This window comes from Falco cherrug, chromosome 9, assembly GCF_023634085.1.
Source record: "Falco cherrug isolate bFalChe1 chromosome 9, bFalChe1.pri, whole genome shotgun sequence".
Lineage (NCBI taxonomy): Eukaryota > Metazoa > Chordata > Aves > Falconiformes > Falconidae > Falco > Falco cherrug.
The window spans coordinates 38,921,771-40,075,203 of record NC_073705.1 but is presented as its reverse complement, the minus strand read 5'-3'; the positions used below and the strand labels follow the sequence as shown (position 1 = coordinate 40,075,203).

At 38.4% G+C, this 1,153,433-nt stretch overlaps 15 protein-coding genes, 2 long non-coding RNA genes and 2 other non-coding genes across 54 annotated transcripts; 9 read left to right on the top strand and 10 right to left on the bottom strand.

Moving 5' to 3' along the window:
- Positions 1–216,941: 216,941 nt before the first annotated feature.
- Positions 216,942–720,262, bottom strand: CTNNA3 (catenin alpha 3). 3 transcript variants are annotated; one of them, XM_005433457.3, is made up of 18 exons: positions 720,149–720,262; positions 710,660–710,766; positions 704,040–704,232; positions 692,990–693,156; positions 680,667–680,786; positions 602,612–602,875; positions 595,272–595,475; positions 417,098–417,178; positions 411,776–411,928; positions 385,318–385,410; positions 358,789–358,945; positions 329,581–329,781; positions 315,135–315,286; positions 286,361–286,453; positions 276,966–277,147; positions 241,202–241,307; positions 233,679–233,813; positions 216,942–219,358 (listed from the first exon to the last, which is right to left on the bottom strand). In XM_005433457.3, the coding sequence occupies exons 2-18, from the start codon at positions 710,759–710,761 to the stop codon at positions 219,071–219,073; spliced, it is 2,691 nt and encodes an 896-aa protein (XP_005433514.1). In that variant the 5' UTR covers positions 710,762–710,766; positions 720,149–720,262; the 3' UTR covers positions 216,942–219,070. The 3 variants fall into 3 exon arrangements, with proteins under 3 accessions (XP_005433514.1, XP_027672918.1, XP_027672919.1); XM_027817117.2 differs by lacking the exons at positions 595,272–595,475; positions 602,612–602,875; positions 680,667–680,786; ... (2 more) ...; positions 710,660–710,766; positions 720,149–720,262 and adding an exon at positions 448,838–449,043; XM_027817118.2 differs by lacking the exons at positions 411,776–411,928; positions 417,098–417,178; positions 595,272–595,475; ... (4 more) ...; positions 710,660–710,766; positions 720,149–720,262 and adding an exon at positions 389,145–389,229.
- On the top strand, positions 219,370–241,188 carry LOC129736785 (uncharacterized). The gene is made up of 3 exons (XR_008733864.1): positions 219,370–226,032; positions 233,681–233,774; positions 237,251–241,188. It is a non-coding gene; the product is annotated as an uncharacterized LOC129736785 (long non-coding RNA).
- LRRTM3 (leucine rich repeat transmembrane neuronal 3) lies at positions 478,985–565,946 on the top strand. Of its 2 annotated transcripts, XM_005433456.4 has the most exons (3): positions 478,985–479,589; positions 479,912–481,443; positions 564,034–565,946. In XM_005433456.4, exons 1-3 carry the CDS (start codon positions 479,586–479,588, stop codon positions 564,241–564,243), a joined length of 1,746 nt encoding a protein of 581 aa, XP_005433513.1. In that variant the 5' UTR covers positions 478,985–479,585; the 3' UTR covers positions 564,244–565,946. The 2 variants fall into 2 exon arrangements, with proteins under 2 accessions (XP_005433513.1, XP_014142346.1); XM_014286871.3 differs by lacking the exon at positions 478,985–479,589 and having other exon boundaries at positions 479,628–481,443.
- A 12,704-nt stretch (positions 720,263–732,966) lies between the features above and the next one.
- Positions 732,967–733,048, top strand: TRNAS-UGA (transfer RNA serine (anticodon UGA)). The gene has a single exon. It is a non-coding gene; the product is annotated as a tRNA-Ser (tRNA).
- Positions 733,049–739,563: 6,515 nt separating this feature from the next.
- Positions 739,564–749,637, bottom strand: DNAJC12 (DnaJ heat shock protein family (Hsp40) member C12). The gene is made up of 5 exons (XM_027817116.2): positions 749,422–749,637; positions 746,361–746,439; positions 743,870–744,009; positions 742,447–742,648; positions 739,564–740,684 (listed from the first exon to the last, which is right to left on the bottom strand). Exons 1-5 carry the CDS (start codon positions 749,497–749,499, stop codon positions 740,590–740,592), a joined length of 594 nt encoding a protein of 197 aa, XP_027672917.1. The 5' UTR covers positions 749,500–749,637; the 3' UTR covers positions 739,564–740,589.
- Positions 749,638–749,814: 177 nt separating this feature from the next.
- On the bottom strand, positions 749,815–754,134 carry LOC129736750 (uncharacterized). Its single transcript, XM_055719692.1, has 2 exons — positions 753,301–754,134; positions 749,815–751,452 (listed from the first exon to the last, which is right to left on the bottom strand). The coding sequence occupies exons 1-2, from the start codon at positions 753,800–753,802 to the stop codon at positions 751,310–751,312; spliced, it is 645 nt and encodes a 214-aa protein (XP_055575667.1). The 5' UTR covers positions 753,803–754,134; the 3' UTR covers positions 749,815–751,309.
- Positions 754,135–754,262: 128 nt separating this feature from the next.
- SIRT1 (sirtuin 1) lies at positions 754,263–776,131 on the top strand. 7 transcript variants are annotated; one of them, XM_014286888.3, is made up of 10 exons: positions 754,804–755,194; positions 755,633–755,988; positions 757,376–757,492; positions 758,884–759,125; positions 760,492–760,644; positions 763,232–763,379; positions 766,611–766,690; positions 770,981–771,167; positions 772,538–773,098; positions 774,042–776,131. In XM_014286888.3, the coding sequence occupies exons 4-10, from the start codon at positions 758,913–758,915 to the stop codon at positions 774,362–774,364; spliced, it is 1,665 nt and encodes a 554-aa protein (XP_014142363.1). In that variant the 5' UTR covers positions 754,804–755,194; positions 755,633–755,988; positions 757,376–757,492; positions 758,884–758,912; the 3' UTR covers positions 774,365–776,131. The 7 variants fall into 7 exon arrangements, with proteins under 7 accessions (XP_055575664.1, XP_055575665.1, XP_014142363.1 ...); XM_055719689.1 differs by lacking the exons at positions 754,804–755,194; positions 755,633–755,988 and adding an exon at positions 754,263–754,775; XM_055719690.1 differs by lacking the exons at positions 754,804–755,194; positions 755,633–755,988; positions 774,042–776,131 and adding exons at positions 754,263–754,775; positions 773,416–774,028.
- A 9,220-nt stretch (positions 776,132–785,351) lies between these two features.
- On the bottom strand, positions 785,352–829,786 carry HERC4 (HECT and RLD domain containing E3 ubiquitin protein ligase 4). Of its 6 annotated transcripts, none has more exons than XM_055720271.1 (26): positions 829,766–829,786; positions 819,663–819,818; positions 818,143–818,434; positions 815,183–815,342; positions 813,831–813,907; positions 811,246–811,467; positions 809,717–809,808; positions 805,946–806,076; positions 804,774–804,934; positions 804,311–804,387; positions 802,088–802,212; positions 801,489–801,548; positions 800,849–800,960; positions 800,336–800,525; positions 799,064–799,236; positions 797,101–797,217; positions 794,503–794,526; positions 793,908–794,006; positions 793,262–793,429; positions 792,992–793,135; positions 791,923–792,089; positions 791,027–791,093; positions 790,734–790,816; positions 788,458–788,641; positions 787,766–787,868; positions 785,352–786,725 (listed from the first exon to the last, which is right to left on the bottom strand). In XM_055720271.1, the coding sequence occupies exons 3-26, from the start codon at positions 818,366–818,368 to the stop codon at positions 786,517–786,519; spliced, it is 3,171 nt and encodes a 1,056-aa protein (XP_055576246.1). In that variant the 5' UTR covers positions 818,369–818,434; positions 819,663–819,818; positions 829,766–829,786; the 3' UTR covers positions 785,352–786,516. The 6 variants fall into 6 exon arrangements, with proteins under 6 accessions (XP_055576246.1, XP_055576244.1, XP_055576245.1 ...); XM_055720269.1 differs by lacking the exon at positions 829,766–829,786 and adding an exon at positions 820,660–820,806; XM_055720270.1 differs by lacking the exon at positions 829,766–829,786 and adding an exon at positions 820,660–820,806 and having other exon boundaries at positions 819,713–819,818.
- A 22,647-nt stretch (positions 829,787–852,433) lies between these two features.
- Positions 852,434–904,532, top strand: MYPN (myopalladin). Its single transcript, XM_005433451.3, has 19 exons — positions 852,434–853,371; positions 863,763–863,938; positions 865,475–865,526; positions 867,637–867,784; positions 869,320–869,391; positions 869,607–869,748; positions 870,705–870,728; positions 872,770–872,886; positions 873,636–874,005; positions 876,019–876,606; positions 878,906–879,053; positions 891,085–891,306; positions 891,812–891,961; positions 892,894–892,973; positions 893,491–893,617; positions 895,133–895,340; positions 896,059–896,224; positions 898,469–898,602; positions 900,723–904,532. The coding sequence occupies exons 1-19, from the start codon at positions 852,434–852,436 to the stop codon at positions 900,890–900,892; spliced, it is 4,032 nt and encodes a 1,343-aa protein (XP_005433508.1). The 3' UTR covers positions 900,893–904,532.
- A 6,878-nt stretch (positions 904,533–911,410) lies between these two features.
- ATOH7 (atonal bHLH transcription factor 7) lies at positions 911,411–911,866 on the bottom strand. Its single transcript, XM_055720644.1, has one exon. It carries the CDS (start codon positions 911,864–911,866, stop codon positions 911,411–911,413), a length of 456 nt encoding a protein of 151 aa, XP_055576619.1.
- Positions 911,867–927,941: 16,075 nt separating this feature from the next.
- Positions 927,942–945,123, bottom strand: PBLD (phenazine biosynthesis like protein domain containing). The gene is made up of 9 exons (XM_005433551.4): positions 944,539–945,123; positions 942,154–942,253; positions 938,548–938,646; positions 937,905–938,014; positions 937,720–937,749; positions 937,111–937,199; positions 935,789–935,967; positions 934,659–934,721; positions 927,942–930,265 (listed from the first exon to the last, which is right to left on the bottom strand). Exons 1-9 carry the CDS (start codon positions 944,626–944,628, stop codon positions 930,153–930,155), a joined length of 873 nt encoding a protein of 290 aa, XP_005433608.1. The 5' UTR covers positions 944,629–945,123; the 3' UTR covers positions 927,942–930,152.
- Positions 945,124–945,300: 177 nt separating this feature from the next.
- Positions 945,301–952,855, top strand: HNRNPH3 (heterogeneous nuclear ribonucleoprotein H3). 6 transcript variants are annotated; one of them, XM_055720282.1, is made up of 10 exons: positions 945,301–945,506; positions 946,727–946,863; positions 947,398–947,536; positions 948,092–948,234; positions 948,691–948,777; positions 949,133–949,251; positions 950,561–950,696; positions 950,957–951,037; positions 951,123–951,209; positions 951,487–952,855. In XM_055720282.1, the coding sequence occupies exons 2-10, from the start codon at positions 946,746–946,748 to the stop codon at positions 951,498–951,500; spliced, it is 924 nt and encodes a 307-aa protein (XP_055576257.1). In that variant the 5' UTR covers positions 945,301–945,506; positions 946,727–946,745; the 3' UTR covers positions 951,501–952,855. The 6 variants fall into 6 exon arrangements, with proteins under 6 accessions (XP_055576257.1, XP_055576255.1, XP_055576256.1 ...); XM_055720280.1 differs by having other exon boundaries at positions 945,302–945,506; positions 951,522–952,855; XM_055720281.1 differs by having other exon boundaries at positions 945,302–945,506; positions 948,092–948,279; positions 951,487–951,825.
- A 1,733-nt stretch (positions 952,856–954,588) lies between these two features.
- On the bottom strand, positions 954,589–980,722 carry RUFY2 (RUN and FYVE domain containing 2). 2 transcript variants are annotated; one of them, XM_055720276.1, is made up of 18 exons: positions 980,637–980,722; positions 977,726–977,899; positions 977,116–977,233; positions 975,613–975,714; positions 974,204–974,327; positions 971,991–972,052; positions 971,327–971,392; positions 970,171–970,240; positions 968,893–968,994; positions 967,992–968,108; positions 967,215–967,382; positions 965,644–965,741; positions 961,807–961,926; positions 959,859–959,988; positions 959,183–959,277; positions 958,101–958,149; positions 957,065–957,142; positions 954,589–956,288 (listed from the first exon to the last, which is right to left on the bottom strand). In XM_055720276.1, the coding sequence occupies exons 1-18, from the start codon at positions 980,638–980,640 to the stop codon at positions 956,145–956,147; spliced, it is 1,821 nt and encodes a 606-aa protein (XP_055576251.1). In that variant the 5' UTR covers positions 980,641–980,722; the 3' UTR covers positions 954,589–956,144. The 2 variants fall into 2 exon arrangements, with proteins under 2 accessions (XP_055576251.1, XP_055576252.1); XM_055720277.1 differs by lacking the exons at positions 954,589–956,288; positions 957,065–957,142; positions 958,101–958,149; ... (1 more) ...; positions 959,859–959,988; positions 961,807–961,926 and adding an exon at positions 964,791–965,008.
- A 1,478-nt stretch (positions 980,723–982,200) lies between these two features.
- DNA2 (DNA replication helicase/nuclease 2) lies at positions 982,201–1,003,072 on the bottom strand. 2 transcript variants are annotated; one of them, XM_055721105.1, is made up of 21 exons: positions 1,002,951–1,003,072; positions 1,001,975–1,002,154; positions 1,000,753–1,000,936; positions 999,205–999,350; positions 997,523–997,648; positions 996,426–996,645; positions 995,785–995,902; positions 995,318–995,483; positions 993,644–993,838; positions 992,441–992,671; positions 991,845–991,961; positions 991,641–991,750; positions 990,457–990,566; positions 989,249–989,473; positions 987,943–988,136; positions 987,742–987,831; positions 987,457–987,649; positions 984,966–985,055; positions 984,168–984,350; positions 983,888–984,034; positions 982,201–983,271 (listed from the first exon to the last, which is right to left on the bottom strand). In XM_055721105.1, exons 1-21 carry the CDS (start codon positions 1,002,959–1,002,961, stop codon positions 983,215–983,217), a joined length of 3,093 nt encoding a protein of 1,030 aa, XP_055577080.1. In that variant the 5' UTR covers positions 1,002,962–1,003,072; the 3' UTR covers positions 982,201–983,214. The 2 variants fall into 2 exon arrangements, with proteins under 2 accessions (XP_055577080.1, XP_027672910.2); XM_027817109.2 differs by lacking the exons at positions 1,000,753–1,000,936; positions 1,002,951–1,003,072 and having other exon boundaries at positions 1,001,975–1,002,105.
- Positions 1,003,073–1,007,281: 4,209 nt separating this feature from the next.
- SLC25A16 (solute carrier family 25 member 16) lies at positions 1,007,282–1,023,628 on the bottom strand. Of its 6 annotated transcripts, none has more exons than XM_027817104.2 (10): positions 1,022,751–1,023,180; positions 1,022,370–1,022,462; positions 1,020,336–1,020,439; positions 1,019,987–1,020,120; positions 1,018,399–1,018,462; positions 1,013,114–1,013,235; positions 1,012,523–1,012,589; positions 1,011,562–1,011,724; positions 1,010,622–1,010,690; positions 1,007,282–1,008,869 (listed from the first exon to the last, which is right to left on the bottom strand). In XM_027817104.2, exons 3-10 carry the CDS (start codon positions 1,020,367–1,020,369, stop codon positions 1,008,713–1,008,715), a joined length of 810 nt encoding a protein of 269 aa, XP_027672905.1. In that variant the 5' UTR covers positions 1,020,370–1,020,439; positions 1,022,370–1,022,462; positions 1,022,751–1,023,180; the 3' UTR covers positions 1,007,282–1,008,712. The 6 variants fall into 6 exon arrangements, with proteins under 6 accessions (XP_027672905.1, XP_055576322.1, XP_055576319.1 ...); XM_055720347.1 differs by lacking the exon at positions 1,020,336–1,020,439 and adding an exon at positions 1,019,001–1,019,076 and having other exon boundaries at positions 1,022,751–1,023,179; XM_055720344.1 differs by lacking the exons at positions 1,020,336–1,020,439; positions 1,022,751–1,023,180 and adding an exon at positions 1,023,354–1,023,626.
- Positions 1,023,629–1,031,192: 7,564 nt separating this feature from the next.
- TET1 (tet methylcytosine dioxygenase 1) lies at positions 1,031,193–1,111,756 on the top strand. Of its 6 annotated transcripts, none has more exons than XM_055719604.1 (12): positions 1,031,196–1,031,618; positions 1,040,363–1,042,415; positions 1,050,264–1,050,314; positions 1,064,374–1,066,906; positions 1,068,166–1,068,256; positions 1,068,888–1,068,981; positions 1,081,892–1,082,100; positions 1,083,079–1,083,229; positions 1,086,579–1,086,668; positions 1,087,138–1,087,275; positions 1,095,548–1,095,887; positions 1,101,175–1,101,329. In XM_055719604.1, the coding sequence occupies exons 2-12, from the start codon at positions 1,040,484–1,040,486 to the stop codon at positions 1,101,189–1,101,191; spliced, it is 5,646 nt and encodes a 1,881-aa protein (XP_055575579.1). In that variant the 5' UTR covers positions 1,031,196–1,031,618; positions 1,040,363–1,040,483; the 3' UTR covers positions 1,101,192–1,101,329. The 6 variants fall into 6 exon arrangements, with proteins under 6 accessions (XP_055575582.1, XP_055575580.1, XP_055575579.1 ...); XM_005433445.4 differs by having other exon boundaries at positions 1,031,202–1,031,618; positions 1,100,702–1,111,756; XM_055719602.1 differs by lacking the exon at positions 1,031,196–1,031,618 and adding an exon at positions 1,032,378–1,032,599 and having other exon boundaries at positions 1,100,702–1,111,756.
- Positions 1,095,894–1,103,547, bottom strand: LOC114018171 (uncharacterized). Its single transcript, XR_008733766.1, has 3 exons — positions 1,103,411–1,103,547; positions 1,100,679–1,100,725; positions 1,095,894–1,099,589 (listed from the first exon to the last, which is right to left on the bottom strand). It is a non-coding gene; the product is annotated as an uncharacterized LOC114018171 (long non-coding RNA).
- Positions 1,111,757–1,120,970: 9,214 nt separating the features above from the next.
- On the top strand, positions 1,120,971–1,152,541 carry CCAR1 (cell division cycle and apoptosis regulator 1). Of its 5 annotated transcripts, none has more exons than XM_055719969.1 (26): positions 1,120,971–1,121,098; positions 1,121,954–1,122,072; positions 1,128,908–1,129,080; positions 1,129,676–1,129,720; positions 1,130,395–1,130,421; positions 1,131,405–1,131,598; positions 1,132,129–1,132,243; positions 1,132,329–1,132,521; positions 1,133,654–1,133,786; positions 1,134,102–1,134,263; positions 1,134,713–1,134,938; positions 1,136,243–1,136,356; positions 1,137,250–1,137,416; positions 1,138,137–1,138,347; positions 1,139,156–1,139,239; positions 1,139,912–1,140,097; positions 1,141,742–1,141,933; positions 1,142,184–1,142,417; positions 1,142,714–1,142,825; positions 1,143,080–1,143,121; positions 1,144,512–1,144,594; positions 1,145,565–1,145,711; positions 1,146,123–1,146,243; positions 1,146,768–1,146,953; positions 1,147,345–1,147,550; positions 1,148,881–1,152,541. In XM_055719969.1, the coding sequence occupies exons 2-26, from the start codon at positions 1,122,000–1,122,002 to the stop codon at positions 1,148,938–1,148,940; spliced, it is 3,486 nt and encodes a 1,161-aa protein (XP_055575944.1). In that variant the 5' UTR covers positions 1,120,971–1,121,098; positions 1,121,954–1,121,999; the 3' UTR covers positions 1,148,941–1,152,541. The 5 variants fall into 5 exon arrangements, with proteins under 5 accessions (XP_055575944.1, XP_055575942.1, XP_055575945.1 ...); XM_055719967.1 differs by having other exon boundaries at positions 1,130,389–1,130,421; XM_055719970.1 differs by lacking the exon at positions 1,130,395–1,130,421.
- Positions 1,137,033–1,137,097, top strand: LOC114014244 (small nucleolar RNA SNORD98). Its single transcript, XR_003557664.1, has one exon. It is a non-coding gene; the product is annotated as a small nucleolar RNA SNORD98 (small nucleolar RNA).
- Positions 1,152,542–1,153,433: the final 892 nt, after the last annotated feature.

Here is a 1,153,433-nt window from a genome sequence, read left to right as displayed (position 1 = left end):
GGTCGTAGAAATATGTCAGGAAACAGCTTACAGGGGCGCCTATTTTAATATACAAGCTTGAACACCTGCCTCTCTTCATCTGTCACTCTCCCATTAAAAAAAATGGGACATTCTGACATCCTGTCAACCAAAAATATCCTGGGAACCGCCTGATGCTTGATTCAGTAGGAGCTTGTGAGTGGAAAGAAACCAGCCTGATTTGCACAAAATACCATTCAATGGTAAAGCCTCACTTTTGTTGGGGGATGGAACAAGTACAGGCATATTCCACCCCCTCATGTTTCACAGTTTAATTTGGCATTAATGAGTTTTTACAAACATGGACTCTATGTTTATACAGTTGTCTTTTTCTCATTTCTACCGATCTGTCAAAGACCACATTGGGGTTTTGTCTTTGTGGGTTTGTTGTTGTTGTTGTTTGTTTGTTTTTAATATTGAGCGTCTAACTAGGCCACATACAGTTGTATATGCATTTCTAAAATAATATTGAATACCTGGAAGCAAAACCTCTGTTTACCTCAGATATTCAGTTCTTACGGTTTGGTCAGATGTACAAATCATTCTGGTTTCCTCTTTCTTTTGAATTTAACTGTGTACAAAAATGGCTGCAGTGGGACCCTGTAACATGTCCTATGAATCTTTCTTGGGTTTTAGCTTGCTTTTGACTGCAATACTTGCACAGTTGCAAACTGAAATACTTGATCTGTTCAAACTGGTGCCGAAAATAGTTGTGCTTTTCAACATTGCAAAAATGGCTTAACTGTTACATTGGTTGAATTTTGTTGTCTGTTTCCTGATAGTCACAAATCTTCAAAACTTTTAGAATTAGATTTCGGGTATTATCTTTGCAAGCAGCAAAGTTGTGTGTTGCAAATAGGCAGGTTTTTGAGAGAATAAAAAAAATAGCCCACCATCAACAAAAAAAACCCCAGCCAAACAACAAAAACAAAACAAAAAACACAAATCACACACCAAAACTTAAAATGTTTTTTTTTTCCTCCCTCTTTGATTTTTGTTGTTGTTGTTCACAACCTTGTAAGCCAACATTCCCTATTCTGTCACAGGTTGAGCACAGCACAAACAGTAACAGAAAAAAACCTAAATTCTCATGTCTTGAGATTTATCTAGTGGTGCTTATTTACATAGTTTATTTTACTGTGGCCCCAGTAGCAAGGAGTTTTTACTACAGTAAGCAGCAGCATATTGGGGAAAATTATGTTGTCGCAATAAAGAACAACAGATATCCTCCCGTGTTCCGTGGGCTAGGGTAGGCTACTTCTGCCCCATGTGTTGGAGTGTATCAGACAGCTACTCAAGGAAAAATGAAACTGCTACTGACACTCTTCAGTTACAATGGGTAGCTCAGCATGTGTAAATTAGCTGGGACTTCCATTTAAAGGATGTTGCTGATTATCAGAGATGAATACTGGCTAAAATGTATTAGAAAGCTTACAACAGGGGTCCTCAAACTTTTTAACCAGGGGGCCGGCGCGCAGATGCAGTGGCAGGCAGCCATCTGCGGCTGCTTGGTTTCCCCCCCCAGCCCCCGGCGGAGGGTTCTGTAAATACTGGGGGCTGGACTGAGGACCCTGGGGGGCCGTATCCGGCCCGCGGGCCGTAGTTTGAGGACCCCTGGCTTACACTGAGCCTTCTGTCCCTTCACAATGAAATATTTGTAATCCACTTGTTTGATAAGAACAGTTCCCTCAAAATACAAGTCCAATGCATTATATGAATAAATCGGGCTGCCTGGGGAAGTTGTTGAGTTGCAGTCCCTGGAGGTATTTAAAAGACGTGTAAATGTGGCACCTAGGAACACAGTTTAGTGGTGGGCTTGGCTGTTCTGGGTTAATGGTTGGACTCAGTGATCTTAAAAGCCGTTTCCAACCTAAACAATTCTATGGTTCTACAGCACAGCAAACAGCTTAAAAAAGTAAAGTCCAACTAGATGAGTAGATGGGCAGTCATCATGCTTTATTTACTTTAATAGATTTGTGAAGCTAAGTCCTGTGCAGCTGTTTGAAAATTTATGGAATTCATTTCTAAAACAAACCATTTGGATGGTAGAGATGGCTTATTTCTTTTGTGTCTGTGCCAGGAATGCCTTTGTCTTTATAATGCAAACACTCTTTAATAAAAAATCTTGTGTTTAGCCTTTTGGCTTCTGAAAATGAATTATTCCCTTCTTGACATCCAGCTGATTGTGATGCTGCCTCATGATTTACCTTTAAGTTCATATTTGGTACTCGATATCAATTCCTTTCCTAACTATACAGCTAGGACTGGCAATGGTATTATACAGCTGAACCATATATTGTTAATGCAACTTAATGCACAGCAACTACACCTCTGCTGCATTATCCAGCGTGCCTGTGTGGTAATACTGTTGATTTTCATTGCTTCTTGTACACAGATGTCCTTTTAAAATGTGATTGAACTTCTGATAAATTTTCAAATATTTCCAATTGACAGCCTCCTTACAAATACTCATTTCAGGGGATGTGAGCCAACATTTCCATAATCATGTTCAGTCATTCACATAGCCATCATATTTGAATATAATGAGGAAAACTGGTTGTGCTAAAGCACAAGCATTAATTGGAAGCAAATGTCAAAAAGATGTTTTCATAATGAAAATGCATTGATATTTAAGTGGTTTCCCAGCATTTTAATATCAAAAATGTGTTGGTCCTGCCAACTCCATAATCTTGGGTAATAACCAGGGAAGCTGCACATATTCAATGGCTTCAAGTAGCACTGTTACTCAGTGCACTTCTTGGGATTACGTGCATTTTAGAATCAATTACTTGCTGCCTTTCACAACCTTGGCAACAAGTGTCAGAGTGACTGCAGTTTTTTGTCAGGAGAAAGTGCTGTGCTGTAATTCCACGGAACACCTGAGGGACACCACTCATGATAACAAAATAAAGACCTGCAACATTTTACTGGGCCCTGACTATGGGCCCGTTTATGGCCCAGCTCAGTAAAGTCTGCCTGCCTTGTAGGATTGCTGCGTAGAGTAGGTTGTGTATTCAGAGTGTTTTCAGCATTTACACAATTAAAAGCCAAATGTAGACTTTATTGCATGGGGCTTTCACCAGCCTATTCGCAATCCCCTAGATACACATTGTGCCATGGCACAGCAGTGTCTGAAACACAAAATAAAGCAAAGCAGGGCTGTAAAATCCACTTCCATCTGCACATTACAGTTCTAAAGTGGTTAAAAATAAAACACTAGCTAGTTACAAAGCAGAGCTACCGAGAATCCGTTCAAGATTCTCTAAGTAATACCGTTCATATCTTATGGCAGCAGTTCAATCAATCAATGTTTCATTTTCCATTATACTGTTGGCATGACAAAGCAGGGAAGTATTGCCAGTGTTAATACTCCAGCCAGTTTATCTGAGTCTAGAAAATGGTTCATACTGTCCATGGGGGTGTTTTAGCTAGTATTTCTATCTTGTGTTATTGTCCAGTCGTGATTCCTTGGCAGAGTGCCGGATCTTACATATGTTGTCCCTGCAGGTTTTTTGCTTTCTCCTAAGGCTCTGCAAAGTTTCTCTTCCTTGCTTTTTAGGTGGAAAATACTTTGTTTTTCCAGAGAGCTTGAGAATATTTCTTTCTTACATTTTTCTGTATTATTGCGTAATTTTCCTTCCTTGTGAAAGGAGGTACTGCTTGGAGAGTTACCAGAAGCTATGGTTGCCATTCAGATTCTGTATTGTTGTCTTTTCTGTTGTGGGAGGTTTTAAAGGGTATTTCTTGGAGGGCAGGGGAAAGTGTGAAGCAGAACTGATGTTTTGTGGGGAGGGTTTCTCTGGGAGCGTTCAAGGAAATACATTATTCTCTGTTCAAGCATCCCACCAGGTCTTAATTGACACTATAGGTGAGTGTATGTCATGCTAAGGAGGCTTAATCATGCTCCTTTTTTTTTTAAAAAAAAATAATGTATAATCTCTGACATTATTGAAATGCACTACAGATTATTTTTCAATGAAAATAGCTGTATTTTTTCTAAAGCAACCCAATAAGTAACTTTTTTCTATTTCTGTCTGTCTTGTCTAGATGTATCATGATACTATAGTGTTGTAGTTGATGAAAATTAGGTATAGTATCCTTTCCACCCTTAAAATATGTCTGCAGTCAAGTGTTTGCAACCTTTAGCTTATTTGTAAATCTCATATGCAGTTATCTAAGAGAAAATCTGGTGGCTAAACACAAAAAAATAGTTAGAAAAAGCCTTAAGGTATAGAATTGTATTTGGATTTCCCAAAAGTTCAAATGAGGTCTCTCACTGACAGCTTTTAGAAGAACTAAAATGTCAAAGGATAAAAAGAAAACATGACTTGTAAATTTATGGAAGACATAAAAAAAAAAGGAATAAATAGTTAATTTTCACTGAGGAGGGAGACTACTAGCATGTCCCGGAGAGATCTCATCACCTGTTTATAAATAGTTGCAGGAAAAGGTAACAGTAGAGAGGAAGCATTTGCTGAATATGTCATTATTTGTGGTAGCAAAACTTAAAGTGGCTGTGAAGATGTGTGCTGGGATCTCAAAATAACAAGTGATTGAGGGATCAAATGATAAGCAAAGCCCATTGTTGATAAATGTAAAGCACTGCCCTTTGAAGAAACTAGTCCTAATCTGTACAAGTAACATGAATGGTGTTGAACTAGTTATTACTTCTGAGCTTTTATGGGTAATTCTGTGTCCGTATCAGTCTGGTGCTCAGTGTCTACGTCTTGACTGTTAGATACAGTTCTGCCACATCTCCCCTCTCAGAAAGATAGATTAGGAGCCCAACAAAGATGATTGAATTTCTGAAGCTGTTTCATACAGGGAATGACAAAGTAGACAAGGAGTCTTCATCTTGAAGGAGAGGTAAGTGAAGTCGTATGAAATAGGGAGTCTGTAAAATAATAAGTAGAAAACAGACTTGAGTAGGCAAGGATTAGTAAATGTTTCTCCCAGTGGGGAGAGTATTTGGAAGTGGATTTAAAACCAAAATGAAGTAGTCTTTTTTTCCCAGTCCCATAATTAAACTGTGTGACTTGCTCCTCAAAAATGTCGTGGATACCAACAATTTAGCTGGATTAGACATAGTATTATAAAAGCAGGTTCATGAAAGAAAATCCTGAAGAGGCTTTAAAATATGAAGACACAACATCTGGCTCAGGTAGTTCGAAGGGTTTACTAGAGGAAAGATGAAATAGGCTTGCTGTGGTTTTATATTCTGAACTGGCATTGTCAGAGATAATGTGCTATGCTGCATGGACATTTGGTCTGACCAAGGCCAGCAGAGTCAGTCATCAGTAAAACATCAATACATTACAGCAGTGGTTGAAAAAACAAAAACTCTACTACTGTGTACAGATTAAAATACAAATTGTATGTGTGCTGTAGCCATTCTCATAACTGGGGTATTTGGCTGAGTAGCTGACGAGCAGCAGTGCTGTTCTGAATTGCCCTGACTCTTTTATGGCCATGTTTCTTTTTTAATTTTAAGGTGTAAGACTGTTGCATTACCCTTTCTCTGAAGACCACTGGCCTGTGAACCTGGTTACACTTCAGGTTTCCCTGGAGGCCTGGATTCTGAAGGGCTTCTGTATTGAATAGCTATACTCCTTTCTGTTTTGTATCTAGTGAGCGTTCTGACTATGGAAACGTGGATGACCTTGGCAGTCTGCACAATATGGCTAAACAGCTAATGCCTTCACACAGAATCCTCCACCTCTGTTTGGAACTGTGGTGCTCTAGCAGAGATATTTCTGTCTGTAATGGGAAGTTTGCCCTTCTCCATAGAGCACATATCAATTTTGTGGAAATACTGCAATAAGCTTGCTGCTATTGCTTCCACTCTTTTGTTTCACACTTTAGCAGCTTGCAATGCTCTGACTGTTAGGATGGAAATACTGATTTCACAGAAAAGCAGTGAGGTATGCAAAAGTGATGTGTTTGCATGGCCCCTGTTAGTGAGCAGATGGGCTGCTGCTTCTCATGCTAATTGGACTACTTCAGTCAACTGTGGCTTCGTTCCCAAGTATTAGTCCATCGAGTTTGAAGCTGGAACTCAAAAAGATGGTATGCCATGACCAGGTGGTCTAGGCAAGTGCAGCTATCAAGGTGTTGAGTAGATTTTTTGTTTGTAACGTATCTTCCTGTTTGGACATTCAGTAGCCTCAAAGACTCCAGCTGGAGTCCAGAATTCCAGCTCATCCTAATCATCTTGCAGGTGTCCTAGACAGATGGAGCTGTCATGGAAGTGCTTTTGAAGCACTCCTCTCCCTATCTACCATCATATCTACCTTCTCAATGTTCTGATACAGTAGGTGGGCTCCTGCCAGTGCAGCTAGCCAGAGAAGTCTTGGGAAAGCCAGGAGAGAGCATAGTCTGTAACAGAGAGGGAACAAACATCTAAGTTTTAAGCAGATGTTTTCTATTTGCCTGACAGTCTAGTATCATGCCTCTCCCACCCAATAAGGAAACAAATACTCAATTTTGTAGAAAAATTTCTAAACCAGAAATGATTAAGATGTTGTCCAGGTATTGTTGCTTATCAAACCATCATTGTTAGACACTGGTCTGTCTTAGAAGGACTGTGAAGACTTCTGTTACACTGTACAGAAAAATGCCTTAACTCTAATAAAAGAAGAGCTTAGCTGATAGACAAGGGGCTACCTTTCTACCTCTGCTTTAAACCACGTCATCTGTAATGCCTTCTGTATGTAATGTAGTGTCTTTTTTCCCCCCATGCCATCAGTCTATTGAACTTCAGAAATAATCTGAAGTAGTTTGGGAATTTTTCCAAATCTATTTTTAGCATGAAAAATACCATCCAACCTGTTGAAACTATTTTTCTCACAACCGAGTATTTCTTAGAGTTTGCAGGAGACAAAGCTTCTGACATAGAATTTAAGGGCAATAGGAGAGTTGGACACAGATGACCTTTCCTTGTACTCCTTAAGAATAAAGAAACTAGCTGGCATGAGAGCATCCTCCAAGGAAGCAGAGTATTGAAATCTATGGTTTGAATTAGTCAGCAGAAGAATGTCCTCAGTCCTTGTGTCCCACATCCCAGCTACTGCCTGAGTATTGTATATTTGCTCTTTGTTGTTGTGGCTTTTGCACAGACACTGAAATCTTTATGGAAAAAGAAAATGGCACAGTCATGTGCTAGAGGAGACACAGGAAAGTGGGATAGTCCCCTGTTCATACGTAACTACTAATACAGTGTAGGTTTGCACTAGCAGAAGGTAAATGATACCTACTCTGGGATAAACAGTCACCTCACTAATAGGGCATCACACAACTTCAAAATGCTAGGACTTAAACTGGAGCCACCTTCACCATGAAAACTACTCAGCTGTTCATGATTATGAGACTTCTGTTCCATTTATGTATATACATCTTCATCTTGTCTTCCGGAGTGAGACTTTAAAAACCTATTTGTCCTTTACAGGACAGGAAGAAAGCTCTAGCCGTTGTTCAGCCTCACATGTTAAATTACATTTATACTGAATTCCAATGGAGAAATCAAATCAGCCTGTGTTTAAAATTCTGGTTCTACCTTGTATTTGGTATGGCTATTAGAATATCTTTCTTCCCTCTCTCACACACAGCAGGAGCTTTTTACAGTCCATTTCACTATAGCATCCTGGAGAAAGCTGACCTTCTGACCTTCTTTAAACTGTGTCGTTCGGTAATACTCTGCTCATTTCGCTGTTAGATGAGATGAACAGCAAGCTGCATACACAACCCACATTCTTACGGAAGAATTAGGATTGTGCTGTATCCTTGCAAGTCTTGGCAACTTTAGTTGATAAATGTGCAAATGGCAGGACCATTTTAGGAACCTTTATTTTATACATTCCCAAAAGATATTGCAGCCACAAGAATCTGATAAGGTATCCTAATAGAACCGCCTGTGATGTGAATAACTTTGAACAGCATCCTACCTGTCAAACCCCTGGTGATGTGCCACCAAAGGAAGTTGTGCAAACACAACACTACCAGTATTGCTGGAACAATTGCAATAGATCATTTGACAAGAAATGCATTTTTGTCATTCATCAGTAATTATGTTCCATTAATACAAATGTGAGGCCACTTCTCATTCCTAATGGATGAATGGAACACAGAATAGTGAATAAAATGTTTCTCTCAGATAAATGGGTTAATGGACTTGTAGTTTTACAGGAATAAAATGAACATGTCCTGAAATAATTTCTTCTTTTGTATCACAGGAGGAAGGCTGAATACTCCAGGGGACAGTGTGATTTTTGGTTCAAATATGCAGGTACTGATGAACACAAACAAGGATGTTGCCTCATGGTTACAACAGGATCTGATTTTTCTGTGCTTCCAACACTCCAAATATGTTTAAGAAGCTTTTTATTTTTTTCTTCTCTAGACTCAGGAAAAAGTAAATATGCTAACCCTCTTTGCTTTTTTCCTTTTTCCTTCTTTTCTGTTTTGTAATCTTCACTGCTATTTGAATTGTTTTTATGGCCAGACAGAAAAATTATAGATTTCGTCTAGACGGTAGATCTTTACTCTTTCTGAAGACAGTTATTTAAAGCAGAGTGTTAGAACAACATTTATCAGTGTTATTTTCACTACACACCCAGTCTAGGCACAATCAAAAAATCTGTTGTTCATCACCTTTGATTTAGGACCAGAGTAAAATATGGTCCCTATCCATGAGTGCTTACAGTCTGATTTAAAACATTGTTCACAGTAATGTTCTAAAATGTATCTTTCTCCATACAGCCTTAGGCTACTGCCACCGTGCAAAGACATGTCTTCAAAGGCTCTTGACTGAAATTGTCCCTAGTGTATGCTAGCTGAGAACTGCTGCCTGGCAGCATGGAAAACCTCACTGATACAGGGAATGCCACCCTGGCTCTGAGCACTCTCTCATGGTTAACTCATGCTAACACTCTGAACACAACCACTGCAAATTATATTTCGGGACTGGTTTATAAAATAGGCCTGTCTTATAGGATACATCCACTCTTTGTGGATGATTTTGTTTCAAGTAGGCTAAGTGAGATGGATGGATATAGCCAGATCGAGTCTCTCAGTTGAATTTTATAGTGTTGAATTTTTCTGTTTACTTGAAAACAAACAAACTGCTCTTAATTATTGTTTTCTTAACGAGGGTAATGCAAGCAAAGTCATTTAGATGTACAGTGTATCAAAGCAGCTGTTGAGAAAGCTCTGATGTGTAATAGCATGAGAAGGCAAGATGGCAAACAAAGCTGTTAGTCTTTCAATAGCATGAAAATTATTGTAGTGATAAGAGGAAAAAAGTTGAGAAGAGTGTTGGGGAACAGTGAATTGCAGTATCACTGAGAAGAATAGAAAGGCGTATTTTCAGAAGAAAAAACGCTAAGGAGCTAGGTTTAACTGTGTCATGCTTTAACCCTGGCCGGCAACCAAGCACCACACAACCTCACTCACTCCCCCCACAGTGGGATGGGGGAGAGAAATGGAAGAGTCAAAGTGAAAAATCTCATGGGTTGAGATAAATACAAAGTAAAGTAAAAGCCACACACATAAGCAAAGCAAAACAAAGAATTCATTCACAACTTCCCATCAGCAGGCAGAGGTTCAGCCATCTCCAGGGAAACAGGGCTCCATCACACGTACCGGTTACTTGGGAATGGCTCCCCCTTCTTTCTTCTTTCTCCAGCTCATACACTCAGCATGACATTCTACGGTACGGAATATCCCTCTGGCTAGGTCAGGCCAGCTGTCCTAGCTGTGTCCCCTCCCAATGTCTTGTGCCCCTCCAGCACTCTAACTGGCAGGGGCTGAGAAGCAAAAAAGTCCTTGACTTATAAACATCACCCAGCAACAACCAAAAACATCAGTGTGGTATCAACATTGTTCTCACAAAAAATCCAAAACACAGCACTGCAGCAGCTACTAAGAAGAAAACTAACTCTATCCCAGCTGAAATCAGGACAGAGAACTGAACATCTGAGGAATATTCTTCAAGAAAAGACAGATGCTATCAGAGGGGAAGAGTTGCGGAGTTTAGTTAGTGGGGAAAAGCCAGCTGTTTTGGCATGTAATGGGAAACTTGCTTGTGAGGCATTGTGGATTGATTTACATCCTTTGCAACTTACTGAAGTCACTAGGATTTCGTAGGATGTAAATTGGACCAAATACCATCTCCTGATGTTAACGAGACAAATTAGTTGGGTTAGAGGTGTGGAGGCTTTTACTGTACTTTATGAGAACAGCAATAGGAAAAGGGGTCTGGTAGCCTCAAGTGGGGACAGATTATTTGAAAGTGCAAAGGGATGTTGAGTTAGTAGGACAGAAATACTATGGTACACAAAGCTTAGTGTTGAGAGGCTTTTCCAGTGGCTGGGTGAAGGCAAATGAGGCATTCCTCAAGTCAAGAGTCATTAGAGTAGTAGTCAAGAGATGTAAGAGGAGGTTACAATTTGCTGATGGTTGTTTGGAGTAATAAAGTGTCAACTGATAAACTAGAAAAGGCTTCAGCTTTTTTTTATAGGTGTGTACTGAAGGCAAGTAGAAGGTTTAACATATTTAGGCCAAATCATCACCTGCTGTATATTTAATTGAGCAGAATGTCACTGCTTTCAAGTAAGTTGTGCAAATTTACTCCAGTGCGGGTTTGGGACTCAGTCTTTTCTCCGTATATCTTTCTCAAATAAATAGTACATAGTTAGACAACGGACTTGAAAGTTAAGTCAGGAAAACATACCAAAATACTAATGCCCTTGTACGAATGGTTTGTGTTTTGCCTTTCAGGAAAATTTTGGAGGAAAATGAGGCAAATTAAGAAAGTAATGTAATCACTGTATTAATAAAAACAACAACCACCCCAAACACCTGGAGCTGGATACCTACTAAAAAGCAAAGGTGTTGTGCAGCTGGATCAGAAGCACTGAAAACTATTATGTAAAGATAAGTCTAAATCTTAAGGCCAGTATAGGATGACAGTTTAGTCAATAGCAGGTGAAAAATCAAAAGGAAAGTGCTGTGAACATCACAGTGAAGCAAAATAAAAATATACATTTATCTAGCACTTAACATTTCCAAATTGTATGACCATTAAATAATGCAGAAAGTAGCATTGATCTTAGATGCATGGAAACTAATAGAGGACTTGCTATATTTCTAGAGACTCTATAGCTATGAGTAAGCTGATATTACACAAGAGGGTTACATTAGAGAAACACTGTGGCAAAGGAATTATGGGTAATTTAAAATAAGAAAGAAGGAATTAGTGCATTCTGGATTTAATGAAAAATAACATATATGTAGAGGTTTGAGCAGCCGTTGGAAAATGAAGTAAGTGGTATTTAAGACTGAGTTTGAGTTGACTGGAGTGTTCAAGAGAATAAATAGACAACAGATTATGTCTTTCTGAAGGGAAAATTAACTGTGCTATTAAGAATTGTTGTAAAGACATTTAAAGTAATGCACTGGTAAAGAGCAACCACCATTCTAAGATACCTGACGTGTATTTGCATGCCATCCCCTTTCTGCTAGGGCCTGCCATGACAGCCCAGCGGCCCAAGGAGGGGGGTGGGGGGAGAGCTGTGCACCCCAGAGCAGGCCTGCTGGTGGGCACAGAGCAGGCAAGGATGGGCAGCTTGGGCTTATCCTCAACATTTTTGGAAAAGCAGCTGAAAAACATGGGTCAGAGGCCACCTTTTGCACCGTATTATGCCTCATGTACTCACATACTGACTTGATTGTGGGGAAAAAAAGTATCTGAACAAAAGGGTGATGATCTGTCCAAGTAATTAAAGATATGACTGATCTCCCTGGGGCTAATTTTTTATAGAAAGTTAAATGTATGCCTGGAGGGTTTCCTGCATACAGTCAGAAAGTTCATTCACTCTCAAACTTGAGAAATAAAACAGGATAAAATTGTAGTAATTGACAGTTCTTAGGTCTGACTTACTTTCTGACATTGCTAGTTGACTTCATTATAGGAGCAGGGCCTAAGGCACGGCCCAAGTTCTCAGAAAAGGGACTGTGTTGAGAGTGCTGGGTTTTGTGTTGAGTTTGTACGTTCATAGCCTTAGACAAATTTATTTTTGTAGTTGCCATATGTGAGGGCTTTTCATAATTGCCATCTGCGGAATGAAAGACAATTCAGGCAAAAATGTGCACAGTTGCAAGTATTAGAAAATATGGCTCGTATAAAAAGTTGTAAGAACTTTATGCAAATGTTTCATCTACAATGGAAGGGCCAGATTCTAATATCACGCATGATGCACATTAACAGATTTTTCTTAGGTATGCCGGGATGCCCACACTGTGTCTGAGATTAGAATCTGTCCCCAAAATGGATTATTGGGATATGAAAGAGCCAATGATGAGGAAAATCAAATTTTACTGAGCTTTTTTTCCTTTACCCTGACTTTGTAAGATTTGGCTTTCAGCATAGTTCTTGATCTTTGTAATTTATTAGGAAAACTGGCAATAAAAATAATAACAAAATGTAAAAAATCATTTGCCTCCCTAAGAAATTCACGTCATCAAATTAGGGCAAAGAAGTGATCTCTCTACACCCAGTTGCTCTGAGCAACTAGCAAATCTTGACTACCTGAAGCATTACCTGCAGCAAACAGTGACTCCATTATCAGGGGGATTCTCGTGAGGTGGTGTTATCAGGTATTGGTAGCAGTATAGTTCTGTCATGGACGTTTTGTGCAGTTTAATTTACTCTGCAAAACTTATAATCAGCAGCAGTATCTTCATTTATTTAAATTCCAAACTTTATTCTCTTTATTTCCCCCCTTATCCAGATTGTCTTTAGTTCTTGTTTCTTTGGGGATGAAGTAAATGAGACTTGGATATGAGCTATAATTATTCTGGGAAGATCACCCTGCGGCATTGATTTATATGCAAAATCTTGCCCTGCAGCAGCTTGACAGCTACACAAGGTTAGGAAGGTAAAGGCTGCAGAGCTGCTGTCCTTAAGTGATGTATTTATGGCCCTTGTCTCTTGTCTTCAATCCACAGTGATCCAGGTTTAGTGAGAGAAGTTGGTTTGGCTATCCCATTCTCATCTGCAGAGTAACCCGGCACTGTCCACGTAAGAACTCCCTTTAGATAGGGGAGATTTGGTTTTCTTATGTTGTGGGAATATCAGGGATGCAGTGAACCCAGCTCCTGTGCACTGCATGGGGCAGAGCTGAAGAAGCCCTGGCAACACTCCACAGTTAGAAAGCCCCTTGTGACTTTAGACTTAGAATCATAGAATCATTTCAGTTGGAAAAAAGCTTTGAGGTCATCAAGTCCAACCATTAACCCAGGACTGCCAAGTTCATCACTAAACTATGTCCCTAAGCACCACATCTATGTGGTTTTTAAATAGCTCCAAGGATGGTGATTCCACCACCTCCCTGGGCAGCCTGTTCCAATGCTTGACCATCCTTTCAGTGAAAAAAATTTTCCTACTATCCAATCTAAACCTCCCCTGGCACTACTTGAGGCTGCTCCCTCTTATCCTGACACTAGATATGTGGGAGAAGAGACCAACCCACACCTGTCTACAACCTTCTTTCAGATAGCTATAGAGAGCAATAAGGTCTCCACATCTTCTCCTGCTCTCAAGACTTCCTTCCTGGCCACCTGGGCACACTGATGGCTCATGTTCAGCTGACCATCAACGAGCACCCCCAGGTCCTTTCCCACCAAGCACTTTCCAGCCACTCTGCCACAGGCCTGTGGTGTTGTGTGGGGTTGTTGTGACCCAAGGGCATTACCCAGCACAGCCTTGTTGAACCTTATAAAACTGGCCTGGGCCCATTGGTCCAGCCTGTCCAGATCCCTCTGCAGAGCCTGCCTGCCCTCCAGCAGATCAACACTCCCCCCCAGCTTGGTGTCATCTGCAAACTCACTGAGGGTGCGCTCAATCCCCTTGTCCACATCGTTGATAAAGATGTTAAACAGGACTGGCCCCAATACTGAGCCCTGGGGAACACCAGTTGTGACCAGTTGCCAGCTGGATTGAACTCCATTTATTACCTCTTGTTGGGCTTGGCCATCCAGCCAGCTTTTAACCCAGCACAGAGTGCACCCATCCAAGCCATGAGCAGCCAGTTTCTCTGGGAGAATGCTGTGGGAGATGGTGTCAAAGGCTTTACTAAGGTCCAGGTAGACAACATCCATAGCCTCTCCCTCACCCACTAGGGGGCTTTATTACATATAAATTAAATATATATGTATATATATATATATTATTTATTTGTAAATTAAATTAACTTAAATTAAATAATAAATTAATTTAAAATGTAAATTTAAATTTTATTTATTATTTTAAACATTTGATGCATGTTTATATATCAATATATAAACAATGTGTGTATGTGTATATACATATGTGTCCAATATCGAATAGCAGCTGCAGTAGGGTTTACATGATTTTGGATTAAGAAATGCTGTTCTGAGTGCAAAGGCATGGCTTATGTTTTGAAGTGTAGTGTTCCTAATGTTTTCCATCGAAATCACAATATCAGTTGGTTCTGAATATGAGGCTTCTTGTCTAAATGGCTGGGTATGAAGGAAAGGACCAAACCATCAAATTGTTTTGTTGGATCATTATTATGTACCCATTTTGCTATATTTAAGCTGTACAGTTTTTTATTCAATGAACAGGTTTCTTTTTCTATTGTAAACAAAGGGCTACTAATGCAGACAAATTCTAATAGCAGATTGAGTGTTTTTGGCAAAGGCTAAACCCACAAAATTGGTCACTGCAAATGTTTTTCTAATTTATAACTTCTGATTTGTTTCTGAGAGCAATCCCTTGTGTTAGTGATACTTCTAAGACCAACTGTGAGAAGGCAGACATCTTTATAACTCACAAATGAAACAATAAAATTTCAATGGCAAAATGTTTCTGTCTTCTGGAAAATGTGAAAAATGCGCTACTGTGTAGGGACAGAGAACTTCTGCAAGGAAATACAGTGACTGACTGTCAGTTGACAAACACTTGAAAGTCGACATAGTTTTAAGATGTTATCTTTAATCAAGGTTTTGCTTTTCAAATATATTTTTAACTAACCATCTATTTTAAAATATTCTGAAAATAGAAAGATTTCATTAATCATGTATAAGCTAAATGCTAGTTGGATACTGTTGAATGAGCTACATTTTTAGGCATACATATTAAGGTATTCCTTTCCACAAGAAGGTTTGAGTATAAAATTTTTGCATCTGCTCATCTTTGTAAAATAATATAAATTCCAAGATATCTTTTCCTTTTAAAACCATAGTAGTTTTTGTCAGAAATATCATGGATTGTTTCTTTAGTTGCAGATTTTTAAGCTGCAGCATCAGTAGATTGAGTTATACAGGATAGTGCATCAAATGAAACTTGAATGCTGTACATCACCAAAAAGTATGTTTTGCATCTCACTGCCTCCTTTCCAGTTGCATTCTAGTTTCACACAGGGACACTAAGACCCTAAAAAGACCCACCTGCAAATAATTAACGTGCTGCCTTTTAACAAATACTGAGGTCACTAAAGGGGTCAGCCTGTACTGATACTTTGTTTTCGTTCTTATGCAGTTTCAAATTAGCTGAAACGTTATTGGTGTCAAGTCTCTAGTTCAAAATCTTTTGATCTAGGCAGTTTTAGTAAGGTTTTGAAACCGTATGATATTGTTGCTTATGCAGCAAAGGATTAGAAGATCTTGTTTGTATGATACTGTGAACAATAATTGGACTTTGATGGTGGACATGAGAATCCCTATGTCTTCTTTGCTTTATTGTGACTTCTCTGACCTTTATGTCCTCTGCAGTCACGCAGATCTCAGCGTGTACGGGATAAATAATTTCCTTCGTTGTCATAAAATAAGAACAGGGGATTGGAAAATAATGTGTCATTAATTATGGTCCCGTACTTCTTCAGGGCAACATCATGCAGTTACTTTTATGGAACTTATTCTACACAACTGTAAATGAAAGTAAATTTCTTTTTCCACCACCTTATTTGAAAACATGCCCCAGGAATATAAAATGGTGAAATAGCTAAACCCATTTTTTTCTTATATAGCCTTAATATATGCATGATGCATTTACACACATTTGTCCTTGGAATTATTTATTCTCTGGTCCTGAAACAGCAATGCTTTTCCTTCCCTCATGCTTATCATACTTTATTTATGAGCAGCAGTATTTTCCTCTCTTAACTTTGTAAGTATTGTAAAACTGGTAATGCACTGTAGCTAGACTTCTTTGGTACCACTGGTGTTCTCTTCCCCAGCTGTCTTCCACTGCACATTAATACTTGAATTTATCTGCCTTGAATGTGAGGACCAGAACTCTGCATAGTCTTGCAGAATGTAGTTGGCAATTTTGATTTTGGGCCTCCCAACTGGTAGTTTTCATTTCCTCCCTTGCCTCCAGACCCCACACCCTCCCCACACCCCCTTTTTGTTTAAACCACTAAGTTTATATAAGATTGGCTTGACTTTGTATATGAAATATAAATATATCATTTTCATATGTATATTTTAGCCTAAAATCAGGGCAAAATAATAGCTGATGTTCTGAATGTAGTAAAAATTCTTATAGAAAACGTAGTATTCAACATAAATTGATCATAGAACATGTTTTGATTTTTAGGTTTTCATTAAATCAAACAGTATATGTAATGAATATATTTTCACATCAGTATTAATTTCTCCTACACAGCAGATGTGCAAGCATTTTCTAAAAATAAAAGCAGTGCATGAAAGAAAAAGACATAACCTCTTTGGAAGTTTTGGCAGTCTTGGAAGAAATAGTGTGGGGTTTTTCCTATTTTCTGATCTTTTCTGCTTTTTGTGTGTATTTCATTGGTGGTGATGTGCACAGAGCATAGCATGGCTTTGTATGGAGCGTGGTAGCACCTGCAGTTGCTGTGTAAAGTAGTAGACCAGGGGTCCTCAAACTTTTTAACCAGGGGGCCGGCGTGCGGATGAAGTGGCAGGCAGCCATCTGCGGCTGCTTGGTTTCCCCCCCCCCAACCCCCCGCGGGGGGTTCTGTAAATACCGAGGGTCGGATTGAGGACCCTGGGGGGCCGTATCCGGCCCGCGGGCAGTAGTTTGAGGACCCCTCTAGTAGAAGATGGTTGAGGTCTTGATATTAGACTGAGGGGGAGAGAACACTGAGTCATAAAGATCTGCCTGTTGCCACTGAGAGCTTCGCTGCACACATGGTCTATTGTCCACTTCTGTCTTGGTCTGAAAGTGTCACCTGATGCAGTACTGGACATCACATGTGGAAAATTGACTTGAATGAGAGACAAATCAAATCTTTCTGGTTTATTTCTCTAAAACATATATTAGATCATGCAAATGCTACTCTTCTGTCTGAGTTACTTCTTTAAGATATCACTAGTGCACGTGGAAGCGATTGTACTTCAGAACTGAAGATGCTGTTCTGGGGCCCTGTTCCAATGTGCACCAGTTTCTGCTTTTATATTGGAGCCACTTTAGAGAAAGTTAAGTGAAACTTAAATTCTCTAAATCATGAACTTCCTTTGAGGTGAGAAGAAAATAAGTTTTCTTTTAATGCTGTTTTTTTGCCAAATGCTGCATAGAAAATTTGTGGTGAAAAGTCCAGGGAAAACAGGGAGGAAAAAGGTTGATATTAAGGTGGTACTTTTTTTAAGTTTACCAGGAACATAAAGCATTTATATGGGAAAATATTTGCACTGGATTTTTGTGTCTGACAGTGAAGCAAGCACCCATGCCTTTTCCCTCCTGACGTTCTGATTGTTGGAAAGTTGGGTGTATATGTGATTTACTCAGTGGTCTGCAGCTGGAGTTCCGTCTCTTTCTTACTCATTCCAAAAGAGGCAACAGCTTTAGCTGAGTCAGAATTTCATCTTTATTTTCACCTCACTAATCTCACATTTTAACCTGGTCATCTGATTTCAAGCTAGGACCACAGCCTAAGAGTAAAGAGTGGTCCTTATTGCTGTCATTGCCTTCACCTGGGACTTTTGGTGCCTAGAGAGCTTCAAACAGAGCTTCCTATGGCAATATGGAAAACCGTGTTTGTTACTGAAGCAGCCTAAACGTAAGACCTTAAACCCACTACCAAAAATAGAAACTGCTTTTCTGTGGAGGTAACATTGGTACATGATTTTCCTGTCAATTTGCAAATGCTTTGCCTTTCAGCATTTCTCTAATTTCCCATGCCATTCAACCCTGGTATGCTGTGAAAAATGACAGATACCTAGTTCTGCCTATGCAAGGCTGGAGCCATGCTTCCTCTTAGGGCTGACTCCAGCTGAAAAAAACCCAAGCTCCCTCTCACAGCAGAGTCCTAGAAGCAGCAACTAAGTAATCCTCCTGATGATAGCTTTACCATTGCAAAGGTTTCTGAATCTCGTGACAGCTTCTGTAGTTGATGGGGAAATGCAGACTGGAGCAGTCACTACCTTGCTCACACCATCCGATCACCAGCACCAGGATCTTTTCCAGGACTAAGTTTCCCTTCTGCTCTTTCTGCCCCTCTCTGTGACCCTGATTTGCCTCTTTATCTTCAGAGCAGCAGAGCCTGGTTTTCTCTGCACCAGTGGGAAGCATCCAGCTGGTGCTCCCTCCTCTCTCTGCACCTGGGCCCCTTCAGCAGCAGCCCCAAGTCTCAGCCTCTCAGTTCATGTGTGTGGTGCTGGAGCCAGGGACTCTGCTGATGTGGGGAAGCATTCCCCACCAGGTCTTGTAGCTTGATGTTGAAGCATGTTCATGGCAGATGGAATCTGTAGGGAGCTGATAGCAAATTTCTGGAAAAATAAAAAAAAAAATGCTTGCAGCTTGGTTAAGAGCATCTCTCAAATTTGAGTAATACAATTCTCTGGTCTCTTTATAGAGGTTTTTTTTCTAGATTACAATGATATTGGAGTGTCACATAATTATAGGCATTGGATTATTTTTAACAAGAAAAATATTTTGTCTTAATTTTATACTTCAAACTGACTAAAACTTTTCAAAAATCTTCCATTAAATTTAGATGTGGGATGTACTTGTGGTAATAAATAGCTAGACACAAGAGTTTGTAACAAAAGCATTAGACCAGTCTTATTTTATCTAGAGAAAGGAGTAATCTTTTTCACTCTAAAAAAAATTTCACAAAGTGAATCCTGAGGACACTGGGTCATTAGTCAGGTAAAAATCCTATTGAAATCAAACTCTTATGGATTGGCCAAACACTGAAGTGCATACTTATATCTGTAGAAAAATTATTTCAGGCTAACACAAATTTATTGAAAACATCTGCTCCTCTAATTAGCATACTGAGTACTTACCATGTTTACTTGTTCAAAATGCCAGATTGTTTCATTACAACAGGAGGTATTGTGATGTAGAAAAGTTCAACCAGGACTGAAAAGCAGCTACGACTATTGATTTTTTTTTTAGAATGAAATATTAAACATATATTTTTTCTTTTATTGTAACAATAAAAAATAGTAGTGGTAGTAGGTCATGTATGTCATGAGCAACCTCTGCCAAAACATGAAGTAAAAATCTACAACAAAGTTCTCATCTAATAATAAAATTTCAAATTATTTCCTAATTGTAAATATCCAAAAAGTATCTATTAACCCATCCAATTCCTCTTTTAATAAGGTATTCTTAAAATGTTTTGTTTCATCCTGACAATGGTTTTTATCCTGTCTGCAAGATAAAAATGCCAGAGCCCAGTCTGTTAATGAGCAGAATCTGTTTACCATGAAATATTGCCATGGTAATCTCTGATTGCAGATAAACACCTTCTCTTGGGGAATTATCATCATAAACATAGCGGTTTTGACTCAAGTTTGTAGCAGCCACAGCAAGGGTATATCTATCTTAATCTCTTTTACTTTTTCTTACATCTTCAGATTACTCTTCATAATTTTCTCAAACCCTAGACTCTGGCTTTTCCATGTTTCAGCTATTTGCTGCTCTTAAACATCACCAAATATTGGATACTTTTAACCAGAGTTGAAAGCAACTTTGAAAACAGAGATATGACATTCTACCATTTAGGGCTGCACACAGCTTTCTCACTTAGGACAATAAGGAATGAAACAATGGCTACAGATAAAAGAAAAATGTGGCTCTGCTGAACCCAAACCTCTGCCAGAATGCTCACAAAAACCTCACCATGGACAAAGTGGGCCAAGCCGGGGAGTTGCTGAGATCTCTATGGTCTCCACTGATGACTCATTTATATCTGTAGGCAAGTTATTTAACTGCCTCTGGATCAAATTCTCCATTGTTGAATATCCATGAAGCTTCATGTGTTTCATTGCATGTGTCAGCTTAAGAATTTACCAAAATTCTTTCTCTAGAACATGTCAAGCTTGTGAATGGACTCAGCATTACCTCTCTAATATTAAAGATTGATGAGACATTTTGGGCTTTAAAAATGAAAACCAGTTACCAGGCTGACAAAAAAATTACTTGTGACTCCCACACTACTGCTTTTAGGAATAACACCAATTTAATTTTGAGTAGACATATGTCAATCTGACCCTAAATGAGTGCAAATGTAAAAAAAAAAGTTATTCTGTTACCAGCGAGCAAAAAGATATGTTCTGCCGTTGTTTAACAGAAAGACAAGGTTGTGCTATATTTATGATTGTTTCCTTTCACAGATCTGTCCATCAGGGATATAATTTCAGAAACTTCCCATATGCTATATGTTCAGTTGTTTTGGGTTTGGTTTTTTTTTTTTTTTTCTTTCTCTCTAGTCTTGCATAGATTTTAGACTACTCTTAAAAGAAAAAACTCTTCAAAGTGAAATATTCTGTTAGATTCAGTCATGTCTATTCTAGTAAGAAAATTTGTACTTAATAGCTCCGCTTATCATTTTTTTTCAGCACAATGTGAATTTATTTCTTGAATTTATTCAGTGACATTCTTATTGTGAATTATGTTATTCTAAATTATTGTTCTGTCAGTCAGAAGGGCTAAAAAGCCCTGCCAGTAAAAGTGAGGTGGACTGTGGGTCTCAGGTGTTATATTGGTGTTGCATATGGAAGATGACTTTTTCTAGGGCTATGGGTGACACCATAGAACTCTGAATGTTCTCGGACTATTGCAGCTGTGGTAGGGTAATAAGGGTAGATAAAAAGCTCTTCTGGGGTGAGGGGATTTTATTTCACTGCCTTTCCCAAAAATTACTGCTTTCAGAAGTAGAGCTTGGGGTGTGGTAGAGCCAGAAGGTTGCTTTATTCTTTGATGATAGTATCAGTTAAAAAAAAAAACCAAAACAACGACCTCATATCCAAGCATAAAAAATAGGTTTTGTGATCAGTACGTTACTTTAGTTCTTGGGCAGTGTAACGTGGTGGAAGCACAGTGTTAGGACTCCTTCTCCGAAACATACTGTCTGTGACCTGCAGATAAATCCCATGGCATGGGAAAGCAGAAAACTGAAAAAAGTGTCGAACTGCATTTATTTTAAATTTTTTTCTCCATGCAATTCATGTGAGCTAATGGAAGGAGTGACTGCCCCAGCATCTCTTTCCAACTGCAGCTTACTTACTCCTAAAGTGTCTGTGGAATGTGAGGGAAAAATGCAGCAGGAGTCGCTAAAAGCCACTGATTAGAACTGTAATTAACAGGTAAGGATATGTGAAGAAACCTTTCCTAATATGGGATTCAAACACAGTATTTCAGCTATAGTTTCTGTCAGCGTTAGGTCCAGCATTAGCTTCTTTGGACTTCACCTAGAACAAATCATCTCTGCAGAATTAACAGTGAAGCATTTTATGTGCAGCTGCATGGAAGCTTTAAGGGAATTGGCTGATCAGAAGCCACTCTGTCTGCTGTAGCTACTTCTGCTGTTGGAGGACGTGAAAATTCAGGGATCATATGGTAGAGCTATGCAATGTTAAAAAAGGGCTTTTGAAAGCAAGGAAGTTTGCCTTTCAGGGAGAATAAGATTTGTAACAGGAGGAAGGCTTGAGTAGAAATTTAAGGAAAGAAATTCTGGGTAGTTTGACATCATTTAGGGGAGGTAGCCTGTTTCTTTAGCAGCTCCCAGGCCCTCGAAAAAAGTTTTAAGGGAATGAAGGCACTGACTGCAGCCCAAAAGAACTGGTAGCACAGGAGGGCTGCAGACACTGAGATATGAGCAGTACCTTGAAAAAGTGCAACTTCTAGCAAGGTGCAATATCTGGATTTGAGTATAATTGTGGGAGGAGAGATTGTGATCCTTAACTGGGTGATAGACAGTTCACTGACAGATTTGGGTAGGGAATAATAACGTGCTGCAGGGGAAAAAAATTAAAATAAATTGGTCTCTATGCTGCATGGGGCTTGGATAAAGTGCTTTCACTATAGGAAAAGAAAATTGAAGTGGTAGTTAACCCATTACTAAAATGTGTCATTCATATTTTTATACATTGCTATCTTCTTGACATCCTCAAAAATGCAATATTGGCAAGTTTAAAAAGATGGTGAAATGTTCACTCAATACCTGTATATTCCTAATGCTTCAAAAATATTCACCTGAGTGATCTACTAGTGAATTTATTCAAGACAGTGATCAAAGTTTAATGAATGTAGCATTTGTGTGATGTTTGGGACAGTTTGGCTAAAAGTTGCCTTGGGAATCAGTAACTCCCTTCGAGTACCTAAAGCCCAAAGGATTTGCACTGAATATGCTTGTGATACTCAAAGCAAGACTACAGCCTAACAGGGTTGGAGGAGGGCAACTCCAAAAGATTAGCTGAATAGCCAGAAACATTTCTTTCTGCTACTGTGGCAAAACCTGTCTTGTATGCTGCTGATTTGCCTTGGGTGAGGGCTTATTAAGCACTAGGCACAGGTTAGCAGTGCTCCTGCTATTCAGCAAGCAGTGCAGCAGGTGGGAGGCTGTAGCCAATGCAGGGTAACCATCAGCTGAGATAAGCAATCAAATCCAAAATGCCTCATTTTAAGCAGTGAAGTAATCCTAATAGTATCTGATACTGAAGTGCTACCTACTTGAAGGTTTTTTTTTTTCTTCTTTTTTCTTTCTTCAGTGGGAAAAAACAACAACCTGACTTTGTATTCATTCCTAGTCATGGTTCAAATATGCAGTAAATGCAGCAGTGGATTGAACTTAACATGTTCCAGTTCAGAACTTCAGTCCTTCTAGAATAAGAAGGTAACTTTCTTCTTATTTTGAGACCTCTGATTATAACATTACGTCTTTCCTTACTGCTGTCTAAAGGTTTGGATCAGTGCTTTGCTGGCCATGTAACAGTATAGTCTTTACAAACTCTAGGGGAGGTTTTGTTCTGTTGTGTAAACATTTTCTTTATGAAAAAGGAAACTGTATGTTTTATGGAGGCATGCGGTTGCCAGTGCCTTGATGAACATGTGCAAATACCAGAGAATTTATAAGTTAGTTTAAATATTGCAGTTCTAAGAGCTTCTAACTCTTACAGTTTAAACTGTTACTTATAACTCAAATTGAAAGCTAAAGCTAAAAGTTGAACAACCTAATACTGCTAAAAATTGGTGTGCTTGAGTCTAAACTGAAGCTCTGCTACTTCAGTAACTAAACAGTATTTTTTAGACTAAAAATACTGTGTTGAACATCAGGAAGTCAAGTTATATCAGCTTAATATTAAATTAATGTTCTTTCATATACATCATTATCTCCTACCATAAGCTGTGCAGCTGTTCCTGAAATCTGCACCCAGTCTATATTTTGTGACATATCTTGAACAGATATTTTCTCAAAAAACCCACCATGTCTAACCTTGTAGTCATCAATGCAGAATTTCTTACACTTACCTGTCAATGAAATCTTCCTTTATATATGTATTTCAGCAGTGTCACATGTATGTTCTAATGATTACCCATATTTAATGCTCCTTCATGACCTTTATGCATCTGAGAAGCAATGAAAATGCACTTGGGACTTGTACATGTCATGGTTGAGTTTGATCTTTCATGACTGAAAGAAGCTAAGCATGTAAGATAGAAAATAGTGCAGTAATTGCTTCTTACTCTGGAAAATACTTTTCGGCTTCTATGTGCTGGGAATACCGTTGTTCGGTGCTCTATAGAGGACTGTCTTCAGCCACATCATTGGATGTACTGAGGTTCTTCCATCACAGGAGGATGACCACAGTCCTAGAATTAGTAGCAATCTTCCTTGGGTTTCTATATGCCTCTGACTTTTCCAATTTATATGTGCACTGTGTTTTAAAGTTAAAATGTTGTCCTTTTGATGGATTATTGGATGCAGTTCGCTGTTAAAGAAGTTACTCTTGACTAAGAACTAGAGAGAAAATAACTGATGAAGATCTGCTAAATTTTCTAAAAAGCCCTAGACATGACTTTAAGCTGCACAGTTGGTTCCATACTGAAAACATTATCTTTGAAAGCTGAAATGAACATTAGATATATTCAGGTATGACATGTGAATATAAGATAACTTTTTTCCTACAAGTTTTGAAAATTATATTCTTTTCTGCCTGAAGACTGATTATTCTGGAAAGTATACTTAGAGGCTGTTTGGAACTCTTGCTCACTGATTGTGAATCGTGGTGGTTTCTACCAGTAGATTCGTGTTTTTATCTCTCCAAGGGCTTTAGTAAAAAAGAAAGACAACATACATTTGGAGAAATTGCTTATGCCTCCCTTTTTGTGAATTAACTTTACTAGTTAGAAATTAGAGTATTAGTAACTGAAGTCCCTCACTATTACAAAGGTTTGCTTCTGATTGCTTTTGTCTTCATTTATAGTGGAAGAATAGTGGAATGGAAAGTTCATTTCTAGGGATTATACTTCCTTATTCTCCCTGACATGTCATAATTGCATAAGAGTTGAGACAGATTTTCTTCTTTCTGTCCTTTGAATGTCATCAGCAGCAATATAACTGATAACGAAATGGCATTGACTCTGGCTCTGGAATAAGGAGGACCATTCTCATGAGAAGAAATGCTAATTGATTCAGGTCATGAGCCAGTACCAACTGCAGTGATGTATTTTTCTACATAGACAAACTATGAAGTAAAGGTTCGTTAAGCAAACAATATCAAGTATGCAGAAAACTGTAAAAGTTATCAAATACAAGGTAGACAAGCAGGAAGGAGCTTAGAAAAGTGATAGCAACATAGAACTGATAGCTTTTCAGGAAAAAATATCTGTCAGACCTTTAAAAATATTTTCTTTTATTGCATTTCTTGAGTCTCCAAATATTTCTGAGTAACCTCTTTCCTATTATAATTGCATAGCTGCACTGAAATTGTTGCAAGGTTGGCAGGTTTAAAGTGTATCATCAGCCTGGTTCCCAGAGGAGGCACACACCTTTACATTGTCAAGCTTTGGGCATTTCAGTGGGACCTGTGAGGAGGGGTACTATCTAGAGGGAATAAGGACGGTGGACTTTGGCCCCAGATTAATGCCTGGTGTAGCCTTGCGGGTTTGTGTATACTGTAAGCCTAAGCTATTGCTTCAAAGGGCCTGTTTTGTATACTGATTACAAAGATTTATTTTAAACAAATCTTCTCTGATAGCGCTTGTAAATCATGCTTTAACTTTTAATTATTGTCTAGGAAGCTGGTTTTCTGAATTATATTCAATGTCACAAATAGATTTATTTTTTCTTCTGAATTCCAAAAAATCCCTTTTAAATATAAGGTGTCTCAGGTTTGCTTGATCTGAGAAATGAGAAATCTGAGAAGATATAGGTTAATTTAGCTGATGTTAGGTGAGAGGGTGTTGGAGAGAGACTAAAATGAGAGAATGAAATCATTCAAGTTTCATATGGACTGATACCTTGACTTCAGATCATGAGCCGCAATTTTGTTCTTAATGTAATTTTTAACTCATTATTTTTCTTCTCTTCTCAAGGGACACATTTTTTACAGGCATAAAAATGGGAATTCTATAATGCTTTCACTCTGTAATATTAATTTGCCTCAATTGGTATGAGTTTTGCATATTAAACAAGTGAAAATGCTGATGTTTATATGTTTTTTCCTTAATAAATCCTTTAAATTCCTTTCTAGTTATTACAAATGAGCCTTGCAGTTAAGGCTTAAAGGTTAGCTAATGGCTTTTATAGAAGGTGGGGAGGGTTTGGGGTCTAAACGAGACATTAATGAAAACACAGATGAATTGTTAAAGGTGTATTTTTACTGATACAAATTTTTTCCTTTGGTTTATAAAAATTGAGCTAGGCTTAGCTAATAGAAACTCTTAAAGTACAAAATTTAATGTAAGAGAAACATTCCTTCCTAGCATAAAAATGAAGATTATGAATTATAGCTTTTAGCATACTTTAATAGAATCATGAAACATTCTGTATTTGGAGACATATGTGAGATAACATAACAAGCATTTCAGACTCACACTCTATGACAGTCCAGTGAACACAAATGGTCTTTGCAGGCAAAATCGCAGGCTGAATGAAAGAGATGAGATTGTATATTTGATATACTTTATATTCAAAAGCTCTGTGCACACTTGCATGCAAAACTTAGTTGTGGGCAAACAGGCAACATATCTTATACGCATAGCAAAGAATTTATTGTTAATCTAATAGAAGACTGATAACTATTCCAAATCTACTTACTATAGAAAATGAACAAATAAAAGAAATAAAAGAAAGCAATTTCAGGAAAATGTCATCATAATGAAACAGTTGCAACTGTTGCATGCACCTTAGGTACCCACTCTCTTCTCTCCAATGTGTCATGCTTGCCCTTCCATGGCTGCTGTGAATTGCAAGACTGGGTGCTCGTCTTCCTCAAGAAGGGAGAGGGTGTTACATGAGCCATCTGCAGGCCCCGCTTCTTCAATAAGGAGAATTTTAACTTTGGGGTTTTTTCTCCACCTTGCCCCTGGATCCACTAAGTTAACTAATGAGGGTCATTTGCTTTGTCTTTCTTTGTGGGGTCCCAATTTCACCTTATGCACAATTCTTTATATGTATATGTGCTCTTTTGTTATCGGTGTATCATGTTATCCATAAGCCAGTTCCATGGTCACATTCCTTTTGTGACATTTGTGATTATATCCCTGGGGCCTCTAGTATCATCTTCTGCCTTTATTTGAAGGCCTCTGCCATCATCTTATGACTGTCAATAATTTTGAGAGCAGTTTTGGGTGTCTTATGAGTGATCTGGGGATACTTAATCATAGCTTGATGTTAAATTTAGGGCACTGCCATAGCATTTAACATATGGTTCTTTCCTTCACAGTTTGGTACTGAACCTGTCCTCTAGAGACTGTTTAATTTTTAACTCTGCCTTTTCTTTACTGAAATGAGTAAGTCTCTCACCTCCAAACCCAGTCAAAACAATAAATCTAAAACCAGTGCTATAATACTTGAATCAAATAGTGCAGAACAGCTGCAAAAACTCCCTTATATTTTGTCCTGGTGATTCTCTTTCCTGGACACTATCTACTTCATACAAACTACATGCATATGTATCTCCGTTGCTACCACAGGTTCTTGGCAGGTCTGTTTTTCTGTATATCAAATTAATGGTCTGAGATTTCTTTCGTAACAGTTATTTCAGTAATTTCGTCTTATATGTTATTTTCATTGCCAGTAATTTATAGTACTGATGTCTGTAGTCAAAACTTTGGATACGGTAGAAGCAAAATAGTGAGCAGCTCATGTTACCTTCAGTTGAATTCCATGTTTACACAAAACAATTCAACAGAGACTTAGAGTAGTTGTCAGAAATTAGTTGTTTAAAACACAATGAGATAATGTTTTAATAAATGGAATCTTTCCGTAATTCAAGATAACAAATTCTTAATGTGGTTCTTCTAAGCTAATATGTTGGATTGTGGCGGACAATTTTTAACTGGTATCTTTTTTACACCATGATGAAAAAGTTACAGAGGAAACAGCAAAGCTGAGAAAATATTTATGAACTTTCATATATAAAAGGATCTGTCATATATAAAATGTCTCATGTTTTTATAAAATGAAATATATGCTTGGAAAAGAAATAATTTAAAAAACAAAGTGGAGTATAAAATAAACCTCTTAACATTGGGTGTTGGGTTTAGAAAACCGTTGTGTGTCTATCACATGCCACATGATGTTAGAGAGCCATACTCTCAGGTTTCTCTGAACCACTGAAAGAGAGAATCATATTCATTTTAAGCCCAGTTTTAAAAAAGCTTACTTCCATAAGATACTGAGTTGTGTCAGTGACTGATGACACTTGAAACAAGATATACTGGAATGGTATGCTAACCTCAAATCTGTCCCCAAAATGGTTTTGGTTTTTTTTTTTTTTTTTTTTTTTTTGCATCTATAGGGATGGGAGAGAATTGTTAGATCAGTAGATCAACATGCCCAGGTACATGGTTTAATTGTAAGTGTATTCCAAGATTTTTCAGTAGCTGTAACCAAAGTCCCACATGACTTACACAAAGCTTCTGAAATGGATGCCATGGAAGCTTTGGTCCTTCTGGTCAATATTCTAGTGAGCATTTGAATAAGGTAATCAAATTCATGCTGATCATGATATGAGCAGAGATACATTTGTCCAGATGAAAATTGAAATATGTAATTCTACATGGCTGTAAAATGATTAATATCTGTTAATTAATTATGTTTTGCATAGAAATACTCTTTATGAGAAGTAGTAAATATTTATAGTACTGGTTTTACTGGAAGATAGAAGAATATAACAGGTACAGCAACACTTAGAATATTGAGGAGTTGTGTTTAAATAAGAACATTCATCCTTCCTCCCAGTAGTGCTTTCCATTAAGAAACAAATCAAATAACAGAATTCCCTTTTCCAAGCCCCAGTTAACTTTGCATTTATTTTGGTTGGATCTCGTAATTATACAGTTTATACAGAGGCAGGAAAGCCATTGGAATGGTCAGTTGTTTCTTGATAGGTGGTGATCCTATTCCTTTTCCAGAAAGGGCATTTTAAAATCCCTGTATGTTCTTATTCCTCAGATCTGTGTTTCTGGCCTGCTGAATGGTGGTCACAGCTAGGAGCTCCCTTCAGCCAACCATACCTCCATCTTTGCCTTTGGAACAAATAATTGATTTAAGTTTGTATTAAATATGAGTTTTGGATTTGATTGTACAGTACTCTCCTAATGTGAAAGCTATGACTTTATAGTAGTCTTTATAAAGCGTACCTCCATAAGTCATCACATGTTCTCATTCCTCTACATTCTGGGTATACGTATTCTATAAATCACTTTATCTTTTATAGTCTCTATACATCTCAAAATAAATTGAAACCTAAAATTGAAGTGCAAAAGTAATTTATTCCTGAAAAACCCAATTGGTATTTATTACGTGAGCTACTTGGTGCTTCCCCTTTCTTTCCAGCACTCACTGATTACACTGCCATCCTCTTTGTTCTATTCTTCTAGCTTAATATTTATGTCTCATTATTAAAGAGAGCAGTCTAATTTCAGATGCTTTCCATAGCACCACCTGTGCTCAGAATCTGGAGGAAAACTTTACGGGAGTATTACAGGTAATATACCTACTGATTACTCACAGTATCTTAAGTTCCACATACTAAGAAATGGTACAGATTTTCTTCATACAGTGAGGGTCGCCATAAGTACTTTATCTTCCACATACCCTGGTTGGAGAGATTTGCTTGTGTGTTTGCATTATTTAGTATCAGATGGAAAGATACTTCATTTTGGTATTTCTACAGCTTGGGATTTTTCTGTTGAGAAGCCCACTGATGGGAAGGGCCACACTGCAACTGTAACCACGTGTTGTGCTCTGCCTTACTAAGTTAAACCCTTCTGGCAGGCAGCTGGCCCTTCTTCTGTGGCCTGCCCCTTACATCCTTCTCTCTAGCCAAGTGAAGAACAACAGTCTTCTGCAAGCGGTTAGTCATGATCTGACAGACTTGATCAGTTGGATTCTCTCATGACTCACAGTCTTTCCACATGGTTACTTTTTGTGATTATCTCATTCGTAATGTGGTCATGCCAATTCACCACAAACACCTTGTTTCCAAGAGTAGATTTTTGCCAGACCTTTTAAGAATCAGGGTTGATGTTACATAGAACATGATCAAAACCATGGAAAATGTGTGTATCTTGAAAAGACTGAGCATTTTGTGTCCCATAAGAGTTCATACCAGCTTCAGATCACTCAAACTGATTTGCATACCAGCTGTATTTCTCATGGTCTGGGAGGGGAGCATTTTGCTGCCCCGCAAGATGCAAGCTTAGTCTTTGTGTTTAGGAGATCAGCGTATCGGTGAAGATCTGGGGCCCCTGTGCAGTATGCACTTACTGCGGGACTGTTGGGTCCTGGGACTTTGCATTCCATGCTCTCAAGATTGATGAGGAAGGTGCTGAGTGACGTTGACTCTCCCTCACTGCTGGTGGTTGCTGTTCTGCAGTACTCATCAGCTCACTCTTGACTGGGTTTTCACAGCTTTGTAATTGCTTTTCAGGAGGATTGTTCATCTGGAATGGCCATAGTGCATCCTAGCTCAATGCTTTTTGGAAATCTGGCTCATCCTCAGGTACCAGTTGCAGAAGTAGTCAGAAAACCTTTTTGTCAACCTGTGAGTTGTCTGTGGTTAGCCTCAGGCACAGGATTTATTACAGTGTCTCTCTGTCTCTTCAGAAAGCAGAATAGAAATTTTGTCTTTATACTTTTTGAACCTTCCCAAGAAAAACAGAATTTTGGCTCAGGTAAAGTAATTTTGAGGTCCTTATAATACCTTTTAGGATATTATCATCAGAATCAACTTCCTTACTCGCTGGTGATCTTTATAGATACCACTGCATAGCATATGCCTGTATCAGTATGTTCAGATCATTACTTGCTATAGTAGGCCCTGCTGATACACCACCAACTTCCAGACTTCAACATCTGATCAAAGGCAGTCTCCCTTTTCCACTGAGATTTCACCATTGTTGCTACCCTGTCTAAGCAAGGTTGTAGTTTTCTGGGTTCATGTCACTTCTTTGGCTTCTGGTCCACCATCTAGCATGGTTGGTGGACATATTTATTCCCTACTCTGTAACATTCTTCCTCTTTTCTGAAAGTATCAAGATCTTTTTTTCTTTTAGTACAGCATCTGAGCTAGTCCTTCCCACTGATCTCCCCTTTTAATCTGAATGTGTTTCTCAGTTTGGAGACTCCTAGAAATTTCCTGGTGCTGCAGGAATCTTCTGCCACCTACTTCATAGCTGTTGGTCCATCTTTATGTGACTGGCTGAAAATGTCCTCTTTCCTTTGGCTTTCTGCTTTGCAGTAATCAGCAGAATAAGTGTTCTGCCACCTGTGTTTCCTAGCTGCCCTCTTGCTCCCCGGTACAAATGAAACAACCCATTTTTAAAGCTGATGTAATCTATTTCAGGAGATCATACTTACCTTTCTCATCGTATTTCTTTTTTTACTCCAGGCTATTCCAGGACATTGGTTCTGGCTGGACTTCTCAGCAGCTCAAGTAGAGTTGCTCAGATGAGGCCTGGTTATTGCAGGTGACAAGCGTGTGTAAGATGAGCTACATGCTTTGTGAAGGCTCTGACACTGAAGTGCTGAAATTTCAGCTAGTCTAACAGGACATCATTGACTGTGTTTTTGTGGCTTTGATAAAATTTTTCACGGTGTTCCTAGGTCTTTTGATTTCAGCTGGAGCTTCATGCTGTGTACCTGGAGAATATGGGATCCTGCAAATGTTAACATTCATATGTCACATAGAATTCCAGTGCTGTACCTGGATTTGTCTAACTGTTTCATATTTTTTTTAGCAACCATGGAGCTCTGAATATTTCATCAGCTGCGTACCTCTAGCTAGAGATGAAGCACATCTTTTTCAGTAATTTTCCCATAGAGCTATGAGTGCTAGTCACTAATAAGTGAGGAGAACTGAAACAGATACCAGAAAATGAAAATCAATTGATTTTATGAATAACATTAACAGGGCATTTTATCTTGGTGACAAACAGTGCTATCTTAAGTAAGCATTCATTTGACCTAGTGGCTTTGATATCAGTTCCTATTAATATCCATGTGGCACTCATTAACAAGCCTGCAGCTTTCAGGGATTTAGCTGAATAGTAAATAAAATTAGATGTGAAAATAAGCTGACCTGTAAGCAATATTTCTTTTTTTTAGGAGGAAAAAAAACCATGAAAGGAAAATATAGTAAAGCTAGCCCAACATAATACAGATTAACAACTGTAGGCATTTAATGAATACTGTCTTATAAATAGAAAATAGATATTAATGATGAAGATTTTTTAAAATTAGAATTGGTCTCAGCTATTTAGAGATACTTAGAATAATTTTAGGGAAGTCATGTTATGTGCCCATAGGAACAAATCAAACGATAAATGGATGACCAGCATAAATGCATAATTAATGCTGTGCACCAAAATGAACTGTACCAAACAGGCTTTCATGTTCCCAGAAAACTGAAGGAAGCTCTTTAAAAGCAACTAATTTGCAATACAGAGCTGATGAAATAATATTTGCAAATATTTCTACTGTGTTGGAAGGCTGCAAGGACACTTAGCAATTCCCCTGGATTACAGAGTAGGAATTGAAATTATTTCAGTGCCTTCCCGCATTTCATCAGGTGCGTACCTAACCTGACATAGCCCATAAACTGTCTTTGAATTTCATCCTCTAAAAGTTACTGCAAAGCTCTTGTTTGATAGGTCTGTATATCAGATTCACAGCTGTATCAGAAGCCTGAGTATTTACTTACGTAACATAACATACTTCTTCTTGCAATATCTCTGGTTTAGTCTATTATATTTTTTTTAAACTACAGTAAACATCAGTAATTGGATCAACACCAGTTTATGTCAGGTAAACCTATAGTTCGACAGGTTTCTTCATTTTTCATTCTTTAACTTACTATTGTGATAGTACTAGTTAAACAGGGAAAATTTTAATTATTGATGCTGTGATCAAATCTGATGGTGCCAGGAGAAGCTGGAGCTTTATTTCTGTTATTTGTGGCATTGTATATGCAAGTAACTCAGCTATCAGATGAAGAATCTGCATTAGAGCTTGTTGGAGATCTCTGCAAGTGAACAGAAGCATTGATTTTTTTTTTTTTTTTGTTTGATTCTTTTGTCTGGTTGGTTGAGGATTTTTTGAAGGAATTTCATTAGGGAGGTCAAGATCTAACTATTGATTCACAGCCTAATGCTTTTAATGTATTAACACTTAGTCTGGGGAATTTGAAATTAAACAGAGCTGTTCAAGCTTTTATTTAATGCACAGTAAAACAATGTTGCATAAAAAGAAACATGATTAACTTGACACCTATTAATGGTGCTGGCATGATTCTTTCAATGTAAGTGGCAGGCTCCCTTTGGTTTGACCAGAGCAGGATTTTTCTCTTTGAAACAGGAAAGATACTCAATGTTCTTGCAACCATTTTTCATTAGGCTACATCAAAACTCAATGTTTTTCAAATTCTCTTTAATCTGATTCCTTTTCTGCAGCCAGTATTACACTAAAATGGCCATTCTAGTGCTCCTTTAGAGTATAACATGAGTGGTCATTGACATTGGGGGACCAAGATTTCTCTTCTGAGGTTTCTCACCAAATAGTAGCTCCCTATACAAACTGTTAAGATATGAAAAATTAAATATCAGACAGGCAGGATTGCTGACAGCACTGCAATATTGAAGACATCTGTCTGATTCATAAATATATTATATTTGGTTTAACAAAAGCCAGGGAATGTCAGATCATACAAGAATCAATTTAGGTTGGAGAAGTTCAGCACAGTTTTAACTCCAGGGCATTATTATTTGCATCACTTGGTGACATAAACATGATCTCTGATCATATCTTTGCTTTGAAGAATCTGCATATGTTGGTTCTTTGCAGACTACATCTCCAGAGACATACAAACTGAACCCTGCAGAATTTGTTCAAATTATCAGTTCCTCTCTGTGTTTAGATTATAATAATGCTCAGAGTATTTCTGTGGTCTCTGCTTACGTTTTTATGGCGTTCATGCAAGCATGTCAGTTATAATGGAAGTTTGCCAGTTTCAGACAGTTGCAAAACATCTGTATCTCTTTTCAAACCTTAATCTGACAGGCATTCCTACCTTACTTCATTTGAAAGAAACAGCACAAGCATAGAACAAATTAGTGTCTGTTTAACTCATTACTGAGTGTGCTTGGCTTCCTGCAGAAACAACTGTGTAACAAAGTCCCTTTTGGACCTCATCTTTTGTAAGACCAACACTATTTTTCTCTTTAGTGGCCATCTTCATCTCATTGTGTTGCATCTCATCATGCAACTATTTCAAAATGACAAAAAAATATTTCTATAGGCCTGCTGACTCAGTGTTTTTTAAGTATTTGTGTGATATTTTATAGGCAGGGCTACATACTTGGAAAGTGAATGGCTCTAGAGAAACTTAGGCATGTTTCTGGTTTAAAGGACATAGTAAACAATTGCAGAGCTCATAGAATAAATGACCAAAGATGACAGTGAAAGTGCAGAGTGCAGACATTTTGAAAAAAAAAAATAAAAAATTGCAAAATTGCTGGATAATTACAGGTCAGAATAATTCCAAAATGTATATATATATATTTCCAAAAAATATATACTTCTTGACAATACTGACATTAGAATTGGTAATTTTTTCCTACTCCTCTGTGAACAGCAGGGAAAAGGAAGAAGGGGAAGAGGCAAGGATAATTCCTATATTCGAGTGCAAAGATTTGGGCTCTTGGTGGTGCTTTTATGCCAAGCTAACACTTCCTCCACAAGGAAAGATACACGAAAACTACCTTTTAACAGAGAAATGGAGGCCTTCAGTCTGGGGTGTTGTTATCATTTCAGAGAAGGCTTTCTAAAAGCTCTTTCTAGTCAGGATGGAAGAATTTTAAAATCACCATAAAGTGGATCTGTCATTCTTCAATCTGCTTTAGGAGTCACTTCGAGAAAGAAAGGTACTCCAGGAGATTCATTACCTTACGTTCTAGCAGATATCATTGTAAAATCCATCTAAGAACAGCAGTTGGAAGAAAGATTGTACAGATAACTTGTAGCCAATGTAAATACCCCCAGGTGAAACAGTGCTCTGGTTTAGGAAGAAGACTGGTTGACAATCCCTTTTTAATAATCATTCACTGGCTGTGTAGCTACATTTCTTTCCAATGGCTTCCTATATCTGGAAGTAGCTTATCTTCCTCAGCAGTTTGTTGTTTAATGAGCTATAAATATGCCTCTGAAATGCTTTCTGTATGATAAAATTCTTTTAAATTGCATGATTTTTCATGATGTTTTACATTAGGTTTATGTGCCCTGTAGAGCACCAGCAGGGTGAGTCAATGTCATGTGATAAAAAAGGCTAATGCTATCACCACTCCTGCCTAGATTATTGCAGAATCTGCACAGCGACCAGAAGAGGAATTTTGGGAAGACAGAAAGTATAGTTTCATGGTTAAGGCAGTAGAAAGCTGTCCTAGGGGAATGGACTCTTCCTATGTACCATATCAGCCTATTGCACAGCATTCATATGTAATCTAAACAAGTAATCTGAGCTGTAATTGTCAGTTTTGCTCAACTGCATGCTATTGAATTCTCAGGTGACCACCTTTAAAAAGTCAGGGTTATACTTTTGGGAAGCACCAAGCAGAGAATGCATCAGATAGACAGTACCGCCCAGATACTGGAGCCAGTACTGTAAAATATCTTGATTAGTGACTTGGACAGTGAGACAGAATGCCCCCTTGGCAAGCTTGCAGAAGGTACATAATTGGGAGGACTGGGTGCACTGCCATTTTGGGGGACCACAACAACGTGGAGAAGTGGGTTGACAGAAACCTCATAAAGTTCCACAAAAGCAAATACATTTACAAATAAGTGAAGTCTTGTGACGTTAGGGAAAAAATCAGTAAAGAACATTGTGAAAAACACTGTTAGTAGTGCACAAGATGCTACCATTTCTTTCTCAAGGTGATTCCTTGAGACCTGTCTGAAAGTTGCACTGCAGTATGTGTCCTTGAATTTGATTTCCCGGGTTTTAGATCACACCTTAGCATCCAATACCTATAGGCTTTTTGTCCTACCTTTTCAGGTACGTGCATGAACAACTTAATTTGATTTCTTTTTAAATTTTGTTAGTTATTATTTTGTCAACATGGGCTGGAAAGTTTCCCTTTTCAGATTTTCAATACCAATGGCAATATTGACATGTGAAAATACCTCGGAAGGGTTTTTAGTGATAACAAGACACTGTTGCAGTTCCCCTCTCTCATAAGACTCTTGAAATCTGTAGTAGTGACCTCCAGAAGAGGTGGACCATGAAAGGTTGTGAGGATTTCTTCCACTCAGTAGTTTTAAGGAACTAATCAAAAAGAACTTGGATACGAATTCTTTCTATATAGTTTTTGTCTAGAAGTAAAATAGTAGTGAGTCAGCAAGAAGAAAAAAAATCTACATAATGTAAAATCTTATACAATATTTTTCAGATCTGCTTCTGGGCAAATAGTCCCACTATACTGGAGGAAAATTAATATAAAATTGCCTATTAGTGTCTTTATTTATAGTTCAAGACTCTACAACTCGGGGATTTATATTTTCAATTTAATCACACCAAGTGATGTAAGAAATAACTGGAAAAGCAGGTATGACCTTGCTCAAGCAGACTGTATAAAATTAAATGTAGCAAAGCTTGTATATTGAAAATTGTGCAGTAATAAAATGTTTTTTGCATTGTACAGCTTGCCAACTATGTCAATACAAGTTAATGGTTTAGGCAAATTACATGACTAAAGAATTAGAAATGTAACTGGAAAAAGGAAACATAATATTGGGTTTGTGGCAAGAACTCATTTTATATGGTAAAACTAATTTGTAATTTGATTTTTAAAGCAGAACACAAAAAGAATACTGAAGCACTTGAAATGCAAGGTCTATTATAGAATAAAGGAACTGTGAAGACAAATAGTCTGACAGCAGCCTAGACAAGGGCAAAGGAGCTCTTATTGGTCATAGCTAAACATATTCTTAAGAAAATAATTTGCTCTAGTTGAAATAAAGAGCTGATGATGTTCAAGGGAAGGAGAACAAGAAATAGTTTAAGAATACAAATTTCAGGTTTAGAAATGTCATTTAATTGACTGTATTTTCATCTTCACTTAAATCTTCCTTAATATATTCAGGCAAGAGAGTAGAGTTACTGAACTAGTGGAAGGACAGAAATTCAAGTTAGAAAATACAGTTCCTTATTAAAGAGTTTCCCAGGCTCCATGTGCTTATGTAAAAAGAGAAACAAAGGAGTGTGAGCAGCTTCATGCAGTAAGACAGGACAGGAAGGTGGGCCCAGAGAACACCCTCCTTGGAGCAAAATTCCTGTCTCATGTGCAACATGTGCATGATCTTCTGTAGGGAAATGAGCTTTGTTCTGCCTGTGCCCTCTACCCATTAGTGCAAACCAACTCTGATCTGGAAGCCATGCAAGGAAAGCACTTTAGGTACAGTCTTAAGATAACCAAGGATTAGAGCAGGCTTACATCCAGCTGGCATGGAGCTCAGGTAGCTTGTTCTTGTTTGCAAAATACCTCATGGACATAGCCCTGCACTGCAAGGATGTTAGGTGTTTCCGTTGCGTTTTCCTTCATTTCTTTTTTTCCATGCATGTGTAGCTGCCAGAAGTATTAAGCAGAATTGCTTGGAGTGATGTTGTAGCTCATTCTTATGATTGTGAAGACTGATGAAGTATGTGGAGAGCAGTTTCTGATACTTAATTATGTCCTCTGTTGGTGAAAATGTAGCTTTTCAGTCCCAGCTTGTTGGCTCAGGATGTCTATATAAGGCTTTTGTCTCTCCTACTTTTGACAAAAGGACTTCTGGCAGACATTAAGCATTTTCCATTAAGTAGAACCGAGTAAAACCTGCTCATTCCCTGGAACATGTGAGGTGTATAGTCATATCTAAATAACTAACAGAAAAGAAATACTCTGAGTAACAAAATGTTTCCACTGATGTTGGGTACTCTATTAGAAAATTATCTCAGGGATCAAAGAAAGGTTGATAGCAATGGTTTGATGTATTTCTTACTAGCAACGTAATTTTTTTGTCACTACCCTTATTTGTATCTCCGTGTTGGGAAGAAGAGGACCTAAGCTATTTAGTGCAAACATCTTTTATACAAGTTAGATGTATTTTTTCCAAAGGGTAATTTCTCTCCCTGGCACAGCTTCTCATAAAAATATAAATTCATTAATTTGTTAAAATACCCTAATGGCCTGGCACAAGTGAAAGAGGGTGTGATTATTCCTGAGTTATTAAGGGAAGGATCATTTAGATGCAGAAGTTCACATTGCTTCATTGAAAGACTGTGTAAAACGATTGTTAAAATAGGTTTTTGGTCTATTAGGCTCCTCACTAATCTTTTGGGGGAACTCATTAACATGCTTGAATGATAAAAGGCGTAAGGATAGCTTTCATCAAGTGAAATTGTTAGTGGTGCATATCATGCATGAGATGCATTATAAGTTGTGTTTATGATGTGCAAAACCTTGTAATAGCGTCTGATGCACTGCATAAACCTTTGCATTCTTGGAACATGACCAATGCAGACAAGTTTAATTCTGGGACAGTTCCTAAAGAAAAGAAATCAATGGGTCATGTAAAAATCCTCCCTTAGACTATTTTTTGGCCTTCTGCTAATAACGTATGAATGATGTACTTCCTTCCCTTTTCCCAATCTACAGATCTTTAAGTACAGGGCTTGAGTGAAGTGCAGCAATGCTGAAATGCTTTGGCCTGTGTCCTTTGAGTCAGGTAGAAATAGTTAATTGCATGTCAGAAGCAAGCTTTGGGCTATGATTAATCACACATGTTGAGAATGATCCTTCAAGAAATTGTTTAAGAGAGGGCATGAGTCTTTTGGAAAGAAAATGAGACAGCTTGATGTAGAAGAATATTTTAAACATTCTGGGTTTGAATAGATACCTGATGAGAGAACTCAGCTGAATGTGTTTGAAAGAATTATTATTCAGTAAATTAAACCCTTCCAGATGACTGTTACCCAGTTTGAACTATGATAATGTATCTTGGAAAGATGAAGAACTCTTGGGAATGTTAGAAGTGGCAGGGAATACAGGACCTCACAAATTTCTGTATTTAGCATATTTTTCTGTATTTAGCATATTTCACTCATGCTTTTATAATGAGCTGACAATTTTATCAGATTTTTACTTGTCAGAATTTATTTGGAATTAAATTGCTAAGGACAAACCACTAATAGCAATTTTTTTAATGCAGGCAAGTATGCCTACAAACCCCGGGCTTGCCCTTACAGCCTTTATTTACAGTTCTTATCAATCTAATGAGTAGTCCATGTGTAAGCTCAGCCAGGAAGTGTCTGTAGAAGACATGTCGGAAGAGATCTGCACAAATTCTAGAAAAATAATTTAAAATATTCAGTGGAATACATGAGTTTGATAGAACAGTGCAGTGTGCTGAGTTGAAGAATTTGCAATTGCTTAAACCTCTTTATTCTCAAGGATGAAACTGCTGCTATTAAGTTTTATTAGCAGCATCCCCTGCAACTGGATGTTCAACCCGTAATTCTGATCTGATATTGTATGTTCATTGATACAGAGAGATTATGTTACATTGTGGGATTATGTCGCCAAGATTTAGAAAGCAAGAGGGAGCACGTAAGTGGAAATGCTCTGCTGCTGAAAAAAGTAGGGAAAGCGTGCTTTCTAAGTTAGAATCTAAAGGGACTTTTTGCCTTAAATATAAATTTCCCTTATGTTGAGAGGTTCCTTTTTTTCATATGAATAATAAACTTGGTGACTGTCGATAACATTGTTCTGAAGTATGATCAAATGAAAGCAGGGAGTTAGGTTGTATTATCTGTATGAGGATGATCTTACAAACAGGAACAAAGTGAAAAAGCCATAGAGCAAGTAGGATAGTACAGGAGGGAGAAGTTTGGGCAAAGTTTCCAACAGTTTCAGTCATTCTGAAGCTTTTTCTGATGGACAGAGTTCACAGAGTACTTTATTTGAAAGTATTTGTTACGCTTATGGATTGTACTATTCTGGTTAACACACTTTCATCCCACATTTTCCTCAAGACTGGGATAGTTTTGTTCATTGTTCTGTTCAGTGAAGGGCATAAGATATTTCTTAATTGCTTGTGATGCAATCAAGAGGCATCTTTAGTTTATGTCATAGGTAAAACTAAAGAAATAAAAATTTGCCCATTTTCTCAGCATGACAATTAGTGGAATTGTTCTGAGCTTCTATTATAAACGGTGCTGGTTTGATTTTTTTAACTGACTTTATAACAGTTCTTTTCTCCTTTGTCCACCCTTTCTGGCCCACTAGGGTGTGTTTGAAACCAATGTGTAAATGAGGTACAGTAGCTAATGAAACTTATGCAACTTTTACAACTGATAGTATAAAGCTTGCACAGGGGAAACACGGAGCAGATGTTTTCTTCCTCTTTTTAGCGATAGCAAGCTCAAAACTACACTACAGCCTTTGAACTCTTGAAGTCCATCAAATTGTTCATGGTTTTACATTCCCAAAATAGAGAAGAGGCAAGCAGCAGGGAAGTGCAAAACAACCTCCATCTTCAGTTCAACACAAACATAGTTTACAGTCTCCTTTAGCAACTATTTTAAAACTAGCAAACCACATAATTTATATCAAAACAAAGCCAAGTAGCCCTGGTTCAGCATTTTACTTTATAGATGAAAAAGGACAGATATTGAAATAGCATGTCAGAGAATGTGAGACCCTTAAGAGTCTCTTTACAGTACCTTCTTCTGACAATCCTTACCACTTTTAACCTTGTTATTGTACATTTGCTATATCAGCTCACATGTCATTGCTGATTTTTCTTTCATTATGTTGGTCTAAAAGCTCAATAGCTATATATCTCTCGATAGTTTGAAACAAAAGAAGGAAACATGTTAAACTGAGGGGCAGTTAGAGGTAACGTATTGCAGTTGAGAAATATGAGAGTATTGCCATAATTTCAAGCTCTTTGCTCTCTATTATATTATTAATGTTAACTTTCAGAAATATTTTAATAGCCAAGGGGACCAGGTCTTTTGATCTCAAATTCATAAAGTTCCATTTATTCCAAGAATGGCAAATAGAACAAGGAAGATTGTAAATGGTTGTATGACTGTTACAGAAGGTGAAATGGAAGTTCCAATCCATCAATAAAACAGAGCAAATTGATATGAACATTAAAAGAAATTATAGATATATTAGTAACAACAACTGCTCTATTAAAATTAATTTGAAAAACTGTAAAGATTGGTCCCTGCTTCATATTGATCACTGGATGCGTTCCATTACAATGTACAAAAGTAGGAGTATTTATACTCACCAGTGTAATAAGGTAAAACCACCTGAGTGCAGTGAATAAATGCTTTAATTAAAATAAGTAAGAAGCAAGTCTTTCTTTGGAATGTTGCATATTTTATATTGACAGAGTTCTAAATGTACTTAAGATACTCAGATATTTGTTCAAAGAGAGACAGTCCTTGCCCAAAGAGCATCTGACTGGTAGAGTAGAAAAATAATGCTTTTGTTGTCTAATGTTGCTGGTGAAAAGTATGTCCTCATTCTGACAGAAGTGGTAGGTATTAGATGCTTTTTTAAAACTTAAAATTTACACTAGGAGCCAGAAGAAAAAAGTATTTTAAAATTAAGAACTCAAATATTCGAAGTAAAGCAAAATCTGTGTTACTGAAAATAAAGAAACTGTCTTTCAGTTTAATTTCTATACCTTTATATTATTTTGTTTGACTGGAAAGCATTACCTCAGAAGAAGCTGAGAGCCGGAGCCGAAGCAAGAGCAAGCAATGCCTGGAAGCAATGGGCCCAGTACAAAAAATGCTAAATCCTGGAGCTGAACAACGTGGGGGGTATTAGATGGCTCTGTCTTTTCTTAGGGCAATATATTTTCTATATTCTCAGCTAAAAAACATATATTCAGAGGTAATACTTAAAAAGTCTGAGTTTAAAAAGGCCACAAAGGAAAAAAAAAAAAAAAAAAGGGAGGCAATTGCTGGATATAGCTGAAGAGGTTTTGACAGAGGAGCTGTAGCAAAGCCCTTCTCTATCAGTTTCACTGTCCTGAAGGCTGATCTTGTATGTACTGGCAGGCAAAGATTGCGGTTTAAGTAAGGTAATTTTTTTTTCTATAATCCTTTTTTCTGTGTGCTCTGCATCAAAGCAAAATAATGTTTTGCTCTTTGCAGGTTTTGGGTGGCAGTGACCCAGTGTTGTGACAGGATCTGGGGAAAAGCTCTGGTGAAATCAAGTGCCTCACTGATAACCACTGATTTAGGGATCCAGAGTCCCTGTTGAAAAGCAGCGACAGCAAATAGTTCCAGATAGAGAGAGAAAGAGAGAGAACAGACAAATCTGTTTCCAAAAGGTTGTATTGAAGAGGGGAAAAAATGTATACAGCATTGTTAGCAGAATATCCAAAAATGTAGCTATAGATTTGATGTTCTATATCGTAACGTGTGCCATCAATGGCATTATTGCCTGGTTGGGAGATGTGTAGTCAAACCCAAGAAGCTTATAGGTTACTACAGGTTAGGAAAATGCAGAAGACTACAGCATACCTACTTTAATATAAACTATAAAAGAGTACTTAGGTTTTCTGTGGAATATATGATGATGAAATGTGATGTATATGACTGTGTTCTGGGAAGGCCCTCTTTCATGTTTTTAGAACTCTGTGAGACATCAGCCATTTTGTTTTCTGAGTTTTAGAGGTGTGAATAAGACATAAATATTCTGTGCTGTATCCCAATGATTTTGCCTCTCTTCTGTTTCCTTTAAGCTAAAACAAATCACTATAGACTGAAGATGATTTCCTTTTGCTTGTGCTAATCACAGCTTGAAGAGCTCTTGTTAACATTTCTGTTCACAATACTGAGTGGGGAAAAGAATTATACACAAAGAAAGCCACTATAACTTCAAAAGTGCTTGCAAAGATTTTTATTTTATTTTATTTTTTTCTTCTTGAATGCTCAAACCAGTATTAGTTGTCTAAGACTTTGTCTGACAAGTGTCAGTGGCGTCATGGAGGACAGTCATCTCTCTGGCCGTTTTTCGCTTAGTCTGAATTTCGGGTGTGGGTCTGGATGGCTAGAATAAGGTTCCTGTATCCTGATACTAACTTTTCTTAATCTGTCAGATTAAGAAGATCAAGCCTTCTTAGAGCCAGACACTTCCACTTGGATCTGTTTCAGCTGAGCTCGAAAAAGCAGCTTCTCCTAACTTTTGTATAGAGCTCCATCTGATAAGCAGTGGCACAATATGTTTCTTACCTTCAAAAATCCATTGGGAACACTATCATTTTGATTTTATATCTGTCTTGACATAGGTATCTCCTAGCTTTGCCAGGGGAAATATGTTTATTTCATGACTGATATCAAAGTTTCCTCATGTGTTACCTGCCTCAGGCTGACGGGGTATTATTCCCGGGCAGAGGCCTACATGCTAAAGCTTCTAGGACTGCTCTCCCGAGTTTCCTGACATCATGTCTGAAAATTTCTTTACCTCATGGAATTAGCTGCCTCTCGTAGCATGTCAGCTTTGTCTTAAAAAACAGAAAAGATCAGGCCTAGGAACAACAGCAGGAGTAAAAGCACTGCCTGTTACTGTTAACCAGGGGCAACAGACAGAGGGCCAAGACAGTACCCTCTAACTTTCTAACTGTAAGGAACTATTAAAAGCAGCTACTCATAAAGCTTTAATTAACTTTGTAAACTGAACAAACCAGTCCCGACCTCCACATCTCCCTTTTAAGCCTGTTGCAGCTGTTGAAGATTTTGTTAAATATCAATTATTTGCTGAAACAGCAAACAAAAATGCCAGTGAGGTCTGGGCAGTCACCAAGGAGCCAGACCCATGCAGTTCAGGTTGGGCTTTTTGTCGGTGTTTGTTCATGTATTTATGGTCAATAGAAGTCAATCCTTGTTTGACAGACTGGAGCTGGCAAATCCCTGGCCCATGGCAGCATTCATGTAAGAACTAACCTGGGTTCCAGCTGGACAGTTTTCCATATGCAGTTCTCACTGTTTTACAAACCTGGCCCAGCGGCCCAAGTACTGAGCTTGTCTCTGAGCACACTGTTACCATCATGTTAACGTGCGTCAGGCAAACAGGTTTCATTTTTTATGTCTATGTGTTTTCACTGTTCAAAAACCTATCAATTTTAATGTTTCCCTTTAGTCATTATTTAGTTATCATCATTCCTTTTTGTCCTGAAAGAGCAATTAAGCTAAGCCTAACTGCTTTGGATTTGATGTGTGTAAGGGCATATACATGGCCAGCTATCACAGCTTACTTCACACGAAGTAACTTTTTGCAGCAATGTATGCTGTGGTTTTTTTGGAGTTTCCAGTGCCAATAGGACTGTCCTAGGTCTTACTGCTCACTGGGCAATGAACAGCTCAGAATAAGAGGAGAAATCCCCATTTGTGTTAAGCAATGTCTGACTGCTTCCTCAAATACAAGATCACACGCGTTTTATAAGTGTGAGTGCAATCACTGAAATGTATAATCCATTTTTAATCTCTTACTCTTCTCCTGCAATGCATTGTGTTCCGGTTAATTTTATGTTGTATTAAAATACCCTGTTAATCACTTTTTAATGTATTTAAATGTAGCCTTGTGATTTCATTAACCGTATCTTCCTCTATTATGAGAGAGCACTTGGTCTACCCTGCTCATACACTTCATTGCTTTGGGTTCTTCTGGCATATCCTAAATTAATTAATGACTAATGCACACTGCGTCAGTCTTTTTAGTTTTTGTTCACACAGGACACTGTTTCTGTAACAATGTTCATTGTATTCCTCTTAGACTCCTGCTGTTTCCACTCTTACGGTTTTGGAAGAATACTTCTGGTTTTATAACAAGATTATAATTATGTCTGTATTCTGTTCTAGTCTCTAGCATTTGTCTACACTCCAAATAGCTTTGCACATGCATCATTGTTTTTGTAAAATTGTTAAACATGAATGCAGCACTGCAGGTAAACTATTTTGCTTCAGTTTTGCAGGGCAGTAGGTGTAGATCTGAATGCTGTCACAACACTGGTGATTGACTTCTATATTTAGTCTCTGGTTTAGTTTGAAGTTTCCATAGTCACTTTGTACATTATTTCACTGACTGGAATGAAAGCTGAGCTGAGCCTTTTAATGGAATTATTAGTAAGGATAAAGTAGTTCATACAAGCACCCTTGTTGAATTCATAGTCTTGATTTATGATTAATAATCTAGGTTCAGTCATTTAGACGGATGTTTAATAATATTTGGAGATATTCACAAAGTTCTGGAAAAGTTCTCAACATTGATAGAGACTTCTGAAAATAATGAAATAGTAATTGGTTTTAAAAAATGGATATGGTTTTTAAACTATTCAGTAAATAATGATAAGACTATCAGTAGAAATTGCAGCAAAATACTCTGTATTTCTTTTTTTGTCTGTGCAGTGTGTGATGGTTCAGGCCAAAGTACTTTTATTATTTAAAGATTCATGGATTTAAAAAACCATTAACTGTATAACATTATATGATAAATTCAGTCTAAATTATCTAAATTCTGAATATATTAGATTTATGACAGTCCTATGCCAATTTAATAAAAGACATGAAACAAGCACAGTAAAAGCTGTTCAAAAAAGTTTTAAATGCGAAAATATCTCCCACTGTGCTGAGGAGAATTCAGGAAGGCACTATATTGTTATAATATATGAATAAATATGCAGTATGTTAAGTATGTAAATTATAGTAATTATTTTGCTGCCTGATACTGCATTTTTTGATTGTTGGCTAGATTAACAGTCAGTTAATGAACATTTAGAATCAATTCTTCTCTGCTTAAAGGCTGAGTGACATGGTCATGCACAAAAGAGATGGTGCCATGAAGGTCAAGGAGGGCATATAATACTGATGTAGCTTTTGCTTGAATTCTCAATGGCTGAGAAACTGATTGCACTTCAGCCCAGTTGCCTAGTACTTTATGTGCAGCTGTGGTATTTCACAGTATCACTGGTGAGCCCCAACTGACTGTTCTGCAGCCCTTTGGAGGAGGACATCCTCACAGAGAAAGAACAGCCACGAGGCATCTCTGTGTCACAGCCTGAACTACACCACTGCAGATGTGTTTGCATGTCTGCAGGCAGATACTATGCTGCAAATTTTCATTTTTCTTTCTCAGTATTCATGGCAACTAAGAGTAGTGTTGGGAAATGGGGTGTCCTCTGAATAAGCCTCTGGAATATACCAATGGGGATAACAAAATTTAGGTCTCAGACATCTATATTGGATGCCCACTCAGCTTTGGGATCCTGGACTCTTTTGACCCTAGTGGTTTTGTCTGCAGTTGGACACACTATTGTAAGTTAGGCTCCAGTGACTCTGGAGAAAATGGCCTTTACTTGTAGCTTACAGTTTCCAAAACTCCTTGACTGTTTTCCCCTTCTTGTTACCTACTTCTGTCTTTCCTTGACGGCAAATATGCGCAGCTTTTCAGACAACAATTTTATTTTTCTTCTTCTTTTTTTTTTTTAAATTTCCAGTCGTAATTAGTGCTCCTCTTGTTTTTCTCTTACATTTTTTTCTGCACCATGTTCTGTACCACTTCATCAGCTGAATTCCTTGGACAGAGAAAGATTATGTTCCTGTGTACCCAGTAATGTGGCCCCAGGCAGCAGAAAGGTTCATACATCCCATATGGAGCTTTATGACTTCAGGTGAGAAAGAAGTAATTGAAGCAGATGAATTTTAAAAGAGAACTGTTTATATGCAAATGTATTAGTGGAAGTCTGTGATTCAAATGTCTGTGGGCTAAATTATGGAAAAAGCAATTCTCAGTTAAAAATTGGTCATGAAGAACTTTAAAATACATTATGAAATAAGAACTGATAAAATAAATCTCCAACTACTGTAAAGCAGTTTGAAATATAACACTATATATTTTTTCCCTACTATTATTGCTTCTAATTTTAATTATTTATTGATTTATATTCTGAATTATTTTTTTTTTTTTGTCTTCAGGTCAGTTGTTTTTAGTATCTCCATCTTCAGCTTTTGCACAATCTCTTCTAAGGTGTTCTTTTAAAATGTCCTAAAACTCATTGGGTATTGCCATGTTTTGTTACCAGGAGTTTCTACTGGATTGGCAATGTATACAGTGTTTTGACTGCTCTGGCAGAGAGTTACTTCTCCAATTCCATCTTCTGGTCATATGATTCAGACTGGACACTATTGATAAGCTGAGATTAATGTATTGCTGTAATGACATACGTGGGCTTACTATGAAATAAAGCCAACTTGAGCTTATTTTACATGGTTGATATAATAATCATAAAAGACACCTATTTTTCAAAAAAAGAAAGAAACTTAAATTAACACAGCCCAGCCAATGTGCTTGTACACTCAAAGACTTACCTTTAAAGGAAAAGGTACATAGCTAATGAGTTCCAGTAATGATTCCTGACCTTCCTGGTTTGTTTTGCATTTTTTTGTTTTGTTTTTATTTTTTTTTAACCGTGGAGCTTCATGTCTTGAATATTGTGCTGGTGTTTTCCACAGTGGTTTTGAAAATAAGGTTAAATCTTCATTACATTCTAATGTTTTGGGGTTTTTTTATTAGATTTGTTTTTAGCACTGCTGGAGAGTTACCACAAAAAATATTTAAACCACTTGCCATCTTAGTTCTTTTTTTTATATACTGTAACACTTGGAAATAGTAATGCACATGGGAAGAGATTAGAATAATAACAAGAACACAGTGTAAAAATTTTTGATGGACAGCTTTTACCATAAGATTTTGTTGAATCAGCATGTAGTGTACAGATTAAGTAATTTCCAATGCAGTTCTCTCTCTCTCTCTCTCTCTCTGTACTCTCTCTCTCTCTCTCTCTCTCTCTCTCTCTCTCTCTCTCTCTGTATGTGTATCTATAGATCTGTATGTGTTTTCAGGCTGTAGTGAAACCTGCAGTTTTGTTCTCACTATACTTATATCTGCTTCACAGCTTTGCCCAAAGTCATGTCTGTGTAGACTAGCTATAGAGTTGTCTCTTCCATGTCTCAGTCAGAATTCTGATTCCTCAGTACTGAGGAGCCTCCAGTTGGTTTGTGGTTAGCAGGGATTTTGCAGAATGCACTTACTTCTTCAACTGTTGTCTGCAAGCCTTTCTTTGTGGGGACATCGTGAAACCATATGAATTCTGGGGCAAAGGCTGCATCAGGGAAGTTATTGGCTACCATTCAAGACACTATGATACATTTAAATGAAAAAAGACTATCATTTAAGAACAGAAGAATAAAATGTACTTACGGTATTTGGAGATATCACAGGGGATTGGTTTTGGTCTGTTCTGCATTCTGATTCAGTTCAAAGAGAACCTAGAAGACTGGTAGACTGGAAATGCTTATAAGAAAGCTGAAAATGGATAGTCATGATTTTAAAGGCTGACACTAATAAATTCTTATTGCAAATGTAGAACTTCTTTGAATACTCTTCTCAATTATAAAGCAGAAAGCATTCAATCTTATCTCATTAGTTTTCAATAAAAGTCAAATTGGAACAATGAGTTCACTTATTCAGTATTTACTGCTGATATTCTACTTTTCCAGTAAGACACCAAAGTACAGCTCAATGAAATGAATAAAAATATATCCATCAACTTTGCTGTTAGGGGTCAGTCTCTGAAACAGTTTTAACATGATTTGTTACAAATACTTTATCAGTTATTCAAGAGTTACAAACTTCTGCGAGATTTTGTGGTGTGACATCTGCCTCTGCTGTTCTAAATTTACGGCATCAATACAGTAGTGGATGGTGACAACTGTCACAGTATTTCTAGACCCTTTTTAGAAAATGATTTATGTAATTTCTTAGAGGAGATAATACATACCCTTAAGCAGCATGCAATGTATCAAAACTTATTAAATCCTCTTCTCTACGCTCATCAGGAAAGCACAAAATGTAAGGGTAAGTTTATCAGTTAAATCTAAGAAAGAATGAGGTGTGCACAATTTCGGTAGGGATTCTACATAGGCTTCAAAGGTCACTCTCCAAATCTCATTGTTCTCATTGTTAAATCAGCTTTTGCTATTCTGAAGCCCAAATCAGCCTGACTAATATTCAGTAAACTGAATGCAGTGAGTTCAGTTGGCTTTTCTTTCGTACAATTTGAGTAGCAGGATCATCAGTCAGCTGCTGCCTGGTGCTAGTTCTCAGCAAACGAGGAGAACGGTTGAGACTGCAGACTGACATACATGGAAGTGCATGCCCCTTCTGTGTCATGTAGGGGAATAAATTGTATGTAAGGAAATTACTTTAAAAGTTGCTCCTGAAGTTGCATCATCCCATAAGTCACTGATAGAACCTTAAGATCCAGAATTGATATGTCACTGCCAAACTCTTGATGGGAAGGGGTTTAGAAGTGTGGCAAGAACTTCACATTTTATCCTGATGGTCATGGTGCTTGCAATGCCTCATTCTATGCGTCTCAGTTCAACTTAACCCTGTAGCCTGGCCAGAATTCAGTAGCTTATTTGCTGTGAGGCATCTCATGGTTATAGCATGTGGTAACACAGTAAAACCAACCACAGGAAAGTGTTTTGTAGAGGAGTTGGACTTTTTAAAAGTGCCCAAATCCAGTTTCATGGCACTTCAGGATAAAGACTTTAAAATTCTTCTGCGAAAGAGAGTGAGGCTTCAGCACAGTCTTTGCTGCAGCAAGTGAAATTAAAGCTATGGAAAAGAGAATGAGAGTGCTGGGAAGCAAAGCTGGCAAGGTAGATTGTGGCTGGAAGATAGTTCTTTCCAGAGAATTAGGTTGTTAACCCTGTTAAGGTGTGGAGCCACAGGCCTGAAGGACTCCTAAGAAGGGGCAGTCCTAGGGCTGATAACATATGTGCTCTTCTCCAGGGGGTAGGCTCTTAAGAAGCTAACTTTTAAACTCTTCCTCAGAGGCCCAGGGGTGGAGGCGTGCGGGTGGCTTGTGAGCTGTTAGAAGTCACTAGAGGTGAAAACATTCGGTTTTTGTTTTGAACATTACCTACCAGGTCACAGGGAGAATCTTGTAACAAGGTGGTAAAGAGAAATCTCTAAGAAGCAGCATTTTCTTGATTTTGACCTTGCTCTGAAAACACCTTAGTTTTATTTTATTTATTCTTTGCTTTTATACTGGGACTCTTCCATAGTTTAATTAAGAAGAACCTGTTTTCCCTTGAGAAACTCATAGTGGGGATACTCTTTTTTTTTTTTTTCTTCCCCAAGTAAATCTCTGTTTATGACTAAAACTCTGCTGGTATAAAAATTTTAAAAATCACCATCTCCGGTCATTTAACATACTTTCTCATTGAACATCTAATTTAAAAAAAAATCAACATCCTGAAAAACAATGAAAAGCTATTTCATTGACAGCAAATGTGAAAATGTAGTTAGGTATCCTGAACTAGGTTTTCAGTTACAAAATTAAAGACAGAAGGGAAAAATATTCAAGTGGGCAGTCGATATATCTGATTTTGCAGCTGCTTATATAGTCTTACTTCATGTACTGCAAAAATTCTTTTTATTGATGTCATTGTTCAAGAAAGATAGCAGTTTAGAACAAAATTTGATATAAATATATCTCTGCTACGTGCTTCTCCACTGACACTGGCATTGCAGTGCAATTTCTCATGTTGGTGGTAGACAGTGATACTGGTACACACAGTATAGGGAAACTTGTGCATCATCGATGAAACTGTCTGAAAGGTAGTGGTCAAACTCATGCAGAGTTAATTGGTTCCCGAATAGCTACACAGAGTAGGTAACACTTCCTGTAATCTGTTGGTGTCCAAGTCAGTTGCTTTTCCCTCCCTCATGTATCTCTGACTTCCCTACAATTTATGTGTTGTTACAATTTAGATAGTTTATCTGTTGCTACTATTTCTTCTTTAATGAGTATCTTTCTTTGACAGCTTCCTTTCATTGATACCATCTAGAGCTTTGCTCTACGCTGTATGTGTATATTATACCTGAGACAATTTTTTTATTTTCAGTCTTCTCTACATTTCACAGAAAAGCGAGGATGAATGAGTTTTTCACTATTTAAAGAAACATTCTGAGTTCTTATTAAGCAATATCTGCCTCTTACTGAAGCTGCATTGCTTGCAAATGTGCTTGGCATATATGTGCACCATATACTGGAGTTTTGGTATATGGGTAGCTGCAAGCTCCTTTATGGAGGCAATAGCTTTCACTCAAGAGAGGATGACCAGCAGTGCTCAAGGCTCTTGGAACTTGACAGAATATTCTGATTGCTCTTATGCAACCTCTGCTCCTGCTGTGGAAATTTTGTTTTGTAGGCTTTTGTTTACCATCTATTTACAGGCACAGATTTAGGTTTGGATTTCTTACAAACGCTTAACTTTGAGCAAAACAAGAGCTATTCTGCTTAGACATCTGACTCCAGCATGAACAGTCGTACAAGATGAGGTCCAAATCCTTCAGAGAGTTATTGGTGGTGTTATGAACCTCAAAAATAAAAATAATGAATTAAGCCAAATAAATCGAGGACCTTTCTGAAAATTTAAAAATAATGAATGTTGGGTTCCTTATTTGTATGTCTTTTTTTGTGGTCCTGTAACACAAGGTTACAAATTCATTTCTTAATAAGATTTGATAGGTAGCTTTAGCAAGATCATCTTGGATGGGAAGTGTGCATGAAATCCAAGCAGGCCAGCCAAGTGACCAGGAGAAGACCAAGAAACAGGATTTTCCACAAGAATGTTGGCTAGAAACATATAACATACCTAGGAAATTGACATCTTGACAAAAATATATACTTAATCTTGAGCAATTTCAGTAACTCTGCCTTACAGTAATGTTTGGTTAGTATTTTCCAGGCACCTTGTTTCTTCCCTCTTTCTGTTTCTGTATTTTGAAAAATTATGTTCTTACTCTTACCAGACTATAGTCTCCAACAGATAGACCTCTAAGAAGCAGCATATATATCATTAAGTTTGTACCGATGAACACTGAGACTTTACTATTGTTACCTTAATACATGCATACAGGTATGAGCTGCTGAAAGGTCAAAGCCAACAAGCATATTTACATACTTGTGGATGCTAAAATTTTGCATAAATTAAAACCAGTATATGGATAAGTTAACGAAAGAAAAATTCGCTAAAAGAAGTTAAAAAAAAAAAAAAAAAAAGAAAAAGATACTACTTTATCTTTTAAAGTCTATAACTGGAATCCACCTAAATCAGTGTGGTAGGTTTGCCAGTGCCAAAGCATCTATCCATACCCTCCATAGCCCACATCCCCACTGTGCTGTCGCAGGGTGCCCTTCTGTAAGAAAGACTGCATGCAAGTGCTGCCTGTCTCCTGTACCCTGCATGCACTGACCATTTCTGCCTTAGTTTACTGACTGCTCAGTTACCAGTTCTGTGTTTTAAGCTGATAACAGGCAGTCAGTCTGCCTACATTATTGTTGGTTTTCATGATGGAACTAGGTATTTCTATGAAGATACTTAATGAAGAGAGTACTTTAGTAGTAGCCATTAAAAACATCATAACTTCAAAACCATATTGTAATTGGTACCATGAAAAGAAATACTGAATTTCTTTTAAATCAAAATTTCATGCAAGAATATGATCAAAACCTCATCAGTGGATATTAGAAATAAAATGTAATGAAAATGGTTGAGCTATGTATCTAAAAATCCAGATGAAAATGCACAGTTAATATAAACTGCAACGCATGAAGGAGAATGACTCTGAAGATGCTTACAATAACTCTGTTTCATAATTTAAAATAATAACCTCTTGAGCAGTAAGTTACTGCGGTTCATAAAAAAAAAAATCACAAAATAGCTAGCAAACTCCTACTCACTTGGAATTCAAAAAAACATTCAAAATACATTTCAGAATTAGTATGGCATATCTCTGGTCAAATTCTATCAGCAAAGTAGTGCGTTAATTTCTAGATAGGTTTGTGTTTGTCATCATCCTGCATAAACAGGATTTAAGTAGCAATAATAGTGTCCCTGGGTTCCCTTGACTAGAGATGATAGATGCATTTTCTGAATGTGGGACAGCTCCACCAGCTGTCAGCACCCTTCTAAATTTCCTCCATGGGTATTAAATTGTATACTTAGTGTCTGAGATTGTGAAAAGACACAGGCTGCTTTCCATCCCAAAAGAATGTTTGAGAGGAGGGCAAAGACAACACAGTTATATGGATGTGTTTTAATGAATGGGATGCTATTATAAATATTGCAAACAGATACCTTATGGAAGAAGGAAGGAAAGGGAGAGGAAAGGGAAGGAACAGAAAAAGGAAGTGATCTGGAAAACTGCAAATCCCCCAGCCCTTGAAATCTAAACAAAACTGGAAAAGAGCGGTATACGGTCAGGATTTTTTGGATGAGAACAGTATGTATAGAAAGTTTTAATACTAAAATCTAAAACAAATTTAAAACAAAATTATTTAAAGTAAAAATAAATAAAAAGCAGGGGAAAAGGAATATTAAGACCATTTACCTCCAAAGATTCTGCAACTTTTGAAACTAAAACTAGGCTGATGCTTGAAAATTATAGTGCCCATAATTTTAGTGTTATAACTCTCCTTGTAACAAAAGTGGCTGGTTTGTCTTTTTTCCTGGCAAGGAATTTAGCAGTAATGTTCTATTAATATAGTTGAATATAACAGACATCAAAACATATGTAGTTTTGTATTAAGAACATATTGAAATATACTATATTAATAATACACTATATTATTAATATAGCAATATGTCACTATAGAGGATATTGAAAAGGGACAAAAAAGCTGATTATTGAATACAGTTCAGTATTTCATGTGATGTTCAAGTCATAGAATATCTGCCACTAAGGTGTGAATTTCTGGTTTCATCATCACCTTGTTTCTGGATGAGAATTACGGCTTACTACAGGAAATATTTCATGAATCAGCATTTAGAAAGCTACCTCTATCCTTGTTTGTTACTTGTTTACACTTTTTTTCAGGGGAAAAAGAAATGAACTGGGAGGCCTGAGCTTAAAAACAACAATAAAGAAAAAGTGTAAGGATTGACAGATGGGGTAGGAGAACAAAGCTAGGCTGTTAGATTAATCATTGAGAAACAGGTAGGGCTGGGTTATGAACAGGATGGTTAAATATGTTCTTAAGCACCTTAAGAAAGTGAATGAGACTTTTCCTCCAACCTAATCACTTGCCCAGCTGCTTCTTTCCTCATCTACATACTTCCATAAATACTGTGCGTATCGGCCATTAACAAAAGTTTCCCTTACTAAATCTTAAGCCTGTGTTGCTGCTTTCTGTTGCAAACAAGCTCAAAGATGTTCAGCATTCCCCTGGTACTGCTGAACCAGGAACTCAGCTGTTAACCCCTGCATTGTAAGCAGAGTTTCCTGGAGGAGCCAAAACCTTTCAGCTTTCAGATTGCTCCGTTTTGCAATTGCACACTTGAAAGCTCAGGTCTAAACATGAACGTGTGGCCTGGATTAAAGTAGTTGCTGACAAAAATAATCAGCTGAAAGACTTGTTTGGTGCAGATCTCTTACATTCTGATTTCTTGCTATTAAAAAAAGGCAATTAAAGTCCACGGGTATGCTGAACTAAAAGGATAGTCAAACAGCTTCCAGGGATCCTAAGTGGATACAGCAAAAGAAGTATCAAGGACTTAACTGAATCTGTGAAATTACCAACCTTAGACATTGGCAGCACTAAAACCACTGTCCTTGAGGCTGACTAGTTGCTAATGTAAAATTCTGGCAGTGCTTCCCAAATGCAAACTGTTGAATCTGTAGATGTTTGCAGCTACAAAAGCCTGAGAAAAATTAAAGCTTTATGTGTAGGCACATTTGCATCCCTTTATGCCTATATCTGTAATGTATGTTTTATTCTGATAGCTCTCAAGTAAAAGAGCAATAAAAAATTTAAACATCTGCCCTTTTTGATAGCTGCTACCTTGGGGCTCATTCCAATGCTCATTGAAAGTCAATGACAAAGATACCGTTACCTTTAATCATGCAGGATCAGGGCCTTATATGACACGGTCAGTCCTGCTGAGCATTTTTTCAATGAATATTAACTTGAATTAGACAATGATTGTGCTTTTGACTGCACTAATTTCTGTATTAGCTCTTCATAAATATTCTGATTCAGACATGTTGGTAACCAGGGATGTTCATGAAAGCAGAAGTAGTTGAGTAAATATTAGAACAATCTTGAAAACAGGTTTTTAATTTGTAAGTATGACTGTTAATACAAAAAATCTGCTGCAGAGATACTACCTAGCAAATCAAAACCCAGAAGGTGGGTTATGCAGTTCACGGGTTCAGTGATAACAAGAAGAGTCTGAACTTTAAAACTCAAATACTTCCAAATGATGAACTGCCCACATGCAGGCCACAGACAGGGAATGATCTACCGGTATGGTTTGGAACGAAACCAATTGTCAGGCTGTTTGCTTACTTGTATGGTCCTGCCCTTTACAACAAACAGAAAAAATAATATCTAACTCTCTATAAGGTAACACCGTTACTTTCTAACTGTGAACATGTGTTTTGGGGGTACAGCCTTTGTCCATGGAGATGGCAGAGTCATGCTTTGTCTTAGCAGAGCCTGCTACTTTTTACTGATTTTTGATGTTACCCTTCTAAAACAGCTAAATTTATTCAGACCAAAATGCCTCTACAAGAATTCTACGTATGTCACATACATTATGCTATTTCAGGAGGGAGTAGGAAAGAAAAGAAAATCCTCAGCAGAATTGCTTCAGAAAACAATTTTTGCTCTTCGCTTTGTTGTTTTATCTCCTCTACTTCATTGGGGTAGTAGAACTGAATGCAAATGAGAAAAACAGCCCAATCCCAGACACCAGTTTTGTGGGATTTAATTTAGGAATTGAATCTCCAGCTTGAATTTTTTTTTTGTAGGCAATTTACAAGTCAGATTATTTGAAAAATCCAGACAGTCTAATTTTTTTTTTCCTAGGCAGAGGGGCATTTCAGCTTTATGTCCTCTATATTTTTTTTTGCAGAAGCTGGTGATAAAAGGCCTCTTGCTTTGGGACTGTGTGCGGATGTGACGTTATCTCTCTTTCTGTCTCCTCCGTGCTGCTGTCTCTCTAGGTTCTAGCAAAGTGCTTTAGAGATCTGGGGACGTCTCCTCTGTTATTTTGATAAGACAGGTTTTCTCTTGTTTTCCTTCTCTACCTTGGCAGAGTCTGTCATACAAATATGTTAGTACACAGATGAAGGGCATCTTTTGAAATCTCTGCCAATATTTGTGCCTTTTGTAATTAACTTAAAAAATAATGCTTTCTTTTAGGATAACATTTTTTTTTCACGCTGCATTGCTAACGTTTTACATTTTAATCAAAAACAACAAAACCTTTTATGGGGAATTACTCTGTACTGTTAACAGTGTTTGATCGTTTCTTCAAGGTGATTCTCTACATGAGTGTGCATCTGCAGCTGTTTCGTCTGAAAGGCCTGTTAAAATCTTTGCTCCTTTTACAGCTCTTGGACTGGATGAATTTTTATTCAGGTCTGCTGAGCTGGGAAAGCTGGGAGGGAAGGTGTTTGCATTTTAAGTAACTTTCACTGGTAAAGTTGATATAGCACTGAGTTCTAGACATATAGAAAAGAGGTTATGCTCATCTTGTCTAAGTCATCTCCATCATGCAAGCTGATAGCCAGTTTTCTTTGTAGCTGTTTCTGTGTACTGGAGACTAGTTCCTGGGGTGTGAAAAGCCAGGCTTTCTCATCTGCTGTTTGACAGTAGGCCTGATACCAATTCCCATTGCCCTGCTTTTAATTCCCCATACACTCATTTATTTCTCTGTTTGATGTAAGACCATATCTTTTCCCTCCAGCAATAATAATGGGAACTTTTTCTTGATCCAAACCCACTAGTTTTGTAATATTGTAACAGCACCCTCCAGCCAATAATTCATGCAGCCATATAATGTGCAAATTGGATTGGTTTTCCTAGAATAAAAAATAATTCTACTCTCCATTAAGTGTGAGATTAAGATGATTATAAAGTTACACGATAGGAAAAGGTGTTAAGTTTTTCAGCAGGGATGCATGAGTGCTGAAATAATCTGCCTCAAATTGGGTGGGTGCCATGGAATCCTGTAAGAACAGGTGAGACAAATGCATCTCAGGAGCTGTTGTTCCCACCTTTCTGCACAGGGATGGACTAAATGGCCTCTGAATGTCTCTGACACCTCTAGGCTCTGTTTATTTGATGATGAGTGTATTTTCATCCATCAACTTGTGGGTTTGTTTGTATGTAAAAGCAACACATGCTGTGGAAAACACCAGCACAATATTCAAGACATGAAGCTCCATGGTTAAAAAAAATAAAAACAAAACAAAACAAAAAAAATTAGATTCCCATTTTGAACCAGAGCTAAGAGCGGGAATAAACTTCCCTCCCTTTTTACCCTCTCAGGATGACCTTTCTTTTCCCCATTCACACCTACTACCTCTACTAGCTATGCTCAGGGCAAGACACTCTCTTGCCCTGCTTACGCATTTAATGCATGGGCTGCTGCCATGTGTGAGCTTGCCCAATTCTGCCTAAGAGTAAACAGTTTACTGCTGCACCTGCCCTGCTTGTTCCAGCCTCATTTGCAGCTCTCAGCTGCTGAGGTCTTTAATCTACTTCAAAAGAAGGAGTGGGTTTTTTTGGACTGATGCTTAGTGCAGCTTGTGTGCTCCCCTCACCTGGCTTATATGTAAATCCCATCTGAAAGGTACTCTACCCAAAGTGTCTGCAAGAAAACAGTCATTTTAGTATAAAGACATCATGAATGGGTTGGCAAGTGTCCTAAAAATACAGATGCATTATTAAAACATTGTCTTGCTCAGTCACCAAATGTTGAAATATGTGCTATGTTTTTTTTATGCTTTCTGAACGTTTTTTAGGGTCAAGCTCTCTGTGATCATCACTTAGACTTTCTTTGCACCTCATAGACGCAGTGTATTAGTGTTTTTAGTATAGCAGTGGTTCACATAAAGTCCAGAAATTCTCAGACTAAAAGTAGTGTCTGTAGGGATCCCTTTCTGAGCAAAACACAAACTTTAGTTTGTTTATTTGAATTAGATTGCATACTTATGATATAGGCCTAATGGATAGAAATTTCCCCTTATGACAAAGTCTTGCAAAAACAGTCTAGAGAAAGGAAGTATAAATTGTTTCTCTTTTAGATTCTTCGTGACATAGAACTGTCATGTTTTAAGGCAATTTAGTGCTGATACCTTAAAATTTATTGTTCAAACTAATGTATTGAGGAAAGGCAGAGCCAAACTCTTAATATAATAAATACAGAAAGCAGATTATTTTTCTCTTTGAATCTATTCCTACAGTGCTGCACAAAGACTCCTTCGGTTATAAAAGTATTTAGGACATGGATGAATGTCAGTGGGAGTCCATGGAAATAATTCCATAGACTTCAATTGGATTTGTATCAGTTTCTTATGAAATAATTGTGGGAAATCACTGTGTAGGAACTGCTCCTGAAATACATGACTCATAGGTTATCAGATTAAGAGGAATAAATATCAAGGCCAGTTCCTTTTTGTCAGAGACAGACAAGTTACATACCTTCCACAAGGTAATTGAGAAATACATCTTTTTTAGCACATTCATAAAATGTTCCACACATGCAATGTTAATAAAATTAATGTTAATTTGGAGTTTAGCTGTACTGAAGCAGGATTTGGTAAATTTCTCTGGGTTATGCAGATCTGCTATCACACAACAAACCTGTCTGTTACTGCATTTGAGGTAGGAATTCACATAATAATTTGCAGAAACTTTGTAATGTTATGAGAAACAGGATTTAATGATACAGTATCAGATTGTTTCCAGATGCGTGAAAAATATGGTCTATTGAATCTCTGAGAAAATAATATCCCTCATATTAATAGTCTATATCTAAGCATCTGTCAAATTACTTAATGCTTAGGTATTTGAAGTTCCCCTTTTTTCAAAGAAAAAGTGATTGATCCAGATTGAAGTAATAGTTTTCCTGAAAAAAAGAAAAAAAAAAGAAAAATTATGTCAGGTGTTTGAGAGCTGGTGTAATGACTGAATTAAATCTGGTTCCATTTTTTGCTTTTCCATGTTCCATATTTATATGAATGACATTTATCACCAAATAATTAAATTATCAATTATTTGTCTCAGCTGACATGAGCAAATGCTTATGTCATATAATCCAATATATACTAAATTGATTTATTGTAATTATTAATCTCTGGTAGAAATATATACAATAGTCAGCCACTGAAAGTGTTTCTGCATCATTCTTATTTCCTCCATACCCACAGTGAACTTAAAAATAGATACTGGGCAATCGTCAACTGAGGAAAATTTGATTTGTAATAGCTAGAAAATACTTTTTTTTTTAATTTATTTTCAACTGAAGAATATAGACGTAGCCATTTTTCAGGGACATTGCTTAATATTTCCATATAATCAAGTTTGAAAAACATTTAAAATATGTCCTGTAATTTTGAAATGCTATTGGGAGAAGAGGAAAGCTTATTTAGAACTTGTTATAGAAGATGAAATGAAGACTCATCTGTAGCTTTCTTTAGCAGTATATTAACTATACAATTAGGTGAAATCAGATACTCCTTTTCCCTTCCACTTGTTTCTCGGCAGAAAGGCAACTTCTGAATTGATGGTAGCATTATGCAAAAGAATACATGTCAGAATTCAAGCCATTTCGGTTTAATGCACATATTTTAAAATATATTTTTTTCATTTTTAATGTATTTTCAAATATTTCTTATGCAGCTGCATTGCTATTTTGAAAGTCGTAATGAAGATGATGATCATTCTTCCTTCACATGAATGGCAATGAACAAAAATAAGAAACAGTATGGTATTTGAGGCAAAGCTGGCCACAGAGGGAAAAAATGTGTGCTTCTCAGCCATCTCCTGTTTTTTCAGTGTAAAAAGGAGCTACTATATTGTTAGCATCAGTTTAAACAGTAAGGTGGCTTGGGGAAGAGGAAGTCATCAAGTCCTGGGGAACCAGTCATCACATTTTTTTCTGTCTGCCATTCCTTGATGTTTGCCTCTTTCTGGACAGGTTCTTCCATCTTCATGTAGAATCTAGGGGCACAAGGTCTCCAAGCAGAGGACTTTCCCCCAGTTTCACAGAACCAATGCCCTCCTCTTACAATACCTTCACCAGCACAGAGCAAATAGTGTCTGTATGTTGAAGCATCATTTATTAAAATCCTTCTCTCCATATAGTCTGCTGAATAAATATAGATATTTTTAAGAGTTTCTTGTAAAGCTCCTCCTTGGGAATACCCAGACGTTTCAAAAGGATTTGTTTTTTCAGATGTCTCAAAGTGCCGCTGTGTACACAGTACTTACTGAACTTTTGCAATGGCCCCCAGTATCAGCTGCCCATTGGGAAGATTTCACTGATTGCATAGCCATTAGTGAACCTTGCACAACATTTCCCTCTTGGGATTATAAGCAGTACATTTCACGTGCAAGTAGAGGCTTGGGGCTGTACAATTTCGTAACGAGGTAAGAAAACTGTGCCTGTGATTTTGTTGTGTGCAAATCAATGCTGATCTAAAACAATAAGAAATAGAGAATAAGGGGTTGGTTGTGTTTTGAGGATTATGGCTAAACTTCATTAAAAGGTCAGGTATCTTCAGGCCAAGTTCTGTACTAAAAGCAAGGTTTAATCAATAATATAGCTCTGCCAGGTCTGATTGATTGATTCAGCCTTTCATGTACTCATGAGATGGAGGAATGAAATAAAAAATGTTCCCTAGAATAAGTTTAAACACAAATGGCTGTTCTCTTTCCTTGGGGCTAAGCCCCAGGATGCTTATTCATATCATGGTTTATTATTCTATGGCACACTATATTGTCTCATAAGACAGGCTCTCACTTCCCCACATCGTCCTAGTGATCATTCACTTCATCTGTTCCGACTTCAATTCCTTGATAATGAATAGGAGAAATCTGAATGACATCTTCTATTTTTGAAGTGAATTTTCTTCTGGGTCATGGACAATGACCTGATCTTTACAAACAAAATCTCAGCAACAAAATTCTGCAGAGTTTCTACACGGGAAAAACTCTTGAAACTCAGGCAGATGAAGTATCAGCTGAGTCCTGGCTACTGCTTCTTGTACCAGATAGAAAACTTCTGAGATTAACTTGAATTTTCCACATGAAACTGAATTTAACTATGCTTATACATCCAATTTATGCTGAAATATACATTTAAACAAAGTAGAGGGGAAAAGACACTTTTTGAAGGGGTTTTGAAGATACATATAAATTGGTAAGGGCACACTGAAGGTGACATGCACATTATATAAGGCAAACTACTAGATTTCAGTTACCCTCTCCTCTGCCAATAGTTAATGAAACACTTTCATAATACGCAGCTACCAATGAAATAATGTAGCTCAGTGGATAAAAGTTCCACTTCTACAAAAGTCATGATTTTTTTTTCAGAATGTTCCATTGTACTTTTTATTCTCTGTGTAATATTGGTGACTGTATTTTCATCTCTGTCAGCCTTAAACTTTTGAATTTTATTTGATATGGTAAGAATATTGCAAAATTAAAAAAAATAATCAATGCAAAACCAAGGTAGTGTGCCTTGCATGTGGAATTTAAGTTTGGCAAATACTTTTTTATTTTACCATTCTGGATATTTCTGTTCTTATTACTTTTCCTTTCTTTTAAATGATCTCTTCTTTTTTTTTTTTTTTTTTTTTATTAGTTTAATGTCATGATGTATTAGGAACATTCAGCAATGCATAAAGTATTTGAGAGGTTTCTGCACATACTTTAGATTTTAATTAACTGTTAGCTTTTCTGCCAATGTCAGTATGTTTCTACATTCTTGGAGCTAGGTAACTGTCTTTGGAGACTAATTCACTAAGAAGATTTTTGTTTAGGCTTTAAAATACAGTTATTAGAAAATGACATTGCAAATAGAAATAGGTGTCGGTGTAGTTAAATTCATTTTACCTAGTCTATATTAAAAATGTCCACTATATGAATCAGCATATCTGCTTAAATGGGTTTATTTCAAATAAGAGAGTAACATTTACACAAAAAAGTCTTTCACCAGCACAGACCACTGATGAAACACTAGTATTCTCAGAAACAGCCCAAAGCAGAAATAAATTAACCATAAAATAGTGTATTTCAAAATACAACACTTTGTATTTCAAAATACAAAAAGCAACACTGGGACTGATTTTACTCCTTTTCTCCTAGATTTCTGTCTTGAATGTACAGAGTTCTGCATCTTAGGAACTGGAGATACAGCTACATTTTGTTCATTTTGACTGGAGACCTGATCTTCTTTTCCTAAAATGTCCTGATTATGCCTGTGCTTGGCCTTGTTTGCACACCAGATAAGTTCTCTGATTTGCCAGCACTTCTCTGACAATGGGGAAATTTCAGTGCAGTTCCCAAGACCCAACAGACAGTCATTTATTTGTACTACCTACACCAAAATAAATCGCGGCCGGTTGTAGCAGGTTGGCATGGAGCTTTGAACAGGCACACATTCCTCCTAAAGAGGTTACTAATATTCTTGAAGTAAAACATTTATTTAAATGTCATCATGGGGGTGAGGTAATTCATTTATCTTGGAAAGGTAAGTTTCTTTTCCAAACATTTGATGAGCACCAAATATCTCTTGTTAATTGACAAAGGTGCATTTGTATATGTGTCAGAGATACTCTGCTGTAGCAGAACCTTTATTTGTATTCTTAAGGTTCAAAGGTCTGATCATGGATAAAAGTTACTTAGTGTTTTAAGCCCAGGGTTGTGTCCTATCATCTTATTCCTAGCTATTCATAGAACCCGCAGACTTTTTTTTTTCATATGCCAAAGTTATTCATTAATAACTTTCTCTTGTTTGATACTTTGCAATCTCAAATGTCAGTTATAGATCATCAGATTAATTTCTTATTTTAATTTTAATGTCTGACTTTCTTCTCCTTCTATTTATAGTCTACTATCTCCAGCACTGAGACCACAAATCCTACTTTTTACACACACACTCTCCCTCTCCCTCTCCCTCTTGTTGGGAGTATATTCAAGCCCTTTCAGTTTCTCCTAACTGTGCAAATTGACATGGTGGGCTGGAATTTTCTTTGTTGGTTGCTAAATGCTTCTTTTTTTAAAATAAATCAGCCAATTTCACACATTTTTTTGCAAACTAGACAAAGGAAAAACAACTCTAGAAAAAAGAAATGACAGCTACAAATAGCTTCAAGATAATTTACTAAGCTTTAACATTTGCATGTTCTCAAGAAGGTGTAGGTTTGCCATACTCATAAAAATATCTGCCCCAGTATGGCCAAACTATGTTTACAAAAACCAGAACTTTGCATGCATGTCAGGGCAGATTGAAAGCTCTGAGGGCTCTGTGTTCGCTGATTGTGCTCCATCCCTCCAGCACTCATGGTGCTGGCCAGTTTGTGTGCGCTTAACCCACTGAGCAGCACAGCAAGTGTCATCTTCTCATAACTCCTGGGTCTGACTAGATGGCACGTATGCCATCCCCATGGAGTAAATCAAACTTTTCTTGTAATTGCTGTCCCCAGCTGCTCTCAAGTATGTCTTAGATGCTTTCAGCAACACCCCTGCTGGTAATGAAGCTGAGTGGATTTGAAGATGGCATGTCTAATTTGAGTGTGAATGGCCTGGAGCCAGATCAAGGACAAAGAAGTAGTATTTCAGATTAACATTGGTGATGCTAGAACTGAAGGGCAGGCAGGAGGGAGGAGAAACAATGACTAGTTTGGCAAGCAAGTCTGGCAACTTTGAGCTGAGGTTACAGGAGTGGCAGGTAAGGAAGTGGATATTTCTGCATATTAGAGGAGTCTGGGATGTGGTGAGCAGTGAGATTGCAGCTAATGACAAAAACTAGGAGCCATGGACATACAGTGAGAACACACACTCTGAATATAACAGCAAGAGACAACTTTAACTTGGGAAGTAATGTGTAAAGACTACAGATGAAAGTAAACAGTAATGCAGACTTGAGCTTGAGAGAAAGGCTGCGATAGGGAGCTATTAAAAAAACCCCAAACCAAAAACAGGGAGGTGTCAGGGTAGAAGAAATGAGGCTGGCATTTTATAGGAGCCATGAATGGGAATGGGGGACAGGCACCCACCTTCTTCCTCTGCTCTTAGTGACTTCTGCGGCTCACCAGTATGGCGGCTGCCCTGGCATCTCTCTGGGAAGTGGACAAAGTTGTTCATCACTCTTTAGCCAGCCAGTCTTAATGCTGCTCAGTAGTGTGGCTTTGGAGTGGAGGGGTTTTCCTGCACTTTTTTTTAAATTTATTTTAAACTCCAGCTTGTCCTGCGTGTGTGTAGTGTTTTCAGTATCACATTCTGAAGAACAGAAAGTCAAAATCAGTCCAAGAAAGAGGTGAATCTATTGAGTAGAAAACAATGTTAGATGTAATAACTTTCATACATTTGGGTAGTAGCAAAAGATAGCCAGTCGATGCGTAATAATTTCCTGTTGGTGTTGGCACAGCCTTGTACTGTCACAGTTGTAATTAATGTCACCATTGAGATGGAGTTGCAAGAAGGCTGTGCCAGCCAATTAAAATGGTAATATGACTTCAGGATCTGTTTGTGATCATATTGATTTCTTTAATGGAAAGCTTCTCTGTGACCTTTTCAAAGCACATATTGTACCTTTTAGACTTTTATAGATTAATCTTCTAAAATAGTATTTTAAATTGCCACACAGTAGGCTTGTAGAATTTTATAAATTGCCTATAAGATGACAAAAACTACTGTGATTTTGTGATAAAGAGCATTGGAGCACTGCCAGCGGATCACGAAAAGTGCCTCTGAAAGTCTACTGGGAATCCCCCATGGCAGAATGAAAATTGCAGTAGAGCAATTAGGAAAAGGAAGATGTCTTTTATTAAAACACAGGTATTTGTTGTGGTGGAAAACTTGTTTTAAAAATGTAATATAGATGTAACTATCAAAGAAAATTCAGAATGTGAACAATTTATACTTCATAAAGTATAAAAGTGTGAGTAAAAAAATCTTTCTGAGATTTGGGAGAAAGCAAGCACAATAGCTGAGTCTGTTAAATCATAAAACATCAGGCATGGACTTCATTCCTCAGATACTCAGATGTGAGAGACGAACCTAAAGCAAAATTCCAAACTAGAGTCTTGACTCCTGTCAAGCCTTACAAATCTGAACCTTCAGACAGAAATCAACGAGTAAGGTGTAATGGGATCTGAGTTTTCTGGAGAGAGAATAATACTTGGGGAAGGGATTGTATGAATGGGTTTTAATTGTGAGGTAAAAAAGGCTATTAAATCTCATAAAGGCAGGAAATTAATGTGCTGCCAACGTCACTGAATTGTAAGAGATTCCTTGGCACTTTATGGGAAAAGGTTAAATCACGCTGGAAAATTGTTGATGATGACTTAGAAATTATGTTTGATTCAGCAGATAGTTTCTAGACATCTTCGTGTTAGCATCTGTATGACATGCCAAAACACGTGTTGGGTTAGTGTTGTGCTGAACCTTGTCAGCTTATTAAAACGAGAGGCAAGCAAAAATGGGCATTGATCTCACCATTTATTATTAGGGACAGGCACTGGGTTGTATAAAATTCCTCAACTTATTCAGTACATCAGTATGTTTAGACTGCAAATCTTTGTAATCCTTTTGTGATTTACAGAAAATCTGTATCCCTGTTGTTCAGAACTCTGTATGTGTGTGGTATAGCACATAATTTCGAAATGAGGTCAGTGGTTTTGTTGTGTTTTGTGCCAGCCACTGAGACTCTTGTAACTGGCTCTGAGAGGCAAAAGGAAGCCTGGGAATGGTGCTAACTTCTGTTTAGAGGCATAGAAGAGAGGTAAGCAGATGCAGTGCTTGTTAACTCCCTGCTTATTTGAGCCAGCTCTGCCCCATTTGCAGAAAATGAGAGGAATATGCACTAATTTCTAAGTCTTCCTTAATAGGTGATGGGTTTTGCCTTGTGCTACCAAGATGGTATCTAGGTCTCTTGGCCTTTAGATCACGATGTGCATGCTCTTTAACTGTGTGATTCTCAGTCAGATCCTGGATGTTCTTCGAGACCAAATCAAAGTTGCATCTTCTCTTCAGAACTTCCTTTAGCAGCTGTTTCTTGAAGCAGTTTTCGCTAGTACCACTGAGTCTCTCTTTCCCATCCCAGTGTCATGATCAGTCACCCCATCCTGGATGGTGGTATGGGCAATATAAACCCAAAGCGAAATTCTAATCTAGGCCTATGGATTTATATACGGTTTATATTACTCATTCACTGGGATTTTATGCTAATTTGATTAAATTCTAAGCTCTCTTAACCATGACAGCCTGCTCAGTTTTTCCTTTTTATTTTTTCTTTGTATTGCCTTGTCTCCTTGCTTATCTGCTTATCATCAAATTTCTTCATGTGAAATGCATTGATACTGTATCCATTGGAGCTAGACCTTCCAGTTCACCACTTTATTGATTTTTCTTATGCTTTAAGTGTTTCTTTCATGCTGGAAGTGTTCTGCCTGCGTGCCGAGGAGTAAATGAAAACTTGCTGGGTAGTATCTTCTGTGAGATTTTTTCAGTCTAGTATTTCTGCTGCAGATGCATGTTGTGTGCTCCGTGAATGGCAAGACAAGCTGTAAGGTAGCGGGTTGTTATTTAGAAATGTACCCTGCATTGCTATACCATCATTTGGAGTGGCTATAGGAGACTGATGGTAATATCAGCTCTGCTCTGCAATGCAGTTTTCTGTCACGTCTGAGTTGCACAGACAAGAGTCGTGTTTTCAGACACATTTCCTTTGCAGCAAGGGTGACAAAAACCTGACCAGAAGGCCTAAACTTTGTCTTGTTCCCTATGGTGCATATTTCTGGGGGTACATCTCATCAGAGGCAACCATTTCCTATATTTTCCACTTCCCATACCAGGCAGAGGCAGATGAAGAATCTGTGGTAGATGCCAGACTGCTTTATCCACCCTCTCTCCTAAACAGTGCTACGCCTCTCTAGTGCAGCATGGCATTGTGGAAGCACGTTTTCTGTGTGCAGTGAATGCCTGAAGGTGTTCTCTGCAATTTATAAACCTCAGCTGGCATTGTCAGGCAGCCTGTGGTGGCCCACAGAGGCCACTATGCCTGGCCTAGCTCTATAACAGATAGAGATGGGAGTACACTGGTTTTCTCTGTTCTTGCTGTAAGATCCTATGGGCCTGCATCAATGCCCTGTGGAAGGTCAATTTAATTTGCTTTTTGGTGTTCTAGTCCATCACGTAAAGTAATAAGCATGCTGTTGTGCATCAGCAAAAGTGGTCTTATAGCTTTGTCAATGTATGTTTCACTTGCTGGTGTAGGAAGATGTGTGTGGACATGCAGAAATGTAGGGATTACTGGGATAGCGTTGGGTTCAGCGTGGCAGGTACAGACGATGATCCCTACCACCCCTGCATAAATTGTTCTGTAGGTTTTGTCACAGAAGGGGCTGTGGGAATTGTGGATGATGAAGACCAGAGCATGGGAAAAAAAATTTAAATTGTATTAAGCTGAAACAGTAGGATGCCTAAATCTTGAAAAGCTTCAAAAATATTGGTTCAGTCCAATGTAAATAAATCTTTTTAACTGAGTATACTGCTGGGCTATATATCATGCATTTTATTTAGCTTTAAGTCTGAATTTTTTGCTGAGAAGTTTGAGGTTTCCTGCTCGGATCAATTTCCCATGATAATTTTTCTGATTTATATGTAACTGTGCTAAAATTCTGGGGTCTGTGACCTTCATCTGTGTAAATCTTGGATCTGATGATTCTGCCCTATTAAAGGTAGTATTAGTAAGTCCTGCCAAGATGCCCTCAGATTCACCACTGAAGACTTTCTGCTTCTACTGCTTTCAACCTACCAGTTGATTCCAACTGATTAAACGCATAGGTAACAGGCAGTGGCAACAGACAGTACTTCCACACCCTTGATTTGCATCTACATGGAAAGCCTGGGGAAAGCTAATGAGCTGCACATGATTCTCTAGCAACTCTCCACCTGTTTGTATGCCCTCTTTATAGTTCTTTCTACATCAGTAGTCATTAACGATGGACAATTTACAGCAGGAATAAAGTACTCCAGAGTATTCGGACTGGACAACTGGTGCATTTCCTGCAGATGTTGTGTGGGGTCTTTGACCTGGTGACGGTTCATTTCCAGAGGCATGCACCAATGCTTGGCTCACCAGATCTGTTTGAGGCTACTTGAAAGAACCTCTAGGTCCACACTACTGGTTTTTTTATATGCAACTCCTCACTGAAATTTTACGGTAACTTTGTGTAATAATTGAAGCACAAGTTGGCCAGTCACCAGTTTGGTGAGCCACTCTGCCAGTCAAGTAGAACTCCATTAAACCATCAGCTTCTGTTTTGAGCATTCCTATTTGAAAACAGATTTTCTCTCCAATATTCACAGGTTTGACAGAGAGCAAAATATTTCCATTTCCCCCAGCAAACAGCTTGTCCTCATGTAATGACAGGTTTCCATCTGCACAAACTGCCTTTTTTGATACCACAAACCACCTGAGGTGAAAATATAACTGACTTTCTTTTCTGTAAACCTGCCAAAAGTAAAATTATTTTGCCTGTAGCAAGAACTGTTTTCATGCTAGTGTGTTCTCCGACTTTGCTAAAAGTTACATACTTCTGATTTTATCAGAACAGAAAAATAGCTGTAGTACATCTCTTTGCAAATTAACCTACTCTTTTGTGAATCAAGACAGCAGTTTTATTTCTGAGTTCAGGTTTCACATTCACTGAAGAAAGCTATGGTGTGTCAAATTATGCCTTGTCGGTACTTAAATGTGAGCTTCTAAATCACAGGTATGTGCCTGACTGAAAAGCAGACACATTTCTGGAAATAAAGGGAACTGCAAATATGCATTTTCAGCTCCTTTTGAAGTCAAGATATTTTTTTTTTAGATTTAGAAATGTAGATTTAAGTGCCTATTTATATGCGTTCATTTTGAAAATATTTTGACCTGAAGAATCATATATTAATTACAGATTTTCCTGGAAGAGACTGTCTTTAATAATATGCAGTAAAGCTTAATATTTTGACAGTCTAAACATTGACAGTTGGTTCATCTTAAAAGAATACACTAAGAGCTGTCCAAATATCAACATCCTCAACAGCAACATTTGTTTGATAGCAAGAGCCCTAGAAAAAGCATTGCAATAACCCAAGTTATAACAGGCAGTCAGAAGTTCAAGATAAATCAGTGCAGTAGTGTTTAAATGATAAACATGTAGACCAGTGTTAAAGCATGACTGACTTCTATTGAACCAACTAAAATTTTACAGAATTAAAATATTTAGAAGAGAATATTGTATCACAAAAAAATAATTTAAAGAGAGATATTCCACATATTGATGTATATTATGTACATATATCATCTTGAAAGTAGAGTGCCACATTGGATATAAGCAGAGACATTACATTTTCTGTGTGAAAGAATTATTGGGCTGCAGCTCCAGATTGGGGCTGTGAATTTTTTGATTCTGACAGTGTATCATTTCAATAGAGGTAGAATACAAAATGTTTCAAGCTAAACCTTTAGGGTAATATATAGGCTTTGTCATCATATTCTTAATTATTCTAGAAAAAAAAAATGAAGAGGTTCATCATGAAAATAAGGACAATCTCAGTCTAGAATTTCTGCTGGAAATAAAATCACTAAGGTACTACTACCAAATTATAAAGTCCACAAGGTTTTTTCATTTGAGTTGTAGGTCTAAAGTAAAGCATAACAATAATGCCACATTTGCTTTGGAAGCCAGCAATACATAGAAGTTAGATGAAATAAATTTAGTATGACGATGCTTTAAAATTCAGTGGTTTTAAACCAAATGAATCAATGCAGTTCATAGCTCTGTACAGAGGACTTACATCACTTGTAGCAGTTGCAAGATCTGCTTGCTCAACCTTACAAAGGCTAGGCTTGTTCCAGAATCTGAATTCAGAGGTAGATCTGTGTAGTTATCTGTGAGTCAGGGTTTGTGTGTATTTTCATAGTAGCCCATGAAGACAGCACAAATAAACCTCTGCTGTTTAAAATAAAATTTTAGTTTGCAATAAGGATGATATCAAAGTAGCATCTGTTTACCAGCTCTATCAAGCTGTAATACTTGGTAGCAACAGAAATTTAATGCATTTATCACAGTTCCATTCCACTCAATTCTTCATAAGGAAAATTCTTATCAATTTTTTTAACATGCAGCCTCAAATGCATGTAGCCAATCTATTGAGTAGCTTCCCAGCAATACTTGGTTGGTTTTGGAAGTGTCTTTTGTAGACGTTCTAATTTGTAAATCCCCCTTAAAGTGTCAGCACTGCAGTTGCATAGTGAAAGTCCACTTGCTCAGTCTGTTTTCATTTCAGGCAAAATGACAAACTCATCCCTTTTCTCCCTCCCTCTGGAAGCAAAAACCCTCCTGGTTTAAGTATTCAGAAATGCACACCTTTCTGGGGGACAATCCCCAGGCTCTAGGGAAACCTCTGGATAAATTTACTGTTTGGAACCATGGATCATGTTCACATACTCACCACATCTTTTGAATTAAATAAATCAATGCCGTGTTAGCTCTAGGGTATCTTTTTTGATCATTAGCATGTGATCATTTGTTTCACACAACCTCATTTTTATGGCATATACCACAAACCCAAAGAAATTTTTAACATTGTGTCTCTGGGATTTTTCAGTCAAAAAATAGTATTACTTTTTCTGGGTCATTCTCTTTTTATCTGCTTCCCACCCCCCACCTCCAGGTAACATCTTAAAAGCCTTTTTTACTATAGCTAAATAAAAAACAAACTGGAACTGAATGCTTACTCCCAAAGTGTTGAAAAAAATCCTAGAAGATTGTTGTTAGGAATACCTTTTTCATGTTTTGCAGATCTTGTCCTGCATTATAGTTCTGGCAGTCAGTTTACACTTTCATTTGCAGCCAAAGGATTTTAGCATTCATGTAAACCATTGCTGTCATTACCAACCATAGCGCTCAAAGGTTATGTATCCTTGCAATGATCCTTTTACAGATAGCTTAGTTTTGTGCTTACTTTTCCTTGTACCTCAAGGTCAGGTTTCTTTGATTCAGTTCTTTATTTTCTCAGAACTTTTTATTCAGATACATTTCTAGTATATCCTTACACAGTGAAGTTTTTGGACTTTGCATTTGTAAAGCTGTCCTGGATATGTTCTTCTGGAAATCAATTAATATCCCCCCCCCCGTAACAATTACATTAATCTCATATCTTGAGGATCCATGTTTATTTTTTTCAGCTTTTTCCTCAGTGTCCACATCTTATATTTCATCTCCTCAAAAGCTTGTATTTTCTGGTGACAGGTACTCTCTCTGCCAAGACAGCCTGACCCTATGGTTCTGGTACTGATGAGTCCCTTCTGCCCTTCTGGTACCTTCCCTTTGCAGCTTCCTCATTCCCATTTTTCTTAGGTTCCTGTGTCTTGCCATATTTACTCTTCTGGCTGTCTCTGGATGACTTCAGAGGTAATTCCTTTTATCCCTGCTTGCTGTGTCATCTTCTCTTCTCTTTCTCTTCACCTCCTCATACTCTATTGTTATGAAGTTATTCCTCAGTTCATTTCTCCTGCATTAACTTGCCTCTTTTTCTGTTTTGTCCTTGTGTGCACATGCATATTCTGGCATGGATTGTGTGCTTTTTCTCAACTCATTCATGTCCTGTGTTTGAGGGTGATTAATCCAGGACTTTAATAAATTCAGAATAAATCCAGAGTCAATCCATGTCTTGCAGTGTAGCCTATATGACCCACAGTTCATGATGCGGTAGAAGAGGCTGTGGGAAGAACAAAGCAAAGTGAAGTCAGAGATGAAGCCTGCTGCTTTCACATCCTTTTGCTAGAACAAGCTTGCTGGGTGGGCTCAATAAGAGCAAACCTTTACTGACTTCCACTAGCCAAGACATCATTTAATTTGAAAAAAAGTCAGGAGAATCTGCCTTTCATCCAGATGGAAAAGTTGTGATATCTCGCTCATACAATTACTAGGTGTTTGTGCTAGTTTACATTTCTTGTGGTAACTATTGCATTTGGCCAACAGTTGGCTTCCAGGCATGACGTGCTGCCTTACTGACCAATAATAAGATGGGAATGGTTGTATTGTTGATCAAGTAACGGATTAGAGTTAATGAGTGTATCTGTCTGCTTGGAAGAGTGTCAAGTTTTGCTTGATTATTTGTTTTTTTGTGATAGAATTAATCTGGACAGTTGTTCATTTTAGCAATATTAATAAGGTCACTATCATAATCAGTCTAACAAATCATGGTTTTAGAAGTTTAATCTTAAAAAGCTGAAAATAGAAGATGATTAGCTACATAGAGCTACAGCAATCACTGCTTAGTGATAATTGATTGAAAAAGTGCTGGAAGTTTTCAGAAGCGGTTTCAAAAATGTTTAAGTGGTTAATAGTGTGAAAGTCTGTCAGTGGTCTAAGAGATGTACAAAAGGTTATCAGGTGGCTTTTACTGTCTCATTCACATGTTGATTATAATTGAGAATTTTTGCGGATACTAGAGAAATATTTTAATCTTGCTGTTTTTCTTGTAATTAGCAGATTGGTGGGGAAAGATGTCACTGGGATACAGTGATGTTTCCTGCTGTGCAGGAGGTAATGTTTCTGAGTGTAATCAGTAGCTTTTTAAAATGGATTTTGCAGCCATGAGGTGATAAGATATCGAAGTAAAGCACTTCAGTAATTTCATGTAGTTTATTTTGTGTAGCTTTCACATACTAAGCAAGGGTTATTCGTTAACTGGATAGTCAATAAAATGGTTTAAAACAAAACTTCACATATTCAATAAAGTGCATGTTCTTTTTACTTAACATAAGAGTAGGTAAAGATGTTCCTACATGCAAGTCAGCTTAATATCCAAATACATTAATTTTGTCTTCGTGAATACGTATCTTACAATTTCTGTATTGGACAAACTGCAAATATACAGGACCATCTTCTCAACAGGTTAAAAAAATTATAATTTACAGGGAATTCACATCCATGAACTGATATGTCCTACTGACTATCAGCCCATTCTCCCAGATAATATAATATCCAGATAAAAATACTTTCATTGATACCAATTTGTGGATATAACAGAAGACTACCAAAAATGCAGTAATCATCTGCAAAAAGGTTCCCTAAATGTTTCAGGACCAGCCTGAAGAATTAATAGGGAGTGTGAGTTCTCAGGGACCCTAAATATGAGGATCTATTATCATCCTAATAAAACTGAAGTTCCTGAAGAGGCAACTAGAGAAACCTATTCAATTATAGAATCATAGAATCATTTAGATTGGAAAAAACATTTGAGGTCATCAGCTACAACCGTTAACCCAAGACTGTCAAATCCACCACTAAACCATGTCCCCAAGCACCACATCTGTGCATTTTTTAACACTTTCAGGGATGGTAATTCCAGCACCTCCCTGGCAGCCTGTTCCAATGCTTGGCCAGCCTCTCAGTGAGGAAATTTTTCTGAACATCAAATCTAAACCTCTCCTGGTGTAACTAGAGGCTGCTTCCTCTTGTCCTGCCACTAGATATCTGGGAGACCGACCCCCTCCCCAGCCTACAACCTCCTTTCAGGCAGCTGTACAGAGCAATAAGGTCCCCCCTGATTCTCCTCCTCTCCAGACTAAACACCCCCAGTTCCCCCAGCTGCTCCTCATCAGACACGTGTTCCACACCCTTCACCAACTTTGTTGCCCTGCTCTGGACACGCTCCAGCACCTCAGTGTCTTTCTTGAAGTAAGGGGCACAAAATGGAACACAGGATTCGAGGTGCAGCCTCACCAGTGCCGAGTGCAGGGGGACAATCATTTCCCTTATCCTGATGGCCACAATTTTTTGGATACAATCCGGGATGCTATCGGCCTTCTTGGCCACCTAGGCACACTTCTGGCTCATGCCTAGCCGGCCATCAGCCAGCATCCCCAGGGCCTTTCCCGCCAGGCAGCTTCCCAGCCGCTCTGCCCCAGCCTGTGGGGTTGTGTGGGGTTGTTGTGACCCAAGTGCAGGACCCAGCACAGCCTTGTTGAACCTCATAAAACTGGCCTGGGCCCATTGGTCCAGCCTGTCCAGATCCCTCTGCAGAGCCTGCCTGCCTTCCAGCGCCTTCCTGCCCTCCAGCAGAGCAACACTCCCCCCCAGCTTGGTGTCCTCTGCAAAACTCACTGAGGGTGCGCTCAATCCCCTTGTCCACATCGTTGATAAAGACGTTAAACAGGACTGGCCCCAATACTGAGCCCTGGGGAACACCAGTTGTGACCAGTTGCCAGCTGGATTGAACTCCATTTATTACCTCTTGTTGGGCTTGGCCATCCAGCCAGCTTTTAACCCAGCACAGAGTGCACCCATCCAAGCCATGAGCAGCCAGTTTCTCTGGGAGAATGCTGTGGGAGATGGTGTCAAAGGCTTTACTAAGGTCCAGGTAGACAACATCTACAGCCTCTCTCATCCACTAGGTGGGTCATCTTGTCCTAGAAGGAGATCAGGTTGGTCAAGCAAGGATCTGTCTTTCACAAACCCACGCTGGCTGGGCCTCATCCCCTGCCTGTCCTGCATATGCCATGTGATCATGCTCGGGATGATCTGCTCCATATGACCTCTCTGGCACTGAGGTCAGGCTGACAGACCTGTAGTTTCTTGGATCCTCCTTCCAGCCATTCTTGTAGATGGGCTTCATGTTGGCTAACCTCCACTCTTCTAGGACCTCTCCAGTTTGTCGGGACTGTTGATAAATGATGGAGGGTAGTTTGGTGAGCTCCTCTGCCAGCTCCCTGAGTACCCTCAGGGAGATCCCATACAGCCCTGTAGACTTGTGCATGTCTAAGTGGAGCAGCAGGTCAATAACCTCCTGGACTGTGGGGACTTCATTCTGCTCCTCCTCATCCCTGTCTCTGGCTCAAAGCTGGAATGATCTAATAAGGATGATCTAATAAGGGAAGACCCTTCAAGGAAGGAATGCCACCAACGATGGAGTGGGATGTTGTAACCATAAGTCTTCAGGTAATCTACAAAAAGAGCCAGACCGTCTCTTGCTTGTGAGGCCTTTTAACCTTGATCGGTAGGCAGACACTCAACCCTTGTATACTGTATATGTATGGTTGTAATACTCAGACATCTCCCATGCAATTTCCATTGTGTTCATGGGTAAATGAATTTATGCATTATCCAGAACTGAGCTGGAAACACAGAGCATACTGGAACACTCAGTTCTTGCTAAAAAATAAAATAAAATAAATTATATAAAGAAGAAAGGGATGAGGGGAAACATACATAGACTGGGACCCATATCATCATTTCAGAACTTCTCATCCTGCATGCACAAACTGGAAGTTGTCTGGAGGATTCAAAAACATGTGGTGAGCTGCTGAGGTGGACAAAGAAGATGCTTTACAGCTCTCCTACTACAAGAAGCTGAACAAGAGGTGAACAAATAAAAGCCCCAGGGTAGAAAATTGTACCACTAAAAAGAAGACTGGGAGAGCAGCTGTCTCAGGCAGATGAAAAAATGAGGCGTAAGGGTGATGGTTCTGGCAGTGTGAGCTGGAGATGTCCACAGTCTAAAAACTAATGAGAACCAGGGAGTGTGGTCTTGAAGTAGAGCCAAAACACTGTACCAAAGGAATTCAGTGGAAACAGAAGCAGCAGCTGTCATCAGGCAGCAAGGAGAGCTTGATTTGTAGTCTAATAAAAAGTTCAGGGAACATGTCAATTTGACTAAAAAACTTTAAAAATGCTGACTAAATCAGAGCAGACCCTGTAGTTCTAATGGACGTTAAGGTGTGTTATGGGGACAGGAGCCTTTAATTTTGGGCAGAGACAGCTTGTACGGAGTTTAAGTTTAAACTTGTGTGTGAAGCATCCATGTGTAGCAGGGTGCCCCTTTGAGGGCCAGACTACTGCATGTGCTGAGTGCTGGATTGAAAACAAAGAAGCTGTCTAGGTGCTAGATAATCTCACCTAGGCTGTCTTTCCCGTGAAAGGTCGGACCAGATAAACTTTTGAGGTCCCTTCCAAGCTGGGCTGTTCCGTTTCTAAGCTGTGTAGCTGGGGTCTGTGTAGGTGGGCAGAGGACAGAGATGGGATATTAGAAGGCAGCTCCCAGCCGTTCCCTACGTATGCCAGTATGCATATCCTTTTCCATATGATCCAAAGGTGGTTTTTTCTCCATTTAACACCTCTATACCTTTAATGAACAGCAATACATTAATGGACCTGGTTTTTTTAGGGTAGGTAAGAACCCCAAAAAACATCTAGTCATGCTCAGTTTAGAAGCAGAAGAATCGAGGTTCTCTGTATGTCCTCCATCTTACAGGAATTTATCTTGAATTTTGGTAGTTCACAAAAACAATCAACTGTTTCAGCATTTTAATGTGCATTCATTTATGTGCCCTGCAAAGGAATTGAGGCAACAGAGAAAACAGCTGTGTTGCAATTTACACAAAGTCTTCAGTGTGCTTTCACCCTACTCTTACTGCAGGACTGAAAGACCACAGGAATATTCAAAGAATGATCACCAGTGCTATGAGATCATTTATATTTTCTTTGTTACTTCAAGTAAAAATGTTTTTCTATAAAGGGAGGAGTGATACGTTTATGACCATAACAGTTCACATTTCATGGTGAACACACTTGGAGTGATGGCAAGTTCTAAATACAGATTTTCTGAAAAAGCTTCAGTCTTGACTCTAGTCTGTTAGAAGAGAAAAAAGCATGTTGCAGGAACAGATGGTCTAGCTTTTTTTTCCCTCTTGTTGCTTGAGTGGAAGGTTCAGAAACTATTTCTTTTTTGAAGTACTGTACTTTTTGGTGGGAGAGCTAGGTAAGCTTGTGCTCTGTGGTTGGTTTTTAATACATGACATGATACTGAAAAAATGGAGCTATTGAGTAAAATGTCAAGTCCTTCAGGAGTCTATCTTTTTATCTCACCTTTTTACTCTTTTTCTACAAAAAGAATAAGAAACAACTACTTATGGTTGCTAAGTATTTCACCATTTCCCTCAACTCGGTATGATTTAATACAAATGTCAGCACCCTGGCCTGTTTTTAGTATAGGTTGAATTATTGGTTGCTACTTTCATTTTATACAAGGCATGATGTCACATTATGGATTAAATCAGTAATAGGTGCTGCTTATAGGAATTGCAAGAATCTATATGAAGTACTAAAAATCTGTATTATTAGGAGAAATAGCAGTGTCTTTTAACAGCGAAGAGATTGTGCTTTTAAGGCATCAATATGAAACACCTTAAATGAACCTCTATGCAAAACACTGGGTGCATGCCTCCCTGCAGGAGTCAGCTTCAGAGAAAGGGAAGGGGTAATGCAGCCTGTATTGGGCTGAAGTATGCAGTGAGCACAGGTACATTCCTGAATTAGCAGATCTGTATGAATATTTGAATACTGTCGCTGATACTGAGCTATGTTCCCATGCTATTTAACCTGCTGCTGGGTAGACTCAGTGTGCTCCGGTTACGAATGTTTTTTATGCATGTTTTAAATGAGTCCTTGTTTAGGAGGTTTAAATCCTGTTCATTTCAGTGAGAATAAAGTGTGTGTTTTAGTATTCTTAAAGCCTACAGTTGTAATTATTGAAAACGGTTATTAAAGGAGGTTGAATTCCTTATGTTAACATTATCTTGTGATAAAATATAATTACAGTCAAGAATTATTAGGAGAAATTATTATACTTCGGTACCACAAGTGAAAGACGTGGTAATGAGGAGGTGTATTAGCTGAAATTACAAGAGAAAAATGATAAGTGGAAACAGCAAAGAATTTTCATTTTAAAGTAGAATTATTTATAACAAAGTGTGTTTCTCTTATACTTGTTAGCTACCTGCTTTTTGGGGTGGACTATATTTCTTTACATGTTTTTATAGAGACAGGTAAAGCAACTAATTTTTTCTTCCAAGATTAGCTAGATAGTGCTTAAGTAGGAAATTTTGATTTCTCAGTTTTGAAATTTTTCTGTTTAAATGAAACTGCATCAGAATAAGGTATTATTCTAAGCTATGAAGCAAAAGTTTGGGGTTTTTTAATTAGTATTAATAACATTAAAGTATTAATAAAATTAAATAGCTAATGTGCAATAATTTGCAAAATTGAATATTTGCTTTATGGAAAGACATTTGGATCTAAGAAGATGTTTTCTCTGGCGGAGGGGCAGGAGGACTATTGTGCTGGTTCCTATCATTAACTGAGCAGCAAAGTGCATTTAAACACACAAATAATGCTATTATTTCTCATGTCTAAATTAAATCCTATTGAAACTATGTATATTTCAAAAAATTCATACATTGGAAAATTTTTCTCCTATACACATGCATCTAGTTCTAGGTTCTACTTCTTTCTTTATTGCTTTTAGTGAGTGTAGTTCTATGAAAGAAATTCCAGGTGCATTATTACTCAGTTATAAATTTTTGTTTTGGTTTCATGGCTCAAATGTTTCTACACATACTATGATAGAAAAATTTGTTCTTCTACCCTAACTGCGTGTATTCCATGACAACAAAGCACTCCTCTGAATGGATGGTGCTACATTGCCATTTCAGTGAAAGAGGTACTTCATTGTAAACTGGGTGTAATGCGCTATTTTTTACTGAGGTTTCAGTTAAATGGTAAATAGGGGATGTTTCATTCTAATCTGTGTGTGAATATCATGTATGCGTATGCAGTGCAGATCCAGAATAGAAGTAGTGCTTTATATTTTTCCAACAGTCTTCAACTTCTGTATGGTAATAGACTATTTAAATGATGTCCTGTAACTATACATAGAAAAAGAGGGGAAATTTTATTTTTAATGGCATTTTGAAAAAGGAAAGAAAAAAAATAGTAGCAAAGTTTTTGATAGTCCATCCATCTTTTGTACACATCCTGGTATACATGGAAAGTGGCACTCCATATTTGAGAAAAAAAACCCTGTTGTGACATTACTTCCCATGCAGTAACCTTTCATGGTGTGTAGTGAACTGAAACTAGGTTTACACAGAAATTCGTGTGCATGCTTGATTTGGGTGCCTCTGTATTTACATGCTATGGTGACATTTCCTCCCATTTTCCCCAGTTAAAGCACAAATCTGCATCATAACTCTTCTGATATGAAGAAGGTAAACAAGACTGTTGGGCTGAAAATTTCAAAATGGAAAAAAATTGTTAATTAACATTTTCTGGACAGTTGTCTTGAAATTTTACGGGAAATTTATCCTTATTCTGTGAAGAGAAGCTAGGACTTTACAAACACAAAACCAGTCTAAAGGTAATGCAGGGAAAAAAATTGGGAATTAAGATGTCAGATGCATTTAGCAATCTCTCCATAAGAAGTCCATTCTCTGATTAAATTCTAAAAGCAGTGAAAGCTTTGTGTGTTCAACATGCTTTTAGGCTAGATTTATGACACTATGAGAAAAGGACCTGCTTAAATGCCAAACCTAAGATAGTTTTGTTAGCTGTATTTTAATTAGTATTTCTTTCTTGAAAGCCCTAAGATACTGCTAAGTGCTTAAATATTCTCAAGCTACTCTGTATCTGTAAAATTGAGGCACTGAAGAGAAAAACTAGGAACCTTTAATGGTCTTCAGCACATTATCTAAATCACCAAGCTCTTAACTGAGTGTGAAATCTATTTAAGATGCTTGAAGTTGGATGCTGATATTTTAATAACAAAAGTGAGTGTCAATAACTATTTCAAGAGAGCTCTGGAGCACTCAGCAATCTGCAGTCACTTTGCTGGTGTATAGGATTGACTGACCTGCAATGAAGTTAGGAAGTTTTATTTTCTAGTGATTGCTCAGTATTTGCAACCTGGTTTTGGTTTTTCTAGTGATCTTTCATGGCTGATCAAAGGACAAGAGATGTGGGTCATGGTATTAAACTGGCTATATGTGAATAAAGCCTTCTTTCATAAATGGCCAGGCAAAAATCTTGTTCCGTGGTGGCTCTTCAATCCCATTTACTTCATTGAAGTGAACAGTGGATATTGCAACATTGGCAGTTTTTTGAATATAAGTTACAGAACATTGTCAGAAAAAAAACCCTTAAAATTAAGGAAAGTCAGTAAGAAGGTGGGTTTTTTTCTGATTTGTGAAAGGAAAGATGAATAGATGACATTCCTTTTTGGTTTTTTAACATACATTCCGTTGAACTGTGGTTTTACTTTTGCTTATTTTTTTTGTATATGCACTATAGTTAAACTATTTTATTTCCAGCTGAGATGAAAAAACAAAACAGGCTTTCTAATTATATTTTTTTCCACCTGTTCTGTAAAAAGCCTATTTTTGTATGTGTACATCTTTGCTACTTCCACACTGCTGTACTTGTAAATAAGTTATGATCACCAAAATAATATTTCTGTTGCTAATAAGATTAGAAATACCTTTGCTGTCAGATATAAATTATTTATTGCTTTTCATGTCATCCACTCTTAAGCAGAGAAACTTGTGTCTGTAATTTGTAGCACAGCTAACGAAGCTCCCTATATGTCAATTCTTTTTCTTTGAAATGCTTTTATCCACTGTTAACTTTGTTACTTTTCCTAATTTTTGAACTCCAGTTATTTTTGGGTTTGGGGTGGTTTTGGGTTTTGGGAGGTTTTGTTGTATGGTGGGGTTTTTTTTGTGTGGTGTTTGTTGTTTTTTTTTTCAAAGCAGCTGAACTCAGTATGTTGTATTATATGGGATATTCCGTAGCAGCTGATTTGCTACAATATGTGTAGTAAAGACTGCTTTTCTACTATAAGCTTCTGCTGCCTTATATAACAAGGCCCTGAGACATCCAGAGCTCATATAGCTCAGAGAAATAATGGCAATAAAAGATAACAATATTAATAATAACTTATAAGAGAAGAGCGACTATAAGATAATTCAAATATTCAAATATAAAATGGACGTAAGTCACTGGTCTTAAAAAACAATGCCTATTGCTCTAAAATACTACTCAAATCTTTTCTAAACACGTCTTTACTGCATTTACTAAGCATATAAGAATAGAAACCCATTAATCCACTGAAAACCAGTGATGGAGTTGACAAAGGCAAATGGCACAGGCTAGTTTGCAGCAGTCCTGTAATGAAATTATACTGCTTCTGCTGATGCGAACATCATGCAATCAGTAACATAGTAAGCATGTAATGTAACGTATTATTACAAAAGTTACAATGCGGGATGGGGGGGGGGGGGGCAGGAGGATCTACTTTCACCATCAGATGTTTGTCACAGTACCTTGTCATGGTTTTTTTACTGCTGCTTTCCTTCCCCATATAATAATATAATACGTTTCCATTTTTTCTCCTTTTTCACAGAGATGATTTTCAGCATTTTCTTGATGATGTAGTTTCTGATTTTCTTAGTGGGAACTTCGACATTCTTTGGAATTTTTCTTACACTTGCAAGGCTTAAGTTGTATTTAGTTCTATTTTCTTTCCTTTGTGTTTCAAATATTCCTGTACGCTGTAAGTACCTGGGTGTCAGTTTCTCAGTAGTCCCTGGTTTATGGACATCAGGTAACGAATGACGGTTTTGGCAGACCACTGTGATATTGCAATTCTTTAAGAATAGTCACCACTTACTCTCCAAATTAATGGCCATTTGTGTATGTGCAAATGTTGGACAAGTATTTATTGGAATGGTTTAGATTTAGGGTTTCATTTCTTAAAATAAAATAAAATAAAAAGCTATTGACTGTACAGACAAGGACTAATACTAAAAATCTTACTAGTTTTGTTGAACTAAAATCCTCAAAGATCTGATTTCAAAGCCTTTATTTTTGGTGATGCTAAAACCAAGACTGAGCAGACACTTGCTGGCTTGATGTGAATCTTTTATAATGGAGCATCATTACATTGTATAGCAGTTTCCTGTGAATCAGCGTAGAACAAATCTTTCGTGGATTATAATATAATTCCAAGATTTTATTCCTATAACACAACCACTTCTAGAGTTATATTATGTTTGTTTCCTGATGTTGAAGCCTGTGATTTATTTTACTTTCAACTTTGTGGAATAATAGAATTTCTCACTGGTGCTGCTTGTGTATAAATCTTTACAACCCAAAAGTTGTAATGGATATAGCTGGTCCTCATATTCATTCATATTCATTTTTGCAAACAACAGGACGGTGTCAGACAGCATGTGCTAAACTAGTATAGAGGAGGGGATTAAGTGATTTCTTGGCTTTGGAAAATTGGGCATGTATGGTTTAAAGGATTACTAGTATTTAGAGGAGTGTGTTTTGACTGCAGAATACTTCTGCAACGCTTCCTGCTGAGCCTCCCGCAAAGTTCAAATATAGCAGCAATAAAAAGTATTGCCATCAAACCACTTCATACTTTGCCCTTTCTGCACAGTGGACATGGATCACATTGACTGGACAATTGATTGGAGTGAATAAAAGCTGATCTGTAAAGCCCAAGCAAATAATTCAGAACAGTTATTCATACTGTCTAGCAGTTCTAAACGTGATTTCAGTAATACTGCTATACGTACATGTTTCATAAATTAGTATTTGCAGAATCAAAAGAGATAAGCTTGTGACATGAATACAGAACAGAGTCCTTTAAATCAGTTTATTAGAATCTTCACAGAAATGAATGTAAAACATTTTGGTGTGAAATATAGCTAAAACAATATCCCATTGAAGTAAACATTGGTGAAATCAGCTTTCTGCTGCAGCTGTTTGATCACTAATATTAGAACTGATAGCCATGAAAAAGGCTCCTGGAACACATTGGGCTTTGCTAACTTGCCCTCTTTCTTCCCAGTTACCTTTCTTTGCTTCATAAGCTGCTTCTGTTAAGTGTGTCCATTCATGGGACTTCTTAAATGACTGTTACAGCTATGGCTGTACTGGCTAGATCATCCCAAAATAGTCTTTGCAAGTGAATCTCCAAAGGTTGTCCTTTTCCCTGCAAGTCAATTGTTTGTAAACAGATTCAGAATGCTACAAAGTATCAGCTGTTAACAAATATTTACCAGATAGTCTGCACAACAAAAACTGAGGCCAAAGTGTGCTGTATAATGTGCATCTTAGCAAGAGGTTGAAACAGCTTTGCTATGACTTACCCATTTTTTTTAAAGTGATACTAACAGAAACATTTCTGCAATTATTCATAACTGATTAGTAAGACTGGTAAACATGGCTGAAGAAAACACTTGCTTAGTGTTTGCTTACTACTTTACAAACAAATAGAGAAAACCATTGTTAGACTGCAAATCAAATACTCAAAGGCTAGAAACTTCCATAATTACAGTAACACCTAATTTAGCCCCTTCTCCATTTGCAGTCTAATACTGCACTCAACCTCATAATCTACATTATTTGTCCACAGGGCATGTGCCTCATTCGTTGCTCAGGGAGATCAGTGCTGTTAGCCATGTTTTATGGCAGAACGTATTGCAGAGGTGTAATGTATATGCAATATGTAATGATATGCAATGCTCACTAAGTGTGTTATCTTGACTAAGTGATTGTGATAGGTAAGATACAAATTTTAAAGGCAACCTTGGTCTTAGCAGTTCCTACTGGTTTAGAGTTTTATGTTGCAAGTTTAATAACTGTTTTTAACATATTTAATGGGTTTCTTATAACTTTTCAAAATGAAAAAATAACACCACCAGAATCAAACTTTCAGAGCTTCAGGGTCCCAGCACTGCACACAGTGGGAACCTTTGACTCTCCCTTACAGACCTGTGCTGTCTGCATTGCTGAGATGTTGCTGTTGGGGATTACTCTGTACCATTTCCAAGAGGACTGAGGACACTTTCATCTTAGGTTTCACAGGTAGTTGCTGCCACAGAGGGTGAAAGTTGGGTTAAATTACAAGCTGTGAAGGGTATTTGTACTAGAGTGCTCTGCCTGTGTCCTTCAAGCTTTAGATTCCTTCTGCACCATCTTTCCATCCTGCCTCACAATGAGTCCTTTTTGGCACACTCCTCATACTAGTGCCTTTTTCCTCATGAGGAGTATGCAAGCCAGCCCTGCTAAGGATTTTTAATGTCACTTCTACTCTTCTGTCTTTTAAACTGTAGCCTTCAGATAGTCTTCTGAGCTTTTTGTCCAGTCTGTGTATTTACACTTTGTTCTGTACTCGCAGAGATATATTGATGCTGTCCTATTCAAGGAGATGGAAAAAAGATGGCTGGATGGCTGTGACAGCAAGGACAAGCTTCTTTCAAGTCTTTGTTCAACAAGGTAAGAATAATAAGGCATTTCATATAAAGTCAGCATTTTTTCAATCTTTGGGGTGTAGGGGTGGAGCAAACCATTATTCTCCTCAGCTATGTTATAAATGCCTGAGTAATTTTACTTGAGTTTTTAAAAAGTCAGTCTGGGAGAGATTTATGACTTAGGAAGGCTTTATGCAAAATCCTTACATTTTTGAGAAATGTTGAATAGATATAAAAGGACTCTAAATAATATGAAAATTGAAGAATTTTGGCATTAAAGGATGCTGTTACTTGCCTTGCTTACAGTGCTTTCATAAGGGCTGGAATTCAGTTTGATGAAATACTCTTTTTGCATATTTGTCACATTTGATAATATATGTAATTTAATGTGTTTAGTATTTTTATGCTAAAATTAATACTAATTATACAATAGCATTGATTTAAAACTTTTTTCTGTGATGTTACAGAATTTCTTGTGATGTTCAGTTCTTTCAATAACCCTTGCCCTGATTAAATGTACTACACTACTGCAGTCCTCAGGTATGTCTTCATTTCCAGTGTGTGACACAGTTATGGTCTGTCACATGCTGGGAGGTACATATGATGTATCACCGGCAGACAGTGGGAAAGAGCCACAGCACTATGGCAAAGCTGGGACACGCTGCCATGCACAGTGTTAGGAAGCAAACTCACTAGTGTTGACTCATAATCCTGGCTCCCATCTGGCCACATCTAAATGTAGCTAGTGTGTCAGTCACTGTATGTCATAAATCCAGGTTAAAAGAAAAAATTTTTTGTGTTTAAAATAATAACAAAAGAAGTCTTCCTAGCAGAAAAACCCCTGAGCTATAAGCATTTACAGAAGATGAAGCTTTATAGGTATAATTACTAGTATTTCATTTACTTGAAGGGACATCATTATATTATAGCACAGTTATTTTGAAAGAATGTCTATCTTCTTTAGCTACACTTTCAATTCTTACATATGGTTTAATTCACTAATAACATTTTTGGCTTCAGTCTAATGCTATTTTACTTAAATACATGTGTCCTTATACAGTGCAAAAAGGTGGGTGTTTAGGCAGAATTTTCAAATCTGAAGCTGTACATTATCATGTTAAATTCTGCGATGTAATAAAAAGGTGTTTGACATTGACAGTCACAGGGCAGGATGTCATTGCAAAGAGAGTAATGCATCAGAGAAGTGGGTTGTTTATCTGGGATAAATAACCTGTAACGTAATTTCAAATAATTTAATCTATTTTATTTTTCTATAATTAACTGGATAAGAAGCAATGAGCTTTAATTTCAGGAAAAAATCCTCAAAACATTTCAAGTTATTTATTAGAAACTGTTTGTAGCAGAAAGCATGATAATAGGTTGCCTGGAAAAGCTGTACAATCTCTAGTATTGGAGATATTTAAGAACGCATTAGACACAGATGTGTCAGAATGTCAGCTGGCAAGGGGATAGAATAAATAACCTCTGTTTTTTTGTGACTGAAACTACAAAGGCACTTAAGAAGTAAAATGAAATTATATGTAATTTTTTTAGTTTCACATACAGATATACAGGCAAAGATTTACACAACAGGTGACGGGGAATTTCTGTGCAGTTCCAAGGAAATTTTTACTGAGCTGATTCCTCAATAATACTACAAGTTTAGAGATTAATTTGGGGCGGGGAAAGGCTCAGTAATGAACAAGAATCAAGATATATGGAAAAAATGTTAATGAAACATGGGCTTTTTCTTTTCAAAATCAAAATCCACTCTTTACTCACATAACTCTGCCAAACTCCATTGAACTCAGTTCCTGACAGTGGTTTATAACTGTTTATAACTGTCTGACTACAGGGAAATTAAAAATAATATTACTGAATGGGTTTTCTTTCTAACTATTCTCCATTTTAAAGGGTAATTAATTTGTTAAGGAGGAGTTAGGATAACTGGTAGACTTTCATTTTGGTTAGATACCATCTTTGTGGTATCTATCCTATAAACTTCTATCACCTGCTGAAATCGCAGTCCTTGGCCACAGATGTTTGAAACTGGGGAAAGACAGAAATGGTTAAAGACATTACTTTTTACAACTGCGAATTGTGAAAGTGCCTTAAGGGACATAGACATCCATTTCCTGTTCAAATACCATCTTCAGATGCAAATGCCTAATATCTTTTAGCAGATACATCCCAGAGGTTTAGGACTGCTCAGTAGTAGAGTGGAAAAGGAACATGTTCCATTGTCATACAGTTGGTGTACATTTAAATATTCTAAAAAGCAAGTTAAACTGTAATTTTCTTTGCTGGACAGGGTCACAGTGCAGTTTTGATTCACAAGCTGCCCTCAGTCAAACCTCCTCATCACCTTCTCTCTGACAATGCCTCAGAATGCTTTGAAATGTAAAGCTCCATCCCAACAGTTCTGAGAGGTTTAAGTTTATTAAAACCACATGTTCATAGCTCTGTATCAGAATACATTCTTTTCCTTTGGGGCAGAAATGAAAAGGCTGTGAAATAAACATGAATTTGACTTATTAGTCTCACATCAGCAATCCATTCTCTTACCTTACTGTCTTCCGAGGTACTGTTTGTGCATTTGTCCCCAAAATGTGTGCTTTAAATAGCTCCAAGAATGTTGTTTCAGTTTTAAAGACAAAGTGCTAGGTGTTGACCTAAGACAAGTGGAACATCTAATGCATATTATTTGAAATAGAAATATTACCATTTATTGATGCACATGCCTCAATAGGGCTTCTGGTTGGTAGCTTGAAAGCAAGCTGCCACCAACTGGAAATTAAATGGTAGTAAACTTATTCCCTCTCAGAACTGGAACATTTTCCATACCAAGTAATGTAGTAAAGAAATTTCTATATAACTGAAGTATATGGTGTTTGGAGGCTGCTAATTACATTTCCACTGACTGCAGCAACCTCAGGAGTTGCTGTTTGATGTTCTGCTGAGATTATCATCAGCCGTTCAGCTCTTTGAAGATAAATCCTTAGATAATACAGACACATCCGTGGCTTTTTCTTCTTAAGTTTGGCAAAGGCCTTTATGACATTAGTGAAAGTGTTTGTTCACAAAAATGTTTGTCAGGGCCATTACGCTCCTGAGAGCTTCAGGGACCTTCTTTATCTGGAAAGGAACTTTCATTTCCTGCTTTGTACCTCCTTGTTGCATAATGTCCCTGAAGGACCTCTGGAGGCAGTGTCACCTACTTGAAGAGTGTGGTTCTGTGGGAGTTTTAACCTGTAGATTTGTATTAAGAAACCATTTTCTTTGTGCATTAGGCAAAACTTGGGTCTGTTGCAAAGGCAGCAGTAAGGATGTGACTATTAAGCAAGGCTAACTGAGTCTGTGATATGGGGCTTTCATTACATGATCGTGTAGCTGGTGGTCAGGATTCAGATGCGGAACATTTTTATGGAAAGAAATGTGATCTGTCCGGAGGACTCTTTTTTACACTGCCTTTATTTTTATTACATATGAATGAAAGGCAGTTTTAACTTCTATACAAATTAAATTAGTTGTTACCATATTGATGTCAGCTGGGCTAGCAGGAACAAGCAATTATAATAAGTGGGAATTAAAAAAGTGTACTGCTGGCCATTTTAATTCACAAACGACCTGGTTAAGAATTTCTTACACCAGAAAAGCTCCTGTTAGATTTCAGAGGGAACTGTTCCTGAGCACCAGCACTTCAGCATGTAGCCAAAAGTGATGGGGCTTGACAAACACATTCATATTTTGGAGAAATGACCCATCTAAATGGAGATATTTTGGGTAGGAGGTCTGTTATATGGGGGGACAATGCAATGCCTACAGATATTTTAAAAACATCAGCATTAAGCTGACAGGAGAAATTGCAGAAAGTGATTTGAGGAGGTATAAATAATGGGAAGTTAACTGAAATACAGTAGACTTTTGAGGGGAGAGAGAGAGAGGGAGAGTTACTTGCATTGGGACTGGGGCACAGCAATAGGTTTTTCAGCCTGGTGGTCAGCACACTTACTTCATGGTCACAGTGAACATTTAAATTCCTTTAAGTAAAGTCCAAAGCAGAAAAGAAAAAAAAAAAATAATGGGATGAAGGTTCTTACAGAGTTCTTGCCAGAACTTTCATACCATCCCATCTTCCCCCTGTATTCCAGAGCCCTGTCACCTCATTGTTTCTTGCAAGACCTGAATCTCACACCCTCTACTGCCAGCTTACCCAACTGTTCAGTTAAGTTGGTATTTCTGCTGTCAGCTAGCCTGGATGAAACAGCAAGGGTCAGTTGTGAAAATATTAATGAGATATGGGTTTTGGCTGCAGAGGAAAAGGCATTAAACTGCTAGCTTGGTGGCAAGGTAGGCACCATGCAGAGTTAGTCTGTATACGTTTTCAAAAAAGGAACATTTAGTATTTTTAAAAAGTAAAATACTGGAAAAGGGTGAGAGAAGAGTTCTACAGTAGCATCTCAACAGATGTAAATATATAATTTTGTTACAGTTTGAAGACATGTTAGTTTATTCCAGCTGAGGATCTAACCCTGTCTGGAGCTCTTTCTTGACATTGGTGTCATTACATTTCAAGGGTGTAAAAATCAGGCTTAGATCTCTAGGAGAGATTCCGAACTATAAAGCAGTAGTAAAGGATGATTAAGAAATTACTAATAAAGTAATCCATGGATATGAAGGATTTTCTACATTTTATTTGTGCAAGTTATACTTGTGTAAAAGTTTCAGCATGTTGCAGGTTCTGGATCTGCTTTCTCACATTGTTAACCAGAACAGCATATGAACACTGCAGCCAGAGCTAGGCTAAAAAGCCTGCCTCTCTCATTTCTGTTCTCTGTGCTGGGGTGATGTTCCTGGGGCTGGTACTGAAGGATGAGCAGGCTACTTTGCACAGCAGTGGAACAGACTCCCTGTATTTGGGGATTTTGCAGAACCGCTGGCTTTCAAGGTTTTCTTTTCAGTGTGTTGAAAATTTAAATCACAAAAACTTTGCATATTATAAATTGTAATGCAGTCTTGTGATTCTTTTCATGTAATGAGAGATGATGAATCACTGAACACAATACAATATTCGTTCTCAAATCCTTTAGAAAGTATCCCAAGAATTCAGGAAGCTGTCGTTGCTCAGTTCTACTGAGGAGATTGCACACTGGCAAACAGGTTTTGGCACTTAAGCACATTATTAACATATGACTTGGTTGTTTACTTAGTATTACAAAAATATTTTTTGTTCTGTAGAGGATACCTGGAAATTATATCCTTTTCCATCTCCCTGTAAACCCCACAAACACCTAACTTTTGTGAACAGCAGAGGTTGTTTCTCAAATGAGAGAAAAAGACCAGTACTTGGCATTTTTAACAGCATTCCAAAGTGATCCTGAGCAGTTGGTTATTTTATGAATTTTTAATAATATCTATCGGTTTATTTTGATATAAAATTTTAAGACAGGTGGATTATTTTTTTTAATTACCTCACAATGGTCCTGTAATAGAAACAAGAAATTGTAATTGAAATAAGATTTACTTGTCTTTTGGATTGATCTTTCTTACAGGTATAAAATTGTATTATTCTGTTAATGTACTTGAGTTTGTTCTAAACAGCACTCTAAATGATTGTTCAGAGGCCAGGAGTTGAACATACACAAAATCATTTAGTCTGAGTCTTCCAAAGTAACCTTAATTTGTGCTTGCATTACTTTCTGCTCTTAAGGATTTTTTCCGTGTTTTTTGTACCTGTTGTTAGAAAGGAAATTTTGTGATGTGTGGAGTACAGAGTACGTAGGGTTTTTTTCCTGAAATGACAAAGCCTCTGAAAATTATATTTGCGTACTTTAGTGCAAGAGTTTTGCATAGAAAGATATGGCGGATAGGAGATTAGGCTTAATTAACTAATATAGAAAGTGTTAAAGTTACCATTACGTAACAGTCTCAATTGACAAGGAAAAGACATGAAACATTCTCCCTTTTAGTTGTATAGACAGTACATTCCACAAGACAATACTTCATCAGAAATGAAAGGAAAAGGAAAATGGAACTGCATCCTAAAACGAAACCAGGGTACTGTGGTGTCTAAATTTTGGGTTCCTGTTCCTTCTAATATAAAATGCAGGTTCTGTACCACTCATTTTGATTCCCTGTGAAGAGGGGTACGATCTAGAACGACTCGTGAACTGCACAGAAACCTGCACAGAGCAAGTGCGCTCGACATGGGCTGCTTGGCCCTAGCCAAAAGGGAAGCAGTCGAGGCTCAGGGCGGGGGGGTTAGCCCTCCCTGCTAAGTGCAGTTCAGCCCACAAAAAGAGGTATGGCTGTGAATCTTCTGACATAAAGATGACATAAAGATGACATGCAAACAAAATGCCCTTCTCCACACTTTTTACAGAGTAGAGCAGTGCAAATGATGAAGAACTGGTGATTATTGAACTCCCTTTTGTATCGCTTTGTAAGTAGTAAATCATTTAGCAAGGCTGAAAACAGATTTGCATTTCCTTTCTGTGTTCTCTGTGGGACAGCGGATCAAGCCACCTGCTGGGGGAAGCCCGAACCATTAAGATGGAAATTGGGCTGAAATAAGTAGTTGTCTCTACACACTTTGCTGGAGCCAAAGAAAGTATCTGGTTATTTCAGTTGTGTTTGGCTGGGGTAAAAGGTTGTTAAAAGATATAATCCTGAGAAGGTGCAGGATTCCTCTCAGCTCATTAGAGAAAGAAAAGAAGGGTGTAGGTGGGTGGTGGTGTCAGTTTCTCACTACAGGGACTGCTAACGTATAAACCCTCTAACTTCTGTTAGTCATCCATAAAATCAGTGGTGGACGGCTCAGCTCTCAAGATGTCAAAACTTCTCAGCATGGGTGTGGGAACAGAACTGTCCGGGGACCTTTTAATGCATGTGTAAAGCCTTTAAAGTAAAACGACAATGTTTGAACTTAGGCATCCTAAAGTCATGAGGCTGCTCATTTGAATTTGAGGGGAGACAGAAGAGGCAGTTAAAGATTTCTCCTTTTGATCAGAAGAACCTTAGTAGCCCTTAAATCCTTTCTAAATAATTGTAGGGATCTGGCCTGTTCTCTTTTAGTGTTACTATGTGCTTCATGGCCATGAAATATTGGAAGGAAATTGGATGTGATAATGTCATAAAGAGTCTATAAATAGCATTACAGTCTTCGTTATGATTCCAGTTGTGCTGTAATTAGCTGTGCTCCATGTTGAGCAGAGTGTGAATGAGATGAATGAGCTGCAGGGAGAGGGATTCAGGCACAGGGACGATGCAATCAGTGGCTACCTAGCTACCGGGTAAGGTGAAATAAGCACATGGGGCACCCATACATCATCACCACAGACACTTACAGATACATTTCCAGAGGTACTCACCCAACTAATGCCCCACCATGTAAAAATGCGTGAGTGGTGTTCCTCACTATAAATTAGCATTCCTAATGGCAAACAGGATGAGAGAGCTGCCGGTACTTCACAGGGAAAACTGTCCTGGTGCAAGTCAGCAGGTGCTTGACCATTAAGTTTCAGTGAGGCCAGAATCTCTCTGCATATCTAGGTTGGCAGGGTACTTTAGTTCTTCCATTCTTTGACATCACTATCCTGTGCATTCAGGGATTTTCTTTTTTTTTTTTTTTTTCCAGCTGGAAGAATTAGATTTTAGTAATCTTTTCCAGTCTTTTTCTTGTTCTACAGATACTTGTTCTCAAAAATTATCAGCAAACAAAATTCCACATTTTGTTTATGATTATATCATCCAGTATTTCATCAAACATTATCTTAGTTTACCACCTCATTGTAACTAGATTCTCTAGACAATAAAATAGATGCTGGAATTTTTCTGCTTGTTTCTCCTAAGGTGCATCAGAGCCCTTGTCGTGAGCTGTACAGCTAGACTGACCATGCATCCTGTACGTTATGTATAGCTACATATAATACCCTGTAGCTCTGGTAGGAGCCTGGGGGTTTGGGAACTACAGAAAGTGTGAGATACGCTAAAGAGATCACAAGCTATTTAATTCACAAACTCTTTGGGATTTTTAGGCGAAGCTTTCAAACAAGACAGGTTAAAATTTGAGAAAGGTTAGCTGTTACAGGTGGTGTTCGAATAGGCGGCTGGTTTTATACCAACTCTTAAAGAACATAAAGAACTGCAGGTAGATCTGTATGTGAATTCTAGGTCTTGCAAGCTCCAGGTATTATGAACCTGGAAGGTCAGTTAAGGTATTTAACCCATACAGTGGCCTTAAAAGAATGGCTTAACTGCATATTAATTTTAGGCTACATTTTAGTTACGTTCTTGCAGTCTACGTGTAGGAAAGAACATGGTAGATGCCGTGTGAAACATGAGCCAACAGCTGAAGGTGGTTGTATCATCCCTGTGCACGTATTAAAAACACCTGAACAAAGGTGTTTCTCTGCTGGCTTGTTACCATGGTCCAGCCTCAGCCCCTGCAAAGGAGGGGACAAGCGCTGGCAGCGGCCGCGTTGCGCGCCCCCGCCCGCCCGTGCTGCTGCCAGACGCACCGCCCGCAGGGCGCGCGGCGGGACCCTGCCGCACCTGGCGGGAGCCGAGCGCAGCCCCGGCGCGCGCGCGCCTGCCCTCGCGGCTCTGTGGAGCGGCCGTTAACGGCTGTGGCGCGCGCCCTCCCCACAGCGCACGGCGACGCTCTGAGGTGCGCCGGAGCCCTGAGGAAATGGCAGCGCCTCCCGGTGAGGTGAAAAGTGAGGAGGAGAGACGTTTTCTCTGTTATCTTTGGGTTTTCCTAAATCGAACGAGAGCCCCCCTCCTCTCGGGAGACAGTGGCTGAAGGAAGAAGTAAGTCTCCTTTAAGGGTAGCGATCCTTCCATTTTCCTTCTTGTTCTAACCTTTCAGAAAACACCTGAGAGAGAACACCACTGATATTCCAGACAGGGTAACATACCTTACTGTTTATATGTTTTATCACAGTTATCATTTTCAAATCGGGGCTAACCGCTTGGTGTAGCTCAATGCACAAACAGCGTTTAGAAAGTGTTTCAGAAGGACAAGGTGATGTCTGAAGTAGTGCAGTTGTTAAAGGGAGCGGTCCTGCTCCTTAGTACCTCTGCTTCATGTGGGGGAGAGATATTTGTAAAACATGTGGAGGTAATGGAAATAAATGGAAATGGACTGAATCAATATATAGAAAAATATTTAACTTTGTATTTCTACAAGGACGCTATTCATGACAGCCATTTAAAATTTTAATAACATTTTCAATGATTGTTATGCTTAAAATTGTCTTGCATAAAATTGTTTCTCATCCTTCGGTATTGCGTAGTAGTGCTAGAGTTACATAGTCCGCTAAATAATAGAACCTTTCATCAAAATCCTTATAATTTTAACTTAGAAGATGCTTTATATTGTAATTCTAAATTAAGAAAAATTGTGCTTTACATAGATTGCGTTACATGGTACTCCTGAGGAGAAATTGGACTTTTGTGCTTTAATTTGAATGATACCTTTCTATTTTTGTATACGGTTAAGGGCTTCAGGTATCTCTCTTGTTTTCCCCCACCTTAAAAGCTGGCTGTCTTATCAGCTGAATATAATATTGAAAAACTTCTGTAAAGGCTTCCCTGTTTCAGGGGATGTAAGCAATTGTTATAAAACAAATAGGATTGGGTCACTTTTATGAGCTGTTAGGTTATACAATCATTTAGGGTATTTTGAATTGTAAATATGAGGAGAAAGTGTCTTTTGTGGAAACTTACTCATTTTTTAACCATCACGCGGAAATGTTTTTTGGGGGGGGTTGAGGCGTTTTTTAATTGGAGAATATAAGGGTTGCATAATAAGGTTCCATTTGTATGTCTAGTACTTGATCTGGTTGCCAGTTTTCGCACCATGTGCTTTTAATGACCCAGGGTATAAAAATTCTTTCATTGCTGTTCACTCACCGGTCATGTTTAGGTAATGCTCTTCCACTGTTGCCCGGTATCAGAAGGTAAGGGTATAGGTAAGGAAAAGACTTTTTCAATGGTTTTCAAAACTCAAGGGTTTCTAAACCTTTGTCTATTCTCTTGAGGAATAGACAATGGGATAACTAGCGATAAGTAGTGATTGCTATAGTTTGGCTTATATGTCCTGAAGTGTGGTTTTATGGCAATAAGAATATATTCTCAAACAGAAAAAAACACTTCAAGACTGGGAGATAAAACGGCTTATTGCGTCAATAGCTCCAGTACGAACAGTGTTTTACTGCTTTAGCAATCCTGTTCAAGGTTTACTTAATGGAACTGCGCTTGGAATACTTAAGAAGTAATACTGATTAGGCTGGTTGTATTCTCTGCTATACTTCCTGTATTTTTTTAGTGCAATATTAGAAGAATCATAATCTCATCTCATTTTTGATTACAACATATTTTAGAAGCATTGAACTTTCAGCAGAAATTTTTCATGTGCTAGAAGTTCATAGGCACTACCATTTTTTCCCTTTTTTTGCTTTGAAGGGCACTTTTGCAGAACGATATTTTTTGTCTTAAAACAGAAATCTATTGCCTATTGCTTTTTCTTTCTTGCTTTTTGGAGGGTCTGTTTATTGATGATCTCTTGCAATTTTACAAATCTGTACAGCTTTAATACTTGCAAATAAGATTCTCATGTTGTCCACTGTCATTTCCAACAAAACTGAGTAGGAACACATATGCGGCTTTACGTGATGTGTGTATCTCTCGCTTGACATTAGGCAGACTGGTTTTGTGTACTCTGGCCTCAAGACTGTTTGGAATTGTGCTCTACAACCTATTCAACAAAACAGAAGGGAAGTCCTCATTTGTGCTTACAGTATAATGCATTACCTGATCACATAAATCAGAGGCAGCCGTGACTCAAGATGTCTTATACTTCATCCATCTGTCCCATGAATGTTACACTTAGATTAAAAATGTCAGTGTTGTGTGGTATTGCCATGCATCGTATCTTCTTCAGGGAGCCCTTAGACTGCTCAGGCAGTTCTGGTAGCATGGATATGTTCTGCTAGTGCTAGGTCCTGTGATCATTTCTAAATCGTCATTGCTGGAAATGGCAAAGAAATGGAATACCTTGTGCCTGTTTAACTCTCTCCTTCCAGAATGCTCTTGAAAACTTGAGTGTCTTACAAAGTCTTGAGATGTTGGAGTCCTTAATAGTCTTAAAAATGATGCTAACTCATCCCCCACTTCTTGAACACGCAAAAAATCCCAGCTGCCACAGCAGCTGTAGGGGAGGCTGGCAGAAACACATGCTGACCGAAAGCAGGTGTGTAGTATATATGGATTAGGGTTGTTCAAATGTTCTTGTAATCATCATTAGCCTATTCTCAGTGATCAGTCTCAGCTGGATGAGTACTACAGAATTCTGATACTTTTAGAAAACCTGAAACTGGCTATGTTGTCGCAATGACTTTTTCAAAAGGAACCATCTGTAATAAAATACATGCATATATTAGAATAAATTTAAGATGTTTATCATAATTGTGAATAGGAAGATATCTGCAAAAAAATATTGCAATACATGATTTGCATTCTTACAACTAAGTAGCCTCAATGAAACTTTTCTATGTCAGGCACTAGAAGAATGCAAGTTCATATTACAAATTTTAAGGAAATAGAATGCAACTTCTGAGCAGTCCTAAAAGTCTGCCTTAAACTGTAAACAGACTTTTAAGCATTCCTAGAGTTGTTTTCTTAAGATAAGTTCCCTCGGTAATGCTGTGGTTAAATGGTGCAAATTTGCTGAAATACTTACTATAGAGCACAATTGTCTGCCACAGGTATTTAGCTGTTTTAATTTTTGCTCAGGAAAGCCTTGGGATATGTGCACATATTTACTAAATGAGAACCAGAGAAGAGATGCTTTATACAATTGGGGGTTTGTTTATCATTATGAGAAGGCTGTTTCAGGTGCATCAGAGAAACAGGTATGCACCTATTGTTGCAGGCAAGGTTCTGGACACCCAGGTACACCTACAGCTATATAGAGTGTGATGTGTACAAGGACTGAAAAAAGTAAATGCATTCTAATTCCATCCTGCCACAGGGGTTAGGCCAAAATCCAGTCTGATTTTGCATTGATAAGAAATTGCAGAATATCTTAGCAGAATTTGAGTAGGTAGGTCACAGACCTTCCATGCACTTTGCACAGGATCAACCCATAATTCTTGCAGGTGCATGCTTTCCACTCAGCAGCAGCTGAAGAAGCTTAATATGGGAACTAATTATCTCCTCCAGCTGTGACCAGGCAGCCAGTTAGAAACAGATGCTTTGAGAGACAGTGTGGGCAGCAGGTAGAGTAGTTGTATGATACAGGTACAGGTGAGAGAAGCTTCCAAAAGAGAAAATATCTAGAGGAAAAAAAGCCTTACTGCAGTAGGTAGGAACAGCATGGGCAAATGACAAAGAAAGAAAAAAAATGGTCCTTGGTTATTGAACAAGAACAGAGAGGAGAGTCCAGAATTAAAGGTTTGTTTCTTCTCTGTCATATGGAAGGAAAGTGAGAACTTCAGAGCTGAGGGTCCAAGGATTCCTGTGTTTAAGATTGCAGAGAGATACCCTGCAGTGCATATGACCCCTCTGGTCTTTGGATTGTAGTTGTAAACACCACTTCTTTTACCCTCTGCTTTCAGGCCCACCCTCTCTGTGTGGGAAGAGAGGTGATCAAGTGACATCTATACCATGTTTAGCAGTTTGCATACCAAGGATTCTGTTGTGCTTGATGCCTTGTCCTTTCTCAGTGATGTAAATACTGAGTACACAGAGAACTTTATACAGGTAAGTGATTCTGAGAAGGTGGGTCAGCCAGCAAACTCTTGACAAACATTTTGCTTAGGGCAGCTTTGGGGAGGTTGCTGAACTCAGTGGGCAAGCAGTCTGGCTCAGATCTCAGTGTCTTGGAGAAGAGCTGAAGACAAGCTACTAAGCTTGTGATTTTGCAGACTTCATTTACTTACTCCATCAAATAGGAAGTGTTTGATGTATACTTCCTAAGTCACTGTTTCCCTATAACGTTTACTCTTTTGGAAGGCTTTGTTAGGCATGATTACACTGTTCCTCTTTTTTTAAAAAAACAAATCTGTTATTTAATCAAAACAAGATCTTGTTAATTTCCATGGCTGCAGGTGCAGTATCATAGGGAGCAAGACTGACAGCAAAGCTATGCGGACTGTAACATTATAAAGCCATGACACTTTTATTAAAGACTGGGAAAAAAAAGAAGGCAGTTCCCTTTAAATTTTCTTCCCAAACCTGCCAGTGGCTGGGAGTTCAATTTGTACTGGATATGCTTTCTGAAAGGATAGATGTGCTGGATTCATCTTCCACTTTGGAAGAAGTGGTAGCAGTTCTGGTGACTTCAGTAAAGAATATGAGGGGGATGGTATCTAATTCATAGAAAAGATGTCTAAGGAGCTACTATGCTAAAAGATTGGGTTTGTATTTATAGTCTGCTCAGCATTTTGCCCCTTGCTTTATGGCTGTATTAAGTGCTTATTAAGTGTCTTAGTTTAATGTCATACACACCATCTTTATAATATATGTTCAGATTTCATGTGTTATCTCTGCGGTAGACAATAAGCATGCATAATCACCTAATCATTTCTATGTAAATGATAAATCACAGTATGAATAGCTTTCACAGTTTGAAAGAAAATAAAATATATATGATTGATAAAGGAGATTATGGAGAGGCATAATACAAAATAAAAAAGCTTTCTTATTTCTAGGTATGAGGTTTTTAAACAGCTCCTTGTACAATAACTAGATTTTTGTGATTATTCATGGCACTGTAGTATGCTGATACCTTACCTGCACTCACATTTCTTTCACCTCTATATCAGCAAGAGTGAGGGGAGGCATTTTTAAGTAAAGTACTTGGGACAAAAGTTCCTAAAGAGCTGACAGATTCACATATGTTACCTTTGCCATCACAGGCATGTTCTTTAAAGCTCTATAGTACAACTACCTGAATGTGAGGAGACTATTCAGCCTCAGGAGAATGTCATTGCCTTCAGAAGCAACCAGCTTGGGCACAGTAGTATGACCCTAAAGTGAACTTCTGAGCACAGGCATGGAAATAGCACCATCTTTATCCTATTGCTTTGGTTCTAAGTGCTTGATTATGTAAATGAGAAAAAAGAGTAAATTAATACAATCTAAAAACCATACTGGCAAAACTTCCTTTTAACACACTTCTCTCCCACTTTATTTGTCAATTCTTTTTTTACCTTTCATGTCATACTGAACCTAAACTGAAAGATCAGAGGAAAAAAAAAAAAAAGGAGGGAGGGATCAAGTTAAGTTTTATCTCGCTGAAAGGAATGATGAAGCTCCCATTGACTTCAGTGGATGCATCTCCTTTTGTGCTTTGCTTTGAATCGGGAGCATGCTTTTGAAGCCAATTTGATCATCACCACTTACTGTGCTTTGGTTCACATCATGAAGTGATCATAGAGACACAAACAGAGTTCCTTTTGCATTAGACTGAACTTCAGGACACATTTCAGAAGTGTACCTGATAAGCTTCAACCTCAAATAAACGTTCAGACCATGGGATGAGAGAAGGGCTAAACTGAAATAAAAATGCTGTCAAATGGATGAAACGTGGATATGAAGTTCTATGCCCCACTGTTTCATTTTGTAAGTCTTCTCCTGCCAGGCCACATTATTTGCAAATACAGACATGACCAGTGAATCCAGAATTGGTTTATGTATTTGTTTTGAAAGGCACTATGCTCTTTGGTGCTTTAGTAGCTTCCTTAAAAATGTTGACTGTTGTGATGCCTTACAGAATTGATGAGCAACTCGGTTAAGATTTAATTTGAAATTGAAATTATGAGAAGGAAAGAAATATTGGAAATTAATTTGAGGCTGTGATTCATCTTTGGTTTAAAAATATTGTGGATTATAATTTAGAGGGCTTTTGTATGAATATGTTATTACCAAGTACTGTCAGTATGCTTGACTGGTTTAAAACATAGATGTTTCAGAGAAGATGACATTGTCAGGATGCATGTCTGCAGAACCAACTTATCACCATAAATTAATGCTCTGTTTAGAGTTAAATAGTTAGGCTGTGTTTGCATTCTTTCCTAACACTGTAATTGTGTCTTGTGAAGCTTCATTGTTTAGTTTTTGAGGGGTTTTCTAAATTAAAATTTGAAAGAAAAAATTGGACAGCTGTTTTTTGACAGGGAACAGGAACAGATACTTGGTATATGGATTTGTGCATTATATTAACTTTGTGCAGTCTTACAGCACATGACTTTTTAATTGTGACCACTTTAAAAATACATTATTAGTGATCTGAATTAATTAGAGATAACGTAAAAATCAAGGGCATAAAAAGCCATGTCACATAGCATGTGTTTGCTCATTAGGTATGACAGTAATCCTGCAGGGGAAATTAATATTGATATGTATATTGAAACAGAAATACACTGGAGAGGAAGAGAGGCTGAGTGCTGTTCTTTGCCAGCATTAATAACAGGAAAATAAAAAAGAAATTAACATTGACTACAACTTCTCATATGCTAAACATGTTCTGTGGCTCAGCACGTTCCTCCCAGTACCATTTGATTTCCCTGAGACAAATGGTGATTCCAGTAATATTGCTATCCTTCAGGCAAGGTATATCCACAACTGAGTCATTTTTCCCAGCTACCATTATACTACAAAATTGGGAAAATACCCCCAAAATTGGAAAACTTGGAGCCTGTGCTACAGCCTGAACAGGCTTTGTGGTGTCATGGAAGCAGGAGCATATTAACAATACACAAATTTCTCCATTCAGTTTTCTGGCTCTGTTTTTGGGGTAAGCAGATCTGTGTCACTGTTGCTATTTCTGTGCTATTTTTTCTCTCTGGTAGCAAGCCACCAGTTCTTGTTTCTTGATGGTAGGACAGTGGGCTGTTGTGCCAAGTGTATACTTTTTTGTTATTTAGTGAATATATCAGTGAATTTAGAGCTGTACCAAGATGTATATTTGAAGTTGCAATTCAGCAGTATTTCCAAATGTTTTGACTAGCAGAAGTTTGTCTTTTATCAATGTGGTTGGGTAAAGCCCCTGTTTGGTGTTGGTGTTTGTTGTTTTTTTAATGTAAAAAAATGTTCAATAGTTAATTAAATATTTAAGACATGAACTATATCATAAATCAGTGATGTGATGCTAATCTTGTTTGGTTACTGCCTATGAGAAGTACCCTCATCTCTACTGGGATTCTCCAGTAGGCCAGTAAATGGGACACAATGTGCTGATGTGGTTTCTTAGCGTTCTCCTCAGTTTCTTTCCTTTGTCCCTACTTCTGTCTTTCTGAAACTTGGATCAAATATAACAAACTCCCACTGCAAAAGTTCCCACAGTAACATCACTGAGGAATTGTGAACAAACTGCATGCCATCAGCAGACCCCTAGTTTAGATGCAGCTGTGCTGACTGCTACCTTTGCTGGCTTAGCTTATGCTAGCTGGGAATTTACAACCCTCTGCTAGCTATACTGCAGAAAAGCTCATATATATGTGGTATCTCTGGTAGAAGGGCCTGTTGCTTTAGCTATGCTACAGTCAGTTAGGGATTAAAACTTGATCAGTGTTTGAAGTCTTTAGGATTTTAAGTGCCTGAAGTAAGGAAGAATTTTCTTTTTCTTTCTTTGTGTTTATATAGCATCCCTTAGTACCATGGCGGACCTGGTTTCTGTCCTTTGCAGTGATATTCCTAACACTTGCCAGTTACATGCAAAGAAATACTACTTTACTAGTAAATAGAAAGATCACCTTCTGATCTTTCTCCCATGTCAGATGATGGCCCATGACCCAAAAGGTCAGGGCAGTTGATCAGAATCACTACTATTGAAGCGACAGTTTCCTGGGTATGAGAATCTAAATAAAGACCTGCAAATATTTTTATTCTGTCAGTGTAGCCTAAAATTATTTGCCAACAGGCTTGTCTTCATTTTTGCTTTCAGGTTTATTCCAAAGGACAGTAGAGAAAGTTAATACTTTCTATAATGTTCATTCTTGCATTCTTGTTGGTTTTTGGTTTGTTTGTTTTTATTAAAAACAGCACCTCTATTCTTTGTCAGTCACTAGCAAGCAGAGCGCTTTATTTATGTTAAGCATAGATAAGGTTATTTAATGTTTAAAGGTAATCTGATTCATGTTACGTGCTGTTTGAGCTTCTGAATGATATCACCAGGAGGTTTTTTCTTTTGTTCAAGACAAGAAAGTGGAAGTGATCAGCTGAAATTTTTTACAGTGCATATGAGGTACTTCAGCAGCATAACCAATTCTGTTACCTGTATCCTCTTTCTAGCAGATCTGAGGGGGCATGCCTAGTCTAAATAGAAAAACCATGTGTCATGACCAGTGTCCAACAAGTTTCTAATATGTTATAATTTACACTGCTAGAATAATAATGCAGTATATCCTTTGTGATCAAAGTGGTATAGGTTGCTGAGCTGGCTCAAAATTAGTTTTGCAGAAATAGCAGGAGTGCTTAGTGTGTGAAAATTTCTGTTGTTCTTGTGGGGTGGAATACTGACTCATTGCAATAACTGGCTTACTAATGGTAAATTTGAGACCCCTTTGATAACACAGTATATATACACACAAATACTGAGGTATTAATTTTTTTTTTTAACAGAGGTTACTTTTGTGGTTTATGGCCTAAAGTCATGTGATATTACTCCAATTCATGAATTATGTGAAATTGCCCTGTAAGCTCAGAAAGATCAGCAGGGTCCTTACGAACGCTGTTTGAGAACAGGCTATACATTTTCTGTACTTGGAGATGGAGAAAATTATTCAGTGATTCCTTTTCTTCTGGTTCATGTCTTTTTACAAACAGCTCTAATGATCCAAGTTACATGTCTATCAATATTCTAATAAGCGGGAGGAGTTGAAACTTTGCAAAACAGACCCTGGTATCATTTTAACAGAATGGAAGGAAATTAAGGTAATTTTTTTTATTGTTGATTATAATACCAGAGTAGTTTTCTGTTTGAGGATTGCCATAGCTGGCTTGCATCCTTAGCGTTTGCAGAAGACAAAACAGTTCTGTCATTCTCAAAAAGAAGCCTGGGAACTCTAGGTCACTATGGTCATGCTGCTGGCAACCAGAGAAAAAGCTATTGATCAGCTGCAGAGAGCTGTCCCAGGCCTGAATAGAGGGAAAGGGGTAGAGCCTTTTAGACGTCATAAATTTTTGTATTGTCATTTGGCATCCCAGTGTGTATTAGATCTGTAGAAATTTCTCATTGGTGAATGCTATAAAGTAGCTAAAGCCTGTGAAAGTGATTAGGATCAAGGATCATCACGGCAAAAAGGGAGCTCTAATAGTGAAAAAAACGTGCATGTGTGTACATGCAAGTGTATGTACATACAATTGAGGGTGCATGCTCTAGTTACCTCAAAACTATGGTACGTCTGCAGTGTCTGTCAGCTTTGGTGTAGCTGCAAGGACAATGTATTTATTCTATAGGTTGCTAATGAAGAGAGACCTACGTAGTGCTGCCAAAATTTAGTTCAAAGAAGGTAGTATGCATCTACTTAAATGTTAGTGACCACTTGTTTGTGAGTGTTTAACCTATCCAGAGGTTAATTCCAGCCTGGAATTAGCAGGGTTGTAGAAAATAATTTTTTTTTGAGACAGCTTGAATTCAGAAGCAAATACTGGTATACAGGTACTGACCTGGAAGTCAAGTGAACCACTATTTTATTAGTGGTGAAAACTGGATACAATTTCCACCTTTCCTAATGAATGAAAACATAAAAATGGCTTTCTCCTTCCATGCAGGAGGATGTGTTATAAATCATTTTGGGTAGTGCTTCTGAGATGAACACAGGAGTCTGCAACATTTTATGGAGGTAGTAAAAATTAAGGAAGTGTTATATGTGATGCATATCAATCCATCAGCATCTAGCTGTAATGTGATTGTGTGTGTTTGACAACAACCTTTCCTACTGGATTGCACTGATCACGAAAAGACAATGACTTGAAGCCCTACAGCAGAAGCTACTTTGTGCTTTATGAACATTATACCAGCTGTCCAGTTTATGCTGGGAATTTAATTGTAAAAATGTGGACTTTCAGAAAATAATGCATATATAAGTCTTTCTAACAAGGGAGAGGAACTGGTTTTACTTGTGCTGAAATTTTCAAATGTTAAAAGTTGGTAAATGCAAATTGATCTCTGTATTTTTAATTTGATTCTAATACGTGCTTATTATTTGATAGAATTTTCTTTATAGATATGCTGTATATTTTATTACTAGAGTGTGAGTGTGTTTTGCAGTTCAGGTATCATAGACAATTTTAGAATAAGCAAGTAAATCCAGAAGTAAAGATGATCATATTATTTTTGTTGTATGGTACCTTACCAAATAATTTTTTTCTTAACCACGAAAAATGGTTTATGATTTGATATATTGGCCTGTGCTAATCAATGCTATTCGTGTCAAAGGAGGTGACAGCAAATGGAGAGGATAACATATGCCAACATGCTGCAGTGCAGTTGCTACCTAATGTATATTCGTAGAGGTATATAGCACTAATGCAAGCAAATCAAAACTGAAAGATAGCTAATGAGCAGTAGGTGGAAAACAGCCAAATGATAAAGTTGAGCAAGAATGATTAATCTATCCAGGACAGCAATATGTTCTTCAAAATAGCGTGGCAGGCAGATTGGGGCAGGGGAGATGTCAGAGCAATAATGGACAAGGTGAGTTAAGAATCTTGATGGGAACTACAATAATGGGGTTACAAAATTTCCTATCGCAAAAGAACTTTAGGTTAAGTCCCAAGGACCTCATCCAGTCATTATATGCATAAAATCTTTTGGCCAAATATCAAAGTCTTCGGATAATTTTACTTCCATTTCTGAGAGTGGAGGAGTTTACACTTGGATACCAGTCCTTTACCCTTGCAGCCTGAGGCTCTAGCTCTGCATCCTTGATCACTCTGGACCTCAATTAGAGAAAAGTACGGCTGGATCTGGCTGGCTGGGTTTTCTTAGTTTTCCATAATTTTATTCATTTCAGTAAAATGCAAAAGAAAGTAGTGCAAATTATGCCAGAATAAATGTGGAAACATAAAAATTTGGTATTCTGCTGTAATTTGAAACATCCTTTTAAAAAAAGGAAGGTGAATAGTGAACTGGCTAGCTACAGGGCAAATCCTTCTGGGCACAGGGAAGCAATACCATCACAGGTACAAAGCTGCTTGGCACACGTAAGACTTCAACTGGGAAGTATTTATTGCATTCGTAAGTAGTTTTGACTGTGTGGAAACTGTGAAAGCCTGCACAGTAGTGGAATGCTGAATGAAGGACTACTTTGAGCCTGCTGTATTCCCTCCAAATTTCCTGTCTCCTGATTAGTGCCTGGAGCCCCTTGAATGAAAATGTAGGCCAAGGCAGTGAAGGTTGCTTTAAGTTCCCACGTGAAAGAGACATTCAGACTGCACTGTAATATATGGATCCACAATTGCTTTCTACTTTGTTTCAGTCACGCACAGCTCTCAAGAAATAAAGCACCTACAACATAATAACTTGTAATGGCATTCTGCCTGGAGATTTACCTCAGCTCTCAGTTATTCTGCTTGAGAAATGTGTACTGGCTGTATATGTTTATATAACATGCTTTGTAAAACAAAATCTCTGAAGAGGAATTACCAAAGTATAAGTAGACAGCTACTGTGTTGGAAACAATTTCCTAGATTTTGCTGTGTACCAGTGGAGGGCCATCACAAGGTATAAAGTGGAGTGTTTTGTCTTCAAGATATATGTTAAAGCAGAAGCTGCCCTTTTGAAAATGTGCCAAAAGTACCTCTTAAAGCTGGATTTTTGAAAGCACTTGACCTCAGTTCAGTGCTAATGCTGTTTAAGTTCATGGGAAACAGGACGAGGCCAACAGTGAACTCTTCTGAAGGGTTGCTCACCACCACAGCCCTAGCTTCTAGCATTGTGCTACAGAGAGAAGTCTTAAGAGGAATGTTAGGCAGCTGTTAGTTCTGATACATCCTGAGTCCTGTTTAGAATTTTAATAATAGATAACTATCACTCACTCACGCTCTGTCACACAGGCTTTCTCCCTCTCTCTCTCTTCCTGAATTTTGTCTCCCACAGTGCTGTAAAAAACCACAATTGCAACGAGAAGAGTTTAGATACCTAATTAAGATTCTCTTCCTTTGCACATTAGTCTTCTAAGACTCACTGGTTTTCATTCTCCTTTAACTTGGGTACTGTTTTTAAAACAGTTTTATGGACATTTCCATGTATAAGGACTAGTTTCTTCTCTTTGTCAGTTTAAATAAATTAGACTTTTAAATTTACAATATTGCCATCAAGATAGTGTGCTTGGTGAAGGAGAAAACTGCAGTTTTTAATTACTTAATGTTTGTTTAATTTCCTAGTAATTGCTACAGCAAATTCTGATGGATCATAGCATATTTACTTTCATTTTTTACCTTATTTCCTATGTTTGAATTAGAAATGTATTATTTTGCCTTTTGCATTGTCATTCTGGAGTTCTCAACCACGTGGTGATCTTGGCAGGATTTTTGAATAGTGAGCTTTGTCTCTTAAGGAAAATAGACTTGGGTTTTTTTCTGAAACATTATGATGACTCTTAGGAAATATGTGGAATGATGACTTGAAATAAAGTTCTTTGTCAGGGCCCTATTGTGCAACTGTTACAAATGTGATAGGATGAAAACATGTGAAGTGAGGGCCTACTGTGATCAGAGTATATGTAAACTCAGTGCAAAGGGCAGAGTCTGGGAGCCAGTTGACAAAATACAGTTGGTCATTGAAGCTGTTTAAAATAATTCAAGGAAAAGGCATAAAACTCTAAAATAAACAACAACAACAATATTCAAACCACACAGAAATTGAGTTTTTATTATCTGCTGTCAAGATGTCTCTACCAGAAAGATTTGGAAGTTTTCATATAGTTTGGATCATCAGTCTCATTAAAGGTATCATGAACGATGAGTTTCAAGGAGAGCTTCAAATTAGCGTTGCTGTAGCTGCTTATGGAGTGCCGCAGTGTAGGTAGAAACTGAGCTCCAGGGGGATGCATGACTCAAACTGCGAGTACTCAAGTTTCATGCAGTCCAGAAAACACCCTCAAACTATGCAGCAAGGTTTGCAGGTTGTTTCTGTAATAAATTTAGGAAGAATACTGTATAATTTCACATACTAGTAGAGAAGATAACATTCTTCTTGTGACTCTTTAGCTGCAGTACAGAAGAGGCTGATAAGTGTAGGGGGTTATAATTTAAAACCCACATTATTGGAGGCAGTAATATGAAAGCTTGGAACAAACTTTTGCTGAAACTCACTGAAGTCCATGGTTTTGTGTGGTGGGTACCGAATAGAATGTTGCCAATAGGAAAATTGAGGAGGTCAGTTTAGCAATGCTCTACAACTTAAGTACTGTGAAATGACACAAAATAACAAGACACCAATATATTTTCAAAGAGGATGTTGGAACAGTCCTCATGTAATAATATAATCAAAATTGTGACTAAATACGGATGAGAAGCGCATTGCTTGAGGTACACTTTTTAGCCCATTTTAAATGGCACCACAGAACCAAGTCCAGGGCTATACATAGTCTTTTAGTTTGAAATGTTTTAAATACCTGTCTTTCCTCAGATTGAATACATAAAATGCCCAAGCTTATGGCTGAGACAGAGACTCTTCAGAAAGTAAGTTCAAATGTTACAAGAACATGGCTAATTAAACTGATGTTAAAAATAAAATAGAAGCTATTTAGGCCTGATATATAGAGAGTTGCAATTGTTTTACACTGGTCATAGGTAGAGTTGTTTGAATAAATGTCTTTAGGATTACTGTAAAACATATGATGAAATGTAGGAAAAAAGTTTAAAAAGTTTACTTGGGTCATAGAGGTAAAATTTGGTTAAGGAAAAAATTACTTCAGTGAGCAAAGCAAAACAGGATCATTGTTTTCAAACTGTGTAGCTGTTTTGGAATATTAATCTGACTTCCATGAGATTTTGAGATCTTTACTGGAAGATGCTTTCATTAAACAGCAATCATGCATGTCAAGTAAGTATTTGTGAACTATCAGACAGGGAGGTCTGAAAATGGTATCTGTCAATATGCTTTCTAAAAACTCCATGATCAGACCAAAAGTTGTAATTGGCACAAGTCAGAGGATGTCGTTGTCAAGGACAACATTAAAAGGGAACTGGAGCACCTGCCATAGCAGTGGCTGATGTTATCAGAGGAACCAGCAATTGTTAGAAATATAAATATGTAAATAAGATCAAGAAAACAAATTAATATGATACCTGGGGAATTGACATCTCTTTGAAAAAGTGTTTTACTGCTTTCCCTGTGGTAATTGGTGGCTGTAAACCACGGTGATAATTCTGCGAAGCTGCACATTCCAGAATATATTCCCAAAATAACCTGCAGAAAAGTAACATTTAGTCCAAACCATAGGAAGAGGAGGAAGTTGTCCTGAGTGTGAGATACTGCCCAGAAAGGTCTTAGACAATCCATGTAGGGATAAAGGAAAAAAAAAAAAAAAAGTCATAGACTATTAAAGTTATTTGTTTGGTAATGACTGTTTAGAGAAAGTAAATTTGGAAAGCAAGAAAGACATTATTGTTCTTCTATTTTAAGTTATGATATTATCCTGGAAATTTACAATGCTTGTATCTGATACTTGTTTGATATTGTAGGGCTTATTTGGGAATTTGGCAAGCCAAAATCCCAGTTTTAAGAAGTTAACTTGTAAATCAGCATGGAACTGTTACCATTTTAATTTAGGGGGGTTGAGATATCGCACCAAAGGGAACAGAGTTCTAAAACTCCCCTCTGATGCTTTTAGAAAAAAAGATACTAATTCAGATTTCTAACTGAAGAACACTTCACAAGCCACTACATATTACTTGGGAGGAAATGGCTGCGTCTGATTACTTAGGATCGAAAAAGAATTATGTTAATTTGAAAACACTATTAATGATAATGAAATTGCATTCCAGTTTCTGAAATTAAAGATAATCTGAGTTGGAGAAATTGAAGTGATTATAGAAGCAACTTTAGAAGGTCTAAATAATTATAGCTTTCAAAAGCATGAAGTAGGAAGGGGAAGGCTACTTTCTTTTACTTGGCAAAATGATGCTTGCAAACAGGAACAGCTACCTTCTTTGTTACTACCTATCCCTGTAATTCTTACTAGAATCAGGTTGCTTTTAAAGGAATATCATACTGTTAAGTCTTAATAGCTGCCGCTTTAAATTTAGCTGAGAGATTGGAATATGGCTCAGAAATAACTATGCTAGTATTTGCTGTTAATATCTCTCTGTTTACTGAGAACAGCCTCCTTCAAATCCATTTTGTGTGCCCTTTTTTAGTCTTCCCTTATTTCTGAGGGGGCATCGTATTTTCAAAAACTTATTGTTTCATTTAGTGTTGTAATTTAGAAAACTTAATAAAGGTATTTTTATGAAATAAGAGGATTGTGGTGTGGCAGGTATGATAAATGAAACGGCAGCTGTTGAAGAAACAAAGTTAGTCATTTGGAGTCATTAATTTAATATGTGCAGTAGCCCTCACATGCAGCTATAAAAGGCTAATACACAGCAAGTGCCATTAAATACTTGAGGTATAGAGGGCAGCAGCTATTGTAGTGACAATCAAAATTTCATAATTTCAGGCTTCTGCTACAGACACTAAGGCTGATTTCATAAGTGGGTTTGATGGTAGAACTGCTAATGTAGCTGTTTCAGTCTTAGATGATTATTACAGTACTAATTAAAATAACTTATATTAAAAATATGTATTAAATATAACTAGTAAATTTGGTTATTACAATAGTGATACAAAGTTACTTATATTACACTCCATATGAACTGAATTTCAGGACATTGAGATTTACTGGAAGAAAAAAATTAAATGCTCAGTTGAAGGTTTGTTTGCTATGAAGAATGAAATTACTTGGTCAAAACAGTGCTTCGGAAATCAAATCTCTGTTACTTCAGGGAACAGGAATGAAACTGGTTTTAAATTTACTTTGTTCGTCCTTGGTTGTGAGCTAAAAGGTGTCCAGCCCTGGTTATGTGCCAGTTACACCAGCTGAGTTAACTGAAAGGCTCGTAACCTTGACAACTGCTTTGCAGGCTTGCACTTTATATTTGGGATGAAACTTGCAGTATGCAACTTGGAGTGAAATCTGAGCTTGATATAAGTTAAGTGAAACCAAAGAAAAGGTTTGAGAATAAAGGACATAAGCTATAGAATTATTTTTTATAACTAGTTTGCATTAGGTCTTAATTGTTTATAAGTTACTCCTTTAATCCCATTTACATAAAGATCTATTTCTTTCATCTTGTTGGAGTTGACTCTTTGAAATTCATGCACAAAAATACAGCTGTGTCTAATTCTTTGCTGATTTCTTGGAATCAATATGATTCTTGTTCTTGCATTTTTTTTGCAAAGAAATAGGCTTAAAGCAACCTACTTTATTGAGGGAGTAAGCAATTATGCTAAATTTAAGAATCCACAAGTTTCCTGTCAGTAAGTGGCAGCTCATTCTCAAAGTGCAGTTTCATGTTAATGGAGAAGAGATAGAAAGTGTGGAAGTGATTTGTTTTTTCTCCCCTCCTGCTTTCTCGAAGTCACTTGTTTCTTTTGTGATTCTAATCCAGTTGTAATAGTAGATGGCTGATTATGTAGATGCTTTATTTTCATACAAAATACCATATAAGCAACCAGGTCGAAGTAGATGCAGTGTAAAAATTGTGAACAGAGTGTTTAGAGGAAGCAGCAATCAATGGATATGAAAATCTGGGAACATCATACAGAGTTAAATTGCTTTGGAATTGAGAATTGCTAGTTGAGTATAAAGACATTATTCTCAAGTGTGGTTGATAACTTAAAATAATACTGATTCCCCTTATTATTAAATCTGTCTCTCTGAACTCCTTATAAGAAGAAATGTCCGCATGTACTATTTTGATAAATTTGGATAAAATGTTTGCTCTATGACAGGGGTCCTCAAAGTTTTTAAACAGGGGGCTGGCGCGCGGATGAAGTGGCAGGAAGCCATCTGTGGCTGCTTGGTTCCCCCCCCGCCCCCCCCAACCACCGGCGGGGGGGGGGGGGGGGGGGTGTGCGGGTGGGTTCTGTAAATACTGGGGGCTGGATTGAGGACCCTGGGGGGCCGTATCTGGCCTGCGGGCCGTAGTTTGAGGACCCCTGCTCTATGAATTAGCTTATTGTTTCACAGAAGAAAAAAAAAAATGCCCTGTTTTGAAATGTACTTTTCTCTGAATTTTTTAATGGTTTTGCAGCTTTGCTGTCTGCAAGGATGAAAACAGGTGTGATCAGATCTGCTTGTTATACGATCTGAGCTTTGAGTCCTGCCCTTTGCAGAAAATTCTCAGTTCAGAGTGTTTGTAGGTATTACGGGTCTTTTGTAGTGTAAAATCCTGCAGTTTTCTGTCACAGTCAGAGTTGTGCCATTTATCCAGTGGCTTCAGTCATTAGGGTAAATAATTTTTATAATTTTTTTTAATTCATGCACCTAAGCAAGCAGTAATTAGGTGTTTGACTACTTAGTGACGCCAGTAGTTTTGAATCCATCTAAGCTACTTTAGTCACCTGCGATAAGATCTTTTCTTGCCCTCATCCGACTTACGAGTTTAACAGTGTTTGCTGTCGTGGTCAGTCTGCTTCAGTTTGGTCAGAATATGTGAAGATGGTCAAGCTGAGAGAATCACAGATCTATTAAAAGTAACAGGCTCAGATGCATGGGATTTGAAGTGTGTACCATAGTCCTGCTGAGTGAGTGTAGTACACTTAATTTGCCTGTAGCCAGCAAATTCATAATCTGAGCACATCAAAGATCCTTTATCACTTGCACTTTCCATCCGGTATGTCCAGGCACCTATTACACTCGCTGCCTGAATGTTCCTCATGAATTTTGATTGTTCCATTAAAAAGAGTACAAAATGTAAAATCGGAATTCTAGTCAAATTTTTGATAGCATGGTACATCTGGGGCTTTTTTATAGAGTTTTTCTTGCTGCAAATGTGGGGATTCTCACAGAATGTTCAGGGTTGGAAGGAACCTCTTGAGATCATATAGGCCAACCCTCCTGTTAAAGCAGGTTCACCTAAGAGCAGGTTGCAGTGTCATGTCCAGGTGGGTTTTGAACGTCTCTGGAAAAGGAGACTCCACAACCTCTCTGGGCAGCCTGTTCCAGTGCTTTGTCATCCTCAAAGAAGCTTTTCCTTGTATTCAGAAGGAACTTCCTGTGTTTCAGTTTCTGCCCGTTACCCTTTACTCCACTGAAAAGAGCCTGCCCCCATCCTCTTGACAGTTGCCCCTTAAGTTATTTGTAGACATTGATAAGATCCCCTCTCAGTCTTCTCTTCTCCAGGCTAAACAGGCCTAGCCCTTTTTGAAGACTGGAGTGCCACTGGCTTTCCTCCAGTCCTCAAGCATGTCTCTTGTCCTCCATAACCTTTCAAAGATGATGGAGACTGGTTTGGCAATAACATCTGCCAGCTCACTGAGTACTTGGGGGTGCATCCTGTTGGGGCCCATGGATTTGTCAGTGTCGAGATTGCTGCAGTGACCTCTAACATGATCCTTCTTGACCAAGGGAGAGTCTTCCTTTCTCCAGACTTCCTCTCGCTTCCTCTCTTGCCTCCAGTGTCTGGGGATCTGGATGGCCAGCCTTGGCAGTGAAGACCAAAGCAAAGGTGGCATTCAGTAACTCTGCCTTCTCTGTGTCCTTTGTCACCAGGGCACCCACATCATTCAACAGCAGGCCCACACCTTCCCTAGTTATCGGTTTCCTACTGATGTACTTGAAGAAGCTGTTCTTGTCCTTGACCTCCCTCACCAGATTTAAGTCCAAATGGATCTTAGCCTTCCTTGTTGCCTCCCTTCATGATTGCACCACATCCTTGTATTCCTCCTAAGTGGCCTGTCCCTTTTCCCACATCCTGTAAACATTCTTCTGTTTGAGGTTTGTCAGATGCTCCTTGCTCATCCATGCAGGCCTCCTGCTGCCTTTGCTTGATTTCCTGCTCATGGGGATGCACCTGTCTTGAGCTTGGAGGAAGTGATGCTTGAATATTACCCAGCTGTCTTGGGTCCTAATCCATGGGATTCCTTCCAGTAGGTCCTTGAAAAGGCCAAATTTTTCTCTCCTGAAGTCCGGGGCTGCAATACTACCTGTTGCCCTGCTTCCTTCACCCAGGACCCTGAACTCCATCATCTTGTGATCACTGCAGCCAAGGTTGCAGCAACCTTCACATCCCCAATCAGCCCTTCTTTGTTTGTGGAGGCAAAGTTTAAGAGCACACCTTTCCTCACTGGCTCCTCCACCACCTGCATCAACAAGTTGTCATGAACACTCTGCAGGAACCTCCTGGACTGTGTGAGCCTAGCTGTGTGGTCTTTCCAGCAAATATCAGCGAGGCTGAAGTCCCCCATGAGAACTAGAGCCTGTGATTGTGAGGCTACCTCCAATTGTCTGTAGAAGGCTTCACTGACTTCCTCTTCCTGATCAGGTGGCTTGTAGCATACACTCACAACAGGGTACCTCATGTTGGCCTGCCCCTTAATCTTTACCTGTAAGCTCTTGACTAGTTCTACATACACCCTTTGGCAGGGCTTGATACATTCCAGTTGCTCCCTTCCATAAAGAGCAACTCCACCACTTCTCCATGATGGCCTGTCTTTCCTAAAAAGTACATAGCCATCCATAACAATGTTCCATCATGTGAGCTATCCCACCATATCTATAACTGCAATGAGATTATGGCCCTGTGACTGCACATGGATCTCTAATTCTTCCTGTTTATTCCCCATGCTGTGTGCGTTGGTGTACAGGCATTTCAGAGAGGTGAGCACTCAGGTTTCCCAGGGCGTATGCACGAGGGTCCACCACAGTGACACACACCCTTGAGGTGGTTGGCCTTCTGATACTCATCTTGGGAGGCAGCTAAGGAACATATGTTGCTGCTCTGGTTGGGCTGGCTTATTCCCCAGCTGGGTGCGATGACATGAGCATTGCCATGCTGTACACCTTCCTCCACATCCTTCAGTTTAAAGCCCACCTCACCAAGTTGGCCAGCCTGCTGACAAAGATTTCTTTGCCTCCTCTAGGCAGATGGATCCCATGCCTCTCTAACAGACTATAGTCAAAGAATGTCCCATTGTCATAGAAGCCAAACCCCTCATGATGGCACCAGCTGCAAAACCATAAGTTGATGTGCATTATATGCTTATTTCTGGCTGCATCCTTTCCTCTTACTGGTAAAAAGGAAGAGAAAATAACTTGGGCATCAAAATTTTTCACCTGCACCCCCAGGGCTTTATAGCTTTCCTTGATTATTCTGCCCGAGTTCTGGCTTGTGCTGTCATTTGTGCCCATGTTGAAAAAGTGCTGGAGGATAGTAGTTTGTGCTCTTGACATGTTGTGGTACACTCAGTAATATCTTGGATCTCAGCTCCCGGAAAGCAGCGTACCTCGTGTGACTCCCTGTCAGTCTGGCAGATGGATACCTCAGTGCCCCCTAATAGAGTCACCCACTACAAGCACCCGTCATTTCTTGTTGCAGTAACCAAGGTGTGCTGCTGGGACAGTATGTCCATGCAGACCTTGCTCGCTAAAGCATTGTATCTGTTCCCAGTTATAATGCAGGAGGGCAGAGACTGAAGCAGAGTGCTACTTACATGCTTGTTTATACTTTTATGCTTTTTATGTTTGTTTCTGACTTTTATTTTGATTCTTAACTCCCCCCCCAACCCAAAAGTACTTATGTGTATCTCTGTTTTAAAATTCGAAAAAAATGCTTTAATTTGGATTTTAATTGAAGTGATCTTTGCTTATGAGGATGGGATAGTTACTGGGAGGGATGGGGTGGTGAAGTAAATCACTGGGTACTAGAAACATTTGTGTTCTTTGAAGGTTATGAAGCTATTGCTAATTAAGCTAATAAAATCTTACAGTCTCTTCCCTCCGTCTGTCCATTTAGTCTGTGGCTGCTCTTCATACTACTTACTCTGTAAATATCCAAAATGTTTATTGATCACCACTGGCAAGCTACTCTAATTAACAGTGAAATTCATTAAATAAGTACATAGGAAACAACTCCATCTGGCTGTAGAAAGTGAAATTAATATTCAGTAGTTTGTGAATTTGTGATTGCAGTGTAAACCCCCCCGGAATAGAAAGTGTTTAGAAACATTTGAATTTCATTACCAAACTGTAACATTTTAACATATTAAGGTTATCAAAATTTATCTTAAAAGTACTTAGTCTGTAAGACAGGTTAATATGGAATTACATTGTTTTGTAATCAACAAAGAGCAAGTATACTATGGCATAGATAACAGGCCTGGAAAAGTGAAGGAACAGGAAAATGGATTAGGATTTGAAAACCTTACAAATTTTCTGATCCTTGCAAAATCACACAATGTACAGTAGAGAAATACATACACAAAGCAGGGGAGGCTGATAAGCATGGAGAAGGGCCAACAATCTAGGAAGCTGAATGTTCTTAGAGTGGAGGTCGAGGATGGTTGTTGACAGAAGAACAAAAATTAGGCCAAATACAATGGTAGAAAGTAAAATTTTGCTTCAAAGTCCTAAAAATACTTATTTTGATAATGTTACAATTCTAGTAAAAATATATTATACTTCAGCCTTTAAAACTCCTATTTTAGAAGAGATGCTCTATTCCACAGTCTAGACATACCCAGAAACAACAGCATTGAAGGCAACAGTGTATCTGTACATAGCAGAACCTGTGCTAGGTACACAGTTTGAATTCTTAAATGGGAAAATAACACATATTCTAATGGTAATCAGTAGTTAGAATTATCTCTTGCTTTCATTTGTTCGTTTAATTTGAGGGTTCAGTCATAAACTACACTGAGGACAGAAAGAGGTCTTGTATTGTCTTGTGGTTGGGCTGCGTGTAATTAAAGAAGGATTTGTACAAGGTTTGATACTTACCATTCCATGTTTTAGTGCGACTTTTGGAATTCCAAGAAACTAAGAAAATTATGCCTAGACAAAATAGAAATAAAACCACTACAGATAGGTATAAAAAGGTTTAAATCCAGTGCACTCAGTGATTGCCACATAGTTTTCATCTGGTGTAAGTTTGCATAAATATTATATTTTTTCTTGGAGTTCAGCTAGAAAATGGTGTGTCACAATAAGTGAATGAAGCAGACTGTCAGTGGTAAATTAATTTAAAATTTCAGTTTTAACATCCCTCATTCTCCCTCCAGTATAATCTAAATTCAGCAGTGTAAGGTTTAGCAGAAGGGAGAAAATTCCTTTAATCTGATAAAATGCTCATGATCTGACAAGGTCTCTAGTCAAATGCAGCCTGTTACAAAAATCCTGCATAAAGGATGCTAACAAGAGATTATAACAGACAATAGTAAAATGTTTGCAAGAATTCTTTGGTGCGTTATTTTCTCTTTATACAGTTCTCTGTTGTTTTTCTTTAACTCTGCTACTGCAGAGTGGTAAAGTAATATAGCTGAAATGGAAAATGCTTCTCCTTAAGAATAACAACTAAGAGGTAATTGGAATTAAAGAGTTATTGAGGAGTGAGCCATGTGCTGCATTAGCCTGAGTATATTTTTTTTGTTAGGATACATTTTATATTTCAAAGCTGCTTTAACATTAGTCATTGAGTTAAAGGCTCAAGCATAGCCTGCCTGAGGATACTACAGTGCTTTTAATTTTGTTATTTGATAGTTCAGTATACAGAAGGGTTCTTCATTCTGAAGAAATTTTTCCATAGACTCAGTGTTAATAATTGTTGGGACATCTCTGTTAATTGACACTAGCAAAGTTTCTTCTGTTCTTGACATGCTTACAAGTTTTGTCTCATTTAGTATTTCTTTCTTCTTTGAATTCTTAGTTCAAATATTACTTCCCTGTCATCGTTGTCATTCCCCAGCCCCAAGTGTTGACTCGTTCCTTTGTTTCAACTTACTACGTTCTTCCAGTCTTTCTTCACTCTGGTACTCATAACTCATTTCTCTGAATCCCTAAATGGCTCCAACGGGCAAGCATTTCTAATAGAGGATGTTTCAGAAGTTCAGATTAATGATTCACGAGTGTGCAGGTGAATGCCAAACTGCCAGGCTGCTGCACCAGCATTTCACTGCTCTGGTAGAATACAGATTTCAAACACATGGGCCCAATCCTTCCAGTGAGATGACTTCATAAGGCTGTTTTATTACTTTATCCATTTTTATTTCTGTAAAGTGGCAAAAGCAATATTATTTTTTTCAAATTATTTCTGATTTTTTTTAACTGAGTATTACTTAATAATTATCTGTTAATTTATAAGTCATTGTTTTCAAGAGAGGTCTGCTTGCGCAGCATCACTGGTAAATGCTATAAACCTATAATGAAATACAAGCACTGCTGCATACCAGACATTATTGGAAAAACCAGGAACTCTCATGGATTTCAAACAAATGTCTGCTAGCTGTGATTTATAGCATGGGTGTGTACTAGACTATGGAATTTGTTCTGAAAACCATTAGGGGTGTGGTAACTGAGTGTTGTAGTTCTTTCTCACTGTCAACAAATGCTGAAGACGGAGGCCTAACTTTTGTAACTCAGTGTTAGAGGTTCTTATTGAATGTCACCACAGAATGACAGTTCCCATTGTCTCTCTCTTAGAACTTGACATCTTTCTTCATGTTAGGAGAAAAAATACAGAGAACCCAACAAAAGATACCAGGGGTAAAAACCAGCATGTTACATACAGCGTGTGATTATGCAATATTCAGAAGCGTATCTTCAACATTCTATGATGTTCACTAAATGAAAGAGTATTTAATTTAAAAATCGCCATTTTCTTTTCTATTTATCTACATCTTCATAATAAAGCATTTCTGCCTTTTAACAACCGAAAGGCAGATTCCCATTAGCAGAAACTGAGCTAGTGATGTGAGTACACAAAGGCAGACAACACTATCCCTTATAGTAATGCGTCGCAATTTTTAAGGGTAATTATTCTTCTAAATTTGTAACCAAGTGCATTAGAAATCCTAGTAAGGCACCTGGCTATATATTTAGGCATCTAAATACCTTCAGCTGGTGGCAACAGCAGACAGTTATTCTAGTTATTCTATATGGATCATCTGGAGACAAGGTGGATGGTAAACAATGTACTATAACAGTAAATTGTACACAAATGCAGTTAACCAAACTGTACTTTCTCCTCATAAGGGTCTTCAGTGAATAGTAGGGCAATGAAATTAGAATTTCATGCCTCATGGAGGTACATATTATTTGAGCAAAACTGGTCAAAAATAAAGCAAGTTTTATAGTGCTGAATTTGGACCAAAGTACACCGAGAGGAACTAGCACCACCTGAACTCTGGTTGTGATCTACTTACCAATCCAAAGCTTTTCAAATACTGCTCCTATGGACTGTTCTATAACACACTCTCAATTTGCATCAAGAAAACCCAAGTTTTAAACACTGTTGAGAGAATCCAGTTAAAATTAATTACAAATGGACCTTTTTTCTCTGTAGAGAAAACTGTAGATCAGAGGTTGGGAAATATTTTTCCCTGTAGATTGATAGACCTTCTGCTGAGTTATAAGGTTTTGAAAATGGCATGTGATTTAATTCTTGTCTATTTTCCATAAAGCTGTCCCTCTCAAATTATTGTATGGGTCAGCAATGACCTGACAACACTAAAGAAAATTTTCTGTGATATTCTGGTATGTGCACATACCTTGAAAGTTTCTGTACCTACTTCTTAATTCAGTTGCAATTTTTATATTCAAGTTTTATACAGGAACCGTGCTTGTAAGATTAACTCATGCAGGCCTTTGTTCTTGAGGAAGAATTTGGCAGTTTCTAATGTTAAATGGGAAGTTGCATAGCTTGTGATTTGAGAAATTTAAGACAGTATTATGCAAATTTTTAAGGCTGCAAGTTATTTTCAGTGTGGCATTTCCTTACCTGGGAATCACTACTTGTGTTACTATTAGTTAAGCTCTAGTTTACTGGTATAGTAGGTCCTAAATTTTAAGAATGCCTTTAAGTGCTTGTGTGAGTAAGAACAGAATTTATCTTTTTCACATGCAATAAGTTTTCTTCAAACTCCAGTCCCTTAAACAAGAAAGTATACCCCTGACTTTGCATAGCTGATTAATAAAAGAAGCAACTCAAGTAGGTGGACTCTACATTTAAGAATAGGCTGACCTGAATTTGAAGTATTACCATTGGTGGTCTGGAAGGGAATGGTCTAGAATGGAGGAATAAAGTTGATAAATCCTAAATCCATTTTATTTGGAAAACGAGTTATGGGTACGAAAAAGAAAGAATATTTGTACTTCTATGAAGGTACAAATGTATTTCAATTTCATTTAAATAGTCACAATGAGGACAGAATGGGAAAGAAGGTATACTTACTGTGTTTGATAATTTTAATATACACATTACTGATTATTATGCTGAATAGAGCTTAGTGATGCATGAGGTCCTTGAGGTAATCATTAGATTATTGTTTCAATGACTGGCCTTAAGCAGCTGTTAAAACTTTATCTTCAGTTCAGCTTAAAAGTACTATAATAATAGAGTGATCTTGGAGATCTCACTGGAACTCTCTGGAGAGAAAGGCAGAGGAGAGTTACAGTAAGAATAAAAGAGTCAAGTCACCTAGGATTTCAATCTTTTATATATAAGCTGTCTGCTTTATTTTCTTAATAATGTGAAAACACTTCTTTATCTTTGATTGATATTATGAGGTGTATTTATTAATACTGATAGGATTTAAAGCATTCCATAAATACTCTTACCAAGCAAAAGTAAAATATTTGGGCATTTTGCAATTACTTGAACAATACATTATATCACAGTTCAGGGTGTGGGTTTTTCTTGATTCATGTTTCTATTATGATTTTTTTTTTTAATATGCACTACTTTTAATCTTTATCACTTATCTCTTGAGAGTGTAATTCTACTCAACTTTTCACTTGTGAGCTCTCCAATAACATTTTTGGATTAGGTAATGCAGCATAAGTCACTTGAAAATGCAAACAGTAGACAATTCATTAACTTGGAAGGTAAAGAAAGAGGAAAAAACCCTTTTTTTTTCTATGACATGGTACTTTGTTTTAAGTAATACTTTACAGTATCTTCTTGCTGACATATTGGAAAAAAATGCTGAACCAAAGTCAAAAAAGGTGTCTTACATTTTGGTGTGGTTGCAGTGCCATGATCACTTGAAGTATACAGTGACGTTTCTGCCAAACACAACTGTCCTCACCTCTTTGTTACCTCTCTCATGCCGACACATTTGTGGTTGTGCAGTCAGTGGTTCAGGGGACTGATTTGGCTTGAAATCGTCATGCTCCACAGATCTAACCAAACAAACTTCAAGTACAATCTGAGTGGGAAGCCGAGGATAGGACTGCCTCATTTGGCAGCAGCCCAGATTTATGTTGGCTTAATAATATCGTGAATCAGCCATCTGAGTTATTTACACGAGCCTTCAAGTAATGTTTCATATGCTTTACTTTAGGTATATTTATAATCCTATTAAAAATGATGAGCTTGTTTACATCTTGAGTTTGCACACATGTAAGTGTTTGCAGCAAGGAGACTTTATTTTTTATACATTTGGGAATTTTAGTAAAGCTTATTGTTTTTCAGTTCCATTCAAAACTAAATGGATATGAAGCTTTGAAAGTAACACTGGTCAATCAGAAAACAAGATCTTGCTTTGGTCTTGTTTGGTTGCTGATACAGGTGGTTGTGTGGGCCAAGTGCAGGTTTCCACAACTGAGAGAAAAGTGCTTTTTAGACAAAGATAGACCAGTTAAGTGTACATTCTTTAAATAATTCTCTTATTACGTAGTCCCATTTAAGCTGTTCAAGTTTTCCCAGAAAATGCTTGTGCTGTTTGCACATTAGAAATCTTAAGGTGTAGATATGACCATATTTATAATTAATAACAGTTAAGTATGGACAAATGCTGCAAATGAAGAGACAGGACGCAGCTTGATGCACGCAAATGTCAATTTATTGTACAGAAGCACGAGTTTATATACACTTTCAGAAGCTGCGTGTTTTAAACAGATTGGTTCTTGAAGCTAAGCATTGCATACCAGGCAATCCCTGATTGGTGGTTAACTACCATCAATTAACAGCAAGGTGTTACCTTTCCTTGGCGCCATCCCTCCCCCACTCCCCTGTGCTCTGTAAACATATCTCATAATGTTAATTGTTGTCTAGACAAGCTCGAGCACATTCCCCTCAGCTGATTGCCACAAATGGTCCTAGTTTCCAGCCCGCTCCTGATGCCAAAGCAAAAGTCTTAATAGTTTTGGTGGGGTTTTTTTACCGTCTACTTCTATTTCTTAGCAAGAATAAGACAAATCCATCGCAAGGTCTGAAGCTGTAGAAACAGCCTTTTCTCTTAAACAAATACTCCTCAGATATGACCCTGTCTTAAGGTTTCTCAACTGTTGTACAGATGAATGAGCTCCACACATCTGTCAGGTACTCTATATAGGTAGAGTATTTATTTTATTCATTTTGGACTTGTAATTGCTTCCTTCCTTTATATTATTTTGAATTTAGTAAGTCTTTGATGTAATCTATTTTTTCTTATAATGGTCTTGAAAAGCTGTTGCAGAATTTATGCAAACCTGGCTGGATACTCTGTTCACAGAGAGTAGTTCACAGTGATCTACTACTGAATTGGAATGAGTCGGGTTTTCCAGGGGGATTGACTGGAGGTTTGTACAGCTTTGTGTCTTCATTAGTGGTTCAAATCGTGGAGTACAAAGTACTTCTTATACTTGACAGTAGCATGCAGCTGGGAAGAACAGGACATGTTAGAAGGCAGGTTTGTAACTGAAAAAAGTTATGACAAATGCAATAAATGGTCTAAAAATCAAAGCCATGGTTCAGTCAGAAGTATACATTGCAGTTGGAATTTATCAAGCATGTAAACAAAAGTATGGTAGGATTAAGGAGGAATTATTTATATATTTTTTTACAGGATGTAATATGTAATAGTTCAGGCTCCCCAGCTGGAGTCAAAAATACGGTGCTGTTGCAGGGGAAAAAAAGCAAATGCAGTACTGCATTGTATACATAGTGGCAGCATTTATAAGACATAAGGTACATACAGTAAAATAATCCTTCTAACATAGTTAAATGGAGTTATATACCCAGTTCAAAAATCAGGACGGATAAAACCATTGGGAGAGGGTCCAGAGGAAAGCATAAGAATAGTTTTCTTTCCCTGCATTTTCTATAGTTCTTCAGATACTCAGTGGAGTTTCTTCAGCCTAAAGAAGAAAGATATGAGAAGGTGGAGGAAAGTGTAGTAGGAGAACTTAAGTATCTTCAAGTATGTAAATGACTGTTTCTAGCTGAAAAGACATTACCTGTTCCCATATAAATCTGAGGAGTAAAAGCTCAGGATAGATGCAGATTAAAACTTTATCATGAGAGGATACAGAAGTCTTTGAATGGATTCCTTGGGGGAGATAGTAGAGTATCAGTAATAGGAGCATTTTAAACAGTGAAGACCATGTCTGTCAGTAATGACAGGGAACCACTAAACCTGCCTTGATTTCAGGAGATATCCTGGGTAATACAGTACCTTCCTGCTGTATGATACATACAATTTTATGGTCAAGATAGTTACTCTTTTTCCAAACCCTAGCTTTGCATCATCTTTTCTTTGTTAGTATTTTTTAGAACCACTAGATACTGGATCCATATAACGATTTCAGACCAACAGATGAGTAAGTAAGGGTGATTTGACTCTGAATCATGAATTGATCTCAGTGTCCTGGGAAATTTTTCAGGACAGTGCTTTCTCCTGTACTTTCACCTGAACGGGATTTTCTCTGTATCCTTTCAAACTCTGAACCTGGGAATAGACAGATGGTCATTCTGTACTAGAAGACTAATTGCTTTTGTTACTGTAGAAATAAAACTAATAAATCATTATTCTGTTACAGTCTATGTTCCCTGCTTATTTTAGTTACACAACCTACTTCTGTAACAGATCCTAGCTATTTTTAGGTAGGCATCTTAAAAGTAAAAATGCCCATCTATTTCTATACATCCGTAACTTTTTCTGTTTAAAAGCCCCCTTATGAGTAATGAGTGCAAATATTGCCTATCAAATATACTTATTGTGTGGATTTCCACAACAATGTGATCCAAGAAACTACTTTTCAGCAGAGTGTAATGTAAATCAAAAAGCCACAGCAGCACTGATGGGTTATAGAAGTAGGGTGAAAGAGATCAAGGATACTGTCAATACACTAGCTCCTGTTCTTCTAATTGGCACTATGTGCTTTTACTTTTAGGGCAAGAAGTTGAATAAACTGTTTTATGCAAATAAAAATTGTAACAAAAGATACTAAAAAAGTCTGCACAAGTCAGATGCTGTCAAATTGTTATGGAACGTTTGGACATCAAATTTAGGGATGAAAATTCAGCATATGAAATGTAATTGTATGCTATTAATAAATACAGCGCTGCATAATCCCATCTCATTAACTGTGAGATCAGACTTCATAGAGAAGTCAGTTCAGTAAACTACACCGCAGTACAGTAGGTTAGTCCATTACTGTGCAAACTGGCTCCCTTCTCACAGCAGAAGCCCTCACAAACTTCTGTGCATTATCCACTTGAAAATAAGTTGATTTATCTCAGAATTTAAAAGCCTGTGACTGGAAGGAATATACTTATTCATTCCCACAGAAAGTGTAGCAAATAGAGAATTTCCAGCAAAAAGATAAATGACCATCTGAGGATTGCTTTATAAAAAATCTCAAAGGAATACTTTTCAGGAAGCCATTTTAAGTTCTGTTTAAAACAATACAAAAAAACCCCACTTTACCTAGCTTCCTCTTCAAATATAAAATGTTTGAAAAAGCAAAGAGAGTCCCAAAATTAACCTGTGCAGAAAAAAATTTGGCTGCTTTCTTGTTTTCATAAAATGTCTTTATAGGTAAGAGTCAATTTGAAGATTGTGTTTATGTAATGAGAAGCCCTTAGGTCACAATTCTTGATCATATGGATATAAAGGATTATGCCAGCATTGCACAAATACTTAGTTTTAAATTCTTAGGTTGATTTCAGTGGAGTTGGTTAAGTATGTGTCTGCTTTCTTTTCTCTCTGGGGAACTGCTTTACAAAATCAGAAGCATAGATATTATGCCACTGATGAAGGGCAAGTGTGCACTTAAGAAGTATAGAAAGGAAGGCCTTTACAAAGCAAATTCTGACAGACAGAAAGAAAAAAAATATTATTTTCAAACTCTGTTCTGAAATAAATTTCAGAAAGGGTGAAGTGGGAAGCTGGTTTCTCAAGATGTATTCTGGAGGCAAATAGTTAATTTAAAACCATTTGCTATGTTGGTTTAGCCTTTTGTTTGCAAAATGTTTTACAACAGACTTCGAATTTTATAGTTTTGTTCTCCCGAGTTATTTAGAAAATGCTTAATGAGGACAAATTTAATCTTGTGGATTGTTTACTAATTATATTTTCCATATGTTTATTTGTTCAGCTTTTCTGTTGGGGGGTTTCATCACTTTCATCGCATGCTTGAGGACTGTTTTTTCCAGAAATTATTATATATGGCATAGTGCTGGAAAAAAATACAGAAGCACTAAAATCTTTATTTTCTCTGGGATGGAATCTCTGAGACCTTGCATGCTAAAGATTCTTTAGAATGTTCCATATATATCTTTAAAAGTATGTTTGGTTGCAGCTCTTCACTCTAAAAACTTGTTATTAAAACCAGCCTGATGGTGATATTAGTACTTTTCATCTTTATGTGGGCATTATGCTTTATCAGATATAAGCATTTGTTTTCAAGAAATGATAGCTGACGACTGTGTCCACACACCAGGCACTCTGTTTTATGTTTTGGATTTGGAGCAGACTTAGAGTCTTCAAACAATGCATATATAATAATTGCCTTTTTACCTCTTGAGTTCAATTATCTTCTGTTGTTTGGGGTTTTTTTTGCCTACTCAGATTCACAATCTTTCTACTTCCCTACTGACTTACATTCCTTCTCCGCTTTATGCCACCCTTCTTCAAGTGTTCACATAGCCAGCCATGGGGGTGGCCTGCAGATTCAAGTGTTGGGTTTTGTTGTTCTTTTTTCAAGCTCTGTGTTATATACTTCATCAATATATTAAATCACCTGCTTGCAAACTAGAAAATCCCATCTCCAGTGACTATTCAGCTTTTGGAAAAGTAATTGTAGAGGGGTTGATGATTAGACCAACTCAGTATTTCAAGTAGGCAACATGCTGGCAAGTATGATTTCTTGCTATAGCTCTGTTTTGGTTTTGAATATGCCTAGGGTATTTTCTAGAAGGCAGAGAAATTATTGAATTATGCCTATCATTGAAGTGAAATGGGAGTTTGAGACTATTAAGGTTTTTGGAAGCATTGCTATTTCTGCATTGATGAAATTCACAATTTCTTTGTGAAATCAGTCTTACAGGATGTGCCTAAGCAGTGTGAACGTTTAAAGTGTAATGCTTATTGATTTCAAAACGCAACATCACATAAGTCATCTGACTCCCACTCTGTATTTATTTCTTTGTAATTGGGAAAAAAAGAGGGACAGCAGAACAGGGCATGAGTCTACCAGTCTTTCACATAATATATGAGCTGTTCTTTCCCAAATGAAGTCACTCACAAAAATCTATTCTTTTCCATATGAACAGAAATCAGCCTTTGTGGAATAGGCTGTTAAGGGAGGTCTGTCTCAAAGAATCTCACAAAAATTTTAAACGTGCAACTTAAGCATGGAGTGTACTTATAAACCAGTATTACCTGGTCCTCTCTTGTAGTACAACGAATATTCAAATATAGAGACACAGTTTCAATTAATATTATAACAGGTACAGCTATAGGAAATTACTATTTTTTCCTAGAATGGAAAAAATGAGATTACTTTAACCTGTCAGGTTTCACGTACGCAAGCTTTTTCTCTTCCAAAAATCTGGTTAGATGCTTTGAAACTTTCAGCTACCTAAGTTGCATACGTGAGAGAGGCTGACTGTAAAGCCGTCCACAAGGAAGTAAGCAGGATGACCGTGTTGAGCAACACTTGAGCCCTGTCTGAAGACACACTTCAATATCTGTGAGCGATACTAGTAAGATGACTTCACGTCAACCCAGAATCTACACAGCTGGAACTGAAATTTATCTTAGATTTCTGCACAGGAAACCTAAGAAAAATAAGGTCAGAGAACTGACTTATTAAATAAAAAGTAAATCAGAAATGAGGCTGGTTTGGTTGATTATCAGTGCATGTCTATTTTTGCTCAGGTGAAACAGATAATGTTACTTATGTAGCTGTGATATGTATATGAAAATAAAGGTTGGATGTCACCATGATTTTAATCTAAGCCGAGGAAAAAGCCTCTTGTTCAGTTAATGAACTAGCATCTGCTCGAAGTGCCATCTAAATGTCTGCCCAAATTTGATCCATGTAAACAGAACGCAGGAGAGCTTCTCTAAAGCCCATAATAGCTCAAGGAGCTGAAAACTTAACTACATATGTTTTATTAGCATCCATTGCTGACATGTCTGACAGAAATGGCAGCCTCTGGAGAGAAGTAATTAATTACACTGTATCCTTTTCTTCCTATTAATGGAATCCACCTATGCTGAATTTACAGGAGCTTGGTAAAAGTTTAAGAGAGCATTTTGGTTAGAAATCTTGTTTAAGATCGGTTTACCAGCTCTCACTTTATTTCAGAATTGGGCGGGCTTGTCCCAGTTTTTAACACATGGTGTTTTTAACACATAGAGCATTTTTCCAGGATGCCAAACTTTTAGTTCTTCATCCTTGCCTTGGCCATGTATAATTCACATAATTCTTTTCTTCTAAGTGGGATTTTTTTGTTGTTGTTTTTTTCTGTCCTAAATGAAAACTCATAACTATGCTCCTTAATCATGGACTTCTATAAGTAAGAGGTTAAAACTCTTACCAGAAACTGCTCATTTGCAGGACCCACGTTCTTTGTAGTCAGTAGGTTTAAGACTGACTGACTTCTGTAGCAGTGCAAATGCAGGGGAAAAAATAGTGCAGTAAATTAATGTAAAAAGGAAAGCAAAATTATTTATTTACTTAAATTATGAAAATGAAGATACAAACAGAATATAATCTTTACCTAACTTGTTTCATTGCTACATTCAGTTAGTTTATGCTTTCTTAAATTTTTAATGTGTTTCAGAGTTTTCATCTGACAGTTATTGCTTTCATATAGCGACTGTCTAGTGAGATCTGAGGTTTGGGAATTTAGTGAAAGAATAGTTTTGAGATTCAGCAGCTCAGCTCTGAGAGCACTTGGGATTGTTGGAGGATGTGGCTAAAGGTTAAATATTAAAACTACCATGTGTCTGAGTTCAGATGACAAGAAAGGAAGCTCTCCATACGGATCTAAGTTGCTGTACAGTACTTTATTCGCGTTCTGAAAGATGATGTAACAGTAATCTATGTATCAGAATGTTTTCAAATATTTCACTTAATTGGAAGACTTATCTCTTCAGATTTTGTGTGGATTTCATATTTTGTGTGTGTTTAGAAATATACATACATATAAACAAAACAGAAACGCACTCACACATGGACATTCACATTGAATTTAATACTTATGTGGGAAATTCTGGGATTAGAGTCTCATAGAGTAAGTGGGCTTATGCATATGCAGCTGAATAGTTCCAAGGAGTTATGGGAGAGTCTAGATTCAATGTCATTGAAACAAGCATTCACAGATACAAATATTATCTGCTGTTTATCACTTCTTCGTCTTCTTTCTTTTGTATTTATTTCTTCAAAAATCTCTACACTATGCTAGTGCAGATCTTATGATGTCAGGATTACAGGGGACATTACTTTGGTACCAGACTGCCAAAAGACACGGTTGTATTGTCATTTGCTGACTGGTCTAAGTAGAGGAATTTGTATTGGTTCAGCAAGATACCTAAAATAAGTTGTCATCACATTTTGTGTAACTTACGTTCTCTAAGTGCAGTAACTTGCATTGTCTCTCAGGTCCCAAGCAGTGGGTCAAATGAATCAATTTTTTTTTCATCTTGTAGGAGCTTTAGGACAGCACCTACTAGGTGTCATAGGTTAGTGAGGAATTTAGCCATTGACTCTGTGGAAATACTGTATCTCTTGGCAATGAGGAAGTGACAGTCATCCTCCTCATTGCCTATATTATGTTTGCTGTGATTAATACAGAAAGAAAGAAACCATAGACAAACAGAACTGATAAGCACAAATTTGAGTCTTGAAAACAGACCTGACAATAATCCTTTTCCTGTTCAGGGACATTGAGGGGTTTTTGCATCTTGAAAGGGACTAAGCATAGTGATTAAAAAAAAACAAACATACTGTGCCAAAAGGGAGATTAGTACAACTAGCCCTAAAATTGCATCAAATAAAAGCAAAACAAGCAGGTAGGACATCTAAGACCACAGAGGATCCACAAGAAGTTGCAATAGGGCATCAGGTCGTAAGAAGACCTAAATGTACAAAGGTAAGCTTTCACTGGCAACAGCAGTGTGCTCACTTTATGGGTCACACAATTCTACTACAGCTAAATGAATGCATAAACAGGAAAAAGGGGAGGAAATGTACAGTGAGAGCTACTTCTCAGTGTTTTCTAAATACAGTGCGCCTCAGATTTTAACTTCCATCACTGCTGAGGGCAGGCCCTACCAAAACCAGCCAATGCCAGAATTTCAGTGGTTTTAGTTTAGATCAGCAAACAGAAGAGAAGCAAGATCTGTGGAATTCAACACAGAGTATCAGACTGTATCTTTACCGGAAGCTTTATTATGGCTCAGATGAAACAGCTTGGTAGTATTAAATTAAAACAGGCTATGTCAACCCATGCTGCAGTGTAGCTTTTCAACTGGCATCACTTGACTTTGACAAGTAAGAGAAACATGTCAGTGAATTATTTTTTACCTGCTCTTCACAATCTAATCTAACAAGGTCAGAAGTATGGAAGCTGAGGAACTGACTTGGCCTAGAGGCTTCATTTAAAACTGAATGACAAAATGCCAACTGTCAGACAAAAGATAATAATGATATTTGTCTTCCAAGACATTATGTAAGAATGAAAAGATTATTTTCAGGAATGATTTGCAGGAAGAAGGCTCTATTAGAATTCATATAAAATATATGGACGAAAATACTAGTTGATATCTATGGGGGAAGAAAAAAAGCCATAGACACAAAAAAAAAAGTCCCCCACAAAACCAAAACCACTAGACCTAAAGGACAGTTTTGTGAATAGAGAATAAAGAAAGTCACTACAATTGGCATGGTAAACTATTCTTTCCCCCCCGCACACACACACACACACACACACCCTCCATGCTCATACGAAGATGCTTCCAGTATAATCACTCTGAGAGAAAATGTTTATGATAATGTCTATGTTACTTGTGCTGATCTTCCTAATATGTTTCTTGGCTGTCTTGTGATTAAGCCACAGGTCAGGTTCAAATCTCAGGTGGAGGTGTTGCTGGAGGGGTGGTGTTTTGGGCTTTTTGTTGTTTTTTCTTTTTAAACTGCAGACTAAACCAAGTTATTTAATGAAAATTAACTGTGTCTATCATTTAGCTTCCTAAAGTGTAGGAAGTTTCCCTCATTTTTTTCTGCAGACATAAATGTCAAGGAGGAAAGAAAAAGTTGGACTTTTTAGGAGGAATAATCCAAATATTAAGATCATGTAAAATGAGTTACATGATTAAAAACAAGTAACGCGAGTAAGGTAGGTGTATAATTTAGCTTTATTCTTAGTCCATATAAGATGGATAGCTTCGTGAAAGAAATGTATTCTTAAAATCCAGTGTCCCTTTTTGACTTCGGCAATGTCTTTTTGCTGTAGCACTGGCAACTTTTGTCAGTGTTTTCTTTCATTTGACTGTGTTAGATAATTTGGTGAACCCATCCAGAAGGAAATGTTGTTGTTTACAGAGGTTCTGGGGGGAAGTTATGCCAGATTTAGAGGAGCTGTACCTTTGGATTGGTTCATTTTCTTTTTTACTCTTTTGGGAAAACTGAAGGTGGGCTGAGCACTTACCTAGATTGTCTTTTGAAGATTTAGACTTGATCAGAGTCAGGTCACTGATACGTTTAGGGTGAGATAAGAACTGGAGTTAGTGCAAGGAATTACGAAGAATTAGACATGTTCCTGGACACATGGACTAATCCCAGAAGTTTTTCCTGTCCAATTTGACAAAAAAGCATTCAGAGATGTGATATCCAAGAATTCTTAAAGCAGTGATATTTCTTAGGCTTTCTGAGATAGCTGCGATCACAGACTCCTGGCTGCTCTTCTAAGTTCAGAAAAATCTTAATTACAGTGTAGGACATATTCAAATGATGTTTCAATTTCTAATTGCTTTTTTACCTTTGAAGAACTGTACCACAGCTGATAGACTTTATGGAGCCCCGCAAACCTGTTAAGATTAAACAAGCAGAATTGCTCATAAAAACTGTTGTAGATGTGGTAATTATTTTTTCCCCATAAGAGAAAAATGTTATACAGAACTTCAAAGAAACAACAACAACAACAAAAAAGAGATAAAAGAGTGAGCAAGATGAACAGAGAAATTAATTGCGGGGGGTGAGAGGCAAGCGGGTGATTATATTGAACCATATCATAGCTACTTGCAGACTAGAGTGTACAAAAAAGACAGAATACATGTTCACTTTATGGTTGCAGATCTCATGGGGTGGGGTAGCATAGAGATGTCTCCAGTGTCTGTAACTGAGGTCAGCCAGGTATTAATTGTCCACACAATTATCAGTATGTCCTCTGTATACCTTCAGTGGCAAACAGGAACAAAACCATAGACTCCTGCTTTGTTTGTAGTGTTACCATCAAAGATTACTAGGTTTCCTATAATAATTGCCCAGCCCTATTGCAGTACACTTCCAGCACTGAAATGTGGCTTCTTCACGTGTTACAGCATTGAAGCGTTGCTGTGCAGAAGAGCCAGAGTAGATGGAAAATGGTCAAACTCTTCTCTCACTCAAAAAGGCAAGCTCATGCCCTTCCATGAAGAGTTATGCTTGCTCTGTACTGAAGATGACAAGGGAAAGACAGCCTCAAGGGTTCCTTAAAAAGTGTATTAGATCTTGATAATTTAATAATATTGAAGAATTCATAGCCAAACGTCTTAAAGCAGTGGCTGAATCCCTGGTATGAGGCTTTTTCTGCCTTCGGTTCTCTCCTCTGGAGGCCTTTATCCTTGTGTTTTGTTTTCAGTCTTTCTATTTTCATCATTTGGTCTTTAGGAAAAACATAAACTTAGCATTTTAAAACAATTCCTTTTTCATCAAGAGGGATTTGGTCTTGTCTGTGAATACTTAGAGCCATTGTCCAGGGTGTTTAATTTTCTAATTAAGAACTATAAACATACAGAGATGATTAGATCTCATAAACTTATATATACAATATATAATAATTACCACCAATGTGACATTACCCATTAATAAAATAATATTATAATAATATAAAATTAGATAGCTTAGATCTGATAAGCACCTATAAACATCAAGAGAGATAACTGGATGTTAGAATCTGTGTAAAGGGAAAACAAAGTCCATTTACATTAACCCTAACAATAGTGGTTTTCAACCTGTACATTCTCCACTTTCATATGACAATTTATACTAGTAGCTCATCATAATTCTTCAATAGAGAACAAGTTCTAAGCTATTTTCAACTTCCCCTTACATGATGATGGGTTCCCTAAGTTGTCTGTTACAGTAAGTTGGTTCCTTCACTAAATAATACATTCATTTCCCTATTAAAAATAAGCTGTCTTACCATTCTTCCTCAGAACCCTTTATTTTTACAATTCTTTATTTAGTCGACATTAATTTGCTTCTTAAAATAGAATTGTATGAGATCTCGCTGAAATGTAGTCTGTAAACTCTTAAGTCAGAGTAATGTATCTCGTTTCTGCCTCGTATAATCAGATAGCATTAGGCATTAAAAAAAAGTGCTGCTGAATATTTTGGGTCCCTAGAGAAATGTAGGTTGTGTGTCAGATCTAGTCAGGAATTCTGGTTTAACTGGCTTTATCAGAAATTCTGAATCATTAAACCTTAAGCATTGTGTAAGAATACAGCTGTTACAGATGAAAGGTTTCTCCGCTGTTAAAGAGAGAGGTGGACCTAGAAGAAGTCGCTTTGGTGCTTGCCTGCCTGCAAAATTTTGTTCAAATTCTTGCTCTAATTAATATTCAGCTTACAAGCTGAATGCCTCCAACAGGAAAAAATGGGATAAGCCTATCTCAAACTAAGTCATAGGCTGGTTGTATGGGGGCATTTATTGACATTGTGGGAAAGCCAAATTGAAATCCCTGTTCTGCCAATAAATTATGTGGCTATGAAATTGCTGTGTCTTACCTCTTAACAGTTAGCATTTTTTCCCCCCTGTTTTCAAGAGTCAAGTTTAAGGATTATATTAAAACATAGTACAGATTGAATGACATAATTTATACAGTGAATAACCAGAAGAGAAGGAGGGAAGCTCAAGAGAAAGCACCAGAAAAGCCTAGGTTGAAAGACAGAGGATGGCCTCTTCCTGTGCGCTCTCATGTACTCTGTCTATGATAGTTTGCAGCTGCTTCAGGCCAGGTGTCCTGCCTGCTCTAAGAAATTCCTGCCCTACTTGTTTTGCAGTGCCACTTCGGATTGTTCTGAAAAAATCTGTTTGTGAGACCTGTAAAGGTTATGTGTCAAAGAAGTTAAAGCTATATAAGTAGTTATATCAGATTTACTATATATTTGTTTTAGCCTGATCAGACCTTCGTCAGTGCTCAGGAATTGACAGGAATCAGCATGAGGGGCTAGTAACACTTTATGCCAGCCATGAATGGCTCTTAGTATACATACAGTCCAGGTAAGACAATTTTATAACGCAGATAGATGCTTATTTAAACACAGTAACTTCATGGCCTCACCAAATTTTGCTCTACATGGTCAGGGACCAGTTTATCATTGTCATTGTAATTACGCTGTGCATTATACATATGATAGCCACTCTTGCTCTCAGCCAGATGGCAGTCCTCATCAGTATTAAAAAGTGATAAAGCTGTTTTAAGGAGCTGCAAAGAGTTGAATGCTGAAGTAACTTTTGCATCTTAACTTTCTCATTTAACGTAATTTCTACTTCATTCAGCATTTGGGAAAAAATAGCTGTGCTGTGTCTTTCTGTCATTAAATTACATAGGAACAGAGAGAGAGAGGGGAAAGGTTATCAAGGAAATGAGGAAATGAGTACTGTGTGAGGAGTATGTTTCATAGCATTTTACACTTGGATCATAATCTCCTTTTAGATTATAAATTCTCCCTTATTAACACTGTCAAATCCTTACCCTCAGTGATAGCAATCCCTAACTGACATTTTGAGATGCTTTCAGTTCCCCACGTTAGAGGTGAGTCCCTCCTGCAGTTTAAACAGCAAGTGCATTGTTGCTGAGAAGTAATGCCCCATGCCAACTCTTTGCTGTTGCTAGGGGCAGGCACTTTGGTCAGGCGAAGGGAGGTGCTGGTAGCTGGCAGCAGTCAGCTACAGTTTACTTGCCAAAGGAGAAGAAGGATCTTCTCAGCTCACCTATGGTCCCAGCTAGAGGAATATTGATGTCTGAGCTGAGAGCAGTGGACCCGGTAACAACAGGTCAAAGAGCTCAGCAGGGCAAAGTCTATGAGCTAAAACCATATGGTAGGTATATAGCCTTTAATATGTGTAGGCAAAGATAGTTCAGATATGTGTCATCAGAAGGAAGGCCATCAAAGGATAAATGTCACGTCCCTAAATCTGAAGTGATTCCACGGCACATAACACAGAAATCGGTGATCAACGAAGGCTTTATGCAGTCATAAATGAGTAAAAAAGAATGGCTTAAAATATGGGGGAGAATTGCCCACTGATGAAAGAATTTTTTTCACTTTTTTTTTGTTCTAAATTAAAGCACACATTGCCACTGTTTTCTAATAATTAACATTATGTCATGGAGACATTTGTCTATTCAAAGTATGCTAAAAAAAAAAAGTAAAAAATATTTATGCTGAGTTTGACTGTTACTGCTCAAATTACAGGTAATGTTTGACCTTATCAGAGCATGCAACAAAATGCCATGAGCCTGCTTGCCTTTTGCTTTTCTATATTGTTACATTTCAATTAAAGTTTATTAGGCAACTGTTGTTTTAGTTTAAATATTAATTGTTCATAATTACTAAAATACTACACACAAATTACAAACAGTACTGTAATTCTGTTGGATTATCTGATTTAGGAAACCATGACTGATGATGAGTGTTGGAGTGCATGATGTGCGCCCATCTGGAGAGTTCTTTCTTCCCTAGTTGTGTGTGTTCTTTTCTTCTACCACAGATACTTCTCTGTTTGCCCCATCTTCATGCATTGACCTTGTCTGGATGCCAGGTGCCCACCAAGCTGTTCTGTCACTCCCCTCCTCAGCAGAACAGGGTGGAAGAAAACAAGATGGAAAACCAAAAACTTGTGGGTCAAGATAAAGGCAGTTAAATAAAGTAATAGCAGAATTCATGCATGTGGAAGTGAAGGAAATGAAAATATGTTGTTATATGCTTTCTATCAATAGGCAACGTTTGGCCACTTCCCAGGAAGCAGGGCTTCAGTACGCAGAGCGGTTACTCCAGAAGACAAACATTTTAAAAAAACGAACGCCCCCCCCCCCCCCCCCCCCTTCCTTGTCCTTTCTCTTAGCTTTTATATCTTACCAGACATCATATGGTATGGAATATCCCTTTGGGCAGTTTGGGTCAGCTGTCCTAGTTATGTCCCCTCCCAAGATCTTGCCCACCCCCAACCTACTGGTGAGAGGCTGGAAGGGAAGGATGGAGAGACAGCCTTGATGTTGTGTGGGCACTGCTCAGCAGCAGTCAACATACTGGTGTGTTATCACCACCTTTCTAGCTACCAATACAAGCGCAGCACTTTGAGGGCTGCTGTAGGGCTCAGCCAGACCCAGTACACCCAATCATATGCTTCAAGCAATTTATCTCAGTGTAGTCACACATCCTAGCAAAGCAGAAGTCCCGGGAAAGCAAAGTTGTTTTCTTTTCTGGCCAAGACTGAAAATTATCATTCTCCCTTTCCTAGTTCCCTAGGAAGTTCCTCACTGAAATCTCCCACAACACTTCTCTCACTCCAGCCTGTGTTATGAAGGTAAAAAATAGAACAGAGCTTGTCTGTCAGCATCCCTGTTGCATTGTCATTTATTGAACATAGAAGCTGCCTTAATAGAGCAAACCAGTTGATGCTGACAGAGATCGGTAATGGATGACTGGAAAGATGATACCCACTTCCATAAGATAAACTGACGTTAGAGCAGTCAGAATCCTAAAGCCTCTTCTCTCTCTCTCTCTTCCCCCACCCCCCACCCCCCCCATTAAAATCTTGTAGTATTTTGTAATTCATACTGTAATAATTCTGAAGTGGCTGCCTAGAATAACAGTATCACACAGAGAATCCATGATAGCCTTTCATGTAGCCTTCTGTTTGGGACAGACTAGTTGGCATGGGAACCTCTTAGCTCACTGTTCATTTCTTAGTATCTTGGGGTTTCCTGGGATTAGTTTTCAGGACTCAAAGATTAGCAAGAACAGAATTTTACAGGCATCCTCAGAAAGAATGCAGAGAAAGAATTATAGTGAAAGAGACGAGAAGGTCTCAGGAAAGAAGAAATATTGCAGAGGAAAGCAGGAGAGGATCTTGGCTCTGGAGGAAGGAGATGGATGCGGTATGGATTATCCAACTTAATTCTATGGAAGCAAAGGATAGAGAGAAATTACATAAAAATCTGTCTGAACAGAGTGTTAGGAGAATTCCAGTAAAGAAGACTGTTGGCATTAAGTTTATTTCAGATTTCCTACTGGTACTGCTTATCTGTGGTGTGGGTGCACAAGTTCTTTTCTGCTTCTTTACTGTTTCAGTCTTGCACACCTATGTAGGTCTGGAATCAATCTTACTGTGCATGGTACAATTCCCACTGAAAATTTGTGTCAGGAAGAGGTAACTGATATTGCAGGCTTTCACTGATTTATTTTTTTAAAAATAAACTAAATATTAATTTCAGTCCTCCATTAACTGTTGGAGTAAGCATTTCTTTGTAGAGCATTAACACTTCAAGTTGTTATAACAGTTTGAGAAAATCTGAAGACTTGTTTCATTTGATGCTATTTTGTATTTACTGTAAACCTGTGTGAAATACAGTTTATCAGTGAATGGATAAAAGCTATAGTCAAAGCGATATAGATCAATTCTGTCTTTGTGTTAAAATGTGTAACCAATCTATGGGAAAATCATGGCACAAATTAAATGGAAGTTAAGTCACATGTTCTGTAAAAGCTATAGATCTTATCTGCTTTGAAATTTCACTGTACTTTAAATACTTTCTAATTTTGGTAAATGCCCTAGCCCAGCATGAACGTCTATGCTTTCAAGGATACATTTCTGATTATATTTCTTAATAGCTAATCAAATGATCCAGTTGGTCCTAATTAATACTTTTCATTTTGCATTCTTGTGTGAAAAGAAAAAAGGAAAAATGTGAGCATTCAAATAACAATGAGTGGCTAAAGATTTTCTTTTCCAGCTCTGACCAAGCCACTGCTTTCTGCTGTTCTTAACTATAGCAGGAGACTTTAACAGCAAAATAGCCAAAAAGCAGTGGCTAGAACTGGAAGCATTAAGTGCATTGGAACATTTGTATGTAGGTTTGTAAGTTAAATTACAGTAATTTCAGACGTGATGATTCACACACAAGTATCACTTGTGTTAATAGGAATCTCAAGATCCTAGCAACTGTAGCATGTTGCTAACTTTTTTAGTTTCTATTTTATTGGCAGCTTTGTGGAAGTACTTGTATAAAATTAAAAAAAAATATATTTGTCACAATTCATGGAAGAGGAAGTATGAACTAGACTGGAACTCGATATATCAATGTTCAGACACACCTGTAGGACTCCAGAAAAGATGTTAAATTTTGCTATGCTTGACTTGCCTGAAGCCATTCCTCTGATGTAGTGAGAGCTTGTAAAATGTGCAACCAGTGCCTTGGGCCCTAGAAAGCAGCTCCTTGTTATCTATGTGGGCTTACATGCTAATTCATCCAGCATCTCTCCACTGCACCACTCCTTGTGCTTGATAGTGGCTGTTCAAATCACAGGCACTAGTATTATTTTTGTTCACAGTGGCCTCATTATGAGCAAACTGCTTTCCAGGCCCACAAGCACAGCTGTCTGTCCCAAGCCATTTACCATCTCAGAAGAGAAGTCCAGTAAGATTTTTCATTAGGTTTTCAACAGTAAGGTTTCATTAGGTACTGAAGCAATGTTGCATTAGTTAAAAAAATTGGCAAGAAAAATGTAATGAGAAAATAAAGAAAATTATGGAAAGAATGAAGATAACACCAATCATATTTGCTGACAAAAATTAATCTAGGAGGCCTTACTAACATTTGCAAAGTTGGACATAAAAGGCTGTAGGAAGTAGAGCATTTAACAGAGAGGCAGATGTTAGCAAAGTAAAATGTAATCAAGATGAATACAAAGAGGTTCTCACTCTGTAAAAACCAACAATGAAAAACACAACATGTGGGAATGCTAACTAAGAAACAGTGTTAGAGAAGCAGGATCTTGGGAGTGCTGAAGTGAACATAAGTATGCAGTATGGCACTGCTACAAAAGTGCAGATATGGGGGTATAACAGAAAGAGGACTTCTATCTTATTTTTCTTCGGACTGAGAATGAATGATAGTTTTCTTAGATAACATTCTCTGACTGAAGCAATGTCACTAGAACAGTTATGGAAACTGTTGTGCTGGGTCACTGTGTCCAGCTGACCCTAACCAGTTCCATTAAATAACCTTAGTAGCACTCATTCTTCCTTTCTTCAGAACTGATTTTTCAAAGGGATAGCATTTGTAATCAGCACTTGGAATTTTTAACCAAAATATAGCCTCAATTGTGATACTTTGGTATGCTTGGCCTTAGAGAAACTGTTCCTTTATAGCCTTTTTTTCTGTCTTTGTCCTGCTTGCAGAACATTTGATTTGCACAATTCTTCCCCAATCTAACAAAGAAAATTGCTAGTGTTGTTTGTTCTGTGTAATGTGTATCATTGCATCTCTTTGAGTTTTCAGTCGCCTCCTCTTTAAGAGCATCCAAGAGTAAGTATTTCTTAAGACAGCTGTTTTTCTAATTTCTCCCTGTGCTGCTTCATCTGACTTTTTGTGCATCATCTCTGCTGCTGAGGACTAAATATGCTACAAGTAATAGACATGAGATCTTTTTTTTTTTTTTAAGACAAAGGTTTTTTGTGCTCCACTTAGGTTAATAATGAACTTTTTCAATTACCTCTATTTTAAAATAAGGCTGGTTATGGACAGCTATATAAATTGGAATTCAAAGGAGAAGGAAGTTGGGTGCTTCTTTTACAGTGATTTCTACTTCCAACAACTTTCTTCATCTGACTCATGCTTTCTAAATGGTCTCTTGCAGACATCTTTAGGTGGCTTATTTGCTTAATTTCCTTTTTAGCATTCTGTTGATTTATTTCCTCTGTTGCTACCTGAATCTTACTTTATATAGCTTTTGACAGATGCTTCTGTTTTTAACTTGCTGCAAGCTATGGCTGTTAGTTTCATGTTGTACGTTTGCTCTGGTATTCCATATTCTGGATTGCACTTTGGTATTATTTCTTTTTGGTGTAGTACTGCAAAGACATATGCAATTTTAGCTTCAGTGTTATTAAGTAGACACATAAAAAGCTTCACAGACATAAACAATTGCTCGATTTGAGGTAGTGGCTGTTCTTCCTGTAAAGTTGTCTGAATGATAGCATACCTCCTCATGCTTTCAAACTGAATACCGTGTATTTCACTGAACATTCTTCTTACAACTCTTAATACAAGTGACATGTGACATTTATGATAGACTGATGTTGTTATTGTTCAGAAGAAACAGAATTATTTTACTGTCACTGCCTTTCTTAATTATTTTTAAAATGACAGCTGTATGCAATGCCACATACTATTTTACTTTAATGTTGCCTAGGCTGTAGCAAGGTAAGATTTGTTTAGTTTGGAAGTTCTTATTTCTTCTGAAGTAATGAAAAATAGGTGGGGGCTTGTTTCTCTTAAAATCCCTCAGACCTACATAAGCTCCTGGGATAACAACCGATGTTAGACATAAATGCTGAGAAAAAAATAAAAGAACAGATAAATCAGAAGTAGTTGCCCTTACTGTTAATAGCTGTTGGTCATGGAAATTAAGAAAGATGTTTCACAATGCTGGACTCAGAGACAAGAGGTTCAAGAGAGCAGATAGTTCTCAAACAGCTGACAAAGACAGCAGCATTCCTGTGAGATCACAGTTCAGATCAAATATATTTTCCAGGAATTGTGCAAGTAAATTTCCTGCTGTGGTGCATCTAGTTCTTGATGCTTGAGTTGAGCAAAGAAAAATGGGTGAGAGACATTGATATGTTTGCCAAAGGGTTGGGACAAAATTTTTACTCATGTAACAATTTAATTTCTTTTTTTCTATGACAAAGCTATAAGGAACTTATCTCACTGGTCTTTGCTAATCATGTAGATGAAGTGTGTTATGCGAGCAATTAATTGTGTTGTACAGTGATGCTTGCCATGTGGAAACTTTGCTGTAAAGATGTTGTGATGGACAAAGGGACCCTTTCGTTATGGCCTTGGCTATATGAGTTATGGGTAGAGGTGCCTATTCCATTAAACTGTAATTCAGGTAGTTTTAACATGGAATCACCAAGAAATAACAAAAGGTCAAGAAAGATGTGATTTAAAAAAAAAAAAAAAGGAAAAATAAAATCAATTTACAGTAGAGGAATTATCTTAATTTATAACAAGGATATGTTGATGACTCAGCAGGGAAAAATCTGTAATCACACAGAGATTACACAGGACAAAAAGATAAATGCACTTGGGCATGAAATACATTGCGTGCAGTGGTGGACTTGCCAGTGATTTCAGGAAAAGTCAAATCTGCACTTCAGTGAAACACTGAATAGATGTCACAGTAATGGCACTAAAATATTAAAAAGGGCCTTGTTTATGCTTTGTTTTGAAAGTGATTTGGTCTATGACATTACAGCTGAGAAAAATCAGGTATGCTTTCAGAAACACAAAGCCATCTTTGAATCTGGAGAACCTGTGTGTTTATGTTTAAGGCATTGTTATCCTAGTTTGCACTTAGGTAAGTATAGTGAAACAGTTTGAGTGCAGGAACTTCTTAATGAGAATAAACATATTAAAAATGTTTGCCTAAAGAGCTCACAATTGTATCATATTTTCTTAATATTAAATAGACACCATCTAGCAAGACTGGCACTAGCAAGAGCTTTCTAGCCCATCACACTATCTTCCTGCTGCATCCAGAAGAATTCTCCCTGCTTGTTTGAGCCTTCATTTTGAGCTATTCCTTTTCATTTTCTGTCCTGTGCTACTGTATTCTCCATTCTCTACCATTTATGCTGATCTGCTCTGTAATATGCCTTCTTGCTCAGAAGCGCACTCTTCTGATATCTGTCCTTTGATCCATATAAAATGTAAGGTCTCACCAAATAGCTACCTGACTGCTGTACCTTTTCTCTTCTAGATCTTTGTGTTTTCTCTCACCAAGACTTAAATTTTTTTCTCTTGGATCTCTTCTGGGTTAGTTTTTATTCTCTCTGGTCCAAACTGCCCTAAAGGCAATTTTTCCTTCCTGCTCTGCATGATACATTTCCTGACTTTGACACTGCCGCCTTTATTGCCCTGTTATTTTTCCAGCTATTTATTTTTCTTCTATGCCACAGCTTTATATTTGAAATTGAATTGTGTGTTGTGGTACTTTTGAAAATAGCATGGTCCAAACTGATCTGGAAAGCTTTCTTCTCAGCTATCTCCTCTTTCTCCTTATGTGCCATGTGTTTTCTCTGTTTCTAGGTTTATTACTGTTGGAGGAAACATCACAAAACCAAAGTCCTTTTCCTTTTGCTGCCTCACAGTGGTCTTCCCTGTGGCATAATAGCTTAACGTTAACCCTGTGAATGTTATGGTCCAAGTTTCAGGTCGTTGATTATTATTTCCTTAAATTTGCAAGGGGAACAGACATTTTGGTTGGACAGTTCAGTACATCTTCAAATGTATACATATAGTTCAAGCAGAAGAGATGAATCTCTCCCTGCAGGTGCCTGTGGTTGTTGACTGTAGGGGGACCCTAGCACACTATGTCTACTTGCTATCAACTAGGCATCTACATTAGTTACCAGAAATGAACAGTCCTCATAATCTACAACCTGTGTATGTGCAGCATAACTTCAACCAGAAGCTGTAAGGGAAGGTGGAATTAAGGACATCAATATTTGTATATGGGTATGTTTTCTTTTTTGTGCCCCTTCATGGAGGTTTCATGGATGAGTCTTAACTATGAACAAGATTTATGATTTGTACTCCAAAACAATAAGCTAGTCTCACTTGCCCTGCTGGAATCCATCTGAAATTGATTCCCTGCTTCTTTGCTTGTTTTAAATTTCAACTACATTTCTCAAAGGTGGCATATGACTTGCAAAATAAAGAGCTCAGTTATCTCAGTCATGAAACAAATACCAAATTTAAGCAGGAATCCATCTTTCTGCGAAAAGCAAATGTCTTGTCTTATTTACTCTTTTTTAAGACAGGAGGAAAGCAAAATGAAGGGAGATGCGGGACATAATGCTAGTAAATGAAGGACACTTCACATTGAAGAATGACTTTTCAAGTTAAATGCACAGAAATACCCTTTTGTGAGCCGTTTATGTGTTTAACATACCATGGGTGACTAGCAAAATACTGTAACTGCTGTAAGGTAAAGCCTTCTGTAACTACCAATAGTATGCAATTTATATTTTTTTATAAAAAGTGTTACCATAAATCTCACAAATCATGTATGCATATAGGTAAAGAATAATAGAAAAATGGCAATCTCCTTCCTGCTAAGAAAAACACAAAAAAATAACAAAGCACAGCATAACAGCTCCAGTTGCCACAAAATTCTGAAATTCTGGAAGAACAGTGATTTTCTTACCTTGAGCTTGCAGAGATCACATCAGTGAGGACTGCTGAATGAAGCTTAGTCTTATGTAATGGAGAAGGGGGATGGGAATTAAATGAATAGGGTTCTTTGCTGCTTAATGCATTCTCGCGTTTGCTTGTAAAACATCATTATGGTCTTACAAGGAGCTGCTTTCACGTTAAGTGCAGAGATGATGCAGTAGTTGTGTATGCCTACAAGACACGACACTTGACAGAATAATGGAGATTGCCAGGGAAGAAAGCAACACTGTGACACACTCCCTACTAAATTCTCATTTGAACAATCCTTTCCTATATCCAAGTGCATCATTGCAGGGACCCAAAACTAGACCTGGGCAAGATGTCAGTTATGTTTTATGGGAATATTGCATTTATTTCAGGACCTGCAAATGTGGTGAAACAGAATTTTTGTTGGGAAATTACTGAATTTCAAGTTCTCCTTTCAGTCTCCATTTCTGTGACTGCTCACCAACAGCAGGTTTTTTTGTTTAGGGCTAATCTCAGTGGTGTTTGAGCTGTGTGTCTTGAATTTGACTATCGGTGAAGTGGTCGGGAGAAGGAGGATGTTCTGATGTTATATTTTTATCTGTGCAGTGAAAGAGATGATGGATTTTTTGGAACAGAATTGGTGTATATGATATATCTTTGTTGGCTGGTGTTTCCTATTAATCCGCATCTGCTCTCCATCCAGAATGCATGTATGTTTGCACATACAAAGTGTTTTAAATTTGTTATCACAACACTGAGTTACTATTGCAACTGTCTGACCAGAGTTGCGTCATTTATTAGCTTGAATTGATAAAGATATGATCAGGTTCAAAGCAAGACAGATCTGCACATATTGAAACACACTGTGTGTTAATAGAAAACAATAGGTGTTAAGACCTTTGTAAGCAGACCAGAAGCTTCACTACCAGAGATCAATGTTTTTCTCCATCAGCTGGGAAAGAACAAAGTAAAATTTAGCCAAAAGAATTAAAGGAAGTCTTCCAGATTTCCAGAAAAACCATTCCACGTGGATAATTTATTATTTTGACTTCATTTTCCTGACATAACCAGGGTCTCAGGATGAGAGACATGGAAAAGTTCACCCACCTTTTATTGTTCTGTCTTTAAGGGTTGAATAGCATGCAATAAATATTCTGACATGTTAACACACCTTACAAAGAACAATAAGGATTAAACAAAATAATACCTGCTGGGTGCTTCATTGACCAGTATTCACTCTGAGCAATACCTGAGGCAGGAGTTCTTTAGGAAGAAAAGTTGTGATCATGTAATGAAAGATAATTACAACTCATGTGCAAGGTAATGGATTATGTTTGTAGAGATACCAAATGCCAGAGCCAGAACAAAGATTATTTTTGCAGCCATAGCATCTGGTCTTATGAGAAAGCAAATCAGACTAATTAGACACTTGATCCTGTCCAATGACTTTCTTACATTCCTATGAAATATTTTTAAAAGACACGTGTGGAATTCTGCCTTCCACATGAAAAGAGATAATTTTTATATGAAGTATCTGCTAGTTGTTTAAGCATCCAGGCCCACAGCATGGACATGAGGAGAAAGTCTCAGGAAATTTGACTGATAGGATTGTAATGATAGATCTTAGACCTGTTCTTAAGGATACCTTCTCAAGATCACGGTCATCCAGAAATGGATATCTGGCTTGGACAGCAACAAAAAATACCAAGTCTTTTAACACCTAGGAAGATTTACATCAATCTCACAATCAGACCTCTTCTTTTCTTAGGGTCAAGGTAATTTACAAGTTGTCTCGCATCTCTCTGCAATTTTACAGAGTTGCACATGATGAGGTAGTATTCTTCAAAGCTGATTCCATTGACCTCCAGCCAAAATACTGTCGAAATGAGACTTCTTCTATATCAGCAAGAATTCATAGGGCTCAGCAACCTTTGCTTTTGGACTTTTCTCATAGCAGGAGAAGATGCAGACCCTTCTTATCCCAGCTCTGTGCGATGATTAGCTGCACAGTAAACAAAGGATTTGCAACCAGGCATTATTTTCTTTTCTATTCTAGTTTAATGTGACTGTGTCCTTAGAGTATACAATGTAAGTTTTAATTAGTTATTAACAGTAGCCACTGCAGTTAGATAATTCCATGAAGAAAAGGGAAGGGAAATTACTTGTAACTAATCTTTGTTCCATTGCAGCACCCTGAAAATGAAGGGTTGCCAGGAGAGTGGGAGGGAGGAGGAGGGAGAAAACCTGGTTGAATACACAGCGTTTCTGCTCCCCACCCCCCAAGATGTTACTAGCAGCTCATTCAAATTTATTGTCTAGATTTCCAGGGCATTACAAGTTTTTGCACCTGCAGACAGTACTGTGGGTGTTGGTGAAAGAATTGCCAGAAGAGGTTAATGTATATACAGCTAGATTGGGAAAATGGTAATAAGAGAAGGTGGAAGTTACAGGCTGCAGTTGTGTGGTAGAAAAACACTCAGCCCAGAAGCTTGTTGAAATCTCCCTTCCCCCCACCTCTGGAATAATATCATGGTGAACTTCATTTTGTAGCATTGATACAGCACTGCTGTCTTAGAAAACATGGGTTTATTTTTAGTACTTTCTGAGAGACTGAGAAGCAAACTGTGTGACCCTCACTATGAAAAGTTAACAGATTTTTAAAAATTTCTTTCCATAATCATGCTATAAGAAATAACATCCTGAAGCCAACTGGTATTGTATGTAGTAACAAAGGAGTTTTACTCAATACTTTCATAAAACTTTTGACAGAAACTGCCTTTTCACAGCCTTTTAAAGAAAGGCAGATGCAAAACGAAGTGGATACTTGTAAGATTGCCAGAAGAAACAGGAATTGGCCTAATGTGTTGAACTTTGGTAAAGGAGGACGTTCATGAGGTATCACTGATACGATGCTGGGATCTGCTAGGAAAATAGTCTTTCAGATTTCCTATTAAAAATATTTTGGTTTATTTATATTGAATTACAATAAGCCTACAAATCAATTGCTTTTCTAAAATTTTCACTGCATTCCTAGCAAGTATATGAGTCCAGAGCTAAGTACAGCAGCAGTGGGCATGGAAGTCAACAGAGCTTAAGGCACGCTTGAAGGGAGATGCACTGATTAAAATGTGATGTAGAATCTGTGAAGGTAGTAGAATATTTTATTCACAGTTTGGTACTCTAAGCTCTTTCATTGATAAATCTCAAATAATAATAATAATAAGGGTTTTTTTGCTTTTGGTATCATTTTTTTAAGGGAAAAGTAAAACTTTCTTTAGCAGACTGCAGGTCCTGAGGTTGGACAATACCTTGGGGTATGGTGACTTTTACAAGCAATGAGTAATGTAAACTAGAAAGAAGGTGCTTCTATGGTAGAAACTAAAATGTTCACTGTTGTATCTTGTGTGGAACAGGACTTTGCCTCCAATTGAATTCAGAAAACTGTCTTTCAGCTCAAGTAAATTGGCATCATTCCTCCCCAGCTGAGTGTTCTGTTATTTATCCTCAGTCATTGTGCTAACAGACTTTGACGTTATTGAGCTTGAACAACTGCCTGCTGCATAACTGGTTTTGTAGTGCCATGATTCCATTGTTTTCAATGGAGCTACATGATCTTAAACTAATACTAACACAGACCTGAGTTATCTTCTGCGTTATTCCCTTCCCAGTGATAAAGAAGGCAGGCCTTTTATTCACTACTTTTGGTCATAAATTTGGAATACAATGGAATGATGATTTATATTTCTAGTCTGCTCTGTTGAACAGCAGATGTTAGAAAAAGTTTCTTTAGTCTCAGTCATCTTTGTTAGCTCCTGGAACTGAAGGAATTAGGACTCTCAACTCAGTAAAGGTTCACCTAGTGGCTTTCTCTGTCATGATCTTGAGATGAGTTGAATCTCCAGATTTCAAACACCATGATTTCTAAACATACTCTCCTCCTCATCTACTTACCCAAAATATTTAAACCTTGAACTCTTTGAAGTTCTCTAGGGTCAACTTTGTGTTTCTGGGCACATCATTCTCTTCTTTGTAAAGATGATCACTATGACCTTTGATAAAGAAATGGGAGAATTTTCATCTCATAAGACTGGTCCCCAAACTTTCTGAAGTTTCTCCACACTCTTCAAAATTTCCTTTACAAAGTGAAGTCCACCCTAACACCTTGTATTTGAGGACAGACTCTGTACTTCACACCTGCTGAGTCTGCAGGACTGTCTTCTCCACAGCTATAGGCTCTTTAAGAAGTCACTCAGGCTGCTTTCATTTTAACTGTACAAGGATACTGCAGCAAAATCATACCTTTGAGAGCCCTGCCATCTTACTCATGAGGAAAGGCCTAGTAGGAAAAAAAGAGAAATATAAGTATTTCCTTGCTATCTTATCCTAGAGGGAGCTGAGGAGATACACACACATGTTCTGACAAGAATGTGGATTTCCTGTTGTTCACATTGTTTTGGTTTTTTGTTGTTGCTCTTAATGGGAGTTATGGTTTTTTGGTTGTTTTTCTTTAATGGATTGAGATAAGCTAGGAAAAAAAATAAAAAGAGAAGAGCTAGAGCTTCTTTTCTGTTAGAGTTGAGCTTATTACCTCTTAAGTATTATCAACTAGATAGTGAGGAGGCAGAGTGCTGGAACCAAGAGAACTAAGGATACACTGCAAGCCAGAACTTAACTTTCAGAGTGAAAATAATATTGTTGGGACTGTGTGAATATGAAGATGATCTTGCATGTGAATAGTAATGATTAAAATAAAAAGTGCAGTGAAGAAACTGGTAATAACATTATTTCTTTCACTGCAACTTTGTGGTGTACTTTGTAATTACTTCTTAAGTTTTAATGTCAGTAATATTTCAGTATTTTAGATTGTTATTAGTAATTGGCCTTAAATGCCTCCAATGAACTGCTCAGGTTCAAATATGAACTTACAAAGTATTTAATAATACTGTGCTGAAAAGTAGTGAAGCAAAGAAAAAGAGCATATGCTTTTGATCTTCTAATAAAACTTTTGTCTGCACAGAAAAAGTATTTTTTGTAAGATTTAGTTCTTAATTAAATGATAAATAGAGAACAGGCATTTTATGGGCGCTACATTTACATAGCTATCTCACATTACTGTTTTTACTTAAATTACCCTTCAGTCATCACCCACTTACCAGTTCCAGCGGTATTTTTGAAGGGAGGCTTTCTCTGCAATATTGAATTAAAATCCAAGAAAGAAGAGTGTGTATTGGGTTAGTTTATTGTTTTGGTTATTTTTTGGATGTTTTAATAACAGGTCTAGCTGCAGCAAATAGATAGCACTGAACACAGGAACACCGTGAAATTTAAGCCATCTGAAAATGCAAACGATGAGTACATTTGTCCTGATCATTAAGAGTTATTTGCTGGAATGCCTTGAAGTATTCATTTCTAATGTCTTACGAGTGGTGTTAAAATTTTAGAGACACGTTATGTGACCTGTAAGCATTAACTCTCGACTGCAATAATGTTCCATGCCTCAGTTCATCGTCATTAAAATAAGGGTAATAATTCCTTCCTTTTGCCCTTTTGTTTTTCTTTTTCGTATGTAGCTTGAATTTGGGGGTCTGGGACTCTCCACTGTGTATGTTTGATCAGCAGGGTGGAATCCTTGAGTACTACTGTTATACTTATCATAGTAAGTAATGGCTGTTACTTCATCAGCTATCAGGCTTTCTGTTCACTTTTAAAACAGTGATCCTCTTCAATGCATTTTTAATAAAAACCCATAGATATTATTTCATTACTATTCTGCTCATTCTGAAAATCTGTTTCCTATTTGTACTATTTTGGGTTTTTATTTGAGTTAAAGCTTACATTAGCTGACAAGACTTAGTAATTTCTTATGTAAATCAATCTGCCATTACTTATCTAGGTTTATTTTCTCCTGAATTATTCTAGCCCTTCCCCCTCTCTGAAAATAGAAACAGTAGTGTGTTTGTACACTGGCAAACATATGACACTTTCTCAGGGAAATATTTAACCGTGTTAATTTTCAGAACCATGGAAAAAAAAGATGTTTAGAGCTCCCATCATAAAGAATATACAAAGATGGGCTTGTCATCAGCATGCATGCAGTCCTTAAGCTGTCAATTAGGAAAGTTCAGACATAGACAGTAATTTCTGACCTTAGTACTCAGTCCTGATTTCTAGCAGGCAAATAATCAGTGAAATATTTAAAGGTATAGAAAGAGTACCTGCATAAAAAATAAAATTAATGCTAGTAGTGTGAATTCAAAATGATTTGTTTATGCTCTTTCACAGTAAAATATGTTTTAATTTTTTCAGCTGCATTCCTGCAGTGATTTGAAAGTCAGATCATGTTTACTAGGGGCATTATTACAAAACTGGAATTAAAGCTCAGCCTACTCAATCTATTTTTATCATAAAGCAGTCAAAAAATGCTGATGACAGTTGAACTATTGATAGTTTATCAAGTTTTATGGACTAATGGAATGTAGATCAGTAGTTCTTGTGTTAATAATGATTTTGTAGTACTGCTTTTAAACAAAGACATTGATTAAAGAATATCCATTAAAGAATATGTTTAATAGTTCTCTAGAAAATATTTCTTCTTTTTTTTATTCATTGAGTTCAGAAGCTCTAAGAGATGCAGTTTACAAACATGTATGGATCCTTTTAATTCATTATTGATTGCATAGTGTCAGAATAACACAGTGTGTATGGTCACTCCCTTTGCCTCTGTATTCATACGTGTGCGTGTACCTATCCATCCCAGGTACATGTTGTATAGTATAGCTATATCACGTTTATTGATCTAAATTTTAAAGTTAACTGTTTTGCAATTAGATGTCACTGTTATGTCATTTTTCACAATTTGCAGGCATATTAAGACTTGTTTACATGACAGCCATAACTAGAAGCTAAATGGTGATGCACAATATCACAATGCTGCACTGGAAATTTTTAATTCCAAGTTTACTATTATACCTTTCCTAGAGTGTTATAATAAAAAGGCAAAGTAATTTTTTATTTCTTTTGAATCATTTAATTGAACTTTACAAAAGAACGCTGAAATCTAGATGACATCCTAAGGGATGTATCTAAATTTGATCCACAGTAGAATTTATTTACTGTTTGTTTTCAGTCTTGTTTAAATTTCAGAGGTATATTTTGAAGCTTTATGTCGTATTTTGAAAAGTATCCAGCAGTGGTAGTTTTCTAACGTGTTTTTTTCCCTTTCCCACCTTTAAAAGTATGCTTTCATGCAAAGAGACTTTGGATTGTTTTCTTGATTAGCTGATGTGCTGTCGTCCTGGTGAAACAGATCCTCTATATTCCAGGGCAGATTGCTGGGCTTCCTGCACTATGTGGTGCTCAAAAGTGCTCTCTACCTTTAGGGAAGCCTTTACATTAACAAAGAACCATGGGCAGAAGCCAAATGATGGTAACTTAAAAGATGTCATATTTTTCAGAATATGAAAATTCTACATATAAAATTCTACATATAATGAAGTGAATTAATTCCAAATGTGGTCTGATTCATATAATTCATTTCCAAAGGTGAGGATGCAGGTAAAGAAAGGTTTGCATGTTTGACCTGTTTTTGTGTCTCTCTTATTTCTACAAAGAGTATATAATTCAGGATCTTCAGAGGAGGAAAATGCTATAAACATTCTTTACAAAATAATTTAACTAAAGATACTTGCTATTCTATTATAGCTGTTTAAAAAATAAGTAGTCAATCAAAAAAGTTCAGTATGTAGAGGAAAAAATAAGTGTGTTTTATAAAGTAGTAACATATGTCTTTTAGGCAGTGAATGTGGCAAATATAGCAGGACACTGTTTTCTTTCTCTTTTTAGATTTACTATGTTAAACATCTATTAAATGTAATTAAAATGTAATCAAGCTTTCCTGTAGAATTTTCATTTCTATAATTGGATTATGAGGATGCCAGTGTGTATTAACTTGACTACATTTTTAAAAGGAAAAGGAGTAGAAACCTTGCTTTAATTAAAGTGTGAAATGTAGGACCCTTGCTGTTTAATATCTAGTAAGGGTAATTCTATCTAACTCATGAGAAGTTGTCTGTGTAAGAAGAATCTATAAATTATTGACTTCATGAATAAGGGTCCCCTCATCTTCTACATCATTAAATAACAGACTTGATCAGGTGAAGAACTTATCTCTTAGAGCTGATTTAACTGATTAACTTCTTTTCACTAAGCGCAGGCAAATATGTTGAAGAACACTATAAATGTTGAAAAATATAGAAAGGAAGTTAGATGGCAAGTGCACTTCTCATTATAAGAGCCTAAGAGCTTAGAAGGAGGCAAGGGACTATAATGGGACATCAAAGAATGAGAATCTGCTCTCATGATAACAAGTACCAATCTCTTTAAAAGTTCTCTGTAAGGTTCTGATTTTTCTCTTTATCTATAATCTTATACTTAGTGACTTAGTTGACCATTTTTTTAGATGCATGGCTCCAAAAGCAGTGTCATTTGTCATCTAGTGGGGCCTTGGGGTTTCGTATTTTTATACTAATGGAAAAATCGGTGCTAGCAGAAAACAAAAGTTTCTTCTATGTTTTCTTATTGTAAGAAGCTGCTCATGGGAGGATAAGACAATAAGAGCATTCCCCTACTTCCTTTAAAGACATGGCAAAATTTCAGGCTTCGAAATTGTGAATAATTTCCTAGTATCTATTGCTGTACTGTACAGTACAGTTTGACTTCATAAGCATGAAGATGAAAATATTTCTTAATCTGTTCTCAATCAGTCCAACTGTATTAACCAGTAAAAAATTTGTTCACAACAAGTTGCACTGTTCAACATAATGTAGTAACAGCATGATAGACTGTTCCAGGGAAATCTGTGTGAGAGAAAGTGCATTACTTCAGGGTCAATGAAGCCCTGCACTTGAAACCCTTTATGATTTATAGTGTGTCTATTGTAATTCATTTAATATTAAAAAAAAAACAAACCCTGTATTTATCCAAAGTTTCATATATTCAGAAGATTTTAGCAACTAACACTATTTTTTCAGAGTTTTTTGAAAAATCAGTAATTAAATGACATGCTTGTGTCCCTTTTTTAGGGGTGTCTTCGATTGCTCGGCACTTGAGACATTAATGGCAGGAAGAATGAACCCTGTATCAGGAAATGCAGAAGTAAAGCAGTACGGAGCCCACTTTTTGGAATTAGTTGCTTCACTGTATCAGCCAACACCTGGTAATGTGCAGAATGACTGGATTATACAATTACCAGCTCTCGGTAAATCTGAAAGCTCACAGAAACAGTGGGAGGACAATTCCTATAAAATTGCTCAAATGATACATGATTTGGCAGAGGTGTCTTGCTACGTATTACGTCATCAATTCTGCCCTAAAAACTAGGCAAAGTAATTATTAAGGAAACTTTTCTATGTGATATTTATATGTAATAGTTGGTAGCTTGTTGCCAGTGCTCAGTTATGTATTGCTTAAAATAATTGCTTTAGAAACCAATTAATTAAGAGAGTTTAATTCATATATACTGTGAATGCTCAAGTTATCTTACTAATTTGTTCATATATACTTGTTCAAATTTACAGTCTATGGCAGTAAAACTGTCTTTTGGAGTTTACGTAGTACTCATAAAGCTTCTGTTTTTTCTGTTAGTAAATATAATAAATGTTTATTAATAAAATCACAACATGATTTTTACTTCAGCATCACAGAACAGGTCACTAGCAGAGCCAGCAATACTATCAAGTCCTTTTTGTTATCAACCAAGCGGGCCAGCTAGGTGAGTATTACTGTCAGATGCCACAGAGTTGCAGTACATTGACGTATCTTGCTCTGTCCCGAAAGAGTAATTATGCTTATAGAGCAGGACTTCAGTCTGTCAAAACAAATTGTTAGACTTTTTCCATGATCTGGTGACCCATCGAATAGTATTTTAGTTGTTAGATTTATGCTTATATTTTCTGGGTTGAAGAAAAGTAAAAAAACCTAGGGAATGTTGGATGAATTAAAATGGCTCATTTTGACCATAATCTAATGATACAAAGCAGGAAGACTGACTATAAAATTACTCAAATATCTGCCAAAGGCCTTGAACAATGTATGCCCCTTTCAGGGTTTGTTATGACAAACAATATGCCATTTTTATACTATGAATCCTTGGAAAAGTCTGGCTCGTAAAATCTCCTAAGATGGCTGACCTAATTTTTGTTTAGCAAGAATAAGTTATCTTACTCTGGCTACCACCAGAGCAGACCAAATATACATACAAACAGCACATATATCACAGCAGCCACATATGATGATGTTACTTACTAACTTATCAGTAGAACCTAAGGAAACAGATGAAGCTGGCTTGCTGTGTCCATTATTTCTTTGTATCTCCCAACACTTTCTAAAAGTAAAGAAATCTTGAATTGTGGAAATGCCCTGCTGGTTGTATAGTATATACAACTTTTATGTAACTGCTGGACAGACAGATTCTGTTATATTCATTTTTCTGGTTATATTAACATAAAATTCCCTATATTTGGCATTATTCCATTCCATATACATTCTTTTTTTTCTCTCCCACAGTAATTTTCCAGGAAGTTAACTTCTCTTCCACTTCTAATTAATCAAACATTCTTCGCTTTTGAGACTTTCAGATGTTATTTATTATCAGGAATAATTTTCTTTTGATTTTATTTTTTAATTCAGTTTGTATGCTGGTGGCCTCCCACCTTTTCAGAATATTCTGTGTTTGCTAAATGACCCTCAGCAGACATGAAATCTGCATTGACATTGATGAAATAATGTCAATAGACACAACACAAGATTAATTAGAGTTTTTGTGTACTCTTTCACTGCCTGCGTTTTCATTCTTAATGAGAACTAAATGGGGCTGGTAGTAAACACGTCCCATTGTAGGTGACTTATACTGCCACACTTTTTTCTGAATATGAGTTATCATTTATGCATATAAAATTAAATAAATTATGGTCACAAGCTTTGGAAACTTGACCCATTTGACGATGGCAAAAGGCAGTTACAAAACCCTCAGGTGCACAGTTATTGCCTACTCTCGTCTTTCAGAATGAAGCATATTTAAACTGTTAGAATCACCAGCCAGAAAAGAGGGAAATCCTCCTACATTTGTAATGTTTGAATCAAGGTGGCATCCCTTTATTAAAAATATGCTATGGCTTATGTAGAAGCTCATAGGTGTGAAGCAGAAATTATTATGCAGGAGATGAGAGCAGACTCTCACAGTGGTTCCTCCAACCCTCAGATTGAATTAATCTTTTCTATTTGAGCTGGGATGTTGGAAATGGTAACAGGTGATGGCAGGGTGAGGTTAAATAAAGCTGTTGCCAACAAGCTGTTAAAAAAACCCCAACTTTGGGATTTTGGAGGGGTTTTTTTCCAGTCTGTATCTCTCTCTTTTGGGAGCACTGAAATTCGTGATCACCCAAGGGGAATTGATACTCTAGAAGTGGTGTGTGAGAAGGGAAGACAAAGAGAATTATTTTTTTTTATTCCCCTCAAGATCAGAATCTTACAATTTAGCAGTTATACTACAATAAAAGAAGAAAAAATCCATGGAGCTCTCTGACAGAACTTTTAGCAGTGAGACTCTCATGACAGTAAAACACAGGAGAGCTTAAACTTTAGGGAAAAGAAAGGACTTTGAAACTGATCACTGACATTCTGGGGGAAAAAGGATCCTGAGTTTACAATATCCTAGGAGAGTCAATATAAACAAAATTGGGGAAAAGAAAGAGGATGGTAGATGAATGCCTGTTCCTACACTTCATAGACCTTGAGAAACATGCCTAGCTGCTCTAGTATAGCAAAGAGGATTCATTCATCCAGCTTTTACTCTGCAAGTTCCTTTAGGGTAATATGAATAGAAGTGATAGCCCAAATTTAATAGAATGGAAAAGACCAAGGGGTGAGATTTTTAGGACGATAATAAAGACCAATGTTTATTTAATGTTAATTTCATTTTACTGCATGTTTGCACAGTGTATGCAGTAGTTTACCCAGTATACTGCCTACACAGCTCTCACGTTTCAACTTTAACTCTTCCTGGGGGAATGGAGCTTTTTTATTTAAAGAATGGAGCTATTTATTTAAAGAGGGCTTTAAACTAAAGTTACTGGGAGAGGGGGAACCTCAATGCATCCCACTCCTACCAGTTTGATGCCAGTGCCAGCAAGTGAATGCCCAGAGCCTGGAGAGGGTGTGCAGGTCCAACAGGAGAGCACCTGAAGAGCAGTACAAAGGAATTCTAGCCACTCCAGCCAGTAATTGCTTTTCATCAAAGGGCCAACTTAAATGCCTCTATGCAAACACAAGTAGCATGGGAAATAAACAAGAGGAGTTAAAGACCTGTGCACACCTGCAGGGCTGTGATCTTATTGGCATCACAGAGGTGTGGTTGGTTGGCCTCTATGACAGGATTAGCTGGAATGAAAGGATACAGGCTCTTTAGGAAGGACAAGCAGGGGAGAGGAGGAGAGGGTGTTGCCCTCTGTGTCAGTGACCAGCTGGAGTGCATGGAGCTCTGTCTGGGAATGGATGAGTAGCTGACTGAGAGCTTATGTGTCAGGATTAAAGGGAGTACAGGGACAGGTGACATTATAGTGGAGGTCTGCTACAGACTGCCCAACCAAGAAGACCAAGTGGATGAGGCCCTCTATAACAGATAGGAACAGCCTTGTGTTCAGAAGCACTGGTCCTCATAGGGGAATTCAACCACCCCAGTATCTGTTGGAGAGACAACATAGCAGGGCATAAGCAATGCAGGAGGTTCCTGGAACGCATTGATGATAACTTCTTTCTCCAAGTGATTGAGGAGCCAACAAGGAGAGGTGCTATGCTAGACCTTATTCTCACCAACAAGGAGGCGCTGGTGGGGAATGTGAAGGTCAAGGGCAGCCTTGGCTGCTGTAACCATGAAATGGTGGAGTTCTTAATAATTGAGCTTAAATATATTTTTAAAAAAGCATTGGACAGAGTCCTACTACTTTAAGTGGTTCTACAAGGAGTCTACAAAGATGCATCACAGGCTGATTCCTTACATACACTTGCAGTAACACCAGTCCCATAAGCATTGGCATGAGGTGCCTCAGCCCTGCCTTGGGGCCATCCCCCAGTGCCAGCTCTGCTGCCCAAAGGTAACCCTGGAGCACTGGTATTCCAGGATTTCTACAAGGCAACGCTGTGGCTATTTCTTATCAGCAGCAGAAACTCCACTTCCTTACAGGGAGTTCTTCCATGTCTGGCATTTGGGCTTTCAGCCAGTTCAGCCCCTTCTGGACTTGGGCCTTTTTGCCCTCCATGACAGACCATTTCTTTGGTCACAGATTACCACTGCTGAGCAGTTACAATTTGAATTTTCCCTTCCAATACTTCAGCAGTTATGCTCTCCTGGTTTCAGGTGGGATGGAGTTAATTTTCTCCTTAGTAGCTGGTACAGTGCTGTGTTTTGGATTTAGTATGAGAATAATGTTGATAACACACTGACATTTTAGTTGTTGCTAAGTAGTGCTTACTCGCTGCTGATTGCTGCTGGGAGACTGGCTGGACATTGGTCAGCAGGTGGTGACCAAGTCTATTGTGCAGCACTTGCTTTTTTTCCCCCTTGGGTTTTATTCCTCGCTCTCCCTCTCCTTTTCATTACAATTATTATCACTGTTGTCATTATTATTATGACTACTACTTTATTTCAATTATTAAACTTTCTTATCTCAACCCATAGGTTTCACCTTTTTCCAATTCTTTTCCCCAGCACACAGGGGAAAAGGGAGGAGAGAGTAAGCTGCTGAATGGGGTTAAACCATGACGGATGCTAAGCCTGTATTTATATAAAGTCTCTTTAAATAACTTATATGAAAAAGGACAAAGAAGTAAACTAGTATGTTGAACCCAAAGGTAACAATCTAGCTCAGCATTTGGGGCTTATGGATGCATGCCCTTTCTATGCTTTCTATAGTTGGTAACATTTACACTTTTTGTTAATATTAATTTTATTGTGGCATTTAAGTTACATCTGGACACATGTATCCATTGTGTCTTGGGGAGGGAAGAAATTTCTTGAATTTAACTTCTAGTGCCTTTCGTCTGCCTTTTTTTATTTGAATCTGCCTTTGCTCTGGATTTTTTGCTTATAGCAAGACACTGGTGAATCTTCATATTTCTATTTGCAGCTGTGGATTGTGACCTAGTTGAATACCAGAATCTTAATTCTGTCTGCTGGAAACCTTTTTGCAGAAGTTAGGTGTTACAGAGTTGTCATTCTAAGATGCTAACAGTGATACATAAGGGATCTCCAAAGTCAGAATGACATCATTGATTATTCCTGAAAACTAGGTCATTTTCCTAGAAATTGAGACAATAGGCAACCAGCGGTCAGTGTAAAGAAGGAGATTATCAGTTGCATATCTGAAAACTGAAACATCTGTCTTCCTTGTGACCTGACTCCTAGGATCTTGGAAACTACTTGGGTATTTTTTCCTTTCTGCTCATTTTGAACATAATGGATTTCCTTGAAATCAGCCATGTCTTCTCTTTCTTTTCATGATTAACTGTGGCAGATTCAGTCACAGCCCCTGGAGCTGCTTTCAAATCAATACGGAGCTGACAGTAACATCTGGAACATGAGGAGAAAAAAATGGCAGCACTAGCAAGACTTCTGCCATACCACCCTGTGTAACTCTGTATGTGATACCAGTAGTGACAAAGAGTACATTTTTTACTTGTTAAGTCATTTGCAGCTTTTAAGAGCTAAATATTTAACTACTAATAGCAACAAAAGGCTGCAGGTTTCCATTCAGTAGTGTAAGGTGCACAGATGCATTGTGCCCAAAAGTCAGCGTGAAGCTCCTTTGTCATGAGATTCACAGCTTGAAGATTGAAGACTTCCAGGCTTCATGGACTAACCCCAGTTAGCTAAATGCCACATAGCCAGCCACTCACTCCCCGCAGTGGGACAGGGGAGCAAATTGAAATCCAAAAGCATGAATGTGTTGGTTGAGATAGAGAAAGTTTAGTAGATAAAGCAAAAGTTGCATGTGTGAGCAAAGCAAAACAAGGAATTCACTCACCACTTCACATTGGCAGGCTGGTGTTCAGTCATCCCCAGGGAAGCAGGGATTCATCACACATAACACTCACTTGGGAAGACAAACCCCATCACTACAAACATCCCCCTCTTCCTTCTTTTTCCCCAGTTTTATATGCTGACCATGATGTCATATGGTATGTGTCCTGATTTCAGCTGGGACAAAGTTAATTTTCTTACTAGCTGCTGCAGTGCTGTGTTTTGGATTTGGTGTGAGAACTATGTTGATACCACACTGATGGTTTTGGTTGTTGCTGGGTGATGTTTATAGAAGTCAAGGACTTTTCAGTTTCCCAGGCCTTACCAGCGAAAGGGCTGGAGGGGCACAAGACATTGGGAGAGGACACAGCCAGGACAGCTGGCCTGACCTAGGCAAATGATATTCCGTGCTGTATGACATCATGCTGAGTATATATAAGCTGGGGGAAGAAGGAGGAAGGAGGAGACATTTGGCATTATGGTGTTTGTCTTCCCCAGTAACCATTACATGTGATGGAGCCTGGCTTTCCTGGAGGTGGCTGAGCACCTGCCTGCCCATGGGATTTATGAATGAATTCCTTGTTTTGCTTTGCTTGCACACATGGCTTTTGCTTCACCTATTAAACTGTATCTCATAATAAAGTTTTCTCACTTTTACTCCCACAACCCGCTCCCCATCCCACCGTGGGGGGAGTGACCAAGTGGCTGTGTGGTGCTTGGTTGCCGTCTGGGGTTAAACCACAACACTGTGGAATATCTCTTCATCTCTGTGCTGGCTGTGTCCCCTCCCACTTTCTTGTGCACCCCCAGCCTACTCACTGGTGGGGTGCTGTGAGAAGCAGAAAAGGCCTTGATGCTGTGTAAGCACTGCTCAGCAATAACTAAAAAATGGTTGTTTTATCAACACTATTTTAATCACAGAACCAAAACCATACAAGCTGCTATGAAGAAAATTAACTCTATCCCAGCCAAAACCATTACATCGGGAAAGAAGGGACAAGAGCTAGTCTAAGTTATGTATTCAGAGGAAACATGCAGCAGGGAATTTTACTCACCAAATCCATGAGTTTCTTTTTAGATCTGCTCGTTGAAAATAGCAGTACAATAAATTCTCAATGTGCAGCTCCCAAATGAGTGCAGAAGACAAATCTACCCGGGATTACTTGTGGTTTCAAGCCATTCTCATCTTTTCTTGCATCTTTCTCCTCATAAATCCCTGACTCCTCTTTGTTAAAGAGGCATTCCTTCAGGCTGTATTGGTTTAGTACAGACACACCATGTGCTGTCTTGGACACGGGAGGGTGTGGTCAGAAAATTCTTCCTGTAATTATCAGAAAGGCTAGCAACCTCAGAGAATGTCCTCTGACATAATTTCATTGTTTAATGAACATTGCATATTAGCAGCCTGTGTCTCCTTGCGTGTTCTGATAAAACATGGCATCTTAAGACTCTGCCTGTTAAAGTTTTGATAGGAATTATTGCCTCTGAGGGTATTACAGGGATTTTTTTCAGCTATCCTAATTTCTTTTTTTTGCATCAGATTTTAATTTCTTTTTTTGCATCAGCTTTTGTCACAGACAGGAAGAAGCCAAGCAGCATAAACTTTCTATTCTCATTTACAGACTAAACCCTTTACTGTCTTCTACAACTTCCCAGTTTATTACTGGCCACCATTTTTTTTGATTTTTTTTTTTTGTTTTTTTTTTACTACTAAGGACCCCTTCAAGCCTCATTCCAGCAGGAATAAGAAAGGCTCCCGGCATAAGATAGCTCAACATACAGACTTCATGGTTACTCTTCAAATTAGGTAGGCATGGCTCTGAAATCCCAGCAAAATCCACAACTCCTGCTTTGAGAGGGTATTTTTACCTTGAAATTTCAGGCCTCATTTCAGGTGGAACATTGCACCCCTTGAAGGGAAGAACCCATTTTTTTCCCAAGTGCTTGAAGCACTGTACTCTGCAGAGCATCCACTACCTGTGTTGAGATCATTAGGAATATTATAAGACACTCCCAGGGAAGAATCCTCCCTACAGCCTTGCTTTCTTGCACACCCTTCTGTTTCTGTGCCCTAGCCCCTTCTTAGCGTATGCTCCAGAAATTTTCCAGGTGTAAATAATGGGCTGCTGTCATCGGTCCTCAGCATCAAATACCTCAGTAGTGAGACAGCTCTGCCAGGGCGCTGAAAGCTGTTAATCTTACACAGAGATCCACCACCCATAATTCCAGTCAAATGTCTTTTCAAGGATAGACTGACAGATTTAAATCCAAATGGCAGTCTATAAATTCTGCAAGACAGGCTTTTAATATCCTAGTCTATGGCTATACTTCCTAATTCTTGAGAATACTTCGGTCTGTTCCTCCTTCTCCATCCCCTTTCTAAGACACCATCACAGGATCTTGAAATCTTATCATTTTATCCAGCTGCTATACAGTTGATCCCCTATACACTTTGATGCAAATGAGTTTTTTCAGAAACTGCTCCCCAGCTAGAAGAATGAAGGCTAGAAAATGTTTTGAATTTTTTGATAAAAAATTGTCATTTGGAATGGTGTCTCTGTGGGCAGTAATTCTGCTGAAGAAGGAAATAATTTTCATTTCTTGGGCTGTAGGACATACACACACCTATATTTGCATCAGATCATTGCATTAGTTCTCATTGGGTAAGAACCAGTATCAATCAGTTCAAAGCTCTGCTTTTCATTTTTCCTGTAGCCCATTTATAAAGATTTTGCTTCCTGTTGGCAGACACCTTGGATATTGAGTCGCATAGGACCTTCTTTGTGTGGACAATTGCTTTATAACAAAGCTTTGTTTCTCTCTTAATGATGAACTCAGTATAATGGTAGGTGAAGTAAGATCACTGGACCACTGCATAACACTAGAATTAGACTGTGGTCTTATCTTAGCATCTGTAATTTATAGGAGTATCCACCTCTCAGTGTCATTTCCAGATTTTCCCAAAACTCATCAGGTAATTTTACCACTAAGCACAAAGAAAACATCTGGATTTGCTGGGAAGTAGCATTCAACACACATACTAGGTGCTAAAGGAGATGCTTACTAGCATCCCCAATTGAACTGCTGACAGAATATTCATACTCAAATTTCAAGCCTGTGTCCACCTTCAATGGTGGAAAATTCCAGACATTATCTACAAAGGATGTCTTTTTTTTTTTTTCTTCTTCTATCCAAACTGAAATCTCAGAAATATGACAGAACACTGTGTGTAGGCTAGAATACCTTATGCAGGGCCAAGCTGCACCTTCTTGAAGACTTCATAGGTTTTGGAGGGGCTGCTCTTAGGTGCCTCTGCAGCCACCTTTTCTCCAGGCAGAACAAGCCTGCTTCCCTCAACCTTTTCTCACAGGGTGAGTGTTCCAGCTGCTGACCATCTTGGTGGACATCCTCTGAACTCACCCAGCTGATCTAATCTTTCATTTACTGTGGAGCCCACAACTGATCAGGGTTATCCTAGATGTGGTCTACTGGGTACCAAATAAAGGGTGATAATTACAGTGTCCTGGCTCTGCTGTGATTCATAAAGGTCAGACAACTTTTGGACTTCTTTGCTGCCTGGGCATACTGCTGCCTCTTGGATCAGCTTGCTGTCTGTCAGGATGCTCAGGCCCTTTTCAGGCAGAGCTACTCCTCAGCTAGGCAGCCCCTGGTTTGTATTATTGCTGGATGGTTCTTTCTTTGCAGCTGCAGGACTTTGCATATGCTCTTCCTGAATTGGGTAAGGTTCCTTTCAGCCTATCGCACCTTTTAGTACAAATGTATCAGCCTCCCATAATTTCTGTTAAACAAAATTTCCCGTTATTTAGTGAGTTCTGAAGAACTCAGACACACCTCAGGAGTATTCCAGTATAAAATCTAAATACTTTTATTCTGTTGTCCCACCTTGCTACCCTTAAATATATAGTTGTAAAAGGAAGCAAAATAAAAATTATTCTAAAAATAAGTGAGAGAGGAAAATAATTAAATAGGATAGTATAGTAGCATTATCATTTTATGAAATTAGAAAGTCTGTTTTTTTCTTCATTTAAATTACTTTCCCTTCCCAAACATTTCCTTGTCTAGCAGCATTGCCAATTTACCATTCAGTTGCTACTTTTACCATTTAGTCTTGTTCAACCACATCCAATTCAGCTAAACACTGTGCATATTAATAACACTTAAAATATAAAATGACCAAGAGAAAGTGTGGGATTACATTAGTCCTGATGAATTTCATTATAACAATGAAAAATAAAGGGGGTGGGGAGGGGAGAAATAGGCTTTCACTTCCTCTCAATCATAACCCTAACCCAAGTGAAGGCCGAGCTTTAAGCGTTTCCCCCCTGTCCCTGCCCACCCCCATCAGTACACATGAAGAAATTCTCACAGCCAAGTAGTCTTTGCAGTCTAGCCTTTCCATTGGCAGCTTCTTTCCAGCACCAAGGAAGCTTTAGGGTTTATTTTAATTCAAACCTAGCCCTAACTCTGACTGCCATCCCAATTGTGAGTGTAGGCTCATCTTTTGACCCTTTGCTGTGTAAAGAGGGGAACCTAGGCAAGAAACTATAGCTGAAAATCTTCCTGTGAGTTTGGTCATTCATTACCATCTAGCAATGGTCTGCCTTTTTTCTTGCTATTGCAACATCAGTAATGCATCTAAAACCATCTGTATACTCATTTGCCTCACTGCAAGGTGCTACTGTTCCAATGCCCCAGCAAGCTTCTTGTGATGCAAAAAACTATTGTTTGCCTCTGCACTGAAAAGTTATCTTAGAAGTGGTGTTCCCATGTTTATTACCACTCAGCAACTACAGACCAAATGAGCTTTGATTAAGAGTATGGTTTTGGTTTCGGTTTTCCAGCCGTGCCAACACTGGAAAATAAGTCTGGGATCTGCATATCAGTCTATGTTCTTCTAAACATCTGCAAAAAATGCAGTTATGACATTTTGCTCTCTGTGCTTCAGAATGAAAGATTCATCAATCAAGATAATATCTCCAGAAGTTGTATAACGTGGAAGCATATGACGGTCTGCCATGCTCACATCAGCCCTTGCAGAAAAGCACCAATTTTCTCCTCCTGTCAAAACACAGAGATATGAGCTAGATTTATCTCTGCAAAAAGTCTCAGGGAACAAAGTCTTGGGCAAATAATTCAATTTATTTCTGTGAATATTCATTTGGATTTTTAAACTAATCAATGCTGAGTGCTTTGAAATAATTCTCTGTTTACTATTCATGTCTATTTGGGGAATCAACTTCTCTCATGTGAATTCTCACAAGTAGCCTGGGCAGGATCCAGCTGTGAATTGCAAAATGTGTATATCAAAATTCCCACTGCTCTTGTTATCTAAACTATTCAGTAAGGAACAGAATACAATTTAATTTCACAAATTACTGTAAAGGATCTGTTTGTCAAGATAATTTCTCAATTTCTCAACCAAATTAATCTTAATTAATAGATCTATTCAATAATTTTTCATTGTTTGGGAATTTAATCACATTTATGAAATAGTTCCTTTTATATTCTAACATTTCCAGTAAGAATTGTGAATATGTAAAGAAAATCTTGCTGGTAAGGCCATGGACTAGAACTTTGACCTCAGTCTTCCCTGTGTAAAATTTGTCTTATCACTTATCACTACAAGTTTTGCTGTGGGCTTCAGGTCAGGGCCTGTCTTTTATTCTGTGTTCATAAAGCGCATAGCACAGTACCTCTGTCTTCCACATAATTCTTCTTATAACTTATGAAAAAACACAACATATTAAACAACAACATACTAAAAAATTCATAAACTATTTTTCCATACCTGGTAAAACCAATGCAGTTTATACTAGATGCTTTTCCAAAGCATCTTCATATTTAAGAATGACAAACACTATTAAAAAGTAAATGGGAATTCAGATTACCAAACCTCTTGAAGAATTAAAAAAAAATCCTTTAGTATGTACTTACAGTTGTTTTATAATTAAATATATATAATTATATATAATTAAATTATAATTTTAAATAATAATTTTGTAATTATTGTGTATTTGAGCAGTGTTATGCTGAACCACTATGTTCATTAACAAGGACTTTGCTTAGTAAAGAAAACTTCTGAACTGTTCTGCAACATTCTCTAGCTTCTATTCAAGAGAGAAAACTGGTATATTACATAACAGAAGTTCAGCAAAAAGTTAGATATTTATCAGGTGCCATGAGGAATGCATTTTTTTAATACATCAGCATATAAAATGGAATTAATTTTAAGGAAATGACCTACAGTTAAGCAAAAATACAAAAAGCAAAGTCGATAGTTGAAGAAAAAAAACTTAACAAAACCAATGATTTTTGTGTTCAGGAGGCTGCTACTTAAAGTAAAACACTGTGCTTTTAAAATTCAAAATTAAATCAATGCTTTCTGCACATTCACTATAGCAGTAAATTACAAAGTTCATTATAAATTATAGTTAAGAAAACAATTTGCTTTTGAAGTATGGTAGAAAAAAGGCAATGATAATGAAAATAATGAGTTCATATAACTGTATATGCATAACATAGGGACAGCGTTTTAATGCATGCCCATCAGTACAGAGCAAGACTTCTATGTGATAAAACCTAACACCCAGGGGTTTAAGGCTAGATATTACAGCTGTTCTCTGTAGGACTGTCCTGGCTTAACCCCAGACAGCAACTAAGCAATGTTACAGAAATTCTGATCTTTTTATGAACCTTTTACTCTACTACTGTCTCATGTCATCATACCAGCTTTGGTTGATTACAGCTTGCTACAGTCATCTCACAGAGCAATGTTTTGTGATAAAGAAAAATTTCATGTAACTCCTTTTTGGTATTTCATGTCTATATGGAGTTTAGGAATTGTAGCTCAAACAGAGCTGAAGCAGGGAATGGGCTCATAGAAACCTTATGGGATTGAACATGGACAAATGCAGACACCTAATAAACTGAAGTAAGTTAAGCAGAGGACCATCAATATGGTCAGGGGCTGGAGCACTTGCCCTGTGAGGAGACACTGAGGGAAGTGGGCTTGTTCTGCCTGGAGAAGATATGGCTTCAGGGGCATCTAACAGCAGCCCCTCCAATATAAGGTCATCAAGAAGATGGAGCCAGGCTCTGTACCATGGCACATGGTGGGAGGGTGAGAGACAACAGGAGTAATCTGGAACAAGAAAGGTTCAGCCTGGCTACAAGGAAAACTTTTATCCCCAGGACAGCCCAGCAGTGGATCAAGTTGCCCAGAGAGGTTGTGCAGTTTCCCTTCTGGGAGGTTTCCAAGACCTGACCGCATAGTACCCTGAGCAACCTGGTCTGACCTCGCAGATGACCCTGCTTTGAGCAGGAGGTTGAACTGGAGCCTTCCTGAGGTCCTTTCCAACCTAAGGTGTTCTATGATCCTAAGTCATCAGTAGTTTCTGAACTCAAGAGATCTGTTATGGTTTTGCTGATGCTGTGTAATTACTTTTCAAACTTCCAGTGCACCAGAATCTGTGTAAAACACGATGACACTAATGATACTGGTATCAAAACAGATACAAATTTTTAGAATATTTAGCTAAGAGTTATTCTTATTTCCTTCGATCCCCTTCTAAATGTCTCTTTTTTTATATATTTTATACATACCTATTTATTCCATATTTTTACTTTTTGGAGTTTAATACCTCTTTTACATCAGTATCTAGAGATATATTTTTCATATGTAGAATCTAGGATATGTAAAAAAAGAACAACAAAAACTAACCCTTTTAACCCTGGTTAAAAGCACAGTAGTAGGAGTTAGCTGGCTGATAAGAGCAGCACCTGGCAATCACTCAGGAATTTTCTTTTAAGGGTTTCATAAAGTGAAAGGGTTCTTTTTAGATTAGTGTTTTCAGTTAAAGAAGTCTATAATTTGCCTCTTCAGAATGAAATCAAAATTCAAAGAGAAATAAACAAGCAGTTAAAAACATGCTCTTAAAAATTGTTTTTTAGGAGTTCTAATTTTGCTACAGGTGCATCTATAAACGGGAAAAAATCATTTCAGATAACTGATGTTTAAATGTAAGTAGACTTGTGGAGGCAGTGTGATAAATTGGCTTGTTGTCTGCATGTCAGACTGCCTTATGTTGTGTACTGTAGAAACTGCCTCGTACAGTTTGCTAGAACAGCTTTGTTTCTTTGTTGTGCTGTTTTGTGTGCTTATTTATATATGTGCCAGTACTTTCCTGTTTATCATAAACTTACTATTTAGCTTTCGATGTGGTAGTTGAAAATTCATAAAGCTCTTGGTATTTGGGATTACAGATGCAGTATTGTGGTAATGCCAAGTATGCATTTTTGCTTGTACTCATCCCTTTTTTGAAAAATATGTACTTGGAAAAACTTCTAAATTTGAGGGTGTCTCAGCTAGCTGTCCTATTAAGAACAATGGCATATTTTACTGTTTTTAAACTTCTTTTCTGGTGATAGATATTGTTATCATTCTTTAAATTGAGACTGTCCTGGAAAATGATAGTAGCCATTTGCTGATCATGTTTTTTAACCCAAATATAGCAATCCCAGCTTGGTTCCATGAAATTTAAGTGTGTTTGTCCTGCTGGGATTCACCATGTGTGTCATGTTATGCTTATACTCATCAGCTTTTTGATGCCACTATTAATGTGGGTCCTGTATATGCTTTCTCTGTCTCTTCTGTTTGATTTGACTGTCTCAAGGTGCCCTTTGTATATTATGTTTCAGCATTTTCCTTATCATCGTTATTCCACCTATAGTTTGTGGACTTCTCAAGAGCAATGCTGAGATCCCTGAAAGCTTCTTTTTACTAGAAATATGAGTAGAGATCTTTTCCCTCCATTTTGTGGTGTCGTTACTTGTTTTCATATTTAGTAGGGGCTGTATTCAAGTTACTCCAGATGCTTAAAGCTACAACATGTGATGCTTTTATCAGGGTTACATACGTGTATTGCTTGTTTGAGGTTAATGGACTTGAATACTACAAGTTTGAGAATGTGCTTCCCGTTACCAAATAGTAATGTGCTTTCTTCAAGTTGTAACCCATATTGAGGAAAGGACTACAGAGATAAATAATAGCATGGTATCCCATATCTAGGAAATACAGTTAAATTAATGTGGCAAAAAGTGACTTGAACAAGGCAACTGAATATATTTATGGCAGACCAAGGCTTGCATCTGCTTCACTGTCTTGGTGACAGCATTATTTTTGTCTCAACAGTGTGTGAGATTGTAATCTTAGATTCTTCATATCAGCTGAACTTTTATTTCATGAATCCCATCTCCACTATCAATGAATTGTATGATGTAAATCAGAGGAGACGATGAAACATGTTTAGAAGATACATAGATGGGCAGACTTGTGTATAAAGTGCTTTTTTATGTGTTTAAGCAAACACATAGGATAGTCACATCTTTTCACCAAATGAAGCAAATACAAAGATAATTTAATTAAACTGTTAAACCCCAGGTACTCCTAATAATGACCTAAAACCAGTATGGAATCACGTTTTATGAGATACTTGCCTATGAAAAATGTTAGAATTACTGTTTCTTTGTCAGTGTTTCTATTTAGCTGCTGTTTTTTGACATACTTTCAGAAAGCATATTCATACCTGGCAAACAAACGCAGCTGTACAACATTTAGGATTATTTCCTCTTACAATGACTTAGAGGATTATAACTTTGCATTGCAAAGAAGCAACTCGATTTTTGTTTGTAATGTTTTAGAAATGCTGTCAGCAATTGCATTTTCTTTAGCTCTGAGATACTGTTGTGAATCTAATAGAACTGTTATCTAATACTGTTAAAAAAAAAATCCCCCACAACAGTATTCTTCTGCATTTTTATGTGGTGACCAAAACACTGTTAAAAATTGTATTTGTAAATTTTTGAAGAAATAGACATTATGCTCATAGTTTTCTGCATTAGCCTTGCAGAAAACTAGCAATTCTGAACACCCTTTCCCCTGGAGACTGAGTGTACTGAGCTTACAGTATAAAACAGAAGATCATCTGATGCTGTTTCTGTAGTGGGGCAGAAAAAGACATGAAATAAAGTCACTTAAAGCTCCTCTGGCCAAACAGAAGTAAGCTTCGTTCCTGTTTGGTAATCATGAGCAAAAAGCACAAGTCATACAGAAGAATCATAAGCATCTGCTCAACACACCTAGAGCTTCCTGAGACAAGTGAAGTGAGAACAGACACAGAAGTTAAAAATAATTTATGAAATCACCAGTATTGACTAAAACATTGAGCAGCTTGTCACTGGAAAAGGTACTTGAGGAAGGTTTACAGTACTGCAGGTTAGGAAGAATACAGAATGGTTGTAACAGATAGATAAAGGTATTTATGATTTTAAGGTTGGGGTTTTTTTTAAGTAATCTGGATGTTAAGTCAGTTACTCTATGCTTATTATGATTATTTTTAATGTGATATGTAATACAGTTTGATTTGGGAAGGAAGGAAAAAAGCAGGATGAAAGGGACATGGGAAATACATGTTCATAGTATTACCTTTATAGGAATGGTGGAGATGCCACGCTTCCAGTATGTTCTCTTCCTCTCTGTGTACAAACTTGGGCAGAACTGTACCACAGTTAAGACTAGTAGAAATGTAGCTTTTTTGTATGTTTGTATGGTTCCTCAAAGCAGAAACTTTAAAAGTATTTCAGGACTCCTCTGACATGGAGCATGGAAGATCCTACACTTGCGAGTACCTTTCCAGTGAAATGCCGTGAGCCGTCAGGCCAACTGGATCTTGGGACTTCTGCCTCCTGAGCAGTCCTGGTAAACTGGTGCTTCTAAACCGGGCATTCTGTCATGCCTGTGTATGGATATTTGTGAAGCATTGTATTAGGAGTTTCAAGTGGGATATTTTAGGTACCTGTGATAAGATACATGTCCCTGACAAAGCTGAATTGGTTGCTGGTGGGGGATATGGGTATGTTCTTCCACACAGATTATGTACTAAACACACATACACGTTTCCATCTGTCACTCAGTATTCTAGCCTCCATTTCTTCTTCAGCAGCTTCTGAGGATTTAGTATATGAGGGTATGTGGCTGGCAGATGGAGATATCAAAGACATCAAAGACAATGCATAGAGGGATAAGCGCTTCATGAGAGAAAAACAAATGTATTGAAGAGACATCCTCTGATCACAGAGGAGTTTGACAGCTGCAGAAATAACCCATGTTCAAGGGTCTAGATGAGTGTTCCTAGTGTTTGGCTAAGGATTGTCTAATCCTATCGTCTGTGGTAGTTAAAGGCAATAAAGGCAAGGGGGAAAAATGTGACTGCTGTTTGCAGAAGATGGTACTCATACTATGACTTGTATGATGTGGTATAGTCTCAGTGCTGACATCCTAACAGGAAACAATTTTTATGTAGAATTGGCTATGTGTAAGAATTTGGAAACAGCATAGAGAACCCTATGGCCACTGAGGCAGCCAAGGCACCAATCCCATTTCTCCTCTAGCTGACTTTGTGGGTCAGTTCTCATTTTTATGTGAGTCTAGGTCAGGGGTCCTCAAACTATGGCCCATGGGCCAGATACAGCCCCCAGTATTTACAGAACACCCCCGCACCCCTCGCCGGGGGTTGGGGGGGAAACCAAGCAGCCGCAGATGGCTGCCTGCCACTTCATCTGCGCGCCAGCCCCCTGGTTAAAAAGTTTGAGGACCCCTGGTTTAGGTTGTATCAGGTGCAGTTAAGTCTTTAGAATGGAGGTAGAAGTTCTTAAAAGCTTTCTATTGTAAATAGGAGCATTTTGGGTTAGGTATGTGTTGAATGTCACTGAAGGTAAATTACCCTGAATGAGCTACAGGTGCTGTCAGACAACATGTAGAAAGCTTGATCTAAAACCATTCCAGAGCATATTGGTTACTTAAATACCTAAACCTGCAATTCTTTGTTCAGACTGATACCAAAAAACTTGCTGTGAAGAAACTATTACTAGAAAATTCACAGGTAAGACACATGTAAAATTTAAGTTTGTCTCCAGTGTTAATTACCAATAAAGAGCTATACTTTGATTTGGAAGGTTTAGTAAATCATTATTAGTGCTACATGTTGAAGATTATATTGGTAATTAGTTTGATAAATAGGACATATTTTATTTCTTGCCACTTGTTTTCATTGTGTTATCAGTAAGCTTCCAAATCAACCAAAAAATCATTTTTTGACCGTATGAAACAGTAACTACTCAATTTTTGTAATCTTATTCTCTCTTTGATAATTACTTTAATGGAAGGATGCATTTCATTGTCTGGCTAGTGGCTGTAAGTAGACTTGAACTGGACTTTTTGCAGTCATGGCAGTTTATCCAAACTTTGTAGAACTAAACATTCAGCAGTTAAAAGGTAGATAATGTAACATATCTGAATACTTTAGGAAGCTTTTACTCTTTCCTTACGTGTATTCTGTCCAAATTATTAATATTCTATTAATATCTAAATATTCTATTAATTAAATGTAGAAATAAATTTATCTAAAAGAGGTGGTTTTTTTCTCTCCAGTATAGGAGGTTATTTGTGGACCTCTCATGCATCAAAGTAAAATGGTCAATTATTATAAAAAATGGAAGATAAATAGTAAGCAAGGACCATTAAAATATCTTTGATGTCAAATATTTAATAATAGCAAGATTTTTTAGTTATTGGGAATTCTCATTCTTTTCTGGTGTTGGTCAGTGTTTTTCAAGATCATGCATATTTGACTTTAAAGAAAAATTCTGAATTTTAAGTCTGTTTTCTTTCAGTATGGATTGTGACTCTGCCTTAATGCATTAATATTCCCAGTGAAGCAAGCAGATTTCATGTAGTTTTTTCCCCCTCATGAAGAGCAATTTATTAAAGGTGATGCTAGGAAACATGGAAATTTGAATTTGGTTGTGTGAAACCAACATGCATTTGATTTAATTATGCTGGCATTCAAACTCATGGTGGTTTGCTGCACAGCAGCACAGAAGTTGGAGCTGGCTGTGTGAAGCTGGCATTGCATTACAGTTAATAAGCCCTTGAGAGAGGTGGGAGTTGTGAGCACGGGCACAGTGCATCACTAACGTGTTAACACTCTTCTGTGCAGATGTACCAGTCGGCACTAGCCTGACCTCTCTGCACTGCTGTGTGCACTGCAGACCTACACTCCGTTTTGATTTGCTTTTTCAAAGTGAATTCCTAGTGGCTTTAGGTTACAAAGAGACTTCAAGAAATTGTGACTGAGACAGACATCTAAAACTGGAATAACCGCTGGAAGAGCTGTGAGCTGCTTGTCCTTTTCATTTCAGAGTGGTGCTAGCACAGCTTCTGTGACAAAGTACAATATAATATTCCTTACAAAAGAAAATAATGTATAAGAGAATCGCATACTTGCATGGTGCTTGATTCTGGAATGATAAAGGCCTCAATAGCCCTACCACTGACCCAGGTCAGCAAATCCTGACAGTAAAATATGTTTGGATGGAGGACCACTGATTTATTTCATGTTCCCATTCAGTCTAGTCTTGGTAATGTTCCTGTATCAAGATTTATCACAGAAATATTTCACATCTAAAATGCTTTGTGCAAGCATGCAGGAGAAGTAACAGAACTGGAACTAGAGACGATATGAGCAGCTATTGTACAAAAAATTTGTCCAGATAATAGTCATAATTGTAGTAGTGTAAATGCCTGATTTATGTAATAAAAGTTTGGCAGAAAAGGTGATTAGTGTATCAGTTTGAGAGAAGTACTAACAATACAAGCAGGTTATATTTCAAAGGTTAAAAATGTGTGGGTAGGACAGGAATTAGCAAGATCCTTTAGACTTTGGTGATTAAGACAGCTTTGTCAAGAGATCCTTTCAGCCCCTCCAAACGATGTCATCACCAAAGGGGGCAGAGGGTGTGTCTTATGAATTAGCTCAACCGGAAGTTACAGTTTTGATGCAGGAATATTGAATGAAATTCTGCAGATGACTTGTGAAGAAGGTCTAGGCATCCATTTTCAGCATCCTTGTGTCCTGTGTGGAACTATTCATAGCTGTTAAGGTTTGGTTACAGACTGGATCACATCCAGTGAAATTTCAGTAAACTAAGTGGAATATGGTTGTAAACTGTGCTGTAGAAGCCATAGCAGTAGAGTGTGGCTTGGGAGTGAGAACTGTAGAACTTGATCACTGTAATATAGCTTCTTAATCATAAATACTGCGGGATTTTTATTGAGTTATTAGAAACACCAATAAAAAGCCAAGCCGTTTTAATAGATACACATCATAGAAACTGCTGTGAAATTAAGACTGTTGTTACTCATTTGCTATAGAGTAAATGATGTTCTGTTTTTAGTAAACTGCTATACGTACAATTTTAACATCTTGTCATGAGGATTTTGCAATATGATAGCATAGCCTGTGAAAAACAAAGTTTATAGTAAGAACACATCACTTAAAAGTTTGTTATATCCTAGCTGACATATTTATTTTTTTCTAGGAAAAGGTTTTGGATTGAAATTTCTCAGTGAGCTGCTGACTGTTTTCGATATTAATCCATAACTCAGTGAGAGTTTGTGGTACATGACAACGTGTTCCATCAAAGAGTTATTGGTGAGCAATTTCTGAACAGACAATTAAAGGCTTCTTCAGAGAATCCTGTGAGCCATGTCCTCTACCTGTAAAAATGGTCTGGCTGCACTGAAGTTGCTTCAGGTTACCTCAGCACCTGACTGTCTCTTGTGTCTCACTGGGCTGCAAGAGAAGAGAAGTTACTCTTTCCAGACCTGGTGATAGCCCACCTGCAGTAAACAGAAGTTCCTCAGCTTCATCTACAGACACGAGTAAGTTCTTTCTCACTTGTCCCATATTGAGTTTCTAAATGTTAGAAATGAATATTAAAACAAAACAAAACCCCCAACATTGTTATTTATTGTAGTACAGAGTTTTTGAAAGCAAATGACTGCATAGCAGTATTTGAGATACCAGTTATTTTTTTGCAAATTGCAAAACCTGCAACACCTGTGATACTGCTGTGGGTATCAGCCAATTCTGAGGTAATTGCCTCAAACCTAATGTGGCCTCCTCACCTCTTCCATGTGTGCCTGAGTAGCAAACAGGAATCAGCTGTGTAACATGTACAGCCCACCCAGCAGCAGGTGGGGGCTGTTTTGGAGAACTTTCAGAGAAATTGTGATAGAAGCAAAGAACAAAGCCAGTGTGCTGGGCACAGAGAGCAGGAATAAGACCAGGAAAAGCACTGAAGTAAGCTCTGCCTTGTGAAAGGCTGGTGTAAAGCTATGAGCACAGTGCTTCAAACTGCTGCTTGGATTGCCTGTAGCTGAAGTCATAGTAAGGAAAAGGAAGAAGCAAATCCTGTTGCATTCTGGACTAGAACCTGGAAGGGTGGGTGTAAGCCTATGGAAAACAAGGTAAGAGAACCAAAAATAAAATGGTGCGAACGTAAGGGCATGAGAACGTGGAATAGCCCAAAATTGTTATGAAATTTTGTGATGGCATGTTGGAAAGTTTCATGACTTATGTGGGAGATGGTCTTTTACAGGTGGAGGATTATTCCTCATTGGAGAGAAACAAGTCAGATCCATAGAAACATTTTTTTGAATCAAATGAATAGGGCCATAGTTACCTGTGGTTTCTTTTGTCCCTTCCACCTGGGGCTGTTCATCTTACTGACCTCCTGAGTCTGCCCTACAAGTGCTCCTAATGTTAGTGCAGCACCATGTACAGCTGTCTGCAGAAAATATTCCCCTTAAACTCTTTTGCATTTGCTCCCTGAAAGCTGTATGCTGTTGGAGAAAGATTGGGAGATTTTTTAAATCGCTTTGATTGATAAAACTATACCTCTGTCAAGGGTTTGTGCTGGCACGAAGTGCACCTTTGTTATAGACTCTTGATACTGCACCAAAATGCAAGTCTGTGTAAGAGCAGGGGGGTGGGAGGGTACCAGAACGTTGTGTAACATGCAGCAATAGTAAATGCCACCTTGTGTTTGACTCTGTGCATATGTCTATGTCCAACACATACCACCTGCTTGTCCTTGCACACATGCAAGGCCTAGACATCCGAGACACTCACAAGAATGGGTAAAACTATGAAAACAGACTCATGGATTAGTAGTTAGACTTCACAAGGTGTGTGGATTGAAACAGTAAGTCACAGCTGCATTCAAGTAATACTGCAATCAGAAGTATATCTTTACTTTCAAATAAGTATTTCTGTTGTAAAAACTACTGCTGTATGTGTATATACACACATATTGCATCTTGTCAAACTTCAAATTTTCTAGTATTTATTTTGTCTTTTTGATGTTTCAGGTGTAAGTTGTTGGAAATTTTTGTGGCTCTAAAACTGCCACTTAATATAGGGCTCAAAGGCTAACCAGAATTGTCTTGGACTATATTATGGGCACAGTACACTTGAAAGTAATTTTCATATAGTTTAGCTGAATAAAAATTACTCTTGCACTTTAAAAAGAAATGCATGTTCCATAATAACTCCTTATTTCTGTCAGGAGTTAGTTATATCAGCCAGATAAAATAGTGCAAGCACTTTTGGAGACAGGAATTTGTCATAATTTATAAGGCTTTGTTGCCTGTGACAACTAGTAATGTTCCCTGGGCTCATAATTAATAACACTGGCATTGAGAAAGAGAGAAGTGATCAGGAGAGGTAGCATTTTACTAGATTGAAAACAAGTAAGATGCGTAAGGAGAAAGGCTACTTGAGGAAGAGTCACTAAAAAAAAATATGAGGCAGCACAAAGACATTTTCATATTTTTCTCAATAAAAATAAAACTAGAAGATGATGGCTGAAAATTGACCTGTTAGAAAAATACTTGGCCCAGGAGTGACTGGGGGGGAAGGGTGATGGTGGTGTGCAAGTCTTAACAGCTAGAATCAGTAAGTTACTATTTTATACAAACTTTTTTTTTTTTCATAGCCCTAAGTACAGTTATGGGATTAAATCAAGAATTCTTGCCAGAATTAGTGTTCTGTAGTTTTATTTTCAATACCCTCAGCTTCTTTGTCACCATCTGTAAAAGATATATGAAAGATTTTACTGGTTTATGTAAATTTAAGAGGCAACAGGACATCATTTTGTAAACGGGTAATAATGTGTACCGGGGGTCTTCTGTAGAGAAAAATACTATTGCCTTACTTTTTTTTTTTAAAAAAAAAGAAACATTTGTTTCATTCTGCCTTAATAAGACACTGTATTCTATCCCAACTTTCTAAAACAATGTTGAGAAAGCCTAGTTCTGTTTTAAGCTAGAATTTCTAAAATACTGATTATTAGTACAAGAATGCTTGATTTTCAGATATATCTTTTTCTTAAAGATAACATAAAAGTTGTCTACAGCTATCCCAATAGTTAGGGTGAAACAGAGCAATCATCTGAGATATTAACAGGCTACCATTTGTCACAGTGTGCCATATCATAGGTCTTTGTTTTGTTCTTGGCAGGACTGGTAGAAAGTTTATTTTACTGTCTTTCGTATGTAGATTACCCATATACAATAAAGAGTGCTTAGTCCCTTTCTAGAAATACCCATATATTGAGGTAAGGTTGCATTTCTTTTCAAACTGTTTTACTGTGGAGAAAGAGATGCCTGTGATCAAATAGGCTATATAGCAACGACAGAGCATGTTATTCCTTCTACTGCAATTAAGTCTAAGAGCAAACCAAATTACAAAGTGAGGCAGATTTCACATCAGGGTAATAAGCAAGGATGTATAATACCAAAGTAGAAGAGAAGCTTCCCTGATTTTACAGATTTTTGCTGGTCTTTGTTTTTCAGAACTAAAATAGGAGCTGGAAGAGATACTTTTCTTCTGTTGGTTGCTGGTTCATAGAAATAACTTCTTCAGTTTGGTCAACCCAACTTAGGGGTCTATAATGAATAGGAAAGAGGGCAGAAGAGTGAAATCTCTTTAAAGTAATAAAGTTACCTTGCCTTTAAATTCACTGTCAGGATGGGATGAGAAGCAGTACATGTTAAGGCTGGACCCTGAAAGTTATGTTAGTAGTAACCAGGGAAGAGGAGTCAACGCTCCACCTAAATACTTTCTGCTCAATAGACAAACATATTTTGCTGATGAATATAACCAACATTTGCACTTCTACAAAATTACTAATTAAATCCCCATCACACCCATAATTAATACAAAATTGCAGTCCATAATGAGATGGATTCTGTTAGTGCCTTCTAAATTACATTAACAAATAAACTACCCAGTGTATTAAAACAGCATTTACTGTACCTACCACTCAGTCATTTGTTATCTAAGTTTTATTATCAGCCTTTCCTGCTCTCATCCATTTTCTCATGTATTCCTAAAATCTGGGTGATTATAGCTAGGTTTGAAATCTTGAAAGCATTCATGGTATATTTGGTTTATTCCATAACTTCAGCCACATGACAATTTTAATTTCAGCTGATAGTACTGAAGACAAGGAAATTATAATTTGAGGGAGCAAATGTTTTCAGATTCAGGGACTTACTCATGGTTCCTGAATGAGAGAAACTTGAAGACACTGGCCTGTCACTATGGTTCCTTCCAAAAGGGCAGGTGGAAAATTCAAGTTGTAGTAGCTGCAGTGGTAAGCAGGCAACCTTGGAGTGAATCGTTTATAAAACATTCCTTTTTTAGACACCAGTACTTATCTCTTGTTTATAGATAAAAGTAATGGTATCCACTGTGGTCGTGTTTTCTCCTCAAATGTTATAGTCACTCTTGTCTGTAAATTTTACTGCTAAAGCATCTAGCAACAGACAAGCCACTGGATTTACAAACAGAAGACGCTGAATAGTCTCCCCTCAAAAAGTATAAGGCTTGCTAGTGATCATAGAATAGTTTGGGTTGGAAGGGACCTGTAAAGGTCATCTACTTCAACATCTCTGCAACGAGCAGGGGCATCTTCCACTAGATCAGGTGGCTCAGAGCCCCATCCAACCTGATCTTGACTGTTTCCAGGGATGGGGCATCTACCACCTCTCTGGTGGACAACCTGTTCCAGTGTTTCAGGTATCAATACAGGCCAGGGGATGAAGAGAGTGAGAGCAGCCCTTCAGAGAAGTATTTTGGGGTGCTGTCAGATGAAAAGGTGGACATGAGCCAGCAATGTGTGCCTGCAGTCTACCTGGGCTGCATAAAAGTAGGCATGACCCGCGGGTAGAGGGAGCCAATTCGCCCCTCTGCTCTGCTCTTGTGAGACCCCACCTGGTGTACTGCATTTGACTCTGGAGCCCTCAGCACAGGAGAGACATGGACCTGGTGGAGTGAGTCCAGAGAAGGACCAAAAAACCCAGAGGGATGGAATACCTCTCTGTGAGGAAAGGCTGAGATTTTTGCGTTGTTCAGCCTGGAGAAGAAAAGGCTCCGGGGTGATCTTATTATGTGGGCAACTACAGTTTTACCCAATTCATCTACATGTCACGTTAAATTCAGTGCAGTTACTGATACAATTTTAGGACACTATGTCTTTTTCTGTCTCTTTAAATTTCTCTTCCTGTTTAATTTTTATTTTGAAAGTTGTATTTTTTTATGGGTTTTAAAAAAGGTGGAAGTAGAAGGTGTATTAGCTTCAGCAAGAGACACTTTAGGTGGGGGTGAGTGTGACAACATGGTAGATTTTCTGTGGATACACAGCACACTTCAGGGAAGATTTTTTTTTTTTAGCTCCCAATTAACACCGGTTATTAAAATTATACTCTTTTATTATGAAACTTATTTGGCTTACAAATGCTGTGGAATGGGGTGTTCTTCTGAATAAGCAGTTAAGTGACTTGAAACCATTTGTATGATATATATGAGTAACAGGAAATAGCTTATATACGTATTTGCAAGGCTGCTAGTGAGCATGTAAAACTCTTTCAGACAAGTCTGTTCTGAATTCATCAATTATTTATTCAGGAAGTAATTATATAGGAGAAAATTTCAAATGGAAATACAATGCCAATCTTTGGCATGAGGCTTTTTTGAAATGTTTTTTGTAAATGTCTTATTTTCAGTTAAGGGATGTGTTACTCTGTAAAACTGGCAAATTCACTATTGTTGAAGCTTAACAGGTATTTCAAACTTGGCTAGGAACAGTATCTTTTACTGATGTGTATTGTTAAAGAACTGCTCATTACACAGGCATATCTCTGACATTATGAATTCAAGGAAGTTGCACTTCCAGCAAAGCTTTTTTCCACACAATGAGCTCAGTCTCTGTGACACTTGATATTACAGATAGCTAGTGACATAGATGAGAGCTTTGCCTTAAACAGCCTAAAAAGCACAGTTTTCTATTCAGTACTTGAGGAATTGGTTAGTATGATCTTGTCTCATTTGTGTTTTATAAAATTGCACCAAAAATTCAATGCATTTTGTTATTTTGCGTAGAGGCAGCTCAAAGTTTTCCCACTAAATGAAAAAAAGAAATACTGAAGGACTTGCATCCTGTGTTGTAAAGAGGGATCCCGAATCCCTCTTTAAATCAAAATTCCCAAATACATTAAGGTGCAAATATATAGCTAGATCAAATAAATCTGTAGTAACTGCCTTATAATGAGAAAAATGGGTGAATTCTATGATAAGCAACTCTGGGTTTATTCATATTTCATCTGTCAGAAAGCAATCTGAAAAAAAAAAAATCACCAGAGTAATGGGTCAAAAGTTAGTTATAAATGCATCAAATAATCAGGGCTTCTAATGAAGGAAGGGTCACTGCAAAAGGGTGTGAAAGCAATTACTGTGCTGGGGTTATAGCATGTGACCAGCAGTGATCTGTGCTGGAGGCTGTGGGGCAATATAAATCACTGACACAATGGTGGCTTATTTCCTTGAAGTGGTAGGAAGTGAATTGCATGGTTTTTTTCTTTGGCTTTTCCTGAGTTACATAGTCAAGGGGTATGTATACTAAGTTAACTCAGTGGTGATTTGATGGAAGTGCGTGAAACTAAATGGAGAAGGTAAACTGGGATTAATCGTTCAAACTCTTTCTTCAGTGCAAGAATGAGGTGGATCAAGTGAAGGTGGTAGGAGCCATTTTCAAAACAAAGAGGCAACCAGGGGTCTGTCTGCAACAAGTAATTGAGCTGTGGAATCCCCCAGCAAAGACACTGTAGGTGCTAAAATTTTGGGTGAGATCAATAAATGAGTTAATGGAATAGATGCCTGTGAAGGGATGCTGAACTTTCAGAAATATCATCCAAGTCAGGAAGTCCTGGGGATGCTGGTTGACATCTGGCTGAACATGAGCCAGCAGTGTGGACAAGAAGGCCAAGAGTGTCCTGGCTTGTATCCAAAATATTGTGGCCAGCAGGACAAGGGAAGTGACCATCCCCCTGTACTTGACACTGCTGAGGCCGCACCTCAAATCCTGTGTTAAGTTTTGGGGTCCTCACTGCAAGAGGGTGGAGTACTGGAGCATGTCCAGAGATGGACAACAAAGCTGGTGAAGGGTCTGGAGTGCAAGTCTGATGAGGAGTGGCTGAGGGAACTGGCGTTGTTTATCCTGCAGAGGAGGATGCTCAGGGGAGACCTTATTGCTCTCTACAGCTGCCTGAAAGGGGCTGTAGGCTGGTGGGGGTCATCTCTTCTCCCAGATAACCAGCAGCATAAAGACTGGCAGGACAAGAGGAAGCGGCCTCAAGTTACACCAGAGGAAGCTTAGATTGGATATTAGGAAAAAAAATCTTCACTGAGAGGCTGGTCAAGCATTGCACAGGCTGCCCAGGGAGGTGGTGGAATCACCGTCCCTGGAAGAGTTTAAAAAACACACAGATGTAGTGCCTGGGGACGTGGTTTAGTGGAGGACTTGGCAGTCTTGGCTTAGTGCTTGGACTTGATGATCCCAACGGTCTTTTCCAGCTTACGTGATTCTATGTATCTAAGTCCCTAGGCCAAAAATAGTTGACAGAAGAGTACTACTTTAAAAGCTAAATGAGTTAGAAGAATTTTACCTTAAAAGTACTCATTGCCACTCTTGGCAATGGGTTATTTGCTCTCATGACCTTTGTCTGATGTAGTCTTCTGATATTAAAATTTTATTTTTGGTTGGCAGCTGGTGCCATCAGAGCAGCTTGGGTCACTTCTGTAGCTCAGCTTATGTAAGATTTATTATAAAAGCAAGTCCCTCAGGGGCCCCAGGGCTTGAGATACTTGCCTGCCCAAGAAGAAGAAGGGAACTCACTATGATGTTTTTTTAAACAGTTGTGTTCTGATCTGGCTTATTTCCTAACCATAATTTGTTGACATCTTACAGCCTCATCCAGTCAACTGACCTGTAAAATACATACTAAATTTATGTCAAACTGTATGAACTTGGAATATCTTGTCATCAGTTCTAGAACTTACAGCATCTTTACACGGTTAAGTAGAAATGAGAATCTAGTTGTGCACTTTCTCATGTGTTGCTTACATTGCTTTATTTCCTCCCCCTCCCCTTTTTTTAAGGAAGTAAAATGATCGATTTATGAGACCAGCAAGTTATAGGTGCCATGATACCCAACAAACCTGAGTTTTCTTTGTTTCAAGAGTCACCTTGGTTTGTGTGTGTTGGTTTGTATCTTAATAAAAACTAAGTTTAGAAGTTGGAAGGCTTTGGTGGTGTAAGTCTGGTGTGTGTTTATTCTAGTGGGTAAGCATTCAGGCCAATACAGACTGTTTCCTGCTTTTACATCGGAGGTCATATAAATATTCAAGAATATAGCTTGGTTTCTGTACAGGATGTTGGAATGCTTTATGTAAAGGTTAATGAAGCCCTACCAACACATCTGAGAGTTGACATTAACCTTATTTTTAAGTTCTGAACCAGAGGAAATGTAGGTTAAACAGCTTGCACAAAGTCACACATTAATTCTGTGGCAGATCTAAGAGGTTTTGGCTCCTGGGATAACTACAAAACTCTCCTTTCAGTGCTGAGCAGCTTGTACATAAGTGTTAGTGAATGCAGTTAATTCTTACCTAAAACCGTTTTGATTAAAACCAGTAGATTTCCCTGTTAAATACTCCAACTGAGCCTATAGGGATAGAGTTTCTTAAACTCCAGAATAAAAAAAAAAAAAAGATATTTTTGTGTACCTATTTTTATTTTTTAATTAATGCTGTGAAGGAGAAATTAGACGCTTTCCATCCACTCTAGTTTACTATCACTGAACATCATAGGTATGAGGCTCAGAAGGGCTTGAAGTCCAGTAAAGTTCAGGTGTTCATTGGCCTAACAATCCTGGGAAGCTAGGGCTTAGATTCTGCTTTCAGCTGAAGAAGCAAACTTAACTTCAGGATCAAACTGTGACAGGTAGATCATGTAAGTAATCTCCATGCCTCTTAAAGGCAACTCTGCACATCTGAAATCCAAGATTTATGGTAATGTCTGGATATCTAAACATAGGAAGAGAAAGGGTAGAAAATCTGTGCTTTTCCATGATGACTACAATTAGTAAATACACACTGTATATGCTTATGCATATTTGTGGGTGCATGGATAAGTGGATAGGCATTAGGTTGTTTTCCTCAGTAAGGAATAAATGTTCTCCTGCTTTTGGTTCCCCTGGAAACCAGCAGGAAGATATGAATTCATCCTATGCATACCCTGCATCAGATTCAAAGAGCCACGGAATCCAAAGCACAGGAATAATACCTGTCTGCTTTCCCTAGTTGTTGAAAATCATAATCCCCTGGGCAAAAATCTGGATGCCTACATCTTTTCTTTGTAACTAAAAAGTCATCTGAGTAAGAGAGGTCCAGCCTTTGGGAATCAGGCTTTGGCCATTTTGTTATTGTTGTTTACACTGCCAAAAAATGCCTGTGAATGTAGAGATGGATTTGCATGAGAATTAATTGTGATTTTGCAAAATTATATCAGCCGAAAAGACTAAAATGGAGGGGGGGAGAGGGTGTCATTGATTTATTCCAGGCCCACTGTTTCAGAATGGGGGATTTTGGTACTTGGAGAACCTCTACCAATGCAGACTTGTAAGGATTTTAGGCAGTAACACCTAAAGTGGTAGCTGAGCAAGTGTTCTAGGGATTTACATTTTGGATTTAAGCAACTAAGTAATAATTGAGCCATGTTTGTGTGCCAAAAATCTCTACCAAATGGAGAATATATGTGATATGACTAAGGCTAGCTTAATGTTTAGGAGTAGCAAGGAAAAATATTGAGGAACTTGATTCAGTCCAAATGCAACCATAGAATAAATGGCTTGGTGGAGATGCTGAGGGTAAATTGAAAGCTCAAGCCATCAGAAATACTGAACTGCCCCAGGTGAAAGTGAGAAAAATGAACATTTTTGTGGATAAGACTTGGATTTTTGCTCATCTCTAATAAGTCAATAAGAGAGGAGATGCAATTTCTGCTTGTGTCACAGGAAGATGTGTTTGCTGGTTTTGATATTTTTTTTTTTTTTTAACAGCTACAGCTCTTTCAGAGTTCAGTGTAGTATTCCAGCCCTAAGAGAATTGCAGCTTGGTGCTGCAATCTCTCATGAGAAAGACTTTGAATCTTATGGTCCCCTTCCTCTTCCTCTATGGTGAGATGAATGTGGCTTCTTTGGTGGCTGTTGACTCTGCTAAATGAACTACAGATTCAAGTCATAACAATTTGCTGCCTTTATGTGTTCTTTTTCTACTATCCCCAGTTCATTTCTCAAGCTGTCACTCAATTTAATTTAATTTAAAAAAAAAACCCTCTTCAGCTCACTGTATCTCTAAACTTTATGCCATCTGAGTTTCAAAAAAAAAATCAGTTCACGTAGTACGTTTGCTGGTGCTTTCCATTTCCATCTGTGTAGGACAAAGCTATTCTAGGAGAGGCTTAACCTCTGTTTTTCCATGGCAGAAAGGCCATTAAGTTAACTAGACTCGGAGACTCTTGTACTGAATAGGAAGACTATGTTAAGCCTCTTCTGGCGAGTTTAAGCTGCATCCATGACCCGAACATTCTTCAGGAGAATACAGGCAACCTTAGGGCACCTGTGATGAATGTCTTTGTTCCCAAGACTTGTCTGAAGTTTTGTACGCACCTTTGCCAAGTAGTATGTTTTGTGGGAACTACCAGGCCTGATCAGCTCTCTGAAGGTGAGCTTCTAGTTGCTATTCTTCTAGGAAATCTTCATGTTTGTAATCTATGCAGGTTAGGTTTATACTGGTAACAGTCACCCAGATAAGAATGGGTAAACAATCACTGCAAAAGAGATGTTACTTTAACTTACCTTGACATTTTTAGAGAATTCCTATCCCTACATGCATCTTTCTCTTTTGCCCTGGTGTTCTATCAGGATATAATCTGCAGTCTGGGACTGAGCTCTACTCATACAAGAGTCCACTTGTGATAGTACACTTGTGATAGTGCACACTTTCAGACACTTTTACGGCTAAAATGTCTCTAGCTTGTTTTGTTTGTGCCCACCTATGGTGTGTATGTATTGACAAACTATGTGTCCCAAATAATCTCTTTATACTTTTGATTGCTATAAAACTCTTAGTTGGCAATTCTATTTTAAATTTAGCAACTGCCACTTAGAAGGCATACAATGTCTGCTATATCCTTGGGGTATTATTAAACGGAAATATGTAAATATAAAGATAAGGATCATTGGTCCCGTTAGAATAATTTCCTCTAAATGTATAACATTTCTGAATTCTCATAAGCAGGGATGTTTCAGTAAGAGGGATGAAGGCAAATTTATTTTAGAAGAATAGGTAAAAAACAGTTCAGTTTGTTACTATCACACTTTTACCTCATTTATTCTAAAAATGTAATAAAATCATCCTTCTCTCTTTACTCAGTTTTGTTTATTTTTCATTTATAAGACTTTTACTTTTTTTATCCTCCTGATGTTTGCTCTTTTGTCTTTCTGCTTTCTCCTATTTGTTCATGTTAATTTTAGGGGATGAAGAAGCTCTTTTTATTGTCTGCTTTCGTATCAGATTAGCTTCTTAGGTTGTTGCTGCAAGATAGTTAGGGAATGTGGATTTCATCTGAACTAACTGGCAGACTGCATCAATTCCTGGTTGAGGGAGAATCGTGCATGAATACCACATATAAATTTGTTGCACTGTAAAATCTCTTTGCCTGTATACTTCTGGTTTTAGATATTTTCTGTGTTGTTACTTTGATGCAGCCATACTTCCTAGGATGTAGTCAGGATCCACTAGAGCTTCACTTTCTGTCCATGGTTTGCTCATGCTGAATGTCTTGCATTCAACAGATAATAAAAGTATTCTTAAAAATGTTGCAATTTTTTAACATTCTTTGTGCTGACTTCTTCACTTACCTACTTGTCTCTGGTCCCGAAGCAAGAATATGTTTAAAATGACTCGTATGAGAGGAGGCCCCAGAATTTAATGAGGCTATTAACAAACTTGAATCTAGGTAATTGCTTACATTCCTGAATACAGAACTAACAAAAAGACTGTATTAATAGATCGTTAAGAAGCAATTAACCTGTGTGTTTCTTCTTCTAACCTTGAGACCTGTGATTGTGATAGCACGTTATTAATTCCTTATATCTTAACTTGAGATTCTTCCTATATGTGCTTTTTTCATATGATTCCATTCAACTGTGATATTGAAGGTATGATGAAAAATATTTTCATGATACACATACCAGAACTCATAGGAAACTAATGCTAAGAGAGGTGACTAACTTTGACATGGTTTATGGGCAGATTCCTGGCATACATTTTACTTTGTTGCACTGGCATATGAAAAAGGGTAACTAATTTACTTTACTGGAGCTGTTCCAGATACTGATGGAAATGAGGTTAGAACTTATTTGCCCAGCTATAAATAAATTGAATAGCCATGCTAAGTGTGCAGAATGGCTAAAACTCAGCCAAATTAGTACTCTGATAGAAAGTTCTCCATAAACATTAACAAGAATTCTTTCAATATGTCCACAGTACAGTTGGGACTGTGCTTGCTTCAAATAACTGACACAATTCTGATACAGCTGAACGTAATGAAGGCAAAACAACCTTGGAAGTACCACTTGTAATGGAGAAAATATGAACTGCTTTGTACCCGTTTATGATCACTATAAAATATTGATTTAGTTGAATTAAATGTTATTTAGGACTTGTGGTGGGTAGGTCTACGTTGTGGAAACAGATTTCTTATAGTGCGGTCATAATTTTATGTATATATTATATGTATGATTTTAAAATATAGATGGAAGCATATAGAATCTACACATGCATTCATGAATATTTTTTATGAGATCTATCCATAGTCAAAGAGAAAAATACTTTGTTCTTTTAGGTTTGAAAGAAAACTTGTGCATTGCAATTTTTTGGTTGGTTTCTTTTACAAAGACTTGCACTCTAACATGTTTAAACACATGCCTCTAACTTTGTTGTCTTCTATATTTATATTCACATGGAAAATTATTTTGTTTTGTTATATTGGTATGTTCAATTTGAAGTGTGAGACAGAATGGCTGTCTAGTGCTACCACTGGAAAGAGTGAATTTTTTATCATTTAACTGAGCTTTACAATTAAAGGCAAAGTATAGTGTGTGAAATATCATAAAATTCATCTTCCCAGTGAAATAAGTGTTCAGCTTATCATTCTTTGACAGCTTGTGGGATACTTAAAAATTTCAAGGCTCATAAAATGTTGAGATCTAAAAAGTCAAATGATGTTCAATCCTAGCTGTATCCTAGCAAGATTAGTTGAAGCTGAGTGGCAGGCTCTACAATTTAACTACTCTGAAAACCCCAAATAGTATGCTGTTTCATTGCATATGCTATATTCTATATTTTAAAACTGATACTTGATGTAAAGTTTACCAATATGATGAAGAACCAACAGGGAAAAGCTAGCTAAAAGATAAAGCCAAAAGCAGTGCCTGTAAAAGAGTGCATCAATAGAAAATTGACAAAGAATTTTTCCTGTCCACACTGGCTTACTGGGTCTGCCAAGAAGCAAACTACATTAACCCAAATAGGCTTCCATGCTGGCATTGCTTTCCTGCTGGGATGGTCCATGACAGCACAGATACCTCTGCACAGCTTTGAAGCCATGTAATCAGGTCAACTGGATGAGCAGGTTATGTTGGAAGAAAAGATATTTTAAGACCTTAGAATTTTGTGAGGCTTCTATGTGCACTTCTATTAGAGGAATTTTCTTACCCATGTGAATTCTCCTTAGATCATGATAAATCGTTTGTTTCCACAATTGTTTCTCTTTACCAGTCTTTCTGCTTGCTTGATTTGCAATGAAATCCAGCACACTGCTGCTCTTAGTCTTCCTGGCTTCCTATTTTCAATACATTCTTGAATGGTTCTCCTCTTTGGGCTTTTATTTCCCTCCTGATCATATGACCGTATTTTTTGATTTCCTTTGTTAATCATATTGATGTGGTCTTTTGTCATAAGATCATTGTTGAAGATGCAGTTGCAGCAGCTCTGAAATCTGGGGTGGTTGTATTTGATCTAACATTACTATGTACCTTCCAAGATCTGTGCCTCTACTATTTTTCTGTGAAACAAGCAATACTCAAAATGCAATCTGTAAAGCACCTTTTTTTCTCAACCTTCGACTCTCATAGGTATATGTTACTTTTTAGCAAGCTATTGTGTTCAGAAAGCATGGATTACTGGTTTTCATGCTGACCCCTATTTTTTTTTCCAGATCATTCATAATTTGTGGATTTTGCTTCTGTAATACTTAATTTTCTCAAAGAATTATTTTCATGGGAATTATTTTGGTCAGTACTTGAGCCTAGATGTAAAAGCTCTTTGACCTGCTGCTGTTCTTTCTCCTCCATCAGAACCATAGAATGATCTCTTCCTGCTGTGGTTTAACCCCACTGGCAGCTAAGCACCACACAACCACTTGCTCACTACCCACCCAGCAGGATCGGGGGAAAAAGATTGGAAGGGTAAAAGTGAGAAAACTCATGGATTGAGATAAGAATAGTTTAATAATTGAAAGAAAATGTTTTAATAATAATAAATTCTAATGAAAAGGAAAATAAGAACGAGAGAGAGATAAAACCCAAGAAAGACAAGCAATGCAAATGAAGTTGGCTTACCACCAACTGACCGATGCCCAATCAGTTCCTAAGCAGCTGTCCCTTAGTTTTATTGCTAGGCATGATGTCGTATGGTACAGGATATCCCTTGGGTCAGCTCTGCTGTCCTGTTCCCTCCCAACTTCTTGTGCACCCCTAGCCTCCTCGCTGGCAGGGCTGTGTGAGCAGCAGAAAAGGCCTTGGCTCTGGGCAAGCACTGCTCAGCAACAACTAAAACATCAGTGTTATCAACACTGTTCCCAGTACAAATCCAAAATATAGCCCCAGACTAGCTACTCTGAGGAAAATGAACTCTACCCCAGCCAAACCCAACACACTACTTTTAAGTAAAGACAGTAACCGAGAATCTATACTCCTAGTATATCTATGATGTTGACATGTTCTGTGGATCCTCAGACCATCTGGTAATCATATGCTGGTTATACAATCTGCATACCAAAAGTCACAGAACTCCTCTCAACTTTTTTAATGCTTTCCTCTGTGCTATCTCTGTAGAATGCTTGATGGGATTTTCCTGTACACCTTTATTGTTTGAGAGCCATTCTTACACTAGTCTCACTTCTCGTACAGCAATTTTACATCTGTGGCAAGTTTTACGCAGTAGCTCATTTAAGATAGAAAACCCATTTCAAGCATCATCAGCCCTAACCGATCATTTCCCACTAAATCAAATGCTTTAATGAAATCAACAAACAAGAGAGATGATTACCAAAATATTTGAACATGACTGATCATGGTCTTGAGGTTTGTCCCTTGTGCCTCTTCCAAGTGTATATCATACTAATTCACACTGATATTCCAAGTTGTTTTTCTAATCTTTGAATCCTTTCCAGAATAATGACCTTGCTTCCATGCAGTATCAGTGAGATTGATTTGTAGTTTTATGTTTCTTCTAGTACTCTTTCTTAAGTCCTGGAACGTACATTGATCTTCTCCAAGAACCTGGCTGCCCTCCAGTTTCCCATAGCTTCATGAGCAACTTTTCTACTGCTGCTGTTCGAGAAGCTTTATTGGTGCATTGTCCTGTCTTTGAACTTTACCATTTTTCATTCTTCAGCAGCATGTGCTGCTTTAGACTATAATGGCAGTGGTTCTGTTTTACCTGCTCAGTCAATATCATTCATCTGTTCCTTATCCTTACACAGTTTCCGACGGTATTCTTTCTGTCTGCCATTACTTTTATTCCACCCGGATTCTGTCACCTTTGAGTACCTGTGATGGGAGCTTTTATGCAACACTGTTCTGACACATATCTTGAGTCAACAGCCATCTTCTGATTTTTTTGATACACCTTTGATCTTCTTATTGCAGTTTTTAATTATTATTGAATGTGTATAAATTATTTTCTGCCTATCTTATTTTTTTCCTATCCTAAATTAACCCTTACTAGATTATCTAGGAACCCTCTTTCTTAGTAATATTATATTCTCATGTATTTAAAAAACATTAGTAATATGTTTTACTAAAATCTTGTCTGTTGCTTTGTTTGGCTTTTGCTCTTCCTTCAGTTTGAATAGTGCTTAAAAACAGGTTTCAGTATCTGCGTTACGTGTTGTGTTACATACACGAAGTTGAAACCCAAGAAATGGAGGCCTTCTCCTCTTTTACTTTCAGACTCTCAAGTACAGCTAATGAATCACAAACTGTACCAGAATAAATTCTCCTTTGGTGCTGTAGTTTTCTCTGACTGACAATATGCAGGTGTCCTTCTGATTTCCTGACTGTAGGTTTGACAGTGTTTGGGTGTACACGTTTTGTCTGGACAGACTTTTGGTGTAGAGTTCAGCTAGTTTCTAGCCCTTCCTTTTACTTTTCCTTTATTATCGCCTGGTTTTCTTCTTAATTTTTCCCAGTTTTGGCATTCTTCACACTAAAATATATGTACCTCTCCCTTTGAAAATATAAGTGCTTAACTCTTGCATTCATTCATAATGCAGAAGTAGCCATGTAGGTTATGATCCCCCCAGTGTTATAAACTACAAATGTATTCTTTGCTGATGTGTTCAAATTATTTTGACCTCATTCATGGCCACAATTTCATGCATATCTGCTGTCTGTAATTGTAATTATTTTAAAATAATGCAATTACTGCAGTGCAAGATGTTTAGAAGTTCCATCCATTAACTTATTTTCTTGATTCTGGTTGATTTTGATTTTTGCACTCAGCCACAACAGCTGGATTTGGCAAAGTCACACCATAAAAGCTCTTTCTTAGGATCTAACCCTTCTCCTTCATCACCAACCTGCTGTTTTCATACTTTAACAAGAGAAGGAGGGGAATAAGGGGACTCTCAGTGATTTGTGCTCTGGTTTTAGTCTATCAGGTAAAGTAGTTCAGTCTGCCCCAATGGGAAATTAATTTCATTCGCATTGATAAGCTTATTGGAAAGGGCTAAGAACCTGCTTCTGCTTCTCTTGTGAAATCAGAAGTTATTTCTCCTATTCATAGTTCTGTTTGTAGGATTTCTCCTCCACTAAGAGGATGTACACAGCACTACTGTACTCCAGAACAAGGATATTTTTTTCAGATTTTATAAGTAAGCTCTATTGTATCTTTTTAGTATTTACAACTCTATCCATAATATCGTAAGTTAAGCTATTGGGCTAATGGTATCAGCAAAACTTCCTGCACGTGTTCAGCATGGTACTTCTTTCAGTATATTCTAGTTTGTATTTTCTCAGTTTAAAGCCAGGATAATCTACATAAGGGTTACATAAATTGAAGTTTTAAGCAGTAGATTTTTAATAGCAGCAATGACAATAAAATTATGCCTTGAGTATATGAAAATGGAAAATGCATTCTAAACACCTTGAATGTCTAAAAACCAGTTGAATGAAATCTCAGACATTCTGAGAAGAAATATTTTGGTTTGGGGCAGTCTATATGAAAGATTAGGTTCAAAAGAAAATACTTTCAGACCATGTTGATGCAGAACAGGTAATGGAAAATATTTTAAAGCCGTATTGATAGTTTTGCTGGAATTAGTGTATGTATACAAATAGGTATATAGACATTGACTTCAACATGTTATTTTAGAGATCATTCTTCAGTCTTACAGTCATGGGTAGTCCTGTTTTTCTCAAAGAAAATACAATTCAATTAATATCATTATTTTCTCTTGAAACACATTCTGGGGATAAATATATATATATAAGGGATTAAAGGTTTAAGTACCAGAAATCCAGTAGTGTTTTCATAGGGTTTCTATTTCTGAATTACCACTCCTCTACATTAGAGTTTATGTAGCCTTTGGAGCAATACACTAGTGTGTGAAGCAGAGAACCAGCATATGATTTGGCTTTCTCCAGGCACATAAGGGACACAAATGAGGAGAATGGAAAGGCACAGAAGAGCAGAGCATCCCATATCATTGGGGTTACACAGATTACAGCAGGTCAAACAAAAAGTGAAATTGTATGTCCTCAATGGATAAGTGCCATCTGGCTGACTTTGGATCCAGATGTCATTTCTTTTTAGCCTGAGAATGCAACAACTGTTTCAAGATTTACTTTGGGGGAAACACAGCTTGTGTGGAGGAGGCAGATGTGAAGTAGACATAAAGATTTTTGAAAGTGATTAGAAAAGATTGGATATTCTGTTTTATCCTCTTCAGAGATTTGTTCCACCTGGTTTAGTGTTATTACAAATGTTGGGAATATCCTTGAAATGTCAAATAATACAGAAATGTTTGTCTTTTTACTGTGTGTGCAAAGTGTTTGGATAAAAGCTCTTGAATGCCTTTTTTTTTCAGTCTTTCTAAAGGACAGGAAAACCAATAGTTACTAAACCACTTACTCTCTGAAAATAAAGCACATTGGAATATTTATAACATAAATGTTCACTGAACCATTGATATCAGTATAATACTTAATGTGACCAGAATCTGAAGTCTAAAATTGGTATTGCTCAAAATGACCAAGAAATTTTTTTCCTGGTGGGAGAGGAAGCCTCCAGAAAATTGCATAATTATGCTGAACTCATTGCCTGGCAGAACATACTCCGCCTACAATAGAAAATGCCACTACTAGAGTGGTTTATATTCTTTTTCCTACTTACTTGTAGGAGCAGGGACTAGTGTTGATAATGTTATATAAATGGATAACACAGACTTTGAAACATAATGCTGTCTAGTGTGGTACCTTCTTCTCTCCCAAGTATACATATGGTGCTGTATCTGATCTTTCTGGCTGGTGGCAGCAGCATTCTGAAAGAACAAAGACTTCCTTCAAAAGGGGCACAGACTCTGAGACCTGCCAACTAGATCACTGGCTCCAGAGAGAATTTAACTTTGAGGGTTTTGAAATCTGGTCTTGAATCCAACTTCTGACTTCCTAAATCACCTTGAGTCCATATTCAATTAGAAAGATGAAGAAATGCTAGTTAAATATTTATGTATTGAATATTTATCACCAACTGATGCTTTTTGTCTACCCCATGGTTCTACTTCTCTTATAGAAATCAGTGATACAGGATTCATACCAGCTTTTGAAGTCCAGATTAATTTAATTTCAGCAGTGAAGGGATCATAATGGCAATTCTGTAGCAGCATTGCAGTCTAGAGGGAAAACAGTGGTGTTCTTCAGTTCAGCCTGGGGCTAAACCTGGAAGTATCCCACCATCACTCTGATTTGTTTTGTAAAATATCTTTTAAGTTCCTGTTTGTATGTACATTACACTTCTGGAACATCTGTGCAGGAGCTGTTGATTGTGTAATTTTTTACTTCACCTGGATGAACAGCACTGCTTTCCAAGCCTCTTCCCATATGCAGCGTTTGGTCATTAAATGGGCAGAAAACATCACGCACTCAGCTGCTGTTTGAGCTGGAGGTTCTTTCTTTTTGCTCATTGCAGTTGAGTCTAATTGCTGAATATTATTTTCAACTTTTATTGGTTTTGAGCTGTCATTCAGTATTTTTAAGGGCCTGTATTAGTGGGCTTTATTCCTTTATGGGGTGTAGGTCTAGGTTTATTTTAGCATGTATGCTCTCCTATATTATGGTAACTTCTTCCACTAGTTCCAAGATCTGTGTCTTGGAAGTATCTGATGGTAATACATTCTGCCTGTGCTTTCTAGAGGGAAACATTGTAGCTATGTGATTTATCTCTTTAGCCTTTAAACCTAGGGTGCCTCAGCACCATGACAAAATTTTGAGATAAATTGTGGCTCTAAACCAGAATTTCTAATTCTTCTTTCTATTTGTCAGTATTTACAGATGCATGTATTTTCAGGAATGCGCTGCAAATTTTTTTTATTTAATTTGGCAGCCTACAGTTTCAGAAAAAAATGGATTTTACACGCTTACCTCATAACTTTTAAAAATTCTATTATTAAAAATACACTGCACTCAGCCTGCTTTCAATTGTATCTGAGCTTTCCTTTCTCCCTTTTAGGGAATGCTCTTGTGAGTCTCCTACAAGAGGCTCGGTGCTAAAACGTCACAATCCTGAAATACAAAAGAGGCTTTTGGAGTTTTTCTGCATTCTAATAAGAACAGAAGATGGACAGCAATTCTGACTGAGAAATATTTGGGCATTTTAATGTGAAAACTGAAGTTTGGGGTAGCACCTTTTGTCCACAGTCTTTTCTTTCAAAGCAGGGGATTGGTTTGTCTCTGTCAGTCTGTAGGATGTTTACAAATGCACGTTGATCATCTCTTTATAGCAGAAAAAAAATATAGATAAATCAGAATCACTATTAATTCAGGGTCTTGTATTTTTGTCTGTCCATTACTTGAACTAGCTCCTGTTCTGATCTGCGTAAGATTACAGTTCTTGAAGACTTTTCCTTATGTGTATAACCAGCTCCTAGAAGATAAAAATTCCTGTAACTCTTTATTCCCACAAACCCATGTTAAGGTTGTTGCAGACCCTGTCATATTGGCTAGTGCAACTGATATAATTTTCTAGAGAATAAGTGATGTTCATCAGTTACAAGTAAGTGGTGTGCTGCCTTTTTAAGAAGGGGAAAATATCTCATGAAGTAGAGATTTTTGTTCAGTTTTGGGTGATAAACCATATCTATGAAAAAATCTGTGTGTTTGTTTTCAGTGATTGCTGCTTGGTGTGTTTTTATTACGCATTTTTCCAAGGCTAATTGGTTTGCCCTGTGTCTTCTGATACTTAGTATTCTAGCAAGTCATTTACCTTTGTCTACATATGAATCCCAGAGCCTTGGGTTTGCTATGCCATGCTGACTAGTATGCCAAATATAACTGAATTGCCAAATATTAGCCTCCTGCAAAGGCTGCCTTGAACTTGGGTCTCAGTTATACAATAGCAGCTAGGACTAAGACATCATGATGAATGCAAAGGCTAGTCAGAAACTGCAATGACAGCATAATTTTAACTACTCCCAGATAATGCTGCTGCCCCACTATATGCAATTATTCATTGGCATGTGCCCAGCCCAAGTCCTGATTCCATGGCCAGTTCCCCTGATGTGTGGGAAAGAGGTTGGCTGCAGAAGGGGGAGAGCTAGAGTAATCTTTTGCTGGAGTCCTTTCTCAGCCTCTGGGTGCCAAGTTCCTTACTGCCAGAGTCCTCATCTTTGAAGTAGTTGTCATGCCTTGTCTTGATTTGTGGAAGCTAACCCAGTGGTTCCTTTGCCTCTTTGACCTTCCCATCTAATCTGCTCTTCTTCCATGAAACTCCAGAAAAGAACATTCTTGGTATAGTTCTTCCCTTGTTCTAGTCTCACTTCCATTGAATCTCACACTATTGCTTCCCTAGGGACTCAGGAGATGCATTGCATGCTTTTGTAGAAACATCAATATGATCTTGCATACTATCCTAAAATCTATGTTACCTTACTTAAGGGTGTTTTTCACCATATCCCTCAACAGTATCAAACCTAGAAAATTTAAAACTGACTGCAAGATGATTATATGGAATTAGGCACCACATATTTATGTAGAAGATAATATGTAAACCAATCCTTGCAGTAAAGATATACTTAATGAAAAATAAAACCAATATACTAGCTCTCTGTGTAGCAACTTAGGATATATAACAGGTGCTTACATTAATTTTGTGTGTGATGAAGAGACCCAAGTAAAATAATTTGGAGCACTTGACATGCAGAAGCCAGCAGATGTACAGAACCAGCTTGTTGGAAGATTACCATATGGTCTCAGTGTCCTTTCGCATGTTTTATTAGTTTGACTATGTGATCTGGATTTGAGCTTTCTACAAAACATAACTTTCAAATAAATGCTTTTCTATTTTACAAGTAGATGACATTGCTTTGATAGAGCAATCAGTGAAATATGGATAGCTCCAGGGGGCCTTTCTATACAGAACTGTTAAAAAGAAGGGGATCTGTGTTTACAAATGCATTACTGTGAAGTTCTAATATTTTTTTAAACTGACCTATCCCCTCACCCCCTAAAATTTAGCCTTCTTGATCTGCATGGCCAGTCATATTTCACTCCTCACTTTCCTGTATCTATCCAGAGTTTTTCTTATTATTACTGCTTCCACGTGTGGTTCTGTATTAGGCATCTGTTGTGGTTTAATTCCAGCCAGCAACCAAGCACCACGCAGCTGCTTGCTCACTTCCCCCAGCTCAGAGGGTTGGGAAGGAGAAACAGAAAGGAATGTAAAACTCGAGGGTTGAGATAAGAACAATTTAATAATTTAAACAGAATAAAAAGGTAACAACAACAATAATAGTTATAATGGAAAGGTAGGGAAAAGTATAAAATCCAAAGGGAAAGGGAGAAAGGAAAACAAGTGATGCACAGTACAACTGCTCACCACCCGCTGACCAATGCCCAGCCAGTCCCTGAGCAATGATCCCTCGGCCCCAGCTAACCCCCCCAGTTTATATACCAGGCATGATGGCCCATGGTATGGAATATGCCTTTGGCTGGTTCAGGTCAGCTGTCTTGGCTGTGTCCCCTCCCAGTCTCCTGTGCCCCTCTAGCCCTCTGGCTGGCAAGGTCCAAGAAACCGAAAAGTCCTTGACTTAGTATAAACATCACCCAGCAACAGCTAAGAACATCAGTGTCCTACCAACATTGTTCTCACATCAGAGCCAACACACAGCACTGTACTAGCTACTAAGGAGAAAGTTAAAGTCCATCCCAGCTGAACATCGTTTTTCAATTCTAGCATCTATGTTGTATTAAGATTATGGCTTTTATACATCATGGTTTTACTTTTTTTTCCTGTAGAAGTTTTTCATATTGTTTTTGTCTTTTAGAACTTGCCATTCATTGATCTATAGTATGGTAGTGACAGTCACACATCAGCTGAGAGCATGTTGAGCTAGGACAGAAAATCTCAATCACTAAGCTTCAGAATCCAGTTCTGTTTTGAAAGCCATGAAGTGCTGTCTGGAATCCACTAAAAAATATTAGTGACTTAGAATAATGCTTCATGTAACTAGTACAATAAGAGATACCATATGAAATGGAGCTGTTTCACAGCCTGTATTTACTACTGGATGTTAATTCTAGTATTGCTATGTCGTCTTTGTCTCCTCACTGATATCTCTCGTATTTTTTTGAAGACAGACAAAGCCATAGGTTCGTGTTTTTGGCTTGGCTGAAACTCAAGTGATCAGTCTGCATTTAGAATGTTAATGTTGAATCTCCCACTTCGTCTCTGGCTATGTGGGAAGGTCAACAATTATTCAAATATTAGTCCGTTGTTAGTGGTTTTGTTTACATGAAACCTACAGACAAGCAAGGCACTGCAAACGGTATTTTAGTGCTACAGAAAAGAAACTAACAGTGATTTTTCTGTTCACACAGCTGCCAACTTCATTTCACTAGTCAATATAATTATTTGGTATTTTCTTCTTCACTTGATGTGACATAAAGCAAAATAGCTCCTTTTATTACATAAATACATGAATACATGATTAGGAGGTTTTCAAAAGGCTCAGTATGTACCATGCATACGTATATTTTGCTACAACTGAATGAAGTCATGCCTTCAAAGCAGTAGGTCAATCCTTTCATAACCTCATTGATGACTCAATCCAAAAATACCTTGAAAATATAGTCTGCAGATGAGCAATATGCTATAAAATATTTTTTTTTTCTGACAGTGATGGCCTACAGTGAAAATATTTATGACTGAGGTGGACTTATCTTAGTCTGTGGATTTTCTTACTGCTGTGAATTTTTCTACCAGACTGTAAACCACCAGAAACATAACTCTAAACTGTAGTAGCACTATTGCAAAATACACCACTGCCACAAAATTATTCTTATGAGGGTCTCAAGTACAATGTAATATGATGGATATTAATGTTAAATATTTGGCTTGAAATACTGTGACACAAGATCTAATCCTTATAGTTTAGACTGAACAGCTTTTAGTAAGCTAACTGATTTTTTTTTTCTTTTATTTTGCTTTAAAATGGCAGTGACTGAAATAAGTAATTCTTATGGATGTCTCTGGTGGCTAGAGGTTCTAAGATGGAACTTACACTTCTGTTTCCATAATCTGACCCATTAAAATGTCACGTTGCTTTTTTTTTCTTTCTCCTAAGTTTGATGATTATTTTTGTGTCAGCAATCAAACACAGTTTTAGGAAAATAGAAATCTACTGTCAGATCTTAACAGTGAAAGATAGAATGAAGTTGTTTGGTCTGTATTTTCCATGTTATTTTCATTTTGATAGTTTTTTCAGGACATAGTTGAACAAGCACGTGAACTATCCACCCTCTTATGTGGGATTCTGCCAAAGATATAACTGTAAGTAGGAAAGAGACACTAATCATAATTTACACTAAGAAATACTTCCTGTGTAAGACTTGATTGTACCAAGTTCCATGACTCCAGAGTAGCATTTTATCAGCTTTCCCTGAAGCCCTTGGCATCATGGAGAGCAAGTTAAACTTTATATATGTTCAATATGAAGGTCACCCTTTAGTGTCACTGAGAACAAAGCACAGGTAAATATGAATAGCTGTGTTACTTTAAGAACATGAAACATGACTCTTAATTACCAGAACTTTTTCAGCTCTTGCAATTCCTTGTATCTATGACTTCTGCAGGGACAGCTTAGCCTTGCTGTAGTTCCTAGATGTTACTATTCAGTCATAAAAACTTCTATATTTAGTCAGACACAGAGGCTCATCTGGCTCGTAGCTTGTGAAACTGTGCAGTAGCAAATTCAAAGGGGATTTGTGTAGAAGCAGGACACGCATAATGGGATTCTTTGCTGAAAAGTGGGAAGGTATCCCCAAAATAAGTTAATTCTGAACCAGGCATTTGCCCAACCATTGTTAACATATATGAGGCAATCCATTCTTCGTTAACGTTTCTCCTCTTTAACCCACTTTACATTTTTAGTTTCCACAACATTTTGTGGCAGTAAATTCCAACATTATATGCTGAAGAAAATCCCGTTTCTTTGTTTTGAACCTGTTACTTGGCAAGATTATAATAAACTCTTTTTATTAATATTGAATCATTTGTAATATATGCTATGATAGGAAATTAAAGTAGAGATTTTTGAAATAGAGATGTCCACAGTTAGATATCTAAATTCATCTTTGAAACCACTTACATTTCTTTTAGAAGTGCCTACATTTATTTTGAGAAGTGGTAGGTCAAGTGTTCATTTCCATTTCTAAAATGTAACAAAACAAATGTGATTGAGTTTTGTTCAGTCAAAAATTCTTCTTCGCTTTCTTCCTCACCAAAAAGAAATACTTTTTCAAGTTGACTATGCCCATTTCCTATGCATTAATTTTGATAGAAAAAAATACAAATGAAGCATTTAATTTAAATGATGCTTCATCTGTTAATGGTATTTCTGCCAATTTTCAATAGCTAATGCTGGTGTTAATGTAACTTGACTTCTGAGCAATTAAGCAGCACATTTCATACTGGCAAAATGATGAATTGGGATCTTTTGCTGAGAGCCAAAGTAGTGGCTAATACTCTGTGTGTGTGTGTAAAATTCAAATGAAATTCTGTGTTTCTATCAAATTCTCAGGCTGGACACTAAATAGCTTAGGCAATTGATAACGAAATACCTTTGGGTGAAAGCTGTCATCACAGTCATTGCTAAAGCAGTAGCAATGGGGATCACCAGGGAAAGAGCCCAAGAACCTTTCTGGATGTGAAGGTGAATGAACAGTTCGCTTATCCGGCAGTGATGGTTGCAGGCAGAGCAGCAGCACACTGGAGGAGGACCACAGATGCTTTTGTTCCTATTGTTTGTGATCAAGGAGACCTTAACCTTTTTTTAAGGAACATTGAATTCACTATGAAGTTGAATTATAAAATGATTGCTCACTTGAAATCCTGTGGCTCCGATCTACAGGCTTTTTTGTGTTAAACAGCATTGACACACACAATGAGTCTCCTTTGAACTAGTCCATCTGATCAAAATGTGGTTGGATAATCGAGTCGAACATGCTCAGAAAGCATTTGTCAAGGCCTTGCTTTGTCTATGGTGAATGGCTGTCACTGTCCCAAGTATAAAAGAAAAAGAAAGACATTGACCAGCTATTGACTGTGGAACTTACTAAAATACAGTGAATCTGAAGCTTGCCAGCATGGGATTTGAAGCTTGTAGGGTGTGTGGTGGGGGTAACATATGAAAGTGTTAGCTTCCAGGGTTGTCTTGCTGCATGAGGAGCAAGAGAGATCAAAACAGTCTGGGAGTATTCATCTGTGAAGGGGACATTAGTAACATCAGAGAAAAAAAGAAATACAGGAAACAAATAACATGTTGTTTATCAAGGGGACAGTTAGAAGGGTGAAGTAAAGCAAGGGAAAATAAAAGGGGGGGGAGGGCAGGAGAATGGCAGAATGCAGAAGTTTTTAAAGGAAAACATGGCTTTGGGCGAGATCTATAATACCAGCTGAAAGATGAGCACGTTGCAAAGAACATTTCTCAAAAACTACATCTGCCACTATCTCTTATGGCAAATGTTCTTCTGCTCCATTGATTGTGGCTAATACAACTGTGTCCCCTGAGACAGCAGGAAAGGACCATCACGTTTTCTGTGAGCTGCAGAAAGAGATGAGCCTTCATCAAAGGAGGTAGGGAAGGAACAGTATCCAAAGAAGCGTATCTGTACCTGCCATCTACAGATATTCAGTCTTGCATCCAATGCACTAACGTAGATTTAAATAGACATTGGATTTTATTAGTTGGGAGGGTGGGCAGATGGGGGGAGGAGAAAGAAATGATCAGGCACTAGAAGGAGATGTAGGTCCCTTACAGAGGTATTTTTCATTTATATCAAGAGCCTACAAGCTGAACACTTAAATTGGCAATCTGCTGAGGGTAAACACTTGACTAATTGTTCCTTCGTATTCCAGATACTAGTATTTTTCTTCTACCTTTTCAGTTCCTTATGTTGTTGTTCTTTTAAAGGGCTACATTCCCTAAACAGAATGAAAAGAAGTGGAATTCTTTTCCTGAAACCTGTTCCTAAAGTTTCTCCTCAGTTACTCACTTTCCTGCTTAGGTCTTTAATCAGTGGCCCAGAAGTCTGTGTCTCTGTTTTCTCTCTTTAAGCGAATGCCTAATTGTTTTCCTCCAGTTCCTTTCCACTGCAATTTCATTGTAGCTTCATGACTTAATGTACTTCTGCATGCCTGCCTTGGCAGCTGCCCAGCTATTCCCTCCTGGGCTTCCTTACATCATTGTGTGTAGTTTAGGTCTTATGTTTGTTTTAGGTCTCGAATTTGTTGGAGGGGGGTTTTTTGTTTCTTTCATTTCCTTATGTTTCCCTTTCATTATAAACATACTATTGAGACTTTGTAAAGTTAATCGGTGTGTGTCCAGAATCAATATATGGTTCAATATACAGTTTGTCTAGAAATGACCAAACATCCAGTAGATCTGTTCAGATACAATGTTACCTGTTCCAAGGTAGGGCTAGCTAGCATCTACTCACTTAGGAGCAATTCAAGTCCTTCCTTGTCCCTCTTTTAATGGTAAGAGAAAAGATTGCCGTTTGAGGTGTACTGCCTCTTGATGGTAGGGAGACAAACTTTCAGAGTTGTGTATTGGCAGACTTCATTGTGATTAAGTAAACCCAGTGGAGTAACTGAGTTACTTACAAATGAATGAAACACATGCAGCCTTTCAGTGCGCATAAGTTGTTCTGAGGCAGAATTCCCTTCCTACATTTTCCATTACCAGTTTCTGTCCCACAGTGCTTCACAGGTGCTTCAATGTCCTGTGCAGACAGAAGCCCATGCTGGATTCCGTGCTTGAATGTAGTAAACTTTGTAAGGATACTTAACACATAGGCTGCTCTTGGGGTTTTGTGAGTTGTGGTTTTTGCCTCGTACCTTTTAATTTCCATTTTTACTTCTAGTTAGTGTCTGAGGTACAGTGAATGTATTAGGTTTTGTCGGTGGTGCTTCCAGAATCTGTTGAACTTTTAAAATGCACAGCAGTGCGCATGTAATACAGACTTACGTGCATTATTTCTAGCTTTTTTGAAAATACTTTTCTACATCTCTGCTTTGCTCTGTGGAACCAATTATTTAATATACCATGAAATGTTGCGGAGAAAACCTGATGCAAGCATTTTGTAACTTCATTGGTAATGTATTCATTCTGAGATCTATTAATCTGTTCTACAAGCACTACAGGCTTTCAGAGGTAATTTGGCTTTTAGATTTCCTGAAGTTTAACATTAAAAAAGGAAGTTTCTACAACTGAGCTGATCTGAATATACAATAAGGGTCTCTGATTTGGGTACTGCTTTACTGCCTTAAAAGAAATTTGTTACACCTATGGTTATAAAATTTTAATCTTTACTATGGATAATACTAAAAAAATCAGCAAAATCTTGGGTATCTGTTTTTATGTATTATAAAGAACCTAGAAATCTTTCTCAGTTTGATGTCATTGAGTAGGCCACATGGGCTGGACATTCCAATTCATAGTTATCTGGGGTCATGGCTACTCAAATATTCCACTGTGAGTACTGGTGAAGAAGTTGCTCTGCTAAGACTTGCTTTATTAAGTAAATAGTTTATATGTAAGGATCTGTGTTCATGAAGCAAATTCACTTTCCATTCATTAGTAGTAACTCAAAGAGGTGAGGTTGAAACTTGGCATTTGACCTGCTGAATTTCCTTCAATTAAATTTAAAGGGTAATTGATCAGGAAGGTGTAAAAAATCTGGTTTTATTTGGGCTATTTTTTAAGACATGCTGGTGAGTTAGGAGTCAACTTAGTAAGCCATCTTAAGTACTTATCCATAGGGAACATGCAAGTCTAGATTAAGGTTACGTTTTCCACTGGGTGCCAGGATGCTTGAGAGTTAGGCTTTTTTTTGGTTGTTTTGTTCCCAAATTTGAAGTTACCTTCTTATATATTGATCACCTTCAATTTTGGCAGACTCCACTTGTGCTGCTATTTTCTATGTTCAGTCTTTATTTCAACTCAATAAATAGTATAAAAAAGTTTTGGGTAGGGCATGCTTTTTAGCAGAGGGATAGTTATAGAATAGTAATATCTTTCTCCCTTGAAAATCTCCTAAGTCTGGTCTATTTATAAGCCTTGCAAAAATTACTATTTTATAATCCATGCAACTTATACTTTCATTGTCTGAGCTTTTCATCTGTTATACTTACCTGTTGAAGCTCTTCCATTTTCCAGAGTAAAATGTATATATATATATTCACTGTATCACACAGGAAAAGAATTTGGATAAGAGCACACCGCAGGGATCTAAAGAATCCAAGTCATGCCCCTGTTATGGTGTTCAGTTTTGTTTAACACAATATGGAACAGCTTTGAGAAAGCAGAGAGTAGTGTGGTCATCAGTCCAAATCAAGCAGAAGAGCACTGTGTCCTATATTTTGAAGCAGTGTTTGAGTTGGTTGAGCTGCTTAGCTCACTGTGTGACATTGTCTTTTTCCTTTACCCACCAAGACAAGTCTTGAAGATGAAGGAAAACAAACAAGCACCACCAATACAACAAACAACAAACTAAAAAGAGTATCAGGTTTGAATCTTCTTAAGGCTAAAGTATCTTAATTTGATGGCTTTGATGCAGTCATGTTATAGGTGACAACATATTCCTCAGAGAACTTATTTAATCATCTAGGGAATCCCTCCTGGTGGAAAATTAAACTTTTAGGAAATATCTATGTCTGTACAGTGAAGGCAACAGCAACATGCGAAGTCAGAATAGCTGGAGTATGAGATTGTTAGATGTGTCAAACCTTTTATGTGTCCAGCTCTAAACTATTATTTCAGTATTATAACTGGTAAATAGCATGGGCTTCAGTAGATATTGTTCTGTTGTCTTAATAATAGAAGGGATGCTCTCCTCATTTATGTAGGTAATGCTGGGTTACAAAGACTTTGGGTTTTGCATAGTCAAGGAGAGAGATACACACTTCCAAAGGATGGTTTGTAGCCTCTAAAATGGATGATCTTAGTTAGATTCTGTGAACACTTCTAGTATTACAGTGTTACCAATGGGCAATTTTTTGCTGGAAACGGGGAACTAGATAAATTCTGGAGAAGATCAGTCTGGTATAATTCATATCAGTCTCTAATAATTCACATTGAGATAAAGAGAACAGATTATTCTTTCTTGTAAGACCAACATAAACAGAACTTATAGTGTTGATTTCTATACTTTTTCAGATTATTGTTTTGCATTAGATTTCTTGTTAAAATTCTGTGCTTATAAAGATAGTTTGGAGTTAATTGTCCTGCACTCTTCAATGTTAAATAATGTAAGAAAAAATCTATTTCATAATAGTTCAAAACATGCATATACCTTTGCAATAGTCTTGTTTTCTTTAATCATAGCTTCAACATAAAAATTGCCTTATTAAATATTTCTGATAGTCATTCTTGAATTTTTGAAGAAGGGTTCTCAGCTGTAACTACTATATCAGTGCAGGACAGAATAAATAAATACATGACTATTTCTGAAAAAAAGTAACACTAGTCTTTTTGCAGAGCTATAAATCTGCCTTCTATACTTTCTTCATCTTCTCTCATACGCACCACCAAAAGTCAGCTGGTTAGGATCTAATGGCGTTAGAGAGTTTTCCTTTACAAGACTCCCTTTCAGTGTTTTTTCTCCATAGAGGAGGCTGGTATTTGATGACCTTCTGAACCAGCAATTCTGTTTTCTGAAGCAGAAAATTAAGTTTTCTCTTCTTTACTGTGAAGGAGCCAATGTGTGTCTCATATTTGTGTGAGACTGTCCTGACATACAAGCAGCAGAAAATGTGAAAATAGCGTGTCCAAGCAGCTAGGACAGCAGAACGCCATTTTCCAGCAGAATCTATATCAGAAATGTCTCCCAGGTTCTGATTCTTATTCATACTAAGATACTTTTAAATTGTGCTGGGAGTGCAAAGAGCTTTCCCTTGGATGAAGGTGCAATTTATACTCTGCACTGCCAAAAAACCATAGTGTAAATAAGAATTGGTTTCCATGTCTATTTTCCTCAAACAATATGGTATCCAGATTTCAGTAAGGTGTCTGAATTTCAAGTGAGGACAAAGAATGTGTAAGATATTTCAGGTAAGAAAATTAAACCTAAATCAGATTATGATCCTGGATATTATATGCGCAGGTGCTTTAGGAAAAGCTGAAAAGGGAGGCAGTGACAATATTTGTCCAAAAATGTCAGGTTGTGTATTATCACTAAAGTTGGTGAACAGATGTCTTCACTTTCATGTAGTTCAGATGTTCACCAGGGCAGCAACTTACAAAGGCATCCTGGCGGAAGCACCCAGCCCCTTGCACTGGGATTCCCACTTAGAAGTAATGCTTCACCTTCAGAATACTGAAAATTGGGTTTTTCAGGTTATGCTGCTCTGGATGATGAGCCTAACATTTTGTCTTAGTCCTTCTCTATATCCTGAATCTGTATGGGCAGATTCAGGATCATTTATTGAAACAGGATAAAATCCTGGCTCAAGCTACAGTAATATTTGTATGGCATAGTTTTTCCTGGGGTCCTTCCTATAGCTGTACTGTAAACCTCCCCGACAATGTAATTTATTTCTCCTGCTGAATGTTATTCAGTTCCTCCTGAAATTTAGATTGGCATAACAGGCAGAGAATAGTGTATTGGGCCCTGGAATATGGGCCTGCCAAGCGCAGTCAGTACACCAACCATGTGGCTCATGTGAAAGACACAGGGTTACCCATAAAATCTATTCAAATGCACTGTGTCCCAGTTTGCTTCTCAGCAGGTGGCACAGCCTTTCTTGTATCTTACTTAGCTGAAGTAAGAGATTATGCTTAATTAGGCTGAATTTTGAAATATATGTTTGTACTTGCAGAAAACAGTAAAGTGAAAATATTATCTTCTTCCCATCCTGAATGGAAGGAAAGCTAATCAAATGAGTGGAAATGGCAGAGAAGAGCGCTATACTTATATTAGACATGGATTGCATCTTGTTATTCATGCTTTGTTATTGGCAGATGGCTTAATGTATTAGAACGGACAAGAGAGCAGTACAGACAGCATGGCATCATAGCTGTACAAATGAAGACAGTTCAGGCAGTAGCTCATTGCAGTTTGGGGGGAGTGACTGAGAAAAGAAAATGACTCTGTCACACTTAATTAGAAAAGTAGCAGGACAATACAGAGGCAAAGCCCAGTGATGCCCAGTGATGAATATTGTCCCTGCAGATTAAGCTTTAGAGATACCTTGTACAGTATCTTTCAGATCCTTAGCTTACTGACTGTCCAGGTGATATGGCTTTTTACTAGTCTGACAGTCTTCTGACAAAACAGCTCTTTAAGCAAGCAAAGATCAAGGGAAGAAAGGCACTGAAATTGGGCAATTCCCTTTACCTCCTTCCTTCTTAAATATAGGTCTGACTGCTCTCACATCCTAGATTTCTGTTTCAGTGCTTAAATGAAAGATAATTTCTTTATTTCTGTGCTAACTGAATAGCAGAGCACCTTCCTGAGTCCTTTCAGCAAACTTTTGCTTATTTTCAGTGCAAGCAACATTTTTGAAATCTTACAGCTGCTAGCAAAAACAAAGGATTTCTTTTTCTTCCCTAACTTTCAGATAATAGTTTCTCCTTCTTGGCAGTAAGCTTTAATCATATTCAACAGTGATTTCCTCTTCTTTAGAGTTCAAGTAAATTGATAGGTTTTAAATGTCAGGGGCATTCTTTCAGGTATCTAAGGTGCAGTGATTATATTAATGGATTTTCAGTGTGCTGTGATCAGTTTTTGGTTCATGCTCAGCTGGCTTTGGGCCAGCTAGTGGTTCCCAGCAGCCAAATTCCCTTGTGCTGGCATCATTGTTGCATACATAGTGCTAGTGAGCATGCCATGGTCCCCTCCCACGCTGTTTGCCCAGGCATACCCCATTGTAGGCCGGTTACCAAACGCAGCCAAGGGCAGCATTAGGGCAAGATGGACAGGCAGAGCCAAGCTCTGCTGCAGTCACCAGCAGCTCCCTTTCCAGCAATGTCTGTGGAGAAGGAGAGGAGCCCCTCCAAAGTTTGGGACCTCAGCTAGCTAGGCTGGATACATGGCTTATCTCCCTAGGGCTGCTCTGTGGTCAGTGGAAGAGATGAGAGTGCTGCCACAGGGCAATTTAAAACACGCTGATGTTGCAGGTGCTCTGAATTGCCCACAGGAGTTTCAAACACGAGTGGAGATCTAGTTGGTTTACCTAGCTAGCCAATTTAGGTGCCTAAAGTTGGAACAATGTGAGTATCTCCAATGTGTCTGTGTGCCCTCTAAGACTCACCGAGTCTTGAAGGAATCATTCACAGATGCAATCTTGCTGACTGCTGGATTCTGTGAGCTGTTGCTTCCACTGGCCTACAATGCTTATAGTGACAGGGCAATATGTTACACTCAGCACCCTGCCTACAATGGGAGTCCTCCAGGCTACGTGTTGTCCTCCTATAGCAGTGTGTCATGTATCCTGTAGCAAAGGGGCTACATGGGCATGAAAACTGGAGTTTTATCTTAAAGGTTTCATTGACTAATCAATTTTATATGATTTAAAAACTTTCTTAATCCTGGAAAGCCTTGACCACAAATACAGTTTATCAAAACTTCTCAGTAATCTTCCTTTGTTCTTAGGATCAGTGTTGTTTGTTCTTTTCCCCCTCTGCCATTTGCCCCATTTCTTCCTGTTCAAGCATTCTACCTGCTGCTTCAGTTCATGGTCTCCCACGAGGTTCCAGGCAGGCTCTTTACTGTTTTATTATATAAATAAATAAGAAACAAAAACCATATTTGTTGATGTTGCTCTGTACAGCTGCCGCCAAGATATGAAGTCAGAGTTGCTGTAGGATTACCACAAAAGTCCTTGTTATTTTTTACGTTTTCTATAATTTCTTATCAAGTTTTATGAATGAGAATATGAAGGATCCTGAAAGAGGAGCCGGGCTTTAACTAAAAGACCTCTTCTAGAAGCATATTTACAGTGTCACTCATTGTTTGGTCTCTTCAAAACCAAAGACACAGGAATTCCTTAACAAATCCTTCAGAGTAGTTGGACAAGTTTATAATCCACAGTGTTTTTTGTGGGGCACAACAGCATTGAAGGCCAGAGTTTTATTTTGGTATTACAGTTTATTCTGTATTGCTCAGAATTTACTCTTCACTTTAAAACCATTTCACTTGTTCTCCAGTCAACAGTGAATGATCAGATGATACAGGCCTTCCACATGACATTAAGCTTGTCAGTCATTGTTTGTGTCTTAATTTCTGTCATGAGGGACTTTAAAGGTTTTGTTTTACATGCTGCTGTTCTTAAGCTGAAATAAGTTCTATGTGGCTTTCTTGTCTTCTGTTGTATGTATGTGTGTGAAGCGCTGTGTACTGAATAAAGTTAATTTTGGGGACAGCTGGAAAAATTATCTTGGTGATAATATCATTTTATAATGTTTAGTTACAGTAGTCAACAGTTAAGGCATCTTGGCAACGGTGGAGAGAATACTAACTTTCGAGGAGAACTAGGGAGAGAACAAAACATTTTCCTATATACAGGCAAAAAAAATGAAATTTACTTCTTAAGGTGTAGGCATATGGGCTAAAAACATGCAGTAAAAACTGATTGCAATGTCAAAATCAATCACTACTCTGCTTTACCCTTTAAATTTTATTTTAATTGCTTTACAGAATTTAATTACATACATTTTATAATTACATCACTTGTGTTACTTTATAGTAATTCTTAGAAAGGCCAAGTGACTTTCCTAAGGTCATATGTAAGAAATTGAGAAGAGTCTTAAATTATATATTGTATTCTGGACAAAAAATAGGAAGCTTCCATGCAAAACCCTGCTAAAGAATAAAACATACCTAAAATGTGTACATACTAAATATCCATTAAATCTACCATAGGTCCAATTATTCTTTGTTCAACCTTATTAACTTGAAAAAACACACATACACAAAGACACATACATTCAAATGTCTTCCTCCTACAACAGTATTGAACAGAATAGGGTGAATAAAAATTGCGGTTTTGCTACTGTACTACTATGTTAGTCCAAAAATCAATTTATTTTGCTTTGGAGATGCCAGATGCCTTCAGAATATGGTACCTAGTGATCCTGCTAAGATAGTGGGGAAAAAAATGAAAAAGATATCAAGAGAAAAGGCATCTTTAGAAGAAAAATCAATGTTTTTAATTCATTTCAATTTCTCATTTTATGAATTTCATTACATCCAATTCCATTATAAAAATCCACTCTCTTAATATGGCAAATAATTGGAAGAGGAAAGTTCAGCTGGATTTAATCATTCATTTATCTGAGTCTTCAAATGTTTTAGTTTTCTACAATGAAATATAACAAATTTATGGAAGATGATAGTATCAGTTGAGATCTTGTGTGCAAAAGATTTCTCAGAATAATTCATTCCTCTCTGTGCTTCATATAAATTCATACTAACCAAATCCATCACCACCAAAATACAGCAATTTAAATGTTTGCAGGAGTTTATACAGTTATAATTTACTTACAGCCTAGCTGTTCCTAATCAGTTCCTCTGTTTGAATAATGCATGCTATACTACAGAAAGTCATCACTAGTCAGGAAGCAAGACATGGCCTGCTGCTTAGGTAGCTTATCAAAATACAAGGTAAAATTGTCTTGATACTGAAATAGAGTGCCTAAATACTGGCTTTGTTTTGTTGCCATGCAGTTAATACGAATCCTTGTTATGGTCTATATTTTACGCCCCTGCAATGAAATGTCTGCAGTTGTCCCATTCACATTCAATTATTCTGTTCTTGGGAGGCGATGCAGTGATTTTGGACTGCATGCTCGCTGAAAGCCAGGGGGACAGCCCTCTCGGGTGGCCATCCTATGCTAGTCCCTTCAGTGCCTTCTTGCGCCCAGAAATCAAACCAGCCTGTGGCTAATCACAGAATCCTTTAGGTTGGAAAAGACCTTTGAGACCATCAAGTCCAACCATCAACCCAGCACTGCCAAGTCCATCGCTAAACCATGTCCCCAAGCACCACATCTACACATCTTTTAAACACCTCCAGAGATGGTGATTCCACCACCTCCCTGGGCAGCCTGTTGCAATGCCTGACCAGCCTCTCAGTGAAGAAATTTTTTCTAATATCAAATCTAAGCTTCCTCTGGTATAAGCTGAGGCTTTTTCCTCTTGTTCTGCCACTAGTCATCTGGGAGAAGGGACAGGCCCCCACCTGCCTACAGCCCCTTTCAAGTAGCTGTAGAGAGCAATAAGGTCCCCCCCATGTCTTCTCATCTCCAAGCTAAAGAACTCCAGTTCCCTCCACCTCTCATCAGACTTGTGCCCCAGACCCTTCACTAGCCCCGCTGCCTGTGGTCACGCTCCAGTGCCCCTATGTCCCTCTTGAAGTGAGGGCCCCAAAACTGAACACAGGACTGGAGGTGCAGCCTCACCAGGGCCGGGTACAGGCAGGGTTCGACTTTCCATCAGTTGTGCCCATGTGGGAGGCTGGGGGAACGCTCCCCTCTGTAGGTTCTGCATCTCTGACACACAGAACACCCCTGTGCTGCAGCGGGAGGCATTCTTTCAGTCACCTCTCTTTCTTCTGCTCAGTTCAGTCAGTAACATTTTGAAAGCTCCTTTCAGATGAAATAATCTTCCTAAATACGTGTTAGAGAAACATGATAAGATTATAATGTATCTGAGTCTGCTAGAGTGACTGCTTCCCCCTCATAAAATAAACTGGGTCTGCTCACAGTAGGTGGCTTGGCAGAAGAGATCTTGGGAAAATTGCCTACAACCTATTACCATTTTGATGGAGAGTAATAGGCAATGGCCCTTTTTTCTATGCCAGATGTTTCTTGGAATTGCCTTGCAGTCTTCCATAACTGTTACATTCCTTACCTACTCGGCTAAGAGAGAAATAAAATGGCTCCCTCTGAGATGCAGAAAGAATTAAAAAAAATAATAATCTGATGGTCACCGTGTTTCTGGGAAGAGCTAGACATCAGTGATCACAGAATGTAGAAACCAGTGTCCCTAAAACTTGGAGACAGCTACAGAAGTAAGCAGTGAAAGAGGGATGGCTGGGGTCTTTTTGATGATTTGTGTTATCCCCTTTTTTAACGTAAGTCTCAGGAGATGGCTGATTTATTTGAGACCCTGTCAGACTAGCTTATATAACAAGGGATTGCAATGCAGAGGCTTCAGTAGTCCAATGAAGAATTCCTGTTTTTAAAGGAGAAAACTTGTTTTTCATCACTTTTCTGTCTAAAATTCTTGTTTTGTTTTATGACGTATGGTTTGCCATCTGTTCTGAGAGCACACGAGTTTAAGGATTGGAGTTTAAAAAAATAAGCTAACATTTTCCTAATCAATGAAATGCTTTCACTGTTAACAAATCACAAAACCCCAAAAGTTTTGCAAAATCTGAGGGTGAAGCCTTTGGCCACTGTAATTAATTTGTTGACTTTTCAAGTACAGCCTGCTCTGTTTGCAGTCTAAGATTTTCAGATTTTGTAAGCTCTCTTGTGTGCACTGCACTAATTCTTTAGTATTTCGATACTAGATCCTCTATTATCTTCCCTTCAAATATCAGAATTTTGTGGTATTTTAGTGGGCAATTAACACAGCTTGCTAAAACAGCTTGCCACTTCAATAAAAAAAAAAAAAGAAAGTTTGACTCTTAGCACCAGGGAGGAAGTGTTGTGAATGATTGCAATTAGGGTGAGGCTCTGGTAGAAGCTGGTCAATGGATCTTTTCTTTATTTATGGAGACTTATCTATGTAGGAAGACAGATGTGTTGAAAACATATGGGGAGCTTACATCTATCTGCTTCTGCCAGGTTAGAAAAGTAGGAGGGCATGAGCAGGGCAGGTTCATATGGATTTGACAGAAGGGAGAAAGAACTTCCCTCCAGAGGCAGGGAATACAGTTCAGGTAAATATCGGACTTGTATAAATAATAGCAGTATTAAAACCACAGCAGAGTGATCTGCCTGCTGTCCCAGCTCAGCTGCTTCTGGCAAGTTGGCCCATTTGGGTGTTTGTTACCCAGTACTTACAGATATGTCAGAAGGGTCCTAATGCTGCCTTTTTCCTCGGTGAACAAGCAGCATGTCCCCTGAATCCCGTCTTTAGAGAACAATGAAAATGAAAAGTGAACTTACTTAGGAAGGCCTTTGGTGGTTACTTTCAAAATCTGTACTCTGTACTGGTAACTGGTAGCTGTGAAGTGCTGTGTACAAGGTGGGCATGTGTAGGAACTCCATACAAAAAACCTCCAGAGGTCTTTCTGGAGAAAAATAGCACTTTTCTTCTGCCCTTTGGGAAATGCTGACTTTACAGTTGAATTATGAACTAGAATTTTTGCCTGTTGCATAAATGTCACTTTCCCTCCTTCCCTCCTTTTATTCCCTCACCTCAGAAATCGGTAATGCGTTCTCTCATGAAAAAAATAATTCTCAGCAGTACCCAGCAGCAGGACGGAGAACACGAGGGCTCACTACTGGCACCCACACATGGTTGCTGGGGGATATATGAACTTTACTGAGTATTCTCCTAGACCGTAGGCACCACACTTAAGAGTTGAGGCTGCTGAAGAGCTAAGTGCTTGGAAGCGGGAGTGTGGCCAGCAGCGAAAACTCAAGGACGCAGTTGTGAGCTAAGTGGTGGGAAGGTGAAGGTGAGACCAGGTGGCACACCAGCTGGGATTGCTAGAGGTAATTGAATGAGGGGAAGATGAGACTGTCACCTTAAAGCTTTGTGTCTGTTAGACACCAGGCTCCAAGGTATTATGACAGTCTGGTTCGTGACTGGATTTCCAACAAAACAAACTTTTGTTTCGATCACAAACTAAACCTGTTATATTGTGAAATCTGTATCAAGTAATAGCCAGTGACAGGCAGTGTTTTACATACAAGCTAAAAAAGCAAAAATAGAACAGTGAAGAGTGTGGGACAAGAGGAATGAAAACTGAATAGTTTGGCAGTTTTGAGTCTTGAATTTTGTTCCAATAACAGGGTTGCTTACACCCTATTTATTTTTAGCTGAGATCATGGGTTTAATTCACAGTAACTGTTCCATATCAGATCTCTCAGGTGGACACACTTGCTGAAATGTTAGTAAACTTGTATGTGCTATGTTTCTTCCAGAGCCCTGAGAAGAAGAGGTTTTTCTGGGAGGAAAACAAGGAAGAACAGTTAAAGGATAGGATGCTGGGGCAAGCGAAGTATCTTAGTCATTCTTGTTAACATAACAGCTAGTTGACTTGAAATTATATTGACTTGTGTAATGTTAGCAGGTAGACAAAGATGATTTCAGTGAAAATAGAGATCGTTATTAGCCAAAAACCTGTCTTGTTTCACTTTTTTACTAAATACAAATATCTTGTTCAAACTCTTCAGAGGTTTGTAGACATATTTCTTCTGTACTAAATTTTTAATTGCTGGTGTTTTATGTTCCAGTTTACTTTCTGACTGACTACTACTTTATTTTCAAATTTACACTTTCTGTAATAATCCATATAAGTTTGGGGTAATAAGCATTTCTCTTAGTAACCATACCTAAGTTACACATCATCTCAGGCTGATTCCTGAGACAGGTTGTTACCTAGATGTGCCAGCAGCATGGCTCTGATTCAGCAAAGCACTTACAGTCCTAAGACCAGGCCTGCTGAACAGATCATTTAAGCACATTAATTATATTGTTTGCAATACTGGCAGATCCATGAGAGTTCTTTTCAGTGGGAATCACTGCTTATGCTCACTGTGATAAAATATTATATTAGCATGTGTTGGAAGGTAAAGCATGCTACCATTAGCCTGACCAAATACTAGCAGCTGTCAATTCAGTGGCCATACCAAAGGCTATATTACTGTTTACAAAAAGAAACCCAAAAAAAACAAAAAACAACAACAACAACAAAAAAACCCCAAAAAACCCCCAACCAAAAAACCCCGAACACAACCAAACCAAAAGTCAGCCACGGTTTCCCCGCACACGTTCAATATCTTACCTAACATTTGAATTGTATAGTCAACACTACATATAAAATGAGTAATTCCATTTTTCATTATAACAAACTGCATGAATCTGTCAAAGAATACCAAACCAACAAAGGATTGAGAAGTCTACTGTATGCTGTCTAATAACTTGGCATGATGCCCAGTTTAAATAAGTCTGTATCTTGTCTAGGTAGCATATTGTGTGTTACTTTTGAATATTTGTTAAATATGTTTCTATAAAAGTCAGATACCAATGATAATAAGATTTAATTAGTTTTCAAAAGAAATACTAAATTGTAGTCGTTAATTTTCTAGTAGCATTGGAAATAAACTTTGGAACCTTCAAATTCTGTGCCAAAGTGTGGGTCTCATAGTTAGGTGTCATTGGATAACCATTCTGTTTTAGATGATGCCTTCTATAAGGAAAAAGAGATTGCAGTATCCGGGTGTAAAGTTTTTGGATGAGGAATTTGGCCAAAAAAGGGGCTTTTAAAAAAATCTCTTGCAAATTGTTCTATTTACAACATGGCTGAACACACTTCTGTTAACAAGAAATGACATACTGTTTTATCTGATGAGTAGCCAGCCAAAATTAATTCACAGAAATCCCTTCCTAGAATGACACGCATCTCTTAATGCGTAAGTCCCTGGTGGGGGATGTATTCCATGTAATATGTACCTGAAGCAAAAACACAGGAAGAGCTGCTCACTTTCTCTCCTTTGATACCTTGACAAATAAAAGTACATGAATTTATTTTAGCACATTCAGGCCCTCAGAATTCACTTAGTAGCAAAAAAGACAAATGTACAGCTGCTTGGATGGTGAAATACAGTTGCTGAAAAACTATATCGTAAGGGCTCTTAGGAACAATTTTCTTTGAATTCTTTATTTCACTGCATATTTTCTGATCTGTTATATTCTGCTGTTAATATTTTAGCAGGCGATGGGAAGGTTTGCTTGTGCATGTGTTTTGCTTACATTGGACTCATGTATTATTGGCTGTCAGCTTAGGTGCTCAGCTGTTGGTGATGCAGAAAATTAATGGAGTCTTCAGCCCAGGCATTATGACAATAGAGTGCTTGAGGATGTGCCATCGCCACCCACATGACTCAATAGCTCATACTACCAATAAGCTCTTTGCCCTTTGGATTGCCATATTCATAACCTTGATGTTTTCTGTTTTGGTATTTTAAAGTTGGCCCCAACACACCTAAATAGAGATAAGTGGTTGAAATACAGCAAGAGGAAAGGGCAAGGAAGACTTATTTTCTTTCGGGGAACATCTCTCTACTTGTGGCATGCCTTCTAGCTGTTCAAAAGCAAAATTCAAGGTGACTGATCAGTCCTGGCTAGCCTGAATGAGGGATAACATTTGTAGAGAGCTGCTACAGAGGAAGAACTACAGTAACTACTGTCAAGGGGATATTTTACCACTCAATTCACAATAGCTGTGCTGATTTAGCCTGGCTGCTGAGCTGGCCACAAACCATTTCTCCTTGTTCTTTTGTTGTAGTGTTTTTACAAGATGAAGTGAAACAGGATCTTGGGAAATGGTGGTGGAGGTGCTGAAGACCTGTGCGCTGTCATTTTGTTTACAGAAGTTGCAGTGGTAAGGACAGAAGACAGGAAGCTAATGCTGAGGGAGAGAATAGATATCAAAATAATATGAGAATAGGACAGATGGAAATTAACAGGTGGATCAGAAGGGAATAGGGCAGGTGGGTTACTTGGTCACTGCATACAAATAATGCTAGGAAGTTGTGGGGAAGGGATTCAGTGGTTCCTCTCTTCCTCTCTTTGCTAACCTGAAGACAAGCAAGTCAAGCACCTCTTGTGGAGCTATTGAGGACCACTCCCAATTCCTGAACATCCTATGAACTGTGGCTCCCCTGGAGGACACAGTCTGCACAGTGTGGTTACAGTGTGTTAGATGAGAAACAGTAACAAAAGGTGCTAGTCCAAGCAAGCCCATTCCTACACCAGACAGTAAAGGGCAAAATACAGAAAGCTGTGAAAGCAGCCACATCCCAAATGTGCAGGACCTCCGCTTATATAGGTGAAGTAGATAGCTTGACAGCTTGAATCTTGATGTGTGACTAGGTACCATCTACTTACAACATTACATCTGTAGGGCTGTTCGCTTTCCTCTGGAAGAGGGCTTGGTTATGGCTGTGTCACAGTCACTACTGAGCAGAGGAATATGGTACGAACCACACATTTCTGCACACAAAATTTTTACACAAGTAGCAGTAGGAGTGGTTTACTGCCTGCTTCTCTTTGTTGCTGCCTGTCCAAGTGCTGAGAGACAACACTGAGAATTTGGGCTTTGCAGCTTGCTGAGTGACGTCCTTAGTACCTCAAATAAAAATAAGGAGTAATATGAAACAATTAATCATTGCGAATTTCTGTTAGGAAGGCTTCCAGTATGTGCATCAGTTGCTGTAAAATAACAGCTGGGTGAACAATGCATAATTTATTTTAGGAGTTGCAATTTAGGAGCAAGTTTAGGACAGAGAAAACAGAGGACTAGATTGGGTTTACAGAGGGACTGGAAGGCATAAAAGAGCCTTTTGCTGTTTTTCCCTTGATCCTTGTAAAGCCTTGACCCCAGGGAAATTATGCTTTCCTGGAGAAATAATTCTTTTCAATGATGGCCTTTCTCTATCAGAGAAGCTGAAAAAACACAATAAAGTTAGTTTTCTTCCTCTCTCACATCCCCTCAGCCATGCTGGCTAGTTGGGCAAACAGAGCATGGTGCCATGTTCTGTATTTTGAAAGTATGGGAGCAATTTCCAATTGTGTTTCCATCTAGTAAGGGAGCTCTGGGAACTAAGCGAACAAGATACCTACCAGGCAGGCTTGGCTTGCTGGAGCAGTTAGCACCAGCTCCCTAACGTCCTGCCCTCCTGCCTCCCCGAAAGAGCAGTGCCAAAAAGGCACAGTCAGCCCCACAGCTAATGAGCTACAGCAGTATTTTCAGCTACTGTTAAATCATTTGCTGTCTTCTATAAAAATAATTGAGAACTACAGCAGAAAAGTCAATGGCTCTAATACGGCCAGGCTGATAGAAGACTGAGAGTCCAGAGAAAACGTCATCCTGCATGACAAGGTGCCTCTAGTCTCTAGCGTGCTTAAATGCAGTGATTTGCACCATCAGGATGTAGAACATGAGTATTTCGTATCCTGTAAAAAAAGCTCCTTAGAACTAAAATTGCTAGATCCATCTCTTGCACTGCAAGCTTTCATCTTAACTATTTCTTGTATGCTGGAGTCAAAAATTAGCCCCTCAGCTTTCAATTCCTTTTTACCATAGCAGCAAGTTTCTCCTGTTTATGGTAGGCAACAGAGGCTTTGAACCATTTTCCTGGTTGGTTTTTAGGTAACCCTAAAGTAATTTCTGCTTTGAATATATTTTGTTTCTCTTTATCCCAAGAAATTTTCCATGGAGTTGCGGTTCATTAACTTTCAGTGTACAACACAAAATCCCTAAGGTTTTTTCATCAACAGTGCTAGTGCATTTTCCTTACTTTAAGAAGTTTCTCTGCAAAAAGCCCAAACCCACTGGCCATCTTGGGAGAAAGAGTAAGCCAGTTCTGATGATCTCCCAGGGAAAGCAAAAATGAAGTGTATAGCATCATCTGCTTGATCTTTAATTACTAATATGCTTTTAAATTGCATTCTATTGGACAATTTTAGATGACTGCTTGTGTTAACTTTTTCTTCCAAGCACCCAGTGGTTTTAGTGGGTTATTAGAGGAAGAAGTTCAGTAACACTTGTATATAACCAGAGCAGCCTCAGCATTATAGGCAAAAAACAGTGGAATGCAAAGGAGACTGTAGGACAGGAATGGAGGCAGGAGCGCAGAAGAGGGATGGGGAGTCACTTGTGCCTCAAAGGACTACCAGGAGCTGCTGGCAAGGCCCAGAAGGATGAAGGAGGTGAATGGTGGTTTTCAAGGCTTGCAGGGGGTTGCGAGGCTGTGAGGCAGAGAACAGGCACCATTCACTTGCCGAATCCAGAGTGCAGGTCTCGGGTACAAGATCACGATGTCCACCATCATTTTATCAAGCTCTTCTGTCTCTAGAGTTTCAACAACTTCCACGTACTCTGCCAGAAGTACCACCCCTACTTACTGTCCTTACCTCTCCCCTCAGTCCAGGGCCTAAGACTTCTTTCTTCTCCTGCATACACATACATACCAGTCCCTCTCTGTCTCTTCCATTGCAGGACATTTGTTTGGTTTTAAATCCAACCCGAGGAACAGCGTTTTATTTATCTTCTTATTTCCTCATCCAAATGTAACAGGCAAGTCCCCAAAGCTTAACCAAGAGCAGTACACAAGGGATAAGTAGTACCTGGAAGCAAAAATAGCAGGTATGACCACATAGAATTTTAGTAAGTAAAGACTTAAAAATATTTTCCTCAAAAAGAACTAAAAGTGCACTAAAGAACTTGCTGTATAAACACTTTCTTACATGGTTCAATTGTGGACACACAGAAAAAAAACAACACAAAACACTTTTTCAAAGAGCTGAAGAACTTCTAAAACCATCTGGAACATAAGATGTGCATGATGTCAGGGTGCTTAGTCATCTTCAGTAGAGAAGCACCTCTGGAGCTTCCCAAGTGATACCAGGTTAAGTTGGGGAAAAAGCACACTGGTGTAAGTGCAGAGAGTTACTGTGTCTGTTCCCCACTGTCCCCTCAAAAAAAACCCAACAAAACAAACAAGGCCCCTTATTTTATGTCAGAATAGTTTTACTGTGTACAAAAGCAAGGCTCTGCGGGTGGACAGAGGCAGAGACGTAATTTTACGTTTTCCTGAGGGCCCAAAAGATGAGAAAACTTTTGTTACTTACCAGGAATGGCTCACTAAGTCAAGGCAATAATGAAGTAATTGGGACAAACTGCAAACCATGTTCAGCACAATCTGCAGTGACAGAAACTGCTGTTTACAAATTAGAATTGCTAAATACTAGAGGAAACAACATTAGCAGTGAGAGCAGTGTGACACACCCTTGTTTATTAAAAAAATTAAAATTCAATAGCTTTGGGATTCATGAAAATGGCATGAATGTGCTTCAACAATGTCTCATATTTGTGCTCCCCTGATAATTTTTTTTTTAATAAAATTGCTTTCAATTGTCCATCATACTTTGCTCCGTAATGTGGTAAGGGGGAGAGGACAAGGCAAGCTAATAAAATAATCTGAGCTGCTGAGGTGAGAAAGCTTTGCAAAGCTGAAGCTAAGAGCATAGTTTTCAAGGGACATGCTGATACACTGTGGACATTATGCAAACACAGAGGCAAGCAACAATGGAGTGAAAAATCATTCTCTGAAAACTGGGGCTAAGAATGAGCAGATGGCAGGATGAATCTAGTAGCTGCTTTTGAATAAAAATTAGAGAGCAGCATATCCTCCTTCAGCATTAGTGACAATGGCATAGAAGTGGTAGTTCCCTGCTTCGCAGCCCTGCTGAGGAAGGTAATGAGCTAACACGTTGGGCTTTTTCCATCTCCAGGACTTGTTTCTTACCCCTCCATCTTAGCCAGCAAGAAACTTTACCTTGTTACATTTTCACTTGCATTTGAACTTTAGCCAAGTAAAGGTCTATATACCATTAACCCATCATTCTTTTGGCTCATCTCAAAAATGAGCTGTTAGGTTTTGATTTTCTTGTTCATTTAGAGGGCTGGTTTTTGCCTGATAAATTCCTGTGTAATGGGGATAGGAAGTTGAGATCAAACTGGCCATTGAGTGTGGCCAGGGTAAGAGTAGTGACTAGCATTGCAGGAAGGAGCTTAAATTAAGCAATAAACTGTGCTTTACTGAAACCAGACTAATAGTGTATACTTGGTGTAATGTAAGGCTGGCAATATATATATATAAGCAAACCTGGCAGGCTTTTGAACTGGGTATTCACTAGTGTTGGAGACCAATAAGGAGACACATAAAAATTAAAAAAAAAGAAAACACAACACTAAAGGGTATTTTCTCAGTGGTGTACATGCTTTTTATTAATAATGTGATAACAAGACATTAGTTACAAACATTTGATGTCAAAGTGACCTATATCAGAGGTGCAACCTGGAGACATGTGGATCTAACCCTGGCCAGAACAAGGTTACGTCAATTGACCTGTGGGTTTCTGGACCGGAACCTTGCCGGGGGGGGAGGGGGGGGGCAGAACCTGAAATACCACGTGGAGATATTGGTTTTGGGGTGTGGCAATAACGTATGCTCTCCTGATCTCTGTACCACGCAGAATCTTTACCTCAGCTCTGCTCAGTGTGCCGGCAGACCTACTGAAAGTAGGCTGTATGGCCTGCTCTGTATTAGCTGCACTTGGCTGTTAGCTGGCTCCCACGCTGCAGCTGTAAGAGGACTAGCAAAGACCCACACATGTTACTAAGACCTTGAATCAAGCATGCTATGCTGGAAGAAATTTAAATTGGAAAGAAGTAATTTTTCTTCCAAACTCCTACTTCCTTTCATTTAACAGATAATAAAGTTGAGGAGGGTGGAATAGTGATGTCTGTAATTTTTAAATGGGATTTCTTAACCAACAGCCTAGAAATTACACTGCTCCACTGTCCGGAGCTTAGAAACAGTGGGCCCCATGAGGAAAAATGCAGTTTATGGTTATTTTTGCTGCCCACATTGTGCTAGGTAGGTGCACTGCTGTGCAAAACATGGTAATAAATGACAGGGGGCAGCAGCCCGTAGTCTGGAGCTGCCTCATAATGGCAGTCAATGACATATCATGAAGTTCTGGCATTTGAGGGAGCCCTTTCACTGTAGCAAATTTTTAAAAAAAAACAAAACCACAACCAAAAAAAACCCCAAAACCAAACAAAAACCAAAACCAAACAGACAAAAACACCCCCACCCAAAGGATCTAGTTAATTGCCAAGCAAAGGCATTTTGAGTAACAAGTGTAGTCTGCGAAAACTGAGTGACATGGCAGGGAATGCCGTGGTTTAAGTCTATCCAAGTGGATTTTGGATACAGACAGATTAGGAACACTTTTTTTCTCAAGAGTATCTTACAGAAACCTGGTGGTGATCACAGGCTAACAGCACTTACCTTTATTACATGCTTTGAGATACAGCGCAGCCATTTAGCAAGTCGCTTACTGGCAGAGTCCTGCATTTAGGACTCTGCTGTCATAGGTAATTTAAATCGCTACAGTTACCTTGCAAAAATCTCATAATTCCTAAGATTCAAGATATGCATCTATTTCACACACTAATCTAGGAATAATGATTTATCTCATATTTGTTCTTTTGTACAGTGATTAGAAGTTTTTTATTGTTAACATCTGATTTATCTGAACTTCCAAATGTAACAGATTTATTAGGGCTCACAGAACAGAGTAGGAAGCAGAACACAGATTAATGTTAATGCTTCAAAAGGCCTTTTAAAGAGCTATTATTGCTGCTGTGTTGAAGTCAGTGCTTTTTTTATTACACTATTACATCCATGTTGTTTTAACACTTTTGGGGTTTCATCAAACATTTTCAAACTTACGTTTCCAAGGCTGGGCCTTGGATGGGGGGAGATCTTTAGGTCTTTCAATCTAGATACGAGTTGAGGGCCCAGACTTTCACCTAGCACAAGCAATCCAGATGATCTGATCACAATGTAATGGTGCTGTTAAAGGCTCTGGCCTAATAGCATAATGTTTAAAAACTGTATGTCATAAAATGCATACCATTGAGTAGTGGCCACCTTCATCCCCGGTGAAGGAATGCCTAACCCTAGCAAGCGCAGTATGACTCTGGGCAGGCCGGCACATTGCATCCTCTTTCCCAGCTACAGAACCAGCCCCATAATGTATTACTCAAAGTGCTCTGCTGAAAACATGCCAGTATAAAGATATGATAGTTTGTCACTGTAAGAGAACGGGTTGGTTTGTGGGGGGTTTTTTGGGTTTGGGTTTTTTTTTTTTTTCCAACTGTGTGCTTCTAATTAATCCAACAGCATTTTCAAATAATTTAAGTGTTATCTTACAGATGTAGAGAAAAGCAAAACATTAACATATATAACTATTAAGTGGGGGGAAGGAGTAAAAATCATCAGAAATTCAAGAGAGGAACACAAAAAGTGGCAGAATATTAGACTATTTCTCTGCCTCTAAATTCACTCATTACTTGAACAGGATGAATTCTCTTCTTTGCAGAACCTTTTCTGACAGCCGCATAGATTTCTTCTGGCTTCTCTCTTTTAATTAGGGGCTTCTTCTCTGGAGCCTTCATTCTCCACATCACAACAGGATGTCGTGGGCCAGTAGGACTCTGAATTTTGATAATCTTTGTGGATGCAATATAGGACATCTTCACTGTCTGCACCACAGCGTTCATTAAATTTTTCGCAGCCTGAATTAGTGATGTGACGCTATCCAACTGTAATAAGAAACAGAAATATTAGCCTAGGAAGCCAGTCTTCTTTTAATCACGATATGCCTAGGAATAAACAATGGTTAAAAAGTAAGTCTACCATACTGAAGCTTAATTTCTTTGTTTTCCCTTGGTGAGTCTGATCCTTAGATTGGATATTAAGAAAAATTTCTTCACTGAAAGGGTTGTCAAGCATTGGAACAGGCTGCCAGGGAGGTGGTGGAGTCATCATCCCTGGAGGTGTTTAACAAACAGATAGATGCAGTGCTTGGCAACATGGTTTAGTGATGGACTTGGCAGTGCTGGGTTAATGGTTGGACTTGGAATATCTCAAAGGCCTTTTCCAAACTAAATGATTCTGTGATTATATTCATGTTCCACTGCTCAGGCTTAAAGTGATATGCAGAAATTTGTGCTGATAGAATATAAATGGCTATATAGGTAGTTTATTGTTTTTTTAAAACAAGCATTCATGATGCTTGCCTGCAGGGTCTCGTTGCAATTAGTACTGATGAGTAATGAAACCAACTCAAAGAAAAGCTGTGAAAATGTGACCCATTACTTCCTTCGTATCAGCACTAAGCAAAGTCTCTAGCTGCTCCTGTCATATTCCAGGCTCCCACACATGCTCCTGATCAGTGCTGGGATACTTGAAGTGGCTGGTTTTGTCAGAGCTGCTGAACCTAGTCTCAGTCAGTGGCCAAGATTTCTAAGGGTAATTAAGAACAGGACAGTACACAGAAATTGCAATGATTGTGTGGCCTCAAACTGTTTTAAGGAGTGCTAACCTAAGAGGCAGAATGTGTAACAAACTAATCCCCATCACCTCCTACCATCTTCAGCTGCATACCACATAGGCGTACAAGTGTTAGAGCAAAGGCATTTTCCGTCGATACGGCAATAGGAAATTGTGCATTTCATTCAAACTGAAAATCTGCTAACTGGAACAAAGAAATGCCAGCTTTAACAAGCAGGTTGGCTTTGCCACCCTGCTCTCTAATGTAACACAAACTCAGACGGCACTGCTCCCTTCATACGTTTGAGGCCTGCATGCTGCACAGTATCTGTGGGCTGAGAGCAGAGTGCTGGGGACTCCTCACCGTCTTAACCGCTTCCTCAGCCCCAGTGGCTGGCAGCCAAGCTAGAGGCTGCTTGTACTGTGCAAACAGCAAATAAGATCCTGTGATGAGTTACTGCTCTGACGGGGAGAGCTATGATCTTGGGGGTTGTGGCTTGACAAAACCAAGAACAAGCACAAGTATTTGACAAAAGCCCAACACCGGCAAAGGAACTGATGCCTGTAATTGGCCATCAGCATCACTTCAGCCCTTGGAAATGAGAAAAAGGCTCTCATTTCTCTTGGTCTCAAAACACTGATCAGGCTCATCATTTCAGAAGTAACAGGAACAACAAACACACAAAAGGTGAGGAACTGTGTCTGTGTGCATGTGAGAGTGTGTGTGTGTGTTTGTGTGTGTGATGGCGGGTGTCCTTCCATGTCTTGTGGTCTTAAAATCCAAGAGCAGAGAACTTGTGTACATCTGCTACAGCTGTGTGTGTTAGGCATTGCATACCACCCTGGGCACTTAGAAAGTATTGTCATGTGTCCAGTGCACTCAAACAGGAAAAAATGATACCATTTTATGTTAAAAGTTTACAATTTGATTTTGGTCGTATGGGACACTTTGACAGGGCCAGCTAAGCTGAATTATGCCATATTTCATTTTGAGCACAGTGCTTTTTGTACCATTGTATTTCTTTCTGATTTATTTGCTTGAAATAAGGACTGTCTTCCTCCTTCAACATAAAGGTACCTTTGCTGTTGTCACAGTGCACCAAAGAACTGCCAGGGACAAATATTAGCGTAAATCATCTCAGTGACCTAAATGAGTAGCCTTTTACCTTGGAAGAAGACACCACACTCCTATTTAATTACAAGGCTGACTATTTCAATTTGGAAAGGAATCTCCAGTCTGAATACCTTTAAGAAAGTTTTACATATTTATTATTACTTAGTATTTAATACTTAAGCAATTTTTTTTAGAAATATTGGTTATTATAAATATTATTTAAATAAATTCTGCCGGGTTGCCTACCATTGTACGGCATTTTCCCCAAAACAGGGAAAAGGAGTGTTAAAAGCCAAACTTCTGTCAGTGTGCCAGGATGAGAACAGTATTGATTTTAGGGCAATATATAAACTTCAAATGCAAGACAGTCTACTTTATAGAGAGCATGTGTGAATGCACGCAAACGTGTGTACATGCACACACAGAGAACGTACAAGTGTGCGTGCATGCACTGACATACTGCAAGCACCTTGTTCAGCAATATTTGTCACTTGCATGTATACTAACACTGAGGCAGCCCACCTGTGATGTGAATGTAAAAATAGTAGGATTACTCTATATAACTGGAAAGCCAACATTTCCACTTCTAAACATCCTCTTCGTTGAAACATTTGTCTTCTGTAAAAGTAAGGTAGTTAGTTCTTTAAAAGGGCCATTGGTTTTAGAAGGAAAATGATCTTGCACTTTGTCAGTCAGCCTAACTGCGTAGTCTTTTGCGAGATGCAGATTTGCAAACTGAGTTGTTGTGAGAGGTTCAAGGTCTTTCCCCCTTTGCCAGGTCTCATGATTTGATCAGGTGAGAGGAATGTTATTGTCTGTCTTCATGTTGATTGTGTTAACGCTTTGTACACATACACACAAATAAGGTAGTAATAAAAATGCAGCCAAGGGGCTGCATTTAGTTGCATTTTGGAAACACCTATTAACTGGCAGGTTTTTCTGCCAGTTCAGATCCTGTTTACTGCTTCCCTCTGGGAGTGCCAAAAAATCCTTTTAATTCCCACCCCCCTGCCCGAAAGTTAAAATAGTTAAGGGGTCTGGTTGAATGCACACGTCTGCAATAGCGAACTGGAATTTTCATCTCTATACTCCAGGAAAAGGTGGCCTCTGAAGTTCATTCCTTGCTGCAGCATGTGAGCTTTTTAGAAAGGATTTCGTTTGTAATAGGCATGTGATCTTTGCATGGCAGTATTTTAACAGAAGATGGTAGGTGTATTGGGGGCCTTCAGGGAGGCAGGCTCCTAGTCCCTCGCTAGGTTTAGCAGTACAACACAGTGTGTCTGATACGATCTGACATGAAGTTTAAAGCACATGGTGACCTCCAAGCCTATTTCAGATCCTGCTTTTAAGCCAAACAGTTTATAAATTCCAAGGCTGTCAGTAAGGTACTCTGCTCAGAGGGCTTGTCGTTACGCTCCTGATACGTCTGCAGTCCCTCATGCACCCCTTATCCTAGGGAGGCTGACCAGTGGTGTAGCGTTAGCTCACTGCCAGATGAACTGGTGTCCTGTTCAAATTTCAAACTGCTGAATACTTACTGTCACGATGTATATTATTTGTTTAGAAGGAAGAAGGGGAGAGACACAAAGTTTGCTGTGAACCGTTTTCTTTCATAGTAACTGGAGGATTAATTATACACAGACATGTGCACATACACAAAATTTTCTTAATCTATTGTTTTTCTATGAATGGCTGACAACACCATGATCTTGACAGCTTCTTAGGAGCTTTGAATAATACCCCCCCAACAACGGTCCGTATCGGTGGCATCATGTGCACTCACTGTTCTAGCACTGGCTGTGTAGTAACACCACTATGAAGCTGCTGCGTGCCGGGGGGGCAAAAGAAAAGATAGTTTTGGTTCAGTGGCAGAAGATGTATAGGCTTTAAGGGGCAGGCTTTTTTACTGAGCGAGCTTTCTTAGTGACTTCAGTGTCTGTAATCTTTCCATTTTTTTTAAAGTTGCCTGGAGTTAGAGCGATGCCAGGATTGCAGGCAGGGCAGCAAGGTGGGCTGGGGTGTCAGTGGCAGGTCCAGTGACTGCTGCTCCAGGAGTGGGGAGAAAAAAAAAAAAAATCTGTTTGCAGGGAAGGGAAAAAGCTTCTAGAATAAATTGTTAGCAGCATCCAAGCAGGATAAAGGTTATCCCAAAGCTTCATCCAGTTTTTATTGTGACTCTATAGTGTATACTGTGAAATATGGACAATAAAGTGGAATCTTTTCAGGAGACTGTTACAACTTACTTGCCTTTCCTATTCTCTGCAGAGTGAAGTTAGTTACCACCCATTCTGACATCTGTAGCTCCTTCTACAAAATGGCCGTGGCTGCGGAACAGTCCGCAGCTCCTTCACCAAACCATTGTGATCAAGAAAACTGTATTTTTATTTCTTAAATTATAATCATACATATCTACTATAAACAAATAATAAGTAAAATTCATGGTTCTCTGATTTGGTGAGGTTGTAATTACAAAACAATATGTGGCATGTTAGCCTCATAGTCTGAGATGAGCTCTGAGCAGTGGACACCTATTAACTCCGGCATTTTAAATGCTGAAAATCTGAAGACTGAATTATAAACCCAATTGTACAGATGTACCAAATGGAAGTGGCTTAATTCACTGCCCCCTTACTGTGCCGGTAGAAAACTGAACCTCTGCCATACTATTTAAGCTCTACAAAAGATGCTCTGAGATACAAACAGGCTTTCAGAAACAGATACCTGAAATAAAAATATTCAAAAGAGCCACTGCTGAAAAGCAGATGACCTGTCAACACTAAGGCTGTTTAAATTAGGGGTGTTGCTGCACAGCGGCGGTGCTGGGGGGAGTAGATGGTGTGCGTCAGGACAGGCAGCAACCACCATTAATTCTGCTTTGCTCTCGGCCTCTCTGCATAGGCAATGAAATAGAGTGAGGCTTAATGCTGCCCTTTAGGCTATCCATGTTACTTGCAGCGTCTTGGTGTCCACATTCCCCTCACTTCTCTGGATGCATCTCACACTACTCTTCTGTACAGAAAATGAGGGGATGCGGGTTGCGGGTGTGGAGCTATCTCTTCATGCAAAATTTTGGAGCAGCTTTTAGAAGATATTCTTGGGCATGTACTACAGATGGTAAGAATAAGGCCATACATTTCATCTTTTTTTTGTCTCTAGAGAGCAGCTGGTTTTATATTTCAATGTCAGTAACATTATAGAGTTTGGTGTAAATCTATTGTTCTTCTATAAATCTAATGTACTCAAGGACTGTCTTCACTTGGATGCTTTTATCTCAGCTATTCAGCAGCCTCTTCAAGGTCGTGTAACATATCTAGGAAAATTGATGAAATGAAATGGCATAAATGAAAGATTAATAAAATATTCATTGAGCATTTAAGCTCATTTCATTTAGAGGTGGAGCTGCAAACTTGTAAATGTGTAGCAAGTGATATGTAAAGATTCACTACCAAAACCAAACAAACCAACCCCAACCTAAAAGCAGTTTTATTTTCGTGTGACTCCCACTTTGGCTCTTTCAGCACTTGCCATGGATCTACAATGTTCCAGCCTCCACATTTCACTGCTCTGACTGTCAGTCGAGACAGTGATTCTTAAAGGACTTAGGATAAGCATCCCTTGCCATCTCTTTCCTCATTTAAATGTCACCTGTCCTCTGTTAGTACTTTGTTTCCATTGCAAAAGGAATACAGAACGATTCTGTAACTGCTGTAAACTTCACACTGTGGTGAGAAACAGAAGATGCAGACCTGAAGATAGTATTTTTAAAAAAACCAACATACTGATCACCCAAATCATGCTGAAATCAACTCATCTCCAGCATGTGCATTTCTCTTCTGTAATGAGTCCTGTGTGCAAGTAAAGCAAACCTTCCCCTGAATAACAAAGCTGTAGAAAAGACAGTTCAGAAAAAACTAAATTTTGAAACTTTATTTTCAAATTGTTTACATGCATTATATTTTTCACATTTTCAATAAAATAATTTAATGTCTTGGCAGTAGTAGCAATCCATGACTATAAGAAGTTTAACAATATAACTGCTAGGTCAGTTGTTTTTATTTAATATTCAGAACGATTAAGAAAATCATGATTTAGAACTGAAAGAAACTTCCGTTGTCAAAGTATTTTCTGTTCAGTGTATTAAGAAATGCTTGCCTTGGCATGTATCAGTAGGAGTTGTTTCTGTAGCAGTTAAATACAGAATTTCCTTATTCTCACAGCATTCTCGCTCTCCCACTCACACTCTTTGCACAGATCTGCAGACACTGTCTCTTTGACACAAAGAAGTGGCAGAAAAGTGCCTGCTGGAATAAAGCTGTAAGAAACTATGCAAAAGAATACTCACAAAACATTTCTTGGTATGCAACGTGCCAGTCTGCTAGAACCCCAGCTGTGATACTCTCGATTGGTCTGTGTGAGTCTCGGGGTTTTTTGCAGGGAACTGAGGTTTTACTGTTTGAGCACAGATTTATCAATTGGCTGTTTACAGTCTCCCGAGTCCTATTTACAGTTCAGCCAGACGTTCATTTTTCATACAGGTGAAAAGTAAGAATAAAAAGTAAAAAAAAAAAAGTAAAATCAAATACACAATTTTTTAATCACCATTGGAAGTTTGAACTTAAAATTCTTTCGGAAACAAGGTCGGTTATTAAAAGTTAATCTTAACTGAACCGCTAGGTTTAAATACATGCCTAGAAGCAAGTTTTCTTTGTTACACTATACCGAGAGACTAAGACTGAATTTCTCTTTCTTTGGCAGCTACTTCTGAAAAAAACATGAATTCTACATTTCTATGAAGAGTAGAGTGAGCATCTGAGTAGTGGTGCATTTAAGGTAAAAAATACTTATTACATTTTTTTCTTTATTTGTAACAATTTGCTGTTGTGAATTATTTTATGGTTCTTTTACTAAGGTTGCTAGATAAAGTGATTTAATCCTTTAAGATTAAAAACAACAAACCAATCCAAAACGAGGTAAATTATTAAGTGAAATCCTGACCATTGAAGAACTCGGTGTTTTCCTTGTCCTGGGCCAGGATATTACCACTAGTTACTTGCCTTGTTTCCTGAGCTGAGGATATTTACATTTCCACATTTTTTTCTCTACCCAGCATTGTGATAATTTGATTTTAATGAAAATGGATAGTCGCACCAAAAGATGGGTGTTCAAGAAAGCCTAGGAAAAATTTCAGGAGTTGGAAGCACTTCATTAACTACTATGTTTCTTCATGTAAATGCCAGGTACTACATAGAATCTGTCATGGATTCAGCTCCAGTACAGTTACATATAAAATTAAGCCAAAGGGAGACTTGCCATTGCAATTCTGTTTTCCCATTACTGGAAAATGTTCCCTCAGCATTTTGCTCACCTCTGCTTTGCCATGCTCTCCCTTTGGGATACATCCCAATTTGTGGAACTGGCCTTGGGAAATCTGCGTCACCATTTGGGTGGATAATGTGGGGGTGATTATTTTTCAATGAGCTGAGTTTTCCTAAAAATGTGGCTATTCCATTGTCTGTCTGCCTGTCTAGTGCTTAACTTATACACGTCAAAGGTATGTGGGGTTTGTTCTGCCTTTTAACCCTTTTTCAGGTGGGGAAATTGAAGCTGATGAACTAAGTAACTAACCAGTACCACAATCTGCTTCAGGCTATGCAAGATTCAAAGAACTGACATTGAGTCCTTTAATTAGGCCAGGCCCTGTGTCCAAGTTAAATGATAAAGAAATTACATGAAGTACTGTAAAACTGTTTCCCTGAAACACCATAATGGAACATATGCTTAGACAAGTGGTTAGCTCAGTCCCTCCGAAGTACTGCTGTTTTCACTTGCAGGAAGGTTTTAAGAAAATGAAACTATTTTTTTAAAAAAGTTCCTTGACAAAAAGAGAATAATGGTTTAATATAAATCTTTCCCTTGCTTGTTTCCATCAGTTGCTTTAGTTTGTGAAGAAATGGAGTGCTTGTTGCAATAATCTTACATTCATTGAGGCTAAGAACTATAAAATACATCCTTATTTTGCTAATTAGACAAGTAATTATTATTAGGAAAACTTAAATGTCTTGTAGCGTACATTACCAGTAATAAGTCTTGCTGCTTTAAATCTGTTCTTCTCAGTAGATGCTGTTCAGAAAGCAACAGCAACTGAGCTGTCTGTGAGTAATAGGAAAAAATATACCCCTTGCTCTGCTTCCAAAGGCCAGGAGCTCTGTATACACACCTACCAGCATACACTAGGCAAAAGCAGTGGAAGATGTAGTAGTATTATTACATAAAAAAAACCCCACACAGTGAAACATTTCTGTCAACTCTCAGTAACAGAAAATTTTACAATAGTTTACTAGCTCATAGGGGCTGATGTCAACTTAGAAAATTAGCATTTTCAGAATCAAATACTGATTTAAGAAGTAATTTTATGCATAGTGTTCAGGCTCTACAAGCAGCAGTTTCAAGCAAACTGACCAAAGTTCCCAATGACATGGAGAAATACCAGCAAGGAGAAACAAACTGGCTGAACAAGGAGCAGTCGCTCTGCCTCTGGCACACGCAGGCACCAGCTTTGTCAGAACAGCAGCTATGGACTTAAAGCAAGGCAAAAGATAATTTTTTTCACCGAAGGCCACACAGCAGTAAAAGCAGGACAGCGATACTGAAGTCAGTGGAACAAACCGTCTTAAATCAAGTGAGCTGTTACAGTAGCTAGTATTTCAATACGATTGCCCCGCTTGCTGCTTAGCCCTTTGTTCCCATTCTTCAGTCCTACAGGAGCTGCAGCTGGGAAGCCATTCTGCCCATCTTGACTTCTCTTTTAGGAGGAAAAGGCAAACCCGAACAGGAACCCTTAAAAGGAATGGAAATGCACTGCTCCCCCTCCCCTCCCCTGCCAAAGGAGCAGCTCTTCAAAGGGTTCAGCAAAATGCCAGCTCTTGCTGCGTGGCTCCTCTCTGGCAGTAACTGAAAATCTCCCAACTGTAACGAAGGCGTTGAGCAGCTTGGCAGCTGCCACCATGCTCACATGTTAGCCAAGACATGATTTTCCTGAGGTATGGTTATCCAAGGATCTGGACTGTGTCAGCCTGGTGGCAGCCACAAGTACCTACCTTATATTTTTCTACCTGCCAGCTTAGACTCCGTGCGTTTTTCCCTGCAGCATAGCCTTCAAAGCTGAAACATGTTCATGGCAATATCGTGCAAGCAACTTCTGATTTAACTGGCGTGGGAACTCAGTGGTTAACTCAGCAAGGGCAACAGACATTTAAATCTAGCCTTGAAGCATGAAGTTAGAAGTATTAAAGCACCTACATTTACATAAAAGTGGATTTATATCACTGTTTAAGTAAGTCTGGTTCTTGAGATACCAACAGGAAGAGTCAAAGATAAATCAAATGAGACATTTCCAGGAAAAGAGTGAAACAGCATTCAGTGCACAGGTAAGGCTGGCTAACCTGAGAGATCTCTTCTCTGCTATTTATCAAATTCTGTAATACTGTCACTCTGAGAACTCTGTCCAGATTTCTGTTTCCTTTTTAAGGCCAAAAAGCTTTGTTTCCCTTACCAAATAAAATATAAAATGAAATACAAGATAATGACTATAAATAGCACAAAACAGAATTGCCTCGCGGAAACCAGACAGCATGATGTTTACATATAAGATATGTTAATTTTCTGCCCTGTGATACACTTCTCTTTATTTAAAGCTACTGTTGGGAAAAAAGCAAGCTGGCAACGTGCAAGCCTATCATTGTGCAGTACTTGTAAATGAATTATCAGCTTATCTACATAAATATATGTAATTACTGTCAATCTGCGTACTGCAAATGTTACCCCATTATTTTATGCCTGAAGAAGCACAAATTTATTCTAATTACTAGAAGGCACTGTCCACTTCCTGTTTAGTCACACCTAGTGAAGACTTACTGAATCCTCACCATCTTCACTTGTGCAGCACAAATTTGCAATGCTAGCTAGATTATTTAAAAAAAATTAAGTATTTCACGGGAGCAAGACTAAATAACTGATCAAGGCATTTTTAATGAATGCAAAAAGCCCCACAGTGTATGAAGAATTAGAAGCTAATGAGTCACACATCTCTTCCTCTCTTTTTATGGACATGACCCTTTATAACCACCGTAACTGGGGCTCTGAGCCTGACTGTGCCACTAGAATAAAGGTACAGTGAGACAGGCGGGTGTCCCCAGACGTGCAGTAACAGACTACAAGGCTATATGGCCTAAAGTCAGCCAGCCGCTAGCTCAAGAGAACAGTCAGCTGGATACTCCCCAAAGCTGGCCCAGGGAAACTGGCCGAGTTAACCTACCCTTATGGTATGGCAGGGGTATTAGTTTTAAGTAAAAAACATTCCAGGACAGGTTGTCAGGTGAGTTTTATAGGGAAGACAAGGATGAGGGCACAGGGGACATAGGTGAAAAACAACTGAAGATAATGTGATATAGAGAATGAATAACTATGAGCTATGTTTGTGGATTACAACATACTTTCATATGCATAATGCTCTTTGTTGTCATGGGAGTAAGTGCTGAGCTGAACTATGCTGGCAGCCCCCAGCACCTCCTTAGGTACAGTGCTTCTGTAGCTGGGAATCCATTTTCCTGTTGACAGAGGTACGGTGCCCATATACCGTGGCACTGCGGACCACTATTATATAGTAGTAGTACATAAGGTTAATCTGCAATGCCATTTTATGACTACTTTTACTTCCTCCTCCGTAGCTTCACCCAGAAGAAGATCCTGGTAAGACAGATGATGTGACAGCTCTATTTCAAGAGGCAGTTCTTTCTTTATCTACAAGCATGAGATAGAATAAGACTATATCCCTCTATTCGTTACTCAGTCTTTGTCTTTAAGCTTCAACAGAGGATTTTTTTTCATGAACTGCTACTCTTCTTGTGAGAAAGAAACTTTAAAATTCCTTGAGGCTGATCTAAATCTGCGATCCTTGTGCACAGTTACTGTCAGAGAAAGGGAAGTGTGGGGTGGATGTAAGTGCCATCTTACATCCATACAGCAGTGCTTTTTTTAATGCGTGGATTTGTGGTCTGTCACCAGTTGCTCATTCATTCTCACTTTTTGTGCAGCGAAGTCTACTAGGCCAGTGTGGAAGCTGTTATTAACCACCTGAAATGTGGAAATCTGTAATTTCTCACAAGAGAGAAGCTTTCCTCCTCAGTGCTTCTGTTTGCATACACTTATCACAGCTCCTGAAGGAGACAGGAGATAACAAAAGGGAATTGTGAGGAGCAAATGACAGCTGAGGGAGGACCAAGAATCAGGTAGTTATCTTGAGCGTACAGGGGTACAAGAGAGAAATCACAGGGAAACAGTGAAAGCAAAAAATGTAGCAACCTGTAGAAGTGTGATTCTTCCTAATGCATTTTCTCCCATAGCACATCTTCACTACCCAGATGACGGATACAGTATTTTGAGACTCCTGAGTTTTTTTACTTAATAAATAATGAAAACTTTACTGTCTCCAAGGGCATGCACTCTTTTTTTCCTTAATCATGCCTGATGTCTCTTTTTCTGATTCTCATTCTTTATTAGGATAAATAGGTAAATAAGAATAGCAGGACTAGGGAGAATATAATCCTATTCCAGCTACACTTCTGGCTGCTTGAAAAAATAACTTTGCTATTGATTTTATGTGAACAAAGTCTGAAGATTTAGTAGTGTTGCATAAACCATAAAAACCCTGCTTTGTCTAGAACACTAAAATTCATCTGTCTAAAGAGATACTGGACAATCAGGACATAGATATTCTGTCTGTGTATCTTCTATGGAGTTCTTCCCTTACTATGCTCCCTGAGGTGAGGGGTGAGAACACCTCTGTGCTTTCTTATGCAGAACTTTGGATTTTGTTACTTTCCAAGGCCAGCTAACCTACATGATCAAATTCTATAGCCTCCACATGGATCTTCAAAGCCAGAATTTGCTCTAGCTTTTAAAAAAAGAAGTTCACTTATCAGCCATTTTCTATCAGTAGTGAATTTCTCTCCCTCTCTGCTTATCACTTTATCCATATGACATAGTTTAAATTCCTATATTCTTCTAAAATTGAAGCAAGTTAAACACAAATAGTTCATTTACATATAGATTAGGACAAGCCTGATAGGAAAGCCATCACAGTTTGCTTTGGTTGCACTTTCATGTAGCCACAATTTTAATTGTAAAGGGACAGCTGAGCACAGTCAACCAGTAATGCCCTCCCCTTCTCACTAGCAGACATTTAGATCAGGGAGATATTTTGGGTTATTTTCTAATTCTCTAAAACTTTTTAGAACCACTAATACCAACCCGGTATGGCTCCACTGACTTTAAAAGGCTTTGGCTGGGAGATCTCTGGGAGCATTGGCTGGCAGTTCTCCTCTTTTTTATAGGCCTAACCACATCGGCCGTATTTAAAGAATAAATATTACAGTCACTGTTGGAGCGTCTTCCAAGATTGCTCTAACACAGTATCAACCAGAATTTACAGCATCTCACCTTGACTACACATCACACTTCCAAAACTGTCCACGACTCTAAACATGTTTTTAATTTCCACTGACTCGAAGCTAAGCTCCTGTTTAAGAGTGTTTATTGAACAGGGACTGAGTTACGCATTTATTTGAGCAAGTAATTGCTTTCCTGGAGTTTCTGGATGCACGCAATCTCTTGTACTCATCCTCCTTTCTTGAAAGAGGATTAAGATCTATAGTCAACCTTCTGGGATTATAAATTAAGTTTTGTTTTTCATTTTTAGAAGTTAATTTTTTGTGAAAGGATTATGTCCTTCCTACTGTTGACATATGGGTGACACAATAAAATGGCAAAGAAAACAATGTGAGTATCATTACAGTGGGAGAAAAAAAAGAGCAAGAACCAAACTAGGCTTCCAAATTTTCTTGCAGTGAATCCCCTAATAATTTGCGCTCAGTGAAGGACGCAGGACCAGGAAAATTACAGATCATATGTATCGGGTGGTATGCGATTTTTGAATGTCAAGGATCCATGTGAATCCAAATGTGCCAAAGCAATGGACAATTCAAATCAGATATACATTGTGATGTGCAAGAAGTTGCATCTTACTAATTTTGTAAGCAAATAAGATTTATCTGTGTTGCATATTTGTTCATTTGTCAGCTCCAGTAACTTTTTAACCTACTAGTTAGCTAATCTGATTTCCAGATTTCACAGAGACACAAGAATGCCAAAGACAAATAATAAACCTCTACCAGATCACAAAATCAGAGACTGTCTAGAGAGACACAGTTCCAGAGAAGAAGTCCCAAATGAGAGGTCCCAGAGAGGAAAAGACAGAGACAGCCCAATTCTTGTTGGCTCTGAAGTGGGTGGCCAGCAGCCTGTCAGACCAGACTGCAGTCAGTATCTGCGGCACTGCTGTTCTTGCACAGCTGTAGTGTGCTCTGCGTGATGTTTGTGGCAGATGGGTCTCTCTCTCTCTCTGCACCTCTGCATGTTAGAAGCACAGAAACTGGGGTAAAAAGCACTAGTGCTCTAAGAAAGACGTTAACAGCTTATGTGCAGATGAGTGGAAGAGTGAAATACTGAAACAAGGTTTCTAAGCACAGAGGGATACATGGATTTCTGCTGTGTGGGACCACTGCAGGTAGATTTAAGACAACATAGGGAAGTTGAGAGACTTGATAGCAGTTAACATGCAACAAAGGGCATGAAACGGTGACATCTCGCTTTATTAACCCCAACTACTCATGTAACTGCTTGTAAAAGGAAAGAAGAAACAGACAATGAAGATAAACTTGATTAATTTACAACCCAAGTGAAAATGGGTATTTGCTTCAGAAGGTATGCATTCAATTCAAAATTACTTATCTGTAGGTTCCAGAGGCTTAAATATGGTCTCTGAATTATCATTTGAATATTCAACAAAAATATTCTACAAAAACCAGCATTTCAAATCTCACATCAGCAATAAGAGGCTTCATCTCTGATTAGTTCATAAACTATATATAATGTACTAATAGTTTTAGTGATACGCATACTCCAGACTACATGAATGTGAGTGTTACTATAAAGAGGAAAGTATTTAAATGGTAAGAATGAAGGGTGGGAGGATTTTGGTACCTGTTTTTTGTACCATTTAGCAGATTTCATGTCTTGAAATCATAATCCCGTATGCTACAGGTAATTAACACTAACAATCAAAGAATATGTGAAGGCATTCTATGAATGCCTGTGATCAGATCTGTGCTGAGGACAAGTGCATAAAAGTTCCACAAAATCATAAACAGTATCTTTTCCTTAGCTAACAAGACTTACCTATAACAGAGCTAATGACTCTTAAATTAATGCAAAATCCAAGAAATTTAGTCAAAAAACAGTGGGGAATAAAACAAGAGATTCAGGACTACACTGGAACTTCTCACGAGCACAGGACAGCACAACTCAAATTTAAGATTTGTTTTGATTAACAGAGTAATGGATACCATTTTTCTACTTACAGCAGACATGATGAGCTCTCCACCTAGATTCTGGATTTCTGCTTTAACTTGACTGCAGATCTTGAGCTGATGGGAGTACAGCTTGATCTGTTCTAGGTAAGCCAACAAATCCTGTTTGCACGATTGGTCTGGACACTGAAGATTAAGAAAAGAACAATTAATAAAGCATTTCAACAATTGCTGATTCAAAATCTTGTCTCAGACATCAGGTTAATACTTCACTGAGGAGTGTTCAAATTGTACGTACATAAGTGTAGTCTTGCTTTTTGCTACAGCTGTATCAGGTTGCATAGTTCATTCCTTTTGCAAAGCTTTTAAACAAAATAATTGGAGAAGCTCGGGATAATCCAAACTTCCCCATATTCACTTTTTATTTAACACTGCTACGCTTGCCTTAGCATGTTTTCTAAACAAATTCTTTAATGTATGGAATAACTGTTTTCCTTTAAATTCCCAAGAAGCTATAATTTCTTCATAAGAAGATACCAACATTAATAGTGATACTTATGTGGGCAAATGTAAACATAAATGCAAAGCAATGTTAACATTTATATGAAATTATGCTTTATCTTATAATATGATCTGTGGGGGTTTTGTGTTCCATCCAGAATTTATTCAGGTTGATCTGCAGATCTTCTGTATCAGTGGGAACAGGAAAGTAAGAATGTCTTACAGAAAACTCACTGATTTCAATACTTTTACAAACACAGTTTTTTTTATAAAAATAGCATCTTTCTACCCTCATTTCTCTGAACTCCCAAAGTACCTGGGCTACCTGGAGGGGAAATACTGCTCTGTGAGTACCAGTCTAGACACCCAAGGCCTGGTATGCATTTGTTCTAAAGCTGCTTTTCATTGCTCTGGCAGAATAAAGGGATCTTAAGGTGAATGGTGAGTCCCTATCGTGCTACAACAGCTGTAAAAAGTGAGCATGATAAATAAGAAATAGATCCCTACAGTTTTTCAAATACGTGTTTTTAGCCTGTGTGGTGTACTTACATTATAAATATAGTCACTTTCTCTTGATAAAGAGAAAATATGTTCCCCAGCTGCAGCAGCAACAATCATCTATGGTTTTGTACAGTTATTTAAACGTTTGGTCTTAAAGAATTGTGGTCAATGGATTTAAATCCAAACCCTGCCAGAAGTCATACTTAATTCATTGAATACTTTACCTGAACTACTGGCTTTGCTGAAGAAACTTGATATTTGTTTAAAATGGCAGGCTGAAGATTCTACTCTTCATGACTATGCAATATATGTATGGTTAAGCAAACAAGTTCATGTTTTAGACTTAGGAAAAGATAAAACTAATGAAGATTAAAGTGAAGAATTTTAAATAGTAATTAATATGAATTAAATGTCATTCCTTACCTTGTGTTCTGCCAGATTCACAACTAAAATATTTTCTGTACCTTAGCATAGTTCAGAAGAAAAATAGAAGTTTCTTGACAACTTCTCTTTCTTATGTGTAGTGTTTTCAAAGTGTTAGCATATTATGAAAACTGTATTAAAATATGTCTTTGTTTCATCTTTACTCAACACTGCTTTAAGAGCTGCACAAATCAGTATTTAAATACTGGTATCTCAATGGCTGTTTAGAAAACTGGAATACTCATTTTTTATTTAATTTTAATTAATAAAAATTTTTCCTTCCAGTCAAATGCAACTGTAATCCCCTTAAGCATCAGAAGTAGTTACATAAAGACAGGGTGTATTTCCTGTAATGAGATGCTTGCACCTCCATTTCTTCTCTTCTTAAATACACTGATTAATTTTTTTCCCCCACTGGAAAAACTCAAGAGATGGCCAGATAGGGTGCCAGTGTCTCATCCACTTCAAATAGTGACAATGTCAATTACAGAAGTGAAAAGTATTCTTTAGCCTTATTATACAACACTCATATAATAATATTGGCTGGCCAGTCACATTTACTATCTTCCTTATATACCATTGGAGAAGAAATGCTTAAAATTTCAGGAATGCTAAGATAATATGTGTCAAAGGCCAGAAAACTGCCACTCAAGATCAAGACCTTGAGGTTAAAACAGTTCTATGAAAACACTGGTTCAGTGCTCAGTAGCATTCAAGAAAAGCAAATGCTAGGCAATATTAGGGAAAGACTTCTGAAATGTAATTATCCAACTGTAAAACTCTGTGGTATACCTACAGCTTTACTACCCTGTGTAGATGTGGTGCAACTTTCCCCTCCTTTGCCCTACTACAAGACATAAGAAAACAGGAAAAGGACAACAAAGACAACAGGTATTCTTTCCTCCAAAACAAAACCAAGAGGTCATTAAAAGCCATTAAAAAGGAGATGGTACTTAACAGTGTGTTGTTAAGTTGCAGAAATCTTTGTTGTAGAATGGTAATACTAAATGCTTACACAGGTTTAAAAAGTTACTGGACAAATTAATGAAAAAATATCAAGGACTATTTAATGTGTCAAGTGTATCAAAAGTACGTTGCGTTAAGTAAATTCTTAAATGGCTGCTGGAAGTTGGGAGATGATATTGCGGAAGTATCATGAAACGCATGCTGTTATCTCACAGGGCTCTGTATAAATTCAATACTAACTACTGTCAGCAACAGGCTATTAGCTTAAATGAACATATGTCTGTCCAAGTGTGTTCATTTTTATCTACTTTGTCCATAAAACTATACAGGATGACACCATCAAGACACGCAGCAACACAATACAAAGAAAAGGTGTTTATAGGGGTAAAGATAACATTCTACACTAGTTTAAGCAGGATAAAGTACTAAAAACCCAAAAGAATCCTCATGCCTTATAGCACATCCAAATCAACCATAAACAGGTATTAGGAAAAAAGATGCACTCTGTATAAAAGATATTCCATAAGGTATCTGCTACATATTGCTCAGAAGCATCTGGCACAAGCAACACTTGCTCACTAGTGAAACCAAATACTAGGCTGCAACAGAAGGACAATTAATAAATTCTGAGTTTAATCATCCCACAGGCAATTGATGGTTACCAGTTTAAGGCTTCACATTCTTTGCCAGAGATCCTAGCAAATGATGAGAGGTTCTTTTCCAGTACATATTGATGGTAGTGGGGTGTTAACAAGGGCTTTCCATAAGAACAAGATCAGAACTGACTTGCATCCAGAAGATGCAGTGGTGTTTTACCTAACAGAAATTATAGCCACAGAAACCGCCAAGTGATCTGATAAATGATGCAGTGGTTAAACACACAGTGAAACTGACATGTACAACCCAAGTGAAAAAGCCACTGGCACGGCAGTGGCCTGAAAGATCAACACAATTCTGCAGCAAATTTTGACTGTAAACTATGCTGTTCTTGCTTTACTTCGATTTCATCCCTTTCCTACCAAAGTCAACAGCATTCCTTTAGAATCTGAATCTGATTCCAAAGACCCACTACTATAAATACAAATGTGTAATTTCTTGCAACTACTTGTTAACTGTAAGCTTTTAGGTAAGATGGTCCTGTAATCATATCTTGTAATCTTTTCAGCACGTCTGCTTGCATCACATTTATCAGCTAATCATTTTAAAGGATGCCTTTTCAATTTTGCTTTCAGGAAAACTTTATAAAGTAGATGAAAACAGCTGATAAATCAGGAGACCACCTGGTTCTATGGAAAGAGATTTTTCATACTGATCACTACGCTTCCAGAATTTCAAAGTAGTTAGCATTTTGTTGCCTTGATGTATTGAACCTGACCAAGAGATCGCTGTACATCAAGGAGTTTGTGACCCACACAGCACTTACCCTGAGCAGGGCCAGGCCTAGGCTGTGCTGTCACGCAGAAATCCCTTGGCCACAGCACACCGCTAGCGAACAGACAGCAGCAGAGGAGCTTGTGGGCAGTTCCCACTTGGTACTGGTGATTAGGACACCTGCACATCCTTGCCTTTATCTAGGACTGCAGAAAGAAGTTTTCATGTGAACATCCCGTTTGTCAGTGGAAATGATAAAGTTGTTTCCTTCTGGGAAAAATCCTGTAATAGCTCGATCGACCAAAATGTGGGACTCTGGACAGGGTCTGCCCAGCATGCTGCGCATGGATCAGAGGCCCGTTTGATGGTGCACCACCTGGGGTTCCCATCACTGAAAGGGATGCAAGATGCTCTCCGCTATTCTTTCCTTGCAGTGTCAGCTCTGACAAACAGCATTTTAAATGACACCTCACAGAGTCGTAACAGACCAGCACCTCCTGGTGCAAAACAACTGGAATACTTAGGAGGCTTTTAATGAAGATCTTAACCTACAGCACATTCCATTAAAAACAGGATGTACAGCCTTAATTACCTTAGGGCCTCAGGTCACAGATTTGACAATGAATTCGAAACAGTCTTATTCAAAACTAAATTTATTATCAACGTCCTTGTTTAATTTGCCTAGATTTTATGCTGATGCTGTACTGTGATTATTTTCACAGCTGTTAAATCTAAGTGATCTTAAAAGTGCTGTAAGTATGGATCAAAAAATAACTGAGTTCTGTTAATTGTACCACACTGTGTCCCTTTCCTTCAAACACAGGAAGAGAGGTTTATAAAAACCTGAAATGAAGAACAATGTATCAGAGAGGTGCTGCTGTGGCTGATGAGTTATAAAATACTGCAAATCAGAGTTTCAGGGTAGGGTGATGGGGTTTTTTTTCCTCCTAACCGAAAAACTGTATGAATTATGTAATTCCACACCTCAACTTTGATTCTCTGAAATTACACAGAGTGTGAACCAAAATCATTCATTTGAAAATGTTTTATGAACAGGAAAAGGTCAAAGAGATATGACAATGATTCGTCATCATGCAGTGATTGCTTCTTTCGGGTTCTTGCTGGGGTTTGAAGCCAGATGGAGGAAATAGAGCGAGGTTTTTGCTTTTCTTCCTTGGAAGACCTACAGCACATTCTGTATTTTTTTTTACAGTTATGTCTGTTAAATGCAAAGGCAGAGTAATAGCTGACCCATGGGGGACAACTGTGAACAGTGAAGTGTTGTGGCCTAATTAAATGACAGTATCAGACGTGGTAACAAATACTTACAGGGTAGTCTAAGCTTGATAGCAAGTGCTGAAACAGTGTCAAGAAAAGTATGCACAGAAAGAATGCAAGGATCTTTATCTTACAAGTTCCTTGAAAATTGCTACTAAGAAGGGCTATCTTTTTTCACTTTTGAGACAAATCATACAAATCCGTTTCTACATTGAATAAAAATTCTACATAATTTAGATGTTACTAAAAGGCAACAGGTGAAATAGTCCACTAAAAAGTATTAATGCTAATGAGAAAGGTACTCATAAAACCTCATTAGAATTCATGTTCCAGTCTGGGCACCATATTCTTGAAGGGTTCCTTCATCTGGACCAGATTCAGTGAACAGCTATTAGGTAGCCAGAGGAATGTAGAGTTTATTTTATTTTAGGATCCCAAGACAGCTAGGCATAGAAAATTTGGCAAAGTAACACCTGAGAAAAGGAATTACTGCTTTTTACAAATACCTTGTTTTATAAGCTAAAAGATGACTTGGCACAGGCAGAAAAGGTTATAGAACTTAAAAGATTTCTAGCCATCCGAGGAATGAGAGGATCATGTTAAGCATTTCTGTAGTAGGAGTAAAGGTAAAATTCTTTTTACCAAGTTTGACATATGCCTAGCAATGACTATAGTTGTGTTCACCACAGAGGTACCAGAAATGCTGCTTTGGTTAATCTTTTTTTTTTTTTTTTTTTTAATTGTATATGCTTATTTGCTTCTAGTGTGAAATTAGATTTAAAATACAAGCAACACCTGTAAATAGTGTATTTCAGATGCAAGCAAGATGTCACAGGGAATAACGTCACATTTCCCAGCAGCTACAAGGGTACACACAACTTATTAGCAATAATGATTCATGGCTACTTTTCCCTCACACTGATTTGTGTTCTAGTCTGGAGTCCCTGTAGTAATACAGAAAAAAGAAAATGTTAGGAAATAAATATTTCAGTGAGACTGGATTCCCTATTCTAAAAAGAGCAAGGGATTATGACCCTTACTCACCTTTCACTTTGATACCCCATCATTTTCTGCAGTAGATCAGTGACGGTTTTGAATTTTAATCTGTAATTGATAAAATGTTGAGAGGAGTCATTCTCCAATGCTCTTGAAGAGAGAGATGTGTTGGAACAATATCTGTCAAGATCAGAAATGGGGACTCAAGACATTTCACCTAGTTTCTTCACAAATCAGATCACAACTGTATAGCTCCAGAATAAAATTTCTTTGTTATCCTGAATTTAAGAGAGATACACAACAGAAAACACTAACAGATTGTTAGGTATTAGAAAAGTAAGCATTGTATATGAAAGTCAAAAGTCGAGGGGGTAAAGACAGTATGTGAGCGTGTGGAAGACAGTGACTATACCACGCTACCCTGGTCTGAAAAGGCAGTCACAAAGACTAGGAACGTAAGTGTTCTAGTTTTGATACTTGCACGCTGACGTGTCGCTACACTCTTCCATTGGCACTGTCTGGCTCTAAACCAACCAGCCTTACTTAGTGAAGAAGGCTGCATGCGACGAGTTGCTTGGCGTATTCATTTCCTAAGCTACTATGCAGTTGTCTTAGCCAGGAAAGTGAGCATGCTTATCGATTTCTGGAGATACTGGTTTGGGTATTTTGGTGGGGGTTTTTGCGCTATCTGATGTTTTAAAAATCCAGTGGAAATTAAGTAGACCTTACAGCTCTAACACTTTGCATTTGATGATGATACATACACTGACTGTCCAGAAGGAAAACCATTTTACATCAGTACTCCAAAGAAATGGCCAGTGTTGGGGGGCAGAGATGGAAGAAAGACAACCTAGGCACAGCAAACCCACAGATTCTGTAACTATAGAGAGAGAGAGATTACAGTGGAAACCAAACCATTTCAAAGACAGAGAAGAAAAATCAGTGACCTGACCAAGCATGGTGCTGAGACCTGGCACCTGTCCAAACTCGAAGTGAGCCCACTCAGCGAGCTCTATGCCAATGCAACAGTCCTGTGTTCCCACACCTAAGCTGACTCACCTGAAATGACTCGTCGTTTCTGGGTAGTTTACCCAATGACATCAAGAATGGACTGTACTATATATCTAAAATTTTATGGTCATAGCTTAAAGGAGCCACAAATATATGTATTTACATATACATGCATAGATACTCATATATACTGTATGTCTAAAATGTTGTGTTCATAGCTTAAAGAAGCTCACACACATGTAGAAATACATAAGTAGATAAATGTATGTACATACAAATCTGTGATGTATGTGCACATACATTTAGGTATGTTTGTAGGTATATATAAACAGACACACTGGTATGTATGATGAAAAGAATCCACACATACAATTAAGACAGAATGTATGTATGTATCACTTCAGAAATAGAGAAGTAAAATCAGACAAGTAGCTCTAAAAAGCGTCATGAGCAGTCCAACACACTTCTTAAGTGTGGATGGATTATTCTGTGACAAAGTTTAATGCATTGCTGCATAAATAACCCACCTGATTGGCAATCAACCGTGCTAGGACATCCATCCTTGATCCTGACTCCGAAATCATTTTGGCTGCATTAATTACATCAGATGTGTTCTTCAGCGGTCCTCTACCCCTTCAAATGAAACAAAGAATCCTACTACATTATTCAAAACCTGAGACTAAATCATATCCATGCAAATTAGGCACAGAAGAACTCAATTAAATAAAACAACTAATCCATACAGAAGCAATATTAATTAAATCCCCATCCCCGCCCCCAGCTGTTTTATTTTCATGTCCCACACAGTTGTACTGTTTGGCATCAACTGGATGCGAAGTACCAGAAAGATGTCACATAGTTCTTTCATACTGGAAGCACAACCGATGCCAAATCCTGAGGATAGAGATTTTAAGAGACTACCGGTGTCATTTGCTTTTCCCATGGTTATATGAAGCTGATGTTCCTTTCCTTTCCAGGAATTTTCTAGTAAATATGTTCAAAGAAAGTTCAGCACAGTGATGTATTCTGAGACTCATTATGAGTATCTGGTCAGAAAAACATAGGGTGGTTTTTTGTTGGTTTTTTTTTTGTTGTTTTGTTTTTTTTAATATAATTGGTTTATGCAAACAGGAATGGGAATATATGAACAGGGCTGCAATTAAAACTAATGAATGCCACTCAAAATACAGACAGGCCATTTCTGAAAGTACTTTCCAAATAGTATCATAAATTATTCAGAGAAGAATTTTCAATTTAGGAAACCTTGTGAACAGTTTGTCAAGAAGCCAACCTCTTTTTTTATACACACACACCCCATCCCCATCCCCCCCCCAACCCTCAAAAACTTCAATTACATGAAGAAGTTTCTAGAACCTAAGAAGTAAAATGTGAATACTTAGAGTAGGTAATATTGACAATTATTATCTTCACATTCTCTTGTGCTTCAGCATCTTCAATGCTGAAATAATTCAGCTAAACTAAAATCAACACTTTATTATACTACATGTGAGCAACCCTGCTAAATTCAGCTATGCATTAAACATCTTTGACAGGACTAATTCTAGTTTTATTATTGTAAAAATTTAATTCCTGAAGGCCTCATATCAACCTACAAATTTTGCAATGGACAAAGGAAGTAGACAACATGAAAAAAAATCACCATACTTGTTTGTTTGAATGAGAAGACCCTTTTCCTTGAAGTCAGCATGATTTCATGCAAGAAGGCAAACCATTCCAATAAAAAACTCATTTAGTGTAAAAATATTATCCTACACAATTACACAAACATTTCACTCTCTAAAAAGACAGCAATGACATCACAACATGGCAGATAATGTTTAATCTGCTCTTTTCTTGATTAATTACGTTTCTTAGCAAAGAAATTTTTGTAAATCCTTGGGGAAAAAGTATACTTTACAAATTAACAGTTCCTTATTGTCAACTTTTGAAGCCCACATTTGGGACAACCAGAATCCGATATTTTATGTGTTATTTTTCTACAGAAAGGTATCTTGTTACAGAAAACCTATCTAGCAAATTGATCAGCTTACAGAAGATTAATAGTGTATGCAGAGAATGTATTTGCAAATGCAATCCCATGTTTCCAGGATTAAGTACTTCAAACTTCACCATACCCTTTATTGCCCTTCTTGGTATATTCCCTTCTAACCCTGAGCTGCACAACTGAATTCCCATGACTGCATACTGAACCTTCCTGCCCTTTCAGTCTACTGATTAGTTTTTCATTGTTATTTGCACTGTGGCAAGTTTCCAAGGCCATAGGTATGTCAGTTGTCCACAGCATGTCCTTCAGGTGTTCTACGAACTATAAGCAGTCCAGTACCTTCCTGGAAAGTTACAACCCAGTCTACCAGCCAAGCAACAGAAGGTGAACACAGGCCAGAATTAAAGCAGTAAGGAAAGGAGAGATGGCCTAACAGTGGAAGTAATTTCTGCCTGGGTTATTCTTCCAAAAGTCAGCAGCTTTTTTGACATTTCACATCGGAAGGTATGCTGTCTGAGTATTTTAAAGGTGAAGTTGTTCAAATTAAACTAGCAATTTTCTTGTACCTGTGCAAGCCCCTCAGAGGATGTGGCTAACAAGAATGAAGCAATTCTACCCAAGAAAAGTATTTTAAACAAATGAAAAGGAAGTATTTATTTCTACCACGAATATGCCTACTGTGAGAGCCATTACAGGAATACTCGACAATGAGGACTGACAAGACTTCTGCTCCACTTACCAGCTAACTGCACCAACCTATGGCTCAAGTTCTCCTCTACTACATTCTCTATGAAATGTAGGGCATGGTGCTTACAAACTATAAACCGCAGCTAAGTCTGTAAATAAATGCTCAGAAATAGTGTTTAAGAATGCCTCAGGCTTATACTAAAATGTGTTGAAAAACCAGCATGTTAAGTAAGTTACACATACAAAGACGACTCCTTTGTAACCAAGAGCTATCTGTGCTCTTTTTTTTTTTAATCTTCATGTAAAATCCAGACACTTTTACATAAAGTACAGGTTTAACTGCCTTGGGATATGACATAATGAGCCATTATTCCCAATTTACAATGCTTGGCAACTCTACAAACTAAATACATTTTTAGAGTATTTGGGACAGTACACCAAACCTGCTGAATCACCAGCCAAATGGGAGAAACAGGATGAAATTTCTATGGGGACAACTGCAAACTCTAAATTTCAACATAAATAATCAACTGCATATAGAGAGTGATACAGCCTATGTAGTAGTTTTAAAAAAAAAAAAAAAAAAGATACAGGGGTTTTACAGGGCATCAGTCTGAAGAACAGTCCATGAGGTAGCGCTGTTGTGAAAATAGCAGATGCCACACAGAGATACACAAATGGGCAGATACCCAAAACAAAGTTTCCTTTTGCTTTATCAAGTTTAGTAAGACTGCAGCTGCAGTTCTGTCTGGATTTCCATGAATAAAAGTTTTGACACAATTGGAAACTGTGCAAATAGGATGATTAGACATGTCATAGACATGACCAACAAAGACAGAATGAAGGGTTTAAACCCTCCTTTGATACAGAAATTTGAAAGTTAGGAGTGGGGCAAAGGAGAAAGCATAAACAAAAAAGGCTGTACGATACAAATGGTAACAGTTTCCAAATGGACTTCATGGCTGTAGTGAATAGGGGAGGTAGCACTGAGCTTACATTCTGGAGGTTTCAGGTGAGGCACTGAGATCATGAAGAACTGAAACGGAGCAGCCAGGAGGCTGTGGCATCTCCACCACGGGACAAGGCTGGACAGTCAGCTGTTACAAATGATGGGATGATTTAAGTCCCCTTCTGAGGTTGCTTCCAGTACAACAATTTTCTTACTTTATTTTAAATTACAATTATTTTTAAATTACCAAAGAAGTGTGTTGCCGTCTAATGTTATCAGTGCAGCTGTGCATTTTGTGAATTCCCAGTTTCCCTGATTTAGCACCAGATCAGCAGATTTACAATGCCACTAGCTCAGATTAACTTTCTGAATCCAGATGTTAAGAGACACAGAGTCTATTAAATCACCCAGGTGATTCAGCCATTAGGTGGCTTCCTACCAGTTTTATATTTACTTGCATTTTGTCCAGCAAGTTTGAAGTATGAAAATAAACTTTGCTTGGGAAGCTGTTCTTCTAAGCTACCCATCTCACTGTCTGAAAACTCTTTTCCAGGTATTTCACTTAGTTTGCTCTCCATATCACTGCACCAACATCCCTTTCCTTCTACAGATGTATTCCATGAGCCTCCTCTACCAGGTGCTGAAATACCCCTGGCTAATCTGTGAGACTATTGTGGTACTGGTCCAGCTGTCAAAAATAACCAAATTACTACAGATAATACAGATTTGCGTGCAGAAGCTTAAAGAGGTTAGCTTAGCTCGTACACCTACAGCAGATGCTTAAAGACAACTAAAAAAGATCCTTCCCACTATGTACCATCTGCTAGTCAACAGCATCACAAAATTTCTCCTTCATGGGAGTTTTTCACCTTTTTCTCCTCTTCCACGAGATAAATTCTAGTTTAATTGCTATGGTGTCCATGCAATTTTGTGGTGGTGTTTTTTTTTTTTTTCAGTCAGACTTATCTTGCTATTTCTCCCCTGCTTCCAGTCTTTGTAATTTTTAAAGTCAGACTTCATCTCTCACACTCAGTTACTGCATTTACTGAAATTCTTTCCCAGTAATTTCATTGAGTTCACAGCCTACAGTAGTCTCCGACTGCCTGATTTAGATCCATTGCATGGAAGCCCAATACATATATTTTCCTCACATTTCACTATTTCCAAGCATAAAGCCTTACTAGCTAAGTAAGCTGATAACACATTCAAGGCTATGAAAACAAGGACGAGACACAAAGTACTGTATTTATGAGCAATTATATGCCCCCAAGGTAGTGATGGATTGTTACTAGATCTCTTAAATCATTTCTCTAGCCACTGAGAAAACCGGGAATAGACCATAAAAAATTTGAGACACACACATCCAGCTAAGTCTAACTAGAAGGAATGTAGTTGGATTGTGTACAATGAAACCAGTTTAGAGTATGTCCACAAAGCTGTAGGAGGAAAAAAAAAAGCTTCACATAAATGTTTCTTTAAAGGTACAGTTATACAAAGAAAAAAGCTGGACCATGTTATTTAGTACAACACCAAGCATTTTTGAAAATTGTGAAAGACAGACAAGCCTTTTCGTCTAATCATTCTTGCTCCAAGCCATGACAAACAGTGAATCTGCAGATAACTCCATCCCTGTCTGCCTGAACTTAGCCACAATGACTAGCAGGCATCAGCATCGGGCAATACTTTCTGGTTTTCTTCACATTGGAATTACGCTCTGATAAGTAAAAATCAAAACTATTGTCTTAATTCTTATATTAATGGAAACTTGTACTCTTGCCTTAAACCCAAAACGCCTTTGCCATCAGGAAACAGACACGTCTTCTGTCTCCGAGCAAAGCTCAGTGGCTTACTCCTACTCACAGTACTCACCTCAGGAGAAGTTTTGTAATTCCCTTTCATCAGAAACAACAGGGAGCTCTACCGACTCGTCAGTCCCATCAAACATAAGCATTTCATAGCACTGCAAGCATTTCAAGGCATGAAGTTAAGTTTCGCAACTACTGTCATCTCCAAACCACAATCTGAGTGGTCTTTGCCACATTAAAGTCTTGAGCATCAGACACTGACCACTAATTTCATCAGTCCTAATTTCTAGCTCAGAAAATCTGGACAGCTGACACTGTAGTAACAGTTTTACTGGGGACACTGCAGGGAGGCACTAACTCTTAAACCAGCAGAGACCCAGCAATACATCTGTCACTGGTCCTTGCTGTTCCAATCAAAGCTCAGCGATGGAGACGGTCTGGCAGTCCTGGCTAACCCCTGACCAATGTCCATTGGAGCAGTCCCACCTTGTATGGGCAGTCAGGGGTCAGGCTTGGCCTGGATGAGGCTGACTGTTGGCAAAGGCTCCTTCTTGATGGGAATCAACTGGAACATTTCTTGACTTTGTGAAGAAGGTCAGAACATTCATCCAGGTGACACTGCTTAAGGTACATGTCTACTCTTGGGGGAAGTGCATTAATTACATCGCTATGAATTTGTCTAGTCTTATAAGGGACATCCATTGTCTGAGCCGCAGAGAAAAGAAAAATGCTCCTCAACAAATTAGTTACATTTTATATACGCTATGGTATTTACTTCATGCAACTGTCACTAGATTGCATGGTTCGCTTGTGCCTCCTGCAGTTCTGTCCCAAGCAGAGTGTTTCTCCTTTCTCCTACTTCCCACTGCTGCTCTGCAAAATGCTTCTCATACTGGCATTCTTAAAAAAATTTGGATTCCCATCACACATTCTGATCTCTATTCCATTAACTGTTTCTTAAGTTTGCTTGCTTGCTTCTTTTTTTTTTTTTTTTTTTAAATTTTAACCTAGTGATTGTTTGTGAAGTCCTGGGAGCAGGGGTAAGGAATCAGCTTACTCATAACAAATGCTCGATTAACTTACAGAGTGAATAAATTTTTTTCTGTAATCATTTTGTCTGCCCCTCCCAGCTGAATGTGCAGAGTTTTAGATGAAATCTGTGAAGTGCTTGGTGTTCAAGGATGGAAAAATGATGCTTTTTAGAATCAAGGCTATAACCCCCCCGCCCCTTTTATTACACCTGGCTGCCCGTCTCTAGCAGTTATACCTAGACAAACAAGAGGCAGCAGAGTTCCTCGGGAAGTTCAGTTAGGGAGAACGTAATTATAGTTTCTAAAGGTGGATCCCAGAGCTGACTGTTACCACTTTACAGCTGTGCACACAGGAGCAAGAAAGATTCTAGTTTCACTCACTTTCTTACCCCCATCTTGAGTTTACAGATTTGGAAATCAGGAGAAGACAATTCTTAATGCTGGCAAAACTGCCAGTGTAACTAAGGCCAAATCCACACTCAACATTTAAGATGCAATGGCTGAAAGCAGTTCCACTCATTAACAAAATAAATGTAATATGAATAGAAGTGTAGCCAGATGATAAAAGGCCAGTGTGAAGAAATGCTAAAAGGTGTGAGATAAACGGCCATAAACTCTGTATTAAATAGTATTTTGTAGCTATAAATAATTTTTTGAGTAAAGGAATTTAAGACTTGTAAAAATACCTGCATTATATTCCATGGAACCAGGAATGGGTGAATGAAGTTCCAGGCAATGTGAACACAACATATATATTATTATCTATTCTATAATTCTGGAAATGAAAGTGAGTTTAAGACAGAAGTTTCTCTTCCCACTTCTGTTTTTTTTCCCCCTCCTGCACTGGCAATATCCCTGCACTGGATCTGCGTCTCCCTCAAAGAGGAATAAGGGAGAAGAGGTCCAAAAGCATAGGCCTTCTTACAGCAAGAGTGGGGTGATATATACGAAACACACTTTATAAACTAGTATTACATGGGCTGACCTGGCTAAGACTGGCTTTTATTGGATTGGTACCATTGGTATCTTGAGACAAGTATGGAAGAAAAAGTAGATGAGATTAAAAAAGTATATGTGCACTCAGGTAGGAAAATCAAAGGCACGTATAGAAGTGGAGAGTCAGTCCCTTCACAACAGGACAGTAAGAAGCAATGTGGCATTTCAGTGGATCACAAATCCATCAGGAATCAACACTAGCATGCTGCAGAAGAAAAGGCAATGGGAAAATGGTAAACAGAGAAGTAAGACTTCTCATTTTTACAGTAATGAAGTCTCTGTAGAATTCCTGGAAATACAGAAGACTTAATTTAGAAAGAGAAGACTTGAGTGCCAACAGAATGGGTTGGGTTTGGGTTTGCTTCCTAAGCTTCAGCTTATTATGGTGGAATAAGCATTAAGGCTCTGTGAAAAAGCCTGACAGGGGAATTTCTCTTCAACTGCAGTCACTGGGTTATGTGGCAGAAGAGGATTATATGGCACTTACACACACATAGTGTTACGTGGTCTATCAACAATGACATCTTACCTAACATCACACATGTCTTGTCTTGAAGGCATCTATTCTGTCAAAGTGGACACCCTTCTGTTCCTAGGAGCACTAGGAATAGACACAGAATTTCTGAATGAACCTGCAGTAACTGGGCCGATGAATTCTAAGCACCAGCTTTCCAGAAACCAAAGTAGTGGGAAAAATACTAAACACAGAAACAGTTCCAAAGTCCAGACTTTTCTTTTGAGTTAAATTGGCAGGAGGCAAACTACACTTACCTCTTCTCCCAGACCTTTACAGAACGATAATGCAACTATGGGTAAGGAAATACTGAAAATGAAGGCCAGTGTAATAATCCACAGGAGTAGTTAAATCCTTTACACAAGTGTGGTAGTTAAATGGGAACTGGAAAGTACTGTTATATACAGCAATTTTATTACACCAATATAAATTTTTATCAGTCCTATGATTTATTTCATTTTCTGCTCTGGGGCAGATTCTACTATCTAGATACCTCATCATTGATCTCATGTTGATAATTTTCTTATCTAGGTCATCCTTCTGTACCCAAATCCCTTCTCCTTTCACCAGCTTTACAAAATAAAGCAAAGTAGTATTCAGAAAGCTTTGCCCTAAGAGGAACCCAGTCATTTATGTCTTTTTGTTGCTCTTACTTCCTATATTTTGTCACCTAAAAAAATCCTCAGAACTTAGAAGACAATACAAAAGCAGATTTTTCAAAGGCCTTTAGTGTCTACCAATTTACATTCTGATAGCAATGTCCAAAATGCTCTGAATTTCACTAAAGATTGCTTGTTGTCTCTGAAGAAAATGTGAGTCTTCTGGTAATTTCACAGAACATCATGAAGACTCTGTGGTGTATTCATTGTTCATCTTCGGTGCCATGCCTGTGCAACAGTGCTTCTCAATGGCCGGCCACCACTACCCCTCAGGCACTGCAACCCAGAAGAGCACAGCCCTGCCTCCCCCTTCGCCCCCAGCTGTTTAACTGGCATGCTCCCTGGCTATCAGTCTGCAGAAGCCCTTAGATCCATCCCTGATAGTGTTTGTTTCTGACCTCCTCATACTTTTCCCAAAGGAGGCCATTTCTGACCCTGTAAAATAAAATGTGACTCTGTAACAACAAACAAAATGCCCTTTATTTGCATTACAATTTGAACAAACTATCTGATAATATTAAAACACAGAAGATACCTTTTTCTTAACAATCCACTGTGTTTTCTTCCTCTCTGCTTTGATTAATGAAGTAGGAATACAGCTATTTAAACATGAAAAGGACAAAACACTCTTGTTTGTAAGCTCACCTATCTTATTTTGTCAGCTGTATAAACTTTTTCAGAAGAATCCAGGCACTGAAAACTTGGCTGCAGAGTCAAAGGTGAACATGACAGTATTGCAAAATAACTGTCACTAGAAGAGCTATTTCTGGTCTCCAATTTTAGAAGGCATATGGCTTAACACCAAGGAATTTTTGCTTCAGAATGCAGTCCTACATAGCAGAGTGCTGCTCTATCATCCTAATCATGACACTTTTGAAACTGAGAAATCCTGAAATATTTCAGGGAAAAAATGCTGATATTACTTGAATAGTTCCTGAACATTATGTTACTTGTCAACGATGCTTCATAATTTGGAACTACATCTAACTCCATCTGTAAGCAGTGTGGAAGAGAAGAGAAGGGAACATGAGGCAGAAGTCAAGTGGGAACAGAAGAGAAGGTATGTCAGGAGAGAGGAGCTGTATGTGTAGGATGGGAGGTGACAGAGCAGATGAAACCCTGAGTACAAGTTGTTAAATCAGAAGTCTGGCAAAACTAATCATAGCGACAACAGAATGTGGAAAGCAAAGCATCAAAGGGATATGTTTGTACATGTCTCATTCTGATGTGTATGTATATGCATTGAATATTTAACAACCAAACGCAGAAGTACCTGTATATTTACAAATACTTACAGAGCTGAAATTCTACGAACTGTGAGATCTTCCCATACTTACACTTGTGCACACAGCCAGCCACATCTTACCTTCACCTATAAATCCCTAAGTCCAAATCTTCTCAAAGACATCTGGAGTTCTCTTGCCAACCCCGATGAAATCTGTTAATGAAAATGTCCAATTTCTATCCAGTTGAGACCAGTTGCAGGAAATACATATATAAAAAAACCAAACCAAAACAACAAATCAACAATAAAAACCCACATCAAAACACCATATAATTACATAAATATGTGTGGTTATATGTATAAAAATAACAATATAGAATTGTCATTTTGATAAGAACAGCACTTCATGGTGCTTCATAAAGCTAGTCAATGGACTCAAAAAAAAAAAAAAATGCCAAGAGCCTGAGTGATAAAAATTGTGGAAAGACAGGAAGTTGCCCTACTGCAGCAGGTCTTGACTGGGTATAAACTGGACACATTGATGATGCATTTCAGCAAAGACTGCAAGAGAAGTCCAAGCATCCAAGGGTGTCTGTCTGTGTGCACAAGTCTAAGTATGGAAAGAGCTCACAATTCTTAGATTTTCAGCCCTGTATGCACATGAAAATATTCTGTTTGAAAAACAAAAGCAGTGGTTTGTACAATATAGCACACCTGAATAAATTTGATGATGCCATCTGAGCAGATGCCATCCATGAAGCTCAAGTTTGTTTAGTTATAGAGGAAACAATTTACAGATGTAGAAACTGGATCCCCATTAGGTATTTAATAGCCATTTTCTCCTGCACCACCAGAAAATCTCTCCTGAAATCTCCCTCTGTCTGTCTATTACATCCACACACAAACACTGTTGGTATAATGTAAGAGAATACCACAACATCATCACCAGTGAGTGAGTTCTGGTAGCTAAACCAGGCATCACTTACTGTTTCTCACCTCTTTTTCCTCTCATTACCGCTTGGATGTTTCTCCATCTCTTTCCACTTCCAAATCCGCTTTCCCACTTTCAAAGGACACTGATTTTTTAGTTGCTAAGAAGGTAAGCAGACCTTACCAGTCATGGGCTTTAATTTGGATGTCTATCATTTTAATTGCTATGTTACGTATCTACAGTTACTGTTTTGATGATCACAGGAAAAGTCTCTGCTATTTGCCTCATCAATCTCCCTTCTCCTGTTTTTGCTGTCACAAACACAAAATATCCAGAGACTAACATATCTAATACAAGAAACCATCCAATAGCCTCACAGACTTTATCTTTCAGTAAGTTTTTAAAATTCAAGCCTTTCCGTAAGTAGAAACTACTGGTTATGAACAAGTAACACTTAAAGTGTATGCATACGTGTTAATAAATGCACAGCTTCCTTGCAGTCTGACCTGGATTGTGCAACAAAGTGGACAATGCAAACGGTGGTGTGAAATCGTGTCCTGTCTATGATACTTCTGTAGGCGCTGATAGCCTGTCTGCAGAGGTACTCAGGGTTGTCTCCTGTGAGGGCTGAAAGAGCAAGCATGGAGGTGTTCCACTACATGGAGCATGTTTCAAATATAACAGCACTGCAGCTCCATATCTGCACTTTCTCAAAGCACAGAAATTAATTATGGCCGAGTCAGAAAGTCAGCATTATCGCTAAGGGCTCCCACTGCAGAGTGGCCCATCTGCTTCCCACTGTTGTGGACCACGTGTTGAATTTTCGACAAGAGTTACAACATCGTCTAGAAAAAGAAGTGTTAACAGCCTGGGAGCAGAAAAATGCCATCGGAGGGTCACTAATGAAACAAAATATGAATGTAAGCAGTACAGTGCAAACATACAGCAATGCCACTTAAGTCAATATTGTCTTACAAAATCCTCTTGCTATGCTGTAACCTTTTAAAAAATGAAAGAAACATTCCCTTTGTTCTTCAAAATGTACCTTTTCAGTTCTCCAATGCCAGAAAGCTAATAAATTGTTCTGAATATCATTTGTTGCATCTGTTTTCTATTAACATTTATTCTTTATAAGAATCTAGCCACATATGTATATACACAGGCTATTTCCTTACTGTTTCAGAACATGCCTTGTAGCAAAGCCTGTAATAGGCAGGAATTAAAACTCAGTGAATCCCAAAAGGTAGCAGTAAAAACTCAAACACCAAATTTTAATTTGGTGCTTTATGACCACTATGCTATGACTTGTTGAGGGTATCTATCCCTTGTTTAATTGTGTCATTAAAAAAACAAACAAACAAACAAACTTAATGGCAGACTTTACCTTCTGAGATTTTACAGCAGTGCACAGACGCTCATGAACAGACTGTTAGTACTGTTACTGGGAACTTGGCAGAGGGTAATGCTCTTGTGCGAAATCATCTCTAGAACAGGACAGTTGGTCTCTCTCCAGACTCTCTACTGCAAGTGTCCTTACAGCAGCATCTTCAGCTGGATTGCCAGAGACTTCCCAAACCATTCTTCTGCTAAGTTTTTATCATTCAGCTGGCCTGGGGTTCCAGAAGGCCACTCCAGCCTGTGCATTATCAATCCATTGCTATTCATTAACCAAACTACATGCATCCTCACAACCTTAGTGAGGTACAAAGAACTGTCCTATGTCACCATTTCTGCATCTGCACCAACAGTTTCTACTGGCTATTTACAAGTACCTTTGGTGTAGAGTTTTATCGGTTTTGCAGTAGGAACTGCCTGGGGAGTCTGGACGGGCCAGATTCTCCACCCCAGCTCTTTATCCACACAGCAGCAGCTGCCTGGAGAAATCTCAAGGGTACTCTAGGACTGCCATCCAGAGAGCTCTTGCACCACTTGGTTACATCCTCAGTGAAAGTGGCTAAAAGCTCGGTCACCTTGTCTGCACTCACTGCAGGTCCCATTTTCATCCATTGTCTCATGGATGCAGATGACTACATGGGCAGTTCCTGGACCATGCATGCCATTAAATGAATTGACTAGAACATTTTGCGAAACATCAAATTGTCACTCTTTCTAACTTTTGAAGTCTCTTCCGTATTTTTAGAAGCAAGCAAGGATGGAGTGCATGGTAGGATCTGACACATTTTGACACTTGGTAAAACGAAGGCATGTAAGAAGGAGCAGAAAGCACTTCCTCCTCTGGCCTCAAGCACGTATGATTGCTTCTGGATGTAGAAAATAAGCTAATACAGAATAAATCGATGCAATTTAAAAACACAAATTACTTGTAGAAACCCATTAGGAACTATGGTAGATGCATAACTAAACACTTAAATTCAGGAGGGCCAGGCTAAAGGTTGAAGGTGCCAACTACCCTCCAGACAGGGAGTTATGGAGAAGCTTTTAATACATCATCACAGACCCAGAGTAAAATATAAGGTACGCTGTACTTATTCCTGGGGGGAAAAAAATGCATGGTAGCAAAAGAAGATGTAGACACTGTAAAGAATTGACTTCTAATGCATTTTTAGATTTTCAAACGTGAAAGCAAACAAAGGAGATAATAAATTCCTTATCCAAAAATAAACATTTTTGGGAAAAACCCAAACTTGGGAGTTCAGAGAGATCTTTTTTATTAATCAGAATAAAATAAAAAGACTGTCATGAACTACAGTCACAGAATGAGACCTCTTGATTCAGAAATACAGGGTAATAGTGCCAGCTGTATTATATACCCAGATAGCTGTAATTGTGAGTTTCTATGTAGTATATGACCAATCTGTCATTCCTGAGCTTACACTTTTGATCTGTTTTTCTCCCTGATCCAATTGACCACAATCCCACTAATCAGGTGACAATAGAAACTGCAAAGGAAGGTAGATTAATGACGTCAGTTTGCTCTCACATATATTGTAGTTCATATCATTAAACACCAGATACATATTTTGTGGTGAGACAATTAGATACCTTTTGGAGTAATCACCTTTACATGGAGACTACCTTGCAGGTAAAGATACTGTGTCTGGACTTCAATAACAGTCAAACAAATGGAAAAGTCTGGGAAATCTGTCTCTCACACACAGAAAGACTGACCTGCTTTCTTAAAAAATTTCTAGCTTTCAATATGCCTCTCAGACTAACACAGCACATAGTAAGTATGTAAGTATATGAAATGCAGGATCCTTCTCCACTATCTGCCACCTGGCTTCCTTGGAAATATCTATGGCAATGGATCGAACGTAGGTATTTTACACAGCTGGCCAAGACAACCATGGTAGTCCCGCTCAGCCATAAACTCCAGCTATAAAGCAAAGGTGAGGACGAGCAGTGAGGGCTGGAGAATGTTCTCCATGCAATCCTCGGTGTTCTAGCAGGCTAACAACTATTAACCTCCCACCAGCTCACCTGGTAGCTCCCTTAGTGCTTCTCTTGACCTGCTAATTGTCTGGGTGTTTTACCGACTCTGCATGTATTGCGGCATGCAGCCATCCTGACACAAGGACTACCTATGCACAACAGATATGCCTTGAATACACCATAGGCATTATGGTCTGCTGCCATTAAAGTATTCCACTTCAGGGATTTCAGGTATTTAGAAAACATGACTCCTCAATGGATGATGGAGATAAGTAAGCACTTTTACAGATTTAGGCTTCTGTGCTTCGAAGTACAGACCTTACGAGTCATGAAGACTTAAGATGCATGTTTCCTGCTGAGGGTATGTCACAGGCTACCTAAAAATAGAAAAGAAAGCCAGAACCTAGTCCATGCAAGTGTGAACACATTGCTGAGAGGTCTTTTAACACAATTAAGCGAAGAGCTTTTAACAACATGTAGTTTTAATTCTGAAACCTTCTTATCTCAAATTCTCTCATTCCCCCCGACTGTATCTTCAATCAGTAATTAAAAAAACTCATCCAGATCTCAAAAATCACAAGACTGGCTGAAAAGTATGCTACTCAGATTATGCTGAGCTTGTTTTATTTCTAAAGCTCAAGTCTGCACACTGGTCATGTCTTCAAGCTTTTCATCTCTAATCCTGAAAGCCCAAAACATTTTACCTTTAAATAAAGGTTACAGCTCTGTCCAACTCAAAACAAGCCCTGCCTTAGCATAGACAGCTATGATGAGTGGCCACTTTTAACCAGGCCATACTGTCCAGCATCCCCACCCTGCCAGGTAGCAGCACAGGAGCCCCTGACGCACTGCAGCTCAGCACCGTGACTGTAGTCACTGTGGACACCTCTGCAAGAAGACACAGGAGTGATGATGGCTGGAAGGACAAAAAATATCTTCACATCTGAAGCACAGCCCTGAAAGGCTCATCTATCCACAGATCTTCAGAAGCAGATACTTTAGGGAAAAGGAAAGAGAAACTCACATTGCTAGATGCAGGAGAAAATTAGGAGAATGGGCAAAACTGAACACTAGTAATATCATGGGCTAGAAAGGTGGCCATGCTACAAGCAGGTCTGTCTTAAGGCATTATTTTACTCTACACCGTTAGGCACTGCAAATCTCTTTTTTGCTTTCCCTCTTAAAATTTTTTGAATTCTTTATGTTGATTCACAGCACAGTTATTTTACCTCTATCTTGCCATACTTCCTACTGTAATATTCTTTACTGAAGGGTTTACCATACCACTGAAATGTTAATTCCCAAATTAATCTTTCAGAATGCCTTTACTATATGTAACATCATCTTGCTAATCACCAGTCATGCCATTTTCAGACATGTGCTATCCTACTTCTGGTGTTAACATGTGCTATTAATAAGCACATTTTTCAACAATTCTGCTGACAAGCTATCATTAATAGCTTTTAAAAGCTACTTGAAAGAACAAGACCTCTCAGTGGTACAATTGTAATTTTAACTATCCAGTATGTCACACAAAGGAATCTGTCTTCTGAAAAATCCCCAGAAAAATACAAATTAATACCAAATTTTGATTCAAAACTCATCTGGGCTATTGATAACCCACTAACGTTTTTTCACAAAAAGATGTATTTGACTAATGGTATATAAAAATACTGCCAAATTGTCTTTCAGAGTACTCACCTAGTGTTTTGCAAACAAAAAAATTCAAAACGTTCGAAGATTAGGGAATACGATAAACTTATGAAGTTAAGAACATAGAAGATCAGAATGAAAATTTTTTGGAGTTAGGGAGTCAGTTTTCTGGTAGTTACACTGTAACTACCAGAAAAAACCTGTAATGTTATGCTGTAAGTCTGTAATGAAAGACATTAAAATTCACCTTTCAAAATTAGTTCATTCTATTAGCAGAGTCGTATTTTAGAATTTATCAGAAAACTATCTCCATAGATACTTTTTTTTGAAAAGCACTTTCAGTGTTGCAAAATGAAACAAGCGGTAAGCTAGATAAGGTAATTAAAACATTTTGTAGTAATAAATAAGAAAGTACTCATCAAAAATTTACATTTTATGTTATATATGCACGTAGCACATCTGCTATGCCATTGTGACAGATGTTTATTAATATGGATATCTAATCATATTGCTAGATTGTTAAGAGCTCAGTAATCCATCTTCTAAATACCGCACAAGTTTCTGATTATATGTTGAATCATTATCAAAATATTTCCAAAGAATGACTTCTTTACCTCTATGACCTCTGAAAAGCACCATTAACTTGCAGTTTTGTTTCAACAATGTACAATTCTATCATAGCAATACTTACAACATACTGTGTTTACAATATGTACGTTGTATGAAAGACCTCCTTTCAAGACACTTTCTTCAATATGATAACTAGTATGAAAATCAGGTAAAATTAATAGAAATGCATTCTGATAGAAGCGATCTCTTGAAAGAGTATGTTCTATGGTAGGGCTGGTGACCGTGAAACAGGCGACTCAGCTGGATGCTACTCCTTTCAGTTATCTTCAGGAATCTATAGATCCTAAATACCGATTCCTCTTGCATTAGCACACTCTACAATTTTTATGCCTTGCAACCTGTTTTTTCCTCTCAATTTGGTTCTTATGTCCAAAGGAAAGGACTAAACTTCCACACATCAAAACAGGATACTGATTTTCAAATATCTTTTTCTCATTCAACTTCGAAATCTCCAAGTAAAAAACCGCATGAACTTATTTGAAATGCTGGCATTCAGTTAGACAGTTATTCAGTTAGACAATTAGAAAATTCGGTTAATTATTGGAATATTTGGTTACAGATGAACATCAGTGTTTTAAGATTCCTCAAACTATGGAAATAATAATGGTTTCATTACATTAAAGATCATAGTATCTTTTCCTAATATCCCCGTCATTTATTACTGATGTCCACTACACATTTGTACTTCACTGTAAACATATTCTCTTACCAGCTCTTCTCCTAATTTCTAAGCCATGATGAAGGTACAGGTAAGGCTTACTTTTATTACAAGTAAGTTCACAGAAGACGAACAAGCTGGACTTGTTGGGCTTGAACTTTTGAATTCCCTTGATTTTTCTGATACTACTTTAGCCCCATTTATTTCCTACTAGACTGTCTAGCTCACTGACAAGTTCCTGCTTCACATGGCACTGCCACAGAATCAGACTAAAAGGCAACAGAAGCTGTTTGAAGTGTTACCTTGGACACCAGATATGATCAGAATCCTTCAGATACGACTCTGAAGAGTTAAAACACCAGCTACTGTGATCCTATCTGTTGCATTTCAAATGTTGGGGGTTTGGGGTTTATTAATGTTTGGGGGGTTTTGAGTCAAAACAGTAAATACATCTTTTACTTTTATTTCTTTCATACAATGCCTAATGGGCATGACCAGAAGAAGAAATTTCAGTCTTAGGTAGTCTTCATGATTGTACTACTTACTCACCTCTTACTGAAAAAGTATCTGATTTAAAATCCTATGCAAAGAGGAAACTGATTTCAGATTTTTAGAATAAAAATATGTACTTTGCATAATGAAAAAAAAATAGAGACAGACTGTATATTATTTTCTTCGTGCGTTCTTTAACAATTTGATAGGTGCCTTGTACATGTTTTGGGAAAAAAGTAAACCAAGTCTTATTTATACTGTTGATGTCTTACAGTTAACAAACAGCCCTACAGGATCAAAGGAAAAGGGTCGTGATGTTCCCATCCTCCCAAATCTCCCACATTTTTCATGGTGGGCTTGCCTCATCTCTCTTGACTACTTACGTAAACTCAGCGTAACATAGAGAGTGCGTGAATGAAATCTTTGTAAAGCTAGCCTCAAGTATTCACACATCATGAGCTAGGCTCCAAAATAGCACAGAATTGGAATAAATACCATGAGACTTGAAATAATAAATCTGAAGTTCTTTGTATTAACTTCTGGTTTTCCAAGCCTTCAGGGGTCACATTTTCAGGATTTGCTCAACAACCATGAAACTTACTTAAAAAATGCTGGAGGTAAGTTTCACCTAATAAATAATGTTATCTCAAGTGCCAAGACATGAAGTACACAGACAGATTTCTAATAACGTTTTGAGTCATTAACACTGACTATATGAGTCTAAGTAAAGAGTGGTTGAAACATGGAAGGTCTTAATTCCTGTTCTGCTCATCAAACACCAGTAAGAAAGCTCTCTAGCAGCCACATGGTGGTAAGGGGTAAGTGGTAGCGTGAGAGGAGGATGTGGTCACTAGCTAGAACCCATCACTGATGACAAAATAAAAATAAAAAAAAAAAAAATAAGAGCAGCAGATGGGGGGAAACTTTTATTATGGGTGCTTTTTGCTACAATGTATACCCTGTGGCAGACAGTTATGTCTGCTTATAGTGTTGTACAAAGCTGCTTAGCTCACCTTGCTTTTCCCACCCCCCATCTTAAGAATAAGGAATTAGCTACTGACTAGCAACAGAAAGCATTCATCATTCCTGATGCAGAATTCTGGGGGCGAGAAAGGGATTTCCTTCCCTGCAGTGATGTAAGAACTCACCTGCTGAAATGCCTGGCTGCAGAGACTGCAAACTAGAGCCAGAATTTGGGTTTTACCTACATCATTCCTTATTGTTTTGAACTGCCTGCTGCAACCTTGGCAAAACAGACCATTCCTGGTTGTATTAATTATGCACTCCAAAAGCCTTCTTAACAGCTGAGAAGGCCTGAAACTTTCCTTGACGCACAGTTTATGCAGAAAATTACATTCAATACAATTAACACAGTTCAACGGGGCAAGTTACTTGCCATCAGCAAGTGTCACACTCACTTTTTACTATGTCAAGATGAAAGCATTGGAAAAGATGTTTGACACAGGCTCTCTGGTGAATGAGACTTTTAAATTGTATCACAGTAGTCAAAATTTCTCAGGAATGAAAGGGGGAAGTATCCTCTGAAGAGTATTTCCGTTGAATACAACATGCCGCAAAGATGATAGGCCTGAACAAAAATGCCACTTTTTCATCAGAATTAAACCATACTTTATTCTAAGGCCTAAAAACTATAGCTGCAGCTTGTTTCCTCAGCCTACAGGACTTAGATTTGAAGAGAACATCTGGATTAAGTTACTGTCTTGGCAGGCAATGCAGTACAGACAGCTGCTTGTTCACTGAAATCCTGACAAAATCCCAAGGGTTTCTGTTCTGAGGGTTGTGCTCTGTCCTAGGCCATGAGAAGTTTTCCTTCTATATTATTAACTGTGTTCTACTGATGAGAAAAGTTGCTTTTATCATAGTTAAGCCACACTTCCTAATATATTTATCTACATTTATAATGGTCCTCCCACTGCATAAGCAGAATTATGGGGCTGTACAGCTTTTAGCATGGCTTGTTTTAGGACTGGTTTGACAGACAACTCTTCCAAATTTTCTTAAAAGTACTAGTAATATTCACTCAAACACTGCACAGCCTGACTCTGAAAAGGAAACACAAGATGTCAGTGCTCCACGCTGCAGCAAAGACATAATGAAAAACATCACTGTGACTGAGAAACTTAGTGGGGACTTGCCTCTACAGTATTTCCATAACAATTCTTCCTTCCACCCACCTTCTGTTTGCTTTGCCTATTGTCAGAAGCCAAGGTGACACCTTATCTCAGCGGTCCTTATTTGGGAATGTGGGAGAACAAGGAGGTGATGTGCATTTCCAATCCCAACAACCTTCTGTTCTTCAAACACCAGCCAGACGTCAACGTGGTCCACTGAGCAAGCCTTATGATTTATGGTTGAGCCTCAGGGCCTGCCACATTGTAGACAAGACCTGCTCTTGGAAGAACCTGGAAAACTACTCTGAAAGTGTTCTTTGAAGAAAAAACCCAAACAAACCCCACAGTCAATTAAAAAATGTATAAGAAAAGAAAGATTAGATTCTCCAATTAACTCACTGACTCTCTTATTAATCTAGATTGAACTACAAGTCCCAAAGCAAAATTAAAAAAAAAAAAAAAAAAAAAAACCAAACGTGAAAAACCAAATACTCTTGACACAGACAAGCTGCAATGATTAATCTGGATATGTCCTACACATTCATAGCCGCTGAATATTTAGAAATGCAAACACCATATTTTAGGCATAAAAGAAACTTAGGGGAAATACTGAGTGAACACTTGCAACACCCCTTCCAACAGCAGTAACTTCTTTAGCAGCAACTTTTTCCTGCCATATCCTCTGTTACCCACAGCATGACAGCAAAAGCCTTGGTGTAAGATAGCACAAGCTCTCACAGTTGGTAGTAACAAATGTGCAGCATCTGGTGCCTGCAGCTCATGCCTTCCTGTATAAGCGCTGAGAGCTCCTTAAGGAAGTACCTTTTAGAATATTCATGTTCTCCTCATCCGTTACCTCTGACTGGCCCACTTGAAAAGCAATACAGACAGAGATCAGACAGCATTAATGAAGGCATTCAAGAGAGAGAAATGGAATCATGTATATCCCAGTATAGAAACACTGAAGTGCTAAATTAACTGGGAACTATGATCTGTTTACAACTATTTAGCAAAAAAAATGTTATTTCAGAGCAGAGCACTACAATACGTCTAGCAATTACCACAAGCCCATACATACAGAATAGGTTTCTCAGCCATTACTCACTGAAGAGTATGCTGCTCTACTAGCTGATTCAGCCAACAGGAAAAAAAAGTTGTTTAAACCAATGAATGGAACTCTGAAAAGAAACCACTGCTTAGTGCTAAATACAAATCAAAGGCTATTAGTGTAAGTGGCCAAATATTTTCTTAATTTTAGTTCTAGCTTATACAGTTTACCTTCAGCTCTAGGGAAAGAGTGATAGACCCACCTCAGGATAGCAAGAGAAGTAGTAATTAATTCATCCAGGTGGAAGTGGGAAGCCGACCTGAAAGGTGAAAAGCAGAAACTACTTTCCTCTGCTTCTTCTTTCCCTGACACAATGCTAATCCAAAGCACACTATCTCCAGAACACCACACATTCCTGGCGGTTGGCATGTGGGACCCAAGTGTGCTCACAACCCCCCTCCTCTCCTCCTTTACAGCTCTAGGTGTATTTTATTTATTTTGCTTCTCCGTATATGTTGATGACACATGGCCTTTCTATAAATCTAAAGATTACCTCAATGACAATATGAGCTGCTTCTTTTAGGGGAATAATAGAGGTGTGTATGTAGGGATGATCTCAATGGTCTGTGAAACAAGTATGACTACAGCAAGCATCTTTAAACAGCAGCTTTTCAGTACGTTTACCATGAAATGAAGATACTCTGCTGAACTCTGAGACTCCTTCCATTAATGCTCACCCATCCAGGACATACTTAACAGTGTACTCCTTCCTTCTGCAATCAGAGAGCTCACAGAACTAGTTGAACTGTTTGACCCACAACTTGCTGACAGTTAAGGATAGCTCTCAGATGAACAAGCCAGTCCATCCAAACACAAGCTTTGTCCATCATTTCTCATTTGACCTTCTTTCTAGCAAATCAGAGGTATGCCTCTACACAGAACTCAGGCCACGACAAGGGAAACGCCACCCTTTTACTAAGAAAGCTGGAATCTGCTCCCAGCTCGTGTCAGGGCAGTCAGGAATTTGGGCCAGAGGCTCGGTATGGGCATACCTTTTTCTTCCCTACAATATTGTGCCTCAGAGGTGTCAAGAATGCAGTAGGATGGAGAGGCAAAACTATTTGCTAACCTTTATTAACAACAGTATTACATCAGGTCTGAGGCATACTAAGAGAAGCTGAATACCACTACCACTGCCATATTAAGTTCAAACGTGGAGTTCAATCCCCAAGGGTACCAAAACAGCAGCCATCAAAAGCACTGAATAAAAAAATGTTTGTTAAAAAAATGTTACATAGTGTTGAAGAAAAAAAGTGAGAAAACCACTGTCAGGCTGTGTGAACCCTGAAAGGTCCTGGTTGAATTCAAAAAGGTTGGAACAGACTCCAGTCGTATTTTTAGCAGAAAACACCACTAAAAATTCAGCACCGTTTCTGTTCGCCATGGTGCCAAGGTGAGCATTTGTAAACAGTTTTTCTCAGAAGTATGCATATTGAAAAAGGAAAACTAAACTAAAAGGATACTAAATATAATTAATCATATAGAAAATACAGTAAGGTTCCCTGTAGCCCTGCAGCTTCTGGGAGCCGTTATATTTTATTAGATGGCAACTCCATCCCAGCTTGACTCTTGGCTATAAAGAAACCAAAGGTCCAACTGGAATTATTCCCTGCGGATTAATCAGAAGGAAGTCAGACATTTGGTAGAGTGAACAGGGGGAGGAAAAACAATACAGGTGAATTGATTTTATGAAGATGAAAGTCGTTATCTCTCTGAAATAACCATGGCTTCATCCGCAGAGAGGAGAGTGACTATAGCAAGTGCTACTGTACTGTCAAACAAAGGGTCTGTAACCCAGTTTAGGGATGAGGGGAAAATAACAGTAAAATAATCCTTTAGGAAAGACTGAAATCATATACTGAAAACAAAATTCTAACCATACTTCCTCTCCCCACCCTATAATGTACTTTCAATATATCAAACGACAAAGCCAGACACAATTTGGAGAGCCTCTAGCTGATTTGGGTATGGCTGGGTACCCCCATAAAACCTGCTTTTTACTGTGTGCTGTGCCTTCACCTCATCTACATGTTAAAAGATATGGGGTATGTCCGGAACACGAAAAGCCAAAGCCTAATTTCTCCAGTGTTTATGATTTACTGTACATGTGAATGTAAAAGAAGATAATTTGGTTAAAGTAACTGATCCTTGTACAAATACTACAAAATCTCTTTGCTTTTGAAAACATGACTTATGGCCTCAATTTTTTTCATGTTTTACATTCCAATAGAGAAGCCCTGAAATACAAAGTTCATACTGTGGCTTCTAAGGGTAAAGAAGAGGGAACAAGGTGGCAGAGAAGTCCCTGACTACAAGCCTTCCTCATTCTCCTTTCTCCAGACTGCCCACTTGCCTCCTCACTAAGATCAAAACAGCAGCTCAGAAAATGATAACTCTTTACTAGATTCATCTCATCCTGGTAATCATGAGCAAACCTCTGAAGTGTATCTGCAAATTGTGGTGACCAGCACTGCAAAGTCTACACAGCATCAAAAGCACTCCCTTTCGCTTTATAAAATAATAGCCCACTGATCTGTTTCCTTTCTACTTCACTGTCTGCAATCACTATTTGCCTTCTTTCTTTTAACAGTTGCTACTCATTTTTATGTACCCACATTGGGTACTATCTCTATTACGAAGTTCACAAACTCTGCCTGGAGAATTAAACTCTAGTCTTGTATTTCACAAACACCTGCCAGGTCAACAGTGCAGTAACTACCATAAATGCATTTTCTTTTTTACCTAGGACAATCAACAGTCAAGGGAAATGCAGGTGTATATCACACTGAATGTGACAGATCTCTTGTAAAAGCAAGCAAAAGTTTCAGTTGGATCAGCATTAAATTCATAGCAAAAAAAACCCCAAAACAAAACATATTTTATGTGTATTTTCTGGTCATAATAAATTCACTGATGTGCCTACACTTCCAATGAAGGGGCTGATAACTGCAAAAGTTTCCAGTCTTTATTTCTTGGAAACCCTCCAAAGGTTTAAGCTTCTAATTTCTGCTAATTAATTCAGGAGGAACCTGAACATATGGTGGTGTAGCAAAAAATATACAGCATGTACAAAATATAGCAAATTCCATAAAAATAGGCCTGTATTTTAAAGGGGAAAAAAGTTGGGAGAGGTGCTTTGCCTTTTCAGTGACTACTTCATTTCTTTAGGAGACATTGCTGTGCATTCTTAGCGAACAACAGTCTGAGCAAATAGAAAAACTTGTCTTGCATCAAGCACCTAAAGTTCAAAAGGCAGGCTCAACGATGTGCCTGTGGGAGAACGCTGCAAAAACTGTCACTTCCCTGAATATTATCAAAAGAACAGCAAATTGTAATATGTCACTGATCATGACCTCATGTCCCGTTTGGACACTTTCTTCTTGGCTTCGCCTTCTGGGTGGGCCTAAGCCATCAGAATAGACCAGGAAAAGGGACAGGGAAGAAACAGCTTTCCTCTACTCCAGCTGTCATGGGCCTGAGTGCACCATTAAGCCTTAATGGTCCTGAGCAGCCTCCCCTGAAGCCTCCTCCCCACAGCCTCTGCACATTGGCCCAAGAGGTCCACTTAAGCTTTGCCCAGCACACATACCGTCCTCAGCCCTGAATCACAGCTACACCTCTCTCCTGCCCTGCCTCTAGCCCGACCCTCTGGATGGACTTTGGATCTGCCCTGCCAGTAGCTTGTCTCCTGGATGGTCCCCTCACGCACATGCTGGAGTTTGGCTTTGGCTGCTTCTCCTTTTGCTCCTGGATGGACCATACAGCTTGCTTTGCTGCTTACTTTGTCTGGGACCACTGAGGGATCTTGTTACCAGCACCCAGTGCTCCTCACTACATCGATGCTGTCAGGCTAAGCTGTGCTCAGCCCAAGCTCTGCCCATGCTAGGATTACCCTTAGATCCCAGCTTGTTTCCCTTAGGGAACAGCTGGCCACTGTGGCTCCCTGATCTCACTCCTGCTGCCTCAAGGACATGGAGGAAGATGACCATGGATGGAAGATGAGAAGCCCCAGTCAGAGTGGTGATGCTGGCTGACCCTGCAGAAGTCTGCAGCTGAGCAGGCAGCTGTTACCTCAGGGGTGCTCAGCTTCCCCTTGCTAGGGAGCTGTCACCCTCTGCCCATCCCTGCTAAATGGCGAACATCTGCAGAGCATGATCAATACTGCTGTGAGGCAGTACTGCTTTTGGCTTTACACTGGGCCTAAGGCTGCTCATACAGGTACAGTTTTGACTTGGTCTGCCACATGAAAAGGAGACTGTCCTGCCACAGGCTTCCCAGCTGCCTGCAAAAAGTGGCCTGGGAGCTGTTAAATTACTGCCTGAACCCCTCTTGCTTTACACCCCTTACGTCTCTGTTGCCAGGAGCTAATACTTGGGAGTCCTGAACTCACTTTGTCCTCTGTAGTATAGAGGTCCCTAAAGATGCAAGGCAAAAGATGGCTCTTTCTGGCACAAGAGATACAATCCTATTTTAATGACGACTTGTATTTGCTGTAATGTATACTCTGACTTTGTAGGTGACTTGCTTCTAGTCCTGTATAGGGACTATATACTACCAATGAGTATATAAATCAGTTTATCTGTCTTAGTCACAATTTTGCTATATTTGAATATGTCCCTATTTTATTAAGTTGTCTCTGGCTATGTACATCAGGTCCTCATTAACCTCCTTGCCCAACCAAAAACATCTCTTTATCCATTCACTTTTTTGCTTCAACTTTTATGCTAAGGATTATAGTACTGTTATCAAGAAGTACTAGGTACCCTGAAATAACTGTTAAGACTATTTGTAAGACTGCTAAAAATTCACTGAAATCTTGCAGAGGAATAGAGGAAAAATAGTGAAGTAGCAACAACTGTTATTCATCTGATTTCTCCAGGACCCATTGTTTCCAAGGGAATATTATTTACACTTAAATATTGAGGTAGGGAGGTCTGAAAATATTTCTGTGCTCGTGTTAGTATATTGTTTTGTCCTATGTATACAATTTGTTTACCCACACATGAGGTATAACTAACATGTCAGCACAAACAAAGGATTTATACAGAAACGGTAGAGACTCACTGTTTAAAATGGAACACACTGTCTTGGTCCTAAATTTATAAAATTCTTTTATGATGTGGAGCATGTAATTGCTCTAATCAGAGAAATTAATCTACACAGCGTCCATGACAACAAGGCATTAAGAAGTTATTCAGAAACTGCTTTCCACAGTCCAGCAGTGAGTCAACTAAAAACATCACAAAAGCAAACCATCACCAGAATCTTTACGTTTTACATAGACTTTTAACCTGATGCCTAGTAGAACTTTCTTTGTGAGAGAATGTGTCTGAATTTCTGCTGGTATGTATGGAATTTAGGAATTATTTTCTATTCCAACTGGCAAGTGACATTTTTTTCCCATCAATTAAAACATTACTTTTAAAAATCTTCATGTCTAGGTGAAAAAGGCTCCATTTCTGAGTCCTTCTATTTATATCAACACCTGGTTTTCTTTACAGGAAAACTAAAGAATTTTAAAAAATGGTTTGCAAGCATTGGCAATATAAAAAGTTGAAATTGGAAAGGTCAATTGTCAAGCTAATTTTCCCCCCCACACTATTCTATCAAACGTCTAAGGGTAACTATTAAGCTCAACAATAAGAAGCATTATGTTTGCTTTCAATTTTGAACCAAAGAAATGAAAAGTTGCACAAACACAAAGAAAGTGTCTTTTTCAAAAAAGTTCTTAAATAAAAGACCAAACTGAATGCCACACACTTTCAAGGAAAGAGGCAATTAGAACAAGAGTGAAACCATTACACAGGCTTGTAGTATAGACAGATATCCACAATGTAGTTTGGTCACTAAGAGAAGGCAAAAATACTACACAACATTGTTCTCTCCTGACCATTTGCTGAAGAGCTTGCACCTTCCCAGTACGACTGCGCTCCCCGTGAACAATTTCAGGGACTCAGAAGTCTATCCTGCCCATACAGTGGAGAAAACCTCAGCTCACACAGATCCAATGGTGATTCAGTAGTAAAAAAGTTCCTACAAATTTTGTGGAATTAGCTTACCCCAAACCAATCTCTTCCATTAAAGCCTTACACTGAAACTCAAAGATCAGCTTGCTTTCTTTCCAGAACTGGCAGCTTCACAAGTAGATCAGTATTTGTAAGCAACTGCCTATGCAGAAGTTTAGTAACTAAAGAGTTACCAGGCAAATTATATCATATGTTAACTGAATAATTTGAAAGTTAATAGCATTCATGGGTGGAACTCAAGTACCTGCTGTATTCTAGAAGCTTTCAGTTTCCAGTAACACATTTGTAACTTAAAATTTTACAATGAACTTGAAAGACTGGGAAGGAACAGTGACAATAATATGTGATTACATGTTCAAAAAAGCAGAAGCTACTCATCAGATATCACAGTAATTACTACCATGAACCTGAAGATGTCCTGGACCCACTAGAGCACATGCTAGGCACCTGCCGCCAAAGAACTTGCACACTAACATAGAAGAAGAAACAACAGACAGCTCCAAGCTGGTCTTCAAATTAATCTTCAAAAAGTTAGGAGCATCTGCAGACCTACACGCTAAGATAAGCCTCAGTCCCAGGGGAAATTATGGAGCACGTCCTCATGGAAGGCATTTTGAGGACAGGAATATGATTAGGAAGGGCAAAGGGCAAATTGTGGGTCTACCAAACAAACTGCCTTCTGTGATGAAACAGTTAGTTCTGTGGATGTGGGGACAGCAGTGGATGCTGATCATCTTAACAAAGCTTTTGGGACTCCTACACTATCCTTGCATGCAAGCTGGAGAGACATGGCTAGATAGGTGGACTACAGAGCAGGTTAACTACAGAGCAGGCTGGCTGGATTGTTGGTCTCAACAGTGTAATGGTCAGTGGTTCAAAGTTTAACTGAGGAGTCATATTCTTCAGTGGGTGATAGTGGGGCCAATGCAGTTTAACAGCTCCATCAATGACCTGGAAGATGGGACAGAACACACTGTCAGAAGTCTGCAGGTGATACCAACTGGAGGTAGTTTTTTATACTTGAATGGATGGGCTGCCATTAAGGACTTCAGCAAGCTGGAAGAATGAGCTGAAGAGTCTTTTAAAGTTCAACAAAATAAAAGACATGTTCCTGTACCTGGAATGGAACAGCTCCACACACCAGCGCAGAGGCAGAACTAACCAGTTAGGTAATAACTTTGCATAAAATGACCTAACATAAGGCAGCAGTGTGCCCTTGCACAGTGAAGGCAAACCATATCACAGGTGGCATTACTAAAAACATAGCCAAGAGGCTGAGAGAAGTGATAGCCCTATACTTGGCCATTGCAAGGCTGCAACTTGAATCTTCTGTCCAATACTGGACCCTCAGCACTACAGAGACACTGACAAATGGAGAAGAGTCCAGAGGTTTGGGGCTGGAGCACATGATGTATAGAGCAGAGGCGGAGGAAACAAAGCTTTAAAGCCTCAAGAAAAGAAGGCAAAGGAGGGTCTAATCTGCGTTCTTCTACTAACCGAAGAGGAAGAGTAGAGGCCACTGACTTCTTCCTCAGAGATGCACAGTAAAAAAATAAGGTGCATGGGACACAAAGTGGAGCTAGAAAATTCCTGTTACATGAAGATGGAAGAATTCTTTACTGTGAAACACTTACAGGTTGACCAGAGAGGTCTGACATACTGGAATCTCCAATCCTAGGAATTTTCCAAGCTTTAATGGACCACACCCTAAGCAAGTTGATCTAATATAGCAATCAGTCTGCTTTGAAGAGGGTGGACTAGATGATCTTCAAAGGTGCCTTTTAGCCTCATTTTTTTTTTTCTGGTGTTGGTAGGAAGAAAACTCATAAGCAATGAGATGAGACTGGACTGCTGGATAGCAAGTGACCCCAGCAAACTAACATGCCTGTCAGCATCCATTTCTCAACGTGGAGTGTTTTTGTGATGTAAAGGAGAATAATGAGCTTTCACAGTACAGCACTGAAAGCACCTGTTTGAAAAAAAGAAACCTAGTAGGTGTTAAAGGAATAGGGTGGTATTACAAATGTTATAAGCTGACTGGAGACAGCAGCAATACTGAGTAAGAGATGAAAGAAAAGATGTGTGCTTAAAGCTTCTGACAGTAAAGGCAAGTGGTTTGATGCAGCAGAGATGAGAATAGAAGTGTAAAAAGGTTGTGATTAAAGGAACAACAGAGATCATGCAAAAGAAAAAGGAGGCTGCAAAAATGCAGATTTAAAACAAAGTCAATGCATATAGGCATGCATATGTACTGACCATGCTCCTACTTTGATGTTCACATGGAACTTCAGTTTATCCATTCCCTTTAGTATCTCTAGTCCAGTTATGAGCAATAGCAAAAAATTGTTTACTAAAGGTAGTTGTACGGCGTTTAGCTGTATTTTTCACAGTAATATTGCAGAGGAAAGAAAGCAATGTTATGCTCATTATTTTGGTCATTAGCTGTTCACTGCATTGGTCTATGAGTATTTAATATGCTTCATTAATATGCAAAATAGCAAGCATCTTAACATTGTATTTGTTACGTTTATCACCTAAGTTCTCTTTAGCTGCGTATTGTTTATATATTTAGAACCTGTTTTTGTCACTGTCTAAAAGTAAACTCTTTGTAATTCCTAACAAAAACATCAAAAAGATACCATACATCCATGATATACCATGTTTGTTTAATAGTACTATTAACATTAATTATGCATACTATAGCAGGTAAAAATCCACTTAACTTGCAGGGAAATTGGCTATCTAAATACTTTGATTAATACTTTGAGTAATGAAGCCAAACTTTTTTTTTGTTTGTTTAAAAGGTTTCTCTTTTGGTTCTGACTTCATTCCACAAGTTTTACACTTTGAAATATATGGTTGTATAAAAAAACCTACTATATTTGTGTGTATATATATATTTTAGAAATTTTACTATCAGAGGATGAACATTTAGGGCTTACCTTTTAGAATTATACTGAGGCCACCATAGTAGTGATTGCCATTTCTAATTAAATATTTGCGGGTCTATGTATTTAGGAATCAGTTGAAACTATTTTTAATACAAAAGTTGTAAAAGAACATTCATATAAGTATAACATGCACTACTGTATTCTATAAAATATCATTAATAAAGACACAGTAGTACCATGCCAGACTCAGTCTATACCTTTTGAGATGGGCAGGAAGATAGATAAAGAATTTTTGCCTTCAAATTCCTCAGTTATTTGTGAAAGTTGAATTTTAGAAGCTCTGTGACATTCAGGAAGAATGAGCAGTATCAGCTGATTCTGTGTTACAGGGTACAATTTCACTTGACACATCTCAACAATTCATCACAAATCTGAGAGACTATGTTTCTACTTGAGGGTAACAACTGCCTGAGGCTATTACATGTAGTTCTGGCAGGACAATCAGTATCCTGCAAGTACTGCAAAATCTTAAATAACATTTACACTACTGTAACTAATGCAATTCTGCTGCTTATTTTAACAGTAAAATTTATCTGCTTAATCTACACTACGTCATAACAAGTAAATCCTGGTGGTTCTGTCTATCAAAGCATATATGATAAAATAAAAATACGATAAAACTATACTTGCTTTAGAAATAAATTTATCTTAAAGAACATTTTAATATAATTAACTCTATTAAAAGTTGCTCTTAGATATTATCCCAAGGAGGATTCACCTACTTTGACCAAAGTAATTCTGTCTAAAGTAACTCTGTCCTTTCTGATGGCTCAGCTGGACAACACCACTGTTGACAAAAAGTTTATAACCTTCAATCTTTGGGTGATTTTTGATGAAATTAGTTTTTAAAGTGAAAGTTGCTTGTTCTCATTTGCATCTTATGATGCAAACATAAGTGTAGCTATGGACTCTCAAAAGCATCCCAGACTGCTTAATGAAATAGTGCTGACTTACGAATTCTCTGGTATGAGCAATGCAGGGAGGGAAAGGGGAAAATTTTACACATATCTGAAGTTGAACTGCATATGTAATGGCACTTAGTCAATTCAGGGTTTTTAATAACAATGTTACCATTACTTTCTGTGGCAATGACAAACTGGGTTGGTGACCAGGGAGAGGAGTGAGTAGGAGGGTCAGGACCATGTGAGCGATTTCCATATGGATGAGAGAAGCTGGATGGAACTGACAGAAATCTGAGGGCTAGGACAGTCTAGAAAAAGGCAAGGAAGTCAGTGAGTTTTAGGGTGCAATGGAAAAGCTCCGTAGTATTTCAGAAGCATCTGGCTCTGAAGGGAAACTAGGAGGATTATGGGTAACTGAAGTGGAAATGGACACCAGGAAAGGTAAATCAAATAGGGAGTGATGGTACAAATCTTCATGGATAAACTTGATAGGAATAGAATCATTCTTCTCGCCTCTTCCATCCTCACCTTTTTGTCCCATGTTCTCTTCAAATCCCAGTAATGACAGAACTGCCATCTTGATTTCCCATATTCTTTCAGGTCTCCTCTCTTGCTTTCCCAAGCAAAGACTAAAAGACTAGGGAAAGCAGATGAATTAAGGCTGAAGGCTGTGACTGCTAGCAGGTGAGGAGACTTGCTAGACCAGGCAGATGCACTTGGTATTAACCAAGAGTACTACAGAGAAAAGTTTAGGCTAAGCTGCAGTCCTTGGAAGTACTAGAGGTATAAGCAGAATTATATTTAGGCTTACTATAAGGATGGGGGGGGAGCAGCTTTTGGGGAATGACACTTCTAGATTTATTTTTGCAAGCATTGTTAATTTGTTTTGCTATTTTTACTGTTTTTTCTGTAAGTCTGATATTGTGCCATTTTAGAAACAAATATAAGATTTTCAGTTTGCTAAGAGCTGCATATTTCTTTTTTTTTCTTTTTTTTTTAAGAAATTGTTCATATGGCCCCATTTGGAATCTGAACAAACCTACAAAATGGGTTAGGGTAAAAGCCCAGAGACTCTCATTTACTGTTTATCCCACAGAAAACTGAATGGGATTGTCCTAGAGACTTCAACCAAATACTGTGAATCCTGAATCCATGGACTGTGTGCCATTAGGACATGCTGTGAAACAGCACAGCAGGAGTCAGTTACCAGAGCTGGTCTCCCCCTGGCTTATCTCTAAAATCACCTCCAACATGGCAGCAAGCTCTGCCTTGTATGTCTGAATCTCATCTGAGGACACGGTAGCATCTTTCCTATTGCTACTGTCCCAATATGCAGTGTTCTTATCCTAAGCACTGCTTGAATTAGACACACATTCCTTTGTATGAGCAAAAAGGAATTTGTGTCTGTTCAACGGTAAATACCACCTTAACTACAAATATGCTGTGGCAATGGGAAAAAAAAATCCTGTTCCATTTACGCATAAAGCTTAGAGAAAATAGAAACCCACAACACCAGGATTTTTCTTGTACATTTTTAGCCAATGAGCAGAGAAATTAAGAGTATTTTCACCACAATGTTATTAAAACTATCACAGCAGATAAGGCAATTTCTTGCAATTTACCTCTACAGAAGACACAGCTAAAGGGGCAGAACGCTGACATGCGACTGACCCTTGTGATCAAATACATTTTTCCCATAAAATTAAAAGCTCTAACTTCTTTTTGAACTTACACATTTTCAGTCAGTAAATATTTATGCTTTTGCACTGGGAATATGTGACAAGACCCAAGGAAGAAGAAAAATTCAAATTATGTAAGCACACATGTATGTTTATACATACCAAAATTCCTATTCTTTCACTTTTCCACTCTTTTTACAGGTAATTCCACCTGCTGTGCATTCCAAATAGTGGCAGAGAATAGAGACTACTGTATAGTAGTAGTTTAAACACATACTTTTTCATGTGTTTAAAAACACAATTCATGCCTGTATGTGAGCTAAATACATAAATAGTTATTTGAAAAGCCTTGCCAGGTTTTCATACCAATACTGTAATTTGAAAAAGGTTAGAAAGTTTAGGGAAAAAAAAATTCTTTTTGAGAGGAAAAAGGAGTGCATTTGGAACACTGAATCGATGATGAATCCAAGCCTGTTCATTAGCTACTTGTCCATAACAATTCTGTAACAATACAGCTTTGAAAAACAGTAACTCTGAAAGTCAGAGGACAGCTTTGAATTAATTGCTTAAAAAATTGAAACCAGTCTTTCTTACGACAACTCATATTTCTTAAGTCATATATGCTGGCTGTACCCTCTGTAGTTGTTCATAGGTGCTTCAGAGTTCCTTGTTCCATGAAACTGTGTTTTCTTTAATGTCAAATCTTTGTAATTTCTCTTTTGTTTGGGGTGAACCAACTGGTTCACAAGACAAGATTTATAACTAGATTAAGTGGACAGTATCTGCTTCCCAGATAGATCCTATGGCCAAATTCAAACTAGCCTCCTCTTACTCCCCTACAAGTCTGCTTGTTCAGATGCCGGTTCTGATCTTTCATTTAGGTACCACCCATCAATACAATGAAACAACGTCGCATACACTGAACCCTAAGCAGCAAGTTAAATTATTTGACTGGTCTATGTTTATATAGATTCTTTCCAGGAATTACGCTCAATTAAAAGCTCAGTTTAAAGGAATAAAACTCATTCATTACCAAGACAGAATCTACTCTTTTAACATGGCAGGACAGACCTATCACTGCTGGAAAAGTGGAAGCTCGAACCCAAAATGAACAGCTTCTATGCTGAAACCGGTAGGCATAAGTTTTGGACTGAGTTTTCAAGTCAGTAATGGTCCTTGTACAGCTATGGCATTTCAGATGTCAAGACATCTAAGACTACAAAGGTACTTTAGGTGCAACTCAGTGAACATCACAGCACTTGAATACATCTTCAGCAATCATCACATTACGCACACTGCACTGTTAGACAGTGTGACATGCAGATAAATGGGAGTTAATTAATTCAAAATGTGAACTACACACAGAAAAAAACGCTCTTCATAATGTCATCTAAGATGGCCAGTATCAAAAATTGTGAACAGAGGAATACTTACATCACATCCTTGCCAAGGAAACAGACCCTTTCAAAAGCTGAACCTCAGACTGAAATTCTGTTTTCTCTTCTCCATAACATAACCAACTGACACTCACCACACATTGGCAGAATTTGGGTCTGACTTCAGTGCACAGAAATATAGATCCATGTCTATTGCCACCTCTTGCTAAGAAATGTCATTAACTGCTAGGAAACAGGGTACACTGTGTGGACTATAGAAATGATGGCTTTGTGGAAAGCAGGAACCTAATTCTCATCTTCCTATCCTCAAACTATCCAATGAATATTTAACAAACAAATATATATGCAGCTTTTGGAACAGCAATTGGAATCCCTTAAACGTTAACTAAGCAAAGTCCTCTTCTGCACAGGGGAAGTATCCATGTGATAAGTGTTAAAGTATCTCCCACAATTCCAAATAATTTATAGCCTAGAACTCTGCAAGGTGAAAAGTTTAAACCTCTTCTAGCCAAAAAAAACCCCAAATGTCCTGCTATCTCCAGGGAATCCCTAAGGTATCAGAAAACCAAACAAAGCTGAATTCTCTACAGTTCTGCACAGCAGGCATTCAAAGGAGATGCAGATACTCTCTTTGGATAGGTCCTAACCCAGTAAGATGCTCTTGAGAACAACTAGCCCCTTTGAACAGAGAACTGACAAAGCACCTCTCCTGCATATTCAGAAGAGGGTAAGTGAAAGCACAAGGGAACCATCACCCAGGCTTTGCTCGTTCCTGCATATGGCCAGAGGGAGAAGTACAGGCTTCTGGTCAACCACTGGGGAAGCTAGCAGAGCCAAGCCAAGATGGTATCTTGTAAGGATAGGAGTCGGGCTGCAGCTATAGTCTTAAGACAGGCAGAAAACATCAGCAGACCCACTGATACCTCGTTTGTTTCTCAGCTTTGCAGAATTCCTTTGCTGTTGAAGCCATAGCAATATAGGGACAATTTCACACTCATTCTTCTTGCCTTACTCACTGTAGCTCCCCTAAAGAAACAAGAACTATAACCCCGTTCATTTTCAGCAAAGTCAGGAAAGAAACCTCTACCAAACTCTCATTTCTTCAGTGAACAAAGAATGAAATTAGCAGGAACTTCAGGTGTTATCCCCCACAAGCAACAAGTCTGGTGCAATTCAAATGGGAACAGGGGCTACACTTTCAGCAGAGCAAATCCTTGCTATGCACTGCCTCCACCTCTGCCTGTCAGGGCAAAAGCTTACTACTGCAAGTAATACGGTATTTTTACATAATTTTTAACACATTCCAGTAATCAGTATAACCAGTTTTGCATAATCAGGCCTGATTATCATGTTCATACCACAGATCAGCAGCTGCTGGTAGCTGCTACAAACTTCCAACAGTAGTTTCTGCTCGTTCCATGACTTTTCCATCTGTCAAGTATAAGTTTTCTATGACAATGATTTATAGGATAGTTCACCGCAGCAAGGCTCATCACCAAGTTTCAGTAAGCTTATGTCATGTAGTACATACAAAGTTTAAAGAAAGCTGGGAAAATATATGTTACTTAAAATTACAGTAGCCTAGCGTAGTGTCTATCTGCAGAGGACTTGCTCATGAATATTCAGTAGGATAAGAACTGTTTCAAATGAGGGTCTGCAGGTCCCTTTTGCCAAGACTCAAGAAAAAAGCAGATGCATCTGCCTCTATAATCAAACAATGAAGCTAAGCTGTAATAAGCTACTTCAGATGGTTACTCTTTACATCAGTTCTAACTTCTGCTGAGCAATCACTGATTATCACTGGCATTCACTGAAGTTGTCCTGAGGTATTTTTGTTAACAACATGAGGCATTCACATCAATGTTTTATGTCATCATCATTCCCATTACTTTCTTTCTGAATGATGAGATATCTTCATACCAGTGTTAACTTGGTTTTAGTCAAATATATTACTGTTGCATAAATGTTCAGGACAATACATACACACGAACACACTAAGACACCAAGACAACCTTGAAAAACTACAGCTTTGGAAAGCACTCATTGAGATTAAATAAAAATGAATGCAAGGTAATACATTTGAAGGTAAAAGAAAACAGCTTAGGTAACAAGAGACTCAAATATGGAAATCTACTATTTGTCTGAGTGGCTTCTAATGTAACAAATACAAAATGTCAGAATCTTTTATTTCTTCCATGTGCAAGAACTTGGAATTACAGACTGGAGAGAGGACAAAGAAAAAAATATAAATTATTGACAAGCATAGTTCAAAACTTCAAGCTTCCCTTCCAACTTTTCTGTACTACTAGCTAGTGTGGTAAAGCTAACTACATTAGCTTAGCCACTCAGTTTTGTAAAGATGCTGTCACCTGACATTAGAAACTCAGTATTTTCTGCTGTAACAATATGACAGTGGCCTCCAACATTTAGAAATATTGAAGACCTTTTTTTTTTTTTTGCATAATTACCTTGTGAAGTCAGTCATCTCCATCATAATCACACACATCCTCTTGGCCAAAACAATGATGTCATTGCTGGTATCGTCCCAAATTTCAATCTCTGCATCAAGCTTACTCTTGACTTTTTTGAAGTCAGCCACTTGCTCAGCTATCTTTTCCTTTTCAGCCTCTGGCAACTGAGTCATCTTGGCCTGAAACATGAAATAATCTGATTTGCAAAATGTTTACGTCAGAGCGTTTTTCTTTTTTTTTTAAGCAAAATCTCTGCATACTATAAAATATATAGTTTAAACACACTGCGGCCTGAGCCAACTGTTCCAGCCTGAGCACTTCTGAATTTCAAAATCTATATGCTATCATTGGGTTAGGCCAAATAAACTACCTTAGTGTAATGGGGACAGCTGTGTCCATGAAAACAATAAAGTAGCACGAAAAAGAATAATAAATTCTTCAAAAGACCCTTTTTGAAGTATGACTGATAGATTTTCCTTTTTCTTAAGAGATGAAGGAGCCTAAGTGTTTTTAAGTACAATGCGTATATATGCAAGTTACAGAATGCAATATTCTTTCAGGTACAAAAGAATAAATGAAAAGGTTTAGTTGCCCTAAAACTTTCAGGTATGCTTGCCCTCTCTCCTGACAAGGTCCTACATATCAAGAACCAAGCAAGACTGAATTCTTCAAATATGCATCTTCTGTCTTTGAAGACGATAAACAAATAGATGAACTTGTCAGAAATCAGTAAGAGAATAAGGTTACCAAAAAAGTATCTTGAACAACAGTAGGAAACATCCAACATTCAAATAAAGCCACAGCCAAACTCGGCTCAGGCAGGACTTGGTTGCAGCTTTAGATTGGACTCTTTGCAAATATTCCATTGGCTAAAATTGTTTCAAATAAAGGTTTAGTATAGCTAGAGAAGCCGTGTGTTTTGTGCAGGTTCACACTATGGAATTAACATTCAATGTATACTGAATGCATGTATTCTTCCTACATTTAAGCATTAGTGAAATATTTAATATATAAAGAGTGAAATGACTTATGAAAATGCACATGGTGGGAGAAATATTTTACTACTTATTCTTCACAAGCAAGATCATCATCCTGCTCCAGACAAGAGTCAGATACACTACCTGTGCCAGAATCGGGCTAGGAAGCAGACAGGGGCTAAGATACTATGTGGCCATATGACAGTCCTGGTCCTTCATAATACCTTCTACCACAGGCAGTGAGGAGACCTTCTGGTCTGTTTTTTTATCTAGCACCTTCTCTCTGAACTGGTCCACCTCTTGCACCACAGGCCATCTGGAACTCAGTTACACGCAGCAACTATTAAGACACTGTAATTATGCTGCAATTAAACAATAAATACCTTCTGACTTATTCTTGTTTATAAAACACTATCTACCATCCATAAAATCGAGGCTTAAGGCAGTGGCTGAATTACTTATAATTAAACAGGTATTCAGTTTAATACGTAGTGCATATGTTTTTCAAGCCATGTCATTTCCAAGATTTTATTTATGCTGGATTTCCTCTGTCACAAGGCTAATTTTCCATTTATACAAATTACTGGAAATGAAAGTGTAACTATTTTAAGGAATACTTTTCCTGTTTTGTTAAAAAAATACAAAACCAAAACACACCAGAGAAGACCACAAAACACTTTCCTCATGGCTGTAGGACAAGCTTGGTGGGAAAGGTATGAAACAGACAAAAATAAGAGTTGGGCTACAGAGTCAAGAAAACAGAAGTACCCCTTTTTATAATCTAATTTGTGGTGGATGCTTATGCTATTTCCTAACCCCCAGCTTCAATAACTGTGAGCTCAAGAACACAGCCCTACATCTGGAAACCACAGGAAAGATGACATTTTAATGAGTGAACTGTGACATACAGTATCCTGCTATGCGCCAACAACAGCGTGTTTCAGGTAGAATGAGAAACATTATCCACTGAAACAAAAGGGCAAAGGAAACTATACTGACCTTGACTTTTCTTTCATTTTCCTCATACTGCTTTAAAACCATGTACAGCAACAAACTAAAATAATTGTATACACAGCCTTTTAAGTGCAGGTATGATTTTTTTTTAATCAAAATAGACAACATAAAGGTAAGTGTGAAATGAAGATCTAAATTTAATGACTGCTATTACATGAGTGCAGGTTTATTTTGTACACCAGGAGAAAATAATTTTTTCATTACTTCTAAGACAGAATGTTTTTTATTGCAGTAGCAGATAACAGAGTTAAAACTATGTGAGAAGGTAAATTTTTGGGGTTTTTTCATTCTTCTGTTACAGAATAAGTGGATTTCTTTTTTCTTTTATTTCCTTGAAGTAACTCCAGAAGGCTATTTATTGCCAGTAGCTGGGAATCCCCAACACTGGAGTTATTTGCATTGTCCCATTTGCAGCTTGACTTACCATGTGAGATTGGTGTTTCTTTTCATTTCAGCCCCTTCCAAGTTTCAGTCAATTCACTATCACAGATACTGAAATTTTAAGATCAGAACAAATTGTCCACATAACTGTAAGAACAGAGGACACACAGGGTGTATACTTGGTGAAGATCTTGACTCTTCTTTCACTGGCCAATTACTTGCCAACGAGACCTAAACCCAAAGAACTGGACTTTTGCCTACCTTTGTCTCTAGCTACACTCTAAGGAATCAACATTCACATAAACATATGATTATTCTCTCCAAGTCTTAGACTGACACATTTTTTTTCTTTCCTGATCCCCTAAAAAAAAACAGAAAAAAAAAGGCCAGACGCACACCACCAAAATTCTTACCACTTACAGAGAGGCAGGAAGGAAAGAAAAGCAACAGAGAGGAGTACAATACATTCAAGAAGTTGTTTGTTATGGAAAACTCCTTCTGTCTGAGACAGAGGCAAGCCAGATATTCTTTGAACAGGGAAGAACCTCCCTTTGAAGATTATTTAACACTTCCTCCTTTGTAGGCTGCAGTGTGTCACATAACTATAGAAAAACAAAGAAGAAAACTCTGTTTTTCTACAATTTTGTAGGTTACAAAGAAAACAAACATCACTCTCCTGATGGAACAGATGAAAACTTCTCAGAGCTTTTACAGGCAAGAACACAAAACAACATGCTCTTCACATACTGTAGTTATAAGATAATGGCATAGATCCAAAAAGACCTGATTCATGTCCTTGCTTTGCCTTAGTTGAGAGCTGTTTTTCATTCCACCACAGACTCAGAAGCCACAAGAATCTCTCTCACTTATTTTCTTGCTCCTTTGCTGCAGAGTCAGCTGAACATTTGGAAGTGAACAATACCCCTCCAAATCACTCAAAGGACAGTAAAATATTTCAATCAAACTGGTCAAAAACAATTCTGACCTTTAATTGTTTATTCTTGAACAAACTTTATAGATCACTGTTCTAAAACATGCACACATAAGCTGAGCCTGTTTTATCAGGAAGGTGAGAATTAAGACAGGCACTTAAAAAGACTACTATACAGATGTGTTTTGAAAGCCAGTATGCAAGTACATTTCTTCAATACAGCAGAGTCAAAAGTGACTCTGGTAAAATGAGTAAAATGTGTCCACTACCATTTACAAAATGTCCTACTTTTTCTACTGAGTCAGTAATTGTTCAAGTTTGGATAAAGAGGTGAAAGAGAATGGTGGATATTCAGTAATTCCTGGCAAAGTGAATACACAGCATGTTCCCTAGAGATGAACTGCATGGGTGTTTGGTACTGACAGTTGGGAGACGTTGAATTTCTTTAAGTTTACTACCTGCTGTCACCAGTTATCTTCTCCCAATTTTAAGAATTGTAGCATGCCTGCTGAAGTCCAGCATTCTTTGAACAAGTTCAGAAATGCCTCATTTGTGCTGCAAAGTCAGTTCCTTTGTGTATTCTTAGATACCATATAATTGGATAAAGAGGTAAAGGTATTGGAAGATAATAGAACAAAATCTTTGATACTGTTCTTGCATCAGCCTTCACCAAAAAGGTTGACCAAGATGAGACAATTTTGTCATATTAATCTAGTTTCTCTGTCCCAGAGTAGTAGGCCTATACATGAAGAAGCAACATGTCATAAATCTGGGCTTCACAAGGGTTTTGTCGCTGGTTCTCATGTCAGCCTCATAAATAATCTAGGGAAATATGATCTAGATGTAATTGCCATTGGGTGCATGTGATACTGCTTAGAAAACTGCTCACAGAATACTTATAAAAACACATCCCAAATTGGAGGGATCCATCAGGTGAAATTCTGAAAGGATGTGCCCTGACCCTGGCATTATTCAGTATTTTCACTAATGGCATGGGTGGCAGAACCAGGAGTACACATCACACGTCTGCAGTGTAAGAGGCCTGGTTTTCGATTCAAAGCAATCTTCAGAAACTTGAGAACTGATCTGAAAAAATAACAGAATGTATTTCAGCTGAAACAAGTACAATGTTTTTCACCTAAGAAAAATCACCAATATACACATGGAACCGAGACAAAAACAGTTATCAGTGGTTCTGTGGGTGGGGATTTGTAGCTGATCAAAATGTACATTTGGCAAAGAGGTAAACCTCACACAGAACTCCTTCTCAAGTATGCATACAGAAGAAAACCTTGTAAACCTTACAGCAGTGCTTGTTGACACCACAGCTGGCATAATGCATTTAACAATATAAATACTGTGGGTGCAAAATTAAATAAGTAATTACCCAGCTGAAGAGCATCCAAATGAGAGAAAAAGACACAGAGAAACCACTACCCTAAAAGCTAAATGAAGCATACTGGAGTTATTTCATCTGGAGTTTAGAAAGCACAGAGAGGACATAGAACAAGGATCTACAATTACAAAAAAAATTATACATAAAGAAAGGAAATCTCATATCTTCTGTGTGCACTGTGGGTAAGACTAGTACTAATACGCTCAACTGCAATGTATGAGGTATAAAGAAAAAACTTTCCAATAAACAATCAATTCCAGTAATGAGCTAAATAGACACAGCAATGCAATTGCTCTTATACATATTTGATGTCAGGAAGAAGTATATTTATTCTACCTTGGGACAAATGGCTTGATTAGTCTACTACTTGAGGTTCTTTCCAGTCCTAAATTGTAATAGTATATAATATTATACTGCTACAACTGCGAGTCCTCCATTAACATCATCTCTTCCCTTTACTGATATTTGAGGTAACTTAAGATCAGCAAGGAAATTTAGTGCTTTTGACAGACCATGACTCCCGCCAGGGAATCTATTCCCATGTATTAAGTGTCAAAATTACTATTCATAAAACATACTCAAATTTACAGTAGTTAATTTGCATTATGCTTGAATTCTTATCATCAGGATTGCAAGCCTCTGTGTGATAAAACCTACAAAATATTCTAGACTTGGCTTTTATATTAACAATATAGTACACGCTTCTTGTTAACGTACAGCAGCATTTTTTTAAACGTAGACACTTAGATGTAAAGTATTTGTTAGTTGTGTAAGAATAGCTAATCCATTTGGTAGCAAATCAACTTCCTTCCTAAGTGTTTTTTAATGTGAGTATCAATAGGTGTTCTCAGTGTTTGCTTCTATGTCTAGTCTCTCTTCTTATAGAGTTTGGCAAGACATTTACATGGCCTCTTTTAAAGACTAAATATATTTTTAGACATACTAATGATTGCTGTATTTAAGATGCAATACAAATAAAACAGTAAAATAATTCAGCCTGGATTCACAATAATACATGCAGAGTCAATTCCTCATCAGCCATGAATTGTTGTGTGAACATAGTATGCAACAAATCTGAATGAAAGAAGATCTTATCTCAGGTATTTTTTTCTATGTATTCACAAAATTGTCTGCTGAACTCTGAGGAAAAAAATGTGGATGGGTGGCTGCCTGAAAGTATTTCTGCTCTTGTCATCTCTAAGAGATAAAACATTTTGCCCCTTCTTCAATATGAACATCTAACCTGTAGCAGTAACTCTGATATTAAGCTAAGTTTTTCTCTTCCCTAATTTAGTAACTTTAAATACTTAAAATAAACTTCCTCCTGTCATCAAAATGTACACTGTCTTCCAAGTATGAAAATTAACTGGGCAAATTCTTACTTGACCTTCTCTTCAATGCAAAATTATATGATAGTAAGCTACTACATTCCTCACTAGAAATATACTGATCACGATGGCATAAATTTCCTCAAGTAAAATTACTGTGTGATAAGCTTACAGAGTAACTACACAAATTAGACACAACAACTAGAGGAAGATCTAACTTTGAGCTGAGAAAAACTGTGCTAGTCCATGGATCCACAAGCAGTACTTGTTTTTATAGTAGCTAAGGATTCAGTCCTAAGGATTTTCTTCAGGGATAAAAACCTGCCCTACAAATAATAATCAGTATTGCTATCCAGTTTAATTACACAGAGAGATCACAGCATGTTGCCCAAGTTAACCTGCATCCCACAGTGTGAGCCAGTGCCATAAGCACTATCATATTCTTCTTAAGAGATATGGAATTATCTGAGGGAAAGATCAATTAACTAACGTTTCCAAGATTACCTATATACTTGCAGTCAGGAACATAAATGCAAGGTCAAATCTCAGACCTGCTATCTCACCACTAATCTATACTCTCTTTATAGAGAGAAAGATTCTGAAGAAGTTATAATTAATAATATATGAATTCTTCCTACATAAGGAAAATTACATTTGCTAGTTAAGATGCAGCCTTTGTTACAGGTGGCATATGCACGTCACATCTGGTTTTACACGCTTTATACGTTGTGATAAAAAGAGAAAGAAAAAAGATGCTTTCATAGGTACTAGTTCCCTGTTGGAGCAGTGAGAGATGTGACACGGGAGAAAATACAACACTCTTGACAAAGCAAGAAGAATCAAGAGTACCGTTACACAGAACTGGTAGTGAGACAGACATATATAAATAAAATTGAATTACTGTAGCTGAAATGCTCAAGAGGAAGAACTCAAGGAGGAAAAAAGGTTACTCTATGATCTTGACATATCGCTTCTGGAACAGTCATTCTTGGTGTTACCACTGCATGCAAAAGCCTCACAATAACAGAAATATGCTGCAGAAGAGAAACCAAAACAATCCTTGCTTAAATCTTAAGATCTATCTTCCCTATACAGATTCTTCATATTGCTAAACAGATGTAGGTATAAATCTTCAAATATCAATACTGAATAGCTGTCCAAACAAAGAGGTCTTAAATCATTCTTCACATTTGCTGTAGCAGCAAACAGATTTGTTCAAACATTTCTTTTAAAAAAAATACATGAGGGTTTCTGTCAATATGTTGATTTAGTTTGAGAAGGTATGTATCTAGTTTAGTATCAAAGCTGTAATTTTCTATTAATTTTGGGGGTAATGTGTCTGGCATTTATGGCCCTGATAGCACGAACTCAAATCTAAGAAAATTATTCCCAAGTATAGTTATAGAATCAGGCTTTAAGCAATGACTGCTATCTAGATCCTCCCAAAAGGAACGTTTACAGTAGCTGTATTATTTGGGGGAGAAATGGAAGAAAAAATAGAAATGTACATCCTATAGTGTTAAAATACTGGTTTTTTGAGATGGATTAACCATAATTTATCTAGAAATAACAGTCCTTTCCACCTCCTCACCAAATTCACCAACAGCGCAGATTATGCGTTGTGCATGTACTACAAGGAAAAGCATATCCCAGAGATCTCTCTCCACCACAATATCTTATGCTTCTGATTCTTGATAGCCACTCCCTACCTACAACAGTTTTCAACATGTGCTTCTTGCTTAGTCATCTGGAAGTATGTGTTATTTATGGTTTTCTTTTCAAAAAACATTCCATTTAAAGAAGTACTCTGGTTTACTACTCATTCTGGAAGGCCATGTGTGAAAATGTGGTCTTTTAAAGCTTTAGCGGATCTTTTGTTACTACATTGTGATAGTAAACATCTACAAACTACTACTTCTGATTTCCCAGCAAGAAAAAAACTTCAACTGCATTCATTATGGGATATTTATGAAAATATGCAAGCACACTGTATGTACCTGTTCCAAAAAAAATCATAGCATCTTATATTGACAGCATTTTCAAGGAAAACCTTCCCTTTCTTAATTAATATAGAAATTTTAGCCTGTAATGTGCTAACATTTACAAAGACTGATTTAAATTGAAAAGGGCAGCTAGCACATTTTAACTGCCAATTACGCTGATTGAGTAATAAGATTATATGAGGTGATCTTACACATACAGTTGTGAGATTTTTCATGTTTTAAGAATCAACTGACAGTTAATTAAAAAATAATTGATATGCACACAGGCAACACAAGTGAACATCATTTTGGTTAGTGTTTTTTCACTGGTATTTAGTGTCTTAATAAATAAAATATTTGTGTTTGTTGAATTTAAAAAAAAGCGTTTCCTGAAAAACTGATATGAATTAAAATACCATTTTCTTGACATAATTCTTTTTATATTGAAAAGTTTTGCTTTTTACCAACTAATTCTATCATTTATAATTTCCATTATGGGAACAATACTAGAATCAATCAAGTGTGAGAGATCTGTTATTGCTCTAGGTATGGAGCAAACAAGTAATGAAGTAGACATTTCTGGCCCCGTGGATCTTTCCACCTCAGAAAGCTGTGAATAGGGTTCAGTTTTGCTGAAACATTAACTAAAGTGAAAAAAAAATAAAGATCAATATTTGCTAAGCATTAATTTTGTACTAAGAAATTTTCTGCTATCTGAAAAATGTTCTCAGGTTCTTAAAAATGTTTGAATGTAAACAATACACAAAACCCAGTAATACAGTGAAAGTCCTCAGGTTAAATGATGATACAACAGGAAAATCAGATTCAGAACTTCCAGAAATACAGAAATTGTCAAATACTGTATTAAGTCCTTCGTACTTCCTCATTAATTCACTAGTTAAGCAGTAAACTATAGAACAGGTTCACACATGAACACAGCAGGAAAAGTGTGTAACTCAGGCAGTGCAGTGGCTAAGATTGCAAATGTATCCCTTTCTCTTCTGTGCATAGGAACTTTCTCATGTAGACGTTATTTTTAGTCAATATGCATTGCACACTTCAGTAAGACCCAGATACACAAAATTCCTTATTAACCAAGCTTCTATTAGACCAAGATACATTTAAAAAACTGTAACATGTTAGAAATTCATTCAGCAAGTGTAAGTATTTTTGTAATTTACATGTTCACAACTTAGACTGTATATTTCTCTTCCAGGTCATACGCATTTCTTCTGTGCCCTCTGCATATTTTGAGAAAACTATTGTGTTGAAAAAATTTTTTAATGATTCACTGCATGAATTTAAGTGGCTTCATAGAAAAAGTAACAAAGTAGCACTTTTCCCCTCATCAAACTGGTTAAAATCAACAGGTGTAATACATACCCTGTCAGTTTTCCCTTCGGTCTGAATACTTGTACGACTACGTGCATCATGGTCTTCTTCAAGGTCAGATACATCTTCTAGCTCCTCAGGTGTCTGAGGGAAAAAATGTAGAAAAGGGGTTATTCTCTTTTATGGTTAGTAACTTCGTTATTAATGTCAAACTTATAATTCGGTCTAAGATCATGTCTGCAAATACTGGTCCTTTTCTAGCACTGCACTGGTTACTAAATGCAAACTAAAATAAAATAGTGTCAGACAGCTTTGTACAAGTTCAGAATAGCCCTGCTTTAGTTAAAACACTGACTTTTAAAGTTGGTACTTAGGTATTTAAATATTGTGTCATTGCTGCTAGCAAAAGTCTTACAAGAAACCTTTAGATGATGAGAACAGATGCCTAGGTTTTTAGAACCAAAAGGTTTTTCTACTTTTAAAACAAGTTTTTCTACTACTTCTCCTCACTGTCCAGAAATACTCATATGCTTACCCTCCCACTTTCACATCAGACGCAGCAGATCTAGTAGGCCCTCGAAAGGGCTTAATACTTTGTCAGTGGGAGTAAGAGGCTTCAGAATCCTGGTGATTTTTATTGCTACACTTACATAAAAGAGTGCTCCAAGTCAGCTAAGTGCTCTGGGAGGGAAAGAACACCTCTTTCCAGTTTTGAATGTGTCACTTCTCAATTCTATCAATCAGCCCAAGATCCTACACTGCAGGAAAAATTAAGTGGTCCTAATGTGCTGCTTGTTATGTGGCATTATCTCATACGCCACTGTCTCTTCCTTCTAGTCACCTCAACTGCCATTTAAGTAATACCAGTTTATTACATGAAAATACACATTTGCATTATGATAATTTGCTATCCTTTTCTACTGTTGTGATGTTTTCTTAGGTGTGTCTGGTTTTTGCCTGTAGGTGGATAGCAAGAAGTTGTTCTTAGAGACATGATATCAACCCATCTTCTCAACAAAGAAAAGTTAATCCCGACAATATTAGGTAAATACATTTACACCTCATTCAGCACATAAGACTTTCACAACACTTAAATTATTATCCTTAGGTTATATATCTTGGGGAAAAAAAGTAACTTTTATTTTTAGTCTCCTCTCTTAATACGCTCTCCGAATTCTCTTCTCTCTTTCCCTCCATTGATTCTTTTTTTTCCCCATAAATCCTAAAACATGAGTGATTTGGGCCAGTCTATGACTTACAGTCTATACTGTATGTACTGTAATGTACCCACAGGTAAAAGAATCTGTTTTGGTAACACAGGTTTTGGGTAATGGTTTTTTCAATCATATGTGAGCAACTCTATCAAAAAACATTGTTTAACATATGACGAGCAATTTTCTACACAGTCCAGGTCTTGACATTTATTTCCTCCTTCCCACTTACCAACGTATTATTTTACAAAAATAGGCTTCATGCTGAAGTTCTGAATTTTATAATAAATAACTTAGCAAAAAAAAAAGCACAATTAATATGGCTGTATGAGGGACACTAAATAAAACGTCAAAAGCAAGTTTACTCATATCAACAAAACACTGAACGATGAAACACACAAAACTTTCATGATTATGAACTATTTTAAAAAATAGTATTGGCTCTGCCAATGCAATAGGGCACTCAGAAAATTTCCCTTTATCAAGTTGATTCACATTTTAAAGAACAAAAAATATATGGAAGCAGACTCAATACATAACCAGTGACAGATCTACTACTGAATGATCTATTACCAGCTTCACATCTAGAGTTCAAATTAGAAGGAAATCCTGACATCCTTAGTATCCCAAAAGCCTGACATGCCAAGAGAAAAATGACAACAGAAGGAGTATCAGATAAACCTACCAAAAGACAGACAGACAAAAAAAACCACCCTTGGTTATTACTTTTACCCAATTTTCAATCATGCCGAATGTAATTTTTTAAGTCCAGAATTGCTATACCTTCTCATCTTCTTATTTTCACTGTCAAGTTATATATAAACAAGATCTGTTGAGAGTGACACTGTAGGGCTCTGTTATTTTATTTCTGGGTCCACAGCATGGTAATGGCACTATATTAAACTGAATAAATCCACCTGCATACATTTGTATCACTTGGGAAAGCACCTCAGTGACCAGAGGGTAGTATAAGAACCACTAGACTGCGAGGTCAGTCTTAAAGGTTTAAATAGTACTCCGTTACATCAAGAGCACCAAGTAAATTTCAGTCACTGAACAAAATAACAATAATTTCTGTAAGATAACACTGTAAGAAATAAAGAACTCAAAGCTGGTGCACAAGCTGGCAGAAATACAATGCTAGTGGTGAAATATACACCTAGACTTCCTCAAGAAAACAGACAACTTTTGGGGAAAAGATGAGCATAATGCTACACTGGTAAACCAGGGAAAAGGAACATTTTATTTTCAAGCAAAAACTTACAGCATGAAGAGTAAACTCAGGTTTACTCTTGGAATTAGACACAGTAAGAATTCTACAGTAGCCAAAAGCTGTTACCATGCAAAAGCTGTTTTAAAACCTGCAATGTGGAAGGAAAATCAGATATAGTTGTGGGTGGATAGCTGTGAAATAAAACTACCACAAACTCGCTTTAATTGAAACACTTACACACACTTGTATTAGAGGACCAGTAAACAGAAAGTGTATTAAAATGGAGTAATTTTAACTTCTCAGGATTACACTGACCAGGGCCCTCAGGCAGGTAATAGCCTTGATTCATGAGAGGTTTACAGATAAAAGAAATCACTTTCTTTTCAAAGCTACACAATACTTCTTTACTACATAAAGAAATCTATTGCAATTCTTAGGTGTGTTTTAAACATTAGTTATAATTTCCACCGCCCACCGCCCCCCTCCCCCCCCCCAATGATCGTAAAATTGGATTCATAGTAGCAGGGCACTATTTCTTCCTGGGTGAACACATACTTGGAAACGTTTACCAATACCACATTTCCGATATAGTTTTTTTTCTTCTATAAAACATAGGATACACTATTTTGTGACAGGGCAGAATAGTTAATGATTCCGAGACAGTCACATTATTTGTAAGTGAAATTTAGGTCATGTCAGCAAGAGCTTTATACCATTACCACCTCACAAAAAATTGCATATACTTACAAAAAAAGATTATTTTAGCAGCCATTGAGAGGTTCGGTAGAACTGTATTGATACTATTTTTCTGTAAAGTAGAACTACATGAGTATTACCAGCCTACATGTAGAAACCATAGAGAGCAAAGAGCACAGGAAAATGACCCTAGTGTAAGACATCTCTAAATGACAGTCTCAGGTAAGATTTCCATAGATGAAAGCATTGATCTACTAATCTGATACAGCACTTTCAAAACTGCAAGTTGTAGAATAGGTATCTCTTTTCAGGTGCACTGGCACAGGGATTCACTCTCCAATTCTTACCTCGTGCAGAACCAGTCAGAGACTAAGTACAAGCAGGCTCATTTCTGAGCTCCTCTTGGCCCAAACGTCAGAATTTTTGTTTCTTTGTTTTTGTTTTAATAATGCAGATGCTCTTTTCAGGTTAGTAAAGTTTATTTGTGGCTGGGATGACAAGTTTCTCTCAGAAAGCCCACCTTCCTAGCCGGAAGAGTTATACTCTCATTGAGCTCTTTCTCCAGCATCCAGGTCTGCCAGATTTTGAACTACTAGTACTACAGAATTCAGAAAAAAAACCCTATCACTATTAAAGACTAACTACAAAGTTTCAAGCAGAAAGAAGCTCTTCATTTATCAAACCTTACATTGCAAACCATAAACCAGAGTAATTTTCAGACACAAAGCATCAAAAATTGAGAAAAAAACACCCCACCATAATAATGAGAACAACGGTAGTAGTAATGGTTTTCTCTCCTTGGAAGCTGTTTTATGTAATTCAGTGCCAGATTTGTGATTTCTCACACTGCTTTCATAATCCACTATTTATTAAATACCTGAGACACACATGTTTATATTAACATTCCATGTGAAGACATGGATATTCCATATTGGAAAAACTGAATATAATGCAACTCTCTACTGGTTTTGAATTCTACACTCACTTTGAATGCTACGGTTAAGAAAATGTTATTGCATGGTTGAACTGGTATGGACTACCAGGGCTTGTAACACAAAATAGGGTGCTATCATCCATGAACAGAAATGTTGCTCAGGAACACTAGCAGAGCTTGAGGACTGGAATAAGAATAGAAGGGATTTGAAAGTATTGGTTAAGGTTTAGTATTTAGGGCTCTGACATAAACTGTACACACCTCTGACATAAACTGGAGTGTCAGCAACCACAAGCTGACAGAAGAGGAAGAGGGTTGGGTATTCACAGTCAGTGACAGGATGAATACAAGACATAAATGGCAAATCTACAATTAACACATACAAAGTATGGAATTTCCAGTAGGAGGAATACTGAGGTAAAACGAAGTCCTGTGCAAGATTCCGTCCATCAGCAACCTACAAACTCATGCGTGAAGCACCATGGTAAAAAGAGTTTGGAAATAAATTTAAATAGGAAAATTTAGAAGAAAGTGTCCAGTAGCCATAGGAGCAGAACTCTTGAGTAGCCTCGCATAGGGGTGCAGGAAGAGGGGAGAAATCAGCTACAAGATGAAGCCAGAGCAGCCTACAAACAAGGTTATTTAAGAGCTGGCTGCAAACATGGAGGTGTGAGACGAGACAGGACACCTGCCTCAGCCTCCTGGCCCATGATTTTGAGAGAGGTGTCAGTAGTTTTGTGGAAAGCCTTTGCTGACCCCAACTAAAATGCATTCAAGTATGTCCTTATACATTTAAAACCATAATTACATTACTACTGCTGCTATGCTACACAAGTAGTGTGTATTCCTTTCCACATTTCAATACTTGTAATAAACCTGCATTCTTGATGGTTTTGCTCGGGAAGATTCAGGCTGAGGACTCAAAATCTTATTTATAGCAAAGTCTAATATTAATGAAATTTACACCTTCCTGGTATTCAACTTCAAGCCACAATAGCAAGTCATTACTATTGCACACGTGTGATTTCAGGCTATGAATTAGCTTTTCATCTATGAAATAAACACTGATGACAAACCTTATACTTTGCTTTTCTACTAGGATTTAAAAGTGAATAATTAAAACCAAGGCCTGGCCTTAGTCTTTAAATCTCTGCCGGTCTGTCGAAACTGGGTGCGAATGTGCTATTCGGCTTATTTGCTTTTTAATCCAAGCTTTGTGAAACAATGTGTTTGACTAGGTTTCACAGCATTTTCTCCAACACAAAGTTTTTCATGCAAACCCTCCTCAAAAGTGATTATCCAAACAACTGTAGCCAGGTAATTAATTTTTAAAGGTCACATATAACCATGAAACCATCAATCCTGCAAATAAAGGGTCTCAGCTGCTAAAAAATAATGCTGAGCCAAGTCTAAAATTTCAAGATATACAACATAAATGAACAAAGAGGCATCATGATGTGAAAGAAGGAAGCTATCTCTTCTTATCTTACATTCAATTAAATGCTGACCTTTAAACTGTCATTATATGCTCTTATGCTTTATTTTATCTTGGTTTCAACATCCTCTGTCAGTCATACTTTTTCACAAATGACTACTAAAATGCAGTGCAGGCTAACACCTTAACAAGAGCTAAGTTGATGAGTGATATCTTCATTATACCACTGCAAATACAGAGTTATTTGTGATATGTAAATAGCACAGCAGCAACAGAAATGCTTGTATGCACTCTAGGAGGGTCAGAATTTGTCTATTATGTTCTTCACTGAGAACAGAATGGTTTTAAAGAGATTTTTTCTCTAGTCTGGACATTTGACTAATGACCATATTTCAAAAATTTCATTGTGTCAAGCAGCATGTCATTCAGCGTAACAAACTATGGTAAATGTTTTACCAGTCAGCCCTCTGCAAATATTTAGCTAGTGTCTGATATTTTTGTGCATTAGTCACAATACAACCGTTATCCTACACTTAATCCTGCCAGATGACAGTCTGCCAGAGAAATTTTGATGCACTAGAGGGAGAACAAGAAATAGCAAGCGTTATTTCTTTCCCCTGACTAATTTAGTAAGAACTTCATATAATTGCTGCTATCTGTTCACTAAAAGCACTTTTTAACTTTTTTGCTGAAAGCAATTATTTTGAGTGTTACTTTAAAAACAACAAAACCCCACATTATAAAATGTAAATTGAAGTCCTATGTTCTTAATCTGTCAATATTGTGACATCTTAATGCTATGGCAAATACCATCCACCCTATTTATCATTAAAAATGTTCATATGTGTATTCTTGAAATCTATTCTTGGCACTTCCTGTAAAATGAGATCTTTTGCATAGCACATTATTTGGAATATTATAAATACAAAGCTAATAAATGATTAATTAAACCACAGATCGGAACTCTTGTCTTTGACAGCAGTATTGTCACCAACTGCTGGCAAGGAATTTGTCATCAAGTGATAGTAAAATCACTATCCTGCCATAGCCTGTACACATTACAGATAGTACATTTTCAAATACAGGTGATAAAACTCCTCTTGCTATTAACAGAGAAAACTGTGCAAAAGATTATTTATTTAAGTTGTTATTTCAGGTGAAATTAGTGGTGAGAACATAAACTTCGATAAAGACCAATCAGTTTGTTCAATGGTAAGAATAAGTTATGACCTTCAACACTGAAAGATTAAAGAATTTTCAATAAGAAAAAAATATTACATTATATGGTAAAGAGTTGAGGTTTTTAAAATAATAAATGACACGAACTCACATTACGGGGCAAATGTTACCTTATTACTCCTAGATGCTAGGAGGTTTTGCTTGCTTATTTAACAATAACCCAACTTACAATATTCTGCTCCAGGAAATTAAGACAAAATTAATCACCATTAAAAACAGCTAGATAGATCAATAGCCTGTCTCCATGTGACAATTCCTGTGTTTTCAGTTCTCACGGAACATACATTAAGGTAACGGTCTTCTCAATAAACAGCGTGGGAGACAGGAAGGATGTGAGCAGAGGAAATGTAACTGAAAAGCTTAAAGTGAAATTTTTAACGACTGCCTTCAGAAAGTATTTTTAAAGTAAAAACTGTGAAGTTGTCACAGCTGAGTAAGTTGGCACAGAGTTTTAGCACCTATTTTCTATCCTAAGTTACAACTCTTTTGCTGAAAACCTGTATTACAGCCCTGTTTTCATTCCTTCTTCCTTGAAGTTTGGGTGTACCTCTTGAAGCACTGATGGCACTTTGTAGGTGTGCCACTCTTTCATAATACCTAGAACAATTCTAGGAGTTTTACTCCTGAAAATACTGACCTAGTTATGCTGTGTAAGAGCACTGAACACATGTTTAAATCTAAAATGTTGGGGGAAGCTTGAAAGTTGCCTGAGAATCCAAACTAGTAATGGTACTGTAACCATAAGGGGCAATAGATACAAGGTAAGTTAAGTTTTATAGACAAAGTGGCAGTTTTCATGGAACAAAACAGTGTAATCAGAAAAGAAGCTAAGATTTCAGTAGTACAAATTATTCATTTGTACTCATACTGAGGACTCACTTGGGAACCTGAAAGCTTATTTACTTTTTCCCAATTATTTCATTTCAAGGAAGCACTTTTTTGGTTTGATATCTTAAAAAATAATTTTAAATCCCAAATAGGAACAACAGAAAATACGATCAAACGTAGCTATTAGAATCATACACTGTTGTAACTGAAGTCCCTGTCTTCACTCCATTAAAAACATGACAACCGATACAGACCTCCACACAAAGTGTGTCCTTTGCTTATGCTCATTAAGTAGGAAACCACAACATGGCTTAGAAGATTCCATTTTAAACTCAGAAAATTAATAATTCAAAAGAACAGAACAGCAGTTTTCAATACAAGTGATTTGGTTCTGCTAATCTAAAATGTATTCTGTTTCCTCTCCTAGGTTGACATACATTTGCTCCATCTAGTGGGAAGCTAATCAATACATTTAATTTACAATGGAAATACTTTAGTTGTTTGAAAACAGACAGGGAAAAGCCAGCTGAGCCACTGTTCTCACTTGTGCCACTAATACTTATAAAGTAAATTATATATGGCCTACCAGCTTTATAGTCGTGTTTGAAATACAAGACTATTTCTACACATTACTCCAACATTTGAAAATGAAAAGAGAATAGAATTTCTTTTCTCTATCACATCTGTATGCATTTAAAGTAGTCTAAATAGCCAGTACTGTAGGACTGGCTAACTCCAAAGGCAACCAAACAGATGCTTTGCATTTTGACTTCAAAAATTCTTAATGGTTCCATTTTCAAAAAATGGACAGAAGAACAAACTGGGAAAGTACAGGTTGTTCAGCCTCTCTTCAGTCCCCAAGAAAATCATGGACTGGCTCCTCTTGGAACACGCTTCCAGGCGTATGAAGGACATAGTCCTATGAACAGTCAGCATGAATCTCTCAAGGGTAATTCATGCCTCATCAACCTGACTACCTTCTCCCACATTTCTTAATGAGGCAAGAACAGTGGCTACCATTTAGAAAGGCTCTTCACACCATCTCCCAGTTTCTGTAACCAATGTGGGATATTAGACTTTGGATCGTTGAACAACTAGATGGATAAAAACTGGTCAGATGATCAGGCTCAGAGGGCAACAGTTCATGGGTTGTACTGTGCCTGGTGGCTGGGAACAAGAGGAGCACCACAGAAGTCTATCCCAAGACAAGTTCTGCATATCTTCACCAAGTTTCTGGAGGAGATGATGCAGTGCACACGCAGCAAGTTTACAGATGACATCAGATACGGGGACTGGTTGATACACCTAAGGGCAGGGCTGCTATCCAGAGGGATTTATGCACACTGTAAGAATCGTCTGACAGAAATCTTAAAAAATTCACCAAAGATAAATGTAAAGTCTTTCAGCTAAGAAGGGAGAACCTCTTGCTACAAACAGAATAAGGTGGGACTGCCTGGCCAGAAAGCCAATCAGCTGAAAAGGACCTGGAGCTCTCTGCACACAGCAAGGTGGGCAGGAGCCTGCTGCCTGCCCTGGCAGCAAGGGACACCAACAGCTTGATTAACTGCAGTGAGTTCAGCAGAAGACCATCAAGACAGCTGGTGGCTGGAACACTTGTTTTACAAGGAGAGGCTGAGGGAGGGAACTGGGCTGGTTCTGCTTAGAGAGGAGGTGGCTTCAGGGCATCTAACAGCAGCCCGCCAAAACCTATGGGGGAGATCATCAAGATGGAGTCAGACTCCACACAGCAGTACATGGTGAGAGGATGAAAGGTAACAGGTTTAAGTTGGAACAAGAGAGGTTCAGCCTGAGTGTAAGGAAAACCTTTTTCCCCATGAGGACAGCACAGCAGTGAAACAGGCTGCCCAGAGAGGTTGTGTAGACTCCATCCTGAGATGTTTCCAAGACACAGCTGGATAACACCCTCTGCATGGGACTGGGGAGTCCGATGGAAGGCCACGAAAAAAAACCCAAAACAGAAGAAATTATTACAATGAAGATATACTTAGCTAGATCTAGTCACAGGTTCCAGGTACTTTCAATAAAAACCTTTGTTTCCTTCCTCATCTTTCATACTTGTTTTTTTTTTGGTTTGGGTTGGGTTTTTTTGGTTGCTTTGTTTGTTTGTTTGTTGTTGTTGTTTAAAAACAAAAACAAAAACATTTAGCTTGTATTTTAATCTTATCTCATGGTGAACTCTCCACAATGCTTCCTTGTGATAGAGATTGGTGAAGTGTGCTAAGATAAATCCACTTCTGTGAACAAGAGATTTGAAATTGTGCTTTGAAAACATGTGACACAGCCTGCCTTCCTGCAGAAACTCCCTTTCCTCCCTAGAAGAGTCCATTTTTTGTGGAGAAGGAGACTATATCCCAAAGTCTCACTCCCAAAGCAGAAACAAAATAGTTGTTTCAAGGCAGACTGTCATATGAAATGCAGACAAGAAAACTGAAACTGCTTTTGGATAACATCAATATGTCAAAGGTAAAAAAGGTGCAGTGAATACCTCAAAGACTGACTGTTGTAAAAAGACATTTCAGTACCCAGAAAGGAAAAGAAACAAGGGACAAAATAGACAATTCAGAATTCCGTAAGAAATGTAGGTTTATCAGATGAATATAGCCTGAGCAATGGTAGCCCCTGCATCAAAGATTCTTCTTTAACATGCCAAATCCATCTGCTTCTGTTAAATGAATTATGCTGAATGATCATACTAAAAAAAAATATAAATTTCCTTGGGTACATGAATACGTCCCTTAGCAAAAGATTGCCAGTGCTAACTGCATTTTTCAAACTGGAGCAGATGAAACTATTATCTACAACCTCAAGATTTTCTCATGTCTCTCCAGTATCAACTCACAGTCTCTACTGTCTGACTTGCAAGTAAAATATACCATCTTTAAAAAAGGTAAACAGCATAAGCCTGCCAATCAAAAACCTGTGCATTATTGTAAAAATACATAATCTAATGCACAGCCCACTACTGAATGCACAGGTACCACTGCTGTCATTCCTTCCACACATTCCCACCTATGACTTATTGTTGAAATGTAAACTTCTCAGTTTTAGCAATGTTCCTCCCAGACACCAAGACAGTGAAAATAAAACTACCCTAGCCATGAATCCTACATCCCTTGCTTTCATTCCTGCTTTCAATTATCAAGAGGCTTCTGATGCCCAGAACGTACCTCCACACACATTTAGTCATTCAGTAACCAATAACCACTGAACTGAGTGATCTGTGCCAATTGATGTGGAACTAAATAACCCATTAAGCACACCATTGTGCAAACCAGCCTTCATGTAACAAATCAGTAATTTGATTCTGCTTTAAGAGGCCGATAGCCTTTATTAATAAATGGGCTCCCCTTAAGTGAAGTAGAACTAAACACACACACACAACCACCCCTCAAAGAACATTATTATTTCAGATCTTGTTTCTGAACAATTTATTACATGATTTTGTTATAAACTTTATAGATGCTAAAGACAATCATACAACAGCAGCTTTTCAGTTCTATGTACAGTGTTACTAATGAATTTACCAGTCCATGGAAAATTCTTGGTTTTGCATGTGACATGTTTTCTTTAATTTGAGGTTTCATGACAAAGTTATGTGAATTTATCCAGTTCAGTATTTTCCCTTTGCTTATTTTGTCACAATATGCATCTCTAACAGCCTCTGCTGGCCAGTGAAATGGGACATATTCAGCATAACTGTGATTTATGAACACAGATTGCCATAGATAAAAATTACACAAAGGCAGACAGAAGAGCCTTAATATCTATGAAAATTTAACAGAATCTTACTTAAAAAAATCAGTTTTCCTAATGTCTAAACTGAATCTTCCCCCATGCAATCACAGCTTATTCCCTTTGTATCCATTATGAACATGTAACACAGATTTTCTCCTTTCTTGTGCAAAAACATTTTATATAATTTAAAATGGCTATCCTATCTTTCCCTTCTTTCTCCCCTTTTGTTGCTCTATTTGCTAGGCTAATTAACCTTTTTGTTGTTTTTCTCATAGGTCACATTTTTTAGTACTGTGATTATTCTAGCTGCAGCACACCAGAGTACATTTGCTTAAACAACTAGGGAATTTAGGAGGTGCTCACTTCTCATCCTGGGACCATAAAGCTTCACTTATCCTTTTTTTTTAACTAAGGTACATAAAAAGCACAGTAACTGCAGCCAATTGTAACTCAATAATTCTCGCTTGGTTGCATGGGGTAAAATTGGTCTTTGAGAGATCTCCGCTATTATCTGACTTGAACAATCAGTGAACAGTAACAACTAATGAATCTAAATACATAGTAACCATTCCCAGCCTAAATGCAATCAGAACTGGAAATGATCAGCAATATTTTTATCCCATAGCAATGGATTTAAGAAAGGGGGGGAGGTGGGGGGGGGAAGTCTTTCTTACTAGAACAGACAGAATGGAATACAAAAATTTATTTTTTTTCATTAAAAGAAAAAAAAGCCTTTGATAGACACTTTTTAAAAAAGTATTAATGAAATTAATTTGGTTTGTCATTGGTGTTGCCTACCAATAATTTTAAGGTTTTGTGGAAACTGCTCAGGCACACGAATAATTTCAGTAAAACCCTTTCACAGTCAGTTAAGTATTAGAACTAGATCAGGTTTCCAATCTCCTGGAAAAGTTTAATTTTGGCAATGAGAACAAACTTCCCTGACAAACTAAAGCAGCTTTGGGCATTACAGCATGTAATTGATGTGACAGCCAAAGTATCTCAATACAGGAAGGCTTTGTAAGGCACACGAATTCCAACTACAAGTTACATGTGCATGTGCATGACTGCATCGACTTCACTGAGGTCTTTCATTCTAAGTTACTAGTCCCCAAAAGCTGTGGGGAAAATAGGACCCTGGATAGTATGTCCTCTTGTCTCCACAAACCAGAGCTGTGGGTCAGCAAGGATGAAGCTATACTCCTTTCATGAATAAACTAAGCATGTCAAAGTCTAAGTCTCCAACATGAAGAGTAGTTTGTTCATTTGCATTAACCTGCAACTTACAGAATGTAAGGCAGAAGAACAACAGAGGTCTGTCCTGTGAACTGGGTGAACCTGTATTTTAAACAGTGTACGATACGAAGCAGAGCTTATGTTTCTGCATGAAGTATGGCAAAAGCCATACACAGAACAGCCTCTTCGTAAGTGCTTATCCTTACACAGGAAGAATACCCAAGGTGCTTTAATGACACCTGCTGCTAAAAGAAAGGATAACCTGAAAGGAAACAACCAGAGTTAACAGCAAACATAGATTTATCAAGAATAAACCATGGCAAAACAATCAAGCTTACTTGTTTGATGGGCTAATTCCCCTTTGTGGACAAACAAGTAGAATGTTTTGTATGCTTTCACATTATCTTCCTTTTAAGTAAGCTAACGAAATAAGTTCTAGATGAACCAATGATAGTGTTTGTACATAATTGGTTAAAAAAATTTACTCCAAAATAGTTACCAAATTTTTCTGTCAAAATGACAGGATTTATTGAGTAGAATTCAACAGGCATCTGCACTAAGCCCAGTATTTTCATTAAAAAAAACTTTGTACAATGGAATAGAGCAGCCTCGCTAAATCTCTAGGTGGTACTGCATTCTGGATAGAGACTGAGTCGTAAAGCCAGTATTATAATGTAACATAATCTTGACAAACTGACTGAGAAAGAGAGGAAGATAGCACATTAGGAACAAATGCAAAGTACTGAATTTAGGCAGGAAAGATCAACTGTACAGATAAGAGATGGGAACAAAGCGGCTAAGCAGGAGCTCTACAGAAAAGCATTAAGAACTATAGTGGATCACAGGCTGAACTGGAAGCAGTAATGTCACATTCTTGAAAATAAAGGCAACCAGACTGTTATTAAGTATCTGCAGGATCACAGTCAGCAAGCTGTATGAAATAGGCCTTCTACTCAACTCAGAGTTAAGGCCTCCATTGGGAGTACTGTAGTGTTGGGCATTGCACCTCCACAAGGAGGTAAACCAGCAGAAGAAAATGGTCACAAGAAGCAAGAGCATGATGTGAAAAGAAGCTCTTTAAATATACTAGAAACAAGAAGTTGGAAACGGACTGTTCTTCACATCCTTGATGGACCAGACAAGAAGTGCTGTAAGCTGCCATGAAGGAGACATGTGGGGTGGATTTTAGGAAGAACCATAGAATAAATCATAGAATCATTTAGGTTGGAAAAGAACTTTAAGATCATCAAGTCCAACTGTTAACCCAGCATGCCAAGTAGATCAATAAACCATGTCCCTGAGCACTGCATCTATGTGTTTTTTAAACATCTCCAGGGATGATGACTCCACCACCTCCCTGGGCAACCTGTTCCAATGCTTGACTACCCTTTCAGTGAAGAAATTTTTCCTAATATCCAATTTAAACCTCCCCTGGTACAACCTGAGGCCCTTTCTAAAGGTAATGAAAGAGTGGAATTGATTGCTTGAAGACACCAGGGATTTTCCAGCTGTGGAGGTTTCTAAGAACAGGTCAGAGAAATTAATATTGGGAATTATTAGAAGTTAATCCTGGTCTGAAAGGAAACTACTGAAAAGAGTACCACTGTGCTTGAACTACTGGACATGAAGGAAAAGGAAGCAAATATTATACAAGACTCAAGCTTGTAAACACTGCTACCAACCATTTTTTTTTTTTTTGAAAGCAGATACCATGTCATGCACAGATTACACTACAGAATGCCTGCTGTTAGAGTACAAGTATGTCTTTATGAGAATGATAAATTTAAATACAAATTGATATATATAGGAATGACACCTTGATAGCGTAAATTCTGAGAAATAGAAAAAAACAACAGCCATTGAAGTTATCTTCAGTTATGCAGTGCACTACTGTTAATTTGTTGTAGGAGTTACTACTGCTTGAAAGTTTAGAATGGGACTTGCAATACCTAATGTAATGTAAAAACAAACTCGCACAGTTGAATAAAAACCAATAATCTACTCATCAACTTGGTTTAAACTTTTGTTTTCTATTATGGAAATACTAACATATTAGTATGCATATACATGCAGGCAGTATGGATATTAAGGTGTACTTATTTAATGCAGTGCAACAAGATTTACTATTATTACTAGGATACCATGAAAAAACACCCCTACTTGCTAAACATACACTAGGGATGATATAATGACACATTATTCAGATGTAGTGCATTAAGTTTGCAGAAAACTTGAACAGCACCATCTACTAACTTTTAAGTGCTTGTTTCTAAAACATTTACAGTTTTTTACTGTAGTATTTTAATATAGATAGAGCAACATATGAAACAGAGAAGGGAATGAAATCAGGTGTGAACACCCACATGAGTCTGAGAGACTTTAAGATTTAAAAAGGAGAGGAAGCTAACTTTCACAAGGAAGAAATCCAATTCCAAATGGAGTGAAAAAGGTAGAAGAGGACTTCAAAAGAGTTAGAAGACAGGAAATAACTAGTCATGAATGGTCAATGAACTGTGTCATACCATGGGACCACATGAATACCAGATACAGGCGGAGTGAGATGGGTAAATAAGGTCTGCTGCTCATAGTGGTGGAATGTCCTTTATCTAGTTCCTCTTTTTTAATGTTTTATCGACAAAGTCTTAATTTTCTGTCCTACAAAGTAATAGGAATCAGACCTGCAAGCAGAGCAACTGCCAGAGTTTACTGATTTTAACATTGCTGCTAAATTTCTATAAGCAGACCATGTAGCCCATAACATCTACATGTATCAGTTCACAATGGCCCACTATTCAGTGATGTGCTCCACTAGAGCTTAAAAATACATTAAATTCCCTTGAAATTCCAATTTCCTTTCACGGTATTTCCAGTAAAATACATATTTTTTTTCCCAAGCAATTAGTTAACATTCTATGTAATAGTACAGAAAAAAATACCACCTAATAGCTTCCTTGGAAAACAATATATTTTGCTTAGACTTTCTGGAACAAGTAGCAGAATAAACCAGAACAGAATATTTTCAGCTGGAAGGGACCTACAACGGCCAACTAGTCCAACTGCCTGATCACTTCAGGGGTGACCAAAAGTTGAAACATGTCATTAGGGGCATTGTCCAAATGTCTCTTAAAGACTGACAGGTTTGGGGCATCAACCACCTCTCTAGGAAGCCTGTTCCAGTGTTTGGCCACCCTCTTGGTAAAGAAACGCTTCCCAGTATCCAGTCTAAACCCAGCACTGCCAAGTCCACCACTACTAAACCATGTCACTAAGCACCACATCTATGTGGTTTTTAAACACTTCCAGGGATGGTGATTCCACCATCTCCCTGGGCAGCCTGTTCCAATGCTTGACCACCCTTTCAGTGAAGAAATTTTTCCTAATATCCAATCTAAACCTCCCCTGGCACAACTGGAGGCCATTTAATCTTGTCCTGTTGCTAGTTATCTGGGAGAAGAGAAAGAGACCAATCCCCACCTGCCTAAAACCTCCTCTCAGGTAGTTGTAGAGAGCAATAAGGTCCCCCCTGAGCCTCCTCTTCTCCAGGCTAAACAACCCCAGTTCCCTCAGTTGCTCCTTATAAGACTTGGTGCTCCAGACCCTTCACCAGCATCGTTGCCCTTCTCTGGGTATGTTCCAGCACCCCTACATCCCTCCTGAAGTGAGGAGCCCAAAATAGAATACAGGATTTGAGGTGTGGCCTCACCAGTGTCAAGTGCAGGGGGACCTGCTTTTAACCTCTGAAGCCTTTAGCAAGGTCACTTGGCCCAGAAGAGAATGGAAACTACTAATCATGAAGATGACAGTATTTTCACAAAATGCCAGCTGTTTTAAATTGTATTCCTAGCCAGTGGATCCTGTTCTGGTCTGTCCAGCACTTCCTTTATCTTGCATGGGAAGGCATGGCAGAGTGGCGATTTCAACTCTGGAAATGAGACTGAAGTGGACTAAATTCATGGTGCCACCTGTTTTTTGCCTAGCTCAGATGACTTCCCCTGTCTGTGTAAACTACTAAGTACATAGACTGAGGTAGACTTCAGGGCATGCGAACATGGGTCTATGGGCCTTAAACTTTGTATTTAAACATCCATCTTCTAATCCACATCCATATGCCAAGGCAGCTTTTAGCATGTATGCCTCTGCTTCTAACAAGATGTTTTGGACTGTATTACTGTATTACACAACTTCTATACACAGTTTACCATCTTTAAATTTCATACTTGATTATAATATTTATTTTAGTATCCAAAAAAAAAATCAGAATTCATGCACTAGTTACATTTTTTTCTAAAGAGACTAGCACCCTGTGGGAATTCAGTTTTCATGCTTTAGAACAGATTCTTATACTACTTTGATATCAGGCGTGAGAAGTAAATCTGCATAGAAACATGAGACAAACTGTAAGGAACGAGAGAGAAAAGAGAAAAGGAATGAAAAAAAAAAAAAAGGAGGACAGGAAAAAAATGAAGAGAATACAAATAAAGAATACTACGTGAGGTGGGACAATGCATAGTTACATCTGTGTCGCAGCATCAGGATTTTTAAAGAATACTATCCTATGTCTTCACTGCAAGCTACTCATGTTAGTTGTTGAATGGTCCCTGATATGAATTTCAATTGTTCTTTCATTTTTACTTTGTGGAGCATGGTATTTTTTGGCAATTAGTAATGCTCTCATCTTTTCTTTTTTTTTTTTTTCCCTAGGCAGCAGATAAATCTCTGAGCTCACCAACATACCCACGAATAAACAAAAAAGGAGCAGAAACGTATCACAGCCTAAAATCCAATTATACCAGGTAAAAACTCCCTGCCAAACCTCTGAGCTATCTGGCAATCCTACAGACTGTGTAAGGACGAATCATTCCATCTCTAAATATCCATGCTGCAGGTAATACTTGCTACAGCATTTTATGGAATAGAAAATATCAGGAGAAAATTAAGCTTTTTATTGATGAACTAAACACAACCTAAAATTTCATGTGGATTTAACTGTAACAGCTAAGAAACATGCAATAATTTTATAGGGAGAAAACACTCCTGTGAATTGTAAAGCTAGTACATTCTTCACATGCATGGTACAATTTCATACACCAAAAAACCCCAACCCTCCAGACAAAATCAACAATACAGCAGCAACACTATCAGATAGGATGATCTTTTCATTCAGGAAAAAACAACTCCCTTCATGCAAATCTTTTCTGCAGTTAAAAGGCAACTAGGGTGAGTTACCTGCTTTCTGATCTGTGAGTTTCCTATAAACGGCAGGAGCAAACAAGCAGTGAAGCCTGGGATGGTAAGCTGTAAGATGCAAGGCTTAAGGCTGTATTAATGAAATGGAACAGCCAAGGGGAAAGGGAAGACTAAGTTCAGGCAGACACAAATTTAGGTTTCACCTCTGCTGCGGACTGGCTCCATTTCGGAAAAAAAGTGATTAGTCTGCAAACACCAACACTGGCAAATGAAGCAAAAATTTGTTCTGGTGCTGCTCTACTTAAAATCTGGGTAAGTTCTATTTTTGGCTTCACTTATGAAGCTGACAAGTTTGTTTTATTTGTTGGCCACTGACCAGTCAGACTGAGATTTGTTCTTATACAGGTTCAGGGCACTGGTGAGATCTGACTTCATCATCACTTCAAGCATGTAACTGTGCTACAAGGCATTTACTTTTGCTTGCTGTGGTTAGCTCTTCCTCACTGAAACAGTAAACATTCGGCTCTGTTCTTTATGTCTCATACTTGTTTTTTTACACATTTGGAATCCAACTTTCACAAACCCACAAAGATTTTCAGAGTGTATTTGACAGAACAGTCCTGAGGGGTCAGCAAAACTCACAGACATAGCATGGCATGCCACGCCATGTTCAGGTGGGATGACAGACTGGTTTCTCACTAAGGCAAAAGGGACCGATTCCCATTCTGATAACACATCACAACACAAAGAATGTAGAGTTGTCTGACATCTGCTTATCTGATTTCCTCAATGAGCAAATTACTGATTATGGAGAAAGTAAAAGGCAGGCGTTGGTATGATTAATACAATACATATAGGTGGAAGCATGATGGATGTCAGTGATTCAGCTTGCTCTGATGCCCATTACTGCGGTCAAGCATGTGGCCCTCACAGCAATACTACGTACAGTCAGCCAGTGGATTTCAGTGCCCCTGGAAGAATGATGATATTCCCCTACCTGTGCTGGACATGATCCCATGCAGTTGCTCTGGGTGCAAAGGGGCTAACAAAGGCAATCATATGCTGACAAAGCCATTCTCAGGGACACGTAACTGCACTTGTGTGCATCCCCAAGGTGTCACTGCCTCACTCTAGACCAGGGGTCCTCAAACTTTTTAACCAGGGGGCCGGCACGCGGATGCAGTGGCAGGCAGCCATCTGCGGCTGCTTGTTTTTCCCCCCCAGCCCCCGGCGGGGGGTTCTGTAAATACCGGGGGCCAGACTGAGGACCCTGGGGGGCTGTATCCGGCCCGTGGGCTGTAGTTTGAGGACTCCCGGTCTACTGGCAGTTCTTTATTTTCAGTACTTCATATGGATCTGCTTTGCTGTATCGTAACATAAAAGTTATTACTATTTTTGTAATGAATTTACCACTGTAACAAATTTCAGGATTTTTAAAGGCTAATCAAATTGGCACATGTGATCATTTCTCATGCACTATTTCATGCTGGACTGTGCCTAGGAAAAAGGAAGGTTTCTATTTTCACAAAGATTTCTGTCCAACTTGCTGAATAATTGGATTTTCTTGTATTTTCTATAACCATTTTATGCAGCCTACTTCATGGAGACCAGGATAACAAGGCACTTGGAGTAACAAACTAATTTTATGTTAATGTTACTGCTCTATTTCCTAATAAGTAAACTACTTGCTATAGTGAACAGCAAATCCCAGAGGTTCTCAAGTAATTAGGTAGTATCTGGTTTGTCAGCCTCCAGAGAATCTTTTCAGGTAAGCAGTACTTAAAAATACCATCTTCCATTTATCATGCTCAGTGGAGGATTTTTTTAAAATTCTCTAAAGAATCTTCTTTCAAGCTTTCTGTTTTTTCTGAGTCAGGTTCCATGTTATTACTATGTCTGCTTGCTTGGTATGTCCACCTGCCTTCATCAACTCTGCATTCCAACTCTACAAGCAAACTTTCAAGAAAATAATCTAGCATGATTCAAGTTCCCAACCATGTTCAAAACAAAACAAAAACCAAAAAACCAGGAAGACATCATTAACAGCAAAACCTGAACTCAAATATAGCTATGGAATACTAAGGAATTATAAAACATAAACCAAAGAACTATTTAAGGTTAAGTAAACAAATAACTCCTCCTATACCTTTTGCACTGTCACACTGCTTCATCAGCAAGGACATGCATGACCAGATCTTCCACTGTTACACCAACGTCAAAGCACAGAATGACACAGACCACAGCACTGCTACTCCATTCTTGTGACAACAAAACTGAGATCACAATCTAGCACACAGATTATTATGTTTTTGAAGTCTGATTACATATTGAATATATTTGTAATGTACCTCACTGCTTTTCTGCATCGTGCTAAAGAGTCCATCCTAGCAGTTAAATAATTCCACAGTGAAAATCACGGCAATTGAGAAATTTCAACTAGGCCATGGACTGTACAGATGATTATGATCAGTAAAAGGGATCTGCGGCCAGATTTACACTGAGCAATGAAGGTCTCTGAGCCAGAACTGGCATTAGCATTGACAGGGGTGATTTCAGAATCAGAACCATAGCCTGAGCTATTAACACTACCGAGAGACTGCAATCTCCATTTCCAGGCTTGCATTTCTCATACTCCAGTGAACCATGTGGCAGGATGCATATTTTAATAGAGTATCTGTGATTTCTAACACTTTTTCTGTGCCTTCCAGACTTAGCTACAGAAATTGTCTTCCCCTTTTAATAAATAATATTCATTCCACTTCTCTGGGAATGTAATTTGTATTAGACAGTAAGCACCAAATGGCAAGAAGGAATACACATCACTTTTCCTTGCTGTATGGAAAAAAACCCCTCAGTGAAGATTTTAATGTTCCAGCAAAAATACTGCCTTGTGCTTAATTTTCCAGTAAGTCGCTAAACTAGAGCTACCAAATCATTCTGGAAAGTTGTTTTCCTGAAAGGGAGGGATAACTTTGTGAACAATTAAAAACATAAACATATGTGACACAGTTGCAGTCTAATTTAATCTCCAAAATGGGAAGAACTGAAATTTAAAGTACTATGTAAGTCAAAATTTTTCACATCATCCATTTCTGTACAAAGCATACTGGCTTCCCTGACTGAACCAGTAACCCCAGCACTAAGTGAGTTTGATGGTGAGCCATGTAGCAATTTGCTACTGCAAAGTTCTTAACTCACAGCCTTGTATGATGCCTATGGCTGTAAAGCTTGGGCAGAAGACAATGCAGATTCGCCAGGATGGATAATTGCATATGTATTTTGTAACCGATAGTATGCAGCTGACACTTTCACCACTGGTCCCAGTATCAGCTTTTCTAAAATCACTCACTGTTTTTACCTATATATACCTGCAAAGCCTTTTTCCCCTCCCTTCCTTTTTTCAAAACCAACACAATTTCACATTAGCTGACACTTTACCAACTGGAAATCTAAAGCAGATTTTTAACTGGAAAAAGTATAAAAAAAGAGAAGATGGTTCATACAGTCATGTACTGAATATAAAGAAGCAGGCATAAAAACAGGAAACAATGGCAACTATTATAGTCTAGTAGATGCATGCAATATAGCAAGCAGCTTGCTTTTCTAAGTAAGATTCAGTGCACACTATTGCTTTGTTTGCCCCATCAGTTCTCCATTACCACTAATAAGTAAAAGAAAAAATCAGACAGTAAAGTCAGCCTTGGCTTGACAGGGCCCTAGATAATACTCTGCTTTCAACAGGAGGTGGGCCAGATGATCTCCTGAGGTCACTTCCTTCCATGATCCTCTATAGATGTTTCTCTTCTCCTTCCTCTCTCCATCAAGAGTGTGAGACAAGTAGAATGTGTGACAGTGCAAAGTAAGATTTGATTCAAAAGATACTGCAGTAGTTTTGGGTTAGAAGCAAGGCTCAGTTAACCATAATATTTCTGACAAAAAGAGTAACACTGAATAGCACTACAAGAATTTCAAATAATGAAAAAAAGTAATAAATGTTAACATATAGTAACTACACTTGAACATGCTACTATCCAAGTGGTGAGTTCCTGGCACTTAAGTACATACTTCCATTTAGTCATATCTAGACACCTGGATGGCACATGTCAGCTGCTGCTTTGGAGGGGAAAGAAAATCTTCACCATCAGACAAGCATGCAAGACGTAGCCTCACAATGTCAAGTGCTTTCTCATATGCTTATACATGGAATTAGAGGAATCTACTCCTCCAACATAAATATAAAGCAATATGAAAATTCTACATATTCTTGCTCAGAAGGGGGCATCTGCTTTTGATACCCTTATACTACAGGATGATTTCTCTGTATAATAATGATAGAGTGCATGGATGTAAAAGGACAGTTCTGGAATTGCACGTATTAGGATGAAGGAGGCATCTTTTTTCCTACCCACTATTCATTTTATGTGTAAAAAGAACTCAAGAGTCTACAATCAGAAATCTCCCTGCAAAAACTGAGTGAATGGCTGGAGCACAGGAGCAGGGGCAGCAGTCAGAAGGATGTACAATGAACCAAAAAGTTAAAACTTGTCAGTCTGCAAGTATAGGAATGTAGAAGCACAGAACTCAGGCATTTTCCCTTATCTTAAATAAAACCCCCCAAATATCTATCATTCCCCATCTACCTTGCTCATTCTAATTCTCTAATACAATGGTTTAAGCAAAGAGGACCTGAATATGTGGGAGGACAAGGGCCATGCTTCCTTGGGTAAATAACAATGTATCTGTTCTTTGGCTTCCACTCCACTGTTGAAGATTAAAAAGGTGAGCATCTGCTTATTCCTCTTTGGTCTCCCTCCCTTTACCTGAGATGTGAACACATCATCTGTTTTTAAAATCAATAAATTAATCTTCTTTTGTGGAAACACTGCAACTCTTAAGAACACATACTTGTTACAGCAATTGTGGCAACTCCAAACTCTAAAGATCCTTCTTAGGGTAGCAACCTGCGCACATATTCAGAAAAAACAGGATGCAGCTTTCAAGGAAAATGAGAGGGTGGGTTTTAATTACAGTTACACTGCTGAGCACCTTTTTGCTCTTTAAAGCAACAAAACCAGCAACACTATTACACAGAGAACCACACTGTTTGTCTGATTTGTCAAAGATACTGAAGGCCTTAAACTAATGAAACTGGCAGAAAATCAGACCTTTGAGAGTTTTTTATATGGTACATAAATATGAAATACAAGCAAAATGGTATGTGTAGTTGTTTGCCAGAAAACAGAAATCAGCTTTATTTATTTGGGAACACAAACTGACCTGGTACTAAATGGAGATTAGCATTAAAAAAAAAGTCAGGATATTACATTGAAATGTGTGCAGACTGTGTTGCAAAACTGTTGCAGTACAGAGCATTTTGTTAAGACATCAGCAAGGCAAAGTAATAATAATAATGCCTGAGTTTACGATGCTAATACAGATTTAAATATAAACAAATACATATTTCTACAGTATGAGATCGCTTCCCAGGTACACTGTAGTGTAAAAAACATAAGACTTTTTGGAAAATATATATGTAGATGAATCAAGGTATGAAATGTAATCTATGTGGGATAGTGCTCTGAGTTCAGTTTTCTCCATAATAGTACCTCAAGGTTGGTGATCCTGACTCAAGATGTTAAAAAGCCAGTATGGCAGGGACAAATAGCTGCCAGAAGCTTTTACTTGCCAGTATGCATATTTGATCACGGCACCAAACAGTTTTAACTCACTTCTTATTTGGTGTCAGCAGCAAAACCATAACATTCCCCAGTAACACCTTTCATGTGACTCAGGATAAAAACCTGGAAAAGGTCTCCAGGTATCCTTAACAAAACAGACACTTCTAGGCTCTTTTTTAAAGAACATCAGATATATCCTTTTTCAGGCACACTGCATCTAGATGTATCAACCTTTGGATGACAGAACTGAAGTTGACAAGGAACTGAGGGAAGGAAAGGTCAGCTCTGACCTACTTAGGTCAGAAATGCCAAGAAAGTGATGAGAAGTGCAGGCCCAACTGGCTTGCTAATTACCGCTGCAGAAGCTCTTCCTCTTGTGCAATTGGCATGGGATTTAAAAATGAAGAAAAAAGTATTTAACAAACTTCCCAATATGTATTTGTAATAAGCCAGCATCAGTCAATTTCAGACCAACAAGAAACAATGAAGTTTACCAAGACTATATAAATAGTTCTTTGTCTTTCTTCCTCCCCACACACGAAGTTTTAGGGCTCTTCTGAAAAAAAAAATAACCCATCATAAGACTGCAGTAAATGTTTTTGTTTTTTTTTCTCAAATGCTTCCCTGCTTTGCTTTCTCTAGATTTAAAACAGAGGTTCAATTCATGTGTGCTATTACCTGCATCTGACAAGTTCTAACTCATTCCTACTATAGAAGTAGAAACATGTAGAAACCCCTGCATGTGTAGGATAATTCTGACATTAGTAAAAGCAAAGGCAGAATTTAAACCAGACATTTGTTAACTGGCTGAAAGAGAAACAGGATGACAGGAAAGTTTTTACCAATTGCTATCTTTCTTTCCAAGAAGTCCATGTTCTGAAAATTCCTGTAACTTTGCTGGATGCAAGAGATCAAAGTCCGCTGTGAAGTCTGTTCCTGAGAGAAATCATGTGTATTGAAGAGCTCACAAGCTCTGTTATGGACAAACTCCTACATTTCTTCAAAACAGAATGAAAAACTAACCAGAATTTGCAACCAACACAACAAGAGAAAAAGGGAACCCATCCCAAGGGTATTCTGAGGTAGCCAAAAAATTTTTAAAAGACTCATGCGGTAGACATCTGAATGTGTAGCTAAACCAAGTTTGATTTTGCAAAGGAAATTAAAACCCACAATAAATGACTATTAGCTAAAGAAACAGGAAGGTAAGGAATCTAACAGGGATGTAGGGAGGATCTAGCTGAAATAAAACTATATAGGTATTACAGAAAACCAAAATGAATACCAGGGAAGACCGGGGTGGAGATCATGTACAACATGGTGCAGAGAATGGCTGCTCAAGGGTAATAAGGGAGCAATGTGCAAAAAAAAAAAACAACCAAAAAAAACCACTCAAAAAGCCAAACACCATAAACTCTGAGGGAACCTAAAGTCTCCATGCCAGAATTCTGAAAGAAACAGCACACAGAACACAAATTCAGCAGAAAGGATTTTTAAGTAATGAATCACAATGATGCATTGTATCAGGTAAGAACTACAATCTCAATATACATTTTCCACCTCTCATAAAATTAGGGAACACGGGTTCCTCATTCACTGCTTTCATGAACATGAAAGTAGTAAAAGCATTTTAAATAAAGTCTATATGAACATTTTTCCCTCTTCTTCCTCTCTGGAAAACTGGTAGCAGTTCACTTGTTTATCCTCCAATAAAAACAAAGAATTCTATGAAACTTCGACTTCGTGAATTCTCTTCCACTGTTCTTGTATTTCTGTTAGGATGACTTTATTACTGCTTCAGATATCAGCAGTTATTACTCATTTGAAGCCATTACCACTTTCCACTGCGTTTAATATCCTAATGGGATATTATTAGCTGTTATTTCAATCCAGCTGTCTCATATTCTTCAACAAATTATACTTTCATATAGAAGCTCCTTTTCTTAAAAAAGAAGTTCTGGCATCAGCCTTAACATTATGCAACATTCAATATGTATTGTCTCAAAAACCATCATCCTGTTTCCTTTGACTTTTCCATATATGCCACATGGCAGAATTCTTGTGTTTAAGTCTAGTCTCTGCTCTAATCTATTTCCATAGCAGCAATCTTCTAATTAAAACACTCCCCAGATAATGCCCAAATGTTTCTGTGCAAAATCAAGCTCCCAAAGCCTCTACAATTTAACAAAAATCAGATGCTTCAAGAGTCAAAAAAGGACTGAGGAATGTAGATGCTAATAAGCACAAGCAGCTATACTCCCTGGATCAAATGTCTGCTAATTTCAGATCAACAGCTATCACTGGATGAATTAATCCTTGTGAGTGAAACAATGAAAAGCATCTTAAGAGAAGCATCCTGCAGCTCCAGATGCATGTCTATTGCAGCTCACCAGTGCAGCACACCCTCCGCTATTTAGCTGCTTTCAAGTGTTACTCACAGTATACCTGTAGGACTGGAATAAATGTTTTATTTATCTGTGGTTAAGCTTGAACATTGAAAAGTATATCTGATCATTTGCATTAACAATAGTTATTTGGCAGCATTTTACAGTTAGGAACTCTATTTTTAAAAACATTCTCTGTGTAATTAAATACTTGAAATGCTTCCTGAAGAACTGATCTGGAGTGTTCCTGCTTTACTTTGATGTTGAAGAATTGTCCCCTGTGAATCAGCATCTTTGTTCATTTACACTTCCCAACTACATTTTGATCAACAATTTCTCTCCCTGATTCAGTCTTGCAACTGTCTGTAATCAGCAACATGTTGCTCTTTGGCACTGTATCAGTAAGCCCCTGTAAGTTGGCCACAGAACACTTTTATTTCCTCACCTTGGCTGCTGTGGTTAACAGCATAGATCCGAATAACCATCAGATTTACTAAAGCTTCTTACAGGCAGACTAAAATGAAACTGCTATTGTCTGGAATGTATCTAATTAGGACTGCAAATACAACCTTACTCAAAAAATGAATGCCAGGTTTTCCTCAGCACACTCTCTGTGCTGGAAGTCAGTACCTCTTAAAGGATGATGGAGTAGCTGACTCATTTCACCAAATCTCAAAAAAACTCTCTCATGACAGTGTCTGAATAGTAGTGTTCATTAAGTAGAAAGCTGCACATGTCCTTTTTAATGAATTATTTTTTTTTAACCTGAGCTTTTGTCAGGACTCTGTAATTGCTGGGCTGTTGAATACATTCAATCATAGTTGAATACAAGCAACACTGATCTCTAAGGCAAACACATACATTGTTTAAGATAATGGGAGTTTCAGTACAGGTGGAGGCAGGCTCTTGTCCCATTGGACATAACTTCTTCAGTTCAGAGGAGAAGGAGGAGTATCTGCTCATTGCTACTCACAGCTTCAGGTACAACCAACAAGGTAATTTCTGGTACTTTTTTTTCTTGCCTTGTTAAAGAGCAAAAGCAGAAGATGGCACCAATAGAAATCCTCATCTTAATACTTCCCATTTAGGTCTTGTGCAGTGACTCGTAATTTTAGATGCACTATGCACTTACATAGTACACATACACTGTATGCTTACTATGCATTATACATATGTACAGTCTCTTGAGATTAAGGTACTTCCCCCTCATGCTTCAAAAAGAAGTATAGGGGAGATACCCTTTTCTTTTTTGAGTGCCTGTCCACACACATACACACACCACAGAGGACTGTAACAAAGTACACTCAGAGCTTCCTGCAGAGTAGTGTCTGTGTCCTCATAGAAACTGACTGAAGCCTTTTTACACTCCTCAGTGTATTTCCCAAAGATTAAAAACTCCATAAAGCGATAGTCAGTCATGATCATCCGGAGTTCAAGCCCAAGAAGACTGGATGTACAGAAGACTCAGATCTCACTGAGGAACAGATAGGAACAACTGTGTAATCTTAAAAAAAACCAAGAGTCCCTGAGTCACTAAGGGCAAGCAGGATGAACAATGCAGGCATTAAATGAGGCTTATTTTAAAGATTTTGCACATTTGAATTTCTGCTGAAACTGTTTGACTTACATTACACACTGCAATATGTTAACTCACTAATATTGTTCCATATTAGAATGACAGAACCATAATATTGTTTGCGTTGGAAGGGACCTTTAAAGGTCATCTACTCCAACCCTCCTGCAATAAGTAGAGACATCTTCAATTAGATCAGATTGCTCAGAGCCCTGTCCAACCTGACCTCAAACATTTCCAGGTATGGGGCATCTACTACGTCCCTGGACAACCTGTTCCAGTGTTTCACCACCCTCACTGTAAAACATTTCCTACTTATACCTACTCTGAATCTGTCCTCTTTTAGTTTAAAACCATCGCACCCCTTGTTCTGTCCAAACAGGCTCTGCTAAAAAGTCTGTCCCTATTTTTCTTAAAAGCCCTCCTTTAAATATTGAAAGGTTGTAATAAGGTCTCCCCAGAGCCTTCTCCAAGCTGAACCCCAACCCTTTCAGCCTGTCTCCGTAAGACAAGTGGTCCAGCCCTGTGATCATTTTTGTGGCCCTCCTGTGGACTGCTCCAACAGGACCTTTCCTGTGTTGAAGGTTCCTGAGTTGGATGCAGGACTCCTGGTGGGGTCTCACCAGAGCAGAGCAGAGGGGCAGAATCACCTCCTTTGACCTGCTGGTCATGCTAGCCTTCAATAGGTTTTTATATTTGAAAGAGAAGAGGAATCTGTTTCTTACTTTTTTCTCAACTGAAAATGAAAATGCAGAAGACAAATTTACATTTGAAAAGTGTATCTCCATTTCTTATTCATGTTTAATTTTATTTAAAAAACAAAATTGCTGAACATAGGGATACTGTAGCTCAGTTGCTATAACATGTGAAATGGGATTTGCTGACTGAAGGTGTTTTGTGAAAATTCTGCATCTGACAAAATTCTGTTTCAAATTTTAAAAATAAGCTGTTTTGAAACATTTCTTGAACTTCAGGAAGAACACTAGGATAAGTACATTGATTGTGACTGTATAAGATTTATAGAAATCAGGCTGTTCAGTCTTCCGCTATGAAGCTGACAAAACTTCAACAAGAGATTATCAGAATCACCTGAATATACTCTACAGTCCACCAAATAAAGTTAAGGTTGAAGAGCTGTAAGCAGATTTGGGTTTGTAGCCGCAAGTTTGTAATGCATGAAATAAATTAAGATCTTTATCAACCAAATATAAATAAACATTTTTGAAGAACAAAACATGTTTTATGTAACACTCTGATCTGGTACTCAACACAATTCTAGCCTTCCAAGTTATAATCACTGGTGTTTCACTGTAATCCAAATTTCCCAGATCAGTTCAACCTGAGTATGACCTATGGGGCATTGTTCACATGCAGAGTTCTACATTTTCCTGAAAACACCCTGATGTCCTGAACTATCTTAGACATGAGTAATAAATGAACAAACAAATAACTTACCCGAATCATCATGACTGAGCATCTGATGTTATGAATTGTATCATACACCTTCTTAGAGATGTCCACAAACTGGTTATCATCAAATGAATGCACTGTGCTCTTGCTTAAACTCTCCAATGCAATATTTACTTGACTAATAAACTCTGGAATCACTATGTGAAAAACAAAACACGAACAAAATTCAGTGAGCATAAAAAGTATAAACCAGGTAATTGTTCTTTCTAGCAAATTGCCTCACATTGACTAAAACTTTATTTTTAAAAGTATTATAGTAATAACATGGTTAGTTTTAATTGGGAACACATTTGTAATTTTTATCATGGTGATAAAAATACACTTGCTGGGCATGTAGGCTGAGGATGGTTATAAAGTGCAACAACGAAAAAGAAAGTTTTAAAATGGGAGTTGGGGAAGCAGCTGTAAACCCTTGCCAGTGATTCCAATAGTAATTTTAGCCAAAGAATCAGGATGAATAATGTAGCTCAAAGCTGGAACTAGTATTCCACAAAGTCCTACTGTGTCAGAATCTGCTTTCAGTCTGAACGGAGACAAAACTACCAAAAGATTGATGCTTATTCTTTAAATTAAAAAGTCCCACAACTGTAACCTGGAATTACTGAGACAGTTTACCTTGTATGATTGAATTAAATAAATTGTAAATTTTGAGTCAGTTTGATATTATCCTGTGTGCTTCACCCAGAATGTCCTGGGAATTTTCTTCTGGTACTCCATGGCCTTATTTTGCGTCATGACCTGGTACCACCATATCTCCCTTGATCCTTCACATCAATTCGAAGCGAAGGAAACCCAACCCACGAATCCACCACACACAGAAGGACCTCAAAAAGTACAGACTAAACTAATTTGCAACAACTCATTTCCTATCACTTGTAGACTGAAGACAGAAAACAGGTAAAGGGATAGAACTAAACTTCTGTAATATTCAATATGAATAACATACACCTTGTGGAAAAGAAGCTTTTCTCATGCAATGTGTTGGTTTCAAATACAAGTAGAGTATGTGTTCCATCTTTTCCTCCACAACTGCTCACTGTGTAATTCATGAATTCTCACCACAGGAAAGCACCACTACCTATAACTTAAGTACGAATCATTTCAGGCAAAATTTTGAAGTATATAATAATTTTTTACACAAAACTTCAGCTGAAGTCAACAGCACTTCTGAATTAGAAAACCTGGTAACATATAATTGAAATATTAGGAAAGATGCTACAATAATGCTTTAATACCTAGCTTTACTTGGAGAAACAAACATAACCCTTGGAAACATTTAAATTCACTGCTAAATTACCATTAACTTCACTGCATTTGAGCTCAGCTGTTTCTAGAGTGCAGAACAGTTACTTATGTGTCAGTTCTCAGAAATAAAAAAAAAATCAGTTAATTCAGTGGTGGTTGAAGGTTCATTTTCTTCTGTAAAAGAGGCCTCCAGAAGTGTGAGACAAGTAGATGCCATTTAATTTGAAAAATGGGATATCTGAAATCCTTTCTTCCGTCTTCAGATTATCACTTGAATTACCTTGCCTTCTGAAAGGTCAGTGGGAAGAACAGATTTCTTAAATTATATGGAAAAAAGACAAGACACATTTTTCATTAGCAACCAAACGGAATAATTAGGGAGAACAAGTGCCTATTTATTCAGTGCTTTTTGAAAAAAAAAAAAATACTCATCATGTGAGGTAATTCACAATTTCTTCTCTGTATGCCTTTTCATTTTCTTCGATGCTCATCAGCATAGCTTAAGTCTTATCGTGCTTGTCTAGTTTTGTCTAGCACTGAGAAAGCCACACAGTAAAAGGAATACATGCTTGAACTCTGCCCTCCTGAGGATGCTTTTCCATGCTTCATCCTGGAATTGTATACCATGTTAGACTGAACTAATCTCAAATTAATTAATGCAAATTAAAGATTTACTTTAAGGATGTCCTTCATCTTTCAGCAACAAGTTCAGATGAGTCCTCTTGTGGTAGCATAGGCAGAGAGTTGTGGCAAGTGGGGTGTATCTCAAGTATTTTATTATCCCCCATAATCTGATCACCTATCATGAAAGTCAGTGTGATGGGTATAGACAGTTTGCTTTCAGAGGATTTAAGTTGTATTTGAGTTGCAGGAATTCAGCTAAAGTGAGGCCTAAACCAAGTGTGGTAGAAGATTAAAACTACAACTACCACTTCACTGCATGGTAATACTAGAGTAAATAAGAAATCTAGTTAAACTGCACAGTATTTATGCAGTACTACTTTATTTAATTTCGCTGTCTGAGAACAAAGAATAGTTTGTGCTCTTTGTGATTTAAAAATAAGCATTTGCAAATTTCTTCTGGAGTGGCATCTAAGAATTTCAGGTAGTAAGAACAGTATATTCTGGTAACCCAATTTTACTGCAAACCATTATGTCAATTCTTAATGTCATTTCAATTCAAAATGGTATACAAAGAATTAATACAAACATCAAATAAAAACCATCTAAGCTAAGGCCACTGTGTTGGCCAGGGCATAACATCTGGAATGCAAGGGCTTCTTCTGGAAGAAGCTTGAGTTACACCACCCAAGGCATGCAATTTAGAACGGAATAAACTGTTTCATGACTGATGGAGACATCTTCATTAGATGTGTTTAAAAATACATTTAAATAAGAATATAATTACTGCAAAGGAATATTATTCTGTATTCACTGAAAAAGACTGAACTGAGTAACATGAACAGCTTTTTGAAATTCCAGTCGTTTATGATTGTGCTACAAATCCACATAATACTATCCTAATATGAACATCAAGCTGTTTCTGAATTTGATTTCACTATGGTACAGACACTTAATTTCAAGCCTATACTTTTGTGATACACTGTTAAATTGGTGAAATTTAATTATAATACTGTATCAGATGACTTGCCAAGACATACACACACATATATATATATATATGTATATATGAAAAGAGTACCAGAGCTTTGTGACTGTGTGTGTTTGATACACCCCTTCTACTTCAAACAGAAGTACAAGGGATATGCGTTCAAATTACCAGGTTTTGGTTACAAATTTACAGGCTATATGCAGAGAAAGGGATTAACTTGGTTTTTTTACTTCTAACACATGAAACAGCTCATGTTCCTCTGCCAATCTCAATCCTAGGAAAATATATGAGGGAAAAGATCTCTGAATCACCCACTGTGCCCATTCCCCCTTGACTATTTAGAGCATAAAGAACTATAGATTGTCTTTCTGGGATTTGGTATTTCATGCTAAGGTTTTTGCATACTGAAAGTGTAGTACAATATGAAGTAGCCAAGGCAGAAGCCTGTTGTGTGTAAAAGAAGTTGCATACTAAATGCAAAATATAATTAGTATTTCCTTTTCTTAAACCCAGACATATACATACTAGAATAGTGAAACCAGAAAGAGTTTATAAGCATTTTGCAACACTGTAAGCACCTGAAAAGTTGTAAGACTACTAGCATAACCAACAAGCATCTAGTACCACAGCTAAGCATATATATAAATATATATTAATTGCCTAGAAAATTATGTTTATATATAAATACATATATATTTATTTATAATATATGCATATGTTTACACATATATTTATACATAATCTATGCTGAATATACGACAGCAGTTTTTTGGTATTACAACTTTACAGACAACAAACCTAAGATTGTTAAGAGTTAACTGTCCTGAATATGAGAAATGATTGATAATGAGTGAGACCTAATTATCAGCAGTGTATATTATTAATGAATGGCAATCCCGTAAACTGCTGCTTTTAAGTTTAGAGAAGGCCCTAATTTATCCCTCTTTTAAACACATCCATGACAGTGACTCAACTCCCTACCTGGGAACCACACAGATATTTTCATTTGTTCCATGACAATTTAAATAAATGCAAAGTCACTGTTACTCTATAAGCAGACTCGACGAGTACGGGTACGGGTGATTGCTTATGACTTTGGAATCTGTGAGCCTCTGGACTTTTCCCTACTGAAGCTCTCTCTCCACAGTCCTTGCACAGCCTGGCAAATGCATTTAACAATGCAGCTGGGAATTAAGGCAGTACCTGCAATTAAATACCACAGTTCAAGACTTCAGTGGTGACTTAAAGGGACCTTTTTCCTCTCACTGCACAAATGTCCAGCAGAAAACACAGAGAGACGTGGGTTTGGTTTTGACAGGGTAGAGGTATTTCCCTGTATGAGGTATTAGAGGCAGGTCACACCTTCCCAAAGAGCAGAAAGATACTTTGAGATCATATAAATAGTCCACATTTTTTAAAGCTCTATACCTACTACATTTTGCTGCCACACTCAAGGACAGACTGCCCATGAGATCTCAGATGAGAAAGACACTTCCCTCTAATTCATCCTGGTGAAGAATTTCAGATATTTTTTTTTTATTTTTTTCTTTTGCATTTCTTAGCAGACTGTGGACCATGTGGGCCTGTCTTACCTCATCATTTCCCTGCTACTGCAGGGCCTTTATGTGCTGTGGAAACATCCACTCCTGCTGAACTAAGCTCAGGAGAAACAGAGCAGAACACCATGGCCACCTTTAGCCTAACTGAAGTCACTGGGCTTCATTTAAGAGGCATCTTCACTAAACAGAATGTCTTGTGATACAGGTAAGCTAAGACTAGTAAATACTCTAAGCCTGTATCCAATGAAGAAAAGCACAATTACTCTTCGCAAGTTAATTTCATGGGGCACACAGAGGCTTCAGTTTACCTTCAGTACAGCTGCAGGCTACCCCCACAAACTTCCACATGCATATCCTCACTTCAAAACTACTGATCATACAGAGCAACATGTTAACAAAGTTCAATGCACTGAAGCAGTTGAAGACTTTGATATTTGGCTGCCAAACTACTTTTGAGGTGGTTCAGTGTTCCAGTCCAACTTGCCACCAGGCTAGATAGTTGACACGCTAGTACTGGTACAAGGAACATGGTAGGCAAAGGCAGACGGGGCAGCCAGGCACCACTGCTGTCAAGAAAAGATGCATTTGGATCTGTTTAAAATTACTCTGAATTGCAGCCTGTATTTCCATTACTAGAATTTGCTACCACAGACTTCTAATGAAATTCCTCTTCACTGGCTTTGTTATATCCAAGGCCAAAGTTCTGCCAGCAAGAACAAGAAGCCAACTAACACATCACACAATTTCTAAAGGCTGCTGAACAAACACTCCTGAATTGGGATTGTTCAAATGTACTGAATAGACACAGGAAACACCACACAAAACGTTAAGAGGAAATGGAGGTCTTCCTATGGGGCAGTTCCTTCATCATATGTTAAGAGAGACTATCTGAACAGAGAACAGCCTTTCAGTAATGTAGGTGAGGAAGAGAAATCCTACCTCAAGACAGCTGAATAAAAACATCAACAAAAAAAATATCTCTTAAACTTGGTTGTTTCTCGTGAATAAGCACTATGCTATATCCTGCTTAAGCTAGAGAACGGTGTTTATCAGCAAAAAACCTGAACCACTCCGATTTCTGTGAGTATTACTACATGCTGGGTTTTGTTAACTTTATGTTTAGTACAATAATTCCTATGAAATCTGAAGTAAAATGAATATGCTTAACAAAGTATATAAAGAGATATTTTGGGGTAAATAAGACTATTTTAGCATTCAAAAAAGACTGGCCTTTGAAAAGGTCATTTAGAAGATATTTAAAGTCATTTAAGAGCACTCAGAAAGAATTACCTCTTTTGAACTAAAATAGAAATCTTATTAAGGCTGATCTGGAGAGAAGTACTGAAAAGACAACAAAATTCACTTCATGCAATTAATTTCACAACTGTATTAAGAATCTACCTATTTGGGAAACAGACACGCTGGAACATGGAACGTATTCTTATTCCATGTGCGATACAACCCCAGTTTTGGCTAAGGTTTTATACATTAACATTGCCGTGACTAAAGAGTGGGCTTCCTCACATACTCATGAATGCTGAGACTACCTGCAGGCTGACAAGTCTGCTTATTCCACGTTTATTGTTACATCCCAGAAACCACTTGTAAGCATTACCCTGGCCTATGCCCTAAGCTTGTAACTCTTAGTACACCTTCTCCTTTCCTTGATGATAATTCATCAAGATAGGAGGATAATACTGGGCATCTTCAGAAGATGCCCAAAGCATTCAGGCTTCATCCAACAAAAAAGGAATTCCAGAAAACAATCTGCTGCTGGGGGTATGGTGAATTTGTTTGTAAATGCACATACTGTAACATTATCAGACACGTTCCATATAAACATTGTGTCTGTAAGCACAATGATTTTTTTAAAAAGAAAAAAACCTGCAAAATTATTTTTTCACTTATCTGATAGATTACAATTTTTGAGTCTTTGAAGACTGGCTTAATTTATTTTCTAGAGTATGACTGTAACACTTTCTCTACCGTTTTAAACTCCACCTCTGCAACTTTCTATTCAACTGCATCACTGCTGTTATGTACACACATGCATACTCTCATATCTACATAAGGAAAAAAAGGAAAAAATGTGAAGGATATTACAATCTCTTTGTCTTACTGCTTGCAACTGAACAAACAGGAAAATCAAACCTGTTCTAAATCAGTGGGAAGAGAATTAGCAGTCCACAAGAATGAAGGATAATCCAGAGGGATGTTAAGATGTTTCTAGCACTTGACTCTATTATCAAACAATACTGGTGCAGTAACAGGCTACTCTCACTGATTTTTTTGCTAATTTTATGTCAGGATACACAAGGCACTCTTATTTTTAATACTTGGTATCTGATTTCATTTCCAATTAAAAACTTACAGTGGGTGGGATGTGGAAAGTTACTGTTTTCATTTGGAGGATAAAGAAGATGGTTAATTTAATTTAAGCATGTAGAAGTGCTGGGGAAAGCTAGCTAGAACAGTAAAATCAACAGCACCACTGCCTCTGTAACCGTCTCGCAAGAAGATGTAGGCTTCTATTTGATTGCTGCTTGGCCTCCACCTGCCCAGGTTAAACAAATCCTCAGTGTCTCCCTCTCCTCACAGGTCACCTGCTCCAGACCCTGGCCATCCTAAAAGCCTCTTTTTTCCAGAAACCTTTTCCCTAGCATTTCTGAATTTAGCAAAGCCTATTTTGGAAAGTGTACAGTGAGCATCTTCCTGTTTCCAAAAGGCACATTCTCCGATTTTTCCCACCTTCCTTTTTGCATTTTTGTTATAATCAATACATCATCTTTCTTCCACGTTTGGCATACTACCATTAAGTATTATTTTCTGAAATCTAGCTTCCCCTTCCTAAAAAACAAGTATATCAAAACCAAGGCCCCCAGGAAATCTAAGACCAATGAAAACAGGTCTATTACTTGCAGTCATCTTGTAGAATAGATCACTAAACACTTCTGACTGCAAACCTGAGAATCAGTTTCAGGAAATTATTTTAAGCCTCCCTCAACACCAAGAATAAAGTTACTGGGAAAACACCAATAGTCTGACACAAGGAATGCAAACTGGCAGCTTCAGGTCAGGAAAGAAGTTATGAAATTGCTCAAAATAAAAAAACATAAAACAAAACGAGCTGTTGAAATATCTATGGCTTCTCCCAAATGTTTTTGTTGATCAGGAGGGGCATCAACTGTCTACTGCCTAACCTAGCTGTCAAGTTCTGAGTATTCCATGAGAGAAGCATGGCTGCTGCTTTATATTGCTTTGGAAGGGTGAAGGTTTCTGCAATGAATTTTTTATACAATGCCCAAGGTACACACCTTCTAATCTGCTGACTGAAGTCATCCACCTTTTAATTTTTAATTCCTGACAGTAATCATAAAGGAGCATGAGTGACAGATGGTTGTATATCCCTGCATGAAACTCCATGATGAATGCCCTAAAACTGATGGATGTATTACTTACATTTTGTTGGCTATCTATTGAATTACTCCAAAACTACTCTAGCTGAAGTTGTTTAATAGCACTGGGTAAACCCAGGAGATGGTCTGGTGTTCTCATCAACTGTGAGTCAAAACAAAGTCAACAGAAAACAAAATGTTTCAGAGATGACTTTGTACAGAGCTGGTAGCGGTGACACTCTGGTAGAAAACAGAACCTGGTCCCCAGCACTTAAGGAGAAGCTCTGTTTACAGAAATATCTATTCAGCATATAATGCATTCAATGCCACTTCTCCAAATACTGCCATGAATGTTAATGCTGAGAGACTTACTGAGATCCAAGGTGAAATGACCACAAGCATATAATTTCAGCAAGACTCAATTTTACTATGTTAACAGATTTATAATCCATACATACATACACATGCATACATAAATCCTACTGAATTATGCATATGCTCCCCCATCAAGATCTGCTGTATCACTTCCAAATATTAACAGTTCATAGTTACTAAGGAGGGAACCACAAAAAGCTGAGGGCATGTTTGCCAGAAAGGACTCTGGGTGAGACACTATGAAAATCTTAAGCAGAACAGACTTTGGAATGGTTAGCTATATATACTTGGAAACAGTATTGGGAGGAGACCACATAATTTTATTATTAGGATACAGTATGCTATTACAATTACAAATTCTTATAAAATATTTTTAAAAGTATCCCATGCAAAAATTAAAACTGCATAAGGTGCTTTTTGTAAATTCAGGTTAGAAAACAACAACAAATGATAGCTCTGAAGAATTTAAGAGTGATCCAAAGCTGAAAAACAAGAAGTTACCACAATTTTTCAGCTCTAAGCAAATCCTTAATGAGATTGGATTCATGGTGAAGTCTTAAAAAAACCCAGTCCTCATAGACTATGGAATATAGAATTAACTCTTAAGCACTAATGATTTGTGAAATACAGTTACTACTCAGTCCACTGTCCTGCTTAGGAGGCAGATCATGCTCTGACACATATATGTTAAAAAATCGAATAGCTAGAAGAATTCAAAACATTTTCCTCTGTAGGCATGTCGGACCAGCTGGTTCCAGGAAGCATCAGAAAAAGCCAAAGTTACTAGGTTAAGAATTAAAATGTCCTTATTACAAATTTCTAAAATAGACAAAAAACTTCAACTGCTGTAAGGCAGATATCAGCTCCGATGCACAACACCATTCTAAGAAGACAACTGGATAAAAAGGATTCTTTGAATGCTGAATGGCAAAGGAAATAATTGTTAGTCTCTGAGACAGAAAGTTAATCATGACAAACGCAAGAGGCACAGCATGCTTACTGTGACTCCCAAAAGAATGCAAAGTAACAAAAGTATCTCAGTTTGTAGGTGCAAGACCACAAGAAAAACATTATGACAACAGTAATGGAAAAACACTGCCAGAGAGGCTCTCGGAAATACATTAAAAATGACCCAAAAGGTTACAGGGCTGGAAGTGAATGGCAGACTACAGAATTGCAAATGAAGGGTCCTTAACATTACAGAGGTTAAGGCACTTAGGACCCTGTGCAAGAAAGTCACAGCGGAAATGAAGGCAATGGTTTTGATATGGGCACACAGATAAAAACTATCCAAGTTAGAGAGTCTACTTCAGTTACAAATACCTAGTACAAAGAACAGTAGGTCCCTGATCTTGTTACCAGCTTAAGGAAGGGCTGTCGTTATGAATGCACTCCCCCAGACAAGACCCAGACTGTGGTCTAAGATCTAAAAGAGAAAAATATATTCAAAGGAATAGGTAAAGGATATATACACACTGGAAAGTCAGGAGCAATTTCTTAAAGTTGCCTCGTGAGGAAAAGCAGTGAAGATTCATCACAAAGTGTCAGGTATGATAAATACAGAAAGGCAATTCTACTGAAAAAAAACCAAAAAACAAAAAACAAATCTCCCAAAAAAAACCAAAGCCACCTTTTACTGAACAAAGCCTGTGGGAACAGTGATTGAAGAGGAGTTTCTTCTCAGTACCTCAGATGATCACTAAGTGGAATAGCATTTTAACGCAAGCAAATGTGTTAACTCCCACACAGTATTTATAATCAACATGGACATTACTGTTATTAACAGTGATGAAAAGCTTTTTTTGAGCTGCAGGAAATGAAAAAAAAGAAATGGCAAAAAGAAATGGCATTTTGTTTGGGGTAATTTTTTGATTATCTGGAACACAAAAAAATTGAAGCTACTTCTATTTTTCAGAACATTCTTCACAAGTGAAGCAAATCTCACAGTTTTTAAAGCAAACATTTTTAACACAGTTTCACAGAAGGATTAGAACAGAGCCTTACAGAAAAAAAAAGCTAGGTGCAGACTAACCAAATGGAGGTTATTACCTCTGTAATCAAGTAACTGTCACAAGAACCAAGGGTTATTACTTAAGTTATAGTCTTACAATCATCATGTAATTATAGACAAAAATTATTTTAGGCAAAGTCATGCAAACAACCTCGGCATTTTTCCTAGTTAATGGTTTCTCCCCTCTTAACTCTTAGAATAATTCTCCAATGAAGAGTTTCTTACAAGCTGTTCCTTGTCTGAGCTGTACACCAATGTCACAAGTTTACCAATCCCATAAGCTTGCATACTCAAGCCTTGCTCCAGTTTTTCTATCAAATGTTTTGGGTTTCCTTTTTTTAAAAAAATATTTTACAGTGAAAAGACTGAGTCTTCTTTTGCAGTCTTTTGACTTCACAAGCAAGTGTAAAAACCTCTGAATAATAAACAGACTCAAATAGCAAGTATTATCTTTAAATCTCATTCTGAGGGTGACGAATGAGCATTTAAAGGTATTTTTTTCACTGAAAATACCTTTTTAAATTACTGAAAACACCTTTTTAAATTACTGAAAACCTTTGATTTTGCACACAACACAGAATTAGTGAGATTCATCCACCTCGTTTTAAGTATTCCCAAATATATTACCTAGAATAAAGTTGGTCATCTTGATATCTTTTATACTACAAGAGGAGGTAAGGAGCTTCAACAGCTGATTTATCCTACCTCATCTGAAGATGTATCTTAGGAAGAGTCAATGAAGTCTCTGAAGGTGCTCCTCTCTTCCCTTTTTGGCTTAGATGGCATGCCAAAAGAGGATAAAATAAGCACCAAATGTCAGGAGTGGGCAGGGGAAAAGAGATCGCAAAGCCTTATGAAATTGCCTTCATGGCAGGTGTCTTTTGAGTAAGAATGTAACATTCTTGAACTGGAAAAAACAGACAATCCCTACTGCAAAAGACTCTGCAGACAAAGGATACTGTCAGTCATCTCACATAAGCTGTTGAGACAAGACTGCAAACTGTATTTGAAAAAGGCAAGTGAAGCATCTAGGAAAATACAAAGTCATTAGCTTGTGCACATAAGCATGGAAGAAACGGAAAAGCTAAATAAAAAGCAGAAGACAGACGGAAGCTCCTATCAAATACCACTACTCTCTTTTATTGCTAAGATAAATTACCTTTTCCCAGAGAAAAGCAATGCAGTAGATTTAATCCACCCTGCAGAAACATTTAATAAAGCACCGTACAGGAAAGCTCTGTTTCAGGTGGAGTAGATCAGTATTAGTATGGAGGCTATACAACTGATCATACTGAAAGGGCTATAAAGTGAGAGAAGAATCTGGAAGCTGGCCAAAACAAGTCCTGAGACCAATAAATAAATAAATAAATAAATAAATAAATCAGTGACACTGGCAAACAGTATGATGTTAAAACATTCTGCCAATACAGAAGACAGCTAGGTCAGGAAGAATAGCATGACTTTTAGGATAACATCGCAGGAAAGGGCTTTAAAAAAAAAAAAAAAAGGTAACTGAAACTTGTGAAGGTTTTAAAGAAAATCACTGAACACAAACCCAATCTCTCCAGAAGAGGCTTAAAAGTTTAAGGTGTTTGCCCCTCTGGGGCCAAACTGGTTTTAATCCAGGTGGAGGCAGAAGAGTTTGTACATTTAGTTCTTGTGTCAGTGTGAACAACTGGCCATGCATAAATGCTAGAAATTTGAGGAAAATATTTAATTATGATTAATAGGTCTACACAGCTCTCAAGCTCAAGGAGATAATGGGGCCACAAATTGTCCTTGGTATCCCCTATATCTAATAATTATGATTATGTGTGCTGGTTTTGGCTTGGGTCATATTCCTGCTCAGCAACAGAACTAGGGGGAAAGTAGGCCAGGGGGCCACCGCTCAGGGTCTGGCTGGGCATCAACCAGTGCAAGGATCTGGGTGCACTTGGTGGGTAATGCAGAAGGATGGGGAAGTCCAATGTGTATCTCAAGGTGATTTACTCCTGGGTGAAAACAATCCATGATTTGAGTTGCATGTTACAGGAATTACCATAGCAGGAACCCCTTCTTGCTAGCCAGGCCAAGAACAAGGGGGGAACTTCATTACAATGTTAAATCCTATCACCTGGCCCAAAAGGACCAGGGGTGGAGACTGTAATGGATATACCTTTAGATTGTTGTAACCCATGACTTGAGTTGCATGTTACAGGAATCACTATAGAAGGAACCACCTGAACCAATGGAGGACAAGCCTTACAAGAAGCAGTGCAAGTGCAGCAGAGTGCCAACCTGAGCTGCCTTTGGTGCCCAACAGCTCCACACAACACACCACCTCTCCTGTCCTCAGTGACCAGCATAACAGATGAAGCCCAAACTCATGGATTAAATTAACTCAACTGACATTTTGTGGACCTTTTACATACATGTCAGAGGGGTGGTCCATAGACTAAGGGACAATTTGTGTATTGTATCAAAGGATGGGGGGTGGGGCTGGCATAAAGGATGCACTTCACTGTCCTAGGTCACTCATGTAAGCTAACTTAGGAGCTAACAGCAGCATAAATACACAGTTCTCTCAGAAGTGTTACTCTGCCATCAGCTGGCTCCTGAAAGATGCAGCGGTGATAGAATGTTTTGGGTTACACCTGAAGGCTGCAGCCTACCTGCATTTTCCCCAAGCTGAAATAGTTAAAAGAAAAAAAAAGAAAACCATCAAGCAATCAAAAAACCTCCCTATTTGGTTCATCGCAGATCATATAAATACAGAATCAGAAGTATATGTTTCTTTTTTCCACTCCTACTGAACACTGTTAAGATAGTGGATTCTTAGGTTTGAAGTACTACAAAGACATTTGAGAAGACACCATGCTTGATGACCTTTGACAAAGGCAAACACTCCAAGCAAAACCTGTTTTATGTCTTCCAGTCTTTTGCAGACAGACAGATTTAGGCACATTATATATTACTGTCAAAGCAAGACAACAGAACAGAAATCAGTGTCAACTTAAAATGTGTTTAAACACTACCAGTTTCAAGAAAGAAAGGCTCAGCTTTTACATGGGAATCAAAACTGTGCCTTCCTATAATTGCCGATTCCCTTGGTATTTGTCACAGAACTTTCAGAAGTTATGAAAAAAAGAATGTCATGTAGAAAGTTTTCTCAGATTTTCTCATCAAAATGTCAGAAAAGAATATAAAAACAAGGAAGTCTATTTCAAACCCTTCTCACTATTCTGTCCCTTTTGCCACTTCATTGCAATGTCAGTTCACTCTTGTTCACATGAGGACTGTTCTGTCCTGGACATATTTGAACTGATTAAGAAAGAGCTCAAATAAAAACCCTGTCTCTTCTTGCAGCAAAATAAAGTAAATGTCAGTCAAATGTAAGATACCAGGAATTTGTTTAGACTAACAGAGCTAGGATTTAGACTTCTGAGTTCATGAAGCTAAATCCTATATTCCAGAGATATACAGACTTGCCAGAAAAATTAGCAGCAATTTTTTAACTGCCAAACTATTTAGATTTGCAACCACTGAAAATATGGAAGTCCTGGGAGCTCAGCAGATAATTAAGTATACACTATGAAAGGCCAGCAATTCATTTATATAAACAACAACTGTTGTAAACAACAGAAAACATTTCTAGAACAGTGCAGTTACACCCCTGAACTATTCTCTACAGGGATATTCCAATATAGGATACCCTTTTTTTGAGTATTATGAAAAAGTAAATGGATACTAATAACCATTTGAGGAAGTTCCAAATGTGCTTAGCAAATCTGAAGATATTTGGGGATATTTAACCACTGCTCTGCAGTCCTTAAAGTGGTAGCACACACAAATTATGAATCTTCTTCTCTTTCTCTCAAGTTTGCCTTTCAGCTCCTTAAAACAGGTGTCGTAAGACCAGTACAACAAAGTGGAAAGCTTCTGCCTCATCAGTTACAAGTCTCCAAACATTCCTGCTTACATTTATTTAAGAACTCCAGTAAAAGTGCTCCATAACTTAAAAAACCTTACATAAATAATGTAGTTCAAATAAAAAATTTAAAATTAGTTTTTAACTGCATGGTATTATAATAATTGGATAGCATGCTGAAAGGAGATTAGAGACCATACAGTGAATCATTAGTGCATAACTAGTGCATTAGATCACAGAATCACAGGATTCACTTTACATGTGACATATAAAGGAAAGTTTATGCCACTAAAGAGACCGAGGTCATAGCTTAAAAATCAGACTTACCATTCTTGGTCAAATACTGAACGTTTGTCATCACTCCTTCAGTGTAAGCCCCTGGTTCATAGTTGTCCATCTCACCCGAAACAATATGAGCTACTCTTGAAGCACGCGCTCGGATTGCACCTGCTGCACGATCTAAATTGTCCACATTTTGCTCTCTCAGTGCAATGATACACTTGTTTACATCCTCAAGAATATGGCTTTCTGCAAATAAAACAGCATTTCTTTTAAGATAGCACCTCTTACACAATGAGACACATATCAGACACAAGTTTATTGCATTTTTTTCTTCCCCTGCTGAAATGAAAGCCAACACAGGCTTGGATAAAAAAACTTATAATATTAAATCTACACTGAATTTCCCTTGGAATTCTTAAAACAATTTATTAATTCCTACAATTCAAAGGTACAGTAATACTCTCCTACAAGCAACAGCAACAATAAAATACTGAGTCAGAAAGTGTTTGAAAAATACGAAAACCATAAAACATTACATACACAGTAAATATTTGCAGAATGAAGGAAAATTTCAAGGACTAAAGCTGTTACTTATTGTTGAAAACTTCTAAAGCCTCTGTGACAAAAGGTTCCATAGTGAGATGAATCTCCATCGACAAACAACTGTCCCAACAGCAAACTTCTTTTACATCAATGTGTTGGGACACTGATGCCAAATCAAACTCTTACATGAATAGAAAGAACAGTATTTTTCCCTGTTACTAAAATTACACTACTACTTATTAAATTACTGCAATACGTGTCATTATTACAAAATGTGTATTGATTCTATATTTTCCATATGATTTACATTTCTTATTTATAGTAATATATTTACTATTTTACTATATACTATTGATTTATATGCTACTGGTGACATTCAAATAAATTATGTGCAAATATCTATCCCTATAAACATACTTATAGTATCACTTACCAATATATTAATATGATTGTGCACCACTAAGTGCTACTGCTACATTATTTCACTGTGCCTCCTTGCCACACAATACTTTTCCCCCTTCAGCTATCTCTGTCACTGTCTAATGACAGGATTTCTCTTTTCTATTATCAAGCTTTCATTCCTACAATATTCTTTTCCTTATTAAAGTTTTCCTCTTCAGAATTCATGGCCACATCACAAATTCAAAGCCACATTGAGGAAATGAAGACATTTTTGTTTGTCTCATCTTTTCTACAGTATGGCAACTGGTTTATTGTCAACTATACTTAAATGATTTTCCACAACATATCCAAACCATATCCATTTTTACTTTACTAATTAAAACATATACACATTATTACTACCTTCTGCCTGTCCAAACACAGATATGTTCATGTTTTTACATAAAACACAACAGGAAGTTTGGGAACAGGCAGACACATACTGTTAATCTATATGAAACACAACTTCTCGAAGTCAAAAAGTCTCTTAGACACCAGTTCTTGGATGAGACATTAAATGGGTTAAATATGATCCTCCTAGTAAAAAGGTTTAAGAAAAAAATAAACAGGCACAAAACCATCCCATTACTAAAGGGCTAAAAGATGTAATAAAAAAGGGCTATTCTTCCACAGCACTATTTAAAAAAAAAAACAAACACACACACCACAACAGTATATATCACAGTAATTGCTACCCTTCTGACTACAGACAATATTTAACATTGAGAGGGCTTCTTCAATATTTGATAAAGACAAAGATACACCTGGGAGCTGAAGAAGTGTATGTTGTATGGTTAACCAAAGAGGTACTCAGGGGTGTGTTTGCTAAGGCTGGAGCTGAAAGAAGCTGACTCTGTCTTCCATACAGATCAAACATGTTTGTATCTGGCAGTCACCTCCAATGCAGGTACAACTGCAAAGTTGCCTTTGCTGTTTCCTCTTTGACAGACATATTATTTTTAAATGGCAGTAGTTGCCCTATGCTGAGACAAACTGAGCTACCTGACACACTTCCATACTAAAAAAGCACCAAACATTCAGTACAGAAGAGACACTTATCTTGAACCTGTCTTTGCTATTTCACTCAGCTATATGTGATATGATAATCTCACTGAATGGATCCGATGACGTAGGTGTCTATGCCAGAAAAGAGAAATTATTAATAACACACACAAATACAACAGAGGCATGGCACACGAGCATTTCCAAGTCACCCATGCAAAACAGGAACAATTAAAAAAGAACAAAGACTTAGCCAGAGGAATGCACAAGGAGAAAATGGTTGCTTAAGGATGATGGAAGAAACTTCTGGGTTGCTAAAAAAGAATAACTGTAGAATTATTCTTCTAAAATAAATTATTACCCTCCTGTCTTTCTGAATATCCACCTTCTCCCAATTTGTCAAATGGCAATAGTAAAGCATTATTTGTTTTTAAGAAACTATTTTTTGATACTCAAATACATAGTAGTGGAAAAAAGAACATTGGCAGGAAGGGTGGAGACAAAGGAAGAAATACTGATACTAAAGTAAGACTAGTCATAAAACGAAAGGTAACAGACCTGAGTAAGAATTCTGAGCAAGCTAGAAGACAGTAGTGGCAAAAGTTACAGAGAGAGCAGGTAAGTGGTATATTAGTATTCCCATCTATACCACCAATACTGAAAGGTATATTCAATTTTTTCAGGCAAAGTAATGTAAATATAAAATTTAGGTTCTGGTATAGAGGGTAATAACATAAAATACAATTTAAAAAGAGAATATGTTTATGGCTTTAAAGCTTAAATGTTTCTTAAAAGCTTCCATATTAGTTTTGGTATTAAATTTCCTTTCACACACAGACCTTTTAAAATCTGCTTTGTCTCTCAGAGAATGTAATACAAGAACATTAGAAATGCAAGGTGTGAAGGCAACAGATTTGCTCTGTCTTCAGAAGCAACACTGTGAAACTTCTATTGCACTAAGCCATGAAATAATTCAGAATTTACATGTTTCTTGTTAACTCACATGATTGCCATTCGGTAAGTCAGTATTAAATTACATTTTATGTTATACAATGAATTGGACGACCATGGTAACTCAGGCAGAGCAAGCACACCATTAGGTAATCCTGAATTACTAGCTGTGTCTGGCATGAGTATCTTGGGATTTTACCTATGCAAAATTATGAATTCTGGTTCAGTTTATGAAACAGCTACATCACACAATTCGTCTGTGAATATGGGATGTCCATATCCTTTCAGGTACGTGTCACCAATCTCCAAGGTCAGCAGAAAAATGAAATTTTAATAATGTTGACTGTTGGCACTGTTCGTTCAGTCTGTGCATATTCTGTTATGACACCCATGGACTACCACCTACATGGAAGTAGGACAATGAGAGTACTGGCAACTGTTTCAGTTCCCCCCATGCCAAACACAACACATGAAACTGTGAAAGAATGCAGGAAACAAAACCCCACTTCTGCTGCCACAGTTATGTCTAAAGTGACTGAGTATAGGTCACCACTGCATTAGGTTTAATACTGTCCAAGTGTTAATAGAGATAATTACAGAAGTGGATAGCACAAATTCCGCTTTAAGGGCCTTTGTGTGAAGAATACACTGCCTTTTAACTGTTCTGCCAAGACAACAACTAAAGAGTTTATTCCTGTGTAAATATAATGGTAAGAACCTTCTGATATCTACACCAAGTGAAACCTCCCTAAGTGAAAAACATAGTTAACTTGTTATTTTGTGTGGTATGAATCTCAAGTAATTTTTTTTTTAAATATATTGCATGTGGCCTACTGGAAATACTGTATGAACAGAACACATGATGGAAAGCTCACAGTTTCCAAGCCCTTCTAAGACATGTCAAAACCAACACTTTCATGGAGAAAGAAGCAGCAAACTTGAGGCCAGATGCTCAACAGAAATGCAATTAGATCTGTACATTGTGGCCTGAGATCCCAATTAGCTGCTTGCTTCCAAATTTGTAATTTTTATTTTGTACTTTTAAATCATTTTAGAATCTAACTATCAAAGCCCATAATAGTATCAGGGAACATAAATCAGAATGTCATATATCCTTCCAGATACTGGGTTTCAAAGAAGACGACGGATGTAGATTTTATTGACTGTGTATTGTCCATCTACCTTGTACTAGAAAGATGTGCAACATCTTTTCTTGCTGCATCCATACATTGTCAAATGCAAGGGGTCAGTTGAGAACTTGATAAATGCTGTACTTATGTCAAAAACTCACAAGCATGACAGAATGCACAGACAATACACATACTCCATAAGCATAAATGACCTTGTCCTGACATACTGGTACTACACAGCGGTAGCCTTTCTGAATCTGAATATCCATACCAAACATGCAGTCTCTCACTATGTTCTGAAGCTCTCCCCAGATGAGGTACTTCACAATCAATGAAATCTTGCTTAACTTAATTTTCCTGAAGCACAAACAAGCTTATATATTTGCCTGAGCACATATAATGAAAAAGGAGAGAAATCAGCACTGATCACAGTCCAACTGAGATTGTTTTAACCTGTATCTTTCTTACAGATGCTTCCTCCTTCTATACAAAATGCATTTGATCAACTTTTGATTTTCATCCAAGAATCCCACTTTCCAAAGCAGAAAAAGATTAGGACGACGTACCATCTCTTTGTCACGAGTCAGTGTCTAGTATAAGAGTTAATTGTAACAGTGGATTGACAGATGTTTAAAGAAATTGTCAGATCGCCATGGTCACCACAGCAATTATCCCAAGTGGTGCACTGTATCTTCTGATTTTCCTTTGGGACCTTAGTGTTAGCTGTACTGGCCAAAACCCATATCTCAGCTGAGCTAACCGCTGGATAATAAAGCTGTCTTTGACAAAGCCATGACTCAGACTGTCTCTGGGACAAAATCAATAGCTCTTCCTTTGCACGTCATCTGGAGAAAAAGACAGGTGATGCCCTTCCACTCCACTTGGCACTGATAAGGCCTCAGTTGAAGCACTTTTTATTAAGTTTCTCTGCTCAGTTCAAGAAAATTGTGGTCCAAATAGAGGCATTACAGAAAAAAAAAAAAAAAGAAAAATTTGAAAAAAAAAAAGAATTATTAAATATTTAAGAAATACAGTATATGAAGAAGCATTAGAAAACTCATTTTTTTTGGTCTCCAGAAGACAAGATGGAAAATAATACGTACTTTTCTGCAAGCCCTAAACCATAAATTCAGATGTAGAAATGTATGTAGTCATGGTTTAACCTGACCAAAATTATTTCTTTTACCATCTGTTGGCATGATAAAATGGGAAGCAAAGACACTTTATACAAAAAGTAAACTCCTCCTCAGACCACTCCTATTCCCAAGGATGTGGTAACTTGTGTGCTACTCCAAGAAGGATTCCAGATTTTCCACTAATGGCACTACCTAGTACAGCAAAACACGTGCTCCTGCAGACTCATAATGCTTTAGTGAACCCCTAAAAGATTTTTGAAATCAATTAATTGTTAATAATATCCATACTTAGATTTAGCAATTTCTGGTGCCAAAGTTAGGAGAACAAGACCACCAAGTGGAAGGGGCAAGTTCCAGTATACAACTGCCTGTTATCACAGCTCCCATATTCAGATAAAAAAAGAAGAAGTTGCATTTAATTCCCACCTTTTTGCTACATACCCAAGTTAAGGGAATACTCAAGGCTAAATCTCCATGAGCAATCTTATGAAACAGATTTTTTGGCACTCAGGGCTCTGCTCTTCTAATAGAATATCTACATTCTGTAAGCAAGACAGTGTCTTAGTCACTACACAAAAAGGAAATCACTGGTAATCACTTAATGTTCAAAGTCCCTGGACATTCAATAGAAGAATTTTTAAATTAATAAGGAAGTAGAGAAAAATAATTACTTAGAACAAGGAAAATAAACAACCTTTCTTCTCTGACTGTACTAACTAAATGTATTTTATTTCCCCAAACTAAGAAACTGGATGATAATTTCTAATATTACTTGTTCCTAATCTAGTTGACAACACCATCATTCTATCTCAGACCAAGAGTGGTATTGAGAGGCAGGGCTCACAAGGGTCTGCCATTTACTGAAATGCACACATGGTGCTTCCAAAATGCTCGGGTTTTAGACACATACAGCTATAATATAAAGTGCACATAAATGTATATTGTTGTGTCCATCTTAAAAAAGGTAAGAAGAAGCATCCAGAAAGCTACAGGATAAGGCTTCACCTCAGTTCCTAGAAATATTACGGAACAAGACCTCATGAAGGCATTTCCAGGCACATGAAGGACAGGAAGATCATTAGGAACAAAGAGCATTGATTTACCAAGGGCAAATCAAGCATGGCCAGAGGGATTGGCCTCAGTGATGAAGGACTGGCCCTGTGGATGAGTGGAGTGCATTGGTTATTGCTGACTTCCAAGAATGTTTTTCACACAGTCTGCCACAGCCTCCTTACAGGAAAACTAGGGTGATAACACCTGGGTGGGTGAGCAACAAGGTGGATGAAGCAGCGGCCAGACCATCAGGCTCACAAAGGATTGGTCAGTAGCTCAAAGTCAAACTGGATCTTAGTTAGGACAGATGCTCTTCAGGAAGGGTCAATGCTGACGCTGGTATCATTTAACTTCTTAACACCTTGGGCAATGACACAGAACATATTCTCAGCAAGTCTGGAGGTGATAATGACTTGGAAGAATGGCTGGCTAGTACTCTAGAGGGCAGGGCTGCCATTCAGAGCAACCCTGACAAGCTGGACAAATGTGCCGGCAGGCAACTGGTCAGAAGTCAAAGCAAAGGAAATTTAGGACTTGATGTAAAGGCGGGGGGCGGGGGTTCTTGATTATGAGCATGGTTAAACACTTGAAAAAATTGCCTGTGGAGACCAGAAATAAACTGATAGAGAAACAGGCGCAAATGGCTTTTTTTTCAGGTGCTAGATAAAATAAATTGTTATTACTTTTAAACAACACTAAGAAGGTCTGCCACAAGTACAACCTCTCTCTGAAACAGGAATTGTGATGCCAAGAGTGATCACATTTGGAAAAGCACATACATGAAAAGCCTCTTGAGTTAATAGGTATGCTTCATGTTAATGAGTACTATGCTGCAAGGACAAATTTTCCTGAAAGAAGAACATGCCTAGGAAGTGTGCCAGACAGTTCCATGAAACAGTGAGCTAACTTGGAGAAAGGTAAAAATCTAATAAGAGTGTCCAGTATCATGGGACATAAGCACAAAAATATTGCGGCTATCTCAAACAGTAAGCTGGAGGCTGCAAGACAAAAGCTACAAGACAACAGAAGAACAGCGATGGAAATGAAGATGAATGTGGGCAGAGAAAAGAAAGGATGGCATAAAGGCACCCTCACAGGCAAGGTACTGAAAGTTCTTCAGGATCTATCGCTATCTGTGCAAGTTCCTATAGATTACTTATGAAGGAAAAGAGAAGCAACACTTTAAACTGTATAATAAATTTGTTGTTTGTGTTTTTAGAAACTTCAATCCGTAGTCTGAAACATTAACTTCAGTTCTGTTCACAGCAAATACTAACTGAAGTGTTTATTTCTTTCAGATATTACCTTAGGGTGAACAAAGTATTGATTGAGTTGGCAGCCTCTCCTTAAGGTTCATTTTCATTCACTTATGCATGAATGATTCCAAGATGTTAGCACTTAAAGTCAAGAAAGCTAAAAAAACCCACAAAACCACACAAATAAACAAACAACCCCCAAATCCCCCACCGTATCACCACCAAAAAAGAACCACTGACAATAAGAATTTTTCTTAAAGTGTCTATTAATTACAGATTTGGCAGCCCAAAACAATCAGTTTAACTGGGAAATGAGGATTTCAGATCACTGAAAATTTCTCTCCCTGCATGAGTGAGAACCTTATAGCAATATTAATCCTTTCCAGAGTTCTACTTCTTTCCACCACTCATTTTAACATGATTACAATATGATTTGGTTGGTTTGAGATGCTAACTACTGGTGCTTCAATCCTTGCCCTCAATTTCTTGGGCACAAAATTCAGCCTACAGACAGATCCCTGGATCGTCAGCTTCCCCATTCAGCATCCAGATATATTCCAGTATCTTGGGGAAATGAAGGAAGCACAGTCTTGCAACATTCAGCATGTTTAAATCTCTCCTTTCCTAGAGCTTTGCATGAGCCAGGCTCTGAGATATCTAAAAATGAGAAAATACATAAAAACATACAGGCCATCTTGATGTCTAGATAAGGACCTGGAGAGAGGAAAGGCAGAGAAAAAGTGCACAGAAGCATGGACACCTGGATGGGCAAGAGATAAAGAGAAGCCAGAAAAAGCAAAAACATAAGCATACCCAGCTGGGTAGGGGTCACTTCTCATACTCCAATTCTCTCCTGGGCCACAAGAACAAGAAAACACTCCTTCAGAAACATGCAGGAGTGACACGCTCCCATACAACTTGCCCTTAGCCTCTTCACTGGCCTAGTCATCTTAAAGACACTCTTCTCAGGTCAGCTGAGAGAAATTACATGTTTTAAGGACAATCCACCTTATCCTTTATGTGCACGTCAACATGTTCAATTGACTTAGGCTTTAGAGGTGCCCATTTCTCTCCTCTGGCTATAAAAAGCTGAGAACGTTTAGCTCAGTTTTTATTCTGAAAATTACGGGAGATGGTTTATACTCCCATTATCAAAGATAACATCCAGGGTAACAAAGAATTTTTTTATGTATTAATAACCTGTGATATGATGTTAGCTTTGTAGGACAAGAAGGGGAAAATAAAGAATTGGAAATAGTAGCAAGACATGGAAGAGGAGACAATGAGGGAGAAGAAACAGAGCATTCTTGTTTAATCCTTGGAAATCACCATAACCACAAATCATGTTTGTCATGTGCCCCTCCTTCCCCACTGCTACTAACTTCCAGAATGCACATAGCATATTTTACTCAGACTAGCCATGTCTCAGCTATGAACCTAGGTAACTGTAATTACGTTAATAACTATTGTCTCCTAAAAGAGCATTCTCTTCTCTACACTGAAGCACCTATAACTGACAATTTTTTTTCAAAGACTGTAATTTATCTTCCTAAAAAACAAATCCAACAACTTCAGCTTCTTGAAGTACAATTGAATAAATCCCTTCAACTTTAATTTGACCATGTTAACTCCTCATAACAGTGACCGGAAGGCTATTTGGCTGAGACTAGGAGACTAGGTAGCACCAGACTAGACAAACTTTTTTTGTCTCAACTACTGCAGACAATATTTCAATGTTTATATTACAATTCCCATGGTACATCTCTTGTATCTGATCACAAATGTGGGAAATTACAAATGACCTCCACTGCCGCCTTCCATAGCATAAGCAGTACTTCAACAGACCTGCAATATACACCCAGCTTTGCCAAAAATGGCTCCAGCATTTAAATACATTTACATGTAATACAATAAATGCTTCCAGCCAGATCCAAGAAGCCATGATTTAATCAGCATACATCCCTCATTTCATGTACCACTTTTTAGAAATTTAAATTTTAGTGAACACAGCATGCCAGAAGAATATTGCCAGGTAGCCTTAACTCTGCATTAACAGGTTAATTGACTCTGGTCTTTCACTTCATCACTGATGTGTGAGCCTCGTGAATGAGAGATAACCAGTCAAAATGCAACAGGTGAGGATCTGATGGGGGCGGGGGGCGGGGGGGGGGGGGCGAGAATCACTGCAAGGATAATGAGGTTCACCAGAATAATGAACAGTAGCTCAGAGAGATTATAAAATCTCTGTCCTTAGTCTGAATGCAGTGTGGGCCCAGCTGTGAGCAGCAGGATGGACTAGACCTTGAGGTCCCTTCCAACCAGAATGATTTTATGACTCTGTGATACAGAGGGGAAAAAAATGGTAAGAACTGCCAGCCAAAAAGAGCATGGGCTAATGCTGACAAATCCAGGCTCCACAAATTCCTGAAACATGCCTTCTCTGCATCAGCAAGTCCTTTTACAGATTTGGTTATAAAATCCTTCACAACATATGCCACCAACCGTCAGCCTTAAGACTTTCCTTCTCAGTTTGTTATCTTAGATGTAATTATTACTTTTCACTCTTCCCTTTAGCTACTGGATAATGGAGAATTGTTTGCCTTACAAAATCATGTCATACTTTTCCTTAGTATGTGTCATCCAGTTCATAAAACACACAGGAAAACCATGTTCTTCATATTCAGTCTGGGCCTGATCCCTTCATTTACACAGCAATTCACAACCATAGTATTTATTATTCTCCTCATAACATTCTGTCTCAAAAAACCGCAAGATACAGTTTCCCATTCTGTCACCTTCATAAACCTCAGGTAAAAATTCTGGAAGGTTTCTTTTTCCAGCAGATAAACCACAAAAGAGGAGAGACTTTGTCATATTTTTTTTCCCACTTGTTTCTTCATTCCCATCAGCTTCTCAGCATTTTACTAGAATTGTCTGGGGGAGAATTCTTAACTGCAAGAGAGGATTCTCCTTCAGCATATAAGCAGAAGACTGTGTCATACAAAAACCTCTCCACATACCTTTGTTTGGTCTTTCGTGCCCTACTTGCCTCTTTCGAAGGCAGAGTTGCTTACACAGCTGATGAATTAAAGCAGATAGAGGTAAAAAAAAAAAACAAACAAACCAAAACTGGAAAAAAAAAAAGGAGTTGTATTCTCAGTGCTGTGAGAGATTCAATTTTCCATATCATTTGCTCTGCCAAAAAAGAAGAGCTGAAGTCTGCAGTTTTATTGCCTTAGGTGAAATATGAGTTGGCCCTAAGCAGGGCATAAATAAATCTGTTTTCTGCCCTTCTATGGATGGGAAATAGAAAATTTATTGTTGCTTTCTAAATTCTGCATTCAAAATCCAAAACCAGCTAAAATATTATCTAACTTCATGAAAATATCTCTTAAAAACTCACAAAGGCCTTGGTAAATCATAAATCCTTAAGTCTAAAATGGCAAAAGCAATGTTTTCTGAATAACAGATTATCTAAAGGAATTGGTTTATGCCAGGAATTACACAGAGTTCTTCATTGAGCTCCACTCTTACCTCATTGGAAATTAAAATCTTTTGAACAGTGAAATAACTAGCCAGATTACAGGGAAATAGTTCACAGCAGATATCTTAAAAACCAGTGCACAGCTGATATCCCAGTTAGTAATCCCAAGGGCAGATGCTATAAAATGAAGAGCTGGTGATCTTCCTAATTTGGACCAAAATGTGTAAAAAAAATATGCAATTATTAGGGAATACTCAATTCCTGCCTTGGATCAGCTGGAGTATTTTGTCAATTTATCACCTTCAAAAGATTCAATTTCCTCAGGGGGTGTTGGGGTGGGGGGTGGGAGATAAATGAATATGAAAATCGATCATTATTTCCTCCTGCTAGATTAGTGGTGTATAATTTGAGATCTTTTGCATTACCTGGCTTTACAATGTGTAGAACAAAGCAGACCATATTATGTTACATGGTAGCTATTTCATTTATGTCTATAAAATATTGTCAAATGATAAGAGCCATCTGCCACTCTTAGATAATCGTTAGGTGAAAACACTGGCTTTATGGTAATATTCTCAGTAACAGCTTTATATCTGCTACAGTGAACATCTAATGAACACCTAGTAATTCTGCTTGACACAATAGCCAACCCACAGATAGGGCAAATGTTAACAGATGGAAAACATTTAATCGACAAGAGATAATTTGAGGTAGGAAACTCCTAAGATTCCCTACAAAAATGATAAATTCTAAGCTGTGATAAATTTGTCAGTTATCCTCATGGAAGCATTACCCTCATCTGTGAACTGCAGTGTTTATTGTTGAAAATAGTTACCTCTTGAAATACTAAACTTGCAGAAAGAAAAGCTGTCTTTTCATCGATCAGTTTTTCCACTGAAGTGTAAAGCTGGTATTGTTGTTCAGCAGCGGGGTAGTCACAGTGGTTTGCTTTGGGCATTTTTTGGGTTTTGGAGCGGTTAGGGTTTGGGGGTTTGTTTGTTTTAAAGGCTTTTTACACTGCCATGTACCACATTTCTAGGACCAAATTTAAAGTGTCTGCTAAACTTACTGGCAACAGAAGTTCGCACACGTAAGTCAGACTTCGTGCAACCATCAAATCCAATTAGGCACGTTCCTTGATTTTGCACACTTTTTTCTGCCCTGATGTGCTAAGGATTCCCAGCTTTGTAACAAACATGCACGTACCCTAGTGAGCTGCTGGAGGTTCCAAAGAGTAGGCTGCCTTCTGATCATCAAGAAAACCTCATTAGTATCCTACCACTTGTTACCAAGTTCAAAAGAGCAGACCTTAAGGGAAAACATCACATTCAACAATCAGCTTTTGCTCATCTTGTGCATGCATCTATGTCTGTCTTCTCAACTTTCCTTTTTGTAGATAACACGCTACACACTAGCTGGCTGGCTAACTTTCAGTAATAAAAGCACACACCAGAAGCTTCAGAACAACAACACAACTGCAACCTGCTCCCCCAGATAAATATTTTGTATTATATCCCAGAAATGGAAAATTTGGCATTCTGCACCTTAGTAGCATCATCACTTTACACTCTTAGCGACACTGATTAAAAAAATCTTCCCTTATAATTTTGTTGTGCTTATTTAGATACCACTGTTTTAGAACACTTATGTATGTTTTCAGTAGGCCTCATTACAAAAAACAAGCAAATCAATTCCTGCAAAGCTGCACAAAACCATTAAAAGCTATGGCCACAGCTGCAGTTGGAAAGCTATTAGCAACCAAGTTGTTAGGAAATAAAACACACAAAAAATTAATCCCAATCTGCATCAAACTCATGCATCTTAGACCATGCTCCAAAGGCTGCCAAATCTGAACTCAGCCAGATCAAATAGAAAGTAAATTCCAAGTGCATCAGCCTCCAAAACTCTTAAAGTGAATGCCATTAGTTTGCAAACCTTGTGATGAGAAACAAATCTTGCAGATAACTACATCTCAGCAACAACTCACTGAAATTCAGTAAAAAATGAGCAGGAATTCAGTATGGAAATTCAGTTTCTGGAGAGAATCTTTAAATAATCCAAATTACTAAATCCACTGTTGAACTGCACTACCTAGCTCCTTAGTCCTACCTACTTACTGAATGACTTCACACATCTGATTTGCTCTTACCCTTTACAGCTCTGCAAGAAGTTCACCACTAAAATGCTCCCTAACTTTAGTAAAAGAAAATCACAGAATCACAGAATCTTTACAGTTCAAATCAACCTTACAGATCACCTAGTTCCAAGCCACTGCCATGGGCAGGAACATCTCCCACTAGACCAGGTTCCTCAAAGTCCCATCCAACGTGGCCTTGAACACTTCCAGGGATGGTGCATCCACAGCTTCTCTGGGCAACCTGTGCCAGTGCCTCACACCTGCACAGTAAAGAACTTCTTCCTAATATCTAATACAACTCTACCCTCTTTCAGTTTAAAGCCATTCCCCATTGTCCTGTCACTAGAGGCCCCTGTAGAAAGTCCCCCTCCAGCTTTCTGGCAGGCCCCCTTTAGGTACTGCAAGGCTGCTCTAAGGTCTCTGCAGAGCCTTCTCTTCTCCAGGCTGAACAACCCCAAGTCTCCCAGCCTGTCTTAGCAGGAGAGATGCAACAGCCCCCTGATCACCTTTGTGGCCTCCTCTGGACTCGCTCAACAGGTCCATGTCCTTCTTACATTGGGGGGGGCAGAGCTGAACGCAGGACTCCAGGTGGGGTCTCGTGAGAGCGGAGCAGAGGGGGAGAATCGCCTCCCTGGACCTGCTGGCCACGCTGCTTTTGATTCAGCCCAGGATGTGGTTGGCTTTCTGGGCTGCCGGGGCACGCTGCCAGGTCCTGGTGAGCTTCTCGTCCACCAACACCCCCAAGTCCTTCTCCTCAGGGCTGCTCTCAACCCATTCTCCACTCAGCCTGTATTTGTGCTTGGGATTGCCCCCACCCACGTGCAGGACCTTGCGCTTGGCCTTGTGGAACTTCATGAGGTTTGCCCAGGCCCACCTCTCAAGCCTGTCAGAGTCCCTCTGGATGACGACCCTTCCCTCCAGTGTGTCGACTGCACCACATAGCTTGGTGTCATCAGCAAACTTGCTGAGGGTGCACTCGATCCCACTGTCCCTGTCACCAGCAAAGATGTGAAATGGCACCGGTCCCAGTACCGGTCCCTGAGGAGCACCACTCATTACTGCTCTTCACTTGGACATCAAGCTCTTGACCACCAACTTTCTGACTGCGGCCATCCAGCCAATTCCTTATCCACCAAGCGGTCCACCCATCAGGTCCATGCCCCTCTGGTTTAGAGACAAGGATATAGTGTCGGACAGCGTCAAAAGCTTTGCACAAGTCCAGGTAGGTGGCAGCTGTTGCTCTTCCCTCATCCACCAATGCTGTAACCCCCATCACAGAAGGCCACCAAATTGGTCAGGCACAATTTGCCCTTTGTGAAGCCGTGTTGGCTGTCACCAAGCACCTCCTTATTTTCCATGTGCCTTGGCATAGTTTCCAGGAGGATCTGTTCCATGATCTTGCCAAGCACAGAGGGGAGACTGACTGGCCTGTAGTTCCCAGGGTCGTCTTTATTTCCCTTTTTAAAAATGGGGGTTATGTTTCCCCTTTACCGGTACTTCAGTGGGTACTTCACCAGACTGCCACGACTTCTCAGATATGATGGATAGTGGCTTAGCCACTTCATCCACCAGTTCCCTCAGGACCCACAGATGCATCTCATCAGGTCTCATGGACTGGTGCACCTTCAGGTTCCTTAGATGGTCTCAAACCCGACCTTCTCCTGCAGTGGGTGGTTCTTCATTCTCCCAGTCCCTGCCTTTGCCTTCTGTGACTTGGGTGGTTTTGCTGGAGCACTGGCCAGTGAAGACCAAGGCAAAAAATGTCATTGAGTACCTCAGCCTCCTCTGTGTCCCAGGTAACCAAGACCAGGTCTCCCTCTTCTTTCCAGCACGGGCCCACATTTTCCTAATCTTCCTTTTATCACCGATGTACCTACAGAAGCTTTTCTTGTTGCCCCTGACATCCCTGGCCAGATTTAATTCTATCAGGTCTTTACTTTCCTAACCTGATTCATGGCTGTTTGGACAATTTCTCTGTATTCTTCCCAGGCTACCCATCCTTGTGTTCCACCCTTTGTAGGCTTCCTTTTTGTGTCTGAGTTTGTTCAGGAGATCCCTGTTCATCCATGAAGGCCTCCTGGCGTTCTTGCCCAACTTCCTCTTTGTTGGGACACATCACTCCTGCACTTGGAGGAGGTAATCCCTGAACATTAATCAGCTTTCTTAGGCCCTTCTTCCCTCCAGGGCTTTATCCCATGACACACTATCAAATCTTCACTTGAAATAGCAGGTCTTTATGGGATAACACCAAAACAGCTTCACAAATCAGTGTGTGAAACGCGGTCCAATTTGGTGGCTAGAATATGGCAAACCTAAACAAGCAGTCTCTAAGCATGCATCAGTGATCAATGAGTGTACCACCACTATAATGTTTGCCCTTGAGTCTAAGCAATCAGTTGTGGATAATTGGCTAGCTGAAAAAGTTCACATAGACATAGTCCAGCTGGCTGGACAAAAATGCACATCGCTCTCAGTTTATCTGAAGTAAAGCAAAAATACACTGTCTTTGGCTATTCTTGTTACACAATAACAGGAAGATTTCGGTGGGAAAAGAATGTTGCAGGTGGGAACAGATAACTACAGAAGAGAAACTACGGGCAGGCTTGATATTTAGGCTACTAACCAATAATGAGCTTAACTTTTGTAATATGTATGAGCTAATTATAACAAGGCATAAAAGGTGACTATAAGGTTCAATAAACGAAGTCTGCTGATCACTCATATTGAGTGACTGTGTCTTCCCTCCGTCGTGACAATCAGTGTTACCAGAGTAATTTGCATTTAGATCAGTGTATCAGGGACTGTCTGGTACTTTTGGGGCAAGGATATGGATACCAAAGGGAGGTAGGAAGCAACACTAGGTTTTCAATTAAAATAAAATGGATACAATGAGCATGAACAAATTTCCAGGAATAGATTCTTCCAAAAGAAACTGAAAACAAATTGCTGAACTACTAGTTGTTACATGTAACATATTAAATTCTATTAACCTTGATAGTAGATTATGAGAAACCGTTTGCTATGGTGATAACTTTTAAGGCATTTGGTAGGAATCAAGAGGAAATAGAAACCTATACACAGTATTTCTGTTGGGTAAACTGGTAGAAACTTTTATATGAAACAGAACAGATAGAGAGCTGAATATAATGTTATTAAGAAGAGTGAAAATAGCTTTGTAGCGTAGAAAGCCAAGTATCACAAATTGGACTTTTTAAAGGCAATAGCAAACAGTGAGGTGATTCATTTGGTAACTATAGACCAGATTTCCAAAAAGCTTTCAAAATGGTCTTGCAGCTACTATTCCTGGACAACTCTGAGATGGCATGGGATAAGATGACAGATTTTCCTGGGTGTTACTTCTTACAAAACAGAAAACAGGGGACAGAAATATACAGACCATTTTCGCAATTACATAAGCAGCTCCAAAGTGGCTGGCTCTGCAACTGTGTGACTCAGAACTTTCAGAAGTAATATAAAAAGAGAGTAGTGAAGTAACAAAGTAAAGATTTGTTTGTCTTTTCTCATGTAGGATAGATGGCTACATCAACTGAAGATGGCTATCACGGAACCAAATGATCAGCCAGCAAGACAGACCATATTCAATGTCTATAAACTCAAATTAATGTGTATAGTGACAAAACAGCCTTAAGTCTATATAAAATACTGAGCTATAAATTAATTACTAATATTAAGCGTAGAAATTTATGAAGTCAATTAAGGAAATTCTCGAAGGACACTAGCTCAATGATGATCAAAAGGAAAAGAATGCTAGGATTTCCCAGGGAAGCCCTGACAGTAAAGAAAAAAGGGGTTTACTATGCTAGCATAATCCATGATATGCCTACATCTTAAATGTTATGAATAGTTCTTGTCCTTGCTTCCATCTGAAAACATCCATTTCGGTAAGAAGCAGGACTAAAACCAAAAAAAAAACATTCACAAAATACACCTCTAAACTGTGGAATTAACAGTTACATAATATTATGGAAGACAAACATGTTAAAAGAAAGAGGAGGCAGCAGAGGATATGCCCAGCAAGGGCAAAGTCATACAATGGCTTTCACAGAACTTTCAAGTGGGTCACTGAACGGATGAAAGCTATACCAGCAGAAGCAAACTGCATGCTCAGCGACACACACATCAAGCCTTTAGTCTTGATCAAAAGGAAAAACTCAAAGCCATCTTCTTCTCACACTCCAGGTGAGAACCATGAAGAGGGAGCTTGACCATTTTAAGTTAGTAAATTCCCATTTATCCTGAAGCATATTATAGTCAGGCCAAACAAACTTGAGATACATGGTATTGAAACCCACTGTGCAATTTACATTCCTCTTTCAATATCGTTTCACCGTAAGCACATACATCTCTACTTAGATTCTTACATTTATTCTGTCAAAAAGCATGGCATGGTATTTTGCTATTGCAGGTGCCAAAAAGGCAGCATGGAAACTGTAAATTTAATCTTAAGTCTCTGAAGAGCATCTTGGTTTTTTCCCCTATCTTCACAACTATGCTAAAAGTGATCTATAATTGCCAATTTTTGCGATGCATTCATCTGCAAACATGCTACACAGACTGGAAAAATAGTAATAAACTGAACCAGAACTTTAAACCACTGATGGAAAACTGATTATATCAAGAGAGATAAGCAAGCCAGAAATCTGAATATTCCCTTATTTCTTTCCCAAGTATTTACAGTATATTTTGTCCAGACTGCCATCTTAATGATTGTAACTATCCAAAGTGATCTGAAACATGAGACTGACAAAAATCTAAAATTTAATGCTATAAATACCCAGAGATTGAGGCCTAGCCTTATGATTAATTGTATTTGAGTGGTACTGATCAAGTGCATTTTTTTAACATAATAGAAGGTGTAGCTATGTTACAAGGTTAAAAGAAGAGTGAACTCGGCTTTCTAAACAAGCACCACGGAGCAGACTGAATAAGAGCTTTTCAGTATCAATAAAAAAGAAATGGATGGTATCAGTAAATGTGCATTATAGTATTTTTATTTGTAAGCAGTAAAAAGAATATTCTCCTGCCCATAAATACATGTTTGGTTGTTGGGGTTTGGAGGCAGGGAGTGTGTGTTTTTTAAACCAAGATAATTTTATAAGAAACTTCAGACTCTCTTTCACGTTCTAGAACATGAAAAATGTTCTAGTGTGATTGCAGTTTATGCAACAGTTCAACAGGAACCAGAACCAGGCCTTCCTCTTTCTCCAGAAAAATACCAAGGCTATCCACTATGGTCCAAATCACATTCACAAAGGAAGACACAGAAGGCACCGGACAACAAATTCCATTGCTCACCCATGAAACTGGGACTAAAACCAGGAGCTATGAGGCATCACTGATACTCAGGATTCTTCCAGAACGAGGTCTTTCTACACAGGCTTAAAGGCCTCCCACATTGCTCAGAAACAGAAACCATCAGTGGCAAGGAACAATGTGGATTTTTCATGGCAACAGAATCAACAGGCCCAAAGTTCTGCGACTCATGCTTACATGTGCACTTAGAAAAATGAAGCAGGATGTCTTTGTGCAGGTAAGCAGCATATAGATACAGCTACAAGTTGCACAAGACTTGTAAATAAAATATGCATGTGGAATTAAGGGAAGTACACACACTACAACAGTGCATTGGCCTCTGCTGGCTTTGTCAAAGTAAAGAAATTTTAGATGACCGTTAAAACTAGCAGTAATGATAAGAGACCTCCAATGGTCCCAGGCCATTTCCACAGATGGACTTCATTCTACTATGCCACATAGCAGAGTACTTTAAGCTAAAGGCAAACATATTCACTTACTACATTTGATGTGGCATGAACTTATGCTTTTTATGATCTGAATTTTTAAAAAAATGGTATTCAATAAACAGCCTGGGTTTGTTTTCCTTTAGGGGTTAATAAAAAAGCAACATAGTTAATAGAAACAGTCTCACAAAGCCAAGTCCTAGGTTCATATAATATCCACCTGCTCAATTACAACAGTCATAGGTAAAGTCCAACTACAATAAATAGAGCAGTAATTAAAACAGATTAGAGGGTTTTACCCACAGTAATTCAATCACACACATACAAATGCACAAACATGCAATCAGTCCTATAATTGCAGTGATGCATGACTTGAAGTGAACAGCTCTAATGGTATTATTCATGGACTTGATGAGTTCATAGTACTTTGTTATAATGCTACAATAGTAAAGTTCCTGCAAGCATCTAAAATAGCAAACTTTGAGATGTTCCAAAAGTCCTCACTCTCTTTACAATATACCTAACTATTTGCTACAAGATACAGGTAGAAAATAAGCAACTTACTCAGTGATGCTCCTTAAAATCGACTGGGTGGTCTATGCAAGCTATTCTACCATGAAATAAAGTTTTCACTCATTAGACTTGCTCCTCTAAGACAACAGTTGTTGCTCATAGACAAACTTTAAGGGGGCGGGTGCTAAGAGAAAGATGTAACTCCAGAGGCAAAAGGCAAAATCCCCAGGACAATGAAATAACATACTAATCTGATTAGCCCAAATTACATCCAACACTGTATGAGGCTTAAGCAAAACTATATTTTGGCAAAGAGCAAGTGACTAGGCAAAGCATAAAAAGTTCTACCTGGAGAAGTACCTGAACTGCAATAACCTCAGACTAGTACCTTCCTTAATGCAGCCTTTAATGTAGGTGTTCAGCAAGATGAAAGCTAACAGACATCCCTAAACAACTGAATAAATATGAACAAAATAAAGCGCGTCTGAAAAAAATGCAGATGTCTTACACTGTTTTCTGTTTTCAAGTGGTTCCACTAAACTAGCAGACAAAGCATTAAAGTTTTACAAACTTACCAGCAGTGTACTAGAATGTTGTGTAAGGGTGTTTTTTTGCTTTGTGTTGTTGTTTTAAAATGAGGATGGGAAGTGTAGGGAGGAAGGAGATTCTAGAAGTTTTAGAAGATAAATGTCAAAGGAAAGAAATTAGAAGACTTTGGTATGGGAGGGGAAAGAAATGTGAAATTTTCAGTGGAAATGCACAGTACTAGAGAACTGAGGAGATTCAGGAATAAAAAGAAGAAATCACAATCAAAATAGTTTCTAAACTTTGATATGTTACAAGATCAGATACAAACTTTCAGAATTTTTAACTGAGTTTGAGTAGCTGGCATTAAATAAATTTCCTCGAGATCTAAAACTTCCAGTAGAATATGAGAATTAGTAAGGATAAAGAGCATTTTACAGAGTTGGGAGTAGTATTTTTCACAAGGCATCTCAACAATGTAGGGATTCTTTTCCACTAAACTTTGAAAATAGTTTCAGCAGTTCTGAACGTTCTACTGTTTGCTACTTTCTACATATTTACAATGACCTTAATTACAAAAGGCACCTCTACAAAAAGCTTTTGCTGTCTCTAGGTTCATACCTGCAGCATTTTTTTACACGAAAAAAAACCCAGATGATCATCAAAGCAGAAACTGGAAGGAAGAATTTAATAAAAAGGTGTACCGGGTGTGGCTGAGCCCCATAGCAGCCCTCATAGTACTGTGCTCTGTATTGGTAGCTAGAAAGGTGGTGATAACACACCAGTATTTTGCCTACTGCTGAGCAGTGCTCACACAGCATCAAGGCTGCCTCTTCAACATACCACCACCACCAATAGGCTGGGGGTGGGCAAGGTCTTGGGAGGGATCATAGCCAGGACAGCTGACCCAAACTGACCAAAGAGATATTCATACCGTAAGACACATGCTCAGATACAAAAGCTAAGAGGAGGATGAAGGGGGCGCATTCGTTATTTGCAACATTTGTCTTCTGGAGCAACACCATGCGTACTGAAGCCCTAGTTCCCGGAAAGTGGCTGAACATCACCTGCCGACGGAAAGTAGAGAAGAACACCTTTTGTTTTCTTTTGCTTCTGCACACACAAACTTTACTATTGCCTCATTAAACTGTCTTTATCTTGACCCACAAGGTTTATTTAATCTCATTTTCTCCCACCCCCCCATTCTGCTGAAGGAGGGGAGAGACAGAGCAGCCTGGTGAGCACCTGGCATCCACCCAAGGCCAACCCACCACAACAGGTCATCAACTTGCAAAGTTTTGGGCAAGTTTAGTATCACCATTCAACAGCATAGATGTAATCAGTACACTGCAGTAACTAATTGTACAAGTTAGGAGTCTGCAGAGGATATAAATACTAGGTCTAACACGTATGATGCATTCTCTAGTAATGGTGCAAAAAGCACAAAACACAGTCTGTTTCCAGACACTGATTTAGGGCGGTGAAGGACAGATGATGATGCCCTCAGTGTCAGAACCTGTATTTTGGCAGGAAGGCATGATACACAGAGAGCTGAAAACCTATCCATAGCTATTCTCCATTCTCCTTCCAGTTGTCTCCTATCCAGAATCGGTTACTCAATTCTAATCAATGAGGGAGCAAACAGTTCTTTTTACCATCCAAACCTTCTGGCAATTAACCTGGGGAAAATAACATCAGTTATTACGTAAAGAAAATCAACATGTCTCAGTTACTCCAGATAAAAGCAAGCACAAGACAATTTAAGAACTTGCAAATGAATGCACATCAGAAATGAACACTGTGAACTGGTAAACTGTTTTCTGTTATAATAACTTGTTTATGGTACAATGTTTCTCTACTGCATGACCAACTTATTTATGGGACTCCATTATTTAACAGTTCCTTCAATTATGAAGTAACTGATATATATCCAAAAACAAAGAAATCATTCAATGTGATTCCAGCACAACATGACCCCAACACAAAGAATAATCTAAGTTTTAATGACTCCTTCCCTCTCAACCCTCAATCCATCAGCAGAAGAGTGCCTGAAGCTGGAACAATGACTGCAATTTTAATTTGGATGCCAATTTCAATGCCAATCTGTGACAACCAGTGTGAGTCATCACACAGATCCTAAAAGAACCATGACCTCTAGTTAGCAGACAGAATGAACAGAGCATGAGAGGGTGAATTATGTTAATTACCTCTCATGCTCAGAATCCTTCTCTCCCAAAATGTCATTAATTAATGTAAATTAAATCCTAAGCTATTTTTACTTTGAAGTTTTCTGATTCTGTTTCAAATAAGAAATAGGCATTTTATACTAAAAAACCCAAAGCTTTCTTTTCCCTTCAAATGTAACAAAAAGATATTAACACACCCTTCACATCTTGGCCTGTTTCCATCCTCAGACCATAATGGTAAGTATAAATTATTGTTTCAGATTATATGAGGTCCCAGAAAAAAAGACAAAAAGCTGCACTTGGTAGACTATGACACAATCCTGGATAAATGAGTATGATGAGATTAAAAGGACAGGCAGCATAAAGAAATTTATTTTCTAAGACTACCTTTATACAGAATGTGACACTGGATAATGAAGAACCAATGGTTCAACAACAGAATAACTACTATGGGGCAGAGATAAGGAAGAATGTGATATACAGAGAACGTTACAAAAATTGCAAATGTAGTTGCATATAATTACATGTTAGGGATGTGAAAAGTCAGACACACTGAAAAGACAGCATGACTATTTTTTTAAATACAACTGATTCAAAGTCATTTTGGAGAAGTAGAGGAAAGGTCTGCTTTTTGTATTGGAAGCAGACAATGCTAGGGATCTTCTACAGACTGGAAAAAACACACTTTGAAAGTTACTAGAAACCTTGCTACCAACAGGAAATACATCAAACTGGAAGATCAAGAAGACAATTCATAAAATTTTATCTCAGACTAATCTCAACAAGCTTTTTCTACATTCGGGACAGAATGACTGAATCATCCAGCCAGACAAGTGATGCTCTCTCTCTAAATGAGCATATCCCTGTCCACTGAGTAGTGAAAAAAAAAAAGGGGCATGTGTGGGCTGTGTGTTTTAAATTAATCTTAGGAAATGCATTGAGCTGTAGATTGAAGAATAAATGCTCATCTGATTTTGTAAAAAAAAAATAAAATAAAAATCACCTGTTTAAGAATTACTTCTGTTAAGAACAGAGGTTATGATTTGTAACAAACACTGGTTTGATCTGAATTTAGAGAGAACTATATGGGAAGACTGTAACTCCGTAACATAAATTCTCTTAGAGGTAAACTGTGGTAAGATTAACAGAACTGCATAGTGAAATTGATTGCACTCACGAGTCTAGGGGAAATAAGAGAGGAAAGAACTGTACCAAACTTAAACCAACAAACTTCCGCAACCATCATAAAACTGAAATTAATAGAAAGCTTACAATGAACACAGACAACGCAGACAGAGATAGAGTTGAGACACAAAAGTCCATCTCACACATTTCTTTCAAATGATGTAAAACCCCAAAAATAGCACTTAAAAACAAAAACAGCTTAGAGAAGAAAATTACCAAACAGTTGCGGTAAAATTCAGCCAACAAGTCTAATGACACAAGAGGTTTCTGCTAGGTACCTCTTCTAAAAGTTTTCAACAACTCTGGTTCAGTACTGCACAGAAATAATAAAGCACTGGAGTTTCTTCCCCCACAGTGCTTTGGCAGTACCAGAGTGAAACCCAAGAAGGGGAAGGATAATTACATGGGCATTTCAGACCTTCCAAAATTACATCCATGTCAGTAAAAACAGGTGACTACATTCTTAAATACGAAGGCAGCCCACTTTTTCTGAAGCAAATTCTCAAACATCAATATATGGTCAAAATAGTTCCAAATATGTTGTTATATAAACAACAAAGCTTTTGCTTTCCACCTTCTTGAATGTTTATTTATTGTTTTGAAATACTTGAAAACAAAAAGAGCTTACAATAATGCTAATTGCAGTCATTTATGTATCAAATAATGGTGTGGTCCTGTAACTTTCAGTTGCTCTGTCTGGTAAATAATTTTAAGCAAACAATTACAAATTAAATGCTTACGTAAAGCCTTTTCCATCATAAGAAAAGTTATATTTTCTGACTTACACAAACTACAATCGTCACAACACAATTATTGCATTTTCACAGGGCATCTACCCAGAAAGTAGTAACGCCAGTCAGTATCATCAGCTTAGAAAAGCCATGCAATAATTCACAGAAATCAAATATATATAGTTAAGTGCATGTATACATATAGGAACATAAATACGAATGTACACATATGCACACATACACACACTTTTTCCAATTTTTGTAGTGTGTTATTTTAGGTTTTAAAACAGCAGAGAGCTCCCCCTTCTACTTCTCAAAGTGTCTATACAACTGAAAAATTAAAACATGAAAAAAGTTTTTTTAAAGACCTATACAATTTAGTAATTGCCAAATTTATTTATTTAGTAATTGCAGGTTTTATAAGTGGCTTATTATTAGTAGTATTTTTGTACAGCTATGAAATTATGTGTAAATAAAATGAATCTATTTTCAAGGTACAGATACGATACTTCAGTATTACTCTGAACTTTGTCATTTTTTATATAATCCTAAAGACGTCTATGGAAATACATTTACATGAAGCTACTTTTAGTTTCTCTGACTCAGATCAACTGCATTCTTTCAGTGATGCAACTGAGAGAAGGATTCATCAAGTTGACTTTTCTATATATTATTGTAGCAGATGAATAATACTTAAGTATTGCATTGCTTAAGCTTTGCTGTATGCTAACAGCTAAGACCAAAAAAACTCAAGATTTGGATCACATATAACTGACGAAGTTTCAAATGAAATTTCTTTAGCAAATTGGAAATTTGTCCTGCTCTGTGCAAGATGCTTTAGTAGATAATCTCTAGAGTTCTCTTCTAATGTCTTTTTATTCTTTGATTCTATTCTCCTATTTTGTCATTTTGTACATGCTACGCTATGTGTCAGTAAAGTTCATCTGACACCCTGTTTCCTAATCAAATATTAAAGACTTCTTCCAACTGTAGAAACTGCAGTGGCATCAAGGGCTTCAGATCTGAAGTGGTAATGTTAGGAAAGAAGTTAAGCTGCATGTTTGCTCCCTTGGTGCTGTTCTTTAAATACTTCACAAATTTTTTGAAGTATAAACTACTTTCTTAGAACTGGGCCTTCGCAAAAAAAGGCATAAGGTAAGCTTCTTTTTCCCTGTTTATTTTTTCTAGTGTTAAAGTGAGGAAGCTTCACTGAAATCAAGTAAAAGCTACAGACAAAATCAGCAAAAAATGTGGTCCCTTAGCTCTCACTCTTAGCTCTTGTAGGGACCGTAAGACTACTGGCACCCATAAAACTGCTTTCTCCAGCAGCTTTATGATAACAACCTATGTTTTGCTGCTTTCCATGAATTAAAAGTAGTTTCAGATGGCACAGGTTTACATTAAAAGGCGACTTCTGTTCTAACATCGTGGCATCCCATTGTTTCCCATTATGCTTGTAAAAACTTAACATACTCTTAGATTCCAAGGGAAAGATTCCAAGATTCCAAATTTCTAGCCTGCACAATTGCAGATTTTTAGGGAGTTCCCCACACGCTCCACACTTGGAGCATGCTCTTCTCAGCTCCATTCAGCGGGAGAGCCATGCAATATTTCCCTGGATCTACTCTGAATCTGTACACCACACTGGAACAAGAGTATCATAGGAAGATGAACTAAGACTCCTCCCTCTTGTCAACAGTAACTGATTTGTGCCAGTTCTTCAGTTAAAAAAATTACTCCCTTTTGCCTACTCAAGTCAGTTTGAATGACTTTTAGTCTTATCACAGAACTTCCTTAGCACTCTCAGAAGTCTTAAAATGTCCGTAGCAGAAACACAGCTAAAAGTACTGAATTTACCCTCCCAATCTTTAGTAACGCAGAATAACTGGCATTTATAACATCATTTTATAGAACGACTTGCCACCCAAGGATCAGGTGGACAGTGTGAAAAGGGAATAGATAAGGTAAACCACAAAATACATATTCCCAACTCTTAACAGGTTCAGGAATTACATTTTGTATCTGGCAGAAAAATCTGACCTATCAATCAATCAGAGGTGCAATTTAAAATACAGTTTGAAGTAGGTAATTCTGTTGTACTATTTAGAATCCTGAGTAACCAGAACTACTAGGGTAGGTGTGTTTACCATATTTATAAAAAAGTGTACTGTATTTTTAAAAATTATTTTAAAACTACAAGATGAAACACTTCCCTTGCCAACCTTGAAGATTCAGTCAGGGCTGCAGACACTCTGAGACAGCAGAGTAACAATTTTGAACAAAGTATGTTATTTAAAACACCTTTTTCCCCCACTATGCCCATGTTGGCATGTTGTATAAACACTATTTTCTGTAGAAAAAACAGATCCATTACAAATCTATTCTCTTATTCCTTTCATCTCAAACATGACATAAAACACTAAATGCACATTATCTTTCCTAATTACCAATTAATTTCCAAAAAAATAGATACCATCTTCTATTACACATTTAACTTTTCTACTTAGACATACCAATATACGAATGCTTCATTCCCTCAGAATGCAATAATGGTGCTAATACACTGAGGAGTAGACCAAGAGTGGCTTGCACCATTCCTTACAATTAGTCTTAATAATTACTTGTTTGTACATAAGCTAATTAAAAAAATAAAATAAAATAAAACAAAAGCTTCCCAAAGCAAGGAGGTGACACTGCCATAGGGAAACATCTACTCCGCAGATCACTTAAGAACAAGCACGACACTTGAAGTTAAACAAATTAAATTAAAATGTGCCAAAAGGTTTTACCAAAGTTTAAAGAAGATGCTCTACCCATGGTTTAGAGCTAATACATTATTTTTTACTTTTTTGGACCTCGTGGTATGTAGGCCTACACATCACTGCTACTTAAGTTACTGCTTCTACTTACTGTGAAATACTGTCACTCAATTATGCTCAACCAAAGAACGTAAACCACACCAAAAAGCCAGCATCTACTCGAAAAGAACAGCTGCCCAACGACAGATTTTTTCCCCCCAGTTATTACTAGAATGCCTAACTTAATTTTTCAATTCAAAGAAATTTTGAAAAAATATCTGTAATTTGGCATTTAAATGAATTATGGTTGTAGAGTTAAAAAGAAACATTTAGCTCTGTGAATTTGAAAGAATTTTAAAACTCAAATTTCGTGGTAGATTAAAGAGATCCACATATTGAATTCATTGACAACTGACTTGTTTCATGTCTTTATTAACAGCTCTAGCAATACCTGCAGAAATTTCAGTTTCAATCAAAGAAAAAAGATTTGCAACCTCCCAGATCCTACAAGCAATAGGAAGGTTTAGACATGGCTTCCATTAAAGGCTAACTTAGGGAAAAAAACAATCCTTTGGTTATGTTTTCTGTACTAAGATGGTGAGATATACTTAAGAAAGTACCTCAATTAATAACCAACTCACATTAGTTGCAGTGAATTCTTCTCCATTCAGACCTAAATCAATTCCTAGCTATACCAACTGACCACTGCAAAGCAAGGAGAACTTTCATGCTTTGAGGAAAAGTCTGTATCCAGCATCAGCAGACCCAGAAATGTCCTGAACAAACATCTCTGCTTCCAGTTTTTGCACTGTAATATCCACATCCTGATCACAAGAAAGAAACACTACTCAGTTATGGTAACTCCAGTCCAGCGGCTTCCACTTACCACAGTAAAGGTGATATTTTTAAATATACAGAAGTAAGCTTTAGAGCAATGAATGTCCAAGCTAAGCCCCCTTGCAGACAAGAGTCCACCCTCATGTTTAATGAGGAAAAATTGATCTGGAAAAATGAACTTTGTTCTGACTTCACTTAGAATGGCTTCAAACTACTGACATCTGCAAAATTATTCATGTTCTACATTGCTGCATAAAGCACATAATCCTAACAATGAAGCCAACAGACATGTCCAGAGAAAAATGACCCACTGGCCATGAGGAAACACAAATGTTAAACCACATTTAATGAAGATAAGACAAATTTTTCCTTCCTGACCAGCTTACACTAATCTAAGGGAAGTCAAAAACAGAGAATTGGGATCTTTAAACTGCAAGAACTAAAACATTTAAACAGAACAGAGAAAACAGTTTAAGACACTCACTGCTTCAGTAAATACAGTTACTGCTATCAAAGGCTTCATCAGTGAAGAGATTTAGAAGTACATTTTGCTTGACAAATATTTGTAACTGAAAACTCTGGAAATTAGCGCTACAGTTCATTCCACAGTAATTCAAACATAGGACATTGTGAGAATCTTCTGTTTTATGGATATGCATGCTGATATACACCTCCTTTTCCAGGAGACTTCTCACAGCTTGCTGTGGTTTAACCCCAGCCAGCAACCAAGAACCATGCAGCCGCTCGCTCATTCTCCCCCACCACCCAAACAGGTGGGGAGGAGAACTGGAAAGGAATATAAAACTTGAGGGTTGATATAAGAACAATTTAATAATTTAAACAGAATAAAAATGAATTAACAACAACAGATACATTGGAAAGGTGGGGGAAAGTACAAAATCCAAAGGGAAAGGGAGAAAGGAAAACAAGTGATGCACAGTACAACTGCTCACCACCCGCTGACCAATGCCCAGCCAGTCCCTGAGCAATGATCCCTCGGCCCCAGCTAACCCCGCCAGTTTATATACCAGGCATGATGGCCCATGGTATGGAATATGCCTTTGGCTGGTTCAGGTCAGCTGTCTTGGCTGTGTCCCCTCCCGGTCTCTCGTGCCCCTCCAGTCCTCTTGCTGGCAAGGTACAAGAAACCGAAAAGTCCTTGACTTAGTATAAACATCACCCAGCAACAGCTAAGAACATCAGTGTCCTACCAGCATTGTTCTCACATCAGAGCCAAAACACAGCACTGTACTAGCTACTAAGGAGAAAACTAACTCCATCCCAGCCAAAACCAGGACAAAGTTACAAAGATTTTGAAACTTAGAGCTAAATAAACCTGTGAAGATGGATAAAGTTACCCACTATAACATACCTATTCTGTTTCATGCACCTAGTTTGCTCATGTAACTTCTACCCAGCTAACATTGTGCACAAGAGGAGTATCTATTATGTTGGGAACATTTTAAACAGATGCAATAGCTTCACAAAAGCTTACACAATCTAATCTTCCATTGATTCCTACTGAAATATTACAAAAAATTTTCCAAGCATGTAAAAGAACACTCAAATTCTGAAAATTATCATACCTGATACAGCAAGAAAATCATCAATACTTGTTATATCATCCACAGCTTCAGTAAGAACATGGATGTGATTCTCCCATGTACTTCTATACATCTCCATGTTGTTTTTCACAACTTGACTTTTTGGTCTGGCAGCAAGAGCTAAAGCAGCATTAATAACCTGTACCAAAAATAGACACAAAACCCAACATCTAAATGATTATGTCTTCAGAAATAAAATTTTATGTTTTATTTAAACTTGCAGAGCAGCATTTCTGTTCTCTAAGCAAAAGCATTGTTCAGCTTTTGTTTCTGTTCTCAGCAGGACTATCAGTCAGATGTTGCTTAGGCTAACTTCCAATTTAGCTTTATAAATCAAAAAGCTAATGGAACAGGATAGCAAAAATCCCAACATTTTTACTTGGAGGATTCATAGTATTTGAGTTTGCAAGGTATTAATACAAGGAGGTTTTTATTTACACAGACTTAAGGCACACACTTGTCAGTATGCCATACATCAGTTTTGAATTTAAACTCTTTAACAGCTGTTATTGTTATCACAGCACTTTGATTAGAAAGGATCTTCACTGAAAGAGAGATTACTACAAGTGGAAGGTTTTGCTGGGACAACAGATACCTCTTTTAACATCAGTGGCATGGGACATAACACATACTACACCTATATAAAAAGCAGCAAAGTGGTATTCTAAATCAGTTAGGCCTAAAAATAGTAACTATGTTCACATGAAGAGGGCAGATTCCATCTAGCCCAGGAAAGACTAATTGAGGATTGAAATAATTAATCCTGAAGTGATTACTTCTACAGATACTGCTTCAATCAGTTAGCTAGAGGAGTTTTTCCCTAATATGGTTTTTTGTTGATGTGGTATCTATAAACATTATTTAAACTAATACATATCCCAGGTAAAAGCTGAACATTAATCTTAACATTAACCTTTTTTCCCCTTCCCAATATTGCTTATTTATCAATGGGAGAATGGTTTTAAGACAGCAAAACACTATGTAAAGTAAAAAAGAATAAAAACAATATGCCACACTAATCCCCAGTGTTGGCAGTATACATTCATGAAATTTTCTTGTGTGTCATTATCAGGTTATTGCATTGAAGAATAAGAACTAGGAAATTCCTCATCCTAAGCCCATCTGACATGTCTTCACAATAATTATCAATCCTCTTGACTCTGTTCTGGATCATAAGCTAATTTGTAATCAGTTTGGTTGGTTGGTATTTTTATATAACACATGAACTTACAAAGCTGGTGAAATTTAAATAATGACCAACTTAGTAATATTTGTGTTCTCATAATGAAGGAACATAACAATTAGGCTTTCACAAGCATACTGCTGGGATCGAGTGTTTTTACTCATGATTGTGATAAGGAAGAATAGACCACGTCCTTATTACTTTACCAGGCAGTTGGAGAAGGCAGAGAATACGCAGCTATAGTATGATTTCTTTACCAACTCAAGTACAAATGGATATAAAAGCATCCTAGTCTCCAGAAAGGAAAAAAAAAAAAAAATCCCAATAGGCAAAACAAGTTTATAACGGGAACCAAGTGGACAGGTAGCAGCAAAACTGCAACTGCATTTACAGTGCATCAAGCAATAAATGCAAGTCTACCATGCCAAGCGGTTGCAAAAAATAAAGGTACTGTCAGAGAAACGAACAGTCTGAGAATTAAAACCAGAAGAAATAAATGGGAAAAGTGAGGCAAATTTTTTGCTCTACTTTTGCACTTTTACATTTTTAAAGTGGAATACCCTATCCATTTGGGGGCAGAAAGACACAAAGTTACTCTCTCACTGAAGACAGAACAGCATCAATATCGTCATCGTAGATCTAAAAACCATAAAACTGTGATAGAAGACTGAAAAAACTGAAGTCAGTTGACAGCAGCAGAGAGCATGAAGAGAAATAGTACTTGCATAGATGAAATGAATAAACTACTCTATGTGCATCATGAAAAGCAACAAAAAAAACCTTTCTATTGCAGGATGGGAAAAATTAAAAACACACCACCCCACAAAAAAACCCCACACAAATTAACCAAAAAATACTCACTCAACTTTTTGCAGCAAAAAGCTCTCCATTTACCTTAAATTCATAAACATATGGAAACAGTAATTTGCTTAAGATTAAAAAAATCAAGAACACTTAAGTGCTGAACTGAGGAAGACTACATTATTAACATGTCATCTTTTGCATTAAACAGCACTAGCATACATTATTACACCAGCAGACCAGAATGATTTACTACGTGTTTTAGTAAAACAGGAATGGAATTATCATAAAGTTGTTACTTAAAAAAATGAGATAATAAATATATTTAAATACTGTTTTAATTGTTGCCTAAATGTAACCAATCAGGAGCCCCAGCATCTCAGAATTACTACTAAATTAGTGATGATTTACACTGTAGATCCTTCTTATTTTGACAAAACATCTGCAAAGTTATGCAGAAAACCACAAAACACACTGAATAAGGCTGACATTGTCATGCTCCCCTTTTTTCCCCAATTACTAATACCCATATGAATTAATTCATTAGACTTTCAGCTTTTTGACAATGAATTCTGCCTTCAGGTACACAGCACAGCACCATGCAGCTACCTTAAAGAAAACGTGCTACTGAACTATCCATATTTGGAAAAGAATTTAAAATTTCACTAAAGAATCAAAATAAAGAATGATGTTCATTGTGATTAAAGGCAAGAAGTAAATGCTATAGGAAAAAAGTGCTGAACAGTTGAGCAAGTTGAAAGTCCTGTGTCTGATCAGTCTTCTTTTTAAAGTGGCACAGCTTGTTGTTTCAAAAATATCTGATAACAACAACAACAATAATAAAATCACTTGATCTGCACCTCAGACAATATGGAAGACACTTTAAAAAATAAATAAATTAAAAAAAAAAAACCAAAACAAAATCAAAATCCACCACCGCCAGCTACGGTTTCAGCAGTTAAACAGTTTTTTAGAATACTACAGCTCACAAGTCATAGAGCGCACACATAATGAAGCCTAAAGGCTCATTTAAAAGAAGTCTGATTTCACACAGTACCCTTAAAGCCACTGACTTGTAAAATAGTAGATGTTACAAACGGGTGACAGAATACTGCTTGAGCCAGGCCCATCAAAGACTTAGAACTGACTACTCATTTTCCTTTTCTGATCATAATTTGGTTTGTTTTTTAGTTTCCCCCATAGTTTTCAGACATCCTTTCAGTGTACCCCCTTTGTTATGTGTTATACAATTTTACTTCATCCATACTCCAGATCTACAGCAGATATATCTTGATAGTGTGATTCTACTCCTGTAAGTAGGCACACTATTTATGTCTCTTATGTGGAAAACACAATCCCAGTTCCCCACTCTCATTTACTGCCTTTTTTAAAAATGCAATTGCTAGGAAACATGCACAGTTAAAATATTGAATGTGCAGAAGGCACCTTATATTTCAGTTTGTAAATAACATTCTCTACTCCTATAAAATGCAGGACAGAATCATAGTAACTTCCAGGAAGATCAGAAGAGAAGCTCTCCCAAATGAATGTTGAGTGCAGCTTGGCACACTGCTACAGTAACGCATCATTTCTAACATCTGACAAATAGTAATAGCACAGCAATGCTGACGTAGATTAAAAGGTTGCTCATTTATTCCTCATCAGAATGCAGACATTAAAATAGAGTCACCATGGACATTGAAGCCCAATTCAAAGACACCAACAAAGTGCCTATCTCCTAGGCATATGCAAAATACAATAATAAACATTCTGCCTACATTCCCACATGTACTGTTCATTTGCAGCACCACTTTGGAAACACAAGGTCTCTTCCTGCACACATTTATTTATGCTTGGATAGCCAATTGCTTCTGGCTTCTCAAATAAGTTAACATACCACTCAAGCTGCTGAAGGCTTAAATTTCCATTTACATACATTACTTCTACTGAAGGCTCTGCAAGTACAGGTATTTTTTTCCCCCCAAAGAGTTAAAGCAGGGAATTTAAGAGCTTATTAGGGTTCACTTTTATAAAGATAAGTGTTCAGCATTTTCCTCTGTTATAGTACTACCTTTGGAACTAAACACACACTTTGAATAAATACTTCAAAGTAGGCAATAATACTGTGCTAAAGGCAGTCTTAACTGACTTCCAGTTTCACCAGTAATACAAACTATTTCCTTCCTTTATTAAAACAAATGCTTAAAATTAAAAAAATGCAATTGTAAGAGGTTTATGAACTAGACTTCAGACACCTTTTCAATTTTGTTACATTTCTCAGGACCAGTGGCAATGGAGTCGATCACTTAAGGTTTCTATTGGATTGAAGATGCTTCAGCAATAGGATAAACCAGAAGATTTTATTTGCTAAGACAACTTAATTTCTCATTTGCAAGGAACTACAGACTGTGGCCGTTCCAACTGACTTGGTAAAACCAATAAAAAATCCCACACATGTGCAACTGAACAGACTTAATTGAAGTAGGAAAGGGCCTGAACTACTAACTTACCCTTTCTTTTATCCCTTTTAAAACTGACTGAGCTTTCACTTCCAAAGCATTTGTCTCCCCTAAATGGCTAAATTTAACTCCCAGACATTGAAAATGAAGAAGAAAACATGGTGACTCAAGACTTGCACACAGACCATGTATTTAAAACAATTCTACATTTGGTACTCCAGGAGAACCACTTCTGGTGATAGTACATAGCACATCCTTCAGCTCCTCACAGAAACTTCTGTGGAACAAAAGCAACCCTACCAAGCATCAGCTCAGTGCCCAAACCTCTTCGGTTGAGACACAATGCTGCCTGTGATGCTCTTTCTATAGGAATGTAGATGTAGAATGCAGAATACACCAAAAATTCAGTGTAGTAATAGCGTACTTCCTTTTTTTTTTTTTTTTCTTAATATTAGCAGTTTAATCATTTTGGGAATTAGTGATTTTAGCAATTAGCAGAAAAATCAATTTCATTTGTCCTTTAGACAACTCATGTTTTGTTTTTCAATGGTACAAACCATACTAATAAGCATTACACTTACATAAATCATGTTACTCTACCTTAAGCTTTGTTTTCATCAGCCAGAACACAACACATTACAAGAAAAAGAACAAAAAAAATCAGTAAAGAACAAGAATTTATGAAGCAAGCAACATTCTTAATGTTGGGTGTTTGTAACTATTCCAAAATTACACCCAGAAAACATGCAATGTAATAAATTCAGGACAGTGTCCATGTACACAAATAAAAGGAAAATAACTAAAAGGCAGAGGAAGAGAAGCTGAAGAGAAGAATAAAACCAAATTCCCAATAAAATATATTCTAAGTTATCTTCCGCTTTCTTAGAAAGGAAGGAACAGTTGAAATTGCATGTTGGTCCTGGAAAAAGCAATAAAAATACTTTGCAAGGTACCTTAATAGGCCAGCATATGGTGATAAATCAGCAACAAGAATGCTACCTTCACCATTTTGGTCAACCTATTACTAGCAATCCTTTATGTCACAGATTTGTTACAGGAAAGAGAGTGACAGAAGGACTAACAGTACTGGTAGCATATATAAACTGTAGTATAATAGGGAGGAGATACATGACAATCTTTGAATTCATAGAAGGCAGCTTTCTGAATAGGAGAAATAAAACTGCAATCTCTGCCACAAGAAATAGGACAGGAAGTAGTGGACAGAACTGTAGCAAGAGAAAAAGCTGTTTTGTTTTTTGTGTTGTTTGTTTTTTAAATAAAATGCCTAACTGAAGGGACAGTTAATATGCACAAAAACAGATGGCCTCAACAGACTCTAAACTCTCCATCACTAAGGTACTTGAGAGCAGGGTAGTTAAAATATTGGCAAAGAATATATTAAATCTCTAAACCAGGGGTCCTCAAACTTTTTAACCAGGGGGCCGGCGCGCGCTCCGGGGGGTCGCAGGGTGGTGGGGGGCGGAGGGTCCCTGCTGTAGTGCTGGGTGGCCGAGGGCGAGTGCGGCGCGGCAGGGAGAGGCGAGCGTTAGCCCTTTGGGGCTGCACAGGACCCCGAAAGGAGTTACCGGCGGTGTGTGGCAGTGCCCGTACGTTTGCGGACACTGGTGTGCGCACCTTTGCCGTGGGCACCCATCCCCGGGCACCTTCTCGTCCTGCGCGCGGATGCAGTGGCAGGCAGCCATCTGCGGCTGCTTGGTTTCCCCCCCAACCCCCGACGGGGGGGTCTGTAAATACCAGGGGCCGGATTGAGGACCCTGGGGGCCGTATCCAGCCTGCGGGCTGTAGTTTGAGGACCCCTGCTCTAAACCATGGAAGAGCTGCTCCTGTACTGGTGGAAGAAAGAGGAGAGGTAAAGTGGACTACACATGACACCAAAACAGAGCTAAGAAGAAATAGTTTCCTGACTTGATAACAAACATTTCTTATAGTACAGGAGAAGAGCAGTTGTTCTAATACTGCCAGGAAGAAAAGGCATCAAGGCTGGCATCAAACAGGCATCATCTACAGACTGTGGAACATTTTTTAGAGTTGGGATGATATATTTGTAATTATCTTTTTTTCCCAATCCTAACTGTAAATATTTGAAAATGTTATAAAGTAAACAAATACTCACCACTAATATTTAAAACTCAAAATGGGAACACTTTTTGGAAAGCATGTTTAAAGCAACCAGCATACATTTTATACAGTTAGTTACTTTTTTTAAGATATAAAACACACACAAAACCAATTCACTACCAATCCCCGTACAGGCCAGGGATTTTACAAGAAAGGTTTTGAGCTTCTGCCAGGTGGAGATCTAGCCCAAATCCTGTTTCTAGGATGTGGACTGAACACATCTGCAGTGGTCAGGAAGAAATACAACTCAGCCAACAGAGAAGGAGCAGATCTGGTTTGCCTTTGTTGCTTTGATTCCAGAACTGCTTCCTAAACCATACTGTGAGATGGGAAAGCTTGCAAACAGCTTTCAAGAACAAGTGTAACTGCAGTGCTTTCTCTTACACTACCAGTGAGAAACATGCACAGGAGTCCTCCCAAAGCTAGGCTCTGCAGCACACAGACTTCTGTACAATTTTTAAGTATTAGGTTCCCTCCTCCATACATCTAACATTATACAACCTGAGCTACCAATACAGCATTAAGAGCACTGGCTATACAACCATACCAGTGTCTGCTGCCCAAAGGGTCCAGGAGATGGTCTACAAAGACAGAAAAATGGTGGCCAAGTACGAGCACCCAATTAAATGCCCTCTGAGCTTTTTAAACCAAAACAGCACCTGTACATCTGATCACATTTGGACATTCCACAGCTGCATACAAGAAATAATCTACATTTTCTTTATTTTAACATCAATATCAAAGACACAAGAACTTTCCACATATAATACATAAAAGCCCATTTCTGTTTGCCTCTACAGCAGCTCCCTCCAGCTGAGACTTCACAGTTTTTATTCCTGTCACACTTGACCCAATTTCACAGCATCGGTTTCCTAAGCCAGGGGCTCAAAATTCCAACTCAGTAACTCTTAGGTCACATCGGTCCTGTTTCCATTCACCACATTAATGAAACAGTTTAGGTTTTAAAATGTGTCCATCAAGACTGAAATGCTGTTCTAACTTTTCTGTTCAAGCCTCCAATAAAGTATTACCTGAAATTTCTGGTTGATTACAATAGTATTTTTTTCCCTAGTATTTTCTTCTTTGTTTTGGTAGATTTACGAGGGGATTGCTTCTACTAAAAATAACAATGACACTATGTAAAGACTTTTTCAGTATCAGAACAACCATGAAATTTTTATCTTGCCAAATGCAGTAAAGAGGTAAACTGCTTGGGAAGATCACAATTGTTACAAAACATAGTCAACTTTATTAAATGAGTGAATTCTGAAATTCAGACAACTCCAGGTGTCTCTGGAAATAAAGTCCTGAAGCCTTCACTAAATGCAAAAACTACAGCACAGGCAGGCATCCTCATCTAACAGTACACAGATTGCACTGGACACAGACTGGTAGACTCTAAGGTTACACACGATCCACAAATCATCTAGTCTGACCACCTAAGTAATACAAACATAGAATTTACCTAGGGCTTCCCTCAGGAAGTTTACAGCTAGAGGTTAAATCAGTTATGTTCTATACGAAGACTGTTAATACTGATTTAAACATTTCAGGTGACAATGTTCCTTAGGGTTTCCAAGGTAAGTTGTTCTAATGTTCAATATTCTTATAAGACTTAATTCCACTCTGAATAAATGTGGCTTCCACAAGCGTGTCAATATCTACATTCCACGAAACAATTCAGACTGATACTAACAAAATTAAAATCTTGTCATAGCTAAGTTGCAGAACAGGATATAGAACACATGTCTTTGTTTTGCCTGGGAAACATGTCAAGGTGGTCCATGAGTGGACAGTGAGGTGGGTTGAGAACTGGCTGAATGGCAGAGCTCAAAGGGCTGTAATCAACAGCACATTCTAGCTGCAGGCCTGTAGCTACCAGTATTGAGTCCAGTCTTACTCAACTTACTCATCAATGACCCGGATGAGGAGACAGCAGGTACTCTCAGCAAGTTTGCTGATGATGCAAAACTGGGAGGAGCGGCTGATACACCCAAAGGCTGCGCTGCCATCCAGCCAGACCCAGACAGGCTGCAGAGTTGGGCAGAGAGGAACATAATGAAGTTCAGCAAAGGCAAATGTAAGGTCCTGCACCCAGGGAGGAAACACCCCACGCACCAGTACAGGCCACTTAAGCCCTCTCTCATTTGTAACTGAATTCTCAGGCAACCATTTACCTCACTTTTGTCAACATCTGTAACCAGCCTTTTGATCACCTGCATGTTTCTATGCCACTGATATTTTCATAATCCTGTCTCTACAAGGAGCTTGCTACAAAGGTGAATGTGTCAGTTTATCTGATGTACTAAGGTTGACAGTCATTATTGTGCTGCCCTGAACAATTATCCTACCAGAATTAACTCTGTTTTCTGTATGCAGTATCTTTTACAGCTACATGCAACAACATCTCAAAAGCAGCTACAACATCAAAAACAAGAACTTCAGAAAATGTGTTCCCAAAATGACAGTCTTTTCTATTTAGGACTGAATTCACACTTTTGAAAACAAGATCGTAAGACTGGAGTTCCGATTAAAAAAAAAAACAAAAACAAAAAACCAAAAAAACCCCAGACCACTCCTGACACTGAGTTTACGTTTCTGGTAGTTTTGCATTCTGTCCCTCATTTTCTTTTCTCCAAGGGCCACACTATGCCACCTTTATCCACACCCAGCAGTAAACAAAGTTACCGTGTTTACAGTTACTAACATTTGAATCACATCCGCATGAAAACCACAAAATCTAACCAAAGCATAGGCAAAACTTTGCTCTTCAGACTTTACTGTCAAGTGATTGACTACTTCATCCCATCCTTTAAAATGATGACTTGCTTAATTTGCTGTGCATGGATGGGGTGTTCATCTCTAAGGGAAAGGCATGGATAACTACACAGAAAAATAAGATCTAGCTCTACAAAGTATGTAAATGGAAAATGGACTGCACTCAAACCTGGTTCAGGACTCAGTTCTCATGGACTCTGCCAAAAGGGACTTTCAGACACACATACCAGAAGTATAGCAGTTGTGCACAGATTACAAAAATTTAGTACTGATCCGCTGCAGAAATGTAAAAAACACACTCACAAGGCAAAGTCCAGATGGGTACTTCACTTGTTGCCTTCTCTAATCTCACCAAACTGGCAAGATCAACAGCCTGTAAAGCTGGTATTTCTGAAGAACTTGTGTTCATGGAAAGTGTAAAATGCCACAAAGTTCTCTTAATTTTCATGCAGACCTAATGTCTCCAAAATCTGATACACAATTGAGAACCCAGCCCAAAACACTAAACTAACTCAAGCTATGAGCTGAATGTAGGCTGGAGTTTCTTTGGAGCCAAAAGTAAATAAATGGTCTCCAGTCAGTTCTTCCTGTGTATAGAACAGCATGCTCTACATTCGTGTAAATAAACAGAAACTGAATCCAAAGCATATTACTTGTCCACTGAGGTTTGTTACTGGAAGATGGAACTCTGTAGCTCCACATTTTTGTAGCTGAAGTATCAGCAAGGAATAAAACTCAGGTCCAACTATTTCTGATGCAAAAGAACCTAAGGTTTTGCTTCCTCCTTTCAAAAATGATCAACTGAATATCTAAAAACCAGTATTGCAGCTGGGATGGAATAACTACTTGTCATGATACAGTCTGAGAACTAACTGGCTGGGGGACAGCTCTGCTGGAAAAGGACCCGACATCCCACTCAACAACATTTTGGAATGCATATCAGCAGCAAGCCCCAGCAACAACGAAAGCTAACAGCATAGGGCAGGAGCATAGCTAGCAGAATGAAAAAGATGACACTTACTAGGTCACATCTAGAAAACTGTGACCAGGTGTCCAGCTTTGGGCCCTCTCTCTGATACCAGACACCAATAAAGTAGAGCAAATTCAGCAGAAGGCCACCAAGATGGTTAGGGGTTGCAGCTCTTACCCTGCAAGGAGGGAGAGAAAACTGAGCTTGTTCAGCCTGGAAAAAAGGTGGCTTCAGAGGGACCTACTGCATTATGAGGGACTCAGTGCATATGAGGAGATTACGAAGATGACAGAGACCACCATACATGGCGGGAGGACATTCTGACAGTTGTCAGAAATTGAGGGAGGTTCTGATGAGTGAGAGCATCGGTGTGCACAAGAGCACTTTTCACACCAAGGTCAGTCAAGCAGTGGAACTGGCTGCCCAAAGAGTTTGTGCAGTCTCTGTCCTTGGACGTTTTCAAGACCTGAGCAGTCCAACTTTAGAGAAAACCAGTCTGAAATTCAGAACTGAACTTGCTTTGAGCAGAAGGCTGGGCTACAGACATCTTAACGTCCTTTCCAAACTGAATTGTTGTATAATGTTGTTCTGTAACACACAATTAGAGAATAATTACGTGACACATACTTAGTTACTAACATTGACTCCTTCTGTGGCAAGAACAACTCACTTCTCAGAGATGCCATAAGACAGGTAATAGACTTGTAAACAGATAATTATGGATAATGCAGCAATATCATGGAACTATTTTCTGACACAACAGTCACTACTAAAGAAACCACAGAAACATGTTGGCAGCCTGCTATTTTTGTTCTCTTAACAGAAAACTGTGCAGAACATTATTTCTGTCAAACTGTGCCTTGTATTTCTCTTAAACAATGCAGTGGGGGGGCTTAAATATCCAGACATCCCCAAGCTCTGTAAGAAGGCATACATATTTACTACTAACCAAAAAAAACCTGCAAGCAAAAAAACCCACCATAATGATAAAAAGGCTCAGGGATATATGATGCTGTTTCTTTGGCATCTGCCATAAAAAGCCATTAAAATAGAAGTATGAAACCCCCCTAATAATTTAAAAGCTTTGAAAGCTGAGTATCTTGTATACAAAATATCTAATCATAAAATGTATTTCTGTCAATATAATTAAATAAAACTGAGATCATGCTGATAACACAGCTGTAGAAAACAGAGAAATTCTACCTGAGGGATAAATGTATTCCAAGAGTAAATCAATTACTTGCTATATTTATTAATAAAATCAAATTCAATTGTTCAACAAATTTAAAAGGTGAAATCTACACCCACTGAAAACAGCTAAAGGGAGATGCAAAGTTAGGAAAGATCATCTAATCACTGTATCAAAAGTAACACATCAGTGACACAGCAAGATTGTACTTCCACAAGAAACTTCCCTCCTCTTCTGAAAACAGGAAAAGTTCCACCCACAGCACACTGCTCTTTCACAACATCCTGAGAACTTCTACCTCAGAAGCCTTACCCAAGTACTGATAGTTATAAGGTTAGGTGTACAGGTGGTATGATAGCATAAACACATGACCGTAAATTTTTGTGTTATGTTCAAAAAGATTAAGACACCTATTGCTTCAGACAGGCACTCAAAAATTCCAACAAGAAATAATTATGCATTAAGAAGAACACAGCAATCCCTAGAACACTACATGCAATGGATAAAATACTTAAAATAAATTCTGACTAAACATAGAATTTCAAAGTCCTGTTTGCAATCTCTCTCTGTTTTAGCAGAACTAGCATTTAAATAACCTACTGTATGATTCTGTTTCTTCCTCCTTTCCAATCATTTAAAGCAGGAAAAAGGGATTGCACTTGATGTATTTTCTTTGATAGTGACATAGCTGACTATGTTTGGTACTAAGCTTTAGAAATATGGATTTCCTTATTCCAAAATTATCAGGTAACTTTAAGCTTCGAGAAAAGGTCATTGAAGAAAGCTGATTCTAATCTAGTAAAGGCCTTCTTGATAGCAACCATTAGGGACAGATTTCATTTCCACATTGTTATTATATGCTACTATCCAAGAATCTTGCAAATAAATTAAGAGCACGCAGATAAAGCAATCCCTCAAGAACAAACAGAATTGTGGAGGAGTGGGTAAGCCAACAATACTATGAACATTATTGGTCTGATACTCCAGGCTAAAAATTAAATACAATCCTGCGTATCTTTATCTCCTGATGTCTGGGCAGTGGTTCCTAGTAATACACAGAAATAAGTTTTTATTACATTGGGATAAAATTTTTGGTTTTTATGAAAACAATTTCTGCAACTTTACACAAGCTGAGGTGCTTAATGCTGCCTTTGCCTTGATCTCTAACAGCAAGACCAGTTACCCGCTGGGTACTCAGCCCCCTGAGCTGGAAGACAGGGATAAGGAGCAGAATGAAGTCCCCACAACTCAGGAGGCAACAGTTAGTGACCTGCTGCTCCACTCAGACACGCACAAGTCTGTAGGAATGTATGTGATCCACCTGAGAATACTCAGGGAGCTGGCAGAAGAGCTCGCCAAGCCACTCACCATTATTTATCAACAGTCCTGGCAAACTGGGGAGGTCCCAGAAGAGTGGAGGTTAGCCAGTGTAACACCCATCTACAAGAAAGGCTGGAAGGAGAATCCAGGAAGCTACAGGCCTGTCAGCCTGACCTTGGTGCCAGGGAACATTATGGAGCAGATCATCCTCAGTACCATCACGTGGCACGTGTGCAACAGCCAAGGAATCAGGCCCAGACAGTGTGTGTTTGTGAAAGGCAGGTCCTGCTTGACCAACCTCATCTCCATCTAGGACAAGACTACCCACCTAGTGGAAGAAGGAAAGGCTGCAGATGTTGTCTACCTGGATCTTAGTAAAGCTTTTGACACCATCTCCCACAGCATTCTCCTGGAGAAACTAGCTGCTCATGGCTTGGACAGGTGTACTCTACACTGGGTAAAGAGCTGGCTGGATGGCCAAGCCCAAAGAGTGGTGATAAACAGAGTTACATCTGGCTGGTGTCCAGTCACAAGTGGTGCTCCTCAGGGCTCAGTCCTGGAGCCAGTCCTGTTTAATGTCTTTATCAACGATCTGGATGAAGGGATTGAGTGCACCCTCAGCAAGTCTGCAGACCACACCAAGCTGGGAGGCAGTGTTTATCTGCTTGATGGCAAGAAGGCTTTGCAGAGGGATGTGGACAGGCTGGACCAATGGGCCAAGACCAGTTTTACAAGATTCAACAAGGAGAAGTGCCAGGTCCTGCACTTGGGTCACAACCACCCCATGCAATGCCACAGGCTTGAGCAAGAGTGCCTGGATATCTGCTTGGTGGAAAAAGACCTGGGAGTACTGCTTGATGTCCACCTGAACATGAGGAGCCAGCAGTGTGCCCAGGTGGCCATCAGAAATAAGTGTGACTGGCAGGATTAGTGAAGTGATTGTTCCCCTGTACTCGGCACTGGTAAGGCCGCACCTCAAATCCTGTGTTCAGTTTTGGGCCCCTCGCTACAAGACAGACACTGAGGTGCTGGAGCATGTCCAGAGAAGGGCTATGAAGCTGGTGATGGGTCTGAAGCACCAAGTCCTATGAGGAGCAGCTGAGGGAACTGGGGTTGTTTAGTTTGGAGAAACGGGGGCTCAGGGGGGACCTTACTGCCCTCTACAACTGCCTGAAAGGAGGTTGTTGACAGGTGGTTGTCGGTCACTTCTCCCAGATAACAAGTGACAGGACAAGATGAAATGGCCTCCAGTTGTGCCAGGGGAGGTTTAGATTGGATATTAAGAAAAATTTCTTCACTGAAAGGATGGTCAAGCATTGTAAAGGCTGCCCAAGGAGATGGTAGAGTCACCGTCCCTGGAAGCGTTCAAAAAATACATAGATGTGGTGCTTAGGGACACAGTTTAGTGATGGACTTGGCAGTCTTGGGTTAGCAGCTGGACTTGATCTTAAAGTTTTTTTCAAAACTAAATGATTCTGTAACTCTATGAAAATATGCTGGGGTTTGGGTTTTTTTGTAGGTCAGATAGCAGGTGCTTGATTTGCATGAAATCAGTAATTTCAGTTGTTAAGTACTTTCTCTATCTTGCTACAGTGAAACTGAAGTAATGAAAATAAACAAACATTTCTGTTTCTGCCTTATTGAATAGTGTCTGTAAATGACCCAGGGAATGTTTTGGATAAGATACTCAAACATACAGGGGGCAGATTACACAAATCCCCTAGTTTATTTCAAGCATCAAAAGTGCATTTTGACACTTAACCAAAAAACACTTTTCCTCAAACTGTCGGGTTTTTTTCACACCCAGTATCCCATGTCTTGCTTAGGATCAAGCAAACAGTAATAACAGTCAATTCTCTGACTAAACAATTACTTCTTGTGTCCATGGTTTGTGTATGTGGGGACAACTAGATGCTGCTCAGAAAGCACAGAGCACAAAATTTTATCGAGCCTTAAGCAATGCATTCTCAAATGCAAATTTTAATGTCCAAAGCAAGTTCTTGAAATAGAAGGCTAAAATATTCCTCAAGACCTGCTGATATATGAAAGAAAATTTTTTAAAAAAGGTTCAAAACTAGTTCTATTTATATTGTTTCATTTTTTACGTTACACTCAAAACCATAGTGGAAGGCATACCTTCAACAGTGCTCCATCCAGAACTGGAGCTCTGCTATCTTCAGTTAAGTATAACATTAAATTGAGAACAAAGTCTCTTGATATAGCAATGCTTTTTAGAGATGAAAGCTTTTTCTGTTTTCGTAGGCTGTGTAAATGCTCCATCACAGTATACCAACTACACCAGTATAAAAATTGTCAGCACTGGTGATAGCTGAGTTTGCTGACCAAACTGGTGTAAGCCATACTGTCTACAGCACAAGTTATACTCATACAGCTACAGTACAGCTTTCCAGAGTGCAGGCATAAAGGAAACTCTCCATAGGAGTTCACAGTCTTGGGGCTTGATCTTGAAAGGCATTCAGCATTAAAAACCTGTGTCTCAATACAACACCCATAATTATCAATTAAGTTAGTTGCATACTGATATTACAGTATAAGAATTACACTTATGTTTTTAGCCTTCTGTTTATTGGATTTCATATCCAAGTAAATCTTTAGTCCAATTTATAGTGCACTGCATATAAAACAGAAAGGTCCTTATGGGCTATTCATTCATGTAGCAAACTTTGCAGAGATAAATTACAACTGCAATGGAACTAGATGTGTATATTCTCTATAGTACATCCTCTTACTATTAGTGGTTAATTAAGGTAAACATCCTTGACCCAGGGCAACTACAACCATCCTGTTATCCATGCCTAATCTGATTTCCTGGGTATCAGAAGTTATGTGGTTTAATAGTTCAATTATTTGAGGAAGTTAACTGAAAGGGACAGTTACAATTCAGACTGAACAAGGTAATTTAAGACTGCAGTCTATTTAAGATCCTAGCAGAAAAAGATGTGGACAATATATTAGGGGAAAAAAAAAAAAGTGAAAGCCAGCAACACTAAGGTTTCCATAGAGCTTTTAACAAACGCAAAATGTTGCACAAGTTGTCTGTGTAGCCTAGCCAACCCTAAGAATAGTCCTGAAAGCACTATGAACCCACAATGTGTACACAATGCCATCACCTCATCTGAAGAACTGAAATTTAATTTCATCAATTCATTCTGTGAAGGTATACAGGAGAAGTACAGGCTTAAGAAGCAACAATGAAAACGGAACAGTTGAAAGACACAGTAAGATCTGGGAGCTAACAGATTAAGACAGCATCATGAGCATTACACAAATGCATCATGACAAATCAGGTATATTCTATATATTCAGGAACAAGGTAGGACTTCAAGAGAATTATTTGCAGTAATATTTTATATTAATGGATTTAGCCCACAAGAATCAGCATCATATGATTTTGTCAGAGCAGCAGATTTCAGTTACATTCATACAGATAAAGTGGAATACTGTTCCTTCAAGAGAATAACTGTTTGCTCAGGGATACACATTTCCATATATAAGAGCATAAAACTATCAATAACACTGTGAAGATTTTACAGGTTCCTCCAAAACAAATATTCTGTCACACCACCAGATGTTACACTGAAGTAGCTGCAAAATGAAGCCAATATAACAACACACTTTCTCTGTCCCCTTGATAAAACTGTAGTCCCAAAGATCCTCACCACTTCATTTTGAGGGATTTGTGTTGGTGGTTTGTTTTCTTGCCCTACTGAAGTATCTCCCACCAGGAGTTTCAAATCACTTTTTTCCACAATTCCCTCAAGTAAAATCGTCTGCAGCCAAACAAAAAACCAAAAACAACAACAAAAAACCACCACCAAACATCCAAACCCAGAAGGAATTAAGAAAATGGTGGAAAGTGAAAACAATGTATTATCAATGTTTTAGGAAGAAAGCGGGACATTCAGGCAAAGTAAGTATTTCTACACTTCCTCCTCATTTTCATTTTCAGTTCCTGTATTTTGCCTACACAGTCTGTACACCCGATGAGCTAAAAGAAGTGCAGATGGCAATGCAAAACCCTCGTTACTTTCCAGACAGTGAGCATAGTTAAGGGCAGGTAATGAGAAATTAAAATAAAATCTTTTCTCCCCCCTCCTTAGGAAGGAATCTTTATTCCTCTGTTATGATAAGAAGAATTTCTGAAGCCCAAGTACAGTGACTCATTATCATGAAATTGTGTCCCCACACATCATTTACATTATGATCCTGTAAAAGAGGAGCCCAACACTACCTAAACGGTATGTCACCCACCATCAAATGATTACTTTTTCCCTCCCGCATTGCTGGTACTATTTTTCTAATGCCTTTTTTCTATTTTCCACATGCAGAAAGCCCAACAGAATATTTACTTAAAACAGGATCAAGAAAGAGGCAAGCTATTGCCTCCAATAGAAAAATGTACCATTAAGGAAATAAGAAATGGGTTGATTTTTCAAGTGTTACTAATTGTTTACACAGGCCATGATTTAGATACAGGTAAAACATATGTTTGAAGGATGCAGTGTGTTATGTAGAAAGAGTTCCTAATAAGAACATCTTTCCCAGAACACTAGGCATGTATGGAGAATAATTCTGCCTTAGATATATGATCAACAATCAACAACAACAGTCTACTTTCTTCAAGATCAGCAATGCTACAGTAGAACACAGTTAGTGTGACTGCAGTTATTAATTCAAAATTAATTTTGCATTTTCCCAGAAAAAGCGAAAAGCAGACAGAAGTGGTATAATGAGAAACACACGTGCCTTATTCCTATTTTATGCATAAATATAAACATGAGTTCACGTCTAGCTAGCACATCACATCACACAGCAATTTCCAAAGAAATCAGAAAGAAAACTTCACTTAAAACTATACTGTTTAAAATAGTAGTGACAGCTTCAGGGCAGTAAGTGAAGTTTTTTTCTAACTCAGAAGAGCAAATGAGACTGCATCAGTATCAACAATAAAGCACAATAATTTAAGAGATACAGGAACCAAACTGGTGCTGTACTTGCTACTTCTACTATTACTTCCAAAGCTGTTCTTACTGATACATTTCCTAATGCCTTTTAATTTAGAATTATTTAGAAAAGTGGAGAGTTGAATTGCCAGATATATTTTGTGGTTATCATTCTGCAAATATAACATTGAAAATCCACTTGCAGACCACATTACCTCTCTTCGTCTTCTTTAATGACATTTTAACATTTTAGTTTCCAGGAAGAAATCATGAAAACACAAGAAGGGCAGTCAACTGCTGCTTTGAATTTTATATTACTTCTACAGAAACCATTTAAAAGGTCAACTTAAAAACTCAGAAACTCATCAGAAACATGAAACCAGCCAAAATTTCTAAGATTGACTTCTTCACACTTCTCCAGGTCAGACACTTCCCTCAGACATACCAGAATTTCCCCAAATCACTGAAGTCTGACCCTTCATCAATGACAGGGAGAATGTGGGTGTGCAGGGGAAGGGGGTGGGAATTATTGTGCCTTTGCTTTCCAAGCTTGTGCAGAAAACACTAGAAAATGGCAAGCTTCTTCCTTACCACATACAAGAACATGGACCGTGCAGTCCCACCCTGTCAAGTGCTGCAGCTACCTCAAACTTATGTCTACTTCATTCACATTCCTTGGTGCTTGCCAGACTAAGTGCTTGCATCTGTTCCCCACCCTCTACATCATCAGCCACCTTCAGGCTGCTGAAGCACTCATAAGGATCCCATCAGACTTCCAGTATTCCAGCTGAAAAACATCTCAGAATTAGGTAAAAAGCTTATGACAGTGATATGCCCAAAGCCATAGAACAGTTATGCCAGATGAAACCACGTATCAATGATTTTAGCTGCTTGCTTCAACAAGAGGAATCATTCCCTTGTCAACCTATGCTATTGATACCTCTCTGTTACTGCATGCTATTAGCTATTTACATACTCTGCTCTTTATTGTTGTTTGCCCCTCTGTTCCAAAAACCATACAGAACTACGTTTCTTAACAGTGGTATTATTTTTCTGTCTTGCCCTACTCTAAGCTTTCCTACTGCATGACCACCCTCCTCCCCAGATGCAATAGGCTTCTTTTATCACAAGTTTCTAATAATGTTTTATTGCCTTTCTTTCCTTCCCTGGCATTCTACCACAGGACTGTCACCAACAAAATGTGGCATCTCATGAAAACTTATAAATTCAGAAAAAAGGATGAAGCTGAAGAGATGAAAAAGAAATACCTTTCCAGGAAAAATACTTTCAAGTTTTAAAGGCACAGGGAAAAATAAATTGTTTATAAAACATTCATAGCACTTTGGTGCAGCATCAATCTACAGCAAACACACTCCAGAAACTCAATCATTCTCCTGTCTTATGTCCACTAACTACAGGTGGGGCAAGCAGAAGAGAAGATAAACCAGAACACCTTCTGTATTGCTAAAGAATTTGAGGCTACTCAGGGCTGGTATTTTTATTTAATATTATAAACTGAGAATTTGTGGAGGATTCTATTCTAACACAACAGATACTGAAAGATTAAATTTAAGATTGAAAACCTCAAGGAATTTTGTAGTTAATTATTCTCCCTCCAAGTACTACCATAAACCAGCCAAGCAGTCACAGCCAACATAAGACTTTCAGGGGAATCTAAGAGTCACAGTATTTTACTTTTTTTCCCTTCAAACTGTTTATTGCAGAAGTTCAAGCCAAAGCAAGTATCTAGTTAAGTCTATTTGTGTAACACCATAAAGCATTAGCCCTTCCAATGCATTTTGGTGGCCCACCGCTTTAGGAGTCCATAGTACCCCAACCAGCTAAAAATGCCACATTTTATCATCTTTTTAAAACAAAACTCAATTTCCACAAACAGAAAAAGGTAACATCCTACAACTACTCATGTCAGTAAATGATGCTAGAGGATATGAGAAAGGTTTTCTTCTTCGTATCATTTTCAGTCCTTGTCAGATAGCCAGACTGCAGACTGGAGCACAGCTGCTTTTATGCTTGTTCCTTTTCTGCAGATCGCCTGTCACAATAGGACTGCAGCATTCTGATGGTACAAAGGATCATCCATCCAAATAGGACAGTGTATTATTATGATACTTGAGGACTAGACCAACAACTTTTTCCATGCAGTGTCTCCCAGTAGCCATTAACACCTATCTACTAATACTGAAAACAAACATTAACTTCTAATACCAAAGCTGTGCCACTGTCAGTTCAACTTGGCATTGGTCTGCATTGCAATCAAAAGCAGTGGCCTGCTTCTCCTGACTCCTCTTCCCTCATTCCTTCCCTGGAGCCAGCAGGCAGTATTCGATCATTCATTCAGCCATATGGCAAACACCATCAGGCAACTGACCTGAATGAAAACTAACCTTACTTCTTTCCCAGGTTAATTCTCAGCTGCATCAGTTTCCTGATCCAGACTGTTGAATAGCTGTATGATTGCTACTGTTAGTCACAAAGGAAGGAGGCAGAAATAACAGCTTGAGAATAAGGAGGGAGATCAAGTCTCTAGCAGCACTGATGACAAATGCCAGATTAAACTGGCTGTGGAACAAAGATTTAAGAGAAGGAATCAAAAAGAAATGTTCAGACTACCATAACTATCAAGATTAATGACAATTTATCCAGTAACCTAAGCAGCACTGCATGTGTACTTCACTAAGATGGTGAAAACCTACATGAAAATGTATCTCTTTAACAAATATCTTTCTTTTAATTTTAGAAATATTGTTACTAAAGCACAATAGGTACTTTTAATTAATCTCTCAATTGAAGCTGGAGATGGTACTTAAGAAGATGTCTGATACTGCAGAGATACTAACATCTGTTTTCTCTCTTTTAAAGCAGATGGTAGAGAACTCACTGATTTACCATGTTGTCTCCAATACTTCTTCCCTTACACAAGACTGCTGTATTTGAAGAAAATTGTATTAAGGTAGATAAAAGGAGATCCCACACAGTTCAACCAAGAAGATGAAACAATTGTGGTTATTAAAGTGATATTGGTGAAGAGTTTTTATAAGGCTAATAAAAAACTCCTTCAGGGTCCCCTACCATTTAATGTACCAGAACAAATAACAAAATGGATGATTGATTTTCTCTCATGAAAAAGTAAATATACAGGAAATGTAAATTGCTAGCTTCAAAAATCTACAGCATCATAAAATATATAATTAAACTCCAATACTCGAAAAATGTAACACATCAGAAGGTGCAGCCCACTTACAAGCTATCAAGTCTCATTTCTGCAAACCAGAGTTTTTAAGTTTACTCAATACAGCACCTACTTCCTAGAAAATAACACAGAAGCACATAATATCCACCTATCTGTATCAACTTGAAAGGGCTAAACAGTTTCAGTGTAAAATGAAACTTAGCTCAAAGGAAAGACTAAATCCCCCTACTACTTTTTAATATGGAAAACGCACAATTTTCTGAAGATGATTTTATAGGACATTAAAACATAAAGCTGGAGCAAAACTTACAGGAAACATAACAAATTTATGATCACAGTTTTAAGAAAGAATGCAGAGAATGTGCAAGCCTTGCTTGGAAATTAGAGCTTCTCAGTTGAGTGTTCGTATGCATGGGGCAGACTGCTGTAACTGTTAGGCTGCTGAAGGCTTTAATACTACTTTGCACTGAACTGTAGGTGTAATCGGTGTACTCTGGAAGAGGACAGAATACAAGCAGCTTGTGGACTGGATTGGTGCTTTGTCTGGATTTCTTCGAAGTATGTTAGAGATCAGTGCTCAGGTAACCCCAGTCAATACATACCACACGTTGTCTGTTCCAGTCTTCCACCAGCAGGGCTGTAGAAGAGCAATAGCTGCTTTCAGAAACAGTTATCAACAGGACTTTTTTGACTGTTGGCCATGTCAAGCCTGCTACTAGCTAACTGCAACTGGTATGTACTGGTTTTAAGTTCTGTAACCACCTCAGCTAAACAAAACTGACATATCCTGAGTCAACCATTAATGGAGAGACACAAACTAGAGCCACCAGTTAATAGGCAGATGACACTTCATGCTTCTGCACACACACCTGGGTTGGGAAAAATCAAGGGTTTATGGGCCAAAAAAGAGGCTGATGAATATCCTGGCTAGAGAAACAATCCTGGAAGTGAGGAAAGACCCTGGAGGTCAGGAAAACATGTGGAGAAAAATACTGTGAGACACCTAGGGACCTTAAACAGTAAACTCAAGACAGCTGATTGCGAACAGATATATAGGACAAAGCTACCCTAACTTTCTGCCCAACATTCCGGGACTAGCAGCAATCTCCCTGCTGGAAAGGGAAGCTGAGACCTAATGAAAATACCACTATGGGGGAAACAAATGAGTGAGTGTGTTGTATCATCAATCAGATTAAAACCTGATCTCCCTGGTTCTTAAGTAAACCCATAATACCCAGATCTACTATGGGTTGTAACACTGTCTTGCTTGTGACAAAGCTTCTGGCCTACCACAAGGTGCTTGTTCTTTATCATATTTACCCAACAAATGATAAGTAACAGGCACTACTTTTTAGCCAACAGCTCTAACAGCTCGAATACAAAGGGAAGACTCAGGCAGAAAGCATTCTCAGAGCCAGTAGCACTATCTGAGCATCTACGCTTCACACTGGGAGCGACCGCAAATTTAACTGGCTCAGCATGCATTTCATATCCACTGAATCAATGTCTTCCTCATAATACATTCTGCATCAACAACAGCTAGCTATAAAGGACATTTATGTCTTTGCAAACTTCCTCCAGCAGCTTAGGAACTAGTTCTGAAATATGCTGTAATATCTGCTTCAGGTTCTGATATATTCCTGGTTAGATGCAAGTTAAGAAGAGAAATGAGGTTACAGCTGCCTACACATTTAAAATAGCTGAAGATACAATCACTTTCTCTTTTTTTTAAGGCTGTTTTCCCTCATCTCCACTTTTGTTTTTTAAACACAAAGAACAACTCAACCTCTAATGGGTTTCCTGTTAGATAGATTTCCTTCTCACCTAATAGCTTTATAACTACATGGTTTCTCTCTCTCAATACTTGCGAGAAAAACAGAGCTCACTAAAAATACTAAGATCTGAGGTTCCAGTTATACTAGTCTACATCCTGTCTTTTTTAAAATAGCTGATAAAAATATTGCATAAGATTGAATGTTTTTTAAAAAATTACTGCTAAACACAGATTAAGCTAACATTCATGTGTTTTTCCTGTGTTCTGCTTGCTTTCGTGATGTACCAGAACAGTTGTGGCTCACTGCAGAACTAACCAGTCTGCGCCATCTCACTAACTAGTAAGTAGCAAGCTCTAGCGAGATGTCACCTTCAAAGGAAGCAAGCCTGAAATTTGCTTTTTCAGGTATGGTTCTTCCAAAACAAGCCCAAACCTCCTGCTTCTTAAAACTCTCCAGGGATCTTTATGCTTATAAAAAGGCTTTAGCCAGGGCCCTCTGACATGCCAAAGCTCTTCCCAGCTGCTGCATTGACACTAGCCACTTCTGATCTCCACTTTGAAACAACTGTTCCAGCTTTAGGCTCGAGGTTATTCTTCCCCTCAAAAATATCAGTTCAGGATCTGTTTGCATTAATGCTCCTGGCACTCCCTGGCTTCCATTCCCTCACGGAAGAAAACACCCTTATGTCTCATTATGTGCATCACAGCACTTCCACTATGTATGCTTCTAATAAATGGGAGTTTCAGAGAGAACCTGCACACCGTCTCCTGCCTCAGCTCCTGTTCAACCTTGATTCTCTGCTCGCCACCAACACCATATCCTTACCCCAGGTTAAGCTGCATTATCTAAGGCCTTCAACTCCATCCAAGGTGAGATCAATGGCTTCCTTCTCACCTCCTCCCTCTGTCAGAGCCTGCTGCAGAACCATCCTTATTCCATAAGCTTATCCCTCAGCAGAGCTCCCCAGCCCAGCAAAAACAGAGGCCAACCTTAAGGGAGGTAAGGAAAGACAATCCAGTACTAACACAGAAGCCAGGTCAAATAACAGGCTATATCCTCCTTATACACAAACACACATGTTTTTCTAGGTCTTTTCTCCCTTTTCCTCTTCTTGTTGGCCTGCTGTGCCAGACATAATTGTTGAACCACCTGAAAGCTTACTAGCCTGTAAAAATGTAAAACCCTACCAAGAATTAAGACAGAAAAGCCAGACCCTTGTCTGCTGATCTCTGGTTTCCTACATTTAGGATATTTTTCCATCTCTGTATTGACAGGTTTACTATCTATTAGGTATCTTTGGCTATTCCAGAGGACTAATTATTAGAGGAACCACAGACTTCTTCAAACATGCCACTGTATTAGCAAAAACAGCTCTACAGATTTATACCCGTGCTGTTCAAAACTACTCGTTTGCTTCTGTGGGTTCTTTTCCTTTTCTTTCATTCTCGTGCACTTCATGAGATCATGATTTGATCTGCACACCAGGAAAGTAACATGGATTCTCGCACAGAACAAGTGACATAGTAGATTTTACCTACTTGACAACACTAAAAAAAATTCCCCCAACCAAAAGCTAGTAACATGAACAGAAATAATTCTACCTTCATCAGAACCTATGCTAGCAGCTCTTCATTTCTTTATTCTATTAATTATTATTGACTTTATATTAAATATATATAAAACTAATTTCTCATGAAGTATTCATGAAGCTTCAGGAACAACAGGCATTATGTGTTTTCAATCAGCTCTAATATACATGCCTAGCTTATTTCATTTATTGAACAGTAAAAATATTTGCTAATAATCTCACTTGAGATAAAAAAATAGTCAAGAGCTCAGAATTAACCCTCTACATTTTAACTACAGTATAATTAATATAACATAAGCATAAAGGCTTTTCTCCAGGGTTTGCCAACTCTCTGTCTGTTCCCCAGTGCTACATGGGAAGTTTTGCTTGGTTTTGCTGTTTTTTTGGTTAGTGTGTTTGGGGTGTGAGGGTTGAGGTTTTACTTTCTGTTTTCAGATTTTAATCCAAACTAAGTGGTTCCCTTCAAGAAACATATTTTTCAGAACACATAAAACCCCATTTTTTACTCCAAAGATTTAAGAACATTGGGAAGTTCTACATGCAAATTTCCCCATTCCAAACTCTAATTGATATGCCCTGCAGGGATCTTCAGAGATAAGTCTTTCCCCTGTGGAGGCATTTTAAATGATACGGCATAATCTGATTTACTGAAAAATGCAGGAGCCTTATTCTGCTATTTCTTACTTAAATAAAATGTCAGTTTCTTTCCCAGGGAAAGGTCCTCATCTAAGAAAGCAGCAAATCCTGCACAATGAACATACCGTTAATAGTAATACAATCTTATCATGTGCATGCCACATTCTCTGTTTAGACAGATGTACAATCATCAACTAATGCACCCCTGGTTTACCTTGAGGTTAAAAAAAAGAGGCGGGGAACAAACAAGAAACTTCTACTTTATGATAGGAAATTAAGTTAAACTTAATCAAGTTAAATGGCTGTGGAGAAAAATCAATATTTTAGTCAAAATTAGATTTCAGGAGTTTCTGGTATCAGATGCAATACTGCAAGTGTAGGTTTTCAATTAAAAAGCTACATCTGGCTCATAATAATGTATTCAAAGGTGCACTTGTACCCCTGGAGAAACTAAGAAACTGGAAGCTATTCATGAATTCTTACAAGGCAGCAACCGTCTTATAAAACCAGTAACACATTAAATCAAATAGAGTGGGACGTGAAACACAGAACTGTAGAAGTTATAAAAATAGACATTGAAACTGAATGATTCAAGAGAAGACACTGATCTGTGGTATTTTCAGAATATCCCGTTTCCTTGACACAAGTTTCTTTTTCCCCTGTTGCATTTACTCAACAAGCATAAAAGGGACTTCTCAAGGTTGTAATTGAACATATTATTAACATTTCCTCTTCGCCTTCTATTTCAAATACATTTACCATTCACACACAAAAAAGTGTAAGAATATTTGGGCCACTGTGTAAACTACAGTGTTCTTCAAAGACCTAATGATCTTGAAATTATGCAGCCTCGGGGCTGAAACACTCCGATCAGATTCACACAAACAAGTATAATCTTTGCCCTAAACAGATATAAGTGCAGTTTTTATGTCTCTGTAATTCTGAACATGACAAGAACAGAGCCAATACATTTTTAATAAGATATTAATTTCCAAAACTTTACCTGTAACTGCTGGTTTTCATTCATCTGCTTAAGACAAAAGCTTAAGTTTTTTGATTGGTGATAATCAGAAAAATTCATACTTTAAGATTCACATATACAAAAGCCAAACTGAGTGGTAATAACTTTTCAAGTTAAAGGTCAAAATATGTATTGCTTTCTATGAGTAAAAATACAACTTGCTTATGTCACACTTGATTCAATTAGGTTTAATTTCAGAAACAGATCAGCACATTTCTTCTATTGTATTTTTTTTCAGCTTTCTCAAATTCTCAATCAATACAGACAATTAACAATTCCTATGTTAACCACTAAGAACAAATAAACAAATTACCTATTTGCCCTTGATTTATCATTTTGTCTCCGTTTACTATATCAAGCTGTGTGAATGGCATCTGAATTCAGATTGAAGGAGCATGACTAAACCTCTATGTTGTGTGACAAAAACACAGTAAATGCTTAGTGCACTGTAATGGGAATTAACTGAAAAAGTCATACCTGTGGGCACAAAGTCTCTATGTGATTAGCTGCCATTTGGACAATTTTCATTCCATCTTCATTTGTTGACAATGAACAAGCAAGATTAGCCACCTTAAATAAACAAACAAATATTTCATAAGCAAGTATTCATCCCCAGACTCTCAAACTTGCCAAAAAACATCTCTGCTAGAAAGCCTTCATTATTTGGGGGAATTAATTTGTCAAAGAACATATCTGAATAAAGAAACATGGGTGGGGTGGTTGGGTGTAAAAAAAAAAAAAAGGAGCAGCTGTGGTAAGGGGTGACAGTACAGGAAGTCTGATAAACTATCCCCAGTTTAGGTTCAGCACATAATAGTTGCAGAGTTGTTTTAGGTAACATCAGGAAATTTTAAAGATTCTAAGGCTTTAGCTAGATTACTTGTAGTTGTGCCTGTTAATTTTTCAGAGCCCTTCAAACCATGTCCAACCTTTTAATTTTTTAAAAAACTTATTTTTAAGACCTTAAAGATCAAATAACATTTGCTTTGATTTGTTGTAATGAAACACTGAATGATTTATGCCCTATGCTATCCACAGATTATTATTTTAATTAGTGGTACGGTTTTCTACTAAAATAAGTTGTATCAGTGCAACTTAAACTGAAAATGTATAAGGAAACTTGAAATCTATGAAAGAAAAAATCTATCTTCTTTTTTATTTTACTATACACCATGGAGATACAGCTTGCTTTAAATGGAAAACTGCTCTTCCATGACACTCCACAGTTCAACAAGTTTGAAGAGATGAAAGAAAAAAGAAGCACTCCAGCTCGCTGCAACTCAACATCAACAGGCTGTAACAGACAGGTTTGACAAAGGCACAAGAGAGGTCTGGATACTGGGATTCAGTAGATCTTTTCATCCTGCTGAAGTCATATAATATCCTTATGTAAACTACTACACACTTGCCAGTCTTCATAGCCTTCACTGAAGTAGCTGCATTACAGATATATCACTCCAGTGTTAATGTAGATCAGTAACTGCCTGAGAAATAGACCTCTGTAGTGCTGCAAATACCAGTGTAGATATAAACACAGGTATATGTAATTAATTTGCAATTATTCAAATCTCATGCAACAAGTTCTACAGTGTAGCTGCTGCAAAACAGAAGCAAATCTTGAAAAATTATCAATATTTCAGGACACTATTTCCACAAAAGAATGATAGTTCAATGACAATCTATTATCAAAGGCTTTTATTATTCTTACTTAATTGATACAAATAATTACAAGGAATTAGTGCATAGCCAAACTACTTTTCCCATCCAAAATTCAGAAGAGACTAAGACAGTTTCTGAAGAAGATGAGGACTAGACTGCATGGCCTTCCATGTGCACCTGTGCCTACATACAAATACTTCACAAACATATCCCTGGTACTCCAATACAACTCACTGGTTTCCCACCTACTTCCAGTCAATTGCTATAAAGATGTGCCAAGAAAGATTCTTCAGAAAGGTGTGAAAATTTGCAACAGCCAATGCCATAAAGCCATATATTGCTGGAGGTAATAAAGATAATGTAATATCCTTCCTACAGAAAAAAGTGTTCCAAATCCATTAAGAGCCTCAGGACAAGTGGAAGTTCACGCGCAAAGTGAGACTGCCTCTTCACTCTGAGATGACCAAGAGGTCTTACCATGTTGATTCCACTGAAAAGGAAGAGGAAAACACAATCCTGTTGGTAATAGTCCTTGTGAGAGACATTTCAACTGTTGATAGTGGTTTAAGAAAGAATCCTGGTTCAGAGTTAACTCCAAGATGAGAACACATATGCAAAGCCAAATGCAAAAGTGAGACTTTCAGTAGCAAAAGAGTAAATAAATCTGCCTCACCACTTGTTCCATACTCAGCTGAGAACAGCTGTACTGTTCTATTGTCCGCACTGCGAAATCTTGATTAAATGCAGACCCAAAGTTGTTTTTTTCAGTCAAGTTCTCTGCATTAACTCCCCAAAACAATTATTTTCTAGGGAACAGGTAGTCTGACATCTAACTACATTCTGCTCATATAAATGTACTAAATGAAGCACTATGTTCTTTAGATATGATGCCCCCTGCTCCACCAAAAAGAGCTCTTAATTCACTTATATGTAAATCACTAATGACTAATTTTTTAATTCCAAGAAAATGTGTGTTTCCTCTTCATAAAGACTTGTTATTCTTCACAGCAAATATCTGCTGTCAAGAAATTTTATTCTACTGAGGAAAGACCTTACAAAGTTCTGCCTACCCTAAACAAGGTCCTTCACCACACTGCAGGGTATGCCCAGAAATATGTTCTTTGTAGTTTTTCAGCAAAGTGTGAAGAGCTCAGTGGCAACCCAGTTGCTCCCACTGATAACCCTACAGAAATTCTTAAGACCATGCTGCAAGTGCATATAGCCTTGGGTGATGAATGCTCTGTTCATATTGAAGTGTTTGGAATAAACTCTTGATCAAAAACAAGGGAGAACAATGACATGACTAAAATAAAATCTGACACGTTTCAAATCAAGGAAATTTAACTTGTGTGGCACAAGATTTCAAATACAGTCTTTACTAGAAATTTTAATATACCAATCCTGTCATTTTGCTAGTTTGGGGGGGGGGTGGGGGGTGGGAGGGTGTTAATGCACATAATAAACATCTGAACAAAAACCTATCGGTGCTCCTCAAACCCAAGCATGACTATTTCTTATCCATACCTCTTAAGAACACTAACTATAAACACTGTCACTTTAACACTTATATGAATTTACCAAGTCACTAACATGGTGACTGTAATGTAGAGGGTTAAAAAGGCCTAAACCAAGATGAGGAACTTGCTTTGCCAAAAGTTTCACAAAAGGCAAAGCATCAATGACCTTCTGACCCATCAAGCTTTATCTTTGTACCCTGAAAAGATGGGCACCAAGTACAAACAAAAAAATTTGGGGTGGGGAGACAGAGTAGGGGGAGCAGACAGATAAGAAACAACAACAGACGCAAATACAATACAGCAATCCATCAAGGTAGAGGTTAATGCTGAGTAACCACAGTTCAAAAGATATTTCATTTATAGAAGACAAATTGAATACTGAACTGAGGAGAAATTCAAAATTCAACATTACAGCAGTCAATGTTGATAAAAATTATATACTCAAGTTGATTTTAACAGTTAGTCTGCTCTCCTCCAACTATTAATGAAAATAGGTACTTACATATTCTTTGCTTCTAATTTTGTAGTACACTGAACTACTGCCTACAAGTTTATTGTGTTCCTAGCTCGTACTACTAGGCTTTATTCATGAAGCCTTAAAAAGTCTTGCGAGGAAAGTGCCTGCTCATACAAAAAAATGTCATGGAAAAACTAGGAAGGAAGGTCACCAATAATCACTCTATACTTTTTTAAGGAAAAGACTACACTGATATATGTATGTCTACTAGTCATTACTGCACTTTTACATCCATTAATGATGACTATCTACATTTTTATGAGCTTAATAAAACTCACACAGACTAACAATTGTTTGGAGTGCGCAAACATATTCCTGTGGACTGAAAACTTACCTCCAGTGGGCAATAAAGTAATGTCACAATGTTGCTGGCTTTCTGACCCATTTTGTACTGTAAAACTTAATTTCTTTCCATAACAAGTCAAAATAGTAATACTGAGCTATTTATAAGCTGCTGGGAGAGTTCATGTGTTATTTTTGCATTCTTTAAGATACTTCAGGTCAAAAGTTACACTATTACTTTAATTCTTATTATTTTTTACTTTTGTGGTAATAAAGTTAGAAACTGTACTCAAAAATACATTTAAGATTTATTATGTGGCATTCCCTACCTCTTTCAGCTTTCCACCTTCCACTCTTCCAGAAAGATTCTTGAACTGCTAATTTAACTACTGTGGGGCACTACATAACTGCAAGCCTCTTCACTCATCTTTTGGTTCCTTTTGCACTTCTCTTAATTTTGCATGTCTCTGTCTTTTCCATGTTCTGCAGAAATGAATTACATAGTACTGCATTAATACCATAATCACTACTGATTCAACAAAATTAGCTCTACCTTGTACACCAGAGGCTTATCACTGCCCCTGTTCATCTGTAACCAACCACCTTGTTAACATCAAGAATCTCCTCAGAGTATTATGTAACTTTAGATGTTTCCTGTAATATTATTTGTCAAGCATGCTACAGATTCTATTTCAGCAATTAATTAATAAAGGGTATTTGAATACCAATGGACTACATTGTTGTCTCTGTTGTGTTTTTTTTTTTTAAACCAACAAATCTAGAACCCACTCAACCAGTTTATTTCAAGTTCATGTGCTCAAACAAGTCTTATCTCACACAAGTTCATTTAGAAGATTATTTTGATAAACTGGGCCTCTGCCAAAATAAAAATGGATAACAAATTAAACATAATACTCTGAGGTAAAGATGGCATACGTGTAAGTGAGAATTCTGCACAGTTAACATTTCAGAAATTACTTCCTTTTCAACAAAGGTGGCAGGCTTAATGTACTTAAGAGCCCCATTAAGCTTTCTCTCCCTGCTTTAGGTCACAGTAAAGACAGCTGAAGAACTAAACTAAGGATTCCTTCCCCAAACCGCAGCATGCAGAGCCCTGATTACAACCAAAGAAAAGCAACTGTATGTGGATTGCATTTGTGCTCTGGCAACCCGAGTTAGCTGAAAACTCCACTAAATCCAAACTGTTCATAAGCATGACCTGTGTCTCACTGACAGTTTCTCAAAAAATGTGCCACGCACACCAGCACTAGATTTAATCCACTGGAACAGCCACGAAGTGAAATTTGATATCTGAAGAAAGGTCCTTCCCTGTCCCCCAATGTAACAGCAAGTGAAAGATATATATGTAAACTACTTGATGAAACCTGTTCTTTAGCACCTTTTGCTGACATGTTAGCAGTGGAGGGCTTTCCAGCAGTACCACACGGGTACAGAAACATAACTATCTGAGAACAGGACAAGCAAAGAACTGACTCAACTGTTTTACTGCCTTGCCCCTACCAGTTTATTCATGCAGACAGAAAAAAAGTGTCAGTATAAAGACAAAAATTTATTTTAGCAGTAAACTTGTAGGTTATATTAAACTGGAAGAAAGCATAATTTTCAGAAGGAGAAAGTTACTGTCAAATTCTATGATCATGTAACCAATAACCAACCTCTGATTTTCCTTATCTCAGTCTAACAACAACCATGGCAAATAAGACAGCTGTTAACCACGAGGCAAGAGACAGAATTAGCAAATTCCCTAATATATCTCAGAAGAGGAGTGATCAAAACTCACTGCCAGAATATACAGTCCTTGAGGGAACTGGCCACCACATAGAGAAGTGCTTCTGAACAGATTAGTAAACTGGGCTTGACTGTCTGACAATAGCAAAATTGGATAAACATCTATCACCAGCGAAAGCCAGTAAGGATCAGGTGGATCAACCAGTTCTGAAAACAAATACAACATTGCAAATTCCAAATATCTCATGTATTTCCCAGTTTTTAAATAAAATGACATCTTATGAGAGGTAAGATTTTGAGTGTCCCACCCCCATGAACTAATCTTTTCGTATCTTCTTAGGTGTTTCAGTGTAACATTTCCAAGTATATCTTTCCTTCTGCCTGAATATTTCTTTTTTCCTTTCCTCTCTACATGGAACCCTCTATGTCCTGCACCTAAATAACCAAGGCAAATGCAACAGATGTAGTGAACTGTCATGAGAACACTCAAGATTTCAGGCCCTTTTCCTCTATAAAACCGTAAGATCCAAACATGCATGAAAACATCCTCAATTTATTTTCTTACTAGTCATTATTCCAATATTCTATGAAACAATGTTCATTACCCTTGTCTTAAGGATTTTCCCATTAGACTAAATAACATAATGGTTTTGTCAACTAAATACCCAAGTGTACTTGGGTGATCTTTGTTTCCCCTAGCCACAAAATCTTAAAAGACTCTTCATGTGGTCAGAATCAAAATCTTCACTTCTTTGCCTCTGACTGGTTAACTGAGATTGAAATCAGTTCCAGGAGATGCAGCGTATTTCCCCCAAGATGCATACACCCTCTATTATTTAAATCAGCATGAGCTAAAAAGACTTCATATGCTAACAAAATGAAACCACACAGCTCTCACTTAGCACTTAATAAATATCAGTGGAGCAGGAGAGGAAACAGTTTTCTTTCCAGCAGTGTAATCATTTAGTTACAATGCCAGAAATTCTTTCCTATCAACGTAAATGTTTTCAACTCCTTGAAGAAGCAGGACACTTAACAAATAAAACATTAAATGACTGGGTGTGAATCAGAAATAAATATATTGTTCACTTAACAGTTCTTAAAAGAGTTCTAAATAGAAGCAGTCTTCTACAAAAATTAGGTATTTATCCTTTTACAAAAAACATTAACACTTTAAGCACATTGTTCTGATGCAACACCTGGACTGGTTATACATGTGACAGATTTGCATTTTTATAAATAAAAGGTCAATCACACTAAGCATAAATTAAATAATTTTACAATACACAAAAAACACATTAAGCTCTGGAAAGTTACAAAGAACTACTCAAATGTAGTAACAACTGTAACACAAATAGAATAAAATTGTGATATAAGGCGGGGTGGGAGTAATGCGCCAACAAATCCACTGATAAGCGAAGAAAATTAAAGATCAGTGCAACAAGATATACTTTCAGAATTTAATCCATCTCAAGATCAGCCCTTCACAGAACTTTTGCCTCTGCAGAAACCATGGCAATTCATTTTATATCTAACATTAATACCGACCACCTGCTTTGGCAATACAGAAAGTATAGAGCTATACAGGTTGCTGGAATATGTATTTTTTGCACTAAGCAGCAATTAATCTATATTCTCGTTCATTCCCAACTATCATTAACTACTGGTACAGAATTACAGATGTGTGTGGTGCTTGAGCACTTAGAACCAAATCTAGGATGAGAATAATAGGAGAGTCAACAATAACATATTTATGGTTAGTTGCTGCTGAATAGAGTTTGACATGCAGAATATTAATGCACGTTACCTAGAAGCATAACTGAACGCTACAGCAACAAAAGAATGCTTTCTTCTCCATAGTTGAAAGGGAACAAGACAAGGACATGCAAGCATACACCTTCTCAATAATACAAATTCATTTCACTGTATTACCAGAAATTACATAGCTCACATCAGCCATACAAACTTTGATACTAATTTTCACACATCCACCATTAACAGTACCTACTTTCTTTCCTGCAAGACTCGGTACTGTATTACAAATTGCATATGACAAATCCAAAACCAGTGAAACTATTTATACTTTAAAAATTACTACAGAATTCAGCATGTCCCAATTTCTCTTAGAAAAGTAATCTCCTTGAGACAACAAACAAAATTTCATGCTGATGGGTTGTCCTTTTGTTCACAGGGCTAAGAGCAAAAAGACTACCTTGGATACTTAACTGTGAAATTTGCACAGCAACTTTGCATTTCCCTGTAAACACCAGAATGGAAGTTCAATGGTAACTAGCAATAACCAAAGGAGGACCAAAACATACCAATGCAATGTGTACCAATGCACAGGACAAGAATCCAATTTCACTTTACTTGTGAAAACCCCAAATACTATCACTGACTTTGGCTGCGGTTTGCACCAAAACCTCAGATATGTCACTGACTTTTCAGAAACACAGTTTTCCTCAATATTTAACTGAATCAAATCAGTAATGCAGAATAAATGCACAAAACCATTCCACCACGTATACTAGCATACATGGTGAGTAAACTGGGACAATACAGTAACAATAAACACAGTAATTGCTAACTTATTATTAATAGTACAAATTGATTAAGGCTATAATGAAAATCAAAATGAAAACACAGATAAAATGAACATGTAACAAAAATGGGAAATAGTATAAAGCTGCGTGCCTTTTCATACTGCATGACAGGAAGGATTAACCTGAAACTTCAGGCATCCTTATTGTCAATCCTGAGACAACTTCTCCCCAAAAGGGAAAAAAATGCTTTATAATAGAAGTAATTTTGCTGATACCCATGCAAAAGTATGGATGCAGGTTCTTCCATCCTCCAGAAACCACCACCAAAAAAAAAAAAAGTGTCATCCAACTTTTTTAATATTTAGCTTGTATCAATATCTGAACTCGGAAAGCCTTCCCAGAGAAAGTACAAGGTCCATCTCCCAATTTAAGACGGCAAAATTTATTGAAGAAAGCAGGTCAGAGCCTAAGGCACCTTATGTGACCCACAACCACCAGCTCTCCTCCTACCTCACACAAATAAACACCTAAGATGTGTTTAAGAATTATTTTCAAATATTGTTTTTTCAGAAAGAAAAAAGTTTCATTTCAGAGCTTGTCATGAGTTAAGTCTCTCCGTATTATTGGAATCTTTCTCCATTCCTCCAACCTTTGGGACAGGACAGCACCAATTCAGTGCTAAGTGGTGTGCAACCCTTACAGCACAGTTGCACATGGAAAAACACATCTCATTTTCAGAAAAAAATGTGGGTTTACAGTTTACAATTAATTGTATGACTCATTCCCCCACCGAGCTTACCAACAGTTGAAATGTTGACAACTGCTGTTTCCTAGAATTAAAAAAACAGTAACTCAGAGGAACCCTCACAGAGAAGACTACCTTAATGATTACTAGACAGCAGTACAAAGGATACAATGTACCTTCACATTTTCACTGTTAATAAGACCTTTTGGTCAATTCTTGTCCTGCTTCCAATGAACAGGAGTTGAAAACTTAATATCCAGAGGAGGGCTATTTTACAAATCCACCACCAACCAGCTTTAAGCACAGGGATAAGGCATAATAATTAAGTACAAATACTGACCAAACTACTAAAATGGTTTATCCCTCACTTCCACTGGTGAGCACCTGCTCCCAGAAGTGTTGCTAAAAGCTCATTATCGCTTACATACAGTCCTTCAGTGCAAACAAGTCCAAACATTCAAAAAAATGAAAAAAAAAATATCTGGCAGCCTAGGAAAAAAGATACTTCTTAATATATTGTTTTCTGTTGTGGCCTCACAGACTGATATTGTAGATTTTATGCTGCACAAAATTAGGCCCTAAAATGACAAGGCTATTGAGCTTACTGCTGGCAAAAGAAAACACCACCTCTTAACACAGTCACTTGGTAAGAGAAAACCCACAGACGTTACTAGTTTTTAGCAGCCTGCATTGCCCTGCCCGCTGCGGGCCGCGCGCCGCCTGCCCACACCATTTTCTCCTCAGCAGCCGGCACTCAGCAACGCCTCGGCCGGGAATGGCAGCGTTTGCCTTCCGCAAGAGGAATGCACACATTTGGCAACCAATGTTAAAAGCTTGACAGCGAAATGTGCAACTAAACCCACCCGCCCCGGCTGGGCAGGAGCCGCCGCCGCTCACCCTGGCGCCTCCGAGCGCGCCGCCCGCCACCACCACAGAGCGGCCGCGGAACCTTCCAGAAAGAGCGGGGCGGGGCCGAGGCGGCAGCCTGGCGGGAGGGAGCGGAGCGGCTGGCGCGCACAGCGGGGCCCGGCGCCGCCCCGGCAGGTGAGCGCGCTGCAGCGGCCCCGCGTCCGAGGGCTGCGCGTCAGGCCCTGCCGGGAGAGCAGGAGCGGCTCCGCATTACCCCTTGTCCTGCCACTATACACTTTTGTAAAAAGCTTGTGTCCATCTTTCTTATAAGATCCATTTAGCTACTGGAAGGCTGATATAAGGTCTCCTGATGCCTTCTCCAGGCTGAACAACCCCAGCTCTCTCAGTCTGTTTTCATAGGAGAGGTGCTGCAACTCTATGGTTATTTTTGTGGCCCTCTTCTGGACTTGCTCCTACAGGTCCGTGTCCTTCTTGTGTTGGGGGCCTCAGAGCTGAATGCAGTGCTCCCAGTGGGGTCTCACAAGAGCAGAAAGGGAGAACCACGTCCCTTGACCTGCTGTCACAGTTCTTTTGGTGTAGCCCAGGGTACAACCGGCTTTCTGGGCTGCAAGCACACATCTCTGGCTCACATCCAGCTTTTCATCCACCAGTACCCCCCCCCCCCCCCCCCCCGTCCTCTGCAGGGCTGCTCTCAATCCATTAATCACCAGTCTGTATTGATACTAGGGGTTACTAGGGGTTGCCCAGACCCAGGTGCTGGACCTTACACTTGTCCTTGTTGAAACTCATGAGGTTCACAGGGGCCTACTTCTTGAGCTTATCCAGGTCCCTCTGGATGGCATCCCACCCCTCAGGCCTGTCAACTGTACCACTCAGCCCAGTGTCATTGGCAAACCTGCTGAGGGGGCACTCAATCCCAGCGTCTATGTCATTGATGAAGATATTAAACAGTACTGGTCCCACTACGGATCCCTGAGGAGAAGGCAGCGGGAGCACCGCGGGTGGCTGCTGCCGGCCGTTTGGGTTTCTCCTCACTGAATATTAACTAACCCAACGGGAAGGCAGGCAGACTGGGTATATGCTGACGCCATTTGAAAAACTTCTATACTGAAGTGAACTGAAACTTTAAATTGGAATTTAAGATTTTGAACATGCTTAGGAAGCTTTTTATGAAATGCTCAAGTGAATTATATTTGCAGTGGCTATAAAGCAATCCATTACTCACTCATAATGAAGTATGTACATGTATATATTCCAGATAAGTTGTAAAGTAAAACAAGTGTTACACTACTCCAGTGGTAAAAATCCAATCTGTGCCACGGGCACGCAGTATGTTCTTGTGCATTACATTATCACATTATTACAGTACATTCTTACATATTCACTATCGGCTACATTTCAAATAACTTGTAAAAATATAATTAATCCTCTCACTCATTTTTACCCTTCCTTTATCCCCTAAATGAATATCTTAAGTAACTTTTATCAGGTGTATTAGTTTTTCTTCTTTTTGTGAATGATGCCATGAGCTGCATTCCTGCAGCTGCTGTGAAAGCTGTCCACAGACGGCAAAAACCAGTGGCAATGGAGCTGGGTGGAGGTAGTCTCCTAGCTACTGTAGTTTGTATGAAGTAAATGTTGTACCAACATAAAATGTTTATGTTGTCAGTGGAAGTAATAGAGTTGAAACGTTCATAAAACATTTTATAAGAAAACCTTGACTCATTTTTGCACTGTAATCTAGTCTAGGAAAGGTAAAATTGATCACAAAGGAAAACACTTAAAACCATTTATAAGTCTTGCAACAAAAATTTCCATATAAAATCATCCAGATCTCCAAACTGCAGACTGTAATGCAGTCTGAGTCGTGTGGGCTCACCCTTAAGCACGTGGGCAGAATTCAGAAGTATAGGACTGTGACCCTACTAAATACACTGACAAACTCCTATGGAGACTATCTTGTTTACAGTAGGCTGGCCTTGAAAAAGGGTAAATGAATTCACAGCTGAGAAACAATCCTAACACACAGCAGACGTCCATCCAACAACAGAGTAAGAGATGTGGTGGTTACTAATGTTTCAAAGGACAAATCCCTGTGCAAGAAGTCTAGAATTATAACCTATAAATGATTCCTAATAAAGGGCTGACAGGGTACATGTAAACTAAGCTAAAACTCAGAATGGTGATCTGAACTTCCCATCACAAAAGTACATGGGATGTGACCAGTCCTGTCCATCAGCCTCTTTACTGGACCGGTTGGGTAAAAGAGGGCTGATTGTCTGACTGAGCACAGTTCATTAAAAGAAAACATTCCTAGATACTTTAATTCTGTCCTCCTGAGTCTAGCTAGGAGGTTCCTGGTGTCTAGCAAGACCAGCCTGTATTTTCCAGAGGAAAGTTTTAGAAATTTGTCATGAAAAAATGTATTTTTGATACTAGGCTAACAGTTATTTAAAAAGTTTAATATAATGATGTTAATATGCAACCTATGTGATCTCCTTGGAAGTAACTATGTTGACATTATTCCGTGTTGCTTGAGTTTGTTGTTGAGGCTCTTTTACAGAGCTTCTGTAGAGAATGAATTACACCAAAGGGAAATTCCTAACAGTATGTGCCTCAGCCATATTGTCAAAAACAAACAAGACCAACTTCCCTGTTAAGCAAAGATCACTTGCCTGCCTTGTGACCAGAAATTCTAGTCCATGACTTCCCATCAGTTGTTTTCTTGATAATTCCTTAGTTGGTTTTGTTTGGTTGGGTTGTGGGTTTTTTTCAGGAGAGTTCAGTCACTATTCTTTTAATTTTATTTATGCTGTTAAGTCTGTATTATGAAAGGATTTGTCCTACTTTTTGTTCTCTTGCATTAAATACAAGATAGTAAGATAGTTTCTCTAAGCATTGTGCAAAAATCGCAATTCAGAACAAGAACGTTTCTCAGTTATTTCAATCTATTCAAGAATTCACATTATTAAGTAGTGTTGTAAAAACCATCACCCTGGCAGTGGGGATAAAAGAACATTAGTTCAAAAGCCATTTGGCAGTGGTAAAGTAGCTGGAAATATTCCTAGAGAGGTAATTAAATTCAGCAAATATACATGTTGCTTGATCCTCTACAAAATACTCTTAAAATCATAGGACGCTTTGGGTTGGAAGCAATCATCTAGTTCCAACTGCCATGCCATGGGCAGAAACACCTTCCACTAGACCAAGTTGCTCAAAGCTGCATCCAGTCTGGCCCTGAACACTTAGGGAATGGGCATCCAGAACTTCACTGGGCAACCTGTTCCAGTCTCTCACCATCATCATTGTTGTAAAGAATTTCTTCCTTACATCTAGTCTGAATCTAGCCTCTTTCTATTTAAAACCGTTACCCCTTGTCCTATCACTACAGACCCTCATAAAAAAAAATAAAAAATTAAACCTCCATCTTTTTCATAAGCCCCCTTTACATACTGAAAGGCTGCTGTAAGGTCTCTGCAGAGCCTTCTCTTCTCCAGGCTGAACAACCCCAAGTCTCCCAGCCTGTCTTAGCAGGAGAGATGCAACAGCCCCCTGATCACCTTTGTGGCCTCCTCTGGACTCACTCCAACAAGCCTGTGTCCTTATGCTGGGGGTCCCAGAGCTGAATGCAGGACTCCAGGTGAGGTCTCACAAAAGCAGAGTAAAGGGGGAGAATCATCTCCCTTGACCTGCTGGTCACACTTTTGATGCAGCCCAGGATGTGGTTTGCTTTCTGGGCTGCAAGCACACATTGCTGGGTCATATCTAATTTTTCATCTACCAGTATCCCCAAGTCCTTTTCCAGAGGAAAACTGATTGCTCTCCATCAGTTCATCGTCCAGTCTGTACTGGCAGTGGTGATTTCCCCAACTCAAGTGTAGGATCTTGCCCTTGGCCTTGCTGAACTTCATGATTTTCACATGGGCCCACACCTCAAGCCTATCAAGGTCCCTCTGGATGGCGTCCCTTCCCTCAAGCATATCAACTGCACCAGCCTGGTGTCATCCACAGACTTCCTATGGGTGTCTTCAATCCCACTGTCAATGTCATTAATGACCACACTGAACAGTACAAACCTCTGAAGGACACCACTTGTTACTGATTTCCATTTGGACACTAAGCCATTGACTGCAACTCTCTGGATGCAGCCATCCAGCCAGTTCCTTAGCCATCAAACTCTTATCTCTCCCAATTTAGCAACAAGAATGTTGTATGGAACAGTGTCAAAGACCTCACAGAAATCAAGACAGATGGCATCTGTTGCTCTTCCCTTATTCACCAACACAGACACTCCATCGTAGAAGGCCACCAGATTAGTCAGGTGCAATTTCCCCTTTGTGAAACGACGTTGGCTGTCTTTAATCACCTCCCTGTCAGAAATATGCTTCTAAAATTCTCTTAGACTGTGGCATAACAACTTACAACAAAGCCTCACGTTTTAGGCTAGAAATCCTGTTTCCAAAAGAGGTGAAATTAATGTAAACCTATTCTTTATGCATACACGTATACACACACACTATACATATAAGATATGTCTCTCTGTCCTCAAGAACTTGAGATCCCATTGGCCAGTTTGACCCAATAGGGTGCAGATAATCTGATAGAAGGACAACAGCCTCCAAAGATGCACTTATGACAATTTGCATAGAGAGTCACGTAGAACAATGAATATTCAGCACCTCCACCAACAGGAATAAACCTCCTCCTTCACCAGATATTACAGCAACTACGCTCCAAGGAGAAAAACAAAAAAAACCCACAAAAAAAACCAACAACAAACCCTAATAAGTACACACACTGACAGAGATATTTAGTATTTAAGAAGCACAAGCTTTAGTAAACTGATGTTAACATTTTGATGACATGCCTTTTTTAGCACCTTCAGAATTATTCTGTTATAGGTGACTGGCTCATTACAGATCAGTACTATCAAAACTATGAGACTTTTGAGGACATAAAATGGAATCACAAGATCTAATATTCTGAGGAACTTCTAAATCTGGTTCCTGCAGTAATAAAAGAAAAAAAGTCGCTGTTACTTCATTTGTGTCAGCTGTTTTTACACTGACAGCAAAAATGTTAAACTGGGTCTGTTATGATGAGAAACCCATGTTGAACGAAGACAATTTTCCTTTTGAAGCTCCCATAACTTGTAGTATACCCTGCTTCACCATACTACGTGGCTGACATTTCTAGCTGTTGAAATACGCCCCTCAGACATAGAAAGTCTGATAAATCTTTGGGTTGTTTATCTTTTGTTCCCTTGCTTCACACTTCTGCAATAAAGGCTGTGATTAAGAGGTTTAATGAAAATGTCATCATTTATCACCTGAAGCTCAATTAGTAATAGGAAAGTTGGGCCCTATTTGATTAATTACATAAAGGTGAAAAAAATCCCACATTATGAATTCAAGACTCATTGCAAGATGCTGGAACTTTTGTGAGGCCCAAAATAGCAAGGTTCAAAGTCGTAAAGTTTACACACACTTAGAAGTACATGCTTGACTTTAAGCTAATTTTATTGAATCCATTTTCTTAATTCACTATTTTGACCACATTAGCTCTCCATTTAAGCATTCATGTACCAGCTCCAATACATCAAGAACAAGTTACCTGTCTTTAAAGGCCTCTTCCTATCTGCCTGCCATCTCTCAATTACTGTTGCCAGGCTTCTTCTGTGAGAAATTAAAGAGTTTTTGCATTTAAAGCATTTGTGCATTTTTCCTCTGTTGCCTTTCATTTCAGAAATAATTCCACACGCACACACTCCAAATGCCATGACCATCTTTAGGCTTCCCTTCTGCGTGCTATCTGCAACCAACCAACCAACCAGAGCACCACCTGACAACAGAGGAGTTTTAAGCTGTAATCCGTAAGGCTGTCTATGCTGTTTATTGACAGCTGTCACATCATCTTGACGAGCAGGTCAGTTTGCTGAAGGACTCCGAGCCTTCAGCACAGAAATGAATTCCTGCTGAAATGGGAAAGCAGGGGTTTAGGACTAACTCTTAATGCCATTAAACCCAAATTTGTGTTTCAGGCACATCATTTAAAAATTGATTTTTAAAAAGCTGCAGGAAAAAAATATCTGTAAGTAAAATGACAAAGTCTGTTTTTTGGTTTTGTAGTTAGAGTGGTATTGCTCACTACAGACCTATCTAATCACAGATTTGCTAAAATTAGCGAAATCAGAGTGCTGGATCGCTAAAATGGATCTTTGGATTTAACTCAACTGCAGCAATGAAGAACCTACAAGAAAGGAACCTCCACTGCCCAGATCTCATGGATGTGCCATTAACTAAACCCTGGTTGCACACTCGTCTCTCTTCAAAGTGAAAAAGTCAAACAAAAACAGGTTAGTGCTGAATGGGAATTCTAAATCACAAAAACTGAAGACGCATAGAAATTAGCAAACAGAAGGTAGTTTTCCACTCAAAAAAAACCAAAACCCAAAGCATTATGTAAACTAGCTTAATAAGAGTTTAAAAAAAAAGTGTGTGATGAGAGGAGAGTTAATTTGCCAAGGATAGACTGATTCTAGAAATTAGTATGGTAATGTAATGAAAATCCACTTCCCATTCACAAATATTGATCATGCTTAAAAGTGCTCATCTTATTTACAAAAACATCCTCTGAGTTTGGTAACAGGTACATTTTATTCCCAAAATGCTGACCAATATTCTGCATGCATATCTCTATGCACTAACTGCTTCAAGCAGAAAATCACATCTAAATTCTGTGTCTGCAGACTGCATTGTACAACAGGATCCTGCATCCTATGACAACTGCTGTGTGGGTAAACGTACCTAACTAACAGGAGTTAAACAGTTAATGCAAAGGTAGGGATGATGATACAGTCTTCAACTTAAGAGTCTTTAATTGCTATTGTGACACAGATGTGATACATCATGTCATATATATTTCATGATACCATTGGAAGTATATTATGGGTTAAAGAAGAACAGTAACAACAAAAGTGCCAGCAAAAACATGACAAGCCCTAGACTTGGATCTTACATCTGGGCATGAAATTCCTTAGAATTGAACTGTCAAACTCAGAACTTCTACATAACAGAATTCATGTTTCTTGTCTTCTGATTGTGCTCCTAAAAAGAATGGATCTCCTAAGATTCTACTCTCTTTTGACATCCTGAAAGTTAATAAAGATTTCTAGTAATCTATTAGTTTGACCTCTACCCATGCAGTTGTGGGGTTCTGCCACTGTCAGAAGTGGGTTTGTTTTTCAATAGCTCAGTAAAATCAATAGTAAAGAACTAGTAACGAAGCATTAAAATGTTATTTTTATTTAACATTTACCAGTCTGGGATGAAAACCCATAGAAACGGGTGCAGTGCTAAGAACACTCAATTCCCTATTGTCTTTGAAGGTGGTAGAAAGTAATCAGAATCTTCCAGTTCACAAGACTTTGTATATGCAGTACTTTAATATGTGAAGCAAGATTCAATGGATTGTTAAATTCCGTTTTAGATTAAGTTGCTATTTGCCAGGAAACTATGTAATGCTACTTTCGATGGCAAATCCAGTCTTTTTATTGTTTTTTTCAGAATTCAGGTAGTTTTCTTCCCATAATCCTTCACACAGAAAAAGAAAAAGTAAGGTGAAGGAACGTAGTCCCTATGTATTGGATGTTCAGAGGTTAAAATAATAAGTCATCACAGGCTGCTTAATGGTTGGTTGTTGTAGACCAGAACCAGGAAAGCAAAAGTGTAAGATACATTTTTTTTAGAGTTTTTTTGCCTGCACCTGTCAAAGCTATGGTAAATTGCTCTCAGAACCCAATTTTCTGGGTCAGTATATATAAATTTGACATGGAAAGATGTCGCAAATTACATACAAAATCAGACAAAGCGGCAAATAAGAACTATCATCTTTTATCTATATGTCAATAAAACAGATTGAAGTAGTAAGAATTTTCCCATTGTATTCAGAGAGAAATATTTACTGTTTATACAGAAAATGAAAAACAACTTATCCAATTAAGTTGCAGATTCCATGTTGAAACTGACTTTTAGCAGAGCTGTTTTCCAAAAGAGGCAGTTATAGGAAGCTTTATTTCAAGAGCCATTAGCCCTGTGTTTTGCTTGAGAGAAAGGAAGTTTCCTTGTATTATATGTTTATGAAGTTACTGTCACAGATTCACTGTGGTTACCGAATACTATTATTTTCACTCAATGGCTTTTGCAAACATTTTGATTAATATGTTTAACCCTGAAAACATTTCTACCATATGTAAATTCTTCAATATTGTTTGCCAAAATTGCACTGTATTTGTAATAGCATTGAATGAAAAATAATTTTTATATCTACATATATCTCAAACCTCATTTTCTTTATAGAAATTGCACCAATTAATGGTTTTCTAAATAGAATGAGTTCATTAAAATAAACCCTGGCGTTCTTAACTGAGTTTAATGGTGACTGATTTTGAGTTAGCTAAATTCATTTATCTCTTTTTTTCCAGGCTCCATCATTGATCCACATGACAGATTCATTCTCCCTTTCTATCTCCTTCCGCAATTTACCTCTCATCTGTTTTCCCAAATCTAGAGACCCAAATATTTCTTGGTAAATTAAGATTCTGTCAGTATCTGTATAGTTTGTTCCTATGCATCTTGTACCTTGTTCAACTAGAAAGTGACAAAACAATTTATTTCTGTATGTATATTTTTATGACACAAGATTTTTTCTCCTTTACAACTTTTAACTTCATTTTAGAAGAATGATTCCTTACGGAGAATTCACCTTTAATAGATGTGCTGGATTTCCTGCACTGGAAATCTTTATATTGACTGGCAAATTTGTTTTTTTAAAAACACTCTGTATGTCCTGCATGCCTTTGCTGTTCTATACCAACATATTACAACAGTGATGCACTTAAATATATGTGCTGTCTGTTACTGTCCATTGTTCATGACAGATTCAACCTTAGAAATCCTAATTCCTAGAAGCCAGCATTGTCATATTGGAATACAGTCAAAACAGCAAAACCCAAGGGCAAGAATTAGGCAGTCGGCTACACCCTCAAGTTTATGTATCAGAGTAGCAGACTGAAGTCAGTGTTATTAGATCAAACTACATAGAATGTGATATACTCATGTACTGAGAGAAGAGATGAAGAACACAAAGTTCACTTCATCATTGCCTCCACTTCCATTAAATCTCTCACCCTCTGCTTGGTACAGCTGACCTTTAAACACTGCAGTGGGAGATTTGCATCTGTGCCAAAAGAAAAGATAATCAGAGGATTCTTCCCTGCTCCCATCGAATTCCTTTTTTAATCTCAAGTTCACCCAGCCTATCACTACTCCTCTCAGAAAGCATTACATCTCTCTGAAAGATCAGCTCAGGAAAACAGCCTGTGAGCTTTCCCAAACAAGAAATTTCTAGTTACAGAGGACCTTTTTTTCCCCCTTTTGTAGATGTGACATTTCAGTCTTCCTTTTTACCTGTCTTCTGTTCACTTTTACATACTTGTTCTCTCAATATCAGATTTTGGTTGTGTCTTTGGTAGAAACGAAGTCCAGGCTAGAACATTATATTCACTAACAACTGGCACGTCTCACAAGGGATTATGAAGTACAACCAAGTCCCCTAAGGCTTTTCATTATTATTTAGTAACAATTTTCATAATTTTAAAGAGCATTTATATTCAGAGCTAATTTTGAAATTTCCTAGAAGACTGTTCAAAAATGTTTCCATATAATCAAATATTTCAATTAGATTTGCAATTTAATTGTAATATTTTAAATGAAAAGGAATTTCAAAGCAAAACCTAAATGTGTGAAATCTCAAAGCAGTTAAGCTTCATTTTTTGAAATATTGTCATCAAAATTGCTGCATTACAATAAGGAATTCCAATTAATAACAAGTATTCCCTAACAGAAACGTATCTTTGGGGAATTTATTTTAGCCAAGGCTCATAAAGACACAGAGTACAGCCAGAACCTCAACCCAAATTTGGTTGCTTTTTTCATTCTGCAATATAACCCAGTTTTTCAATGTCACAAAATCAATAGTTAGACTTACGAATATTTGATGCAATATATGAGCAATAGAAGGCCCTGTAGCTTAGAATAACCTCCACCTGAAGAACGTTTAACATGACCTTTGGTACTCATGAAAATACTTGAGCTGCTGAGTGCCCCTTTCCTATGTGGGAAGTATCCAACTTACTAACCAAAGTGGGCATTTTAATGTGTTTTGGTTTATTTTTACTATGTTGCCCTGGTTTCAGCTGGGATAGAGTTAATTTTCTTCTTGGTGGCTATTCCAGGGCTGTGTTTTGGATTTGGTGTGGGAACAGGCTGGTCAGGGACTTTTTGGTTTCTCAGCCCCTGTCTGCGGGAAGGCTGGAAAGGCACAGGAAATTGGGAGGGGACACAGCCAGGACAGGTGGCCCAAACCAACCACAGGGGTATTCCATACCATAGGACATCATGCTCAGTATATAAACTGGGTGGGGGGAGGGAGTTAGCCAGGGCTGTGGATTGTTGCTCTGGGACTGGCTCGGCATCGGTCAACAGGTAGTGAGCCATTGTATTGTACATCACTTGTTTTCTTCCTCTCCTCTGGATTTCATTCCTCTCCCCTTCTCCATCCTTTTCACTATAACTGTTATTGTTATCATTGTTATTGTTCTTTTGGTTTTATTTTGTTTCAATTATTAAATTGTTCTTATCTCAACTCTCAAGTTTTACATTCATTTCCAGTTCTCCTCCCCACCTGTCAGGGGGGAGTGGGTGTGTGAGTGAGTGGCTCGTGGCATTTAATTACCATGTGGGGTTAAACCACAACATATGTAACTAGGACTATTTTACTTCCTGCATCTACCTGAAGATACTATTCACATTTACAACTAAAGAGATTCTGTTTTGTGCAATTATAGTGCAGCTTTAATAGTACAAATATGTTAACTAGGATATCTCAAGTACTTTGCCACTGTTTGAGCCTTTCAAATATTAGCATTGTCCACAAAGCACCAGCTAATATTCCTGGTAAGGGTAAGTATGGCTAACATCCCAAGCGTATGCATTTTTTTAACAGAAGCTAGGACTCTAGGGTAAGGGAACAGAGAAGTTCATAAATTCATGAGAGAGAATGTAAGAAAACAAGGAAGAAGATATTACGTGTAGTTGCTACTACCTTTGGAAACATCATCACCCCAGATCTGGTGTGGTGTTCAGTCTTTCTATTTCACTGATGTTTTGTACTTCACTGGATTTATTCACATGCTTCTGAACTGTATTATATTGTTATGTCTCAAATCAATTTTCAAAGGAAAGACCGTAACTTCCAAATGCTAATTCAGAAGAGAGATATTTGTAAAAGAGATTAATCCTCAAGCTGATTCACAAAGGTCACTGGCCTGTGAGGACACTGTTTGTTTCTTAAATTACAATATGAGCAGTGAGTCAGCGTAGCGGGCAGTTTAGCTTGGCTCAATTAACATTTCATATTCAAAGAGGAAAAAAAAAGTATGTTCTTTCTCAAGACCTACTGCTTCTATTTGAGAAGTTTTCATTTTCACATTAAAATAGAAACCACAGAACACCTCTCTTGATATTTCAAGTAGTACTTCTCATTTCCATATCAAATTCATAGTTTGAGAAACCTTTGTGAGATCATTTTTATAATATCCGACTCAGTCAATTGTATTTACATACAAAACAATATCACAAACTATTATTCAAACATCCTTGATCTTTCAAGGACAGATTAAAAAAAATATGCCCTGAAAAACAGGATACACCTGATTAAAAACTGCCATACAGAACACAAAAAAATGCAACATAACGTATGTCCCAAAACAGATGACCACTCATCTATCAAGTTACAATTCATCTCACCTCACTTCAGCTATCTAGAAATTAGACATCCAGACTAAACTAGTCATTTAGTCAAAGGAAGGACAAGCACTTAATATAAGCAAGATAAATCTTCTGTGGGAAATCTTTATCTTGGGTTAAGATTAAACTGGGTAAATAAGGTTTTAAATTAAAAAAACACCAACACAATGAAATCCCAGAATACCTACCTGATTTTTTCGACTTTGAAAGAAGAAAAAAGCAGTGAAACAACAAGTGATGGGGGGGGAGGGGGCGCGCAGCGGCAGTATTCTGAAAGAGCTAGACTATTAATTGTACTCTGTATGCAGTACTAAGATACAGGCATGTAGATCCTACAACTCCTCCAACAATCGGGGTGGTTGAGTAACCAGTAATTCTCAGCTGATGCAGACAGATTAGCATCACTTTTTTCAACCTCAGGAACAAACTAGCAGGAAACTGGGAGAAAGCCATGAGCCAGAAATTTCCTTGTGGTCACAGTGTCCGCATTAACTTTTTATATATTTTTTAATGCATCTTTTACCAAGTTATTCAGAGGAGTAAATAACTAATGATGCAGACTTGCAAAAGGACCTCATGGTACTATAAGATAACACAAAAGATGAAATTCAATCTAGAGCGATGCAAAGTAATTTTGGAAAAAACAATAAATCCAGCATTATACATATATAAAATGGACTGCAGCAGACTACTACTAGTTAGGAATAAGATTTTGGGATAACCATACAAACTTTCTGTGAAAACTGCAGTTTAGTGTTTAGCAGCCACTGAGAAGAAAAACTGTTAGGAATTAAATAGATGTGGGAAAAGAACATAATGAAATATCTTGACTATCATGCATGAATAGTATGCACAGTTCTGACCTACCACCTTCATGAGATGGAAGGTGCTGGCAAAGGTACAGGGAAGGCAGCAAGGTAATCTTTTCATGGCATCCAAACAAAGAAAAGTTTAAAAGACCAGAAATAATCAACTTAGAAAACAGACAACTGAAGGAGGGTATGACAGAGGTCTGCTAGTGGAATTGACAAGGAAAACAGGGCCTGGTGTTCATTTTCTCTTCTGATACAAGAATTCAGGGTCAGCAAATGAAATGATCATGTGGGGGTTTCACAGATACTTCTCTACACAACACATAGTCAAGCTGTGGAAATCTTTACCATGGGATGTTATGGATGTCAAAAGTTTTACAATGGGCTCAGATCCACACCTAGGGTGTTTTACATTCGGGAAAAAAAAAGGGGGGGGGGGGGAGGGGGATGGACACAACGACAGTGAGAATGTAAATTTCTTTTTTCTTAGCTTTTGTTCTCCAAGACAAAAACTAGAGACTGCCAGCACCTGAGCTGGTTTTCACATCTCAAAGCCTGCTGGCAGCTTCAATATATCCAGTGTTCCATAAAAGCTATTTGCAGCTGAGAAAAAAAAAAAAACCAACAAAAAACAAAAAACTTTTTTCTTCTGATAAATAAGGTATTTTGTATTTAACCATCTGGGCAGTCTTGTTTGCATCACTGGCCTTTGCTGTATCATTTGGTGCCCACAATCCATCCAACTCCTTGGATGTCACAACTACATGTGGATGCTAAATCTGCCTTCATAGTTATAATACAATTGTCTGGTGTCTTACCTACCTCACCTACGAGCCTTCTCTAGTACCGTTACTGTCCTATGCCATTTTTTGCAACAATCTCTTCTTAGTTGTTTAATTTTGAAATATTTTACATTCAACTATTGTCTCTGCTAGTATTCCATAGCCAGATATATGCCACCCATGATCTTGCACTTCAACACTTAAGTTATTCTCTGTTTCAGAGATCAAGCCCAATTCTGCACTACCACACATGACTAGCTTTCCAGATTTATATTTCATAACCTGAAAGCTGTACGGGGATTTGTTTGTTGGCTTTTACAACAGTGAAGGAAATAAATAACAAAGGAATGAATGGGAGGACTCTCCTGCAAACACGCAAATCATATCTGTCGTTTAAGAACCTTCTAATAAAATACAAAGATGTCTGACAACTTTCTCATAAACTCTGCAAGTACTGTACAGGGCTGGATTTGAGTTAATCTGTCATCCAACTTAAAATCTTACAGATTGCAGACAACACCATATTATGAAACATATCCCTGGCAAAAGGCTGGGCATCAGTCCCAAAGAGGACAGGTGATATTTATACATTAGAAGTTTCACCAAGAAAAAGTAAATTCTTTGATCAATGAATGTATAATTGAAGTAGCAAGGATTCAAAGCCAACTCATCTCCTTCATATCTGTCTTGCCCTTGCAGAATCTGGCTCCCTGATTTTGGTAGTACTTTTAGCTATACCTGAGTTCTGAGGAATATCCATTACCTATGTTCAGTTGGAAACCAAGCTCCATACATATTTGCCACTTTTCAGTTTCTGAAGTATGTGTGTATTTCTGAAACACATACGCTTGTGAAAACTAAGACTAATAGAATTTAAGTCTGTTTTGTTCCTTGACAACTTGAAGCAACAGTGCAGTGCTCTACTACTGCCAATTTAAAAAAAAATATTTTCAGCCTAACAGGTTTTAGGCCACTAAAACCCAAAATACGCTTCAGATTTACAGCTGTAATGTATTTAAATGCTATTACATTTATATCAATTGAATTGGAATGACACCTTCCACAAAACAGCTACCATAATTCTTTTTGTTTGATGATGCTGTTGGAAATGACTGAGTTTTTCTTAAAAATCAGATAAATTGTTAATGTGTACAAAGCCCCTTTGTGGCCACTTGCTTAGCTGTTAATATTTATTTTTTTTGTTTTGTTTCACATTTGATAGTCTAGAAGTTGACAGATGAAGTACAACTACCAGTTCATTTGCTCAAGTATCTAGCATTACAGTTTATCAAAAGGACATCAATCAAGCTCTCACTTAAGAAATACTGGTAAGTGCATTAAACCGATATAAGCAACTTTTAAATAAGATACTTCAGTTCTAGTAGATATCCAGAAGATAACTTCAATTTTATTTTATGTTAATTTTCAATAGCAGCATACGATAAAGCCACAATTTGGAAAAACTAATCCAACGATAGCAGGTGGCACTGTGCACAGCCTCTCTGAAAGCCAGTTGCTTAAAACATTTTTAAAAGTATGTTTTCTTCGCTGTAGGCAGCATATAAAGTCACAGCATAAATATGTATACACACACTGTATATTTACACGTACGGTAAGATTAGTCTACCATGTAATAGAACCCCTTTTATAGAATAGTCATGAGACTCTTGCTTTTATCCCCTCACATGATTTGTTCATGATTTAGTAATTTGCTTGTAAAATAAGTATATCTGATGTCCTCAGAAGAATCTGCATAAATGAATCTCCACTAGTATTTAAATTCATGAACTATACACATACTTGCCCTCTTAGACTTCTCTGCTTAATAGCATTTAAGTAATAAGTTTAGGTAAAAACAGAAGGTTCTGAAGTTAATCATTCAGTGAGGTGAACAAAGGCAATCTCTGTAAGTTTTGAGGGCATCATTGTCTTCTGCTTATCACTTTGCAGAAGGGACACCTCAAAATGGACTAGTCAAGTCTGTGCTGAAAAAGAACATTTGACTTTATTTTGTTCCCCTCTTCTTTCTAGGTAGTAACCATGCTGGCATTGTGAAACTTTACTATAGTTATTCCTACATCACTAAGAATAGCAATCTTCTGGGCAGTCCTCTGTTCACAGGCAGCTGGTACATGTCCTTCTAGATTTTTTAAGGCAGTGTATCTGTGCAGCCATCAGCCCTTTTAATCACAAACCTACCCTGAGGGCAGGCTACTCCTTACATCTGGGGAACAAATTCAGACCTGTGAAAGGAGATGAATATAGAATTTCACATATTCTAAACTGAATAATGATTTGGATATGTCAGCTGACCTGGACTCAATTCCAAATTCAGTAAAGTTACCGATCTTCAGAGATCACCTATTCTTTCTAAAAGTCAAGCCACTTCAGACTGGTTTAGCTTCAGTATTAAAAATCTGAAAAACTTTTTAAAACTTTGGGGTTGTGTTTTAGCTCCCATTTGATTTTGCATAGTCAAAATGATACAGTCTTGTAAATCAGAGAATAATCATAGAATCACAGAATTGTTTAGGTTGGAAAAGACCTTTAAGGTCATTGAGTAACTACCGTTATTCTGTAACTACGTGACCATGAAGAGAAACATAAATGTAATACCCTACTTTCACTTTAGCTGTTCACCTATTTGTCTTTCATTATCTATAGATCACCCGAGATTAATGAATTCATTCTGAGACAAATAGTTTTCCTAAGTAAACTTTCAGCCACGGAGTGAATTCATTGATTTTTCCCATTTTTGTATTACTGCACACAAAAGCACTAAAAGCTTAAAAAAACCTGCAAAAATTAACAACGCATTCCTTACAGGCACTTCAGATAATACTCCTGCAAAATCCATTACTTCAGTATTCCAGCAGCTTTTAAAGCTCCAGTTTGAGTGAGTGTTAAGTCAGTGAATATTTAGTCACATTTGCAGGACTGGTTGTCCAACAAACTAAAATCTCTCCTTGGTTCTATTTGCAAAATTTTAAGTGACAAAGAAATATCCTTCATAAGTAATAAAGAAGTATATCCTTTAGAAATAAATACTCTACTACGTATGCAAGTGAATTTATTCAGCATATACGTCAATATGCTTCCAGCCTGCTAGAGGGTTCATCGCCCTAAACTGTGTCTCAGAGCACCATTTCCTCTTCAGCATACAATTACACAGGCTATAAACTGTCAAAGTGAGAAAGCTGGCAAACAGTTACCACTAATATGGCATCTCACGTAGTTTAGGTAGAAGTATTCTGAACACTTTGAGCTAATACTCCTTAGAAGCATGTTTGATGCCGTTCCCACTGAGTATCTTTGTGGAAAGGCTTACACTAATTTCTTAAATTAGAATTCCCCACCAGCTAACTTCTATGCAATTAAACACTACATAAATGCCGATACCACAAAATCCACTCTTACTGCATACCATTATATAAAAAATGTGAGTATGTTTACTATTACCCTAGGCCATTTATTTATTCTTCCCTGAAATGGCAGGCTTAATTGTTTTATGATATCTGCCAGCAAAGGAAATCTGCAGTGACAAGTCAGTTATACCATATATTCAAAAAAAGTGCAACTCCATCAAACATACCTCCACAAGCCTGCTGGTATGTTCTCGAAATATAGCAGCATATTCCTTTATTTCTTTATCTCTTCCATTTTTAGCAGCTTCAATGAGAACTAGGAGTGGAACAGTGGTATCTAAGAAGGAGTCTGAGATGTGATCTATAATGGCTTTACGGAGCTGCAAAAGAAAGCATCACATTAGTAGCTGCTAATAAGACTATTTATTAAAGTCTACTCTCATTACTGTCCATTAGTATTTTATAACATAAATGTGTACACACTGTATTCCTGCATTATTTGCAGGATTATGTGTCTGAAACCTACCACAGCTGCAATTTATCTATTACACTGTTTAATTTTAGGGACAATTTTAATATACCACCATCTAAATATGTGTGTGTGTGTGTGCGTGTGAGTACAGATACATAAAACACAACATGTACTAGTTCTGTTGAAATCAAGGTAGTCAAACAAATACTCATGTTCTTTAATGAATAGAATAGACTACTTCAGTGATTCCACACATGAAAAATTACTGTTAGACCAAAACTAGTGTCTCTTGGGTATTTTTTTCTTGAAGTTCAGATGCTGAGGGAGAAGGCTATTTCATTTTACCAGAAAAAAAAAAAAAAGTTAATTTAATTATGTTTGTACTCATGAAATAGTCTATATCACACGTTTTCCTAATTGCAGAACTACCCAAATAGTTTCTGTCTTGTTGGAAAACTCAATGATACAGTTTGATTAGCAAAATGGTAGCCTTCATGGTAATTATATCAATGAGGTTACTGATTATGCCACCTGGTAACAGATTAATAGAGCAAGAAGAACTATAAATGAGTCTGAAGTTCAATTTTCTCTATTTAAATTAATTGTTCTTGAATTTCTTAATTTGTTGAAGAAGTGTAATATTCTGCTACAAATTACCTTTCTTAAATTAGGTTTCATGTAAGCTTATAACTGATCAGTGGGACACTACTTCACTTAAGAGGTCATTTTCCATGTTATAAACCACCACAAGGCAATTGTTCATTTTAATCATAGACCACAACAAGAAATATACCAATAGTAAAATTCATGCAGTGCAACTGAAGTATCAAGTTCACTGAATTTCCTGGAATAAAAAATTGTTTTTACAATACATATAAAAGATATTGATTAGAACAGAGAAGAACACAAAAGGCTTTTAAGCTCTTGCATGCTGACAGGTTTGTTGCCAAAGGACACATTTTCACTTATCATTTTGCTCCAATATATCTATGTGAAAACTCAGTAGAAGTAAAGACTGCTACACCTAGAAAAATGCAAAAAACCCCACAATCTTTTGGATAGTTCTGTCTTTGTAGGTAGGGAAGTTAATATGCAAATCTGAAATAATAGAGAAATCTGTGGATTATTAAGACAAGATTTGGATATGAATCCCACCACTAACTTTTGGATAGCCTCACCATCACAAGCCAGCTTTCATTGACTCACCAGGCAAATGGGACTAACAAATCTTCCCAAAAAATACAGGTAAGTTTACATTTGGATCTGGTTTTTGTCTTCTAACTTCCTGCAGTTTATTACTATAGGATACACTATCTGGATACGTTGTATGCACTCAATAGTAATTTACAAAGACAAAGGCTATGGGATTCCAATAAAAAATTGGATTTTTACTGTCATTTTCACAATCCCAGAATTATTCAGGCTGGAATTTTAAAAAATATAAAGAAAGAAATAATAAAAAGTTTTACTACCAGGAGCAAAATACATTGAACCTTCAGTCCTGCCAAGTTACCCGTTAAAATTCCTAGGCTGGAAAAGTCCAAATGAAGAAAACAGACACACTCATCTGCTTAAAATTAAGTATCTAAAAATGACCTTGAGTAATCACATTTTAAACATTAAGATTTCAATTTACAATAGCAACAAAAAGCTGTGGAACCATATCCATGGCCAATGATTCATTATCTCCAAGAGATATATTTTTAGGTTTTGCATAGCCCAGATTGTAGCGCTTTTTCAGCCTTAATGTACTATTTGAGGACCAGTGACTGTGATGACCTTAGTCACGTTTGTGGTGAGCTTCAGGCATCTAATTTTCAAACCAACAGCCTAATTTTATCTCTCTTCACATAACTCTTTGCTGTAGCTTTTTACTGGTTTGCTTGGTTTAATTAACCTTTCACATATAAATTATAATTATTATTTTGTTCTAAAGAAATCCTTTGTTCTGCAATTAAACAGTGCAATGCCTCTTCTTAAAAAAAAAATAAAATAAAGAAGAAGAAGAGATAATGCCATGTCTTTGCTGAATACAAACAAGTTTGAAACTATGTTCCTGTTTCAGCTATGCAAAAAAATACATGAAGCTAAGATTTTCAAAATATGGCTTGTCTAGCATTAAAGAACGAAGAAATACAATGTTCAACAAAGAAAGGAAAAAGACAAAGGAAAAAAGGAATATCTACAGCAATATCTATTTCTCTTCATCCTAATCATAATTTTTTCCATGACTCAAGTAAGTCTGTTTCTGACTCTGGCCACCTCTAGAGCAAAATGCTAAAAGCTAAGTAGCCATACAGAGAGACATATAAACAGACAAAGAACAGCAGCAGCAGTGCTAGCAGGCAGTACTAGGGAAGTTATTGTGCTATAATTAATTTTTTGCTCATATTTTTAAGTGTAAGAGACACCATCAGAAGAGGTAAAGCAAAGAGAGGATGATGTCTGACAAATTGTTTTATTTTTAAGGTGCAAGGTCCTATTCTTACCCTTTTTGCAGACTGTTACAGAAGTGGAAGCATGGAGAGTTTTTGTTTTGATATCATAGTGCATTAAAAAATAACAAAGAAACGTGTTGTTTATAAAACATGGGGCATAAGTTTGTAAAAACTAAACAGTGAAGGGTAGAGAATAAAATCCCAGCAGCTGTTTGCAACCCTATTAAACATCAGTATCTTAATGAGTACAGAAAATTGCATTTACATCTCTTTGCCTACAGCTGCACACGACTACACTGGTATAAGTCCTGGAAAAACTTAAGATTAGTTATTACTGAGGGATCTCTGTATCCTGTTTAGAAGGGATGCCAGGAAGGTGATCTCCTTTGAGTTCAGAAAAAGCTATCCACGATGAAGAAGCAACATAGAAATGTAAGAATATCATCAAGAATAACATTACAAAAAAACAACCAACCAAAACTGCAGAACAACCATAGGAGAAATATCCGTGCAGTATATTCAACGCTATGCTGGGAAACAGCTAGGAGGTAGGAAACAAGTATGGTAATTTCTCAGAATTAGAAATGGGAATTCCTTCCTAAATATTCATACAGTTTACTGGGCAGGAAAGCAATGATTTAAGTAAAGCTGCACACACAGAGATTACATGCATATCTCTAGCACAATAAAAATAAAAATCAAAACAATACAAGAATAGTTTTAAATCCCCACAAGTACTGGCCCAGTTCCTGAAGTGAATATAAATAATTTCATTTGAAAAACCAGAGATTTTTACAACTTCTACAATACACTGAGATAGCTATTTTTGCCTTCAAATCTTGCCAAATACAAGTCTTCCTTCACTTACTCTGGTCTACAAAGATGTTCCATAACTCACAATCAGGTGGTGATGGAGCCAGCACTTACATGATGCTTTTGTTTATTGTGCACTACACCGGAAAAAATTTGAAAACCACAAGTTCACAAGGTTTCATCTTCAATTCCAATTTTGCAGAGGCAATCCCAGTAACTGACTGAAAGCAGAGTACATTGTGCACACCATAACCCTGAATCCACTATGCATGCCTAATGTAATACAAGCTATGGTACACGGTATTAATTGTAAAAAAATGTGCATATATTAGAACAGCTGTAAGAGTAGGCCAAATAACAGTGTTCATGTTTCTAGTAAAAGTGCTGGGAGACAAAATAACAGATGTTCATAAGTGAAAGCAAACAAGACTCCATTGCAATATCTGCAGGCCCAAAAGTCACAATGTCATGTTTCCCAGACCAGGAGTCAGACGTGCAGTAAGCGCTCTTCCTAAAACAATCATTATGCAATTCACATGTATGAACACAGAATTGGAGGAAGTAGATGAAATATTTCTCATAAATATCTCCCAGTGGAAAATGTCAAGAAGCCATAAAGCTATTCTGGTTAAAGAAAACTATTGGTTCTAGATTGACTATAAAGTGGGCATGATCACATTCAGGCTCAACATTTCAGAAAGGTTTATAGAAACAAAAAAAAGTTAATTTGTTAACAGATTTTAAACTCTGTAACAGAGGCAGTAAACTGTTATAAACCAGAGTTTAATTATCTCATGGAAGAGACTATAGGACAGAACGAGAGAGTTCCCAGTCACACTGAGATTGTGATGCAAGTTTCTGGGTGTCTCAGCTGAACATATTTTTGATGGAATATGAGCAGAAATTGGATAGCTAGTTATAAACGCTATATTTATACTATATTAATCTCATCTTTCAAGGCTTCCCCTGGCTCATTATGGGAGACAGGAAGAAATTTATTCATCATCTTGAAACATAGGTTGGCTTGTAAGACTGTACACAGAGTTGGGAGGGATATTCTTCTACCAGAGAGTTGATAAATAGCCACAGCTAGACACAGGATGAAAGAAGCATTTGCTTGTGTTCTGTGTGGCCTTGGGGCAGCCTGGCTGAAAGAACTGCTGGCTTTATAGCTCTCTTTTCTAAAACGGCACATTATATAGTTTCAACATTATTTTCAATTTTTCTCAAAGATGTTCCTTGCAGAGAAAGGATGTAAACACAGCCGATATCTACTGCTCACCTATTGCAGTACACTGAAGTTCTGGATTTTGGCCCATGTCTTACAGTAGTTTTAGGATAGTGGGATGCAAAATGGGTGGGGTGGACTGTGGACCAGGTATTCCAAGGACCTTTTTCTGTTGTATGAGTTCTCACAACTGTAAAGAGCTAAATGACTCAGTGGTCCCTTCAAGGTATCTGTTCCATCAACCAATAATAATTCAAGCTCATTTAAAATAAAACAAGTCTTGATGTTCAAAGTATATTAGTGATATATGTCTACAGCAAATACATATTTAGACATGTACATACGCAGAGTTTTGCCTATGTATGTACATATATTCAGCCAGTATCATTTGGTAGGGTTTTTTCCCCAGAGTTTTGAAAATTTGTATTTATATAGTCTGTGAAATACTGTAACTATCTTCAATCTTTTTTTAATATAGAAGAAAACTTGGTGGGGTTTTTTTTTTCAAAATGCAGTCCTACAAAACCAGAAAATAGCAGTTTGGAAAAGTGTACTTCAAGTCTCCTTTTTTACCTTTTCAGTTCCCTGGGTTGCTTACCTGTCTGCGGAGGTCTCTTGTCTTCTTGCACATACTATCTATTGCAACATTCAAGGCATTACTTCTCTCTTTCTTGTCAGTCTGTAATAAATATGATAGAAAACACAACAATAGTTATTTGTCATCTCTTGGCAAGCATGTTCTTTGTGGCCTTAGTTCATCCACAGCATTTGGTAAATCATATATGCTTAAGGATTTTTTTTTATTTTTATACTTTTCAGGAGCTAGTACCACAGTATTCATTGAGTGTCAATTTGTGATGTTAAGCATAATCTGTTGAATCAAAACATATCCTTTACTAGCAGTATATAGGAACAAAATTAAGCGCTTTTTATCTTCTGAATTGCTATAATACTTTTTTTTTAGTCCACGTTTACTTCTGTAATTATTATTATTGATGCTAATCCATTATCACCATACTCATATGAAAATCATCTTAATTCTTTACAAAACTTTATAAATTCAGATGCCCACAGTGTTTGGTAGTGCTTTAGTCTGACGCATTCATCATTTTACTCCTGTAAAACAGAATGGGTGAGTTTCAAAACATCCAAGACACTGCAATGCAAACATTGTCAATGAAAATGGACAGTCTCTTCGCTTAACAGCACATTCATTCTCAGCATCAACAGAAGACTAAGCTTTTGGCATATTTCAGAGATCTTAAGAGAATCAGCTGTATACTTTCCGAACAATCTTGATGTTTTATTTCTATCTATAAGGAAAGTGCTTATATTATTATCATCTATTTGAAAAGTGCAGTTAACACTTTTATTGCACCACCCAGCACTGTTTCTATACAGTAAAACCATAGTAGTTCTGAGGCTACTAGCTGTTTTGAATAATCTTTTTTTCATGTTAGTACAGAAACTATATGAAAATCCAAGATGTCTGATGAACTTTATTTCTCTAAATCAATCATTCATTGCTCACTGCCTTGGACTGCCCTGGTCCAAAGAAAGAAACTACAAACAGTGAAAGTGTCTTTACATAAAGCCTTAAGTCAATACGTGTTACATTTCCAGGGAAAGGATGAGATTCTCATAACTTTTAAAGAAATAGCTATGTATACTGACCATAATATTTGGGCTTCAGTTATAGTACAATAGGAAGTCTGTATTATGAACATGACTGTCTTATTTTGTAAATTGTATAAAATGAACACCAGTGAAAAAAAAAGTTGTAATATCTTGGTAGGCACCTAGGTGTATAATCTTGTTACGTATAAGATACCATACTTGAGTCAGAGTTGCTTCCTTGCTAAAAAATAAAATTAAAAAATAGAATTATCTGTGAACAGAGCAATATGCTTAATATTAAAACAAAAAACAGAGATGGTCAGAAAATAATTTTCCCATTAAAAGTTAATGCGTGATGTAATAAATGCCTTGAAATGATTAGTACATTCTCCACCAATGGAAAGGAACAATTACTTTGAAAAACAGAGTTTATATATTCAGGGTGACTTAGAAATTTTCCTACTACTTTCCATTTCTGAAATTGCTTACAGTCTTTGCAGGGAACAGATGATCAAACACAGGTCTTGGAGAGAGGTATGAACTTCACCTTGAAACCTCCAGGGAATCCCCTAAAGGTAGATACTGACTTTCTATTTCACAGTAAGACAACCACATTTCTCATACCAATGCTTGCATAGGAACTGAAGTGAATAATGACTCTTCTACTATGGTTTGCAAGCTATTGTCAGCCTTGAACACAAAATTGATCCCTTCGAAACTGCTAGCTAAACAGGACCAGTAAAAGTGTTGTGAATACAACTCAGCTTATGCCTATGCATTTTCAGATGACACAGATGCAGTTCCACATTGGCACATCCTTTAAAAGCTTTATACTTAAAGCCTATTTTTCCAAAACGACAGAATCAATGTAAAATATTGGGATTTTTTTAAAGTTCTCTAGTAAGCTGTAACTTTAAAGGTGGCAACTAATGATACAAATGGCTCTATGCAAACCTAAACCTTTGAGGCCCCTAGTATGAAATAACCTCACTCAGCAAGTGGTATAAAAATACTTAACAGTGAACAAGGAAAGAAATAATTTATTTGCAAATTCTTAATGTAACTGCCAATAGTCAATGCCTACAAAGCAAACCTCACTATAATTGAAGTTATTCTTCACCTCATGTTTTCCCCAAGAACTAAATACACTGTAAAATGCTGCTTCTAACTGTAGAACGTAGACAGGTTCAGAATGTGTGTAAACTCCTAACTGCAGGCTCTCATTCTTCCTTAAAGAAATTTAAATGTCAAAAAAACACATTACTGTTTTGATAAAACCTTACAAATATTTAAGTATTTCAAAATTGTGTATAGTCTGTTAAAGTCAGGGGGACACCTGATGACAAAGTCTGTTGTGGGAGTACTCTTAAACATTGATGGCCTCGTGCCACATTGTCCAGGTTCTGTGAAGTATTGTCCATTTGTCCCAAGTACCTCTGAATGCTGAATTACTCCTTTAAGTTTATATTCCTCTGCAGACTTCCATCTCAAATAAGTATGTGAAAGTAACAGTTCAAGATCTACACTAGAAGATTACATTCTCTAATAGCTGAAAAATACCAGAGTTAATATTTAAAAAATCTATATTAAAACAATGGCATAGTGAAACTAAACGTGATCTGAACTTCTCTACATAACGTTCCACTTATCAGTAACATGTATTTTTATATATGTACATAATATATATGATATATAAGTCTACATCTGCTCGTCAATTAACAGTCGTCTCATGAGTGCTGTACTTAAAAACAAGTCTATCTGAAATAGTTCATTCTTGTACAATGTGACTGAATTAAGAGAAGGGCTGGGAAAATTATGCATGTTATTCTAGGCTTTGGATTTCAAAAATCATGCAGTTGAGCTCACTCATTTCCCTTTTTTCCTGCAGACAGCTACAGTTTTATTCTGTAAAATATATGTAATAACAGCTATATGGCTCCCTTGTGAAGACATTACAAGTAATATCCAGCTCCTATTTCAATGCATTTTTAACATATGAAACATTTTACAAGCACTAAGTCACATTGTTATTAATACTCCACTAAGTGAAAACAAGTATTTTCAATTAACACTGCATAGCCTGAAGATAAATGCTGAATATTGCCTATGACACAGGCCTATCTATTTCACACACTGGCAAACAACATTAGCTGAATGACTTAAAAACCACGTGTGCAGAAAATCTTTCCTGTTGGATTTTCATTTAATACAGTACATATCTATGGGCAGATTCTCAGTTTAAACAAATCACCATGTCTCCACTGTTCTTAAGGGAGTTCATTTATATCAGCAGGGGATCACAACCTTCACAGACATTACAGATCCTTCTGCACTCCAAGTTATACAGATGCAAACCAATATGTTTGCATTAGCTACAAAACATTGAAGGACTCAAGAACAAATCTCCAGTGGAGTGTTTGGGGGGTACACGCCAACAGTTAACAGTATTAACAAGGACAGCGGTAATTTCTACAACCTTCATACTTACACTGAGTTGAACAGATACGTTAAACAAAAGAATAGTAATTCTCATAAGGTTTTTCATTTCACTTTGTTTATAGTTCTGAAGCACTACAAATGTTTACCTAATAGTTACACAGTATCTCCCATCTGAAAACTGATCAGTAGATTACAAAGAAGATTTGGGCAGAACTACTGAATTGATCGTATAATCTCTTCAAGTACTGAGGCTAATAGATACAGATTAAATTTATTAAAAAAACCCAACAATATAAAAAAGGATATATAAAAGGATACAATCAGCCACAGGTATTAAAACAGCAAATGCTATTAGTATTCATTATGTGAATCAAAGAACACCCCCACTTTAGCCATAATCAAGAATTCCGTTACAACACAGAACTGAAGTACTCTCATTAGCAGGACTAAAATAAACAAGATCTGGTCAAGTGAAATGGAGCCCGTTTGTTTGGATATGTACTAGTGATAAAAGTATCCACAAGGATTTACTTAAATCTTGCAAGGCCACACTGCTTGAGGTCCTTTTGTAGTCATCGGAGAAAGTAATCACTTTTGCATCACCTCTGAAGCTCCTAAGCCTCTACTCACTATAGAGGGTCATGGGAGACACCTAGTTTGGTAGGCTGAAGTTTTGTCTTGTGAACAATCCCCGAAAATAATAATTTTTATATTAAACCCCCCCACAAACTATAAAAAGAAAATTGTAACAGGCCTTCATGAAGCACACTGGATGCTTTGACATATCTACCTGAAATAGGTATCAAGGTTTCAAACATGAAGTAATTGTTTTTCAAAAGTTGCCATACATGTTCAAAAACACATCTGCAGACTCTAGCTGTACAATGTTGTGGAGTAAAAGGGAGCAATGTTAATTTATCACACCCACAATGAGAGCAGATGTCTTCTGAATTCCATATTCCAGACAGCTGGAGTCTTTAGCTATAAACTTTAAAAATATTTTACTTTAGTTCTAAAGGTTTCCTTCAAGTATTTGTATGGCAACAACATGGTCAGGAGATTCTACCCATGCCATTATGCAGGGCCTCGAGATAGAACACCTGAATTAGGATCTAGACTGAAACAGAAGTGGTCAGGATCTGTCTCAGTCCCCTATGCAAGAAAAGTGACAATGGAGTAGGGAATGCAAAACCTTAAACTTGAGCCTTGCTTGGAATTTTTAAGAACTGTCCTCAGCCAAGTTGTCTGTAAAGGAATAAATATATGCAGGTACTGGGCAGTATAAGATTATAAACAGACTACATCAATATAAGCCTAGTTGTGTTATACATGTCTGTGTGAGCCATGGTCTACAGAAACTACAAAGCAGTAAGTAATTTATCTTGATAGGCACCCTGAATTTCTTTCCTTCAACGCCACTATAAAAAGTTATTTGTAAACACACAAAACAAGCAGGCTTGAGATTCAGGGCATTCCTGATATTTTAGGATATTTGGGTGCAAGTTCATCTTGCATTGCTGGCTTGAGTATTGGTTTAAAATAACAGAAGTTAAAAGAAAGCAGTAGTACTTCAGTGGAATGTTTGAAACCCCACACATGATTAAAAACAACTTTATAAACTTAATCCATATTGTACTCAAAGGCTCTCCTGAAAATAGATTTCCATACTTAAAAACCTACGGCCAGAAACTGTTTTGTTTCCTGGGATGTCTCTGTCCCGCTCTTTGCACAATCTTGGGGGAACTGAATAGGAAAAAAAAAAACCTCACTAGCATGATTTTCATAGTTTATGTCAACAGCTGTACCACGACTCTGTGATAAACATCTTCTGATTTAGTTCAATGTATCCAAGTACAATTTGATTTTTAAAAAGTCTAGCACATTTACTGAGATCAGTTCTCTGTGGAAATCTTCAAAGAAATGTCAAGCTAAAAGGTAAACACCAATCAATACTATAATAAGTTAATAAATGTCAGAGCTCTAATTAAATGACCGATCATTTCAGGCTACATGTTGGCTGAAAATAATTCTGTACTCAGTAATTATAGGGTCCCGTACATTGTACCATAATAAATAGACAAATAAACAACAAACCCTCACCCAACCTAAATAATATATTAGAACTAAGTCACAGTTCCTATAGAGATACCAGGCATTTTATGTCTGTTGTTACAATTTAGCATTTAACATTAAATATTTTCTGGTGTATATGGTGCTCATAAATGATTCGTCTCTTGAATTATAAAGTAATTTTGAATTGTAGACAAAAACGTAACAGTGGTGAAAAAAAAAGTATAAAAAGCACTTTCACAAATTTTTGTGTGTTGAAACACTGTTGCCATTACTTGGGAAAATTCAACAAATGGATTTGTTGTGCAAAGACAAATACTACTTTTTTTTTTCATACCCAGCTCAGAGAAACCCTGATCTTTCAAATCCTGTTGTGTAATTCAACAGGTAACTGCAAGTATCTGTCTCAAAAAAAAGTCCAAAACCATAGGCTTTTATAAGGGAAGATCCAGTTCAATCCTGTTACATCTTCATTTATATTGAAACACGTGAACTAACAGAGAAGGGCCAAGGTGTTTGTCAACTTGACTACAGTGGGTTTTCTTTTGCCAAAATTAGTTAACTCAGTACTTCATCCATCAATAAGTAAATAGAACTAATTTCACTGCTTACATTCTTTGCTGGGAGAAGGCAAAGGGCTTGTCACCTTGAAGGTCACATGAAGAATGGAGAAATCTGAGATGAGTGCTTAGCTATGAAAAACCTGTGGGAAGTGCCAAGTCTGGGGCATCCACACCACAAGAACAACAGCAGGGCTCGAGAAACATCCTGATGATAGGAACAACATAATACAGCACAAAAGGTCCAGATCAGCAGTGTTTGAATAATCTCTGTCTTTTTCACAGTCTTGCAAAAGTGAGTATGCGGGGCAGCTATTTCCGTGGATAGCCTCCCTCCCTCCAACACCTCCTTCTTGAGGAACAAGTAACCAGAACCATATAATCTAAACCTTTACTTTGAGATTGCACTGGAACAGGCTGCCCAGAGAGGCTGTGGACTCACCTTCCCTGGAGACATTCAAAACCCACCTGGACGTGACTCTGCAACCTGATCTAGATGAAGCTGCCTTAGCAGAGGGTTGGACTAGATGACCTCCAGAGGTCCCTTGCAACCCTTACTGTTCTGTGATTCTTGCACCAGTGGGCCTTACTCTAGTCAATCTGCTTGCCACCAGGCTGCTGTGTGAGTTTCCTCCCTGCCCCTTGCTCTTTGCATGGCCTGTGCTAGCTGCAGAAACTGCACCGGACGGCAACGGAAACTTCTCTGGCATTATGTCCCCCGGGGTCCCTGTTTTTCTTGGGGCACCATAGGTCTCCTGTTACCAGAACATGTTACCTCAGCTGTCTTCTCATCAAACAGCTTTTTGTACCCAAATGCATCTGCTTCCTAGATCAAACATAAAAAAGAGACCCCTCAAGTAAGTTTTTTTCCTTACTGCCATCTTGTCTCATTTTAGACTGCTAAATCCTTCAGTTCCCTTACTGTTCAGTCCCAGTCCCAGAGTGCCCAGCAAAGTAGAAACAAAACCTCTTATAATCAATAGGCAAAATCAAAGACATTTAAAGGCTGTTAAGAACCTCTTTGTACTTCCTTGCACCAATTTGTATATCACTAGGCCCTAGAAATATTTGCCACTTACATGCAGAATTAATGGAAACAGTATTTTACCTTTAAAATTTTCAGCTTGCTCCTCAAAGTACAACTTCCAAGTAACAAACAAGATCCCTTGTTGAAGGTCATATGTCTAGTTAAATAAACCAAAACTATGATCCCCTCCAAAGCTATGGATATCAATGGACAAGTTTGTGTCAGATTCGAACACAAAAGGAAGCCAGTTGTTTACAATTCTAGTTTTCTAGTATGTCTTATGCTTTTAAACAAACTTTTTAAAAGACCTCTTTGTTCCCCATCCTGGAAGCAGATAAGAGTAACTTTTTGAGTGCAAATATCTCACTGAAACAATGGGACTATTTAGATGCATGAACAATTATATGCACGTTTTTCTGTATTAATTTTTTTCCAAAAGTCTTTAAGGATTCACAGCAGTGCCACCTTATTAACTGCTGCCTGAGAAATCTCTTAAATGAACATTTTAGAAGTTATTCAAGGAATCCTCTGACAAGACAGTAAAGGCAGGACTTGACATTTCTGACATTTTAAAGAACAAAAATTCCTTTGAAAAGGCAAAAGCTCCCAGGTCTTTTCATACACCATTTCAAAGCATATTTTTACTATACATCAAAAGTCTGCAAAAGGAATTCATTTACAAGTATATTTATTACCCTTCTTTGTTAATAAAGGAAACACAAAGAATGAATAACCCACAAGTATTTTAAGTCAAACCCCACTACATTTACTTGGTAGCACAGATTCCCTATTCTAATAAACCAAGCCCAGTGCATGTTTTTAAAAGACACCTGACTCAAGAAAACCTAATTCTGTGATAAACAAGTGGGTGCAGTGGGGTGGGGAAGAGCCAAGAAATAAAAAAATAACAAGGGTATGGAAAATCACATGCAACTGAGCAAATAAGGAATCTTTCATGTGGAACTGTTTCTCATTATAGATATTTTTTTCTCCTCCACAGCTTCAATATGAGATTGTAATTTTTTTCCTCTTCAAGCCATCATGGACAGCTCCCTACGGACCTAATGCTGGGAGATGTGAAGTACCTCATAAGGAATGAATTACCTCAACCTCCATCGATATCAATTGGAGTACTGAGGGCTTTCCTCACTATGTGAATTACCCTTTCTCAATCAATATGCAGGAAAAGCCTTGAATTTAAAGCCTCTCAGTATAACTCTCTTTTAGCATTCAGTTATATCTAGTTCATAATACTGCAAAATAAACATTCTAAATGAGCACACATAAAACAGCCAAAAAAAAAAAAACCCACAAAAAACACCACAGAAAAAATATTTAGAATGTATAGCCCCTTAATAAAAAAAAAAAAAAAAAGCAGAAATTTTCAGATCCTAATTAAACCTAAATTCTCAGAAAAAAAATATGTTCCTGGAATATGCGTAAAATTGCACGTTCTAATCCACTCTCCAAAACATCTGTGTCAGGCAACTGAGTTGTGGAGGGTAGCTAGGGTGTCTCAAAGGACAGAGATGGATCCTTGGTTTCTGGTAAGAGAATAAGGATCTTAAATTCTCTTGAAAACGACTTTGCCAAAGGAGGTAAAGAGGAAACTGTGCGGCTTTCAGTGTGTATTGTTTCTTTTTGAATATATAAGGCAAATATCCCATTATATCAGTTTTAGTCTTACTTTTCACATTGGCAATATTAGAAAGATTCTGCCTGATTCCAAGGTGATCCTAAAAAAAACCCGCATTTTTCTTCTACTTCTTTGGGGAAGAGAGTCACAGGAAGTTAATGTATCATAATTAGTCTGTTGCAAAGCAATTATAATGATTGCTTACTTTCTAATGCAAAATCCAAAGCCACATGTACTTCGTATTTGTAATATGACAGTCTTTACACTGGATCCAGAAATCACACAAGTCAACTGTACTTTATTTGGGGTTTTATTTCAACTTTAAAACTACTGGAAGAAATGGCAAGAAGCTGAATTTCTTTTAAACAGATGTTACTGTCATTCGATGATGATGCAGGAAGGAAAGGCAAATGTAACTAGAAACACAGCAACATCCATACTAGTGAACTGACAAAAAGAGGCATACTTAATGTTAATCTGCTTTTTACTAAGAAGCAATTTTCAAAGTTTCTAATACGGAAGGTTTTAATTGAATACCCATCTACAATTCACCAAAGTTTTCCAGCAGTTTTGCAGCAGGAAAATAGGAAATTAGTTGGAGATAATCTCATCCTACAGCAGCAGCTTAAGACTTTCCTATGATGAACTATCATATAAATCTCCTGGAGATTATATGATGTTATGAGAGGGAGGAAGGGGATGGAGGGGGAAGAAAATTCAACATAAAATATAGTAGATTTGCTGAGACAGTCCTCATCCAGACTGTTTAACAGTCTTAGCTGTGCTCTAAATCAAAAAGCGATGATCTTCAACAGGAGTCATAAACAGGGAAAAACATCCAGTGCTAAGCTACCCAAATTCTTCCATACCTAAGGATAAACTGAGTTATTATAAGTCCAAAATGCTATTTCTGCAGCAAAGCAAAAGCTTGTGATCACTTCACCAGGTGAATTCAGTATCATCAGTCACTCCTGAATAAAACCCACCATTATTTATAGCAACATAATGAAATTACTCCAAGGTGTTATTCCCAGAAGCTCATGACTACATATTTTCAATACTCAAATGTTATTTTTTTAAATCACTACAGTTAACCAAAGAAAATCTATTCTACTTCAGATAGTTTCTGCTGTTAGCACTTATAGGGGAAAGAATATGAAATAGATTGATAAAAGAGCACTTGAATGATCCTTCTACACTGACGACTGCCAGAAGAGAGGCCACTGCGTAGCCATTTATTTAGCAGATTGATTTGGACAGTGAGAAAACACAGCATTACTGTGGCTGTTGGATTATACTCTCAGTACAAGTTTGAAGATCCTGCGTTTCTGTGCTACAAAAGAGAGAGAAAAAAAATGTAGAATGTAGCAGCTAACAAACTGAGCAAGGGAAGCTGTATGTGATGCTATGCAGGGAAGACAACTGAAAATTACAGTCTCCTACAGGGCAGGGATTTGCAGAATCCTGCATGAGATCAAGACAGTCAGCTATTCAGGGCATATTCCTCTGCAGTTCTATGCAGAAATTCTCTACGGCTTTTTCCCTGTTTATTTTTACACAGAAAACCCCCCTTCCAATATACCTGTGGAAAAGTTAAAACTCAGCATGCAACATTCCTGACATTCTAATGAAGTGATCATACTTCATGTTGGAAGCTCTTTTTCTACAGAACTTCTAAACACTGTAGAAAATTTTTGTCCAAATTAAGATTTCCAAGTTCCATGTTTCATTTTTTTAACCATTTACATCCTTAATTAGCCAAATAATTTCTGAACTATAAATTAATCTAAATTTGCATGTAATTGTCATCAGCTCCATGGAAATAGTATAGAAAGAAAGAAAAGGATATAAAAGTATGTACTGGAATGGTATCAGTGGAAAAGTAACTAGGAATCATGTTGGGTAAAGCTAGGAGCACAAGAAAGAGTCGTTAAAGGTTTAAGAGAGATGTGTGTAAGTTAAAATCCTGTGCTGATGCATCATTAATTGTACAGAGTAAGCTTTCGAGTGACATGTAGCAGTGAAGATCAAGTAAAGGGTAAGGAAAAGTCCTTGATATTAGCAGAAAGCTCAAGGAAAACTATTAACACATAGGTAGAAGAAAAGATACAGGAGGCATGGTGACTTGTGGCTATAGAAGGTAAGAGTCATGCAGACCTATGAAATTCAAAGCTCAAGAGGAACATACCCATTAGAGGTATGGCCTATTGATTTTAACAATAGTGTAAATGCTTGTAGGTAGCCATACATAATGGAGCAACGGGTACCATAAATGCTTTTTAACAGAGAAATTAATAGCTGGCAATCCAGCAACAGCATTTTGTAATGACATCAGTTACCCCAACCGAAGTAGAACCAGGCAAGGTGTCTGAATACCCAACCCAATGACATTAGCTAGTTTCATGTACTACCACTGCTGAACATACACATCACACCAGAAGCAAAAAAATCTTAACAGATTCAAATTAGGTTTTTAGTGGAAGATAACATTTTTAAATGTATGCTACTTATGTCTTATCAAGAGATCCAATAAAAATTACAAATCCGGGTCTAGCAAAGGCTGTATTGAAGATAGGCAAGCATGCTGCTTCTTTAAAACATCACACCCACTTGGTATACATTTATTGGCATAATGCCAGAGATATGGTGGTACACTGCTACCATACAGTAAAAAAAAAAAAGACGAGAAAATCAGCTTTAAAAAAAAAAAATCAGAAAAATACAATAGTGAGGGTTTTTACCAGTGCAGTAGTATCACAGACCTCAAAGAACATTTTTTTTCTTTTAAGAACTTTATGCTCATTCCTTCACTTTCAATGAAATAAATGAAATACATGGCTCAAATCTAATGAGTAACCGCCTCTTTCTATAAATGCGTTACTGAATTATATGCCAAGTTTAAAGAATGTTAAAAATACACAAAGTCAGAAGATTAAAAGCAAAATATTAAGTAGGCTCATTGTAATATTGTTCACTAGTTATAATGTACATGTAAAATTAGACAGATGCATTTGTATTAAATAAATATTGAGGTTGTGTTATAATGACCTGGAAGCAGGGTCTCCAAAGATACGCTGTCTGCTTGCACCAGTCTGAAAGTGGGCACAAGCATGCACCATTACTTAAGATTACAATTTTTCCTTATAATAGCTACAGAGTGTTTGCTCTCAGACCTCCCTCATTGCTTCTCAAGGTAGTGTATGTAGGTCTGAGTAACTGCCACTGGTTCAGTGAACTCTCAGCCACAGGACTGGCACATAAAGAATAATAAGACAGGTGGAAGTCAAGTTCACACACAGACTGCAAACTTCACGGAACAGTTTATTGGCAAGGAAGCCTTCTTTATTCTTTGCAAGTCCTTATATATAATCTCAACAGGTGCAGTCAGCTACCATTTTCATTTATTAGCTGGCAGATACTTTTGAAGTTTCTCATGCAATTACTGGTGGTAGTGCCAGCTGCCAAAAGTCACATCATCATCATCATCATCTCCCGATTCTTCAAAGATGCTGCATTTTAATACAAGTGATTCTGGAGCTCCAGGTGGCAACACAGCAGCATGTAGAGTTACAATCTCAGCCCAGCCACAGAAGTTTTTGAGGACTCTTACAACAGCCTCTGACTACTGTAGCATGGCTCCTTTCAACAGTTTACGGAAAGGCCCAGATACAGCTTGTTACCCACTTATATTGTCCTCTTGGAAACAGCTGGACACAAATTCCTCCCAATAGTAACCATCAGTAAATTGAAAAAAATCAGAAAGGGGCTGTTGAGTGACTCTGTGTGGTGTACGAAACATCATTCATGTGGAGAAAACATAATATTTAAGCATGCATTTAAGGATTGTGCTTTATGTATCCCAACTGATAGGACATGATAGGTGTGATGAAGAATCTTAATTCCACCATCTCCCTGCTGCTTCAAGTTTTGTTGCTATTAACTATATATCTATGTATTTGATGATACACATAGGCATATTATTCAAACACATTGCAATACTCACGCACACATATGCAAATATAAGTACAGATTACAATATGCCAAGCTGAATCTGATTTACTTCATAAAAGTTCTTTGGACTGAAAGAACTGCTGATACTGCAAGCGGATCTGATAGAAATCTGAAAATAGCAAATGCACAAAACCAAGCCACTAACCTGACAACTTACCATATTTGACAGCCACCTGTTCAAGCACTGCCAACCAAAGAAAACCAAATTTTCTCATAATTTGAGACATAAATATTTACAGTTACCATGGAAAAAAATGTTAAGAAACACCATGGAGAGAGTTTAGCATATAGTCAAACTGTGAATGAAATTCTGAGAACAAAGATAATGTTGATACTCATTAGACCTATCTATCTTCAGGTTTTCATGAATAAAATACTTGCTATTGTACTATGAACAGTATGGTAGAAAGTAAGCTTTCTTCTGTAATCTCTCCCATTCCACTCTTGTTGCAGCAAAAGATATCCCTACATCCCTATTCTAAAATCACAAGGAAAAATATATGCCAATGGGGGGCGGGGGGGGGGGGGGGGAGTGAATTTTTTTCAAATATCAACTGTTAATGAAAGTATAAAACATATTCAATAACTCTGTGTTGAAAGTATAACTTCAGTTTGCCATCATCTTTTGTATGTAAATAAATGTATTTAAAAATACACGTTATGTCAAATACACTTCAGTGTGCTATGCTTGCAAACTGCCACAACAAGCACTGCCTAAAAACAAACATTTGTGGATACCTCCTTTATCAAATTACTAAAATTTATCGCACTGAAGCTACACGTTTAAATGTCTATCTTTTGGGGATATTAAAGGGTGTATATGCTCATTTCTAACTAAAGGATGTGTTCCAGTTTAGACAAAGTATCTCTACTATCACATGACTACTATATATTAAAAGCAACTAAAATAACAATTGAACAAAACCACATTAATGGGATCCAAGAAAACCTAAGTGCAATCATACATGAAAAGGCTTTATGTCAGATTGTGCTGATACCATAAGAGAAAATGGGATGCTGTAGTAAACTATATTACATAAAGAGCAAATCTGATGTGACAGTGTGTCTGCAAAAAATGTTAATAAGAACAAAACCAAAATCATAAAAAAAAGAGAATGGGAAAGCTAAGCAGAAAAGGCCAAGTAAATACTTCAGGCAAGGTTTGTTCTGTAATTACAAGAGAAACTAAATGATAAATTATGGCAGAGTTGTTTCCTGTTCAAAAGGCAAGAATGAGAAGGGTACTTGGAACTGAAATGAGTTTGCAGATCTGGGGCTTGGTTTTGTTTGTTGAAGACTTTCAAATTCTGGCTCGTGATATTTTTTTTTTTTTTCAAGATTACTAATACACTTTGTTTATGCTCTTCCATAATAGTAGCAAATTAAATATACAGGACAATTTTGCTACACTCAAGAAACCTCAGGTGGGAACTAACACATAACTGCTACTGCAGACATACACGGACACAATTTAAACTCAAGAGTACTGAGATGAACAAAACAAACAAGACTCAAAAATGAAAGTATCAAGGGTGAAGGTTCTTACGGAAGACTTCAATCTTGGTGCTTCATTACGCTATGCTGAGTGCAGGAACTTGGGCGAGATGAGCCAGAATGCTTCCAGATTATCCTTCTGATAATCCAGGTTTAGAAAGACTTGGATCCTCATACACCATATCATGAGACTATGGCAGATAACGAAAGCCAGAGAGCCATGCCACTGGCTGAAGTCAGAAGATGGCAATAAATGACATGCCGTGATCCCTGCACCACTACTTTTCCTTGCCTAAAGACATTAAGCCTCTGTTAGCAGAGCAGGTGCCAGCTATAAGATTCTCCTGGTTTGGGAGAATCCCATCCCCTTCTCAAGGCAACTGCTTGCACCCACTGAGTGGTCAAGAGAGGAGAACAGAAGACAAGACAGAGGTACAGAGCACAGAAGCTATGTCTGATTTACACTACCCTGAGGCTATTCAAACCCATTGTAAGAAAAAAGTAACTTTGTGTTGTAAGATTACATAGTCAAACAGGATCACTTCACACACTCCATACTGTCCAAGTCCAAACCCAAAAGCTGAGAAATGTCCAACACAACAGTGATTTCATTAAATCATCATTATTTTTCAGTGGTAATCCCATGGCACTTTCAAGCATATAAAAACCAGCATTCTCTTTCTTAAATTAGTGACATTTGAAGAAAAACAGGTAGATAGAGGCTATAGAGACTGGTACAAAAATGAGGTTTTAAAGTACATCGGTTAAATCCAACATAAGCAGCACATCAGCAGTGTAGTCTGAACAGTCCCTAACAATATATGGACAATGCGTACTTGGAGCCTCTGGGTATTCCTACCTATGTTCCAAAAAGTTTTGAGAGGAAAGGAGGTTGTAATCTTTGCAAAAACACTAAGAAGTGCAGGTTTTGTTTAGAATACATAAGTAGTACATACGTACTCTAAAAGAGCTGAAAAAATGATGTTACATCTGTGCTAACTTTGTTACTGGTTTTGCAGTAAGCAGCAATCACTACTCAAGCGATAGCAGAAATTATATGCGTAGGGTAGATCAAACAGGCTAAACAAAATATACTGAATAATATCTGCTTATTTCTCATGCAATAAAGAGATAAAGATCGCATGATTTGCAAAATATCTTTAACCACTTATCACTCTATATATTAATTATGGCCTTCATTGAAAATGTTGCACCTTTTAAATCAACATTATTAACTGTTTAAACATTAGTTTGTTAGCAATCACAATGCTGTGGAACTTGCAACATACAAGTAAGTGCTATGCTTTTAACAGATTTCATCCAGTAAAAATAGATCCTACCTAGTGGCAGCCAATATAATTTTGAAAGATAAAAACACTTGGATTTTACCTGTAGCCTGAGCCTAAATAAAAACAAGACAACAAAACTGAAAGAATCAATGCACTATTTGAAAGAACCAGTAAACCTAAATACACCCTAGGCAACTGTGTTGATAAAGCTAAAAAAGAAAGTAAGAGCAAGCTGCTAAAAAGCACAAACAATGCTTTGCTTTCATTTTCATATATAATTGAAAAACCAAAAAACAGTACACTCAGACACTCTAAATGATATATGATAGAAATCAGTGAAGAAACAAAAATCAAGACACTGGAATCCAGCATCAATCCTATGGTACGTTCAACCTAGGGCCAAGAACGACAGGAATTGCCAGTTCTTGCTAACTTTAAATTTCTGAGGTTGTTCCATGCAAGACTGCCATCCCTGAATTTATAAAGTACTAATCGGAATTAAAAACCACATCATCACTTAGAAGCCAGTTCCATAAAATGAAGGCACTGACAGACTCCAGAGACAGGCAGAAAATGAACAGCTTCCCACTTAGGGAATAATTTTAGAGATGGAAAATGGAGAGTTGAGCATGAATGAGCCAGATGACAATGACATCTTGGGAAGGCTAACACAAGGAGGTCTGAAAACAGTATCTGTAATTTTCAACAGGTTTACTATTGACTTACTATGCAGCAATGTGCAATTGAAATGCAGGGCTTTAACAAGCAGTTTTTTCCAGTCACTTGAAAGAGAAACCGATGTTCAAAAAACAAAATCTTTGGTCCAAATACGTCTCTACTATTACAGAAGCAGTTCAATTAGTGTACTCTACTAGTGCATGACTACAACATACTTTTCACAAAATATGGGTCATACTCCTTGCTGCATAATGATATGCACTGATAAAATAGTTAAATTATTATAAGAACACACTGATCCAATTTTTAATCCATATTTAAATGAGTCAAAAGTCTCATTCAACACACTGATTAATAAGCCAGCAAATGCCATAAATTTTATGTGTGCACAACAGGTACAGACAACACAGGTACCGATTAATATTTAAATGAATATTAAAAGTTGCTAAACTGAAAAATGATTTTAAATTAATTCCCTTCATTAGTACATATACTGGAAAGTGATGGAAGCTAGCACAGAAGACTCAGACAAACTCTGAAAACTGGGGGTTCATACAAAGGACATTAGATACCATCATCTGTGACCTTATGAAGAGTTTAACCCCCACAGGTTTTTGGACCATTCACCACAGTTCTAACAACACACTCCAGTTTTCAGTCGTGCCAGAATAAAATCAAAGCCTTTCTTACTCAGTTTTGCTAGCTGCAGAAATTCATTCACCTGAGACTCGGTGATGACAACTTGATTCAATTGCAAATCAGTATCATCACATTTTGTAAAACATATTTCCTATCTGCAGCCTGCAAAACACTATGCTAATAAACCCTAAAGTTCTCTTTTTTAACCTTTGAAATATCTAAGCCCCACTTGTAGTTTAACAATAAAAAAGCTGTAAACGTTTTCAGATTCCACTGCAAGAGCCTGTTTAGATTCTGTCTGTCTTATTCTTTATACCTTAAATAAAACTTTGGTGGGTCAAAAGCTTTTGAATACTACACCTTGTCATTAAGTAATTACTCAGATTCTTTGATATATATCTCATATGACACGGCCCTAGAAGTACAGCAATGCTTGTTATCTGTGCCATGTTAGCTAATAATTTCTTGCCATATTCACAAAGTAAGACTGCCTTCTCAATAAAGAGAATGCCGAAGAACAGCTACCCCTAGTGATCAGAGAAAGGGGAGATGAAGTTCAAAGTCCCTGTTTACAGTCATTTCTCATTTTTCTCAGTAAGCTTGTAGCCAGACACAGAACAAACACTGAAAAAAGACAAGACCTCAATGTGCATACACATGTTTGGCAACATCACTGCAAATGATTTTACCAGAAATCACTTTTTGAATAGGTTTGTGTCACATTGTTACTCCCAGATCAGAACTCCAGCTCCAAATGCTAACATACCCCCATCTAAAGAGTTAAAGCACAGTTTAAATTTCTCTGGCCTGACCCCCTGAAACATAGACTAGCAAACAGATCCTTTTCTGTCTATGCAATAGGAAGGCACTTGAAGGGGCTAACTTAAGGTAAGTCCTTTTTAAGTGCCCTGATCACCAAGCAAAGATCCCTTACGTGGGCAGCCTCACGTGGGAGTGGTACCAATGGCAGATGCAGGGCAAAAGGTAAGAATGTGGACTGGGCACCTGGGGGCAGGAGTCCTCAGTCCAATAACAGGAACACTCCTGATGTAACAGTGTAAGGGAGAGGACATCAATGTGTTTACCCTGTGCCTAGCAGAGCCTCAGTTCACAACTAGAAAATCCATATGCTGCCACAAAGGAAATCATAGAATCATTATGTTAGAAATCATAATAATAAAGAATTTATTGGAATAAAGAATCATAGAATCACTACGTTGGAAAAGAACTTTAAGATCGTCAAGACCAACCATAAACCCAGCACTGCAAAGCCCACCACTAAACCATGTCCCTAAGAACCACATCTACATTCTTTTAAATACTTCCAGGTATGCTGACTCAACCACTTCCATGGGCAGCCTGTTCCAGTGGCTGACAGCCCTTTCAGTGAAAAAAAATTCCTAATATCCAATCTAAACCTTTCCTGGCACAACTTGAGGACGTTTCCTCGTGTCCTTCCAGGTAGCTGCAGAAAGTGATAAGGTCTCCCCCAAGCCTCCTCCTCTCCAGGCTAATCAATCCCAGTTCCCTCTGCTGCTCCTCTTAAGACTTGTGCTCCAGACCCTTCCCTAGCTTCATTGCCCTTCCACGGGCACACTACAGCACCTCAGTGTCTTTCTTGTAGTAAGAAGCCCAAAACTAAACACAGTATTCAAGGTGTGGCCTCCCCAGTGCCAAGTATGGGGAGAACGGTAACTCTCCTAGTCCTGCCAGTCACACTATTACTGGTACAATCCAGGATGCTGTTGGCCTTGGCCACCTGGGCACACTGCTGGCTCATGTTCAGGTAGCCATCATCCAGCACCCCCAGGTCCCTTTCCTCTGGGCAGCTTCCCAGCCGCTCTTGCCCAGGCCTGTAGCATTGTGTGGGGTTGCTGTGACTCAAGAGCAGGACACAGCACTGAGCCTTGTTGAACCTTGTACAGCTGGCCTCGGCCCATCAGTCCAGCCTGTCCAGAACCTTCTGCAGAACCTCAAGCACATCAACACTCCCACCCACCTTGTCATCTTAGACCTACTGAGGGTGCACTCATTCCCCTCATCCAGATCATTGATAAAAACGTTAAACAGAACTGCCCCAATACTGAGTCCTGGGGAATAACTCTTGTGACTGGCCACCAACTAGATTAACTCCATTCACCACCAGTCTTTGAGCCTGGTCATCCAGGCAGCTTTTTACCCACCAAAGAGCACACCTATCCAAGCCATGAGCAGCCAGTTTCTCCACGAAAACGCTGTGGGAAATGGTGTCAAAGGCTTTACTAAAGTCTGGGCAGACAAAATCCACAACCTTTCCATCATGCACTACATGGGTCACCTTGTCATAGAAGATCAGGTTAGTCAGGCAGGACCTACCTTTCATAAGCCTATGCAAACTGGGCCTGATCACCTGGTTGTCCTGCTTGCATATAAATGGAAAAAAACTTAACATGATTGTTCTTTAGTGCAAGAATATTTTTCATTGGAAAATTAGGAGAGTCCATAACAAGTAGCAGTCTTCCTGATTTTTCTTCTGTGTGTAAATATGCATTGTGCAATCAGATTGGTGAAACATTGTCCATGTGAATGGGCTTCTGATGGATAATTCAGTATAAGCAACACAATCTGTTTTGAGATGTTATTACTTGGAGCTTTCTGAGCACTGTATAGGCTCTTTATTTGAGTTATACAATTGTATTATACGCGTGGGAGTTCTGTCTGTGTTCATAAATATTATACAGTTACTTTAAAATATGCATAATACACTCTTCATAGAGTCAAAAGATGGATAGAGGACTAGGAAAACAATTTTTACAAGGCAGCAAAAAAAAAAATTTAGCATAAAGAATATTCACGTGGCAGGAAATTTAAAGCATGCAAGCTGCAACAGCAAGAAGAGATAAGAGTGAGGAAGAAATCAAAATCTCAGTGAAGGGAAACAAAACAGAGACAAATTAGAAACACCATTATTTTCCATAAAGCAGAAGGGAAAATCACTACAGTCCTTGCAACTTGCTATAAGCTCTGCTCACCTTCTATACCCATAGCAAATCCTTTTCTGAATTGTATTTGCTTCAGGACAGTGCTGCTTGTGCATCTTTCCTTACATTTTCTCTCTATAATCATACCGATTTCAGTCCATTTTTTTTTTCTCATAATAACCAAAGGTACTGTACCAGCCTCGTCCATATTCAGCTTCTCTCAGACTGATAGTCTCTGTTATTGCTACTTGTCTACCTTTGCAATTCATCATTCATGGATTTACAAAAGTTTCTAGCAGTAGGTTTTGTGTAGCATCTTTAAAGAGATTATTTGAACCATCTCTTCTTCTGCACATAACTGGTAGCATCAGCTTTCTACGTAACCAAGAGAGAAGCCAAGTGAAAGAAGAGAGAACATGTATGTGTGCAAGCATTTTGTTCTACATAACAGCCATCATTCTTTTATTATTGTTTGCACTTTATACATTTTCTCTATGCCCCACAGTGAAATAAGCCAAGACAAAAAGAGCAGGTCAAACTACAACACATGCTTTTCCATAGCTGCTCATTTCAGAATGAAAACATGTGTCTGAAAATAGCAGAAATTATTAACACTACATAATAGCTTTAAAATAAATAGTCTGACCTAGAATTAGCAAAAAATACTTTTCTCATTAACATTTTTGTTACATGATACGATCAGCTCTCAGTTTATCTGAAATAAGGGGCAAAGGTGTTTGAGAGCCCAAGTAGAGGAAAAAAAATCTATTATACAGAATATATTTAAATTACAAGGTAAGTAAAAAAATCATGAGGACAGACACACACACACATACAGAGGTCATTATGTAACTTTAGAACATGTGCCTTCCACCGACCTAATTGTCACATCCAGAAGACCATAACTCTCTGTTTAGATCTCCACAGAGGAAAGCCAGAAGGCAGATAACTGCTCCCAAAGTGCTAGAAGCAGCATGAAGCGAGCTCCAGTGAAACCAGGTGTTCTTGATAAAGCAAAGCTCAGTGCATGGAACCAGTCAGAGGCCTCCATGCCTGACACACAGTTAATCTACAGCCTGGACAACCTGCCTGTGTGTGACAGGGAGTTATCATATGGTGTTCAGCACAGGCTATGATTCTATGATTTTATAACTGAACTGAGAAATCACTGAAAAAATTATGAAATGCCTGCCTCTTTTAAAATAACTATTTTTGCAAAGTATTTTCTATTAGATTAAAACACTATTTCCATTCTGAAATGGAAAAGAGATAAATAAAGTGTGTTGGCCTGTTACAAAACAGGGAGGCATATTTTCATCTTTAGCACTCAACAGAAAATAAGAAATAAATTTTAGGCATGATTTGCGATACCTGTTCACCAGCAAGTATTAACTGAGCATATCTAAACATGAAAAAGAAAATATATGGATGGAGCCAGGCTCTCACAAATTCACTTCAGGTGAGAAACAGCTGAAATCAAGGAATACTACTTCTAGTGCCAGAGAAATGCATCTGCCAGGAAATAAAAGCAAGATCAAGCCAGAGATACAATCTCAAAAAAAACCCTACCCAACTGATTCAAATGTAACACTGGAGGTAATTTGGAAGCTAGCATAGGTAAACGAGAACAGACAAGCTGGGAGACAACAGCAATCAGCCAAGGAGTGGACAGTCTTAGCCACTCCAATGTGGCTAATTAGCTACCTAATGTGTTATTACAGGGCACACCACTGAGGTGTGCACAACTCTTGTCTATGTAAGGGTCATCTCATGTACAAGTGGAGTTATCATCATGGTTTGGTCCTCAGGACCACAGTCCTTTCTTTCCAAATATTCAGTGCTACTGTGGCAAGAAAATTTGACTGATTAATATTATCAAGCCCGATGGAAAAGCATAGTTGCAGTTTATGTAACAAAGAGCCAATTGTCTATTATTAAGGCAGGATCAGCTGTCATATTAATCATGCCAGTATTCTAACATTCATCTCTGTATATTATAAAATCACTCTGAAAATCCTTCTCATTTGTTTAGACACAATCAAATACAATGAGGCTCCTGCTGGAAACAAGGAAGTGCAACAAAGGTAATAATTAACAGAAATGGAGTACTGATATAAAACTATTCTCAACTTTTACTGCATAGTAGTGAATACTGTGAGATTTTCATGAAATGTTCATCTTTATCTATTATAAAATATGAGTTATAATACTGATCTGGAAAAAATGAAGACTAGGCAAGGAAAAGGAAAGGAATCTTCAAAAGGATTTAGCTGATATACCAAATATGTTTAGAACATCATTAATAAGACTGTACCCTAAATACTAGGTTTACTTTGAAATATTTATGCTTCAGCATCACAGCTAGGTTATTTCTTCGTAACTGTACATTAACTGTTTCACAGGTTACACTACAAGTGTTTTTATGTCAACTGGTAGAAAAGAACATTTATATATACAAGCTGTGTTTAGCAGGCTCTTTTAGAACCTTGAAAACTTGACTTGGTAATACTGGACTTCAGCAGAAAGGCTGCCAAAACCCAGTGGGCCCGACTGTTGAACCCAGGGCTTTGATTTGAAACCACACCCCATGAAAATATTCAAAGTGTCTAGTCATATAAAACATCATGCAGCTTACCTGTTTAGTGTCTTACATCCATGTTTACCAGCAAACAAGTTTCTCACTAAACTTATCTTCAGATAAACATCTCTACTACCTTGATGCCATTTATCATATGTCACTAGAATTTTACATGAAAGGTGTTCTAGAAGCAGAGACAGCAGTAGCAGTACTCCAGCAGAGGCACTTTTTAGCATAGTTACACACCACAGCCAGTAGTTTAGCCATCACCTTTAGTAGAAGGAAGAATACAGGGTTTTGAAGACTTATTGCTATTCATTCTGTCAGTTTCTGTGGGTTTTTTTACCAGTGCTTGGTGAAGAGCAGTACTGATGTCCACTGTAAAGACTGGAGGAAGAATCCTACCAACAACTTTCATAATGAACATGGATGAATTTGAATTCACTGAACACTCTTGAAAATGTTTCAGTCATTTCTGGCTCAACATACAGACTCTCTTAAGACTTGCTGGACCTGACCTATTTGAAAAACTGTTCTCTCAATGCAATCCTTGCAAGCTTTTCTGCATGCTCTTAACTTAAAGCCACTGTGATTTAACTTTATGCTGTTTGTATTTACATTCACACAATTGTTCAACCATTTTAGCTTTCTGCGGCTGGTTCAGAGTCTTCTCTGATAGGTACTATGTATTTGCTCTGGGCCTCCAATATGGTATATTGAAACAGTCTCCACACAGTTTTGAAAGAGGTCCCTCGTAACTGATTTAGTTAGCTTCTTTCTTTTGTCTACTTTAATTCCTTTGTTACAAATCAAGCAGTAGTGTATCAGATGTTTTTTACTTTTGCTGCTTCTGGAAAGATGTTAAATCTACATGCATTACAAAGTAGCACTTAAAAAGGAACATTCTGTACTAAAATCAGTGCGCCATTCATGAAAAACTGAGGAATTTATTTTACACCAAAAAAATAACTGGGAGAAGGGCAAGCAACAAAGTTCTGAACAGTTGAAGAGATGCACACCACAGTTCAGGAAATACACCAGCCAGTTCTTGTACTACATAAAGAAAAACCAGGTATAAGGGAGGGAGAAATTTGTGATGTATCCTCAGGACTGAGTTATGCCGCAGTCTTCCATGTAAGCATAATTTGCTACATCAGACATATGTAATAGAAGACTATATTAATAAGAAACCTTTTTATAAGGTTCATTTACGGCTTCTCAATAGAAGGTGGAATAGTATAGAAACCTGCCTGGATGGCAACATCTCTGCCTTTTTTAACCTAAACCAAAAGAGAGAAGTTACAACAACAACAAATGTAGTTTCAGACAACAGATAATAATTGTTTCTATATCTTACTTTGAAGTGCTGTCCACTTTTGGCATTATATTTTTGCAGTGGTTGTGGAAAAAGTCATACTTGCTGTGCATGTTGGAGGTGAAATTTGCTGTCTTGCCTTCTTTTTTTGGTTGGTTTGTTTGGATTTTTTGCTTTGTTTTTTAAATAAGCGTTCCCATGACTCAGTCATATTGTAGTGCCCCTACACCAACGACCTGCCAAATCTGTATGGTCTGTTAAAGAACTGTATGTTAAGTGAAGCCAGCGAAAGTTGCTGGTGAAGGATTAATTCTATTTCTGCTTGTACGCATTTATCATTTAGCTTGTTTGTTGGAACTGACAGTGATTTAACAGTTTTCTAACATGGCACTGTTGCTGATTTTTGATCATTAAACATTTGGTTAACAAAAATCACACACACACAAAAATGACTCCAAATTTGACATGACCAGCACGATCATATAAGGGCAAACCCCATGTTTGTTATGATAGCTACATTTCATATATAAAAACTAACTGTGGTTCTTGCTCCTGCCTAGTGTATTTCTTTTCGTCTGATCTGAATTCAGTTAAGAGGTATACTCCCACTTATGGCTTTGCTTAATTATTTTAACCTTTTTTTTTAATGAGAATTAAAACAGGTGATGCCAAAATGATGCCCAAAAAATAGTGCTTTATCACGGTGCTCTTTATCCTAGCTAAAACTTCAGAATACAATGACATCTAACCTTGAAGAACTTAAGAATTTTTTTTAAACAACATTCTTCCAGGTATCTTAACTAAAACATAAATCTATCCAGACAATATGAAACAAGATCTTGGCCAGACTAGAACTATTTTTCACAGTAGCTCTAATTACAAACTTTGTTCAGTAGAGAGGTTTTATCATGTGAATAATTCCATCTTTTTCACTGAAGAATGATAAAAAATAGGCCTTTAAAATAAGCATATGCTTTAAGAGCCTGAAACAATGTCAACGGGATCCATTTCCATCAATGGACAGACAGATCTGAAAAAGCCCCATGAAAAGAGATGAGATTGCCCATGTTAAGCAAGTATGTATAAGGTGCTGCTGAATCAGAATGAATGCCATTATGATTTTTTACTCATATGCTTTTTAATGTCAGTAAAGTTTACCTCTTCATACATCCATGTAGGTAAGCACATGTATATATATGATGTTATCTCCCATGTAAAACATTTTCCTTAATATATATTTAGTGTTATAAAGAAATCCATTAGTTTGCTGGAAAACACCCCAAATCACCTAAAATCCACAGGAAGTGAATTCACAAGTGAATTTCTATGCGAGTTCCTTGCAGTTTCTAAGGCAATTGCTAATCCCATTTTAAAGATGTCAATGCTTTTCCAAGTGTATTTGTTATAAACAATTCTGTATCATTACTTTAAAAGCAAGAAATTTTAAAAGGCAAAAAAACCCTGGGTACTTTGATATTCAGAGGTAATTCTGTGAAGTGCCTGATTCTGACTAAGCTGTTCTTTACAATGAGAAAACAATTTAAGAATCTGAGTGGCATGTTATACACTCAAAGAGAAACCCCTCTTTGAAATACAAATCCACACAACGTAAGCTTGCTCGCTGATAACAGAAAATAGAGATACCACCTGCTACATAACTGCCCCAGCTGTAATAGGCATGAAAACTGAAAATCTAAGGCAGCTTAATCTAATATAAAGGCAGACCACTTTAGCCACGAAGTTTACTATCAACGGAGTAAGCTCAGTTGCATAGCAAGCCATCTCTGCCATACAGGGGGGAGATGCACATACAATTTAAACATTGCTGTTAGAACCCACTCTAGTTAAAGCCTATGTAAACACAGAAAAGATTAAAATCTTATTATCTGCCTTGCTCCTACTTCTCTCATAACCTCCAAAGCAAATAATCAGCTTGAGCATAATCACAGTAACTAGATGATCAGCTGTATGAGATCAACAGTAGCTTTTCTTCAACTGTATCTTCCACCGCTTTTAAGCACAGAATGAGACAATTTTAAACACTCAACATGTGGCAGACCTAATAAGCAGCGCCCTGGACTTCTGAGTGAACTCAGAAGAGAAAGCTACCAACCCACAGTTTACAAAACACATACAGAGACACTTTCAACTCAGCCACTGCTCAACTACTTTGTTTTTCATTTCACTCTTTCTGCAGAAGAATCATATCTATAGCCAAAAGGTCTTCTATGACTTGGGTGATACATGTTGACTCATCAGTATTTATACTTCGTTATTATGTCAATACAATCAGTCTAATGTAATATATCATTCATATTGTAGTAAGTATTATTACAGAACTATAACATATAATAGCAATAATTAACTCTTACACTGAGCTTTTCTCTAAGTGTTTTGTAAAGGAAGCAAGTGCTCTTCCCTCAGTTTTCCCACGAGAAAATTGAGGCATAGAACAGTGAAGTTACTTGGCCATTGCTACCTTTCAGACCAATAGGAAAGCCAGGGATAAAGCATAAAGCTAAAACTCCCCAATCTTTAACTCAAAGGATTCACACTCGAAAGCATGACTGACTACGTACATGGGATAATCTTTCTTTCCTGCCATGAGGCTTCCAATGCAAGTCAGGATTTCACCATACAGACTCACTATCTAGTGACACCAGTTGTTGCTGTAACTTCTTGCTGTGAAGAAAATGAAATACAATATAAAATAAAGTCTGCCATTATCCAGCTAGTAGTCTTAAACTGAAGAGGCATACATGGGAAAATGAATAGACAGCCTCAATTTATCAAAAGCTGAATAATTTTGCCTTTGAATCTCCCCACTTTTGTGCTTACAATTATATGCATTGATATCATAATCATTTTCACCTCTTCATAAACACAGAAGAGTCCAATTTCTACTCTTGCCAGTCTGACTTGCTGCCCAATGGCAGAGTACCTCCATCAGCTCAAGACAAGGCTAATAAGAAGGGAATGCCAACTTCCCCGGGTTTTTTCAGGCAAAAATCTATCTAGGGCAATAATTAGTATAAACTTTTCATATTCCCTGAAAGCAATAAAAAGTTTCAAAGAAAAAAAACAGAACAGAGTTGTAGAGATCTCTTTTTACAGCTTATGGATATCAGACAGCTGGAAAGTAAGAGCCAGATAACTGTGTAGGAATGAACTGCTGGAGAACAAAATAATTTGCAGGTCATGCAAAACCAGAAAAAATAAAATGCATTTGTTCTTCTTACCCTGGATCTTACTCTGTGGCACGAGGAAAATGAAATAATTGTTTCATTACTCATTGTAACAAGGATCCACAAATTAGGTATATTTTCATGAACTCACCCCTACAAATTTCAAAAACACATTCTGCAAAAGTTATGGAGTTGTGGCTATAGCAATAATCTGAATTGGCTGGAGTACTGCTGCACATTACAAACAAAGACACAAATTAAAGATTACAGCAAAAGCTTAAGTTTATCACTTTCAAGATGAATGAGTCTCTGCAAGTTGTTTCAATGCTTTTTGGAACCTTACAAGAAGCCGTGCCATCCCTGTCTGTCTTCATCATCATTAAACAAGCAGTAGTAAAAAAGCACTTTGTTACTGTTTTCTTCCACGGATTTGGAGATGGATAAATCTCACTTAAGTTCCCTACAGTGGCAGTTCAGAGTATTTTGGATGAACAGTTCTTTGTCTAGCTATGAAACCACAGTCAAAAGGCAGGTCAGAGCACAGCAAGCTATCATTCATTATTTTTTCTCACACATTAGGAAATAATCTCAGAATGAAATTAATTCATTTTACAGACCTTAGCTTTGGGGTTAAGATAATAAACAAGGATGCCAGTAAATAAAAGTAAGCATTACCCTCTGACTACAGTTGATATACCCTTTTTTCAGCAGACCAAACACAGCTGCACATTGTGAAGTTTTTGTCCTATTTTCTAAGAGGACACAACCTAATCCCAGAAGCTCTTTTCCTTACCACTTAAATTCTCAAGTGCTGCTGTTCCAGTGCTTCTATAGAGCTGTGGTGAACCTCCATTGTGAAAATGTGTGTGTATGCCAAGACCTGCCTCCCCCAAAAGAGAAAGGATGCATGTGCTTTCCAGAGCACAGCAAAGGACAAACTATCTAGCTGTCCTTGCAACCTCCCCACATGCAGCGGCAATGGCACAGAGGAGTTTATTAGCCATTATGGGGCAATTCCCCACGGGCCTGGGCCTGTACCTAGAAGGCTGTCCTAGCACCACCCTACAGCATGCAGGGAACAAGCAGGACCACTGCACATGGCACTCACAGATAAACATATGGTTGGAGGGGAGCGTGCAGAGGTCTCCCATTACTCTGTTGGGAAAAAGATAACAGTATAATGAAATTTTAGAGCTCTTCAGTTGTTACAGGGTTTAGGAATCAATGGTACCTCTGAAATATACCATCAATATAGAAGCTGTCTGAGGACAGAAAGAGAATAACGTACTTTGTGTCTTAGAGCGACCGAAAAGAAGTGGTAACACAGGATGTGTTACATATAAAATCATACGAACTCCGGAAGATGACAGGATGAAGAGCCAGAAACATCAAGCCTGTGATGAAGGCAGCAGCCACTTGTGCCTATCTATTAACTAGCACAACGGTAATCCATCCAGATTTTGATAGATTTATGAATCAATCATCTGAATAGTCCAAACTATGATCATTGCTGTCAATGTCATTGCTGACCAATGTCAAGCCTTCACAGAGAAGGCATTTTTTGGTCAATAATAACATAAGGATTGAAGCTACAACTGCGGGGAGGGGATGGGGGGGGCGGGGGCGCGGAATCTACTGTATTGTCAAGTCAATACCTCCCCTAATTGAAAACATTTCATCAGATGGGACATTCAGTACAGAGATCTCCTCTCCCACTACAGATCACCTGGCAGGAAAAAAGTGCAAATCTATTGTGCCAAGACCAAAACTGAGGTTTGTGACTCCAGTTTATTGTGGCTTGCTAAATGTCAAGTTATGAGGGATCACGTGGATCCAGATATGGATTCATTTTCCAGTGAAGAAGCTGAATACTGAGGTGGTATAACCCACTGTCATATCAAGACTGTACAAGAAACATCCACAGCTGCTTTACAGGCCTGACAACAGGGATGCCTTTCCTCCTACATGCCTCTGTGACTTTGCTATTCCACAGAGTAGCTTTGCCATATATGAGTACTATCATGCAGATTATAAGCCAACTTTTAATGCATTTAGTAATGGTAAATACCCTGGGCTGAAAGCCTGTTAGTATTATTCAGTTTGCAAAGTGTACTTTGCAGTTGTGAGATGTTTATGACCAGCCAAGCCTTTGTTAATAACTCCGCAGGACAATCCTATAATGTAGTGTCTCATATAACGTGAAAGGCTTGATGCTATTCATACTTTCCTTCTGAACTCTTTTTATAAGACATGCACATGAAATACTGTTTATCACCATTACAGGAACACAATTATTTGCTAAATACAGAAAAATATCTCTGGACAAGATTTTGACTGGCTTCAGCATGGGAAAAAAAATATTCTCAACATCTAGAATCAATTATTTCAGAAGCAATAGCTATACAAATGAAATATAAAACCAAGCACCTTCAAGCTGTTCAGGATGCCAGGAAATACAGAGCCTAAATTAGTATTGATATATGCCTTATGGGAATTTACTGGTGTGCGTGTCAAGTAGATTTTCTTAAAGTAAGTAATTATTAACAATGAGAAATATTTGTATGGTTTACTTGCAATGTCACTTGGGATAGGGTTTATTTTAAAAATCCTTTTTCAGGTCTTTTTTATTGTTCCTACAAAATGGACTTAACATTACAATTGCGTTACACTTCACTATGATACAGTACCTTTATTATAGCTAAATTCCCTTTAATTTTCTCAGCCTTTAGGCCACAAATCTTATAGTGCTATACAGTGGTTATTTATTTCTTTTATTTGTTCTGTTTCTAACCTGGAATTCATTTTCCTCCACAAAATATTTTGATTAGGTTTGTAGTCATTCCAATTTGGATGTAGGAAAAAACCCCAAGCTTTCACTTGACCACCGCAAAACTTAAATTTATTTGTTTTCTTTGCACTTTAAAATGATTTGTGTAGTGTTTGGGATTTATGCCCAAATGGGTCTAGCTGACTGGTATAGTCATAGATCTTTGAAATATCAATTCCCTTTGAATGGCTTGAAAGCTGCAGAGAATGTAAAATAGAAGTGGAATAAATGCTGGGTGGACATGCAGCATCACATCCAGAACTGAAAATTCATCTTTCTAAAATAACCTATCTTGTTTAGGATAGTCTCAAAAAACTCACACCTACTTTCCAGCTAGTTTATGAGATCTCAGAACTTAGAGTTTGCATTATGTTGACAATATAGTATTTGACAGCTGGTGGGTTGGAGGAAGGAAGCATATGTATCAGAATTTATACTTCTGATCTTGAAGGTTAGTTATCTTCTGAGTTCTATTCCAATCTCTTGTATTTTGATGAAGCTCATTGATCTTTAACAGTATAAATTAAAAGATTAAATTAAAAGTACTGATCTATTTTTTAGTTATTGTTAGTCAATATTTGAAAGACCCTAGTGTATCAAACGTTTGCTACTTCAGATTTCAAGTCATCTGTTTTTAATATCTGGCTCTATTGATTCATCAACGCTTGGCAACGCAACAATGAGACAAGGCACACATTGCAATACAGAAAAATCATCTTTCTTACTCAGTTCCAATCATCTGACCTTTGGTATCTACAATATTGATATCTATAACTGAATGAGTTGCTTTGAACTCTTACTGCACCAGTGGAGACATAATTGGTAAAGACAAAGGAATTAAACTGAGCCTAAATTTGGCATTCATATTTGATCAGACTGTAGATGCCACTGACTGTACTGATTCAGCGTCCCGGCCACTCAAACAGCTAGCACTACGCTGGGGATACTGAAAATTAGCCAACACAAGTTCCACTCTCAGTGTCTGAAAACTGGATGTCCCTTTATTTTTTGATGGGCTTGATGATGTCATTATAAAAACTTCCTTCGCTGCATAATTGTAAACTAAAAGCTTCAGTATTTTTTGTATTACCTTTTTGGAAAGAAACTTAAAAGGCATATCCCCTGAAGTTGCACAAACTTTTTGCAATTTGTCTAGACAGTAAATTAAAACACCTGAAGTTGTTTAGCTATCAGCAAACCTGCATGAAAATGTATACAACATCAAAAAATTATTTCAAAGATTTGTTAGAAAATAGTAGAAGACAATGTTTCATCCGCTGAAGAAAACAGGAATACAACCACTTGTTTAAATGGAAGGAGAAAGGAATCTGAACATTTTTTCACAAGTTTTGAACTATTGAAAATAAATTTTTAAATTTCAAAAAAAAACCCCAACAACCAACATTCAATTTAGATTACATTTTTTGCTAAGTTTAGGGTTGTGGTTTTTAGTTTAAAAACCTCAAAGTATTTCTTAAGTAAAAACAAAATGAAAACTGGATTTTCCTGCTTGAATGATATTTCAAACAAAAAGGGCAGCCTTAGAGAGAAATTACTGAAAAATCCAAGTTTTCCCTCTGTAAAAATCTTACCAACATATTCTCCTTCAGCAGTTCAAGCCAAATGGGGAAGATTTCGTTGTACTACAAGGACACGGAGAGGGTTTTTTTGAAGGCAGCACACAAAAAAGCGTAACATTTAGTGCATGTAATAACTGGAAAACCATAGAAAACCTACACATCTCCCTCACAATAAAACCACACCAGAAAACCTATGTGCAGTGTAAAGCCAGCTGGCAATCTCCAGATACGTAGCGGGAGGTGCCTGTTGAGCCAGGGCTGCTGATGCCTCGTCCCTCCCGCACTGTTCACCTCAGCCTGGCTCTCTATCAGGCCAGTTATGCAAAGTGACATACACTCTTTTAATTTCAAACGGTAAAAAGCTTTCCATTCCACTCAAAAATGTTACAATAAAATGTCCCCATTTCCATAATCTTGGTAAACGTTTTCTTACCTCAAAGTCCCTTTTCACAGCAAGGATAATGATGTAAAGTTGCAGTTCTTCAGCAGATTGAAATCACAATTTCAAACTGAATTTTTTTTTTTTTTTTTTTGCTGATATGCTCCACAGGAAAATAAACATTAGTGCTGGGAATGATATTTAAAAGTGTCTCAGGGGCCTGCACCCAGGCATTGTAAGCAGGGCTGAGAGCTCTCTGTGAGAGGAGCCTGGGGCTGCCCTGCGCTGGGTGCAGCCGGCTCCAGCCAGTTCCAGCTGGGCCCCCCAGCCGCACTGGCGGCACCTGGGGTGGGGGTGCCCCGGGAACCAGGCCAGGGAGACACCTGGGGTTTTCAACACCGGTTTCCAAGGCAGCTTTCCGCACAAAAAACTTTTCCCCGATTCACAGATAAAACCTTCCCTTGTGGCTGTATATTCATTGACAGATACCACATATTAGGAATCACAGAGATAATTTAATATAATTAAACTACAGGTACAATCTGTAACAGTAGCCAAGAAAAAGAAAGTGGTAACTGAAAGCAAATACTAGCTCGGTGAAAGCAGCAGATAACGTTTACCTGACAAAAAGCTAAAGATATGTAAACAGGACAGAGGTCAATGCTTTGTATAGCTCTTAAATTCCGCTCACAAAGCTAATTCTAGTTTTATTTTCTATCATAAATCCATTTGCTTTAAATCTCCCTTACTGCCTGTCATTAGTTTAGAAAAACAAGTGGTGTTTAAGCTGAAAAAAAGCCTGTGTATGCGCTGACCAAGTCTAAAATAGAAATGTTAGCAATAAACAGATTATCTATTAGATGTGTGAATTTTAATAATATTTCACTGTTATACTTAAAAAAACTGAGCGAGGTCTGGTATAACTTCAAAGGACTAATTTAATGCTCATTCTCTTTGTTGTTACACTAAATTCTCTACAATATATCTTACAGTAATTCCTATAGGCAACACCCCAATGAGTGTAGCTTAACACAGAGCAGCTGGCCTAGCTGAGGCAAATAATGAAATAGAGAAACTGTATCGCTGTGTATGCAAATACATTGATTTTTCATCTCCTTGGTTTCCATTGCTCCTGATGTTATTACTTTCCAGCAGAATATGGTAAAGAGCTTGGCATTTAATTACAGTTAAAAACTGAGAATGAAAATATATGATAAAATTATGGCAAATTATTTACCCTACTCCTCAGAATCAGCCTGATATTATATTCTGATTTTTACAGATGAAATTTCTGGTTAAAAATTTTTCTTTGCCTTAAGTTTGTCTCTTTGGCTGTTTCAGATATGAAGTCTTTGAGACAGAAGAAGGTCCTGACTGTACTAGAATTGGCCTAATCTTATCACAGAGAACACCTCCAACTGCGTCTCCAACAATAGCTGCAGGAATACAAGGTGGACAAAACATTTACTCAGAGGTGAACTAAGGATGCTTGAAGACAGACAGCTCAGTGCTCAGGATGTGGCAGAAAACTGCACAAGCCCATCATCAGCATATATATTTGTGTTTGTACCAAGCAAGACACAATAGTACATTTCCCTTAAGACCTGAGCTACTTCATTCTAAACCAGCATAAATAAGATGGTTTTCTACACAATTGAGTTAATTTTTGCTTGTTATGCAGAGCAAGAGCCCAGTGTACTCCACAAGTCACTCATGTACAGCCCCTAAACTGAACAATCTGAAGGAAGGTGTACATATTTATGTAGAGAGACTATAAAAATGGGGAGAAGGATAACGTGATAGCATGCACAGCCTTTGTTTGCAATGCATTTTACATTGATGGATTTCAAATAAACTAGCTATCGCTTCACCACTCACAGGAATAAAACAAAATGGCACATTACAGAGAAATGCTATCTCAAAACAACAGCTGTATGCATACTTTGGCTATGAATGTAACTGGCGCACAGTCTCAGCAGCATTGCCTATTCTATTATCCCCCACAGGGAATCAATGACTGATTACATTTAGCATGGCCTCTCTTTTTCTACCTTAATTTAATCTGCTATGAAATCATGATTTTCTGTTTTCATTTCCTCCCCAAGCTTTCTTTGTCCCTGAATTCCTCCAATTACTAATTCCCTGTTCGCGTACCTTTTAAGAGCCAAAGCCCACATTGGAGGCCTTTTTTTTCTTCTTTTTTATGTCGGGTTTTCCCCTCCAGAAGTGAACCTGCATACCTTCATCACAGAGACCACAAAAAAATCTCACTGCGCATAGTTTGGGACCATTCCACTGCCTTAAGATAGTCACATGTGAACAAAGACAATCCAAGTTTGCTGTCCTGCCTTCACCCCTCATCTGGGAGATACACAATGAACAAGACAGTAGCCCCAGCCCTTGCATATCCTCTGTGGAGAAGCCAATAGAGCCCTCCACATTTGGTGACCCTGATACTTTTTGTGTGATTTCAGGGAGAACCCAGCACAAGTCTCCCATCACCCAAAAATGCTTCTTGAGTGTGTCTGATAAACTGCCCGTTTGAAGTCATTCTAGATGCATCGTTGTCATTCTTGCATACTGCAAAGGGTCTCTGTACACCTCTATAGTGCCATTAGAGGTGAAAATTAATTAGGATATCAAGTTTTGTAAGTCCGGTATTCATGAAAGCCACTAAAGTTAGGTAACACTGCAAAGAGTATCCTGAGTACACGCTCTCCCCCACCCCACCCTCTGCAAAGCAGAAAGCTGTGCCCTCCATTAGAGAATTTACTCATTGGTGGAAGGAATGTGGCCAGGCCTCACAATAGTATGTTGCTGAAGTGGAGGAGGGGTGGGAGGATGTCCATTGCTTACTCTCTTTCTTCCTTTAAGGTAATATGAGAAGATTCATAGTATGTGAAAAAGAACAATCCTCCAGGTTAAGTGTGCTCTCAAATCAATATTCTTACCTTTGAGATTATAACATAGCTGACTGGTATACTAAGAACATATTGACATTGCTACAGTTAATGTACAAGGTCTTCTTGTTTATGGAAGACAAACCAATTCATCATAACAATAGCAATGCTGAATACCTTGAAGAATAAACAGAGTTTGTAAAGTTTCTACTATGTCCTCAAGACTCATTATTAATCCTCCAATACCCACTAATATATTGAGAACTACACTAATGTTTCTCACAAAAAATTTTCAGGGTTGATATTTTTTTCTTATTATAGCATATATTCCAGACATTACAGAGTAAGGCATGAATAAGCTCGCAGGAGACAACATAATGCAATGTGAAATTCAAAACCTATTGAGAATAAAACCAACTCATATCTAGGACGCATCATCTTGGCTTTTCTTGGAAGGACATATAAGACCATACAGGCTTTTGGAAAATGAGCAGAACACATCACGAAGGGTGATCTCCGGTGGATTTATACTACATGCCTTACAGCCTGTCCCATTCTGCTGGCTCTCCCTCTCACATGCCTTGTTCATTTAACAGGCCACGTAGCAGCACGCAGCATGGGAATCCTGGTGTAAGGTACATGCTGATTCACCCACCCAGTTACGTTGACAGGCCAACAGGCAAATGACTCCCCCCTGCCATGGCTAAGGTGTAGTTCAACTGCTTTATGCTCCACAGAAGCTTTAAAGTGAACCTCTTCTCCAACCAACTATTGTTGTTTGGTGGTGTTTTGTTTTGTTTTGTTTTTTTAAAAATCTTTATCATAGTGACTTCAACACTCAAGACAGATTTGGATGAAATCAGGCAAAAGTTCAAAAATTATCAAGGAGGGGACCCACAGCTGGCAATGTAATCACTTAAACCTCATTTGCATAAGAAACCAAGCTAAATAGCAATTCTTTTATAAAAGCCTCAAGCCAGGAAAACACATTAAATAATCTTCCAATTTTAAGTATGAAGTCGTCCAATCAAATAAACAGTAGCATAGCAGAGGGGTTTTGAGTGCAGTAAAACTTTGCACGCCAACAATTAAGAGAGCCCTGAAGTCTCACCTTCTCTCACCAGCAAGTGAAACCAGCACCAGACCCGATACCAATGGGACAGGCTTAATTTAAGCAGAGACTAAAGAGCTCATGTGAGTTCCTGCTCTGATGATATAAATAAGACTTCTTCTCATTGTTTTTAGAAGGTTTTCCACGGGTCTGGTTTTGCACGTAGATTCTTTATAACCAAACCCATGTATACAGTATTGTTTTAGCATTCATTCTGATCTATAGACATATATTTTTCATGTGAAGCTCAAACAAAATTTCAAGATGGGGATGAACTGTTTTTGAGAGAGATTTCTTACTCATGATATAACCAGTAAAATACAGCTTTACATTGCTCAATAATAGGAGCTAGAGTTCCGTTAATGACATTGCCTGCAAGAGTATACTATAAAATGTAAATAGTAGCTTATAAAAAATACTTACTTTATGCAGTAACCAATTATTTATAATACATATGAATAGATAAACATTTTTAATGTACCATTAAAATGACATTGTATTTTTACTGTCTTTCTCCCCTTTTTCCTCGCAGTTTTAAACAACAATAGAAAATCTAATGCCATGCAAATAAGTTTACACTTTCTGTAGAGGACATATACTGCATTTATAACTGGAATGCAGGAACAGATTGGTGTGAGAAAGCCTTTAACAAGAAGGAACACTCTTAAAAGAAAAATATGAAAGGATTCAAATGAATAGATGTCAAGTCTTTAGTATGTTGTTACTAAGTTTCTTTCATTCCATTCAGTTACTCCAAACTATACTGAAAAATCATTAAAAAATACAAAACATTTTTATTACTTCCTGTTTCCAAGACTTCCAATTAACTGAATTTTCATATGACTTTCGCTCTAAGAGTACAGTACAGGCCCAATAAGAACCATTCACTTAGATTACAATGGTAAAGTGGGCAAAAATAATCTTTGCCATAGTTCAGCAGAACAATCTACCTAATACAAAAGCAACACATAAAAATGACCCCATGTACAATGTTTGTGCTCATGTGTGAAGCTTTTTCAGATGGTCCCCAAATGATTATTCCCGGTTAATTTAGCATTACCTTAAACTCAATCACATCAAAAAAGGTATACACACAAGTGTTTGGGATTTCATATAAATACAAGAACATGCATAAGAGATAAGACCACATGTCCCCACTGCTCAGTACCCTATGACAGTGATCAGCCAGGGACGGTTAGGAAAAATATGTAGGACAGAAAAAATACACACTGATGTTTTCTAAATTATGTGCTCCAACCTATTGGCAATATGCAGCATAACTTCCTGAGCTTGGGATTTCTTGAGCCAGAGGTAGTATCTACCTCTTAGCGCAAATCCACAGCTGCAGTGAATAAAAATGTGTCTCAGAGCTAGCGACGCGTAATTCATTACTTTTTAGTCACTGAATCTAAGTGTATAAACAATACTCTGACCTAGGTGACCAGCTGCATACCATGAACAATATTCATCCCCATGGGCTGAAATTTGTTCACAAAATATTTCAACATTTGTGAATAATCTATAAGTGAAGAGGAATGCCTGTTCACGAACAATTCACAGACAAAAGAAACACTACTTTAGCCAGATGATTCTTTTGTGACAAAGAGTTTGGCCAACTCCCCATGCACGGTGAACTGCTGATTTTTGGTGGTTTCCCATTCCCTTCACCCCCACCCCCACCCCGGTCCCATCGGGGGGAATGCCAGTGACTGGGGGATGCGGACTACTAAGTTGCCTGAAGTCTGAGTCCTTTACTTCCGCCAGCACAAGGCAAACAGAAATCAGTCAGGACTGCAGCTTCACAGCTAATGTTTCCTGCATACTGTAGCTATTTCAAAGATGCTTCTCTTCTCTTTTCCTTGCCTTCAATTCAAGATGCTACCTAACATGAAAAGCAAAAAGACAAGACAATAACAAGTGTATCTCCTGGAATTTCTAACAACGTCTCAACGCTACTATCTGAGAGAAAAGCAGACTACTAGAAACTATCTGCTAATCTGCTAAGAAACATGCTACCTACTGCCGACACTGATGTTCACTATGTACCACACAGTGGAAGTTCCTTCTATGTGTTTGTCACAAATTCCATGTATATCTTGTTAATCCCCTTCAATTTTCAGCGTTGTCAAACTAGTTTTCAAACAGCTAGAGGTTTAAACAAAGAATTTCTAGTGAGTAGAGGCCCAACAGAACTTAGCCTTAAATGCAGTATCACCTTCTGTACTGCGGACTGAGAATTTCAGGCTGGATCCAGACACCCACGTGAATTTCTCCAAGTAACTTCAATGCACAAAACTAAATGCCATCTATCGACAACACTCTACATTCCCTATATAATCAATAGGGAGTGAGTGCTAGTTCTTACAGGGCAATTTAGAAACATAATACACAAAAAGAACAATTACCAAGAGTTAGCTAGTAGAAACTAACAAACAGAGTGCATCCAATTACCCTCCTCACTCCAGAGATCAGATAAATATCTCAGGATATCACACAACTTGGCCTGACATACTTCCACATCCCATTCCTCTCGCTTCCAGGCCTGTCTACCAGACTACAGAGCAGGTTAGGTACGACAGTGTTTCATCCCCCACACTGAAGGAGGGGACAATGCAGGTGCCAAGGGGCCAGAGCATGCTGCTGACATACTTCAGGGTAGGCCACGTGGTCCCTTTTCACAGGATTTTTTCTTTAGTCTTGAGGTAAACCCCAAAAAATTCATTAAGGTAGAACAAGAACTGAGATGTCTCCGTCCTAAGTGAGCGCCCACAGATTCACACTCCTGCTGCAGTCACTCCTCTGTGTGGCGCACTTACCTCACTCACTTAAGACTGCTTAACATTCATTCTCCACGCATAGAGGGACTGTATGCTTTGGAGACGGGATTTACAATGGCTTTATACTTCCAACGTTTATCTAGATCGCTGATTTAACTACAAGCTTAAGTAAAGTCAGGAGTCATCCCTCTTTTAAATGCAGTGTATAGCTGTTCAGAAAGAAAAATTCCCATTACCAAGCACTGGTGTAGCTACCAGCACCTCCTGGAACAACGTAGTTTTGTGAGGGCCCAAGCTGGCAGAGGGAGGGATAAAAAAAAGAAAAAAATATCTTGGCTTAGTTTCTGATTTTGCACTCAATTTCTAAACTAGATTTTCTTTTCACTAGATGACTCAGACTGTATTTTTTTTTCTTTTGTTTTTTGGATGTTAACCAGAGAAGCATGGACTCTGTCCTGAAGATAAGTTCTTTTTGTAAGTATTCCCATCACTGCAGCATTCATTTGGGGTCTCAGTTCTGTTTTGCACCAATCATGAAAAATAAGCTCCCTGCTTATTCTGTTAATACTGACAGATTACTTGATTTTGTTGTTACTTCTTTGTTGTTGTCAGGGTTCTATTTTCTTCCCTGTTTGTACAAGTCCAAAATAAAATCAAGGCATGCCCACTTCTAGAAAGGGGATACCAAGTTGAAGACTGGACTTAGAATACTGCAAGCTAAAAATCCATTTTGTTGGGTTTCTTTGCGGTATCACATCCATTGTTAGATGACTGAAATACATGAGGAGGGGAGATTGATCCCATACTATTCAAGTTAATGAAATAAACTCCACAATGATAACGAGCCTTAGCTACTAGATTTGTCATCACGTTCCATAAGCTGTGTTTCTACAACACCTACACTGCTTTGAAAATTTCATACTGAAATATTGAAGATGACTACAAAAGTCTCCTCTATTATGAAGGACTAAACAATAACATGGTATACTAACTAAAATATACACTAAAAAAAATAACCCATAGTAAATGAAGCCAGAGAAACACAGTATTTCCAACAGGTATGCCAGTTACTAAAGAACTTACACAAATATTCTTATTCTTCTGAATCTTGTTCACCAAAATAAACTTAGTAGGTTATCATCTATGTTTCACAGTTCATAAAATATGTATGCCATTATAACAGCGTTGATGGTACATACCATTACTCTTTTCAGTCTTTGCCACATGAATTCATAAAAAATATGAGCATCAGCAGAAAGCATGTGTTTCTAGATACCACTTAAAATTAAGTATGTCTTAGTCCAGTAACAACTGTATTCTCTCACACATCAGAATTCCTCACTGTTTTGCATGGCAACAAAGACAAAATATACCAGTGCTAACGATTTTGTCATCAGACCAACCATGTTATGGCATGCATGCTGAAAATGGTATTTTCCTTGGCCTTCTGGTCAATACAACTACAAAATGTATGTCAAATGTGATTTTTTTTTCATGCATAAATAGCCCAAAAGACTTAACTATGAATCTATTATATCTGTTGTTGAAAACGCAAATGTGGGTCACATGCATATGAACAGATATGCCTGTAGTTTTATATGCCTGCTTAATGCATTTCCTGATAAAACAAAGTCCTTAACATATCTAATATTTGCCTTGACAGTTACTTACAATATAATCAAAACTGAGATCTGGGAAGTGTGAGAGACTGGAAAACAGCCCTGGGAGGGCTAAGAACAGCAAGGGATGACATACCCAGCAGTTTTGTGCTGCAGAGGACAGAGGAAAGGTAGACACCCAGCTGTCCTATGGTATTGGGCAGTCATCTTCAAGTATCTGCCTTTCCAAATGCCAAGTAAATGTTGCCCCCAAATAATCCTTATATTTTCCACTCTGTCTCCCAATCCATCCTGCAGTACAGCCATCACTTCTCAGTTCTTCTCCCTCAGAGCCTGGTTCCCTCGTGTTTGTGCTTTCACAGCTCCATGGTTCCCAGCTCACAAACCAACAAGCCCAGATGCTGTCTTTTCACTCTAAAACACATCACTCTCAATTTTGAGATACAGTGTCACCTGCTTACTGGGGGCATCTAGAGATATAAATGCTTTTGTCTTTGTTGCTACCTCTCATAAATGGTATTCCAAGGAACTGACTTCACTTGAAAAAGTGTTCATTTCTATAAAAATAATTTTCGTCATCATGTGCATATATAGCATCACACTTATATCTGATTATGCAAAAAAATAAAACAAAATAATTGCTAAGTATAATCATTTTTGAAATGCAGAAGCCTAAGCCTCCTTACAAAGAACATTCTATAATTTTACAGCTTATTTCTGAAGTTCAGCATCTGAACTTAAACTACAAGTAACATTCCTGCAACCTACATTTCAAGTTTTGACTCGGGTAACAATTCTGCAGCGTTGCAACATTTGTATGTTTATTTGCCCATCAAACCTAACACTAAACACTGAAGCTAATATTTTCATACTTTACACACTGCAATTACAAGTTTATTTCTATAAAATATAGTTCAGTTGCTAGAAATGTCTCATAAACCCTGTTTTTTCCCTATCATTTAATTTCCAGCCCCTATGGTGAGAATCAGGCATTCAAAAAAAATTATCACTACTTTAAAACAAAGTTTCCAGACAATACAATGATAGAGTTGGATACAGTTAAAACATCTATGAAAATGGCTGAGGAATAAAGACTTTAAATCTGGCATCCTAAACCTAATTAAACTCTTCTACAGAACTGCATCTATTTCTACTAAAAATTGAGTTTGGCCGTGAGTGTGGAATAAGCACTTGAGAGCTGCTGCAGGTTGGTTAACCAAAGGATCACATTTAATGTCCTCTGGCCCACAGAGGAAGGGGAAAACAGCTCACTGAAGTGACACAGATTTCTCAGATCATCTTAGCTTATATGGGAGATAGAAAATACAAAGTTCCATTTCTCTGGCTTTCAGTGGAAATCATATGGGTTAGTAATTTAATCAATGGTAATCTGACAGACCAGTAACCAAAATGCATTGCTATCAAAACAGAAAAAACATAAATATTTTAATTACATTTACAGCCTATCTAAAGACAAAGGCGTATACCCAGTATTAATTTAACAGAGAAGTCTGTTCCACAAACCATGTAGTTCTGCCTAACACTGATATATACCAGTTGTAAGAGGAGTTGGGATTTAAAAGCAGTGGAAGCATGAAGCTCAGCATACTTTCTTAGCTTTTTAAATACTCTGAAAATGCAGTATACCTTCAGGGAAAGAGTATTTGTCCAGCTCCATAGGCACACTATGGATTAAAAATGCACCTCATCACTGATTTCAGCATGTCACCTCAGCAGCAGCCATAAGCATGCCAGAGGTGATGACTGCCAGTTATAATTCACGTCAATCAACCTTAAAAACTTTGCTAGCACTGGTAGCATTTAGATCTATAATTTTTTATCATCAGTAGGTTAATATGTTTTATATTTACATCATCTTCCTTGAAAGAAAAACAAACCTCTCAGCTAAGAGCCCTTTCTAAAGCACCCTCACTTCAGCATGGAACCATTTGGTTGTCATTAACTGAGTCACATTTATGCAGATGAGGAATTTACTAATAAAATCTATGAACACTTATCTTGTTCCTCATGTCTGATTTTCAGAATCTAAACAAAACAATAAAACTGCTGATTTCTTTTATTGTTATCAGTCCATTGTATTTCACGATTATGTTAAGCTGCTTGCAATCTCAAGGACTGTATGCATTCAAACATTATACATTCGAAAATTCAATGTAATTTAAAAGTGCTAATGCAATGAGTATAATAAATTAAAACTATTCTGTATATGCATTATTTTTTATTAATTCCACATTTATTAGGCATTATTTAAATTCAGTTTTCCAACTGATTTTAAATACCTTCCTATAGTCTTGAGGAATGAATTGCCTTTTGCTGCAATAACAAAATTCTGAGTATCTAACAGATTTCTAACAGATCTGTTTAAATTATATCAATTCAAATAACTTCCAGTGCGGGTGACAATTTGGCTGTGGTCTGAGAGTTGCATCACTACAAGCATCCAAAGAAATCACTTTAATACACACTCAGAAATAACAAATGCTGTTTCTACGTGTCATATTCCCACTGAGACCAGACTGGCAGGCAAGTCTCTCTATTCCTGTAATTCCATTCTTCCTCAGGGAACAATTTTTGCCATAAAAGTTTTATTCTCATTGAATAATTTTAACTAACCCTTAAAGAGAGGCACCTTTCCTTGCTGCAGGATAAACAGAATTTTAAAGATTCAGGACTGAAGTTTAACTCTTTCCATGTAGTGTCCGATACCTTCAGCCTGACTACGTTACACTACATCCAATGTACCTTGCTCGAGTCTGTTTACTTTCTTCCTCCTCTCTTTTTGTTATGTTTAATTGTTCTATGCAGAAAGATTCACCATGCCTTTCCATCTCGCAAGCTGTCTTTTCACATAAGCCTAACCAGTGGAGAAGAAAGCAAATGGGATGTTGGATAGGACAACTATGGGACATCTAGAGATGTATGTACCATACCCAATACAAGAGAAAGGTTAACATGTCTACATACTATCATTAGGTAAGACAGTGAGAATGGAGAGAGAAATGTGCATTTTATTCCACACACACAGTTGTAGCTCTGAAAAGAGAAGCAGTAATAACAACACTACTAAGTATTTAGTGAATCCAAAGAAATTTCTCAAAAACCTTTTATCCCAGGGTGTGGACAAAAATAGTTTATGTTAAAGACGTAAATACACTAAGACTGAAATGCAAAGGACAGTCAGGTTTTCCTCTTTCTGTGTCTAATTGCCTGTCTAGTGTCTAATATGTTTTTCCTGTCTGTGCGAAGATCCACCCCTCAGGTAAAGCTGGTCGATTATCCTGATTTATCAGTGTATAAAGCACTAAGAAACTGAAGCATTATCATTCTAACAGTAGTGAAGCTACTATATACACTTTTTGTCTGTTGTGATAGCTTCATAGCATCAATTAAATAATGGCAGCAATTACTCTCAACTTTCCAATGAAATCGATATGGGTCAATGCTGTCAAACCATCCGGCTGTACAGAATGCACAGCTCTTAATAGAACTATCATATCTTCCACTCCCTCCAGTCTTCTGAAAACACTTGTCCTGTCTTTTTTTCCAATGAGATTATAAACTCCTAGGGCTGGGATTAAGCCTTTCTGTATACTGTCCACTGTTGCTGCTCCAGCCAATAATTTACACATTAAAGACCTACACAGAATTTGTATTTTAATCTAAAATTATGTTAGAAAGTGCTGAAACTTGATAAATCTAGAACCAATTCACGCCTGAACACTCCCCATTAGTGGTCCTAAATGCTGAAAGCCAACAACTGTTGCTTGAAACAGCATTTCATTCTCTATTTCATGATCCTGATCCATGATGAGCAGCCAAGCACAACACTTAATACCTAGCTGAACAGAGTATTAAGCCCTAGACTTCAAGATCAAGCATGATACTTGACCTTTTGAATTTTGCTCTAATCAATACCTCAGAAATTGATTTTTCTCTTATTCAGTGTACACAAATGGTTTCATTAAACTGAAAGATTACGTGACCTCCAAACAATGAAAGGCCATCAGAACCTATTCTGTAGTCTGTGTTACATAAAAGCCCTAATCAGCAACCAGCGAGTATCTCAGAATATCAAACGCATTCACCTCCGCTACAACACAACAGTCATACTAGCAGTGGTGTTCCGAGAAAATTATGAACAGAATTAAATTATCAAATTTTTGGACTTGGTTAAATGTCTGCCAGCAGAACACACAGCTGTATTTGGACTCCACAACGGAACAATTTAAGCCATTAACAGTTCATTTGAGCAGGTATGTTAAAGTTTCCTAATCAAAATGCCTTCAAGGACTTTGATACCACAATAAGTTACTCCCTATCAGGAGCCAATTTCCCTGAATTGCACTTTTAACCTAGACTAAACAAGGTAACCACATTACTGTGACTATTAGTCTCAATCAGCTTGTAAATGCTTTACTCCTGGTCGTGTAAAGCATTTACACCTGTAGAGGTGGTGAGGCCCAAAGGACAAAGGTGATGTCAAGGGTAGCCAACAGGGAGAATGAGCTTTATCACAGAATCATAGAATTATTTAGGTTGAAAAAGAACTTTAAGATCATCACGTCCAACCATTAACCCAGCACTGCCAAGTCCACCACTAAACCATGTACCTAAGCACCACATCTACACATCTTTTAAATAGCTCCAGGAACAGTGACTCAACCACCTCCCTGGGCAGCCTTTACAATGCTTGGCCACCCTTTCAGTGAAGACACTTTTCCTAATATCCAAACTAAACCTCCCCTGGTGCAACTGGAGGCCATGTCCTCTTGTCCTGTCACGTGTTACTTGGGAGAAGAGATCGACCCCCACCTGCCTACAGCTCCTTTCAGGCAGCTGTAGAGAGCAACAAGGTCCCCCCCTGAGGCTCTTCCTCTCCAGGATACAGCCCCAGGTCCCTCAGCTGCTCCTCATAGGACTTGTTCTCAAGACCCTTCACCAGTTTCGTTGCCCTTCTCTGGACACGCTCCAGCACCTCAGTGTCTGTCTTGTAGTGAGGGGCCCAAAACCAAAAACAGGATTCGAGGTGCGGCCTCACCAGTGCCGAGTACAGGGGAACAACCACTTCCCTAGTCCTGCCAGTCACACTATTACTGGTACAATCCAGGATGCTATTGACTTTCTTGGCCACCTGGGCACACTGCTGGCTCATGTTCAGGTAGCCATCAACCAGCACCCCCAGGTCCTTTTCCACCAGGCAGCTTTCCAGCCGCTCTTGCCCGAGCCTGTGGCATGAGGTTGTTGTGACCCAAGTGCAGGACCAGGCACTAATACTTCTGTACTACCTAGTCCCTAGCAATGGTCTAATAAAGGAAAAGTCCTCCTATTAAAAAATTAGGGATCCTGTGGGCATATGTAAAACAAAAAGAAAATTAGGGAGTCCCTTGAGCCTTTAAGGAAGAGTGCAAGCAGCCTTCTCTTAGTGTCACCACTCAAAAACAGGGTCTTTGTTAAAGATGACCAGACTGTTTTCTGCAATCTGTCCCTCATCCCAAATGCACTTCTCTATAAACTTTTGCTTTTCTGGTCTAATAACCAAGAAGTCTTCAACCCTATTCAATACCACAACCTTCTCCACAGCTTTCAACCTCTCCTGCCTGGTGTGGACTCTGAAGTTATCACAATTCTAATCCTTGCAAGATCCTTCCCCTTACCACAAATCCTGCCTGACAGAGTCCCTTCTATGCCTTCTGCCATAAATTTCCTCAGTTTCTCATTTACAAGAACTGGCCTTTTTCATTAAAGCTGATGACAGTTAAAGCAATCATGACCTCATTCTGCTAAAGGAAAGGATTATACATTAACACTTGTGGTTTTACTATCAGAGGTCCTGCCCTTCTTTTGCTTCCCAAAATTCCCTTTAGATCCGGTGGGGTTTTTTTCTCTTTCCTTTCACCTGCCCTCCCTGCTACACCATGCTGTCATCTCACACCTTCCTGCCTTCAGATCTGGATTTATGTTCTTCTAACCTAATTCCACAATTACTATAATTCACAGCACTCCATTTACGCTAGCTACCCTCCTTTGATCCCTCTTTCAGTACAGCTGTTTAAGTCCACCATATACCTGTTATTTACCTCGGTTAAGCAAATTAAGATTTGTAGGGTGAGGATGTTTGGGTGTAGGCATAGGTAAGAAGGAGAATGAAAGAGCAACTTAAAAAAAAACCCGATCCAGGACATCAATTATATATAAAAAAAAAAGTCTTTCCTGATGAAAGCATATGGACAAGAAAATGTTTTGGAATGGAGTGGAGGAGAGGAGTGGTAATTTTCCCCAGTATTCAACCAAGCTCAATTTGTCTGCTCTCTCTAAAAAAAGTCACTTTGCAATATTTTTTACAACTTGTATTTCTTTAAATAAAATTAATACTAGAAAATCTGAGTTAAGGTTAGCCTGGTAGAAAAATGTGTCGACTTTTTTAAGCAGCTCTCAGATACCAACCATAGAAAAATAATAAACAGAAATTTTAAAAGTGCAGTTTAACAAGTGCTTAATCTCAATGAATCACCAGTAAAAGGAGGAAAAAAACCCACAACAAAACCAAATTTACTGCATGGAACACTGAAGTGGTGGGAGTTTTATCTGGCAGTGAAGTAGTAACAGAAGGAATATTAACCATCCCGTGTCTTAAATCAAAGCTGGTTGTTTGTTTTTTTTTTTTAATTGATTCTAAACCTTTGTCTGATTATAAAGATATGGAAGATCCTAGATGTGAAAACAGGCATATAATAACATATACTACTTCTCACTTTAACCTGCTACTGCCTTTTTTAATACAGTTATGGCAATTACACAAACATTCTTTGGCCATGGTCACAGATTTAATCTGAAGAGGACATAATATTAGCATAGATAAGACAAACCCTTCTTTGGACTGGACCAGGGGAAATACTAAAAGTTTTTCCCAAACAATGAATAGCACTTGCCCTGTCCTCACTGCGTCAGTACTTTTTAGATCAACGCCAAAATGGAAAGCTCCAATCTTTCCCTAACCTTAACCACCTCTACTTTTACATAGCTTCGGTAAATAATGAAACGCTTGTAAATGATGAAATGCCTCCTTGGTAAGAGCAGTGAGCTTCCTTGCCCCAAGTCTGGTATGACTCTGCTTCTGAGCATCTTTCTTAACTCAAGATTTTTAACTTTAATCCTCAGCACAACCCTACATTTGGCACACCCAGGCCAGGCATGACAGCCTGAGAAAATCCCAATTTCAGCTATAACTCTAAAAAATGTTTCATTGAAAATAATTGCAAGAACTCCTCATACCTCCATAGAATCAGTCAAATAATGGCCGCAGAAGCCTTTATCCAGATAAAAGGCAAGCATATGCCAGCATCACATAAAAAACCAAGACGTGCAAACCTGGTCAGAAATTAGACTGTATTATTAAAGTGGTAGTTGTTGTTGCTTCGTGGAGGCTTGTGTAAGTACAGTAGGGAAAAGCAGGGATAAACATCACAGGCACTGAGCTATGAAATAATTTAAATTATCTGATCTCATCAGATCCAGGGACTGCAGTACCCAGAGAAAAATAACGCAGTATGTATTTTTGGCTGTGGCCCAGCTGAAAGAGGCTTGAAACAGTACTGATAAGGCTTAACTCAACTGCTATTTGATTCTTGCGGTGTACAGGGAAACTGGAGTTAACAAAGAAGATAATCTTTGCCTCCAACATTTACCCTTCTGCCTAAGCAAAGCTATTGTTAGAACTGTAACATTTGTCTACCTCTCACATCAAAAGGGATACCAATACAGACATAAACCCAAACAGACCTAGAGCTGTGACTCTACTCGAGGAAACAGATACTTAACTTTACTTTCCAGTCCCTATATGTCTTGTAAATTTTTATTATGTATAAAGGGAACAGCTAATTTGAAAAATTACCAGAAAAAAAAACCCTACCAACCCTAAAACCTTCAACTTTCCAACTTTCCATCCCAACTTGTTGTCATCTGCAAACTTATTGAGGGTGCACTCAATTCCCTTGTCCAGATAATTGATATAGACATTAAACAGAACTGCCCCAATACTGAGCCCTGGGGAACACCACATGTGACCAACTGGTGGCAACTCCATTTGTCACCGCCCTTTGGGCCTGGCCATGGGCAACATCCACAGCCTTTCCCTCATCATAGAAGTAGTTCAGGTTAGTCAAGCGAGACCTGCCTTCCATAAACCCACGCTGACTGGACCTGATCACCTGGTTGTCCTGTATGTGTCATGTGATGGCGCTCAAGATGACCTGCTCCATAATCTTGCCCAGCACCGATGTCAGACTGACAGGCCAGTAGTTCCCCGGACCCTCCTTCCAGCCCTTCTACATGGGCATCACATATACCAACTTCCAGTCGGTTGGGACCTCCCTGGTTAACCGGGACTGCTGAGAAGTGATTGAAAGTGGCTTGGTGAGCTCTTCCGCCAGTTCCTTTAGTACCCTTGGGTGGATCCCATCTGACCCCATAGACTTGTGTCAGAAGCATTCATTGTTGTTAAAGCTATGATTAAATGGGAATGACAAGTATCTTGGTAAAAGGGTTATCGTATTTCCCTTGAAATCTTTTTCCAGAGCAGTAACATTTTGCAACAGTCTTCAGAAAAATCAAAACACATTCCTTGTCTGCTACAGAAAAAAATCCTATATATAAATATCAAATGGATGTTTATTTACCTTTTGAGCATTAGAATGTGATTCAACTTAGATTTGTATATTGATTAAGGGCTGTAGCGGGGAGAAAGAAAACACCTCAAATCACAGAACACCACCACCGTCACCAGGCTGCGATGAACCTGAAGGCTGACACATTACAAACTGGCACCAGTATAGTCAGATACACACACAGACTCACAGAAACTACTCGGTTCAGTGCAAAGTGGATGAATATGCATGGCTTAAACTGACCTTTAATTGTAGATCTAAGAAGGAGCTGAGAAGGGTGAAACATGACATCCTACATTCTCATAGTACTTAGCAGAAATGAACCTTGCAAACAAGACTTTTATCCAGTACCCGAGGGACTTTTCACAAGGTGCTGAAATCTGATTATCTCAGCCTCTTCCCCATGGAATACTAATCCTGAATAACTGGACACAAAAGCTCCCCTTTAGAATGTCAAATAAGTTATCTGCTTCAGTTCAAAGTTAATTAAGATGCAAATTGAAGACACAATGTTACAGCACAGCTTCCTAACCCTAAATGAAGATATTCAACAGTATGAGGGACAGCTACTTATAACAGAAGAACATTTTTCATGCCAGTGTGTTTAGACTAAGTGGTTGTAAACGGAGCCAAGCAAATTTCAATGCTATGCAGTATCTGCTTGTCTCTTGACTTATGAAGGTAGTCTCCATTTAACAGTCTCAACATTGAACAATTAAAACATTAAAATGCATTTTCTTCATGTGAAATAATTCCCTTTCTTGGGGAAGACAATGGGAGGCCAGTACTGATGAACGCCCAAACCTATTCCATTAGATAAGCATTACGACAAAACTCAGGAGAGGCAGCAGCACTTTATAGTGAGCTCCCATTTATTCATTCTGTTTCAAATCCAGCAACAACTCCTACAGGTTCTCTTAGACTTTAAGACAACAGAATATTTCCATATTGGATTTTATCAGTCTTCTAAAAACATCACCTACAGCACACAAAAGCACGTCTAACACATGTAAGTCCTGTAAGAGTTACTAATGTGTAAATTAAAAATGTATAAATGGAATCTTAGTATAAAATATGATAGATTAATCACCTTGAATATCAAGAGGAGAACTCTCCAACAGTGACACTACATAAAATATTCACCTCTGACCCTTGTTCTAAACATGTAGAGTACAACTTGGAGACAAATAAAGACAGTCACTAATACCATGGGGAACAGAAATCAGCAAAACATACACCCAGTAAATGTTACGTTAAATCATGAAATTCATCACCAAGTTCCTAATAACGACCTCTGACAGACAATCAAAAATATGTGCTGAAGGATACTGTTGCTCTGACATACACATTCATATCTGACTCACTGATATGCCTATTCACTAGTGCTCCTGGAAAGTGTTTAAATAGCATATCACTTCATATAATGATGAGTAAAAACTCTCAATAATTTTTAAATTCTCTTTTTTGTTTGAGAACATGAGAAAATGCCTAATGATGTCATAAATGGTTTCGTATGTGGTCTCTACCTTTCCTGAATGGCAACAATGGAAAGAATGGGAACTGAAACAAAGCAGATTCCTTTTCTGCTGCTGACTGCTCTTGCATTAAACTGTGGCAAGTAAAATAAGCCACTGCTGGCACACGCGACACTTCCAGCCAGCCTCTGACAAGGAAGTAGTATATGGTACCCAAGCAAATTGTATGCACAAAAGCAAAAGACAAATACTAGCAAAGAGTGTCAGAGGCTGTAAACTTGTAAACCACTGAAAGCATTTACTCTTTTTGAAACATGTTCTAGGCGCAGTGGGACATACAGGGTTTCATACAATTTTGCTGCAAGTGGCCTAAAGTAAAAAATACTTTTGGCAACATAAGTGGCAACATAGGAAAAGAATAAAAACGTACTAGATAAACAGTCTAAAATAAAGGGACGTGAAACAGCCATCCAGTACTTTGAGTGGCTGTGAAAAAGAACCACAACAGAAGAAAGGTCACTGGCATATCTATTAAATTATATGAACATTCAAGAGAGTAATTTTGCCAGACTTAAAAGGATTAGCAACTCCCCCCTTTAATCTTTTGGATGCAACTTGTTGTATTATGATATGATATGGCATTAAACAGTCAATAAGAGACAGAAAAATATGCCAATGGAAAATCCTCTCCCACTGTGAAATTCATCAAAGGAACCACATTCATTATGTGATAATTAATAGTCATCAATTAAGACATTTAACTGTAAAAAACTATGCTACAAAAAGTGGAAATTCTCTCTTTCTTGGTAACCCTGATCTAATTTACAACAACCTTTTTAAAGTAGAAGATCCAAGTTGGAAGTTTATCAGTACTGTGCTAATCCCCACCACGTCAGTAATGGGTAATGACAGAAGTAGGCTTCCACAGTTTGCACTAAAGGTACGATAAATGCCACAAGAGGATTTGGACTTTGCGCACAGACAAGAATAACCAGAGTAGAAACTGTTACTAGAAACCTATTCTAAATCTGTCTTTGGATAAAACTTTGTTTTATCAAAATTAAGGAGCTTTGCAAAATCATGTCTCGCAGTTCAACTGTAACAGAGCCTGGCATATTCACTCTGTGTTCCTTTCATGTTTCTGTGTGTATGAAAGGGTGGAATGTTAAACCCTGGTCTTTATGTGAACAAATGAAGTATCAACTTCTTTAAAATGTTAATCTTTTGATCAGCAAGTATCCAACACAGAATTCCAAATACCATGGTACTTATCTAAGAAGCAAATACATTCAAGGACATTTATAGTTTTCTTTTTGGAGATTCTCTCATACAGTGACGTTGTGATACACCTCCAAGACTTTTATCCGTTTACAGATATCTCTGTTAGAACAGCATATTTCTACTTGACTTTAAATCACATAAAGAACTGAAATTGCCATGTCAGATAAGAGCACTGGATCTCTTCCAGCTTTCTGTCTCAGAGTGGCAACCACTAGGTATTTTAAAGGAAACTGCAAGGATTCCTTTAAGAGCAAAGACTGAAAAAGAGACACCCTATACTCAGTAACATGGCCATACAGTACCTTTTTTGGTTTACTTTTCCTAACACCCATTAGTTACTTCTCCACTTTTGAATTGAAACGTGAGGCTTCTGTCTTTTCTTTTACTATCCTATTCTTTATGCATGGAAACAGCGCCAAGGCACATCATCTTAGAAGGAATTCCACAGAGACTGTATTGTGGGGTTCAATATCATAGTATAAACTAAACCGTACAGCTGAAATTATGCATATTGATGAAGTAAAAAGAATCAAAGATATATTTGGGCTCCCCTGAAAAGTCCTTCTTTGTTACTTTTCCTATGAATTTCAAACTAAACATTTTGACATCACTGTTTATGGCTGTTCTCTGTATTAGACGTGTACACAATTATCTTAAGATTAAGGTCCTTTTTAGTCTTACATTGCTAGACTAAAATACATTCCTTTCCTAGGAGCTTACAGTCTTACAAAGGAACAGGGGAAACTGCTCAACAAGCAGCAGTAGAAGCTCAACAAGCACATAAAGAATTTTTGTTGTGTTATTTTTATTGGCACGTGTCTATTCACGCTCTGGATTTCAATCTGGTCAAATTGTCCAAATGACAAATAAAAGATGGCACAAACATGTGCTGCAAGATCAAATCAGCAAGCCGCATGATTTCCCTATTACAGAGAAGATTTTTCTGTCATATATGACAAAAAAGGTACCTTGTAAGAACACGTAGATGGAGAAGTGCCTGCTTCCCACGTGTCTGCAGGCAAAATGTTTGGTTTTGAAACTGAGTTCACATTTATAGGTCCTTACTATTTTCTCCCAACTCTTGTTACCGTTTAGGGACACAGAAATAAAGGTGTTGGCTCACTTATTTTCAGCTGTCCTGTCTCCATGATGTGGGCCACCCAGAGCTTGGTTATCAATTGCCAGCATTTGTCACTTTCTAACCTTTTCTGTATGCAACTAAGCTGTAAGAAAGAAAGGTGGTTTTAAGCTTCTTACCTACTTAGGAGACACAGAATACTGGCTAGAAGGATTTACAAAATGCAAAAACTACAACATGCCTATCCCACCATTGTTGCAAGACAGAAAAAAGTGAAAACTCCAATTCTTCTCTTTGTGTCAGCTCCCTCTCTTCCTCTTTCTGCCTGCAGCACTCTTCAACATTTTGGTCAATCAGAAATTAACATTTTGCAGATATTTAATGTGTTACACTGTGGCACAGCAGGCAAATACCTTGTATAATATTATGAGTCTCTTTGAGTTGGTTTTGTCATTTGTTTGCTGTCCTGTCCACTGGATAAAAGACACGTAGTTTTAATAAACAGTAGAGTATACTGTCATAGAAACCAAAACAAATCTGCAGTAACCAAGGTTTTTGTTTTGAAATTAATCACATGGGAGTATGTTGCACTTTTGTAAATCACATAAATATGCTGGGCTTTGGTTGGTTTGTTATTATTATTATTATTTAATCACATTCAATTTAAGACCATATTCTTGGGTAGACACGGCCTGAAAAGATGAGCTAATAAGTCATTTAAAACCCATACGGTTTCTTCAGAGCTCTGTTTGCCAGATACACCAATGGGAAAAGAATAAGAAGGATGGCAAATACAGAATGAAATAATGAAATAGTCAACACATACCTGCAACAAAGCACCTTTTGTAGGTTGTTTTTTTTTAAACCAGAAAGTTCTAGTCCATCATTACAGTCACAGACAAGTGACTTCCGTGACTAAGTAGAAGTAGATTACAGGCTGGTTAGCTAACCAAGACTGTCAGTATAATTAAGATTCTGAGCTTTCTCAGGAACACCAGCTACCAAAGCTGGAATATCTTAAAATTGCTGTAGCTTGCTTAATTGAAAAAGACTTGATTGAATTATTAAAAGCTACAAAAGTCTGAAACTTTTGATGAAAAAGAGAGCAAATGTTTTTGCAGGAAAATGCCAGAAAACAGAATTAGGCTGAAGCTGGGGAAGGAGTGACTAAGCATGCAACTGTAACCATTTGGAATAAATAATTTTTATGCTAGTCACAGCGTGAATGAACATAATTATACGCTTCTTAACTTTGTTCATGTTTTTCTCTTACAGTTGCAGATCCGCCTAACTGTCATGTTTAGTTTTCTCTTCAAAACGTTACTAATGCTGTATAGTAACACATCACTCTGACTGTCTTTGGATTTGAAATCACAATCTCAGAATATGACCCTTGAGTACAAGCATGAGTCCTAACAGAGGTAAGCTAGAATGCTTTTTTCCCTCTATAGAGTTTTTCATGCACAAGGAAGTGAAAGTAGAAATTGGAATTTATTTTAGACTATTTCAACAGGTCAAATGACATCAAGCTATTCCGCACTCTAACTGCTTACATCTGTATGCCTGTTTTCACTGAAGAGCAGTAAGACTAGAAAGAACAAGGGTAATTGTCTTATCTACTAATCTAGGTCTGATCCTAAGAAATGTTATGTGTACATATCTTTCGGCTAGCTGAAAAATACCATCTGCTCATCACAATTTTCATATGGAAAATTAAAGGTAATATTAAGCAGATTTTTAAATAGTTTTCAAAATGGTTTTCTTGCAACATCAAAAAAGGTACTACAGTGAACAGTAGTTGACAACTTTATTAACTAAAGGCTTGGAAAAATTTTGCATTTTAAGAAGAAGCCTTTTTTCCTGTGTTTTATGACTATCATGTCCTCACATGGAATTTTCTTATTTGATCATTCTAGCTCAAAAAAACCCAAAAAAACATCAAATTAACAACATCCATAGCAAGCAATAAAAATGACAACAGATATGAAATAACTTGTGTTGGGAGTCTGAAAAGGAATAAATGGCTTAACTGATGGAAAAGACATATGTTGGAAAATAAGGAGTGTCAGACAAAAAGTAAAGCAAGTGAATGCTGATCAACCTGTAGCATAATTAGATGTCACTATCCCTCTCTCATAAGTGGAGATACTAAGAACCAAAGAAAATTAGGATAAAAGCTAAAGTCTGGGAAACAAATTCTGAGATTTTTTTAATAGCTTTTGATGTGATGGTGACATCATGGTCTTCCTATAATGAAAGTTCTTGCCAGCTGCCTCCCTCCAGCAGTCAAGAAGCCACAGCAGCCATCATATATCCCCAGGCTGACCTGACAGAATAACTGACTCTACAGCTACAGCATATAGTGAGATGCCAAGGCAGTTTTATTTGGAGAGCCAAGGAGCAAGAAGTTAAATGCATAATAAGGAACATGTCTGAAATTCCTAAGCACACGTGTTGAACATGCATTGTGTAAATATATATGCTCTGTGCTGAGCAACTGACAAATATTAATTCCTCAGGGAAGTATACATAGGGTAGGAGTTAAGAAGGTCAAGTTATAGGCAAAGTCATGAAGGCAGAGGGAACGGCTGACGAGGAAGGGCTAGCCCTGAGGTTTTTAACTACACAACAACATCGAAGACTGAAAAGGTCTAGGGTTTGGTGGAAAATAAAACACTGTCAAAATGGTCATATTATTGACACTACGACCACCTCATTAGTCCTTAGTCAAATTTCACTGTTCCTGTTTTCCTGTTCTGACCAATAAGACGGGACACGGTCAGAGCTCCTTCCTTTCCCTCTGGCCAGAACTGGACACTGTCAGGATTTTTCACTACACACCCCACCCCACCCCCCCAAAAAAAAGATGAAGTGTCTTTATCAGAAAATATTTATTTGTACAAATCTTCTACTGAAATACATCCACTTAAACAAAAACTTTGTTGGAGATTCCAGTTTTCCAAGTCATTCTCCAAAGAAGTATTTACGTACATGCACATGCTCCACCCACCCACAGTTAAATTGCTCATCACACTAGTTCTAGGCAGACTACCAGATAAAGCCAGACATTCTTGAATGACCCATGGTTTTATCCTCAGTCTAACTGAGACACCAGAGACCTACACTTCTCCCTTTTACCGCTCATCAACCATGACCATCACTGGCAAGCCATGTACTCTTCAGCCAATGACAGCTCGGAGCAGCCTGTGCTAGCAAACAGAGCCGCAAGGGCCACACAGGTACTGTTCTGAAACCAGCTTCTCCCTGTCCCCTCTGATTCTTCACATGGCAGACAGAGCTGCACCAGGGATGTCAGTCACATTGCTGGGAACAGGCTGCAACTGTGCTTGAATTCCGTTATGCAATACCTCCAGCCTGATGTCCCAGCCATTATAGGGTTCTCCATGAACAAAACTGTTCTAGAAGATGTCCATGTTAGTCATGTTACCCTAGGAAGTAAGTTTGTTACCTTTGCCATCTATCATAGTCTGCCACTGATCCACATGCAGAATTGTTATAGCAAGGTAGGAGTCAGATACCCCTATGAGAACAAATCATACTTCATAAGCAGGCATACTTCATGGAGACACCTAAAAATTTCTGAATACTTTAGGCTAGATAAACCCCATACATGGCTGCCTGGACAACATGACAGTAGGCACTCTTGCAGCGATGGCATCCAGGCCCATAAAAGAGTGGGAAGCATCTGCAACAAACCTGAGTTTATGCTAACCTCAGCTCCCTGGCATCTTCACAGTACCTACAGGCAGAATCACAAGCAGAGGCCACTAAGACTGCCTCTCATTTTGCACCTACACATCTCCAGGGCACTTACGGCACATATCATTCATGCTCTGCAGGCTGAAGCCAGGACTATGTGTAAGATGTAATTAATTTCTTTTCCCTTAGTGATGATCATTTGTCTTCAGCTACTTCTACTCACACTCACCTTTCACCAAGATGCTGGAGGACAAGTCTGAATGAATCAACACTAAATCCACTGAAACAGAAGTGGCACCTATCAGTTCCAGAGAGTAAGCAAAATGATAGCTTTGCATCTCATGTGTTCATGTCTCCAGAGGATAAGACTGAAGTACAGGCTGCTTGCCTTCAAACAGCTTCAAAATGACACAACAAAAAGTCAGTTGGGGAACACCTGAGTGTCCAGTGCCTCATTAAGGATACAGGAGTTATGATAGGATGTAGAGAATCTAGCCACTGGATGCCATGAACAAAGGATGTAGGCTTGAAGGCAGCATTATCTACCTGGGGATAGCTTAGAGGCCCCTGTGACCTATCCACAGTGCACAGATTTAAACAAAACTGTACAACTGGAAAAGCTTCATTATTCAGCAAGTGCATGAGGAAAGCGATAGTCTATGTGGCCTTGTGAACCACGGCACTGAGGAGATCCTCAGGGTATACACAAACTGACAGATGTGTCCCTCATGTCCTCTACAAGCAATCGGATGTTACAGAGGTTACTGACTCCTAGAAAAGGGGCACGGCTCCTATTCAGCTCCAGATGTTCCGTCAGCTTCTCACAGAGTTTGTACCATGGGATCCTTTCACCCTCACAGAGACCAGGGGAGTCCTTGCAAAGCTAATTGTTCCTGGCAGGAGAGCAAGGGGATATTTTCATTTACATGCACTCACCATCTACCACTTACCACCACAGTCCTTTGGGTCAGTACTGACAAACTGCTGGGAGAAGTCCCTCCCTACTCTCAGTCCTCTTTCCCGGTTTCTTCAGAGAATTTTCTGTTGCCTCGATTTCCCTTGCCTGCATGCTCCTTGAACCTGGCTTTCCCACATTTCCCTTTCCTTATGGCTGCCTTTGGCGAATCCTGCACCCTGAATCTCCCTCTGTCTTCCCACGCTCTGGTACTTACACTGTGAGTTATACTCTCCCAACTCTAATCTGATCCTCATGGAACAGCAGGTTCATTTAATCACTGGCTCAAAAATTGCAAACACATTTTATTAGACTTATCCACTCTTAATGATACAGTGATAGCACACTACAGTACCATTTAGAACAAGCTACTATTACTAACCCAGCTGACTCCTAGTTTCTTTATAGTGAAATAAAGTCAAGGGAAAGACACGCTGTCATTTCATAAACCCAAAAAGAACACAGTGCAGCACTTGTTTAACTACAGTTCCCCAAAGGGACATGCAATTACACACATAAAGGCACTCCTAGACCCAGGAGCCCCATCTGTGAATGGAAAAATGCTGTATCCAGAAGTCTAAATTCTGAAGTTTGTGCGTTAAGAACATAATGCATTGTGGCTAGAAAGGATCATACTGGTTTTCTGAATGTATTTCTTACAGGAATAACAGAAACAGAAACATTTTTTTTAATGATTCCTTTTCTTGTAACAACATCATTAAACAAGAACTGCACTTTAAAGAGTAAGCATGAAATGTCCTGAGGAAGCCTGATAAGAAGCAAGTGAGGGAACAGGGGAAGGCTTTTGACAGCTGATTTACGTGGAAAGCCCCTAGAAGCTGGTAACTGCTGGTTCCTTATGCTTTGGAAAGTTTACACCTCTTCCCTATACCCCTCATCCCTATTCCACTGGAGCCTGACAATTCTGTCATCCTTCCTTTTCAAATGTACTTAGCAAACAGAAGTACTTGCTCATTACATGTGCCTTCTCATAACCCAGAGAAAAGCAAGATTTGCTGTTTCCCCTTTCTTCTGCAAAATGTTTAAATTCCCAGCCGGCTCTGTGAAGGAACAGGCTTTCACAGTGAATGTCATCTTTGGTCACCCTTTACTATTCTGGCTATAGTTCATGTTAAACTTTCCATAGGGAAAGATGCAGCTAGGTACAGAAACTACAGCCAGAATGAATGAAAAGAGAAAACATGCTAAAATTTAACTACATAAGCAAAACCAAAATAGAACATGACATTAAATTAAAACAAATTGCTGCAAAATCAGATAGTAGTGAAAACCACCTAGAACAATTTCCAGGCAGAAAACCTATTAAAGAGTTTAGTACCAAGAGAAAAGTCTGGGCCATTGTTACCTTGGTATAGTACATTATTTCCAAACAACTTTGAATTTAATTTGTCTATTGTGCTGATGAAGAAAATAACGTTTTCAACACAGGTTCCACCCAACACATCACTTTTCATCTGTATGAATGCTAAAAAATATTTAGCAACACATTTGTCAGTGTATTTTCTGATGTATGCCATTTTCTCCCTTAGAAAAAGCCCAGAAAAACAAATCAGAGTGATCATAGAGGCAAACAACTCAAAAGTAATAAGCTTCCCAGGTTCTGTGGCATCTCAATTTGCATCTAAGGCTGAAATCCCAAAACATAGGTTGTGTGCAAGAGTACACAAATAAATGAAAGCTTTCTCTTAAGAGTATCTGTCTTTGCAGAATCACATAAAATGCTGTCTCGATTGGCAGAAGAGAAGGAACAACATTGTTTCTGAGCACTAATATTCAGTCAATGTGAAGTCATTGAGGCTTCTCCTCCTTGCAGTTTTTACCTCCTGTTCCTGACTGCCAGGAGAGGAGTCAGGGCTGCCTAGCATGGCACAGAGAGATGAACTTAAAATGCCCTGTGACTATAGCAAGTATCCTGTAGAATTAATACACACAAACTCACACAGAGTACAAGTTACATTCACACCAAGCCTTCAACAAACTCCTAGGTTTTAGGCACTCCGGAGTCATGGTATTAGTTCCAATGAAAAATAGCTTAACCATAAAAGAAGCTAGCCAGTTTGGCCTTGAGTTCTTTTTTCCTGGTTACATGAGTTAAATGGTAATGCAATGGGATTGCACAGGTACATAAGGTGTGGCTGATACCTTTTGTAAGTGGTTTAACCCTTGCATTGTATCTTCTAATTTAAAACACAGCCTTAACTTAATTCTCTATTTTCCTTAGTTTATAATATGGCCAGACTGGTCTGAAATTTTGTATGAAATGTTTCATACTGGGAGAGCTTTATATCCATAATTTGAAAAGAACCCATTCAGCTGTATGAAGATACAGAAATGTAATTTTAAAAAACTGTTTATCAGACACTGGCACTTTTCCTGTTTGTGTAATTCAAAAAGGATCTCAGTAAAGAAGATTGAATTTGGCAATCCATTAACATAGATTTGATGCTCTCTCTGTTCATCTCTTGATGTCTCACCCCTTTCAGAAGAATGAAAATAACTCATGGTAAAAGAGTGTCTGTTCCCTCTTATTTGCCCAGTATATTGGCAATTATTAAAACCCTGGAAAAGCTGCTGAAGCTCTGCTGACTCATGGTGGCAGGGAAGTTACTTGTCAACTCCACAATGAAGATGGAGGAGGGAGAAGACAAAAGAGGAAAAGCCAGAGGATAAGGAAAGTTTGGGGAGAAGGCTCAGACTGAGCTGGTATCCTAAGTATCACCAAGTCTTCAGGAGAAAGAAGTTGGCTGTTACCTAAAGCTTTAAATGCTGTGTTTGAACCAGGTGAAGATTCAGACCTAATTTCATGCCATCTAAGTTCAGGATCCTAACTGAGCCATTTCAATGAAGAGTTTACTTGTCACAGGCATCCTCTACTGTCAACAGAGGAAGAGCACCAGTTCCAAGGTGCAAATGGGCTTAACGATGGTCTGAATTGTCTTCTGAAGCTGCCAAGCCTGCTCCATCAAGTACAGAGAGACCTCAAAGCAGTGATGGAAAATCTATAACAGGCACACCAGGACTGGCACATGACACTCCCATCAGCAGAACAGCTCCCCAGACTATCACAGATCCCAGTGCAGTCTGCAGTTTGTCACTGACTCTTCAACCTTACAGATCAGATTTAAGAGCCAGAAACAAGCTGTAATAGAGAATGGGAGATGGTGGCAGTGACAGAGATTAATGGAGGAATTAACCCTTCCCCCCCCCCCCCCCCCCCCCCCGAAAATCTGACCCAAAGGGGAGAATTTCCACAGGATGTGCTTTGATGCAGGTATCTATTTCTGACTCCTGACATGAAAGATGTTCATAGTTGTTAGCCAGGGGTGACTGTGCTCCTAATTTAGGGACTATAGATAGGTGTGTTAATACTAGTGGGATTACTCTAAGCCTGAAGTCATTCACAGACTAAGTACTGGCAATGCTGGCATTTTAATGCATGGAAAATTTCAGGTTTCACCTCATTTTAAGTTCTTCTATGCTCACAGCAGTGAATAATAAGGGAAAAGTCAAAGCACATTATTCCAAGGGGTAAGGATTCTGCCTTAGAAAGGAAGAGCAGTTCTCAGAGCCGCCTGGTTGCATTTGAGGGACTATATCCTATATTCTCTATAGAATAGTCCTCTTTTAATGGGCAGCACACTTCTCTTCAAGCTCTAGCCTATTCTTGCATGACAAAGAGCCATGGTTTTACACTTCCCCGTCATCATCTCTGATCACACATCTTTTGGTGAAAGAAGGCTGCCAGTGTGGTGCATTTGCTGTAACAGCACCTTACCTTTTCTCTGCCCAGATAAGAGGATGTGCCCTTCTCTACAGGATGCAGGAAAGAAGGGAAGAATAAGGAAAGAGAAGATGGCTCTTTATCTGACGTATAAGGACTGCCCAGGGTCACACATCTAAAAAACCCCTGCATATTACACCTTCACAAAAAATCCTGCCCATGTCATAAGTTACAGTAAAAATAATTCAGCTGATTACGGTACTACACCAAGCTGCTTAGTGCCTATATTGTCAGGGTTACGGAAGCCCGTGTTTGAAGCGTTAGTGTTGTGGAACGAAGTGACAGCAAGTTGGGAAATAAATGAGCACAATACTCTCTTCTAACCTCCTGGCACTCTGCCTTTTAACAGAGAAGAAAAAAAGCAAAAAGGCAAAATGTCAGCTCCAAAACATTTTTCATGTTGTAAAATACAGTGTCCCCACTGAAACGCTTGATGAGAGACACACTGAGGGGGCTGATACTTCGCTTAAAAATAGTGAGTTATTGCAAAAAGATCATGTGAATACATCTAACGCAGTAAGAAAAAAAGCAAAACACCCTTCGGACCAAAAATTTGTATCTATGTCCTACAAATGTCATGTAAGCCCTTCAGACAAAAGTCTCAGCAGTGCATGCTGAGCTATTAAGTTCAAGGATGCAGAACAGCTTTCACAAACAGCAAAAGAGACTAAGAGGCTTTGGCTATTTCATCACACCTCACTAGTTTACATCGAAGCTGACCATTCAGCTTCTATTAGTCGCTCAGAACAATCACTCTTTTTCCCAGCAGAGCTTACTCATTTGCAAGATAAAGGAAGACATTTCTGCACATGCCCATAATATTCTTCACCACTGGGGGCAGCTTTACATAAGACTGCATTCCCCGAAACCAAAGCAACAGTCGGACGGACGGAGCTTTCAGAATGACAGTGTGCAGAAGTGAGCAGAGCTTGTTCATTGTACGGGCTTATTCTACCTTCTATGCTACAAAGCAGCTTCCTAGCCGGATCGGGTACTAAGTAAGGGAACTGCTGTGCTATGGAATACAGATGTGTGAATTCAGATAGCTAAACTGTGCTTGGAGGAATCTAACATGCTTTCCTATAAAGCGAAATTTTAAAAGCCAGGTTCCTAACTAGAAAGATGCAAAAACGTAATATCCATGAAGATCCTATTACCTAGGAAGAATTTGACATTTTGCTGTGAATGCTGTGTCGGGATTGATTTATTCTTGGAGTGTTCTGCATGGCTGGCAAAGAATAATGTTCCAAAATCGGTCCATCTCCCAAGGGGTCCAATTTTTCTTCCTGGGTGTCAGCGAGCCCTGACTCACTACAGTGCAGCTGACAGGGGCTGCCATGCTTGTGGCACACTAAGCAAAAAACAAAAGACCTAAGGACGACCTTTGAACAACACAAAGGATGGGTATGTTTTTCATGTTATTTTTTTTATGTATAGTTCATAGCCACTGCATAGCCTGTGCTTTAATTACTCCATAGACTTACCTTGATGTGATTTGTCATTACAGTTAAATTGCTTAGGGATTACACCTTTTACCCAACTGTCTTTCATTATTTATATAAAGGTATTCTTTAAAAAAAAAATCTGAGTAAAGAAAACAATGTGAAAAATAGTTGAGTCGAGCTAGGGATTTTAAAATGATTGTTGAAATAAAAGATTTTAGCATGATTGAAAGAAATGACTGATGTGTGGGGGGATAACTTTTCTAAGTTGTTTTTATTTCCAGGTTTCAATGTAATTAGGCTACTGAGCGGATCAGCTGTAGCTCTGGTAATAGCCCCTACTGTATTACTGACAATGCTTTCTTCTGCTGAACGAGGATGCCCTAAGGGCTGTAGGTGTGAAGGCAAAATGGTATATTGTGAATCTCAGAAATTGCAGGAGATTCCCTCAAGTATATCTGCTGGTTGTTTAGGTTTGTCCCTTCGATATAACAGCCTCCAAAAACTAAAATACAATCAATTTAAAGGTCTTAATCAACTCACCTGGCTCTATTTAGACCATAACCACATCAGCAATATTGACGAAAATGCTTTCAGTGGAATACGCAGACTAAAAGAGTTGATCTTGAGTTCCAACAGAATCTCCTATTTTCTTAATAATACCTTCAGACCTGTGACAAATCTTCGGAATTTGGATCTGTCATACAATCAGCTGCAGTCTCTGGGATCTGAACAGTTCAGGGGCTTAAGGAAGCTGCTCAGTTTACATTTGCGGTCCAATTCCCTAAGAACCATCCCTGTTCGAATATTTCAAGATTGTAGGAACCTTGAACTGTTGGACCTGGGTTATAATCGCATCCGAAGTTTAGCAAGGAATGTCTTTGCAGGCATGATCAGACTGAAAGAGCTTCATCTGGAGCACAATCAATTTTCTAAGCTCAACCTGGCACTTTTCCCAAGGCTAGTCAGCCTTCAGAACCTTTATTTACAGTGGAATAAAATCAGTGTGATAGGACAAACTATGTCCTGGACCTGGAGCTCGTTACAAAGACTTGATTTATCTGGCAATGAAATAGAAGCTTTCAGTGGACCTAGTGTTTTTCAGTGTGTGCCCAATTTACAGCGCCTCAACCTGGATTCAAACAAGCTCACATTTATTGGTCAAGAAATTTTGGATTCTTGGATATCCCTCAATGACATCAGCCTTGCCGGGAATATATGGGAATGCAGCAGAAACATTTGCTCTCTGGTAAACTGGCTTAAAAGTTTTAAAGGGCTGAGAGAAAATACAATTATTTGTGCCAGCCCCAAAGAGCTGCAAGGGGTGAATGTTATTGATGCAGTGAAAAACTACAGCATCTGTGGCAAAAGTACCACGGAAAGGTTTGAATTAGCACGAGCTCTCCCAAAGCCAACATTTAAACCAAAACTCACCAGGCCTAAACATGACAGCAAGCCCCCTCTGCCCCCAACTATTGGAGCGACTGAATCGAGCTCTGAACCTGAGCACGACACAGAACACATCTCCTTCCATAAAATCATAGCAGGCAGCGTGGCCCTTTTCTTGTCTGTGCTTGTGATCCTGCTGGTAATCTATGTGTCATGGAAGCGTTACCCAGCCAGTATGAAGCAGCTGCAGCAGCGCTCTCTCATGCGAAGGCACAGGAAAAAGAAAAGACAGTCACTGAAGCAAATGACTCCAAGCACACAGGAATTTTATGTAGATTACAAACCTACCAACACTGAAACCAGTGAGATGCTGCTGAATGGAACAGGACCCTGCACGTATAACAAATCAGGCTCCAGGGAATGTGAGGTATGAACCATTGTGATAAAAGAGCTTTTAAAAGCTGGGAAATAGTGGTGCTTTATTGAACTCTAGGGACTATAAAGGGAACGTTTTTCTCACTTTTCTGGCACAGCTCTTCCATGTCTCTTTTTTGTACATTCATAATACTGGTCATTTTACTCTCATACATAATCAACTCATTGAAATTTAAATACCGTAATCAATGTGAAGCCTGAGCTCTGGTTTAATACAATACCTATTGTACAAACCCTCTACTGATTTCATTAAAGTCTTTCTTGTTTTTAAATAGAAAACTTCTTTCATAAGTAATCCACTGCACCTGCAGCGACTGTACCTCTGTTTAGGGAGAAAAATAACAACAATGAAAAAAAACCCAAAAAACAAAAAACAACTCAGTCGTCCCCCCCAGCCCACCCACCTCCCCTCCAGTCTAAACCCAGCCCTTGCCCTAAAACTCGTTTTTTGAACCAAAACCAAACCAAAGACCCAAGGTACTGTAGCATCATGTAATTCTGAGTTGTTTGAGGAAAGAGATGGTGCAGCACCAGCACTGAAAGAATGCCTGATTTCTGCCCAACACAAGATATAGTAAAAAGCCAGTGGGGAGTTAAAGCACTGTCTTTGGATGTGAGGTATCACACCAAAAGCAAAGCAGAGGGAAACCTAGGCCTAATAAAAAAATAAAAATAAAAAGGTACAATGGGATTTACTGTACTGCATTATAATACAGTGTTTCCAGGGCTGAAAACTATTAATTGAAACCTGTTTATGTGACTTCATACAAAAGGTGCCAGTGTTTTTCCCTTACATCCAGTTGCCTTTCAGAAAGTAGTCAAAAGGCATTCATTAAATGAAGAGCAGAAATTCCTTATTGATGCAATTAGAGGAACTCAAATGTGCAGCAGCAAAAGCAAGACCACTTCCTGCACACATTTGTTTCAACGCTCATTAGAAATTCTCTTTTCAAGACTGTCAAAGACATTAATGTAGCTGAGGAAACCATTAAATCTGTCATTTTCTTCTATTGCTTCTTATTTGCTGGGCTGGGCTTGTTAGGGTTTTTGATGTGTTTTGCACACTGTCCCTCTAATGACCAAATAAAGCTTCATTACTTACAAAGCCAGACAGTGTACATTTCAGAAAGACTGCAACTACAAAGAGCTTTCAGAGAAAATTGGTTACTCACAGATCTGAGAAGAGTGCATCCAAAAGTCCTTAAAGAAATCAGTGACAAATTATTTTTCTCTCTTAGCAAAACCCTAACAACATTACAAGAATTCACAGAATGCACAATTTTTAATGTGCAGTCATTCATCAGTGGTTCTGGACAAGACACAGATTTGTAACCTGGTTACTCCCTGCCCTCTGACCCAAAGTCACGTATTTTTGTCGGTTGCAGAAGAATATAATACCCCCCATATTTCCAAAGAAATCATACCCCCTATTTTGATTATCAGGAAGGGATGGGGGGTGGGGTGGTTCATTCTTGAATTTATACAGTAGAACCTATATAGAAGTAAGGCAGTAATTTTATTACCTCTATTTTGTAACTTGATTTGGCTTAGTAAACTGCACGTCTTCAATCACTTGGGAGGGAATGTTTCTACAAAGCAGTTTCACTGCAGCAGATTAGAAAAAGCAAAACCTTAGCAGAATGTTCTGAATTATCACTGGAAAAAACCTAACCCGAGCCAATCACCTTGAAATATGCTAGATACAATGAAAGCAAATGAGAAAGCACCTCTTAAAAAGAACTAATACACTTGAAGGGGTTTGGGGTTGTTTTGTTTTTTTCATATAATGAAACCATTCTCATTTTTCAAGGACTGTAGTAAGGAAATACCCCAGAGCAGAAGCTTGAGACTATACTGAACCCTGCAATACTGAGATCCCGTTTTACTGAGTACAAAGAGGATCCCACACAATTAATAATGCAAGTGCTTGAGACACTTCAGCAGCACTGAGCAGATTGTGATTTTTTTAACCTGAGTTGTACCTTGAAAGTTACTATTAAAAAGTCGATACACGTTGAATTACCTAGCTATTATAAGATTTGGTTTTCTATCAGATGGTCTTGGTTATCTCTTTGCTAAAGGATTAGAGTTTGCTGTAAACTTTGTGTTAAAAAACATCTCTGTACTTCTACAGGCTTTAATCTCTGCAGTGGTGACAGCTATGCACAGACCAAACAAGAAAGATCTGGCCTAAAACATACATACATTCATGTACATATACAAAAAAATATACAAAAATAAAAGAAAATTTCACTATTTAAAGTGCTAACTGGAATCAGAAAATAATTTCATACTATTAATTCAGCATTTTTGCTATTTGAAAATACATCTAAATACATCAATACATCTAAAACTTCTTAATGGACTGTAATTGTGAATGAGTTGTATATAACTGAGTTTGACTGTATATGTATATGTCCCTTTATCTTTCTTTAATGCTTTGTTCTCACCATAATGATACTTAGAAAGAACCAATCCATAACCTCCTAAAGAAAACAATACCTGTAAAATTGTCACTAGCTTCCTTTGAAAAATATTTCATTATCATTTCAATAAGGCCAGCATGTCATTAATCATACATGGGTAACAAAAATAATAATGAAAATCCAGCATATGTCTATTCGAGCACAGACACGCTCAGATCAACTAATTAATTTATTGCCTAAAAAAACCAGAGATTCACTTTTCATTTTAATTGCTGCTATAGTCATTGATAATGAAACCACTGTCTGATTACACAAAAAAGATGCCCAGTTTAACTCTTTGAACTTTCTTTCACAGCCTGAGGCCTGTGAGCTGAGTTGTTAAATCCCACTCTAGTGGCTATGGCTTAGAAAACATTTTAAACCAGCTTCATAGCATGTTAAAGCACATTACAAAACCCATGCTTTTCTCTGTGCAAATACTATGTGAACTACACTAAACTTAGTCACACCACTGTCAAATTAAACACTACAAGTGACTTGTTTTGGGTGGCTAGACCACCAGAGTCACAAATTCTAATAAATCTTGTAGGAAACAACCTGGTCTTAGCTGAGCAGCTTTCAGTCCCTGTGAAAGGCTGCCCCTTTCCTGAATACAAATGAAGTGTTAAAACCTCAGAGATTCCAGAGAAGACATTTCTCCTTTGCTCCTCTCCAGTTTGGGTCGTGGACGTCTAGAATTCTGATGCCACTTTGTCTTGTGTTCTGGATATTTTGGTGCCAGTCTCCCACCAAACTATTAAAACCTTGCTGGGGTGATGCCCAGGAATCCTCAGAGGACGCACAACAGCTGCGATAGCTCTTAAAAAAAACCCCAAGCTTTCACACAAGCATTTTAGACATCAACTTAAAAAAGAAGATGTGATTGAGTGCCTCTAATGACCTGCCTATCCCTTAAGGGATCAGATGCTGCCTAGGTATTCCAAGTTTAGGAAAGCAATAATTTATTTTGAAGGTGTCTGGGGTTTGTTTTGTTGTGGTTTGGTTTGGGGGTGTGTGTGGAGGTGTTGTTTTGGGTTTTTTAAATCAACTCCTATTCCTTTTCCTGAGTCGTATATGGTGTTCTGGGGCTAACACTTGAAAACCAGTGCTTTTCAAGCCACAAAGTGCAGTACTCTTCCATGCCCATTTTCATCTTCATCAGTTTTGCAGTCTACATTTATTTAAACAATGTTGAGACAAATGTTCAGTAGAATCACCAAACAGGGCTGTTTCATTTTTTTGTAGCACCCCAAAAATCAGTCAGGACTTCCTCTGCTAGACACTGTACAAACACCTTCCAACAATCTCTTACATCAAATGTTTTCAAGGGATGTTGAGAAGACAGACAGAATATGGCAAATAAACATGGCAGATTTGAGGTAGTTTGCTTGAGATCACACACCAGTTCAGTCCTGGGAATACTATCCAGTTTCCTCACACCAAGACATCCTCCTAGTCAGTGGACTACTTGGCCTCCCAACTAAACAGCCTAGATCCTAGAATATTCAAGAGGTATTTCAGAGTAATAAAGCACACAGAATGCACATCTTTGGAAAAAGGAAATAACTAATGTACTAAGCAAATTCAAGAAGACTGGTAATGTTCATTCACTGTGTTGAGATTACCTCCAGCAATTGCAGAGGAAGAGAATAATAATGAGAACAAGTGGCTTGAGTATAATGAATGCAAGCTTCTCTACTGGCTGGTAGGTTTCCATTACTCATTATTTGCACTTACACAGTCATCACAGCTTAAGGTTTGGCAATGCTTCTATTATTATTATTATTGAACCTTAATATAAAATGCATTTGAAAAATTAACGTAAATGCACAATATTATTGCAAACACATTTGGAAGTTTTCAGTTTGCTGCAAGCTACTGGCCTTTGCTGTCAGCCACTCAACTCTAGATCTATAGTCGCTTAGATGAATTTCTATGGAACAATAGTGACATCCAGCGGGTAGTTAGCTTAATCACAGGTATCCATTGTCTATCTCAACACACACACAGATGTGTTTTCCTTTTTACATTGCATTCTTTTCTATCACATGGTAGTAGCATCAAATCCTTCCAGCATACAAGTATTCAACTGTATCTGTGTCTAGGAGTCATAACCTGAATGTGGTGAATAAATGGCGAAAATAAGAGTAGATGAATGCTAACAAGAAATGGTCTACCCAATGTGTAAGTCAGTACTGCAGTAAAAGGCAAGAAGCATCTAATAAGCAAGCAAGGACAGGAGCTGTAACAACCTTTGTGGCCACTCATTTAGAACTTACTACGTATAAAACACCACTAAGTGACTTTAAGATACTATAAAATAAACTCAAACAACTCATTCAACTTTCCTAACAGCAGAGGTAAAGTAAAAATAAAAATTTTGAGTTTATTTTTACAATAATGAGAGAAATGTATTATTAGACATCAAAAGGAAGGGAATTCACCACCTGGGAACAAGTTTAAGTAGCAGCTTCATCTTGAAAACACAGTGTACGAAAGAGACAATAAGCAAACAATGAAAGACCAAATTAACAAGCAATAAATAAAACCAAAGAATGGGAAACTCACCAGCAGCATTAATATGCAGCCTATCTGCTTGGGCAGTTTTGCAGCAACTGCTTTAGGCCTCAGAGTAACTCTATGCCAATGTTACTGGCATTTGAATTTTAAACCATAGTGAATGACATAAACCAATGCAATCAGGATTATAGCTCTGTTGATAACAGACAGATTTCATTTCAGTTAAGAAGATGCACAAGAACTCATTTCATCCCATATTGAATGAAATACAGTTGTATTTCTAAATTGTATGTACTTAGGTGTGTTTGGAGGTCACCTATCAGTCCATGATATGTAGCCTTGAATTTTACTCCTAGCTAGGCTTTCTAGAATAGGTGTTATCACACTGGTACAGTGTAGGATTTTAACGTGATTCTCAGGGTTACATCCAAACTATTTCTTGGCATAATATTTATGGAATGCAGTAAAGCACAAAAGAATTAAAAAGTGACTGAGTTAAATAGCTATGAACAGATCATCAAGGGCATCATAAAGTAATAAAAAGCAGTTTATTCAAAACACTCTGGGATGGCTAGCTCTTAGTTGATGGCTGCTACTTTACCTACCAAAGAAACTGCAAATTTCATTTAGAATGAGCAAAACCATCATAAAAGTCTTAATAAGAAAAGACTTGCAAGTAGTAGGCAGTATATTTTACTTGACCAAGCCATCACAGGAATCACATCACCCTATAATTCTTGTCTTGCTCATATTGTTAAGGTCATGATAGCTCAACATAAGCATTCTAATGTAAGAATGAGTATTGTTTACTGAGAAGGGACAACAGGGCAGTTAATCGCTCTTTATTAACTTTTTCTTTCTAAACAGCTTAATGAAACTTACTGAGCTTATTGCAGGAAATACTTTATATTCATGTGAAAAATCATAAGTTTTAGATTCTTCATTACCAAAATCAACTAAACTCTTATACAAAAAAGAGTATTTCATTCTTTACTTACAGTTTCTGTTTCTCACAAACTCTTTCACTTGCCAAGAAACAGAATGACTCCAGATGTAATCTTAGAAAAAGAGTTCTCCAAAAGGCCCTCACATGTGTCTTCTTACCAATTCAAAACATTCCCTTCCTGTGTTCCTGTGTGACTAATATATTGACCACGTGTCACAGCTTCCACTCTTGACTGAATGTTAAATTTCTATTACTTTAACACTAGCAGTAGCATTGAGATCACGTAGGACTTCGTAATTACAGTTCAACCTTGCAAATTCTCAAAGTGTTTTGTGGCAGCCAGACTCTATTAATACATCATAAGGACATAAGAAAATAAAACATCCTAACTACTCATCTACTTACACTCCAAACAAGGACATAAATGCATTACAAGGTTTATTGCTTCACTACACCACTGAGAAAATCATCTGCCCAGTTCTGTGTGCAATTTCTTCCCTTCTTCAAACTAACAAACATTTAACTAGCTAGGTCTCTCAGGAACATAACTGCTTAATGCTGAAAGAAAAAAAAAAAAAGCCTAAACATGTTGATATTTGCAGCAGCCTGCAGAAGCTGTCATCATGAACTCAGCCTTTATTAGTTCTTCCAACTTGAAATCCAGCAGTACCTGCTATACTTGTCATGTATTATACCTGCGCCATATCCCATAGTGTCATGTACTAACTATATGAAAACTTTGCATTTTTATGGGCACTTCTGTTTATGTGCATAATTATACTGAGGGATGGAAAACAGAAAAGATTCAGGAAAAGGACTGCGTATGGCTTACAATACTAGTAAAAAGTTAGAGAGGATCACTCAGTTTTTCCAGAAGTTAAACAACCATTTTTAAAAGAGATAAAATCACATTCTAAAGCAAAACTGGAATGTTAAATAAATTTTCATGCATTTCCTAAAAGTATTTTAAACATCTATATTTTTAAAATTGCTACTATATGGTTATAGCCATCTTTAAATATCAAACAAAAAACTTCTCTAGCTTTTATTTCACACCTAACAATGAGAGGGAGTAAATACCTTCTTAAAATGGAAGACACCTCTTTCTGAAGCTGTTGGACTGAGCTGATATGGGAATAATCAAAATATATTTCAGCTTACTATTTCATTGCTTGTTGTATGATTATTTTGAACGCCTGTAGGAATGATATGATACTGCTGACTGGTAACATGCACATTACTCTAGCTCAGTGCATTCTCCTGGCATTTATTTTGCACTTCAGGACAAAACATGTCTGTGTTGATGGGTCTTATGTGTACCTTTTAGTCAGGAACACCTTGCTGAATGTATGAATACTAGTTCTTTAACTAGTGTCTGTAATAATTGGTGCTGTAGAACTCCCAGTTCTGCTTTAAATCAACCACAAATATTTTCCACTTCCTTAAAGGCTGCAAACCTCACAAATCAACTTCAAAATAATGTAATGAGATTACGACCACCTTCCTGGCTGAGCTGTAACTCGGGGGAGAAAATGCACCCAAAACATTCAAAGGTACAAAACAAGATCTCCAATGAAAGCTGGGCATCATAATTGCCTTTGTAATTCTTCTGTTCATTGCCCTCAAGATTAAAAGTAGCTGTAGGTGAAGGAAATGTGAAGATTGAACATGTGTTTTGCTAGACTGTAGATAATAAGCAATAATAATACATTAGTCATACAGTCTCAGAGCCACTGAAAATACAACCATCATAAACTGATTCCTTATTCCCAAATACAGACTTTATAATGTATGTTCTAGCATTCATACTCTTTCTTGTTTGTTTTACTTTTTTAAAACAAACAAACCAAAACAAAACCAACAACAACAAACCACATTATGCTGAAGCATCTATTTGGCTTGTGCTAAGTTGTGCAAAAGCCACAGATGATAAAAGAATAAAAAAGGGAATACAGTTTACAAAATGTAAAGAACGCTTTAGACTTCATCTTAATTGGTGTTTTGTTACTAATTTTTCAGTTTCTTATTGATTATCCTGTGAGGTTTTTTTAAACAGACTATGTGAAAGATTTTCAAAGCTGCAAATGGGAATTTAAACACCCAGATCCTACCCATGTCTTGCAATAGTTGAGCACTTAACCTTTGTGACAAAACATTCTCTTTTCTCCCCTTCTCCCCAGAATTTGAAATTTGAACAAGACTATTGGTAAGGTCTAAAAAGTGCTCTGACCAGCTTCATGAAGCTGGTCTAAAAGAACCACCTTACTGGAGACTTTCGCAAGTTTTCTTGCAAGTGAAAGGAAGCAGTTGTTCTCTGTGATGTGCAGATGGTGATGGATGTATCTCATTACATCCATTAGATTGGGTGGGATGCATATTAAAAAAGGGTATGTACTGGGAAATTGCCTTCTGACCTACTACAAAAGGGACTGTCACTAATTCCTGGCACACAGTTAAAATGAACTGACCTCTGAATAATAATTACATATGGTTCAGTTTGAAAACACCTACAGATTTTTTTTAACCAGATGAGTTTAACGGTTTTTTAACCAGATGAGTTTAGTCCCCATGCCCCTTACTAACAGCAATCATAGGAATCTTACACAAAAATACTTAGCCAAAGTTTGAGAAAAGGATCATCTTTTCCTTTTCAAAAAAAGAATAACATAAGATAATCATTCCAGCACATCAGAGTTTTGTTAGCAGTGCACTATTACTCGTAATAGAACAGTTTCATATCACAGCATTACCCTTCCAGCCATCTGTAATATGAGTCATATCCTCAGAACAGCACAGGCTTTATTCTACATTGCTTCATAACAGCCAGCTTCTCCTGAAACACACTGCACAATCCAAAAACATATGCATTGCATATAATAGCAATTACCAATTCAGAAATTAACTTCATGTGATATTACACCTGCGGTTCAGAGTGTAATATATTTACTATCCACCTTCCAACAAAGGACCACAACAGAGAGGGATGGAAACCCTTCAGTGGGAACTTTCCCTGAGGCTAATTGTACATATCACAAAGTCTCTGTACTTTTGGGACTAAATGTTTAGTTTTCCGGGCTTTCATTCATCCTTAACATGAGTTTCCAGGTTACACTACTGATACAAAATGTGGGCCTGCAGCAAAAACTAGCTCAGAAGCTCCAATTACTAGCCAGTAACTTGTACTTCATTAAAAAACAGATTTACTTAAAACACACATGATGCTGGACAGCATATTCCTATTCATCCCTAGTGACGTTGGCAACACAAAAATAGTTTTTCATTTTTCTTAGTGAGTCACAATCACAGACAATACTAGGGGGGAAATTTCTAACATTCTAAATCGGAATCTTGTACATTGAATCTTTGTATCTTCCCCAATTTGCATAAGTGGCTTCCTATTTTTAAAATATGTATGTCAAAAATAAACTATTTGCGACAGAGGAAACAACTTTGTGGAAGCACTTGGCATGTAGCTGCCAGTCACCATGTTCTTTTCTCTGAGAGTCTGAACTTACATGCAGTGTTTATTTTACAGCTTAAGGAATCCTACAGTACACAGCTACGGTGTCTCAACATTCTCTTATTTTTTTATTAATTTTTGCATAAGTTTCTTAGGACAAACCTTGAAATATTTTTGAAGTAAGAAGTTACTGCCTATCAGGCTGAGCAGAAGGCAATAACATTGTAGGGGAAAAAGTACTGTGCATGGTATACAGTTGCCCTTAGTTTGCATGTAGTGAAGTCCAGCAGTATTCACGGAGGTTTATTATTATGAAAGCTTAATAAAGCACAGTAACTTAAACAATTATGCACAATTCCTTACTGTACCAAAGGATACAGGTTTGCCTGTAGCCATAACATATAATGGTAAGTTCTGATGTGTAAGAGTACCTGTGGCAGTATAAAATAATTTGAAATCATAACATAATAGATTGCATTCTCAAATATGAAAACATGCTGTATTTGGACTTTAACAGCATCATAAATTAAAACACCTATATATCAGTAATAATAATAAAATGCATTTTTCCAGAGCCACAGAACTATTGATTCACATGCTTTGGCTTCATGTATAAACTGACATGGCAAGTTCTAAATTTAACAAAGCCAATTTCTTTTAAAGCCTCATCACACTAATTACAGCCATCAAGTGTGTAAAATACATTTTGTAAGCTAAGAACAGAGGACTTCAATTAAATGTAAATCCTTATTCAGCACTCTAAGCTGTTAATGGCTCAAACTCATTAATGAGATGATTAAAAGAAAATGCTCCTACATACAGACTCCGTAGCGAGAATTTATTACAAGTACTCAGTATTTCCACCTAGTTCATATACTTAAGAAAATGTCCCATATTTATGTCAACATTCCAATACCAACAGAGAAAAATACCAAAATAATCTTGTTTGTTGTGAATGTGCTTGTGTACATATTTGGGGCTTGACAGTCATTTCCAAGAGCAATGACCTTCTTCCCCAACCTAGACGACCTCCAGAATAACCAGTAGGGCACGCTAGCCAGCTGTGATCTGCTCTTGATTCAAAATTTAAGACATCTTTCATGTAGAGCTTGCTATAGCTGTTTGATAGCTTTTTTGTGCAGTCCCAGAAGCTCATTTGAAAATTATTCCATATTCCCAATCTTTCCTCAGCCATCCAACAGCATGGCTATCCAAAACTGATAACAAAGTTCACCTGGCAGGTAGCGAAATTCTGCCTTAGAATCAAAATAAAAGAGTCTGTCTTTTAAGCTGTATGTGTGACAAGGTCTTAAGTAGGGGAAACTGTCAGAATGGTATTTTAGGCTAACTGTCCAGCATTTTAAGTTATCAAATAAGTTATATGAACACTAATGGTGAACACTAATGGCATGCCTGTATATGTTTCTGTAATGATTTTGGATAGATCCTCTATTTGAATTAGTTCAGGAGCGCAGTGGAAAAAGGTTTATAGAACTGTGGGTGAACTACTACAGTGGGATATGGGGAGACATGAGAGACAGAAGAATACATCCCTGTTCTCACAGACTTGCAAATTTCCTTTCTATTTAGCAACATCAGGACTTATGAAATTTCATCCTTGTTGTAGGATTTTCTGTATGTGCTTATAACCTTGAGAAAGGTTATTAAGGGGATTTCCCAGTTGCAGGACTCCCCTGGATCAGGCCATAGAAAGGAAAAGCATCATTATTTTGATTTCTCTCTTCCACTCTAGTCTATTTCCTCCAGTCTGGGCTCCTCTTTCTTTTGATTATCTATTTCCCAGAAAAAAAAAAAAAAAGGAAAAAAAAAACCAAAAGACAATCCAAGGATTCTTACTTGAAGAATACAAGGACTTACACTTGCGTATAGGTGTATAGGTGTACCAGACACCCTTGTATTTCCATCAAGTCTACCAGATTCTGCCCCTGCAAAGCCTTGTTTACAAGCAAACTGAGCTCCAACAGAAAGCAAACTTTCAGCAATAAAGAAATGTTAGCGACATTTTCACAACATTTTTAAATTACTTCACACAGTAGAGAAGACTCATTGATCAAAGAACAAGTAAAATGAGATACAGTGAAATGATTCATGCTCAAATCCTAAGAAAAAAAAATAAAGCAGTTTTGAATATTTGTACTTTCTGCAGGAACCCTAGCCTATCAATTTTAAGTGAAAATTAACATAGTGTCAAAAAATTGTTATGCATGAGAAAATAAAAGTTATCTCAAATTATGGGCCTTGCTGTAACATTATGCTGAATAGTTACAAAGAATTAATTTTTTTTGTATCAGTACTTTATTGGGACACTATATGGATATGACAGACAGGACATGCCCCTGCACTGCACAAGGAAGCAGATTTGCCCAAGGTTAATTCCACAGTAGCTTAGTTATTAATTAATCTCTCCCAAATTCATTTTTAAAATGTATTTTAAAAGGCTTTTGCAAATAGAAGTCCTCTGTTTATCGATAGGATAGTTTTTAAGGAGGACAGCTATGCTGCAGTATATAGACATTTCTTCAGCTGATCTGGTTAATTAAAATGCACGGTTATAACAAGCTGCTCTTAGAACTGCAGCTGAACAACCCATGATCCTTTTTTCTCAGTACCACAGAACACTTTGCGTCTATTTAATAGGCCTGTTTCAGGATTTAATCAAAGATTTCCAATCTACACTCTGGAACAAGGAGTCTTTCCCTTTTTAAAATGTTTCAAATGAAACACCCATTTTCATAGAGATCCCTTCCGAATACCTGTAGCCTGTGCCCCTTACCTGCACCTTCATTCAATTTAATGCTTGTTTCATACAATTTAATACTTCCTTTTCCACTTTTTTGCACCCAAAAAAAAGAAAAAACAAACAACACTATCACATGTTCCTTCCAGCATAAAGCTGTAAGTCCAATTTTGTCAAATTAATTCAGAACAATGTGTTAACAGCTTTGAAGGGGAGGGTAACTGGGAAAACTGCAAAAGCTGATAGAAAACCTATGCCAGGCAGTAGATGGAGCAGGACTGAAAGTGGAAATCCACTTGCTGTGTAGTACTTGCTAACACACTGCAGTGGTGCTGCATGCTAATGTAAGTAAGAGAAAGAAGGAGATTTGCAAAGGAGTATTAACTTTAAAAATGAATAGGCATTAAACTGTTTGGAAAAAGCCTGGAATAAAAGAATGCCTCAAAGACAACCACTCAAAACTAGTGAACACTTGAAAACACAGCCCCTCCATATTTCTGTTCATACATTGTAAAAATCACTATGATAATCAAAAGGCTCATTTAGTCAATAATGGTAAAACGTGGATACCTGAAAACTAAACCTCTTCAGTTCGATTTAAGTTTGGACTGTATCTGACTCAGTACCTTCACATGTTGGTCATTCACCCAGCACTAACGTGGATCATTTGTGACTGCTCTAAAATAATCCTGTTTAAGTCGATCTCTAGTCAAATACCTTGACTGGGTTGGCCTATACGTTTTCTCCAAGCAGTACTGGAAGTCTCCAGTAAGCTGATAAACTTCTGTATGTTTCAGAGAAACATTATATATTAGATCTGCATTCTGCTTTCCATTCAGCTGCCCAATGAGCCTACCAAAAATGACTGAAAAGCAGCTGTTCTCTAAGCAATGAGTTGCTTTCTGACAGGTGAATTCAGGTAGACCTCCATGGTGCAGCCTGCAAAAAAAAGCCCCTTCCTGGCAAAACCAGGGAAGTCTGATCACCTTTGCAAACACCTTTACATTTTTTTTATGCCACTGAAGCAACAACATAGATCAGTGAAGAATCACTGCACATCCCTCTTCCACTGGTTTCATTCTATTGAAGAGTTTGTTTAATGGACAAAACAGTGCACTTTACAGAGTATTCAACAGTAGCAGCAGCTTTCTCAAGTTAACTGTCAGCTCAGGTGTGCTAATTTTTAGCAAGTGCTGTTTTGCTTGACAGTAGTAACACTGACTGTAAGAAGAACAATATATAACAGCAATAGCTTTATGCTTTCCTATTCTATTAACGTTCCAGAAATCAAAGCTTGCAGACCCTGTGGGAAAGAAACCATTGACCATTAACCTTCACTTTAAGCTTTTGTAATTTTAGGAGTTTAATTTCAGGCTTTCGGGCTTTCAGGCTTCAGGCTGCAGCGTTGAGACAAGTAAAATACAGCAAAGAAGCAAATGCATTGCACGAGTTAAAAAAAGCTCTTTTCCTGAGGTCCCTGGTCATCTCCCCCAGCCCTAATGCAAAATTTGTTTCAAGGTATTTAACAGATTTTCCTACTTGAAGTAAATGTGACAGAGTTTTGATTTCAAACAGACGAAGGAGAGAGATTTTCAAATCTTCACTAAGAATCCTGTGAAATTTCCACTAACTGCACCACAGATGCTATCTGCTTTATTACAAAGAAATGCCTCCTGCTTTGACAGTGGCCAGCTCAGTAGGTCCCCAGACCTCCCCAAGAACTCATGTTGAATAGGCAACACCTGAATACCTTTCAAACCCTGAATTTCTTGTCAGAGGCCCATATCAGTCAGGGCTGGAGTGATGGCTAGGACAGCATACTCATCTTTCCCTTTGTGCCATCCATATGAATCCAGCAGAAAACTCTACTGCTATTACAAAGCAGGAAATCACCCTTGTACCCTCAGTTCCCTCTTTTTCTTCAACTCTGATTGGTCCAATGGAACTCAAAGCAAGAGTTTTCCAAAGGATAAGTATCCCACAAAAATCAAAGAGCTTCTCAAGAATGCACTGGCACAAGGACTTTGTGAGTATGGTTACCATAAAGCCACAAAGGTGTTTCAGAAAGTTTAACCTGCATAACTAATCAATACATCAAAGCATTCCAAAGGGTTAGCTGAATATTACAGAAGACTGTCATATGCACCAGTCTGTAAATCAGTGGTATGAAAGTAGGACAGCGGTATCATGCTGACAAGAGGCCTTAGCATTTAACAGTCTCCTCACTAAATAAGCATGACTTGTGATGGCTGCAACAAATCCACTCTTCTCAGCATCAGCTTTTCAGCAGAGCCATTGAGAGGGGGAAGGAGACAGGGAAAAGCAGCCTAACATGCCACCTTCCCTTCTCAACACAACACACAGCAACTTCTGCACAGCGAGAGGACCAGCCTGGAGAAGCTGAAACATTAGGCTACTGTTGCTGAGGAATAGAACCAGAAGCTATGAATGGCCTACACTTCATAGACCTTCACAGACTTGTGTGACACTAACAAGACATGCAACATTATTCCTGTTGAAATTACAGTCCCTTATTAAAGTTACAGAAACATTTGGTTTAAGATTTAAAAATCTGTACAGTGAAAAGATGAATTCATCATCAACAGCCCTTTTTGCTTTCTGTTTTTCAAAGGCTTGATTAAATAATATTTATTAATATTAATGAATATAGTTAAATAATATTCATTAAATATTATTAACAAATAAGAAATATCCTATTAAATACAAAAGCTATAGGAGAGGGCAAGCAGGTCAATCTGTTCAGTGGAAAGGAAGGTGGCACCACTGATTCTTCATGTCTTCTAGAAATCAGAGTCACGGGATTCAGGTCATCTTGACCTGTAGGTGAAAACCAGCTGATAATACCCTTTATGTCAAGTCCCAGATCTTCCTCAGGGAGAAGAATCTAGAGCCACAACACACTGTAAAAAGGGTTGGGGTTTTGTTTCTGAGTTTTACAGGCAGATGGCTTTCAGTAATGGATTCTGAAAATCTTTTATATCACTGCCTTTTTTGTGCTTAATGCTCCAGGTGGGAAGGCCTGGCAACTGGTGCAGGCAATGTTCTGCCATGCTGCAGCATGCCGCTGCAGAGGAGGCAGGCTACTGCCCAACCAGCCTACAAATCCTCCCAAACCAAAGGAGGCTGCAAAACACCAGATTATGTTCACTTTTCCAAGTCCCTCAGTGAGCCAGCTATCTGTTGTTCCCTGCTAACCTTCATATTTGGTTATGGTTTGGGAATTTAGTAGATACGGACATAAAGACTTCTTCTAAATTATACCCTCAACATGAGGACTACATCTCATTTTGTTTCTTTGCTTGGTGTATGCAGAAATAAAACTCATCAATCCAGCAAGTATTTTTTTTACTTGGTGTTTTACTATCAAATATAAAAAACCCCACTTAATTTTCCAGGAATTTCAAACTGAAAATAAACAGCTCATCAAGTCAGGTATCTATTAGTTAATAAATTAAAGATTATAACATTCCTCCCCAACTGCTTCACAACAGAATTAATTAGTTGTAATTAGAAATAAATGTCACTCCCTAAAGTAATCTCAACAACAAATATACTGAAGCATCTTTCATTAGAGAGTCTTGGAACACTTTACAAGATAGTATTAATGACATTTATACAGAAAAGACACATGATCTGGTTTCCTTACAGGCTATGGCAACACTGGGAGCAGATGGTCCGCGCCCCACCACCAGTCCCCAGCTCTGACCATGAGATCCGTGTGACTGCCTATCCCACACAACTCAGGGCAACTTTGTTTACAAGCCAGAGTGGATTCCCATTTTATGCATTAAAACTGGGATTCAAATAAATGCTGTACGTTATCAGTACTTGGGAAAAAGGCTACTCCTCACTGCATTTTAAGAACTTTTTGAAACAGTGACCTTTTTGTGAGATGGGTGGGAAGAACACCCATCTCACAAAAAGGTGATGGGAGCCTCACAAACATCAGAGCAGCTTCATAGGTTTTTCCAAAAGGCAGGTATGCTGCAACACTCAGATGTGCCAAACAGCTTTAAATGTGCCAGGGGGTCTGGATCTCCTAAACTGTGCAGCTATTAGCTGTAGTTCAGGAAACCCTGATGAAAATTGCCTTCACCCCAACATACATAGTAAAAAATACAACTTCCTCTTAGCTACTGCCTTGCCCCTACTTCAGCAGCATCGCCACTCTCATTTTTGCTTGCCAGATTAACATAATTTCATTTTATACAGTGAATATTATATATTATACCCTCTATATCAGGGGTCCTCAAACTTTTTAACCAGGGGGCCGGCACGCGGATGCAGCAGCAGGCAGCCATCTGCGGCTGCTTGGTTTCCCCCCCAACCCCTGGCGGGGGGGTCTGTAAATACCAGGGGCTGGACTGAGGACCTTGGGGGGCTGTATCTGGCCTGCAGGCTGTAGTTTGAGGACCCCTGCTCTATATCCTTACTGCATTTTTAAAAGTTTATTAATTATTACAATTTTATTGTTTTTTCTTACTCACAAAGCAAGTGGAAATTGAGTAGGAAACATGAGTCAGATGTAGTGAGACCAAAGGACTACGCAGCAGCAGGGGAGCAACCCCAGACACTACCATCTGAATTTAGAAAGGTACAGAATTTGTTAAATTAAGATATAACCTTAATCCCATAATAGCACACTTCCAGAAGTGTTGCTTGAAGATCTATAGCCTGTCAAACTGTAAAATAAAACTACTCAGAGTTTATAATCACCACAAAAAACATGTTGTGGTTTGGCAGGCTTCCCCCCTACATTGACAAATATAAAACAGATGATGGTGGCCTACAGAACTTAAGGGAAACATAATGCTTGACAGCAGAACAACACTGCATGGGAAATTATTGTATATCTTCCAATAAAATACACTAAAACTCTCACAATATCCATTCTAGCAATTATGACCACCATAATAAATCCAGAGTTTCAGGGGTTCAGTTTTAAAAGACTCATTCCACTTTGTGAATTATGGATATTCTTTCTAAAGTGGTTCATGATCCAATTGCTTAGAGATTGTACAGTCAGATTATTGTAATATTATTACTGGGAATGTCTATCCAGATGAATACTTTCTATAAATTGAGAAAATTACTATAATCAGATTTTGTATTTATCATCTAGTAATGTGGTATTAATATTTTTTTTATTAACAGCAGAAGTAATAACTTTGTATTTATAGTGCCAGGCAAAATTCAGTTTCATTGTGAATCTCTATGTATTGATTTCTACCATCTGTCCCACCCAACATGACTTTGCAAGAGCATGCTGATTTTGGTTATCATTTCCAAAAGATCCAAGTTTACTGTTAAAAAACAACCCGTTTTGATCCTAGTATTTACATCAGTACCGCCAAGTGGCATTGAAACACATCTGTCTGTGAGAAACTGATTAAATCCAGCTTAAATAAAGATAAGCAGTGATCTATCCTGGCAACAACCACAAGTCATTATTAGGTTTCATCCCTAATACATAGAGAAACAAAAGATGTGTCAAGAAAACAGACAACTTGAAATAAATAGTCCTTTTTTAATTTTAAGAAATATTATAATGAAGTGAAACAGACTGAGCACAGGAAGCCAGGCTTGCTGATGCAGAAAGAACAGGGGATTATCCAGAAGGAACCAGACTACACCAAGGCTACTACAACATGCTACCCCACCCTCTATAGCAGTAGCAGCTCAGGGGAGCTCTCCTACATGCCTGAATGGGGTCCAGCTACAAACTGCCAAATGCTGCTCTTCCCCATCCCTCCCTATAAAACACAATGGCAGGTGAGAAAGGCATATAAATTGTGTTTTACAAGTTGAAAATTCTGATCCAGCTTTCACTGACCACATTAGCATTACAAAGGAATTGGAATACTAATGAGATTATTATGGCTCTAGAGAAATTCAGAATCAAACTGAACCAAATAATCAACATGAAAATTCCACTGTGTTTAAAAAGCTCAGTTCATGATGATACATGACACAATCATCTACCTTAAATTCAGGGACACATTTGCAAAAGCACAGACAATTGCAATACTTCATAAATTAAAGGAATTTTTACACAGGCCATTTAACTATATGTGCTTTCTCCTGAGCTAAGGATATCACAATCACACTAGGAAATGTCATACTAGACCCACCTAGCAGGTTTCTAACTGTGAGTAACCTGTGTCTAACAGGTAGAAACACATATTTATAAAAAAAACCAAAACAGAAAAGACAGTCTACAATAGTTAGAGAAAAACATGCTACTGTCTTAGCCCTTAATATATTATTCCCTCAGGCATGTGGATCACATATCATACTTTCAATTTTAAATAACATACTTGTAAGTATTCTCATTATACATTTAGAAATGAAATCTTTTTATACAGAAATTCTACTGAAATCTTAACATCACTGAGTTCTGGCAGCAAGTTCTGTAGATGAATTATGGACTGTGAACAAAAAGATTTTAATAGGCCATTTTAAAATCAATTCCCTATCCCTTGAATCAAATGCTCCTAAACATTTTGCTCAGCAAGCTCCAAATCATTACTGTTTCAACTATTCTTCCTTGATAATGCATAATTAGAACTGAACATAGACTCAAGAGAAAAGGTGAAATATTTAGAGGCATTTATTAATTTTCAGTGTATTTTCTAGTATATCACATATATGCCTGTTTATGTCCTTGCTGTACTCTGAACAAGACTTTCAAACACAGTGTCCAGAAGAACACCACATGCTTCCCCCCCCCCCCCTTGCTAACACTGCTTAAATACTAACAGCAGGCACTTATAGTTCAAACTACTACTGCTGCTCACAGGCATTACTTTACATTTGTCAACTAATTTTTCTTGGTATGGTAGTGCTTATTCATTTAGGTCTGCTGAATTCTAGAAAGTCCTGGTTGCATTTCCTAGATTTGACAGACCTAAACAAATGTATATTATCTGCACATTTTGTCATGCTCCCCCTTTCACAGAGACTTCAAATTGTACCACATGAATCTAACCTGAATACCCGAGGGGTCCCTGCTATTAAACTTTTGCCATGTACAAAAATGACACTTCATTCCTTGTCTTTGTTTACTGTCTCCAGCCAGTTCCTACCCCAGAAGAGTAGTTCTCTTACCTCAGGAATATCTAATTTCCTAAATAGCCTCTTGTGAGAGCCCTAGCAAAGTCTTTCTGAAAATCCAAATAAATCCTGTCAATGTACTCTTCTTCACCCTGTCAGGCAGTACTGATTAGCTGTTCTGGTAAAGCTCTTCTATGAAAAAAAAAAATATTTTCTGAGTTGGTGCTACTTTTGAGCACCTGAAACAGTAGTAGTTAACCCTCAATTATCACATCTACTTGACATTTAGAAGACTTAAAAAGCAGCTATGTGCAATATTTCAAGTATCTACCATAACATCTCCCAGGAAACACATAAGAAGGAATTTCCAACAGTGGTTCTGAATTTTTATCTTTGATGAGTTCAGGTCAACCCCATAATGTTATCCTTAATTTATTTGTATTCTGATTCAATTCTGCTTAGTGCTAGTTTCCAACAGGATGTGCTTATATTAGGCTAGACATACTACAAAGAATTAAGGCTTAACAGAGTGTGCAGACAGATGTTATCTTCATTTGTACGCACTGCATTAAATCTAGAAAAGTTTATTACAGAGCTATCATTCTCTAGGGAGAATGCAGCCAATGGTTCTTTCACTTTCCCTTTGAAAATCGGTGAGATAAAATAGGAAAAATCAAGACTTATTATGTTAAAAACTACCATTCAGTAATGGGTGTAGAATTAAATTTGATTAAGAGTCGTGTTGACGTACAATGAAAAAGCATGTAAATGACAAAAATTAAAATCTATTTATTTTACAGTTTGCAAATAGAAGCGTATGCAATACTAGACACAAATAGCACACAAGTTTACAAGCATAGCCAATGTTCAGACAAAGGCATATTTACTTCAAGTAATGTCTGTTATTCTAACAATCCATGCATGAACGCCTCCATACCAGAGTAAAAAGAAAAATAACATATAAATTATTGGTTTATAAAACACATATATGAGATCAGTCACATTTTTTGCTATCCTACTAACATACCATTTTACAGAAACTAATGCTGTCTCATATGAACTATTTTTCACTAAAAAGGTAATTTGCCCTCTTTACACCACAAATAGATACACCATAGACTAACACATTTTAAGTAAACATATTTTTATATATCTTACATATCTCAAATCAGGAGCCACTGCTTATTAATGACAATAATTAAATACCATTAAATGATATCTCCAGATATCTTCACGGCACTGTAATTCTAACTGAACTTCTTTTGAATGCTAATCCACATAAAAAGATACAAGCCTGTGTGCTTGTAGGTAGACTACCAAATCCTGACTTGAGCACTTCAACTTCTATTCCAAAGGTGTATTACTGGCATTCGGTATGAGGGAAAGGAAAGGACAGGCAACCACACTGAACTTCACAGGAGCAAACTCAATCCCTAAATTATAAATGAACTCTCTTATCATCCATCCATCTAAATTAGACACAGTATAATCTTAGTGGTATGAATAGTCCTCCTTAACTCCATCAAATTGAATGAGGTTATGGATGTTCTTAAAGTAACATTTGGATGACTACTTTAATAGGTGGATTTTTTAAGATTGAGGTCTCCATAGGCGATTTCTCTTTAGGTGGCTAAAATTGGGTTTTAAAAGGTTAGCTCTGGTCTGAATATTGTTCATACATATTTTCCCTTCACAGTTCTGTATAGTGTTCATTCTTAATGTACTTAAAATACCTGTAGATAGATATTTAGAAATGGCATACCTTTTCAAAATACAAAGCCGTTAAAACACACCTGTTGAGAAAGAAGCTTCAAAAAACTAGCTGTTGTACAAAAGTAGAAACACTGCAATTTTCCTAGTCAATAAAACGCAGACCTTTATTCAGAAGAAAAACAGAGCAATATCTATCTTGCACGTGCCAGCAGAGCAGGTTGGTTTTTGTTTTGGTTTGGTTTTTTTTTTAATATAATCAATTTAAGAAAAAAAAAAAAACCACACCTAAATGAAAACCTGTTTGCAACTAGGTTACAGAAATTTCAGTGTAATATAGCATATTGTTAGTTCATTTGCCTGCTATTAACACATCAAGATTAGATGTACTTGGGCTAACGTTGTCCTTACAGCCCCCTAGAAGGTTAAATATTCTCTCATTTCTGTAATAAATCAGCTGTTCTCTGCTTGCATGTAGAATGTTACACACTTCTAAAACGGCACCTGGTGGTGAGACAAAGGAGGTAATGCAATTGCCATGAGTCCAAAATTTACTGTGGTTCAAAATCTTGTTTCAATATATAGCTTTATGCATCTCACTGCAAAAATAAGATTTTCTTGTATTATTCTCTCTGTGATACATCACTGCAAATAATTTTTAAGATTATTTTAGGAACTGATTCAGTCAAAATTCTAGACCAAATCAGTATGGAAAACCATCTAACCCTAATTGTTTGGGGGTTTATTCTTCACTAGCCAGTGTGCATAATGACACAAACATTGTCTTTTCTCACTAAAAGTACTGCAGCTCCCACTTGTCTTTGTATCATTTGCCTTGTATTTCTAAAGCAAAACTGAAATAGTATCAACAAATTTATTAAATGCTATCAACAAGCAGCATGCCTCACACCTCACAATGTCCCATGGCCTTCTACAGATTTCAGAGTAAGTCTTCAGCCTCAGCATCTGCAACTATGCTCAAAATCAATCATGACAAACATAATAACTAAGGCTGACTCAGGAATGGATTTAAGCAGCTGACTGAAATTGCATTAATTTGAGTCACCTGCTCCCATAAACGTAAATCCATAATAAATCATGGGCGCTCATCAGTCTACCTGCAGAATTCATCTAGGTATTGAAACTTTGTAAAAACATCAGAGGATCCCCAGAGAAAGACACAAGCATAGTGAGACTTTATGTCTCCTTTCCTGTATCTGTCCACAGGCACAAGGATAGAGAAGACATCAGCCAAAGTCAAACATGAAACAAGAACATTTCCCAAAAGAGGCTGAAGAAATAGAAAACCAAATCAAATGCATATGTATTTCTATACAAATGCTGAGAAGGTTAAAAAAAAGAGATGGGTAAAACTAGATCATGGCATACGCACATTAGTATAACAGAAAGGTATATAAATCATGGCAAGTTAGTTGTAGAGAAACCTGTATGACAGGCCACAAAACTGTTTAAGGAACAAGCTGCAAAAATACAGTAAGCTATAAAACACCTTCTTTACCATTTCATCAAGGGTAGGAAGGCTGTCAAAAGTCTGTGGGATCATCAAGGTGGACTATCCACAGAAGACAGCAATTGTACAAAACCTGCACGAGCCTTTTCACACATTTAGTACATAAAATCTTTGAGAGGTTTCCATAAATGAAAGGACGATGCAGCTGAAAATTGATTAAAAATAAAATGACAATTCATTGCAGAATAAATTGAAAAAGTAAACTGTAAGAACTCATCCAGACCAGCCAGAATTCACCTGCAAATTCAAAAGAAATTCAAAGATAAAGTAAGTAAACTAGTCACTGTGGCATGCCATCTAATGCTTTGAACTGCATCAGTGTCACAAGAACAGAAAAGAGCACAAGTAACACAGGTTCTTACTACGAAGCCTTGAACACAAGGACCAGTATGCACAATGTCCATCTGATGTGAAACAGTAGGTAGGAGCAATAATGAGGAACCAAAGTAACAGGAAAATGGACAATTACTGTCTTGACAAAGGGTGAAGGATATTTTTGTAAAGAAAATTCACACCTCACAAAGCTATTTAAACTTTATGTAGGACTCCAATAACAGCTGGGAGAGCTTTACAATTTACAACTAATTCTTAAGAAAAAATAATAATCTAGAAAGTTATTAAAATTATACCCATTGTGGAGAGAATGACTTGTAAAATCAAAATTGTCACATACACAGAATAAATTCAGCTTTCTAGTCCATATCTCTCAGCTGGGATTTTCAAAGTTTGACAGAATTGGGCACTGATGGGTACTTTTTTAAATACTGGAATTTAACATTTTTTGACATGGTTCTGTGATGAAGTTAGCTCCAGCCATTCCATTAACAACTTCCTCCAACTCACTTCTGTTATTTCAAGGTAAAATTAATTCCTGGAGCGGTGTTATTTTGCTGCTTGAACACCATAATTATACAAATCCCAAGTTGCTATTCAAGTTTAAAATAGACACATTGTTTTTCTTTCACTGTCACTGTTCCCCTGCCTTCAAAATTCGCTCAGCCCTTATTCATCACACTCCAATAGGTATTTGATAGCTGACAACATGGCAGACACCTAACGCAAATAAACTTTTCAAGTTTATGATGAGAAAGACAGCCAGTTTCCAGGCAGTGAAGATCTATGAACTCACCCTTTTCCCAAGTAAAGGGAAGGCTGTATATAGGTGAATGTCCCCAAGAAAGACTGAAGTAAGATCTCACTGAAGGAGGAAGAAGATGGGCAGGGGACACCCTGTTAAAAAGCTCCCCTAGGAAGCTCTGCTTCTGTTTGTTACTGCCCCTTTCCCCCAAAAGCCAAGGTGTGTGTGCCTGATTTCCTGTTCCCCTTCAAGCTTCCCAGTCAACACATACATGGAGCCCAAGGTCCACGACCTCAAAGCAAGCTTCTGGGTTTGTACAGCATATCCCTATTGATGAGCTTTTAAAGTAGAAGCAAAAGTTAAGAGTGTGGGGAGAGGAAGGGGGAGTAACAGTGGAAAGTAGGATAATGAAGAGGAAAATCGAAGCATTTTTGGAGACACAAAGGGATTAAAAGAAGAAAAAAACCCAACCAACCATGACTAGCTTGCAGTTTAATATAGCAGTGTTAAATACTGCACTGAAAAGCAGGTATGGTGGCTGTTTTCTGCTTCTGCCTCATAGCATTTTCTTCTTTGGAAAGGCACTACATTAATAAAGATCAGGCACAAAAACCTCAGAGATTCACTAAAGTGCTGCAGTTTTATAAATCTAAACAAAAGCTGTGCATAGTGTGTCATGCATAAACTTCAAAGGAAAAGAAATTACAAATGCATCTTGAAATCTTTCTAAAAATAAGAGTGAAGAAAAGTGATACACTCATCTTTCCAAAATCAACCCTTCACAGCCACCATCTTCACTTTAATCACTATTTCCTTGAACAGAGCCTCAGGGAGAAATGAAACAAACTGATGTAGGCTAATTTTAAAGCTACACCCTAAATATCTAAAAGTTGTGCAGCGTGCTCAGATTTTGAGAAATCCTACAAGTCTGTAAGTACCAGCAACTCGAGTCCTCTCTCAGTGTGCACTTTCTGCATCTCTTCCTACTAGTATTTAGTGTAGACCATTTTCCCTGGCAAGCTGGCTTAACTGCGCTGCCCACTGTCTCAGGAGCTGATGAGATGGAGACCTTCAACCCTCCTCCTCGTTATGCCTGCCCACTCTTCAGCCTTAAACACAGTGCTGGGAGAAATAACATCCCCCTGTTGTGAGGCTGTTCAGGACACTGGAGGAACTGCAGGGCATTCATTTCCTGCCCAGGCATGTTAGGCAGCTCATAATTAAACCTTCTGCTGCAAAGCTTTTAAATATTTTTCTATTAATTTCTACACCCTATTGTTTTAGTAGCTCTACCTATATAGTACCATTGTGATTTCTAGAGGAAACATTAGTATGTTATGCTAGTACTTCTCTTACAAAATAAATTAAAAAAAAAGGAAAAGCTTTACAATACAGAAGATATTTGGATTTAGCAATTAAATCTTAATTTATATTTCCTTGAGCAACATGAGAATTCTGCCAACATTTTTAGAAGAGTTTTAATATATCTGCATTAATGCACAGCCCGTAACCCACCAGTACTTTTGTCTACTAAGTGCTCTAATGCAGGTATAGTTGCCAGATCGGCTGGTACACAGGAAAAAAATTTCCTTGGTTTAACTAGATTTTCTGGTCAGCTTCAATGCAATAAAACAGAAGTAGCTCCAAACTTCAATGTCAGAAAAGCTGCAATACTTTACACTTCATGTTAATCAGAAGCATATGGTCTTTCAAATAACATACAGTCTTCAGTGACTCAACATTACTGTTCAGGGAAGCAAGGGTAGAACAGGAAGCAATTCCTGTGTCAAAACAAAAGTAATTAAAAATACAGGGATGACTCTCTAATTTATCTATTTTTCATGCTTTAAAAATTATTTGGGATTTAAAAATACAAAAAGGAATGTTGCAGTATTCACTTTAAAGTAGAAAGGCAACATGATAATTCCTACCAGCCCACTACACAAAGGGGTCTCTGAGCAAGCTGAACTATTAAGTAAAAAATTCTGAGGGAGAATTTTGCTTAGAAAGATGTTCTCATAAAGTTTATATTGCATCATTATACTAACATAATTTCAAGGAGGTGCATAATTTAAAGATTAGCTCAGAGTATGTGTGCCCTGTCAATCATGCAATAGGAATTCATTCTGCTTTCAGTGATCCTTGAACAAATCTGCTGTATGGAGGCTCTGCACACAGGTGCAATCTGCATTTCACTGTAATAACTAGGACTGCCCAAATTGTTCAGAATTTCTAGAACAGTCTCTTAAAATTGATCCTTTTTTACCAATCTAACAACACTGCATCTGTGTACTTCTCATACATTTATGGGTGATTGCACTTTCCTGGCCTGAGTCACAAACTTATTCTTTGAAAATGTTTCATATCTGTATGCAAGCCAAAAATGGGTGCTACCTGAGCAGTCAGGAAACTTGAGTTCTCCCACAACTCATCCATCTAACATTAATAAAACATCCTTCATTTTTTAATATTCAGAATTAAACATCAAGAATGAACAATTACATTATTGATCAACAATACTGAAAAAAATAATGTAAATTAAGATTTTATTAATATGGCATTAGGATCCACACCCCAACATTGCAAGAACGGCAAACAATCTAGAGCAAATGATTTCCCGTGAAGGATTTGCCCAGGTCTAGAATTAGCCAGTGCTAATGCCTCTTTTCAATGTGTTATAAGCTATAAAGAAGGAAAAACAAACCTTAAGGACCAGATTGTGATCCCCACAATGTTGATCAGTGGTGTTTCCATAAACTCATGAGTATCTTTTCTCTACAGCAGCTAAGGACATCGCTCTCTAGGTCTGAAAACACAGGAGACTGAGAATATAATAGGGAGGAAAATATCTTTAAGATAAACAAAGCTCCTCCAAAATTAAAGACTTCCTCTTGCCTAGAGAACACAGCATAACAAACAGCATTTCATGTAAGAGAATCAATCCTCATTAGCCAGCAGGCTAATGTGCTGAAACAGTGGAAACCCCCAAAAGATTTGCAATGAGTGGTGCTTTAAAATGGTTCCCTTAGGTAACCACTGTGAGGTCCATCACTTACCAGTGAATACTGCTAATGATCCTTTCTCCAGAGGGAATTTGCATTTAGATCTGACAAAACACTGTTGAGGCTTTGATATCAGGTTTGTTCTAGGGAAGGATGAAGACAAACCATTTAGATATTTTTCCTGTACCTGGGACACTGTTCTAAACATTTCTTAGAAAATGAACTGGCATCCTGAGCTTTGCCTGAGATACGTAACTAGAGAGAGACACACTGTTTGGTGGCTTTGGGGGTGGTGGTGGGTTTTTTTAAATTAAACTTTTCAAGTTTAGATTAATCTTTTCAAATTAGGCAGAACTGGGATTTAAAGTTTATCACCAGTCTCCCAAATCAGTGTCTGAACTACCCAGTTAGGCACACACTCTTTTTTTTTTTTTTTTTTTTTTTTTGTAAATCATTTGTGTGATTAAATTCATCCAGTTGATGAAGTATTTCAATTTCAGCATCACAAAAGCTAAACATATTTCTCTGTGATTTTGATTTGGTTTGCTTGTTTGTTCTTAACTACCTCAGCTTCCAAAAGCAACTGCAGATACAAAGCTACTTTCCAGGCTCCCTAATGACAGTAATAATACTTCTGGCTGCAATCTATAGTAGCTGTGAGATGCAGGAATAAATCCTCTGGAGCAATAGGGCAGCTGAAGAGGAGAAAGATGCTAATGAGCAGTATGAGCAGCTCACAGCATCCAAGGAAAGTTCCAGGGTGCTCTAGGCAGGCAGGTATGGGACAAAGAGGACTGAGCTTTCAGTGTGCTTTACTGACCCTGCTGCTGACACAAGACAATCAAAAGTGTATGTATTGTCTGCAAGGCCTTCAGGAAAATTAGCAGACTAGATAATGAAAGAGAAACCCTTATCAAGGGGGAGAACTTGCTGATCTTTTCCACCCCAGGCTGCAGCTCCACAGTTAAACTGACCTAATTACAGACTGTTGCAAGAGGATGGGAAAGACAGTCTGCGTCTTCTCTCCCTCCCTTGTGCTGGCACTAGACCTGGTACTGAGCAGAATCTGGGGTTTCGCAGTGGGCACAGATCTGTTTTAAACTCTTACCAAGTTACTTCTAGGCTTGATTAGTTCATTCCTTTGGCTCAGCCCGAGCACCTCAAAGACACACTTAGATTAAACAAGACATGAAGCCACCACACCTGGAGAAGGCCCCAGCTCCACCCAGAAAGACAGGAAATAACTCATGGTCCTGGGCAACTCTCCTGCCTTTATAGCAACTCCCTGTGGTTCTTAAGAAGTCCTATCTACTGCTACTTTGCAAACATTTCCATCTTTCTCAGATCACTCAGGCTTTTTATTCACAGCAGTGGGCTACAAGACAGAAAGCTTCTGTGCGCCTACCAGACTGCAAACAAGCAGTTGCAACGTATGCAATGTGTAGTGGAGACAGATTTTAGACTTCCAATAACATAACACAGTTTAGCAAGGCGTCAGGGAAGAACATTTGGCTATGAGTTTTCCATAAATAGCCAATTTGCAAAAAACCTGTTCCAGTTCTAGAAATCTGTCACTTTTCTATTTTCAGTTATCTCGTTATTTTATATAAATGTTCGGAACAGACTTCATACTTCTGATACTTAAAGTGGATGTCTTTGTGGTTGTGGCTAGAAGACCATGCTTCACACATACAAATGGACAGAAATTAATTTGTGTGATAAACTAAGAGAGGGATCAAATGGCAGCAGCTCCTGTCCTGCGAATCAAGCAGTATTCAAAAAATGAAGTAAGAATCTCTTTATAAGCAGAACTGACATTTATATTTGTCTGTAAATAAGCAATTTATTTCTTTTCAGAACCTGCTTAGACAAACCATTTTTGAAGCTCCTCTTTGATGTTTTTCAATGACACTAAATAGATGCAAGAATTGCCTTCTGGCAATTCTCTAGGCCCTTGTCCTTGTTTAGCTGCTTAAAAGCCTCTCCTTCTGGCTTACCTGTAGCTTCATACCAGACAAACTTTTCTAAGTCTTTTTGCTAGGTTTTCTTTCCCATTCTTCTCCCCCAGTCTATCTCATTCTAAACTGAAAATGCACAGAGGTACCCAGACAATAATTCAGGGGTCCTGCTGAAAGAACCTGGAGTCAGCCAAATACAAGTCAGCTGTAGGACCTTTTGAGAAGTGCATCATAGTTCAATTCATATGGAAGGAGGGGAGAGGAGTAGGATGAAAAGGAAGAAGAGATGTTTTATCAAGGCCTTTTGGAACAGAGACTGCAGAAGCAAATACAAGTCAAAAAGAAACCAAAACCCAAAGTCACTACTGCCAAAAATTAGCATGAAACATTCTTTATGGAAACTACCACTTAGCATATGGGTCTGTCTGTAAAATTCTTCCACTGCTGAGCCTCAGAAATATTAATGAAATCTGAGAGGAACAGGACTACTGAAACAGACAAATCAAGACCTGTGTAAGTCAGGAGTGAGAACACAGCAACTGACAAATACCGTCTTTGTTAGATCTATCCTTAAAACCCTTGTATGTGCCTTTACTGTCGCATTAACAGTTTTTAGAAAACTCTTGGTTGAAGTTAATCATGAAATTTAGCACGTTCACTGCTAGTCCACAGATATGCTAAAAATGCTATGGATGTGCAGATTAATACTGAGAGCTCATCCTTGCAGAGAAAGGTTTAGGAACTCACTTAAGACCAATTTTACACAGTTTATCTATTAATTTCCTAAGCCATGAGTCTATGAAAAATATTACCTTACTGGTATTTCCCAAGAACACTGAAATAATGGAAAATATTTCAGCATTTTCTTGGAATATTGTTGCCATGAATATGCCATACCATTCAGGTTCACTCAAACCTACTTGAGGTTTCTCAGTAATCTCACAACATATCAGTTAGCAGGAAGAAGTTCTTTATGCTGTAGACATAGAACACTTTATAAACAAAACCTTTATGAAAGATTATTTTTCACTTTATGAATTCCAGTAGAATTTGGTGTAGGGTGGTCAGTAATATAAGTAATTATAGAACATGTCTTAATCTCATCAAAATCAGCTTCTTGGGTTTCACGGAGAACAAACAAGAAAGTTACAAAAGATCATTTAATGGAGTGATTTTTGAGAGTTGACAAAACACAGTCTCTAACATAGCTGCTTTACTGAAAAGTGGAATCAGATTACTCTTATAAGAACAGAATAGAAAGCACTATACCCCCACATTTCTTAATCACCAAGAATTTTTCTTCCTCTTTTTGTTTCATATGAAAATAAAGGGCAAGTTAGTGACTCTAAGAAAACTAATGCTGTAAATATTGACCTCCATAGGTCTGAAATGATGGCTGGTACCACTGAATCCTTGAAACATGTTTGAAAGAAGTAAGTGGAAAAGTTTTGTAAACTACTGTAGAATTTTGTAGTGCTGTGCGCACCTGGTGAAGTCTTAAATATCTGCCAGACAGTATAGACAGAAGTGATTTACAGCAAACAAATTCTGTTCAAAACTAGCTAGCACTGAAGAGATGGCTGATCTTCATTTAACATGATTACATAACCACAAACTAAAATAAGAACTCTCTGCCTTTTCAATGTGAAACTCAATTTGTCACAGAACGTCTCTTTCATGCTTGATGACAAATGACAAGCATTTCTCTCTGTTTTTTAATGTAACGCAACCATAGTTAACAGATATTTACTGCAACATTTCATAATATTCATTTCATTCACGTGCAGTGTGGAATATCCTAGTATGTTTACAGAAAATACAACTATTTAAATGTCACTGAGTTGAACGAGATAATTGGAATAGGATGAGTGAAAAATTCATTTGTTCCTTCTCCCTGAGGACAAAGCCATTTTTTCCTCAATGCAAAATGAAGAGGAAAGTGGGGAAACAGCTTTCTGAGGAACAGCTTTGCACATAAACAGGTGTAGAGACCTAATTGACAAAAATAATGCAAACCAGTTAATTCCATTGACCTCTGCCAAAAAGCAGCTTAGGTAGAATCCTTACAAAGCTTCAGCTTCACAGAAACCCTGAGCTTCTGAAAAGGCTGGATGAGAAACCCTAGGCTGCTCGTGAAACAACATATTCCCCCAGCAGACCTTTTAGCAGGCTAAACACACCCCTGGGGAGGCTGTAATTGATTATGCTGCTGCCAGTGGCTGAATAAACAAAGGCACAGACATGGTCACAGTTCCATTTATCATGCTTTAAAATTCTATGTTGTCATATTTGCTCAATTAGTAAGTAAATGGGTTCACTGTGTAATCTTTCCCATTTAAAGATGAAAGAAAAGGAGTGGTATCTGTTTGTATTGGAAGCCAGGGACACACTCATTCTGCTGCCCGAAGTTCACACTCACATAATTCTTACATCACCACAAAAGGAAGACAAGAAAAATTAACCTTAGAAACATGTTTGAAAAGTGTTTTAAAAATTCATGATGTAAGCAAGCCTTTTTGTTCATACAAAAAGAAGCATAACTTTAATTTAAATTATTGCTAACTTTAAGTAGTACAAAACAACATTAGTGTTAAGGCGCATTCATTGATAACACATCAATTAACTGTCAAACAGAAAAAATTGTCAAACAGAAAAAAAATCTCCAAGTCTATACTATACTTACAAGAAATGTAATTGACTTCAGTGGGAATCTTGGATAAAAACAAATACAGGATCAGCCCCAAATATAGCTCAAGTTGCAAGTCTAGGGAGATAATCTTACTACTATTTAGCAGAGAAAACTGGTCTCACTCCGACATAACTTTTGTGAAAGTTAATGAAAGACTTGCTAGTGTTTTATCATGGCAATTGGATGGTGCCTTAGCTTTGTTTCATTGTCCGAGACCATTAGTCCTTTCTGTGATTTCTAATAAGCCTGGAAAGGGCTGTGGGGAAAGGAAGAGATACTAATTCTAATTCTGTTTAGCCAAAGAAAATAACTATCTGAAAAGCTGATTCCTGTAATACGCATTTCTGAAATTCTCTGATTCCCACTAATAATTCACCCAGAAGAATTTTAAAACATCTAAAGTACAGGTCAGAACAAGGGTTAGTGACATCAAAACTACCTAAGTACTGTGGACATCATCGGTCACTAAGATTTTTATGCATAAGACATTTTAACCTTTGTTACTTAATTACATTTAAGGGAAATCACAGACGAACGGAAGCAGCTTTTTAAAAGTTCTGCCCCACAGTTCTAATTAGCTTAACACACTTAAATTTAGGAGATAAAAGATTTTCAAGAAAAGCCAAAAATAGCGCTGGTCGGAAATCTGGATGACATAGTACTCGAGAAGAATGATTATACAAAAAAAATGGGATCAGGGGGAAGAAAGAACAGATACCTGGGTTACCTTCAAATAGGATAAGCAATTAATGTTGGCTCCAGGATATTTTTTATAAAGCATAGGAAGCCTAGCAGAATTTTTTCACTCCAATTGACCTGAGCTGATACACTGCATCCAGTTGCAGATACTGCATTTTAAGGAAAATAAAGCAAAAGGTAAAATAATCAAGAGAAAAGAAAATGAGAAGAAACACTGTTAAAGTTACCTATGACACGCTGAACTGATTCACTTTGGAAAAGATTGATGGAAATGAGAGAACTATCCCCCAACTGATAAAAATTTGTTACAAAAGGAGTAATAATCAACATTATCAATAACAAAGGGGGGGGGGGGGGGGGCAAACCAAGAAAAAAAAAATCCAGAATTTTGCAATATTGATTTAGGCTGAGTAACAGCAAGCACTTCTTCAAACTCCATTTGCAGTTTTCTCTTCATCCTTCTCTCACAGCAACAGTATTTACTGCCTCTGTCCTGCTGAGGGAAGAAAGCCTGATCTGTAGAAAGGCCACTGTGTAAAAGCACACTATTAGGCACTGAAGCAAACACAATTTGTAGCTAAGAGCAACTTTCATTTGGTTTCACCCGTGCTTCTGAGTTGCCAGATGTTAGCAAAGAATACATAAGCTTCTTAAAAGCCACAAATAAAAACCACAATTTATCTGAGGTTTTATGCAACTTTAATACTTCGTGTATTAGGCTATCAAAAATATGAAGTGGTCTTAGGTGAAAGAAGTGTAATGGATTACACATTTGTCAGTGTTAAGTAGAAAACTAGACATTTTTTAAAAAATCCCAGATTTATACATCACAAAGCATAAATAGCTAGCTATGTAAACAATACACAGGAAGATGGGTGACAGTCAATAGGCTAGGAAAAGAGGTTGACAGTGAGGTTCCAGGGCCAAATAATGAGAAGTTGTCCTAGAAGTTTCTCTTCTTTGGATCAAAGTCTAAAATCAGCGTGTTTTCCAGTAAAAAGAGACTCTAAACCACTAACTATAGAAACTGTGCCAATAAACTACAAATCACATATTCAGCACAATGAGTAATAAAGATGCCTTAGAAATATAGGAAAAGCAGTAGTAGCCAGATATGATGTCACCAAGCTCATTTAAAATCTACCTAAAGCTAATTGTAACAGGCCAAGCTCATTCCACCTTTCAGGATAAATCAATTCTATGTGCTAACTGCATGAAAAATAAACATGATAAAGGGATAATGTAGATTCTTACTTCCTTGCATCTCCCTAAAACTAGGTATAAATTCAATTTTTCAAGGCACATTTTTATCTACAGAGGTAGTAATATTCAGTACTGTATTTGGCAGCACTATGAGTGAACACAGTAGCGTTTTAAGCATGCAAAGTTGTTCAGAGATGACTATAACCTTTTATCGTGTGTAAATACATATGGCCAGAAGGTATTTAGCTTCTGGCAGATGCAAAAGGATAATATTTAGGACAAATTATATGCATGGCACTTTGTTGTAGAGTTCGTTTTGACAGCCTATGTGTTACAAACAGTTTTCAGAAAAGAAAAAAAAAAAAAAAAAAGCCGAACATAAAAAACTGGTTAACACGTCAGGGGGTTCTGAGATGCAGCTTGCCTCCCATCTCCCCAGTATACAGCACAGGCTCCAGCCATAATGCACAGATTTTAAACCTGACCATTACATTAAAAAGCAAAGTTAGGCTTGCCATTTAACCCAACCTTTCTGCTGTTCCAACCTTCTTTTCACCTTCATCTACTGCCAGTCGGTGAAATTAATTCAGCAAGCACATTGTGTAAAGGCAGCAGATCATATCAGTTTAGTTTTCCTCACTTGTGCTGTATGCTATTCTCTTAACAGCTGCTTTGAAATGCCACCTAGGGGTCTCAGTGAAATTGTGAAGCTTGCCAGCATTTTGGAGCTGAAAACCAGCAGATTATGAATATAAAATATGATTAAAAACACAAAAACTGTGAAAGAAAATACAGATGGATTTTAAAAATTAAGGATTTTAACAAGAATATTTGAATAAATGAAATGCAAAGAGACAGTATTTGTCTGAATTAAATGGATGGCTGAGCAGCGTACAGACAGGACAGCCCATCTCATACATGTGAGCTTGACAGTTCTTAGGTCATTCCAGTAGAACTCCGTGTTGCTCTTCTACAGTCCAGGTTTTAGAAATGCCCTGAGAAGAACAGTTTTTGTTGTCAGGAATGTATGTAAATTCTGCAATGCCCAATAACTGTTCTTTGCCTGAAGAATTAAGCAAATAGGGCTCATAATTTCTTTTTTTTTCCCTACATCGAGACAAATCTCCAGCTCTCCACTTCCTTACACCATATACTGCAGCTAGAACTGCTACAACTGTTTTGTTTTCAGTGTTTGAAAGTGTTTTTGTTCTTTACCTAGAATTCTCACCTCACAAGCTAACAGCCACAGCTCCTGCTATAACCATATCTGTTTTATTAATACAGCAGAAAATGCATTTCAGTAGAAAACTGGCTTTCTTAAGTCCTATAGGTCTCTCTCCTGTACCTAAACCAGAAGAAAAGGGTAGGCTTGGCTAGTCCCAGCTCAGCTGCTACTGATACTGCCAAATACTATGGGAGAAAATGTCACTCAAATGTACATCTCCTATGGAACCGTATTTTGTCTGTGCAGGACTCCTACCTAGGGCAAAAGTCAATATGGCAGCGAGGCTTGGCTAACGCTATGCCTGAATAAAACATTTCAAAAAAATGCAGCAGCAGCAGAAAACCTAAACGCAAATCAGAGATGCTCTTGGATCAAAATCCTAGACCTGATGAGCACCCCAAACTTGAGGAAGTCTCACTACTGGACAGTGCACAGTCCTCCTAAGAAATAGGTCTACAAACTTTGTGACCCCTCTCTGCTGAGAAGCCTGCTAGGATGTAAGCTGGGAAAAAGTAACTTATGCCCCCTTGACAGTGAAGCTATCCTCATCATGACTGATCTTGTTAGCACAACTGGATGAAATATGTGCCAGTATGCCAAAGTGGACTTACAAATTAGGTCTTTATGCCACATAGCAAGTACAAAGATTTTCTGCAAGACACAAAGCTTTTCTCTTCACATTTGTCTCCAAATGTGTGGTCTTGTGGTCTTTTCCCAGCAGGTGAGAGAGAGAGATGAGTCATTCCATAAACTGTCTTGCAGCACTGAGACAATATTAGCCAGTTTGTGACCAGATCTGAACTAAAAAATGATGGCAGAGATTTTACATGCCAAACTTCAGCGCTAATAAAACCAGGCAATATCAGTAAGGTGTGTTCCATGTGCGTGAAATGTATGCAGAAATTAACCACAAGGCCAGAGGACATTAAAAAACACAATCTCCCGAGAACCGCTCTTCTGTTTGGCATGTCCTAATACCTTCAACCACGGAAAGCCCGAAGAAAGCCTCTCTGAAGCCCCTAAAGGTGTTCTTTTTTTCCCTAATGCAATTTAATAATATATCAAAACTACCTCATGCTTGTGACACGCATACTTATCCAGAGACTTGATGGCATCACTCAATGTGCCACAACCAGGCAAATGAGACCAGTCCCCACACACCCTCTTTAAAAGTTGTGCCACTCTCATCTGCCCACTAGGAAGTGGATTCAGAGGCAGTCACGCAGCAGATGGTAACAGCATTAATAGTTGCCACCTTTTTCTAAATGTCCATTGGCATAGACTACACATGTAGTTACTATTTTTCAAGACACCCCACTCTCAAGGACCAGGTTTGCCTTCCTTTTCCATGCCACCTAAAACCTGTTTAGGAAGTGTACTAAATTTCCCTACTATATCACAGGTGAACCATTATCCCCTTGGTATTTCCTATGTAACTCATTACTTTTGACTTGAAAAACAAACACAGGCATTAAAATTGTCTTTTCTTATAATTACACAGTACCCCTCTCTGTAACTTTATCAGACATTTATCACTTATTTAGCTGCAAGTTACTTAGGGAAGGTCTTACTCTGCTGCCGTTAGTATTGCCAAATAGTCCAATCAAATGTAATGGCATCATTTCTTTAATAAGATACTACCCAACATGAGAAAGAATGGATGGATCCATCTCCCAGTAAGGTACCTGCCTCATTTCAGCTAGACTTATGCTTCTGCTAACCACATACAGACTATGTGGTAATTTTGTCCCATCCTTCCCCTGTGCTAGCTTTTCAGGTGGTTTGTAATCAGCTCTGTTTTATTTATGAAAGCAAGTTTTGCCAGGCTTTCCCCAAAAGCTTTAGTAAACAGCTCTGTGAAGCTTGTCTTCCACATCTCCCATAATGCTTTCAAAAAGGAGGGAAAAAAAGGAGAATGATTAGAGGGGCAGAGCTGTGTTTGGGGTGTGAAGTTTTCTGCTACTTTTAGCCCATTTCTTAGGCCAAATTTCCACAGAAAATCATAATGTTTTCTCATGCTTTTATATGTGCAAGTGCCAATTTGTCTTCTTTCTTGCTAGTTTTTAGCCAACTAGCCTATTTGGGCCTGATTTAGTAGAGGGAAAACTCTTAAAAATATAAAGTTCTTACAAATTCTGTGAACACTGGGAACAAAATATAAGAGAAAGACTATGAATATTCCCACTGAAGTAAAGATGCAGTGGACTATTCAGCTCATTAGATGCAATGGAATTGAAAAGAATTAACTTGTCCCTCCCAGGCAGTAAAAGATTCCATCAACACTGAACATCTGGTAATGCTGTTTTCTACACATACTTCAGTAGTAGTTGCTAAGTCTGCAAAAAGTATGGCTGTTAATTGCCTTGAAAGGAGGCCATCACTCTAAAGAAAGGTAGGAAAGTGTTTTGCTACCACTGAAAATGTGAGCTGTCTCAGCCAGGTTCAGGTGTTATGCCTCAGTTTGCTGGACTATACCAATCACATTTATCAAGCACATGGATTGTCAACAAATATATTAACCTTGCAAATCATTTGTTACTAAAATGCACTGCTAATGCTAAATTACAGTCATTTAGCATTGCAAATGCAAGCAAAAATTTATATACTGTTTTTATTCAACAGAACTCACATGCAGATTTGGGACTGTAAAATAAAAAGTGAATGTGCACTCACTTCTCAAGCTAAACAAATCTTGCAGACTTTTGAGTTTTAAATATTTTAGTGTACACAAATCTGAAAACTGATGGTCCATCTAAAATCAGCTACAGGATCTTTCCATAAAGTGGAGGAAGAAACAGAATCAAGTGAGAGAAAATTTTGCTGTAGATATGTCCGGGTGAGGAGATGTGGTTCTGTATCATTACACGTCCGTTTGTCTCCTTTCCTGTCAGTTTTTAGCCAGCTAGCCTGTTCTGGCCCAGTTTGACTTCTATCTTTTTTAAGACACAGGTATTTTTTATTTTGGAAAGATAGAAGGCTGCACAACAATTTGTCATTAGAAATGTTGGTTCTACAGGACAGTCAAATGAACGTGAAGCTTAAAAACTCTCAATTTTTATAATGCTTGTGATTAAAGCATTTCTAAATTAAATGAAACAAAACTGATAACAAAAATCGAGCTGTAAAAATATTTTCACTGTCTTTTAAAACCTTGGAAATTTCAGCAACTGACTAGAAGTAGGCTAAAAGAATGAAAATTTTTTAAATGTTTCAATATTTTCAAACTTTAAAAAATCTTATAACTATGAATGATTTTTTTTATTATTGAGAAAAGGTAATAATGATTTTTTTAAAAAGATAAATGCTGACTAAAAATTACACATTAGCTTTTGCATCAGTACAAAAAGGTACTTTTCAAACCCAAATGATCATCTTGTTTTACCACAATAAAAAAATTTGACATTTAACTCCAAAACAGACCATCTTTCACCATGGGATGACAATGAATTAGAAATTACTAGATCCATTCTTAAAAAACATAACAAACTCCAAAAGAAACAAAAACGACAACAGGACTCAAAAGTTCCTAAGCACCAAAAGAACAGAGAGTCAAAAATAAACATCCAGGTAATTTTGAGTCTATGCTCACCGCACTAACATTAAAGTGAAAGAAGAAAGTCTTAAGCAAGGTTATTACTTTTGAATTCTAGAAATGGATGCACAAATATGACTATCATCACAAGCATACAATTAGTTTAGCTAGATGCTTGTTTTTCTAAACATGAAACCTCAGTCAGAAATCACAAATTTAGCTCTAAAAATATTCAGAATCAAGAAATCATTAAGAAACCATGCTAATCCTCCAAGGTTTGAAACAAAAAGCCTTTTAAAATTTGTTTTTTGTTCTCTTTCATGCCTACATTTATTTTCTTTTTCTCTCCTTTGTGGACACTCAAGGTTGTATATTTGCTTTACAGACCTTCTCTCCATCTGTGCTAGCACACCAAACACAACCTAAATGCCTTGGCTTCCTTTCATCTCCTGAATCACATACAGAACTTTTGCATTAACTGCCACTATACTGCAGGCATTACGAAGGAATGACAGTCTACAAAACTAATTTTAAAAAATATTCACCATACCAAAGCTAGCTGAATTAATTCAGCATAGATTAATCTCTCTTCATTTTAGGGATTCACATCTGTGAAATAAAGTTTAAAACCTGGGACTCAAAATCCATTTGTAAAGCCAGCTTAGGGAAGATGATCGCTGACTATATAGCAGTTCTGGCTTTCACAGGCCCTCAAGTCATACAAATAAAATATGTTCAGTTAGCTATTTTTTTCACTTTAACTGTAATCTGATCATCAGGTGTATAAGAAATCATAGCCTTCAATTGTTTGTGAATTTTGCTTTGCAAGTGAATGGACACAAATGCATAAAAGTTCCAGAAAGGAGTCAAATCAAGTAGGAAAACGTACCTCTTTCCAAAGCACATTTAATTGCTGTTATCTACATATAAGAATTCATGATCTTTTATTTTTTGTGTATTCCTGACCAATCTCTTCAATATCAAATACATTTGTGTACCATAAGGGTCATCATATAGAACACGCAGTATGAAATACAGCTTTTAGATCAGAACGTATTAAAAAATAGTGTCCTTTGATTAGATGTGGCACTTCTACTCAAGTGTGCCAGTGTTCTGCCTAAGAGAATAGAGTAAATAAGCTTTCTCTTGTTTTTGACCTTTTATGGATCATCTTATATTAATAGAACATGTTTCTGATAGACATCAGGGTTTTGTAAACAAGTATCAATGTTTGCCACTTCTGTCTCCCTGGCAGACTCCCCATCACTTCAAAAGAATCTGTACCTGCAGCCTTCACTTGCATTTTTGTTTCAAATTATGGAAAAGTTAAAAGCAATGGCAGACACAGACAAATATTTATTTTTTTAATCTGCAAGTGCTACCTTCAAGATTTCTATCTAAATTCACTGAAGTTAATGGAAACAATCCAACAACATTGAATAGGATTCATATCAAGCAGTTTTATCACTTCATCCTTGTGGCTGAATGGTTTTTGAAGACTTTCCTATCTCCCAATGAGCTAACCCCTTGATTCAAATCTCATGTACTTACATTAAACACCATTTGGGAACATTTTTCAACAGTTTTCAAATTATTAGCTTAAAAAATTCTAAAAAATGTCCAACAGCAATTATTTGCTTATTCTAATTGTCAGCATACCCTCTGACACTGCATAGCGTACCATATTGGTACAGTCCTTTACGCTAGGAAACAGTGGGATAAATACAGAAGCATGTGAGGAAAAGAAGGGATACCTAACCTAGGCACAGGACTGAAAATTACTCCCCTGACTCCTTCAAAGTCTCGGGAAAGTTATCTAACTTTTTTCCTCTAATTTCTCCCTTTATAAAGTGGAAATAGTAAAACTTAACAACTTTGAAGGACATGATGAACTTTAAATCATACTCGTAAACTACCTTGAAGGCAAAAAACACTATATGAAGGCTAAGTGTCACTCCCATCATCAGAAGTTCATGGTGTATCCTTCCCTCCTCTGTATGTACAAAGGCAGGAAATTATTTTACCACCAAGACTGATGGCATCTGGAGATTGTAAGCAGCTACCCTCAGAATTACAGTGCATGAGTCACTTCAAAGTATTATAGCTCTTTACTCAGTGGGACTGTAATTGACTCTAGCATATACTGTCAGAAATGTGTTACAGAGGCGTCTGTAAGAGGGCAATCATTACTGAAGACTTCCTGTTACTGGTGCACAAAGCAGCTAGGGCAAACTTCCCAAAGATGGAAGAGATATTGGTTGTATATCAGTATCCTCATCCCAAAATATTTATTTCAGATCATGTCAGAGAAAAGCTGTGCTGATGTACAACACTACCACCGCCAGCAAAGCTGGATCCAGATCTAAATTCAGCCCCACTACATTACCCTGCATACATCTCTCCGCTATGTTTTTTCCATGCACACATCATGACCAGTGCTTGCCCTTGTAAAAAAAATGAAACAGTTAAGAAATGCAACTTATGCTTAAGGTACCCCAACACACCAGATAAGGAACTGCACTGACAAAAGAGATCTTAATACAAAGCAAATTTAGAATAAGAACTATTTCTGGCTCTTTCAAATGATTCACAGCCACATCCTCAGCAAGTTTAAATTGAGCTAGTTTCCTTGATACTACTGGAGCCTTGCTGCTTAACAGGGGATGAAGGTAGGTTATTTAAATTCTAAGAAATAACTAAAGCAACACCTGAAGTATCTGAAGATGAATCTCCATTGAAATGTCATTCTTTATAGGTTCATCTTTTGATGGTCTGCATCCGTTAGCCTTTGCAAGAAGCAACTTCACTCTGTCACTTCTATGACAGCCATAGTATATGGACATGAGCTGTTTGGGTTTGATCTTGTGTAGGTGAAATAAAATTGAGTGACATTCTATGAGGCACTGACAGCATAAACACTGGAGAAAGTTTAGAAAACTAAATGGGAGTACTTAGGCTATCTTGACACCTATCCTGTTTGCCTAAATTCTCAATCATTATTTTGGAATCAAACATGAGACAATCAAGGGTTCACCAAACACAAAGGACCTTTAGTTAAAAATATTTATTATTCACAACCTCAAAATGTGGTCTTATGTATCTCAGAAACAGAATACTAAAGTGGAAACAATCACATCTGTAATTTTTTTCCTATCTCACCTGCATATGGCTGCAAAGTGCCTCATATCTTAGTTTTAGCCTTGTAGTCCAGCACTTTGGCTTCAAGGGTTAAATTTAAATTGCTACACCATATATTCTTCTGAAGGCATTGAGCAAGTTCAACAGTATTTTATGCACTGAAAAACTGTTCCAGCACTTTTCATCTTCATGTTCCCAGATTTAGCAAGCTCAGCTCCTTCAATCTTTCCTCATAGGTATTATTTTCTAAGCCTCTTATCATTACTATTTCTCCAGATTGTCTACATCCTAAGAGTGATACCCAAACCCAACACAATATACTGCCTTTCATAACTAAGTAGTATCCAAACTGCACTTATCCTAAGCATGAGTACTGTAAATTTTTCAGCAATACCTGTTATCTTTGTAAAAATATAACTGAGACTCCCACCACTCGAAATTTTGCTGTATGCATATCTTCCAGGCATACAATGGTCAGAAAAGTGAATCATATGCTACTAAAAAAAAAAAAAAACAACCAAAAAACAAAAAACCACAACCCAAAAACCAAAAAAATCTCTAACCACCAAAAAAAACCAACCCAAGTCTCGCTGTTTTGGCTGTGAGGAAAAGACTGTAAATATGAAATAAATTGAAAGTAAAGACTCCAAAACTGAGGTGAAAAATAAGATAACTTTTAAATGTATTAATTGCTGATTTCCTTTTTCCAAATCTTAAACTGTGATTTTGGACAGTCCAGTTGATGACTTTTGAACACTCCCTACCTTTGAAAAATTACCATATAATAAACAAAAAAGCAAAAAGCACTCCTGAAAATTCTTCTCTTTGCTACACCTACGATAACAAGACATCTACTGTCCTGGCACTAGAGTAATGGAAATCATAAGTAACACAGTCCATACTATGGCTTTTCTAATTTTATTCTTAATATCACTTTGATTTCCTGTTTCCTAAGGAAAATAAATACTGTCACGCATAGCTCATTTTAAAAGTGTTCTAGACCAGTTTTTCAGACTCACTTATCATGATTGATGTTGGGAAGAATACTCTGGAAAATCTGAAGCTTAAAATTAAGTTCTTCCACACTATCTCTAAGAATAAAAAATAGCTTAAGGCCTGAGAAAGTTGTTTCCACATATATTTTCACTGTGCACAAAAGACATGTGAAGTTCTGTCTTCAGTAAACACAATTATTTAATTTAACATTGATTTTGACATGATAATTTTAGGGGTGACATAATAAAAGTAAGGTAAGAAAGCAGAAGATGCATGGGTTCATGCCAGTAGAAGTAAAGAGCTCAAAACACTTCTGAAGAGCATAATGTTAAGAAAACCTTTCTATTCATCTTATATAACACTGTATAAAAAGAGGTGCAAACTCATTCCTAGCAAGCTTTTTTCTTCAGTTATGTTTCTTTTCGTGGCTGATAAAAATCAAACATATTTTAAGTCAACAGAACTCAGCATGAAAAGACTGCAAAAAAGGTGAAGAACCACTTAATTCTCAAGCTACCACAGACAAGCATAAATTTAATTTCTATCAGGAATAAAAAAGCAAAACATTGTTGAAGGAATGGTGAAGTACACATTTGCCTTTTATTTTCAGAAGTGTACCTAATGCAAGACCTCAAAACCCTTTACAGGGAGTCTTAATTTGTCAGGCACTTCTTCCCATGCAGTCAATGCTTGTTTTACTCTACGAGAAACTTTTTTAATTTTTCCTTTGAAGACTAGCATAACTCTGATGCTGAAGTTCTGAATAACCTGACATGTCAGTGTGTTCTCTGTGCTGCAAGATAAACAGCATAACTCAAACACTCAAGGCATTAACCCAGGTCATTGATAGCGTGATTCAAAGCATCACACTTCTGCATCTCATTAGAGGTACCCATACTTCCACTTGCAGTATTTTTTTCTAACTACTAATTGTTCTGATGCCAGCTGCCTCTTTATTTTATTGGAGCAGGACAATAATCGCAGCACATCCTGCATTTCTGTACTGCTGCTTTCACAAGAACATTCCTATTTCATTCACAGCCCTTCCTGTTTTGCTGCATACATCAACCCTTGCCCAAACATCAGCCCAAAATATGCAGTTACTATTTATCTCCACAAGAGTTTTGTAAAGATGTTGATAGGCATGAATACCAACACCCATTTCATCAGTAAATAGAAAAGCCCTGTTCAAAAGTCAGCATTAAAATCTATAATCGAGAGGAGGGAGCTGAGTTTCAGGAAGGGAAGTCCCATAGATGACCAGGGCACTAGCAAAGGCAGGTGACAGAAGCCAGGTTTCCTACACCTCATACACTCTGCGCTGGACTGACACAACTCAGAAATCCCACCCACCAGAGTTTACTGACCCTTTGTGAACCGAGGCAATGGTGTTAAGGAAACATGTCAGTTCACGTAAACAAATTGTTTAACTGCTCAGGATACTGTAACTAATATAAAGAGTCATCTGAACTTCCTCTTTCTTTGATTAGCCAAGATTTTATAGCTAAAGTTTCAGGACTATATAGGCATAACCACTGAATAAAAAACAGGTGATTTGCAATAATTTAATCTTTACAGTGAGAGTTTGAAAGACTCAGTAGTAGAAGCATATTGCTAGTAGAAGCTCAGCTTTGGTGCATAGTAAATGTGGATATAAAATGTAGTCTTTGTGAAACTGAAGCATTGATACTACTGAACAAGGCCAGGCAGGTCTTGTTCATACATTTCCATAGAGCTCTGTGAATATTCATGAGTCCTAACCTCTGATGTTGTGGTGTGCCTTTTCCAAGACTGCTTCTCCAGTGGACATTCCTCTCTCCATGAATAAAAAACTTTAAAAATTATTACTATTCATGATGTTTCTTAAGACTGCTGTTGATGGAGAAAAGTCAAGACGGAAAAAAAATACAGGAAATACAATTTCAGAATCCTTAGTGTTGCCAGACTTCTGTTAGCTGTCTTTATGTTCATTAAATAACAGGGCCAGCAGGAGAATGGGCAAGTCCCCTGTAGAGGAGCATTAACTCTGATTAAATCCTCCCTGTCCATTTAGGCAATAAAGTATGACCTGGCAATACTGCTTTTTCTCCCTCACAAACTGCCCTGAACACAAGGATTTTTCATCAGCTGAAGCTTCCTTTACACTAGCAGACTCACTAAAGGGAAGAAGCCACTGGTCTTACCTCTCAATCCTTTGTTTGCAGTAAAAGCAACGACTGCCTTGCTGATAATCACAGTTTTAAAAGGGATTAGACTTAAGAATTTAGCAAAAGAAGAGACAGATAAAAAGGTGTCATTGTCTGTATCAATCAGATAATTCTATAATCCGACTCCCCAGTAAACAATTTATGACCAGTGCCAAGCAAGTCATTGCAGCAAACTCTAAAATTAACAGTGATTGTAAAACAAAATACAGCCTCCATAATGCCTTTTGTTTTCCCCAAAAACAGTTACCAGCATTTAGCCTTAGTCTTTTCTCAACTGCTGCAAAACAAGCACAATGTAACTCCACCGAATGCAACCAGGTATTCAAGACTAAGACCCATGCAACAGAGCTGAAAATGCGAGGCAGAAATGCTGGAAGTTCAGAAGGACAGAAGTCTTTGTTGCCTAAAGAAAATACTAGGTAAAACACAATACTTTCCAGCCTGTATGCAGAATTAATAACATTTTCAAACTAATCAATTTTATCAATCATGCCACAGTTTGCAGCACTGCTCTATTTCAGATTTTTAGAAAGCTGTCTTAATTAGGGCAGTAGTCCATTAGTATTTTATGCTACCATGGTCTTTCTTCTTTGTGGTCTGGTAACAGCACTAAAAGACACTGAAAGCCTTGGTGAGTACTACCTGTTTCAGATTATTGACCGGATTTTAGCAATCACCTGGCTGTCATCTTACCCAATATAGGCATCTCTCACAATAGCAATCGTAAGTTTTCACTGACTTTAAAATAATTCTGAGACTGAGTAGGTATCTTACAGTATTTTCTTACAACAAAAAGCTGTAATAGGGTGGTACAGTCTCCCAAATAAATTATAGTGCTAGTACAAGAAATTAAATCCTAAGGAACTAGCTAATAATGGGCCAGATTTTTGGATGCTGTAAGCATCACCAGTGGATGTTTTACATTGGCAGAAAGTTTGGCCCTACAAATTTAATAATGTATCAGCAGACACATTTCAGCATTTTTGTGGAGGCACAAATTGGAACTCATCAGGTTTCTGCCTAATGGAAGTAGCTGACAGCCAAGAAACTCATCTGGGATATTTGAAAATGAACTTTACTAATCTCCTCCATGCATTCTTAGTACGCTGCCTTCTCCTCCAGCTGTTAGAAGTCATGCTTTTTGTAGGACACAGAAAACAGGGGAACAACGTAATGGCTAAAGCCAGCAACAATAGGATGCATTTAGGACATGACTATGTCAAAGGGTGGTCAAGCATTGGACCAGGCTGCTCAGGGAAACGGTGGAGTCACCGTCACTGGAGGTATTTAAAAGATGTGTAGATGTGGTGCTTAGAGACATGGTTTAGTGGTGGACTTGGCAGTGCTAGGTTCACGATTGAACTCAATGATCATAAAGGTCTTTTCCAATGTAAACAATTCTATGATTTCACAGATTCTCTGTGTTAGAAGCTCAACTTTATGTCACATTCTCTCTAATGTTCCAATAGTAAAGTGTTTTTATACAGGAAGAAGAGTTTTGATATGTCAAAATGTTACACAGCTTGCTCATGTTCCCACTAAAATTCATTTAAAGTTAACTTCTAATAGGATAAATTATAATGTTTCTAATTTTCTTTCAGATTCTTACTGCTATTCACATTTGAAGTACATTGCCTCTATTTAATACATGTAATCAGATCTGCAGCTTCCTCCACTCGTTTTTATACTGAATGTTATAAAATAAGCTTAAGCTTCCAATATGGAAGTTTCTCATGAACTGTGTAAGCAGTAAGTAAGGAGGAGCAGAAGACAAAAAGCAGAAGGTATATATTTCATGCCCACTTGGTGTAATCTGGCTGAAGACTGCAATGAGCTACTAGACTGAGCCAACTTCAGGAATAAAAAGTTGCATCATATCTTGATGCTACGTCAATAATTGGATAAAACAGCTCAGTGGCCTGATGTTTAGACCATTACATCAGGCATATTACAAAGATGGGACAAGCAAGGGAAGATCATAAGTTTACACATCAATGCCTAAACATGTAAATGTTCATCCGCACCAAACCTGAAAGTTACAGATGCTAAAATTACCATCTGATTTCTAGTCTATAATACCGACTTCAGAAATTAATGGGAAAAACCAAAAAACTGCATGCTAATTCCATATAGTAGTTGTATCTCTCAAATAAATCCAGCCTCCTGTATTCTATGTGCATGCAACTATAAATACATGGCTCCTTTGTAAGAGTTCTTGAGAGGTTTTTGTGTTTAAAAAGGATTACTTCCTCAGAAAGGTGACATATAGCAGCACTTCAAAAACAAAGCCCACCAGAATTCTTTCAGTTAAGATTCTGTGCATTCGTGTGCATCAAATGTCCACTAGTTTCTTCATCTCAGGAGACATCTGCTGAAAACGATTCTTTACTGCTACCCTCTCTTGCTCTGTGGAGACCACCTCCAGATTAGTGAAAGAAACTCACGCCCATTAAGTTGTTAGACTCTGATGAAATTGGCACAACGGTGCCCACCGGGGTGATTTTAAAAGAGTGAGAAGGGAAACTGCATAAGGGCTTGCAGCTGGAAGTATATTTTTAGGTGCTATTTATGATTCACTGCAGGCAAGAGTAGCTGTTAAAACTGCCAAGCAGGTCCGGAAGCTGTAGGAGCCCCTAACAGCGGTGACATTTGCTGGGGATGGGGAAACCTTTTGAACTAATGCAGTCACACTTCTTTTGGGAGGCGGGGGGGGGAGGAGGGGGGGGGGGGCAGAATCAGAGAAATAATAACACAAAACACTTTCAAAACAGGTGCCTAATGTTAGATATCTTAGACATGGCCTCTAACAATAAGAATCCCACCCATGAGATTTAAAACAGATTCTTATGCATTTGGATTTTGCAAGCTTTCTAAGACCTACAGTTTCATAAATTCAAACTGCCTTCTTCCAGCTTCCCCCAGATTATCCCCTGACGTTTACCTTTGTCAGGATGTCTATATACAGATTAAAATGAGACCAAGATCTTGTGTTTCCCTTAACTGAGTGATAATCCAACTTCTTTAATTACTTAAACAGATTATAAACTCAGAGAATAAGAGCCAACATTTTCATACTGAATACAGTTACAGCACTTAGACCTGCTTAAACGATACAACAACAAAGACAAGAGAAATAAGTAAACCAGTCATTATCAATGGATTTGTTGCATTTTTCAGAAAAGAAGCAGATTCTGATGACTGAATTCTGTCACTCCAGGACAGTTATTTTCAGTCTGATTTCCTACATGAGGTACCAGTTAAGGGCAAAGGATTTAACAAAATACCAATTGCAAAAGGAGTATTCATAACCAAACTTCATCAGCTAGTCTAAAGATGCAATGCTGGCTCCTCAATCAAATATAAATCAGTATTGTGTGAAAAGTACATTAGCTGTGTGCCTGCTGATGACCTTTTCAAGGGACTGTTTTACTCCCCTTGCCCCAAACACATAACACATGCATCTATAATTTCTTCTAAAATGTCACCTATCAAACTGACCATGCCATCACCTCTCTCTCACTCGCTTTGTTGTGTTCCAGAATAAACATCCTATTTTCTGACCCTTGTTCCTGTGAAAGACTTTTGCTCCAAATTATACATTTCAGCTCTGAAAATTCTTCCCTGAAAGATACGCTACTTCCCTGTGTCACAGTTTGCATCTGGATTTCAATAAAACAAACAGAAACACTAGTAGAGTTTTGATGAAGTGATTAGCAATGAGAATTCTGTGGTGGATAAGGAGTTAGTTAGAAGAGAAGCAAAAATTCAGTGTTTAAAGAGAAAGTAAAGGGCCAGTGAGAGATTATAAATGGCTTATCTCAGTATTTTCATTAATGATCTTAACACAAAAAAGTAAAATTATGATAATGAAATTGGCTGATACACAAATTTATGGAGTATCATCAATACAGGGGAGTTGGAGTATTACACTGAAAGAGGGAGGTGTCAGAGAAGAGTGCAGTAGAAGGAAAAGATTAAAATTGATGGGAAATAGTACAAAGTCATGCATTAAGAGACAAAATATTTTTTTCTGTAAACAATGGGTTTCTTCACTGAAAATAACAGCAGGAAAAAAGTTATGAATGTATTCATCAATTTCAACCTTAATATATGAAAGAGTAATGCAACACGGCTTTGAAACAGGTAAATCTGATCCTAAACATGTCAATTGAGTAATTTTCAGTGAAGAAAGGGAGGTGTTCGTTATTATAAAAGGCGTGAGTTTCTCTTGGATATTACACAACTCTGTTCACAATTGTGACACAATTGTGTTCCAACACACTGCTATTTTTAAGTAACCTCTAAATGTTATCAGTGCAGGTTCCCAGGTTGGTAGGAAGTAGTTCTAGAGCCCTTTGCATGGGAATCTAAAGCTGGATTCAGTAAAGTACACATTCCACAAGCCTTTGTCCTTAAATAAGGTATCTTTTCCCCCAGGTTACATTTGATAGTAACCTCTAACAGATTAATTGCATCAGATTTTAGGCCAACCTACTTCCCTAGGTTTGCTCGAGTAACTCATATTCATACAAAACAGCATCTCTGGTTATATGGTCTGAATTATGGGAAGTCTCAAACCTCTGACAATGCTGTACCAAATTTAGTTTTGATAAATACAGGAAATGTTTACTGAGCTATTTTTAAGGCATCTCTCCTAAGATTTCAGAAGCAGAGTTCTTTGGCCATAACAAGACTTAATCAAAAAACTACCAACAGGTGTATATACACAGACCTTTTTCTTGTCCCTAAAAGGTCCCCTTCCAACATAAAAAAAAAAAGACTACTAATAAAAGGATCAGAGCTAACTAGAAAACCTACCAATCTTGTTACATTCATCGAGTGAGACACTACTTTTTGACACACATTTGTTATATATTCCCTTTTGGGCACAGAATGCTTAAGGTCATGGTTATGGTTTCTACAGTGAATCCTTGATAATGAGAGAAGAGTCACAATAGAGTTTTATGGCCCTATTCTATTCATTTACCAAACTCCTTAATAAAGGTGAAATGTGCTCCAGCTGTTTTCTTGACTGTGTTGTTCCAGAAATTATGTTAGTATAAAATGTAATTTTATTCTCAGAGATTTTAGGAGACTAATGACAAGCCTTAATCATTAAAATATTCCTGAGGCAATGCAGATGCCAAATATCACACCATGTAATGCTGTAACACTTCTCCAGAGAACTTTAGGATCATATAGAAGCCTGAAAGCAGGGGAACTGACAACTTTTCTGAATTCAGTGACTTTAAAATTCTCTGGTTTACAGAAAGGGTTGTAGCTTTCAGACAGATCACAGTAAATACTTAAGACACTCAAGGTACTCCCACTTGAAAAGAACAATGACAATCAGGGAGGCATGGGAATCATGAAGCTTATCCATTACCAACAATATAGCTATTTTGTATTATTTGTAGTTCCTACCACCTTTTATGTGTGCTGACCCTGTACTATTGAAAGGTTGCCATTCTTATGTTCATTTAAGTGCATCTGTGGACTGCCATGCTGGTTGAAGAAAAAGAATTTTAGTACATCTGACAAAATCCACAGTTTAAACGGTGGCAAATTCCCACCTTACCCATTTGAACATGCACATCAGGAGCTTATCACATTTTGGCTGGCATTGCGTAGTGGTCTCAAATCAAACTGAACTCCTTTTGTAGGAAATGAAATCGTAAGGATTTGCTTCAGGAATGTTTCATCTGCTTGTGAGTGCTCCCTTCATAAGATCAGACATGGTCTGAAAGAAAACAGTGCAGACTGGGTCCCTATCACTAACTGTTTCACTCTACACATCTATTGCACTCACTCATCTGGATGTTGCCAGTGGTTTCTCTAGAAGCTCCTCTAACAAAAGCAGTACTGGCCTGAAACTTTGCCCATGAGCCCTGACAGTTCTTGGAACAGTGGAAGCTGAGTGAAGACAATAATTTACCTATATCTTTTTTTTCCTTCTGCCTAATGAAAGGTAAAAGTAATAATAATTTAATCTGGTACCCTATTGCCCAGCTTCTGTAAAGCAGTGAAAATCCTTAAAAAAGACGAAAGAATAGAAAGAAAAAATGAGGTTGCCTTCTCCCAGAGGTACCCATCCTGATATGCAGGAGCCAGTGCCCCCATGAAACAGCTCTAAACTTTCAAACTACCATGTGCGTGCTAGGCCATTTTATATAAACAACATGCATGGTTTCAATTATTCTTCTTGTTCCACAGTACAAGCTATGAGAAGCTATGAAATCAGCCGACATTAATACTTCAAGTAAAATTTGACATTTGAATCAACTAAATTAAGTGATTGAGTCTTAACATCAGCAAAAATACACAAATATCACCTAATCACAATTTCCAAAATTTTTTGGCAACTTAAGGTATGCTTTCTGTTTCATGTCACATCAATTTCAGAGATTTTTATTACAAAATTAAATATGCATTGATATGCATGGTTAGGTAATACAGATGTACAGAAAATCTACTACTATTTGTAAAAAAAATTACCAGAAGAATTATTTTACTGGTAATTTTCTTTTCAAAACATTGACTCTGCAGTAAAACTTTTCATACTTTCTTAACAAAAATCCCTCTGCAATGTTTCTCATCAAAAAATAGTTTCAGGCTGGTATTAATAGAAGCCATTGGCAGTACTGTTACAACATCACACTGTTGCAAAAGGTAATGAAAATCCAGAGGGACTGCTGTACTATGTCAGAATGATGTCACTGCCAGTCTGAGGAGATGACTTCAGAGTAATCACTGGCCACAAGAGTCTTTGGGGGTGGCACCATGATGACACCACATTGCAGTTCTAGTAAAGCCACAATACTCTGAAAATTTGATTTGATTGTTTGGCATCTAAATAAATTACTCACACAGGACTAGCTGGAAACTAATCAAGCATTGACTCAGCAGCACTTACTCACCAGTGCCATAAAGTGATAAATAGCAACTTTCAAAGGTGATGAGGTACCACAAGTATGGAAAGGTAACAAGCAAATTATTTTGTATGCAACTGCTGTGAGAGACCTCCCTAACAAACAAATTCTGCATCCATCATAATTACAAATAGGTACAACCCAAACGTGTTTATTTTGCTGGCATTCGAATTCTGAGCTCAGTTGTAGAACCCAAGCACTTTTTCCAAAATGTTATAATACAAATAATGTCTCCCAGAACTCTTAGACATAAAATATTAAGATCTGGATGCAAAATTTGCAATTCAAGTTTATTTCCACTAATCTTAAAAAAATCTTCAATCAAATGCCCTGAAGCCACTTTTTTCAGGTACCTATTTTACGGGGTAAGAAAGAAAGAAAAAAAATGAGGAGGAAACTCCATCAAGTTGCAACCTTATTTACCTACTATAGTGCTAATAACCAATACAAAGCTTTTCAAGCCAGGATTTCCCCTGTTATTACAATGCACAGATTTTGTTTTCAAACCTTTCTGGTTATAGTAATATGAAGTAAAATTTTATATAGTTGTGAAATTAAGAAAAACACACCACCACCAAGATGTTCTTTCAGTGCCAAACCAAATTATATAAACACAAGAAGTGGGCAGAGGAGAAACTTCTTCCTGACCTCTGTCTGGTTGATACTTCAAACTAGAAAGCTATTACAGAACATCCTATAGCAGGTATGGACACCTTTCCATTTTATCAATTCACCTTTTTCAGTATGCGTCTGTCCTTGTTTGAGATTAATTGCTAAGAGCAACAGACTAGATAGATAGGATTCTGGTGTGATGTATTATCCAGGAACACGCGATAAATCATATTGCTGGTGCCTTTCAAACTCACTTTCTCCTCAAAAGGCATATCCTGTTTCCCTCCTAAAAGCTCATTCAGTAATTATTTGAAATTTTTTTTTCCAGACTTTGTCATTGCTTTATTCCTGTGTTAGACTTTACAGTCTTGATTCTTGTCTCCTTCAAAACAGGGAAATGCAAAAGCCATAACGCTCTGTGCTTATATGTGCACGTACTCATAAATTTACAGTAATGACTTTACAGCTCCAGTTTTATGAAAAATGTGTGACAAAAGTGATGGCTTTATTAGATGAGAGGGAAAACCCCCACCAAACTACATTTTTAGGCATAAGAAAGATGACCTTGGAGTGATAAGGAGTGTTATTTCAAGATAAGGAACAATTATACTGTGTATACACGTATACTATCATGGCAGGTATGTTTGTCTCTAACTTCTTCACTTACAACTGCTTCTGCCTCATATGTCTCTATCTGCAAATACAGATGAGAGGTCAGGTTAGAGAGCATTGCATTTGGCCCGTAACACTTAGGAGGCTAAAACGGATAGAGAGAGTTCCTTTAGTGGGTATGGTAAGTTATATCAGAGCAGAAGATGGGGTAAAGCTTTTCTCTGAACAATCAGCACAGCAAAACCCAAGCAGGGGAAAGAAACCCCAACTCTCCTTCACACAGTGCAGATACCACACAACCCTGTCTGTCTCCCAGGGACACACACAGCCCCCACTCAGACACCCTGCAGAATTCAAAGCCTCTTGAAAGAAAGAGAGAACTATTTCCAAACTATGTAACTGAATTCAATTCTCTCAATTTTGCTGCAGGAAAAACTGCAGTAAAATTAAGATTGGCTGGGCCTGTCACTCCTGTGTTCAGATGTCCCCACTTTTAACATCAAAACTTCTTTTATACGGGTTCTAGTCCACTGATCAGATTTTAGCTCAAAATATACAGGTATAAAAATTAGTCACAGGTTTATTGAATATATATACCATGTTGGATGGAACATACAATGTAAAAGTTAAGCTAACTACTAACCTTTATTATAAAAGCGAATATTTTCTACAGTGTGTTTAAACTAATGATGTGAAAAGCCCCACTCCCCACCGCATATAAACCTTCATTTTAATGCTCAAACAAACCCAAATAAAATTGTAAAAATACCATGCAGAAGGTAAAATCATAGAGGTCCCCTATGACTTTCAAATTAAATCTGTGGCTATAGCTTTGACCAAATTTTGGAAGGGGTTTTTTTCTGGTTTTTTTACAGTCATTTCAATCCTACCTCAGTATCTGAAAAATATTAAAGTTTCAAATACGTACTGCACAGTTTCCAAGTAATACATATTAAACTACTGAAAAAAAGTGTTGCATAATTAAAAAAAAAAAAAACCACGACCAAAAAAACCCTGTTTTGCTGTGCCTAAATGCTACTAATTTCAGAATAAGCAAAGCATTAAAAAAGGACAACAAGAAATCCCTTAACTTGAGGCTATTCTTATTAGGTTAGATTGTCTCTGAATAAATGTACTCTTAGTAAAAACTGTCACTGCAAAATGGAATGCAATCATTAGATAAACTACAAATTTCACCCACACATGGATTATATTCACAATATAAAACTACATTTCTGCACCAGGATTACTAACAAGCAGAGCTGCCTGATTTTTCCTACCAGCTTATTCACCACAAAAGGCAACACTGATTTCCTAAATTTATTTGACAAATGTAGATCAAATATACCTTTTTTTTTTTTTTTTTGGTGGGGGGGACAATGGGACAGGACACGTTGAAAAAAAATAAGGGTACAAATGTAACTCAAAATGTTTTTCCTTTATTTAGATTTTTGAACTCTTCCCATAGCTAACTGGAATTGTTGAGAAAAGGCTGTGGTGAAATTCCAGTAAATACAGCAAAAAATGTGGCAATTATTTTTTTAATATATTTACAACTTTTTCATACAACATACAGGTTTTTCTAATTAACATCAAGGAAAAACTGTACTCTTACAATAGGCACAAGATGTCTGGATCCATATGCTATGAGTCTCAGCAGTCCTGAAGTTGATTATACTGTCACCTGTGCTGACTTCTTTACAAAATTCCATCGCAAAATTCTGTTAGTGTCGTTTTACTCCATGACATAATGACCTGCCTAATTTCTTTCTGGATGCTTCAGACTGAATAACAGTGCAAATATTAACTATTCAAAATTGCAAATTTATCTTTTTTAGTAAATACATGAGACTTCAACTTTCTTGACTTAAGGCATATCCTATTTCTATTTTAGTTCAAACATAAAATATCTGCTTATGAAGATATTGGTAAGCCTTCTATCCACATTTAATTTACTGTATTGCTGTAACTATCATAAACACAGCCATCCATGAGATTAAAATGCAGTTTATGAAATAAGAACTCCACTTCTTTAATTTGTTTCAAGTAATTCACCCCTAATGCATTTAACCACATAAGTTAACACCAGTGCTGTTCTCTACTGCATTGTGTCAAGAAGTGTTGCACCTAAACCTGCATCAAGGTCACATTCCTCCATAACTCTCATAATCCCAAATCAACACAGAATAAAAAAAACTGTTGTCAGTGACTGAATAGATTTATATTATTTTTAACAGCCTAATAGAATTAAAGATTTGTGCCATCTCAAATAGAGGCCAGATTTTAAGTTACTAGGCACATAGGAATATTAGGCACACACTTAAAATGAGCTATGATGCTTCCCACATTCCATAAAAGTCAGCTTCCTCAGTGGCTCTTAAAGGCCTTTAGAACTGCACAAAACCTTGCTGGGAAAGGAGGAGAAAATGCTCATTACACTAAAATGACCTCACCTAAATATATTTTCTTTGTCCTATTTTAAATACTGTCAAAGAGTGTTTATAAGGCACTGAAATGATTCAAACACCTTTACAACAGACAGTAAAGCTACAATACGTATAAAATAAGGCAGGTTCTAATACTGCAATTAGGTCCATGCTGGTAGATTAGCAGGCCTGCAAAGAGACCTCTTTCAGTCAGTTGAGCTCCAAAATGCCCAAGTGTCTTGCAGATCAAAATTAATTAAATAGGACATTTTATAATTTCCTTGTTTGTATTTCCACTCTATATACAGACTATATGGAAATATACACATGGAAAACTTTTGTACTTGGTTCCCCTAGATTGCCTATTATTAGACTTTAAAAGGCTGGAAAATTATCAGTATCACAGAACAGTATCTGCTATGTGAAAGGTCACAGTCCCACGGATTTTCTGTCCGCATCAATCTTCATCCAATCCTGTCCCGCTTCGGGGCCTAAATTATACTTTCAAGTCCTGCTTCCTTAAATTAAGACTTTTGAAACTAGATGTGCTAAGAATGGTACCAGGGCGTTTGTCTCTACTCAGATTTTTCAGTCTAGCTAATTCAATAGCATCAATTCCTGCCAATTCAAATGCATACCTCTGAAAGAACCCATATTCTGTGTATTGTGTGGATACTCAAAACTTAACTCACAAATGCTTTCTATTGCTACTGACCTCCTCCTGCTGTTGAGCACTGCTAGCAGGATCATTCAGAGGTTCTTCAAATAATAGCACCCCATTTCACAGAAACAAAGTAAGAAATCACAACACAAAATGGGTACACTTTCACAGATCACACTGCATTTGACTATTTCATTCTCCAAGTTTGTCATAAAGGTAAATGTAAGCTATTAAAGGAGTAAGCATTTTTACTGACTTGGCATTTCTGTGGCTTATTGCAGGATAGCAGCCCCCACGAACTGGTAACTTGAACAGATCACAAAGAAAATAACCTTTTCGCTATAGAAGTTCATTTTTTTCACTGTATGATTAGTATAGAAAGGCTGGAAGAGAAATCCTTTGATCCAGGAGGATAATACTTTAGAGAAGACCAAAAGATATTTTTCTGAATTCCATCAGTGGGCAAGAAAGATTGACTTAATCAGTCTGGAATTCTGGAACTACTCCATTTCTACTTTTCTTTTGATCAAGCTATATGTGTTAAGATGCAATAACTCCAGGCAGGCCAAATTTATGCACAAGCTTCTTTGAACTTCAAACAAGCTTGCTGGACCCTTTAAATTCAATTTTATCTGCAACTCAATTACAGAGAAGTTGTTCTCTCCTCCTCCCCCTATTTCTATTTGCATCATCTCATAATTTCCTATAACCTCCTGTGGAATCCTATTTCCCTTGTCAAATGTGATCAGCTTCCCTAGGAAAGTTATAGACTGGAGTTAGCAAAGCATTTATTCACAAAGCTTTCTGCAGTCTATGCCCCAGTAAAGATGTTTTTGACATTTAAAATAATTTCATTATTTTCATATATGTAAAACTGGAAACATACCTCATGAGTTTTGTACTACAATCAGTTCAGACCTCACTGAGATCTCACAGGAAAAATCACCTGATTTAGAAATAAAATGGCTTATTATAACTTGTTCTATGCTAGAGATGTGTGGGCAGCCAATCTTGGGAGGAAATTACTCACAAAACCCAGACTTCTGTTAGTTAGCTGTCTAAGAGCAGATGCAGTACCTGCAGTGAACACCTGAGTACAACACAGGGAAGAACTGCAAAGCAAACTGCAGATACTGATCTACAGTTGCACAGGCGTCATAGCGCACAGAACTCAAATGCAGTGGGAAATTGCTGTTCCAATGTGATAGAAGTCGAACAACATACTGAGTTCTCTTCTGACATATTTGTAACTAATACAAAAACCAGTTTGTTTCTACTGTAGGCCAAGATGGCAAAAATCCCCTTTTACTGTAGCACATTGCTCTACTGTCAAGAAGTCACTTAGTGCACCCTCAGCCTCAGGCCACAGACAACTTTTCCTAGATCAGTCTGAGAGATATCTAGATGTCTCCATGACAGAGAATCCACACCTTCCCTACACAAACTGCTCCAATGCTTTTCTATCATTAGTATTAAAATAAATGAAGCCTATTGCTTCTTGGCCTATCAATCACAGTCCAGGAAAGCAAGCTACTTCCCTCAAAGCAGCTTTTAATTCCTCCTCTGGGGTATCCACCAGGATTGCTACGAGATTACTATCAGTTCAGTTAATGTTGCTGATACAGAGAGAAACCCCACATCTTTGTGCTTGGAGATGGAGCTCAAGCTAACTACTGCACACAGGCTCTACCTACATGTTGATTTTCTTGCACACCATATTATTCAATTTAGCCACACCGGTAAAGCCACAACTGTAAATCTGCTTTAATTATCTGAATTACAAAATACCAATAAATATTTTCCAATAAAACTTTACTACCTTTGCCAATAACTTTGCACTGCAAAAGCCTGGGCAAAACTGTTGTAGAAAGATGAAGACAAATCCTGAGGCCAGTTAACAACTCCCAAACTTCAAGCTGAATTTTTGCAATGTTATGGATCTGTGCTTTCAGGAAAAAGTCTATGGAATAGACAGCAATTACAGATACCCCCCGTATTGCTTTACATGCAATTACAGGTACCCTCCTAGCAAAGGAATGATTTTCTTTACAAATAGATCTGACAGTGAGAACTTTTTAATTCTTTTTGATTTTGTCCTTGAGCAAGTAGCCTATGCCATGTATACACTGCTTTGACACTCATTTTGCTACAGTACTGCAACATATTCAGCTCACTGCCATGTGTGGTGTGAAAACAGGGTCAGGCCAAGAAAATGCTGCCAGAGTGATGGTTTCTGACAGAAGCATTAGCAAAAAGATGCCTAGCTTCCAAAGAAAAACTCAGTAGCACAGAATATATTAATTAAAATTTTGCAAATTAACCAAAAGTTATTTGACAAATGTGGTGATTTTATTAAGCCCAAATAAAATATCTCAGCAAATTAACCCCTTGTTTTCCTTTTACATCTACTGTGTTATTAGCATAAACCCAGTCAAATCAGTCCTGATTTGTGATCTCTCTAAATGGGAGAATAATTGGATCCATTATCCCACTCTCCCAGGAATCAGTTATGATATATACAATTCTAAGTGTCTTGTTGAGGGGAAAAATACTCCATTCAGCCCAAATCTTTCATAATTCAAACATGAAAGCCCCTGTGCTGCCCATCCTATAGGGCTGTCTCTCCAAATTACTGCTACCACCTTCAGCAAGGCCTCTTTCTTCACGATAAGGGAAGAGAGAAACTCCATTAGAACCTCTACAGAAAAAGGACAGAAATGGCAACAATCTATTTTGAACAAATTGCTACCTCATCAAAATCAGGTCAAGATAAAACATAAAATCTCTTCTCCTCAGAGTGCCTTGCTCAGGAGGAAATATTTTCTCCTATCTCCAATGAGTTACCAACAAATTACACAGAGAAATATTCCTCAGGCTTATGGGCCACCCACAAGGGTGTTGTTATGAGGTGCAAATGAAGAATTTCCAGTGTTTTAAGGCTGCTGTAGGTGCTACGCTTCAATCACTCAGCCTCTAAATACATTCCCAGGCTACAGGTTACCCAGGACCTCCCTTATGACAGAGCTATGCCATATGCTATAAGCTACATCCTTGTGACAGAGGATTCAGTCCTCATTTCCTTGCACATCTTTCCCCATAATTTCAGTTGAGATCTCCCTGCTTCACAGTTTAACTTATAAAGAGGAACATCATAGGTGTGATTAACACATACACTAGCACAGACAAGCTTTGTAAAGAGTCCTGAGTACATGATTTCTCAGCCAGTCACAGAAATCCTGGGGACTAGGCTTGTCATCTATGTCCAGAATAGCATAATCGTTCCTTTACTTGCTCTCTATTTGTTAAAGACAGCTTCTTAAGCTTTCCTGGATCAGACCACTCCTTAACCAGGTGACTTTACTACCAATGAAACCTCTCCATGAAAACTCAGTCACTATTTGTGATACCTGCAATTGGAGAGAAACCAGCACAACTTAAGGACTCAGCTTCCGTCAGTCACGTCTCCACTTGGCGTGCTAGCACAACAGAGAGGTGAAAAGAAAACAGAGCTGAATAAAAGCTGAACAGATGGGACTTTGGCAAGAACATCTCTGATCCCACACAAAACACAGATCTCTCCAAATTCTCTACCTAACAAGGACTATCCTCACACAAAAATGTATTTCTTTGATGTATACCTTCTAATTCTGGAAACAATAAACAGCTTTTACTTATCTAGGAACTTTTCAAGGCTAAAAGGAGGGGTGGGGGTTGGGGGGGTGATGCCAATTCTTACTACAACAAAAAGTCTTCTATCCAGAAGCTTACTGACACAATGTTTACACCAAACCAGCCTTTGGAAACACAATAAGGGGATATATATTTATATTTTTGTTCAGATTCAAAGCATCTTTGAAAAATTACATTTTAGAATAAGTCTGGAAGGACCTGGGGAGATCAACTTGTCTATCATGTGCCCCAGCAGGAATGGCCATGATGCTGTCATCCTTGACAGAAGTCTGGCTAATTACTTTTACCTTGTTTTCTGTGAAGTACACTTCACTATTTCTTCTGGCAACCTACTACAGTACTTAATTATTCCTAACATGAGAAGTTTAATTCTATTTAAGACCTGCGTCTTGTTCTACCTACCACTATGATGGAGAACAGATCTTCCCTTCTTTGCAGCAGCATTTCATGTATCTGAAGGGTTTTACAGAATCTTGTTTCATCTTCTCTTAACTAAAGGCTCCAAATCTTTCCCCCAAGTCATCATTTCTAGATTCTGATTTCTCCTGATGCTTGTCCTTAGACAATCTCTGATTATTTTGTATGTTTCTTTAGCCACACTGCTCAATACTGGACCATATTCCTTTCCAGCCAATGCCTCACCAGCGCTCCACAGGGTAAAAAAATTACTAGAGATGAGGCAGTGAACTACCTCATGTACCATGCCTTTTTTGTAACAGCATGATAACGCTGACTCGCATGCCCTGTGGCACACAAGACACTTTCATGCTGAATCGCCACTCACTCAGTTGTTTCTCACCCTATGGGGACACAGCTGACTAGTCCCCTCTTCCATTAAGAAGCTGTCTTACGACCAATGTATCTAGGAGAGACTTCTGCAGGACTTCATTTGCTACATTCTTCCAACCTGAGAGTGAAACTCTACAGCTCATTTGTTAGAATGCTCCTTCTATTCCCTCACCAGCATTTCAGCACACAAGGAGTAAGCTCACCTTCCAGTCCGTATCCCCCAACATGCCCTCTTTCATTTTCAAGTTTTTCCCTATAGTATTATAGGCAAATTAACATACATTAATAGATCTAATTAAAGAACCCATTTTTTCAATTTCATAACATTTATGTAATGTGTAAATAACTAAAAATACAGTCTATGCTACAAATACATCAAAACGCTACTTTCTAAACACACAATTAAAACATATAAAATATGCAAAACAGGCATGCAGATTTCTTCTATAGTGTTTTTAGATTGTATGGCTGCCAGGTAGAAAACTGTGGTTATGACACTGGGTAGGTACCACAAGTACCACAGAGCCTGAAACACAAGACAGTTTGGTGTTACGGCACACGCCCTAAGCAGATTTCCTGAGTCAGGCATGTCTACTGTCTCTGTTCAACACATCCTGGACCTGCTGAGCCAAATGCACTAGGCAGATCAGTCACACACATTCAATAAATGGAGGTATGCCAGCTCTGCTGGTCATGTGTGCAGCTCAGGAGCACAGAGTGCCCTCTTCAGAAATAATCACACGTACAGCTTTGAAATCATCCCTCTCCAGTTTTAGTATGTATAGATTTGAGAATTCACACAAGAAAATGCAGAGATAAAATAGAAAAGAGAAGCAACTGTGAGTATAATAAAAGCTAATTCACTTACCATGCCTTTGTCTATTACTACCATCAGTTGTAGCTGTAGGCTGAGAACGAAATACAGTCTTTTTCAAACTTAGAGGAAGAAACACACATTAATGAAACACTTTGATTTTAAAAGTAAAGATAAGAAAATTGGAAATTAAAGTTCCCAAAGCAACTGGAACTCTGTCATATTTTATGTGTGTACTGAAGTGAAAAATTAAAATATATGTATGCACAAATGGAGCGAATTATAAGAACTGCTGTGAAATAGTACAACACCGCAGTATTTCTTTAAAGGGCAGGATTCATCAGATTTGTTTTGCTTCCCTCCTGGAAATGCAGCATGTCCCAAAAGAACTGAGAGCTGGGTCCAGGAACACAAAGGATTTCCTTGAAAAATTGAAAAGCTACAAGGACTTTTTATCTGGACAGGTTTGAAATCAGGATTAGTACTGTTAAACTAGCCAAATATACTAGCCAAAAATACACAGAGGAAAAAATTCTTCACAATTAAACCAGTTTTGATATTAATTAATGCCTTATTCAAATTAAAGTGCTGATCTTGATGAGAAGTAGCATCAGTTATGACAGGAGCAGATGTTCTTTTTTTACACTTTTATGTACCTCACAGCCATTATCATAACCACTTCAAAACACTTCAAAGCTAGGCTTTTACACACACCAAACTACAATGTCACTCTATGTATTAATTTTGAAAAAGTGTAACTTACAACTAGTAAGCAAATGCAACTATGCAGGGTGGATGTTAGAAATAAAAGCTAGTGTACAATCTGACTACAGGTTTTAAAAATGTACTTGCAATAAAAGATGCTCAGTGCCATATATAAAATTGAGATTTTGTACATGATAACCCACTATCATGTATTAAGCCCTGATGTCACAATTAACTAGGACATTTCTGAAAGGACACCAAATGATACTGAATACTCATTCAATACTCTGAAATCTTGATTTAGTAAATTCTTTCATCCTGATTTTTAATAAAGGAGTGTTTTCACCCTGTATATACAAAGGAGTGTGATACAAAGCCTGAATTTACAGGATTATTCAAAGACTAATAATATGTCAATGAGAGTGAATATATCTATCTGTCTCTCACTTAATTCAGTAGTCAGCTGAAACTATTATTTGATCAAAGCATCCATCATGCTTTAAAGGATAGTAACAGATTAGGTACAATACTAAGATGATACATCAATCTTAAACTCTTATAATTTATTTGAACACATGGATATACTACTATATCAAAAGCAAGTAGATGCAACAAAAACATGAAGTATCTATGCAATTCGTAAGACACTAAGAATTAAAAAAGAAAATAAATATGTAATGGTGGCTAGTTTAAAGATCCTCATTCTATGCCTCAAGCAAATTAATTTGGCAATAATCACTCGGTAACATTAGGAATAAATATGTATATAGTTCTCTTGCTGCTTAAACAAAACTAGTCTGAATAGCCTTTTCATTCTGAAGTATGGAGCTTTAACTTCTTGCATATTCCACAGACATCACAAGCAAATGTTTAAACTTCAGCCAAAGAACAACAACAACAAAAAAAAAAAAAAGACAAAAATGGAGTAGGAAAACTTTATGCTAAAAACTTTCTGCACAAAGACTTTCACTCAAAAAAAAAAGGGGGGGGGGGATGTAAATTAAATGGATTTTTTCTGTTATTTCAGTCCAGATTTATCTGTAAACAAGCTGCCAGTTCCTTAGTTCAGACTACAAAGACTGAGCTATATTGGAGGCCCCAATTTCCCCTTTGGTGGCAATCAACATTAGATTTGTTCTGAACAAAGCTTTCTTGGATCCTTTTGCAGGCATCTGGTAAAAAACTCTTTGCATACACTATTAACTGGTACATGAGAAAAGCACTGTACCCAAAAAACAGAGGGATAATATTTTATAAAGTAATAATATCAAACTTCTATTTGGCAAATCTACATAAATAGTATGGTAATAGTTGTATTGCATCTTTTCTAAGTAGGTCACCATAAATACTTGGAATTATAATACATTTGTCAAATCTGAAAATTACAATTGCAGCTAATAACAGTCTCACTTTGCGAATTATGCAACTTGGTACAACCATTCACCTTATATTTATAGCAAATACTTCTACAAATAAATAAAAGAGCCAAAACTACAGATTTCAACATAGAATCCTGACCAGTTGACTTAAAGGCTGTAATGCCCTACAGTTCTGATGTTTATATGATTAACAATCATGCTAGTATACAGTGTTATAATATGGGCAGTGGACCAGACTACCTGCTTAGGTGATGGACGAGTCTGTTTGCTTGCCTGGAAAATAATACTGACTATCATCCAGGAAGTTAATAACAGCTTAATTGTTAAAAACCTCCCAAAAACTAGCTTCAGGGTTGGCTGGCTGTTTGTTTTGACAACTATTCACCAGGAGTAAGTATGCTAGAGGTTTTGAATATGTCCTCAAATTACTGAGGAAAAAAAGGGGACATTGTATGTCCACTATGTGGACCTCTTGCCTACACAGGTTAACAGTCCTCCTTCCCTGCCAGCCACAGCTTCCGAATAAGGAGGACCAGCCTCTGAGACAGTCATAACTTTAGGTAAGAAGAAGAACATAAAGCACCTCTCTCTTTCTGCCCCAGTGTCAGTGGCTATTCAATGCTGCAGTAACATGCAATCCAAACATTCACTCCATGCCCTGCCTTTGGAGTCCCTGAGTGACAGCATTTTGCAATGTAAAGGCAGAACCATATGCTTGGGTTGGGGTTTTTCCCCTTAAAACAAGAAGAGATTGCCATCTTCAAAAGAAACGTAGAAATAAAAAGAAACACTTTCTCCTGAGACATGGAAAGCAAGTCCCTCAAGTCTTACATCACCCTACTATCGAATACATGTGAGAAACGTTTGGGTGAGTCAGGGTTAACATTGGAGATGTTCTTTATTTTATTGTCGCACATTCTGTCTGAAACGGTGGTGCAATGCTGAGCAAGGGAAAAGATGGCTCACAGTAGCAGTATGAGTCTTTTAATTATAAAAAGCTACATTCTGGCTGGGGCTTTATGTTAAATGATTTGCTGGTTAAGCAACCACCTGTTCCATCAAGTTACAGTTGGCCCTGATTGAAGAGAAACATTTAGAGAGGCAGCTGAGAAGTATTAATAATCCTCCAACACTGAAAAAAAAAATTACAAAGGGACACACAGTTCTACCCATCAAAGCAGCAGATTCCACAAAATTCAGTAAAACCCACATTTGTTGCATATATTTTAGATGTTAGAACAATCCACTGAACAGACATATTTATGATTACAAAATAAAATGAAGATAAATAAAAAGCTCTGCCAATTCTCATGTTACCATGCCTATATAATGGAGCTCTTACAAGTGAGGTGCTGTGCCACAGATGTACAATGGGACACTCTGTGAGAGTCACTAACAGGCACAACGGTGCAGGAAGTAATGCTGTGTTATGTCAGGTAAAGGAGAAATGGAAATGGAAAGCATTTATCTGAATAGCTACCATGATGTTGCACAGTACTCGATATACTACGATCACAGCACAACAGTAGATTAAAAAGGACCCCTGACCAAGGACACCAACACTGGAGAGATACATCAATAAATTATACCACGCTTTAAAAAGAAATAAAAAAGCCACAATACTTCTCAGGAAAACTGTTTTGCTGATGGAGAGTTTTTCTCTAAAAGGTTGTTTTCAACAAGGAAATTAACAAAGATAGAGAGTTTGACAATGGCAAAGATTCCCATAACTCTGAAAACCTAGCATTAAGCAAATACTACTGCTTTCACTGCACTCATTTTTCCCAACCGGACAGCTAGACAAGTTTGGTTTTTTAAAAACAACTTCTTACAACATGTGCATTTGTAAGGCTTTTCAGTGGAGATCCTGTCCTAACAGTATCATCACGCTTCTCATATTTTGGCTAAGGTGCAATTTCCTTACCCTCCTTTATTTATCCAAACAAGATGCAAGCATTAATGACTTCCTTGCATTAGCCATGAGATTTCTGAACAGCTCACGATGGCTTTATTTCTAGGCTGTATCAGATCAATGTCATTCAGACCTCAGGGGCAGCAGAGCAGTATCAGTGAAAGAAGTACAGTAAATGCAGCAAGAGTAACAATCTGGTTTCCTCACATGCAGTAAAAATGCTGTAGTCTAGAGACTATGTGTTTTTGCTGCAGGGAAGTGAAGGGGTGATACGAAGCAGTAGCACATGTTGCTCAAACATCTCCAGGGGCAGAAAGGAAGAGAAAGGACGGGTAGGTAGATGAAGGGTAAAGACTAGAATACATTAAGGATATTTTTTTCTGTTTTTCTGTTTCTGTCTCTTCATTTCCTTTCAGTCAACAGTCAACATGAGTGAAAGCACCACATACTAATTGAATAAAAACAGAACATAAAGAATCTCAGAAACTGAAAATCCCATTATGCTGTAGGTATTGCTCTTATGGAATAAAACAGACTATGTCACAAAGAACAAATGAACATATCAACAATGTAATGCAAATAATAACCTCAGGAATACAGTAACTTCCCTGACTGGTGAATTTTTACCCATCCCATTTTTTGCTTGTTAAAGTTTCTCTTTCTAAACCAAAACAATAATGTGTGCCATTTATTCAAAGTGCATAACTACCTTTCAGAAAATGAATTCATAAGAGTGTTTTGAAAGCTCTACTGTGATTTTTACATTTAGTCCATAAACTGAATGACAGCATGTACTGAAAAAGATGGATACCTAGGACACTGAGTGGTATAGCTTACAGATTCAACCTGAGTTTAAAATTAATTGTTTCTGCTTTCCTTGTCACGCTATTTCCAAGTTACCATCTTATCTCTGGAGAAGTTTGCAACAGAATTTTTCCATCCCTTCTCTCAGTAACATCCAGACAACAGTAACACTGAATAGCGTTATCAAATTGCTAACTTACTTTCAAACTACAAGTTATTATTTCTACATAAGCCAATTTTAAGCTATCACTGTTAGAAGATTTAAAAGACACTGCACGTAAAACTGCACTGTAGAACACACAGCAATGGAGAAGGTAAGTAATCTAACCCAGACTGAGCTTGCTTATAAACAAAAGGCAATGGGGTTGGCACTGTTACTAAGACACACAGATCTAATATGACTATATCGTTTCTGGGATTTGAGTTAGCAACTCTGTACCACAGTGTGTAACGTAGAAACTCCCTTAAGAGCATTTTCATTGGACTGCAGGCTGAGAGATTTACTTCCTTGAGTAGAGTACCTTTGCTAGAAGTCTCATCAGTGCATTTCACTGTGCTGCCAAGGACACCATCTTCAGATATGGCACCTCTTTGATACCTTAGGGAACAGTGAAAACACTGACAGAGAAAATCCAAGGTACTATTTTAACGGGCAGGAAAACTAACAAGGATTACCTTGTGCAAAGGATTACCTTGTGACAATAAAGCAAGAGCATTTTCTTGGGCAATCACTGCAGCATAAATCAGTTGACACACCAGCTTGCTTTAAAGTAACTTCCTTCTCAAGCCAGCCTTCACTTATTACAGAATTTCATACATGTGAAATTAGTGCATTTGCCTTCAGCAATCAGTAATTTGGCTGTATCTTTCAAAAATCATGACAACTCAACTATTTTATCACCTTCCTCTTCCGACAGAGTGCCAAACTTAGAGTTTCCACCAAGTCCTGAATTAGTCTAGGAAAAAGTAATCTTTCCTGGGCAGCACTTTGCCTTCTCCAGATCCATTTCCTATCAATGCCAGATCCAGAGTGCAGATAAAGTCAAAGACTGTGGCGGCCCAGATGGCTCTGTGGAAGACAAATTACAATTGAGGACCCACCTGTGTGGCTGGGACACAAAGCCACTGTGGAGGCACAAAGTGTCCTAATAAACTTCTAGATTTCCAAAGCCAGCTGCCTGATTTAGGAGCAGGCACCACAGATGCAGTGCATAAAGGAATGAACTATCTCAACAGCACTGAAATCTACATTAGCTTCCCTGTAATCAAATCTTTCCCGTGAACAATACTGCTACTTTCAAATCCTTATGTGATTTATCAAGTGTGCTGTTAATGTTCACAAGGTTAGAGAAATTGTTTGTACAACTGTAAAATCCATTGCTAGAAAACAAACATGCAATCCATTCCATTTAACTTCACTAGCTTCAAGGTAAAAAGACTTTCACAAGTTTTCCAACAGAGATTTGAGAGACTAGCAGATTTCTGTACTAGCCATGTGTGTCTTTGGTTAGCTCAGCTCAATAGTTCTCTGTTCATCTATTTTTAATGGGCACATTACCAAAAGGAACAAAACAATAAATAGCAAACTAGTCTTTAAAAGGCAGAAAACATCTCTGTCATATGAAGTTATATAAAATATTTCTTTTTTCTTCTAAAATCACCCTAAAGAAATTCTGCCCAAATATTTGAAATTTTGTGAAATTTGGTCATATTTTCAGCCCATCTGGCATGCATATTAAGGTATGCAAATCCAGATTTTTGAAAAGTTGTATGAGAAATTAATTGTTTTGGTCATTCTCATGCAAATTCTTACAATGAAAGTTTTACACAAAGGTTTTTATAGAAGACTGGTTTAAATAGATTTTTGTAGAAGGTAAAGTTAGCCAAGACAATTCTCTGTGAGATCACACAGTGGTCTCCTAAAAGACAAAGGCCCAGCAAGGGCTTACACTGGCCCTTCCTCAGGTATATTCAGATTCTTTGGATGAAATGTAGTGCTATCAGCACTTGTAGCCAATGTTGTAAGCAAACATCTATGCCATTCCTGCAGTGTTCAGCACTGCTTAATCCAACCTCCAGGTGCAAACATCACTCAGCACAGCTGATGGGATCCCCTGGTGATAGGGTTTTTTAGTTAGGTTTAGGTGTTAGGGAAATTAGGATTGTTCTGAGTCGACAAACTACACTGAACTGCAGCACTGAAGAAATTTACAGGTCAAAAAAACCAAGGAACAGGACTTGGGGTTGCCTTCCCCAATTCAGGTTCATTAGCACCCATTTAAGTGCCATTTAAGCTCATATATCCTTCTCCAAATAAGGCCTTGAGTCTGCTGCAGGACTTCTAAGATCAGACCCATAAACATTACTTTGAATGTGCAGTACTTTCACATGGAACAGTCCAAATGCATGTCAGCATCCTCTAATTCAAAAGCAGTTTTTCAGAAGTGATCTTGTATTGCTTAGGATTGTAGAACCACAAGAGCACTCCATGGTGACTAACTAAATGGAGGAAAATCCTGTTCTTCCTTCACTGACAAGACACTACTTGAGCTGTGAATGAAGTCAAGCAAATGCAAGTAAGCTGTTACTGTTCTATTGTCAGTGATCCCATGCAAGAGGACACTCCAAAGAAGTTACACATACTAATTGAACTTTTTTGTTTCTTTATGGCTAATAAGTACTAAACCAGAAATTTATGATTACATAAAGCCACATTACTCATAACATCTTTTGCCCTAAAACTCCCAAAACTACGTAGAACAGGGGCCATCAGAGCCATACATACAAGGCAAGTCAATGTCCACACCTATTTTCTTATCGCTATACTCCAAAAGAGAGAGAACACAGAACGGTCTAAGGAAATTGAAAGGAAGAAAACGGGGATCCATGCCACATACTGGTGTGTAACATACACCAGACAATGGCTTGCTCAAGCAGCTAGATGATAAAGAACTGACACAGTGATTATCTATGTTCTTTCATGACAATTTAAGTACTTTAATTACTAACATCCACTAAACATTGAGTTACTAATAGTAGTAATGCAATCTATTGTTGCTAGGTTGCCTTGTCTGAATCTGATATCTCAGTACTTTGTGAGCAACCTGGTCAAGCAAAAGGTGTCCCTGCCCATGGCAGGGTGTTGGATCTAGATGATCTTTAAGGTCCCTTCCAACCCAAACCATTCTATGAAGATCATCATGCTAATGGCATGATCTGGCCTCAGCAAATGAACCAATCCTTGGAATTATTCTCAAGGTGCTCAGATTTGGTCAGAAACAGATGGATGGATTTCTCCATCAGATAATTCCAATTAATGAATTCTATTTAATTAAAAAAAATCTATCATAATATTTCACTAAAAATTCTGGAATGTTTGGATTAGAGAAAAATTATCCCACTATAATTTTTAATATACTCTTGTCGTTTTTAAACTAATTTCTCAAAAATCAATTTTGCTAATTGATATTATTGCAACTAATTATTCATACAGCATGCAACAAAAACAGAGCATAATATTTTAATTGAAAATGAAAATGCTTGAGTGCTGTGAAAAAACTTCAAAAGGCCTAAAAAAATTATCTTTCATACGAATTCACTGTGTATCCAAAAATCTCTCAATTTTTTGAATTTCCATCTAAGTGAAAGTTCATATTCTATCATCAGGAGTGCAGGTAGAGTATGCAGGCTTCAGAATGCACGTTTCTCAACATTTTGAAAAGCATCACTATTTTATTATCTTTAACGTGCACGTACCCGTTAACCTGGATGGCTCACAGATCATCTTCATATTTCTCAAACACAGAGCGTACTATCCTTTATTACCAGGACAGCCTTCCCCCTCTTGCCTCCTGGAGGTAGTAAATACTGACATTAGGCCAAGCAAAGTTAGGAATATCTAGTATACCTGTATTTAATTTTTTCCTTGCACACAGTTGGCCTGGTTTACTATGCCTAGCTATTGAGCCCTCGAAGTTTCTCTGGTTTTCCAGTTTCCCCACTTGTTCTAACAGCAAATAAGCTATCTGAGCATAAACACATCTTCTCTTATAAATTCTGTGGATGTTTCCATATAGAATTGCGTAAGTAGAATACATTTACTACATTTGCTGTAATATTTTCACTTGTTATTTTTATGTTCAATACTTCAAAAATATTCAGGCTCCAGTCTTTTTCTCCAGGCCCAATCTGTTAGAAATGCTGGCAGTGCTGCCCATCATCATTTTGTGTGTTCCCTTAAACTCATGCTGGTCTCCTGTTATGTAGGGGGTGGGTGGGGGTAATACTGTTTAATATCTCAGGTTGCATGTTCTGAAAAGAACCATCCCCTGCCTACCCACAATACCAAAAATAGTACAAGCTGCTTCTTTTATCACAGCAACATGACTCCATTTTCACCTAAAGAAAACCAACCAAAAATAGCTATGCAGTAAGTACATATTGATGTCTCTTTCCACAGTTAATATAAGAAAGTAAACATATTTGCATGACTGGGTACTATAAAAGATCAAAGTGACCAGGTTTAACTGGCTGGCTCTAAATAAATATCCTAAACAGTTTTTATTCCCCTCACTGCTTGAGGACTTCTTTAAAGGGGAAATGCACTTTACCTGGACGAATCTGAAAGGAATACCACTGGTATCAACAGGAGGATGGGGTTTTAAGGTCCACTTGCCAAAAAAGCTGTGAAGGGGAATAATAACCCAGATACAGACTGAAAGAGTCTCTCTTTTATAGTAGTCCTATCAAGTTCCTGTACCACTAGGGCTATAAAGGAGGCTGCAGTACAGAGATAACAGAGCAGCCTCCTAATGACTTTTGGTAACTACCACACTGGGCTAAGCACAACTCACCTGAATATCTGAAACTCTGAAATCAAGTCCCAGTTCTGTGAACCATGCCATCTAGCAATTAAGGTCATCTTTAATGAACCAAAAAGGTCTATGACAACTTTTCCAGGACTTTTTTTTTTTTTTTTAAACTGCTCTACTCAGCTTTGGTTCTTTACCTTCATACCTCTAACTCTCACAGTGTGTTGCCCATAGACTTCCTTGCTTACTATAATTTTACTGAAAATCTGCCACAGTAACTAACTAGTGCAGCATTTAAGAGTGAAAAGGATAATGAACAGCCTGACTATCAATAAAAAGCCACTTTATGCTTTAAATGTTTGGCTTGGATTTTAAAAGAATTAGTATTAAAATTGGCCAAAATATGCTTTCTTGCCCTGCAAAATGTGTAGCCCTACACTGAAGAATTGTGTCATTATGAACAGATATACAAACATCCAATCTGAGTGCCGCACAAATGTCTTAGGAGCAGTGCAACTGATGCACATGATATAAACATTTTAACTTGTAAATATTAATACTTCTCATCAATAGAAATCATCTAGCACATACTGCTTCAGAATATAACAGAGCTTTTTCTTTCTAGAATATTACAGTGATAAAACATGACATGAAGACAACTTACACTCACAGAAGGAAAGAAGTTTAAAGAAAGAAAATTCTTTCACTAGCGCAAACATTAAACAATATATGTAGAGGATGGATTGGTTAAGGAAAACAAATACTGTGTTATTACTACCGTCACATCAGAAAATAACAATTTTATATTTGTCAGGTAAACACTGTCAGGTAAACATTAAGACTCTTTCCTGAGAACTGAAAGAACCATATACCCCATGCTTCCCATTCCATGAGATAACACCAATTATATTAAACCCTTCTCTTGCTTTTCAAACTGCATCTGGTATTTACCTTCTCTTACAATATCATTACATTTTTTAATAATGAACTTTCTTTAATTTACTTAAATAATTACATAGAGCTTATTCACTAATGTAATTGGAAATACTTCACTCCAATGAGATTTATGAAATTACACAATCTTGTAGAAATAAGGAAAACACTGCTCATTGCATGGTAGATTCCAGGAACTGAGTCTGTTAAAGCAATATTTTATTTGAACATTAAATGTAAATATTTTAATATTTTTGGTACATTCATATATATTAATTTTATAGGTTTACAGTTAGAAATTTGACTTTTAGTGTCAATTCTTCTGTGTTTTGAGTTGTTTCTCCCTATATCCTTTAGGAAGTCTTTTCTCTCTGGGTGAACATGTCAATATTCCTACCACTAACAAAGAAAGAGGACTTCATTCCAAAAAAAGCCTCTGCCAAAACTGCACTATCATTTTGGCATCATTCAAGAGGTTTTTTTAAGACACATGAAAATGCCCTTGTTCAAAAAATTAGAAAAGAGCAATACACTAGTTATTTAACTAAACTGTAGTGGTAACTATATGGAGAATTCATATTTTGCCTATTTTAGTTACTCTGTGAATAGATAGATGATGATTCAAATTCTTTCCACTCCCTACCTGTACTGTCTGAGCAACACAAACCCACCTCATAGAACAAGGAAACCTAATGTCTAACTGTTGTTTTGTGACTGTGTTTGTTTTGTGACCCAATTTAAACCTCCTCAACCTGTCTGCCTCCACCCCCCATTCTGTGATGTCTTGGCATTGCCTGAGTTTCAGCATAACACTCACTGTAACACACAGCTGCAAATTACCAGTGATAGCACCAACTTGCCTCTAGCCAAGCCAGGAGCTCCCAGCTCTTGCCTCTCCAGCAAAGCAAAGTGTACTTAAAAGCAACAAAAGAAACAAAAACTAGCCTTTATCAGCTTGGTGGGGAGAGGGAACAAGACAGAAAGGGTGGGAGAAAAATACCTGGAATTGTATGCAGCATGTACTAAGTTTTTTTCAATGAGAACAGATGCATTATACATTGCAAAATAGATTTTGAATATAAAACACTTCCTACAATAAACAAACCATTTAAGCTTCAAGAAATGATTGAATCCCAAGGGAATCTGTCTATGTCTTCCAACTAATTTAAGGCTCTAAATGCAAAACTCAGCATGTGGAGCAAATTTGGATTTCAGTCAGGTACTTCAAGGGACTTTGAGACCATAAAAATCAGCAAATGGATCAAAGCAATCTCAGTATAGGTTTTCCATCTCTGACAGGTATGTCTGGATCAGTCGTTGAAATAACACTACTCATATAATAAGCTGTTGCAAGCTATGAATGTTAAGTTAGATTTTAAAATTTAATTTATTAATTTGAGAACACTGTGCACAAGGGGACACTACTCCACGGAAACTGATTGTTTAAAATGTAAAAAGAGGCATTTATATTGCCACACTGTTGAAAATAAAGACAGACACACACACTTAACATTCTCATTCCTCATAAGTAGTTTCGTACGTGTAAAGATATATTTTCCTGATGTGCCTTTTAAATGAATTCATACATGCCATACATATCTACGTATGCTTTGGCCAACCTAAAATACTGGTCAGCATTGCCTCACAAAATAGTGCAACGGTACAAAGAGGTATCAGAGAAGGGTAAGGTGAGGTTGATGTAGGGGGGTTATTGGCTTTTTAACCTTTCTTACACACTTTCTAAGGCTCCTGGAACTTGAGACTTTATTACATAGAAATACTCCTGATATAACATATCACTGACCATCAAATGCCTCAATATTACTGCAAGTCAGCTGAGAGCGCTGTAATAGCAATCATAGTCATCAGAACAGTCTAACAGCAGATCTCCTGCACGAGCTGAAGAACATCCTGAGTGATACAAGCTAAGCTAATAAAATCAAGCTTGGCTGCATCTGCATGAAGGGCTTTGCCAGCACACCTGCATTGCTGAGAGGGCATGATGACTCTTCAGTTACAAGAACACTGGACAGGATTCTGTCAGATATAGATGTGATTAGAAAACCTCTTCTCCAGAAAATTCAGAAGAGGATTGAGAGCATCAGGTTTTGGTTGTTTTTTGTGGTTTTTAAATTGGTGCCTCAGTTTAATTTCAAGCTGTCACTAACATAGAATTCAAATGAAATACATCAGGTTTGTGTTAAACTCAGTTTTCTACACCCCAAATTTTGAGAAAGAAAAATCAAAATAGCAGAGTAAATAAGACCTTCTCTTTGCTCTTGGAGATAATGCACATTCTTTTCCCTTCAAATCTATAAATCTTTCAGCCCAGGCATGTGTTGGCCCATACAGCTCCAATTTATACAAATACTAGATTAACTACGTGGATGTCTCATCAGCTTATTCTAGTAGACTAGTCACAATTGCATGCTACAGCTGGCAGGAGCAGCTATGAAACCTACATTCACAGTCCATTCAGGAGGAGAACTGTTTAAACATCAAGGGCTAAAAGCTAATGCTCAAGATTTAAAACAGCAGGTGGATTCACTGTGAGTTTGTCTCGGCACCACCAGGGTTTCCTGTCTCCTTTCCTGCAATCAAGAAAGCCTATTCTGGGCTACGACACTTAAGGAAAAAGAGCACTCTGGCACCTTACTGGAGAGTAGCCAAAGAGATACAGTAGAATACAAAGAAAAGCCAAGGTGAATGAGATAATAAATTAAAGGCAGCCAACAGCAATATAACTGGAAGATGGAGAGGTTACACAAATTATTAATATGGTCAGTAATAAGAAGGATGCTTCCTCTTAAAGACAGAAATACAGGGAAAACAATAAATCAAGAGAAGTAAGAAGGGGTTAACAGCTGGGAAATAAGAGAGAGAAAGAGCAAATTGGAAAAAGGGAGACATCTATATCATCAGTGTTATCAAATTTCCTGACATTTCTTAAAGCCTCCACTGTTGGAGCTTTAAGAACTGTAGCTTTCACTAAAGTTAGAACCTATTCCTTATAGTTAGATGCAAAAGCTGTATAACATTCCCTACCGCTCGCACACCAAAAGTAAACAAGAAGCTAAGATTTTATCAACAAAAATACCCTCTATTTCTTAAGGTAGGCTTGTGACTTCTTCAGGGTCTGTATTGTGGTCTGAATGGAGCGTGTAATACTTCAACTTCTGGTTTATTCCACATTATTTATTTTACACTGGTTTATTTCTCTGTAAACAATCCTGATGAAAAGTAATGAGATTGTCTGTTATAGCACTTAAGGGATTTTAAAATTGCTTGTTACATTAAAATAATTAGAGAAGGATAACGAAAATAAGATCAGATTAATCACACTCAACACAAGCCTATCCAATATATAAGAATCTAACCTCTGAGGAATAAAGTCCTCAAAAAAACCTACTTATAGCCCTATGATGGGCCAAACAATTTAACTATCAACCAAAACAAATATGCTTAATGAAAATCTGTAAGATGAAACAAATTATAATATAAATCAGATTAATCTCATCGGTTTCTTCCATTCAGCTTTCTTTCCTTCTGCATATACCAATGAATTCCAGTCCTTTTCAGTACTCTAAAGCTTTCAGAGGAGAAGGGAAGGAGTTGCACTGAACTCTTTTAGAGCTCATCCACAAGACTTTTAAGTGTAAATCGTACAATATATACACATCTACGTATGGGTGGCTTACAAACATACTCTGTTTGAGACGTCTCTACAAATACATTACTTACTTTTCAAAGATGTCTTTTTTTATATGCTTTTTATTCATGCAAATTCTCCATATTTAAAGATTATCTAATGATTGCTAAATAACGAATTATAACTAAGATACAGTATGACAGTCAGATTCTCCAAGCTGCAACAAACTTACTAAGACAAAAATAGCTACCTTTTCCCATATGTAGCAAAGGCTTGCTATCTAATACTTTAGATACTGGCTAAATGATGGATTCAGTTCAAAGTAAAAACTTTTATCTTTGTTGACTTACTTTTAATCCCACAAAGTTCAGAGCTGTATTTTTTAAATTGTACTTCAGTAATTATTCCTTCGGTCTATCAATAAACACCAAGTTTTGTATACCAATGAAAAACAAATGAGAACCCTAAAGAGAGTAGTGTCAAGAGATACGGATCTAATTGTAATAACATTTTTAGAAATACTTTAGGGCAATATGCACTTCATTATTAATATTATGAAGCAAATTTCAAACAATGCATCAACTGAAAGGATATAATTTTTTACTCATAATCATACACTCCCATGCCTACTTCCCTAATACAATTTACTACACTAGAATTTAAGGACTGTTATTAAAAAGTAAATTCAAAACTGCAGGCTGTTACAGTTAAAAAAAGAAAAAATTCTCACCCAACCAAAATAACCAAACAAAAACAACCCACCCACTCAAACACGTAAAATACTCAGAAAAGAAAGGCAGATATTTACTTTGGCAGACAGAACAGTATTTATAACTTGTTCATTTTTTAACATTAATAGCTAGCATGAATGCCTAACTAAAATAAGATGTAATACATACTGCTTTCAAAGCCAAGCAAGCAATTAAAGCTAATCAAGTTGCAAGTTGTTCTCCTCCCATGAATGCCACATTCCTTGCAGGAAGGAAAGGCGGTAAGCAAATGTCAACCTGTTCAAATTTTAAGAAAACTAGCATGCAAGACAATATGTCCAGCAACTAGGAAACCAGAGCTCATTATTAGTCTGAACCCCGACAATCTGAATCAGAATGAAAAATAAAACCTTTTTATTCTGCTTCCTCCTCTTCCTTATTTCTACCTTTTAAAAAGAAGGAGGTGATACTCTGTAGCAGCTGTTAGCAGCTGTTCACTCTTGCATTTCAAAAAACTGGTAAAGGTCATTGCCAAAACTAGTATATTCAACTTACTGAAAAATATTTGCCAATTGCTTCTACTTTACAATTAAGATACCAAATCTACATTGAAATATCTTTAAAAAAATTTGCATGGTTTTCCCATGGAGCCCGACAGTGGTTGAATGCTCTCTGTACTCTCTCCCATCCCTCAGGAAAAAGACAAAAAATCATTTACTGTTTACATGCAACACAAAGGTTCAAAAGTACTGGCCTTTGTTTCTAAAGGTGATTTTTACTTTTTAACACCACCCTTCTCTCTCCGGGAATATGCTGCATCATACATTACTTACCATTAATGTTAAACATTGAACAGGTAAGAATATTATTACTGATGGACTATAATTCTAATCATGCACTTACTAAAGTTTGTGGGGGTTTTTTGGTATCAATATAAACATAGAGCATTCAGCCACTAGAACAAGTCTAGAAGCAGCAGCTACTTCAACAGGAGCTTTGAAATAGTAAGTTTCTTATATTGCCATGGAGACAAGTGGTCCTCACATTCAGTGTGATTGAAGAGATGGTTTAAAAAGCTTAAAACACAGATGTGATGCAGACTTTTCATCTGTCCTTTGCTTCCTCACTCTTGTCTTTCTCTGATAAGAATGTACAGTTAGGACATGTTTACTGTAACATGGCAGTCAAGACTGGGCACAAAACAGATGCATAATAATACATGTTTGGTTTCAGTTGCATTATTTCTCACAATGTGGGACCACAATTTAGGTAACCAGAGGTGAACACGTTGGAATAGAAAAAATACCAAACCCAAACAAAGCACATGAACTATATCACTACTGTACTTTATTGCCTAGATTTACTGCAGAGAAGGAAAATCACAGGAGAAGAAAACTAAGTGTTCTTGAGTCACAGAAATATTCACGTTGAAGTCACACACAATATGTGGACAGATGTGCCCTTTGAATAGAAAACACAATTCTTTCTCACCAAAAGGGCATTAATTTAACATTTGTGTGAAGAAAAATTTTGCTATTTGAAAAAGCTATTGTTACTGCTTACGCTTTTGGTAGGTTTTTAAGTACAGCCTGAATTGAGTAGAAATGAATTTTGAAAGAAGCAGAAAAAGCTTGAAAACATCATTCCCTTTGCATTCCTTAACTTGCACAACTCCTCCCTGCCACCCGTAAGTAAAGCTGGGCAAGTTAATACCAATGCCTTATGACATTTCATGCCAAAGTTCTCACCAGCTGATCTAACAATATATTGCCCTTTTCCAGGGTTTAGAATTTAGACTTTGAAAGGTTGAAATACGTAGACACAAGTTTTAAAGAACAACCACTTAAGAATTTAGAAGTTTAAAGAAAAACTAAGATCTTTAAAAGTAACCAGCAATTTTAGCAGCCATCCAGTTTCAGCACTTTAAAGGGACCACAGTTTAATCTGAGGTACTCGTCGCCTTACAGTAAGGCCTCCTCACAGTGTATGCAAATACCAATAACAACAAAAAGTAACTTCTGGTAACCTTACTCCCATGGGTGAGATATATTTTAGTAGAGCAGCTAGGAGGATATGAACTGTAAATCCATGACCATCGCAAATCGGCTATGACCTATTCCTTTAAAAGAAGCTTGAATTTAATTACCCTCCTTGTTTTCACCGTACTGACGTACGGAATTAGACTCTATAACTCGAAAGTTATAAAGTAGGTATGTTGATTGCGTGCAGATGCACGGGGGATCGCTCCTCCACAAGCGTGCATGCCCGAAGTGACGAACCATCTCACATTTATACAATAAAACAAATGAATATTCAATTAACGCCTATACATATTCGTTACCTAAACTGCTTACTCTCGCTTCGTATGTTAATTAGCTTATCAGTCTGTTGCCTGGAATGTGGTGGTCTTGCAGGTTTGTAGGTGATTCATGTTCTTGTGACCATCCGATCTTCTTCAGCAAGGAGACTTAGCACTCACTCCCTCTAGACAGCATTGGAATATCTCTCATCCTTTTCTCATTCTTTTTTAAAATAGCCCCTTTTGTTAGAGGAAGAAGGGCAGGCGTCTCCTCAAAACTGTAGGCGTCTCCTCAAGGCTGTGTGCCTATGTGACCAGACACCGCACCCATGACTAGTCACCATACCCACATTCCTTGAGCAGACATATACAATCACAATCGATGTCCATTGTCCCCATTTCACACTATTTCTCCATATCAGTACAGCACTTTTAAGTAAATAGATGCTTGAAGCAGCAGGCAGTGAAAGCAATGGGATGAGATCATGGTCAGATAGGTAATTTCTTTTCATAACCATACCCACCAGACAGGTTTAGGGCTTTCACAGAAAGCCAGTGGACATGCTTCTTGAAAGAAAAAATAAGGGACTTGTTACATGCAAGACCTGCCTAAATCACAGAGAGGATTTAAACACAGGGGCACAGGAGCAGGAGGCATAGGCAAAGGTACAGAATAATCTCGCTATAGTCCTCTCCTAAGACTCCATACAGAACAGGGACTCAGCTTCAAGGAGAAGCCAGTTAAGAAGCTTGAATGAGTGTTCAGGTAATTCTTGTGCAACTTTATCAAAAAACCAGAACCCTGTGAAGGACTTCAAATATTCCATGACCTGCCTAGGGTATTGGAAGAAAACAGGAACCACTAAAGGAGCAAAGTATCTGCCAATAAGAAAGTTTGTGGGAAGCAAGGGTATTCAGAGAAGTATCAAAGATATCCTGGAAATATTGGCTAGTAAATATGAATAAAATGGGTTCAGTGATACTTTGCTCAGAATAATGTTCAATAGTGAGGTTCACAGCTATAGGAAACAGCAGGAAAACAAGGAATTCAGGGGGTTCCTAAATGAAGACAGAAACTGCCTTCACTTGTAATTCAAGGTCTGAAATCAGGTTGTTAAGATTCATGAAAGTCAATTTAGATAAGATTTCTTCAATACATTAATTATAATTTATTCTAATGTATTCTTTAACTAATAAACCCAAGGTATTTTATTCCTTCCAAGCGTATTTGTTTTACATGCATAAGGATTCAAAAATAGTACTATTTAAAATCTAACCTCCAATAAATTTGAGTAATATGGTAAATACATCACAAAGAAAAACCAATAGATGGTAAAGGATCAGGTTTGGTTTGGGGTTCATTTGAAACAACAGGATTCTTCACAGTGGTCATGAATAAAGCATTTAATTTTGATTCATTCCAATAAAACCTTTATGGTTCACTGGTATATATTACAGGGGCTGGTTTTTTGGTTTGTTTGGTTTTGTGGTTTCTTGTTTTTTTCTTGGGGTTTTTTTTTTCCCTGAAGCCAATAGCAGAATTTCACTGACTTCTATATGCAATAGATTTCATTCTTATATGTTGATCATATGCTGACATATTATATTCCCATACCTATGTTATAATGGCATTCCTATATTCTGTACATTTTCAGAATTATACATCACAACTCCATCACTTCCATCCATCTTTCAGCTCATTTTATTCTCCTATTTCAGTGTACAACCTGGTTTACTTATTTTCATGCCTGCTGTTCATGGTCTTCTGTTTTTCAGCTTCTTATCTTTGCCATCTCCATGCATAATATTCCTTTGCCCTATTGTATTTTCCCATGCCTGCATTCTTAAGCCACTCCAGATCTGTGGCTATGCCCTTATGCCTTTAAGTTTCCACCCTTTCGTTTGCAGGATTCTGTGGTTGCATCCTGAAATCCCCCCAGGAGGTTTGAATTCCCCATGCCCATTAAATCTAACAAAATTAACAAAATACCAAAATTCTTGGGCTGAAAATATTGCCTCTAATTCTAAGTACAATAAATTGAGGGGGAAAATGCCATTCCCTTTCTTATGAAAGCCAAGCCAATGTCAAGCAATCAGATAAGAACACAGCCACAACACCAGAAGCTTAATAAATGCTGCATGCCTTTCCTAGAACCTTTCCCATCTTTGCTGATTGCCCAGATACTAATCTCTAACTAGAAGAATTCCCCTCCCCAACCAGTTCACATCTGTTTAGCAGTGAATATACTTCTGCAGTCTGGATAAATTAATGTATTTCCTGCAGGACTCTGAAATTGCTAGAGAAAAGCCAGAACCAAATTCTCACTCTCATTAAAAAAAACCCCAAGCAACCAACCAACCAAACCACAAAAAACCACCCTTTCTTTTTAATCTGTGGTAAATTTTCAACTACCAGTGAGGATCAAAACATAAATGCAAAAACATCAACATCCCAAACACTGGATTAAATTCTTATCAGGACCAAACAGAATTATTTTAAAAAAAATTCTAGTTTGCTATACAGTTTTGTAAATGCAACCTTTTAGCTACATTTTCTATATAAAACAAGCCTGGAGTTTTAGACTTCCTTACTGAAAAGCTAATGGGTTGCTGGAACTTTTACCGCCACACACACGCTACAAATATTTAATACCATGCAATGGAAAACAGCTTGCAGGATAGATGCTTCCTTGAATAGCAGTTGCAATTTTAAGGCTTCTCAACTGTAAATCTGAGATAAGCCAAGGCTTTTTGGGTACTTATCTGAACCTGAACTCCAAACAATATGAAGTTCACACAACACTAGTAATTAAACAATGCCGTGTTTTTTTACTCTAGAATTGCTGTCAAAGAGATAAGAGCTATCATTATAAATATAATGGTATTACTTAATTGAGTTTAAAAAAAGTTCAAAGTATAGGAGGTTTACAGAGATAAAACTTTTACTGAGACACTTACTACTGTCAGGAGGAAAATAGTAAGGAAAAATGCAAAGGAGGAAATAGAAACAGGGATGTTCTGTGTTTAGTCACCATGCCACAAGGGTTAATATCTATTCCAGGAGTATAACCCGAGAACCTCAAAGTGATCCAGCACACCCAGACAGCAATAAAGCAACTGTTGGTAGCAGCTTCACTGATGGTTTCAAATGAGCCGTGGTATAAACTGCAGTGACCAAGAAGTCTCCTCACCCAAATACTTACTCTGAAAAGAAATATGGCAGGTGGTCAGATCCTGACCATTCTAGGAAATAGAGACAGAAGGGGATACACTTAAGGAGGGGAAAAAGATGTAACAAGACAAAAGGTGTAGGTCAGAAGAAACTATCGGGGAGTTTCTCTGCTATGAAGACAGGCTGAGGGAGTTGGGGTTGTTCAGCCTGGAGAAGAGAAGGCTCTGCAGAGACCTTAGAGCAGCCTTGCAGTACCTAAAGGGGGCCTGCCAGAAAGCTGGAGGGGGACTTTCTACAGGGGCCTCTAGTGACAGGACAACGGGGAATGGCTTTAAACTGGAAGAGGGTAGAGTTGTACTAGATATTAGGAAGAAGTTCTTTACTGTGCAGGTGTGAGGCACTGGCACAGGTTGCCCAGAGCAGCTGTGGATGCACCATCCCTGAAGTGTTCAAGGCCAGGCTGGATGGGGCTTTGAGCCCCATCCACTGGTCTAGTGTAAGGTGTCCCTGCTCATGGCAGGGGTCTTGGAACCAGGTGATCTTTGAGATCCCTTCCAACCCAAACCATTCTATGATTCTATAACAGGTCTGCATATCACTGATTTTCAAAAAAACAGAAGTCTGGGTTTTAAAGACTTTAATGTATGACTCACACAGCCATTACAACATAGTCACCTTTTCTATCCTTCAATTTTCTTAATATGTAAAAAAAAAATCTAATAGTACAAATACAAATTCAAAATCTGCATTTGTTTCACCACTGTTTCTACAGTGTATTGTAAATAATTCTGTGCTGAAGTATGTTCAAAATTGCCAATAGTAAAAAAATATGTAATAAAACTTTTCAGCCTAAAACGTTTGACTTAAACATGCAACAGTGAAGCTTCCAGAGCTACCATAGCATAACAGTGGATGAAGCAATCATCTACCGTGGTCCAGTATTTACTGCAAGCTGATAGATTGAAATCAATGCTTATGTTATAAATAATAGGAAACGTGTCATCTGAGAGTATTTCCCAGCAGTTCAAAGGTAGCACACCCACTGACGTACTCAAAGAAGATCCACTAACAGCTCTAAACTTGAAAAGTCATTTAAATTTCATTTGAAATATTTCATATACCCCCAACTAAGACACTCCTCTTTCTCCTCCCTGATAGATTGATTTTAGAAGAGGCTAATTACATTCTAAAGATAATTTGAGTTCAATCATATCTTAATCCTCATAAATACATTCAAGCACACACCTGGCTCTAGGCCACATGATCAAAGGTGGTAGCAGTTTGGCTTAAAACACCCTAGTAAAGACTAGGGTTTGGGTGGAGTGGAGGAAGTAGAGGGATAGAGAGATTGTTTACATGCAGCACTGTATTTCTATTAGCCAGTGGTTTTAGACGGTCAATTTCTTCAACATCAGATTCAGGTAGGTACAATTTGATTATGTCTTTTGGTAACTGGCTGGTTTTCATTTTTGCTTTTCCCCTAGATACCACTGTCTATGAATGTGTCAACATTTCTTGCATATGATCAGCCCACGATAAGTTACTGTGGAGTACATCATGAACTGCTTGCTCACAAGCCCTATGACTCCAATAACCAGGAAGAAACAGTGGAAACACACCTAGAAACTGATCTGGATCTGAGCACAATAACAACAGCAGCACGAATCAAGGAACACAGTCAGCAGCTGGCTTAACTGGTGTTTTTTTGTTGGTTTTTTGTTTTTGTTTTCCCTGTAGCAGAGGTCGCAACCAAATTCTATGTATGGACAGAAATGAGAAGACATAATATTATGGATTCTAGGATCCCTTTTCAAATTAAAAATTAATCACAAAGAATAATTGTTTCAACTCTACAATTTGTAATTAGTTAAGTTGTGCAGTATTTTTCTGACTTCAGAGTATGACCCTTTAAGTGGATCTTTTTCAAAACTCATCCTACCTACCTGTATAAACTGTACAGATGTAATGTATTTTTCATATTGTAAAGTTTCAATTACCAAGAACAGCTGGTATGTACAGAACCATAATTTAATTACATCTTAATTTACAAGTTTCAGTTTCTAAAGTCTCAAATTAACAAAGGTTATTTCTTGTGTTAAGTTACTCTGTTTTGTAGGGATCATTTTGTTACTGCTTTTGTGCCCAGAAAACTTTAATCTAAAATTCTGTCCTTTGCAGAATATGCATCATTTTTACTGTGTTTAATGTGTAGAATTTTATCTACTGGTTCCAGAAATAATGCATTAACCAAAAGGAGGGTTAAACTATTCAGACTTCTAAGAAATTCTTAAAATACATAGCCAAGTTTTCTTATAAATGAAAATTACAAAAAAAATAAAATTCTCCTCAAACTTACCTGTTGCCTTGAAATACAGCCTGATTTCTAAATCAGAAGAATGTAATGATAAACAGATATATTTTAAGAACAAAGTTTACATATGCAACTGCTAGCTGACACTGATGATGTTTTGTTAAGTCTCACTGTTCTGCAAGACAATATGGACAGGAGACTTCAACAGGCAGCTGTCTTTACAAAAACTGCTGTGAAAGCAGAGCCTGCCAAATCAGGCATTTGTATTTCTACTTAAAGACAAATAGGCCCAAAACCTGCTTCTGTCAAAGATAGCTGCTGATGGAAGTGGCAACAGAGACAAGACCTTGGAGTTATACTAATCTTAGAATGTAAAATGTTATTCTTAAGTAAGAAACTTCTACTTTGCTGAAATACACAGTAATTTGGATCAAATGTTAAAGGTTAATAGTCCTTTAACATTGCGATACATCAAACAAAGAAAAAAACCCCAAAAATCTCTAAACAAACATAAAAAAAATGTAGTATTAAGTCCTTAAAAATTACTACATTGCTTGTCTACTATTTAATATCTGGATTGAAGCATTCCTATATCCCATTCTTTGGTTTTAAATCTTCAAGACTTCTCAATACTGTATGAGAATAACTTTTATAACACTACCCTCATGTTGTAATCATAAAAGATTACAGAAATTAGAAAAATATTATATGCTGACTTGGTAAATATAAAAGGGAACATGAGCCTTCCAAAGTATAGGAGAAAAAAGTTTCATATGGTGAAGCAACTTTTTTATAATAAAGAGAAAATATATAACCACAAATCTATTTTTCTGAATGTTTATCCCACCATATTTTCCTGTAGCTTCAAAGCAGAAGACTGAAATTTAAAATTAGTTCAACTGTTTGTACAAAATATAAAGCAAATATAAAGAAAAATAGCTTCAAAATATTGTTAACAAATGAATCTGCATTCACTATCTTTTAAGTGGAAACAAAGTGTCAAAACAGAATACATTGTATTGGTTATTTATTTAGCATCATAGATTTTGTAACATATTTTGCATAAATTATTTCCTATTCAAAACATTACTTGTCTTTTTAAGACTCATCTTAAATCTCCACACTTCAGTTTCTTATTTCTTTACTACATGGGTTCTTGCATTTCTGGTCATCTTCTACAGTGCTGGATTTTTTTAATGCACAGTTTGAAAATACATTTTGCTAATTATAAAATGAAACCAAAAATGCAGTGTCATTCTGGAGCTGAGTGACTTTTATACTGCAGGAAGAAGCTAACTGCTTCATTTCAATGTTGTTTTTAAGGTTTAATGTTTAAGCATTCTGGTCGTAATAGAAGGCCTGAGCTGTTAGGATCAGGTATCACCCTCCCAAAAGATTTCAGCTATTCTTACTCTGTACTTCCTATGCTTTACCTTGACCCACTGCCCTCAAGTATGTGTATGTATGGTGCGTGAACATGGTCCTGGCACTGATGTAACTACTCAAATTGCACAAATGTTCAAATGTATTTCTTGTACCATGTACTCCTAATTTATGGAGAACTGTACAACATTAATATTTTCAATGTTAGACACTCTAATGAACGTAGGCTAAGCAACATGATAAAATAACTCTCACGTCAAGAGACGCAAAATCATTTTGATACATCTTGTTAAATGAGCACTACTGGGTATTTATTCACATACACACGAATGTTTCTTCCTTTGTTTCTTGCCCTAAATAGTGAAGCATACATTAATGAATCTGGTTTGTCTTGGACCTGTCCTGAAAGACCTGCAGTTTCAGACCAACATATCAATAGGCAAATGTTAGAACAGCAGGGTCACAGAAGCAGCAGCAATCCCGCACCTCACAGGTCTGCTATACTATCACAATCAGCTTCCTGGGCATTTGTCATGCCAGGCACTCTGTAACCCAAATGGGCCACTCCAGTGCTCTGAAAGACAGATACAACACCCCAGGACCCACAGCAGCAGTGGAATATTTGCCTACCCCACAACTAGAGTGTTGAAACATGTTTCCATACACATAACTGAATACCATTTATTTCATGGACTACAGCAGCCTGAAATCTGCTATTCTGAACAAGATGGATGTCTTCAAGAAAACCAGATGGCAGGTAGGTACCTTCCCTAAAAAATCCATATCGTGCAAAAAAAAATCTAGGTTATGCTAACCCAAACAAGGACTCACTCCAAAGGTCCTATGTTAGTGTGTGTATACCTGCTTTCTGACATACTATTGCCAGCTTTATTCTGACTTGGACCGCACAGAAATAGTAAATGCTCTAGTTATGAGGACAAAACAAAATATCACCTAAGAAAGCCCCAGTCTTCTAAGCTACAAGTTAGCAAGAAGAAAGTAGGCGGAGCCTATCTGTTCAAATGTTTATTTACAGAGGGTCACTTTCATATATCATTAGCCTTTGCTGCAAGATCCATAAACCAGAAACAGCAGTAGCCAACAGCATCGATCTCAGTCTTACAGTCAAGTGACACCACCATACCCTGCTAGATCATTTTATCAAGAAAAATCTGGGTGAATTCATTATGCTTGCAGAATGCAAACTGATGGAGTATAACCTCTATCAATAAAAAAAGCACAGACATTTTTTAAAATAAATCTAGCCACAAGCAACAATTCACAGTTCCTTGATCACTGGATCATGTTTGTACAGCAAGTTACAGGGCTGAAATACCCATTAGGAAATTGAGCACAAGTACCTGAAAGGAGTGCTTATCTAAAGAAGGTGTATAGTCAGATTAACGATTAATCTGACAAATTACGGCATATGTCTCAAGACAGTACATAAAAACATAACACAAAAATAACATCTATACAAGAAAGCAAATGACGTTTCAATTACAAAGCGATCAAAATTTGCAGTATAAGGCATTGTATAAACTGTTGTATAAACAAGGGATCTGACAGCTATCACTAGCAACAACAAAATCCATACACAGTTTTCAGAGATATGTCACAAATATCAGACTTCTTTTGGCAACATACAACAAACGGAAAACGTACCAGCCTCAGAAGTTGTGTACTAGATAGCTTTACTGACAACCACTCAATTTCTCCCCTTCTATCTCAAGGCATTTTTTATCCCTTACTCTTATTTCCAATCCTCAGATTGGACAAGAGAGCAGAAATTGTGCAAAACCCACAATGCGAATGGTAAAAAAAACCCAAAACAAACCTGCAAAGGCAACACCACTGACTAGAATAATGACACCAGGATTCCAGTATCAATGGAACTATAATAAATCTGGAAATTGCTTTATTAGCAATATAGGCACTTCGAGATAGTTAATTGCATGCTCATGTACAGTGTCAAATACAAGCAGCTGTATTTAGTTGCTAAGTGGTCTAGCAGAAATAGTCTGTTGAACAAGTAAGAAAGAACAGTTCAACATGTGTTCCCTAGCCTGATCCTCCTTTCTTGAGGGAAAGATCTTTTTGCTCCAGACTTTTACATGGCTCACAGAGGCCTGGGCTTCCTGAAGGCAAATCTTGCCAGTAAAGGCATAAATACCTGTAAATGAATATAATAATGGGTTTACTTGGTCAGAACAAAGTACATCTAGGCTTGATAACATGGCTTGAACAGCAGCTGAAAGAAGAAACCCAAAGAACTAAAGAATGGGGTGAACACACAGGAATATTTCCCCAGAATGCTCCTACAGTCCCCAACAATTGTAGGTGAGGGACTTAATGAGCGAAATGTGGTGTCTTATATAGTCCCTCTTTGAATGTGTATATGGTTTCTTTGAAGCCACATAAATTTATAACACTCACAACTCCTGAAGAAAGTAGATTTATTTGACAATAAAAGCTGCCTCCTTTCTTTATTCCAGTAGAGAAGAATGATAGAGTAGTGTAATAATAACACTTTTCACTTCCACTTTTGACACAGAAATATCATTATCAAGTAATTAATAATGACAGACTGACAACTTCCAGGTAGCTTGAATAACATCCATCCAGTCATCTAAAGTACAGACATTATCTGAAACCTTGTAGATTTAATTATCAGATTTCCCTTGTGGGTGTTCTTAAAATCAAGATTCAGCTCACTAGAAAGCAGAATATTTTTTTAGCTTTATCAAGTCCATCACAACAGTAAACAAAAAATAAGCCTGTTCCTCACAAAATATAGCAAACCACTTTTCAACATAGACACACAGGAATCTCTTATTAGGTCAAAGTTTGACTGCATGATCCTTATTTAAAAGGATCATTAAATTCCACAAAAAACCCTAACATTTAAGTGAATTAACAGTTCTATTATAAAGTAACAAGGCCAAATTCCATTTTCCTGTTCTACCTAAGTATAGAATCTGATTAATTTTAATTATAAAGTTTCAGAATAAATCAACGTGAACATCAGAGTTCATTATTAATGTTATTTTAATGAACACCTAAGGAATTAACATTTTGCCACTAGAAACTTGCCAAGAATTTTTATGTAAGCTGAAGTGCAGCATGCACAACTGTGAAAATCCCACATGGCAATAAAGCTTATATTCTACTTTATCAACATCAATTTTCTATGTAAATAACTCCTCCCTAAAACTGTCTTTTTAGATGGTTAAATACACAGGAGCACCTGCTGTGTAGTAGCAAATGAGCCTGCAACATGGAATTCATTATACCCAGTCCTGTTACATTAAAGCTCTAATACATCCATGATAGTGGACACTTCAAAGTGTCACCACTATAGACATCACACATGTAACAATAACAATATACGTGTGAGCATTAATTAATGTTGCATTAGTATGGAATTTATTTAGATTAACTAATGTTTGATGACTGCCTTATTAATTCCCTTGGGTCAACTCATGTAAACAGGATGGATGTTATTGTAATAAACACTAGAGGAATTAAAAATGTTCAGTTACATAAGAACATGATTTTTCCAGCTTTCATAGAGTGCCTTCCATGTTGTATTCCTTAAGAAACAGACTTTTAAGGTGGATGCAATTTAGCAATAGCTCTATCTACAATCTAATCATAAAATGATTGCACCAATGAAACATATTTCAAAGTCAAATAGTTTGAACATTGTATATACTAACTCTGTGCCTTTTAGAGAACCAAAACTAATCAACTGGGGATGAGAATACTCATTAAAAGAAAACGATGTGTCCCTCTAGCACTCGGTACTTCAATAATTTCAGTAGTTTTATACAAGAGTATGTTATAAATGAAGCATGGAAAGCCATTAACTGAACCATTCATACTGAATACATTTTGTTGTCATTTATTCTTTCAAAAGAAATAATGAAACTGCTTTATTTTTCTAGTAATGATGATGCATCTCCCTCTTACATCTTGCTGTTGGTAACTTTATTTTTAAAGAATCTGTCAACTCACACAAATAGTCTAGATTTCACTATCGAAAATCTTTATTCTCATTTTCAAGAAAGAAAAAATACAACTATCAATGCTATATCTGAATATGCAAGTTTTCATGAAGAAAATTATTTTTTCTTGTCTTCTGCTTTAGCATTATCTAGACAGTTCATATTTCTCCTTACATTTCTGCTAGTTCCTTTCTCCAAGCTCTGTCACAATTGAGAATGCAAAAAATAAATAAAAAAATATTCAGACTGAGTTACTGGAGGGAAAAAACCCAGGGTTAAATGCCTTTCAGGTATCAGTCTCCAGAGCTGAACAGGTTTGCTGCCTACCGAACACAGGCTTATCTGACTTAAGTGCCTTTTGCTTCACCACTAGATCTTACAAACCAACCTCATAAATATGCTAATGCTATAAGATGCTAATAAAAATCAACCTGGTTTTGTTGTTCTACCACTACACTACACAAGGTGGTGTTGGGTTTTGGGTTTGTTTTGGTTGGGTTTTTTTTTGTTTTGGGTGAGTTTTTTTAAAACTTTTTGCACCCTAAATCCTTGAATACATGATGAATATATGTCAGTAAAAACTGTCCTAATTCTACTTTTATCAAGTGATTAAAACAGAAGCTTCACAAGTGGAACTGGAAGGGGTGAACACAATGTCCTCCCCAACTCAAAGCAAAATCACCTTTACTACGGCAGATGTTTCTCTAACTTCTTCAAAAACCTTCAGTCTCTGGGGAAACACAGTATTTACATCAATTTGTATCCATACTTAACTATTCTTGCTATTAAAATATTTTTCCTTACACCTAACGTAATTGCTGCTTACAACTCTCGGATGTCTAAACCCGTATGTGTCATGGCCACCTTGACAAATGCCATACAGGTTACTACTGACTGAAAGTCTCATAATATTTGAAGAGAAGAAAGTAAGATTTTTCCCAAAATTTGAGCTTCCAGAAAAACAGATGCACCACTTGTGAAAATGACCAGTACATTCTTTTATAAAAAAATCTTTTTAAAATTATATACTTAAATAGGAATGGAATTAGTGAACCTGATCAGAAATAAGTATTCTTGATTAAGTTTCTATTTCCATTTTTAAGATGTTACCATTCGTAAGATTTGTAAGACAGGATTCATAATCCTGTCTAATGTCTAGCTTAAATATAGCTATTTGTAGGCTACTTTTTTCCTGAAGCTTTCCTCCATTTCTTTTTTCTTTGAATAACTCCTTGAATCTACAAAGTCTCATGAAAATACCTGGATCCTAAACAGGCGTAAAGATCTGCCTCTGTTCTGCACTGCAGGATCACTGTTATGATTTAAATTTCAAATGACAACTCAAATGTAAATTGCTGCCAGTCTCTTCTCCAATATTCACAAGCGTTGGCTCTTGTTCATTCTTTTCGTGCCTGCCTGCATGCATTTTGCCTCAGGATTTTTGAAGTTCCACCTTTTCTTTAGCAAAGGAATTAAGAGACCCACTGAAATTAAGAACTTATTTCAGATCATTTAAACTGCTATAAATTATATTCAAAGATTTCTTCATGTAATATGCAAGTATCTTACCGAAAACCTTAATTATTCTTTGAAAAAGAATAAATTGATTTGTGCTTCCAGAAATAAGAATTAACGGCCTATTTGTAAGACTTTGCTTTAAAGTTTTTCTTTTACAAAATTCGAAGAAGGGGGAGGAAATTTAGGCAGGGCAATTGCTAATACCACAAAAATACAATAGTTACTGAACTAAAACACTCATATTGCTAGCTAAAACTTGAAGTGATTTAAATGCAGCGAAAATTCAGTATTACTCCTGAGAGAGGATGTAAAGAAAGGGGATATAAACACAGGCGCAACTAAGTTCTGCTGCTGGAACAAAAAAAATATATTCTCAAAAATTATATGTAGCTAGAATAGAAGATATTTAAGGGTGTTTTTTAAAGGGACGTACAGGTTAATAAGGCACTAAATAAAACAGGAGATGAGAAGGATTAAATTTAAGTCTGGACTGAAAATACACAAACAAATAACCTGAAAATGAAAAAGCCTTCTACCTTCCACTCAAATGAAAAACATTTTTTTTCCATTTTCTCTAGTACCAAATATCTTCTGTATATCTGAGTAAGCAGAAAGAGAGTAAGCAAATGTAAATCATTAAGAGAGATAAAAAAGCTGGCCTTATATAAATGAACTAGGAGTAACTGACCACAGAGAAATAAAGACAAGACCCACATATGCAAACATTGACATCTTAATTCTTTAACTGCTCTGTGAAGCAAATAACTCTACATTAGAGTCTCAAACAACTGCGTTTATGTTAAAAATATCTTATTGCTAACAACCTGTTTCACCTAAGAGGGAAACCAAGAGAAGTGGAAAAGTAAATCAAAGAATTATAAATACATACATAAATAATGTAGCTAAGGACACCAATAGATTGCTTATATGAGAATTATTTCAATTACATGGGGCAACGAGGACACACAATGCTGCTTCTATCAAAAGCAGAAGTCTGCTGTGATTTAGTGGCATATTTTGCCATCAACAACAATTTTCAAGACTCTCAGCTATAAAGGTAACCATGAAAAATAATTAAAAAATTAAGCAAACATTATAAAAAGAAATCTTTAACATATATATTGTAGCATCAACAGGTGAACTAAGCTGAAATAGTATGAGTTTATACATTTACTGTCTGACTGAAGAGATAAATAAGCAAACCAGTAATTAAGAATGAGGGTGAAATGTGCTAACTACCAATAAAAACTGAAATCCTTACAGTTATTTCTCACACAAAGCCAGTATCTCCATTAAAGCAGTGCAAAAATGAATCAGCATTTCACTGGAAAACATATTCTCCTATACCACAAAGTTTAGGAAATACATCCAACCAGGAAAAAAAATAATTCTATCTGCACAGGAGAAGAGGTAGATGTACAAAATGGAGAAAGAAAAGAGAGAAAAGATTGAGAGACCAACATAAAAGGAAGACCAAAATGGTTCAGCTGTGAAGGACTTGAGAAAACTGTGTAATCGGTCATTATGGTAACAGATTAAGATCAGCAAGTAAAGATGAAGTAATGAAAATGGGAAGCACAAATCAAGTGCTTATTCATATTGACTGGTCCCAAATCAGATTTAATCTACTGGCAAAAGGGGGTGAACACAATGACGTCTAGATTCAACAAGCTGTCTACTTCATCTGCCATGCCAGTAAAAATAGGTGAATAAGATGTTATGTTACATCAGAAAGATAGGATGGTAACACTATATACACATATATATATAAGACCATACTATCTGAATTGATGTTATCTTTTCAGCTTGAATACTTTTTGGACATCTCAAGGTAGATCCCTTTTTTTTTTTTTCCCCCTCTGACAAAACGGGCTTTTACTTTGCAGCAATATCTCTCAGAAGAATTTGTTTTAAAAATGCATATTTCACCTTTAGTAAAAGCACACCAAAAACCGTAAAATACTCTGCTCCCAAAATTCTTATAAAAATAAGAGCTCTGCAATCAGATACACTTGATTTAAGGATAATGAAGCAGGTTTTGTGTGCTGCAGAACCTTATAAATCTTTTATGATTTCTTTTGGGGTTGAGGGAAAAGGGGAACTGTTGAAGGAAAAGATGATAGATTACATTTGCCTGTGGGTAATAAGGCTTCCTACAAGGAGAAACAGCGTACTCCGAATAATTATATGCAGTCTGAGGCCAAGAGAGTCATACAGAGTCTAGTCCTGTCAAAAATTTCAGCTGCCACAAAATACTGATAAAAAATGCTTGAGGAAAACAGAATGAATTTACACAATTTTTCAACGTTTTTTCTTTTCCTAATTTGCTTCACTTAAACAGTAGGTGAAACCACAATTTCTTCCTTCTGCTTTGCAAAAATTCTTCCAACTTACATCATGAATGTCAATAGAACAAGAAAGTAATAGCCAAACTGCATAGAAAGGATGTCAAAACAAAAAACACAAAACACAGTACCAGTAAGAAATACAACCAGGACTGCATTGTAACAAAAATATTAAGTATATTTTTCAAAGGATGTTTATAAGGCACTACAATAAACATGGGTGTCTGGCAATATAGGCAAACACAAAAAGCACTGCATGAAAAACTCAACACCAACCATACTTTTAAAAAAATTAATGAGCCCCTTTACCCCCTCCCCCTTATTTTTACCAGATGCTACACAGCTTTTCTTTTATATCCACAGAGCTGAGCTTAACTCCCTGAAACAACATACTCTGACTCCATTAAAGTCAGTTGAAGTTCCACCATTGACTTTAGAAGAGTTGACGTTTTAAAGTAGTGGGATTTTTGCAGTTTTACAGATGATAGTCAAGAGTCAGCAATGGAGATAAAAATGAGGTTTTTGCATAGCACAGTTTGACACAGACAGTAGCTATAACAGACTTGCTAATCTCATCATTAAACACTCACCTGCAGCCTTCTGAGATATTTCCTACACTTGAAAGCATATTTGATGAGAGGGTAACTCCTTCCTTCTCACACTGAAAAAAACAACTCATCCGTATAGTGATTTAAGTATTTACAATTCATGTATCACTGAGAAATGGCTATTAAAAACCTCCCAGAGACGACTGCTCCCCTTCTTGACCAGAACCTCCTCCACCTTCTTAAAAGAATCAAAAAGACACTGAATCAAAGCTATGCTTTACTGCAACACAATTCTGAAAGAGCAAAAAAGCTGTCCTGCTGGATAAAAGGAACTAAAAATCAAAGTGTTAGCCAATCCTTCCCTTGCTCATCATGTACCCTTCCTTTCCTACAAGCTTGTTCCCAGGCTAAGAATTCTCTATGGGTTTTTTTTGAGATGCAATAACTTTATGAAACTCCCTTAGGATCCAGAGTATTATTGCCTTCTTTCTCTGAAGTCTCCTCCAAGAGATGCTAGTCCCTAGCTTAGGAAACTCCAGAAATTTCTCTCAGCTGAGCATGCTCAGCTGTTCTCAAAGCAAGTGCATTCTCCCTTCCTTTCAGAGAGCCCCACCTGAACAAGGGCTACAGGGGCCAAGAAGGAAAATAAGTGACCTTTCTCCCTGCCTCTGAGCCAAAATATAACATATAGTAACATTCAGTAAAGAGTAAACAAAAATTATACTATCGATCACATCATCCCAGAACATCAAAAGTTACAACTTATATCACAGTTCATAGATCAAAAGCATCAGAATAACTTAAATTGTTGTTCTTTGTAGTTTTAGGAACTTCAGGCTATTTTCTAGGTTGCCTTATGTGTTATTTCAGCACAAGCTAACAAGATATTGAGTGAGAATTCATTAGCAGCTGGTCAAGTGTAAACAGTTCATCAATCATTTTTATTTCCTTACTGTCAGCAGTTCTAATTTCAACTCTGGAAAAAAATTTATGTTTTAAACTGTGAAATACATCATCAAATAGTGACATTTGATAGAATGGTTTTAGATTCTCAGGCTTATTGTGGAAAAGTCAGATCGACACATAATTAAGTCATTCTTCCTTTATAACTGCCAAACCCAACTGGGGATGGGGGGGTGGGTGGGTGGGGTGGGGTGGGGGGGTGGGGTGCTTGTGTGCTTCAACTAAATCAGGTGAATGCATTACACTTTATTCCAGAAGAAATCCATCAGCTTGTACCTAAAGCTCCAGTAGAAATTCTGGAAAAATTACAAAGCTCTCTCATATTTACATGATTTCTGCCCACTGAAAGGCAACTACATATTCTGGGTTGTTCTTACATTCCAGTCAGTTAAACCAGCTACTGTAAAAGGACCCTTCTGCTGACAACAGGAGTCACATCTTCGACATATCTACCACAGTGCCCTGCTCCAGTCTTCATGGTGTTGTTTCTGCAGACACACTTTCTTGAATAGCTTTTCTACAGGAAATCTGCTGGACACTTGGCAGAAGTTCATGGAGAGGGTAGCACTGCCATTAGTCACACAAAATTGCATCATCACCCTGACAAATTTTCTGCTCATTTGGCATACCAGATTTCAGAAAAGGGCACAGTGTGACAGGGTCCTGGCGTGGAATGGGACCATCTTTTTTTTCCTTCATGTGATTGTAGCAGAAGCACACTCAGTCTCTAAAGTTATCTTTACTATAGCCTTCTGTTTATTAGAACAGAAAAATTATACAAGTTGAACAGACTAACTATCTAAGAAAGAAAGCTCAGGTGGCTAAGTGACTCAAAACATATGGAAAAGGTTACCTCCCCCTCATCTGTGTCCTGAGACAGTGGGTAGCTTACTCCTTTCTTGCTTCCTAGTCCAACACCTCCCAGCAGCTTCCTGGCTTGCAGCATTCTTAAAGAGCCTCATCTAGAACCTGGGGAAATTTTCCTTTCTCCAGATTTTATGTGGAGCTTGACTGGAGGTCCACTCCCTATAGCTGTGCAGGCCTGGGGCAGCCTCCTGCCACCCAGGTGTACCCCAGCCCACCCCACGCTCCAGGCAGTTCTCTCACTTGCACACAGCTCAAAGGCAGGAGCACCCTCCAGAGCCTTGCAGAGCTCTCTCAAATCCAAAATGCAATAACCAGAACAGGTCAATTCATCCTGATGTTAAAATAGCGTGATATGAAATGCATACAGAATACATTGAGAGCATAAACATTTAACAATGCAGTCATGTGTTGCCTGTCAGGCTGGCTGATTCCCTGCTAACAGGTGAGGCGAAGTTTCATGTGCCTGACAAAACGTTAGGTAAATTGCTCCTCCAGACAGAGTCAAAAGAAAACAAAGTGATATTCCCTTTTACATAAAAGCACTAAGAACAGTGATATTGACATTCTTTAAATTATTAAATAAGCAGTTAAATAATTACTATTTAAAGTAATAGTAAGTACAAGGAGTAATGTTTAATATGAAATATTTTCTATTGTATTTTATATGAACAGTGGGAAATTATTGTGGATTTCTGCCATACAACCAAATTCTAGAAAGATTTTTTTTCCTGCTTGGCTGGTTGTTTTTCTATGATGCATATCAACCTTCTTCAGAGAAAAATGTTAATATGAGAGAACATTGCACAAACTGAATTTGGTTGCTAAAGTTTTAATCTTGTACAGTAAAATTCTACTCTATTTCTTGCATTTCAGTTCTAGATCATGAACAGATTATATGATGTAAAACTGTTAGGTAGATTCTGAAATACTACATTTAGATAAATCTTTCTAATGTAAATTTGGCAGGGTAAAAAAATCCTGCTGATATGATAAGCTGAATCACTGTTAAATGCACTACGTTCATGCAAACAGCTCGTGAGAAAATACTTTTAGTACGCATACAACTATTCATAGCTCCTCTTGTATATTCAGCCTTCCCCAGATATTGAAGGCAAAATTGTAGAAGGGACAGTTTTTTATCTGTAGATAACCCAGAAGCCTAAAAGCCCCACCAAATTTCAGTCCAGTTTTGATGACTGCATATGAAAAGCATTCACCATGACAATTCTACGCTAATCTGGGAAAAATGGGAAAAAAGCAATTTGTAGTAAGAAAATGCACAATGAAGTCTGGGAATATTACTTTAATAAGAATGTAAGCCAATAACCAGTGGGGAAAGAAGGGACCTCATAGTCTCTTTTTCCCTCCTGACCACTCTGAAACAGCACAAATGTTCCTAGAGCTGCCCAAACAGATGTTTATCTAACCAGTCATTAACTGTGTCCATAAACAAATTTCTGTGGCCTCCGAAGGTAACCTGTTCCAGTGTTTACTCATCTATATGGTTGATTTTTTATCCTAATATCACAAAAATTTTGCCTTTTGCCAAATACATTTGTTTTTCTTTTAACAGATATGAAGAATAACTTAACAACAGATAATCTTATGAAAACCTCCTCCATATTTGAAAACATTATCGTGTTCCTCTTCTCCGTTTTTTCCTTTCTGTAGTCATCAGCTGCTTCTTACTTTTTATATACTCTAAAATCCTTGTTTCCTTTTGTTCTTTTCAGTCCACACTATTCTTAAACTGTGATGCCCAAAACTACATATGGAGCTGAGCCCTACTGATGGTTCATTTCATCTGTAATTCTCTAAGCTCCTGATGCCTTATGAATAGTATCACCGCTAAACCAGAAATCCTGCATTTTTATTTATACAGCTGACTTCTTCCCAGGATAATCATTTGCACTTGTCATTTCAACTTGCAGATTTCAGACCATCTCTCCAAATTTAAGAAGGTGGTGGTGGTGGAATGCTTTTGCTGTCCCATAAAATACTTAGAGCTCTCACCAGGGTAGCATCATTCAAACACTCACTAAGTCCATTCTTCATTCCCTTAGCCACCTTGTTAATGAAAACATGTAATATATGTGGACCCAGGCCAGTCCTTGCAGAATTACACTTAAACTATCCCAAGTTGATCTGCGATATTAAAAATATAAATTCACTAGGAATGTTATTCTTCAGTGAACTATAACTTGGAACTTCTAAGTTAACTATGCTTCTCAAGTTTGCTTATGAAAATGTCCTTCTCTCAGTGTGAAACACTGTGTGAAGAGCTACATCATGTTTACTACTTCCCTTTTAACTGCTAGCCAGCTATTCTGTTAAAGAACTAGATGTATTTGACAAAACGTATTTTGAAAATTCATGCTTGTTGTTTATCACCACCTTCTTACCCTGAAGATTTTCAGGAAAATGAACATTTAAGGGTTTCCTGCAGCTTCTTCCTGGTTATCCAAGTTACAGGGACTGATCTACAAATTCCTTAGTTTTAAGATAAGTTTTGCTTTTCCATTACTTGCAAATCCTCATTCCTCACTGTTTTTTACAATCAAGGCCAACTGTTCAGAAACTCCTTTCTTAAATATTCTATGACCTCTTTCTGGCACGTATTTCACTTTGCCTTACTAACTTCATTAAGCGCTTACTCCCAGCTAACTATTACATCAAGCCTGAAGCAGATAGAAAACCCACAGTATTTTTGAGTTACTGTCCCCCATTTAGAAAGGTTTTTACTTTCCTTCTTAGTTTCTCTTATTAATAATGGATTAGTAGAAACTTCGTGCCTTCTGCAAATTCTACTGTGTTTAACACATTCTGTGCCACAGCTTTTTTGGCTGTGTCCACAATCAATGCTTATCTCTATTTACATTGCATCTCTACATTATTTTCCAGTCACTAAAAAGCTCCTGATGCAGGCAAGGTGGTCTTTCTATGTTTTCCACTTTACCATAAGTTTGCTCTTGTGCTTTAGCTTCTACCCTCTACCTTCTTTTGAATCCCTTGTCTTCACTACAATCTTTTTTAATGAATGATTTTGCTGTTTCATTTGTAATCTTTAGAAACATGTTTCTTACTTCTAATGCTCAGATTTCTGCTTTCCTCTTCAATATTTAAATTCACTAGTTCTTTCTTATAACAGAGAAAAAAAAATCTTTGATGCTATACAAAACTTGGCCAGAGAGTGCCTTGCTGTATCATTTTTGCAATAGAATGTTTGTTATTTGGACAAAGAAGCAAGCAGCCATTCTAACCTAGAAACCACATACAAAAATCTTCATCTAGCCAACAGTCAGGCCTTACAGATCTGAGGGGAAGGTGTGACTTTCACAGCCAGATGGTGGCAATGGTTTCCCAGTGCCCCCACAGGAGCACTATGTTATAAGGTTGTCCTAAGTACAGAGCTAGATCTCACAGCAATCCCATGACACTATTTTCAAACTCCTCCTCATTTACTTGCTCCTGTCACCACCAGCCAGAGGGAATACTAAGAACAGGATCATATCCTGGCTGTTTGCAAGCGATGCATGATTCCAGATTTACAGGTTGGCCTATAGATCTATATCACAGACACACACAGCTTCTCCACTACAATAATGAACTAGAGAATAAAAAAATTAAAACTTTTACCCTGAATTAATGGTCAAAACAAAAATCTAAAACACTCCTCTGAGTTATTTTTTCAACCTCCATATTTTAATTAAGTTGTAATAACTATTTGGGTTTGTAGCAGTATCCCACTGGAGCTGTATCTAAATAAACGACAGGCAAGTAATCTGAATATTTTTTGCCACATTTGAATAACTTGCCAAATATCATTTTTGCTCCAGACATGGAAAAGCCAAACTCTTTGACAATGTCTATGAATATACAGAAGACTGATTTATATCACCCAATTAACTGCTGTCCTCACCAGTGTTAAAGAATAGGATTGCCACCTCCCCATGTTGCAAGTGATACTCCTACTAATACATTTTTTCTTTTTTTGATGTATGTTCAAGGGAATGTCATCTGCCTCCTTCTTTAACCTCATACTTGGAAACTGCCAACATGTAGCTCATACACAACCCACATGCCATTCAGTTACAGTGTGTTTCTAAAAAAACAGTTTCCCCAATCTGGCTAATTACATCTTTATTTTTTGTCTCAACCAAGAGCCGATTACAATCTACAGATACATGCTGAACATATAGACCAGCATAAAACTCTTTTTATACTGAAGCAAATCCGTAAAGCACAAAAACAGGTGAAAGGAGTCAGTAGACTCTGCTGTTTCTGAGAAGAGCAGCTGTTAATGTGAAATGAGGTGTTGGCATATCCAAGCAAGTGAAACAGGCTCAAGTTTCTGCATTAAATACACATTATTTTCCTATGGAAGAGAAAACTAGAGAAAACTCAGGAAGGAAAAACTCCTCTAAGCTTTCTAAGGAGGAATTAGCTGTAAGGACTAGCAGGTGCACGAGAACGTGTCTAAGGGTGCAACATGAGGCTTAAAGTAAGTATTAAGAATGAGTTCATAACACACACCTTGCCAGGAAAGGATAACGAGTCAGGTGGATAAGGAAGAAAGTGCAGGAGTCTTTCTGATTTCCTAGGGTGGACTGAGTTAACAGCTCACAGCCCACAAAAAGGACAGTTCTGCTCAAGTAGCCCACTTCAGCACTCTGAGTAACTAATTCCTCTTTCCCTGGGCGTGTATATAGAGCTTGTGCGCCCTTCTCAGAGGTTGACTCAGCTCAGTAAAGTGAAAGAAAATTAATCCAACAAGAACAAGCAAATAGTCACTTTGGCAAGCTGACCGGGCTGACAGACAGGGTAACAAGTATCAGAACTAGCACAAGCAAGGGGATGGACCTGAGTGGCTGACAGCACAAACATGTGGGTACACAATGGGGCTACCTATTCCAGCTGAACTGAGCACTTAGATCAAAGCAAAGCAAGGGGGAAAGGGAAACTGATGAGACAGAGCGGGGGGAAAGTGCTTCACAATGATGATAAAACACTGGAAAAGGCACCTAGAGTCAGTGGAATCTGCATCCTTAAAAATCTGGCCTTGACTGAACATGGCCTCAGGTAACCTGATCTAGGGCAGGGAGTGTCACCAGATGTCAGATGTCCCTCATAACCTAAAACATCATACAATTGTATTTTAACTAATAGATTCAATGATTAAGTTAATATTGATGATAGCTACAGAGAAAAAATTAAGTAGTCAGAGGGCTTACTACTTGCTTACAATTCTATCAAACATTTAAAATAGCACTAACAGTCTACAGACTAACTGGAAAACAAACATAGTAGAAATCGAAGCACAACATCAGAAATCCAGAATACAGCTGACTAGAAATTCACCAGAGGAATCATTCTTTTATTGAATTTTTCTAGTTTATCAAAAGCAGAATATTCCATGGAAACAGAGCAAGCACAACAGCTGACAAAACACAAGCATACGCCCTGCCAGCTCTGCAAGATGGCCTTGGAACCAAAACCTGAAAGTTTCAGATCCACTGCTCCCAGTCAGTTCTGGGAAGAACCTGGAGGTACCAGTCCCTGAGTAATCTTGCTCTACAAAAATTCTGTTCGTACAGCTGAGAGAGGCAGGTGTTCTGAGGCTCACAATAACTAAGGAGCCAAACAGCCTAAGAACCTGGCAGCCTTACCTGGGGCTTATTCAGATTTTGCATGCTCACTTATACGCAACAGCACTCTGGTTTCCCATTGGCATCTAGAATAATACTTCATCTCTCATCTCAACAGTCTGGTCAGTTGGTCCACAGCTGTTAAGGAGTGGACAGGTAAAAAAATGGTAATAATCTTGGTAATATCAGTCACCATCGCCTAAGACATCGCAGTGTGATTCATTTAGACATCTTGCTTTAATGTGTGCACAGTTGAACACAGGAGGTGCCTGGCAGAATCCAGAAGATTATGAGGCCTTTTCTTTTTTTAGAATTAGAATAAAAAAGTTTTCCAGTAACTTGAGAACCAAGAAATAAAAGCTCCATTTCCTAGCCAATTGTAGCAAGGATAAAATATGTCATTATGAACTTGCCTGCTTAAAAAATGGCTATAAACTGTCATACAGCATTTCATGATTCCTTTACCCAGTCGTTGTTTGTTTTCATTTAGTTCACACTTTCTACAGGGATTTTGCAAAGTTTTCACCTACTTCTCTTCCTTATTATTCCAACCAATAGACTGGAAACATCATTACCAAACCAAAGCAGTTATTGCTTGTGTCCATATCTTCTATCATGTATACACTGTCCATTTGTGCATACGTACAGTTAGTAAAGACACATTAATAATACAGTGATCTTTTTCTGTATGAAGAAATAATAATAATAATAAAAACAAAACCAAAAAAAGAGTCCTAATCAAGTTTCCAGAGAAGGCATTTACCTTGGACTCCAGTTTTGTTTTCCATTAACTGCTTCCAGGGTGTATTTAATTACTATATTTATTTTCTCCTATTTACATGGAATTCAAATTGAATATTATTCACTTCTCCTGCAAAGAGCTAAATACATTCAGTAAGAGAACAGAGGGAGGGATTCCTTTACCAGTTATCTCCTTCTGCAGACTGATAGTACCTCCTATACAATATAAAGGGTTTTAAGAAAATCAGAGGCATCACTAATTGATAGAAAAGATAGTCCTTGATTATTCTCAAGTACAGCCCCTAGTTAAGTAGCTGGCTTATCCTTTCTTTCCATCTTCATATAAATTTTCTTTAATTTTTGCTACTGATAATGAACAATGTTAAAAATAATTAGAATAACCTAAGATAGCAAGGATTTTCAAGTAAACAGAGTAATTAGAATAATTTACATTAATGTATTCTACTAAGCATTGCAGCTGTCTGATTTGAAACATTTATTTTCTTCACAAACTCAAACAGAAAGAAAAAGTGCCAATTGGCAACACAGGCTTAGAAAACAACTGCGAGAAACAGTGCTTGAGAAAAGCTGATCGTGAAAGAACTTTTTTTGGTTTTGTTTTTGTTAATTAATACGATGGTGGTGGTTGGTTTGATTGTTTACTTCTCTAGTCTTCTGATCACACACTGGTCACAAATGCAATTATACAAAAGAATATTCTTCCATTTTAGTTAATTAAGAAAGAGTGGCACATCAGATAGAGAAACAACAACTGGAAATGAATCCACTGAAATAAAATTTAAATTAAAAAGGAAGTGCCAATAAATGTTGTTTATGACCACAGAAAAGGATCTGGTTTTGTTCCTTAAGACATGTTTTGATTTTCTTCTCAGAAAGAAAATGGAAATGTGGAATTTGGATTTAGATCCTCGTGTCCCCGATCTCTTTTAAATCACAGTTTTAAGATCTGGCTGAACAGTAAAGACAAAGCATTAGAAATTTGTATGCAACGATGGTTTTATGATACAGTACTGATTTAATCAAAAGTGAACATAAGCTATTTCACATAAAGCTCCACTATTCATTCCTCACAAAAAAAGATCAGCAGAAATTAGGCCAGAAATTAAGTTGAAAAGCCAGTCCAGAACTATGCAGCTATCTCCATTTCCATCAAAGAAGTCACCTTTGGTTCTATAAATTAAGAACTGCAGCATCTCATAGGTTGCTGGCATGCAAATATCTAAAAATTGAGTAACTACAAGAAAAAGCATTTGATTTTATCCACACAGTAGATCTCAGCATTATAGCTGATGAAATTCATAGGGACAGGCTTTAATCAACCACTTCCTGAATTATTTCTACAAGGAATTCAAGGTGTCATTCTAACCTTTGTTTTATATAGAGGATTAACCAGCACACAAATTAGTAACCACTCTTCCTTTCTCTACCTTAAGATTGTCAGAGATTATTCAAATTAAAGAAACTTTGGGTTTACTACTTCACGTAATTTCTTGTCTTACCCTCATTACCGGAGTATCTTTTTATCTTAAATTAGTAAATAACAGGATTTACTTTACATTAAAAGAAGCTGGAAGGGACATCCAGGAAGTTGCACAAGTTGCACAGACTTTGGGATTTATTCAAATGTTTAGAATCAAACTTCTCATACTGAAGTCAGGAGGGATGTCTGGAGATGATCCAATCCAACACACTGCTCAATGCACGGTCAACTACAGCCATGTTCATTTGGGTTTTGGATTGGAACTCCACAACCTCGCTGGGAAACCTGTTCCAGTGTTCAATCACTCTCACAGAAAATAAAGTTTCTTGTTTAAATGCAATTTCCTGTATTTCAGTTTCTGCCACTGCCTCTTGTCCTGTCACTAGGAAACCCTCAGACGTGTCTACCTTTGCATTCTCTACTCCCTCTCATCAGATATTTGTACATACTGTAAGATGTTCCTAGAGCCTTCTGCTCCCCAGACTGAACAACCCCAGCTCTCAGCCTCTCTTTGTACAGTCAATGCTCCAAATCCTCAGCCAGATTCACAGCCTTCCAACTAAACTCTATCCAGTATAGCTGTGTACAAAGGAGAGCCCAGCACTGGGCACAGCACTCCAGATGTCTCTCACCAGAGCTCAGTAAAGGTGAAGTATCACCTCCTTGACCTGCTGGCTATGCTTTTCCTAATGAAGCCCAGCAGGCTCTTGGCCTTTGCTGCAAGAGCACATTGCTGGCTCGTGCCCAGCTTGGTGTAGGGCTTGGTCTTTCCCTTTGTGGAACTTCATGAGGTTCTTTGTCAGCCCTTTTCTCCTGCCTGTTGAGGTCCCTCTAAAGGGAGCACAATCAGCTGGTGTATCAGCCGTTCCTCCGAGTTCTGCATTATCTACAAGTTTGCTGACAGTGCACTCTCCATCACTTTGGACATTAATGAGTTAAACAGTACTGGACCCAGCACTGACCCCAGGAGTACACCCCTAGCAGGAATCTATGCTGCTGATCCCACCCCATTGAGCACAGCACTTTCACACCACCTCACAATGTAGCTAGTCCATACTTCATCACTTTGCGTTACAGGAGAAAGTGTTAGAAGTCTGACTCAAGTCAGCTTAAACACTCAGCATGCTACCACACTGAACCAGTGTTTAAAGATTACATGGAGATATATGGGATAGTGTAAGTTACAATATTTAGCAATTAAGGGTTTTTTAAAAATAATTTAAGGCATTTGGGATTTGTTTAGAAAAAATAAGTGTTTCATTAAAAAGTTGGATTTGGTCTTAAGAGAATATAGATATTGCAGACAAATGAAGAGCTCTCTAAACTATCAATGACTGATCTCTTCAATAAAAAAGTGTTGCATAAACAAGAAGTAAATATCTTTTAACCTGAAGCAGAATAAAACTTAGAAATATATTTGGACAACAAAAATCTGCTGTCCTAGATAAAGGATAAAAGACAAGACAAATGCATTCTGAAGCACCAGACCGGTAATGTTCCTAGAAATGGCATACTAACATTTTGCAAAATGATCAGTCTTTAAAATCCTCCAGAAAATAGGAAACTGGTTAAGAAAAACCTCACGTAATGACAACCATTTTCCATATACTATAAAAAAAGGGGGAAAAAAAAGTAAATTAAACAGCTAGGTAGATGTTGAGTTAACAAGTACTTTAATTTTTATTTTTAATGGTTGTTTATTACCATAACCAATGATTTATTTCATCTTGGAGAGAGAAAATCCTACTTTATTGAAGGTTCCCTGAAAAAAATTAGTCTACAGCAATCCAATATATTTCCAGTCCTGTCAGGTATACCAAATACAAATTACTGACTATTGTACTGAATCATCCTCTACAGAGCCATCAGTCGCTCATCACGCTACATTACTTCAATGCAAGCCTTAAGTTAAGATCCGATTAATCCTGAAATAGCCTGGCTCAGAACCGTTAAATGAAAAACAGGGCTTAAGAATAGAAAAATCTTTCATTATCTTTCTCTAGCTCACATGCACAGATCCAAAATTTGTTGCAAAATCTATAAGACCATCTATAATCAGGTAAATTTAAATGCAGCTTATTTTTCAACTGTAAATCTACTTGGGGAATTCACGAGACTACTTTTGTATTTTAAGCACACTAAAAACATCTTCTTGAACAGTTCATATTTAATTTCTCTATAAAACTAAATGTTTGACCAAAGTTAACATTTAGAAAAATAATTTTCAGTTACACATACTGCATATAAAATGTAAGAAAACACACTGTAGGAGTGTTCAAAGTCCACTGAACTAAGTACTTGGCCAATGCAAAGATTTGACGCTGTCCGACACTATATCCTTGTCTCTAAACCAGAGGGGCATGGACCTGATGGATGGACCGCTTGGTGGATAAGGAATTGGCTGGATGGCCGCAGTCAAAAAGTTGGTGGTCAAGAGCTTGATGTCCAAGTGAAGAGCAGTAATGAGTGGTGCTCCTCAGGGACCGGTACTGGGACCGGTGCCATTTCACATCTTTGCTGGTGACAGGGACAGTGGGATCGAGTGCACCCTCAGCAAGTTTGCTGATGACACCAAGCTGTGTGGTGCAGTCGACACACTGGAGGGAAGGGTCGTCATCCAGAGGGACTCTGACAGGCTTGAGAGGTGGGCCTGGGCAAACCTCATGAAGTTCCACAAGGCCAAGCGCAAGGTCCTGCACGTGGGTGGGGGCAATCCCAAGCACAAATACAGGCTGAGTGGAGAATGGGTTGAGAGCAGCCCTGAGGAGAAGGACTTGGGGGTGTTGGTGGACGAGAAGCTCACCAGGACCTGGCAGCGTGCCCCGGCAGCCCAGAAAGCCAACCACATCCTGGGCTGAATCAAAAGCAGCGTGGCCAGCAGGTCCAGGGAGGTGATTCTCCCCCTCTGCTCCGCTCTCACGAGACCCCACCTGGAGTCCTGCGTTCAGCTCTGCCCCCCCCAATGTAAGAAGGACATGGACCTGTTGAGCGAGTCCAGAGGAGGCCACAAAGGTGATCAGGGGGCTGTTGCATCTCTTCCTGCTAAGACAGGCTGGGAGACTTGGGGTTGTTCAGCCTGGAGAAGAGAAGGCTCTGCAGAGACCTTAGAGCAGCCTTGCAGTACCCAAAGGGGGCCTGCCAGAAAGCTGGAGGGGGACTTTCTACAGGGGCCTCTAGTGACAGGACAACGGGGAATGGTTTTAAACTGAAAAAGGGTAGAGTTGTATTAGATATTAGGAAGAAGTTCTTTACTGTGCAGGTGTGAGGCACTGGCACAGGTTGCCCAGAGAAGCTGTGGATGCCCCATCCCTGGCAGCGTTCAAGGCCAGGCTGGATGGGGCTCTGAGAAACCTGGTCTAGTGGAAGGTGTCCCGGCCCATGGTTGGGGGATTGGAACTAGATGTTCTTTAAGGTCTTTTTCAACCCAAACTTTGCTATGATTCTATGAATGTCAACAACAGAATTATGAAAACTACATGTTTTCCTGCATAAATGACAACATAATATGCCATAGGGGCACACCAATTTTACTGGAAGAAGTCCTTTTTTCTGAAAACATAATACTCTACAAAGTCATTTAAAAAAACCCTGAATAAGAATAATCTGAGTGACACTTCCCATCCACACACTGAATTTTTTATAGTTTACATTTTGCTATGCTTAACTTCCAAACTTCTCTGGAACAGCAGGGGTTTTTTAAATGTTTGAATATGAAGAGGACAGTAAAGTAAGAACATTTGAATCCATTCTTTTTACAAAAAGATGTGAATACAAGCTCTGTTTGTTCATGTTCCTATATAAAAATACAGAAAAAAAGGATTTCAGGAAGTCAGTTAGTTCACCCACTTGCATGAATAACCAACAGCTATTCTGTTCTTGAATACTTTAACAAAGGATTTCTTCGAACCCCCTGGCTAGTCTGGTCTGCCAGGTTTGGGCTCATTTCTTCAACCAAAGTGCAATTACACAGAAATTTTCAAGTTACATATTAGTAAAAGAAAGCAGAAGTAACCAAGAAGGACAAGTCAAACAGTCCCCTATTCTTCGCTCCCTAGACATATATTACTGGCAACACTTTGGAGCATCCATCACTGAAGTATATTATTGAACAAATAACACATTATCATAACTCTAAACAGTTGCTGTACTCTTCAATTGTCTCACATATGATTGTTTGGAATCATTTTCACCATACAGAGAAAGTTAAAGACTCATCAAGCTAAATGCATTTTCATATACAGCTTTGTACCTTTATGTATTTCTTCAGTCACAGCTCTTAAGATTTTTTTAATTAATGAACCAAATTATCAGTTTTACAGATTCACAATACCATGTAGCTACAGAGACAGTTTCACTGGAAGCCACAATCAAACAGTGTTTTGGAGCTCTGTAAAAAGATGTACATGCCTTAGCAGAACTGGTAATGTCCTTCCAGCAGTTTCACCAACAGCAACAACAAAAAAGGACAAACAATGTGAAGATGGTAAAATACACATACTTATCAATATAAGATCTGTGGACTGCTTGTAAAGCTTTTGATATCTGGCAAGAAGATCTCTTACAACAAAATTTGAACACACATCACCATAGCAATTTTCCATAGAAGAGCAAACAGTAGCTGGCAGGTACTGAGATGAAAAGGTTTAAGGTTTAGGTCATGAAAAATGTATTTATGAATGAAATAATACATTCCAAATCCATTTTCAGCATACTATTAAAAAAATACTCATATTAAACCGCTCACTATTCCCCCACTCCAAAACCTAAATGCAAATTACCCCAATATTAATGACACTTAAATAGTGGCAAACATTGTTTTCTGAAATAGCCTGTGTTCTCTGAAGCATGTCCGATAGCATAAGGTTAGGTGAACCCTTATGTGAATGGAGAACATAAGCTTTACAATAAAGAGCTGTAGGCAGATATGAAGTGTCTGGAGCTTTTTACCAAGTTTGCTTATTTGATTCGTGCAATGTGGATCTTCTCTGGTAAGAGATACCATTCTGTACCCTAACTTCTTATTTACGGACTACGAGTCTTTTCATATACATATTATTAACTATGTAATCCACTTTTCTGCAGCTATAGCACATGGATAATTAAGGGAAAATAGTCCCAAGAGATGCAAATATCTAATAAAGATTACAAGGTGATTCTCTAAATTAAAAATATGGAACGTTCCCTTTTTAAGCTGAACAGAATCTTTTTTTCAATCTGAAACAACTCTTTCTGAGGAATTCTTGCAATTTCCAGAACTACTGAAAATGTTGCCCCGAGCACTGAAATGAAAAAACTGTTGCTCAGAACAAGACTAAGTAGCTTAAAAGCAAGATACACCGCACCACTATGATGATAAACCGAAGTGTCTTGCCTTCCCTCTATCCAGAGAACCATTAAAAGTCTTCATCAGCAACCATTAAAGTACAAATAACATGAAGTTTGAGATATCTATATGTCCTTCCACTTTAAAAGAGCAAGCACGGCACAAAACGCTATCAATCACAGGCAGTCTCTACAGAGACAGTGGGTCAGACCTTAAGCTGGTGTTGAAGAGTACTCAATATAGGCATAAAGCAAGGCATTAGCACTTCTCAGCACTCAAATTTATGAATTGAGACAAAGGGTAAGGCCCAGAACCATGCCATAAATAAATAAAGGCTCCTGGCTTACAATCCATTTTCTTGTTTTGAATTTCCAATGCTCAGGTTCTAGTAAGTGAACAACAATTACAATTTGAAATCTAGACAGACAGAACTGCACAAGTCCCAGCTATCCACTTCCCTGCAGCTGGATCTTCCCCACGGCTGCAGAGAACTCTGTACTGCATACCTTTTCCTTAGAGGGCTCAGCACAGTCCAGCTCACTCCCCATCTCAAGTGCCCCCCTACTTTCAGGGATCCTAGCTCCTAGTATCATCCTCACAGCATTTCACATTACATGCTCAGATCCAAATATGCCTCAAATCCGAATGTGTGTCACAGCCAGAAGCTGTGCATACAAACCTGTTGCGAAGCAACAGACTTCAGAGAACTTTCAGGGAACCCAAGGAGATAATGATCCAACAACTGCATTCCCAGTGAGATTCAAGTATGCCCTACATGCAATACAGGTCCTTCGCTATCTGCCACCAACTAATTCATCTCCCTTGCAGCACCATTCCTGGAGTGGGCCAATGCTGTCTGACAAAAGCAGATGAGATTTATAGTCAGCTTGGCCTGCCCTTAGACTACGTAGATGGTCAGGGCTTGATAATCAGTACCCTGGATATGTAATATAAATATGTACAATGTGGTCAACTTCAGTCCACTTCCTGATCTGGTCTCCAGGTAAAATGTATCATCAGTCTCCTTCCATATTCTTAAAAGTCTCATTAAGAGACTGGAACCACTGCTGGCATAAGAAGGGATGGCTTGGCTCTGCTCCAAGCCACACTCAGTAGAGCAATGCCACACACATGGTATAGCAGTGGTACAGCAAGCAGCAACAGCCACCACCACCTATGGCACAAGTAGCACAGGGGCATCCAAAACTTCAGACCAAATTACTAAGTTGTTGCTAGTTTGCATAGTCACACACTTCTGTGAATGTTGTGTCAAACATTCTGTGAAATATTTTTTAACAGGAGAAATTATTCTGCGGCACTGATGTGTTTTTCAAATCTGTATAAAGTTTGCTAATGTATTCAAAATGAAAAGAAAATTGTTTCTATAAATATATTTTCAGATCTCAACATTTCAGATTTTCATTTGAAACTATTTTTAAGGATAGAAGTCCTAAAAACATGTAAAAATTTTGAAAATTACAATGCAAACTATTTTACTAACATTATTTGACCCAAACACTTAGGTAATTTTGACTTAAAAACCTAGGTAAGAAACAGAAGGTTTTGAAATACACACGAATGAAATCACAATCTATCAGAACAGGTGTAAAGTATACTGGCCCAGTATGCATAACAGTGTGTGTGTATATATAGATACACACACATCCAAAACCAATAACCAGAATAAGCTGAGAAATTAATAAAGGTCAAATATCATGAAACAACATTTCAAAAGTAAGGAAACCAGAATTCAAGAAAGCAGCTATCATACCATATCTGACCTTTCTTTACCAACCTTTTTTCAGCCATGTCTGAAAAATCTAGCCAGCGATCTTTACAGTGGGTACAGAATAATTATTCAGATACACCCTCCCTATTTAATGAAAGCAGAGAAAGCAGTGCCTGCAATCATCCTAACTGCTGCTCGCAGCAGCCCCTTTAACCCACACTCAATCATAATTCTATTATCCCTTTTGATCACCCAGATAAGCGCATATCCCTATTGTGACTGGAAGTAAAAGCAGACAGAGAACTCAAGAAACATGGAGTTAGTACTGCTGCACTCCAATGTAATAAACAACTTTTCATTATAAAGGATGAGCAGACATAAGACAAGAACATGTCATTAGGAAAACACAAGTGCTTATTACTGGAACAAAATGATTGCTTGTATGGATACGTTATTATCCACACACCATAGTATGATTCTGCCATTCAAATTCACAGTAGTAACTCCTATTATCTGATGTCCTGAAATGCAAATTTATCCCTTAACAATATATGTCAATGAGTAAAATTCAGAGAGGATAACAATAGTACACAAATAATTCCAAAATACAAGAAAAAAAATTGCTGCCTTTCAGAAGAATTATAAATATATTTGCAATTTACTACCTGTCTGAATTACTTTGCAAACAGAAAAACTTAAAGATTCTTGGAGACAGAGTGGGTCTTTATTAGTGTAAAGAACATTTTGCTTAACTTCCCGTTGGATCATCTCACTGTGATACAGCCTCTGTGAAAAACAGCCACTGACATAAAAGGCATTATCTGTTGAAAAGATGTTTCTCCCAGCTTGTAATAAAAACTCAAAATTTTATCACTGACACCAATAGGCCCTTGATTTCACTTGGTGTCCTTAAGGCTTACTAGAGACTTTGAATAATTGGGGGGGAGGCTAGTTTCAAAGGAAAAAAAAAAAACAAACCACCAGACGATGTAGAACTTACACAAAATGCAGGCACTCAAGTCCTGGGCAATGATCCTGTTAAAGGTGAACACTTACCATGTAGGCCAACCACATCTACCATCAGCACCAGAGCCAGGGGCTTTAGAGATAGACTGGATGTTGCCAGTGTCAATGCGACTCATACAGCTTCATGGCAAACCAGCTGCTAGAGAAGGATTTGCAAAGGTGGCACTTACTGTGTGTGGTGTCTTTGGAGCAATGCAGCTCCCACTAGCAACACTCGGATAGGAAAAAGCCTTAAGTAACCAAATATACAAGCAAGAAAGACAGACACATATCCAGAAAAAATCTAAGCAGCTGACTCCTGCAAGTCAGCAGAGTGACGGAGAAGAACTGAAATGATAGTGCGTAGGTTATGTTTTGTGAACCATACACCATCAGGATGAGGACAGGAGCAAAAGCATGCCCTTTGTGGAGAGTGGGCAAGGAAAACTTTCCATTCTCAAGCGGTGGTACAAAGCCCCTGCACTTCACTGGGCACAGGGCACAAATACACCACAAGAATATACACATAAACTTACATAAAGTATTACATAGACAATGTGATTGCTTGTGGAGTTCAACAGCGTTCTAAAGGAAAAGACAGGAATTGCAACCTAATCCTTAAATTGTACTATGTTAACAAATGGCTGTCATAATTTTTATAGCTCATTCAATTCACAGTCATAGCTTATTGAAATTATTAATAGAAGAGCCCAGAAAACCGTGATAAATCAGCACTGTCTCCTGGATCTATCATCTATTCTTCAGTGACTTAGAGTTGTGAAATAAAGTAAGTGACACCTGATAATCTTTCTCATTGAAAAACCCATTTAATCTAGTCTCAGTAACAGCCATAAACTATTCTTGGTGAGAGTTTTTCCACTGAGATCAATAATAATTGTACTAGCAGATCAAGAGTACTAAAATAAACTAAAAACTTTACATTCACTCCTGTCATTTAACCCTAGTACAATACCTATTACTTTTAAATTTTATGTATTTCTTCCTTTTTGCTTCCCTCCTTGTCTTTGCCACCTTGTGCAGACATGGTGTTCTGCAGCAAATTATATGACACTTTCCCTTTTTCCCATATTTAAATAGCTGCTTCCTGACTTTCTCATCAGTGGAGTGGCCTATGTATTCTTTTCCCCTCAGTCTGCATTATGTAACCCTAAACCCCAAGATTATTTCTGAAATAGCAATTATAATCACAATTTTATTTCAAGAGTCCAAGATTCTAACACCACTTAACTTACAATAACATAGGTTTACTCCTGCAAGACGTAGAATTTCCATAAAGAGTTCTTGCAACAAACCCACAGTGACCTTTTGGATTAATATGGGTTGCTCTACACCACATCTGCATTCTGCCATGTGCTCTGGCTACCACAGGTTAGAATCATAGAATCATTTAGGCTGGAAAAGACCTTTAAGGTTATCAAGTCCAACTGGTAAAGGTTGATGCCTCCCCTTATTAAACTTTCAGTCATTTAATAGCAAACCTGATCCACTCTAGAACAGATACCACAATAGACACCTGCTACAAGAACGTATAAAAGACTAGCTCTAGTTAGCTTAGAATGTTAAAGAAATCTCGCATAGTTAACCCCTGTGTAAAGCATCACCGAAGAGGTTCAAGAATTTTGTTGCATTCAACAGAAACTGCAGCTAGATTTTAGGTAAAAATATGAAAGCATCTTTATCCAGTATAGGGATTGAAACAACTTGATGTCACAGAAAATGAAAGAAATCAGCTGTAAATTCCAACCTGCCCCCCAATAAATAAAAAGTATCAAAAAGTACAAGATCCGTGAAATGAAAAAACATCTGTTATGCATAGATTATCTTGGTCCCTTTGTCTTGTTATCCTAATAACAATAGGATAAGATCAAGAAAACAGTCTCATTAGAACAGCTTTGGATTGGGATAACCAGTATGACTTAAAAGAATAGAAAGGAATTTCAGCTTTCCAAGAAAGAAACAAATAGCTGTATCATACAATTATCCTCTCAATGCGCTTGAAGAATCATCTTGAGTCTGTTGTAGAAAACAGTATGTCTACAGAAAACGTTTCCAGAGGAAAAGCATGATATTAACACTGTGTACCCATATTAACAGTATCTGAGTCTCCATTGGTTTATCATTTAACTGCCAGACATAAAAAGTGCCAAATCTGTTCTTTAAATCAAATAGTTATTTTTAAAACATAATCAAACTATATTCCTTTTCAAAAATTCACAGATTAATTGGCCTAAACGCACAACAACCAGATTTCTTTTCGGTTCACCAAACAGTCCTAGCTTTCTAATTTAGCAATTGAGTCATTTTTACACTTGTAACTCTGTTATTTTACACAGAGCAAAGGTAGTAGTGTGAATGCTATACTTTAAAAAGTTATACTAACAGATTACTTATGCTTTAACAAATTATTATTTAAATTGTTGCTTTCTACAGAAACAGAGATTACATTTTAAAACTCTGGTCTAGGAAGTGACATTATGAAGAAATTCTTATTGCCAGAGTATGATGGATTATGTCTGTTCTGTACTGGTGACAGTTCACAATAACCATAAAACCACCTAAACGTGTCCACTGTATCTACAATACAGCATTTTCCACAGACTGTATGATATAATACGATTCATACTCATTTTGGGGATCTGTATTTAGCGTTTGATTAGATTTACGCAGAAAAATGTTCCTTTCAACCTTTTAAAGTGCATGTTGAGAAATATATAGGTTAAACACTAATTTACCCTAATTATAGGTAAATTCTAAGATACACTAAAACAGGCTTTGAGGCAGACATTAAAAAAAGGAAAACAGTTTGGTTACCTACATTGTTGATGTATTCAGAAAGCAGATCTTGGAGAGCTTGGCGAATAGCATTGCACTCAGCAATGATGCGTTCTCGATGAAAATCACGCGTGCAGGAAGAATCAGCTAGCAAAGCCGCTCCACTGATAATAGCTTCCAGACGTTTCTCTAGTGATGGCCTTATTTTCTCTTCATTCACTACAAGAGGATCCAGGATAATTAAATTCTGGAAAACATTAGGAGTGCAGATAAGAAAAGTCAGCCCAATTAAGTTGCTGCTTTATTTTTACTTGCACTAACTACAGGGACGTTATGCTCCCTAGACTTGCAACCAGCCCTTTCCCTGTGAAGTATCCAAGGTATTTTTGACCATGGCAGATCCCATTTTCCCTGCTGGGGCTATGCATACAGGTCATTTGCAGACAAAGCCAAGTTCTCCCTGCCATTTGGATCTCACTAGTTCTAAGCAATATCCACATTATCAGATCCTACTGGCCGGGACCCAGTGCTAAGATAGCAACAGAGCATTCCATCCGGAGCTGGTTCACACCTAAGCAGCCCACAAAATAAGTGGAAACACATCACATCACCCTGCAGGCCACGTTGACACACAACCACAACTGCCTTGTCTCCAAGTCTTTCCCCCTGTTTCCTGCTTTTGCTGCATGAGATTCAAGATTTTCATCCTCAGTTTCAGCCTCTCCTACACCTGTATCTGGCATTTCTTCTTCTACAAATTCACTTCTAGGAACAGAAACACTATTTGTCTACCCTTATAAAAATGCATGCATTCTTATCATCGCACTACTTGGTCTATCAATCTTCACAACATCTTAATCTAGAACTAAAAGCTATCAACCCCATTTTATAAGCAAAGAACTGATGCTCAGACTGCCAGGTTCACAGCCATACAGAAAGTATGTCTTTAAAACAGGCAGCTGTGTGCCATCTTTCCAAGCTCTTAGCCAGGATTGTTTCTCCTCTTCAAGTTTTGTCACTGTGGTTGTAAACATAGAAATGTGTTTCTATGTGTATAAAAACACACACACAGAGAAAATGTCTTTCACTCTTTCCTGTGTCTGTCTACACTTCTTGAGGGTCATCTGTCTTCCTAGCCAGTGGGCTTGTCTTGTACATTTACCTTGTAAATACCTAAGAAGAAGATATGAATCTTATATTAAGCTTGTACTGTCTATGTACAATTATGACTCTTTGTATGAGTGTACTACTCAGTAATATTTCATGTTTTATCTAAGAGTCTTGGCTTTGAAAGAGGGGTTCAGCACCCCCACAATCTTTTAGAAATCAGGACCACCTCTGAATTTAACACAAAACCAGCAGTGCTAGCTCACAGATGAAAATGTTAAATCAAATTACATGTGCAGTCTAGTTCTGTTGATTTTTAGTCTAATACAATCCCCCACTGAGGCAAAAAGTCATTGCTGCTACCTTTAACAGGCTGAATATGGGCAAAAATCAAAACAGTAGCTTTTGTTCAACAACTTTTTTCAAAAGACATAGGTCTAAGTGTCCTTTGGCTTCTCACTAGAGAAGAAACAAACAAAAGCAGTAAACAAAAGCAGACAACTCTTTTGGCATGATAAAAATAATGACATTTGTCTGTCTAATAAATATTCTAAAGAGAAAGACAATTAGGTGGTATTTTCATGAAATGTGAAAATATATTCAGCATTTATAGAATTCAACTAATAATTATTAATCTAACTGAATATCTGAAACAGTGTCATTATGGTCCAGATCACCAAATTATACTTATTAAAATCACTTATTACACAAAAATCCATTCACCTGTTACATCCATATGTGGTTCCAAGCATTCAGAAAAAATATCAAACAAGAGAACTATGCCATACACACCTAAGTGGAATTTAGGTCAGGTAAATCAGAACTCATCTGATTTACTGATGCTTATCCAGTATGTGCCAGACTATTTTTAAGCTAGAGAATTTTAATTATTTTTTCAATTTAGATTTAATATCACAATTTCAGGTACTGTCTAGCTTAGGTAATTCTAAGAGTAATGAAAGTGTGCTATTAGAACATTGTAAGATAAAAGCTTAAACAGCTAGAAGAGGGGATTTCAGTCACCTTGAAATTTTCTTGTTGGTTATTATTAACAATCTCTTCCATGTTAGGTATGATTTAGTGAAAAGAACACTGTTACATGTTCAATCCTCCCATCTTTTCTGAAATGTACAAAAATTATTTGCAGACAGCTGGGAGATTCTCCAGAAAAAACAGAGGAAAAAAAAAAAAAAATCAGACTTCATAATCTGAATATTTCCAAAGGAAACAAGTGCAGGGTCTTTCTGCATTGCTGTGTCACTGAAATGGTAGCTTGTATTTCCCAACTTGCAATACCAGTGTAGGTTTCTAAACATTCCACCTCCACCACTGTTCTACTGCCTTGAAGCCCTCCATGTCATTTAAAAGCATTCTAGTTATTTAGGTAATCTCAGCACTTTGGCCCCATACTTACTACCTATTAACACACATAAAAACAGGGGATAACGAACCTTCTTAAACAACCTCTGTAAGACCTTATGGGGCCTAAAGTTCTAGAATTATGTTATGCTTTGTACCAGAACAGGGACTACATGAACTCTAGTCCTCAAATTTCCAGACAATGACTACAAAGAAGAGGTACTAGTGAATTTCTGTCTGTCTCCACATTTTCTGTGTTGAATTTTGGGATTTTCATACCACTGCACAGTATCAAAAAAATTAGGCCAGTGCTACTACTAGTACAATTTTCTGTTGTCTATTCTGAGAGACTATAAAAAGTCTAAAACTAAGTTTATGGACTTGTTTCAGCAAGTGACAGGACAGACCATTAAAATGGTTTATGGGTCTATGTCAGGTGTTTATGTGCATCCAGCAGATGGAACTATACATTAAGGTATTAACAACGTATTTCCAATCTCCTGGATATTCTCAAACCAATGTTCACATAATATACTGAAAAAGAGTTTATGTGCAACCAGGAGGGAAAGAACTTAAATATTTTGAAGATTAAAAACACAGCTATTTGTATATCCATAAAAGCAACATATTAACTTGATTTTTATCTCAATTATTTCCTAATTGAAAGATGTAAAAAATATGTTGATCATGGGCACATTAATCTCACATGCAACTTTGAAACCAAATCCAAACTGGGATGGAACAATAACTTGCCTACTCTCAAAGACAGAACAGAGGAAACAGGCAGTCCGCTGCTTTCATCCCCTTTGCAGGGGTAGAGAAGTTGAAGCTAGTTAAGAACTACTCACTAGTTAAAAGAAAAAAACCCACACAAAACATAGCTTTTGCCCTCTCCAAGAAAGAGAGAAGAAAAGCTGAAAGTTTGCCAGGGCCTGGTAGACTGTGCCATGAAGGCTAAAATCCAAAGAAAAGAAAGAGTGGTTGGACAGAATGAAGAATTCTGCCTTCTCTTCTACTCTGAAATATCTCCATATACCCTAACCTCTTGCTGGCAGTGGATGGAGCCAGACTGGCTCTCCCAGGCAACAGCACAGGAAGTAGTTTTGCTTTTGCAGGCAATTTCTTAATTGGCAATGCCTCAAGCCAGGCCTGATAGGAGCAGTAATCCAGCTCTTTAATGTTGTCATCAGAAGCCTTCCTTTTCTATAATACCTATTTCCACCTAAGGAAGAAAATGTACCTGAAGACACTATTCTGTAAGACACAAGTATAACTTAGATTCATATTAAGAGTATTAGAATGGGGCATCCATTTTTTCCTCATTTCTTCTTTTTGCTGAGCTTCCTTACAATAGTGAGATTATGGGTGAATATAAAGGAAAACTGCGTCTGATTTACCTGGAGGCAAAGTTACTACATATCTCAAACACAATATGCATTGCAGGAAATTAGGGAAATGCAGTAAAGGAAATTGTAAGGGAGTGGAAAGAAGTGCATTAAGGACTCTGAAATGCAGGGGAAATTAACCCCTTTCAACTGCTACCTCTTCAAGTAAGAATGCATAACTTCAAAAGCAGAATCAAAACGTTCTCAGCAGTAAGAACTGTGTTTTTCTGCATAATAAGTGTTTAATAACTGCATTATCTAGGTCTTCATTACTTTTTCTATAAAGTCAAAGGTTTTTAACTTTTACTTTTGCCGTGTCTTTGGATAATAACTAGCATATTAATACAGATTTGAAAAACTGCACAAAACTACTCGCTAATGTTTAAATATTTACTTTTTCAATAAGTATATAATTAACTTACACAAAATAAATAATTTCAAACTAATCTTATACATAAAAGACTTGTCCACAATGATCTTCTAAGAATGACAAAGGAAGATATCCTAAGATATTGTCAGTTTCCAGAGCTCAGGACATTAGTTTCTGATGTGGAAGGCAGTTTCAGTTGTGTTAGAGTTTGCAAACTCTGTCTCTGTCATGCACATCACAGTCCTTAATACCAAAGCACTCTGTGGTATCTCACCTCTGCTGGAGTTGTGCCACTTGGTCACTATCCACTGGAGCAGCAACTTCACTGTTGCGCTCCTATATCTCAGGTAAGCACCCTCAACACTAGCCTATACAGAGAATGTCTGCCATAGTGTAAAACAGTCCTTCCCAGTAGAATATTTAAGTGTTACTACAGAAAGAAACAGCTTGTGGAAGATTGTGGAAAATTGATCGTTAACAGCCAATTAGTCATTTAGGTAGCAAAATGACTGCCTTCAAATCTCAGATGAAACCAGAGTTTCTCCTTTAGGAAACAGTTTGTAGAAAGGTCATGCAAAGATGGACAAACAGCACCAGCAAAATGCTACTACAGTTCATCTCCAAATAAAAAAATAAATAAATAAATCTAGGCAATAATAACCAGGAAAATCTGACTTAAGATTCTGCCCACAGATTAAATTCTTCAATTTCATCAAATATTTGTGATCAGTACATCTAACGCAGAAAAGATGATCCAATTTCCAACCAATCACAAGACACCAGACAAGCCACAAGCAGTTTTGCAGTTTTGCTTTAACAGGGCTAAACAGGGGTTAGCTACCTGAGTTCTTAAGCGAGCATTTAAAAGGAGTTATTTTATCCCTCATTGGTCTTCTGATCTGTGAAAAAGAGGGGCCATGGGCATTCAGAAGCCTGCTTATATTTCCTGACATTTTGGCCTGATTTACAGTATTTTGACATCTCATACGTAACTGCTCTGCTAGATAGCCATGGTCATTGAAGGACCATGTATCAGATCAATATGCTGACAGAGAGTCAGGCATGCAAGACCTGTATCATTTTGTGAGAAATCTCTTTACATTCAGAAGATGCAAGACCAGTGAAAGGCATCAGATAACCCGCACGTTAGAAGACCTACATGCTCTTCTAACACAGATCCTAATATGTAATTAAATTTCTAACATCACAATTTTGTGCTTATTTATGAATGACATGGTAGTTATATGGAGCCTTTCAGAGGAATTCTTGAGAATCACCTGATTTAAGAGTTAGCTGTTTTAATTTTACTGGCAGCTTCCTCACCTATAAATCTGTAATAACTTTCACACTGCCAGCACTGGCAAAGGAAGAATGACATTGTAAAACATCTAGATACTAGATTGTTGGGTAAACTTCATGATACACTATAAACATTTAATGAAATCTGTTCCCAACAGACTATTTACTACATCAATCTATTTCATGGCACTGTATTTGCAACAAGAAGATAGAGCAAAGGTTGTTTTAGGTCCTTAGCCAATAGAACATGCTGTTAAGAATGAAAAGTGTAACCATCTAATTCATAGCATCGTTTTAAGAAGTTAAATGCTCTGTAAATTGTTCTTTATCTAACTCACACAGCTTCAGTTCCCATTTGGGTTACCTAGGTAAAAATATATTTAAAACTCCATAAACAAATGGCTTTTTACAACAGAATTCTATGTTCTTATGTTTCTGAATAAAACCAAATTCAATCCAAAAGACAATTTTTTTTCATTTCATGATTATCACAAATCTTAAAATTTAAAACAATAGTAAATTTAATTACACTTTTTAAAAATCATTAAAATAGTGCTGCTCACATACAGTCTAGATTAATTTGTCTGTGGTCAAAAGATGCAATCATTTTGCCAAATTTTGTTTAAAAAAATTGTAATCAAGACAAGTAAATAATAGCTCTCATTTAAAGTATATAATTTGTCATTCAGAACTTCATTGTAACAAATCATGTATTACTCTTACTTTTTTTTTTTTATTCCATTTATTAAGAAAATAGATTAGAAACTATAATTTTAAAACCCACTGTGAGAAGCAAGGAAGGATGACACACAACATGCAATTGTAGCCTTTTTCTTTAGGGGAAACAACCTGTGTAGATTCAGCTTTGAGCATGACTGAAAGGTCTGTTTTGGTCAAACTGCCACTACAAGATTTGTGTCATATTTCAATGTATTTTTCTACTCTGTCATTGAAAATTTTAGGAAAAAATCTACTAGCATCAGTCATAACACAATTCTTCTGAAAATGTATCAACAAAATTAGAGTTACAAGGCTGAGATCTGATAAGCCCAAGAATTTACAACAAAAAAGACCAATATTTACAAAATTTTTTAGAAACTTTTATTCCTTTTGTTGATCTGGGCCTACATCAGTTACACCACAAGAGAAGCATGGTCTGTAATCTCATCTGCAGGAGAACTTTTACCGTTTTTGTCAAGACAATGGAAAATAACACTGGTAAGAGCCAGAGCAGCCATGAGAAAAAGTGAAAGTTTCATACAAAAGCTTGGGATCAGGTCAGGAATAGAAAAATAACTGACCTTCTCCAAGTATTTGCTTAAATAATGGAAGTAGAAATGCAGAGTTTGTGAAAGCATATTGTTTATGTCACTTTATTTAATGATAAGCAGAAAATATAATCAGGTTTCCAACTTCTCCAATTATATAATGAACCCATTGACAAGTATTGGAGTGAAGGACTTCTATTTGTGATGTACTACTTCAAATGCAGTCAAGGTAGCAGTGATCACCATCATCTGATATCCACTGTTATTTGTAAACTGAACTCATGGGTTCTGCCCACTTATTCGAGGATGTACCTGTCTTCATCGTTAGTGAGACACTTGGAACTAATTCTTCCCTGCTGTTTGAAGGAAGCCAAATATTGAACATACATGAAGACTTAATTCCAAACTCTTTTGCAAGAAGTGACCCCTTCCCATGAAATAATATAGAGTGATACTATTTAGACTAGGACTAAGCAAAGCATCAGTTTCTAATGCCTTTAGGTCCATCACTGATGATAGCTGTAGTTAATTTAAAAAAAAAAAAAAAAAAACCACCATTTTTCCAAAAATGTTACAGTCTGACAGGTTTACGTACCTCAAGCTCATCAAGTGCACTTCCAAGAGTAGCTGTGTGAGATGCAGGTTGTCCCACTTTATTTCCAACTCCTTGGGAAGCATTAGAAATTACATTGAGAGCATTCTGTATTTCATTGCAAATTGAATCCTTGCTGGCTGCAAGGGATGCAACATCTGAATGTTCCAAACAAGCTGAACATACTGAATGTAGGAGAGAGGAATTTTCCTTCAGGGATGCACGTGCTGCAGCAATTTCATCTCGCTGATTGCTAGATTTCAAATCCTGTCAGCAAAAGAACATTCTGTTTATTTCCAAAAGCACTTCAAAACTGACAAGTAATGTAGAAACAATTATTTTCCCTATCTCTGCTCTAAGGAAACATTGAGTTAAATTCATCAAAGATTGTGAAAATGGACTACAACAGTAATTAGAATTGAATCGTCTTTATCTCATGAAAAATGAACAACATCTGTGTAAAAAAACCCAAATTTTTATTGTGCCCTGTAATCAGAACCATGAACTGTCCATATTTTTCTGGTTTTAAGCATAGTTTTCCTATGAGAAAACTGGCTTCAAAATTAACTGTGTTTCCTCCAGACAGGTCTTTCTTCGTAAGTAATAGCGGAGGACAGAGGTGCAAACAGGGTTAAGCAAGGAATTCTGTGATTGATGCATCTAAACAAGTTTTCTGTGTTTGCTTCCCTGCCCCACTAGCATACATCCTGAGCACATTGCAGAAAGGAACCGCAGGTCAGGGATGAGAATCCTGTACTCCTGGGAAATGGGAAGTGTGGAAGGTGTGAAAATGAGAAAGGTGCTTGAGAGAAGCCTTCTCTGAAGTGCCACTGCCTGTTTCTCTTCCTGCTAGGTACACACTCAAAGCACTCACGGATCTTGCCACAGTCATCTTGTTCCTCCCTTCTCCACCCAGATCTTATTGAAACACTGCTGCTTCCTGCCAGCCCAGACAACAAGGAACACACAGCTCAACAGAGCTGCCAAGTCAGATTTAACTGTTCCTAGGAATCAAGCTTGGCAGCTGTTCTTTGAACAGGTGAAAGTTATAGACTTTAGAACAACCATATAATCAACATCAGGATTGCAAAGAGCCTCCTGTCTCATCCTATTTTACTCTAGACATTCTCCCAACTCTCCTTCTGCATCTTGTTCCTTTAAAAAAACACCTAGGAGATATTTGCAAAATGGCTTGGGTAAAGGAAACAGTTAAATTTAGGGAAAAAATAAAAAAGGGAAAACAGCACAACAGAACAATAAAAGCCTGTGGCACCAGCATCAAATGATAAGAAGAGGCACAATGAAGAATGAACAACAAAAAGCATACAAAACTGCTCACAGCCTGCTCTAAAGCAAGCTGAAGTCTTTCTAATTATTTTATTTTGCATTGCATCAGGCTCTATATGCATTATTTACAAAAGCATCACAGTATCCACTTCTCACTGCATCAAGTTTGTAAGTTTATGGTTGAAGAAAAGAGCATTCACTATTAAATGAACCAGTCCTATGTTTTTTAAATCTCATTTACTGCAAGATACACATTGGACATAGGATTGCATCTTACTTCTGCAGGCTAACTTGGAAATCTCAGCATTATAGCTAAAAACAAGGACACACAGGGAGGCAGTGGAGCCTTAAACAGAGGCAGACAGTGGCTTAACCAGATGATCATCTGAATTAGAAAACTGAGTTATTTTCTGGAGCTTATGAATACTTAACATATTTTTACATTTTCAATAAACCAATATATAATTGAATCCTGCACCACTGTGCAGGAATTACTTTATTGCCCCATGTCCTCAAATCCAAATACTATTGCACTTCCAATCTTGGTAAAGCATCTGCAATTTATCCAGTGCACTCTCATCAAAAATTGGTATTTATTTTTAAACCCAGACTCCTGCTCTAATTGGCAAATCTACCTTTCCTACAACTAAACTGAAAGACAACAGAATGCACTCTTTTCTCCCGTGCTGCAAGAAAGCTACAGACCAATACAACACTTCAGTCTAGCTGCCTTCTGTTCTTAACCATTTCTTACTTTGCTGCATCATATGCAAACAATCAAACTCAAAAGTCCTTCCAAAAGACTTGTTCCCACCCCCAAAAAAAACCTAACAGTGCTGTCTAAGCAGGAATGAGGGGTCCATAAGAAATGCAAAACTGGCAAGCCAGCAGCACAAAGCCAGTAACAGCAAGTCATCAGCATCTGGAAACATGTCTGGAAACAATCCAAAAATTTCAGTGTGTTAATGTTTTTAAAACACAGAACGCTTTGTTTCACACAATATTGTGTAGAGTTTGAGAATCATGGTATTGGTAAATTTGCTTATGAAGAGCTTCACATTTATTCAATAAAACTATTTTTTAAAAATAATAATGTTTAGACCCATGAAATTCCTCACTACTTCATTGTTCAGTTGTGAGCCTTGGACAGCCCAAAAAGAAGGTGTAGGGCTACTGTCTTTCCCAACTTGATGAAGAATTCATTCCTCAAGATTTTTTATGTGAACAAGAAGAGACAGTTGATAATTTTAGTCTGGCCTTCTGCACAAACAGGCCAAAAAACCCTACAAATGAGTGATTTCTCTATTCAATCTCTGTATATGTGCATTATCAGAATAGTAACCAGTTCTCTGAAGAAGGAAGTTAGTCTCTGCAAACTGATTGTTAATCCCTAGTCCATACACTTTTTCCACTGGGGAGAAAAATGCAGAAACCTTCTGATTCCTTTTTTACTTGTCAAAGATAATATAACACTAGGAAACACAAGAAAGCAATGCTGAGAAAGTATACAGTTTCTTTTAAGTTATCCTTTGATACACACTTTTAGTCAAGTTACCCAATTAAGACCATAGGCTTCTAAAGGTCTGAGCATTCAGTGTCAAATTTGGCTGCACTGAAATTTGGACTCAAATAGGTACTCTGTACTTGCTGACCCTTGCCCAACTATGCTACATTAATTCTGACACAAAATGCAATAAGACAACACGCTACTTAAGTGTGCAAAAGAATCATACAGGGATAAGTGTTTACATATAAGACTGAAGTATCTGTAAAACGGCACCAGAACAAGAGGAACAGAACACAAACCATGCCTGTGTTTTTTGTTACTCAGATTGTTGTAAGCATGGATGGATCATATTTTATCTGCACAGAGGCAGAAGACAAATGGAACTACAGAGAAGAAATTTTCCAAACCAGTTCTTACTACTACTTTCTTTATACCATAATATCTGAGCATCTGTAGTTCATCCAAGTACACTACTGAGTTTTAGTCTACTTTTTCTTCACAGTTTACCACTTCCCTCTTATTTCAACTCTTTTTTAGACTAATGGACTATTTCCACTGGTCTGGGATGTGTTCTTCCATACTAAGTTAGCAACTGAGCCCTAGATGAGACGTCACATGAGACAACCTGAGATCAAAGATAATCCTGTCTCCAATCCTTGCCAATTTTAGAGGCCCGGTATAGTGATACTTCCCCAGGCTTCTGTCCCACACCCATCCCAGGACATACTATTCTGCCTTCCTCATACCTGCCTGTCCCTGATAAGAATATAAAATAAATGGATAGTCACAAACTCCCAGCTGTGGATTGTTCCAGCCAAACATGGTGAATGGACAAGACGACTTCAAATGGAAAACTTGAAAACTACCTTCACAGTTAAGCTTGTGCTGCACTACCTCAGTAATAAGAAAAAAATACCCAAACAACTGGTTTTTATCACACTTGATATATTTAAGGTTTGACAGCACAATACACCAGGAAACCAGCTCTTGTTCACTGAGTACTCATATCAGCACAACTCATTGGAACCAGGCATCACTGTGGGTATAAATCACACTGCCATATTTTGCACCAGCTGCAGTCAACACAAGGTTCACAAAGGCAGCTTCAAATAAAGTGCGCTGCTGTCCCCTAGCTCTCTTTGCAGAGACAGATGTCACTGAACTGAGTTTTTTATATTTATGAGGAAAAACACAGCTTTACAAACCCCACAATTTCATACTACTATAGGGCCAGGGGATAAAAGCATTACTTTTTATCACAACTTAAACTTGGGCTTTAGTGTTCAGCTTTCAGTCAAAAGTGACTGCCAAATTGTGTAATTTGGTGAATCAAAGACAATAACAAAGCTCGAACTCTTCCAGATTTATTTATGCACTCTTTATCTGTGTAAGGCTCCAGTGTACCTATTTCATAAGTACTATGTAGTTTTACTCGGCAGAAGAAAGTATCTCACAGACCAGAAAGTGAAAAAGATCTGGAGTTGATACTGACTGCCCCATTGCTCTTCAGCTGTGTCACTTTTGGCAAGATAATACTACTTTCACACAGGTTTTAAAGGCTTATACCCATCAGGGCTCTGAGAGCACTGCCAGGCCTCACAGGCCCTGCCAGCCTCATCTGGGGGCTCCATTCACACCCCACCCTTGGGCCCTGGAGCCCCAGCTCAGCTCACTGGGACCTTCAGTCCCTCCTGAGCTATGTCATACAAGTACTGGTCTCCATCTCAGCCACAGCTGCCCCCCCGCCTGGACATGGCCCCCAGGCCCAGGCCTCAGCACACAGACTGGCCTCCTGAGCTCAGTCCTGCCCTGTCACCATGGTGCCTCCATGACACCACTGGGCTATCTCTCACCTGGTTGCCCTCACCAGTCCGGACCCTCAGCTTGATCCATGGACTCAGTGCAACGTCCAATACCTTTTGCTAAATAGATAAGCAGGATCACCTGTTACCAACTCTGTCATAAAGCTGACCCTGCCTGCTCCACAAAATGCTATGTTCACAGCAGTTAACAGCATGACCTCATGGCCCCTTTCCTCCACTCCAGGCTTTTCACTACACATCTGAAATGATGACCTACATAAGTGACTGTAACCATACAAAACACAGACACAAACCCACACTAGGAAAATGCCTGACTTAGAGTAATGGCTTTGTTAGCACAAAAAACATCAATAGATCACAGACCTGTACTACACTGACCGTAAAAGGTCACCTTACCTGCATTCACAGCAAGTCGAACAGCACTGAGAAGGTATGCCAGTAAATTCAGAGCACTGCTGAATCAAAGGAATTTGTTTGAACACACCCTGGTGCATTTCTCGTTGACTGAATCAAAAGCCTGCCATTACCTCTAGGAAGCAAAGGATTAGATCTTCCAGTGTCATAGGGATGGAAGCTCACTGGTAACTCTTCTTAAAAATATCTCATCTGCTCCTTCACAGAGAAAGCAGGTATTCCCAAAGCCAGTTCACTCACATTTTACTTTTTTTACTTTTTTTAAATACATAGGTTTCCAGTCCAAACAGGTAGATGAAATATATTAACAATCACACTCCAGAATTTTTTTTTTCCTTTGTCATTTCTCTTCTCCAATAGACAACCATGAAACACAGACAATCCCCAAAACAGCAGGCACCTGTTTGTAGGCACCTGTTTGTTTGCAGGCACCACAGGAGTATGCCATTTTAAAAGGTGAATCTTACCAGATTGACCAGGTCTGGAGGCAAAAATAGGAACCTATCTTTACAAAGCAGCAACTCAATATGCTTGATTGTTGGGAATTCCAAGCTAACTTTCAATAAAAATGTCTTAACCAGCCTCGATTTATTTTTCCTAACTTCATCAGCAGTTCTTAGCATCTCATGCTAAACTATGCTACAGCACATATACAGAGTACATAAACACCATATATCTACACACTCTGTATGGCTATAAACGGTAGGCAGAGCTTGTTTGCATCAGTCTTATGCATGAATACACAAAATGGGAAGCATCACACTACAAAGCCATGTCAATGTTGTCATAGTACTAAACCTTAAGTAATACTCTCTGCCTCTAAGATAACTCAATACTGTCTTTATAAAACCATAATTTTCAGTCAACTTCGAGCAAGCAGAAAACAGATTTACAGGTCTGAGGTTCCCAGTAGAAGCAAAGCCTTGCAACCTTCTCTCTGTATCTATACCTATTTACTATTAACCATACTCAAACTGATATATAATACCACAGAAAAGCAAAGCTATCCTATACAAAGTATAAAAACCTGCCCATGACTGGTTAATATTCCAGTTTTTTTAATTTACTAATGTCTCTCAGGAGTTCACTGTTCTGCTGGGAAAGGTACAGCTTCTTGTGATGACACTGTTGCATCAGATTGCAACTACTGCACAATATTCTATGCGTCTCATGCTTCAGCAACTTCTAAGCCGGTTACAACTGACAGAGTAACACGTTGCTGTCACTTCTCTGTCCATTATTTCAAGATTTGGTCCCAACGCTTCTAATACCCTGCTCTGTTAACTTTCAGTCTCCTAGATGAAGTAGCTGATTTTGAAAGGTAGCAAAGCAATTTTTCCCTGTAAGAATTAATATAAGAATTTTTCTTTAGAGTCCAGCAAACATACACCACTTAATATATTGGCTCACAAAGGTTTTCTCCTAGTACAGTTATGGTCACATTTGTCAGCAATGAACTTGCCTGGAACTAGAGTGGGGAAAATTCATCAGGGAGAGGGCTCTGAAATTAGGAACTTCCAGAAGGTCTTATCACGTCTTGAAGACAAGGAGATGGCTAATGAAAATGTGAAGGACAGGAAGCAAGGAAGAAAGAGAGGGAAGAAATACAGCAGAGATATAGATTAATTTAAAGAGAGAAAAACAGGAAATGAGGGAAATAAAACACTAAAGAGTGAGAGTGAAAAAGTGTAAGGAAGATTAAAATGAAGAAATAATGGATGGGAAGGAGTCAGTGAAATACCAACCTCACTTGTTTCCAAGCACTTGGAAATAGAATAGCCAGTGCAGAAGCATCCAGAAGTAAGGCTGCATCAGCCTATAGTCCTCTTATGTAATTTAATGAGTAAAGCAGCAATCTTCTCTTTGTGAAGAAAAAGCAGAGTAAAGTAGTAATTTTTTTCCTTTGTTAACATTTTTACCTAAGGAATACCTTCGTTTTACGCTGCTGTCAAATACAGTTTAAAATTTTCAGAAGTCCAGTGTTTTCATGATGTAATTTTCCTATCTAAACTTTCTTTGTTTTCAGTGCTTAGCTCTTAACATGACTTGGAGATAGATCTCTTTACAGAAAGCTAAAGCAGTGGCAGGTGTAACCATTTGTTTCAGAAGTGCACTGTATCAGGTAGCATTAGCTTGACATATGTTGTTTCAAATTCTATTTTATGCTTTAAGCTAAATAATCTGCTGGTTAACATCCATACTTGAGGGAAAAGAGCTCAGAGATTGACACATATTTCTGGCAGTCAATTTATAATTTAATGTAAAGCTTAATATTAAAGCAACCTATCACAGTTTTCAATGGACAAGGAATTTGTGCATACATACCTAAGTAATACAAGGCAAATAATGGAGAACATGGAGCTTGCAGAAGTAGGAAGTTCAAAAGATATGCCAAAGCAGGACCTAACTTCTTTCATACAAGTAAAGACACCTGAAAACTGGCATTTGTGAGAAATGTGTTGTGGTTTAGCCCCAGCCAGAAACTAAGCACCACGCAGCTGCTTGTTCACTCCCCTCGCCCCCACGCCGAGGGATGGGGAGAAGAATTGGAAAAGAATGTAAAACTTGGGGGTTGAGATAAGAACGATTCAATAATTAAAATGAAATAGGAAAAAAAAAGAAACAATAATAATAGTAACAATAATAGTAAGGATAACAAAAGGAGAGAGAATGGGAGAGGAATAAAATCCAAAGGGAAGGGAGAAAAACGAAGTGATGCACAATACAGTTGCTCACCACCCGCTGACCAATGCCCAGCCAGTCCCCAAGCAGCAATTCACAGGCCCTGGCCCACTCTCCCCAGTTTATATACTGGGCATGACATTCTATGGTTTGGAATATCCCTTTGGCTAGGTCAGGCCAGCTGTCCTGGCTGTGTCCCCTCCCAATTTCTTGTGCCCCTCCAGCCTTATCACTGGCAAGGCCTGAGAAACTGAAAAGTCTTTGACTTAATATAAGCATTAGCTAGCAACAACTAAAAAGTCTGTTATCAATATTGTTTTCACACCAAATCCAAAACACATCATTGCACCTGCTACTAAAAAGAAAACTAACTCTAACCCAGCTGAAACCAGGACAAAAATGACAGGTTAAAACTATTCTGCAAATATTCATTTTTAAAAATAAAAAATCAAAGTAAAACACATTGAGCAAGACCCAATACAAGATACTTCATACTGTAGTTATTTCAAAAGTATGGAAAATATAAAGTAACAGCTTTCATATATAGTAAAATGCACAGAATACAGCTGTTAAAGCTTCCAGTAAATGTTTCAGCCTGGAATTTTTCAAGGGAAGATGACTCATTGAAAAATGTGGCAGAACGAGACTTATTCACAATTATTTCTGCAATTTTATTAAATTCTCATACTTGATTTTTTAACTAAGATTTTAATAAAAAGGGACTTGGGGGTATTTATTAGACTGAACATTTGTTTCATTCTCTGCCTTAGGCAGTGGCTCCTTAGGAACAATGTAAGTAAAACTATTGGTAGTGGAAGATCATGTTATACATAGTCCACTAGCATTTTTTCACTGATACACAGTTTAACAGATACCAAATAGATCTTTCACACTTAGCCTGTTCTGTTTTAGCCATCTTTTTATACAAATAGTCCTGTCTAAACATATTTGATCTGCCACAAGAGTTCAGGATCTCTTTCTCCAACAAATCAGCTCAAGTTCCCCTAGGTACAAGTTTTCCTAGTCTCGAACAGAGAGTATAGTGCCATTTTCCTAGATTTAATATCTCAATATGACAGATGTGAAATCATCAACAATAAACAGGTACACAACTCATATCAGGCAGCCTGTTCCAACTGCTATTTTCTCACAGATTATATACTCAACAAATATTCATGGCCCTTGCCCCTATTCTTCTGTCATACTCCAGTTACAGTTTAACTGCTTTTAACATTCATTGTAGAGACTTCCGAAATACTTAAAATAAGCTCATTTCCTTTTTTAATTAAAAAAATCCAAAACTAAAACAAGCCAAATCAAGTAAATCAATGACAGCCTCACACACTCTCTTGAGATGGAACAATCAAAGCACTACAGGGAATATTGTTTCTATAACATGAAGACACATACAATTGACATGCATAAAGAGCGGCACTAAAGCAAATGGAACAGAAGTGTTAATCCATCAAAACAAACTTCTTATCATTACCCATTTCAGAAATATTAACAGTAGGTTTTGTTTTTGCTGTTCAGCTTAACTGCAAAATGAGCTGGTTTCAAGTATTTATCATGGACAATAGTTTCCTTTTTTTCTTGTATATCGGTTTAAGTTTTTAATGTTGTTTTCTGCATACCTTGCAAACACTTAGAGGACCGCAACTCAGAGCAAGAAAGAAAAGCCATAAGCCCTTGAGCTCTGTACTGAATATTAATGCATTTGTATATCATAGATTTAATACAGAACTGAGAATAAATGACTTCCAGCAGCTGCACTCTGTACCTATAAATTGCTGTGAGTACTACAAAATCCATACAGAAGAAGAACAGCTGTATAATTTACAGCATCAGTATCTGTCAGTGAATGCTGCAAATATAGAACTTGATTTCTTCGTTTTAACATTCCTATAAAAATTAGAAATTACCCTTATATAGATTCTATTTAGATTAGAACGTTTATTCATCTTCCCTGATGGCACTTCAATGCAGAATGTCATTTACTTCTTACCAGTGTTAAACAAAAATCAAAAAGCATAAACACCAAAAGAGTTTTATAAAATAAATGTAAGAAATGTGTATAAAGCTAATGATCAGCATGTAATATTTTACAAAAAAATATGCTATGTACTATACATTGAAAAGTATAGTGCTCTGATCAGATGGTTTATATTACAGAAGAGGTGTATCCTACACAAATCCACAAGAAGCATATCTCAGGTTTAAACAGCTGGATTTTTTTCAGGATGGATCCTTACCAACAGTAAGGCCAGCCACCATATCCCACATTCCTATTGTTCTTTATGCTTGAGAGAATTTTGCATCACTTGCACAGCATCGTGAGACCAGCCCAAGAGTGTGACTCAATAGACTATAAAATATGTAGTATAACACAGTAGCTATAAAAATGGTATATACTGTAACCAATACCTAAAACCTGCATAATTTGATTAATTTTGTGGAAGAAATCCAAGATTTTGGGTTCCAAAGTCACATGCCCATTCAACAGCTATACATGATTGCTTATTTGTGAACACCAAGCAACGGATTTTTAAGGGATAAACAAAACCTGAATTTTTCACTAGCAAGGAAGTACAACTTATCAGCCTGTGGGTTTGATTCAGAAAATGAGAAAAACTTCTGAAGTTTATTTTTTTTCCAGACATCACATTTTAACAGGTGTATTTATAAAAAACCATTCCATAACAGCACCTTTATTAGCATAAGTAATTTCAAAATTCATGCAACCAAAATTATTTTGTATTGTTGAAGGCATTACAAATAGTTCCTTCAAGAATGAGATCAGTATAGAACTGCATTGCCTAGTACATCTATTACCTTAAGAGACTACTGTCTGTTAACAGTACTTCAAACCCCCATTTTAATTTATATGTCAGCTTCCAACTTTTATAGTTGAAATGACTCAGTAGGAGACAATGTCTTCCTGGTCTCATAGCAAGTGACAGCTAACCCCATAGCGCATTTCTTATATAGTAATAAGGTTGGTAAATGTAGCATTCTTGATCTTTAAATATGTAAGAAATAAGGTGTTTAAGTCCCACAAAAAAATCCAACTGAGTTAATCTGATCTGAAATAAGACATTTAATTGTGATTTTTGTTGCAGAAAATCAGAAAAGTCCCAATATATAATTCCCACTTTTCTAAACTGAATGCTCTATCTGAAGTTCAGTCATATGAAACCTTTCAACTGGTCAGAACTCAGCTTTATCCCTGTATCAGACACATAACACTACAAAACAAAACAGCAAGTCTGTTTGTATGTATAATCTCATGTGGCACTAGCTGTTAAAATTCAGTGGGTTTAACACAACCCTTAACCTTAATACAAGGAGTACAACAGGCAACATCGACTGATAGAATCATTTAAATTGGAACAGACCTTTGAGATCATGAAGTCCAACCGTAAACCCAAGACTGCCAAGTCCACCACTAAACCATGTACCTAAGCACCACATCTACGTGGTTTTTAAACACCTCCAGAGATGGTGATTTTACTACCTCTTCCCTGGGCAGTCTGTTCCAATGCTTGATCACCCTTTCAGTGAAGAAGTTGTTCCTAATATCCAATCTAAACCTCCCCTGGTGCAACTTGAGGCCATTTCCTCTTGTTCTGCCACTTGATAACTGGGAGAAAAGACCAACCCTCAGCTGTCTACAGCCTCCTTCAGGTATCTGTATAGAGCAATAAGGTCTCCCCTAAGCCACCTCCTCTCTAGAATAAACACCTCCAGTTGCCTCAGCTGCTCCTCATCAGACTTGTGCTCCAGACCCTTCACCAGCTTTGTTGCCCTTCTCTGGACACACTCCAGCACTCCTACATCCCTCCTGAAGTGAGGAGTGCAAAATGGACCATGGTATTCAAGGTGCCACCTCACCTTGGTACAGGGGGACAATCACTGTCCTTGTCCTGATGGCCATGCTATTTCAGATGCAAGCCAGGATGCTGTTGGCCTTCTTGGCCACCTGGGCACACTGCTGGCTCACTTCAGCTGACCATCAGCCAGCACCCCCAGGTCCTTTCCCACCAGGCAGCTTCCCAGCTGCTCTGCCCCAGCCTGTGGGGTTGTTGTGACCCAAGTGCAGGACCCGGCACTTCTCCTTGTTGAACCTCATACAAGCGGCCTCAGCCCATCCAGCCAGCCTGTCCAGTTCCCTCTTCAGAGCCTGCCTGCCCTCCAGCAGATCAACACTCCCCTCCAACTTGGTGTGGTCTACAGACTTGCTGAGGGTGCACTTGATCCCCTCATCCAGACTGTTGATAAAGACGTTAAACAGAACTGGCCCCAGCACTGAGCCTTGGGGAACACCACTTATGACTGGCCGCCAGCTGGATGTAACTCCTTTCACCACCACTCTTTGGGCCCAGCTGTCCAGCCAGCTTTTTACCCAGCATAGAGTACACCTGCCCAAGCCATGAGCAGCCAGTTTCTCCAGGAGAATGCTGTGGGAGATGGTGTCAAAGGCTTTACTAAGATCCAGGTAGACAACATCCACAGCCTTTCCCTCATCCACCAGGTGGGTCATCTTTTCATACAAGGAGATCAGGTTTGTTAAGCAGGACCTGCCCTTCATAAACATGCTCTTAAGATAGCTGTGCTCCATAGAAAAAAACATCCAAAATGTGATTCTCATTAATACAAGAAAATGTAGTGGAAAGCAGTAACAGCTTGAAGCTCATTAGGGAAAATATGATGCAGACCCTACAGACCCTGTGAAACACTGAAATTTTTACCTTCACCGAATTGTCCTTTAATAGGTTGGTTACAGAGTTGCACTGTATCTCCTAAAGAATAAAATATTAATCCACAGCAGATCAAAGTTATCATCAGAAACAAACAAATCTGCTTCACTTCATCATCATCTCCCTACCTCAGGACAGATCAAAGAAGCCTGTAATTGTCTTTCCTTGAAAGAGAGGAAATAGTAAAGAACTCCCAGCTTCCCGCAGCATGGCTGCAGTTTTACCAGATGTCCTTCACCCAGCCATATGCTGACTTCCTTACATCTTTTTTTTCACTCATCTAAGAGATAGAAACCTATAGGAATCCTTTCCTTATATTAATAATTTTCATTATTAATTCAATCTTTTCATTAGCAGTAGAAAATTTATGTAAATGGCTAAAAAATGTTATCAGAAGTAGTTGGATTTGGGTTTCCTCCCCTTCTTTTTTTTATGATAGTATCAACAGTGTGGAAGAACACTAAGGAATTAGAACATCCAAAGACTCATCTAATGAAACTGATGGAGAAATTTTTGAGTTCAAGGGTTTTTTTTAAGTATAGTTATTCTCTCTGTATTACCAAGTTCTTGCTTTGGAGCAATTTATTATTTTTCTTATAAACCCCTCAGCATAATAAGCCTTAACAGAATACACTCATTTCTATGACTAGCAGTTTTGCACAAATGATAATGAGGTCAGTTTTTCCATTGAGGAAAGGTCATTGTCAAAGAAAATAGCCTCATCACTAACATTTCTAGTGAGAAACTACAATACCGTGAGGACCTCAGACAATTTAGGGAGCCTAGGACAGCCTTCTTGGTTGAGAAAGATCTACATTACTCAAACTTAAGTGTTTCTAAATAAGCCATTCTTTCCCCTGTTGAATCAAAAGACACCGAATTAGCATTAGTTAAACCCCAGTACCTTACAAATTGTAAAATAAATCATACAATCTTCAGTAAAACCTTCAAGTGCGTATGCTAAAACTCGAGGGAAAAAAAACCCAAATTCTTTATTTAAGAAATGAAATGGAAAAGGTTAAAAATACCAAGCTTTCCCTACTTCCCTTGATCATAATAAAGGAGGAAAACCAAAACTTCTGACACGATTCTGTGCAGATAGGTTAGACAATTTTTGAAAGACACATATATTTTATGCTTCCTCAAAAATAAATCACAAGTTTTCAGGTTTGTCAGGTTTTCAAGAGTTCAGCGGAAGACAGCTAAGATTGTTAGCTGTGCTGGAGCACATAGCATGAGGCTGCGGGAACTAGGTTTACACAGGCACGTAAAGACAAGGTTGCATAAAGTAAGGGATCCCATTTACAGACTTTCATTACAAAGAGGGATGTTATAGAGAAGATGGAACCAGGCATTTCTCAGAGATCCACAGCTAAATGATGAGAGGAAAGCAAATTTCCATCAAGATATTCAGAGAGGAAAAAAGTTCACTGCAAGTGGGTGATGCACTGCAACAGAGAGGTTATGAAATTTTCATCCTTAAAGAAACCCAGAAGTCGACCAGGCAGGAACTGAGCAGCCTGACCTAACTTAGAACTTAGCCATGCTTTGAGTAAAACATTGGACTAGATCCCTGGAGGTCCCTTTCAGCTACAGTATGATACTAACTTCAGTTATTCAAGGGCCAAAAGTGAATATTCTGTAACTTTATGGAAAGTTAGGAGTCATCTCTTTTAGGGAGTTTTATAATAACCATGCTTGAATGGTCCTCATCAGGGTAAAGGATAAGCAATTTACCGTTATGGAAGATTCAAAACCACATCCATGTAAATAACTAACTTCAAAGTACTCCAAGGTCCTGGTTCTCCATCTTTGATGCAGAAAGCTCCTACTATTCAGGATATGCAAAGTCTGTCATGGTGAAAAGCTAATTACCCCGTATTCCACAAATCTGACAGACTGGGAGGAGGAAACATTTTAGTGGATTTCTTTCTGCCTCACCCCCCATGTTGTAGAACTTCAAATTCCAGTTAAGTCTGGGAAAACGTAATGAAGAAAGAATAAAAAAAAAAAAAATGACTTGCAGGTGAGATATAGTGTAGAAAAGAAATGGCCTATTTAGCATTGCCTTGTCCAACAATTTCAATTATAAAAAATCTGGTTTCAGCTGTTCATAATTTTGACAAATAAACAGGTTGGGCTAAAACTGATCACATCAGGAATCTGCACAGGGTTGTTTCTCTTTTCTTATTTGATGTTTGTTTGTTTACAGAAAAGGTGGGCTGAGGCACTTTCAGCTTACAGGCTACGGAAAGCATTCTCCTCACGTTAACAGTCAGCAGTATTTTCTTGAGAAAATATAGTATTTCCATTTTTTGAAGAACTGACTTAAAATTTGCTTCCCTTAATACCCTGTGAAGGTGCAGTTGCAACAATAAAGATCAAGTACAAAATACTCTACAACATAATGGTTAGGACACTTTTAAGAGACAAGTCTCAGAATCCATCATCCTGAGAGACTTCTCTGACAAGCAACATCTTGTAAGTGTACCAGGGTAGACAAGGTAAAAGAGCAGAATGTAGGCTCTTTTATTTTTTTTCTATCTATATCCCACCAAAACCTACTTACAATCAGAATGCATGCTTCTTATATATTATCTGATGCTTCCCACATACTTTTCTCACTGAAACACTGGACAGTGTTTTGCTCCACTCTCAACTACCTGCAAAGACAGCCCCTTTGCTGCTTACAGCTACAGCCATGAGCAAGACTTGTGCACAGAAGCCCAGCTTCCCCAACCTCTAATGAGAAAAGACCCCACAATACTATGGCTACATATTACATAGCAGAAGTTTGTCATTTATCACAGAATCATAGCAAAGTTTGGGTTGAAAAAGACCTTAAAGAACATCTAGTTCCAATCCCCCAACCATGGGCCGGGACACCTTCCACTAGACCAGGTTCCTCAGAGCCCCATCCAGCCTGGCCTTGAACGCTGCCAGGGATGGGGCATCCACAGCTTCTCTGGGCAACCTGTGCCAGTGCCTCACACCTGCACAGTAAAGAACTTCTTCCTAATATCTAATACAACTCTACCCTTTTCCAGTTTAAAACCATTCCCCGTTGTCCTGTCACTAGAGGCCCCTGTAGAAAGTCCCCCTCCAGCTTTCTGGCAGGCCCCCTTTAGGTACTGCAAGGCTGCTCTAAGGTCTCTGCAGAGCCTTCTCTTCTCCAGGCTGAACAACCCCAAGTCTCCCAGCCTGTCTTAGCAGGAAGAGATGCAACAGCCCCCTGATCACCTTTGTGGCCTCCTCTGGACTCGCTCAACAGGTCCATGTCCTTCTTACATTGGGGGGGGCAGAGCTGAACGCAGGACTCCAGGTGGGGTCTCGTGAGAGCGGAGCAGAGGGGGAGAATCGCCTCCCTGGACCTGCTGGCCACGCTGCTTTTGATTCAGCCCAGGATGTGGTTGGCTTTCTGGGCTGCCGGGGCACGCTGCCAGGTCCTGGTGAGCTTCTCGTCCACCAACACCCCCAAGTCCTTCTCCTCAGGGCTGCTCTCAACCCATTCTCCACTCAGCCTGTATTTGTGCTTGGGATTGCCCCCACCCACGTGCAGGACCTTGCGCTTGGCCTTGTGGAACTTCATGAGGTTTGCCCAGGCCCACCTCTCAAGCCTGTCAGAGTCCCTCTGGATGACGACCCTTCCCTCCAGTGTGTCGACTGCACCACACAGCTTGGTGTCATCAGCAAACTTGCTGAGGGTGCACTCGATCCCACTGTCCCTGTCACCAGCAAAGATGTGAAATGGCACCGGTCCCAGTACCGGTCCCTGAGGAGCACCACTCATTACTGCTCTTCACTTGGACATCAAGCTCTTGACCACCAACTTTCTGACTGCGGCCATCCAGCCAATTCCTTATCCACCAAGCGGTCCACCCATCAGGTCCATGCCCCTCTGGTTCAGAGACAAGGATATAGTGTCGGACAGCGTCAAAAGCTTTGCACAAGTCCAGGTAGGTGGCAGCTGTTGCTCTTCCCTCATCCACCAATGCTGTAACCCCCATCACAGAAGGCCACCAAATTGGTCAGGCACAATTTGCCCTTTGTGAAGCCGTGTTGGCTGTCACCAAGCACCTCCTTATTTTCCATGTGCCTTGGCATAGTTTCCAGGAGGATCTGTTCCATGATCTTGCCAAGCACAGAGGGGAGACTGACTGGCCTGTAGTTCCCAGGGTCGTCTTTATTTCCCTTTTTAAAAATGGGGGTTATGTTTCCCCTTTACCGGTACTTCAGTGGGTACTTCACCAGACTGCCACGACTTCTCAGATATGATGGATAGTGGCTTAGCCACTTCATCCACCAGTTCCCTCAGGACCCACAGATGCATCTCATCAGGTCTCATGGACTGGTGCACCTTCAGGTTCCTTAGATGGTCTCAAACCTGACCTTCTCCTGCAGTGGGTGGTTCTTCATTCTCCCAGTCCCTGCCTTTGCCTTCTGTGACTTGGGTGGTTTTGCTGGAGCACTGGCCAGTGAAGACCAAGGCAAAAAAAGAGTCACTGCATACCTCAGCCTCCTCCGTGTTCCAGGTAAGCAGGACCAGGTCTCCCTCTTCCTTCCAGCAAGGGCCCACATTTTCCTAATCTTCCTTTTATCACCGATGTACCTACAGAAGCTTTTCTTGTTGCCCCTGACATCCCTGGCCAGATTTAATTCTATCAGGTCTTTAGCCTTCCTAACATGATCCCTGACTGTTTGGACAATTTCTCTGTATTCTTCCCAGGCTGCCCATCCTTGTGTTCCACCCTCTGTAGGCTTCCTTTTTGCCTTTGAGCTTGTCCAGGAGCGCCCTGTTCATCCATGCAAGCCTCCTGGCTTTCTTGCCCGACAACTTCTTTGTTGGGACACATTGCCTCTGAGCTTGGACAAGGTGATCCCTGAACATTAACCGTCTTTCTTGGGCCCCTCTTCCCACCAGGGCTTTATCCCATGGTACTCTACCAAGCAGATTATGACCAGTCAATAAATAAATAAGTGATTTCCTCCAGTCCCCACATTTTCTGCACATACTCTTGAGAATGAGAGGGACCATGATTGGGATATAGGTTCTGACATACACTAAAGGAAGTGAAAATAAGGGGGGAAATTAAGGAAAGATATGTAGATAAGCAGATAGGGAGAAAGAAAATATGGAAGAAAAGTATGTTAAAAAGCAGGAATGCTAAATTAAGGGAAGAGGTACAGGAAAGTTAAAGGCAAAAAACAGAAGGAATAGCAGGTACAGCAGACCATTAGCCATTAGACCTTAGTAGCATGTGTCTTGTGAATCCTAAAATCTTCTCAGGGCATGCTATTGGACAGGCAAACACAGCAGTCCCTCCTGATAAAGGGGGAAAGATGAATTCCAACATCTCAAGTGTCACAGAACACAGAGAGAAACCTCAGTTTCTCTGTCCCCTGGTTTCCTCTGCAACAGACTCCTTTTCTTTCTTTGGTGGTATGTCAAGGAAGGAAATAACATATGGTACATGGGAACAGAGGCTCAGCAGTCATTTTTTTAACTACTACCATAGACATAATATTGTATTTTAGAATTTATTTCACAAGGACTCATTAGTAAAATAAGGCTAGGTAAGTCAGTCTAAGCAGCACTGTACTTCACATAAACAAATAATTTATCAAGCAGAAACCACCTCAACACACGTACCATTTAAAAACTCTTTTTTTTTTTCCACATTTCATGCAGAAACTTAATTTCACGTGCTCAGCAAGCACTGAATATTTAAACATTACGACTCTCTGCTTCTGTATGCTTCTCACTAGCAGTCACCCCTCCGAGATGAATACCATGTTACTAACGAGCCTATAATTTTCCATTGTTTGTTACAACTTGACTAAACACAGATTTGATCCAAAATCCCCTCAAGCCAACTGGAAACTACTACATAAGTCTTTGCAAAAAAAAAAATAAAATTAATAAAATATCCGTAACATAAACAACAAAAAAGTCCTCTTGTATATTTCTGGATTTGTTTTTTATAAAGTTGACTTAGGCATTTCTTTCATTGGCTACCTAAGTCTTGCCCGATTAATTTAAATTTAATTACTTTCACCTCATTACAGTACCAGTCTTTTGTCTGCAGAACACTCACAAATTCTAAGATTTACAAGTATCCAGAGTGCTTTTCATTTATAACTCTGGATGAGTGGTGTAATTTCCTGGGTTGCTGAGACTAGAACGCATTAAATTATGTTCTCTCTTTATCCACCCTAAGCCACACTACAATCAACCTAATATCTTCTAATTTCAGGACTGTGAATTACATTCATATAAAAACTGCTGTAGAGTTCTTTTGTCTTGGAAAGTTTATTTAACATGAAAATAACCTTTCTGAAATGTTTCCTTTCTTCTAGATTACTCTTGTGATAAATTAATGCAGCATTAAAACTTTTTTCATAAGACAATACCTCACTGTTAAAATGATAAATCACACTCAATGACTATCTAATCAATTTACTTTTTAGGTTATTATTAGAACATCATTTCTGAAAAGCGAATAGAATTTTTAAAAAGTGTAATCCTTCATAAAACTGATCTTCAAACCTAAGAAGCATAACTGCCTTCTGAATGGGAAGAAATCTTCTGTATTTTATTATAACAGTCATTTTTACACAATATTGGAGAAGTTATTCTTGCTCAGGAAAAAAGCTCCAACATTTCTAATATAAATTCCAGCATGAATGTGGATGCAGTTGTGTATACATATATTTCAAAAGTGAGTTTCCTAAGTTCCCTCCCTGCAAGAGATTTTAAATTTGTGAACCATATTCTGATTCTGCATTACTAGCTCTTCAAGAGAAGAGGTAAAGGATCTCCATCTCCATTCCTCAGTTGGAAAAATTTGCTGTGAGATTGCATAGCAGCACCTAGGATTAAAGCCTCAGCATACAGGCACTGCATAAACCTTACATGAAGGACACTTTGCTCCTGACACAAGATAACAGAAACAGGTAATACATATATAAATATAAACAGAGAAGAGAAACTACATGGAAAGGAGAAAATAAACATGTGAGCAGAGGGATTTATCATTTTAACCACATGTTCTGCTTTTTGTTCTCTTAAGCATAATCAGGTTAGGGGGAGAAAAGAATGGAATGGGAGGAGGCAGGAAGTGCTTGTGATTATAAAGGACTGCAGCAATCTTAGGAAAGCTTGTTAAATGTAGGTGACATTCCCAATATGTCAATGATAATAATAATAGCAAAAAAGAAATCTCAGTCCTTTTAATGATTACAGAAATGGAAAGAATAGCACCTGGCACAGGACTCATCTAACAGAACAAAATAGTGTTCCCAAATGGGAACAAAAGCCATCTGGGCTACTGCAAGACCACAGGCTATATGGAGGCTCTGAACAGGCCAGCTGTACTGTGCACTCACTCCACAGCTTGTGGTACAGAGCGAAGAAGAAGGTTCTGCACATAAAGTCCCATAGCACCTTGGCAACCATATTCCTCCAAAGCTAAATAATCCTTCACTTCAAGCATTTTTCATGCTAATCAAATATCAGTAAAAACTACTACTGCCTCATTCTAAGAAGCCACATTTTTCCCAGGTTTGGGTGTTCTTTTTGTGTTGGGTGGGGGGGGTGGGGGTGGGGGGGGTGGTAAGCTTTATTTTTTGTTTGGGGGGTTTTGTTGCTTTGATTTTTTTGCCCCCCCCCCCCCCCCTTTTTTTTTTTTAGGAACCGTCCACTGAAACCAAAGAAATCTGTTTAAAAATTGTCTCCAACATAATTTCAATGTTCTTCATCCCACATTCTCTACAGAATTGTGACCAAACTGGAAACTGTATTAGGAAATCATTGCATTGAAAATATTCTTCTGCTAAAGTGCCACTCATACACTAACACCACCAACAAAAAACCCACCCAGAAAAGACATTTAACAAATGCATACACCTGCATTCTGTATGCTTACTCACAACACCCACACAGCAGCTGCAGAATGTCTGTTATTAACTATTTTCCCCCACTTTTTTAGACACTCTTCTTGACTTACACAAAAATAATTTGTTCTTGTTAGGCAGTCACAGAATGCTAACTTCTAGACTGAAAATCAGTCTCATCAATCACTTCAGCACAGAAAAATGTCCCAAATGCAAAACATTTGAAATTTTTTTTTGAACACTGCATTAAACAACTAGCTCTGAAAACTCAGGTTTGTGAAAGACAGTGAAATATGTTCAGGTCCACTACTGATTCAGCCTGTTAATGCCACAGTAAGAATAGGAAGCTGCCAAAAATGTAAGCACATAATAACACTTCCCACTGGAAAACAATTTTAATAATTACAGTCTTCTCAGATAATCAAGAAAGAAATAATATCTCTATAAGAACATTATTTTTTCTATCATAACAAAATTCTTTCTATAGCATTTGCATTCAATGGCTGCTATATTGCAAGAAAACTTTGATAGCTCTGGACCAGTGTGACATACGTTGTCAGACGATTTGGTATGTTTGGCAACTCTCTTTATGAGGGACTGCATGTGGACTTGCACCTAGTCACCTACAAGGAGGTTTGTGTGTCAATTAGTGAGAATCCTTCAAAAGAGAGAACAAGAGATGTGTAGGTGACTGCTGATAAGTACATAGACTATGTATTTAGAATTCCAATTATGATAATCATGACAGTTTACAGTAATTAGACAGGAACTAGCAAAACCAAAACACACATTTTGTCTGACCTGGCTAAACTTGCAGTTTCAGTAAATTACAAAAATAGTGATATAAATGGATGTACCTGCCAGGAAAAAAGCAATCAGCATGAGACCACTACATAGCCAACTAGCAATATATTATGAGATAAGGGAGAGCAAAAGTTCATTACGTGTGCAATTAAAGTATCTAGGCTCCTTTTCCCCCACTGGTTTCTGCATGGCCAGTACTGCTGCAGGAGTATGGTGCTTTGCAGACTGCCTAAATAAAAGCATAGCCTCCAAATAAAAATTCTGGGTCAAACTGGTTGTGCAAGAGAGGTGAGGACCTGTGGCTTGCTGTCAACTTGGAAGAACTGCAACACTCATTACTCCCCTCTGGAAATAATGACATAATCATTTCTTCCAAATGAGACTGCTCAACCACTCCAACAGAGATGGTAGATTTCCTCTTCCATCCCCTAAACACTTGTACCTAAGAGTACCGCAGCGTGCAAGACCTTTTAACATTACTACTCAGCACTGAAGTGAAACCTGCAGGCACCAATTAGTAGCTTTTGGAAAGCTTCACAAAGGTGCAGCTCAAAGCAGCCTTGTATTCTGTCTAAAGTGCTCCTTTTTGTTGTCCCCCCTCTGATGAAAAAATCACATGTGGAATGGAAACTCACTGAGCTCCAGCTTGCTCTGAGTGGGATGTGGATGAGGTTAACAGAGAGAATGCTGGAGAACCCATGAGAACTCCATCACTGTGACCTCCAGCAACTGAACACATTTCTTTTCTGATTATAAGAGGGGTCTAGAGTGAAGAAACCACACAGAACCCTTCTGTGCATCTGGAAACCCAGACAGAAATAATGACTACCTAAGTCCATGTTTCCCTAAGCTTTCCTTTCCCAGTGAAAACAGGTCTGTTCTTTCCTGTTATAAAAAGGGGGAAAAAAAAAGAAATAAGAAACTTCCAGAGGATAAATCAGTAAAACAAGTTTTAGCTACTTCAGATGTGCAAAGAAAAATTGCATCAAAAATGTAGCTGTTTGCTTCTTAAAGAGAACAAAAACAAAAAATGACTGTTACTAATATCTTGCTCTTTTAAAAGGCTCCTTATCGAAACACAGACCAATGTACTGGCCTATTGGTCCCTGTCAAGCTCAGACTCTGTTCCTGCACACAGGGCACCAATCCAGGAGAAATTGAAGAGGATGACTAAGCTTTTAATCATTGAGCTGGGAACAGTACCAGCCACGGCATGACCTTCAAATGAAGAATAATTTATTTTCAAAAAATTGACCCAAACTTTATTGTTAGGTTAAGTAGTAATTTATTCTGCAGTTTCTTTCCTGGGAGAGGTACAGAATTTTCCAACAGACTATCTACCCATTAACACCAGGAAGAACTGTTCCAAAGTCATTAAAACTCATTCTTTCGCCACAAGGAACATTTTTTAAGGTACCAAAAGGACCTGATTCATGAGAGACAGCGCCTACTCTCTACTTAAGTCATTCTCTTACTCAGACCCTGATGCAGCAAAGGACTACATAAATCTAATTGAAAATACAAGTGACATCATCAACCTCCATGGGACTGGAGACATACTTTCTGCTTAATTTAAAATAATTATGATGTGGGCATTGATAGACTAATAAATGGACAGAGATGATTGCCAGTAAGACAGAGAAAAGCTGTTACATGTCACCTCTAATCATCAGGAAAAAAGTCGGATTTGAACCTCTCTTCTTCAAATGAAGGCCCCATATACTGGTGTCAAATCCTTGGACTAAACAGTTCATCAAATACCATATGTCAAAAAAATCAAAGACTAATCAAGTGTTCCTGGTTCAGTAATGAAACCTAAAAGAAAAATAATTCTGCCACTTAGATGGAATACATATCTCAGAATTTGCAAGATTCTTTTATTTTAAAAAAGATTAAATATTTGGGGTTTTTTTAAGGAATCTAAGGTTTCAAATTCATAGCTTCTACAAACCACAAAGCAAGACTGCCCATTAGGAAAACTACAGGTAATGATTTTATCATCTTTCTGTTGTCCAGCTCAAGAAAGAAAAACAACATTTTCACTCTCAAATCAATAGAAAACATTCAGCTTTTCATGAATAGACAATTCATGATGGTAGTAAAAGCCATGTGCTCACAATATGGTGTATTTAACATAGCCAAGAGATCAAGGCAGCCTGTCTTGTATATCAAAATCCAGAAAAATTCAACATAAAATTCCCATATTTTCCACTGTCCACATTAGTGCACAGGATCTCCAGTTTTTACAGAAATACTTTGTCAGGATTATTGTTTTATATACTAGCAAAAATAGATTAACTTCTGTAGGATTCAATACTCCACTTTTAAATGCTGCAAACCTTTTAGAAACCTCTTTGCTTGCAGCTCCATGGTAAAACTTTCAGTTGAGGGAGGATAAGAGTGATTAGAATAATAGTTGTACAGAACTACATCTCTATTTATACATCATCTGCAATTCTATAAATCACATGGATCTGCTTTGAAGAATATTACACTTTTGCATTTGCTGTTTACTATCACACTGAATATCAAATGGATAAGCCACAGCAACTAAGTTAGAATATGCTGCTGCTTCATTAGGAAGCCTTATGCACAGTCATGTTGCAATGCACTACCCACATAACTTAAATCATCGAAGAAAATGGGTAACAAGCTGAAAAAACAGATCCCATTAACCCATTTTAGCTTCACTTTTATTTTAGAAAATTTCTGGACATTTCAGTTTTCTTAGATTAATTATCAAAAGTATTTGCTCAGTACAGTCAGCAAAAGTATTTCATTAGTTGCTGCAGCTTCAGTGCCAAGCAAAAACATAAGCATGTATGAATGAATAAATCTGAAAGTCCACAAAGGAAGAGTGCCATTAGAAATAAGGCGACTAAGCTCAAATAAAGATGTTACTACATCCTGGAAACACCAATACTTGGTTATAAAAAGACATAAAACTCTTCCATACCACTGTCACTGTACAACAATGGGACTACATGGAAAAACAAGTTGTTTGGTGAACAGCAGAACTAGAACATAGATACCTGACCTACATCACTCACTACCCAACCTTCAAAGAAAGCATCTAAGTCCTAGCTGGTTTTGCTGTAATCTGTGGTGTTCCTCCCCAGTTGCTAACAAGGAGCTGGAGTTCTCAATGAAATAATTTTCTAGTGGATGCATGTCACCTGTTACCAATTAGACAAAGAAAGAGCTGAGCATGTTGCACCTTGGAACCATTTTACTCCCACTAACCAATCCCACTAGAAATGCTTCAGGGCTAGGGCACTTCCAGAATAAGCTATACAGGTCAGATATCCTTATATTTTTCACTTCCAACTGAATCACAGCACAGTTCTTAATCTATTCCTGCACCACTCATCTTTCTTAACAGATCAAGACAAGTCACAGTTCTGCTCTCTGCTTTCTTAAAGATTACAGGCTTTCCTTCTCACACTAATGACCAGTGATTCGTCTGCAGCCAAATTCTGTTCTGGTAATTACAACATCAAAGCAAAAAGCCCACAGGTTACAGCCTGTTGCTGCTTTCTGCATCTAGGTTACACCATCACATGCATGCAGAATGCAGTTTGACTCATGCATTTTACTCTGTCATGGTACAGATTCAGTTAATTTTTTCCTTTAGCAAAATAAAAGGCTGGACTTGAAGAAAGATAATTTTGACAAACACAAACAACCTTGACTAATAGTTGCAATGTGGGAAATGGAGAGAAAAAGACCAAACGGGTTAATGCTCAAATATTTCTTTACCTTCTCAGGAGGGTGAAGGCAGCCTATCCAAAATAGAAACTAGGGCAGATTACTATAATCAAATTTAAAAGAATAACACAAACACATAAAGGACAAAAATCAATACTGGCAAAACATACAATGAGCTTGAATTAGCCAGAGACACCAAAAACAGCAAGAAAAGGTTCTGGAAATGTTAAAGTGCTGCAGCACTAGAGGGAAATTTCCAGGGATAGATTATACTGTGAAAGACAAAATCTCCAGTTTTGGGTGGGTTGGTTGTTCTTTTTTTGTCCAGACTTGAAAGATCAGTTGCAATCATTAATTAAAATCAGAAGAGAATGGTAAGGCTTCAGATTAATATTGGAAAAGAACACATTAAAGAATACTTAGGATAACCTGGCAGCTTTCAAATTGCCTAAACCTGTTTAGTTTCATCTCATCATACCCTGATCAAGCCTCAGAGTCATAAATGATTAAACTAAAGAACTAAAGACCCTGCTGGAGTACTGATGAGGACATTAGAGAAGGGGGGTAGGGCAGGAATCCCCTAAAAAGAGGAAAACAAGGAAGAGTATGAGAATAGAAGTTTAACTAATTCTGTAGAGGGAGATCATTGGTAAGCACACAAAAAAATATGTGACAAGTAAATTAAGCTAATTCATGTTGGCTCAGTCTTATTTCTTTCTATAATAGGCCCATGGGTGTGTGACTAAAAGAAGTCGATGGCAGTAACATATGCCATTTCTGTAGCATGGTTTTTAACCCCATCACAAACGAGGTTCTTCAAAGCAGGTTCAGAAAACATGCTCTAAATGAAACTAGAGCAAGGACTGTACAAGCACATCAGCAGGGGAAGCATTTTGGAATAGATAACAGTTGACCGCTATCAAATGGAAAGATGTATCACATAAAATCTTCAGAAATTATTTCTGCATCTAGAAAAAACTAAAAATTCTCAAGCAAGGTTATGAAAAAGAGAGAAAGCCAAAAAGAGAACACAAAGATGACAAAGGCCAAGATTAAAACTGAAATAGTCTTTATAACTTGCAGAAACCGACCTAAACCTAAAAACAATTTAAAAAGCATACATTTGAACATGCATATATATATCTGTACTGAAAATGGAAAAAATAAACTGCTGACTCTATTACAGTCCTACAAAAAAGTATTACGATAGTGAGTTCACAAGCTTAGCGCGAAGGAAATATGGTGCCCTGTTGCAAATCCCTCTTCAGCCCTGACCAAAACAGCAAATATCAAAGTGACATGAATGACTATATTATAGCCTGTAAAAACATCTGGTTACCTCCCATCACCTTCAACAATGATAAATCCAGAAGTGCTGTGAATAGTTGTGAGCATTACAACCCCTGACCCCTACCCCCCAAAAAAAAACCCCTATCTCTCTTCAAAACAAGAGGGAAGAGAGCACTGAGCATGCACAAGAGTCCTAAAGAAGCCACTTTAATTTAGAGTAATAACTGAGGAGACTGAAGCTGCAAAGAGAAAAGTTACAGGAAGTATGGATTTTTTTTTCAAATACATAAGAAGGAAGCGAATCATCTGTTCTCTGTGGACAGTAGATAAGAAAAATAAGAACAGATTTAAATGACAGCAAGGAAAACAAATAAAAAGATAAAAAAATTAACAGTAAGGATAGTGAAATACTGAGATAGATTGTATAGAAAGGTTGTAGCACAGATGGGGACAAATTTTAGAGAAAAAAAAAAAAATCTGTTTGAATTGCTCGCTTCCCGTGTTAGGATGCACAGGTACTGGATGACTTCCTGCATTCCTTTCAGACCTACTTTTCTGATTCTGTGAACACACATTTTGAAACAGATAACAAATACCATGACTCTCCACCAGACTAAGCAAAGAGAGATTTCATATCTAATACAGAAGGAAATGTGTCTGACTAACAGAAGAGAGTTACAAAGGCACGAAGAGGTTTTCATTATGGGTCAGTAAACTGGATCTCAGTTTCCCCAGTCATGACCAAAGTAACTGCCTTGTACAGACTTTTGTAAAAGTATCAGGCATGTTGTCAGAACAAAGCAGAAATACACAGGGTCCATGTTTCTGCTCTACTGGCCTTGTGGCTAAACAGCCCTGTGCGTGTGAATTTTGCTCAACGCAGCAGCTTGCATAGCACTAAATTAAATGCTACAAAGCACACAGCAATTATAAGTACAGTCTAATGAGTAAGCTGCATGTGAAGTACAGCAATCTGAAAAAGACATTAAAAGCAACTATTTCCTACACATCTATGTTCTGCTCATTCACTATGTCTGAGCAAGTTCCTAAATTACAGAAGGACCTAATGCAGAATGTAATGCTTGTGTTTCGGTCCAAGGTTTTAGGTATCCTCAGTTGCTTTGGCATCTCAAATTTATTTATCAAGTAGGTTTGAAATGATTCCAGAGAGCATCAAACTGCACCTGAAAGTGTTACTTAAAAGCCTGAATGCTAACACTGTGCAGTGAAGCATGGTGCAGAAACTTCTCTCCTAGCACTGACGCAGGGTAATACATCTCCACAGTAGAGACACAAAGCGATAAACAGCCTCCATCCAGAAGAAACTTCCAAGTTAGTGCAGTGCTGTGCCATGCCGATGCCACAGCATAATTTTACTGCCCCAGAACAACCCCTTCAGATACAAAGGATTAATATTTCAGGCTGTCTTACAATGATCAGCTTAGCACAGTGAAAGTAAACCCAAGTTTATCAGCCTTGTGCGAAGTTGGGCTGATGCAGCAGGACAGCTTTGGGATTCTTGACCATCTCTGTACAGTTATACACAGACATCGCAGTCTGAACCAGCACTCATTCAGGGGTTTGTGCCTACCATATTCCTTTGCTTAGTTGTAGTTAAATCTCCATTTCCTTTGTGAAATCCATTCCACATACTTTGCGTCTCTGCTGTATGAACCTCAGAAATTTTACCAAACATACACACATCAGTGTTTGTTGAGAGATATCTTTTTTTTTTTAAATTGAACCTGTGGAAAATAATTCCTGAATCACAGTAATATTTCATTATTAATAGTAATAATTTAGTAATGTATCTTTCAACCTTTCACATAATCTTTTAGAAAGCATATTACTCACATGCTGGAATCTGTGTTACTGCAACAATTGTCAAGCTTAGCTGCACACTATCAGGCCTAAAAACTTCTCACAGACTCTTGAACACATCTCAAACTTTTAACTGAAAAATGTCTTGGAAAACACCACTTACAACAGTTCCATGAATCTGGAGCATACTCTGGCACACCACAGCTTTGCAGACCACTAACCTAGAGGATCTTTATACATCACAAGAGCACTGTAATTAGTGCTATACCGACCAAAAAGTAGCAGAGACAGCTGATTAAACACAAGCAGGGAATTTATTTAGTAAACATTAATGGTTTTGTAGAATTCAACAGGCATCCTGTCAAGTGGGGGATTTTCCCCTCTCCTGATCAAAATGAAGTGCTTCTGATGTGCCTCTGACATCACTTACTTCCCCTCCTCTTCAATTTCCTTATCTAAGTGGCCTTTGTTTGTTTGCTTTATTGGACTTGTGAGTGAAGCAGGCAAATTACAGACATCACATGAATCTGTTCTAAGGGCAATGCAGGTTTCAAAGTCTTGTTATTCTCTCCCTGCAAGAATGTGACAAATAATGTTTACAAACATCTGTTTTTATTAGTTTTTATTAGACCACCCTGGGTGTATTTTTTTTAACTACACCAAACCAGTAATCACCTTGAAACGTCTCCTCTCACAGCATGTTTAGCTCATACTTACAACAGTTTTGCATTTAGTCATTGTGGGATCTCTCACAAAAAAGAAAAAAAAAAATATTCTCTTTACAAATAATGCCATACAACAGGGTTGTAAGGTCAGGAACTGCTTTACTGAAACTGATGAGCCTTCAAAAATCATCTAATTGGTAATTGGCAATGATGACCAGGACCTGCCTTGAAAAAGCATGTGATCTCAAGGTCTTTTCAGAAGGTTTTTTTCAGGTCATATGCTCTGATGGGGTTATCCACAAACAAGTCCAGCAGTAAATCCTCATGACTAAGGATCAAGAAAGGGCTTCCTGTAACTTCCTTCCCCTGAAAGCAACGCACTGGATCAGCTTTTTCAATTCACAGTCCAGCACACAAGGACAATTAAGAATCGTGCTTTATTTTACAAAACAACTTAAATTGGTGTATACCACCTCTGTTTTAAAACTTCTTTTTTTGTGCATGCCTAGTCATAATTCATGACACTTTATAATATTCAGAAAGAACATTTTTCAAGTATCTTCCTCCTCTCCAAATTTCATATCCACCATAAAGCTGTACTAAGCCACCTATCTGATGTTTTACATCACTGCAACATTTTGAAAGAAGACAAAGGGCAGGAAAGTTAAATCAATTACCATATATTTCTCCACTACATGTTTGAATAAATCAGCATAAGAATATAAAAATGATTGCTTTATCAAAGGTACATATGGATGGATAGAGGGCTAAGACTCACAGCATTTAATATGTTTTGAATTCCATGTTCACAGTGAATGAGTCACCTTTCATTTTCACTTCTTGGAAATTCTGGGTAGATTATTAAATTAACCAAAAATTTGACATATTTTTTGCACTAAGATCTGAGAAATTGTTATATTCTTTTTCTCTTAATTTGTTTGTATATCAATGGATTTTATGAATTCTATGCAAGATGTGAAAACTTGCCTTTGTCATTTGAACATAGACATTCCTGAACTGAACTAATTTTCAACTAGTTTTTCACAGTTTAGGAATCAACTCTCCAACCTCAGATTTTCATGACATAGCCTCTATCTATTAATCTGAAGAATGTCATCTTAGTTTATCATTTCCAGTCCAGTGCAACAGATATATAATGATCAGTGGCTGACCATGGTGAGACACTGGTGATGTTTCATTGCAAGTGTTGAAGTTTATTTGCTCCACTTCAGCACTTAAAAAATATGGTGAGACAGTTGTGTAGATAAAAAAATCAGATCCAACTTTGATGACCACACAACTCTTCAGTACCCCAGCCCTGCCTTTCACACAGAAATTAAAGTTCACCTAATCCCCCTGAAGTTATCCTTACTCTGACATGCAAGTCACAGCCTACTAAAGGTAAGAAAGACCTTTTCTGAAAAGGCAGAAACTGGCCAAACATTGAAACCATTTTCCTCTACATTTGTGTTTTCTATTCACTGTCCTTAGTGACCTCAAGATCGAAAACAGAAAATCCTAAAAGTAAAGCTTTAATGAAGTTACTTTTGTAAGTCTAGAAATTCTGATACAACTCACTAGCATAGAAAGAACAAGCTACCTTGACACATCTATACACTTCATAAACAACAGTAACTGCTCAGCAGTCTGTCTGTCATTTTGCACACAGTAAATTTTTGTAACACCTCCACAGAGAGATAAGGAACAGCTTTAAAGGAACACATTTAAGATATTTGTGCTGGCATCTGGCCCCATCAAACCTTTAGCACTGACTTTAATAAAGAGAAAAAAAAAAGAAAGAAAAAAGAAAAAGAAAAGAAAAATACATTTTAAGTGTCTTTAAGTCATTTATAAAGCAAAATACTTGCTGGTCTGAAGGACATTTTAAACATAAAAAGAAAAAGGCCAAGATTATTTCATTCTAGCTGACCATGAAAAATAAATTCTAACACTTGAGAAGTCTGTCTATCTAAACAGAAGGCAGTAATATCTGCAGCAGTATTAAGCAGGCATTTCAATTAGAAAATTACTCCTAAAAATACTATAAAAATAAAAAAAAATCTTTAGGAAATAGAGAATTATTCCAATAGTTCAGTTAACCCATACTCAACTTCAGACCAACCCTTAACAGCTATGACACAACACATTTTTAAACCCCACAGGCGGCTTTACTTTAGTAATACAGTTGCGCTGCCATTGGCTCAAGCTAAAAATAGTAGCATCAGCAGCATAGATTAAACGATACATTCTTTCATGAGTGCTAAAAGAGATCAAGAATTAGGAACTATATGGGAAAATGTTGACATTTCTTTGGAATTTTTTCAGTAAACAATGGAAAATCTATCTACTGATTAGTTTACTGAATGTCAGATTGTTTGGAAACGGGGTGAATATGATAAAAATGTACATCTGGTAAGGTAATCAAAAATGCCTATTTAATCAGTGCACTAATCAGTGCATGTTCTTTGACAAGCAAAGTGAATCTAAGCAATTTTTTAACATGTAAAAACTATTAGTGTTGAAAATATGTATTATTGAATATGCAAACAACCAAATATTTCTTAAATCCAGTGAGTGATAGGTAATAAACACTGTATAAGGGCATTCTTCCCGAAGTACTACATCAGAAACACACCCTGTCAAAGTATAATACACACATTTGTTAGTAAATAATTGAAAGGTTTAACAAGTAGTGCAGACTCAAGCTCTGGAATTTACAAACACCTTAATTCAGCCATGTAAAAATTCTCCATGGGATCAATTCTGCCACAGATCTGAAAGCCTGTCATTATCACACCTAGCAGTGTCTTCATGGTGCAGTTTAACTACTCTATCTCTCTTGCACCCTGTTCTCTCTTCCCCTATATCAACTGACCATTAAGCAACTTGGGGTGGGGGGGTGCAGAGAAAGGAAGGTAGCTCTCCGAGTAGTAGATGGAGAGATTCACTTGCACAAAGAACAATCCCTGTAGTCCCAGTCATAACGGCTAGGAAGCTGTCAGGGGTTCCTTAGCAACCACCATTAATGATAACTGAATTTTATTTCCCTATGGTCACCAAGGGTATCCTGTAATATTTCGTAGCTACTGCACCAAGGATTAAAGAAGGGGTGGGTGTTATAGGGGAGAATAACCATCTTCCACTTCTATCTTGTTCAGACTTCTGCAGGAAGAAGAGAAGTCTTTTATATCTGCTCTTGTTCTGCTGGAGGCAGGAAGCCAACTCCCCAGCCTGCCTGCCACACACCAACACAAAGGGACTGCAAAGCGGCAAGAGGCGGTGGCCCACCACCCTCTGGCCATCTAACACTCTCTAAGATCACTATGCCACCCAAAAGAAAACAAGCACTGAGGGTGCCTGTATAAGCAGCTGTGTAAGCAGTCAGGGCTCTTGTCCTATTGGAAGAAATAATTAGATATTTAAGGTTCAGACACGAAAATGTATTTATATAAAACAAACTCCAGGAAAAGCACAGTTACATCATTTTTCCTGAATAAGCTATGCACACAAAAAGGACAAAAAAGTTATTACCAATGTGTATTATCTTTTATGGTGGTATTAATTTAACAAGAAAACTGGAAGCGTATATAGTAATATATTAAAAAGAGTTTCAGTTATTTCACAAAGCCAAGGAAAAACCTGAGATATTATTCACAAGAATTTAAATCCATGTTTTCATTAAATCCATAAAATCACCTATTATATGGAAAATACTTTTCAGGCTGCAAAAATGTTTGACCCAAAAAGAGATCTATAAATATACTGAAACGCTACAAATGCTAAGTTACATAATAAAGTTAGAACAAAAATTTTAAGCACATTCTTTTCTTCCAACATTTATGCTTTTCTAGAATCTACAGATCAAAGATGCTAACAGTCAGAATGTCACTGCTCATCGTGCCTTTTATTTTCTGTTTGTCATTGAAAACAACCTGGTATAATGTTGTCTTACTAGGTTTTTGTTCCAAAATCCTCTAACCTTACATCCCTAATGGTTGCTGTTATCAATCATGTGAAAATTATTGCAGCAAATGTTGAAAGTGGAAAAAAAATAAGATTAATTGAGGTTGTACTAGAAGGGATACATAAAGCACATCACACTGCTCCATTTTAAATAGGTCATGAGCTAGAAGGGAAATGAACACCTTTCATTTACCAGGAAGCTGTGTAATGTTAACAATCTCACATTTTTCTCTGACATTCTAGGATGAACAGAAGTGTACTGAATTCTGTCTTACTGTAGTAATACTGAAGCAGTTTCATTGTAATAAAATTTATTCATTACGAAATTAAAGACTGTGGAAACCAAAATAATTTCTCCTAACAAAATGGAAGATAGCCATATTCCATGGTACACAGGAACAGTGAGACTTCTCTTCCCATAGAACCAGATACTGTGTGGTTCAGCTCCTCAGATTTTTTCACACTGGATTTCATCTGCAGCCCTGAAAGATTTATACCCACTGCACATCATGTATTGACTGAATGGCTCTCATTTATTTTTTGAGAATGTTTTGAAAGAATGGGTTATGTTCCAGCTCCTCTTTTCACAAGCTTCTGAAATGCTGTCCGTGAGGATTTAGGCCAGTACTAACAGGAATACTGGCAACTTCCTCTTAAATCCAGTTGGATCCAAAGCCCAACAGACAGACCCTTCTCTGATAGCAACAAATTCTGCATTAGTCCAGTAATCTATTTTTGTATTTTTCAAGCACCTGATGTTGTAGTCATTTAACAGCAAATAGGTTTTTCAGAGAAGGCCAAAGGTCCTAGTATTTACAAATCTCCAAAATCCTTTCTCTTTGTAGAAAATTATAATGTAACTATATAATTTGGCATGATACTGAGCTCTGTCTTCACTGATTACTGAATTCTTGCCAGGATAAGCTGTATGCCATTCCCTTCATTTTTCATTGTCACATGACTACCATAAGCTTTAAAAGCCGTTCTTAAAAAAAAGTAAACGTAGTTTTAATTTTTCATCACAGATGCCTGCCCTCTTCCACACTTCTTCTATACTGTTACTCCAAATAGGTTGAGCTTTTTTAATGGATTCTAGGCACTACTGCAGTGAGTAAACTCCTGTGAAGTTCTGAAATATTTTCATTACAAAGAACGTTTCCAATTCCTTTTTCAAAGTTGTTATCAAGTATATCCTACCAAACCAGCACAGCTCACAAACAAACAAAACACTCAGTGTTAACTCCAAACAGAATTTGCATTCCTATACCTAGTATCTTATTTCCATCAGACCCCAGCTGTCACATCTATTTTAAATGCAGACACATCTCTCTACATGCAAATGGAGTGTCTGTGCAGTAAAAGCAGTTTACATGTCCCTCCCACGTTGCTGGTCACAGGAGTGATCTCCAGCTGGGAGAGCAGGACTGCAGAGGAGGACACTCCATAGCCAAAAGCCCTGGATCTTTAAGGAAGTAGGCCTCCATCACCCAGTCACCTCAGGGGTCAGCTGTACCTGAGTGATCACAGGAACCTCTGCTTGTGAACTTAAAGCCAGGTCTCCCTCCCTTAGGCTTTCCAAGGTTTTACCATATACATGTTGTGGCTCTTGGACATGCAAAGGTTAGGGTATGCAGTCAGAAGGCCAGGAACTTGGCACTGCATTTCTTGATATTGTCTTGATATTACTGTTACAGAATGGATATAGTATTTCATTTAACAGTTCTTTTGTTTACTAAAAATGCAAGATGAAGATGAAAACATACACAAAAGGCTATACTTCCCACTAGCAATCACTTCTTTGTACCAAGGATTATTAGACCTGTTGGAGCAGGTCCAGAGGAGGTCCACAAAAACAATCAGAGGGATGGCACGCCTCTGCTATGAGGGAAGGCTGAGAAAGTTAGGGTTGGTCAACCTGGAGAAGAGAAGGCTCCGGGGAGAGCTTGATGGGACCTTTCAATACTCAAAGGGGGGCTTATAAGAAAAACGGAGATAAACTTTTTAATAGGGCCTGTAGCAATAGGACAAGGGGTCATGGTTTTAAATTAAAAGAGGACAGATTCAGACTAGATATAAGGAAATGTTTTACAATGAGAGCATTGAAACACTGAACATGTTGCCCAGAGAGGTAGTAGGTGCCTCATACCTGGAAATATTCAGACAGGTTGGATGGGCCTCTGAGTAACCTGATCTAGTTGAAGATGTCCCTGCTTATTCCAGGGGGTGTGGACTAGATGACCTTCAAAGGTCCCTTCCAACCCACGCTATTCTGTAATTTTAAGATTCTATGATCGTTAGCTGAGGACCTATCTGTGGGGAAATGTTGCAAAAACAATGAATAGAATTTATGCTGATTTTGAAATATATTTACATCAAATATTACTAAACAGAAAACTTATGCTGATTTTTGGTCTAAACTATTTCCCAAAATAAAACACTTGAGTGCAAAAGTAAAGTGAAAATATTATAACCTGAACTCCCCTATCTATTTTATCTAGAGAAAACCCAGTCAAAGCTTTCTGTCCTCATGACTTTACACAAGATCACCGACACAAGAAGAGTATTAAGGCTTCAATGAGAGGTATGGACACCCCACTGAGATCACAGTGGAGCTGGAACAAAACCCTTCGTCAGTCTCTAGAACAGTGAGACATTAGGCAAACACTCAGTACAGTTACTGGAATGGCTGAAATACCTCTGCCTTAAACACAGACCCAGAAAGCTAGAATTGCTGCAGGGAAGCATAAGACCTGGATGTCTCCAGGTCACACATAAACAGTGACTCTAAAATTTGTTCCAGTATTACTAGTTTATCACAGCCCTGGAGGTCTGCTAACCAAAACCACAGTGAATTTCATATATGTTCTTTTCTGGCTACTGTTTGAGAAAACTAGCCATGGAGAAGCAAAACAGCTTAATGTACATGGTAAGAGACCATGACCATTTAGGCAAGGAATCATTAATGAATTATAATTAGAGAAGTTACCAAACACATTCAGTTTTACCTACATAAAACTGAAAAAGTAAACAAAATATTTCTGTATTCGTTTCAAACACATACATAACACCTCTGGATTCTGTCTTGCATTTCACATGCTGTTCCAAAAGCTTTTTCAATACCTGAAAGAATAATTGTTTGATTTTGTTGATGCCATGTACTAGGTGAGTACTTGCAGAACAGAGTTGTATTATTTTCATTTGTTTATTCCTTAATTGGGAGTGATTAAATTGAATCTACAGCAGTTTTCCTGCTTTACCATGTCTGTTGCTACCTATTTTCAGACACGAATAGTACACAATCTTTTGCAAAATGATTATTCAAAAATTTCTTTTCATTTGTATGTGAGCACTCATTTTGTCTCTACATCACTCACGTGAGAAAAACACAATGCCTGAAAGTTCTGGAGCAGCACAAGCCAAAAGCAACAGTGACAAGAAAAAGCTCATGTTTGATCCTTCTGGGCAGATTTAGAAGTGGCTACATTAAAATTTTGGCAGATGGATGTGATGAAAATTTATTAAATTGAATACTGCTATGAAAGTTTTTGTCTTTAATTAGGGATCACTTGACTTGGACAGGGACCTCAAAGACAACTTTAATGAGCAGGTGGTGTTTGTCTTGAGCCCCCTGAACAAGCAAGAGATGAGCGGGACCATCCAAACAATAAATATTGTGTGCAGCTATGTCATGATGGTAACTCCACCACACTCGGGCCTCTGGCCAACATCCCTGGGATGTGTGAACCTTCCAAATTGTGAGAGAGTGCACGCCTGCACTTAGCCTAAATGTAGAAGTTTACATACGCTAGGTGTGTGAACTATTTTTTTCACCAAGTATAAAGGTGGGCAGGCTCCAGGACTGGGCCAGAAGCCTCACCTACAGGTAGATGTGCCACGTAGGATTTTTCACAGTTACTGAGAGACTCCTGGCACCAGCTGCAACAGGGCTTCCCAGCTGAAGTGTGGGCCTGGATGATGTTAAGGAGATAACTGGTGATCTATCCTTTTCTTAGACTCTGTAACGCTTAGCAGTAATGATTTGATGCTTCACTCCTATTGCTCTTTAATGATATTATGCATAACTACTGCTGTTTCCTTTTATCATATTTCATGCTATTTTTCCTTTATTATAGTGTAATATAATAAACTGCATTTATTCTTATATTTAATTTGGAATTCATTTTTGCTTGGTATCCTGTCAAAACAATGGATATCAGCAAACTACTCAGTGATGTCTTCCCCTCCCTGATTGTAGTCAAAGAGTGATTCTGGCGTGAGAAGTGTTAACAGACACTTGAGTGGCAGCTCAAAAGTAGGCAACAGTCAACAGCATAGTACAGGATTGAGTATTAAAAAGAATTACTACAACATCTGCAGTCTCAGATTACAGGAAATACTCAGGTAACTGAAGAAGTAGGATGGGGAGGGGGGACCCAAAAGCAAATTATATCTTGACCTACTGCTTCTCCACATTGCTAGTTCCAACTTGGCAAAGTTACACAGCAATAGACTTGTAGAAGACAAGTATCTTTTCAGTGCCACACTGTGCTGAAGTTAAAATTTGAATTGTGTTCTTTTACCTCAACCAGAAAAATCTTTGTCAATGCTTTGATTTTATTCTATAGCAGGAAATGACCCCTTATATCCAAAACATAAATTCAGTTCACAAATACCACCATTAGCCAAAACTCACTGCATTTTCTTGTAGCTTAACATTGCTAATAAAGTTTCTGCTGATTTCACTAACAAGGCAGAAGCCAAAGAAAGATGTAAAATCAAAGCTATCCTGCAGGCTGTTTTAAATTTACATCAGCATTGGAACATTCATTCAGATTTCTTGCCATAATTTTTTAGTAATTGCAACTAGACCAGCACATCCAAAGCAGATATGCTGACCATATACCACCCAGTGTAAGAAAGGGTAGCAGAACAGGTCCACAAGGAAGAAAATTCATCTTATCATTGCAGACTTTTCAGCAAAGTGTTACAATTAGCATCATGATATAGAGAAACTCCTCATAACACAGTTCTCTCCATGCAGATGTCACTGCTTTTTAAAATCCACTTTAAAAAAAAAAATCTCCCCTTAACCACCTTCCAGTAACACATCTGGTTTGGCATTTTCAGCATTTGCTGCCTGAACATAAAAATACATAGTGGTTTTTAAAGCAACTTCATGGACTCTTCTGCCTACGATGTTCTCAACAGGCATTCCTTTTTCAAGTGTGGTCAGCCAATTAGGCACTGAGGGCTTAAGTCAGTGTGATATATTTTTAAGAACCATTAGGTACATAACACCAATCCTTTAGTGAGAAAAAAGGTGTGGTTAGAAATTCAGAAAAACAGGCTACTGCATTTGAAAACACTGATCTGTCTGCACAATACAAGGACCATAACTGAAAATGTGTAATCCCACATCAAGACCTAGGCAACTTGAATTGTTCAGCAAATTTATCAAGTGCAGTATGAAGATAGGTGCAGAGAGAAGTTAGAAAGCGAGCAAAATGAAAGCTTTCTAGATTGGGGTAGAGAGAGGGAAAAAAAAACTCTACAAGAGAACCAAGGAAAACCCATCTGCTTTTGGAATATGCCCAGCTTCTTCCCCCCCGGAAAATTACTACAAAGCTTCTAAACTCCCATCTTCAAATGCACAGAACATACTGCCTGGAATTCATTACCTGGATGGAAAGTCAGATCAGGCTGTCTTTAGACAGGTAGTTAACAGTTTCAGGGAAAAAAATATTTAAGGCATGAAGTTTTGCCAGCATAACTCAAGAGCAACATTCTACTCTTGGAAATTTCAGTCTCATCAATATGTTTCTACCAAATGCTCTCCTTTTACTGCTATTTTTTGCTCATTACTTCATCACCATTTCCCACCCTTTCAGATTTGTGGAAAGGGAGGAAAAAAAGAATGATGTTCCTTCTGCACTTTATGCCTTCCATTCTGTAGATTTGCACAGATATGTTGCAAATATTGGTCTACAACAGCAAAACTGTGAAGGGACATTTAGGAATCAGTTGGAATACTTGCCTATTTGTGGTTAAAAAGATACTCAGATGCTTGGCTGATTCAGGAGCCCTGCAGTTTCAAAGAACAAACAAACATTAACCACAATCTCTACATTTTCCAGGTTGTATAGATAAATAATGACTTCTTTTTTGGCTCTGGGGGAATTTACTTAAAAGAGAAACTGTATCTGCCTGCCTGCAGAAGCTGCTGTGATTAAAACATCAGTATTACATGAGTCAGTCAGGAGGGAAAACTGGAAGAGACAATTATTTAGAAGTTATCTTAAAATTATGTCCAAATATGGATGTTATGGTTCCTTAAGAATTCAGGGATTGTTTAGAATTATATCAGAAAGAGTAATACAGTCTCAAGGGATATACTGTCTGCCATTTTAAGGGGAAATTTTAATCTTAAATGCACCAAAGCACATATCATGAGTCTATACTAAGCATATAACATACCAAACATAAAGCTAACTTTAAAGAATTTTCCAAAGTAGATTAAATTTCTGTTTTCACCATAACTTTATGAGTAAAGGGACCAGACAGTGTTTTCTCCTGCATTCAGAAACAAATTCACCTCTGAGAAAAGGTCATTCATGAAAAAATTCACCCTTAAGGATAAATATTTGGAAAACTCTGAGCATATAAAACAGAATGCCAAAAGAAAAATACTGCAACTCAAACCACAGACTGGTGTTTCAGACTAGCAAACTTTGAAGGAGAAGTATATTCAACTGTGACTGTAATTTTTTATTTCCTCACCAAAAACAGTAACCAAAGGAATTTGTTTTCCTTGAAAAGCCACTCATTTTGGAAAATGAACTTTTTTCGTTTAAATAACTTTATCAAAGACATATTAACTCCCCTCTTCTAGATAAACTGTATGTAATAAAGAAAATTTTATCTAAAATTATGGGAGAGCATATTTTTAACTCTCTTTATAATATTGATAAGAATAAGGAAATCATGCCCAAATGTAAGGCACAAAGTATAATAGTGAGTAACAACTTGATTGGATTTATTTCTAGAACTAATATTAATAGCCTGTAGGTAGACTTCTTACCCCATACAGAATCCTAATGAGCTACATCCTTGTCTATTTTGCAGTTTCTTTTAAAAACACACACCAGAGACCCTGAAGATTCTCTCAGCCATTCCATTCCAAAGTTTACAGCCTGAAAGTTCACTCTGTATGGGAAAGTATACTGGAAAACCTATGTAGAATATAATTTTATATACCTATTTATCTATTTACTTTAAAACTTTTTATACCCTTTCAGGCTTACTATCTCCCATTCCAAAGCTGCAATTAAATGAAACAAAATCTTCCAAACCTGGACTAATTAAAGTTGTAGTTTCTCAACTAAACAGTAAGTATACACAGTTATCTATGTATATTTTCCTGCAGATTTTATATATATATTTTCAATTTAATTGCTGGTGGTAAATAAACCACAAGTACATTACATACATTAACAACAGAAACATGGTTGAAAATTGTTTCTGCTCAGGCTTTTTCAGGGTTGATCTGTAGAAGGAAGAGCAGGTCAAAAAAAGGTCAAATATTTTCCATTTCAGTGTGCATTTTAAATAACCCATTTACTCCATTATTTGCACTGAGAAGTGCTAACCCATTTCATTCTCATGAAAATTTATATCTAATTAAATGCACTGCATACAGTTTACCAAACACAGATATTTACTGTATATTATTCCTTCAGGAATTGTTTCTGACACATACACGAGCCCCTATCTATTCCGTATTTTGGCCACGTTTGACATGACTTGGTGATTTCACTGGCTTTTGGGCAACCTGAATCACAGCAGACTGTAAAATACAGCTCTGCTAAGATTTAGATTTAAAGATTCAGTCAGGACTATAATGGAGAGCAAAATAAAACAATACATTGTAAATGTCTATTGGAAAGACTATCAATAACTGCAAGTTAAAAGAACTGTGAGAAGCAGCAGCATGGTTTTTTATCCACCAACAGCAAATAAAAAAGCAAAAAGAAGATGACTTCTGAAGTTCTGGGGCTCAAACCCATTTTCAGCATGCCTTGATAAGCTGTCTTCAAAGTGTTTCACATTCATATATGTTTCGATTAGGAACAGGAAAAACACTCCAAATACACAGAGGGCAAAACTGCCAGCAGTCAAGGCTCACATTGCTTTCATATTAACATTTGTTGCATAGAAGGAGGCAGGACATGCATGTGAAAGCCAGCAATGCCACTACATCACACCCACTCCTCCAAAGGAGGTCCTGACAAGTAGCATTCTGAACTACAGATCCTGCCTCTACTGATTAAGTTACATAAAATCATATCTTTGGTCCTGAAGCTAGAAGTCTCTGATTCAGTTCCTAATACTGGCCAACACAGATTACCACAAATACACATTGGATCAGCTTGATGAAGCTTTTTTGTGAAGTGCAGGCAGCTGCTCCCACTAAAAGAATCCTAACCGTTAATGTTCAAAATAATTAAATAATATGTCTTGTTTGTTGAATATGTTGAATATTTGCTACTGACAGATAACAGGACTTTTGCACCTTTTCCATCAGGTGAGCATACAAAAAGATAAGACATTAGAAGCCCTTTGGTAAAGCTGTGGTAACACTTTGGTAACACTGTGAAAACAGCAACTTGGAACAAGGAGATATCTTCGGGGGGGGGGGGGGGGGGCGGGGAAGAAAAAGAAAAGTAAAAAACAAACAAACCCACCCCCCAAAAAAAACAGGAAAAAACAAACCAAACAAAAACGAAACACACACACAAAAACAACAACAAAAAAACAACAACAGAGCTGTGCTAGGAGAGCGCTCCTATATGAGATCTGACAACCTTACATCTCCCTGGCCACACTATCCCCAAGGCTCAGGGCATTGACTCCTGTCCCACTTTACCCCACACCATTACTGGTGCCTCTGGAGAGCATCCTCATTGCCTCACCTCTCTTCTTTTTAGGAGCCACTCAGTCTATACTGAGGCCATACCTGCTGTATCGCATTGTCTGTCCTGTTGTACCCTGAACCTTAGAAGCCACATGCAGAGTTCAGCGTAGTCTGTTCCTTCTGAGAAGAATCAGCTGCCTCTTCTCCCCAGGAGACAGTTTCCTCTCTGCTTTGTAGTGAAAGCATTTTTAACAGACTTGAACACACGCAGAAGTTCTACTAGCTACCTCATACCGGTTCAAGAAGTAAGCAAAACCTTAGATTCTTTAGGCTGCAAAAGTTCATCTGCAAATAGGACCAAAATGGGCAAGAGCACACCTGACAGTAGTAGTCCATGCAATCCATTCACAGCAGATCTTGAAAAACACCTCTTAGATTCACAACATCCCACAATTTTTTGCCTTCTAGGCATAGCAATGGAAGGGAAGATGGATTATTATTACATAAGCCACTGATAAATTTTAAATGCAGGAATAATACGATTCCATCTTGTTAATAGTAGTCCTTCAGACTTATAAAATCCTATGACACTCATAAAATGTTATGTAACTGAGTTTTGGAAGATTAGAATTATATTTTGATAGGAAATTAACTGTCAATGTGAGAAATTTTTTTGCTCCACTGCCTTTCAACCAAGCATTTCCAAATACTATTAAAAAAAAATTAGCTATTTGTATACTCTAAGTGAGACCCTGTTAGAAATATTTGAACATGCTCCATCATTATATTAAGAGATCAACCAAAATAAGATTGCTTTACTATCAATCTTACCTTGAAGACCACATTCTCCAAATTTACAGAAACATTTTCCTGCACAGGTGGGTAGTGCAATACAATAACCTGCATTAAAGCCTCTGCTCAGCAATTCTTCCTCAAGTGTAATTCCCAGTGAAATCAAGGGAAGCTACTCAAAACTGGATTGCTGAAGAGACGCAGAAGTAGCAATGCCTCTCGTTCAGGACAATTTCTGCCTGCCAGCAGGCTGTGATCAGGCATGAAATCCTTTTTCCACTGAAATCAAGAGGATCCTGCCACTGCAGGTCTAGATTTCTCCCTTTCTGTTTAGTATTTTAAAGTGCTACAACATACTCTTTAGAAAAGGGACAGTGAACTGGCAGGGAAGAGACTATATTTGGTCTACACATCTTTCTTGTTTCTATGTATACTTCATATTACTAAGGTCACATTTCTGTGCATGTCATCACGGCAAGAACAGAGAAGGAAAAGCAATTTAGTCTATAGAGATCTTTAGGTCAACTACAGGACCATCCCAACATGGTAGGCCCCAGGGGTTTGGCTTCACCAAAGTATGTAAAAAGATGGTTCCTGATTGCTTAGAAGTCAGTTAACCCTGTTTCTAATATGCTGCATGCACAGTGTTAATGGAAATCCATGAAGAGACATGTGGACCAATTCAAGTGTTTTGACTGAAATTCACAGAAGGAAGAATATGGATGCTTGTGTCCAGAACAGTGGACGACACACAGATGGTTAACAAACTATTCAGGTAGCATATAAAATGCATAAAAATAGATCTGATTATCACATGGAATCCAATTTCCTTTCCAGCTTTGCAACACAGCTATCTAGAAAATGAGTTTCTGAAGTGCTTTTGTATTTTATGTATTACATTGTATCATGTATATTATATAGGTCAAATATATGTCTAAAATAACAAGAATAACCATAATTCTGTTTTCACATTAATCTCAATTATTCTTAGGTTATTCAAACTCCTATAGGTTGTACTCTGGTTCATTAACTGCTCCATTTACTTAAGTGTCTCTAATTCATACGCAAAAAAAGACTTTTCACCATAAAGCCTCATGATATAGACTGACTTTAAGAAAGACAGCATAATCGCAGTTTATGCTGAATCAAATTAAGGCACTGTTTTACAAACACAGAACACCATCAATCTGACATAGAATAGAGTTTTGAACTGCACAGTAGGTGAATCTTAAGGTTTTTAGTAACCAAAGTCACTGCTATTGCAGTAAGAAAATAACCAAAATAAAATTGTAACACCTCTCTTGTTGGACAAACTATGCGGTTTAAATATGGTTCCTGCCATCAACTGCCTGTGGAACCAGAACCATACTGAGTTACTGCATGTTCAAAAGGAATCCAAAGCTTCTATGCATGCAAATTTTTTGTTTGGTTGGTTGGTTTGTCTGGTTGTTGGTTTTTTTGAACAAGACTTGGGGAGAATAGGTTTTGTATGAACCATCTCTTTCATTCATATATAAAATACTCTCAAGACCAACCATGGATGACATAAAAACTAAGCATCATAGTTTAAGGAAACAATACATGCACAAGGAAATTAGAGACCCGTAAGCCTGAGAAAAAGAATCTGCTGGAGAGCTTTGAAGATGTAACTGCTGAGACAGATAAGAGAGATACAGTGGTTGTCAGAGCTTAAAAATGTGTTTTGGTGTCTACACACAGTACAGTAAGCCTTCAGACCTGAATAGAAATCTCACAGTCTAATACTGAAGTCTAAAATTCTCACATTTAAAAGGGATGAAGGTTCGTTAGTGAAGCTTCAGTTTGTTACCCAGAAAGAGAGGGCACAAGGTGCCTCTGCGTTACATTCAGATCATAATCAGTTCAAAAAGGTAATAAAAAGACCCAGCTCCAGCACTGCTGAAGGGATACAGCATTATGGTTAAACATGTTCAAAAGCAAGGAACAGAAAAGGTGCAGATACTGTTGATAATGTGCACTTAATGTCCTTGGTCAAGTCTCGAGGCCTGACAGTTGTTTTAGCGAAAGCAAGCCACACTATAGAGCTGAACACAGTCTTTGCTGCAGCCACTTGCCCTGGCTGAAGGGGAACACCTGTATTCTAAAAAACAATTTTCCCCAATTACTCTTCTTGCAAGCCATTCTGTCAGTGACAGTCCTTGAATTCACAGAGCTGGAGTTGTTGCCAATCACCAGATTTATGCCTTCCAGAATTATGTTGAACTCAATGAACACTGTCCCAAAAGGCTTTTCAGAGCCCTTTGCACAGGAGGTGGAAAAAAAGACAACCCAAAACTGTGTCCAAGTTATTCAACTTGGATAGCATAATAATGGGATTAGATGCAGGTACCAAATAAAAACCAACCTAATTTTTTTGGGATACAGGTTTCTAGGGGATTGGGGGTGGGGTGTTGATATATTTTTTAATTTTTTTTACTTATTCACTTATTATTAATCAGATTTATAATTATATGTAACCATGCTGATTGAAACTCATCTGTTGCACTGTGGTGCATTGTTATTACTATAGTGACGTCTAAAGAGCCAAGTTGCAACCAAATGCCAGTTTTAAGATTGGAGTTAATTTTGGTGAATTTTCTACTTTTGTGGTAAGGATATTCAATACAGAAGTCAGAGACAAACACACAGCTCTACTATTCCGTTGTTACTAAATCGCTTTTCAGAGAAGAAAAACTCTTTGATTTAGCTCCTTTCCAATGTACCTTTACAGCTGAGAACAGAGAGACTAGCATCCTGCAATAAACCCCCACAAACATGCTGAAGAACAGCAGCAGATACTTGTCACAGTTTATGAACTTTTTTAAAAACGAAAACAAAAAACTACAAGTCAGTGCTACAATAAATTGTTTTAATTTTAGCAATAAAAAATGCTAACAACACCACTGAATTGCTACCACTCACAATCTTACATCCTTTTACTTGTTAGAAGCAAGTCTAGCAAATCTAAGGACTGTTGTAACCTGTTTTCTCAGTCTAATCAACTGTCAGCCTGGGGTTTTGCTTGTTTGAATAAATACAGAATAGCATAATACTTCCCCGTTTCCTAATAATTGTGGTTTAAATATTATTAGTTAACAAAGACAGAATTTTCTTAGTCATCACTCTTTGCGCGCATGTGTACTGACATTGCTTTTTCCTACTTAACTCCTTACTAATCTTACAGAAATTCTTTAAGACAATATAATTGAGATATTTGGATGGGTCTTTAAAGGTAGGGCTACTGGAAAGACCCTACCCAGCAGGGTTCAAATATCAAGGTGATAGGTATACAGGAACACATAAGAGGCAGAGCATTTTATCTTTTTCGCTTGCCAAACATCAATAGAGGAGGAAAATATTTTTAGTGTGGCACATACAAGCCAGGACATGCAAGTATGTCTTGTGTGGCACTATTACTGGCTGGCAGAAGTCTATGGATAATTAAATGTCATTTTGCAATGCACTTCAGGAAACTCTTTGCTGCCTTACCCCCTAGAAATATTTTTTTAAATCTTCTGTTTTCTTCTACTGTTAACCTTTTTATATTAATAATTAAAATGCTTAAAAAACCCAAACTGCTGAAAATGAAAGACCAAAATATTACATTCCAAAATGCTTTGATATGGACCTGTACTCTAAAGGATTAGGTCTCGAATCCCAAGCTATGTTGTGAACCTCACTTCTATAAAATGTTGTTAACTATGAAAGGATTAGCTAGACTTGTTTTAATCTATAGGCTAATAATATTTTTGATCAGTCAACATGGTTGTTAGCATTTGCTTTTTATTACTGTGAATTTATTATTTATCAGATATTTAAGTACTGAAATCTACATTCTTTCTGTTACCCGTTCTTTAAAAGCAGATGTATCAAGATCATGAATTGACTCAAGTAATTCATAAATTTACATAAGGTCATACCTGCTGTTCAACACATGACATAATGAAAAATTTAGAGCATGAATGAGAAATAAATCTGATCTTTTTAAGATTACAGCACCTCTTTGAACACTAGGAAGGCCTCAGTAAGGTGTAATTTTTTGAACATTTGCGGTCTTGTTCAATAAGTGATAGAGCTCTGCTGAACTGAACTTCCAATCTTGCTGTAGCCGATTAATATTACCTTGACAAAAAATACCAAAATACAGCAATTCTATCTGATCAAAAATCTTTCCCTGCCCCACTTCCCCCTTTTAAAAAAACTTTCTCAGAAATGAAATGTTGGACATATTAAAAGAATTTTGTGTAACCAAGTTTCAGTGGAAACAGACTTTCAAAACCAAAATAATCTTCCAATTTTTTCAAGATGAACACAAGTTGTAAATTTTTGGAGAGCTGACTCGTTCCTGGAAACAGCTTTGCAATACTAAATGTATTCTTGCTTATGTTTATGCCACCACTCCATGCATGTAAATCTCCTTACACATTTAAATAGCTTTATTGGATTATGGCCATGAAGACTGATGCTTTAAGTCTCTGTACACAGAAGTCTCATTCAACTCAACAGGATTTTTATGTGCTAAAAAATGGCAGAACCAAAGCCATATGGCCTTTTGGCTTGGATTATAGTATCATATGAATATTGACTTTTTATTCACCTAAGGGTGAATTAACATAGTCATGGAATATGCAGTACCCTAAGGAAATATTTGTACCCAAAAGCTGGAGCTGACTTTTTAAAATCACAAAGCCTGTTCTTTCACAAATGTTCCTAAAGTAAAGCATTGGACTTGAGTCAGTGACTGTTATAAAATTTACAATGTAAATTTGTAATGTACTTACACTGTTTTGTTTTTTTTACCTCTGCACCAACAAATTTAGACATATACATGAAAAGAATTTCATCTTTTAAAGTAACCAGTTTAGAGGTTGGCGACTCCAATAAAATTAGTCATGTGAGTAATCCTTTAATGAACAAACCATTAACATCCTGCAGACTTCCACAGATACAGAAGAAAATAAATACCATTGCTCTATTTCTGTCATAAATGTGTATATCATTTATATCCCCACAAATATTCAACTTTTTTATAAAGTCCAGTTTACTTCTACACTAGTCTCCCCCAATGCACTGTAACTCAGTAGTCATTAACAACTTCCCTATTATGAAGATGTTAACGTAGTTCTTTCAGATTTCATTACTGAATTTTTCAGAATGAAGATGAATGTTGACTTGTGTAAACCTCCTGGTGCTCTGTACACCTGCAGACTGCCTTATGCAGCCCTCCTATTGTCCAGAGCATCTGTTCATATTTTACCTTCAAAACTTACTGCTTCTTCACATTTTGATTTCCCCTACAACTCCTTAATAAATCTTTGTAGAGTCAAATGGTGAGAAATTTTAAGTTTAGCAAAGTTACTTTCCATTTTTTCAATGGCAGATTTTGTAGTACCTCAAAACCTGCTCTGCTTCATCCCCTTGAAAGACTATTTTTTGTTTATTAATACTGTGTTTAAGGCCATTAGGGGCCACTGAGACAACTTATTTCCCAGATGAAGAGAGTACATAACCTGAATATACTGAATACTTGTCATATAAGATTAATTCTGCCACTGTCTTTTAATTCCTTCCTGAATTGCTTACAATAGCACCATCCATATAATTAAATTCCCAAGAACATATAAGCCATTAAAAATATGAATAGAATATATTTATAACGTCCTAAATATATGCACTAAATTCTGTTGAGTTTTAGCAGCATTGCAAAAAAAATACAAGTCATAAAAAAGTCATTTGAACAAAATTTATCCCATTCAAATTATTCCAGATGAAAAAATATGGTTTTCCCAGATATAAATACTTCTGTAACTGCATGCTATATTCAATCATGGAATAAACCTAACATCTGGCTTAGTGGTTTGCTATGAAAATAACCTATTTTCTAACCATACACAATGGAGAAATACTATAATCTTAAGGAAAGAACCCTACAGCCAAAATAATAAAAAATGTGTGCAACAAATCAAATATGAAAAATTCAAGGAACAGTGTGTATTTGTGTAGCGTTTATGCAATATAATTAAATCAAATAATGAAGATGCGGAGCATTTGACAATATATTAACATCATACAATGCTTTTGTAGGGCTGGGGTGGGGGGAGGTGGGTGTTGGTTTTCAACAGAGAACACCCAACATACCATACAAGCTTTCAAAAACCAGGCTTTCCAGGAAATTTAAAAAGGCTCGCTGCTCCCTAATGCATATCCAGACCTTATGCATGTCAGTAACATTACTAACAGCAGACTGAGGTTACCAAAATTTAACAGCGAGGCAAGTTTCCTAAATCAACACATTATGATGGCAAAATGGTAGTCCTCCCAGCTTGGTCTAGAAGGCTTCCTTAGTCATTCTTTACACATACAAACTACCGCTCAAATCAGACCATAAGGCTTCACTTGCATATACAGCCCTCACCTCACCATTAGACTATTCATATGAACAGGATCAGGCACTCAAGAAACAAATACAAAAATAACAGTTTCATAGTAATGAGGACTGTCAAAGATAGGTAATTGCTTCCATAGGCTGATTGAATGTATGAAGCAGTTTTTTGTATTTTGTTCATAGAAGCAAGCCAGTGCTAGACTCTAATCCTTAGATCTCAGCCCCATACTGACCCATGAATGTTTGAGTCCCAATTTAAAATCAGAACAGAGTAGCGTAGGGAGATGAGAAAGAAACTAGATTTAAAAAATAATATATATATAAGGTTTGCATTTCTGTTTCAAAAAATAGCATCTTCGGACTAGAGAAAACATTTATTCTAGATTTTTCTCAGAGGGCAAAAGAAAGGAAAAAAGCAGCCATATAAACATTGGGATTCTTTACAGGCCATTAATGTATTTTACCAAAACAATTAATGGATATGGAGAAAACAGTAGGCATGCTTTTGTTCAAAAGCATTGTCTGTTATCCTAAAAGAAGCATTAGCTCTCCTATAGCCTGGACAACTTTTTATCTTTGGACTGCTGCAGCTACAACACAATTACAGGCTTTAAAGTTTCATGCTACAACATAACGTTGTACTGAAAGTTTTGTACCTCATGTAAGTTTAAGTTATCCAAAGAACAAGAGTGCATATGGTAAAAGTTTTCCTGGGCACATAAACTAGTATTTTGGAAGAATCCTTTATAAAAGAGAAATAGGCAGAAAAAGCTGACATGTTTCAGACGCTAACATTAAAAAAACAACAAACACAAAACAAACAAAAAAAAATAACCAACCAAAAAAAACCCCACCAAATATCAAATCATTACCTCATATTATTATTTACATGCCAGAACATTTCAGGCAATACACCTTGTATTCCGTGCTTCACCTGTTAAGAGAAGTTAACAGGTACAAAACCAAACTGAAGTTAATATATATAGGTATAACAGAAAATTATTTCTGATGTCCAGTATAACAGAAAATTTTTTCTGATGTTCAGGAAATGTCAACTTAACTAGATGACTGGGAAGGTGAAGAGAAGTCCAATGAGGGAAACACAAACATATATCTGTGAAAGAACATTCTGTTTAGTAAGACATTATCTACTCTAAAATTACTAGTTTTGAATGGAAAACCTAAATTAAACACAGGCAAAGATTAATGGGATAAAGTAAAATAATTTCTTCTGTAAAATAATTGAAAAACTTATTTTAAAAGAATATGAAAGAGAATTAAAGAGAAAAATAGTCTTCATTTGGTCCAGTTATGTGTCTTTTTTTTTTTGTCTTCCCCTTTTTTTTTTTTTTTTTTTTTAGTAGTAGTAGTTTGGGTTGAAAGGGACCTTTCTACGTGATCAGAATTAATCAATGCTACAGGAATAAATCTAACAGATAATGTACATGACAGGTAGTGTCAGACACGAAACAGAAAAGGTACACATCTCTTTACATTGTCCCTGCATTTAAATTTAGAATTGATAGTGTGCATATATACACCATCTATCTGTATTACATACATTCACAGAAAGATACAATTATAAAAACGTACTCAACAACATCATTTTAATAAGCCACTGTCCAGCTCAGGGAGTAAAAAGCTTATGTGAAATAGGTGTGATGACTACTAGAGCTGCCCCAAAGTCCTGTTTATAAAGTATATATACCTAAAATTTTTGACTTGTTCCTCTAAAAATGGTATTAAAAACAAAAAAAACAACAGTAAATGATTCTCTGTAGCAGGGAGATGGTGCCATCCATTCTTCTGTTACTAGTGCAGCAGCTGCATTTGTCTCTTCCTGTCATGACAGGATTACACTGAACAGACATGGTATGAAGATACAATTTTATTTTCTATTATGAAAATAACTTTTCCCTCTGTACCACATAGAAATTCTCATCAATGTCATTGTGAATTACAATGTACAGGTAACACTTGTCAATTCACGAACTTCTCCAAGTCTTTCCCCATATCTGTGGAAAGATTTAACAGTGGAGGTGGCAGAAATTCTGTCTTATGAAAACTCCATTACTTTTGCAAAGTATTTATTAGTACAGTATGAATAGGTCTACAACCAGATAACTATGAGTCCTACAGTTCTTTCAAACAAACAACTACACAAGTAATTTTTGCAGCAAAGGAGCACAGGTATCAAAGTAGGACACGCTGTAGAAATGTTATTAGTAGTAATTCTTCTGGATAAAGTGGATGACACAATGTTTGAATGCCTATCAGCACCCACAGAAAGTGCAAACTGTCCCTAGGCTGCCCCTCTGCTGAGATGCAGGCACAACAGTTTCAAGGAGCTAATATGAAAATAAGAACAGCAGTGAGGAGAAAGTATTAAAACTAAAGTTTCAGAAAGGGGCATAAAAATAGATAGCCCCTCAGTAGTACTCAGGACTCCTCAAAGATGCCCAAAGAATCTGATGTTGTCGGGGGGGGGGGGGAGGGGGAGAAAAAAATCTTTCCAGAGATATGAGGGAACCAACACATGGAAACGAGCCTATGATCAGGCAGACTGCCTTTCCCTCTTCTCATGCCACCTTGACTACAATCACTACTTGTCACAATATCACAATGCATAATGAAAGTAAAAAATATGGAAAAGTAATCCACTGTGAAACCGTATCATGTAATCCCAGTTCCCAGTCCCACTGCAATGAAGAGCAAGCAATATTGATTTATTTACTTAGAATTCTTCTTATGAGTTACAAAACAAGCCAGGAGATGTCATTTCTTTCCAGCGAAGCAAGTATTTGCTTCCTTTGGTTTCGAGACAAATCTACACTCAAAAAAGCCCTATTAATTAGACACATTGGAAAATAATTCATCTTCTAAGACAACTGCAAAACAATTGCTAAATAAGATTAAACCCTCTTCCACTCAAGACAGCCATATGTTGGACTGACCTCTGATTCCACCAGCCTCCTGAATTTTAAGTCATTTGGTCTGCAACTGCTGCAAGTTACAAAAGGAAGCAGTGTTATCAGGCTGTAGGAAAAAGTTTCTTCATGTGTTAAGGAATACAGAAAACAGCTTTATGATACAGCCTTTAACAACACGTGAACCATGAACAGATATACCATTCTATTTATAGAACAGAATTTATAAAGTCTTTGCACTTTATTTAAATGCAACTTCCACAGAAAAGGGATTTGTTGTATAATTTACACACACTATAGTTATACGGCCATAGCCCTTCAAACACACACTTCACTGACATTAGTCATGCCAACAATGGTATGGGCTTGCAGGTATACCTGTGAGAATCCCAAAGTGATTCTCTGGGAAGATGCTTAAGGAATTGAGGGATCAAAAGTATCCTGGGCTACATTAACAGGACCATAGCCAGGAAGTCAAGGGAAGTGAGTATTCCCCTTTACCTGGGGCTTGTTAGGCCACATCGAGAAAGCTGTCTCTAGTTTTGGGCCCTCTGATACGGGAAAGACATCGATAAGCTGTGGTGATCTAAGTGGAGGGCCATCAAATTGCCAGGGGGCTGGAGCACTTCCCTGTAAGGAGTGACTGAAAGAATGGGGCTTGCTTAGCCTGGGGAAGATACGGAGTGCACCTAATAGCAGCCACTCCAGTACCTACAAGGAGGTCATCAATAAAAGAATCAAAGTCCGCTCAGTAGTGCATGGTAGGATAATGACAGCCAACAGCCATAAACTGAAAAAAGAATGGTCCAGATTAGATGTCAGCAAAATCTTTTTCCCCAGGAGGACATCCCGACAGTGGACCAGGTTGCCCACAGCAGTTGTACAGCTTCCATCCTCAGAGATTTTCAAGATGCAACTGGATAAAGCCCTGAGGAACTTTATCTGCACCCCAAGCTGACCCTGCTTTGAGCAGGATGTTGTACTAGGACCCTCTTGAGGTCTCTTCCAATCTGAATTATTCTGTGGTTTTATAATTATAAGGAGAAGCTAGAGGAGTCAGTAGCCATTAATAAATCATTGTGACACTTTTGTGACATATAAAATAACATTGCATTAAAATTATTATATGAGACTATAAAGTCATAATACAAAGTTCACAAACCATTCTTATAGTATGTATGAAGATAGTAAAATTATATGCATAGTAAAATGTCTCATTTAAAACTTTTATAAGATTTAACTAGTTACATTTCATTAGCATTACTTCCTTCCAAAAAAGAGGATTAAGTATTACAATTAAGCACATCTTGCTAAAAGGCAAGTATGCATTTAAATATTAAAGTAATGGACATGCTTCAGCTTTTAACTCTGATTTTCTAACTAAATAAATCTTGTCCGTGACAGAACAATTCCCACCAGTGTTAATACTGCTTCTTCTGGACTCCCATTAACAATATCAAAGGAAGCTCTAATTCAAACTAGTTTCTTTGGCTAGGACCACCCTTTCAATTCTGCCCCCTAAGTCTGCCTTTCCAACTTACATACCAGAACAGCACATATGCTGCAATAACCCCGAACCTGTTTACATTATGGCTAACATCAATTCACCCAGAAGAGGGGTGTTTTGTCATGGCGGTTTGTTGGGGTTTTTTTAAGTGTGAGATGTGCCTTAGTGTTTCTATACAGCAAAGCAGCTTTCTGAGAGCATGCAGTCATGTTTGTACATGTATTTCCTACATGTGTCAAACTCCGTATCAGAAAAGGCTGGAAAAAACAAGATCTCAGCAGAACACTTTCAGAGGACACATGCACAAAGCAATATCCAGCAAGGAAAAAAAGAATAACCTATACAGATCAGGCTAAAGGTATATTTAGTCAAGCATCCTGTTTCTAACATCTGAATAGGACCAAGTCAATCACAGGTGCCTCAAAGAATATTGATGAATGAATGCACCAGGGCCTGACATCTCTAGCTGGTGTTTTAGGGTATTTGCTATAGTAGAACTTGGAAAATTAGAAATATTGGTGCATGGAGATCACAGCATGCCTCACACATAGCTTCATAAACTTCTGATTTGGTTTAGGAATGAGCACACGCAGAGTCCTTTGTCACAAATCACATACACAATGACGACTGCAAATTAATGGCAGGAAAAGAGAACAAGTCCTTAACCCAATTAAACACGTTTTCCTTTCCTGGCTCTCAAGTACATTGTTACCCAACTAAAAAGTACTGCTTTCTAGCTTTAAATTTATTGGGTTTTAGTAGATAGATAAGTTGATCTCTATACTAGTCAGCTGACTAGCTAGAAACTGAATAAACACTACTTCTTTTTTCTTGTAGAGTTCCCACGCCACTCAGATGTGTACGAATACTACTGACAGCCATCATCCCCACACTGAGGAGTTTGCCCTTGGCAAAGATCCATAAACTGTGGGACCATGCGAATAAGAGTAATATAGGATACATATACAATACGAGTATGTAGACTAGCAGGAACAGATGTATGGCCTTGCAGGTCACTGCACAATTGCACCTAAGGCAGATTCACCTACCAGCAACCCCCAGACTGCTAACATATGTGGGTGATCAGTATCCTCAGTTCTGCTTCCTCCATGGGTACTGGTTCCTAGAGGGAAGGGTACCAGCACTCAGTGGACAGGTGACAGCCCCCTGCAGAAATACTTGAAGGTGTCAACTCTAATCACATTTTTAAAAATCTCGTTGCTACTAACACTCTTAGGAAGACTCCTGTGGTTAAGGTTTATCTCTACTTACAAAGACAAAGATTTTAAGAGTTGTCTTACTGAGACTACTAAAAGCAGTGAAGAAAGGATTGAGAGAGAATGCACTAAAATTATTTTGAATTTTCTTAAAACATTTCTCTTCCGCATCTTCTTTGGAGGTCTCCAATAGTGCTCAAATCTTTTTTACATTATTTCTGTTAATATTTTATTTTCAGAATTGCCTTTTTTCCTCCCTCCTGACAACTGCGTTAATTTTGCACTACGTTAGAAGCATCTGTCGTTTCTCCCCTAAACTATGAAAGACACTTGGAAAGGGAGTACATTGCCTTTCTAGACTATCCTTACTGCTGACAATAGTGGTGGAAAAAGATGAGGCAAGATTCATGCAGTGTGCAGACAGAGATACACACACTTCTTTAAATTAATCTTCATTTGTTCTAATCTTTTCAAGATTCTTAAAAGCTTCTCAGCTAGCTCTTTGCAATTCTAATGAATCATTTTCCAGAGCAACATAAAAGCTTTCCCATTTCATTTCCAATAAGCCAAGAAAGTGGCCAAGGCCAGTATCAAGAACCCTTTAACACACTTTCAATTATCTTTCTCACTAACTCCTTTCCCTGACCTCCTAGGTTCAATTCAATACATACCATAGTAATGAATCTACCTGCTCTTCCTGTGATGAAATGCAGACCACTTCTCCAACAGACAATTCCCATTGAGTTCAGAGGAGATAGGCTCAGGTGCGTCAGGACACTTTGCCATTATTTCACTTGTGTTTAAAAACAATAACCTACTTGTAAAATGAGGGGGAGAAACGGGGGGGGATGCAGGTGTAGAAGAAAATGGAGATAATATTTCTTCTTATATTGTCTTACTGTCTCTGTACCTATATTCTCCTCTATCAATTTAACAATAAAACATATTCTGCATCTCCAAAGTTTTCATTTGCGATCAAATTTTAGATCCATGGACTTCAGCCCCTCCATTTAGGTTCAGATCCTTGACATGAAGTACTGCTTTAAGAAAGCTGGCTATTAGTATTAGTGAAAATATAACCTTTGCCAGGAATCTTACCCAGAGACATACGATGAGCAGCTCATTTCTGGCACATCTGTTATTTGTCTATAAACTAATAATCAGTAAGGAAGTTAAATGTGATGCTGCACACTGTTCAGATCCTGAAACAATTTATTGGCTTCTACTAACTTAGCAGAACATGAGAAATACTGCAGTAGTTTCTCAGGATGCTCAAGGAAACTTAACATTAGCTGACTCATCTAAATGTACAAAGAAATGTATAATACATCTCTCTAGTGTCTGTCCTTGGTAGAAGCATAGTATAATATCTGTATCAGTCTGTAAAGAGAATCAATAACTAACCAAAACAGCTATTACTCAAAATATACATCAAAGTTATTTGCACCATCAGCTCCAAGGACTCCTGCCTCTTACTTCCCCTTTGCCATTTCCTGCAATGGTTTTTGAGTATTTGAACAGCTCAGAGAACGCAGCTAGTATTTCTGAGGGCAACTAGGTACTGGGCCGAGGCACAATTAGGTTTCTGCATACAAATTCAGCAGCAGGCTTGCTTTGTTACAGAAGAGACTGGAGAATAACAGTGATATCTACCAACAAACAGCAATGACACTCATAGTTCTAAAGATGGCAAAAGTTAATTTTAACCATGCCATACAGCTGTAATATCGCTAAAATATATGTACAGAGAACATACTGTGGACAGAATGACAGTGAAAGGGCTGCTGTATAAACAGAATCGCTTTCTTTTTCTCAACACTATGTTCATGGCTAGCATTCCCTCAATACAGCAGCATACAGAAAAATCTGGAAGACAGCAACATGGCTCTGCCCTCTCCTAGCTTTTTAAAGGTTTTTCAGTCCCCGATTAGAAATCATATACTAAAACTGAATCATGAATATGCCTCAAACACCTGATTTCTCCATGCTTTTAGGTCCCATTCAACCAGCACTTGCAATAGCTGCTTTATTCTCAAATTTTTTCTGCACTGACTGTGCCTAAAATTCACTGTTCCAAGCTAGATTTATTATTGATTGTACTATAGTACAATCTGAAGTACTTTCCTGATAATATATATGAATTGTAACTTTTTATATATTCAGTCTATACTTACTGCGCATTACTAGATGATGTCAAGATCATGTAAGACCAGGCCATGGTCTGCTAATCAGACCTCTTGAATCCATAACAGCAATTCTTCTAGGTCTCATTCTGTATTTCTGGGCTATGTTCAAAGTGCAAATTAAATATATCTCTTCAGTACAGTAACTCTGCACTTCAGACATCCCATCTGCAGGAACTGCTCAGAGACATCTTTCCCAGGTCCCCCAAAAAAAAAGAGGGAATCACCATTAAGAGATCTTAGCCTCCAGTTCTCCTTTCCATGAAGGGTATTTAACCATACTCTGTGACCATGTGGTCTGTTAATCTCTTATACACTTCAGTGAATCCAGTGCTGAATTTGAGTGCAGAGAACATAACAGCATAACTTGGTAAGTTTATAAAATAAAATATGCCTTTTTTTTTTTTTTCTGGCAACCCTTTGTGATCTAGCTAAAATAAACTACATAAAATTGTCCTGCAGTACAGTTTGTACTTCTCTCCTACAAATCAAAGAGGATGCCCATCTTTCTCCCAGTGTTAACCAACCAAGTTACAGCTAAAATTAATATAATTTTTGTTGCATATGTAAAGCTTGACTGAAGTAAGACTATTACATATTATCTCTTGTTCTTACAATGTAAAGTTAGATCCACGGTTAAATTCATGCAGAAAAAAAGATCATTATTATTCAAGGAAATAAACTTAGATTTAAATTGGACATAGGAAAGCATTCACTGTTCCATTGCCAGCAGAATTTATTATCATTAGTTATAAAAGCACTGTTACAAGTATCAAAATCTTACCTAAAGAAAGTTTTGTTCCCATGACCATCTATAAAGCCACATTTTCGCTACATGACATGAAGGCAGACTTTAAGGTACATGAACTGAGTAATAAGGGCTATAATAAAAAGGAACCAGCTGTAGTGCTCTTAAAAAATGAAGATTTTACAAAACAGACTCACATTTTAACAAAAGCTAGGTAACAAATAAATGAAAATATTAGAGCCTGGTGAACCCCAACAAGCAAGGGGAAAGTCTAACTGTGCTCTCCCAAGTCCCTAATAAGAAAAAGAGTCAGTGATGGCAGGCCTATATATCGCTGACAATTAAATGCATTTCGGATGGGTTGGGATCTGAAGTTCTAGAGGGACAGGAAGGGACAAAATTCAGATCAGGAGGGACAAAACTAGGTTGAGGCAGTGACCTCTGTCATGATCCATCCTTTGCCCTCCTTCCTCCGTGCACAAAATCACCACGACCCGTCAGTCCACACATACACTCCAACTCTTTAATGCTAATCCTTCAGACCCTATATATAAAAATACACACCCAACAGTACTGTATCTTTGTGCATGGACAGACGAGAGTAAAGGGAAATGGTATATATGTGGGTGCAATTGATACGTCTGTTTGAATCTAATGTGGTAACCATCTTTCTGTGATAAAAATGAATGAGTAAATACCTTTAGAATGAACAAATAGAATGAGGTGTGGATGACAGAAAGGCTTGGCGGAGGAAGGAGACAGATTGAACAAAAATTGATGCAAAGCAACTGGATAAGAAATTTAAGTGCTGAATGACTACAGTGAGTTTTAGAGGGAAACTGCATATAGGTAACATTATGCAAATGCAAAATACAGAATGCAACTTTAACCAGAACATGTACTGGGGAAGGCAGGGAGTGTTGGGGAGACAACACAAAAAGAAGGTCTAAAAGCCCAACTTGATCATGTCACAAACTACAAGGTAAAAATATTGTATTGGATTCAATATAAGACTAAGAAGTAATTTGTTAGTGTATGCAACATTGATTTCTATCTTCAGGGGTTTTTTTCAGCCCTCTGTAGCATTGTTCCAGCTTAGCAGTATCCTCAAACAGCTGAAATTTAAAGACTGTATAGGTATCTACTATTCAAGTGACAGAAAGCTCATGAACATGGCTTATGAGTTCCTCCCTCAAAACAAAGTTGTTAGCCAGGGATGAGCTATGAAGCTCACTTGTTACATCATCCTAATTAGTTACAGAACTTGAGTTTCATAGGAGATACAGAGATCCCTAACCTGTGGCCAGGCAGCCAGAGGTATCCACATGAGAAAAACAGAAAAAAAAAGAAATCTACATCCTGCATTAACTCTCTCAGATTCAAAGAGTGCACTAAATCCAAGTTTTTTATTTCCTGTGTAATGTTCTACTTACTAAAACACTGAAGTGCAGGCAAGTAGTATCGGCATAGTAACTGCAACACAAGCTCAGCCTTAGCAAAATATAGCAAGAAGACACAACTGCTCCTGGCAGAGTCTGCTTTTGCTGTTGTGTGTTAAGGGTTCCTCAAGCAAGCACTTCAGGAACAGCGTTCTTGCAGGATTTGTCCATCGTTCCCAAACATTATCTACTCAAACCATTTTCCACTCAGAGCTCTGTCACTGCGCAAAGCTTTGAATTTCATCTAACCTGATTTTTATGAAGTGCCAAGGTAGAGAAACATTTTAAGAGAATTTATTTCTCTGTGAGAAACTAGTATATGTCTGTCAGGCTTCAATCAATATAATATAATATTCCCTTCAGACAGTCTTTTACAAACTATTACTCTCATTTTCACCATGACAAAACATCATTCATTAGACAGTCTTTCCTAATCAGGGCTCTACATTCCAAGTCATTATTCCACTTCTAACTTGCGTTATATCAGCATCTGAACAACAGGTTCTTTTCATATTAAAAAAAAAAAACCAAGCACACAAACAAACAAAACATTAAAACCACCACAAACACAAAACTAGTGGCTCAGACTATATGGTATGTTTTATGCTGCTTCTGACCCTGTAAAGGTGTGTCAGTTGTGCTTAGACTGAACTTCACTGAACCACTTCCTCAGGTGAGACAAGTGAGAGCAAAACCTTAATATGAAGATCCCATGCCAGACTGGTCTAGTATAGAGGCCAACGTCCCGTCTTCTCATCCTATGCTGACAGGATTTACCTAGTCTGACACAAATCTGCCATAGTCTGGAACTTCAAGTTCAAAGGAACTTCAAATATCCACAGAATTTTACTGGCAAGTCCTTATACACTTGTAGATTTTTAACTCTTGGATGGAGGGAGGCATTTAGTGATGTCCTCCAGTAGGTCTGGTACTAAGAGGCTTGCTCAAGGGCCCACATGCAACCCGCGAGAGAGCAAACTAAAATGTTTACAAGACATCTACATACATCTCTCCCTCTTGCCTTTCTTTTTCTTTACTTTTTAGTGAGGGAGATCTTACTCTAACCACCACTCCCTACTGTTCCAGAGTGGTTTACTTCAAAAAAGAAAAGAAGGTGAAATCAAAATAGCACATATATCACCTTTGATAGTGTTTAACAAATGAAGCATCCTCTATAATTCTTGCTTTTTCTGTAAAAGAGTCAAATATGTTACTTCCCAGAAAATTAGGGAATTATGGCTAAGAATCATGCATCACTTTAACTAGGTGATGATTTCAACCAATAAAAACATACTGTGCTGTAGATCTATAAGACAGGGACAAAGAACTTGGCAGTCTTTGAAAATAACATCCCTTAAGTATTTCAAATTTCAAGCCAAATTTTTATTATTTCCAGAGATATAAAGTCAGCACTTAGACCTAGTCCAAATATAAATATTGCTTGTCATGCACAAATATGAGTGTTATGTTTTATAATATTTTTGATAAAAAACATTGTCAAAGTTCTTTAGAGTGTAACACTTCCCAGATCATAATGTTGCATAAGCTTTTACAGAAGGCTTATATAATATAGGAATCTTGACAGGTGTGTGAATGAGGACATTAAAACCCAGCAGTCCTGTGTCCCAGCAAGACCTGCAAGCAAGCTGCTGCGAACAGGAGTTCTGCAAGAGTGAACCAGCAGGGGAGAGGAAGATCTGTACAGCAAACCATACTGAGAACATAACATAAGGGAAATTTTTCTATATACAGCTTGTGTAATCAGTGTCATCATTAAACTAAAATGGCTTTCAGAACTTCATGTAGTTTCTCCATATTGATTAAAATCAAAAGAGTTTCCCTCTCACCACTTGCTCTACCTTCCTTATCAAACACTAACGCATTTCAAGATCTTGAACATTTTCTATGCTACTGTATTTCCTTCCCCAATGGGTAGTTCAAAGCCTACATTGTAAGTCTTACACTTTGCCTGATGGCACTCACTACTCTTGGAAAGGCATGACAAAAACCTGCAAAATAAACAGCAATGTGTTCCATCGAGGCAGTTGGGTTGAATGAATGCCATCCTGTGACAACAGGGAACTCCCCAAGTGATGACAAAGCTATTCAACACCCCTTGCTCCCAATGCTCCCCCTGTGAGAGACTGTGGAGTTCTGCATTGCAATGGAAGACTGAAAGGGAGCAAACTTGACTAGTCCTTTTTCAAAGAGAGAAACTAAGGAATTAGACCAGTCAGTTACACTTCAGTTCCTGGGGGAAAAAACTGGAATGAATAATGAAGAACACTAGTTATCTAGAAATAAACACAGGAATAAGTAATAGCCACCACAGGTTTTTCCAGAAAAAGTATTTCCAAATCATCCCAATTTCCTTCTCCCTGTGTTCTTGTAGTCACAGGATTAGTAGCAAATGTCTCATAATATGACTAGATTTTTGACAGTCTCATGTGACTTTCTCATAAATAAATGGGAAAAAATAGATTCAATTAGTCTGGAATCAATGGAGATTTCTTAAAAGTAGTGACCAGTTATCCACTGCCACTACAGAAGAATGCATTAAATGATTTTCTGCAGGGTTCTGTTTGGGGTGCCTCACTAGGCAACCTAACGTGGATAAGAAAACAGAAAGGGATTTCCTGGTAGGGAGCACAAGGAACTGTTAGTGCACTGGAAGGCAGGATTTGAGCTCAAAGTTGTGTTTATAAACAGGTGTGATGCTCTCAGGATACAGTTCAGTAAGGATGAGTACATGTCATCACATGTAAGCAGGAACAATCAGCTGCACAATGTATGAATAGAAACCACCAATTAGGTGACACTTTGCAGGAAATTGTTCAAGGAACACAAAGATTATTGTGTTTACAAGAAAAGTCAAATCACACGTGTGTAAATAGAAGACACTGGAAAAAATCCTTCCATTCTACCTATCAACAGCATCCTTTAATAAAGGGGTAGAACTGTCTGAGCCCCAGGATATAACAGAAGGTGTCAAAAGCATGACCCTAGGAGGAAAGATGGAATGGTTTGTGGCTAGTTGTTTTAAAGCAGAGAAGCCTGAGGGAAGGCATAATAACATACACAAGACCACAGCAAGGTAAAGAGGAATAATCTGACTCTTATGCCCATAGTGGAAAGTATGAGATGCAATGACCTTAAATGTATTAAGGAGGATGCAGATTAGATATCAGGAAAAGGAACTTCCAGTGAAACATAAGGACAGCCAGGGGTGTTGTGGAAAAGCCACTGGAGGTTTTAACAAAATTCACATAAAGGCACCTGTCAGTGTAGGTCATAGTCTGACATTATTGTTGTAGTTTATCTAATTGGGTAGTGGAAAAACAGAATAATGTTCTCTTCATGTACCTTTTAGTTTATGGGTTTTTTTTAAAAAAAAGCCAAAACCCAAACCCACAAAGATTTGAATATATTTTTTCTTTAGATTTTTTTCATACTTGCAGTAACTGCCAAAACAATTTGATAAAAAGCCTATTACAACACAAAGGCTTTATGTATATTCAAACCAACAACATTCTGTCCAGAAAAGGTATCATTTATATCACCACATAAATGCTCCCTCTTGGTATAAACCGTATCCAGATGCAGAACTTCGCTTGTTGGTTACATTTAGAATGTTATGATCTTTTTTTTTAAAACACTCAATATAAGAGGGAAAGAAAAATTTGGAGTGGCCTATCCCCAGTGATATGGAGATTCTGCAGTCGAGTTCAGACACCACCATACTTTTCTTCCATGAAATTCAGAGTATTTTATGAAGCAAACCATGAATCATCAGCCTGTATATTGCAATCTTTTATTGTAAGAAAATTAACCCGAGTTCTCAACATTCTGAATTTCACAGAGCAACTGAAACATGATTCAACTTTTTTTGTGCTAAAGATGTTATCAATACAACTTTGACTCTGTATATATCACAGCTTTATAGAGCAGTTATCCCACTATGATTCCATCTAATGTGTGATCTTATTTCTTGTCAGCGAGATTAGCTATGCTGTGGGAAGATTCACCTGGAATGAAATTTGTGATTTCCTTGCAAACAAGATGACACTTCCATGTGAGACAGTCTATACAGTAGAAACAAGGAAAATGTACTCAAACAGCAACTGTTTGAGTATCATCTCTGCTACTTCAACCCTTGAAAGATGATTTTTTTAAAAGTTACTGACTTTTGAAAGAAAGTACAATTCTTGTTACCCTGGCATATTAAAAAAAAAAAAGTTATTTCTATTTATTGTCTAGGCAGAGCAGAAACTATTTAAAAAAAATAAACCAACAAACAAAACCTAGATATTCCTTTACCAAGAATAAACATAAGATTGACAAAGCAGTCTTGCAAAAAACAAACAAAAATATTTTTTTAAAACACTCTAATCTCTGAGCACTGCCTCTCCCACTGGAATCTAAACTGCTTGTAGACATCCTGCTGGGTTAATTCATAGGGTAACAAGGACCATCAATCATTAAACGTACTGCTTTCTTAAGCCTCACAGGGCTTGCACATAACTCTGCAACATACAAAAACGTAACAGAGTTAAATTATCCTCAGTAGATATAGCTACAATCTTCTCCTTGTTTATAAAAACACCATATACACATGACCTATGATTGCCAAATACAAAAAGAAATGCATATGCGCAAATCACAGAGTAAGGAAATCAAATATACCACACCTGAACATATAAATTACCTCTCAAAATATTCAATCATTCACTTGCAGGACACAGGCATACTTCAGTCTCAACAAACTTTGAGGTAAATACGGAAAAATAGAAGTCACAAATGGCTTAACATCAGACAACCAAATTTAGTATCAAGAAGTAGCACCACTAAAACTTCCAGGTTTCTCAGAGTTCTCATAAACATGAAGATACAACCACTTCCTTTCAAGCAAGTAGATGACTCTAGTAAAACGTTAATCTTTCACTTACCAAACACCCTACTTCCTTACAATACTTTATATTCATACAAATCTACTTGTTTTGCCATCTCCACTGCATGAACAATGCAGTCTAAAAACACACAAGCGTGAACTCTTTCTTCAAATTCACTCACCCACACAAAATATTTGCCCCCAGTTACAAACCACTCACATTTAAAAAGCAATATTTATTTGGAAAAGTCCACGAGTACTTTCTACATTATACCAAGGGCAACCAGAACACTTCATTCAACAAATTTAAGTTTCACTGCAAGTAGCTATGAAGTCTACATGGACACACTCTTCTGCAGGTCACAGACTGGGCAAGCAAGCAAAGAATGTTTTAAATCATTTTAATTCAACAGGACCATAGAGAGAAAACCAAACCAAAACCTTATAACTAAATAAAATACACACGATGAATAGAAAAAGAAACATGTTTTTCTCTACAGTCTCCTAAACAAGGATACCATCACATCTATACAGAAGAAACCATAAGAAGCACGCATACTATTTTATCATAATGATCTGCTGTGCAGCATTCATATTCTAAAAATGTCAAGAGGCCTGCACAAAAATAAGTACTTTGTCCCATAAAAAAAAACCAAATCACAAATGCACTGATCCTATTACTAAAGAATTCTGGGACAAGCACTCCCCAACTCTTCTGGCAGAATGGCACTACCACATGGCAGCACAGGAAAAACAAATGCACAAGTGGAGTGGGTGGTGCAAATGGCTGTCAGATACTTGTTAAGGTGTGAAGCTGAAGTTTGTAAACCACAGAAGAGAAAGCTGGAAGTGTTTCCAGAGTACAAACATCTCTAGTTTGCTACGCTGGTAGGCTATCACCTCTTTTTACCCTTGCACATATATTGGGGTTAAAAACCAAAGGCTATATAAATGTCATTAAATACTTAAAGTTCATTATTGTGAACAAACAACTATATCCTAAATGCTGCAAAACGTTTGGGTCTCTGGACTCTGTTGTACAATTTATTTGAGGAAGCAGCTTCAAGCTCTATAATTCATGCTGTAAATGCACTGGCCTAAACTGAGTTAGCTGGGAAGAACTTGGTAATGACAGTAAAATCTTCATCTAAAATATATTATTTTCTTATCTGCAATATGCTTCTAGTTTATTTCTCTTTAGCTGGTCTAGTCCTCTAACTTAAGACTGCTGCTTTCCTCTCTCTTTTGCCTAATAGTGATGTGAATTGTTACCCTACTCAGGATGTTAATTACTGTATGCTCCATGATGTGGAAAAACAAACGAAAAAACTCTGTTTTTTTATTGCATTCACCTCTTCTTGAAACAGCACTTGTTCCTCAGCACCAGTTTACGGGATTAATAGATACTTTGATTAAGATCTCCCTTACTTGTTAATTTACAGAAGTCTCATACACAGTCTTACAAAGTATTTGAAGCACTTGCAGAGAAGACACCAACCACTAGAAGATATTAAATACACTTATTCTGCATTAAAGCAAAACTGTATTGATACATTAATGTTAGACTACTGTCATGAATGACACCTGTATGCAAAATAAAGGTATAATGCAGTTCCTGACAAACAAATGCACTCAGCTACATTTAGAGCACTGAACAAACATGCTGCCTACTTTAAGGAGCACAATGTTCGGTATAGCTAGGATTTTGCAGCTTGCCTTAAGACAACATACCTGCATGAACTCCAAAGGACCAGATCTTTGCCATCTGTAGGAATGAGACAGATCTGAGTCTAAGGAACAGTATATGCCATTAACATTTTTCCAGGATACTACTATAAACAGAACTTTCTGATGAACTTAAGAATCTACCAGGGCCTGCTACTTTCTTTAGAGTAGTTGATACCAGTAAGAAAAGCTTAACATTTGGTATAACTCTAGGTTCCTTAATGCAAGTTTTAGTACCTGCTTCACTGCCCCCCCTCGCCCCCCCCCCCTCCCCATTTCTGACTTTCTGCATGTTCTGAATAGTCTACTCCTTTTTTTCACCTCCTTATATTACATCTTTAGCTGTATCGGATTCAGCTGAATGTCACAGTTTAAGGTATAAAGTATCCGTGCCTTAATAGCTTGAATGTAGTCAGTCTGATGCCCTTGAAATGCAATTCCACAAGAAAAACAACCTCTTAAATTAAGGATGAAACATTTTTCTCCTATCAGATTATTCCAGCATGAAATACTTGGCCAACTCTATAACTAATAATACATATATACAAGAGGAATGTGTTTTCAGTTCATTAGTGGAAAAACTGTTCACTTATTTAGGGGTCATTAGATCACCAGTGAGTTTATATGTTCATCTATTAATTCTCAGAAGATGGCAGATTTTTCAGTTGTACATTCCACAGTGTAATGTATTTCTATTTTATCTTCAGAGACATCTAGGCTTGTGATTGTTTTTCTCATTCAGCAGTGAGAACATTCATTTTAGCATGACCACATTCATACAAGAAGCAAGACAGAACCTTGATGTATTTCATTTTCTTACAGCCTGCACTGCAATGATTTACTGAAAGGAGACAGTAACATGTAATAGCTGGTTCTCACAGTGGCAGTGGGAAGACTCATGCTGGTTGGTATCTTTTTTTCCATTTTCCTCTTCCTCACCTGGACCTGTATGTTATGGGTAGTTCAACAGCAAAAATATACAATCAGATTTGCTTTGACACATTATTGGCAAGACTAAGCAGCTTGCCCAGTAACAGCCTGGTAAATGGAAGAAAAAAGAAAAATAAAAAAAAGATATCACCAGCAGTCTATCTGTGCTTAAGCTCTAAGTTGCATTCATCAAAACTGTCTTCACAGATAGAATCTGGAAATTATTTTTTAAGTGGTGAAAACAGGAAGAAAAGTCATGGTAGCAAACATCACATATGATATACAAACCTTACAGAAAATAACTAGTGTTCTTTGTTAAGTCATCTTTGTGCTCTGTTTTCATTGCAAGTGCATACAGCATGTGCCAGTAACAGGAAATCACTTCAAAGCTATGAACTGACCTGCCAGATTTTAAGGATTTTTAAGTTGCCTTTTGTATCTGATGAAGATCATTGTTTCAGTTCTTTGCTGCTGCTGATGTCCCCTCTCAGGCAGTTTTCAATAAACTCTGTTCATGTATTTATCTTCAACCCCCTTGGCTGTTAAAAGCTAAAACGTAGCATTTTGGATTTTACTGCCACCATTGCTACACACAGTAAAAGATATGAAAAATAATCAAGTTTTACAACTGGAAACTTTTTTTTTTTGTGAAAACTAATTGGAATTTGACAGAAAATTATCAACCAGCTATCTAGCACATGAGATCACTGCTGTTTTATATGAGTAAATCTTGTGTTCTCTAGCCTACACTTAGTTTTCTCCTGCCAGACTTCTGCATTTCTCTCTAGAACTATCACACAGAAAACAAACAAACAAACAAACAAAAAAAAAAAAAAACCAAAAAAACCAACAATAGGCCCATTTCAGGCAAAAATCATTTGTCACAAAAGCTCTCAGCAGTGCACACAAATAACTTTGGTAAGCCTATTTTGTCCTCCTTGTTGAAGAGCCAAGATCAGGTCTTCCACATGGGGGGTCCTAAGGAAATGAAGCTCACAAGGAGCCAGAGCATTTCAGACACCTGTGCATGGATGAAAGCACTGGAAGTAATCAGTCAATTACCGGGGTCTTGTGAGCAAAAATTTCCCCAAAGCATATCCAATCCATTCTCAAAAGGGAGTTATCACTTGCCACTTTCAGATTTCACATAGCTGTATTGGATATGTTGTCTAGGGCCTACGAACAGTCCAAGGACAGAGAGGTCAGGGGCAGGTAGACAGATCATGTCACAAAAAACATTGAAGGAACCCCCCTTCTACCCACTCTCGGAAAGTTACAGAGCACATCTCCTGATCCACCGTCCTCCCTCACACCCAGCTACATAAAATACTACAGAGTGCATAGTACATCTATGCACATCACTGAACTTCCCCACATTTAATAAATCCACTCAGATCTGCACAGTCGCCCAGCACCAGGATGAAAAAAAAAAAAAAAAAAAAAAGTACAGTGCCTGCCTTTTTGGTGGGCTGTGTGAGAAAAGAAGAGAAGGAAAACCAAAGACCAAGATACAACTGCATGCTGCAGTGTTCCACTGGGTCGAGGGGGATTCAATAAAAGCAGAGCGTGGTACATGGAAAGAATGCAGCCTCGCAGGGAATGCAAGAGGAGCTCTGCCCTTATGCCTGATGCAACTGAAGCACAAGCAGAGAGGATGTGAACGCTACAACCCTTCATTCAGCCAGTCTCAGGCTCACAATGACCCATGTCTAAGCTTGGCTCTGAAAACCTAGCCATCTAACAGTAGCGATATCAGCGGCTAAAACTGCACATTCAAGGACAGAACCGAATAAAATCTATTCAAAGCAAGGTGAAGTAGTGGTGCTTTGTGTGTAGTCAGTGTATAGCATCCCTGAACAAGCACATTCTGCAATGCATCCTGCTGCTCTTCATGTCTATCTGTGAACTCTGCAATGAAGTTTAGCACCTCGTTAGCAGAATTCTCCATGTGTAATGGTCTAATTACATTATTTTTTTACATAATTTTTGTTTTAATATTCTCCTCCTTCCTTATACACCGATCACTTCAGAACATAAAGATGTAAGGGAGAATCTGGGAGGGAGATATACATGGGGGTTCGGGGGGGGGAAAAAGTTCCCATGAAAAAAATAATCATCTCCGCTTTTTAATGGGAAACAGAAGGAAGTGCCCCAAAATCAAGACAGTTAGGACTTTTCTCCCTTAAAAAACCAACACTGTGTGAAAAGCCATTCTCCAAGGCCAGAGCAAGCCCAGGAAAACCCGGACAATTGGCAGATCCACAGCCTGTTGACATTCACGGTCCAGAGCATTATGATGAAGTTTTCGAAGAGTTAGATCATTTTAAGCAGCGGATGCTTTTAGCATTGTGCAACGCATATGATACGTCAGGATCTTTACCCCAAGGTTCTTACATAAACGTATGATAAAAGACAATACAGTTTCCAAAGAGAACGCAGAAAGCTTCTGACCGCAGGGACTTCATCTACTGGCAGAGCTCCAGGTTCAAAATTGTCTGGTATAAATACAGTACAACTAGGTCTGTGGAGAAGAGTTTTGCACTTTTATTAGCTGGAAATGATTCTTGATGAGTTCATTGTCCATTTCCAGGATTCGGAATCTGACAAACACTACAGCATATCATCCTGGGGGGAATGGAAGTCAGGAAGACCACAACCCCATTGACACATGCAACACCATTGTTTTCTAAAAACTAACATAGCAGATACAATGAAGAAACCACAGAAAAGCAGAAAAGAAAAATACCATTTGAATGATAGAGTCAAGTGTTGTAATAAGTGTACCACACCTGCCAAAACACTCATCTTTCCTGCAAAAGTTTTGCATGTAGTTTTTCTGTTAATCACATGTACTTCAACTGTACTTAATTTATGTCTTTACTTTCTTTTAGTACTTTTCCTTGTTCTATTTTGTTTTAAAATAAGACTTATCAGAACTGGGGTTTTGTTTCTGTTTTGTTTCTGTACACAGGATAGATTACCACAATCACAGAAACTTCCATTATCAAATAACTGACCCTGTTATTTTCAGCCTAATTTAATTTTTAAGATTTCCCAGGGATAGTTTAGCTATATCTTGACACAAACAATACGACGTTCCTTCCAAAGAGTGCTGACTGCTTAAAACAGACTACATGTTGGTTCTGGCATATAACATGTAAAATCTCCATGGATAAAATATATATCTATCCTATAAAAACATCTATTCAGAAGAGCTTCCATTAATCAGAAAATGTCATATAAACTTAAAGTATGTCCCATTCAGACACGTTTCTCAAGCCACTACTCTCTTACCATTTCCAATTATTCTCAAAAACTCTGCATACCCCAAAGCCATTTAGCTAACATGGGGATTATCTTGTTAGGCACCATAAACTCATCCAGGTTTTTTTCTTAAAATTTTTGAGTCATTTTGTGTTATGGAGAGAATTCATGAATAAGCAGCTGATCATGTACAGATGACAAAATTTGCATTGATTACAGTTCATATGTTCATAAAATGGACAAGACAAGCCACACAGAAACAGCTTATGTGTCTCATTCTGCGTGTATCTTGGACGTGCATAAGGGGCACTCAGAGGAGTCCAGAAAATCAGTGCAGATGTAAAACACTGTCAATCATCTGATGCACTGTATGCCCAGAGAAGCAAGCTGCCCCTCACTGCAGCAGGATGAGCACAGTTTTGCATCTGTAAGAAATAGTGCTTTAATTATCCCTGTTCTGAACTAAGCAGGAGCCTGCAGCCACTACACTGTGTTGTCTCATCTTTCCCCAGGAAAGGTGGTGTCTCTTCAGCTACAGAAACTGCCTAGGAATCCCATGTGATATTCCAGAATGCAGACCCACGCCAACTGACCAGGACTTCCAGGTGAACTTGGACTGTCATAACTATTACCAGAAGAAAGCAAACGCAGACACCTTTCAGAAAAGATAGTGGTTTGCAGTTCTTTGTGGTCTTGTAAAATATTAGAGCATGCTGAGTGTTGATTTCTGAAGTCCACAGCAAAAGGTGCCTGTTTGGTATCAGCATTTGGAGGCATGAAATTATGCCTTTTATAAATTTAAGGTCAAAGAATGGAATTTCTCAGTGGCTGGCTGAATTCTACCAAAGTGATTGCTTCAGTGCTGTTAGAATTTTACAGCTAACAGGCCAGTATACCCAGAGCTTTGCCTTTAGTTGGCTTCAATCCAATTATTTTACAAAATCATCCATTTAAAGTAATTAACATATTTTAGATCACTAGACATAACGTTAATGCAGCAACACATTGATCTCTCCAGTATTTGTTCATCAGAACTACTGGTGACCACTTGTAATTCTAAAATCATCCCAGAGATTTCAAGATTTTTCCCATTTTGCAGTGGAGCATAAAATGAAGCACTTTGAAAAACCTTTGTCAAGAGAAGAAACACATTACCCAGAATTACAAATACCAAACTCACTAGACCATGTTGGTTTAAGCCTCACAAATCAAATAGAACAGGAACTTTAATCTGAATTTGGAGCAAAAACCATTTTTGGACAGAAGACATTCAATCTGTCCATCTTATGCTCTTAATAAAAAAATATACCCAAATGTAACTTTTTAATAAAAAAAAGCCAACCAACTCCAGCAGTTATCTGTACCAGAAATGTCACAGCTAATGACTGCCATTTCAGAGAGTCTAGGCTCTGTAGCACAGAATTATTCCTTTGTGCATTTTCATACACAGAGTCATTATTTCACCTTTACTCTCGGCTAAATCATATGATCTACTTTAGAGTACTGTATCTGTTGCCCCCATTATTCCTCCATATCAGATGCTCTTTATTTCTGTCTTCCTTGCAAATGTGAGGAAGTCAAATTATTTAGGCCAGATATTTATCATTGAAAGCAGGGCTAGTAGTCACTTTGTTAAACACTCTCTAATCCTAGATTCTAAATGTATGCACCTAAGTCTGGTTAATATCACTGCATCTGCAGCAGCTCAGAGAATACCTTTTTCTTTAAAAATTCTAGTCATTAGATAGAAAGCCTGGTCTTAGAGTCCCTGCTCAGGAAAATCCAATACCACTTTACAGTTAGCAATAGTTTTGCCTTAGGAAAAACTGAAGGAATACAGCTCACCAACTTAATCAAATTAAATCACTTTGCTTCTCTTTTGAGCACTGAATGTTTCCGCTTTGAATCTCTGCATCATCCTAAGTTTGCACTGAATTTTCTTGATATAATAAGAGAATATAAAAGAGAGAAAAATAAGCCCAAATACTGGCTTGTATGGGAGTGGTTCTCCAGCTGTCTCTCACCTGACCATTTTTCCATCATTAACAATCTACTCTGCTACACAAGATCCTGCTTTATTTATCACATAGCCTAATCCACAATATGCTTACTGACATTGCAGACAGTTACAACAGCCACACCCTGAACCATCTGTAGGTAGAAATTAAGCTGTAGTAAAAAGGTTCAGCAAGGACATCCCTGTTTGTACAGCAGATTGTACCTGAAAGAAGTTATCTTCTGCTTTCTTACATCTTTGATTAGGGCTAAATAATTAAAGCATAATCTGCTACAGATCATACCTGAAGACCAATCAAAAGCTACTATTACTTCAAAAGACAGTATGCTACCTGCAAAATGACATTTTTTCACTACTGGCCCTTATTTGCCCAGTGAAGTGTTCCTGGAGAGCAGGAGCAGCAGAGTGAAATTAAAGGTGTCCACTTTGACCTATCACCTGGAACTTGGTTCATCACTGAAAATCTGCCTCTCCCTTTTTTACCATACATACTTACTTACTTCCACCTTACCCCTTACTTCCTCGATTATGATTAGAGCAGTAGATCTGAGCTCTCTTAAAACTGCACTCTATAGAGTCCTGGCTAGGGAATAGCCAATCCTTTTGGTCAACATTTGCAACTAAAAAGGAAGGAGCAAGGAGAGACTAGTGTCACCACAAACCATAGCATTGAGGGATTGTGGGACAGGAATTCATTAAGATGACAAGTATAATTAGCAGCTGATTAAATTAGGTCAGGATAATCAATCACTGGTTTTTAAAAGTGGCTGGGGGAGCTCAGAGTGCAGCACAGCTTTATCTAACATCAACATGAAACATAGTTAAACTACTTTTGCTTTATCAGTGATATCAACTGTTAAAGTACATTTCACAAATACTTCGCATTTTTTTTAATAAACTCTCCTCAGAAATCAAAAGCTATTAACCTCAAATGATTTATTCCTTTTAAGGCTCACCTCAATCCTGCTGTATAAAAACAGTTTTGTTAGCTCCTTCAGAGGACATTGCTGCCTAGCAGAATATTATAATTGTCATATTATCAATTATTGTTTCATTAGTAAGTACCAACATCTTCAGACTCTGACCCCATTTACATTCCACAAATTCTGGTTTTGTCCCACATCAGCACAAACATATAATCTGAAGTACCAGTATATTTAATTTGGGGGTGGGGGGTGGAATATCAGTTTCTAGTCTACGAAAAGACTAGGGTTCTAATCTGAGCCACTAGATACCACTGAAATAAAATGCCCACACATCGCAATTCATATAGGACACACATATGGTACCATACCAAATGGTCAGGTACAAAAATCAGTGGTGTTTGCAAGTCCCCCATGGTATGCACATAAAATTCCTTATCAGCTTTTAAGTCATGCCCTTTTAGTGTTTCTTGCTTAGTTGTTACTGTAATTTAATTACTAGCTGAAGATTACATTTCCTTCCCACTGTTATAGTCAATTTTGTATTGCTTGTTTTTAAGTACCTGGGCACTCCATGGTTAAACTTGAACCATCATCCATCCTTGGCTCCAAAGACATTTTAGGTACATTTATCAAAGACAAGATTAGACTGGAATCTTTTACACAAACTGGGGCACAGGTAGACAGTAACTCAGTTTCACAGAAACAGCACAGACAGCTTTGGAAAGACCAGCAGGGAGCCTTTTTAGCCCTCTGCTCAAGTACCAGGCTCCCTACAAGTCTTCCTCTGTTTTTTCAAGAAGTAAGAAGCAGATTTAAATAAACCCCACACATCTATCTGAACCTCTTTAAAGCACCACTGGTTTTATACCTGAGAAACAGATTTCAGAACCTGTTTCAGAACTTCCCCCCTCCCCCCCCCCTCCTTCCTTTAATTGTATTTCCCTTCCAGCATCCAAGTTTTAAGGTCTTTTTGCCATGGGCACCTCATAACAGTTCAACTCTTTGTATCTTGGAGGTTCAGGGGTTTACATGCTAACTACTTATATCCCCCACAGAAAGGGGGAAAGAAGTTATTTCTCATAATTCTTATTCCGGATGCAAGACAAACCATGATGTCCATTTGCCCCAAATTCCAAAACACTTACACTAGCTCACATGAGAATATTTCTAAGACATGCAAGACAGTTACACTTCATGACTGGATTTTTGACAGGATTTGAGTGACTGCTACTCTCCTTTTACATTTGGTAAACAAAAATATACCTCCCTGTTTCTTTAAATCTCATCCATTTATCACAACTGTTGAAAAAAGCAATTAAGTGCAAATGGTTCCTCTGTGAGTTTTGGATACACCTTTATTGGTCCAAAAGAGGAATCCCACCCACTCTTCAGTTTGTCAGTGTTCATACTTCCAGCAGAAATTTCAATACCTTTTTAAAAGTAGAATACCCCTGTATAGTAACACTTTTAATCACTTACTAAAAATCAACTTCTTGTTATTCCCTCATCACATCAACTAACGTGAGGCTGGATTCTGAGGCCATCAGCTTCAGGCAGCTTTGGCATTAACCACAGAACAAGTATCAGGCACTCAAGATGCAAGTGTGACTAACTATGCAACTACATATACTTCCTAGTTTGCCCCCTAAGGCTTCTTGTCTAATTTACCCAATTTTGATGCTTAGCAAGTAAAAACTCTGTCTATGAGAAGACCAGAAAAACCTTCCTTCTGCTCCTCATGCAGCTGCAGAGTGAGCACACCAGATCTCCACATCACGATCCACACACAAAGAAACTGCTGAACAGTTGTTTTTACAAAGGAATTCTCTACCATGTCTCATTTTTTGCCCTGTCATTTGATTTCTCCTTCCTTCAAATGAAAAAGGCATGAGTTTTTCTCAGAAATCTGACTTCCTACACAGATAGAAAAATTGCATACATGGAGACACAAACTGCTTGCAGCTTAAAATCATGCAAGACTAGCATTACAGACAGACAAATCTAATTGAAGAGCTGTGCTATGTGTAAAACGATGGTGCATGCAGTGCATGCAACTATGTAAAACTACTACGCATGCAGTGCAAAGCTGATGGGGGATGCAAACGTCTTCCACCCCACCATCCTGAATGCATAATCAAAAATTGGGAACAGGGGAATATCAACACTTCCAGGTGGGCAGGGGAAAGGAAAGCCTCTTCACCCATTAAGCAAACCATATAGACACATGGGACAGACAGAAGCGATAGCTAAATGACAGAACTATAATCATGGAGCTGCCAAGAAATGTCAGGTGGCTGAAACCAGAATTGTCACAATTTTTCAGTCTCTTAGCTACTGAGGCTGATTTGTTGTTTGCTTTTTTAAAATGAATGCATAAATCAATTCTTTTAATTACACAACAACATGATAAATAGTTGTTCTTATGTCAAGGGGAGATATAAAGCTAGACTACTGGAAATACAACCTATCCTCTCATTTTGTAATTTATATTGTGTGACTAATTATTAAAAGGAGGAAAGGAAAGAAGGCATTTGAGGAAAAGCCTATGGGAATCTAATGCTTACATGTCCTTAAAATTACTCTAAAGTGAAATCCTAGGGTTGTTTGAAAATTCCTAAACAAGAACTCAACACATCCAACCTTACAGAATAATAGACAGCAGTAGTGCAGTAAATACAAAAGTAAACTAACTCACCCATTTATTAATCCGGGTTGGCAATTCAAGAGACATAATTCTGCCTTTACCCTCAAATACACAAACAAATGTACTGTCATTTTTAAGTTTAGGGGAAAAAAAATCATCAATTCTCATTCAAATTCATTGAATAGCACAAGTCTTAAAAATTTCCATAATAATTCCTGCCCTTTGATGTACATCTCAGTTACTATACATCTTTTAGAAAGGCATGGATTATGGATATAAAGGCTACAAGCAGTGATTAATGTACTGCGCCTCTTAACTAAGCCATCTCAGTAGTTAATTGTCAAAAACATTCATTTGCTTTCTGGTTTGATCTTTTCTGACTTCCTTCCATTGGATCCTGTCATACTTCTGCATACTAGAATAAAGATTTAGTTAAGTACCTCTGTGATATTTCCAATCCATAACCTTTTGCAGATAAACTACGACGACTGAGCTCCTTAAGGTTTCCATCACAACACTTATTTTCTTGAAAATAAATAATTCACCTCTGCCCTGAACTCCCTCCAATTTTCAGCATATTTTTAAAAGCGTTTGTCACACGATAAAACTACCAGATGATAGGTGATAATCTCTTTTGAAAACTTGGCTCTAGTTTCTGGAGTACAGCACTTTGATGAACAAATTTCATGCTCAACACAATGCTATCTTAAAAAGCAAACAGAACAATCAAAGGCAGAGAATAAAAGTGTACTTAATCTATTTAACAAAGAGAAATACCATTTGACTGTGGAAATGAGTCTACATTCCAAAATTAAGACTTTTTAAATGTAAATTTGATCTAAATGATCACGAAGACAACTGCTGGACTGATAATAATGGACTGCTCCGAAGTAAAATAGGTTAAGGGCTCTGCTCCATATCCTGGAAGCATTATTTGCCATAAGCAAAGAAAATTACTGTGTGACCCATAAACATCTTTGATACAGCCCTTAATTTCTTCAGTTTCTAAAGGAACTTCTTAAAACATTTCTAAATAAAACAATCATCAGGAAGCAATCCTAAAAATATTTTAAAACGGGATAACCAAAATGGTTTCACATAGATTCAGTCCTTTAACACACCATTACTTTGAGGGCATACAATCAAAATCTAATAAGTAAACATTAAATTAGCATACCTTTACAATAGGATACTGCTTGTTGTCTGTTCACATACCAAAGTTCTGTTGTCAACTGTTAGATTACCACATTGCTGGAGACTTCTAGGCAAAAACTAAGTGTCCTTGAATTACAGACAGCACTGCTACAGGCATCCAAAAGGCACTCTTAACACTAAGAACAGCAACAGCAGTGATAATTTTTCAGTTTGACAGTTTTTTAATAATTTCACCCTTTGTTTAGTTTATTTTCTTAATGGCATTTTTTAACAATTTAGAAAGATTCAAAGAACAGGAGATGGAACACCCTATCTTCTGTTCTGTGATTGAAAGCAGGAAGTGATTTTACACCTAACACACCTTTAGTACTTCCAAATGCAAAAGCTTCTGCCACCACAGTTAAATGCAAAGCAGGAACAGCACAGGGAGATATACGCATGCCTGATATTAAACAAGGATGATGAGATTCTACAAATGGCTTGAAAGTGCATGGGAAGGGTAGTGAAGATCTGAAAACAGGAGAAAAGACAACGTGTTCAGGGTGAAATGAAGTATGTCATTGAAGAATATTCAGAGTCTGTTGAAGAACCAGATATATATCACTTGAAATAACAAGGAATTTTCCAAAGCTAAGAGTGAGAATTCAGACTAGAGAAAGCTACTCCAAATACAAGTGTGATGATAGCCTGAGAAGTAATTACAGAATTTACACTTTCCTGGCTCACGCTTTCCAAGCCCTTGCAGATGTGACATTTATTATGCTTGACATAATTATGAGATCAGATAACATAAACCCACAGTAGTTGCCAGTTAAAATATTGTCTTTTGGTTGCTGGCTACCCCATATCAAAGGGCTTAAAGAACTACACTATAGTGCTACCAGAATAACAGCTCCCACCACACTGAAACTCACCCAAACCAATTGCTCCCTGACCTCCCTGTCTCAGGAATGAGATATTCATGTGTCCAGATGCCGCCTGTCCCTGAGCCCTTTCCTAATTTTTAACTATCTAATCAATTACCTGATATAAACAACTTGTGGTCTGCCCGCAAGCAAATTAAGTGTTTGACAACACTGACACCAAGCGACAGAATTCAGAAAAATACAAACCAAAACTACCCCTACAGAAATGTTAGAGCATTTCATCAGTACACTCTGAAAGAGGCAGTCTTATTTTACCAAGAACACAAAAAAGAAGTGAAAACCTATTATAAGAGCTATTTTCACAGAATCCATGCATAAGTGACAGAAACTATGCCCAACATGTTAACAATTCAATTTAACTTTGATGTTGCAAGCACAAGTCAAAGACCATGTATACTTCAAAGTTTTACGCAATCTAGCCTCATAAATTCATTTCTAAAGAAAAAAAAATGAGTAGTTTGCATGAACAGTCAATATCTGATGCCATTAACTTCTGTGGATTTAGTTTATTTTTCAAGTCAAAAAATACAAATAGTACTTTTATGCCCTAGATTAAAAACAAAAGAAATTTTTAGCTGTTAATGCAAAGGTTAATAGACTGCTAAGTCTCACTCACTTACTTTACCTATCCCTCTCTCTGTCGAGAAATCAAAACCCACGCAGTCCAACATCATATGCATTAAATAAAATTGTCACTCCTCCTACTGGCTTAGGTGATGACATTACACAAAACATAAAACCCTACGGACAGAACAATAACTCTATCAAACATATTGGGTTTGCCACCCACTATGTTTACACCCAGTATTCTATGTCTTCCTGCCAAGTTTCCATGTTCTTACCTGCTGACGTTTGTATGCTAAATCATCAAGATTTTCCAGATCTTTTCGAAACTTCTGGTAGGTTTTCTGTAGATCAGACTTACTGGATACATTTCTTAAAGATTCAAACGTTCTTTGAAACTGTGAAGGTAAAAACAAAAACCATCATTCACACAGTTGCAGTATGTTTCACTGTATTGGGATTTATTCTATGAATATAAATCTTGAGTATAACCACCTTTTAGACATTCCTACAATTTTGTTTTGAAATCAATCCCAGAATTCAAAGCACAGTACATATGCCCTGTTTAGTTAAATTAAATCTTCTAACTTCATAGGTCAGACTTGCATCAGACAAAATGCTAGTAATCAACACAATCTCTAAAGGTTAGTTCTTTTTCTATATCATGTTACAGGATGGACTATATTCATATAGATTTAAAATATTATTTATTTTCAACTAATAAAAGCCTATGCAACTTTATGCAGGCCATGAACTCATCATTCTATCAAGCATAACAGTAGATCTTATATATAACAGGGTACCCCTTATCAGGTTAATTTATTTAAAAATAATTTGCAAGACCAGATACTCACCTTGGGCAACGTGCTCACGTTCTGCATGAAAGCTGTGACACTGTTAATTAAACTCCATTACAGATCTTAATTTTGAATTTAAAATTTCTTTCATGCATACACTATTATTGAAAATAGTACTGGTATTTTTCAAAGAGATGAACAATACCAATCCAGCTGTAGGGAAATATAATAGAAAGGCTAAGATTTGTGTGAAAGGAGAATGGGAGCTACAGCTTCCTTGCTACCTTCAGGAAATCATGAACCTTCTCCTCTGGACTTTCACTATTTCCCCATCTGTAAATGTTCTTCACTTCACAAGCATGTGACAGCTGTAAAGCTGTAAGTAGTTCAGAAATATCTGTTATCACAATGATTACCACAGGAAGCAAGTCTATAAACATTTATTTACACTGATATAATCAGGAAGAACTACACGTCTTCTAAATCCATCCAAAATACTGACTTAGCTTACTACAGTTGCAGGCCCTGTAGAAGTACCTACTGTAAGCTTGCATGTGATACTGATGTCCAAGGAATGACGCAAAAGACCAAAAGAAATTGACTGCTTTCCATTCACATCTGTAAAATCAAGCCCTTCAGTAGTAACTACAGCACACATTTCTCTATATCTTTGCTAAAACTACAGACATTGAATTGGAAAAACAAAACCTAGGAGTAGAAGAGGAAGAAAAACTCCACTCATCTTCAGTCTCTCTTTAAAAAGCTCACAACAGAACTGACACCTAGTGCTGACGTAGACTGCTCCACAGCATGACTCATTCTGTAGGCATCTGACTGAGATCAAGCCCAAGCTGTACATGGTGTTGAACAGCCACTATTTCCTCTTGGGGGATAACAAACAGCTGCAGTGGATTTCAGCTGATGATTTACAATAGACAGATACATCCTGGAATTTTCAGGCAAGTTAGCACTTCTTGTTTGCCATGTTGCAGCTTTTATTTCAGTCTCACTGCTCTCATAACCAAGATGCAAGTTGAGGCAGTATTTATATCTGTTTGTACTTTATCTTACTGTACCTCATTCAGCACCATTAACTGGAGTTAACTGGAGACTTTCTATTGCATTTGAAATGTTTGCTACCAAAAAAAATAAAAGAAAGCTTTCTCACTCACTCAAAGCATACTTCCCTGAATTCTTTAACAGCATGGGTGACAGAACATAAATGCCAAGGCAAAACCAAAAGACTCTCTATTCTTTTCTGTTTGATTTCATTATCTTTCACCTTTTGTAGGTTCTTTTGTTTTCAGATTTTATCTCTGGCCCAGAGTTGCTCTGAAAAGCCTTGAATTTACAATGCTTGCTTTCACCACTTCTGTTAGATGGAAGCAATTTAATCATAACATCTGCAAGCAAGACCCGAGTATAGTTTAAGCTGACCAAAAGCTATCCATATTACTACCTCTTTAGAAGAAGGGAGTAAGAAACTGCTCATAATATATCCGTACAAGTTCATCATACACCCTCAGCTCCAAACCATGACACACACTTCTCCAGAAATTACCCCAAAGCTGCTGCACCCTGTTATGGGGTTAAGTGATACCGAGAAAAGGTCTTCTGTAATGATTCCCAAACTCACTAAGTGGACATAAGGTACAGTCTTTTTTTGAGTTTGTTTACTTTTTTTTTTTTTTAGTCATAAACATGTTAAACTACAATACAGTTGTAGAATCATCATCCTCCTCTAAGTACGTCCTTGATCCCATAGCTTCAAACCTTCCTGTGGCAGGAACTCTACTAGCAAGCTCACTCACTTCCTTATATCCTGAAGCAACCCAAACATTAATAATGCATTTGGCTCTCTGAAAGGAGATCTAAGAACCAGCATATAAGGATGAGTAAATACAAACCAAATGTGTAACTATAAGGGTAATAAATTTCAATAAAATAGATGGGTAATGGCCAGGAAAATTTAATTCAAAAGTAAATAAAAAACAAATCAGCAATTTTAAGAAAACATACATATGCTCTTTTCACTACGGTCAACAGGAAATCAGAAAAATGTGCATTAGACATACACATGTTAAACTTAAAACCACATCTGGATCATTCCATATCATTCGCTATCTGTGTGAAACACCATTTTTGGTGAATGGCAAGAAACCTCTCTCACTGACACTTTTACTGTCTAGAGGTAAAAAGAAATACCAGTACTGCAAAACTATTTTTTCCCCCCTCTTTCACCAATAACCAAATGTAAATAATCATAAGAGATACACCAGCTCCTTTTTGCCTGTCACTCTTTCCAAAGTACTCTGAACACAGTTTCTGGAAGTTACAAAGTAGCATTCCTTTATTACTTTTGCACTCTGTGGCACTGCTGTGTAACTGCCTGAACTGATTCTTCCTCTGAGGAAAGCTGGACCACAAGTACAGAAGAAATACCAGTATTTCCACAATTTTGAAGAGTTTCTGTTTGTCCAGTTACAGCAGATAACTTCATAGCAAAGATACTGCATAGACAACTTTATAGCTTTTCAAAACACAAGAACTTTACATTACAATATACACTACATTGCTTTCACAATTAAAAAAAAAAAAAAAAAACAAAAAAACCCCACCAAGATCAAGAACTGTAAAACTAGAGCCAAGGACCCTACACTACAACACACAAGGTGGATAACACACCAGATGCTATGTCCTGAACATGCACCATCAAGACATTGATGAATGAAGGTTGCATGCTTATCTGACTGGAAACCCGCACATGATGGATGTCTTAAATTAAGTGCAGCAACTCTCACAAACCCATCTTAGGTATCCTGAAGCAACAAATACTATCAAAACTTGAAAAGCGATGAAGATTCCCAAATGCAAATGGACTACAAGAGTGTTATTAATATGGCTTCTTCATAAGTATGATGCCCCGGATTAGTAAAGTCCTCCAATCTTCTCTCAGATAGTGATCATGGTATCTTGATCATGGATCAAGATACAGGTATACTTACCATCTAAGTAGTAAGTATAACTGTAAGCATCAGGACTAAATTTCCTATAGTCTCACAGCTTATTCACTGTAATGCCAAAGAAGAGATGTGAGCTCTGCAGGAAAGCTTTTTATAAGGGCTGAGAATCCCCTGGTGTCTTTGTAAGTTCCTGATGCTGCCTTTGGTTTTTTCTCCACTATCCATCTACCTATTTTCAGGAACCTTAGAACTTCTGCTCTTCTGTCGTATGAAATGGAAATGAGGCAAGGAGTTCAAAGAGAAGAAGCTGAGTCATAAACAGAGTGGTTGCATAACATTTCAACAGGAAATCATACTAAAATTTTTGTACTGCTTAAGTTAAAATTTACTATGTTCAGTCTTCATTCAAATTATTTTATCCTATTAATAAAGACTTCAAAGTCTCTTCATGTTGTAGCTTAGTTCTGCATCTTTCTGCAAAAGGTTAATATCACTGTTCACTGTTGCTTCCATGTTCAACTGTTGCTACCTTGTTCAGCTCTTGCAAGCAAACTGGTTCGTAATATTAGTATCTGTGCAATAAGTAATGATATTAAAGGCAGTTGCTGTCTGATTTTTAAAGTTTAGTTTACTACATTTCGATAATGTAGCTTTGCAGCTGCACTTCATAGCATCCTTTATGGAATCCCGAAGAAAATAACTTCTGCACTAGACAAGTTTGAGCTTGTTTGGTTCAAAGTAGACAAAATTCTCTCTAATTTTAATGGGATTCCCTTGACAAGCCTGGGAACCTCAACATAGGCCACAAAAATTAATGGCTAATGTCAGCTAAACAGGAGGCCAGAGCACAAAAATATGAGATTATAAACATGCAAAGTACTTCATTGCTTACAATTCAGAGATGTGGGAGGAGACCATTACATATGGAGTACAAACTCTTATTGCTGATAATAACCTTGCAATCTTCATATAAACAGAAAGATGTGTGGGAGGCAGCAGATACTGCTTCTTCAGTTTGTGAATTATGCTATTTGACAAACCACATATCTTTAATGTCATTTGCCTGGGAGGCTAGCTAAGTTATAAAGGTGACAATCAAATGGCCTGCTGCACATCCTTTACTTAGTCTCCTTCTACATTCTTGATCCATATGCTGCAATGCTGCAAAAAGCCAGTCTGTTATTCAAGAATGAGAACTGTCTCTTTTCTGGTTTTTCTAGAGCTGCATAAGTGAAAGAGTATTTGTCTTTCAGAATTTCAATATTATCTTCTACTGCTCAGGGCAGTGAAATAGCACTGAAATATTTTTTCCAGTTGTGAAATATTTCTCTTTATTTTCATATGGATTAACAGAAGTCAAATTAAGGACGAGAAGCCAATTTTATTTCCATTCTGACATAAGGAAGCCATCCATTAAAAAATACCTTTCTATTTTAATAACGTACTGCTTCTTTAGAAGACTATATTATATCAAACGTACTGTTTTACAACGCCAGGACGTAGAGTTGAAAAAAAAATTCAAAAACCCTCTTAAATTCCAATTACTGAAACACATAAGAAAATAGCTGCTTTCCCAATATTTTGCTGTCATGGAATGGGCAACATGCCTCTTCAGAGAGGTTTACAGAGAGTAGGTCACACAGCTTTTTCCATTCAGAAAATATCAGATGATTTTGCTCTTATTTTAAGGTCTGAAGACGTGCATTTTGATAGTAAATCAGATACTGCTTGGTCTGCATGCATTTCATCATGTCTGCCTCCAAAAGCAAGAGCAAGTTATAAAATAAGTTTCTCTAGATCAGAATGACGTGCATGCTTGAGATACAAGTAATTGTTGATCAGACAAGCCATTTTACATTACACTGACTTCATTGCTATGCTATCAATAAATAACTTGCCAAGATAAACTGATTTTCCAAGGTTATTTTACCAGCCTAGAATTTACCTTCCAAGATTAGCACTCTATAGAAGGAAATTTCAGTGTCACTTCCATATTATCCTTTTATAAGCACTGTACTTCAGTGTTAAGGGTTGATGTAGAAGCAAAACACAGTAATAACTACTCAGAAGGAAACAATTTAGCAATGCTCTTTTTTCCTGAATAGGTTCAAAGAGACTACTGCAATGGAGTCCTAGTCACTGATTAGAGCGTGCAGGCATTACACAGTCCAAATAATAATTTAAAATAGGTGTCTGCTTTTCGGATATCCTACCTTCCAGCTTTCCTAAAATAATTTTTAAACTTAATCACCAAACATAATACAGATTTCTCAAACTCAGCTGTACTTTTGGCAACTTCATGCATTCTATGATAACTCCTATGCTACAAGCCACCTTTGTATCATAAATCTCCTCAAGCTTTATGCTTACAACTTACTTCATTTGGAATTTATCTCACAACTTTACAATTATTCATTTCTATGAAAAATTAGTATATATCTTTCATACTATGTATGTTAAACCAAACTAGAAAAAGTCCATCTTAAAGAAAGTCTTACCCATTCAAAATAAGCCCTACTTCTTTCACTCTCCCTCCCCTTACATGTGGGTTTGATATGGAGAAATAATGTGAAATGGGGATAATGGACATGGATTGTGATTGTATGTGTCTGCTTAAGGAATGTGGGTATGGTGACTAGTCATGGGTGCGGTGACAACCACAGTTTTGAGGAGACGCCTGCCCCTCTTCCTCTAACAAAGGGGAGACGGGGAGACGCCTGCCCCTCTTCCTCTAACAAAGGGGAGACGCCTGCCCCTCTTCCTCTAACAAAGGGGCTATTTAAAAGAGAATAAGAAAAGATGAGAGACATTCAAATGCTATCTAGAGGGAGGGAGTGCTAAGTCTCCTTGCTGGAAAAGATTGGGTGGTCACAATCACCTGAAGAAGATCGGGTGGTCACAAGGACATGAATCACCTGAAGAAGATCGGATGGTCACAAGAACATGAATCACCTACAAACCTGCAAGACCACCACATTCCAGGAAACGGACTGATAAGCTAATTAACATACGAAGCGGGGTTTAGGTAACGAATATGTATAGGCGTTAATTGAATATTCATTTGTTCATTGTATAAATGTGAGATGGTTCGTCACTTCGGGTATGCACGCTTGTGGAGGAGCGATCCCCCGTGCATCTGCGCGCAATAAACATACCTACTTTATAACTTTCGAGTTATAGAGTCTAATTCCGCACGTCAGGTTGTGCAAAGAGTTTGTATAAAGCTTAGGATCAAGCGAGTCCAGATAAATCTGCTTTCATTGTTATCTTCTCTTGGTTTGTGTAACCTTCTACAACAAGATGACATGTAGATGAGGGAAAGGCTGTGGATGTTGTCTACCTGGACCTTAGTAAAGCCTTTGACACCATCTCCCACAGCATTCTCCTGAGAAGCTGGCTGCTCATGGCTTGGATGGGTGCACTCTGTGCTGAGTAAAAAGCTGGCTGGATGGCCAAGCCCAAAGAGTGGTGGTGAATGAAGTTACATCTGGCTGGAGGCCAGTCACAAGCAGTGTCCCCCAAGGCTCAGTACTGGGGCCAGGCCTGTTTGGTATCTTTATTAATGATCTGGATGAGGGGGATCGAGTGCACCCTCAGTAAGTTTGCAGATGACACCAAGCTAGGTGACAGTAGTGTTGATGTGCTTAAGGATAGGAAGGCTGTAGAGAGGACAGGCTGGAGCAATGGGTCAAGGCCAATTGAATGATGTTCAGCAAGAAGTGCCTAGTCCTGCACTTGGGTCACAACAACCCCATGGAACACTACAGGCCTGGGGAAGAGCGGCTGGAAAGCTGCCCAGCAGAAAAGGACGTCGGGTGCTTGTTGACAGCCAGCTCAACATGAGCCAGCAGTGTGCCCAGGTGGCCAAGGCGGCCAACAGCATCCTGGCCTGTATCCAAAACAGTGTGGCCAGCAGGACAAGGGAAATGATTGTCCCCCTGTAACCAGCATTGGTAAGGCTGCACCTTCAATACTGAATACCCTTCACTGCAGGAGGGACATAGAGGTGCTGGAGTGTGTCCAGAGAAGGGCAACAAAGCTGGTGAAGGGTCTGGAGCACAAGTCTGATGAGGAGCAGCTGAGGGAACTGGGGTTGTTTAGTCTGGAGAGAAAGAGGCTCAGGGTAGACTTTACTGGTCTCTACAGCTGCCTGAAAGGAGGTTGTAGGCAGGTGGGGGTCAGTCCCTTTTCCCAAGTAGCAAGCACTAGGATGAGAGGAAATGGCCTCAAGTTGCACCAGGGGAGGTTTAGATTGGATATTAGGAACAACTTCTTCACTGAGAGGCTGGTCAAGCATTGGAACAGGCTGCCCAGGGAAGTGGTGGAATCGCCATCCCTGGAGGTATTTAAAGGACATGTAGATGTAGCACTTGGGAACACAGTTTAGTGGTGGACTTGGTAGTACTGAGTTAATGGTTGTACTCAATGATCTTAAAGTTTTTTTCCAACCTAAATGATTCTATGATTCTGATCAGTTTCAGAACCTGGCTCTGTACCCCTGGGGTAGCCTACAAATTTTTTTTGCCCTTTTTCTGTTTTTTAATTTTTTACTGCATGATACCACAATACCAAAACCATCAGAAAGTAATGCAGGGAGCAAGTTAAATTCTAGTTTAAGCAGAGTTACACAAGTCATACCAAATACCTAAATCTGAAGTGTAGGTAAGCCTGAGATTACTTACCTCTCTTATTTTATGTAACTATACTGTTTTTCTCCTGCACTTTTAATGTTGATGAATACCCTGCAGGGAAGGGAGGAACAGACAGCACCATGCCCACAGGGTGCAAGTTCACAAGTTGCTTCTTATCTATAGCCATTCTCTTTTTTTTTTTTTTCTGGTAAGAGTTTTAAATAACTCTAAGCAAGCATTTTATAAAGATCATGCTGTCTGAGGAGTTCATGAAAAATATGAAGACTTAAACAGTAAATCTACAAGCATGACAAGAAGGGAAAAAAGGCAGATAAAACATGTTGGCTCAGCATGATCTGAAATAGATTAGAGAAAGACAGACTGCCAATGTGCTTTGAATGAAATTCTCAGAACTTGTTACCTTCTTGCTGTTCTCTTCTGATCAATAAATTCGAGCAATTCCATTAGTCTGTTAAATTCACTTAAATAATACCGAGCATTACTAACCATAAGGAATGAGGCTGGTAATACAGCTCTGAATCAGAGTGCGGTGCATGAGATAGCCCTTTGCCTGACTACATTTTTCACAACTCAGCTTTTTGATTAGAGACTTCAAACTCTAAAATCAGTACAGAAACTCAGATACAGACAGCTATTTATTTAAACTCTTCCTTGTTTAAAAAAAATTTAAGTTGTTTAAAGAAGCAAAACCTTTCTTATTCTTATCGATATGATGTACTTTATTTTCTCAGTCAACTGTAAGATGAGCTTGTTGTTTGCACTGCACCACCATACTCTTACAAGGCTGTAAATTCCACAAATGGCTAGAAATGTACTGTACCAGAATACAATCAGTCACTGAGAATTTTTACTGGCTTACACGCATTATTTGATACACACTTTGCTGGGTAAGGATTCTATAGAATCCATAAAACAACCAAAATTCTCTACACTTTATCAGTGAAATTTCAAAAAAGCTAATCTCATGTTCACAAAGGTATGGGTTTGGACATTTGGAGTGAAATTCCTACCAGGTTTATCAAAATCTTCCAAAAAGACTAACCTGTTATTTCTAGCTTAAAAGTTGCATTTCAATATTTTGGTGACAACAATATTCTATATCTTCAGCATTATACTCTGTTTTATATAAAAAAATTATTACATAGAAGCCAAAATCAGTCCAAAGTCTAAGTAAAATGTACACAAAATAATACTCTTATAGACTACATAATCTGGAAGGAGGTAAGCGAGGCTCATCTTTTTTCCTAGGTATACTTAGAATGGCAGATGTGACAGGTAACACTAGATGAGGCTTTATATGACAGCTAGTCACATTGTCATTATTTTCTTTCTATTTTTATTCACAGATTACAGAGGAAATTAAAGTTTAATGATCCAGACTGCATTCTGTCAGTAGAAGTATGGTTTTAAATGTTTTGAATGTCAATGTTGGAATTAACCAGCTTTACTGAGTGAGCCAGACTAAAAACTTTCAACATTCTTTGATAAATGGATTTGAAAAAAAAAAAAAGAGATACATAACTAGATAACTCCCCATGAAATACTTATATATTGAATAAGATCTGATTAATACTCTGCAGAGTTCTTTGATGATGCTGGACCACTTCCATTTTATACATACAAACAAAAAAATCTTTTTTGGTTAGAATTTTCATTCCATTTATTCTACTATTACACTACTTCATATATATATATATATATATAATTTTGGCTTAGTCCTTTAAATTTCTTCATTTTATTCTATGAGAATTATAGAGCTCAGAGTTAAGGAAATAAAGGGCAATGAAATTTCTTGTCTCTTAAATGATTAATAACAGCTGTAATATCCATGTCTTTGTGAAGAAGAGGATAATATGGTAGAAGTATTATAATTTTAGAATAAGTTCAAAGAAAAACGGCTAATGACTTTTCAAGAGAGTTGATTTTCAAGTCATATGAACAGGCAAACATTGAGAATATTAAAGCTGATACAGCAAAGACAAGGTCTACTTTCTATACTGCAGCCACTGTGTGAATATAATGTCTTTTTGTTGGAGCAAGTCCACATTGAAAGAAACCTGAATTCCTAAGGGAGTTTTAAAGTATGATAATTAAAGTTAAGGACTTTGAAAAGAGCAAAGTTGAAACTCATTGAAATATTTAATTGCATTTAAATCTGGCTCAGTTAGGCATGACCAAAGTTGTTATAAACTCAAGGATGTTCAGCAGCATATGCTGAAATTAGTCTATCTTCTAAGTCAATTTTCTAATTCGATGTCAACATAAAAAGACACCATTACAGCTAATACCACTGTTGGCCAGTTCAACAGCCAGGGCAGAGACTAAATAAATATGGAAAATGTCCCACCTTCCTCTTAGGACTAGGATGAGTCTTTTTATAGTGGCATTTTGGAGAGTGTTATGCCACACTAATTTATTCTAAGAGTTAATTGATAATTCAGTTCTCACTCCTATTAAGAGGACTAAATTAAAGTATGGAAGAAGAAGAAAACCCGATTGCACATTTTGCAGTTTTGGAGTTTTTCCTGAATGATACTTTGCATTCTTTTATAATTTTCAGTTACTGTTTGTTTTCATTTTCAAATAGAAATCATGAAGTGAATTACATGGTTGTTTAGAAATACTGAAATTCTAGGAAAAAAGTACCTAATTTTAGTTCTCTCATGTAAAATGTATTGAAAGCATTTTAGAAGGGTGCATCTAGGATTATGAAAATACATACCTAAACATGTATTAGGCTACAAATGAAAAATATAATTTAAGAAATCTGTCCACAAATAGCATGAGAGATACAGGCTACTCCTCTTACAGCTGACAAACTTCCTACATACATAACACCACAGAGGCTTCTGCAAGTCAGCGTTCATTTAGTCTGTACTGCATTTCCAACACTGCATGTTTCAAAACCACATTGAAACCCCCACAACATTATGATGAAATACTGTTCCTACTCCAACTGGGAACTAGATTTTCATTCCCCTGTCCTCACCAAAATGAACTTGCTTCAAAACAGTTCCCTTTAAGTCAATGGGTCCTGTTGTGGCATTATTTAGAGGTGTCACTGATTATTCACCTCTGCCCTGAAACATTAAAAAGTCAATAGAACTCTGAATTTTTATCAGTCTGTCACACATTACTGAAGATGTTAGGGGGAAAAAAAAGGAAACACAACCAGACCAGCTCCTTACTCTTCCCAACAAAGACACACACCAGACTGAATGGAGTAAGGAGCCAGAGAAGAAACTCAGTAAACACATTTTTGTGGTCAGACACATGATGCTGGCAAGATTAAAATCATGTTGTTCAAAAAAGGCTGCTCACAAGGGACACCATGGCTGACATTAAAGGAACTTGCATTTATGTACACAGGAAAGTATTTTTATGTTGAACAATAGAAGTGCGGGCATTTTGCCTAATTCAGAAATAGTGGCACAACCACACATTAGTTGTACATGAGAATAGAAGAATTAAGCCATCCCTCCTGTATAAAGACAGGTGGAAAAAAAGATGACCCAAAACACAGCACTATTATGATAAGCACTTTGGTAACACATTATTCCCCTGAGTGAAAAAATTAAGTGAGTTTTAGAGACTAGTTTCTACTGCACAATTTTTAAAGCTTTGTCAGCACTAGGACTTTCCAGTCTTCTGTCTGCAGTGTACAAATATATAGCTGGAGCTGTACACTTGCCAGAGGCCTCTCACACATCTTCTCCCTCTCCTTCTAGCTGATCTTTCTCACAAACTAACTTGAATACAGAGATAGACCCTTACCTACTCAGTTCTTTCCCTCCACAAATACCCACATAAATTTCCAACTTTAAGATTCTCTGCAAATCAATTATTCCCTACTACTGCCATAAACATCAAGGAGGTTTCATGTATAAAAAGCTATAAAACAATTCAAGTAAGAAAAATCAGGAAATAAGAAATAAAAGGAAGTTAAAATGTAACTGTACAGATAACCACCTCCTTCTCCAGAACAAACATGTTGAGCTAAAAGTAGAAGACTATTTTTTGGTACATTCTACAAATCTCACCTAGAATCTACCGTTTTACCAATTGCCAAGGTGTTATGTGCATGAGATCTGCAATTCCCAAATAAAAGATGAATTTTCAATGCAGAAAGAATCACCAGCAGACACTTCCCTGGCTAAAGGGAGTCTGAGTTAAGTCAAATTCTACTCACCACAGTTAAATGTTCCAGTAAGTATGCCACATCAACCATGTCTGCCAGAATTAGAAGCCTTGTGACAGCTGTAAGCAGAGATCGTGCTGCTTGGACAACAGCCTGCCTCTTAGGCAGATAGCAGGGATCACTGGTAAATGCCTCTGCTGATACCTTTAAGGCTTGACCTGCAAAATGAAGACATAAATTCCCTTAGGCTATATTGCAACAACCAGGGGAAAAAAAGCAGTTTAGACTCCATCAGTTATTTGGCAACTCATAAGTACTGCCAATAAATTTGCCATCTCTTTGTTGCCCTAATGCCTTGAAATGAAGGTCAGTTATTACAGATCATGCAGAATGTTCCACATTTTGAATTATGTTCCCTTTCTGTTCTTCTGAATCATTTAATTCTGAAATAATTCCCTTGGCAATCACACTGTTACTCTTAATCGTACACAACAAGGCCAGGGATGCTATGTTAAACTTTTCTAGTCACTGCTTTTTATATTACTATGTACTTTGCTGTCCTTGCTACTAAATAATTCCTGGTCACAGAAGGATATCAAATCTCGTTCTTCTCATTATAAATATAAGTTAATGGAATGAAAATCTCATACACTTGAACATCTGACTGACATAAAATATGTGAAATCTATGCAATGGAGCTTTTAACCGTGCCAGTTGATAACAATATACTGCTCTCCAGCATGAAGTTTTGCAAATGAAATTTAACAGTAAAAACAATGACAAACACCCAAGTTTACTTTCAGCGGTCTGCCACCTAGACTGAGAAATAAAATGCCATTACACTCATTTCTAAAAGCATTTCAAAAGTCTACTATCAACTGAGGTGCTTTGCTAGTGATGGCAAAACCCCGACAGAACTTTACACAGAGCAGCACTGGAAAACTCATCACACAAACACAAACTGCTAAAATAAATGTTTGACCCATTAAACGCTCTATATCAGCTTGGAAACCAAAGAGGGAGAAAAAGTCACAAAAATGAATAGTTTTCGCTGTGCTAAAATTAGGAAACATCATTAGTAAACGTAGCTATTAAAAGACTACATAGACACAAAACCAGCCCTTTGTTGACAACTGCCTTAAGTGTATCCTGGATTTTGGATGCAACAGTCAAGGTAAATACAGCATTTAAGAATGTTAAAGAGTTAAATCCTTTTTTATTATTATGTAATATTCTTTCTACCTATATCTAAATTACCTAAGTCTTGGTATAAGAATGAGGTACGCTTCTCCAAGCAGTCATTTGTGTAACAGGGGGGTTCTACATAGAAAGATTGAGTACAGGAACATGTAATTTTTGTTTCCTTTCATTCTACAAATTCTGACCAGAAGTAAGGAGAGAATATTGCCTGCTGAAATAAAATTCACAGTACCCTTAGCATTGTATAGCTTCACTCAAAGGCAAGAAGTCTGGACAGGGCTCATGCAGGAATGCTATTGGCATGTCTACTTCAGAGTTCTGGTGGTAAAGACAAAACTAAAGTCACACAAACAGTTTTGCTACCTGAACCACGTATGCATTTTTATAAGCTTTGGAGTCCTCAAATCAAAAACTAGGCAACAAGGTTCATACAAAATACATAGAATCATTAATTAATGCATATTCATAGAAATATATACAAACATAGGAATTTCCTGCAATTACATACATACAGACTTTTATGTGCTCTCTCAGTCAGAATTGCATGAGGACTATTTAAGTGCAGCAGTTTGCCAGACTGGTTCTATATGTGATTTCATTTCTCAAGATTCAGAGAAAAAAACAAGTTTTACTGCTCTTACTAGAAACTGCATTTGAGAAAAATATTGAGCAAAAGCTACAGAAATAAACCTACCAATTACTACAGAGTCTCCATACCAGCACCTGAGATAGTACTGGCCTGATTCTCAGAACACTCACTGAATACTTTCAACATGCTGAAACTCATCAGGAACACTGATCTTTAACAGTTCTTTCTGATTTTCTCTTGGATTTGTTAGTCTTTGTGCAAATAATGTATCTTAAGCTTAGCAAACTCCATAAGCAAATAAAAATCACACTAATTTGAGATCTCGTTCTAGCACCTGCTACATCACAAAACAGTGAAAGTAAAATATACCAATTTCTTGTGCTCAGGACAGCAAATTAGAACTTTTATAATGCACTATAGCTGAGCACAACACAACAAATAAAACTACAGGAAATAAAACCCAAATATTAAATAGAATGACCCATTTTTAAGGGTTTTTATTTCCCCATCTGCAATGGGGAGAAACAGCTCTCCAAATGAGTACCATTTTCAGTACTAGAAGTTTCAAAGCAATTATTTGAACCCAGTAATTCTGGGTGGGGGAAGTAAACTGAGAGAGTAAATTCTGCTTACATGCATGTATATCTTGAAGGTGACTACTACAAATGTTAATACATTAATAGCAACTTGAGAAGTTTTAGTAGGAATTCTAACTTTGGAAATTGATTGTGCCTTAATAAGGACGTGGGAAATAGAGTGCACACACACCATCATAAAACTAAAATCCTTGACCATTCATTTCTCTTATGAATTCAAACAGAAAGAAAACTTTCCCAATATCTGAGAGAAAGCAATGTCAATGAACAACAGAAACTATCTCCGTTTTACTTTCATAGTATTTAACTACCATATGTTTGCCCTGCCAGTTATTGGTTTGGAATATCTTAAATATGACATGTTATCTTTCAGGCTGTAAAAGTAAAAGTTAACAACATGTTTTTTATGTATTTGGAGCATATACACTGTAATATTAATTCAGACCATTATAACTGTCAGATTCTTAAATACATTTGCACAAAAGCATGAAGCTGACACATGCAATGTCTTAATAAGACAAGAAAGCATGAAACAACAGAATTTTTTTCTGCAGTTATGATGCGTAAGTGTAGAGCTGTCCACCTTGGACCCTCAGGATTCACTTTAACAAATACTGACTAAAGTACCAGGGAGACACTGTTTCCCACAACAATAAAAACAACATCATCACTGCTTGACTGGTCACCTGCTAATTTTTGAACTTTCTGACCATCTTCAATAAAATCTTTACACAGAGAAAGATATTCAAAGGTAACTACTTATCCACGAAAATGGGAAATCAGGAAGGAGACCAAGTTAAAGCCCTCACTGATAGCAAGCTGGGGCTGGCAGTAAAAGCTCACCTACTACTAAGCTTCAAAGAATCTACAGAAGTGTTGAGATGCAAATTTGAAGGAAGACAGGCTCTCCTTGTGCCATTATTTATGGACTGACTCTCTTTCTCTTTTTTTTTTTTCCCCCAGACACAAAGAACATCTGAAGTGTTTATAGAAAATGAAGAAAACAGCATACAGTATTCTATTACCTGTTATTTATCAGCATTTACTCACAAGATAAGCAAACAGACCAGATTCACCATTATTTTTTCAGTGTCTTGTGCCATCTCAGCAAAGGTAAAGCAGCTGTTAACTTACATTAACTTAACACTTTAATCCAGATTTGCAAATAGATTTGTAGCCCAAGATAAACGTGGTTTGTTAACCTCACATACTTCCCGCGATAAAAGGACAAGTAGCAAATCAACTTGATGATCTTTGGGGAATTTAAAACTTCTCAGGCACAGAATCTGCTGCAGTTCAGAAGAACTTCTGTTGAAAACTAGTTAAGTCTGGAGAAACCGAGAAAAAAAAGTTATGAAGAGAAGGCAATAAGAAAATAATAGAACTAGTTACTTTGAAAGGAAAAATTGGAGTGCAGGGGGAGGGGGAGAAAAGTGAGAGAACCAACCATCCAGAGGAAGATTATATGAAATCCTCAGTCCTGTAGTTCAGCTCTCTGTGATCCAGGGACTTGTTTGGTGTACCACAACTATGTGACCTTAGCTGAGAAAATTTTTAGTAAAGTGCAAGGAAGTACACTAGCTAACATCACACAAGGTAAGTAAAAACACAGACAGAGGTGGAGTTGTAGAGATAGTAGTAATTAGCAGTCAAAGAATCCAAAAGGAAAAAAATACTGACATGACATGTTATGAACCTTAGGCAAAAAGACCCGGGAACTTGCAAGGTAACAACTCTGCAAAACTGAGCCACAGTTCCAAATGAACAACAGAGGCCAACATTTTCCCACATGACTGACAACTGTCTGGTCGGCATTACCAGCAGTAAATACATTCTTTGCTCAGTCACTCATTAGTCTGAGCTATCTACCGTATGCGTTAGCCAATAACCAAATACTTTGTATTTTTTAAGTTCTGTAGATCTTGCTAGTAGAGTCTCTTTGTGCACAGTAAAAGTGGCCCGAACAAAACTGACTCGGAAAGCAGAGCTACAGATTGAAAGGAACAGGTTGGTTAGGAAGGAAAGTACTCAGTTATGAGAAGCCCAGACACGAGTGAATGGTGAGCCTGCAGAGTTAGTAACTGAATGAGTCAGGAGAGAAGTGAGGTACAGCTTAGCTGAGGATAGGAGACAGTGCTGTTACCAGGAATATATAATAAAAGCTGGGACGGAAAAAATAATCTTCTGACAGCACAACAGCTCCTCAGAAACCTCTAATGTTTCCTCCTACCCATAAACACAAGGCTGAACTGCATGTTCACAGGCCCCACGTGATTATTTGCTGAGGTCTCTGCTATTGTGCTTTCCAGAAAATAGCCCTGTAGATTTGTGTGTCTTTCAAGCACCTAAGACACTTCAAAACCTCAAATAGTCCTAAAATCTGAAAATAATACCATTTCAACACTGGTATCTTCTGGGTACTTGAGCCACAAATACAATTAAGGGACTAAAGCATCTCTCATGCAAGGAAAGGCTGAGAGAGCTGGCACTGTTCAGGCTAGAGAAGAGAAACCTCAGAAGGATTTTATCAGTATATATAAATAACTGAAGGGGGGATGCAAAGAAGATGGAACCAGAGTGTTCTCAGTAATGCCCGGAGACAGGGCAAGAGGCAATGGGCACAAACTGACTACAGGAGGTTACATCTAAACATCAGAAAACATTTTCTCACTGTAAGAGTGACTTAGCAGTGGCACGGGCTGACCAGCAAGGTTGTGGAGTCTCCAGCCTTGGAGGTATTCAAAAGCTGACTGGACATGGTCCTGGGCAGACTGCTGGCCCTGCCTGAGCTGGGGGGATTGGACCAGATGACCTTCAGAGGTCCCTTCCAACCTCAACCATACCATGATTCTGTGATCAAGCATGTGAGCAGAGACAAGCCAGAAGGGTCTGAATATGACCAACCCCTTAGAAGTGAGTTGGACATAAGCTGGGATGGCCAGATGAACAGCTATAAAATCATGACCCTAAAACAGAGCTATGAGATACAGCCTAGGCAGATAGGAGCTACAAGCACAACAGGAGAAAATGACAGCTCCAACAACATGATGTTGGAACTTTCTTAAAATGCAGTAGATGGCATGACAGTTTGATGCAATTTCATCCATTTTATTGTAATTCCTATCAAGTGGATGTTCTTCCATTATTACATTTGTCATGAACAATGAAACATGAAAGAATGTGCCCTTTTAGTGGCACAAATAGGGAAGAAGAAAGGTGGCAGTATTCATAGTATTTCAATTATTTTAGACAGTCAAATAAGAAGCAGTTCAAAGAACCAAAGTCAGGACATATCATAACTACGTAACGATTGGAAGGCAGATATTTCCAAGACTTTATTCAGCACACACAAATAGATGACTCCCAAAGTAAATGGTATTACTACCATTAGCTGATCAGTTACTGATGGCTGCTCCTTCTGTCAAATGACTGATTCTTATGCACGTGCTTACAAAAAAATCTATGCTCAGGCATAGGGTAAGGTCAAAACACAGTTCAGCCACAAGTAATTTTAAAAAAAAATGTAGAGGATCCATGCACTTTATCCAGCACCAAAAATATCCAAAAACCTACATGAAAATTCCTTTAAAAACAAGTCAATTGTAAGCCTTTTGGTGAATTTGCTGTTGGCAAATAGCTGACAAAAGGTACACACTTCTGCTGGGCTGCTTGCAGATGGTAGGCATTCTGCCTATACAGACACACTTGCAGTAATACTGCTAACTGCAGTCTGTGAGCACCCCTCAGAGACAGTGCTCAACATCACACTCTGTGTGTTCTTTATTTTTAGGCAAGACTCAGAATTACAATTTCTTCTTTTATTTCTTTGAATAGATTTTCTTTCTCCTACTAAATCCTATCTGACCATCACATTCCTCTCCCTCCTGTTTGTTTTTACATCTGGCTTTCTCCTCTTGTTTTTTATTTTTAACTGCAGCAGTGTGAAATCCACACAGAATGCAGTGCATTTTATGCCGTTCTTGTGTCCTCCCACAAGGAGGTATTGTTACCAAGCAAGTCCTGTCACCCACTCCTGTGATCTGCACCCTTAGAGGCTGGTGGATTTACAGTTCCAGAGAAACACAAGTGTTAAAGGGAGCCCATTGACTAAGGGAGGGAGGGACATAACAGAGTCAGTTAAAAGACAGGATTTCAAACATCCTAGTCTCAAACCTGAGAGAGCAAAAAACAAACCAACCAAACACAGTTTATACAAATAACAGAAAACTTCTAAACTCTGATTTACACCGGCATTTGCAGTCTCACATCCTTGCAGGCATGAACATACACATAAGCAGAATCAGTACTAGAGAAGGTTGGGAGTCAATGTCACGTTATAGCACAGAACAACCTACCCTTTCTGAAAACAAGAGATTTAAACAATACTAGTATAATCACCTGTTCTGCTCCTACAAATACCATCTCCATCTGCTACAGCAAATAAAGGATTGTGCTTCAGCCGGCCAGCTGGAAGTGACAAGATCAGTGTCAGGGCAAAGCAGATTGATACCTCCTGCATGTTCCTAAGTTAACACCATGATAACTCAGATTGTCACAATAGCTTTCTGTAGATGTTACAGGACATTTTTCTCCTGCCACACAGTCTCTTACCCCACTCACATACCTCTGTATTCTGTTGCACTACAATTATTTCACTGCTGCAGACCAGGAAGTTCCATTTCCACATCTCATACAGTTCTTCCTAACGTGTAATCAGAGCCATCACACACCCCCTTCATGCCCTAAAGCCATCTCTTCATTCCCCCTTTCCCACTCAGGGACATCTGATCCAGTGATGGTGGTATCAGAAGCTTTTTACAAGGGATCTGTTCTTGGTTTGATGGAAAGGGTGTACAGCACAGATTATTTTAAGCCACTTGAACATCTGAATTCTGTCTCCTAGAACGAAAGTCCATTACATGCAGATCATACACATGTACCTCTTAATGTAGGATGAGAAAGCTAAGCCTATTTTTAAGATTTTTTGTGGGGACAAATAAGAATATAGTATATAACGTAAGAGATCACTATCCCCTTCCTTTAGTAAATACCCTTACAGTACATTCCCCATACCTTGCCAGTGAATGGTAGTTTCTTCCACACCATCAAAGTCTTGCCTCCCTTGTTAAATGTCAAAACGAATTAAATATGGACATTTGAAATACCAAATTATTTGTTCTAATTTCCTTTTAAAGAGTAACTGAAGGCTCAAAATGTAACTCCAGCAAGTAACTTGCTTTCAATTCACTGTTACGTGTGATGAAAGGCTTATCTAGGAACACACTTGAGCAGGATAACAGCTAAATGCACAAAACCTTGACACTGCAATAGATAGAAACAACATTGACAACTGTTCTGTTTCTGACTATATATAGTCAGTAAGCAATGGCAATAAATACCAAATATTTTAGCTATGCCTGTACAACTGTTTGAAAACTATAAGCAATCACACCTTGATGTAAAAGCAAAAAATCTCTATCCTATATATATAGGATAATATATATACACACAATATGTATAGTATAATGCTAGAGTTCAATGCAAATTCCTAAAAGAATATTTCCCCACATTAAGACAAAACAGTGATTTAGTTTAAATCGATTAAATATCAGAATCAGGACATTAATTATAGTCTGATGTTTAGTGTCACATTATTCCTCAGAAGGCAATTTTTTTAAATGCTTCATCAAACCAGATCAACAGGGAAACATGACAGTTCTTCAGTTACTAGGCTAGTGGATTTTTGGGTGATGCACATAGTCCACCACCCACAGGCCTGCCTGGTGACTTAGTAGAGCTCCAGAAGAAGGTGAATCAAGATATAGATAAGAGGTAGACCTTAAAAAGTACTTTCTGAAGAGGAAACTCAATGCAAAATGCAGAGGACCTCTGTATTAAGATGATCAGCTGCAAGACCATAAATCTCTAGTAAAACTTCGCAGATGCCAAAGGAAGCATAATTTAGATTTATCCAGGGAATGTGCCTGCATTCATTACAACAACACTTTCTTTCAGATATCACTAACAGAACTTGACTGAACTTGAGAGACCAAAATCTCATCTACTGACAGTGTTTGTCAAGACTGAACTGTAGACTGCAAAGCCATACCATGTCCCCATTTCTGAAGACATTAGATGAGTCTCTAATGCATCAGATGAATTAAGATAAACAGAAGATTTGTTGTGTTTATCTCCACTGCTCACTTTTATCCTACTAATATGCCCCTTTATTCCCCAAAACATTATGATTAACAGGATTATCACCGGCAGCTTGAAAAAAGTCTATCACTCCTCTAAAAGGAACCCCTATTAATGACCTCCAGAAGTAAACAAAGCAGCATTTTCACACTGGCAATTGACATTCAAAAGAAATAAGCATTTAATTCTTATGTAACAGCCTTCAACTCAACAAGCTCAGTGAGTGACACAAGCTAAAAGGCAAGAAGTGAGACTATTTATTGTTTCCAGACATTGGTGTGCAACTTCAGGACTGGTAGCTTGGTTCTCATCTGAGTGAAATTATCCAAAGGGTTGTTTCAAAATTCTACTACACAGTAAATACAAGTTGTAACCACATGCAAAAAGTAATAATTTATTTAAGAGCATATTAATAAAAATACCTGCCAGTCACCACAGGAAAATATGCCCACAGAAAATTAAATACTATATGCTATGACACACATGGCAGGTGACTGCATGCAAGCAGTTTATGACTCACATCCTTCCAAAGAGTTTGAAGTAAATAACATGAGACATTTAACAGCAGCAGAATGTAACTTCAATGAGGCAATAAATTTATATATGATATGGCATACCACAAATTAAAAATATAAAACAGCTTCAAAGGACTAATAAGATCTGCAAAATTAATAAACTGCTGCTTGTTTTACAATTGTTCACCAACTTCTTAAAATTAACTTGTGCAGTTTGGTAAATTCCTGGAGGAAGATCAGCTGTGAACACTCAATTTGTCATTGCATAATGATAGGTGATAACATGAACTTAACATTCTTTTAAAATGCATGAGGTGTATATAATCTACTTTATGTATTATTTATTTTTGTAGTTATCTGTGGTCTTGGCTGAGAATCAATAAATAAATAGAAAATGTGAAATATTTTTATATTATCTATGTATAAAAATCAATATAAAACTATATATGTTATTCTTGTCTTGTGTTATCGGCCTGGAATAGATGGGCTAACATTTTAAGAGTACTCAAAAATTAGTGATTTTTTTTAAAAGCCTCAGCTGATCAGTGTGACAGATAACAATGATATTTGCTGCTCATAATGCTTTTAATCGCAAAGGACCCTGAGGTATCTCAGACACTGTATGCATATATCAAATTCTAAAACGCTGCCATCTCTGGATTCAGAGGAAGAAAATAGCTAGTAATCACTATGATGACCAACAGTGGAGACTCAGAAACCACCCCAGCTGCACATGGAGGAAGACAAAATAGAAAAAAAACCACCAAGCAAAATAAAATTCTGATGTAAAGACCTGATTTAAATGGCTAACATGCAGTCCTTCAGGCACAAGTTGCTACATAGTGTAAGAATATACACCATACTGCTCAACAGGGAAAAGGCAACTGAAGCCCACTTTGCCCCCTGATAAAACCAAGCCTGGTTGCTAGGTCATTCAATACCATGGCCTCCCAATAACTTTATGGTACAGACCATTGTTCTTTGCTTGTCTGCTCCCACTTGTTTGGGAAGGCTTTCATCAGCCTCTCTTAATCTGATTCCAGGCAACACTTGGGAACCATTTGTTTACAAAACTCAGAGAGCACTGATGAAAGAACATAATTTGCATATGACAGGCACTAAAAGCATTACTCTTTGGTCCCCTTTCTCCTCTGAAACCTTCTCCTGAATCAATTTTAAAGTTGATTTCTGCAGGAACACATTTTAGGTGTCTGTTATCTGGCTTATTACTATTTGAGCCTTGCCTTCATACTCACCCACTAGGCCCTGATTATGCATGTGGAGAGTAAAAAATCAATAAAGCAACAAAGATCCTGAAAGAATGTAGCTAATACAGCATTCTCAGCAGGTGATAAAACCTAGTCCTGTTTGGGAGTCTGGTTGGAAATGGGGAGACAGGTCATAAGGAAATGGAACATGGCAAATTTCAGCAAAGATGAGCTGCTCTGTCATGAAGGGATGAATCTTACAGTAGGTTAAAGAACTCATCTTCCTCCTATTGAAGTCTCAAAACGTACCTCCAGATTGGACTATTACACCTTCCCAAATTAAGTTCTTTACTACTGCGCGAGAGGGAGAAGACTTCTGTTTTTAAATTTTTAATTAAAAGGCCTTATTCCCAGATTCAGGTAAACAATTATTTTCAAGAACATTAAAGCACGCATTAACTTATACTTGTGCTTAACAGCCACTAAAGTTAACAAGGGGGCATCCTGTCTTCACTGGGGAGAAATAAAAAAAAAAAAAAACCCACACAAAAAAACGCCAACCAGGCAAAAAAACCTCCACACAACACTTCCAGTGCTGTAAATGTTTTTCCACAATGGGACCCAGCTTGCATCTTGCACACTTTACCTTCTCACAAGTGTTATCTGAGAACATACAACTAGACAACTCAAAGTTCAGACATTTGCACATCATGGACATCCTAGCTTCATTTTTATACCAGTGTCACACATTAAACTCATTCCTTCTGGTGTCTAAGTTATTTGTCATGTACTTACTCTCTTTGTGGACATCAGCAAGTGCTGCATGAAGTTCCTCTTTAAACACAATTGCTTCCTTGGCAATTTTTTCCCCCTTGTCCAACAGATTCCAAGTGGCTTCTTCCACAGATGCTAGCAAGACACGAGCTCTTTTAGAACGGCCCTTTTTCTTACTAGAAGGATTCTGTGGACAGTTCACTAGTGTTGTAACCTACATTTAAAAGAAACATAAAAGATGATAGTGGTGTAAGTACTATAATAAGTGAATTTATATTGTTCTCAAGTTTTAAAAAAAAATCAGATTAATATAGTTGAGAATAAGCAATGAGATTCCCCCTGTTTTAGAGAGGGGCAGGCAGGCTCAGCACACATACTGAGAATGGAAAAGCCACGGAATGAAAACTTACAGATAATTTTACTTAATATGCCTCATCTTTGTATTCTTTCTGTACAACCAAAGCAAAGTCAATAGAAATCTCACTGTCATATTAACCCTGATGCAAACTCCCAACAATGCTTATTTTAAAATTTACACACACAAAAAAAACCCCCACAACTATCTAAGGAGTTTATATATATACTTCCAAGGCAGGAAGTATAATCAGTGCTGAATCTTCCCATACTTCCAGTTTCAATCTCCCAAGTTATCTCAGAAGCAAATACCCAAAATGAGTACTGACAGACACATTTCAAAATGCTTTCTCTTCTTCCAAAGGACGATCACAGCGGTCAGAACTCAGCACCTCAGAATTCTCTGGGTGGCTCTCAACACTAAAATTGAATAGTTTTACACAGAATGTAGGTTTACCACAGCTTTGTCCAAGTTATATTTTTTGAAAAAGCACTTCAACATCCATAAAGAACTTATTTTTATACAGCATTCCACTCCACATTCCTCATCATATGAGCACAGCCTCCACACTCCAACAGAATTTTTCCAACAGACTGTTCTATAAGTCATTGCTTGAGCTCTCACACTAAGACAAGACTCCTAAAACGCGTTATATAGCTATTTTAAAACATATTTTATTTTCATTAAGTTCACTGATGTTTTTTAATCCTCCTTCTATTTTGTTGTCTGTGCCAGAACATGGATAGTATAATATTAAGTACAGATCTAGTCTTGGAGCTCAGTGAACACATATGTATATAATTGCTTCATTTTATTAAATGTCATTCCAATTGTTAACAGAATTGTATAAGCAAAGCAAAAGCTGTATATGAATTTCTCGGTCCTGCAGGCAAGCTTACCTAAAGGCTGCAGTACAGCTTCTGGTTTGAGCTCATCTATGGAAAAAGGGCTCCATTCACAGGTATGTAACAAGAAGTGTGCTAGCTGTGCCCCAGCTCACCTTTAGAGCTTGCTCACGAATTCACACACTTTAGTGTTTTTTATGAGTCAGTACTTTTAAAAGTAACTGACAAACATCCTCTGGGAAGCATTTCTATAAACACATCTTTGAAAGACAAAAGCCCTGACCCCTACATCATTCATGTGGAATTTCGGGGAAAAAAGGACCAGCCACTTGACATCGGCTGCTCTGGCATGTCACAAGGGAGGCAGCAACATAAATAACTCCGGCTCAGATTGTTAAAGAGGGCTTGTGTATTTTTCTGACTGTGGCTCAAAGAAAGTAAATGAAGTTATTTATTGCACATAAATCAGCCAGCTGCTAGAGAATGCAATGGGAGTAAGAATCTTAATATCTTTTATTTTTACAAACCCTCTACCATTAGTTCTAGAGTATTTAATACAGTTTCAATGATCATATTTTTAAGAGTGAGTTGAAGAGATTATAGGCTGATACTTCCAACAAGTAGTCATAAAACACTGTAGAAAATTAGAAGCTGCCTCAAAAATCTATAAGTAAAAGACATTTTTAAGTGTCTTAACTATTTAATCACCATTCCCAGAAAATAATCTATTCCATTTCTCAGATTTTTACTGTAGTCTCCTTTTTATGTAATATACTATTCTATGTACTGTTTATTCATATGTTTTGGAGGAAAAGGAAACAAAGCAAATGGTGAAATATGAAAAATAATCATTCCTGCAGGTGAAAATTATTGACTATAAGACCTCTACCTTCAGCATCACTGTCAGGAAATACCAGAGGCAGCTTCTGAACTCAAATTCAAGTCAAAGTTTGATAAGTAGTTCTTGGCTCATGGATATTAAGGAATACAGAAAAACTACTCTGAATCATCTAATACAGAATCCCAATGATGAATGCAAAAACTTTATGCAGATCCTAACAGAAAGAATTCAACTACACAGCAGCTAATACAGTGCGCCCCTTTGATCCACTGTCAACACAGCCTGTACTGTAGTGGCAGAATACCCAGACAAAATGGTATTAAAAGAAAAAAGAAAAACTTGTATTTCAGTTAATTAATCCTGCTGATGCCTGACTGTATTTCCCAGTTATTAAGACTTTCTTATTGCCATATACACCAGGTCTCCCAGCATTCAAAGGAAATCAGTCAAGAAGTTATTTTGTATCTCTGGTAGGAGCAACAGAGTTGCGCTAGTGGTATGAGGTCTTTTTTAAGTGAGATTTTTCAAGCCCATATGCTGTTACAGTTGCAAATCTGAATCACATTGTTGTTGCCTGTTACTGCCATTATTTATTAGGCTGAAGGGGTACTATTTTTTTGCCATGGTTATTCCAAATACTGAATTCCTAACGAACTGTGCAGCAGTTCTTCCAATGCTGTATTCAATTCCTGCCAGCCCTTACAATCTTTTAATATTGATTGCAGTAGTTAAGGAAACAATGTCTTGGTACCTTGAATATCAAAAGATTTGGCTCACCTTTGATATTAACATAAAAGTATTTTAGACCATGAACCATAAAAGTCTTTTTTGTTTAAAATTTAGTTCAGTGTAACTGCAAACCCTAGACAGTTGAAAAAACAAGATATTTACTCAGTGATCTAATGACAACAGCAGAACAGCCTACTCACTGTTTCAAATCTGAAGTATTGCATATACAAATAAATACAAGTGAATCACTTTCAGTGGGCATAAAGTAAACTTACCATACATAGAACTGAAACCAACAGCATGTGTTTTCTGTGCAAGAAAACTTCTGTTGGTATGGATGACAGGTGAGTATAAATAACTTTCAATTTGCCTATTTTTCCATCAATGATGCAAGGGACTCTAGAACACATGGATGTTTCTACATACTCTGTAAAACTTACATAATTCTTGCACCCATAAACTTTCCTTAGTATGTATGCCTGTATAAAATATAAAGAGATGGAAGCAAGAGGTTTTGCAGGGAAAGCTCTTACAAACATTTGTTTGTGTATACATACACACACATAATATATATATTAATTGTGTGTGTATATACATCTCTATAGAAGAGAGAGCTCTAGATACAATATCCAAATGTGGCAAATTTACAACTTATAAGACTTGCAACGACTGCAAAGACACTTATTAAGTATTTCCTGCACAAATTCATGAAGCTATATGAATCTCATCAAGTCATATCTTTCAAAAATTTACTTGCACATAAATTCAAAAGGAAAAAAGCCTTATAATAGCTTGCTACAGAAGCAATTTTATACCTAGCCATAACTGTAATCATTACGTAGTATAGCAAAGAGATTAAACAGGCTTCAATCTCTGAGGATGAGACAAAACAAGAGGATATTTTGCATTACATTAATTGCTTTATTTTGTGAGTAAACCTAGCACAAGCAAGACACATATTAGACATCAGCTATGTGCATGAAAATGCTTCATGATCTACTGATTGGTGCATACTAATTGCTCCATGACAGAGTGCATCTCTAATAAAAGCCCAGAATTAAAGAAATATTCTTTGTCTGAGCATGTACCCAATTCACATCAAGACAGCTGTCAGCTGATGTCAATTTTTAATGTGCTAGATGCATTGATAAGGAATGTTACCTAAAAGCCTTCCTTCACTAATGTCCTCAAAGCCCATGGAATAAAATATAATAAAGGCCACAGAAGGACCCCATTCTGGTGAGGGAGTAAATGGACAGGATTAAAGAAACTTTTTTACAATACATAGGAAACAGTGCAGCTAGTAGTATATGCCCACGAGAGTACAGTTTACAAGGCTGGACACAGAATTGCACCAACACAGTGATGTCACTTCCAACACACAAGTTTCTATCTCTGCAGAGCCCTGCGCAGCACTATTTGAACTTACCACCCTGGGTCAGGCCACTGTTTGGGATGCAAAGAAGGAAATGCAGTGAGACTGCTGCCCCTGCAACCCCCCAGACATTGTAATCTAGGGCCGTTGTTTTATTCCAAGGATGGAGAAGTTGCCAAGTTAGAGGAGGGTTTATACAAAAAAGTGTGTCATACTGTTTTCACAACTTGGAAATGATCACCACTGCCGATTGCAAATTGCAGGGAAGAGAGAGAATCTAGCAAAGTCATTTGTAAAGTTACTTCCACATAGGCTAGTTTTGCCTTCATTTTTTTCCCATATTGATGTTGTTAATTTAATGATTGCTTCAACACTTAGCATAACTGGCTCGGACAGACTTCAGAGAGGCTCATACACTTCCACTGCCTCTTTCTTACCAGAGCATTACAAGACTATCAAATAAATTAATTAGACCATAATTCTCAAAATAAAAGTTAAACTATGTTCAGAGCAGCAGCTGCCAAGTGAATCAGGCCAGAGCACAACACTATTTGTTTTTACCTGTGACTAGTATGATTCTCTTTCTAATCATAGATCAGTTTTCATTTATTGCCTTTCCAGCATCTCAATCATCCTTCACTGAGTATTAGTTATAATCCCCACTTTTGCATTTTCAACATTTTTTCTCTATCTCCCACTCAAAATGAAAGCTTCCCTTCCACAGTTCTGTTACGAAACAAAGCAAGCATTAAGGTTGAGTGGGGGAAAAGACAGCTGAAATCATATTCTCTTTGAATCTAAGCATTTCCATTTTTAACAGACTCAATCTTTTTAAAGATGCTTGAGAAGAGCTTTTGAAAAAAACAAAACTAAAATGAGATCGTTTCTTTGGTTTTTTTCTGGAAATGTATTTCTTTGTTTTGTCAGGTTTCTTTGATCCCGCAGAACTGAGGCCAAAATTTACATTTCTTCACCTCCTCTAAAAATACCCAGTGTTGCAGCTGCCTGAGTCTGACCTACGGGCATACAAGGGAAGGTTTTGAAATGCAGTCTATCAAGACATCTATTCCTACTACTGTAAAACTAATTTTATAATCCATCCATATAAGATACTTCAGCTTGACAACTTCCCACAAACCACTGAACTGTTACCTGCAGTTTTATACACCATCAGTCAAACCTAGGCAAATATAAATAAATAAAAGCAGACAAAATGAGTGAGAGGCAGCTCAGTTAAGAACAGCTGGAAATGAAGTCATGATAAAAAGAAAAGATTACTTTCTGAAGAAAAGAATCTTCCAGAAGGGACGAATGAGTAAGGGAGGAAAAGACCACCAAATTAAAAATAAGAGAAGAAATTTCGAAGTTGGTAATGAAAAATTAATAAAAGAAACTAGATGAGTTGGGGAGAGTCAGAGGTTTCAAATGGGGAAAATACAATCTTTTTGTTTTTATATCTATGCTTTATATCTAACAAAAATATCTAATTTTTTTGTTAAAGATAAGCTTGTTGCAATGAATTACCTGATTTTTAAAAGCAAATTTTCCTAGAACTGTTATAAAACATGACCACCACCTCTTCCCTTTTCCTGGGGTTTTTGCTATGTGTCTGACTAGCTAAATGCAGGTACCCCAAAATCTTTGTTCTAAGTACCACAAAGAGAAAATTCAAAATATCTCAAATTTCAAAACAGAAGATGTCTTTTCTGGTTTTTACCCTGTAACTTATTGCTACAGAGGTCTTTTAACACCTTCTTAGTTACACGTTGTTTGCAAAATGAGGTCAGGTCTTAAAGTAGGTCCTTCCTGTTGTATTAAAAAAGACAATTCTAATCCATGCCAAATATAGAGATAATGAGAGAGTCTTTAACACACTAAGCATCGCATATTTAACCAGTGAATACCTGAAATAGAACTGGAATATGCAGTAAAATCACTCCTCCTAAAAAGAAAGTTTTATCAACAAGCCCAAACACAGTTTTGTAAATTCCCCAGTCTGAGTTTTCTTTAGTTGGAAGGAAAACTACTAAGGTAGTTTTCTACATCAACAATTGCACTGTTCTTAGGGCATCTCTTCTAAAATGCAACAGAATGCAATTATTCTCAAAACTCAGACAAAGAAACTCAACTACAGATTTCAAGTCTCTTCTTTCCCACTATGTCCACTACTTAAAACATGAAACTTTCCATGTGCTGGAAATCCATTTGCAGTGTATTCTACATTTCAACATGCACTAGATAATACTGTACAAGAGATCAGCTAGAACATGCAACATCTGTTACGATATTCTGTGTGGCATTTGCAAAAATGGAAGTGACTAAATGAATGACCAAATCTGGAAAAAGACAGATCCCTTTGGAGAGTTTCTGAGCCAGCGTAAACTACAAGTAGAGATATGATTATGCCTGTCATAATAGTGTCCTTAGCCAATGTTCTTCAGCCTTACGCCCTTCCCTCAATGGTTATCCAATTTATTTTCTGCAAGACTAAAATACCTGGATTATCAATGGTTCCAGTAATTTCTCCACTGTAAAAGTCTGGATCTGCAGATCCTGAGGATCAATTTTCAGTTTAATGCTCGGCACTTTTGTTGACATTTCACCTAGGTACAAAAGAAAATAAAATTCCAATAAGCAATTATTATCCACAATCACAAGTCTCATTGCCCTCTGTCAGAGCACAGAGCTGCCTACAGGAGTACAGACTTGGTACCATAACAGGCTCAGGATTACAAGAGATAAAATTATTTTTTATGATCCCTCATTTCTAAATTGTGAAAAAAAAATGCAGGTATTTCCATAAACTGTGAGATAATCGATTTAGAGTACATTTAATTCCCTGTCCTCCCTTCCAGATTTCTCAATTGACAGTATATTAAAAAATACACAAGGATAATTGCATTAGAAGACCTTTGAAAATAAGTTCTCTAGTAGTCAATAAAAAGGAGTTTTAAAGCAAAAATTATACATTACATTACTGAATCTATCACAAAACAAAAACATGAATGCTATGTGCACAATACCTGTATCTTATTCCATGTGCCAAATTACACTGGTCATAATAAACACTTTAAGAACAAAAAGCTCTTAAAAGTCGTAACAATTAATAGCAGGAGAAAGTGAAACATTTAGTTATTTTACACCCTCTAATAACAAATATTTTCTAAGTGTCAAGACAGGTTATGTCAAGAAAGCCTATTACTGAAGTCAGCAAGATGGAAGTAAAGCTAAGTGAAGTCTTTAAAGTGAATAAATCATTCATTAGGAGCTTGATCCAAAGTCCACCGATGTTAATTTAAGAGTTTTTACTGAGTTCACTGGGCCATGGTTCAGACCTTCAGCCACAGTGAAATGTGTGTGCGCCAGCAAAGAATTATAACTGTGCTTTAGTAGGAATGCAACTGATTATTGTCCCAAAATAAAAAACATTTTAAGTTTTCCAGTAACTTAACTTCCCATAAAACATAGCTCAGCAAAGCCTTTTTAGCCAATAAAGACCTCAAACACACAAATAATGGATATCTGTCCTTTTTAAGCAGGACTTATTACATCCATTACTGCTGTATAATAAAGTAATAACGTACTGCAGTTGTGCAGGCTGAAGAGATATATTGTCACCTTCCACTGAACCTAGCATTGATTTAATACACACAGTATGTTTAGGGTTTCTATAGCAAGTTGTGTAGAAACAGATTCAAATTGTTTGCCACAGAACAGTTATCCACATTTCACTTGCAAGCAAAGATAGTATGAATAATAATTAAAGAATTAAGGTTAAAGGTAATTTAGGGGTTTGCCATTCTTAGTAAAGATAATGCAAGTGCCAAGTTTATTCTTTTATTACAAGCTATACTAGTCACAGCCCTAAGTTCCCACAGATTCAGTTGCATACAGTCAGGTTATTGATTTTTCAGTTTTAATTCCAAATCAGAAGACAAAGGGAAGAAAACCTTGAGTTCAGACTGACTAGAACTACACTTTTCCTTCCATGGAAATTAGTTAAGAGAAAGAGAACTCTAGAAATGTCAATGTATTTGGCCATATATTACACATTTAACTTTTAGATACTTGTAACAATTCCCAAGGAAATAAAATCTGAGACTCCTCAAATCATCGGCATCAGTGGTTCTTTTTCTGTCCAATGAATGAGTAGGTAGGATACTCCCACAGTTTTGAAATACTCCAGTTTAACTTATCCCTCTGTTTGAAGGGGACCGAGCCCCCTCATCGTTCACTGCTTCAGAAACAAGTTGTGGCCCCTAGTACGGAAAAGGACTGTGGCCCTTCTGCTAGCTCTAATTGTCATGTATCCTCCCTCACGTGGTGAAGTTGCAGCTATGCAAGTGTACAGACCACACCTCTTATGCACAAAGCTTCACTGCAGCTGTTGCAAAGTGGTTTGAGATGGATGACTCTGTATCTTCTGCTGGTTCAGTTCTACTCAATGTAAAATACTTATTTACTCACTGAGCTCAGAACAAAACAGGCTGAAAACACAGCATAACTGTAGAGACTAGTCATTAAGACATGTTCCCAGAAGGCAAAATATTGTGTTTCCAAACTTTGCTTAACCAGTGTTTTCAGAATTTCAGACTAAGGAGAACCGCAAGAGACAGAAGGCATCGAAAGTCAACAAATTCAAAATATCTACAAGCACATTCAACATAATAAATGTCCTACTGAATCAGACCAACAGTCTATCTAGCCCAGTATGTTTGTTATGGCCAGGCTATCAATTCTTGCTAATACACTGTATATGCAACAAAGCAAGAAATAAGACAAGCTCTTTCCATCTGCTGTTCAGTGGAGGAATCAATAAGAGACACATTTACAATCACTCAGAGGGCTTCATACAATCTCAAAGGGCTGGCACCTATTAACTGTATCATTTTATTGAATAATGAATATTCAGAAAGGTTCTGTGTCTGCAAAGTAGATTAAAATTCAAACTTTCTTATAGCTACAGCTATATAGTTATTTCCAGTAACATCTGCTATACTATCAAGGGAGCTATCAGTAACCTGGAAGCCAGGTTCCCACTAATATTCAAACCTCCACACCATCTTTTGAATTAAAGATAGCAAATATTAACGGGAGACCCTTTTTAACCCATTAAAGTAAGCTTTCCTACAGTACTAATAACTTGTTCTTAAAGCCACAAATGTCTGTCATTCATATCCCTGCTCTTCTCAGTTAGCTTCAACTCCAAACTGCACTGCTATTTAATAGCTTCTTAAACCGCCTCTCCTATAACAAACCAGTAGCGTGTGCACCTTTGGTTGACTCTGCAGCACTGGCAAATAGTGCGTCATGTCTGTGCCTACCTGTCAGCACCTACCTGGTACAGCCTATCAATATACAGCAAAGAAGCACCTACACTGCTGAAAAGCTGTTTCTGCCGTGCTGTTCCTCCCTGAATCAAAAAGCCTTTTAATTCAACAAGATACCCTCCTCTGGCTTCACTAGAATTGCATCAAACCATATAATTTCACACTCTTGAAAAGACAGACTTTTTTTTACTGTCGGCAGTTCACTAGTTCTGAAAACCTTTGGCCAACCCTCCAATGAGTCTGCCTTTCATTCATATTAAAAAAAATATTGTTATGATATTGCTGGTTCACAGCCTGTACCTTTGACATTTTCACAAGCCTCCCAGTATATGGGTAATTCCTGAAATCCTTCACAATAGTTGCAAATAGATGGTATCAATTGTGCTGTGAAATTTTTTCTGGTTAAGTCATATATCAGTTGCAAGGGGACAGGTAAGACCTGGGTGGATATAGCACTTCATGCTTCTACTGAGATTTGAAGAAATGACTAGGTGATTTTCTGGTTATTTTTTCTGCAGATACACTCATGCTTTAACTTCACAGTGGCTTCCCCTCAATTCTTGATAGAAGGGTGTTAGCAACTGCTTTTCTCAAAATTCAGAAATAAAATCTTGGCTGCTTGCAGCAAGAGCTACTCTCCATTCTCGCAGCACAGCTTCCTATACTACAAGTCATCTACAATGATCAGACCTTTTCTAAAATTTGGCAGATAAAAATGTAGTTGTAATCACAGTCAATTCCTTTTACTAGAGATCAATGTGCTCCAGAATCATACCACTGAGCAGTCTCAAACTTGGGAATTGTTACAAATCAAATCCCATTTTTGCAGATCAGAAAAATGTGAATCCATGTGCTATCACTCTCCCTTTTCTGGGGTTTTGGGTTGTTTGGAGGTTTCTTTGTTTTTTGGGTTTTTAACCCTAGTGTATTGTCTAACGTAACCATTTTCATTCTTTGCTCGAGCCCTGGCTTAACTGGCTTTTGAACACAACAGTAGCTTTTTAGCTTTGGGTCAGGCCCATAACTTATCATTAACTGAGAGTCATTTGCAAAAAATACTGTTTTTGAAAATTTCAATTATATTTTAAGGTATAAGTAACTTACTTAAGTTCTCACTTGCTGATTCTAGTCCATGGGGTTTTTTAAAGTAAAACTCTAATGTTTCCTGAAAATATGGAAACAAGTTTGCAAGCCAATGCAGTGAAAACTACAAATCCTTAAAATAATTTTGATACCTTGACTTTTTATTTTTAACTTGCCAGGCTTACCTTATTGTTATTTACATTAGCTAATCAGTGTTTAAATAGGATTTTTTTAATTTTTATTTTTTAAATCAAGGCAAGGATAATAGGTGACAGAAAGTAAAGATCATTTGGGGGTTTTCTCTGATATTTCCACTTAGAAACTGAACTTCTGTCCTTCCTGATTATCTTCATTGAGGCAATAAATTTTGGTGCTTGCCTCAGGAAAAACATGAGAATCACAGTCCATAGTCTATGTTTTTAAAAATATATATTTCTACTCCAGTATAATATGCAGTCTAATCACAGTAGGGATCTTGACTGTGAGATATTCTGGTAAAAGGCTGCTATAACCTCACACTCCGTTATATTAACCTTTACAGTAGGCAATTTCAGCACTGTAGACCAACAGCTCTTACAACACTTAGGATGTTAAGCATGTGTCACAAGATACAGTTATGTGTCAGAACAGTCAGAAAAGCAGCCACCTTGAACACTCCTAACAAGTGCTACAAACTTTAAGATAATGAGAATTTTGTCTTTTCAGCAGATGTGTCCAAACTGAAACTGCTGAATCTTTTGGTGTAAGAAAAAAAGACACCAGAAAAAGTCAGTCTGTATCCATCTGCAATAGAACGTGAACATAGTACCTAGAGCTTTTAAACAATCTATAAGTACACTTTATACGGACATAAATAAACTAATTCATGTCAGAAAGCAGAGCCAAAGATATTCTGCATAAATTAGAAAACGTTAACTTTAGAATCCATTTCCTGCTAGATCATTAGAAAGCCAACAGCACATCACTCACCTATCCTAGAATATATATGGTCCATATTCAGCACTAAAGCAACTGCCTATGTAATTTCCTTGTGTTAGGAACTTCAGTGCAACTGCTAAGGCTCACTATTAGGCTTCTGAGGCATCTGCAAGGGACTGCCTGACAAGCTCTCCAGTGTATTTCAGGATGACTGACAGGACACAGTGGCTGCTGGAGGGGTGGCAGGGGGATGGGCATCCTTAAAGCTATATACTAGAGCACAAATATGTAAAAAAAATGTAAAGTTAAAAAGCTTTTGAACAATTAGATGACATGAAACATGTCATTATTGATACTTCTGGTGATTATTCTTGCAATTTTCAGAACAGCTACTGTTTTCCTATACATTCTGATTGTATGCCAACTTCTGTCTCGAGGCAATGACTCAGTCTCAGACTTTTGAGCTGGACAGCAAAGGGATTCATAAGGCTATCACCCAGCAACTTGGCACCAAATTTGTTTTCTCTAGGGTTTTTTTTCTATTGAACACAGACATAAAATATATTATCCTATCAATTTCATAAAATGCACAGGCCTATTACCTTCTAAAAAACAGGGAACACAAGAAAATATATTAGTCTGGATTAGTATTTTTAAACAAGATACACATGGACAGGACACTTGAGGAATTCCAGGATGTGAAACATTGCTGAGAGTATGTAATATATTTGATTATAATAAATATTGAAACGAAGAACAAATACAGCTTCATCAGTTGGTGCCAACACCACTCTGGGAATAAAATTTGTTAGTCTCTTTCTGCAGAGTCAGTACAGCAAGTGCAAATCAGATTTTGTAGAAGCCACAAAAACAGTCACCGCATTTTTCTTTAATCCTTTAGCTGATCCATGAACTAAGATATTCAGAATGCTAAAAATGTACTAGTTCCATTTTCAATACGACAGCATGGGCTTTTTTTGCTTGAAGACCTTTGTGGGCCAGAACATGTCTGGAATGGAGCAATCCCTCTGGCACCTGGAAGGATCTGGCCATTTAACACCAGGAAAAACCTATAACGCACCTGCCAAATTTTTAAATTTCCATACAAAGCTGTCAGGTTACACACTAACTACCTCAGATTTTATCACTTCTTATCACTAGTAACACGAAACACGTCTGTTAATGCAAAGATAACACAAAGGAAAGATGAGCTGGAGAACTGAAGAAGGTGACAAGATTCAGATCCATTAATAACATTCATCCACTGAAGATTATTTTATTTAAACTGGCTTTGCATTTAGATGTAGATCTACAGTGAAGTAATTGGAAGATAATTTTTAAAGCTAAGAGAAGAAAAAAAACCCACTTATTTTCTTTTTACATTCCCTTTCACTTCTGTCTGTGCCTGCTTTCTCCCTAGAGTACTTTTACAATCCATTGGCCAACTTCAACCACACCTGAAAAGCAGATGAAATTCCCAAGGACATAAGGTTTCTGTTAAGTTCTTCAACATACTTCTCAGCATAAATAGTGTCATACATCATCCCTTATAATGAATATACCAAGGAAAAGAACACAGCTTAAGCCTAGTTCTTACTGGATACTGGAAAATACAAATGGCAAGGAACAGGTTATGACTGACCTACTGGCATGAAAAGGTTTAATTAAGGTTTATGGAAAAAAATGTTTGAGATGGGGGAAAGCATCACACCTCCATGAACTTGTCTCATGCTGACTTTCTGATCTCTAGTGAGATAACAAATGAAGATTTTTCCCAGGGTTATAACACTCAGAACACGCTCTCTTTCCCTGTTTAATAGTCAAGCCTACTTTTTCTACAATGCATTCCCTGAAAGTACTTTTTCAAGCAGAGGTTGTCTTCCAATACAACATAAGGAAACAGAATCACAGAGGAAAAATTATTTATTCAAGATCACACAGAATGCCAGTGGCAGAATCAGGGATGGAGTGCTGAAATACACTATCTAGTCACTACAGCGTCTTACTCACACTTTCTTTAACTGAGACCAATAAGCAGGCTAAGGACAGTAAAACATTTCCAAATACTATTTACACTGTAAATCTAAAGAATATAATTTCATCTTCCATACTTATGTCAAGGTTATCCCGATACCAGTATTATTCTTAGTAAGGTCAGCTAATACATTCTTCTCCCTTAAACACACTGTCAAAATTACTGCCTTGGTTGAATGCACGCACTTCCAGCCAGTTGCGACACACTGATGAATTCTAGGAGATGTTCCAGCAGAGGTGTGAATCCTACAGCCTGACCAGCTACGGAACTTTTGGCTTTGGCACTAGCATGCCAGGCTGTGCTTTCCAACCAACAGCTATCAAAAATATGTGCGTTATGGTCCTGAGCCTAGAGCCACAGCAAGGAAAATCTTCTCCATGGAAGTGGAACCATAGAAACGTGTGAACCTGACAATGCTCTCACTGTATTAGCAGTAAACTAAATAATTCCACTGATATCAATGACATTCTAGTGGGTGACAGTAGAACCAAAGCAATCCTGCTTGGTTTAGAAATGCTTTAACAATCTTATCTTCATAACATGTCTACCAGGTACATTTTTGCAGGTACTGGAGCTTTCGGTCCTGAACTGCAGTTGTAATATTGAAGATACTGAAAAAGCATTCACTTCAAAAAAAGAAGGTGGTGTGACATCAGATTCATTTCATTCAAAAAGAAAAGGTTTTCATTAATACTCTTTGGAGACATTTCAAATTCTTAAAGAAAAAAAATCCATTGAGATTGGTTAAGTGTCTGTGCTATTTTCACTGCCTGCACTTTGAGCACGAAACAAGGATCTCTGTTTAAGTGGCATATAGCTCCTACATGGATGGCTATCCTGTGCTGGTAATGATAGGTTAAGAAGGTCTGGCTCCAAGCCCTCCCTTTTGTTATCACTGTTAAAGTGTTCCTATCTCTATTCAGAACCAGAGACTGTGTTTAAATAAAGTTCAAGTTGACCTTCCACTAAAAATAGGATATTGTTCAACTCATTAAAAAAAACAGACAACAAAAAAATCCCATGATGTGCTACTGAAAGGTTTTTATATTTTATTTTTGTTAAATGCAATGTCCTGATTTCCCCTTTTTGTTATCTGCAGAGGGTTATCTATTGCAAAATTATACTATACTGTTTTGCTTAACCAATGTCTCTTAGTTGCAATGAGGTAAAAAGACATGGTTTACCCTTCTCTTTGTAGAGCTGCTACTCTTGCCAAGTGATTTTCTTGTTTCATACCCATGCATTATCCCTGGATGCCTCACCGTCATGTACCATTTTATGTAACTGTTTTCAAGTTGAAATAAAGGCTTGCATTATTTGTTTTGTCCAGTGACCCAAATAGCATAATTGTTCCCAGTTGTCTACAGACACACATAAAACCACCCCAAAATTATGGTACCATACGTGATTGATACTTCTTAAGTATATAACTTTGAGATATGCATGAAAATAAGAGAAATGGTTCTCAGAAACTGCGGCATTTTGGATATTGGCAAGCAGCTAGTTAGCTAACACCTACAAAAGCACGATCTAAAGAACAGGAGACAGTACATAAGCAAAACCATATTCCCACCATGCCATGCCTCTATACATGGGCAGACCATTGACATGCAGATTAATTGTTCCCACAGGGCTCCTGATACTGCACAGCACTTTATTTCCACTATCAAGTCAGAAAACCAATTTCAAATCAAAATGTAGCTCAGAAGAAAAACCCTACTTAGTTGATACATCGGTTCTGGTGAAACAGCTTCAGAAATAATGACTGAAGACATTCCTGCCCATTTTGACCTCCTTTCTCATTCCAACTCAAGAGCATAATGGCTAAAGAGCAACCACAAAAAAAGAAAAAAACCCAAAACCAACCAAATTTTGTTCCCAAGGCGGATAAGTTTCCTAACATCAACCAGCTGATTAGGAATAGAAGAGAACAGCATCATTATGCATTTTTCACCAGGCCTAATTCTTTGCTGTTGGATGTCTTTTGGGCTTCACTAACTTTGAACATAGCTTGCCTTTAATAAGAGGAATCCAAATGGATTTTCCATAATGGAAAATTGTCTTAGTGTACAGGAAGTTTTAGAAATATACCAATCGTTATATTGAACATAACAGCCCTCCATCACCCCTCACTTATAAACAAGTGCCTTTCATATTTTAAAATCAGAAACAGCTGTATAAAATTGCCTGGTAGAGTAATTCAGTATTTTCAACACCGAGGTGATAAATGTACGTTTACATAAACTTTCCTTGCATTAGACACAAAATCCAGCAAAGCACCAGGAGGTAAATTAAACCTTTTAAAATAACAGCATCCACGCAAAATTTTATACTTCCTTTTCCAATATTCCAATATGTTTTTTCACATTTGGAAAACACAAAAACACATTGCAAAACTTTGACTACTGGCTTCAAGTGACAAGACCATGACAATTTAAAATACTCAGAACATTAAAAATATCATGTTTAGAAGTTCTTCTTCTAAAAAGCTGGTTAAGAAAACCAGCTTTTTATCTCAAACTTTTGAAGTGATCATTTGATTAAGCAACTATAGTTCCACTCACAGCTTCGTGTACTTTCACTAAGTGGAAAATTCCCTTCATTTCTCTTCAATCTTACCTTCTATATCAAGAATCTAAGAGATTCTAGAAACAGCTCTGTGAAGAACTCTTCTTGATGCAGCTGGACTCCAGAGGCACTGACAGTAAGACAGCAAATGGTTGCCTGTCATTCCTAATCTATGAGAAATGAAATAGGAGGGGAAGAGAATTAAAGTGGGGAGGGCGCTACCCACTTAGGACCTCCCCCTAAACTGTTAGTTCCTGACTTCACTGACAACTTGCTACTGAAAATACCACTTAAAGAAACCCCAAGCTCATTCCTAGTCTTGCAAACATAGTTTGGCACTGAACTTTTAGACCAGAAATCAGACACCATTTAAATCAGTGGCAAAGCCCCCTCTGAAATTGATGAGGTTTAGGTTGAACATGGGAGGGGAAAGGGAAGAGGGAAAGCAAAGGCCACTATTGTAAAAGCCTGGCCAAATATAATTGCAACCTACATATCCTAAAAGTTCATACAAACCATGCTGTACATGACAATCTTCTTCATTAACCTTCACAAAACACTCAAAACATACTTCCAGGTCAATAATCTCACATGTGTAAGATTTTCCAGCAAGGCAGCCATTTAAGAAATGGATATGATTGAAGTTTTGTTAATTTGCTATTATAGCGAAGTTGAGTACCCTGAAGCACAGCATGCAATACCACTCATGTAAAAAAAACTCTGGAAACTCCAAAAAGGTAGAGGTTGCTCAATATTTATACCTATTCTGCTAGAGACTCTATTCTGCTGCTTAAGATCTTAATTGTCTTAAACTATTCAGTCTGAAAATCTGTATGAGGTCCATGCATCTAGCTGAATTTTCTTTTTGGAAAATTTCAGCCATAGCAGCTTGGCTATTTTTAGTTGATTTAGAGGTAAAAAGGGCATCTGAGGAATAAGTACATATTGTGACTATTCATAAGTGAGGAAAAAAACAAGACTTGGACAGACATAAGAGAGAGTACTGAAATAGTCGGATGGAACACAAAAATAAAAAATAAAAATCAATCCCATTTGGGCCAAGCCATTTCAGTAGCATCTTCTGCACTTAAAGCTGCATAGAAGGAAAAGATTTGAAAGTCAGATAAAAAGTGTATAAAGAACATCTTACAGAATACTTTGTTCCCCAGCAATAGCATTATATATTATTCATAGAAACTAAGCAGACTTTCCTAGATGATATAATAATTTATTATGGGGAAATGTACCTGGTATTGCCATGTTAAACTTACAACTTTATTCATAAATCATTCATCTCAGAATTTTTTCAAGTTTCAACCTTGAGAGATAATTCTTTCTTTGCTCACCTTCAACTCATGAATTTAGAAGACATGAACAACAATAGTCAGGGAAGCAAGCTGCTAGACTAAGAAAGATTAAATTTTCTGAGCACTATATTAAAACTACGTGATGCAATCCAAGTCTAAATCTTACTAACTGCAGTTAGTACTTCTCAGTATTTCTTAGCTATCTTGTTTACTTCATTAATGTTATTTGAAAGTGAAGAACAAACAAAACCACAATTCACTTAACTGCAAGATTCAATATAGACAAGTGGAGTTATGTAGATGATGCCTATTGCAATTTTTTAAATCATTAGATCTTTGTAAATATACTGGTGCTTCATTCATGAAGCACATTACTACAGTGGTGAACAGACATCCTCCTTATTTTAATAGGTACATAAAGGAGAGGTGTGGAAAAATGCTAGTTTTATTTAAAGTTCTTTGACCTGTCATCTGCATTATCAAATGAGGAATGGGATTCAGTCACTTAAGCTAAGCAGCTGGTGCCATTTTAGATACTGCAGGGTATCCATCACGTAAACCTTCAGTGTATCGCAGGTCGCCCACAGACTTCAACCAGATATGCCAAGGCTGGATATGAGCATGCTTTATGAGGCCAAAAGTGTCTAAAATGGCTCTACACACCTATGCTCAGGCACCTGAATCATTCCCAAGTTGTCTTTAACGTAATAAATCCTCTTATCAATTTGTTGTTATAAAGGTTTTCCACTCAAACTTGGGTTTGATATGTCGCCTGTGAAACAAAGTGGTAGGCACATCATTGCAAGTAAACATTGCAAGTTTTGAAGTTATGCAGTACCCACCGCAAATGCCACTGCAGTACCAATTCTTAAGTAGCATTAAAATATTCCACACACAATATCTAAAAATATGTTAATGGTATGGATTACTGTGTACTATATACTATACTTCTGCACCCTGGCTGTCTTCCAGATTTTCTTAACAGCCTCTTTAATATCTGTTCTCTATTAACCAGTCCTAACTCCTTATATCATAACATTACACATTGGTAAATCTAATCCTCTGACTTCAATACCTAGCCCATCCCTCGCTAACTTCACTGAGCAGTTTTAATCTGTTGTTGTGCAGTCTTTGGCTGGTCAGTCCAATTCAATGGCCTCCACACAGGAAAATGGGTTCTCACCACAGAAATACCAGTCATTCTGCCGTGGAAACTACATTAATCACAAAAGGAAACTTGTTGGGAGTTTTTCCTCAAATCCCTTGTGCTATATCTGTATTTATTTTTTGTAAAGTGCATTTTTAGATTAAGTTATTCCTTTGTTCAAAGATTTCTGTCCTTTTCTGTTACATGTAATAAATTCACAAAACAGGTGATCAGTCGCTGAGGTACTTATAGAATTCAGTAGCTTCTTACAGACCAGCAGTTCGGCAATTCCTCTGACAAATTACAAGAAGTCTATACACTGGAGTAATGTCATTCCCTCATACCAAGGGAGTTTATTCTTCAATTTTTCAAAACAAAAAGAACCAACCAAGCAGCAACCTGAGAAGCCTGCCAGGCCTGCTACTCTGGCAGGCGTACTCTGGGGCGGAGGATCACGCTGAAAGACCGTGGGGAGCTTTCTGCGAACCGCCAAAACCGGGAAGCCAAGGCGGAGGGGAGGAACGCCAGCCCCCTCAGCGCGGGAAGCGGCGAGACAGGGTGCGGGCGGAGCCCCGGCCCCTCAGCGCGGGAAGCGGCGAGCGGCAGCTGCGCCTCAGCGCACGCAGGGCCCGGCGCGAAGGCGGCCAAACCCCGACACTACAAGAGTAACCCCAGGGCACAGGGGTGGCGCGGCGGCTGGCGCAGGGGGCGCACTGTCACCCTGACAGCTCAAAGAGGTCAAAAAGAGCCCAGCAGTGGTCATCTGCCCTTCAGAAGAAACCTAGCCGTGGTTTCCTCTCAGCCAAAAGCACCGTCTGGTGCCTCAGACGCAGCTCGCACAGAAGCACGCAGCTGTCTGGGCCAGGGACTGCAGGGAGTGCCCCAGCTTGTCACTGCTGTCCCAGGGCAGCTGGGATAACACCTGTGTGAGGAGCCACCAGGTGGATGATCAGCTCAGCCTCGTGGCAGAGCTAAGAAGGGGAAGATGAATGCTTTAGGAGTATCAGGGAGTGTGAGAGCGAAAGAGGCTGGCAGACCCGCTCCCTGCCATCGCTGAGGCAAATGCACCGCATGGACACATCACAGAATGCGGAGCCTCCCCAGCCTACTCACCATCAGGCAGATGGAGGGGTTTGAAGTGACAGGGAGGAATAGAGTCAGGTCCCTACTTGGGGCAGCAGGCAAGTCACCCCCTGGCCTTCTTCACCTTTCCTGCTACTCCTATGCAATATGTGTGCGGCTCTGGAACAAGCAGGCCAGGAAATGATGGTGTGGACAAAAGCCTGTCCATGTTGGAGGAGTTGGCCAGGGAGAGTTGGTCACCGCCACACATCATGGCCAGCTCTGCTAGGAAAGGAAGAAAGGTGGCTGTCATCAGCGACTCTGCTCTGACAGGAGCGGAGGCCCGGTATGCCGACTAGAGCCAGCCCACAGGAAAGTCTGCTGCCTCCCTGGCACCCAGGTAAGGGGTGCTACCAGAAAAATTTTCTTTTCTGGTACGGCCCTCAGATTATTAACCATTACTGGTTTTCCAAGTGGGCAATGATTAAGTCCAAACAACAAGAAGTCTGAGGGCAGCCAAAAAGAGGCCTCGGGGCTTTGGGGCGCCTGGCTGAGGGATCAGGAGCCAGGCAGTGCTCTCTTCTGCCCTGCCGGCTGCAGGGAGCGCTGGGGCCTGCAATGGGAAGGTCAGATGGATCAATACATGGCCCCCGGCCTGGCATCACTGGCTACATTTTGGGGTTTGTTGATCACAGGGCCACAGGCCTGCTGGCCACTAATGGGGTTCTCCTGTCTGAAAGGGGGAAAAGGATTCTCGCTCAGGAGTTAGCAGGGCTCCCTGAGAGACATTTAAACTAGATTTGAAGTGGGAAGAGAATAAAACCCTGATCATTAGAGATGAGCCTGGGGGCAGCACCCCAGTGTTGCTGGCGAGATCCATAGCACAGCTGAAGTGCGCCTGTGCCAATGCCCAAAAGATGGGCAGCAATTGGGAGGAGCTGGAAGCCATCATGCAGCAGGAGGGCTATGACATAGTCATCATCATGGAAATATGGTGGGATGACTCATACGACTGGAGTGCTGCAGTGGGTGGCTACAAACTCTTCAGAAGGAACAGACAAAGAAGGAGAAGCAGTGGGATAGCCCTGTATGTCAGGGAGTGTTTGGACTGCCTAGAGCTTAATGATGGTGACAATAGAGTTCAGGGTTTGTGGGTAAGAATCAGAGGGAAGGCCAACAAGGCGGATATTCTGGTGGGAGTCTGTTATAAACCACCCAGCCAGGATTAAGAGGCCAATGAGACATTTTACAAGCAGCTGGGAGAAGTCTCACAATCACCAGTCCTTGTTCTTACAGGGACCAGATGTCTGCTGGAAATACAAAACCTTCTCTGCTGTGTTATTAGAGCTGTGTCTCAGAGACCGTATTGGTACTCCCTATTCGTAGCTGAGGGAGACCAGAAGAGGGGAAGCCAGAGAAGAGCTCTGACTTCTAAGTAGCAAAGGCATTAGAAGTTTTTAAAAATGCTACCATCTCCCAACCAGTAATTAATATCTTAATAAAGGTAAGGGCTTTAATCTTTTCCATTATCCAGATAAACATCTGCAATATTCATTAAACAGCCTTTTCATTTAAGATAGCAGGATCCCATTCAACATTTCTAATGGTAACGCATAATTGCTAGATCAGATTGTGTCAATTCTTAAGCACTTTGGTTGACTGAAAGTTCTCTTGCATTTTATCATACCAGGAAAGGCATTTCAGTCATTAGCAATAGATCCTGGTGCTGTGAATGTGGAGTTAAGCAAATAAAGCCAAGGCAGTAAAATACTTCACAAGTCAGCAATCCCTTAATACAGAATTTTAGTATACTTCTGTCAGAATGTTTTCAACCAAACAGAAGGAAAGCAGAGCACCATCTTACTAGCCTCAAGAAAGAGACAGGAGCCATGAAACAGGGAAGCACAATGCTAAATCAGGGGGAGGGACAAACAGATTTAATAATGAACAGTGAATAGGAGCACAGTACAGGGTTCTGAACTAGGAAAGAAAGTAGGAAACATACCCATGTCATGGAAAAGTTACCTAGGTTCTTTTTAAATAAATTGTGCCAGAAAGCATAGCATGATGAAATGCAAACTCTTTGAAACTTGACAACTCTATTGACTACTTAATTAGGGACAATTCTCATAAAGCACACAAAAAAATCATACTAAATTAGTATCTGTTTCACAGGCAAGTTAATTTGGTGTAGTGGTTAGAACTCTAAGTGATGAATAATAGCTTTTTGTTTTATTTAGCATTCATATCTAATAGTCTCCAAATGTCTTAATGGAACTAGCAACAAAAACTTGGAGGAAAGCTAAATAAATCACTTTTACCCAAATGACCCTAAATGATTGTAAGTATATTGTAGCACACCAGAAATAACATGCACATAACATCAGTCTTACACCATGAATATATATAAATTATGTATAACATAGATGAAAACAGCAAGCGATCCCTAAAGGGCTTTTCAGTGATATCGGAGATGCCAAAAGAACTCTCGAGGTTTAGGATAAATGAAATACAGCATGTTTTAATAAGAGGAGTAATGTTATAAACTAATTCAGTATTTAAAAATTTGAATAAGTGGACTAAGAGTAGGGGTGTACAGCACAGCATCAACAAATTATGTGGGGAGTTTATGAAACAGACTATAGGGGCAGGCCGTAACATCATTATGTAGTAGCTCCAAAATGAAGCCACTTTCGATCCTGTACCTGAAACTGGTCCCCAGATCTGTTCTTTGGGACACAGAATGGAAAGTTTTAGCCATATAGTGTTTTCTGAAGTAAATTCTTATTTTTATTGGTTGTATGGTTTAGGCATTCAGTTTTGTTAAATGATCTACAAAACTAATAGATAGAATGAGAGAAATACCAAACAAATATACTTCAGTATGCAGCATTATTTTTGCTACTGTTATTCATTAGTTTCTTCAGTAAGAAAACATGAAATTACGTAGTCTAGTGGCGCTAGCATTATCTGTTGTAATAGACAATTTGTGTTGGGTTTGTTAATTCATTCACATTCTCCAAGGGAGATGCAGAATTCACTCTTGAATATTCTAAGTAACATATAAGCACAAAGTCACTGTTTCACTGACGTTGCTGTAAATGTGTCTTGTAATCTTAGGCAGAATCTAATCTAACTTTTCTGTTGCAAGCATCACAGACATAACATATTAACAGATTTCTAGCAGCATTGCTAGAACTGTTGCATTTGAAAAGCTGATCCAGACCAGCAAAGTAAAAAGCCACAAAGTAAATGCATGAGAAGGGATGGACTAGGGATTACCAAATTAACATTGCGCTTCAGGGCAAAAAAGGCGAGAAAACTGAAGTGTTGAAATGCTTGCGGCTCAGTTCTATATTTCTAGAATCGACAGTAATAACATAGAGATTATTTAATGCTGAAGAATATATTTGCATGCTGATTATCACTTGCACATTTCTTCTACTGATTGGTTAAACTGTCCAAATTCCTATTAAAAGATTTTGCAGTATCTGTCCTCTTTACTTACAGAAGTTAAACACTTGGGGGAAAAAAAAAAAATGGACAAACTATCCTAGTACCACTATTTTATATAACAGTCCTAAACCAGATTTTTCTCTCTCCATTATCTATTCCAGTGTCCAGCTTTTGCCAATTTTAAGTGACTGAGAAATGAAACTTTTAAGACTCCTTTAGGAGATTAAATCTACTTTCCAAAATACACATATCCATTGGGAAATTTTATCTGCTATCTTGTGCTCATTTTTGGCCAGTTAAATCTTCATTAGAAGCCCATGAGATATACTAAAGCTTTTTTTTTTTTTTTAGTTTACTTCACATTTAGTCCTGTTATGAAGAAAAACTCTAAGCACTGATGGTTTTCATTTAGTTTGCATTTCCAAAGCAATTTTCAGTTTATGAAAACTTTCTAAATACCAGAATCCTTCCTGAAGGCTGTCACCTGTAATTTTTATTCCCATTTAAAAACAAGTGCCATAGGTTCCAAAATTCTAAAATTATAGAACAATACATTCATAAAGCAATGTTATATGTATGAATTCTCATAATGAGCTAATTCTTTGACAACATCATTGTGTGCAAATTAACCATATATATGCATAAACATCGCTAATTTTAGCCTATGACATACCAAAATGTTTTAGTTAGGCTTTCAGTTTTATATCTAGTCATCTTCAGGGCTTCTCAATGGCTACTGGAAAGTATTTTTGAAGAATTGCTTATACCATTCTGAAACAGGGGAGCTTACTTGCCCACTAGGGACAAGGATCTCCCCCTGATGCCTTTGAAAGGTGACCCAAGCAGCTGGCCAAGGCACCTAAAAGCCAAGTACCTGCTTGAATGCTGGGGAAGCTCTGTCCTACTCAAATCAGTTTTCTTTTGACCTCTCTCCCCTTACATTGTCTCAGCCTCTTAAAGGCATCCAAATATCTCTGACTTTAAGGTCTTAAAATAAGATTATGTACAGCAAGTAGCATGCTTTATTAACTGAACACCTGTACGTTTGGAGGCTCTCCAGCTTTTGGCAGCAGACCTTATTACATCTCTTTTAACTCAGAGTTTAGTTCAGGCTTGTATCTCAAGGTTTTAATGACTTTTTAAGATATTGTTGAGTTTCCCTGTCTCAGTATCTAGGACTTAACACTGCAGTGCTATTTTAGTTGAGGCTTTCTTTAGAATATTTTCAGTGATTTGAGCTGTAGTAAGATCTGTCTGTCTTGGGAACACCACAACTTCATAGCTAAGTGCTAGAATTAAAGTAGCACTCTGCAAGTGATACCATTCTTCCGTAATCCCTTTTTGATCACTGCTCATCTTCAAAAGTTATCATATGAAAGTGCTTAAACCTGCTCCTGTATATGGTACCTGCAACATCCCATCTGCTCTTTTACTTGCAGTTTGCACAAAGAACACTGGAGGTCCCTGTAGTATTGCTCAAGTGACAGTTTTCTCTAACGAGAGACAGGCGCCGAATTTTTCAAGAGTCAATTGAATGTAATTGGTTAAATATAACACTTAGTGTGTCATTTACACAAGTCAGACAAATTTAATGATTTATTAAGTTTTAATGAAATTGCACATTTAACTCACGTCCTAGATTCACGTGAATACAAAATAAAGCCAACTATCATTTTAAAAAAAAAAAGTTGTTTCTTCTTAGTCCTGCTAGGAAATAAAGGCTCCTAAATTCAAAATATAAAAAGTTAGACATTGCAAATTGTGAGACAAAAGGAACACTGAGTCTGTTTCCAGGTTTCAATGGCTCAGGATACTGCATGGATGTTTTAGATGCGTCTTTACAAGTCTGTGTTCAAGTTTGCAAATCTGTGTTCAACCTGATAAAAAGCCTATGGACCTGGAATGGTTCAGCTATATAGTTTCACCTTCCAAGGAAGACCTGCTGGAGAACAACTGAACTTAAGTGTTCCCTCGAGCTCTGATCCAAACCCTCACACCTCAGGGGTCTTAGAAATACATTAACTATTCCTACATAGCTGTCAGGCACCCAGGGATTTCCAGGTGCACAATTCCTAAGTGATCCATGTGTCTTTGTGTCACCACACAAAACTGTGCTCAAGTATGCAGTGCTCCAAAGGACATTGTCTTGCCATTTGTGAGCTCAGACTGGTAATCTTTGTTTTGGCATCCTAAGTCTGGTTTAAAGAACCAGCTTGGATTTGCTAATAGGGAGCGAAGGCATTTTCATTGAATCCAAGGGCTGATACAATCTGAGCCCAACATCTATAACCACCCCTCTCTTTCTTCCAAGTAGAGAACAAACTTCTTTTGTTACTGAGACCACACTGTAATTTATTTTTGCTGTGTCTTGTTTGGGTTTTCTGCATTTTGCATGGCTTCAGAATATAATTGCCTTTCCAGCCTAATTTTCAGTAGATTTAAAACACATGTCTTGACAAGGAGATCAAATGCAAACTCCAAAACATGATTCCATGATTTAGTATTGACGCCAATTAACTTAATTCCTGAGATGCAGGAATTGTGCTATTATAGTTTGGGGCAGCTAACAGAACAGAGATCAAATAGCATAGCACAGACACTAATGATACCATTCACATTGACTTTGCTTACTATCAAACCCATGTAAAACAGTAACAAACATACAGATTCTCCATTTTTCTCTTGAATTCTCTTTTTATGCAGCTCAAAACCTCTCTGTAGATTTAGTTTTCCACATTTTCTCAGCTTACAGAAGATTTATATTTTTAAAAGCTATCAAAAAATCTTAACTGTATTTAACATTTCAGTCAAGAAAAGGAGTATTTAAAAACGACCCTGCTTCAATGAAGTACAGGAAAAAATTGTCTAGAGATCTCAGAAACCACTGTACTACGTACTACTTCAGTAGAATGAAATGCAAGAATCACTTCTGTAGTCTAAAACCAAAACCATTTTGATTTAGACTTTAAGAACATTTTAAACGTATTACTCCCAGTAATATAACAGAATATTTTTTTTTGCATGTTTCTCCAATCAGAGTAACATAACAAAGCATCTGGAAAAGTAGGGAAGGCATATTTTATATTTCATATAGACAAGGGGGATTTTTCCCCTTTTACAAAATGTCCTTAATAAATGGGCAAAATTCAGAATGTAGAGCATTTAAAATTTTCCTGTGAATGTTTTCTGGGTAAAATAACTTCGTGCAAATAACATAAAAGACTCCGGTGGTAACATGCCATTTGTTGCACAGATCTCTAGGTCATTAAAAAACTTTAACTGGCAAAAGGCCTTCATTCATGACCAGAATAAATGTCTAAGTTGCTGCCCTTTACTCACCCTAGAAATGTCATTTATTCAGAGGGCAAAGATTTTGTGTGATCATCCAGGATTTATAAATATCCAGCAGTTCACTCAAAGCTTCAAATTGCCTGCTAGGTGACTGGAAATCTCAGTCCTATCCATCATGCATGTGCTGTGTGGCAAATATGCGTAAGAAGCAAGTGAAGACCAGTATATAGCACATATGCATACATTTTTGTAGAAGGAGGGGAAAAAATCAACTGCTGTGGTTCAATCCCTTCAGGAACAGTTAGAACAAATGCTCTTACTTGAAGGGGTATTACCAAATCTGAACTTTGATGTGTTGTTCTTTTGGTTTTCTTTGGATTTGAATAGTAAAAATGTTCTTGCATTTCGTAAGATCTTCCTAAAACAAATTACTTGTATGGATTTCAAGTAGTCCGTTTTCTGTAAAGGAAATAAATCTGCAGCAGATCCATTAGTGTAGAAGTAAACAGCTCTGTTCCTTCTCCTCAAATCAATTAAAGAGGAAGAAAAAAAAAAAAGCTTTGTATTAAAAGCCCCAACAAGTCTTTTCTGGAATTTACACCTGAGAAATACTTGTTTGTCCACAAGCAAACATGATCTCCGACTGTGTCCACTCTGCATCTGCTCTTTAAGAAGTTCCCCCCGGCTATAACCTGGTATACTGAAGGCACTACTTTTCCTCACCCTGCTCTTCACACATTTGCTATTTACATTATCATAAAAATTTGGTATAATCTTGCTTTTCATCTTCCTGTATATGAAACCAGGGGATACACTATGGGATAAAGACAGCATCTTATCAGACGTAATGCAGCTTATGAGAACCTTACCCAAACACACAAAACTACATGGACATCAGCAAAACAGACCAAATCACCTTGGGTGTAAGCACATTAAACAGGCAACAATTTAAAAGAAGATTATTATGACACTAAACTACTGAGTGAGATAGGGGGATACAGAGTAGGATAATAAGGACCATTTCATATGGACCATTTATATGTTAAGGACCATCGAACTTTTTTTAAATGTTCCTCTATCTAAGCCACAGCAAATAGCACAAGCATAAACTCTAAATGAAGTTTGATTTTATTTTTGTAATATATCCACAATAACACAAAAAGACACTCAGATAATATCAACAGTAGCATTGAACCCTATGCAGTTAAGTGCAAGAAAAAAGAACTACTAACATGTATCAAGTTTTCTGTATCGATCCAACCTTTTACCGTCTACTTCAGAGGGAAGATTAGAGGGCTGCTACACGTAGCTAAGGGATCAGCCCTGTTTCTACAAGTGGTCCATCAACACTATTGTTTCCCATAGAAACTAATGAGAAGTTCTCTATTGGTTTTCGTACTGCAGAACTGAGCAGTTAGAGGTGCCTGACAATGACCACAAACTAACTTCCCAACTACTAATGAGCAATTAAAGGTAAGGATTTTTTAAAAGCTGTACTAACTTAAGTATTTATTAAATTCTCTTTACCATTTAAGTACGACAAAATAACTGACTTCTTTGACAATTACAGAAATGCCTCATGCTTCCTAATGTCTGTCTGTCCTCTGCACTCCCCAGGTCAGGTTCCAGGGAAAAAGTTTTAAGAGACTTACTTCATTAAGCCTATTTTAAGGTCTTTATTAATCCAGCAATGTTTTTTGTTGCTGATAACAGTTAAAGAGTAATTGAGAGTGCTTCTTGATCAATAACTCATAAAAACCTGGGAGGGGGAAGCACAGTCATCACCATCATTCCAGGTGTTAACAAAAAAAAAGTAACAAAAGCTGTGACTATAGGAGGGAAAATAGGGTACAATCCCTAGCATAAGCCCTGCAATAAGTGAAAAGGAAAACTTAAGTTTTTAACCATTGTAGCATATGAAGTCAAGTTAGATTTAATTTCCATTTACTACTGCTGACACATCTAGCTATTGCTAGATGAAAAAATAGCTACAGTGAATTAAATTACATGTAAAAGTCACACGATAGAGAACTTTTCTAACAGTTGAGAGAAGAGTTAGTAAAGCGGGGGGGGGGCACGAGGGTACCCGCCAGGGCCGCGCTCGACGCCGCCGGGCTCCCGCCAGCTCCGGTTGTGGCCGCGCCTCCCCCGCGGCCCGCACCGCCGTCACGTTTCGGGTTTGAAACACCCAGACGGGTGTAAATTGACATTTATTTTTGCTGAGCTGAACAGCTGCACGGGAAATTTATTAAGCTACCACCTGCACGGGGACGGGCGCGGCGACCGGCCGCCTCCCCAGCTGCCTGAGCCGCTGTTCACAGCGGCCAAAACAAAGCCGCTGCGCGAGAGGCAGCGCGTCTAGCTACAGCCCGCAGCTTCACGGCACTCGGCACCGTCGCGCCGAGCCGCGGTACCGAGCGCAGCCCGGCAGCGCCAGCCCCGGGTCCCGCTGGGCACGGCAGCAGCAGCGTGGCGGGCCCAGCGGCCGTGGCGGAGCGCGCAGGGGGGGCGGCGGTGCCCATTGGCCCCTCGCGCGGCCGAGGGCGGGAACTTCCGCCGCCAGAGGGACGGGTAAGAGTGTCAGCGCGGGCAGATTGCTACCAGCAGCAGCGATGGCCGAGTGGTTAAGGCGTTGGACTTGAAATCCAATGGGGTCTCCCCGCGCAGGTTCGAACCCTGCTCGCTGCGAGCCGGTGTGGGTTACTTTTTTTTTTTTTCCCTCTCCTCCCAAACTTTTCCTACTGTTCAGAATGTTCAGGTTTTACTCTTGGTGTCTCGTCTCATTATTAAGGGTGCCTCTGCAGCAACAAGCGGGATTATCTAGTATTTAGCCTATTGCAACTCATTAGGCCGTGTCTACACACTCCTGCCCTGCTGCTGCCAAGAAACAAAAGTACAAAAGCAGCAATAGGTCCCAGGTCAAGTTTCCAGCATTGCATCTAAAACACTCGTGATAAACTTGGTGAAGGTGGGAAAGGGGCACACTGAGGTTAGCGTTCTTTCCAAAGCCCACCTTCTAGGCCCTCTGTAGACATGACAGGCACTGCCCCAGCACAGAGCTCAGGAGTAATCCAAAGCATTCCACACAGTGTCCCTATTTGCCCAAAGGGCTGTTGTCCTGCCTGCATGTCCTACAACTGATACAAAATAAAGTCTCAGCAGCAGCAGGGTACTCTATATTGAATGCATTTGCTCCATCAAACTTTCCCTTTCAGGAAGGAAGCTGGTTGGATTACTCCTAGACCTCCAGTACAGACCCCTAGATCATCTGTTCCTGTCCTTTATGGCCTTCTGCACAGACATGAAACGTATACACACTATCTGGCAACAAGGGGGGAAAACCCCACATAAGTTATTATGCAACTAATAACCAGGAAAAGCATAAGACCAAGGCACTTCCCCCTGCACACACACATCCCCTCTTCCTGACCGGCCTTGCACCACTCGGCTGTCAATTGCCTCATATGTGTGTCCCCAGCATTCATGAAGAGATGAAAAGTTTGCAAATTCAGGTAAGAGAAGGCTGGAAATAAGAAAAAGGATATTTCCACAGAGGCCAAAATACACTAGAGTAGGAGCAACCACTTTTCATTCCCATCTTTCTGAAAGACAGGTGACAACCCTCCCCACACACAAGCAAACCCATTCTTTCTAGCATCATATCTTATTAGCGCAACTCAATTTGCTGAGAAAATGGAGGTAGGGGAAGAGGAAACATTAAAATATCTCTGCTCAGAACAAAATAAAGGGGACAAAACCAATTGTTCAAGCTGGCAGCAAAATGAACGTTTCAAAGTGCTCCCTAACACGGCTTCCAGGGATTTCAGGTTTAGTGCTTGTTTCTGTCAGGGCACATGCAAATCTTAGAGGTTACACTTCAGAGGGAATCTTGAACTGGTAAATAACTTACAGTGGCACTGTGTAATACGTGACCATAACACTAGGCATTTCTCTTAAGTTCTCACATGTGAAGGTACGTGCCAAGGGATACTAGAATCAGACATCTTATCAGATGTTGCAGAAGACACAATTTTTAAATTCAGGAGTACTGACTTAAGCATCCTTTGCTAAAGTGCAGTATACATGCTACTTTCACCTTAGCATATTTCTGTTCTAACAGCAACTTACAGTGGTGTGCTTAGGGCAGTACAACATGTAAGTCACTCTGAAAAATATCAAAATATTTAGTGAATGTGCATATTTCAGATAAATTAAAAAATATAACTTCTCCACATACAAAGCTTGATTTTGTTTAATCAGGAATTTGAAGACTTTTTTTGTTCTTTTAGAACTCGAAGATCCCACCCACCCCTGTAATCCAGAACAGATGAGGAAAAACTCTATTTTGTGTAATGCAGCTTTGGGTAGCACTCCAAATAAATAAAACCACAGTATTAAAAGAGTCAAAATACTAAACACAGTGTGCAAGCTTCGCACCAAGTCCTTTTTTTCCAGTGCATCACTGAAGCAGCTGCCAGGTCTTTTACTGACCATTTTAAGTGTCTTATTTCTAAAATACAGGGTTCATTGCTTTAGTAGATCTGATGACAAAGCACCAATCCAATAAATATTTTTTAGAAATTCTTCAACTTCAAGATGTCCTTTTCACTGGGATCTTGCTGGGATTGGAAAAGTCAAGTGATCAACACCAAAATATGTTATTTTAAATTTTATATTGAAAAATAAGAGGCCAGTCTGTCAGAAAAGCAACAAGTCTCCTCTGTCTAAGGAAGTATTTGTATTTGGTAAACATTTTCTCCTCGAAAGTGATTGTCCTTAAAATTTGCAGTTGAAAAATAAAAGAGCAGCAGCGAACACCCAAGTTATTTCCCACCCTCACCCTTCAGCAAGTTTTATGAAAACGTTCCCACCAAGGCTCTAAAGGGGAAGAACCATATGGTTTTAATTGCAGGGACAGGGGGGGTTGTAACTTTTTTGTAATTACAGAAGAAAGTAAGAACGGACTGCCAAACAGCCCACTAAAGCTACACACACATCAGTGGCACTAGTGGCTTCATTGCTTTCCTCCTGAGTTCTATCGCTTCTCATCTCCATTTTGTAGCAAAGAGTTAAAGCGCTACTGTTCTGATCTGCTTCCCTTTTCAAACCTCAGCTGTGAGAGTGAGAGCAAGCAAGGCTGTAATGAAGCTGGTGCTGGAGTCCAGACTCCAAGAAGGTACACACGGGCTCAGCACGGCTCTGCTCCATATCTCTGCTGCTTGGTGCGATTTTCCTCCTGAAGCCTAGCGCAGCCCCACTGCACAGCACCTGCGGGGATCAAGGTGCCTCCAGCCAGCTAAGGAAAGAGATACTGAAGATGTCCAGGCTCCTTTTATCATCAGCTACTCGCAGTGAAGCAAGCAGCCTAGTCCTTTGGCAGTAGCAGGCTAAGGATGGACATGGGAATCCTGGGGAACGCTAAGACCCTTTGATAGGCAAGACTGCAAGCAGCAGAAAGCACCAGAGATGCCCAGGCCCAACCACAGCTGGAACAATCTCTTACCCTCTGGACCTTTCTGCTCATTATTCTGCCCTCCCCCTGTCCCATCGATATCATTCAAAGTTGTTCATGAGAAAGAGGAGGAGCTGACGGTCCTCTGCCCAGCATAAATTTGGGGACTCCAGGGAAATTACCTTCCAGTAAAGGACCAGCTCTGACAATCCTGACAAAGTAAACATAATTTCTGTAAGGACTGATGCCCAAGAGTCAAACTGCATCTCCTTAGAAAAGCAGTCTGCCTTCGGTGCCAGGAGTCCTTCAATATTTTCAAAGAAACAGTTTTGACAAAGCAACAAGCAAATCATTTTGCCCAAAGCACCATGAACCACGCCACACATCAAGACTGGAAACCGTCCAAACACTGGCAGCATGTTTCATTTTCTAGAGGTAACCCCTCTCCCTTACTGCTCCACCAGAAGGGAGCAAGAGCACACCACTGTGGAGATGGAGTAGGGAGGAAAGAACGCTCATTTTCTCCAGCATCCATCACCTGTAACAGGTTATGATATCCATCAGAGACCTAGAATGTGTAAAAGTTCCCAGTCTGTGTTGTGCACCACTGTAATGATTCAGCCACAAGGCCTTCAAAGCTGGGACAAACAGAGCACATGAAGAGCCCCATCTTCATTAACATGGGGGCAGGGGGGAAGAGACTGAGAGTGAAGATGAAAGTACAAACATACCCAGTGCCTACCACCAGGGGAGAGGCTTAGCAACTCTTACAACAGCAGGATGAGCGTGTACACCGGGCTGCAATAAAGATACCCAGCATAAGCGAACCGATAAGTATCACCCCACCTGACAGTGACAGAGGCTGGCAGTTTACCGAGTTGCTTTATCTTTTGCTGTGTAATTTCATCAGCTTTACGACAGCCTCACTGCTTACCTTCCCACAGCCTTGTCCCTCATTGCAGGATATGAAAGTATAAGATAGCAATGTGCATGCTCAGGAAATTAAAGCTGCCCAGTATCTCTTTTAATCATCAGGATACTTGCTTCTATTATGAAATATAGCAGCTATCTTTTTGGTTTGGGGTTGTTGGGGTTTTTTTGCTTCCCCTCTCTCACTTAAAGAGAAAAACAAGCATTCAGGAAACAACCTTACCTATCATTCAGCATTACTCAGCCCAAGACTTTAAGTCATATACTGCCTGTATTAACCATCAAAACTTTTAACTTTTACATTGTCATGTGGGAAATGCTGGCAAAACAACAAGTTTGTGAAGATCTAGAATGTTCTCAATCTTACATATTCAGCATTTGCACAAGAACAAGCATGACAGCAGTAATTAAACATATATCAATTTTATATAATTCAAGACCCCCCCCAAGCTGTTCAGTTTCATTGTAAACAGCTGGCTAAAAAGTTGCTTTGGTTTTGATATTAAAAAACTGGTTGATACAATTCCAGGGACCTAGAAACTCTGTATTAAACAAGCAGCCCTATTCTCTGTATTTTATCAACGTCCACCTGCACTCTCATAACTTCCAGCTGAAATTGCATCAGTCCTCACAAGTCGAAAATGTCCAAGTTTAATCAGTACTTTTGACCAGACTCCACAGGACCCAGCCTCACCTCCCAGGCCTGTTTACTTTCATACCAAGCTACGCTAAGCGACCCAGAGCTGGAGCTAACAAAGCCCTCAAGCATGGCAGTGTTCCATGGCTGTGTAATGGGAGCACACACCAGGTCAGACCCCTCAGATACCCAGAAGGTTCAGGACACTTTGCTACCTACCTAAACAACTCACAGGAAGAGAAGAAGAAAGCAAATGGGACCTCAACATCCCTTGCAGATAGCTGTCCTCTTCCCCCAACTTAAGATTCACAGACTCTCCTTCTAATTTATAGTATCTGGGCTTGTTGCTGCTGCTCCCCACCCCCACAACTGTCCTTTTGCAGCTGTTTCCACTTTGCAAAGAAAGTCCAAGTTCTCTGTTGGCCACTGAAAAACCCTGTATCCCTGACTCTACTGCCTCTTAATCACATCATGCAGACCTTCAGAGATCCACCTTACAGCCCCTGCTCCAATGATTATTTAAGCATGTGAGGTACGTGATGTGCTTACCATGCAGAGGGCAAAGCACCATGTCATTGTGGATGACATCATGCTGGACATTTGCTGGATCTTTTCCTGCTACTGGCAAAAAAAGTCTAAAAATACTATGTATTAAAAAAAAAAAAAAAGCAGTTTATGCTTGGGGATGGGTCCTGAATGATCTAACATGGACTAATTTGTCAGGTCCTTATTATTTTCTTTTCTAACATGAGGAAGATCTGGGCTGCCCATTTATTCCAGTTCACTGTCCTTGCTGGCCAGGTCCCACCTACGATGTCCCAAAAGCAAAACAGGCTGCACAGCTTCCTCTTGCTTGTCTTGCCTCTGGGTTTGCTCTGCTGGGAACAGGTTAATTCAACTCCATTTGACAAATACAGAAAATTGGACCATTTTAAGTTAAACACATACATTTACAGAGAAAAAGTCTGCACTGGTGTATTAGAGCACCAGTTAATGGTCTGTCCCCTTCACTAGGGCAAATACAAATGAGAGTACTGATCTCTATCCGGTATGTTGTAAAGCGCAAGTTTTGCTACCAACTTTCACTGGGCTAAGGATCTCCCACATACCTGCAATTATTCATCCAGAACAAATAACTAAAGGTGCTTTGCCAAAACAAACCATGTAATATGTGGCTAATAATGACATCATGCCATTTGAATGATACGAAAAATGAGTTTGCTGTTCAAAGGTCTATTGTATACCCACTGCTCGAGGGAAACCAGCCAGGTAGGTGCTATATCATCCACCCAACTACCTACCCCCTCCCTTCCCCTTGACCAGCAAGTGAAATGGGGAGAGGAGGATCCGAGCTGCCGTTTGATTCAAATTACTCTAGCTGGTTGCATTTCCATCTTTTTGCCAGAGACAAAAGTTGCACCTGATTACTTTTGTATCCTTTGCATAAACTAGAGTTTCTTCTGCTGACATTCTTTAGTTCCTCCTTATAAAACACACTGAAAATCTTTCTTGAGCAAATACCATTATATAAAGGAAAGCAGTATATGCACTAGATGAAAATTTATAATTACATTTAGCAGATATTGCAGAGAATTAATAATCTCTATAATGTTTTCAGCTGCCAAACATGCAAGGGACAAGCACGTAGAATCAAAAGAGCGAGCTTTGGATGAGCAAAAAGATGTGCTGCAAAAACAGCTATTGCTACTGATGCCATCAAGTCTAGGATCAATGTAGCTGTATCAGCAGAACACCAGTACTTCGAGCTGTTATAAAACTGGTACAAACACAACCAGCATTAACATGATCAGCCCCTGGAAAGAAAACTGGCACGAGAATAAATTTACTGACGAGGCTAATAAGAAATACGTATTATCAGGGTTCCATTGGTGGGCACTCATGTTACGATTTATAGCAAACAGGAGAAGCACAGTAGGTCAGTCAGCACATCATAGCCCTGCACGGCAGAGCCACACATGTCACTTCAGGGAGAGACAGACGCAGTAACACTGATGCCGTGTTCGAGAAGACTGTAGTTCTCACGTAAGACTTTCCATGGAGGTGGCCAAGATTCATAACTGGAATCCCTTAAGCTTTTACCCACTGAGTGGACAAGTAACAAGAAATTCGAAAGGGATGTCTGTGGTGGGTAGAGGATTTAAATATTAAAAATGAAAACAACCCTTTTCTGGATGCATGCAGTTTTATTTGTTGCTGATGGAATCACTTGCCTGCACAAAACCACAATGTTGATACCTGACCTATTTAGCCAGGTTTACAGAGAAAAAAGAAAATACAAAATCAACAAGCACAATGTAGGATTTGACAATTCTATATCAAAATATCAAAACCATTTAACGTGAGATTTTGTACACATGAACGCTGACTGCCCCAATTCTTCATTCCTCACCGTACAAAACCCCGACAGGACCCTGTCTACCAGGCAAGAGCAGGGAGGGAAATTACTATTAAGCCACAGAACAATGCTGGCACAGATGCAAGGGGTATCAGTTGTCCATCAATAAATCTTTAGAAGAAGTAGTTGCTAACTGGAGAAGTGAAGTTCTGGAACTGCCTTCCAAAGTAAATAGCTGGAGCAAAAAGCGTACTTAAGATAGAAAGCAAGTGATTTTTAGGAGTGCTTGACCTTGGATAATAAGAACCTTCTTATTTCATCTATATCCTAAGATCACAATTCTCCAACAAGTTACATTTGTAATAGTATTGTGCATGCGTGCATTGTAAATCACTGCAGTAATGGAGAACTAGAGTACACAGTTTAGAAACAAGCACAGTTTTGTTTGAAGTACATTGTCATACACTTTTGGAAAATCATCACTGAATAGGATGATATGCTGGAGTCTTAACGTTGACTTTTGGTTCTACTGAGAGTACATTCCTCGTAACATCACAGAATGGAGAAAAATATTCACTACACAGTATTTAAGAATACAAGATACAATACATAACATGTTAGATAATTTCACAAAATCACTTTATTTTAATACTGAAAAAAGCTTTGCTTATTAAAGTTTGCTTATTAAACAAAAAGACCTCCATCTGTAATGCTCAGAGAGTGTGTGGCAACAAATCAGTATTCAGACATTTATTCAAACATTCACATCACAATGAATGAATACAAAATACAAGTAACTGCTGACCAAAAAAATACTGACTTGTCGAACAGATGATTGCACACTCTTGCATATTTTAGATCTCATAGTTTCTGAATTTCCTCAGAAGGTCTGATGGAGCGTCCCCTGACCAGCGGAAACGCAAGTGCCAGTAATTTGCCTCTGAAAATCCTGAGAAAAAGAGAAAGGCAAGAAAATTATTATAAACATGTATAAAACTAAGTTGTCTGAAATAATACCTGATAATCTTCTGCAAAAATAATAAGTAAAAATTGGTAATTTCCAGTGCTCTTGACTAGCCAGGACAGCCTCTGCATTATTGGCATTGTTTGAATAAGAACTCAAGCAAACACCAAACTCAAGTTATTTATCAGCTGGGAAGAGTCCAAAGGAGAACAGCAAGAGCATGGCAGCCCAGAAAAGAGGATTTAGAAAGAAAAACTGAACAAATTGCATTTGCTTAATCTGAAGAAGAACAGGTAGAGGGTGACATGATAAATCTTCAAGTACGTGAAAGGCAGCAGTGGGGAGAGAAGGCACTGATGGTCCGTGCACATACAAGGCAGTAAGGGAGTTTTTCAGACCCTGTGCTACGTTTGGTAAGCTCTATGGGCTGTTAATAATAAAATGTGATCTTCCTGTATCCGGAAGCTGAAACCTATTACCAGACTTAGTGTTAAAATCTCTTATTCAGGCTGAAATAGCTACATGGAGTTGTAGCCTGTAATTCTTATGGACCAGCAGACAGGAACTGAAAATATCCCAGCTTAAAAGTGGAATCCAATATAGTACATTTTCCTGGACTAAACCAGAAGTATTATCACCATCCTAACATCAAATGTGAACAATTAATGCATACAGGCCCTGGTAAATAAATACATTCTAATATTCATTAATATAAATATATGCCCACTGGATAAATCAGGCATTTCATGGGTTTATATTTTTCCCATTGAAATCTCTGGAAATTAAAACTAAAAAAAACTATGAGAAAGAAGATGCCTCCAAAGAAAGCTCACCATTACAAGGAACATAACGATGCTTTCTTTACTTTGAAACTGTACTGTTCTACAAAGCATAAAATGATGATTTAATTACCAAAAAATAGCAAATAATATAATAAAGTGTAATTTTTAAATATAAACTTTTCAGTTACCCCTCATATAAATTTGTTTGTAGAATTTTCTTACATATTTTCTGCATTCCCACAAATGTTTGGAATTAAATTAGGTTTTCCTACCCTCACCGTTCAACTTCATTTCTTGTTTGATCAAGATGGGAAGAAATGACAGGAATTTAATAATAGTTATCTGATAACGTAAGTCTAAGATAATGAAACTCCTGAAGGATCAAGCAGAACAGAGGGTGGCCACTGTGGTGAGTAAACCAGGAAATACTGTCAGATGACAGCTTTTGAAATACACATTTATTCTGGTGCTTGCACTATTCTTTAAAAAAATCTATTCAAATACGAAAGAAGCCTTCAAGTCTCAATTTTTAGCTCTCATTAACTCATCACATGCAAACTGTGCAAAAGTACCGAATGCTGGATAAAAAAAAAAAAAGAATACCTAAATACTTAACAGGTTTTTTAAATATTTTTTTTTAAATTGCTGAAAATAATTGTCTTTTTTGCTTTTTTTCCATCTTGATATAGCAGCAAAACTGAACTTTCTATTTTGGTTTGAGAAGAATACTTTTTTTTTTCTTTGCGCTTTTACTAGCAAACAAGCAAACAAACATGGGGTAGGAAGAAAGGTCTGAAAGCTTCAAAATTAAATAAACACCATAAAACCCAAAACAAAACCCCAACCTAAAACCACATTAAAAAAGCTACCAGTTAAACATATTATTCCAGAGAAGAATTTCTTATGACTAATTTCAGGCCAGCCCCTGGATACTGCAATTTTCTGTAACTGCTGGTTTCACTTACTTGGGGAGTCTGGATTCTTTGAAGACTGTGGTCTCGCATCAGGAATTGCAACATCTCCTTGCTCCCTGCTCCCATCCGACAATCCATCTTCATTGTTTTCAGTCTGTTGGGTCCAAATCTCATTAGTTACGTTGCTGTTATTACTCAAGTCAGGAGCTTCCAGCATATGGTCCTTCTTACTTTGGACAGCCCAGTGCATTGACTAAAGAAATGCAAAAGCAACAAAGAACAAATTCCTATGCTTTAAAAGATTTTAATTAACTTGTCTTTTCTTTCTTGTATCATAAGATAAGCACATATTAGAGAGAAGCTTGCAGGTCGATAGGATAGGGGAAAGCATGGTTACACACTGCAAATAGCATGTGAGAGGACAGTTTATGTGAGGTGGGGATGAACAACAAAAAGTACAAATGCACCAAGTAATTCTAAAGGTCTTCTGTCCAGTTCCTTCTGTCATGACTTCAGACACCTTAAGAGGGCTTGAGTGACTTAGGAAACATCCATTTTCAAAGCTATCTTTTACTTCAAGATGCCCTTTGAAAGGAAGACCATTTGGAAAGATTTACTATTAGTCTGTAGGGTGACTTCTGTTTGAAACTGAACTAAACTTGATGGGATGCTTCCAGCAAACATCTACGCTCAGGCGTAACGCTTTAGTGGGAGGGGCTCTCAAACCTCTCGTGTGGGCAGAATTGAGGTGGGTAGAATTGGCAAGGGAGACATTCACCTGCCTTAAAATGTAATATAGACTTGTAACTGTCATTCACCCTAGTAAGGCAGAAAAAAAATAAAACCTAAACGTTATCGAATTAGAATCTACTAGGAACACACTACCAAATTACCTCACTAGCAAAATTAGGAGGAAAACCAACCCTCAGAACATCTGTCTGTCACAAATCACCCCACTAGCCTAGCAGGGTGTCTCCAAAGACCTGTGTGAAAGCCAGAGTTCCAAGGAGCCTATGTCCTAGATTTTTCAGTTAGCTTTTTATTTAATCAGATGACATGAAAACCCAGCTGATAAGCAATATCCCAAAAGAAGACTATATCATACAAAGGTCCTAGCTTTAATCTAACTTTGACAATAAATGAAGGGTTCCTACAAAAGCAAGGTGTGCTGAAGCATTTCAAAACAGTTAAGTTACTTAACGTCATATAGTACACGTAAAAGCAGCAACTTGATAAATTCAATCGAAACCTACTAGCCTAAAACCCTTCTGTGAATGGGCTTCTGTAGCCCTCCAACTTTTCCTGAATTTCCTTAACACGCTTAGTGCAGGGATAACTCTCTACTATTCCCATCCTCAAAACCCACCAGTGCAGCAGAAGCGCTGTAACTCATCCCCTCACTCACTGCGACATTTTCTCTGCCCAGCCCTACCTCCCCTCCTCCTGAAGGCCCAAACTTAGACCTAACACCCACCGTTTTCACAGAATTGCTCAGGGCCTCCCACTGCTGGAATGGAATGGCAATTTTGCTTCGTCGCCAGTAATCATAACGTGCTCGACTCTCTTCATTAGCAAGAATCTCCTTAGCTTGCTGTAGCTTCTGGAAGTTCTCCACTAGAACACAAACCAAAAAGACACTAAAGCCAATGTTCATTTTCACAGAAATTAATCCAGCTGTGAAAGGGGAGCTGCCAACAATGGCTTAGAGCAAACAGAGTAGAGGAGACAGAAGAACTAAGTGATAAAGGTATAGGGTTGTTCTGCTTACAGCTTTGCACAGACCTAGCTGGCTTGAGGGTCATAGCACCTTCGGTGGACAACTCATACCCTTTTCAAATGAAGACTAAAATGCTTGCTCATTTGTCTACTGGCTTCAAAAACTCCTACGTTTAAGTTCAGAGAAACTTACAAAGTACAGCAGGCAAAAGGCACAAGTCACCCCCTGCAGACAACCTCGACAAGGGAAATCATACTAGAATTTAAGGCTTAGAAGGAACACAGGTCCACAGCAGCAAGGAACTCGGAGCAAAGCACAAGGCGGCATGAGTGGGTGGGTGGGGGAGACAAGCAAAAAGAGAAATCTAAATATAGTTCAAATTAAGTAACTTGTGCGTTTTATTAGGCATGTTTTCTACATATGCTAAAATGTTGTCTTGAATACCAGACTGCATGAATGAGAGCTCTCATTTTCCCCTACAAGTTAATTTTTCATTAAATGGTTACTAAGGATGCAGCTGCATATTACTGTTTGTAGAAGGGTTATAAAGACTTAGATTTTATCTCTGTGTCACCTATGTTACCATGATCTATTATTATTGTTATTCATTTATTCCAGTTTACAAATTAGAGAGATTTCTTTTGAAATAAACTAAGCCCAAATGCTAATCAAAACTGATAGCTGTAAATTAAACAGCAGACAACAGCTTGAAGGGGCAGTTCTATTAGGTTTCCTTTTTTCTAGTGTTATTAGTTTTTAACAAATAAAAGGTCTACTTTAATTACTCTTTATTGAGATTTAAGCTGATGAAATAAAAAATACAAACTTTCACCAGTAATGTACTGTAAAAAGGTATTTAAAGTAAATAGCGCACGTTCAGGTAAACGGAGCATAAATTATCTCTTCTTGACAAACAAAGCTGCTCCAACATTTGGCACCTGGCCTCCCTTTTTGAGTTACTTCGTTTCAATTAATTGGGGGCAGAGGGATGGACGGACTTTGGGGTGGTGCAGACAGAACAGGACCATGCACTGGAATATTTTCCCTGCTGCAATATCCAGAATTTTCTGCAAAGTCGATTTCATTGGTTTCACTATTACTTGTGCTGTCATTTAGAATAAATTAAACATTAGTGATCAAGTCATTGTTAATAGGTGATAGATTGTCTCTCAAACACCAAATCTCAGGGGGGTCCTTGTCAAGGAATCTCAAAGTGAAAAACCCCACCTATTACACCTTTTAACACCCACATTCCCCACCATCAACTCTCTTGATTCTAGGCTAGGATGGCACATCAGTAAGGAAAGCCAAGCCCTGCCGAGAGCTCTGCTCAAGGCACCGGAGTGCATGTCTCATTTAACACCTGCTGAACTCCCAGCTCTGCTCTCTTGAAGGAGGGTGTGGATGAGGTCAAACTCACACAAGTAGGTACGCTATAGTGTTCAGTTTATTCTTGTGTTGTTCAGTTTATAGTTAAACATATACGAGGAATCCAAAGGAAGTTGTGTGCATTAATTAAAATGAGGAGCATATTTAATTATTCTACAACAAATTTTTGGTGGAGACCATAATTATGGTCAGAACAACCTTTATTATATCAACTATTCTGACATCGGTGGGCACTGATTAGAGCTATCTTGCATAGATAGGAAGGGGCAAGATTGTCTCCAAACAACTCAGGGGCTGCTTAGCCATCACAGGTATGATGAACTGCACGCTTTCATAAACGCAAACGTGAGCTGCTGCTCTGCTAACAGATGGCTAAGCAGGTGGTGCTGGCTTCTCTATTTCCAGTCATTAAGTTACATTAAAAGAAACTGAAGTACATTTAATGTGTTCCCGATGGGCTTGTTTCATGGAAGCAAATTAACTCGTTGACGCAAGTATGCTGGCCAACTTCAACAGTCTAGAAAGGGATACACGCCATCAATAATTTCTGGATTAAAAGATGCTCTATCATAGAAAGAAAAAAAATTGAAAGTCCTAGGAAAAAAAAAACCTCAAAAAGTGTCTTCCTGCTCTATCACCTAGGAGTGTGCAACTGCTAGAAAAGAATATTAAAGCTTGCTATTTAAAGACAATATGCTCAATACGACATGATAAAATATATTGGGGGAAAAAAGTATATTTAATAAAGTTTTAAGGCTGAATTTAATAGCTTAGTCATGTTAATATAAGAAAAACAGATTGTTTTTAAACAGGGAAGAGCATAATACCTGTTTTGGGGTTTTCTGGGAAGAATACATACCTGCTTTGGGGTTTCCAGGATGTTTGTCAGGATGACATTCAAGGGCTTTAATCTTAAATTCTGCAATAATTTGTTCAACCTAAATAGAACGTTGAGACTCAAAGTGAGTAAATACACACAGAAAAGATTTTCAAATTTGCTTTTGAAAGGGGTTGGGAGGAACAACAAAGAACGCAGACAGATTTTTTTTTTTCCTATTCATTTTTACAAGCTTTAGTACAGGCAAAATAGGTAACAACAACCATCTGTCAGTGACACTGCTTATTTAATTTCATTTTCCAGGCGCTCATCCTTATTCTTGTTTTTGTGAAGCTCAGTCAACCAATATGGCAATTTGGCTTTAAGAAAAATGTGTAAAGATCGTATTTGCAAAACCCCTTCCTCACATTTGACCACGTAGGCAAAATGCATCATTTCAGCTGTTCTTCACTTTGTTTAATCAACTCTAAGTTTTAACGAAGTCTCATTGCAGGAAGCAAAGACCTTCTGTACCGCTGAAGATCAATCTGTGGGACTGGGGGGCTTTCTCCATATCCCCCTCACAGGAAATCTGGCCAGCACCACATGACTTTTCCATTTTGGATACCCGAAAGCCAGATAACTAGTAGTTCATATTTTTCCTCTCAAGTTAATTTGCTGTGCAAAAAGGTTGGCTTGGAATAGAATAAATTCATAATCAATATTAGCATATTGGCATATATTAGTTTATTACAAGTTCCCACACAGTTTATAGTGCAATAAAGCATTACAACCACTGGAAAAACAAAGGCATATTAACAGTTAAAAAAATACAGGAAACCACTGGAGTGGGCATCAGCTTAGATTTTCCAAATTTTCAGCTTTCACAACAATTTGTTTGCCCTAAGATATCAATTAGCTGCTATTCTTTCCCATGCTAGAAAGGTTGTTTATATGAATTCCTCATCCTTCAAACCCTGATATTTACATACAATTTAAATGATTTATTTCAAAATTAAGGCTCATAAGATTTTTTTTCTTTAGAATACAATTCCAGTTCACTGAACTAGCTGGCCAAATTTTGTTGTCATATGCTGGGAAAAATGTGGTCGACAGAGGTATTTTAAGAATTCTACTCTTTTCACTCTTCTTGGTAACTTCTTCCAGAAGGACAGATATACCGTGGTATATTTCCAGGCAGTAAAATACTTAACAATATGCACATTGTACAGATAACTTGTTGAAATACTATATAGCTAGCTACCATCGCCAAAACTTAGTTACATAAAGGGGAACTTTAAAGTTAAAATATGTACAGTAGCAGAGGGGTAGCATGGAAGTCTTCAGTTTAAATTAAAAACTCAGTAGAAGAAAAAATTATAGGAAGTTTATACAAAATATATGAAGCTTATATAATATATCCAGTGAGATAGTATCCAAGGTATCCAATACCTACTATATATGAATAACTGTTATTGGAAGAAGAATTTAGTTTAAATCTCCCCTCTTTCTCTCACACCTGAAGATGAACTAGGTGCCCATGAGCTCAATTCTATAAGAAGCCAAGAATGAACACGGATATTTATCTGAATATAGGGAAAATCTATAGAAACTGAGACTACTCGTCCTTGTGCTTAACCAGGTCAGATCAAGGCTGGAATATTCAGCAGCTTAGATAAAAGTACTGCAGCTGGGAATGTCATGCATATGCCCAAAGAAGCCTGTGCAGCTACAAATGCTTGACTGCATATACAAAGTAATGTGATTGCAAAACACTGGCAACGCATCTGATTTCTGTTAAATGTTAGAAGTAGCGTGCACCATCCTGAGGGAAGGCAGTAATGACACTCAGTCAACTTGAGATATTAGCTGCTCCCATGTCAAATGCTTCTCTCAACAAATAACACTTGACAGATTATTTTTCAGGACCCATTAGCGTTTATTCTATCTTTTTAGTTTCATTTTTAAGCAATTTGAAAAATCATTATCATATGTACTTGAGCTATTCATTAATTGCTAAGCCCTTAAGGAATTAGGGAGAGGTAGTAAATGAGAAATAGCATCTGCGAAACAAGCCTACACCGAAACTTTAACACCGCCCTCTGCTGGGGTGACTTCTTAGCAGTTACCTCAGGAGAAGCTTTAAATTACCTTCTGTAACAGGCTGAAGATGCTTACTAGTATGATGAAAGAGCTATTTTCCCAGCATTTGACTACTGGGACAGATGAGAGCATCTGATTAAATTTACTGAGCAAAATACAGCTTTTATCCACACTGAATACATCCCTCATTAAGCAGAGTAACCAAAACTCCTCTTCCAAAACAATTCCAGTTAATGTAACAACTAGATTAAGAAATATTAGCATACCACTAGCTCAGACTATCCAAACAACGTTATATGCACACTTTTAGGAAGAACAACACTCGTTTTAGCTACAAAGCCTTCAACAATTGCTTAGCTAAATCTCATTATAAAGTATGTGTCTGCTACCAAAACAAATCAGTAAAACTAGTATGGGAATGTCATTACAATTAGCATTTAAAAATCATGAATGTGATGAATGAAAAAAAGATACTAATTTTGGGTATCCTTCCAACCAACAAATAGTTTTTAAAAAAATTTTACAATGTGTATAAAACCTGAGAGACTCAATAGCATTATCAGTGATCTACAGCTACAAACATTCATTGTATTAGTTGCATTCAAATGCCTTTTTTGATCTTTTAGAACCAGAAGTACATTCCAAAGTAGTATTAGAATGTTGTCAAATTTATGCAGTTAGCTCACAGTTCATAACCATATCACACTTTGAATTAAACTAATGAATAAACCATTATTTCAGCTGTATCTATAACATAATCCTGACCTATAAGACACTTTCAATACAAGTCTTATTCTAGGATCTTAACATCACTATACAGATCAGAAAATTGGGCTTCACAAAGGGAGCCACTAGAAGATAAACGTGGCAAGAAAGGAGGTTCACAATGCATTTCAAATAGTCCTGCCTGCAGAGATAAACAGCTTCAAATTTCCCCTGCAGACAGACAAGCACATTCAAAACGTTATCAGCCTGGCGGGGAGGTGGGGATGGCTCTTACCGTAGATAGTTCATTGCATCCCAGCAAGTTGTAGTAATCTTCCAGGTCATCCGGTCTGCAGCTCAGAATTTCATCCATCTGGACTAGTCCAGCCGGCTTCTTCAAGCCGAGGCACAGGGGGTGTGAAATACAATATCAACGCAAAGCTCACGCAAGGGTTTAGCGGCAGCCCCAAGAGAGAGGCAATTTCCACTCAGGTCTACAGCGCTCTCGCAGTGCTTTTTAATACTGGCAGCTGACACACATGAATTTTCTTGAATCCAGTGCCGGCCATTGGCCCCCGCAGCATGCCAATCCGCTGCACAAACCTCCTAGTGGCAATGCTCCCTGGGATTTGTAGTTGCCAAAGTCACTTCACCATTGAGCCGTCGGTCATGCCCAGACCGAAAAGAGCTCTGGACCCTAACTAAACTCCAGCTCTATCTGAGATTTAGATCACACCGTCACATGTACGGCCACTTAAAATCAGGCATGTACTTGAAATCTTTCCTCCACCTGAGCCTACAGATACTAAAATGTGTTTTCTGCTTAACTTCTAATTGCAAGTTTCGCCGCAGTCGTTGACAAAGGGATTACATGGGTAATTATAGAAAAGAGTAAAGGATTATTTCCAAAATAACGATCACAGGGCTGCAAACTTTAGAGAAGGAAGTACTGACCTTGCCAAAGCCTTGCAGAGCTCTATCAGGCACTTCAACAGTAAAGGGGGAATCTTTACTCTTTGAAGGCTACCTAGGGTACACGCATGCTACCCTTCAAAACAAACAGCTCTTGTACATCAGTTGCGTGTCTGACAAAACTATGACTGTGAAAAGAGAACATGAGATGTTTACTGCCTACTGCCAAATCAGAGAGCCATCCTCATGCTAAACCACCTCCAAATTATGTCTTGTCCACATTGCGTGCAGAACATTCCTTATAAAATTCATTTTACGTTGAGCTAAAATACCTTTAATTTTGAACTGTGAATAATGATCAAGGTCTCATCCAACAAAGACCACAGACATGTTTAACTGCAGTGTCTCCTCTCATCTGTTGATCTTTTAAAAATTACTTCCTAGGTGTAATATTGATAACTTGCTGAAGTCTTTTCTCTGGACCCTAAGGAGCTCTGTTTTTTACTTTCCCCACCCTTGCAAGAGCTTTGTAATTCAAGATGCTTTCATGTCACTAAATATTGCTGATTCTTTGAACTAACCCAAGTAGGTGCCTTGACTAGTTCTACAATTTTAGATGCAGTGACCTAGTAGGAGAGTCTACACAGAACAGATAAATAGGGTGTGACCAAGGCTACAACAGGTGTGTGTTCATCGGTGAAGGACCTAGCGGCCATTCGGAACCGTTTACAAAATACTGAATATATAATGCTTGCATTTACAAGTGCTTTATTTAATCTATACTATCAATCTTCTGAAATGATTTGCATATAATATTAGCATTCCACTTTCTCTTCAAGGTTGTATTGTCTGAAATGTCCTGTTTTTACTGTATGTTCAGAGAGCCTATTAAGATCATAAAAGATATAAAGTATATGAAAAGAAGGAACAATATTAAACAGCAAAGCACAAGCCTCAGTGAAATTACCATCCCTCTCCGAGTAATCAAAACTACAGATACTATTTTCAACAAAGTAGAAGAATTAGCAATTACAAATCTCTCCCTCTCCCCTATTCATAACTTAATAATAAACCAGAAAAGTATAGGAAAGAAAAGAAAGCCTTTTAGCAAGAGATCGTGTAAATATTTAAATAGATTGTACTTTGGGGGAGGACAAAAAACAAACAGCTGTCCCTCCTCCCAACAGCACTCCTGACATACCTTTCATGTCCAAGTATTTCTTGCATATTTGCGTAAGGTGAAAGGGAAGGCTCTTTAACCCTTTTTCCCCTCATCTTTCAGTGGCTGTTTCTGTGCTGCAAGGTGAGCTGCAGGTCCAAGAGCGGGATTCAGATGGCAAGACCCTGAGACTTGCAAGCTGCTTGTTCACAGGGAAGTTGCTCGCTGAAGCCTTGGTCTCTGCTATCCTCTTGTCTGTTCAGACCAAATAAACAAGGGCTTTGATTCAAACTGGAGCAGTGACCACACTTATCGACTGTCCCCTGCCACCTCACCCCGAGATTTCCAATGCTTGGGGCAAAAGGGGTCCCACGGTGCAGTCTGTATGTCTGGGGGGAGGGGGGGACGGGGACACGACACAAAATACTGAGTAATAACTCAGTCTTTTACTGTTCCTACTGACTTCAGCAGGAGAACTCACAGCAAAGCATCATTAAAAAAAAAAATGGAGAGCAAGAGAACCTGCACACAGTATGCAGGGGAAAAAAAAAAAAAAAGATTGCCTTCAGGACAAACTTCATTTGAAAGAGAATCGCAGTGCAGGAGATGGCACAGCTTATGTGTCAACACATTTTGGCTAGTGTTGCTCTGTTGCTCAGAACATGCAAACAGTACTGAAAGTGAGGAAATGTCGTATTTGTTCTGTGTACTCAACCACGAACAAAACGTTTCTATTCATTCCTAACACATTATCAGCAATTTTGCTTTTTTAGAGCCAAGAGTGAAACTAAATTCTGGTTCAGTATAACAGGAGGTTTACCATCAACTTGTAAAAGTCATAAATGGCTCCTTAAATAAAACACCAAGATCTGGAAATCTCTATTTGAATTTATTCCAATACATCAAATCTTCCTGTACCAGTTCTTCTCAACTGACTTTGTTTTGCTTCCTGAGGACAGAGTATACACTCCCAAGAAGTCTGAGGCACAATATAGCTCAAGTGAGTTTTGCATTTCATGCTCCATCCCTGTCCCCACACGCGCTCAGAGTTGCAGGAATAGCAGAGGATCTAAGCACTACCAGACCGACTTCCCGATTTTGGGGTAACTACTGCAACATCACCATTAACATTAGAATCAGGTTTAGGATCCTTCGATCACTTCCTCACCAAAACCTTCACAGAAAGCTTTAGATCATACACCTGTATCACTCAACGTATTTTCTTCCTTAGAACACAATCTTCACATAAATAAGCACCAAAACAATATTGAAGTGACACCTCTCCTTTACATGCTGACAAAAAGCATCTGGCATGTGCTTTTTAATAAATCATCTTGCCTCAGCTACAAGAAAAAATGCTTGGCTACAAGTCTGCACAAAATAATAAAAATGTTCTGATTCACATCTAGTTAGTGTGAGAAACGTCACATACATCTTTTTTGGGGGGGTTAATAGCCCAAAGAACTAGAAAAAGAAAAAAATAACGCACGCACACCCACACCTGCTTACAAATACATCTTCCACCTATAAAGTCAGTTATCGATAAAATAATCCCTTTTGAAGCCAAAAACCACATATCAACAATCTTAACGCAAAGCTTTTTTAGAAGCTGTTGTTATCAAGGCCTGCGAGGGAGAAACTCTACCTGCCTAATCCTGGTCTTGCCACTAAATTTAGGGATTCACTTGTATAAAATTCAGCAGAACTATTCTGCAAATAGTTCGTGATGTTAAGAAATAATGATAAACAAAATATTTACGTTTATATCCATGAAATTTTGATCAAAATTTTGTTAGCAGAAGTCCTGGGAAAGCAGCAGAGTTCTATCCAGACAAGACTTCCAGGTAGAAAGCGACACTGTGTTGAAGGATGCCCACACATGTTACCTCTGTATTTACTATAAAGTGGTGGTCCACAGTTCAGCACTGAGGTCAGCCACTAAGGATTGTCTCTCTAGTTTACGTAACAGAAGAGATCCCTGGAAAGCCACAGGCCACCACAGCAACTGGCTGCACACATCCCACCAGGGAACACCGATATGAAACAGAATGAATTTGTGAATGCCTCTAGAGCAAACCCCCAATGGCAACCCTTGCAATTTACCATCAGCGCTCTCGTACGCTACACAGGGCCCGTTCCTAAAACAGCTGTTGTTCTGCTGGGTGCCGAGGCTCCCCCTCCCCAAACATTCCTGTAGCCCAGAAGGCCAAGCGCCACGGTAACAGACTGCAGCATCCATCCCCACCAGGCGCTCAGCCCGCGGGCGCAAACCCTTGCGGGCAGCCCGCAGGCCCGGCAGCGTCCCCGGCAGCAGCTGTATCGTGCACATGCCTCCCACCCTCAGCTCCGTTCCGCCTCCAGAGCACGGGGGGCCGCTCCCGGCAGCGCTCCCGGCCGGCACACGACACACGCGGGGCTCGCTCCGGTCTCCCCTGGCGGGTTTCCCCTCACCAGGCCCCGCACAGCCGCGGGCCGGCCCCACAAGGCGCCCTGCAGCGGGAGCGTGTGCCGGGACCACCGCCCGCCCCTCGGGAAGGCGCGGCCGCTGCCCGGCGCCCCGCCTGCCGTTACGGGGAGGCCCGGGCAGCCACCCCGCAGCAGCCATTTACCAGCAGCGCCGCGGCGGCGGAGCGCGCTGCGGGCTGAGACCCGGGGGGGGGGGGGGGGGGGGGCGGCCCGGGTGCACAATGCCGGGGCTCCCCTCGCCCGCCGTGGGCGACCACCGCCCCGCAGCGGGGAAGGACCGCGGCGGCGGGCGGGCCGGTGACGCTCCCCTCAGGGCCGCGCCGCCCGCTGACGAGAGCCCGCCATGGCGCCGGGGCGGGCGCGCGCGCAGAGCGGGGAAAAGCGCCCCGCCGCGCCAGGGGCGAGCCGGCACGAGCGGCGCGGCGCGTGACGCAACGCGACGTGACGTGACGGCACCAGCGCCCCCGCCCCCTCCCCCCCTCACGTGACCCGGTTTGTTGTTGTTGCGGCCTCCGCGGGGCGGGTGCCCGCGTGGGCGGTGGCGCGGTCACGTGCCGTGTTTAAATCGCTCCCTGGGGGAGGGGGAGGGGGCCGCGGCGGAGGCGCTGCTGCGCGCTGCGCCGGGCGGGAGGGGGGCGGCGGTTGCTACTCCAAGATGGCGGATGAGGAGACTCCGCTCCTCCGCCCGCGCGACGGCGGCCTCGGCGGCGCGGCCGAGGGCCCCGAGCCCGCTCCGAAGCGCCAGCGCCTGGACTCGGAAGACGGCGGCGGCGGGCGGGACGCGGGGCCCGCCCAACGCCCGGACCGGGGCGCGGGGCCGCCGCTCGCCACCGCGGCGGAGCCGCCGTGCGAGCCGTGCGAGGGGGCGGCCGCGGCCGGCGATGGCGGCGGCCGGGCGGCGGAGGAGAACGAAGAGGTGGCGGCGGCCTGGAGCGGCGCGGACAATAGGGCCGGGCTGCGGGGCCTGCCCCGGGCGGAGCCGCAGCCGCGGCAGCGGGGCCGGGGGGAGGGGGCGGAGGCGGCGCCCGGCGAAGACGCGGCGGAGGCGGCCATTGGCTGCAGGCGGGCGCAGTGTTCAAACGGGGCGGCGGAGGCGCCGGCCCTGCATCCCGGTGAGGACCCCCCCCCTCCCCTCCCCCGCGCGGCCCGGCGGGACAGGCACCCGTGGCTGGGGGTGGCGGGCGCTCGGGGCCGGCTCCCCCCGCGGGCGCGGCGCCGCGGCAGCCGCCCGGAGGGCCCTGTGCCTGCCGCCGCCCGGGGCCGGCGCCGGGTGCGGGGACACAGCGCCGCGGCGAGCGGGTGCTCCGTGCGGGGGCGGCCGCCGCCCGGCTGAGCCGCACGCTGGATGCGAGCGGGGCGGGGGCTGCCGCTGCCGCCGGCTGACCCTGGCCGGGCCCGGTGCCGGTGGGCCCCTGTCAGAGCCCGTTGCCTTTTGCGGCGGTCTTCGCAGGAGGAGATCGGCTCGGTTCTCGCTTCTGAAAGCACTCATTTTGCTGTGTCGCTGGCAACAAGTTATTAAAAACGGAAAATCGTAAGCCCCGATTCCTTTTTGCAATTTCTGCCCGGGTAATTATTTGACTTATCTTTCTTGGAAACTTGCACAGGAGCAGCAGTCCTGAACAGTTCTTTAAAAAACTTCAAGTTACAGCCTTGTTTAAGATTTCAGCGACTGCAGCGCATAACGAAACCAGAATCTTCTAAAAAGTTTCTTTGCAGGTCGTGTTTGAAGCATACTGTTTGGGCAGTGCCGATGTGAAAACACCTTGCATTGCATTATTGAAGCAGATAGCTTTTGAGGGGTTGTTTTTTGGGTTTGGTTGGGTTTGTTCAGGTTTTTTTTTCATCTTCGGTTTTAAGGTAGTGCTTTGAAGAGACTTCTTAAAAGGTATAAGATACTGCATTCTGCCAGCAAGGGCTTTGCATTTTATCCCGGAATACAGTTAAAGATATTTTACCTTTAACTCCATAGCAAAACACGACAAAAAACTTCTGCCTGTGCAAAACCAATTCCGAAAGGGAACAGAGCAGTGTGATAAGCCTGGAACAGCCTCTGTGTTTACAAACGTCATTGGAACCGCAGTCAAGCTAATGATACCTTAATCAGTGCCTTGTTTGAAGCCTTTTTCCTCAAGTTACTCAGGTCCTCAGGCATGTTTTGTTGCGGATTGCTTAGTTCTGGCAAGCATTCCCTTCAGTCCTTTGAGGAATCAAATGAATACCCAGGGAGTGTTACAGTTTAAACTGTTCCTTTAGCCTGCTTCGATCTGTCACAGTGTTTTTCAAATACAAGACAGCGTGACCTGTATGTGATGAGACTCTAATAATGTAAGCTTTCATTCTTTATACAGTAGACATGTCATTGTAGTAAAACTTGCAGTTCACGCTTACTGATGTGTACTAATCAACTTTTTTCTTCATAATGCTTTTTGCATAATATATTCACTGATTTAATGCATACTGAGATGGAAGTGAAATGCTGTACATACACAGGTTAATAATAAGAAATAGAGATGTCAGTGAGCACCTGTAGTCTCAGAAGAACAAGGCAGCGAGTACATAAAGCAAATACCTGTCCTCTACCTCTTTCCATTCTGTTTGGAATAAAGTATTTATGCCAGTAGGAAAGAACAGGACAGCACAGTCTCTAAATAAAATATGATGGTGTTTTGTGGTGTTTTTTTATTTAAGAGTAAAGTGAAGTAACCACGCTAAAATATTTTAGGGGTCTATTCAAACGGAAATTGAAAACTATTACAGTGATTCTTTGCTTCAGAGAGAATGACTGAAACTTGTTCTCCTTTGTTCATAGTCTTAAATTTTCAATAAATTAAGCTGCAGTTATTGTGGCTATTTCTAATAAGGCCAATAAAAAAAGTTTAGTAGTCTAAATTCTAATAAGCTGCTTGGGTTAAAATTTAGATTTCCCCTTAAACATTAGCTTAGTAATGCATGCTGTACGATAGGTATCTCATTCTTCTTTGGACTCCATCTAGATACATGATGAAGTTGGATTGAGTTACTCTGGCTTAAGGCCATGAGCTGAGCTGAGGTAACTGCAGTACTCCAAGCCAAACCCAGCTGCAGGGTAAAAGGATGAGATAAACTTAGTGAAGGTGATTCAAGGTAGCATATTTTCTGTCATAACTAAAATATCAAAGTGTGTATGTGGTTACCCATCGCAGCTCAGCTGCAAGATAACAGCTTAACAAAATTCTGTAACTTTGTTGTATTCAAATGTGTATCTGTGGGTTTCTTTTAAAATACTGTGCTCTTAAAACCTAGTCAAAGATTAGGCTATAAATGGTGACACACATTTTATCCTGTTTCTCAGTTAACTGAATGAAGGGAGAATTGTAAGAGAAAGGGATTTTTAATTGTACTTTTAAAGCATTTGGAGAGATACATATATTAAGTTACAAAATTCTTAAAGCCCAACACTTGACAGAATGAAAATTTCCCTAAGGTCAACATCCAGCCCACTGTGAAGCCCAGTATTAAGATAGCAAATCCTTCAGTAAACTACTGAAGGCTTGAAAGCTATCTGTAAACTCAAAAAAAAAATAGACATTTTGTGTGTCTAATAACAAAGCTGCCTATTTGTAATTCATTGCAATGAAATTTGAAAGCATACAATTTTAGGTTTGTGATATGTTTAAATATATATGTGTCATTTGGCTCAAGCATAACCCATCATTGTTGTCCTGTCTTGCAGATAACTTCCTTTTTAGTGATGAAATCATAGCCAATGGTTTTCACTCCTGTGATAGTGACGAAGATGACAGAGCCTCACATGCAAGTTCTAGTGATTGGACTCCGAGACCACGTATAGGTAGAATCCTGTCTAATGTTCTTAGATGCTGTTTGCCTTTGAATAGTTACTTAATTCTTCCTAGTCTTCAAATGATTTCTTCTATAGCAAAAAAATTTGTCAGTTACTGCTGTTGAGCAGCTTAGAGTTGTTAACTGTATTCTGTGTGCTATTTAAGGAGTTTTAAGATTAACCTCTTTAAACTTGGTTTGTTATGATTAAAAAATTGTCAATGTCTCTTTTTGTGTAGGAATCCTGTCACGATCCATCTTAAAAGCATACACACAGACTCACTGAATTGAACAGATTTATGGCATATTTCTGGCCTGTTTACTTGGTACTAATTCCTTAAGGAACAAGAAGATGATTCTTGTATTTTAGCCAACCCTTAGGGCTCACTGTCCTAAGTGTTAACATCAGTTTGGGAATTATTAGTCTGCATATATATTGCATATTAGCAGTTAGGAACGCAGTAGAAAGCTCTTGCCTCACACAGGGACAAGATAACTTCTAAGGTCACCGGTGATTTGTGTGGGACAGTGGCTTCCAGGGTACAGAGGGGTTGGGGCTTTTTTGCCTTACACAGGCATGATAATATTACAGCATTCATTTTGCCAGTATTGATAAAAATAGCAGCAAGAAAACACATTATGATAACACAACATTCCACTCAAAATCTGCCAATATGTTGTCTTTGCTGATCCCTTATTACAGGATCACTCTTGGTACCTTTTCAGTAGATATGTTTAACAAACAGTTTTCTTTATATGTATTGTAACTGGCCTTAGTGATAGCTATTTGGGCCCTATTAGTCAGTTTAACTTCTTAAGATTTACTTATTTTTCCTCTGCTGCTCTAATCTCAAGTCTTTCTGGAAGGATTGATTTGAATCTGAAATTGTTAGTGTTAGATGACTAAAAGGACAACAACAATCCATGGACTAGTGGGCCCTATGTGTCTCTTTAGAGTGGTGTTTTTGATATGACTAGAAAGTATATGTATTATTTGTTGTCTCTTCAACTTACTACTGTAAATACCTTACAAAATGTTGGAAAAATACAATTGAAGCCATGAAATGGACGTACATTGTGAAAATCTTGTTGCTAAATAAGTGCACTTCTAAGACACATTGAGTTTGCAATGAGCTGGGATTTCTACCTTGACTCACTTGCTATGACATCCTCCATGAGTTAACATAAAATAGTAATAAATAAGTAAAAACCCTCGCTATACTATCACCTCAGAATTTAGACCAAAACATACACGGGTTTTGATGAATGAAGCACTAAATTGGATTAATAAAATTGTTGTAGTCTGCTGTAGCAAGCATTACTAAATGGGACAACGATCATAATAATCTGAAATACTTGACTCAATTTTTTTATTTTTAATTTTTTTTTAAATTTTCTTAGGTCCCTACGCTTTTGTGCAGCAGCATCTCATGTTAGGTACAGACCCACGGACAATTCTGAAAGACCTGCTACCAGAAACAATCCCTCCACCTGAACTGGATGATATGACACTGTGGCAAATCGTTATAAACATTCTTTCAGAACCACCAAAAAGAAAAAAACGAAAAGATATTAATACTATTGATGATGCTGTGAAACTTTTACAAGAATGCAAAAAAATAATGGTCTTGACTGGAGCTGGGGTATGTATTGCTGCAATGACAGTGAGAGAATTATGTAGACTGTTAAGTATTTCCCAGTGCTTTACAGCGTGCAGGTGATGTGACCCTCACAATGTTGTAATCAAATAGATGTGCTAGATGGGAAGAGGAAGCACAGCTATCCACTAGAATGATGCACACTGCAGGATTGAAGCTTAAGCTGGAAATCTCAAGATCTCTCTTCTTATAAGAAAACATTCTTAAAACATTTAAACTTTTAAAACAGCTGCTTCCATGCAAAATAGTTATGGAATAAGATCACATCTACCTGTTCCAGAACATTTTCTATCCTAGTCATTTTTTCATTTGAAGCAGAAGTTATGATTTTTTAAACAAAATGTCAACGGATCTCTTAAAATACCTGATGGAGCTACAGGAACTAGAATAATAGGACTCAAAGTAAAAAAAAAATAAAAAGTTTCTGTGTGTGAGGATTGTAAGAAGAGTATGATTAGGTTTCAGTAGACTGAATATTACTTTTAACATGTGCTGCTCTATGATGGTAATAAGATTACTCACTGTTTTACTAAAGAAGATTTTTAAACTGTTGTACATTTGCAGCTTTATACCCATGTACCAGAATATGATAGAAAAGTCGATCATTTTTTGCTTCTGTTGTTCATACACAGAGGGTAGGACACCATTCAGAAAAGATAAGTAATTCAAATCAGCTTGTTAGAAAAGTTCTACTACTTCTGTTACCCAGTCTTGCTCTTTCTATAATTGCCATCATACACATTTTTCCCCTCCTCTTCCCATAGTGTTTTGGGGTAGTCTGAGGCAATAAATTTTAGTCTTTATTGACTACTACAATGCTGTGATAAACAATGTTTATTTATCAAAAGGGGGTTATTCAGAAAAAGTAAGCCTTAGAAGTTACTGTGTTAGCATGTAAAAAAAAAAACCAAACCAAAAAATCGGCCACTTTGTCCAAGCCTAAGTTGGCAGATCCATGAACACTTACTAATCAAATTTAATGCAATTTTAAATTTTTGTTCACTTCTTATAGAACTTCCAGTAGTAAAAGTAAATTCTGGTGTCCTGTTACTAACTCTACAGGTTGTACCAAAGGGGTTTTTTTTGTCCAGTTGTCAAACGTTGTTTCTGTGCTGTCTCTCCTGCTTGTGATTTGGGAATTGTTGTATTGGTCAAAAAAAAAAAAAAAAGGGGGAAAAAATGAAATGAAAAGAAAAATAAATACAGAGAACCCAGCCTGGTTTTGTTCTTAACGTCTCTGAGCACGGAGCATACAGAAATGTGGTTTCCCAAATAGGTTGTATCATAGCAACTCTTTATAGCCGAATATGTGGTAGTTTTGCTTATTTCAGATTGCAAAAATATATTTCAGGTGTCTGTGTCATGTGGAATACCTGACTTTAGATCAAGAGATGGCATCTATGCACGCCTTGCTGTAGACTTCCCAGACCTTCCAGATCCTCAAGCAATGTTTGATATAGAATACTTCAGAAAGGATCCCAGGCCGTTTTTTAAGTTTGCAAAGGTACGGTTTTCCAGCAGTTCTTATCTTGGTCAGTAAAGACAGATAATATTAAAAAGTATAAACCAGATATAAAACTATTCTGTTAACAAAATGGTATCTCTGTCTTTTCTTATAAACAAGATAGAAAAACATGGTAATATATTGAATTTATTTTAATGACAGACCTCATGCAGTGGCATAGGAACTCTCCTTGGGCACATCTTTGCAATGTATCAACTTTATATCCTCAGTGTTACTTGCATCATTGTATGCAACCAGGTATTAGCCTTACTAGAAATATTTAGCAACAATTTTTTTTTTAGCTTATTTTTACTGTTAGCACTGTAAGTTCATTATATATTCAACCATTCTAGATGATGTCTCTAATTTCAGGAAGGATAAATAAAAACTTGTAATTATTTAATCAAACCTCAATCATCTTGGCAGCTGTTACTTTCTCTGAAAAATGACAGAGTACGAGAAACTTTTGGCCAGCACATGAGTAATGCGGAAAGCTACATTTGAATTTGATGTGCTGTGGCATGCTCTTCAATAGAATACATTCTCATTTTAGCACTGTGTTTATAGTAAAGGGGACTGAAGCAGTTTCATGCACTAATAAGTTTGTTCTTGTTTCAGGTTTTGATATAGTTATTACAAGGATCTGTACATGTTACAGAATTAAACCCTTTTTGCAGGGACTGTGTTCGCTTAAAAGGGAGAACACAGTTGTTTGAAAGATGTAGTGATACTAAACAGTTTAAAAAGCAGGGACTACATCTCCAAGACAAGAAGGAACTGTAGAAGCTGTAGACATATGTACAAACCTGCATTTAGTCTGGAATTTCCCTGGGACAAAGAACAAAACCCCAAAATATTGTAAGAATTACTACAGGATCAGTAAGGACTTGTAAAAATCAATCACTAATAGTGCTCTTTCTTCCCTTTGCATGTAATTTATACTGCTGCACTATTTATTTTACAAAGATTGGAAAAGAAAAATCAATGCATTCTTCAGCTGCTTGGGGTTCTCTGAAAGCCTCCTATCCTCAGTTGTGTATACTCAGTTACTTGCTTTTTTAATATTAAAAAAAAAAGCCCCCAAAACCTTACAGCAAACAAACAAACCCAAAACTTACTTGAAGCCTGTTATACATAGTTTTTACCCAAATAGACCAAATCCAATTTGGCTTATACTTTCTTACTAAAATAATTTCTCCTTCTCCTTTTCTGTCCGTCAGCTCAGTTAAGAATATTGATTTCTTATTCCATGAAGTCTTAAGTTCCTTTAATTCTAGGGGCAAAGAAATGGCTGTATAAATTTGCAGAGCTCAGTGGCAGACCATGTCTTACTTCTTCAGACCAGGATATAAAAGCGGTTAGGACTATATGAATATCTGATTATAATTATAATAGTCTAGTCATAACCCAGTTAATAGCACTATTAGCAATCACTGCTCATTTTGCTGCAGTTTAACTCCAGAGACTCACGTAGCTTCAGAATTAGAAGTAACTTGAAATATTTTGGGGGAAAACCAAATGCTTTCATTTTAATAGTTGGGCTATACAGAGCTGAAGGCAGAGCCTTTACAAATATTAATTTAATAGTTCACTGTTGAGCTAGAACTTTTGGTTCAGCTTTGGCCAGTGTTAAAAGGCCAGTTGACTGTTCAGTGGTGAAAGTGACTGGAGAGCAGAGGGTCTGGAATTAAAGTGCCTCCCCTAAATGAGTGCTCCTGACCAAGAGCGATAGTGCTGCTGCTGCTGTTGTCCTCCTTGTTGCACAGCAACCAGAGGTACCACCCAGGTGGTCAGCTCAAGAAAGAGGCCTCTAGTGTGACGCTTTCAGCTGGGTGCCCACATTTATTTTTTCCTTTTGACAGGCTCCTTGTTCATTCACTGTGAGCAAACATGAAAACATTCTACAAAAGTGTCTACATTATTTCCTGTATGCTCTTTAGATACACCTACCTCTTCTACCTTGATTTAATGAAAGGGCTAAGAATCTGTCAGGCATAGCAGAACTGTTCTGCTAAGCCATATGGTTTGAACTTGATGACTATTGCTAAGTGGCTAAATTGGCAAAGCTGGTCTGAATACGACCGATCTTCCCCTTTATATCCAATGCCTTTCTGCTTTCTGGGCTTTCATCCTCTAGGAACAGCTGCTGATAATGCTGAGGAGTAAAAACTGCTTACACCAAACCAGAAGACCAGAATTAAAATTCCTCATGACATATTTGTGAGACTGCAGTTAAACCATGTATGTTTCTAATAACAAATATTGAGGTTACTTGACATATACAAAGGGGGAAAAAAAAAAAGCTTTCCTATTTCACCATTCCCAAACCCCCAAAAATATCTAAATCTTGCTTTTATGTTGTGTGAAGAGCAAAACATCAACCTGCATGGAGCAATTCATCCTGACATGATTAGAAGCTCAGCTGTTGAAGGAAGAGTTGGATCTGGGAGAAATGGCAAAATGCAAAGGATTCCCAGAAAACATTAACTGCTGACATAATCATTATTGATAATATTTAGGGTTTTGTGAATTGCTGCAGTTGGAATAAAGACATTTACACTTTCTAATGTACTTCTGGATTCCCTAGGAAATCTATCCAGGACAATTCCAGCCGTCTCTTTGTCACAAGTTCATAGCTTTGATGGATAAAGAAGGAAAACTACTTCGCAACTATACTCAAAACATAGACACATTGGAACAGGTTGCAGGAATCCAAAGGATAATACAGTGTCATGGTTAGTGGTTTTAGTTTCACTTATTTTATATATAGGAATGATTTTTACTGGTGCATGTGACAAGGTAATAATTAGAATTAAATTATTTTTTCTAAAATTGGTATCTCTTGGCAACAAATATTCTGCTTTTAAAATGTTGATTTTTTTTTAAGTAGCTGAAGTATTTAAATCAGAAGTTCAAGTGGAAATACTTCTTTCAGAAATTGTTAAACAGTGGTCTTTGTGTATCAGTGAAGATCCACACCCTGTCTGCACAAGCTTAGACCTTAACTTTTAAAATGTATTTGGTGTTTCTTTATGTATGAGAACATAGTGTGGAAATCCGTCTTTTCATAGGTCCCTCTTGCTGTCTGTCAATTAAATGGAGTTTGGCTGTTACCTCATTCTTTATTTAGGTTATATTCCATTGAAATCTTAAAACATCCTGACACTTCAGTGAATTTACCTCATGAATAAAATACTGTGGATTAATCACCAGTTCAGCTGAACTGAAGATCATCCTGTTACACCTTCCCCGTCATACACATTCTGTAATGATGATACCAAATTAAGTGGAATCTCTTAATTAGTTGCTTGATATGCTTTCCATTTCTAAGGACTTGCAAATATCAAGTTAAAAGTCCAAGGATTCATTTTTAAGGAAAGGATATAGAAAATTAGTTCTTCAAGTGCACGTTTGGATCATTTAGTAGACTTCTGACAAATAAATTGTTTAAAAGCAGCATTAGCATGTTTGTAAGACCTTTCTTATCTAATTCCACCTTTTCCAGGGACCAAACCCACTTGGTTTCCTTATCTGCAAAGCCTAGCTCAGCATCAGATTCGCCAGTTTTCTTTTTTCAGACAGAGTAAACACAGTGCTCTGTCATGGTGACCATACAGCATGCAGTAGAATCCTACCTGTCAAATAATCCAGATCTGGTGCTAGTTTCTGTTTGTGCTCAGTGTGTCATGCATTTTCCTTTGGTTGTCATTCTGTATGAGGTATTTATCATGAACTTCTTACATGGTTGTGGTTTTGCACATCACGTCACACTCTAGCTTCCATTTTTTCAGTTGCACACCTACAGTATTAGATTTCAGACCATCTTCAGTGTACGTTCTTTATAAGTGGATTTTAAATTAAAAAGATTCTTTAAAAACATGCTATGAACTCTGAGATTTTGAGGCCTCCAGACATTAGTGAAGTTTTGAGCACATCGAGCTTTATCTGACATACAGTTATGTTGCTCTTCAACAAACGCTAGTTGACTAATGGTAAAAGAGAAACTGAAACCATTATGTAAGGGTGCATACTGCTATGTTCTGTCATTTTTGTCTAGCTGCGGCAATGGCACGTTTATGTGTGCCAAATGACAAGGAACCTTCTCATGATTTGGGAAGTCCATATATGAACCTTTGAACATATTTCACACTGCAGACTTACAGTAAAGTGGCTATTGTGAAAACCACTGTATCTTAGATGCATTTTCTGAATTTAAAATGGCTATTACAGTCGACCAGCATGTCTGGAATTAGATCCTTTTTCTTGCCATTGCTGTAGAAGAATGATCAGAGGTGGTGGCCTGCTGGCTACACATGACTCGTGCATGGAGCAGCATAACTTCTTAATCAACTACTGACGGTGAAAAATGAGAACTCAAGTACTAGAGTTGCAAGTAGGTAGCACCAAATGCCTCAGACAGTGTTAAGTCTGCTAGCCTGACAGACACAGCCCTAGCATACTGTATAAAGGCCTCAATTATTACTATAAACAAGTTACAATGAGCAAATAACTGTCATACTTCCTGTAGTTTTTGGAGTCCCTCGAGTTCTGGCAGCTGCAGTGCTGAGCAAGCGTTTCAGAAGCTGTGCACTTTCCACGCCAGCAGCGATCAGGCAAGCTGAACTGCCAGTTGTTCATAAACAATCTGCTCCAAGTTTTTCTGTGCTTTCACTCTTTTTTTCTTACCCAGATACAATATCCCCAAAGCATATTTTGATGATGTACTTAGCCCCAGAATCCCTTCATTTAGCAGTGTAAGTGTTGGTTGACTGCTGTGCATAGGTTATGAGCAGAAAACATCTTTGGTTTGGGTGGCTTAAAATAATGCTCCGAATAAAGTTTTGGTACCAGAGGTTTTTAACTGTTCTTCTGCAATGCTTTCAACACCTTAATGGTTACCTTTCTAAAAGTTTCCTTTTGAAGAGAGGCTTTTATACCCCCTTGTACATTGCTCAGTCACAGGGCTTGCTTACTTACAGGTGCTTTCGTATCACCATTAGAAATTAGATAGCTCCAGACTTTTACTGTATGAGTGACATATTCTAGCGCAGGGTCAAAGATCCCCGTTTTTTAATTTTCTTTTTTTACTCCTTGTTTCATGGTTAGGAGAAAGTCTGTCAATTTTTCCGTTTCATTCTTCAGCATTCTGTCAACTTCTAGCATTTTTCCTTCTGCAGATAAAAGGCCTTGTAGACTTCTCTCTCCTGGACAGATGCACACATAAAAGGCCACTCTGGTTTGCCACAGTGATTTCATACTCTATATTTTCATGTGTGTGTTAGCCACCCAATGCTTTCCCTTTAGACAGAGACAGACATGAATGCGCTACCACTTGGGCATCACCCTCAGTGGCTTCAGGAACAGGCCAGTTAGAGCTACCAAGTAGATGGATGGAGCAACAAACTTACAGTCTTGCCAAATAATTAACACAGTAGCTAAGCTGGATACCAGATTCAGAGCAGTATTTCAATTTTAACAATATAGCTGTAGCTTCTCACTTCTGCTGAAAGGAACAGTACTCCTATTCAGTTGCCTACAGTCGAGTCTTTACTAATGCATTTTCTTAGTTATTTTGCCCTACAGATTCTTGATTTCATGTGGGTTCTTTTTCAGCTGATGCTGTTTGCAGAGCTGTCGGCACTACTGTTAGTTGCGTAAAGAGAAAAGGGAAAGTTCTGTTTTCCCCTTGCAGTATATGCTTGTACAGGTTGGGGGAATGAGAGGACACAATATAATCTCTGTTGACATGCATGTGGTATATCACTACTCCTAAACCAAGATTTCTGTTAACATCTGGAACTACTTGTAGTACTACAAGTATCTCCTCCTAATTTTCCATTACTTTTTAATGACTGATTTTTATAGCACTGCAGCATAACAGCCTTTGTGTCAAAATAGCTTGCACAAAAAACCAAATCTGAATGACTGAAAATCCTTATTTCAACTGTACGGGTTTTTCCCCTCAGGTTCCTTTGCAACAGCTTCCTGCCTGATCTGTAAATACAAAGTTGATTGCGAAGTTGTTCGAGGAGATATTTTCAACCAGGTAAAAATTTTACTTTAACTCACTGCAGCTTTCTAATAAGTAATTCTCTCCAAAAAACCCCACAAAAAAACAAAAGAACAAAACAAAACACAACCCCACCCAACAAACTGAAAACCACAAAACACCAAACCCAAAACACCACACTTGGATTGCTTAAAGGATCTGCTTTTAAAAGGCTACGTTATCTTTGCATGTATTTCATAAAAGTGCCTATCTGCATTTTAGCATTTCCTCTAACACTTGAAAGTATACTCAGATGCTGTACTGCAAAAATTAGGTAATGGGAAGAAGCAGAACAAAACCATGAGTCCATTTTTAATGGCATCTCCGAGAAAAGTAGAGGTTAAAATGGTAAATAGCAGGTTGGATTTATACCTGTTTTATGTTAATCTCAACTCACAGTCACACTGAGAAAGCATTCTTATCTGTTTATAACATTGGTTGCTCTTTGAGCACCTACCTATGTTAAAAATATGTTTAAACAGTAGGTGATGCAAGGAGAAATTGCCAGCAGCCTCTGAGCAATGAAGAGGATCAAATGAAATGTCGAAGGTTGCTTTCTAGGAGTTCTGAACTACTCCATATTGTGAACTGCACACATCTGGGTGTGACGTGCCCCAGGGCCGAGGCAGGAATTAGTTCTGCTCTGGAAGAATGAACCTTTGGCTTGGAGAAACCCTCTTTGCTCTTCTTCCCCTTCTTTTGAAGGAACAGAAATAATGATTCTTTGGTCAAAGAGATCTTGTTCATACAAATGGAAAGGGACTCTCTTTTCTGCAGGCTCATGTTTTTTTGATAAATGCTTAGGTCCACAGTTGCAACTTTAGATGAGAAACATGGAAGCAATGTAAGTCCTTCAGGTATTACATTTGAAATGGAACCTGATGAAAGCCCTTTCAGAAGAGATGTTTGAGTTAAAGCTTTAAGAAATGTCAATCTCATAAGCCTGAAGCTTTGTAACACTGGAATATTGAATGTGAAATCTGGTTTATTTTGCTGTTAAGAATATTATTTTTGAGAATTTTTTATCTTACAGATGTTTGCTGTTCCTTTACCATCAAAGCCAGCTGATTGGAGTTTAAGATTTTTTCCTTCTAAACAGCCTTCCTAAGCATGTTGTAATTTTCTGTTTTGATTTTTAATGGTGAGGTCTCCGCTTCCCAACAACACTTTAGTCATTGTATGCTCATGTGCTGAACCAAACTTCTGCCCTGATGGCCCATACCTGCTGGTGGTCAGTAATGGAAGCATGGGGAAGTGGAGAGCAGAAGACTGTAGCAAAACTTTTGCATAATGAGAAAAAAAAGAGTTCTTACTTCTGAGATAGGACTGAAGGAGCTTTTTACACTCAGTCTCTTAGCCTTAATCTTACAGTACTGTTACCAGGTATATCTTTCCAGGGCAGGCCCTAGCTGTAATACTGAATTATTTTCATAATGCAAAATAAATGTGGTTATTGCCAAGTATAATTTCACACAAGAAGAAATGGAGCTATTGAAAGAAAACATACCCTTCTTCCTTTATGCCTAAAAAAAATTGTTCTATTTGCCATCGTTATCTTTATTCCATAGCCTGCATTTCCCAAACCAGTACTATGCAGTTTCTTTTCCTGTTGCCTCTCTAGAATATAGAATTTGGTTCTTTTGATATCTATCAAAAGAAACTTTTTCTGTACTTATGAAACAAAACACTGTCCATTTCAACAGCTTTGTTCTCTTAACAAGTCCTCCTTCAGAAAAATGGTTTTGGCACCTGGGTCCTAATAGGTAGTCCAGTTTCTGGTCTCTGCAGTCCTACACTGCTTGAAAGTTCAGTTATACAAGGCTCCAGGTCCTTAGGTTTCCCTAAAAATACTACCTTTCTTTTGCTCTGGTCCTTTCCCTGATGGTCATAAGTGCTTCACAAGGAAGTGAGTCTAGCTAGCATCTTTCTGCCAGGATTTCCTTTCAGCATATTATGGACTGAGAATTGTTTGAGGTCATCTGTTTAGAAAACTACAAATTTCTTGTTGCTGCTCCATTGTTTTGCCACTTCCAAGATAACTTGCTAGGTCCCTGTGTAGCATGATTCTTTGTCTTGGTTGCTGTATACAAGCATCCTGCTGGATGAGAAGCAGTAGCTATACATCACACATAGAACTTCCGAGTAAAACAATTGTCAGTCGCTTCCAAAAGTATCACTTTTACTTTGCTTTTGACTATTTTAGTCAGTTTCAAGAAATAGTGAAAGGGTCTCACATTTAGGAAGAAAAGGCCCAAGAAATGGAAAATGCACACCAGTTCTTGGATATTATTAAGCCTACGTAGTCTTTACTAATCTTGTTTTTGATGTACAGATAACATCAATAGTCAATGAGAAATTCCATTTCTCTTTCATTAGACAAATACATCACCAGAGGTGGTGGTGGGATTTTGGGGAAATGCTCCTTCTGGAGGGAAACAGGACCCTAGGCAATTGAGTGGCCAGTTATCTAGCTTTAACTTCTTGGTATCAATGTCAGCTCTTGGAATAGATCTTCCCCTTTACTGAAAACCTTCCTGAGAATTAGCAGAGAAGCTGGTGAGTAGTGTAGTGTTGAATGAACCCATTTCTGGGCCCATTACAGGGACTCAAGTGATTTGGATAGGGACATCAGTTCCTTTACTATGATCCACTAAGTCACAAATCATTGGACTTCCTGGGAGAAATTATAGAAATGGAGTTTATACTACTTGGTCTTTTTAAATTTAAAGTTAGAGGTTGTCTTCATTTTATCTTCCTCCTAATACAAAGCAAATTATTTTCCCTTCTTAAGCTTCCAACTGAAAGTGCAAAAGCATCACTAACATCAACAGAAGAGACAGCAGGGTAAAAATCTTCAGAAAAGTTTAAGCTGTTTGTGCATTATGAGCTGTCTTTCTGATACATAAGGATCCAAGGGAAAAGTTCAAGATTCATTCCACCCATCTGCTCCTTTTTCAGGAATTCTTTAGTTGTTTTCCCTTGGGCACTAGCACATGGTGAAGGTTTCCTCCATACCAAATCCCAATTCTTGTGCCATATTGCTGCTTATGCATCCCTCCCACAAGGTTTTCTTCAAAGGAGAATTGATTCTTTGTTTGAAGGCTTAAAGTTTTGGGAAAGGTCTTTGACACTAGAGGAAGGCCTTTTACTTGGGAAGTTTTCTCATTTGGAAAGCATTGTCTTTTGTCCTGCTGTAGGCATCCATAAACTGGTTCTTTGATTTAAACCTTCTAAGTTCTGTATTATTTTTTCTGCATATGTTCTCCGTACAAAAGGGAGTTGTTGGCATTTAAATGTCACTTTTCATATATTTTCCTGTTACAGTAGCTAATACACATCCCTTTACACCTTCACATAGCACTAATTTGCTTGTGATGACTGCTATACGACTGCAGTTATGTTTAGCTCCTTAGATTTTATTCTGGGGTATTGTATTTAACACTACGGCTAAGAAGATGTGAACTATTTGAAAGAAAAGTTGCCCAGTAGTAATTGAAGTACTGTCTGTACATAGATCAATCACCACCTTGTTTTTCTTCTCTCTGAAAAAGTCTTAAGATAGGAAAGAGTTGAAAGAGGTCCCAAAGATCAGAAAATCCTCTCTTTTCGGGAGGAAAGGAAGCATACTTCGCCACAAACATAACTCTCACCCACTTTAAGTGAGCAAGGATTCTTCTCTTTTTTTGGATGAATTGGAAAAGTTTAAAATAGAGACCAAACAAAAGTTCTTTCCTATGTTCTTGTCCTGTATGCTTTTTGGTAGCCACCTGCTACAGTTCCATGTTGCTTTTTGTGTGAAACACCATACCCTTTCAGGAGAGGAGAAAGTAGAGCAGTGAAGGTCTGCAACACACCCTTTGATTAGGAAGGATTTTATATCAGATCCTACAGTGGAAAATGACCGTGAAATCGTAAGGTTTTGCTCTGATTAAACAGAGAAAAATATATTCCTATCAAACAGGAAGTAGTTACTCACTGGTGCTGAGCATGACTTCTGGATTTTGGCTTAGTTGTCAGACAAAGACCTGTGGTATAGATCTGTGTGGTTTCTCCCTTCTGACTTAAGAGGACTCCCTCTTTATTCCTGCTGTAGTTTTATTTCGGTGTGCAGCTGCTGCAGGCTAGGGTAAGAAATGTAATATCTGAATATCCACAGAAAAATGGAATGAGGAAATATCACTGAAACTTCCTTGTCTTTTGCCAAAATAAGTTACTGTGAATTGCTAAAGTCTGAGGTTTTCAAGGGCACAGCCTTGAACTGTAGTAATAGAAACTGTTCTAACACAGGTTGTACCTAGATGTCCCAGATGTCCACCTGATGAACCGCTCGCTATCATGAAGCCAGACATAGTGTTCTTTGGAGAAAACTTACCCGAGCAGTTTCATCGCGCTATGAAGTATGACAAAAATGAAGTTGATCTCCTTATTGTGATTGGGTCTTCACTGAAAGTAAGACCAGTAGCATTGATTCCAAGTAAGTTACTATCTCTGGTAATATTTTCTTCCAAAAATTTTGGATCAAAAGAAATTCTCAGTTAAGAGCTCCAAGAAATGCTTTTGGCTCAATTCAGTGAAGAAACTAGAGTATGCATCTAGTTTTCCAAGATGAAAATTGATTATCTCTCTAAAGCTGAAATGCAAAATAGAGAAAGTAACAAATTCCAAGTGCTTTTTCTACACTCCAGGCAAATATCAAGGTAACAAAATGATAATCTGAAAAAGCTACTCCCCTAAAACTTGAATGACTTTGTTCCGAGACTCAGTTCATGCCCCTCCCTGCTTGCAGTGTGCTGTCAGACTTACTTGAAAGATTTAGAAAGGAATCATCTTTAAGAAGATAAATGTAGTGTCAAACAAATCAGATCAAGTACATCAGGTGTCCAAGTTGTAGCTTATTTTAAAGTCAGAACTAAATGATACACAGTGTGCAGTATATAATGTGTCACTATTTGGATCCTTAGCTTTTAAAAGTGATGTGGAAAAACATCTCTATTAATATATGTTATAGAAAAATGCACTTTAGGAAGGCTGAGAAAATACCGTGACAGTGATTTATTTGCCTACCAAGTGCTAGACTTACTAGTACTAAAAAATTCTCATGTGTAAGCCTAAGGAGGACATGTGCTTAGCATCTGCTCTTAACTGGGAACAGTACCGCATCTGTGACCCTCGTAGTAACATCCTCTTCACCTAGTGTTTAAGCTGATGGGAAATGCCTAAGGACTGGAAAGTTAAGATCCACTACACAAACCATTGCTCTTTCTGTGCCCTTCAACTGGATTTCGTTAGTTGGTTATCTTGAGGAATCAGTGCTGCATTACCAAACGGATGCGTTTTGGAAGCCTAAACGTCAGAGATGGGTTGAGCAACCCTGTATATAGTGTATATACAGCTTGTACCTGGAAACATTTTGACCTAATTAAGGGGGTGTCATTTACCAGCAGTAGATTCTTCATGGCACTTTGGTACATACAACGAATGCACAAAATCAACATTATTCTTCTAAGAGATTACAGTTCTAATTTTAGTAATCTTTTTCACACTTGACCAAACATTGCCGTAGTCAATATCACAAAGTGCATGTGTTTCTCAGTGATTGAGTAGAGGAACACTTTTTACTGGAAAAAAAAAGAGGGGAAAAAAGTCTAGATAGGCTACAGTAAACACAGCACCACAGACTGCTGTTAAATTTGGGATTTGCTTGTCTTCTTCCCGATCTGTCTGATTTGGTCTTGTTACAAGTGAAGGTATGAAGAGAAGTCTGAGGAATCAAGCTTTCTAAGTAGATCTCTGCTGAAATTAAAACTGAAGTGACTAGCTTTAAATTTTCTTTTCTATATATAGGTTCCATCCCCCATGAAGTGCCTCAGATCTTAATTAATAGGGAACCTTTGCCTCACCTACACTTTGACGTGGAGCTTCTTGGAGACTGTGATGTTATTATTAATGAATTATGTCAAAGGCTAGGTAGCGAATACACAAAACTTTGCTACAACTCGGTAAAACTTTCAGAAATAACAGAAAAGCCTCCACGAACGCACAAGGAGCTCGAACTGCACTCATCTGAGCTACCGCCTACCCCTTTAAACATTTCAGAAGACTCTAGTTCACCAGAAAGAATGACCCCACCAGATACTTCAGTGGTGTCTTCAGAACACCCAGCTGAATGTAAGGTAGAAGACTGTGATCCTGTGTCAGAAACTAAAGGGACCTGCACAGAGGAAAAGCTTCAGGACACACAGACGTCATCAGAAAACCCTGAAGATCCTACTAGTGAACTGATGAACTCTGAAACAATGAAGGAAAATGGATCTAACAACGGAGAAAATAAAGGAAAAAATGAAATACTGAAGAAGTGCTGGGTAAACAGATCTGCGAAAGAACAGATTAGCAAAAGGCTGGATGGTAAGTGTTAACTCATTTCAGTATTTTGCATTTTTTGGCAAAGATGTTTATTCCAGATTTAACTTTAAAGCAATAAATAAGTTATCCTTGATGGAATCAGTGGGTTTTGGTGGTTATTTTTGTTCAGACTAGTGTCCACACAACTCACAATTGTATCATTTATTTCTTTTGAAGAAGCTGATAGGAATTCTTTTTGTAATTCATAATGGCTTTTATAATCAGTTATTATATACTCACTGAAAAGATCTAAGTTTTGGAGGTTGAAGGTAGATATAAAAAAATACATGAGTTTCTAACATTTTCAAATGCATTTTCAGAAAAAATAGTTTGATCCTTAAGTGGTAAGAAGCTGGTCCACTAGGTCATGATTTGGTAAGGCAGTAGAACTAAGAGATGGAGTCATGATAGGAGCTGAAAAGCAAGTCTCACAGCTGGACCCAGGCAGATTTTGAAGGAAACTTTAGCCTTTCCAAGGAAGCCTTCCAGTATGCTGTCTCTTAACTGATGCAAGGAGCTATCACACTAGAAAATCAGTGTGGATGAAGAACCAGGTATTAAATTGCAACTTTCTAAAGCAAACACTGTTCTTAAACTTTGTCAAATACTCTGTGCAGTGGGTTCTAGTGCTGTTACAAGTAATGGAAATCTAGCTGCGAATACATGTACCAATGAAAAAAGCTGCTAAGCACTGAAGAGTTTAAATGCTTTTTTTGCGTCAGAGGGAGGGAGGAGAAGGAACACTGAGCTTTTCAGTGAAGCATTTGTTTTGTGCTTCATAATAAATACACATACATTGAAATAAATGCATTTTGAATGTAATCTGTTGGTTACGTGTCACTGTGGAAAAGACATACATGCCAGGTACCTTTTAACCAGAAGTCTGCAAGATCTTGTACGAATTATTTATTTTAGCCTTTTATTGACTTCTGAAATTCTGTTTCAGGTACTCAGTATCTATTTTTACCACCAAATCGCTATATTTTCCACGGTGCTGAGGTATACTCAGATTCTGAAGATGATATCATATCTTCTAGCTCTTGTGGGAGTAGTAGTGAAAGCGGTTCATGTCGTAGTCAGAGCTTAGATGTTGAAGATGAAAGTGAGATCGAAGAGTTTTACAATGGCATAGAGGATGAGGATGCTCCTGAAAGGGAAGAGGAACCCGGATTTGGGGAAGATGGAGTTGAACAAGACGAATCGGCAGCTGATGAGTCATCTTACACAAATGAAGCTGCAGGGACTGATCATCCAGGCAACAAGTTGTGAAGTGATCACTGACTGGTTACAGGAACTTCCCACCAGCATTAGGAGCTTTGGCATGTCAGAATGAATGTTTACGTCTGGATTTAGCGCAACAAAAACATAAGGATGTAGTGTTTATAAATAACTAAAACAGATTTTCATGCTTAGTTTTTTACCTTTTTCAATAAAATTCTATTACTGCACACTCAACACTAACTCATCTTTTTTTTTTAAGGTACTAGGAATATCTAAACAATTGTCACTATGTTCACTTTTAAGTTCATCTGTCTGATTAGGCATCCATGTATATAATACATATTTTTGCTTAATGAATTTCAGCTTATATTATTTTTAAACAGTTTTGAAAAAGCCATTGGAATGTTAACTAATATAAAGGGAACAGCTAATTTAGACCAAAGAATGGTATTTTCACACCTCTTGCTTTGTAACCGTTCGGTTTATTTAAAACCTTCTCACACTTCTGCTAAACTTTTCATTCTTGGCTAGTCCATCATTAAACACTGGCATTTTCCAAGACCTACTGTGGCAGCTAATCTTTTGCTTTAACAAGTTATCTTGTATGTTTGAGACACATTTAGATGCAAGTAGATAGTTAAATGGAAACAAGACAGCCAGCACTTGAGAAGTCCTATGGTTTTTAGGCTGATAAGAAGTGCTGTGAAAATGCTTAGGTTACTGAGTTCAATACTTCCTGTGGATATGAAGCAATGTTGATCTTGGCTCCTTAGCAATTTAATACTGGTATTTTAAACAAAATGGATCCCCCATAGTAGAAGTTTTTCATGTCGTACAAAAGTCAAACATAGTGCAGCTTGCATTAAAAACAGCATTTGATAAGTTGCCAAGACTCTTAATGTGGAAGCCAGGCTGAGTTCAGAATGCCGTTTCTACCAGCATGGGAGAAGGTGCAAAAAAAATAAGCTCTTCCTTTGTACTTAGATGCAACAAAACCAGGAGAAACTAATTCAAGTACTGAGAGCCTCTGCTTATACCGCTGCGTGGATAAAACACAGATAAATAACTTAACCTGGAAGCACGCTGTTTTGAGGTCATGTCTCAGGTTGGGAAAATAATTTTCCACCTGCTAGCTCCACCATGCATGTTAAAAGCAAAGTAGCTACCAAAATTACTGCATTGTATATTCAAGTGCTAGGCTGCCTTACAACTGAGTGTTGCAAACGTTCAAGTGCAGATTGTTTCCAAGCCTTCAGAACTATTTTGTTAAATTGCACAGTGCAGTAGTAAGTGAAACAGCATTTTTCTATAAACCACTTTTTCAACATTGGCCCAAATAAACTCTATGATGTAGATTATTCATATACTTTGCTTTAATATTTATTACATTTTGGAAGATGTATAGTAGCTGTTCTTTGAACACAAGATCCATCAGTTAATAAATATTTAAGAACAGCCTCCTGTATTCATCAGAAAATGTTGGCATGTTATCTCATTGTCCAAATTTAATACAGCTCTTACTTGGCTACACTAAAGAATGCAATATGTTTAGTTTTCACTTGCATGTCACAATGTATTAGTTTGTGCTATAGGAGATATTTTAAATTGAAATACTTTGTTTTAAATTATTTTTACAGTGAGGATTGTTTTCTGCTCTTTTATATTGTATATAGTGTCTTTTATGTAATCTACTGGCATATGTTTTGTAGAAGACTGTTTAAAATGACTGGCTATCTTCCTGCAACTTTTGAAATACAAACCCAGTGTTTTATACTCGTACACTTTGTTCTGAAGTCTATTAAAATTGTCATTTGATTTCTGGTTTCTCTTAATTTCTAGTCAGATCTTAAAGGCTTCACAAAAGAGGCCCTATGAAGTCAAGCTATACCCTAGCTACTGTAAGGCATTATATAGTAAATCGCTTTTTTCCGTCTGCCCCCTTGGGGGAAAAAAAAGCCTGACTGAAGCTACTCTGCACTGTCTCTGGTAAAATGGCCTCCTAAACCACAATGGAATGTTGTCCTTCAGAAAACCACTTTCCTCCTTTCAAACTCCACGTTAACTGTAGATGTCTTTGCCGAACAAGTGTTTATTTCTGTTGGCATTCCAGTACCCTGCAGCTCTGCCACCTTTTCTCGACCCATCCCAAAGCTTCCTTGGTGCTTGGCACTTGTTGCTTCTGCCCCAACCCTGAACAGCTGTGTCCAGGAGAAGCTCTCTGTAAGGAACCTGCACCACTGGGGAGATCAGGGCATGTTTTGGTGTCACATGTACTTCATTTGTGGTTTGTGTGTTTCTCTCTGGGCAGCAGTCTCACCTGCCCGTCACAGCATGGCTGAAGCCCAACTACAGACCACCCTAGGCAGGTCAGGCTGCACTTTGTCGCAGGGCTACAGCTGTACTGGCCCCCTGCATGCTGCAAAGATCCACGCCTGTTGGCCCTCAAGGGCCAGGGCCCAGTTTAGTTGGTTTTCCACTATGTAACACCTTACTATCTTGATGATTCCACCGTACTTCTGTATGACACTCCCTCAAATACAAGTTAGATTTGTATTAGGCAAAAGTCCCACCTATTTATAAGCAACTCACACACTTGAGAGATGAGAAGTATTAAAAAAACGAAGAATTTTTTACACAGATAATGTTTCCCTATCAATTGCTTATTACTCTGAAAGGACTCATAAACATTTCTCCTCTAGAATAAAACAGCTGCACCTTTTTCTATGTCAAGATGAAGTAGTTCCGCTTTTTGTTCTTGTTCTTTCATGTATCTTTGCCAATATTACTTGAACAGAAGAGGAACCCCAAACTAGAACGTGACACCTTATTCCTCTATTTCACACACTATCCTTTCCCTGTAGTGAAGATCTTGTCTTTACATATCAAAACAATCACAAGGCAAACGATGGGAATGGGGAAACGTTTGCTACCACAGCTCTTTGTTATCCCTAAGTATTCAGCATCTTACACAAAATTCATCTGGAAGCACAGAAGAGCATGTACAATCTCAAAGAGATTACTTGTTTTTCTCATGAAAGCATCTTAACCCTCTTAGCATTTATATTAGACACACTGAAAAAAAACGAAGTACAAGCGTTTCTTCAGTAAGACATTGCCACTCCCCAGCCTCCTTTCAGTCTATTTTGATGCATTAGACACAATAATAACCTTGCAAAAGTATTTCAAGTGATGTAAAAGAAGTCCATATTTAAAAATCCTGTGGGGTTTTTTTCTTCTTAATGACTGTGTATTTTCTATGGACCTATCTTGAATCCAGTACATTTTTAGTGCTTTTGATTACGGAAAATACATAATGCTTTTATATGCACAACAGCAAAGTGTTGAACAACATCCAACTGGGAGGGGCTATAAAAGTACAACATTTGAATGAAACCAGCATTCAGAATCAATAAGAAAATTTGAAAAAAGGTTGCAAAAAAGGAAGACACAGTTCAGGACCTCAAAGTCAACAACTATGCTGAAATACCGAACCAGGATGGTCAAATTTAAAGGCAGTTGCAATTCTTTGCATAATACACTTACCTCCACAGCGACTGGAGAATAAAACCCAGTTCAAAGCGCAGGATTTCAGGCTAACTGGACATGTCTATGTAGCAATGGCTTCTAAACCAGCTATAACTCATCAAGAAAAGACATGGACTCATTAGAATACCCTTAGTAACTCACTCTTTGCTCACCAGTTTTGAGAAGGCACCGAGGCTGCTAGGACTCAGTAGGAAAAGTAATGATAACATTAACAATGCGCATGAAGAGAAGAGATTTGCTATTTACTGTACCAGCACAAGGCCCAAGGACCATTCAGTTGAAGATGCAGAAAAGCAGAGGCGCTGAAGTAAGCTATGGCCGAGGAGCTGCAAAACTCCATGCTGCAGGATGCAGCTAGACCTTAAAGCAGCCTCAAAAAGAAAATGGGCAAAGTCAGGTGGGACAGGACTACTGAAGGTCCTCGAAGAGGATTGCAAGGAAAAGAGTGTTTTGTGCTCTCTTCTTAAACACCTGAACTAGCTACAGGTGGAGACAGTTTGTAGCTCTGATTAACCCAGCACCGCAGTTCTCCAGTGAAAGGCAGAGACAGCACCGCCGTTTGTACCCGCCCTCCCAGCCGCGGAGCCCGCAGCGCCCCTCGGGCGCACCCCGAGCCTGGTGCGGTGGGCGCAGATGTATTATGACCGCGGGTCTTCAAAGGACGCAGTTTCTACAAGCGACACAAACCCCAGTGCTCCGTGAGCCGGGCACGGCTGGTTTTGCCCTCCCAGAGCAGCAGCCCCCCGCCCCGGGGGCCGTCCCCGCAGCGGGGCTACCGACGGCGGCAGGCAGCAGCGGCCTGCGGCTCTCAGAGCAGCGCAGTGCTGAAGCCCTTAAAAACAACCTCCAGACCCACCTCAGCGGGGTTTTGTTGTTTGGTCGGGGATTATTACTTTTTTTTCCCCCGCTCTGTGCAATTACTGTTCGATATAGTGATGCAGACAGAAGCTACATACATAACAGAAACATTAACAGCCGAGAAAGAGCAAGGGTGGGAGCTTAGCACTTAGCTCTTCGAGAAGGGACAGTTAGTACCGGTGGAGATGAGCTCAACAAGAACGTAAACAAGGAGCCTTCTGACGAGGACGTGCTAACTGCTAAAAGAAAATAAACCAAGGTAAAATAATTGTGGCAGTAGTAGATCAGTGACCTCCTACTCAAATGGCCCCCACCCCGAAGAAGGTGGATCTCTCACTGGGGGGATCATGCTGATATAGACAGTGGGCATGTGTTAGTTTAGAGTGGACAATATGGAAGGAATAATTGTTAGCTAGCAGATGTTTTAAGATACAGAACCTAAATAACAAAGACTGCTAATATATGCAAAAATAAACAAGAACTTCAGGTAACTGCCCAAGAAGATGAAAAGTACATCCTGAAGAGGCGCCAGAGGGAGGAGATTCTGACTGTCTGGAAGCCTTATATATATGCACGACTTTGTATAATAAATATCAGACTGCTTGTTGAAACGGTGTTAGGAGAAGCGATCCCCCTTGCACCCGGCGCCGCAATAAACATACCTGCTTCACAACTCTCCTCGAACTGTAGAGTTCGATTCCGCACGTCATGTTCCGCACGCTTTCCAACGGCGAAGCGCCGCTTTCCCGCGCTGGCAGCTCCCAGCTGGGCGGCCGTGAGGGGCGGCCGTGAGGGGCGGCCGTGAGGGGCGGCCGTGAGGGGCGGCCGTGAGGGGCGGCCGTGAGGGGCGGCCGTGAGGGGCGGCCGTGAGGGGCGGCCGTGAGGGGCGGCCGTGGCCGAGGCCAGGCCGCAGGGACGCTCCCGCCGCTCGAGGGGAGCGCTGGGCGCCCCTGGGGTGCTGCCCGCGCTCTGCCGGCCGTTACCTCAGGCGAGCGAGGCGGCGCTGAGGGAGGCCGCCCGCCGCGGCCGCGCTGCGCCCCCGGGTGAGCACGCCATGGCTGGGCGGCCGCAGCTGCTGCCGGCTCCGGGGATCGCTCAGTGTGCCGACGGGACGCTGCGATACAAGATAACCTGGCACAGGTGAGCTGCTGCTCACCTCCGCCCTGCTGCTCGGGGCCCCGGTGGCACCGTGCGGAGCCGTTCTCGGGCGCCGGCGCCACCTCAGCCCCTTCCCGCCCTGCAGCGGCTCCGCCGAAGGGGCTGCCCGTCCCCGCGCGGGGCTGCACGCAGCCGCCGGCCCCGGAACGCCGTGCGCTGCAGCAGCGCCCTCGGCTCTGGCAGGGGGCACCGCTACCTCCTCACCCCAGCCTTTAAAACTTCTCCGGCCCTTGGCTACTGGCCACCGACAGAGAGGAGCCCACAGCAACCCCCGGTACCCGTCGGGGCACTGGGCTCTGCCCGCTACGGAGCTGCAGCCCCGTTCCGGCTGCTCCCTCAGTTCAAGGTACTACTGATCTCCTTTATCTCCCCAGGTTTGATTTGGGTTTTGGTTCTTTTACCTCTCCCGTTGTTTATTGCCAATTTAATCTTGGCACCTCAGAGTGCATTGGGGTGTCCGTACCTTGCCAGCGGGTCACCTCAGGCTTGTTGAGGTGCTATACGCAGCTCCCACAGTACTCAAACGCTGCTGCTGGCAGGTGCACCCGCATACCTTCTGTGTGGAATTAAGCCACAAATAATTAAATTAGTTTCATGTTTAAATTTTTTCTATAGTTTCTATAGGAAGCTAACTTTTAACAACAGTCTGCCATCTCTGCTCCTTCTAATGGAAAGCTAGGCTATTTGCTCAAAAAAGCGAAGGAAATGGAACTTCTTTTTTGCACTTTGCTCAAACTTAAGTCTTCATCCAACATTAATCCATTTCCTCACTGAAATTCCCCATGTAAACCGGGCACATGGGAGAAAGCAGCAACTACCTGTAGACATTCACAGGCCTCCAGGCACTGCACAGTGGAGGATTCACATGTGCTGGGTATGACCTGTTCCTAAGACCAGCCTCGAGCCTTGGTGAGATAAAGATCCCAGCTAGCACCCTACACACTAACTATGCTGAACATAATAGCTCTGTAGTTCGCATGTGAAACAAGATTCATGAACCTGATTTTCCTTTCTAATAATCTGAGATCGATGCACATGCCTTTGGCTGCAGAAAAAAAAAAAAATGCTGACTGCTACCCTAGCCCATCCAAGTTCTTTAACACTCCTGGCATCAGCAACACATATTTTCTTGGTTTATATAAGATCAGTAATATCCAAACGCAAGGGATATGCAGGAACTCGATGTTTGGTCTACTGGTAGTAACAACCTCCAGACACTTTTGAACAGTTCTAATATGCCTATGGTATTGCCACGGTTGGGTTTAGCTGCTTCCCCCCAGTTGTCTTTGTGGTCAAAAGATAAAAGACACCTTTCTCATTCCACAAACCTGCATCAGTGCAGAAACGGGCAGGCAAAAGTTTGCAGTTCAAAAGTTTTAACATACTCCACTTGCAGAAAGGAAGTCAAGTGTCACAGCACAGAGTTAAATAATGTGTACAGGCATCAACAGGCTCCTCTTCTCAAGGAAAAAAAAAATTGAGGATTCAGTCAAATGGTCTGGGAACTCAAGTGTATAGAAATGGCTCTTTGTTATTTCATTGATTAAGTGTGCACATGTATCAGGAAAACAGTCAAGAGGATTTATTTGGGCTCTAAGGTATACTATTAAATCTGGATATAGGAGGTCATAGAGGATGCTCCAAGCCTAAGGTGACGTTTTTAAAGATACTGCTCCAAACTTGATCAACACAAACCTGAACAGCACACAAAGACAAAAATAGTAGCTTGATGATTACTTCCCAAATCCCACACTGACCTTCCAATCAAAAAATGTCCATTTGGTAAGCAACAGGAATTGTCAGCAGAAGAAACAAATATTTTGTTCTTCCTCTTCCCATTCCACCCACACACACCCCAACACACACTCCCCCAACTAAGACAGCTGTACACAGTACACGCTAGTACATAGTTCTGGTTGCACAATGGAGAAAGTCAACACAGCCATTTGTGTGGTGCTCGCTATATACCAGTCTGTCATGCTGAAAACCACAGTATTTAAAAGCAAGCTTTTATTCTGCATTTATCTACCTGCAGAACATCATGTGCCTTTAAACAAAGAGCTCTCTTTTTGGTGGTTTATCTGATTATATTAAACTTTATCTATTCCTGATAAATCAAGTTTATTGCAGCAGAGAGTAGTGCAACAAACTAAAATCCTTTGTAATACCACAGTTTGATGCTGTACATCTACTAAGGTTATTAGTAGTAACTCCCAAAAAGTGCCAAAGGAGACAAGTCATTATGCTTATCAGGGCTCACTGCTTCTATCCTGGTTGGTGCAGCACAACAGTGTTCTTCAATTTTCCCCTGGAACACAAGGGACAAACTTCTGCTATACGTGTAGTTGAAACAGCCTGTGTAGTTTTGTCATGCAAGTTCATTCTTCAGCCCTGTACTAACGTGACATGTGCAAGAAGTCCAGTACACAACCGCACTGCTATGACAATGACAAGTTCTCCTTTAGTAACAGTGATGGAGATGAATCTAAGTTTGACAAGCAACTAGCATTCTCCAGTGATAATTATTAACCTTTATCAAAATGCTAACGTAATTATCAAATAAAAATACTTTCTTTAAAGATTTTTTATATTCGTGAAATGCTCCTATCGCAGCCCAAACTACTACTATCCCTCAACTCCTTGCATTACTCTTTTAAAAGCAGTATGCAAGCTTTCCTGATTCATTGGAAATTTGACGAGGAAGGCCTGAGGTTTTCTTCATTAACACCATGGCTATTCTAGCTAAGCATAGAGTGGAAGGGATTTCTTTTTTCCTTTTCTCACACAATGCACAGCATCAAATATTATACGCAAAATGATACTGGGTCCAAGAAAGAGAAAGCAGTTCCTGCTGCCCACCTTTTCCCAGCCAGAGGAAACACTTAACTGTGCGCAGCTTCTGCAGAGATCCTTCACATGGCTTTTACGGCTGTGAACAGAACGAATGGCAATGTAAGCGTTCCAGAAAGTATTGACCTGCTTGGTAAAGTAATGAAATGGCTAGTAATTCTTCTAGTACTACAGAAAAGTCTTTTACCCTGTTAGCTAGATAATGTCAGTTTTGCAATAGGGCACCTGTCTCACTGCCCAGAATAAGCTAACACACACCTGTAAGCCTATCAGGAGCATTTAGCAAGTACGATCACGCTCTGTAGGACCCAACTCCATTTCTGGCAGAGGTGGATAAAACCAAGGCCAAAACTACAGAAAGATGTCTCGGGCAAATGCTGTCATGAGGAAAGTGACCCCAGCCCTGCTCTGCCAGGGTTTTTTTAACATGACATTCAACCAACAATTCAAGACTCCCCACCCTCACCCTCTCAGTGCTTACTAATGTCCACTAATGCTCCAAGAGAGTAAGAAATGTGTCTTGGCTGATGATACCAAAATGGCACAGAATTACCAGAATTACTTCCCATAAAAGACCCTTAACTCTTAATTTTGAACATAAAACAAGACAGCACATAAACCAAAACACAGCGCGCTATTTCAGTTTACATTTCGGGAATTCCAAACAAGACAACGACCAAAAAGAAACATAGAAGTTTTAGCTTCCCGAACCTTAAGACAAAATGAACAGTATTCAGCCAAATATAACATACCAGACAGGGGCTGCTACCCCTTTTCAGAAGGCGTCCCTTCTCATAACCCTGCAAGGATGGCGTCTCGTCTTCATCTTAAGGGGTAAATTCAACCAAGTTTAAACCAAAGAACAAATATAAATACCTTTTATGTTAAGCAGAAGTCCTTGTCCGCCTGTGTGAGAAACTGAGGGGTAGGGGAGTCTCGCTGACCCAAGATCCAGTCGCGAGCCCCCGAGAGTCCCCAGGCCCCCTGGATTCCAGCACCAGCAGAGAGTTCTCCTGCCTGGCTTGCCAAAATGATACCGAAACAGCACAGAGTAACTGCTCAGAGATTAATTTTTGTCTTTAAGCAGCCAAGGTATTTATTTTGTGCAACGCTGGGGAGCTAGCTGGTTTGCACTGGACAAACTAGCTCCAAAGTTTTCAGTGAAAAAGTCAGGTAATTTATACAGTTTTCATGAGAGGTTACATCTTTACATACATTTTCATTTAATTTTGATACCTAATCATCATATTCATAATAGGCAGGGTTTAGGCAGATTCTTCTAGAATCTTCCTTTGGGAGACTTCTGGGTGGTCGTTCCATTCTTCAGCCGCACTTCTGGGGGTCACTCAATCTTCTTTTTCGCTTGAACTTTTCAACGTTCTTTGTTCAATGACCTAGTTTCTGGAGCTTACACAAAACCTCCTGACTCATGGCCTTCTTATCTCCTTCAAATGCCCACCTGATCTTTATTTATGACTGCTAGATTGCTCAGAGTACATTCCTCGGGTCTCTTACTTTAGTACAGGTTGCCTCTGTTACAGCTCAACATAAACAGAGCATCTCCCAGAGCATGGTACCAAACCTATCCTAACTAATCCTTTAAAATCTTGCCCTGTTTCACTGGAGAAACTTTTGCAGCAATATGAAGCGACTGCCACAGCAGTTTTAGTCAACAATAGCTGCATGTCAAAGACAAAGGGCATCCAAGTTCTCTAGGCAAATCCTAAATTGGGCACCAAAAATTGACAAGCGTTCGGTAACTATCGCTTGGATTCTGTCTCAGAGCCCCTCATCTACAGAATAAGGCTATTACTCATCTTTCATATTAGAGATCAATGAAAAACCCAATACAGCACAAATCAGAGAAAACCCCATAGGGAAATTAAATACATATATATATAGTGCAAGGTTTAGAATAATGCAATAGATCAAACTTAGACCTGCACAACTGAACATAAAAATAACCCTGTTATTCAGTGAACACCATCAACTGTGTACACTGAATGAAGAAAAAGTCCCCTAAAAAAGAAAACAGCACTGGCTCATGTAATAATAAGCTAGGGGAGAAAGGAAGGCAGCTTTACATTAGCCACTTCCTAATTTTTGAAAATTTGCCTTTGCAACCTTGGTGTCTCATAATTTAAAAACAGTGTTTTAATATTACCTGGTAAAATGAAGGCATAATATTTTAATTTTTTTTTCTTCTTCTTTTCTCCTTTTCTTTCTTCCATGCATAGTAGGATTAAGCTGCTTTAGTATTTGTTGATTTCTTGCTTTTCACAGGAGGGAGAATTTCCCAGCCAGGTAACAAATGTTGGGAAAGATAGGAAATGGGCTGCATATAAAGAAATTACTAGAGGTTACAACTGCGTGAGAAAGCTGTAGAAACACGGTGTTAAGAACAAAGAATAATTTTAACTGTACTGTGTTGTATTACATCCACCCTCTACTGCTAGTACAGAAACTGCATGTAATACAGTTTATTACAATGAATTAATCTCCTCACTCTTCAAGTGAGGTCTTGGTATCCTGGCTGTCCTTTTGATTTAATGCATGCAAAAATTACCTTCTAACTGAAGAAATATGCATGATGCAAGCATCCATACACACTGACCAACAAAGGTTTTAATTCAAGTCTTTTATTACAGCTTGAATTTTTTCACTGCATTTAAAAATCTAAAAAAAATAAATATTTGTTTCACAGCTGCAAGTCACATATGCATTAACACCACAAAATCTGGGATTTAACCAGAGAAAGGAAGTCAAATCCAAAAGTATCCAGCTAAGCACAGTCGTCTCAGGGCAATTATACTAAAAATAAAATCTTAAGAAAAGGGGAGGGGGTGTTAAAGAGTTAATTTCAAATGCATTTATCTGGAAAAAAGGTGAAAATTCTATTAGAAACCATAAACTATGCTTTCAGCATTTAAAAATAAACATATAACCTCTTGACAGCAATAATTGTCTGGTGCATTTTTTTTTTTAAGCTGTATTCTTGACACATGGCTGCAGAGGTTTCAAAGGATAAATCAACCTCTTCTATAATTGCATCCACTTAATTACAGAACCAGTCCTTAAAAATAAAACAGTGTATTAAGTCAGCTTGTCCATCCACATATTAAAAATGCATTTTATGCAGTTTTTTACCGGCACTAAGTGACTGCTTCATGGATTGTACATTGTGAAGATGAATGTCTCTTAAACAATCACTTTCATTATTAAGGTTCTTAAAACAAACCAGAAAAATATATATATCTTCAGAAATCAGAGTAGTCACTTTTTTTGTTAAAAGCCGTAAAATAAGCTCATATTCAATTACAAGCAATAGAAACCATACTGCTATCGGAACATAATTATTTATCACAAAAATTTATTATTTACAAAATGAAAAGTTACCAAGTGAATTTATCAGGGAAAAAGTTAAATGTTCTTACTAAGTGATCTGAAAAACTTAAGCAAGTCTCCCATGCACTCACACGCCAAATTGTTTGCATAAAGTGAAATGTTAATTCATGTTAGTGAAACTTGACTCCCATTCACAATACTCTCATTTTTATTGTAAGATGGCAAAATCCACATGGTTCTGTACAAGAAGGTATGTATTAAGACAGTTCCTCATTTTTATAAATGTTTTTTGGCTCCCATGAATATTCGTACCACTGAACACTTCTGCAAATTATCAGTTATATTATCAACCCATCACTTAATCCACTGAATTTACCACCACAAGAAAGACACAAAAAGTTAGTTTAATGATCCCACATTACACAGAACTCTCATTTCTGAAGTTATACTAAACTGAAACCTTCGTAGTGATCTATAGCCTGGATCAACTTAGACTTCAGAGTTTCTTTATCTGTGTATTTTGGAAGATCAAGAAGATTAAAGCAAGTGTGAGCTACCGGAAGATAACCTTCTCCGCCTCCTGTCGGCTGGATGACTAGTTTAAGACACTTCATTCCAAGAATTGGAATACGATCACTGCCTGTCAGAAACACTGCCAAGAAAAAACAAACAAAGTCTTGAAAGTAAAGACTAATACTGTATGTGTCATATACACAGTTCTAATCACTATTTGCATTTTTTAATTATTCCAGCAATGGTCAGCTTTTCACACTGAAGTTGTTCTGGTAAAGTTTGAGAAACGGGGAATAATGAGACTTAACCTGATCTCCAGCTTACAAGCTTACACATGTAAGTGTAAGTAAGTAAACTCTTGACTGTAACACAAGTAATACATAAAGGGAAACACTTCATTTTAGCATATGAAACCAAACAGTCCTGAAAAGAAGGGAGGGAAGGGGGGCCGAGAGAATAAGCAGTTATTAAACATTCTTTTTTATATTGTAAAATATAATATATTTTTGGATATATACAAATTTATTATATATTTTTATATAATATATAAAATATAATATTACATATATAAGAAATATAGCTATAACACCAGGATTCGTTATTTAAAATCCATTGGCTAGACCTTTACTGAGCATTTGCAAGCATCTTGCAAATATGCAGAATTAGTTTGTTGGAATTGGAAACTAATCTAAAGCTTATTCGCAGGATACTTCAATAACCTTGTTTTTTCCCCTGTTCACTTCCACTCATATCAGTACCTTGACATATTTACAGTCAGTTATAACTCCAAAATTTCATCCTATTTGCAATGAAAAAAATGGAGAATGTGAAACATGTCAAAACACAGAAAAAAATTCCTACTTATCAGATAAATGACACTAGCAGTTTAGTTTGTAGGGTCCTTCTGCGTTTGGGTTTTCTTTTTTTCTTTTATGTTTTTAATGGTGCTCTGGTCTATTGTAATCTTGTAACTGCCCACCTCCTAGAATTACTCAAGACTATGCCAGTAAAATCAGCAACAAGCTCACAATCAATTTTTTTCTACTAGGATTTTTTTTCTCCTAAATAAAGTTAACCACATCACTACAGACAAACGCTTTCACTGCCCTCTTATAGCCAGAGCCTGAAATAGTGATCCTGCTGAGTGAGCAACTTAGTGAAGTCATTTCAAATACTTACGCAAGAACTGTTTCTTCTTCTCCAAAGACAACTCATGAAAAACCTCCCAGAATATTTTAATTGTAGGATGGTCTGCCCAGTATTCTCCTTTATATTCTGTATTCTAAAATGAGCAGGAAATCAGGTTACTGTTTGCACATAGAACTAGTAGGATAATCCGACATTAAAGTAAAATGAATGCAGTTTGTGTAAAGGGGTACTGCAAGTGACATATTACTGTTTTCCGTGTCAATTTTCTTCAGCTGTTCAGTCAGACTTCAACTATAGGGACAGATGCACATACTCCAAAGCACCTTCAATCCCAATAAAGTTGAGTAAAAGTCTCACAATGAGTTTTGGCAATCAGTAATATTTACTTTTTTAACTGTGTGCACTTTATTCGCTTTCCCCCTTCTAACATAAAACATTGTATACAGCTGCCTTTTGTTTCTGTGGATTTTTGTTCCTCTCTCTTCTCCTAAGTCTGATTTCCTTTAGAAATTAGATGGAAAAACTTTAAGCAGGAAAGTAAATGGTATTTTAGTGTCTTCGTTCACTGACACCTTAAAAGGAGTTCCTCACTAATACAGTCAATATAATCAAGGCTGGACATCACATTAGTTAAAACAGAACTCAAAAGGACACTTCAAGATTTTGGGTTTGTATCTTGAAATTAAAAATGTATGATACAAATAGCTAATTATGGTTCTTACCTTCTCCAGTTCTTTCCAATCATAGTTTGTGTTCCCAATCACCATTGCCTGCAACTCGCTGGGCTGGAAGAGCTGAAGAACTTTACCTCCACATACTTTGTGGAAGCCAGCATGGAATGCACTGAATAAGGAAGCCACAGATTTATTGAAGATGTAATCCACATATGCATCTACAAAATCTTGCCTGTACAAAGAAGAAAAAACAAATTATGTTGAGAGAAAAAAAAAAAAAAGTAGCATGTGCCCACCACCCTTCTACCAATAAAATGGCAGCCATTTCTGCACAGAACACAGCGGAGAAATGTAAGCAAAAACGATCCTAATATATTCTCTGCTTCATGTTACAACCACAGTGAAGATAAACCCAGTGAAAACAGCACATAAACGTGTTTCCCCACCATGCCTTCCAAGACAGTCTGTAATGTGCAACAGAAAACCAGTAACATTAGCATTATTTATTTCAGGCACTATAAACATTTCTGATTTGTGTGCATTGCAGTGAGTTGGACTGAATGGCAACAAGCTTAAAGGCTTGAATGACATGCACTGTCCTGAAACCACTGTTGCATTTTTTTTAATTAAAGATTACCACATTTGCACTAAAAATGCAAATCAACTTCAAATGGACATTTGAGTCCTACACAGTACAAAGATCAGTGCAAAGGAGCTGGGATACTGAAGAACAGATGGCCCGTTATCTGTGCTCCGTACAAGCAGTTTTCATATCTTGCTGGAAACACCTTCACATTGTTTAGGGGGAAAACTAAAATTCCTCAATGTGATACAGGATTTATGATTATGGAGGGTTTAATTACCATTTTAATCAATCCTAGTTATCACTGTTAGTTTGTACATTGGCAGAGTGACTTCCATTATAGATAATTATCCTACCAACATACATTCTCTGTGGAAACCTACTGTGTTTGAATCACATCCACAGTATGCGAATAATATCACCAGAACTTCAAAACTACTATGTTTAAGATAAAGTATCACAAATCGTCATCTATAAGCCAAGGATTTTTAATTTTTTTTAAAGAAGTGTGACAGGTATAGGTGGTGATTACAGCTGCTAATGGCAGAATAAGTCAGGAGGATAAAAAGCACTCTGCTGTGGGAGGTACTGTCACTGCACATGGCTGTGTGTGGGCTTATGATACCCTCAGAATCTTCTATCATCACTTTTTCCCTCTACAACAGACCTAGTTACAGAAAATGTTGCCCAAAACATCTGCCCTCTAGGAACACACCTAGAGGTACATTTTCTCCCTCGTTCCTACCATGGACAGCCTAGATGCATTCTGTTCTCATAACAGTATTATGCTCTTTCCATTAGAGTCTCCCTTTACTCTGGAAAAAAGTAAAAGCACAGAGCATTCACAAAGATTAAAGAACAGAAAGGAATATACGAGAAAAAGGGGCAGAGAAAAATAGGAAAATGGTAGTATTCTGCAAAAAGGGACATAAGCACCACCAGAGATAGAGATAGATGTATTCTGCCTATCCTCCAGGAGCAGAAAGGGAACAAAGGGTAGGAGAGGCTGCTTTTGTAAACAGAAGTAACAGAATCCTTGACTAGGGAAAAAACCTCACCCCTCACTTTCCTGACAATAACACTATATAACATTGCAATGATTTATCCACTCTACAAAGGGAAGACTCCTCTGAAATAATATTTCATATATTAATAGTTGCCATACAATGGCATCTAGGTTGAAGTTTTCATTGTTATTCACTGAACTCCAATTATACACAGAGTTCTGCAGAAACACAACCATTTTGAATCTGATAAAATTAAAGACCATGTAATCAAAATGGGCCCTAAAGTGCATCAAAATACTTTTAAGTTCAAAGTGAAAAATAAGTATTACACATTCTGAGTAAAATCAGATAGCCTGTCCACAGCTGGGAAATCCTTAAATAAAGAATAACAGAACGGTTTGGGTTGGAGGGGATCTTTGAAGAGTATCTAGCTCCAACCCCCCCGCCATGGGCAGGGACACCTCCCACTAGAGCAGGTTGCTCAAAGCCCCATCCAGCCTGGCCTTGAGCACTGCCAGGGATGGGGCATCCATGAATGCTCTGGGCAGCCTGCGCCAGTATCAATAAAATACAATAGCTATTTTAAAGATACACAAGAACAGCTTGGAAAAACAACCAAAGAGTTTTGCCTTCAGCATTAGTGTAACAGCTTGGCAAAGGATATTTACAGCAGTCCAGTTACATTCCCAAGGGAGACTGCAACACTGAACTACCCTGTAACCCATGAAACTCACCTATTTTGTTTCACTACAGGAATGTCAGCACCATTTGGAACAAGTTCTTTAATTTCTGTTGTACCAAAATTTTCCACAGTGATCTATTTAAAACAAACAAAACCAGTATGTCTTATTTACCATGTAGAGTATTTCTTCCCACCACATAGTTAACAGTAACATGAACAGCAGACACAGATGCTAAAAAGTCATGGAAATCAGCAGCTGATGCTTTTTCTCAAACACTCCAGAGGCAGCTATAATAGATGGTATGAGCTTGACAAAAAATGCTCCAAACACTATATAAAACTTACAGTAAAATTAAGACAAAATGCTTCTTCTATGTCATCCTCTGGATAATCCAGTAACTGTTGCATTCCCCTGCAAAATAAGTTACAAAGTACTTGGCACCATTGGAAAAAAAGACAAACTTATTTTACTGAAGTGTTCTTTACACTTTGATAATTCAAATTAAAAAAAAAAATTAATACTCTTCCTACTGTTCTTTCATTTATGAGCTCATTGACTTGCACCTTGTACAGTGTTGGGAAATCTCAAGCAATTGTTTTGCTATTACTTGTAGTGTTATTTCCTTCTGATTATCTTCAGGTGTGAAGAGAGAAGATTCACATTGTACTCTTCAGCTAAGGGATTCCCAAACCAGAGGCAGTAAGAGTTCAACAACCGTTGATGGGCTCTTCCATTAACCTGTTTGATTTCTCCTGAATCTATGAAAACTTCAGCATTTACAACACTGAGGTAATCAAACACCCACTTCGGCTTGTTTGAACCTCCTACCTGTTAGTGCCATTCAAATCCCTACTCAAGGGCAGATATTTAGCATGCATTTGTTCCTGAAAAAACGAAAATGATTCCTTGGTGGACTTAATGAGCCCTTCAGAATGAAAACTATGTTCACACTTGGGCATATAAAATTAATGGCTCAAAGGTTTTGAATTTCAAGCATTAAATTCCCCCTAAAATTCTTGTAGGGTAATAGAACAGAGACACAAATATTAAAACAAAGCACTTAGAAGCAGACATTTAACTTGCAGCCACCACGTCATTTGAGAAAGAGTACATGCTATTGTTACTCTAAGCCCTTTACACTTTTAGTATGAAAATAAAACAGATCATCTTTATGTTCTTAAAGGAAAATGTTGAATTATAAATTATTTCCCACTAACACTCATTTTTCTTTCTTGCTTACCTGCCAACATCTGGCATCAACTCTTTTAAGTCATCCAGGGAAGGTTTCTTATTCAATAGCTTTTTGTACAAAGCCAAAGGGAAGTGAAGGTCTACAATAGTAAAATTATATATTGCTAGTCCACAGACAACACCAATCAAATGAAACAAGTCACTGTCTTCAAAGGTCTAAGAACAGAAAACAGACAAGATCGTTTAAAATAAAGAAATTATTTTAATCTTGCAGAGTCTAGAAAAAAAACGTACAGTGCAATATAATCTGAGTGAGTTTCATTTCTATTTTCTTTAAACACATACACATCCGTAAGTACTGAGGAAAAGAGTATAAAGTTTTAAGCAGCTGAGAGAGACTGAAATCCAGGTAAACAGAACTCTTCCTACTTAAAAAAAAAACCAATAACTGAGATACAGCGTATTTTGTATTACAAGTGATGCATACTGCTGGAAGTACCACATTAAGATTCTGGTTTTGTCAGTGATTTACTGCACTATGCAGTGCTTAAATAAATGTTAGTTTTTAAAAAACCCTGTTCTTGGGAGAAGAATATTGACTCCCTTGGCATGAATGGCCAGGGCTTAAAACACATCTGTGGAAATGCTAACATTCAGGTAATTGTGATACAGCCACCTAGTCAGTGTTTTCCTCTGAAAGAGGACTAAAAAGTCAATGGTAAAAACTTTCAGGAAAGTATGACTAGATAACTGCCTATGAAATGGACCCATAAATGTGACTGAACACAGAAAGACCTGTTCAACATGCCACTTAAATAATTTTCTCTGCCATCCTTATTCACTGATTCTGCTCTTGGAATCGGTTTACTCTGGCTGGCACTTCTTCCTACTAAACTTGTCTGCGTTGGGGATGACTGGTAAGGAATAAGTGAGGAATGGGGAAAACAAATGGGGAAACTTTTGACCTAACAATGAAAGAAATAAACTTTTTTTGAGAATACTTACATCAGCTTCTCCTCTTGAAATAAAACCACCACAAACTACTATGCTTATACTTTATTAATATAAATATTGTAAGTTAAAAGAAGATTAAGGACTATAGATAACACCCTCCCTACCTTATCAGAGAACCAGATCAGCCTGGACTCTTCATAATACCTGAACATTCCATATTTGGGATCTAGCAACTCCCTCATGATGAGCAAAAAAAATTCTTTGCGAACACCTCCAGCATCAACAGCTTCCTCCCCTACAAAAATAACCTGAAACACACAATTCAGTTCGCACTGAATTAAAAACAGATTGTGAAACAAGATTTGTCAAAAAAATATTCTCAGTTACTTGCGCATCAGTGAAAAACACTTTGGGCAATATGTACTTGATAATACCTTGAGTGGCTTCTTGTAATCTACATTCTTTGTTTTCCTTAGAACTTCCACAGCATCCCCTACAATATTGTCTCTCCGTACCATCAATATCAGGCATGGGTTGACAGATTCAAATACTGGCAGAAAGAGAGAAGACAAATTCTGCCTGTGAGCCTGATCAACAGCCATCTGGAAAAAAAACCAAAGTGCAAGTGTCAGTAGGTAACAAGATTCCTGTCAACATTAAATGTCCATCAGTCTCATCTTAAAAAGTGTAGCAGACATGAATGGCAATAGCTATTATGAGAGCTACTAAATTTGCCCAAGTCTTCTTCATATTCCTTTTATCTCTGGAAATATTTAATTCCAGGAAATTATTATAAACCCTGTACTATGGGTTGTTAACACCTAAAAAAAGCCATCTCATTAACGGAAGGAAAAGAAATTCCTTAGACATTTGTGCAATTATTAAATAACCTAATTTCAACGAGGTCCAAACCTCAAAAACCTCCTAGCTCCTATCATATACATACCCTGAGATTAAAACTACATCCCTCATTCTTATGAGGATTACACAGATTTAAAAATAAAATAAAAACCCCACAGCAACCCCCAAGACCACCAACTAAAAAAACCAAAACGTAACATTAAAACCTGAGACTCTTACCTGCATCTGTATGACCGCATCTGTTTGTAGGAGAGTTGTCTTTGCCTGGGCATCAAATACAAATGGGTACGTGCAAATTGTAACAGGAATATCCGTTAACTAGAATGAAAAGAACCATGTCTTACTTCTGCTTTTTTAAAACACAATTACCGTTAAAGAAGCCATTGCAGTAATATTCATTTAATACATCTCTTTTACTGGAAAGAGAAAGAATTCTTTAATCATCATCAACACACGACCAAAGCATCTTAGGAAAATTAAGTAAATGTTCAATTGTTTAGTACTTAAAAAAAGACCAGAACCACCAAACCAAACAAACCACAGCAAAACACAAACAATACGCTCACTTAGTATATTTTAATTTCAGAACTTTTATTACAGCTAGCAGATATAAAAGTAGTCCTTGATTTCAAATGCTGCTCTAAATTTGCAATACAAAAAATTACATATTTTTGCCCCACAAAAACTTTTTCAGATTACAGCCATACCACCTTAAATATTTAGTCCCAATAGAACACAGACGACAACCCTTGACACTCATATTTCTGATTTCCTTACATTCTGCAAAAGAAATCACACTGCAACCAAATCTTACCTCAGTTAATCCATGGTTGACATCCTATGACAGCATTTGCACAAAGGTAGCAATAATTAAGATGAAAAAGCAGCATTAGTGTCTGCATTAATTATTCATCTATGATGTAGAATTAAAAATACTTATGTACAGCTTCCCTCCCCCCACAAGAGAATATTTACTGAGAAATAAGTATCATTCTAATTAATGTACTGAATAGAATCCATGCCTTTCAACGCCCTATATATCAGTCTTTAAAAAACAGTGACTTAAAATAATCACATTTTCTTGGATGCAAAAAAGGAAACCTTTTAAATGTTTACTTTCATACACTAATAAATATTTGCTTTTACCTATGTATTTTCATTCTCAAATGACTGTAGCATGTCAAATTAAACAGTAAACATTTTTAATGGGAAAAAATTTAAAAATACAGAACCTCATCACTTTATGATAAAGTCTCAAGAATCATTTGGGTTCATGATAAGATATGATATGAAAAAAGCAATGGACTCTTGAAATTTGAGATGGACCAGACAGACCAACACATACAGCCAGGACTCTGGAGGCTTCCACAACAAGCTAGATCAACTTAAATCCAGAATTACTATTTTGTTTCTTAGCCATGTTAGCCTCCTTATCCTCCACTGAAAGCTAAGTTCATTTCCACCTATCAGGCAGAAAAAGAATAAAAGGTAATGGCAAACTAATAAATTCTACTTTTTTATATATGTCTTTATATATATATATATAAACTCAGAAGTCAAATATGTAGACATCCATGACTCACAAAAAGCCGTGGCCAGAATACTTTGCTTTCTATCTGTATGCCCAGTTCCTACAGGAAACATCAGATTTGAGTGTCCTACTCGTCACAGTTACATTTATGCAATTTTGTACTCTGACTGTATCTACCATTATTTATTCCTAATTCAAATGTTTTTTCTCAACTCCTTTAAGGCATAGCTAAAGAACACCCCTTCAAATCAACTGTTTATTATTTAGTACCGTCAGTTTCTCCCCACTCATTTTTCCGTTGCTGAAAAAATAAAAAGTTTTTTCTTCCAAGTTTCTCTCTGAGAATACTCTGAATACTTCCGAGTCTCTTTTCTGCTATATTTTCCGCTCCACGTTTCAATTAAGGAACTGAGCAAACATTTTTGCCTCAAGTTATGACAATATAAATTACACTAGCAAAAGAAATTTTGATTCATATTACTGATTCAATAGACAAGCATCACTGGAAACAAGTGGATACGAAGGCAGGAAAAGACCATCAAAAGCATTTACGAAGGAGATCTGACTTAAGGCCATGGAATTTCTTTCAGTCCTATAATAAACCAAAATAAATTTTTCTGCTGAACTTGAAACTGCACAAATGCACGACAAAATCATGACGACTAAAGGGAAATTCAGTATCTGGTATTTTCATCCTTAATATCAAGTCCAATCTTCTGATTTAATTAACAAACTGAGATTAAGACTTTCATTACAGTGCAATTTTCCAGCTCTCATTGTCCCCACATTCAGTATTGTCTTCTCTGATCATAATATATGCAGTTTGGGTTTGTTTACATCCATTTAAAGCACAGTTGCAACAGTCAGAGTCTTTTAAATTCTACCCTTCGCTGGTGCACCCTTCCCCATTCCAAGCATACAAACTGCCTCTGATTCCAAGGCCCCACAATGCTCATCCCTCGCTCCTGCACCTCACCCAGCAGAGCACCCCTCGCAGCCACCGACACCAGCCTACAGCACACACCGGGGACTTTTTCAGACAAGCTTGGCTGAAACAAGTATCTGTTACGACTGCTAATACTGGCTTGTTATTTCTTTATGCTCCCCAATCTCCCTGCTGTTATTATTTTACACTGCAATTTTAATTCTTAGGTAGACAGCACCATCTGCTTTGTATTCATAAAATACAGCAAAGTATGTGCTTCCAGGTCCTGCTACAAAAAAACCTAAATTAAGGTGGCTAGAGAAAGCACGTTAACTTATTCAATATTCTTCCAAAGTGTAAGTCAAAGAAATATGTAGCAAAATCATATCCAACACTAATTCTCTGCACAGTCATTAATTTACTTCCACTTACCACTCTTCTGTTTACAGATCCAGGAACTAATTATCTCAGTTTTTGCTACCATACACAAAGTAGAAAACTATGTTAGTTATGTCTCTTGTAACTCCCTATTATGCTTCCAGACCTAGTTTTCCAAGACAGTTTCAGCTTGCTCAATGACTGAATCTGTCTTATATAGCAATTCAGATTGTTCTCCATGTTTTCCGATTGTAAATTATCACTCCTCAACTTCTTGACGTAGCAAGTCTCAAGTGACAGCACTGTAAGTCACTTTTTAATTGATGGATTACAATGTTGAACAGTGTCAGTCCTAAGAACAATACCCTACAAGCAGCACAGCTATTTAACAATTCTTCCTTAGATCATAACTGGCATAAGATGAGTTTGTTCAGCATCAGTGATCCATGAAGACATTTTTACGAGAAGAAAGTGCCACTATTTGGAGAATCTACAGACTTCTCTAAAGGGACAAAACAAAATCAAAACACAGGGGGAAAAAGCCCACCAAAAAACAAGTAAAAACCAACACAACTTACCATTCCAAATACCTGCTGCTGGACCCAGTTGACATAGTCATTTCTGATATCTATCAAATCTTGTATCTCATGAATGTAAAATCTGTCATATTGTATAACTTGTCCTCTTTCATTTACCTGAAGAAGTACAATTAATTTTTTTATTAGCACTTTGCGTAACAGTTTTCAAAAGGACATCTTCCATGTTTTTCAAGCACTTGATACATCAGCCACAGATATGCAGCTACTAAAAAATTCTAGAAAAACAACTGTGTCCACAAGAATGCAAAAACAACATTAAAGACGCGGATTTTTCACAATCCCATCAAAGACGCAAAGAAAAATAATATTAATTAAGCACACAGTATTGCACAACACAGTACTGCCACTTTGAAACAACGTATGATCTCACAGAACAGTGAAAAATATGTATATCCATGTATACAATGGAATACTATTTGCACAAGTTTAAGAACTATAATTCAAGAACTCTATTTTTAATTACAGTATGAATGCTATCTCTATAACCTATGACCAGAGGCACAGTTTCCATCTAAAAACATTAAGCTTAGAGAAAACATGGGAAAATAGCATTATACAAAGGCTTGTCTATACAGGCTTGTCTACAATTTAAATCCAGAAGCATCCATACTTCCCTAACACACTTTTCCCAAGCACTGTTCACTGCCAAAAACCAGCAAGATCCCCAATTCTATCTTTATAACCAGATAATCTAAATCTACTTTTCTCAATCCTCTCCCCGACCAACCCCATCTCCCCCAAAACCACCAGATACTAAATCCGTGAAGTACCCCAGCTATGTCACCCCATTTTTTCCTCTGACTCTAGTCCCTACTAGCCAATTACTAAGATCATACCAATACAAACAGTTGGCAGCAGGGTAGGTACAAATTTAACTATTTCTACAACGTAGCTACATATTAGTCAAAGGTGGATTTCAAAAGGAAGAGGAACTTAGGAGAGCCACATCACAATTCTACAATCACCCACCAGGCTTTAAGATTTTATGATCAACTTCTGCTGTTAAGATTTACAGCTATTGCAAGCCCGAGCACTGACAGAAAAGGCAGCAAAATAATCATTACATACCAATGGCTCTCCATATGGGAATCTGTAATGGACACCCTGCACTTGTGACACAGGACAGTTACTACACAGTCTCACCCTCAGCCTTAATTTCATCGTCTCCATAAAGAATACAGAAAAGCTGAGCAAACCATAGCATGCCAATTCCAGCTTCCAAAGCAGGAATCTTTTCCATTCTTTCTGACAGCCTAGGGAGGAGGGCACTTGCATACAGCACACAAAGGTCCAGTTTAGACACCTGTGCCAATTTTGCTAGACTGTACAAATACAGTACTTGGCTAGTGCCTTAAGGAGTGCCTAAAACATTCTTTTAGCACATAAACACAAAATGCCACAGGACCAGAATAAACTACAGAGGGGGGAAAATAGAGGGTGGGAGAGAAAACCTCAGCAGCAATTGGATAATACACTGTGATGTGCACAGTCTGGTTACTCCAAATGATTTGGGCTATTTTTGTTCAAAGTTCTTAAATTCATCAGGAAGTTACAGTACTAACAAACTCAAACAGATCAGAAAATGTCTGTCTCTGTAAAACTGTGCAGATCTTTCTTGTTCAAAATACAGCTTGCTCTTCCATTTGTGATCTTATTTGCTATTATTTCAAGCTTAAGAGGCAATTCTTTCCAACATACCCTCACAGATGCAATTGACTGGGTCAGTCTGTGTTCCCAAGAAAACAGGTAATTCCATCACCATGTCAGATTGGAATCCAGAATTCCAATGGTTCATAGGTCCAGATGGAACAACTACAGATATCTCTGCAGATGCAAGTCTAAGTATTTAAAACTCTTTAGCAACTTAACTTCTTTTTAACAACTACACAGCACTCAGATGCTGACAAAAACAGGTAATTGGTTAAAATTGACGTAAACATACTCTATGCAGTATTTCCAGAACTCTGAAAGCTGTGTGTAGAAAATTAGTAAGTATTCTTCTTTCAGAAGCCGGAATGCCCATCTTGCACAACTTCAAAAGGTGGACTACAACATCCTTGTAGAGTTCCACTATCTTGAGGAACAACGGAGGTTCAAGTACAGACCACCAATTTTCTGTCAACAAACGGTGAACACAAACTTAGTACTTGCCACTACAACATTGTTATGCTATCTTTTTAACTAAATAGCATGTTTTGTTAGAAAGGATACTTGTCAGTTACCAAAGACTCTCAAGGAAAAAAAAAAAAAGTTTAACATAGCAAGAGTGGTACATACTTCTAAACAGCAAATGACTCTTTGTATAAATGAAACCTCTATTGAAATGCTCTGTTGTTACACCCCAACTCTAAGTTCTGTTTAACTAGAGTACATGACAGTATCACCAAGTAACATTTGACATAAAATGAGGTGGCTCAAACCCTAAAACCCTGAGTTAAGCAAACAGTCTGGAGAGCAATAAAAAGTGATGGAAAACAAAAGGATCCACAGTTCAAAGAAATTATCGGTTTGCTTTTCTTTACAGCAGACAAGATCTTTTCTCTCACCAAAACCTACTGGAAAATACAAGAGATGGGTTACGATACAAAAAATAATTGAGGAAGAAAGTACCCTTTCAAAAAGATGCCAATTAGAAAGGAAATATTCTGAAACCTCAATTCTTTAAGCTGAATTTCAGATGACAGGAGTCACAATAAGAAGGTGTAAGGAAGAAGAGTTGAAAAAAAACCCAAACCAGAGCTATTTTCAGCTGCATATTTGAAGACCTCATCTTAGGATCAGTGAGAAAACATCAACGGCTCAGAAGCAACAGAACAGGTGCTGTACTCAAAGACAACTTAACATCTGCTCTGCAACACTTCTGCAAATTGCTTAGAGCTTGTTAGCTGTCTGACCACATAATTTTCACTGTAAAGCGTGAAGACATTTATCAAATACACTGAACTACAGTCTAATTCCTCCCAAAAGAAATCAGTCCAAAAATTACAATATGAGATAAATTCATATAAATGGCCATTTAACTCACCCAGAAGCAATAGCATAAGCGCTTTCTTACACATCAAGCAATGTTAACCCTTAACTTTCTCACTGGGGAATTCTACAGAACTATAAATACACAGCAGGTGTTGCTGACACCATGTCTTCACTGACTGAATCTCTACACGTTTTCATCTAGAGATCCTTAGTTTTAACAGTAAAGATTTCAGTTTCTTACCAAGAACTTTCAGAGGAGCTTTTTCCAGGTTCAGAATAGCTGTTCCAAAAGGAATAGCTAACGTTGTGAAATTGTTTACATCACTCATCAGTGGGCATTCTGGTAGAGTAAGATACAGCCTCAAAGCTTCAACATCTGGTAAGGAGCTGGTCAACTTAGGAATAAGGTTCTTTTCCAAACTAGCTGCCACCTACAGCAGATCATAAAATTCTGTTTATTTTAATGCAATTTTGAATTTAAACAAATGCCCACCTAGATAAAAAATAATCTAAAAAACAATCATCAAGAGTTTAAATTAGACTATTATACATTTAGAAAAAAAGACAGTGTATTAAATACTAAAATACAATATGCTAGTGTTACTTGTCACAACACAACAGTTTTACATATTTGCAGCCCATAAAGAGTAAAGAAAGTTATTAAAAGGGTCTGAGCAAGCATAACAATAATATTTCTCAATACATATAACACACAAAGTTAATCCCAAACATAAGGAAAATACACAGCACAAACCTGTTGTGATATATGAGTGTGGTCAGGCTGTATAAGTTTGTGAAACAGTAGTCTAGCAGCATTCATATCAACCCCTGAGAATCTAGTGCTGGTTTTGTAATGATCATCGTTGCTGCAGAAAGAAAAAAAAAATACAGAGAAAAAGACTGAATTCTGTATTCTCAGCAACTCCAGAATTTTTCCACCTTGAATTTTTAGCCCTACTAAGGAATTAAGATGCGAGAGATCACAGTGTCAGATTTCCATTTCTTACATGACCTTTGAAGCAACTAAAAAAAAAAAAAATCTTCTCTAACTGCAAGACGATCAATGTAACAACACTAGGATCTAAACCAGCCTGTGCAATATATTCCCCTTGAATTACATACAACCTGTGGCTGAGAAGTACTGAGTTTTGCTGGCTTACACAGCAGCAGCCAGGTGATACACACTTCCAAAGACTGGCAGGAGGCATGCTGCATTTGGGCCAGCTTGACAAACTGTATGGCAATAAAGGAGCTAGTGCAAACTGCAGGTACCAGAGTAACAGTAAGATAAAGAAATACTGGGAAGGTGTGATGGTTGCAACAAGAGACACTAAGAAGGTAGCCACCCTTAATGCTGTTCACAGGAATACTCATTTAAAAGCCTGACCACTTACCTCAAAGCCAAAAAGCTCCCATTCAGGCACCCAGCTGAGGAGAATGTTCCATCAATTTCACTGAAATTGTTCGTATGAAATACATTACATTTATTTTGGTTTTTTTTTACAATTTAGCATTTGCAATAAAAAACTGTATTTAATTCCTAACAAATTACATCACACAAAGGATGGAACTCTGACTTAATATGACTAAACAACGCTAGATAAAACCTCCAAGACTCAATGTTTAAGACAGCTCAAATCAAAGCAAGTCCTGTAATTTGTTTTTAATTTCTTTGCATCCTCCTTTATTAAAGTAGAAGCAATAATCTTTGAGTAGTTTTCATATTCCTTTACACATACTGTTATTTTTCAGTGTGCTACTAGATACTTAATTTAATCTTGTATAGTCATCTAAAACGTGACAGAGGTGACACAGACTAAAGGATCTGAACTACTTGACAAGCAGAATAATGATAGTGAGAGCACAGCAAAAGCTCTGCACACAATAAAATCATTCACTAAAAATAGCTTTGCTATGTATGTACAAAACCCCATTAATGCCCAATTCATAAGTAAAATTATAAAAGACAGCTTCTTTCCTCAGCATCACTTACTTAGCTATCTCTACAGGAAGTCTTCCAGATGGGAAAGTCAACAGTCTTTGAATAAACGTTTCATTCACAGTCCAGATCTGCTTCAAAAAGTCAGGATACCTAAAATCATCTGGTGGCACCATGTTCTAAATTTTAAAGAAAGCATAAAGAATCAACCACACATAATTGATTTCCAGAAAAATCAGTCCTGTGGTTGAGCTCTTTATCTCTTCATTGACTGACAATTTGCCTACCCAGACTATTACTGTGAAATAAGCCCAGGGATAAATTCACTGGATTCTAGCAGTTCTGCATTCACTATGAAAGCAAGAGCATACACTAAAACCATCTAGATTAGTGTGTTCATTCACACCACAGTTTACTTAACGGTAAATTCCCTAAACATATCGTATTTTTCTACATAATGAACACTAACAAGCATTAGACAAGAGTAGCACGCATCTCTTCTCCCTCGTCACTATGAGCCATTTAGCTCACTGCCAAGCTGTGAGCATACAGAAAAGGAGCCATTCAATTTTTCAGACAGCTGCTTTCCCACCCCACTTCCATCAGACTCCTCTGAGAATGAATCACGTTTCTCTGAACATCACTGCATCATCAGACGAGCTGCATTTTGATGTGCTGCTCATACCAAATGAATTCCAGTAAGACTTGCAATAGTAAAGATGAGCTGAACCAAGACTATTGTTTGGAGTAGAGAGCATTGGTTCGAAAAGAGATGCGAAAGAGCACCAAAAATAAGGTTACACTTGTAAAAGGAAACATATTTCTCCTGAGGGTGCAGCCTGACAACATAGCTGCCTCAGCAGAATGATGAGCTGCTGTTGCCAAAAACCAGTACTTCTGATCCCATCCTACAGAATCAGGACGAGAAACCCTCTTGACATTTCCTTTGTGTCCAGCCGAAGTGTCATTTAAACCCACAGTGAAACAACTCAGGGAGAAGTGAGCTGCCCAAAAACTAACTTGAGAAAACAAACAGATTTTGGCTGAGACCCCTTAACCGGCAAGGGCACACAAGTCCCAGGAGTAAAGTATTCACATAACTTTGAAAGAATTCAATACAAATTACCAAACTTAAGAGTACTAAAAGGGATCCTTTTGCAGCATCAAAGTTCATCTATTGCTAATTTTTTTTTTTGTACAAAACATGCCACAATAACTGCATTCATACAGTCTCCAGTTCACTTCAATTAGTCAGTCAGAATCTACTGCAGTAATTATGAAAATTGCACATGAGAAACTTTTTAAGAAAGGAGTTTTAATAGACAAGTTTCAAGCCTATATTATCAGTAATTTTTCCAGTCTACACCTGCTAAACCAGCTTCTCTCAAATACAGCAATAATTACCACAACTCAATCAGAATTAAGAAGAAAAAAAACCCCAAACAACTAGAAAAATTGTTGATTCTGTACAACCAGGAGCAAAGGCTTGCTGCAAGCCTGACCTGTACTCAGTTTTTCTTGACAACATGTTACCCACTAAAATCTGTTTTTCTTCATGTCCAAATTAGTTTTCACCCCCCCATACTCAACTCTTGATGCTTCATTAATCCCTGTGGTCTAATACTGGCTGAGATATAATGGAAACAGTCCTATGTATCTTCATCCTGTTTTTTTCCTCCCAACTCGTCCTCTAACATTATGTCCTTTCCCCTCATACTCCCACATCGCCATTTTTACTCTGAAGCCCTTCTAGACTGTTTTTCCATCCTAGAATTTTAACACACCAATTCTTGTCCTTTCAAAACTTCAGCTGTAAGACTAGCATAAAATTCCTATCACATAAACTGTGTCATCACCCACAATTTTTAGCAAAAAGCTCTGTGTTTCCTCATCGTTGTGATATGCTAAAATGGCTGCAGAGCAGAAGGTAGCAAAGCTGCAGTCAGGAGCTACTGAGGCTTTTCCCTTATGAAGAAATCCCCTTTTCCTTTATGAAAGAAAAAATGCACGCATCCATCACTCAGGAAAAAAGCTTATGCCAAAAAGCCTCAAGAGCTCATGCCAAAAAGCCTCAAGAGCTCACTGACAGCTAACACTCAATAACTGGATCCAAGTCTTCCAACTGCTAAACTGACTTAGTGTCTCGTGCTTCCACACTGCTCTAACAAACTTCACAATGTAGTCATGCATCTTCAGTATGAAAATCTCTTAAAATGCATCAGAAAACCCAAAATTTAACTGACAGATTTTGGAACCAAAGTATATTTAATTTGTTACCTGTGGATAAAAGTAGTGTGCAAAACTTTGGTCCCCACCAGAGAAAATTCTCTTTACACAATAACACTCCTCACTGTCTGCAACAGGAATAAAAAACAGGCAACTGTGAATCTGAGAAATGATTAAGACAATGCAATCAACACTCAATTAGAAAAAGGTTTCTTCATTAAATAACCTTGCTGAAGCAGATGTTCTTAATATAATAGTCACAATTAAATTTTTAAATTTAATGGTAAATGCCAACACCTCTAAGTTTTAGCTCTAGTGCTAACAAAGGAGCTTATGCAACAGCACAGGTAAGCATGTATCTCCTACAGCAGAAATGGACTTCAGGGAGCAGAGCACAGGGGAAACAAACTTTGGGAGAAAGTGATTCTAGCCCATATTTAGTTTGAATCTCAAGATTTGTAAGACACTACAAAGGAGCAGGAATCCAGCAGTAAATATGCCAGATGTTGCTTACCTGCGGTTGTCGGGCATTGAGTACTATACGGGAGCCAGTTTCCTTTTACTGTGAAGGGACTTTTCCTATTACTGGTTGTTCCTGTACCCAACTGCCCGTTACCTCCGAGTCCAAAAGAATAAATTCTTCCAGATGAAGGAACAAATGCAGTAGTGTGCTGCCTAGGGCAAACAAAATTCAGTAATGAAAACCTAAGCATTATAACATGCTTTGTGCAGGCAAGCCTAAGAGTTGTGTTAGTGTGTTAAAGGTCCTGTAGTATCAAACACGCCACCCCTCTACTGGCAATGCTCTGCCCCTGGCAATACTCCATTTATGCTGCAATAGGCAGTATCCCATTTCCACTAAAAAGTTCGTGGAATGAAGATGCCAAGTTCTGCCTTGAACCCCTGCTTCACCACAGCCTGGCTGTCACAGCCTATCTCTGGACATTCACGAATTTGAAGTTTCTACCAGATTGGCTGCATCTCCTTTTCCCTCCCATCCTTCTCAATTCTAAGAGTCTGGGAAGAACCAGTATTGAATTTATATACACAATTAAAAGGGAATGGGTCCACTCAATGTCAACAAAACTGCTAAAAAGACTGGTTTACATCCATATATTCTTGAACCCAAATAATAAAGTGTGCCCTTCTCTTAAAATTATGTTGCCTCCCTCATTTTGTCATCTTAGAATGCAGTTCTTTGGACAAGAGCATTTTCATGTGTGCTGGGAATTTTTCCAATTTCTTGGGTGCTATTGTAATATATGCAATAAAAACCCACTAGGAACTGAAGTGCCATACAGAATTACAGGTATCGTATAAAACAAGTTATGGTTCCAAATTTTACTCTTATCCTCAGTGATGCTCATGTACCTCCACAAACACACTTGTTCTTTAATAGGAAATGATAAAGTGACAGCAGTAAACAACACCTTCTCACTGGTTATTCACACTTCCAGTTCAGAAAATCATAGCCTCTCATAATAATACTCGTAACTTCCTTTAGTTTTCTGCTGAATGTTTTTAGAATCCCAGTAAGGTGTCTAAATATCTTTTATTAGAGACCATCTTGTCTTTCCTAACCACAAAGGGTAAGAAAAACCTCACTTCATATTGCAATATACATGAAGTTTCATACAAAACAAGTTATTCGTAAGATTCACAGCACTAGCATAGAATAGCCCTTACCTGCCACATGTGATTTGCGTGACAACACTTCCCATAAGTTCAAAAACTTTCCTTGGGTTTATCTCATGGCTGGTAGAGTTATGACCCAACTGACCATAGCCTCCAGCTCCAAATGTAAAAACCCCACCTTCCTAAACAAATAAATTATTTGCATTAAAATGACAATATATCTCAGAAGAAGAAACTTAACAGAAATAGGGGTTTCATAAAGCTCCTTGTCTGATGATTCTGGAAATGTGGGGAAAGGAGAAAATATACATGCACAAGAGGGCCCGGAGACACAAAAAGGTCACAAGTTAATTGCAGTTATCAAAATGTGGCACAGCTATCAAGTATTACCTTACTCATGTTAAATTGTGTTCTTGTAATTTCCGTATTATTACACATTAGTCCTGCCATCAATTTGTGTCAATAGATATTAACCCTCCTTTTTCCTCTTTTCCAGTTTTCTTGATGAACTACAATAGTTCATCAAGGACCTATTATATAGTTCAGGGGTCCTGAAACTTTTTAAACAGGGGGCTGGTGCGCGGATGAAGTGGCAGGCCGTCATCTGTGGCTGCTTGGTTCCCCCCCCCTGCCCCCAACCCCCGGGGTCTGTAAGTACCGGGGGCCGGATTGAGGACCCTGGGGGATCATATCTGGCCCACGGGCCGTAGTTTGAGGACCCCCGATACAGTTGATGAACTACATAAAAAAATAGTTGATGAACTACAATGAAATATAATATATTATATAATATAAACTCACACTACGAAAAGAAGTATATATTCACAATTTAAAAGTCAAAGTAAATTTTAGAGCAATTACCAAATAGGAAGCTGCCCTCCTCAGGCAGATGATGCAGAGTATGACTGAAATAGTCAGCTTCGTTATTTGAAAGCTTAAGGAACCAGAAAACGTCAACATTTTCAGAAGGAAATTTTTTAAGTGTTTTTGATTAATTTAATCAAGAAATTAACCAAAAACTTTAACAGAAGAATGTTAAATCAGAAACATTTTCAGAAATTATACAAATTACCTTACTACAACTTCAAAACTTGCCATTTTCAAAAGTTTTGAAATTGTAAAGCTGTTTCTTTCAATTCCACCCTGCATCAGACTGGACCTCTGCTGGAAATCACAATTAAAATGGCAGCATCCACTGAGAAAAACCAACAGCCTCATTCACTGTATCAGGATAACAAACAGTGACAGGTTTTCCTGAACATCAGAAGGACCTGAAGAATGCTTGCACGTGTACTCAGTACTGTTTACAAAAAGAGATAAACCAAGACCCCTCATTCTGCAAGGCCTAACATGTAAGGAAAAAAGGAGCTACACACAAATGGGTGACAAAAATAATTTCTAGAAACATTTACAGTAAATTCTGTATCTTAATCAAGTCCATCAGCTTTAAAGCAAGTTTGGAGTTAACTTCTATACATTAAAATGGGAAAAACATTTAGAACCTAATTTACAGATTGCTGTTTTCTTTATATTCTGTACTTCCCTAACCTCGCACAATACATCAATACCAATTTCAGGATGACAAAGTTGCCACATCTTTCCCATCAAAGCAGGAGAATATATTAGGACAAAAAGCAATTGTTTGTGAACAGTCTTTTCCTTTCACTGTAAAAAATTAAGCCTGTATAAGCAACAAAAGTGTGGTAACACTGAGGCAGATCATATTCTTCAGAACAGCTTTTAACTTGTTGCAGCGCAAAAATTCAAACTAACATATTAAAAAACCCTACACATTTTCCAAAAATAAGCACAGATTCTTTTTTTCATCAGAAATATAACATTAAAAATAGTTACTTTCAAAATTCTAATGCCTTCTGCAACAATATTCTCAATCCAACAGATTCAGACATTAAATGGGTATTTAGTCACTTGCCCAAATCTTGATCAGCCAGAATTGTTTTCTACTGCTATCAGTAGTAAGCTCAAAATATTCTGTTCATTAATTGACATATTTTATTGAGAGCGATGAACAAGAGGAAACATCAAAGAATTAATAAATAATAATTTATACATAAATGTTGAAGTCTAATCCAACTAACAAAACAAAGAAATTAAAGTACAGGAGTCGATCATTTAAAGATAAGCAGGTATGTATTGCTTTACCCACCACAAAACAGAGGTACTTACCACTTGATGCTCGAAATATACTATTCATCACTTAAATGAGGGTGAGAAAGCACTAGCTTTATACATTCTGTGTTGCTCCTAAAAGTTTCCAGATTAAATTTAAAAATTTAAGACTCCAAATAAAGCCTTTAGCCAACAGTTATGTATAAGGCAATTTGATACATTTCAGCTCTCAGTCAGCTCCTACGCCTCTGCATGAATACGCCGTGCTGACACAGAATACAGGTTTTTTTTCCAAATTGGCCTTGAAATAAATGACCAACTTTTCCTAAGAACCTCAAACTGTAATACTCACTAGTGGATTAAATCTTCAGTTTCTTCTGTTGGTTTGCTAACAGTATGTTAATAACTACTATGCAACAGCAGATGGAAGAGAGGAGTGAGAGCAGCAGCCCTGCAGCCCCCCAGGTCAGTGCAGGAGGTGGCAGGGGGGTGCTCCAGGTGCGGGGTCAGACACTCCCACGCAGCAGCTCGCAGTGAAGCCAGCTGTGCCCCTCAGCCCATGGAGGTTAGCGGTGGAGCAGATCTCCCCCTGCAGCCCGTGGAGGACCCCACATTGGCGCAGGAGTATGCCCAGAGGAGGCTGTGACCTATGGGCAGCCCATGCTGGAGCAGCTCCTGGCAGGGCCTGTTGGCCCCATGGGGAGAGGAGCCTGGGCTGGGGCAGGGTTCCTGGCCGGGCTGGGGACCCCACCAGGGACCCACGCTGGAGCAGGGTGTGAAGAACTGCAGCCCATGGGAAGGACCCACGCTGGAGATGTTCATGGAGGACTGTGCCCTGTGGGAAGGCCCCAGGCTGGAGCAGGGCAGAGTGCGAGGGGGAAGGAGCGGCAGAGACAGTGACAGACTGACCACAGGGCCCTTTCCTCACCACCCTGTGCCGCTCGGGGCAGGGAGCAGAGTAGCTGGGAGTGAGGTTGACTCCAGGAAGACGGGAAGGATGGGGGAAGGTGTTTTAAGATTTAGTTTTATTTCTCATCACCCTACTCTGACTTTCGACTGGCCGTAAGTTAAATTAATTTCCCCAAGCCTGTGACAGCAACTGAGTGATCTCCCCATCCTTATCTCTACCCAGGAGCCCTTCCCTGTATTTTCTCTCCCCTGCCCAGCTGAGGAAGGGAGTGATAGAGCAGCTCTGGGCACCTGGCATCCAGCCAGAGTCAGCCCACCACAGCAACAAATAGCAATTTAGTAAGAAAACTTCAACCAACCACAAACACCAATCCCCCCAGCATTTAATTTCAATTAAAAATTAACTCGGGTCTGATCAGTGGTAACAGCAATGCTAGAGGTGTTATGCCCAGAAAACAGCTAATCTCTTTAGGATACACTAATGCAAATTTCAGTATCTGTGTAATTTTAATAAAGAAACAGAATTGTTATATAAAAAACCGCTGTATTTTGTATGCTCAATTTCACCAAATCTGTCAAAAATTTAAAACTACTGAAAGATTTATTGTATTTGCTAAGTTTTTTCAAATATTTAACCATTCTTCCAGTGTTTCCTGAACCTCATCCAATAAATCTTGAAGAAATTTTATGCAGAATTTTGTTTCTAATTTCCTATTCAGGTAGCATATTCTCCAAAAACTGTATGCATTAAAAAAACAAGTAATTTAAATTTGAATATTGTACCTTTGTAAGGGCAGCAGTATGATCTTCTCCACAACATATATGAACAACCTTCTGAGTTCTCAATGACTTTAGCAGCGTAGGAACATACCTGTCTGAAAGGTTTAACACAGCAGCAGATCACTTATTTTGAAAATCAAAATCAGAAAACAAATAGTTTTGCTTATTTATTCTAGTGCCGTTCTAGTCAAACAAGCACTTTGAATTTGATAGCGTAATGCAATCATTGTGACAGAGTTTATGTATCTCTGAGACAGAAGTGCTATCACGGAAAAACAGAGACACTACTATACTGAAATACTTTATAGCAAATAGTCTCATTTTCACTGGACAGGATCACGAGAATACATAAATCATGACGGCCACGAGAAAAGAACAGCTGGTTTGAGTTGTTTATGTGTTTCATGTTTTTAAAATATTCCTACAAGTTGTTAACAGTTGGTCATAGTTCAGTATTACTAAATGTGTAATAGAAAGGAATACTGAAAAATTAGGAAGCACAACTAACCTCCCTCCATCACCAGAACCAATCAACTGGGTCATCCAGTTGCGCAAAGGCAATTTTTTAAAGTGTTAACACTAATGTCTTAGAATTTGTGAGGTACACCAAGGTGCCTGGTAAAAAAGGGATTTTACTGAAACGTGATGCTATATAGAACACTGAGGTCACATACATTCCAAAGAATATGCAGAAGCAACTTGATGTCTCCCGCCAAAATCTGATTTCTGAAAAGTATGTGTAATTTTCTTATTACATCAGTGTGACCAGATTTAAAGCATCAATTCAGACACACATTTTAGCTACAACACATTTTTCTAATTTTAAATGGTGTTGACAACAATGAAGCAGTGAGAAAATTCAAATTCATGAAACTAGCTATCGATTATTCAATACTAAACCTGACAGCATACATTCCCACCTTGGCACCCTGTGCACAGATAGCGTGCGTGTAACATAACACAACCAACAAAGAAACCATTTTTTGTCTAACCTAACCACTTGTTTAAAATCATTAATGAGCATCAACAACCTAGCAGAGGGAATTTTGGAAATGGTTCGCTAAAAATCATGAATGATTATCAGAAGTGGCCTAAGGCAGGCAGATACCCACATGCCAGTAAGAAAACGATTTAAGATGCCTTACATGTGTCCTCTAAGCACAACCGAGTAGTTTTGATGGATTACTGGTTTTGTCAAGCTATTTCATCTACCTAAGATTCAGTTCAAACTGTAACAGCTGCACAGTACTTTAATTCAATCACATTCAGAAAGTTTAAGTCACAGAAAAGTCTAGAAGAGGGAAAGAAAACCAAGCAGGCTAGAACTTCAACGTAACACTCAGAATTTTCACTACAAAACAGCTGAGGAAAAAAAAACCTCTGTGTCTTCCTTATGCGCCCTCACACGACATCAGCACACTCCAACAATATTCAAGAAAGGTTTGTTCTGTCTGCTCCTTTTCTAGGAATGTCTTTACATCCACAAACCGGGACCTTCAGCCTGAAATTTTACTGCAGTAATGTTTACTTACCATTATCATCATTAAGACCCAGCTGCCCAAATTTATTGCGTCCCCATCCAAAAATGGCTCCAGAAAGAGTTAGTACAAAACTATGAGCTCCTCCTGCTGCAATTTGTGCAAAAGGGATTCCCAGCAGAGATTTAATCACATGTGGCGAGTTTTGTTTTTTATACTCATAACCTAAGCCCAACTGGCCATATTTATTCTGTCCCCAGGAAAACACTTCACTTCCTGTTTAAAGGGGAAAAAAAACCAAAACCAAGAAATACAATTAATATAGTTTAATTATATAAAGTTTATTTACTGTTAGAAAAGCTAAAAGTTAAGACAGTTACTCTACAAATATTTGCGAGTTGGAAAATGTATACAATTACTGACTTCTGAAGCTAAGCGTTTGTGTAATTTGCAGACATTCAACACAAATATTTAATCGGACTGAAAGTATTTAAATCACATTTTAAACCCCCAAAATTGCTCTTAACATCCTTGTTTCAATAGTGTTAGATAAACTGAGTTCAGTTATTACAAAGCAAGACGCTGTTCCATTGGAAGTTCCACTACTGCATATAGTTTTATACAGAGATCTTGCTGAAGTTGAATACTGAACATGCAAAAATTTCCAATTTCCAATCACAAGGCTCATTTAAGCTTTTGTAGAGCAACATACTTAATTTTCACATACAATTTAAATGACATACTTTAAATTGTAAAATATTAATGATCAATGAAGCACAAAATTTACAGTGTCATTTGATGCCTTATAAAGAAAAAACATTTTGAAGAAATCACAATTAGAGCTATTTATATTAAGATTGCCTCCAAAATAAAATGTTCTACTGAACAACCAATGTTTTGCCAAGGTATTGACTATCCTGAAGATCACCACCTTATTACAAAGACATTCTCCTTTTGCTGATGTGATACATTTCAAACAGTAACATTACCTATGTCTCCTACCTCCATCTTTCCAGTAACAGTTTTATCAAGATGGGAAACAATGAAACCCATCCCCTGGGGTACAGGTCTCTCAGATTTTATGTATTTATTTAAACAACAACCACCAAGCCAAACCCAACCAGACACAAAAAAAACAAAACAAAAAACAACCCAAAAAAAAGCCCCAAACCATTACTTTAATACAAAACAATCTTCCTAACACCAAAGAAATCCTATGCCAATCATTTATCACATGAACTAATCCATCTGTTCAATATCCCATACGTAGATCTGAAGATAGGACAAAGTCTCCTCTCAAAATGCCCAATTCAAGTTAAGTTCATCCCATTTTCCTCCCTATGGGGGTCTATTTTTAAGACCATAACCTTGCTACATTGTAAGAGAACTTGCAGAAATCCTTGCTATCAGAAAAAACCCCAACAAAACCCCACCCTACAACGCACATGAAAACCAGAACCATAGAGCTGCAAATCTGTGAACTGGCAACAGGATGGTGATGCTGTACTTGCAGCTTATAACTATTTAAAACACTTAAGTGAATTTTAAAGTATAAACTCCTATTATATTCTTGCACCTTTGATCAACAGAACACTTAGCACAATTCTGACACTCCCCACACTCTACTGCTCATCTTAACCCAGGCAAAGGGTTATTTGTAAATCTCTGCCTGTCCTGAAAACAACAGACCCTCACTAGGTTGTAATGGTAAAGATGCTTGGGAATACATAACAGCACAGAAAACTCAGTATGAGCCCACAAAAAGTCACACAAAGGATCAAGGCACATACAGTCAGTATAAACTGTTGTATTTAAAGAAAAAAAACCCAACAAATACATTCAGGATATAATTAATGCCTCCCTCCCCACAGCTTGTTTAGTTTACATTTCAAACAGTGTTAAGAAACACTGTCAGACTACAATCTTTCAGGAATTTTTGCTTTGAGTTTCTATTTCCATTAACCCTGTCCAGCAGCCACTTCTTGCAAACCTAAGTTTTGGCCACAACTCTGCTTTGTCACAAAGAAACAAAGAGGCAACAGATTTAAATTCACACTCCTCTCTGGAGAGCTATACAAACCAGACATGCAATATTCTTATACAAGTGAGGCCAACTAAGTATGTTCTCACAGCTCTAGAAAAACTTTGAAGACACGTTTAAACCTTTCAAAAAGTGGGTTATGATGTGACGTTAAATTTTAACTACAGAAGCACCAATAAAACAGACTTTCCAATAGAAAAGCTGACAAGGAAGTCATCATGTGAAAGCCTCAGTAACTATTTTAACCTGTGACTTCTAGACTAGTGACAAAATGGCATGCTAGCAGGATGAAAAAGAAAGGGGACCAGAAAAAGGAGAGAAACAAAAATGAATTTTAAAAGGAAACATGAAAGCAAGATGATAAAAAGCAAAAAAGCATAAGAAGAAAAAGCAGCACAGCCCAACATTTGTTTGTGGGTTGGTTTTTTTTCAAATTTGTTACATTCAAGCTTCCATTGTTAAATTACACTTCCCCACCAACCTGAAATCCCATCTGTGTTAAGCAGTAGCACGTTTTAAAAAAAGACAAAATAAATGTTGAAACCTTTAGAATTACCTGGTAGGAATGTACACAAAGCTTCAAAAGAATTTGGCTTACCTTTTGAGAGTGCTAGCGAGTGATAATAACCACAAGCAACTTGAACAATTTGGATCTCTGATAAGCTTTTAATATTTCTATTGGAATAAGAAAACAGAGAAAGAATTAAGCTACTAGGCCACGGTATGAAACAAAGTCACACCAAAGGGTAATAATATACAATAAGTGAATCCTTTTCACTGAAGTATATATGAAACTAATTTCAATATTGTAACTTTAATTAGAAATGAAGAATTAGGGAGGTTCATGTGCTAGGAAGGAGATGTCACACAGGTGAGTGGAAGAAATTAATACTGGATGCAAGAAGAAAATGATCCCTACTTTCTAGTGTCCAATAGAAAAATGGTTTTACAATCATTTTCTATCAATATTAAAGACTGAATAAAGTTGAACACTCAATTTTTCATCTCTACCAACACTAACTTCAATCAAAACTTCCATTTACAGAGCTATTAAGTATTGCACAATAATAGAAAGAAGTTGCAAGTACATACAAATGTGAATTAAATCTAGTATGCCTTCAAGTTCTGATGAGAAAACCAGGACTTTCTAAAAGGCCTGTGGGCTTTTAAATTTGATACAGGAATAAAAAACCCTTTCTATTAGTTATTTATGTCTTTCATATTTAGACATGTCACAGATAGCCACAATGAAGTTATGAATACTAATGTTCCAAGGAATTGTAACTTTCATGTGTCTTTTGCTTACGTAAAATACAAAATTAGAAAAAGCCTCCAGCTTGCAAATATACAAACTTTCTGCTACAGACAGTTGCACTGATTTCAGTGAATCTATTCATCACAGTAAAAATATGAACTTCAGCTAGCTGGAATGCTTACAGCATCCTGAAAACAAGCAAATGAATCTGGATACCATTCATTTTTATAACTAGAAGGCATATCACTTGATCTCAGCTAAAAAAAAATTTAGGGTGAAAACTGAAGGACAAAATCAGATCACAAACATACCTTCCTCAAACCTACTCCCACAACCGGTTTTGAAAGTTTAACATTCTACTTCTCTTTAACTTCTTTTAAATGGCAGTTGTCAATCCCCATTTACATTCTTGAAATACCCATCCTACTTTCCTAACATAACTCTCATTCTTAGTAGATGACTATTAAAGAAAAAAAAAAAAACAAAACAGAACCCAAGACCAAACCAAACCCATCACACACTTCTCACATAAGCTGACTTTTTGAGAAAGGAAACTGTCTACAGCATGCAAGTGCCACAGCTAAAATACACTAATGTGCTTTTTTAATTGTAACAGCAGAATAGCTTAACCAATGGAACTTAAGCACTTTTTTTCCCCAAAAAACATAACTTATTACATACTAATTAATATTAACCTGGGTACTCTGACGCATTCCTCTGTTCCTGGCAAGCCAAGCTGTCCATCAGTAGCCAGACCCCAAGCATATACCTGACCCTTGTCATTTAATGCAAGAGTGTGGGCTTCTCCACATGACACAGCTACAATATTTTGGGCATCCAGCGCACCAACATGCTCTAACAAAAAAAAAAAAAAAAAAAGAAAGTTAGCTGTTTAATAAAAGAAGCTACTAACTAGGTAGTATCATTCAAGACAGTTATACTCAGTACTAAGATATCAACTAAAATGACACAGAAGCAAGCCCAGAAATGTCCCAAAACATCCTTTATTTACAATTATAAGCATGCTATTCTAGAAGTACGTTGAACTTGACACCCCAAAGTAACTAAACAACTGTATCTGGAGCTATATACAGAAGTGCATAAAAAAGTGCAGCTTGATGGCTCCTTCTAATCCTCCCATCTGAAAATGAGCACAGAAACTCAATTAATATTAAGGCCAAATAGATTATCGTCAAATGACTACACGTGTAGACATTATGTAAGAGGAAAACATTCCACCACAGCAAATTAAATTCACCTATTCATTATTAACAAAAAAGCCTGCAGAACAAGGCAGGGCAAATTAAAGACTAAAGCTACTGTTTTTGCAATGAGCCACACAATGTCCTTCTTTATAATGCAAAATACTGTAGAAACAGAACCTACAGAGCAATTTTTCTAGATATACAGTGCATGCCTCTGAAAAGCAAACACTAAAAGATCTGTGACTTTTTTCCAGTAGCCTGCATCAATACACTGGGAAAAACTCAAATTTTGTTTTTGTGCTTATGATCTGTGATCAAAAGTCTTTAACATTTTCATGTTAGCAACACTGAAGTGGAGAATTATCATCAGAGCCTGTCGTTAAGGTTGGACTTTTCAACAGTCCCCTTAAATAAAACGTTAAAGCGGGCTTTTGTGCCCTGTTTTCAGACACAGAAATTCTATTCCTGCCTAAGAATGGCAGAGGGCTGAAAAAGCCCGCGTATTATCAATGCAACAAGTGCTGTAAACGCAGCCTAGCATAGCCTAACTCAATTCAAAACAGTAGCTAACATTATCTGCAACGTGACAAGCACTCAGTCTCCAAAATAAAGTAACACAGGCAGCAGACAAATTCATTTTTTTAAACAGGTGGTCTGATTAAAGAGGTTACCACCCCAGTTCAGCCCATTAGAGCCTCCACAGCTCTGTCAGTGGAAGAGGTCATGTAAGCACTCTCCAGTTCAGGCAACAGCATGCAGATTAGCTCAGACTATCTTCACCAGCTGCTAAACTAGCCAGGCTGACTTTGCCTAATACGGATTAAGGAACATCTACACAATCCCTATGGCAAGCAGAGCTCTGTGGGGAGGAAAGAGGGAATGCACAGCTAGTGACGCTGGTGACATGGAGGTGGTAAAGACAACAAAATTATCTTCAGGTAGCAAAAATACATTCAAAAGAGAGCATCCACCCATTTGTAGAGATACTGAGCCTCTTGAGGCTGCACAAGTGAAGTTGTCCCAATGCACTGACTTCATGTTAGAACATTCAACAGTATTGTCAGTAATCTCTAGATGAAAGAAAAAATACGGAGGACATTACAATCCTCATGACCACTGTGTCGGAGTGTGTTAAAAAAAATAAAAGATTTATAGTAGATGTTTGTCCATTACATAAAAAAGCTCGTAAAAGACTGTTTTAAAAAACCAAAAATTAAGTCATGTATTTTTGTTGTAACTGTTAGATTTAAAAGACAATTCAGCATCATTTTCAAAGTGGGTAACAAGCATTCAGAGTAAATTTGATACGCTGAGTCATTCGTGTTCATGAATCATGAATTCATGTTCACGAAGCTGAAGTTTGCACAGGACTAAAGTTCATCAGTTTTAATATCCATTTACTGTTACCCAATAGAAGTCCAAATTAGTTTTAAAAAGTTACTTATCAACTACACAAAAAAAATCTTTATTTGGTACCAAAGCCAAAACTCTGAAGGAAGAACTGCTAAAATATTGCATAATGCCTTGTTTCCATCTGAAATACTTCTATCAATAGTTGTCCCAAGAAACTTGAAAAATCACTCTAGCGGTGATTAGAAGAAACTCTTACTAAGCCTCTTCCATTTATGTTATGCTGTAAGTACTGTCAGAGGCACTGTTCCCTATCTCTCAGTAGCACGCAGATATGACTCACATGCACAGCTCTGAAAAGAGCCCATGTGCACACTCCTCTGCAGTCCCTGCAAGATGTTTACCCACTTCTGCTATAGAACTGCGCTAGCAGGAAGCAGAAACACGTGCCTAACATAGATAGGAAGAAAAAAGCCCAAATAAGTTTTACACTGCATCCTTCAGGCTTTTCCAAACCCCCTTCCTGTAGCACCGCTCATGCTGGAAAGTCTTTTATCAGAAGTTTTATCGTTAGTTCTTAAAAAAACAGAGAATTAAGAACATTGCTTTTACCAGACCTGCTCTACATCAAATATTAGATAATTAAAACCACACAGGACGTTTCTCAGTGACGGTATGCCAGGTATTCATTTCTACCATATTCCAGTAGCCAAATCCATACATATGCTACAATGCTAATCCATGTATTGAAGCAGGTCACCTCCCCTTCAGATTAAAGACAGCCAGCGTCTTCCACGGCCTTAGGTAAAGCAATTCTATGCTGGAAATAAAAAACAGTGGTAGTACTCAGCTGCACAGCAGGCAAAAACATGGGGGGACAGCCATGTTTCACAGCTGGTTGCTTCCAACTGTCACAAGATGCAATCCAAGCAAAGGTATGCTTTTCAAATTAAAAATATACCTGTTCTTGGAAGAACTAATATGCATACAATTCAGCACATGCGCAGACACTGGCAACCTTGGGTTTGATGTAGCATAAAAAGATAAAAAACTACATGCACCACCACACACTCTCCACAATTCATTAATTCTAAACTTACCGGGTCTTTTCCTGGCTTTTTCGTGCCCCAGTTGTCCTAGATCATTGCAACCACATGTATAAACAGTCCCATCATCCAGGACAAAAACAGTATGTCTCAGTCCACACCCTACATCTCTGACCCTTTTATTTAAGAAAAAGTCACTTTTTCTGGGTTCTAAAACAATCTCTTCATCAATTCCACCCAATCCAAGCTGTCCAAACGATGCATTTCCCCAGCACAACATGTTTACGCTTCTCTGGATCACAGAGATCTTCCAACTTTGCTTTTCTAGAATATCCCTTCTGCGTAGCTGTTCCAAAAAAAAAAAAAAAAAGTAGGGTTTGTCAGTATTGTCCCTAACATTTATATTACCTTCTATCTAGCATGTAATCCACAAGTTCACTTTCTATATACCAATATAACACATCAAACACTTTTTTAAGAGTGTGATTTACTTTTTGCACAGTATTTACATTAACTCTGCATAAAACGTTTTCCCTCCCGTTTCCAATACAACTTGTAAGATGTGCAGGTCCTCAGTTTTATATAACTTAGTTTCAAAAACTTAAAATATTCTTCATAGAACTTCTCTAATCCCTAATCCAGATCTATACAAATGGCAGTCACAACCAATTTTAGCCGGTGGAAATGACCTCACACGCCTTTTTAAGGAGACAGTACAGGCTAGTTTCTTTATACAAGGATCTCCAGAAAGCACTGTGTACAGCCTCAAGATCATCCCCAAAAACAACACTTGACTCATAGCTTGGAAAAAATTGGTCAGCTCTGATCAATCCAGTTACACAACCCAAATAATATGGTGTCAACCATTAAATTTAAACAACTATGAGGCAACCAAACTTAAAAATACATGGCTGAAACTCAAGTCCCCTCTCTTGTGCTGCAATCAAAAGCGGCTACAGCCTCATCGTTACTCTACTGTTAACTGGAGGCCACACACACAAACTTGCCCACGCAGACCCCTGTGCCTAATGCCGAAACTGCAATTACCAGTATTTGTGCTGACGAACTCTGCACCTATTTAGAAAGGATACAAAGCTACACATCTCTTTCATTTTCAGTATTGCACTCAAAAGAATTTATGACAATGTTTTCACTATTACTTATACTACACTTCGGCGACATAAGTTTCCACACATTTTCAGAGCAATTTAAAAATCAGTGCAACACAGTATAAAACTGCTACAAATTTTCATCTGTGACCATTATTTGGAAGACAGCATGTAAAATGGAACGTGGAATACAATGCACTTACAAATGCATTCCATCTTATTCTGCCAGGTCATAACACATGTAAACCGCCTAAACAAAGAACTGCTCAGAGAAGCAAGCCATCAGTTCGCACCTAAGCATTACGTAAACCAAAGGGCAGAATTCTTGCCAGCACAATAGGATGAACTATTTTCTTTGTAAACATCAAAACACAGTAAAGAAGATGCCTACACCTGCGATCTCACAAAAAAAAAACCCCAAGCAAAAAACCCCAAACAGCTTAAAATATATTGCATTCTGTTTACCTATCTCAGGAGATGATGCATGATCAAGTATTTCCCTAGCTATATCCTACCACATTCAGAAGGGGACACCAACATGAAATCGTCTTCGGTTAAGACATAGCTATGCAACAGCAGTTTTGACACATCTGTAGCAGTGACTGCAGTGCAAGCTCCAACCTGCAACACAAGAAGTTAGAAGAGACACGTGATTATTACACTGGTTTGAGATTTTCATCGTCAAGATTTATCTCCATCTCCAGTGGGGCAAAAAGCAGGAAAGTTCCCCTTGCTGTTGGCACAGCTATCCGCTCCCGTCGGGGTGTGTGTGGGGGTGTGTGTGTGGTGTTTGTGCTTTTTTCTCTTCAGAGACAGCAGCCAAGTAAGTTTTGCACTTGGATGGCAAATCACGGCAGTATTTCACCCCTGCGCGTAGCCGTGGCAGCCAGCTCACGGTGTCAGCTGCTGGATGCTACCACCCGTGACGTCAGCAGCAGCCCAGTGACACCAAATACCGAACGCGGGGGAAACCACCCCGCTCGTTCCGTACCGGCGCGGCGCAGGTACCGGCGCTGCGGGCACAGCCCGCCGCTCCCTCAGGCGGGGGCACCGCCGCTCCCGCAGCGCCCCGCGGCCCCAGGGCGGCGCGGCTCCCCCGGGCACGGCCGGCCCCGCCGGGGGGCGCGGGCGGGGCGGGGGCGGCCCCGGCGGAAAGGCGCAGCTCGGTGGCCGGCGCGGGGCCTCCGCCCGTCCCCTCAGCGCGCCCCGCGGCTGCCGAGCGGCGTCGCCCGTAACGGTCCCAACCGCCCCGGCCCACCGGCCGCCCGCGCTCGCCTCCCCGCGCCGCGGACGCCGCCGCCCGTCCCGTCCCGCCCCGCTACCGCGGTCGCCGTCCGACCGGCCCCGCGGCTGGGCCCTGCGGGCCGGGCACGGCCGCTCTCCTCTCGGCCCCGCGGGGCGAAGGGCGGCACGCGCGGGACCGCGGGGGTACAGCGGCGCGTCACGGCCCGACGGAACTCACCGGCGAGCGGCGGCCAGGCCAGGCCAGGCCAGGCGCTCCGCTCCGTCCCGCTGCGCTGCGCTCCCCACGGCGCCGCGAGGCCGCGCCCAAGGCCGGCCCGCCCGCCGCAGGCCCCTCCGGCCACCGCGAGGGCGTGAGCAGCCCCAGCCCGGAGCGCTGACAGGGCCGGGCCGCCGCTCCCGCGCAGGCGCCGACTGGCGGGCGGGGCCACCGCGCGCCCGCTCCCCCGCCCGCCTCCCCGGCCTCGTGGCCAGGGGCGGTGACGCAGCGGCGGCGCGGCGTGACGTCAGCGCGGGGCTCGCGGGGGCAGCGGTCCTCGAGCTGCCGGGAGCGGGAGCGGGAGCGGAGCGGGGCCGGGGCGGGTCCCGGACCGAAGCCGGGAGGGAGGTGGCGGTCGCGGTCACGGTCACCGCGTCGGGCCCCGCCGCCGGGCTGTGAGGCAGCCGGGCAGAAGCTGCCGGCACCCGGAGGAGTTCGGGGGAGCGGCGCCGGCGCCCTCCCGGGGCGCCCAAAGGCCGGCGGGGGACTGGGGAAGCACTCGAGCGCAAAAATGTACAGCAGCTTGGAAACACAAACCATCGTTGCGTTACAGCACTGGTTTTACATCAGCAGTGAAAAAATCCCAATGAGCATGTTCCGGGGCAAAGCGGTCCCGCCAGGTTTGCTCGAGGAGGGCTTCGTGAGGCGTCTTCCTCCGGCCGTGCGGAGCTGCCCGGGACGGGGCTGCGCGCTGCTGCTCCCCGGCCGTGACCTCCGGAGCCCGCGGGAGCCGCCGGCCCATCTCCGAGGGCGTGGAGGGAGCGCGCTCAGTGAGCGGGAGGAGCTGGAGCCGCCGGGGCGCGGCAGGAACGCACTGCGGGGCTTGGTCCGCCTGCCCGGCAGCGGCTGCAGGCACGGCGGGCCGCTGTCCCGGGCGCGGCCGCTGCCAGCCCTGCTGCCCGCTCGCCCTGCTGCCCTGCTGCCCGCCCGCCCTGCTGCCCTGCTGCCCGCCAGCCCTGCTGCCCGCTCGCCCTGCTGCCCTGCTGCCCGCCAGCCCTGCTGCCCGCCAGCCCTGCTGCCCGCCAGCCCATGGCCAGCACAGCACGCCCCCCCACAGAAGTGGGTGCAGGTTTCTGAACTCTGCATTCCAGTTGCAAGCACTCCTCAGTGTCAGAGCATACGCAAAGTGGGCATAAACGTTTTTTTCCACTGAACACCTATCTCCAGTGGAGCAGGCAAGATACATTTACACACTAGACAAGTTTTTTAGGATTTTGCTTAGTACCAGGAGGAAAATCCATGGCAATTTTTTTAAGTAGAACACGCTGGGATTCCAAATGTGGTTTCGTTACTTAGCGGCCTCTCTGCAGTAATTCTGGGATCCACCTTTCTGTAGGTCAGGAAGTAAAAAAGGCCAGGACCAAGCACACTTCACAGCAAATCATTTTGCAAACTACGGGTACAGCAGGTTCCATGTTTGGTGTCTTTTTGCCCCGTAATGGAAAGCATTTAAAAAACAACCCAACAGATGGGATGTCTTGGTCCAGCCATTAAACTCCTTTGTGTACCTAAATAGGTAAGAGTCTACAGGACTTCTCAGGACTTGGGGTTGTAGGTTTATCAGTAAAGATCCAAACCAGAAACACGAAACTCAGACACTGAGAAAATGAGAGAGCTGCATAGCTGACAAAGGCTAAATGATGCAGCACTTTTCAAGGCAGCAAGTAACACAGGTCTGTTATTTAAAGAGGAGATGTTATTTGCCTTTTCCCATTCTGCATGTAACAACAGAAGGTTAGCAGTAGCTCTTACACATAGCAAATGGAGGAAAACATTTCATTCCTTATCTTCTAAACTTCCTTTTCCCTTTGTTTTGTGAGACCACCAGAGTGGTAACTACGAATAATTACACTGTGAAGTAGATTTTAGTTATTCATTGTGCAATGTGTCCTCTGACCAGCGTGTGGGGATGTGTCCATGTACTTGAAGAGAACATTATACGCCCAGTACAATTCTTACATAAGAAAGTATTTTGGTGTAACTGGCCTAATGCATTAAATGAGAAAATAATAATAAAATGAGAAAATAGTATGATAAGACAATAATAAAGCCTGAAACAACACACAGTGTTGCACAGACCTCAACTTCCTTCTGTGGTACACATAGCTGTTTTATTTAAAACAGTTACTTTAGTCCTAAAATCTGATTACTGTAAGTGAAATAATTCAAATGCACCTTCAAATAAAGTATAAGCCATATTTTCATTCCACTTACTACCTATCTTAGCAACTCCTCCGTGTTGGAGAAGCCATATCCTGCCTGTCTTAGTGCCTTGAGAAAGCCCCTTCCTTCATGGGGCTGAAGATAGGCAGCAGCGGGAAGGGAGTACCTGCTCTGACACCACACCACTGCCTGGCCTCCCTGGCACTCAGGGCAACCAATTCTGCATCCACTGGCATTAAATCTGCCAAAATGTGGTTCTGTAGGCACAGTGGTCAAAAGAACTGTGCGTGAGCATGCTTGCATCTCAAAATTCCCAACAACCATTATAGTACTTGCAAAAAACCGCAGTATTTTGCATTGATTGTATTGATGCAAAATACTGTGAAAACAAGAAATTTAAATCTGGTTAACTTTGGAGAAGGCATTTACTCCTTCGGAGTGCCTTAGCACAAAGGGTTTCCTATTACAATTGCACAGTCTTCTCACTGATGGTCACAACAAGTAGGAAACTATTTTCAGTTGCCCTGCCACCATTAAAATAGCAATGCTTGGCTACTGCCTGGTGATTGCTGTCAGCAAAATTGTGGTTTTTAAATTGTACCCCAGTTAATCACCCATTCAGATAATACAAAAATGAAAAAATAATATATAGTGTTAACTAAAGTATACTTTATGCTTTATCACTGGAAAATATCTTCCAATTAATAAACACAGTTTTGAAGCCTGTGGTGTTACAGCACAAAACTTTCTGTATAGCTAACAACAGAGGTGGACTCTGCTCTCTGCCTCCATTTTCTCCTGGCAACAGTCAGTACGTACTTTATAAACATTAATTCCTCATCTCAAACACCTTTGTTTTATACTTTGATGTGTCACAGAATACAGAAAATAGAAATGGGTGTCCAGAACAGCTGATAACATGAAATTAGAGATGTCAGCATTTTGCTGTGAGAAATTACTAACCTTTGTGTGAAGCTTTTGTGTAGAATATTCTTGATTAAGACAAAGGCTTTAGAATGCAAATAGCCTTACAAACAAGGTAGTCAGAACCTTTTATGCCATTTCAGTTTTACTGGAAGTTCTCTTAGTGAAAGTGGCTATGTACACAGACAGATAACTCACACACACGTTTTATATGGTCTGCTACTTTATAGCTGAGTATGTTTTAGTTCTCCCTCTGCCCACCCTGCTCACTGTAATGACTCTGGTTAGCTCAAATGCAAATGTGCTTACCAGTAAAACCAATTATTTATTAACTGATGGTGATGTGAAAAAAAATGAACTGTTTTTGACCTGTTTGTGATGGTAAATCTATCTAAATACTAAATCAAAAATATTGCAAGTTCTGTGTCTAACTCGAGGTGTCTAATTAAGGGAGCTGTTTAAGGATAAGCTGAGTTGTCATACCTTAAAATACAATAAGCAAAACCAAACACCTGCAACACCCTGTTCCCCTCATCCTCTCAGGCCACCAAATGTAACTGAAATAGCCACAAGAATTCTATTCATAGGATGGAAGATGTAAAGAAAACGGAAAAGCAGTGAAGGACAAGGATGAAACCTGGACAGGAAGATTACAGTGAAGGAAACAACCAGCTGACCTTTGCATTAGGCATGAAGCTCCCGTGCTCACAAACTCTTGCATGGATCCAATATCCCCAGGCCCACACAAACTACAACTGGCACTCAGAGTGACCACCCCATATCCTGGCAGTATGGCAGAAGCCACATAAGTGCCCAGGCACCTGCAGGTTGGGGCTTAAGATGCTGAACATTTTTGAGCATCCTACACAGAGGGCTGGGAGTGCAGCCCCTTCCCGCACGTGGCACATTCTCTTCTTATTGCAGTGATGTTTCGCACTACTACATGAATTTTTCTATTATAAATAATGCAGCAGGCCAGGTGCCAACCAAATACCAGGAAATTCCCATGTAATCTTCTGGATTTTTGGCTTAGGTGTTGGATGCTGTGACATCAGTTCCCACATCATTAAACTGGGGTTTTGGTCAGGCTGAAACTGACCTTTGATTTTTAAGGTGCAATCCTATGGGAATACAAGCTCAATAATTGAGCCAGTTCTGCCGTGCAGAGAACACGCTGAACCTCAGCTTATAAAATAGCAGCTCCAAGTGGTGCCACATGCTGCTGATTCTGACATGACACTGTGTCTTTGCATGGCAGGATGATGAAGCATCCTAAAATTAGCCTTCTTACTATTTCGTAAAGAGCAGCAGAAAGGTAGCAGCCTGCACTGAGGAGAACAAAGAGGCACAGGAGAGCACCAGAACTGAGGCTCACACACAGGCTGGTCACAACGCTTCATGGTGAGCACTCTTGGCTTCTTTGCAAATTTCTGTGTTGGACTGTTTAGTGTCATTTCTTATCCCACGCACAGGGTGACCTGACTGTGAAAGAAGTAAGGTGCTCCTGTAATCAGAGGCGGGGTGGAGGGCTCTGTTCTCTCAGAGGGGTTGGGAGACAGCAGAAGGGAAAACTAACTCTGAAAATGACACAGATGGTCTCTTTCTTAGAGGTGCAGAGGAAGCTGGCATTTTCTTCACATAATTAAGTTTGTCGTTACTGGAATAGAGTGTGGAATGGAAGAAAAAATCGTGCTGGTTTGGAAACCAGAAATACCATGATAAAGCCCCCTCTCTGTTGAGCCACACTGAATTTTTCCCGATATTCAGCTTTCTCTCCCACCCCATTTCTTGGGTGATAAAGTCCTTACCTTTACAAGGAGTACAATTTGAGAGAAAAAACCCACCTTCCCAGGCAGTAGCAAGAAGGCATGGATGTGCTTGGGCATGGGAACAGAAATAATGAAAGAAAAGGTCCTAGACCAGAGTAACGCTTGCAGATGAGGAGAAAAAAGAAACTGTAAGGAAACGTTTGAGTATCAGAGGGCACAACAGGCATGACATGAAATGGATGTTGGGGCTGATTGCTAGGAGAGAAGATGACACAGCACGCGTCTCTAGAAAGCTGAGGACTCCACCATCAGCTAGGTGTAGTAGCCTGTGGCCCTGTGCCTAGACAATTATAAGGACATGCTATTTTCTCTGGTCCTATGGTAGGACTCCATGAAGAATAGCTGTGAAGAAAATAACTCTGAGGCATAAACTGTGGCTAGTATGTTCAAACTACACCCAGGTGTTTCTGCTAGTACTTATCGCTCAAAAATATGGGACTATTTTACAACAAAGATATTTCTGTTTAGTAAACAAGACTGGACAGTACTCTTCAGCTTTTGCGATTTAATTCAGGATAAGACTCATGATTTCACACGTATTACTGAAACCCAGAGGGGCATGACACTCTAAGATCTATTTTTGTGCAGTTAGCAACTGATAGATGTTTGGTATAGCATGGACTGAAATGTGGTGTCAAAGTGGTAATGAATCTGTGCCATTTGTTGTCAACTACAGTACAGGAGATCTCTGGTCAAAAAGTGGATTAAATATTCAGAGTGGACAAAGACTCTTGGACAGATGGAAAATTAGATTTCTCTTCCTGAGGTTGTTAAGAAGCTCCACAGAAATTATGTGTGAGCAGTCAGAGCTTGGAGTCCTTGGAGGACTGTAAGTCTGAATTTCCTATGTTGTAGGTCTCAACTTTAGCACTAGAATAAAAGATTTTTAAAAATAATAATTTGATTTTGGAGACAGAAGGGAAGTGAGCTGTATGAAATGAGCAATCAAATCCTCATAGCTGTGTGAAAAATTGAACCACTGCTGCTATCCACACAATTCATATGTAGAGAAACCTATTGACTCCTCATGTTCCCAGAGATCTATGCCAATACTCTTAAGCTCCTGTTTAGGAAAGAAAAATCGCCACAATCTTGTAAGCTTTTGTTTCTGTTTACTGACACTGGAGTTGTGCAAAATGCTGACAATCTTGTTGTTGATTTTTTAATGAGTTATTTAGAGGCTCGTATTTCTCTCCAGAAAATCTTGGGACGGTGTCTCTAGGGTAAGGTTTCTTTGTTTATTTGGTCTAGCAGCATGCAAAAAGCTGTTTCATTTTAAAACTTCAAGCTTGTAAGGGGGAGGCTAAAGCAACTATGTATCACTTGGAAGCAGAAACAGTAGAGCAGCCACCTGTGCCAAATCTCCATTGCATTTAGCTGTTGGTTTTTTTTCTTGGATGAGGGAGGTAGCAGTGATTCATCACTATGTCTGATTGATGAAGGATTTCTTGTCATTGATGTCAGCAAGCCACTAGGACACCACTAAATATGATCACTGATCCCCTTCAGAAATGGTCACTTGAGGGGTACTGGATAGTCCCCACTTAACACACATATCTTTACTTTCATAAAGGAAGCATACAGGGCTATTTTCAGCTTCTAGGCAGGGTTCTAGAGCAACAAAGTCACTCTGAAACATACACAGACATAGATCTAAGAGTAGTCCTAGGGACTGGATCCCTGGGAGATTGTCCCCAAGACTGTCTCAGGAAAAGGCACAGCATTTCCACAGCATCCAACTGAGACACAGCAGCTCCTGTATGCCCCATGACCCAGTGGAGACATCCAAACCCAGACAGATTATCAGCAAGAAAGTCAGCTTGAAACTCCAATTTAATCAGAAAACACTTCCACATTATTTTTTAGCCCGTAGACTTGTAAAAAAATAATGTGCACAATGTGATAAAATTTTGCAGGCAATTCAATACAAACAATACTGTAAGCTTACAAGCTTGTAGCAAACTCAGCCAAACAAACTGGCTCTTTAACAGACAGAAATGTTACAAATTAAATTCCTTTGAGTATAACTTTTTTTTTTTTATAAAATGAACAAAAATAATGCTTATTTGGCCTTATGGCCAAGTGGTTGCTTTGTAATAAACAGCATTAGGATTAAAAATCACTTTTTCTGAGAGGCAAATGACGTGATCTTTATGATTTTTCTGACCTCTTGTTTATGTTTGAGCCTCTAAATAGCTCATCAACATTAGAAACCTGTTTGTTTTGTCTTCTGAGTTTATAATAACCATAAGCATTAAAATAGTCTGTTCATAACTATAGTAATCCCTACTGACTTCTCTGAAGAATTGTAATAGACGTGAACCTAGAAGTGTTTTGTTTATTGCGGTTACAAATAGTCATAATTTCCAGTAAGTTATATCAGCAATGATCTCTTAAAAGTCTAGTATTTCAGATTGCATTGCCTGCACATTTTGAAGTAAAATTGATGAAAACTTTTCTCTTTTGACTAAGATTTAGTTCAAAAATAGTTAATAGCAATACATACAATTTTAAAGTCTTAGCTTTAAAAGTTCCTACACCTTAGTTTTCAGCTAATTTTGACTGGACACAGAACTCAGTATTTGCCCAAGTAACAACATAACAGATATTGTTATATTAATTTTCCTGATGTTTTCTAACAAAACTATAGCAAGTTAAAAGAAATGCCATTTGACAAGTAGAACTGCAATATTTTTAAAACTATAATTAAAGATTCAAATACCATGCTTGCCTCTGCTATAATTTCTTTGGACATATGGTGATCAACATAAAAAGAATAAAACAGGAAACTAATAATATATTCATTGTCATGTATTTTCTGATGTAAGCATCTGGCTGCATCATATCCTGCATCTCAGGATCTAGAGCAGAGAGATCTTCACATCTCTGCAAAAGAACCAAAAGTTTTCTCTTGTGTGATGTACATAGAGAAAAAGTATTTCAGGATTAGGAAGCATACAGTATGTAAAGAGTTTCTTTCCCAAGTTTTTCAAAACCAGGAAAGGAAACAATAATGCATGGAGCACTGTTCTACTTCCTTAATAGTTTCAATAATGTAATCAAAAGGAGCCCCTGGGAGGGCACAGAAAGTAGCCATATCTGCAAGGTGGAGGCTGTTATTGGAGGCCTCATTCTTGGGAATCAAATTATTCACTGGTTCTTGGATTTTAAACTTCATTATCTTGACTAAGGCTAGGAAAACTCTGGAAGTTCTTTCCACTGAGTTCTTTCTCTTGGCCCTCCCTGGCCAATAAACGAAAGCTGTCATTTTCCACACTTCCCTTTCCTCCAGCTCAAACCCTCAGATGGGTAAATTGTTTCTTAATGGAAGTCAATGGAACTAATGCCAATTTAAACTAGCCAAGTCTTGATGCGTTTTATATCACAGCTCGAAAACCACAACTGAGTATCTCAAGTATGAAAAAATACATGTTTATACTCTTTTCATGCAGTGCAGTCAGCAAACTGAAATGCATTTCACATAAACTCTATTCAACACAGCATGATACCAGCAGTTCTGGCTCCCCTTCCTGCTCCAGCTCCCACTTAAAACTTCTCTATTCACTCAAACATCTTAAATCCTATTCAACAGCTGAACGCACAATGAAACACATCCACTCTATGCAGGAGGAACAATTTTCATATACGATACCCATGGGTTATTAACATTATGGTTGCGACTTTCTGAAGTATGTCTCTTCAAAATGTCTATTTTGATTTTCAAAAAATGGTGAGTAAAGATTTAGGTGACTGCCTCTAGTCACCCAAATGACAAAATCTTAGGCAATATGAAGTTATATAGATACACTAAATGAGAATATGCTGCTGGATATACACAGGTAATCCCTTAGCCTTTCAACAAATACGTAAGAAAACTGAAAGTAAATTTTTTTAACTACTTAATGAAAACATAGGCTTAGTCATATCCTGTCTTTGAATTTCCAAACTACTAAATATTTCTTTATAAAATAATGGGAATTTATTTGCTATATTGTCCTTATTTAACATTAAGCATATACCTTAAGATTATGTCTAAAATTTAGTTCAAATATTGAGCTTCCACAGCCCCACACCACCAATTAAGCGTGCCAAAAAGGTTTTGTTGTGCTTTAAAAGGCCTTTACTAATTAGATTAAATGAAAAATACTTACTATAATATTTGCATTTTCTTTCTAAGTGCCACAGTTTGGAGTCTTCCAATATTCTTCTTTTTCTAAAGCAAAAAGAAGTGAGACATTTAAAAAAGCATTTTCAGAGGCACCCTAGGCAGAAAGAGAATTCCTTTTTATAACTTGTGTGATAGCACATGGCATTACTACATGTCACTGATGTACCAGTTGGTCTAAACTTGGCTTGTAATATGTGTGGTTTATCAGATCAGAATATATTTTAAATCCTGTGATATATCTTTTGACTCCTTCCACTGAGTAAATTAATATTTTAACTGTTTGGAGATTAGACGGTTCTGGAGACTGACAACTGCATAAACAGAACCAATGGCTTAAATGTGGCCTGGGAAAGTACTCATAACCTTTTTTATTACTAGGTGACTTATTTGAAATGAATTAGAGGTTTTATTTAGTTTCCTATTATCCTCCTCTCTTTTTCTTTCTCTGTCTCTTTCTCTGTCTTATATATTTGTGAGAAAGTCACATTAGGCATACTTAACAGTTTGCATGGCTAGTCAGAATGGCCAGTACCTCCTGCTGTTGCTGCTCTGAGGTAATCTTCTGGGTCATGATCCTTACTCCAGTAAGTGAGCTTACATTATCAGTATATCACTTGTTACTCAGCTGGACAGAGTGATTCTGATACTGATGGTGTTTAATAAGCTGGTACTATCAAATTACTTTAATTTCCATCTCTGTCCCCTCTGAATGTTGGCTTGTGCTTTGACAAGAAAGATCTTTATTTTAAAATTAATTCTGTCAGTGAAGTTTTATCCTTAAAAAAACCAGGTTTTCTGAAGGTTCATCAGTATCTATAGATACTATTTTTGCAGTGCATCTGCATTTCTACACATTATGTTATAATGCATGTCAGTTTAAAATTACAATGAAAAACGCAACATTTAAAGTGGGAAGGTGACTCAGTGGCCTGAGGGAAGGCGTTCCAGACAGATGAGGCAGCGTAAGGGAAAGAGTGCCAGAACCACCGGGAGGAGCCGGTAAACTGATCTCAAGTGTGCAGAATAAGGTGACACACTGAAGCGCTGTTAAAACAGCAACTATTTCTCAAATCAGTCACCTAATGAGATTCAGAGTTTGGGAATGACACCCTAGTTCTGTTTTCATTACAAAATGGCACTGGTTTTAATACAAAGGAAGAAAAATTTTAAAGGCATATAACTTGTGCAGAAGTTTTTTTTCCCTTGTCTACACGATCAGAGAGCTGGGCAGAGTCAATGCTTTCTGGACTCTGTGCACAAGGGGTGAACTAGTAGCAGCTAGCACTCATTCTCCTAGCTAGAACCAGACGACAGGATTCCCCTAACCCCAGAGGCCACTGCTGCCTTTTACTGGGCACAAAGACTGCCGTGCTTTTCTGCTGCCACCATGTGTCGAGATGGTGTGTTCCGTGCAAGTACGGATATAATCTCTCCGCCCCAGCTGTGGCCCTTCAGACTGGCCATTTCCCAGTTCATCCTGCTGCACCATTGCAATATACTACGTAAGTCTCTCCTTTCCATGGAGTTTGCTTCTGTCATATTTTAGCGAACTGTTAGCAAACTATGCTCTCCTCCTACCTAATCGATGTGTGTCAAGCCCTCGTCTCTAGTTCGTTCCTCTGGTCACCTCACTGAACAATCACGTAGCTGTCCTCCAAACTGTTTATCCCAGGCCTACCTAGCTGCAGTGATCTGATGACCACAAGTTCAGAGATGAGCTGACAGCCATGCACACTGTGGCTAAACCACTGAAACTCTCATTTGAGCGTGCTCAGAAAGCAAGAGGTCTCAAGAGATTACTTTAAAAGATGTAGACTATCCATAAATGCCCCCTCCTTATTCTCTTCCAGCAACGACCCTTTAAGGCACTCTAATTAGGGGCGTATCTCATGAAGTATAATTTTGGCAACTAAGTTACTGACTGTTTTGTCCTATTAAACATCTGACTAGAGCTTATATTTTCTACAAGTTCTAGTTGTCTATAACAGGCGCAAAAGCCTCTGGTGCCAAAACCACCAGCCATTCATTCTGGTTTCGGTTACTCCAGAATCCCAAAGGCCCTGATCTGCCCTACCGTTAGGCTGAGCTGCCTCAGGCTCCTGCCAGCTGCCTTCGTGTTTAATTTGCTGTAGGCCTCAGGGACTCTAATATAAAACAAAGAAATACCCTGGAATGCCCCTATTAGAAAAAAGATACTGAAGATACCTGTGTTTTGTATAAATGGTATATAAGCCCTTAGTTCAGACAGAAGGCAAGGCCCTCAGTACATTTTCCTCATTACCATGTGATGCACATTAATCAGGTTCCCACAAATAACAGCCACACTTATTCTGTTCTTTTATGTTAAAAGCACTTACAGATAGACTCTCAGTGAAGTTTCTCTGTTCTTTAAGGGTTTTGGAATTTCTTTGTAAATAGCCTGGATGAAATTCTGCTCTCTGTTCTAGATATGCAATGCCGTTTAAGTGATAAGAATAAGGACTGCACTGTAAATCTCTGTTTGACGAATGTGTAATTGGAAATAGAGACTGTGTGGTTACCAAATACGCCTCGCTAGACTGACTCTTAATCCACTTTTAAAAATACAATCCATAATGTGTTGTTGTGTTAATCTTAACCCCGTCAAAAGCATTCATGTATATGACTCTCTCGCTCGACAACAGTAAGCGGTTAACAAAGGCAGACAGTGTAGATGTCAGGTCTGCTTAGTATCAACCACAGAAATAACTACCATGAGAAAAAAATAAATTAAACTTTCATTACAATACAAATGAAAGGAGAAAAAGTTCAAATAATCAAAATATAAAGTATATAATAAGGTTTTCACTTTAATAACGTTCCTGTATTTTGTTTTCCTTTAGATTTAGGGGACAAGATACCTCCACTCTGTACCAGTCCCTCTGACAATCTGTTCAGTTGGTATTAATCATGGCTATAAACATCCTTTTTAGATGTTTTGGAGATGTACATTCTGTAGAAAGATAAAGAACCTAGTTGAAACAGGTAATCCATAGTTGCTAAGGTCTAATCCTGTTTTATCTGAAGTAAAAATTAGACAAGCCACAAAAAAGGGGAGAGCAAACCCCAGAAAAGAACAGAAAAAGTACAAACACAGTGTTTGGCTCCATGCCCTCTCTTACATATAAACTAAAGAAAACAAATCCACTGTTGTATCAGCTACAGCAAGATCTGGCAAACGTGTACCAGCATCGGACCGAGCTGGTGCCAACCAGTGCTCTCTCAGTTGGAGACCTGAAACAACATAGCAAAATTTGTCTCGTCTGCTAAGTCAGGTTCTTATTAAAAACAAGAGAAGGAAAGACATGAAAGACAAGGAATAAAGTGAGGAAATAAAAGAAGACAGGGAAGGAGAGGGTCCTCATGGGAATGCAAATATCACATATCACAGTGTGTCCCAAATTAGGTGAAGACAGCAGAAATGGCATTTATCAGATGCCCTTTTATGATCTGTTTTGGACTAGTCATGCCTCACAATCAGGACACTGAAATCCTATAGCGTCAGAATGGATCCTGCAGTCTCTGATGATGCTGGGAGTAGTAACCCTGACTCTGAATCTCATACCTTTCAATCAACCTGGGCTTTTTGGCATCAATGTCACATCAAGCTTCCTCCTGCTTCACTTGACTAAAGAAAGTCATGAATGGAACAGTGCATTCCCTTGATATTTTCTTCAGTAACCAAACCAAACCCAGTTCCTGGGTGATTAATTTCAATCCACTCATTTCTGATCTTGTGTTTCTGTTGATCACCATAGTCTCCACCAAGTCATTGGACTTTAGAGATAGGAGTCCTCATTAGTATTATCTCCATCTTTTCTGTATCTGATTTTTTAAATTATTTTTAAAAACAATCTTATACAGCAGGTTGCATCAAACTTTTGCTGCTTTGGGCAACTGCCAGTCTCTATATATCGGTATTTGCTGTGTCCACTACAAATCATTGCAGTCTGGTAGCACTGACCACAGAGAGAAGGCTGATGTAAGCCAAACCCTGCACCCAGAGATGGTGGTAACTTCAAGGAGATCCTACTCAGCCACGTCAGCACTTCCAACTAGAGCTCATGCACTTTATATTTGAACATGGAAACTATCCACTTTAAAATGTGAATGCTGCAAATTAAAGAACCCAGCTGCTTGTAAAATGTTGTTTAGACATCCCAACTTAAAAAAGAATTTCCCTTACAAAAGGAAGAATGTAGGAGAACCTAATAAAATATTAACTATAGAGGGAACCTTAAAATGGTTGTGAACAGACACTTTTTGCTAACTCTTTTGTATTACAGGCATCTTTGCAAGTTGACCAAGTTCTTTGAAACGCTAATATTGTTACAAGATAGTATTGTACAACGGATAATACTGCACAAGAAAAAAAAATATCATAATTTAAAAAAAGGACACAGTGCCCTCCATGTTTTTTAGGCAAGGAATCCACCTTAAAGAACCTGACACTTTAACAACTGAATAAAGGTTTTTTAGAAAAAAGGGATTTTACAAATACGCTTTTACAGTTGTCACCCAAAACCAATTATTTCATGTTCTGGGGATTATCTCTGTGTTTTACAGAGATCTTTGTAACATTTTTCAGCTGTACCATTTCTATTGCAACAAAGCAAAATACTGGTACATTTTTACCTATTGATTCATTTTGAAAAGCAAATGGAACACTGGATGAAACTGGATGGGGATAGTACAAGAGATTGTGGTTCTGTGTGGATGACTGAAAGACTGGTTTCATTACTGTGGTTATAATTAACTTTAAAGGAAAAGTCTGACTCCTATTGATTTTAGTGACAGAACAATCCCTGATTTCATTGGCAACAGCATCAGTCCCCGTAAATTACTAGCATATTTCATCTAAATAATTAATGAGACTGAAAAATCCTGTAGTAACACTCAGGCAATCCTCACCTAAGTGCTGCCCTGTTAAATGATAAAGCCTGTTCTGGGCTGGGTGAAAGAGAAACAGGCACTGAAGGAATGTTTCAACATTATTAGTTGTGCCTTCTACAGAAAAGAGCTACCATTTCTTTCATCCTTCTGATATGTCTCCATTTCTAAAATTAGAATCTGAGTTAGAATCACACAGTACGCACAGAGGAAATGGCCTCAAGTTACACCAGGGAAAATTTAAATTGGACATTAGGAAGAATTTCTTTACCAAAAGGGTGGTCAAGCACTGGAACAGGCTGCCCAGGGAGGTGGTGGAATCACCATCCCTGGAGGTATTCAAGACATGTAGATGTGGCACTTAGGGACATGGTCTAGCGGTGGACTTGGCAGTGCTGGGTGTATGGTTGGACCTGATGAACTTAAAAGGTCTTGGCCAACCTAAATGATTCTATGATAATACCTGGCAGGCTTATGCTAAGAGAGGTACTTCATAATGATATGAATAGGAAATACCCAACTCATATTATCTCACACAAGGTTTGCAAATCACTATTGAACTAGCTTTACCAGAAGCATTCAGAAAATTGCTATTAACACCTCAAGTCATTAAAGTCTATAATCTAAAAGAGAAATAGGGCTTGCCCCTGATGTTCAAATTACTGGACCTTTAAATGTAATGCCTCAAGCAGCAACTAGTCACTGATGCGTCAAGAAAAGACATCACTGCTGTTCAAAGCTGCACAGGTAGGGAGCAATTCACTGCCCTTGGAATAAGCTCGTATAACTAGGTTACTATCACAAAAGACAAAGTGGGTACTTTATGAGTCAACATTCATATTTGACCAGCAAAATGGTTACAGTTCTGCAAAGCCTCTCTTAGGAAGTCACTCCTTCAGCCCACTAGAGCAAACATGCCTAATGCACTATTTCATGTTCCACATTAGAAAGAAATGTGTTCAGCCCTGGGGTAAGCAAGACCAGTGGTTGGTGGGATGTAAACTAAAAGTAGTTAGTAACGCTGCGCTCCACAGGGCTCCAGAGAGATCTGCAAAATCACTGCTTCACTAGAACTGGACCGCAAAGAACCTTAAGGGAGATTTCCAAGTAATAGAACATTTAGTGTTTTGGTTCTAGAATTTTCACTGGGAATTTAAAAAAATCATAATCCAAACCCCTAACAAATCTAGAACCAATTACAAAGACAATATCAATATTTTTGAAAGTAATTTGGAATCGGATTACAACCACAGGCAAAAACCTGGTCTTGTAGAAAATCTTGCTTAGACATGGTACAGTTTTTTTCTTCCTTTTCCAGTTTTACCCATCTCTCCACATTTTGTGTTTGTGAAATAGCTGTATAAACACCATCTTCCTGCTCTGTATAACTGAAAGTCACATGTGGTAGTCACAAGAACACAGTGATTGTTGCGGCTATTGTACACATGTATGGGCAACAGCAGAATCTGCTGTTGCATTGTATGTTGGGTGTTTCCTAAACATCACTCCGAAAAAATCCAATAAAACTGGTAAGCAAAAGGTGGTTTTTGCGTCTTTTCTCAAAACTTCTTCTTATCTGTGAAAATTGAAGATACAGTGTAATTATTGATATGATATCACTGCTTCTTTTGAATCTCTTTTCTCTTGTAGACTGGGCTTTAATAAAGTCCACATGAAACCTGTAATTATGTCTTATAGGCAGTATTTGATTTTCAAAAGCATGTACTGTGTTCCTCTAAATCAAGAGCAAATTTCTATTGCATTGTATAGCACCTTCATCATCTTAATGGCACACAGATTTTCGTGAACCCATTTGTGACAGCATAGTAAAAAGTTATTATGACATATCTATACCAGATTTTCTTGCTTTTTGCAATGTAGAAGCAGTTCTGGACCATCATTTTCTTTTTTTATTTGTTTCTTTTTTTGCCAGTGTGATCTATAGAATATATCAACTCTCTCTGGATCTGCCTCAGCACTCTTGCAGAGGCAGGCATGACAACAGCAATCTGTATTTGCCCATCAGCCAATGCTTCTAGTACAGAATCACAACCTGTGTTATGCACATCATTACCCATATCTTTAATCATACTGCAAACTCCTTTTATTGGTTTAAAAATTAAGACACGAGTGATAAGCTGTAAAACAGAAAATCCTTCCTCTATCCTGTAGACACTGGTGGCACTTTGTAACACCCCAGAATAAAAACACTGAGTGCTGTTACGTGCTTCTGAAATAATGACAGAACAAAGGCAAGAGGACACCAGAATGAGCTTTCATTACCAGAGACACTGCCACGTGAGGAAGTATTGCGAGCTACTCCTGTAGGCAAAGGTACCCAAATATATATCCAGACCCTTTCAGATTATCAGATGCCTACCTGAAACATAGGACAGACTGTGAGGACCAGCAGAAGTTCTGGTTATACAGGGGAGGGAACACTCATTCCATGATGGCAGGGATTGCTGACAATGACTGAAGAAACCGTAACTGTGGCATGCTCTGTGACTTAGGTGTCTTTGTGATTATCCATGTTTCTTGACTGGTGTTTCTATAGTATGCAATTAAATCACTGACAAATTTACATTTCCCTAAAAATTCAGATCGAGTTATAATGGTTGAATGAGTTAGGAAGCATCGTCTGAGCTACAATACCATTTTACATACTTGCCTTTAAAGAGCAACAGCAGAAATTCTCAGTACTTTGATCTCCCCACAGGCACACAGTGTAAACTGACTGGAGCTGATCTGGAAGTGGCTTGGTCTAGCCCAGTTGAGCTTAATTAAAATGAGAGTCACTTCACAAACCAGCTGTTAAAACATGTTGCCAGCAAGTTTTTGTTTGTGGAACTGATGCCCTCTTTCCTGTGAGTTGCACTGCTAATGTTCAGCTTGGTGCAGGTTTTTTTCTTCCTTGGACGGCCTGAGGCTCCGTCTGGATCCATGGGTATGGCCACCCTGCTGGCTCCCAGCCTTCTGGTCCTGCGTCCGTCCTCTCTCTGCTTCCAGCCTATGTAAACAACAGCAGCACTCAGTTTTATGGCCTTTGTTCTAAGGTGGTGTTCCTGCTCAGAATAAGATTTTGAAGTTTGTCCAGCTGTTTTTCATCACTAGCTTCTGTGATAAGTATCTAACTGATCAGGATGCCCTGTAATATATGTCCCAAAGCTTACTGCCAACTTGCAGCTGTCAGGACTATTTCCAGCACTAACCTCTAAAACCGAAATAAACTTTCATACATGTATATTTGTGAGCTTGACATAGCTTGAATTGGAGAATTTCCTATTCCAAACTAATTAAGCAAATATATGCTATATGCTAGGTACATCATACTGACCTGCATGTACTATGGGCGTAATTGTAACCCTGAAATCACTGCAACTAAGGCAAGCCTATGTCCCAGAGAAGTGCTCATCTGCCTCAGTTGCTCTGGGACAGTAAGCTAAGCCCTGCTTCTTCTCTGAACTGTTAAAAAAAAAAAAAAAAAAAAAGGTGGTAGATCAATGCTGTGTAGGATGACTTCTTCAGATCTTTAGGTGCCTTTTTTTATGTTCTAAGGCTTTAAAACTCTCCAATACTCTACTGTAGATGGCTTCTTCCAGCCCCAGCCATATTCACAGGCTTACTGTCAGGCTGGACAATATATCTGGTATTAAGGAATGTCTTCAGATGACCTCCAAAAGACACTACAGACTCCTCATATAATTTTGGGCAGTCCACACAGATGTCTATTAATTGTTGTCTGTGAATAACGTGTAACCCATCTCGTGTCTCAATCAACAATTCAGCACATGCCATTAATAGGATTGTATTAATTTCATCCTAATATCTAGAAAATCAAGAATTTTCCATTTATGATAAAACCTAAAGGTTTACAATTACAATTACAGTCTGAAAATCCTACTGTGAAATAACAGCCAACCAGCCATGCACAAAGTTCCATTTTATGACTCACTCCTGCTGCTTCTAGAGGTACTTTGGGATTTGACAGGCACGATCTGGAAAGAATTAGTGCTCATGTAAGTTATTCTAGGACACTACACCTACCCTTGAGAAGCAGATGTTCTCTTCTGCCGACTAGCAAAGACAAAAGGACATAAAGCTGGAGCTCATGATACCGTGAAGTGTTCTTTTGGTGCTCAGCAGTCAAAACCCTCAACTCATGGTCTTCTAAAAAAGTAGACAGAGGAACAACAGTATTTTCCTGGGCTTTATGCTGTTATTTTCAAACTAGTGAATCTCCAGTTCTCTGATGTTGCTCTGTCAAGACGACAGCTCTGCAAGACCTGGCACATTTACCGTGTACACTCTAACTTCTCGTCATTCCTGGAAGTTTTGTCCTTGTACCACCTGCTGTTACAATGGCCAGTCTGTTTGCCACAGTAAAGGCTCATAACTTTTGCAGTTGCTCAATGCTGTACTTTCTGCATAACCCTTAGCTCACTTGTTGCACAGATTATTCAATGATTTTGCAATTCTAGCATCTTATATAAAACTCTCTCTTAAAGTGGAAAATTTTTGCATATCGTTTGGATCAGGTTGAATAGTCACTTTGGATTGCTTAATTTTGCATATCATGCACAAACAGCAGTTCACAGCTCAGCAAGACTCCATGCACATTTTATAAGCGCATCTCAGCAGAAGTCCACATAGACTTACAGTTATTTTATCAGACATTTCAGACTTTATTTTCAGGCTTCAGAGTTTGCAGCCTACAGACGTACAGATAGTGTAATGTCCAAGCCACAGTAGCATGAGGTGCAGTATCAACGTGCAGTTCCTGTCAGCATTGTATGGCTCACATCTACTGTTGCAGATATTATAAAGAATACATTAGATCTCTACTCCAGGTATAAAGTTACATTAGACATCACTCAATCCATAAAATGCCTAACCTGTCCCCAAAGAAGGGCTGACTTCACACTGCAATTTTTCCATATCACTAAAGAAACCACACCACCAACCAATGCGCATAAGCTATTCTGGCAATTATATTTGTGCCGGTTTTGACGGGGATCATTTTTTCCATATAAGCTAGGATGGGCTATGATTTGGATTTGTGCTAGAAACGGTGTTGATAAAACACAGGGATGTTTTCATTATTGCTGAGCAGCGCTTACACAAAGTCAAGGCCTGTTCTGCTGCTTACATGGCCCTGCCAGCGAGGAGGCTGGGAGTGCACAAGAAGGTGGGACGGGACACGGCCAGCACAGCTGACCCCAACTGACCAAAGGATATCCCATACCATCTGACGTCACGCTCAGCATAGAACGCTGGGGGAAGAAGAAGGAAGGGGGGGACGTTCAGAGTTACGGCATTTGTCTTCCCAAGGCACCGTTACACGTGATGGAGCCCGGCTTCCCTGGGGATGGCTGAGCATCTCCCTGCCCATGGGCAGTGGTGAATTAATTCCTTGCTCTGCTTTGCTTGCATGTGCAGCTTTTGCTTTACCTGTTAAACTGTCTTTATCTCAACCCACCAGTTTTCTCACTTTTACTCTTCTGATTCTCTTCCCCATCCCACTGCGGGGGAGTGAGTGGGTGGCTGTGTGGGGCTTAGTTGCCAACTGGGGTTGAACCACAACATTATTTTACAAAAAGAGAAACAAAAGAAAACTATCTCCAATGCTTCAGGATTTTTTTCATAAAAGAATTGCCTTTACCTCTGATTTTTCATACTGTTATGCCTCATAAAAATGTCTTTCTGAAGAACTACATCCCACAGGAAATCTCTTTTCTAGCAAAGGCGCTCACTCAATAACATTTTGAGAGAACTGGGAGAAGGTCAAAAAGACATCTAATTATATTATTAGCTGTGGAAAGGGCTATATATCCATTCCCTGTAATAAATGCATAACATTTTAGTAATCTTTTAAAATCGGAATTGTGACGAGCATTTTTAATAAAGTAATATATCAAAAATCAAGCAGTGCTTCTGGTGAGCTGAACTGTTAAGAATTACAGATTATTTTCTGTTGCTGGTGTATAGGATCAGTAGAAAAGAAAATCTAGTCTCTACATTTTCCAAGTAGAGAAATTTCCTTGCATTTTCAATTTTTCAGATTTGCAATTTTCCTTGCATTTCCAAGGTAGGTTTTAGTCACTCAAGGTTTTAACCAGTAACTCAGTTTTACAAAATTAAATGCTATATAGTAACAGAGTTTCTCTGTGTACTGCTTCAAATATTTTCAATTTTTTCCACCTGTGTTTATATATCAGTTTTATTTACAGCGAAGTTTCACTTGCCTCTTTTAATTACTTTTCCCCCAACAGTTTTCTTCTGTGCATTCAATAACAAGTTTAGAGCTTCTAGCTTTTTGAGGATTTGCAGTTACAGGCCATCCTTAAGGATTTCTGCATTGTTGCACTGTGTTTATTAAATTGAACACTTCAAAGAAGTCAGGAATATTATATAATTAAATCACAAGTGTTTGCCGAGTTTCCCTTTGGAGCTGCAAAACTTTTACATTGTTATCAGCTGATGGGTTTCCCAGTGACTGTAATCTTTGAGTTCCAATCAAAACATAAAGACAATAGCAATAATTAGTAATTTTAAAAGGCTGAAGTCTAAACCAGCTGAGAGGAGTAACACAATGCCACTACGGTGCCTCTTGGATGAATCAGCAAAACCCACATAAGCATCTATAGGGGACGTTTCATGAGTGAGGAGAAGGCACTCGGTGCCCATAGGTGCTGTCAGAGCAGTGGATTCCCTGTCCAATGAGGTGGAATGCTCCGTGGGCACATGGTTTACGCTGCTCAAAATAACTTGGGACCTGCAAACTGACAAATGCTATTGCTCCGGTGGTGACAGGTTGTCCAGCTTCTTACAGCCATCCTCATAATAACGAAGGTTAACTTCCTTCACTGTACGGACTCCTAGCTGTTTCTGTTCCTGAGGACTCGAAGAATTCCCTCGCTTCCTTAACTTTAATCTCACACTTCTGGATAATTGTCACCGCTACTAACTGCCAGGGTTGGGCAGCAACATCTGGAGGAATTAAAAAAGGTAATCCCTCAACTTTAGATCGGTCTACATTTTGATTGTGCAGCACAGGTGCAGAAGGGGTTGATGAGCATGTATATTTGAATGCTAATTGTTGCTGGTCAGACATAAACAGGGAACAAATAGTTTTTAAACTGACTGACTTGAATTATGCTGAGGCGTGCGTATTGCAGTGAAAGGGAAACAATGTTCTGCAGCATTACAAAGGGCTGAATAGCATTGGTGGGGTTGTCAAAATCCCTTGGAGCCAGACTGGCTCCTCCAAAGAGTCAACAGAAGATTGTAATGACCAGGAAAAGTTCCTTGCCAGGACTGTATTCTTCTTCCTGCTTATTTTCCCTCCACTTTCTGAAATATTTACATTCTGGTATTCAGCCTTTAAACCAAGATGCCATAATTTGGATTTCCTTCTTAAGCAAAATCAAACCTAATTTAACGTGTCCCCATAGTTAAATACTTTCTATTTATTTATTTATTTATTTATTTTGTCGTGTAAAATGACCCCACCGGCTATATTTAGTGCTGGGAGATCTGCTCTCTGGATTAATATACACAACAGCTGCAGAAACAGTCCTGCTAGAAGGGCATAGCTCTCACCCTTGAGTTCTCACTATCTGCTTTGCTCTCTTTCTCTCTCTCAGAAAAGTATTTGACTGTCAGTAGCAAATGTTTGGCCCAATATATTGCAACATTAAGCAGTAATCAGAAGCCCATCTTAAGTTTTACAAAATAATATGTCAACAATTGACAAGAGAACAGGGTAGCTCTTGAGTTTACGTCAATAGAACATTATATGAATCGTGCTAAACACACTGATTACTTTATCAGTAGTTTTGTTTTGGTCATGAGGCTCACATTTGTGAAGACGCTCTAGAGTTTAAGAGTGGAAAAAAAATCAGCAAATCTTAATGGAACAACTTCATAAACTTCAACTCTACTCTTCTCCCTTTCCTACATCTCCTGAAGGTTCCTAAGGTCAGGATATTTCTTTCTTTTTGTCTTTCTTTCAGAAACAGCTAACAAAATTAAACAGCAATAGGAAGTGTCTGAGTTCCTATAGCTGAGCATTCCTATAGCTGATATTTACCCATCAGAAATTATTTATAGTCAATTCAGGAGTTAGTTAGGTTTTGTATTTGACAGACTATCAAAGACAAAAGAGAGCTGTGTGTTCTGTGCTGGTTTGCTATTCCTGTGCATTCTTCAGAGATTTTACAGCAGGTCTTGCTGTGGTACTGGAGGAATGTTTGTTATCAACAGCTGCTAAGAATTAGCAGTCTAAGTATATTTCTACATAAATACAACATCAAGTTGTTTTGTTAAAAATTTACACAATACACACAGCAATTAGACAATGCAATGTAAACCTTGATCTAAATCACTGGGGGGTTGGAACAGGACACAAACCACTACCAAAATACCCCAAAACCAGTTTACTTTACTGTTAAAAACTTAACTGGTTTAGTACTTGTTTTTGTGAACAGTAATACTCTACAGGGATAGGCAAATGAATTCTGCCTAATACAAATCTCATTTGAACATTGTACTTTGAAAATATGATTCAAATGTGAAGGCTTTTAAGTCACAATGTTCTTAGGGAAGACTGATGAAAAAGCATAAAAAAGAACAGTGGACAAAAAGAAATAAGTATAGTGAGAGTGTGAAAAAAGAAAGGCACAACTAAAAAACCTTGGAGGAAAAATGCAAGCCAGATTTCTTTTGCATTTAATTTAAGGCTGGCATTCCCTTTTTCACTATGAACCAGTATTTGTATGAAAACTGAATTTTATTTTAAAACCATAACAAACCATAAATTTGAAATTACCAAACAAAAAGATGTGCAAATGCCACACAGTTTGCATACTGCTGCTTTTCAGGGCTTTTCTTTGTCCAGTTTGTGCTTGTTCGGTGTGGCTACATAAGCAGTTGGCTGTCCAGCCTTCAGACACACATGTGATTCCCTTAACATTGGTGCCACTTACAGACAACAGGTAGCACAGAAACTTCTCAGCATTTTAAGCTGTGCAAATTCTTGTTACAGTACCTTATGCAATGCTGTAATCTGTCAGTCTAGACTGAGTCCATGCAATACATAAAACACTTTTTAACACTAAGAGCTAAGCTGTAGCCTCAGTTTCAAAAGAAAAGTTTACAGTAGTCCTCAACCACATGCATTTGTGGATTTCTGCATTGCTCACACATACTGCTAGCAGGAATAATAAAGTGACCTAGTTTAAATAATTTGGGTCACAGTCCATGAAAGCAAATTTGCAATTTTAGCTATGAAAGGCTTGCAGAGTGGTGTGCCTGCGTTTGGACCACAGTTACTGAATATTGTTGCCTGTTCATTATATTTTCCATGGAAGACTTTAGGATGTATGTTCAGCACCAAATTGTGGACCTCTGCTGCATCTTTTGGGGCCTTTCATATAAGCTCTTTCTCATATGGGCAATCCTTGAAGGAAACTGGACTGTACACATTACTTGAATCAATAAAAACTTGTCCTACATCACAGGCACATGAAGTACTACACTCAGAGCTTGTCCTAACATCTGAGGCCAGGCCTTCACAGGCCAAAGGGAGAGGAGGATGGAGAAGCATCCCAGGTGGGCCTCCAAGACAGCCATCACCTGTTTTCCTTTTTGACCTTCTAAATTAAAAATCAGGTTAAATTTATTTCAGTTTCAATTTGATTTTATATGGAGTTTCTTCAAGACATTTTTTACCTTGCAGTTCAAGATTCCCTGAGGAGAAAAAGGAACTTTAGACATGGGTAAGAAAGGGTCTCACTTCTCATTGTAAAAACTACTAAGGGACAATATTAATTATGGAAAAATAAAAGACTTCTTGTGATCAGAGTAAAAAGAAAAGAGGTCTTTTCATTATATGATAGTATGAAGGCAATGTTGAAAAAGTTAAAGAGCTTTGACTGTGCTTTTTCCTTGGAGAAGAGTTGAGTATTTCATGCTGCTCAGGGTGCCTGCTACAGCAGCCCTGAGGTCACTGGCCAGGGCACGACTCCAAATGTGCATCGGCCTCTCGCAGTGACTTCTGCAGAATGACTTGGAGAGAGGGCTTATCCCATCCCATTTCTGAGATGATAAATTCCAACCTTTTTCTTCTTTTGTGGGCTGCGCACTTATGCTGCCAGCAGGAAAGGGAAGAGACATGAGGGACTAAATGCAGTAGTAATGAAGAATGCATTTCACCTCTCACATTTCTAGCACCAGAAGGACAAATAATCACTGTTTGCTTGCAAAATAGGTGCATTTAAGGCGCATTAAAGTTTCTTAAAGAAAAACGGGTGATTTTAAGACTTTAACATTTGTACACTTTGAGTTGCATTCAAATGCCTGTGGGTGAAATGGTGAACAAGAGGGACAGAGCTGTGTTAGGGCAGAACAACACTGGTACAAAAAGCAGTCTAGATAGATCCTCTTCTACAGAAATCTAGACTTAAAAATTCCCAGCATCACATCACTTGCTTGTGGTTTGACATTTACCTAATGTTCATAAAATATTTACATTAAATTATATCTCTGTAAATTCAAATTATTTATTACTTCAGCATAAAATGTTTAGCTAAAGATAAGACTATATATAACTGTATATAGATAATTCAATTCTGTATGCTCTTTCTAATGAAAATCCAGATAGCAGTTTCGGTTCAATAGGAATCTAGAAGTAGTTTTACCAGTTAAGGTCCCAGTCCACTATCACAAGTATTCAAAAGATGAGGCATTGTTCAATTCCCAAGTCATTAACAACTTATTAAAGATAATGAAAATTTCCCAGAATTCTAAATATTGGATATTCTGCATTTACCCTTTTTTCCCCTTCTTTCTTCCTTTTTCCTTTCCTTTCTTCCTGTGTTTTCTCTTCCTTTTAGAAGGAAACTTTCTTTTACAGGTAACACTTTTCAAGGTTTAAGATTCAAGTTTGTAGAGGAAAATTTTGCATTTTACCTGAAAACTGCTTAAAAAATTAAGGTGTGTGACATTTAAAAATAGAGGGGCTGCAGGGTGGGAGTTAGTGATTCTGTTCACAGCTACATGTAAATCCTGGGCAGTTTAAGTGAAGTTGCTGCAGGTCTATCCTGCAAGGTAGCTAAGGCCAGAAGCTGGACTATTACAGGTTTTACATACAGAAGAGGGCCTGATCCTGATCCTACTTATTCTTCTGAACAGAAGCAGTAGTAGCCATACATCAGTTATAACAGCAATTTAAAAAAACCCTTGAACAGCAGACATTTACACTGAAGCAAAGAGCAGCAGTATGTGAAGATACGAAACCACCACCACCACCAGTCTTTTCACTATTTACAGAATCATGTAACAGTGAGCAAGAAATAGCTACCAGCCTCTTTTAGACTTACAATCAAGTGAGAGTTTTAAGATCAGGAATTTATAAAATGGATTAGAGATGGAAGAAAATGCAACATATATTAGAACATCGAATAGATTATATTGAAAAATACACATAAAGAGGTAGGATGTTTCCTAAACACGGACATAACCTTTAGCCTGCTTGTTCTTAGAGGGATTTTGTTTCCATCCGAAGCTGTTACACTCCTGGGCTTTGGAGGCTCTTTTCCATTATTTAATTACATTACTTGGAAATGAGAGTTCGGTTATCTGACTTTCTTGATTCATTACAAGGAATGGAATTCAAAGCTGCTAATGGGTCTAAAACAGAAAAGTAAACTACCTTCTTGTACATACCTTTATGAATATAATTACTAAAAACATCTTACGCTTACACCCTCAAACACACACAAAACCACTAACCTTAGTCCTCTGCTCCAGCCTAACCTTTCCTGTGTCTGGAGTCTCAAAGCTTGTCTTGCAGCAGCTAGTTTGTCAACAGGCAGTAACAGAAACAGCGACAATGGCAACTGCTAAGTGAGAATTCCTGCAAGCATGCAATAATGTGATTGTGATCATTAAATGTCTGCAAGACTGATCACTCATGCCATCTCTTAGCTTGTTTTTCATAGCTGTAATCATACAGTTGAAACACATGTATAACTGTTAGTGTTCAACAGTGTACGGGTAAATGCAATTTATGTGCAATTAAATTAATTGGAAAAGGATATAGCCTCTAATAACTGCTAAACTTTCCAGTTCCCAAACAGAGGTGCTGGGCATATGGGTCCAAAGCCTTGCTGTGTAAAGGTCACAAAGGTGCCACTATGCAGAGAAAGAAGCATCAGTTTGCTAGCTGTTCTGACACTGGGGTTTCATACAAAAGCAATGTCAATTAAAGTAATGGTAGCTTGAAAAGCTAGATAGGAACAACCTATACTGAGTAAAATTACTCATTTTTAACTGCAACTGAAGACAAAAGACGTTAAAATGCTTTTTGCATTGAATCTGCTATTTGCAGATAACCTCTTTATTATGATACAGAGAAGGAGCGTTTGAAAAAAACATCTTTAGGGCATTAAGATTCAAAGATGTCTCTCACCACATAAAACAGAGGATCTGCATTTAGATATATCTGGGATTCCCTTCTGCTTTGCTGAGATTTCACTCCTGCTGTTTTCTTAGGGGAAGCTCAGATTCTTTCAGTGATGACTCAGCAATGAGTCTAACAAGCCCCAAACAAGAGGAAATGAAAGGGTTCGGTGTCACACTGTGCAAGCTTCCTGTGGTGCGATTTTCCTCCCTTCCATGTAAGGATTTTCAGGTCAAGCCACTGCCAAAACAAACTGTGGAAATTAATTCTACCTTTGTGAATATTTTATCCTAAAGATCTCTTGGCTAATAAGAGAACATTGCCATATACAGGCTCTTGGAAGGTCAGAAAGCTTGTGTAATTATTTGGCTAGTGTAAACTGAATTAGTAGACAGAAGAAGTTTATGCAGGTTTGTTCACGACATCCTCTGATGCCTCTCAAGATAATAAATGCCCAAGGTCACTGTTGTTAGTGTCTCAGGAAAGCAAGAGATGTTGCCCTCAATGCACTTGTTTGGTGCTGCAGGTAATGAACCAGTCAAGAGTAGAGTGCTGGAGTTGGTCATCCCACTTCCAATCCTAAATAACACCAGCTTAGAGTATTATTTGTAACTAGCATTGTAATTCCTCCCCTTGATACTTGTTCATTATGAGACAGATTTTTCCAGGCTGCAAAATTATTGGTGCTTTCATTGACACCACAAATTGCTGGCTACTGTGTTTTTACTAGAGTTTGTCTTTCTTACTGCTTTCTCAAGTTATCTGTAGAGCTCTCAGCACTTATCTGCTCAAGAGTGATATCTGCAGTCACTGCAGGACTGTGGGATGGTTTCTGTGCATCTACAAAGACTATTCTGTGCCAAAGTCCCAGTCAGGAAAAATTAAAGGGAAGGTTCAAGGCATATCAAGGCCAATTCCATATCTCAGTCTAAACAATCCAGAAAGTCAGGCAAAGAGAAACACTGAACTCAAGACCAGATCTTAATTTTGGAGCTTAGATTCCCATTTTGGCTATAGAAAGGCTAAATTAGAGAATCATAGAACCATAGCCTGGTTTGGGTTGGAAGGCACCTTAAAGATCATCTAGTTCCAACCCCCCTGCCATGGGCAGGGACACCTCCCGCTACATCTGGGTGCTCAAAGCTCCATCCAGCCTGGCCTTGAACACTTCCAGGGATGGGGCATCCATCAGAGGAAGAACTAGGCTATCACAGGTTTGATTATTGTTCCTCTGGTGGTGTCTTTTTGCTCACTAGAAAGATGGTTTAATAGATATTTTAGAAATATATTGAATTCAGCTTTATTGCTGTCTAGCCCAGAGACCCTTTCAGGCCCTATGTGCGGTCTCATTTGAACAAAAGCTGTTGTCCCTTGACTGTGAAATCTGAATCACTCAGCCTAACCAGTGCTTCTCTCCATCATCAGCCCTCTGTAGTCCTTGGAGAGTATAACTCCTTGCAGAAAAAATAAACCAAACCATCCCATACCCCAAACCAATCAACCAACCAAAAAGAAACTATCTCTCAAGTCATAAGCGAGGCATAATTAACAATTGTAACTGGATTGTCTGGTAGCCTCACAGCAACATTTGCTGAAACTCAACATTTTTCCTTTAATTAGAAACATCACTTAATTCAAAATATCTTAAAACTTCAGTAGCCAAGCACTGCCTCAAAGTCCTACATTTGACTAGTACCCAACTTCTTCCTAAAAATAGAATAAAAACTTATCTTCCACACAAGCTGATAATAGAGAAGAGTTAGATATAATATTCTGACCCTGGGTGAGCTCTAAAGAAAAGTGACGGCTCTCTCTAAAGATTAAGAATTTGGCATCAGATTCATTCTCATCAATACCTTACTCCCCGACACCAGAAGGAGCACTCTGCTCCCTTCAACCTCTCCTGCTCTAATGGGCAGAAGGAAATAAGTTGTCCCAGCTCCTTTGTAAGTTTGTTTCCTCCCATTTACATCTGCTCAACTGCCCTCAGAGGGGCAGAGACAGGGTTGAACCAGCTATTTGTCCATTTGCTTCTTATGTGTTCCCTTAGGACTGTGACAGACAAGTGGGTTTTGGTCTTCCATGTGCTGTCTAGCCTGGTCATCTGAATGGAAGATGCTTTATAGAACTGCATTGCAGCTAGCTAAAATGAACCATCAGTACAAGGAAGTTTTGATTTGACCACTTTGATTTCCTCTATCATTTTATATTCTCACCAGGTACAGGCACCCCTGATTTTGTTATGTTGCATTAACATGCATTTTATTTTCCTCTTTTTGCTATCAGACAGTGGCTTCTTCACTAAACTTTTTTTGCAAACTAGAATTATAAATCTACTTTGCCAATCTAATTACATCTTCTTTGAGAGCATCTCCTCATATTGCTGTAATACTCCTTAAGGGAATTAGTAGAAATTATTTCTCACAGTAGCAGAAATTACTTCTTTCATGTTTCAATGCTTTGTTCAAAAGATGAATAGAAGATATGAAGACCCAGAACAAAATCTCAAATAACTGTACTGAACAAACAGCTGCTTTACTATGGTTATCTGCAGAAAAGCTGCAACGTGATTAACAACCTCTGTTGAAATAGACATAGCACTTACATGAGAAAATCAAGCAGTATCTGTACACCAGAGGAAAATGAAACCCTGAATACTCAGTCAGATGATTTGCATATACCCTCTCAACAAAATTATTGCAGGAGTTCTTTAACTTCATTTGACTTTGGCGGGGTTCGATCACACAGTATTATTTCCCTACTTGCATTTTCTCCTTAAGAGTATGTAAAACACACACTTCCCCAACCATGCAAAATACAGCCTTGCACTGTGGCATCTAAAGCTACACAAAGATACAGCTGGACGTTACAATTTAGCCACAGCCACAGGTAGAGAGGTTAGTGTGGAACTACATCTCTCTAGGGACAACTCTGAGAGACTGTACCTTCCATGCCATCCCACTAAAAAGCACACATTGCTCCCTTTTTGCAGGCTAAGCCAGCTGCACGGTGCAGAGGAAAGAGCTGGCTGTGGCTCTGCTTCTTCCCTTCTAAGTAGATACAAGGCAGCACATGGGGAGGAGGTCTGAAGCAAACTTGCTCGATGTTACAGCTATATTCTAGGTCTGCAGTTCATTCATGTGGGAGGTTTGTCTTCCAGTCTGTAAACTCCTTATGTTAGAATGTATTTAAACTCTTTGGAGTTGAAACTGTAGCTTCAGCTGTGACCTTTATAGCGCATATCATGCTATCAGCACATAAACAAGATAATACAACCCCTTAAACACGTTCAGCTTCAGTAAGGTTGCACAGCTGTTCAAGAAGTAAAAGCTGAGCAAGCAGAAGTAGTATCCATAGAGTGGGAACTTTTAAGCCTCACAGAGACCTCTTTGTTCTCTTAAGAGGTTAAATTACATACTCTGTCCAGTCATGAAACAGCTTACAACATTATCTCATGTGGGCTTCCCAAATCAATGTTCTCTTATGTGCCACAGCTTCACTGAAACACTGTGCCAGATAATTTAATGCCAAGTGTTCAATTAGTGTTGTAGACCCTGGCTCAGTTGCAGGGACTAGATTGGGTGCTTAAAAGCATATAATTTATATGGTTTTTCATTTGTCGCTTTTCATACAGGCCCAAACTTACTTCAGTTGGGTGCCTTTGTTGTCTTACCAATTTTGCTTGTTTAGTATTACTGAAATAAAACAAAATCAGTAAATCTAAAATGCCAAATATTTACATAACAAAAAGAATTTCAACATAGCAAATTGTGCCTCAGGCAGATGGATTAATGTCTCAAAATGCACATCGGAATATGAAAGCTTTATGTTCATTTATTGAAGAATATAAACAGCTTAATTTGAACTTTACCTTTCTGTAAATGAAGAAGGGCTGTCTGTCACATTCCGGGGAGAAATACTGCAGCAGTACCAGATATTACCACCTTGTTTGCTTTTTCCCAGCCCTTTTCCAGGGACAATGGTCCTGCTAGCAGAGCAGAAAGCCTTTCACAGCTTTCACCTTTTTTACTTTTCTTCTCTTTCTCTGGCAACTTAGGCTGTTACATTAGGCTATGAATTGAAATGGATGAGGCAAGGGCATGCATGTTCCCTTCTCTTGATGCCACAACAGGAACGGAACCTTCTGTGGTGCAACAAATCAGACAGCCTGGGGCAGGAATATTTGAAACCATCACAGCAAGACTTGCCAGGCCATAAATGAAGTAGGAGAGTGATACTGTGCACTGCATACTCTAAGAGACAGATCGAGTAAATAGTCGTGCACTCGTTTCAGTATCTGTGAGGTATCAGCTCTCTGAAAGGTTGTGAAGAGTATTTGTCTCATTCTTCTTCACACTTAAGCCACCTTAAGTGAGTGTGTTAATAGGATGTCTGAATCCTGCTGCATTCATAATGGCTCTTCTGTAAATAAAAGGGAGAATGTTATGCAGAAGTACTTAAGTATCAAAAGTGGTATTTTAGCTTTGCTTATCAGGTATGCAAGTTAAGTATGGGCTTTCTGATACTGTCTTCTTAGCTGTTAGGATGACCTAAGATAAAGATTTTGAAAGGCCTGTAGTACAAATGATGTTCGTCAAATAATGACACAGTTCTCTACTTACTTTATATAGCTTATTAGAAATAATGCCTAATTTAAGAAGGGATAGAACATTTAGTACCATTATTGCTTCCTATAATGCAATATCTTTAAGAATTATAAATGAAAAATTGTCATTATAGAATATTTTTGTTCTCTCCCTTTCTTCCTCCCTAATCCCTCAAATGCTTTTGAGGGTTCATTTATGTACTACTTCAGTATCTTTCAAGCTAAATTTACTTAACTTAAAAGTACTGCTATTCTCTCACAACTTTCAGTCCTTGAAATACCCAGCATTTAATCTATCTGATAAGGTTGTTCCTTAGCTAAGAAACACACATCAGCAATGATAAAGATTTGACATAGAAACTCAGTTACTAGCTCAGTAGTTGAAGTTTTGCCTGGAACAAAGTATAATTACCACACCTGCAGTTGCTTTAGCTATGTAAGGCTACTAAAGGTAGAAAGTGATAAAAGAATAATTGTAGTGGGTAAAGGCAATAGCATCTGACCGTACGTACAGAGGAAAGCCTTTAAAACAAGGCCATACTTGCAAGTTAATATTCAGCACACAGATGCACTTTGAAAATGTTGTGTTCTGCTTTCAGAAGCCTGTGAATGTGTGCAATCAAAAAATTTGCTATTGATAAGGTGTGGTCCTATTTGTCCTTTTTGTTGGCAGCATGCAAGACGACAGTTTAGAATCCTCAGCTTCAATATCTCAACTTCTGAGAGAAAGTTATTTAGCTGAAACTAAACATCAAGGGAAGAGTGAAAGAAGCAGATCAGAACCAGCTTCTCATAATTTCCATTACGGCAACGCTTCTGGTGATTCAGATGAGGTAGCTGCCCAAGATGACCTTCCAGACCTTTCTGCTTTTTTGAGCCAAGAAGAGCTAGATGAAAGTGTAAACCTGGCAAGGCAAGCTATCGATCAGAATCCACTGGACACTAAATGGGATGAGCTTCAGGCACATTCACAGCATCCCCCAGATCAGCTGAAAAATACAGGAAAACACAAACAAATGGCTCAGTCTACAGCTTTGAAAACATCAGACAATGGCCTGCACTCAAACTTTTGTCAGGACCATGTCAAAAACACAAAAGGCTCCAAAGGGAGCTCTCAAGATCCAAAGAAACAACACATCCCTTCTGAATCAGAATCAAAAAAGGAATTCCTAAACAAGGCAGCAGATTTTATTGAGGAGCTCTCGTCACTTTTCAAAGCTCACAACTCTGAAAGAATAAGACCCCGAACATGCAAAAACTACAGGAGCAAAATTGAATCCAAGAATAAGCCTGCTCAAAAGGGTTGCTCTAGCCTATCTAGCACATCAGAAAACAGAGAAAGGCTTTCCATGCCAGTACCTCAAGACCTGGAAAACAAAGCAGAGAAAACACTTGAGCAAACAGATGATCAACAGGCAGCAAACCTGGAATCCATCAATCAATTAACAAGTGCAGAGCTAAAAACAGAGTCAGAATCTGCATCTGTATATTCTGATGAGCCTATTGGACAACCACCACGCTTTACTCAAAAACTGAAGAGCAGGGAAGTTCCTGAAGGAACCAAAGTGCAATTGGACTGCATTGTGGTAGGAATCCCAACACCTGAAGTCAGGTAAACATATTCTGCACTTGTCAGTTTGTATTTCTGTAACAGTAGGTGTATGCCTTACTCTTTCCAGATATTTTGATGCGTATGTTTCAGTAATCTATAGCAGAAGTCTCTCGATCTTGGTTATGAAAGTCAATCAAGAAAAAAGAAATGTTTTCTTTAAGTTGTACAAAACGCCACTTATATTTTAAGATAACGCATTACTTTCTTTGAATTTTAGATAACTGTTTTTAAATACTGTACTTCCATAACTACAAGAAAATGCTGACTCCTTAGTGAGAAATGTTAGTTATCTTTATGGAAAACAAGATTGATTGTGTAAACCGGCTAAAAACACCCATGGCTATGATACCTCATGCTGATGTCTGAAGGTATTTGAGATGAGTGAACACAGAATCCTATAAACCAAAAACATCCATACATGAACAGAAAGGAAAACAGTTCATTTAGGCTGTTATACAAATAACCAGGAGCAGCTCAGTTCTAATTCAGACTCTGACAATGATTCTGCTGTGACCTTAGAAAAAGCACTTCCGTTTTATCAAGTATAAGACACTTCTATTAACTGAGTTTTATCAAGTATAAGACACTCCTATTAACCGATACTTATTCATGTTGTGTGACTAGCCTGCTAATTCTGGTGCTTCAGTTTTCACCTATATCTATGAGGATTTTGAAAGCTGAATAAGTAACATCTGCAAAGATCACTGACAATTAAAGGAAATGTGAAAAAGCTACACTTCATTCATCAATGACATCAGTGGAATAAGAAACTGATTACTTTCAAGTTTATCTTAAAAATTCTTAGGTCTCATCAGCATTTCTAAGTCTAAATTTGTTCATATAGAGCTCATTAGTCAAATTTATCTCTCACTTACAATGGTGGAATTACATTTCCTTTGCTGGGATCGTAGCAATCCAATAGAAAGGACACACTATACACCTTTTAGAAATGTACTATACATATTTGCATCCTAATATTTGAAGTATCATAGATACCCTCAGTCTAGACGGTTGTCTATCCTTTTATAGGCATTTTAGAAATCTGTGTTGCTCAACTAAACATGGAAAAGAACTATTTGCATCTTCAGCATCTAATTAAAGGACTCTGAGAGTCACAGATGGTCCACTGTTTCCAATTGTCAGCTCACTGTCTTCCTTATATACTTCAACAATGCTGAGTACAACACTACTACCACTTCTACTGCAGTGAACATCTTTTATCATCTTTTTCACTAAACTAATAGGCACAATCATCAAATGAAAACTGTTTCAGCATCCAAAGAAGGAAGTTCCTAAGATTTTTGTGGTAAAGAATCTTTGCCTTCCTCTCCCTTGGATTTCTGGCACGCCAGCTGCTGATTTTTCACAAGGAAGAAGCTTTTATAATGCATATTAAGTACATAGGAACAAGGATCTACAAACAAATCCTCTTGTAATGGACAGCCTTGTCACGAAGACAAGAAGTTACCCAGTTCATAGGATCCCTGAACTGTGACTGCCACACCATTTTGCCCCACTAGTACCTTCAGTAGTAACATGTAGGTTCTCAGCCTTTAACAAGACCTCGACCCATGGTGCCACACAGGGTCTCTTGTCCATGGCAGAAAGGTGAACTTCCAAAGGACTGAATAATTCGTTTATAGGAGAGGAATCTGTTCTAAAGCTGGGGGAAATACCTTGTTTGGGAAGAATGTTTTCTACTATGCTTCATGTCTATACTCGCTGCTTTAATTAACAATTTTGAATCATTTCCTTGGTGGAGCTTATGCCATTATAAATGTTGTATTGTGTTTAGCCCTTAAATTCACAGAGGAGTCTGATTAAGAGAGAAAACAGTGCCAGAATTTTGCGGGTTTTGACAGAAAACAGACAGGAAATATCATAATCCTCTAGATATTAGCAACAGTCTCTGAAAATTTCTTTTGCTTATAAAAACTTGGAGAATTATTTCTCCAGGCACTTGCCTCGATAAATCTTTTTTATATTAAAAATGTCAGTAGGATCCCTGGACATAAGAAATATTTTTTTTTCTCTCATCAGTCACAGTTCATAATACAAAGAAAACAACTGAAATAATCTTCTCTTATGTATATAGACCTGTACACAAACTCAGTCTGGCTTTCTTTGCATTCGGAAAAGGTGAACATGGAATTTCTTGTTTATAGACATATACTCTGGTGCACAATGCTAATTTTATGTATTTTCCAGAAGGCCACAACACCATCCTTACAACAGCACATCATGCCCATGCCATTGACACATACATAAAACTGACAAGGTGTTCATGCCATCTAAGTATAGGCATTTAACAACTAACTGAATTAGAAGCTGACACTATAAAGTCACTGAAGCCTCGCAAGGGCAGATCGGAGAACCCAGGAACAATGACTCATCCCATGGAGCATCCAAGGATGGCCAGGATGCCTATGCACCCACAGAATTGGATGACGAGTATCTTTTTAACTTGGGTCTATTTTTGTCCCAACAAAACTAATGCTTTTTCGTTGGCATTTCTACTTTGACATTTGATTTTGTTTATTTTAAATAATAAAATACGCTACTTATGTGAATGACATTTGATACAGAAGCTGTTACACTTTTATAGAGTAAGCATCCATCAGATTTTTCCAATGATAATACACTGCTGTCAGGCACTGTACTGCCTCAAACAGAAAAGCATACCTGGTTTACGGACTCAGGCTTGTAGCAAGGTCAGGGTCCTAGAGGAGCTAAGGCAGAAGTCCAGAACTTATATGCTGATGTCCCAAGGCCAAGGGAAGTACAGACAGGGAAGACCCACAGGGAAAATCAGTCTGAAGCAGTCAAGCTGAAGAAAAAGATCAGGCTCAGCTTTCAGTTCCACTATTTAAACTAACAAATAAAAGATAAATCACAAGGGGATAAGTTTGAACTCTCTCCCCCCTTGTGTTTGTGTATGTGTGAGTGTACATGCTGTATTCAGGAGAAAGCTGGGAATGTTAGCTGCTTGGACAGAATTTCCTGATCACAACTTTTTGTTAACAAAACTTTTGTCCTGTTCATCCAAGATTCTTCCAACTCCACCAATGTGTAGGAGTAACACTAAGAAAGGGTGTAAAAAAATTCACTTGCCTGAGTGATAAATACTTATGTGCTTCCAGCGATCATGGCCTTGTTAGTCACTGCCACAGCATAAGGGAATCAGAAAATATAATGTACCTTGGGGTATGCGTCCCATTAACTATGGGGATCAGGCGAATGCAGGTCTTTTTCACTAAAAAGAGTTCTTGTCTTTGCTCTGTTGTGCAAAGCTTCCAAAATAGTGAAGGAAGCATCTTGTTGGCCATAGTTGTGGAACTGAGTTCAGAACTGGAAACTGTCTTGCTTTGAGGGTAACAGTTTTATAAGATTTGTGGTGAGTTAGTTCAGTATCATGTGGAGCTGGGCAAGGAGAGAAGAATTCTAATAGATAAGCAAGAGAGACACAAAAATCAGTAGTTCCAGGAAAGGACTAAGTGGCAAGGTAGCAACTGATGAAAGAAAGCTTAATGCTGGCTGGCTTTAAATCATGATTTCTTCTTCCTTCAACTTAGCTGAATGAACAAGTTCAGCAAACAAGCATCCTTTGGACACAGGTGTGTGAATGCATACCTGCCTACATCCTTTGACTTCCAATGGACTTTCTAACCACAGAAAGGAATCCCAACTTGCTTATAATGCTATTAATATATACACTTAAGATGCAGAAGTGGTACTGTGGGAACCCAGAGCATTGTGAAACAAGAATAAGATTCAACAAGCTCTGTAACACAGTTTCTCAGTCAACACTAGAAGCAATCAGATGTTTAAACTGATGTAATAGGGATTGTAAGAGAGAAATTAGAGAGAGGAGGTTTAGAAAGAAGCTGATCACAGGAATGGAAAGGACTGGAAAATATGATGGACAGATACCATGTTTGAAAGCAAGAGAGTATAAAACAAAAGTGATGATGTAAAAATGGTGTAAATGATATTCACAATTGATCAGGGTCAAAATATCATGATATATGCAATGATAAAGCAGTATGATTTATAGTAGGTAGCTACCTGGCATATATGAGGGCTCACTGAGGGACATAAAACTGGATGGTGGAACAAGAGGAGAAACTGGGAACTGATTCGAAATATCAGTATATGGGAAGCTAAATCCTGCTTGGCTGAATACAGATAGATCTGTCCAACTGCTTTTTAAGATAACTCAGCATTAATGTAACAGGTCCACAAATTAGAGGAAGCTCATTAAGCCTACCTATCTTGAAAGAAGTTTCAATGAAACATCACCCATTTTTCATTATCATCAGCTGCAGCATCATAGAAGAGACGAAGAAAGATCGATACTTTAGTATATGGGCCTCTAGCTAGCTCAAACATTGGCTCGCAATTAAAGAGCACTACTACAATTATTGATTGATTACTTTACTCTGACTACACTGCAGGTTAGAAATAAGCATTTAAGAGAAGTATGTAGCATATTTCCAGTGTTAAACGTTTTGGTGACCTCCTTCTCATGCTTTCTTCTACACATTTGTTTCTGTATGAGTAATGATAGGTGTGACATTCACTCCTCCCCATGAAGAGAGCACTCCTTACTCCCTCAAGTTCAGAGGTGTCTACATTTTTCCAAACTGTTTGGCACATCACTCCTAGGTTAATTTTACTTATGAATCACATTGCATGGTTTGGCATACACAGCTATCCTGGAAGTGTCATGAGGATTTGATGTTCTAAAAACGGGCTGTATGTTGTAAGGTTTCTATGAAAACATTCTTTAACATCAACATACAAAGCTTAAAAAGTGCATTTTAGTGCTGCTTTGTTTAAGGATACTAGATCTGCAACCAATCACAGATTTTAAGAGACTCTGAAGCCACGTATGATTGATTAAGATTTTTTCTTCCTGGCTGCCACATGAAAACATGTATCTGTTTTAGTGCTCAAAGTCTAGAGAGCCAAACTTCTTTTACATGCAACTCCAGTCAAGTCAATGGATTAAGACCGAGGATGAATTTGGCACAGCAGACGACACCGCTTGTGCTTAATGTGAACCTGCCTTGTATGATGAAGCTATCATTACAATTCATGGCAGGAATGAAATGTCAGTGACAGAAAGTAGTGCTACTTCAGTCACGCCACGTATCTCAATGTCAGAACTCCCCTTGGAACTGACATTTCATTGCTACCACGTACAACATTTTGATGTTAAGAATAAGCAAGGAGTAGATATGGCCATACCAAAGATTCACATAAGCTTAATTTCCCAAGAGAGAATTGTTTTCCATTTACAAGCATTGCAAAGAGATAACAAACATGCTCTTTTTCTCAGCTTAATCTTAAAATACTTTAACATTATGGTGGAAATAGTGAATAAATAAGGCAGTGCATAGGACATCTAAACATAGATTTGAAACAGAAGTTTATTCCTGAAGTTTTAAATCACACTGCAAATTTTGGACCAAAGGAAAAAATAACTGCAAAGAAAAGAATTAACTCAGTCCTGCCTCACTGTGTGTTTGAGTCTACTACAGGAACATAGTACTCACAAACTACTGAAGTAACTGGAAGGAATAGCTTACATGCTGTTTTCAAATTTGCCTAAAGGAAATAAGAATTGTGCCTCACAAAGGCATGCAATACAGACTTATCTCTCCACAAACACAACAGGTTAATTAGAAAAGCTGATCAGTAGTAACACAAAGAGTTCTTACATCTTGCTGGTGATTATATTGCAGCATTTTATGTATTGTGTTTTGCCCTATGAGTCACTTAAGTAAGGAGCCACATTTGAGCGGACACAAACATATAATAACACTGTACTATACAAGTTATTTTAATGCTCTGAAAAGATGCTGTTGAAGATGAGATAAAATTCAAGAACATGGGTATTTGCTTTAATAGTTTTTCATGTCTGCTAAAGCTAACATGCTAAAACAAGGCTATGTTATAAGGAAGAGGCATGAGGTAGGTATATAAAAAGACATGAGTAAGCGCTGTGACTCACCTCCCAAAGCACACAGTTGCCTACATGAATTACACACCTAAAAGGCGACCTGTACATTCATGTACCAAATTTGTGCTTGTAGTCACACAACTGTGCATGAACCTTTGGTCTTCTCCTCTGAAAATGTGACCATTTTCACAGAATCACAGAATAGTCATGGTTGGAAGGGACCTCTGGAGATCACCTAGTCCAACCCCCCTGCAGGTTCTCCTAGAGCAGGTTGCACAGGATAATTTGCAATTATCACTAATTGAAAATCTTAAAAACAACAGAAGACTAAACCATATTATACATAGAATAAAAAAAAATTCTCCCTGCAGGATCACAGGAAACCTACATGATTTCCTGGTCTAGAATTTAAAAATGGCACTAATCATTTTCAATGGACAATTTCAATCGACGCTGTAATGCACAGTAGCATACTTCTCCCTTGGGACTGCTAACATTGCCTCTACTTACTCATGGTACAGCTGTTCCTTTATCCCAGGCACTAAACGTTTATGTTCTGGATACCAAGGACCCTCTACTAGCTATGGTGCCTGTATCTACATGTTTATAAGGACATTACTGAACAGAAAAGCAAATGTGATTTGCACTTCTGGGGAGCCAGTCAAAAAACCCCCACTGTGTATAATTATTAGTGGTGAAAATACCAGATTTGGGCAAGTCATTATGGACAAAGTCTAAAACACGTAGCTGTTCCTTCTGTCTGAAGACGTTTGTATTAGAGGATCTGAAGGTTCCTGACCGGACTATGATGAAATATGAACACTACAGCTCAAACAGAAGAAGCTAGAAAGATCATTATTTTTAAAGGAAATGTATTTCAAATGGAAGTGTAAATCACCTCTTTCAAAATAAAGATGACGCAAATAAAAAGCAGGATTTGCAAACTAAATGTTAGTGAAGAACCATATAATTTCAACTACTAGAAAAAAATGGTAATGGTACTGTGACAGTGAAATCCTTTAAAACAGAGATAATTTGCAAATAATCATTTTAAGACCAGTGATTTCACCTTTTAAAATTATTTTAAAAATTGTGCTACTTCACACTAAAAAAGATAAGAGAATGCTAGATAAAGATAGAAGATAAAGAGACAAAAAGAACGGTTAGATACTCTGGAGAAATATATGAATATACATACATCTATATATTCGCTCTGTTCTTATACTCTTCCGTGTCTGCTTTTAGCCACTGGTCAAGACAGCCTGCTGGGTTAGGTGGACTTGTAGTCTGAGCCAGAACACCCAATAAGTTCTTATTTATCTTTTTACATGTGCTAGCTCACCTGGCATCTTAGGGTATGTGCTGGTGTCATTTCTCCCTTTTATATGATGACAGCTGTCTCTTCAGTTTCCAGTGGTGCTATACGTTGTATAGGTTTGGTTAATATCCAGAACACTGTTTACAACTGTATTGTGAAGCACCTTAAACTAAGTTCCATTGAGGTTTGAGAAGTAGCCTGAATGGCTGCTGAAAGCTATCCTGGAGTAAAGTGTTGGCCTAGGCAGATTGTCCACTGACAGAAAGTATATCGGAGCATCTCATTTTGCCCACCAGAGTGATAGAAAACCTAGCAAATGGACTATATCAAACTTCAAGGGGACAGAGGAATATTCCCTTAACATTGTGGCTCACATTGAGCTCAAGCAAAAACCTGTGGCAATTTAAGATGCAGCTGTAGCCTCCTGACTGCCCAGACCCTTCTTTTATGGCTATTAACATTTACCAAAAGTGATATATAGGAGAATTTGTATGGTTCTGTTATCCTAGATCTACATGTCTAGTGTCCTGGCACAAACCCATTTTCATTAGACCAGAACTGTAGCAGCTGGGCCTGGGAATATGTCAGAACCTGCCATCCTTGCTCCAGAGCAAGAAAGCTCCAGCAAAGAAGTCAGCATCAGGATTTTAACATTTAAAGTACTGCTGCCAGATCTGGAAAAGCCTGTCTATCAGAGCTCCAAGGCTCAAATGGAAGAGAAATTAGTAACTTCTGTTGAAGTTCTCCGCATAAACCAGTGCCAGTTTCTCTGTTGTAAAACCCTCCAAGAAGGATGTGGATGTATTTTAGCTGTACTTCAGTTGTGAAATGTCAGGGGAGAGAGCTGGGACATTTCACAGCCTACTGGCATCCTCTTTTAACATGATGATATTTACTACATGACTGTCCATTGCAATCAGAAACGTTAAATTCATAAAAGTCATCTTCTTAGACCCATTTTCAATTCTTGTTACAATGGAGGCTTGTAAAAGAGGGTAAGCAAGCAGATGTAGACACAAACCAAGACTTTTAAGGTCTAGCTCTCTAGCTACAAAGTTTGCCTTTCTAAAAGGGGAAACTGTGTTAAACAGTGTGATTCATTCTACAGTGTGGGAGCTTCCCCATGTAACAGGCAGACCTGTACGTTTTCCAAGCTGTACGTTCAAGTCAGTTGACTGTACAGCTACAGATTACACTAATGTGCGACTCCAAGCGTACTGGGGAATACCCTGTCTACTTTAAGAAAGCCATGTTGGATGGCTAGGACTGATGGTGCACAAATAGTGCATGGCTTACTTCTTAGCTATGTAATATGAATTTAAGTTCCAAATCTGTACTCTTTCATACCTCATAGTCCCTCTAAGAGTCCTTTTTCAATTCTACATTATACTTCTATTCAATTCTGGGTTTCCATTGGTAGGGACTGTCTTATAGATATTTTTTTTCCCCCTCAAGATGTTAATTTGGTGTTTTCTTCATGCTCAATTTGTAGCACAACCTGTTGTTTCCAAGTTCCACTTCCAAGAGGTGAATACAATTGAATGATTAAACAGATTTATTTATTAATGTTTTTCTAAATTATCTGAGATGGAAATGTATCAAAGTACCTTACAGTACAGCATAGGAAATATGAATTATTACAATTTATTACTCAAAAACCGATCCTCATCCTTCTGCAACTAACCTTATTTGGTGTAATACATAATAGTAAATACATTTGCCATTATTTCGTTAGCATTTGTATGCACTCAAAAGCTAGCAGGTACTTTTACTAAGTTACCATATAAAGATGTATGAAACAATTATTCATTTAAAAAAGTCCATTGATCAAAAAATGTTATCAGTATGACAGTCCCACTCACACATGCACAAGATGCATTATTCAACCATATGTAGTTAAGAGAGCAGCACTAAAGAAAAAATACAAATATTTTTGTGGAGTTTTGTATCTAATTATACTTATGAGAAAAGTTACGGTGAAGATGCATGCACCCTAGTTTGGCTTTTCAAATTTAGGTAGTTATCAAAAAATATAGGTGTTCCTGATATTAACCCAAACATCTATAACTGGATCCCTATACATAGTACTACACCTTCTCTATAAAACCTAGATTGTCTTACTGAATTTGAATCTGGTTCTGCAAACCCACCTGCTTTTTCTCTCTCTGTTCTGTCTTTTCCATATTAACAAGCAATAGCAATCAGGCCTGCCCTCCCCGCCTACCAGCTCTCAGGTTGAGCTGGTGGTTACTCTCACTAATACATCCTATGGAGCTGTCTTTTCAGGTGATGCTTTTACTTTTGCTTGGATTTCTGCATTTTCTACTGAAACAACCCTTCTGAACACTGAGAGACTTAGGAATGCCTTAGATGAGCGCGTGAAGCCTCTATAGGGCCCAATACACGCTTGGATGTGTAGTTGGGTTTAAAAGAGAAACACAGCAATATGATCCAGAAAATAATTGAAGGTCCAGCTGTCTCACTGGCCATGTCCCTGTAAGGAAGTGCCTCTATACTGTAACAGATCACTTCTCTTTACTTGTGACACACTTATGCCATATTTTATAAAAAGCAGATTATCTTAAATATATAACAAAACAAAGCATAACATTATAGTAAATTTCAGTCTGATTTCTGAATATATATTCTGAATCAATATGAACTTTGGAATTACAAGTTTGAGGGAAATTTGTTTACTTAGGTTGTTGGGGTTTTTTTTTTGCTACAGTTTAAGCCTCAACACAGATCTGAATGTACCTGAAGTGAAATTCAGAGCTGGACTGATAGCATTCCAGATTCACAGCCCTTGTACTCTACTAATGAAATCTGTATATCAAGAAAAATACATGATAGAGTCACTTAGATAAACTAGCTTGTTAGTATGTTTAACTACTGCAAAGAAAGGAGCTCTATTATTTGCTGTAATTGAGTATTATGAAAATCACAAATATTTTACGCCTAGGACTGTTGATTCAACACTTGTCTGCAGTACTCTGTCAGAATCTTCAAGGCTAAAACCCACCCATTTTATCCTCAGAAAGACTTTGAACATTGTCGTTTTAGTTGCCAAGTTGCTTGCACTGATAAACGGTATTTTTTGCCTTGCAGGTGGTACTGTGAAGGGAAGGAGCTTGAAAACTCACCAGATATTCAAATTATCCAGACAGGTGATCAACACTCATTGGTTATTGTTGAAGCTTTTGAGGAGGATACAGGGCGTTACTCGTGCTTTGCTTCAAACATCTATGGAACAGACTCCACTTCTGCAGAGATTTACATAGAAGGTATGTTAGAACTGTTGAAGAAACTGGTTGTTGAAATTGGTTATACAGCATTAAGATACGACTATTCATTTTGTATGTTAACTGTGTAATAGATTTGTCACAAAAAACACCCAGCAAGGAGCCAACGCTTTTCATCATTATCAAAATATGTTTTATTTCTCTGTAAAATACTCTGCAGACAAGTGACTTCCCTTTAGATACAATTTTATTGTGCTGCTTCACAGGGATTTTATATATCTCACTGCAAGACTGAGGTCTAGAAATATTCAGATTCTGATGCCATCTTACATTTTTTGTCTGTGGTACTTGACAGAAATATAAGAACCTCAATTTTGTGTCTAATTCTTATTAATCCCTTTCTCTGCAGTAATTTTTACAAATTGGATATATCTTCATAGTAGTCCATTATTGGGACCTTGTAACCAAAATAAATATGCCAGCAATTTGATATTTTTACTTGCACAATAGATTCTGTAAATAAAACAGAAGCTACGTCTGCAGATTTAGGTGTCTCTTCTTTCTCCTTGTGCTCTTTAATATATCCTACTTGGCTTAAGAGAGGTCTATTTATTGTATTTCTTTTTAACACTTTTTGGGGTAAGGTTTTAAATTGCATCCATCATTGTGCTAGCAGGATTACAAATTTAAAATAAACACACTGAAATTTTTTTGTCTTTTGTCTTTTTTCCATTTTTGAGGCAGAAAAATATATTGAGTTCCATCACTGACAACAGTGGGACCATTCATAATTTAAAGCACATACCCTACTTAATACAAGGTTAATTTTGCTCTACTGTTATTCTTCTTTCACCTCTCTAATCTGACAGTGAAAGGACGAATCCTTTTTTAGTATCTGCACTGCCCCTGACATTAATGGGAGACGCCTGTGCTTGGCAAGGATTTACCAGTTCTCGAGCCTGGGGCCAAGGCCTGCTTTTACCTAACTCAGTGGATGTTGGATGGAAGCCATGGCTGATGGAGATGCTCCCTGGCACGAACTGCAGAGAAAATGCAAATTCTAAACGCAGTAAAGGCTGCATCAGGAGTGTAAGACAGCTGTTAGTAATCTGAGCTTGTATCATCTCCAAACTGTGCTACAAGGCTATAGCTTAAGAATAATAGCTGTGACTCCAGGTCTCTCTCTTTCCTCTCCCTTTCTTTTTTTTAAACTGGTAGTATCAGGTGTCTGAGAAAAAAAAGCTCTTGATTCACAACAGCAATTACAGACTGAATCACACTAGTGGCACTTTAAAGAGAATCTGACAAGACCCAGGTATACATTTAGTCTTGGATGCTGTTTTCCTCATTTCAGTCGCACCTCATCCCAAATTTGCCTTATGTCAATAGCAGTTCTGGATCTTACACAGTATGCAGCATTGGTTCATTTCCACTGCAATGTGATGTTTTGGTTTGGCATAACTATAATATATATCCTTAGACTGCTCTATAGGAAATTTGAATAAAGGTTTGTATCATTTATACATAAACTTCTGCAAAAAACTCTCTGCTGAGTGATTTTTTTTTTCTTTTTCATAGGAGTCTCTTCTTCTGACTCTGAAGGTGAAATCACCAAAGACGAAATGGATCAGTAAGTTTAAAATCAATTACATCTTTCCTATTTCTTACAGTACAAAACCCCACAAGTGTAGACATTTCAGTTTCCATTAATATTTTGCGACTTCCAACACATTAGGCTTTTTTTTTGCATTTGTTTGGATTGGTTGGGGTTTGTTTGTTTGCTTTACAAATAGTGTGGAACAAATACACATTTTCTTGTGTGTTTTCAACTTCAGCTTCAGAAGTGAAACAATATCAAATATAAACATAAGAAGAATTATATTACCTTAAAGATTAAACTACTAAAATTAATTTACTAAAACAGATGCCGCTTGACTAGATCCAACTTAAATGATGATTTAAGCATCTGACTTGGAAAAAATGTGTAGTAAAATTTCTCACATGAAAATATGGTATGTCATGGAGTTTTTGGCAGAACATGGCTATACATGGATTATTTAGATTTAAGATAAGGAAATTAATAGATATGAACTAGAGTAAACTGAAATAACGGGTATAAAAAACTACTTAACTATAAGAAGTAAGAAAAGGTATCAGTTGTATTCTAAAACCTGGGAAATAAAATTATTTTTCCTAAACGAAATCCACTCCCTGTGCGTTTAGAACCTGATCCAAAGCTGTTAAAATTTATAGTCTTTCAGAATCAAAGTCTTTCTATCAAGGAAAGGAAGCCACACTGGTTGAAAACCGAAATAATCAATCATTTATTTTGCATGCCTTTGTATGCATTAATTGAACCCCAAAAGCAACCAGTGCTTTATAAAGAGGAAATTTTAACCAAACAGACTTATGCACCCTGTCTCTTTTCTATTATTTATTAAGGAGTTTTATACTCATTACAAATGTAATTTTCTTTTAAAACACAAATACAAAATGCTGCAGACCTCAGGCTGACAGCAAATCCTGTCGTAGGTGATTTTTACTTCGAAGTCATAAAATACTCCAGATTGGATTGTTTTATAGACTTTGATGGATGTAAGTGTTTAATATAAAACTTAGGATCAAGAAGTCCTCAAAGGTCTTAGGATGAATTGCTAAGTTTTTCATAGTTCTAGCTCAGACTTTTCCAAATGTCTCAGCCATTTCATCTTATTAGGTGTTAATATAGTGTTGACCATGATCACTTGATGGCATCTGTAAGCTGCTTACCTCATTAAATTGTGAAGTAATGTATTGCATTCTGGTTTTCTTGGAAAAAAAAAAGAATGCTGCTCTGACATTGTAGAAGGATGTCCTCAAATGACAGAATTCTGAAAGATCAGGCTTGGGTGTAATCAGACTGTCTTTTGTTTTTACTTAGCTTCCAGCTGTTGTCATAAGGAATCTGACCACCTGTAATTAAAGGGAATTAATGTGAGAACAAATGCAAAAAAAAAAAAAAAGTTCACAATTTCAAAAGAGAAATCAGTGATGACAGCAACTATATGTTCACTCTGAGTAAGGCTTCCTCTGGTTTGAAGACTGCCTTTCCTAGGGGGGACCTGTGGTACATTCCAGAGCAGCCATTGCATACCTCAAACTGAATAAAAAGACTCTCGCTTCATTGTGTGCATTATTTCACTTATCAATAAAAACAAAAAAGGTCAACTCTTCTACTTCCATACAGAAACAACCTAGAAGAAGTGAAAAGGTGCCAACCTGTACACTACCAAAATTGCACATGTTGGTCAGAAAGCATACCCCTCTCTTTTATTCTTCAGCAGTAAATTATTGAATCTGTATGCAAGCAGACCATAGTATTTTCATTACCTTATAGGCCCAAACCTTCACACAAGTTCAGGGAGCAGTGCAAGAGAAAATAGCACTGTCCTCTGAGAAACTAGCATTGTGCTCTCATGCTTCTCAGAACTGCTAACAGCAGCTTTCAAGCCACGATTAGGTTAATCCAGGCCATTTATTACATTTGGTGTAAGTGAACTAAGTATGAGAGATTACAGTGGCAAGACATGCAGCCTGACTCTTATAAAATGTGGTTTACCTAGGAGTATGTATCAGTTTAGATCAATCGGAATTCAATCCCAGAAGTGAGGCTGGAAGTGACATGTAACTGGGACAGACATAGCTAAGGGACACACTCTAGCTTCCAGTTAGAGAACTTTATTTTGGTTAATAATTTACAGCAAAACAAAGCCAGCTGACACCTCCTTGAATGCAGCATCTCCTGCTGTTAGAACTGCAACCAAGCATCAAGAAACCTCCAAGGTACCACCTGCCTTCGTTCAGCCTGTGTCTGTACCTGTCCAGACTGTGTCAACACCAGTTAATCAGGTAGGGGAGACAATATGGTGAATTTCAAGGACCAAAACCAAGCTCTTAAAAAGGTGTTTCTTCTACAGTTTGTGACTCATAACCCCCAAAATGTTCTAGCTTTTGCTTTGCTGTTGAACTTCAGCTTTGAACGTTACAGCCATACGGTAGTTGCATATACAGAAGAGATGTCCTGCCTACTAGCTAACCTTTAGCACCCGGCAAAGGGAAGGGAACCTTTCATCCCCAGGTTACAGGCATCTCCGTGGCAGTGAGCAGAAGGAGCAGCTGCCGCTAGCTCAGCCAGCGGTGGGAATCTGTGTGCACTCCAGCAGGTCGGAGACTGCATGCCATGAAGTGCACTTGGATGTGTAGGTCAGCTCACCAGCCCCTTCACACTGCTGACTGACTCATTCACTTCCATGAGCGGCAGCCTGTAACTTTTCCCTCTCCCTCGCTACAGAACTCACTTGAGATAATGTTCTTTCTACGAAACTTATTTTAAGCTAAATAATTTGACTATGTTTACTTTCTATGTAGATAGGCTTATTTACCACATAACATTAATATCCACATCAAAGAATTTCTAATTAATGTTTGCATGCATTTTGAGTCCTTTTTGTTGCAAGCTATCAGGATATTCATAACTGTGAATTCTTTCCTAATAGGAAAGAAGAACCATATTTACTTAAAAATAAAACTCAAAAGTTCATGACAAACTCGCTTTATGCTGCCTTTTCAATGTTTACAGCCTAGAATTAATGGTAGCCAATAACTGAATTGATGAAACAATGCACATTTACTTTTGACTACAAAGAGAACAGAATTAAGCCTTTGAGACAGTTTGCCATTTTGACAGAGGTTGCCTAAATCAAGAGTGATAGTTACCTCAAAAATTACCACTTTTAAACTTGTTGGCTTATATGACACCACCTGTAAAATCTGGCTATGTTTCCAGAGATACTGAATCCCTAATTCTGCTGTTCTGGGGCAGCTGCTATTTCACTAAAATGAAAAACTCTATTAATCAAGTTATATAAGGAAGTTTTCCAGAAGGAGAATAATTTCATTCTGATTTCACTGAACAGGATCAATAGGGTGATATTCCACCTCTGTAAATTGTTTGGGTTTGGCAAAGGAGAAGAATTACTGAGCAGTCACACACATGACTTGAATTAACTTTTCCTTACTAACATCCATAAATATTTTGTAAGAAAGAATTTTTAAAAGGACACACCACCAAGCAGCCTACATACATTTGCTTTGGTGAGGTATTAATGAAAGATATTATAACACCCTGCAGTGAAGTTTTCCTTCCCATGATTAACTCAATAAGGCAATAACAGCATTTTTGTTACTCAGGCACTAACCCATCCAGGCAGATCGCTAGCAGTTGTCTACAACAGAGCAACTTTTATTCATTACATTAATATTTTGCTTTGGACTTCGCCCACCAAAATCTCTTTTGTGTCATTCCAAATGCATGTTTCTCTTGTATATGGAAAAATAACCTGTGTACACCTAAACATCATCATGCAATGTTTTGCAATCTACAGGCGCAAAGCCCCACTAACTATTTGCAAGGACTAGATGGAAGACCTATAATTGCTGCTCCTGTATTTACAAAGGTAATCTGTTCTATGACATATTTGAAAATTAAAGAGGTCAATTCATTGTTTGGAGAAGTAATTAAAATTTTCTAGCTATCAAAGTTTAAAAAAAGAAATTGTGCATTTCATAAGCCATTCAAGGATTTAAGTGGGTTTACGAAATCTTACTGAAATCAGTATTACTTCAAGACCAGTAAGACATTTACTGACTGTTTATTAATTTTCTCTATTAGATGTTACAGGATATTTCAGCTTCTGAGGGGCAGCTTGTTGTCTTTGAATGTCGAGTGAAAGGAGCTCCTTCCCCAAAGGTTGAATGGTATAGAGAAGGAACACTGATAGAAGATTCTCCAGATTTTAGGATATTACAGAAAAGTATGTTTCTTGTGTGGAAATACTGTGTCTAATAAAGTTTAGGCAAGCAACAAAACTGCTAACACAGCAACAGAACTGCTAACACAGCAACATTTTGAATTTCTTATTACAATGGTAAGAACAATATAAGCCACATTTATGGCAATAAATCTGGGTTCCAGAAGTCAAAGCTGTGGATGAATTGAACAGCATACTCACAGGTAGTATCTGAGATTCCCCAAACTACTGAATTGTTTTGCCTTCTGCTTTGACCCCTTTGCCACCTCAATGTCCTTTTCTAATTCAGCCTCACATCTGGTGTTTGGGTTTGGCACCATTTATATATGAGTTCCACTGCCCGTAAATCACTCATCTTTTAGTTAAGTGCTATTATAATAGCATTTGTGGGCAGCGGATTGCTTATTTATCCACAAAAGTAGCCTGATGTACACGTTAGCATGCTTACACATACCTGTGTGTGCACATGATAGGTTGTAAACATACACTTCTATTTTAATTTTCAAATGCAGTCTAAATATCTGAAGTTTTCTTATAAGTCACTGGAATGCTAAAATTGCTAAAACTCAATAGAAATTCCTTAAATACGACACTACACCAAAACTAAACAAAACAGCGTTTTATCGTAAGATGATCTCATGTGTGTAACAGTCTGACGAATTGTCTTCAAGACACAATAAAGTAGCACTAAGATTGCAAAAAACTGCTTCTTGCAGAATTTATTTCCTATTCATAAGTTCTCAAAAGTGTTCATAAGTGTTCATATTGTTCAGTGGATTTGACATACCATTGGGTACAAGGCCTGGCTGTCTCCACCGCCCCTTAAACAGAAAATTGGATCAAAAGGAGTATTCCGTCATATTGAGAAGACCAAGCTTCATATTTAGTGCTTAAGAAATTAAAAATATTGGCAAAAGTAAGTATTTTCAATCTACTAATTCTGCTCTTCTTCCCTTTAGAACCACGATCTATGGCTGAACCAGGTGAGGATAATCAAAAGGCACATACTTTTTTGACTATACAAATGTCGTTATTTAACCTCACAAAATATTAATTATTCAAACTCCATAATTTAATTAACATAATTTCTTCTTTTCCCCATGTTCTATAGCTACTAGTGAGAAGTATTTTACTGCAGACTGTTCCATAAATATACAATCCGAATTAATTTTATCACTTTTGAAGAAAATAGTATTTCCATTCTGCTTTGACCCAGTTCTAACTTAGGACCTAAATGTTGTCACTTTATGAGCTAAAGATTAACAAGATTAATGTGTGAGGGTCCCCTGTATATCCAAGGTTCAGAAGTACACCAGATGACGTAGACTGAACTATTTTTATCTAGTTTACCAGTTAGGGAACATTGCATCAGATGTTTAGCCATGTCAGCCATTCCCTTTGCTCCCTACCAGCGTAATATGAGAGTATCACATCAGGTGTTCCACCCCTGATATCAGCAAATCCTAAAAAAGTAGCTGGATTTGCTAATTTCAAGGGTCAGAGCAGAATGTAGGCTACTCTGTGTGATTTGAGCAAAGGAGCCTTACAGATTTTGATTGCTTCTTCATGAGATTATTGCTCTCCCTGTAACACTTTTCACTATTAAAAATAAAGCTACCCGTCCTAAAGCAGAAAATTACCGAAGTAGTATTAATTTTTATGGAATATAAACTTCTGTAACTTCTCCTTACCCTGTTAAAAGTTTTTTACCCAGAAAAGTGGCTTGAAAGAGACTTCCTCTCCTTGTAATGTCTCTCTCTGAGATTTAGGAATGAATAAATGAAGCTTCTACCAGAACCCACCAATGCTGTTCCTTTACTGTCCAGTGGCATCACTGCTGAGTAATGTGAAGCAGTTTTTAGAGGGTAATCAGTTGGGTGCAGTTGTCACTGCCTCATCACCTGCTGCTCATTCAGAAGGAATCTGGATTTCCATGCATGCAGTGGTTGGCAAATCCAAGTACTATAAACTAGATACTATAATGCCTTAAACTAGTTCTATAATCCTAGTACTATAATAAACTATTATTCTCCTATAGTTGTTAGCAAATACTCTGTTGCTACTAGATTTTCCTCAGTGATGACATGAAACAACCAAGTTTGTGTGGTATGGTCTTCTACAGAAATACTCTTCAAATATTAATCCAGTAGGGGTTTAGGAAAGTTTCTTGCAAAATGGTAGCAAAATAGTCATTGACTACTTGAAGAAACACTATCAGCCCACATTTCAATACACTTTAGATATTACTCTCCCTCCCCATCCCAGCTACCCAGCCAAATGAAAGATTTAAAATCCCATCACCATAGGTATTTATTAGCTAGTACTGCTGCCCAGACATGTCAGATACTGGTCAGACAGGAATGTCATAGCCCCAGATTGACTTTTCAAGATGGAATTTATCTTTTGCAAGTACAATTTTGCTAGCATGTTGTTCATGACCACTGGTCTTCTTCACAAAGAAGTGAAAAAGCAACTTTCTCTAAGCACAATTAGCACAATCCCCTCTTATCTGCAATCTGCATTGGTACTTTTGGAAAATGCTAGCCTATATGTATATGGTTTTTATTTCTTCACCTTACAGAGTGACTCTACTTGAATTGTTCCCAGTTAATTGTAACTAATCTTTCAATCTGCAAAGAGATGAAAACACATATATTTTAGTGAGTTGTGAGTATAAAGTAGACTATATTTCTCCAAATAAAATTTAAAGTTCTTCAGAGATAAATTCTGTACTTCATGTGATTAGGAAAACATTTTCTAATGTTTTCCAAACACTGCTGACACCTGTTCTTCCCTTTCGTTGGGCATGCTGGAGCACAGAGGGTACCAGTTGCTGCAGACAATGCTGATAACAGCTGCTGCACACAAAGGCTGCCAAAATTGATAATACTGATGGAACTAAAATCAAACTGAGCAAGGTGGAAAACTTTAAGGAAATGTCCCCAAGGGTAATCAAGGCTTTGTTTGTTTGTTCGTTCAATGCATGTTCACTTCAAGTAATGACACTGCTGTGATGCTTTGCAGAGGAAATTTGTACTCTCGTTATTGCTGAAGTATTTTCAGAAGATTCTGGCAGTTTCACCTGTACTGCAAGCAATAAATATGGCACGGTATCTAGTATAGCTCATCTAACTGTCAAAGGTAAGAGTTTGTTTTAGTCCTTTGCTTGCTAGTAAATACAAGCAGAGCAGGCTGCAGCGCTGTGCAGTCCAGGCAGCTTATCAAACATACAGATAGATTGCTATGTCTTTTCAAAGTGTCCTTCCTCAATCACAAATGTGAAGGAACAAGGAACATTAGGGAATGAATCCCGCACAGCGCTTCCAAAAGCACAACCCTTGCTGACCACAAGTTTTGGGCAATAGCCATTTTTGGAATCTCTATGGACTGTCTAGTTTGCTGTTTCGATATCCCTTTGGTGCAGAGCCCAAAGGAGGAAACCTCAAAACAGATTATTTCATACTGCCTGTATCATTTATGCTGCCAAGGCCATTAGGTGAGCAAAGTAAAGCACATAAAAGCATAGTGCAACGTTGACTCCAATTCAGCTCAAGTTCTGGCAGTGTTCTTCATAACTAAAATGTTAGAGAATTCTCTGAGAAGAAAGTTTGTATTTCAAAGACACTAGTGGAATTCATGGGGGACATGGTTGAAGAGCACTGCTGAATCTTCCAAACAAGAAGTGTGTCCCTTCCCTTCCCCCCCCCCCCCCCCCCCTTTACAATATTTCTTGGTTAAGGGAATTTGTTGTTAAACAAATGAGGTCAAACAACTCAGTCCAACTGGAAAGACATCAGAGTGATTTTTTCCAACTGTAACTTTTGTAATTTCATTTCACCATAATTTATGGTAATTTATGTTCACCAAAAGTTTGGTATTTGCTATTTCAGCAACTGAAGACAGTAGTAATGCTGCTAGCCTTCACACAATGAGCTCAATCAACTTAATTGCTGTTGAACATCAACCTCCTCCACACACTCCTTCCCATCGTGTAGTAAATCAAACCCCCAAACCTAAACTTGAAGGTGTTCTTGTGAATCACAATGAACCCAGATCAAGTTCCAAGATAGGTCTCCGTGTGCACTTCAAGCTGCCTGAAGATGATAAAGGAAGTGAATCATCATCAGAGGATGGACCTGGTGCTACAAACCAAATCAGATCCAACTATTTCCAAGAGAAGATAAATGGACAGCCAATGAAAATACCAGAGCCAACATCACCATCCAAGGAACCTCCCCCAGTGCTGGCTAAACCAAAGCTGTAAGTAAAAGGGATTCTAAGTCTCAGGGGCATCACTGGTATTAATTAGGAATCACAGACCAGGACACTATTACACTAGAGCAAAAATCTCAAATACAGAACAAGAAGACAGCCAGTTTCACATGGTGCTGGCCTAATTAACCATACTCTGAGAAAACACACTCAACAGAGGTAGATATTTTTTTCTGTATCACCCTCCTAGGAGAAGCATTCTCCAATTTTAAAAGGAAAATGTTTTTCCCTTTGAAATTGTATTTAATGCCACAATGCTTTTTGCTGCAAACAAAAGGTGAACAATACTGCTTTTATGCAGGCAAAATAAAAACAGGTTCTTCAAACATATCTCATTCAATTCCAGGTATGTGATTTTGCCAAAATCAGATATATTCAGTCTTATACATAGTATGGGCTAACAGCTAGCTATGCCTCATGACTTTTACATCTCACAAATGTAAATCTTAAAACAGATAAAATACTTGGAAATGTTTGATAATGTGAAACCACTTGAACTAAAAAGCATTCACATGATTAGTGCACTGTGAGCTCAAGGGGAAATTTTAAGAAGTAGTGTAGTTTTCTTAGAGGACAATTTACGGAATTCACACTGCAGTTTGTTATGAAATATATTTTCATCATTTTTTAAACCTCCCAAATCTGGTTTAAAAAAAAGCATGCAGTCCTTCATTTCATTTCTTAAATAGGCGGAAGCTTTAAGTAAAGGCTCAGGAAGGACTTCATAAAGTAATTAATTGGTATCTTTAAGCAGGGATGTAATTTGATAGAACTTATATACCATGTAGCAGAAGAACTTGGAACAGTGCTTTTTTAATTTGTTAAGCCTATATTCACAGACCTACATACCTTCAGAGCTATAGTGTCTTTAAGGGGGGATCAGAAGCAGTATTTAATTTACCCAATGTTTTTATAAAGCAGAACTTCTCTCAAACTCCCTCCCCCAATAAACTGTAACAAAGGAGTCCATTATTATGCAGATGTATATATAAAGGACACAAAATCAGGACTGCACTACTTCTAGCTCTCTAACATTCTACTATTTGAAAGCTTGAAATTGCTATCTTGATATACCTTTAATGCAATTTTTGTTTAGTACATTATAGAAACAATAATTCTTTTAAAGAAAAAGCAGTTCTGTTGACTTCATGTATTTGGTTTGTTAGTACCTGTTGTAGTTGGTCTCTACTTCTACATTTTTTGCTTTTTAAGAACAGTTATTTAATACTTGATGATTTATTACATTATAATTTTCTGTATTCTCTATGTCCTTTTTGGTTTTGGAAGGGGAAACATTAGCCTGTTTTCTATATGTTGTATTTCCATATACATAACAACTAAATAAGCCACTTGACAAGGCAAAATGATTCCCCAACTGCAAAGTAAAAAAGCCCTGAAGACACATACAGTAGACATCATCTAAGAAACAACTGCATGAAATGCAAGTCCTCTCTGAATTATGCACTCCTGCCTATCACTGAATGTCAATACCACCTAAAATACATTGGCAGTATCTCTTTGGGTGGATTATTACAAAGCTTTATTAGCCATAATGCTGAGGAGCTAAATAACAGCAAGTATCTTACAAATGCTCATTTAAAAATCCAATTAACTAAATCCTACTCTTCGTTACACAAGCAGAGAGGCACTAAGGTGACATAGAGAAGAATTTGATAATGCTACCCCTTAAATATCTTCAAGTAAGGTTTGTATTTATATTGCACATGATAAAATGTAAGAATCATCTTCAGTCAAATGATTTTCAGACAAAAAAATTTTGTGCCTCTGGCAAAGAAGGGGAGAGGAAGGAAAAGTTTATTTTAGTAGCAAACTAATATTATGCTCTTCTCGTAACATTAGGGAATATGTCATGTAGTTTCCCCTACATCTTACTGTATCACAGGACATAGAATTTTTCTCTTGCAATTCACATAAGGAAATGTAGACAGCCACCAATTCAGGGCTCTTGACTGAATTTTTGCATCTTTGTTTTATATGCAGCGATCAAACCCAGTTAAAACAGCTCCACAACCAGGTCTTGCTTGAACAGCAGCAGGTGTATCAGACATCTACAAGAGAGTTGTCATTCAACACAACTTTATTGAATTCTGCTGCTTCGCTCCCTCAACAGTCCACCTCAACTCTGTACAAACAAAGCAAAGCCCCTGCTGCACAAGCATTCAGCTATCCCCGACCTAAGCAGTTCCTACCATCACAAACCACACCGCCTAGCAGTTCTTCTTCCAGCTCTTCAGTTACAACATTCAGCAACGTCCCTCAAGGAACTCAAAGAACAAACAACAAGGAAAATTTCACAGGAAATTCCCCATCTGCCCAATCAAGGTCTTCAGGAGGGTTTACAAGCATAAGTGAACAGTCTCTACCAAGCCCTAAAGAATCAATGCTGCCTCCACTAACGCTTTCTACATCGAGCGTAAAACAGTTTCAGCCACAGAGTGTGACTCCTGCTCCTATGTCCCCAACTGGCCGGATTCAGAATCCAGTAGCTTTCCTTAGTGCTGTTCTTCCTTCACTTCCTACTGGGCCATCAACCAATGCTATGGGACTGCCTAGAAGTACACCAGCCACGTAAGTAGCATAAACCATATGTGCAGCAGGGACAAGAACTACTCATAAAGGAAACTAAGATGTATTTCTGTTCAGGGGTTCAGTGGGGAGTAACTGAAATGCAAGTCATTCATAAAATAGAAAAGTGAGTTATTAATATATTCTGGTCATTTCATCTAACTTTTACATTTAGTTAATAAAGGATGAGCTAGTAGCTTCTACAAGAAGATAGAGAAATATGAGTTTATAAACAGATTATACAATAATGTTGGGGCTCAGAGACTCACAAGACTGTACTAGTGGGTGAAAAGAGATTTCATGAGCTTGCAGGGTAAGACCTAAGACTCGAAGACAATGGCTATATAACCTATAAAAACATTCTCATCTATTGTCAGCAACAAGTAAAGTTCTGAAAGGTACCTCATAATATAAGTTATTTCTTAGTCCAGGTAAATCTAAGAAATAACTTATGTAAAGATATTTTTCTGGTTGCAACACTTTCTCTATTTAAAGTCCCCCCAAAAATCTCAGGAGAGTTAATGGTTTGCACATAAATATTTTAATTGACAGCCGCCATGATTTCACCACCATACGAGCAGATAAGGATGATGATGTATGGGAAAGGCTGTGGTCTTGAGAGTTCCTTCTTTACTAGTGGAGTTTAAATCAATATCCCTTTTGTGGGCTACGTGAGCACCACGTTAGCATGGCTGGCACTGGTAGGTTGATACCACTTTTTATCCATAGAACTCCAGATCCTGCACAAAGTGAGGACTATTTCACCTTTTTACCAATGGTACACTTCAAGGTAGTGATAGCCATCCGTAAGTCACAATCTCCCAACTATCCTGCTGATACTACATCGAGCAATCTATAATTAGAAAAAAGTGTCCCTGTATAAACAACATTCACCAGTGTGTGCCAAGAAGCCTGCCTTCAAACCATTACTGCACTCCTGCGCACAGACTTCCTAGCTGCCCAGCACAGCCACATAATTGCCATCACTCTGTGGCACATGCCTGGAGGCCCTCACGGCCTGGCATCATGGGCAGGCACACATAATAAAGTTCCAAGGTTCACAGTGAAGGCTTTAACAATACCCAACCCAAGCCTTCAGCCTGCTCTCACAACACTGCAACAGCAAGCAAAAGATCAACTGCTACTACTCATCCACTCCCCTTCCTCCCCTTCAGAGCTGGTGCGCAAGTGCTCAAGCCCTATTCTCTTTGCATTAATGACACTTAACCCTTGCAGGTGCTTTACTTTTTCTAACTGCTGTACTGGCATTTCCAAATAGATCCTTACAATACGCCTGCCAGGTAGAGTAGTTAAATACTGTTTTATCCATTTCACCTTTCCTGGGTCCCAGCCCAGAGCTGAATTCCCACATAACTACAGCTCTTTGTGCTGAGATTCAAATTTAGATCTTTACATGGGAGAGAATCAAAGTGAGGGCACAAAAGATCAGGAAGGAACCTGGACAATTTCTGTGCTAATCTGTGAATATCTAATGAAGTTTCAGCTTCCTTTTTTAGCATTATCAATCTTATTCATTCTGGTTACAAAATCAGTGAGAGAACACCATGTCTGCAGAGCCACAAAAGGAAGACACCTTGCACAGCAATCATCACTTATGCCTTTTACCTGGATCCCCTGTGTTATTATGATCCCAGCTTCTGGTAAACTACCAGAACATTGCACACCCTCTAGTAGTGCGCTGCTGCTGTGCTTCAGCGGTGCACTCTCACAGTCCCCTGACAGTCTTATTTAAGAATTTAACTATTTTCAAACCTTACTAAAATAAAACAGACTACATCTATAATATAAAAATAAAAAGAACTGTTGATGTTAGGTGTCATAAAAAGGTGAGAGAAATGAAAGAAGTAAAAGTTCATGGCAAGTGTAAATGATCAGTGAAGATGTGAGATAAAGATCAATGAGAAATTGTATTAACTCTTAAATCATTGCCTGATACAGAAAAATGTACAAGTTATATACCTATGGTAACACCTATACACATTTCTTTAGCATTCATAGTGACATTATTCCAGGATAAATATAAATGGAACCCAAATGCTTATTATAGTATTGTAATGCTTATTCTCTTTAAGATGTGTCCTTAATTCTCACTGGCATGGGAATAGGATGCATCATTAAAACAGTACCAAAAAAAATCTAATCCCATATTGTGCTTTGGCTCTACATCAATAAATAACAGGTTCCCCCAGACAACTGAAGGGTAACATGTCATATCACACAGGTGACAAAAAAAAATACGTACTGGTTGCTGCATGTTAGTATCAGAATTTTCTTTTAATAGCCCGATCCAGGGATTAACAAAGAAAAATCTGAAGCCTCTGCCATTAGCAACAGATGATTCTATTCGTGAAAATAAAGCTGCACTTGTAAAGGACCTGGAAAGAAAACTGCATTTCAGAGAGGATGTTAATCAACAAAGTAGTCAGCAGGTAAGAAAATCAAGTGTTATTAAAATAAATTTCACTCATGACAAGACATGTATTATGACTTGTGGAACAAAAGGTGTTTGTGTGGTTGAGCCGCTACACTGCTTTGCCGAGTGAGCTTTTGTGGTAAGTACTGGTTTGGAATAGCAAACTGGAGCTTTAAATACCAAGTGTGAGGGGATGCAGCTGTAGAGGGTTTACTTTGTGACTGAGCAGCATTGTTAATTTCTAACAATCTCTGTTAGAGACCAGTAGGAATGTGAAACTTCTTTTCATGGAAACTTCTGTACATCGGATTTCATTTTTTCACTTTACCAGTTGCTCAACTCATTGTGTGCACACACATTCATACACTGTATATTTTTAACACAAATTGAGTAAAGTAATCAGATTGTTTAAGAAAATGTTTCTGGTTTTACTTTGGGTGAACTAAAACGCGATATTCAATTTTTAGCACTAAACCTATTTTTCCAGATCTCCCTTCAGATCTCCCTTCTTGTATGAATTGACAGGGACTTTGGTAGCTGGTTTTGGTACATGTTACTGGCATACACCAAACTTCAGGCCTAGCATTATTAGAGTTTAGCAAAATAACAAGCCTTTTACAAAGTTCAAGGAACTAAATATCAGTTCATTCTTAACTGGAATCAATAAATTCACTGGATCTGTAGAGTGTCTATGAAATTAAAGAAGAAATAAAAAAAGAAAATAATATTTTGAAGGTTGAAATCACTGTAGAACAGGTTCAACTGCCCTTGAATAACAGTAGGACACACTAAGGACTGCTAGATAGCTGTTCTGTCTGCAGGCCACTATCCTACCTTCACCTTGGCCAGGAAGCCCTCCATAGCTGTCCCGCCAGCTCAAGCTTAACACAGCAAATAATGGTTTACCTTGATCTGTCATCAACAAGGGAATTTTCATAACGTCTGTTAGCCCTTCTGACAGAGAACACGCAAAGATAAGCAAAAAGCCATGGAGTCTCTGGAGCAAATTACCCTCTGCGGACAACTGCAGTATAATCCCTGTTTTTTTAATTTTGCCATTGACCTTTCTTTCTGAGAGATCACGCTGCCAAAGCACTTTGAGTAAAACAACTGGCAAGCAGTACATTTTGCAGATGAATCACAAGTGTTACAATTTGTACTTGCTATGGTAGCAAGACAAATTATTTAGAGAGCTACTGTGAAATACCAATCAGTCTTTCGAGTTAACTGCATGATAACCCCTTTAGAAACAATGATCACTAGTAGTGTCAAAGTTATCTGCTGACAGCAAAAGTTATTTATACACTTACTTGTTATTCTGTATGAGACCAAACCAAAATCTAGATTCCCGAATCCCCCAAACATTGAAAAACTTCAAAGCTGGCACATCTCTAATCGTTATGGTAATTAGAATGCCAATGATAATGAACTAGAAAACAATTTTAGGATTGCTCAATAAAAGATTGCTCATTTTTCCCTCAGTTCCCACCTTTAATCACTTTTGATTTTATTCTTCCACGCCCAGGAATACCACTGCTCTGACTGACTCCAGCAAATGAAGTCTGAGTTTTCTCCTCAATGAAAGCAGTGATTATTTAAAGAGATGAGAAGATGCATAGTATTTTCCAAAATTCCTATTTGCTGTTATTAAAACAATCAACATTGTGAGAATAGTATGTAGGAGTGCTGGATTCACACCCATACATTTTGTTCTGGTTTTTCCTCTTATAGCTAACACAATTAAAAAGGAGACATTTTCATGCTATATATAGCATATCTGCATTAAATTATAATGGTAGGAAAGGGCTTCTTACTCGCTTTCTCGTAACTACAAATGCAACTCTGTGAGACATCACTGCATAATGAAGTACAGCATCCAACAAGAATCTCAAAGTGTTGGCTTCCTTGTATTTTCTACATGCTATTTTTAAAATTCCTTCTATATATAGTGTATTTTTATATGGTGTCCTACAGCATATTTTTATTTAGAGAATTGTATTGTAGCCCCATATTTCAATAGCAGCATTTGGTCTCATTTACAGTACCTGCAGAGGATGTAGGGATCATCCAGAATGAAAGCTGCAGATGACAAGTCTGTGCCTTAAAGTACTGGTATTGTCTTATATTACTATGTAAAGTGCAGTAATGAACATAAGTGATTTACATCCTGGTGCTCTATTTATTATCTATCATTGACTTCCATATGAAATGTGTTTAGCTTACAAGTCAAGATTTTCCTAAGTGTCAGCACTGTGTAGTCAGCATGACATCTAATGATCCAGATGTACTCCTTCTGGTTCATCCAGTACATCATTCATCATCAACAATAAAGAAATCCAGAATCAGAACACAGTTGGTAATTTTGCTGATGTTGCATGAGACAGAACAGATTAGTCTCTGGTCTTCCACAGCTATGATAATCACACAGTGCTGACAGAAATACAAATATGATTTTGCTAAGATTCTAGCTGAAGCTTTGATCAAGTACGTGAAATAACAAGCTGCCATTTTTACAAGAAAAAAAAAAAGACACCTGTCATTTATGCAGATGGTAGTATGCTATATTGCCAGGTGAGATTTCATCACAATTAGGAGTGTTGAAACAAATGTGGTTCAGTTATACAAAGTGTCTTCAGTCAGATTTGCTCAGTTCTTTCAAACAGAAGACATACCAGATGAGGATTAGCTTTACGCAATTCCAGGAAGAGGTCAGGACAAATCCCAACATATAGCAGACAACTCAGTTTCTTCCTTGGCCTGAAAACAGTTGAACTCGTAACTCTTAACTCCTGTAAGGACAGCCTAACCCCTTGCCAGTGGGAATGTGTACTGTTGGTGCTGTCCCAGGCCGCACAAATAATTAGGCATTCTTTATCAGCAGGATAAAAACCTGGAAATTCCACCTTTCAAAACAGCTCCCGTAAAATGATACCTGAGCCTTTCTCTCACCTTCTCCAACTCAACGAACAAAACTTAAAGACTTTCAGGCAGTGTGGAACAGGCCCTCCTTTAGCAGGACACTTCAGATAGCATTTCACCTTAATGGTTAGGGATGTTTGAGGAAGCTTTCTTCCAGTTTGTGTCGGAGAAAAGAAACAGAGACAGACAGAGAGAGAGAGAAAAAGAGAGCCACTCTCCTGCCTAGGAACTAGGACAAACACCTGGATTCTTGTCCTTGCTACAGTGTATGTTTCAATGTTTCTGCAAAGTAAAAGAGGGTAAGAAGGACAAAGAACTTCCCTCCCCACTCATCTCTACTCCCATAATATTTTACTACCATGGAGCTCAGAGCTTCCTCTTGGAAACACGTTGAAATTCTGTGAGACAAAGCATCCAAGTCTCATAACCTCTGTGAGCGTCTGGGCTACTGCACCATTTGGTGAAAGAAGAGCACAGCCAGTGTTATCTCTGCCTCCCCAAACCTGTCACCTAGTCCACTGGGCCTTTTAACTTACTTACAAAGTAAAGTATCTTGGTAATGTTCAGTTGGACTATGTCATGTAGAAACAAAAAGATGTGTGGGAAGGAAAGGGCAGACAGAGAATTTGAGGGGATTTTGGCAAAAGTGTAAACGTGTAATGCAAACTGATTCTCTTGCCCTGATATTTGAAAACATTTACAGGCTTCACCAATGGGACTATTTATAGAGGAAATTAAGTTTTACAGGCAGAACTTAGAAATGAATGATATTACTGCCTCAAAACTTTGCTATACAAATAATATATAATAGGAAAATTAGGTAATTAAACCTCAAAATCCTGTACAGTAATAAAAGAATTAACTGTGCAATAATAAAGCAAAGGAGATTTAAGTACCTGGGCCTGGTATATACCTTTTGTTTATAAGAACTACAAACTGTGCTCACATATCTGTGTCATTTACTATGAAGAATATCATGTGGCAATGCTAGTTGGTTGTGTCTTACGTAAGACCCAGACAGCAGCATGGTCACTGCCTTATTTTTAGGACAAAGAGTAAACCTACAGCTGTTTAGAAAATTATGCACGGCCCTCACATGAACATTCTTTACTTTTACTAGGGAATACTCTATAACAAGATTTCAGAACAGAAGAGATGCAGGGTTTGTCCAAAAGTTTTTAGATCATTAAAATCCATGGCTTGTAAAGTCATATGGAGAACTCAACTCATCACACAGGCCACATCACCATTAACACCTCAACACTGATCAAACAGAATCACTTCCTCGCAGTTCCCATACTAACCAGTCAGCCTCAGAAAGGTCCCAAGAACCACCAAGAACTCTGTTGCCCAGAGCACAAGAATTACCCTTAATTCAATCACTCCAAAAATCTTGCTCAAAACTAAGCTTCACATCACATCTCAAAGGTCAGCAAATGTAGGCAATTTTTGACCAAGGATGGGAATTAAACCACATCAAAGCTCATTTGCTCTGTACTACAAATGAGAAAAGATTTAAGAACCTGACCAAGACAAGTTGTCAAATCTTGGTATTAATAGGTATAAAACTGTGGGAATGAACAACTGAACAACCACTTGTGGCTGTCTTCTCAAGACCTAGGTCTAATCAACAATGAAGTACAGACAGGTTTTCCTGGTAAAGATCCTGGCTTGCAGAACCCACCACCTAGGAAAGGGAACCTGAGCTCCTCATGCTTTCACACACACTCCTAAGCCACTCACTCTAGCTGATAAATCTGTGGGAGCTGGAGATGCAAACCTCATTTGCTTTCTCTTCTGTTTTCCTCTTGCTCAATCACTGAGCTGAACCATATTTCAAACATTGTCTAGCTGTGTACACAGATGAGTTGCTAGACTCTTCAACTGTTTGCATTTGGATGTGTTTCATGCGTTTACATTTGGAAAGCATGATATTCATGTCTTGTGCCACCTAAAATGGCCCAACGTAATTCATCTGCAAGAAATAAGTCACTTCAGTAATACCTCTTCACAGGACATAAGTGAAGAAAAGCAACATGTTGGATCTATTGGTTTTTGATTCTGACCACTGACAGGGAAGGGAGGGGAGAGGAAGGAGTGAGAATCCAAACTACACACATTATTTCACTCTGAGTAGCCTAGATTGAACTTTGAAGCCAAGGAGTGTTACAGCTTGGAAACAGACACTGAGATGCAACATAATGCCAGATTCTTAGATAAACTGTCAACTGGATTTAGAACAACTGTCAAAAAGCCAATCTAGTAAAAGTTACAAAACTGGGATTAAATTGGGAAATTCATCTGCAGGTCGTAATGAGTGACAAAGAGAATTATGTTTTTATACAGTATATGAAAATTGACATTCAAATGAAGTTCCTCTAGTCTTTCTATTTGTGGTAATTTCAATGGGTTACTATGCTAACATCAGATTATTTTGATGCGACAAACTTCTACTGTTAGCATGTATTCTCACTAAGATCTGAATCTTGCTAAAGTTAACAGCAAGACGGGTTTTAACTTCAACAGATCCAGGATTTTAGAACTCATATTCACACACAAAGGTGCTTAGAAACTTACAGGAATTACTACAGTCTACAAAATTCCCTTTTTGCCAAAAGGTTCACAGGTAGCGGTATGGCCCAGGAAATAGATTATTTGAGTCAAGATCTAGGAGACCGTGATCCAACTCTCTGGCCTGTCAGAGATTTTCTGTGTTAACTTAACAAGGTCACTCAGCTTCTTTAGTCCTCATTTTTTCATATGTAAAATGCAGGCAACAGCCCTGCCCTCAAGGGTGCTCAAAAAATGACGGTGATGGGGCCAGAGACAAAACAATGTGAATCTGTACCTTCAACAAGACTTGCATGGATTTTGTTCACCATACTGGTCAAATTACAACTATCCAGCAGCACCCTACATTATTTCCAAGGCAATGCAAAGGCTAGCAACTCCCCAGAAGAGAAGTTGCATGTAACTTCTCCATCTGCCCCAAATTTCCACTAGAACTTGTCTGACTTCCCCCCCACCCCCCTTCTGAGTTAACTTTTTTCTAGCTGAGTCCTGCAGAACAGATAACTTTCTTCTAGCTGAGTCCTGCAGAACAGATCACTGTGGGATCAGATGAGCGCCAGTGATGGCAGGAGGGATGTATGGGAGCATGTGAATATGAGCAGGGAGGGAAGCAGTTGAATGCTGCTGCTACAACAAGCTGGCAACTAAACTGGTTCAGCTACACTGTGAAATCATATACTGAATATGCTACACGTCTCTGTGGCAATAATGCCGCACAGCTCACTTATAAAGTGCTACTAATGACTAGAGAAAAACGGTCCAGAACTGCTTAAGACACATATTCACCAGCAGGTTTCCTGGCTTTGCTCTGGTCCGTTTTAAGTCTTTTACCCTTCCAGCTATACCCTGATAATTTAATGCAACCACCACTGCCTATTCCCCTTTTGGTAATGCATGTATGTGAAATATCCAGGTTTCAAAAGCTGCAGTCTACTTAGCATATATAGCTATAGATAATAATATACAAATATAACACATATGTATGTATTCTATATATTCTAATTGGTACAGAATATTTACACCTCTAGACAGGAACCTTAATTTTACAGTTTCCTAACTGGGAGATAGCACAATTTAATTATCTTAAACAAGTGTGTGAACTCCTGTCTGTACAAATTTCATGTTCCAGGAAAGCTGCCAAAAAGCAGCTGGAACCCTACATTTTTGACCCAAAAAAAGAGCTTGAACCTTTGTACTCTTTCCCTTAGTGTCCTCAGTACACTGAACTGCAGCCTAGTTTTAACATTGTACCCAGTGATCACACTGACTTGTTTTTTGTGTGATGCTTTACGAAATACTTGTCTGAACCACAACCGCAAACACTTTGCCCTACTCTACTTATGTAACCACATTCAGAAATAATTTTATGGCTTATGTGATAAAAACAGTTCTTCAGAAAGCCGTATTAACTATTAACTATCTTCTGTTCTTGCTAATCCTGGAACAAAACCTACCAAACTAGCAAAAAACCCATCCAAGGTTATATTCTCTATATAACAGTGTAATTCCACTTATTTCAGAGATTTCTGTTTTTCGTAAGTTTGGTATAACACCTTCAGTCTATGTATGTTGGTGTTAAAATTTTCACAGCAATGTTAACTTAGTCTTGTTGGTTTGTGTGTAAATTTATATAAGCATACATATGCACACTAAACAACACATTTAGAAAGACAAAAGACTGAAGTATGAGCACAACACACAGGCAACACTTTGGAACTGTGGGAACCCTAACTTCAATATTTTCTAATTTAAAATGTATTTTTGAATATAACTCCTTAAAACGAACAGTCCAAACACATGCAGTCAGCGTGCACTGTTGCTGGCCAGAGACTGTTGTGTTTGCATGGAAACACAATGACTCTTGTGGCTTCCATTGGCAGAGAAGCAGCCATTGGTAATGATAGCCCAGTGTTGATAGTGCAGCAATACGCACTTGTTCTGAAAAACTGCTATTTTTGTTTTATACCTTTCTTCTGCGTGTGCCCATATATCCAGAGCCACATGCACTCACGAAATGTAAGAGAAAACCTGTCTATGATTAACTTAAAAGTGTCCCTATGCAATGCATTCCTTCCTCTATCATATTTCTTCTGCAAGCAGATACTTGAAAAAGAACTGCCTATATTTCTTAACAAAGTTAAGTTTGTAAGTTAATATCCTCAACATATCAGTCAGGGAAAAAATGATACACTGTTCACAGAAAATGTTTTCAGATCTAAAACAGAGGCAAGAAACATTAGGTTAATGACAGTTTGAAAACAATTGCTCAAAGTTTGATTTATGTTAGTTGGTAACTTAAGACAAACCTGTACCTTTTGAGAAGAGGAAATAAAAGAAGTTAATTGTCTCTATCAGCATTGTTTGGTTTCATCTGTAGGCCATCACGGCTACAGCAATACTACACTATTCATTTCTTATTACATACCATGACTTCTTTTGGACAGCAGTGAATCGGGGGGGAAAAACATCAATATGAAAAACTACTGACTAAACTCAACTATCTATAAATAATACTGGACCCTCCCATTAGCTTGCAGTATTTCATTGCCTTTTAACTCCACTCTGTAGCATTTTGTTCTGGAGTCAACATCTTACCCATTAATGTGATGCCTTGAAAGTATAACAGTAATGCCTTCCTAGCCCCATTACCTCCCTCTGCTAGAGAACACCGTAAGATGAAAAACTGATTTCAGGGACCAAACAGTGATTTCCCAGTCTTCAACTATATACAGGTGAGGATATATTAACAGTACAATACTGCCTTTTTAATTTGAAACATTATTCTTGTCATTCACAATTTTCATTTCCAAAACCTGCTTTGACACAGTCACCAGGAAATTGAGGTAAGAAAACTCTGATGTAGAGATTAGTTAGGTCATTCTGAAAAAAGTTATCACATTCAGACTTCACAGGTCTAGTGAGACATGCATATAGCTCAGTAAAATTGAAGATGCGATACAACTGAGATAGTCCAGTGGCAGATTTATATAATACCGTAAAAGAATGATGTTACCTATTGGTAAGGTTCACAGGGCAGTAAATAACTGGTCTGCTGACTTCTAGATTATGTAGATTTAACAGTTTTGTATGAGAGAGCAGATGCAGGCTGCCTACTTTTTCTTCCTTTGTTCTTTCTTACATTGCACTAAACTAAAAGGTCTTGGCTCTTGCAAAAAGCACTCTTCCAATTTTTAGCCTTCTAGACTACTGCCTTCAGGTTGCTATCTGATTCTGAGAAGTCTTAACACTTTTCATACCCACTCATTTTATTCTAATCTGAGTTCAGAATTGCCCTCTTTGACTAAAAATTCTTCACAGACTTACTGTGTCTAGATTCTGAGATAACCGATTTGTGAGTCACTGCCTACTCTGTCCATCAGCCCTGTTGCCCTCTAAACATACAAAACACTTGAAAAATGGCTTATCTTTACAAAGAGCATAACAGTGCTCAAAAGTGCTCAAATATGAGAAATTAGAAACAGGTATACAAAAGAGTGTATTTAGCTTCATAATTATTCTGTCATATAACCAACATCCAGAAATTATTACATAATTTTTGAGAGCATCATTATACAATAAACAGCAACATGTTTAAACAGGAATAAGGTTCTCTGTGCCATACTTGGTATGTTGCCCTGACCTTTATTCATATGACAAATTGTTAGATCATGGAAAGGGAAGGAAGGAAAGAGATTACCCCAGCTTAATTAATCTTCAATTAGCCTCCACACTTCCAAAGGCCACACAGCATGTGAAATCCCTGAAAACTATTTCATTCTTAGAAGAATTACATGTAGTATCTTCAGGTCCTACTGGAAAATCCAGACACTCAAGGTAATCCTTTTTCAGTAGGTTAATTTTTTTGCCACAGATCTTGCTCTCTGCTGCCAAGAACTACCTAAACAACATGAAGGAAACCACTGAAAGCTCTCAAAGAACTGGAAGGAAAACAAAACTCCAAATATGTTCTTCAGTACATTGCTTGCAACGAAGCATTTAGGTTTGAATTTCTTAATTTATGGGAGACTCCAGAAATATGACTACAGTACATTTTGGTGACACGGCTGTTTCTTAGAACATAGCAGTCACTCCCTGATTTTTGTTGATTCTTCCTTCCTAAAAACACACAGGCCTCTTCTCAGTATCAAGGGTATAAGACTGATTGCTTAACTTTCCCTTGGAACAGTACAACCAGCTCTTGCCATCCACATGGAAAAATGATAGCTTTGGTTAGTCAGAAATGAGAGGATCTCTGGTTTTACACTGGCTTAACTGAGATTAGAATTTGATCTATCAAAGTGATTTGTTGAGACATGCTGTGTGAAAGAAAAAAAGCTCAACAAGATGAAACTTTATAAGGCTGTTTGCTGACACCAGCTGTTGGCCAGCCTACAGAGCAAACAAAGCCAACTAAGAAAGTGGGTGATACCATCTAGTGGCTGGCTCCCTGCCTTGGGGCCATGTATCCCACACTTCTACAGACTGCAAGCTCAAAAACTCCTGCCTGGCAAAGCTGCACTTGCAGTGGTACCTTTGAAGAAAGTATCAGACAGCAGACTGTCCCTGTCAGAGTGGAGGGAGTGTTAAAGGTAAGGAAGGTATCTTGAAGGGGGGGACCCAGGAACCTAAATTCCCTGTGAACACTCCTGTTACCTTGTACTTGCTGGCACTGCTCCAAAGCTGCGTGGAAGGAAGAGCCCTGCAGCATCAGAGAAGGGAGGACTGGAAGGAGGACTCAATTTCCAGTCAAGAGAGTTCATTCATCAAAGTCCTTTCCTCCCTACTCTGACTTTTCCTACCATAGCTAATCTTTACTGGAGCTGACCTTACAGCAACGCCCCCCCCCCGCAAAAGATTTTAGATGAAGAGACCAATACATAACATCTACCATTACAGTGCCAAAGTCAGATATTACCAGGGCATTTATTCCACCATGGCAATTTCCAATTTTTTCTACTTTGTGGCTGCCACATTTTCCCCTCTCACCCCCAGTCTCAGAGATCCCTGTCTTCTCAAAACTCCCCTGTAACCTCTCAACCTTTGGCTACTTCTGTTTCTTTGGTCTCCTCAAGAGATCAGAAGTCTTTGCCAGCTAAAATTTCGTGCTGCCTCTCCATCTTTGCTCCTTACTGTTTGGGAACTACTGGTCAAGAGCATAATCAGCAGTATGATGGAATTTCTAAATGATCAGGGATGTAAGTCCCAGTGACTTGGGATTTGTGCTGGTTCTTTAATCAACTTTCTGTAAGATTTCAGACAAGATGCATTTTCTGAACCTTGTTTTTTTCAGCAAATGGAATAAATATCTAAAGACAGGCTACATCCTTATTTACTATTCATCAATTTCTAAAATTCTATTTTTAAAATGAGAATTACACTTTTGGAATTGCCCAAGCATTTCTCTTTCAAGCCACAGATCATTTCCTTCCTATAACACAGTAACAAAACCCACTGTAATAACTATCTGACAAAGTGAGATTCTGAAAACCCAAACTTCCCACAGAAGTAGAATAAAACATAAGCCTGCTTTCAGAGGTGTCAGTGCCCTTCAATAGAAGGAGGAAAGCAAGCTCTGGACTTAGAAACTGCATAAATCCAGGTCTGAGCAAACTGATTTGGTTACTGCTACGGGCCTACATATGGTAATACAAGCTTCCCCACAAGACAGTTTAAAATTACTTAAGTGAGCTATTCTTGCAGCCGTCTGTGGTAGTGTAGCTAGGCAGCACCTGCTACCAGAAAAAAACATTCAGGTGCATCTGTGGTGCTGCACCATGCCCAGGATAAACACTGGTTTGGTGTCAAAAACTGAAGCTGGCTGGTCTGAAGCTTCACATGTCACAGGCAAGACATTTGGTCAAACGCCTCTTGGTCCAGACAAGAGACATTCTCGTGCAAAACAGCTAAGTAACAAGAGGTTTCTAATTGACTTCAAGGGATTAGGGGGAGGCTCCTAATCACATCAAACTATCTGGAAATGGTCATCTATGTAGGAATATACTGGTTTTCTTGCATCATCTGTTTAATCTCCTAAGGATTTAAACGTGGTGTGTTTTGCTTTCTCAGTTACACCAGTTAAAAATCCGGTCAAGTTTTAACCTGAAGATAAATTACTCTGAAAATATTTCACTTTCTTCCTAGCTTTCTATTTTAGTACGTATCATTTCCTTATTTAATTCTGAATTGAAATATATAGCAGTATTCATTTCTATAATTAGCAGGTGAGTAATATTTGGACATAAATTCCTCAAAAATCTGGTATTTTTTTTGATCAACAGTGTACAACAGTATAGGTTTTCTGTAAGAACTTAGAAGAATTACATTTGATTTTTCAGCTGCCTTTGAAAAAACTCAGTTTCATTAGTTGCATTCTGCAAACTTAAGATGCAGTGAGAATCTGTGCCTGCAGACCAAATTCAGACTGTTTCCATATGTCCTAGTTTATGTAGGCTTTTTCATTTTCACTCGTTTTAGAATTAGTCTAAAAGCACAAATGACTGCAAATACCACAGAACATGACTTGTCTTGTTCAGAACTGTGCCCTTCTCACTCTGCAGGAATACAGGATTTCAAGCTTTGAGCAGAGACTGATGAATGAAATAGAATTTCGCCTTGAACGTACCCCAGTGGATGAATCAGACGATGAAGTCCAACACGAGGAAATCCCTACAGGCAAATACATAGCACCGATATTTGATAAGAGACTCAAGCATTTTCGGGTAATGGAAGGATCTCCTATTACATTCACTTGCAAAATAGTCGGAATACCTGTTCCCAAGGTAGGTCATTCTCACTGTTAGTAGTAAAAAAAATAAAAAAACAACTACTTGCTATTTTCTACGCATCCCTCTGCAAAGTCTCGCTCCTAAAAACACGGCTCTGTGGAGAGAGCTCTAAAACAAATTATTTCCCTCCTGCTTTCCAAAATAACAGTATCTGCTTCTGAGCACGTATCAGGCCTTGATCTGCTGTATGGACTGCCTCACAACCTCCTGACTCCAAGAGAAACAGAACTTCATAACCCCCCAAAAAATTAACTTCTCAGAAAGATGAGAACTGATCTGAGATAACCAGTAACAGCCCAGCTATGTGAAGGAGATACACAGCTTTCTGAGTTCAACCAGGAATCATTCTATTTCACACTGTAACTGACCTGTGATTTTTATAATCTAAAATTTTACCAGCAATTGATCAACTTATGTCATGCTCTTATCTACATTTTTTCTAGTCACTCTTCCACTACAGAGCAAGTGTTAAGTCAGTGGGGGGGTCTGATCACTACAGGTATACTGGTTCAAGGATGGCAAGCAGATTTCAAAGAAGAACAAGCATTTCAAAATGAACAGGGAAGAAGATGGAACATGTTCTTTACATATTGAAGCTTCTACTAATGATGATGACGGCAACTACACAATTATGGCTGCAAACCCACAAGTAAGGTGTTTTGATTTCCTCTACAAAAATGCTTCTTTCATGTCTTTCTAATATATGTTAATAAGAACATAGATTGGGCCACCTAGTCTGACATCGAGTACTGACTGTATAAAAAAATCAGATGCTTCAGAGGATAGAAGAGAAAACCATATAATGAATAATGATGAGACCACCCCTTTTTTACACATCCCAGTTACAATCATTAAGGACATTTTTTCATATTAGTAACTCCCGCCCTATCTTCTGACCTGCTGCTCTTCTGCTGATAGATACCTTTCAAGACGTGTTGACAAGACAGGCATGATATTTCAGGCAGAAATAACAGAGCAGGGGAAAAAAAAAAACATCAAATTTGGAGGTGTTATCAAATGCAATTATTCTTTATCTAGGATGCAAAGATGTGGATTTGCAAATAGGCTCATCCCCTAACACCATTCTCCTTCACCCTACGTGCTAGCTTAGCTATTTAGCAGTACACTCAAGAAGATCAGGCAACTTTTTCCAGTTTAAATTTCGTCTTTTTACTGAAATATATTTCAGCCCAACTACTTCTCAGTTTCTGTGCTGCTGCATAAATAAGTATGCTAGTACAAAGGTACTAGCAGACAGTACCTGTGGAGACACAGTGGCAGGAATGAACAAGCAGGGACAGACACTGTTTAAGCTGCTTTACATAGCACCACTGCTAAATTCATTGCCACAGCCTTGAAGAGTCCGAGAAACACACTGCTCTAGACACACAAAGAACCCCCTGCCTCAACTGCACTCCACCACATGCTAACAACATCTGCTTTGAAAAAGTAATATTTAAACTATAGTTCAGTTACTTTATAAAAATAAATCCTACTCCATTCTAAATGTTAAATATTTATACTTTAACATGAAGTGAGCTATTAACCAACTATTAATTCTGTTTCCATTGTGATTTTCAGGGGAGAATCAGTTGTTCAGGACACCTGATGGTTCAGAGTATCCCCGTTCGGGGCCGAATATCAACAATTCAGCCTCACAGGTAAAAGGAAACACAAGTCCTTCAGACTCTCTTTATGCTTCTTAATTGAAGGCATTTAAAATAACTAGCTACTGTACTTCAATGCACTCTGTACCTCAGGTCTCAGCCATAAAATGGAAATAGCAGCAGTTCCCTCCCAACAGGTCACTTCTCGATTGTACTATTTTTGAAGGTCATCTTCAAATACAGGGAAGTTTTAAGTGTAAAGTATTATTTCATTTGCCTGTGGCAGTGGAGTGAAAGGCAAGGGATGGATTAGCAAGACAAAATCTAGCCAAAAAAGCAAAAAGAAGTGAAGGACAGCTTGGGAATCCAACAATACTACATGATATAGTTACTTTGATAATCTTTCTAAATAGAAAATATACAAATATTAAATTACAATCAGATAATTTCTTTCCACCCTTTTATTTAACTCAAGCTATCTGTTCATCCTTTTCCACAATTTCTTCCTTTTTTTAAGTATTAGGGAAAAAGTTTGACTTCCAAACATATACAAGCAATTTTTGTATTGCAGAACACGACCCCGGGTGCCAGAGGGAGACAAAGAGGCAGTTCAAGAACGCTTTTTCAGGCCATACTTTCTACAGGCTCCAGGTGACATGGTAGCACACGAAGGGCGACTTTGTAGGTTGGATTGTAAGGTATTAACTATTTCCTCTGCTCATTCTCACTTTCCCTACCTCTGCGCATGTATTGCTGGGTGTTTTCATGTTCTTTATTTGCATGCGTGAACACTTTCTGTTAAAGTTGTAATGCTTTATGTTTAAGAATTATTTCCTATTACCACTGTCTCTGAGCTGATTCAGGGGATTTCTTTCCAACACATGCTATATGGAATGAAGAACACAGAAAACACAACCCTAGAAATAGAAGGCTCCCTTACAAGGTTGTTCAAATTACTACATAGGTTCACCATGCCCTTTAGCAGTCAGTCCGAACTCCAGAAGTTCTGCTCCATTATCAGATTCTTGAACATAATCCAGAATAGCACAAAACCATGAGAAAGAGAGGATTCATCATGTTGTATTCTGTTCAACAAATGTTCCTATTGTGTTGGACTGAACTACTGAAGATTAATACTCCCTGAAAAGAGGGAACAGAGCCCAGTTCGTTTTATGCTTCCCCAGCATGCACAGATGCAGAAATACTCCCATTTACAGATTCAAATTCTGACATGAGAGTTGTCAGAGGTTAGAGTACATGCAGAGAACATCTATTATTGAACAGCTTTAAGAAACCCTTCTGCTCCGATGTATTTTGGTAGTCTGTGTCCCAGTAGCACAGCAAAGGTTGTAGTACTGACACAGACCTCTTCCATGCTCCAGAATGTCTCCTATCCTGAAGAGGATAGAAGCTCTGAAGCACAAGTTAATGCCCTGAAGATGAACAAGATTAATTACTACTCAATTTATGATGTAAAGTTTACTAGTGAGCATGCCAAAGAATTTGGTTATTCTTAGTTCTGCTATCCTGGCAGAGCCTGTGAAACCTTAAAGCATGTCTGGTATTACACAAACCTGGAAGACAGCAGCCCTCGTTCAGGCAAGTTCCACTTCCATCTTTCTCTGGTTTGCAGACTGTTGTTTGGAAAGCAAAATTTTAGACATGAGTAAGTACTTCCACCTATTGGAAAGACCTTTAAGATTATAATACAGTCCAATAATGTTTCTAAAAAATACTTAACCTGTAGTGTTCTAAAGCACGTAAGTTTAACATCTACAATTAACTATATCATTCTTCGTCAAATTTTATGAAATACAAAGTCATTTGTATAGAACTCTTTTTCATCTCTAAAACTCTGTAGTGGTTTAGATCCAGGGTTCTGATTTATAGTCAGCACTAAAAAAAACCCAAACTAGCAGATTATTAGGAATCTTTTGTGAATCTGATATACAACCAAATTTCTTCCTTTCTGACTAAGAAAAATGTAGGCATTTCATGTATTTGTTTTTCTTGGGATTTTGTTGCTTGTTTTCTGTTCTTCTCCCTTTTGAAATTAAGCAGAAAAACAGAAGTTGAGAACTACAATAATAAACCTTTCTGTTCTAGATTCTGACATTATTCAGATGGTATTTGAAAAAAAGGCTTACCTATGAATTTACTAAAATCTGTTTGTCAGTTTGACATTTGTCTCTAGCTGTTTCACTGTCTGTTAGGTGAGTGGGTTACCAACTCCAGAACTGACATGGCTTCTGAACGGCAAACCTGTGCTACCAGATGGCACCCACAAGATGCTGGTCAGAGAGACTGGAGTTCACTCTCTGCTTATTGATCCTCTCTCACAAAATGATGCTGGAACTTACACTTGCCTTGCCACTAATAAAACAGGACAAAATTCATTCAGTCTGGAACTCACTGTTGTAGGTAAGAATAATTGGAAAAACTAGTCACGATGATGAAGTTATTTTTACATACTTCTTCAAACTTACCATACTTAGTTTCCCAACAGACGAACATAAATAGTTAATCCACTGATAGTAGGAGAGTTTAACAGCTGTAAAACTCATCTAATGGAAGGATATGGACCTACAGGTGTTCAGTTAATAGGTAAACTCCTGTTATTAAGAGGGCTGCAAGAATTCTGTCTCATCATCACTTTACCTCTCCTGTCTCGGCAAAACGACATTCTTAATTTTTTCCCCAAGAAATTTTCTCCCTTAGGGTTTGAATTAATAATATATGTTGACGTCTCCTAGATTTCAATCCAAATTTTATTAGTTTAAAAATGTTTTTAAATAGAAAAATACAAATCTGCATACTGTTCTTTAATAAGGCCTTAAAGGATGTGAAATACTGAAATTCATAGATCTGGCATTAATTTCCTTCAATGGTAGCATGTTTAGACCCATTAGATATGCATACAATCTTTTATGAACATCAGTTCTGCCTATTATTTTCTTTATGTTCCCTTACAGAGGATATGTCATGGCATTTCATTTTCCTTCCAACTTCCCATTAAAAATTCACAACCTATTTTGATATCACAGGAATAATTTTGGGTCATGCACTACCATACTGTTCAAAGCAAAACAAAGAATAAAGTATCTGTTGTTCAATAATTCTTTTTTTTTTTTTTTTTCAGCAAAGGAAGTAAAAAAAGCCCCCATGTTTTTGGAGAAGCTTCAGAACTGTGGTGTTCCTGAAGGGTACCCCGTCAGATTAGAGTGCAGAGTTGTGGGAATGCCACCCCCCATATTTTACTGGAAGAAGGATAACGAGACCATCCCATCAAACAGAGAGAGGATGAGGTACTGTGCTATCATACCCATGCCTGGAGTTTCTTGTGGCTTGACCCATCGTTTCCATGAAAACCTGTGTGAGAAGGACAGGTGGTGGTCTTCTTAAAACAACTTCTTTCACCCACATAAAGTTTTAAAAAGGTCTCACTGTGAGATGAACAATAGCTATTCCCTTGGTTCAGAATAAAGGCATGGAACATAATACACCACTGCTTCAGAGAGTGCTGATAGACCTCTCAGGCCATAGGCCTGATATAGCATATGCATCTTCTTATCAGCAATACTATGATATGGTATTTTAATGCATTTTAGCACCTTATTCTCTCTCTGAACTATTTTTCCCTCAGTTTAGTTCTAATTATGGATGAATTCAAACTCCAAACAGTTAGAACAGAGTTTTGGATGCCCCAGAGCACGGGATAATAGAATTTAGCCTGTCAGACACAAAGGCTGATAACAAAGTTTGGTGACAAACAGGCAGACTTTGATCCATGCTTATAAAATACAACGTTTGGATTCACCTCTTCCATTCAAATGCATCACTATTTTTTAGGTTTTGCAAAAGAAAAGCTGATGAAATAATGTGCCTGGCTGTAATTAATGAGAAATAATTGATTTTGTTTATTTCTTAAAGATTTCTACTTCAGCATAAAACTGATTTTTAATATTTTATTTCACTTGGCTCCAACTAACGGTTTGATGCAGTCATTGGATCTCTGAGATCAGAAGTACATTTTCACATGCATACCCTGCAGGCTATCTGTAAAGAAAACTGGGTCCACAACAGCACTTGTTATGAATGCACACCTATCATGAGGGAAAGCTTTCTACTTGAAAAAATATTGCAGTGGTCTCCCTGTCCCTACTCAGGGACTGCTGTCCTTCTCCAAAAAGCCCACCTGACTCTGATCTTCTATAGCCTGTAGCCTTTATTCCTCTGCCTCTAGGCAGATTAGTCAGGGATTTATTTCAAGTACTGGTACTTTCTCAGGAATTACAGTTATACACGCGCAAACACTGTAGTTAATGCAAAATGAACAACTGCTCTAAAAATGTCTCATTTCCAGTTGTTTCACAGAAGATTAGAAAACAAGTTTTTGCTTGAGCTCAGCAAAGGAATGACTAAGGGAAACCTCCCACACCTCACAATGCCAGGAGCTGACAAGGCTTGTAACGCCTCTGCTATTTCAGCCTGTCATGACCACTCCAAGGCTTTGAGTTGTTCCACATAGACACACAGGAGCAATGGACAGCACTGTCCTTGTTTGTCCCTGTCTTGCGTCACTATTATCTTTGTGCCTGAAGCCAAGAGATCCTTTTTGTACCATGATATGAACATATCTGTACTTCTGTACTACCCCACTCCCAGAATACAGCAAATTATGTAGTGCAGGAAGCAAAGGGTAAATGTTCCCTTTTTTGTTAAGAGCTGTCAGAAGCACAAAATGTCCTCTTGACATGAAATTCTGTGGTTTGATGTTTCGTTCCAGTTCATAAGGAAACAAAACCTCAAATTTCAGAACTTCCTGCAACTTCAAGTATTCCGATGTGCTCATCCCCTACCTCTTCCTTTATAATGAGGGAAACACTTGGGTTGATAAAAAGGACCAACCACAGCCTAAAGAGCAGAGGAGCCTCAGTTCTCTGATATACTACTGAACAGTTTTTCCTGGAAATCGCAGCCAGAAGGTCTTAGATCACTGAAGAGCAAGGAAGAGGAGGGAATAATGAAGCAGGTTTCTTTTAGAGTGTTGGCTGAACAGATCTTTAAGATTTTGCCATTTAGTCAGTTTCTCAAGGAAAAGGGTGCCATACGAAAGTTTCTGATTGCTTCTGGTTGCTGTTGTGAAAAATATCACAGCTTTGTACAAATGTTCTTGGTATTTTGTTATATTATTCTTCCAACTTCTGAACTAGGAAAAAATGCAGTATGTGTGGCAGCTTTGCATGGGGTTAGTTCATTGGAATTCAATAAACGATTCCAATATTAACACATAGAGAGCAACAATTTAGCTCACACTGTCACACCATGGCTTTGCACAACTGAGAGGAGCAAGAACAGATTTCAGCTACTCTGATCATTGGCTGAGGACATACTGAAAGCCAACCTATTGACTATAAATGTCTTAGACTGCTACCTCTTTGAGAATAGAAGTTACAACTTACCTATTTCATATTTAATGTACATATTGTAACATCTCAGAGTTGATATTCTCTTGAGAAATACTAATTCCAAAACACTTGTTTTCCCAGTATGCATCAAGATACAACCGGGTATGCCTGCCTCCTCATTCAACCTGCCAAGAAAGCAGATGCTGGCTGGTATACCTTGTCTGCAAAAAACGAAGCTGGTATTGTCTCTTGTACTGCTAGACTTGACATATACGGTAAGTGTCGGCTAGTAAATATAACAAATCAGAATTTATTCTCTTTGATTGGTCCCAGCCCTCACCTAGTTCTTAGTCCATACATTTCTGGTTTTGACATGGAATAGAAATTAAGTGTCACAGCATGGCCACAGCTTAATATGGCCATCAGGAGTAGGTATCACAATACAGCTAAATGGCCTGATTAGCTCTTCTGCATCAGTTTAAAAGCTGGTAAAGACAAAAAACAGAGGAGGAGTTTTGTACAATATTCTCTGCTCCCATTTTCCACCTTTCAAATTCCCTAGGCCCATAAGCATATAATCAACATGTATTCAAGCTGAACCTTAACTCTGTTCCCTCTGACACATGCCTGTGCTACAGCCCTGACCTGAGATGGAACAATAAATCGCACACAAGGAAGCAGACCCCTTCTTCTATGGAGCATTATTATGCAAACTATGCCTAATTAATGGAGGCTAGTTTGCATCTAGTATGCTTGTCTAGGACATGGAAGGCCCCAGCCCAGTTCAAGAACTACAGCACATAATTTAATTACTCTGTATCTATGCAAGATGTAATAGTTGAAGACAATTTATCTAGAGCAAGAGAGTACTTTGATCACTTAAGCAGCAAAATAAAAGAAAACATTCCACAAACTCTTGGATTGTAGCCATAGCCTCAAACGAAAAAAAAAAAACCCAACACGTTTTCAACTTTGTGTTTCTCATTTTTTAAAGAAAATCCAATTAATTATCAGGGATAACCACAAGTCACCAGTGCATCTTTGTCAGTTTTCTGCCACCTTGTGGTGATATAGACAATAGTAATGTAATGTTCAAGAGAGGGCTGGTGACAGTCTGATTCAGAAAAGGTCACGTAAAATGAAAAATAACTCCTTAGGTATCTAAATGTTTCAGTACACAAATTAAATTTTCATATGAAGGATTCAAGGTACAAACAGGAAGAAGACAGACAGTCATAAATGCTGCCTGATGTCAACCATATTTTCTAAAGACTCTGGAAGTCTTAAACACTAAAGGGAGTGACAGAAATCATTTTTCTTTGTGCTATTTTGAATGGATGGGGTTGGGGGATTGAAAGTGTCATCTGATATTTGCAATTACATGTGCAAACAAAAAAAGTAGAGTAAATAATGAGTGCATTGTTCAAATAGAAACAAATTGGGGGGTGCAAGGAAAAAGGATGCTTTTTTCCAAGTATTTCCAGACAGACAGCGTCAAAATTCAGCATGGAAAGATTCAGCAAGGAAAGACACTTGCTATCAATGCTTAACATGTAGATTGTAGGTCTCCCACACTAAGCTGTTCTCAGAGAATTGTATCCTGAACTTCTCCCCTTTCATTTTAATTGCTGACAGATAAGTTTGTCCAGTTTGGGTGCAGACCTGGAGGTTTTGTATGGATAAATACCAGCAAAGATCATATCAACTTCCCCTTTCTGAAGTGTTTCAATAATGATAACTGTTAATTATATAAATAATAGCTAAATATTCTTACAAAATTGTAATGGTATTTGTTCATACGGGAACATGTTGAATGTTACTTTTAAATTACTGAATATGTGGTTTTGGATTACGTATCTTTCAATATCTTTAAAACAATCTACGAAATGTGATACTAGTTTTAAGTAGTAGAGGGAAATAAAAATTCTAATCACTTCTTTAAAAAAAAATATCCCTGTATTATTACTTTGAAATGAAATACCACCCAGAAAAAAAAAATATCAGGAAGACAAGTTCTCCAGAGGACGTCATAATACAAAATCAGAGCCATGTCCAGTTTGTTCATCTCTGTTCATGCTATGGTATATTTTTAATTTTGATTGCAAGAGCTTTGGAGGAGGCTCCAAAGATTAAATTTTGGACCTAGTGAAATCCATGTAAACGTTGCTATTGAATTGAACAGGGATGGAATTTAATCTGTAGACTTTAATAAAAAATATCAACATATAACTATATTGACAATATTTGAAGGAACAGAGCCTAAAACAGAACAGCAATGCTGTGCTCTCTTCAAGAATGTTGGAAGCAACTTTTCAGTTGTGTGCATTGACTTCTGCTGTTTCATTGCTAACTTACTTAGATGTTTATACAGCCTGTTCTGTTTCTGTTGCTTTAGCTCAGTGGCACCATCAAATTCCGCAACCAATAAAGCTTCGACCTGGTGGCAGCCGGTATGCAAACCTTACCGGTCAAGGACTCGACATTTTTTCTGTCTTCCCAACTACTGAAAGCCCTATGCTGTTTTCATCCCCAACCCACAAGGTGGTGGAGAGTGAAGAACTTTGAAAAACAAACAATTGTTCCAGTTACACCTGCAGAGACAGTAGAACTGGGGGGGGGAAGTAGGGGTGGGGAAGAGGTACAAGTCAAGATGCTCAAGGTTTACAAGCAACTTGTTTGTAATTAAGTGTACTGCTGCTGCAAATGTTGCAAGTAACATATCATACGAGACTTTTGCATATTATTTTACTGCAGGATAATTGTGGTATGGAGTGTTGTGCAATAAATTCAGTACTGTGTAGTTTGCTAAGAATTACATAGTAAACATAGTTTTCAGCACCTAAAAGCCAATACCACTATTACTGCTTGATTTAAAGCTACAGTACTGTAGCAAGCCGTGTTAAGGACGGATGATGTTTAGCTGGAATACTGCCAGTGAAAATGTTGACATTACAATAACAACAATCCTGAACGAGGGTAAACAACAAGACTTTGAATGTAGTTCTAAAAAACATGCCAGATAATCACAAAGCACAAGTTAAAGGGAAAAGATGTAACTCATTTTTATGTTATTTTGCCAGATAACCTTAGAATTTTTGAACTCAAGACTAGATAAATATAGCACTTCATGTAGGTACAGCTGTATATCCTATATATTTATATTTTTGTGTGTGTGTACTCCATGAACTGTGTACTCATGGTGTAAGGATTCATAAAGTAAGGTACAGGGCACGTGCATAGGACGCTGACATAGGAAACCAAAATTCCTGTTGTCTGCTAGAGCCCATAGCTGAAATTATTTTCCAGATGTGTTTCATACCTTTTTTCTTTACAATGTTAGTGATTCTCTGCCTTTAAACACAGATAGTATCAAGCTTGTAACTTCACAGTTTTTGAATATCAGTCTCTTTTTCCTAATTTTTAATGTGACTAAAAGAAAAGTGCATCTGCTATCTAGCTCATTTTTTAACCAACTGAAAAGGAATTACAATCTGGTGGAATTTAAATTTTCACCATCATTTAGGAAACGATCACAAGTGTGGTGTCTATTATAAAGAGAGAGAAAATTCTGTTGATATAAAAAAGTAATGAAGTTAAGCAACAGTTCTGTGCAAACAGCTAAAAAACCTACTGTAACTAATAGTAGTAATAAATAAGGCAATTTAATGAAAGTGCAATAGAAGGTGTTAAGTGACAACACCACAATTGATTTATTTAGCATCTATACGGTTGTGTTAATACCTCCCAGGACTTACAGTCTGTGAATATCTAAGATTATTTCCTCATCTTTCAATTACTGCTATCCCTTTTCTTTGGACATTGTTTTCTAGCAGTTGTTTACTGCTTTCAACATGGCTGCAGCATGCAACAAAGTCCTGATCAAAGTCACAGCGATGAAGAGAAAACTTTCATTTTAGACCTTATTTGGATTTTTTCAAATTTAAAAACGTAACTTAAAAAAATTACATATGCAAAGAAAACAATGAGAAGTTATCTTAAAAGCAAAAGGATACTGGATATAGCCAGAGACTGAGAAAGAGACAGCCTTTTGTCGGGTTTCCTACAAATACAGATTATGTTGTCTCTAAGTGTTGGTTCCCCAAGGGGTTAGAGGAAGTGAACTTCTTTAGTTATAATTCATTCTTCAGTTACGGAGTGCCCATCTTAAGACACATTGTGCGTGTGATTTTCCAGGACAGAGAACCTCCTGCTCCTCTTATCTTTCTTATCTTCACTTGTTTTTAGGATTGTTTAGGGATTTCAAAACTAAACCTAGACTGAGTCAGAGTTGGTCAACCCAAAATTTAAAGTTTCCTGTATTAGTAACTATTCTTGGGAAAATAATCCAAGAAAAATTATTGGATTTTATTTATTTATTCCAGTGCTGTTGGGAAGTGGGAAGGGAGGAAATTAAGACATGAAAGATCAAATTCTACTCCTACCAACAGCGCTGGTCTTCCCATTATTTCATGCCAGAACTGAAGAGTAGATCTTGATACAAAGTACTCCAAGTTGCATACAAGCCATCAGGCTTCACAGGTTTAGTCAAGCAATTGTCTGCTTAGAACTCCCCTGTGGCCCCTTGCCTGGCTTTGAGTGAGGGGTTGGACCAGATGACCTCCTGAGGTTCCTTCAGACCTAAATCACTCTATACTTGCTAAATTATTTTACTTTCCACTGCCTGTCTGAACACCCTGTGTGGATTAAGTTACCTACTGACTGCGCAGAAACTAAGCTCAAGCAAGCACAAACTTTTTCTTTTTTGACTGGGATATATACTAATAGGCAATTCTAGCTACAAGAGGGTCATTTTAATCAGAGTTTAGAAGAATGTAGTTTAGAAGAAAGGAACACTAGTACTTACTATTTGCAAGTATCTGGTTACCAGTGCTGGAATCACACTTGTTAATATTATTGACAGTGGTAGTGGTCCTCACATTTTTCAGTATCAGACAACACACCCAAAAACTCAGTACAAATTAAAAGACAGTGCACAGAGAAAATATGTAAATCATATATCTTCAGCCTCTTCTCCATGATTTCAGCGGAATGTCTCCAGACTTATATCATTACAACCTGAACTGAAGCAGGGGATTAAGTGGGATAATGTTTTTTTAAAATGTACATTCAGTTTTTTGTAAGTGGGAGGACAAGAAGCTACTGTTGAAAGACTTTTCCCAAAAATCTGTGTGAGGAGGATTAATTCTTATTCATTCAAGAAGGGGCCCCAGATGACGGGTAGGCTACAGAGAGAGATCAACAAAACTGTAAGCTGAACTACAATATTCTCTCCTTAGCAGTATTTACAACCAAAAGGATCAAAAGTTTGCCCATCACATCTCTCCACATAATGCAGAAGCCAGTAATTTCAATTATTTTCAGTGCATCTGATACAAACAAAATCAGAATCTGATTCCAAATGGTCTGTAGTCATTACATTTTGCTCGTTAATTGCTACAAACAAAATCACAATCTGATCCCAAATGGTCTGTAGCTGTTAAATTTTGCTCATTAACTGCTACAGGACATTTCTCTGCATATACTGAGCCCATAAAAAGTATGTAAGGGAAGCTTATGTGAATGGATGTAAACGCTGTTAATTAGTAGTATTGATGTGCTCATCACAAAGAAGACTTGCTAGAAAAAGACACAAAAATTGTGTTTGTTAACTCATGAAAAAGGCAAGGGGGAAAGGCTTGTGTAAGCAGCAGAGACAACACTAAGTTGTCACAAAACGTGATGCTGTTTGAGTTCTTGTCCTGTGATGGACAGCACTATCTTATCATATGTCAAGATGCACTAGAGCTTATGCAACTGTGCTCCTTTCCTGAACAGCTTGGCTGTTCATTGTTTTTGTTTAATTGAATAACCAATTTCACTTCACACTAACATAGCGTTTCATCCTCTTATTCAGGGCAGGCTACTGTGACAACAAAAATCAATGTTAGAACTTCAAATGAAGTCAGCATTAGTTATTAGCTTCCAAGGTCCATTAAAACACCACAATGTGGAGCATAGCATTTTATCAGTGAGACAGAGAAATGCTCAGATTTGTAACCTCTCACTGTTTTCTGATTCAGAATCTTGTAGGTTTATTTAGTTTCCCGTTTCCTTCTAGTTCCAGTTTTGTATACAATCACAGAGGCACAGTGTATTTCAAAGAGCAGAAATGACAACTTTTGTGCTGCAATTCTAAAAAGCAAAAGTATTACCTTTGTTTTAAAATTCTGGTCCAGCTTGGTGCAAACCTAGTCCTCAGCAGCATCACAAAGCAGTTTGCATTGATATCATTGGACTTGTTGCCTTAAAACAGCTTCCATATGGAAGGTGGAACACACCTTCTGAATGTCTCATGTCTGCTAACATGAGAAGATAAGAGCATACACTGCAAATACAAAAAGCCAAGTCTGCAGTCTTTATCTTGATATGTAAACAACTGCCAATCCCAACTGTTTACAGTAATCATAGGTACTTCAAAGCAACAAATCTTGAATAAGAATTCCTTTAAGAACTGTGTTCTTAATGCTACCAGGTTTAAAAGCATTATTTTATGGAAAATGTCTTTGTACAAAACTACTAGCAAGACCCAACCGAATATTTTAACTGTTACATATTGGAGAAGTGATTAATTGTTAATTGCCTTACTATTTCCAATACAAAGATAATCACTTTGAGCCTTAAAATTCTATTTTGTAATTTTTTCTTGATTAAAGTTGATATTTTTTATTTTTTGATCCAAAGTCATTCTCACTGGGAAGAAAAATGTTAATGTCAGTTTTGAGTATATTTTAAGTGCATACGAAAGAAAAAAACAAACACCTGCCTGTTCAGTAATGTATTTACTTTCGTCTTACCTAAGCCTAAATAAATGCTTCAGTGTTGCATACAAAACTGTGTCCTTCAAGTGTTCAAGTAACTGAAAGTGTGCAACAAGACCAGAGGTTTCCTCAGAGCTTTACTGTGACAGCTGGTTAATGGAATCAGACCTTACATTATCTAGAAGAAAATCATAAAATACTGTCAAGTTTATACTAGCCATGCTTCTAGCAGGTTAATTGTGAAATACAGTTGCTGCTTTTTTAAACAGTTCTAATATCAATTTGCTTTGGTTTTAAACTATGCTTTCTTTTTCTGATAACCTCAGCCCACTCATCAAAGTTTGAAAGAACAAGTTTTCTCAGGGATACCAGAGCAGAAGCCAATGAATCTTTGGGGCAAACACTATGTTTTAAAGGGCAATAGATTTGCCAGATTCTCAGTGTATCGGAGAATTAGCCTCCAAAGCCTACGCTTGAGCATATACTTCTACCTACAGTCTCCCATAGCCAAACTCCATTGTGTCTCAAAAATCCATACAGACTCTGTCTATTGCACTGGTCGCCTAGCCCACACACTCCCCCTGGAACACCAGTTTACTGGGTCTAGACCAACACTCCCAGTTGCTCTGTGCAGTAGGGCACTGGAGACCTGTTACAGAGGACTGTTTTCAAGCCTTAGCTGTGCATCCAGCACTTGAACAAGTGAAAACTAAATGAGGGCCAATCAAACGCACAAACCACATCAGATTTCACTCTTCCCTATACATTTTCAACTTGAATGATTTAGCATATTATTTGTATAAGGGTCCATTAGCAGACTTTGGAATGAATTTTAAATGAGCAGCGGATGTAAACCTGAAGGAAGCGGGATCTTATAGCTTGGGTACAGAAGAGAACAGGGGGGAAAAATGACGCAGCACATTGCATTTGCTGGTACTGATTTTGGTTTCCCATGTAACTATATTTCTCTGTTCCTACCTGGCTTGATTTCTGTGTACTTCTGTGCCTGCTACATCAGAGACAATGTTCTTAAGATCATTTTAGCTCAGCTACAACTCCATGAGCTAAAGCTGCTCCTAAACACTTTATGATTTCTTCTGAGCAACACAAGCTGCTTTTATTAATGCCTTTATACTTCAAGTCCACTATAGATATGAAGGACCATTTATTACATAACACAAAGAAATAACGGGCTCTATGTGCTATGAATATAAGTGGCATTCTCCATTTAGATCAGTGGGAAATTCTTTTCAGAAACTGACCATCCTTTAGGATCACACAATCAGTTAGCAGCAGGCAACACAGTTTTGTAAAGAAATGGAAAAATACTGAAGATGTTCTGAAATTTTGGAGAAAAAAAAAAAAAGAAAAAGACTATGCACCCTGGGCTGCAGGAAGCCGTTCAACAATGAACTTCTTATTCCCTGGAGTTACATATGCAGACATTTTAAGTAAATTCTGTATAAGATACATTTTGCATGCTAATTTCTGTATAAATGAAAACTGAATTACAAATTAGGAAAAAAATGGGTAGACAATATTAAAATGTACTCTTTGGTAGAAAATATATTTAAATATTATACATGGGGTTGCTTTGTTTTTTTTAAAGCCACATTTCCTTGAAATGTAATTATAAAAACAAAGCATTTTTAAGAAGTGCCCAGGTACCAGGTGAAATCAATGTTTGTTACAAGATATCTGTGTATAGGAAACACTGGACTGCTTCTTCAATGAATAAACACGTCTTTATTCTCAGTGCATTCGTTTTTTTCCCTGGATATTTTGTAGCGATAGAACAGCTGAACATATTTGGAGCAAACAGAAGCTGTTCTGTAAATTCTTATTGAATTTTTTAAATCTAGCTAAATTTAACTCCTAAGTTACAGAAAATTGCATCCATATTGCTTAGTTCAAATAGCTGGAAATCTAAGTGCAAGGGTAACTACCTTAAGGCAAACACTTATTTTTGGAAATCAAAAATTGGATTGGAAATCATATTTTTAAAAATCTGTGCCTAGTGAACCATATCACAGTTGGGACTTCCACAAAGATTTCACCAAGGAAGTTCTACTTTACAAGGTATAGGCAACTTAGCTAAATACTAAAAAATCTAATGATACTCATGCTTCCCCCCACAAAGAAGTTGCAGTGTCACTGACTTCACTAAAATTAAGGTTGGCAACATTTTTACTTTTCAGAATTTGTACTGCAGCATCGTTTAGGAATTCTAGTCAAGAATTGAGCTTTGCTCTGTATGTGTGTACAGTACAAGATGGACTGTGCCCTAAATATCTTATAAATGGTGAGATGGAAAAAAAAAGCCTATAAAATGGGAATGAATTAAAGTTGTAAGACATGCTAATACATATCCACTGTTGACCTCAATACTTAGGAAGAAGCCACTGACTTTTCATTACTAACATACATTTTGGGAATGTACTACCCTAATTCCACCTTCAGCCACTGAAAAGTTACTGCAGCTAAAAATGTCACTCCAGTTCCAGTTCAAATATAACACTGGTCATCTTGTCAAAACAGGGTGATATGATTCAAAGAATCATAGAAACTGAGTATCTATAGCTACTTCAAACAGAAAATTCTGCAGTCTGAACCTTTTGCAAGAATAAAGGTTAATTTCCCACAAATAATTCATTAGAATTTCACACTGAATTTCAATAGTGTGACATGTATGTGTAGCACACAACAAATATTGAATGAAACAAGCATTTCTCATCATCCCCCATGTTCTCACAATAATGTGGTTCTAGAATTACAATGTAATGACACTACAAATAGAAGTATTTCAGTTTTGCACTGCTGTTCAGTGGGACAAAAATTTCTGAGCAGACAAAACTCAGTCACTAAAAACACACCAAGCTCTGAGCAATTCAACTTTTACTTCATTTGGAGGCCCGCTGGAAGCAACAATTATCTAACGGGAAGGGGCTTCAAGTGCCCATACCAGTAAAGTCCAGCACAGAACAAGGGTCACAGCCGTCATCTGACAAGCACCAAACACCCAGTAGGGAAAAAAATATTTGAAAGCAATAATCAAACCCAAGTTAAATGGTCATGTTTACATCCACAAAGTGTCGCTGAAGGATTTGTAAAGGAAATTTGTAAAGGAAAGCTATAAAAAGAAACTGACTTCCTGAAAAGTTGTTGAGTTTGAGAAGTCCAAACCAGCATGGATAGTATCTGCTTCTTAGACTGCCTCCAGAAAGAATTTTTAATGATTAAACTTCCCCCTCACCCCAACTGACTCCCCAAAAAGCACTGACATCATCAATAGGCAGACAGCTGCCTATACACTATAAAGAACTTACTCTGCTGCCTTCAGTACTACAGTAAACTGGAAAACCCAACTTCCAGCTCAACACTGCACCCTCCCAGGAAACAAAAATACTACAGCATTACATAAAATCAGAATGTTTCCACTAGTAACATTATGAATTAGCATCAAGATAAAAGAGATCAGTAAAACATTCACCTCCCACTAGCAAAACCAAATCTAAGAGAAGGAGGATTATAATCTTATTATATTGTTCAATCACAGAGACTGATGCAAAGACCTGCTTTACAAAGTGTTCACAAGCAATGTATTGCGCTGAAGTGCTTTTTAGGACTTCAGTTTCCATTCTGAATGAATTTTGGTAACATGACCACAGATATTTTGTGTTGGTTTGTTCCTCTTTATGTGATGTTACCACCATTTAATCATTCACTGCATATTAATCCCTTACCTTTATAATTCTATGTATCACCATATGCAGTGGATGCTAAATTACAATGCTGCATGGAAGAAACAAAATCCAAAGAGAAATGGATGTTAAGTACTTTTATGTAAATTACATATAAACTGCAATGTCATGTCCCACTAAATGAAATTATATGCCAGAAGTGCAGAAACACATCAGTACTGTTCTTGCACACTACTCTTGACATTTATGCTTTTGCATTGTATTACCCTTCCCACCTAAGATTTAGAAGGTTACCTTTCACTAAGCCAAGTTTTCCGTGTCATATAATTGCATGATTTACTTGCATCATACTCCCATTTCAGGATGGAAAACCCATTACTGTGCTAGCAGTGCAGGTGAGACAATGTCTGCTTAAGGTTTACTTATTTGTTAATGAATTAGTGTAAAATGGCACATTATTTATGGATTGTATTGATTTTTATTAAAATCAACTGTAATATTGACTGATGAGTAATATCCAAACAGTATTAACTTGGGTATATGATGGACAACATTTAATTCTATTCTCTCTATATATAATTCTGCAAATAAATCCATTACATAACTTCATACTCCCAGAAGGTTGAATCCACTTTCTGTTTGCTGATAAAGACCTAATGTAATTCGTAAGAAGCAAAAGCCCATATTTTAATAATTAACACAATTCATTACCTTTAGAGAGGCTAAAATATACATAAAAACCACTCCTGAATGCCAGTGTTTAAAGGACAGAGTTGCTCAGAACATACAGTGCCTCTTCTACATGTGTTTAACCTAGCCTGAAAGTCTGTCCCAGCAGCTTTCACTCCATGAACAGTCCAACTTGCGCCTCAGGAAGCCTACTAGTCTGCATGATGGTGACCAAGGGCAAAACGTCAATAAGACTTCTGAGAGAAGACAGACAGTAAGGTCAGATCTTTGTATGTAACTGTTCCTGCAGCAGAGTCCCCGCTCTCCCAAAACAGGGCTTAGTTCCTACTGATGCTTTTGTTTTTCACTGAAAGCTGCTTAATTGTTAAAAATAACTCCTATCAAAGCTATTCATTTGTCATTTGCAAGAATTCTAAAATATAAGACATGGCAGCAGCCAGCAGGGAACCCGCCAGCCTTCCCTGCTGGAAACCCACCAACAGCTGTTCTGGGACAGCAGCTCCTTTTCTCCTTCTCCCTCATGGCTAACAGTAGCAAGGGCTTGTTCCTGGAAACTCCCCACAGAAGCACCAGCAGCAGTACCCTTCAGCTTCACAGTCTGCCGCCATCACAACTGACATCAGCAGTCAAACTTTTGCAGGCTCTACATCCTGCTACAAACACATCTGCTTCTCCAGCTGCCCTGCTTCTACTCATTTTTCGAGCTTCCCCACCTCCTGTCCTTTTCTGCCTTTTCTACCCACTTCTACAACTGAAAGAAGCAAACAAACAAAAGGCCATTCAGGGCGCCACCAGGGCTGAAATGAACTCAACTGCTTTGCAGAAGGCTTTATAACTTTCTACCAAACTCTTATCTTTAAAGTCTGTTTTTCAGAGGGTACATAAAACACACTTCTTACTCTAACTTAGAAGCAAGCATCATTTGCTAGTTGATCCTTCTGCACATTAAACTGCCAGGACTATGATGGTAGTAGTGCAACACCTGGGGCAGGAAATCCACTAGTAAGTAATTCCTACAGTAGGAATTTCAGATAGCTGGCGAGGACATTAGCATAGAAAACACTTTATTTACGATTTACAAAATCTATTATTGTTTCCAGATAACATAAGCCTAAAAATTAAAATCCAAACATTTAAAGCCTAAAAAAATCTAGAAGTTTAGATTATTTTCACTCAAGCATTCTCATTTATGGTATGCAATCACATGTGCTTTTACAGCCATTGAAAATAAAAACCTTCCTTCCATGACTCGATACTAGCTCTTTTTCGAGCATACAAGAGACACCATAAATAGGATTAAAGCAAACCTACGCAACTTTGGAACCCACATGTTAAACTTACAAAGTTTAAGAAAGTTAGTTCTCTGAGGACTAGAACTCCAAAACATTATAAAACTTTTTCCATGGGAGCCATTTATGTGAAAACAAACCAAAGAATAACTTTAAAACTGACATAAAAATAAAAACATGGAATTAAGTTAATTTCTGGTGTTAGTCCATTCAGTTACACCACAGGTCAATTTGGCCCATGATCTGTAGAAAATAGTATCATCATTCATTACAAAAAAAAAAAAAAAAAACCCACCAAAAACTTAATTAATAAAAGGATCAAATGAACTACATGAACAAGGAAGCAACTGTCAGAAAGATTTCAAATTAAAAGTATGCTTTCCACCAGCATTAAATATATTCAATCTTCTTAAATGCATTTTGATGTAAAGTTCTCAAAGCAAATTTATTTTGTCAAATTAGTATAAGATGCAAACAAGACCGAGCTATTATAATGCCAATATTACCTTATTCAAGCAGATTAACTCTTGCTAATTATTAAATAACACATCTGGCCTGTGGCATATTCTCAGTGCATAAAAAGATCTAATTAGCTATTTGAAAGTGTTCGGGGTGATAGCTGAATATTCGCTGTGCATAAGGATCACTGTCCATTGCCATTTTTTGTCCCGTGTAATGGTGGCAGCTCTCCGGATGAAAGTGTTCACAGTGAAGGCTAATCCACTCTCTTTCAGTACTGTATCTTTCTGCTTCGGCAAGTATTCTAGTGAGAGCCATGATATAACTCAAAGCCATCTGAAGGGTCTCATACTTGGACAGCTTCTTGTCTTGACCCCACTGTGGCACCACCTTTCTCAAACGATCAAAGGCTGTGTTCAGTCCTTGCATCCGTCTTCTCTCCCTGGCATTGGCAGCCAGTCTCCTCTTGGCAGCATTCTCCATTCTTTCCGAACTGCACTTCACAACACAGCCTGGTCCACTTCTGCACTGGATGTTTGATTCTACACCTGAATCCAAATGACTGGATTTACAGGTTTTCATATTCAATGCAGCTTCAGTTTCACACACACAGAGATTACTTTTTAAAAATTAGGTATCTAAAGAGCAGTAGGGAAAGCACTCAAGTGAGCAGCCTGCGTACCTCTTGAATCTGTTTCCAGATATCAATGACGGAATATTTTTCTCAGCATCTCAAAGAAAAGAAAAATAAAATGAAAGGTCTTCTGATTCTTCTGGAAATGTCTGAAAATCGCTTCTTATTGTTAAAAAAAAAAAAAAATAAAGAGGTTTTAATGTCTTATGTTTTCATTCTTTTAATTTGTTTGAACTCGAAGAGATAGAAAACAATGAAATCTCCATTCTCAAAAAGTATGTTACTGAAGAAAATGGTCCACTTGATTCAAAAAGGATCTGAATGGATTAAGGACACATCCACTCCAAATAACCATTTCAAATGAAAGAAGTTCTGATTCAGTTTAGGAGAGTATTTTGAAATGATGCACTGTTGCAAAGTGAAGACGTAACTTCATAACAGAAATCTCTCCTTTCTTGACTCCTGCCGGCAAGCAATGATTGTGTCTTACTGACACAAGGCTTTATAGAAACTGCAGAAGCTAAACAGGTGGTAGCAGGTGGGCGGGCGGCACTCTGCTTCCATCCCAGTACCTTCCCACCCTGGGAACTACAGGCAGAAAAAAACACAAAACAGTAAAATCCAAACATTACAGCCAGCCTTCATCTGTTGAGAAGTCTTCCAAAGCCATTCTGTCCAGCCCTAACAACTTGCCATCTGGAGTAGTGTCTGGCTGGCCCCACAAGACTGGGCAGTTAAGCAAAAGATCCTTTCAATGGATAATCTGTTGCAACTCAGGAAAAAAAAAAATCTGTGCATTGTAGTATTTGTACATTAAAATGTGAAAATTCTGGTTAGATAGTATTTAGGGTAGAAGAAATAACTGTTCTAATGAAACAGAGGAGAAATACCTTAATTGTATATGGCTGAGAATACTACTCTTTTGCACTATGTGGTACCAAAATAAGTACTCTAATTACCAGAAATTCTTCAGCACTCACAATTTTCATGTTGTATAAAGTACATAACATTGCAGAGAGAGTAGTATCTTGACAAAAATGGGGATTATGTATTCACCTCTCTGCAAATCTAATGTCATTAAAATAATTTAAATATATTTAAACAGTTCAGATGTAGCTATGAATTTACCTAATGATTGTAAAAATATTTAGATAGGTTGTGATATAGACATACACAAAAACATGTAATCCTAAAATAATCTGAAAACTGCCCTTTTTACTACATCACAATGAAGAATATATGTGTATGTTATGTGAATTTAAAAAAAAAAAAAGTGTCATCTTAGAAATATCCCTAAATAAGTAAAGAGAATAAAAAAGGATGTGAAAAAAAGAAATCTGGTTGCTGGCAGTAAGGGATTATTTCTGCTACCAACTGTAATGATAGGGAAGCCACCATATATATACCCACACCCCATAATCAAAACACCTTTCTTTTACTGTACTTGTATTATTAAAACCATTATCTACATAAACTTACAAGGAAACATCATACAATCATTTTATAAGATACACAACAGGTTAAAAAAACCCCAAACCTGCCACACAATGATTTATTATCTGTATTGATTTCAAACTTAATTAAATTGTTACCAGCTTTCATAAATCAGTAACTTTTTTCATTAGAGACTGAATACTGTATATTTATTTAGAACTATAGCTCAATTGTTTTCATTATGACTCCAAAACTTGGTGTAGTTGTAAACAGCTGATTAATCCCTAGCAGAAGCAATGACAATGAAAGAGGTTGAATAATCCAAAAACAATAGCATGCAATTGAACACTAATGGACTCCAGCATGACAGATGTTGAACGCAGGCTGTTAACGCCCAGTTGCTCTGCTCTTAATATTCTGAATCCTAATGGTCTTGAACAGAAATGATAGCTGAGGTAGGGAGTCTCCATTATTCCATTATCAAAATGTATGCCACATCTTCAATTTTTAAAGAAGTACAACTGCATCATGTTTCATTATAAATGTTCAACATTCCTATCTGTGTGCATTGACCTATTCTCCCAATCGTAAAGAACTACTACTACACATTAAAACGCTACTTTCTGAATGACAATTTCTGATTATTTGTGTGTGAGAGCAAGTGGAGAACAGCACCTTTCAAAAAAGCCACATAACCATATGCCTTTCACAGAAGGATCAGCAATTAGAACTTGTGAGATACTTCTTTTTCTGAAGACATTTCATGGGAAGTATCACACATGCAGTAGAAAAAAAAATACACCTCTGAACTTCATGCTATTGCTAGAGCGTATTTTAGTGCTACAACCTTCCACGCCCAAATAAGTTTGTTAGTTAAATCCTTTGTCTCTTAAAATGAATCTCAAGGGGTTTTTAATGTAAACGAACACAATCAAATTAAGATGTTTTGTAAGTTAATAAATATTGTGCATTCTCATGAGATGGCTATTACTCAGTTCAGATAATTAATCACTCTCAGTGTTAAGAGTGCTGGTAACTTCATGCCAGAAGTATGAAAAGGACCCCTTTAAAATATCATATGGTATAATACCCTTTTTTTTCATTTGTCAGCAGTTTTCCTATTTTTAACTTCATATGTCCTGACAGTATGAATTACAACAAAGACTTTAAATATATTGAAAATCAGTTCCTAAAAACTTTGCATTTTACCCACAAATGCACAGTAACATAGTGCATGACAGTGCTGTTAATTTTCCCCTTCCTACTTGATTCACCACCATTATCATGCTTTGACTAACACACTGATATAATCTCAAAGGAGACGGTATGATTTATCTCTCTTACAGAACAAACTGTAACTTTATCATAAATTATTTACTATCAAATGACAGGACAAGGGCCCAAATCCATCTGGATTAATAATGAACCTCTAACAGGATTTTATAGTTTATAGGCAAGGCTAAAAAATTGTTCTGTAGCAGATCAAAATGTCTGCTTTTTATCACTTACAATTGTTTCAAGTTTCTGCTTTATAAAAGAGAAATAAGAAAAGTGAGTATTATGGTCTTATCCACACCAACTAATTTAGTTCATTTGCACAGCCCACCAGCCATATGAAAATACGTTATCTCAAGCTAGAAAATAAACTGCTTTACTGCTCAGTCAATAATGGAAAGGGTATCAGTGAAATTCTCCCAGGTTTCCTCCACCTGGTTTGATTTCCTCTATATTTCAGTTTGTCACAGTTATTGCTTATTTAATTCTATTCCCTCCTCCATTTATTTTTAATTATTTCTTAGAGATCTTATTCTTTGAAATAATTTTTCAAATTATTCTCAACATTTTTATGATATGTTTACAAAAAGCTATTAACATAATCTGATGTGATATACTGCTGTGGTGCTAAAAACTCTTCTAAATCCCAATCATATTGGTCTCATCTTATTGTACATCAATCATTTCTCAATAATTTCCCTTTTACTCCTACCGTAATCTCAAGACAGAAGAGCATTTGAATCACCAGAAAGAAGTTCTGTGTCTACGCAATTACTCAGATTTCAATCTCTGAATCTCTAACTATGCAGGTGGAAATTTAGCACTACTCCATGATCATAGCAGCATTATTCTTGATTCACATTTTAATTCTAAAAGAATCTTTAATCAAAATATTATATTTTTCTCAGAGAGAAACAAGAGAGACAGGTAAGAATGTTATTTCAGTCATCAACCAAATTATTTCAGCATCATTAAGTCACTAATGATATTAGGAAAATATAGTATAGTTTCCATCTGAAGAAATTAACTAGTTTCAGGATTTATGACTGCATACAGAAATACATTTAAAATTGTCTGCTAGATGTATGACTACATACAGAAATACATTAAAAATTGTTTGCTAGATGTCCAAGTGAAGAACTCAGATGAGATTATCACAGCACCCACTAAGAAAAGCTGGATATCTTCCACCTGTACTACTATGGAAAACCCAATTTAATTAATCTTCTTGTGAAATGACTGTGGCCAAATACTAAATTTAAAAGGAAGTCAAAGTGAAATTTTGGTTAAAGTTTAATTCCTCAATAGCTTCTGTTCTCTAGTTGTACTAAAAATAACATGCACAAGCAATATATCAAAAAAAAGAATCTTACCTGGTCCTTCTAGCCAGAACTCACTATTTCATCTCAAGAGATCCTTTCTAAAAGCCTCATCAAGACTTCTTACCATTGTAGTTTATACTAAGCAAAGCTGAAAGACTGGCATGCTGTACGCTGCCTAATTAAGAGCAGGTGGGTAACTACCAAAATATGATCATCCTTAAGGGTCCAATTTCTAGTAATATTTGACTCAGCTCACAAGACAGGCTAGAAATCCATGGTGTGCAGAATAACATATTTTCCTCCCTTGGCTATTTACATTGTTTTTGTTATCACAGCTAGGACAATCAAAAAACAGACAAATTCACAAGTGAATGTTGTATCCTGAACTGAAGAGAAATTTATACACTTACTCATACTGGGAAGCTGAACAGCAATCTACAGCAGTAAGATGAATTTACAATCACTTCACCTGGGGCTTTCCAACCTCATACTGGACACCCTTTTCTAGAGTGCTTAGAACATTTCATTTTCCTCTGAAGTCTCTCTGGGGTGAGCTTTTCTCTCTAACAGTTCAACAAATCTCCCGACCACACTTAAAGCTCTGCTTGCCATGACACCGGACAGCTATCACTTCTTCTCAATTTACCCATTTCTCCTTGCCAGTCATCCTTTTCTGTTCCATGTTATCTTTCTTAAGTAGCTTTTCCCAGTGATCCTGCACAGAACACCCTTTCAACATAACTTTGTTTTAAAGCATGTTTTTACAACAGGAGGTCTAAAATGTCAAAAAACAAAAATAAGAAAGAGTTCATTTTACCATGGTACTAGAGGAACATGTTTTGAATCTTTAACTGTCTAAAATGTTTCTCACCTGTATTATGTATTGAATATACATACATACATATACACACGTGCATACACACGACAGCTCAACAAAAGAAAAGTTTCCAATTAGAATGATATTGCAACCCACTGTACCACTAAAGCAGAAAAAAAAAGCTTTGACACATCATTACAAAGCTAGCAAATTTTCTGAGTACTTGACACCATATAGGTTCTCCTATGGTTAAAAACAGTTATCTATCAAGATCAATTCCACCTGTGCACACTCAGTAATCTGCAAAAGCTGGCCTGAACTTTTTCACAAAGGGATGTACAGGCAACGCACAACAGGGGGGAGGGACGCAGTTACCTGACACGATGTCCACTGCTTACCATTCAACTAGCATTGTGCAAGGAAGACTGGATACTCAAGTACTACAGCTGTGGAAGTTTTGCTCTACAGCTGAACTAACTAGCCCAGGCAAAACACCGATCCTCTGTTCATCTTTCAAACATAAATTAACTCGTTTAGTGCTATCTTCAGTAGCACTGGGCACTACAAATATGCCCACAGCAACCACTTTAAGAAAATTAAAATTACTTGTTAGGCATTCTGGCACAGGCAAGAGCAGACAGAATTCATGTATTTAAGATATAATTCATTTAACTATCTTTTATTTTCCTATACACCCAAATCCAGCGAGGCAAGAGTCTTCAAGAGAAGACCTTCCTTTACTACATAACTTGAGGTTTATTAAAAGTGCTACCTATGCTATGCACCAAAAAACAGATGAGGGAAGGGATCTGCTTTACCTTCCTGACTCCAGACAGGAATTACTGGTTTTATGATCTCTCCTAGATGTTTTTCTAACCTGTTCTGAAAAACTTCTAACACGATAACTAGCAGCTCAAGTGATAAATTACTGTCTTTTAACATACCAGGTACCTCAGGATTAGAAGGATGAAGTAGGTGGTTGGGACATATTTCATCAGCTGATGTGACTACTTCCTCACACCAGAAGGAAGTATAAACTCAGGACTCCTGGGTTCAACTGCAGATTCTGGAGGGATCAGTGTTCCTGACTTCCCTCTGTTGTGGCCCTTACACACTCTTGAACTTTCTCAGATGCCTCCCATCCAACTGTCATCCTGCCCATTCCTCACTCCTGTGCATCACAATCACCTCTGTAAATGTATGGGGATATTTGAGATTACAGGGGGATAAACTCCCGTGTTTCACCTCCTGTGCCCACTGCCCTCCAAACACAACGAGACGGTCCTTTTAACTTCAAACCAGAGATGTTTGTTTCAAATGGATTCTGCAGAGATGGTAACAGTCAAAGCCCAACAATTTATGAACCAGCATAGGTGAACTAGGATTCATGCACTTATTTTTAAGAAGTTTATAACTGTAACTAAATTTAATGAGATCCCTGATACAGAAGCAACAGCAGTGCTACAAAAAACCAAACCCAAATAATCTTAAACTTGTTAGGAGAATGGATGAACTAAACTTCTTAATAGGAAAATTAGCTCAGTGTTCTTCCTTAATCAAAAGATATGGTCAGACAATCTCAAGCAACAAAGGTAATGCAGTTTAGGATGTCATCTTAGCAGAGGGTATGATTTGTTATTACATTTTATCTACTGAAACTTCAGGCTTTTGCTGAAACAGATGGTCTTACTCCTTTCCTGTCCCTAGATGCTTGCTTCCTCCCAAACACTCGCAAGGTAGGCAATAATGCACTTACAGGTTGAGTCAGTTCCCCAAGCTGACTTTGTGGAAAAACATTTTCTTACACTGTAGTAATTCTTAAATTACCTATTTGCTATGCCACCTGAAGCATAAGAAACACATTAATGTCATTTTAATTGTCCTACATTCAAAACAACTTTTTTTTTATTAGACAAAAAATACCAAGATCATTCACAAGTTAGACTTTAAAATTATTTTTTTTCTTTGGAATTCAGAACAAAACCCACAAAAATTCCTGCACATAGAAACTGAACAGGTAACTATGCCAAGAGACAGTCTGGAAATTCATCCTGGAATGAAATTACTTCCCTAGAAGTTTCTGTACCTTTTTATTTTCAGCACAAGTATAACATTTACCAAATTTCCTACTAAGACTATGTCTAATCCTATACTTAAAATGGCAAATACTGTAAATTCCAATTCAGTTAGGCCTGTATCTAACCTACTTGATAATCATGAATTATGCATTTTACCTCGCTTTGTTGAGTTTTCCAGCTTTGTTGTGGTTTCCAGCTTTTACAAGACCGTGGGCAACAATGCTAACTATACATTGCAGATGTCATAGCAGGTTCTTACAGTTGCGGGGTGTTAGGGCTCTCCCCAATTAGCTCTCGAAGATCACTTATTATTGATGTGTGAAAAAGCAACTCCTTTTTATTTTCTCACATACCTTTTTCTCTTGATACGTGGGGATTGTCTTCCTGATTCACAGGAGAAAACTGAAACTGTTCACACAGTAGTATAGTCTCTTTGAATGAGCAATGATCTTACTTTATCACAGCCTGGGGAAGAGACAGCTGTTAGATTAGTGGAGTTTTCTGTTTCCTGTTGCAGGGAGAAAGGGGAGTACAGAAAGGGAGCTATAAAAGGTGCTTCATGGTATCAAAAGAGAGGAATGTAAGGATGTGCTCCCACTGAGTTTCCCAGATACATCATCAGAAAAAATTTCAAAATCAAAAAACAAACTGCTTGCACACGCAGATTTTGGTCGAGTAAGTAGCTTGACATTACTACAAAAGTAGAAAAAAATGCAGCTTTTTAAGTATTGTATTAAAACTTTTCTGTATAATATATAACTGTCAAAATATCACAGTCTCTGAGTAAAAGCACTATTTCCCCCCAGACACCAAGAGCTAGTCCTCTTTTTCCTCGTATGGCAACCTTCCATGGGACAGGACCTGTAACAGACTCTATGAACATTCAGCTTTTTATTCTTTCCATCAGCATACTAAAACATTCATTTTCTCCGTATTTTCCTACAGTGAAAAGTCACTGTCTATAGCCTATTCTTGTCTCTATCAAGAGGCATGAAGACCCTCATACTGAAGCTGACATCTTTCCAGCACCTATAACCACAAAAACTAAGGAGACACGTAAGCAAGTGCTGCAAGATAGTAAATCTATTTATGAAACACTGTTACTTGTCTATAATTTCTATACCATAAAGACTGCAATCTGCAATGCACAACCTGCTTCAGTCAAAGTACAAAAAGAATCAATGTGTAGGAAAGTATAAGGTAGTTTGTATGAAAGTGAGCGTTAAAATTGTTGGAAATTTAACTACCTCTTGACAAGCAGACAAAAACCAAGAACCATAGAGAATGGTGCCTGTTTTGAGAAACAGAAAAGTGCACAAGAAAGAAGCTCCATAAGGGATAAAATATAGTGTCTAACGCCACAAACCTGTAAAGACTTGAGTATGTTTAATATTAAGCCCTAAGTAAACCCACTGAATTCAGTGGCAGCCTGCTTACAATATTTAAGATAAATACCAGCACTTGTAATTTCAGGGAAAAGAGAAAAAGCAAAGACAGACAATGAGGAAAACCAAGGGCCACAAAATGAGATATAAGCAGAGATACAGGCGGGAACACAAAGTGAGAATAAAAGGAAAATGAAAAACACGGGAAGCTTTCAAGTGGGCTGAGTTGCAACAGTTTACAGGGGCTGGAATCTATAGACCATAATATTGGGAACTGTCTTTTTTTTTCTCCTCAAACTCTTTGACTCTGTTGTAACGTGAAGCAGAGAATGCAATGCACTTCAAAAACTAATTACAGTTATGCATCTGGTTCCTAACCAGTTAGGAAGAAGTCTCAAAACTCCTCATCTCCTGAAACATAATTAATGCTACAGTTAATGTTGCTTGCTCAAAACAAAATTGTGTATAGATTGCGCCATATAGTTTATTGACTGAAATAAAAATATATGAAGCAACAACGGCAAGAGTAATTCCAAAGGATGCTGTAAGCTTTTAATAAAATAATTTTTCAGCTCAGAAGTAGCTATTTTCTTGTGCAAACAAGCATAAAATTACTACTCACTGCCCTGCTTCTCATTGATTTCTACTTGGCACAGTTTGCCAGATGCTGTTTGGTCTAAGTGTTGCCTTGACCTCCGCTGGTGACGCTGGCCCCTTTTTGCTTTGTTGCGCAGTATTTTCCCAGCAGGGAGGTCCCACCCCTCTAATAGTTCAGTTGCAACTTTTGCTAAAGACTTATAGGTTACCCATATGTTGTACTGGAGGGGCCAGCCTGACTGGAATTAACTCAGAAGTGGCGTCCAGCATTGCGGCTGGAGCTGGCCCAGAGGAGATTATAAATGCCCCAAAACTAATTAAATATTTTGTCTCCTGCTGGTAAACAAAAGCGAATGAGGGCAAAAATATGAAATGCCTGATTTAACTAGGACCTGTAAGTAGCTTGACAACAGCAACCCTGAAGCCAGTGATGCATGATTTAAAAGCCCCTAATGGGTCAAAGATGTTACACAAGTGAGACTTTTGTCGATTATCCTTCACTTTATATACTTGCAAAACTGTTACATAAATGTACCCGCTATCAGTTTTCAGAGTATGTCACAACAGCATTTCTGGGGTAAAAGCCATGCAGTCCAGATATTTCTTTGGAAGCATTCTTAACTTTCTCTTTTGCACTGAAAAAGTACAGAAAATAAATGTCACCACCCAAAGAAACATGTACAAATAAGAAGTGACAGTATTTTCAGTAACATTTTTAAGGATCTGAACTGTCAAATGGTGCTTCATAAAATGAGACAGATTTCTCTTATTTAGTAACATATTTAGTGACATTTTTAAAAAACTGTTAGCCAAGTGCCTTTTTCAAGGCACTTCTACTTGAAGAAACATATATAGAAGAATATATATAAAGAAATCCGTTAAATTATTTAAATACAGAATAATGTATATTTAAGAATTCAGCTAAGTTATTTAAATAATGGATCAAATGCTCTTGATATATATTATTCATATTTAATGTATTCAGTTTTGTAAATTAAAAATTCTCTCTCATGGCATTTTAAATACTCTATATTCATAAGGGTACACCATATTTTAAAATACACTACTGCCGACTTAACTTCTTTTAGTAATGTATAATAGTTATCATGCAAATATTACATGAAGATGTTTTAGAAAGTTAAGTGAAGAAATGTCCTACAAAAAAGCTATTAGTAAAGAAAATGAGAATTCTATGTTCTACATACCAATTTCACATACATGCTTACCTTCATCTGTTTATGTAATCCTACTGCAGTTAATGGGACTAATCAGGTGTCCACATTTCAAAAGACCTGTAAGCTTTGGTCATCCAGTCCCTCAGTTCATAATGCTGTTAGTGTGCGCTAGAAAGTGCCTTGTTTAATGAAAGTATAGCATTCACCTTTCCTGGGAGAGCATGTGTCAAATATTACGTTTTCCACAAGCACATTTTTACTTACATTTAAAAAAAAAAATTACAATAAGGTTTTCTTTACTTGCTGAAATTTGAAACTTACTGAAAAATGGCAAGGATTAAATATCTGGGTAAAAGAAAAGGAAACCTTAAAACAAATTGATAGATGCACATATATACATACATAGATGTACAAAAAACATATATACACCTCCCTTCATTTTGTATAGTATTTTACTGTTAAGATTTTTACTTTATAATTAAAATGTGATTCACACTCAGTGTAAGTAAAAGTTTACACTATCAACTGTAAGGGCTGATGTTGTAATTAATGCTTTCCAAATTAACTAGGAACTTCTATAGCTATATTGGTTTGCATCCTGCCATAGACAGATGAGTGCACATGCACACAGGCATATAACACATCTGCTCTTTTGTCCAAATGGACAGCAGGACGCCACAGAGGTTTCTCCATCAAAAGAAATGCAATTCTAAAAGATTAAGATGTTATACTTCAGCACATGGTAACATTTGATGTTTCAGATTTTCTAATCTCCCAAGTGTCACATTTCCAAACTGTAATGAATTAGATGTGACAGGTATATTCTAAAAGCTACTAGTAAAGCTGGTTGTGAATAAAGAAACACTTAATGTAGTGATTGCTAATACATAATGCTGTATTTAGAATGCACAAAGGACAATGTTTCCCATTAGGTAAATGAGAATAAAAAGTGATAAACCATGACTAGAAGAGCAAAAAAACCACTTCATCTAATGTATACGGAAAAAGGACTGAATATTTGGTATCAAAAAGCTTGTTTGGTTTTTCTCCCATGAAGCTACTTGTTTCTTTTCATTCCTTGTTATTTCAGAGATTTCAAGAATCTCAAATGACAGCATTCTATCAGATTTTAGTGGAGCTTTCTCTTGAATTATCCAGACTTGAGGATGGGGAAGTTTTCTCAGACTTAATTAATATCACAGTGAAAATTTCAAATGAAAGGCTTTTTAAAGCAATGTATTTAGCCACTTTTGATAAACAGGTTTCCTTTTAGATATACAAAACAAATGATACAATCTTCTTTATTTAATGACATACACTGTGGTTTATGCCATCAGCTGCTCCCAGACCTTAAATCCTAACACAGAAAATGCACTGAGGCAGCTATATTTCCCTGCAGCTGGTCTTCCTCATATACAATTGAAAAGCAAAAAGGTATGTATTACTTTGTTTTTCCTTACAGCTTAAAAAAAAAGTGTAAGCATAGTAATATCTGTATTTTTGCAATTTAGATTCACCAATATATGTGCAGTGAAGTGCTATCAATTTAAAGAATTAGGGATGCTTTTAGAGTCAATCACCAGGAAGACTTCCTGCCCAAGTTATACAGCATTAAAAAGTCAAGAATGCAAGCTTTACAGCATGGGCTATTCAATCTAACAGACAAACCCATAAAAAGATTAAATAGCTAGAGGACAAAGTTTGAAAACCATGAACTGGAAACACAAAATATATTTTATCAAGGAATATGATAGATTCTTCATAAGCTTACATTTTTATATTAAATTTGGATGTCATTCTACTTTACCTAAATCACAAAGTATTGCCTTCAGTGCCACAGATTGCTTTGTGGACTATTACAGTCTGCAGTACACATTCAGGTCATCAGATTAGATGATGGCCTTATATAGATGCATCTATAAAATGCAGAAAAGACTACCAAAGTTACCTACTAATAAAAGACAGCAAGCCACTAGAAGTCTGAAACTACAAAGAACTCTGGTAAACTGCATGCAAATTAATTTCATTTAGTCTCTAAATCTTTTTTATTTAGGGAAAGCATGTATCTTCTTTAAGGTGAATTGAAGCCATTTAATATATCTCAGGTATTCGGAGAATAAAGAAGCTATAAAATTCAAAAGGCTCAATGAAGAGGAAACAAACCCAAAATATTTTACTGGTATTACTGAAATTTGAAATGTATCACTGTATCACTCAGTCTTCCTCTAAATTTTGATGAGTACGGGTGACAAAAAAGGAACATGTATGACACCTGGACAGGGAACACAAGCTTGGATCTATTTTTTTCAGAAAGGTTGTTTTCTAGAAAGGGTGTTTATGTGTTCTTCCACAAAGAAAAAAGATCTGTTGATTAGACTGGTCTCACTACATTGTACAAGGCCTTTGCATGAGTACACACTGGAGGAAGCACGTGAGAAAATTTGTTCCTAGTTAAGAAAAGACCAGCACAATCAGTCTTAGGTCTCAATAAGGGAAGTAAAATGCTTGAAAACAGTTGATGAGGGAAAATGAATATACAGAACTTATGATCTCTCTTCTACTTTTTCATGGCTGGCAGGAAAGACTAACTGAAGCGATGAATTCCTATTGTACCATTCTAAGGATCAAGATTCCACCTTCTTTTTGTCCATCTCAAAATCCCAGGGCATGGCACAACATCATTCACACTCCCAGCTAGCAGGGAAATCTAGGAAAAATCACACCTCCTCAAGTACAATTCCCTTTGGAGGTCTTCTTGGAACTGTCTGACTGTACAACCTTTTTAGTCAGTGCTAGTGCCTGATAAGACAACTGAATCCTTTGTTAAGAATTTCCAAAATGAAACAGAAGTACAAATTAATTGGTATTCTGACTGGGACTAATTCAAAGGTGTCGTCTAGTACCTTGGGACACGGTGTGTTCTACTTTGGAGAGAATCAATCAGTCAGAGATTGATGAAGAGGTGGTGAGGTCAGGTTTGCAAATACAGAACCATCTGCAGAGTCTCCTGGGTTGGTACCTGCAGCATAGTAATTTACAGGAGCAGGTGCTTCCTTTTAATCTACATTTTTTTTCTGCTGAAATTGTAACTTTATTGAGAAAGTGTCTGCAGTTTGTCATTAAGAGGGTACTTTGTTTATTGTTGCTATTAACTGCTGAAAGGTTTCTGAATGTTGTAGTAACCATACTCCTTAAAAACACAGGTAAGAGTAGAGGCTGTGATGTTAAATATGTAGTGTCAATTATATGCATCTTCAGAAAGCTGCTACACATAAACATACTGAAGTCCAAAAGGCAGTTTTTAAAACAATTATTTTGTCCAGTAAGGAGCAATTTCTTTTTGAAAATGGATGACTGAAATTATCATAGTCGTTAAGATTACAATTTATTTCTGTTTACAGCCATAAATACTTATGGAGAAAGGAGGCATTCTGAAACAAAAGAAAAATTCAAGAATTCCAACTGGAATTTCCCACCTGAATTGAGCTTGGTGGGGTGGGCACTCTGGTAAGTCCCCTATGCTTTGATCCAAAGCACAGCCAAAGGTCGGTAGAGAATACATTTCAATTCAAATTCAGGCTCCTGGCTTTGCCACACCTCATACTCTGCTCCACCTCTACTATAATCTACATAACCTCTAGCCTAAGATCTCTCAACCTGACTCCCAGGTCACACAGACTGTCTAACTTCAACTAGCAGCAAAAACTGAGGGCATGCCCTCAGGTGTTGTAACTATGCTCACATATTACAGAGTCTACACAGGCGTGTACACCTCCTTCTCCTCTTCCTGCTCCTCACAAACCTACTTCATCCCCTTCAAACTCTTTCCTCTTCACAATTCTAGAATTGTTATTGACAATTTTTTGGGGGGTTGCTTAATGTATTTTATCTACCCTTTAATTCTTAACAGAACAAAAACTACATATGGGAAAGTGGATTCTTCCTTTGGGTTTATCACCAAAAAAAAGTCACTGGACACTGGCACGTGGATAAAACTTAGGCTTGTAAGATTCATGATATTAAAAACCAGAGAATGTCATCCTTCGCCAATCAGGAAGGCAAAAACACAAGTCAAAGTGAATCTCTCACTAAAGAAACCAACAGAGATAGAAAAGTTTATTTCTTCTTATTCTGCTTTAGACATTAAGGCTAAACTAAATGTCTCAGCCTAAAGCTGACGTCTAATAAAAAAAAATTCACACTTTTTGACTATCTGGTAGTATATTGGGTTTTGTTATTCCACTTCCCCATTCTTTTGAAATTTTTTCATTACAGTGTGTAGTAAATTTTAGAAAACAAAAGGACAGTGACTAGCAACTGAAAAAATAGAAAAATCGCTTGTTCTGTCTTTTTATTTTTGTCTAGTAATGAAAGACAGATCTACTCATCTGGAAAAAAATATTAAAATGTAAAAGTCAGAATCAAACCGCTTAATTGGCAGTTTTTTTCAGTTTTTAATCGAACTAATTTAATTTTTATGTGATCTGGCATCACCCGTAATTTTCATTTAGTTTCCTTTTCTTACTTCTGGGAAGGTTCCCTCTGTTCCTAGCATGTTTCCCTGTCACTCTGATGAATACTGAGACAAAGAAATTGTTCCTTTCCCAGACATAACTGACTCATCTGTTGCTAATTTCCCCTTCCTATACCTTACGGAGCACATGGCTCCTTCCTATGGCCTCTTGCTGTGTACACATTCAAGACATCTTTAATTTCCACATTTTGCAAAATTTTCCAATTTTGATAACAACTTTACAACATATGTTTTCTCTCTATTCTAACCTAGATAACAGAGAAGAAAATCAAAGTATTGCCATGAATCCTGTAAGCAAATCTATTAAACGGCTTTTGAACAAAAACATGGTTTCCATTTTCTTATCATCCCTTTTAGCTGTACATTCCTTTGCATAACAGCAAACTTACATGGTTTCTGTTGCTCAATGTATTTTTTTTTCTTATTTTGCTACCTTCCTCATGATTCCGTGCTTTCTTCCTGACCTCTACACGAGCTATGCCTCTGCAAAGGCACACACTAAAGAAATAAAATGACCAAATGTGGATCTAAATTTTCGTATCTCAGCTGTTGGATCTAGCCACAGGCTCACTCAAAACTTACAGTGGCCTGTAACTTAATGGCCTTCTGTTGGACACTTTCATGATAAATAACTCTTAAGTGCATAGGAATTTTTGGAAGTGTATTTGCCTTTGGTTCAACACATCCCTGTGCTACAGTCTTAATAAGAGAGCAGCACAAAACAGTTCTGCAAATTCTCTGCACCAGAAACCCTAACAGAGATACTGCATTTTTCCGGCCTTTCACTTATTCTTCACTTAATTTAACTTTTGATTCAATATTTTACCAAAACAATGCAAGTTAACTATTTTCTTAGAGAAACACTGAATTGTAAACTTCTATGTTAATAGTTGTAATATTATACAGGCAGTTCTAGAAAATTCTCTCAAAGTTTTATTTAATCAATGAAGAAGGCCTAGCAACTTGCATTTAAAAAAAAATGCGTTAAATTCTATAGCACTCAAATTCTATAGCACTCAAAAATTGTATTTAGCATTGTAAGGGCCTAAAAAATGTACTATGTAGGTTGAAGATCACATGGCACTAATGTTTATTTAAATTACAGTAGTCTCTTCATAGAAATCTACCTTGAAGCACTGTTTCCTTCCTGCATTTTCTATGCTGACTTGAGCTTTTGGAAATTGAATGAGTTAAACATCACTGTGTTCCTCTTTTTCTTGATGTAAAACTCATGTGATTTTGAGTCTGAATTCTCATTTCAAATGCAATCATACAATTCATTTGGTGCTAAGGTAATTTAGCATTCAGGATCTTGCTCAAGTCAAGATAGTTAAGTTAGATTAACTATATACAACTAAAAAAACAACAGGTAAATCCTTCACATGAAAATGTGACACAAGGCCACACAAATTCTAAGTAATTTTATTTGAAGTTCACACTACATATTTTTTGCACTAGGGAAGATGGACAGAATTTGCCACAATTAATTTAATTTACTGCTGACTGAAAATATGCAATGTATTAAAATAAGTCTCGGTGAGTAATCAGGATCACCAGGTCAACTACACAATATTTCATGAGAATAAAGTTGCTATTCAGAAAATGAGTGCTCTTTTTCTTGCCACTCTCAGCAGCCTTGCTTATTTTGCATATGGTTGCATGTTTAATTAGCAATCCTTCTGTAAGTGTCTGCAATTAGCACAATGATGATTAATAAAATAACTCCTTTAAAGCTCCATTTAGGCAGCAGAACTGCACAATCAGGTATAATTAATGCATCATTAATAAATCATGGCTGATTAACTAATCTGTTGATTACAAACACATTACTGCACAGTCTCCCACCTGAGCTCTGGTGATTTTTCTATCCTGAACAGAAACAGTGACAAAGTAGTAGTAAACTATAAAAAAAATGCATTAAGCAGCAAAGATACTTGTTTGGTCAGGAAATTTAGATAGCAAATATGTTTACAATGTACTGTGCTTTGTTCATTATTAGACCTCTTGAGTGAAAAAAAAAGTATTTGTACTGTCTGTTAAATGTGGACGGATAAACAATAATTGCTTCCTTAGTTCATTTATATTCTTAAGGAAGGGGTTTTTTGCAAAGCATCTCAGATTATGGGCCAGATTCACTCTCTGCATAACCCGGTAGGAAGTAGCGAATGCAGCAAAACAAGCCTGCGGTATTGCCCAAGAAGACCCAGGTCAGTAGCCAGAAAGTTATCAGTTTGCTTTGTGAGAAGGCAAGGTCAGGGTGGCTGCTAAACATGTTGTTGCAACGCTGCTATTAAGCTGCCTGCATAGCCGAGTCTTGTAGCTGATGATCAAGTCCATGTTTATAAACCACATTTCAGGTCCAGGAACTTCAGGAAGAAGAAGAACATGCATTTCCATTTGGAGATCCTTTTGCTTGCCACCTAGCTCCTGGGCTTTCTAGTGCATTAAAATCATATTTTTAGTATGTTCTGTGTAGTGGCAGGAACTAGAAGCTTTTATTTCAAATGAATCCTAGGATTCTCACACTGTTACTTGCCTCCAGCTAGTCAGACTTAAGTAAGATCTAAGTTACAAGTTATGGTAAAATTCAAAATAACTGGAAATAGGGCAACTTGGCATGACTAAGTTCGTCATAATTTATAAGGCTGACATCCAGCATTCCCACAGTATTAAAATGCCTTTGAGTTTAAATCCCTCATCTTGAAATATTGCAAAGAAAAAAACTAAAGCAAAGCTTAGGACAAAAGCGATTTGAAAGGGAAAACTGAGTTTTAGCTAGAGTAACTGAAACATTTCAATATTCCTAATAAATTCAGAGAAAGACCAGAACACTAAAGCAAAAAATCACAAAAACTGAAGCCATACACTTCATGAAGAAAGTTACAGAAGAAACTTTTAGTTTAGGTGCAAATCTTCAGTCTTTGAAAAGTAAATGACATTGCTGTAACTAAGTTTTCTTTCTGATTTTTGACCAGTTTTTTATACATCACTATGCCAATCTGTCAAATGTTTCTGTAAAACTTTAATTAAAAATATTGACCAAGCAGCATTTAACATGAGCCACTGCAATACCATCCCTCTTTCAAAAATACTGTTCAGAACAGAACTACAAAGCACATCTCTAAACCATTTCTATTTTTTTCATATTTTAATTCAAGTAAATTAATGAACATATCAGCATCATATATGGCAGATGTATGGCAGAGAAAAAAAATTTTTTTTAAAGGACTGTAGTCAGATTTCATGGAAAATGACTGAAAAGGGAAAAAGTTTGATTATTTTATCAATCAGAAATGTTTACAATTCAGTCCAGGAAGCAGAAATGGCTTTTAACATGGAATCTGGAAATAAGAACAGAATCATTTAAAAAGAAAAACAAGATAGCTGTCCTTGGACATTTTTTGAGGTCAGTGTACATAGGAAGTGGCAAAATGAAAGTGAAGAAAACAATGCCAAGGATCTTGAAGATGAGTAGTGATTATTTTGAAGCAATTTTTTCAAATGGACAATAAGTAATCAAATAATTTTGAGGCCAGTGGTGATTCACTGCCTAGAGTGAAGATATAACTAGCATAATATGAATAATTTGAAAGTGTGGGAGATGAGTGTGAATTTCTTCAGAAAGCCAGGTTTCCTTTTAATACAATAGCAATTCGCCCCGCAATGTCAACTCTTCCATCATTACGCACTGAAATCTTCAACTCTCCTCCACGGCGGGAGCATTGAAAAGCTAAATGGAAACAAGAATCCACAGTTAAAAAAACCCTAGTATCTATCACAAATTATTTAAAAATCCATGAAAACTCAGGGAAAGGAGAGCTCTGTCTTCACAAAGCAAGCAGCACCAGAGCAAGCACTGTAGCAGGGACTCCCTAGATGAATTGTCTTTGCAGACGAAGATTAGCTGAGGCTGTATCTCAGGTTAGAACTTGTCTATCAAGTGACAAAAATGCTAGTTAAGACAAGTAGTGAAGGATAGTTTGCTGCAACATGGCCAACCAAGTTTCCTTTGCATACCAAAAGCAGTCCTGAATTCTCCCATTCATGCGATAGACAATTTCTGTAGATAAGAAGGAAGAACACCAGGATAATGGGAAAATAAAGCTCAAACAGGGCAGCGGAAAAAGCCTACAAAGAAACAAAGATGCTGCTTCAGCTGTCACAAACTGAGACCAAATTCTTACATAGACAGGAACAGATATTGATTTATATAATCCTGAATACATAACTTAATATAGCTGGATAAAGTTTAAGTAGAAATAGCCTTCTACCTGTAAATAATTACAGAACTAAACTTTTGCTGAAACTGTTTAGTCATATACAGGTGAGACGATAATGCTCACCTCACATGTTCAGTCTGCAGACTTACTTCAGCAGTCCAACTTTAGTTGCACAACTATGTGATCAGAAAACGGTCTGGTGCAGATGGCACCTAGCAAAGGTTTGGGTTTAGTGTTGTTTCTGTCAAAGGCTATAAATGGATGAAGAGGCATTAACGTTCACAGTCTCCTTACTCAAACTTCCAACTAGTGCAAAATTTCTTCAAAGCTAAAAGGCGTGGTTTTCCTCACAAACCCATAATTTGAATATTGGACAGAGATTGTATTCAGATCATAGGACCTGTAACAGATGGCATATATAACGTATGCTTTAAAACAATTTCTCAGCCACTCAGAAAGGTCTTCCTTATAACAGGATATTAGATTCTCACCCAAAGCAAACACTCCAAAACAGTGGAAATGGCAGCTATGTAAAGATTCATAAAGAAAGATACTTTCTGTTCTTTTGCACTTACAGAACCACCAGTTATTGTTTTTAACTCGTCAGAATAACAACTATGCATGGAATGCCTTCAAGTTGAGTATTTTGGACACTTAAAGATCCAGACCATGATAAATTTGATCAATTACTATTGCCAAGTGTGGATACACAACTAAACTCTCCCGCTCTCTCATGACAGCAGATTTAAATAAAAGCGATTAATTATTTCACTGTGAAATTGAGCATGTTGATATACAGGATCATAGATTCATGTACCACTCATTCACAAAGCAGCCAGCAGCCTTGTAGTAGTATTATCCTGTTGTTTTGAAGAGCTTCTTATCAGCCTGGATGGTTCTCAATGACCACTGCTTACAGAATTTGGGGAGTAATGGATTTTCTTCATGACATCATCATAATGACATCAACTCAGGAACAAGTGCCACTCTCTTAAAAGTATCTATTTTTAGAAATTATTATTTGGGTCAAACTTCTAAACCCTGTAAAAGGACTGATGAAAGCAGCACTTTTTTCTTAAGTGAAGTTAAGATCTCCATTACTTTTTTTATTCTAAGAAAGAAGGTGGATAAATCTGGTGATTGACGGAGGGAAACTCCTCTCCTTTGGCAGAAATGATACACTTGTGCATAAATCTGATGTGATCAATCTCTGTGTTGAGATTACCTGGGAAAGATGAAGACTATGATTATAACTGCAAAACTCTTCATGGGAATTCAAATTAGCAACAACTTAAATACAGGTAGATTTAAAAGCAACTTCTTCACACACACAAAAAAGTAAGGAAACTAAAAAGTTAGAAGATGGGACAGATTTTCTGTTGAAAGAAATCTAGCAAAATTTGTGAAAGCATGATCTTACAGTTATCAAAGTAAGGTTTGGGTTTTGGTTGGATTTTTTTAGTTTGGGTCCCCACCCCACCTCCCACAAAAAAAACAAATGCTATAAACCTGTTCTGTACTGGGAAGGAATCAGAGAAGTTAAAGGCAGTAACAAGAACCAAAATTTCCCTGCAAATCACTACAGTTGTCTGAAGTAAAGAGGTACAGAAAGATTCCTCTAGCTTCAACCGAGATTAAAAATTGTACTGGATAAAGCCCCTTTTCTTCATAATTATTTGCTAAATCCTCTAATCTGTTTGGTTACATCAAATTCCTTATGTATGTTTATAAATGTTATCTTCGAAATGTGAAAACTATGTGAAGGGTTGGATACAGAGGTAGTGCTAAATACTGCATTCATTAGCAATTATGAAAGTCTATACATCTGATAGGAGACATAATAATATTTAAATATTGCAGAGACTCTTCAAACGAAAAAAAGGCAAGGACTGATACCGAACTCTGATTTAACACCCAGCTTAAATTCAAGGACATATACATCATTTCAAGAAAGATTGTGAAGTATTTCACCTTGTAAAAAGGCTGGAAAATTCTCTTTGTAGTTGATGGGGGTGGTGGCTGTTGTTTGAGAATTTGGTCTAATAAAAGTAAGAAGAGAACTCAAACACAGGAAATTATGTCTGATACTTCAGCAGAGATGCAGCTGACCTCCTCCTAGAGGTCACAATATCCAAAGAGATCTGAACATAGATTTAATGCTCTTCATTTTTATATTATTTCATATGTGATCTATTTTTGAACTAAAATATCTTTCATTTTATGGAAGAAAATCTTCTTTTATTCTTGCAATAAAAGGTATCAGATATTACAGAAGCTACTGCAAAGATTTCTAAAAATTCAAATGATGGTCGTCTTTATTAATCTTTGGTGATAATGTAATCTTCTTGATTGCCAGTCATCTCTTACAAATAATCTCGTTAATAATAGATTTTGCCCCAGTACTACCTCATACCCCTCAGTCACATGCATGTAAGGAAAAATTATTTCTCATAAACACGTAGAGACCACATATTGATCAGATGTCAAATGAACTTGTTCTCTTTAAATCCATTTTGTATGATAACTTATCACATATCCTTTAAAGACCTTATCAACAAAATCCATTTTGAGATTCATTTGACCAAATATAGGAAAGCTTATATTCAAGGTAGCTGTTTGTTTGGAAAAGAGTTTACTTTTATGGACAGGGAACCTTATTAGATCAAGGATCCAACCTCTGTTCAAAACAAAATATTACCAAAGACTTAATTGCGGTCAGGTACACAAAAGAATCATAATCCCCTGCCACCTCTTAGGGAACCAGATAGCAGCTAGGGTATTTTGTGTTGCTTCTGTTGTTCGTGCATTCTCTGGCAAAGCACTAGAAACTTGAGAAGCAAAGAGACACCCAATGCCTCTTGTGTTGTCATTTATTAAGCTTCTCTAATTTTTTTCCAAGTTCTTCAGTTTACTACTTAACAACAAGTATGTGATTTAATAAGCATATCTCACTGACTGAAAGAATACCAGTAAATCTCTTTTTTGACCTCAGAGGGACAGTCATCTCAGACTAAGGCTTAATCATTTAAAAGTAAGACTGCAAATAAAATCACAAACAAAATTTGCCTATGCCTATGTATTTTGTCCCCATGCTTACATATTTAAAGCCAATCATGTTCTTTCTGTTCTTGTAACATGACTATTCTTTCTTATATCATTCCTTGCTACCACGTAAAACATCATCATGCTGAGGAAAACTGATCTTCATACCTACACAGATGTATCAGAAACCAGTAAAAAGCGTACCACGAGGCACATTCCGTAAGTAGAATCTGTTAAAAATACCTATTATCTAGCCATAATAACACTAGCTATTCTAAACCTTAAGTTTCCTAAAGAAGTCACTGAAGGAATTAATCTGGAGTAATTCTCAAGAAAATTCCACAATCAGGCAGAAACCATATGACTTTTTTCAGTATCATCTTAATATACATGAGGGGAAAGGAAAACACTGTCCAAACTGTACTGAGAAGTACACATCATTAATGAAAACGATACCTGCTCCCAATACCCAAAATGCAAGCCATAAAGACCAAGGAGTAAAGTGAAATTCAATCAAAAGACATAAACAACATCATCTGAAGTTCACCAAGCTTCAGTTATGATGAAAGATCATGAAAACTAAAACCCAAAAGCTGAGATCAAAACCTAACTGCAGAGAGTTACAATCTAGAAACTGATACTTTGAACTCCCTGCAGGCATGATGTTGGTGGGTAGGAGAGAAAGCCATTTCTTAAAGATCACCTGACACATAAAATATTATATAATGTTCTATTCATATTGAGAAAATGCATAGGGAGTTATTGCTACAGTTTGGATTGTAGTAATAATATAACTTTTCCTTTTCTAGTGAGTAGCTTTTACATAAATGGGCAGCTTTGCAAGAAAACATTTTCTCTTACCAAGCATTTCTTTCTTCCCCAGCTGCTCTGACCAGTAGCTGCTTAAAACAGCATGAGCAGATCCTTAAAAGAAATTGGAAAATAAAGTATGGAATTAGATTAGAATCACTACTTTATAGAGCAAGTGCATTCCAAAAGGTACATGCCACAAACAAATCAAGTGCCACACGTGTGTTTAGGGCAAAAACACCTAAGAGTCTGCAGCAGACAGAACTTTAGGCTTTATCATTTATTTACAATAAAGCAGTATTACTTCCTCATCTTCTGGCTTCACTGGAAATTTTGCCTAGGTGAGGGCTTCATGATTAGCCACAACTGGTAGGAATAACAAATAGGTGGGAGGTTTTTATCACAATACTTGAGCCGAAGTACTCATTTGTCTATCAAAAGTGGTTTCCTAATACCAGAATCTCAAAATACTATATTTAAAATGTTATTCATATAAATATGATGTTATTCAATGAAATAGGAACAGCTAATCATGAAAAATCTGAACAGACTTTTGAGTATTTTTTAAAAATAGGAACAAGTGCATAGAAGTCAATGTGTAAAACAAAACTATTTCTTCTCCTAACAGTTTTCACAACAAAACCTCAGGGTTTTTTCAGTTTCGAATATTAGTAAGTATCAGGCTCTAACTCAAAGAGATCTTTATGGTCTCACCACAGCTTCTGAAAACTAGAAAACAGATTTCTTGTTTCCTGACTGGCAGATGGCTTAAAAATTTAGGAGGACTTCTCAAATTCATAGCTAGAAATGCTGCTTCAGTCTACCTTAGCAGCTAGGGACAAAGACACCCTTCTGGAAACTCTACTGTGAAGTAACCATAATTACCAGGGCTCAAGGACACCAGGACATGCAGCATTATTAAGAAATCATTACAAGAGATTAAAAAAAGATCTGAAAAAGACACAGGAATATCTGGCCTGATGACAGCAAGAAGCTGATTTTTTCTGAATGAGTTAGCAACAGTCATGAAAGTTTTCAGTTTAATGAGCACACTACTATTATCCATATGAAACAGTAATTTATGAGAGACTCCAAAGCACAAAACCAGATTCATTAAGTTTAATAAGAACCTCTTAACTGAACTGAAACAAGAGTAAGAGTTATTTATCACACAAACATACCTGTAACAGGGTCTTCCAGAACCCCATACCAAGGTGCAAAATATCTGGAGTAAAAATCGTGGCCTTTATGTTTTCCACTGGAATTTCCCTTAAGAGTGAGTATGAGTCCTTTCACCTTTCCCGTCTTTTCAGCTGATAAAAAGCATTGTGCGCTCACTTGCAGTTGTTCCAAAACAGACCTTGAATATAATTATAGAATTTTAATAGCCCATATTCTTCATTTTACATTAAGTATTGAAAAGAAACATAAAACTACTAAATCATCTTCTCTACAATCCCAAAGCAGCCACAGCAAAACGTAGAGACAAGATTTAGGAATCTTGCTAGGGCACTGTCCTCCCAATGTCATTGGACAGAAGGCTACCCTAAATATAACATGCTTTAAGCAAACAGAGTAAAAATTTCAAGCCATGCATTTCCTATCTATTTCTGAAAGCAGAGTATCCTGGAATATTAGCTACAAAAGAGCACACTTTTGTTTCAACATTTTAATCACTGAAAGAAATATTTCACCAGTACAGAATGCAAAGAGCAAGCAAATAACTAACACCATTCAGATCCTCATGGGATTCTAAAGCACAACAGCCTCAAGTCTGAGAAGCTGCAGATACCTCCTTAAAAAATAAAGTCTGAAAGAGCAAAAATAGTTCTCTGCTGAAGATATTTCTATCTCCCCGCTAGCCCACTCTTTAAACATTAGCTCAGCCAAACTGCAAGTGAAAATAATAGTAATTTGGCCTGATTAAAGAAGTTGTGTTTGGCCAATATCTATCCAAATCATACTTGACTTAATGAAGTTCAGCTCTCTCAGATTAACAAATGGTTTGGAATAATTTGAATTGGAATTTTCTCTGTTAAGCTACTTATGATGCTGTTAAGCATGGGTAAGCAGATTACAGTCAACTGGGAACAAGAATCCATGGTATTCTGTTAATGCACCCTATCTCACTAAGAGGACCTCTACAGCTATGCAACTATTACTTTTTCATTTGAGAAGCAAGACTCCTCATTTCCTGCTAGGTTACTGGATCTTTTTTTTGACTCAGACGGATGGGGAAAATGCACCATCGTTAAAATAGTTTCCTACACCTCCTTTTCTTGGACATAGATTTCAGATTGATCTTATTCAGCTTTGCAGGTTCAAGCAGCTCACATTAGAAGATAAAATCCTATGTTAAACAGTTATTTAAAATTAAGAGGTTTTAACCTCCACCCATTTAAAAAACAGATAAAAGAGCCTAGTGTGTAAGGAACAGAGGTTAAACACGCAGACTCAATTTCTGCACACTTAATTTAAAAAAAAAAAAAAAAAAGCATGACACCTTTCATAAGCATCACTGAGGCGGACTAAGAGTTTCTTTGTATCAGGAGAATAACGGAGATCTTGAACAACCATGTCACCAATGGCTGCCTGGTGGAAAAGTTAAAGGAGACAAAGAAAAACCACTATCATTTGAGTACAAAATATTTCCTTAACATTTTTGTAGAACAAATTCCCTGCTAGAACAGGGCTTACACAGGGTCTTTCATGCAGCTGTCAAGTACATGCAAGCAAGAAAAGTAAATGCACCAAGTGCATGAATGGGTATGGGTAGGTGCTAAGAGCTCTGTATATGTCAACTTGGAAAGAAATTCAGGGACCTAGAAGAGGGCAAGGCCACTAGATTGCTCTCACATGCAGACTACAGGCTGAAAATGCCACTGAAATAAATACTGACACTCCAGTCAATGGTAGTGGGAGACAAAAGTGCAACTGCAGCATTTTGGAGAATTCCATTTCCTGAGCTGCATGACTCGGACCTTTAAAGTTGAGTGTTTCAAGTTCAGGAGTACATCAAGCAATGCCTTGTGGCCACTTCTTAGCAATTATAAGAATAACTATGGCTATTATAAATGTGCTTCTAAGACCACATATAGATTATTTTTTTTACCTTTATTAACTCTTCTACTTCATGAAGTACCTGAAGAAAAAAAAAACCAAACCACACTGTAAAAGATAGAATATATATATGTCTATCTATCCAACTACAGACAAGACAGATAAGACTGACATACGCATACAAATATAAACACACACTTTCCTTGAAAGCCTTTACTGAATAACATTTTGACTGACCTGTGGGTAGGTTACATAAAGTGGTAAGTCCAGCACAATATAATCTTCCACTTGTCTGGCTTTTAAGTCCCCACTCAGTGTCACAAATGTCAGAACTGAATTTGTGTTTTCTAGAAAGATAACACTGCAACATTACCAAACACAAGGATTTTAATCTGAATTATAATAGAGTAGCTCAGTATATTCAGAAAAATTGGTTATACAGCTAAAATAGAATTAACTACAGTAAACCTGTATTTTGCATATTGTGAGACAAAATCCCCAACTACCTCAACAAATAATCTTCTGAAGGTAACAAGCACAGCAATTGCTGGGGAATCTTTCCTGCACATTCCTAGAATGAATGGAAATTTCCTTTTAATGGAAAGAGAAATATTCCTTATTCATCAAATTCTATTGTAACTCTCCCAGATGACAGCTAACACTTTTCTTAAATGAGTAATAGTAGGGCACTGGAATCCAAGTTTAGGCATCAGACTACCTTACAATTACAGAGCAGTTGTAAAAGACAATACCTAACGGATTTCTAGATGTGTTCTCTAAATGTTCTGAGTATTTAATTGCTTTTGTTGCAGAAAATAGAGGTCTTAATTATAAGTAAATTTTCTAAAATGTTATAGTAATAAATAGATTGTAAACATACTTTGTATGTGAAACAACACAGCAGCTGCTGCAAGTGTAGCATGACCGCAGAGAGGAACTTCATTGGCTGGGGTGAACCACCTGAGTCCAAAGCAGGAACCTTGACAATAAAGTTTATTATGCATTATTAAGTGGAAGAAGTCTATAGCTTCAATTTATCTCAAAACTTTACACAGAGTGATGACATTTCAGTTAATCAAAATGCACATTATAATCAGCCTTGGTCTTAAACACGACTTATTAGGAACCTATTTTGTACTGATATTTGAAATAGCTATTGCTTTTGAGTCAGGCCAACAACAGGAGTCTACTTGTAACAGAAAAAAGCTACTTTGTTAGAAAAGCAAAGGAAATACAGCGCAGAAATGCCTGCCAACCTGAGCACTAGGCCTGTGAACCAGCAGCATCCTTGAGAAGCGAAGCTTGCACCTTTGAAGCGCTGCTGGGTAGCTAGACACATCAAGATACCATCAGTAAGCACAAAATCAACAAACTGTAACAGCAACTTAACCCCTGAAAAAAGTGAAATATAGTCTGGAAAAAGGGTAAAGCATCCCTAAAAAGTAAGAATCTAACTGCTACTGGATGTTCTAACTGGAAGAACAGGAAAACAGTCTGGAAAAATAAAAACTGCTTTGAGAAAATAGAAAACATCATTATCTATTGGCTGTTCCATGTGAAAAATTGGAATTAACAGCATTCACTGGCTTCTTCAAGTGGTGGTGTCCTGTATTCTCTTATGTCTCTGATATAAAAATTACTTAATTTTTACCTGAATTGGAGCTTCTCAAAGACCTTTCTGTGCTGCATGTATTTTTGCCTGTCCTAAACAGGTCTGCACAAACCTTATATGAGATCATGGACCCTTGCCAGGGACACACGGCTGACTCCAAACTCCATGACACAGATCATTGTCAAACTGAGACTGCTATTTTACTGGTCCCCCTCTGGGCACACTTCTGGGCTGAGTCTGGTTTGTCCTTCCACTTCTGGGCTTGCTGCATCCTACCCTCTGGAATCTATTTAATGTGCTTGGTACCATACATATACATGTAAGTAATCTACTGTAAGTATAACTACTGTTACATTATTGATGTTTGATTACTGACTAGTGATAAGTTTGTAGTAACCTGTAATACCGTAGATACACACTTCTTGCTGCTATTGCTGATTCCTGCTATACTACTGATCATTTATAATAATTTGTAATAGCTTGAGAGATATATATAGTCACTTCATTAATCATAGATATACTTGCTATTGGTGATTTTTGTGGTATATGTAGTAATTTTTAATAAAGTAGAGACCTTCGATAAAGCCTTTGTGTCCTGGCATATTATGGAATCCTAGAGCGTCACAGTCACTATTTCTATACGCTTGCAGGCTGGGTTACACTGTAGGGGTTAAAGATAGTTTTTTTAGTATTATAGAACCTGTATCAGAGCTAGGTCAGTTATGAATTATTTTGCTTAAACCACCAGTCAAGACCGGTAAAAGCCTCTAATACATACTAACCCTCCACTAGTAATCATATTTCTATTTGTTGTTTAAAAGAACTAGAAGCAAAATGCACTATACTTGGTTTCCTGATGTTTTTGCAGAGTTCTTGTCCCATGGTGTTTAAGAGAATGATTATGAAAACATATTTCAAGTGAATAATTACCATACAAACACAACCAAAAGGTGCAAAAAACCCAAATGATATTTAAAAAAAAAAAAAAAACAACAAACAACTCCTGTCATTGCCCCCGTGAAAAATTTGTTCATTGAAGTCAGTCCCCTATGTAATGAAAACAGAGTCCCAGCAAAACCTAGTGGATGAAACTAATGGACATGGCAGAGAAGTGCTCTGAGGCACGGCAGAGAACCCAGCTGCACGCCTGCCCTGCGGCATTAATGCACTCCCCTAAGTGGGAATTGTGGCTGAACGCAGGAGGAAATGGAGTCACCCATGACCGACTGGAGACAGACAAGCTCTGTGACTCGGAACACCTGCCTGGATGCTTGAGACATGCAGATGTACTCAGACTAAGACGACATTTTGTACTCTGATAAATCAACACATCTCTAAAATAACACAGATTTTTTTAAAGCTAAAATGAAATTAAATGACTGATCAAACTCATACTCCTGCAAAAGCATACTCTTTGTCCAGGAGCCCTTACTACATCAACTAATGTTCCAGAAGCAGATGACAGTCTCATAAACAACATTTTAATGTTCCTGGTCTCCTCTCACTCCCCCCCACCCCTCAATACACACATTTGCAGGTGTAGCTCAGTGACTGAATTCCTTCAAAAAAATTGTGCATCTCTTCAGCAGCTGTACAGTTCTGATGTCACAAACTCTAGTCCCATTAATACCAAAAGCACTTTAATGGGAAAGCAGCTGGAGCTTTATATGCAGTTGAATATGGATGACTTGGAGGAAAAAAAAATGTGTAAACATACTGGCAAGGTGTTAAGATTTAAAAAAAGTTACCATGAAAAATGAAAAGTATTACCACTTCCTGACTGAAGCAATTAGTCTAACCCTAAAACAAATTCCAATTTATTAACAACAGGAGTAAGCAATGATAGCTACTACTTTAAGAAAATCCTCTTTCATTACAGAGACTACAGAATCCCAGTCCCCATACAAGCAATCAACTAATAAAGAACTGTTTGTTTGCACAGTGTTCAAGGGTCTCTTTCGGACAGCCAATAACCTCAGAGATGTTTATTTCTCTCTGCCACTACATCATGTCAAAGCGACATGATGCCAACATGATGCCTTAACCTGGAATCTAACTCCAAGCTAGTGGGGTTCCAGCCCCCTGGCTCATGCCATCACACAACTGCAAAGTAAGCAGATTCAGTAAACTGATTCAGCTGAAAACTAATCCACAAAGTGATTCTGAACAAACTCTGTATTTGTCTGGTATTTTCCATCTTGTCTATTGTCTCTCCATTTCCTCTCCCATAATATATACATCCCTTACCAAAGAACACCAGTGAAGTCCCTCCACTCAAACCATTCAAACAAGCAACCTAGTGTGTTTGATTTGGGCAACTTCAGATTTCCCAATTTTGTTGGAAACCTTTATTTTCCAGTATTGGCTCCATAGACAACTTGTGAGATTTTGTGACAAACTCAAATAGTAGCTTAGTTACCCCAGTGATGAATTCCTAAGCATCCAAGCCAGATTCTACTCAGTTTGCAGTCTTGTGTGTTTGGAATAAGCATGTTCCATCTCTATCTTCCACTTGTATAAGAAGTTATCTCGGGATATTATTAATAGAAAGGCAAGTATTAACTGAAGGATCTTTGCACAGCATTTTTAGGACACTTTCTCTGTACAACTTATTTAGTAAAAGACACTAAAACAAATTCTCTAATTCAAGAATAATAAATGTTTCCATATTGTAAAATGAACTTGATACAGAGCACAAATACTTTATAAAGAATCTATGTGCAAAAGGCTCATTATTATATTAAGTATGATACATCACAGTTCCAAAATTATGCTTTGGCTGTCTCACAAATTAGCATCATTCCTTACAAATGCACCCACAGTGTCTTCCTATTCCCCTGTAAGAGATTTTGGTGGGTAAAAGGAAGTACCCACTTCTGGTAAAGTCATCTCCAGGGTGCAGTTTTCTGATGAAAGCAGTTTCTGAAAGATTCATTTCTGTTGCGATTTTTTGGTGCAATTCTTCACCCAGGTCCTAATGATGAAACCAAAAATCCAATTAAGAGCAGGCCAAAAAATGCAGAATCAAACTTTATCAAATAAATACAGACATTTAATTATAATAAACATAGTTTTTAGTTTAAAACACTTTCTGAGAGGGGAAAAAAAACCCCAAACTTTTAAGCATAAAACAGGGTAACTAGTTCAATCAGTGTGATACATAGGCACTTCTATCTCTCCCATTAGTTTACAAATTCTTGGAATACATGGAAAATAAAATCACCAAACCCACTAAACTCAGTCTTTCCATGAACACAAATCTTCTTTTTAAAAGTTATGACTAAAGTCACACTGAGAAGTCAGTCATTATTAACATAATCTAAAAATAACTACAACTTTTTGAAACTCTAAAAAATTCATGCCAGCAAGAGGTATGTGGTAATGGCTAGGGCAACAACCAAGATGGCTGATCAGCCCTTATGGCTGTACCCTTGATACTGCTCTGAACAACAAGAACAAGTTGACATGCTAAGTCAGCAGAAGCCGAGAAACTGAAAAACAAAAATGCTGTAAGCTCACTACATTCTGCTCTAACTGCCTACAGATTTAAACCAATGAACACTGAGCCCAGGATACACAAGTTGTAGCAATTACATAAAATTTGACTTCACCTTTGTTCGATCGCTCGATCTCCACACAACTATGCTAACTGGCCAGGTTTGAGAATCTGGTTTTTAAAATATGAAACAAAATACTAAGTGGACCTGGTCAGGTTCATCCTCTGCAAGATAAACATTTGCCCTGCTAACTTTACTTATTTCCCTTAGTAACTTTAATCCTTTCCCAGCCAGATTTCATACCCATTACTGATGGGTATCATAGACCTGTATTTGCAGAGTGCATTCTATACAGTAAAACAACAATCTAACTTTTTACAGTAACAAGTGCCTCTCCTTTATTCCAGGAAAACACTTTTGTCAATTACTCTGAAGATACTAAACCACAACAAAGACCAACCAGAATGTTATTAAAAACAGAACTTCATTGAAATACTGCCATCCTGTGGCACTTCTGAAAACCAAAAGGGCTTGCTTTGCCAGTCTTGCCTTGCTCCCAAGTTTTTGCAAAGCATCTCCTGAGACTCTGAAGGGAACAGAGAACAGAAACATTGCTGCTAGGTGCACCACACTTTCTTGGAGCATAGAATTAAATTATGAATTAGCATCTCTACTTTAACACTAAAGCCTCTAGCCCCAGATACTGTAGAAAATAACTTTAAAACCCCAACATTCCAAAGGCAACATGCAAATAAGTTGCCTTCACAATATACTAATGTAATAAAGCAAAATTAATATAAAAAATGCAACTAGAAGCTCATAGGTTTTAAGTAAGATCACTTTCAGAGGGAGAATTTAGATTTCAGGGGGCCAACAATACCTCTGAAGTTTCATGTTCCGAGTCATAACTTTAGCTGATCTGGTAAGTGGGCTATAGTGTAGGAGACCTAGATAGGCTTAGGAACATCTAGAGAAGATTCATATTGTCAGTAGAAGCTACCGCCATTGACTTCTCTACATATATTTTCATACTTAAAATTCTCATCAAGTGTTACCATACAAATATTTTAAGGCCTATACATTTCTAATGCTGTTTAATGATTAGGTTTTGGTAGAAATTATCAACTGTGTATAGATTAGTACCAACTGTTCAGAACGCCCTGATGAGGATGACTACTGTCAACTGCGCTAAAACTACCATGCTTTGAAAAAATAAAAATTCGCTGTTCAAACTTGGGCAAAGCTGAATCTGACCCAGTAATGGTGAAAGACTCGGATCCAGTTCAGTATTTCCCCACTTTCTTTCCACAGAAAGAGAAAAAAATAAAGAAAAAAGGAGGGAGGAACACAAAAAACACACTAACACCAAAACCCACTTTTAACACTTCCTTCAAAAACTAGAGTACTGATTCTGTTACAGCATTTCCTTTCAGAGATTTCATTCTGAATTCCTGGGCCTTTAAAATTAAGCCATTTCTTTTTTCCGTAACTCTGTTAAAACAAGTTAGTATATTCCTTAAAAAAAAAAATTAAAACCCACAAAAAATTCGAAGCGTGTCTTGTATGAAAAAAAAATTGATGGGTAAAAAAAAAGCATACCCTTGCACTAATTTCTCCGTATTCTGGAGCAACAGCAAACAAAGCTTGCAAGCAAAACTCCTGAGCGAAGGAAGCAAAGTCTAATGCCGTGCTGAGTGCTCAGGTCAAGTACAGAACGGTAAACGCCACTGCAGTCCTTCACATAAGTTATTTTTCAACTTACATTTTCAAGCAGACAAACTGCCGCAGGATTTCCAGAAAATGGCCGGTTTGTAAATGCATCAACCGTAAAAATAGGAATTTGCATTGTCATTTGCGCCTGTTTAGTCTTAACCTGCCCTCTGCAAGGTGCTGTCTAACCAGTTTTACCCTTAAACGCCAGCCGCGCTCCGTTAATGTTTCCCCGACGGCAGGAGGGGCCAGCGGGCCGCCATCCCGTCACTTCCGAGCACGTACGTAGGCTCAGGCCTCCTTCCACACCCCCAGCGCTCGGCAAATTGCTTTCAATTCTTTAAAAACGATCTTAGCCTCCCCCTTCCGCCGCTTGCCGCCAGCTCCAGAGCGCTCTAACGGGCCCTCCCACCACAGCTGAAGCATTTACGAAAGCGGGAGCCGTGCGAGGCCGCCCGCGGGCGCGGCCTGCCGCGGGTTTACCGCAGCGGCAAAGCCGAGGGGAGGCGGGCTGCCACTGCGTGCGCCCATACGGGAGAAGCCCCCCATCCTCGCCGCCAAGCCTGCGCCGAGGCAGCCGGACACCCGGAGGACCCCGCTACGGCGGGCACGGCCACCAGCCTGAGGCGATCCCCGGGCAGCCGTTACGGGCACGCGCCCCGCCCCGCGCGCTCCCAGCCCGCTTGGCGCCAAGCGCACGCAGGCACCGCGTGACAGCAGGCACAGTGCGCACGCGCCCCGGCCGCCGGCCGCCGCGAGGGGAATGGGCGGGAACTGCCGGGCCGCCGCGCCGCGCACGCGCTGTCGCCTTTGCCCGGAGGCGCGCATGTGCCGGGGCCGCGCGGCCGGGGCTGAGCAGCGCGGCGCGGCTTATCGCGATACTTGCGTAGCCGGGACGCGCGCCTGCCCATCTCCGCTGCGTACGTTTCGAGCCCACCGGCAGGTTGGAAGTGAGGAGGAGCTTCCTTCGCGGCAGAAGCTCCTGCCGGAGCGCGTCGAGGGGTGTGCGAGGGTCTCCTGGTGAGTGCGGAGGGAGCGGGCCGAGGGAGCCCTAGCAGGGCCCGCCCGGGGTGCCCGCAGGCAGGGTGGCGGTGGCAGAGGGGGCTCAGGCCCTGGGGCGGGCGGGCCTTTGAGCCCCCTCGACGGGGTGGCGGGGCCGGCGCGCAAATGCGGGAGCCGTGGGCCGCGGCGCTCCCGAAAGAGGGCGGGGGGGAGGGGGCGGCGCGGCGTCTCTCCGCGGAGCCTCGTTCCCGAGCACGGCCGCCATTTTGAGTGGTGGAGCCGAGGGCCGCGACGGCCCCAGGAGAGCGGCGGGCGAGGGGCTCCCGGGGGGCCGAGGTTGCGCGGGCGGAGGCCGGGCAGCTCCTGCGAGGCGGAGAGGTGGCAGCGGGGCGCGGCGGGGAGCTGGGCGGGAGAGGGGAGGCGGGAAGGGGCGGCCGCGGGGAGGCGCGGTAAATGGCGCCGGGGAGCGGGCGGTGGGTCAGGGCCGCGGTGTCGGCGGCGCGGGCCGGGGGGGGAGGGGCCTGCCTCCCCGCGCGCGAGGAGGGCGGCGGCGGCGGTTTCCTGGGTGCTGCGGCTGGGCGGCCGCGCGGCCCGTTGTGGGGCGCTCGCGGAGCCTCGCGCGCACGTACGCACGCGCCCCGGCGGAGGGCGGCGCGCGTGCACGCACCTGCCGCCGCGCGGGCCCGACCTCCCCGTCCCCGGCGGGGTCTGGGCGCCCGCCCGGCTGCCCTCGGGGTGGGCCCGGCCCCGGCCGCGCCCCCGCGGGGTAACGCGCCGCCCGGCTTGGCGGAAGGGAAAAAACACCCGAAAAAACAGTCGGGAGCGTGGCCCCGGCCGCTTTGTTTGCAGACAAAGGAAGGCTTTGTGCTTCCGCGCAGGAACCGTTGCGTGGTTCCTGCGCCTTCCTCAACTTACGCATAACAACCCCCCCAGAAATAACGCAGAAAGCCCCCACCAAAGCTGATAGAAGGGATGTTCGACGTACTCTGAGTAAATAACGAGCTTTATGTGCTGTACCCGCCCACGTGCTGCCCCCCCGTCAGAGCGCGGGGTGGTTCTAGATGTGTGCGTGTTGTAGATACGATCAAACACAATTTTAAATACGTAACAGAAAAAAAAAGCTCATTATTCCTAGTACTAATTGTCTGAAGAAAAACTACCAGATTTCTGTTGAGGGGAGGAACTTGGTCATGTATGGAATCTCAAAAGTTTTTTGTTTTGTTTTTTTTTCTTTTTAGGCTTTGATTTAAATAAAAGATGGACTGGACTGGAAAACATAATGGGCCAAACGATACAACTAATGATGGAACAGTGGTACGACTTCGAGGCCTACCATTTGGTTGCAGCAAAGAAGAGATTGTTCAGTTTTTCCAAGGTACCTCTAGTATAGTTGAATATAGTGACTTGAGTTTTCTTGTATCTTTTACACAATGTTTTGCACATTTTAATTTGTAATAGCTGTTTATGGGGTGGATGGGAGGGATTGTGTTAAATTAGTTTATCTTAAGTAAGAATTATGCCCTGTAAATGAAATACAAATAACCATAGATGTAGTAAAACAGAGTTACGTATCTAATTTTGTTGAGGTGGTAAACGCATTATGCATTTTGGGAAAACCTGAATGTTAGCATTTGGATCAGCTAAATTGCTTGATTGGTAGCTATATATGTTTCATGTAACTTAGGTGGTTGTATTTTTGCATAGTTTAAACGGGAAAAGAAGTATGGCTAAATCCATAAATGTTTAATGAAAGATCGTTGGCTTGTATTGTTGGGTGATGGGGGAAACAAGGTGGTTTTCTTTTTCGTTGTTGTTGTTTAGATATGCTTTTAAGTATTTGCTACAGATGGGAATGTTTCAGCCTTTAACACTGTTCCCCTTGATGGGGTTATTTGTCCTTGGGTTAAAGGGTTGGAAATCGTGCCAAATGGGATAACATTGACGCTGGACTACCAGGGGAGAAGCACAGGGGAGGCCTTCGTGCAGTTTGCTTCAAAGGAGATAGCAGAAAATGCTCTGGGGAAACACAAGGAAAGAATAGGGCACAGGTGGGGATGGAGAGTTTGGGATGGTGTTAAATCTTTATTTTTGGGGGTTGTGGGTCAGTAATGCTTTTGGGGGGGTTGGGGACCATTATATGGAACTGGCTTTTTTTAAGAATTTTTATAACTGATCCTAAGTTAACTTGGGAAATACAGTAGCTTTGGGGGGTGGGGGAGACAGTATTGCTCTGGGTAGCTTGCTAAACTCAGAAAATTGTTTCAATCATTCCTGTGTAGGGTAATTAGTGATAAATGCTACTATAGCTAGACATTGTTTTTCAACAGTATGTTTCTCATACTGGAAAGACATGTTTTATGCTTAATCTGTACAGCTGGAATTTTCACATAGTAATTTTTGCCACTGTATAAAGTGTTGTGTGTTTTTTGTATATACACTTAAGATTCTTGCAGTTTTGAGGAGAAACTTAAGTTGTATGGCATCTCTAGTCACTTCTGTTGGATTGTACATTTAGTTATAGAAAACGTAGTATGGCCTTGTGTAATATTCAGAGAGCTTATGCATGTATTCTTACTGGTACCTTGAAAATCCTTTTTTATTAGATACATTGAAATCTTCAAAAGTAGTAAGAGTGAAATCAGAGGATTCTGTGACATGCCGAGAAGAATGATGGGACAACAACGACCTGGACCATATGATAGACCATTAGGAGGAAGAGGGGGTTATTATGGAGCTGGGCGTGGAAGTATGTATGACAGAATGCGTCGAGGAGGTGGTGGATATGACGGTGGTATGTTTATCTAATGACTGGAGGTTCTGTTGTCAGTTTTGTGTTCCTGACATCTTTGTCAAGAAATAAAGAAATGAACAGTAGCTACGGTACCCATTAGGTTTGACGCAGTTATCTCAAAAAAAATGTCTACTTGTGCTGTATCAACAAATGTGGCTTCGTGTTTAAGATTAATGGAAATAATAAGGGAACTGTATTTTCAGCAGAATTTGATCTCTCACTTGCATGTTATAGTCACTATGTAAAAGGAAACATACACCTGCACCCTGTCCAGAAATTCAGGTTTACCAGTCTGTAGAGGCTGTTTGCAAACTGCTGGGTGCCCAAAGACTGAAAAATTGACTCTTGTGCAGTGCTCTGTGAATTTTGGGTAAGGATGTAATCACTCCTTTCTTTCTCTCTGTTGCACAGGGTACGGTGGCTTTGATGATTATGGTGGCTATAATAACTATGGCTACGGAAATGATGGCTATGATGACAGAATGAGGGATGGGAGAGGTAAAAAAAATACTTTTTAAATAAATTGTTTAAAAATATTTTTACTGAGTTGTAAAACATAGTATTACCAAGACAGAAATAACTGCTTTCTTCATTAGATTATTTTGTAAAGAAAGAAGGTTGTTGAAAAAAGGGGGGGGTGCTGGGAAACAGGACTGGGGAATTTTAGGAAAAAGTAAACACATTGCTTGCCATGTCTTCTGCTAGTATTTGGGTTGATACATGGAACATGTAAACAACTTACATGCAGTGGTATGAAGTCAGCACTTTCAGAAAAACAGTAGTAAGGACTTTTCTGGCTTTTTGTGATGATCTTACAGGTGTGTGGTTTTGTTTGGTTTGGGTTTTTTAATAGGCATGGGAGGACATGGCTATGGTGGAGCTGGAGAGGCAGGGTCGGGTTTCCATGGTGGCGGTCACTTTGTTCACATGAGAGGACTGCCTTTTCGAGCAACAGAAAATGATATTGCTAATGTAAGTACAGTGGGGAAAAGGGCTTTCTAATGCCAAGAGTTGGCACGTTCTTGCCTTTCCTGTTCCAAACTCAATTAAAGATCTCAAGTGATTAATAGCTCTAATACATCCGCCAACTGAAGTCAATGGCCTTTTATGCAAGTTTTGCAAAACTTTGTAGTAAACGAGCTTTTAGAAGGGTAATGTCTGAGGTGAGATTACTGAAGAAGTCAGCCAAGCTATATTTATCGTTAATCTCTGTACTCTTTCATTTCCAGAAAAGGTGTATTGGAGAGAGAGCAGTTGTTGCAATCAGTACCCATATTTTAAGGTTTTCAGGAGTTTGTTTAAGCTTAACTGAAGATTTTTGATTTTGTAAAAGAGTGATAGCAAATGTGAAACTTTGATTGTATTGACCTATTTATTTTTTGACCTGAGACTTTATTTTAGGAGGGAGAGGGTGGGGAGACTGTTGGGAGCAGTGTTCAGTTCGAGGAGATGGTGTCCCATTACTCATAAGATACCAGGGAGGCAAATAAAAGTACATCTGCAAGAATTTGGGATGTTCTTGTGTCAGTATAGATGTGGTGTTTGTAGGGAGACAGTTTTCCTGGGATATAAGGCTTGGTTTAAGCACAGCCTCTCTTGGGGGACAGACGGACTCCATGCTTAAGCTTGTGCTTGTTTGTTGTTTTGGTTTCTTTTGGTGGCTTTTTTTTTTTAATTCGGCTGTATTTTTGTGTCTGTTTGATTGTTATCTGTAGTCTAAAGACTTTCTGAGAGCAAGGGCCAGACTTGAGCCTTTGATTCAGAGTATGTTGTTGCAAGTTGATGAGTAGTACTTCTGTGGCATACCAAAGGCTTGTTTGCATATACTGTTTGGTAAAAAGGCTGTTAGTCAGAAATACCACTGTATCTCTCGAGTTATGTAGCAGGGAAGAGCAGTCTGATTGACAGCTTTTTATGAATTCCACAAACGTGTCCTTGCTTTGAGAAATACATTTGGCTCTGCCGCTTCAAAAACGAAGTGATTATTTTCCTCTTCCAGGATGGCATTATATTAGAACTCATTGCTTAAAGCAGCATGTGGAGGCAGGAATTCTTGTTTGTATCCTTGCCTTTACAGAAAGCTCCTCAAGTTCTGTAGCCGGAGCTCTTCAAGTTGTGTAATAATAATGGATTGTAAGTGTAGACTAACCTAATGTTGACGGTCCAAAAGCATCACTAAGTGATACTTTGGAAATTAGTAATTGAATTTAAGCGGTAGGAAGTACCTGGCTCGAATTCTGCATTAGTGTTATTTATTTATAATTTTTGTTTCAATTCTCAGTTTTTCTCACCATTGAACCCCATAAGAGTTCACATTGATATTGGGGCAGACGGAAGAGCTACAGGAGAGGCTGATGTGGAGTTTGTAACACATGAGGATGCAGTAGCTGCCATGTCTAAGGATAAAAATCACATGCGTGAGTGTCATGTTCACCTGATGCTTTCACTGACCAGAGTATATAAGGGGGAACTGAATATAAGGGTTTAACCTGCATTAAACTGAAGTTGCTGTGCAGGCAGTACCCAGGTCAGAAGGCTTTTTGCCATCTTATCACATACCAAACTCAATTTCTGTGGGCTTGTGACTTACTTGTAAGGTGGGGTGGGTTTGCTTTGCATCTCTATGCTTCTGGTTTCTGAAACCAAATACTAAGTGAGGTGCTTTTGTTCCCTACAGAGCATCGATATATTGAGCTATTCCTGAACTCAACTGCTGGAGGTGGTTCTGGAATGGGAGGCTATGGCAGAGACGGAATGGGTACGCATCAGTTCCAGGCTTAACTGACATTTTGCCAAGTCTTAAGGAGTTCCAGGCTTGTAACGATGCACTTCCTGCTTTTCAGATCAAGGTTACGGTTCTGTTGGTAGAATGGGAATGGGTAGCAATTACAGTGGCGGATACGGAACTCCTGATGGCTTGGGCGGATATAGTAAGTAAAAGTTCTCTTTTTAAATGTATTTTGTAAAATGTTGCTAACATCTGTCTTCTGACAGACTGTGGGGAAGGGTGGTGGGCTGGGCTTTCTGTGCTGGAAGAAAGGGAAGGAGGGTGGTGGTTCAGCGTAAACTGTAAATCGGGGCTTTGTGCATTTTGCTACTGCAGCAGATGCTTGTTTAGAAAAGTAGTGCTGAAGTATTGTTGTTTTAGTAGAAGTTATCTTCAACGAACTGTTCCGTATTACCCATCACGTTTTTTCTTTTTTTAAGGTATGTATGCGTGACCTTGTGTCAATTGTTTGCAGGTCGTGGCAGTGGAAATAGTGGAGGATACTATGGGCAAGGCAGTATGGGTGGAGGAGGATGGCGTGGAATGTATTGAAGGGTAGCCTTGCTTCTACAGAACATCCTGGAAGAAACAGTCTCTGGTCTACTAGACTTTCTTACAAAATTTGATTTCTTTTGTATTTTAAGAACTTTATAATGACTGAAGGAATGTGTTTTCACAATATTATTTGGTAAGCAACAGATTGTGATGGGAAAATCTGTTTTCTGTAGGTTTTATTTGTTGCATACTCTGACTTTAAATAAATTTTTATATTCAAACCACTGATGTTGATACTTTTTATACTAGTTACTCCTAAGGATGTATTACATATTCAAGATTACAGTTGGTTTAAGATGTTGTACTATGGTTCAATAAAGGTGGTTGTACTGTAACTCCTATGAACACTGATTCAGTTCTATGTAATCTTGGTGTAGTGAATGAATTTGAAAAATTCACTTGTTTAAGGGGAAAAAAGTAGCTGGATAGATTAGTTTTTATTTGGTAACAATCCTTCCTAAACACTTTTGATAAGTTGTATGTAATAATTTCAACACAGCACAAAGCTGCAGAAGCTAAGTCATTGTTCTGGCTTTCTTTCTTGTACTACCGGACTCTACTATCATCTTCAAATACACAGCTGCACAAACAAGTAGTGCCCAAGCTTTGTGCCTCCACAAAACCAAGCAACGTTTATTTCTGTGCTTCGCTGTAGCACTCTCGATAACTGCATTTTAAACTAAACCCCTAGCACAGCTTTGGGCTAACATTAGAAAGGTCAAATACTAGCTAATTTGAAGCTGTCTACTTAGTATTTTTTCCACAAACACAGCTTTTGAGAAAAGTGGGGGATTTGGAAGCAAGGTAGACTACTTCTTTCCTGAAGTTGTATTTAAACATGGTTCAGCTTTTTTTGCAGCACAGGGCCAATTTGTCTGTATTTTGTTCAAACTTGACAAGCCAGTATATGGATGAGCTCATTAGAAACAAAGTATCTCTAAAATAACTATAAGCCCGGTACTCGTTCAGTAACACACTACCCAAACACATTGATAAGACTTTTTGTGCATTTGTGACATGTAAGATATGTAAGAAACTATTGTTTGAAGACACTTAACATACCTGATGTGTAATGAAAAAAGGTATTTATTATTCTGAGCCAGTGTGATCTCCCAAATTTAACTGCTTTGTCCTCAATGCCTCCCTTAAAATGTCAAATGTGATCTTGGGTATTGAAAGTCTGTCACCTGTTTTGCTAGTACTGTGTTATATATGTAATAAATGTCTTCTTGTGGGAGAGGAGAATGGAGTTTATTTCGCTAGAGAGCGTGGTCTTGTGTCAAAGTGACTGGAAACAGTAGCTGAAAGGGCAGTTGCATCGGTTTTGGCTAGGAAGGGGGGGGGAAGGTGATCTTGCCCCCAGTGATCTTACAGGGCTTTGGTTTAAGGCAGCGCTTTTAAAACTAGCGGGTTCTTGGTCTGTTGCTGAAAAACCTTTTGTGTTTTCATAAAACAAGATGGCAAAGGTCAGGACGAGAGTTAATCCAGTTACAGCAAAAAATACAGCAAGGTAGAAGTCATCTGCGCTTAATGGAAGCACGTGTTTTCTGTCACCTCGGCAGATAGCCACAGCTCTCTGTGAAGAGTTCCAGCTCCGCTGTTCCCTCACTGGGGCACACCTTGTGTTCCATTTTATGAGCAGGAACAGGAACGTGTGTAAGACTCACCCTTTGAGAGCAGGCCCAGAGCTGAAACTTTCAGCTGTTTTGTATAACCGAGCAATCTGCAAAAAGCAAGCTGAACTTGAGTCCCGATGAATGGAATTCCATATCCTGGACAGTGAATCCCCTCAGACTGTCTGGTCCCTTCCACGGTGACACCACCCTGTAACAAGCAGCATTCAGTTGAACCTGCCTGGTCACCTTTTCAGTCACTTAAGCAGTGTTCAAACTGCAGAGGAATTGTTTTTGAGAAGAAAAGCTCTGGTCAGAGATTGCTCGGTCACTGAGAAGTTTCTGATTCCACCAGTGGATGCAAAATTACGTTTCAGCCTTTGGCTGGGAGAAGGAGGAGGAGCTGAAGCGCTTGTTGGGGCTACCGGGAGCAGCTGATGCCAGCAGCGGCGTGGGGAACGCCGGGCATCGCTGCCCGTCCCCCTGGCTTTCAGAGAAGCTGCTGCAAACATCAGTGAACCAGCTTTGCGTGCTGGTGGGCACAGCGCCGGCGGGCCCTGGCTGGGGACGGGCGTGTGCTTCGCTGCTAATGCCCCCAGCTCCGGCCCTCAGGAGTCACTTCGCAAGAACACAAACCGGGGTGCCCTGCTCCCGTGGGCAGTTATGGCTCCTGATGAGTGGAGGGGTCCCCCACAGATCCTCCTCCACCCCGTGGGAGGATGCGTTAGAACTGCAATCTGTCAAACGGGTTCACAGAGAGACAAAAATACAGAGTTAATAACAGTGTGGTCCAAAAAACTGCTAAAAGCAGGTCAGGTACATAGTTTGATGCTAAGGGAAATAAAACTCCATAGAACATCCAGTATTCACCATTTCATTCCAGGCAGAAGTTTTACTTCAAGTAAGTAAAAGCGATCTGGGTTATTACACACTACTTCAGTGACAGTTTCCCATGCAAGCAGGGCAGCACTGAGGAGAGGAAAAAAGTGGAGTTAAGTAACAGACATTTAATTTCTTGCACATTACAGAAGTACACTATATTCTTATTTTAAAAATCAACTATTTAAAACTCAATTTTGTTCAGTTGAATACATTTTGAAAAGTTACATATTAAAGCAGTACATACTAGCATCATCTGTATCCTGGATCAAACCCTGCTGCCTCCATACCTGCTCCACGTAAAACCCATCAGCAAACACTCCCAGAATACCTTCAGGTGGCATGTGAGCAGCACGTGGTTTGTTCCATCATTAGCAGGGTAGCTCCCACTCCCCAGCGTACACAAGGACTTTCTAAGCAACTTGAACAAGTCATAAGAAAACACTCAAAAGACTCTGAATTACAAATTTAAATGAAATGACATTATTCCCACAGTTAAGTTGCAGATCAATTAAGTTTATTTTTTTCCAAAAGCTATTTACAGATTTACAAGTATTTGTTTTGTATTTTACAAAAAGTTACATCAGGTAATTTAAAAAACATTTTTCTTTACAAAAGCTACATAAGCAACTACATTGAGGTGTTAAAAAGAACAGCTGTATTAGCTTTTAGAATAGTAACTAAATACCTATCCTCAAAAGACAAAGCTAAGCTAAACAAAGTGCAAGAACAGTTAAAAGACCTGTCTCAAAGCCTCCCTTCTCCTGTCAGTACGAGGAATTTCCCAAGCCCATGGCTGAAGGAACCATGGGGCTCACGGTTCTGCCGGCAGCTTGCCAGCGCCAACCACAGCGTGGAGATTCTGCAGCTGGACCCCATCGCACAAGCGACTGAAGGGAAGAGGGTGGATTGGTTCGAGTGCAGTGACTGGAAGCAAGGACAATTTATCAAAGGATGTATTTGTATTTGTCTATGGGAAGCATAAGGATTTACATTCCAGTGGAAGTTGCCATCAGTGCGAAGAGTGGTCAGACCTAGGCCTACCCAACAGTGCTCTGGAAAAAAATGAAGTTTAGGAACAAACTCTGAAAGTTTGAGAAAGGTGCTGACAAAACAAGGAAGAACCTTCCTGTCCAACACAGAAAGAACACAGTACCCCAGTATTTAATCCTAATCTTTCTTGGTGGCAGATTCACTCTGCTTCTAGAGCTATGCAGTGACTACACTTACAAGCTTTATAGCATGACTCACGAAAATAACACAAAGATATCCCTTGAAGGTTACAGACAACGTCAGGCAAAAATTTTGTGACGGACATCTCTCCTTTAACGGAAACACAGATATATCAAATAGTTAACTTAAAAAATGAATTCAGCAAAATGCACTTTCCCTCACCAAGTGCCTGGAAGCACTGTCTGTCACCTGCCTGGCACAATCTCCCCTTACACCTGTGCATACAAAGAACAGGGCCGTCAGTACGACACTCTTGGATGTATCAAATCTCAGTAACTGAGGAGAAGTAAACTACTACGGCATCTGGCAATAACTTATCGGACCACTGCATTAATTGTGTTACTTTTTTCAAATACAATTTAAAACCAGCTAGCACACAGTTTTGTTTCACAACAGCACATCACAGGCACATTCTGCAGCAGAATTAGGTTGGACTTCTTGCAGACTAGCCTGTAAAAGCAAGTAAGCGTATCACCTTTTTCAAGATCATTGTAACGACTAAGATACTCAACAAATACATGTTAACGCTGAGTCTCCTCTATAAACTGCCCTGCTTCCTCCATTTGAGCATCTGAGCCATTTGGTAAACTGACATTCTCATCTGTATTTTTAACACGTACATTTTCTACATTTGGGTCCCATTTTCTCTGTTTGTTTCAACAGGAAGCAGACAAGAAACTCCTCCTCAGGTACCTTGAAAATGCAACTCTAAACTGCTTACCTGAAATTCTGGCAATACTGCTGTATGTTCTTTAGTTGGGATTTTATTACAGGATTAGCTGAATACCAAAAGGCAATAAATATCTTGTAAAATAATCTTATGGCACATTAGAAGAGCACCTCTGTATAAGTATTGCATGGCAGGAATCACAGACCCGAACAGGCTTTGGTGAAGAAGGCAGAGGCAGTTCATTGTCAGAACAGGCATTACAGAAGATCTCACCACAGTTTCTACAATGATGCTAAATAATGGGGAGAAGATTAAAAATTAAAATTCACAATGGAAATACACTTGGTAATTAGACACCAATAAAATTATGCACAAAGCAATCCAAAATGCGATCACTTCCATTTCTTTAGTCTAAGCATGGAATCAGTTTTCAAAAGATAATTCATCTGAATCTCAATATATGATGCAATCCTAGACAGACCATGGTAGATAGTCTGTCTAGGACTCTGCGTGTGTGTGTATGCATATATATATGTATGCTTTGCAGATTCATTCAACCCCCAGATTAATAACATACTCTGCTATATAAAAATATAAGCAATGACATTCGAGCCAGTGGATGCTTCTCTCTGGTAGCTAATTGAGTTTTAACATAATACGGTAACACAAAAATTCCTGCATGCATTAATAAAACATAAAGATTAATATCACATTTTACTTTAAAATAACAATAAACATAATTTGTCTATTTAAAAAATGCCATAAAAAGACTTCCACAGATGTCAAATTGTAACAGTGCCAGAGCTGACAAGCGTTTGAGATGATGATGCCACAAAGTAGGTTGAATAATTTTTAAGCATGCTCCTTTGTGGCACGTCACCAAACGGCAGTGTTTCTTTTGAAATTAGGTCCCAGCTGTATTGTACGTATCAGAGAACTAGAAAGACATCTCAAAAGTAACTATGCATTCATCTGAGTGTTGACATTTCATGCCAGACCTCTAAGATAATTAATGTTTTTCTCATAATACATGTAAACAAGTTGGATGAAATTTTGTTAAAGTTTTACCTTCCTTTTGGAAAGAGAAAATTCCTTTTCACACAACTTGCAGTGTGTAGCCTCTTTGTCCTTCAACCAAACCTGGCCCTGGAGAAAAAATTAACGTAACTATATATATCTGATGAAGTTAAACTTTGGGTTCCAGGATGCAAGACAAATCAACAGCAGTATGTTTACTGCCTGAATTGCTGAATGCCCCAAGACCAGTCTAATATCACAGAGACACTCTAAAGCAGTACAAGACTGCTCTGAAACACGGCAAAACCTTACGAGACAAGACAGAGCAGGAACAGATGCAAAGAGAACATGCTCGAGGTAGTAAAGCTGGTCAGTGGCAGAGCTGGGAAAAGCAGAAAGGTATCCAAGTTTCAGAGCTGAAGCCTATTTCCCTGCCCATCACAGAGAATCAGTCCCCAAGATGCATGAAAGCAAAAAAACCAGGGCAGCGTCAAGAACTGTTAATTTCCTTCTGTCAAAACCAATTAATAAAACCAGGGATCTGATCAACAAAACCATTTCAGACACCTTTACTTTGACTGAAATAACATGCAAGGTGACACACCACATGATCAAACACAAAATCTCTGCTCTCAAGTGCTCCCTGCAGATCTTCAAAAAAGTTCCAAACCTCTTGACATTACAGATTGTATTTTACCAGCTTTGGTGCTACAAGTTTACTTAATTCCTAGGCTGATCAAATATTTATTGATCACTGAGTAGTAGTACATTAAGTAAGACAACTTAAGCACAGTTGTCTGCATATTCTGCCCCAGACACACTTTGGAAAACACAGAAGGGTATACCATTGCAAGAAAAGTGTCAAAATGCATAGCTGTACATCAAACGAGAAAAATCCAAACCAACTGAGTATCTTTTTCCCCATGAGGTTACAGGGTGTCTGTGGTTCTCTCCCACTGGAGGAAATCATATGATGAATCTCTTCTGAATAGTTGCTGTTGGAGAGAAGTCTTCTCATGCTTACAAAATATTTCAAAGGGAACAGGCAGAACTTCAAAAGTTTCTTTTTCCTCCAAATACTACTAACCTGCAATGCTTTGTTTGCTTCTTTTATATCTTCTATTTTCAGCTTTGATCTAAAGAATAAGATAATGTTATTTTAAACTTTAATATAAAGTTGTTAGACCATAATTAACAAAAGTTGTAGGTACTTAAAAAACTAAGTACTCTGAACTTTTAGTTAGTATTTTATATTACAGCAGCATCGAAGGGATGCAATCAATCTCACGCCCTGCTATACTAAGCACTATACAAAGACACGCTGTCTCCAAAGAGCTCAGAAACCTTCAAATGGCTGGAAGTTTGCTTGGGGTTATGTGGGTATTTGTACCAGCACAGCTCTGTGCAAATACCTAAAGCTAGCACGGTGCACTGGTGCAAAACCAGAACTTAAAAAATTCTGGCCCTGTACAAGAGCGTGTTATGCTGTTATGGAGAAACCAGCCTCCCCACAGTCACCCGGTGCCAACCCACTCAGGACTGACGGAGGCACAGTATACATATTAGGTTATTCTACAGGGCATGAAAGTCCACACTAGTCACAGCAAAACTACTTAGAAGACAAGAGATCATTAAGTAAAACTTTAACATGTAACTGTAACGAGAGCTGTGCTCAAAAATTTATTGCTCACTATAGTCCGAAGGAGTTTTGATAAAGTAACCCCTTACATGCTCTACAGACTTGGCAACAATGAGCTATGATTGTCACACAGAGAATCTTCATCTCTTCAAAGAAAGGAATCCAAGAGCGTGCACCCTCACAAAGAGATCAGCACCTTCCGGCTGCACACAGAGCTGTTATCTCCTACATGGGTTCTTCTCTGGGAATGCCACAACACGCAAACCAGCCAGCCATTCCCAGAGCAAAAAAACTCCTAATGCCCGCAGGTCCTTTTAAACCAGGATTTCCTGTTCAGAGCGCTATAACTACCCATAAGGTCACAGCTAGCCCACCCGCCAAAAAATAAAAATAAACAGACCTAATCTAACTGATAACTGGCTAGGTAATACTGTCATATACAGTCTAATTCACATGACCACCATCCTATTATTTTTCTTAATTAAAGTTTATATGACAAAAATAATCATGATCATGAATAACAAAATTACTCGCTCAGCTTGGATGCCAGTTCTTGGAGAGCAGCTTCTTGGTCTTGACATATCCTTTTCAGTTGTTTGTTCTTTTCCTGGAGTTTAAGGAACTCCTTAAAACAAGAAACAAAACAAACAAACAAAACCCCCCAATTATTCTCAAACTTGTATTTGCCTACTGCCTAGAAAACTGCTACTACCCAAAGCTGACCTTACTGAGAAAGTCAAGTGAATGAATGACCCATCAGGCTCTCTATTAAGATTCCCAAATCCAACTTGAACAGCAACAACTCAGGATTAAACTCTCTTAGATCCCAAGAGATGAAGCATTTTTGCTTCTGCAGTTCTCTCCAGGAAGAAAAACAATTGATTGCAGAGGTCAGCACTACTACAGAGCCACGGATACTAAGTCAGAGAGGGGCTGAAGCACTTCCTATGAGGAGAAAACAGAGCCTTCGATACCAATGAGAAAGGAAAACGAGGATTTCGTTTTTCCTTATTCAAAACACTGAGTTCTGATCTGAGGACTGAATGGGGAGTAAAATAAACATGTTTTTTTCTTAACCTATTTGTGCAAATACATTTAATCTTTCTTATCTACTTGCAGAAATTCTTAAAAATACCACATCTAAGTTCATAATTAACTTTGCAGTCAATTTCTAAATTACTAGTCAAGTTTTACTGCAGAATTTACTTTTTTAAGGTTAATTATTTCTTGGGTCTCTATTCTCAGCTGAGATACAGTTTCCTTTTCCTTTTGAAGATCATCCTCTAAGGTTTGCCGCCACTCCTTTTCTATCTTCAAATCTGTTTCCAGCTGGAGCCTAAAATGTGCATAACAAAACAAAACAATCACTGTGCATAAGAGTATCATTTTTAAAAAACAAAAACATTTATTTCTGGGTGCAATATACTATTATCATAATAAACAAATGATCATCTTACACCTTTTCTGAAACAGAAATACTGCATCAATATCATAATATTTCAGACATCAGGGTACTAAACAAAACAAAACACTGTCATTCAGAAAATGCTTTTTTAAAGATTCTTTTTTAAAAAAATATATGCTTTTTTAAAGGACCAAGAACATGGCATAATTTTGAAGAGCTGACCTTTGTAATAAATGAGCAAGAGAAGATTAACCACGAAATTGTAAAGTGCTTTTAAAACATGCATAAGGCAAAGCCCCCCTTAACTTCACACAGCTTGTTTCTGAAATCAATCAACCAACCAACCAACCACACTGCCTTTGGTGATGCTGACAACGATGGCATATATCTCTGGTGCACACAAAAAGTCATTTAATATTATACCCTTAGATGTGAAACTTCTATTTTAGACTAAGGTTTATGGCATTTTGAACAGAATTGAAAATAAAGGAGGAAGGACTTTAAATTACTATTTAAGTGAGCTTTCTACATAGCTGAGGTTCAACATAAAGAAGGATCTAAACTATTTGTTTAACTAGAGTCTAGTTAAAGGAATTAGGGCTACTCTGATGGGAGATCCACTCTAGCTGGAATTTCACTATCAGTTTCATGGAAGAGCTGGTGTTTAGAACGTTGCAAAGAAACCAAAGGATGGAAGCACTGCTCAACTTTCTAGATCTAAATTGTGCCAACACAATAAAAGAGGAAAGAATCTGACAGTAGTCATGCAAGGTTTTTTTGATGGAAAACCTGTATCCATATTAATTTTCCTGTTTGAAAATCAAACCCATTTTTAAAGGAAAAACTTACATTTCGGGACACTACCTCAGCATCTGGCTGGAAAAGTTCAGAAGTGAACATGACCTTGAGGTTTCAGAATTGCAGAATTCTAAGGCTGGGGTCTGAACTGTTCTTTTGCCAAAATCTGCAAAGATGACTGTGGTAGTAAAGTGAACATTTGTATGACAGTTAAACAAGTTTATTAACATTTTGAGTTGTAAGAGAGGTAGGGTGGGCTAATAATTAGATTGGAAATCACTATTTTTTTAAAACTGAATCCTTCTGGTGCCACAGATTTGAACTGGCTTAAAGAATTTACTTGTTACCTTTCCAAACAGGGAAAACACCTGCCCTTACAGGGACCTTTTTACATTATGTATTTATTTAAATTGGTACTGAAGGTTTTAACAGGAGAAAAACTAGAGGGTTGGCTTTTGTATTACTTTTTAAGACTCCAGTGGATTATAATTTTTTATTTCCTGCCCGGTGGTAAGTTAAAGCATTTCTACGTTATTCATAAGCTTGATCAATTATACTATTCTTATGCCACTTCTGTTTAAGTTCATACTACTATATACTTGTGAGTTTTGTTAATTGTGTATACATCTACTACTGTTACTACTACACTATGTATTTTCCCCCACTTAATGGTAATTTCCTTGTGACTTAAGCTGGCACTTTTAGACAAAAAAATAATGCTGTTATTCCCCCCGCTTTCAAGCTGCACACCATTTTAGAGGCAACCAAAGGCAGCTTGACTTTCTTGTAATAGCATATATTCTTCTACCTTGCCAGTACCTAACATGAAGATTTTCAGTATTTATATTCTGTTCAAAACCATTCCACAACCAGCCTGTATTAAGACACGACGCACTGCAATGCAGAATGTGTACTACTGTGTAGTTTTCCAAACATGAAAGATATACTTACAGCTGTTTCTCCTTCTGGGAGAATTCTTTCTGCAGACTTTCACATTTATTCACATATTCCTGTTTAAGTTTCTCATCCTCGGCCTCAGCCTCCATTTGAGCCTTCTCTGCTTGCTGCAATCTGGTGTAATTCAAATCAACTTTGGGTAAAACTGAAGCTAGAACTAGGGTGTAGAGGGTGAAGAAGACAAATAAAAGAAAAATGGGGAAATAGAAACATTTCTAAATAAAAACAAAGTTTGGGGGAAACTCACAAACTCAAACGAGAAATCCATACAATGCCTAGAGAACTAGCTCCTGTTTTTTCATACAGTAAGAGAGTAATCACTGTAAGTAATCACTGTTTTATTTTATGTTCATGAATAACAGATGACAAAGCAGGATGATACATATTTTAGAATTGAAGCATATACCTTAATGCTTTTTTCTTTTTTTTCCCTTTAGCATATGTTCGTGTGTTATTTTTGGAAGCTTCACCCCCCCCAAATAAATCCTGTAAAAGTACTTGGCTTGTACTAATCACCCATTAAGACAGGGCAGAGCATGTGTTGTGCAAAAGCAGCTCAAAACAATTCAGGCACAAGGCTGAATATAGAGCACTGCGATCAGGCAGCAAAAAAAATTACCTAGCCTAATACAACAAGACACAGCCTGACAGGTCCCACTACATTTATAGAACTACCTCAACTACATCATATTATTCAATTTAAATAGTCTGTATTAAAAATAATGCATTCTTACACTGGTTAAAATAGCTCCATACTATAGACAAAATAAATAAAACTGATTAATCAAGAAATGAGGGATTATTTCTTTTATTTAATCTTTCCTTTCTGAATTCCAGGGATTTGTTTCTGCTTCAGCTAGTACTCCGCTTGGAATCCATTAGTTCAATGTGGTTCCTCTCCGCTTAGTCACCTTCTTCAGTCCAGAAACAGATGGATGTAATGTAACAAAAGTAAAGGTACTAAAATGCAATTTGTGCTATATCATGGCAACACCTGTCCTAATGAAAAGGCATGAGAGTAAAAGAGCCTGTAAAATACCACTGGAATGTCCCCACCTCCTGCGTCCTGTTTAACAAAACTGTTTTAAAGGCCTCTCAGGTAAGTGGTAGGAGAAATCTGTGATAGTCTCTCTCTGTGCTTGATTCCTCACTTCCCAGCAGCTAGCTGAATGCAGAGTAACTCACAACTCCCGATGTCAGCTAAAAAGAAATTAAGTCAGCAATTTGTCTACATTTGTGCTTCCGCTGATGAGGTTGCACCAGCAGGAGTTTCCAAAAGCTGCCAGTAAACCAGCAAGAAAAGGCTGGAATTAAACTACCTTATGAGGTGTGTACTATCTCATTCAACTATACCAGTTGTTTTAAGGATGTTCCTGGTCACGTTTGCAACAGTAGTACACAGAGGGCCAAAACATGTATGGAAAGGAGAATACTGGGAAAAAGCAGGACCAATTCACTGGGCAGAAGCAGCTGAACGAAGCTACACAAGACAGTAACACCAAAAGCAAGTTAAAGTCCTCCCTAAATCACAGATTAAACTGCAGTGTAGTTTCCACAACCGAGGCAGAAAGGCAGCTTGCTACCCAAGACACATGCTAGCCAAGCCAAGCTACAGCACCATCCTCTAGACTAGCACCAAGACTAACTTGCACTGCTCCAATTCAACTGAATGCTGAGCTGGACCCAGTTCACAGCAGAATTTGCAACTCAGGTGATACTGAGGCAGATACTTGTTTGCATAGATGACTGTGAGATGGTTAACGCTCCCATTTCTGCTATGGTCTACCTGCCGTTCTATTCCATCTTTCTGGTTTGGGTTTTCTTTGAGGATGGGAGGTACTTATTTTTTAGTAGCCATCCCATGTTAAAAGGCTTTCTAATTCCAAACCAAGGAATAAGGTACTATATAACCACGGACTAGAAAGCCTTCTGTATTATTGTGTCCTGCCGCCACTTGTGCAAACTCATCTCCTTCTGCTGAAAGACCCCAAGATTCTTTTCCCAGTCAACTTCCCCTCCACACTTCAGAGCAAACAGTGGGAAGCGTATCAAAGGCAGTCAGCAGCTAAAACTCTCTTATTTCTGTGGTGCAGGCAAGCAGCAACTCAAAGCAGAAATATGAGTTGCAAAGACTGCTTAGTGATGAGCGGAGGGAGGGAAAAGGGGTTGGACAAAACCGTAGGTTATGACTACAGTGTAGACAGCCACAGACAGGCAAGATCCTTAGCTGACAAACAAGTTAGACAGGTTTAGGATCTGGGCCCTAAATGTAAATCCTTTTTATTACTACAACTTCCACTGTAGCTATCATGGTGCAGCTGTTCTAGGCAGGAGTCACAGCTACAGAATTTGCTAGAGCAGGCTGTCCTTGCTGTCTGGAGCCCCATCCAAGTCCAGGCTCCAAACACATTTTAATTCCGTGAAAATATTTTACCCCACATCACATCAGCAAAATGGAATTTGTGCTTTAGCTGTTTTATCTCCAACGCCTGTAAATCTTCCACTGTACATACTGAACATATATGTTGACATCACCATCTTTTTTAAAATATATTGTTCTGATACAGCACTCTGTTTAAGAAAACAGTGCTAGTTACAACCAAAAAACCCAACAGAGAGCATGCTTTTTGGATTAATACAGCCTAAAAGTGAAAGAAATAAGCAGGGGAGAAGGGAAATATTAGTCAGAATGGCTGCTTTTTAAATCTATTAGTAACACAAAGAATAGGAAAAATCACTAATTAGAAACAAAGGTCATAAAAACGTACAGTCAAAGTAAAGATGGCTAACCTTTTAAAATAAACTGACAAACAGTAAGTGATTTCATAGCATTAAAAAACTAGCTCACATCTGCTTAATAATAGTGCAGTAGTTTACTCTTTTTTTTTTTTTTTTTTTTTTTTCTCTCCTAAGAGGGGTAAAGTGAGATCGGAGATGATGTTCTTTCAGAAAACAAAACAGAACCCAGCTACGATCAGTTACAGTGCAGGATTTCTAATACCACTTGATATTTAATGTTGTAATTTTAAAATTCTTAAGTTGTATTTTATCAGTAGTTATTTAAACACAACTGATCTGGAGGAACTTTCAGAATGATATGTCTTTGACAAGTTTGTACTGGTGCTGAGCTTCATTGCTGGCACACTTGACGAATGACATTGCAATAGTCCTAGTTTGAGTTAACAGATCTTTGTCACTTCATGAATGCAGTGGACAAAAATCAAAGACAGATGAAGGCAGCAAAATAGTAAAAACAAAAATTGGGATAAAGGATAAAAAGAAAAAGAAAAAAGAGGGAAAAAGGATGTCAATAAAAGAATATTCATGTCACTAATTTTTTTAATATATAACCATGTTTTTCATAATCAGATTTAAATGAAAAAAAAAGACATGTCAAACACCAACATGAGAGGGCTTATGGATATGTTATATTTTACATTTAAAAAGATCAATGTTGCATATAGACCACTAAATTAAAATGTACAAATCACATTTTAATATTATGTAATACATGCAGTCTAACCATAATGTAAATTTAGATACTGTAAATTGTAGTCTTTCACTTTTCAACCTTTCCATGTAAAAACTCTTTACATCATTGAAAATAATGGTACTTCCAAAGCAACAGACAATAATTTTGTCTTTAAAATAAGTGTATTTTTTAAAAAGAAGAAAAAAAAAATCGAACAGTAAAGCACTAATAAAAGTTTCAGAAAGGTTCTTTTTAAATGTTCTAGTTGAAAGTTACATTTCAGTGGCAACTGTAGGAAATGCAGTAAAATGTAAAGGGATGGAGACATGAATGGAGAAAAACAAAAGATGGACCTGTACCTTTGTTCTAGTTGTTTCATAGCTGCATTAATTTGATTGGTCTTATCCTCTAATCGACCAATTATTTCATTCTTTTCTTTCATAGCATCTTCAGAAACCTGTGGTATAAAAAAGGTTAAAACTGAAGTAGATATACATTATTACACTGTTACCTCATGGGGTTTTCTTAATTCAGTACCTGAAGGGAAAGATGTTAAAATGGCTTCAGGTTTTGATTAATTTTAAACATTCCCATCTAAAAAATGTAGTTGACAGTACTTAAAATTTTATGCCTAGCAAATCTGTAGTTTTGTACTTTGCAAGCATAGATGCCATTTAAATAAGTACACACTTTTCATTTTTGTTTCCTTTCTTAATCATTTTGCAAGTCAACTTAAATCCACTGATCATCTTTTTAAGTAGCTCATTAGAACCTTACTAATAAAGAACCAAGATGCTTAGTCCTGGAAATCACTAAGGTTCTCCAACTCTTAGCAAACTACCATATGTGCCTAAAAATCTTTTAAGAATTTTACTAACACACTTCACAGTTTTGACTGCTTGCAGAGCTGTTAAAACCACAGCGTGAAGATCTGAACAAAAGGTAGAGCATTATCCTTGCTATACAGATCAACACTATCAACTGGTTCCCAAACAGCAGAGATCGGGCATAATTAAACTGTTTTACTCTGCCCAGGAAGTGGGTCTGAACGCCATTAAGTGAAGTCAGTGTTACCCACAGTCCCCGGTAGTACAGCTTTAGAAGAAAAACAAAATCCTACAGATCCTAACATACAGAAGAACAGTCTCTTCTTATTTTTCTTTCCATCTCTCTTCCTCTGGTCCAGTTTCCTCACAATTGCAGGCTGAAAAGCAGCACCCTTTGTCCATCATCTCAATTATCTCTCTGTAGCATCCTAATTTTTTTCTGCTCATTCTGGCATAGATTTGACTGGTTTCTTGCGCTGTTTTTGATAATTTATTCCATAAATCAAATTTCTGTTCAGCATAAATATAATTAATTAACTGCTAAACTTCCCTGGTGTTTGGTCATTTGTTAACTGCAAATTGGGTCTCCAAGATCCATATTCTCCCATGGAAGCATTGCACTGTTACAGATTTTCTTAATTTGTTAACAGATTAAAGAAAATCCACCACCCTGTAATTAGCTTTTTCCATTTAGCACAACCTTGTTTTCCAAATGCCTTTCCTTACTTTGTAAGTTCAGGTCTCTTAACTCCTCACTACATGCCTGCGTTCTCTTGGGTTTTTATAAAATGCAAGCCAAAAAGTGTCATTACTGCTAGATGTACTATTACTTTCTCGATTCCATATAGCATGTTATTAGGCCATGGTCTTATTCTCATGCTCTTTTCTCCCATAAACCCATTAACGTTAAGTGACTGTCTTATGAACTACTTTGTGCGAAATCATGCTTGCATCGCTAATGTTCCAAAATGACAAGCTGACCTAAGAAGTAGAAACAAACCAAAAATTAAGGAAAGAGCAGCATTTAACTAAACAAAATGGTAATGCATCTCTCACTCCCATCAAATACATTTCATCAGTTTAACAGCAGGTTGTTCCTTTACCTGCAGCTTTTGGTACATTTCCATGTTAATTGCTTTAACTTCATCAAGCTGCTGTCGAAGGCCTATGAGGGTGTCCTGCTTCTCATGGATGTCCTTCTCCAGCAACTTCATGGCAAGTTCTATCTCATGTTTCATACTAACTTGAACCACTAGCTCATTCTCCATATCCTGTAAAACACAAACATAATGTAACACACAATCTTTAAGTAATTATGCAACATTTTATCTCTGTGTTGAAGAAGGCAAAAGCTAACTAACAGAGCTGCAGCACCACCCATTTCACCGCTTCAGAAATCCTGCCCTTCTTTAACTTTGCAAATTATCCACTTCATAAACATCACATGTTAATGCACTTAGTGACCAATGTGGGGGTTTTTAACTTTGGGATAATACAACTCACATAAGACATTACCCTGCCCAGGGTTGCACAGAGTTGCCTAGGTATTAATTACAAAAATAGAACTAAAGGATTTCTATTTTCACATGAAAGATTTAGCACACGTACAGAGCATACAGTATTGCTAACAGCTTACCTAAAAATTTCTCAATGAAATTGTATTTGCTTCATCATGCTTTAGCAACATTTTTACAGAAATACTGATGTAGCTTGCTCTGTTAAAAAACCCTTCTTATTATAGGCAGTTAGAGAAAAGGCATTTAAAGTCAATTAAAGGCAGCATCTAATCTCAGCAAAAGCAAAACTATACTTTTATACTGACTCTTCTCAAGCATAATGTCTTCTAGAAGTGCTGTGTAATCCTAGCAAAGAACACTTACTTGTCGAAGTTGTGATTCTTCTCGAAGCTGTCTTCGTGCTTCATTGTACATTTCATCTAAACCCTGCCTGGAGTGCTTGTATGTCTGAAGTTCTGCTTCAACATCCACTTTAGTTGCCTACAAAGATACAAAGAATTTATCTTTCATCATCACAAGTTTAGCCATTAATAGCATAAATTTAACACTTGGCAGGGAGGGAGGGGGGGCAGCAGAGAATAAAGGCTTAAAAACATATTCTCCAAGCACAGTACAAACACGGAAAAAGCTGTTTCTGCTATGTGGTCATTAGTTTTACAATGAGAACTGACTAAATCTAGGAAAATAAACATCTGTACTGCATTACAGTCCTCCTTCAGTAAGTCACTCTAATGCATAGCCGTTTCAGTACTGAGCAATCCAAATATCTGATTAACCTGTGCTTTTACCAATTATCCTGTAAAATATACAGGAAGTTAAATAAGGAGTTATAAATCACAGCTTAAAAAAGCTCAGCAACCGTATATAAGATTACTCCAAATGACATTCTATATAATGAGGCACATCAGAATAGACAGTTTGCCAACTAAAATACACACTATTGTGACAAGATTTTCAGATAACATGGCCTTAAATGCTCTTAGATATAGCTTATAGTCTAAAGAAAAAAAGGGAAAAAAACTAGAAAGAATGCAAGGAAAAATGCTACAAAATTTGCATGTGGTTATAAAACAATCTAGTGTCCTAGAATTTCAATGTATTTATGCCACTTTAAAGCTTCTCAAATTTAATAGGTTCTTTCCGTAATAAAAGCTGGTTTAGATTTGGCCCAGCTACTGTGTACTTCAAGTTGCAGATGTAAGCACGTTTGAATGACAATGAACCATACAACGTTACTATGTTACATGCGGTAGAACTAACATACCTCTAGATGATGCTGTGTTTTCATCAAAATAAGAGTATTTTCACTCCTTAATTGATGGTTTTCTTCCTGAAGTTTAATTATATTGTTTTTGGCTATTGCTAACTGAAAAGAAAAGAAAAGAAGAAAAGGAAAAGCAGTATGACTGCTTTTGTGTGTAGAATAAAGAAAAAAACGTTCTGATGAATGCAAGACCAAGACAATCTCTGCTCTATTCTCACAGTCTACCAAACAGAGGATTAACTGTTTTTAAAGAAAACAAAGTTCCTGGTTTTAGTGTCACTTCCATTACACAACAGCATGCACATTCCAAGATTCTTCACTATTTCATGTCTGGTAAAGAATATGCTTTCTTTTCATTGCCTCATTATGACTTAAGGACCTTCATTTCCTCATCCTATATTTTTCCTTTCAATTTGGACATCTTATTATATCATACTGAGCAACTTACAAAAGAAAGTGTCTCCCAAATGAAAACATATTAACAAAAAAGGAAACATTAGAACTGGGCCCTACAGTATATGCCTTAATGTCAGAATTATAAACCAGCTGATCAAAACAGGTAGACAGTTGAGCTAAAGGCTTGTAAAGGAACCAGAATAATCTAAGAATTAACGCTCATAAAAAATGGTTTCCCTCTATCTGGATATATCAATATTCACAGTGAGCTCTAGCTATCTCTTCAACAACTGAATGTAGACAATTCAATTTTCCCCTTCATTAACTATTTCTCAAGCAGCTTGGATTAAAATAAATTGTGGCCTCTCTTATAAAGCTAAAAATACTGGAATCTAGTCAAGCATCACAGATAACTGGAAATACAGGATATAAATACAAAACCAGAGCTATACAGGGCTAAAAACTGCTACAAGCATACGGTAAATAAGCAAGAAACAATCCTTTGGCTAAAGCTGAGAACAGTAACAGAAATTGCTTAGTGAACTACTTTCCATCTCTTTGTAGCAACTGGTGTCATCTATTATAGACTAGTCATCTGCACAAAATCAGACTGACAGCTGGCATCAAGAACAATTTCTCTTCTGGTTTTGTCCAAAATGGGAAATGGTGATGTTCTACAGTATTAATTTACTGATGCTGCAGGCTACCCAGGCAAGCTGACTTCAAATTCCTGCAGCTACTGCACCTTTTCTTCAAGTCGAAATACAGCTACTGGAACATATTATACAGAATGTATGTTGACTAAATAATCTAAGTTTATTTAGAAAAACAGTCTTTGAGAGTAAATAATATCTGTTATACGTTACTAAAAGAAAATAATACCTCTTCGATCAGTTTAGTGTTTGATTTCTCTAATGAATCAACTCTTGCATGTAGACTGCTAACTGTGCTACTGAAAAAGAAAATGAAAAAATGTTATTCAAAATTACATCAAAATTCATTCAAACAAGCTCAAAAGCTTTAACGTGAGGTACAGCGATTAACTCCCAGGGTTATCTCTATCTCTTGCAAAAACCAGCATACAGGAATATACTCAATACACACAGGCTCACCTGAATAAATGCAATTGTTCTTAATTGTGACAGTTCCTTTCTCCTTACCTTTCACTTTGCTCATATTTGACACACTCAGTTCTGTCCTGTTGAAGGTTTCTGCTCACTGACTGACACAATTTCAAATCACAATATCTTTACCCCAACAGTAGCCACACAGTAACTAATGATCGAGATTAACAGCATTAGAAGTTAAAAAATATGATTATATTTCAAAAAGGGATCAAGATCAGCTATACTACAGATTCTACAGAAGTTCTTTGTGGGTTTGTTGTTTGGTTTTGGTAGGCTTTTTCTTTTTTAGCTCCTCACAATGTTAAATTTTGTACAATACTCCTCAGAGAATTACAATCACTGTTGCTATATTTGTACAATAATAAATAAAGTGGTGGACTAGGTTTGCTCCATCCAGCAAAGGCTGCTTTCCTGAAAACTGTTTCTACAGGAACCACAACCTACAGCGTGTAAGTAGTTGCCAGCAAGCAACAAACTTACTCAGTTTTGGTCCCAGGCATTAAAGCTACAAACTAAAATATTATGAAAGGCAAAAAAAACAAAACCATGTGGATTCACTCAGAACACTCAATAACACTTTTTGAGAACTGTTAAACAGAATGCAGTTAAAATCCAGATCAAGCTTTTCATTCCTGTGAAGTTATAAACTGTGAGGACCTTGATCAGTTTTGGCCTTCTGTTTTTCGTTTCTTTGAGGAACAAAGGTTCTGACTGTCAAAAACAAAAGCATGAAAACTGAGAGACTTTCTGAGTCTCTCCAGAAGCGCGTATCCTTTCAAACTTCACTACATCCTCAGTCTAAACATGAAGAATCTGCACCCCTTTCTCTCACAAAGCTGTGTTAGAAAAGGAATCTGAGGTGTTTTACCTGTAAGCTTGGCCTGACATGCATACTTCAAAGTAATACTTACTTCAGTTGCCTGTTTAGTTCTTCAACATAATTCTTTTGGTCCAAAATCGCAGCAATCTGTACATTTCTAAAGCAAGCACATAATAAAATCCGCTTCAACAAAATGATGTAGCGAACTATGTACTGAAAATATACATATCATTAATATGCAAATGTCCATCTTAATTGTGCTTCTTAAAAAGAAAGGAAGCAACTTCACTCACAACCATTAAGTCAGGAACTTACATGTTGTGACATCAGTGAGAGACAAAAAATCCCAATGCTTTAACTGCAAACAGTTTCTCTACATGAAACATAACATACACATAGTTGCAAAAGAAAAAGGATGTTTACTCTGCCATAACTCTTGATTCTTCGAAACACTGACTAAATCCCAAGCTGAGCACTTAAAGGTTAGCAGGTTCCTTTTCATTGCCACCTTGCAATCCTCCAATACTGTCCATCAGGTAAAGTAAGTTAAGTAACATCGCTGAAGCTTGCTTCACAGTGCAAATATTCTTCCAGCTAACTAGTAATACAGAACAAGGTAGCACACCATTTTTCTCAAGGCATGAGATCAGAAGACTTCACTTTAGGGAGTCTGACTTATTTCTATAATGTGCAGGGCACCAGTCAAGAAATCATTTGTTAACATGCAAAGTCTGAGGTATTTTGTGAGGACATACCTTTCCTTACCCCCAATGTCATCATCACTCTTTAAATACACAGAGAAATCGATCACCCCAACCTAGGGGAAAGCAAATGTACAGTTTCATATCATATAAGTAACTGCTGTTGATATTCACAGTCTTGTATCTAAGTAGTTACATCAACTTTTTTAAGATTGGTCCAGTTTCAGCCAGAAGCTCAAAAGAATGAACTGTAACATTTTAAGCAAGTTTGTTGTTAGGGTTTTGTTTTTGTTTTTGTTTTTTTGAAGGGTAGTCTCACATATTTGTTAAGAATTATGTTACATTTGAACAAAATTAACCATTTGCCATGTATCAAATCCCAAAGAAAAGACAACTTCAGGGGACTGAGCTTAGCCAAGAACTTACAGGAAGACTTTGTTTGGCGAATCACCAGATACTACTCAACCCTATCACTGATTGAGCAGAGTTGTGGTAATTTGTCTGTAATGTTTCACATGATTTGCTATCACAACACATCTCCCAAACTCATGTTTCCCCCATGTTTATTTTTTCAGTATTCCTTGCCAAATACTACCTCTCCACACTTGCTGATTCCCAGGTGTGTCAACTCAACCACATTCATTTTTTTAAACCTTTCTAAACCTGAATCTAATTAATTCATTTTCTATTCAATTGCAATTTAATCATATATACTATAAATAACATTACCAGGAGTTCTGCTTCCAACTCTATTTACAAACGTAACGAAAGTATTTAACCACATTTGCTTTACCAATACCCTTCCTTTTCGGCCTCTAGTGATTTTTTCACGAAGTATTTCAATTTATCTGATCTACTGCTTCCTTCTTGAGATCCCTTTAGCTTTTGAATACCAGTAACTTGCTAAGTCCAATGTTTCCTTGGTTTACACAATGCTCTCCTGTCAGTTTCCTATGATGGTCTACTTGTTCTCCACAAGGTTTTTAAAAAACATAATTTTGCTTATCAAAGCAAAATACTATGTCTATAAAAAAGTAAAATGTTATCTCTATAAAGGTCACTTTGTTTTAATTCTCCGTGTGTACATATACACATTATACCACTGAATAGCATTCTTCTAACATACCAGAACTATGCTCCTAGATGCAGCTTCCATCATCCTTCAGACGTTTCTCTTTTCTGCTCAATACAACTTGCTTCCTCTGGCTTCTCTGAGAAGGTGCGTTATTTATACTACTCTTCACAGGGAGAATTACTCTAAAACCTCATCAGAACAGCCACTACTACCTTCTAAAATCACATTTTATCTCCCCTCATACAGCAAAGCCACCAAGTGACCTAGGTAACAAAGGTGTCGCTAGAAACAGATTTTTGTGATTTGTAATACACATAAGTAATTCTCAATACTAAGAAAAGCAAATTATTAAGTTTTCTGTAACTACACACCTCTCAATGTTACACCTTCCAGTATGCAAGATCAGTGCCTAAAACATTAGACAGTAACTAGAATGAACAACCAAAGACAACTTATCCCTATGATTAAACAGCACACCCACCCGATTAGCTGTAACTTTTCTGTTCCACAGAAATTGCTTTTTCATCAAATATATGCTGCAACACAATAATACTCAAACTATTATGATTTTTTCCACAAAGAAGCTGGAAAAAAGCCCAATCAGGACTGAACACAGCCTACATTTACTTATAAATACTTGTGCAGCTGACTTTATTTAAAAGGAATCTGCAAAGATTTTATTGGAAAAGATCAGAGTTCAAAGTCAAAGCACTTTGCAAAGGAGGAAGAATTCCAAGTCTTGTTTTGCAGACTGAAAGCAGTCACCCTCTTATAAGGTCTTTTATTACACTATGCAAAGCAAGTTCTTGTTTCAGGTCCTTGAAACATTCCTATATGTTCCAAAACAACAATAAATGGACTGACTGGGATAAACTGGTCATGGAATTATACTTCTCCCGCAGAGGAATGATACAATTAAGATGGAAAGAACTCTGTATTGCTACCACTGCATGCATTTGATGACAAAGCATAAGATGTTACCCTTGCACTCTTGACAATTATCAACTTCTAAAGGTCTGACCCAACTGATAGTAACGCAACCAGCCCCCCACTGATCAAGGAGCAGCATCACACCCTAAGCAGTTTCTAGTACTAAAGATTTTTAACAAGTCACAACTCCATACTAATAAAACTCACTGTACGTAAAAATCTTACAGACTGCATGTACATTACTTTACCTGTATGGACTTACTTGTGAATCTAGGTCTTCTCCCTTCACACAAAGGTTAGCATCTATCACATTTAACCCAACCAATAGCCCAACAATAACTGCTCCTTCTTCCTCCATCATTAGTGCATGATACTCGTAAAATTCACTGTTAAAAGAAAATTGCATCTTATTGGTATACACAGTATATTCACATCCAACAAATTAATAACATGACACCTAAATCTGAATTGTTTCTCTTATTTTAGCCTTACTCCAACATCCTTAAAGATGAACTGGGTCTGCCCATACTTCTACCTCCTAAATATTTAAAAACTGAAAGGGCATGGTTTGTCTCAGAGGCTGTTAAAATCAAAGATACTACCTTTGGCTCCAGATATCTGAGCTACAAGCTGCTGAAGGTCTGGGGAATTTGGGGGGCAAGACCTATTTTGCCTTTAGAAAAAAAAAAGCAAAAAAAATAAAGCTCTTCCCTATATACTTGTTATTAGCCACTTTTGAATAGAATACTACAACAGATGAATGCTTGGCCACACTGAGTCAGACAATTCTTATGCTGTTAAGAAACACTAGAGAACACAAAGGAAAAATGGTAAAAAAGTTACCGTGTGTGAGAAAAAGTCTGGACTTTAATGAACACATTTTGAAAGTAAAGAAGCCAAGTAAGAGATTAAATGGGTAAGAGAAGGGAAACGGAAAGGGCTAAAATGCTGACAAGGATTTTAAAAGAAAAATGCTTCACTAAACAGAATACCAACATTTATGTCCTCCTCCTTGTGTTTTTTAAATAAAGTTTAAGACTCTATGAAACAAATTGTGCTTTCAATGGAAAAGCCCATAGCTGCTGAACACCAATGTCATCCTGACATACCAGCATTATCCAGGCATGCAAGAAAAGTCTTAAAAATATGTATAGGTTATAAAACTAAAATTAAGATTACAAGGGTTTTTCCCCTTTGTGCTTCAACTACCCCACCACAAGGAAGTTACACTAGGAGAGAGCAATGCCAGTTTTAGAACTGTGAAAGGAAGGTTTAAGGCAATAGTCCTCCATGTGATGGCAGCTCAGTAGGAAACTATGCATATGGTAGGGGTGAATTCATTCTCCTCTCCAGAGGTTTCTAGTCCATATTCTGCATGGTGGAAGAATGCAGCGGGAGCCCCATTGCCCTCACCCATGAAAGAACAGTCTCTCCCACGTGATGGGAAGGAAGCATCCCTTTGCCCCTCAGCTGGCCTTCAATCTTGATGAGACAGCAAGGTTTGGTCCCTCTACCCTGAGGACTGGGCGAAATCAGTCCACAGTCCAGAAGATACACTTTGCTACACTAAGGATACATTAAAAAGTATCAAATAGAAAATAATAGTGTTTTTTTTCCAGGAGACTAAACCTGTAAAAATAAATTATAAGCAAAATCTGCTTAATTGTTTACCTAAGAAGATCTCTCTGAATGATCAAACAGCGAAGATAGTCGGCCATCTTCTTCTGCATTAGTGCTAACCGTAACCAGGCCCGGGCACGGCCCAGCGGTGTTCTGGAAAAAAGGGCACGGAGACAAACAGTCCCAAATCAACAATATATCAATTAATTCACTGTCTTAAACATCTTACCAGACTATCGGTAGAACAACTGGTATTTCTGAAAGGGTATTCTAAACTATTAGTCAAGCAATGCAGTCTGGGAAGCCGTAATGTCTAGGCTTGGACTCCAAGCTTTGGGTTAATATCAGAAAAATTTTCCTCAACTCAGCTGGGCTTGGGAGCAGACCCTGGAAAGAACAGGAACAGAGAAAGCACAAGAGCCTGACAGTAAAATTAACTGTTTTGCTCAGAGAGTGAAAACACGCAACTTTCCACACTGTTATATTTCAATGTGCTTTGTTCTCACACAGCGCAAGGCTAGCAGCATGGAAAGAATTTTTGAGTGGTGCTGTTTTCCTGTAAGCACCTTCCTCATAACCTGACAGTGCCTGTAAAGATAATCAAGAAAGTCCCGTTTCTAGCTGCAGTAAAATGTCTGCAACCATTCAGACTCCTTTCTGCAAGTTCCTTATAAAGTCTTCAGAGGAACTGTGAAAAAAGTAACCAAATGTCCATTACAACTCATCACACAAGCTTGCCTTTCCAATCCTATTTTCTGGGTCCACACAACACATAGTGAATTCTAGCTTTAACTGATACCTGTTTACAAATTCAGTGGTATCTTAGAAGGACAAGTCAAGATGAAAATGGATGTAACTGGCAAATATTAATACCCAACAAATTAAACATGGACCTTTAGACTGCCTGCAATGTCAGGATAGGAAGAGCGCAACATGCTTGTCAAAAGGTATTATGTCATCTGACCTGATACATTTATATACCTACGTGCTTCAGATATAAAGGTCTAAAGCTATAAATTATAACCCTTATGCTCTCATATACCAATCACAATGTACCAAACTCTTTTGGAATTTAATGTACAGACAATTACATAGCTAAATACAAAAGCAGAATGCAGAGGAATGGGAGGAGATTGTAGTTCACAGCATAAATTTACATTTGAGACAGACCCTACACACAAGAATCTGAAAAGCTGCCTAATACTTTTCAGTATGTTACCCTTTGTTTTTATACAGCCTTTGCTGACCAGACTCAAGAGTTTGCTGCAGTTCTAGACTGCAGACTGATACAAAACGCTTTTCTTTTTGCACTGCTTTTGTCCACCACTCCGAAAGCTTTTCTCCCAGGAACATCAGAAAAGAACATAAAAATACTACATTTTTAGCTGTTTTGTGCAAAATATATGAAAATATGAAAAGATTCACCTGTGCTCTCCCCAGTATCATGTGCTAGCTGTTCAAAGACTTGATTAATGCCAAATGAAATCATGAGACATCTGTAAATTCTCAATCAGGTCCTTTATTTTCTTGCTGTATTTTACCAATACTACTTACTTAAGGCCAGGCAAATCTCTGACACTTGCTGCTATTTCCTCAGCTTCTGGATATAATTTCTCCACAAGTTCCAGAGGACCCCAGATGGTTTTATTGTAACTTAGAAAGGATTTTCTTACTAGGAAAACAAAAATTAAATACCTGAATTAACTTCAACTACTGGAGCAGCTTCCTTCAAAATAGCTGGTGTGATGAAAGCATTAACCACTGATTCTAGACTTAGAGATAACTGATAACTGTGACACTGGCCAGTTCATCAGATCCAAAGCCATCTTCCAAATCACTTTACTGTGAACATAAAACTGCTGTACTAGAACAAAATAGTGTAAAAACGAAAGCTAGCTAAAAATATAAGCTACATACATGCATGCAGTTGTGATAATCCCTGGATGACTAACAACAAATGATACAGAAAAGAAAAAGCTGGTAAATGTGGGAACATATGTTGTGATGTATTAATAATGACACTATTAATTATAAAAAGGTGAGTATAGTTTCTTCACTTCTTAAAGCAAGGTAACACACTTTGATTTTATCTCGTTCCAAGAAAGGAAGGAAGAAAGATGGCATGTCTGGGATGAGAAATATGCAGCGAGAGCAATTACCACACCTTTAAGGCCATGCTTCAGGCAGTGCTCCATGACAACAAAGAACTGCTGCAAAGGTGGGTAGTCAGAATCCAGAGTGCGGCCAAAGCTCAAAGCTGATTCAATGAGTCCTTTGATACTCAGTTTAGCCATGTTGAGTAAATTTGCTCTTTCTACAGCTGTAGGGTCCTTTACAGCTAAGACAATAAAGAAAACAAAACCAGTTATGGTTCAAGTTTTAGAAGAGACCCAAAATAATAAAATGCTTCATGACCACCTTGGTCAAAGAACAACTTACCTTATTCTAGATAAACTCAAGGGAGTAATTTAGTAAGCACTATAAACCACCATGTTAAAGAAAAGCACCCACTCCAACAAACACCCTTACAGACCCTACATTGTTTTAATAGACGAATGAAAAAACGAGGCGGACAATGTCAGCTCTCAGGTACTGTGTTGTCTCAGTACATTTCTGCAGCAGTCAGTAACTGCAAATTAACACAGGCATCAATGCTGCACTCAAAAACTCTGCTGCATAACAGCAGCCAGTGCCCTTATCATATCAAATTCCTATTAATATAAGTATCTATTTGGGGTATTATAGTCTACCTACAAAAAAAGACATCATACTTATATATAATCACTTTCTGCTCTAGTCTTAATTTCATAGCAACATAACCACATGTTTTCCTGCTTATGCTGTACAAGGCCTTAGCCTGTAAACCAGGAGCAGTTTCAGGAAAATAGTACATACTGGAATTTCAGTTTTGACTATAGCTACAAAGTATTTTCTACACAAGAAAACTTAAGAACTAAAGGTTTTGCTTTACCATAAAAATGTTTTTGGTAAACTGCACAAAACACATGCTACAAAAACGCATTTGGGGATTAAATGTAGACAGTAAAAAAAATCCACAGCTTTAGAAAATCATCTTAATTGACAGAACAGACAAGGTTCCTCTTAGAACTCCTGCTACTGAAACCAGCGTTCAGGAGATTCTTAGTTGATCTTCATTTGTAATGAAGCAGTTCAAACACTCAGGCCACCTTCTATTTTGTCAGGCTGAAACAGAGACAAAACAACCCTCTATTTATTCACCATGATCTAAGTAGCTTAGAAAGAAGCAAAAAAGGATGATGATTTACTGTCTTCTGCTACTTGCAATTAAATCTAACAAATGAGGTAAAAAAACCCAAAAAATATTATCTGCATCCTTCATTTGTTAAGACACTGAGACACAGATGTCAAATACCTCTACAGATTTGTGTCTGAGAAAAAATGTGAGCCTCTTCCTCTGCAAATTTGAGTATTTGTATGTTCAAGTATTGACCCTATCTCTTCACACATCAGAAAGCGTGAAGAACTGTATACATTAAAGCCAAAGCAAAAAGAATCACCGTAACAGATGGGTACTTTCTTGGTTTCTCAAACAGCAATGAAATGACTTGTCTCATTTCTCGCATACCGCAATTTCAGGTATCTAGATATTAGAAACTTTGAAAATTACTTTCTAATTTTTTGTATTCTGAACTGCCTGTCAAATATCAAATTACCCTACTACTACCATACAACATAACCTGTTTTCCAGAAAAAAAAAAAAGAGATTATGTACCCAAGATAACCTTAAAAACTACTTTTATAGTCTCTCAATTTACCAGTACTTCAACAGAGAACACTTGAAAATGTCAGAAGACACAGCAGACAATTAGCGACAGCACTCTGGCAAAAATTTATCCAGTTAATGGTCACAGCTCACTGGTTTGTCTCTTGACTTCCCGCCCGCTCAGCCGCCAGGACTGAACCAGCCCTACCGAAAGCAGCACCAGCATCCCTGGCTGGAACAGATGGGGGCTTGAACAACAGGAGCGTTTCTGTGGGTGAAGCTCATGTCAGGCTTTCTGCTTTTTTATTAAGGTTTGCTATTGGCATTACTAAATATGAATATTATTGTAGGAGAAGCCTGGTTCGATTCAGACGTCAGGTGGGCAGCTCTCCCTTGCCACGTACTCAGTCTATTTCCCCAAAGGCACCTGACACATTCCTTTTTCAGGTGACCTCATTCTGAGTTTTGGAGATGATCCGTCCCACAGACAGACCTACATGTCTACTGTCCTTTTAATTGTCAGCCCTCTTGCCTCGTCTTTCTGAGGGAGAAACACATTTCAGGTCCATTTTAAAGTGTGATTTACCTGCCGATTTCTTCACCTGCTTCTTAAAAAAATAATCAAGATTTAGAATTTCACAGAACATGTTTTCTAGTCTGTACGTCTGTGGAGCAAAACGAGCTACGAAGGGCTTCCGAAAGGCTGCGCTCACCCTGCAGCAGCAGCCCAGACAGGGACTATTTGCAGGTGGCATTGATGTCGCCGGCCTCACCGGGGCAAGGCTTGGCCCAAGAGACCTCCCAGCCAGTTTGGATAAGCAAACCCTTACCGCAAACAGTGTTTGTGAAGAAGAAAAAAAAAAAAAAAAAAAGAAGAAAAAAAAAAACCTAAACCCAAGCGTGCAGTTGCTACGACTACAGGCTGGACAAGGTGTCCCTAAGCCACCTGACAGCCAGCAGAAAAAGCGACCTCGGCACCGAACGCCCGGCCCCCCCGACCCACACCTGGGCAGCCGGGCGCCGCCCGCACCGCACAGCCACCGGCGGGGGCGGGAGGACAGCCGCCAGCACCCGGGCCCAGCCCCCGCTGACACACCGCGGGGCCCCCGGCTCCGGGCCGCCCCCGCCACCACCCCCCGAGGCCGCGGGCCGCCCCCAGCCCCGCTCCCGCCGCAGCGGACATTTTCTGCCAGTGCGGGCGCCGCGCTGGCAGCCGGCACCCCCGGCGGCTGAGGGGCGCCCGCCGCAGGGCCCCTGCTCCCCCGCCGCCGGCCCCGGCGCCCCCCACCCAGCGCAGCCCCCCTCCCCGGGCGCCGCAGCCGCCGCTCACCCATGGCTGGAGAGGAGGAGCCGCCGCCTCAGCCGCTCCCTGCGGGCCCCCGGCCCCTCCCGCCCCGCCGCTGCGTGGGCCCGGCCCCTCCGCCCGCGCCCAACGGCGCCCCTGGCGGCGGGAGGACCCGCCCTGCCCCCGGCCCGGCCCTCCGGGGTCCCCCCAGGGGCGGCGCCGCCGCCTCCTGCCGCCGCGACAGCCCTGCAGCCGGGGGCGAGCGAGGGGCCGCGGCCTGGCCCCGCGCAGGGTGGGCGCCCAGCCGCACCGACGGGAGCCGGCTCTCAGCAGCCATGGCCGTTGCTAAGGGCAAGCAGCTACCAGCACCAGCCTGAGCCTTCTCTACCCCTGTGAGCGACAGCTCCGACCCCTACATCCACACCAACGAACAGCAGGTGTTCCGACACACACTATCCAGCCTTGGAGAAATACTGTTCTAGAAAAATACCTTGAAAATTAGTGTACCGGGAATAAAAGCTGGTCTTTTAAAAAAACGCGTATCTTATTTTTACTCTTTAAAAACCCCTGTCATTTGAATCTCAGCACAAAACAAAAAAAAATGGTGCAGGCGCAGAGGGCCGAGGCATTCAGCACCGAGCACCAGTCACGCAGACATGGGATCTCCTGAGCATCACCTTTGGCTGTGCTCAGCCACTGCCTTAAAATCACACTGCAGAACACAAAGGTGCGCTCCCCCTCCCCCCGCTGCAGAGGCCACACGAAAACGGCCCTGAGAAAGAGTATCAGCCCTGTGGCTTGCAAATGAGGAGGGCAGCACGGAGGCAGAACACAGCCCATGGTGACAGGGCTACTTCTACGTCCATGATTCCCAACCTCTTAAAAGCAAAATAACCTATACATTAACACTGTTTGCAGTTTAAACAAGCTATTCTTTTTTTCTTTTAAGAATCCCAGCAACACATAATGCGCTAAGTCCATATGCAGCCTGCGTTTTCCTGCAGTATCAATGACTTTCCGCTTCATAAAGCTGTTCTAAAGGCTAACAGAAAAAGTAATTTTTTACTTTTACAAGATATCACTTCGAGACATATTCATTAGAATGCAAGAGTATTTAGAGACTACCAGATCAAAATGTTTTCTTATCTGTAGCTCTCTACTCAATCTAATTTTTACCATGTAGTAAGAAAGAACACATATTAGAAGTAGATAAGGAAACACGGAATTGTTCTTGTGACTGTTCCTCACACAACTTTGTGGAGGGATAGCAATGCCTCCAATTTATTGATTTATTAACTTTAATAGCATGAGGAAAAGTTCTTATATGAAATTATGCTTAGCCAGGAAAACAGATAAGCTAAGTCTTAAAGATTTTTGTACACCTAGATCCTAAACATAGAAAAATATTTCTAGACAATGATATGTTATTGTGAAATCACTACTGTAATAAGGGTATAATTTTTATCTTTTGAAAAACCCAGAGCACATACAGTTGATGAAGCATGTATTTTCACCTGAAAAAGAGACTATCCTGTCAGCTATTCAAATTATTTTCGCACTGTTAAAAATATTTGCACAATATAAAATATTAACAAAATATAAACAACTATAACAAAACCAACATCAACATTTTATTTCAAGTATTACAAAAGTTAAGGAGCAGTTAAAAAAAAAAAAAAAAAACAAAAAGAGTGAAAAAGCCCACATTTAACATCTGGAAGTTTGTCTGGAACTATATGCACACAACTATTTGACATGGATCCAAGAGAAAACAAATACTAATGGTTTTTAAGAATAATAATAAAAAAATATTTTATGTTTCCACCAGTGATCTCTGAAAGAAGCTTCTCACTAACAGTCTAGAGTATGAGGTAGTATAACAGTGTTTTACTATGACCTTCAACTCGGCAGCATTTCACTTCAGATTTATCTGCTAAATACATTAGTTCATAAAAAGGGATGAGATTAAATGATTCACCACGTCTCAAAGATGTATGCAAAAATCAAGGGATTAGAGAAGTCATCAAGGGATCTTTATGAGGTCAATTAAGTTATGTATATAAATATAGAAGATTTCAGTATTTTTAAAAGCATGTGAGGTTCTGAAGAAGAGAAAGAAGTTTATCCTAATTTTTTTTTTTCCAAACAGCACAACACCACAGCATCTTAATTAGGAATTCTAATAAATGGAATTAGAATGTATTTTACATACAGTGAAGTTTTTAAAACCAAACTAAGCCCAGGAAACTATGACTTGATGCAGCATAGGTTTGCTACCCCCTCCTCCTCAAGTGTTTCGTATTCACCTATGCAGATGAGTGTTTATCAAGCTGAAAGTGAATGTGCAAGCAGCCATCCAAGTATGGGAAGGAACCAAGTCCTTCATATTTCTGGTTTGTTACAAGTATACCGGTACTGAAACAACTCGGCTTATTAAAGAAACAAACATGCGGTGTCATTTTACTGAAAGGAAACCTTTAAAATAATTGAATGCAATTTCTGTTTGGGCTTCACTCACATTAAACAGTACACATCAGCACTCATACCCTACGAATCAGTTATTTACATTGAACAGCACCAGAAGAAGATATGTGAATGCCTGTAAAACTCTCCATCTTCGCCATCATAAAATGTTACATTTGTGGATACTTTCATGAGCCCCTGCTGGAAGATTGAAGATGTAGCAAGTTAAGGAAGCACTTTGATAACGTATCGCTTTCACAAGACTGGTTTGAATGTGTCTTGGTGTTTTCAAAGGAAGGAGCTGCCAAGGTCTTCCCTATTTAAACAGAAGATGGAAACACCCATATAGTTAAGAGTAAACCGAGTACCATGCCTGACAAAGGAAAAATTAACAAGTCATCTGAAAGTTACACCATTTTCCATTCTAGCAACATTATTCATGAACTGTTCTCTCACCAGATACGTCTAAATGCATGGTATTTCTGAGGAAAACCACCATACTGACATTAAGATGCCAAGAAACTAGGACAATAACAGAAAAAAAAAAAGTGTGAAAGCATTAAACATCAAAAATTCAGGCCTCAAAATTAAAAAAAAAAAAGTCAAAGTTGACTTGCAAATCAGCACGGAATTTCCTGCTTTTGAAGACAGGTGGCTTTAGAACCTTCACTATTAGCTTGATCTCAAGCACATTTTATTAGTACATTTTGTACCTCGTTGCTGATGTTGAATATATATCCTAAATAATGAAAGACCTTTCCACCCTAATCTTAATCTCAGTAAGTCAATCTTACCTTCCCCCCTTCACAAAACAGTGTAGAGAAAAAGGATATCATTGCCTCAGACTGCAAATGGCAGAGCAGCTTCTCTAACGGAGGATAGCAGCACAGGAATGGAACGCAGCCCACCATGATCAGTTTGTGCTTGGCTCTCGTGATAGCAACATTAAGACGTCGCCAGTCCTTCAGGAGGGTGCCAAGCTGTTAAAACAAATGTAACTTGCTTTTATTTTTCCTACTTAAATGTCAACATTTAATGTAGATAAAACACAGATTTTCAAAATTCATCTAAGTATTAAAATTAACTGCAACAAAGTTAGTACAACCAACTTACATTTTCATCACTACTGTTCCTAACAAAAGATACAATTATGATACTTTTGTCTCTTCCTTGGTATTTGTCTACTGTATTGACTTCCACTCTGTTCTCATTCAATTTTGCCATCAAATCAGTGATTGTTTTTAACTGATGTCTGTATGGTGATATAATGCCAATGTCTGAAGGCTTACAGCCAGCCTAAATGAAAAAACAGAAAAAGTCACGTCACTGCAGTTAGCTTGGGATACCCGTTACTGTCAGAAGACCCTCTAGGATAATTTTTCCCCCCCCCCCAAACAGTGCTGCAAGATATTGTATCTAAATTAAGTTGTCTATGGAACTCTAGCAATAACTGGTATTAACTAAAGAAATTAGAAAATATTCGTTACTGCAAGCTCCCAAGCTTCATCTTAACCTAGCACAGAGGCATATATCCTCGAAATCCAAAATAGCCATTTTTCTTTCTTCCTCAAATGGTGAGCTAAACATTCAGAACCACTAGTCTGTACTGCTCCTGAAACCGGTTGGATGAAATAGGGAAGACAAATTCTCATCTCTTCCCTCCCTCACAATAATGTCCTCATCTCTTAAAGTAATTTGGCATCCAGCTTTTTCTGCATCCCAAATCCAGCCAGACAAGGGACAGGGAACTTAATGCAGACCTCAAGCTCCACATTTACACTTAGTGGTAGCCAACCTTACATTTATCCTTAAGACTATGCCTCAAAGAATAACCCAATACATACAGTCACTATAACAATGTAAAAATGATTCATTATAAAACTGTCCCTCTGAACAATGTAAAAAAGATACCTTAATAAATAAAGAAGTGAGCAAGAACACTAATTTAGCTTCTGTCACATTACTGACACCACCTCTTTCCGCATGTTCTGGTGCTGGGACCTTCAAAAATATAAACAGTAAATTACTACTATTGCTATCTACAATAGCATACTACATTCCGATCCCTAACTCACTGTATCGTACATGTTATTTATCCTAACAGTTTTAATAAAAAATAAGCCTAAATGCACAATTTTAGAGTATAAAAGCCTATACTGCAAAGTAACTTCAGAACATTCCATTTGCAAAGCGAGTTGAAAAAAATCTGCTGAAATGAGTTTTAGTACTAGCAAGTCACCTTGAACTGCCAAAGCTTGATCATCTGACTTTTCATACAATATATAGTGAGAACTGTAAGGGGGAAAAAAACCAAAAAAACCAAAAAAACCACCAAACGACATTTCCCAACCTGACAAGGTAAGAGAACAAACTATATTTTATATCAGAATTTTATTTTAATGCTTTTCATCTAATGTTTTTTACAGTGAATTTTCCCCTTGCCCATAGCAGAAAGGCTTTTTTTTTCCTAATACTTGAAAGCCTACATTTAAAACTACAGGAAAAACTATCCAAAATGGTAGTACTAAATTTAAGCTTCCAAATGTAAAAAAAAAAGTACTCCCTGAATTTAACATTTCTTAACTATTAACTTACTTTCGCTCTATCATGTATGAATGATACCAGAAAGCCAGAAACAAGTTTACAATGTAAACTTGCAATTTCTGTAACACAGCTCTATAATTTATTCTCTTTGCTTAGCTCTTGCCTTTGCTAAAGTCTAAATATTATCATTAGCAATAAACGTGTCCCTGATGTTATCATTCTTCTAGTAAACTGTCATGCAAGGTAAACATCTGGTGTCAAGTTGAAACCTCTTTACTTAAGAGCAGTCTAAAACTGAGCATACACTGAACTGCTTTCCAGCTCTGAAATCCATTTACTACCTTACTCATTTACTATTTTACCCACTCCACTATTTGCCACTGATACTAATGACTTACATCAACTTTGTTTTCTTAGATGCCACTCTGTTCAGTTTTCCTTCTACATTTTTATGACAGCATTGCCACTTAAAGCAGGACGTGGTATAGTCTGACTTAAAGCAACACTCTCAGAATCCTATTACGATCAGTTTTACTTCTCCAAACAACCACACCAATATCATCTGAATGGCTGAATTTGGAGATCACTCTAATGTTTAACGTGTGGGTTAATACATAGTATTTGTAAGAGTATTCCAGGTAAGTGGCATCTGCTTGCTAGAGCAGTACCACTGTACACATGGAACCTGAGTTGTACAATATGCATCAAAAGCTTCACAAATCCAAGAATTCAACTGACTGGGTAGCTCGTTAAGTGTAATCTATGTTCAACGTCTCACATGCTAAAGCATGGTAAATAAACAAAAAATTAATAGATTGATAAACCCATATGCAACAGTGCTGCAACTCTATATACTGGTCTTCAAGGCAGTACATCTGCACTGCATCAAGTTTATTCTAGCATTCCAGCCACATGCAAAAACAGTAGTCTCTATTGTGTTGCTTAAGCAGGATACCACATACTTCAGCAAGAATCCTATTTTTCTGCAACGTGTCCAAGCTTCTTTTACATGGCAGTGTATTTTTAGTGTGTCGCATAGATTACAGAAGCAGAAAATATTTTCCTACATATTAGAAGACTCCACCGCCTTTTCCAAAACAGCAGTTTCAACAGCTACACAGCTTAATAGGTACTGTAATCAAACTTGTTTTTACACTGCTATCATGCACTCAGTCTAACCGTTGTTACAACCTGTCACATAACAACTAATTAAGACCTGTACTGTTTTGGGTTGTTGTGTTTTTTTAATTCACTATTCTGAAAAAAAAAATAAAAAAAATCACACAATCACACCTAATAAGCCTCTAAACTTGCACGCGCTCAAGTTTTCTTCAAGCAGAAAAGCACTGCTTTAATTAACAGTTGGTTTACACCCACACTAGCATTAATGTAGCCAAAAACTTTTAGAGGAAAAAAGTTCTAAAAGCTAGGTCTCACTTATGATAACACATGCTTATATTTATATTTTGTTTGCATAGTACACCAAAAAACCCAAAACCAACTTTGGCCTAGAATGTCATTCTACAGTTGCAAAGGCACCCAATATGGCTACACAGTTTTAAGCTACACTCTGTACATGAGCATAAAGTTCGTAGCACATACAGTATTTTCTGAATTATCCGAATTAATCTTTCCGGCTGCTCTTAGATGCAGTGTTTCCACCACTAGTTGTACCACCCTAACTGATCAGCTATACTAACAACCTTTCTTGCATGTTGCACATTTTGCATGTAACTAGAAAATGATTTTTTCAAGTTATATATTTTACCCTACCTAAGCTGTATGAAGTTTTACGTGTTGACTGTATTGAGAACTTTCATCAAAAATACAGTTTTGAAAGGAGAACATAAAACTTTACCTTCTCTGTGTTCAGAAAACACACAGGTGTGTCTGGATCAAGTACTTCTTTCAACCATGTTTTTGAAGCATCTACAAGCTCCAGTTTCAATTTTTTTAGGTTGGGCAAGTTAGCAGTGGCATTTGACACCTTCTCTGAACCACATTCCAGTTTGCCTTCATACACTAACATGTTACTTAGAGACATAATTTTACTGAAGATTTAAAAAGCAAGAAAAAAACATTAAATCTTGCTGTTTCAATCCCACATTAAAACCCCAATGCAAGAAACAGACATTTAAAATACCTATTCATTCTGTATTGCACAGTTAATTGGACAACAGCATTTTGGTTTTGTTCCAGCCTTTTAAATAAGCTTTCACTCATGCCAAGATCTCTGTTACAAAACAAAACAAACAAAAAACCCAAAAACATGTCAGTCAAAACATTGCAAGAGCCTTCCCAGAATTCATGTTACTAGTAACTGTCCAGCAGCATTTTATCTTACCTTGCTTCTGCATTCAGTACAAGTGGAGGCAGCTGCTGATGATCCCCTACCAGCACAAACCTTTTGGAGCAGAATAGCGGGCCCAGACAGATAAGCTGGCTTATTTGGGAAGCTTCATCAACTATACAGAAATCAAACTGCTTCTGAACAAAGATGGGGTGATTTACTCCCATACAAGACGTTGCTACCACTGGCTGAAAAATTGAGACACGCTTTAAGGGTAAGATACATCTTACATCTTTAGCACTACATTTTCCAGGTTAAAAGAAAAAACAATTATTTCCCATTAAACTAAACTAAAAAGTAAAATACAAGAAATTAAATTATTAATCCTAAAAATCAGACAAGCACACCTTACGTACATATTGGCCTCACATTCTTGCACTGATTGCAAGTGACAAATATAAAACAGCTTTAGAGCAGACTGTAGCAAATTGCTCCTGCCACGTGTTCAGATTGATATCAGGTCCTACGCATATACAATTCACATAGTGTGCCAGTATAAGTACTGTGGAAAATGATGCTCTTTCTTGTAAATTCCAAAGAGCAAACAAAACAATAGTAGCATAGTTCTTCCCACTACTATGCTTCCAGTGCAAGCAATCCAAAATTACTAAAATATGAATCAAGTCACTTCCCTTATGACTTCAATCACTCCCCTGCAACGCCTATCAACAAAAAGTAAATGGCAGCTTTTGCAAAGTCAGCATTTACTCCAACTACTATGTAAATGAAAGAATGTACTACTACATTCTTTCAAGAAATTTAATTCAAAGCTGCCACTGACTCAGTTTACCCAGCTCCCATTATGGTTTGCATTAATATCCACACCAGTAACACTACTCTTTCAATGAAAAATTAGTGTTTGGCCAGGCCAGCACATCACTTCCTCTTCCCCATCTGCTGATGTACAAGTGGCACAACAAGCACCAGTGGGAGGGAAAAAGGGACAAACAGCAGCAATATGTGAATAATGATGGAGGAGGTTGCAGCAGTTTATCACCACTCCTCCACATAAGATCTCAGATAAAAGCACTGGAGTTTTGGGGACTTATTACTTACAATGATAAGTTACTTTGTATGTACATAAACAATGATTTTCAACTTTTAGACTGTTAATGTGGGTCATTATTGGCTATAAAGAAACTGAAGTGATGCAGAGGTTGAGTATCTTTGTCAGCTCAGACTTCTTATGGCAGTAACTCACCCTTGGGATGGGTTCCTTCTCTGCAGCATTCAAATAACCAGAATACTAATGTAATTATCCATAATAATTTGCAGGACTAGCAAAAAACACTTTTCTCACCTGACTATTGTAGACCTCTTCCAAATCTGTTACAGACTTAATTGATTTGGACTTGCAAATTTCTTCTTCTGTAAACTTCCGTATATCTGGATGAACCTTCTGAGCTCGCCCCAAGCGTAAGAAACCAACTTTGAATTTAGCTAGCTTTAGCAGGATATTGTCTACAGCAGTGTGTGTAAAACTAGTCAGAAGAACACTAAAGCCACAAGCAGAAAGAATTCTCACCTAATGAATGACAAAGGGAAAGAAAAGAAAGTTGTTAGTTCATATGGAAGGATCAACAATCCCATGTTTTCTAGGTAAAAAACACAAGATGTTTTGGAGGGAGTCAACAAGTATGACTTCATTTATATCAGTCTTTCTGGCCAGATCTACCAGCTAGCTATTGTCCAAGCAATATGGGCAACAGACCTGAAGGTTCTCATGAACAGCTGGCTTACCCGACACGCTGCCAACAGTGAGAGCTACGAACACCCATGCACATCTGCAAATGTACTGAAAAGAAGGAACTGCACTCTAAAGATCCCTGCTGTAAGAATAGGTCCTACAGCCTGTTCCCACACTGTTCTCCATGACAATCTAGCCACAACAGATTCAGTGGAATGGGTGGATCCAATAATAGCAGCAGCTGCTTGCTCTCCAGCCTCCTCCTTCCCCACAAGTTGATGACAACTGGAAGTGACATGACTGCTATTTCAAGAAAAAACTTGCTCAGCCAACAGCCTGAATCCTACATCCATTCCCGGGGAAAGAGAACCACCAACTAGAGGAGATGGCTAGCAGGCTGCACATAGCTTCAGCACCATGGGTTTACACAACTTAAAATGGCCAAGTTACTGACTTCCTCAAGGCACTGCCTTTTTGAGCTGTAACTCAGGATTTCAGGACTTCTTGATATCTGGGGCCCAAGAACTCGACATCAAAGTGTCACAGAAGTGATTAAGTATCACACTTCAGTGTCCTCCCTCCCACGTATATTCCTACACAAGAAAAGAGAATCCTACTCCACAAAATACATTTTTAATTCTACCAAACATAAGTTCTTAAGTAAGAAGAAATACATTTTCTTCTTCGAAATTAAGCAGATACCAGTAGACTAAGCCATGACAAATAATTCTGGACAGTATGGTATAAACACAGTTTGTTTAACGCTATCCTCTAAATCTCACAAAAAAAAATAATTTGAACATCAAGGTAGACGATCTTACTAGAGCACATATTGTAGTAGTTTTTCCTGTTCCAGGCATACCCACAATAAGTGTGTAGTCTTTCGAAAGTAGCACTTGTTTCATTGCCTGTTTCTGAGGCTTATTTAGACCTTCAAGAAGAAAAATAAAAATGAGATGTCTACACTTCATAACTTTAGCAGTTACTAATTACAATGATTAATAAAACAAATCTATAGTTTCCTCTTCCAGTAAAGCCCTTAGAAAAGAACTGGGCAGAGTAAGTCTATAGGTTCTGATGAAGTAATGATACCAAACATAATACACAAGACACGTAGTACAGTGTCTGCACTACAGTCCTAGAAATAAGTCACTGAAGACTTGTTTATTTTTTAGACCTTTTGTGAATTTTTCCCCAATAAACGACCACTTCCATATGATATTGCGTATAGGCATTTCTATTTTATCATATCCAGTTTCATGTTTAAGCATATGGCTCAAAGCAAAGGGAAATGAGTTGCACATACAGCATCACCTTGTTTAGAAGAAACATTACACCAGAGCTGTTTTTTCCCAGTCTGATGCAATTAAGCAGCATGTTCCAGATTATTTGGACTAGGCAAAACTCAAGCAAGAAAAAACAAGTCTTCAGACTGAGTTTTATAAAAAGTTCCATCTGCTTTAAGAGAATTCAGTTAATTTTCTTTCAGAAATAACTGTCAAGAGAACAATGAAATATTCTCACCAAATATGAAACACTGCCACATACCTAAACAAATTTTGTTTTTAAGAAAAGTGCCACAAAGCATCACACACTACAGAGCAGCCAACAAGTCAGCAAGGGGGATAATACAAGTCAATGCTTACACTAAAGCTCATCTCCATACACTCCCTCAAAGTCTGCTTCCGTGTCTTAAGAGCCTTCCCTGTTCTTCCCTTTTGCAAAGGTTAGAGAGGTAATCATATGGCACTGTTTGAAACTGCAAGCTGCAGCAACTAACAAGAGTAAGATAAAGTTGCAAACAAGTATCTGGTCAGGTCTTCCAACTAGTTCAAGACTAATTTAATCACAGGAAGACATGCAAGGTAAGAACTTGTTTTTAATTTTTAAGCAGAAAACTAGGACTGGACCCCAAAGTAGGAAAAAAACCCCTTATAATTAGTGTGATAAATGCTTTGGTTATAGAGATGTACAACAGAGGGTTTTGGGGAAAGTCACTTTGTACCCTTTAAAATACTTGCAACAGTTTCCTTTGCTTCTGCAGGAAGGACGGAGCTCAAACGCTCAATAAAACGTGGTTTGTGGAAGTCAATTATCAAATTGCGGAGCCTTTCACTGTGGATAAAAAAACCAACCAAACAATAAAAGTTACCAGTTGAGAAACTATCTCAAAATATTGACAGTGTGAAATTAATCTGATTTTTCATACCTGACTGGGGAATCTTCCATCAGTTTAGAAAGGTTTTCAAAAGGGACTCCTACACCAAAATCTCCTTCCTCGTGATCCAACCTATATATGGTGTTCTCGGGGAGCTTTGACAAATTCCTGAAGGATGACAGTAACACGGACAAAATAATTCTGTTTACAAGCAGTATGTTGACGATTAAAGGCTTATTATTAAGTGTTAAGGGATACATTTCAGAGGTCCCAGAGTGAAGCAACAGCCAGAACACACTAATAACTGAGTGTTAATAATAAAACATGATCAGACCCCAATTTAAAGCCAATACAGTCTGAACAATGAAAGTTACTATTAACACTGTAATCACTGTATCCATATAGTCTCATATTGGAGACATCAGTAAATGGAGTTTTCAAGCATGCTTTTATTTAAACAGCCTAGTTAGACTAGCAACTACAACTGACCAAGTATTGACATTTTCCATCAATGTAAAAGAACTTCTGAATGTTCTTCCCCAAGCCCAGCAAGAAGATTCAGAGCTTTTTGGACACCCAGAAGTACCCTTCCTGAAGCCAGTATCATAGTGTCTTTAAACAGATGTTTTTCCTTTTTGTTCTATTACCTGTCCAACCAACAGGAGACTTTTGCCACACCGACTTCTCTAACATAGCCAGTAGCCAAACCAAGTAAACCATTTTCCTCTCCGCTCACAACCACTCTATCGCCAACCAGTAAGTTTTTTCCAGGTATGGCACCATTTCTACGTTGAAAAAAATGTAGATACTGTCCCTTGGAAATTTCCTGCACTTCATCAACTCTGACCATGTTCCCAACACAATCTCCAGCCTTCTCTCTAAAAGTATTAGAAAAAGATATTTAGTATCAAGATACTCTCAGTAAAAGAAATTTTAAAAGAAATGTCCACAAGTAAAAAAAATACACCACCCATACCAACCCCCAAAATCAAAGTACAAAACCAAAAAATCCCCAAAGCAACAAAAAAACCTCAACCCAAATTCACACAAGAGCCAGGAAGATTGAACAGTCACTTTACAATAGAGACTTTGACTAGAAAAGGATTGTAAAAATATGTAAAACCCTTGTATTTGTTCCAAGAACAGACTCTAATGTTTAGACTAAAGTTATCTATAATTTCCTGTTAAAAAACAAATACCAAAATGTATGGATCCACTCCACTAAGCTGTTCCATATTTGCTTGTAGAGTTGCTTGTTTCACTTAAAACCAGTTAGCTACATTTCACTTTTACAGATGCCTTGAAATGAGCATACAAACTGCCAATTATTTTTTCTAGAGCTACTGGACCAGGTGATGTATAATAACACAATACAGCAGCCAACAAGAGCCCTTAGTCTGCTTTTACCCACGTTCATAGCCATGCCTAGAAGCACGGTCCAAAATGCATCATTGTTTGCCAAGTAAACCTTCAGGGCACCAGCACAATGAGCTGGTCTCACAGCTAGCACCTAGCCTCTTCCCCCAGAGATGTCAAGAGAACAGAATTGTACCACAGAATTGTACCACTTTTGCTTCTGAAGACTGAGGCTGCAGTTTGCTCCTTCCTATGCATAACAATAACAAAAACCCAAGTATCATAGATTTACTGGGTTTGTATTTGCGTTATTAGGCTAATGTCTCCATTAGGTCACATCTCACAAAAAGCCTACCTATGCAAGTAGCATATTTGACTATTTCTACAAGCACTAGCAAATTTCTAGTTCTTGTAGTGAAAACACAAGAAACAGTGCCTCATTTCCAGTTACTGAAGGGAGCATCATTTGTACCAAATTAGAAATTACATCTTACCTTTCCAAAGCAGGTATCATCCATATATTTTTATATCCTTTTTTACCCTCTCCACTTTGCAGCTCCAAGGTTAACAATAGATACCACAGGCTGAAATACTCTAAGTGAGAGGGTTTCAGGTGCTGGGTCTCTCTTTCAATAATGGGTACCATAGCAGGAGGAAGACACACACTGTCCATCTTTTGCTCTACAGCTCTAGGAGTAGAACCAAAACACAGGAAAGAGTCAACTTGCATCTTTTTCCTTGCAAGTCCATATGTACGTAATGCCAATCTAATTATATACCTTAACATACCAAATAGAATAATCTACCATCACTGAAATAAAGTTGAATTTGTATCCTTTGTTCATATGAACAGTCTCATACTAGTCATTTACATCATCTCTATGATTTTGAACTAAGGAAAATAAGTTAGTCAAAGACCAATACCAATTAAAGACATTTCAAAGATAGTACTGTATACATTCAGATAGTTGATCCTTTGTTCCTTTTTTTGTAACATATGAATACTGTATTGAGATTAGATATAGCTAAGCAAAGGGGATTTAGTAGTTAATACACAAGCAGACTACAAGTCAATTTATCTCAAAACTGAGTATTAGTGAGATGGTATACCTAATCACTTATACAAAATGCAACCAAAGAGAAAAAAAGTTAATTCAGAAGTGAATAGCTACACAGTAATAATTCTGTTGCTGTAACAACTAATATTCGAAGTAGTATTTCACAAACACCAGTTTACAAAAAACATATCATGCATGCCCACAAATCTAGCTTCCTCAACATACAATTTTGCCACTACAATTTTGAAAACAACTAGGCATTATATTTACACAAAATCAGCCCAAAAGCTATCCTGTTCCAACAAACCATTTGATCTGTTCAACATACAATTTTGCTTCTGGTTTATGTGCAGCATAAAGACAAGACAAACTTACTGGAATTTTTAAAAAACTATTATAACTTTATGTGACAATGTATCAAATATTTGCTTATGGCTCCTCTTTAGCAGGAGACGCAGTAACATTTGGAAGTAATACCAATGTATCATTACTTGTGCGATACCCTGTATCAGGGGTCCTCAAACTACAGCCCCCCAGGGTCCTCAATCCGGCTCCCGGTATTTACAGAACCCACCCACTCCCCTCCCCCCCCCCCCCCCCCCGCCAGGGGTTGGGGGGGGGGGGGGGGGGGGAACCAAGCAGCCACAGATGGCTGCCTGCCACTTCATTCGTGCTCCGGCCCCCTCTTTAAAAAGTTTGAGGACCCCTGCTCTATATGGAAACAATCTTCTAAAGTCCAAGTGAAAGAGTTGTTGTCCAGCCCTAATTCAGCCCCAAAAGACTGCCCATTTCAACAAGTTGCAAGAATATAGCTTATTAAAATCATAATATTAACACAGATCTAAAAGAAACCTGCTCTCATCATCAAATATTTTGTTGAGATTTCTCATTTTCTATTGCAGAAGACACACCTGAGCAAACACATTAAGTCTCTGCAAGATCAAGGACTTGCACTATAGAAGTTGCAGCGGGATCTATGGAATATTCTTTTGCAGTGCAAGACTCCTCCATAAAGAATTATGAAAATGCCAACCATAAAAATGAAATCACAGTTATCAAAAGCTACCATTATTCAAGCTTATTTAAAAACACAAGTCACATTTTTTTTACCTGCTGTATAGAAAGCAATTGTGTATTTGGGAGCAATATTTACAGGCTTGACTGTCATCAATGACAGGAGGCAAAGCAGCAAGCTGTGAACGCTGTCTTCCTATGGCAGATTTATATGTACTGTGCTTTAAGTAGAAGGCCACATGGTTTCTTAACTTCATTAATTCTGTCAAGAAAAGAACAAACTAAGCTGATGTTTTTGGGTTTATCCGTAATAATTTCTAACTCAGAAGTAACAACCCATCAACTTTTTAGTCAGCTAAGTAGTGAGTATTCATAGCAAAATCCTAGCAGAGTTAACAATTGAGTTTTTAACATAAGCTTATTGGAATTAGTAACATTACAACAAGCAATATGTCCCTAAGTGCAAGTAAGTTCCTGAGAGTAAACCTTAAAACTATTACTAAAATGTTTCATTTTACCAACAATATGGTTTTATGCTTTCTGGGGAAGGGGAACAACTTTACCTCTTCGGTCCATGCGAGCTCCAGAAACAGGGTACATATTACCAGTTTTAAGATAAAGAAGAAATCCAGCTTCAGGATCAACTCTCCGTTCCAAGTTCAACAGTGTATACAGAACAACCTGCAAACATTTTATATAAACTTTTTACAGTGTATTAAAACCAAAATACATTATAAGCTGTATTTAGCTTTTCCATAATTTATACAGTTAAGCAGCCATTACCGTCTAGAAGCCGTAAGCAGTAAGCACCAGATCAAGGATTTCAATTAAAAGGCATCTTCCTTAAGAAAAACTTGTAACAAGGCTACCTCCTCTAGATCAGGCCAGCTATCTGGAAAGATGTACAATAATTCCTGAAGCAGCTTGCCTCCACCTAATACTTGAATCTAAGAAAAGACTAAACAACAGATATTTCAGGATAAAAACTATAAATGTGTTTGGAAGTGGCAAATGTAAATACTTCTCAAGCCTCAGTTCACTTTCATTTTGTATCAGCAGCTTTGGGCATGCCAGAATCAGCAGAACATAGATCTAGATTATACCACATACAAAGTGTTTCACATTCTTAAGAGAAAACAGGTCATAATAAAATAAAAGAATACAGGTAACCACTGACAGTGAAATTAGACATTTGTTTTTGTACCTGACTTCTGTGCTCTATGGAGTTAGATTCCTTGCCAGACTTGAGCTCCAATGGCATTATCCTAGACTGTACTCCAGACTGGCGATGGATTTTCACCCTGGCTGTAACATCAATCTTTCCTTTCAACCCAAACCTGGGAGACCAGATATTCTCTTCAATGTCTACGATACCTACAATCTCTATCTTAGAAGAGGAATCTTCAGGTTTTTCACCACTTGACCTAGGAAGAAAGTTAAATCAGAAGTTAACAGTTTCCCTTAATTCTTAATATTTAAACATTAAAATGTTCTGTAATGAAGTATTTCACATTTTTTCATTATAGGCACTCTTTAGGCACTAGCATTAGAAATAAAGTGCATCAAGTCTCACACAAACTACCTTACCCATTAACAGTGGAAGCATCATATCAGAAAGTTACTTTAAATTGCACATTGGCACATAGTTTCGCTATTCACCTAAATTTCAAAGTTAAAAAAGAATCTTAAGCTGTTTTTAATAGTTTTTGGTCTTTTCTGAATAACCATGCTCTATAACACTTAGTTTCTCCAAAAAGTTTAATGATATACACTGGAAAGTAGCACATCGATTTTACTCAGACCTGCCATTTCACTTACAACTTTAACACTCCAGGGTTATTACAATTAACTGCAAGAAGCCATAGGCAAGAGCTCAGCAGCAGTTGAGTTAAATCACCATTTCACTGATAAATTTATCTTAGTGAAGAATTACATTTCATTAATAGTTTCACATTCTGATTTGTACTCTTGCACATACTGACAATAACTTCTAGCTTAGTGAGTAGATCAAATATGCTTGCTTTTCCAGTTACTAAAATTTCTTTGTACCACACTATTTAGAAGTATTTTAAGACCAATAAGAATCTTATGTCAGTTCACCCTCAGTCTTATTATCTTCCCCAGAACTCACAATGGCAGCTAAACAGGCAGCTTTCAAGATGAGCTATTTTGTCAGTAAGGCCATGAATTAGCTCCATACCACTGAGCAGATTTGTTTAAGTATTGTTATAGAAACTAAAAGCGAACCAAAACAGGATATACAATGTACAATGGTTTTAACTTTTAGTTCTGGCTTCTTACAGTTTTAGTTGCATTTTAATTTGGTTAGCTGGATTGTACATGAAGTCATCCGCCCATTTAAAAAATGATGGCAAATATTCTTCCACTTCCTGCATTATTTCTCTTTGTTTCAGATTTAAGTGATACCTAAAAGATAAAGCCATACACATTAAGAATACAGAAGTATTAGACTTGCTGCTGGTTCTAACAAGATTTTGCCTCAAGTTAATGGAAATAACTGTCAAGTTTTAAAAACATCTATGAACTGTAGATTATGACAGATTCATTAAGGTTCATCTCAATTGATTAATTAATAAAATTTTAACTGAACATCCATTACAAGAGACAGAATACACTATGTTCATTTCTGGTGTAACTTTTGAAACTGCACATGTAGCATAATGAAAGCATCAGCACAGTAGATTTAATGAAACCCAACTAATTCTCAGAATGCAAGAAAGGAGTACCAGACTCATGCATTTAAAAATGGCTATTCCTATGCTTCATGCAAAATTGAAAACATTTTAAAAAAAATGCAAAAGACAGTTTGCTTTTTGTCTGAATAGACTGATCTGCTACTTGTTTTTCACATGCATTTTGACAGGCTTCAAACCATTTTAATTGGAAAGGAATCACGATCCTCTGCAGTTGCTCCAGTTACAGATATACAAGCAAGCAGAAGTCTTATTAAGCAGAACCTAATCATGTGGCATTAGATAATTCATTGCTGGCATTCACTGGAAATAACATTATTACTCTACAGCAACATAGAAAAAAAACAAGTGGGTTTTTGCACAAAGGTTCACACAAGTGCAACAGACCACAACCAGCAGACTTACACAACTTACTTTTTAATCCAAATAGTAGCCTACATATGCAAAGAGGAATTGCAAATCAACAGTTTCAGAGAGGCTCAGAACGACACAAAAGCCTTTAAATAACCTTAGCAGTCACAATTCAAAATATCTACCTAGAGCAGATAAAATTGTAACAAGATTTATTACTCTGGTTCTATTCTAGCTTCCAACCCATCTGGGGCTAACAGATACTGACCAACAGATATTGCCCAACATAAAATATGTAAAGCATAGATATAGTTGGGGTATTTTTTTTACATGACTTGAACTAGATTTTACTTGAGTCTGCAGTAAAAATCTTAGAAGTGACAGTCATTCATCTTGCCATTTGATGGAAATATGGAGACTACTTATTTGGCTAGCATTTCTATCTACTTTGCAGAGAAAAATAAGTTACAGGTCCTCTAAGTAACCTGATAAAGAATATGAAAATATCACACATGTCAATGCTTGCTTAGTCACAAGTTTCTAGTTCATCTCCTGAGCACCAAAATTAATTATGCTTGTCACATTTAACTCAGCTATGGGAGATGCCTGGAAGTTTAATGTTACAGGCACAAACACTCCGACCTGCTCAGCCTGAAAGAAAAAAAAACCCCACACATATAGTTACTTCAGAAGCATAGTTCGGATCTATAGAAGCAGCTCAGCAGGGAAGGCAAATTAAATTACATTATGAGACAGGGAATTATCTTACTAAAAGATACCCAAGTTTCATTAAGTAAGGTCACTTAGCAGAATATTCTCCTGGTACTAGCGCTACATTTTTTAATGTAGAACTCCATCTGCTAGTTCAAGTGTTCCCACCCTGTATTTCAAACATAAGACATCTGCAACGCTACTTACATTTCTTTGAGATACTTCTGTCCATACACAATTCTACTTGCTAGTTCTTCTACTTTTTCTTGTGCCAAATTATTTGTGACCGACTGCTGGAAAATTTCATGAAGAATTGTACCAATGAGCATTTGGCGCGAACCAGACTCTGAGCCCTGCAACAGATGTTATGTAACACACATTTTTTATATTTTTATATATATACACACACACACAAAGATTTACACCCACTGCACGCCAACTTTTCTATAAAATTTCTGGGTTTTATTTGCTGCACATTATGGACTACACTCATTTAATTGCAAAATCGGTAAGAGCTTTCACCTCACTAAATAATGTCTGTTCAGACCTGACTGTGAAAACAGCCGAATTTAAAAGGGTCTCTGCTATTGCCTTCTCATTTTTTACCCCAACTCCGATAACCTTAGGATACTACCCTTATGTGACTGACAGGTGCGAAACAGGCACAGATTAAAATAAATATTGAGCAAGTTTTGCCTGTGGGCAGTATTAATAGCAGTATTTCCTAACACAAAAGCCTTTACAATCTTACAGGTATTATATTTTACATGAAGCAGTTTCCTCTGTGTTATCAATTCACAAAATTATTCCAAATATCACCAAAATGGCTCAGAAACTCATCTAACCATCACCAGGACTGGGCTCTGTAGACTCCTAAGAGCTGAAAGTGTAGTAGGCTATGACCTCTGCACAAGCCATCACCAAACAACTGGAAATCTATCCCTGTGGTTGAAGTATTTACTGCTGTCTTTCATAGACATGGCACTTGACGGTTGCACTCAGCTAATGGATGGTATTATCCCAGAGTAAGGACCCTCTGCATTCTCCCTTGCAAACAATTAGTTTATTCCCACTACTCCTCTAATTAAGGGTTGACAGTATTTCACACTCTTAATCTCCTGTACTTAATTTTCTTGTTTCAGCCACAGGCTCCCAGCCAGTCTGTTTACCACTGCACTACAAATCCCTTGGATTTATATTCCTACCACTTCTGGAAGTTTTCCTCGGCTGAAACTGGTAGCTGTTGCTTCTCTGACATCCACATATCTGCAAGGGCACTACCACAAGAAACCCTTCCTCCTTTCAAGTTCCAGCAGGTGGATTCACATTCCAGAGTTAGCCCACACCAATTCTTAAATGAAGTGGCTCTCTTTTTTCAGAGGCTTTATACTTGGCCAAGTGTGGCTATGTTTTCCTAAGGGCAACAAGTAGAACATCCCTCACAAAGGATTCATATCCACAAAAACCATGGCAACAGATTATAAAAAGAGTTGCCAGAATTTTAAGTGGGAAGACCATTTCTTTGTCCCATTATCTATATTAAGAATACAGGATTATTTTAGCTGCAATTCTCAAAATAAGTCCAACCTTAGATAGACAGTTTGCATTCTAAATTATTCCATGTTATAAACATTACGAATAGCTGGTAACAACATTTTGCAATACGGCATCTCAGACAGTTTTACCATTGAGCTAAACCACCAGCCTCAATGGAACAGTAACCCATTAATACACTTGATGCTCTAGAACACTTACCCTAAACCTTTCACTCAGCACTGCTCTTCTCATACATCGAATGCTATTTGAGATCACAGTGCCAGAAAGCAGCAGATCTGGGTAAAGAACCAGGTATCCAGACTGTTCATTTATGACCCAGGTACCGGAGCTACACTCCCCTTCTAAATGAATTATGTCTCCTGGAACAACTGGAACAGACTCCCTGTAACGTAATACATTTGAACAACCATTTGCAAGCCATACACACGCTGTATTAGAAATTATATATTAATATATCAGTTTCAACATACTTTAAAACAGGTTACTATGATACTTTTTTAAGAATGTGACCTAAATAAATTCTGAAAGTGAACAGGAGAATTTTTACTGACAGAACTTCAATAATTTTGAGTACTGGATCATTCATCAGAATAGCCTGAATGTAGGGAAATCCTGTTGACTTCGAATCATTCCAGATCCATGTACTGAGCCAGTTAAGTATCATTACATTTATACTGGCATACAACCTCTTCATTACATGAGGTCTACCTTCTTACTTAACAATACGACTTGTTTCAGGTGGTCAGCAAAAACTAGAAATATTTTTATTGATTTAGAAATTTCAGGGTTCAAGATCTTTTACATTTTTCCTTCAAGAAATGGAGTTTTATACTTTTCTCCACCCTTTCAGGCTTTTCATGAAAAATGAAAAGCATTGCCAAGCAGCATGTGCAAGCCCATGTATTTCAAAAGACTAAGCTAGTCTCTTCTGCTGTAACATGCCATGCAAACGCACAAACACCTAAATTCGAATCCTATCCTTACTTGAAAACACTTCTGCAGCAGAGCTCAAGCTAAGGTGATTTTAACAAACTGTACAAAACCACACATTTCATACACGTAGCTTTGTACATTGGTATGTACAATGAGGGTACGTAATTCAGAAAAACTCTCCTAACTGCTGCAAGACAACACTTAAACAAAATCACCTGCTGGTTTATTTTCTTGCTCTTTGTTAGTACAAACTCAAATTAAAACTTTAAGGTAGCAATATCCACCAAACACAAGTTACATGACACCAGTTATCTCAAGATAAATATCCATTACACTAACATAGTGATGACTTTAGATAAACGTTATTTCAGAATATCGATCACTTTTAAGACAGTAAAACTCATCTCAAAGGCAACACAAAGAAAATTGACTTAGCAATCCAGTATTTCATCCTTTCTCTAGACATCTCCATTTCTGTATGCATTACCAGCCATTCCTAAGAATGCACAGTTCTGTGTCTTCCAGTGACTGAGATGCTGTAATTGTCAAGTGTTTCTCAGGGTCACTTCCATTTCTCTGTTTTACGCTGACTTCCAACACAAGGTATCTGTTGTTCAACCCATTCTTAAGTATGGTGTCAGAGCTGCCAGTCACTGTCTTCTGAAAACTGAAGTAACAATTCATTACAAAGACATAATACTATCTGAAAAAGAAAACAGCCAACCTATATATAAGAGGGAAAGCTTCAACTGTAAACCCAAATTTAACCCTCTTCAAATTTTACATGTATTTAGCATGGGGTTTTAGTTCTATACAGGTAAAAAGTAGGAAATCTGGTAACGTTTCCACGCTGTCTCTTTGGATGACAGTATGAAAACCAAGTATTTGGACATATGAGACATAAGGAAGGAGGCATAAATACTAAGTTATCTATTGCAGATAGGGCTTCTTTTTGGTGTCTATACAGCCATATTGATTTTTAATTATAACTGTACTGCAAACCCTATGCTTGCAAGAAAGCTTCTAACTCCCTGAACATTGTAACGCACGTAAGAATTCCCACAGTCACCCAAGTACCTCGAACACAAACAGCGAACTTTTACCCGCGTAACCTAAAGTTTATAAAATCGATATTCAAGGTTCTGTTCTCATCCGGCCAACAGCCAAATTTCAGACGGAGCAGCCACCCTCCTGACCCCGAAGGATGCCTGCCGGGGCTCCGCCTGGGCAGCGCTCACCCGAGGGCCTGCGGCCGCCCCGCTGCCCCCCCTGCCCGCCGCACATGCCGGTTACTCGCCAAGCAGCGGCGGGCTCCTCACACCGACTACCCCAGGCAACCCCGAGCGCTTCCTACCACCCCCGGCCCCCGGCGGCGGCCCTCAGGACTCCTTTCGGCCTTCCCGCGCCCCACTTTGAATTTCAACGTCTCCGCCCCCTTGTTCTCCGCCTCACTCGGCCGCTACCTCTCCTCCATGAGCGGGGCCTCCGCCGCGCACAGCTCCCTCAAGTCCCGCCTCAGCGCCACAGCCCAGCCCGCGCCCCGGCCCCGACGCGGACGGGCAGGCAATCGCTGGCCCCTCGCAGCACAGCCCCCACCCCCCCAGCTCGGCCATTGGTGGAAAGAGAGCTCGCGCAGCCAATGGGAGGTGCCGGGAGGGCGGCGCTCCGCGGTGCTGGGCGGGCCGCGCGCTTCCCGCGCGCGGGCAGAGGAGCTGAAGGCGCGAAGCGGCGCGTGGGTCGTCCCGCCGCTGCCCTGGGGGCGGGGCCCATCCGTGAGGGAAACTAACGGCCTTCCCCGGGCCCCGGGCGCCGGCCGGCACCTCTGTGCGAGGGAGGGCAATTCCCAGCCCTGTCTGTCGGTTATTTCCAAGCGTGAAGCACTGTTACAACCGTGGCCCCTCTTCTGATGCCAGTGCAGTAGTGTGAAGAAAAATTAGACGTGCCTTTTGCTCCCAAATGCTTATGGGTGAATCTCAGCCTGAGAGTCAAACTAGTTCTCTGATGAGAACTTCTTGTTACATTTGGTGCTGTTCACTGACAGACAGGCTTTCAGAGGTGATATGGAAGTTTCAGATATACACATCCTTTTGCTTTTTTTGGCCTCAAAACCACTACCTCAGCAAAGTATTCTGGAGCTGACACCATCGCTTCTAGCGAAGATTGAAGGACACAGGTACTAAATCTATATTTAAAACATGAGTATCACTGTTATGTAGTTTAAATTTCAGGAAAATGATGTATTAAGAGTTTGGTCTTCTGTCGCTTTAATCACAGAATCATGGAAAGGTCAAGGTTGGAAGGGACCTGGGGGTCATCTAGTCCAACATCCTACTAAAGCATCTTCACAGCTAGAGCAGGATGCACAAGAGTTGCATCAAGGTGGGTTTTGAATGTCTACAGAGAAGGAGGCAGCCTGTTCCAGTGCTCTGTCACCCTCAAGGTAAATAAGTTTTCCCTCATACTCAGATGGAACTTCCTGTCTTTCAGTTTGTGCCCATTGCCCCTTGTCCTGTCGCTGGGCACCACTGAAAGAGCCCAGCCCCATCCTCCTGACACGGAGCCTTAAGGTATTTGTAGACATTTGAGAAGATCCCTTCTCAGTCTGCTCTTCTCCAGGCTGAACAGGCCCAGCTCTCTCAGCCTTTCCTCTAAGGGGGATGCTCCAGTCCCCTCACCGTCTTCGTAGCCCTCCACTGGACCCCCTCCAGTAGTGCCCTGTCTCTCTTGAACCGGGGAGGCCAGAACTGGACGCAGCACTCCAGATGCAGCCTAACCAGGGCAGAGTAGGAGGGGAGGATCCCCTCCCTCGACCTGCTGGCCACGTTCTTCCTCACGAACCCCAGTACCCCGTTGGCCTTCTTGGCCACCAGGGCACACTGCTGGCTCATGGGCGGCTTGCTGCCCACCAGGACTCCCAGGTCCTCTGCAGAGCTGCCTTCCAGCAGGTCAACCCCCTGGCCTGTACTGGTGCGTGGGGCGTTTCCTCCCTGGGTGCAGGACCTTACATTTGCCTTTGCTGAACTTCATTAGGTTCCTCTCTGCCCAACTCTGCAGCCTGTCTGGGTCTGGCTGGATGGCAGCGCAGCCTTTGGGTGTATCAGCCGCTCCTCCCAGTTTTGCATCATCAGCAAACTTGCTGAGAGTACCTGCTGTCTCCTCATCCAGGTCATTGATTAGTAAGCTGGATAAGACCGGACCCAGTACTGACTCCTGGGGAACGTCACTAGCTACAGGCCTCCAGCTAGACTCCATGTAGTTGATCACAACCCTCCGAGCTCTGCCATTCAGCTGGTTCTCAGTCTTAACTCACCGTCTATTCATCTAGCCCATACTTTCTGAGCTTACCTGTAAGGATGTTATGGGAGAGTGTCAAAAGTCTTGCTGACGTCAAGGTAGACAACATCCACCGCTCTCCCCTCATCTACCCAGCCAGTCATTCCATCATAGAAGGCTAGCAGGTTGGTCAGGCATGATTTCCCCTTGGTGAATACATGTTGACTGCTCCTGATGACCTTCTTTTCCTCCAGATGCTTTGAGATGACCTCCAGGACAAGCTGTTCCACCACCTTTCTGGGGATGGGGATGAGGCTGACCAGCCTGTAGTTTCCTGGGTCCTCCCCTTTGCCCTTTTTGCAGACTGGAGTGACATTGGCTTTCCTCCAGTCCTCAAGCATGTCTCCTGTCTGCAACTTTTCAATGATGATGGAGGATGGCTTGGCAATAACATCTGCCAGCTCCCTTGGCACTCAGGGGTGCATCCCATGGGGGCCCATGGATTTGTGGGTGTTACTTGCTTAAGTGACCTCTTAACATGATCCTACTCAACCAAGGGAAAGTCTTTCTTTCTCCAGACTTCCTCTTTTGCTTCCAAATAAACATGAGGAAGCACCATGATATCTAGCCCAGCAACCTTAGATAAGGCAAAACATCAAACAGCGCCCAAATAGCAGAATGACACAGTATAAACTAACTGCAAGGAAAGCCATCAGCTTCCTGAACTGATTTACTATGCAAGCATGTTAGCATGGTTATAAGCCTACATATAAGGCTGTAGAAGGCTCCTTTTTTTGCACGCTCCTTTTTCAGGGAAGAGGGGGGATAAAATTTGGAGAGTGTCAACAGAATTTGTCCATCTTAAAGTCTCAGCTCATTTAAGTACAAAAAAAATCTGAAAAATATTAGTAATGAAAAAGAGACACTGGAATTAATCAGCATAAAAAAATAATCGTTCAAATAGATGGATCTTTTCTGTGTAATGACTGCAAACTGCAATACTATTCATACAAATACCTTAGAGCAGGCAGAATTTTCAGTTTTAAGAACGTGGAGATGAAGTACGGGGTTTACTTTAAAGGCACAATGTTTAATCACTGAAAACAACCCCTCATGAGACTGAGATTTTCAAGACATAACATGGATAAGCCTGTATGAAAATGTCTCACCTGAAGGAGTCCTAAAATGCTGAGGCTTTCCTTTGTACTTTTATGTCGAAGAGTACAGGAAATTGGTGGGTTTAACAGAGTTTTAACAGTATCATCCAAGGCTACATAACCAGTTATTCACAGAAGTAATTACTTCACTGGATAGAACTATTAGTTATGAGATTATTATTATATGAATTATTATGAGATAAAGCCAAAAACAGATATTTAGGTCCCTTCCATTAGCTGAAAAATTAAACAGAAAATTAGAAAGTATGTGATTAAGGCATAGAAATGAGCTTGGCTGGAGCCTAATCTTGTGCTTTTTGTTGGCTAAAATTAGATGTTACTTTTCAGTATTTTCAGTATACTGAATAAGGCGGACAAGAAAAACAAGGGAATAAATCCCTCAGTAGTTCTAAAAGAAAATGAACTCAGTTTTCATAGGGCTGGCACTGGAGAAAGACAGACTTACAATTAAATCCCATATTTCCATTGTGGTTGTCAGCTATTCTAAATAAATTCTATGTTCTGAGTAAGAAATATCTGAATAAGCTTTACAGAGTTAGAAATAGCTACCAAGACAAAAAATTTAGAAACTGCAGTCTTGTTCCCTCTAGACCCTGGACAAAAGTGTTTCTTTCATAGACCTTGCTCAAAAGTATCAAAGTACTTCCAAAGTAAAAATTATTCATGCTCTTCTAAATTTTATTTTGAAAAACTAATCCTGAAAGTACAGCAGTTTCATCCACCAGGTGAGTTTTTCATATTCAATATCCTACTCAGTTATTTATGGGACACCTTTTACGCTCTTTTCCTCTCAAGTGTGAATCTGCTAGATTCTGCTTTATTCCATGTAAGAACTGCGTAACTTTTCATGACACAGTTCAAAGCTATTTGAGTTCTTCAAATATATTGCTTTTAGTGAAATTAAGATGTAACACTAAACAGTATTAACATCACAAGGAAGTGGCACCTGAAAAGATGTTTATCTGCTCACACAGTAGAACAGTACAGGAAAGAAAAATGGTGAATCTCCTCCAGTGTTTGGTTTTGGTTTGTTCTTGGGTTTGGGTTGGTTTTTTTGTTTGTGGGTGGTTGTTGTTGGTTGGTTTTTTTTGGGGGGGGGCGTTATTGGTGTGGTTTTTAATGCAGTGGATATAGCTCTGCTGCAGGGGCTTTAAAATACAAGAATTCATTGTGATATTGGTTAGTTTTCCTTCAAGTGACACTAAAGATCATATGGAAAAAAATCTTACTTGTCTTTTAGTTATGAATGACAATATTATGCAGATTTACCTACATGGGGAAACAGAAATAATTCTAGAAACACGCATTCTTTCTGACTGTAACATATAAACCACACAAAGACCTTAGTTCAAAATTTTTAATAAAATAAATTCAAATACATCTCATTCTCTGTCCATAGCTACATTGTTAAATATCAAAGAAATACATACTTTTAAGAAACTGGGGGGGCATGGGGGAAATCAGCCACAAAAGTTGGTATTTAACATAACTCAAAATTGAGTTTGTCAAGTTTGTCAAAATTAAGCAAATCCATCTTACCATCCACCATTTAACATAAACATTATCAATTCTTCAAAGACACTTTAAAATATTTACAACAAATAAATAACTGACATCACTTAAATGCTTTACAGTTTCCTGAATCAAGTGAGTAAAATCAAGAGTACCAATGCAAATAATGTATAAACACGTCTGGAAAATAATTCCCTCTACAAAAGGAATTGGAAGAGGAGGAAAACATAACAGTCTGTTGCATACCATACCTTAGAAACAGTACATATACACATCTACAGACTCCAATACAATCTTCATTTTCTTTTCTTGCGTGAGAGGTTGGATATGGCCCATATGCCTAAACAAGTAAATGCAGCAGCATGCAGTCTTGTTTGTCACCATGTTTTAAGGAAGGGACAAACCTGTTTACATGAGCTAGTACTGTAAAGTACATAAATACTCAGCCTTCAATAAACTGAAACGAGAACTTCAGCCTCACAGAAAAAGTACTGGAATGCCTTTTAAGATTAGTCCCATACTAACTGCCTTAAGACCTTTTCTAGCACTTGTCACTGTAAAAGTTCCCCCTGCTTTTATTTGTGTAAATACAGCATATTTTAAAATAGAATGTATGCCAAGAAACCAGTTTCCAAATTGCAAGATTTCTAATAATGTTACATACATCTTGTCATCTTTTATTGAAATGGTTGAAGAGCCTTTCATATGTACCAATCTGAAGATACATGCTTGTTCTTGCGTACAGAAAACTTAGACAAAAAAAGAAAGAAAAGATGCTTAAATTGTGGTCTGCTAAGTTCAGCTTCTACAGAGCTGACAAGTATATGAATATGAAAATCATTGCATTTTGTTCAAATTGGTTTATTACATTTCATTTTTAAAGAACAGATGTCTAACTACTAGTTTAAAAAGCAACATAACCATGTGTGTAACTCCTGGAATGGTGATAAAGCTAAATAACTAACAGCTTGAAACCCATATAAAATGTGGGTGTAATTTTTAAACTGTGTAATTCTTAACATTAATCTAATGAAGCCTAGAAGATCAAGTGTAAAAAAATGTTTATAGCTAACTACTGTTTATTTTGATCTGTCTCCTGATTTGACTCCAGGAAAATAACCACACTTCGGCAAATAAAAAATGTTGGACAACAGCAGTTCCACAGTAACAGATAGCTTTCTTTTTTTAAACTTCAAGTAATTTAGTCACCAATATAATTTGAAGACTGATAGTGTAGTTTTACAGGGAAGTCTAAAAAAACATTAGTTGAGGTGCAAGAATTGTTTCATAAGTTCATATGTGGTGAAAGCCACAGCCTGGGAAGGAATACAACGAATGTAATTTAGAGATAAACCACGGTATAATCCTCTTCGTATTCCATGTTGTTGATACACGTATTTCAGTGTCTGCACCATTGTACTGAAAAAAAAAAAATTCACATCATTATTGGATACACATGTGCAATAGCGAAAATCACTGTCTTTAAATACAAGACACTTGTTTTACTCTGTTCTTAAGAGATCTATAGAGAAAAAAAATGTGGGACTCCATATAGCAAAGCACTGTAGTGTTTTTAGGACTTAGAAGGCAGCCTGAGCTTCTGCAAGAAATCTGGACACAATGGCTGGGAATTGCAAAGAGTACAGTGCAATCCCATCTAAAGAAGTTTCAGTCTGAAAGACATATTCAGACATTTCACAACAGAACAGCTATGTATATTCTGTTGCCTATCTGGCAGGAAGCAGTTGAGAAGCATCAATTCCTCTTACAAACGTAATACAGAGTAACAGAAACAACATTTGCCCAATGTAGCACATACTTCTTGCATTACAGATCAGTATTTAGCCTCATATCCCATTCTCCTTCTTTAAGCACTCAATCATACTACCCATCCTTCTAAAGCTCTGCATATAAAATCTGCGTTTAGCTCTGTATTCTACAACTTGCAGGTGTGTAGCTTTCTCCACCATGACAAAGACCTAGTATTTTCTCTCAAAGGAAAAATGCTAGAATTTATGTTAAGTATTATATATATTTGACCTTCTTAAAAGCAGAATTTGCAAAGAGAAAAATTTTCCTCATACTTATACTGAAACAGAGCAAATGAATATTCAACACAAACCAACATAAAAAACTGTAAGGTGCTCAGGATTTCCCAGCTATTAGAGACATTGCTCTTTGAGAACATCTTCCACATGCCTCAAAGCTTCAAGATTCCCTACTTGTTATATCCTCTCATCCTCTAAAGACACAGACCTACTCTCCCTCAAGGCACGCTGCTCTTCAACATGGTCACAACAGTATTGTTAAACTGGGAAGCCTAATGTCTGTAAAAGTAGTTCTCACAAATGCAGAAAGTAAACCACTAAGAACAATTAACACATTTTTATTTTAAAAATAATCTGAAGTGGAAAAAAGCCAAGCAAAAACCCCCAACATTAAGGCTGTTAAGGAAAACAGAACAGCAACTTTCACCATAAGCAACATCTAGGTTGTTTATGAAAGCGCACTGAGACAGGCTGCTGTTAGTAAGATGCAATTCACCATGCAGGAGGTTCACACTATACACAATTCCACAAGATCAAAAGTAACCAAAATAAAACTGTCTGAGAATTGCTTGAGGCAATTTGAAATTCAGAAAGTTTTTCAAGACAAGAACCGATTTAATATTATGATTTTAAGGATATTACAGTACTTCCACTTCTACTGGATGAACCCCAACCACATGTGGGGTGTGGGACATTACCATAAATGTAAAAAAAGTCAAATAAAACAGTATTATGCAAAATCATGGTATGGAACAGATTCTGCACCATTAAAAAACACTGAAACATTTCATTTCAGTAGAAGCACGCAGTCTATCTCCTAGGGATTCTGCTGATGTTAGACAGACATCGCAAGCTGAGTTAGAATACAAAAAATTGTTACTAATACAAACACACATTACTAACAAAAGTGCCATTGTGATATCAGTTTGGGTTTTTTTTTTTAACCCCAGAGTGATAATGACAGTTTTTGTCGGTGTAGAAACTTACTCATTAAAAGAACAAAGACAACAACAACATAGTAGCTTGGGGGCTTTTTTTGTTTTGTTATTTTTAAACTTTAAGAATTTAACTTTGCTCACACATCTAAGAATTTGGTTACTACGGATAAAAAGAAAATACTTACAGGCACTTTTCAGAGTCTGGGAGAACTGCTCCTAACTGCATTCGCCTACGAGTTACATCAAGGGGATATCTACAGAGGAGATATTTGAACAGCAGTTCAACCAGGTGTGTGATGACTATATGAATATTGTTCAAAAAAAAAAAGAATACAAAGAAGTCCATGTGCAACCTCCAAGCTCCCTTTTCAGTGAGTCAGGAATCCGGCTCAGATTCTCAACACAGCTGAAAGTTCTCCAAAAAGGGAGACTTCCCCTATATAACCAAAACCAGCAAATCAGATCTCTTAATATATTCCATTTGGCACGAGTAAGGAAGACACATGAAGATCAGATGAGAATATAAAACAGTCTGTAAAACGCTGGAGGGAGAAGACACCTGAATCAAAAATAAAATTAACAGTTTAAGAATGAATAGAAAATTACATTTGTAATGCAGTGATTTAGTGAAAAAAATTATGCCATGTAAGTCCATTAAATTATTTATGGACAAAATAAAATGACAAGAACAGCATGAGAATGGAGAAAGCAGGCAAAGTAGTAAGAAAAATTAACACCAAATACAGTATCTAAGACTTGTTATTTTTTTAAAATTCTACGGCTTTACAGGTCACATCGTTTTGAAAATAAATTGGAATAATAAAATTCTGCACATTATGTTCGTGGTCAAAACTTCATAGCTTACCAAAAAGGATTTCAACCAATTTTAGGAGATTTAACTGAATTTGTTTAATAGAATCAATGCATGTATCTTTACAGAGCCTGAAGATTAAATAGATATTTAATAAATGAAACAATAGGAAACTGAATTCCAGCATCTGATTAACCTGTTTTAAAAACTTTATTAATAACTAGACTTACATAAAATCATGTTCTCAGATAAAAGTTTCTTTAGAATGAACAGCTATACAGGAAAAAAAAACCCCGAACAATACCCAAACTTACGATATCGTCTGAGCTATTGCTCCAGCTATGCCACCACACAGCAGATTTACATGTGTTTTCAAAACTAAGACATCGGGATTATCTAATGAAGGCCGTCCAAGCAAGTTAGGTGCTTGAGCAAGTCCAATGCTCTTTAAGGTACCAAAGGTAAAAAATGAAAAACCTAAAAGGAAATTTATGTACTTTCATAAAAAAAGCAAACTATTTGTTGATGCATCATCATCATAAACAAAAAGCTGCAAATATAAAATGAAGCTACTTTCCAATTCTTTTAGAAGTTTTTCTTAAGCAGAAAGAAATAGATAAACACTACTTTGAACTTCTACAGTAAAATCTGTCCAAATGAATTAGCATTTACAATTAACATTAAAAGAATACTTTAACTGAGCTAAACTGTGGGTTTTAAATTACTGGACTGCTGTTAAGAGTAACTCCTAAGATCTTTTTAACTGGAGAACATCTCTCATCTCTTAAATATGAGCGTAGTTTCGCTTGGAAGTTCTGATGTCCCTCCAACCCACGTGACCCACTGCTTTAGCTTCTGTAAGCATTTACAGAAGAGTCGCCAGGAGATGGAGCCAATGCAGAGGCTCTTAGGCCTCCATCTACAGAGCGCTCGACTGTCTCATGGATCTATCTGTTTGAGAGAAATATCCTACACGCTTTCTTGTGGGAAAACTGGGAAGAAGAGAAAGAACCACTACTTAAACTCTCTTCCTTTCAACTCCAAGTTTCAGAAAAATTAGGCTATGCCTGTTGAAGATGCTTTAACGCACGTTGATGAATTCTAGATTGGGATTAAAGAGTTGCAAATGCTTCTACTGGCCACCCCTCTGCATTCAGTAAAAACCAGAATACTGGATTTTAACAGAAGCTAATTAACTAAGTACGTGAATATATTATGTAAATTTAGTAGCACACGTAACTGCTGAAGGATTGCCTCGTTCTGTTTTTAACTTACCCGCATATGGTGCCATTCCTACAACAGTTGGCATCAGCCCTCTGTAGAACCCACAAAAACCACCTTCCTTGGAAAGAAAAATACAAGTATATTTGTGGCGAGAAACACAACAAATGTTGTACAAGTTATACAACTGTTCATACAGATTCACATGACAGCAATCTGACTAGATCATCTAGCACCAAGGAGCTAACATCAAGTTCCATTTCTTGTGCCTGAAGAACTGAGGGGACAACTGCCTGGCTCCATAGGAGACGAAGTGAAAATGAAAGAGAAAAAATCTACATCAAACAGCACAATCTAGGAGACATTTCTGCATTTATACATATCCCTCCCTCCCCAAATTTTTTTCCACTATTACTACTCGCTCTTGAAAAGCAAATTCTCTGCTGTTTTTGACCTCCCATTTATATGTGTCTTAGCAGCCTTAAGTAGAAGGAAGCATCCAGATAATTTTTTACATTAAAAAATTCAATGTGCACGCAATGAAGTCATGTTATTTTCCACCAAGCCATTATTTTCAATGCAGTGCAACATTCTTTAAAAAGCATATTTTGCTTTGACAGAACTGAAGATTAAAAGAAAAAATACCTTTGTGTAAATCATCTTGAATGCATGGATAATTCCCATGTACTTGTGTTCCCCTTTTACTTGGAATGCCAGACGAACTCTAACCATATCAAGAGGGTAAGTACAAATCACTGCTGTAATACCTTTATTGAAAACAAAAACAAAACAAGCAAACAAAACTCACCTACACCTTATCTGATTCTAGAATTAGTTTGAAAATTAAAATTTCCTTTTGTGGCAGTGAATATAATAGCATATACAAATTTTGTTAAAGAAACACTTGAAGTCACTTAGCAGCAAATAGAAACACTTAACTCCAGCAACACACAAAGGGTTTGTGGTTATACTTGGTGTTCACCGAAGCTGCACATCTAGGCCTTGATTTTCCCAAGAATTTATGGACCTAACTGTATTCACATAAGCAATTTTTTTTAAGTCCATGGCTCACAAGCATCAGGCTACTCAAGTTCATCACCTTTACTGGATTGCAACCACAAAACCTAATCCTACCATATCATAAAAAAAATAAAATAAAAGAAACCCATCAAATTTACACGTTTAATTTCAGAAAGGTTTTGTCACAATTTGCTGTGATTACTGGATATGGGTACATGTAGCCACTGCATCTGAAAATGCAAAGTATATTCTAATGACATTTAAAATAAATTGAGGATTGTACTGATAAAGAGTACTTAACAGTGTTGCATTACTGCATTTTAATAGTTGTTATACCAGCACTTCCATTTTAAAACTCTGACCAAAAAAAGCTATTTCTACACTTAAGATGCCAAAATAATCAAATCTTAGGATTCATCCAGTTATAAGCTGCTTCAAAACTGATTACATGCTGACCAACTTGCAATTCTGGGAACAGAACAACTCCTCTAACAGTTACCTGAATAACAAGTACTTTCCTACTGCTAATTTTTGAGGTAAACCACTCAATTGCTGACAAATTATTTGGAAGGAATAGTTTAAAATATTTACTAAAAAACAGATGTAATTTTCTGGTGCTATACCACTATCACTAAAAATAAAAATTAAAAAAAGAAAAACCAAAACCAAAAAACTGGGAAAAGGAGAAAAGAAAAAAAACCTTTGCGATCGGTATTGTTTTCTGGCAGCTGCTCTGATTTAGCTAAACATCACCCTTAAAAACTAGTCCTACAGAAGATAAGCACACTTTTTAAGAAGTTGTAGTTTCCTGCTAGCATTAGTTTTAATAGTCTCTTAATGATATCTCTTTGTAGGTGTATCATTTCCTGGTTAAAAGAAAACAACGGGGCGGGGGAGCGGGGAACCAAACCAACAACAAAACCCAAACACAACAACTCAGCAAAGAAACTTCGTAACTTTTATGTCTGGAGAGAAAAAAAACCAACACAACTTTAAGCTGAATGGTCTGACAGAAGATATCAGGATTAGATGGGAAGAAAAAACCAAACACCATAAGCAAGCTATCCAAAAAGCTGACACTGGTCAACTGTCAATTGAGACTAAAGTTTGTGGTCTTCTGGAGTATCCTACTAGCAATTTCTTTCAGAAGACAAAAACATCTCTTCCAGAGATTTTTGGATGATACCTCTGAACACAAAGCAGACATGTGCAGTTGATTTCTGATGTTGTCTCACCCACAGGGTTCAAAGGTCAGAAGCTGCAAAACACCAAAGCAACTTTAGGACTGTTTCCACTGACCAGTATTATTAAATGCAATCCCTCACACTACAGCATTTTTCTAATGGCTTGCCTGAGATATCCAGAAATACCGTAAAATGGATTAAATCAGTTTCAAAAAAAATGTAAGAGAAAAAAGGCTTTTACAGAGTGTAAGAGTTCACAGGAAAGTCATCCTACTTCACAAACAGAGAACTTTATCCCCCTTCTTTCCAATCATGCACTGATAGCACCCAGGAATATTCTCGGAACAAAAACTAGCAAACAGACCAACCAAGAGCTTGGTGAATGCCCTAACTAGTGCAAGCACTAACTAGTGAACACAGTCAAAAAATAGTACAACTAAAAAAAAAAAAAATCAGATGGAACTAAAAGAAACCATATGTAGTAAGGATTTTAATAGGAATTTTTTTAAAAAAAACTTAAAATCCTCTAGCCATGAATTCTGAAAAACACCCTGGATTTCTAACATCAGCCACAAAATATGCTTTCTTGAAGCAACTGGGAGAGGCATGTTACTGCTTGCTGTTCATATAAGCAAAATGTGCATACAAGGGATCAAGATTTCCTTTGGAGTTCAGAAGACACACTATCCTTTCCGAGAGGAACAGCAGCCAACTTTGGGACAAAAAGTCATTGTGGGAAGTCTACACAATTACTAACTTCATCTTCCTAAGTATTATGAATTATCAGAAGTCAGACCACAGCATCTTAAGGCTGATTCCCCATCTTGAAGAAGCAAAGTCTGTCCCAAATAATGAGTTGAGCCAAAAATGTCTCTCGTGGTTGGTTAAACAGGATAGAATTGGAAGTATCTCAACATTTAATATACATACTGCAATTCCCAGTGTCTGATCTGAAATGATCGTAATAAGGCAATGTAGCAACTCCTTCCTTTAAGGAACCACTTCTTCAAGCATAGCAGACTTTTTATTGCACATTCTGACGCAGAAGTCAAGGAAGTCAGGGGAACAATATTCTTCACTTATCATATTGTCCTCAAGCACCTTTGACCACTCTTGGGGACAAGATACTGGATTATATAGACCTTTACTGAGATTTAGCATTTATGAAGCACAACAGGAATTAGACTGACTGTTGATTTGCTTCCCAGGCTTTGGGAGTTAACAGTGAGATTAGCTGTAGAGGGATTTATCTCTGTCTTCCAATTTCCCTACTATTCCCCTATTCTTAGTAGTTTTTTCTTTGAAAATAAAAACTTAAGCACATCTGGAGGAAAAAAAAAAACCCAAGTGTAACCCCACATTTACAAAGATTAAGTACTGCAAACATATCAGATAAACAAACTTTTATAATTTCTGTATCATGCTCTTTGTACTTAGCAATAACTACGTAGATCAAATTAAGTACTACCAGGCGAATCAGAAGTATAAGTTCAAAAAGTGATAAGCACAAGTCACAGACTTGAACTGTGAAAGATATGCTCCTTAACTCGTATTATGAAGATTAATTTATTAAGGAGGCATCTTCTGAACAAGACAAAGCTTCAGGAACTACATGTAGAGAGAAATAGCTGACATAGATGACAAAGAATATTTATCAGACAGGTTAAGGAGCTGCCTCATTTAAGGCCCTAATATTTCTAGACCTCCAATATATAGTTGTTTCCTTCTGAAATGCACCTGAAGAAATAAACAGTACAAATTCTTTTAAACTGTTAACTCAAATAGGTAACTGTTAATTACATACTATTTCAAATTGAGACAATCAGTATCCTCCTAGATCAATACTGTTTTACTAAAAGTAAAAACAAAAACATGCTTTCTGTATCAATTTCATGGAATTCGAGTTTATGCTAGATAACATCTAGTTCTTTTTGGCTTTTTTTAAATTAGTCAAGTGCAGGGGAGGAAATACACATTCCTGTGTTGTAATTCAGATTTTTCAATTAGAAAACAAACAAAATATTTAATTTGCAAAATCATCCTGTGATACAAGTATTATTTGGTCATTTTGTTTCCTAAACCCCACTAACCTCTATGATTTCTCTATCTTCTCCTCAGCTCTCTGTTTCCTTAAAAGAAGTTATACACCATTTATCTGTTAATGAGGTGCTAGAACTGAAATTTGAATCACACAAGACTCAGGAAATTCAGAGTTAAAAGTTTCCACAGTAACTTTAACTTGGCCTCCTCAAATATATGCATTACAATAGGTTTTCCTTTTCCCCCACTTCACTACCCCCCCATCACATTGGCTTGGTTTTTCCCCAGTGGATATGCTTTTGATCCTGTTCATCACTAACAGAAGATACTCAGATGTTTCCCACCACTTTGAAGCTGATTCAGGTCTGTTGCCTGCTAGTAACGCTGGAAACGGTGACATAAGCAAGATTTAAGTATCAGTAGCATATGCAGAAGTGAAAGCAGACAGCTGGGTGACTAGACGGTGTAGAGGGGACAGAAAGGAAAAGGAGACAAGGATTATCCATTTCCAACTGCTAACATTAGGTTCCAGGAAATTGTAAAGATGCCCCTCCACCAACACTGGGGTACATGCAGCACGCAGTCTCCTTCAGTCACCCAAACTGGGAAGAGACAGAATAAAATCCAGGTCTCTGACAAGGCCCCTGAAAAAGCTAATAAGCTTTTCTTGGGTGGTGGAGGAAGGTGGAATGTAAAATTTTCTTTAGTACAGTTAAAGTCGGGGGAAAGAAAGAAAAAAAAAATCTATATACTCTTCCCCATTTCCTTCAGATAGAAAGCCAACCAGGTTCTGGAACATAGCTTGCTAAATGGCTTTTGCTAGTGTTTAGGACTTCTGACCTGTTTCACTTCATTCTCCTTCCTTTTCCTCTGATGCCATGCGAAGCCTAAATACTTCTGTGAGGTCTTCTTGTTTAACTAAAGATAGTATTGACAAGCCCCAGTATTTTTATTCAAAAGAAGCTAAATATTAATATTCATAACTATTTACCGACTGTCACTAGACAGTATTAAGCCAGTTTTACAAAGTAAAAGCAAGCGAAGAAGCACCTTGATTAACAATCAGTCCACTATTACTTACCTTTCCCTGTTTTTTCTTAGCTACTTTTCGCTGAATGATTAGCAAGAGGAAAACAGAAATGTATTATACTATATACTGGCAGTTTACAAATGGGTTTTCCCACTGCTGTTGCATTAATGGATAAATGATGGGTTTTTAACATTCACACACGATCTAACAGAATCATGGCAATCCTGCGCTGGATATTAAATAGACGTTTCTGGCAAATCCAAAGAATTCACCAATTAAGGAACTGCAGTTCTCCCTATTTCTATGGGCTTATATTCAACCTAGCAGCAATGGCAGACAGGCTGATGAGCCAATTCTACTAAAACCTGCATCTTTATACCTCATATCTTGATGACACTAGATTTTTCCTTTTTAAAAGCCATAATAAACACTGTAAAATCTGTGCTCTACAACACAGCACAGAATTCAATGCTTGAACAAAAAAAAGAATACTCTTAGACAAACAATTTTCAGTTAGGCAACTATTTGTTACATTAACCATTTACTAGTATTTTTGCTTAATACAAATTTGCAACAGTTTGACCTGAAAACACATCAAATCATCCTCTAAACAAATATTAACTTTTCAGCAAAAGGGATGTCTGAAATCCAAGTACCTGCCATGGATCCAGCCATTAATCGATGCACGTGCCCTGAAATCCCAAGTTGTTTCTTTATTACCTACAAAATATGGAACATTTACAATAGTCATGTATCAGAAAATACAGGGAAGTGCATCACAGTTTATTAGCACATTAATGCAAAGCCTGTAGCTATTTCCAAGAAGTTTGCAACACTAGAAATTCAAACCAGAGCACTTGATTACTGTTAAAAGAATTCACTGAACATTACTGCCGTTACCAATTTCTTACTAAAAACATGAAAGTGCTAAAATTCTACTAACAAAGCAAAACCATTAGTTAAAAGTGGTTTTACTGTTTCCTTCAGAAACTAGGTTTTTTATTTCGTTCCCTTTAATGTGTGTCAAACAAGGCAAACTGAACGCTATCCTTGTTGCATGATAGAGGGCAAAGGACACCGAGCAAAGTTGAAAAGTGAAACATTTAAGAGTAAATTTTTCATCTGTGCAGTATGTGAAATGTATTCCTATAAATATATTTTTAAGATTTTGTTTAACTGGATTTAAAAAAAAAAAAAAAAGAAGGAGGAGACGAGAGAAATTGGACAAGCATTTGAGAGCAAGAACTTCCTATGTTACCTTACAACCTAGAACGAAGTTGGAAACTGGTTTCCAGGCTTTTATCAAATAACTGAGACTATTTAAGAAGCGGTTTCTGTTACAAAGAAGATAATTTTGTTATTTTTTTTTCCTTATACAGAAACTTACATCAACAGCATTTATGATTTTACTATAAAAAAAGAACATACAAAACTCACTACAGTTGCTTCTTTGTATCAGCCATCTGAAATTTGCTCTTTAAGGAAGGGAATCACAATTTCAGTCTATCTTCAGTAAAAATCATGCAATTTACTTCACTGGGTACTAAATCGGACTGTTCAAACACAGAACTCATTGCTAACAGTAAAACAGTATTTTTCATTACATATCAGCAATGTTTAAAGATGTATTCATGCTAACACCTGACCTCCAAAAGATTACAGGAATTCATTTTGTATTTATTATGAAAGAGTAAATGTGTGAAAGCAGAAAGGAATCCACAAATCTTGCTGTACCCTGGAATAAGCATTTTCTCTTCCAGGTAATTTTTTAGCTAGAACCTGACCTAGTCATTTGTCAGGTCAAATGTAACAGTCATATCCAGACAGACTTTCAAGTTTAGGTTACTCTATCCATCAAGTAGGAAGATCCCCAACACACTATAATAAAAGGTTCCATTTTACGTTTTGTTCCTATGTTATTCACAAAGGGCTACCTTACAGCAATACAAATAGCAGCAGACTTTATATTACCTTTTTCTTTTATTAAAAAACACAGCATTATTTTCAACAATAAAAAGGTACAAGAATTGGTGGGAATTTTTTTCCTTGAGCAGCACAGCAAAAAGTTTCACTGTTGCACTGCCATTTTTAATGGCTAGATTCAGATAAAATTAAGCAATCTTAGAAAAGACATGCAGCTAATTAGTGAAACACAGAAGTTACAGTGTTAGTTTCAATCACTTAAAAAATCTGCATTCATTGTAGGCAGAAAAAAAGAAAAGGAAAACAAAATAAATTAGCTACCTTTTTATATTGGTCAAATGCCATAAACTGAATTGCGCCATACGGAAAGATTCTAATCATCATTGCCCCATTTCCTTTATACAGCCCAAGGTAACCTTCCTTTTTGGGGACAGCACACAATGTAGAAAACACTCCTGCCAGCAATACAAAAAGAGGTATTTAACAATTACACTGTGGGGAGAGGGGAAAAAAGAAATCAAGTAAATATTACTAACAATAAGAAAGTATGCACAGAACTAAGGCTGAATCACGTTGTTCACGTAACTATGGAGAGTGGAAAATCCACTTTCAATGCTCATACATTGCCAGAAGGAAGAGGTTTAAGGTTAAGTTTTACCAGCTTCCTCACCTCCCAGCCTCAGTGAACCCCTTTCTGAACTCATGCATTCAGGCCTCAAGACGTGCCCACGTAATCCTATTGCAGATGATACTATCCACCCACAGAAGCTAATACTAGAAACAGAAGGAAGGAAACTGGTTGACTTTGCAATTCAGTGAATTCAAAATAAATACTTTAAAAAAATCTAAAACCACGGGAAAACAATCTAATATTGCTACATGCTAAATTACAGATTAAGTGCCATCACTGAGGGAACAAAGTAAACAAGTTTAAGACTCTCATTACTTACAACTTAAACATCTCACACTTCCTGTCCAGAGCTATTGCAACAAGAAGCAATCCTACTCCCTTTTAATAGGTGGGAAATAATGCAAGATCACACAAAGTTTGGGCAAAACCTACAGTTTTATTATAAACATAATATTAGTTACGTGCAATTGCTATCAAATTGACTCTAATATTCTTTTTAAAGAAATAAATAGTTAAACAGTTTTCATTCACACGCAACTACTTAATAACATAAGAGCTGAACACGAAAAAGGCTTACACGTTTATCTTACTTTCAGGCCAAAAAAAAAAAAGTAGTTGACAAACTTTCATTTGAACTTTAAATAAAAAGTATTAATTAATTTCTGGGGTTCTAAGAATACAGTACTAAGTATATTTTTAAGATGTCACATTTATTACATGCTTCTGAAAACCCTTATGCCATGATTAGAATTTCTCTCTTCTCTGCAATGATGAACAGTATTGTTTTTAATTCTTAAAACACATGCTCTGAGATCCATGCAGCACAAACTCCACAGAGCAAGGGCAGTAAAAACATTTACTGAGGACTTTGAACTACTCCATCGTATCTCTGCACTTAGAGGCATCTCATTCACATAATTTTCTTTTTTGCTTGCATGTAACAAGGACATGCATTCAAGTCAGACATTTCAAATAATCAGCATCACATCTAACACCCTAAACAGCGAATAATACAAGATTTTACTTGCCAATTATGGCACAGTACAAAGCAAACAGAAAATAAGGATTTAAAATATCAGTCAAACCAATTATTTCAGGCTTCAATTCTTAGACTACAGATTTGAGCACATAGTTACGTGACTGTTAGCAAAACACCACATTTACTTGAGTTTCCCTTTTTGGTACAGTGAAGTGAATATATATCCATTTAATTTTGTTTCAAGATTTATTTTTCCAGCCTTCTAAAAAAATGTATCTTTAGCATCTAAGTTAAAAATTCCGAAGTTTCATTACATGTAAAAGTAACCAATTCAAAATTATTATTTTTTTTCTTGACAACTGTAACACACTTAAATTTCGGAACATATGATGACATTTCAAGAACAAATGACATAAGACACCTCAAATACTATGCACAAGAGGGCACTGTTACAGCCCCACAGAGAATGGTTCTGAACATGCTGACAACTGTGAGTTTATTCTCTCACCATGATGCAATAGAGATGCCGAACATGGATCACCTGCGCCTTATGCCAAGCACAAATCCACTTTATCTTCATACCAGCCACACTGCTGTCTGCGAGCATAAGCGCATGTGAGTCTTGCTGGATTCAGCGGTCACAGCCTTGTAATCGCCAGCCCCTGCGACAGCTGCTGAGCTCCAAAAGCACCGATCCCCACAGCCCTCTGGAACCAGCCCACCACCGTGGCAGACTGCAGCAGCCACCAGCGGTGACAGTTCTTACATAAATGGTCCAGGCTTTGAACCTGTGATTACCAGTCTCCTGCTGCCTTTGGTAAGCGGAAGATCAAGCCTGGCTCTTACACGCCTTATTGAGGATTATTCTGACATCTCAGTCTTCAAGACATCAACCGATACTGCAACTTATTCACACAGGGCTTTCTTTTTCTTTTCAAACACCTCACAAAACACAGCACGGAGACTGACCAGATACAACTTTCTGCCCCATTAGTACTTTTGTTATCAACCACATCACTGAATAAATCGACATACCCAAACCATACATGCTGCATTTAAAACCAAAAATTAAAGACACACAGCAGCCATCTTACCTAGATGTTTATAATGGTGGTTATGAGCTTGCAGCAAAATCTTCACTCGATCCAGTGGTGCAGTAGTTGTTTTGGCACAACACCCTGCAACACCTTTCCAAGAGGGGAAACAGAAAAGCGACAGGATGAAGAAGTTCTTTGCATGAGCAGATAAACACGGGATTCTTTTCTAACGTATTTTTAAACGGAACTGGGGAGGAGAAACTCAGTTAGGGACTGGAAAAAGCCGCGGTGACGAGTAAACAGCCTCTATTAGAGGTATGTTACAAAACCCTTAAAGCCTTAACGAAACGTATAAGCTACTTTTCCTGATTAAACAAACCCAGGCTACTGTCTCTCTCAGCTGCTGAAGTCAGAGCAAAGGCTTTCAGAAAAAGTTACTCAAGAGTTTTCTGCCCTGTGTCCCCCTTCCGTTCGAGGGGCACACAGCCCTGGCTGCCCTTCCCGGCGGAGCGCGCTACGTGCCCGCCGCGGACCCCGCGGGGTCCCACCGCCAGCGCAAGCGCGACGGGAAAACTTCCAGCGAGCATCCTGCCGCCGCCCTGCCAACCCTGCGGCGGGGCCAGCGCCCCGCAGCCAGGCGGGCTGGCTGTTGTTTCTCTGCGAGGTGAACAAGGTGCTGGCTCGGCTGCCCGCCCGCCGGGCACCACCGCAGTACTCACACCGGCGGCCCGGGACGCGGGTGACCCGCCTTCCCCGACCGGGGCGTGGGCTCTCCCAGCACTTTGCCGGCGGCCTGCAGGGCTGTCGCTGGCTGACACACGTGCGTGTCACTCGCGTGTGCCGCGTCACCTGCGCTACCGCGTTCCGGGGAAACGGGGCGCCCCCTGCTCCCCTAGGCGGCGGTGCCCCGGGCAGCAGCCTTACCGCGGGCACTGACGGAAGCGACCTCCCGCAGCCCGGCTCCCCGGCTAAAGCCCGGCCGCCCACCCCTGGCAGCCCGCGGAGCCCGGGCACCGCGCAGGGCCCGCCCGGGGCACCCACCTCCGGCGATGAAGGAGCGCAGCCAGTAGAAGTCGCGCCGCGCCGCGCCCGGGGGCAGCGCGGCGCCGGGCCCCGCCGCCGCAGGAGCAGCCATGGGGCAGGGCTGGGCGGGGGGCGGGCGGCGGCGGCTCCCTCAGGCGGCGAGCGGCCGGCGCGGGCGGCGCATGGTGCCGCGCGGGGCCCCGGCCGCGGCGCAGGGGCGGAGCTCGGGGCGGCCCGCGCCGTCACTGCGGTCCCGGCCGCGCCGCGCCATGCCCGGGGCCGCCGGGCCGCGCCGCGGCGCCTGCGGATCGCGTCAGAGGCGGCGGTGGCGGGGCGGTGCAGCCCGGCCCGCCCCTTCCCTCCGCCGCCTCGCCCGGGTAGGAGCCGCGTTGACCCGCCCGGAGTCGCCGCAGGGGCCGGTTCGCACCGTGCAGCTGCCCCGCGGCGGGCCGGGGGTCGGCTGGGCGGGAGCCCGCTTCGCGGCTGGCCCCGAGAGCTGCTCCTACCCCCGGGGCCACTTGCTGCCGCCTGCAAGTGGCCCGGTTCCAAATAATAACATAGTTCTAGACCCGTAGCTGCGTGTAACCGAAACAAATACCTGTAAATTTCATTAGGCTATACAATAACATGCATCGGCTTTTTTTTTTTTTTAAACATTTAAATATCTACCTAAACTTCATGTATCAGTATTTCTTCTGTCTACAATTACGGTTTCATATCTAGCAAAAAATAGTCTTTTATTCATATTCAGGTTTCATTATGCATCAGAAAGGGAAGCAGATATATATAAAAAAAAAAAAAAAAAAAGAGTTCAGCTTTTTCAGAATCGGGAAGGTCAAATCCAGTATCATCTCTGCAGCTGTTAACATTTTTTGCAATTTTTTAGGTTCTCTGCAGTGTGTCTGTTGAATACAGCATATAGAGCTTTTGAGGAGGTATTTAGTTAAACATTTATCCTCAACACTTGGGGGGGGGGGGGGAACCCCAAAAACAAACATGCTCCCTGAAAGCTGTTGCATGGTGTGAGGACGGAGATGACACTTGATGCTAGACACTGGTGTGAAAGTTAATGCTGTCAGCTTTTCTCTGTTTTCTGCAGTTACTCATGTATCTCTCATACACTTTTTGCCTCATACATCCTGACCTGAGTGTCAAGTATTTCATATACCAAAAACCCTTTTAAAAATGTCAGTTTTTTAACATGAGGAAACAGTCAAACAGACCTCAACATTTGCACAAGTAAAATGAACCTATTTAAAAAAAAAATTGCTGGAACGTTTTTTTCTTTCTGCTTGTGTCAAACTGCCTTCAACAGAAATTACTCATTTTTCCCTTTAACACATTACATTCCTTAAAATTAAGGTTGCTTCAGCATTGGGAAAACTATTTTGCTCTGTTTGATCATTATGTCATTTATATATTTAGAAAATGGCTGCTAAAGTACACATTTTTTCCAATAATAAAAAAATACGTAGCAAAAGTAGACACATTTCTTCTGGAAAAAGCAAAGTAAGTCCTTTATAGCAGAAGACTCTCAAGCCTTTTCGCCTTTTTTGTTATACCTAGAAAATTCATAATTTTTGGCTAAGTCACTCTGATATTTAAGTCTGTAATGGAAAAGCAACTGTGCTGTGAGTTATTGAAGCAAGCTTAAGTCACTGTTGATGCAGTTTTCCCCAGACAGTTTGTATTCTTTTGGGATTCTACTCAGGAAAAGCCTCCCCCCCCCACCCCAGCAATCATACTGCTCTAACTGTAAAAACTTTATTTACTGACTTCACACAGAAAAGTGTTGCAACTACACTAACAGCTGAAAGTCATCCAGTTTCTAGAGTTCCACCAGTGACTAGAAAAATCAGGTAACTGCATAAAGGGGCTGTTACTTCTTTTGGATACAGGCAAGATATTTCAGGAAGACACTTTGTCAGCCCTTGTAATTTAGGCAAGCGTGCACCATGAGTGCATGCTGTTTAGGAAAGCAGTAAGAAACATGCATTGCAAAATTAAACAGAACATCTCATAGAGATATACCAACACACAAAGGAATTCAGCAATAAGCTTTATGTGTATAGCTAGGGGTTTTAGATACTTGCTGGTATAAAATGCTCTGAAGTTCTGTTTTCTTTACTAGCTTCTGCAGTAGCTCACTATTTGTGCCTTCAAGTCTTAGCCTTCTTACTGCTCTCACTTCACCTTTTTTGCCTTGAAGTGTTTATGCCCTTCACAGAATTTCTCTGATGACTTCTCTTTTATGATCCATTCTTAAAAGTCATCAGCATTTTTAATGCTGGTTACACTCAGGTTACACTTGTGCCTGACACTATGTCATCCTTCCCTGGCAGATTGATGATAAACAGGGGAAGACATTAACGTCAAGGTACTCAAGAGCAGAGCTGCTAACGTGAAGACAAATAAAAGCAGGCAGGTAGCTTCATTAATAGCTGTAATTTGTTTCTGATATTTTTTGTTGTTGAGGATGCTTGCTTCTGTAAAGATATTTCAAATATTTATCAACTGAAATAAATATCAATGCTAAGGTTAGGTAAGCTATTCTCATGGCAGTTGTTACTGAACAGATTATTTTCAGTGCTCTTAAAATGCTGATGTACATCTAGCTCTGTTTTGAGACAGTTGTACAAATTATCCTGAAGTGTCATGTCTCTGGGCTATAGGCATAAGAAACATTTTACTTTACTTTTTTTACCCTTTACGCTTGCTTCTGGTGTCTACTAGTGAGCGATCCAAAATAATACCTGTGTAGTTGTCTGTTCATTTGCCCCAAACCATATCAAAAACCCCCAGAAGTACAGAACTTTTTGCACATGAGACTCAGGAATTTAAGAATTTTTTTCTTCTTCTTCTGCAACACAAATTACAGCTTGCAGATTAAAAATACTTAAGGAAATCACAATTCTTTGTCAATGTGGCATCCTGAGCTCTCTTTATCTCTGTTAGCAGGCAGACAACACAGCACTGCTTTCTGAGGGGAAACAAGTTAGGAGTCAAGGGTGACCACAACATGGATACATGGATAATATTCTCACCAACAGAGCACAGCCCTACCACAGAGCAGGCAGAGCTGGGTGCTGGGAAGAGGCTCCATCAACAGTCACACAAGGTCACAAAGCAAGCCCAGGGTTCATCTGGAGAGGCAAGTGAGGAACAACAGAAGATAAGGCCCAAAACAAGTCTGAGGTTCATCTAGCAGCCAGATCAAGACAAGAAACAAAACCAAAATTAGGACTCAAACCAACCACACTTATAACATTGCTTATACAGCAAGCAATTGCTTGGCCAAGGCCTCTGCTTAAATGTTGCTGCTGGGCCCATGGACCAGGTGTGTGGGTGGAGGCCCCAGATGAGACAGGTGAAGGCCATTAACACCTGTTGGCACCCTCTGTCCCCACCTGTAGGGTGTCAGGTGGGGTCTTTAAGGAACAGAAATGTTTGACTCTCTGAAGTCATTGAGATTGCAAATACAAGGTGCCAATTTTCTCTAGCTAAGCAGGCCTTTTCTGTTCTTCCAGGTGCAGGGAAGAGGTGTGCACTTTATGCCCTTTGGTATGTGGCTTACGACAAAAGTGCAGTAGACTTGAAGCTTCCAAAAATATTGGGTTGGTGCATGCAGTATTAGCCATGTCTTCTCAGATGTAGCGTTTACTGGCTGCAGTCATTCTGCACTCATGCTTTGTATTGCTCATGCACAATCATGCAGTGAAATAAGGGCCAAGATTTCCAATAAAAATAGAAACAAGACAAACTGCTGTCCACCACAGGTCAGGAATATCTGATTGGAAATACTTAAATAAATGCCATAGCCCTGTGTAATAGGTGTCAGAAGATGAAATCATAGTCCTTTCTGGCCTTAATTAACGTAAAATGGTATTAACACTTAAACTGTCTGTGTTCAGCGTGATTACAAATGTTAGCTTACTTTCAGTGCCAACCAGGCAGCTAGATAACTATCTACAGAACCAGGGCCAAGAAAGACTAAACGAGGAAGTCATTGTCAAAACCACAATTAGAATTCAAGAGTTTCTGCATTAAACTCATGTTGTTCAAGACTTTTCTCTTTCAGATACTGCCAACTAACAATGCTGTGGGTGATTTATCTCATCATCTGTATTACAAATACAAAGGCATTAACAGTGGTTGGCTTGTCTTCAGCAGGGTTCGCAGGCACAGCACCACATCAGTGCAGCATATAGCTTCCTGGGTCACATCTGGTCTGGGAGCAGGCCAGTCACTTTGTCACACTGCAGTTTGAGGTAACAAACATGAGGGAGGACTTGCAAGGTAGATGCTGTAATCTGTGCTTTGTAATTGCACAGGGAGCCAGCTCTAAAGTCTCAGCATCACGTTTCCACTACAAGGGAGGCAGGGCTAGCTGAGATAGGCCTGGTTAGATCCAATCTTTCCCTTACAAAGCAGCATAGGTGTCTCTGCAACGTAATTCCTAGAGCTTTTGGTTTGTGGAGGGCTTAACTTAGGTTCAGCATCAGTGACATGTCTAACCTTCCCTCACCTGGACTGATGCCATGCCTGCTGCAGAGACCTGATCCAGATAACTGCAGGACTGATTTAGGGACCATATACCTGAGTAGTTCTGTTGTCAGGGTCCTGAGGGCACTAATAGGTCTTAATGGACACAACCAGCTGCACCTGGGGCCCGCACCCACATCCTCTGTCCCCCGCCCAGGAGCTCTATTAAAGCACAGCCCTGGCTAAGCTGTGGGTCTTGGTGAGTTGGAGCTTTGTCTTTGTTCTGCTTAGTTATTATGGGCCCTGTTCAATTTATACTTGGAATGTGTTTAACTTTGCTTACCCATTGGGTTATAAGATTTGCTTCTGATTTGCAGATTGAGTTCTTAGTTCAGTTCCAGACCTGCCTCATCTCTTGAAAGCTGTTTTATTATCTGGACTGCTGGCTGAATCTGGATACCACCCTATGGCCTGTCCTGTTTACCTTGTGTGTGTACAGTGGGGTTGCGTGCTGGCTAGTGAGGTCCTTGTCCTGCTGGCTGTTGTGTGGGGCTCCCTATCCCTTGAGGAGCAGCTACCCCTTGCAGGTCTCTCATACTCCCCACAGACTCCGCTATTTTCTGTACTGCTTGCAATGTAGAACTACTTACAGGTTTGTGCACTGTGTTCTTTGCTACTGTGTTGTCTGGTTTTAATCATTCTGTAGCTATGTACTGATTTGCATGTTATTCTGGATAAAAACACAGGGATGGTAGCACTGTGCTAGGCCAAAGGTCCACCAGCTGAAAACTTTACCCTGAAGACCACGTATACAGGGAAGAAGGCTCGGGTCACATAGAGGGCTGTTTTTGCAACATGGTCTTCCAGCTTCCATTAACGTATAGTTAAAATAATACTTTTATGTTAAGTAGCTTTTAACTGTTTTTTCCCATTTTGCTTAAAAAAAATTAACCTATAAAGTTATTAGCATCTACATAGTGCTGTAGCAGTGAGTTTTATGGTTTGACAACACATTGCATGAAGAAGTAGCTGTCTTCTGTTCTGATGCGTCTGTTTGATAATTTGGCTTGATATCCTCTACTTTAGAGAAACTGTGTGTTCACTCTCTGATAACACTTTCTATCCTGCTCTGGTTTTTATAATATATTGGTTGGCATTTCACCCAGATTGCCTTCTTTCCAGGCTGAAAATATTGGTGTGTTTAGTTGGCCACCCTTGCTACATTTCCCTGTGGCTTTTGAAGTTCCACTTTGCACTTTTTTAAGCAGAACTGCATGTTATATTAAAGATGTGAGCAGACAATAGATCTGGACTAGATAATGATGGTGCAGTGATGTATCCTGTTCTGCTCTCCCCTTCTTTTGTAACGATTCCTAGTGCTCCACTTGAGCACACAGAACAGTTTCACGGAAGTATCTGTCACTGTACCAGGATCTCTGTTTTGAATGGTAATACTTAATTCAGGGGCTGTGACTTCCATGTTTCCCCCCACATGCCTCACTTTGCATTTTAGTGAAAGGATTTCATCCGCTATTTTGTTGCCCAGCCAGTCATTACTGGGAGATCTTTGTCCAAATGTTTATACCTAGCTTGTCTTGGTAGGCTGAGTATCTTAGTGTTGCTAGGAAAGATTGTCACCTGTTGCTCCATGCTTCCTGGGATATTTATTACTGATGAAAATGACCATGAGCATATATGTCTGTGGCGGTGAACATGGACAGTTGTTCTGTTCAAGTAATTCTTGTATGTTTCCTAGCCTTTAGCATGTCTTTAATGGAGCTGTGATTGTACATGTCAGTGTTTGGGTGCTCCCATTAACTTGCTTATTCTAACCCAGCTTTGGCCCTTATTGCTTGTTGCTTTCATCAGTTACTAATTTCTCAGAATGCATTTTATTCAAGCCCACAACTTCCAGTTTATTACTGTCTTCCCAAGAAAATACTCAGCTTCTGTGGGGCTTCATCTTACAGTTCCAGTTCCTTCTAATTTTGCTGTGTGCAGCACTTTGAGAACAATAGTTTTTTACTTTTCAAATAATCTATTATTTTAGCTTATGAAACTAGCTTGTGCTATCTCTTCTCTTAGCAGGGTAGATCTTTGGAATGACAGAAGTCTTGCTATCCAGGCCTCTAGAAAAGCAGTTTTCTCAGCAAACTTTCGGACTGATTAGGAGATAGTATGGTTACACCCAGCAAAGAGGACTCGTGCATTCCTAAACTTACCAGCCACTGAGAGGTGATCAGCCAAATGTTCAAAACTAGGTGTGTGTGGTGTTGGTTTCACCTTGTTGCATCTGAAATGTCTGTGAGCTTGGCTGAGATTCCCAGACCATATGTGTTTTTTCACTGCAGGGAGTATAAGTGGGAGGAGACAAGAGGATGGAGGTACAGATTGGTGAAGGCTACCTACCCACCGGCACTGAACCGCAGCCCTAACACTATGTGCAGATCTGTGCCACTGCTTCTCCTTTCCCACATGCCGATTGAAGTAGTTAGCAAAACACTGGCATTTAAAGCATCTTCACAGGAGTGGATGTGGACGGTGCTGCTTTCTTTTTATGCAGCAGAAAAGCCTTTCTGCAGGCTTGTATTTGGATGCGTTGGTTCACATTTTAAGTATTTTATACGACAGGAGCTAGAGACTTGATAATAATGAAGCTTTTTTGAAAGAGTACTGCATGGGTATATTGTTTTATAGATCCCATTTCCAACATCTGTTTTCCAGTCTGAAGAGATGTTAGACTTGATGGCCTGCTTTCCACTCTGACGGAAAGGCTGTAGTGATAGTGAGTAGTGTAAGAAGGCTGGACTGACTCTTCCTCTTCCTCTAACACTTTGCTCAGCCGGCTCCCTCTGGGAAGGAGCAGCAAATATTATCAGTGGCTTTTCATGGATGAGGTGGGGGATGGGGAGAGCAAGGCTGACTTTTTTTTTTTTTTCCTCCTTGCAGGAGGGAGAGGGTGGCTCAGCTGCCCTTCCTACTCTCGGCCAGCATCTTCCCCATGCTTCTGGGTGTGTGCTCTCCACTCGTGGACGGCCGGTCCCGGGTGGACGCCGGGGTGCGAGGGCCCTGCTGGACGGCACGTGTAAAGGGAAGGGAGTTTGCCCCAGCCCGCGGCGAACCCCTCGCCCGTCACCGCTGAGCAGGCTTTCCCTCCTCCAGCACAAAAACAAGGGATGATTTCAGAGGTGTCACCTCCGCTGCTGAGCGGGAGGTATGCGGCGTCAAACCGCAGCCTCTGCGAGTAACGGAATAATTCGCCTTTTCTCTTATTATCGTCATTTTATCTATTTTTGCTGTTGTTAAACAATCCCCGCCGTCACCAGCCTGGCACGCCAGCTGCGGCTCCCGGGGGGCAGGCGGGGAGAGGCGGCCGCCACCTTGGCTGTCCCCGGGGGCCGTGCCGGGCCAGCCCCAGTGCCGCCGCTGCCGGCTCGCCCCGCAGCGCGGAGGTGGGGTGGGGGCCGCGGCGAATCCCGCTCCAGCCGCGGGGATCCAGGGCGCGTTTTGCCGCCTGCCGGGAGGGCTCGGTGCGGCGAGCGCCCCGCCGAGCCGCCCCCTCCCCGCTCCCTCCCGGAGGGTCCGGCCAGGGGCGACGCGCGCCGCCGCCGCCGAGAGCACGTTTCGCGGCCCGGGGCTCCCTCTCCCGCGCCTGGGCTCGTCGCGCCATGGGAGCCGCCCGCCCGTGGGGGCCCGGGCCGTGAACCGCGCCTCGCCCCCTCCGAGTGCGGGGCGACAAGCCATGCCAGCATCGCCCCTTCCTGTGAGCTGGAGCTGCGGGCTGGCCGCGCCGCAGCTCTGGTACGTGTGTGGGACCGGTCCCGGGCTGCTGGGGGAGGGGGGGAGGGACGGAGACCCCTGCTTTCGGACCCCCTCCCTTTCCCCCCTCTCCCTATTTTTCCCTCCTTCCCCTCCCGCTTAGCTGCTTGGCTCGGTGCAAAGTTGAGCTGGGGGGGCAGGGGTACCTCCGCGGCCGGGCTCGGAGCCGTTCCGAGGCGGGGAGGGAGGCAGGCGGGCAGGCTGGGGGTTATTCATATGCAAAACGTAGTTTGTTGGCCGAAAGAGCAAAAAAGTCCGGTCTCCCTGGCTGTGCTGGAGCGTGTTTGCGCTGCAGCAGCCAGAGCCTGCCTGGAAAAACCCGCCAGGCGAGAGAAACTGCCTGCAGCCTCCGCGGAGGGCAGGGAACAATTAAAAGGGACCCTGCCCGGCAGCAGGGGCTCCCGGGCAGCCGGAACAACCCCGCAGCTGCCCTCCCCCGAAAAAAGCCCAGGCGAGCGAGGGCCGGGCGGCAACATCATCCTCCGGAGTGCCGGTGGCGTGCGGGGCCGGGGGGCGCACCCCCGGGGGCCGCTTACTGCTTTCGCCGCGGCAGAAGCCGGGCGCGTCCGGATGGGCGCCGCGGGTCCCCAGCGCTCCCGCTGCGGCCGGCCCCATTGTCTGCAGCCCCGGGGAGGGCTTCTGGGGTTGGGGGGGCACGGCCAGCGGCGGGGCCGGGCCACGAGGAGCCGCTGCCTCTCCCCTAGGCGGGCCCTGCCTGCCCCTGCCCCTTCCCTTCCCTTCCCCCCCGGGGTCCGCCTGCCTGCACTGACGGAGCCGGAGCCCGGCGGGGCGGCAGCCCCCGAGGTGCTCCCGGGGCGCTGAGCTCCTACCCAGCTGGTCTGGGAGCTGGGGAGAGGCGGCGGTGGTCTGCTGGCAGCTGGAGGTTTGGTGTTGGCGGGGATGGTCCCTGCCGTGCTCGAGATGGAGCCAGGGGAGAAGGATGCGGTTCACCGAATGGGATGGGTAAGGAGAAAGGAGCAGGCGGCCTGCCGGGAGGCAGGACGGGTTAACCTTACCGAGGCATGGCTGCTGGTGCCGGAGGGCGAGCGGCGCGCCGTGCTGGGTCCGCAGGCTGGGTTCGCAAAGGGCCCAGGCGCAGCGGTAGGCAAAGGAGTCGCGCCCGCCGTGTGCCCGGCCCGGCCTGCTGCACCCCAAAGATATTTAAAGAGCAACGTAGTCCGCATCACTTGTGTTTTGGCCTGTGCAGCAGCAGCCCGGCGTGGTGGGATGCTACTTCTTTAAGGAGGAGAGGGGAACATGCAAGTAGGCGTCTAGAGCGGGTCAGGAGCACCCCGATGGCTGTGCATGCACCCTTTCCGGGGCAGGGGGCTGCACCAGCGTGGCTCTGGCCAGAGAGCTCTTTTTGGAGGTGTTAATACGGAATGGCAAAACTGGGCAGAGATGTACTGCAGCCTTATGTATCTAAATGTGACCGAGCAGACTTCTAGGGCAAAGGTGCCTCTTTAAATTTTAAAGCAAGTGGGGAAACCTGTGGAAATAATAATAAAAAAATAATCTTCCAAATAGTAGCTCTTCGCAGCTGTTCTCGATACTGTTTTTAAGGTACTCTGGTGGAGAAGCAGAAGGCTATACTGAGCCATAATCACCTTGTTTTCATTAATGCCAGTCAACACGAATTAGGAGTAGAGATTGAATCCAGAGAACTTCACATTTATATTTGGTCTGGGCAAAACTGGGCGGGTAGCCTGGTCAGCCCTGACTGTAGGGGAGAAGGTTGGCTGATGCTTTTCAGAACCGGTTTCCTGGCAGCACAAGGATGGGTGGTGGTTGCTCTTGGGATGATGTTCAGTCCTTCTGGACAAGAGGGGTTGGTTGTGCTGGGGGAGACAAGGACAGGCTGGGTGGCACAAAGCAGGTAATTGGGGGTGAATTCAAAGTGGGGTGTACTGAGGAACTTTCTAATACCTAGGGTTTCTGTAAAACCTAAGTCTTCACTGTGTAGTAATTCAAAATCTCCACTGATAGTGTTTTATTAGGGCTGGCTGGCGTGCTACCCAGGGTTGTTAAAGCTGGCCTAAGCATTTCCATCCTGCTTTCTGTTTTCAGTTACTTACATTTCAAAACACCTTTCAGGCTGAAATTTTCCAGGCTTAATCTTTGCCTGAAGGTTCTTCCCTCCACCTCCCCCTTCTTTTAATTGAGTTTGAGATAAGGTGATTCAGTTAGTGTTTTTTTCTTTTAAGGCAAAACCCCTGAAGAATGCAGTCAAATGTTATAAAAAAGAAATGCAGTGTTTGAAGCAGCATAAATGTAGAATTAGAGGCATATGATTAGCTGACGGGTTTTGTTTGTTTTGCTTGTGCTTTTTTGTATTCAAAAGTACCTGGAGTGTTCTGGTGGAATGGGCCTTCATTTGGAGAACCCTTAGAAATTACTTGGTATATTTTTACTTTTTAGCATTCCCTCTGTTAAGGTCAGTGTTTGGCTACATTGAACAGAGCTTAAAGCAAGCCCATGTTCCTGCCTGGGCTGGGGGGGAGGATACTTGCACATGCGGTGTGAGTCTTCACAATGGATTTTTGGTGCCAGTTGTTTGAGGCTTAATCCGGTTTTGTGGTTTAAGCATGTGTGGTTCCTTGCCACACTTTTTCTTTTTTCTTTTTTCTTTTTTTCTTTTTTTTTTTTTAAATCGTTCTAATATAATAGAGCTTTTCCTAACCCAGGAGGGCTTTTTTTTTTTTTTTTGGTGCTATTTTTTAAAATCCGTTTCACTCGCTGTGCAGGCTCCAAGGTGCATGAAGTCATGACATTGCAAAATGTTAAACATTGACATCTCTTGCTGAATTCACTGAGAGGATGTATTTCACAGCAGTCTTCAGCTTCCCATGTACTGGAGAGAAGTAGGATGCGGTGGCAGCCCTGCCTTATCCAGACTTACAATCCAAGCACGGAGGTGGCCTTCCGGGTCCAGCAAGGACAAAAATTCAGGAGGAAAGCCTTGGTGCTTGGTCTGCTCAACATCATCTTGTGTCACTGATGTCAGTGGGAAAAGGATTATGCTTTGAGTGTGTGCCTTTGTCTGTGTGAAACTGAGGTGGCATCCTGCAGTGCCTGTCCCAGATTTGCAGTTATGCTACTGGAAAGGGTTGACTTAACTCAAAGTTTAATATATGTGGCTAAGGCATGCCTCGTTGCCTTAAGAGTGGCATAATCCTGTAAAGCAAAGCAGAGAAATTACACGTAGTAAAACGGAAAACAAGTGTTCTTGAATGACGTGTCAGAGTATAGAAACATTATGCGAAACAGGACTGCGGGAAGAGACATCTTGGGGACAGTCAGTGGGGGGGGACTTTGGGGGTGCCTCTGCACAGGGAACTTGGGGAGGCCTCTTTACAAGACTCTGTATGAAGTCACTCGCAGTACTGAGAAGGCAGATGAGAAGTTTCATTTTTATTTCTTAACCAAAACTAAATGGAACTGAAGAAGGGGGGGAAAGGGAAAATTAAAGCTAATTCCCTCCTCCTAACCCATTTCCCTTCTTTTCATATACAAAGTATTGTGCAGAGTTATCAGTAGATGCAGGGAATTAGGCGGGTTTTAAAAGCAGGTTGACATCGGTGCAGCTGGGAAGAATAGGCAGTTGATATGTCATAATCCTGAAAAGACTGGAAAAAGCTTTTGCGTCTAACATGAGGGTCAGATTTTCCGGTGTCTGTCATCTTGGGTGTCTCTTGTGTCTTCCTGTAGAGCATCTGCTGCTGGAAGATGAGATGCTTTTCAATTCAGAGTTGTAGATATGAGCTTGAGTGACAACTTCGAAGTCAGATTGTGGGCCTTATTGCTTGGGACCTGTGCATTATTAAGTGGCTTTTATGAAAGCTTCCAGGTCTTGTTTCCCTGTCAGACCAATCTCAAGTGACTTTTAAAAAGATACCTAAACACTGAACAAAATTTATTTAATTAGTGCATCTGACATAGTGAAACCAAGCTCAACTAGTCGTAGCTGGGTCATTATTTTTCCCCATGCACCTGTGTTTGTTCAGGGGTCACTTGCTGTCTTTCATGATGCCATAATAAAGCTGCCACCATTTTGAGTTAATCTCTCTTTCTCCCCCCATCTTCCAACAAGAATCAAGTTATGGATCAGAATCTTGATGGACATTACCTCTATAAAGAAAACTTGCTTTATTTTTTTTTATCCTTTTGTGTACGGGGAAAGTAAATAAGAAAAGCAGGGAGAGTGTTTTGGACTGGATTTTCTTTCTTTTTTTTCTGGAAGCCTTCCAGCAGTATAGGGTTAAATTCCCCAATTACTTTGTAGGCAAAATTCTCATTATAATTATTTGGAATTTTGACCAAGATGGGACTAAAAGGTTTAGCCCTTGATTAGCTTTTTAGCAGTATTTGTTGAGGATTATAGCAGTCGGTGGGATTGGTCCAGATTTATTACTGTGAATGAGCAAAACTTAAGCAACTGACCTTAAAACCAGCTTTCAGCTTTGCACATGAATTAGAAGAGATAAGTCAGCTCAAGTAACAGACAGCTTCGGGATGCACTGTTATTATCTGGGGAAGTTCCCTGCAAACCCTCCTGCGCATATTACCTGTGTTACTTCATAGAGATGCCTGTCCTCTGCTCTCAGGGAGGGTATGGTAGGTCCCGCCTGATTTGGCTTTCAGAAGAGAGCACCGAAGTAAGTTTGTTTCTGTCCAGGATGGTGGAGAACTGCCAAGTTGTTATATTGCCCCATGAGGTTTATGTTTGATAATCCTGCTAAGTCAACATAGATATTTTGGAAATATAATTGATTTCTTGCTATGAAATGTGACCAATATGATAGTAATTCGTTGTCCTTAAGAAATGATGTGAGGCAATTTGCAGCTGCTGCAGGCATCAACAGTCATGTCCAGTGTTTTAAATGGAAAAGGGAAGGTAAAATGTTTCCTAATGTTACAGAAAACAAGACTTTAGTATTAAACTTGTAGCTACCTAGTATTTTGGTCCTAAATGTGGAAGGGTAAACAAAGAAATAACAATGTAATTTAGTTTTATTAGACACTTTATTTAAAAAGCATTAGACAGTTTTTACCTAGTGGTTAAGGTTGTTGTGGTGGACTAGTATTCATAAAGACTGTGGGCTTTCTTTAAGGGAAGCAAAGATTTCTTGCTGATCGGCATTTCTCCCAAGAGCTTGCAGTCACCTTGGGGGTCAGGTGTTCAAAGTCCCAGACAAATGTAACTGAAGTCTAGTATTAACTGGAGGGGAAAAAAGAAAGATTTTTTTTTTTTTCCTTCAGGGGGTCTTTTCTGGATCTTTTCTGGAAAACCTAAATTCACTCCAGTGGCAAATTGAAACATGTATAAAACTGTTGCTGTTCTTGTGCCCCATATTGTCATCTCTGAGCAATACAAATACTAGCAGCCTTTGCCATCTTCTTTACTGCAGCATTTAAATGCCAGTTTCCTACAAATATCAGCATTTTGTGCTTTCCAAGAAAAAGGGAAGTCTTCAACCACTCCATGCTTATAGCCTCTAATTTTGGCCCTGAAAAGAAGCAACACTGGCTTTGATGCTTTCCTACATTCTTGCTAGGCAGGTATGTTTTTCTGTGTTAAAAGAAAAAAAAAACCACAAAAACCAAAACAGGATGGTCTTGTCTCTTCAGTTCTGAAACAACCATGTTGCAATTTCCAAATGCAGGTACAGTCGTATTATCATGTAATTATAATGATGATTTAAAAAAAATACAGAATTGTTATAAGTGAAGTTTCTAATTGATAATTTTGATGATCACACTTCCCAAACTTCTACAACAGCAGTGGCAACTGCTTATGTAGAGAAATAATAGGAGCGAAGCATTATATACAGTTATCTTCAAAAATCCAGTTTCTGTTTCCACTCCAGATCTCCCGTACCCTCTTGACATTCTGCTTCTGTTTCAGGGCTGATAAAGAGAAAAAAACTTTTATCTCTTCAGTCCCCCTCCTGATTCACACATTCCCATGCTGCCTGGCTCTCCTTGTTTGCTTGCTTTCCTCCTTGCTTTCCTGGCTATAGCCTCTGCAAGTAGCTCACATTTCCTCTCCTGCCACTGTTATGTAGCCCGGCCGCTAATGGCTACAGATCTGCTGCTTGCTTCCAACTGGTTTTGCAGCCCTCCAGGCTATCCTTTGGAATGAGGAGCCCAGTCTCTGTCAAAACCACAAGAAACTGGGGAAGCTTTTTGCAGGCTGCCAACAACTATTTCATGGACCTGCTGACGTGATGCCGAGGTCCTCTTTGATTCATGGAGTGACTAGTAATGGCCGTGTCCCCCTTCCCCCGTGTGTCTCCAGAGAAGGGTAGGGGGAGGAATGGACTCGGATTACCTTCCTTTCAGCTTTGTATTTATTTTGCTGTTTCAGTGTCTGACCCAGCTTTATGTATAGTGCATTTCTGCAGGAGCTCTTCAGGTCTCCTTTTCTGTGGCCTTTGAAGCATTATGCGCAATGATAAACAACTGCACGTGTCTGCTTAGTCTCTCCAGGTTGGATGTTTTGCTGTGATGGAGGAGGGATGCAGTTAGCTTGTTTATTGCATGTTTGGGTGTTATTTTGTTATCTATTACATTGGCATATATTATTAACACATAACATATTAATTATATATTATACTATTGTATTATGACATGTAAATGTATATTATTAACATATAAATAATATAATGTATTATTTATATGTTGTTTTCTGATCTGACCTTAGAAGTGTGTTTAGCCTTGTCTTGTACAGCAGCGCTGACTCTAAAATGGTATTTGAGTGTGTGGAAAAACTGCTGTCCCAGTAATAACGTTCACCTGATATGTAATATAAAGATGTGATACAGAATAATCTTATCTTTAGGTAAGATACTTGGTTTATATGTTGTAGTACACAGGATCAATCAGCTTACTACTGCTGAATAAACAAGACCTAGGCTTCAAAAAGCTTTAAATAAGCTATTCAAAAAGAGTTTGGGGAGTTACTCTTAGCCTTGGTAGGTACTGTGGCCACTGGGCAGGCTGCTGAGGCAGTCAGAAACAAGCTCGCTGCCAGCGTGCTGGTTTGGGGAGCAGCAGGAGCTGGTGGTCCCACAGAGAGGCGGTGCATGTTGGCTGTGCTGGACCATCCCCTCGGCAGGCTAACGAGCTTATCTTGGAGGAGTGCAGTGCTGTTTGCTGCAGGTAGTTTTAAGCTTTCTGCATCCCTTCTGCTGTAGATATTTTTTGTGGTCTGGGGGTCTGTTCTGCTTGTGGAGCCTGCCCTTCACATGCCCTGTGCCAGTCAAACCTGGCCAGTGTAGTACCATTAAACGTTTCTGGGGTGTTAAGTAGATTGGGCAACACTAGTGTAGCTCTCCCCACCATCTGCAGAGCTCAGACCAGGCTGTGGGCAAGTGTAGCCTCCATAAGATCACCTTGCTGGCTTCAAGGTGGGGTTGAGGTCATAGGAAGGAGTGGTGGTGTCAGGAGCCTGGTAGCACCCTTCTTCCCTTTTTTACCTTCTTTGGAATCTAGGATTCTCTCTTCCCCTCCCCCCCCCCCCCCCCCCTTTTTACTTTCTGTAGGGGTCAGAATTTTAGACATCATCCCTGTTTTTCTTGTTCTTCCTTTTCTTTCCCTCTTCCCATTAGTGAGGTGTAGGTGGCCTGTAGCTGACTTGATTTTTGAGCTCAAGGAATTTAAAGGAATGACGACGAAGGGAGGGCACCTTTCGGCCTGATGCTACAGAGCCTCTTGCTCTGCCTGCTCCCATTTTTAGGCTGCCCTTGTCTACTCATCTGATCTATTCAGACAGCTAAATAAAGCTTTAAAAGCCTTCACTTAAAAGCACCATGTGCTTAGAAACTATGTACTGATGAGAATTGCTTTACATGTAAAAAAACCCAACCCATCTTGAAGGATATTGATTTGGAGCATGAAGATTCTGTTGTATCTTCTGAGATGACTGAATTGTATTTGGGGAGTTGGGGACTTCCGCATCGCAGTTGTATTTGGGGACAAAAGCTTAGGACAAATGTATGGTATTCTGTTGAGGGCTAATATATTAGTAGTCATGATGATGAAGCAGAGACAACTGCCTGCATAATACGTTTGAAATCGCTAGGCAGGATGGAATCAAGGCTTGCAATATAACACCATGCACCAGTATCTTATCTTGGGAGATGACATTGGGAACAGCAATTCTTCCCTGGTTCAGCTCCCCTGTGAGTAACACTAAGTTAGACATCTTCAGAGAGTTGGTTACCTCTCCCATTTGATCTGGAATTGTAACGTGGTGGGCAGCTGATGGGCAGTAAAAGAATGAAGGATGCCCTGGTGATGGTGTATGAGTGTGTACACACACACAAAGTAAACTCAGCTGTGGTTTTTTTTTTTCCTGAATGTCCTTACAGTGATCGTTGAACATAACGATGTAAACTTTACCTGTTCTTACTCAAGGGGAGAGGTGGTTAATAAACTGTTAATAAGGCTGAGAAAATTCAAACTTCTTAGAACTGACATAAAACAGTAAACATGTGATGTTTCCTGTTGAGCTCCATTTGCTTTTTTGTTTGTGTTAAATGTTCCATTTTGCAATATGCTAATATTTTCAAAGCTTTCGTGTTAATTGAACGTTATGTCCAACACCAGTGTTTCTAATTCTACCTGTGTACTTTTAAATATTAAAAAAGGGTTGGTTTAGTGTATATGCACCCTTCATTAATTAGGGTTATGTTAAAGCTGTTTTTTATCTCTTTCTATTTCAGAGTTAATGCTGTAGCACCAGAGACCAGCAATGGGAGTATGCGGTTTTCTATTGAAAAGTTCTCTCAAGAGCTCATGATTTTTTTCCATCTCTCCTCTTAACATTTCTACTACTCCGCAGACATGGCTCACCATGCGAGGCCTTCCAGAATAGTCAAAAAGGAAGAGTTAGGTAAAAGGAAAACTAACCAGGGCAAAAAGAAATCTAGCCAAGTAAGAAAGAAAACCACAAAGGCTTCCACAAAAGCTGTTAGTTCTGGAAAAGGCAAAAAGCCAGTGCAAGAAAAAGATGTTAAGAAAAAACAGCAAGAAAAGAAACCAATCATGAGCTCTTCAGGTAGACTTCTCAGAAGCAGTGTAACCAGAGCCCTGTCTGGAGCATCTTGGGTGAGTTTGGACAAAGCTGACAATATCCTCTTTCATAACCAGGATTCTTTCAACATCAATGGCTTTACAATGTCTCTCCGTAACCGATCGTTCTCCCGTAGATTGTCCCAAACTCCAGCAATTGCAAAACCCAGGAAAGCTGCAGTACAAAAAAGGCTAGAAACAAAGGAAAAACATGAACAAGAAGCCCTGGCAGCAGTAGAAGAAAAAAGCGCTGAAGCAGGCGAAAGAGTTTTGAAAGAAGATTTAGCACAAAATGAGTTAGTGCCTCTGCCTGTAGAAGATGCTCCATGTAGTGCAGGTGAAGAGCCTGCTACCACATGTGCTAGTCAAGATGGAGAGGTAGAAATACCTGAAGCAAATAACTCCATTCCAAGCAGTCAGGTAACTGATAATGATACAGAAACGTCAGAGGTGACATACAAGCATGAAGACCTGTCCTGTGAGCAGATACCCAGCGATCTCGATACAGGTAGTTCAGCTGAAGTATTTGTTGAAGATGCTGCACTTGTGCTTCCGTCTTCTCCTTCTGACTCCATAATCACCTCTGAATCAAACTTGAAAGTGTCTGTAGAGACTCCCTTCGATCTGGTGCCTAACAGTGAAGAACCTGACTCTGGTGCTGTCGATACCTCAGACCTCACCTCAATGGTACTGTTAGAAGAGTCGGTCCCACTTGCCAAATCCCACATAGAAGCAGAGTTGGACCTGGTGCTACCTAGGGAAGAACAAGACTCAAATTCTGCATCTGTAGTTACCTCTGAGTTTAACTCACAAGAACATTCATTAGAAGATGCAAGCTCACTTGCAGAGTCCTGCTTGAAGGCAGACTGGGATTTAGAGTCTGAGAATAAAGATAGTGATTCAAATTCCAGCTCTGTAGCTGCCACTGAATCAAATTCGCTTTTACGGTTTGAAGGTGCAAGCTCACTTGCAGAATCCCACATGAAGGTAGTTGTGGATTTTGTACCCATTCACAAAGAACTTGACTCAAATTTGGATTTGAGCTGTACAAGAGAGAATTCAGAATCTGAGTCAAACCCCACATTTACAGTATGTGAACCAGTTTCTGATACCTCTTTAAACAATATTGAAGTGGAGGACATTGAACAGCTTGTTAAATGTATTGATGCAGAGACATTAATTTTGAATTCAGGTTATGTCCCCACTTTATCTTCAGTTTTAGAAAAAAGCACAGTTGATAAAATCTCTGGTGAAAGCTCTGGACAATTCTCTGAAGGTTTTATTTCAGAGTTGCCTTCAAGCATGGAAATCTCTGCTCTTGCCTCAGAAAAAGCCATAAATGCGGATTTGCCAGCTGACTCAAGACTGCAGCATAATGATTATTCATCACAGCTGGGAAGTGTCAGAGTAAGCTTGAATTTGGTTCAGGACAACGTGAGCGACAGCACTGAAGCAATTGAGGCCTCAGGGTCGTCCTCTCTTAAAAATCCAGCTGGTGGTTACCCTGTTCCATATTCATCTCTGCTCCCTATGCTAGAGAAAAAGAAACGAAGGCGTTGTGGAGTCTGTGAGCCCTGTCTGCGGAAAACAAATTGTGAAGAATGCAGCTGTTGCAGGAAACGCAAAACTAGTCACCGGATATGTAAAAAGAGAAAATGTGAAGAACTGAAAAAGCCACCACCACCAATCATGTTACCTTTTGAGGTAAGCCAAAGAAGCTGCAAATTAAGGCACTCTTTTGAGGCTTGCGGTACATCTTGAAGTTCTGCAAAGGGACATACAGCTTTAGAGAGCTTAGGGTTACTGTTGGAGCTAACAGGTTGTATAGTAACTTTCTTTTGCCATCTGTAGAGGTGTAGATTAAAGTGAGCTGGTGTTATTCTTGTTTCTGGTGTGTAAATGCATAAAATCAGAGGTAGGTATGGCTTTAACTCTGTGTTACAGATACTGGCCAAAACAATGAATGAATTGAGGGCACAAAGAGATGAGAAAGGCTTAAGTGCAGAATGTGGGGAAGGGGGGGAATGAGGATTTTTTTAGGAGACTGAGTTATTAGGGGGAGAGTCTGTATTTCATAATATTTAAGGTTAAAAAGCAAAGGAAGGCAGACTGTTTGCTCTTTAATTCAGTTAAAGTAATTTGCTTGTGATGCCAGATTTGGTGGAAATAAATTTATAAACCTCAGGACCAAACTGTAGCTGCATTTTCCCCTTCCACATCTCTCTGCCTTTCTAATTGTCTATTCTTTTGTTTCTCTCATTTCACTTCTCCTGCCTGTCTCCCTTTGTCTTTTACCACATCCCCCATACATACTTTCTTTTTCTGTGTTTCTTACTCATTTTTCTGATTCATCAGCCTTTTGTAACCCAGGTCATTACTTTTGGAACAAAGAGGAGGGGAAAAGACAGTCTGTATGCCCCTGTGATAACAGCAGTGACCTTCTGAGACATTTCAGTTCAAGATCAGGCTTTAAATCAGGTAAGTAGGGAGTTGAACATAGATTTCCCACATCCCAACTGAACTCCCTGACCTCTGAGCTGCAGTTAGCCTCTGTGCTGCCACGTCCTGCTGGGAGTGTTCTGCTTTGTATGATCCAATAGTACCTGAGCCACGGAGGGGGAGACGCTGTCTTGGTAGTTGAGTCACTTGGACATTGCCTTGGGATGTGGGAAACAGGTTCAAGTCTCTGCGCCAGTGTGTACTCTGAGTGGAGTGGTTCATGCTGGGGAGAATGCACCTGCAAAAACTTTCTCAATAGCAGTTTCATTAAAAAAGCGTGTTCTTACAGCAGGTAGAAATTCCCGCCAGCTGCGGAGATCTCGGGAGACCTCCTGTTTTTACTGCTCTGTCCTGTGCTTACCAGGGTTTGCAGAGAAGTCCGTTCTGTTTTTAAGGTAGACAAGCAGAAAGAAAAGCGCTGCAGCAGCGAGGGGATATGATATATTTCCCTTTGTGGGGGAAGTATATTTTAAGTTATAATGTTTAGGGAAGTAGGTTTAAACAGCCTGGCTCAGAGTTCATTCAAAAACCTCTTTGTGTCTCAACTGCTTGTAAATGCTAAAAAAAAAAAGGGTGGGGGACACAGGGACAGCTATAATGTGACTTTATATATATGTATATATATAAAATAAAACAATAAAGGTGATAGAGACGGATCCTGACTTTTTACAGCAAAAGAGTAGTGACATTACATCCTTTTGTATATTTAGTCAGCGGGATTGAAGAAGCTCATGGAGCGAATTGGTGGAGTTGAGGTAGGAAGTGATCTAAAAGCTATGTTTTAAAAAGGGTTTTGGCAGGGTTGGTGAAAGGAAGCACTCCAGCTTTTCTGTCAACCTTTGTTTTCCAGGCTAAACATACTTCTTTTCGTGTTGCTCAGGCTGACCTCTTCCTTGCAGATTAGCTTTGCCCCTTCACCTTTGTCCTCTCTGGGTGCTCCTTTTGCTTTCTTTACGGGAGATTCCTTGTTTTTATTCTTTTCTTTGACAGCTTTTTTTTTTGGTGTGCTTTTATTTTATTAAACTGGTTCAGTTTTGTACAATGCATTTAGAGCAGCACCAGAGGCTGCCTCCATTTCTCATTAAATTTTGTATGAAGCTTCAGAGTACTGCATGGAGGAAATGAAGTATTCCTGACATTTAAGAACATGTCAGGTATTTTCTTAGGAAATTGTATTTGAATGAAACCTGGTGCCTTTTCAGATATTCCTAGAAGCAAGCCTCGGCTCATTTGTAATCTCTCGAAACCGTGCTCTGAGAAAATGAAAGAGGGAAGTATTTCTACAATTTAGATATGTTACAGGAGCTCTTTAAAGACATTGAGATACAGAGGGGGAGATGTTGGGGGATGGGAAGCACTATATCACTCTGTTCAGCAGCTCTCCTCTAGATAAGATTGTACCACTCCTTAAGAGAATCCCATTGTGTTTTCCCAAACTGGTAGGACTGGAACTGCAACAGCTGGGACTTCTGTGACAGTAATGTGTTTCAAATACAAGGCAGCTGGGTAAAACCCAAAACTGTAGGTCTCTGTCCATGGTATAGAAAGCGAACATAATAGTTAAGAGAAATGAGGTTGTCTTCAGTGCATTCCTTGTTCAGAAGAGTCTTGCAAATCTCTCTTATGTTGGTGGAATGTAAGCATTTTTTGGAGGTGATTCACTGGGAGGCGGGTGTAGGGGGTGGACATGCTCTGCATAAACGTAGTTTAAACATTGCTGTTTTCCCTTAAAGGGAATTATCTCTCCGCATTCTAACTAAACAATGCAAAACTCTGTACATTAAACAGCTGTAGGATAGCCGGTGTATGGGTTGGCAGTCCATGGAGGCTGTTTAAAAAAGAGGTGTTGGTTTTCCTTAAGAACTTATGTGGATTTACAGTTATAGGGGGTAAGGCCTGGCTGGTGGAAGCTGTGAATGTAGACTGAAGTGCATATTCCAACGCACATGCCCGTGTGTGCACAAGCATTCAACCCTCAGAGAGTATCGGTTGCATGTTTGGAGCTGGTATTAGTTACATTACTGTTATTTTCATTAATTCACACATAATCCAGATAAAGATTTGAAAACTATATTGGTCTTGAAAAATATCACTTAAAAATAACATCCACATAAACCTTCAGTGATACTTTACCTTGCTGAATGTAATGGGTTTTGCAGGGATGTGACATCATGAAAGTCTGGATAAAACATTGTGGGCTCTATTTCACAGCCCCTGTGTGTAGCAATATTGTTATATGTGATGCTGCTCTTCCTGAGGGATTCACACTGTGGCTGCTTGCTTAGCAGTTGGTAAAGAAAAACTCTAAACTATATGTAGGGAAAAAACTTCTTGTTTACTGAATTTTTTGAAAGAGCAGCCCAGTAAATAAATGTAAGCAAGCTTTGAAAAGCAGGGGAAGAAGGCTTTATATTGGGTTACTGTGCCTCTCGGAATTAATAACGTGGAAATGCTTCACAGTGAAAAGAGGGTTTGACAAGTTTACATACATGAGAGTGATGCTTTCACATTTTAGTCTTGTGTTTCCAAGACTGCTGTTTTCTGAAATAGCGTGGCAGTTACTGAAGGCTATTTCACAGCTACTTTCTACCGAAACGCGTATTTCATTCCAAGAAGTGGTCTGCTTTGCTGCCATTGCATTGTCACACGTGTCGAGGCTGTCTGGGTGCATCGCAGTGTGGGGCAAGGATTTTGTAGGCTTCCATACCACCATGTAGATAGGGAAGGTGGTCCATGTTTTATTTTATTTTCTCCTTCAAAAAGGGAATCTTGTTTTGCACAGGCAGGTGTTGCAGATGTAGCAGCACAAACTTGAGATGAAAAATGCTGTCTTCTGGGTGCTTGCAGTCATCGCTCGAGCTGACTGCACGGTGTGCTGGGCTCTGGCTGGGCAAGCTGATTCGGATCTCATCTGGCTCCCAGCTGGTCAGTGTTCTCCTGGGTGTAGCCATTGCCCCAGCCCTGGCCCGGGAGAGTGCCAAGCTGAGCAGCTCCCATTACTGAGGTGAACTTACAGGGTTTCGTAACATGCCTCTTGCCCGAAAGGCCATAAACGTACAGGTCTGCAGCAAAACCAGCAGCTGAAAGGAGCCCTCATCTCCAAAGGCTGCTTTCTGCAAGGCTTGCCAAGGCCCTACCTGGGCAGGCACCCCTCTTGGGCAGGGAGAGCTTTATTTTGTATTAGGTAATGGACCATGTTAGATTTAGTGGGACCTGGAGTCAACAAACTGGAAATAAAATCATGTCACTGAGCCTGAGTTCACTGGGGTTGACCAAGGTGTCTTGAGACATCTTATTTAATAGCTGTAATCTGAGTAACATGGAAAGATTAAATAACAATAAGGGCCTGCTTGCTTGTGGGTTTTTAACATGCTGCCGAAAACCCAGACATATTTAAAAAGGATGCTGCAGTTAGTTGGTTGGGAACTTTCCAGTAAGCTGTTCCTTGAATGGAAAATGCTGATTTAACAGGAAGCTTTCACAGCTACTATCTGTCTCGATGCAGCTATTTTTTGGGGAAAGTTTTGTAAGGTTCCAAATGAAATTTCTGCTTAAAACTTACAAAGTGGGGAGAGAATTATTAGAACAGCTCGATTAGAGCTTTTTGCCTGATGCAGACCAGGGGCTTGAACTTTGGTCTCCCACATCCCATCTGTCTCCTCTTGAATTTTTGAAAGGTTTGCTCTGCTTTGGAACACAACCAAGTGTCGAAATCTCAAAAAAATAAAAGCAAAATGGAATTCTTGTTTTCTAGCCAGACAAGAAATTTAGACTTTGTGGTATTTATTTTACAATAGACTCCAGAAATACTTAAGCCAGTTAAATTTTAAAATGACTGCGCATAAAAACACTCCTCTTGAATATGATACTTGGGAGTTTTGTAAGGGGATATAGCACAAGGGCTTGAGGAGTTTGGTAAAGTGTGGCAAAGATGAGTAAAGCTGTGTACTGTGGACGCAGGGCAGGGAGTTGGAGTGGTACAGTTTACTCTTATTGTACACACCTGTGCTCTGTGGGTGTGTAAAATAATTGCAAGTCACACTTTGCTGTAATCCTGGGTGTGGACTATAACGTAGCCTAAATTACAGGGAAATTAATTAGTTTGGGGTCTCATTATTTTCAGAGGATGCATTTTAAAAGTTGCTTCTAACTGCTTCTTGTTTTCTGCGCCAGTTCTTGTAGCTTTTACAGAGAAATTTTTATTTGAAGAGGTTTCTTTCACAGAATCACAGAAGGCTCAGGGTTGGAAGGGACCCCTGGATGGAGGTCACCTAGTCCAACCCCCTGCTAAAGCAGCTTCACCTAGGGCGGGTTGTACAGGATCGCATCCAGGCAGGTTTTGAAGTTTTTCCTCATACTCAGATGGAACTTCCTGTCTTTCAGTTGGTGCCCATTGCCCCTTGTCCTGTCGCTGGGCACCACTGAAAGAGCCCAGCCCCATCCTCCTGACACGGAGCCTTAAGGTATTTGTAGACATTTGAGAAGATCCCTTCTCAGTCTGCTCTTCTCCAGGCTGAACAGGCCCAGCTCTCTCAGCCTTTCCTCTAAGGGGGATGCTCCAGTCCCCTCACCGTCTTCGTAGCCCTCCGCTGGACCCCCTCCAGTAGTGCCCTGTCTCTCTTGAACCGGGGAGGCCAGAACTGGACGCAGCACTCCAGATGCAGCCTAACCAGGGCAGAGTAGGAGGGGAGGATCCCCTCGCTCGACCTGCTGGCCACGTTCTTCCTCACGAACCCCAGTACCCCGTTGGCCTTCTTGGCCACCAGGGCACACTGCTGGCTCATGGGCGGCTTGCTGCCCACCAGGACTCCCAGGTCCTCTGCAGAGCTGCCTTCCAGCAGGTCAACCCCCTGGCCTGTACTGGTGCGTGGGGCGTTTCCTCCCTGGGTGCAGGACCTTACATTTGCCTTTGCTGAACTTCATTATGTTCCTCTCTGCCCAACTCTGCAGCCTGTCTGGGTCTGGCTGGATGGCAGCGCAGCCTTTGGGTGTATCAGCCGCTCCTCCCAGTTTTGCATCATCAGCAAACTTGCTGAGAGTACCTGCTGTCTCCTCATCCAGGTCATTTCCTTCCCCTGTGTATGAGGACCCATCCTCATAGGAGGGGACACTGGCCAGCTAACAAGGAAATCTGAAAATACTGCCTAAGTGCTGTCCAGTCATGCAACAAACTGGGGACTAAATCAGGATACTGGGTTTTAGGTTTCTAAGCAAACAAAATTAATATTTTTTTCCTGGATTGTAAAGCATCTTAAGTAGGCAAAACTGCAAAGAAAAATCAGATCCCCAAGTGTACGTACCTCTCATTTTTATTATGTTTAAAGATCCTTGTGGATGTGGTGTTTTGGGGAAACATGACAAATCAGTACTACTTATTTTTCCTGATCCTAAAACCTATTTGATACAGTACTGTGGTGCAGCAGGTGAGGAGGTTAAACACAAGGTAATGTCAGGCAACACTGGGCAACAGGTTTCTCTGACCGCATTGATACACTGTGCACGGAGCTGTGTGTCTGCATCTGAGCATTTGCACTAAACTGATTTGCACCAATAACCAGACAGGATTTACACTTGTAATTTAGCCGTAGATAAAAACCCCTTTTAAATAGCAGTCTGCAGCTGCTGAAAAGATGATCTTATACTTTGTTGGTGTTTTGTTTTGTTTAGTTTTGTTTTCTTTCCCCCTGTGTGTAGCAGATAACCCAGGGCCAACTTTCTGGTTGCACGTGGTTACAGTAACCGCTCCCTGGGTGAGCAGTGGTGTGTTAGGTGCGGTGTTACTGGGTTGTCGGCCATGGGTACAAGCGTCTGTGCGGTGCATGGGGGCCTGGTGGGAGAAGTGGCGGCAGCGCTGTGAGCCCGCCACCCCTTATTCCGTCGGGGTGAACGTGCTGAGCAGGTGGCGATGCAGGGAAACAACCCAACCGCGCTTTGTGCTTTTGTGGTGGCCCGTTGGCAGCGGCAGGGGTTTGCAGCAGGTACCCTGCTGGGCGCCGCACGAAGACAGAGCCCGGCCCCGCTGCGGGGCCGTGCGGATCGCAGGCGGCGGGTGGGCAGGGGCCGTGCGGGCCCCTCAGCTGGTGAGCCCGGCGGGCGCTGGGGCCCCCCGCCCCGGGCGGCGCTGCTGGCGGGGCTGGTGGCTCCCGCTGCGGGTCCCTTCTGCGAGCGGACCCCCCGCCCGCCGGGGGAGCGCCCCCGCCTCCGCCCGACGCGTCGCCGCCCGGTGCCCGCCCGCGTGGGCACCTGCGTGGGCACAGGCGCGCGCACACGTGCGTGCCGGTGCTGCGCAGGCGCGCGGCTGGGCGCGCGCATGGGGGCACGCGTGCGGGTGCGCGGGGGCCGTGTCCTCGCCTGACCCCGCTCGCGGCGGCCCTCGCGAGCCGACGGACCCCGCCACCGCGGCCCCGGTGGGTGCCCTCCCTCGCGCCCCGCCGCCCGCCCGCGCGCGCGCGCGGGGCCGGGGGCGCGCGGCGGCGCGGGCTCCGCCTCCGCCCGCGCGGCGAGTCCGTGCCGGCTCTTGCGGGCGGCCGCTGCGGCGCCCGCACAGGGGACCCTTTGTGTGGGCAGGGCCGGCGCGAGCGCGGGAGGAGGCCGGGGGGGGCGCGCGGGCCGCAGCCGCCCCATTGGCTGGGGCCGGCCCGCGGGTCCTCGTGCCGGAGGCGCGCGCGCCGGGCGGGCGCGCGGCGCGGCGCGGGGAGGCGGGGGCGGGGCACGCGCGGCGGGGCCGCACGAGGCTCGCGCCCGCGACGCCGCCTGGAGGAGGGCGCCGCTGCGGCAGGAAGCAAGATGGCCGCCTCGTGGGCGCCGCTGTGAGGAATGCGGGGCACCAGCGAGGCCGGCTCCAGGGGGCGGCGGGGCCTCTCCCCTCGGCCGTCTCCGGCGTCGCCGCGTGTCGGGGTGGCGGCGGCGGGGCCGCGTAGGGCCTCCGCCAGCCCTCTCAAGTGCCGCATGTAAAGCACGCTGGGTATTTCAGAAATATTGCAGTTTGAGAATAAAATCGGAGGTGTCTGCCTTTGTGACCACAACTTATTCTGCAATTTGATGTTTTTTTAGGTTCTAACTGAAAACAAAAGGCCTCAGAGGAGGAAGCAAAGAGTTTTAAAGGTAACCGATGATGGCTTTAATATTTATCCTCTCCCGTTTTAAGTGGCATTTTCTTGTCATGCAGACTAGGAAGCCAAAGGGTTAACTTCTGGGAAGCGGCGCTGGCGCTTTCCAGCTCTTCAGGAGATTAGCTAATTTTAAAAGTGTAGAACATGTTCTTTCCCACCACCCCCCTCCCCCTTTTTTCCGGCATGTTTTATACATATTTGAATCTTTCCACACAAGTCTGCAGACCAAAAGTTTGCTTTCCACTGCACTGAGGAGCCAGTCACTTTAATTTCCTCTGTTCCTAGTTTCTTACATCCAGAGGTAACAGCTGAATGTTGGTGGGGCTCTTTAGTATGCAGATTTTGTGGCGTCTTAAATTTAACATGAGAAGTCAATGTTATAATGCAAACCAAATTAACAAAAGTGGAAATTTTATGCTGACGTTGCTGTAGTTTTGATTTATTTTTTTCTTTAAACTTTGGAACACCTCAAGTGAAACTGAAAATTCTGTAAACTTACAACAGCCTTCGGTTTCACGTGGTAACACGTTTCTTCAAGATTTTTAAGATGGCTATCTTCCATGATAACAAAAGATCGGTGTTTCGCATGGTGGAAATGTTTTAGTTTTTATAACAAAATATCAACTTGCTACACTCATGGCTAACGTTCTTTTAAAAATGTAACAGGTGGCAGCTCATCAGTATTGTATCTTTCAGTTAGTCTTTATAGAGTATTTTGAATAGAAGTAAGTCATTAATTCCGTTGTTGCAAACTAACGTGTTGGAGGATGGATGGTTCAAGTAAGATGGATGGTACATGTAGGACAAAGCTAAGGAAAATGAGAAAATGCTTATGTTTGTGTGTGTATATGTATATGTTGTTAAACTTACTTGTAGAGCTGTTCTTTTATACCAGCTAGATATAATAAAAAAAGTAATGTAAGATAGTTTAGTATTGTTTCAGTGCCTTAAAATTTCAGAAGTTATTTGACATAGTGGGTTTGATAAATGCTGAATGTAGTGTAATTTTATTTGAAAACATCCCCGTTTCTAATCAGTTTCGTTGTCACTGTTACACGTTACAGAAAGTTGCTTAAAGGAGTTATGCTTTTGTGAGACAAAGCAAAGTTAAGATTAAGCTAGGAGCAAATAACCTTATTTGACTTGAAAGTATGTCCAGCCTCAAGGGGGTGTCTGTCTTTTCACATGGGAGTAGTTCTGCAAACCACCTCCCTGTATGATAGCAGTAATTGTGGTTGTACAGCACTAGTAAGTACTTTCCCCCCTTGTATTAAATAAACTCATCCATTAAAAAATTAACATTTTTCAGTAAGTCATGGATATGCTTTTAATTATTAATTTTAGTTACGGTTGCTCTTGTAACTTAATGCATAGGTGTCGTTAAAACTTCAGCATTTGTTCGTTCTGTGTTTTGTGTGGTTAGGTTGATAGTAGTGTGCAAAATAAGGACTGTTTGTAAATGAGTCGTTCAGCTTTGTTATGTGTAATTGGTGTGACACCTGTTCTGTCAAGGTGTGAACATATTTTTTTTTAATTGGTTATAGGAGGATATGTTGTATTAGGTGACTGTCTACAGTAGGGATTCGTAGTGGGTCTTCAGATTTTTCTCTTTGAGTTCATTTTGCCACTCTTCCTGATTTGATGGCAGAGCAGGTTGCTATGTAATATGATGCTGTCATTCCTCGCCTTTCCAAAAAGCCTTCTGAAGAGTTTTTTCCTTGGCTCTTAAATGGAAAGGCTTGTCTGTTTCTGTGTGTGTGTAGAATCCTACGTTAGTCATCGGACTTGCGTTTATTTCTGCTCTGACTTTCATTTGCTGAATTGATTCTTCAGTGTGTTCTCTTTGGTTTTAGGGGCTGTTCTTTGTGTTTTTCTAGTACTTGTCCTTGTTTTGTGGTGCTGAAGTGTATTTTGTATGAATTTGTTCACTTGCATCCACCAAGTACGGCATGGTACCCCTGAAGGCATCATGGAATGTCTAGATTGGGGTTGAGGGGATTTTACATTTGTTTTTGGAGGGGAGGATGGAGGTTGGTCATCTCAAGTTATGTTGCAGCTCTGCCAGCTGCAGTAAACTTAGGAAAAGCTGTATAATTTGCAGACTTCTTTATAAGGGCATTTTTAGAAATATGACATTCTGGTATATGACTCTCTAGCCTGGCTTCTGTTACTGGTGGGACTGCCATGTAAAGTGGTATTGTCATATCTGTTGAATCGTAACTTCAACATTTGATTTAATGATTCCTAGTAATTGAGGGCATCTGACCAGTGATGCTTTCAAAATTTTAACAGAATATTTCTTTTTTGATTTCTTTGTGTTTTCTTCAAATGGTATTGTACACTTTCTTGAAGGAGGTTGTGTAGTATTTTCTTCCAATAACACGTGGAGTTAGTATTTTTCTAATCCTCCTAAGTTTTTATAGATGCACGTTTATTTACTTGGAAGGCTAGTGCTCTTTCTAATTGTGCTTCTTAGGGACCAACATATTTACAAATTCTTCTCTGGAGGGTGAAAATAAGCAATGTGTTCCTGTTGGAAACAGATTGGACAGGAAGAAACATGAAGACAAAGTGATACATGCTACTATACTGTACCTTTTGTTTACTATTTACCATTTTCAACACCTGTGGTTTAATGCTCCTTTCTGGTTATTGGTTTAGAAAATTATTCTATACCATAAATACTGTATTAGGTTCTGCATGTTTATTTTGAAAGAACATCTGAAATATTAATCACTTCTAGTGAGCAAATGCTCATTGAAGAAAGCATCTTTACGAGTTTATAGTGACGGATACTAAGGAAGGAATATACTCATGGTTTTTCTTACGGTTTATATTGTGTTTCCCCCAGTTAAGTAGACACTTCTTTAGTTTTATACCTGATAATGGAAAGTCTATATAGAAGGAATTAATACTTAAAAATTAATTCACCTGCATTTCGAAAGGCATATTATACACCCTGCTTCACTTACTACTACCATTTTCCTTTTAACCACTTAGCAGCATTCTCACTCAATTTGAGCAGCGCAATGCACCTCTCCTTAGCAGTCATTTGCAAGTTGATTGACAGAGAGTTCAAAAGAATGGGACAGTTGAACATGGCATCATGTTTTCAGGGAAATCTACACTTACCAAGTATAGACAGCAGTGGCACTAGTAAGGTAATCTCACACAGATCAAGATACAGCTGATGAAGTAGTACAGTCTGTGGTCTTTCTACTAGGTTCTGTGGAGCCAAGGCTACCATTTGGATGGCTGCAGATGTTTGCTGTGTTGATGGAGATTTTTTTTTAAACAAAAACAAAGGGAAGAAACTGTGGGAGAGACTCAGAATAATATATGCAGCGCTAAGTGACTATTATAACTGCATGCACATTCTTTGTTCTCTGACTGATTCTGTTTGCGTGTTTATGCATAAACACTATAATGGTAATCGTGTGCGCCAGAAAAGTGCGAATGATGCCTGCTAAGCACTGTAAAATCCGTTTGGTTTAAGCCAAGCCAAAAGCCAGAGATGACTCAGTATCTAGAGCTTTTCGTTTGTTTATATAAAAATCATATTAGGAACCAGCAAAAGTTTCATTTCCATCAAAGCTACAAACACATACTTGAGCACTCTCTTATTTTTTCTCCTCCACACGTACAAAGCATAGTTTTTCTTATCAAAAACAACTTTAAAATACAAAGTTGGTTTGGCAGACCTGCTGTTGCCCTTTTTATGATGCAGGGTTTTTTGTGAGGCTCATACAAAAGTTAAGGAAAGTAACTGTTAATGTTCATGATAATGCTTTGAGTGAGCATAAATTGAACTGATTTTAAACATTTATTCTAAATTATGGTATAGTTTTAGTGCATATCTGCTAGAGTATTTAGCTGGAAGAAATTTAATTTTATTACTTTTTTCCCCCTTTAAAATAAGATATGAGCAAGTCAGTGGATGGAATTGTACTGCAGTGGAATTTTACAGAGGAAGAAAACAGAATGGTGTAGTATGAGTTGGAAAGGATGTTGTCCAGCAAATACTTATCTTATTCTTTCTGTTTTTTTTAAGGGGACATTATCACCTTGGAACATATTCCTTCAGTAAATACTAATTAAAATTGCTTTAAGTACTGGTTGAAAGTGTCTGCCTATTTCTTATGTGCATCTTCTCTCCTTTTTATTGGTAGGGAGAGCATACTTCAGTGGCCCACACGAATTAGTTAATTTTTATTTTTAAAATAAGTAAGTACCTTAGCTCTAAACTTAATTTAAAACAGTCTCGGTATCATTTGTGAAAGAAATGTTCTAATTTTGCTGGTTTTCAAGCTGGATGTGCTTGTTTGAATGGGCTTTTTTTTTTTTTTCCTCTTGATAGGCTCATGCACCTCATGATGTGAGCAGGCATGATTATGGTTGTAATTTAATAGCACACTTGCACATGCAGCCTTTCCAGCATTTCAGGTGAATGCACTCGTGAGCATATGAAGAAGCACTTCCATATTTTGTTTGTACAGCACTGCTAAGACTACTCATGTATGTAGACATTTCGTGAATGGAGTCCTGACAAAGAAGGCCTTTGTAAGTGGTCTGTAAATTATTAATCTTACTCTAGTAATTTTCTAATCCTTAATTGTTCCAGCCAGTTTCTGGGGGGAGGTCGAAGCTTGTCCCTTGTGGACTTTTTCCTGTGGTGCAGAACGAGCTGGACAGGATGCAGAGATGCTCTCCTTCCCTTGCTGCCCCCCTCCGCTGCTCCCTCTGCCATCCACCTCCTTGTCAGGACTGATTGCTCCGCTGCCCTGCTACTCTTTGTCCCCACAACCCAAGTCCTCAGAATGCTGAGGGAAGAAAGGGACACTGTCCTTTGAGAGGAGGCAGGGAGGAGTAAGGTTTTGTGTTTTAACTCATTTGTTGCTGTAGCGGAGCAGTTGTGAGGATAGTGTGACTTCTCAGGAATGGTGGAGGCAGAGGCACAGTGTGGCTGGCAAGTGGTGAGTCAGGCCAGGCTGACCTAGTGATTACAGTGGTTTTGGAGGGTTTTTACACATTTTGAATCACTACTTATTTGTAGATCTTGACTGTCACTTATGTGTGTTAGTGCAGTGCTGGGTCTTCCACTTTAGTGGGTTCAGAGGCGGAGCTTCTTAAAAAGGTAGAAAGTGTGATTAAAAAAATGTCGTAAAGTAACAGTAACATGGTTTGTGGGAAGAAAGGAAAATGTACCTGTGTAGATGAAGGTCAGTTGAATAGGAACGTTGAAAACATTGTTTAGATGTTCTTAATTAAGTTACGGCATTACAAAATAAATGTTGGTTTCCTATTCCAGATATGTTGTTCTGTTGATGTTATTTGTAGTCACTACTGAATTTTGAGCATTATTGAATACTTGTAGATGCTGTATATAACGCAGGCATTGAAATAATTGAGATGGCTTTGCAAATCCCAGAGATCTGTTGTCAGTTTGCTGTTTGTCTATACGTTTATAGACACTAATACCTAGAAAGTGCTTTGAAAATGGGCGCTAGTTGTTTAGACTCTGATACCATGTTGCTAAGCAAGTCTGTTGTTTTTAGTAACTGATGTAGGAGAAAACAAGTGAGAAATCCCAAACTTTCTTGAGCACAGCAGATTTTCACTTCTGTGACCTGTTTTTTCTTTGTGATGTTACACTAAAATTTTTGTGTTTAGTGTTACTAAATATAGTATTGTATATGTACAGTATGTAGATCTAAATATGTAGAGTATGGCAGATACTACTGCAGCAAACTTTCCCGTTGACATTAGTAGGAGCCTTGCCTATGGAGAGACCAAAAGGTTTAATTCCTACTAAAATAAATTCCTAATTACAGGATTTCATCTGGGAGGTAAGAAGAATCCCTTCATTCTTGTAAAGGTGTTTCCTTTTTAAATGTCAAATAGATGAAACTTAGCCAATATCAAGAAAAAAGGAAACTGGAATTACATGTAGGGAAATAACAGTAGTCACTTGTCATTAACTTACGTAAAATTAGTATGTAGAATATATTTGGCTGTCCTTGTTGTCCTAATAGCTTTAATATTAAGCCTTTTAGGATATTAGTATTATTCAAGGCTGACTTAAAATAGAGTGGTTTGTGTCTTGATGCTTGACTGTGAATTTCTTTCTTGGTGTTTTGTTGGTGTTGTCTGGTATTGTAATATTATTCATTGATGCTGTGTAATAAAACTGAGCTCTGTTTAATTTTCTTAAAGATTTTGCTGAACTTGTGAGTAACAGGAAAAATTTCTGTGTACTTTATGTAAAGAATGTAAAGCATTTACCTCTGTGACAGATGATCACTGCCTGAATTCTGCAATGCCGACACCACTGTTGCAGTGCTGCTCCAGAACAACGTTGCTATTATTTCAGTATGTGCGTGAAAGTTGGTATTCCTGTACAGAGAAAGTGGAAGTTAGATACAGCGTAAATTCCATTTTGAGCTTTATTTAAAACCATAGTTGTACTAGCTCTGCCTGAGACAGAAGAGAAGCATCGTTTGCCATTTTTTAGGCTTTTTTCATTATGAGAATAACCAAAAAATAGACACAAAATCTGGAATAGTGCTGCAGCTGGGTAGTTTGGTGGCTAAGTGATCAGCATGACTATTTTTCTTTCTTTTATCTGAATTACCATTAGCTGTTCTTCTGACATATTTGTCACCGACTTTTCTATTGCTAAAGAGTATTATTCCTTTTAGTCTTGTGATGTCCCATCCGATTTAAAACCAGGCTAGGGTGTAGCCATAATATAGATTTTTAAATTTGGAGCAAACCTGTGTGTGAACTCATTGCAATGTGTATTTGGGACCTGTGCTGATACTTCAGAGTGAGGGGAAAACAATGCGTGTGTGTGAGGGCTGGCCGGCATTGTTAACTTAAGGTGTTGTATGTCCTTGGCAGATCTGGTCTGAGAGCAGCTACCAGCTTGTAGCAACTTTAAATAATATGATTGGTTGTACAACAGATGGTTAGGCACTTAAATTGGGTTCTAGATTAAGGAGCTACCTATCTTCCTGGTTACGTTATAGGAAGTAGAATGTTTTATTACCTTACCTTAGTGGTTCAGATCCTTTACTGAACTGTAACTGAAAGAAAATAATTAACTTGTATCAGTTTGGTTCACATATGGTAAACCTAGGCAAGATCGTTGTGATCACTTGTTCTTGTGCTGAGAAGTTGGGTTGTAAGACTGTATCAAATTTATTTGGGTTAAGCATTCTTTTAAAAATGGCACAAAGAACTTGAATTTGAAAATTCCCATGGGTGAAGAGTGCATCAAAACACCTAACGAGATGCCTAAAAGATTCTTTACCTTTTTTCTGTCCCTCTGCAAAAATGTGTGCCAGCGTTCAAGGCCCAGACTTCTCTGGCCTTAACTTAAAGTCATTGACTCTTGTTATAGTTTTGTCTGCTACAACAAGGAGTCTTCTGTTATCAGCTCTCTTTTCCACATAGACTTAGCTGCAGTTTGTGGCTTTTCAATTTTCTTTTCCTTTGGTAAATTGCAGAGTGAGTAGAATGAACTTGAGGCTTTCACTTCAAGATGTTCCAATTCTTTGCTGTTCTCATGGTCCTCCAAGCCCTCTCCAGCATATCAATGTCTTGCTTGAATTGGGTATGCCAGAACTGGATGCTTTATCCCACTTTTAGTTATTTATTACTTATTACATATTTATATATAGCAGGTGCAAAAGTGCTAAGTACAGGATAGAAAGTAACCTGTCTTTTCCTAATTATGTTGTTATTTACACATCCAAGAATCTCACTAACCCTTTTGGCCATGAAGTTGCAGCAGGAGTTTCTATAGTTCCTGCATTTTGTAAATATAGTCCCATGTCTCTGTTGCTAGATACACAACTTCACCTTTAGCTGTACTGAACTGTGTGCGTGCAGCTGGCTTGCCAGTTAATTTAGGAAGCGTCATGTCTGATCTTTTAATTATTTGATATTTTTTTATCAGTATCAATTTCACTGTTTTTCCAGATTATTGCTAAAAATGTTATCTATAGCTGTGATGTGTTCCCTGAAGACCCTGTTATGAACACTGCGATGATTCTCCACTTACAGTTAAGGGGCAGGCAGTACTTTCTTAATGCTGTGGTGATGGTTTCATAAATGAGTAGACCGCAAGAGACATCAGCTAGCATGGATAAAATTGGAGACTGAATTTCTTTCATCTCTGCTTTTGAGCTAGAGCACATTAGGGGAAGGTTGTATTAGGGAATACATATTGCTGCTGATTATATCGTTTTTCTTTTGTGGCTTCATTGAGTGCTATATTTTCCAGAGCTGCCAGTGTCTCTTTGAGTGCTCGATTTCAATGTTGAAGACAAATGATGAGTAATTCAAAACACCAGTAAAAAACAAACCAAACAAAACCCACCAAGCCTGAAGCCTTGTTTGTGTTTCCTTCTGTGGCAGAAAAAATACTGTAATGTTTGGGGTTTTTTTCTTTCTTAACATATCCACTTCTTGGGTGCCTGTGTAGGAGAATGGGGTTTCCTGCACTCTGAATTTTTTTTCTTGCTCCTGTTTGTAGCTTTTACAACCTAGAGCTTCAGAGGTGACAGAAACAATAATTTGAGTTCGTGGCTGAGAGCCACTATTTCCAAGTAGTAATCCAATAGATGCATTTCTCTGGGGCCAGCATTTGAAGCCTTTAGAGCCAGAAGCAGTATCCTGTAGGGTTTTACTTTGTTGGTAAGTGCATCCTTTAGGGTCTGATACTGTAGATCTTCTTTGTAAGTGGTCTCACTGAAGTTGTTACACAACATGGGCAGGAGGACTGTCATAATGGTGTAAGAGAGAAAATGAAGACAACAAGATGTAAAGACTTTAAGGCAATAATGTACTAATTCCTTATGGAAAGACAAGATAAGGAACTTTGCTGGTGGGGAAGCTGCCTGGTGTTTGAAAACCATTGCAAAGAGGATACAGGTGTAGATAAAATGGAGATGAAACTGAGGAGGAGAGAGTTAAGCTGTAGCTTGGAGAATGTTCTTTGCCATTGTGGTTATGGATATAAAAAAAATGCACTATCAACTAGAGCAGACTTTCCAGCTGATCTAAGATCCAGTTTGAAATGGTACCTGCTGTGGTACTGAAGTTGGTGGCTTTGGGTGAATTTTGATATTCAGGGGCATGGGAATTGGGAGTGAGGGGGATCCCTCCAGGAAAGCCTGGATGTCCTGCCCCGGGTCAGGTTGCTTTCTCAGATTTGCAGAATCTCTTGTTCCCTGAGATTCCGTGTAAACCAGCCTGTCTGCTAAAACTTGTCTGTATCATTTTGCCAAGAGTAGAGGTTGTTCCCTTTGATTGCAGTAGCTTCTAAATATTACCTGTCCTGTCCCTCAGTGCCATCTATGAACATTATTCTCTTGAGGAACAAAACATCTTGTATATGAAGGCTGTGTTACGTTAATAAAGGGTCCAAATGTGTTTCTTTGCACAAAGACCTATAGAAAATGTGCCTTACCTGAGCCTCTGTAGAAGTGTGCTGTACTAAGAGACTGTTTCATGTCCATGGTTGTTAAAAAAAGTGTGGTGTTAATTGCTTTATGTTTCTGGTGAGAGTCATGGGAATGTGCCCCAGTTTGCAGCTTGGCCCCTACTCAGCTGCTCGCTCTCTGCTGGTAGCCTGCTTGGAAACCCTGCTCGGGCTGCAGCCTTGGGCAGCAACTTACAGCACATTGCTGTTGTCTGCATTATGGTATTCAAACATGAACCAGTGTGGTCCTAAATAGTTTATCCTTAAGTGTATTATTGTGTCTGCATTTATTTTGGAATGCAAAAAAACTTGGCTGTATTTAGAAGGTGGCCTATACCTTCCACAGCTTTCCACCTTACTTTTGTCTCAGTACTAAGCAGTGCATGGGTTTCTACACAGCACTCAGCATAAGCAACTGTTTCTCCACATCTGTGCTGTTTGTTTCCCTATCCCCTCTCCTGTCCATATCTTATCTCCTTATCCTTGTATGTTGGTCCTGTACAGTGCAAGTCTTGCATTCCACTGAACGTCCTGGGGAGCAAACACTAGAAAGTAGGAATAAATTGTATAGGAGTCAATTGCTGCTGGTCAGCTGGCTGGTGCTTTCTTACCTCTTGAAGCAGTGACATCTGACAGTTGGACCATGAGTAAAACAGTCTGTTCAAATGTTAGATGAGGTATGTTTGGGTGTTCTTCCAAACAGTTTTTCTGAAAGAAAACTTCTGTTGTGGTATTTGAGCTCTGAGGAGCTGCCAGCTCTGTGCCAACGTGGAAGGGCATGTGGGGCTGGCTACGTGGCTGCAGACACTGCATCAGGATCCAAACTTACCCATTGTACTGTAATGGAAGAGAGATGCAAAGTGTAAGCACTGCTCACCCTCTTGTCCTTTTATGTTGATGAATGTTGTGACCTTGGAAGAACTGCCTTTCGGTTCATCCTGGTTATTGGCACAAGCTAGGAGGTGCAAGTATTTTTTAATTTGTTGGGTATTGTATTCTCATGGGGACCTGGCTCTCACAGGGAGGGCTAGTTAGGGGGACTTGGCATTGGTGATCATCTAACTTGTCATGACTTGCTCGTAGAGCCATTTTATCAGTACTTGATCAGGTCATCATCTGTTATTTTTGGTTTATGGGAGTAATTGTTTCTGGTTGTGTCCTTTAGTACAATATGTGTTGTTACAACCTGTAGAGGTTTGAAATGAGGCATAAACTGATAGCCTTCTCTCTGTTGTACAGATGATGTGGAAATGTCTTTAGTGTAGCTTTAGTATTGTATTTTGATTGTGAATTGGTGAACTCTGCACTGCCTCAGAGGTATCTTGTGTTAAAGGTTAATATTCTGACCCTTTTCAGAATGGTGAAGTGATTTGCTGTAACTGCCTTTCCATGTGTGCTGGAAGCATTACCTCACAGAGTGAGTTTGTGTTTGTGTGTGTATATCAGAGATAATGTCTGGTTGAAGTTTAATACAGCAATGACTACAGCAGACTGTACTCTGTGGTTCCTGTCCTAATAGCACTAACTACTGCAGACAGAGTCTGAGCTTGAGCATGACTTATTAGTGGTTTATGTTTCCAGATAGAGTAGTGCTCTCCTTAATGAGGAAGAGGGGAAATTACTTTTATTGATCTGGTTTACTCTTCAGCTTTTCATTACACTTGTGTAAAAGATTTAGAATTCAATCGGATCAGACTTACGTGCTTAACTTCCATGAATTTTGAGACTGTTGCTTGGAATTGTGGTATCTTTGTCTGTAGTTTTCACTACAGTTTTTTTTGAGTCCTGATGCAGAACTTGAAGATAGATTGCTCCTAGGTTATTTAGCTGCGAAAGGTTTCTGCTGAGCTATTGCTTTTGGTCTGCCAGGCTTACATTGAGGAGAGGAATCAAATGGGCTCTGCCCCTGGTAGTTTGCCTGCATTTCTTTTTATATTGGGAGACAATAACTTCACATGGGAAGTCTGGTAAGAGAGGAAAGAAAAAGGTATTTTTTAGGATTCGTTGCAGTTCAGTAACAAGAGAAAAAAGCAACATAGTGCTCACAAGGAAGAGAGTATGATTTTTTAAAAAAAAATCCAGTTCCATGATAATATTTATTCTTTGTGTGGAAAAATATGAACCAAATCATGCCAATGATATGATTCATCTGGTTCTTTTTTCTTTCTCATTGCATGTGGGCAGCTTTCAGTAATGTTAGTGGAAATTATGATGTATGAGGAATAATTTTATTTAAAAAGTAATCCCACTTTACTGCTGGAATCATTGGGGTCTTACGGGGACACAGCACTGCACCTGTGCACTACTAGCAGATTAGGGAATATTCTGAGTATTTTTGAGCATAGCAGTGCTTTTTGATCAGATGAAAGTATTTTATTGAGGAACAATACAGTTGAGAGAAGTGTGATGACATTTTTGCACTTCTAGTGCTGTCAGTGGACTCTGTGTCAGTCTAATCTCAGCTGATCATGGATGAACCCTCCTCCTTTCCCTCATCTTTCATTGCTCTCAATTTACCAGACTTAGATTTTTTTTTTTACTTTTTTGTTAATGTAGTGAGTGATACCCTCTAAAAATGAAGGTAATACAAAAACACGTGTTGTGTTGAAAATGTATAAATGCTGGGGAATTATTTTAATCTGTTTGCTTCTATCTCATCAGCCTCCTAATTATCTAATTAAATTACTGATAACACTTTTACATGGTGGGGACAAATTTTGGACTGATGGAGATCTTAGATATACTTTTGCTGAAGAAAACCCCAGCAATTTCATATCCCTAGTTCTTTCTGAAGTTAACGTAACTGAAATTCAGCTTTTGCACAAATACAGAATTGTGGGTTTTTACTTTTCCGTGGTGGACCCTTAAAACATTTTCTGGTATGGTTGCAGAGGCCTATGTAATGCATTTACCCCTGCTAACAATAAAGCTGCTTAACCACTTTTGTGGAGCTCTTAGAAATTGCTCAGTGATCCCCTGGGTCTGTGCATCATTGATTGAAAATCATCAGGATCCAGAGGAGTTCAGGCTGGTAGACCGTTAGTCAGCATCTCTGTGTAATGAAGAAGCATTATATAAGGTGTCCTTACTGTAATTTTCATAGCTTTGACTTAGCTGCATAGGTGCTGGACATGTTTTTACATACCATTTCCATGAGGATTTAAGATGCCTGTCATAATATCTAGGGTATGCTATGGATTCCCAGTTTTAAGTTTTTTATCAGTTGGGAATCAGTTGTGAGGTGAACACTGGGCTCCAGATGGAGCTGGGTCCATATGCCTTGTTTTGCCTGGAGGTTCCTGGCAATTCCATCTTGATAGTTATGATTAATCATAAATCTACTTTGCATTTGTTATTTTCTCAGAGAAGTCCATGCACTTTAGTTGGTATTGCCACAAAACCATGTCTGATTTAACTGAATGCTTTATATTAAACTGAACTGCTAAGAAGTACTGTGTTGAGTTATGATTAATTAACCAGTTGTGTTGCATACATCTGATTTGAAAAGCAGTACTGGTTTTCTTGTTAAATAGGGCTTAAGGCTACAGGTTATTTAAATAATTATTAGATGTTACAATAATATTAAGTACCAGCACTGTTTATTGTGACTGAAAATTTTTAAAAAGACAATTTAATATAAATATATAATAAATATAACATAATAAAAATTATTACTTTTTCCTTTGCTGTCTCTGTTTGAATTCCTGCCTTGTTTTTTAAACTTGAATTGCGTAACTCCTTACTTCATAATACTATCTTAAGGCCCATATACTTATTATTTCTAGGACACAATATTCTGACTCTACTGCTTCAACCACACAATTGTATAACACCAGTGAAGATAAAGAATATATTTAATCAAATATTAGAATTTAGAGTTTATTAAAATACTGTTAAAGGATAGCTTACGTGAGAGACTGTTCAGAAACCTGGAAGTTACCATCTGAATACAGATGCTAAACACAGTATTTACAGGGTAACTTTCAAGTGAGCTAATGTTACTTGGCTTACTATCCAGCTTAGCTTTTGTGATTTTTTTAAGGACTTGAAACTAAGCTTGAAAACCAGCCATTCTTGCTAGGGTGTCCAGCCAAGTGTATCAGTTTATTGGTTTAGCCAAATTGGTATAATTATACCAAATCACTACTACACTTTCTGTGGTACAAGCCTTTAGTTTTCAGTCCTGCTTTGAACTCAAGGGAGGCTTTCATCTGCTTATGGAAATTCATTAAAAATTGAATCCTTAGATGTGATTCTAAATGCTAACATCCTTTATCTGTTCCTTCATTTCTTTACTCTACCACCACCACCACCACATGCACACGCTTTCTTCATCTGCCCCCTCCAACAGTGGGGGGAAAATGGCTATAAATATGGATAGGGTCTTTAGGCTTCAGGGTTTTTTAATGACTTCCTGGGTTTTTTTTCCCCCCAGTGTCTGTGCTTAATGAGGATATTCCTCATTTGTGTCAAAGTAGGGTTTAATTGCTGTAAATCTTATGCTTCTTATTTTTAATGCTTTTGAACAGCTGTTACATCAAATTTTTGTATTATTATTTTATAGGCAAATTTAGAAAACAAACCAGTAAATGGCCGCAGACCAGAACTCATGGAATGCAGTATATGTGGTCATGGTGAAAAATACAGGGTGAAAGCAAACCAAACAGTACCCATTGAAAATGTGCAGTGTAAGGAGAAAGAAAGAATGACAGGCTTAGAAGCAGAGAAGTGGGCACATAACGAGAAGCCATCTTTTGGTGTCCATGTCAACGGAGATATCCATGGAACTGTGACAGGCAGCGAACACTTGAAAAATGCTGAAGACAGTGAAAGAGCAGTCTCTCCCAGTCCATTAGCTGAGCCAAAAAAATCATTTGCACAGACCATCAAAAATGGCATAAAAACTCTACATTATTCACCACCGCCAGCAGTTGCTTCACTGAAAAAAGTATCTGTAGAGGAAAGGACGGATTTGACAAACAACTCTCATGTGCAATGGATGAAGGGTAGCAATCTGAATAACTTAGTAAACACTCTGACAACTGGTGTTGGCTGTGTTCACCCAGAAAAACAAGGAAATGTTTTAATGAAAGAGGAAAACTGCACTTGTAGTCTCTTTGAGGGTTCTGGTAAGTCTGGTTTGCAGACGGGTTCCGCTTTGGATCTGCAAGAAAGCTTGTGTTGTCCTCCACTGCCTGAAGAGGAAGTACATGTAGGGAAGGACGGCTTTAAAGTACCTAATGCAGAGACACAGCATGAGGATTCTTCACTCCAGCCGACTTTCTTGTCCCTGATTAAAACCAGAAATTTAACTGTAGAGCAGGTTGTAGCTATTGAAGCTTTAACACAGTTATCAGAAGCCCCTTTAGAAACAACTTCACCAGCTAAAACTGAAAGTACTGAATATACAGAAAAGACAACTTCGAACTTCCTCCATAGTTATAAAAGGGATATCTCATCCTCCTTCACATCTTCTGCATTAAAAGAAATCAAAGACACTTACTTACAGAATGAGCAACAGCTCTTGGCTCACTGTGCTCACTCGCAGAAGCAGCTCCCTAATAAGGCAGTGTTATACAATGGCCAAAGTTCAGTCCCTGAATTGCATGATAAACCTGCCAGTCTGGCTGGTGAGATGTATAAATTACAGTTATCCTCAAGAGATACCAAAACTTTATCTGACTTAACATCTAATGCAAAATCATTTTCAGGATATACTACCAAGAAAAATTACGCTCATCATCCAGTCACCCTTGCACAGTATTGCAATGCTTCACGTAATGTTCAGCAAACAAGTAACAACTTGGAAACTCTTGGTCAGTTAGAGCAAAAGCCAACCTCTAATGATTTGAACTTGGAAACTAGTTCTTTGATTAAAGAAGGAGGAATTCACAGCCAGGATGAAGAGGATGTAGCTACACAACTAACTCAACTTGCGGCGCTAATTGAGTCAAACCAGACTAATCCAGAGCAGAAAAATGACATAAAGACATCGCTGCTTAATCTAATATCACACGAGAGGCAGCCAAAATACAACCAAGATGCGTTGCAGAAAAAAGAATCAGTGTTTTTTAGGCATAATTATAGTTCCTTACTGTTAAAGCAAAAACAACCAACAAATAAAAAAGGAAATGCTGTACCATGGAAACCAAGACACAAAAAGAAGCCTCAAGAAGCACGCTATCAACAAAATAATCAAAGCCAGCTAGAGCTGTTGTCATGTCAGCATAGCGAGTTACAGGACATTTGGATATCATCAAAACTACACAAGCTTGGTCAAACCATGCCACAGGACTCCAGAATAGCTCCGTCTGAAAAAAAATCTCCAAGAACCAAAGTACAGAGAGCACTGAATCAAAATACTTTAGCATCACAAGAGAAAACTAGATTATTTCTCCCGCAAACACAGATAAAATTCCATAGATGTTTACCTGAGGTACTGCAAGAGAAAAAAAAAGACAGATTGTTTGGCTGTGACGTCATGAATGAGCAAATCAAAACTGCAGGTTCCGGTGACCCACTTGGCATTGACCCACTGAAAAATGAGGTTGTTGCATGTAACCAACATGGTGACCTGTCCTCCCGTAACCCTCTGGCCATTTCACAATTGAAAACTGCATCCTTATTGAACAGACCAAGTGAAAACCTACCGATGTTTACAGAAAAATGTAATTCTCAGGTACAGCAAACAGCGAATGTCAGTCAGACGCATCCTTTGCCTCAAACTTGTAATCAGTCTAACCTGAGAGCTAACGAAATGCATAGTGAAGACAAAACTTATGTTCAGCACGGTGCTGTAGAACAAGTAGATCTGAAGTCACCGGTGCTGCCTGTTCCCTGTGGTGGGGCCCAGGTACCAGGTTCTGCTGAAGCTCTCAGGAATATGGAGTGTGCGGGCGAAGTGACCGTTCTGACGTCAACCAGTTTGGGTACTGACCGCCCACAGAGCACAGGCGACTCAGGATGTTCTCCAGCAAAAAACACGCTCAGCAGTTTCCTTGAATCACCTATGAAGTTTCTTGATACCCCTACAAAAAATTTAATAGATACACCTACAAAAAAAGGACAATCTGAATTGCCAACTTGTGACTGTGTTGGTAAGTCTTTTTTGCTAACTTTTGCCTGTGCCTTTCAGATGTAGGTGTGTTCATGTATTTTCTCTAATGTGAGGAAGTTGTACTTGACAGTTACTCAGCTGTTGCAAAAGGACCAGTGTTTCGTCATTAGGAAATAGGAAGAAGAAGAAATTTTTTTCCCCCTTCCTGTAACTTTTGCCTGGGGTTCTTTGGGCCTGCGAAGCACAGCAGAATTGAGTATTTTTGGTATTGCAACTGGCAGGTTTAAATTCTCTGCTTAAATTTAAACCCAGGAGGAAAAGGAGTTTTTCTATTTGTTGTTTTGTCATTGCTGACTTGTGTTGCATGTGAATCTACTTGCAGTGTATCAGCTTCTGATTTTTATGGTCTAGAACTAGTTTTTGCCAGATGGGCTGGGCAAACATTTCCCAGTATCTTGTAATTGTTGCGTAAATGCTGTTAAATAAGCAGCAGGGCATAGCTGTGGACAATCTTGTTACTGTCACAGTCCTGATGACTGATGTCAGTTTGCCTTAAGAGTCTGTGCCAAAGTCTACTAGATGCCTCTTGTAGAGGAGAGGAGAGGTAAGGTGGAGTTCACGTGAGGCCACACATGTAATAATTTGCATTGTCAGGCTCAATGTCAGGCCTCAGTATTGAGGGTTTTGCAAATACAGCTTGATTGGTGGTGTTAGACATGCTGTGTTTTCCAACTATCAAAGCGCACAGATGGAAAAACAAGTCAGAAGCTTAACAACAAATTGTACACAGGCAGATTGTTTCATCTTTGCTTTAATGTTCTGAATCAACAGAGTGCTAGTTAAGAGGCTTGGATTATGTTTTCTGTTCAGTAGTATATGAGTATCAGTTAATTATTTCTCCCCTCTCCCCCCTCCCCCCCCCCCCTTGCAATTCTCCTTTGTCTGAAAGAAATTAATGTTTTCCTACCAACAAGGATATTGGGAAGCTTATTTAGTCAATACATGCCAGCTCCTGTAATGAAAATTTGTAAAGAATGCAAAATGTTACTATAATTAGGAATACTTTATAACATAAAGAAAAAATACTAGCAGATTAATAGGAGGAAACAAGCATAAAATAATTTTGATGCCTCTGAGGAGAAAAATCTGCCATATTCTTTATTCATTACATTTCAGGGACAAATGTTCTGTATTGTAATTTATTTTGGAAGATGTTTCTGTAAACCATTTCTAAGCTTACTTGTAATGGTGTAAATAAATTTCATATGTGCCAACTTAGTTTTCTCAACCTGCTTACAGAGCAAATTATAGAGAAAGATGAAGGCCCATATTACACACACCTTGGGACAGGACCAAGTGTTGCTGCTGTGAGAGAAATAATGGAGAACAGGTGAGGAAAATTCAGCATTTAATGCTCGCAGTATTTCTGACTGCCTAAACAGGAAAGAAGAAGAGCTATGAGGAATCAGGTTCTATGTTTTAGCTTTCTTTTTCTGAACTTCTTGCAGTACTCATTTGTTAAATGTTTTCCTGTTCAGATGTGCATGAGGTGAGCGTTCGTATTTCAGTTCCAAACTCATCTGTCTTTTCTGAGCTCTTGCAACTTTAGGGTTAAATTTCAAATGCAGTGTGCTTTCAGGTGCCATTGAAATAAATAAGAATGACAGAGGTTAGCAGCTGGTAGAATTAGTTTTTCTAGTGCCCTACATGCGAAGAAGCTGTGGCAAACTGAACAGAAAGGTCGCGTTAGTGGTTAAGCGCACTAAGACTTATATGCAGATAACATTTCTTCCCCAGACAATGTTTCCTCAGTGGCAGAAGCTTGTTATCAGAAGAGAGATGTTGAATATCACTCTTGCAAATAGGCTTTTAAATTTAAGTATTTTTTGACATTATAAATACTTTGGTTTTCTAACATTCTCAGTAAAGCTAAGTTTGTTATTCTTGTTTTATTGAAAATGTTTCCTGTTTTAAACTGATCTACAGTAGTTTGTTTTACTCATAAACTTTTTTTAATACAGGTATGGAGCAAAAGGAAGCGCTGTAAGAATAGAGGTAGTGGTTTATACAGGAAAAGAAGGAAAAAGCTCTCAGGGGTGTCCAATTGCAAAGTGGGTAAGTTTTTATGTTACAGCAGTAAAATAATTTTGTGTGGCTTTTAAATATCAAGTGATATGTAGTCCTTGAGCTTAAATATATTCTGATCTTTATTGAAGATTTCATTCTTCATTTAATTGATCTACAGTCTGTGTAAATGATGAAGCTAAAGAAAACAATTTACTTATTTCTTTATTTAAAATGTGGTGCTGTGTGTTATGTAGTGGTTTGAATGAGTGTGAGAGGTGCTTAAGAGAGGTAGCAGATGATGAAATTAAGGGTAAGAAGACCCTGACAACGACCAAAAGTTGGAGTCTATAGTGAAATATGTTATTGGAAAGTGTGAAAGAGAGAAAAGAAGGGATGCTTGCTTGGGAGAGTTGGAAAACTATCCAGTAACATTTTTTTAGTTTATGAACACCTGAAGAAAAGAGAGTATGATGGATGAGGAAGTTCAATCTCATATGCCATGGAGTTCATCACTATTTTTGAGAAACTGAAGTCAGTATTTGGAAATGTAAATGTTATGGTGATAGTTTTCACCAAAATCTTGTCTCACATTGCTTCATAGGAGCCAGGAAATGAGGTAACAGACACAAGCTCCAGGAGAGAGCTTGGCAAGAATTGATTGTCCTTAATCTTTGCTGAAACCACCGAGGGAGGTAACTAGTAGACTGGAAATCTTGTAACTGAGTTTTGGAAAAAACAAATTAACCTGGTTGTTAAAAGAAAAAAATGTTATTGATGTATTTAGGAATTTCAGACTTGATTGAAAAAAGGATGACGGTAACTGTACAGTTGGTAGACTGACATTTGTGATTACATGACAAAAATAGGGTTATTACATATTATGTGTGAATGGTATCGCATGCTAAATATTTACTGCTCGTGTTTGGAACAGTCAAAGTGTGTTTTCCATACTAGATACGTAAACTATTGTTCAGAAAGGAATCCATATGTGCATGTTGCTTTAGATAATATTTAGTAACAAATCAGCATCCAGGAAAAAAAGATGGTAAAACTAATTTCATAAACAACTGACCCCAAAAGAAAGGAGTGATTTTTATTTTTTTTTTTTCAGTATTTCAACTAAATAAAACACTCAGTTTTAACAGAGGACAGGAGTTAAAAATCTTACCTCAGAAATACTTGTGAGCCTTTGAAAGGAAGAAGGCATTTAAAACTAACTCTTAAACTTGATTTTTCTGTTGCCAGTATCAACATACTGTCCTTTATGTAAAGCAGAAATGATAGATTTTATTGTATATCTGCATGGCTGTAGGTGTCCGACGTGTGTACATCATGACAGTCAGAAAGCACTCGGATGCATACAGTAAAGGCTGTGTTAAGGTATAGGGACCTGCTCTCCAGTTAGGTAGATTTTGACATTTCTGTATGTAAAGTGTCAGCGAGAGTAAGCTTTAATGTTCATTTAACTGAAGTTCCAATCTTGTTTTATGCAGCAGTGCCTTTTTGTGTGTGCAAGTTCAGACCTAAAGAGGTGAATGTTTTTCCAAGTCTGCTGTTACTGTGTGACTGTTCAGTACAAGAGAGGGAAGGAAATCACTGAAATCTCTGTAGAACTGTTTCATCCTGTGCAAAATCCACATTTTGTGGAAAAAGTTTGCTGTGCTCTCTGATAATTGTAGTCACAAGGTTCTGTCAGCTGCACAGAGACTTTCACTTACTCATTTACAATGTACTTTGGGACAGAGTAATTTCTGCTTTGCAGATGGACAAGCTATTGCCCTTAGGGCTCCTGAGACTTGCTGGTGAGAGGACCACGATGAAGCTTTGCTGAAGTAAATATGATTAAAAAAAATTGAATATATCTGTTGATCTCCCAGTTAATTTTCCCTATTTCTACTAGATAATTTTGTCTTACTGGTTCATTAGAAACATTTTAAGATTAAAAGAAGCTTTCTAAGATACCTTACTAACATTCTTCTGTTAGTGACTGCATTTCATAATACTGATTCCCTCCTAAACTGGTTTTGCTTAAGTGGCTCCAGATATGTGTCTGGTGTGTTAAACACTTACTGAAACAGACTCCCCGAAAGGAGCTGATGTTTTCTTCCTTATATTTCAGATTATCACAAACTAGCAGAATCTTTTCTCTATCACTTTTCTTTTGAGAAGAAATGAGTATCTGTCTTTCCTGTATTTTTTTCATGTATTATATTTCAGGGTGATACTTTGTCCCTCTGGATGTGGACAAGAATGCTCCTATTAGTTAAACCTAAATACTATTAGTAAATACTACCTAGGGTTTGAGACCTTGTGGTAGCTGTATGTGTAAGCATTAGACCGACACCCACGTGAACTAAACTGTGCAGTGAAGATGGGCTTGCTATTGTTTTCACTACATGCCGTGGCAAGGCGACTGCTTGACCTCTTGACTTTTTTTACATCGAATTGTATAGTCTCATTTTTGTGTCAAAACAGAATTAATAGTTTTGCCAGAGATTTCAAATGTGTGGATATCTGTGTAGGTGATAGCTGTATGATTAGAAAATAACTTCCCATTCTGTGACATCTGTCAGGATAAACGTACTCTTTTCTGTTTGGATTTCTTTTGCTTTTTTGATTTGCCCAAGTCATACTTCATAATAAGTTAAAGAAAAAAACCCTTTGAAGTACTGAAATTACTGGCCTGTCATTCTTAGTAACCCATTCATATAATAAAAAGTTTCATGTTACTGGGAATCCCCTATAACCAGCCAGGGATAAGTGACTTGACACGTGTTGGTCCCATGGTTGTGGGGTGGTTGTTGGTTTTTTTCCTTTTCTTGGTATGTCTGGTGGTAAATTACAGTTACCTCGACTGATGTGAAATGGTTTATGAATTTGTTAGTTGTTTGTGAGTAACTCCTGTAGGCTTTGCCCTGCTGCACTGAAGTCAAAGATACATGTCACTGACCTCAGAGGGGGTCAGCTGCAGGTCTTAATGTTTTCTTGATTAAACCCATTTCCTGTGGGTTCCTTCTGCTTTCAGTGGACATTGGCTTGGATCAGCTAAGCTATCATTGCTATCTGTCGTCTTTATTCAGAGTTGCAATATAATTTTTAAGGCTCCAGCTCTGAATAAAGACAAGAGATAAGAAGCAATTAAAAACGGCCGGGTCAGGTTGGAGGTTTTTCTTGCCAATATCCCATCTCCGGCACTGACCGATGGCATAAAGGTATAAGAGCAGGGCAGCTGCCTCCCAGAAGATTCACTTGGTTTCCAGTAATTCACAGCTCTGTGGTTCCCTGAGCTGGAGACAGTGACTTTGTGTTCAGTTGCCTTTCATAAATGTTGCCATCTGTGTTTTTCCTTTTCCTTCCTGTTCTCTTATGCTAGGAGTTAAAATGCTGGTGTAATGTTTTCAGCCTTGTGCTCTATTCTCGGTAATTCCTAGCAGTTGTTTGTGCTATTTCTCTGTTGCAGAGCAGTGATTCGACATTTTCATAGCGCTTTCTATCATTATGCCAGATTCTCATTCCTGCATGGTAATGGCCAGCTCGGAGTCCATCTTTATCTAAAAATAGAATTGTTTTCACCATGTGCATTAAATATGCACATCTACAGTGAAATTTATCTGCCATTTTACTGCCCGCTCAGCAGTATGAGCTCCTCCTTCATTTGTTTGCAGATTGTGCTTGTCTTCACTACTCTGAATTGCTTAGTGTCATCAACAAATGTTGTCATCCTTTTATTTACCCTTAACAAATATGCTGAAGAGCACAGGCTTGAACACAGCTCTACAGAGCTCTCATCGGAGACATACCAGCCTTTGTTTCATGTCTTTTCACCAGTTATTGATGTGTGGTCTTTTGATTTGTCCCAAGACACATTAGGGTTTTTTTAAGAGCCTTTACTAAGGAACCTTACTCAATGGCTTTTGGAAATCTAGAAGGAGCTGCAGTATGACTGAGCTGTGACTTCAGAAAAGTTTATTTTACTTTTCCCTGTGCCTCATAGTTCCCTGTGTGATCATGGCTTTGCCCCACAGAGATACCAGGCTAGTGGGATCACTGAATCAACATATTTCTTCTAGGGTCTTTTTATAAAGTGGTATCCTCTTGGTAATCTTCAGGCCCTTTGATGCTAATGTATTATAAATCAAAACAGTGCACATCGCATTTAATACTTCAGTTGTTTCATCCTTGAGTTGCTTTTGTGGGTATTATTTGAACTTAGCAAATTGCTACTGTTTGGTGGGGGGCATGGTTTTTGGTGGTTTTTTTATTGTTTTGTCCTCTGACCACTTTTGTCAGAGCTTTAACTTCAGGAAAAAAAATCCTTGATCATCCCCTGTGAAGAAGGCTTCTGATATAGGAATCTTCCCAAACCAGTGTTTTTTTCATCTTGAGCCTTATCTTCTCTGATTGCTTCCCCCCACCCCAACCCCCCACCCCCAGCCTTTTATGATCTGTTGACCCTTCAGATTCTGTTAGCCTGCTGGTGGCCTTGATTTGTTTGCAAATACAGTATTATGGGGCTTTTCTATCTTTTGCAAGTAGTTTCTCAAACTTTTTCACTTCTGTACTGTCTGCCTTACTTGGGTTTTATGTTTATAACTTGACAGATCTTTATTAACTTTCCTGTAGTATTACAGTGTTGTTGTATATTAGTAAGATATATAAACAATAAAAAATAGGGATGGATTAAAAATGGGTAAAAAACCTGATTACAAATACTTATAAAATACAGCTAAATTTGAAATTAGTCCTGTACGGACCTGAACCTAATATAAGCCACTGAAATTAATGATTTTTTTTTAAAGTAATGCTTAGATAACCCACTGTTACAACCAAGATTTTATAGATCATTGAACTGATAGAAATTTGTGGCTAAATGCCAAAAACTACAATTTATTGGCTGCTGCATGAGCCTTGATAACAACAGATTCTTCTGCAGATGCAGAGATTATTTTTTTTTTCAGTTTTCTAGTTTAGCTTGACTTGAGTAAGTGACTGAAATTGGAAATTGAAAAAGCAAGAAAACTGAGAAGTTACTCCAGCTTCTAGGCTCTCTACATATAAGTTACTGTTAGTATTAGAAGAGATGTGTAATTTATTAGGGAAAACAAACTGAGAAATGAGCAAGGTACTTTGTGTACCCCACCTGGCAGTGAAATGGTCAGGAGGCCTGGTGCGGCACTGCTGGCTTGGGGGTAGTGAAGCTGTTGTGCTATTTGGAACATGGCAGAGTAGGAAATTTTTGAAATATATTTGAAAAGGGCTTTAAAGCAAATTCTCCTGGACTGACTGTCTTCTGGCCACAGGTTTAAGTAGAATGTGCAGCTCCATTCTGCTTTAAACAGCTTACTGTACTTAAAGCTTTTATTTAATTTATTAAACTGTGTCTATGTTTAAATTATGTTCTCCATAGGAGAATTCTGGAAGGAAATTAATTCTGACACACAAGGAGGGTGGTTGGTGGGAGTTTTGTTCACTTTTTTGGACAATGGTGTATTAGAGCATCACTTTATTGCTATAATCATGTAATACATTCAGTTTGTGTGTGTAGCAGGTACTGTAGCTGTGCAAGCACTATTTTCACCGTTTGCCAGGAGGCACACCTGCTAAGTACAGAATTAGAGGAGTTTATTTTGGGTGAAAATGTTTGTAATGTTATCCAAAGTAAAGCCTTTTTTTGTTAAGTGCTGCAATGCTTTGACAATCAAAATTATCAGGTTCTTTTACATGGTTTCTGAAGTAAATAAAAGTTTCAATATTGTTTAATATGAAGAAGAACTCAAATATTTTAATAGAGTAAACATTAAATGAAAAAGCTATGTTTATCTTAACTAAGTATTACAAAAAGAGCAAGCATTTAAGTTCCTGTTATCATTACTTTAATTAAAAAAATGGGATACCTGAACAGAGAGAGTAGATTCTTATTGTCATCCGTATCATAAGAGGTGCAGTTTACCATTGCCTGAAACATGACAGAAAGGGAATTCTGAGGGAGTCAGGAGGGTAAGAGGATGCTGGGAGTTGAGACTGGAATTTTGTCCTCATTTCTGCAGTGTTGGTTGTGTGATTGTAGAAGAGTCATTTAACCTATATATACTGCAATCTGCACAGTTGTAAACGCTACAATACTGCTCCCAGCAGCAACCTGAAAAAACCCATCTGCAGATAATTGGAGATACCACACTTCACTGATACTCCTGTAAGAACAGCTAAGTAACTTCGTAGTATTGTGATGGACAGTGACTGTTCTGTGCTAACTCTTAATGTAGTCTGCTAGTACTTGAGAAGAGAGAATTTATGGAAGTGGAACTTATTTCCATTTTAATATCTCTTAGACATGCTGAGAATGAGGATATAACATTTTCCAGTAAGAAGAGAGTTTAATGTCGTTTAACGTGTGTGTAGGAGTGAATTAGGAAAAAGGGAGGGCAGACTTGCTTCTGTGGCAGACAAGAATGTTTCTCCTGCTGTTACACAGCATCACCTGGTAGAACAGCAGCAGGTTTTAACAGCACCGAGCTTTCATTTTGCACTGCTGTAGGTTATTATGGAATTGTAGCTTAGCAGAGAATCTTGTCCTGTGTAGAAAAGACTCCATACGTGAACTTTGTGCAGAGGTAAAATCTGCAGGTTGGAAAACCTGGAGCCAGAGTGTCCTGAGCTGCCTATTTCAGGAAATCACAGTGAGCAGTTGAGCTATGTTCTCACTTTAAAATCAGCTACTGATACCCTGTTTTACTGAAGAAATTCAGAATGGACAGGAGGGATTATTGCCGTGGAACCATATGGAGATGAAATAAACCTAAAAAGGACCTTTTTGTTGGTTCCATTATTTTTATTTCACCCAGTAATTTATAGCGGTGCATTTAGCTGGCAATTAAAATTTGCTGGTGGTGTCTGGTTTGTGTCATGTTAACAAAACTATTCTGGTGATCCTAAATTGGAAAGTAATTTCTCATCCATGTGGTAATTCAGCATCTGGTATGCTGAGCTTCTGCAGTCGCCCCTTAGCTACTTGCATAAGTCATGTACGTGCTAATTTAGATAGACTGGCTTATGTTTAAGGATATCAAGTAATTTTTATTCACAGTGTACTTATTCCTTGTTCTAGAGCTCCTGCCAAGGGTTGAGACAGTTGCTTCAACAATCTAAAAGAAATAATTCAAATAAGTAGAACTTCAGCTTTTGGACAGCTGCAGCAGGTTTTATCGATAGCTGTTCAATACACTCAGAAATTGTTTGAAAAAAGTGGGAGACACTGAGGTGACAAACTGCTGACGATACGAAGTTTTTCAGGATAATGAGGAGGGACACATATCATGGAAGAGCAGGAAGGACTTGTGATCCAGAACGAATGGCTGCTAAAGTGATAGATAAAACTCACTTGATAAATACAGTTACACAAAAAGTAGAATGTTCTATATTCATATACAGCGATGGGCACTAGGTTGCGTGTTGCTGCTTGGGATAAACAGTTTGTTATACATCAGCTTCAGTGTTCAGCAGTGGTGAAAACACCGAAAGAAACTGGGGAGAATTACTGGGGAGGAGCAAAGAAAACATAAAACATTAAAAAAACATAATTACACCTGTGTGAGAAAGCATGGTGCACCCCAGTCTTGAACACTGTCCAGTTCTGGTCCCTCAACTCAAAGCACAGCAGAACTAGCAAAGGCAGGTAGAGGTACAGACCCATCGGCCTGGCGCAGAGGGAAGGGGAGAAGGCGCTCTAAAGGCTCTGGTGGCACGGAGAGCTGCATAGCCCCTGTTATTCACAGTCACCCTGTATCAAAACCAGAGCGCACTAGCAGGGGCGAGCTCACCCTGAAGAAAAGGTATCGGTTTTTTCTTTCACACAGTCTGGAACTGAACTTTGCCCAGGAGGGTAGTGGGTGGTAGAATGCTGCAGAGATTTAGAAGTGAGTAGACAGATGCTCAAAAAGCAAATCCTTCAAAAGCTGGGAGAGACCATTATTTTCCAAGCTGCTGGCAGGTGCCTGGAAGGTGCCTTGTGGTTGTTGAGAAGCATCTCCGCATCCAAGGGCCTTTCTTACTCCTCATCCCTAGCAACTGCTGTTAGTCACTCTCAGGATAAGGCTGGACAGTCCGCTCCTGACCTTGTCCTGTTCTTGTATTCTTTAATCTTAGCATGCCTTTCTGTCTCTTCACTGTCCTTGTATGTGAAGGAGTGAAAAAACTAACTTTTCCTCTTGTTTATCCCATAACTTGTTGCTGAATTGCTGGCGCAAATTCTGCTCTGTGGTTCTTCTTCAGTAAATACACTTTAGCTTTTGGCTTATGCTTTCTCTTAAGAAAATTGGGTAAACTTCTACCTTTTGTGGTGTGTAGAAACAGAGGTTTAGCTGTGGTATGTTGCCATAGTCGCTGTTGATTGTATTTCTCTCCTTGCTGGCTGGCTGGCTGGCTCACTTTGAAGGCCTGCTCTTATTCTCACATTCTGCCATTTTCAAATATCTGGGCTACGTAATAAAATTAATTACTTGAACTGCTGCCTTCCTTTAGATGTACACATAAACAGGACACAGAGAGCCATAATAATGCAGAACAGGCATAGTACAGAGTGGTAGGGTGGGTGCCTGACTACAGCACGGGAGGGATGTACACAACTTGGTTTTTGAAAACAGTCAGAATACATCAGCATCCTGCCCAACTCAGCAGCCTGCAAGGATGTATCGTGGTATCGTGTGTCCAAATACGCGTGTGCATAAGACAGCTCTTTGGAAGGAGGAGTGTCCCATTTCAGTTTTTCCTTTTGTCCTAGACATGGTTATGTTAGCAAACAGGTGACGGAATGAGTAGCACATAACATCACACCCCGTTGTTGTGAGTGCAGAACGGGGCCGGTAAATACTGATCAAGCATTGTGGGCGAGTTTGTTAGGTCTGTTGCTTTCCAGAAGTGCTGCATTGCAGCTGAAACGGATGATTCATTGTTCATGTGGGAATCTTTTGATGGATACTTCGTACTGATGACAGCTAGTGCTTGCTCAAACAAGTTCAGGGATAATCTGGCCCTACATACCTGCAGAAAGATGACTATAGAATAGTTTCTGTTGGAAAAAACCTTTACGATCACGGAGTCCAACCATTAACCCAGCACGGCTGAGTCCACCACTAAACCTTTTCCTTAAGCGCCACATCTACACACCTCTTAAATGCCTCCAGGGTTGGTGACTCCTCTGCTTCCCTGGGCAGCCTGTTCCGGTGCTTGACAACACTTTTGGTGAAGAATTTTTCCTAATATCCAATCTAAACCTCCCCTGGCGCAACTTGAGGCCGTTTGCTATTGTCCTATTGCTTGTTACATTCAAGTGTTATACCGACTTATTACAAGTCTGTTTTGTTGATTATTTTTCTATGTGACTCACTAAGAAGTCCACACTTCCACATGGTTAGTTTGTGTGGAAAAGTAATTGCAGGGGAAAATGTTTTTATTCTGCCATTTTAAAAACGGAGCTTTAAAATTCCACCACTTAAATGTTTGATTTTTCATCCCTTTTAAATGTATTAGGGACCAAAATTAAACAAACTGAAGTATTAAATTATTTGCTTTATCACTTTATCACTTTATCATGAATAGTACCAACAGCTTTTGGACACAAGATTTGCCAGCTGATTTGTGCATGGCTTATAGTCTGAGGAAACATTCAGGGACTTGCTGTATTTGTTACATATTTAACTTAATATCTGGCATCTCAGTGTTTCATAGGTAAGCAATAAGTACACTGGGAATTATGTTTGCAAGCAATAGCAAATAAATACACATTTTAAATGATTGCATGAAGAACTGATTAATAAATTGCATTATTATTGTATTATCTGTGGTAGTGACAGCGTTTACCCTACTGAGGAGGACACAGTGTCAAATGCACGCTGAAAAGAATAAAGTAAACTAAAGTGTAGGCTGAGATTTTATTTATACTACTCTTCTGGTGACACCACTAAGATGGTGTTGCTGTTGTATGAATTTAGCAAGTGATGTTTCCATAAAGTAAAGGGGCGGGGGCAGGTGGTTAAAACACTGTATGGTTAGGAGATGTTTAAGGGTGAAAAGATCTTGGATTCATCCCCAGTAATTACAAGCTGCAGAAACTGGAATAGAAATAAAGTGGAGACAGCTAAAAAGTAATTCAAGAAATGATCCGTCAACTAAAGCCTTACTAGCTCTTTTACTTAAAAAACAGTAAGAAGTCAGATCTGTAAGCACATCAGGCAAAATCTTGACCAGCACTACACAGTTAGTAGTCATATTTTGGATTGGATTACTCAGATAACCACTAGTAACAAAAATGCAGTTTTACTTTTGCTTTATATAGGTACATATGTGTGTGTATATACACACACACACTTATAATACGGTATACATCTAGCAATAAGAGAGTTACATCAGTGTTACTGTAACTAAGAAGTCACCGAGTCAAACTATGGCAACTGCCGTGGCTCTTTCCCCACTAGAAAAACCGTTAAATCCTCAAGAATGACATGGTGTTTCAGCTGGCTGGATTTACTTGATGGTTTGTGGTTGTCTTGCTCAAATGTGCTTTTCTGTATATTGACTGGGGTGTTGCTGTGGATATATTGTCACAGAAGAGAGGCTCTGTTCCTGCTTGAGAATGTCAGCTGTAGCACGTCTGACAGGGGTATCGCCAGTTTACGCAGGAAAAGCACGATGGCTCCAGCTCTGTCTGCGGGCCCAGGGGAACCGTGATTGTTTTGGTGCAAGATGTGTTCTTCTAAACAGACAGGTGAGAAAAGTGCCTTACCTCTGGTAACAAAAGGATGGGAGCACTCCACCTGTAGGCAGATGAGCATACCATATAACCTCTCAAGAGCCACGGAAAGTAAATTCAGACAGCTGACAAATCAATTCGCTACCTTTGTGGCCTGAAAGATGATGAATTGTAAAATGTTTTTGGGTCCAATAAGAGCACTGCATTCTCCACTGTATGCATAATGAAGCAAATTCCAGCTATGTTTAACTATAAATTTCCTTCCTGTTTGCCTGTCAGTTTTCCTGGACTGTGTATTTCCAGTTTAGAACTATATGAGAACTCAAAAAAGGCAACCTGATGTTGTACTGAGAAACTATAAGGTACCAGATAACCTTATTGAAGTCACAAACTCCAGAAACAAAACAAACCCCCAGACAAACAAAAAAGTAAAAGCATCACCCTTCATGCTGAGTAAAAAACCCTCAATTTCTCTCCTCCTTGAAGGAACTGTGCTGCCTCAGGAATGTAAAGCTCACACTGACGTGAATAACTGTATTGTGTATCAGCCATAATAGATTTTCTGTAAACCTCACTCAAATGTAAATGAGTTGCATTATTTTTCTTTCTTTGTAAAAAATACTGTACTCGTTGGTCAGTCACAACCAAGACTCCTTTTGAGCAAGGGTACCTCAGATGCCTTTGCTTGTTTTCTCATGATGTTTAAAGCTGATTGTAAGACTGCATGATTAACTTTAGAAGACACAAATTAACTTTAAGGTTGCTTCTTCCTGCTAAGCTGGCACAGATTCCCTCTGAAACTGTTCATCTATTGCAAACTTTCTCATTTGCAGATTAATTGCAAGCGTACTTTGGTCCCCACTTTTAATGAGTTCAAATAATTTAATCAGAGCTGATCAGGCTGGGGGTCACACATAAATGACAGCTGCACTTCTGGCAACAAAGAAGCTTTGACATCAGTCCAGTAGGGAATCTGCATGAAAACTCAGGTATCTGGAGGTTTTCAAAGAGTAAGTGAAACACCGTTGTCTTCCTGCTTTTACAGTCCGTGACTAGTGCCATACCTATGGGAGGTCTGCTGGTGGAGAGGGAGCGCTGGGTGGAGAGCCAAGGTGACCGACTGCTTGCTCTGAGCGAGTGTATTGCTGTGGAGCTGGCAGAGCCTTAGCCGCCCTCTGCACGCAGTAAGGAGGGACCTCCTGGTCCCTATCCATGTGCGGTGGAGCCGAGGAGGAAGATTTGGCCTTTGCTGCCCAAGAGAGGTCCAGGCCTAATGTGTTTGAAGCTTAACACTGGGATCTTGACAGCTTTGTTGGAGGCCTCGTACAGGCTATGCTGGCTAAAACACGTTGGAAAAATAAAGAAACATATTTTCAAAGATCATGTTCTAATACTATCTAGCTTTATTGTGGTTTTTCATTTTAAATTTCAGCTCTGTTTCAGATTGTGATAAAAAACCTAAGTATGGGGGAGTAGGACTGTCTAGTTCTTCGATATTTTTAAAAAATTCCTTTTTATTCATTGGTATATTGTACTGATCCATATTGTATTAGTCTTTGTGTTTTATGGGTAAGGTTGACAAAGATTGCGTTGTGTATCATGCAGTTTGGTAAGAACTTCAGCGCTCTGCTAAGAACTGTAATGTAGGTAGTCTAGGGATGTGTTCTGAAAAATCTCATTGTTTCCTTCACCAAGAACACAGTTTATTCTCATTGCTTTCTTCTAATCTTACTTTGCAAGGTGGGAACCATTTTATGTACTGATACATAACTGTGGTAACCATCCTAACAGACGCCTGCATGTGCTTCTGTGGTGTGCTGCTATGGACCTGCGTGCTGGGTTTTGGCAGTATGTTCTCTGTATTATTTTCAAGGTTAACTGTTAGGTTCTTAGCAGATACGTTGTCTCGGGATTATTATTTCCTTCTAGTGGTTATTTTCCTTTAATGCATCTTCTTTGTTGTTTATGTAGAACGTTTAAAATATTGCTCCTCCTGTGAAATGTACTGCTATTTCTTCTACAGGTAAAAAGGCAACGCAAAATCATGTTCTACACCAGAGATCAGTGTGTGATGCTGTCCCAGTCCTGCTTGCTGACAGACACTCTTTGGGCGGCAGTATTTCTTACTCTTCCAGGCCTTACATGTCCCAGAGAAGAGCAGCACGTTACGCGTTTCCTACGCTTATCAAAGAATAAACAAAATGATTCTTCCAGGTGATACGAAGAAGTAGCGATGAGGAAAAGTTGCTGTGCTTGGTACGTCAGCGTGCAGGACACCACTGCCAAACTGCCGTCATCGTGATTCTCATACTGGCCTGGGAAGGGATCCCGCATCTCCTGGCTGATACGCTGTACAAAGAACTGACACAGAGTCTCAGAAAATACGGCTGTCCCACCAGCCGTAGATGTGCGTTAAATGAAGAGTAAGTTATTTAATAGCGAACGATTGTTGTGTTGCTTGTTGAACGTTCTGCAATAAGTAACTTGAGAATTCAATAGTTCGACTAATAAAATAAATGTAAAAAAGCTCATTTAAAATTACAAACCACTAGGTGTCATTTCAGTAAAAAACTTAGTTCCTGGCTTTTCCTAGAGACCAGGCTGTGAGCATTCAGGGAAATGAATGGCCATGAGCTTCTCTTCTGGCTTTGTGCACGCTGCCCAAAGACAGTCAGTGTGCCCTTTGCATACATGGCCATGCTAACGAGCTGCTATGAAGGTGATATGTGATTTGTTTAAATAAGTGACAGACTGAACACTCAAGGTTAGGATCTTCCTCTCTGTGTCTCTGGGAGGACTTCAGTTTAATTGACTAGATAATATATTGCAGCTGAGGCTCTGTAGCAGTGCTGCCTTTGTGCTGATTTTTGTCTAGCCTGTGTTTAACAGACACTAATAGCTGTACAGTGACCTGAATCTAATGCTTGTGTTTTTAAAGGGTCAGGCTGAGTGGAGTTTTAAGACTTTCAGAGTTGGATCAGTGGTATTTGGAACCAGTGGTAGTGTCACATGTAACAAAATAACTGTGGATTTAGGGGTGGGCTTTAGTAGCAGTAGTATTTTCTGGGATAAAAATTTTATTCAACTGGAAAAGTAAAAATTGAAGTAGTGTGGGTATATCTATATAGCTGTAACTGATTGTTATGTATTTATTTCCCAGAACTGGGGCTTTGGGGAGTTGAGACTGTCTTTATGGGGAAAAAAGTCAGTCCTCTACACGAGTATTTCATTAACAAAAGGTATCCGGTTAAATCATATATTTCATAAACTCCTGTGGTTTTATGCTATGTATAATAAAAGAACTAGCAAATAGCATTGACTTAAACAAGCAAAACAGAAGGAAAAAGATAAAAAGAGCTGTGTTATCGGCCAACTTGGTATGTCTTTATTTCCTTTCATAGTCGTACTTGTGCATGTCAAGGACTTGATCCAGAAACTTGTGGAGCGTCATTCTCATTTGGCTGTTCATGGAGTATGTATTTCAATGGCTGTAAGTTTGCCAGAAGCAAAAACCCCAGGAAATTTAGGCTTCTCACAGATGACCCTAAGCAAGTAAGATTTATTTCATTCATTGGTTTTTTTTCCTCCAGGTATTTATTCCGATGATTTTCAGAACTAGAAATTGTATCTACGGATATCCACCCTTTTCTCTCACACATGTATGCATAACTTCTCACACAGGCACCCAGCTGTTTTGTAACTGTAGAACTTATTAATTTTACCACTGTATGAAAATTTAGTGTCCCTTACTATGTATTAAGATACCCTAAAATTACCCTTAAATGCTTTTCTGTATGCATATTTAGCTCCACTGTGTAACTCTGTAATGTTAATTCTTTGCAAGTATAAAATACAGCTAAATTTTTTTCCTAAGCACCAAAGCCTGCACCTCATAGATTTAGTCCTTTTGTCTTGTCATGGAAAATTTTGTACCTTGGGCTGCACTGCTTTCACACTGCTGGCTGACCCGCTGACAACCTGGTCTTCTGTCTGCCACCTAGAATAAACTGGTTTTTCTGTGAACAGCATGTTTTATAAACATTCTTGAAGGAAATGAACATGCCAAGATATGATACAGTGAAATGATACTGTAATTGCTGCTTATGAGTGTCAGTGATGACATGAAGCTGAGACAGCACAGAAAACATGGTGATATGTGAAGTAAAAACCTCTAAAACCAAAACCAACCAAATGTTTTTTACAATGGGAATAATTTAATGAAAAAGAAATCAGGTGTTATAGACTGATAACCACTGCCTCATGAACATATGTTCCTCAGCGTAACTCAACAGTACCGTTGGTTCTGACTGTAGATGGCTCTAACCCCACTTCCCTGTGGAACTCCTAGATAAAAGTGTCATGGCTTTACTAGCACATCTGGCATGCTTGAAGAGACATATACTACAGCGCAGTCAGTTACCTAGCGCTCTGTTTGGGTCACCTGCCCATCATCTTTCTCAGCTCCTGAACTCCACTGCTGCTAGCTACAGAAAATACCTAGCTGGGTGGAGTCCAGACAGTAGCAGAGGTACTCTTGCTTTTTTTGATGTGTGGTGTATACACAATGTGAAATGTTAATTGTTTCTTGGAAGAGAGTGAAGTCAGTTGTTTCACTGGAGCTAAATATTCCTCCCAAGTCCTATTTTTTGATGAAGCATCTTTTATGCATATGTGTGGGAATGCAAACCCTTCAGTCTCCTCAGAGTTGTGCTGTCCACTCGCACTGTGGGTATTCACAGACTTCATTAGGGCTTAAAGGGGGGGGCTTCTGCCTAAACAGAATAAAGCGCACGCAGTCCTTCTGCCCTTCTCACTGAATACACAACTAAGGCAAAGGCAGTACAAGCTGAAAATAGCCCTGCTTGTCTCAAGAAGGAATTTGTTCTAGACATTTTCATTTATGGAAAAATGTATTTATTAGGGATTCTTTCTTAGAAGCCCTGCTCCTCCTCCTTTGTCCTTTTTCATTCTCTGTGATCCTGTGTTTGTAGGTTCTTCCCTTGTGTAATGCTAGGCATGGAGCATTCTGTGCATGTGTTTTCTCTGTAGGTTTCTAATGTTTTTAATAACATTGGCTGATGAATCAACAAAGGTGGCAACCTTGATATGTGCTGCCTAATGAAATATTAGGCTGTGCCAGATCTCTTACGAGACAGCTCAAATAGATCTGTCTTTGATGGGAATGTGCTTTGTGAGACTGCAAGCTGTGCTGGTGATATCACTTCCTCTTGAGTCTGCCAAGTGGCCACCCTGAGCTCCATTTGCACACTTACTGAAGCACAACAGCATTTATAGCAGCTTTCCCTTTTCCATGGAAGTTGTTTTAAAACCTCTTTGTATTCTGCAGCTGAGAGGGATGAGGGTGGCACAGCTGACAGGTATTCCAGGCGGTGTGTGCCTGCAAGGGGAGCACATGCACCCTTAGGCTACCACTGTGCAAAAGCCTCCAGCTCTTGGTGGCAGTGGTGCTGGGGCAGGTGCAGTGTGCATGCAGCTTGTCAGTGCACTTCAAAGAAGTGAAATTACTGGTAAATAATTTTTCTCTTAATTTGGTTTTGTCGTTAATTTTTTTAGCACATGCTTCTTTTAGCTAAATATTGGATATTGATGATTTTGCAGATGACATAAAGCTAGGAGGTATAGCAAATTAAGAAGAAGATAGTTCGAAGTCCAGAAAGATTTGGATCATTTGAGGCACTGGATGGAGTGAGATGAGGTTAAGGGTGTAATATACCTAGGTAAGAATAGTACGTAGGACAGATAATTAAGGGTGCGTTACCTTCAGTGCAGTTCAGAAAAACTTGTGGTCCCAATCAACTGTTGATAAACTGTATGAGTTAAAAAATACAGTATCAATTTGTAATGTAACATCACATTGAAAAATGTGAAATTATCCGTATGTTTACATACATTTGTGTTTGCAGTATATGGTGATAACGGAGTTTTGGTTTTGGAAATTTTTTTGTTCTTGTTTTTTTTTAAACAAAATCAACTGTTGCTTTTTGCCACTATACAGTATGCAAAACCGAAGCTGCGGTTGTCTCTCAAAGCCCGGCCCTTGGAGGAAAACAAAGTAGGCAGTGTATCACCACCTTTTTCTTTCCCAGTTGGTTGGTGATTTTCCTGGAAAAGCAAAAATTTAGGAAGAGAACATATGGGTTGTTTCTAGAAGTAAGCACTTAAATGTTAGACTGCCATAGAAGCCCACCTAGCTGGTTCCATGTTTATATGGCTTAGCCCAAGGAAAGGAGTATTACTTCCAAATCTAGTAGATACACATTTCCATAAAGTCCTGAGTTTTGCACCTCCGAAGAACAAAATATTTAACAAATGTTCCTGATAAAAGTTCTGTTGCAATGTTAGAAATGTACCTTTTCCCCTAAGAGATTAAATTAATGTTAAATGCTACTGGGAGTTACTCATACAATTAAAAGCAAAAGGTGGTGGAAACCTAGGCTTCTTTTAGCAGGGCTGTGACAACATAAATTAAGGCCCCATAAGCAAAACGCTACAAGAAGACCTGGGGTTCCATCTCCACTCAGCATGTGGTGTAATTTTTCTCTTCTGGATGTTACTTCTCTATTTTGTGTGAAACATTCCTCCCTCCTTGACAGTCCACATATCAGCTCGGGGGAAATGATGCAGAAATTGGTTCTGTGTGTGTTGGGTTTCTTCGCCTTAGCAGATGTCCTCCATTGTTACTTGGTTAACTTACATGTAATGATTTTGGTATTTTAGTCATGCAATAGTGAACTTTTTTTCCGGTTAGTGACAAAGGGCAGCAGAAGAGAAGTCAGATTAATAAACTGTGAAATACAGACTGACTTGTTAGGCATCTTTAATCTGGATTAGAGTCTTACAAAGCAAATTACAACACTCTAAATGTCACCTTTCTCTGCAGGAGGAACTTCTTGAAAATAATTTGCAAACTTTAGCTACTGATTTGGCTCCGGTTTATAAAAAGCTTGCTCCTGAAGCTTTCCAGAACCAGGTAGGCCTGTGACATTCAGCTGGTGTAGCTGTAGCTCTGAACAGACAGCATAGTTTAAAAACAAGATGAAACCCCAAAGTATGTTTGTCGGTAGAAGCCACAGACCTCACAGACGTGGTGGATTCCATTGCTTATTTACAGCAGTTGCTTCATTTGGCTAGTTTTAAAATAATGCACCTTTTTTATTCAAACTGATGGTTAAGTTATGCCTTGAGCTGTGCACACGTAAATGGCTTAGAGGTAATACTGTGAATAAAATGTTTTTATTCTTTAAAGGCATTTTGACTCTGGTGAAGCTGATTATGTTCTTGAGAACCAGTCATAAGTGTCACATATTTCATAGGAAAATAGGTGCTTTCCGATTGTTCTTACTGGCTGCATTTGTTCAGTCCCAAGTGCAGCTGTGGCTCATGGGGTTCCAAGCCGCTCACTTTCAGTCCCAAGTACCTGTAGTTTATTTTACTTTTAGGTGGAGAATGAACACATGGGCCCAGACTGCCGGCTTGGATCTAAGGACGGTAGGCCTTTCTCTGGTGTAACAGCTTGCATAGATTTCTGTGCCCATGCCCATAAGGATACACATAACATGCACAATGGAAGCACTGTGGTACGTACACAGGATTTTCTCATTTGTACTGTTTACTATTGTGATAACTGTGTGTTTTAAAATGCTGCTTGACTTAGCCGGGTACATTTGCATGAAGGTTGGTTTGGGTTTTTTTAGGTATTATGACATTAACTGCATGTTGCCATTTATAAATTCCCATATTATTTGCATGTATTTAATACTGGTCTACAGATGATGTAAGTTCATCTTATTACAGAACAGACCACGAAAGGTATGGGAGTGATCCCTACTACAAAATACCTTCATTCTTTTGAGACACCCAGGTCCTTTGGAGAGGACTGGCCATAGGACAGATAAGCTATTCACAGCAGAGGTTTGGTGTTCAAAGGCAAATAATTACCTAACCAAGGAGCCGTATGGAAAGAGCTGTAGAGTAAGAGCTAAATCAAACTGATTCATCATTAACTCTACCTCCCTGAAGCTCAGTTCTCATCACATTAACTTAATCTTGCACTGTGCACTTACCAGGCTTCATGTTAGTGTAGTTACTAGTCCAAAAATAGAGAGTACTGTGTCATGGTGGAGTCAGGTGACTTTTATGATCTCAGTATGAAAGAAAAACCCGCAGGTGTGGGTTTTTTGGTGTGTAGTTGTTGTAACAAGTACCTTGCTGAATTGCTGGGAGGGGGGAACATTGGGGAATTGCTCAGTTAAGTGATTGAGACCACAGTCTTGAAGAAAGCCAAGCTCAAAGGAGAAAAGATAAAAACTGGCAATGTGTTTTTTAGTATTCAAAGCATTTCAGTGCTCTAGATTGCTAAGATGACTTCTTGTACGTCAGTGGAGGTACACTCAAGAGTAATTTCTCTATCAAGGAATGCATATCTGGAAAAAAATTATCTGAAATCTCTGTCTACTCTAGAAAGGGTCTTTTTTAGAATTTGGAATGAAAATTGTATTATTATGTTGCTGTGAATCAATAAAATGTTGCATTCACACACATACTTAACATTTGGCATTTGTATCAGCAATGAAATGACTGGTACAGCTGTTTAACGTTGTGTGCTTGTATGTTGGGCAAATGTCTGTTACTTTAAAGGACAGAAGCGCAGGTCTCAGAATTCACCAGGAATGGCAGTCCTGTTTTGCCCTAGCGTTGAATGCCACTTACATGCACATAATCTGTAAGAAAGTGCCAGAACCATACTTCGCAAACTATTAGTGAGATGCTATGTGTGTGAGAGTAAGCTCATGTGATAGTACAGTCCGTTCAAATCTTCTGAAGTGTAGGAATTCAAACCTCTTAAAGATCCCAGATTTGAAAATGAGGCTTCCTTTTCATGACAAGTTGCATGGTATACTTTTAAATTAAATTTAATTCAGGCATTCTGAAAATAATAATACTTTATGTGCTATATTGCCTCTTAATTTAAAGACAAATTAAATAGAAACTGAGTCTGCTATTCATTCCGCCACATTGGATCCCAGAGAAGTTGTAAGTTGTGGCCAGAAGCAGCTGAAGGGACTATTAGCCCTGGTTTTTTGACGAATGTACCAGGGAATAGTTCTACAAATGTATTCACCCATAATCATCTGATGTTATTTCAGCCTCAGATTATCCTTGCTGGTGTTGATACTTTATTTCTATGGATTGTGCATAATGTGTTTGCAAGTAATTCCAAATCTTAAAGCATGGAAAATTATGACCTGTGCAAGGTTGCTGTATAGGCCAGAACTTATCACTGTCGTTCTGTTATCAAGTTCTGCCAAACTTTGTAAGCCTTGAAGGACATTATCAAATTACTGTAACTGCTGAAAACCAGGCCTTAGAATCCAATTTTCATCAGACAGCTCACTCATACAAATAACTAGTGCATAGCTGATAGTCTCTTTATTTAGGTTTGTTATCTCTTTATTTTAATATACTTGCAACAAAGGGCTATATATAAACAGGAGATAGTTGCACGTATTAATGCTCAGTTTATATACTTGAATTGGGGCATTTGCAAGGTCATTAGGGTTCAGTTACCTAATGATCTATATACAGCCTTCACAGTGAGTACATAGGGCTGTGACTGATAGGACATACAGGGTTTGCTGTCTATTCAGTCTGTCTAGCTATATAGTTACAGTGGTACGTATTGGAAGCCTAAAGGAAAAAAACATTGCTGTTCTGCAAACGGTGATAGGACATGCTGGCTTTCGTCAATCTAGATCAGTTTGATGATGATCGAAATTATAACCAATTCTGGTAATAAGATAGGAAAACCAGTGGTAAGAACACAAAAAGAAATTCCTACGTGTGATTCTAGCTTCTGTTTGGTCACCAGCTGCATTCCCATTCAGTTCCAGAAGGTACTTTGGCTACCTACTTACTTTAAAATACATTATGATTTCTTATAAATAATCGGTAATAACGATGGAGGAGTCATTTACGTAACTATGACACATTTTGTCTGTAAAACGTACTATGTGCAAGTTATACATCTGAGGGGATGGTTTTCATATAGATTGCTTTCTGATAACATAGTAATAAACATAATGAGAACAATTTGCACTGCCTTACAAACTTCAAACTTCCATAACCTATTTTTCTCTTGTATTTTATTTGATTTTTTTAATATGGTAGTCACACCTTACAGTTTAAATCTGTATGTCCAAAGTGTACTTGTCATCTTGCATCTCATTAGTGTTGGTAAGACAATTCTTCCCTTCCTCCTTATTCCAACACAAAATCTTCATTTATAAGATCTAAAGTTCCTCTAGAATAAAAAGGTTAAAATTAATACCTTATAAGTTGGTATTTGCGAACGTTGCCAGCTCTATCACCGCTACTTGCGGTGTAAGTGACACCTTCTCATTCTCTCCCTTCAGTTACTGGTGAATCACTCTTACCACAGATATGAAAGGAATGCTGCACAGTGCACAAAAAGGAAAGGAAAACCAGACTCTATTTAAATTATTTAAACCAGACACAGACGTGAGTTCAGCAATGCACTTAGATGAGTTTAACGATAAGCATGAGAGTTTACTGTATACTAATGTATTATCTAATGAGCTGTCAATAATAATTCCCTTGCTCTGTCTCTGCCGGAATTTCAGAAAAGCATTCCTTGTGTTTTTCTGGGTATACATGTTTTAATGATTAGCTGTGTTATTTGTATGCGATTCTGAAAATAAACGAGGCTGTCATTTTTGTTAAAATGAGGCTGTCATTTTTGTTAGCAGTGGGGGAAAAAGTCTGGGAAATGTCTTCTATAGATAAAAGATAGAATAGTACATCTTAACTTACACAAATTGATGTTTACCATGGGAGATTTGATTTGCCGAACACCTTTCCTGGCTAGCAGAATCATGCCCTGAATTTAGCGGGGCTGCTTTTTGGTAGAAAAGCTAAAACTATTCTCTGTTTGCTCTGTAGTATAATGAACACACTTGGTAATTCTACAGAGGTGTAAACTAACATTTTTATCTGAAAGTAGGAAAAGTAATTTCTGCCTACGGATTGAGTTTTTAAGTCAATAAATATACCATCGATTTTTACTCAGACTCCTTTTGTCATCTTTTAGCGTTCTCCTAAGGACCGCTGATGTACGTTTACAACTGCAGTGTTAGGGTGCAGTGTTCCTTGTAGATACGAAGCTAAATGAGCAACACACAGATAAAAGCTTTGTAGTTATTAATGGAGCCTGTGAAATATTTCTGTTTGTTGGATTAGCTGCATAGGATCATGTTCTGCATAGCTGTGTGAATCCATTTAAATCACTGGAACAAAATGGTGAATGAAGACTTCACTAGATCTATAGGATGTATATGGGTGTTTCTTATCCTATGGGGCATGTTGTCCTTTTTGAGGAAGGAGGGAAACAAGCTGCAATTACGTGTAATCATTGGTGCCACACAGTCTGTAGCAGGCACTGTGGAAGAAGGGGAGGAAGATAAATCTATGCTTCAAGGGCAGCTACAATATAAAATGTATTAGCAGCAGCAATAGCGCTAATCAGGAATCCATCAACAAACTATTCCTGATTTATTTAAAAAAAAATCCTCTGCTCTTCCAATAATTTACTGTATTTCTTAGTTACAGCTCATCAAATCATTGCATATAGGTGGAAGCCTTTGCAATATGTAACAGAATGTGTCTGTGCAGGTTAGATACATTCTGGGCCATGCCCACAGCTTGCTTTGTGAACTGCAGAAGTCCTAGATGCTTAAACTACTGGTGGTTCAGAATATACCAAACAGGAGAAAAGATAAGCCCCGCAGAGCTGTAGAGGAAGGATTTTTATTACTGTTCTTTATACTGTGAAAATGGAGAAGCATTAGAAGATCACTCTATGGCGTGCGCACCATAGCTGTCTTGCAGCATACATACAGAAACGCGGACTGATGGTACGTCTGTGTGTGTATATAGTGGCCAAAAGGAAAGTACGTTTGGGGTTCCCTTCTCTGACTCTCAGACTTACGCAGGCTTATCCAGGGTGTAACAGGCCAATAAAACACACAGTCTGTCTCAGCTGTAAAGGAAAATCAACATTGTTCCTATTTGTAATGGTAGGTGATGATGCAGCAGCACCTCAGTCCCAAATGGCACCCCCTCTGCTTTCCATCTGCCACGGGAAGATGAGGATAGGAAACTTGATTACATCTTTCAAGTTTAGAAAGGCTGTTTGACTGCTTTGCTGAAACTTGTACTCAAAACGGCTGTTCTTACGACACAGTGGAAAAGGCTACATCATTTCTACATGTGAAGTTCAAGAGGACAAAGGCAGATCAAAGAGTCCCAGAATAATGCATTGGGAGCTGCGTAGCTACAGATGTTTCTCTGGAAATCTGTGGAGGGAATTTCATTGAGTTCATGGGTGCATTTTAAGTTTAAAAGAAACAAAAATAAAGTTTTACAAACATGCAAGTTCTACCATGACATCACTAAACCCAGAATAGGTAATGGTTTTGATCACCAAGCACACTGGAAACCTAAACAAACCACTGGGCCAACATTTCCTTTGGCTGTTGAGCATTCTGGATGATTTAGCTGTGTGTTCTGGAAAAAGTATTTAGAGTAGCAGGGTACGTAGCTTTACTGTGTAACTGGACTTTGTAACAGAGTCGATTGGTTTTCTCATGTTCAGGTTTCATTTTGGTTGGTCTGCAGCACAGTATCGGTACCGATGGAAACTATTGCTTTTAACTTCTCAGCAATAGCTTCTCTTAAGATTCTTAGTAGAGCGTTTTGCACAGATGGGAATATTAGAGTGGCTGTTGAAGTAGATGTTGCTCATTTGGTGGATTACTTCAGCTGTAAACTGCTAGTTTATTTGTAGGGCTTTAATCTGTAGCTGGTTTCCCCATAACATTAACTTCTCAGTTGCCTGCTTACCACTGTGTCCTTCCTTTTATATTAAAATACATTATGGAGGACACTGACCTTGAAATTTTACATACATTAGATTTGCTGTCATGGTATTTAGGCTGTAGGTGTACTGGTCATCAGGTTTTTAACACAATTCTGAATATACACTGATTTCTTAATTTTATGTATTCTGACTCAGTATTTAATATATTGTGTGTATTGGAGCTGACGATACTTTCAACGTAGTTCTGCCAGTATCCTGCAGCCCTCATCTTTAGTTCCTCAAAACAGTTTGTTAGCTGTGTGGGCTTTGTGATAGTGACACATATTCATTTTTGCTTAAAATAGGTTTTCCTTCAACCAGTACAGGCTTTGATTTTTGTCTCTGTTTGTATGCTCACCCCTGGGCCAAGCACCGTGGAAATGTAGAGCTAATCTTATGTTTGCCTAAATGTAAGTCATATGAAAGATAATTAATACATTTTTAAAAGTAAATCTTTATGGAAAAGAATAAATCTAATAGATGTACAAGATCAGTTTTCCATGAAAGTGTCTGGTAAAATACATGAAAATTTAGAACTGTAAATTGGATGAGGGTCTCTGTTTCCAAAGTAAGCAAGATTGTGGATTGAATCTTCAAGATACGGACATTTTTCAGACTAGTGCGTGGGTCGAGACATGGGTTGGACAGAGTATTTTAAAAGACAAGTGAGAATCACCCTGTTTCTGATGAGAAAGTGGCAGCTAGGCCCCTCCGTACTTGTTTATCATTGCTTTACTTTTTAATTCAGAAGGGGAGCGATGTGCTGGGCTTTTTTAAGAACACGAGTCATATGTGATTGTGCTCTCTATATATCCTATTCTCTTTCACTCTTCCTGATTGACTTGGAAACTCTTGCCAAATTTCAACCAGATTTTATTGACCTTTGTGGAAACTGAATTGTCTTTGGAGATTTTAACCTGTTATTCCAAGTTGTGAAATTTCACTGGTGAGTGGAGGAGATGGGTCCAGGTTGGCTCCTTCATCAAGGAGCATGGTTCTTGGCTCAAGGAGCAAGTGGCATGGTTCTCACAGCCCAGGTTTATCTGCATGCTTCTGCTGGCCCAGCAGCCAGGCGGCACCCAGCCTCAGCTGGGCCCTGTTCCTGCTCGCTGCCCAGCGGAGGTGGTGGCGGGGCACGGAAGGGAGCAGGGATGACGGTGCTGGGGTTGGGCGCGTGGAAGCGTGGGGACGGAGAAGTCCATAGGAAACCAGGCGCCATTTGCTGCTCATGGAACAACTTGTTGTTTTTTCTAAATCTTCCTCAATAGTCCAGAGGCTGCCCAGCGGAGGTAAGTACGCATGGAGCAAGCACATCAGTAAACGCTACCCATCAGCTTCTAATTGCCCCTTCCTTCACTTTGCCTTCTTAAGAGCCCTTCTCTTGATCCTTTCAAAACGCCACCTGAAAAGCTCTTCTCCTTTGTCTCCACCCCTCAAAGTTTCTCCTTTTGCTGCTCTGCAACTGTCAAGCTTCGCATATAGCTATTTATAAAGCCCTAACTGCCACCTTATTATTACAGATTTTTAGTTTGTGATTCTGTAACTTTATTGTTCTGGAAGTAATTGTGTGATGCCTTTGTGTGAAAGCTGTGCTGCAAAATAAAATAAGTATGTTTGGTTTTCCCCTCCCTCTAAATAATAATAACAAATATCATTCTTCTTCCCTGGAATGTTAGGCATGGTGACAAGATTCTGGGAAACTCGATTAACTGTTTATGATGGGTATCACGTTCAGCCTACACAATGATGGAATGATAGCGTTTCCATTTAGGGAGTATCATCTTATCCTTGGATGGCGTGCATATTCCTGTATGTGTGTAGTTAGTAACTTAACTTCCTGTGAAATAGAAGCTTAAGCAAGCCGTGATATCAATGTATGGCTTTCCAGCAATGTAGTCTGTTGTTGTGAAAAACAGTAGTCTCTTATGAATGTAACTGATAAATCTAAAAATGGCACGACTATTTGCCCACTTTTTCATATATGTAAAATGGTTGCCATCCCTTGGAAAGCACAGAGTGAAACCAGAAAGCATACCGCTGGGTTTAGCGCTGCTTTCAAGGTGAAGGGTTGGTATTATTAATAGCCAGAATTTTTAAGTGCTGAAAATTCTAAGTACTGCAAATGTTCAGCAGTGATTTGGCAAAATCAATTATCGCAAGAAAACTGTTGCAGCAGGTTTGAATATTTATCCATGTTTCTGATGTGCCCTTATCAAGCTGGATGTAACCAACATTCTCCTCTTGGCTCCAGTATCTCACCAACACATAATCTAATAGGAGAAAGTAGGTCAGTGGCCTAAGAGAAACCAAACATTTGCTGAGTCTCATGACTCCATTACAGCAGGCAGGCAGAGCTGGGGAAGGGTGTTGATTTAAGGAAGTGTGTATAAAGAGAGAGGGAGGGAGTCAGAGCTGAGATTTGCTAAAAACATAAGAGCAGTACGAGTAACTGTTTGTGGCTTTTTCTCTCATTTGCCAGCCAAAACAAAACCAGTTCCATGTCATAGAAACTTCTTGTTCAATCTAAAAATAGTATTTTATTTTTTCATAGTTTTTAGTCCTTAAAAATTAATCTGAACATCGAGTATGTATAAAAAAAACAAAAAAAAATTCTGAATGCATGGGAATTTACAGCTCAAATTATTTACCAAGGTTGGCATGTATTTGTGGATAGCACAAGTTGAGCCAAAGTTTCATTTTTCCTGTCCAAGATGTGTGCCTTGATATTATTCTTCAAGTACCAATAATTTTTCTGCGTTATCGTAAATCAAACAACATATTTGTAAGATGTTTTCATTTGAAAAACCCATAGCATTCAGGTCATAAAAGGTAAGAAAACAATGAAGTCTAATATTTAAATAACTTGTGTATTTTATATATGGGGTTGTATTTGTAAATGTTTCTGTTCTTGCCAGGTCTGTACATTAACGAAGGAAGATAACCGGAGAGTGGGGGTGATTCCAAGTGATGAACAGCTCCATGTGTTACCTCTTTACAAAATTTCACAAACAGATGAATTCGGCACCGAAGAGGGACTGGAAGCTAAGATAAAAGCCGGAGCCATACAGGTGCTCACAGCTTTTCCCAGGGAAGTACGAATGTTAGCTGAGCCTCTCAGAGCTACAAAGAAAAAGAAACCAGACACAAGGAGGGCCCCGACTGAAAAGCAGCCATTAATGGATAAAAAATATTCGACACCAGTAAAGCTGAAAAGTGAAGCCCCAGAAAATCTTGGCAACGCTTTGCATTGTTTAGGTGAGTGGTGCTTATTACATTCTGCCAGTCTCTCCTGATACTGTGTGGCCTCTTACTCCCCATCTGAGGGGAAGGAAATGCTCCTTAGTACTTGGTTTTGTAAAATACCTGCATATTCTGCATTTTAGGGGCTAATGAGCAGGAACTGTAGTCAATATTCTCTCCTGGCACAGGAGAAAAAACAGGTCATTGCCCCAAAATAAATTTCTGGTGGTGTGTGAGCACCAGTGAAATATTTCCAAGTTCCTATATTCTAATAAATAATGGCAGTAGAATCATCTTGAAATGTGTTGTAGGAATGTTTATCTAAATAACTGACATGAATTTTTGTCATTTGAAAGTACAAGAACTGTGTTACCAACTTCCTATGTAAGACAATGACTTTCTCAGAACTCGATAATTTCCTGTCAATGGTATGGATACTGCTGCAAAAAAACCCCAGGTCTTATTAAATAAGACAGCGCTACTGAAATGGTTCGTTGAAATATTCTTAGCAAGGGCCAGAGAGGTGGAATCTGTCGGCAGCTAGGTGAAAGGTATGCCGTGCTTGTTCTGGTACAAGGTGATTGCTGTGGGCAGGCCCCTGCTGTAGCATGTGTTTGTGCAACACGGAACTGTGACTTGGCTGAGCTGTGCGGGGGCGCTTTTCATTTACGCTGTTGTACCTGGGGTCAGGTTGTGGGCCAGTACCTTGGACGACAGAACTATTCCAGGGAGCTTTGCAGTAAAGAGAAGCAGCAAAGAAGGAAGAAGTGGAGAGAGCCATGGACTTTGATTCTGTCATTAGAGGGGAAAAAATAAATAAAAGTAATTAAAGCGTAGTCTATGGACTTAGATTCTGTTATTAGAGGGGAAAATATAAATAAAAGTAATTAAAGCATAGCCTATTTACCTTTTAAGAAGAAGATAGGAAAATCAGCCAATCTGCTATAATTTTATTTCATAAAAGACATCCAGATATACGTAGTAGAGTTAAGGGGAGGAGTAACAGTTAAATGTGTTTAGAAGAACACCTGCATTTGGCGGTGGGGGGATGAAATTTTTTAAAAAATCCATTTGACACATTTTTTGTCATTTGTACTCTGTACCCTGCTTTGCTTCAGTAGAGGAGTCAGGACAACCAATAAACATTGCATATAGCAAGATGGAATAAGAACAAGCAAAACGGTATTACTGACACCCGCAGGAAATTACAGACGTTCAGTTAATCCACATGCAAGTTTGGGAGACACAGTCCAGGCTTTGAAAAAAAATTAAAGGACTCCTCAGGCTGAGGATGACGTCCAACAGTAACTTTGAATCAATGATTAATAACTTCCATTGTGCTTAGGGTGGATGGGAAGCATTAGAGGGCTCTTGTTTGGGAAGGAATTCTGAAATTGTCTGATCTCACTGGAACTCTGTTTGGAAACACTGAACCGGAGTTACAAACTGCCTACCTGAATGTGACATTGTAGTTACAAATAGATCTGATTTTGGTGTCTGAAACCCATGCGTTTAACAAATGGTACACTGTGCGGAGTTTTGCCGTATGCTTTGGGAACACAGAATTTTGTTCCTTGAACGTGCAAAAATGATAAAGTAACTGTAAACAACCAAGTTACTTCATTTGACTTAAAAGTATTTTGGTAAAGTAATTTACAAGGGCTGGTGATAATAAGTCACAGAGCAAGGAAAAATACTTTTATGAGTGAGAAAGTTGTAAAAATGAAATATTTATTTCTATCATCAACCTGCAGTTTTTGTCATGGAAGTTTTGATAGTGGAGTCTCTCAAAATAGGTGTCAACACTGCAATCCCGAAATGTTGCCAATGGTGCGTATTGCTGCACTTGGCCATGTGAACATTGCCAAAGAGGCTTCAGTAACTGGGCAGCAGTGGCAGAGGAAGTTCAGGTTTGCAAAGCGTAAGGTGTTGTGCTCTGCAGGAGATAAATCACTTGAAGCATTTATGCGCATCACTTATGCGTTTAGTTGTACAGGACAACGGCTGGGTAAAGACCTCAGCACACCACTGCTGCCCTGCCCCTAACCCACAGTAAAATGCAAAGATCTGTAAATATGGATTTAGAATACTACAGTGTTGTACTTGTGTGTACTGGTTTTGGGGGGTTACAGGGGATCAGTCATTGATTGGTTCTGTCCATTCTGCCAGTGGCAGGTATCATTTTAGTCCTGAGGAGTGGAAAATTTTCATCTAGCTGAGATTGTTAGGCTTAATAGGAAAACAAAATCAAAGGGCCTGTGAAACAAAGGAGTTGAGATTGGACTATCCAGTAGTCATGGTAAACTAGAGGAAATGATTATTTAAATCAGCATCGCTTCATATTAGTAGCGGCATTCAATTCTGGTCACACCGTTTAAACGTAAAACATTCTCCTAATGTAAGAACAAAAGAACACTTAGCTACACTTCAGCTGTAAAGGAAAAGGTATGGCTGAATGGTGTATGTATAGTACTCAATTTACTAACAAGGACAAGAGTTTAGAATATTGGTTTGGCTTTTTAAATATTAAAAAGAATACGGAGAACATGCAGTTAGACGAGATAATCATGGTCTATACCGTCATGTTTTCGGCCATGTGAGGCTTATCACTCTCTGGAGTAGCCTGGGAGGATGATGAGGGAGTCACAAGGCCAGCCATGCCGTACTGCCTGTTACACAGATGTAGTGTGTCCTTTTCAAAGGGACCTGAGAGACCCTGCTAACCCGCATGTCTTCACCACACAGAGAACTGGAGATTAAAAAGAGATAAGAGGACTCACTAGTCCTCTTTACTGTCTTCACCTGGCAGCAGAGGTGGTGAGGAGGGCCTTCTGATTGCTGAAGACTGATTATGTCAGCTTGGTAGCGCAGGCGTATGTGAAGACTTGGTTTGAATCTCCACGGTGCCAACCCTTTGTAGAACCACTGCATGTTAAATAGGGTGCGCTTGTCATGCGCCTTTTTCCAACAGCAAGCAGCAGAACTATTAATTTTTACATTTGTGATAATGCTGAGAGCCTTTGAAATCCTAAATTATTATGAAACATGCATTAAAGATAGAGGCCTTACATCCTTCCTTGTATAGTCCTGTCATTTAACCATGTTATTCTGGAGAAATAAACTTTACAGACAGAAAGGTTCTTTTTATCTCCATTAATACTGTCAAATGCTTCTTGGCCCACATTGGACAGAGCAGGAGAGGAACCATCAACTTAAGAGACAGTTTCTCAGCTGGCCACAGCAGAGTAGTGGCCACTTCAGCAACAGTGGAGGTGCAGCAGGCTCTGTCTGAACAGAAGGTATTCCTGGGGAGCAATGCCACCCTGCCTGAACTGTTACTGATTTCCCTCTGCTCATATATTTGAAATAACTTCTCTTAATCTCTGCTACTTTGGCCCGCAGAGCAAGGAGCTTCTGGCAAGAAATGGCGAATTTACTGGAGCCATGGCTATTTTGAGTGTGCTGTGGGTTGTTAGAATTTATTTTCAGGGAATGCAGGTCTCTCTTCAGAGATTACGGGAAGTGCAGTTCTCAGATGCTGTGTTCCAAATCTTTTGGAGGAAGGCCTTGGTCTGCAGAGGTCGTCTTCAATTAAATACTTTGATTTCATGAAAAGGTTTTTAAAGAATCGGTACTGTTTCCTTATGTCCTTCCGCAACTTCAGTATTTGCATCCTATTGTGTCCATAATTTGTCCCACTTTGCCTTTTTTGCATTCCTACCGAAAGAATGTTTTTTAATCCATCATTATTTATAAATCATTAGATGACAGAATAGAAGAAAAATAGTTCTTCTATATTCAGTGAAGCAATTAAAGATTCTATGTATTTATGGAACAAAGAAGAAATGCTGACAGAGGTGGTCTTTCATGAGAATATGCAGGAGCTCTCTGTGGGGTGCCAGTCTGCCAGCAAAACACATGTAAAGCAATTTCAGGCCATGATGCAAAGCCCATCAAAGTCCATAGAATTCTTTCCCATTACTCCAGTGGACTCTGGATTGAACTTGCCTGTGATGGGAATGAATCTTTTTGAGGAGGCTGTTCCACAAACTAGCACAACTGCAGGGTGCCAAGACTAGAAATTGATTAGGGAACTGACATAAATTGGAACAAGTATGTCTCCACAAAGATCTGAAATAATTAATGCATGGCAATTAGATCAAAGACAGCCAGATCACATGGTACAGCTTTGTAAGAATGGATTTACCTGGAGTATGTTGCCAGAAACTTTTTATTTTTAAGAAAATTTCTGAGGAATTACAATGATTTGTGTGCTACCAAGTAATTCAGTAACTTTTTTGCTGCGATGGACAGGATCAATAAACACCCTTTTTTCATTTCATCACAATATTATGGGGTTAAGGCAGCCAAGAATTTTAACTGTTTCACAGGCTTAATTTCAGGCAGACTAAATTTCGTTAATTATGTAAAAACTTGAACATAGTGCTTCCTGCTAGCCTGGGCGGTGCTGAAGGCCAGCAGTCAGCTGCTGGGAAGCACTTTTCGTGGAGTTGGGCTGTGTGAATTGCGACTGAGTGCTTATTTTGTTTTATCGGTTTATTTTATTTGTCGCTCTGTGGAATACCTTTCTATTTTATATACCAACACTCTGACTGGAAAAGGTTAAGTCGATAATTCAGCAAGGTTATTATGTATGTACTTACGGTCACAGAGGTATTCCAAAAAAGCTAAAAATAACATTTTCAAAAACTCTGTAGTCGTCATGTATGTCTTTTGTATTAGAAAGCAAGTATGAAAACATTATAAAAGGTGTATTGTGTTCCTTAAGTGAGGAAAAGTACTTACACTTTGGTGTGCATTTTTTTTAGGGAACAAAACAGAGGCTTTAAAACCTGGAATAAAAACGGAGACTTCTGATCACCTCTATGCCATGAAACATACTTCAAACACTACTAAAAATTGCTCTTTATTAAAACAGTATACGGCTTCCTCCCCTTTTAAGGTGGATAGTTTACATCCTTATTCATCTTTAGCACATAAGCCTGGCATAACAGCAGTGACTAATATTCAACAAGATTTTTCAGTTCCCTACGGGTATTTTGAATGCAGTAGCAAGCAACCTCATGTGACACCTTATGTTAATTGTAAGAACTTTGATGTGTCTGTCAAAGATTATACTGGAATTTTGCTGAATGATAAGATGAATGGTGTGCCACCGATTCTTCCAGACGTCACTGCTCCAGGTCCCCCTGCCCATAAAGACCCCCTGCCCACTATACTTGAACGTCAGCCAGACAAACAGAATTGTCAGCTTCAGTTAGACAATTCTCCTTCTTCACAGATGATCAGCTCTTGTGATTTGTCAGTACCGCTAAGATCTCCAGCAAAGGATGTAGTCGGAAACGAAGCCGACTGTTCCCATGGATGCCCAATGGAAAAGGGCAGCTCCCTTCGAGAACAGATGTGTGATTTTGACTGTGTTGATGAAAAGCAAAACAGTGCACTGGGACAACCGACTGATTCTGAAGAAAAAGCTGAGGAACTGTGGTCAGACAGTGAGCACAATTTTTTGGATGATGACATTGGCGGGGTTGCTGTGGCACCTTCTCATGGTTCTATCTTAATTGAATGTGCGAGACGTGAACTCCATGCTACCACACCTATTAAAAAACCCAACCGCAATCATCCCACCAGAATATCTTTAGTTTTCTACCAACACAAAAATTTAAATGAGCCAAAACATGGTTTAGCCATGTGGGAAGCAAAGATGGCTGAGAGGGCGAAAGAGAAAGAAAAAGAAGCAGAAAGATTAGGAACAGAGAATACTGAACTAAACTCTAGCAGCAGGAAAACAAAGCAAACAAGTGAAAACAGAGATATTTTTTATGAAGACAATGAGTTCAACCAAATTCCATCACGCAGAGCATTAACAGTAACTAAGGATAACGTAATAACAGTATCTTCTTATGCCCTTACACGAGTTGCAGGGCCTTACAACCATTGGGCATAGGTTTTAGTATCAAATGCCTCCTCTTGGTGCAGTGTTACACAGTGTTTCTTTAAGGTGCTGTTAAAGAACAAGTCTCGTGTCGTTTACTATTTGCTCATCTCAACCATTTTAAGGCTGAGGTAAAAAAACGGGGGGGGGGGAGGGGGTGTTCTTCTTAAACTGTGACTTTAACATTTGGTGGTGCTCAAGCACATTTTAAGCAAAAAAAAAAAAAGTTGTATAGTTTTAATACATTCTAAAAAAGATTTTGTTTAGGTTATTAACCTTGATTGAATCATTCAGTTTATTACCTGTAGGAATTTATATTTTGGTGCTTTAAATCAAGTCTGTTTACTACAAAAATCATTTATAGGGATTTTAACAGGTTCACAGTTTATGGCGTTAAATCAAGTTATACAGTAATAGCTCTACACAGCTCTTGGTGCTTAACCACATCAAACAGTTAAAAATAAATAAGCTGAATTATTACTTCATGGTGCCATTGCTTTAACAACTTCCAACCATTGCTATATAGTCCAAATTACAGATAAATCTTTTAGAAAACCAATGAAATTTTTTCTCGAGATTTGTCATTATGTATGAAATGAAGTTATCAGTAATGATGGCTGGAAGTTGTTTTTAAGCTGTAAATATATATTTTAAAAGCACTTTCTATTTTTAAAATTAACTTGAAATAGTATAGTATAAGGATCATATTGTCTATGGTTTGTGCATACTCTACAGAAGAAATAATTTTATTCTTGCTGTGTAGAGTTCCATATTGTTACAGCTGTAGTATGTATGCTAATAGCATATGTGATTGTTCTTAGACTTGCCCTTTTTCATGGAAGATTTTATGTTGCATATAAACAACAGTTATAAAGTACAGAAACATTTTTATTATATTCAAGAGAGTGTACAAACATGAAATTAGGAGACGTCCTGTCAATGTCTGTGTTGTTACTGGGAGTTAGGAATATTATTTGTTCTTTTTAAAGGCAGCATTTCTTACGATTTCTTTGAGCAATAAGTGCGTAAGTCTCATTCGTTTGGAGCATTATAAGTTAACATGACAACCAAATGTTCCTAATGCCTCAGGGGTAGGATTGTTTTGGGATTAAAAAAAAAAAATACCCCCTAGAGTTGCCTTATTCTATTCTGGAAAAAAAAACAAAAAACCCACATTTTTTTGGGAAAGTACAAAGGAAGTGTTGGAAAAGTATGAGATTTCTAATATTTAACAGCAAATTTTTCATTAAGAATAACCTATCTGTAATATTCACCAGCTTTCTAAGTTCAGTTTTTTTACAAAAATGTTTTGTAAATTTCTGAAGTTATTTATACATTTCATGGAGGAAGGGTTGTAGTCTTCCTTCCAAACATACAAAATCTGTGTTCTCAGATTCTGTTGAAAAAGTGACATATCATGGAACAAATATTTGCTAAACCAGAGGAAAGAGACACTCCCATTGCTTTTAAATACTGTAGCATCCCACCCTTCTTTCTGATTCTCCTCTCCTGTGTATTTCTTTTTTAAACTTATTTATTTAAACAAATTACCAAATGACAATGTTAGCGAAGGACTGACCTCATCCTGCAACTTCTTCCATGAGAACCGCTCTGCGTAGCCATACCTGCCCAGTCAGAGCCAGGAGGACCTCTCAAGCCAGGACTCCTCTTGTGACTGTGAGCTGCAGGATCAGGCCCCAGAGACGAAGCTGTACCTTAATTCTGCCTCGGAGTCCTCCCCGGCTGGGTAACCTGTAGGTATAACGAGGTCAGAGTTTTCCAGTGCGAAAATATACTAATAATATACTTGATAATATTATAATGTAGTGGTGCTGTAACAGAGGAATATGAAATATCTAGATCTGCTTTATTTAAAACCTAGACAAGGTGCTTTTTCCTTGAAACGTTGAACTCTAAGCGCTATATTTACAGTTTCGGTACGAAAAAGTACATAAATTGTATTTTTAACACATAGTGCCAGTTAGGACCTTGGTGCTACAAATACTTAAATGTGGCTGTAGATCAATGAGACTGTTCTCCTGTATAAATGTATACACGTGTAGTGTTTGCAGGAGCAAGGTCTGAAGTAGCAATCACTATGTAACAACCCTGGGTTCAATTCCACAGACTCCTGTCAAAAATAACAAAAATGTTGATGGCAGAGGATGGACGAATTGAACCCGTTCTTTGTATCTTACCTATTTTAAGTAAAATTTGTAAAAACCGGGTATGCTGCAAATTTTAGTTCAAAGCTTAATATTAGTTCAAATAGAGGATATGAAGGGATTGTAAATAATAAAACAAAACCAATATTATGCCATCATTTTGTACCAGCAGTTTTATGCTTATTGACTATGTAATATACGGTATACATCAAATCATTATGGTATTTTGTGTGCCTTAGATTTCCATTTTAAAACTTGTATATTTTTGGTGAGCTGAAGACTAGCAAGAATTCCAGCTGTCCATACAGTAAGTAGTACTGTACGTTCCCTAGCTGTTCCATTCATGTATTTGCTATCTGAAAACCCTTGTCCACCACGATCCATCATTTACAGAGAAGATTAGTGCGGATCACTTTAGTTTCTATAATACACACCGAAAAAATGATTTCTCATTTAGCACTCCCATATAAATAACAATTTTTCTACGCAAAGTAAGTTACAGAGCCATCTCTTTACCTTTTAAAATGTTCAGATCATTAAAGTGAATCATTTTTACTTGAATCTTCCCCTGTAAATGCCCATGTTTAACTTATGTATGATTGGAAACTTCACGATAAAAATTTCAATTGAAAAACCAGCAGTTTTCCTCAAAGAAGTGAGAAACTGAAAGGTGAATCTACCAGGATACCTCCAAACACAGCCCTTGGGAAGTCACTGCTCAAGTGACTGCACCAACAGACTTTCAGTAAGTCCAGGTCTACCTTTTTTGAAATGGCAATTTTAACAGAGAAAAGGTTATCTTCACAGAATAGTTAATGCTATTTACTGATGGGTGCTAAAACTCACAGTTACTACTTTATTAAGATTATTTACATGAGGAAAATGTATCATTTATACAATAAAATATCATTTGCGGTGCTCTTTCTTTGACTGTCTTATCACATAACTACTTTTTGAACATGTACCTACAGGTCGGTCAGCTGGCCGCTTTCATTTCCTGCTGTGGCACACAGCAGGTTGTGATCTGACAAGCTAATATTTTCTATTGCTGTACTGCGGTATAGAAAATGCAACTATTTACTGTTTTTACAACTGTGTGCTATTTATTGTAACATTTCAGAATATTTATCAGTCTTGTACACAACTTATGTTGTTTTGGGTAAGGTTATCGTTTCATATCAGTATTTGTCTCTTACAATTTGCAGCTCTGTGGGTCTATTGCTTTCCTTTGCAGCCTGCACCACCACTTGTAACTCGCTCTTACCCCTTAACAAAGTCCTTCCAGGATGGCCAAATCAGGAGCTGGATAAAAATTAAGGTAGCTGGTTAAGTCAGACCTGCATATTTTACTTGGTTTCCAACAGCTGGCACTGTGCTGTGGGTGAAAAACCAGAAAATGGATTCAGGTGTGGGCTGGTGGTGGGGCGTGTTTGTCTTATGATCCTTTTTCACAGTATGCTAGCAAAAACTGTCGTGATCCAACATGGGACACCTCTGGCTTCCCAGAAGAAATGTGTGTCATCCTTTTCTCCGCTGGGGCCAGTACCACCACTCTCCCTTTGCTCCAGAGGTGGAGTAGTGCTTTCTGCAGGAGTCGGTTCTGTTTGACTCCTTGAGTCCCTGTTGGAGTTACTGCACTCATGCCCAATTAAATCGTGAACTTTACTCATGCAGTTTCTCTGTGCTTACTGATTTGTAACATGCTATTGTATTACAGAAAATAGAATAAATTATTCCTATAAATATTTTAGCCACAAGATCCAGAAAGCTTTTTAAGAACTTACAAATACTTGTGGCTTTCTACCTGTAATGGCTGTATTCAGATTTACTTTGTTTCATAAAACAAAGTCCGTAGACTTTATAAGCTAACCTTTACTTAGGAATAACTGCTGTTAAAAGTCTTTTACCGATGTCAGTGCTTCTTTATACCTAGAACAGGAAATAACTAGTATCTTAAGCAACGTTTTATGTTAAGCATGGGTAAATGACAACTACTTTAGTACTTAAGATTACTTGTAACATACAACTGTTTGGGGCTTTTTAAAGACCTTTTTAATGTCATTGCAGTATTATGCTAAATTTGGTGGGTTAAATTTGGGTCTATTTATGTTGCTGCAGCCCCACTGACTGCAATGTGCTCATTCATCAAGCTTTCATGCAATTTTCATATGTAACTGATGGATATGGATAACAGTTGACCAAAGTCAGTGCTGACTCAAGACGCTTGTGGCCCTACCACAATTAACAGGTTTGGAAGGGCAAATGGAGAGAGATTTGGAGTAGATGTCGTACTTCTGGTTAAACAGAGAGGTTTTATTTTTTGTAGCATGAGAAGTGATTCAGGGTCTGTAGGGAGACATAATAACCTTCACCTCAAATTTCAGACAGGCAGGCAGGTCTTTTTCAGACCACCTTCAGGCTTATGCTTTTGATAGCTTTTTTGATTTTTCTTAATGTGATAGGTTGTTCAATGAGAGAGAGTTGTTGCAGAAGCATGCTAGTAAAACTGCATCTTGATGGTTTTGTATTTAAAACATACGGTCAGTCTTGCCCTCTCACATCCCATGAAATTTCTCTCATGTTGAAATTAGGTCTTCTTATCAAGCAGTCATCAGTTTTGTAATCCATTTATACGTATAGGAATTTTCTCCTTTTTTCTGTAGAAATCTGGTACTTTCTAGGTTAACAGGAGGAAATAACTGGGCCCTCAGATACACGGAAAACTAAATGGCATGTCCACTTTTGTATATGTTACCAGCACAGGCAGCACTGAGCAAACTCTCTTTCAGGTCTGTTGTGGTTGCTAAAATTCAGCTTAGGGTTTTTGTGACTCATCTACCATAAAATGGTGGTTTATTTCTTGACTGAAAGGTGTTTGCCCAACTGTGGCCTATGATGCTGTCTATGATCTGATCTTAAGTTAAACAATTAGAGATGAGAAGCAGTCCAATCACATTTGGAAATTCTGGCTTTCTTCTTAATTTTATCAGGTGTTGATCTGACCTTCAGGAGCAAGTGTTTAGGGAGTATCTTTCCATAAAATTAGACTGTAGAGAAAGTTGCCATTGATTATTGTGACACCATGGTACTGCCCTGCAGTGTCTGTTACAGCACTGTTTCGAAGCAGTAAGGGTGTGTTGCCATGTCACGCAGCTGTGGATAGATGTATGAATTCATCTTTCCACGGTTCCTCTGGAGACGGTAACCTCTCCTTTGTCCTCTGCCTGCATATACTGGTTTAAGGGAGAAAAAAAAAAAAGAGGAGGGAGAGAGCTTGTCACCCTTTAATCTGTGTAGATGAACAAGACAGCGAGCACTGCCATCACCACCAGTCTGCTGCTCCTTCTCATGACCAAACTATAGAATGTGGAAAGCTGATGGGGTGCACAGCATGAGTAAGTCGCAGCAGAACTGCAAAGGTACAGCTGGCTTTCGAGACAGACTTCTCTGTACAGATGTTGTAGTTGCCAGGGTACTTCTTTATATTGACACTTTTTTTGGTACATCTAACTTTAAATTCATATGCTTTTTTTTATTTAGTCTGTGACACGTTTATGTTCTCCTGTAATCTTAAAGAGTGGCCGGTGTGAAAAGTCCTGAGGATGTGGCTGCTTAGTGGAACAGTACAGAAACTGGCTTCAGTGTCTTCTGGAATTACCTGATGTTTAGTCAGTTTTCACAAGTTGTCTGCACGCAGCTCCAGTATGCTGCTGCAAAATTGTATTTACATAAAGGAAGGATTTTTATACTTGAGCTTTTCTTAAAGACCAGGGATTTCTAATAGTATCTAATCAGGCACCAGCTGACATATGGATCACTTCTTCTAAAGAGTGGTTGAAAATGTATTTTGTGTTTACTTTATTACTTCCCTATTAAAACTTCTTTGGCTGTTGTAGAGGAGTGAGCAAAACTTTTTAATACTGTCATTTACATACCTGACTAAATTATGAAGACTTAATTCTACATAATGCTGTGTTGTCTCGCTGAAGAATACCTAATTTGACTAATGTTGATGAGTAGGTAATGCTTACTACTGTATGGATGATGTCAAATACTACAGCCACTCTTCTCACTCCCTGGTCTCTTTATGGACCAGCTGTTGTGGCTAGTTATTTTCAGTCAGTGCTAGATCACACTATAACCTGCTGCTCAATGCTGCTTTAAATGCTTGTAGCTGCTCCTGAAGTTCTTCCTACTCCTCTGCAGATCTGCTTCAGTTCGGCATTAGCAGTATAGCTGCCAGCCTGCTTGTGAACTCCCCATGCACAACTGTTGCTGCTTTGTATGTAAATCAGCCTGTCTTCATCTCAGGAATATTGTAAGAGTCTGTTCTTCTGACTCTTCCAAAATCTGTTTCCTTCAGTCATCTTTTATTCTGTGTAGGACAGTTCTAGGCTTTGGGGTTTTTTTTACTGCATGTTCTCTCATAGGAAGCCTAGAATATTGCAGTTAGACTTTTTTTTTTTCATTCCAAAAAAGAGGAACAATTCATTATATGTCACAATCAGTGTTTTCTTACTGTTTAAGTCAAATAATCAATTTTCCAGTTAATTTTCACATTTCTTGATGTAGTTGTTGCCCTCTGTCCTTATAGCCGTAATTAGCCAAACAAAAGAGAATTTGCAAGACTAGAAAACTGCTTACCCCCTGCAAAGGAAAAACCATCCCTTCTCAGAATACAATATTTGCTTCTGTTGCTAGCACCTCTATGGAATGCCCTCTTTTCTTCTGAGTTAATCTACCAGCTCTGCTCAAATCTTGTCATAAGACAGATGCTGCAGAGACTGCACAATTACAAGAGCAGAAGTGTTTCTTTACATCTGGTTAGATCAGTCACAGTCCTTGTGAGAAACCCAAGTACTGTGTAAGTTAAATGCTTTAACCAACACAGGACTGCTTGGAAAAAAGATGTTCTTCCTCTGTAGCAGCAAGTGGAATTGATTGAGCTTGACCAGAAAATATTTAAGTAGTTCCTGTCTTTTATTAAAGGGTATAGGGGCGTCAGCATCAATGTTTTCCTCTTTCCAATATATAAAGACTTTAGGACTCTTTTTCAGTCCAGTTCCCCAGTTCATCATCCCAACATTGTTTGCAGTGTTTAACTGTACACATACTTGTAACTTCAGTTACAAGGTGCTTCTTGGTGCTGTATCCTTAATTCTTCCCACAACAGTATATTTTTCTCATCGTGTACTGATTATATATGTATTTTTTCCACACATACTTATATTAAGGTGCTGGAATCTTCCAACAGCATACTTACAGTGAATGCAAGACTGGGGTGCTAAATAATGTGATGTGAAGGTGACTTGCTCTGTTTGGTATGACCAATTAACAATGTTTGTTTTAACACTTTGCACACCTTACTACCTTTCCTCATAAGGTCAGAGGATGCAGGTGTAGACCTCAAAAAACCTACATACGTAAGGAGGACAGATTTGGCAGTTAATCTACAAAGCTACCAGTTAGAGCAGATGAACTGTATTCCAAAGAAGTGCTGTTGCAGTGGGCCAAGGGAAGTGCTAGTTTGATGTTCGGTATTGCAGTTGTTGCCACAAAACATTTTAATACTGTTGTGGAAAGTTTTGTGACCTGGTCAATATTTTACATGTATGTCTGTATTTTTAATATTGTAATGGAAAAGGGGTCTAGGGTTTGGGAGTCATCTTAAAATAAGAATGAAGGCCCTGATTCTCATTCATACTACTGTCCTTTGCATCACATTAAAAGGATAAAAGGGCCTTAAATGTTGTCCATTTAGCTTGCATCCTTCAGAGTATCCCGTTACACTGATAACGATAATTTTATGCAAAGGTCAGTAGTATAAATCAAAACCGTTACCAAATGACTGATTTGTACAATCATGTGAAATCAATTTAATATCATCCCCATTGTGCACATACTGGCCAGTAACATCCAGATTGTTCTTAGTTTAGAAATACAGGTTGAAAATAAACTGGCTTGGTTTTCATCAGGTTTTAAGTATACACTTATATTGGCTGTCCTTTTCCCAGCATTGGCTACAGACAGTGGTAAAAGATTTGTACCAATACGTAACAGCCTGGCCAGAAATCTCACAGAATTGTCAATAATACTATTTCTGAGCTTTGGTAGTTTTTCTTAAAATACTTGCTTCCCTTTTATCATAACTTGATCTTTTTTACTTGATTATACAAAATGGGGTTGTGACAATCTACTGAACTCCGTTCTTCTCTGACTTAAGACCCAACAGGGTGTGCGGTATTGTGTGGTGTTGTCACACTGTGGTGCGTTTTTAGACACAGAGCTAAAAGCCAGCATTTTCTGACTGCCCTAACTGTGGTGATACTCCACAGTGAAACCATTGGCACTGCCCTGTGTGCTTGAGTCACGCAGGGAGAGCTTCCCTCGGTGCCAGTGGAAGCTTTATGTAAGCATCGAGCCCTGCTACATTGTAGTTATGAAATGCAATGCAATGCAAACTTCTATTAAAAAAAAATTGAGGAAAAGAAAATGTATTTTCATTCTTAAATTTCTAAACTGCAGTGGTACTGCAGAGCCTAATGAGAACAGATTCCATGCTAACTTTGTGAATGTCAAGTCTAATCCATGCAACTCGAAAGGCAGCGTCTGAACTTCATGAATCTCTTGTCCTCAAAATGAAAAAATAACCGTAGGCAAGAAAAACAAATGTGATATCCCAGTACCACTATAAGAAAGCCAGGTCTAACTAATACAAACATTCAAACATTTCAGTCTTTAACAATTAATTATTCTACAATTATTTGTTCAGTTTGGAAGAGACGGCTCTTTATAATGTGACAATATCAAATATCACACCAGCTCATAAATACTGTTCAGAATTTGCTATCATAAAAACGTACATTAATATGTAAGGACACAGTGTACTGAAATGCTACAGCTAATGAATTCTCTCCTGCTTTGCAAAATCAAAAGATTAGTAGTACGCCAAAGCAAAAAAAAAAAAAAAAAAAGTCAGCATTTTTTTCTTTCCTTCTCTCCTTTTCTCTCTTTCTTTTTCTTTATTTGGGATGCATTGATATTTATTTTTCAACTTTGAATTTGAGGGTTTGGATTATTTCCAGTTACCAACCTACTGTATTTAGACCGGGAACATAAAATTAACTTTTTTTAAACAAAAGATGATGTACAGGGAGGAAAAAATCAGAAAGAAAAAGCACTTCATTATGTCACAGTATTTACAGGAGAAAGTACAAAAATTACTTCTGTTCTCAAAAATCATTTGGGCCTGATTCTTTCCTAGTATAACAGCATAGCTTCATGAGGCTGGTGGAGCTGTGGAGAGTTACGCTAGCTGAGAAACTGAACCTTAAAATCTTCTTTGCAGACAAGGGAACCCTTACCAGCAGTACTTGAAGACTTGTGAGTTGTGACTGCATGTTACTTGAAAGATCTAATTAAGCTATGTTTTTTGGTGCAAGCAGTTGTTGTACATGATTTCATGTTTATGTAGCAAGATGCATTGAAATGTTGATACTAGTATTGAAACATACATGTAAAAATTGTTGTTGTGGAAATTGTCTGTTCTATTTTCCTTGTGTGTCTCATCTGTTTAGAACGTAAACTTTCTTTTTTTTTTTTAATTGTCCTAACTGAATAAGGCTAAATGAATACTGTAATTGAAAATATATTTTAAATCTTGTCATGAGTTTTTAAAAAGACTATTACAAATTGTATCATTCCTGATTACACAGAACTTTGTGGGTGGTTTTAAATAAATTTTATACTTCTATTTTGCACTTAGTCGTCTAATTTTTCTTTCCTGCATTTTTCATGCATTTCTTCCAAAACACTTTGAGAAATAAAAGGAAGATGTTTTTCCCAATACAAACCAAAACAAAGTCATGCTGAAGTATGTAAAGACTAAAAATTTAGGCCAGAAGAGCCTGTAACGTACAACTTACAGCAACGTTAGTGCCCTGCGTCATAATACAGCATATAATGCTACATGTACGTCCCATTTAAAACCGTTACGTGGCTAGAAGTTTTAGACAAGGAATTTAAAAATTACTCATTCTAGAGCTAGAAGTAGACTAGTACTGCAGTGTTTCTGAGGGTGCTGAGAACCTAACAAAGATGTTCTGGCAATAGCAAGGAGTTAATTTTAATAAAAATACTAGTCTTCAGATTCTGTATGTTTACATCATTTACCCTATAGTTGGTAAAACATCTTGTTAAAGGAGGAGTAAAAAAATAATTGCTAATACAGGTATTTTCATTTTATGAGCCATTTTCCCTGCAGAAATTTTGCTCGTAACATTTTAATGTCAATAACGATTTTTACGTGTGGAAAAATACTTATGAATTAACTCAGCCCTACAGGACTACAGTGGGTTCACCCAAGTCAGCAGGATTTCTGCACTGGAAAGGGATGGGCATAAATCTGGTCTCTGTCATCATCTGCCTCTGCTTCATGCAGGACTGACCCATCCCAGGCAGAGCTGTACAGCAAGAGAAGCTGCCAGAAAATTCTGATAAAAAGGACAAACCAGTTTATGAACACGTCTACACAGCGTCTTTTTTCCTACCACTCTGTCTGGCAGAGCAATGGTATAGGAATAGTTTACTGTGGCTTTTAATTCCCATCCAGTGGAAACAGACCACGTTTCATTTGCTTCAAATCAGAGGGTATGGGGTTTTACTTCTCAAGACAAAACAGACCTCAGCACTAGTCTGCTTTACTGTGTGACATTTTAGTGCAGAACAACAGTACCAGGCAGAATTCCTGTTGTTTAGATCTGAAGAAAAGGAGCAATACAATTCTGAATGTTCCTGTTTGCTTCTTTACCTTCTCCAGTAAGTGCAGTAGAAGAAGCTGATGTTAGAATAATCTTCCAGATAACTGGAATCTCCTAGAGGGCTGAAAACCACTGCTGTCCTCAGGCTTCAGTAATTCCCTAGAAATAAACTACATTATGTGATATGGTGCATCTAGTTCCTGGGAGCTGGATGCTGTAATCCAACAGGAAGCCTTTACCCTCCTATGTAATCTGCTGCTCTTCTAGAGGACAGTCATTACTGGGGTTTTATAGCAACATCTCCCAGCTTGCCCCAGGCCTCCTCCAAACTGTACTATCAAATCTTTCAATAGAGCTATGCATCCCATGGTTTGATACTAGAGTATGTAACCTATGGCACAGGTGTCTAAGAAGGCATGTGGATTCTGAATGGTGCTTAAAAAGACTTTTGAGCAGACCCAAGAACATCATTAGAGACATTAATGAGGAACGTTTTCCAGCTCCCTTTCACGTACTGCCATCCAACTGCATATTGCCTCCCCTGGCATTCCCACCAGGTAGTGTGTTCCCAGTCAGAGCTACACTTCTTCAAAGATGGAGCATATTACACACAGAGATTTTAGAACACAGCTTCACCTGTAGCTTGTGGGAACAAAACTAAACCAAATTTACCTACTCTGGCATCCCTGAATGGTTTCCAAATGTGAGTTTGTCTTGTAGAGTTCAACACCTGGAGGTGGCTTCAGTGCTTTCTCATATGTCGGATTTCTTATATAGACCACACAGGTAATAAATATTGATGTAACACAGTTGGTTGCTTTTACATTCTTAAGATGTTATGGCCTTAAATTACAATACTTTGGTATTAACTGTTAACAATAAACTGCAGGAAAAACTTTTTTGCTAGTGCTACAGTTAGTTTCCTGCAGTACTCTAATACCACAGAACAGCAGGGCTTGCTCTTGAATGCTACTAATGCTGATTCCTGTTGTTAAATATTATAATATTAGTTTACATCTTCAAAAGGGTTATTCATCAGAATATTGGACCTTGGGTGAATTTTCTACATCAGAATGAGCATCATATTCAAATGTAATTTAAACACCTGCAAGCTAGTGCTTCAGTTAGTAGTGTTTTGGTTCAAGAAATGGCCTAGATAGTGTGCAATAAAACAATTACTAGCAGTACCCATCTGTGTTTTTAATCGAAGACACACTAGAGAAATATTTTTTAAATGTGGAAATTTAAACCCACCTGTTTCAATAACCATTGGCTGGAGTACAACTCTTAAGACGGGCTTCTAATTCCCTGTCCAGTCTGCTTACTTCTGGATACTCTTCCTTTTATGATACACATCACTTATACAAAATTCTTGGCAGTTGATTTCTTGAAAATGTCAAACTCTTTTTACACGGGGCCAAAAATTACTTAAAATCCCCACTATACCATGTGTACATCTCCATTCATTCATAACGGGGTAACTCTCTTCTGCTGTTGGATTCTGAAGTAGTCCTGAATTGCTGCCAGAGGCATCATGACTTAGCCTTATTTTTCAACTCAGAACAGTAAAACTTTTGCCTTCTGTGGTGTAAGAAGTCAGCAGTTCAGTTTCTTGTGACTGCTTTGTTTTACATGTAGATTTCTGTTTCTGCACAGTGATGATCCAGCTCCCTTCACTTCAGGAATCCCCTCAGGGAAATGAACTACCAATCCTGTGCTTCATCAAGCAAATACCTCTGTGGTAGACCCTATCTCACTGCCACAACAGCAGAAAGCCTTGTCAGGATTCATCTGGGTTACAGCTGCTACAAATTTTAAGGGTGAAATTCGTTGGGCTGTTGCAAATTATCTTGTTCTGTGATGACTGTAAGAAGCTGTAAGTGCCTAGGTGTGACACTGCTTAGCAACCCTCCTCAGGCTGTAGCTCTTGTGAGATCTGACAAGCTTAGTCCAAAAGAGAAAAAACCGCTTTACTGTAGAGTGCTCACCAGCAAGCCTTTCAAGTGCCAGAGGCTCTGGATCACCCCACACACTACAGGCAAGTATTCCCTTTATATGTAATATCTACTGCATTTGAGCAAAGCAGAGTAGAAATTAAAGCTTTAGTCATTCTCCTTTGCTGTCTCCCACTGAAGGAGACATTACTTGGGGCTGTCATTGCACGTAGAAGTTCTCTAGATGTTCCCGGCTCCTGCAAATCACACCCCATGTGTTCCACAGCAAGTTAAATCTCTGAATCTCTATGCTCAGCTGTACTGTACTGGGAATTATGCCTGTCCATCCTTCAGATCAGAGGCTGGTGCTCTGCTATGAGAAGAAGCTAAATACTGCAGGCAGCAGTGGAAGGGAAACAAGTTTTCAGCTCTCAGATCTGCTTTTCAGGCAACAGAGCTAAGATTGTAAAGGTGGTCAGGATTTTTCTTCTAATTGCTCTTTGTTATTGCCTGCCTATAGAAGCGCATTAACTCAGTCTTTCACATAGCTTGATTACCCCAAGATTATAAGGAGATAGATGAGAAATGCTTTCTCATATACACAATCAAATCTGATACACCTAGAAAAACAGGGCCTTCCTAAAGGCACTAAGGACTTTCCTAAAGCACTCTAATATAAGTCAGATTGGGTAAGAAGAAAGGAATCCTTAAAACCTATGCCTTCGTGCAGGGCAGCTATTCCTGTGCTCCCTGATCAACATGAATTATGCCTCTTTTTTTCTTCCATGAGTCAAATATGATAGCTTTCCCTAGCCCCAGACAGGAAGCCTCCACATTAAACTAATACCATAATATTTTCTCCTTCAACCAACATTAGAGACAAGACTTAGGTAAGTACTTCTGATTTAAAATTAAATGTTTAAGTAAAACAAAAATTCATAAACTTTGAAACCAAATCTGTCTGATTTTAGTTAAGAATTACCTTACTCTTAAAAGATGGTTAGTTTCCAAAAAATTTCTCCCTTTGGCAAGAAATAAGTTTCTCTGAATTTTCAGCATTAACTATGATAATCCAAAACAATTTTCAAAAGGGCTTCCTTCTAATACACCTTTTTAATTATAAAAATGTGTTTTTTCGAATTTTGAAGTGTCAAACGGGACAATTCAGAAGACAAAATATTTCACACTTGGTTAGGAAAAAATGTTTAGTTGCTTATATAAAATTACTGTGCCCAAGCAGCAGTTCAACTGAATGAAAGCAAAGCTTTCATGGGATTGGCAGAAGAATAGCTGTAAACAACACAGACCCTGCAGGCCCCTGCACAGGGATCCAAGCTCTGAACTGAAATAGGAATGTATTCAGTAGAGTCCTCACTAGTGGTAAGTTGCCCCATTACCAGGGCACCAAGACGCTATTTAGGTTACATTTCATCTTGGCACCAGTGACAATCTGTTCACTCTTCTATTTACCTCAGAATATCCTCTAAGTGTTATTAGCAGAAATTTGCTAAGAGCTTCCTTGTGTTATTTTTACAGATATATGCCTCTCTCTTGAATCTAGTCTATGTTCCAAAATCTTTAGCTGAAGATCGTTATGTATCACTTAAGCTGCTTTCCCCCCGACCCCAATGTAACCACAGAGGCTACGGAAGGATTTATGCCATAACTGCAGCCAACAACTACAGTTCAGGTAACAGCAAGACCACATTTAATAGCATGCATCTCCTCTGCACTGCCACTACCTGCACTACAGCAGCCCTGTAAGAAAAGACTTTCATCACTTCCATCATAAGAGCCTTCTCCTTTCCAGTCCAGCTGTCACTGTGGGCAGCACTGTCCTATTAACAGACTAATTTTTCTACATGATTTTTAAACTAATGTCAAATATTTTTCTAAAAATGGTAGTTTCTCTAAATATTTTAATTTGTTCAAAATTAACTTCAACTTTGGGCATGGCTATATTAGGGTGGATGTTGCTTCAGTTTTCTGTTAGAACCTCTTTGGAACTGAGCCAGCCTTGTTATATATACATCCCTTGTCATATCCCCTTTAGCCATCACACTGACAATCAAAAACCTTCTTGTGAAATATATTGGGATGTGCTCCCAAATTGTATCATACATGACGCAGCTGTGGTGTATATTAATTGTATCACACACAATGCAGCTGTGGAGTATGAGAAATGTGTTCTACCTTTAAATCATTCTGTAAACCCTTGAAGACCTTTACAGCTTAGATAAGAGTTAATTCTTGGTACTTTTGATGGAGTTCACTGGGGTTCCTCTGTGAAAGTATGCCTTAGCCCCTCTGCACTACCATCTTCAGCACCAGGAGTAGTGCCAGATACTCAACTAAGGCTAAAGTACAGCTATGAACACCTACCAACCTTAATAAAGAGGTTTTTTTTTTTGCCTGGGAAAGCATTCATTCCATTCATTTCTAAATTCAGTGCAAATAAACATTGTACTACTTACTGGGATCACAGTGGGATTAAATGCTGTATTCTATCTGTATAAACTGCAGCAAAATGCAGAAACCCTTATTCTCGAGTTAGAGATGTGAGTGGCATGAATGAGAGGTAGTAAAATGAGCTGTATCAAGACCAATCCCTTAATAATCTCACTGAGTCAAACCTCTGCATGTAATCCCAGTGCAAACAGCTGTGCAATGCTCTGTAAAATATTCTAGGACTCAGCCCTCTACCACATAGGGTCAAACTTGAATTTAGGAAGGACCAACCTCCTGTCAAATACACCTAACTACTTCCTTAAACTTAAATTACAAATACAAGAGCATCCAATCTCACAAACATACACAACAGAGTAGAGATGCAACAGAAATTCAGTATTTAGGGGATGTACAGACTTTACTGCCCTTTCTCTGTACTGTAAGACTGCAATTTTTTAACTCGGGACAGTAAATGTTTGTAGATTTTAATCAGAACAAGCCATTCACTAGAAGTCCTTACATAAAAATTCTAGAAATGGGACCTTTTTCAGACTAGGGTCTCCAACTCCTTTTGCAACATCAATAAATGCTAACAACTTTCATGAAGAGGCAAGACTCTTCTCTGAGCTCTCTGAAAGCATGATCTTTATTTATTTGACTGAATCACTACCAATTCCCTTACCTAACTTCACCAGTTCATATATTGCACGTGATGTTTATGTACCACAGAACACCCCAGATTGGAGGGGACCTCAAAAGATCATCTGGTCCAGATCCCTCTGCAAAGCCTGCCTGGCCTCAGGCAGATCAACCAACCCAGCTTGGTGACATCTGCAAACTTACTGAGGGTGCCCTCAATCCCCTTGTCCGGATCATCAATAAAGTTACCAAACAGGACTTGTTTCACTTTATTTCAAAAACAGGACTTCTACTTTTCCAAGGCTGTAAGGTAGAACATATTTCTAAAGGCAACAACAAATGTGATTTTCAGCTGATATGCAGTCGTTCCTTTTAAGATTGCAAAACCCCTGCAGCAAACACTTTTGCTTCATGGTTAAGTTCATGATACAGTTCGTGTTACAAGACACCTTAGAAGCACTCTGAAGACAGTAAAGACTTGTTTAAGTACAAATGTGATTATTTTTCTGCTTCTCTGACATCCTGGAGATCTGAAGTTGGAATAATTAGTCAGGTTCACTAAGGACAAATGTGTTTGTATCTCTGAAATGAGTTACAGTATTTTAGTTTTTTTCCTTCTCAGCTGAAGGCGAGATACTGCACCAACCAACAAATATAATGTGGTAAATGTTGATATATATCAACATCACTGCAGGTCCAAAATTCATACTATATGCAGAAACAGTACGATATCATATTCCTTGAGCTAATGGAGAAACTCCTCTATCTCAATGCAAACCATACGCAGCTTTTTAAACACCCAGCATGCTCATCAGTGACCTGTGATACCCACTTCTCAATCTGTACTCCACCTACACCCAATATGAAGATCAGCATGCTTCTACTTGCTACTTCAGTGTTTATGCTTTTGGTATATTAGCTGTTGCTTCTAGAGTGCTAAATCAGTAATGCTGGGTGCTGTTGTAGTCGAAAATGTATTTATCTCTATGATTAAGTGGTGTACAAGGAGGTGTTGTTTCTGAGAGCTCTTTCAGTCACAGATGCTGAAAAAACAAATCAGAAAGCTGTCAGTTTTAAACTTTTTTAAATAACAGTATCTCATCAAGTACCAGATGAGCCTATATTCAAAGGGGATATATACATGTTTTTATTCCAGAAAAACTCTGGTTAGTAAAGAGCACTGAACTCCACTGTGGAAAGTGCCACAGATGAACCTCGTGGCTCTCCTGAGCAAAGGTAGGCAGCTGAGTACTAAAGGCCAGAGATCCAAAGCATTAACTATGTGCACTATGAGATTTTACTACTGTGTAGCATTTCCTGATACCAAAGGTCTTTTGTGGATTTTTTTCATTCATCTTTATTAAACGTACTGACTGTGCCAAAATACTTATGTTCTTTGACTATAAGCTCTAAGAGTTATAATTTCTCTCCACACATACCAGTACCTCCCAGCTTAAATTCTTAACTCCCATAAACACCAAGACGGCTGGAAGCAGCATACCCTTTACGTTTTTTGCCTTCTAATTTGTATCTTTTTCTCAATTTGCCTGATTAAGGTAACTTGTAGAAATCTTGTAGCTTTTGGACTTCTGCCCCTTCACCAATTTTGGATTAAATTGTCCAACGTACCTGAAAGACACTTAAGAGCACCTACTTTTAAAAGTCTAGAAGTGCTCACATTTTTTCACTGTGATTTCCATTGTAACTGCTCATCACAACAACATGGTTTACCTTGAGAAGAGGATACAAAGACCTAAAGAATGCAAAAGTCATCAGTGTACTATACACAACAGCAGCAAAATGTGCCAGCTAATGGTACCAATATGTATGTGGAAAGGAGAAAGTACACGAAATAATATTCTACGTGAGGTACAGGAAATCAGGCCTGTGGTTTCCCATGAGGTTCTAAGACTTTGAGAGCATTGCTAAAAATTATGCATCTTAGGATAAAATGGCCTTGGGCCAAAAGACCCAGGAATAGAGCTACTTCATCAAAGTATGACATTTGCCAACAATTTCTCCTTTAATTTGTAGTGTGGGAGAGAGCCCCGTTACCTTATTAGTCTCAAATCTTATTTCCAGGTTAAAGAGCACAGATTCTGCTTCAGTCAACTGACTGAGCTGGATAGAGGTACACCAGGAAGAGAAGTGCATAGGGCGTAAAATGTGTAGCCTAAATTTAAAGCATGAAAATTAAGACATATGCTCATCAATGTCAAACATCTAAACCCTGTAATTTGCAATATACATCAAAGAGCTAAGGCAGATCAGCTTTTGTTTATTATTGAGTACCAAATGCTGACAGAAAATCACCTTCACCGGTGGTCTCTTGTTTCTTTCTCTAACTGCCCCCCTACAACAGAATCCAGCCCACTGCAGATGAGTTTAATGTTGCTGCTCTCAAGATTTTATTCCATCGCTTTGTTTTTAATGACAACAAATAAAACACTCCAAAGTCCCATTTTCATTTACAAAGTGTGTCTTGTTGACTTTGTTTTCAAATGTTAAGGAAGAGCCCATATGCATATTTAACCTGGAGCAAATTTGTGTAAAAAACTATTTAAGGGATGGAAGGGCTCAATTATAACATCATCAAAAGCGGGATCCGAAATTACTGTTGCACATGAACTACTGAACTACTTACTGCAATGATTCCTGGCTGCAATTTCTGTTTCAAAGCATCTTAAGTGCTTTGATGAGTCCCTCTGGCGAGTCTGCTCTCCCTTCACCTCAGATGATCCTGTTACTCCCCCCACATAACAGCCTGAACGCTTGTGCGCATAATGTCAGCTCTCAGGGGCTCACGCGTGGCTCTGCTTCGGGCCGAGGGCTGCCTATTTCGTACGGCAGCAGAGCACCCATTAGGTACCCTGAGAAGTGTCTCCGCAGCCGCCTAGACAGATGCCACCCGGCAGTCGCTTGTAGGGCGGGGGGAAGGCCGAGCGGCGCGCCTACGGCGGCCAGAGGGGACCAAAGGGGGACCCCGCCGCGGCCACAACAGCTAGGCCCCGCTGCAAGATGGCGGCCCGACCGCCCCGCCCTGCGTCCGCCTGTCTCGGCCAAGATGGCGCCGGGGCCCCTCCCCTCGCCTAACGGCCTCTCCGCACGCGGCAGGCCGGGCGCGCGCCCAACTGCCAGCCGGCCCCGCCCCGCGCCTGCGCGCTCGGGCCGGCCGGCGCCGTGCGGTGGCGGCGCGGGACGTAAGCAGTGTGCGCCGCGGCCTGCCGCCCTGCGCGGGGGTGGGCGCGCCTGCGCACTGGGGGCGCGCTCGGTGCGGGAGGCTCCGAGGGGCTGGCGATGGCTCCGGCGAGGCGCCGCTCAGGTACCGGCGGCGGCAGCACAAGGCTCCCGGGCGGGGCGCGGAGGGCCCGGCCGCTTCCCCGGGGCAGGTCCCGGTGGCGCTTGGGGTGGGGGGGGAGCGCGGCGGACGCGGGCCCGCGCTCAGGCCCGCATTGTTGGCCGGGGGCGGCGGGAAGAGGAGGAGGAGGAGGAGGAGGGGCGGGCGACGGCGGCGGCCTCGGCGCGGCGGGGGGTGGGGAGGCGCCTGCTTCCCGCCCGCCCGTGCCGCCGCCGGGCCGGCCTGCCCCGGGCCTCGCTGCCGTGCCGTGCCCCAGCTGCTGGGCGGCGCGGCCCGGTTAGCGGCGGGTATCTCGGATTGTGCGCGCAAAGAAAAAAAACCCAACAACTAATTAAAAAAGGGGTGTGTGTGTGCAGGGCCGGCGGTGCTGGGGGTCAGAGCGGTGTCCAGGAGCGGTGGCTGCGGAGCGGGCGGCGGGCGGGGGCTGAGCCGGGGCCGGCGGCGTGCGGGGCCCCAAGCAGCAGCGCTCGCCAGCGGCGGCGTGGCCGCGGCCTCGGGAAGGAGCAACAATGAAAGGCAAAAGCTCTTCGTCCCGCAGAGCCGCCTTCCCCTTAGCCTGCCTTGGGACCTGGAAGAAATTCCGGAGTTCGATCAGCGCGACCCCATTGTTAGGAAGGGGGGGGGAGCTGGTGCCTTTAGGAAAACACATTAACTTGTCCTGCAACTTTCTGTGTTTCCCGCTTGGGATGCGTGTTGCCCACCAGGTTTAGCAGCGTAAAGATAATCCTTCAATACTTACTTTTTTTTTTTTTTAACCCAGAATTAAAATAGTCTAATGGTATATCTTTCAAAGATTGTAGCTGCGCTTTATTTTAATAGATTGCAGTTATAGAAGATAGACACCCAGGAGATTTTGCCTTTCGCCATGGCTCAGTTTGGAGGACAGAAGAATCCCCCTTGGGCTACTCAGTTTACAGCCACTGCAGTATCTCAGCCAGGTCAGTTTACATATCACTTGATGTTTGAACCCTGACATCTAGTAGATTTGGAGATTCCATAGTTGGGTATGTAGTTAAGAGTGGCACCATACTAACTTACTTAAATTCTGTTTAAATGGTTTAAATTAGGAGTTTTTCACACAACAGAGACATTAAACATCATTGCCTAATACTAGCTGTTGGGTTGTGGGGTTTGTGTTTTGTTTTACTTGGTTTTGTTGGGGTTTTTTTTAGGGGCAATAAGTAAAACCCCAGGTGAATTTTTATTGATTCTCTTGGTCAGTAAACAACATATCAAGTTACTCCTATCCAAAGATGTGCAAATCAAATTACCTTTTATCAAATTGTGTTGCTCTAGATTAAATAATAACAGCACTAGTAAGGCATTACAGATTTTTTAAATGCTGCCCGAGTTTCTTTCCCAGGGCAGCCTGAATCAATGTTTACAAAGTATTTTGTCCGTATTAATATATTGGACATACTTCACATAATGCACAGGTCTCTGGAATTTGTTGCTTGGGTGGAGAGGGGGTATATATGTATTTTTTTAATGCCAAGTTAGAACTCAAGGATCCCTATAACCAAAGCCCTCATAATGATAGAGGGTTTCCTTTGATTTAGATAAGAAGCCTTTAATTTCAGGCTTGTGTATTTGAAAACCTAGCTGGCTAGATTTTCATGTTCCACATTGGTTTATAGCATAAAAGATTTGAGCCAAGAATGTGAAGCTTCCTGCACGGTGAATCTTGGTGCTTGCATTTCGGGTTCTGGGATGCCTTTTTTCTCTCCTTGAATACAAAGTGTTTCCTAAATATTCTAGTTTCATTGTCTGATGTGAAAAGGCTTCAATAAAGCTGTGGTACTTTGAGAATTCAGGATGTCAGAAGGTGAGCACAGGCAGTAACCTTGTTGAAGAAATGTCTTTCCAAAGAGTTGTATGTTTTTTGCAGTTGTCCTTCGCATCTTGTTCTAGTTTGTTTTGAAGTTGAATGCCATACTGCCTTTGTCAGTGCTTTTATGTCTGGGAGTTTAGCAAAAGTTAGGAATGTCTGCCATTCTTCGGAGGTGTGTGTCTGAGGCAGGGAAGAGAACAGATCTTTCTTCTGACTCAGTTTTCTTTCCCAAAATTACTCCTCCATCTCCAGTTTTTCCTTTGGGTGCTGGTCCAATCTGAGTGTATCTTCAGGGAACTGCCACACCACCTGCCACGTGTTTCACAGTACTCTGTCGCGGTGTGCCTTTTCCTTTTCCTCCATGCCCATTCAGTCCCACTTTCTAGCTGAACTGTTGCTGTACCTAACCAGCTGCCTGCAAGCGGTTTTTCACCGTTTCCCTGAACAGCTCACACTTCCCTTATCTAAATGGCACTACTCTCCTTTTGTAAGAAACTGTTTAACAGCTGGAAAGGGTCGGTATTGGGAACATGGAAGAGGCAAACTTTGCTTTTGGTTCTTGTGTCTGACTGGGTGATACCGAGTGATCAAAGGATGGCAGCATCTGGGCGGGACTAGTCTTGATACGTTGGTTGATGTGATAGCTAATGCATCAAAAATGCTGGTGGAAGACTTGAGGGTCAGCTCCATGTTGTTTCAGAGGGAAGGCTGCAGAAAACCTGTGGAAGGGGAGGAGCTGGCAGCCATCTTAGACCTTGCTGAGCTGGGACCAGAAGGGGGCCCTGGAGAAGAGGGGAATGGAGCAAGGGACTAGAAGCACACACCAGCTTACCCATTTTCTTATTCCTAGGACTGCTTGTGGTCAGCCCGCTTCTGGGCCTCCTTAAATGAAGTGCAAAATTTAATTGGGATAGGGCTGGTCAGCATCAGTTGCTGTGATAGATTTTTCACCTGCTCATTGAGGACAGGATCTCCAGGGATTTTTAGCTCTTCATCTAATTCAGGAACACCTGACTCAAACGTGAGAGCCCTTAAAGACAACATTTGGTTGCACTTTTGCCGCCTTCCTGTGCTAGTTCCACCTTCTTTCGCGTTCCTAGCAGCCCTGTTCACACTGTAATATCTTCTCTCCGGTATCACTTGAAGGCATTTAGGCTCTTGTATCCTGTGCAGCTCTTTTCCTGTTGCTACTGCAGTACACAGTGACTGTGTCCTTTATTCCCTCCCTGTCTGTACTACTAAATCCCGTCCCTGGGATTCTACTGCCCAGCCCCTGTTTTAGTATCCATGTATATACTTGTTCCTCTGCTTTTTTTATTGACAGTACTGATTTATGATTTATAAGATATACACTTCTTGCAAAGTATGCAGTTTGCAGCATGCTGGCACTGCTGAGAGCTGAAGAACAGCGCTTACTGTTGGACTACAGCTAAGTAGTCACCTTTCATGCACCTTTCAACACACAGTTATGACTGTCCAGCTAGGTTGCTTGCCTGATGGAGAGATGCTGTCAGTGCTCAGGCATGCTGACTAGCATATGCTACTGACCTGCAGCTGTGCTCAAGAAGTTGTGCAGATTGGCTTACCCTTGTGAATCTCAGTGTTCATAAACTGATTTTACATTTACCAAATTTTTATATATTTTCAGATTAGCCAAAGGTGTTACGTGTATTTATGCATGCCAGCTGTTTTTATCTGTGTCATATTCCTTCTGCGAAGCATTGAGTTGCTTGAGTATTGGGGAAAGAGACCTTGATTTTTATAACACAAGCAACATGATATAAACTTTTTCATAAGCTGTTGTCAGAAGTGGTGAGTGATGGTGTTATGAACCAGTTTGATAATTGCAAAAAAGATAATTTCAGAGTTGGGAGTTTTGGTGGTGTGTTGGGTTTTTTTTGTATTGCTGACTTGCATGCTGTCCTGGTGAAGAGGTAACTATGAGTTAAGGCCCTTAATTGTTAAGGAGTGACGCTCTAAGGTAGTTGTAGAGTGACATGCCATGTAATGAAGAGTTCCTGGGATCCCTTTGGAATAGCTTAGTAATTACTGTCTGTGCCTGTGGTATTAGAAGATAGATGGGCAATTCCAGGTGCCAGCAAAGATGTACATGTGAAGAGAGACTCCTGCTTGTAACACAGGGAAATTGTTTCTTTATTCCTTGTCTGTGGTTTTGTGCATCATATGGCCAAAACCAGAATAAAGTCCCTGCTATGCTGTTAAAATGTTGTTAAAGCATAAATTAAATCATGCCTACTACAGAAAATTAAAGTTTAAAAAATTAAAAATTACAACATTCCTGGATAGCACAGATTGCTTTTTGCCAGTACTTCTTAGACTTTTAACTTACATAATGATGTGCAAATTCCTGAAACACCTGCAAAGGAAAATTCTCTAATATTCCCTTAGCTATTATTTTTTGACATGTCTTTGCTGTATTTGTGTGACAGTGCTTGGCATACACTGTTTTCAGGGTTATTATTTCTGGTTGCACAGTGAAGCCTGTTTTCATAGACCTGTAGTCAAGGGGAAGTCCTAGCTATGCTGCGTTCTGGCTGATCGGTGTCATCTTTGCTACAGCAAAACTTCATTGCATTAGAGCGAAGAGCAGTGCACCAACTGATGAGAGCAAAAGTGCCAGAAGCTCAGTATCTGTTATTGCTGGCGTCCCCTATGAGGTGACTAAAGAAAAGTGTAACAATGGGATGAGCATGCAGCGGAACTCAGAGCCTCTAAGAAATATTAGCTGGTGCACAATTTGCTGGCTTGCTATAAACGGATGTCCTCTGATAAATATACCGAGCCTAGTTTCTGTTGTGTACTGGTAACAAGGAATTTTCTCTGGAGTAGATTGTACGGCGTTTGCGTTGCAAGTGTGTTAAGCTTGAAGAAACTTAAAAGAATAAGGACTCAAACTCACAATTTGTGACAACCGTGAAAAGTATCCAAAGCCCTGGATAGGGTACTGTTTTACTGTAATCCTAATACATCTACATCATTTACCAAAGAGACATACGTAGCTACATACTTTGTTTCCCTGTCTTAAAAGGTCTCTGGAATTTAGAAGCAGCAAGAGGGACTACTAATTACCATCTTTGCATTTGTTACAGCAGAGATTTGTTACCTAAAAAGATACTTGAGCTTCAGCCCAGAACTCCCAGTTTCTATCCAAGCCCTGTCGGATGGTTGTGCCATGCAGTGTTTGGTGCGAATGGAGGTTTTTCAGTCTGCATTTGAAGGAAGACATCTCCATCGCTGTACTTACTGAGATAATTAGAAATCCTAAGAAGCTGTTGTTTGTTGCTGCAGATGCCTGTTGTCAGTTGTAATAATATGGCAGTCAGATGTCCATTCTGACACTCAGTCTGTGATGCGTTCTCTGTCTCTTTTATTTTTTTGTGTTTCTTTCCCTCTTTTTCCCTTTTTTTTTTGTTTTGTTTTAAACTAATGCAAACACAGTTGCCTCTTTTTTAATTGGAGCCTGTTCGACTGAGTACATAGATGAAAGGTAGTCAAATTAAACTCCTGGAATACTTCAGGGCAAATTGGTAGGAACAAGATACAGCTTTGAAAAACTTGTTGCTACAGGTGTTATCCTTTGAGGGGATCTCAGCAGTGTTTTGTCTTTGCCCTTTGTTAGTAAGTTGATCTGTAGTTATAGATGACATGATACCCGATTTAATACTAAATACTCCTAATGTGACAGTAGAGGTGGCAAAAAAATACTTTTTTTTCTTAATGGACAAATTGAGATAAGAGTCTTAGGGTGGGCCGAGAGTTGTTTTAGATAATTATGGGTTTTGCTGGAGGGGAAGTTGTCATAATGGAAACTGAAGAGTGGTGTAACCCCAAGATCTGGTTTTGGGAGCAAGCATGTTAATTTTTTTGTGAGTATCCTTGGTACAAAAAGTAGGACAGAACTTGTGAAACTTGCTTGATGACGCTTCCCAGCTCCGTTCCTGTGTGTTAGAACATCAGAATAGAACTTTAGACTGATTGACAATAGCTAGTGTAGCCAAACGGATTCAAAGGGAATAGCATGAAGTGAATTTCTGCAGTGAGCAGAAATTCCTATTAGCATGTGGAAGTAAGAGGAGGATTAATGCATTGGTGGTTTGCCTTGAGTGAGCCAGCAAATGCAGCCACGAAAAATGGAAGTTGTCCCAGGATGCAACAGCAAAGCACTTTCATTAGATTTAAAGGTCTGTTTCAGGTGTGTTATGTGAGGCTCCGGGTGAAAATGTCCTTCTGGATCATCAAAAATGCACATTCAGTTGGAGCTGATGTGATAAGCAGGAGGCAAGAGGATCAAGGGAATGGAGGGTCTGTCATGGGAGAAGCCTCAGATTTGGCTTGCTTGTCTTCTAAAGAAACCTGAATGTTGGCCTTTTCTAGAGAAAACAGTCATGTAATACTGGAAATAATATAATTTTGCTGTACTATAGAATGCTTGATTTCACTGTTAAAATAGTATTATTTCCTGGAATGCTTCTGTGACAATATTTAGTACAGGTCATAGTGATGGTGATTGTCACGGTTGCTTATATATTTCTTCCATGTTTCATTCCAAAATTTTAAGACGGTCAGTGCCATCAACTTGTTGTCTGAATATCATACTCTGCTGGAAAGAACAGCATGGTAGAGAGGATTACTGTACTGAGGATCTGTTGAGTTGGTTACAGCGTTTTTGGGTATTCTGTGGTGATGGTCACCGGCTACAAGCAATCTCTCACTGCATTTCTGGGTCAGGAATGAAAGCTTCATTTTGGGTCAGTAAGAATACTGTGGAGCACAAACTCTGCAGGAAGAGTGTACAGTAAATCTGGTTTTCATTTCATTGTGTCTTTAATGGCTTTGGAAGAGAAAGGAACTCTGTTGTTCAACTTGAATGTTCTTCAGTTCTGAAGGTGGCTGGCTGACCTGTTTTTGCTGGCAATATGTTTCCCTGCTGAGTCTCTCTTTGGTTTTATTTAAACATGTGGACTAGACTGATAGCTTGATGAAGTGATATTTAATCATGCAGCTGCAGATAACTTTTTTAAAAACTTCTGCCAAAGAGGGAGCAGGTTTCCAGATAGGTTTGCAGCTCTTCAGTCAGATTCGCGTTGTGCAAGGCTATTTGTCCCTGAAGGTTCCATCAGTAAGGCTTAAGCATACCTTGTTCAGAAGTATCACATGCATGCAAAATGTAGCGTGTGGATAGCAGGTCTTCATGATTTGCTTAATCTTTGGCAGTGAATTAAAAGCTGATGTGACAATAACATAAACTAACGTTTCCTTCCAGTTTGAGTCTGGGCAGCACAAAGCCTTCCTAGTAGGAACTGGAGAGAGCTTGACTTTGTCCTTTTATACGTGGGGATCAATTAAACTCCCTGTTATAAGGCTATTCCTTCTCTACCAGCCCCCACATCTATACAATCGAGCTCACCCTGGGACAAAGACAGCACTGAGTGAAGTGAAGCCTTGTGCATTTTCAGAGGACATGTTTCGTAGCTGCTATTACAGTAAAGATTTCTCTTGCCCTCAGACAGAATGAAATGTATTAAGACAGAACGAAATGTATTAATTGATTTACAAAATAGAGAACAGTCTTCATCCAGCTCATCCAAAATCTGAAATACGTTCAAGAAAGAATACAGTGTGTGTGTGTTGGGGGTGGGTGCAGATGGAGCTGACAACTGCTAGAGCTGTAAAATCACAAGCAGCTTAAGAGAAGGAAATTAAGCTGTCTCTGTGTTTCTGCTGTATTGTACTATTTGTAAATGAATTTGGAAGAGGAGCTAGTGAGGTGTGATCCTTTATCTTGAATTTTGGAATTGGATTTATCTACTTCATGAGCTTGACTTGGGAGTGAAGCACCACAGTACTGCGTCTAGTATAACACTCGGAAACCTCAGCTGCTTAAAGTTGCTCAGTGCTTACGCTGTGTGTTCTCTTTTCAGCTGCTCTTGGTGTACAGCAGCCATCGCTGCTTGGAGCCTCTCCTACAATATACACCCAGCAGACGGCATTGGCAGCGGCAGGCCTAACTACACAAACACCAACGAACTATCAGCTAACTCAGACAGCTGCTTTACAGCAGCAAGCTGCAGCTGCAGCAGCTGCGTTACAGCAGGTAAAGAAAAAGGAGCGTTTGCTGTTGACTATTAACTTTAACAATATGAAACAGTGGCTTTGTAAAGCTAAAGTATCCAGAAGAAAAGCAGGGTGGAAAGTGGTGAACATTTCAGTATAAACCTGTTAAAAAAAACAGTGGGATTTTAGGTCTGCAGCTATCAATAGTTGTGTTAACCTGTGAAGGTGGGAATTTTGCCTATGGAGGTGCTGACCTTTAGCTATGGAAAGCCTTTTTGGAAAAGGAGTTTTGCTGCACCTAAACTGAGAATCTAAAGTTCCCAGCATTTTCTATCACTCTATGTATCCTTAATAGCATTTTGCATGATTCTATACTGTGCCCTAGATACTGTATGAGTGTCAGGCTTAAGAAAAATTGCTGATTTTAGCTAGAAGTGTGTCACAGTCCACTCTAAAGGCTAAGAATAATTGTTACGAAAGTAAAATATGGTGATACTATTAGTTATGTTTTGCATTAGAATTGTTAAATGTGAATAGTTTCTATCTAAAACTTGCTTAGCAGAAAACTTGTATTTGGTATTATTGGGGTAATAATACTTCCTGTTTATGAGATATTTTGCTCTTATCTGTTTCAGCAATATTCACAACCTCAGCAGACTCTCTATAGTGTACAGCAACAGGTTTGTCTGATTCTTACTGTGTACATCACAAATAACTTTAAAAATAATGTTGGTTGTGTGTCTTGTAGGATTTGTTTCTCAATTCATCCTCATATGGGAGGTTAAAGGACCTACGTATATTTTTTTGTAGTGAAAGAGAGCTTGAAGTTCATAAACTTGGAGAGATGTAATCAGAATGGAAACCTACCTACCTTCATGCAAAAAGGAAATTTAAAAATACGTACTATTCCATGTGTACACGATTCCTGCTAAACTCTGCTCTAAACAGGGCCGTGTATTTTAACTGCTGGAAAGATGCTGTCCAAAAAAATTCCCTCAAGTTTTTTTTTATGGTCTTTGAATTTAACAGGATTTTGAAAAAGAATAAAAGGACATGGAAATTACAGGCCTAAGCTTCTCCAGCTGCCAAAATTTTTTTTGGTATTGGTATTAATTTTCAGTTACAAAACCCTCAGCATTTCTGCTTACTGAATAAATCTGGATTATACAATCTTAAAATTGACCACATGAGTGCAATTTTATGCATATGCAAACTACTGAAATGACCAAACCCCAAAGGACTATTAACTGACTCAGATTAAGCAAAAACTCTTACTTGTAAAGAGGAGGTAAAATTGTACAATTTCCTTAAGCATATAAAATTAATTTATAACTTTATTTATTTTAAGTTGCAGCAACCTCAGCAGACCCTTTTAACTCAGGTTAGTTTGGTTTTATTGTTTGGTCTTCATTCCCAAACACAGATAATTTAAGAGTGCAAATTTGTGACGTCTTGGGTAGTTTAATCTGTAAAATGAACTAATATGAATGGACAATTTATTGCTAGAGGTTTATTTTATCCAGATGTTAAAATATGCATAGCCTTGGTTTAAAAATTAATAGCAACCACTTTTCCTTAATTTTGAAGGGAATGTGTGTTGATTACATAATAATTTTTTTTCGTTTGAACTTCAAGTGTTCAGTTGTTTGCAGTAACAACCTGGGAAAATCCTTCTCGCCTTTGAGAAGGAATTTAACTTTGTGTTAATAGTATGCAGTATGTCTGTAGAGAGGTTTAAAAAGAACCTTGCTGAACTTGACAGGTTTAAAACATGCAACCATTTAATACACTATAAATTGCTCTAGTTCCATTTTCACTTAACCTTTTAAACATGTTTTAAAATACAAAGGTAAAAATAGGTTACTTAGTTTCTTTATCTTACTATGTTCTGCTTTTGTAAGAAGGCAAGCACATAAATTGTTGAGTTAGGGAAGGTTGAGTTAGGAAAGTTAGCCTTAACCTTTACTGACTTCTAACTACAGTTGGGATATAAATGGAGAAAAATCTCTTTAAGCGTGTATTCCTAGCAAAATTAGGGCTTTTGTCCTCTTCAGGCCCGCTGTACGGGTTACCTGCGAGCAATAACACAGTCATCTTTTTTGTGTTTTTTCTAGACATTGTGCATATTTTGAGGAAGTTGACTTTTTTAAAAGAAAAGGATAAACAAAGCCAGTCTTCATTCAAAGTAGAAAAAAAGCCATCTAAAAAATCCAAACCAAAAAACCTTCCATGTTCTGAAAATCCCTGTTCAGAATTGCTTTAGAGATATTTTAAACTCCCGTCTACATGGGTAAAGGAACTGTTCCTTGTTGTAGGTATTTCAGCTGGTTATAAGATTTATAGTTTGCTTTATTTTGCTTACAGCCAGCTGTTGCACTACCTACCAGTCTTAGCCTGTCTACTCCTCAGCCGGCAGCCCAGATAACTGTTTCTTATCCAGCCCCCCGGTCAAGTCAACAGCAAACCCAACCACAAAAGCAGCGTGTCTTCACTGGGGTAGTTACTAAACTACATGATACATTTGGTTTTGTGGATGAAGATGTCTTTTTTCAGCTTAGGTAAGATGTAAATACCTGCCTGCAGATGTATTCTGTGATACCCTCACTAAATAAAAGTTTTAGATTACTGTGTTTTAACTCTGTGACTCCATTGATAGTGCCTGCAGTTAGTATGTTGTTTCCTGTCAACACTGGAATTCACATAGTCAAGTTAAGTTAATAAACACTAGATCTGCATTCCTTTATGTGAGCTTTTGAATTTTCTTAATGCAAAACCCAAGCCTGGGAGACTGAGAAGATTATTAAGCTCCTTCTAATAGGAAATAGCAGAATTTGTGGGTGATTAAATGTGTTCTAACTTGCTGTCTGCTTGTCCTGACTCAGTACTGTTCAGGGAACTTCTGCTTTTGGGCCAAAGACTGTGCATACTCCATGCTGAAGCAGATAGTACTTTAACTGATTTGGGGTGTAGATGCTCTTTTTACAAGCTTTTTTAATGAACTTTGTTTTCTCCCAGCTTTATATGTAACTTGCAAATATAAAACTAGTTAAATAAGACTCTCACAATACTTTTTTTGTATTGTTTGCAGTGCTGTTAAAGGAAAGACACCTCAGGTGGGTGACAGAGTTTTGGTAGAAGCTACTTACAATCCTAATATGCCATTCAAATGGAATGCACAGAGGATCCAGACACTTCCAAATCAGGTATATGGGGTTACCCAGTCTAACTGGCACTGACTGCTTCTGGGTTTAAGCTCACTCACAACTCATTTTTCTCTTCTGCTGTTAGAACCAGACACAAGCTCAGCCGTTACTGAAGACACCTCCAGCGGTTCTTCAGCCCATTGCACAGCAGACTGCATTCAGTGTTCAGGCACAGCCACAGCCACAGTCCTTGTTGCAGGCACAGATATCGGCAGCTTCAATCACACCTTTGCTTCAGACACAGCCTCAGCCGTTACTGCAGCAGCCGCAGCAGAAAGGTGCTCCTTCAGTGCACAGTCTGTCATGGTCGTTCTGGTGCTTAGTGTGGGGTGGTATTTTTTTGTGAGTCAGAAGGCTGAAGTAAAAGTTGAAATAATATGGCAAGGACCCTATAGAATTTTATTTTTGGACGTGCATCTTCCTGCAGCTGTATGCCAGGCACTAGCTCAAGAATCACCTGGTCAGTGAAATTCCCATGGGCTCCTGTTTGTATTAAGATTTCATAATCTGAAAGCAAATTCAATGTAATTTTTATTCTCACACATTCACAGACAGGTTGGGGAGTTGAACTATTAATGGCAGTGTAGTTCTTCAGCATCTTCTGGAGTGTTCAACACGATTGGGTTTCACACAGTTGCATTGTTAAAACTAGTATTCTATATTGGCATTTTATTTATTCCAGTTAGTCAGGTTGGCACTTGAGAGAAGAAAAACTGCCGAACATGGCAAATCTCAAACAATGATGGTTGTTGACTTGAACTTTTGAGTGGCTGAAGAATCAGTAATAGGATTGATAACGAAGATAAAATTAAGACTTCTTACCCACAGTAAAAGCAAGAGAGAAGTTCTTAAGCTATCACATGAGCAGAACTCTTGGATGAATGCTTATCACAATCTAATTAGTCCTAGTTGTTTGTTGGTGTTAGTAATGTTTGCTCCATTTACAGTCGGTTGGTTGAATGTCTTGAGACAGCAAAAGTATGTGCTGGGGGATCAGTGCAGTGGTAGAATAAAATTATTTCAGAATGATTTTTCAGGAGGCTGTTTTTATCTATGAATAGCCTCAAAAATAAGTTTCAGATTTTCTTTAGTTCCATAGTATACCTATCTTAAATTATTTTTCCAAGAGAAGGCTTAGCTGTTTACTGTGATAGGTTCCATACACTTGGATTACATCAGCTTCTGTCTTGAGAAGATGCTTCTAAAACAGTTCTGCTTACTGGAGTCTGTTTGCATCTGCGAAGAAAAGCATAGGTGTCTTGATTTTCTTGGGATGGGTGTTATTAATAAACAGATTTGACTCGAGATATTCAGAAAACATGCACAAGTGAAACAACTGTAAAGCAGCAATGTTTGTAAAGTGGAGATAGTTGCCCCCTATTATGTATTGATCTTACAAATATTTTTCAGGTGGCTTGTTACAGCCCCCTGTTCGTCTAGTTTCACAGCCTCAGCCAGCTCGAAGATTAGACCCACCATCCAGATTTTCTGGGAGGAATGACAGAGGAGGAGACCCTATGCCAAACCGAAAAGATGACAGGAGGTATGTTGTAGAAGACTAGACTATAATCAAAGCGTTCTGTAAAGACCTGTCTTCAAACAGAGCTGAGCTTCTTGCTCCAGAGTCGGTCAGTGATATGCACAAGTGCCTTTACCACTAGATGTTGGCGAAGAGTTCTTGTCTATCTGAAATGAAGGAATTGTATAATCGGTCTCTGGTAAAGAGACAGCGCACTGAAACTATGAGGAACTTCCTCATCTTCTTTTTGTGAGTCAACTCTGACAGGTCTAGCTTCTTTTGTGCTAGAAACCATTTTGTGTTATCAGCATTCAAAAATATTTGTATGTATTTTTTAAGTCGTGAAAGAGAACGAGAGAGACGTAGGTCCCGGGAAAGATCACCCCAGAGAAAACGCTCCAGAGAGAGATCACCTAGACGAGAGAGGGAGAGGTCACCTCGGAGACCGCGACGTGTTGTTCCTCGTTACACGGTTCAGTTTTCCAAGTTTTCATTGGACTGGTACGTCTGTAGTGCCAGATGATTACCTGTGTATCACTTTAATTGTGGGTACAGATTACTGTGAGCTGTGTCAACACGTGTGTGTAGTGAGTGTTAAATGATGATCTTAAATCTAAAGAATGATCAAATATGTAATGGCTGAGAACCTTGTACGTTAAACTTTTACTAGGTTCTTTGTTATGTTTGAATGCTACTGCACAATACCTTTATAACCCTGTTTAATAAATATTCTCTAATATACAGGCACCTTAATTGGAAGAGTGTTTAGTAGTTACTTGTGTTTAAACTTTGATCCATGACGCTTTTAACTGAAATACATTGCTCTTTACATTTTATATCTCTATTATTAAATAGACAATGGTTATATTTCCAGTTAATATCTTGTAATTATGTGCTTTATTAATCGTTCTTTTATTGCTGTATCTTTCAAATACTGTTGTTTATTTCAGCCGTAGCTGTGATATGATGGAGCTGAGGAGGCGTTACCAGAACTTGTATATCCCAAGTGATTTCTTTGATGCTCAGTTTACTTGGGTGGATGCTTTTCCTATGTCTAGACCGTTTCAGCTGGGGAACTACTGTAATTTCTACGTAATGCATAGAGAAGTAGATCCTATAGATAAAAATGCTGCGGTCCTTGATCCACCTGATGCTGATCATCTGTACAGTGCAAAGGTTTGTATAGGTTTCCAGTATTATGACTATTCATTAGAAAATTTTTTTACTTATAGGGTGAAAAAGTGATTATAACTGAACTGAAAATACAGTGCAGTGATTTGAGCAAAATACAGCATTTTAAACTTTTCTGTGAAGAGCTAGTATGTAGAGCTTGAAGAGTCATGACTGAAATCAGTTTGTTTTTCTCTTACTAGAGCTGTCCTAAATCTTGTTTTTACTGTGGTCTCTTCCTTGCTCTGTACGTAGTTGTATGGATGTGGTTATAGGAAAGAAAGCCAGCTTCTGCAACATCTCTGAATGTATTTCTTAGGCAATTCATTCTGAATAGTTAATGCACCCCTTTTTCTATTATGTTTTTTTCTCCTTCAAGGGTCCTTTCTGTGCAGTTTGTGCTCTTCTGTTTAGTGATTCTTTCTTTTCAGATTCATTTCAATATTTGTTATTTTGGTGAAAGTAGATTGACATTTACATAATCCCAGCATATTCAAAAAATGCGGCATCAAGAGCTGTAATGATGTGTTAAAGACCTCAGTGTCAAAATGTCTTCCTAAAACTACTTTCATTTGAAAGCTCTTTCATTAAAATAGGTCTGAGATTTCTAGGTCAATCTGTTTTAAAGTATTTCATGTTAAAGATAGTTTTAGAAACAACACTGCCTTTAATCCTTGTATATCTGGAAGACTCAACTTTACTTGACTTCTGTGTATAAAAACTTTGAAGCCTTGGCTCAAGTATCAGACATACTGTTTTTTTCAGTTTATTGATTCAGAGCAAGAGCTTTCCTTCAGAAGTTTAAGCTTCAAAATAAATTCAGTAACTGAGGAATAGCATCCTGATTCATAATATTAACCTGTTTAGGATAGAAGGCAATCTTGTTAAATTTGACTGGGCTAATGGGATGCTATGAGGATGCAGATTAATCTCTTGGTCAGTTCTCCTGCGATTGTGAGAAAGCGGAAAGAGTCAGTTACTGAAACCAGAAATGTACTCTGTGTGGTTCTTGGTATAGGGTATTTGGCATATAGTGATGACATGTGAAGCATGTTGCTGTTACATGCTTTCAGTTTATCCTTTTTTTTTTTTTTAATAAGATAACACTTTGCATCCATATGGGACAGAGTGAAACTGGTCCTTGCAGACATTTTAACACTCAGTTCTACAATTTTATTTTACCTTTACTTGTTCTGATTTTTTGTGACATTAAGGAAAAAGCACTGGTATGTATGTGTTTGCAAGTTGTGGTCATTGTTTACCAGTCATAGTGGGAGACCTTCACAAGATTGATCTGACTTACACAACAGGTGATGTTGATGGCTAGTCCTAGTATGGAGGATCTCTATCATAAGTCATGTGCTCTGGCTGAAGATCCCCAAGAACTTCGTGATGGATTTCAGCATCCTGCTAGACTTGTAAAGGTAAATATGCTTCAATGCCAGACACTTTTGGCAATAAAGGTTGGTTATAGAGCTTCAGAATATCTGTCAATAAGGAAGGAGTTTGTAGGCTGCTAAACGATGGCTTCATTTTTTTCATCTGAAGAGACCTAGTTTAAATGTCAGTTCTTTTTCCACTTTGTAGGAACTCCATCTTCACTGCTTTCATATTTACTGCTTTGTTCAGCTTAGTTAAACAATAGATATTTGGAGAAACCTACATTAATTATATAATAATTAACTTTGTTAGCCTTTTTTCACAAACACTTAAGACTTTTTTTTAAGGGCTCAGCTGTGAAGAGAATACAAACAAAGCAACAGTTAAGTAACCATTGTATTAAGTGAAATTCAGCTGTGGTTAAACTGAACAATCTGTAAGTGCTGTGGTGTTTCAGGATAACACAGACTTGTTTTCCAGTTAAACTCCATCACCGTAAAGCATGTGGGGAGGTACTTGAATTTATAGATAAATGCTCTTGTGGTCTTACCTTTAGTAGCTTTGCTTTATCACTTTTAAGCAGGAACACCTATAAATGTGTATTGGAATCAAGACACCATTTAAATCTGTATCTGTCCTTTATGCTAGAAAGCTTTTAATTGCAAAGGAACAAATGTGTACCAAATAACAAACTTGATGGAAAGTCTTGCAAACAAGAATGAGTGATGATGTTTTAAACCTATTCCATTTCTGAAATAGTATGTGGAAGAAAAATAACTGAACTCTTTCTTGACCGACTTTCATTTTCAGATTTCAAAATAATGTGACAGTTTACTCACGGATTTCAGTGTGTGCGCTATGAAATATTCTTTGCACTTTGGGAAAAATGACTCTTTACCCCTAGCAGGGGAACATTCAGAAGACTCTTTTTGTCTAGTTTTTAGTGGGTATGAAAGGCAAAGATGAAGCTATGGCTATTGGAGGACACTGGTCCCCTTCACTGGATGGACCTGATCCAGAAAAGGACCCTTCCGTGCTGATAAAGACGGCTATTCGCTGTTGCAAGGCTCTTACAGGGATTGACTTAAGTGTGTGCACACAATGGTAAGTACTGTACTGCAAAGCAAAGTACACTGTAGAAATACTTGTCTGTTACCAGGAGTTTTAAGATGGAAAAACCTTTTTTTTTTTTTTTTTTTTTTCTTTGTCAGCTGCTCTTGGTAGTGCAGGTAAACTACTCAAAGGATGTTCTGTTTTGTAATAAGCTTGATTGGTGCCAACTCTGCTGAGTACTGCATTAGGAACTAATTAAAAATTCTGGATTTATTTTGATATGTTATGCTGTAATTTTTAATGAATGTGTGCTGAAAATATTTTTCATTTTGTGCATAGCTGGAGAAGATCGTCAAGAGAACTTCCATTTCATTGTTCTTTTGTTATAAATAAATAGCTGTTCGTTATATAGCCATATTTTCTCTTGATGAGTTTTTGTCCTGTGTTAACACTCATTGCGGTTTTACTAATACCAGGAAAGCCTATTGTATGCTAAATTTGAAGTGCTTCAACTTTTATTTGTACATTAAACTTACGTGTGCTAAGCAACAAGTTACATGAAAATAATTTTGTTGGTTTTCCTCCTTATCGATCGTGATACCGTTTTACAAATGTGACAAAAGAGAAAATATGGCTTCCATAATTTTTTTCTTTAGATAAACTTCAAGGTCTTGCAGCAAAGTTTCTTTACTTGATGTGCTACAAGTGATCTAGGCTCTTTAAAATGTATTGTAGAATTTTTTTTCCAACATGCTTCTTCCCTTGCAACAGGTACCGTTTTGCAGAGATTCGCTACCATCGCCCTGAGGAGACCCACAAGGGGCGTACAGTTCCAGCTCATGTGGAGACAGTGGTTTTATTTTTCCCGGATGTTTGGCATTGCCTTCCCACCCGCTCAGAGTGGGAAACCCTCTCCCGAGGATACAAGCAGCAGCTGGTCGAGAAGCTTCAGGGTGAACGCAAGGAGGCTGATGGAGAACAGGCACTGAACGCTAATCCCTTTTTCTATTTCTGCTTCTCACAGGCACAGGAACACAGGCACAAATTGCACACCACATACTACACAACATACATACATAGGAGGAACATAACTGGTAACAATGACTGGTAAACCAGCTTTCAGCAGTGTAGTGAATGTTGGTTTTTATTTTTATTTCAGCTAGTTCACTAATTTTAAATGTGTATGCTGATAATCACAAATGGAATTAAATTGTGCTTATGATGCGCAGAAAATTTTTTATCATAGATGTAGTTGCTGGAATCTGGGACCAGTTGTTGAGTGAGATGCAGTTTATGAATAGCTGTCTTTAAACATTTTGCCATTTTCTAAAATTCCTAAATTCTTTCTTGTGGCCAGTTCTAATTGTGATATTTGAAATTGAACAAAACACTAGTCTGAAACATCTGAATTTCAGGCCATGTGGCTGATCAACATCTTGGAATAAGGGAAGGTCTGACTGAACAAAGAGTAATTTGGGGGATTTAAAATCTGGGGGGAAATCACACACTGTGTGGTTAATGGAGACCAGCAGTGTCTGTGTAACCCCAATATTCTTTGTGGTGTTGCTTATCACCCTTTTGTGTTCCACAGATCTGGCTTGTATTGGCTGAGTGGCACTGTGATCATTTATAAAGTGGTAGAATGTGTGTGTGAACTTGTCTAAATAATAACTTTAGGAGAAGACTATCTGAAACAGTTGTGACCTTGCACAGATCAGCAACAGAATTTAAAAAATAACTGAAATGCTTTCAAGCTTTCTGAATGATAATTTCTAAATTTTATTTGTCAGGACGAAGAGGAAAAGGATGATGGGGAAGCTAAAGAGATCTCTACACCTACACACTGGTCTAAACTGGATCCAAAAACAATGAAGGTAACTAACGTTTTTCTTAAAATTTTATTTCGTTGTACGCCGCTTCCATTTTTAAGGCATCACCCGAAATACAGCAGTATATTCCCTTAACTGAGCAAAAAGCTTCAGTAGTGTTTTAACTTCCTTGCTGATTTTGTAGGTATTAGATGTGATATCACAGTATGCAAGTGTGACTCCTGATTTTAAAAAGTGAAATACAGCTAATGGAAACTACTCAGAACTTTTGAACTTTGTACAATGAAAGGGTATCGCATATGATACATTAACTGGAAAATGAAAGTTCTGCGGTAATCTGGTCATATCTACTTGCATTAAAAAATGTGGGGTCTAAAATACTTTAATGTTAGTTTTAAAAGGCAGTACTTAGACAAAAATTTGTTAGGAGACATAATTAAAAATTTCCTTAAATGAATAATAGTAATAAACTATTTTACTCTAGTGAAATCCTTCCCCTGCCCCTCTGAAGAGCTCCTCAAAAAGGTATTCTTTGAGGAGAACACTTAAAATTTAATATGGTTTATGTACCAGTAAATACTAGTGGTTTTCAGTACAGATTTAAAAAATACAGTTGACTTTCAGTGCTCTTACTTAATTTTTACTTCACCTTTTCTGTTAATCAGATGTTTTGCAATGTCACTGGTTGATATCGCTTACAGAGCCTTTATTTACCAGGTAAATGACCTTCGCAAAGAATTAGAAAGTCGAACCCTTAGCTCTAAAGGACTGAAATCTCAGTTGATAGCTCGACTGACAAAGCAGCTGAAAGTAGAGGAACAAAAAGAAGAGCAAAAGGAGCTAGAGAAGTCTGAGAAAGAAGAGGAAGAGGAGGAAGACAGGAAATCTGAAGATGACAAAGAGGTTAGGTTTTGGACATACTTGGTTTATGTCTTCTTAAATATATATAAATACGTAAAATACTGTATATAAAATTAAATATATAAAATACTGTATTAATACATTAAAAGTACAGGAATATGCCTAGTTGTGTTGGAATTTTGTAGTTCTGTGACTGTGCTGAGAACTCTTGTTGTAACCTGAGCTGCTGGATTGGAACCAAATCTTGGCAAGTCTGAATTTCTTTTTATCAGCAAAGTCAGTTGAAATACACAGCTATGCTAAGGGTTTTTGAATTAATGTCAGGCCTTAAATGTAAGGAAAAATAAATCCCAAACTCCTGAGAGAAACTATGCTTGAGAACAGGTGAACACACTTAACAAGATCTTAACTACTTAAACCTACATGAAAAGCAGCTGCTTAGTTGTATTTGCTTTTGGGGACATAGAAGCCTTAGGGAATTATTGTGGAAATGGGAAGAGGGCAGGTTCCAGGCTGTAAAAGGTTATAGTGTTTCAAACAGCCCAGTTTCTTCACATAGTTAATAGTTTGCTTAGGTTTGTTTTCCCCTTCTGATGAGGCTTTAATTTTTGCTTTTGGATAAAATTCCTGTGTATTGAAGTTTCTCAGTTTTGCATTTGGTAGTTTTAATATTACATAGTCTGTTTTGCTGTTTCACAAGGGTAGATGAGATCTGTGTAGTAAGGCCAAAGCTGAACCACAGGAAGGGGCTGTAAGTGTCTGGAGAATGTATTGTTTGTTAGTTCCTTTTGAACCTGCCTTTTTGTGTATTACCTGCTAAGAAGTATGGGGTGACTTGAAATTTTGTATATGTGTAAACCTTGTTGAGGGAGCAAAGGCCATGTGCTTGCGAGTTCTGTCAGCTGCTGCCTTCTCCCACAGCTTGGAAGAGCTTCAACTATCTTGGGGTTTCTTGCCACTGTTTTCTTCTAAGATCAGGGAAGGGAACTTTGGTTGTGCTTGCTTTTTTAAAAAGCACAAGTTCTGCCATGACACTTTCTCCACACCCATAAGACCTGAGTATTTCTCTCTTGGTAGTCAGTAGTAAGCTGCTTGGTATTTCACCTTTTTTAATCTTTTGTTTGATTTGCATCAGTTCTATCTCTAGAGATTGCATTTCCTATAACCAAGAGCCAAGTAAATTACTTAAGCTGTGTTGGGTATCTTCGAGAAGATGATGTATAAAGCCTTTACTCTTTCTGTGTAAGGATTAAGACAGTTTACAGTACTGTACAGCTCTAAAAACACCTGTAAACAAACACAAGACCCCTCAGGAGCACTGACACTTTGCTAGCTCGCATACAATTCCTTGAAAAGAAATAGCTCGAGTCCTTCCAGTGTTGAATAAGCATGTTGCGGTTAAGCACCGTAAGATAGTTGGAAGGTACTCATTGCTTTGTGGTCTAAAAACACTGCACGTCCTGCTTTGTGTGGCTCAAGTTTCCAGTTTTCTTAGGTGAGTGTTGGCAGTGGAGACAGTATGCGTTGTAGACAGAAGCCACAGACCAGCATTCTATTTTCTGCGTTGCATTCAGCAGCTTAGGCTTTCCTTCACTTAGTGCAAAGCAGTAAGTCCTAAAAACTAATATATAGGCTGAAACTTCAGCTTTGGAACATGCTCTATGTTGGGTTGTTGCCTCTTTTTAGGAAGAAGAAAGAAAACGTCAAGAAGAAATGGAACGTCAGCGGCGAGAAAGACGATATATCTTGCCTGATGAACCAGCAATCATTGTACATCCTAACTGGGCAGCAAAGAGTGGAAAGTTTGACTGTAGCATTATGTCTCTTAGTGTTCTTCTGGATTACAGATTAGAAGATAATAAAGAACATTCCTTTGAGGTAATTTAACTGTGCTACTTACAGGTAGCTAATCTTAGTTTTTCTTAAATTCTGTGTGATGACTGCAGTATTCTTAAATTGTTGAAGTTTGTGATAGCATAGCAAAATAAGTAAGTTCATTTCTTTGTACCTAGAAAAAAATTCTTTGGGACATTGTTTACAATAGCTGTATAGTCACTGTATGATACCTTGAAGAAATGCACAGGTTTCTAAACTTGTCAGTTCTCTTTTCCTTCTCCTTTATGTGCAGGTATCATTGTTTGCAGAACTCTTCAATGAAATGCTTCAGAGAGATTTTGGTGTCAGAATTTACAAAGCACTGATCTCTCTCCCAGAGAGGGAGGACAAAAAAGACAAAAAAGGCAAAAAAGATGACAGAAAAGAAAAAAAAGAAGAAAAAGATGACGAAACAGATGATCCAAAACCTAAGAGGAGAAAATCTGGAGACGATAAAGACAAAAAAGAAGATAGAGATGAAAAGAAGGTCAGCAGCTAGCCCATATGATGTACTTTCCTGTCTGGATCAATATTAAACTGTTTCTATTTGAATTTAATTTTATTGCTTTTGAAAACTCAGGTCTTGTAGTGTTAGTTAATTGTTTTGACTCATTCATCTATGTAAATATGTTTCAATCTAGCATTCAGCTGCATCACATGATTTGTATTTAGTTTTTAGGTGACTAAATATAAACATGCAAATTTTCAGTGAATGGTAGTGAGGTTTTTACTTCCCTGTTTTTTAGTTTTGACTAGCTAAATTTTTAGGAAATTTCGTTACAGAGGGAAGATAAAAGGAAAGATGATTCTAAAGATGAAGAAGAAACTGAAGATGACAATAATCAAGAAGAATATGATCCAATGGAGGCAGAAGATGCTGAAGATGAAGATGAAGGTATCTTGAATTATGAACGTGGCTTCCAGAATTTTTTTTTATTGTCACTGATGTGTTCTTTCAAGCTGGAGAATGCACTGGAACTAGACAATTTAAAATTGCATTATTAGACTGATTTTATTTTAGTAATTCTGACAAGATCTTCTTAAAATGTAAGTGCCTTTATGCTAGGCATTTTATGAACATAGTTAATATAAACTAGCTGTGGTACTCAAAGTAAGGCATGCATATAGAAGTGGTTTTATTTTTTTCAGAATGCAGACCACTCGCAACTCCCATTGAAGTCAGTAGGAGATGTGAGTATTCAGCACCTCTGAAAAACCAAGCCACTTTTAAGTGCCTACCTTCCTATTCCTCAGTTCTGAAATGTCATCCTGTTTTTATTAGGCCAGATTGTGGTGTGGGGTGCTCGTTACATGAGGATATGAGGAGTTGATTTCTGTTTGGGTGGACTTGTGTTTGCCTGAAGAAATGGGGAAAGGGGCTGGGGAACTTTCCTGTCTCCAGGGAGCAGCAATAGCTCTTTCCCTGCTCAGAGATTCAGAAGGGCGTAAGACATGCTGTATGCTTTTTGTTTTGTACTTGGGGTTTTTTTTCCTTTGTGGAGAGTTTTTGCTAGAGATGTGGGTTTGAACTGTTTAGGTACTTCAGCCCCAGCGTTTTCAGTTGTATTTTTGGCAGACTGTTGCACCAGCCTTAAAAATAGGTGCTAATCTGTGGTTCTTGAAACAACTTTTATGATCTGGCTGAGACCACCCTGGTCTTGTCTGTTCTGTACCAGTGCTGCTACTTCCCGCAATCCCTCCTTGTGCCGTTCCCAGTCAGAGCTGCTGAGAACAATCCAATGTGCCATGGAGGTGCAGGAGAAAGCTATTGATTCTCAAAACGTGTGTGCAAAATTAGTCAAGTGGTGTGATACATAGTTGTTACCAAAGTTTTTCCTCACAAGTAAGGTGAGCTTAAAGGTGAACCTGGCCTGTGATTCTCTCACCAAAGACTTGCACATAAGGTACAGAGCTACGTGTCATGACCTGTCCCTGCAGTTCTCGTATTCCTTTTTCTCTCTTGATTGTAAATTTAGTTTTACTGTACCATCTACCTTTAAAGAAAAATCCTACAGTTTGTAATTCACGTCTAGTAAGCAATGTGATCTGTAACTTCTTGGAGAATCTAAATCATAGGTTCAGTAATATCTCACTCAGACATGAGTATAAACACTGCTTTTAATTATATAGTTGATATGGGTTTTATAATATAAAATATTAGAGAGTAAATAGTACTGATTTTTGTTCTAATAGGAATAACTGTAGCTGAATTGCAGACTCTGCCAAGCCTCATTAGGGAGAATTGTGGTCATTTTCTGCACACCGCTTAAATAGATGGTGATGTTGGTGGCACTTACTTTGGCCTAGTTAGCATTTGTTTCAACTCCTCTCTCCTGAGTGTGTGAAAGAAACACAGGGAAAGAAAATGATAAATGGCTTATGTTAACGTAAGACCCAGAGAAAAATCAAAAGTTTGACAGGACTCGCTTCAATGCTTTTTTGTAAATTATTTTTCAGGGAAATATATTTATTTCAGGTCTTGGGGGGTGTGTGTGTGAACTTTTTTTTTAATGAACGTATGTATTTTGAGGTTATAGAATCATTTGCTGTGGGTATGTTGAATTTTCTTCCTGTTTTACAGACCGGGATGAAGAGGAAATGAACAAACGGGAGGACAGAAGAGAGGGAAATAGGCATTGTAAAGAGAGGTCGTCTAAAGATAAAGTAATTAATGCCTTTCTTAAGAACTACATTTAATCTTGTTAGAGGTGTTCTAATTAGAGCTTAGATTTATTTTTATTAGAAGACCCACTTGCACTCCTTGATTTCTTCAGCACTTCCGGACTGAAACATTAAGTGTATATAAAAGTTAGGGAACGTGTGAGAGCAAGTTCATTTGGTGAAAGCTGTTGGAAAAACTTTGTTGTATGAGGTACTGATCTGTGAGGACTAATGCTGTATGTGCACATAAGCAGCAGCAGTTGTGATTGGTTTATCTGTTATTTTCAACTGCTGTATTCTTACATAAGAAAAGTAGAAGCTTAACTTGATTGATAAACTGGCTTTTCAGTTGTGGAGCTTGGAATCATGTTATGTTTTTACATCTCCCTGCGGGAAAATAGAAGTCTTTTTGTGTCATGAGGCCAATAGCTTGCCTCGACAGTTCAGATTAAGGAACAGCATAAGTTTCATTTGTTACGCTTAAACTTTGTTTATAAATGCAAGAATAAAACAAGTTTCTGATTCTCTTTGTTTTCTTAAAGGAAAAATAGGAGATGTAGGAATAGGAATAATGGGAAAAGAGTCTGCAGAATTACTGTGGCTGTGAGAGCCGGATGCTCAATCATTACATGTTTATGGGGTTTTCACTCTGAAAACAGCCATTCAGTAAAATATGATGGAGAGAAGGGGTGTTTACTATTACTTGTTGAGTTAGGGGAATTTTGTTTACATATTAGCATGAGCAAAAGGAAAGTATGTCTACCAAATATTACTGTCCAAATATTTGAAGGATTACTTGTCCGAAATAGCTTGGTTGTATAATGTTTGAGCTCAGTAGGTAAATGCTAGTTACATTAATTGCATTGCTGAAAGTAACAGTAAAATGAACTGAGGAAAACTTTTGTTAACTGAGAAGTTTGTGGTTTTAGTAGATGATTTTTAATCTAATGATCCCATAATGAATTTTCTGTAGGAGAAAGACAAGACGCAGATGGTAACTGTTAATAGGGATCTTCTGATGGCTTTTGTTTATTTTGATCAAAGTCATTGTGGATATCTTCTGGAGAAGGACATGGAGGAGATACTGTACACTCTTGGACTACACCTGTCACGTGCTCAGGTTTTGTATAGTAATAGAAATCTCTTTGAAAACATTGTAGGAATGCTGTTAAGTGAGAGGAATACAGTTTAGCTTCTGAAGGCTGTTGCTCACATACTTTATTCTTGATTTTTATGTAGCCACTTCGTATTTACAATTAAATACTAGCTTAATATTTTGTAAATTGTTTTGGATTTAAAAGGTGAAGTTTATGGCTCTTGATACACCCATAACGTATATGTAGCTTTTGCCTCGATACTGTATCTTCCTCTCCCCGCCCCACCCCCAGCTTGTTTTCATTTTAAGTCCCAGTATGTTAAGGTTCAAAAAGCTGGCAATTTCTCTGTTTCCCAAGTTAAAACGTTCTTGCTTGGGTACTACAATGTCTATGTATGAAGTAACACTGTATTTCTTTCCATGGCTGTGTTTTAGGTCAAGAAGCTACTTAATAAAGTAGTGCTTAGAGAATCTTGCTTTTACAGAAGACTAACAGATACTTCTAAAGATGAAGAAAACCAAGAAGAGTCTGAAGAGCTTCAGGAAGATATGTTAGGTAGTATTATTTATTTTTTATGCCACAAACTTCCAGATAATTGTTTCTGTGGGAATGATAATGAGAGTTCTGAGACACCTGCTTTCTTACAGAAACTAATTCATGTCTGCTGGGAACCTGCCAGTTCGAAGAAGTAAACCTTTTTCATTCATAAATTACAGTATTTCTGGCTTCCAACACATCTTGTTATATCTGTAAGAGAAATCTTTTTATCTTGGAGCAGGAAGGAGGACCAACATTTCTCATTCACAGCAGTTTTGCAGTCAGGAGGATCACTGCTGTAGGTAGAACAGAGCCTGGTTTTTGAAGAACACTGCCGCAGAAGGCGGGCATAGAAACAATATAACGGGAGACACTCCCCTTTTTTGCAGCAGGGAGAGCAATGTGAGGGATAAACCAGCAAAGTTGAATCTATATTCATTCTTTCAGCCATTTATTCTTTAAAGAAGTTTTTGAGGTTGGTCACTAGAAGAACTGAAAAATGACAGAATGATTTTTTCCTAATGCTACTTAATCTAATACAGGAAACAGATTACTGTTACCGTCACCCACTATAAAGCAAGAATCAAAAGCCATAGAAGAAAATGTTGGCCTCATCGTGTACAATGGAGCTATGGTGGATGTTGGGAGCCTTTTACAGAAGCTGGAGAAGAGTGAAAGAGTGCGAGCAGAGATAGAACAAAAGCTTCAGTTACTAGAAGAAAAAACAGGTGAGACATTACTTTGAAGGTGGTACTTAGGTTGATAAAAGACACTAAGAAGTTCAAGTAGATAAAACCAATTTGAGTAGTGTTTGTGATCTACATTTCCTAGCCATTTGCTTACCATAAGCTTCTGTTTTCTATTTCCCAAGCCTTTTGAACTTGCATGCCAACTGTTACTGAGTACCATTGTTGCCATGCTGAAATGCTTTTCGTTTTTTATTCAAGTTGAATGTGAGAGTTCAAAATGTAGTCAGAATTGAGTGTTATCAAATGGTAATACAGTGCAGGTTTTTCACTAGTTATGGTGTTGGCATGTAAATGTAATATTAAGATGCAAAGTACATGGCATTGGAAGTGACAGACTTTTTTGGGTTTTGTTTTTGGTTTTTTTTTAAAGACTACGATGAAAAGACCATACTACAGCTGGAGAATTCTAACAAAAGTCTATCTGCGGAGCTCAAAGAAGTGAAAAAGGACCTTGGCCAACTGCAAGAAAATTTGAAGATCTCAGATGATAAAAATTTGCAATTTGAGGGTCAGCTGAATAAGACAATCAAAAATTTAGCTACTGTTATGGATGAAATACAGAGTGTTCTTAAACAGGTTAGAATTATTTAATTCCATTTGTTGTTATTGTTTGCAAGCTTCATGTAGACTAGATTATCAGAACAAAAACTTAAGAATAAAAAGGAATCTTTACGTTAATTCAGGGTACTAGTATCTTAACATATAATGATGCTCAATGCAATACTGATTATTTAAAGATAACAAAATTTATATTTTCTAAGCTTGAAGCACATGTTCTTGACTTACATTAACATTTATGTATTTAAAAAAATATTTAAGTCTCAAATAATCTTAATGTTTTGCTGTCCATCCCCAACAGTCCAAATCTGCTCTTCCATTTGATCAGTTAGGAGTAATTTTTCAAGGCAGAACTTAAGTATTTAAAATTATATGGGGGTATTTCAGTAAAACAAGTTTTAAGCAAACTGCATAATGCTCCAGAGTATTTCTAGCCCTGTACAAAAATATATTTGCATATTCCTTAGGAATGCTGTGGGGGCTCACTAGGTAAGGCTGAAGAGTAGTTTATGAAGGCTGCTGGGTGCCAAACTGGTACTATGAAGGACCCGTGCTTCTTTCTGTCTGTATTTATTTTGAAAAGACAATAGAGCATCTACAGAAGGTCTAAAAACAAAACCACACACAGAAAAAATCCTGGAACAAATGTTAAAATATTCCCCCCCTCTCCCCGTAGGATACAAGTGACACATCATATAAGTCACAGTAGCTTATTAAACTGGTAGTACCTTGCAGCCATCTAATCAGTGTTACGCAGTCCTGTGCTTCACTAAGCGTAGACCTGCTACTCCAGCAGAACTGGCTGCTGAAGGCACTGCCTAACCCTATTTTGCCATGCTCTTAGCTCAGTTAAATGTCCTTGCTCATTCTGTCTATATGTTTGAGATGGAAATGTCTTCTAAGCCTAGTGTTTTGAGGTGGTTTTGACCGATGTAAGTATTGTATGTTAGAACTGATGCAGTAAATTATTAGCCTGATATAATGGATTGTGCAAAACCTGTTTTCACTTGCTCTTTAAAAAAAACAAACAACCACCAACCAATGGGTGGAGTGGAGGGATGGTAAAAGGAAAAAAAAAAAAAAGGCCCAACAACCCCCAGACCTTTAGAATGGAAAGTGAGGTTTCTTTTGTGCTTCCCTTCAGAACAGCTTAGGTCACATTTAGCTTCTGCCACCTCAATTTTTCAGGAAGATACTGGAAATACTAATTGGTTATAAAAGTAAGATACCAGTTCACATAGTATTTAAAGTTGACACTGAACAATATCTGTCTCATGCTACTTTACAGTTCACATGAGAAATAGTACTTCTAGAATTCATGTTATCCTCTCCCTTTTTTCTTTTAAAGGATATTGTGAAGAGCGAAGATAAAGATCAGAAATCCAAAGAAAATGGAGCAAACGTATGATAAAACTGCTGCTGTTTAGAAGAATGGTGTTACATAATGTAATATAAATCATGATACCAGAATGTATGGGAAGTGATGCATGTTTGATTTTAGTAGTATAAATATCTTAGTTCCAAAAGATGTATAAAGTTTTATGAATGTGAGTGTCTGCTCCTTGAAGATTGCTTGTAATTCTTAGCATTCAATGAGACACTCCTCGAATGAAAATAATTTTGCATTGCAAAATGTTTTAGGATGAACTTTGTTATAGTTTTAACCCTAATAAAGTTCATCAATGTAATGAACAGTAGCAAGTATTTAATTACCAAATGTTTTTCATTAAAGTCTAGTGAAATCAAAATTTTCATTATTTATAGAATTGCCATTTTTAGGTTTTTATTTTTATTTCGGTCTAATTAGTCTTTTTAAATTCAAATATAAATCACAAAATAGCATGCTGCTTAATTTTGCAAGTAAAGACTTTTTTTAAAAAAAAGCTTCTTGGATTTTTTTTTTTACTTGTCACAACTTTCTTTTCCCTTCCAACTTTCTTCCCCAAGCTGCTTGTATTAAAGCCTCATAATATACAGTAGTTCAGATGAGTTAAGAAAGCAATAGAAACCTACCAAAATACTGGTAGTATTGTGGAATTTATATGAAAATACATGGGCCTGTTTTAAATGTATGTCAATTGTGTTCATTTAATTGTTATCTCTGGATTAATATATATGCTCCTTTCTAATAATAAATGCAGTGTATGAAAATGTATGGTTGGATACCAGGCCAGTAGATGTCAGAATAATGCCTTACATGGAGAAAATGCTATCGTTGTAAACAGCCTTTAATTAAATTTGGACCTCTTTCTTAATATGTGTAATAACTTCAAAGGCTTTAGTCCAACAAAAGAATGGATACACAAGTATCGGTACTCCATGTTATAACTGCTACGGAGCAGGACACAACCTGGTTTGTTGGAAGTGGGCAAGATTGCTTTCATTTGTGTTCACAAATCACTAGAGATCTAGACTTAAAAGTTAACATGACATCATTGTCAGAGGCAACTTATTCAAATAATGTGAAATATGAACAGTCTTCTGGTGCAACTTCCAGGAAAATTAAGGGTTTTGAAGGTTGGGACAGAAACATTATCTTACAGAAATGGTTCATTTTAGCAGACCTTCTTTTTTAGCCTAGATGTCCTAGGTAACTAAATACCTGTTAGGGGGAGTCCAAGTGCCATAACGTGTATAAATAACCTACATGGAAACTCATGTAGGTTTACTGAGATACACATTAAAATGCCTGAATTTATGTTCAAAAGAGTCTAAGCTGGTGCTTTTATCACTTAGCTTTCTTGGCTCTTTTGAAGCTAGACCAGTGAAATACTTTTTCATTAAAATAACATGCATAAGCTTCCCCCTCATTCATCTTAGTTGAGTCACTGTATAATATCGTAACTGCTCACACTAAAATAGGAAGTACTATAAAAACACTAATTATTGCATATAAGTACACAGAAAATGCATGCTTTATGAATTAAGAGATAACATCTCAGAATGATTGAGGATGGTGATAAATTTGTCTTACAAAAAGCATTACCTGTGGTGTACAGATGGTGTTAACAGATTCTTTTGTAATCAAATTATATTTTTCACCTTTACCTTTGTACAAATTGTTGATGGCATGTTTCATTTTTGACGTTGAGCACTGTTTATTTAAATGGACTTGAAAGGATTGCATTTGAATTACTTTGTTAATGGATTTCAGCAGTACATGTGAACCTACAAGAAAATAATTCTAGAATTCAACACTTTTTAGGCACACTGAAACATCTGTTGAAATATTTTGCTGGGGTGTTTTTACATTAAACTGCTGAGCTGAAAGCAGTTGTTGCCACAAGCAGGCCTCATCTTGTGTTTCAGTAAGTGGCCCTGTGAGATAGTTGCTAGAGTGATAACAGATTTTTACAGTACTTAAGAAAAAAAGTATTTGTTAGAATGACTGTAATCTTTATATTGCTTTGATGTAATAGTGTTTCAATACTATGTACAGTCTGCATTTATGTTGGAAAGGAACTCAAAAGGGTAAAGAATAAAGGAAAAAAAACAAGGAAAAGTTTGACAACCTACAGAGCTTGACCAGTCTCCTGAAGCACAAATAATCTGAGGAAGAACAGATACGTTCCTCAGCTTGTTAAAGTTGGTTTACCAAACCGCACAAGATTCCGTGTATGACTAGCACTGATGCTGTGTATTAGCTAAAGATTCTCGGTAATATTCCCAGAAATGTAATTAATTCTTAAAAAGTTGAATACAGATCAGTAATAGAGGTTTGGAGAAGCAATCTGTCAGTTTTAATTTATGAACACTGTTTTTGCATTTTATATCCACACTTTGCATCTCACGGGCTTTGCACTTCTAAGTCTTGTGTTACCTATGAGTTGCTGGTAAAAGTGAGCCCGAGCTGACTTTTACCCTGATGCCTCAAAGTCTGGTTTTTGTTTGTAGTTGTAGAATCATCATGGATGCTCCATAGAAAATTGTAAATCTCAGGCTGCCTTGTTTTGTAGAGAAAGCACTGCTACAGCAGGCCAGTAAATGCTCAGTTCATAGATTATTTTCCTCCCCTTTTGTATTTTGTCTAGTATGGTGGAATTAATGAGTTAAACCCTTATAAAGTAATACTCAGACTAGCGGATGTCTATGAGTAAGGCTAGGAAGAAAGTTCCAAGTGATTCATGTGTATGCAAAATGGTCTAGAATAGACTCTCTTGAGGCCCCTTTGCTTTTGCTCTGGCATAAAAAGGCAGAATTACATAGTTTCAGTGCTACATAGCAACAGTGGGCAAGTAGACCAATAACTACTTTCTGCCAAAGTTTTCTGAAGTGTTGAGGATTGCATGCAGGATAATGGAGCTGCTTCCAGCACCACTGTGTGTTCTACCAGGATGAAGATATGTAATGTTTTTTTGACTCGCCCAGCGCTTGATGCTTGTGCATGCAGTGCCTGGGCACTGCTGCAAAATCACTTCCCGGTTGTTGCTTGGTTTATCCAGTGTCCTCCGACAGCCTGGGCACTCTGAAGCATACGATGCAGACGCTGGAATTCTTTGGTGCCCATGGGTGTCCACAGATCCAGCATTTACAATTGAGTTGTTTCAGAATCTAACATTATGCAGCCTAGTCCTTTAAGATAACATTATTTTTTCAGTGTTTTAACTGCTTTGAGAGAGATGAATGAATTTTCAGTCCATCTTTCTGCTGAGTAATGTGCTGTGTGAATATCTGTTTGGTCTTATGTAACACAGTTAACTTTAGCTGGTGATTTTATCCAGAATGTGCACAAAACATGTTTTTTCTCTTGCTTCTCTGTAATCTTTGTGTACCCAGGTCAGGTTCTTACCTTGAATGCATTTGTTCAGTGCAGTTTATATTTAAAAATATAAAATATTTCATTTTGAGTGACTGAGTCTTATGGCCAGCAGTAAGATTACAAAATGTGTAGGTAGCACACTTAGCACACTTAATGCTAATATTTTGCAGAAAGCAGAAATGGTTCAGTAGAAATTCAGCTGGGACTTGTATATTGCCATGTAGTGCAACAATAAAAATGGCACAAATGATGAGTATCTTTACTTGGCTGTCAAAACTGCCAGTGCTTTCCCACTAAACTTTTATGTTTCTGCATACTAGGTCTCACTGGATGTATTATTGCATGAAGTATTAACAGTAAAAAGCTCTAATAACAAAATGTGTTACTTCCAAGCAAAAGTAATTTTCCTTTTTAAGTCATCTACTATATAATCTGTGGCATCATGATACAGAATATAAATTTAAGAGTTTTGGAACATACCGAATTTTGTTTGAAGTCCTGTGTTTTGTAGTATGTTAACTGTGGTTAGGATCATTGCTTCTGAGTTTTTAGGTACCTGATACCTGAATTTGTATTTGAAAACACGTGACACTGCAGTTGTACGCTGCTTTTGATTTTCTTGTATCCTGATGGTTTTTGAATTGTTGTTCTCTTTAACAAGTGGATTCTAACTTGTTCAAGGATTCAGGTCAAGTACCCTACAGCACATGTGAGAAACAATCTTTTCAGGTGTGATTCAGTAATCCTGCAAGCTGTTGTATCTACCCCGATATTAGTTCAGTTTTCTTTATTCTCTGTAAAATGCTAGCAGAATAGTGTTGCTGAGTAGATTTGTTTGTTGCATGGTGCAATTTGATTTTTATTTGTTTGAGGGTGCAGGATTAGGAGGTTGAGCTAGTAGCTTTTCCTGTAGTTTCTGCAGTACTTCACTACATTCTAAACATTTACAGAGCATGTTAAGCAACAGGTGCCCGTTGGTTGAAATGGTTGGAATTGTTCAGTGATGTCTTTCTATTTAGAACTAATACCTTTCATTCCCTATCTCCTCCAGGCTGAGGAAGGAGCTTGCATTGCTAGCTTTTGTTCTTGTTCATAACTTGATCTGCAGTGTCAGTGCCCGGTCATGTGAAATTCCCATGGGC

What these genes read in the sequence shown, in the direction of transcription:
- LRRTM3 (XM_014286871.3), top strand. Translation starts at nt 479,863, where the DNA reads ATGACTGATGTGTGGGGGGATAACTTTTCTAAGTTGTTTTTATTTCCA. An exon ending in CAGGCTCCAGGGAATGTGAG is followed by an intron (nt 481,444 to 564,033) that starts GTATGAACCATT and finishes CTTTTCCCCTAG; the next exon opens with ATACCACTGTCTATGAATGT.
- CTNNA3 (XM_005433457.3), bottom strand. Translation starts at nt 710,761, where the DNA reads ATGTCAACAAAAGTGCCGAGCATTAAACTGAAAATTGATCCTCAGGAT. An exon ending in CCGAAGGGAAAACTGACAGG is followed by an intron (nt 277,148 to 286,360) that starts GTATGTATTACA and finishes TTCATGTTTCAG; the next exon opens with GCCAAGATGACTCAGTTGCC. An exon ending in GAGAGCTCATCATGTCTGCT is followed by an intron (nt 219,359 to 233,678) that starts GTAAGTAGAAAA and finishes TTCTTATTACAG; the next exon opens with TTGGATAGCGTCACATCACT.
- DNAJC12 (XM_027817116.2), bottom strand. Translation starts at nt 749,499, where the DNA reads ATGGATGAAATTCTGAGCTGCAGACCGGATGACCTGGAAGATTACTAC. An exon ending in TCCTGGAAACCCCAAAGCAG is followed by an intron (nt 744,010 to 746,360) that starts GTATGTATTCTT and finishes TTTGTGTTCTAG; the next exon opens with TGGAGAACTTCCAGAAGCTA. An exon ending in AAAGAATCCAGACTCCCCAA is followed by an intron (nt 740,685 to 742,446) that starts GTAAGTGAAACC and finishes TCTTTTTCTCAG; the next exon opens with GATTTTCAGAGGCAAATTAC.
- LOC129736750 (XM_055719692.1), bottom strand. Translation starts at nt 753,802, where the DNA reads ATGGCTGCTGCGGGGTGGCTGCCCGGGCCTCCCCGTAACGGCAGGCGG. An exon ending in AGCGTACGAGAGCGCTGATG is followed by an intron (nt 751,453 to 753,300) that starts GTAAATTGCAAG and finishes TGGTCTGAACAG; the next exon opens with ACAAGAGGATAGCAGAGACC.
- SIRT1 (XM_055719689.1), top strand. Translation starts at nt 754,319, where the DNA reads ATGGCGGATGAGGAGACTCCGCTCCTCCGCCCGCGCGACGGCGGCCTC. An exon ending in GAGGAGATATTTTCAACCAG is followed by an intron (nt 766,691 to 770,980) that starts GTAAAAATTTTA and finishes GTTCTAACACAG; the next exon opens with GTTGTACCTAGATGTCCCAG. An exon ending in ACCAGTAGCATTGATTCCAA is followed by an intron (nt 771,168 to 772,537) that starts GTAAGTTACTAT and finishes TTCTATATATAG; the next exon opens with GTTCCATCCCCCATGAAGTG.
- HERC4 (XM_055720271.1), bottom strand. Translation starts at nt 818,368, where the DNA reads ATGTTGTGCTGGGGAAATGCATCGTTTGGACAGCTTGGATTGGGTGGA. An exon ending in ATTACAAGAAGCCACTCAAG is followed by an intron (nt 793,136 to 793,261) that starts GTATTATCAAGT and finishes TGTGTGTTTCAG; the next exon opens with GTTATTTTTGTAGGGGAGGA. An exon ending in CATTTTGTCTTAATTTTACT is followed by an intron (nt 790,817 to 791,026) that starts GTAAGTTTTATA and finishes TGTTTTAAATAG; the next exon opens with ATCACTGTGGAAAATTTTGG.
- MYPN (XM_005433451.3), top strand. Translation starts at nt 852,434, where the DNA reads ATGCAAGACGACAGTTTAGAATCCTCAGCTTCAATATCTCAACTTCTG. An exon ending in TTTGTAGGTTGGATTGTAAG is followed by an intron (nt 893,618 to 895,132) that starts GTATTAACTATT and finishes ACTGTCTGTTAG; the next exon opens with GTGAGTGGGTTACCAACTCC. An exon ending in TGCTAGACTTGACATATACG is followed by an intron (nt 898,603 to 900,722) that starts GTAAGTGTCGGC and finishes CTGTTGCTTTAG; the next exon opens with CTCAGTGGCACCATCAAATT.
- ATOH7 (XM_055720644.1), bottom strand. Translation starts at nt 911,866, where the DNA reads ATGAAAACCTGTAAATCCAGTCATTTGGATTCAGGTGTAGAATCAAAC.
- PBLD (XM_005433551.4), bottom strand. Translation starts at nt 944,628, where the DNA reads ATGACAATGCAAATTCCTATTTTTACGGTTGATGCATTTACAAACCGG. An exon ending in TGTGTTGTTTCACATACAAA is followed by an intron (nt 938,015 to 938,547) that starts GTATGTTTACAA and finishes TTATCTTTCTAG; the next exon opens with AAAACACAAATTCAGTTCTG. An exon ending in AAGTAGAAGAGTTAATAAAG is followed by an intron (nt 937,200 to 937,719) that starts GTAAAAAAAATA and finishes CTTTTCCACCAG; the next exon opens with GCAGCCATTGGTGACATGGT.
- HNRNPH3 (XM_055720278.1), top strand. Translation starts at nt 946,746, where the DNA reads ATGGACTGGACTGGAAAACATAATGGGCCAAACGATACAACTAATGAT. An exon ending in GATTGTTCAGTTTTTCCAAG is followed by an intron (nt 946,864 to 947,397) that starts GTACCTCTAGTA and finishes CTTGGGTTAAAG; the next exon opens with GGTTGGAAATCGTGCCAAAT. An exon ending in CTATGGCAGAGACGGAATGG is followed by an intron (nt 951,038 to 951,122) that starts GTACGCATCAGT and finishes CCTGCTTTTCAG; the next exon opens with ATCAAGGTTACGGTTCTGTT.
- RUFY2 (XM_055720276.1), bottom strand. An exon ending in CCTGAAGCATGGCCTTAAAG is followed by an intron (nt 977,234 to 977,725) that starts GTGTGGTAATTG and finishes TTGTTTTCCTAG; the next exon opens with TAAGAAAATCCTTTCTAAGT. An exon ending in GAACTAAACAGGCAACTGAA is followed by an intron (nt 970,241 to 971,326) that starts GTAAGTATTACT and finishes TTTCTTTTTCAG; the next exon opens with TAGCACAGTTAGCAGTCTAC.
- DNA2 (XM_055721105.1), bottom strand. An exon ending in GTCTCCTGTTGGTTGGACAG is followed by an intron (nt 991,962 to 992,440) that starts GTAATAGAACAA and finishes GTCATCCTTCAG; the next exon opens with GAATTTGTCAAAGCTCCCCG. An exon ending in AAGAGGTCTACAATAGTCAG is followed by an intron (nt 988,137 to 989,248) that starts GTGAGAAAAGTG and finishes TCAATTTTTCAG; the next exon opens with CCAGTGGTAGCAACGTCTTG.
- SLC25A16 (XM_055720344.1), bottom strand. Translation starts at nt 1,023,447, where the DNA reads ATGGCTGCTCCTGCGGCGGCGGGGCCCGGCGCCGCGCTGCCCCCGGGC. An exon ending in AATGGCTGGATCCATGGCAG is followed by an intron (nt 1,013,236 to 1,018,398) that starts GTACTTGGATTT and finishes TTTTCAATAAAG; the next exon opens with GTATTACAGCAGTGATTTGT. An exon ending in AGGAATGGCACCATATGCGG is followed by an intron (nt 1,011,725 to 1,012,522) that starts GTAAGTTAAAAA and finishes ATTTCCTTTTAG; the next exon opens with GTTTTTCATTTTTTACCTTT.
- TET1 (XM_005433445.4), top strand. Translation starts at nt 1,040,484, where the DNA reads ATGGCTCACCATGCGAGGCCTTCCAGAATAGTCAAAAAGGAAGAGTTA. An exon ending in GCCAACTTGTGACTGTGTTG is followed by an intron (nt 1,066,907 to 1,068,165) that starts GTAAGTCTTTTT and finishes ACCTGCTTACAG; the next exon opens with AGCAAATTATAGAGAAAGAT. An exon ending in AGATGTGCGTTAAATGAAGA is followed by an intron (nt 1,082,101 to 1,083,078) that starts GTAAGTTATTTA and finishes TTCCTTTCATAG; the next exon opens with TCGTACTTGTGCATGTCAAG.
- CCAR1 (XM_055719967.1), top strand. Translation starts at nt 1,122,000, where the DNA reads ATGGCTCAGTTTGGAGGACAGAAGAATCCCCCTTGGGCTACTCAGTTT. An exon ending in CAGCAGCTGCGTTACAGCAG is followed by an intron (nt 1,129,081 to 1,129,675) that starts GTAAAGAAAAAG and finishes TATCTGTTTCAG; the next exon opens with CAATATTCACAACCTCAGCA. An exon ending in GCTTCAGGAAGATATGTTAG is followed by an intron (nt 1,146,244 to 1,146,767) that starts GTAGTATTATTT and finishes AATCTAATACAG; the next exon opens with GAAACAGATTACTGTTACCG.